We start from the raw sequence: 965,112 nt of genomic DNA on the forward strand, positions 1-965,112 counted from the left end.
GGTTATCGATTCTTCTTAAATTTTAGTTTTTATTGAAGTGTATTTATTTTTTTTCTATTTGAACATGTTGGTATTTAATTTGATATTTTATCCATTTTAATTAAAATTATACAAGAACAAAACACCAGTAACCTTGCTATATCCTCAATTTTTATATGTCAATCTACAATTTTGTCAAAGTCATAATTATATCCTCAATTTAGATCCAGCAAATGTATCACAGATCACATGTTCTTGAATTAAAAGAACTGTTTCATATTGTTTGGCAACATTTGCTTGACAGTGCTCAAATTCATTTCGTAAACACAACATAATACGAAATGAACCGAATTTTTTGAAACAAAGTTATTTTATAAGTTAATGAACAAACATGATTCCATTAGTAAAAATTGATTTAATTTTAAATTTGTTAATTTTATTCAGTATATGTCATTGTCAACGATTTGGACATCCCGCTACTGTATTATTTAGAGCTTCTAATCCTAATAATGAATTGCGTACACATACATTTCACCGATATGCAGACTTACCTGGAGAAGTTCCATCTGAATATCGTGTTAAACGAGATGTACTTTCTAATTCTGCGAACTTGAATACAAATTTTTCATCTGTTGTAAGTATTTTTGAATTTTTTGCGTCAAAAATACTTGATTATTGAAGTTATTTTTACACCAAGTTAGAATTTTAGGTTAGTTTTATTTATAAGAAATACTACGTTTACCTTGCGAATAAATTATATAGTAATAGACTGCACTTTAAAGCGGCGCTTTTTATATGAAATGTGTTGAAACTAAGAATATTCTGTAATATTTTATGATAATTTTTACTAAAATTCAATTCTGAAATTGAAACGAATTTTGATAATATATTTCTCATTTTTGGAAATATATGTATAAAAAAACCTTTGAATTGCTTGCTATTAAAAGTGTGAAATATTTTTTTTTCCTATTTTAAAAACTTATTTAAGTTATTTCCTAAATTTTCAAAAAGGGAACTCAGTAATTAGTTACAGGAATTGTTGAATTTGCTATAATTTAAATATCCAGGATGTTTTAAAATTCAATTGTGTGTGTGTGTGTATATATATATATATATATATATATATATATATATATAAATTTGTAAACTTATATTTGTATTTCATTGAAATAACTGGGGGAAAATATATGCTGATATTCAACAATTAACTTATAAATGGGCTAGTTTTGTTAAGTAACTTTTATAGGAGTATAAGTGGAGTTAGATGTCACAAAAGAAAAAGATTAAAATCTTATATGTAAAGATCACTTACGATTATCATGGCACACATTTTAAAATGAAGGAAATAATTTTAAAATATAGAAGGTTTAAGGAGGAATAAACTAGTTTTTAACAAAAATATAATTGTAGTTTTATTCTAGAATTAAATTCTGTTTAATACTTTTATTACTTTATTTTTATGAAGAGTTTTAAAGCATATTTTTTAAATAACCCTTGGAATTTTTTTTTCTGCATTAGCAAAGTGAAATGTCTTTTTTATTACTCTTCATTAAATAAAAACTGTTTAAATATGAGGTTGTTATACTAATTCAGGAACTTTCATAATTTGAAGTTAAAAATAATTTATTATTTCCTCTCTTGTGTTATTTCTTCTGTGATATTACATAATCATTCTTTTAAAACTTCTACATGAGAGACAATATGAAAAAATTTGATTCACCAACATAAATTGGTTTTTTATAATTTGATTTTCTGTTTGCTCTAATAAATCATTTTATGTTAAATAATATGAGGAATAATTTAAAAAAAAACTAAACTGTTGTTTTAAATTAGATTTTCTAAATAGTTATTTAAATTGATGATCTATAGGTATTAACTCTTTCAATATAGAGGGCAAAAAAATTCCATTTCCATTTTAAAGAAAAATTAAATGCAATTAAAATTAAAAGTTGTTCATTATCTCCTGTTCATTATTTCTGAGATGGAGATGGTGGAAATTCACATAAAATGTAACCTAAATCAAACAGCTTATACATCATCGAATGATAGTTGCTTTTCTTTGTATTGTTATAAATCCTTTTTATAAATGGTGAATTATTTTTCAAATGATTGTGCTATTTGTAGTATCTTGTGATCTTCATATTTTCTGTTAATTTATAATGTATTATTGCTAATCGAAAGCTTCTTTAATCACTTAAACAATTTTATTATCTTTTATTAATGTCTATATTACATATTATAAATGAATTAGAAGAAATTACTTATGATCAAATATTGATTGTAAGGTAAAAACAAAACTGCATTCACTTTTTCAGTGTCATTGATATGTGTGTTTGTGTAAGGCAGTGTTTATTGGAGGTGTTTGATTAAGGCAGTGTTTATTGGAGGTGAATGACTTCTAGTTAAAATTAAATGATTCTATTGCAAAAAATCTAAAAATTATCTGTATCTTAGGATAATTTTTAAAGTTTTAAAAAGTGATTATAGAGATAGCAAGACATTTTTTTTTTTTTTTTTTTTTTTTTTGTAGTTGCATGCTTGAAGAATATTTACTATGTTTCTAAATGGTTGTAATTTTAATGAAAGAAAATCACTTTTATTTGAAAAGTTACTTTGAATTTCTTAGTATAAACAAAATGTCCTTCATTTTTTAAAAAAATAATGCATGTATTAATTCAATCTTTTTTTTTTTTTTTAGTTTCGACTAAATGATAGTCATGAAAGGTTATCAGTCCACTGGGCAGGCAAAGGAAGTGATGTTCTCATTTGTTTGGCTCGGGATCGCTTACAGAATACTGCATCAACATCTAGTGTCTTCATTTCGTATGATTATGGAAAAACATTTGTGGAAAAACAGGCTGAAAACATGAAAATATCTGATTCTCAACAATCAATCATATCAATGTTCTATATAAGTCCTGTTATGAACAATCATGTGAGTAAACATTCCCATGTTTTTTTGTTTGTTTTTTTACCAATGAAATTTTATGAGTCTTTTTCTCTAATTGTGTGTTGTTAATGATTATAAAATAGGCAGTTTAATAAGTTTTTGAGCAGTTTTTAGAAAATTGCAGCTTATTTCTGGAACATTTACTATGTTTTAAAAATCTAGAAAAATCACTGTAGTTGATTTTTGCTTGGCAAATCATTATAGTTCATTTCTTTTTGTAATATTTGTATTTGTTAGATATTATAATAATAATTTTTCTTATATTATGATTTATACTGTCAATTTTCTTTCATAGTAATTACTCATGCTGACTTTTTTTATTATGAAAAGTAATAATAAAGGATTGCATATTCTTATAATGTCTTTGTGAATAGTTGAAATAATATCAGTCTTCTGTCAAACAAATAGAAGCTTTTATTTAAGAAAACAGATGTGATTATTATGCTCATTTAGATCAATAAAATGCATATTACTACAATTAAAAAAAATTTTATTAAAAAAATGCATTTGTCTTTAGTTGATTTGTTCATAAATTTGTGTTTGTTATTTGATTGAAAATTACATTTATAGTGCTAAAAACAATGCAACATGTTTGTGAAGGAACTAGGGAAGGGGTTGGGGACAACTTTTTTTCCTAAAAAGTACTTAAAAATTTTTTTTTTTCTGTATTAAAAGTTAGATGAGTTTTATCTATTTCAGAGACTGGAGTTATATAATTTCAACATTTTGTCTAAATAAAAACAAATATTGTAGAATTTTATTTAAATTGACAGTGATGAAATAATAAGTAATATTTTAAGTTTACAATTTTTTTAGGCAAAATTATTTTTTATTAAATTTTTATATATATATATATATATATAATGCACATTTTTTCCCCCTCCTTTTCCAGTATATCTTTACTGATGTTATTCATAACTATATATTTACCACAAGAGACTTTGGAATGTCGTTTGAAAAGCATTCAGTGCCATTTGCTCCTGATATTATTTCTATGCATCCAACTAATTGGCAGATAATTTTAGGAATGGACAAAAATGATCCTCTAAAAAAGGTAAATACAAATAATTTTTCAAAACAAAATTTATAAATTGAGTTAAATGTTCAATATATATTGTATACTTTCTTATTATACATATGTGTTTGTGATATTTCTTAATCTGTTTTAAATCATAATTAATTTCTTATTTATTATCTATACTTATATTACTTTATTCCAAAATTTTCCCTTATTTCGTGATCCAAACTCCATTTTTTAAGTAATTATTTCCAAGACAAATATTCAAGCTCTAGGCTAGGAATCTCTAATATAACACATTTTTTCCAAAGATACCTTTTCTAAATCTATATGTGTCAAAGAAATCCCTATAAGAATCTCTTAATAAGAGCACTAAAGTAAAACCTTCAAACTTTTTCTCTTATGTTCTATTGTGTGTTGTATCTTTATTCTCATGTAGAAATCATATCCTCCCATGAGAAAAATAAATTCAAGTTATTTAAAAAAGCATCTTCTTTCTATCAGCCTGATTGTTCAACACATGAATTATACACGCACACACATACTATAAATAGTTTTTAAGAGACTTTAAAATTAACTTTCTATGAAAAATATAATTTTTCTGGTACTTGTGTATTAACTGTAGCTATTAATGCCAGCTATTTATTGCCAAAGATGCAATGCTTATTTCAACCAGCAATTTTTCACTTCCAAAAAATCTCCAAAGATTTCTTGTTAATTAATCTGTTAACAGTATTTGTCAATGACTTACAATTAATATACAGGGTGTCCCAAAAAAAAATGTATACACACTTTAAATAATTGTAAATTTGGGGTTTATTATAATTTGAATAATTTTCATCATATAAAAGATTCTACAAATATCATTCTATTGTCTTGTTATCGCATGTTCTCAAACTGATATCCGTTCTGCTCCAGACACTGCTGATAACGCGAAGCGATGGAATAGTACACATGATGGAACAATTCCCTTGGGATATTCTTACATTCATGTTCAATGGTTGCCCTCAATTGAACAATTGTTGCAGGTTTATGGACATCCTGAACAGTTCCATCAGCTTCAAACTTATCTCTAATTCGAGTGATGGTAACTCGTGTAGGTGGTTCTTTGTTAAACTCCCTCTCAAATTGTCTTTGCACTTCTACTGCATTTTCATACTTGCAGCAGCATTTTAGAATAAATTTCCTTTCTTCAAATTCAAGTCTGTCTGCCATCACTCGGTTCAATGGGTTCAGTTTGTAAAGAAAGAAGAAATAACTTAGTTATCAGCTGCTAAAATGTGTATACATATTTTTGGGACACCCTGTATAAGTACTGTTTAATTGTTTCATTTTTAACTTTTTCACTTTCTAATCTTTTTCTTAATTCTCTGTACTATGATGTAAAGAAAAAGTACTGTTCGTTTCAATATTTTGAGATGACCGTTTTTTGGCGGTTCTGTTTCATTAAGGGGTGATACACGGAAGGATATGTGCTATTTCCGAAATTTATTTTATTGTTAAATGTAAACATCTCCTCCTTTCCTTTCATCCCTATTTTGCCGAATTCAACCCATCCTAATGCATGTGCGAAAGCCCTGGAGTGTTTTAGAATCCATTGGCAAACAATACTATAATTGTCAAAAAGTTTGAGATTCTGATGAATCTACATGTTTTAGACCTTCTTTATTTCAAAAAGATCATTTTTGGTATTATGTCTGTCTGCAACAAAGATAATTCATAAAACTCTTTGAGCTAGAAAGATGAAATTTGGTACTAGGTCTTTACACCAAATTTGTAGATATCTATCAGATTTTGAGCAAAATCTATGAAAAAAGTATGCCTGTTCATCTATTTCTAAGATAAGCTGACATAATAATTATGGAATGCCGAGAGCTAGATGAATATAATTATGTGCAATATTTAGCATCTAAAGTTTAGATGTCTATCTAATTTGAAATCAAATCCTTCAAAATACTGACTTTTTGCAGTTCTGTACATACACAACTGTATAAGTATGTTAACTCAAAAATGTATTGGTTTAAAAGTAACAAATTTAGTTCTGTGTCAATTTTTAGTTTCAGTGGGTTGTAAAGAATATATCTAAAACACAACTTTGATTTTTGAGTACTGTTAAATCCGTGACAAGGATTAATTATGAAGGATTGCATGATAGATTAAGTAAAAATGTTAAATTTGTTCCAAAGATCAATATTTGGCAACAGTTGCTTGTCAGTGCCTTGCAAGGCATTCAATGCCTTACCCAAGATCCAAAATTTTATAAGGGAAGAGTCTTTATAAGAGGACATGCTGGAAAGTTTGGGGGAGGCTGACCCCATTGCTTTATATTTGAATTCCTTTATATGTAAATTTTAAGTGTTTTCAATTTTATTATTGTTATATTATTTCAATTTTATTATTGTTTTTGTTGAATTTCATTAACGAAGAATTATTTTTAATCAACCAGACTTGAATTTGCAAATTTTTTTAATTGAAGTTTAAGCTTTTTTTTTTTTTTAGAAAATTGCAGATTAAGTACTCATTTATTTAATTACTATGCATTCTTTTAATAAAATACATAATAGGATTGTAATAAATATTCTTTGATAAAACTATTAAAAAGCTGCTGTAAAACTTGAATAAAAACTTTTTCTTCTTATAAAATTATAAAAATTTTAATTTGAGCTCTGTAAAGCTATATTAAAAACTCTTACTCCTTTGTAGCACATATTAACATTTTAACATTATGTAAAGAGAATATATGATTGTATCATTATTACATTAGTTACATTTTGAATTCTTTTTTTAATATTGTAAAGAATAGTTTTGTAATATATATATATAAATTCATTCTGTTCTCAGTAATGTTATCTTGATATTTTGTTACAAATAGTCTCTTTTGTATAAAAGAAATGCAAGTCCTTTTTAATGATATTTTTTTCTGTTAGTTTACCTAATTGCTGCACAAATATATAATATATACTTTAAGCATCTTTTTGCCTTTACAAATGATATTAATATAACTTTGATTTATTAGTGCCAAAGAATTGATCATATATATATTCTTACCTTCTGTGCTTATACTTCAATTGAGTAACACTATTGTATTTCTTTTTCACTTTAATTGCAATAGTTGTGGTTTTCTGATGATTTTGGTGTTTCCTGGAAAGAAATTCAACTGCAAGTAAAAGTGTTTTATTGGTAAGACATCAAATATTATTGTTCTTAATGTGGATTAGGTCATTATATTCTCTTCTTTAATTGACTCTTCAGATAGAAAATTGTCTGGATCTTTAAATTGTTTAATCTATTTTTATTTAACAAACTGAAATCTATGAGAAGTTTTATAATTCTGTATCTGAGCTTATTTAAGAAATTTTTATTCATTAGAGAAGGCATTGTTTGTCTTATAACTTCATTTTTTATTTATAGAAGTGATAAGAGCAAATCATGTTGATAACTTTACTTTTTAAAAATTTCTTTTAATGAACTGCATATCTGAGTTTTAAAAGATGCTTTTTTTGTATTACAATCATGTTACATTTGTACAAGCAATTTTCAAATTTTGCTATGTTTTATTATTACATTAAAGGGATTAGTAATAATTGGCATTGATTGGGGGGGGGGGGGAATACACATCTATAATTGCTTTTTTGTTTATACAGAATGTTTTAGAAATTCTTATGTTATCCAAACATATATATCCAAATTATATATGTAAGGGCAAATTTAAATACATATACTTTTGTAACTTTTTGTGAGATTTTATAAATATGTGCATTATTGGAATTTGAAAATTTTATTCCATTCTTTATTGGTTGCATTTTAAACAATTCACAATATCATTCCTAAGTTAATTTTTTCAAAAAAAAAAAAAAAAAAAATTCATTTAATTATTGTTAATAAGTTCCATCTTCTGTTATTTTTAAAGAGAATTTCTTTCAGTGAAGCAGTGTTCTCAGAAGGGCTTTCATTTTTCAAAAAATATTATAAAAACAAGTCTATGAAACAAGTAATATAAGTTTGAATGAAATGAATATCTGATACATATGTTTGCACTTATTCAGCACAATTTGTTAATTTTTAACTATTGATTTACAGATTCATCTTTTAATAATTGCTTAGTATCATAAATGTAGATTTAGTTTTAAATTATGTTTAAAACTAAACTGACTTATAAAAAGTGAATAATACATGGCCATACTATCTAACTCTAAAGGTAATTGCAGAGAAGAATTTTGTGTGAAATGTTAGCAGTTAAAAAAATAATAATAAATCTCCTGAAAGCTTCTAAATTATTTATATTTTTGCATATAATTGACATAGACTAGAAAGGATAAACTCTATAAACATGGATACATATCAAAATAGTTTCAATTAAAGAAATGGTTCTCCAGAATTTGATTAAACATAATATGAATAAAAAACATTTATTTGTGATTTATTACCCTATTTTAAACTGTTATGTACTATGGAATTGATAATATTTATTAAATAAGATGTGATTTAAATATACCTCTTAACCAAAATGTAGTTAAAAAAAATGAAAGAAATAGTAAATTCTTAAAGAATATTAAAAGTAAAAATTCAAAAGTTTTCATTGTTACCCTGAAATTTAAAAAAAAAAAAAAAAAAAAAAAAAAATATTTCATCAAGTATTTTGTGTGTTTTTCTTCTGTTGTTGATGAATTTTGTTTAATATCTGTGAGTTTACAATAAAGAAATAAACTGATGATGTTGCAGAACTTAGAAGATAGATGTGTCGTGTAATGTTTATATTTTTAATAGTGCTATATTGATATGGAGATATACTGTTACAAAGATTCATGTAAACAATAAATAGAATTTAAGACAATTAAAACAGTATCGGACAATTTGGCAGGTTTTGAATTTGAAGGTGTATCTAAAGTAATTTAAATCAAATATAGTCAATATTCCCTGCAAACCAACTGATTGCCTGATATGACTACTGATGAATAAAAACCTTAATATATTTGGTTTTCAATCTAAAATGTGCATTTAAGTATTTTTCCTGTTAAAATCTTTGTAAAAACAGGAAACAAAATAATTAGTATTTTTTAAAAATATTTTATTTTTTGATCTTTAGTTTCTAAAAACTCAGCAAGTTTAACTTTTTAATGTTTTAGCATGATCTAAAGAGTATTACCCCCCCCCCCCCCATTATGTAAATTTGGTCTTTGCCTGAAAAAAATTAAAATTTTAGTTTCATATTTTTTTTTTTATTATGACAATTATTGGGAAGAAATTTTACCATGATTTTATATTTTGTAAGTGGCAAATTTGTTATTGTTACTGTAAATACTTAAATGATGAAAATCATCAATTTATTAGCTTGATGGTTATAATTTTAATAATTATTGTGAGTTTCTGTAGTATAGAAGAAGAAATGCTATAATTGAATACATTTTATTTTGAACGTCTAATGCTTTTTCTTCAAAATTTCAGTATGCACAGAATTTTGTTTGTTATGTATTATATAGGAATTATAAATTTCTATAATAAAAATATAACAATATTTAAAACCTAGGGGAGTAGCAGGCATTGATCCAGAAAATACGGTCTTTGTTGAAAGAATTGAACCAGGAAATGATACAACTTTATTGTCATCGTCTGACTTTTTCCAAACCAGATCTAACATCAAAGAGTTGATCACACATATTGAAGATTTTGAAGTATCGGAAAAATATCTCTTTGTTGCCAGGAAACAGGTAAATATTATAAATTACTAGAACTTACTTGATGAACTAAAATTGAAAGATTGTAATTCATCAATTATTTTTTAAAGCATTTAATTGGTTCAAAGCACCGTGATGGCGTTCTTCAGTTATGGGTTTCTGTTGACCGAGGCTCTTTTAAAATGGCTGAATTTCCAACTCATCTTGAAAGGAAGGTATGTGCAGCTTTATATATATATATATGCATACATTTTTTATTGAAGTTTTACAATATGCCTATTCTAAGTGTTTTATGAAATATAAAATTAAATTAGATAATTTTATTATTTAGGAAATATTTGTGTATGAGGCTTCTGACGAGCAGGTGTTTGTTTGTGTCATGCATGATGAATTAACTACCAATTTATATATATCTGATGTTCAAAGGATGAAATTTTCTCTTTCCTTGGAAAATATTTTGTATATAACATACCCAAGTACTGAAGGCAGCTTTACTGGGTAAGTTTTATTTATATTGATCATATCAGTGTTATTTTTTTTTTTTTTGTATAATATTTATTTACAGAGGGTCAAATATATTCTAATAGCATTTGTTTTTTTATACATCTAGTATTCATTTATGTAATGGCATATTCTTTATTTTATCAGAAATTTTTTAAATAGATAATTTATTTTGATAATATACCTCATTTGAATCAAAATTCTTTAATAATAAGAATAAAGCATAAGGATATTTTACAGAAAACAGCACTTTAAGTGCAGCAGCAGTCTAACAGTCTTTTTATCCTGTTATTTTTTTTTTTCAATATTGCAAATAAATTTGTTTAAATTTTCAAAAATATTTGTCATATTTGATAATTGATCTCGAATGAATCAAAAGCCCTTTGTAATTGGAACTAACAAAATACACATTTACTTAACATGTGCTTTAGTTGTCATAATGGCTGATATTATAGTCAGAAGATTAAAAATGATTGAGCCAGTAAATCATTAGAATATCAAATGCAAAACATTATTGCTCTGTGCTGTAATTTTGCAGTTTTTTTAAAAAATTTTATTGACATCCCTTTTGCAATACATGTAAATATATTGTTTTGTTTTATTGTTATAGGCTTTTGAAATGGTATGTTCTGCTACAAGTAAGGAGTATTGTCAATTTTTAACAACTTTTGTGATTCCATTTTCTTGAATGCAAGTACTTGCAAACATGTGAAACTATTTTTTCAGTAACTTTTGAGGTTTAAGAAAAATGTACATATGTTGAATTAAGAACTTGAAATCCATTTTGAGATATAGATTTTCGAGACGAATTATTTTTTAACTTTAAAATTGGTTAATAGTTATTTATTTTACTAATTTTTAATATCTCAGCAGACACTGAATTTTATTTTGATAGTAAATACAATGACGGAAGTACATACATGCATATATACATTGAAACAAATGTCTGAAAGTAATTTTTTAGGCAAAAAAATAGCATTTACCTCAAATCATATTTTGATTGTATTTGCTTTTTTAATGTATTTCTTTACTTTGAATTTTTTTTAAATCTACTGTTTTCTAATTCTCGAAATCTTTCTCCTGAAAGACATTTATTAACTTCTGATTTCAGTGAGGAGCGTATTGCTGATATTCACAAGGTGCAAGGCTTGCGTGGAGTTTATATTGCAACTCAGTTAAAGCAAGGGAATGCTACAAATTCTACATCTGATAATTTAATGACAGTTATCACTTTTGATAAAGGTGGAGAATGGAGTCTACTGAAACCTCCTGTCTCAGATAAAAATGGATCTCCTTTAAAATGCAATATAGTTAGTATCTATTATCTTTTTGGGAACTTATAAAGAATAATGATTAGTTTGTAGTTAACATAGAAGCAATGTTATGATGTTATTAATATCAATGTATTATTTTTCCTTATAGAATGATGGTTGTTCTTTGCATTTAACACTTAAATTTAGCCAATTATATCAGAGATTCCGTACAGTTCCTATTTTGAGCAAGGAATCAGCAGTAGGCTTGATAGTAGCATCAGGTACTGTTACTAATATTTTAATTCTATTTACATCAAATTAATTCCTTCCAGTGATATTATGGAGCATAGTTTTTAAAAAATTATTTTTAAAGAGCAATGTATTAATGAGTATGACTATTGCAAAACTGTTGATTTAAATGCAGTATTTATATCGATTTTTAATTCTTTAGTGTTTTTTTAAATTAAACAGTTAAAATATGTGAAAATCTGAAAATTTATTTTAGTGTTGAGTAGTTAGAGTATTCTTTTTTAACCAATTAATTTGAAGCTATATTTCATTTCAATGGAAGGGAAAAATTATTTGTTCATATTGTGAGCTTAATTATTTTGATAAGATTTTTTTTTTTTTTTTGAAAAATTGTAATTCTATATGTAAATGAGTTATAATATATATTATTTCATCCAGTTTGAATTAATATTTTGAGAAAAACCTTTTTCTGTTTCAACCAAAATTACTTTAAATTATTCATTGCTTTTGTCAAGAATTATGAAAATCATTCATTGTGTTTGTTATGATATTATTTTTTATATTACCATTTTGTTTATTGCAATTATTCTAGACTAAGATGTCCAGATTGTTTAAAAAGGATGTTGAAGTTGAAAATATATCAAATATTGAATGTTAAATTTAAAAAAAGTGACCATTGCCGGCTTTTTGCAAACAGGGGGGGGGGGAGGGTAAAGCTAATTAATAAAGATAATAAATATTGAAGCATTTGAAAAGACGAATATTAGCAAAAGATTTATATTGATTAGTCAATGAATGATATTTTTTGTGAACTTAATTTGCTTATAGTTATAAAAAATATTTTTAAAATTATGAGTCCCTAATTTCAAGTTGAAATGTTTGCATTAAAAAAAAAAAGAAATGTTCTTCTTTGCATAGTTTGCATTCAGCATACATTTACAAACTGTGTTTCAGGATCAAAATATTAAATAAAGTTTTAGATGCATGAATCAACAACTAAATGTATAGAAATGCTACATTTTAATGTATTGAATCCATAATTTTGCTCCAATATATGATTTTTTTTTGTATTTAATATAGAAAATGTGCAGATATTTTTAAAGATGTTATTTTGACATGTGCTTGTTAATTTTATTTTAAGTAAATAAAATGTTTTTATAATATTCTGAATGACAGGAGTTGCGGGGAAATCCATGAAAGGTCATCCAAGTGTATTTGTGTCCTCAGATGCCGGAGTTACTTGGCGTGAAGTATGTATTATTTTTTATTAATACCATAGTTTTTAAAAAATATTTTTAATATAAAAATACAAAATGATGTTAAAATACTTTTCCCAGTTTCGATAGACTTATAGTCAAAACTAATGGACAGAATGAAACCAAATTGACTCTGGAAAGTATTGGAAATGATTTTCCTTCTAATATAATATAAGCATTATTTGGTACAAGTTTTTTTCATATATAAAATTCTCATGATTCTCATGCTTTCCATAGTATGCATTTGAAATTTGGTTCTATTCTGTTCTATTGTTAAATTTTAGCTACAGTTGCTTTCATTTGGGAAACCTATTTTATGGCTCCTTGTATATTAAAAGTTTTAAGTATACATGATTGAATTTCATCTGAGAAACTATAAACAATTTAATTGTAATTTACAAAGTTTATTAATTTATCATTATATTTATTTATTACTGAGATTAATATTTATCTTATTATTTTTGTAATCCATAGTATTTAGACTACAAGCAATCTTATTTCCATTTCTTTTATATTATACCCATTATTGTGCATTTTTAAAAATTTCAATTATTTAAATTCTAAAAATTTAACAAAATTAAAAAAAAAAATGGAGGAGATGGTACAGGACAGTTTTTTGAAAACATTTATTCTCCATTTCTTTTTCTTATTTTGGTATGAGATACATTTTAAAGAAATATTTTCTTCATTGTAGATGTCGCTGATTTTTTTAGACAGAAATTAGTTAATTTATGGCTTATTTGGATTGTCTGGGAAACATTTTAAAAACTAAAGTATTTAAGTTTTTTTTTTACTTCTTAAAATTTGAATTTTAGAATGGTAAATTTCTAGTTCTTGAAATTAGTTATGGAAACTAGGTTGAGAAACTAGATATTAATTTTTATTTACAACAACTTTTGTAAATAACTTTTATTTAGTTGGTGTTGTATGTATGGTAATTCAAAGGATATTAGTTGGAGTATGTCAATTAAAAATTAAAATATTAAAAAACATTTTTCTTGGAAGTTTTATATAAATAGATTGAATAGAGGGAGAAGCAGACAAATGTAATATATTTGAAAGTTCTTATGCAGTTTTTGATTATATAATATAATTTAATGCATATAATTTGATTATAAACATAAAATGATCTTAATTCAAATAACTGAATTACAGAGCTTTTTTTTGTTCCTTTCAAGAATTCAAATCTGAATATGTTTTGTCTAACAAATTTTTTCCTTGTGAAGAGAAATTCTGGAGTCATTGTTTAAATCTAATTTATTAAATCAAATTTATTTTAATTATAATATATTTAATTGGAATTTAAATAATTGTTAATAATTAAATGAACTTAACTAAGAAAAGCTGTCGGGAGAATTTTTTTCAAATTACTGTGAGCTTTTATTTGAAAGAGTTGCAGCATTTTTTGATAACAATTTTGCTACATTAAATTTAAATGGAATTTTTTTTAAAAATGATTTTAGCTTGTATTTTTATCAGGACAGTGTTTAATATTGATATTTTTATTTGTTATAATTTTCTCAGTTATTAGAATTAGTTGTCTGATTAAAAATTTTTTATTGACATTGACCATTTAATTTTGGTGCAATGAAGTAATTTTTAATTCTTGATTCAGTTTACAGTTCATAGTTTAATCCATTAATTTTTTGCAACCTTAATACAATTTAGTTAGTTCATTAAAAGCAGTGTTGTTAAGTGTAAAAGTAGATAACAGTTTGTCACATGCAGTTCATATAAAAGGTACTAAGAATGTTTTGCAATGCTGCTTTGTGTATTTAATTTTTCAAAATAATTCCTGTCACATTCAGTATACCTCACCATGTTCCAAAACCACTTCTTATACAAGTTTTGCTAGAGAGAGGGGGCATTAGTGAATATGGCTAGTAAGTCTCAAGTCCTCAGAAGGAGAAGCATGGGAGACTGCATCACTTTTAACTTCGTTTTTACATGCAGGAGCAGTGTTGAATTTCCAGAAACATAGTTTGAACTATAAGGAGGGTGCTGAAATATTGTAGTGATCTAATATTTAGTACTGGTTTTGGTACGGTGGGCTGAAGCCTTATCATGATGGAGGAACCAAATGTCCATTTATAACTTCTGCTTCATAGATTTTAAATTTTTTTTTTATTTTATGTAGTCACTATTCAGCGATTGTTCTCTGTGTCTAAAATGACAAGCTTCACAATTCCTCATGATTTGAAAAATTCAGCTATCATTTTCTTTTATGCAGATTAGAATTTTCTGGGCATAACAGGTGTATATTCTTCATCAATGATCCAAGCTTTGTTTTGAGCTTTGCTTGGTACATCATAATAACACAGCTAAGTTTTGTCACATGTTGTATAGTCCACACTTCACTCGGTCTATACGACAGCCAAAGGCAACATTCGTTGTGTGTAATTTATTATACAGAAATGAATTTATTGATGGTGTATTTCAGCCGAATTATCTGATGATAGGCCATTCACCCATCTTCATCAATCATTTTCCTTTCAGTAGTAATGTTTACCCCTGCAACAGACATTTGTGACGTTCCAACCCTCTCAGTGTCTTCCAAAGTTAAATTTCTCTTTTGGAAATCTCTGTGTCATCAGAATATAATCATACAATGTAGACAAATGTTACCTAATTGAAGAATAATTTTTTCTAAGAACTGGCCTTCATTTAAACTGTATGAAATTATGCTACAAATCGTGGCCACATTGCTATAGCAAGTATTTCAAATAATCTCTGCTATTGAGTAACTGAACCCACAAATTTAGCACAATAGCTATTGTACAAGTATGAACGTATCTCGGCACAAAACAACAAACAGCCTCAAGCAATTCATTGTGTCATATTGCAATTCTTTCCTTGTACCCTTTGTACTAAATTTTGTAAATAATATACATGAAGCATGTAGCTTATAAAGTTTTTTTATAAATTTTATTTTTACTTAGGTTCTTTATGGAAGCTATATTTATATGATTGGTGATTTTGGAGGCATTATTGTTGCAGTAAAATCCTTCAGCCATCAAGAGACTGATGAAGTGATGTATGCTATGAATGTTATTGTTTCTAAATTTAAATATTCTCATTTATAAAATCAGTTTTATTAACAAATAGAAGTATTAACAAAAAGTTTAAGCAACATAAACAATCAAGCTTGAAATAAAAATAAATTAAAAGAAACTAATGCACTTGTTCATTTATACATGCCATTAAATTTTTTGTAAATTCTAAATGTATAAATTTTGAACTCTGTTGATGAAATTTGCTTCTTTTTATTGCTTAAAATAATTCTTTTAAGCAATAAAAGAAATAACTGCAGTCCTAGTAGTCATAAGTTAAAATGGATATTTTTCTTTAGCATTTCAAATGTATAAATATCTAATTTTGGAGAAACATTTCTGACGCATAGCATTAAAATTCTCATTCATGATATTTGAATTTTTAGTTCGATAAATGTTTGGATTCTGTCGTGCTATGAGAATATTTTTTTTTTTTTTCTCATTTTGCTCTATATATAGTTCTTAACAGACTCATAAACTTAAAGAAGATTTTATTATGTTAAGAAACAAAATTTTATTGATGTATATTTAAACTTGTAATTTCAGTGATAATAAATGGAATTTATTCCTTAACTGTATTTTCCTGTACTATGTAAGTTTTAATGCTTAATTCTTTATTTTTTTTCTACAGCTATTCAACAGATGATGGTGAAACTTGGGAGACTATTAAATTTTTGCCTGAAGGTGGCAAACCATTTAGAGTGTATGGGCTAATGACTGAGCCTGGAGAGAAAACTACCATATTTACTTTGTTTGGTTCAAATAAGGATCATCATGAATGGCTGCTTGTTAAATTGGATCTTCGTCATGTTTTCAGTGAGTATGATTGCATTGTTGATTAAAGTGAACAAAAAAAGTTTAGTTAAATTGAACAGAAAGTTCAAAGTATTCATTTAGTTTTATGGTAAATTAATAAAACTTGTAACAAAAATCATAGTAGATAAGGGTAAATTTAGAGTTTCTGAAATTTTTTGAGGTATTATTGTCATTTACTAAAAGTTTAATGAGAATTTCATTTTGAGTAGTATTTTTTAAATTCATTCTTGATCATATATATTTATATTTCCCTCTTTATATGTGTGTATGTTTGTTATAGATTCATTAAGAGGAGGAGGGGGGGGGGAGTGTTTTCTAAAACTGATTTCAACTATATTCGGTGTGCTGTCTTCAAATATGAAGTTATTCTTTATCAGCTCCACCTTTCTGATATTATTACTTGGTATTTTATTTTTAAAAATTTGTTTTATTATGATAGGATTTCTTATAGCAAATTGGAATTACATTGGGTTAGTTTGGAATTAAAAAAAATTACTGTCTCTAATAGATTTTTTAAAGTATTTTATGGATAATGTATTAAACAATTGATTAATTCTATTTTATATGCATTGAAAAGATAGTAAATTTCATTGTTTCTTGTAGAACATGATTGCAAAGCTGAAGATTACAAGATGTGGAGTCCACATGCACCAAATCGCTCTTGCTTATTGGGCCGAGAAGAAATATACGAACGAAGAATTTCTCATACATCTTGTTACAATGGCCAGAATTATAAACGTCTTATAAAAATAGAAAATTGTCCTTGTGACAGAGAAGATTATGAATGGTAAATCATTTTAAAATAAATTATGATTATTCTGCTTTTGACTTCCAGAGCTTGAAAATATTGTTTCATTTGTATTTTTGTTCATTCTTTTCACTATGTCAGTAAGATTTTTTTCTTGATACGCAAGTAAACGTGTTTCATAAATATATGATATCCAATCAACAACTTCTTAAAAAAAGTCTTTAAAGCAGAATTTATCCTGGCTTTTCTCTTTCTAATCAACATGTTAAAAATACATCATGACTTAATATTATTGTGATTAAATTTATATGATAAAGGTTTAACCATATGCATATTTTTTTTTTTTAATTTGGTTCATTATTCTTGATTTTTCATAACATACAACACCTTTTTCACTTTTATGTTGTATTATTTTTCCCTGTTTGCTCTGTGTAAGTATATATGTGTGTGTTTTAATACAATGCAAGTTAACACATACACATTTAATCAGACAATCTGTACAGTAAATTTTATATGTAGAAGCCATTGTCTGGTTATTAGCAGGGGCACCATTATAGTTTTCATGAAACTTATAAAAAAGTATTTATAAACTAATAATTGTAAGTAAAAAAAAAAAAAATGCTTAGAATTTTTTGCGGTTGTAAAATCTCTGAATCATTGAAATTTTCTTTTCACCTTTTTAGTGACTTTGGTTTTAAAGAAGATCCATCGACAAATAAATGTATTCAAGATGATGAAAGTGAAGGAGATCCAAATAAAATATTAACAACATGTGTTTCTGGAGGTTATTATAATCGGACAAAAGGGTATAGTAGTTTATATAATCATTTATTGAACACAAAATAATTAAATTATTGTTTTATCAATTTAAAATTTGTAGGATAGTTTATTTTTAATAATTATCCATACAATTTGTGTGAATGCAATTCAATTTTTTTTAGTTATCGTAAAGTACCAGGGGATACTTGCACTGATGGTAATGATTTCCTATATGAACCTGAACGAAAATTGTGTCCAGTGGAAGGTAAGTTTTATGTTCTTATAATTGTGAGTATGAAATTGAATAGAAACAAAATAAAAAACAATGCTTTAACTTGCTGTATGCGTTTAAGTCTCTGTTCTGGAAATAATTGCATTTGTAGTTGCTTATTTTAGTTGTTATCATTTAAAAATTAAATGTTTTAATTTATTAATGTTTTAATAATTAATTTATTAAATTAATTAAATGTTTTAATAATTAATTTATTAAATTAATTAAATGTTTTAATAATTAATTTATTAATAATTAAATGTTTTAATTTATCATTTCAAAATTAAATTAATTTCATTGTCCTTACTTTTAATTTAAAAATTGTTTATTACAGTTATTTATTTTGAATTAATTGCAAATGACTTAAACTGTAATTTTAATTATTTGAAAGTGAGTGATTTTTGCTATGATATGATTTTATGTTAAAGTATTGAGTTTTTGTTGATGCTGTTTTATCTTCTATCACAATATTTGTTTTTGAATAATTAAAAAAAAATTGTTAACCGATGCTATATGTGAAATATTAATCAAAGCATTGTGAATATACTGATTATGTTTTATTTTCTGAATTCTTTACTTTTGTTTTGTCTTTCATTTGTTTAGAAATGTAATATATTTAGAATTTTTATGTCTTTTTGGTTGAATGTTACTCCATCATTAATTACACTTGGCATTCAATACTGGAACAAAACACTCTCAGTTTAAGATATAATTATTTAAATATCTTGAAATGTTTAGAATGAATTGATATTTTTATGATAGTTATATATATATTTTTTTCAGATGGTGCTGAATTTATTCTTGTGGCTGAACTTCACCGTATAAGCAGATTGGATTTGAATTCTGAAACCCCAGAATTGATGGAAATTCCATTGTTGAATGTTCACAATGTGGTTGCATTGGATTACAATTATGCAAACCATTGTTTATACTGGCAAGATACCAATGAAGAGAAAATTTTTGTATGCATTTTCTTTTATCAAACTTTTTGTTTATTTGTTCAGAAACATTTAAACACAATAAAGCAATTTTTCAAAAATGATTATCCCTGTTATAATGTGTAAAAAGGACCTTGAAATCTTATGAAATTCATCTGTAAATTATTTTTAATAAAATTTTAGCACATCAGTTAATAATGTTTCCTCAAATGAAAGAAATATTTTTGTGAACGTTTTTCAAAATGAAAGAAAACTTTCTGTACGTCAGATATTACATGGCTCAATCAGGTGTTAAAAAAAGGAGATAATATGTTTTATATATGCATTAAACTTTATAAGGTAAAAAGTTTCATAAATAAAAGCATAGTAAAATTTTTTAAATTAAATCTTCAAATATTAAATTTTAATTTTTTACATTTTTTTAAAAAAAATATTACATTTTATGTAATTTCTTAATTATAACTACTTACTCTAATTCAACTACTTAAGTCATTTCAATAGGTCTTAAACTCTTGAATTTCATTGTTAAAGCAGTTTCACTGTTAAGTATGTGGATAAATTATTATGTATTAAAATTTTTTTTAATTATAATTTTGTGGCAAAATTTTTAAATATGATTTATAAGCATGGCCCAATCAAAGAATTTTTTTATAATATGCATTAATTTTTTTCTTTGTTTTACAGAGACATTGTACTCATCCTGATAAATCCAATGAAGTTATTGCCGAATCCAATATGAAATCTGTTGAAGGCCTTGTTTTAGATTGGGTTAGCAACAATATATACTTTTCAGACAGAGAAAGATCAGTTATTGAAATGCTAAAAACTGATTCCACAGTAGGGCAGTTAAGACGAACAGTTTTAAACAGCACTTATATTGAAAAGCCTCGAGGAATTGCTCTTCATCCTTTAAAAGGGTAACTTATTTATATGTTATGTAATTGTGGATACAGAGTAATTTGATGGATATTAATCTTTCAGTATATTTTTAATGATATAATATTTGATACATAGAATTGCATAGTATTTCTTGCAGCAAATTTTCACAGTTTTGAGTTAAGTTTCTTATATTGATATATTTTTGTTGGGAACAATGTTTAATCCATTTCAGAGGAAACTGCTGCAGTTTATGTTAACATAGAAAAAGAAATTAGTTATTTTAATTTTTATTTAAGTTCTTCAATCATTGTAGCTACAATTTTTATTTGCTTCAGTTTTTTATATTTTTTTCTGCTTAGTAATTTTGAATCTATCTATTTTAATATTCTTTTAGTTCTTTTGTATCATTTGTCAATATCTGCCATCATCAGCTGGCATATTAATAAAACAAATTTATAGTAAATCATTATTTATATGTTTTTCATTTATGCTTCATTTCTTGCGATTCATTCATAACTTTTGGAATTATAAAGTTCTTTATTTATATGATGCACAGTTTCAGTTATTCACTGGTTTTGCCTTTACTAAAATTTACAAATCTTCCTGCCTAAGTAATTATTTATCTTCCCTTTTAAGGCAGAAATTTTTTTCCTTGGAAGCTAGGAGCATATCATACATTTCCTTTTTCTATTTTAAATAAAAGATGCAGGAAAAATAAAACATTAAAAACTTGGATTTTTTTTTTATTTGTCAAAACATTAATGAAAAAAAGGTATGAAATGAGCTTAATTCAATTTGTAATACTGTATTTAATTTTATTAGACAATCAATAAGTAGTGCAATGGTTAAACATTTTTTTTGATTGAATATCTGTATGTACATAAACCATATAAACTGAGAAATGCATAATCAGATTCAAGATATTCAATAAAAGGGTTTTATTTTTTCTTCTTAAATAACTGTTTAATTTTAAAATTTTATTTCTGTTTTCAATACTTTATTGTAAGATGTTTGTAATATCTTAAAAACTTTGAAATTATTACCTTTAAATAAATTTACATTAGTAATATTAAAATTGTAATGATTATAATTGCTTTCTATATTTTTGATTATGCATTTTTTTTCCATTTATATGTCATTTTATCTCAGTTTCTTAAAAATATATTAATGGGGAGTTTCTGCATTTTTTTTTAAATATATCTTTTATACTATAGAATGGTTCAGGTCAGTCAGGTGGTTCTAAACTTTATACAAGTAACTAGATATAACTTTATGTGAGTTAGTCAGTTGTATAATTTTGATTTGAAAAAAAAAAATTGTAAATGAAATACATTTTAAAAAAATGAAAAAAAAAGTGAATAAAAAATTGTAAATAAAAATAATTTTAAAAAAAAATTGAAAACATATTTTATTTATATTAAATGTACTGTGCTTTATGCTTTTGTTTAACAAAACTAAAATAAAAATAAGTATGAAGTAACATTATTTTTCATTTAAAAAAAAAAGCTATATACAGTAAATGCATAAAGTGTGTAAAAAGTAATTTCAATACTGAGTAAATAGTATTCAAAGTAATATTTGTTTGTAAAAAAAAAAAAAAAAAGGAATTTAACAATGAAAATAATTTGCTGATCTGCTATTTCATCATATGTCATAAAACACGGTTTCTTTTATTATGATGTTGAGATTTTTAAAATTCATTTGTAGTAAATTTATTAATACTAAAAATGTGATATAAAAATTATTTCCAGTATATTACTACTAGTAATGTATTTATAAATTTATGAAACTATTTGCAATTTTTATACACTAACTTTCACTTCTGAGCAAAAAGCAAAATATTTTTCATAATTGGTAAATAAGTACTTTTTTTGTTGCAAATAAATTTGTGTGATCTCCAAAAGAATATTTTGTCTCGCTTTTGATTTTCAAGAATTGTTTGAATAAACATTCTTTATTTACTTCAAGACTTTATGTGAAGAATAGAACTTTTTCAAATTAGTTGGTTGAAGAGTTAATTTTCAGTTTGATTTTTTCCCTTTTGTTGGAAGTTGTAATCTGGCTATATTTAATTTATTTTTTAACAATAACTATTATTTTTTAACTTAAATGATTAAGCTGAAATGATGTTTTTAAGGTACCTCTTTGTTGCTGATTGGAGCCAAACAAAGCCATCTGTCTCCAGATCATACTTGGATGGTTCTCATTTTGAAGTTTTATTCGATTCTTCATATGTTACATGGCCTAATGGTGTGACAGTGGATCTGTCAACTGATAAAATTTATTGGACTGATGCTAAGAAGGATTATATTGCATCAGCTGATATAGATGGGAAGAATATCAAATACATTATAAGTGATACAAAGCTTGTTCCTCATCCATTTGCTGTGGTTGTATATAAAGTAAGAGGGAATTTCAATTCTTTCACTTTTAGTCTTCAGTAGAATAGAAAATGACTTAGCTTTTTTCACTTAATTTTTTTTATTTAAAAATTGAAAACTTATTTCTTTAATTAAGAAAATATATAGAGAAAATTCATTTATTTGCAGTGTGATTAATGAATAAATATGAAATGTGTTATATTCATCATGCTTGGTGCTAAACAAATATGATCAAATTGTCACACATATAAGATATAATCATATTCTGATATAAATCTTCATACATTACTATTTAATGTGATTTAGGATTTTTGCATAGGATTTGATATTTGATAGCTGTAAAGTCTTTATTATGTTATAACGTTTTAGAACTTTGTGCTCTAAGGCTAAAATATTTGGCAGACTTTAAAGATGGTTGACTATTTATAAATTAAAAAAATATATATATTTTCACCCTGAACAATGTACAATATATCAGTTTATTTGAAGATTGATTAATGCTTAATCCTAAAAGTTTTTAAGTTTTAATTTTTGCTTTTATAATCTGTATGTATTTTTAAAAAAATCAATTTATTGCAAATTAAAATTGTTATATTAGGATTGGATCTATTTTGATGATTGGAATAAAGAAGCCATTGTTATGGCTAACAAGCACGATGGATCTGGCATGAATACTTTAGTTTCTACTTCAGGAAGAGCCATGGACATGAAAGTTTTTGCTCCTGGACTTCAAAAAGGTAATTATTTGTATTTCTTAATAGCTACCTTTAGACACCAAGTGATTTTGAAAATTTTTTACTAAGTCTTTTATGCATTTCTTAGTCTATTTTAAACTTATTTTGAGGGATATGCATTTCATATTATTTTAGAAGCTTTACAGAATTATGTTCATTGTGCCCTGTACTTTCTATTTTCTTACCTTTTCACTTAAAATATTTTAAAGTTATAAAATTTCAGCTAATCCAATTAAATACTTGAATCAAAGCATATTCATAAAAAATATGGTACAGAGTAAAATCATTTAGCTCTAGAATGCATTACAGAATATATTACATGATTTATACAATATTTCTAAGGATTATTCAATAAAAATTTTAATTATTCAATAAAAAATTCTATATACTATAAAACAAGCAAAGTTCCAGCTTAAAAGGCTGTCATATATCTTAATCCTTCTGGTTACATTACAGAAGTGACCAACAGAATTTAGGACAAACTTTAAACAATTTTCTTCTAAAATTATTTTTGAATTTATCTTTTAATTATCATTATCATAAATTGCTTTATAAATTATGTACCAAGTAGAAGTTTACTAAACATGGAAAAATAACCTAATGTCTCAAATCTTGATCATTGATAATGGAAGAAAAAATCAGGTTGAAAGGTGTGCAACAACAGCAAAAATAATATGAGATTCATTATAACAATCAAAATATTGTTGTATGAATTTATATTATTAAAAAGATAAAAATGTTTGTATTCCAATTTTTTTAGAAAAAGAATGAAATTTTGATTAATTTTTATTAAATATTTTAATCAAAATATTAAAAATCAACCCCTTCCTTTCTAGTATGCATTTTAACATCCTAAAGATATCAATGTCAAATTTTATACTTCTGGATCTAATAAACTGTTTTGTAGATTTATGTGCATGCACATATACACATAAATATTAGAATTATATATTGTTGGGAGATATAATACACTTATTTTAGTTAAAAGCCATAGTTATTATAATAATGTAAGAAATTAGTTCTTTATCACAGTGTTGTGTTTATTCAAACTTAAAATTATCAGTTTTGATTCTTTCATCTTAAAATTTTGAATATTAATCTAATTATTAAGAAATGAATAATAGAAAGAGTTTAAATTATTATTACAAGAACCAAGCGTACATTTTAATGTTAATATTTCTATTTTAAAGATTTATGTATTTATAATTTACAGTTCACGTGTTTTTTATTTTCCCTGCATTAAAATTAGAAGCTATAAAATTTGTTTTAAAGTGTTTATAATTTCTATTTTTTTGGAATTTCCTTTACTTTAGTAAATTTTAAATTATGCAGTGCAGTATAAAGCCAACATGTATAAAATAGTAGCCTATTCTATGAAGTATGAAGTAAAATGAAAATCTGAATGAGAATAAATTTTCTTCTTAATTGTATGAAATGAGTATTTATAAAGCTTCAGCTCAAAACTAGTTGAAAGTCTGCTAATTTTTTTTATAATACTGCAATTAAATGGATGTATTACATTTATGTTTATTTATATTTAGGTACTGGACCTTGCAGTGGTCCTTTAAATGGAAACTGTACACATTTTTGTGTGCCATATCCTGATGGATCTCATGTATGCCTGTGTCCTGATTGGTCAATAAAAAATAAACTCAGCAATGGGTCTGAAATCTGTTCTTGTCCTGATGGAAATTTTATGCTGCCTAATGGAACTTGTATCGATAATGGAAGTAAGTTGTCTTCTTTTATAAAGGTGTATTGTGCCAGAAAACTTGTTTACTTTACTCATATTTATAGTTTTTTTTTTTCTGACAAAAATCTAAATTTTGTTTTCATCTCTCTTATCTAATATTTCATAATTTTTTGCATTTTAATTGCTTTGAAAGTTTACAAATTTTCCTTTATTAATATTAGTTGCTAATTTAGTAATTTTAATGTTTTTGTTATTAAATTAATTTTGTAATTTAAATTTATTTTTTTCTTCAATTTTTTCCTTTTTTTGTTAATTTATAATTTTACCATTGTGTTTGTCTTTCTTCCTAGCTTCAGTTGCTTGTAAAAATGATGAATTTAAGTGTACTAACCACAAGTGCATTCCAAAGACTAAGATGTGTGATGGCTCTAATGATTGTGGTGATTATAGTGATGAAGGAAAGCAGTGCGGTAAGTTTAAATTTATACATGGATATCTATTTTATAATCTATTTTATAAAGTTAGTGAAAGAATAAAGCTTAATGTTGTATGATTTTTTAAAAAAGTTGTCTTTAAAAATTTGATGAATAGAATTTTAAAATCCTCTTTTTCTCTCTCTATTATCATCTATAGACTCCACATGTGATAGTGGAAAATTCCAATGTAAAAATGGGCATTGTATTCATTCAACATTTGTTTGTGATTTTGATGATGATTGTGGGGACATGTCAGATGAGCAAAACTGCAGTAAGTAAAACTGTCTTGTAAAATTATTAATTAATTTTTTTTTTCTTTTCAAACTATTATCTGAGGTTATTATGTAAGTCTATTATTCTAATTTAACTAAATTTTTGTTAATATTGAAATGAAAATAAAAGCGAATATTGATCTTTTTTAAGATGTAAATCTTTTAAAATGAAAACTCAACTAAAATTATCTTAAAATTTTCCAGTCTAAAGGTTTAATTGTATTTCATTTAATATTCATAAACTATTTTTCATCCAGAGAAATCCCATAATTATGAAAATTAAATTATTATTTAAAAATTTTTTTAATGCTTTTTAATTTTTTTTTTGTTTTTTTTTGTTTTTATAATTCATAAAAGAAATTATAGAAATAATTTAAACATTTTATATAAAAGAAAATGAGAAACCTTTTTACTTAGTATTTATCATTCCAAGATTTATAAGAGCTATTATTATTTCTTTTATTTTAGATTATCCTAACTGCTCTGCTAATCAGTTTAAATGTCGTGATGGGCGTTGTATTAGAGCTGAATATGTTTGTGATTTTGATGATGATTGTCATGATGGTTCTGATGAAGCTAACTGCACAAGTAAGCGATTTACTTAGAAATATAATAATGTATGCTAAAAAAATTCTTTGAGATAAATAAATTAACTTCAAATCATAAAATAACAATCAACTATAACTCTCCATTAAACTTTTTATTAGTTAAACTTGGGTTTTGGATTTTTAAAGCAAGAACATAAATATATTTAATCTTGGTAAGGAGATAAAATATATTTAAAATTGTAATTCAATTTTCATTATTGAAATGTACATATTTTTAAAATAAATTAAAGCTTTTTATTAATGTATAATTTTGACTGTGAGATGATACTCAAAAAATGTTGAAATTTTTTTATCATATCTTCATTATTTGTTGAAATGTACTTTTTTTATTCAATCCCTGGTTAAAACCATTAATTTTATACAAACTTCAAAAGTAAATCTGGAACTTAAAATAATTATGTTGCAATTTTTTTCTCTTTATAATGAAGATTAGTATTTAGAAAGAAATTTCATTTCATCATAGAAATGACTATCTTGTAATGTGAGTTAATTTCCTTAATACTTTTAACTAAATTTTAAATTAACTCTTTTTCAGATCACATCCTTCTTCTATTATTTCCATTATTTATCTATATCTGTCTCTCTATATACATTTGTTATTAATTGTAACAAATTGTATTATTATTTCTTTTTTTATATTAATTATTGTTTCTTTAATTTTTAAATATTCTAGGCCCTGAAAAGAATTGTCGACATAATGAATTTTTGTGTAAAAATAGTAAGCAATGTTTGCCAATGTCTTGGAGATGTGATGGTGATTCTGATTGTCGTGATGGCAGTGATGAAGTAGATTGTGAAAGTGTATCTTGTGAGTCTTGGCAATTTAAATGTGGCAATGGGCGATGTATTTTTATCTCCTGGAAATGTGACACTCAGGATGACTGTGGTGATGGAACTGATGAAGTGAATTGCAGTAAGTTTTTGATTAAAATCTTTTATTCTGTATATGTTCATTTACAAAAAAGTATTTGTGCAGCATAGATATGAATTAATAAAATTAACAGTATATATTCATATAGGATTAAATTATAAAGGAATTACTTTCTTTTTTTCATGTAAATATAATTTTGAAAAATTAATTTATGAAAATTATTTAAATTTCAGAAAAAAAATCTTTAATACATTTGTTTGGTTTTCTTATATATTTTGTGTTATAATTTCTAGAGGATCAAGTAATATAATTCATGCTATTAAAAATGTGGAATTGAGAATGCTTGTCTCATACTGATTATCTATACTTGCAGAAAAATTACCTTATATAGCTATATTATTTCTGTTAATTAATGATTAATTCTATTTGAAAAATGAAAAATTTTTTAGCATCATCTACTACAAGTTCTACAACAAGTACAACACCCGTTCCTACTACTGCACCTGAGCATTGTTCTAATTGGATGTTTAAATGTAAGAGTGGATCATGTGTTCCATTCTGGTGGAGATGTGATGGTGTCAATGATTGTGGTGATATGTCAGATGAAGATATGTGTGGTAAGCAGTATTCATTGAAAGAGGCAGATGTTTTATGTTAAATATTGATATAAGGATTTTTCTATTTAAAAAAAAAAAAAAATTTAACCTTACTATGACACATTTGCAGGAGATGAAAAAGACAAATCTTCAACTACAACTCCAAAATCTCCAGTATCTACAGAAAACCCTGGGAGTTGTGGTGAAAATCGTTTCAGATGTAAATCAGGTAACAAAATTTTAAATCAATTTCAGTATAAATGATTCTAATAATATTTTAAGTAATTAATTAAAGAATCAAATATTAGAATTTTGATGTTTGCACATGCTTAAAATTTCATTTCATAGTTTGTAACTGAAAAACATAACCTTATATTAAAAATTTAGATGTTATAAATTAGTTGTTATTTATGTCTTATTGTTTTACTTTCTACAAAGTTAAATGTGAATTACAAAATCATTGTAATGAAAAATTAGTTTTAAATTGAACTTTTAAAGTGCTTATTTTTTAAGATATAATTAATCTGTGCATGCTGCTCTTTGCTATGTACACAGTATCCATTAAATTAATTTCAATATACGATAGTTGAATTGTATTTCACATATTTCATTTATTGGAGTATACATAGCATTGAAGTTCAAATGTTCTGCTGTAGCATTTGAAGATTTTAGCAATCATCTGCTCCTTTTATTGAAGGACTGAAGCCACATTGGAAAGCAAAAAAATTATATAAAAGTTTTCTTTCTTTCTTTTTTTTTTATCAGTGTAATGGTTGAGGATTACCTTGGTACATTATGTATCAATAGCAAAATTTTTCCAGAATTTTCTGATGTAATTTATTGTTTTTAACTTCAGAAATTAATACAATGTCATACCATTCTATAAAAATTTCTGTGTACATCAATGAATTCTTTTGGTCCTTGTAGTTGCCTGGCAATTTCTTTATTATCTCTAAGTATTGCAAATTTTTAGATTTTCTATGTTTTGTCATTGTATGTTGTAGAAATGATATGTGATTTATTTGCTTTAAAATCAAATGCTGGCATAGAAATTAATTCAGCTTCTTCATTCATAAAAACTTCATTCCAGTGCAAACCAACCTTGTTTGCATTGTAAATGGTTTTTTTTTTTTTTTTTTTTTTTTAAATCCATCTTTTTTATCAAATTGGTTTTTTTTAAACTTCCAAATGTTTAATTTTTTCAGCATTAGTTGGCAGTTTTTCACTCTGGATATCTATTTTTTTATTCTATATCTAGATTTGAAACACAGCCTTGTCCCTTTGTTTCTTGTTCATTTCAAGAGCTTTTTCACAAATCAAAGAGTACTTCTTAGTTGTCCTTGGTGATGAATTGTATGGATTGTGCATGAATTGCAGTGTCTGAATCTTGGTTTCTTAGCATTTTCATAATCTTTCTGTGTAAACTCCCATCTTCATTTCAAGTGTACTTGTAATTTTATAATTGCATCGTCATTTCTTTTTAATATTGTTGCATATACTATTCCATATTCCCAGGCTAAGATTGATCCATTAGAATCATTTTTCAACTTTTTCTTTATTTATTTTTAGTTAATTGGAAATAGTGAGAATAATACTTTTATACTTATTCACTATTGTGTACAGTACAACAACTTCAACTTGATATACTAAAAATGAAAACTAATACACTACAAATAATGAGTTTTATCATACAATCCCATTGGTTAGGAAAGGGGAGGGGCAGTACATTTTCAGGGATTGCTAGTGTTGGACATGGAATGCTGACTTAGATTTGCCAACTGAAATTATTTGATTTATCAATATTTCAATTCATCAATTTTCAGATACTCATTCAAAACACTATTGTACTGTATCTGTAAGTTTATAAAAATCTTCTTAAGATTAGCTTAAGAAGTTCTAACAGAAAGAAATTCAAAGGCAATTCCACATTAATGCGTAAATCATATCCAAGAAAATATTTCAAAGTGTAGCAGGCCTAGAGAGCTACACATGGAAGTATAATTATTTATTCTTTTTAATAATACACATAATATTCGGCAGAAAGCCAAGATCACAGCCAACATAGTTCATGCTATTCAAGTTTGCTTCTGGTATAAAAAAGAAAATATTCTAATAATAACCCTGAAACCATGTGGTATTTAAATCATTGACAGCTAGTTCCTCCCAAGAAGACCACATGGTTAACTGAATACTTAATATACATCACTATGCTAACATCCAGACATTTATGACAATATTTTATGATAGATTTATGTGTGTTAATCTGCTTGCAAATAGTTGTATCAAAACTTTGAGATTTCTGCAGTTGAGTGCCAATAAATGCTAGCTCTAAATTGTGCTTGGCACACTGCATTATAAGATCACTGTAGGTATGAACTTCAATGACATTCAGTAGAGTTAATCTTAAAATGAAATAGAGATAATATTTTCATATTTATGTATGTTTCCTTCATACATGTGTGTGTATTTATTATATTATACAAAATATGGTCATTAAAGAATTATAAAAAAAGAATACGATATTCTTTTCTAATATTAGTGCTCAAATCCATATTATTTTCCTTTTTATTTAGTGAATTATGGCTGTAACAAAAATGAGCCTGGCTTATTTTTTTATATCTTATGCAGTAATGATAATTAATTACTTAGTTAGGAAAAGTATTATCTAAAGAAAATTTTAATTTTATTGTGAATTCTCAATCATATTATTAGCAATAAATGTTGGATCAATAGTTTTGTTATATAGTAAGTAAAATGAATAATATTTTACAGTATCTTATTATTGTCTTGATATTTTGTCTGTGCATTATTGAATCTTCAATGCTTTTTGTTTAATTTAGGAACTTGCATCTGGAGCTCTTGGTTATGCGATCATCAGATTGATTGTCCCGGTGGAGAAGATGAAGAAAATTGCAACCGTAATTATTGTTATTTCTTAAAGATTATTTTACTTTTTAGTCCTATTTTAACTATTTACAGCTTTGTGGTGATAAGATAATATCCTATATTTTTTTGCCAAATTATTTTTAGCAAGTTTATATTTTATTTTTACTTTTATTTATAAGTTCTCTCTAGAAAAATAACCTCTTAAATCTCAAGTTAATTTGTATTATATTAAAATTTAGTTTTACTTTTTACATTGTATTGTTGTGATTGCTTACTTGAAAAAAGTAATTTTGCTGTTTGTGAAATTTTATAATTAATTTATTTATATATTTGTCATTTTCTAGCTGAAGTGACATGTGACGCAGATTCTTTCCGTTGTGTACACAGCTCTGGTTGTATATCTAATAAACTAATCTGTAATGGAAAAGATGATTGTGGTGATGGCAGCGATGAATGGGGTTGTAAGCCTGCAAATAGTAAGAATTTATTTATAAAATTATATTATTATTAAATAAACATAACATTTTTTTGTATACATAGAAAATATTTTACTTGCATTTAATTGTATATAACCTCCTTTAATAATCAGTTTATCTATTTAAATAAGTATTTAGCTGAATAATTTTTAACTTGAGAAAGTGCAAAGCAGTAATTTTTTACTCTTTAATACAAAATATAGTCTCAAAATAACTAAATTTAATGTAAATTTTTTATTACCCAGTTACTTTAAGTAATTTGAAAATTAATAAAACATTCAATAATTGTAACATTTACAGACTTGTAAAAAAAAAAAAAAAAAGCCTTAAAAGTAATAAATCATAAATTTTCTGCATGTGCATTTTGAGGCTAAAAACATCATAAACCAAAACAACATCATAGTCCCACATGATTTTAAAAAAAAAAGAAAAAAAGATGTAATTAATGAAATAAAAGTAAAATAAGAAAATGAAATATTTACAATTTTCTTTGGGTGAATTTTTCATTTCTGGTGAATATACTTTTATTTTGAGTTGTTTAAATTTTTTGTTATTAAATTTGCATTAAAGTTCACTTTTTTTTTATTTGTTTGTTGTTGTTATGGAAATACTGAAGAGTTTTATTTTTTGTTAAGAAAGATTTTCATTGTTTGAAGCACTTTCATAACTTGCAAAATGATATTTAATTCTTTTTTTTTTAAAGTAGAAATAGCTGTTTTTTATAATCTAATTATGTAGATAATTATTTATTGAATGGAACAAGGGATTTGGAAACAATTGTATGTAATATTTTGTGCATTTTTTTATGTCAATGTTTACCATGTTGTATATTTAATTTTGTATATTTATTTCTCTTTTTGCATCTTTATATCTAACTTTTTTTCATTTTTTCTTTTTTAGCCTCAGTAATTCCTTTAACTTGCACTTCTTTGCAATTTATGTGTGGCACAGGTGAATGTATTAGTATTGACAAACTGTGTGATAAAAAAGACGATTGTCCATTAGGATATGATGAGAAGAAATGCAATGACACTGGTATATCAATAACATTTATCAAATAGAATATTTTAAAAGTCCTAAATAAAGTCATAATTTAAAAACTAGCTTAACAATCTTTACTTAATTTGTAAATTTTGTATTATTTAGAGAGATGTCATTAATTTAGTATAAGAATTCAATTGAAATGAATTTTCTTTATAATTAAGATAAATTTTAAGGCTATATTATGTAATGTAAAGAGGACAGGCTATTTTAGAATTAAACCTCCCTTCCTTAAAAAAAGTTTTTGTTTATATAATTGATTTTGAAAATCAATAAGGACTCAAAATATAAATGTAATTGAAGAAATTCATTAATATTAAAATAGTAGTTGAAACTGGAATTGCATCTCTTAACACTATATTTTACTATAAAGGCAGCTTTTTGCTTTAAACAAAACATTTGCAATAGCTATCAAATATATAGTGTTTTAAGAAAATTCAGAAAAGAAAAGTTAATTATATATGTAAAATATAAAGCAAATAAGTTAGTGCAAGAAGTGTAGAAAATTTGATCCATAATAGGCTTTATTAACATTTCACAGATGTATTTTCTTCATAAATTTTAGTTATATTGTTTTAAATTTGAAAATTTTAAAAATATATGAAATTATTTGTTGTGAAGTAGTTTTTTTATTGTAAAATTCGTGTGATCAAATAAAAAATAAAATTTCTTTCTTGTAATATATAAATTTGTCAATTTTTAGAAGAATTATTGAATTATTAGAATTTATGTAATTTGTCAATTAGAATTGTATGTCAATTATGACATTAGAAGTTGTAATGTTCTGATAAAAAAATATTTTTTGATAATGTCATGTATTTTTGTAGCTTATGCTTTCAAAGCCCATAATCTCCTGGTTTCAAGAGATTCCATTAATTTGCATGGATTTAAAGTTCAATGGGAGCCTCCAGCTGGACAGTCTCATCTAGATTTTCAGTATTTACCCTCTTATCGGTATGACCTTTTATGCTTATAAATTTATTATTTTTAAATAATTTTATAATTTTTGTGCACTTAATATCATTATCTGTTAAAAAAGAGTAGAAAAAATGTTTTTTTCTTTATTGATACATTTCATTGTAATAAATAATGAAAAATTTACTGTAGTATTATTAACAATGGAAAATGTGATTTGGCATCATTTAAAAGAGTGATCAAAAAGTTTGTAGCTCTGTTTAAGTGCCATGAGTTATCAATATATAAATTAAAATTATCAAAATGATAAATATTTATTTAGTTGATGAAAGGGTAGCTTTTTATTTAATATGCATTTATATTTGAGTTAGAAATGTTGGATGTCTTTTCCTTTATTTTTATGCTTATGGTTTGAAGGATAAGAATGAATTTATATTTGATTTTTTTTTTCATTCTTAAAAACAATTTTTTGTACTATTAATAAAATTGTTTTTAAAAATGAAAAACAATTTTTATGTTATGGATACATTATTTAATCTATGAAAATTTATTATTTGTATTTTAGAATCTGAGCAAATTGGAAAACTGTTTAAAATTTTCAAAGTATTCCATGTATATTTGTTATAATCATTCTTTTCCTTATTACCGTTCATCATTAAGTAATTCTTTTTTTAGTTAGTTTCATGTTGTAAATCTTATTCAGTAATAATGCATATGTTAGTAGCATTAAATTAACAACAAAAAAAAATTTTGTTTTTATATCTGCTGCCTAAAGTAGTTTTAATTTCTGTTAGTTCATTTAAAATGAAAAAAAAAAAAAAAAATGTAAATTTGCAGATATAATTTATTTTTTTACAGAAAATAAATTGCATAATACTATTATATTTATTATTCTTTTACAGTGAAGCTACATCATCGGATTGGAAAAATATGACATGGATAAAATCTACATTTTTTGTCTTCAACAATTTGACATCTGGTACAGATTATGTTGTTACTGTTTATACAAGATTAACAAATCATTCTGAAGTTGCACCGCCTACAGAATTTCTCACTATCACTACTGAATGGGAAGGTGAATAACTTATTTATATAATATAAATTTTAAAATGTTTTATGCTATATGCTGATATAATGGATAATTAACTGTGTGTGAGAATTACATGTCTTAATTAGATATATTTTTCTGATTTGCTGTTAAATTTTTTCCTTAAATTTATTGCTACAAAATGAAGGGTTTTTTTTGGGGGGGGAGGGGGGTGTATGAGATTTTATTACTATAAAGGAATATTGCAGTACAATTTTTTTTCTTATTAGTACAGGAATTATTTTATTTCCATTTTAGTGATTACCTTATTTCCATTTTAGTGATTATTTTATTTCCATCAGGAATATTTTTTTTCCACAAAGTTATAAGGAAGTTAAAACAGCATTGATCAAATATTTCTATTTACCGTTTTTGAAGATTAACAAGGAATTGATTGCATGGAAACAAAAAGTGCAAACTTTGGCGTCTGTTGAATAAAATCATTATAAAACATTTATTGACTAAAAGTTAGCTGTATTCCCCCCTCCCCTCTTTTACATTAGCTCTGTGGTGATTTTAAATTATATATATATTTTCAATATAATAAATGTATTCCCCCTTTTTTCTTTCAGTGAAACATCTTTTTTTCCAAATAGAATTTGATATTTTTCTTCAAAATATGATTTTATTGTTTTGATATATTTCTTAGTGGAACAATCATAAAATAAATTTTTTTATTCTGGCTTTTGCCTAAAGCATGTGAGAGTAAATCCCTTCTTCTATATTTGCTGATGTTTACTTATAACTTTTATCACAATTACCTATCTATATGCACTTATAGAATTATAATATGGTTGAAAATGGGAGAGAATAAATTTCGCTAAACCAATAGGGGTGTTTCATATTCTTATCTATATGGATATATAAAAAATTATCTAAAATGCTTAAAATATTTAAACAGCGTGCTAAAATGAAAAATATTATATGAATTAAGGTTTAAAAAATATTAATTGTATATATATATTTTATAATCTGAAACTTTTAGAAATTAATTTTTTTACGCTTGTATTTCAAAATTATGCTAATAAAACAAATAATTTTTGAGAATTAATGCTGGAATATTTAATCACTTTCAATTGATTTATACTTATATTTTCAGCTCCTGATCCTCCAACAAATGTTTCGGTAAGCATATATCATGCTAAGCATGTTCTGGTGAAATGGACTCCTCCAACAAAACTCAATGGCATCAATTCTTATAGAGTAAGTATATTTCAACATCACATTTTTCAAAATTAAAATGACTTGTATTTTATGTAAAAAAAAAAAAGTTTCTGTCTTGCTTTATTAAATGATTTTTTTTTCTTTCTTTATTTATTAGATTTATTTTTCACCACCAAATCCTCCCCACTATGAAACTGTGAAGGAAATAAAAACTTCTCATCCTATCAATTTTGACTTCTTGCCAGGTGTTAATTATACTTTCTGGGTAAATATATTCATTTCTTTTCTTTTTTTTTGTAAATGTACTTTTTAGTAAATTATAAATAATTTTCCTATGCATTAATTCATATTTTAATTCTAAGAATTAAAATATGAATAAGGCTTAAAAGTATTTATTTCAAGCAGAAAAAGTATTTTATATATATTTGTCATTGATTTTTTTTAAATCCTTTTTTTAGATGACTTCTTTGAATAGGAATCTGGAAAGTAAAAAATCGGAGCCATTTATAATCGATTTTGCAAAGGATTCAGTTTTGAGTCCAGTTACCAATCTTAGTATCATGTCTGCTACAGATAGTCAAGTGACAATTGTTTGGAATCATTCTGTTCACAGAGGCAGTGGATATAGTGTTATTTATAGGCCAAGTTATATCACCGAAACTTTTGCAGAAACTCAGAATACTACTGAAAACAAAATAACTAGTAAATATTATGTTTTTATACATGATTATGTAATTTTGTAGAATACTAAACATTTTTACATTCTTAAAATGAAAGGTAATTACTATTATTAAAAGTTTTCCTTAAAAATTTGAAAATATATTGCTTTCTTTTGCTGATGAAATATTCTTAAATATTGATTAATATTTTATACATATGTTACTATTTTATTGTAATGAGAAGTCAATAAGCAAATATTTCTTGGAAATTAATTTTCTGTTTTTAATGCAATTACAGATAAAAATACAACTGCTCATGAAACGTAAAACTGCAGTGAAGACTTAGAATTTACTACCAATACTTTTGAAATTACTTTTTCTATCTGCTCTTATTACTAATCAGATTGTTTTGCTTCCTTGTCTTATTCATTTGCTATGTTTTTGATGAATACTTTGATAGTTAATTATAAAAATGAAAGATAGGAATTTCAATACCAGTTAAGAGAAACCTCAGACTGTATATTTAATCACTTGAAAATAAACAGCAGCATTTCATGTTCTGTCACTAGCTGATAATTTGATGGCTATATTAACACATTAATTGCCCACTTATTTGAAGATATTTAATAATTATGAATTGTATCACTGAGAGGACACCTTTAAGTTGTCAGAAAATTAGATAAGGCTGCCAGCGGTTTTATAATGCCATTGATGAGGCAACTGGCAATTATTATATAAAAGAATACAAATTTAAAGCATGTATTTATTTTTTTTTTCAAAATTATATAATCCATTGACTTATGCACTAATTAGAATTATTCTAAAATAATTTTTTAAAACCTCTGTTTTAATATTTCTATGTTTTTATTATGTTACTTATATTGTAATTGACCAGGTATTTTTTTTTCTAAAGTTATTTGTTTTTATATGTATTTTATTTATTATTTTTACAATAATAAATAAATAAAACTTTCAAATGTGTAATCAGGCTATGTATCTATATATTTATATAAGTAATTATATATATAATATAAATATGCAGCTGATAATATAATATAGATATATTGCTTACTTTAAATCAGTTATTGTAAATGCAGCTGTCAATAATTATATAATATCTTCTATTCACATAGATATAGTTTTTATTGTAATAATATTAATATGAAATTTATTTTGTTCATAAATGTTTATTAATCATATTTAATGCATGGATGACAAATTGTTGATATGATAGCCATAAACCTTTCTATAATTTCAATTACTAATTATTTAGTTAAAGGCCTTGCACCTGGAGCCAAATACATATTTAGAATTTTGCCCTTCAGTGGACAGTTTAAAGGACCAGATGAAAAGATTGAAGTCAGCACAACTGGTGAGTTTAGAATTCATAGCTTTTAATAGTACTTAATGGAATCATTATAATGTCTTCTCAAAAATATAGTTATATACTTCTCTTGAATTTCAAAAAAGGACACATAATTTCCAGAGAGGTGACTGCTTGTTTCTGAGGAAGTATGTGTGTATCATTTATAGAATGAAATTACCCTATCTGAAATGCCGATCTAGTTATCCTTGTATAGTAGATAGATGTGTTACCTAATTTAAATTTTAAATAATCAAGCGGATACTTTTTAAATATTGTCCTCTTATTATAATTATTATTCTCTCTTTAGTCTAGTCATTACAAAGTAATAATAATAAACCAAATTATTGCATTAATAGAAGCCTATAATAAAGTTTTCACCCTTGTATTGCTAGATGTGATGCATATTAAATTCAAGCAATTAATTGATAGTTAAGTTTTTGCTTTCTTCATCTAGTGAATTATTGTAAATATGTTGTTTTAGGTACCCCATTACCAGCTGTTTCAGTTTTGGATAAGAGGGAAAGTGATGTGAATTCTATCACATTATTTTGGGAAGCACCAAAATATACAAGACCTATTCAATGGACATATGGTGTCTACATGTTTGCCCCAACCAGTAATGATTATGGTAAAAGTTTTATATATATGCTTTAAATCTTGATTTATTTTCTAATTTGTATGCATTTTCTGAGTAAACTCTTACCTTTAAAAAAACTATAAATAAGGTGAAGAATTCAGAATTTTAGCTCCATGTGTAAAACATTTAAATCATTGCTTCATGATTTTGTTTGGATATTAAGAACATTATTACAATTATTATTATATTATGCTGAAATGAAATCTTTCATTTACATCTTTTATAAATAAAAATTTCATGGTTGATGTAGTAAGAACTAAACAATTCATGTAATTTAAAAGAACTATCTTTAATTTTCAGAGAGGAAAGGTATCACTACAGATACTAATTTTACCTTGACTGGTTTAACCCCCTGCACTATATATGTTTTCCAAATTCGAGTTATTAAACCCTTGGGAATTGGACCTGCTGGCAGTGGCTATGCTGAAACAAAGTTTGACAGAAAAGCTGCTCCTAGGTATTTGAGTCTGACTTTCGATTCTCCTAATCAAATGGTGATAAGTTTTGAAGCTTCCTGTCTTCAAGTAGCGTCTGATATTGGTTACAGAGTGAGTGTTTTTTTTCTCCCCTATACAAAAAGAGAAATGAAAGAATTTATTGATCATTATTACATTGCAGATTGATTATCAAAAAATATATATGTCATATTATCAAAAAAAAATGTGCTTCTTTAATTTATAAATGATTATTATTTATAATGTGTAAGCAGTGCTATGAAATGCTTTCATTCTCCTTATTGTATTCCAATATTATTTCCATTCATTTGATATATAGAGAGAGTGTGAGAGAAAAGATTATTTTTTTGAAAAAATCAGTTTATTAGCTAATAAACTTTTACAATTTGTAATACTCTTGCAGCATCCAGACTTACAAAGCAACCTGTATAAAAGTCCAGCAAATGCTTTTTAGAAAATAATAATATATGTGTAGGTAAAAGTAGATAAAACATATCTAAGTCATCATCTATTTTTTTTAAAGATATTATAATCAGTGGTATGAATGAGCTTGTTTGAGCATTACATATTTCCCCAAATCATGGGATGAAACTAGATGTGGTTACTCACATATTCTTTTTGCATTGATTTTCACACAATACTTTGTTGTCATGATAATAATTGTTTTAAACTCTTCTCTGTATTAATAAGCACAAATTGAATTAAAATACTCTCAAACTTAACACTTAGGATTTGATTTTCATCTTTTGCAGATTAAATTTTAATTTTTATAAGACAAAATTGGGTTTTTTCTTCTATAGTTTCAAATCCAGATGGATCAGTGGTATCAAATAGAACTTGAACCCAATGTAAATTTATTACTATTATCTCTGAAAATATTTTATAGTCACATACTTAGTCTGCATCAGCTTTACTTGATTCCATGACCTATGAAATTGAATTAAAAAAATGTGAATAAAATTATATAATATCTTGTATTGCTCCTGTGAGGAAGTTCCAACTCCCCAAGATGCTTTAGTGGATGCTATTGGAACCACTGATGTATACAGATGGCATCATTATAGTTCTGAAATTTAGAAAATGCATTAAATAGTAATAATAATAAAATTTCATGTAATGTTTTAATGTGAAATAGTTTTGGTTCCAAAAAATTTATTTTCATAATTTTAAAAGAAGTAAAACTTATTTAAGTTCAGTGTTGATTATGTAATTTGCGTTATTGTATATACAAAGGAAGTTTTTTTTGTGTGTTTTTTTTTAATTAAAAAGTACTAAAATCAAATTTGTATTACGTTATAAATCTTTTGAAATATATTTCTATCCTAAACTTGTTTAACATATAATGTATGCCTGCTTTAAGTGGTCTGTTTGTTCATTTTGAGGATTAAGTTTATAATTTTTTTTTATGCTTGTAAAAACAAATTTTGGAAACCACATTTTAATATAATGTGAGGCTATGGAGCGTTTTAACATTAAGATATTATAGTGATTATAGTCAATAAAAGCTTTTCATTGTTCATACTGCATATTTTATGTTATTATAGTTGTTTGACATCAACAACTGGCATTCTAATACTTAAAATTTGTATAATTAAATTATAATCATAATATTTTCATAATATCTTGATATTTTATTCAATTCTGTTTCTAAAGTTCATCATAAATGGCTGTCTATAAATAATAATTAATTGCAAAATTAATTTTATGTATTTACATTTTAATACTAAATATTTATTTGCTAATATGAATGAGGCTGTTTTTGTGAATTTGAATGTTATGCTGTGTTTCCTTTATCTGACTAAAACATACTTTTGCAAATTAAGGAAAAAAAAAAAAAAAAACTTACAAAGTATTTTGTAAAATATTTCCAGGTTCGTATCAGAGACATGGTTACACAGAGAATTGACTATGTAGGCTTAGCTCCGAGGACAGATAGCAAAATATCTTTCAGTCGTGACATTCACTATGGTGGTAAATATGCTGTGCAGGTTCAAACTGATGCTGATCATTCTGAAATGTCTGAAGAAGTTGTATTCCTTGCTCCTTCTTTACCAGTCATTCCTCAAGTCAAAGCTACAAGGGAGAAGAATGGCTCTATTTATGTGACGTGGGATGAAGTGAAGTGGCCAGAAGAACTAAAAGATGATAAGTAAGTTTGCCTTAAAGCATTTATTTTAGAGTGTAGCAGAGAAACAGGAGAAATAAAAAGTCCTTTGAAAATAATAAATTTATTTAGAGCAAATTGAAAAAAAGAATATGCAATATTGGTAATTTGTACCAATTGCATAGAAATCGCATGCACTTATTTGCTTATTATTATAATGGCATAGAATAGCCATTGATTTAAAATTAATTGGTAACAAAAATTATAAATTTTTTTTGCTGTCTATACTTTATTTTATTTATTTATTTTTTTACCTCAATGTGACATTCTAATTATAGTATTTGAGATTAAAATGCACCAAGCTCATTAATGTTCAATTTTTTCTGAAGCATACATTACAATAAATTGTATTTAAATTAAGTTGAAACCACCAAAGCAGTAAAATTTTAATGAAAGAAATATTTTAAAATGTTAATTAAATTGATTTATTAGTAAATCAGTAAAAAATCTTTAAAAATTTTTTTAAAATTAATATGAAAGAGATTTTTAAAATAAATGTATAATATAGCAAAAATTAAATATTATTTTAGTTATAAATTTAAGAAAAAAAATAATAAATTGGAAAATGACAACACTTTGATTTCTGAATTTGACTAAAAGGCAATGTATGCCATTTTGAAATTGTTTAGTAGTTTTAAGAAAGCATATTGATTTCTTAAATACTACAGAAGGCTTTCCTTAAATACATTTTTTAAGTACTGTATTTTGTGTAATTTTTGCACTGCAATTGTATAACATATCCTACCATAATTGACTTACTTTGTTGTTGTTTGTACAATTTTTAGTTTTTGTAATTACTGTATTGTTATTCTTAGATTTCTTTACACTGTATTGTTGAGCAATGAGGAAGATATGTCATCTGCTACTTCTTATAATACATCAAAGCCACCATTTTTCTTGCACACTCCTCCATCAACTTGGAGTAATGTGTTTGTTAGTGTAAATGTAGTTGATGAACATGGTTATTCTGGTCCTTTATCTAATATTTATTCTCTTGGAAGTGATGAAAGTAAGCATTTAAATAAATATTTTTCATAGTAACAAAATAACTGTATGTTCTTGTGATTTAATTTTTATTAAGAAACAAACCAAGAAATCGTATAAGATTTTTTAAGATTAAATTAATAATTCTTATGTAGAAAGAATATTCTGATTTATGCAAAAAATATTCTTATACTCTATGTGTAAGACCATTTTTTTATATTCTTATATTCTACGTATATTGCTTTTTTTTTTCACATGTTTTTATGAAGCACATTTATTGTCTTAAACAAAATAAAATACTATTTTTTATGCCACTTAAAAGAACATTTTCTAATTTTAAATATATGTACATTCTCTAATAGCTTAGAAATTAATCAAAATTTCATTCAAAGTTAGAATCAACACTTTATATATTAATAAAATTCACCATAAATTGTGTACACAAATTTATATAAATTTGCTTTGAAATAAATACTCAATTAGAAATTTTGACAAGTTTTTTTAGTTTCTAAAAACCCCAAGAAAATTTATTTGTGACATTGTGGAAAGTCTTCCTAAAGAAATAAACAGTTTGGATTATAAATTCAGCATTTATTAATCTTCTTTTTTTAAAAAATATGATTTTTTTTTCTAGTAGGTAAAATACTGATCTGAAGATTTTTATTGTAATGTCTTACATTATTTGGCATTTTGCTTTGTAAATTGTATTATTTTAGCTGACACTTGAATTCTTTTTTCTGGTAAAACTATTTTCGTTAGTAAGGAGGGGGGAGGAGGAAAATATTTTTGTCTATTAAACTAAAATGAATACAAATCTCATTTTTAATCTATAGTTATGCTTACATTTTTTTTTTTCAGAATTTTTCCTCTAGCAATTGGCATTAATAATATATAAAGGTTGCAATAAATTTCCTAATTTAACCAACTATCTACAAATTTTAGATATATATTTTTTTCTTTTCCATTAAAATTTTTGTATGAAATCCTTAATAAATTCAAGTCTATAGTAAAAATAAACTGAAATTGAGTATTTTATGTTTAATAATCATATATCAATAATATTGAGCTTGTATGCTTTTTGCAGGTTATACATCCAAGGCAGGTTATGCATCAATACCACAGACTAGTCTTGTAGGCATTGCTGTTGGTGTGGCAGTAATCTTCATTTTATTGATAAGCACATTAATTATATTTGTTGTACGTCACAGGCGCTTACAAAGAAGTTTCTTGTCTTTTGCTAATAGCCATTATGATACCAGATCTGGTGCTACCACTTTTAGTACTGGTGAAGAGCTAGGTATGTTTATTAAAAATTATCTTTATTATTATTTGTTTTTGTAAATAATTATTTAAGATAAAATATGCTATATATAATTTTCAAAGGAATAATTTGAATCTGTTTTATGACTTAAATGTGCAATAATATATAGTAAATCCCATAAAATTTTAAAAGGAAATAAATATTTTCTTTCTTCTTATGATGAATCAATAATATATTTCATCACAACAGTTGGTGCTTTTGCTAATTTCTCAGTAATCAAGCACAATCTCTAAGGATAAAGCCAACAGTCATATTAAAGAGGCAAGAGCATTGTAGTTTGGAAAATGAGATGTTTACAACAGTTTATTGAGATACATGCAAGGTTTATTGTTTTGGATCAAAAAGTGACATAATGCAACAAAGAAAGAATATTTGTTATATTTTCTGATCAGAAAAAATTTAATCTGAAAACGTTTTAAAATTTGGACTTTCAACTGTAATGGCTTGCACTGTGATCCCAAATTATTTTTTAAGAAGCAAAGAGAAGAAGTAATATTAATAATTTTGATCCATTTCTCAATTAATAGCACAATATAAATAAAAAAAGCAATGTAATAAGAGAATGCAGAAAATAATCCAAATGTGTTTATTCATCCAGTTCTTCCTTAAATATATTGGTTGATTTAGTTTCATATTAAAATACATTTTTGATTTTATCTACTTTTCAATCATTAATCTACAATTATTAATTATTAATGATTAATTTTAGAAATTTTGTTATAATATATATGATTATATTGATTTATTTTGATTCATTACTTTGCATTATCCCTGTTTGAACACAATATCATTTGAGCAGACATTCATTGTTTATAAATATAATAAATAAGTGAATATAATAAAATGCATAGGAATCTAACCATTTATACTTGATAAATTAATATAGTAATTCATAGAATAATTCATCATTTAAAATTCCTAGAATTTATATTTTTTTACATATTGATACACTTGATGGTTTAATAATAAAAATTTTTAATTGGTCCTTTTGCATCCCAGAGGCTTAATTATAAATCTTCCACTGATTCCAGCTTATAATGCATAAATGCATACTACTCATCTTTTGATGGCTGATTTAGTCGTTAATAAGGTTCTCGCATCTCAAGCAATTCTAATCATAACCCCACCAGAAGTTTTATGAGAATGCTTTAAGATTGGCTTTCTACTTTTAAAAGACGATACTCTAGTTTTCTTGAGCTAAAGAAGCCAATCAACAAGGTTTGTTTGAAATGAATCCATGAATTTTCATATATTCCAACTGCTACAGAATTTTCATAGTTGCTTCTGATATTAGTTGAAAACAATAGAGTTACAGATACATAGTAAAAAACTGTGGACAGTTATATACAGAAAACTACAAAAAAATATTGAAAATACTTTCCCAAATCTTTGCTCAAAACAAAGCTAGTAGTAAAAGAATTTTTAGCATGGTTAGAAAAAAACTAAATTGAATTTAGTTCCAGCTTGAATATGAAAATCTTAGAGTTGTTCCTCATTACAAAGATGTTATGTGTGTTTATAATGATATTAAACAGAATATTAATGACTTAAAAAATGATCAACAGAATTGTCTTGTGTGATTTTTAATTATAAATTTTTCACATATATTTAGTTAGTAATAAATGTGTGTTAAATAATGTTGAATAATGCTTGAAAATATTTGTTTCAATTAATAAAAATCTTTGGTAGTATCTATTCTTCAATAATATCTTGATACTATACATAATATAGTGGTAAGAAATGTTACTGATGACTTGGTAACTATTATTTGAGGGAATGAATATTACAGATATTAGTAAACATCATTCCTGATGTAATTTATACTGTGATAAAAAATATTTGTCTTTTTATAAAATTTAAAACAAATCTTTAATTGTCTTTATATTTTTGTAATATTTTTCTATATATATATATATGTGTGTGTGTGTGTTACGGTGAAAACCTGAAATGAGTCAAAATGTGAATTAACTAGGGAAAATGCGTTTTAACTGACAGTGCTAATGAAAACTTTCATTAACTTGGGGAATCGTGTTTTAACTGACAATGCTAGTAAAAACCTGAATTAACTAGGTAAAGTGCATTCTAACTTACAGCACTAGGGAGAACTCAAATTAAATAGATAAAACGCATTCTAACTGACAGCATTAGGGGAACATGTTTTATTAGTGTTTTGACTAATTTGTTAGACAACATAATTGAATCCAAAATTATCATATTAAACTATACTTACAATGTTTAAGGAAAGAACTTATAATTGAAGAAAAAATACGTCACTTGAATATTATTTAATACAGTACCATCATTACAAATTACTTATTTTGACATGGCAAACTGCTGTGACACTTGCAAAGAGAACCATTTTTCATATAGAAACGTCTCTTTGAAGAAAAATCTTTTTTAATAGAACAGAGGGCGAAGCCTTCTTGCTGAATTCTCAGTAAAATGGCCTGATTCAGTACTTGTTCTAGAATTAAGAAATTTTGAGGCAATACATCGAATTGAGATCTGAAAATTAGTGAATATATCAAATTTTTTGTGTCAAACTTCTACCCTGATTAGCTGTATTCTACTGTATAAATACTTATCAAGTTAATATAAGTAATAATCATATATTTATTGAATAAAAACTGAACTAATTAAGTTTAAATACAATTTATTACCTCCAATACAATTTGTTCAGAAATCCATCTTTCATTCCAATTTTGAATAAATCACCTTAATTTTTTTCAAGCACTATATTAATGAGATTTCACAAATCAACTTTTACTCTATCAACATCTGGAATGGAAACAACTGCATTACTTCCAATATCAAACTCAGAATGTGTTGCATCGGAGATCTTTTTCATTCATTTGGCTTGCTTTATTAAATTTTCTTTGGCTTCCTCTCTAATTAGAAAAATATTGGTCAATTTACTAGCTAGCATAAGCTCCCCTGATTGTGCTTATTCAGTTTCTTGCTCTTCTGCGTTCATGTCCTTGAAAATTTTCTGTAGTTCATCCTTGTATTTGATACTTTTTATAATATCTGATTGCTAGATTGAGGTTGTCATTCCAGACCTTGGTTCAATCCCAAACATAGATTTGTATAACGATTGTTTAATTCTAAAATGTAAAGCTCTGTTTTTCGTGAATTGGACAAAGTGAAGACCATTAGACCACTTTGTAGTTGGATTATCCCTCATCCAGGAAGCTAACATATTTTCTATGTCTTGGTTGGCCCCCTCAACTGAATCCTGTGACTGGCTGTGCTGAGGCTTCCCATGAACAATCTTCAATTCTGGCCATTACATACATAACTACTCTATAATGGAATTTACAAACTCTATTCCATTATCAGATTATAGTATACAAGGAGCCTCTAATATCAAAAAGATGTCAAGTATTTGCAAAGCAACTTCTTCAACTCCTTTGCTCTGAAGTGGTAACACAAATTTTGTTAAATATTCCTGGTAAAGCATAAGAAACCTAAATTCATTATCTGCCTGAGATTGCATGTCAATCAAATCCACTTGGCAGTGTGTATTCATTTCTGAGTAAATAATAAGTTTAGAAACCAAACCTTTCTTATTTATTTATTATTTTTTTTCTGTTGACTTGTTTTATACATCGATAAAAAAAAAAAATGTTTATGCTCTCAGTAGTTATGTTAGCAAATTTTCTTGGATTTTCAATTTCAAGTCTGACTCTATCCCCATGTCCTTTGGCCACATGTGCCAATTCGATAGCATCATAAATTCCTTCAACTGGTAAATAATATTTCTTGAGCTCATTTGAAGAAACCAACTTTTTTATTTCACTGATTTCAAGAATGTCAAAACTTTTTAATCTGTGTTGCTGGAATGAAATCTTGCTAATGGCAGGTTTTGCCTCTTCAACCTCAGATAAGAAAATGTTGTATTCATCATGCATAATAGCTTTAAAGTTATTGTGTTTTATTTATGTAAAAACTGTAATTGTTCAAGAAATTTATTTTTCCCATTTTTGGCGCATAAAGCATTAACATTTCCTTCACTCATCGTATATAAATCAACAGTACAAACATGTTCCAGTATGAATAAAACTAGACGAGAGCACTTACTTTGAATATTTCACAAGCAAGAAATCTAGATTCATATAATTTTAAGTAGACAACATCTGAAATAACTAGAGAAAAAGGGTTCTCCTTAAGCGCTGTCATTTAAAACGTGTTTTCCCTAGTTAATTCGGGTTTTCACTAGTGCTATCAGTTAAAACGCGTTTTCCCTAGTTAATTCGCATTTTCCCTAGTTAATTCGCATTTTGGCTGATTTCGGGTTTTCCCTGTAATATATACAAATAAATAATATTTTTTTATTTATAACTCTAATCATAATATTTAAATTTTCTGCATTTATCTATTAAAATTTTGCTTCATTCATTTCACACTGTTGTGCAAAACTTAAGCAGCATAGTGATTTTTGAACATACAGTTATGGAATTATAGAAGAGTTCTGTTTGCATTTATTACTATGAAAATCTAGTTCAGTCAAAGGTGATGCATATGTAAATATCGGGACCATGACTTTACTGATGATGCATGTGAGTGTAAAATGTGTAGAATCAGCTCGTGCAATGCAAAAAATATAAAGAGGAGGATAAAAATTCCATTTTCAGTCTTTCACTACTAGTGAAAGTGACTTTGTATATTCTAATGGTTTAAGAAATTGTCAGAATGTCATTATATGAGTTTGAATAATCGGAAGATCATTTGAAGTAGGTATCCCAAAGTGGGTGGAATTGACAAAAATGTTTTATGTGCTTAAAAAATGTTCTATACTACAGATATAGCTGCAAGAAAAGTTGGTGGTGGATGTCCAAAGAAAACAATGGCAATAGATGCATTATATCTCTGTGTTGGCAAAAAGAGACTGAAGCTGTACAGCAGGCAAACAGGATGACATGTGTTGTGGTTTTCTGGGTCCAGAAAATTGCATAAATGTGTCATGTTCATCTTCTGTCCAAAATACTGCATTATCTAGGCAAGATGCCATTGACAGAACACAATACCGTCATTGCTTCATTGCATCCATTTCCTATTTATTGATGAGTCATTTTAGCTCAATAATGATTTTTGATGCTAGGTTATATGGAGAGAAGTGTTAGGAAAAAAGACCATTGGGGTGATTATAGTGTTCTTGTGTGAAGAGGTACAATGGAACTTCAAATTTTCAATGAAAGTTCAGGGGCAAGTAATCATGATTCTAATGAAGTCACCCTCTCCTTTGTAAATCTATTCCAAAGTACAATGTGTCCAGGCTTTGTGTTTATGAATGATAATGCATGACTGCAGAGCTCTCTTGCCACTCTGAAGCTTTGGGAAAGTAAAAATATTCTTATAATAAATTGGGCATTGTTTTTCCTGATTTAAATTCTGTTGAAGATATTTGGGAAAATGTCTGACAGTGTGCTTATATCCTTTGGGGATCAGTGAACAACGGACACAAATGATTATTGTAGAATTGGCATTTGTGCCTCAAAAATTGCTCATAATATTGTTTTGAGGTCAGGTTGATCAGGTGGTACTGTTTGTTTCAGTATCCTGTAACGGCCACTTTTCGATAAGTCTAACTCATTAAGGGGTGAGACGCAGAAGAATGAATGCATTTCCAGAATTCCTCATCATACTTTGACATTGATTTCCACTCTATTAGATAGTTTTTGTTCATTTTTTTTCATGTTGTTTCTGACCATATTATTTTATTTTAATTCAATCTGCAAGTAATCTGAGCTTGCTTTATTATTAAATGTAAACATCTCCTACTTTAATCTTTCCTCTAACCCCTATTTTGATGAATTAAACCCATCTTAATGCATGTGGAAATGTGTGAAGGATTTTAGACTAGTTCACAAACAATGCTATGCAACCATTTCAGTTAGGGTATATTATTTCCCTTTCTGAAAGACATCTGTTTGTATTCTTTCTCGTTCTGACACTATTTTGTGCTGTTGCTATTCTATCAGTGAAACCTTTTTCTGATTTATTCAGTAATGTGTGCATCTTATAATTTGTTTTTCCTTCTAAATATTTTTCATCAAGTATTACATCTGTACTCGTCTTTCAATTGAGTTTTTACAGATTAGCATCAGAAAAGTTGCTTAAATTTTGCTACCAATTCTATTCTGCTTACATGCTAATAAATGAATGCAAAGGATTTTTACAAAGAAATATAATATAAATTGGGAAAATGAATAATTCCACTTTTTGTGTATTATTTTTATATATTCTTTTGAGTTTTTGAAATATTAGTATCATATGCTTAGATTAAAAATTACTGAAATGAATATGTATAATTTTTTTTTCTTTTCTGGAATAGATGAGGAAGAAGAATCTCCAATGATTCGTGGATTTTCTGATGATGAGCCACTTGTGATTGCATAAATAGTTTGACATGATTGAACATAAGTTCATTATGACTGCTGAACATAAGTTCCAGCTTACCGTTTTTTTTTAATTGTTATTATTATTGAGAGAAAATGCTTTAATATATGCAGCATACTTGTGGTGATTTTTTGCACATCAGTAATTGTTAGCATAAGTATTTTTGAAGAAAGAACTTTATAATGATTGCATATGTTTAAATTTGAGAAAATTCTTGACAAGTTGTGAAGAAATGATTAGAAAAAATGTGGCATGTATGTAAGTGTTGTGAGTACAAAATGAAATTTTTATCAATTTGAGACAAAAACATACTAAATTTTAAAATAAAATTCAATTCTTTTGTGATAAGAATAATAGAGATTATAATTTAATCATTTAAAAAAAATTATAATTACTAATTGGATTTTAACTAGTGATTCAATCTTATGATTACTAATTAATTCAATTTGATTTTTTTATTTTGATATGATGAGTAAGACTGAGATTTCAGACAGTGAAATTTCATATATTTTATACATTTAAATAACAAATTAAAGACAAATTGTTTAAACGAGCTATTTATTGTGAATATGTATTTATTAATCTGAATTTCTGTCTTATATAAATCACTTCAACATTTGTAAATTTCTAAAATATAATCTTTGCACATAGTACAATTTTTATATCACTGATTAATTAATATATATATTGAATTTTTTCAAGTTGTTTATTATTTAATGAGTTTAAATTATTTTGTATTAAAAAATCTTATATACTTTATGGAAAATTGGAGAGATACTTATTTAATGAATTATGGTAATCTCACAATTTAAATAATTTTAATATATATATTTTTTGTTTATTCAAGACTGGTTCTTTATGTGTATTGTTTTATATGTAATTCAAAATCAAATTTGTATTATGTGTTTTTGTTCAGTCCAAATGTTCTTTCTTTATACTTTAGATAGGGATTGCTATGTGATATGTTTCAAAGCAGTCCCTCAAAAGTTGTATTTTTTGCATTTGAGTCTCATACTTGTGTTTCTTCAGTTTCTTTCATATCTTTTTTCACATTTTTTTTTCTTTTTAAATTAAAATATCAATGTTAAAATATTGATTATTTCTCCCCTTTTGCTACAGAATTTATTTTTGTTATACCTTAAAAATTGGCTCCGTTAAAGATTTTCTGAAAAAAAAATTGCATGTTATTTGTTATTTGAATAGTTAGTATATAATATATATAAACAAATATTACATTGTAAGCAGTTGACACTAATATATATATAGTTTGGCATTTATATTACTTTATATTAAATGAAAATATATGTTCATGTTTCTTTCTTGAAAGTATTAAATCAATATAATATATAAACAAATATTAAAGCAAAATATTCCATTGTAAGCTGTTGACTAGTGTCTATATAGTTTGGCATTTATATTATTTTATATTAAATGAAAATATATGTTCATGTTTCTTTCTTAAACATATTAAATCAATCTCAGAAAGTGTTCAGGATTTTTGCATTTTATTTTTCACTATCCTGATTTCAAAGTAATCTTATCATTTCTTTTACTTTAGTTAATATTGTTTTCTCTTGTACAAAAACAATAAGGTGTTATGGATTTTATAGTTGTATATTGTATTTACCTTTCCTTTTTTTTTAAATTTTTTTTTTAACTTTTTCAAATGTGATATGTTGATAAAATAAAAATATGCAGAAAACTATGAAATGTATGTACAGATGGTATCTAATAAAGTTTATTCTATCCGTGTATTTTTTCTCTTTTATCATATGCAATCAAACACTCATTTTCATGTCTAATCACAAGAGTTTTTGATTTTAGATTTTTTTTTTATTGTTTTGTGATTAACTACCTAGAAATGCCCTGAAAATGATTTATATACTTCAGCTGAATCTATTAATTATTGGAGATTTGCTTATTATAAATATTAGATTGCATAATGTTTTTAATTTTAATTAATGCATGGTGTGCAGATATTATTAATCTGCACACCATGCATTCCTTTAAGTTCTTAGTTTGTAAGTTTTTTTTTTCTTCTTCTTTTTTAAGCTAATGGCTTTATGTTGCCTTCAATTGTTTGTGGTAAGAATTGTTTGCTTCTTTTGCCTATCTGAGAATAGCATCAATTAGCCAGTTGTGTGGGTTAGGGTTATATATTATTATTAGTTGAAAATACCCAGTAATTCCATTGCATCTACTGTGCTTTGTAGATTAAAATGTACCTGCTTATATTTTTTTGTTTAAGTTGTTTCTTCCTGTTTTCATTCCCCCTCCCCCTTTAACAATCCCCACTTGAAGTTTTGGATCATAAGTGCCTTATTGCGATTTTTTTTTTTTCTTGTGCATTCCAAAAGGATAAATATAGTTTATTAATGTCTCATTCCTTAATCAGTTGGCTATGCACCATATATGCATAAATTTACCACATTTTTATATTTTTAAACAGTAATTAAATCATTCATAAAAAATTTGATTGAACACAAAGATCTCAAGTATTCTATAGAATTTTATTTGAGTCGAAAAGGTACAAAATTTCCAAACTAGGTGTCATCTAATTAGACAACAGTGAAAAATAAATTAGTTTAAGAATTAAAATGCAATTTAATAAAAATTATTGAAATTTTTAATTTTTTTTATGTAATTTAAATACTGTTTTGTAAATTTTTACAAAGTATTGCCATATCGAATTTGTTATTTGTTGATTATTCTTATAAATATTGGAATATGTAGATTTCATCTTTCAATTAGACCAAGAGATACCTTACCTCCAGCCTTGTGAATGGTGCTTGTAATGTGAGTAAATTTTCATCTTTTACAATTTGTTGTCTGAAAGCTGAAATTCTGGAACAGAAGGTAAAATTTTTTATTATTATTATTATTTTCTAGGGCTTTTTTATGTTGTGATTCAGATTTAGATAGAGAAATGCTGCATAAAACGCTTCCTCTTGCAGACCTTTCTAATCAAAGAATATTTCCACAGCTCTAAACTGAATATGAACCATTAATTAATGGTAGTTAATGAGTATGAGTTTGATAATATAAATTGTTATAAAATTTTTATAGATTTCGATAGTCCAAGATAAATTTCTTATATGTTTTGCTTACAAATTTGAAAATTCTGAAAGTATTTGAGTTTTTCCACCTGTTTTAAATTGCAGCCTTTAATTTAATTTTCAGGTGATTATGTGGAAATATGAAACATGAAAGACTGTTTAGTCATTCAATCACCTCTGTTCTTAAAAAGTGTATTTCTTTATCATATCAACTGTAATCCGAAACATAGCTTTTAAAATCTTTTAATAATATACAAGTTCTAATCATTGAAAAAAAAATGGAATGTAGTAGCAGAGAAATATTTCAAAAATATAATGATAGAATATATATATATATATATATATATATATATATATATATATATATATATATATATATATATAATATAATAATAAACAGCTGAAAAAAATATTTTAAAAATCAAACGATTAGCTTACATTAAGAATTCGAATACAAAATGTTCAATAAAACTTAATTATTTTGATATTTGGGCTTATGATATTACAATGACTTGCTTTTTGCTAACAAATCGATGACACTTGCTATATTTCTTGGTAGATTTTTGCCGATTACTCTACATAACACAATACACCGAATACGATTGACAGAAGGTTCTGTTATTTTTCTATCTGTTCTGAAATTTTCAAGACCGCCCTAATGCTTTGTACAATATACTTTGTTAATCATTTAGAGTTGTGTAGCTATTAGTAGCATATACTTAAAGCAAGTGAAATATGCTTTATCAAGCAATTTGCTTCTTTGACGTTGCTTATTATGTTTTCCGGTTTCTTTTCCTTTGAAAATTTTTAAAACATAGATAGGACAAAATGAGTTATGTGTTGAAATGTTTCTCTTAAGGTTTCCAAACACGTTAAAAAGGCCGATTTTCATTAAAAATGGCATTTAAAAACATTCTTTTATTGAATAGACCACTCTTCGAGATATCCAAAACAGGTTTACTTTTGTTTTTACGTTTATTAGAAGTCAAGATTTACGTAATGATCGGTAAACCGGAAATGGACATTTAAATAACCGGAAGCACCGATTGAAAGGGCCAAAAACATGTTAAAAATTTGTATAAAGACAAATTTAGTTTTAAATACGGATTTATTAATTTTTTTCACAGAAAAACGCTAATGAGAGTTTCAACAATGTTTTGTGGAAATTTATACCTAAAGATGTCTTTGTTGAGCTCCAAACCCTCAGATTAGGGGCATTTATGTCTGTAACACATTTTAACGAAGGTTTTATAGTATTACTGAATACCCCTTAAGGTTATTGTAGTGTATCCTAGTGAAAATGCAGTTAGTGCATTTGCTGAGCTCGACAAAGAAGGAATAAATGAATGTAGGCGGCATTCACTGCCAAATGCAGAATTGCCAGAAAAAAAAAATGAATTGATTAGAAAAGGAAAATTATTGAAAGTTGAAGAGGAAAAAGATATAACATATTAATGTGGTGAATTTTAAGTATGTACACACATAATTTATTATTAAAGCTTGTTACTGTATACTTTAAATGCATTTTTCTCAAAATTGATTTTTAGTTATTTTTTTCTTTCTTCAAATCAAATAACTCAAAGTATAATTATCATATTACTATGAGATTTGGTGGACTTTGTCTTTATACTATTTTCTAGGGAATGAACTAAAAGAATTTAGATCGAGTGAATATTTTTTTTTAATTTACAGCCTATCGTTTGAATAATAACGTCATAAATTTACTAAAACTTTCATGATAAATCTTCGAATGGTTCTAAAATTTTCATTTATTATTATAACCATACTTTTATAGTTCATTTCCTAGAGAAATCTATATTGTTTATTTTGGTATAAGTTTTGTTCGGATGAGAGCAATAGTTTTTGGTGTAGCCAATTTCAAGTTTTTAAAAAATTTGTTTAATTTTATGCTATGAAATTGCAGTTTTCAAAAATTACTAATGTTTATTTCAAATACTATATTCTATTGCTAATCTTAAACAGTCTTAAACCTAGAAATATGGTTAAAATATGTGTAAACCATGTTTTTCTTTAAAAAAAAAAAAGTGCTTCGAATGTGTTTGTATATCCTGTGTATTTTTGGGTGTCCAGCCTATTGGGATTTCAATGTTAAATATATATTTATATAATATTTGCTTAAACATGACATTGTTTTCTGACCAGTGTGCATCTGACTATTTTAATATAAATTCCAATCAGTTCTTACACGTTCAGTCATTCCTTTGGACAGATTTATTCTTATGACTATTTGGAACGGATGAAGCATATGCACATTTACATGCAAAAAAGTTTAAAGACTTTGTAATCTTTCTCTAATTTATTATGTCATTTACTAGCAGTACGTTGTGTGTTCAAGTTGTAACTGAATTTTGCGTAAGTGGCATTTTCTTTTATTTTGATATAATAATAATAATTCTTATGTATTTATTTTAAATCTTTTACGGATAATATTTATATATATGGTGTATCTAGAATTTATATATAGTGTGCCATTGCTAAACATTTTTTTAGAATGTTCTAGTTAAGAATATAATTCATTGCTGTTTATTCATGTGAATGGAATAGATGCAGTTTTTATTTCACTCAGATATTGTCTACAATTAAATTTACAATACAGGATAATTCAAAATGAATATAGCGATTACAAACGGCTATAAACTATTTAATGAAAAAGAATTTATCGATGAGATTAACACATAATGTAGACGGAGCTTCAAAATTTTGTATATATACATCATAGATGTTAAATGTGACTTCCCTTGATCACACGGGCAATATCTAGGCAGTACTCTATTTCACGCCATACATTCTGAAGCAACCGACGCAACAGCATTACAAATGCGTACTTTGTTTCCTATGGGAGCACATATACATGTATGTGCCCCCATGCTCAAAACAATTGAAGAACACTAAGTTCGCATTTGTAATGCGCTTGCGTCGGTGACTGCAGACATGCTTTCGAATGAATGGCGTGAAATGGACTACTGCCTCGATATTGCCCGTGTGACCAAGGGAAGTCACATAGAACATCTATGACGTATGTATACAAAATTTTGAAGTTCCGTCTACATTATGTGTTAATCTTATCGATAATTTTTTTATTACATAGTTATAGGCGTTTGTAATCATTTTGAATTACCCTGTATAGCGTAGCAGGTGATTTCTAAATTTGGATGGCAATACTGTTCTGTTATTCTAAATGCCTTTCTTTTATTTGAATTAGAAAGAAATAACAAGAGATTCAATAAGTTTGCATTTATTTATAATGAATATACAGGCGGATAGGCATGTTGAAACTTTGCCGAGTTATAAGCGCTCTTACAATCACACATATTTAAAACAAGATTCATAAATCTGTATTTTTTTTAACACATACAATTTAAGGAACACTTTAGAGGTCAATTGAAATATTGACATTTCAATATACAATGGTTGATCTCATACATATGCAGATCACAATTCTGTCTTTTACTGCTGAGAATTTTAAAGGACTTCTGTTTTATTTGCTTAATGAATGTGAGAAAATAGTTTTGAAAATATTGGATTAATTGTGCGTTTCTTTGCACTTAACAAATCCATATTGTCATACTCTTTTCATGCATGATGAAAAATATTAATTTTTATAATAAAATAAAAACAAATGACTAGTTATAAAAATATTTATTATTTTTGCTTAAGTAATCTGATGCTTAAAGTTAGAGAGGCTTTAAATTGCTGCAAAATTTTCCTTGTAATGAATTTTTTTGCATTATTATCCAAAAAATGTCTTGGTGTTATGGAAAACATCCTTAAGTTATTTAGTAAAATAACTTGTTTAACTGTCAAGTTTGATCGAGTTTTGGGGAAAATATATTTCATTTTTAATTGCGCCATTTTATAACAAAAATTTATCTTATTAGCTTTCATATGCCACAGCTATAGAATATTTTATTCTATAGCCATACTCATATATTTATATGGTTAAGCATATATCTTTTGAGATGCATAATTTTTATTTTATTATATGTACTTTATAAACACACTGATATGTAATTGACGCGTCTTTTAAGTATTGTTAAATTTCCACATGGTATGAGATCTCAGACGCGTTTTGTTCGATATATCACAAAGTTGATATAACATCGAGAGAAAAAAAAAATAGATTGCAGCTATTCATTTTGACATGCAGAGTCGTCTGTCTATCCTTTGAAATCGTCTAAATAATTGATAAATTTTCAATGTAGTACTTAATTTTACTATAAAAATTTTAGCTATTATATATTTAATAGATCTTACTAATTACAAATTTGTATAAATTTTTTAAATGCTAATTTTAAATCGTAAAAAAATTATAACTACACATATAAATGAACAATTCATTAATTAATTTCCATTTACTAAGTCTGTAATTTTTTTAAAAAAAATAATTCGTTCTCAATATTTGTATTTTATAATTTCAACTTTATGTATAGTGTTCATTATTAGTAATGTGAAGCAATTAATTATTCATAAATTGTGTCCGAACTTATTGAAAGCAATGATGTTTATGTTTTGTTTTATATTAATCTAGTGTCCATAATTTATCCATTGTATATATAAAAATTTAGAAATCGCTTGTACATTAGAAATTCCACAGGAGGCAATAGGATATTCTGCAAATGATTTCATGTTTAAGAGGAGTCATATTTTGTGTCAGAATAAATTATATATATTTTTGGAAAAACTTGCCAAGGCACTGTATCTTCTACATTATACACATTTATTTACTGTTTACAAACGCTGGAATTTCTTAAAATGTTTTTAAAACGTGCATTATTAAATTTATTTTATAATAATTATTCCAATTGTTAAATCCATTTAGATTTTCTTGTTTTAAATATCGAAATGCGCTCTCAGGATTCTTGATTCTAGAATCGTTGCCAACTTCTTTAGCATGATAAATCAGAAATTCAGATTTAATAATATCCATCTAAAGGGAAATATATATTTTCCCACTGAACTTTTACTGCTGCCCAAATGAGTGTCTTTTGCTTACCTTTTACTATGATTATAGCTAGACTTGAAAAGAACTTTTAATTAATGCTATAGAAATGCGAAATTTTGAATTATGGATGTTAATGATGATTTGGAACTCCATGTTTTTTTTTTTTTTTTATTGGATATATAGTTGCCTCTAACAAATTTGTGGCACCACTGAACTACAGCCATTATTATCTTACATATATATTCGTTTGTCTTTTACTTTACTATTTATATTATTAATTTATATATCTTATACTATCTCTATTTTTTATTTTATACTATCCTTTATACGTGTCAACTATTATTTTATCTATATTTGATTATATTCTTAGAATCATTTTATATATTAATAAGAATTTATTTTCTGATACTGACAGTGAGTCGCACAATTTAAAATTTGTTGAATTCATTGATTTTATATTTCCAAAAGTTATTTATTGTATTTCTTTTATTTCTGATGTTACTAAATGGTAGCAGATCTGCTTTATCTGATGGACAACAGCATCATTGATTGACATAGTCAGTTTTGGGTTGTTCGACTTTTTTCTACACATATATATGAACAAGGTCTTTTTTTCCCCTCTGGGGTTATTTATTGTTATTTTATGTATTTTTTTGTTAAAAAATAGATATTTGCAAGCAGCAAATATCTTTTTTGTCTATTTTTCTGAAATTTTTAAATTTTCATTTATTAATTTTTATTTGAATTTATCGTCTGTTTTTCTGAAATTTTACTTAAAAATTTTTTTTATCGGAGCTCAGACAGACAGACGACAGCTACTTAGTCAAAACGTCCCGGCATCTGTCATCTCCCCTCACAACCTTCCTCTGTACAAATAGTATTGCTATAAGAGAACAAGAAGGTGCGGAGAACAAACAACGTGTTAAAGAGTGGTTATTTTGTACGCAAATATAGGTTATGTATATATAGAGAGAGATAGATCGATAGAGAATATATGTATATATATAGAAATACCTCTGTACAAGATTTTTCTTCCGAAATGTTATATACAGCAATCCACAAAGATATGAGAAAACACACTTTGCGTCGAGGAAAACATTTATAGCTCTTCAAAAGAATAGATGTTCCTTATTCGAAACCTCCTTTTTTGGAATCAAAAATTTATTCTATTTCGTTAGTAATTTCTGACTGTTTTTATCTCTTAAATTGTGATAATGTGCAATTATGAAGAATTCTACGTTTGTGTTTAAAGTGACTGTATAAGAAAATACTTTTTGCATCGTTTGAAGTCGATATTGTGTAAAGGAGATTTAGAAAAAAAAGGAACATCTTTTATGTTTGGGATGTTTTTGTTTGTTGCCTTGGACCCCTAGAATTTCATGGTCAGGGATATTATTTAAACCTATGTACACATATACTTTGAGGGAAAGCATTCATTTGCTTAAGCATTCTTTTTAAAGAAAAAATTGCTATGGAGCGGATCGTTTCTCTTTTCTTGTGGCTAAATACTGCCTATGAAAGCCAAGATGCATTATTATCATTTCTCTAAACGTTGACCTCATAAATAAAACCAAACAAAATGAAAAATATATCCATTGGCTAAACGTCGAAGACAAATATCTACCTAAGCATTTGATAAGTGGTACATCCATCTAGTTCTTGCGTTTGCTTATATATTATTTTCTCTTCCAAAATATTGGCCTGTTTTTCAAAATATAGATTTTTTTCATGTCAGTAATGCGTTCTTGTCTTGTTCGATAAATAGCTTTGAGCAAAATAGACATTGTATTTCACGATCACATTTATTTTCCTCAGCATGCTGTGTCCATTCTTTAGTTTTTGATTATATTCATTTTGGCCGTTGAAATGACCTTATAAGCAATGTGTATGCTCTTAAGGTTTGTAAAATAAAATATGATCCTCCAACGCCCTGGGACTAATACTTGTATCTATCCTAATCACACTATAGGAATCCCGTTCAAATTCAGGGAGGCAGTATTTGAAAGGATGCCTTGAAAGCTCAGTTTCTGTAATGTAAGAGACAGAGCTTTCAGCGGCCAGGAAAAATTCAATAAAATCCATGATAGAATGACTCTTTCATGCCCCGAGGATTCTCTTCATGGTGTACCCTGGGAAGGAATAAACGAAGAGCAGGACAATGAGGACAAGGGCAGCGAAGAGTAAGGATTTCAGGATAACCCATTTGTAATTGTGCCAGATGATGTACCGGATAGACTTGAGGGGGTTTAGGAACCATATGAACGTTGAATCGGGGCGACTGAAAAGAAAAGAAACATTCTTTATTAATATTTTATATGAAAACTAATAGTATAAATATTTTTAATGAATTATTTAAGTTTTCATAAATGCTTATTTTAATTTTTGACTTTTATTATGACTTACATTTTATTTAATTTACACAAGTAAATTATATCTCTAATGCATGGCTTAATGTTCATAATTCTCGCAACAAATTAGGAGTTTACTTAATGAAGTCGAACCTCATATCATCAAAGTAACTTTAAATTTCATAATCTCTTCCATATTGTCCGTTGTCCCTGCTGTAATGTAATTTCACTCTGATCCTTCATGTAAACCATTACCAAGGAATCAAAGCTAAACTCTACACCATACTTAAGGTTTACGTAGACACTTAAAACTTCGAAAATCGTTCAAAATATCGATTTTTTTTTTTATTGCTTCAAAATGTTCTCTGATCCTTTAGCTTTCAAACGATACCAAGATGTTGTCAATATTCAGAATATTTCTCGAGTTATAATTATTTTTCTTGAAGTACTTTCACTAAAAACTCAAGTTTCGGTTTGTTTTAAACTCATTTTATGAAGAATGATATTTTTCCACTATGTTGCTTCATTCAAACAATCATAACTCAACAAGAAATGAACCAAATACAATTATTTATACATCAAAATAATATGAATGAAATAGCGGATGTTCTGTGCCTCAATCAAAGTTATATAAATTTTTAATGGCCATTTAAAATTTAAAATTATAGAAAAAATCTCGCTTTTTCTATTCATCGTTGATAAAAAAAAACAACTATCTATTTTTATAACTTGATTGAGGCTGACAACATGGAGACTAATATTAGGCATCATTTCCAACTAGAATTGTGTGTCTCTACAAATTAGAATTTAAAATATCATGTTTCAAAAAATATGCTAATTAGCTCATTAAATATTATTTAATTAATTAATAATTAGTGTAATATGGTTTTTCTCACTGAAATGAGTTTAAACATATATTAATAACCTACTGTAAAAAAATTGAATTTTTAAAGTTAAAATTTTTAAAAAAATCTTCTAGTATGTACGTACACCTTAATCTCAAATCCCAATTCTTGCAAAAGAATAAACTTCTCGTTAACAAGACTAGGTTCTGGTCCTCATTTCTTATGCATCTCCCATCTGGGTAACCGCCACCATGACTCATATAACATCATTAGAACGATTTCAAAATGCGTCGGTTAGGTAAATCAGCACAATGCCTTGGTTTCCCAGGAAAAAAAATACAAAAAATCTGAATGTCATTAGAAACTCTCAACAGGCGTTTTTGAAAAAATCGACAAAAGCCATAACATCACGTTTAAAGAAATTGAATTATACAACCCATCACTTCCAAAGAATCGTGAGCGGCCTCGCCATCTTTGCCACCGATTAGATTCTAGACCGAATTTGCCAAAATTCATTCATGTAAATTGTTCTTTTTATTCTTTTTCTCTTGATTGATCAATTAATTATTATGTTATATTCCTTACTTTATCTTGCACACAATAATTTACTAAGTAATCTCATTGTCATGCAATTACTCCATTAAAAGGTCATTAAAGGTCTGAAGGTCAAGAACTCCATGACACTCTCCTTAAATCGGCAAATCTCAATGCAAATTGGGTAGATAATAAACATATTTTTTTCTTACTTTTAATTACTTGATTTTCTTCCATAATTGAAAATTATTTGATGAAAGAATGAAAACAGTTTGGTTTCGTAGTATCAGCGAAATCTGTTGTTAAAAATCGTGTAAAAATAATTTTTAAAAATTGCATGGCAATCAAGTAGGCATAGTTAAAAATAATTTTTTTTTTAAATTTTAAAATTGTGTAAAAATTAAATTTAATATAATATTTTCAACCATTTTCTATACAATATTACCAAATTCTTTATCCTATTCATGTATAATAACCGGAGGTTAAGAACCTTGAATTCAAGAATTCTGCTCATTCTCCCTCAAATTAGGTTTAATATTTTGGGTAATTAAGACCAAACTAATCAACATTTTGCTTATAATTACAAAAAAAAAAAAAAATGTAGTACAAATTCTAACTTTTTAATAATGGCCTATTTTGTAGAGCGTCGACCCTCACACTTATATTAGAATAGTGTAGATTCTCAAAATTCAGTGCTTATTTTTATAGAAAAATGTTGTTAATTAATTTAACATGAGAAATTCATGCATTGTCATTTTAATGTTAGCTGTTGATTTTACTGAATTGCAATTATGCAAGTTGTATAATTATATCTATTTTATAGAAGAGAATTCTATAGTATATTGATTTTGAGGAAATTCAGATCAAGCTAGTTATGCACTGAGACATATTTTGCAATTTCTGATGCGTGTAAAGGCCACCGTCTCTGCGTTATTGGTGTTTCATAGAATATTTTCATGGAATCTTGGAAGCTCATCTTAAATTTGTGATGGAAAATTAGAGTTAAGTATCTTTATTTCTTTTCATGTTATTATTTGAATATTAAATTGTGGACTAACTGTTTATATTTATTGTAAACATAAATATACATATTTATTTAAACTGAAATACTATTTTTGCTTTCCCTATACGAGTACACAAGAGATACTCGTATTCGAAGAGAAACTCACTCAAGAAAAAGAGAAAGCACTATAAAATCGATAAAAGAGACTTTTAAGGATGTCGACGTTTCAAAATCGATGTCTATTTTGTTCTTGTCTGTTTATATAAAATTCGTTAATTCAAAAACATAGGACTTACGTAAATGAAATGTTCTCTTATTTCAAAATTTGCAGATCTATATTGATGAGATTTTGAATCAGATTTTTCTCTAGAGAGAAAATTCTTTTCTAAAATTCAGTCGAAATTTTCTAACTTATTTCATTATTTATATGTCGAAGCGAAATAGAGCACGATTTAAGTCGTCGCATTTACGATGTTTTAACTCGCATGTTGTCATTCATGTTCAAGGAAAATATATATTTATTTATGATCACGTTAAAAGTTATAATTAAACGCAAAAAATAAATAACCAAAACTATGGAAGTCAGAAAATATAACATAGAAATCAATACAGCTACAAATGCATTTTTAAAAAAAAAAAATGGCAATGGCACGCACCACTTCTATTCTATACTCCGAAATTAATGTCTGGAAATTTCAGAATCATTTGGATGAAAGAAAGATTATCTTGGATGTACATACAGAGTGTTTCAAAAAATCGTGGTCGTTGCATGAGGATGTAAGGGAAAACACAGCTAAATCAGCACATGTTATTATATAATAATTTAACTTGTGAAGCGCTGGAATGCTCTTTCATGCAATTTATCTCGTACTATTTTATGAACAAGATAGTTAGAATAATTTTAATTCGATTTGAACCGTCGTATAATTTGTAGAGAAAATGAAAATCTCGCAGGGCCCGACTTAGCATAATTGGGACCCAGGGTAAAACTTCTTTGGGGCCCCCCTCTGTCTTTTCTATCTTTGGAAACAATGTTAAAAAAATTCATTAAAGAACGAAACATAAAATAAACTTTCTATTCGATTTGGAGGCCCTCCTCTGATGTGGAGGCCCGGGTCAACTACTCCCTATGCCCCTGCCTTAGTTAGACTCTGAAATCTCGACTGCTGAGTTCGTAAATGGACCATACAACTCAAAGACGGTGGAAATGATGTTAATCCAATCTTTGAGAAGTTTGGGTCATAATTTGATTAGAATATTTATATGCTAATACAGTGAACCGAATTTTATTTATCTACTTTTTTTTTACGTCTTGTATTTATTGAATTTATTTGTACTCTGATAGCCGGACAGACGGATTTCTACTGAATGGATTTCATTTACTTAGTTCAAATTATTTTTTAGTTATTGTATTCACAGTCACATGTAATTCCAAAAATGTGTTTCGGATTTAAGAAAATCTGAAGCGTTAAAATCTCGAATTCGAATTTTTCGACGTTACAATACTTTCTCTTTGTGTATTTCGTATGAGAAAAAAAAAAAAAATCGAAATAAATGAAATTTTAATAAATAGCTAATGCGATTGTTAAGATTTTCCTGCATTTGGCTACCGATGATAATAGATTTTTATTTTAAGTGTTTAAAAAATTAAACTCGTACCAAAATTTTTCAAACATAAATATGCATATATTTTTTAATCCGAGAGTTACTTTTAACTTAAAATTGTGTGTACAAACTAAACCAAAATTTAATGAAAATTCTAATTTCTAATCCGAAACATAGTTATATAACAAAGTTTAAGTTTGACCTGTTCCTATGTTATTTTTTATTATTAAATTTTAACTATAGCAATGATAATTTTCCTACAAAAAATATATTTAATAGTGTCGAAATGACATAAGTACGAATCAAGTCACTAAAACTGTGAAAATATATATAAAATAATAAATTTAATTTTTTAATTTAAAAAGTGGCGTAAAAATAATATTTGTACCACTATGTTCTACAAAGTTGGTAAACAAAAACGTTAAAATCTTGAAAAATCCCTTTGATAATGGGCATGTATTACCAAGAAGCAACTACGCACCCAATATGTTAAGTCTAGGTCGAACAATGTCGAATGACTTTTTAATCTATAATATCTATCTTTAAATATTCTGATTTCACTTACTGAGGTTTGTCTAAAGGATCTGGCTCGTTTCGACCCAGACCAGCAGGATTCTTCTCTGCTTCTTCTTTCGAAAGCAACTGTAGCTCTGCTTCTACTTTACCCTGAAATGTAAGGAAGTAATTTATTAAAAAAATGAAATTCAAATTTATTACTAGTATCATTATTTATTTTAAGTATAAAGAAAGGAAAGGGGACGCGGAACTGTAAACTAATATTTATCAAAAGTACATAATTTATTATGTACCTTTCGCTGAATTAAAAGAGCGTATAATTTTAGACATTATTTATTAATTTTTGTAAAAATTTCAGAATTGGAATTCAGAAATAAAAGCAAAATTGCTTGAATCAAACTTAATTTCAGAAATAGTCTGATTTTAAATGGCAAATCTAGGAGAGATCGAAGCTTAGATTCAAATTAAAATGGAATGCGCCACTTAATTAGGGAAGAGTTTTAAATGAATAATCAGACTGATCAGTGAACGATGGATTTCTGCTGAATAAATTTGAAAGGCGATACTCTATAATTCTGATCTTAATTTAATACTTTTATTGGAATACATTTCAATAAATCTGATATGGTTCTCAATTTTTATATTAAGTTAAAATATTTTTACAGCTGCATAGATATTTTTAAAATGTTATACAGCTTTTACTCTTCTAAAAATTATTTCTTAATTGACTAGTTAATTGCCTTTAAATAAGAACTTTTTTTAAAATTATAATTATAAGAGAACTTTCGTACTTGAAAATTCTGCTAGATTACGTGAAACTAAAGAAAAAAATTGCTCTAAAATTAATTTTTAAAAAAATATATCAAATTTGTTACATGTGGTATATAAATATTTCCCTTAATAATATATAGTAAAATAATTATTCTTTTTCAAAAATTAAATTTTATAAAAAGATATTCCTATTTTAGATTTTGGATTTATGGCAAATATCATTAGTAATTGCAACAGTCTTCGTAAGAAATCTGAATTAAAATGGCAGTATATCATTTATAGGATATTTTCCATATTTAATGCTTATAAAATTAACAAATTTTCTGCCAATACATGTCTTATCTAGCTCTGTAAAAATATATTATTTATTATGCATCATCCGAATTTTATAATTATTAGAATTTTGTTTTCTGCAGCAAGTAATATTAAGACGTCTATGTGCGTTATTGGAACTATTAAGTATATGCTCAAAGAGCTTAGAGATTTTTAATTTCTTTAAAAAAAATCTATATGAACATGGTTTTTCCACGGCCTGTAATGTGTTCAAAATTCTAGAATAAGAATGCCAAACAGTCTTTACATATGTTCGCCAGCTTTGGAACAAAAATGTGAAAGTAATATTAGGTATTTGTGTTGAGGACCCTAAGAAAGTAACTGTATGCGTTTTGAAAAAAAAAATAAAAAACTGGTGTAGTCTTGGCTTCTGCGGTTTAGTTATTCTAATTCTTGAATATTGAAATTGTACTTGAATTCTCAAAAGACGATAGCTTTTAAAGCAATCAGATACTTTGATGACGATAGTGAATGTTATAAAGAGAATGTAAATTTAAAATAAAAAAAAATAAAACGTTTTTAAATGTAAGACGAATTATTGCAAGTTTATTTCCATGAAAGATGTTTAAAAATATATTTATTTTGTGAGAGAATTTTTTTTTCTACCTTTGGTTCAAAACATATGTTTAGAGAACAACGACAAGCATAGCGCGCTAACGCTTATTTATCATAAAAATGATAACTTTTCAAACATTTGTAATGGGAAATTTGAGTAAAATTATAATCAGAATACTGTAGACAATATAAAAATAAAATAAATAGAAGTATTAAATAAAAAAATAAAAACATAAATAAATCTTAAATAAAAGTTATATTTAAAAGAACTAACCGTGAGTTCCATTTCGTCGTTATCCTTCTTGATGAAGAACGGCCACCATCCTTTGATGCGGCGTTGTTTAAACAGCGATACTTGTGGCACGCTGCCATCTGTTTTGAGCATGTCCAGGGTACAGAGCTTGGATGATCGCGCCCCTCTCGGGAAACGATTCAAGTCCAGGGTAATGGCACCTAAAGCATTGACATTCACAATTAAGATCTCATTTTGTGTCAATGGTACTACATTATAAAGATACCTATTATATGATTCTTCAATCGTTTTGAGATGTGATATATAATTGAAAGTATTTATTTTACTCTTGACTCGGTTGCATGAAATATTAGTGAAAGAAAAATATTTTGACATAATATCATATAAGGTGCCATGACAAATAAATTGTCATCGAGGCTAGAATCAAAATATACTGTAGTTTACTCTGGATACCCCATTTTACCTTAGTTACCGCACAAGACTTATTTTTTTATTGAATTGGAGCTTAAACTTTGATACCATATACCTTGTGATGAATTCTTTTTGTAAAATCCGTCTATATATATATACATATATTCCTCACATGTCCATTAGCAATTAATCTTATAAATTGCACTAAATACTGTACGATAGCGAGGAAAAAAAACTTGGTTTCCTAAATATGACTTCATTATCTTTCAATTGATGTCTTCCAAGTACTGTTTGATAAGAACTGAATACGGGGATACTTGTATTTAGAAGATTTTCTATTACATTTGTTTAAAATATAAAAAAATAATTATTTTAATCTCATTAAAAAAGTCAATTTTTGCTCAAAAATCGTATTTTAGGAAAGATGAAATTTGTTATTATTATTTAGAGAATTGCAGTTGAAAGGTTAGTTAGTGTCCTCTCTAAGGCAGAGTTAGTGACACTAACTCTGCCTTACATATTACAAGATCAATCAAGAAAAATACTAAAAACACTTTGATGGTATATGGTGTCCTCCATGATGCATTGATTTTGCACATTGCCATTTGTTTGATGCCACACAAGAGCCGCGGTGGCATAGAAGTACGGTCTCGGCTTCAGAACCGGAGGGTTCTAGGTTCGAGACCCGATTCCACCAAAGAACAGTCGTGTAAGCGGGTCTGGTGCACGTAAAATCCGTCGGGGGCCAAACGCCCTCCCGCTTGTGTTGTTGGAAGTTTGGAGAGGGATTGCCAGCTCAGGTATCGTTCTCGTCATCTGACAGCGGTTCAAAATTACGAACTCCGTTCCAAAATAACCCTAGTGTTGCTTTAAAAAACGCGTTAAAAATTGATAAAACTAAAAAAACTTAATGCCATACAAAGTAGCATTTCTGGATTATCATCTTAATAGATTGGAGAACGCTATAACTTTTGTTGAAAAATATTTTGAAAAATCTTTTTCTTATTTTGAAAGAAACGATTGAGTTTTGTTTACTGCGAAAGGACAACAAAGTATGAACAACAAACGATGAACAGTCTATTAATACACCGATAAAAAAAGAAGTTCACTTATTTTGAAAGATTTCCAGCTATCAGAAGGCAGGAAAACCTAACAACTAAAAGATTGAATCAGTAGATAGAATTTATTTCATCTATTTTTAACTCTTTCTTTATCACAACTTTGCTTTTTGTTCATTGTATAAGAAAGCTGAAACAAACCTCGACAAAATGAATTTGTACAAAGAAATGAAGATATTTTGGGAAATAAAGTAACACATCAACACAATGAAACTAATTAGTTCAAAATGTCAACAATTCGCAAAATGTATTAATAGTGGCTATATATATTTTTGTACATGATGAGAGGAAAAATACATAATTTGACTGTATGTATGTACTTTATGTATTTTTCCACCCATTTTGTATTTGCCGCATACAGTATTAAAATTGGAGACATAAATCCAAAAACATTTCACCGGGCAATTCGAAAAGGTAAGAACTGAACCTTTTCCCTCTACATATAGGCCTGACTACTAAATCATTAGAGTATTTCTATCCTCCCATAGATTATTTGTGAGATTACTCATCAACCTGCTGATAGTTTTGCTGTCCTCTTGCATATGCGATGATTAGATTTATGTTTAGATGATGTGCTTATCTAGAAGGGCTGTTATCTTGTTAATGATATCTCAAATCTGATTGCAGCAGATTTACTAAGGAAAGTTAAAGTAGAAAATATCATGCACTTTGGCAGAGAGCTTAAGAAATAAATATATATATATTATTTACAATTCTCTTTAGATGTAAATATGTAAAAACATTAAACGTTTTATTTCCTTGCCATTGAATCTTCTCTATCCATAATATTCACAAACATTCAAATTAAAACTAATTACTAAAATTAGATTGAAACGAATAGTGATCCGTAAAAAGAAAAAAAAGTGCAATGTTGAAAGAAAATATTATCAACAACCTTCAGCTTGGACTGTGAAAGAAGAATATAATGAATCAGCATAAATAAGATAAAATTTGTAGACCTCAGCTCATTGACCTTTCCTATTGATGCATGCTTAAGTTTATTTGTGCACCTATAAAACCGTTAATTATACATAACGTTAAATGCCAAAAAAGAAGTCCCGCTAAAAAATGCAGGGGGACAAAAAGGGTGGAAATATTTTTGATGGCACCCATCGTTACAGACGGCAGTTGACATTATATATATATACTCGTGAAAGGAAAGAATTGGCAGGGTCCCGGGCATATTTTTCTGAGATACTTGAAAAAGGACTAAAGAATTACCTTCCTTAAAATAATAGAGGATATTTAAGATTTCATCTAAATGATTATATAAAATCATAATCATTAAACATAAGGAAGGGAAGCGTTACAGATGAAAATTTATAACACTCACCTAAGAAATCATCTGCTGAGAAGTGGTCCGCGTCCCACACTTGCAGCTCCAGCCTCGCCGGGATCTTGCACTCGGTCTCGTCCCAAGAGAAGAGCGATTCCTTCCTAGAGATGACGATCTTCTCCTCGGCGGGCAAGTAGTCGAAGGGAAAGACGAAGCGCCAGTTGAAGTTGCCTTCTCCCGTCAACGACCTTTACAGAAAAATGCATTCGAAATGGGTGACATTAAATCCTTTTTCAAATAGTATGATGACTGTTTGAGGATTTAATTCCTTATTTTGTATTTGGGTCATAATGACGAGAACATCATTGACATGTGTCTTTACATTTCCATAATGGTGAAGGGACTTCTTTTGATTTTAAATGCATTTTAGTAGAACTGTGTTTGAAACCCGTGCCTCTTCGGTAGTACAAAAAAAATAAAAAAATTACTAGATAAATCTGACATTTGAGTATTTGAAATATATGCTGTGCTTTTGAAGTACTCTATTGATGTCTAGGACAAAATATGAATGAAAACTCGAAAAGCATGAGGTTATATTATTATGTTATGGAGAACGAATGGTGGCGTATAAATATTTTTTGGAAATTTTCAGATAAAAATTTATTTTAAACAAGAAATAAATATATATATATATATATATATATATATATATATATATATATATGGTAGTCATCGATCTGCGAAAAATAAGAAATTTGTGAGAAGTAAATGTTAATGATAATTGGTATGTATACCGGAAATCAGGCAAAAATAAATTATTAGTCATCTTTGGCGACCAAGAGTTCGCTCGGAATATCGGTTAATTTAATGTCCAGGGAATTTTATACATAACTTGATGTTTATTCCGTTAACGAAATATTTTGAAGTTTCAAATTGTGATAGACTGCGTGATTTTAATAATTTTACATCTGTTCAGATTACTGTTTACACGAAATTTTCCAACGGAATCGAATCCGCATTAAAAAAATTAAGCTTCTGGATATTTTGCTTCATATTGCACATTGTCTTTTGTGACCATGTTATTTCATTTTCTTAGTTTTCAACAATGGCAGAAAACCACAAATTAAGTATTATAATTATGCAAAAATAAAATAAATAAATAAAAAGTTTTTCAAAATTGAGAGGAGAAAAATAACAGCTAAATGAGTATCATTTTAAAGAAAATTTTATATCATTTTTAATTTATAAATTATTTTGTCGAAAAGCCAAAATGTCACTTAATTTTAGTTATTTAAAAATTTCCAGAAAAAAAAATCACTCCGAGTTGCACATTCCATTCTCCAAAATATATAACTTGATGTTTTACCTAAAAAAAAGTCATTTCTCATAAACTGATTTTTTTTTAAGTTGGAAATGAAATTCGAAATGGCAGCTAAAAGCAGCAAACTTGTCGTTTCTGGCCACTAAACAATTGTGAGTCTATAGAAATTATTGTCACTTTTTTTGCATATCTGAAAACAGATTAACGATGTGAAGAATGTCCACGATGCCTGTTTCGAAATATTGCCGCAGAATAACTAGTGATCACCATGATTTAGTCTACAGAACATCTCATTTCTGACTGGTTGGTCCGTGATTCGAATTTTAGCCGCAATTTTTTTATCCAAAGATTGAAATTCTTTTATTTAAAACTAGTCTTTGGCGTAGAAAAAACTGGTCTTACTCATTTGGCGGTGATGCGCGAATTTTCAACGCCAGTTATGGTAGCGCAAATGAGTGAACTTTTCTACGCCAGTCGGGGTAACGCTATGCAGATTAGAAATTTTTAATTTCCTTTATTCTGTTTTATTTTAATTCAAAATTACTTCAGAATGAATCTGAAAGATCTATTAATTAATAATATTTAATTTTAAATGCATCAAACATTAAGAAAATAAACAGAATCGTATGAAATAATCGGCCGAAAAATGTTAACCCTAGCCTCATTAGTGTGGGGCAAAAAAACTGAAACCTTACTCATTTGGCGGTGGGGAAAAATGAAAAGATTTTTTGGCGGGAAAGTTAGTTTTTAATTAATAATTCAAAAAAGGGACCCCATGTGCACATTCCCGACCTTCACGGTATACATGTACCAAATTTGGTAGCTGTAGGTCAAATAATAAGTATATAATATAATCTATACTTAATATAAGTATAGATGTTATCTATTTTTTTTATCTAAGATCTGGAAGGTTCCAGATCTTTCTTAAATATTCTAATTGGATTGCTCTCGAACGTTCTATATGCATATAAAAGCTGAGTCTCATCAGTTATGGGTAAGTTGTCATTCTCTTTTGCAAGCTGCTTCGTCCTAATAAATCAAATTGTTTAAACGAACGGCGTAGTTCTTTACATCTTCGCGACAATATCTTTAAAATAAATAAGTTACTTTGGAACAATAATGAAGTTATTGTCTTAGCTTAATAGAATAAGTTACGATTCTTTACTTATAAGTTTTTTTGAAGCTTTAAAATATTTTAGTAATGTAATCCGTAAAGTATAAAATTGTTTATAATTTCTTTTCCAGAACACTTACCTGTAATGAATATCAGTACACTGTGTGTCTTCCGGTCCTTTAAGCCATCTGTAACATAGAGATAAATAAGTTTTGCGCCTTTATAACAACAAACACTTTATATACTCAAATCTCAGTGTTACGTTTTGAAGGTTATAAGTTGGGAAACATCTAGTTTTTTTATTATTTAATAAATGGAAGCTAAGGATAATGAACGGGTTGGGAGTGTTCAGTCCTACCCTTTGACATATATGTCGGACATCTTTTCCCCAGTAAAGAAAGCATCATCTTCCAAAACCACGTCGTCCGTGTTCCAGATGATTACTCGAAGCTCGTAGCTGCAAGAAAGAGTTTTACTCACGTAAACAAACATAGGGATGATAATGATGATTTTTTCGAAAATGGGAAAAGTATTACAAAACTTAATACCTGTTTGGCTTTCTGGGTGATATATCGGTGGGAGGTTTTGGCAAGGGCATGTCCATCGCAAACATGTCGACCCACATTTCGAGTTTACCCTAAAGAGGAAGAAAATGAATGTATTTGATTGAATTTTTTTTCTTAAATTTTGAAGCATACTTAAGGGTAGCCTTGGAAAAAAGAAACACACATTTAAATTTATTTTGGCGGCGATTAGCTTGTACTCTTGGATTATTGGTTTTCCTGTACGCTTGATTATTAATATAGAAAGCATTTATTTAAATTTTCACAATATTATTTGTTGAGACTGGAAAGTATAGAATAAATGAAATTAGTTTCTAAACATTACAGAGCGGCCAAATTAAAAAGTGTGCATACTATGAAATAGAAGCGGAAATGAAATTCCTTAAGTTAATATTATATTATCTTACTTTCTTATACAGAGAGAAATAACAGAATAAATTAGGGAGATAAAAATTCACAACTGGGTAACTATATATCTCATACGATTTCTGTATTAGAGGGTAGCAATTTTGTTTTTTGGCGTAGAAAAATGCAGCTTGTAGAGCGTAAAATAGAGGGGGTGGGAGACATACCTGTTCGATGCCGGGCTTATCCGGATGGTAGAGAGGGCGCGTCTCGACGTGCTCAGGTACCAGCTTGAATTCGGCTCGCGGTATCTCGTGCCAGCGGTGCAGAACGGACAGCGCCATGTGCTCCTCGTGCAGCTTCTCCGCTGAGGAAAGAAACGCATTAAATTCGAATTGCATTATATATATATATAGTTAAGACTATTCAAGCTGTAGTTCATTGCATAAATTAAGGGAAGAAATCCATTAAATTCAAATTGCAGATATATATAGGCAATTAGACTATTAAGACTGTAGAATCATCGCATAAATTTTAGTTAGGCCTAAGTAAATCGAATATTTCAAAAAAGGAAGATGAGCCTATAAAATAGCTGCCCCTAATAACCTAATCAGGGCCAGATTCAGCCGATTACCTTGATTACTTCCATCTGGCGCCTTCTTTTGAAATGTCCCGTGTCGGAATACAGTCTAATTTTAGCTTTGATCAAAGGCGTAAATAGGCTGAGAGAGACCAGACAAGTGGTCTGTACACCACTACAAAAGGACCAAAACTATTACAAATTTGATAAAGCTTTTTCAATTCTCACTCAGAATTTTCAGAATCTTTAAAAAATAATGACTCCAGTCAAATATAATAGAAATTAATACATACAATCTTTTCTTTTACGGTCTGATCTTCTGTTGTGGTTAGATTTTTTAGATTTTTCGATTTTAATTTTTTTTTTTTGCACCATTATTAGAAAAAGCCACAATTTTGTACAGACAGATTACAAAAAAAAAAAAAAAAAAAAATATGGCCTTATTTCAAAAAAATTATTAGAAATAAATATGTCAAAGAAATTTTCAGATTACGTTGTTTTTATTTTTCAAATTCGAGATTTTTGTTTTTTTAATCATTCTAAATCTAAAATGTGTAAAATAGGAGAGAAAAAAATTCAAGAAATCAAGGCGGCCAACTAATATTGTTTTCAAATGAGTTTCGCAACCTTTTTTGGCCAATCTTAAAGACAAGATATGTACAATATCCCCATGCTGTTGTTCAATATTCTGAAGACGCACAGTATTGAGAATATACAATAATAATATTGCTTTGCATTTTATACTAATAGAAACGTATAAATTCGAAAGGAAATGATGTAACCCCCTGGAAAAATCTCAATGCAATTTGTACTTGAAACTCTATAATAACCAAGCAAAAAAGTACAGGATGTTCATAATTTTACTTTTAAAAGACACCTGTAGCTAAAAATATTGAACGGAATGAAATAACATTTTATAACTGAGATTCTGGAAGACATGGATAAATGAATTTTGCAAAAGAAAGTACCAAAAGTCACAGGGAAGATCGACACGTTAAAAAGGCTACAAATGGCCCTGAAAACCCTGGTAAAAAATTATATTATTTTTTGTATGTCCCATACTGAATGTTATCTATTTTTGTAGCTGTATTTTATTTTATAACTCGAACATTAATGAAATTTTATATAACCCATTTGTTTTGCATTTGTTGTAATTATGGACCCATTTTTATTCTGACAATACTAAAGCTTTTTCTTACATTTACGTTTGTTCCAAATTATTTTACAGAATTTATCTTCCCATGTCTTTCATAGTTTGTATATGGACTGTGGTTACATTCTGATGATTACTTTTGGTTCTAAGTACTTCCAAACATGAAAGTTTATATTATGACTAAACTGCCTTTAACATAAAATTTAATATATCGTATCCGCTGATGCATGCTATATGTACTGTAATTATATTGTTTTCGCAAATTTTTTAAATCAGATTTATAATTATGCCCAACACATTATCCTTGAATAATGCTCCTCCGCGATTTTTTTTCTAAATTCACGCACATGAATGTAATAACCCTAAATTTATGCATTTTCCTAATATCTTTGCTTCATCTTCTTTTCTTCATGAGTACAACAGCCCCTTGCAGACCTTGGCTGTCTCAAACACGCGCAGTTTCCAGTTCTTTATCCTCAGAACCCTCAAGTCTCTTTCCTCATCATCCAGCCATCTAGATGGAGGTCTTCCTTTAGCCCAGGATCCCGTAGGATTTTTAAAAGTGGATATTTTGAGGGCACTGTTTTCAGGGCTTCTCCAGATGAGGCCGAGCCATCTTAACCTATTTCTACGGATAATCACTGTTATCTGTGGTTTCCTATAGAGTTTGTATTATTCAAAATTGAATCCAGTTCGCCAACATCCTCTCTCTAGTACTGGGCCAAAGAGAGTTCTGAGAATCTTTCTCTCGAACATATTCAGAGAACGCTTAATATCCAAGTTAAGAATCCAAGTCTCACTTGCATGCAGGAGAACAGGTGTAATATGAGTCGTATAAATTCTTAGTTTAGTTTTTTCGACTGATTGAGTTGGATCTTAGTTGTTTTTTCAGTTCAAAGAAATATTTATTAGCCATTCTTATTCTGTTGTCAATTTCTGTTTTCAGTTTATTATTGTCATTAATCATTGCGCTAAAGTATTTGAAAGGATCGACTTTTTCGAAGGTAGACTATTAATACACAGAGGAAACTGTGCTTTATAGTTGAGGGCGAGAATTACATAATTTTGGTTTTATCTTCGTTGATGATAAGGCCCATATTTGTGGAAGAAGTTTCCAAAGCTTGAAAGACCTCTCTCACTGCCCTTTATGATATTCCAATAATATCTATGTCATCGGCATTCCACAGAGTACCCTTTTGATCTAATCCACTATCTCGGATATATTTCTCCAAGGCAGTATTAAAAAGCAGCAAGGAAATCTCCTTGATGCAGGTCTCTCTATGCTGCAAAGGGCTTAGATAAATGATATCGGATTTTTATCCCGCATCTTACATTATTATGAATAATTTTACTACTTGATCTTAAAGCTTTAAATATTTATTTGTAAAACTTAATAATGCTTTGCATTCTAATAGTTACTACCTTAATATTGGATAAATTTTGAATCAAATGACCATAACGTAGCAGAATTCGCTTCTCTCTCTATATATTTAGTTAAATTAATTTTGAAGATTAACTGCATTTCTGAATTCTGTTTGGTAAACCCATTCATCTATAGGATATTTGTAAAACGTGTTATAATTAGAAGCTGAAAGCTTTGAATGAAGTTAGACCGTATTGTATTGAGATTAAAACTTAAAAGAAAATGCTGATGAGTATTCAGGAGATCAATTATTTAATGTTCATTATATTATACACTCACCGTCTGTATCTCCGTCCGTTTGGAAAGTGAAAGCTTTGTTTCCTATTCTAATTCTATTGTGCATGATGTAAGGACCATCTAATTTCAAATCTTTGCACAGCTTGGCTAAAATCTGTGTTGGTTTCAGTGGATCTCTCCACTGATTGGGCCCAGAGCTGAAAGAAGAGAATACGTTGATAATAACAAGTATTGGCCAATAAAGAAAACTGACTGTATCTCTTCAAGCTATTAAAATTTATTTCATGTGCGTCTAATTTTTAAAATAGGAACTCACGTTGCGTATTTCTGTGCTAATCCACAAGTGGCTCGGTGTCGGCTATAGAAGCGATTTTCGAGATCTATTTTTGTCTCGCCAATCAAATCATCCGATCCCAACAGGTCCCAGTCATAGATCTGGACATTGAGCAAGGAGTCCTGAGGGAAAGTAGCTTCGAATTCGAAACATCTGGAGAAGAAAATAATCAAATTGATATAACACGTAGTGTATTTTCTTTGCTGAATATTCGATATTACTGATCAGAATTTAAGTATCTTTATCCATAGCATAGAAGAGGAAAACGAATGATCATATGAACACCACTTCTTGCTGTTATGCATTTCTGAACATGAAGAAACACACAATGAAATAATGCTACCAAAATAAATGTCCAGAGAAATATTGGTAAGCATTCACTAATATTCACATAATTCAATCGTCAATTTTTAATTCGAAATTAAGGCAAACAGTAAAAAAAAAAAAATGCAATAATTTAAAATTTAAAATTAAATTACTGCGTTCGTATATTAAAAAATAATAAGAAATAAAACAAACGGAGAAAAGGAAAAATGAACTTTAATTTGGCAAATGCCTGCGAGATACAGACATGATTAAACAGTAAAATAAACTCATATTTCTACTAAACAAAGGCATTGCCATAAATTGTACTTAAATTAATTTTGAAAAAATAATTTAAATTAGAGAAATATTGTACAGAAATAAAATTTGTCACTGAAGAGTTCATTTTTCATATTTAAACAATGATGTAAAGATAATTGTTTTGCAATGATATATTACAAAATTATGGCATAAAAGTGCAAAATCATTCTTCCTCCATTTCACCTTTTTTAGTGGGTCATAAAATTTTTTCATAATTTAGTTAATCCTTTTAAATTCCTAGGAAAACATTTGTGCCATTCTGTCGAGGGATGTGAGATTATATAAGGTTCAAACAAACAAACGGAGATTCAATGTTATATAAATATATACAGGGTGTCTCAAAAATCTTGATAGTGGCTTTTATTCCTTAAATATTGATCACAGACATATACTTTAAATTACAAAGTTGTGTAAAAAATGGTGCAAAATGTTTTGAAATTTTCAGGGGATTAAATTTAAAAAAAATAAATTTTTATACGGACCCCGTACAAAAAGAATTCCCAATGAGTAAAATGTAGTCTAATACAAAATTTCAGAATTTTATCATGAAAACTCTCAAAGATATATTAAAACAAAGCTGGTGAAGGGTCAATCACAAATTAAAATGCAAATATTTACAGTTTGAGTGCAGATGACGTGACGCAGGAATGAATCATAAGGAAATAAAATATGCTTTATGTCTTTAATTTTAAATGCAAATTTTAATATATATACTTCCTGAAAAATGCTTTAAAATTTTATATCATGAATTACAGAATATAAAAAATAGCACAGTCAATGATCTTGTAAAATGCAATCTTTCCTTTAAGTTTTATTTCTACAAATTTTTAATACTTTTGAACCAATAAATAGCAAAATTATCATTCAATCATTACTTTCTATTTTAATTTGTGTTCGACCCCTAAAACACGAACATCCGACATTATTTTTCCTCTTTGCGAACTCATATCCAGGCACCGAAAAGTGATTTAAGTCAGCATTTAAATAGTTTCACCTCTTTGAGACTTTTTGTGATAAAATGGTGAAATTTTGTACATGAACTTATTAGAGAATGGGGCACATTTCACTCATTGGTGCTTTTTTTTTTGTACAAGGTCTGTATAAAAATTAAATTTTGTATTTTTTGAAATTTAATCCCCTGAAAATTTTAATCGATTTCATAGCATTTTACACCTTTTTTTACTTAACTTTGTAATTTACAGTATATGTCTATGATCAATATTTAAGGAATAAAAGCCGTGGTCAAGGTTTTTGAAACACCCTGTACACTGCTTACTTCAGCTCAAATGAATAAAATAACGATTGTATTATATAAAATAAATTTACTTAATAAATAAAATTCCTTCCTATCTAAAAACAACAGTAAAGCAATCCTCCATAGTCTAGATAAAATTAAAATTCATTTTAAAATTAAAAAAAAATCCTTTAGCTCAAATATAATAACATATTTTTTATAATTTAGACATTACAAGGAGAAAAGAAACAAACAAATTATTTCATTTGAATGACTCATAAAAACATCAGATATTTGCTAAAAGAATGCCAATCTGAAACTTACTTTCCAAAAACTGGGTTCAACTGTTTCGATATATAATTTTCTTTATCATTTGTCTTTTTGCTGCCGAGATTAATAACAATGTAGGGATCAGCTTTGCCATTCAAATCTGCCGGATGTAGATCTGTGGCCTAGTAGGAAATGAATACAAAAAACAAAATTATCAGCTTTTAATTAAATATTGAAGCTGGTAGATGTCGGTATTTCAATATTTATATTGGTACTTCAATCAACATAATTGATCTGTTACCTTGACGACATAGACACGAACAAGTACATGAATAGGTTCGTTACTGGGTAATCCTTGAAACAAACCTGCTGAGGGATCAGTAATGGTCAGGTAAGGATCTTGGATATCTTTTGGTAAAGGTGTTTTATACACTTTTAAGGATCCCTGGAAGAAAAGAAAAAAGTAATTGTAGAGGATTTTTTTTCAATCAAAAACTGATTATTTAGAGGTTTGTGGGAGTCATTTTATTAACAGCGGTGACATAAACGCATATGGTGGCTACTATTTGACTGCACTATGTATTGAATCTGGCAGTAGGTCCCCTCTTTTTTCTTCTACAAAATCCCTAAAGGGAAATAGAATTGATGAATTTCAACTTTGTTATGAAAACATAAACTCATTATTAATGATCATGTAACATGGAATACTGTTTTGGTTTGTATTAAGTTTCATTTGTTTATGAATATTATTGATTGTTGGAAAAACTTTTTAAAAATTCATATTATATGATAGATTTCTCTTTTTCTCATATATACTTTTTAATAGATAATAATTTAACAAATGATGTATGAATTTTACTTTTTAAGAAAATGATTCATTACTTATCAAATTGTCTGAAAATTTCAACTTTACTATATAAGGACAAATTCTAATTCAGTGAAGAGATTTAATTCTTAATTAAAAAGCATGCATTGCACAAAACGGTAGGATAAAATTGAAAAATTATGAAATCAAAAAATGTATCCATTACTTTTCGAAATCTTTATTTTTCGGTCTTAACTCTTAATGTCACTATAAGTCTCGTTTTTGAATTATATATATAAACTTATTTTGAGAATAAGATTGCAAACTTATATTTTAAAATTTAGAGAATAAAATTATTCAATTTAAAATTTAATATTAAAATGATCTTACATTATGTTGCGCTCTAATTCATAAAGTTTCTTTTCTTTCTTTTTTTTTCATAAATCATCTACCAATTGAAAAAAATATATTTTATATGGCTTATTTAAAAATAAAAATCTAAATCTGAATTCTGAGATTATCATTATGTTTTTCTATCTTCACTTAAAACATGCACTGAATATTAGATTGCACTTGCTTTAAATTTCAACGATGTAAAGATTACGAAAAAATAGAATGCCCAATATAAAGAGAATTTAAGAGCAGGAGTATATGACTTCAACTTTAAGAATCAAATATCATACAAGAGTCTTCACAAAATTTAGAATTAAATCGAAATGCTTACTTTAAAAACACCCACTATTCTGTTCGAATCTTCCAATTCATCCCCCGTCCTTTTTCCTCGATACAATTCAAAGGAGTGGAGCCACTCTTTGAATCCCCCAAAATCAATCACGTTCTCTAGCTCGCAAGGGTATATCTACAAACAACAAAAAAACATTCGCCATTTTCAATCACATTCTGTCAAGAGCAATCTTGATATTTCAAAAACCCTCGCGCATCTAAACCACCCCCTACTTTGATGAGAGATTCGTCTGTCATCAGCTTCCTATGCGATTTTGGGGACAGTCGTTGAGCCAGTCGAACAGCCGTGGACGTCCCCTTAAGCGTCCTTTTTTGTTGGGGTTGAGGAGGCTGGTGTTGGTTTTCCAATCTTTGGATTTCTTTCTCTACTTTCCGGGTTTCTTTGAGGCTCAGTTCTTCGCCACCATCATCTGAACAGACGTTGGCATCGCCGTTCATAGCTCCAAGGCTATTGACGCTATCTGTGGTCACCTGACTTTTTTCCTAGAAAAATATTTAAAAATTGTTTTAGAGAGAATTGTATTATAAAAGAAAATTAGCAGGGATGATCTTTTATAAAATATTTTATAATTAATTAAAGCTATTTAATGAATGGCACTGTATTTAGGATAATATTTTCAACATAGATTTTCATATTCGTAAATCAGACGTATTTAAACACATATTTCTTTAAAAGTATTCACCATATTTAAGTTTTTAAATACATATTTGAATCAACTTGATTCCGAATGGGTAACTTTAAAATTCTTTTTGGCTATTTCAAGTGAATTATTTTTTGTTGTCTTTTTTGTTCGAAAAAAATAAACTTTGCAATTTTTTAAAGCACTTGGATAGTAAGGTGTTTCAAATAAAAAAATATAAAATAATCCAAAGAAATTTTTTTAAACTCATCTATCAAGCTCTAGAGATTCATATATTGTTTAAATGTTAAATTTCAAAAATAAAATTGGACGTGGGTTAAAATGTTATAGATTTGCATGAAATTTTTGGATTTCCTTTGAAATCAATTACACTGTATATTTTGGAAGCTATTCATTACGAATTGAAATAAATGTTGTCAGCTTGCTGAGACTCAGCTCATACTGCACACTGTACAATTTGTTTTATTTCCCAAAGGTCTGAAAAGTTGATAATTTGAGAAAAGCTTGTTAGATGTCAGTGCTCATTTTCTCCAACCCCTTTCATCCTACAGTAGAATCTGCTGTTTTGTAATCTGCGCATGCTCCAGCTCCTAGACGTTTACATCACATGAATTCTATATGATTGAAGATCCTTCCGATGCTGTTACTAACCTTTCATCATGTTCTTAGTTAATCATTTTACTGCAATGTCTTATTTGTGTGTTGCTGTAAAAACAAATGCTTTTTAAATATTCGCCGCGTAAATCCCCAACAGAGCTAACAGATCCTAGGATTAATATATAATATTTAATATTCCACGATTCTGATCTCGTAAAATACAACAAGAAAAAGTGCATTTCTTATTAAAAGAACTGTTTCACATTTTTATTAAGCTGAGGAAAGCAACTAATTTTTACCATAAGACAACTAATTACTATGATAATAGGTTTACCAACTGTCAACATGATAAGGTTTGAAAGCATACAATTGTCTTCCAACTAACCTTTTTTTCTTCAATATATATTTATAGACTCATCACTTAATAAAAGTATGATAAAAGATAAAAAATTTCTCATGTGCGTTTTTTTTTAATTTTCTAAATTTTTGTAGCTTAATTATTTAAATAGTTCTTACAATTTATTAGAGCTATAATTTGATTTTGATGGGAAAAAAATCATTTCCTTCTTTAGTTTGTAGAATAAGTTTTACAGAATGTGAAAATTTTACATTTCACTTTACTAAAAATTAGAATCATTATATAAAAAATTTCAACTATGAAGGATGATGTAATTTCTTTGTATTATAATTCCGATTCAAGCTATTTTGAGAATTGTCAGTTTTAAATAGAATCCACATAAAAACAATGTTATTTAAATCAAATCTCACTCTATATACTTACACATCACATAAAGGTGTGGGTCTTTCATCCATGACAGTGAACTAATTGTAGATAAAGCTTATATTCGTGATGGATTTTTCAAAGATTAGCGCTTGGAATCCGCTGTCACTCAACCGTAAACAAATCGTTATCATTATAGTCTCAATTATGAAAGATGCTAAATTCTTCTGCATTATCCATCATAAGATTTCAGCTGTTAATAATTTTATAGAATAATGCGGTTCTCATTTTATAATTGATAATCAGCAAGTCCTTTAAAAGCTATAATAAACGTGTAGATAAATGCTTGGCGATTTGTCAAGTCAACCGAGAATAGAAGAGACAGGACAGGCAAAGTGAAATTCTTGGCGTGGACCTAGGTAAGAGCTGCTAGGCCGAGATAAATGACTATAGAAGAATTGTTGAACGTGCCAGAGGACCCACATACCATTCACTTCTCTGGGCTTTTAGCAAGGTGGTCTTGCTATTTATTATAATGGTTCATGCCATACTGCTAGTTTAAGTGATTAATTAATTATTAAGTTATTTCATAATTTATTTTCAATAAAATATGGTAAAGGTCTTTTCTAGAACCTTTGCATGCAGAAAGTTGATTTCCTAACGTTGTCTAAAATTGATTTCGGCTTTGTGTTGCGAGAGTTTCCAAAGCGGTCTGTTAAAGCCTAACAGACCACTAACAATCTCACATTGATCAATACTTGGTGGCTTATCCTCCATGTCAAGGGCTTTATGGACGAGAAACTGCCTGATAAGTAAGCAGGTTACATATCTCCTAATAGTGTGGGGTCGAATTACCGCCATTATGATGATGGGCATATTCTATGCTGGAGTACTTAGGTGGTGGCAAATGACGTTTTTTTCTCGCATAACTACTCCGAAAATGATCATTCATTTCAATGCTGATTAAACCAAGACATGAAGGGGTTATTTTATTGTATCTTTTGAGCCAATGTGGGTTTCATTAAAAAATCGCGTTACGGAATTCATTCACAGAATTCTAACTAATTAGTTTTTTAAATATATTGACATAAAAAATTTTACTGTGATATCAAAATAAATAATCCTTATTATAAATAATCAACGGAAATGGAAACCGATTAGAAATTCCATACTTTAATCATCGCTTCGTAGGAGGCAAAATAGCGGGTCCACCAATCTTTATTCTCTTCATCGTCTTCGATGCTCTCTTCTTCAGTTTGACTCTTCTTCTTCTTGTTGGACTCCGTCTTCTGGTCTTTTTTCTTTCCGCCCTGCAAGACAACTGTTCTCAGTTTCGTCCAACACAGAGAAGTTTGATATAAAAAATACTAATAAAATTGCATGCCAAATAAAAATCAACTTCTAATTGTATATAAAATACATTTTACTAAAAAAATGAAATAAAAACAAAATTGTGAGGTGGACTGATGAAAATATGTTAGAAAATTGAAATTAAATACGTTAAAGAAGTGTTTAAAAGTCCAATGAATTCACGGGAAATTTTATTTTTATCATATTCAATGAGGCTAGGTATATATATTTTTCAAATATTGTTTCCAATGCTTTGCGCTTTTGGAACACTATTTTGAAAGCCATTTTTTTTTAATTTCAGAAAATAGTTTTTGTATACTTACAGCTGTACGTTCCTGAAAACTTTTTTATTTTTATTATATTTTATTTAAGTTTTTAATATAACTCATAATTGATTAGCATAAACATGAAATATTTTTTTCAAATTCAAATTCAAATCTAGATGGCATTCTTAATACCCATGTAATTTAAAGCTAAAAAATATTAAAATGCTGTATTGCCTATCGAATGCACATTTATGTAAAATTTCAGATCTCTAGTTCATCAAAAAGTAACGGAAAAAGTGTAAGTAAATTTAAATTAATCTTTAAACCAGGAAACAAATCAATTCAAAGCATGTAAAATAAGAAAAAGTATACCACAAGTAGTAATTGGTAGTAATAACAGCCACACCACACAAAGCGGCCAGACAAAATTCAGCAGGAGAGGGAATCTTCAAGCTTCACTCTACGGTCTCTCTAAACGGCTGCAATTCGTCATCGTCTCCTCGCTTTAGCTGTATTCAGCTGCCGACACACTACTACACGACTGGCTACACTTCACAGGATTTGATGCTGCTTCCACAATAAACACCAGGACTCGGCACACAGTTCAGTTCAGCAATAGTTTGGGCTCTACACAACGCTGCCATTTCGCCGGACTAATACAACTTTTCCGTCGTTGCTTCGCTCTCCTCTCGATGACTCGTTTCACAACTGACTTCATTGTTCACCGACTACCATTGATTTCGGCTTAAGACTGCCGGACTTGTATAGTTCTCGGAGTAGGGCCGAGAAGGTTCGGGACCAATCAGGCGTATCTCGATTTCTATTTATTCAATTGCTAAAATTCTCAAAGTTTCCAGTAATATTTATTTTGTCGCCAAATTCGTCGCCAAGCTTTAAGATCACTAACGCGGCACCCGATCATTCCCAACAGAGCTGATCGTAAAACGGTTTTTCCAGTAATTGAACTAATCATGCTGGGAAGCAACATTCCAGGTTTGTAACAATATACATACGAACATTTTTTCATGACCTCAGATTAAAATATATATATAAAAAAAATTTACATAACTGTACGAGAGTCAAACACGAAAACTATATTTTACTTAATGAGAGGCAATAAAATGAATGATATTTTATTTGGAAAATTTTATATCTATTTCAAATCAATATGGCACATTAATTAACTTGCAATACTGATATTGAAGTAAACTTTCAGAAATATTTTCGTAGTTCTAAATTTAAATACACATCTTTATATACAGATGAAGTTTCAAAAGTGCAGATTTAAATAAATACTGGCTGGCTTGATGGGAACAATCGGATTAACAGGGAGTCTGTACAAATTGTAGATAGTATCGAATCAAAAATAAAACAGTTGTAAATTAAAATTTTTTATGTGCATGTTAACTTTCATTCTATCGTTTCGCTTTCATTAATTAAAGAAGGTATTCATAAAAACTTCTCTTGAAGTAATGGGCAAATTATATAACCGACAGAAATTGTTTTATATAATAGCTTCGCAATAAAAATATTACGTATGGAGAAACATTTCATATTTATTTAAAATATTTAAATATTAAATCCGCGTACTATGTAAACTATAGACATAAATATGAATTCAAATATCTTTTAAATTTTGTGCTTCTTTTGGAAAAATGAAATATATTTTTAATGAAGATACTAAGAAAATCAATAGTTTTAGTTCTTTTGCTGTAATTTTATATGCACATTTCACATTGATATTTTCATCCTGAAGTTGATTTAATAAATTTACTTTTCTTCTATAAACTAAGAACGCCTGTATTGTTAAAAAAATTGGAATACGTTTCTAAATCTTACAAAATCTAGAATGATAAGAGTTTCCTTTGGAGCCATTGGACTAGCGCCGTCGATGTCTATGATGACTTCATCGGTTTGCACCATTAGCATTTGATTACTTGAATACCCTGTAATAAGCAGAGGATGGAATAAAATGTCATATTCAAAAATATTATTATGATTAATTCACTAGCTTAACATGACAATTCAAAGTCTGAGAATGACACTTTCCTCCATTGATAATTTGACTAAAATCAAATTCAAGGTAAATTAAATCATTGACCTGAAAAGCGAATCTAAGAATCTACTATCTAAAATTTTAATGTAGTTCCATAGAAAAAAATAGAAAACAGAGCATCAGATCTATTTATAATAAGTAAAGCTGAACACATAGAAGAAACATCAAGATAGAATTGCATGTTGAAAAAATAATTCAAATTTTCATATTTTCGTTTCATTTTTTCATTGGATACATTTTGATCAGAACAAGATTGGTCTTTGATCGATTTATCTTTTAGGCCTTGATTTCAATTTCATGTTGGCATCACAAAATCTTAATTTCTTTAATATATATTCGTTTTCTTTTATTAGAAGTCACTCATAATTTTCTTGTATACATTTTAGAAAATTATTGGCACTTTTTATAATTTGAAATTTTAGGCTATTTAAAAGTAAAATTTTTTTTAAAGAATTGCTTTTTAATTGTATTTTATTATAAAATATAATTTTTTTTAACACAGTGCAGATTATTGAGCTGCCACTGATTTTGGATGTCGGTTTTACTCGCCTTTAAAATTGATTATTGAACACACGCATGTCGGAGCAAACGTCAATGCCTCATTCCTATGAGTATGTAATGTCTTATTTTTATTTTTCTGAGTTCTAATATAAAAATAACGATTTTCCAAAACAATAAGTCAATACTATTTCAAAATTACTTCAATGAAAGTCTCAACTTAAGTACTTCCTTATGATTCGTTTTTAACTATATCGATAATTTATGCAGGCTTAAAATATTTTTCAATTTGCTCTGTATTTGTCTTACGTATATTGTGTTTAAGTATTTTGTATCATATTTTTCAATTACTTCAACTAATTTAACTAATCTGAAATGGTGCAAAATGTAATACGATAATGTTAAGAATTTTTTGGTACCTCAAAAGGATCCTAGATGTACTTACGAGACATATTGCTTTCTTTCTTAGTGAGAGGCCTAAAGACGTACTTCTGGAGCGAGTTGATGACGTGTGTTCCGACCAGGGTGAAACGGCCAAAACTTCGACAATCCATCACTCGGATGGTCAGAGGTGGACAATACATCTCTTGATCGGGTAACTCCTGCAAAGATGATGTTAGTGTTTAGATTCTGGATGTTAACCTTTTCTTTAAGAGTGTAACAAAAGATGGCAAGGAAAATTTGTTGCAGCATATTGATTAATGTTAATTGGTGTTATGGTAAAGTTTATTGCTAATGTAAAAATATTTCAGTATCTATCTCCGTGGACGGTTGAGATAGATTATATATCATGTAACTCTATATTTTTATTTATTTTTAGGTAGATTCCTATAGCAAGACTACCTATTGCAATGGTTCTCAATTTTTTCATTTCTTTACCGATCATTGTCCCTAGAGCCCTAAACTAACCTTCGCTCAAAAGTTTATATTATATAACGCTTTGACTATGTTATCTTGAGAACAGGATAACTAGAGTAATTTTGTTTGAATTTTAAATGGTTTGGAATATGCTGTTAGAAATGTAAATCTCGGATGATTTCTTTGTTGTTGTGACTTATGGCACTTAACATGCCAGCTGACAGTTATCTGTCAGCGATTTAAGCCGAGTGTGCGTCTCTTGTTTTTTCTGTAGCGCCCAACTAGGGCCAAGAGTACGACTTAGCTACTGTTCGGCAACGGATTGTAAAACTCTCCCCGCTTTTGAGCATGCGTTAGGATGGGTTTAATCCGTCAAAATAGGGGTGAAAGGAGGAGATGTTTACATTTACTAGTATCTAATAGGGGACATCCAAGGTCAAAGGGAATACAGGAAATGCACTCATCGTTCCGCGTCTCACCCTTAATGAGATGGAGTCGTCGAAATGTGGTCGTCTCAGAATCTGTTGACGAACAATACTTCATGCGTCACAATCGCTAGCACAACATCTTTTTTACAGGGAGGGGCACATTCACACACCTCACAGACAGAACACAGAAGAAGAACAACCATGCCCGAACCGAGACTCGAACCCGGGAAGACGCGCTACCCTTATGCCAGGACGTCAGCGGACAAATTCGTAAATGGTCTATTTAGTTCAAAGGGATGGAAAAGGTGGAAGGTCGAAATTTTCCTTTCGCTGTAACTTTCTTAACATTGAAGATAGGAAAATAAATCCAATTTTCCAAATTAATGTCTCATTAAGACGAACAATTTTTGCATTTAAAGTTTTTTTTGGTAACTGCAATGCCTTAGGCGTTAGGACCTGAAAAGTCATTTCCAAGCCTTCATTTTGACTGTTTCTAACATCAACAATGTTGCCTGAAAATAAATTAGATGTAAAGGAATCTACCTTTGCTTTCCAGCTTCCCAAGAGGAATTTTGTTTTTCATTCATAAAAGTTATTTTCCCTTTTATTGATAGATCATATTGATTGTGAATTAACTAGTTGTTTTTGTAAAACCCAAACTTTAAATTAGTTTTAATTTAAAATTCAGTTTTGAATGTAATCACTTACTACGTCAAAATGCTTGACAGGGGTTGAGAAATTCGGATTCTTCTTGTAATTCAGTATAATGGAAGATTGGAGTACGTGGCCGGCGCATTCTATGTCCACTCGAGGGCGGTCCACAGTCATCAAATGGACACGTTTCAGCTCTCGAAGTCCCCAGAATAGAACCTGAAAGAAGGAAAGATCCGTGAAATAAATTTCAAAAATATTTTTTCTAAAATGCATTTGGTCAAAATAAATTTAGGAATTGTGAAATGTACCGGTAATATCTTCAGCATTTTTCTGCATAATTATGGAATTTAATATGAATTAATTATTAGGCAACTACAATTTTTTATTATATGAATAATTTTAATACAGATATTTAGTGTGATACCTTACTGTCATTGAATCGCAACTGATGAATTTGAACTACCATTTCAACAATTCAAATCCAACAGTTTACGATTATAATTATGCATTTGTTCTCCTATAATGTTTGTTATTCAAAAGACTATTTTGCTAAAAAAGATAATTTAATTAAATAAATTATTAATAAATTATCTAAGAAAGTACGGATACTCTCATTTCATACCAAAATTATTTTAGTAGAGGCAATGTTGGAAATGTGAAAAATACACCTGTGTTATGATCGCTTAGGCAACCTTTTCCTATGAGTTTTAAAGATGAATTTTTGCTTTTCGATCCAATTTTGTTGTAATCAATTTTAAAATTTTGCTGAACATTTTCTTTTTAAATATTATATGACCAATGAGGGAAATTTCTTCACTATTTAAAATCTTGGAACTTACTTCAATTCTGTATTTAGAAAGCGTCGGTCGTATAACTGCTGGTACTGGAAGAATCGGGCCTCTATCTGATCTCCAGACATTTTCTTTGGGTTTGGGCAAGTCAGGAACTGCTCCTTTTTCGTCCGATTCAGACAGCTGCCGGGAAACATGAAATGCAAACGTAAGATTAGCAATCCGTTGAGATCGTATCTGTATATAATCTACGGAAAAGTTCGAAGAAAATTCTAGAAAAATTACTAATTAGACAGCTCTAAACTAAGCTAATTACTAATCTTCAACTGACTGATATTAATCAAATAATTGTGGTTTTTCTTTTGTAACGGTGTAAAATTATTTCTTAAAATTCAATTACTTGAATTTTAAGGTGTAATTATATTCTATAATATTAGAATAAACTTACAAAAATATGATTTATTATAAAAAATAAAACCTGTAACAAAATTTGATTATGCACACAAAAAAATTAATAATAATATTTATTTTAATTTTAGAAAGCATGTTTTTAAATGCACTTAATTTTTCAATCATTCTTTTCCTAACTTGTATGTAAATCTGGGATTAATATATGCCTACAACATATTTTTCGGTCATAGCATTTTCGTTGAGTTTAGTTATATTACCGTTCGGTTTCAAAGCAACACTAGAGCTATTTTGGGACGGACCTCGTAATTTTGAACCGCGGTCAAATGACGAGGACGACAACTAGCATTTTCGTTGAGAAAGTAAAGACAAAACATTCATAATAATATTGTTAAAGTGACAGTAGATATTCCATTTTATATCAAAGTAGTATTTAAGAAAATTACACTCTCATATTTTACCAAAAAAAATCACATAAAACAGTTTTTAAAAATAATTCAGTGTTGACAGTTTTTAAGAAGGCTCTCTAAAGTTAAAAACTATCATTCATCAAACGATAACTTATATATTATCTAGGGCATCTTATAAATTTAAACGAACAGTTCTTGTATTTATAAAAAAAAATTATTTCGTATATCTCGGAAACGGTTCTAAGGTTTTGGATCAAATTTTATATTTAGATAAGGTTTTGCTTTTAAAAGTTTATATTTATACTTTCCGAAAAAACGTGGTGTCTTTCCCGAAAAAACGTGATTTTATATCCCCTTCCACCCATTTTTTGTAATTAGATATTGGTTTGTGGCTATACATGACCTGCAACAGTGTATCAAAAACGGAGCAGTTGTTAGAGGTTCGGAGTTCCATGCATTTTTCTCATGCGGTCTCACTTAGATTTCATTAGATAAGATTCAATTAGATGAGCCACAGGATAGGATTTTATTTACGGTTTTACAAAAAAATGCCGAGTGAGACCCATTCTCCTAGGTACTAAAAATTATAAAAGTTTTGTGACAAAAACGTTTGCATTAAAAAAATATCTGGTCAATCACAGAATTTAGATCATAAGGACTTTCCTATCAGATAGTAAATCACAAGAGTTTAAATTTAACTAATGTGATTGAAATTTATATTTAATGAATACAAATTATATTCCTTACCTGAAGAAGCTCAAACGTAGCGAGCAGTTCGCCAGCTTGTTCAGACCCTCTGTAAATGTCGTACCATTCCAACTGAGGGGGAAATTCGGGTTTGCAGTAAGGCTCATCTGAAAATTTGACATGCGGTCTGGCTATAGTCCGACCGATGAATTCAGATTTACCCTGGAAAAGAAAATAATGATTCATATATTATAAAAATGACAATTATATTGAATGAAAATATTTCTTCTTCTTCTTCATAGAAAATATGTCTAATCAAATGTGATATATTTATGCGGAATCTTTTATTAAAATGTGATGTTTCTGAAAAACTGAATGCTTTCATACATTTAATTACTATAGATTTTCTATTATATATTCATTTTACTGTCTGACTGAATTTTTCTATGTTATCCAATTTTTTGTAACCAACGCGATTGCTTGACGCGGAATTACAATTTTAATACCAAAATCACAAAATTATTTTTCTTATTTTCATAGGAGACATGGAATATTATTTCTTAAACAATTGCAAGAGAAGGTAAATTAATAGAAAAAAATCATGTTATGCTCAGCTCTGCATTTACATATCGATCACTTTTAGAGATACCTGAATAACACAGTAGAAATCATTTAATTTTACAAAGTCTAGTCCCCCCCCCCAGAAAAAAAGTGGGAATGATCAGAAAATTTTTCAATGCTTGAGATGGGACATGCTAGACAAAATCTTTTTTACACCTTATTTTCAAAATAGTGAATAAAATATTTATTTCTCCTAAAAAAAAGCAAACCAGCAGAATACAGGCGTGGTTGAGAGTAGGTAGATGGTCTTACCACTTTGTCCTGGTCGAAAATCTCGACAACGATCACCGGGGGATCTTCTTTGATGTCCTCCTTGTTGCCGTAGACGACGACATCGTTAAAAAGAAGCATTTCATCCCAAGTTGGACTCAGCGTTTCATCTATTACCTGTCAGGATGAAAAGAACCTGTTAGGGACCTAAATGACTGGTGGGTCGTCTATATCTCTGCTTATAATCAAGCTGATGGCTCAGCGTGTGTCTAACGTAATAAATCTTGCGTGTATAGATGCGAGAGTCTATTTGATGATTTTTTTTTATCATTTCTTTTCGTATGAAGCATTAAAAACATCTAATTTTTTATTTAGTAGGAAGATTTGGCTCGAATTTATTCTTCTAGATTCACTTCTGAATGTTTGTTCTAATTGTATTTTTACGAGACAACTTTTAATCTATATTTCAAAGCAAAAAAATTAAGAAAAAAACAATAGGTTGGCTTAAAAGAATCGGATAAAAGATAAAACCCGATAAAATGCATGAAACTTCATTAAAACGGTTTCGTCGTGGGAAACTGTTTTAACGACGTTCTGTTAAAACGTACTAACTGTTAAAAACTTTTTATTTACCAGAGCTCTCGATCTGTATTCAATTTGAGATGCATAAAATACATGAAATTTCCTTAAAAAATTCATCATCGAAAAGCCCTTTGAATATTTAGTTCAAATAAGTTATAAATAGACATAAAATGTTTAAAAATATATGTTTAAAAGATACTTGTGTAAAAAATATGCTATGAAATTTTGTAAGAAAATATTTACAAACAAACATCCCCTTATTAGCTCGTTAGAGGCCGCATTTAATGATAATTTATTTATAAGGAATTCATTCCTTATAAGCGAAAATTCTTATCAACTATTTAATAAGACTTTCGTCATTTTTAAAAAGCTCAAATTAACTATTAGTTTTATAATATTTCTCACGTCCAAACACAGTCTCACATGTTATGATTGAGCCATTCTTGAAGAAAATATGTGAATATATGCTGAAATACACTCATGTCCAAAATTAAGGTCACAACAATGTTTTTCAAAGTAATTCTAAATGGCTACCAGTAAGATTTAAACAAATTATATTTTATATATTGTGAAGGACCACTAACAAGATATTAACCTTTGTGGCGGGAAAAAAATGTTGTTTAGCATTAGTTTTTGGGGAACTACTGAAATTAGACCGTTAAGGCCGCTGAGATTTCTGCCTGCAATTTTGCGAATATTGCATTAAAACAAAAAAACAAAAAATTAACCTGTTTCCAGTGAGAATGAGTTCTCATAATCGTTTAGACGGTGACTTGAGATGGAGAACAGTTGGCAGGCTTGAAGCTGGGCAGTGTGAAGCGGAGGTGGCTCGATGGTTATAAGTGGCACCAAAAGTGGTATCCAGCTTGTGGAATCAATTCCAAACAACTGGTACTGTAACCAGGAAGGCCGGCCAAGGCCATCACAGAGCAACGACGCATGCACAGGATCGCTATTTAGCATTAAGCGCACGACGGCATAGGCTGACAATGGCTCCTCAACTTGCTCGTGACCTTGCTGCTGCTTCTGGAATAAGAATTTCCAGACAAAAAGTATACAGGCGTCTAGCAGAGAGGGCTCTTTATGCCCGGCGACCAGTTGAGTGTGTCTCTTTGACTGCATCCAACAGAAAAGCCCGGCTGTTGTGGTGCCTAACACATCAGTCTTGGGCACAGCAAGAATGGGTGCGTTTTCTTTTCAGTGATGAGTTGAGATTTATCACATAGAGTGACTCTCGTCGAATCTTCATCTGGTGAGAGCGAGGAGCTCGTTATCATCCCTCCTACGTAAAAGAAATCGACAGATTTGGTGGCAGAGGAATCCTTGTCTGGGGTGGCATAATGTTAGGCAGTCGTACACCACTGCACGTCTTCGATGCGGGTGTTGTCAATTCTCATCGCTATAGGGATGAGATCCTTGAAGCCTATGTGAGGTCGTTACAGGGTCCTTTTGGCTCAGACTTCATGTTTATGGATGAAAACTCGCTTCCACACAGAGCCCAGATCGTTGATGATTTTCTTGAGCAAGAGGATATTCGACGTATGGACTGTCAATCGAGGTCTCCGGATCACAATCCTATTGAACATGTTTGGGATGGTCTCGGAAGAGCCATTGCACAGCGTAACCCCCCTCCTAATACCCTCCAAGAGTTAAAAGCCGCGCTTTTGGAAGAATGGGCTTTGTTGCTCCAAGCATTTATTGACACCCTCATAAACAGTATGAAAGCTCGTTGTGAAGCCTGTATAGCAGTGCACTGTGGTCACATTCCATATTAGACAGGCTTTTCCCGAGATAAATGCTTTATCTCTGATTCATAATGTAACACTTTTTAATATATCATGTTTCTTAATTCCCAATTAAAATCTTTTCCATGTTGTTATGTGTATATGTTCTTTCTTCCATTGTAGTGTACCTCTGTGCGAAATTTCGTTGCAACACAGTGAATAGTTTTTCATTTTTCGGATATTTTATGCTTGTGGCCTTAATTTTGGACATGAGTGTAGTAAAAACTACCCTTTTTAAAAGTGTTTGGTATAAGTTTTCAAATATAATATTCAAATTTCAAACCAAACAATTGCAAAAATAACACACACACACACACACACACACACACACACACACACACACACACACACACACACACACACACACACACACACACACACACACACACACACACACACACACACACACACAAATAGCAATAACACAATTATCTTGAAAGCTTCTCTTTTTCCCTGGGAGTTTTAACAGAATATATGAACTTTCAAAACAACTCTAAAGCTAGTTCTTTTAGACTATGTTTCTGTTATTTGTATGATTTTAGGTATCTTATTTTAACTACCTATGGTCGGATTGTTTCGTATCTTTATCTCTCAGTGTGATTTTATAGAATATGTTTTTTCCGTACTTGATATCCAGAAATATAATATTTAAATGCTTCTCAGGTAGCTTTGAATTTAGACTTTTCGTCCTAGTTAGAGCTGGGGACAGATTTATTTTAATAAAGACGTTTGAGAGAATTTTTTTTTAAAATTTTGGGTATAATTCAAAAGGATAGACACTGATTCTATTGAACTAAAAAGAAAGGAAAGAAACCGGAAGAAAAATCACCCCATTTTACTTGAAAAGTCAATTGTTGCTCTTTGATGGAATAAATAATGAGTAAAAGGAAATACATTTAATGTTCTCATTCTTTACCTGGGTCGTCTGACTTTGATCAGAAAACAGAACTCTCGCAAAAGGATCCGAGAGCCCCGAGGCATCGGAACCAATGAGAGATCTTGCTTGATACATGTGACATCGAAGCTCGAACACTTGTTTTTCTGAGAAAAAAAATGAGATACGAAATGTGCACATATATATATATATAATCATATCAGATTCAATTTTGAAATTATTTTAATATAAAAAGTAACTTTTCTCCTTAGAAAATATAAACAAAAGTATTACTTATCCTTAATATGCCATTTAAAATGAAAACCTATGTACTATTTAAAATTTTAGAAGTATGGAAGGCTACTTAAAATTCAATAAATATATGAAATTTTATATAAAAGTCCTGAACGTGTAAAAAAGAAGTAAGTTCTGGAATACTATCCGCCTCTGGCGACTAGCTTGCTTGCAAAGATTGTTTATGTTTTCAGGTTATTAAACGATTAATATAGAATGCATTTTTGAAAATTTCAGGTTATTTGATACGATAAAATTTTAACTGAATCATTCTGCAACAAATTACTGTGAGCACATATTAAAAGTGTATATATTATGAAATATAAGCGGAAGTGAAAATTCTGTTTCGGAATTAATGATAAAAAACGTAATTTTTATCTTAATTTTAAAATTAGCAAACGCACGCAATTGGATATTTTGATGGATAAGTTTAAATTTTATAATATTAAAAAAGCATCTGAAGTGAACATTACTCTTAACAATTTTTTTTTCAAACCAAACCTAACATTAAAGGCATCTTAACATTGTAAATTAAACTTGAAAAATTTATTAAAAGTAAAGAAAAAACCTGTATAAAAATGAAATCAATATAATTAAAGAGATTTTTTTTCAGTTTCAAGATAATGCAAAACATTTTTTGAGAAATTTATAGATTTGGAAGTCATCTATTTCCAGTAGATAAGTCATAGCGAGTATCCATAGTGATGGTCAAGCCTATTTTCACTTTTGATTATTAAACTTTCAGATTAAAGTTTATTTCTTAATTTCTTTCACATCTTCTCAGTCAGCTATATATAATAAGTCAGTATATATCTATCAGCTATATATATTATAAGTCAGCTATAAAACTATCTTACAAAGGTAAGTTAGTTTTATTGTTCAATATTCAACATAAGTTATAAAACGTTTTCTTTTCAATCTCCAAATGAAGAAATATTCGTACCTGAATATCGTATAAAAGATGGCGGTGCAGACTGGAGTTTTTCTGCATTTCTGATTTCTACGGAGCTATCGTAGCCTTTCGGTAGGCCTTTCAGGAAATGCTTTTTGTGCTTGGTGAGTCCCAACCACAGATAGACTTGAAGTTTTGCCTGTATGGTCCACCCTCCTGGCCCGTCGCCTTTCTTACCTGGCAGCTGGAATATACGAAAAAGAAAATATCAGAAAATTTCAGTATATTCCTATGTACAAAATCGCGAATAAACATCATGGATATTGTTTAAAACTCAGTGGTCTAGATTAAAATTTGGATTAAATAAACCTGTGACTGTGATGTAAAAGAATGTCGCACATTTTAAAAAGACAGTTCTGAAAAATAGGCATAAAAGATAACGAAATATCTTTTCATATTTCTAATATCCTAATTTAGAATGGAATAAAATTTAGAAGTGAAAACGATTTAAGAAGAAACCACATAATCGTTTTAATATAAAATAAATTAATGATTTATTGATAAAAATATAAGATGAGAATTATTATTTTATTCACACATTTTCCGAAATCCTAAAATTGATTACTTTGAGGTTCTATAGTATATTAAAAGCTTATATTTAACAATATTGGTGACCTTCATTCGTTAATTTTATATTATAAATTCCTTAATTTGATTAATATTCATTTAATTTTGATATTATTGCAATGTGAATGTCTTCTAATATAAACTGAAAGTTCTGACACTCATAATTAATGAGTTTTAAGATCTTGGAGAATTATTATGGTTATATCTTCAAGCTTGAAAAAACGTATAGACTTTCGACATGAACCTTGTATTGTCTTACAAATAAAGTGGTTCTAATAGATATTATTTCTAGTGGAATAATTTTTATTCAGGAATAAAAGACGAATTACGGAAAATTTTATGTATACATAATTGTGCGTATGAACGAGTAAATTTTAAGAATATAATTAACTAGAGCTCTCCTTGGATGCCTCCTTAAGTTTCGAATTGAATAGTCATTTCAATGATGTATAACCTCATTAAGAAATTTACAACGTATTTCTGCTATCAAAGAAAAAAATAGTTATGAATTAATGACTACATATTCAATGTACATCTAATGGAAGTCATGATGCATAAATTTCTAAAAGGAGAATAATTGAAGAGATATTTTGAGACAAGATTATTGAATCTTATGTAACACTAGCAGCCTTCGGAGACAAGTTGTTTCGTTGGGATGAATGCCCATTGAAAAATTCAATTAAATTTTTTTGTGTAACTTGATCTTAAATGGCTTTTTCAGCAAAATATTTTTAGATTTCAAATTTTGATATACAAATAATTTATAATACAGGGTGTTTATAAAGTCCCGGACCCATTTTGATGTTTAATAACTCATAAAATAATAAAGATATAAACACACTTATGACATTTATTGATGGAATAACTCATATATTTTCCTTTTCAGGTTTGAATATTTTTACTTTTGTAAATATCGTCTGCGCGTGTGGTTAATTTCAGATAATTTCATTTTCCAGTCTAAATATCTGTACTTTTCTAAATATTGTCTGCTTATTAATTGCATTTTTCTCTCTTTTGTTTTTGTCAACTATTGCAATGTTATGTTTACTTTTGATGTGTTTGTTCTATGTAGTACTTTTGTATGTGATGTTTTATTCGAGCGAATATTAAGGAGAATGCATACACCACAAGAGAAAGCACAGATTTTATGGTGGTTCATTGAAATGAAATCAATAGTGCAAGCACAGAGAAATTTCAGAAGAATTTACCAAAAAGATCCTCCATCCAAAAACAGCACCTTGCGGTGGAAAAAGAATTTTCTAGAAATTGGAAGTATCGAAGATAAGAAACGTTCCAGACGTCCTTGCACAAGTGATTTTGATGTTGAGCGTGTCAGAGAGACATTTTTACACAATCCTAGAATATCTGTGAGATCAGCGGCAACAGAATTGGATATGCCAATTTCGACGGTGTACAAGGTTATTAAGAAAAAATTAAGACTGCATGCATACAAAGTTCAAATTGTTCAAGTTTTGGAACCGAACGATAGACCTAGGAGGATGGCCTTTGCAACAGATATGCTAAGGAGGATAGAAGATGCTGCTGATTTTCTGAAGAGCATAATGTTCTCCGATGAAGCATCCTTTCATGTTTCTGGCATTGTTAATCGCCATAAAGTGCGCAAATGACTCTGTGGATGCCGACATGCTTGTCGCTACCTGGCGTGAGATTGACTATCGACTTGATATTCTCCGTGCGACGAAGGGGGCACACGTGGAAGTTCATTGACAAGGGTCATGAAACTTTTTGAGTCTATTTAACCATTTATATTTTTAATTTAAATCTATCTTTATTATTTTATGAGTTATTAAACATCAAAATGGGTCCGGGACTTTATAAACACCCTGTATTTAAGATGCCTTGCAACGCTATTTTTCCTGTTATATATACTTCTTTAATTTTCTGTCAATATCCAATTATATCGTAGATGTGTTTAAAAAGGATTGGATTAAAAAAAATGTTTACTATCTCACAGTTTTAAATTAAAACTTAAGCGAAATAAAATTTCGATTATTTTATAACATGTCTTATAGCGAAACATACTCGAAATGAAAAAAAAAGCCATATTTTCATATCTTGATCATCAACAATGGGAAAAAAGTAAAGGTGAAATGATAGAAAAAAAAGCCAATGAAAATGTTTTAAATTGTACTTCACTTCAGTAATGAAATATATTTTTACCACAAAATATGCATAAATATTTAAAATTAATTAAAAATAAAAAAAAATGTTTGGCAAAAAAAAACTGATACAAATAAAAAGACAACGTTTTGGATTTTTTTAGATGGTGTAAAAATCCAAACATGTAATGAAATTTTAATTTTTTGAACTGCAATATTTTTGTAGTTTATGAGGAAGAAACATCGGATTTTTGCTTACATATTAAATGAAATCCCTCCCCCACAAAAAATTATTCTGAAGTACCCTTTCCATCGTCCAAAACATATTTGTGTTAAATTTGATAGCTCTAAATAAAACAGTCTATCCTGTAAAGAACCAACAACACATACACACATTCATCTATGTTATTAATAGAGATAATAAATATAAATTTTCTTTAATATGTCGATTTATATACGAGAGGAAAAATTATTGAATAACTCAAGAATTAAAAGAATATAGATCAAAGGGAAAAAATCCTACCACCATCTGATTTATTAGTTCAGAGCCCCTAAATACATACTTTCCCCTATTATCTATTCTATCGCCACCCCTTTCTTGCTAAGAAATTCTTTAACTAGAACATAATATGTTTATAACTTGCGGATTTTCTGGCAGCAGCTGTTTCCCTAAAGCACAAAATACACCGAGTGGAAAATTAATAGCACTTTCCGTTCCCAGCGAGAATCGATAATCAGGGACAGGCTTTAAACTTCTCTGAAGCATCCGAGAATGTGTCATCCTCGGCCACTCAGTCGTTATTAGAGTTTTCCTCTCCAAAAGTTTTGCAGAAACTTTTAGCTGTGTGAATTAATGCATGATGACAGTGGAATACTTTCATTTTGTTACACTTGACTGTACTTTTGAGTCACATTTATTTTTGAAAGTAGAGCATTTAGCTGCATATGTAAGCGATCGTTTGCTTGAATATGGGATAAATTTGAAATAGTATTGATATGCATCCATATGTGCTTATAATATATGAATAAGTATATGATAAAGTTTAAAATCGCTTCATCAGTGCTATGTTAATGGTGTTCAGTTCATCAAGTTTCTTATTTATATATTATATAATTTTTTTATGTAAGCATTTTGTTTTATTTGTTTTCTGATTGGTGGATAATGAATCACCTAATTCATGATATTTGAGGTTTGTTAACAGTATTTTCGAAATATTTAATGAAAATTATTATTTTATCATAATATTTATAATGCACTTGACGCTGAAATAGTGATGAAAAAGAATAAAAAGTAAAGCTTTAATTAACATCAAATGAGTGAAAAAAAAAATATTATTTGTTAATTTTACTTTTAAACACATCGTTTATGGCAATACTAATGAATAACTTTCCGGTTTGAATATCTAAGCAATACACGTGTTAACCCTTGAATAGTAATGGAGCATCCAACGATATCAGATGAAGAAAAAATGAATGAATGAAGAAAGAACGAGCAAGAATTTGGCAATAGAAAAGAAAAGCTGATCGTTAAGCTGCTAAGTTGGTGGCAAAATTGATTCAAAATTTGGATATATGGAGGTATAAGCAAAGAATGTTCCCATTGCAGGGCTTTGAGTTTTGGCTCGGAAGTAGGCCGATCGGAAAAGCCATGTTCTCATCATGGAAAGATTTAGCTTCCAGAATTGAATGAAAGTCCAGTGGAGTTTGAAAACTTACTAACTGGAATTCATACACATGAGTGTATGAGTTCCAGTTAGCAAGTTTCCAGTTATGAGTTCGCATTCGTTTTTCAGTTATAAGTTCGCATACATTACCAGACAACCCCGGGGTTGGACAGCGAAAGTGAGCATGGAGTGAAGCCTTTGAATGTATAAATAAAAATGCTATGTCATGATGATTAAAATTATTTGCAAGATTTTTAATATACGCCTAATTTCACGAATAAGCATAATCCATTCCATTAAAAAATACTTTGAATAAATCTCATTTCTTTAAATTTAGAACAAATGCGGATGGTATGAAATTTGTCCTTAGTTGAAAAACCTGTATATTTATTGATGTTTATGAAAAAGAAAATTTAAGCAATAGCAAAAAGAAACAAAAGTGTGTTGAAATATTAAGATAATATTTATTAAATGATGTAAATAATTTTTCCGGAATCTAAAAAATTACAAGGAAAGAGTCTGCAAAGCTTAGTGCACCACAATTATTACAAAAAAGTTGGCCTTAATTTTCGAAATCTATTAGGGAAAATTTAGTGTCTTAATTCTAGAACTTATTACACAAAGAGTTACTTATAAAATATCACAAATAATTGCAACCGATTGCAGTTGTGTAAAACTTTATTTATTTAGTTTCTAGAGCTATTTTTCCATGACAATTAAAGATGTGGTTCTGCAGGATGTATTTATAAAAGAATTAATAAATTATTATCAATGTAACATAAGTTTTCGCACAAAATGTAAAAGTAGTTATTTATGAAATTCCATAAAAATCCAGACCATTTCAACAATCTGAAAATGTCTCGAAAACCTATTGAAAAAAAATTACATTTGTTAAAATTGTGCAATAGCAATTGTTCAACAAACAGCATTCGATAGAATCAGGCAAATGATTATATTCTTTTAGAAAATGAGAGCATTCTGCCGCTATAAAACCTAGTGTATTGTTTTGCTTTGAATGATTAATGAAATCATTCAACAATGAAAGGAAAAGAAAGAGGAACTATCAAACCTGGTACATTTTTTTTTATTTTATTGATTAATGAAGTTATTCAACAATAAAAGGAAAAGAAAGAGGAACTATGAAACCTGGTACATATTTTGCTTTGAATGGTTAATGAAGTCATTCAGCAGTAAAAGGAAAAGAGAAAAGAACTATGAAACCTGGTACATATTTTGCTTTGAATGATTAATGAAGTCATTCAACAGTAAAAGGAAAAGAAAGAGGAACTATCAAACCTGGTGCATATTTTGCTTTGAATGGTTAATGAAGTCATTCAGCAGTAAAAGGAAAAGAGAAAAGAACTATGAAACCTGGTGCATTTTTTTATTTGATTGATTAATGAAATCATTCAACAATAAAAGAAAAGAAAGAGGAACTATGAAACCTGGTACATATTTTGCTTTGAATGATTAATGAAGTCATTCAACAGTAAAAGGAAAAGAGAAAAGAACTATGAAACCTGGTACATATTTTGCTTTGAATGGTTAATGAAGTCATTCAGCAGTAAAAGGAAAAGAGAAAAGAACTATGAAACCTGGTACATATTTTGCTTTGAATGGTTAATGAAGTCATTCAGCAGTAAAAGGAAAAGAGAAAAGAACTATGAAACCTGGTGCCTTTTTTTATTTGATTGATTAATGAAATCATTCAACAATGAAAGGAAAAGAAAGAGGAACTATCAAACCTGGTACATTTTTTTTTATTTTATTGATTAATGAAGTTATTCAACAATAAAAGGAAAAGAAAGAGGAACTATGAAACCTGGTACATATTTTGCTTTGAATGGTTAATGAAGTCATTCAGCAGTAAAAGGAAAAGAGAAAAGAACTATGAAACCTGGTACATATTTTGTTTTGAATGATTAATGAAGTCATTCAACAGTAAAAGGAAAAGAAAGAGGAACTATCAAACCTGGTGCATATTTTGCTTTGAATGGTTAATGAAGTCATTCAGCAGTAAAAGGAAAAGAGAAAAGAACTATGAAACCTGGTGCATTTTTTTATTTGATTGATTAATGAAATCATTCAACAATAAAAGAAAAGAAAGAGGAACTATGAAACCTGGTACATATTTTGCTTTGAATGATTAATGAAGTCATTCAACAGTAAAAGGAAAAGAGAAAAGAACTATGAAACCTGGTACATATTTTGCTTTGAATGGTTAATGAAGTCATTCAGCAGTAAAAGGAAAAGAGAAAAGAACTATGAAATCTGGTGCCTTTTTTTATTTGATTGATTAATGAAATCATTCAACAGTAAAAGGAAAAGAGAGAAGAACTATGAAACCTGGCACATATTTTGCTTTAAATGATTAATGAAATCATTCAACAGTAAAAGGAAAAGAAAGCGGAACTATCAAACCTGGTACATATTTTGCTTTGAATGATTAATAAAGTCATTCAACAGTGAAAGGAAAAGAAAGAGGAACTATCAAACTTGGTACATTTTTTTATTTTATTGATTAATGAAGTTATTCAACAATAAAAGGAAAAGAAAGAGGAACTATGAAACCTGGTACATATTTTGCTTTGAATGATTAATGAAGTCATTCAACAGTAAAAGGAAAAGAGAGAAGAACTATGAAACCTGGTGCATCTTTTTTATTTGATTGATTAATGAAATCATTCAACAGAAAGAGAAAAGAGAAAAAAAATAGAAAGCCTGATGCTTTTTTTTTCTTTTTGCTTGGACTGATTAACGAAAGAGAAAGAGAGTAGAACCAAGAAAACTCGTACATTTTTTTTCCTTGATTGATTAATGGAATTATTCAACAATAAAAGAGAGAAAAAATATAAAACCTGGTACATTTTTTGCTTTGATTCATTAATGAAGTCATTCAACAGTAAAAGAAAATGGGAGAAGAAATATTAAAGAATTTAATTACTGAGAGGAGAATTTCTGTTTGTCAAGAAATAAAAAAGAAAGCTCTGACACCGTTTCAAAATGCAAATAACATTGTTATAAGTATTTGCAATATAATTCTAGAATTTTCAAGATAACCAAACGATTTTTTTTTTTTTTTTTGCCATTTCCATAAATCCTACTTGCATGTATTCATTTGTTTATATTTTCATAATAAACAAAATAAATTCACTCAAGCGATTCTAATTCTTCTTATATATTCTCATACAAAAAAAAAAACCCAAACGGAGACACAACAGAATATTAAGGCATCATCGGATTACACAAAATAACAAAAGGCGACCTCTACCTTCAGAAAGAGCGTCTGCACTTTTCCACAGTTTTTCCCGCTCTCTTCTTCCACAATAGAGAACATGAGCTCCCTGGCGCTCAGTCGCTGGTAGGCAACTCTTTTTCCCCCGCTAATCATCCAGACGAAGACGTCCGGCAGAACGTGCTGCGGCTAGAAGAGGAGAAATTGAATAATTCGCTGAGGGGCTTTTGTTCTTTTAATACTGTATTTATCGGATGTTGCAGCTGCGGTAAGGTACTTACGTCTTCCGTGAGGTCTCGGATTTTCTTCAGGAATCCTTGAGCAGTCCTGAGTTTTTCTTTGATGGTGTTCTTCGTCACCAGGGGCTTCATCGTGCGAGCAATGGTGCCAATGTGATCCTGTAAACAACATCAAAGAAAAGATTAACGTTGGTTATGTAATGGGGTTTCGGACTTATTTCCCCTTTTCATGTATATTTTGGCATCGGATTTGCTGACAGCAAATAAAATTTTGCTTGGAATAAACAAAAACCGTCAATAAAATGATTCTGCATTGTATTTATAATATGCGCAATGAAAAAACATTTTACATTATCTAAATATCACTAGAAAAACAGTTCGTTTGAATGCATTTATGTCTTGTTTTTAATCTACAAAATTTGTGACTACATTACATTCGTGATTTTGTTCTTTAATATTGATAGCACAGTTAACCAAAGTTTTAAAAAATAATCATTCTTTAAAAAATAAACATCATAATGAGTATTACCGAGCGTATATCTCCGGTAATTTATGTTCCATAAGTCTATAGATTTGAACTGTTGTTGTATCGTATACATAGATAAGGATGAACATTTTTGATATGAAGCAAAATAACTGATGATAGAGTTATCTTTCATGATGTCACTTAGTAATAGAAAATATGGCAATAAATCAAGCACTGGGCAACTAATGATTAATTAATTTGTTTTTAAAAATATCTAGAAAATTTAAAGAGACATTGTGACCGCTCAGTATTACATTTATATTTTCTAATTTTATAGTTATTTTTTCATAATCAATTAGGTACAATCGACTTGACTAGAAAGTTAGATATTAGAAAAATAATTATAATATAAATTTATATAATGGAAGGAAAATGGCGTGAGCCATTAATTTTCAATGATATGCAACAATACTGTATAATAGTGTTATAATTATATTCACTCAGAATACTTATAATAACGATGATTTTGATCAATAGCCTTTTATTTTTATAATATATAAGTAGATAGCTGTAAAATATTGAAATTAGTAGAGTGAAAGGGTTTGTCGTATATGCAAGCAGTGGTTTAGAGCAGCCTTGCCGCCGATGCAAAAATTATTTCTAGTAAAGACTATCTTATAAAATTTGTATTTTAAAAAAAATTTATGACCCCACTAGCATAACCAAAACATTTCCAGAAATGTATAATAGTTCGTGTTTCTACTTTTCCACTATATTCTCTCGGAAAAATCAATAACAATCAGACCAAATAGGAATTGAACTTTTCTGATAATAAAAGAAAATTTATTTCACATAATTCGTATGAACAAAGTTTATCTTTCAAGTGTGTGTCCATTGATGCTTGAAGCTATCTACATTACTCGGACTGACTTCAGAACAATACACATTATTTTGCTCTGAGGGCAAATTTTGTTACTTTGCTACTTCTGCACGTAATAACAATGAGAATTGATATTTGCTTAGATTAAAAAGAGGTGAAAATATAGCTATTTAGTTAAGAAGCGCAAATTGAATTTCAATTCAATACAGTTCCGAACTGAAATAATTTTTTAAAGCCTCGCTAGATGCTGCTAGATACACATTATATTGAGAAAAGGTATTAAAATAAATAGCCTAGCATTTCTTAAACCGTTGCAATGTGACATCCAATGGAAGGTCACATTTTTCTTATTAAAAATTGTTATTTTTATGGTGAAAATGAACGCTTTATCCGCGAAATGGATTTTCAAAATTAAAAACCAACGGAATTGAACTCTTCGAAGCTTTCTCGCATAATCGCTGATAAAGGAGTTCTTTCTCCTTTCCCCTCCACGCAGAAATTGTGGAATTTCGGCAAGGGAAAGAACTCTAACAATACTCAGATTTTATCATCAGAGTACCCCACATGATGGTCTTGTGCTTCGTTATATATTAAAGAAAGACAATTACATATGTAATCTGTACGTCATTTTTCTGATCAAACAATTAAACTATAACATTAGTTAAAGGATCATATACCAAATCTCATATATCTAGCTTGGAATAGTTTTGAGATATCACGTTTACATGCATGTGATTTCAAACCGAAAAGTAATCAATTCACTGACGGTTGTCCTCACAGTTTGAAGCAAATCTGCAATTTAGATGCTAAAATTGTATACCATATTATATTCATCTACCTCTTTGCGATTTGTAGTTATAGAATTCAAATGCGATCGGACAGAAAAATTTTCTGGAAGTGGTTTTCGCTCAAAATTTTATAAGTATTTACAAAATTGGTTTTATTACCACCTATCAAAATTTTATCCCTTTAAATAAAATCGTTTTATAGGTATGGTATTCATAAACAAACGGACAGAATTTCAAAAATGTTTTTTTCGGAATTGGGCAATTCTGAAATAAGGAAATTCAACAAAATCTCAAAATCGAATTGTTGATTACGGAAACATTACTTCAGTGAAGAAAAAACAGACCACTTTAACAGAGTCTTTTAAAACTATGATAAAAGGCTGATAAGAAAAGCCGAAAAGTTTGGTCTTGTTCAAAATGATTTCAAAGAAAAGCTTTCTTTTTTTCTCTTTTATTTTTAACTAGTTATACTATTTTGTTACTTTTGAAAGTTTTTCTTCCTTACAAAACAGTATCCATTAAATTCCTTTTTTTATGTTCTTTTCAATAAAAATGTTTGTAGTACTATCTGAAGCGATTTAAAAGCTATTTCACTCCAAAGCTGTACTATAAAACTGTATACGAACTCTACTATAAAATTCTATACAAATGCTAGAGTTTCAAAAAATTGGAATCTAACAACATTTTTTCCCCAGTTTATTATTCTTCAAGAATGTATTTAGGAATATTAACTATTATATGTTATATATATAGATAATGATAAGAGCACTACCACATTATTTATTATTAATCGATGGTGTCTACAGTTACATAACTTGCAGCATGGAAATATTTCCCAACTTCTGCTATTGACTTAGTTAAGAACATGCTGCCTGCGGATGGATAAGTAATCTCTCTATTCATAAGAAACAAGAAAGAAATACTGTACATATTATTAACCCAATGGATGGGGCCAAAGATTATATTCGTACAAATCATTATTTCTTCGATAACCAGATTAACTTCAGGATATACAAGAACTCTATAACTTATACAAGAAGGTTAAAGAGTTTTGTTGTCTGTTGAGAATATGTATCAATTTGTACTACCATCAATATTTCTGACAATTAACTCATTTTGTGGCTAACGGGAACTCGAAGTACAGTTCTACTGATTTCTATAATTTTTCTGCATTTCACAAGCATTTAAAATATTATAATTATAAATGTATTAAACAAAGATTAAGTTTCTTTATAATTAAATATAAATATACAGTTTTTTTTTAAATATTTTATAACCGAGATTTGATAGATGTATAAAACAGTACAACAACCAAACATCGCAAAAAAAAAAAAATCCAATGAAATATGTTCCTGCCTTTGTATAATTTGGAATTTAATGAAGATATAATACAACGACTCTATACATATGCAAAAATTAAAACCACGATATATATATATAATTGAAATCTTCAATCACAAATTTTAAGTTATCATGTGAGAACATTATTTTTTAAACCAGTTTAAACCGGTTTGAAACAATCCCGCAACTATCAGATTGTGTATGTGTCTATATTTAGTTTTTTTTCAAACTCAAAATCGTTCAAGCCCCAAACCTTTTTCTCGATGCCAGATTTTTTTTTTGTGTGTGTGTGTGAAAATCCGGTTTAAACTGGTTTGAAATGGTCACGTTCTTATTGCATTCCGTAAGCGTTAACTTTTAGAAAATAGTTGGGTTTTTTTTCCCATCTCAAAATCATTCGAGCTCCAAAACAAAAATTGAAAATAAAAATTAAAAAAAAATTATATAATAATATTCTACTTTTCGATACCTCCCCTCACCTTTTCGCGTTGATTCTCGTTTTCTTCGTTGTGCATCTTGCAACAATAACTTCTTATAAACTATACCTTTCATTTTCTGCCCTATGCTTTTTGAAGCTTCAAAACCCCCAAATGAAAACAACATCATGTTCGCACGTGATTAAAAAAAACCCATCTTGACTTATTAAATGTTAGAACCTAATTTTTCCTATTTTTCAGCATATTTATAACAAAATTCTTAAACGTATTTATATTGTTTTAATGAATAAAAAAATGCGAGTTGGAAGTGTTTACTTGCCAGCTCTCTCTGAAGAAGTTTAGTTCTTTCCTTGTCCAGTTTTGTCTTCGTTGAGGCACTACCTCCAGCTCCCTTTACGATACTCAGAAAACGACTGCAATTAAAAAAAATTGAATTTAGAACCAAGATATGAGAAATATGGCCCAAGTGAAGGAAGGAATTAATTGTGAACATTTGAGATGATTCATGACAAATGTATTATAAATTTGAATATTTTTTTTATTAATTTGCATATGTAAAACAGTTGAAATAACCATCAAATATTTTATTCCTTATTTAAATCAAAAGGATATTAATCGAAAAGCAATATCATAACGAATCTATAATAATGGATTTATTATAGGGAAAAGAAATTTACATAGAATCTTAACGGATGTCAAAATGACGAGCTTCGTCTTTAGAGAACATTTGAAAATTTTGGCTACAGTAATGAAGATTCTAAAAAATGAAAGAATTACAGCTCTTTCTCTCATAGGGACCAAGATCTGGTTAGTCTTCTGGAGAATTCCATGAACGTCATGCTTTGGTGAAAAGTTATAACGAGACGAAAGTTCTATTCAGAGTTTATATTCAGAGGAGCTCAAATATGTTAATTTCTCTAGAATTTTGATTCAAGAGAAAGCTTGTAAACTGACAGACGTTGAACATTATTGATAAAGCTATTACTGTTATTTTATCAGTGATTTCCTGTGTGCATTTGTTGATTTTTACAAATGCTTCATAATTATCTTGGTTCTGTTTTTGTACCAATGTCAATTTACATTATTCAATTTGTTAGATTATATTTAGAGTATACACACTGTCTGATTTTTTTAAATAAATAATTATTATTATAATACGTTCTATAACAGTAGATTAAAATAACAGCCTCAGAACAATCCAAAGATCCATAGTTCAAACAAGAAAAAGCCATAGATGTCATTGTAATTGCTAATATCGTGGTTTATTCATTTCTTTCAATCAATTCTATATTAGCAGAGTAAGCTCTAAAAACATACATTGATTAAACAACTAATTACACATTACTACATTACTAAAAACATAATTTGATTAAACAATCAATTTGTTAATTTTTAATATCTCCATAATGTTCATAATAAAAGATCTAGATGTTCAATACCAGTTTATTACTATAGAGAAAGTTTCAGATTTTATGAGAAGTAATAAAATTAATGGTGTCTGAAACAGGGGATAAGAAAGAAAGGGCATGGAGCCTTAGTTGTGTAAACAAATTAAACATGGAGAAGTATCTATTTTCCTTCTTGTTGGTAATGTCATGATTTATTCTAAATGTTGTTATTTTATAATTAAAATTAATCAGCAGTAGTTTCTTTCATTTCGATTAATGTTCTTCATATCTAAGATGAAACTGATTAATTTCAAAATATTTACGAAAGATTTATTTAGTTAGTAAGAGAAATTTCTAGAAATGTAAATGTTTGTTTCTAGAAATTTCTTGATAAATTTTAGATAATTAACGAGTATGAAGCAATCAGCGTTGCCAGTTATTAAATGTTTTGAAAAAAAAATTAATATTCTTTGTATTTAGATAAAAAAATAAATATAAATGTTATCTTTCCGATTAATATTAAAATATTTTTATATATAAGGTATGTTTTATTATAGAAAAAAATTAAAAAGTTAATAAAAATATATATTTTAAATTAACTCGATTCTATTAGAAAAATTAAAAAAGTTTTTACATAAACTAACAACTGCTCTGCATCGTAAAACTCTTCATGTAATCTTTATTACATTTTAAAAAGCTGAAACTTTCTACTCTTTAAAATAAATAAGAGTTTGGTCTCAAGTAATATAAAATAATTGTTATTTGGAATTCGCTTTTTATAAACGTGCAATGAAGTTTTATAGTTGGCTATATAAAAAGCTGTATTCTAATGTAAAAAAAAATCAATTCTGCTTTTACTTTGTTTAAATTTTATATTACGAGTTACGTTTATGATAACGAATCAGAAGAAACGCATTGCACGCTTTTATGACATTAAAATGAATAATGAAGACTATTAAAAACATCTGAGCGTGTGCAATTCTCATAATTTTATTTGAAAGATTACTATTTATCATTTTAGCCAATTATTTTTTAGAGATAAATAAATTAAGGATTGAAATTCATTCATTTCAAACTATTTAACGTAATATGCGCTTAATAGTAACAGATCAGTTTTTTTTATCACCCTAATAAAAAGAAATATTATAAACATGCTGAAATATTTTTAGCAATTGATACATGTCCGTTATATTTAAATAATGATCACAGCAGAGTGTTTGTTATTCAATATTTACAAGCTGGACAGTGACACAAAATATATCACAAGGAAAAAACGAGACGAATTAAATATGTGCGTGGCCAACGCATTTCTATCATTCTGCCAAGAAAGAAACTACCTACGGATTGCTTTGTTTTTCAGATACGTGGTCACACATAACAACGTCGTCACGCTATAAGTACATTTGCAGTTTGTTGGAACTATGTGAAAAATAGATAATCCATTAAAGAGACACGGGATGGGTTTCATACCGTAATAATGCCGTATCTTCACAGGAATATGGAACTGGAATTCAAGATGAGAAGCATAGCATGTGGGAAATTGATAAATTACTCAGTACTGCATGATGCATTTAAGAACTTTTCTGTTTATTTTTAAAAAGTATTATATATTGAAATGATTATTCGAATTGGATATTTTTATTCAAGGCCTCCTTAGCAGATGGTTAACTAACATATATTAAATAAAAATTATATGATTGGAACATTAATAGGTTAGAGGATATTTTATTTTAACTTTCTGTTCTTAAATTTGGAATATCTGATCTTCTGGTTCTACCCTTTGACTACTAAACCATCCCTAAAAGGGCTGGTTTATACTAATGGGCTTAAAAGTTTTATACTTACTTAAAAGTTTTATACTAATGGGCTTCTATACTAATATTTTGGCGTGGTTTCTCTTTTAAACAAGGAGTTCAGAATGTAAAGTGAGGGCATCTTTGATGATAACTTGCTTTATAACCTCCATCTCTCATTTGAAATTGAAATCGTCCAATTAGTACAGAACTTTCATGGCCGGGGGTGGGCCATGTTAGTTGATAGTTAGTTAGTTGGGTATGAGCCTTAATACTCTTTAACTATACATTGGTTTATTTCTCTCTAAAAAGAATTGTAGTTAATTATTATTTTATATCTTTTTACTTGTATTTAATGAATGCCTGTCTGGGAGAAGTTTAGTAATACTATACACTATTCTTTGATTAGATGAACTATTGACTAAGAGTAATTAATTCGTTCTGCATCTCTAGATATTTGAAGCGACTTTGGTTAGTTGGTGTGGATATCACAATTACTTCGGAAAGTTTGACCTTTGGCAACAAATTTAATGTCGATCAGGCCAAGAAACATGGAAATTCGTATAAAACAAGACTGAAACCATTTTTTTTCCGAACTTTTAAGATTCTATTACTTGGTCATCATGATTTTTCGACATCTCTTAAGTACCGTCGTGTTTTATCACTGTATGTTTCTCACATTATATGAAAATTCAGATATAAATATACGTACAAAAATACTTTTCTTTTAAAAATATTCAGTGAAATTAAATCACCCTCACTTGATACGATGTAATATGCTGCAGTTATACCTATTTTGGAATTTTGAGCTTAGCAGGATGAAAAATAAATGATGGCACAGCATAGTATAAAACATATAAAAATGAGTCGTTTGTTATTTGGGGTTACGCTTGTTATATGACTATGATGCCAGACGAATAAGCAAAATTCATAAATGATTTTGAGTTAAAACCTTTTTTTTTTTGCTAAAATTGTTACTATGAAATCATAATTTAAAGCTTAGTTATCTTTCTCTTTTTCATTGAGTCTGCTTAATGCGCAGGGAAACAAAATTTTGCAAATTTCACTATCTGCAATAAAATACGATTTGAAATTTATAGATTATTAGCTAAAATGTACTGTTAGATAGAAATTATGCATTTTTAGTATCAATTAGATACATTTATTTTTGGTGCAAATGGCCAAAATGGTGTGTTTTTCTAAAAACGAATGCTCTTTCGAAAGCCAATATTTACCAGCGTTTTATTTTAATAAGAAACATAATTTTAATCATTTTCAGCAAATATGGATAAAATATGGAAGAGAGAGCACACTCAATGTATGAAATAAAGCCTGAAGCAAAGATATATTTTAAAAATAATGCCTTCTTATTTCAATTATTAAACACCTTTTTGATTAGAAGAGTTAACGAAGTTACTATTCCATTCAATTATATATATATTAGCACAAACAATTTTGAATTAAGTTGCCGAAGTTACAATGCATATTAACGTATGATAATAAATGTACGACACGTTGTTATATATATCCTATATTATATATATATATCCTTCCACAGAATAATAATTTTTTGCAGCCCTTCATATATTATATTTTTCTTGAAATAAATCTTCACATCTTCCCATTTTTTTATACATAATAACAAATGAAAAAAATTACGAATATTACCCAAGAAGTCATTTTTGTAATAAATAGGCAAAAACTTATATTTTCATGATAAAAAAAATATTCAATACACAACAAACATCCATTAGATTCATAGCAAACATAATTAATCAGTAAGGTCTCCTGGCACGACTTCTTTATGAGATAAATTATTTGGTCAAGTCTTGGAATTCAGATCTTACTTGCATCCGGCCACTAATTCCTCAAGGACACCTCTTAATCTTTTGTCAACGTTCGGTTTCTCCAGACGAATCATTTCTTGGACGTCCGTTAGGCCTTCTTCCTGCAAACAAAAAAACAGGGGGAAAGATAAGAAAGCAGCTCGACCAAATAAGAGGGATTCTTGTTTCCACCAATAAATTGCGGTGAAATAAATCACTAAGCAGAGAAAATAACAAAGCACGTGACTTCGGTTAAAAGATTTCAAGTGTAATAAAGTTAGCAGAAGAAAAAAAAAAGAAAGAAAGAAAAGTTTTAGTGAACTAAAAAGAATAAATTTAAACTTATTCTTCTAACTAGCTGATGTCAGAATTTAAAAATAAACTTCAGGGTAGTAAAATTCTTTTTAATCTTGACATTTAAGTAGGTAATTTGTGAAGAATTTGTAATGTTTCTGGAAATGAAATTAATATAAAAATATAATAGAGCTATATTTAGCTGTGCACTGATAAAATCTTACTTAAATCGTACTTCATTCACACCTTTTGACAACATTATTGAAGACATCAATATATTTAAGATATTATCTATTATTAGTTTTTTTCATCAATCCTGCTGCGAATTAAAAAAATCCTCTATTCCATGCATTACGAAATTATTAACGCTTATAGCCTATATTTCGATAAATAGAGCTGATATAATCTTATAACTTTAAACGAGCAATTCTTGTGTGTGTGTATATATATATATATATATATATATATATATATATATATATATATATATATATATATATATATACACACACACCACACACACACATGTATTATTTTATGTGAAGCAGGATGCAGTTTTGAAGACAGTGAACAGACTTTCAATTTCGTCACGTCGTTTTATTTCATTTTCGAGAAGCAGGCATATGCACAAGCGATGAGCACACACACAACACAGAACGACACAGAGAAGAATGAGGAAAAAGTACTTGGACATTTTATCCCTGGTCTTATATGAGCTGAAAAATTGATAGGGAAAATATTTCTTCATAGTGCTAATATATAATGAGATTTCGATAGGGATTTTCAGTACACGCGTCGACGAGGTAAGGGAAAATACAGGGATCTTTTAAAAAGAATGTGCTTACTGGACATTTTTCTATCCCTTTTCTCGGAGCGTGAGAATGTGAGGGTTTTAGCCGATTCAGCAATTTTACAAAGCTACGCTTGTATTAATTAAGTAGAGAAATTGGAATTGGATCACGAAATAAGATAATATTTTTAGAATGAAGTTACTATGGGCTAAATTAAGATAAAATCTTGGAAATTAATTAAATTGAAATTAAAATTAAAATATCATTTTATATATATATCTATGTTTCATGTATCTCGGAAACCGCTCCACCGATTTGGATCAAATTTTATATTCAGATAAAGTTTTTCTTCTAAGTTTATCTATATAGGTGTCTTTCATGAAAAAATCTGATTTCACACGCACAAAGGAACATCTTTTCATAACTAACTATTAAAATAAGTACCATTCAACTTCCGCTTCTATTGTGAGCAGTACTGCATAGTGGTCAGAACAACATGAATAATGAGAGCGTTGTGGACCATCGCTTCGAGTCGCACTTTTTGCTTAATTTTTTTTACTTATGTATTTATAATTAATATTTTTGACTTTTAAGATTATTTATATAGGTGTCTTTCTTGAAAAAGTGAGATTTTACAAACAAAAAAAAAACTTTTTTTTATAACTATTAGTGTTTTATTCTGTCTGCTCTCATGCTGACAATGTCATATAGCACCATCTCAGACCCGATGGTAAAACTGAGAGTAAGTTCAAAAATATAAGTAATAATAGATAAACTGTAGAGTGAATACTATAATATAGTAAATTGTTTCGAATAACATATTAAATGAAGTGCACTTGAACATATTAAATGAATAACATATTAAGTGAAGTGAAGCATTTAACACTAAATGAAGTTTACTTTTCATTTCAAATATTAGTTAACAATATGATATACAATTTTATTAGTAGAAGATCAGAGTTATATTTTTCTAAGTTTTATAGAGATTTTATGAGTGGATTTGAAATGAATCAAATAATATAGTGTAATTCAAATAAAATAACAACAAAATCTGAAATCAATGAGAGGATATTTCAAACATAAGAAATAGAAATTACCAGCTTGTCTCCAATGTTTGCCAAAACATTCGAGTTGTACATTCTTCTTCTGTGATCTTGCCAAATGCTACGAACCCAGATGCAAGGCTTATTATCTCCGTATGGCAGGTAATAATACTGTCTACAAAATAAAAAAATAATAATTTAACAAATTAACATATTTTTTTCAAATTATAATTCTTTCTTCTTTGTCTTGTACTTATATTTAATGCAGTACGATTTGTGTTGAAGATATATAGAGAATTCATGAAAATTAACTTTTAGTTTTTATTATACGTTACACATCATTATACGAGATATAGGGCATAACATGTTCCTTCATAGCTGAACAATAAATGAATCCTTTTATTTGATCTATTAATCTGTAGTTAATTAATTCCTATCTGTTTAAAGTGAGTTCGTTCTGCATACTAAATTAGAGTTTATAAAGAAACAGATATTTTTTTCTTATTTTTGAAATTTGCTACCAAATAAACAATGTGATAAATGCCTTTCTTTGTTTCTTTCGCTTCTATTACGGGTGTAGGAGATTTCATTAATAATGGTGGATTAAAACTTTTGCTTCAAATTAAATTGCTGACATAAAAAATAATAGAATAACCTATTCTATTACTTTAATAATCTACAGGGTGTTCATTAATTATTGTCGGGGTTTCCGTACCTCATAACTTTCGAATAAAAAATATTACGCAAACACCGATTACGTATTCGTAAATTACAACTCAAAGAATTTTATTAATGATATTAAAGTGTAAAGCTTGCACAATTTGCACTTTGTAGGCATTCAGTTGAAGGCGATTATGTATTCGTAAATTACAACTCAAAGAATTATGAATACGTAAATTACAACTCGAAGAATTATGAATACGTAAATTACAACTCAAAGAATTATATATTCGTAAATTACAACTCAAAGAATTATGTATTTTTCTAAAGTACAACTCAAAGAATCGCCTTTAGCTGAATACCTACAAAGTGCAAATTGTGCAAGCTTTACACTTTAATATCATTAATAAAATTCTTTGAGTTGTAATTTACGAATACGTAATCGGTTTTTGCGTAATATTTTTTATTCGAAAGTTATGAGGTACGGAAAACCCGACAATAATTAATGAACACCCTGTATAATAGAAAACCAGAGCAAATACTGAAATCTTTCACAGAGTTCATTGCACAAATAGCTATTTCTTTTAATGTAGATTATAAGAATAGAGGTGAGAGAAGTTTGATTAAAATGTCTGAATATACAGGATAATCGGTCAAACCCTCTTAAGCAAAACTCAACCCCTCTTAAGGTATCTCATATAGTCAGGGAAGTAAAGTATATCTATAGTTAAGCGACAATGCTTAATTTATAGAGTTTATAGAGTGCTAAGTGACATAAGGTGGCGAAATAAGTTAGTTGCAAAAATAATTAAAAAAAAAAGTATATCGGTCAAAAAATTCAGTGAGAAAAATATATGCAATCTATATCTATATCTATACTTATAATAAAGCTCAATGTGTGTGTGTGTGTGTGTTGGCGCTCTACAGGCCAGGTCATTTGACATACAGCTATCAAATTTGGTACATGTATACCTTAGAGGTCGGGAATGTGCACCTGGGGTCCCTTTTTTTGAAATTTTAATTAGAATTTTAATTATTAATTAAAAACTAACTTTCCCGCCAAAAAAATCTTCCATTTTCCCCACCGCCAACTTTTCCGCCAAAAAAATCTTCCATTTTCGCCACCGCCAAATGAGTAAGGCTTCCGGGGTTTTTTTCTCCCAACAGTAATGAGGCTAGGGTTAGTATTTTTCGGCGGATTATTTCAAACGATTCTGTTTATTTTCTTAATGTTTGATGCATTTAAAATTAAACATTGTTAATTAATCGATCCTTCAGATTCATTCTGAAGAACTTTTGAATAAAAATAAAACAGAATAAAGGAAATTAAAAATTTCTAATCCGCATAGCGTTACCCCAACTGGCGTAGAAAAAAAATAACGTATTTGCGTTACGTAACTGGCGTTGAAAATTCACGCATGCGCTTTGTGTTCTGAATTTCGCATTGTGTTGACGAATTATTATCAACCGATGCGGACTGGATTTAAATTTTTTTTAGGTTCGTTGCATGTTTTTGTAATTAAAATGTATTTATGTTAGTTATATATTTTTTGTATATGCTTATAGTTTTAAGTGCATCGTTTTTTAAGTAGTTTTTTTAAAACCTGTTTTAAACCGTCTATTTTAAACGATTCGTTTCATTTTCTTAGTGTTTGATGCATTTAAAAGTAAACATTGTTAATGAATCGATCTGCTCATGATGAATCTAAGAAAATTTTGTTGACAAATTCTTGAGATAATACGTAAATTGAAAAGGATATTCTTTAGTGCCCATAAAGTTTAAACGCTGAGTGACTCTATTTTCATTAATCAGATTATAAAAAAATTCTTTGTTTCAGTAAAAAATATTATTATATTAATTGCAGATTAATTCTTTCCACTTTAATTTAAAACATAAATTCTACGGGTGTTAACAGAAAATTAGAGAGATACATATTACGTTATGACTGAAGGCCTTTATAATATTATAAGTGAATTATATGACTATCAAAATTTGAAGTTTTAAAATATTTCGTCGACAAATTCTTGAGATATTACATAAATTAAGAAAGATATTTTTTAGTTCCCATAAGGTTTAAATGCTCAGTGACTCTGTTTTCGTTAATCATGTTATTAAAAAAATTAACATTTATTGACGAACACGAATACACTGATATTCACCGTTACTCTGATTAGATATTATAAAATCTGAATAGATAAACATAAACGTGTAAACAGCTGTGCGCCGGTTTCTATGGCAACACAGCTGGAAAGGGAAAAGAAGTTTCCGAAGAAAATTCACGCATGCGCATTGTTCTGATTGTTGTCATGACAACCACTTTCAACAGACGATTTAAATTATTTTTAGGTGAGTTACATGCTTTTGTAAGTAAATTGTATTTATGTTAGTTATATATTTTTTGTATATGCTTATAGTTTTAAGTACATCGTTTTTAAGTAGTTTTTTTTAAACCTGTTTTCAATGATTTAAATTATTTTTAGGTTAGTTGCATGCTTTTGTAATTAAATTGTATTTATGTTAGTTATATATTTTTTTGTATATGCTTATAGTTTTAATTACATCGTTTTTTAAGTAGTTTTTTTAAACCTGTTTTAGACCGATTATTTTAAACGATTCATTTTATTTTCTTAGTGTTTGATGCATTTAAAAATAAACATTGTTCATTAATCGATCTGTTCATGATGAATCCGCGAAAATTTTGTTGACAAATTCTTGAGATATTACATAAATTAAGAAAGATATTCTTTAGTGTCCATAAAGTTTAAACGCTCAGTGACTCTATTATCAGTAACCATATTATTAAAAAAAATGCTTTGTTTCAGTAAAAAATATTATTATATTAATTGCAGATGAATCATTTACACTTTAATTTAAAGCATAAATTCTACGAGGGGTAACAGAAAATTAGAGAGATACATATCACGTTATGACTGAAGGCCTTTATAATATTATGAGTGAATTATATGACTATCAAAATTTGAAGTTTTAAAATATTTTGCTGAAGAATCTATTAAAGTTGGAATTGCATAAAATATTTAATTATTAAAATTTTAACGAACATTAAGATTGGCGAACCGGCTGGTCGCCAAAGGCGGCTAGTATTATAATAAAAACAAAGGGGAAAGTTTTATGCCATTTTCTATAAAATTGGTGGTGATATTTATAATGAAAATTATGACCTTTCCATGACTTGAGAAAGGGTAGGTTCTGTATTTCAGAAAAACCTGAATGATTATATTGTCACGTAGGTTCTTTAGAGTGGAATTCAATGACACACACAAGAGGTAGAGCTAAACTAATTTATTAACGGAACTCCGAACTGAGAATACAGTGAATGATAGATCCTCTTCTTTTATACTAGCACGGAAAGTTCCAGAATACTTCTCTGGAGACAATAAGGAAAGTCCAAAACACTTGTCTGGTAAACTAAAGAAATGTCCAGAATCTTCTGGAACATGAAATAAAGGAAAATATAAAATCAAGGAATTAAATATTTACACACACTGTGAATCGCATTGTCTCTAGTGGGATTCGAACTTACGATCTCTTGATTAAGAGACCAGTGCTATGACCATTCGGCCAGGGAGAGTCGACTGCCTCTTTTCAATGCTGCAATATATCCTACAGTTTTTCCAAGCAAAGCAATTAACTCGGAAAGTTAAATCTCGACCGAATTAATCAACAAAGAAAGTAAACGAAAATAATCATGAACAAAAAAAAAAAAAAAAGTCTGAAAAATGCCCTGGAGGGTGGAAGGGGGTATCGTAGAATACATTTTTCATTTTTAGAACGAACCCCTTTTTGAGTCATAGAAAGTCCAGAATTTTAATTAAAGAATTCTCCACCAATTTACAGATAATATTTAACAGATTTATTCAGAATAATTGTTATTCGATCTATAATTATTTGCTTATCGATAATTATTTGATATTATAAAAGTTTCTAGAAAATAGTCCATTATTGTAATAAAACTTTCTTACGTAAATGCAATATTTTTATTTCACTGATAAAAATTATATATACTTCGGGAAGAATAGAGATAAGATTTTTTATCTATTTGCTTTCGATAAAGTAAAAGTTTCGGTGATCAATATTTCTCATAGGAATAAAAGATTATAATAGAATACAGGCTAATCATGTGCTTTTGAATATTTATTGTGACAAAATTAGGAATTGTTTTCATCACTTTGATAACTATCAAAATATTTGAATTTCTATTGAGAGCAGCTGCTTTTTGTGTTTTTCCCACATGCATCATACTCTTTTATCAATTTTTCTTCAAAAGCTTTTTATTATTATGTGATACATTTTTAATTTTATAAATCATTCTCATCAAGTTATGTTTTTAAAGAAAAATGATCGACTTTTCATCTAATGTACAATAAAACTTCTCTTCAATGGTATTGCAGAAATTTATTTAAGTCGCTTAACGTGAGATTAGTACATATTCCAATCAATAAAGACGGGAATGTCAAATTATATATTTGACTTACATTATTTTTCTCTGAAACCCTCTTAAAATATTAAAAATGGATTTTTAAATTATATTTTTGTAAATTTTTTTCCCTAGTAAAAAACATTTTTTTTTGACTTTCTACTTTAGTTTACAAATCAGAATAACGCTAAACTCAATTAATGCTAAATTAGTTTTTTTCAATCAGAATAATGCTAGAAATAATTAATTAGTGGTTAATGGTTAATTAAATAGATAAAGCATATATTGGTTATTGAATAAACATTAAAGTATAACAAAAAAAAAAAACAATTCTAAACTTGTTTATATACTACTGAACTCGTTATTAGCCTGGTGGCCAGAATATGGATAATTATGATCACTCTAATGCATTTTAAATGCACAGGTATTCAAATGAGATTCAGTTAAAGGATTAAATTAAAAACCGCAGATTTTCTTAAATGATTGATTTTTAAAATATTATAACCAACCATAAATTATTATTAATAAAAACATTATGTGAAATTTAACATTAGGAATGATAACATAAACGGTTTTTCAATTGAAAAGTTAGCCTGAGATAACCGGGAAGAAATCTTGCTCTTGTAAGAAACTGTAATACTTCGTTTAAAGAGGCGGCTGAGGTATTTTAATCAAATTGAATAAACTGACTTGAAAACAATGTAACGTCAAAAATATGTAAAAAAAAATCATAAATGAAAATAAAAGGATTTAAATGATATTTAGTCCAAATAAATACTATTAAGAGCTATCTTTAGGAAAGGCCAGCAAAGTTTTAAATAAGCCAATATGGCAACGCCACTTCTGTAGAACCGAACAAAAATTCTTTTTTCGGTTACGTGGAAACATTGAAAAGTTATTATGATATTTTTTCCCAAGAATTCCTGTTTTAAGAAGTTTCATTTCCAAGAAATCTAAGCAAATGGAAATATTCCACATAATTCTATGCGTTGATCAGTTGCTAACAGGTCAACTGGAAATAGGAAATATGAATCTCGTAAGCAAATAAAAAAATGGCCTATATAAGGGAATAAAACGTTTAAAATTCCTGTTTAACGCACCTATCTTTGACAAATTGTAATACAAAATTAAATCAAATAATATTTTTTTTCAAGAAAATTCGAAAACTTTTTTATTATCTCGGATGAAAATACATTCGGTGCGACAGTTTGAAAAACACTTTAAGCAGCCTCTTTCGTTTTACCCTCAAGATGTTAAACTGTGCTCAATAAAAAAAAAACCCTTTTTAAAAATTAAAAAAATAAAATATATTTTAAATTGATTGCAATAAAAGCATTCTAAATAACTATTCGATTTTGTACATTTTATCCGAGTTTAATCTCAGTAATGAGATACAGCAATTTCATAAATACTTTATAATACATTTACTGGGACTTATTACAGGAAAAATTAAGTTGCTACGTTAGCTAATCAATTCAAAAACGAATAGTTCTAGACAAGATATTATCTATAAAACATTATTTTATGAGTAGGATTTAATGTCTGTATTGTTTTCTATGTTTACAGTTAACATAAAAGTGATATTTCTACTCTTATTTTCCTCTCTGGAAATAATAATTTTTTATCCGAAACAGAAAAATTTCGGCGGCACTGTTTGCTGGATTATCAATTCTCTTTTTCTGTATCAAAAGAAATTATGAAAACATATATATGAAATGCTAAAATAAAGAAGTGTTATCTTAACACGAATGCCGAAATAAAATTCTATCTATGTCTACTAACAAAAAAGGAGAATATGCGTGTATAACTATATAAACCGTTTAGCAAAAATCTGTAAAATTTGATACAAAAATATTTATACTGTCGACTTCACAGTGTTTCCTAAAAATTGAATAATAGTATTAAATAATTAAAAATTATATAATTGATGATTTCTCGTGAAACTCTCTGAAAATGTAATTGGGCAAAAATAATTTTTATATCATTTAAAAAAAGAAATGTCTTTTTAATCTATTTTACTGATTTTGAGACGTCTGTTATTTTTGTAGATAAAATTGAGAGATAGGAACCAGTTTAGTCATGGAAATAATCTTTCCTAAATTTTGATAATTTTTTGAAAATATTGTTGCTTAATTTAGAACAATATTCACATTATTGCTATGAAATGCGAATCATTTTCACTGTTTTATCAAATATTTAATCGCATGATTTTTTTTCGTTGGTGAAGTCTTAAAAAAAAAAAAAGATTTTTTTAGTAAACTGAACACGTGTGATTGACAACAATTACAAATGTGATAGAAATATGCAATGACGGATTATTAGGACATTTACGCTTTTAATGGCATTTAGATATCAAGGAACTCGACTCATAAATATTAATACGCAAAATAAAAATAATAAATTTCAAATTATTAAAGTAACATTAGTTTAATATGTATTACAATTGGATGTCTAAAAATATGTTGAAGGAATTATGAGCATAAAGTTATATGCATAAGAGATTTGCTTGAAATGAAACAAAACTAATATTTCTGGTGAACTTATTAACTTCTAAAAAAGGGCAGTTAAAGAAAAAAGCGTCAAAAAAAACTTATGAGAACGAAAAAGAAAGAGAGAAAGCACACAAGATTCTATATTTGAAGAGTGCCAATTAATGACTTTTTTTTTCTGATGCAAGGACGGCTGTTAGCTCTGTAGACAAAACAGAAAGCTAGGAACATTGCTTATCTGTTTATACTGTATATCATTTTACCGTATGCACTAAGTGGGTTTGAACATAGAATTGAATGATTCTGCTTTTTAGCTCGAAAGGTTATTTCGAATGGATGATGGATTTAATGGAATAATAGGTTTTACAACCATACTGCTATATAATCTTTGCATTTTTTAATTTCATAATCTAAATCTCCATCAGGAAAATACCATAAATGTTGCGAAAAAATAAGAATCAAAATAAGTTCTGTGACTCTGTAATCCTAATGAACAAATTTCCAATATACTGCTATAAAGATTACGAATATATAATTTGAAAACAACGTCACTATGGATGGTTGAAAAAAAAATAAAATACAATTTATCATAGTACAATATTAAATAGCATATTGTACATTTTTTTCAAAGGTTTTTAGTCATTTTCACTTTTGTTAAAATTATATTTGCATAAAATTGTTTTTTCGCGACGACATTCTGAACCAAGTACATTTTGAAATTATCATGAAATTTCGAAATTGTCTATTTAAATATCTTCTTAAGAGCAGAATAAATGGTACTCTGACTGCGCAAAGATAAGATTTTGTGGTGCTTTTTGCTATGGTGCTTAATTTCCCAATGAATGCTTTTTAAAACATATATATATATATATATATATATATATATATATATATAGGCGATACATAATTTTTTACGATCCCTAGTAATTAGTTCCTTCTTTACGTTGTCTTTGATTTCAACTAAAAGAAAATTTCGTTGCCCATCTGTGAGAGAAAAATCATCAAAACGAAATTTCGCTCTTCAATTTTGATATGACCTTTCTTTTAAAATTGTCTCTATATACAACATAAAAATTATTTTAAAAAACCACTGCTTAATTCCTCACCAATGTTGGATGTAATACCCTTATTTTATTATCTATTGATTCATTAAGTATTCTGTTCACTTTGAATTATTTTATTTTTATGCATTAAATACGCTATATTTTTATGTGCATTTATTATTATATAATATCACTTCATATTTATAACTTATTTTTCACTACTTAATTTACATTAATTATACAATAATTTCATACAATCAAAGTTTTCTTCCCTAGTCGATTCATTTCTAATCGATTTTCTTGTTATCTAGTCTATTTAGATTGGCATTGACTGTTTATCTAATAAGAAAACGCGGCTCATAATTTTTAGAGAATTAATTGGTAATTAATGCTAATGTGCTTATATTCCACACCTTTTAGAGAATAAATTATTCTTCCTTTGATATAAGTAAAACAAGGCTAAAACACTCTTTTTATTTTTATCCATATTAGTAAAAGATGCTTTCCGATATATCCACAATGTTCCTCGATATTCTGAATGTCAGAAATTATAGTGAGGATATCGTAATAATATTGGACATTTCGAGGCAATATGGACATCTTCTAATTAATACCAAAAGGGAATTGTGTAACCGATCGATGCAATATTCTTACGAATGCCCATTGTGGTTTAGCATGTAAAGCAACAATATGATTTTGAATTTAATACAAAAAAGCACCTAAATCTACCTCTATATTCATTTGGCAGTGAAATCCGCAATTATATAACTGTCGATCTAATATATCAGTCATCTTACCTATCTCTAGAAGTTGGTTTGAGAGGAGGAGTGGTGGACTGAATAGGACAAGACGTTTCGCCATAGAAAGATCCATCTCCAGAATCCGACCCAGAGTCGAGGTCTTCATCATCTCCTCTGCTGGCGGAACGATATCCGTCAAGGGTGTTGCCGGCATTTCCTGATGGGCGAAGAATAGTAGTTATTTACAGGAAATCTGTCGCATAAATGTTAAAATTCTATTGAATATAAATTAAACCTCTCAGTCGCACCTAAAGTAATTTCGAAGTAGATAGGCTTTTCTCCCACTTTCCTGTCGATCATGGACGACTCGAGTACGCAGCCAAAGAGAAGGAATTCGTCATTGCGTCCAAAACATCCCTGTGAATAAAAGTACTTAGAATTTTGAAACATACTGCATTTTGTATACTTTTACTATAGAATATTTTTTTAAAAGAAGGAATCAATAATAAGAACTGTAGAAGTTTTCGTTGGCTTTTGTCATTTAAATGGAAGGTACCATTTCAAATTGCTTCGAAATGATTGGACTAAGCAGCGTAAGTTTTTCTATAGTTGACTCAGTTCATTTCTCTTTAAGAATCTTCAGTTTTGTAGAATGAATGCATTTGATTCATAGCATTATTTATTAATTTAATACAGAGTCATAAATTTTCCGTTTAATTATAGTTAAAAGCTGAAGTTTCGTGTAATCAAGGAAATTTTCAGTCCTCTGTTATTAAAGTTAAAAAGATTCTCTAACTAGAACAAATTTGGAGCATCATACAGTTGGGTGTAACTGCGAAAATATCTATTAAAAACGAAATAAAAAGAAATTCTGGAGAATGTCAACAAAATTTCAAATTCATTTAACTGAGCATTGTATAGTTCGAATTTCACACACTTTCTGTAATTTTCCATTACGTAATTCGCATTTCAAATGTCGTTATACGCCTTGTTTAGTTATTGAAGAATGATAAATGGAAATCGAATCCCCCTGCAATGAATATTCACAAAACAATTTGAAATGCAAGCAATAATTTTTTTTCAAATGATGTAATTGGATATATTTCAAAACACATCAACAGTCGGCTGTAATTCAAATTGGTTCTTTTCTATTATTATGAAAAAGTTTTTTTCTGAAACGTGCTCTGATAGTTCAAAAGTGCGCAGTAAGTGCAAGATGTATCTTTCTACTACATACCTTAAAGTGCAAATACAAATTCTCACTTCCCACACATCATTATCATTTTGCAAATGTTCTGCACAATGAGCAGAAATAAAACGATAATGTCTTTGGTTATTAAGAAGTGAAAAATGTAAAAAGCAAATAAATAATACCTTTTCTTGATTTTTGAATTTTGTTTCTTAAAAAACAAAAGGCAAGACTAAAGCGATTGGACTTTATCAGTAATTTTGAACTTTTTTTGCGTAATCCGTTTTCCCATGTCTTGAATAGTATGCTCAACATTTTTGGACCCTTTACACTTACACTTTTTACTAAGTAAGCGTTGTATAGAGAGCTCAGAGTAGGGGTGTTTTTATTTTGATCACCTTGTATATATATATATATATATATATATATATATAATAAATTGTACACAGCTATCTAGAGGAAAAGGTCTTGTATTCGCACCTTGGCCGAAACGAAATCGGTTCTCCAACGAAATACAAATGGGAGATACAAAGATAGTATAAGACCCAATACAATTAAAAGGAAGTAACGACTTTTGTAAAATGGAAATCTGTGGGAAGGTAGGCCTTACGACTGCTAGTCGTAAAATAATGTATGCCTTTAATATGTGTGTAGTGACTATACATAACTATATGGATGATGCTCAAGATGTTTATATGAGAGTTTATAAATCAACTGCTGGAAATTTTCTATGGGAAATTATGATTTCTTTTTATTCACGATAACGCAAAGATAAAGAGACGAGGGGATTCAGAATGTCTATGGTTTTCTGAAAGAAGATATTATCTAACTAAAATACCATAAAACATAATTAAGGTGTGATAAAAATAGACATTTGACAAGATTAATCCCTTATCAGCATCTTCCATGTTTTGTAATATACTCAGTTATACGGTTTCTATCTTTTACTACAGAATACTATGAAATAATCTCATTTATAATAGAAGCGTCAGAGAAATGACGGTCCTTATTGCCCGAACGATTCTGGAAATATCAGGCGTTATGCCGTTGCATTTTTAGCTAGCAAATCTGAAAAAAATTATTATTGTTATTTTAGCATGCTATAAGTTGCTTTATGGCATTGAATATGTTTATATACAATTTTGAAACAGTAAACAAATTATTATTCGGCCCATGACATACTTTACATTTAAGACTTAAATTTAGGTTTTAATATATTTCCATTAATGCCTGACTTGAGCGCTAGGAAACTCAAAAAAATGTTTCAAGGATTATTGAAGTTTTTTCTTTAACTTCTTGTGCAGCTTTTATTTTGTTCTTCCTACAAAATATGAAAAAACACATTGAAGAGGTCTAATTATTATTATCTGAAATGCTTGCGAAAGTTATAGATACTAGTGAAATAGTCAACGAAATTTATCCACTAGAACTTTATGGATATACATATGCAATTCATGAACTATTGAAATTTCAATCCATCAAATGAAGTTACTCTTCGTTATTATTTCTCAATTTACGAAGAGTAACTTCGCAATGGATTTCAGTGCGGGTGTTCTTCCTTGAAGAATAACTGAACTTCTTTTCACCTAACTAAACTATTACAATATGGATTAATAATAAGTAGTTAGTGAAGTCTTGAGGGTGCTCACTTCAGTAACTGGGTTGGCCATCTCCACTTCGACGCAGGACGGGGTAGCGTCCAGGGTGTCCAAGATTTCCGTCTTCACGGCCATCAGGATCCTGCCCCGGTACATAACGCCTTCGCCCAGGCCGTCGTTCAGTGGAGTGTGCTCATCGAACAAAGAATAATCTCTAGGGGAACCGTACAGGTAGATGTAGGAAGGACCGAAAGTAGGCAAGAAACCTGGAAGAACAATATATCATCTGTTAAATTAAGAGACCTAATCATTCATTTGGATTAACCACGACGAGTCAACAGTGATTCATCTTTATATCAACACATTGAAAACTATTGCTTTTAGATAAGGAATCGAAGTGTTTTTTTCGGCTGAAAACATAGGGATCAAATCTTATTTGAATTTATCCTTTCTGAAACATAAATCACTAACATTTTTAATTATTTATACTACATGTGCAGTTACACTGATCGTGAGCCTATGCCCTCACATTAATGACTACATCCAAGAGTTTCTTCTTAATGTAATGAATGCTTTCTGAAATTGTCGGTTATACTCACCTTTCTCGCCTTCGTTGGAAATTTTAGAGAGTTCTACAAAGTGCGTGCCGATGACGGCATCGTTGACGGGGTCGTTGTCCCGCAGCTGAATCTTGATTCTCTGGCAGAGGGGAGGGAACATCTCCGTAAAGACGATTTGCTCGTTCCAAGTAGGGCAGCATGTACCCTTCCTCACGGATGTCTTACCCTGTAACCGAAAGATAGAAAATAGATGATGGTTTGAAGAAAAATAACTAAGGAAAAATTTAAAAACCTTAGTTAATTTTATTTTCTGATTATAATGTAAATGAATAACCATTACTCATATAAACTCATTTGAGTAAAAAGCATTATGTATTTTTAATTCTACTTTAAGCCTATTTCTCAAATTCAGCAGTAACAAGTTTGATGACAATAGATCCTAATGAGTGAGTCCCTTGTCCCTAATGGATCGTAATTCTAGTATTTACAAGCACAGAAATGTGTGGGAAGTTCTGAAACACCTCATTTTTTCCCAAAGTTCCTGAGCTGCCATCAGCCATCCTAATTAGCCATCAGCAGCCGAATTACTTTGTAGAAATTATATGTGTAATACAATGCATTGGTGATTTTGAAAATATGAAGGTAAATCAAAAAGTAAAGGAACTTTTGCAATTTTTCTCTCCAAGATTTGGTAACACTGGTAGTATCCAGCATTGAATTAGCGTAGTCGGCAACATTTCTATGCAATGTATCACTCTCATTCCCGCATTAGTCGTTGGAGTGTAACAGACCATTAAATATGGCGGATCCATTGTCGATCTGCACAGAGGAGGAAATGAAGACAGTGATTCGCTTTTTGTTTGTGGAAGATGTTAAGCCTGCGGAAATTATTCGTAGAATGCAAGTGCAATCAAATCCAAACGTCGTGGAAAGCTGCAAAAAAGGTGTCAATGGGATAATGCTCGGCCCATTCAGCCCAATGGAAGGGCAAAACAATTAAGGAATTGGGATTTGAAGTGTGGGAACACCAGGCATATAGTCCAGATTCTACAGTGATTTTCATATGAATTGAACCATTGAAGAAAGCGCTGAGGGGAAAAATATTTGCAACCGATGAAGAAGTTGTTGCGGTGCAAAACTGGTTACAGATGCAAACAAAAATCTTTTACCCTAAGGATTCAAAAAAGAAATCTGTGAAACATTGGGAAGACTACATTGAAGTCCAGGGTGGTTATGTAAAAAATAATGCATGTTTCAGTTTTCTATCATTAAATTAAATGCACTTTTTCTCAAATGTCTCTTTACTTTTTGACTCTCCCTCATAATTAAAGAAAGATATGTGAGAAATACGCTGAATCAATTCCCATGGTGGGTTAAAGACAAGCACTGAATCAGTAGACTGAACCTGAGAAGTTATATGACTGTTCAGGTACTAGGCATGATAATTTCTTCGTATATATATATATATATATATATATATATATATATATATATATATATATATATATATATATATATATATATATATATTCATTAGGTAAACACTTGATATGCTATCTGAATAACAGTTCATTGTGGTAAAAAAATGTATAGAGATTTTTCACTTCATTCTTAGTAGAGAATTTTACTCTAAATCGGTTTCTAAAATCTGTTGGTGATGTCATTTCCTTAAGTGTCACATATTTCAGTGGTGTCTGAAATATATGACAAACGATTCTTTAATGCTTTTGGAATAAAACACAGGCCCTGAGATGATAGATCAGTTCTGAGCTTTTTGATAATTGACTCTCGCCAAGTGATTTATGGGAGAGTTTAGATGTGCCCCGCTGGAGCGCGCATCAAGTTTTGCGATAAAAGTGAGAATGAAAAAGCGAAGTGAATGATCACATGATGATATAAAGAGGGAAAGTAAAAGTGGATTAGACTAGTACCAATAGAAGGCCCTCCTAGAAAAGTTAAAGCAAGGGATGAAAGCTTAGAAGTTTTTTTTTTTTTACTCTCACGTATACGTAATATAGTTTACTAGTATATGTATTATAATAATCGCCGAGAAATTCGAACGTGAGATTTTGACGAATCTCCACGCTTTAGTTCTCCCTGAGTTCGCAATACACAATTTTGGAAAATGTCCGTCTGTCTGTCTTTGACAAAGACACGGTTGAAATTTGGTATACGATCTTTACACAGAATTTGCAGATTTCCGCGAAATTTCGAGTAGAATATGCTCAGAGGAAGTTCTCTTGTTTGGCTGTTTGAATATAAGTCAATACGATTATTACAAAATGAAGAGAGCTAGATAGATAAAAATTCGTGGCTCAGTTTTAACATCTAAAGTTTAGGCAGTTGTAAAATTCTGAGTCAAATTCACATACTATCTGACTGTCTGCCGGTCTGTACTTTCAGAATCATGTAAACGCGATAATTCCAAAACGCGATGATTTAAATAAATGAGTATTTAAATCATCGCGAGTTTAAGTAAGCGATTAAATTTCATACCAAATCATTTAATGTGTATGATTTGGTATGAAATTTTCTGATTACAAATGCAGATTTATGTCAAATTTTGTTTTCAATTGGTTGAGAAAAACGTGTTTAAAATACAGATTCGATTTATTGGGTACTATCAACTCATGCCAGGGTTTAATCGACAAATAACTCCATGGAAGACAAGACAGATTCAGTAAAAATACTATATTCAATTACGAAATGTTAATATTTCGTAACTATTGTTCAGCAGTACCATGTAAGACGTTCTCTGGTGTGACAAGGTTATTAAAGAGCAGGCGAGAATGTTTTTGGGCGACCACTACCTCTGTTTTTTTTTTTAATACGTTGACTGCCATATCGCTCACATTCACATAACAGCAAAAGTTCTCAGTCAATGTGAAATTTGACGCGAGTAAAGCAATCCTACGCTTAGTCTGTATCTCCTTGTTTTAACACGTTGCTCAGCACATGAATCCCCTGTGATTCATACGTACTATATAATTCGATATTTTATACTCAATACAATTAAAAGAGAGCAAATAAGTAAGCATCTTATTAGATAGTGGTTAAAATCACAGGTATCAATCATGGCAGAGAACGTGTTAAAGCAGTCTTCGCCATTATAAACTAGTGTTTGAGTTGGATCCATACAACTGCCATGAATGAAGTATTCGTTCTCCTAAAGTAGGATAAGAATTTTATATTGTACTGCACATTTGATATATTTCGCACAGGTATATGCATATTTAATTATATGTGCATATTAAACTTTCACGCATTGTCGATCGCTTACTGCTGAATAAAATAAATGATTCCATAAAATGTTTAAAAGAAAATTATCTACCATATGCATCGAAAGCATACTGAATAAATCACCTTAAACTGTTTTGCTTCCCTTATTTAAATAGTAGTAAAAAGTTTTGGATTGCATTATATTCGGGTAACATATCCTCTTGATTTAATGTTTATTAAGACTGACCAGAAACAAAAAGAGACCTAACATGGTGCAAACACAAAAACTGGCTGGTTTCTTTTACAATTGTAGTGACGGGGCACTCTGCTTCTACGTGAGGGGAATATATCTCAATGGGACTTCCTGGAAACCTCCTGAATCAAGCAAGAAAGAGAGCACTTTCCACTTAGTTATCTGTTTTTCCCTTCCCTTTCCTTTTATAAGAAAGGAACATCACTCGGAAAGCGAAAAGGATATCTTAGAAATAACACAATAGAAGTGCCGGCGATGGCGAAAACCGAATTGAGGGCTAATAAAATAGTTGAGGGTGTAACTTGGGCTGATCCGGTTAATGTCAATCGGATCCGATTTCAGCTAACAAGGCGTGACGTTTCTTGGCAAAATTGTTCTAGTCTATAGAAAGAGACGGGATATTCTTGGATATAAAATCTGAGATACGTTTTTGAATGACTTATAAGATATTAAACTTTGTTTGGCACTAATTTATATTTTGCCATAAATTGTTAGCCAATAGTTAGACGGTCACAAAAGACTATGTTTAAATATTTAGATGCAAGTCTAATATTAGCTATTTAAGGAATTTCAAATATTTTTTATATTTCATAATAGAAAGTAATAAATTATGGAATAGATATAGATAGATATTTACGTAATTAAAATTAATAAATTATGAAATAGATAGATATTCATAATTAGAAAGTAATAAATTATGGAATAGATAAATATCCATGTAATTAAAAAGTAATAAATTATGGAATAGATAACTATCCACGTAATTAAAAAGTAATAAATTAGGGAAAAGATAGCTTTCCACGTAATTAGAAAGTAATAAATTATGGAATAGATAGCTATCCACATAACTAATTGCCTAGTATCTTTGATATTTTATTTTTTTAATAACATTTTTATTGCCCATAATTTATTTTCTATTCATTATACAACTATAGATGAAGTTGCATTGGCGCTTAGGTTATAAAAACATTACCATGTCAGTTAACGTAGAAGAAAGAGCGAGTAAATATTTTATATTTTACGAAAAAGAACAATTTGTTAAAAAACATGTTTCAGTAGAATTCTGAATTAAGAGCATTTGATTTAGAATTGATCATTGTGAAGTGTTTTGACTCATCAAGTATAGAAAAGTTTGTACTGCAAGCTCGACTGAATCCTACAGTGACAAAAAAAAAAAAAAAAAAATGAAAGCCATGAATTCTGTAGCAATCCATGAATGACTATGTAATACTAAGAATCGCTTTTCAAAAATTTTGAATTATGTAATAGGACATTCTATGTCTTGTGTTCCTGTATTTTAATAGTTTTAATATGAGTTTTCCTTTGAAATTTGTCTTTGCTATAAAGACATTTCTTTGGGTACGTTTTAGAATAAAGTTGTTTCAATATATGTTTAATAAATTTGCAGTAAGTATCGAAGACCATAGATTTTAAAATATTAAGTCTTTCACAGCATTTGAAACAATTACTTTACAGAAAAGAAATCATAAATTGTTTCGCATTTCAATAATTATTATACATTTTTAATATTTTCATACATATCCAGGTTACTTACAGTGAGTCCAGCAAACGATACTTGGACATAGGGATCAACAAGATCACGAGCTTCACCCGTAAAAGCCTTTTTAACGTTGGCAACAATTCCTGCATTCATTCTTGGCAAACCGTCAGCTCTGTAGATCTTAACAATAAACCTCGCATGCTGGCGCTCTGCAGGAACACCGGCAGGTAATAATAGGTTTCTGAAAAGGAAAAAAAAAGCAATTATGTTAGAAAATTAAATAGCACAAAAGTGAATTTGAAACATTTTTTTCAAAACCAATAATACATTTTCTTGCATACAGTTCTTGAAAAGCATTGTGACTGTGATGTTAAGCGACTAAGCATTTATATGAGGTGCATTTTGAAACTACACAAGCCATTTTTTTTACATAATTTACAATGTGAGAAAAGATTGACCTTCAATAATGACGATGAAAATATGACCTTCTGTATGTTTGTCTTTCGTATCTTTCGATGCAGCAATTTTATTCTGATAACTGAATGAACTGCTTTGGTTGCTTTTAGGAAAATAAATAATAACCATAGGGAATGTTCACCTCAAAACTTTCTCGCATACACTTTAATAAACTTGTCGTGCCAAAAAACACTTTAAAAGGCATTAACGTACAGTAGCTACGAAATTTTAACCTTTGGTGTGAATTTAGCATTTTTACTGAATCTATCGTGTCATCCTCGGCGAGTATTTTGGGAATTAATTCTTGCCATGCGTCAATAGTATACAAAAGGCGAATTTTGCTTTAGACACGCTTTCATCAACAAAAATGTGAACTTGTAGTCACAAAATCCTATACCAAATTTCATTTACTTAAGTCAGTGCATTTTTAAATTATCACGTTTACATGTATTTGAAATTATAGACCGAAAGACAGACAACTCTTTGTTAGATTTAAATTTGAGAGTAAATAAAACTTGAGAGGTATCTACACTATAGATGTTAAATCTGTGTACCAAATTTCATTTGTCTAGCTCTCTTCGTTTTGTAACTATCGTGTTAACTTATATTTGAATAGCCAAACAGATGTACTTCCTCTGAACAGATTTTACTCACCATTTGAAATCTGCAAATTTGGTACAAAGATGGTATACCAAATTTCAATCATCTAACTCAAAGCATTTTTGAGTTAAGTTCGTCACAGATAGACAGGCGGATATTTACCAAAAATGTATTTTTCGAACTCATTTCCCTAGTTCGAATTTTCGACGAATTCTATACTTTCTTCATCGTATAAAGAAATATCGTAGTATCGTAATATCGTAGCTCTTAGTATCGTATACGAAATAGTAAAAATGTAGCATAAATTTTGTTTCCTTCAATTGTTATTATAAGAGTCATTTAAATAAGTGTTTGGTCCTTTTTTGGCAGCCATTTTGAATTAAAAAATAGCTTGATGTTCAATGAATGATAAGGGAATTTATATTTTATGAAATAAGATGCAAAAAGACGCAAGAGATAAGAAGAAATATAAATTCCGAAAGCACTTCATTCTAATCACTCTTGGCGATAATGTTGTTTTGTCGTAGAATACATTAGTCTGTATTTCTTTTGAATAAAACATACAAAAGAATATTTTCATTGTGTGTCTAGATTCAATAATTCATCTTTCTCGTGAAGTAGAATTTTTCTTATTTTATTCAACGCAAAATCTGGAAATTCACTACAAGAATTCACTATTCGAAAGATTTACAATAATTCAATAAAGAAGATTGTAACGTTTAAAATTAGATTCTTGCTACAGCTCATTACTCATTTGCTACTGGAATGCATTAGTTAGGAATGGATTAGAGAGAAATGAAGCATAATTCAAGGAGCAATAATTTACAAATGGAGTAAGCTAGAGAAATAAATCAATTTTGAAACTTTATTTAATGCAGCAACAGCGAAGGTTTTTATTAATGAATATAATAAGCGACGAAAAAAATAAACCAATGATTGTAACTATCTTATGATTATTATACAATAATTATAATTTAAAATAATTATAAATATAAATTTAGAATTCCAATTAATTCGATTAATTCATAACTTTTCATAACTATAAGAATAGAAATATATGAAATTTGTATACAACAGAATGTTATTATGACAATTTTTATAATTATTTCGTTCAATATTTCATTAATCAACTGTTGGTTAAAATACACAAGTTAGTTATAAATAAAATATCAAAATTTAAAAATACACCCAACTATGGACAGTGTAAGCTGAGTTCCTTGCATACAGAATTTAAATTTGTAATTGGTGATTTCTTATTTTCATAATGTCGTTAAGTTTTCTAAATAAATGAATACTAAAGATGTAAGAAGGAAACTTGAATATATCAAGTTTGAGTATATAAATTAGTGTAAAAATCTTTAGCTAATAAATTAAAACTGCTTGAATAAAAATTTTCTAACTTCAGATTAAAATTATAGTGTATCCATGATATGTTAATCAGAGTTGCCTACATCTGAAATATTTATTTGAAAAGTGTCGAACTTCGGAGATGATTTAATAAAGGAATGAAGAAAAAAACATTCATCGTAAAATGTAGTTCATACGATGGCCATCAGAACGTATATTATGGAAAACTCTCGCACATATGAAAATCTTTATCAAAGTTTTGTTTTAAGAATCTATAAGCATTCGGAAAGAATTTAATTTTGATGCATTTGCCCCTCACAGCAAGATTTACGATAGTGTGATTTTGAGATAGCGCTATTTTAATCAAACTATTTTGATGAAAACATTGTTTCTGCCCAGATTCTCTATGGAAATTTATATGCAACTTTGAAGGCTATCCGAACAAGCCCAATCACTAATTCAGAACATATATATGTTAATGAAATATCAAGAAACAGCACTAAAGTCTGTTCATTTTGGAAGGTGAAAATTCGTTTCTACTGCGGAAAAAGTCATCGTCAGAGTTCTGAGATTTCAACTAGGTCGCAGGGGAAATGCCTTAATTTTTAACTCCCACTAATTATCAGACTTCTTCAATATCCTCTCCTTTTTTTCCAAGTTGCTGCACTCCATCTTTCAGGTCAATGCAAGACCTGAAAGATGTTCAACAAGTTTTCTCGTGAATGCTTATTGATTTTATAATAACTACTGTACTGCCGAAAATAAATTCCATGTATAATACAAATCTTCACTGTAATAAATCTTTTTGTGGCCGTATTTGAATATACTTTTTTACATTCTGAATGCTTTCTTCCATAGTTTTATTAGGTCAACAAGAAAAATTCAATATTTTTCTGTTGTGTGGTTACGACAGTAGACAGGTCTGAAAAGAGAAAGAATCTATGAAGACAGTTTAGACGGTTTCAGGCGATCAGATACTTGTTATTTAATGAAAAATAATGTAGTTTCTTTATTATAGAGTAAATCCTGAACATCCTATGTTATAAGTAAGTTATTCAACTACTAAATTATTCAAAATTATTTTTAAAAATATGAGAATTTATGTAAAAATTCATCAATGCTTAGTCCAGGTTGAAAATTGATGAAGAAGTCTTCAAGACCAAAATACTTTGTATATTTACACACTTAATACATAACGCTCCATAAAAACAATGACCCATTTTATCATTAATAGTTTATATGAAAACTTTTAATATTATATAAGGCTTACTACATTTTTAAAGAAAATATCAAAGAGCTCTACTTATTAGAGATAAATTGTAGGAAGTTTTTCAAAAATATTTTTTTTTAATAAAAAAGATCTCACATCTGTTATTTTTAAAATTTTCTTCAATTCTATCTTGAATTTAATTTGGTATCTTCGCAACAGTTTCAGAAAATTCAATTAATTAAACTAGCATTGCATTTCAAAATGAAAGAAGTTAGAAAAGTTTGTCATGGAAACAGATGAAACAATTCATGCGTAGAATTTTCTTTTATCTGATTATTTTTCAAATAAGAATTAAACATTTTTTTTTCTGGATTGAAATATTCTTAAAACAGCATCCTAGAAAACTGCATAAAGTAACTAGTGGCTAAAATAAATTAATTCGAGTTTTCAAATCTAGAATAATCGTCATTCAATAGAAAAAAAAATCCATAAAAGTTTCCCTTTCCAACCAGAGTTGTTATAAATTAAAAGCAACGTTTGTTGAAGTAAGAAAAAAAAAAAGAATCTTAAAATTAACGCCGTCTTTTTTACTATAATAAAAAGGCAAAGAAATTTTTTGGATTCATATTAAATTCATATTTCAAATAAAAATACTTACGCTTCGATGTCGTCTTCGTCTTTTTCACTTTTTGGCGGTGGCTATAAAGAAAAAAAAAACACACACACCATGCATTAGCCCAATGAAACGTATATTTATAAAAACCGCCAAAAGCAATAAAGAAGTAATTTTCTAAAAGGACAATTCAGAAAATTACTTTCTCACTTGACAGATAATTAAAGAAGAAATTCCTTCAATCTCTTTTTTTTTCCAAACTGCTTTAGTTCATACACTTAAGTAAACACTTTTTTTTCCCTATCAAATAAACGAAAGTCATCAGAAATAATTATTGCATTTCTTTAAAAAAAAGAAATAAGCTCTTTAGTTTTTAACTGGTTCTTGTTTTTATAAGTTAAAGAGCTGACTTGACTAAATGCTAACTTATTTTAAAAGGGAAAGGAACTAATAATTTGGTAAGATAAAGTACATCTTTCGAATTTGTTAGCTTAGTAATTAGTTAAATATTTTTTTAAAGATTTAGATTGATTAATGAGAAAGTCAAATAACCAGTGTCTTATAGAATTGTAACAAGATAAACAGAGAATTGATCGATAACCAGGATTAATTATTTGATGTTATTGAACAACATGAGGGAAACAGGACTTATTCATATACATGTTTTTCTCGATCCAGGAATAATAATTAATACAAATGAGCCAGTTTCGCTGTAGAATATTTGAATTAATTTATTACTTCCTTATTTTCTCATACATGAAGGTAAGAAAAAGAAATTTAAAAATTCGACAATCGGAATTTGGAAACTCTCCATGAACTAATATTATATATATATATATATATATATATATATATATATATATATATATATATATATATATATATATATATATATATATATATATATATATATATATATATATATATATATATATAATGATATTTTAAACACTTAATTTGACCAAATAAATTTCCTAAACTTTATCTTAATTTAGCCCATAGAAAAAATTTTTCTTATTTCCTGATCTCATTCCACGGATGAAGCTGTGTAAAAATTACTGAGGAATCAGTTCTACGTATCGAGTGAAAGTGATACTTCCGTTGCCCTTCTCAAGGTCGACACATGTATTCAATCTTTGCGTGGCCGGAAGTCCCATGTTATATAAGACTAGGGATCATATGTTTCGGCCTCCTTCCTTCTTTTTTTACTTCTGCTTTTGTGCCGCGCTGCGTCTTCTTGTAAATAATCATGCCTGTCTCATGGAGAGAATGAAACGAAATTAAAAATACTAAATCTCTTCACTGCTTGTCCAACCTGCATTCTGCTTCAACTACAATAAATGTTATATAACTTTTTGCAATCATTATTCTTGCGAACACACCAATTCGAAGTTGAAATGAAATATGCCAATCGAAATGTGCTCTCTAAAACTAAAATTTACAATATTATTGCAACGAACCTATAACATTACTTATTAGGATAAAAATTCTTGTAGTAAGGAAGAGAGGTAAGTAAATATTTTAATGGATGTTGTATAGATGCTAGGCTAATGAGTTTCGACCTTGGTGAGTGACCTTGATTTGGTAATGAATTTGGCTAAGTTTGTCGAAAATACAAGAATTATGGAAGTATCTCTATGAGGATTCAAAAGCTCGTGATCCTTCTAGAAGATTAATATCATGTCTCAGAAGCTATTTAAATGGAAGCTACCAGTGAGTCAATAAATTCTCTAATTGGAGTGTTGATCAGGGAGCGAGGTCTCTAACTGTATTTTAAGAGATACTATGCAGTGCCACACTGATGTGTTATCAACAATTTGCTGTTTGGAAGTGTGTCGTTGATGTTTCCAAATCTGCTTTTGTGTACACTTCAATTAAGCTTTGGTGCCTGTTTTTGTACTTCTTGTGAAATAAAGCATCGTTATTCATTATTCTACTTATTGGACATACTAACAGTATTTATTACACCCACAAAATGACCCACCTTTTTACTATATTTATTATAAAAAGAGTAAGTAATAAGAAAGTACAGGGTGAGTGAAGTAAAATAAGAATGTACAGGGGAATTAGGTTCAGTATTCAGTATTTCGGTCTCAAAATTATGATTGTAGATATTTATCATATTTTTGAAGAAATTGGTTGAAGGAAGATTTATATAATTGTTAATACATATGCATGTAAATGTGATACTTCAAAGCTTTATGGACCTAGAAAGATGAAATTTGGCGAGTTATTTTATCCCTGGAATTTCAGTTAGGATTGCAGAGTCTGGGAAAAATATACAATCAGATTAATTATTATTTGATTTCTGCAAATGTGAATGTGATAATTAAAAAAATGCAATAATTTATACGAGTACACATTAGCATGTAAATTATGAATAGCAGATATATGACGGAAAAAGAGCAAAATCAGATAAGAGTTAAAATGTCCGTATGTGTAAATGAAATTGAAAAACGTATGTGTAAATGAAACTGAAAAATACAGCATGCCAATTAAATGAAAGCTAGTATATTATAGATCTATTTCCAATTTTGGAAAAGATCGGTTAATTGAAAAAGGTTCAAACTGCAATTTGATTTGAAACATTTTACTAAACTTAAGAGCAATTTCTTTCTCTAAATATATGAGAAAATTGTTAGGAAAGATATCCATTGAATGTGCTCAAAATGTATGCCAAAAATATTGCAAAAGTTTAAATGGGCAATTATTTGCCATTTAACAGGATTCATATTACATAAATTTCCTTTAGAGAAATCTATTTCAATCAATCAACGATCTTCCGAAATGATAGAAGTTCGTAAACAGAGCTTTACCTGCAAATATGAGACTTGCTTCTTAATATGACAATCATGATACATTTTAAATATTCATCTCTATAGTAATAGAGGGAAAAAAAATTCTGATTCAGAGATTACATACTTAGAACATTTACACACCGAATTTTAGTATTTCAAATAAAGATCTCGTCTAAATTTAGTTATAAGTTATTAGTGACATAAGACACAAATGGTCTAAATGTACACTTTAAATGAACGCTAAGGTTCAAAATGCATTTCACAGAAATCACTATTTAGAATATTTATTTCAAGTAATATGCGTAGGGGGACTGTTGAAGAAATTGCTTAAACATAATATTATTTGAAACTAAACACGTTTGATTTAAAAGACCATTTTCTGAAGAACTGTTAAGTTATTATTGTTAAATAATATATTAATTTTATGAAATGCCTTCAGTATTACTTTTATTCGAAGGTAACTTCATAACTGATATAATTATATAGAATCTTCAGTGAATAAAGTCTTAAAAATTATTTTAAAATCTTTTAACAGTTCATAAAAATTGATTAAAAATTTCCAAATCTTTGTTTATTATCTAATGCTAGTAATTCTGTATTTGAATCTCTACAATTTGCAAAATATTGCTTTCTTTTATAATTTAATACATGAAAATTACTCTAAATCTACCGATTAAAAAACTTATTTTTTGTTTAAAAAATACAAAAATTAATTTATTTAATCTGCATTATTCTATTAGATTTATATATCGCTTAACAATTTTGAAATATCAATTTAAGTGTGCTCCTATACAAAACAAAGGATTGCATAACTTGAGAAGGTCACTAATTTTTATTCTTTTACATTTCCATTTTTAGTTAATTAGAAACACGCCGTCTTATTTGTATTTAAAAAACTTTATGATCCTCAAATAATTTTTGAGATTATTTGCATTTTAAAAATAAATTTAATTTATTACATTTTTTTTAACGAAGATTGATTTTTTGCCAGTCAATTTATTATTCAAAGATCTTCTGAATTCTTGAAGTAGATTAATAGTTAATTAACCTTTTCAGAAAGGTATACTTCAGGTTAAAGGTGGTCATTTTTTTTTTACATGTGACACAATTAACTAGTTACAGAAGGTTGAATATATGTTTTATTATAGTTAAAAAATTTTTGGAAAGAAAAGAAAATCTTTATTACGGCAAATTAATTCTCCATTTGAATGAAAATAATGATAATATAAACAAAAATTCTAATCCAACCTCTTTATTAGAGTTATAAATTTTTTAAGCAAGGCTCTGTTATTTCCTGGAAGTTTTTGCCCTGTTGTACTAAATTAATTAAAAATAATTTTCGTTATTATTAATGGAAATGGGTAAAAACCGTGAACTACTTAGAACAATATCTTTTTTTCCACAAATAAAACTAAGGTTCTTTTTAAGTAGATGCACAATTTATTACCTTGCCCTGTTTTGAAAGTCATTCATTTCCTGCTAGAAATATTTTTTAGAGTATCAACATATTATTAGCAATTAATACTCGCATATTTTTTAATTTTTGGATTTAGAAAAATGTTATCAAAATCAATTTGATATTTTTAATGTATCAATATATGTATATATATAATATTAGCTATTAACTTTCGCACATTTTTTTTAATTTCTGGATTGAGAAAAATGCTATCAAAATTAATTTGATATTTTGAATGTATCTATATATATACCGCAATATGAAATTAACTATTAATATCTGCACATTTTTCATTTCTAGACTAAGAAAAATGTTATCAAAATTAATTTAATATTTTTAAGACATCTATACCATCAAATATTTCAAGCACAACTTTTCCTCATAAGATTTTTAAAATGTATTTTTATACCGAATAAGCTGATATGAAAAACTAATGACATAATTTTTTTAGATATTAATATTTTTGTCATTCAAGTAAGAGATTTAAAAATATATATAATACGAAGCACGCCCACAAACACAAAAAAAAACTCACATTACTGAGCTTATGATTTAAAAAACGACCGAGAGAAGAATAATTCGTAAATTCAATTCATTATTTCTACTATTATATACTTTCAACGAGCATTTTATTGGCATATATAACCGAAATGTGCATGAATTATCAATAATGCATTATATTTAAAGCCAGAGAAATAATGAAATGATTTCGTAAATTCGATTTGCAATTTTAATCTTTATTTAGTTGTAATGTACACTGAATCATCATTTATCGAATATAACAGAAATGCCACCTCAAAATATAAAAAGAATGAAAATGCTCAAGTATTGAAAAAATAAAATGCTGGGTTGGCTTTCATAACTACCATTTTAATTGGTTGTATTTTCAATGAAAAAATAATTTATATTTATCGAATATGTCGAAGGAACTAACACTGATTATTAAAGAAACACCCAGCGACAAGAAATTAAAAAAAAATGCCAACTTATGTAATCAATCCGTTATTTTAACTGCCGATTATTTTCAGAGGTTATTTATTTTCATTATCATTTATTTCTCTATTCATTAAATGAGCAGAAATATCGCCACAAAATATTAAAGTCACCATTGAAATAAAAAAAATACATATTGTTAATGGCAACTGTCACATCATTAAAAATAACCGATACTGAGAAAATAATAAGGCGTGTTTATTGATACATCTCATTACCATAACGATTATTTCAATAAATTAATTTTCTGTTATTCAAAATAACGTAAAAGTATTTTATTAATTATTTAAACTGAGCGAACAATGTATTGGTTTTCTAATTGTTTACTGTCTCATTCTTTCAGAAACCCGCTTTTAGTACTTAAACTTAAAAAAAAACTAATAATAAATAAAATTGTTATTATTTAAATTTCACTATAAAGCAACTTTAAAATGAAAAAAAAATGAAAAATATTAACTACAGCCATACAGAATACAGCACCTTTTAAAATTTTAAAAAAATTCATGCTTATATAGTTTACACAATACCGCGCTTATTGATCTAATATCCTTCAAAGTGACATAGAAGAGTCTGGAAGGGATGTTAGTTTATTCCCTGAAAACGAACTATCGACAGTTAAATTTTAAAATGAATGTATGAGGGGCACCTTACCTTGACAGTGTCACCCTTTCCTGCCACTGAAATGTCACACTTGAGATAACCCTTGGGGCCAGCGCTGATGTCATCAGTGTCTGTCAGCAGGGCCCACTTGTGATAAAACTGGTGGTCTGGAAAAGACAGAGAAGAAATTATTATAAAAATTCTTTGTTCAGTTTCTTCTTCGTTCAGAAAAAATAAAATCATTTTGTGTTTTAAATTACCATTACTTTAAAACCAGCAGGAATGGTCCCCACAAAACTTTCACGCATACTCTCTAATAAAGCTGTTATCCCAGCAAATGCTTATATAGCACTGGCATATAATGTTTACTAAATATTAATCTTTGATGTGAATTTAATATTTTACTGAATCTATCTTGCCATTCTTGGCCCATTGTTTTGGAAATTTATCTTGGTCTGTGAATAATAGTATCCGAAAATCTAATTTATGTTTTATAACCGCTTTTTACGACCGATTGAAATAAAAATTTGGCATAAAATTACATTTGTAGTCACAAAATAACGTACCAAATTTGATATATTTAAGTCATTGTGAGTTTGAATAATCACTTTACATGTTTCTAAAAATACAAACAGACAGACGGTCAATCTGTTGCTGGATTTGGCTAAAAATTTGATAGATATCTTGACTATAGATGTTAATTCAATATATCAAATTTTATCTATCCAGCTCTCTTCATTTTTAATTATTTTGTAAAATTATATTCAAAAAGCTGGACAGCAGACATCCTGTGAGAGGAATATGCTCAAGATTTGATATAAAGACCGTATACCACATTTCATCAGTCTAACTCATAGCGTTTTTGAGTTATTTTTGTCACAGACGGAGATTAATCAAAAATGCATTTTACGAACTCAGGTATGTCTAAAACGTGGAGATTGCCAAAATCTCAGGTTCTAATTTTTTGACGATTACTGAGCTTTCTCTTTACTATGTATACGGGAACGTAAAAATGACTCATTTTACTTTCTATACAAAAATAATATTTTGTAATCGTCAAAAATTTAAACTCCAGATTTTGATTAATTTTGTTTACCATTTTCGCCGAGTCCAAAACGCAAATTTTTGGGTTTCTGTTTCTCTTCCTGTGAACATTTTAATTAAAGATGCTTTGAGCCAGACATGGGAAATTTAGTATGCGATCTTTACATCAAAACATCATTTTTTAGAAGTTCTATACATAAATCTCTATCAAATTTTGAGCGAAATTTAGTCAAAGTAAGTTTGTCCAGGAAGTCTGTCGCAAGTAAATTTCTCAAGCATTCTGAAGCCATTTCCGAAACCGCAGTTACAATACGTTCAGGGATGTTGTAATTCATCTATCAAAACTGTAAAGAACATATTTTTTTATAGAATAGCATATCATTACATTCTTTCAACGAAGCAACATTTTATGGAGCATAGCAGACGAAAGTGTAACCCATTATGGTTTTGAATTCTTCTATTTTGGGAAGAAATAGTTTTCTTTAGATTAAAAGTTTGAAATTAATATTGAGCTCTCATAAAATTTTCAACTTTTGTATATATCTTATTCCATGCAATTTAACTCTTTCTTTAATAATATTGCGAAAGTATTTTTCACCTGAAAAATTCTTTCAGTTTATAAATATACATAAATGGCTATTTTAAAAATTCCTCCTTTTTGCCTTGAAGCATTTATTAAAAATGAAATTTATATTCTTAACATTTTGAAATTCAGAAACACAATGAAGTTTTAATTAATAAGATAGAAATTTTTTTTCAACAATGAATTTTTTTTAACTAACCTGCAAGCTTGACAAAATTTATAATTAATTAATTTTTTTTTTTTTTTGTATTTTTGAGTATTAATTTCGGAGCAAGTTCAAAATTCTTAAGATTTATTTTCGCAATATTCATAGACACACACATATATAGACCATTTATCAAGAAAATGATCGACTTTAAAAAACAGTATTCTTGCAATAATGAAAAAAATTCCTTTCGACAAGCTGGAAGACAAAGGTAGGTTCCTTTAAATCTAAGTTAAATACTTGGCAACAGAAATTTTTGATTTTAGAAACAATCAATATCATGGCTTAAAAATCCCTTTTCAGCCTTAATTTCTAACATATTGCAGTTATCTAAAAACTTTAAATACAAACATTGTTCGTCTTAATGATGCTCTAATTTGGCCGATTGGATTTATTTTTCTATCTTCAATATTAAGAATGTTATAGCGAAATGAAGATTTCGACCCTCTGCCATTTCCACCCCTTTTAAGCTAAATAGCCCATTTACGAACACGTCAGAGATTTTTACATTTCTAACAACAAATTCCAAGCCATTTAATATCCAAACAAAGCTACTTTTATCTTGTTCACAAGATAACAGGGAAAAAGCGTTGTGCTCATTTATAGGATATATATATAAACTTTTGAACGAAGAGTGGTTTGGAGTTCTTTGGACCATGATCAGTGAAGAATTGAAGGAATTTTCCTGAAGTCTTGCCATGAGAATCATTGCAATAAGTAGTTTTCTTTAACAATCTACCTAAAACAACGATCTATTTGCTTACCTATCTTTAAAAATAAAATTTTGAGAAAAAATATATAAAAATATCTTCTAACATCATAAGATGCATTAAGAATTGAATACAGTATTCTGAATGTAAAAAACCTGTCGTATCCATTTAAGTAGTTTCTTATTTCCATGATTTCATCAAGTAAGTATTCGTTGCTAATTATTTTTATTTAAAAATGCTATCGTATAATAAAGTACAAATATATTATGAGGAAAAGTATGATCCATATTCTTTATCGTTAGAAATTTTCTTACAAAAATTTAGATAAATCTGTTTTATGCGTCATTATGACATCGAGGGATAAGAGTTTCAACATCATTCAGATATTCACTCCAAAGCAGATGTTCTTTTAAGAATTCATGGATATGAGCCATGTCTATCAAGAGAAGGATGCTGTTTAGAAATTTTACGTCAGTTTTTGAATTTTTCTAAAAGTTTGGCAGCGTTCGGACGAATATTTAATCACTTGCTAAAATGAAAATAAATTTTTGTTATAGAAGGAATTTTTAAGAAAATTTCTGCGAGACTGAAAATTTAACGAGTTTGTTAGGTAAACAATTTTTTAGTACAATATGAAATTAATTTTGGATGCTGAGCTAAGATGGATTAAAAATGCTGAAAGCCGTGCCGTCATGTTTTTGATGACTTTTAGAGCTATCAGTCTGTTACCACTTCCTGTGTATAGAATTTAGGCTAATAGCGTTAGATTAAATTTATTTATTATTTTTCTTATTTATATCGCTTGAAATTAAATCATATACTAATTGATAAATCCGATCCCAAATATTTCATTTCCCATTTTTTAATAAAGATATTAAAATATTCTAAATATTTTTCAGCGATTGTACAAAAAAAAAGTACTGTAATATTTCTATTTACCGAATCTATAAGAGAATTTACTTTCCTTTTAAATCTGACTCAGAGCATTTTATTTCCTATTTTTGATGAAAACTTTAAATTCTATTTTTTTTGTCGCAGATAAAAAATAGACAGTGTAGCATTTCTTTTTTATAAATGATTGCATTTCATTCAAAATACTTCATTTCCCATTTTTAATAATAATATAAAAATTTTTGAAACATTTTTAATCGTCTGACTTCGTAATTGTTTAAAATCACTACTTAGATGCGATGTTTGCAAACCAGTTCAAATATTTTTCACACAAAGTGAATTAATACTATATGTTACACTATAATAATATGATATAATAAAAATCTGTAATCGTAAAAATAAACACTCTAAACTGCAAAAAGCAAAGGATGCACTAGAAAATGGACCGATTGTCAACCCATGGAAATCCCGGGATAAGCAGCTGGATTTATAAACGAAATATAAATCGTATCACTGACTCTCCGACCCGCCCGAAGGCGGATAATAAATACTGAATGACCGGACCGCCGCAACAGCAACACTAGCGGGAACTGTGGTTCAGTCCTAAGGGCCATCACCGGCCGCGGTACAACTCTTCCTTAAGGAAGTAGTCAAGTCATCGATGGGAGGAACCAGATCCCCGAATTTTCGTGTATCCTTCAGGGTGGCGAGATCCAACCACCATGGAGAAGCATCTCATCCTCATTTCGAGGGGCCCGCCCCCAGGAGGATTTAAGGGAAATGTAAACAGAATAATATAATTTTTTAAGCATATATATTTTTATAAGCCCCAATTCCCCTTTTGATTGGAAATATAAAGTTCTTTTCAGCAACAGAATCAAAGAATTCTATAGCACAAAAGTTCATAAACTTTAGGTCGTGACTGAGTGGTGCGTCGTGAGTGAATTTTTGGTGGATAGCGGCATGTATTGATGTATATGTATCTTTTCACAATTTGCAAAAATGTCACATGAGCTTAAACTCTTCATGAAACTGCGAATTAGAAATATTACCTGAAAAAATTGTATTTAATAATAAACATTTTATTCCTCACAAAAGTTCCTTTTTGAGTTATAAAATCTCCGTTGGAAAGAAGCTATGCATTGCGTCTCTAGAAAAATTCAATGAAGATGAGGTCGCTTTAGATTCGGCTTTTTAAAAGTCACAAAGTTTAAATGTTTGGGGACATCTGTTATAGCATATATAGCATTATTTATGTCAACCCTCTCAGAATGTATGCGAAATCCTGGAATTAATCATTTTGGAAGTTACTTTTAAAATAAAGGACATAATATAAAAGAAAAATAAAGGACATAATATAAAAGTTGAGTAAAGGACAAATACTTTAATTATCGAGAGCAGCGTTTCTCAACCTTTCAGTATTCGTGGCCCAGTTTTCAATCATAATTTTCATCGCGCCCCCCGCTTACAATAAAATGTATACAACAATAATGTATATTGAGTATTTTGGATTCGGTTTTTAAATTATTTTCAACTAACTGCCAAAACAAGAGTAAAAGCGAGCCAACGTTGGCGAGAAACCATATCTTGCATTTTGGACAAGCGGGTGGTGAATATTTTTTGGTTTACCAGTACTGAAGTAAATGAAGAAGAAAGGCCCCTGTGTATCATTTGCTCAAAAATGTTAGCCGCAGATAGCATGAAACCTAATAAACTTAAGCGACATTTGGAAACGCTTCATAGTGAGTACGTCAACAAACCCAGAGAATTCTTCCAATTAAAATTAAAATCATATAAAAAGCAAAAATCATTTTTTAAAGAAACTTTATCTGTGAATGAAAAAGCTTTAATTGCATCTTACAAAGTTCATATAAAATAACCAGATGTAAAAAAACCTCATACCATTGGTGAAGAGCTTATTTTGCCAGCAGCAATTGAGACTGTAGAAACTATGTTTGGAGATAATTTTTCAAAACAATTGCAGTCCATACCTCTTTCAAATGATACTGTTGCTCGTCGAATTGGTGATATAGCTGAAGATGTACAGTGTCAGCATTTCTCGAAGTTGCGTGGCAAATTGTTTTCAATACAGCTTGACGAAGCAACAGATAGTAATAAAAATGCTCATTTAATTCTCATGTTCGAATGTGTGATAATATGTCAGTAGCAGAAGAACTACTTTTCTGCAAACCAATAGAACTCAAAACATCAGCGCTCGCATTATTTGCTATTTTAAATGATTTGATGAAAGAAGCAAACAGAATGGAAAAATTGCGTCGGAATATGCACCGATGGTGCTCGTTCAATGTCCGGAAGATTCCAAGGCATACAAGCACTTGTAAAACAAAAATCACCTCAGTGCACACATTGCATGATCCACAGAGAAGCTTTGGCTTCGAAAGAAATGAGTCCTGGTTTGAATATTGTGTTAACTACGGTTGTAACCGTAGTAATTTATAGAAAAATGAGACCCCTGAAATCTAGAATCTTTTCCGCACTTTGTAAAGACATGGGTTCAGTACATTCAGCGTTACTATTTTATTGCGAGGCAAGATGGTCATCACGTGGGAAATTTGTGCAACGTGTTTATGAATTTGTAAAAAGAAGAAATTGCCCTTTTCCTAGAAGAAGAAAACAGACAGGAAGCCGAGAATGTTTGCGATGGTTTATTTGTGATGAAATTGAGGTACTTGGTCGACATATTCGAGAAATTAAATTACTTGAATCTGCAACTCCAAGGAGCAAATACACATATGTTGGATACGAGTGATAAAGTTAATGCTTTTTGTAGAAAATTGGAATTGTGGAGCAGAATTTTAAAGCAAAAAACCTAACAATGTTTGCAAATGTGGATGATTGTACTAAAACTTACAAGGCTGAAGAAGATCATGTAAAAGTTGCTTTGTAACCATTGAAAATCTTTTAGCCATGCTGGTAAAGAATTTTAAAAAGTATTTTCTTGCTGACGACAAACTGGTAGCAAGTTACTAGTGTGTTAGGGATCCATTTCATAAGTTAATTGATTAATAAATAAATTTCATAAGTTAATCGATTTTTTAAAATAATATTTTCTCTTGGATATTCTCGCGCCACCCTACGGGGGCGCGCCCCACAGGTTGAGAATCGCTGGCTTATAGAATGTGAATGAGCAACGAATTTCATATTCGTTTCGTTATACATTGTATAATGCTCGAAAATAGAGAGCGTGTATAAAGAGGAATTTCCTAACATATCCTAATATATCTTTGATGAAAAGGTAAAAATATTCACAGTTCAAATGAAGGGGAAAAAATGGCCCTTAATGAATATAGAAGAACGTTGTTCAGTATATATATATATATACATATATAGGGTATGTAATATATTAGTATATATCGTTCCCATATCATGATATATAGGAAAAACAGCTTTGCTCTAAGAGTTGGATTTTCAAATTTTGCAGTTTGCAAAATGTATTATAATAGTAAAATCTTTTTTTAATTTTGAAATTTAAATGTAAATTGTTGCATAAATTTTCAACATTCATGATTTTTACTTTCATCAATTTTACTATAGTACAATTACAAACAGTGGTGGATTTAGGTATTTTGCCGTTCTATACAGATAATCAAGCCCTTCTTTTAATAAACTGACCAATTTAGTTTAACATTTCATCTAATTTTTGATATGCTAATGTTTTTTTCTCGATTCATTTTTTTATCTTATTAATTTTATGCAAATGCGTTTGTTTTTATGTGTCTTTTATGACTCCAGAATATCTGGTTTCTGTTTCATACTGCGTTTACGTGTTTATAAATAATATAATAACAAAGTTAATGTAATAAAACATATAAAAATCTGATCAATGAGATTTAATAAAATATTACTATTATCTTAATATTTTATAATTAATAGAATATTGACAAATTTATATATTTTGGCAACTAGAAAAAACAGAGTCCGTTGCTGGCCTTTCTCATCCTATTCACCCTATGCTGTTAATTGGAATTCTGTCATTGATTACAAAAGTGGAAGCGCAGCCGAAAGATATAGGGTCCAGTCGAAAGTGCCATTCGTGCAATTTATTTTTTTCATATCTAACATATTCTAATTTCATACATAATAATGTTTACAGATTGACATTATATCTGTTATTTGCTGGATTTAAAATTTTGCAAAACTCTCAACAAGACAGATTCTTAAAATTAAAGCAACCAGACATCACAGATAGTTAGCACTTGGACGTTCGTTGCGCATTAAGAAAAAAAATTTCAAACTATTAATTCAATTTTTAATTACAAATTAATCGAAGAGAACTTACAATAATGAAATTAAAAATTATTCCAAGTGCCATCTATTCAATTGCAGCTGATTTAAAACCAGAGAATAGAAGATCTGACCTCATCCAAAAGCAGTTATGTTCGCAGGCATAGTACACTATAAACTCATCTCACTAACATGCGCATTAAAAGATATAGAGAAATCAGTAGGAGGAGTCTCCGCGAAACATTCTTGCATATGTGGAGGGGAGGTCTTATTCCCTCCCCTCCACATAAAATCGGGGATTATGAGAAAAGTCACATTTTATATCTCATTTCCAAGCAATAGTTAATAAATAGAGATCTTTATCGAGAATTCGGCAGTTTCGCTTCATTTAGCGTGTTGGTGTGTATTTTGAATATTTTTTCTCCGCCAATTGAAACCGAAATTTCACACACAACTACAATTGAAGTCACAAGATCTTCGCCAATATCGCAAGCCATCGCCGTTATGAATTATTGCGTTTGCATGCATGCAACAGACTATTTACCATTTGACAGATTTGATTTAAACTTGATGTATCTATATTTTATATCCTTAAGTACCAAATTTTCTCTAATAAATGCTTTGCGTTTTTTGTTATGGATTTCCCTTGCAGTCAAAGTATTAGACAAACGTTTTGTTGTTATCTGAATGTATTTGTTCAAAATTTAATGGATCTACAAATCTGGTTTTAAATCACTCTGCTGAATTTCATCAACTTAGTTCAAAACATTTTCCAATATCTTGTCACGAATGCTGTCGAGTTCCTAGAGTGAATATGATTTCTAATCACATAATAAATAATACAAAATATATGAAAAATATGGGAATTTATTATATTAAAAGCAAGTTCCTAATTACTCCAAGATACATATTTGTATGGAGTTGCTGAAAATCCTTTCCAATCTCTCAGCAGAAAATCTAAAAATGGAAATTTAATTTTATCTTTAATCTTTACATCCTAAGATACAAGAAATGTAAATATATATGGAATATGTGGCGACAAAATAGTAATAGATCTGGACCTCGAGGGGGGGGAGATGAATTTCCAATATGCACCTATTAGCTAGATTGGGGCTAGCTAAAACCTTCTGTTTTAAATGATTTTAACCCATCAATGCTGAAAGAGATGATAACCGACTCTCTGTCCCCGCGGTTCAAAATAACTTTAGCGTTGTTCCAGATGGATTTTAATATAACTGAACTATAAAATGCTTTTGGAGTGAATTTACATATCAACATTTTATATACTTTACCATTGTAAACTATATATTTGATTTCTCCATATAAATTTCTGTCAGCATATTTCGGAACATTTGATTATAAATAGCATCTAGAGATCTATCTCAAAGAATTAGAATGAATAGCTATATAGAAAAAGGAAGTTAATCAAGCCTAAAATCATTAATGTTTCTGTAATTATTTCCTAACTTCTTACACATATAACTTACCACATATAATTTTCTCCCAACACATAAAACAAAATGGCGAAAGTGTAGTTCCCGTCACATGAGCTTTTATTAAGTTTTTAAAGCTTTTGAGCCCAGAAAAAAACTGTGTACAAATGATCTGATAAATATTCAACCTTCCAAAATAAAGATGTTCTTTTTTGGTTAAAATTAACTCCCCCTTTCTTTTGCCCACCATTTACCGGCTCTGCCTAACTCCTATCCATCTCTAGCTTCCTTTGTCCATAGTCAGGATAGAAAATAAATGCTTATTGTCCCATTTGAACCGTTTTATTGAAATATAATTTTTATATTTTGTTTACATTTTCATTAAGCTATATTAAATTTACCACCGATAAAAAGTCATATATTTATAATACTTACAATAATTAATTCTACAAATATTAAAAAAATCTTTTAGATAATTTCTCCTTTTTTCCCTCCCCTTATATTCCTAATCTGTATTATTGACAGTCATTCATTTGTTGGCTTCATAATAATTATTGATCATATTTTAGTTGTTAATGCATACAAAATATTTCAACAGTCACTTTTGCTATTGTCAACAACAATATAACAGTTTAAATGTTTAACAAAGTTATAGATTCTAAACAATCTCACGGAATAAACAATGGATTCCAGTTCTGTTGTTTTCTGCTAAAATTCATTCACTGTTTTGCAACCGAACGTTGTGCGACTGTTTTTGCTGAGTTATAATGCTTAGTGTGCTTTTCGGGAATTTCAATGAGGCTTTGGCCATCATTGTGTTCCTCGTCTTAATGACGATTTGGGAAATACTAGAATATTTCCTTACCCCCAATTTGCCATCTATTGGGGATGTAGATTCAAATCCAGTTTTGGATCTTGATACAGATGTATCATCTGACCCGCCTGTACCCCGAGTTGCTATAGTGCACTCGTTTGTCGTTTATAAGATCTGCCGAGCTCTGGAGCTACCTGTTGAATTGGCTCCAATTCAAGTCCAAAAGGCTGAGACTCCGATCGTAAAATCTGTCATGGTTTACGAAATGTGCTGTGCGTTAAAGTTGCCAGCACGACTGGCTCCTATTGGAGTGCCAGTTGTGGAGTCATTTGCAGTTTACCAACTTTGCATGGCCTTGGACTTGCCGGCTGAATATCGGCAGCGGCAGAATGCAGTTTAAGATCAGAACTGTAGTATCGATGCTGTCTTAAAATCAGGACTGTCATCGGATGTTGAAGGGAGGGTTGGCGGGCGGGGAACGAGAGTAGCACACCTCCACGTGGTGTTCCCTGGGCAACGGGGCAGTTCATTGGAACTGCAACGGCTAAGATGCTACTCAAATTTGAAAACATAAATAAAGAATTTATTATTTAGTCTGACAAAGTTTACACTCTTATTTTTATTATTATACTATTTGTCATTAGTCATTTCAATACTATTATCTTGTTTGGTGTAAAAATTCATATATAGTTGGCACACCATTATATTGTCAACAGATGCCAAGATTCCAATTAACATTAGTTAGTGTAGCTATTGAAATTCAGTGCCGTTTTATTGAAAGAAGGCTTACTATTCCTTGGTATGAATTCTGAGGACCAACGCTTTTTGATTAAAAACATTATATTTGACAAAAAAATTCAGAATTTGAGAATCAGTTTGGAAAATTATTGATTCTTTTAGAAAAGAATTTATACAAGATTTACAAACTCAAAAAATAACAAGAAAAAATTCTAAAACAAAACCTTTAAAAAATTATCAAATAAAAATAGATTTCTGAACAAGCTTAGTATCATTTATAATATTCAAATGTTGAACTGAAATTTAACATTAATTTTGAAACCTCAAAATTAATGTTAATTTTTGAGTGAATACTGAACAAAAGCGATTTGCATTATATGCTCTTCTCTCTAGGCAATAGAATTCATCAGCTGTAAGTTTCTATCAGTTTCCTTAATACAAATAGAGTTCTTTAAATATTTGGAACTTGCAATAATTTGTTTTCAGTTTCTTTTCAAAATAGCCTTCTTTAAAACATAATATTTTTTAAATCGTCATTATGAGTTTTAGTGTATGAGAAAAAATATTCGTTGTTACGTCCAATTTCGATATCAGATATAAGTAAATGAATATAATCCATTCAAAGACGATTATCTGATATTATCCTTATGTTATCTTTGAATTTATTATATTTCCAATGAATATTTATTTGGAAATATAACAGTGAATCTAGAAACAAATTTTAAATAAAATGGTTAATTTTTTTATGAGTTTATTTATGTAAACATCACTTTGTTTGAATTCCGTTGCGAGTATAACGCCGTATACCACTTTTCTTAAGCTCTATAATATTAATAATTTTTAAACCAAAAAAAAAAAGGCTGAAATACGATTTCAGAATGTCAATGTACACAAGTGAAAACTGTAGATCATAAAATTGTGAGAAATTCAATATTTTTTCAGTAACTCGTCAAAAAAAAAATCACTTTTATAATTGTTAAAACAAAAATCTGACCCTTCTGATTTTCGAAACATAAATTTGATATCCTTTAAAAAAAATAAAAAAAAAATCTTTTTAATGATATTATTTGAATAATCGTGCAAATTTTTTCTGATTTTCAATATTTTTTAAAAATTATTTGTGCGCCTGATTTTCTTCAACAGATTATATTTTTCACATGAAATTCCAACCGATGTTAATGCTTATCAAATATTTAATCTCAAAAGTTTAATCCATTAATGAAAGCAAAAAAGAGATCTGTTTTATATCTGTGAAGTTTACAAAACGTTTTAAATTGAATTTGCAAAATCAAGAAAGTTCCAAGTGAAATGAACCGAGCAATTACGTTTTTAACAACGTTATGCGTCTTGGGCATGATATACAATATCTGTTAAGAAAGTTCCTGTACACAATGAATAAAAAAATAAGAAACATTATAAAAACAACATGGTTTTAATGTTTGACAGTTTGACCGAAAAATGGACATGACATTATGTCTAAGCGATTTAAATGAAATTAAATATAGCCTGTATTCCCGGTGAACAAGCTGGTCACCAATACGGATAAGATAAGAGTAAAATACAATTCAAATCATACACACAACCTGAAGTTTTATTTCTCCAGCAGAATTTTTGTTATTCGAGCTGTTATTCGTTCACTGAAAAGAAAAATTTTATGAAAACAAGAGCATTGAATAAACAGTTCCTTAACCCATAAAAAAATGTTTCAAATATTTGCAATAAACAGAAACCCGATACAAGTTTTCTTAATTCCTGAGCATTTTCATTTATATTATATTTAAAGATGTGCTTATTAGTCAGAGAACGGAGGTATATTATCTGGATATGATGTAAATGAAAATCGGAACTCCAAATTGCGAGATTAAATGCATCTGCAAGTAATTTCTAGGGTGACATATCTATCAATATTCCATACTAACCGCCTTTGACGTTGGGATAAATGGCAGCTAAAAATTTCAAATGAATTCTTTCTGAGACATATCCTAATATTTTCCTCACAAAATATTTACAATTTCAAATTTCCATAGGCATGTAATTCATACTGTTTTAGTAATAACTTTATATCATTCTGCCTTGCACTATGCATTTTAACTTTCTGCTTGTAAAATTTAATTTACCCCCTCCCTTTGAGCATTTCAGATGCAAGGATGAGAAGCGTACAGAAAAGTCGTGGGGTTGGCTACCCTTAAAGATGACTGGAGATTCCTTCTACAGGCCTAGTGATGCACTTAGGACTCAATCATAGTTTCCATCCATGCTGTGGCGGCTGCATTAGAATCATTCAATTTAATCCTTGTGTCTTCGGGCTCTTTAGAGTAGCCACTTATGGTTATACATCTAATTATATAAAAGGATTCTGCAGCAGAGTTTATAAATGGCCCATTTGAAAAATTACCGCTACTAGATTCTGAAGTTAAGCTTGATTATTTATATTATTAGGATATAATTATTTAAAATCTAGGTTCATTTAGGGAAAATTCAGGAATGTCATAGAAGTTGTCATTTTCTTCGATGTAAAATAGTCTTATGAGATGTAAAATAAGTCTATAATTTATGAGGGCATAATCATGTTCTGAAATGCTATGCAAACAATCCCTTTGTATTCAAATTCATTTATTAATATCCACTCTCAAAAACAGTAAATTTCATTACTATCCCAGTATATTCACAATTAGACAGAAATTATCGGATAATTGAGATAATGGGTTATACCTGTTCTGATCCTAGAAACGAACTGATTTGAAAAGAATATATTTGTAATGATAAGAAATTATTAACCTTTATTTATTATTATCTTTTTTTCCCACGCATTTTCAAGTACTCCAAATAACTATTTTTTTAATGTTCGTCAATAAAAATGCATTATATTTCTTGAAATATTGTATGTGTTTTTCTGTAACTGTTTAATATCTTCCCTTTAGAATAATTTATAATTATTTTATCCATAATTTGGTCGAGACAAGTCGAGAAATGAACCCTTATATAAACAGAAATGTCTGAATATTGTGAGACACGAGAAAAAAGTATATAATTCTCAAAATTTTACTTTAAAATCCCTGAAGAAATATTGAAGATGCATCACACCTGTAGAAAAGATATACATGAGGAGCAAGGGTATACACATGAGATATACATTGTATATACCAATATATATACATAAGATATACATTGGTACAGCAGGCAGATACCAGAGAGTTGATATCCCCATGTTCCAGATATTTTCGTCTGTCCAGCTTAGCTTAGTTTAGTTTAGTTATATTAACGTCCCGTTTGAAGCAACATTAGGGCTATTTTGGGACGGACCTCGTAATTTTGGACAGCGGTCAGATGACGAGAACGACACCTGAGCTGGTACCCCCTTCTCCACACCACACCAGTGGGAGAACGTTTGGTCAGGACGGATTTAACGTGCAACAGACCTCCTTACACGACGGTTCTTCGGTGGAATCGGGTCTCGAACCTGAAACCCTCCGGTTCCGAAGCCGAGATCTTACCACCAGGCCACCGCGGCCCCTTCGTCTATCCAGCACCATATATCTTCAGGCCACAATTCCGCCATCTTCAAAATGGTCTTTTTTCAATAATGTTGGAGGGATAAATGCATGTTGCATAATGCATTTTTCTGTTGCTTGCTGCATAGATTTCTTCATAAAGTTTCTTATTCATAAGTAAATCTAAGAATTGTGAATTTTTAAAAATTAGGGGCTTGTTTTGTTTTTAAAAAAGAAGCAGCAACTATTACAAATCAGTATGTTTTGAATGTAATTCTCAACTCATTAGCATTTAAAAACTTTTCTTTTACACTTCTTTCATTTACACAAACATTTTATTTTCTATTTTAAACTAACTGAGTTATTAATTGCTGATAGAATACTAATGCGCATAGAATTTCATATTCGTTTCTTTACACGTAGTATCATTCTCAGAAAATAAAGAGCATGTATATAGAAGAATTTCTCAGCTTATCCTAATGTCTCTTTGATGAAAAGGAAAGAATTCATTCTCTGTTCAAATGAGAAAGAAAACATGGCCATCATTTAATATAGAAGAATATTGTTCAGGGTCTTGGCGCATTATTTTGGAATAACCCCTGTACTCTAACAGATGGATGTGAGAATTTTGAAATTTGTGAAATTACTTGTAATTGTAAAACTTGGGAGGGGGGGGGGGTTCGAATTTAAATACAAATCATTGCAGATATTTCCGACATTCATCATTTTTATGTTAATTAATTTTACTATATTTCAATTACAAATGGAAGGAAATTTAAGTATTTTGCCATCCTAGACAGATTATCAAGACCTTTTTTGATAAACCAGTAAATTTAATTTCACATTTCATCTCATTTTTGACATAGTAATATTTTATTATAAAATAATTTTTTTTATCTTATTAACTTTATGAAAATATATTTTTTTATTTATCTTTTGTGATTCCAGACTGCCTGGCATTCTCTTTTATATTTTAATTGTGTTTATAAATAACCTAATAACAAAGTTAATGCAATGAAACATATAAGAATCTGATCAATTACATTTAATAAAATATTTATATTATTTTAATATTTTATACTTCATAGAATATTTACAAATTTATTTATTTGGCAACTTGAAAAAATAAGTTGTTCGATTGACCCGTTGAGGGCCTTTCTCATCCTGTTCACCCTACGCTGTTGTCTAGTTGGAAATCTGCAACGGAGTACAAAAGTGGAATGCAACCAAATGTTATAAGGGTCTTGTCGAAAGAGTCAATGGTAATCGTGCAATTCATTTTCAGTCTCTAATCTATTCTAATTTCAAACATGATAATCGTTAAAGACTGGCATTATATCTGTAATTTATAGTATACTTGATGTGTTATAAGGGTTTTGTCGAAAGAGTTAATGGTAATCGTGCAATTCATTTTCAGTCTCTAATCTATTCTAATTTCAAACATGATAATCGTTAAAGACTGGCATTATATCTGTAATTTATAATATACTTGATGTGTTATAAGGGTCTTGTCGAAAGAGTCAATGGTAATCGTGCAATTCATTTTCAGTCTGTAATCTATTCTAATTTCAAACATGATAATCGTTAAAGATTGGCATTATATCTGTAATTTATAGTATATTGATGTGTTATAAGGGTCTTGTCTCAAGAGTCAATGGTAATCGTGCAATGGTTTATTTGTGATGAAATTGAGGTACTTGGTCGACATATTCGGGAAATTAAATAACTTGAGTCTTCAACTCCAAGGAGCAAATACACATACGTATGTTGGATACGAGTGAAAAAGTTAATGCTTTTTGTAGAAAATTGGAATTGTGGAGCAGAAATTTGAAGCTAAAAACCTAACAATGTTTGCAAATGTGGATGATTGTACTAAAACTTACAAGGCTGAAGAAGATCATGTAAAAGTTGTTTTGTAACCATTGAAAATCTTTTAGCCATGCTGGTAAAGAATTTTAAAAAGTATTTTCTTGCTGACGACAAACTGGTAGCAAGTTACGAGTGTGTTAGGGATTCAGTTCATAAGACTTCCGAAGGACTCTCAATTGATGAGGAAGAAAAATTCATAGACTTCACAACAAGTGGCGAAACTAAAAGACAATTTAGTAATAAATCACTATTTGAATTTTGGGCAGGAGTCAGGATGATTTTTCTGCACTAAAAACATTTCACATTCTATTACCATTCAACATCCTACTTTTGTGAAACTGGATTTTTCTGCTGTGACTTTTTTGAAGACAAAATATAGAAACAGAACTGAGAGTGGCTAGTTCTAATACCAAGCCTTCCTTCGAAAAACTTTGCCCTGCAAGACAGGCCCAAGGAAGTCACTAATAATTATTAAATTTGTTTTTAATTTAGTATGTTTTGATTAAGTAAGTTATGATTTAGTAAGTTGTTTTGCCTTAATAATTTATTAAATATATCGAAATGTATTTTGTTTTCTATGTGTATGTGTGCTTTCCTTTCAGTCAGTTAATCAATTTTTTTAGATAATATTTTCTCTTGGATATTCTCGCGCCGGGGGCGCGCCCCACAGGTTGAGAATCGCTGATCTAGAGTCTTCACTGTTGTGTTAATATCGTAATAAAGAGATCTTTTGCATTAAACTCATAGAAAGAATAACTGTTAATATGAAGTAGTAAAACAAGAAATTTTAGGATCGCTATAACGAAAGAGTATATTGTGACTATATTATAGTTTCAAATTGTAGAAACAAAATTTACCTCAGTCGTCAAAATTTGTTTCAAAATATAACTTAAATTTGACTCAATAAACAAAACAAAACAAAAAAATTGCGTTCCTATAATTTGAATAACTTTCATTTCTCCAATATAGTAAAACTAATCGCAGGAAAGAAAACACGGGGAAAAGTTAAAAAACAAAATCATTATAAATACTTCTCAAAAGGTTTTTATATACAAATCACAAGATTGAAGATTTTGGTATTTAATTTTCTCAGAGTAAATAATAAGTGTATACTTCTAAAATAGATAAATTGTTAAAACTGAATTCCAAATTTTTTTATTTAAAAAAATAGTGAAATTTTTTAAGAGCAGATAAACGATTAAGGAAAAATTCAGAAGAAAAAGTTTGAAAGAGCGTTTTTAACGTACAGTATGAATGGCTTAATGCATATAATTATACTTCATTATTTTTAATGATCAAATATTATGATCTAAAAAGATGAAACTATTTTGTAGAAAAGAATTATTCTCCTGAGAAAAGCAATCAAAGCATATAATGAAAGCATCAAAATAAATTCATAAAATAAAGAAAATTATGTTTGAGTAGTATTAATTTTCTCTTTAATAACTTTTATTATTTAAATGTTTGATTTTGCAGTAAAAATGGGTGAGCATTTTGTTTTATTTTTCATGAAGTTACAATTTCTTTTACAAATATATAAAATTTCATTTGTCATCTAAACAAAGTAAAGTTTATGAAACAAAATTTCGTCATAAAAGAGTTTCATAAAAGAATAAACAGTAAGAATGAGATTATTAGGCATAATTACTTACTCTTGGTTAATATTAAAATATTCAATATTTTATCAGAAAAAGTCAAGAATAATTGAAAAATTTTGGACAAAAACAGTATCTGAAAAGAATAGTTATTTTCAAAACTTTTTGTAATAAATAAAAATAGAAAATGTAGAAAATGAATATTTCTATTCGAGTTATCATTTAAAATGTATGTTGCCGTCTATGGAATTAAAAACGAACGTTTTAGTACCTTTGTTTGAACTTGAATATTGAATCTCACTCTTTAAAGAATTTCATGTAAGTTACAAAACGCTATTATGACGTAGAAAATATAAACGTAGCATTTCAGTTAAATCGAAAGAAGAAATAAAAACTCTACATTTCCTACAATATGATTAATGTTATAAGGAAAATCTTGAAGAAAGTGGAGATTGAAATAGTCAATGGAATTCATCATTACACAGTGAGTCAAGTATTCTGTTTATCAGATTAAAAATTTACTATAATTTGGTTATAATTTCCTAAGTAATATGAGGGTTGCTCGGAAAAATTTGGTACCGAAACACAGTCAAATACACAATGGCCACCCTCCCATATGTGTTTTAAACTTCTATGCGGATCTTTGATGTAATCAGATCTTGAATCCGGAATATTCTTGTTACAATACTCAGCTATGGAATCATCATGACACTTTATTGGATGAAAGAGTTCCTATTAGGTGTTTGCTTTTTTTTATTAAGTTACTAACATTCGATAGAATTTTTTTTTTAAATAAATTTTTGACACGACTAATTTTTTTAGCGAGTTCTTGAAAGAATTGCGAAGAATTTATAGAAAATATAACTTCATGGCCTAAAATTTTTTGAAAAAAAAAAAGGAAATCCTGTAATCTGGGGTAACATACAAATATTATGAATTTTTAAATTGGTGGTAAGACTTAAAGGTGAGTCATTTTTTCTCACATTCTATAACAAACATTTATAAAAAAAATATAACTTAATTAAACGTTCTGTTATCTACTGATTTTGTTTAGTAAGCTGCTCACGCATCGTTTTTTTAATTAGGAACGCTGATCATGGTTCATATTTACAAGGTACACGTTGAAATAATTCTCGCATTGCCTCAAAATTTGACACCAAACAGTCAGTCCATTCATTCTAAATGTATACTATGTTAGAGTCAATTTAACTATATTATTCAAAAGTAAATTTATATCTCTATTCAAAGGATAAAAATATTTGAATGAATATTTTTACATTTTCCAAATTTATGAATATCAACTGCATAGCATTCTGATCACAGGACACATTTGGTTTTTAAACAAATATTTACGAAAGAAAAAAGATGCACTTTTATAGCATTTTTGACGAACGCCTGGTCTCATCTAACACAGTCGATATTTTAAATTACAACTAACTGAGACATTATACTAAATTTACTGTTAATATGCATAAGAAAAAAATGTTTTGTTTAGCAATCCACTGAATCATAGCTCCAATATCTTAGGATCCATCAATATTCCGAGAAAGAGCAAAAGACAGAATAAGGCAGAGGCAAGTCCCATCTAAAACTGTCTATATTTTAAAATACAAATAATTGTAGTTTATAGAACCGCAGGCCAGTAATGAGACAGCCGTCTATAAGACTCCAGCTATTGGTGAAGATTGCTGATTTGAATATGCGAATAAAAGTTTCTATAGATTTGAACTCATCTGAGTCTCCAAAACCCTCGAAAGATCTTCTAAACGCATTACTTTTGTGATTCTGATGTGAAAATTAGTAATTTTTATAGAGCTAAAGTTAAGTACATTCCCTTATTTATTTGCAGTGCATACTATAGAATTAAGTTTAACCCTTTATTTACTGACGGTACTTTAAAAGTACCGTTTATATCCGGCTGATATGACTATTTTTTCGAACAGTATTTCAAAGAACACGAAGAAAGTTTTCTCGATAAAAAGCAGTAGATATCATCTATAAAAATAACATTAAAATCCTTTATACTTATTAATTAAATAAATAGTTTAATTAATTTGGATTCGCGTCCCTTAGGTTGCGAGTTCGAACCCCGTTGACCGAAGATTTCCCGCGAGCTTGGTGACTGACGAGAGTAAAAATCTGTCGTGATCACAAAGTCCCCCATGTCGAGAGTAATACCACTGGGGGTACTGGATCAGGGGTGATCGTTCTCTGATTCAGGTCTAAATTACGATCTGTGGATGAGTGAATGAAGTCCGCCCCGTAAAAAGGGTTGTGACCTGTGTGTAGCTAAAGTCCTTCTCTTCGTCCTAGATGGCGCTACTTTAGAAACAAGAGGCGCTCCCCCTCAGGCTTAAATCGGCTGTCTTCGAACTTGTCCATGGCAAGTGCCATACGAAACAACAACAACAAAAGGTTTTTTTCTTCTCCCTGCATTTACTCTGTACCAAAACTTAACTAATGGTTCAAAAATAAATTTGGGAAATAGATGGTAAAGTAATTCAGTAAATAAAGGGTTAAACAAATAAATCAATAAATCAAATCTGGAGAACAAATATTTATATTAAATTATTTGAAAATGGCATAACTTAAAACAATATAATATACTACTTATAATAATTTTGATTTAAGCAAAGAATTAGAAGCTGACTAAATATATTTAAATTAAAGAGTAGGAATTAAGCTATTTTTCAAAATATTTGTTATGAAGCAGATGAAGTCTTAATAGATATCAAGGGCCCAAAAAAGAATTATATTAATATCATATTAAATTATATAATATTATACTAAGTTATTATAGTTAGATTAAATTAGAATTATATTAATAGAAAAATCATCTTCTTTCAGTCTATAAGCAAAAAGATAAAGTTTAAATGCATATCATTATATTAAATATTTTGTAATCAAAATGTGTCGATCCGCTATTTTACCAATCACTAATGCAAAAATGTAATCATTTAAAAAAAATCGTCGTAAAACAATTTCCAACTTTCAGATTACAATCTTTTCAATCAAAATAGAACAAAAAAGATCTTTTAAGTCACATAAGATTACTTACATGGAAACTTTGTTAATTTCCATTAGAGAGAAGATTAAATACCTTTTTCCGCGTATATTTAACATTCTCTCTCTTAAGCTGTCCTTTCTTTTGGAACGCAAACACTTCAGAAAAGTGATAAACCAGTTAAACTCAAATCCGGTTGGGTCATTCAATGGTTGATGAGAAAATTAACACCCCGTAAACCGTCTCATCCCCAACGCTTAACAAGGAAAAGGCCTTCACTTAATAACCAACGGGTCAAGTGATAAGAAAATTTACGACCGCTTCTAAGCGAAAAGTAATTTTCCCTTTCCTCATGAAAGTTTTTTTTTTTTTTTTTCGTCTTCGTGATCTTTTTTTGCCAGGTTTTTATTTCTGGTATAGCGCAGAATATTTATTCCTTAACGCCACGTCAATTCAACTAAACGAAACTACCACCGTTAACGATGTCTCCTTTTTTTTCTTTGTCGTCTCTCTCTTTCGTTAAACGAACTTTTATCGATAAAAAAGGTAAAAGAAAAAATAACGAGAAACTAAATAAGAACTCTATAAGCGAAAATGTAAAGACTCTGCTCTTTTCAATAAAGTTCTTCTGCCAGCAGAAAAACCATTTCATCCGACTTCTTCATGATTGGACTGGAGAAGAGTCTTTGAAAAGCTTCCGTTGAAAAGAAAAAACGAGAAGACATGATAAATATTCAATTTCCTAATAACTACCGACCGGAAATTCCGGAGGATTTTTATACTATATCTCGAGGAATAACTAATTAAGGCGAAGAAGCTTATGAATAAATGTAAGTCAAAGACGTGACTTCAACAAGATTCTTGGAAGGAACTGCAGCAAGCTCGTCATCTGCTAACTTCGAGAAATATTTGCGAAATTAAAATCCTAAAGTGCAATTTGCTAATTAATTTTACCGTCGGAATTATTTCGATAACCAAAGAATAAGCGGGACGTAGTTACGTTTGGAGGATGACTGATTATGTTTTGTCAAAATTTGGTCATAATAATGGGTGGAAGACGGAAGATTCTTAATTATTTAGTTATTTAGAAGTGGAATTCTTTTATTATTTTCCAATAGTTTAAAATGGTAAATATAATGTACTTATATCGTTTGGTGATTTGCTTCAAAAATTAGAATACCATTCAAGTGGTGTAAATTTGCCTAACAAGCATGAAAATCAATATATGCTACTAACTTACAATCCATTTGCTGCGTACGAAAAGATTTAAACCTCTCTTTATACTTGTAATGAATTTTTCAAACATTTTTATACCATGAACGTTAAATTAAATTCATAGCATTTGATAAAAGATTTTATTTTTAACCGCTTCCCTTAGCAATTTTTTAAAGAAAAAATTCAAAGAAAATCATTTTTATTCTAGTTCTTAGTCTATAAGGAATGGGAACAAAATATAATAAACAGTTTTTAAGCTCATTTTTTAAAAAAAATTACAGGTGTGAAAACATACAGTTTTAACATTATTTTTGCTTTCCTAAGTTACTTCGAGCAGAAGAAAAAATAAAATTTTAGCCCGATATATTTAAAATCCACACCTTCATAATCATTATCTGAAAAATAATTTTTACTGCACATTCTTTATCATATGCAATCGCTTTTTTTTTCTTTTTTACATTTTTTCAACGCAACTACACTTACTACTTTTCAGCTACACTTACTTATCTAGCACCTGCGGCAAAGACTTGTCTACATCCAACGACCCCGCCACCACTCAACGAAGCAAAACACGTGTCCGTCCAGTTCCATCATCCAAAGTTCTTCAATAGGACTTTGTAAACTTCTAATAAAAGCAAAATATTTTCTTCCGTTTTGAGCTTCAGGCCGAAGAAAAAAGTGATTAAACAAATCGTATTGGCAAATTGACCCGAGTTTACTCGTGATTATAATTAAAAGCAATATATATACGAACCCGAGATAACTTGGGATAATCAGGGAAGCGGTTAAAGATAAATAAAAAAATACATCGCCTGTGTTAAACAAACGTTAGTCGTTAAATTACAGGTGGATGAAATATCAAGATATCTACAGGAAAGATAGAGCTGTTTTCAAGTAAGTGTTTAGCAAAATTTGTGGTAATAATACTTATTTTTGCCTACCAGTAATAATACTTATTTTTGCTTTTCATCGTTAGCACGTAATCTAAACATCATGTGTGATGATAGATATAGGAACAGAGTAGAACTACCTGTAGAATATTTAAAGAAAAGAAGATAGTTTTATACTTCACCACATTTGTATAGTTCTACAAATTGTGTTTTTGATGATTTATAGAAAGAAAGCAAAGAAAAAGTATGAAGAAGATTGCAGTCATTTCATTCACAATGGAAATAAAAAATGAGCCTTTAAAGTTACCTCAAATAACTTAAATCGAAACTTTGCTTTTAGTAGGAAACTAATAAGGCACGGTTAGAAAAAAATTACAACAATGTGTAGAATTTTTAATAGATGTATAATGCAATGGCAAAGTGTATATTAGAAGTTTGAGGAAAATGTTTACAACAGAGTCAAGAGCATGTATCAATGTAATTAAAAACTCGGCTTGCAGATGTATATTCAGTTTTTTTGTCCTTTACCACTCGATATATTTTCACAGCATTATTATTTCAGCTGTTCCGATTTATTATTATCGCGATAGGAAAAAATGTGTATGATATTTTGGAAATAATTTATTTGCATAATATTTTCTTTATTTCTTTAGTCAGAAGTTATCTTTTAATATTTAGATGTGATGCTTATTTTATAAAAACTAATTCTAATAAACATCTTAAAAATTTCAGTACTGTAAGAAATGATTGAAGGAATTCTTTCATATAATCGAGGAAGAAGTTAATATGCCTTTTAGTGTACCCTAAAATGGTTTATAATGCATTATCGCATAGCATCTTATTCGGAGGACAATTATATTTCTCTTCCATAAATAAAAAATCCTAAAATAAAAGCATTCGTTTCTATTTTGCTTTGTCTAAGAAGCACTTAAACAATTTTTAACAGGAATATACCTCCCATTAACTAGATTTTGAAATCAAAGTGTCATCATTTAAAAATTTTTTTTAGTTTGCTTTCTTTGAAATAAGAACTCGAAAGTTTATTTTATTTATTTATTTGATATTTTACTACATTACAGATAATAAATAATTTTACAAGGAGTCTTAGCAATATTACTTTAAACAAAACTTTAAAACATTTTATACGTAAAAAGTTTTGTAAAATGGCATTTATGTATTTTTCGGATTTTTTTTTTATAAAAAAAGACAAATAATTTCGAAATTTAGTTTGATTTAATTTTTATCTTAATTTTGTTTTCACATAATAATTTATTTTTTTTGAAATCCATGTTTTCTGGCGTTAACAGTTCTACATTGGAGCTGTTTGTTTGATTGGAAAAATGGGTACACAACTGATCATATCAATATTCTTTTAAACATAATTTTGCAAATTTTAAATACTGAATGTTTAATATATTTAAAATGACAAAAAAATGGCATGAATATTAATAATATTGGTAATATAAAAATAAAATATATACATTTTTTTTTCTAGTTAGTGCAATAGAATCTTTAAAAATAATTTTTTGCTGCATTTTTTAAATTTTTCAGCAGGCATTTGTATACGTACGAAACCATACTAAAAAATCTAAAAATTAGAAAAAAAATAATGACAATTATATCATTAGAAATTAATAAAATAAACATGATAGCATGGTTATTAAAAATTTAATTAAAAAAATTAAAGGTGAGGATTTTTGCATTTAATAAATTCCGTATGTAAATTATAGGAATTTTGTTTACACATTCAATTCATAGATTTCCAGTAAATTTAGAAGAAATAACTTAATATCCGTCTATTTTTTATGATCTTTTGTAAATACCATAGGGTAAAATAAATTCTTTTTTTAAAAAAAGGAGTTATTCTCAGAAGCACCCGGATGACGTTTGAATTCTTGTACGTCGATAATATAACGACACATAAAACAGCCTTATTTGTATTTTTATATGAAAAATTTTCATGCTAAAAGAATGCACATGTATATAACACATCTTAATATCCTCTGCACTTCAGTATCCGAAGACATTTCAAATAAGAACAAATGGCTATTTCCTGCAATCATAAAAATGAAATTGCTATTTATTCTGATGGTTTGTTTTTCTTCTAAAGAAACGCCATTGATCAAAACTGAAACCATTTACGAAGTGTTAAAAGACATTTTTGTTTTTGTTTTTCCGATAAAATTTTTATCGATAAAGCACTTCTGAGGGAAGTTAAATAAAATGGATTTCGCAAGCTTAGAAAATTGTTCTAATAGCCCATTGAGTCACAAATTATTTTCTGAAATTTCTCTGAGCTTCACTAAGCTATTTTTCTAACCTCTTTTGGGATAACAGGATTTATGTTGCCTTTAAACATAAATATCGTATTTTTACAATCTAACTATACATAAACACTTGATTTATTTTATTTTAACACGCTTATTTAAGGAATAAAACTAAGCCATCCAGGAAGAATAAAAATAAAAACATAAAATTTTACTTTTGATTTTTATGGTATGTTTGTAAAAAATGATATCGAGTGAATTTGAAGATAAAAAATGCGATTATATATTTTTCTGATTTTTAAACTTCAATTCGAACTCATCTAAATGGTAAAAGAAATCATGAAGGAAGATTCGGAATATGGTTTGGATGAAGTCATCCATGCGATTATGTTTGGGGGTTTCTGTACTTAGTAAATTTAAAAAAATAATAAGGTTAAAAAGTTACAACTTTTTACTTCCTCACATGTGAAATATATAAAAAGAAGATATTGCAATCGTCAAGAAATTCGTACTTGAGATTTTCATGTTTGCAAACATCTTAAACCACCCTGTTTATGTGATTTTATTATTTGTAATTTTTTTTATTTAATTATTTAATTTGTATTTTTATTCTTTGTATACTTATTCACATGGAAAAATTTAATACTGAACATAGATGGCGCAATAGGCTCAAAACCTTATGTATGTTTGGAATGTGAGGGAAGCGCACTTAAAGCTTTTTTATTGTAAACACTTCAACCAGAAAGTTGGTGCGACACTGTTGTGCAAGCAGGCACTCGCTCGCTCTTTTGTTAGCGGCAAAAAGAATTATTCGTTCGCTCTTTGCTAGCGGCAAAAAGAATTATTCGTTCGCTCTTTGCTAGCGGCAATTTCGACTTTTAAATATATATGTTATGTGTTTCCTTATATATGTGTGATCATCGTCTATGTGTGTTGTTATATGTTATGTGTGTGTGCGAATATGAGTAAGAAAAAGACAAGAAAGCATCTTTCCTTGGATTAAATACACACACCCAGCTCACACCCTGAGCCTAGATAACATATCTAAAATTATGACTTTTTGAGAAGAGGAAAACCCAAAACTGCATTAACCAGCTAACTGTTTTTGATGAGTCTATTCATTAAGGAAAAAGTAGAACTTAAGTTTTGACTTATGACTAGTTTATTTGTCAGTAGTGACAATTTGCAGTTTGAATTAAAAATTTAGTAAAAACAAAAACATATTCGTAAATTTTAAGATGTTCAAAATATTTTGAGGCCAAGTCGAAATCAAAGCAACAAATAAAAGATTATTATACGTTGTACCATACTTTGATCAATGCCATTCTGTAAGAGCAAATTAAAATAATAAATTAATTTTTTATGTTTCTTTTCGTTCATATGCAAAAAATGTATTATTGTCATTATTGAAATAAAAAATAAGACGTTTCATTACAACATAATTTCATATTACACATATTTTGTGTTTGATGAGTGTACTCATCATCGGTAAATTTTAGTGACACAATTTAGATACGCATTTTCCGAAGGGGTCAAAACATTTAACCGGTTAAGCTAGACAGATAAAATTCGATACATAGTTCTTAACATCAAATTAGTGGATATGCATCAAATTTTGGATGACAGCCATTCGCAGAAAGTCTATCTATGTATATATGAACAAGATAAAAAATAAACTCAAAAAGCTAGATAGATAAAATTTGATGCACAGATTTAACATCTAAGATGTAGATCCGTATCTGTACTTCGTAAGCAAGTAAAACGATAATCTAAACACGTAATGCCTTAGATAAACGAAACTTGGTCCTCAATATTAGGATTTAGAAACTAGATCTTATCAGATTTTCAGCTAAAATGATTTTGTACAAACATTCATAGCAAGAAAATCGGCGCTGATGTCAAATGTAATAGCCTTTTAAAAAGATTATGATAATTTTATTAAAACACAGTTCGATTTTCTGGTACTGGTTCAGTTAACAGAGTTTTCAATTGATAGAGATCCAAAAAATCGGGTTTTTGTTGCACAGAAACGATACAGATGCAATAGTATCGGAATGCAAGCTACATTTTATAATACGATGTGCTAAACAGAGCTGTTGATTCTGATGAATATTTCCAAAAAAAATACCGTGTTAAATTGTTACAGATTATGTTATAGAATACTTAAATTCTTGTTTGTCATTTGGCATTCTAAAGAAAATTAAATTCTTGGCACAGCTTCAGTATCGTGACAAAGCAGTTTATTCACTTTTGTAATCTGGTCCTGTGCCAAAATTTATGTTAAACGGCAAACATTGATAAGGATACCAACATATGAATGGCTATACTGCTTCAGAAAATTACATCTTCTTACACGAATATTTAAAAACACAAAGAGCGGCCAACAGAATATGGAAAAGTATAGTAGAAATGTAGTTGTTATGCAGTGTGTAGTTACTCTTTATTAGAAAATTTATTGTAATGACTTGGAGAAACTTTGATGTTTTAAAACCATTTAAAGCACTTCTGGATGAACTGCGAATATTTTCTCATTATTTAGAATAGTCAAGCAGTGTTCCTCAAGGCGAAAATCTTTTAAATCTGTCAAAATAGATTCTTCTATATTTGTAATAGATCTAAGTGTTTCAAAAATAAAAACGAGAGATATTATTTGCTGCAACCTTTTTGTGTCTATACATATGATCTATTTTTTGTTTAAATTAAAAATGACGCTTGTTTATAATAAGTTTTTTTTTCATTTTTAGGGTAACAAACAAATTCCGAAAAATAAAAAGCTGTTTGTTTAGATACAATCCAGTTATCAAGCCTCTTTTCAATATATATATATATATATATATGTAACATTATTGTTGTGAAGCAGGATGCAGTTTGAAGACAATGAAGAGACTTTTTATCTTTTTAAATTCTTTATATCCATCGGGAAAGCATAATTATTTACAAGCAGAGACACGAACAAGACGTCCGCCACAGAGCAGTACAAAAGCCAGAAGTGGGGAAGAACGGCCGAAATAAATTATCTTTCGCCTTATATAACCTTAGATTTTGATAGGGAAAATATTTCTTCACAGTGCCAATATATTAATAAGACTCTGATAGGGATTTCTGACGCATGTCAATCACATGTAAGGGAAACACAGGGACTTTTAAGAAAGAATGTGCTTATTGGACATTTTTTTACTCCTTCCAGCCGAGCGTGTGAAAGTATCGGCGTTTAGCTGATTCAGCAGTTTTATAAAGCTTATCTTGAATTAATTAAGTAAAGAAAATGGAATTGGATCACGAAATAAGAGAATATTTTTAGAATGAAGTTACTATGGGCCAAATTAAGATAAAATCTTGGAAATTAATTAAGTTGAAATTAAAGTTTAAAATATCATTTTATATATATATATATATATATATATATATATATATATATATATATATATATATATATATATATATATGTAATGATATTTTAACTCGAATTTCAATTTAATTAATTTTCAAGATTTTCTACCTCTTCAATTTAGCCCATAGTAACTTCATTCTAAAATATTCTCTTATTTCGTGATCCAATTCCACTGTCTCTACTTAATTAATTCAAGAGAAGCTTTGTTAAATTGCTGAATCAGCTAAAAGTCTAATTTTCCCACACTCCGCGTGAAGAGACAAAATACCGCTGAGGATACAAATTCTTTTTTAAAATCTCCCTGTGTTTCCACTACCTCTTCAACGCGTGTAACGAAAATCCCTCTCGAAATCTCATTATATATTAGCATTATGAAGACATATTTTCCCTATCAATTTCTCTGGTTATATAAGACCAGGGATAAAATGTCCAAGAGCTTTTTCCTCATTCCTTTTCTGTGTCGTTCTGTGTGCTCATCGCTTGTACATATGCTTGCTTCTTCAAAATGAAATAAAACGACGTCACGAAATCAAAAGTATCTTCACTGTCTTCAAACTGCATCATGTTTCACATAAAATAATGTTACACATATTATATATATATATATATATATTGGAATTGGACCTCCCTCGAGAAATTCTCTTTGTATGGAGTGAAACAAATAAGAGTTTGAAGGAGCAAGATCTGGCAAATACGGCGAGTGTAGCAACACATATCAGAATATCAGGAAAAGGATTCGAAAGTTTCTTTCACAGGTTTGGCAACACGTGAGTGAACATTATCGTATTGGAAAAAGAAAAAAGAAAAAAAAAACTCGCCATGTCTTTCGCTGTATTATAGACATTTTTTCTTCAATGTTTTATTCAAAATAATCAACAGTTACTAGTATTTTTATGATTGATAGTTCTATCAAGTAAAGCTTGTAATCTACATCTTATATTTTTTTGGTGGTTTATTATGCCTTTTGTAATCTGTATAAAATTACCAGTTTTAAAAGCTGCAACCACTATTTGTCGTGTATTGAAATCATCATTTTTAAATAGCCAAAACTCTCTGTAAGTTGCATTCTACGCGCATATTCACCATAAACATCCAATAGCAATTTTTGTGTTTCTATTGCAGTTTTCGCAGCAATAACATATAATTATGCAGTGCAACTTCTCATAGATGCTCCTTGTTTGGAACAATAGTTAAAAAGTTTTCTAAGCGCTAAAAATATATTTACACTAGTTTTTAAAGATTGTTGTCAAATTTTTCATTTAATTTGCAGGCAAGTAAATAGGAAGAGTTATATTTATAACCCAAATATATTTAAAGAGTATTTTTAAATAGAAATAATTGTATAATAAATGTTTGGATTAAATCAGACAATTAATTATTTCTGCAGATATTATAATTTTGACTTCCTAACCGATAAATAGATTTTTATGGGTATGTTTAATAATTTTAAAAGAATAATCTTTTAAACAAAAACATTGAATGATATCCAATTAATTTTTGAATTAAAAATATTTTAAGCAATAGTTAGTTAAATTTGATCTTTTTTGCATTTTGATTTCATCTACTATCTTTAATCTGTTTAATTTGAGAAAATACGTTGAAGTATTGTTCATATGGAGGAATAAAATAAAATCTAGAATATTTAATTTAAAAAAATCTAATAAATAATTATTTTAATCTTTATGTATAGTGTCATGAAGAGATATGCATGAAAAAATTCAAACAGTCCATTATTTCAACTATAATAAATATTAATTTAAAATTAAAAATAATACCTGCTTAATTTGAAATTTGTGTAGATTTTCTGCGTTGTAATTCAAATGCATTATCTACAATATTATTTAAAAGTCAATTAACAAATGCACAATTTTATTTTGAATTACTTAATTAAATCCTTAGTAATTCGTAATTATATTTGCTAATTATAGTGCACAATTTTCTTCTTATTATATTTTGATAGCCAGGTAATATTGTGTTTTTCAAATAAATGACTAAATTTCAATATAATAAAAATGCTGAGTGTAATCAGAAAGCTAACAAAATATTCTCCTTGAGTATAAAACCTTCAAACTAATAGTAAACTAACAGTCGTGATGACATAGAACTTTAGAATTATCAATTGACGACGGAAAATTTCTCTCTCATAGTTTGGGAATTACATAAACGCAGAAATTTAAATTAAAAATATAATTATTAGAATAAAGGATAGGCTTTATTGCACATGATTTCCAATTGTATGGAACAAATAATCTTGAATAGTTATGCAAGAGAATTAATTAATAACTCGCAATAATTAAGCAATTTTGCGCATAAGTTTTATATTTTGAATAAAACCTGCAGGCGAAATAACACAAAATTTTATTTCTGTTGAATAAAAATGAGTTGTTTCTGTTCCAAATTTTATTAATTTGAATTGAATGTGTTGTTTTGTTCAAACTATTAGCTATACCCCAATGAATTTGAAAACAGAGATCATTCAGGGATCCGTTAAGTTTAAAAAAATGTATTTTTGTATTTTATATTAAATTTTAATCTTGATAAATATTAAAATTATTTATCATCTTGTTTAAATTATATAAATGTGGACTAATAATTAAATTTGAAATGAATAATTAAAACTTTGGAGGGATTAGGAATTTCTAAACAGAAGGTGCTGACGAATTCCATGGAATTTTAGACTAATAAATAGTCTATGCTTAAGAGATGATTTAAAATTTACTTTGGAACGTATCTGATTTGTCGACTGCTGTTTAACAGACATAATTCTTTCTTGGAACATTCGTAATTTTGTCGATTGATGCCGTAAAGCATACACATGAAAGAAATATGTCGTTTACGAAATAAATGATTACAGAACATTTAAATAAATATATCCAACATATTTTTATAGCTTCATTCTAGTTGAAACATGTTTCCTAGGCTAGTTTGCTGTATGAAACATCTTTTAGACTTGCCCCAAAGTGTCACGCTTCGATTTTTAAATCTAAAACTTCAATAAATGTAAGCGTCGCTTGAAGGCATCATTTTGTGAAGTAACAATCGACATCTTGTTATCATAAAGTGCAATCCCTGCTACCGCTCGTAAGTGACATGTAAACAAAGATGACAAGTTACAGCAAGATGAGTAAATATTTAAAGCAGAAGAGTTCAATACAAGAGCGTGAACAAACATGCTGCCTTTTTTTCCATTTCCTGTAACTTCCATCACCCCCCCCCCTCTCCGTTGACTCGATTCTATTGCATATTTTCGAGGAAATTTGAAGTCGATTGGAGAATATTCTGCCAAATTCTCATTTTCATTCTTCTTTTATATTCGTCAATCTCAGTACGTAAATGTGACTTTGGATTTTGACTTAAGGTGAAGATATTTATATGTGAGCTATGTACAAGGTTACAAAAGGTGTATAAGATTTCTCAAGGATATATTTCATCTTATAAATTGTATGTAAGAACATATATAATAAAGAAGACAAACGGTATTTATGGAATGAAACAATCTATAAATTTCGTCTATTTTCTACTCTTTTCTGGATTTTAGAATTTAGCGGGAAGAAAATTTGAATTTTACGGAATATATCTAGGCACAGGGAACCTTATTTATAAACGATGGTGGAGTTATCTATCTCTTTATTTATTCATTTATCTGCTTAATGATGCCACTTAATATTTTTATAATTTTATTAATATTTCTTGGAAAGCATAGTAAAATAATGATCCTTTTATCAAAACTGTAAATCGAGCCATTTTATTAAATTTCTATTTTTTCTTAAAGATTGGAACTGGATCTTAAAATAGAGTAGCTTATTATTAATGCAATAGGAAAAAATATTTACCGATATTATGTTTTGACTTCATAAAGCAATAAATCGCAGCCTTTTTACTTATCGAACCACTAATACTTAAAGACTGAAGTTTATATTTTCGAACAATGGTTATAAATATGAGACATTTATGTTGTTCTGAAACAATATCATCATTACTTGACAATTTAAAAAGTATGCATTAAAATTAACCATGAAGAAAAATGCGTGTTTCTGTATCTATCTGTTGGCGCACTACGGAACAAACAACTGAACTCAAAGTTATTGAATTTGTCAGAAATACGCAGTGAAGAAAAGAAAATATCAGAACCACTTTTTAAAATTGTAATTAGAATTTTCATTTATTAAAATCTTGGCTAGAATTTTCGTTTCACTTCAGGGGGCCAAAAATATTAGGACACAAAAATAATTTCTGCAATATTTGATAATTAAAAAATCATTTTTTCAATGACGCAAATTTAGATATAGATAACTGAACTTTAGAAAATTTTAAGAAACATATTTTATGCAATCTTCGAAAATACTCTATATTGTTGCAAACGTATTTTTATTGTTTCACCAAATATTTAATCACATAATTTTATCCCAAAGTTGAAAGCTAAGGAGAAAAAGATTAAATATATAATATCTACGAGGTATAAGAAAGCGATGTTATAGAGCCTGAGCCATAGCACGTAAGCAAGAAAAAGGTTTATATAAGCAGTTAAGTTTTTGATGACACTTTAATGTCATGAGATTTGACTACAATAAAAAGTTCATATATATATATATATATATATATATATATATATATATATATATATATATATATATATATATCTTTATGACTATAATTTGATATTTAAAAGTATAAACTTTGTTAAGAAAGCCATGAACACCATATTGTGGATAGGATATTGAACTGAAAATAAATACAACAATTATTTTTTTCTGAAACATCTGGTTACCAGAAACGGATAAATATTATTGATTATTAAAATCCACACATTTACGAAGCAATAACTTTCAACGTTTATTTGACAATAAAAATTCATGAATTTATTATATTTGAAATAAATCATACTGAAGCCCTTTATGTTTCTCAGTATTTGTCATGCAATTAAAAATGTTTAAACGTGACAGACTCACCAGCTTGAGCGAAAACAGTTCCGACGTCTAACTTGAAAGTGCCTATCACCTTCCCGGATCGAATGATGTTCCTTGAATGGAGTACCTAAATAATTGGAAAAACAATCAAAATTCTGCTCGTTAACACTTGAGAGACACTTCTCACTTTGATTGGGAAACTGAAGGAACGCTTGACATTTCAGAATAAGAAGATAAAAGATAAATTAATGATAAAATAGGTGGAGTGTTTGAAAGTGGTTTAAGAATTTCTTTTAAGTAGATTTAAAACAAGGAAATGAAGAAAATTTTTTTGTTATGAAATAAATTCACCAAATAATTTATAATATAGATAATTATAAAAACCTCCTCTAAAAGCTAGACTTTTAGGATAATATGGATTATAAAATTTAGATCCTAAATTATGGATTATAAACTTAGAATTTTTATAAAGAGAGAATTAAAAAAAAAAAAAAACTCTTCAGTACTATTGAAATTTTTTTTTTGAGTTTAAATAAGTAGAACTTCAGTTTTTCCGGATTTATAGGAATCAGACCGAATCCAAATAATCAAATATACAAATAATTTGATAATCTACGAAAAAAGACTATTTTATCAGCTTGTATTTATAAAATTAAAATTTTTTTTGTATACTAAATAAAATTTATAACATTGTAATTTAATGATTTCAGAAACAATATAGTCTATATTTTTTATATTCACAAACTGTATTAAATTATCAAGACTAGAAAATATCAGTAAAAATCTGCTGTTTTGCTGTCTCAGTTTGATATTGCTTAAAATGCTTCTGCTTATGATTTTTTTTAAATTTTTTTAAAAATGATCTGGATAATCGAGGATCGGAAAATCTAGAATTGATATAATTTTAGTTCTAATACTCAAACAACAATTTTAAAGTAAATTCGTTTTTAATAATATTGATAATGTTTTAGAAACACATATCAGTTTAAAGGCTAGATGGCTGGAAACGATTGATTTTCTTCTTAAATAAATTAAATTTTGATAAAATTTAGGAATAATTACAGTTTCTATAAAAACATTCTAGGTAGAATACGAAATGTTGCATAGACAAAATAAGACAAAATAAAATATATATATATATATTTATTCAACCAACAGTTTAAACTGAGCATTGATAATTGATAGATAAATAATCAACATTTCATGGATTTTGAATTTATTGCGTCAAACCACTTATAAATCATATGTTTGTTATTCAAAATAAAGCTAAATCAGATATACTAAAAACAAACGATTTATGATGCAGACGATTTTTTCACAACTTCGTATTAAAATACATATTTTAGAATTGATTAGATATTGTATAATTATGTCCAATTAAATAATGATTATTGAAGTAAATTTTATTCTAAATTACCATTCTTATCAAAATTATTTTACTTTAAAATCTTGTCACATGTAAATGCAATAGCTTCACAGAGAAATTGTATGTATCTTTTAAGAAGTTTTTGCTGCTGCATATTATGCTTCATAGTCTATTAGATATTTAAAATGCACGTAAAATATATGTCAATTTATTGAAATTGATTCATACAGATTAGAATATTTCTTAAATTCCAATTCATTTAATTGGATGAAAATATATTTCATATTCATAATTGATGAAACGTAAATGAATTTAATTTCCATTGCTAACACACCACTTAGTTTTAAATTACTTTAGCAAATACTGCTTTTGCAAAGATTCACATTTTATTTTGCCCTGAACTAAATAACTTGGACAAAAAAGACTAATTTTAATATCTATACTGTTTTATAGACATCAGTGAAAATATGACAGAAAATGCAATTTTTAATAAAAGAGAAAATTTGACTTATAGCATTGTTGCCACAAACGACACATCTGTTGAATTTCACAGAATAATGAATTCTTCGGAACGAAAAATAGTAAAAGTGCGAGTGAATTTATGAATTTTACATTATTATTTTCGGGTGAAAGTTTATGGTACTAACAAGAGCTTCATTATATTAATAGAATTTTCAATACTTATTTATATGGACAATATTTTACCTTTTCAGTCGCTGTTAAATCTAAAATAAATATTTCATTATTTCTTAAATCAAAAGAAGGATTGTTATATAATTTGTTTCATGAAAATGGTATTTTTTAAATGAGATAAAGCTCATTAGATCTTTAATATGAAATGTAGTAACTTTTATTTTTATCTCTAAACATTTTGTTTCAATGGATTTTATCATTAATAATTTAAATTGCGACACATCAAATCAACATTTTTTTCTCCAAATTTAATTTTGATCTTATTACATGGTTTTATATTCAAAATATATAAATAAATATATTTCAATGCTCTTTTTTACTTTCGTGTACAAAGTATATAAAGAGAAAGTGCTGTTGTCTTCAAAATATCAAACCGAAATATCTTGATGCATCTTCACTTGTCAAATCTATTTGAGTCCAAGCACACATTTTTAGAATTATATCTTTCTCTATGACCTAGAACGTAACAATTCAAAAATGCTTTTAGGCAGATAGAAGAAATGTAGTGCGTAGTGCCTGTACTAAATTTGAAGTAATTTATCAAATTTTGGGAAAATTTTATCCGCAGGAACTTTTCTTCTTTGTATGTTTCGTAACAATTGAATACGGTAACTTCAATACATAAATAGCTATATGAATCAAATTCGGCACGGCTTCAGCATTTAAAGTTTATATCAAATCTCGAAATCAAATTTTGAATCAAACATTTGATTAAGTGCATTTATATTTATGCAATGTAGCCTGAATGCTTATTTTCTAAACAATGAAACAAGTTATAGATAAACATATACTTCCAGTCTGAAAAATGTTCTAAAGAATACAACGAATTAAATTTATTAATATTTGTCTATAAATTTAATGCTGAAAAATTAAGAATTGTAAACTATTATATATTATCTCCCTTAGAATTATAAATTATTATCCCCGATCTTGTTAACCATATTTAGTTAAATATTCTCAATTCACTAATATATATATATATATATATATATATATATATATATATATAAGTTCATGTTTTTGCGACTAAATCTGATCTATTTATAAAAGCTTTGAATGTCATTATTTAAAACGATTTTAACAGCCATCTCGAGGCAGATCTGCGAATGAATTCAGTCTTTGATTTGTTTAAAATAATTAAATTCAACACTTAATAACTCGCTTAGTTATGGATATAAAAGTAGGACATTTTTTATTGAAAAGGTTAGTATAAAGAAAATGACTTATTAAATATGAGTACTAAAATCCAGGGGATTTATAAAAATTGAGATTTCTTTATCTTTCCAGCAATATATTTATTGACTATAACAACCTTAAATATATTTCGCTCCGTCGTTTTGAGCATTCTTCTACTTGGAAATATATGTCTATATGGCTTTAGAAATCAACAATTGGGCAGCGATTAGAATGGATACTCTTTTAAAAAAAGGCTTCTAAAATAAAATCAATTGTAATAATTACAACTTGTTGTTTTATATTCTTTTAAAGCAATTAAAAAAATCCTTTTAGAGGATTGTTAAAAGTTTCTATTGATAAATTTCCGCTAAAATATTATTGAAGCATGCCTAATGAAATTTAAAAAATAAATTCAGAATATTAGAAGTTAAGAGTTCTAATTTTGAACAGAAGTAGGAGGCTCTAAATTTAAGAAATGCATTAAATATGAAATTATGAATTTGAAAATTTATTTTACTTACCGTTAAACTAATCATCTTATCAAAGAACATCATTGGAGCCATGTGGAAATCAAACACAAAATACTGAAAAAAAATCATGATGAAATAAATTTAACAACAATTTTTTTAGTGATAAAATGTTACTTTAAATAAAATATTCCTGGAAATATGGTTATTAAATTTTATTTAGTATTTGAATTCCTAACCAGTTATTAAATATTCTGTAGATATCATCATAAAATAAATTTTTGATTAAAAGCGTACATAATATTTCCCAAACGGTAATTGAATAGCAAATTCCTAAAACACAAATATTCAATACAGCATTAAAACGCAGAGGTAAATATCTTAAAATTAATAGTGTGCAACCATATAAATAATTAATGAGTCATATGTAAATGATTTTCAAAATAATGCATAAAATTTCTAATTTAGGGAATACTTCTATATATTCAAGAAAATAACTAACTGAAAAAAGAAAAAAAATAATGTAAATTCTTTTCGAAATCCATGGCAAGTAAAATGGAGGAAAATGAAATTTCATCAAAATTAAACATACATCAGCTTTGATTAATAGTGGCTTTGATAATAAATCAGAGAATAATTCAGATTTATCATGCTTGAAAATGTGAATATTCGCCTGTGCCGCGAATTCTGTCATGCTACAGATATTTGAACATGTTATTATTTTTTTGGTGTTTGGTGAACAAGTTTTTAAAAATTATAAGTAATTTTTTAAACGTACAAAACATAATATTATATTTATTAAATGGTAATGAAAAGCAATGGCCAAAAATAAATTATTTTAAAGAATAACCATAAATTATCTAAAATTAGGTTGAATATTGTACTTATTAAATAATTTATTTATTAAGGTTTGTTTTAGGAAAATGTAAGAAAAGATTTTTTAATTTAGAAATTATAGTGCAATTATATGATTTTTTAACTGTTGATTGAAATTTTACTCCATATTTGTTCCTAAAATATTTGCTGCTGTTTTTCTAGAACAACCCGTTTTTGTACATTTAATATTTTTTTAATCGTTAATTTCATTATAATACAAAATGGATAGTACTTTTTATTAAAATCATTCTTACTATATTTGAACAAAGACCTCAGAAATATTTATATTTATTCTTAATTTACTCAAAATCCTTTAGGGGATTTATTAAATGAAATAAATTAACAATTAATTTTTAGGCAAATTCTAAATTATATTAGGTAAATTTAAAAAAAAAATCAAATTGAACTAAATATTTGCAAAGGTAAGACAATAAATAAAAACGTGATTAATGAGCTAGCTTGATTGATGATCCGATTTTTAAAAAAAATGTACTTTAGTTCTTTACGATGGAGGATATATATAATGTATTTTGAGTGCAGAGATGATTTGTTTCAAAATGGACAGTGATCAAAACTGCATAATCAAAATTCTTTGCAAATATGCCAGCATGTCTTTTCGTTGATGATAGGCAATTTAGAGAATTGAGTCAGACATAAAATCTCCATAATAGTTTATACTGTAGAACATACTTTCGTTCTATTTTCCATAAGAGCTATATAGTGATCCTTGATCGTATTTTTGTCCAAAACATTCATGATAGTTGCTCGAATGTGGAATAACCCTTAAAGAGAAATTACCTGAATAGTCCAGATAAGTTCATTTCTATGGCAACTGCAGGAAATAGACATTATGTCTGAGATTACGTTTGATGTCCATAAATAAGTTCTCGTATTAAGCGGTAATACTCTGAAATGACATCCTACCTCATTGTAATAGGGGCAATTTGTAGATTCTTTGACACTAGTGTATTTTTTCTGATCTCCAACCTGGACGCAGACGACGGGATCCATGTTGAGACCAGCCAAGTGGCGAGCTTCTATCACGGTCACGCAGACCTAGAAAAATCGTAAAAAAATAAAACATAGCTCCAAATAGTTTTTTTTTTTGTAGAGTTTAATATAATCTATGACTTTCTACAAACCTGGAAATCTTGAGCTTTGAGTTTAGCCGGGGATTCTTCTGATTTTCTCCTGAAAGAAAAGATTATGCAGTTCAATATCTTTATTTATTTGAATATTATTCGAAAATTTTTAGATGACGTTTATATTTTATTCTATCAAAAATCTCTCGCAAAAGTTCCAAAGTGAGAATGTTTTTCTGCCTCAGAATGAAATACAAATCACAGCATTGCAACTTTTAGATCTAAAAATGTATTCTGTCAAAGGCCTCCAAAACTTTATGAAATAACTAAGTCTGGATAAAAAAATTATTTCAGATAGCCCAATAGGTAGAATTGCAAAGGTTTCAGATCTGGCGATAGTTGCAGCCATAAAACCGGACACTCAGGACAAATCCAGCGACCTGAACATTCCGTATCGTATAGGATGAAATGGCCGGAGCTGAATCGTAAATCTTAAGCCATGCATTGCAGCTAAAAATATGTGGCAATACATGGTCTATATGAGCTGGCCCGCCGTAAGTTCTTCCATTAACATCGTGGAGATTGTATAATGAGTTGATGATTCCAAAATTTGTCCGTCGTCATTAGCCAATGCACGGTCTCGAGAAGACGGTGCATTGGCTAATGACAGGCATATTCCTTAGCTCGTAAGGCTTATATTGATTGAAGATAAAATACTAATGGCTATATTCACGTACAAAATGCATTATCATTTTCCGAATATTGCGGATAGTTACAAGATGCAGCCTTTTAAATAAGATTCAAAAGACAACTTGACATGATTCCACATTGCGCATTTACATATCTCGACATGCGCAGTAGTTATGTTGAATACTTTCGTATGTAAACATATGTGAATACCGATGTTTAAATTTCCAATAAGGATTTTTTTCTATATGACGTTATATTTTTGTTTCCCTCCTTTTTCGAAAACTATTAATTGTGAAAATATAGTTCTTTAGAAATTTTTATGTACTTCAAAGCAAGGAATGTGATTGTGCAAATTTTGGGCGATCTTGATGGGACAATTAATGGGACGGTATTAATAAAAAATTATTAAATAATTTATTTTTAATTCAGATGATTATTTCATGAAAATAATTATAATAGACAAAGCATTTTTATCATCTGAAACTTCGCTTTCAAGAAGACTGAGAAAACAGTTTGCACCAAAGAATTTTAATAACGTGTAGTTCCTAGAAAATTTGAATTGTCTTAGATTTTTAAATAATGCAGAAATTAATTGTCTTCGTAAGTTATTAATTATTTAAAGAATAAAGCGAATTTTAATTAAATATCGTGAATGACAACTTATATGAATTTAAGATATGATGAAGGAATAGAGTCATATCAACAGTGATTTTCAGTCTCCATCGAGAGTGGAAAATAAATATCCAAGTCTGGAATGAATTTTTAAGTAACAGTAATTTTCAAAACGATTTTCTAACTAAAGAAGCCTTTTTAGCATGAATAAAGTAAAATAATATAGATCTTTACCATATTTGGGACATTTTAAATTCCGTTTACTGAACAAGTCTTGGTTGCGCTCTTTTACTTTTTCACGAAGTACTTACTCACTGCATGTGCTCAAAGGAAACATGTTTTTCATTATAAAAAATTATTATTTAATTACATTATTCAGGCTTTAATAATTATTTTTGCTTTGATGCTAACTTTCTCTAAACTTTACTTATGCTTCAAAATATTTGTAAATTGAATTTAAAGCAAATCTATTTTTCTATTAAATTTTATACTGCGAATAATAAATTAAGGTGTTCAGTTTTACTGATGCAGATTATTATTAATTTATTCGATATTCATTTGAGTCTAAAACATATCCATCTAGTAAACATATCCATAATACGCAATCTAGGCTCTTGTGAAATCCTCTCCAGTTCAAATTTAAAGCCTTAAGTGCATAGAAAAACACGTTATTTCTATAATAATTAGGCTGAGAAGCCCTAAAATGAATAAAGAATAATGTACGCAATCTTAAATTGATTCGAAAAATAATAAATAATTTAACAAAATAAAACAATAAATTGTGCAAAAAAATTGCAAATTACTTTGGAATATTCACACAAAATTAACATGCTACACGTAATGAAACATTTAAAAAACAAAATCAGAAATTAAGCATATTAGTGGAATATCACATAATTTCAATTGATGCGATTCTCTTTTTAGATATACAATTTTAATTAGATTTAGTGGGAATTAAAAGGCTTTACATTATTATTCTCCGAAGAAATACCAACACAACTTTCTTTCAAATATATTAAATCATTGAAGATAGCCATATTTGATTAAATTCATATGTAATTTGCTTTAAATTTAAATTGATTCGTTAAATATATATCACTCATCTAGTTTAGTTCTTTTAATTATATAGTTCTTTTAGGTTTAATCTTAAGGATTCAAAAAAAAATTATATATATAAAGTTTACTTTTTTTTTAATGAAATGGAAATGCAATCGTCTTGTTATCCAACCCAAATCTAAACTACCGAATAAAAATTGTTCGTATTTTATTCACAATTTTTCTGAAAGACATATATTTATGCAAAAACTTCTATTATGTATCTACAGATGCTGATGAATTATTAGTTGGTAACAACTGAAATTTACATTTTACAAACTGTCAAAAATTTTCTTTGTCACTTCGTATAAATAACATTGCTTTGGATAAAAAAAAATTCCAATACTAGTCAGAATCATTTAAAATAAAAATAGTAAAAAGACACTAACATTCAATAGAAACTGCGCAAATATATATATATATATATATATATATATATATATATATATATATATATATATATTTAGATAAAGGCACGAATAAATTACAGATATGAAAATTCCAGATAAAACGGGAATAACTTCTCGTATATCTTGACATGTAAGCATAATAATAGAAAGTATGTCTTCATTTTATTAAGATCAAAAGCAGCAGTTTCGGATCGGAGACTTTCTTTGATGCTCATCAGAAAAATAAAAGATTTCTATAAGTATCTGTAGAAGCGATAAACTCTACTTTGAGCTACATAACTTCCAGATTCAATGGACGATATGGATTTACATTCCAGAGAATGTTAGAATACTTAGGGATTCTTTGAAACAGAAATGTTGAAATTCCTTCTTTACTTCGATAAATAAAATTTTTCTTGAAGAAATTATTAGTTGCTTTTGCAAGATTGCATTGCTTTTATGGAGATAATATTTTCTTTAGAATCGCAGTAAGACGAAATAGAAGTTGCTAAAGATATTAAAATTTAAAAAACATCAACTGCTTTAAATATTGGAAAGAGTGTTTTTGTCAATGGAAAAAAATGTCGAAGAAAAATCGTTTGGATCTCTTACATAATATAAGTCTAAAGTATTGCACTTTGTTTATTTTTTACTGCAAACGCATGCCTGTATTACTGATTTTTTTTATAAAACCATATTGAATGTTTAATCATTGCGTTATATTCTATGTAATACAGCATAAACATTATTAATTTCCGCATCATTACTTCTATAGAGAAAAAAATCGGCTTGGTTCGAAAAGAACGATAAACACTCTGATTTAGTAAAACTTACAGAATAATCAATATTTTGCATTATTTGAAAGAACAGAATCCCAATTTTGTTATCCGTGGAATAGTAAAAATGAAATTACGAATTTGTTTCCTCCCGCCATTGTGAGCAATATATTAGTGGAAGTTTATTTTAATTATGATTATAGAATTGGTATATTTGTAAATGATGTGATACATCTCACGTCATACAAAAAAAAAAAACATTTAAAATAGTCTACAGGATATTTAAATGATTGGATTTTCCATTAAAGCTAAAGATACCAAATATGGCACATCAATACTTCTTGAATTTTAAAATTTTAATTAGATTTTTAATTTATTAAATTTTATTCGACATTTGAATGGATTTCCTCAATGATTTTGGAACATAGTATCACATAAAGCATTTTTATACCACTTAAAAAATTAGGTTTCAGTTATGCCAACATTATCACTGCACTGTTTGTTCTTTAATTTAAATATATTTTTCATATAAAACTGCGATATTGTGAAATATCAGTATGATTTCATTAATAAATTTCGCGCGATTAGCAAAAATAAAATTATATTCAGAAAACAACAAATGATGCAATCAACCACAGCAAAGTGTTTAGCCGAGCTTAAGATGTTATTATGCTATGTTATTCTATCCAGAGGTCAACTCAAATTATGGATGGGTAACTACCGGTATAGTGATCGTTCTATCCTTCCTGGTGGGTATAGTAATGATGTCGGGGCGAGTCACCTCTTGCCGATAACGATAAAAGCTTTTCACGGGAAGGGTTGTACTGTGGCCGGTAATGGACATTAAGACTAACCATAGTTTCCGCCTATAATGTCGTGGTGCTCTGATCATTCAGTTATTCGTATGCCTTCGAATGGGGCGGAGCGGTTCAAGTATGCTTATCATGTTATGATATTACATGATAAGCATACTTGATGATGATTCGAGACTCGAATCCTTTTTTTTAAATTCTTAATTTCTTATTCTTTTCAGAGATTTTATAATGACATGAAAACATGCAGTAATTTTAGCAATTCAAATTTAACACATTTTATTTTGCCATCGGTTTTATTATAATAACTTTTTGGTTCTTAAGTTGTTTTTGAAATCATTGATATCTATCCATCTGAAATACAATCTGAAACATTATTCATAGAATTTACAGTAAATTGTATTTGTTTGCTATTTATATTTATTTGATTACAAAGATATAACCGATTGATGATATTAATATTTTTTATAGAATATAAATGCGAGATTTTTTATTTAACATATTTTACTAACACTTTAATATATATCTCACATTTAACATATTTCTATCGTATCTTAATATATCGGTCTCACTGAGGGGCTCCTCGTTTTTGAGGTTGAGAACTTTCCATCATGGTGGTTTGCTCTGGCCACCCTGGTGAATACAGAAAAAGGTGGGGGTTGGCTACCTCGCATCGATGACGGAACATACATCCTTAGGGAAGGGTTGTACCGTGGCCCTTAGGACTCAACCACAGTTCTCGTCAGTGTTGCTATGCGACGGTCCGGTCATTCAGATTTTTCCGTGTGCCTTTGAGCTGTTCGGACTAGCTGGTTTAAGATTAACATAACAGAGGGGGAATGTATAGGTTATTTAGCAACTATAAATTATTACAATATAAATGATGATTCCTGATGAAATGTGCAGAATGTAAGTATATGGATAATGTAAGTATATACAATGTATATGTGTAAGTAAGTATATAATGTATGAATATGTAAATAAGTATATAATGTATGAATATGTAAATAAGTATATAATGTATGAATATGTAAATAAGTATATAATGTATGAATATGTAAGTAAGTATATAATGTATGAATATGTAAGTAAGTATATAATGTATGAATATGTAAGTATATATAGCTACTTCATTGTCTAATAGTAGTATACTGCATAACCCTAATCGTATTTTAATAACACTTGGCACCTTTTTTATGCATTTATTCCGTAATTCTCTAGTTTTTTTTTCAGTTTTTAGCGAATTCACTCCATGATATGATGTGGTTCTGACGAATTCATTTGTTGAGAGATAAAATGTATAAGACGGAGATGCGAGTTACGTATAAATCTCTCTTTATATTATCTCTTCATGAGAGATAACAACACTTATATTGAACTCGGATCGTATTTTCTCAACTTTCCATCACTGATATTCATTTGGTTGATATGAAGAAAGGTCTGGTTTACGTTGATATTTATTCGTCTTTTTAATTTATTAAGATAGGAAACCATTTGATATCACATAAGTTTTGAGTCACATTCATTAACTCGTTAAAATCAGGCTATATACTGTCCTTGTATCGAAAGTCCTTTACTCTTTCTCTCTTATTGGGAAAGTTCAATCAAAAATCGATTTTCGAGAAAGAATCTAGATAATGAGTCGAGTAATAGAACCTTTAATTATTTATCAAAACATAAGTCTCGAGTTTCGAAAAAAATAAAGAAAAGAGTATTTTTTCGTCAATATGTGCAATTCTAATAATTAAGTTTCAATATGAGAATCACTAGATGCTATATAATATTCTCGAATCTACTTAAGGTATCCGAATACGTTCGGAGCACTTTTTTTGAAAATTATCATATAGAAACAAATTAACATGTTTTTTGACTTCAGTTTATGTGTACATAAGCTATTATAAGTTAAAATTTGCAATAATTTTTTTTAGTTTTAGAAAATTGGTAGATATATGGTGAATTTTGAAGAAATTTTAGGAAAACTTCAAAAATGGTACACGAAATTCTATTTAACCAAATTCAATAAATTTAGTATTTAAATAATCCTTATGCAATTACCTAGGGAATGACCTAAAATTTTAAGGCTACCCCAATAAATAAAACTTCTAGAGCTAGTCGAAGAACCATCACAGGGTATTTTGCATATTTTATAACACCATTATTCAAATAACATACCATAATTTAAAAAATATTCCTATTATGAACATTCTTTTAGGTCACGCTCTAGAAAACATTATAAGGAAAGATTATACCAAGTTTCAAAGCAATTGCTTTAGAATAATTCAAGTTATCATTTTTATCGCTGGCAAAATATGCAAAAAAAGTGATTTTGAGAAAAATGCATTTTTATTACAACTTACCACATATATGCTATATACATGTGACTACTAACCTAAAATGTCCCAGATTTATAAGTTAAACCTTCTGCTTGCTCATTTTTAACTAATTTTTTCTTTTTAGCTGCCCGATTTTTTTTTCTGGCAACTTTAACTCCGGGCAAAGAATGTCGCTTGGATTCGTTAACTCGCACTTCGTCGAGTTCAGCAAAACCTTTGAGGGTAAACACCCCCAAACTTACACCAAAATGCCTTAAAATATCTAGCAGTCCTTCAAATCCTTTATTAAATTGAATCACTGCCATGTATGCACCCAACCGCAATGTTGACAACTCAACGAAAATTTCTTTTGGAATAAATTTCCAAAGAATTCCATTGAACGATTCATTTGCATTTTGGGTTTTCCCATGCAAGCATTTTTGTAGCAAATTTTTGTCACATAATTGCATGTATACAGGCTTGATGCTATTGAGGACATTTTTTGGAAGCCCTTTTGATTTTTCCTTGTATTTTTTTCCGTTCGATATGGCTTGCTGATATCTACACCAGCTCTCGGGCCCAACTGGACATTGACCATGCATTGGTTGTTTTGCACTGGAACAGCAGTGAAAAAATGCTGCAATTACTGCCTTTTGCATGCCTTCCAAATCATTCACATTACTACGGATAGCAATTCCGTAGTAATTTTGCAATTTATCGATGAAGGTGTCTGTAAGTTTTCCTCGACCTCCAAGACCTTTTTGCTTCGATTTTAATTTTCTTAGCCTTGTGCCAACACGCTTCTGTATATGTCCAATACACTCATATTTTGTAACGCTATCCTTCCCATAAACATCTTTCACAGCATCATATCCTTTTGAATCCCCGTCGCCATAGAATTTTATATATTGTAGTTTCCTCATGTCAGCAGACCTTTCAAAAATACGATAAGCACCAAGAGGTTCCATAGCACCAGACGAACCTGTATGTTTTGTACAGGTATGACTAGAGTTTATTGCTTCGCTGTTTTTTTTGTCACAAATTCTACACACTTTCGACATCACTTCAATGTCTAACACCTTTCCAGTGTCTATTGAAATGACCGTGACACATCCATTCAGAGATGAATACCCTCTTCGTTGCCATGTGCCATCAACTGACACACCGCACTGAGCTATTTCTTCAGTTACTGAGTCACCTCTAATTTCTAATGCAGCTTCCTTCATTGTTTTGGATGCCACGTTACTAGCAGCAGCTTCCAGTTTTTTTTCGAGATAGCCAAATGACTTTTTCGAAGGCACATTCACATTCATCGCAGAACACAGTTTTTTCGCTGCAGAATGTCCCCTGCCAATAACTCTCATACCAAAAACAAATGCAAGATTTATGGTATGCATTTTATTTACCTTTTGAGAGGTGCAGAAAGATATTGAATAGTCACAATTTTTACACTTTAATGTCATATTCATCGCTAAGCCAAATACAGACTCCTGGATAATGCTAACTCCACTTTTAAAACACACAGGACAACATAATGATGAAATAATGTCATTGAGGATTTGGAAATTAATAAGCACATTCTTTTCGTTGTTTATAGGAATATCTGAAGGTTTCGAAGATTGTTTTAATTTTGTTTCACTGACTGTTAACAGTGAAGCATCTAACTTACTACTTTTTGTAGCTTTACTGGAGTATCTGTTCCCTCCGAATTTCCGTTTGCGAGAGTAACACTTGTTTTTATTATTACCCATTACTAGCACTGTTAAAAACACTAACACTTTCTAAAATTTCACTAATAATCTATCAAATTAATGCAGATTACTATTATTTTTGTAAAAACTAAACAAGAAGATCACAACAAAATCGCAACGCACGCTACAAATGTAAACAAACTAATGTTGCCAGATTTCCTTAAATTTTACGTTGCCAGATATCCTTAAGGTGCAGAATTATTTTAAATATTAAATTAATAATATACTAAAATTATTTTTTAAAAAAATCGCGGAATTTCAATCAAATTTGACAGTTTTATGGGCATTTAAATGCTTACTTCCGGTTACTTGAACACCCACTTCCGGTTTACCGAGCTTTACTAATTTGCTAATATCTCGGCTTGTAATTGACGTAGAAACAAAGTACAAGCTGTTTTGTAAAGCTAAATAACTGCTTTATTCAATAAAACCAAAAACTAAAAATACGATTTTTTGAAAAAAATAGCCATTTCAACGTATTCGGATACCTTAAGGGATTTTATATCCTGCCTACATCTTCTTAAGATACAAAGTAGCTATCATCTTTAGTTAAAAGAACTTTCTTTTATGTCCTTCCAGAATGGGCAGAGATCCTTAATTTTGTTTGCCTTCCATTATATAACTTTCTTCTTTCTCTTTGGCAATAGGCGTGAGGCGGCAACACGGTTGCAGTGTTTGTTCTACCAATGAGTTAATTAATCACGCTTAAATCTTAAGTTAATTTGCAAGCTTTGTCGATATTATCAAGCACTCCAGACTTTGTTCTCACTTTCTCTTGACGTTAAGGATGAGATGAAAAAACTAATAAGAAAAGCCTTTGGGAAACCGAGTCTTCGGAAATGTCTGTTGCCGTTTAAGTAAGCGTTTATAGCAGAAGACTTGATATCATGTATTTTATTTTGTTGCGGTTAGAGAGCAATACTTCATTTCAGAATAATTAATTTAATCTTTATTTCCATATTCGTTATGGATTTTTGAAATTTTCGTAAGACTAGGATGAATAAAATATTAAAGATAATGACAAACATTTAAAAATTGACAAAAATGATTACCGTGGCGTTGAGCATTTGTGGAATGACGGTATATTTCCTCAGAAAGATATGCAGATTGAGAAACAATATTTCCTTAAGATATAACCCGAAAAAAATTCAAGTAGGCCATATTAATCAAATGAGAAAATACAATGCATTCATTCGTCAAAAAATAAAGATATTTCCTTGAGCTTTTGAAGAATTCTATGAAAAGGATAAAATGTGTCATATAAAATGCTTAATACACAAAACTGTAAGAGAACGGGTAAATATAATGTATACATAAATCAGTTATTGTACGAAACTTTTCGATACATAATTACTCGATGTTAATGTTATAAAAAAAGGCTTTGTCGTTTAAATTCCAAGTAACAATGGAGATTAAAATCTCTACACAATTATTTTTTTACGATAATTATTATATTTTGTGATAATTTTCTAACACAAACATCTGTGTGTCCATTGTCTGATTATATCATTTTTAATTTAAATTCAGTTTGAAATTCCCACTATTGAGCTTATTTCACAAATAACTTCAGAGGTTCTCGGATTTCTAAGAAATGCCATTTCGAGATTCAAGAGTATAATGTATCCGAGTAGTTCTACTCCTATGAAATATAATATAACGCAAACCGTATTTTATTCACAAATTCACACGCAACATTTTTGCATGCAAACAATAAATGCTGATTTTTACATTTTATATTTATTGAATCCATTTTAACGAGCCAAATATAAAAACCACTGATCAGCCTACTGTCTTCAATTGTCACTGACTGATATTAATGTAAATAAATAAGTAAAACAGTAGGAGTTGTCACCCAAAAACTTTCTCGCATACCTTATATCAAACTTATCACACCAGAGAACGCCTTGCATGGCAGTGGTGTCCTTATTGGCACTGGTGTCCAATAATTATCACACCTTATTAATCTTATCACACCTTATTGACTATGGTGTCCAATAATTTCAAAATATTAACTTTTAGTATGAAAGTGGATTTTTACTGAATATATCGGGACATCCTTGGCGAGTTATTTGGCGATTAATCCCTGGAAAGCTGTTAATAGTATCCGAAAATTGAATTTGTGCTTTATAAATGTTTTCTCAATCGATTGAAACAAAGATTTGACATAAAAATGCAGTTGTGGTCGCAAAATACCATGCCAAATTTGATATATTTAAATCATTACCTTTTTGAATTATCGCCTTTGCATGTTTCTGAAAGTGCAGACTGACATTCAACTCATTATTGTATTTGGATCAAAAGTTGACAAGCGTCTACATTACAGATGTTAAATTTGTGTTCCGAATCTTATCTATCTGGCTCTCTTCATTTTATAGTTATCATGTTAACTTATATTCGATCACCCAGCCAGACACACGTCCTCTGAACGCTTCCTTCCTCTTAAATGTTGCTCAAAATTAGACAGAAATATACAAATTTAATATAAAAACCGAGCACTAAATTTCAATCATCTGGCTCAAAAGTTTCTGAATTATCTTTGTCATAGATAGACAAGTGGATATTTTCCAAAATGTGTTCAAATTCAAACGCTCGGAGTTCTAAAACGTGGAGATAAATCAAAATCTCGAGTTCGAATTTTTTGACAATTATTATATTTTCTCTATATTGCGAGAAATTTCATTACGAGAAAATAATGAAAATGAAATCTGCAATCTGAAACAATGATGTAGCCTGGGTTAAGAGACAGTATTTCTTTAAAATATTATTCAAAAAGAATTAAGCAGGCCATAATAATTAAATGAGAAAATACAATGCATTCAAAAGCAAAAAAGTAAGGTTTGCACTTGGTGGAGGAGTAAAAATGTTCTTATAGAGAGAATGGTAGCGAATATTTAATTTAATCATGTTATTCACTATTACATTATATTAGTTTATTATTATATAAATTTGCAATTAATTACTCTTTAATAATTATTTTCAAAATAAATCTGCTTCTTCATGATACAATTTGGGCTTTTTCAGATCTTTTATATTTTTTTAACGTGAGCCACCTCACACCCAGCTTTAACATTAGGTCATGATTTGAATTAAGTGCCCTATATCAAAATATGGTAGCCATTAAAAGGTTAATGAGAAATAAAAGTGCCTCAAGCAATTAATTTGAGCAGGGATGGGCATTAAGTCGATCACGATCGGCCGGTGGAATACCAATAAATGTTGGGTTGACCACCTTTACTAAGCCCTAAGATGACAGCACTAAAAGAAACATATTTATGGAACACTGACGGCTATTATTATTAAGTTTGTACCTTGCTATTATTATTATATTTGTTGTTATGTAGGTAAGTACATATTCCGTATTTATTATTAAGTTATAATAAATATTGTAGACTTTATTTAGTTCACCACACGTATGCCATTGGGTGGACCACAACACCTTAAAAAAATTAGAAATAGCCCATATCCTGGAAAAGTCTGCCACCTACCTCTGAATTTGAGTAACTGTAGCAGCCTATGTAAATCCTCTCTTCCTACAGAACATTAGATTTCAGGACTCAATGAAATGTTTTCAGACATTTTTTCCCCAGAGAGTTGCTTATGGGACCACTTTTAATCAATATGTGCCGATCAAAGAAAAAACAAAAACAACTATCAGCAAATATATATTTTTCATATCGGGGGGGGGGGGCGAATTCATGAGATCGATTTTTAAATAAAAAAAAATCTTGAATCTTGTATTACATCATCACGATAAAGTTAGATTTAAGAAAGATTTTAGATTTACAGCATATGGGTAAAAATGTAAACAATTCTTTACTAAAAGGAACATGCCATCATGCTCAAGCATTTAGACCAGAAATTAAAAGTATTTATGAAAAAGATAACGGATTGACGGGACAACAGAACCCGGTTTCTTGCGTAGGTAACATTGATTTTTCGTAAAACTATTAATTGCTAAATGTAGTATTAATTATTAGATGTTCACGTTAATATTAGAAGTATTCGTAAATCAGAAACAAATACAGAATATTTAAGCTGCATAAAAAAGGATCCGAACCACAATGCAAAAAAACATTTCAGATTAATTTATTACGGATTTTAGAGATAATTAATGATAATATTTTAATACTAGGCAAATTATCTTGTACTTATAATGTACATTACCTCCAATTAAAGTTTAAATGCAACGAGATTAAAAAAAAATTATTAATCCAAACGTGCGGCGGACAAATAGGGTTTGGAAAATTGAGGCGGACATATTTTATTTACAGATGGAAAATCTCCAAAGAATTGATCAATAAAATTATGAGAATCATATTCTTGAACTAAGTTGTACATAAACAGATCTTAAAACAGTGCTTTGTAAATAGTGTATATAATTACTTGAAATTTTCACTGATAATTGAACTCTTAAAGACATGGGAGCTCTTCACCTCATAACTGTGGCGCCATGCATCGAATTATCGTAACATTAAATCACTCACTGACGTTATAATTCGATTAAAAAAGGACCGGTACTCCATAAATATCTCAAGTGGTCTGTAACTTTTGTTGAATCAAAACGACAACACATTTCCAAAACATAAAATCTCATCTAATTAGCATGCAAATCCTTCACACAAGTATAGAAATGTTAAATTTCTTTCGAATTCCTAACTGTTCAAAACGGACGTTAACAAAAAAATATAGTGTTTATATCATTTAAGTATCATTTCTGATCTCGGTTTTTATATTTATCTAATAATCTGAATTAACCTTATCTGCTAACTTTATTAATTTTTTTTGTAACTTTAAAATAACATTCTAAAAATTTGCCAGTACAGATGCTCATCATTTTATAAGTTTTAAGAAGAAACGCATACCGATTAATTCATCGTAAATATTGGTATCTTTTGTTATTTCTTATAACTGATTAATTTTTTTATATTTTTAAGACTAGTGGTTAGGCACATAATGATTATTTAATATGCTAATGTTTCGTTTCGAACCTATGCCATAAAAGAAACCGCAACGCACCAGAATTTTGAAACTAAGAAGAGTGAATTAACCCTTGATTTCAAAACTTCATTTTACGTAACTCAAAAATTTTTCAATAATATGATATTATGTTTACCTGCTTGCCGCGGCCCACTTTTTGAGCACAACGGGTGTGTTAATAGAATAAGGCGCCGCTGTATCGGAACTACATTCGTCAAACGGCCTAAGCATCCTGTCGTCTTCGTCCGAAGATCCGGTCACATATATATTGTCGCCACCACGCATGTTAAGTGTCTGCGTCGAGCCTGAAAAATAAAGGTTTGAATACATTAGGGTTATTATTTTGACGAAACACTTTTAAAATTTGAGAGCTAAAATATTTTATTGTTTATTATTTCTAAAAATTCGTTTGTAAATTGAGCATGTAAATTGATGTCTATAATGTACAAAATTGTGTTTTTGTTCCAGTTTTATTGTTGTTTTTAGTACTTTGTAAAATGTATTACAGAAGACTCCGAACTAAAGAATAGATGAAAACAGAGATTATATTGAAAACAATAGTAAAATATTTTTTATCTTAGGTCTGCAACTCAAAACGTGATAAAGATTTGAGAGGGAAAAAGGAAACTGTGGATGTACAAATAGAATGATCATGTTTTAAATTTTAAATTGAAAATGCATTTTTTATATATTAGCAGTACTTGTTTCTTCGTTAATTTCATCAAATTTACAAGCAGTTCCCTAAAGCTCCAAAAGTATTTATTTATTTTTTGCTCGTTTGACAATATAACAATTATTGAAATATATCTAAATCAAAATAAAAAAAATAGACATGTAAATTATTTGAATATGTTTATTGAAAAAAAATATCTCTCGCCCACACAGGTTATTTTAATAAACAATCAAACAAATATATATATACACTCAAATTAAAATTAACTATGCACTTTCACTTCGAAAAATGTATTTATTTAACATTTATTACATATATTCGAAAAATGTATGTATTTATTATCCAACATATTTCATAATTAGTGCCTTTCAGAGATGTTTAACTAATTAATTTTAAGAGATATGGATTGCATATTCCTCAACATTTGATTAAATAATAGTAGTTATTTTATTTCAATAGTTTAGTACAGGTTCAGAATAATAAGTGCAAAGTATTTAGAGACAGATCTAATTAGAAGAATTTTGTTAAGATAAACTAAATTTAATAACCATTATTCTGAAGTACAAAGAATTTTGTAAGACATTTCAACGCACTGATGAACAAAAACGAAAAATTTCAAAACTAAATGTATAAGTAGTTCGCTTAGCTTTTGGTGGATTCAAAAAGTAAGAAAATTGTTATTTTCTGCAGAAAAATATTGTTATAACATTTCTTCTGAATGGAAACATTTAAAATGAATTTAACTGAATGGAAGTTATGAAATATTTTTAATTATCCAAATAATTTTGAAATTACCAATATATCAATGCATTCAAATATAATTTTTTTATATATATTGATACATTGCATATTATTTTGAATATTAATAAGCTCTCGAGAATAATCTATCAATGGAATATTTGCGTCAGAATAATTTGGCAATATCCTTTATATTATCATTCTTATAAAGGAATAATAACGATGATATTTGTTATAATTCCATGTTATTTTATTTGCATCATTATATATATTACTGCATTTGAATATTAATTATTTTCTAATATCTTAATTCATTTCATATTATTTTGATTTTTATTAACTGCAAGAGAATATTCTGTCAATGGAATATTTGCTTCTGAATAATTTTGTAAAATCCTTTCTTATTTTATTTTATCTGTGATTTCTTTAAAATATAAAATTTTCTTTTTTTCCTTCGTATTCTCATATTTGTGTAGATTATTTCAGACTCGTTTTTAGAAGTTCAATTGATTACCAAGCATCTAAAAATAAATATTTTACATGCGGTTGTTTATGATATAATGAATTTTCATTTGCATTTCGTTAGCATTTAATGAATGCGTACCATATTCCAGCTGGTCAGAGTCCTTGAGCGACTTCCTCTCGTCCTCTTCCGGAGGTGGACGCTGCTTCCCTAATTTCATCATGCTGGCTAGGCTTCGCATTGTGGCCGGAAGTGATCTGCATCCGGATTACACACAAAACCAAAATAAAACATAATTAGAAATGAAACAAATGTGTAACAGTCAGTTGACAAACGATATGACATTACAAATAAACATAATTACAACTGTTTATTTTCAGTGTTTAGTTAGAGGCTTTGGAAAAAAAATGGTTGGGTTTGGCCAAGTTGTAGCAAAATTGATAACGCTAAAAGCAAATGATAAATTCTAATACTACATTAAAATAAAATATGCAGGTAAGAAAAAAAATTGATGCTTAAAGAAAAAATACTAAGAATGTATAAGAGATAGCAAAATGTATGATTAAAATAAGTAAAGCCGATTGCCGTTAAAATTTAAAATATATTTTACAAAGGAGATTTTTTCTCAAAGCTAAATGTTATAAGGAGACAAAAGAATAAAAAAAAATCATGGTAAAAATTTGGGTGCTTAGCAAAAATATTAAAAACTACCCGCCTTTAAGGATGAACGCATTAGAATGGAATATTGACTTTCTTGGCTGCAAAGTTATTAATATGGAAACATTTATTTAAAGTTTCACTTTATTGCTTGATAAAATTAAAATATATATATAAATGGAATGGAATAAAAGAACAATTTATAGCATTATAGCATTTTCAAATTTAAAAAATGTATATGCTGTGAATAAAAAAAAAAAAAAAAAAAGAAAACCTAAATGGAAATTAGGAGAGTGAAAGAAGAGAGAACAATTTTTATCTTAATTTTTAGCATTGATAAACGTTAGCACACGTTTGATATATATATATATATATATATAATGATATTTTAAACTCTTCATTTCAATTTAATTAATTTCCAAGATTTAATCTTAATTTAGCCCATAGTAAGTTCATTTTCTTATTTCTTGACCCTATTCCACTTTCTCTACTTAATTAATTCAAGAGAAGCTTTATAAAATTGCTGAATCGGCTAAACGCCAAAACTTTCACACGCTCAGCGTGAAAGGATGAAAAACTGTCCAGTAAGCACATTCTTTTTAAAAGATTCCTGTGTTTCTCTTGCATGTGATTGACATGCGTCAGAAATCCCTATCATAATCTTAATAATATATTAGCACTATGAAGAAATAGTTTCCCTAACAAAATCTCAGGTTATATAAGGCGAGGGATAATTTATTTCTCTCTTCTGCCCCACTTCTGCTTTTGTGCTGTGCCGTGGCGGAAGTTGCCTTCTCCGCGTCTCTGCTTGTAAATAATTATGTTTTCCCGATGGATTAAAATGAATTTAAAAATGTAAAAAGTCTTTATACTGCTTCGAAACTGCATCCTGCTTCACATAAAATAATGTCACACACACACAAACACACACACACACACACACGCGCGCGCACACACACGCACACACGCACACACACACACACACACACACACACACACACACACACACACACACACACACACACAAACCCTAGGCTTCAGAACCGGAGGGTTTTAGGTTCGAGACCCGATTCCCCACCGAAGAACCACCGTGTAAGCAGGTCTGGTGCACGTTAAACATTCGGTTACCCTAATCATATTTTGTTGCTAATAAAAAATAACATCAGTTTTTCTCCAACTCATACAATCATCTAAAGGAAATTATGTGTATATTTTATGATATATGTTTTTGAAAGAAATTTTTTTGTCAAAAGTATAGAAAAAAATGTTTAATAAAATATTTTAGAATTTTTTTCTTTATATTTATATAGTCCTTTATATTTTTTAATTATCTAAATATCAGCAGCAATACCATAATTTTTTATAGAATTAAATACCTGCTAACGATTAAAAAACGAAAATGTATATCCCTTTCTTAAAAACATATGAAACCTTCAGAAAACAGATCGTTCGATTCAAAACAATCAAATTTGGAAGATATATATTTGAAAAAAAATGCAAATATATACAATGCATTAAAATGCTAAAAATGTTTGGACACGCTATTTGAAAATATTAAAAATTAAAATTTGCAAATTTTTTAAATATTTTTTAAGATAATATCTGAAAATATTATTGAGCAAATATGACGTTTACATCTTTTAAAATTAAATTTTTTTAATAAGCCCAAAATGTAAGTATATTAATTAAATTTTAGTTAATTTATTTGTATTATATTTTCCCCTGGATTTTTTAACAATTTTTAAACATATTGCATTGTTGCAAAGAGATTCCAATTCTTTTCATTGTTTCGTAGTATTAAATCGCGTGATTTTCTTCTATTATACAAAGTTTAATAAATATTTTATTTATCTGCATAGTTTGTGGGAAGAATAAGGAGATGAAGTTTACACACTAAGAAAGACAACTTGGATTTAGAAAATAAATTATTCAGACATTTTTTAATAGCATTTTGATGTCATAGGATTCCAGTAGGAAGGTTGATTTACATAATAAAGAGAGTAACGATAACTAAGACAATTGAAATAATCGATCTTTAATACCTATCAAAATTTGATGCTTTAAAATACTTTTTTTGGGGAATCCGGAAATTCATAATTATGTATAAGATATTTAATTAAAATTAAACACAACGAATAGTTCCGGAAAACTGGTAAATTCGGAAAAGCTGATAATTTATTATAAATTCGTTCACTAAAGCTCTAATCAATTTTAAATTTTATACATTTCATTAAAACTTTATTCATCGACAATTCTTGCTTTCTTTTGTCGTTCATGAAAAATATTGATGAAAAATAAATTAAAAATAACATTTATAAATAAAAAGATTTAATAAAATGCCGCATGCCAGATGATTCATCCATGTATCTATTATTTCTAAAGATTCACTGATATATAGTCGAACATAAAGTACAATTTTTATATCCACACTTTTCTTTCATATTAACATCTAATTTGCTTCGAATAAAAACAGTTTCTTGTGAACCATATCATTAGATATGATTGATATCCCCCTTTTAGAGACACAATCCTACATCAGGCACAAGGAATATGATGCAGCTATCGTCTAAACTATATTTACAGCTTCGGTGGCATCCAATAATTACTGGACAATACCCTAGGCTATTTCACAGTGGTTGAAGCTCAACTTCCACCGAAACATTCCACGTGAAAATCGCCCTTTAATCATAGTTCCATCGATCACGAACACCCTCTTTGGAATTCCCTGGACCAGGATAATAGATCTTTCGATATGTAACGCTAAGGACATTTGTATCGGGATTGTGACTAATGATACGTTGTGTATGGCAGCTTTAGTTGAGGGCAAAGCAGTCGGTGGATTCATATATCTTGATACAGGAATAAAAAAGAACAATGGTTTTATTCGAAGCTTTTAAATAATCGATATGTTCAGGTTGTATTTTGTGCACGCAACAATTGCGTGTTGCTCATTTTTAATTTTTTTGTTGCATTTTTAAAGAAATTTTGAATGTTATATGCAGTTTTTAATGAAACAAAACGAGTGGAAGAGTTTTGGCACGTCTGCCTCGTATACCTCAACCATCGTCACTGTTAAATCAAGAAGTTATATATTTATATTTAAAACTATATGAAACTTTATTCAAAACTTTTATATAATCGATATTTACAGTTTATCCAGTATTTTGTACATATAACAATTATGTGTTGCTCATTTTAATTTTTTTTTTTTTTTTTTTTTGCATTCTTAATAGCATTTTGAATGCTACACGTAGATTTTAACGAAACAAAATCAGAGAAAAGCTTTTGCTCGTTTGCCTCGTATACTTCTATCATCGTCACTGTTAAATCAAAAAGTTATATATTTATTAAAAAAACTAAACGAAACTTTATTCAAAACTTTTATATAATCGATATTCACAGTTTTTTCAGGATTTTGTGGACGCAACAATTACGTGTTGCTCATTTGAATTTTTTTGGTATTTTTATTAAAATTCTGAATATTCTACGTAGCTTTTAACTAAACAAAACCATCGGGAGTGCTTTTCGTACGTCTGCCTCGTACACTTCTGCCATCGTGACTATTAAATCAAAAAGTTATACATAAAAAGGAAGTATAAGATACTTTAAGATCATCTATACTTACAGTTTATCCAGTATTTTGTGCGCGCAACCATTGCATGTTGCTCTTTTGAATTTTTTTATGGTATTTTCAATAAAAGTTTGAATGTTATACTCAATTTTTAAAGCAATGAAACAAGCGGAAAGGTTTTTGCACGTCTGTCTCGTATACTTCTACCATCGTCGCTGTTAAAACAAAAAGTCATATATAAGAAATCTATGCGAAACAAAACATACCTATTTTTCTGCAATAGTTGGAATTGCTGTGGTATATGGCATTTTGAAATAACTTGCACCAATTAGATACCAAATACAACAATTTTACAGATGTAATTAACTAATGTAAATATTTTACAGCTCTACCCTGTTTTGACAAATTTGATCCATGGCATTTTGATATATCTCGATATTATTTTTACAAAAATGATAACGTTGGTTTTCTTTTTCGTTATTTTGGGAATATTTTACATTTTTTATATTAAAACTTTTATTTTTATTTATCTAATTTGATTTTTCTAAATTTAATGAATCCATGCTTGATTTTCTATTTAAGTTAGTTAATTTTTAAATAAGCGTTGCCCACAGTAGATGAAAGTAGTTTGAGTAATAAAGCATTAAAAAGCACAAAACAAATCTCTACAAATCCCTGATCAGTCGTAAAATAATTCCTTAATCCATGAAAAATACAACCAAATGAATCAACATCAAACTAAATTAAAAGAAACCGAGAAGTTTTTTCTCCTAAACCAGTTTATTTCCGAAATGTAAACACATTCCTCAGTTCCGAAGACCAAACAATACAACCGTCGAAGAATAGCCGAGGAAATTTATTTTATTAAATTCCCTTCGAACGGTATCTGAAAGGGCTGTAGACTCTCCGAAAATAAACTCGAATAAATCTGTATCGGATGAACTGAAGCGAACTGTGGAAGCTAGTGGATTCGTGACAGCAGAAGTCAATATTCCAATCTAACGAAGACGTCAACATGGTGGTGTGATTTCGAGGACGTGATTCAGTTTCAATTTTAAGAGCGGAAGTTTGATGGAAGTTGGGTAGATGGATCAGAGATAAAATTTCTCTAGAGATTTGCTTTATTTGAAAAGTTTACTGAGGTTATCTGTCAAAATTGCTTTTAAATAGCCTTTGTTTTAAAAGTTTATAACATAAATATCACGTCATTGTTTTAAGTAATATTTTTGAAATAGGAATCGTAATTGCTATCTGGTATTAGTTATTTGTACATACTTGCAGCCAATGAAAACGCATTTATTTAATATTTTCATGAATTTCACATCATAAATTTAAATTAGATAATTAATATTTTAAATGGAAGGTAATCTTGAACAATTTGTAATATAAATGCATGCTTATATCAGAGTTTCTGCTATCACGTCATCTTTTAAGAGACTACATGTACCTCATGTATAAAATACGACAAAATTCATAATAGTGTGTTTTTATTGAGCATAACTCTATTACTGCGCATTCATATTAAATTTCATTACAATTATTGATTTGTTAATCTTTTCTGAAACTAAGCAATATATTCAAATTCGGAAGTCCAATGTGCTTTATTATGATATTAGATTTTTATAGGGTTTTAAACTTTTATTTCGTACAATAATAACTGTAACTCTACTGAGACCGATATTATAACCAAACCTGTAAGGAAAACAGATTTGTTCACAATTTTTTTTTCTCATTTTCAATACAATATAAAAGATCCGGTGCGTTGTAATTACAAAATGCTTATTTGAATCAATAATGTGAAATTTTATAATGCATAGAGTCTTAAGAAGGTTATCTATTTCTAAGAGGTTTTAATACCCATATGGAGCTTTACAGAATCATGCGGTAATTAATATAGCTTAATTACTAAAAAAAATCATATATTTGAATATCAGGAAAATTTTTCAAATGAAACAATTACATAAACAGCAGAGAAATTAGTATAACTTTATTTAACCAATTAAACTATTAATTTTAAAAAACATTCTATCATTTCCTTCTTTTTAAAGTCAAGCGATGGCACATGTGCTCGCCAAATGAATACAAATGGTTTCATAATATATTTTGCAAAAAATCATAATAAAACGAAAAAGATTTTTTTCCATTACAGAAAAATTTACACATGTACAGCGCCAAAATGAAGATTTATATTGACAAGTATATGTGTCGGATGCATTTAACCAACTAAGCAAAGATTGTTGCAGTGAAAAAAAAATGTTTTAAGTTCATTAACCCGTGCGCTGCCGCATGACTCACCTATGATTCGCACTTACTATCTAAACATACTACTTCTAATAATTAGACAACTCATATGAAGATTCTAAATAATTTGACGAAATAGTCATCTAATTATAAAGTTGATCCAAATCACAGGTTTAATCCATGACAGTGAATGTATTAAGGGGAAAGTTGTGGGATAAAAAGTGATTTAAGGAATGAGGGTGGAGGGTCAAAATGAAGTGAAGTGTGCCTGCCTGGTGTTGGTGACGCACCTCTTCCTTTCAGGCGACCTAGGGGACACGAGGCTTAGGGCTGATCCACTATTCCTGGGCGGCAGGTGGTAGTCCACTTCCTGGGCTGCTTGCTGCTGTTGTTGCCGGTTATTGATGGACCTTTCCAAGTTGGCAATGTTGTGCTCGATGACGATCAGAGCCTGCCGGTCATCTTCGAAGCTCTCACCTTGCATCGCGGACGTGCTCCATTCGCCAACCGAGCCGTCCGGGGCGTTGTAGCTGACATCAAATAGCAACACGATCTGGTGGATGAAGAGAAGATAAATTAGTTACAGAAGCATATAATGAATTGATGGCAATTTATAGTGGATGGGTTTTAGTGTTATAAACAAAAACCATATATTTCAATAACAAGTTTACATCTGTAGTTTTCAATTGCTGCAATATCTTTACATCATTTATTAGATTCTAAACAACAAATGGTTTTCTTTGTTTTGCTGTGTAGCTATGCTGGAGATTGCTGGTCATAATTTCACAGTCACAAATGTAGGGGAAAGACTTTGAACTTTTGTTTTTCAATATGAATAAATCACCTAGAATATTAATTCTAGCATTTACTACCTGTATAAACAGAATTTCTAATATGAAATATTCATATCTAATCAATCCATTCTGAGCAGAAATTCTATGATTTCCAGAGCAAAGATGCCCACTCCGTTTTATACCTGTTACAAGAATTCTATTTGTAGATAATTTTACTACCATCGGTAATTCTCGGATATGAATTATCAGGTAGCCATTGATGATTGCTGTAGAGATCTTATCAATATACAGTGTCGATTCAGAATGAGCAATGGACAGTTATTCATTAAGTCTAGATTCTAGGATGAAATAAAGAAAATTTACCGTTCGTTGATTTAAGAGGTATAGAGTCATTTGTGACAAAAGGCATCTTGGCAGAGGAAGAGAAAAATATTGACTGTAGTAATGGAATGCTTATAGAGGATATTTTACACATTATATGTACTTTATATATTACTGCTTTTATCCATTTTTAATGATCTGATTTGTCTTTTCCTTCCAAACTCAAGAAAAGGCAAATTTGGAAAAAGTATTATAGTTAATTGGAGTTGCATCTATTTACTTACGAATATGCAGTTCTCTTTTTCTAATTAATAAATTGCAAATTAAGTTACCATTTATTTTGCTTTATATATTGGTATATATATATTTTGCTTTCTTGTTTCTCGATCAAGTTTATTTATACGAAGGTAAAGTTTCTGTAATGTTATTTATGTAATCAATGAAAAATTCAAAAGAAGTAGAGGAAATAACCCCCACCATTTGTACTACAAGGTATAAAACATCTCGGAATAGAAACTGTTAACTCTATTAAGAAGTAATTTCCAGTTTGGATTTATTATTAAAGACACAATGCACAATCATTCATTTCTTTATCAGTCTTAATACACAACATAAGATCAATAAATGCAGGTTTGTATGTTTCATACATTTCGAAATAAATAAATGACATATTATTGTGAAATGGGTTACATCTAACCTGCTTATATCTGAGATTTAAGTCCAGACTGCATTCAAACAAGTAAAGAATTGAAGCAGAAAACTAATTTAATAAAAATATAAACGATTAGAAGTAAATTAATAGCATGAAAGAATAAAGTAATTGTTGTTACTAGTGTTACCTGTCATAGCTTCTATATCATGAAATTTGCAGGTTTGCTCTATTTTAATGAGCAAAAGAAGTATTTCCCTAAAAAGAATTAAAAATTGCTAGGGGAAATCTTAGTGAAAACTACTTCCACGAACTAAAACACTGAAAATGATGAAGTTCTGATTGCTTATTTATCAAATTTAATCCTTATCTTTACTTCGCTTCCTGCATAAGAACACTGTCTCTCACGGCTGCAAAGGATTTCTTGATTTATTTTAAATCAGATAGTTAAAAGTTGATAATCAGATAACTGAAACTTGCGGAAGGAAAATTTTAATTTATAAGTCTTGAGGAATAAAAAGATATGATAATAAATAATGTTATGAATACTATGATCATAATTTAAAGTTAGTACTCAGCGAAAATTCAAGTTGAATAAGATATTACAACTGTAACGGGGAATGTAATATGGATGAATGGAATATTGTAATCTTGGAATTGATTCTTTCAGGCAAATTAAGAATTTTTCCAAACAGAGAGACACAGTAACTAATAACTTCTACGTCTCACTTTAATCATTTCAGTTAAAATTTTTTCCAAACAGAGAGACACAGTAACTAATAACTTCTACGTCTCACTTTAATCATTTCAGTTAAAATATTTTTTTAAAAATGTTTTCAAATACTGCTTTTAAGATCTGAGTTGGAACTGTCTCCAAACAGTATATCCTATGATTAAATACCTTAAACGTTAAGCTGCATAATTATCTTGCGAAATAACAATAAAAAATTCATGGGGAAAAATGTTTTTTATTGATTCTGTATAAACTTTGTCTATTTTTTAAAAAAATGTCTTAATACCTGATAAGGAACTGTCCTCAAATAGTTAGTTTTATTAATAATTATTGTAGGTGGTAAGCTTATTTAGTTATCTCAGGTAATAAGAAGCAAATAATAAGGAATCCATGAATAAAATCAGAGCAATGCTCTTGATTAAATCGATGTGATTTAATTTTCTTAAATTTGCACTTTAAAAAATATGATAAATAAGAACTGCCCAAATATTGCGATTTCCAGGAAAAATTTAAGAATAAATAACCTTACACTTATATCTGAAGTTTCTAACATTAGAACACCATATGCTAGTAAAACTTCCAGCACATAACACATTAATACCTTGTTCCGGGTTTTGAAAATAAGAAAAAGAAGCATGTAAAAAAGGAAATAAAACTTACAGAATTCTGACATTAAGCCGGAAAAATCTGAACGAATACTTGGTAAGAAAAATTTTCCCGGTTTATTTTTTTTCGTAAGAAAAAAATCTTTTACGAAGAAAATTGGATAAAAACTGCTTTTGAACGATACCGAATATTTAATTACACCAAAAAAATCAAGCTTGCGTTAATTAACTTAATTATACTAATTAGTGGTTATTAGTGCTAAACATATTTCAACAAAATATCTCGCGTAGTTTTATTTAATTTATTAAACTAGCTTCGTTTGTGGAAAAAGATTAAATCAGGAATAAATAGGAGAATCAACTTTGAAAATTTATATTTTTTTAAATAAAATTCTTATTTCGTCAATATGTCGTAACAAATAATAGGTTGGATGATTAATTAATTAAATAATTTAATAAATATAATAATGGATACGTATATATTGGCTAATGAGTGCCATGGCCATTTTTTCCTTGAAACCTTTTCTTCTAAGTCGAATGAGATTGTTTAAAAGTTGATTTAATTTTATGCAATCCTATTAAATTTAAATCTCATTATCACAATTAATTTCCAACATTGCAAGCTACTAATATTTGCAACTGATCTAAGGCATAAAGTATTTTAGTGCAATTGTATTGTTTTCAAATTTTATAAAAATACTAAGCATACGACATTCCAAACTGCTGATAATTGCAACAGACTTCGAAGGTTTTGTATGGATTTGGACATGGACAAACAAGGATTTGCAAGAATTTGGACGCGCATGAGCAAGACAAACTTGCGAACTGAATTAAATTTAGGGTATTGCAATCCATTGATAACTGCAACCGTGTAAACTATAGAAGTTTTTGAAATTATGAAAAAAAATAATTATAGATTTATTTTGAAAAAAAAATCTTCCATATGATGGTGCATAGAACTCGTAACTGTCACAATCTATATGACAGCTATGTAGTTATTGATAGAACTTCTTGAAATAACTAATTTTGTTTTAAATCCCTTTTTTTCACAGAATATCATACATTTGCATTTAAAACTTTATTACATTCCTAATATATTAATTACTTTTAAATGGGTTTGAATCATATACTAATTACAAAAGTAGGAATATTAATTGAAGTAACTTTACAATTATTGCTGATACAACCTGAGGATTAACTTGAAATGTTTATAACTTTTTATGTAGTCGATAATGCTTGCACAATATTTTTTTTAGCAATGAGAAGATCATCGAATACTTCTTGAAGCAAAACCATTTCTACTGAAGATTAGAATCCATCGGTTTAAGATTTGGAAAGACTCGGCAGCAGTCAGTATTAGTTTTTTTTAGTTGTATGAAAATTATTCTAGAGTCCTGTAATTATGATCTGGTATCAAATAAGGAATCAAGTTGTGAAATTCGCTACCAAGCTGAAAATTTGCTTCATTCCAATAGAACCAGCAACAAACTTGTTACTGATTCAGGTATTTTACGATTTCAACATTGCTGAAAATGAGTTGTTCACATCGCCGGTGATTGTATCGAAGTACTATAAATGATTAAAGCTAGCACCTATCTTGCATTAATTGTTATTAAGTGATTGCCTTTATTAAAATTCTAATCTTTGTAAATTCGTAGCATGATTATTTTGATTATTTTTATTTAAAGCTAAATTACTTACCTCGGTTGGCATGTTGTTAACATCCACCAAAGAATCTGACACTCGTAAATGACCATCCTCAATAAGTTTCTGAAGAACTAGACCGTAAGTACCAACAATTCTAAAATAAAGGAATATATTAATTCGACTGCACGAAAAGGCACACAATTTAATCATTTGAATTTTTAGATTAAAGATAAAAATAAAATGATTCTTTAAAATGTTTTCTTTCAACTTTTAGAAAACTAAGCAAAAATTGCTTAAAATTTGCAACAAAAATAATTTTTAATCAAGCACGTAATAATTTGTCATCAAATTACTTATTGGTAAGATACGGAGATATAATAAAGATACGATGCTGCTATAAACATCATAGCTTCCTAAAAATTGATTGAACCAAAAAATTAAAAAAAAAAAAACTCTGCAAAAAATGCATTTTTTTCATAAGTTCTTAATACCTAAAATAAATTATACAGAAGTCAATTGAGCATGACAACTAACAATTTAAATATTGCTTACAGGATAAAATATAAAAGTAATTATTTTTGCGATCTTTAGAGATTAATCTGCGGAATACGATTAATACACAATTATCAGAAAATCGAATATGTTTTGGAACCTTTTTTTTTCTGCCTCACAGACATTAAAATGTGACACAGAACTGCAATTTTAGTCATAAGATCATATAACGAACCTCATTTATTTAAATCATTGTGTTTTTATAATAATTGTATACGAAAGTATGAACCGATAGATGGTGAATTAATCGTAAGCATATAGAATCTTGCATAGATTTCGTTGAAAATTTTATATAGATTTGCATTTTATATGCTAAATCTGTGCAAATATTTCTTTTATTTAATTCTTTAAGATTTCTGAACATCGTGTTCATTTGTACTCGTACAAAGTAATAAATAGTTTTCGTATGAATGAATTTCGCTCACAGTTTAACAGAAATATGCAACTTTGATGTTAATGTCACTAATAAACTTCATATTGTTTTTGAATTATATCATTGAACATTAAGCTATTGTGTCCACAGATAAACAGACACACAGATAGACATAATTTCAAAAATGTCTTTTTTTTTGGATTCTGGAAGTCTAAAAAGCAGAAGTTCGTCGAAATCTCGAGTTCATATCTTTAGACAATTACAGTAATTTTTTATTAGGTAGTTTATATACGAGTACATAAAAACCGAAATGAAATATATAGATGAAATCTTGCATGCAGGTTTATCGTCAAAATTTTAAAAATATATTAAATCATGAATCAAATTTGTCAAAGACACGTCATTTGGTGGTCTGTATATTCTCATGTACATGAATGCAGTAGCTTAAAACACAATGACTTAGGTGTGAAAAATTTGGTATGAGGTCTTGAATTCAAAATTGTGGACTGATGCCAAATTTTGATCCAATTGATGAAAAGAAAAGCATTCAGTTTTCTTCACTGCATTACAAAGCAGAAAATGTGGTATACAATGTCGCTACACGGAGAATAGGGAGAGGGCATTCATACCGATTGTCATCATTATTCGAGGGTTTGTTGCCTACTTTTATACATTGCCGCACTTCTGGTTCTATGCCCAGGGGATGCAGAAGACGCTGAGGGAAAGCAGAAAAAACAGTGATAGATTACCTTAGTCTAAGAAAAAAGCGAGGGAAATAGACACCAGTTGATAATTTCGTTAAAGCAACAATATTTTTCTTTAAAAAAAAGAATTATTTAAAAATTTTATAAATGCAAATTTCAAGGAGAAAAATTTTAATTCTTATCCGTTATGCAATATTTATTGGGCCACATAAAAAAATCATTATGAAGTCAAAAAGAAGGAAAGGATGTAATTTAAATCGATTAAAAGCGAAGTTTAGCTTTTACAGCTTTCAAAAAAGAACATTCTACACGCAAAAGAAAATAAAAAGCTCATCTATATGCAAATTTCGTTTATGTTTACATCAAGCCCCTTGATTTGTATTATGGTCCAGATTTCACAAATTTCCATTTTCGTAATTACATTGCCTTCTAAATTGCCCTTATTGTAATGAAATAAAAATGACCATTATTATTCTCATGAATTTCTCGTTTATTTCCTAATAAAAAGGCTCCTTATAATATATAAAGCTAAATGATTATGCTAGTGCTATATAACCAAATGGCCTCAATAAAAACTTTTTAAAAAAATGTTTCAAAATTAATTTTTTTAGGGGGGGGGGGCTGGCAGTGGTTGTGCATTTTTTTCAACTACTTTGATGTTTTTGGATATAAATTCAGAAAATATCATCGAAAAAAGTCTTCGTCATTTCAAAACCACCATCTTAAAAGTTACACATTTTTAACTAATATGTGATGCAAGCTTCATTAGTAAAATATATTTTTCTCTGATTTTGACTTTAACATTTGAATCACCACTTGAGACCACTTGTATGTTTTACAGAAAATACATGCGTATGAACCGTATGAATCGCACATGCTCCATATGAAGTCTTTTATTTTATTCGTAATTCAGTGACGATTCATATTGGCATATAAACGCATAACAACTGATAAAGACTGAAATAAATTATTTGGAATGTTTACGACTTGGTTTTCCCTTTATAAATAACATGAATAATATCTTACAACTTTCTGCAGAGCTATTGATCACGATTCACTGATTTTGAGCTCGTATTTATTCATTATTCTCGTCATTAGATGACATATGATTAATTAATTTCTCGTAACATAGCTTTTAGTTTTACTTTTTTGTAAGTTCCCATATTTCTTTGTGCGTGTGTGTGCGTGTTGAACAAAACGTTTTATAAGAATAATTTCATACAGCATTAATTTGCTTTTTATTCTGCTGAACAAAATACAACTGCGAGTAAACAAGAACAAACACCTGAATCGTGAGACACACTTGCATCACGTTCAAAATCCATACTTTTGAAAGTTTTGCCATAAAAATTTTTTGTCAAAAATGAATACGTTGGTAGTTTTGAGATTTAATATGTATAATGTGTTAGTAGCTTCCCGTGGGATGTAGTCACAATAATTTTTCTTTGCTGTGACTTATGGCGTATTAAACATTTCAAATCATAATCTCCATATTTGCTAACCTATTTTGGAGAAGCAGGCATATGTAGAAGCGATGAGCAGCAATTGAGCATTTCATCCACGTTCTGATATAACCTAAGATTTTGATAGAGAAAATATTTCTTCATAGTGCTAATATATAATGAAATTTCAATAGGGATTTTTGCTACACGCGTCGAAGAGGTAGGGAAACACGGGGATCTTTTAAAAAAGAATTTGTTTCGTCAGCGGTATTTTGTCCCTTCACTCGGAGTGTGGGAAAGTTAGGCTTTTAGCCGATTCATCAATTTTACAAAGCTACTCTTGAATTAATTAAGTAGAGAGAGTGGAATTGGATCAAGAAATAAGAGAATGAACTTACTATGGGCTAAATTAAGATAAAACTTTGGAAATTAATTAAATTGAAATCAGAGTTTAAAATATCATTATATATATATATATATATATATATATATATATTTACTGAGCAGAGAACTTTAAAAGAAATGCAATAACTAAAATATAAATAATAACTTCTTTGATATCAGTGATCATATCAAAGTAGATATGAGTAAGATATGAATTACTCATATATGATCAAATATGTGTAAATAAAAAAACACATATAAAAATAGATGAAGTATTTTGATTCTGCATGAATGGAAACAACAATAAAAAAAATAAATAAAGGGCATTCGAACATGTAATCTGAAACATAGTAGATCGATAATGTGCACATAAAATGTCATTAATATCAGCACAATGCAACACAAGTTTAAATCCAGTAACAACGAAAAATATTGTTGTGGAATGTATTAAAAGTAAGAAAGAAATTTTATCAAAATAAATTTAAAACCTTTACTTAAAATTTTGAAAAACTTTTCTTCATGGCCTTCCATTTTCTAAAATGTCATGTAAAATTTAGCAATTCTTGATTCAAAAATCCATCCAATGGATTGTCTTATCTATCCTCCCAGCTTATGAACATTATCACGTTAAAAAATCTTCATTATTATTTTATTACACAGATTGATTCAGATAAATTCGATTTTGATATAATTAACTTTTATAATGCTAATCACGCATTCATTGTGTAAGTGAGGCACATCATGCAACATTTTGAGGTAATGCAAATAGCTCTGAAATCACTCACATATATAATTTATCATGATTGAGATTTTCGACAATTACAATGATTCCTTTTCGCAAAAAATTCGGGTGGGTCCTTCCAGCTTAGACCCAGATCCCACCAAACTGCTTTCTCACGTTTCTTGAGTGGCCATACTTGAGCCCTCACTTTTTCGCAGATTTAAAAATACACCCTGAGGGCCATTAGCGTTCAGCAGACATGGCCTCCCCTGCCCATACTTTGGTTTGTCTGAGTTTTAACAAAGACGAAGTCCTCCTGGACCCTCAACTGTTTTTAGACTTTTTAGACGTTTTCAGATTCATGAGGATTGTCTAATCCTGCTAGATAATTCCGAGATTAGTAACAACAACAACAATTATTCCTTTATGTTGCTTCGCATAACAAAAAAAGTAAGGTAAAAAATTTGTATTACTATTGCATGGATTAGTTCCCCTTCCTCACTCCAGATGGCAGTGCACTCCCGTTGTCTTTAAAGTTATGCCGAAAAGAATTCTTGTTTCCTTAGCAGTCAAGAAAAGTAGACGTTCATGTGAAGTGTGAGCGATCAGTAATTCGCGAAGAAAAGCAGAGCAAAATTAATTAACGATCACGCAAAAACTCTGCGAGTTCCTTGTGAAATTAGTACTTAATGAAGAAAATAATTTTTATGTCTTTAAGAAATATTAGTAAACGTGATATGGAATTGCTTATCGAAAATTGTGAATAAATAGATGACTAGTCAAGAAAAACTTAATGATTTTTCTTGCGTAGAATCTTTTATTTTTTTGCAAACAGGAACACAGAGTATGTGATCACGAATAGTGTAGAAATAGTTCATTAGAGAAATGTCCCCTATATTCGCCAGTTATAAAGCCCAAAGGAAAACAAATGCCGCAGCTATTTTAATGAAAATATTAGTAACGTTTTTGGCCATATTAAAAAAAACAAACACAGAAAATTAACTTGAAGAAAATGAAGTGCTAGAGCAAAAGCAGGCGATTCCTTTAAAAGTTAGGTATTATATTTAATCCTTTAAAGCTGAAATTTTCACCAGCTGGAAACTTAAGAATGATAAAGAAATAGCAAGTCTATAAATTAATAATTCCCTCCGGCATTTTCATTGGTATTTTCCGTTAGTCATTTTATATATACTCTTTTCAATTAAGAAGTGAGATATTTATTTGCATCTCAAAAATAATCAGTTAAAAATACAAAAATATCTTACCAGAAGCAAATAACATTTTTTCCCCAGCTTTTTTAATAAGTAATTTATTAGCAATATCGTTAATTAAAATTCTAATTTATTAGTATACAAAATATGAGCAGCGCAAATAATTTTTTTCTCGTATAAATTTCTTTTAGCTATACCTTAGTTTTATTAGAAAAAGTTTTTTAATTAATAAAATATTTTAATTAGAAATTTGACGAAGTCTATAGTATTCTAATATTAGCTTTATCTGCAACAAAGTTTACCTAAAGGAAAGAAGAACTTCCAATGGTGTTAGTCAAGATCAAGAAAAATCCTAGACATCGTCTAATTCCGTTTATTTTTCTGAAAGAATCTATGAAAAGGTGGGATAACTAAAGAGTTCTATTCTTTTTTCTTCATCTAAGTTTGTTTTGTATTTCTTTTTGGACAAAAGAAATAATAGGAAAAATGCTTTCTATGAGAGAAAAATGTTTTCTCATTGGAAGAGAAAGAAAAAGAGAATGATGTCTAATAGAAAGGCATGATTTATTTATAGGAAAAAGAGGCTGAAATGGAAGGAAGAGTGTTGAATAGGAATCTCATCGTAACGTTAGATAAAATAACTATTTGTTTTTTTCCAAAATGTATTCGAAGCAGCTTAAATTAAAATCATTATTATTTGAAATTACAATTTCATATTATTTTAGGGAGAATTCTCCAAAGAGTATGAAGATATTTTTTATACTATGATAAAGGATTCCAATAAACTTTTGAAAAATTAATTAAATAAATAAAGAAAAAAATGTTGTTCAGTTAATTTTGTGGTTTAAAATTGGACCTTAAGCTAATTGTATACGGATGAAGATTATTTTTATCTTTTCAAACAGAAAGAGATTATGAGATATTTTTTCTATATTAGTAGAAAGATTTTTAAATTAAAAATACATTTATTTTCTGAAATATAAATCTTCAATGTATCGTCAATTTGATTTTAAATAAAAATTACATTTATGTTCATAAATATAAATCTTTTATGCATCTTAAATTAGATTTTAAATCAAAAATGCATTTATGTTCATGAATATAAATCTCCAATGTTTGTTACATAAGAATGGTGAAGAAAAGTAGTACATACAAATTTATTAGCCAATTTACATCGAAGGATAATAAAACGACAAAGGTAACATCTCCATTCTTGAAAACACTACTGAGTTTGAAGAATATGGATTCATATCAATTGAAACCGGCATTTTAAATATTTGCTTAACATTATGCACTACATATTTAAAATATTTTGGATGGGAATTTAATAAATATTTAGTTATTGACAATATTAATAATCATTTATCTCTTTCAAAAAGCCAAGGATACCATTTTATCTTGACAAAATTGTATCACAGCAAGTTTCCTATGCCTATTCACATGTCTCATGACTTAACTATCATGAATGAAGAACTCAAAATAATAATAAAATTTACAATACTGAATCCTTTCATTAAATATCTAATATTAATATGATTCTATTCTTTCCGATATACACAGAAAAGAATAAACAAACCACAAACTAATTAGCCATGCAAAACAACCATGGAAAATCTATTCTGGACGATCTCCATCCACTTTTATGTAGCATTTAGTGAAGTGGCACTTGAATTATTGTTCCTAGAAATGCTTCCAACTAAGGCAGTGGCATTAATAATATTCATAGGTGAAGGCTCTCCTGGCTGAGGCTTATGGAGAATCATGTTTACCCAAGTGCTGGGCTAATGCCAGATTGCCAGGGAATACTTGCAGCGGTGCTTTCAGCAAACGGTGCGGAGATCGTGGACGGATTGCAATTAAATAAACGACGGACACCGTTTCAGTAGTTCGCTGTTAGATTGTCACGTGCGTAATTGCTTCAGTAAATTATCGCTTTTGCTCAGTTGAAATGAAATCCTCTGAATGGTCGCTGATAGAGATGCATGTTTATTCTGCAAAGTAATATGGTTTGACTAGTGTAGTTAAAATCTGGATTTGTTTTTTAATTTGTCGAGTTACCTATTAATATTCAAAAGAATTTAAACAAGCTTATAAAATGTTTAAATAAAATGCATTATGATTCTTTTAAATTAAATGAGTAAAAATATAAATTTGTTTAATGGAGTAATTTGTATGATTTAAATCTGAATCCTATGCTTAATGAGCTGAATTTTCTATTGCTTTTAAAAAAACTCGGTATACAGAAATGATTAAAAAAATTATAATAAATTATGTTATAGGTGGATTAGAAAAATGCTAAAATATTAGTATAAATTCAAACTACAAAAAAAAAAAATCGCTGAAATTTTTTCTAGGATTTGAAAGGACCTAATGATATTTATATATTAATTTTTAAATTACATGGTGTTTATAATTAATCTTCCCGTATAAACAGCATCATACAAAGCAAACCGGTGAACGAATTTCAGCGAAATTCTGTATAGTATACACTGTACACGAAAAGCGCTCAAGAAATTTCGAAAAAAAAAGTTCCAAAATGTCTACCAAAAGACGTCTTCCCCCCCCCCAAAAAAAAAACATTAAATTTAATACAAAAAACAGCCAAAGCGTAATACAGAAACGATATTTTATTGACTAGTTTTTGTTCAATGTGTCATCGAACAACATTAAGTAAAGGTAAGGAAAAAATAGCAGTACGCTGTTTGAGAAAAATAGTTCAGTCTGCAGAAACAAGAACAGATTAGGACGAAATTGCACAAGAGAAGCAGTTGTTAATCGTATCCAGGCTGATGTAGGGATAGGTACTCCATGTGACCACCCTCATTCACCTACAAAATTTCAAGCCGATGGACAGTATGTTCAACAGCAGATCGTAACTGATCAGTTGTGATGCCTCGCACATGAAGCGTTATCAAGTTCTTTCAGTCATTCAACGTCGGAATACGATACCGTCATCATTACAGCCGGAAACATCGACATAAAACATGACACCGACCGCAAACGTTTCTCATCCTAACCTGTTTTGCATAAAGCTTCCTCTTCTTCGCAAGCATGCAAATCTTGACATTTTTTCGTAGAACAGTCAGCTTTACCAAGTTTTACATTTTATTACTCATAATTCTTATTCTGGATTGTTAATGTAGTTTCTGTATTCCGTTTTGGTCGTTTACTGTGTTAAATTAAGTGTTTTTCCGGGAAAGGTGCTCTCTGGTGAACAGTCTGGAACTTTTTTTTTCTCGAAATTCCGTGAGCGCATCTCGTGTGTAGTCTATATACTGAACTTCGTTGCAATCCGTTCACCCGTTTGCGTTGTAAGATGCTGTTTATAGAGGTAGTTTAATTATAACCACACTGTTTATAGAAATATTAATATTTAAAATATATTTTTCGTAATTCATCGCATACATTACATCACATACATTTTAACGTAATGCATCACATACATTTATAATTTATCTCTCGTATTGTATCATTTATATTGTAATCTTTGTAACAAATAATCTTCTCAATAAGTTGATGAAGTGAAGGATTACAATTTTATAATCAATAGTTATTTTCAGGAATAGGTAGAAATTTCAGATATTACTTAAAATTACAATTTAACTTTTGTCGTTCATTTCATGATTAATTTTATTTGTTTTGGTCTTTAACATAAAACATGTAATATGATATAAAATTATTGATTTACATTTTACAGCCCTTGTAAGTATTATTGAATATGTTATTGTAAACGAGTTCGTAATAAAGCTAAAATACTTATGTTAAAAGATACTTATTTTTAATAATTATGAAATGACGTACATTTGATCAACATGTGAAAATATGATAGAAATTTTGGAAAACAAAATTTAACAATTATCTTATATTCATAACTGAACAAAGATAAAAAAAATAATGCAAGCATTTCATAAAATTTTCATGATGAATTTAGGCTATCCTCTCAATTTTTTCGTAATCCATCACATACATTTATAATTTATCTCTCGTATTGTATCATTTATTTGACAAATTTCAATGGCAACAAATGTACGTCAAGTTGTACTGTTGTCAATAATCTGAACTTTTAATTCTTAAAATAAAATGAACGCAATATTCTTACTCACGCATTATTAAATATTGCTTTTGATATTCAAAATCGCAGCATCTACATACGATTTAGCATTATATAATTAATATTTAGATTACTTTTCAGAAAAAGTTTATAGCTTTTTTTATTTACGCTTTAAAATATTATATTCTATTTCGATGAGCTTAGAAAAGCAATTAATCTACATCAGTCTTACATCAGAAAGATTCTTTATTGCAATTAAAACTATATAGTATGTCTAATTGTGGATTAAAAGTTAATTTCTAAGCCCTTAGATCATATAGTAGAAAAACGTAAACTGATGTAAAGATTATATTTTATGTATTAATCAATGAATGAACTGTTGAAAAAATTACGAAATAATTTTTTTATATATTCCTGTTGAATATATTTATAAAGCATTCTTCGCACACCAACTTTCTAAATAATAACTATTCCACTCTCCTATAATTAGAACTAATTAAAATTTTCAGTTTAATTTTATTACTTCATGTTAATTAACGGTCACATCAAGAAAACGGAGTTCTTTAATTAGATGATCACCCGTTAATCAATAGTGAGAACGGTTCTAAAAAAGTGATTTCTAAAGCTTCATAACTTGGCTAAATTTTGATCGTAAAAAAGTGGCACGTTTTATTTTATTTAAATATTAGAATGTATCAGAATATTTTATTAAGTATAACTAATAATACCGGATAATAAATATTTTTATTTCGCACTTTTTTCAGCAGCCCATTTATGGTGCAAAACGTAAAGATATATCATTCTTTGCTTCATTTAGAAATTTATCCAGTAGGAAGCTTTTGCACTAACGGTTTAGAAATAAGCTATTGGGTCACAATTAGAGTGGACATCCTCTTTACACTCATTATGAATGGGAAATTATAATTATTACAAGACTTTAGACGAGATTCTTCCCAATAAATTTGCTTTAATAAGAGTCCTGTCTAGTCAATTTGAATTACACAAATTTCTCAGTAATTAGTCATACCAAACCACCCCATCAAACCAACCTATGGATATCCCCTAAAGATTATTTATTAAATGATGCTTGTCTAGAAATATATCCATTTGAGATATTGCTTGGGAACGACCACTGATATTAATCATGAATGAAAATTCCAGCCTTATACTGGTGGATTCTGTGGAATAACGTTTTGCAAAAGTTCAGAGCTAATGCCATACTGTTGTAGAACATTATCAGCAAGGCCTTCGGAAAATAATACTGGTATTAAAATATTACAATTAAATTTGCAATTGATTTCCACTGCTGAACTAACATGAGACAAATTTTCAGTAAATTATCGATTTTCTCAGAAAATACTGATTGGCAATGAGTTATGGCGGAGCATAAATTTTGGGGTAAATAGCTGAAACATGCATAGCTGAAATTCGGCTTCAATCTTCAGTTGGGAGAAAGAAAATTCCTTAAAAATCTTTAATTACTGTAAGTTCATTGATCCAATTAATGTGATGCCACAATTTCAAGATAAAAATTTTATACGCGAGCTAAATATGTATCTATTATTTATTGTAATAGTATCTGCTATTAGTATTTTACGCATCGTTTATATAATGCACAACATTTTTGTGTAAGGAAAATATAACGTAGTTTGAATATCAGTTGATTAACACAAAAGAATGAGATAATAGTACTGAAAAATGTTTTTCAATTTTTCACAAAGCAATTTATATTTATTTCTTAATGCTCCGTATCAAAGAAAAATTATGTAAAAATTCGTATCATTATAAAACCAAAAGAGAAATAATTGTTGAAGCCATTTTAATAAAGCTATCTGTGACATTTTTGTCTTATTTTAAAACTAGCCGCCTTTGGCGACCAGCCGGTTAGCCAATCTTAATGTTCGTTAAAATTTTAATAATTAAATATTTTATGCAATTCCAACTTTAATAGATTCTTCAGCAAAATATTTCAAAACTTCAAATTTTGATAGTCATATAATTCACTCATAATATTATAAAGGCCTTTAGTCCTAACATGATATGTATCTCTCTAATTTTCTGTTACCCCTCGTAGAATGTATGCTTTAAATTAAAGTGTAAATGATTAATCTGCAATTAATATAATAATTTTTTTTACTGAAACAAAGCATTTTTTTTAATAATATGATTACTGATAATAGAGCCACTGAGCTTTTAAACTTTATGGGCACTAAAGAATATCTTTCTTAATTTATGTAATATCTCAAGAATTTGTCAACAAAATTTTCTCAGATTCATCATGAACAGATCGATTCATTAACAATGTTTCATTTTAAATGCATCAAACACTAAGAAAATAAAATGAATCGTTTAAAATAATCGGTCTAAAATAGATTTTAAAAAACTACTTAAAAAACGATGTACTTAAAACTATAAGCATATACAAAAAATATATATAACTAACATAAATACAATTTAATTAAAAAAAGCATGCAACTAACCTAAAAATAATTTAAATCATTGAAAACAGGTTTAAAAAAACTATTTAAAAAACGATGTACTTATATATTTTTTGTATATGCTTATAGTTTTAACTAACATAAATACAATTTACTTACAAAAGCATGCAACTAACCTAAAAATAATTTAAATCATCCGTTCATATCGGTTGTCATGGCAACAATCAGAACACAGTGCGCATGCGTGAATTTTCTTCGCCAGTTACGTTAACGCAAATGCGTGAATTTTTCTACGCCAGTTGGGTAACGCTATGCAGATTATACATTTTTAATTTCCGTTATTCTGTGTTATTTTAATTCAAAAGTACTTCAGAATGAATCTGAAACAGGGATTAATTAAAAATGTTTAATTTTAAATGCATCAAACATTAAGAAAATAAACAGAATCGTTTAAAAAAACCTGCCGAAAAATATTAACCCTAGCCTCATTACTGTTGGGAGAAAAAAAAACGGAAGCCTTAGTCATTTGGCGGTGGAGAAAATGGAAGATTTTTTTGGCGGAAAAGTTGGCGGTGGGAAAAATGGAAGATTTTTTTTTGGCGGGAAAGTTAGTTTTTAATTAATAATTAAAATTCTAATTAAAAATTCGAAAAAAGGAACCCCAGGTGCACAAACCTCCAAGGTATACATGTACCAAATTTGGTAGCTGTAGGTCAAACGGTCTGGCCTGTAGAGCGCCAACACACACACACACACATTGAGCTTTATTATAAGTATAGATGAAGAAAAATAACTTTAAAAACAAATGAAATGCTGAAGCAAAAGCAGATGATTCCGTTAAAAGTAAGGTAATACATTTTATCCTATGAAATTGAAATTTACACCAGCTGAATACTTAATAATGATAAAGAAATAAATAAGAAGTCTTTAGTAATCAATAATTCCCTCCGGCATTTTCAATGGTATTATCTATATTTCAAAAGTAATCAGTTAAAAACGCAAAAATATCTTACCAGAAGCAAATAATATTTTTTGACCAAGCTTTTTTAATAAGTAGTTTATTAGCAATATATTAATTAAAATATTCACATTAATTAGTAAATTAAATATGAGCAGCGCAAATAATTTTTTCTCGTATAAATTTATTTCAGTTATATATTAGTTCTGTTAGAAGAAGATTTATAATTAATAAAATATTTTTCTTTAGAAATTCGATGAAGTCCATAAAATTCTAATATTAGCTTTTTCTGCAACAAGGTTTAGCTAAAGGAAAGAACTTCTTATGGTGTTAATCAAAATAAAGAAAAATCCAAGACATCGTCTAATTCCGTTTATTTTTCTGAAAGAATCCATGAAAAGGTGGGAAAACTAAAGAGTTCTATATTTTTTTCTTCATCTAAGTTTGTTTTGTATTACTTTTTGGACAAAAGAAATAATAGGAAAAATGCTTTCTATGAGAGAAAAATTTTTTATAATTGGAAGAGAAAGAAAAAGAGAATGATCTCCAATAGAAAGGCAGGATTTATTTATAAGAAGAAGAGGCTTAAATGAAAAGAAGAGTATTGAATAGTAATATCATCGTAAGTTAGATAAAATAACTATTCGTTTTTTCGAAAATGTATTCGAAGCAGCTGAAAATAAAATCATCATTATTTGAAATTATAATTTCAAATTATTTTAGGGACAATTCTTCAAATAAGAAGATATTTTTTTATATTATAATAAAGGATTCAAATAAACTTTTGAAAAATTAATTGAATGAATAAAAAAAATGTGTTGTTCAGTTAATTTTGTGGTTTAAAATAGAACCTTAAGCTAATTGTATTCGGATGAAGATTATTTTTATCTTTTCAAACAGAAAGAGATTATGAGATATTTTTTCTATATTAGTCGAAAGATTTTTAAATTAAAAATTCATTTATGTTCTGAAATATAAATCTTCAATGTATCGTCAATTTGATTTCAAATCAAAAATGCATTTATGCTGAGAAATATAAATCTTCAATGTATCTTCAATCTGATTTTAAATCAAAAATGCATTCGTTGACGCCAATAAGTCAGCAGAACGCTCCGCCTACTAATTTTGTAGCGCCACCAAGTGGTGAAAATGACACAACCTTTCAGTGTGTGTTGTGAGTGTTGAGAATAAAGCAATGGAGATACAGTCCAAGAGTTTGAGTTTCATTTATATGTGACTTTTTCTAAAAAACTGAGCTATCGTGAGCCAAAACAGCACTTATGCTCAGAAATATAAATATTCAATGCATCTTCAATTTGGTTTTAAATTGAAGACATTTATGTTCAGAAATATAAATCTTTAATTTAATTTTAAATCAAAAATGCATTTTTGTTCAGAAATATAAATATTCAATGCATGTTATATAGGAATGGAAGTGGCGATTAATATATAGAAATACATTAGCAAATTTATATCAAAGGAATAATAAAATGGCAAAATCTGCATTCTCTATTCTTAAAAACATTACTGAGTTAGAAGAATATAGATTCATTAAAATAAAACTGACATTTGAAATACTTGCTTAACATATTTTGACATTATATATTTATAATACATTTTGGATGAGAAGTTAAAAAACATTTCTTTATTGAGAAAATTAGTAATCATTTACCTCTTTTAAAAAGTTCAAAAATACCATTTATCTTTAAACAGTCTTATTATAAAAGTTTCCTATATCTATTCAGTTATCTCATTTCTTATTTATAATAAATGAAGAACTCAAAATAATACTAAAACTTCCAATGGTGAAACCCTTTCATTAAATATCTAATATTAATAAGATTCTATCCCTTATGATATAAACAGAAAAAAGTAAACAAACCACAAACTAATTAGCCATTCAAAACAACCATGGAAAATCTATTTTGGACGATCTCCATCGACTTTTATGTAGCATTTAGTGAAGTGGCACTTGAATTATTGTTCCTAGAAATGCTTCCAACTAAGGCAGTGGCATTAATAATATTCATAGGTGAAGGCTCTCCTGGCTGAGGCTTATGGTGAATCGTGTTTACCCAAGTGCTGGGCTAATGCCAGATTGCCAGGGAATACTTGCAGCGGTGCTTTCAGCAAACGGTGCGGAGATCGTGGACGGATTGCAATTAAATAAACGACGGACACCGTTTCAGTAGTTCGCTGTTAGATTGTCACGTGCGTAATTGATTCAGTAAATCATCGCTTTCGCTCAGTTGAAATGAAACCCACTGAATGGTCGCTGATAGAGATGCATATTTATTCTGGAAAGTAATATGGTATGACTAGCGAAGTTAAAATCTGGATTTATTCTTTAATTTGTCGAGTTTCCTATTAGAATTCAAAAGAATTCAGAGCTAAAAATGTTTTTGAAATGTTTAAATAAAATGTATTATTATTCTTTTAAATTAAATGATTAAAAATATAAGTTCGTTTAATAGAGTAAGTTGTATGTTTTAACTCTGAATCTTATACTTAATGAGCTGAATTTGCTATTGACTTTCAAAGAATTTCAGCATACAGAAATAAATATAAAATATTAAAACTAATTATGTTACAGTTATATTGAATTTTAAAAAGTTAAATTATTATACTAAATTTAAACTACAATTGAAAATTGTCAAAAATAATTTTTATTCAGGATTTAAAAAGACTAAATGATGATTAAAATTCTTTTAATTCTTAGAGTTTCAAGAAATATTAATATTTAAAATATATTTTATGTTTGTAAGCTTTATATAATTAATCTTTCTCAAGAAGTTGTTGAAATGAAGGGTTACAATTTTATGATTAATTTTGTTATTTTCAGAAATAGAAATTTCGGATATTTTTGAAAAATTTCTATTTAATTTTCGACGTTGATTTCATGATTATTGCTTTTTAACAAAAGACTTGGCGCCGTCTTCGCATAGGGATAGCGTGTCTTCCCCCTGATCTGGGCGTCCCGGTTCGGACATGGTGACCTTCTTCTGTGTTCTATCTGTAAGGTGTGTGAATGTGCCCCGGCTATAAAAAGGGGTTGTGCACGCGAATGTGAAGCATGAAGTAGCTAAGTCGTACTCTTGGCCCTAGTTGGCGCTACTGAAAAAACAAGGTACGCTTACCCGGCTTAAATCGCTGGCATATAGCTGTCAGCGATAAAACTAAACAAACAAACTTAACAAAAGACTTATAATATGTTGCAAGATTATTGACTTTCATCTTACAGCGCTTTTTAGCATTATTGAATATGTTATTGTAAACATGTTCTTAATATAGCTAAAAAACTGCTATGTTAAATATATTTATTCTGAATATTTATGAAATAACATACATTTGATGAACATGTGAAAATATAATAGAAACTTTGGAAAACAAAGTTTAACAATTACCTTATATTCATAATTGAACGAAGGTAAAAAAAAATAATGTAAGTGTTTCATAACATTTTCATAATGAATTTGTCTTACAAAGAATTTAGGTTACCTTCTCAAATTTTTTGTATTGTATCACATGCATTTATAATTTATCTGCCGCATTTTATCATTGATATGACAAATTTTGATGAGAACAAGCTGAATTTTTAATTCTTAAAATAAAATTTATATAATATTCTTATATACAAACTCACATATTATTAAATTTTGAGTGAGTTTGTATATAAGATTGCTTTCTACATTCAAAATCGAAACATCCTCATTTAATACTTAGATTTGTTTTCCATCAGAAAAAGCTATGAACTTTCTTTTATTTTCATTTCAAAACATCGTATTCTACGTCGATGAGTTTAGAAAAGGATTTAATCTACATCAGTCTTGCCAGATAAAGATTCTTCATTGCAATTAAAATGAAACAATATGTTTAATTGTGAATTAAAAGCTAATTTCTAAGCCCATTGATATCATACTTCCAGTTGGAAAAATGCTCTTACTGTTGTAAAGATCATATTTGGTTTTTTAAACAATGAATGCACTATCGAAAAAAAATTACGAAATAATTTTTTATTCTTGTTGGATATATTTATAAAATATTCTTCGCACATCAACATTCTAAATAATAACTGTTCCACTCTTCTGCAATTAAAACTGACTAAATTATGAAATTTTGAATTTTATTACTTCATATTAATCAACGGTCACATGAAGGAAACGAAGTTTGTTATTTGGATGACTATTCTTTAATCAATAATCAGAATGATCTAAAAAACAGTGATATTTACAGCATCATAACTCAATGAGCTTTGATAGTAGAAGAAAGGAACGTTTTCATTATTTAAATATTAGAATGAGAATATTTATATATATAAAAAACAGATGTACGTGGCACAGAAATCGAGATTATTACTAATTGCCAAATGGCACAATTCAAACATAAACAAAACATCATACGAATTTCAGACTGCTTCATTAATTGAATATTTTACAACAGTACTAATTCAATAATATAATAGTACTAATTCAAATGCTCTGGAGTTTCAAAATATTATTAGATGTGTTCTTGCGATAGTTCCTTCTGTTACCAAAGAAGACATTCAGTCAGAGGAAAGAAGATATAGAAGAAATCAAGAAAGCGACTTTAAATAAAAAGTTGAATCAAATGAAAAATAAGCTTAACCATTGCTAGATAAATAATAGTGGTAAGAATTAAGATTAATGTATGGTTTCACTGCAAGAATTCATGAATTTTATTTGTATCAAATTAGAAGGTGCAATGTTTTTTTTAAAGAAATGCAACTCAAACTAATAATTAACAGCTTAAAAACCAAATTATCAAGGCTAACCAACTGGTCACCAAAGGCGGCTAGTTTTATTAAATGTAATTAATAGGACAGGGTGATAAATATTTTTATTTCGTAATTTTTTCAGTTGTACATTTAGATACGTCATTATTTAGATCATCATCATCATAATCTAAAACGTAAAGATACATCATTATTTGCTTCGTTTAAACATTTATGTAATTTAAAGCATTTTCTCTAACGGTTTAGAAATTAGCTTGTGGTCCACAGTTAGAATGAGCACCCTCTATACACTCATTTTGAACGGAACATTATAATTATTACGACTGTAGATGAGATTCTTCCTAGTAAATATGCTTTAATAAGAGCCCTGTCTAGCCAATATGAATTACACAAATCTCTCACTAATTAGTCATGCAAAACCACCCCATCAAATCAACCTTTGCATATCTCCTGAAGATTATTTAGTTAAATGGTGCTTGTCTAGAAATATATCCATCTGAGATATTGCTTGGGAACGACCACTAATATTAATCATGTATGAAAATTTTATCCTTATACTGGTGGATTCTGAGGAATAATGTTTGCAAAAGTGCAGAGCTAATGCCATAATGTTATAGAACATTTTCAGTAAGGCCTTCGGCAAACAATGCAGGCTAAGGAAATTAAATTTGCGCCTGATCTTCACTGTAAAATTGCCGCTCAACTGACGTGAAACTAATTTAGTCAGAAAATTATCGGATTTCCCAGAAAACACTGAATGGTAATTAGTTATAGCGTAGAATAGTTTTCTGGTTTAATAGGTGTAGAACATGCATAGCTGAAATTTGGCTTGGAATTTTTGTTGGCAGGAAAGAAGGAAAAGATCTTTATTATTGTAAGTTAATTGATACGATTATTGCGACGCCACAATTTCAAGATAAAGGAAATAGATTATGCGATCTAAAAATGCATATTATTTATTATGATCGCTTCTGCCATTAGTATTTTACGCATCCTTTACATTTTCCTCAATATTTATTTTAAAAGAAAATATGATATAGTTTAAATATCGGCATGAAAATGAGCTAACAGTAATACAAAAATGTTGTTTAATTTTTCACAAAGCAGTATGGGAAATTAAAAAAATTATCTGTGATAATTCATTAAAAATATCTTAAGCCTGCTTTAGATTCTGGATTGCATTTATTAGGTATAATTTTAATAATGTTAAGCAACATATTGGCGACTTGTTTACTAGTTAAGTTCGCTATTAATACTAGAGTCATTCAAGTACAAATATTTTGCCTAAAAGTAATCTTTTTTTAAAAAAAAATCGCTACATCCCTTTATTGCATGATGAGCAATAAATTTAAAATGATGCAAAATTCTTAACTTTCATACAGGAATGAAATTACCACTTCCCTCAATAAAAAGTTAAAAAATAAATATTATCACTATTTTAGGACTAAGCAATTTATTTAAATTATTAGAAATATTTTCAATTCTTTAAAACAAAAATTTTAAAGACATAATGTTTTTTTTTAATTCTGACGTAAGTATAAATTTAATATGAATATGAATTTTCTGATGTTCTATTATTACTGTTGTACCAGCATTCAGTAATACACAAACCTGGATCAAGAGATTCTTTTGACTCGTAAAATAAGATAGGATCTTGTTGCGACATAAATCGTAAATATTTTATTTAAAAGTAGCTAACGATTATTTTAATAATTATAAATTTTATTTTGTAAATAGTTGTAAAATTCTGATTGGCAACAGTGATATTTTTTGGAACTTTTTGTTGTGTTCGTGCGTCAACAAAAATAAAATGCAGACAAACTTACTATGAAACTAAATCTTATTACATTATAGATAATATTATCAAATTTACATCAACTTATTTTCATTCAAAATTCAACCATCGTTTTTAAACAACAAATTAAAAGTTCCAAAAAATACCGCTGTTGCCAATCTGAATTTTACAACTATTTACAAAATAAAATTTATAATTATTAAAATAATCGTTAGCTACTTTTAAATAAGATATTTACGATTTATGTCGCAACAATTTTTTATCACAAGTGAACACATTTAAATGAAGGGTAAATAATATCTTAATTACTTCAAAGATACTTTTACTCTTTCAAATGAAAAACTCGTATTTGTATAACGAACACTCTTTATTAGCATTATTTACAAGTAAGAAGTAGAAGTTGTAGTTGTTCTTTTTCTCTTTTAGGACAAGAAACTCCGGGTTGAGTTGTATACAATTTCCCTCGCGTACGCGACAATTACTACTAAACCAAGTTATATCCATGCTCCGGCAGTGTAGATTCCTTTAAACAATTTTATTCTCGAATAGTTTAAGACTGAAATTGACTAATCTTCTTACAACGAATTCTGGCATTCAAACGCTTTAGAATATTTAAATAATACCATATTGTAGTTATTTGTGTGATTAGAAAAATTCTTTGTGATTATCTGAAAGTATAACAACAAGCATTGTTTTCATTTAGGATAAAACTTTTTTTTGTGGTGATATTTTTTAAAATCTATTTTCTTCATAATATAGCAAGAAACATCATCGAACAAGATATATATTTCCTATCATACAGTCATTACTGTTATGGTAGAAATTACTTTTACAGTTCATCTTCTCAACAGCTGTAACATTCCAATCACTTGCAGCTTTTTTAAAGGAAAATTAATCATTATAATAGCACCATATATATTCTCAATTGAATTTTGAAACAAATCGTTCCCATTAAAATTCGAACTCTGTCCTTCTGATTTGTTGTTATTGGAAATACACCACAGAGCATAACGACTAGAGCATTATTCGCCTTATAATAATAGCTTTTCCCTTATAATTCTAGCTTCTTACACATTCCTAATTTACAAAACCATATTATTCTTTAAATAACCTGTCCTTAAACGCAAGAAACTAACGTGATAAATCTCATAACAGAAAAACATGCAAAGCACAATAATAAGATATTTTATCGACTTTACTTCGTGAGCAATTTTATTTTATTTGTGAGGAACAAAAACGTCTGCAAAAACAATAATTTTACTGAAATTCACAGAATACTACCATTTTTTTATCAGATGGAATCAAATGGCAAAATAAAGTTACTCAACAATATGATCTCAGCAACCTCAAAAACAAAAACAAATCTTGTGTTTCTAGTAGAATCAAATTATTATTCTTTATTTAGTGATTCAACTCTATAAAGAGAGAACGATAAGCTTTTGCGTTATCGAACTGAGAAATGCTAAATAAAAACCGAATGACACACAGGATTAGTTCAAAAATATGAGGATTAAATCAAAAATTACAGGATTAAATCAAAAATTTAACTCGAGCTTATAAATCTTAAATAAACTATCATAATATTACTTTTTATTCTGTATTTTTATTACAATGCTCGAAAACTGGAATCGCTTTTGAAAGATATTTACTTTTTAAATTCTTATTTTTTTTTAACTCTCAAGATGAAAAGATACTAAGTAGAGAGTAAATGAACTTTTGATAAATATAAAATATTGTAAAATATATATCTTATTAAATAAAGATAAAGATAAAATATTGTAAAATATATATCTTATTAAATAAAGAGAAAGATAAAATATTGTAAAGGTAAATCTTATTAATAAGGTAAAAAACTAAAGACACTTCTACAATTTATATGGATAAAATGTTACCGTTTCTTTTACGCTGTAACCCATAAAAAATTCATAATAAAAAATGTTTGAATGATTATAAAATTTCTACTTAGTTCAGAGCTTTATAGGATCATTTGAATAAATACATATTAATTTAAGTCAAACAAACGTGTTCAGAATTTTTTCTTTGAAATATTTTTAATTAGGTATCACAAAACAAATCACGCAAAAATAAATAAATAAATATTAATGAGCCGATTTAAAGTCGAGGAAGATGTTTACGACATAGTTTTTGTAAATTCGAGTAACGCAAACACAAGAAATTAACTTCAATTAAACGTATATAGCATGAAGTAGCTTTATATCTCTAAAAATGGATTATTGCTATATTTACCATCTCACATTATTTGGATAGAAGCAGTTGTAAACAATCTCAACAAAGATTAAAAAGATATATATATGCTGTCGAGGCGGATTTAATAAGGGACACTGTATAAGAATATAAAATATTTTCGCAATTGTTGACATTACACCACTTGACTACGCGTTGCGTCTTAAGTTCTAAGAAAATAAAGCGTTTATTATATCTTGCGAGTAAAGTGATAGAAAGTGGTCCTGTTTATGTGTTTGGTTGATTTATGAATTTTGAGACATGAGGCCACACACCTTATAATAACTGTCTAATTCGGTGTCAAATTTCAGCAAATTTTTAATTTAATCAATATTATTAATGATTCATTTAAATTTGGCAATTTATATATGCATATATATATCTGTAATGATATTTTAACTCTAATTTCAATGTAATTAATTTCCAAAGTTTTATCTTAATTTAGCCCATAGTAAGTTCATTCTCTTATTTCTTGATCCAATTCCACTTTCTCTAGTTAATTAATTCAAGAGAAGCTTTATAAAATTATTGAATCGGCTGAACGCCAACACTTTCACACGCTCAGCGTGAAAGGATAGACAGTTTTCTATCTGTCCAGTAAGCACATTCTTTTTAAAAGATCCCTGTGTGTACTTGTGATTGACATGCGTCAGGAATCCCCATCGGAATCTTATTAATATTAGCACTGTAACGAAGTATTTTCCCTATCCATATCTCAGGTTATATAAGACGAGGGATAATTTATTTCTCTCTTCTTCCCCACTTCCACTTTTGTGCCGCACTGTGGCGGACGCGCAATGTCCGCGTCTTTGTTTGTAAATAATTATGCTTTCCCGATGGATTAAAAAGAATTTAAAAATGTAAAAAGTCTTTTCACGGTCTTCAAACCTGCTTTCTGCTTCAAACAAAATAATGCTTACATATATATGTAATGATATCTCTAAATCTAAATTAAATCCTAGTTAATTTCTTAATTTTTATATCAATTTAATCCATATTAACTCCATTCTAAAATTCTCTCTTAATTTCTGATCCCATTCCACCTTTTTTTATTTAATTGACGCGCCAGAAGCTCTGTAAAATTGGTCAAATCAGGGGTTCTCGTACTCCGAGTGAAACGATAAAAATTTGTCGATCTAACCAAATTCTTTTAAAATATACCTAAATAATCATACATATGGATTAATAATTCCATTAATTTCAAATAAAAATACCTCATTGTTATGAATTATTTACAAGGAAATGATAAATTTAAAGCAAATGCAACTTAAAAATTATCATTTTCTTTATTTTCCAAATGAAATATAAAGCAACCAGGTGACTGAATAATTTATTTTTAATGAATTTAAAAATTCAATGTAAACATGCAAGTAGTCCTAATATTTTGTAATAATTTTTACTTATTTGGTAATAATATTTTAAAAATTTACCTCCTTGCGTCCCCTCTCCTCAGCTCAGTGGTCCTAGATAGTTGCTAAATCAGTAATCTACTCCTACTGTGTTGGATTAATACCGTACTTCAATGACTGTATTTCAATGATTGTTGTGATTGAGCAATGATTGACTGGTTCAGCAATCATTGCATAGACTGAATGCAAATGTGCGCGATCAAGGGAGAGGAGAGCAGATCACTTGGTTTCAGTTGCTCCATGTTTTTACATTTGCAGCTGGAACCAACATATCAGCATATGTCACCACCTCTTCAAAATAATGAATACAATTTAGGAAGAATAAGCTGATTGGTGGATAAGCAAGTCGATGTGTTCTAATTTAGATGCCCATCGTCATTATGTTCATAGAAAATATTTCGCATATTTTTTTCCCCCAAGTATTTCGGTTATGATTGATGTTTGTATTGAAATTTGGAAAACAGAGAAGAAAAAATGATGATCAGATTAGTATATACAAAAGTATAATTTTAAGATGACCAATATAAAACTTTTATTTAAAAAATACTTTAATTGCTATTATTATTTTTTTGATGTTGTGAAAAAATCAAAATAACAAAGTGAAAGTAAAGGATATCAAATTAATCAGCAAGAATCTAATTAAAAATAGTTATTTAAAAGTTTAAACATAATTAATTTAAAAGTTAATTATTGAAGTCAAAAATCATTTTTGTTTAATTTAATTAAGCATCTTTATGTGAAAATACTTAAAATAATTTTTAGCCCCAATTGTCTTATTTTTTTAAAGCGAATACAGATTTTCTTCAAAATTCTATCTAGGAAGTCTGATGCGGTAGATAATAAAACTTTTACAATCTCTTTTAATAAGTTCATACGAAAAAAAAAATGATTCTAAAACTCATTTGCATATAGTGATAATTTCAAATGTCACTCCATTTAATACAAACCAAACAAACCATAAACTTGTTGGAAAATGTCTAACTCCAAACAGAAATTTGTAAGAATATTAAATAAGTTTAGAAGAGTAATATAACATTTCCATTACACCGACAAAACCACTAAACTTTGAGTGGAAAATTATTTTAATTTCAGATAATTTCCTTTAAAAGTTAATTTGGAGACAAGCGCTCTTATTCTATTTGACGATGCATTCATTCATTCATTTTACTTTCACTTAGTTAATAACCTAATAAGCAAAAAGCGAACATACTTGTTTGAAAAGTATTTATTGTAGTTGAGTAGAACAATTTCCAGTACTTCATGGCTCTGCACAGGACTTCCCACCGGCCATTCGAACCACTGAAAAAATAATCAAAACATATTATTATTACTCAGAAAGAATAAGCCATCTCTGCTTTCTTTTTTAAAAACAAAGTCAGCAAGCAAAATAAATACAGCAGTTAGGTTTGGCAAAGGGGAAAAACCCTTTTTACTCGCACAGAGTTTTCGGAATGATTTATGTTCGTCTGAATGCACGGTGGTTTTTTTAAAAAGAAAAATGCATTTTTCCATTCTGCAAATTCAGGAAAAGTAATTACTGAAACTGCAAATCTTGTAATGAGTAATTTCCACTCTTCATTTTAGAAGAGGAGCTGTTTTTTATTTCTCTGTTCTTGTGTTATTTTCTTCGTTTTATGTTAATTTATTCCATATGCTGCAGTCAGCTGGGTGATGAAATGACATGGAAAATATTGCACGACTAAAATTTTTTTGGGTTACCGTAAACGAAGGAAAACATATAATAATTTAGGTGATTGCATTCGTTAAAAATTAACATCCTATTTTAATTTTTTTAAAAGTTTTTAGACAAAATGTTTTTTAAACTTATGATTTAGAACAATTAGTGATTAGATAAAAAATTAAAATTTTTCATTTGAAGAATTAAAAAAATAATTAATGCTATGGAATGTTGAGTTTAAAAGTTTAAAATTCTTATAATAATCGGAGAATAATTTGACAATATTGCAGGGATATATTTTTTTTTTTTGCTTTTGTATTTCATAAAAGAAAACCAAGTTAGATAATATTAGACCGATTAGATAATGCGTAATCTACCTTAATCGGCTTCAATTGTAATCTGAATTATTGTATGGAATCCGCTTCAATGCAATAATTCAGATGAATATATTTGTTAAAGATGACTATCTATTTCATTTAGTTTTTAAATTTGGCCAAAATGTGTTTTTAACTTGCTATTTAGAATAATTACTGATTAGTTGAAAGGCTGAAATTGTTTTTATTTGAAGAGAATACCAAAAATAAATAATGCTATGGAATGTTAAGTAAAATCCTTATAATAATCAGAGAACTATTTGACAATAGATTATGGATTTTTTTCTTTTGTATTTCAATAAAGTAATCCAGGTTATATAATATTAGATAGATTAGATAATAGGTAATCTTCTTTAATCGTCTTCAATTTAAATCTTGCTTATTTTATTGTTTTCACAATTTATTACTAGATAGGATCTTGGCCACAAGGCCGATTTTATTAAAATTAATCCCAATTGCGTATCTGCTTCAAATGTCCTTCAGATGTTTATGTGACGATTTGTAGAAGTGTTGATTAAGGTACAAAAATATGAAAATTATTACCCTGAAATATCTCCTGTTGAATTTCAAAACTGTATACTAATTTAACTTTTTTTTTTCATAATTCTATTTTAATACTTTATATTTGAGGTGGTAAATGTCCTATCGAAAATGTAAACTTCAGGAAGCAAAAACTTTTTTAAAAAAATATAATCTTGAAATCAATTTGTAATACAATTTTCTTAAAAAAAATAAAATAATTCTTCGTTCAAGTACTAATGATCAAATATATTTATTTAAATGAATTATGAAACTTCTTTGAAAAGTCAATCAAGAGGTAGAAAATGTTTATACATGCTTTATATATTATTATATGTTAGATATTGTATTTAAAAGCAAAGAATCGAGTAACATAGTTGCCATAGCAACAATATCATCAAAGAACCTTCAAATAAGAATAAATGTTTTGTTGTATGAGACAAAGTAATATTTATTCAATAGATTACAACTTTTGAAAAGCTAACATTTTTCATTATGTTATGAATAAAAACATAAGTAATTGCAAAATAATATAGTTTTAACTCATCATGTTTCAAAAAGCATAAGAAATTTTGAAATAAACAGTATCTGATATAAAACGGGTACAATTCAGTTTTTTCTTCGAGTTACTAGAAAAATTATAAATGCTTTTCTTTTTTATACAACCCATGCTTTAATAACAATCGAATTTTTTCCTAAGACAATACAGCACGTTCTCATCAATATTCATAAAAGTGTATGTAATATATTTCTGGTGAATAGTCAACAAAACAGCCTACGCTGGTACATCTTTAAAGCATAAGAAAAATGTAAACAAATGAAAAAGTCGCCAGCTGTAAGATCTGGCGAGAATAGATGCGTCACAAAGTGCTAGGTTGTCAATATCATATCAGCCAATCTAGCATCTTTTGACACAGCAAGCTTTTTTTTTTATTGCTTAACGCGAGAATGCGTTTCTGTTCATGTGGAAAAGGGAAAATATGGAAATAAAAATATATCATTTGCTTTTTCTTCTTTAGATTAACACTGAAGAGTGAAATCAATATTTTTAAAGTTCCATATCCAGAATCGATGCCTAATTTGTAATTATACTGAATTTTGAATAAAACTTTAACAGAAAAATATTTTTACAGAATCAGAAAGAAAGTTTTAAAATCATGCCAGATTCCAGATATAAGTAGAACAGAATTAGAAACCACAATGAAAAAATGAATAAGCTATTTTTTTAGTTAAATTTATTATTTTGATGTCGGAAAAAAGTTTAAAAGAATCCACGTGTTATTTTTGATTGAAATTTATTTCATGAAAATAGAAAGGCTATAATTAAATAAATTCTATTTATTTTTGAATCAACATCGAAGTTGTTGCTTTTCAAATAAATAAATAAGCAGTGTAATGTTCAGCAGTTGAACGACTTTGTGGATAATAAGGTTAAGAAAATAACCAATATGCTCTATCTAAAAATTAAAAGAATTTTAATGCATTTTTCACAGACTTTTTATGTGGATTTAGTGATACATGTGTCATTTTTGGTGTGCTGTAGTCAATATGTGGTTTAGAGGCAAATGAATGTTTTAAAAGAAACCCTACTTCAATCTTGAGAAATATGTATCGTTATTAAGAAATTTAATCTGCGTTGATAACTGTGTTAAATGGTTTAAATATTTGTATTAGAAAATAATGTATTTTAACTACAAATATATATGAAATTAGCATTTCATAATCCGGAAAAGTTCTAAAGGATTCAAATAATTTACGTATATAAAAAGTTCTGGAGAATTCAAATAATTTCGTACCTTTTGACACACTTTACTTTTTCGTATATTTAGTATAGAAAAACTATAGTAACCGTCAAAAAATTCTAACTCGAGATTTTGACGAATCTTCACGTTTTAGACTTCCATGAGTTTGAAAAACATTTTGGGAAAATGTGTATCCGTCTGTGACAAAGATAACTGAAAAACGCTTTGAGCTAGATGGTTGAAAGTCGGCATATGATCTTTACATGAAAGTTGCGGATTTTTAGCGAATGTTGAGTAAAATCTGTTCAGAGGAAGTCCGTCTGTCCGGCTGTTCGATTATAAACTAACACGATAGTTACAAAACAAAGAGAGCTAGATATATAAAATCCGGTACACAAATTTATCATCGCTAGTCTAGATACCTTTTTTGAGCCAAAACCAACTACGAGTTGACTGTCTCTAGGTCTTTACTTTCAGAAATGTGTAAACGCGATTATTCAAAAACGGAATGATTTAAATATATCAAATTTTGTACAGGATTTTGTGATTACAAACGCAGTTCTGTGCATTTTTATTTCAATCGGTAGAGAAAAACCACAAATTCGATTTTCAGAAACCATTTTTATTATGCCAGGGATTAAACCTCAAATAACTCGCCAAGGATGACACGATAGAATAAGTAACAATGCTAAATTTACGCTAAAAGTTAATATTTCGTAACTATTGTATGCCAAAGTTACGTAAGGCGTTTTCTGGGATGACAAGTTTATTAGAAAGTATGCGAGAAAGTTTAAGGGAAACCATTCTCGCTGGTTCTCCTTATTGGATTAAATTCATAAAAAGCAGCTGTCTAATACATATCCTATAAACCTTTTCTTTCTTTAACTTTATTTGTAAAAGCAATTTTACACGCATAGCATTAAAAGCGTTATTGTAATTAGCTTTCCTTCCGTTCTTAAAATTTGCAATTAACTTATACTTCATGTAAAAAAACAACGATAACATTATTATTCAAATAACATTCGCTGAAATCACAAAACTTTAATGCTCCAATCTGTCGCTTCTTTACCGAACACTTTCACGTTGTTTAAATTAAATGTTTAATTTGAAAGCATTAAATAGAATACAAATTAAACCAAGAGGAATGCAAAGGACAAAGGCGCCATTAGAAATCCGTCCCTAATTACCTCCGGATGTCTTATCAGTACGACAAGGGATTTCAAGTCACTGTTGGAGATTAACAGAGTTTAAAACCTTTACTACGAAAATCTAAATTAACCCTTCAAATTACAATTGGCTGAGATTAGTCCATTAAGCATAGTGTGAGCAATTCCTAATCCAAGAAATAAATTTTATTACATCGTTGCTTAATTTAATTTGCTAGAGTTTGACATGAGTCTTTCGTTTTCACTACTGGTTTTAATTTATTCAATTTAAAGAAATATGTTAACATGTTATTAATAACTTAATGAACGTAAAAAAAACACAATGGCGATTAGGTAATTCCTTGTGAGATCTGATTAAAAGCTCATTATAAATTTGTAGAAGGTTTTTAATTTGATTTTTTTTTTAAATGTGTCACATTGATGAATGGAATAAGAAGAAACAAATTGCTTGGTTACAGTTTTTAATAAATGCACTTTTAATAATTTTCTGGGATTAATAGAATTATGTTCTTGCATTAGTATAAATTATATTAAATTTAGGAGAAGAAAGTAAGATATTTGGCTTTTCTCTAAAGTAATATTTGGTAGAAATCAATTTAACCTTTAATTTCATAGACACAACAAAGATTATTATATAATAATAATAGTACCATAGTTTAAACTCTATTACATAACGCTGAGAAAAAATATTACATAATATGCAAAAATTAAAGATAAAATGGTTAAAAAATGGAAATAGAACTAAATATACATTTAATTCAGTTTGGAACGTTTATGCTTAGTTTGACTTGCTTTATGCTTATAAACATGGAAGCTGTTATAAATGTTCCACTCTCAGACGCAATAAAGTTCTCTAAATTTTACAGTTGTTCATTCTCATTAAAATACAGTACTTCAGAATTTTCTGAGCTCAACGGAATAATCAATAAAGAATAGGAAGTTAATTTTCATCTTTAGAAGAAAACTTTTGAATCTAAATGTTTTAAATGAAAATTCACTACTCGCGGCTTCTAGATATTATTATTATTTTTTTTTATCTTATCACGCTGCAAATTAGATTAAACATAAACAAGTATTATATAAATTTGTAAGTCAATTCCTAATTATTTTCTAATATTATTTATATATATCATATTATTTATGATTGGGTGTCGCGTCTGTAATTTCAGAGCTTGGTGCCAAACTTGGCGACATGGCGACCAAATAGAAATGACTGGACACATTTAATTAAAATTTGAAAAAAAACTGTATTTACATCAAGTGCCATCCACTACAAGTTCAAAAAAATGTATTTGAACTTGAGTGGATGAATAAAAAGTATTTTATTAACGATTGAAAATTTGAACAAGATATATATATATATATATATATATATATATATATATATATATATATATATATATATAGGAAGAGTATGAACTAATAGTAGGGATTGAAAAATCTAAGTGTCATTGTTTTATTATTTATAACTAAGACCGATGTAATAAAATATATAATGAACTCATAAATAATTCGCAATTTAGTTTTGAAAAGCATTGCATATTCATAAAAATTGGAGTTAAATAAAAAAAAAAAAAAACCAGAAAATATTAGACGAGTTTAACTACTCCATGTAAACGATTGCAAAATCCTGTCCATGAAATTTTTATTGTTGTACTTTTTGCCCCTTTCATTACAATGCAAAGATAACATATGTTTAACAAGGTTTTCAAGTTGCCATGGTACTGAAATTGTAATCATAGACATTTAACAGCTATTAGTCATCCAACAGACCTTATGGCGATAAGAATGCATAGATCTATAATCGATTCGTAAAGTTTAAAATCTGCTTTTACCTAAAAGATTTAAAAAATATCTTAATATTGGAGAGGTTCGATAATGACGACGGACCTTTTTTGTATTTTAAAGATTTTATTGTTTCTCCGCTTTCGGGAGTTGGATTGAGCCTTGCCTTTCGGCGTTGCTGCTACGTCGATGATGTTACAAGGACTCATGGTTTTTTACATATACCGCTAGAGGGCGTTACAAGTGAGAGGCGGGGCAACATGCTTACGTAACATACTCCCGCCTTGAAATTGCACAATTTCAATATTCAGACACTATATGAATTTCACACATCACAATAAATTCGACAGAATTATTACAAAAAATGAATAAATGTAAAAACAAATAAAAAATACTGAAATAATTCTTATATATAAATTTACACAAAATAATACTGAAATAATTCTTATATATACAAATGAGTTAAAGTCTCTATATATTATTTACAATCATATACACATATAAATCCAATTAATTTTTTGGACGTAAACATATTTGACTAATACCTCTTTTAATAACACCATTCAAAACTCTTATCACAACAACTCTGACTAAACCATCTGAACCTTTTATTAATTCTTGAATTCTACCCAGTCTCCATTTATATGGAGGCAATTACAACCATATCATTAAGATTTACATTATTCTTAGCAAACTGCCACTTGTTTCTAAGATGTAAATTATTCAAATAATTACGTTTCTAATTTTTCCAAACTTGTTGTACTAATTTAGTTAATTTTGCCATTTTGACAAATAATTAATTTCCTCTGAAAATTCAGAAGGTTGCACCTTGCTTATCATGAAGTTGGATGCTGCTTGAATTTCCATTATTATTATCTTACCTTTTTTACATTTTAGAAGAACACTTCAAATGATTAATAAATCTGAAAAGATAACTTACAATTTTAATATAGTTGTTACTTAAATTTAAAATATTACAAATAAAATTATTAGAAATATTAGTTAGCAAATTCAATTCGCATAGAGTTTTAGTTTCTTTCATAAAGTCGTTATTGATTGCATACACTCGCGATTTGCTGCACAAAAGACTTCTTTTCACTTCACAGGATTTATTTTTTGAACACACATAGATGACTGCAGAGTAGGCCTTATTTGAGGCATCACAGAAGCAATGTAGATCTATGGTGGGTGGGTGGAAACCCATTTGTGAAGTTGCATGCCTCCTTTACTTAAAAGTTCTAACTGCTGTTGTAAAGCTTTGGTTTCTGGTAAGTTAATTGAACCAGTTAAAATGTCAACTTAAACATCAGTAAGAAGTGCTGCAGATGCTTGAGGAAATTCACTTTTTTCTTTCTCAGCTAATGCCTTGAGTGTTCTGGTGGCTAAAAATGGAGCACATTTTGTTCCATATGTCACAGTCCGTAGTCTGTACGTTTCCACAGGAGCAAATCTATTAGGTTTACACAGAATTTTTTGCAGGTCTCTATCTGTTTCTGCGACCAAAATTTGGCGATACATTTTCTTTATATCTGTACTAAATGCAAACTGATATGTTCGGAATCTTGGAATGATGCAAAATAGTTCCTGTTGAACTGTTCCGCCGTTCAATAAAATGGGATTAAGTGAAATTCCACTGCTAGAATTTGCAGATGCATCAAAAACGACACGCAAGGGTGTTGATGTGCTTTCTGGGCGAAATACGGCATGATGAGGAATATAATATTCACTATTGGCAATTTCAGGAGAATCTAAAATTCTTTCCATATGATTTAACTGGAAATATTCATCCATAAAAGCCTTGTATTGTATTGCCATTGTTTTATTTTTATCTAATCTTTTCCAAAGTAAATTTAAACGTCTTTCCGCCATTTCTCTTGAATCGCCTAGTGTAGAACGTTTTTCTTCAACTATTGGCAATTTAACAACATACCTTCCGGTACTATCCCTCTTATGAGTGGAAAGAAAATGTTCCTCAGAGTAAGTTTGTTCATATGTTTTTGATTCGACTGAATCATCTGTATTATCACCAGGAAAAGATTCTAAGTTAAAGAAATTTTTAACAGAATTCTCCAGATTATCATTTTTAAAAATTAATCCAGAAAAGAAATGAGAATTTCTGCCGTTGATTGTTCCAGTTATTAAATATCCGAACACACTATTTTGTAACAAGAGTGAATTATCATATGATCTAAATTTTTCTGCCTTCAATAAATCAAAGAACAACTCGCATCCGAGTAATGCATTAATTTCACTAGGAATATGAAAAGTATCATCCGCAAGTTTTATCTCACTTGGGAAGTTAACTTTTGAGATATCAATTTCTTTAGAAGGAGTTAAATGCGTAATTTTAGGCATAATTAAAAATGATACAGTTCTGGAAAAATCATTGTCTTCATTAAAAATGGTAGTGGTTAATTTATTTTTAACGAAGAATTCTCCTCCGTTAATACCAGAGATGGATGCATTAACCTTTTCCCGCTTCAAATCTAAAGAAGTGGCCAAATCTGCAGTTATTATGTTTACCGAACTCCCTGAATCCAACAGGGCCTTTATTTTTATTTTTTGACCAAATGCGTCTTCAATAAATAACTGCGCGGTGCATAGAAGGTTTGAAGATAGTTTCGAGTTACTTGCAAGCGCTGACTCAGCCTCAGGGGTCAGTTTTTGGGGGAACCTCGACGAGCCAGACGGTTCATTGTTTACATAAAGTTGCTCCCCCACGTCTGGGGGCGTTACCTCTGCTAGGCGGGTACTTAAGAGTTTAGGATCCAGATGTATCAAAGAATTATGGCCTGATTTTTGACAGCTTCGGCAGAGGAATGTGGATTTGCAGGGTGGCTTATGCAATTTCAAACAGTTCTTGCAAATGTTATATTTTTCTAAAAGCTCGATTCTTTTAGTAACACTCAATTTTAAAAATTCAGAGCATCTTTGTAAAGGATGTTCAAATTTACATAAAATACATGGCTTTACATTACTTAGTTTATTCGCATCATGAAGAAAGTTTTTCGGCTTATTTATTGAGCCTTGAAATTCCTTGTGGAATTTGTTACTTGTAGGGTATTTCCCTAATTGATCGAGTACCATCGCTCTTGATTCTAAAAATTGCAAGAGCTCCTTCAATGAAGGTATTTGTTTTGATTGGATGGACATTTCATATGCCTTTCTACTCTCTTTGTCAAGTCTTTCTAATATTATATTTACTAATATAGCACTTGTTAAGTCATTACATTCTAAATTCAAACTTTTTAAACCTCTTAGACTTTTATTTATTGTGTCTGTGATATTTCGTAAGCCTTTTGCGGACTCAAAATTTAATTTTTCTAGTTTTAGCATATTTCGAATGTGAATATCAACAACTGCTCGCTTATTTTCAAAGCGTTCTTCAAGAGCAGCAAACAGTGACTCAAATGTATCGTCACTTGTTTCTATAAATTTAGCTTCACCACGGAGGGCAGCTTTTAAATAAAATAACTTTTGATCATTCGTTAATTCGATATTATCGTTTATTAGACACATAAATTGATTTTTGAAATTACTGAATTCTTCCATTTTTCCGTAAAATAACGGTAAGGGAATTTCCGGAAGTTTCGTTTTTAATTGAATATGATTGATATAAGCGTTCAAATTTGAATTTTGATCATTTATATTATGAATTACATTTTCGTTAACATTATAATTAGAGAGTAAGCATTTCAAACTTACCTCTAATTCGTTTCTTTCTTCTTCGATATCCAATATTTCTTGATCGCACTTCTGGCTTAACGTTTCATCTTCGTCGATTTCTAAATAATTCTTGAATAAAATTTCTAATTCATTTTTTATTTCTTCCACAATTGCCAGCTTTTGTTGGCAGCTTAATATGAATTTATTTTCTTCTTCAACCGTTGAACTACTTTCAACAAACTTTTTAACACTTGTTAATTTCGCCTTTATCCTTCCACGGATTCTATTTAACTCTTTGGCTTTTTGAGTTTTATTCTTTTCCATCTTTTCGCTAATTCGTCTCCGGCTCGCTAGGACCAGAATGGAGAGGTTCGATAATGATGACGGACCTTTTTTGTATTTTAAAGATTTTATTGTTTCTCCGCTTTCGGGAGTTGGATTGAGCCTTGCCTTTCGGCGTTGCTGCTACGTCGATGATGTTACAAGGACTCATGGTTTTTTACATGTACCGCTAGAGGGCGTTACAAGTGAGAGGCGGGGCAACATGCTTACGTAACAAATATTTCCCGAAGATGATGAAAAAGATTTTGAAAGCTGAACGACAGAATCAAATAACTTACTTGATCGAAAATGACATCACCGTTGGTGTTTTCAATGACTTTAGTGTAATGAGACACACCTGAAAATAAAGAAAGGCGTGTTATTTTCATATACAATCAAAATTGAAGCTTCCTAAACTTTCGAGATAAAGAAAATATACACACTGATAAGAATGAACCATGAAATTTATTTACTAAGCTTATATAAATTATGTAAATATTTTTGAAGGCTGAGAAATATTAAAAATCATTTGAATAGAACTAAATCACTGTCGGGAAAATAGCATTGCGAATTTTTTCTATTTGTTGCACACTGAATGGATGAAAGCATAATGCATTATTGAAAATGATTCTATAAATCGCATGGAATTATTATTTCATAATGGAGTACCAGAAATGAGTATTTAATATATTCAGCAAATAGTTATGGATTCAATTTTTATACTTTGGTCTGTAGACTATTCAGAATTAGATTTTCGTACTGATTTTTATATCTTTTTGCTTTTTATTTCGAATTGAAAATATGATTTCAAAATGAATTTCATTTATCACTAAGCCAGACGATTTATGATTTGCAAATTTGATGTTTTGTTATTGTTTTCGCTTGAAATTCATTGATACATACAAAGCAAAGCAGGAAAAGTATGTTGAGGTTTGTGTATACTAAAAATAAAAATTTACATCTTTTGGATTTGCATGATATATTAGTTTCGAAAATCTATCTGTATATCAAATAAACTAAAATTAATTCGTAACAATTTTAGATAATAGCAATTTTTTTTAAAATCATAGCAGATCTAGTTTTTACGCTTTCATCTGCTGAATCTTTGACATCAAGAGTCATGGAAATTAAGATGCATATTAGACTGGTGGTCATTATTATTTGTAATAGAAAATTTTCAAAATTTTTCAAAACATTTTTTAAATTTCTGTTATTGGGAAAATACCGAAAGGAACCGTATAATTTTTGCGTGGCACTAAAGAAGAAAAAATATGAAATAGGCTAAATCCTAGAAAAAAATTATATATTTTACATTCGTGGATTTCTAAACAAATCTAATTTTATCCGTTCACATAAGCAAATGTTACTTTTCTATTAGAATTCATCATCACATTGTGATGTCATGAACATACTGCCGAGTGAATAGGCCAAATTTGTCTTTTAAATTTGTTTATTTATAACATCACAGTCGGACAAAACACACAACATAAAATACATTCACAACATATAAACAATAGGAAATTCATTCATTACAATATTTATAAATCCATTCTAACGACCATTATCTTAATCCACAAGATAGAACACCATCATCAGGCATCAATGCCTTTTACTTTCAACACCACATAAACAACACAATATCACATAGCACAACACCACGCTGACTCCCGCCAAAAAAAATCTCCGTCTGCCAAAAGTACTACCAGTGTGATGTCATCACATTTTTGATCTACATCAATACGGTGCTGCCACCTATCTTCTGGCAATTTTCCGATCAAATTCTTTACAAAATCCTCTAAAAAACAATTTCGATATTCAGTTACTTCGCCTATTTTCATTATGATTCAGTTTCCTGTTTCAGTCTAATCCCTGTTTCCTATTTTAACCTAAAAAATTTATTAATGATTTATTTTAAGTCAGTTTCTTATTTTAGTTGATCCTTCTAAATGACTCATGACATTTATGCTTTTATACAATAATATTTAAAAAGATGTACAAGTTTATTCAAGCTATAATTATTTAGTACACACAATGAGCATGACATAACATTTCCCTTATCCAGTTAGTTAATGTCACTGAGGGGCACCTCGCAAATGAGGATGAGAAGCTTTCGGTTTAGTACTTGGTTCTACCTGCCCTGGTAGGTACAGAAAGAGATGGAGATTTACTACCTCCCATCGATGACAGGACGTACTTCCTTAGGGTAGGGTTGTACCGTGGCTGGTGATGGCCCTTAAGACTTAACCACAGTTATCACCAGTGTTGCTGTCGCAGTGGTTCGGTTATTCAGTTTTATACGAATGCCTGCTGGTGGGTCATAATAGTTATTTACTAATTATCCAATTACGTATCCTTAACATTCATTTTCCCAAATTGCATTTTTTATAAATTTTTATATTTGACAAATAGACTAATAACATTTTAATTAATATACTCTCCTCCCACTCCACGAACCAAAGGTTATTTGGCAGTTGTCTAGTCGGAAATACGCTTTGCCACGAATCTATTACAGCTATACATGTCCAATTAATTTAATGATTCCAAAGGTCTGGTCGAAAAGAATCCACCTCAGGATAGGCAGTTACTGCAATCGAGGCCACCAAAAAAAATTTCTTGCCGCTCTATACGATATGCGTTGAATTCGTCAGACGCAAATATTTTCCGACTGCTCTGATGTAGATATTCGGAGAAAGAGGCCAATTCAAATACAGTCCCTCATCTGACTATGAAACGAATATTATGAAATCTTTGCCTCTTCAGTTACGACATGATTCAATTTAACGTCCCGCTTTGGGGTTGAAATGTTTTGATGACTGGATTCAGCAGTCACTTTAAATATTTCCCAAATCTTCAATTACATTTTTCCTTTTTTGCCCTTATATTTCAGAGAAATGTTTGCATCTTCCGTATGTACAGTGCAAGCATAAGGCTTGAAATATAATATATGTTAAAATTTTCTTAGATTTATTTATGTATATATTGCTCAAGTCTCTTTTTTAGTGAGAGATTAATAAAGTGAAAATACAACGGAAAACCTGCAGGCATAGAATAGGCGTTTTCCCATTCGAATAAAATTTCGTATGCTTTAATGAATTTCTCTTTAAAACGTTCTATTCAGCTTTATTTGAAAGACTGAAAATATATTCTAGACTGAAACATACTTTCACTTTCTGTTATGCATCAGAGAAGAAATGAAGTATTGAAATATTGCATATCGTTTAAATTTTAATGCCAATATACTACAGACAAAAGAGCCTCATTACATTGGATAAAGAGTATATTCATAATCACGTTTCAGCAAATGCTATCAAAAGAGATTTCATATCAAGTGAGTTCAATGGATCGCATTCTATTTGGACATATTATCAAATATGATCATCGGAACAATTCTATTTAATATACCTAAATGTTCATTGTAATACAAAATTTACAAGTGCATTAAATTTAGTTTTATCTCATATTATTTTTTAGGAACAGAAATGATTTATAAATCGTTCCGAAATATTCATTTGAAATTACTCTTTTCAGAATTTTTTGAATATTTCTTTAAAGCATTCTTAGACCAGAAGCATTTGGGAGTGAATAAATATTAATAACTTTTTGGGTCAGTGTTATTTATCAGATTGCACTAGATCTAAAATCTATTTTCGCTTACTCAATAATAAATAATTCATAAAAAAATATAAATTAAATAAACATTACCATGATACATTTTTTTAAAAATTCCGATTATATTATAGTCATATTATTTTAAAATTCGTATTATATCCGAGACTTACTTTCATAATTAGTTTACTTCGTAAATAATTACTTTCGTAATTAATTTGCTTAGTAAATAATATGTGGGAAAAAGCAAGGTGTATTTTAATAAAGTCATAAATACATCAAATAGTTTTCACTTAAATAAACTATCAAAATAACTACTAAATTGTCTTTGGGCTATCAACTACTAATAGCAAACTGTTAGTAAAGAACCTTTTATTCTTAATTTTTCGGAATCATTTTTTTATAATTCATACATTAACGATGATTCATTTTTACTATTCTTTTATTATTTCTAGCTTTATCTGTCTTTAATTATATAATAAAAAGATGGATGGAAACAGAATATTAATTTAGTTATTTGATTTTATTTTTGTTTTGTTTTAGCACTAGAGGAATACTCAAAATAAAAAAACGGAAATAAATGGAAGGCAGTTTAACAAATGCAAATAGCATCTCTTTTCTCTTCAGGCTGGTAATTAAACCTTTTATTTATTTATTTTTTACTAATGACTTGTGCAAAGTATGTACGAATTTATAGTGATGGGTAAACTCGGATCGAATAGATTTCTGTGATCTTTACAACACGGAGAAGGCAAAAAAAAAATCTCTTTTGTTTCTTATAAAAATAGTGTTCCATTTTCTTTATTTAACTAAAAAATAAGTTGTTTTGTTACAGAGGTAAGAGAAACACTCTAGGCGATTTATTTTACTAATATGAAATAAAAACAATAAGGATATCAAATCATAATAGCAATAACGAATATTGATACTGATTTATAAATTCTCATGCGAAAGGTAATTTGCATAACATTTACAGTAGAAAGCGATAGAAGCCGTGTTAAATGGGAAAAATAAATTTAGTCCTAAAAGAGAGAAATGTAAATTGAACGCATGGAACACATATTTTTAAGTAACATCGCATTAAGAGACATCATATATATTCTTAAGAAGAATTTAGCTGATTGCCTTGGAAAATAAAATTCTAAGGAACATCAGGTTCGGAACTTCGTATCATTAAAGTGATTTAGACTTGATTAGACCAAATTTATGAAAAGCATTAGTGTTAAATATATTAAAAATATTTTGAAGTAAAATGGATATCATACTGAATATCTGATTATTTTAAAATTTTAAAATGGTGTCGTAATAGTTGAATTCATTAATGTGTCCCGAATTGTTATGGGAAAATGCTAGAATATAAATTTATAGTTAAAATTCTTAGTTAATATTTTGAAAAACGTCTTCTTAGCAAACATACTCTGTAAAATTTGTTAGCTTTAATTCAAACGGTCTGACCTCTAAAGCGGTATGAATGATTATTGTTTCATACAGTTTGTTATTGTTATAGATGAAGCCTTATAAATATTATCATGTTAAAAATATGACATATTGTCAACAGATATGATGTATACATTTACATATGTTTTCAAATTAATATAAATGCATATGTATTCATACATATGCTAATTGATGTAAAATACATATGCATACGTACACATGGTATATGACTCAATGCAATGACTCATGCAATGAAACATGTTCTCGTAGCAGATATTCTGTTAATGGAACTTCAAACTTTGAAGGTTGTTAAAAAAACCACAAGAGGAGCAAAAAATGGTTCATTGGAAAATGGTGTCGCAATCCATAGTCAGAGAATGACAATCGTAAAAACCTCAGATTTCGAATTCACGCTGGTACGACAAAAAAAAAAAAAAAAAAAAAAAATAGCAACTATAGATACATATGTTTGATTAATTATTACAAGAATTGTTGGAAGTGGAGGTCGCTGATCTCAGTTCACAATTTAGAACAAAATAAAGACGATTTCCGGACAAGTTCAAATATACTAGATATACTTTTGTTATTTGCTGCAGCAACGATATCCCGCGTTATAAGATCCTCCTTATGTTCATAGGCATCGCATAAATAAGTGATTTAAAAGTAGACTAGGAAAAAGACACATGGATTGATATCCGGTGAATATGGAAACCAAGGAATAATTCACCTTCTTGGGTATGCAACATCGAGATGATTACACATCTCCCTGAAAAATGTGTAGGAGCACCATCATACATGATCTGCATACCTTGCTGCACTGTGGCAGGCATATTTTGCAGTAGTTTCTGGAGGATGTGTTGTTGAAAAGCAAGGTACGTCGCACCATTCAGGTAGCAAGTGCAGTCCCCAAAGAGAACCATTGAAAGTTCCAGCACATACGCTGACATTAAACATATGTTTAAATTTCCATGATTGAATGGCATGGGGATTATCTATCGGCCACATGATGCATTATGCGTTTTGATAGTATCTTGAGGTCCACAGCTTGCGTGGGATTTTCTCAATTTTTACTCTCTTAATTTTTTTTTTTTCAATACCGTGTTATATAGTAATTTTTTTTTCTCCTGATGTCTACCAACAATTCCCTGATTTTGTCGATCCATTAAAAGAATACCCTGTATAAAAGCATTTAACCTCTCATACCTATAACAATCTCTTCATTAATTTTTAATGTCAATCTGTTATCTATGGCTTGCAATATCATATCCAAGAACAATAGAAAATCATTAGAAATCAGTGCATTTGCTTTTGTTATGTGGTATTGAGTAAAATTATTACACTTCTTTTATCATCTGCATTTCTCAATACTTAAAAATAGTTTTATGTTTCTATGTTTATATATATATAAGGCTATAGAGATGGTTGTTTTTATTTTTAAATAAATGCATCCAAGTTAGGTAAAAAACCCAATTAACCTTATAAGCGGGAATAAGTTCTGGTTTATACGCTTAACCACATATGAAACTGAGCTTGGCATAGAATCATATGAATGAAAGTCATCACATCTTTAATAACAGAACTGAGTGTGAAACTTCTAGGGCCACCAACGATTATGGGCCATCTTCACCCAAAGGGGAAGTGTTCCATCATCAGAGTGCAGTCAACTCTACCATTAAAATATGCTTAAGAGAAGAGAAAACCCGCATAATTATCCACCAACTTCACATAAATGCACCGTGAATTCGGAGAGAGAGCCTAATTACACAACACAAGCCTTCTTGTAGTGTCTGTTCTTTGCATTTGGAACACTATTTTCTTTTGCAAAAATGGTTTGCTTATGTATTCTTGATCTGCCCTTAAAATTTTTTCGATGGTTTTGAAACACCCTGTATTTCTATATCTGTAAAAATATTCAGGTGTGAATAAACATACTTCAAATAAGAAATAAACCGGGTATATAATTTATAATGCTTACCAGAACATTAGTTTAATAAGAACTTGGATACTGATTTAGAAAGATATTTAGATGTATTAATAACTTTTGTAAAACATTTCTTCTAAAAATGTTAGAAAAATTATATATCTGCGTATATTATATATCTTACTAGCTTTATAATTAGTTTAGTCATTAGTGCTTTTTAACATTCTTAAATTATGAAGTAATAAAATGTTTCCCCAGGAAATCACTGTCAATTAATTCTAAAATTTGGTAAATTTATGCTGAAAAGTGTGCAAAGTCAATTTGGTTTAAAGTATCTTTCATACACATTTTAAAATTTTGTTTCACATACAATTAAAATAAATTGACAAAATCTATAGTCAAAAGAATCGACACTTTTCACATGATTTTTAATTTCTTTCACAGGGGATTAACTTTTTAAAGTAAAGCATTAAGCCTCTTCCAATTAACTTCAAAATGGCAGAAAAATGTCAGATTTCAAATTAATTTCTTTTCTAAGTCCTTTTCACTTTACATGGAAAATATTCCTTTAATTGATTCAATAGATTTGTGTAAAATAACAAACAATTTTTGTAGGATTTGACGAATTTCTATCATTGTTTTATTTAATACATCTCTAAATTTTCGTCACTTTCAAGAATATGCGAAAATTTGTATTACAATGCATAAATTGAATTGCATTGTAAGTATTTACATGACGCATTAAGAGCAATAAAAATATTTTATTTTGTATGCATGGAGAAAATGTCATTCTTTTTCGTATGTGACATAAAAACGTACCTCCATTAATAAAAGCATTTAAAATGGATTTTTATATGCAGAATTTCAATGAGTTTCCTTTAATAAATTGTTCTGTTGCTAGACAAAGGGGAGTGAATGCCCCGAAACTTTCTCTCATACCTTTTATTTATTATTCCTCCATCCACATGAAAAATATGAAATGGGATAAGGCCACGAATGCACAGAATGCTCAATTTTTAACGCAAAGGAATCAGAAACTGGGAAAAAGTGTAAAGGTGACAATACAAGCGGTTTACTTTAGTGTAGTTATATTACGTAGCATTTTAAACCAATATAGGACTATTTTGGGTCGGACTTCTTACTTTTTAACGCGGTCAGATGACGAGGACGACAGCTGAGCTGGCACTCTTCTCTTCAAACTTTCAAGCCATATCAGTGGAAGGACATTTGGCCCCAAAGGATTTAACGAGCACCAGACCCGTTTACACGACGGTTCTTCGGTGGAATCGGATCTCGAACCTGAAACCCTTCGGTTCCAAAGCCGGGACCTTACGATCAGGCCACCACCACTGCCCGACAATACAAGAGGAGTTTTTCCTCCGTTTTCTAACCCTGGCATAGAGAAGCAGAGTTCCACCTTTGAGAGTTTTCTCATTGGTAGTATAAGAAAGAATATTTTCTTTTCTGGCGATTGAAACCAAAGTTTCATAGAATTTTAATTTCAGTAACAAGATCAGATGCCAAATTTCATTTAAAAAAATCTTTGCATTTTTAGTGATTGCATGAATTTAAATACACAGATCAATATATCTTAACCCTTTGAGGAATACGGTTTAAAATTTCATACGGTTTTACATTTTTGATGCTAAAACTTTGTTCCGAGTTAAATCCATTTTGCTCTTTTTATTTTGTAATTTTTGTGGTCTCTAATTCTATTTATTGTATTCTGCTACAGACTGTGAGGGATACACACTTCCAATGGATGAATTTGGATGGACTTCTAACATAATATGGTTTTAGAATTTCTATCAAAATTTGGTTGATATTTATAGATTTGAATTGAAGATTGGTACTAAAATTAATAGATAAGATCATTTATGATCTTATCTATCCAATTCTTTTCAGCTACCTTGTAATACAGATAGACAAAGCAACTAATAGAAATACTGTCAAACAGTGGGAATGGTATTCATATTCTCCAATCACATCTTACCGCTTGTTCCCTCACCTACCCCCGGCATAAAATTATGGACCTTAAATACAGCCGCGAATGTCTTGTAAGGGATTAGCGAATAATAGTTGCAAGATATATATATATATATATCCTTGTCGTGAACTAATATTTTTACTGAATTTATCAACGAATAAGTATTTTGAAGGATTAGTTTTTTCCTACTGAATTTCACACAGAATTACAGCTATAGTCGCAGGATCACATACCGAATTTCATCGATTTAAGTCATTATGTTGACGAGTTTACGTTTACATACACAAGAAACAACAGAACTGACAGACGGCCAACCCTTTGATAGATTTGGCTCAAAATTTGAAGGAAAAAATCTATATTCTAAATGCTAAACTTGATACTAAATTCTGTATACTTGGCTATATGCCTTTGATTGAGTTTACTTCTAATCAAATAAGCAGACAACCAGATTTCCTGGTACATGGATTTCGCTCATAATTTGATAGAAATATACAAATCTAGATATAAGCCCATATTGAAAATTTTGTCCAAATTTATTTTGTTTAGCTCTAAGAGTTTTTGAGTTATTGTGTTTACAGACAGACAGACAGATATAATGCCAAAAATGTGTTTTTGGATTTTTTTATGTTTACACTATTTTCATATTAGAATTTTTTATTCTAAAAAAATGTTGAATTGCTAGAAAAAATGGTCCTTTTATAGAATTTTACAAGTAGCTTATAATCTATTATCAAATGATTGAAGAGAATTTTTTATCTCTATAAAAGATTAAACTGTTTCAATGTAAATAAAAGGAAAACAAAACAGTTTGAAATCTTCAGACATGAACTAGCTTGAATTTCAACTGAACGTTTTTGTACAACATACTTTTCTTTCTCTTGGAAAAAGATAAACTGCCTTACAAATCTCAATGAATCTTAGAACTCAAATCTCTTTTCTTCGTAAGACACCATCCAATCCGTAATTTCTTTTTAGGAAATTGAAATTAATAACCACGCATTGGCATAAATATTCTAAATATATTGGTATAGTTACGAAATTATATATTAAATCTCTTGGAATGTTTTCAGCCCAAAGAGCATCACTCCCGGCCAGCGACTCGGGAAGAGAGCTTCCCTGATGGCCTAATAAAGAATGCCGGATGCAGTTTAAGAGGGACGCCTGCCACAAATCCCACACTTCTGTACAAACGTGACCCTCGCCTGCTGTAAACGCGGTTTACGAGCAGTTTGGAGGTTAAGATGGAATAGCTGCTGTCTTGCATTCCTCCTGAAGGCTGGTAAACGGACATCGAGATTGGTTTAAGGAAGGGGACTTATTCAGCTTTAAATTGAAGTTGATTTTGATTAGATATTCGGAAATGAAGGTTTATTTTTCACAAAATATATATTTATATACAGCTTATATAATGCACTTCACTTATTATGGATATGATTGTTTATTTTTTAGATTGATTTATTAATAGATTGTAGAGAAGAGAATGTTCTTTAAATCAGTGATCTTCAACTACAAAAGCGTGCTGCAATAGAGAGAAAGAAACACGAGGAAGATGACAGGGAGTTCTATAAAAGAAAAGAAACAAAAATCTAAGGCAATTAATAAAACTATTAGACGATTGAAACAGATATCACATAATGTGATATATCTATTTCTAATTTATTTCAATTGTTAAAAAATTTTCAATAGCAATTTAAATTTTGCAAATTGACACAATTGTAGATAACGTTTGCAGCATTCCACTTATTTTTAAACCTTTTTATCCTACGAAGTACCCTATTTTAACTATTAATTACTAATGACTGCGAAGTAATGTACACAAGAACCTTGTAAGTAATTGCCATAATATTATAAAACTGAATGTAACGAACAAAAAAAAATTAGATTGAACAGATTTGAAATTATTTGTCCATAAATATTTGGATATTTGAATGCTACGCAAATTAAAGAAAAATGCTTCAACAGCTAATCAAGCATCAAAATATTTAGGCTTAAATCATTCTCTAAACCAGGTAAAATTAAATCAACTATATGGTCTCGGAGATTAAGGACCATCGAGTCCAGGCGCTCCGCCAAAATAAGCATCACGTCGTCGAAAAACGCTTTTTATTTTTTTCAATTTCTTTATGAAAGATTATTTCTTAATTAAAGAAGATATGAAAGAGATATAATTTAAATATGAGATAAAGAGATAATTTAAATATATTAAATTTCTTTTTCCAATTGACAAAATCGACTAAATTCTATGAATACTTTAACCAAGAAAACTTTTAATTTAAACATTTTATTTCATTAAAAACGTTTTAAAATCCATAGTAATTATTTAATTTATTAAATAATTACTTTGGATTAACTACCTCATTTTATCACTATTTAGCACTTATTACTCATTGCCCATAATTACATTTAATTCATTAAATGTAAGTAATAAATATAACGCATAAAATATGCATTTCTTTTTCAAAATAAATCTATTAACACTTACCAAGTTCTAATTTTAAACAAATTAAAGTTCATGTTACATGCTATTATAATGCAAAATATTTCATATTTGGTTACTAGTTTTCTAATATACGAATTTAATGTAAGAAATTTTTTAATTATTCATAATTAAAAGAGTAAATACGAAATTATTAGATTGAACTTTTGGATTAAACAAATTATAGAAGCAATAATTTCTTTAAGATGAATCAATTTTAATTGATTAATAAATTTATGAATTCGAAGAATATATATTAATTTTTAACTAAGCTATGCGATAAATAATGATCTAATAACTAACTTTGTGAATAAATGAGATAGTTTATAAAAGAAAAGCTACGATAAAATAAAACAGTTTTGTTCTGCTTATATAATAAATATAGAATATTTACTGACATGACAAACAATAAGGTGTGATGATAGATTCACAATGGAAAAATATTCAAACAAAGCACAATAAATCAGTTCCTGCATTAAGCGAATTTATTATATAATAACCATCTTTATTTTTTTTATCTTTACATAATAAACTTGCCCTTTAATCATTATTTTACCTTTATTTTACAAATAAGATATATTTGTATATATTTATAAAAATAAGATCCCCAAGGCAATTTTTATGACATACTGTTTAAAAATTTAAATTATTATCTGCATTTGAAATAAAGAATCCACCTGAGAGGAATTGAATCGGTAAGTCTAATTTTCTTCGTATTTTAAGAAAATCGCCCGGTGGATGTAAGGGATTATAATCCAACAAGATCGATGACGAAAACTCTTTATTTACGAATATTTCAGAAAACAAGAAAGACCAGTCACAAAACGTAGTAGAGATATACAAAATAGAACTTTCAGAACTTAACCACACAAACAAACAGCAAATCATTAATCAAAAACAAAAGTATTCAGCTTTTATGAGTTTCTGGTATATACCATGTATAAATTCTAGAAAGAAATCTGTTCGTCCGAGTACCTCGGATATTTATAGATTTCCAACAGGAAGTGATGAACTACAACATTCTCTAGAACAGCCCCAGATCTCATTTCTGAAAGGAAATAGGGTCAAAATTTGCATTTTTATCTTCGAAGTTGCAGCATTTGTTGTATAATTCCCAAATAATCGCCAAGTTTGGTATCAAGATCGGTTCCATTAACTTGGCAATCCATCAAGAGTATCTGGAGATCCGTTTTTCTAACCATATGATCACCATGCCACGGAAATAACTTTAAAAATTAGTAACAATATTGTTAGCGATGCAATGAACCAGATTTATCTTTATAAATTCTTACAAAAATCATTCGTTTTTTTATATTCGAAAACTTTGTATTGTTGTACCGCATGCCTCATTTTCCTACACTTGTTATCAATAAAAGGCTTAACAAATTGGATGTTATAATTTTCCACTTAAACACGTAGGCCACTCAGATGTTTGAATCGCACTTTACTCTCATAAATGCTTATCACTGACTTCTAAGAATATTTATTTCACTTTTGTGTCATAAATATATATTTCAAATCTCCGAGATACGCTTGGAAACAATGAATGAATATTTCATGAAGTAGAACGAAACCTTAGGGAACACATAAATGTGACATTGTCTTTCATTAACACGCCCGTAAACTATACTTCCTTGGACAAAATTTTTTCTCGAGTTTCGATATGTTTGCAGTTTATTTATATTTCAAAATTCTAAAAAGAAAAATATCAATTCGAGTAAACTAGGATATTAAGGTTGTATACGCGATTTTGGATAGCATTTCGGGAATGGAAACAATGGTTTAATAAAATTTCATATACACAAACCGAGAATGCTTGTTCTGTGCTTTTTGTAAGATATATGATCATGTTATAAACTTAATGTTTTAAGAATTCGTGAATTTTTTTCGATGTCGATTTGAACCAAAATTTTATACAGAACTTCAGCTGTAGTCACAAGACCATATACCGAAAGATTAAAGTCATTCTATTTATCAGTTACTAGCCACCTTTGGCGACCAGCCGGTTCGCCAATCTTAATGTTCGTTTAAATTTTAATAATTAAATATTTTACGCTACTTTAATAGATTCTTCATCAAAATATTTAAAAACTTCTAATTTGATAGTCATATAAATCACTCATAATATTATAAAGGCCTTCAGTCATAACGTAATATTATCTCTCTATTTTCTGTTAGCTCCCGTAGAATTTATGCTTTAAATTAAAGTGGAAAGAATTAATCTGCAATTAATATCATAATATTTTTTACTGAAACAAAGCATTTTTTTATAATATGATTACTGATAACAGAGTCACTGAGCGTTTAAACTTTATGGGCACTAAAGAATATCTTTCTTAATTTATGTAATATCTCAAGAATTTGTCAACAAAATTTTCTGAAATTCGTCATGAACAGATCGATTAATTAACAATGTTTAATTTTAAATGCATCAAACACTAAGAAAATAAAACGAATCGTTTAAAATAATCGGTCGAAAACAGGTTTAAAAAAACTACTTAAAAAACGATGTACTTAAAACTATAAGCATATACAAAAAAGTATATAACTAACATAAATACAATTTACTTACAAAAGCATGCAACTAACCTAAAAATAATTTAAATCATCCGTTGGTTGTCATGTCAACAGTCAGAACATAATGCGCATGCGTGAATTTTCTTCGCCAGTTACGTTAACGCAAATGCGTGAATTTTTCTACGCCAGTTGAGGTAACGCTATGCAGATTATACATTTTTAATTTCCTTTATTCTGTGTTATTTTAATTCAAAAGTACTTCAGAATGAATCTGAAACATGGATTCATTAACAATGTTTCATTTTAAATGCATAAAACATTAAGAAAATAAACAGAATCGTTTGAAATAATACGCCGAAAAATGTTAACCCTAGCCTCATTACTGTTGGGAGAAAAAAAAAACTGAAACCTTACTCATTTCGCGGTGGGGAAAATGGAAGATTTTTTGGCGGGAAAGTTAGTTTTTAATTAATAATCAAAATTCTAATTAAAATTTCAAAAAAAGGGACCCCAGGTGCACAGTTCTGACCTCTAAGGTATACATGTACCAAATTTGATAGCTGTATGTCAAATGACCTGGCCTGTAGAGCGCCAACACACACACACACACACACACACACACACACATTGAGCTTTATTATATGTATAGATTATTTTCATGCTGCGAAGCAACAGACCGATAGCCGGTCTACTTTTTGATAGATTTGGTTCAAAATTTAAAAAAAAAAAATTATATTTTAGATGCTAAGCCTATATACGGAATTATATGTAACTAAACCCTTGCGTTTTAATATTATAGAGTTCACTTTTAATCGAACAATCGCACAGACATTTGAATATCACTTCGGGAGCGAAAACAATTTTAATACAGTTTTTGTTTCATATACATACAGATACAAAATTTGTTTCATACAAATTGGAAATGTGGATTTTGTGCTTCCTGCAAGATATATATGAAGAAAAATATATGTTACAAACTATGTTGTAAAAATTCATGGTTATTACAAAAAAGTAGTCAATTCGTGTAAATTTAGGTATGATTAAATAGCGAACCAAAGTAAAAATTATAATAAGGTATCACAATGCATTTTTCAAAACTCTCATATATAGAAATGTAGTATAAGAATGTGCATATATACTTTGCATTTTTTAAAGTTCAATCTCATGAAAAATACAATTATGTTACAAGACTTTTAACATAGAAACGCATAATTTTGTAAAGAAAAGAAGCTAACCAGTTATTCCTTTTTTCACATTTTACTAAATTATTCGAATTCTCATTTTGGTATTTAAAATGGATCCTAAATGATGTAAAAACAATAACTAGTCTAATTTCCTCTTTTATAGCGCAAATAATGTAACAAACAAATGTATGATTTCATATAAAATATAATTTTATTTGAAAATTTGTCTTAAATTCAAATAATGCTCTGAAATTTAACCCTAGCTTATTAAATTTTTAGGAAATCATCTCTTTAGATACACAAATCATCTAAAAGAAAAAAGCACGATTTAGAAAAATTCATCTGGATAAAACAGTTTTAAAAAACAATCCTTTTAACTTGTTTATTCATTTTAATCTGCTATCGTTCTATTTTATTTCAGTTCTATTTTATACATGCTTGGTTATGCACCAGTTACGTAAGATGTGCAATTCGTCGAACAAATAGGGTCCATACCTTTTGTCAATATGCTATTCAGTATATCGTTAGCATATTCGCAGATCATTACAACTTGAATAATGAGACCCAATTTATACTGAATATTTATGTAAAATTTCGAGAGAGGAGCGTTAGATTGAGCTTCAAGTCCTCAGGGAAAATGCAAGCATTTATGTAATTATGGTGCATTGTTGAGGTACTATTGAATCTTTAAATGGTGATTTAGCTATTCTATTAAAAGCTTGCATTGGGTTTTTTTAAAAACCTTTTCACAGTTTATCTTTTCTTGCATTTCTTCTTTTCAGTTAAGGTCAAACTGCAAGATAATTATCATTACACTGTCACACAAACTTCAAAAGATAACTGTTCATTATTTCGAACTAAAAATAAATTACAGTACTCCAATAAATAAAGTACTCCATTTGTAATTATTCTAATATTTCGACAGAGCTAGTTTCTTAGAAAATATAATAAATATACTAAATGTCGTATGAACAACATATATTAAGTATGATCAAAAACATAAAAAGATTTAGAATTTCGAGTTCAAATAAGCATAGAAAAGAAATACTAGAATTCAAATCTGCATTTTTAAAAGAAACAGTAGAGTGTGTTTTTTATACAAATAACATGCTGTCCTTAAATCTGAATTGAAAATGTGTTTTTATCCTTTAAAGTTTTCTATGAAGTCGAAAAACAAGTTTGATATTGAATTAATAATATCGTAAACAGAATTTGTAATATCGTATTTGGTTGTATTTTAAAGAAATGTTCTTAAAAATTTAACATTAAAAGCATTCTGCGCAGTTTGAACGAACATAATAAGAGAGTCTGATTCTTTCATTTTTATCCATTTTACATTACAATTTTATGTTTTTTGAAAATAAGGTACCATTGATTTTATATTCTTTGAGATTTCCCATAATATTATATTTTTTTCTTTGAAGGATATGTATTTCTTAATAATACATTAGCCAAACAAACGATTTTTTCAGCTCCTGCATAGCCATTTTCTTATTTCCAATCCATAAAAGTAAACAAATCTAAATGATTGAAAACTGCATTCCTTTCTGTCGTATATTTAACTCTTTTATTACTAATCAGGCCCAATTAGGCCGTGCAAGTTTTATACTAATAGGATACTGTTGAAGCCGACTTCTTTGTCAAACGAGAAATGTAAGATATAAAGAGAGTGATAACTTGCTTAATATCTTGAACCCCTCATTTGAAACAAAAATTGACCCAAAAAATGGATTATTTGTATAGAATTTTAGGCAGGGTCAGTAGTAAATGGGTTAAAATGCATTTTTTTCTTCCTGATTAACATACAATCTTTCTGGAGCTTGCAGAAATATATGAGATTTTTTTTTGTATTGCAGTACTGATGATAACCGTCTAAGGAGCAAATTAAAATGAACAGTAATTAAAAATTATTAGGATTGTGTTTAAGAATAACATTTAAGACCGTATTTACTATTTCAAGAAAAGTTAAGCTTCTTCAAATTGTTCTATAAAAGAGATCTTTTACTTTTTATTTCTTTCAGATAAAAATCTTAGGATATAAAAATTTGTGAAATACAGCACATTTTGTAACTCTGTATTTTCAAATTTTAAATACCTTAAATAGGGCATAAAGTTTAAGAGGCGATTAAAATTTTTTTTTTTTTTTCATAAGCCCTGATCAATCAGCATACAGTACAATTTCTCGTATCCAAGTGTCCAATTGCCTTTGCAGCTATAAGCTTTAATTTGTGTCTCTGAGATAAGATATGTAATTGATCAGTGCCAAGATAAAGCAAGATTTGGCGATGTGGACTCTCTCTTTTCATCATAATAAAGTGCACAGTAAAGAAAAGAGAAAATGAACATGGAGATTATATTCAAACTGTAAAATTTACCAAGGAATGAAAAATGGAGGATAAATAATATAAATGAGTAATAACTAAATTCACTACACTTTGATCATCAATATCATCGTATGATGTTAGAACACGCAAAATGTGGTATCAAAATTTGAATCATACATTACACTAAAAAATCGATGTCTTCTTGTGTTACTACATATGATAATTTTAAAATATAATCGAAATTCATTTCCGAAAATAAAAGAAAGTTGTTTTTATTTTAGGAAAGCATTTTAATTAAAAAAATCTGCATAATTGCCGATATATTACTCTCTTTACTGTAAACAGTAAATCAAAAATATGACCGTCATATTTGCATGCTTTAATTTCTAAATATGATGATTAAAAGCATGAACATAAAACGTCTATTCGATTATCAGGAAAAAAAAAATAACATATCCTATACTAGGAAAGTTCCATTGTTTTTATAAGAGATATTTTATTATATATGCTCAAACCTCAAGTGATAAAACATTAGTGCCTGTGATTACTATTAAATAATCTATACTTATATATAAAGCACAATGTGTGTGTTGGCGCTCTACAGAAAAGACCATCTGACCTACAGCTACCAAATTTGGTACGTGTATACCTTGGAGGTCGGGAATGTGCACCTGGGATCCCTTTTATTGAATTTTTAATTAGAATTTTAATTATTAATTAAAAACTAACTTTCCCACCAAAAAAATTTTTTCATTTCCCCACCGCCAAATAAGTAAGGGTTCAGTTTTTTCCCCAACAGTAATGAGGCTAGGCTTAAGATTTTTCGGCTGATTATTTCAAACGATTCTGTTTATTTTCTTAATGTCTGATGCATTTAAAATTAAGCATTGTTAATGAATCGATCTTTTTTATTCATTCTGAAGTACTTTTGAATTAAAATAAAACAGAATAAAGGAAATTAAAAATTTCTAATCTGCATAGCGTTACCCCAACTGGCGTAGAAAAACTCACGCATTTGCGTTACCGTAACTGGTGTTGAAAATTCACGCATGCGCATTGTGTTCTGATGGTTGACATGACAACCATTATCAACGGATGATTTAAATTATTTTTAGATTAGTTGCATGCTTTTGTAATTAAAGTGTATTTATGTTAGTTATATTATTTTAAACGATTCATTTTATTTTCTTAGTGTTTGATGCATTTAAAATTAAACATTGTTAATTAATCGATCTGGTCATGATAAATCTGAGAAAGATTCGTTGACAAATTCTGGAAATATTACATAAATTAAGAAAGATATTCCTTAGTGTCAATAAAGTTTAAACGCTCAGTGACTGTTTTCAGTAATCATATTACAAAAAAATACTTTGTTTCAGTAAAAAATATTATTATATTAATTGCAGATTAATTCTTTCCACTTTAATTTAAAGTATAAATTCTACGGGAGGTAACAGAAAATGAGAGAGATACCTATTACGTTATGACTGAAGGCGTTTATAATATTATGAGTGAATTATATGACTATCAAAATTTGAAGTTTTAAAATATTTTGATGAAGAAGCTATTAAAGTAGGAATTGAATAAAATATTTAATTATTAAAATTTTAACGAACATTAAGATTGGCGAACCGGCTGGTCGCCAAAGGCGGCTAGTAAAGAAATAAAAACAACACAAAAGGAAAAAAAATGAAATTTTGATTCATTAAACAATGTGTTTCATATATTAAATTCCAAATGGTGTTAAATGGTATGAATGTAAACAATATAACAGGCTTCAAATCAACGAAATGATGGAAGAATTAGAATACCGGAACAACTATCTTTTTGGTAATCTATAATACATATAGATTGCCAGCCGAATTTTGTTTCTGTAAATATATCTTTTAATGTTGAAAGTTTTTAAGGCTCCAAAATTTTTAGAACACTCTGCTTTAGCAATGCTTTGTATACAAATCAGATGTATCGTATCTCTTAAACAGTTAAATATTAAGGGTGATAATTATCTTTTGAATATGAGCAATTTTATGGGCTCTTGTATGAAAACTCTGTGATAAATCGAGTTACAAAACATCTGCTATAATCTTGATGTATTAAAGAAAGTAAATGATGTCTGAAATGAAAGTCTTGATGATGCTAAAGAAAGTAAATAAAGTAAGAAGCATAAACTGTTTTAAGAGCATTTTAAGTAGAAAAATATTTTTCCTGACGGACAACAGTTTCCTACAACTCCATGAAAGTAATCAAAATCGATAAGATCAAAAAGACCCGAAGAATCTTTCCAAGAATTACTCCACAATAGAACTCATATTTGTCAATGTCCACAAAGGGAGACAGGAACACACACACAAAAAAAGAAGCACATAAGCTGCTTGACCGGAAGGAATCTTGACCCAAATGGAAAAAAAGTGGCAGCTTCTTTTGTTCGCCATTTTTTCCCCTCTTTCGAACAACGGAAATGCTTTCCGGCAATAGAATCAACAAAGAGAAAAAAAAAAATTTCACCGTCATTGACGTCAATATATTTGACACTTTCAGCCAAAGTTTTGGCTCGCTTGAAATTCAAATCTCAGACGACATTTATACTGTGAGCGGGCGAATCAAAATATTTTCTCGCTTTGTTATATTTTGGAAAGACCAAGAACATGACAGATACAACGTAGTTTGATTTGTTCTAAAAATTGTGTTTGACTTTTTTCGTATTTTTAAGCTTCCTATATTTTTTTTTCCATTTAAAATTTTAAAAAAAAAATCATATGTTATTTGATTAATAACTAGAAAGAGAGCATTGGTTTTTAATTATTAATGGATTTAAATAATCATTTATTTTAATTCCAGAAGAGATTCTTTAAAGAAATATGGAATAATTTTAAAGCATTACCATTTGGAAAAAAGAGGATACCTAAGCCGTCATTCTTTTTTCAATTTTATTTCATATCAATAAGGTTTTCCTTATTAATAATGAGTTAACCTATATGAGATTACGAATCATACCCATGAACTTAAATTAAATGTTGTTTACTTATATTTTGGTATGTAAAGAATCAAGTTAATACAATCGAACAATCAACTCATTAGCTGATAGAATCAATCATCAATCGACTGAAAAATTTCAGTAAAAAGAATTAAGTGTTTTAAAATAATATTGCAATTAAAGAAATAAATTTGCGAAATATATGATAAAAAATTAAGCTTATTTATTAGTACAACTGTTTTTTTGTGACAAATACATACCTATTTGTGGTACACTTAGATACGCAGTCATATTTTTTGAAACTTTGTCCGGTACCCAAGGGATTGTTTTATTGCTGTTTGAAGCAACGCAATTTCTACAATAGGGTCATATTCTTTCGTTAAAAGTCTTCCTTTGCTAACAATGAATTCAGATTTCGCATACAATTTTTAACTTTAACGATACGCAAACCTCTAATGTGTGCATTAACATGTTAAAATGCGAAAAACTCTCGATTCCGCATTCAACGGAGAAAATTTGCTTATCTGTAGACTAGCTAGGTAATCTGCACATTAAAGGCTTTCGAGTTTTAATTGAAACATATAGAAAAGTGAATAATTTGTATTTTTATTATTTTCCATTTTTAGTCGCAAATATATTTCAAAACTCTAAATTATAGCTAGTGGGGACATCCTTCCGAAAACTAGTCCAAGATTTCCTTGATACTTTCATATTAATCTTCGCAAATGTATTATAAATTATATATATATATATATACAGTGGTGGCCAAAAGTGTGGACATTTTTTGAAAGTTTCATGTTTTTCAACTTTGCGTGCTTGTAGAATATATTAATTTTCACTTAAATACAAATGTTTATATATCAAATTAAAGGTAATTTATTACAGAATTTAATAAAAAAAAACAGTATTATAATATCTGTATTACAAAAAAAGTTACGCTCATTTTAGTAGAACAAACAAACACAAATCGTTTTGAATAATGACGTGTTTTGCAATAAAAGCGTACTAGCCAATCACAAACACTGTTCTGAGGACCCCATCAAATGTCTGTAACTATAGTTTAGGTTATTTGGTATGTAAAATAGTTATTGTTGTGGAAATATTTTGCGGAATGATGCATACAAGTACAGTTAAATAGAGTATTGCTGTTTTTGAATATTTTAAGTCCTTTTTTCTAATTAAACTAATTTTAAACAATGTCACCAACAAGAAGAACTGATTGGACATCTACAAAAAGAAGCCGAATTGTCATATTGAGAGAAATTGTCCTCTCTTATGCTGAAATTGCAAGACAAGTTGGTGGTTCAGTGACTTGTTCTGGTGTACGAAAGTTCTGTTTACGTTATGAAAAAACGAAATTAGTGGAAAATAAGGCCAAATCAGGCCGAAAAAAGTGCACAAGTGCTACTGCCGATAGAAAAATTAAACGGCTATGCCTTCAAGATAGAAAAATTTCATCAGATGCCATTAGATGTTAAATGAATGCAGCGGGTATTGCAGTAAGTTCAAGAACAATAAGAAGAATGTTATCAGGATTTAGACTACAAGCTAGAATTCCAAGGAAAAAACCATATTTAAATCAAAAGCAACGCGAAAAACGAGTTAAGTGAAAAGAAAACATTAAATGGTCAGAAAATCAATGAAAGCAAGTAATCTGGAGCGATGAGACTAAAATATCGCTCTTTGGTAGTGATGGTAGAAAATATGCCAGACGCAGAGTAGGTGAAAGACTTCATCCTGATTGCATTGAAGCAACTATAAAAACTACAACAAATGCCATGATTTGGGCATGAATTTCTGCAGATAGTGTGGTCCGAATTCAAGTGATTGATGGCATCCTGAATACCAAAAAATACATCGAAACTGTCCTGGAACCAAAATTGATACTTTCCATCAGGGATTTCTTCCCCAACAAATCACCATTTATTTTTCAGCAGAATTCAGCTCCATGCCACACAACAAAAGTATGCAAAGCATGGTTTCAAAATAAAGGCATAGATGTATTACCATGGCCAGGAAGCAGTCCTAATATCAATCCAATTGAAAATTTGCGGCAACGTTTGAAAATTCTTGTACGAAAAAAACGTCCCTCCAATAAAAGACAATTTATTGAATCTATAATTGATTCTTGACACCATGTGATTACGGAAGATGAACTCCAAACACTCGTTCACTCGATGAAAAGACGCTGTGAAGCTGTCTTAAAAAATAAGGGTTATCCTACTAAGTATTGGTTGTGTAAGTATCACTTTAAAAAAATGCAAATCTAAGATAGATCTTACTAAATTGAGCGTAACTTTATTTTGTAATACAGATATTGTAGTACTGTATTTGTTATTAAATTTTACATTAAATTACCTTCAATTTGATATATAAACATTTGTATTTAAGTGAAAATTAATATATTCTACAAGCACGCAAAGTTGAAAAACATGAAACTTTCAAAAAATGTCCACACTTTTGGCCACCACTGTATATATATATATATAATTTAAGTTGAATCAAACAACTAATACTTTATATCTCCTTTTAACCAATTCGAATAATTTATATCATATGGTATGCATTTGCGTAAAACATCGTAAATAAAGTTATAAGACCAAGAAGAAAGATCCGTCAACAGAGCGTAAGTATTTTTCAGCTCGTCCAAGTGTAGAGTTACTTCTTAATACTAGAGCATAATCTCAGGGTGAAATAAATGAAGATGATGATCAAATAAATGTGTTAGTATTTTTTTAGATACAGTGCACTTTGAATGCTTTCAAACTATGCTATCATAGAAATATTGCATTTAAAATTAAAGGTTATATAATCATAAAAAAAAAATAAATTCATTTTTATTGAATAAATTTATCGTTTTTAACACTTTATTAGTTGCTTTTAAAGTAAATATTACGATATTAATGTAAATAGTTATGTGCGCGTTGCATAATGAGTAATACTAATTCTGTTTTTGTTCTTTAATATAATCTCATTTATGCTGCGGTAGGAATTGTATATTTTACAATTTTTTTCAATTTTTAAAAAAAATATTTTTAACGAAATTTTGTTGAATTAAGTAACCTACAATTTTCGAAAAAATATTTTGAAAGGATTTATTTAAATTCTTTCCACAAATTTTTTAAGAATGATTTTAAATCTCAATATTATATTTGAAATAACATATATTTCTAAAACGAATTTTTCGTTTAGATTTACAGAATTGTCTTATTCCTTCAAAGTAATCAACTAAAGAAGCGCGTCAAATGAATGCACTTCGTACATATTTCAACACTCAGATTCTTTTGAATCTATAATTTTGCCATATTAGGTATTAGTTTTAACTTGATTAACACGAAAAGGTTGGCAAAGATATTGCAAATTTGGCGCAGAACCAGAAAATATTTTAAAATCTAATCTAGTAGTATGCCGAACATATTTCAGAAATACTTTTTTTAAGTATAACTCATTTTACTCACGATTATATTCTCTTCCTGAATGTTCTGGAAATATTTATAAAGCGTAGTTTGGTCGGGATAAACAATCCGGTGGAAATATTGTGTTGCATAGTAATTCCATCCTGTGCGGATATTTATTTCGAGTTCTGTTTGCATTTCTTAAAAGGAGGAAAGATTTAGATTCTTTATCTAAGAATAGATATTTCAGAATACACAAGTGAATTTCTATCAAAATTTCCACCCAGTAAGACAAAAACATTATTCTAGTGTTGCAATTTTATACACATTGATGGCGGAAGAGAAGAAGTATGGGTCCAGTTCTCTCATGTCGTATCCTTCTCTTGTATCGGGCAAATAAAATTGTGTCTTCATTTGAAAAAAGGAATGAGATACAAAAATACACTTAATCAGTATACAGTTAATCATTAAGCATATATACGACTGAAAAATTGAAAAGGAAAAATAAAACAATATATTTATCGAATATATTTATTTAATGTCCAACAATTAAGTCTTGTATAAATAAAAACTCATAAATTCGTTTTTAATACAAACTAAACTAAAATCTTTAAACCCAAACAAAAACCGCAATTTTTAATATTGTTCTCTTTAATAAAAGTCTACATACGGTTTGTTTCCTGAAAATAATGAACTTATTTTAATCAGAAAATTATCTACAGTTGGTTTTTGGATTAAAAATACTTTGCAGAGTTCGCAAATATTCTATGCCATTAACGATAGTTTTCTTTCTTTTTGTCAATAAATTATTTAGCAAAATCTTCATACTAGAAGTTGATTTTTCGGACACTTTCCTTTCTGGTTCATTCAACAACTAACCGATCTGATTCAGATACAGTAATTGTACTGGTATTGTGGATTGATTTTTTATATAATATGAAAACTGTTTCCTCATAAAACTCATTATATGTTTCGAAGCATTCAATTGTTAGAACATATAATTTGAAGTTGAGATTAAATCAACCAAGATATGAGAAAACCTGTCTTATATATTCCGATATATTTATGCATCGTTATTTTATTAAGAGTAATTTTCCAAACAATTCACATTCATGTGTTTCTAGACAGTGCTAGAGCCTCCTCCATGTTTTATAATTGGCGTCATGTCTTCAGATTGAGATTGCCATTCTGTCTTATCCATTTTTAGTTTTTTTAGCTCTTCCATATATATATATATATATATATATAAACTATAATACTTCATTAAACATTAGTCTATTCCTAAACTTGCGAGCTTCTTCACGAACTTTACAGAATGATTTTTCCTGGCAAAATGCACGTATGAAACAATTTTTCTTTAGGATAAAGTTTCTCGTTTTTGAGATGTAGATGAATAATTTTTTATTGCACTTCAATTTGCTTTTTTTCCAAGATAAAATGTTACCAATTTTCAATTTGAAAAAGTTTAAATTTAAACTTCCTGCGATTAGAACATTTTTTCCCAATTATTTACGCCAGCTGTTATCGAATTTGGTGCTGTCATTCAAAAGTAATAACCTTCCTAATTTTTAGACTTTGCCAACACTTGGAATTTTCTAATTTCTAGCATGAACTTTTTTTAAAATCATTTCTCAACTTAGATGTCATTTTTCTATGATAAATCGTATTTCTGCTATTTTATGTTTGTATTCATCAAAATCGGCAAATGAAAAAATAACACTAATTTTTTGTCTTTGAAAACTGCTGCACTTCTGTTAGCAACACACAAGTATTTGTGAAAGACCACAAGGTATTTTATTTGATTCTTAAAATATAAAATTATTTTTCTACTAATCTTTATACGCAAGGTGAAAATTTATATCGCAAGGTGAAAATTTAAACATAAGGAATATTATTAAAATATTGTTATTAAAAAAGAGTTATTAAAATTAATTTCTTATCATTAAAATATTATTAAAAAGAGGCTTATTTTTTTTCTTGGAGTTCGCATAATTTTGCATTTGGACTTGCATAATTTTGGGACTAATTACATGTTACATTTCACTCACTGATAGCTTTGGTTACTTTATATCATACATAAACGGAATTAGTAACTGAGTATGGGGCATGAATCACAAAGTTTCAACTTAATATTAAAGGGAAACTCTTCGCCAAGTTTCTATTATTAAAGCAGGTTAATACCTTGCAACTGATACCTTACAACTTTGACATATTACTAAATTATATATTTGAAATAGTTTCGAATTGTAATTAAAATCAAACAAGGTTAGTTGCTAATAAAATAATCTTTATTCATGATTTATTTGGGAAGAAAATAATAATGATTGATTTTAAAGTTTGATGTATTCGACTACTTCTGTCTTGCATGAATTATTGCTATAAGCGTAAGGCACATGTAAACAGAGAGTGTTATATTCATTCATTATTTGCATTTTTATTTATTGCCAACCGCAATCGTTTAAATAGGAATTTTTTACAAAATGGTTTCAAAATCTATAATTATAAGCAATCTTTAACATTTAGTTTAATTGATTTTTTAAAACATATAATGTCTCGGTGATTTATATATTTCTTGAGACAAAATTTCTGTATGATATTTATTGAATAAAATGAAAGCTTTTGCAATAATCTTTTATTAATGTGTTTTATAAGAACTGGCAACGAAAGAAATATTTTATGAAACTTATTTCCATAGCAACGGGTCGAAATATAATCGATGGTATTACAGCAGAATACTGTTGGTTCAATTTACGAATTAAAATATTAATATTATATAAAAATTTATGATCCTCTACGATTATTAATTATTAATTTTATTAATTCTTTGCATATGAGTTTCTAACAAAAAATTAATCAACATTTTTTTGGTTGTATTTATTGATAAGTTTTCATATAAATAAATTTTATAATATGTTCAGAGGAAATTATCATAATACACGTAAATTTTTGACAGCAGTTTGTATTGGGAATTCTTAAAGAACACTTAGTAGAATTTATTCTACAAGACTCAGTAATCAGTTCAAAAGGTTTCCAACTTATTCGAAAATCTTCTACTACCTTTTGTAGTACACTTTATCTTACAGCACAAGTTGTCAACAAATGGATGCTTCCTAAACAACCGACCACTTTAACATGTAAACCACGAAACGGGTTTGTATCTTATTTCTCAAGTTGGAGCATTTCAGTAGCTTCCAAGAATATTTATCTCACATGTGCGGAATAAATATACATTTGAACAAGGATTTTAACTCGTTCGGGGATGCTTAGAAACATTTTATGAATATTTCATGACGTACAATGAAACCGATGGGAATGCATACGTTTGTTCTCAACTTCTGTTAAGATTCCTATAAAATGTATGTTCAAGAACAATCATTGTCTTCGAGTCTTGAGACTTTCAGATTGAAATTGATATGTATATCAAAAGCTTACCAGTAAAGACATCATTTTTTTATTTTGATGATATGGTACAATAAGTGCTCTTGAAATGTAATATTTATCCAAAAAATGATACTGGTAGAAAAACATCGTAATGGATTTTATAATGAGATATAATAGTTAAGCATTAAATATTTATTTGAAGCATATTTTTAGGTGATTATTTTGTTACATTTTTTATTTCACGTGAATTCATAATTTGGCGATTTATTTTCCCGAGGCTGTTGAGATATTTATATCGAATACATTTATTTAAAATTTGAACTTATAATTTCATCTGACTGAATGAAATGTTATTTTATATGGAATCATTCTACTGAAAATTGATTTGCGTAAAAATTTTAAAAAGTGTATATAATATGAAATAAAATATAAAGTCAAAATTCTACTTCATTTTTAATAACCAACTAAAGCAATAATTTATCTTGATTTCAACTTTGGCAAAAACAAGCAAAGAAATGATTAATGGGAGACTGAAATTAGTTTGAATTTCCCCATTACAAAAATATTGTTTCAAATTATGTATCAAATTATATTATAAAATTGCTAAAATTATAAAGAAATTTTATTGTAATGAAACAGGAATTCTTAAAACAGTGATTTTTTTTCAATTTTAGAATAGAATGAAAATTTGTTTTGTGAAATATATACGGAAATCTGAAATATTTTTGAAGTGTTTAGAAGCGTTCTTTATTGAAAAATTACTGACTATATACCATAACTTATGTATCAGAAAAACTTAACAATCATAAGTTATACTCATATTCAAAGTGTTGACTGAGCTGCTGAAACCCAAACTTTAAGAAGTTTGACTTTCTTTGAACAATAAAGTGGTTTTAGAAATGAATTTTTTAGTCACATTTCAACAGGTGATGAAATGTGGGTAGCTCGTATTAAGTCAGAATTTAAGCAAAAATTCAGGGAATAGTAGGATTTAACATTATTTAAGAAAGTAAATTAGAACAAACTATATCGACCAAAAAATTAAATGTAATGCGACTCAGGATTTGAAGGGGGTGTTGCTTAGAAAATTTTTTGCTTCTTGGTGAATTATTAAAGAGATTTATTATGAAATCTTAACTAAAGTGAACTGCTAATGCAAAACCGAAAGATGTGGTATGCTGAGTAAGGGAATGATTTTGCTTCAGCAATGTTCTCCTCACGTAGTAAATCATGCCTAATATCTCATCACATGATTTGGCTAGAAACAACATGATTCCTCTCATGTATCCCCGATTTAGTACCAAATGACCATCAATAGGCATCAAAAAAATTTAAGGTATTTAAAAAGGCATCTTTAAGGTCAGCGTTAAGACAATGATGATGACCTCAAAATGGTTGTAATGATGTAGTTATCGAATAAAATGGTAGATTTATATGAAGTTGGGATTCTGTCGAAAACAATTTTCTTAAAATGTACTTATTACTCACAAGTAGTGTTGGTATTCATTCCGATGAATATCTGTTCAATAAAATGTTCTATTCATCGATCAAATATTATTAATACATTATGGTATCAATCCATATCCACATATCATTATTATTTGAATAATGATATCTAATTGGCTCTGAATATTTATTGCAGAATTCAAAGAGAAATCACAGGCTAGATTCGCATCTTGTTCGCCCAGACTAGGTTCGTTAATAAATTAATTAATAACGGGACCAAAATGACATCGAATATTTATTGCAGAATTAAGAGAGAAATCTCAGGCTAGAATCCAGCCAGTGCGAAGATGGATGTAATAAATTAATTACTTGTGAGAATCGAATTTATACATGACTTTTATGGCAATGCAATATGATTGCAGCAAAGATTCTTATTAATTAATGATGATTTTTAATGAATTATATTAAATTTTAAAGCCTTCTGATTTCTGATTACTATCTGGTATTGAAATAGATTAGCCTGAAATAGGGCATTAATTTACATATGTACTCAATTGTGACCCATCTTTGCTAATTATATAGGTCTCTGGTGCCACAGTCACCCACATTTTTGTAGACAGACAATATCAATGTTTTTGGTTAATTGTACTGTTAGAAAATCACGCGATATACAAACTGATCTGGAGAATATGCATCGTTTTTAAATAAAGAATCAAAATAGATATAAATCGAAAAAAATATATTACAATCCCAACAATGTATTTCTTGAGCTACAGGCACGTCTTATAAAATCGAAAGATTGACAATAATTACATGCACCTACCAGGGCCAAAATACGCATGTAAGAGAAATTTCGAAACGTTTCAAATTAAAAAAATATATATGCACATTACAGTGATTCAGAATAGGCTTCTAAGTTTCATAATATTTAGGATCTACAGTAGAAGGTCAAATGAATTATGTTTGCATTATGGAGTAAAAGTTCTTGATAAAATATGCCCAAAATGCAGAATTTTACTGCATTAATATCATTACGACTTACTAAAGATATGTGCTAGTTTATAAAACTTTCCGATAAAGGATAACAAGTTTACCTATTTGCAATTATTTCTATTTTATAATATATTTATTTATTATGATACCCCCCCCCCTTTTATTATAATGTGAAATATAACATTGCATTCTTGGTAATGGGCACAAAACTATACTACCTGTTTGTAAATGTTTAAGTTAAATGTTTTTCTCACATTTACTTATATCGCATATGCTCTAATATTCATATATGTAAAAACTTTGCGATGAATATAGTAAATAAAACATTACAATGTTGTTTAAAAAAGTTGCTGAGATGTACAAATATTACGTTATCATAATTCAAATATTTATAATTTGATTAAATCTTATATCGATATTTTTTTTTCTTGAACCTGAATTGAGTAGTAAAATAGCTGTAATCGAGGAAGCAGAATTACGCAATTTGAAATTAACTTTTTAAGTGGTAGTGGTGATTATTTCTTTTCATACATTTACAACCAGAATAATAGGTTACATGGGAAAAAATTCTTGTAAGTGCTTTGCTAATATTTTTACACACCTTTCAAACAACTAGCCATTTATTCATCTAGAAGATACAAAAAATGTACTACCGAAAACAAGACAGCCTAATCATTAACTTCCTCCGTCCCTCCTTCTCTCCGTCGGACAGTTCCCTCCCTATCGAATTAATCTTGACCTTCAACCGGGTAGATTCTATTGCCATATCTGTAGATAATCCGCATTCTAAATCATATCTCATTTCACTTTCTCTGTGCAACACATGAAATTTAATGATTTATAAACCACAGAAATTGAAATCTAGAATATTATGATAAAAAGACATTCTGAATCCAAAAGACTGATGAATAATGATGTTAAATATATTCACTCCAGTAGGGTATTAAATAGTTAAAAATAATTTACTCAATTTTTGAATATCCATAACTGTTTTAATATTAAGTCTATTAAGATGAATGGATCGCTTTGATTTCAAAATTTGGATTAAGAAACAGATTACGACTACAAGTTAAAAAAGAATGTTTGAAGATAAAATTAATAAAATTTTAATAAATAATAAGCGGTACTTTCTTTAATATAATGAAAGTCTACATTTTTTTCTCACGAATATTTAATTCTGCATTATTATAGTATCATTTGCTAAAAATAAAAATTATATTGAAGTAAAATTTTCTTCAAAACTCTGATTCGAAGTAATTAGCAGTGTTAAATTTTTCTTTAATACAATAAAGCTTACTTAAATAATAATACAAAAATGAATATTTCTTTCGATTTCCAAATTATCTCCATCAAATTTTCATTTATTTGTAATAACTCAGAATTATATATGTTATTTTGAATTGAAATCATGAGAAAAATTGACAGATAAAATAACTATTAATTTCAAAAACTTATGGCTAATGTTTCTATTAAGAAAATAATTTTTTATCATTTCTGAATATAAATTTTATTCGCCGAATTGTATGTGAATTTTCTAATATATTTCTTGATAAGATAGTGTTGAAGTTTTTGAATTTATTTAATAATCTGGATTGAATTAGAAATTCTTGAGATTCTGAGCTATCATTTTCTTAATTGAGAGAACAGAAACAAACATAAAATAATGGGAAACTTTGCCCGTATTCTTTTCCCACTTATATCTACATAAAAAAATCCTATTGATCAAAATCAATCAACTTTTAGGAATAATTGAGCCTATTTACATTGAATTATAAATATGATGCATATATTTAGTTTATAAAAGTTGATCAAAATATCGTAAATATTAAAGTTGATATTAATATCGTAAAATTATTATTATTGAAGTAATTTAAAAAAGTTATTAAAAATATAAAAATACAGAAATACAGGATGTCCCAAAAAGATTGAAACACAGTTTAATTCTTTACCCTTTAGATATATGTCAACGATGTAAATTGCAAAATAATTTAAAATAAGGCACATTAAAAAAACTACGTTAGTAAAAATTTTTGCCGTTACTTTTCAAAAGTTATATTTTTAAAAAAATTTATTTGTTCGTTCGCTTTATAGACCATTATAGAAAATTTGGCGAATTAAAAATTTTTTCCCCATCCAACAAGATCATAAAAAAAACCCCACGTAACCTTATCTTTAAAACCAAATAAATTATGATACAGAAAAAATTTACCAATGATATGTTTCACATCACGTAAAACTCTGTTTTTTTCAGTGACAATAGACGCTATATACAAATCGATATTGGATATTTTTACATAAAAAATGCGATAGCGTGTGGCAAAAAATCTCAAATGCTCTTAAACAAAACTTTTATAGACATAAATAATTAATGGGTTGTCTATGCGAGCAAAGTGGGTCTCATGCAGCTCTCAATTTCATTAAATGCGGTCTCGCTATTGATGCATATAATAATAATAAAAAAATCATGCATACAAAGAGACAGACATTTTATAAAATATATTTGAGAAAGATATTTTGATAAAAGAAAATCGTCTGCATTTCACAACGCAGTTTGAAAAAAATTTGTGACATAAATAGTGGAAACGGTTAAATGACAGTTAAATGAAAGAAAATAAATCGTCTGTGAATTAATTTGTTAGAATGTCGTTTTGAAAAATTATGTTAAATTTCACAATAAATTACTTGCATGTATTTATTTCATATTTTAATTTTCACAAATAAAAAAATGGCAGTTTGAACATAATAAAAACCTTAAGAATACGTGGCACTGCTGCGAATCTGTCCTAAACAAGCACAAAGGATTTTAAATGTTATTATACATTTTATATTTTTATAATAGCAAAAGAATTATTTCTATTTTGGTTAACGGTCTCTATGCAGCGCATTCAATTTTCAATTAAGTATTACTTACTCAGTTTGAAAGATACGAGTATGCGTTTTTTTTTTTTTTTTTGTAATGTTGTTGTTGAATAAAATATAAAATTTTAAAGCTTTCTCACTGACTAAATTCGTCTAGAAAGGTGGCATAAAAATTAAAAAAGTACAACTTTTGGAAAATTATCGTTAAAATTTTTGTATTAAAATGGACTTATTTTGTACCTTATTTTAAACTACTTTACTAATTCACATCGTATTTTAACCTTTCATGGATAAATTATTAAACCCCGTTTTAATCTTTTTAGGACATCCTGTATAATTTTAGAATATGTTGACTGCTCTGGGGAAAGAATCGCTCGCTTGTATACCGCATTTCGATGCCTTTATGTAATTGGTATTTAAAAGGGCATGATTAATTTTTCGACGAATAAAGATTTTTAAAAAAAGCAGCGAGAATGTATAGAATATACGAGTTAAATCAGAAAAAAAAAATCGGAAATGAGTTTTCTAAAACTATTGTCGGAATTTAGTTCAGTTAAATTAACGTCCCGTTTTAAAGATACATTAGGTCTATTTTGGGAAGGACGTCGTAATTTTGAACCATGGTCAGATGAAGAGGACGAAACCTGAGCAGTCACCTCCCTCTCCATACTTCCACACCACACCAGCTGGATAACATTTGGCCCCGACGAATTTAAGACGCACAGACGGATGTACCAGACCCGCTTACATGACGTTCTTCGGTGGAATCGGGTCTCGAACCTGGAGCCCTGAAGTCCCGAAGACGAGACCTTACCACCAGACCACCAGGGCCCGAAACTATTACCGAAATTAAGAGGTGTAAAAATGGCAATGATAAATATCATAATTCATGATACTTATTTTGCCTTTAAATTGAGTTTATATCTAACATAAGAATCATGAAGAATAAGCATCATCTTTTAAATTTGATTTAAACATGCAATAAAGCATAGCCTTTGCTTTGTTCTTAGAAAGCTGTAAGTGAAGAATCTTAAGACCTCTTAGACCAAAAAAAAATAATGAGAATCTTAGTTGTTTCCTGAGAACTACTCCGAAGTAGAAATCATGTTTGTCCATGTCCACAAAAAGACACCAACACACACACAATAAAAAAGAAGTTACTTGACCGGAAGGAATCCAAATGAGAAAAACATCTGACAGCTTCTTTGTAATTTTTTTTTATTTCTTTCGGAACACGGAAATAGTTCTCGGAAATGGAATTTCTTGGTCAGGAAGCAGAAAGTAAAATATTTCATCGTCAATGGCGTCAGCATATTTGACACTTCCAGCCAACGTTTGTGCCTGTTTGAAATTCAAACCACAGACAATATTTATACCCATAAAGAGCGAACTAAAATATTATACATCATCGCTATTTCTTCAAAAGGTAAAATAAAAAAAAAAACGTCATATCAGATGACGGATAAAACGCAGATGCCAGTTTGATGTATTCCAGGCATTATAATTCAATGCGTTCGTATTTCCTCCATCTTATTTTACGATCTGAATTTGCGATGATTTAAGTCGTATGTGAAATAGTGGTCTATCGGTCTATTCTTTTGCATGCATATAAACGTGATAATTCAAAAATGTAAAAATTTAGGTAAATGACATTTGATGCACAATTTTAATATTTAAAGAGTAGATTTTTTTTAATTAAATTTTGAACCAAATCTGTCAAAAGATTGATTATCTGTTGGTCTATAGTTCCGCAAGCCTTGAACTTATGATGGTTGATGTGGTATGTATAGTATTGGTTCTTTTGCATACATGTAAATGCGATAATTCAAAAACATTGTGAAAAAAAAGAGAAATTGAAACGGCGATAACCCGCCAAGTTTGGCACTCCTCTTTCTCCCCACCTGCGCTCATGAGATTGCCAGTGAAGAAGAAATGTAAACTATGTGCAATTGAACTTTAGATTTCAAAATGATAGCATAGGATTCCATTTTGAAGCGTGCTTTGTACATAAATATATTCGATTGAGAAAATTATTTTGAGTTGAAAAAGCAATTGAAACCCTAATTGTCTTAATGTTTGTCTAGTGTTAAATGTTAATATGTTTCGTCTTTGTCTTGCAAAATAAATGTTTTATACTAATTTCCAGTATTTGATTTGCACCATTTTGACATGTTTAATGGGATACCATTGAACCAACTTTCGAACTCCATATATACATAAATTTCCCCACAAACATAAATGAAATTTGGTTCAGAGTTTTAGTACCTAAAGAGTAGATTTTAATGAATTTTGAAGCAGATCTGTCAAAGGGTTGATTATTTGTTGATCTATCTTTTCGCATGCATTCACTATTGCGCAATCATTCAAAAATGCAAAGGTAAAATGAAATTAAATTTGGTATTTGATCTTGTGACTACAATTGTAGTTATATGTCAAATTTTAGTTTCAATCTTTAGGAAGAAACGCATCCAAAATAGATATTCCTTTTCCTAGCAGTTGTTTTTTTGGATTTATGTCTGTCTGTCTGTCTATGATTATGATAATTCAAAAATGCTTTGAGTTATATACCAGTAGCAAAGCACAGCTTAAGCGAACACCAAGACAGCATTTATAGAAATTAACAATACACAAGGAAACAGCGAATCGATATTTAAATGACAGAAACAGCATACATCATACTCGCTTGCAATATAACAATCCAAAGAAATAATTGTTTCTTCACGTGAGCGCGTTGTTATTTTCCCAACAGGATATGGAATTTTTTAAACAAATTTCTTAATTAAGCTCTTAATAAAGACATCGCTTAGATCTTACATTTTCCAGAGCCTTCTCATTTGTCTCCTGATTCTTTACCAAGTCTATAAACTTGTGTCTAAAATCGGGGATTATTGAGCTGATATTCATTCAGAATCCATTAAGAATATCTATAAATTTCTCATCTAAGCGAATAAATTTCTCATCTAATCTGCAAGGAAAATAGTATTACAAATTCGTAAAAATTTCTAAGAGCTATGCATTGAAATTTTCAAACATATAAAAGCTCAATTAATAACGTATGATTCAAATAAATATGGTGCATAAAAGCATATTTTTAAATGCTTTTTATTAGTTTTTCTAATCAAGTGCAGTGATAAGCATTTAAGTGCATTTAATTACAAACTTCGAATAATACGGCTATTCTAGAAACGAAAAATCACGACACCACAAACATTAATTCAGTCGTCTTATAAGCAATAATTATTACAATTTGTAAAAGAGCTCTTTGAATTGAGAGTTAAAGCTATTTTTATCATAAAATTTCCATAAAATAATATTATATACACCTCAAATAATAATTACATCTCTGCAACAATTCCATCATTTGAATAAAAGTTTACACTAATCTATGAGTAGCTCTCTTTCAAGAAATATATCTACGTATTTTATTACACTAGCGCTTTCTTAAAGGCAATTCGATTGATATGTAAATGCTTTGAATTTAATTTAAAGTCATAGAAGGGGCGAATCCATCACCTTTTAACTCGAATTCAGAAAAATATAAAATAAAAATAGCACAGATAACTCAAAGCAGCTAACTTTAAGTATAACTAATTCTACTCACGAGTATGTACCTGCATCGATCTGAGTTTCTTGGAAAATTGCGAAAGCTGTTGGGCGTCTCTTTTCGACTAAACCACCCCAAGTGTTTGTTGTGCTGCATTGAAATTGCACCGCTTGCAGATATTTATTCTAAGTTTCGTTTAAATTCCACCAAAAGATAAAAAAAAAAAATTCAATTTTTTTCTTCTTAGCGATGGATGTTTAAGAAGTTTTAACTCAATCTCTCCGAAAAGTACATAGACTGAAAAAATGAGTATTCTATAGAAACATTGTAACTATTTTAAACGGTTTGATACAAAAAGCGGCGCTTATATTTAATCCTTTGAACTCGAATGTCTTTTCTCACACACCATTCAAGTCGATGCATCAATTTGACATTTTACTTATTTTTTAAAATTATAATTGTTAAAAATACCTACAGAATGTTAAACAGATGTAGATACATTTGTTTAACATTCTGTAGGTATTTTTAAACTTAAAAAGTTGCATGTATTTAATTTTTGGTGTAATAAACAGGTCCATGTATTAAGTGAATAATTATGCATCGAATTATCTTCCAAAGTGCAAAAGGTAAATACTATAGAATTTATTGCTGTTTAATATTAAGAACAACTTGAAATTATTTGAAAACAAAGTAATCTTTTATTCTCTATATTATAACTTTTTATTCGTTGTATTATTAAAGATTTGTTAAGCAGAAAACACATCGTATACTGTGGAAAAGAATTTAGTTATTTACACATTTTAATTAAAATATTTTTTCATTTAACAAATTTTTTATTAGTATATCATTGTGAAATCAGCTTGTAAAGGAATTTCTGCTGATTGTTTAATTTAGTGATGGCAAAAACAATATTTGTATTACTTAATTCAATATTGATTATATTATAATAATTAATTACAATTATTAATTACTATAATAGAATAATTACTTAATTCTTATACAATAATTAAATTTAATATTTGTATTACTTAAATCATTCTGTATATAACAATATTTGTACATTAGTTCCTGGAATGGCAAATTTAAAACCAATCTGTACATGTTTTAAAAAAATTTGATGTCAAATTACATTCATGAAATGATTTGATCATAAACACAGACCTAACTAGTAAGCAAAAACAAATTTATGACAGTAAAAGATATTTTACAGAAGAAATAAAGAACAAAAAATAATTCTTTCTGAGCTATAATAGAATCAGACACACATTATTATTGCATTTAACTTGGATCGTTCTATAATTTACGAAGACAACAAATATATTAATCTGCCAAAGATTTTAGATATAAGAAAAAAGAGGGAAAGTTGATATTTTCGAATTTTAAATTAACCGTCAGTTGAAACTCGCTTCTCTCTTCTGGTTCATCAATTTCCTTTATTATTTTAATAGATGGTAAGATATAAAAATTTCAGAAAATACATTTCAAATTCAACACAACTTTTAGGCTAAAAATTGAAACATTTCACAAAACTCTATGATCACATGAGAGTTTCAATGCTAACTCGTCTCAAGATTTGAGCAAAATCCACAAATTCATAGATCCAGTTAACAAATGTTAACTTGATCCCTCTGATTTACAAGTTAACAAATGCCCTCTAATTTTTCACTCTCGCACAAGAAGAATAAATTGGGGGAACATATCATTCATGATCGTCAATGAATTCGATTACGAAGATTTGCATTTTGTCGATATTTTCGAACTCATTGAATTTGAAAAATCATTTTTAGAGATATGCTTGAGTTTTATTGTCTAGGAATTGAAACTCACTTTGTGTCGAATCCTGGTCTTTTAATTTGATTTCTTTTCATTTATACAAATGCTACGCCAGAAAGCACTTTCAAATATGGAATTATTGGTTATTTCAAAATCTGGATGGTTTATGTTTGTAAAAACAGAACACCACATATCAATAAATTTTACTTTTAAATAAGACATCTCTATGGATTGGACATATACCGTGTTATGCATGATTAGATATCTCTCTTTTATTTTATATTTAGAATTATTATAAAAGCACAACGGAAGGATGCTGTTTCCTAAAGGTTCAAAAGCTGTACAGACCAATTATATATTGGTGCAATACAGCTTTTTCTAATTAATTTTGATCTGATTGTTTAGGATGGAAAATTTTAGAAACTATATCGAAATTTATAATAAATCACATACTATTGTAATGTATGATCCACGGAAATTTTAAGATTTCATGTTTGAATTTTTTGTTTTATTAATCTTAAGATTAAATTCACAAAGAATAAGTTCTGAAATATAGTACAGATTCGAAATCACAAAGGTTTTATTCATTGAAAGATAAATATTGGGATCGCAAATATATTTTAAAGACTTGATTCTAGCCCATATAGGCGCTTTGATACAAAAAAAATAATTAAATAATGTTTAATACCAACAAAACAGTATTAACTGCAATGAAAATTCGCCGAAGTCAAAGATATTTATTACTTAAAAGCAAAACCGATGAATGCAAACTGAATGCGTATTAAATAGTTTTGCGCACACACGACATACCAATAACAAAAACAAATTTTCAAAACACTGCTTCACAATTTCTATATTCATGTGTATCAGAAATATTAGAAAATTTGTCACTTTTCGAATAAATTACAAATAACTTACTTCCATTTCCAAAATGTTATTTACGTCTCCAGTATTTGTTGTATTTTAGCAAATATTCTGTCCTTAACTTGTAAAATTGTAAACAAATTCAATTCACTTCTGTGTTAATCGAATAATTTGACAGTTAATTCCCAGATATTTAATCTTTATCGTATTTCACATTGTATATCCGATAATTGGAGCTATTCTACTAATAGACCAATTTGTGTCTAATAAAAAATACTAGTATTATATTTGTATAAACAAGAAGAAGAAAGGAAACCAGATTTGGAAATGTAGTCGATGTCACAATCAGATGTTAAGAAATCAAATGAGATTTAGAGAATTCTGTTTTTATCGAACCCTGTTCTTCTAAAACTGAGTATTGCTCAGATTATGACCAACTGGATACTTTCACAAATTTCTGTTTCCTGCTATCAGGATGTCGTAGTAAGTAATTATTAAAATATGCATTTCTGTTTTTAAGTTCCGCTATGTCCTAATAAAAAAAAATTACAAGTTACTTTATTAACCATCGGTATTTAGCATCTGTTGTATAAGTTATGGTCTATACAATCCATTGCATCTAAGTAATAGCTTATTTTTTCAATAAAGTTGTCTATTGATATAGGTTTCAGAGAAGATCTGAATATATTGGTTATCGTCCAGTTAAATGCATTTAAGAACATATAAATATATTAACCCGTTAATCACCATGTTCTGCGCCATAAGGATATTGAACCGAAATTAAATGATTTAAAGACACTATGATACATAGATTATACATAATTCGCATTCTGTAGATTCTTAAGACAGTACACTCTTGAAATGAGAAGTGTCGTCTAATTTGACGATAGATAAACGCAAAACAATTATGGGAATAAAATTATAGAACTGAGTTCATAGTTCCACTCGTAGACTACACATAAGTAGTGCGAATTATTTATGATAACTTATTTGAGTAATAGTAAAAATGATTTTTTTTCACTTAAAAATTACGAAACAAATACTGAATATTTCGAATTTGAATTTACGAAACTGAAATATGATTTGTGTAGAAAGATAAACAGTTTTAAAGTTGATGTTCAGCTTCTGAAAAAAATGAATCATGTAGGTATTTGAAATTTATTTTATATGAAAAATATTTAAACATCGCTTAGTTTTATATTTTCTAATTAAGCTGTATTTTATTTCAATGATGATGGCAGGTTTATTGGAATGATGTACACGTTTGCAGGTTATAATCTGACTACAGACATTGTCAAAAATCCTTTTCTTTCCTCGGTTCTATATTTCGAATCTGAGCTAGTATATCAGGATAGCTTTAACTTTGCCTGATTTCCAAAATGAATAAATTAATAATTTGTGGTGGGCAAACACATATAACACTTAGCCCTATTTAATGATTTTTTTTAATTCGCTCTATTTTTAAAAATATATTATACATTAAAACGCCACCGGCGTTCTGGCACAGGGGTAGCGCGTCTTCCCCGTGATCTGGGCTTCCCGGGTTCGGGCATGGTTGTTCTTCTTCTGAGTTCTATCTGTGAGGTGTGTGAATATGCCCCCCCCCCCTCTGTAAAAAGGAGTTGTGCAAGCGAATCTGACACATGAAGTAGCTAAGTCGTACTCTTGGTCCTACTGAGCTACTGAAAAAACAAGAGGCGCTCATTCGGTTTAAATCGCTGACTGATAACTCTCCGCTGAAAGTTATCTGTGACATGGCTTGTAAAGTGCCGTAAGTCACAACACCATTAAAACGCCAATATAAACCAATTATAAATAAAAGAGATTGTCCACTTAACACAATCAGCCATTTGACTGCCACTTCGATATTCTAATCGCTTTTAAACACAACAACTTTTGATTTGTTGGCCATACAATTTTGTGACAGATATGCTGGCATCTTAGAAAAATATAAATTCAATGGCTTATGCTATATTCTGAATGTTTCGAAATAAGTAAAAAAAATAAAACAGTCTCGATATAAAACAAGAATTTTTAAAAAAGCAAATCAAACATAAAAATATGCAATTATTTATATCCAAACAAACCTAAGATTTCAGTCAATCATAAAAGCAAATTTCTCTTTAGAAAAGACCATAAATATCTCTTAAAAGCTTAGAAATGTTAATTTGTGCAACAAAGTTTTGTGGAGTAAAATAAAAGAATATATCTTCATAAGAAGAGACAAAACAAAAACAAAAATTGAAAAAACTCAACTTGAGTTTATTAAAAATGGAAATTCAAATAATAACCGGCATGTTCCGAGAGACAGAAGTCAGCTTTCCTGAGAAGAATTTAACGAGGAAATATGCTCCTGGTAGTGGTACATTTCTCTTTCTTAATCAAGTTGTCTTTTTAGAGTAGCAGATTACTTTTTCTCGCACAGCATTAGTGTCAAAAGCAATATATCATTTTTGGAGTAAATTTCTCCTCTTTCCAAGCATTATGAATTTTCGAAAGAATACTTACCTATAATACACAGTCTTACTGAGTCTATTTTGATGTATTACTTAACGAGCGAAGTGTTATGTATTTATAAATCTGAATTATTATCGAAATAAATGTCTACGAACACACAAAGAAAGGTTTTTACTGATTCATTCAAAATATATAAATTATTTATATTTTTATATGCATTATACTATTGGCAATATTAAATAAATATTTATTTATTTAAGAATTTTCATTTGATACAACTTGGACAATAGAATATAGATCAAATTCAGTTAATCTAGTTTGAAATTTATATTTAACCTGTTTTTATACAAACGAATAAAATTAATAAATTTTATTTCTGATGTAAAATAGACTTAACATTAGGGTATTTCCCATTAAGGGGCACCTCAGACAAGGGTATGATGAATCGCCAAGTACTAAATTATCGTCTCTTTGGTGGAAAATAAGGGCTGTGCTACTCTTTTGTTGTCCACTCATACTCGTATCTCAGTATGAGTGGATTGTGTATTTGTTGCTCCTAATAAGGACTATGATGCTTTGACTTCGTAATGACTCGGATCATTCCAAGGCATATCGGGAATACTTCCTTATGATTATAATTAGAATGTAAAGATCAAATATCCAATTTCATTCACCTAGATTTTATAAATTTATTTTGTCCTATTATTAAGAGGAGAGACATAACAGATAAAATATTAGGAAGGTGATAAAGACTAAGGAGGTTTAAAAAATAAAGATCAATAACAATGGTAATACGGAATACTCCGATGAAAACACTATTTTTTATTCATATAAAAGTATGTAGAATATAAAGGGATGGAATTTTCTCTTTTTTTATTTGAATTAGTCTTCTAAAAATTTATTTCAACTTTCGTCTATCCGTTGTAGGCACTCTGAAAAATAATCTTAAGATCAGACTATTGTAAAACAGCTTAAAATCCAACATATAATGAAAGCAAATAACTGAAATTATAATCCGTATTAAATAGTAAAATTCTAATTTTAATTTCCGTTGCTAATCCATTTTTTCCCTTGAGTTATTTTAATTAAGGACTTTTGTGATAGCTTAGATGGCTAAATACCTGTTATTTGTAATGAAATAAAAAAATCAATAAAATGATAATTTAAAATTATAACATGAGTTAAAAATTAAATAAATTGAAGCAATTTATTTGGATAAGAAGTATTTTGTGTCATTTGTTTTGACCTATTAATAAAATAGTTGAACCTTGTAGAGCAAACTGATTAACCACTTAACTGTTTTGCCCGAGTGCCATACGTGCATCGATTTATCGAATTTTGATAGTTGCAAGCAAAAAAATAAGCCATTCATGATGATTATAATTCAATATTAAAATTACTTCAAATACATAGATAAGTCAAGTATGCAATGGATTTCTATTTGAATCAAAATAAGAAAATATTCTCAAAATAGAAGGTGTCATCTTATTAGATAGTAAAGAAAATGAAACAGTTAAGGGGTTAAAGTTTTGGGTCGCTTTTATGCTACATTTCTTTGCTTTAATCCCTCTTCCGAAGTGGGAAGATGTGTTTGCCTGCCTTTTGGGATGGGATAATCGAATTAAAATTACATCGTTTGCATCTTCCAAAAAAAGATAAATTTAGAAAAAAAGTAAAAAACATGAATTCTCAAATCTTAAAATTATCTGAATATGCAGTAGCAATACGTAAAGTTATAAAATTTGAGCAAAAGGCACGCATCAGTTTATAAACATGGATAAAAAAATTAATGTCACTATTTATGATAACGTAACTATGGTATGGTAGAACTGGCAAGATGCCAGGGCCTTGGACAAAGACAGAGATATAAAATTTAGATGCACATAAAAAGACTATTCTTTTCTCCCTGCAGGATTTAAAGAAGTAATAGATATTTTTACTAAAATGAAAGCTAGAAATGAAAAGTTTAAATGAATTGTAAATTATCATTGGTTTTTACAAAAAAGTTTTACAAATATATAAATAAATATTAAATTATAATTTCATTTTTTAAAGAGTAAATTAATTTAAAATCAATTTAAGTTATTACAGATAGAGCTTAAGCGTCTTGGAAATTAAAATCCTTATAAGTTAGTGATAGTGATGAGTTTGAACTTCTAAAGGACTCACACTAAATATTTGTGTAATTATGTCCTCTCTGCATCGCATCCATTTGTCGTCAGGCATCGATCGATAAATTTGAGAATTTACCAATTGTTAAGAACCCATACCATTTTAGACTTCAATATTTATAATGGGCACAAGTATTCTTAAAACATTTCATAGAAAGAACGGAGAAAACAATTTTCCGATCGTAGAATCTTTATTTTAAACAAAATTATTATGAGAAGTAAACTTTAATACAGTTATTTTCTTTTTTTTGTAATAGATTTTACTCTCTTTTTTACATATTTTAATATGCACAAACATTGTATAATAATTTTGCAATGAATTGAATAATTATTCAATAAGCATTGAATAAAATTTTGCATTTTAAATAACTGATAATTTAAAAATCAGATCTAATTCTAAAATATGCCAAAAATTTTCGTTTTACAATTGTATATTCAAAACGGAAAGTAGAAGGTTTTAAAAATGATACAACATTCACATATAATTCATATTTCTTCCTGGAGAAGGTAACCCAGCTGGGAACTCAGCTATATGCCGAGGAAATTCAGTTTGGATTTGATATTTTTTGTACGATATCCTGAAAAAAATATACTTTGATACATTGTGAGATAGAGAAATGGAATATTTATATTTCCTGCATTTCAATATATACTTTAGAAAGAAGTCCACATTGCTTATTTATAAAAATAATATGAAGATATTTCAGAAACAAAGACAAAATTTTGTTTTATATTTATAATATGAAAATATCTTAGGAAGTAATATTTGACATATGTTATTAAAATGATAATTCTATGGAACCTGCAAAAAATTCTTTTAAAAGTTCTTTCCTGTTAAATAACACACGTATCCTTAAATATACAAAAAGATTTGTAATGTATATTACTTCATATTTTGATGAATTTATAAAAACAAATATGCCTCTACTATTTAAATCATATTCTGACATGACAGAAATTTCCGTTGTGCTCACGATATTTTGAGAAATGAAGTCGGAGGAAAAATTTTGTTTAAGAAAGGTTCTGAGAATTCGATTATATTCAAAATTTTCGAAGAATTCATATTTAGTCAATTTATATTATTTCTCATATTTTCAACTTATCATATATTTTTGTCCTCTATTTAAATAAAAAAAAACTTTTCAATGATAGGTTTTGTCCTCTTCGATATGTAAAGGAAATCAACATTTAATTGCGCCATATGAAATGAGTAGAATAGGAATTGGCGGTATATTCGAAAATTGTAAGAGAAATAATAATGAAAATGCAACATTCAAGCAAAAAACTTAATCTGAAAGTAAAGAAAACAATACAGTTTATTAATGGAAGTAAAATAATTTTTTAATAAAATACATTTTTAATATACACCTTTTTTTTAAAGTATTAAAAACTATTAAATAATTTCTCCTAGCCCCATACAGATTTCTAAGTCAATACATATAACTTTAAAAAATCTGCAATTGTGAATTCGCAATCACAAATATCTTCACAAATAATAAAAAAGATTATGTGTGCACTTGGGTATTATTTGGTCTAAAGCTGCCAAACTTGGAAAATATATATCATTTTAGGATGGGGATATGCATCGTGAAGCGACCTATTTGAAATTGTAACTGTTTAATTAAAATTTAAGTGAAATTGTATAATTTTCCCTTGATAACTTCAGAAAATATTTCCGTAAAAAATTATTCATTTATATCAGTTTAATGTTAAAAAAATTAACTAGTCAATGCTGCCAATTTTTTAAGTTGATTTTTTTTCTTTGTTTAATTGATTATTAAAAATATATTTTAATCGTATTTTGCAACAAAATATTTCATACTCGAATTAAAACTCAAATCATTTTCTTTGTTGAGAATAATATTTTATTCTGGCTATTTTTTCCATTGTTGATGATTATGATATGAAGATTTTGCTTATTTTTCTATGCTAAGTAAATTTTAGTATAATATATGATTTTAATAATCTTTTTTAATCTTTTTTTATATTTACAATTAAGGTTTATCTTTGAAATCAAGCAGAGATGAAACATTCTTAAAAGGTCTGCTGTTCTTTCCTCTGATGTTTTTGCGCAATTAAATATACGTCCAGAAAATTAGTGAACTGCGCTGTACAATGATCAAAATATTACAAGTTTTCTAAAATAGAATAATGCCTATCAAAATTTAGAGGATTCCAATAAAACATAGTTATAGATCATTTCTTTATTAAATACTAGTTTATTATTTCGTTACATTCTTTTTATATCTACTCGAATAAATCCAAAAAAAATATGGCAGCTGTTCAGAATTTCTTTTAATAAAACCTTTATATCATTATTGTTATAACTATGCTTTTTTTGAAGATTTTTTTGGTGAAAAAATTTAGCATTGAGTTTCTCCGTTAGTAAAAATTATGACTCTCTTGCTCATTTTCTGTGAGACGTAACATTTTTTAAAAATCTGAAATTTTAGTGCAAATTAATTTTTAAATGATTTAATTTTAAAGAAATAAAGGGAAATTTAGACCACCAAGTGCAAATAATAATCAGAATAACATGGAAAATGATACTCTGATTTTAGAATTTCTTTAATTTTTATAACAGTTACATTCGTGAAGCTAATATATTATATGGTTTATAGAAACATTTTAAAATTAAGAATACTGAAATTTGTTTTTTAAAGCTGTATTTTTGTTTATATCTATCATGAATTATTTTCTGATGCATTTTTCCTATTGCATGCTTAAAATAATAATTTATTGAGTTCATATAAATAAATATTTATTTTTTCTGGATATTTTTACCGTGATAAAAAAAAATCGTTTGCTAAAATGTGTTGAGTAAAAATATCGCTAATTTACTTAAATAAAATAATTTTCATGACGATTAATGAAATTTCAGATATTACATTTTATCGTTAAGCAAATTATATTAACTTTTCTAAACACATTTGTTGGAAATTTTTACATTACGCTCTATTCAACTTCAAATTCCAGTTTATTTATTTGCAACATCAAAAAATACCAAATAACGTTACTTTCCCGCTTTTATACGAACAATGAAGTTTAACATGCAAAACATTAAAAAAATATTCAAGATAAAAAATCTAAGCTGAAACATCGTTCTGGCAATGCATTTTTACGCTATTTTTTTTTCCTTTCTAGGCACACATACACATTAAATTTAATGTATTTTTGTATACCAAAATGTTTGCTTACTTTATATAAACTCCTTCTTTAAAATACGTTTTATAGGAGAAAACTGCATAAAAATTTATTTTATAACTGACATTGAAACGCACTTTCATACTTCATACTCCATACTATTAGAAGGAAAGAAAAGCTATTCCTTTCCATGTATATTGCAGAATATGTAGCCTTATCGAGTTGAGATTGATATTGAGTCATTTGATCATTCTAGCAACGTAAGAGAAAAAAAATGGCGGATATTAGTTTTTATGGAGAAACTGATCAAATAAGTCCGCCATAGCTTCGTTTCTACATCATGAAAGAAATATGATGCTCTAGTCTTTAGGGATACACGGAATTGATCTGTATTCGGTGAATATGACATAAAAGTAATCGAACACATCTGAAAATAGAAACTGGAATGATAAAGCGTTTAAATTAGAACACCGCAGGGATTTCTCTCGGTGTTTACGATGTTTTTTCTCGGCTGTCATATTTTCACGCTTTACGTATTTCATGTTTTTTCCTTCTTATGAAGTCCGAATTAATATTAAAATCACTACTCGAATATTTTCCCGTCATTTTGCATTTTTTAAAATTGTATTACGGATTTTACTTTCTCGCTTACAAAGTATAGAGGAAACACTGTAATCTTCAAAAAATTCGAAGGCGAGATCTTAACGGCTTTTCATTTTTCAAATTTCTCTGAATTCGTGAAATACATTTCTACCAGTCTATCTGTGAACAGGATAACCCCAAACCGATTTGAGCTAGATAGATGAAATTTGGCATATGCACTAGCAATAACAGTTGCAGATTTCTATCAAATTTTGAACGAAATCCTTTTATAGGAAGTCTGTCTGTCTAGCTGTTCAATTATCAGTGAACTCGATGATTCCAAAATGCAAAGAGCGCGGTCGATAAAATTTAGTACACAGTTTTACCATTTAAATATAGATAATTATCAAATTTATAACTACATTTATCAAACAGGTGCATTTTTGGCGTTTAATATTGTATACATGTAACTCGTAAACAAAAGCATTTAAATCATTACAAATATTTATTCCTTTCCTGCACATACCATGTGAATCAGTTTTTCAAATTTTCAGAATCAAACAAATATCCTTAAATACTGCCATATTAAGTAATACTCAAATAAAATGTAGTAAATTTTTCAGATTTTTTAAAGGAAAACATTTGGCTAGTTAAATATGAGTAAACGAATTGAAATTTTCTGGTTAATTAATTAAAATATATTTTGTGATATAAAATTTAAAAAAAACCAGTTACAATATGAACTAACAATTGAAAGATCAATTATGAAACTTATTGCCTTGAAATCTGTCTTTATTTGTTACATAACTACCAACTGATTTCAAAATATTCTTAAGAATATCCCTTTTTTAAAAATTCTATAGTATTTCTGGTTTAAAAAAATCTAAACGAAACAAAATGCATCTTTTATGCGAGAATTTATATATAAATACATGTAAACCATTAAAAAAATTATTAAATGCAAATCTATTTCAAAAAGCATTTCAATTCTTTATCCTATTTTTTAAATTAACATTTCTAGTACATTTCTCTAAACCTATAAATAAATTATTTATATTACATAAAAATTATTTTTTTACACTGAAATCACAGATTTCATACTCAAATCAATATCATAATTGAACACTAAAAAATAAGTTAGAAATTCTTTTTTCATCAGGTAAATGGTTTTATTTAAAATAAATATGATCACAAGAATATTATTTTATTTCTGAATTTTCTTACATTTTATTTTATTGATTGGTTATCGTCTATATTCTCAGAATTTTGAACAACTCAGTTGTCTAAAATCTAATTTATTTCAAAATGTACTCGAACATGTTGAATTAATCGATATTTTCTAATAATAATTGAATGTTAAAAATGTAAGATGATTTTCAAAAGTTTTAAATTATTTATTTCAGACGATAATATTTCTCAAATTTTTCCATTTTCTATTAAATCTCGTTTTATCCATTTAGTGAATATTACACAGATGAAGTATTTTTATATTACACAGATGGAATAAGAAACCAAAATGAATGCAATAAGCAACATTTTTGATAAAAGAGAAATACTGGCTTAGAGCCTCATTATTTCTAAATCGTTTTGGTACAAATAAAGTATCAAAAGAGCGCAGTTTACAATGAAATTCGAGAGCGTTTAATGAATAGATGCATGCAATATCTAATTCTATTCCTTTCGTGTACAGCAAAAGAATGGATCCAATTGCAATTTTTGAGCTCTTTGCGTGTTTACAAAGTAATTGAACATTTATTTTATTTACTTCTTTTCATATTAATGGAGTCAGATTACTAGTATTCTATTTTATAAACTGTTTTGCTAGTTTGCACGGAATTCACAGAATCAATATTTTTTCGATAATTTTCTTAGACTCAGGTTGGTTCGATTGCTACTGCGCCATTTCATATCCACGTTCCTACAGTTTAGAGTTCTTTTTTATTATTTGGCGGTAGGTTAGAGAAAAAACAGAGCATTCTAGAACTACTTGCTTCCAACAATATTCCATTTAAAAAAGGTTGGATGGACTAATGACCTATTTCGAAACTACGTAAAGTGTATTTTGGGATGGTCTTCGTAATTTTACATCTTTATATAATAAGGATGATACTTCACGCCAGCTATAGGACATTTTATCTTATCGATTTCACATGCGCCTTATGGGTTCATGATTTGGGAATTTTGATGAAATTAAGTCTCGAATGCTCTTCTAATAAGTCACTGAAGCTATTATTATGTTTAAGGAGATAATATTTACTATAATCATTGTTGTTGAAATTCAATGCTCAGTTCTTTTCATTTTTAAAGACTCAAATTCAAGCTAATTTTTAAAGCTAAGCCAATTCTAACATCTGATTCTACGATTGGTGTGTATAAAAAAGATATGGTATCTTCTAATACCTTTAGCTTCTTGCATTATAATGACATGTTTGGCAAGTGTATCGAATTATTGAATTTTTAGCATTTCAGTATGAAATTATGTAAAAGTATTAAGTCATTTAAAACGCATAATTACTTGGTAAAGACACAATATCTCAAGTGTCCTTTTTACTATTATAGGGATCACAATAACAACAAAAGTTTCAAATAGGATGTGTCGTATAATTAAGAGGCTAAATGAATTCGCAGGTAAAGAAGTTTATAATATATCTTAAGCTCTAGTATGTGTTTGGGAATTATAGCAAATTATGATTTGATATGTTATTCAAGATATACTAGTTTTTTTTGTATTCGAATGTATTCGCAAGATTCGTATTTTGTTCTTTAAGGATATTCATAAAAGCAACCTTGAAGTTATAAAATAATAATAAAGAAGTTCTAGGGAGATAATATGATACTTCATTGTGGAATTAAAATTTAGAACACAGTAAATGCATTGAAAAGTTCAAGTTCAAATAATATTATGTAATATAAATTGCATATATCTGGCTAAGAGGCTTTCAAGAATACACTACAAAAAGGACGATGTTAGTTTTCCGGAAATTAGCATATCGGAAAATAAATGCATTGTTCGGAAAGTAAAATATTCTAACTTTATCATTTTAGAATTTTATTTGAATCCAGACTTAACAAAGAGCTAGAATTAAATTGAATCCAATTTCAACACTAGTTACAGTTTTGTAATTCATTTTTTTTTCTAAAAATGATTCACACCACTGTAATTTTAACCCTCCTAGTTAATGAATATGCTCTGGCAATAAAGAAAATTCACTTTATTCGTTTTCTGCATTCATAAAACATTTTTTATTAATAAATAATTTAAAATACTTCTTAAGAAAAGTTTTTTTTCATAAAAGTTGTACAACTTTTGCTTTCTTTTGTAGTTGATATCATTATTTGCAAAAACTGAACTCAAAAAATTAGTTTAGTTAGATTATTGTCCCATTTTTAATAGACAAGGGTAGTGTTTTGAAGAAATTCGTAATTTTTATCCCAATTCTTATCCCAAATCTTCACATTATGCAAGCGGAAGGACATAATTAATGCAACCAGAACCGTACCAATACGCAACAGAATCAGGTTTGGAGTAAACGGTTCTCTGGCTCGGAAAATAAAATTGTCAGAAAGCCTCCGTTATCCTTAAAATCAATGAAAGGAAAATCTAAAATAATGTTTTAGATTTCTTTTAATTAAGTATTTAATTCTAGCTTTTAAATGAGGAAAAAATTCCCAATTGATTGGTAATAGCTTATTTTGTTTTTGTCTCTGATAAGTTACAACGATAAAAAAAAGTTTTATTCATTTATTTATTTCTAAAAAATCATAGCCAAGCCAGTTTATTTAAAAATTTATTTCAGTTCAAATTAAATTTACATTGCTAAAAACCAGAAGAATTGAAATTTCAACCTCTATTCTTCTTTAAAAATTAAGTTTCATTCCTTTAACTTAAACATGAAACTCCAAAGTTCAAAAAAATAAAAGCTAAAAATCAATTTATTTTCAGTGATTCCAAAGTGAATTATTGAGACATTTCAAAGCGGAACTTAATTACATTGTTCATTCAATGATAAGAATGTTCGATGATTCTTTTCTTTTCTTCCTCGAGTGAATCAATCACACGGAAAGTATTTTTTTTTTATCACAAAGAAGAATTTATTACGTTAAAGGATAAAAGAAGAAGAAATGCGAAATATATTTACATTAAAGGGCATAACAAAGAGGATTATTTTGAAGAAACTCATTTCTTTTCCAAAAATATAATTACAAATCAAATACCCGGGAGCAAGTCGAATTTAATTCCCGAGACATCAAAATATCATCAATAGTTAATTATTTTATTTTGATTAAGATTTTTCTTCACATAAAATATCAGATTTAAATTCCCTTTTTGAATTTAGCACCATTGTTTCTATTTCTGTAGGATAGAATACACAATATACAATTAATTTTATTTGGTAGCATATACTTTGTTTGAAGAATCGAATGTTGTATCTCGCAGCAATGGAGTTACTTCAAAGGAAATTAAAATAAAAAAAATCTCTTAAATTGCCTAGATTTTTATTTATTATTGCTTAGTAAATGCAGTAAAAATTAAATTTATCATATTTATTTATGTCAGATTGAAATTTTATTTTTCAAATTTAGTACTATTGTTTCTTTTTCAGGATGAATACTTAATATCCGATTAATTTAAATGGGCATTTATATACATTTTCTTTTAAAGATCGGGTATTTTATTATTGCAGCAAGTGAAGTTACTTCAAAGAAATAAAAAAAGTAAAAGATATTTTAAATCTCATATTTTTATTTATTGATATTTAAGAATTACATTCAAAACTAAACCCGTTATCCTATTTTGAATCTTGCATTATTATATTTCTGTATTAAAGTATTTTTTAAAAATGTATTTATGTATATTTTAAAAGATCATTACAATCACTAAATTTTGTATAATAAATTGTTTGTAAAAAAAAAAAAATTAAAAGTCCGCTCAAGTTTGTCTGTAACGTACTACCAGTGTACTAGTAAACACCTGTAACATACGAAATTTTTTTTCCCGATATTTCTGAAAGAATAAGTTATCGACTGGAGAAGTAAAAACACCTTTTCCAAGGGCAAGTTGTTAGCTTTGTATTTTAATTTAAAAATTCTGACGTATTTTCAGTTTCTAAAATAGAAAAAATGATCCAATTAAAGCAATGATTTCATAAGGTGTGTTTCAAATTTTTAGGGACACCATATAAAAACATAAAATCGAAATAATTTTTACCTAATATCTGTAAAAACTTCTTTGAAAAACATGAAAAATTAAATATAATAAAAAAATCTAAAATAATTAAATAAATATCAATGCTAATAAAAGAAAAAAATACAAAAAAAAATGCCAATTTTGTGTTTTAAATTTTTAGGGACAGCTAGATGAGATGGTATATAAATTCAAGTTAAATCTTTATTATTGCTCATTTTCATTTACTACCAGTTGTTTTATTAACTTAAAAAGCTTATATTGAAAACGTCCACGTTAGTACTTAATTTTTTGCTGAAGAAATATGGCTAAAGGTAAATGGTTATCAGATCTTGAAAAAGGCCAAATAAAAGCTTATTACAAAAAAAAAGTCTTTGAGAAATATTGCAGCCTTCATAAAACGTTCAGAACGTGCTGTGGAAAATTATGTGAAGCAGTTAAATGGGAAATCAACTGCCCTTAAAAAGTGAGGACCTAAGCCAAAGCTCTATTCACGTACCCGCAGGAGAATTATTCAGAAATGTGTAAATGGAAAATCATCAGTACGAAAAGTAACAAAAGAATTGAAACTGGGATGTTCTTACACTACTGTTTGGAGGTCAATCAAGAGCAATAAAAACATGAAATATGCGAAAAAGGCTTGCAAACCACCACCTGCCAAATAACACAAATTACAGCGTTTATCCTGGGCAAAGGAATGCATGCATTTCAAAGATGAGTGGATAGAAGTCATGTTCAGCGACGAGAAGAAGCTTAATCTAGATGGGCCAGACGGTTGGAGATATTCCTGGCATGATCCAAGAAAAGAACCAGAGATTTTCTCCAAAAGGCAAATGGGCCGTGGATCTGTTATTATTTGGGGAGCTTTTAGCTTCAATGGTACATGCGAACTGGCATTTGTGAATGAAAGAATGGATTTTGATCGATACAAAGAAATGTTACAAACACATTTACTTAATGCAGGACTTGAAATATGTGGTCCAAATTGGACTTTTCAACAGGATAATGCATCTATCCACATCTCAAAATCAACAAAAAGTGCTTTAGAGATAACAATGTGAAAGTTATGGATTGGCCAGCTAGAAGCCCCGATCTAAACCCCATTGAAAATCTTTGTCAAGAACAGTTTATGAAGGAGGGCGCCAATTTGATTCGAAAAGGCAACTTCAATAATGGATGCTTGGTATTCTCTGGATCCAACAGTTCTTCAGAATCTAATATATTCCATGCCAAACAGAATATATGATGTCATCAGAAAAAATGGTGCTAATATTGAATGGTAAAAAAAGTTTAATTTGAAATTTTGAAGCTTTTAATTCCACTTTCCCTAAAAATTTGAAACACAAAATTTGTGCTACCCTTTTGTTTAGTTATTTCAAAGTTGAAATTTATTTGTTTGATCTTTATTTGTTTAATCTAAATTATCTTACAATATTTATTTTTGTTATTTATCTAACTTGTTTCAGAAATAAATGTCAAGTATTTAGTATTTACGCTTTTATTTTCATTTTTACTGGTGTCCCTAAAAAATTGAAACACACCTTATTATGTAATGTTTATGATAGACGTCTTAATGAAGTATTTTCTGTGGTGCAAATAAGATTTAAAAAATGAAAGAAACCTGAAATATTTATTTATGTTTCAGATATGTGACATAATAACATACTGTTAGGAAGAGTTTTCAGTAATTTTGTGCTTAACTTTTATATCAGTCATTTTATAATAACTATTACAAATTAAATTATTTCCTCCCTTTACTAGTTCTACGTTCGCTGAAAGATTTTTAGAATTTCTGACACCATTTTTTATTTTTAGTGGATATTTCTTCAAAATAATTAAATTGGAGATATTTTATATTACTTTGGTTCGGAAAGAATTATGGCATGAGAGTCAAAATAGCTTAAGAAAAATGCATTGCAGATATTTATATTATTTAGTGGGAGTTTTATAGTTAAGACGAAAAGAATAATTATTCAGATGAGAATGTATTTCAATTTCAGACAAACAGTAAATTGTTTTGAAAATGACACACAAAGACAAATGAGATTTTCACTTTATTTAATACGGTTAAAACCAAAATACTGATTGCAAATCGAGGAGTGGGAATTTAAATTTAAATTTAAAAGCAGAATATAATGCAACCAACGACATTCGATCCTTCTGTCAGTGTCTGGTCTCCGCCTGCTTCTACAAATGAAGTCTCATTTAATTAATATATCAGGTTAAACGTTGATTATAATCATCACCCTGATACTAATACAGCATGCTAAGGCATGAGAGAATCAGGCTCTCTAATCATAGAATCCAAGCCTGTTCCTTTAAACTGGATTATTCACTTTCCATATAAATGACCGAGAACGATCTCGCAAGGACTTTATTAGTGTGAACCGCTCTCTTACCCAAACTATCACTTATAATTCTATGCAATTCTGTTACTTTGTTGGCCAATAGAATGCTGTATATCACCAAACAGCTATAAATTATTAATATTTAAATCCCATATTAAGAAGTTTTTATTTTAATAGAAAATGCCTAAACCTCCAAACTAGGTAATTAGTTGAAGGTACAGTTAGCGGAATAATAAAATACAGAAAAATTAATGAAATGAAATTCCTCTGAATATATATATATATATATTTACTAGCTTTTACCCGCGACTTCGTGCGCGTGGAAATAGATTGGAATTTATAGCATCAATGGCTTTATCTTTTGTTACTCCTGCGCATGCGTGAATTTTCAACGCCAATTGGGGCAACACAAATGTATGAATTTTCTACGCCAGTTAGGGTAACGCAATATAGATTATAAATTTTTAATTTCCTTTATTCTCTTTTATTTTAATTCAAAAGTACTTCAGAATGAATCCGAAAGATCGATTCATTAACAATGTTTAATTTTAAATGTATCGAACACTAAGAAAATAAACAGAAACGTTTGAAATAATAGTCTAAATCATGTTAAGCCTAATCTCATTGGCGTGGGAAAAAAAACAACCCTGAAGCTTTACTCATTTGGCAATTTTTGGCGGGAAAGTTAGTTTTTAATAAATAAACAATTAACCACTCAATTAAACGAAATAAATTGTAGCCTATGTCCTCTTCCAGACTATAATCTATCTCTCAGCTAAATTTCATCCAATTCTGTTGAGCCGTTCTGACGTGATTGAGTAATAAACATCCATCCATCCAAACTTTCACATTTATAATAGTAGTAGTAGTGATATATATATATTGAAGTTTTAGGATAAAAGAAGTATGTTTATATATTAAGATTAGTGCATCTATCGTTATTTATTTTTTAAAGTCTATCTTTAATTATGTAGCAGTTATCACGAGAATATAAAAATGTATTTAATATCATCACAATGCACCGGAATATAAAAACATTATTAAAACAATACATTTATACATTAAATTTAAAAAATATTTATTTTTTTTAAAAAATTTAATAAAATAAAATAAAATATTGTTCAGAAATAAAATTATTATAATGGAAAAGTTTATATTTTGAATTTTAAAATGGTGAGGAAATACTTTTTGCATAATAATTTTCTATGGTAATTAGATATGTGTGTGGGTAGTGAGGAAAAAACCGTAAAATACTGATTAATATTTAATTAAAATTCTGAAAACAATTTTTTAGTGTACATATATAAGCTAAGAAATAGTAGCTAAGTATCAAATTTGGCAACCTTTGATCCATAGTTTTCTTCTGTAGAGGGTTTGAACGGTTTTTTTAATCATGCATGTTACATAGTGATTACAAAATGTGTACCAGCCTATCAATAAAGTAATATTAAAAGAACTGATGAATCATGTTAAAAGACAACAAAATCCTGTTAATTTAATATATTACAGCTTCAAAGGAAACAATGTATGTATTTGAAATTAGTCTACATTAAGAAGAGTTTGAAATTTTAAAAAAATGCTTTAGTAGTTGCATATTTTAATTAGAAGGAAATTTACATCGTCATTGTTAGTACAAATTTATTCAAAAGCGGAAACTTTGGTCAAAAGAAAAAAAATTCGAGCTCTCTGCATGCAAAATAGTTAATAATAGTAGAAAACTCGCTTTTCTTTGATAACAAATGAATCATTAAGCTAAACTATTTTTTTTTAGGATTGATGAAAAAAATAGAAATTTTGTTGGTTATTTTCTTAGGTCGACATTTTTAATCTAAAATTTACCCTGAGAAAGTTTTTCTTCATTAAAGCAAAAAAGGAAAAGAAAAAAAAAAACCAATCTACTAATATTTTTTGCTTCTCTTTGAAATCTTGTTGATTTTCATGAATATTGAAAAAAAAGTAGTGAACAATCTTAAGAACAAATAATGACATTTCTTTATGTTGATGATATAGATAAATAGATATAGACATAGATAGATAGATAGTTCATAAATTTATTTTCAAAATGTTCATTTAATTAATATTGTTTAATAGTTCCTAAATTTATTTTCAAAATGTTCATTTATTAATATTTTTTAATAGTTCCTAAATTTATTTTAAAAATGTTCATTTAATTAATATTTTTTAATAGTTCCTAAATTTATTTTCAAAATGTTCATTTAATTAATATTGTTTAATAGTTCCTAAATTTATTTTCAAAATGTTCATTTAATTAATATTGTTTAATAGTTCCGAAATTTATTTTCAAAATGTTCATTTAATTAATATTTTTAATAGTTCCTAAATTTATTTTCAAAATGTTCATTTAATTAATATTGTTTAATAGTTCCTAAATTTATTTTCAAAATGTTCATTTAATTAATATTGTTTAATAGTTCCTAAATTTATTTTCAAAATGTTCATTTAATTAATATTTTTTAATAGTTCCTAAATTTATTTTCAAAATGTTCATTTAATTAATATTGTTTAATAGTTCCGAAATTTACTTTCAAAATGTTCATTTAATTAATATTTTTTTTAAAAAAAATTCAGTCAATAATGCCATTAAAATAAAAATAAACTTTAAAGACAACTCTAGATATTAAGAAATATTTAAGCATTATATACTTTAGGTTTAAATTCTACAAAATATATTGTGAGAATTATATATGTTTTGAAAATAGGAAATAATATCACAAATGAAAGTTAATTTTTAACATTTCAAATATAGTTTCTCCTATAAGATATTGTTTGATATCTCGATGATTTTGTTCAGTATTTTAACTGCCGCACAATATTGTGAAGATACTCGAGCAATGTGGTGGGCATTTTGTGCTAATGATGTTATTTGAATTTATGAATTAATAAATCGATGGTCACTTTGGAAGATCAAATAGTTAAGATTCATTTATTTGTACTATACCTCGATAAGATGTGGCTACTGTAGAATGCTATTTTTAGAAAAGGTCTACAGAATGCAACTTGAAATTTTCTGCTAGATTATAAGAGAAATCCTGCATTTACTTATCAGAGTTAATTATATTTCAAATATATCTTTATAGAGTAAACTGATTTAGTAACATCTGGCTTGTAGCATAGACGGACAATTTTAATTAGTATATGTATGTATAGTATACATAAATGTGTACATATATAGTATACATAAATGCCTTATTCTTGCATTTTAGATTTTTTTTAAAAAATTAGTGGTAATTTCTAGTAACAGCATTGTAAAACCGAAGCGGATTCCTAGCAATATGTAGTATTCATTTGCAGCGAGATGGTTACTGAATATTTGATATATTTATGATACGTTGCCTAGAAGGTCATTATGAAATAATGACCTTATTAGTAATGTCATTATGAAATTGGAACATTTTTGAAAATTTACATTTGTGTATTCTTATATTTATGTAAATTTACATTTCTAAAAATTTTTCTTCTATATCAAAAGTGTAGATTTGGTATGCTTTGACTGTTTGACTTTTATGCTTGGATTTTATTCAACAACTTAGGTTGCTTTTTGTTTGCTCTTTTCTATTTGAAAGGCTTGATAAACATTTAGTGCCTTTTTTTTAAATTAGGTGATTACGTTGAAAAGTCGATTTTTTGCGAAATTATGATTTTTTTTATTTACTATTTTTAATGCTTGAACAAGTTTCTTTATAAAACTATGAGAATTTAATCTCTAAGTCTATTTTTTGGGATGTTAGACTAATCGTTATATTTGCATTTACATTCGTTTTCATGCTGTTTTACATTTTTAGATGCTATTTTCTCAAATTCTAGCTTTTAATAGAATTTTCATACAAAAAAAAAAAAAAAACTCTCATAAATTAGCATCTAATGCATATTTTTTTTCAAATTTGGTATAATAATTTCTCAATATGTTCTGTTGTTCTTGAACTAGAGTATAAATAATCTATTCATTTAGAAATATTTTATGATTGTTTTCGTTCTTGATAATGTGAACAAAATTGAAAATTTCGGGTAATTTATCAATTTAATGCAATATTTAAAGGATGGACAAAAATACAGCCTATTTTTTAGTTCAGGCACTAGATAATATATTCCTTAAACTATATGCAAAATCTTAAGGAAACCATTCGATAAACTCCTAAACTTGAAGATTTTTGGTTTATACCTATTTTTAACTAAAAAATACCCTTTGTTTCCTATGTTTAAAAACCCTTTGATAAAAAGTGTTGGAAAATTTAACTGTTCTATTTTTTTCATACATGTTTTTTCATTCTTTGGTATGGAAATATTAAAAAATATAACAATTTTTAAACGATTTTCAAAAAATAAATAAATAAATCACGAGAACGTAGCCACATACCTTAAATGCTTGATAAAAATGTTGTTCCCCCCCCCCCTTAATATTTTGAATTTTTCCTTTATCACCGCATTTTATTTATCATGGCATTCCCCTTTATTATATTTCTATTATTTATTTGATGATATTAGTAATTATTAATATTCTTTTATTATTAATCTAGAAGCCAGGAATTCTCAATTATATTCAAATTCCAATTTGTTTCCTTTAAATAGGGTTTAATTGATTATTGCATTCGTTTATAACTTTTAATATATTAAAAATCTAATCTGATAGGCTGAATTTCGAGAGTCAAATAACATTTAAAATCATTCGACATTTTCTATTTTTAATATTAATATTCAATAGCGTATCAAATAAAGAAACAAAATGGATTACTATTCACAATTGCGATCAATGAAAATATTATTTCCCTGTTAATTGGTTCTTAATGAAGTCAAATTACTTAACGAGAAAAGTTTGTATTATTTATCAGCATTATTACTCAATTAAATTTCGCCATCAGAATTTATTATGACCTAATTAAATTACATCATAAATCGCTATATTCCTCTCTGCTGATTACATCATTATCCTTGCACTCAAAGTCAAGAGAGTTCACTTGTGATGATCATAACAGGAAAAGACAAAATAGAAGCCTAATTAACACTGCATCGAATGCTCGGTAATTAGACCGCTAAGAGGGGAAATCCATTCTTGGCAGAAGGGCTTCGGCTACTGAAACTGGAATTCGATACCTGTCACAAGTGCAGAAATGGTTATTCGGTGAACATGAGTTTATGAAGGATTAAACAAAGCTAATGAAAGTTTTAATTCTATTAAGGATAGTTTTAATGGAAATGACACTTTTAATATTACTTATATTTTGAATTTGGTCCCTTTGCTAGCAGTCACTTTTATTATTAGAAACTTCCCTTTATTCTAATTGCGCTCAGTAACTAATTTCTAAATATCTGGGCATATATTTTCTATTAAAAAATGATTTAAAAAAGTAAACAACAATATGTTATATAATAAAAATCTATACAATTACTTCTGAAATTTTAACGAAATATAGGCAAATTGTATAAAATGGAAAAGAATTCAGTCTCTTAAAATTTTAACGAAATCTAAATTTTATGCAATTTTTTGGTCGAATTAATCATATATATAATAAAATCATTTTGATGCACACACGTTTTCATTAAAAAAACTCACTTTTCTGCTATCAATATTAATACAATTATTATGTTCCTTATTTCTTTATTTTAGTCAACAAACATTTCAAAGAAATTACTTGAGTTGTTTGTGATTTTTCTAAAATATGCCGTCTAAAATTGTCTAAAATGGCTAAAATAATGAAATGAAATTATTCATTACTCGGTTAGCTTTGGCGAAATAAAGGGGAAGTAATTTTGTTTAAAATATTCGGATATTAGATTTTTTAATAAAAATCTTGTATCTGCATAAAAATTTAGATTTCGCAAAAATTTCAGCATAATTTTGTGGACTCAATCAATTTAAGCAAATAATTTTTAGATTCATTAAAAAATACAACTGGCAATACATGTCTATCTATAACTATTTACATTTAGCTATTGGGTCAAAATTAGAGCAACAAATTTATATATGTATATTGCAAGTTACTGTATATGGATTCTTATATTGAAGGGATTGTGAATATAAATACAAATGATATTCTAATCTAATAATCATTGCTGATCTTTGTCTCTAGATGCATAATTTTTGGTCATAAATTAATTCACTTGTAATGGTGAATCTAAAAAAGATAGAGTTTTGAAAATAGCAAAGAAACTGTTATTCAAAAAGGTTTCCTTTTTGGTTAAATTAATTCCTTTGTAAAAATAATGCGCCATCAGTACTACGTATCAAATGAAAGTGATCCCTTCGTTCACCTTGACAAAGGTCAACACATGTATTCAGTCGCCACATGGCCGGAAATCCTATGTTATATAAGACTAGTGATCATTTGTTTCGAGCTTTTTCTTACTTCTGCTTTTGTTTCACGCTGTGGCGGACGTGCCTTGTCCGCGTCTCTGCTGGTAAATAATTATGCTTTCACGAAATGGATGTTAAAATTAATTTAAAAATATAACATGTCTCTTCAACGTCTTCGAACCTGCATTCTGCTTTAACCAAAATAATATATATATATATATATATATATATATATATATATATATATATATATATATATATATATATACAGAGAAAGAAAGACATTTCTAATTCTTAATTTATAGTATTAATAAACATGAATTTCGTAAATAGAATTTTAGAGAACAAATTTAACTTGCTTCTAATTATATTAGAGTTAATACAAAATTTACCATATTAATTAATTAACTGAGATTTTATACGATAAATCTGATTTTATTAAACCATTCCACCACAATATTTTTTGAAAATATTTTTTTTTATAATTCTTTATAGTTCTCAATTTTTCCGGTTTATCTATATTCCATACCAGTGATACTGCATCATAAATGGAATACAAGGCAAATTCATTTGTCTTATATGTTTCTATTTGCAAAAGTGTAATTTATTGTATACTAGCCGCCTTTGGCGACCAGTCGGTTCGCCAATCTTAATGTTCGTTAAAATTTTAATAATTAAATATTTTATGCAATTCCTACTTTAATAGATTCTTCAGCAAAATATTTTAAAACTTCAAATTTTGATAGTCATATAATTCACTCATAATATTATAAAGGCCTTTAGTCATAACGTGATATGTATCTCTCTAATTTTCTGTTACCCCTCGTAGAATGTATGCTTTAAATTAAAGTGTAAATGATTAATCTGCAATTAATATAATAATATTTTTTACTGAAACAAAGCATTTTTTTAATAATATGGTTACTGATAATAGAGTCACTGAGCGTTTAAACTTTATGGGCACTAAAGAATATTTTTCTTAATTTATGTAATATCTCAAGAATTTGTCAACAAAAGTTTCTCAGATTCATCATGAACAGATCGATTCATTAACAATGTTTCATTTTAAATGCATCAAACACTAAGAAAATAAAATGAATCGTTTAAAATAATCGGTCTAAAACAGGTTTAAAAAAACTACTTAAAAAATGATGTACTTAAAACTATAAGCATATACAAAAAATATATATAACTAACATAAATACAATTTAATTAAAAAAAGCATGCAACTAACCTAAAAATAATTTAAATCATTGAAAACAGGTTTAGAAAAACTACTTAAAAAATGATGTACTTAAAACTATAATCATATACAAAATATATATATAACTAACATAAATACAATTTAATTAAAAAAAGCATGCAACTAACCTAAAAATAATTTAAATCATTGAAAACAGGTTTAGAAAAACTACTTAAAAAATGATGTACTTAAAACTATAATCATATACAAAATATATATATAACTAACATAAATACAATTTAATTAAAAAAAGCATGCAACTAACCTAAAAATAATTTAAATCATTGAAAACAGGTTTAGAAAAACTACTTAAAAAAGGATGTACTTAAAACTATAAGCATATACAAAATATATATATAACTAACATAAATACAATTTAATTAAAAAAAGAATGCAACTAACCTAAAAATAATTTAAATCATTGAAAACAGGTTTAAAAAAAAACTACTTAAAAAATGATGTACTTAAAACTATAAGCATATACAAAAAAATATATAACTAATATAAATAAAATTTACTTACAAAAGCATGCAACTAACCTAAAAATAATTTAAATCATCCGTTCATAACGGTTGTCATGGCAACAATCAGAACACAGTGCGCATGCGTGAATTTTCTTCGCCAGTTAGGTAACGCAAATGCTTGAATTTTTCTACGCCAGTTGGGGTAACGCTATGCAGATTATACATTTTTAATTTCCTTTATTCTGTGTTATTTTAATTCAAAAGTACTTCAGAATGAATCTGAAAGATCGATTCATTAACAATGTTTAATTTTAAATGCATCAAACATTAAGAAAATAAACAGAATCGTTTGAAATAATCCGCCGAAAAATATTAACCCTAGCCTCATTACTGTTGGGAGAAAAAAATACGGAAGCCTTAGTCATTTGGCGGTGGAGAAAATGGAAGATTTTTTTGGCAGAAAAGTTGGCGGTGGAGAAAATGGAAGATTTTTTTGGCGGGAAAGTTAGTTTTTAATTAATAATTAAAATTGTAATTAAAAATTCGAAAAAGGAACCCCAGGTGCACATTCCCGACCTCCAAGGTATACATGTACCAAATTTGGTAGCTGTAGGTCAAACCGTCTGGCCTGTAGAGCGCCAACACACACAAACACACATTGAGCTTTATTATAAGTATAGAAGAATTACAGTAGCTTTAATCAAATTACCCACATTTTATTGAAAACAATGCGTTTCTTTCATCACAGTAGATTTTGATTTCCAAGTGAATGCCAAATGAATTTCAAACCTTATTTGAAGATATTAAAAATAAATACAAATTCACGAAATTTAATCAGGAATTAGTTAATTATATTAGCCCTTTAACCGCTATGTGCACTTTCCAAACCACAAACATAAATACCCGATTATAATTCGCTGACAGCTAATTTTGCAACCAAACATTCATTTGCATTTTATTCACTGCTAATTTCCATACAAACTTTCTCTTAAGAGGCCAGGGACAAACAACTCATCGAGAAATTATTATATTACAAAAGCATTCCTTTAATTTTTCCTAAGAGAAAGATTCATTTTAGTGGATTTAGCTACAGTGGAGAGCTCAGAGTGATAAAGTTTCTACTCAAGCTCGTAACTGTTTATTCCAGAGGAAAATGTGCTGAACTTTTGAGACACGCCGAGCGAAAGTTCGCTAACTGATAAATTCTTGGTGAATAATGAACCGGTGAACTTAAGGCAGCATCATCTGGCAATTTAGGTATGAGGATTTGCATTTCTTAAGATAAACATGTTTACAAACGGAATCTAGATTTAAAAATTCTTTGAAAACTATTTAGACTCTTCTTCGATTCTTTGCATAAACTTTAAAGGAAAGTTTTATAATAAGCTTTATTTTATGGGAAATGTTGTAAATGGTAAGAATTAGTTGAGAAAGCAGACGTTCTCTGTTCGACATATTAAAAAAAGTGGACTGTTCTCGTTTATGGTATGAAGTCTAATTAAACTATAATAAACCCAATTGTATATCTTCAAATACGAGGAATAGTCAAAACGTAAAGGAATATTTGAGAAGAGGTGCAATAATTATAATGATAGAAAACCGAAACGTACTACGTATCTATAAAATATTTCTCCATAACCACACATCGAGTAAAAGTTTTTTGGTTTTATCTGTAATTAATTTTGTAGCACATCAATGACTTTTTCATCGGTTGCAAATCTTTCCCTTAGTGATTTTTTCAATGGTCCCAAAAATATGAAATTCCCTTGGAGCCAGGTCTGGACTGCATGACGGGTGTTCCATTACTTCGAATCCGAACTACTTTATTGTTTGGGCCGTCCGTTGTTTAGAATGTGGCTCAGCGTTATCTTGCCACAGCATGACAACTTTCCGCCCTTTTCCCACGACATCTGGATCTGATTTCATGTTTCAATTTAGTTCCCAACACTCCCAATTCACACATTTCACAGTTTCGCCTCTTGGGATGAAATGGACGACTACTACACTTTCCATATCCCAGGTGCAGATCGACAATGAAGCTACCATATTTAACGGTCTGCTACACTCCAATGACTAACGCGGAAACACGTTTCATAGAAATGTTGCCGACTACACTAATTGAGCGATGGATAATAAAAGTGTTGGAAACCAAAATTTCAAAATCTTTTATTTTTTTACTTTTCCTCGTATATTATTTCTTTTGTTTCAATATATTTTTGATTCCTAGAGATTTCTTTAGCCTGAATGTAAAAAGTGACATTTTGCCAATCTCCAAGTTTCGTTAAAGAACATTATAAACCTGTTCGTAAAAGCCACCTAAAATGAGTTTAATGAGGTTTTTAAAAGAGTTGGATATATTTTAATTATGATTATGAGATTGCAGTAAAAAAAACTTCAAACAAAAATAATTTAGTTTAGACAATTTCAAATTTGGATGGCTTAATATGAAAGAACCTTTTCGTCGTTTTAATTAAATATCCTTCCATTGTGGGCAAAGGATGACTAATAGCCGATGGTTGAGTCAGGATGACTCTTGTCGCCTTTCTAAATATTTTTTTATTCAAATCCTTGATTTCAATTTTCATCCATTTTCGGCATTTGTTCTAATATATAACCTTATTTCTCATATACTATCATAATAAGCACCGAAGAAGGATTTATAAATCACGTTATCAAAGCCTGTGCATTATGACTAGAACACAGACTCAAATGGGCAAGAAATTGGATGTCTCTTGAAGTCAAAGAACACATAAAAATTTCATCCATTAAATCTTCTATTAGGGTCATTTTGTCAAAGCTCTTGACTTTTGTTTTCAACTAAAGTAAAAAGTTAACATACATTTAATGTATTTTTAATGTATAAAAATTTAATATATAATGTAAAATGTAATATTTTTTTCTATTCTTTTTTTTTCTGAACTAATATGCGTTTTCTCTACAGGGTTCTTTGTTGTTTGTAAATGTCCAATGTCATCAAATGTTATTTGTTCCATCGTGCTAGGTGGGGTTGCTCATCGGCAGCCCCGTCAGGTTTATCGCATAGCCTCAGGCTAGATCGTGGTATTGCTTGCATATACTATCATAATTACGTATAATTTTATCCTATATAATTTGGATTTCTTATTGGTGCGTTACTGCAAACCGTCAGTTTTACCAAACTGGGACTAAATTTTTGGTTTTATAGAAAGACTTTATTTTTTATGAAAGTGAAAGTCTGCTGTAAGATAAAATGGACTAAGATCTCAAATGAATTACAAAATTAAATGTGTACTGCATGGTTGTCGTGCGTCATGTCAGAATCAAGTCTAGAGTTTCTATCGTCGAGAATCCTTAAGATAATGTGTCCATTGACTTGAATTATAAATTAAAATCACTTATTAAACATTAATATACAGCATTTCATCTCAGAATCCAGAACAAATTTACCAAAATTCATTATTTTTAAATACAAATATAAATAGAATGATTGTAACATAATATAATATTTCTTAAATATTATCTATGCAATAAAGTCTTACTAAATATTAATTTGATTATCAAAAGATTCAGCATTCATTGATGTATGATAATTCTTAATAATTTAAATTTTATTTGAGCCTTAAAAAACGTAGGTCAATAAAAATTTATAATTTGTTATAATCACAGGGGCAACACATTTTCCAAGGTCTTCGTTCATTATTTTTTTTAAAAACAGAAAATAAAATATCAAGTTAAAATTTTTTTTATTTACTATTACATTAAATATATCTAAATTAATAGTTTTGTAGGATTAACTTCATAGATTTCTATTCGTTTTTTCTTTAAAAAAGAATATTAAATGTGTTTCAAAGAAACTTATAATCGAAAAAAAATTCTACATTAGATCAGAGGTAGATATAAAATTTGAATCTAAAATAAAATTTTATCTGAAAAACCCCCCTCCTATGGATCTTCTTACCATTTTTGATATATTGGATTTCAAGCTGCATATCAACTAGTTCAGGTGATCGATTTGTAACTTTTCAAACGTTGAAAGCTAACTTCGTAGAAAACGGAAGCGAGGTTTCCAAATCTAAACTGCACTCATTTTTCAAAACTTTTTTTCGACGCAAAGTTGATAAATTTGATACTCTTGAATTGCAAATATTTGTTGATATTTCATATTTCAAGTAAATAAAAGGGAATAGATATTTGAGGTCATTTTGTCTAACCAGGAGGAAAAAAAATATTAAATGAAATATTTTCTTAGAAAATAATTAATATTTATTTTGTTTCTGATAAAATTTTAAATACAATTTGAATTTGGAAACTGCATAGCATTTAGTACATAATAGTCTGAATATATACATGTGTAATGATATCTCTTAATATAATTTAAATCTTAATTAGTTTCCAAATTTTTATTTTAATTTTACTTATATTGATCTTCATTCTAAAATGCTCTCTTATTTACTGACCTAATTCCAACTTTTTATTTAAGTAATTCTACACGCGCTCGAGAAATCTGATGGTTTCAGTATTTTCTCCCTCTCCGAGTGAAAAGATAAAAATTCTCAACATTTACAACGGTCTTTCAAAGATATTTAAATTTCCCTTTCCGAAGACTATATGTGTCAAAGAAATACCATAGTAAAATCACTGAGGGGAAAATTTTTTGAGATCTTTGGACTTATATCACTATATAAGCAGATGTCAGTTTTGTCATTGCTTCTAGTATGTATATATATATATATATATATATATATATATATATATATATATATATATATATATATATATATATATATTATAAAGAAGACTATAATATCTGAATGAATAGGCAAACATTAACTTATTTATTTCATATATACTCTATAGGGAAAAAAAAACTCTAGAGGAAAAAAATTTCTTGTGTGTATAACATAATACCTTAAGACTTAGAGATATATCTTGAGTAGTATCAGTGACATATGAAGCTCTGTACTAACAGTATCTTTAAAGCATTATTTCAGATTGCCGAATTTAGTGTTTAACTCTAAATTCATGTGCTCATAAAAATTCAGAAGATATTATGAACCTAAATTCTATATCACTCCCCAGAATGGTAAGTCTAGTAGAATTCATATCTTGTTTCCATATGCAAGACAATCCACAGAATGCGAACGTTTCTACAAAGAAAAGAAGATTGTGATTGAAATTTACCAACTCTGCTGATGTCGTTTCAACAGTGATCTTCTTAATAAAATTCCACAACAGCCTTGTTTGATGGCTTCATTGGTTTTAATAGACATCTTTTACGCAACATAAAATTAACTGCGATGTTTTGTGCTGACACGGGCAGAATTTTCGCTCCATTTGTTTCTTCAGTTACTCGTAGTAACTGAAGTAAGTTCAGAATTTTTTCAGCATTAATATTCCATAACTTTCCTCGAATATCATATATAATATACTTCTAATATTCTATTTGCATTTATATTCTATAACTTTTCTATAATATTTTAAGTAACAGAATTTCAAGAAAAATGAATGGTTAGAAGTATTTTTGAAAGATTATGTTATTGATTATCTGCCAAAAGATTCCACGAAATGTTTCTACTGAATTACTTAAACGAATAATTTCACACTTGATCACCTCATCCTCAGATATTTCCATGGTTAATAATTTTACGTTTCACTTTTATTTTAATTCACAAGTATACAAAAATCCATAAAATAGATTAAATGAAAAATATCCATAAGAAATCGAATTAAAGAAATGTATGCAAAAAAAGACGAGATCAAATTATTAAAACGGCTCCAAACATATTTTCCATTAAATTGTCATTAATAGTCAATTAATGACTTACTTTTTAAGAAAATGGTATGCTATACTGGGAATTTTTATGACAATAAATATTACATTGTATGGGAATATAGTATTTATATTCCCATACAAAAATCATGTATTAGTTCTTTCTTTTAAAAATAGCATCTATTTTTTTGGGGCCACTCAATAATATTTTATAAATAGCATTCAATAAACATCTGTAATAGAAATTTAAAAAAAATCAAGACCTTAACATTTTAAATGCTGTTAAAACTAAACTGTTCATACAACATATTAAAAAAATTGGAATGTGATATTATTTAATTTTATTATGATATATTTATATCTTGAAAATAGCAATAAATTCTCTATATAATTGCCTTTTTAAATTTCAGATTATATAAGTTTAGAAGACATATTTTAAGAAAATACTTAAGCGCAATTACATCTTTTAAACGATTGTTCATTCCTAGAAAAACATTTTCAATTTCTTTTTATTTTACTTCCTCATAAGTAAATGTATTAATAAGAACAATATCTAACACAAATTAAAGTAATAAACTACAAAGTATTCATGATAATAATATTATTATACGATTTAACATATATAACTAAAGAAAAAAAACAATTTATTATTATATTCGTGATTTTGCATATTTTTATTTAGAGGACAAAGACCCACTCCTAAATGGATTTTGAAATATGAAAACACAAACATCGAAAGAATTTAAATTAATTCTCTATTCTTCAACTGTTTTATTAACAATCCGAATATAATGTTTCTTTTCGAGACATATTTTCGACGGCAAATCTCTGGAAAGAAACAAACATTTTCATTAAGCGTCTGCATACATTTCCAAGTAGCATAAATCAGAAGAACAAATCTCATACATTGTTGCGAAGCTTTTATCCTGGCATATTCGGCCTTTCTGTATCTTTGTATAAAGAATAAAGATTAATGTAACAAAATAGCAACTATTTTTCGTGGCTTTTCATGCTTTTTTTAATTGAAATATATTCTGTTATTTGATTTTTTATTATTATATTACTCTTTTTCTTTTAAGAAATTCATATAATTATTTTTATTGAATTTTAGATTCAGATTAAAAATAAAATTATCTTGTAATTGAAAAAGGTTACAATTGGCTTGATTATTAATGATCAAAGTGCAATATTCTGATATAGCATTGTCCAGACTGAAATCCAGAACTGGAATTAGAATCTAGATAGCATTAAAAATATCGTTTATTAAAATGCTCTCTGTAAAAATTAGGCAACATGAAATATTACATTAGAAAATATCTTTTAACGGTGTTTAAAAAGTTTTTATTTAATATGTTTGAATCTTTTTTAACTTCAAGTTTTAATTCTTCATCGCATTGAGAAAGTTAAATTCATAGTGAGATTTATTCACAGTTTTAACCAACATTAAAATAATTCTTTTTTTATTTTGAATTGAGCTGTTTATGACAATTTTAAATCAATCTGTTTTCATTTACTTTTGTTGTTTGGATGAAAAAAATTCAATTCCCCAGGAAACCTCTCTAACCTTAGGGCATGCATTATTCGAGGACAAAATCGGGGTTGGCGAGCTAAAGCAAGCAAGGGCAAAGTCCTCTAGTAACATATATGCTACTGTTAAAGGGCAGAAATCAGTTATTCTACGCATTAACTAGGGTAATCCCTTAAAATGTGGAAAATTGTTTTATTTCCGAAAAAAGCTAGGTATTCTGCGAATTACACAGATAATCTACATGTTACCTACTTGATACTCGTTAAAGTGAAAATAGGATCTTTGTTGGAACCACAGCAACGTTTCTGTATGCTTCAATTAAATGATGTCTATTTAGTTTTTGATATCTGAAGAATCAAGTTAATACATTCGAAAAATCAACACATTAGTTGATAGAATCAATTATCAATCAATTGAAAAGCTTCAATATGAAGAATCAAACGACTTAAAGTATTAGTGTAATTAAGGAAATTGACATAATGTTATTTCTTTCTTTTTCCAAATCTAAAGAATCACATTTCATATAATCAAGCAAACAGCACATTAGTTTATAAAATCAATCAATTGAAAAACATCGATACAAAACAACGGTTTAACATATTATTACAGTTGAGGAAATGAATTTACGAAACATATTACAAAATTATGTTTACTGTAATCTAAAGATTGTCGACACTTTGTTGTAGATTGTTGTTTGATTCTCGTAGCAATTAGTTTTTGCCACAAGGACACCTATTTGTAATACATTTAGATCAGAAGTCACATTTCTTGAAGCCTTGTGCGAGAAAGAGTAGGAAAATGAAATGAGAAAAAGAAACTTTTGAACTTTAACAGTACGGAAGCCGCTAATGCACACATTACCTAGTTAAAAAGCGGAAAACTCTTAATTCCGCACGTTAATGGAGTGAATTAGTTGATCTGCAGTTTAGCTACGTAATTCCTCCCATTAAAGGTTTTCGAACTTTACCGATAACATATAGTATAAATGTTACGCATTGGTCTTCAAATTTACTTTCAAAATAAAATTCTTTAAATGTAGGCTATCAAAATGCATACTTTGAATAAATATACTATATAGTATAAAAATTCACATTATTCATATTTTTAATAATTGCTATATTAAGAATTTTTGCATAGTTGTTAAATGTTAGATAAAATTAATACTATTGAAACGAGAACCCTCCAAAATTGAAATTATGCAAAAATGTTAAAAGCAAAATAGAATTAAATTCCTTTCCTCTCCAAAAAGTAAAAATAATAAATCAATATCCTAAAATTATATTTTGTAATCTTTTTTTAAAAATAAAAAAGTAAATATGAAATAATTTTTAAATTAATAAATAAAGAAAATAAATTCCACATCATTCATTTTTTATTAAGTTATATGTTAATAGGATTTTTTTCTCAAAGGTTAAATGCTAGATAAAATTAATTCTGTTGAAATAAGAACCCTCCAGAATTGAAATGATGCAGAAAATGTTAAAAACACAATTTATTAAATTTATTTCTTCTAAAAAATTAAAAATAATAAATTGATATTCTAAAATTATATCTTGTAATATTTTTTTTAAATACAAAACTCATTTTTAATTCTTTCTTTACACAATCAATTTTGTTTGGAAATTAATGTTATGTTTTATTAATTTAGTATTTATTTTTCACCCACATGTATTTAAAACATGTCATTTCCTCTATTATAATCAATAATCTCTTTTCTTTCTACGAACAGAAAAGCAAATAAACTATTTTATAAGCTTCTGTGCATATAAGCCTTTAAAATATTCGACAGAGTTTGGTTATTAGCAAACGATATATTACGGTAAAAAAATAGTTTTGCGGATTTACAATTTTATGAAATATTAATAAGAAAAAAGATCAATGATACTATCGAGTCATTTGTCTTGACGTCATTGTGACGTATACGCTTTTCAAAAATAATAAATGATTTTAAAAGATTGTAGATTTTTTAATTCGTCGCTCAAAACTTATTTTCACAGGAAAATTATAGCAGCCTTTTTAATTGTAAAAGGCAAGAGGAAAATTAATACACATTTAAAAGATTAAGATTAATACACATTTAAAAGATTTTTCAGATGTTGAGATTTAATTTTCGTAATCATTCACAAATTAAACAAAAAATAAAATCGTTTGACATTACATTATTATTTCCGTTAAATTGAAATAAATATGATCTTAAGTTACTTAGATTATATTTTATTGTTGGTCATACTGAAAGAGAAGCCTATTACGAATTTCTGCAGCTAAACAATGGAATAAATTAAATGCAATAACTAATTGCACAATTTGAAACCAGTCATTGAAAAAAAGTGCCCAGAAGCAGCCATTTTGAATGGATAATTAATGAAAAATACTTAGTTGAAGAGTATTCTCAGTATTTGTATGTTCGAATTATTAAATATGTTGAATACTTCTTGTCACTTTTGGCTAATTTTATGAAAGAATGTAAACACAATGAGACATTCCATGGCAAACTACTTTAAAATGATTGCTTTAATTTAAATAACAAAATCGTTCTGCTTTACAATTTCCAACTTTCGCGAAAAATCACTAACAGGAAAATTATCTCTTTTAACTCAAGATACAAATTGCCCTAACAAGTATTTTCACCATGACCCAAATCAATTTCATTGATGGCAAGGCTATTAGCAGGCCTCTGGGGAAATTATGAAAAAGAGTAATTATGGCATAAACATACTTCGTTGATAGTTTCAGGTTTGTCATTTGAAAAATCTCCATTGTTCGAATTCATTTATCAAATTATGCTATTACTTTGATTGATATTTTGGATTTTTTAGGCATGAATTCATTTAAATATTGAAAATTCTTTTTTGTTCGCAAATTATTAACTCAGGTAATCTACTATGAAATATTCTAATCAATTCATGGTTTCGGTGGATTCGGTTCGATTAAAATAATTGCTCTATGTGTTGCTCTTCATATACGGGAAAATAACCAGCGGGAGTGGTTTCCTTAAGACTTTCTCGCTTATTCTATCTATCTATAATAATAAAGCTCAATGTGTGTGTGTGTGTGTGTGTTGGCGCTCTACAGGCCAGGTCATTTGACATACAGCTACCAAATTTGGTACATGTATACCTTAGAGGTCGGGAATGTGCACCTGGGGTCCCTTTTTTTGAAATTTTAATTAGAATTTTAATTATTAATTAAAAACTAACTTTCCCGCCAAAATAATCTTCCATTTTACCCAACGCCAAATGATTTAGGCTTTAGTTCTTTTTTTCTCCCAACAGTAATGAGGCTAGGGTTAAGATTTTTCGACGGATTATTTCAAACGATTCTGTTTATTTTCTTAATGTTTTATGCATTTAAAATGAAACATTGTTAATTAATCCATGTTTCAGATTCATTCTGAAGTACTTTTGAATTAAAATAACACAGAATAAAGGAAATTAAAAATGTATAATCTGCATAGCGTTACCCCAACTGGCGTAGAAAAATTCACGCATTTGCGTTACCGTAAAAGACGAAGAAAATTCACGCATGCGCACTGTGTTCTGATTGTTGGCATGGCAACCATGAACAACGGACGATTTAAATTACTTTTAGGTTAGTTGTATGCTTTTGTAAGTAAATTGTATTTATGTTTGTTATATATTTTTTTGTATATGCTTATAGTTTTAAGTACATCGTTTTTTAAATAGTTTTTTTTAACCTGTTTTCAATGATTTAAATTATTTTTAGGCTAATTGCATGCTTTTGTAATTAAATTGTATTTATGTTAGTTATATATTTTTTGATATATGCTTATAGTTTTAAGTACATCGTTTTTTAAGTAGTTTTTTTAAACCTGTTTTCGACCGATTATTTTAAACGATTCATTTTATTTTCTTAGGGTTTGATGCATTTAAAATGAAACATTGTTAATGAATCGATCCGTTTATGATGAATCTGAGAAAATTTTGTTGACAAATTCTTGAGATATTATATAAATTAAGAAAGATATTCTTTAGTGCCCATGAAGTTTAAACGCTCAGTGACTCTATTATCAGTAATCAGATTATTAAAAAAAATGCTTTGTTTCAGTAAAAAATATTATTATATTAATTGCAGATTAATCCTTTACACTTTAATTTAAAGCATAAATTCTACGAGGGGTAACAGAAAATTAGAGAGATACATATCACGTTATGACTGAAGGCCTTTATAATATTATGAGTGAATTATATGACTATCAAAATTTGAAGTTTTAAAATATTTTGCTGAAGAATCTATTAAAGTTGGAATTGCATAAAATATTTAATTATTAAAATTTTAACGAACATTAAGATTGGCGAACTGGCTGGTCGCCAAAGGCGGCTAGTACTTATAATAAAGCTCAATGTGTGTGTGTGTGTGTGTGTTGGCGCTCTACAGGCCAGACCGTTTGACATACAGCTACCAAATTTGGTACATGTATACCTTGGAGGTTGGGAATGTGCACCTGGGGTTTCTTTTTTCGAATTTTTAATTAGAATTTTAATTATTAATTAAAAACTAACTTTCCCGCCAAAAAAATCTTCCATTTTCCCCACCGCCAACTTTTCCGCCAAAAAAATCTTCCATTATCCCCAGCGCCAAACGAGAAAGGCTTCAGTTTTTTTTTCTCCCAACAGTAATGAGGCTAGGGTTAAAATTTTTCGGCGGATTATTTCAATCGGTTCTGTTTATTTTCTTAATGTTTGATGCATTTAAAATTAAACATTGTTAATGACTCAATCTTTCAGATTCATTTTGAAGTACTTTTGAATTAAAATAAAACAGAATGAAGGAAACTAAAAATTTCTAATCCGCATAGCGGTACCCCAACTGGCGTAGAAAAAAACACGTATTTGCGTTAGAAGAAAATTCACGCATGCGCATTCTGTTCTGATTGTTGCCATGACAACGTTATCAATGGATGATTTAAATTATTTTTGGGTTAGTTGCATGCTTTTGTAAGTAAATTGTATTTATGTTAGTTATATATTTTTTGTATATGCTTATAGTTTTAAGTACATCGTTTTTTAAGTAGTTTTTTTAAAACCTGTTTTCAACCGTTTATTTTAAACGATTCGTTTTATTTTCTTAGTGTTTGATGCATTTAAATTTAAACATTGTTAATTAATCGATCTGCTCATAATGAATCTAAGAAAATTTTGTTGACCAACTCTTGAGATATTACATAAATTTAAAAAGATATTCTTTAGTGCCCATAAAGTTTAAACGCTGAGTGACTCTATTTTCAGTAATTCAGATTATAAAAAAATGCTTTGTTTCAGTAAAAAATATTATTATATTAATTGAAGATAAATTCTTTCCACTTTAATTTAAAGCATAAATTCTACGGGTGCTAACAGAAAATGAGAGAGATACATATTACGTTATGACTGAAGGCCTTTATAATATTATGAATGAATTATATGATAATCAAAATTTGAAGTTTTAAAATATTTTGCTGAAGAATCTATTAAAGTTGGAATTGCATAAAATATTTAATTATTAAAATTTTAACGAACATTAAGATTGGCGAACCGGCTGGTCGCCAAAGGCGGCTAGTACTTATATAAAGCTCAATGTGTGTGTGTGTGTGTGTTGGCGCTCTACAGGCCAGACCGTTTGAACTACAGCTACCAAATTTGGCATATGCGTACCTTGGAGGTCGGGAATGTGCACCTGGGATCCCTTTTTTAGAATTTTTAATTAGAATTTTAATTATTAATTAAAAACTGACTTTCCCACCAAAAAAATCTTCATTTCCCCACTGTCAAATGAGTAAGGCTTCAGTTTTTTTTTCTTTTTTCCCCACTCTAAAGAGGATAGGCTTAAGAAATTTTTAGCAGATTATTTCAAAGGATTCTGTTTATTTTCTTAATGTTTGATGCATTTAAAATTAAACATTGTTAATGAATCGATCTTTCAGATTCATTCTGAAGTACTTTTGAATTAAATAAAACAGAATAAAGGAAATTAAAAATTTCTAATCTGCGTAGCGTTAACCCATCTGGCGTAGAAAATTCACGCATTTGCGTTACCATAATTGGCGTTGAAAATTCACGCATGCGCATTGTGTTCTGATTGTTGACAACTATTTTCAACGGATACCGTGTTTTGGTTTAATATATTTTCGACAGATTATTTCAAACGATTCTGTTTATTTTTTTTAGTGTTTGATGCATTTAAAACTAAACATTGTTAATTAATCGATCTGTTCATGATGAATCTGAGAAAATTTTGTTGAAAACTTCTTGAGATATTATATAAATTAAGAAAAATATTCTTTAGTGCCCATAAGGTTTAAACACTCAGCGACTCTGTTTTCAGTACTCATATTTTAAAAAAAATGCTTCGTTTCAGTAAAAAAAAATATTATTATATTTATTGCAGTTTAATCATTTCCACTTTAATTTAAAGCATAAATTCTATGGGAGCTAAGAGAAAATTAGAGAGATATATATTACGTTATGGCTGAAGGCCTTTATAATATTATGAGTAAATTATATGACTATTAAAATTTGAAGTTTTAAAATATTTTAATAAAGAAACAATTAAAATGGGAGTTCCATAAAATATTTAATTATTAAAATTTTAACGTGCATTAAGATTGGCGAACTGGCTTTTCGCCAAAGGCGGCTAGTTATCAATATTTCAAATAGTTAAATTGAAACTAGTGTTTCATAGGACTGCTTTTGTTAACTAAGAGAAAAGAATATTCTTTTTTGAATGCTTTAAAATTCTGAATGTCATCAAATGAGACAATAAATGTTCAAATGACTTCCGTCAGATTCGTCATTAGAATGTAAGTTTTTAATGCTTTGTATAATTTGCCACTAACTCAGTGAAGGCTAAAATTCACGAATAAACCAATTCAAAATAAAAGAGAATGTGTCATTAAAAGTTTAAAAATGACAATAAATTAAGAAATCATATTTGTTATTCAGTTTTTAGAAAACATTTTACAAATATCTCGCTACAAAAAGTATCTAAGACATTTAAATGTCTATACTTTGCTATTTTCTTACTCATAACAAAATAAAGTCAATAAACAGAGTAAGACAATGGTTGATTGCGGCTTCCATGAGAATATTACATCCCATCATTTAACACCATAGTTTTCAAAAAAAAAATCTTGAGAAATGTTCAAAGCATTTTATAAAATTCATGTTTCGTTCTTAATCTTGAAATTACTTTACCATCAAAATTGCAATAATTTTAACGAAAATATATTTAATTAAATGAACTTACTGAACAATAGAAACTAGTTTATTAATACCGTTTTACGTGGATCATTGTAGATTGTAAATGTTTCATATAAAAGAAATAGACAATTTTAAATGATATTGAATAATTTTCTGTATTTCAATAAAACATTATGTAGCCTTTTGGAATTTAGAAACTTTATTGAATACATAATTTGATTAATTTGGCAATACATTAATGAAACACTTCTTTATTTGCCACTGCCATTTCATTTCAGTTTTATGAATCCTTCATATAGTTTTAATGGAATGAATATTAGCATATATTTAAAATGAAGCTGTTTAGATATGATGACCTCAATGGTCAAAATGAGTTCTGGTAATACCGGTAAATCAATATATCAGTTCAATTTTTCTATATATCGACTTAATTATCAGTTTTATTATCAATATGTCAGTTTAATTTTCTCTTGTACTTGTCAGGAAAACACATTCAGAATAATATATGTTAGAATGATAAATTTATTTAATATATAAAATGGTAAGAATTGAGAGTGTAGGGTTTAGCATAACTGCAATCACAATACTTTTATTACAATTTTCGTGATTTTTATAACGATTATATATTTTTAAAACTCGAAAAAATTATTATTAATTCTTTATAAAATAGTCATCAAAGGTTAATTAAAAATTTCATTCAGTTTTTTTATTCGATAATTTTCTGATTACAATAACAAAATTTTATCTATGATACTTCTTTCAACGCATGAAAACGTTCTTCAATTGACTTCTCAAGTGCTTTAAAAGTTATTATTACTAAAACAGTATAATAAATAACAAAAATTATCTTTCTTTTTGGTCACTTTATATAAAAATGAAACTTTGATTCCTTTGTGCGTATTTTGGTGCACATTAAATATACCGATTAATAATATTTTACAAAAAAAAATCTGAAAATAAAATAAATTTATGTGAATATTAAATCTGATAGATCCGAGAAATAGCCCATATAGAATTTATTCAACTTTTAGTTGAAAAAATCAAATGTATTCATATTCACCTTTGCAGATAAAGAATTAATTCTCTAACAATCGAAATAAGAATGCATAAAGGGAGTTATTTTCCACAATTAGCAATTTATGAAGATACAAAATTTTGATTACATTTGGATGAGGTCAGTAACGTTTCTTCCTTTTACAACGTTCGCGTTTCGAAATAAAAGAGAACAAAACTTCAACATCAAACGATATGAACACTATTACTTTTTCATCAAACACACATTGTTACAAATATTTGTAATATAAAAGCATTATCCTTTATTCCCTACGTAGTTACTCTCATAGTAAATTTTATACAAATTTTAATGAATACTGAAGTAATTTCAGGTCAGTGATTCCCGGTCTCGATGACAAACTCTTCAATTATTTGACGACTTTTACGACAAAAATGAAGGTTCTCTAAAAAGCAAGAATTATGGAGATACCTCTATTAGAACCTAGAATTCACAAATTCTCTTAGAAATTTCAATGTTCTGTCATGGAGCCAATAAAATCCCAAGAGACCTAAATCACTTAAGTAGAGAGAATTTTCTTATTGAAAAGTTGGTAACGGAACAAACTCTGTAGCTGCATAAGAATGCTATCATGTTATCATGGTTTCATAGTAATGATATGCTGCTTGTTTTTATGTTGCTGATTTCAGCAAATATTGTGAAATAAAACGTCGTTATCCCGTATTCAACTAATTTTCTTACTACACATCAATTGTAAGATTTTCATAATAAGATGTGTTGAGATAGTTCAAGTAGAGACTTCATCATATAAAAATCAATATAGTAAATATAAAGATTATTTATATTGAATGCATCACAATTTGTATGGCAAATCGCAACGAGAGGTTAATAAGAAATTCTTGTCATAGTAATATCTTTAGCGATATAAATTCCAAAATTTAAGCACTGTTTTCCTAATGTTTGAGTTCGAAGCTAATTCATGACGGAAATTTTACAATTTATCTTCATGTCCAATTTTAAAACTTTTCTTTTAAATTTACAAAACTGATTTAATCTTTCATAAAATATGCATAGAATAATAATAATAGACGTTTGTATTGAACTTAACGGAAAAGAAATTATAAACGATGAGATAAGGGAACAATTTTGAATATTTAAATAAAATTTTTCAATATTGAGTGCTTGTTTTACTTTATACGAAATAGTATTTTGAAATATTTTCCTAATGGATTTATAAGTTATTCGTTTTCATATTGGATTCCATATAATTATAAGTTATTTCAATCATTTCAATTTCAAAAATAACTTCGAGTCTGTTATTGCATATCTGTAAATCAGATAAACAAAGAAAAAATTCAATTAATTCATGTTTGTTAAAGGTTAGACTGACCACAAAACAAGATCATGAAAACAAGGAAGAAAGAAATTCAACGATAGAAACTTAATTGAATTTATGTCGAAATGAAGAAACAAAACATGCAATGGAGATGTTGAGGAATTTTTTTTTCTTCATTTTATATATTGTGAAAAAACATTTTTTCATTTTTCTCCAAATTTGATATTACGGCAATTTTTTCTCTTCAAAACACAATAATTAAATTCCTTTGCAATTTACATAAATCATGCATATTTGTTATTTGTATTATTATTTAGACGATAAACTACAATATCTGAAAAATAATTATCTACTATAAAGTTATGTTGTTTTGATATTGATAAAATTATTGAAATTCCGGAAAAGTAATAAATCCTACACAATAATTTAATTTATAATGATTAATGTTATTCTAGTATAATGTAAAATGATACAGACGACATCTGTTTATGTCTTATGAACAAAATGTGCGCCATTCTAGTTATTTCTTTTTATAGGAAAAATTTTGCAATTATGTGAAACATATTTCACCGATAAAAATGTACCATTCATTTTGTTTATATATTAAATACATTTTTAAGAGTAAAAAAATAACTTCATATATCATTTTTTTAATGAAATATCTCCAAACGCAGGAATATATCTAAAAAATAATCATTATTTTTTATATTTTTAATGAAAAATTCACACATTCTAAACTTACTAAAACAGACTCTTTATAATTTTCCTATGCAATATTCGCAATACACCCAAAATGAAAACATAAGACAATCTCAACAATATAAAAAAGTAAGAAACACTAGCAATATTGTAATAAAACTGAAAACAAAAGGTTCACTTTAAAAAGAATCATTGTCTACAAATATTAAAAGCATAACAATGAATGTGATATTTATTATTTGATTTTTTAAGGAACAAAATGGCTTTACTACAATTAGATTCCAATACTTCTTGAGTTCATTCAAATGAACAACTTCCTTTTACAGTTTTCTTCTTACACACTAATTTTCAACTCAAACAAAAATTAACGTGTTGCACGCATGCAAATGTCACATGCCTATATTAAACGCTTTCACGTTACACGTAACGAACATTAATTCATGCTAAGTGTTTCACGAACGACCCACATAATGATTATTATGAGGCACAGCAGCTTTAACTACTTGATATTCTCATCGTCAACAGAAAAGCTAGGGTTAACGATTTAGCCAACGATTATTCTCTTTGTCACAAAAAGAAAAGAAAGAAAGAAAACCACTACAACTAAAAACTTGATTTTCTACCCCTAGTTACTTTCGATTATGGTTGTTGATTTATTTACTATTGCCATAGAAACCGTAGAGGCTATCAACACGTGTAGCACAAAGAAAGGAGGGCAAGAGGTTTAACTGTTCGACTTATATTGTTTTTAAGAACTCGAATTCAGTCATCGGAATCGTGATTCAGTGTTTGAAAATTTTTTTCGTAGAATATTATACTTCGAAAGATAATAAGAAAAAGCCAAAGAATTAATCTGTTAACTGCAAACACTAGTCGAATTTCACGAATTTTTTATTCAAATAAAAGTTTATGAACAATAGATATGTCATTAATTCTCTCCACCAATAAATCGATTTAACTAGAGAAATTTCAAAAATATTATACTATGAGAGCTAAAGACACAATAGAGTCCCCCAACCTTAATTATTTGATCAATTTCGCTATTTTCGTTTTCATGAGAATTCAACATCAATGACTTACCTATTAAGCTTGTCACGAATTGCCGTCATTTTCCCTAATTTTTGAGAGTAATTTTAAAAGTGGATATTATTGTACATTCTTTAAGGGAACACGTTTCGACAGAGTTGCCTAGAATCCATAAATCTACAATTTAGCCAATTTTTTTATTTCATTTGAAAGTTTATTATAAATAGATACATTATCAATATTCTTCTGTCCATCTACTTCCTCTGTATCTGAGAGACATCTGAAAATAAAACCATAGCATACCCACCAAACTAAACAATTGGATTTATTTCATCAAATAATTTCATCACTTCATTATAGCTAACCAATCAAAATACTTTTATCTTTATTGTGCAAGTATAAATTAAAACAATATCATTGTAATAAGAAACTCATACTTAGTAGTTTACCAAAGCCAGTTGACTTTTTAATGTTAATACTATTATTATAATAGGTAAAACATTATTGCAATAAATTGCCAAAGGAAACTAAACCAGTATACTTAAATGAACTGCAGAGTTTATAGGAAAATTCATTGTCGTCAAAAAATCCCATCTTTAAGATTGTTTTACTGTTCTGATGGATAACCATTACCGGGAAATAAATAGTATTATTTCTACAACACTTCCAAAAGAGAGAAAGGGAGTGTGAGAATAAAGATTTTTATACATTCTAGAACGGACGATTCTCAAAAAATAACTAAATAGCAATTATTTTGCATGCAATTTTCATATGATACGGCGGCTTAATAGTAAATAGTTAAAATTACAGAAATTAGATTAATAAACATACTGCTTCACAACTCAGAAGTTACAATAATTTTTTTTTCTGTGTTTGAATTTATTCCAAATATATTTCTCTCAACTTTCAAGGATATTGATTGACACAAATTATTAGCTTCAGATTGCATTTTATCCAGTTTTTTCCAAATAAAGACCATATGAGAACCGTTTGAAACTGTAAAAAAAATTATTTTTAGGATTGGACTTTTTTTAAGTTCTGTGAATTCGAACAGTTGGAAAAATAGTTGTAAGTTTCCTGACAATTCCTTTTCCATCAACTATGTTGAACATTTTAGAAATTATTGCAAATATGCTATCTTACTTAACACGCATTTTAGTAAAATAGTCGTCATTTCAAATTTCGAATGATTTTTTTTTTCTTTCAATTTATTTTTGACTTAATTATGTGATTATAATGTTCGATAGCTTATTTTATTGTTCCTTTTAAAACCTATATCTTCTCGTCCGATATCAATGGCCCTTTATTTGAATTAATAGTGAAAAACTACATGTTTTAGCTTTTCCTTTCCTCTTTATCCACTAGTTTGTGTCATTGTGGTATGATTTGCATAGTTACCCAACAATTTCAAACATTAAAAATGTCATTAAGCTGTTGATATGCCTTTATATCCAATATTCAAGATAAAACCTCATAGAGCTAACATTCTTCGGCGGGCAAACTTATCTCACTTTTCCAGCTCTTCCTCCATCAATTACTTTCGAGAAATAAGACCAATTGCTTATAAATTTTACAAGTTAAAATATACGAATTCAATGTTTTAAAACCATAAGTCTCTGACGAGAATATATTCCCCTACACATGAACTTAGTGTTGTTTGGTATTATAACTTCAGTTAGATACTTCTATACGACTATGGCACAATGATGCGTGTCTACCACAAATGTTGTGTCACTTTATTTTTTGTACAAGGGTTGGGAATTTAATAATGGCACTTGAACCGACAGGAGCCCCAACTTGAATATAAACTTGGCATAGTCACCAGTGTTATGTACAATATGATTCCAGTTATGTGACTGTCTTAAAATATGTGAGGCAGAAGCGTTTCTGCAGATAATTTAGATACAGAGATTGATTTTAGATTTGGAAAAATTTAGTAGTAGCCAACAACAGGGTTTTTCTTCTTACTGGGACTGGGAATTATTGTATATTCAAGTAATTATAATTTGGCTTCAAAGAGGAAAGAATTATTCGAAGAATTTGCATTACCGAGGAATTCTTAAAATTCTTGAAGTGACAGATTATTCCAACCAACTCAGCTACAGAATTGTTGCTGATGTAGGTATTCTACTACTTCAAAATTGCTGGAAATAAGTCGTATGGAACATGTGACTGCGTTGAAAAATTATATAGGTTTAAAGCTATCTTGTATTGGTTGTAATTATATGGTTGCCAATGTTAAATTTCCAATTCTTGTACTATATTATTTATGCCCGATTAAAAGAATCGTGTCCAATAGTTTCTGACAAAAACGGATAAAAGTGAACATCTTTTAATTTTCATCACCAGTTCACTTTAAATTCTCCATTATTCCAAATCTATTCAAAATAGAAAGATGTTTCGAAAATTATTTGTCAAATTTGTTTTAAATTGTGTCTTTCATGATTTTCTATGCAGCATAGTTCATCTGCACTTATGTATTTTTAATATAAATTAGTTAGGCATAAGTAATTAAAAAATGTGATATTCAATAATTCGATAAAAATCTCTCTTTTTTTAAAAAAAATAAATCAGAAAACGAATATAACAGGTTTATCGAAAAATAATCCAGTCTTAAATACTTGAAGATGATTGAAGAGTAGTTATTATGCCGTCGCCCATTTAAATCTAAATTTAACTACTCCGTATCTTATTCCTTCGAAAGGCGTCGGAAATTCGATATTTCAAAGTTCCACCAAGACGGTAGCGAAATATTCGTGCGAAATGCTGTAATCAAAACGTAATTAATCATTGCCACATTGAATCGAATTCTGATTCCCATTCATATTCTTGGTTCAAAAATGCGTAGTTTTGTTTGAAACCTTATAATTCATTTAAAAACCATCAGCGCTTATGGTTCATTAATGATATAGCCTAAAATATAATAGTACTTCTAGGGAAAATAGATACCAAGTAAATTGAAGATTCTGTAATTCTTTGTACATAAAAAAAATTGATGAGTAAAAAAAAAATATGTAAAATGAGTAAGAATTGTGATTTCATTTAATTTCAGCCTTTAATACGGACCTGATGCTTGCTAATTATAATTGATGCTCTATCATTTGAAAGTCACTATAATGATCTAAATTTTTCATTCTTTTTATTTTCGTCAGGCTAAAAACAACATACTTAAAGGATTGTAATTGCATTTTTGGAAATATTAAAACAATTGTGTTATAGCTGTGTAACTTATTCCTATTATATCTAATAATAAATAATGTGATTTACTGAGCTTAATTTTATTTATTAAAAATAATATGCTACAACAAACGTTTTGAGGAAAATAGATTTTGAAACTTTGAAAGCAAGTCATTTACACTATTTATCAACTGCATTAGTTTCATCTGTTTAATACATCAACCATATAAATAATGTCCTTCTTAGGCCAAAATATTCATAAATTTCGAGTAGGTTTTTTTAGTAGCTATTTTTAAATTTGCATGGCAGCTAAATTATAATTTGATAATAAGGTAAAATAATTCATAAATAGTAAAGATTTTTGCTGATAATTTTTTTCTTATTTATTTTATGTTGTATAGCTTTCTATCATTTCATCAATTTTAAAATATCTCAACTTTTCTAGTATATATGTATGGAACAATATTTTTAAAAGATTTTGATGAAGATTAAGAATTTTTAAGAACGAGAAGAATTTTGCTATAACTTTCCTCTTCTTCATGGTTAAGCAGAATAGTCAATAATTTTTGGCAGTTGCTACAATTTCGTTATTATATCCAAGACCAGGAAATGACACTCCCATCACGGCAAACAGAATGCAGAAGAAAAGACCACGCGAAAGCAGTCAGAGTTTATTATTATCGAAAACGATGTATCGAAGTTTAGGTAAGCAAGCTCACATTTTTAGGTCGTTATTTTCGCGTGATATTGCACATCATGGGAGAGTTAAAGTTACAGAAATTAGATAATATGATGCATCATAAGGGAATTTTATTTATATAAAACAGCATACTTATATAGAATGAAAAAGTTCAATTTTTTTTTTGTGAAAGTATTAAAGAATACATTCAACAAGAATGTGTGATGCAGTTATGCACGGGTCTTATTCAATTAACATTCATTTTTTATTTAAGTTGCTATCAACAGAAAATAAAATTTGAAATTCAAACCTTTTATTATTTTTGTCGCCAATTATGCCTCAAATGACAGGAATTCATAGAACTAGAAATTATTTTCTTAAAACCTTTCCTAGTTTTAGAATATTCATTTTAGAGCATTAAGAAAGTGAAACTTGAGACAGTGATCCCTATTTCATTTCACAATTTAAATGGAAGTAAATAATTCTTTTACCACATACTGAGGGCTTTTACTACAATTTTCAATTTACTTAATATGATCTTTCTGACACTTGTCGATTTCACTGGAATTTCTTACACGTATTGACCTTGAGAAGAGAAACAGAGGGGATCATTTAGAAGAATCTGTTTACAACAGCGCTTCTCTATGTCTTCACTCGGCACGTGGTAACCATTGACGCAATAATTTTTACAAAGCTTCAGTAGAATTTATTATAATTGAAACTAGAGTTAAAAATATCATTACATATATATATATATATGCTTTGAAAACAAAAAAGAAATAAATAAATCATTATGAAGTCTTGGTTTCAGAAATCATTTCTACTAAAAACTCTTAAGGTCTTTTGTTACATATTCCTGTTCCTTAACAATTTATATGAAAAATATTATAGAAATTCCGGTGTGAAAAAAACTAATATTTCTCCGAATAGTCAACTTCGTATTAAATTTGCGTTTTGAAAGAAATCTCTTATATATTGCCAATATATTCCAAACTTCAGACTGCTGTATAGACTGAAAGTTCTATATTCGCCTCTTATGCAAACGTCTGGAATGTAGAATTATAAAATTTTATATCCACTTTTTATGTATATTGAAATTCTGTGCTGCAATCCGAAATTTTAATATCATATCTGATTGATATGTATTTTGATCATTTTTTTCCCCTTAAAATTCAAATATAACTTTTATCTACAGTAAAGATTTCATTCGGGTAAAAGTAGTATCAACTTTTGTATTTCACACAGAATACTAGGCAATTTTTGAGTATTTAAAAGTCAACAATAAGAGAAGAAATATTCGATATTATGATATTTCAATAATTTTTCATTAAATATCGCTATAGTGATCGATACATACTGGATACAATATGTACAAATTCAAACTTGATCGTATTATCTAGTCAAAATGACATAATTGTAACCATTTTCTATCCTCTATTTACTAGTTACCATTGACAACCAGATGGTACACTAGAATGTATTTGTGCGGTTAATTTCTATTAAAATCTTTTATTTATAACTTAATATTTATGTTTTCCTCAATAACGTATTTTAAACTTGTGCTTAGAAATACTTTTTTTAAAAAACAGCATGTACATCAACTTTCTTAACAGACTCGAATCCCGTGCATAACAATTGCATTTAAAACGTAACAGTCTGTGTTATCTATATATTTTTTAATGCAATGTGTCTTTCAATATGAATAATATCAATTTTTTTGTCAACATTTTTATTGAGCATATAGTAAATAGCCTTGAATAATTTTCAAAAAACGAAAAAAATTGATTTGATTGGATATTTGATAGAAAGATGAAAGAGAATTAAATTATATATCAATAATGAAATAAATAGTTGAAACTTTTGCAAAAATATGATTTAAAAAATGTCAAAATTCTTGAAAAAAAAATGCAAAAAGATTGTCATTTATAAACCATTTTTTAATTCCAAATAGTATAAATAATTTTCGAAAGTTGTTGTAGAAAAGATATTAAATTTTTATTTTATTTCATTTTAATCAAAAAGTTTTTATGCTTTCTACGAATTGCGCGTTTTTATCTTTCAAAATGTATATGTAGCGAATTTGAGAGCAGTAGATTAAATGATATACTTTGTATAACGCCTACAAAATCATTTATTGACACACATTCTTTTTTATTATTTGACAGACAAATGTAGAGATTAATTATTTGTTGAAATTCAAAAATGGCATAAAAAATTCTGTTTGGTCTTAGTAGAGTTGCTAGAAATAGTTTTGGTCTCAAATCTAATGTCTCATCCCTCATCTACAAACAGAGTATTGTACCATTTATTTGTTACGGTTCTCGAGTCTGGGGTACTGCTCTAAAGAAAAAAATAAATTGTCGGCTCTTGAGGAAAATTCAAAGGAGAATACTGCTACGAGTTATTTCTGGGTATCGAACGATATCTTATGAAGCTGTATTTTCTATCTCCGGCTTTCCACCTATTGACATCTTTATAAACCATAGTAATGAATTCACGAACGCAACGAAGAACCTGGCCCATAAGAGTCTAGATGATTTCCTTCAAATTTCTGAACTTCCCCATCCTGCTGAAAGATTTCCTCTTAATGTAATTAGTTATCATAATAATATTGAAGACAACTTTCCCGTTGTCTGTTTTACAGATGGTAGTAAAATTAACAATAAGGTTGGGCTTGCATTTGTTGTTTTCCAAGATTACATAGAAATTGAAACTCATCAATTCAGAATAAGAGATGAATGCAGTGTTTTTCAGGCTGAATTGCTTTGCATAGCCCAAGCAGTTTCTTGGATTTGTGACAATGAAAACCTTTCATCAAAGTTCTTAATTTGCAGCGACTCCCTTTCATCTTTACATGCCTTAAATAATATCGATTCCCTAAACCAAATAATTGTTAAAACACAATCCAACCTGAGTTTTCTTCAAGGCAGAGGTGTGCAAGTTTCCTTTTCTTTTGTTAGAGGTCATACAGGAATCTATGGCAATGAACGCGCCGACTGGCTTGCCAAAGAAGCGACAAAACTTGTTCTTTCCATTCCTATGAGCATTCCGAAATCTTATTTAAAGAATGTCTTTAAAGATAAAGTTATATCTGAATGGAATACTTTATATCAAGCATCGACTAATGCACATCTCACTAAGGAATTTATTCCATCCATACAGAGACGCCTAAAAGCTCACTACTTTGAGTCAAATTTTAAACTTATCCAGTTTCTGACTGGGCATGGAAACTTTAAAGCATATTTAAAACGATTCAATTTGTCGCCGACTGATAGGTGTTCGTGCTACAGTGGTGCAGTCCAGGATGTCAAGCATTTGATATTTGAATGCACCAAGTTTATTCCGGAAAGACGTAAACTGAGAAACTGCCTTCGAAAGAACAATATAGCTTGGCCTCCTCATTTATCTGCCTTTGTACAGTGTAAAGCATCCTTCATTTCCTTTTGTACATATATTAATAGTATTTTTCCCCGTATGATTTAAACTTTACTTCAGTGTGTTTGCCTACTTATATTTGCATATATACTTTTGTATTTGTATTTTGAATATTTTAATTGATCATGCTTCTTCAATTGTTTTATAGCATTTACTGTATGTTTCTATTACTATGTGAGCAATTTTGTTTCATTTTTGTTTTTGTTTGTGTATCTACTTGTTTCCCCCTATTTTTCTTTCTTCCTTTTTTGCATTTGTGCCTGCGACCTTATATTTGAAATTTATTTTACTCTTAATTGCGTATTGACTTACATCTGTAAGCCTTGTGGTATACTTGTTGGCACACAAGGAGTTTATTCATAGAGAATAAAAAAAAAAAAAACTTCAGTGTTAAAGATTTTATGTGGAATGTTAAAAACGTTTTACTAAATATTTCAGAAAATGTACAGTTTTTGACTCCGTCATTTATTTAAAAATTAAATAACTTATAAAAATATTTTTATATGAAATGATAACAGGTTAATTTCAGTGAATATCACGTGACTTAAAAATTACAGTTCTAAAAACTAACATAAAACTAACTGAATACTATACTGTTTGTAGACAAAATAACATAAGTAGGGATTGCAATATCGGACCAAAAGATCAATACCGGTATTCGGTATGTTTTGGTATTTTTTAGATCTTAATACCAGTACACAGATTTTAATACCGGTAGTAGAAATTTTAGAAAAAGAAAGAAAACACAGGTGTTTCTTTGATTTAGTTGCCAGTTTCATTAGAGAGTGTAAATATCATAAAAAATAATTTGAAACCTAAAAATCATTGCAGTATATAAAGAATCACAAAAAAGTAAAGGAACATATTATTTATTTAAATTACAAAAAAGTGTAAATATCACTATTCAGTTTATGGTACAATGACATATTTTTGAAATGTGATCTTAAAAAGTATAATGCATCCATTGTACTGTCATTAAGTCTGGAATGTAATTTTGTGCAAAAATTACCAGCTGTCGAAAACGCTCCTTCGGCATCTACGCTAGTTGGTGATACTGTTAGCAATGCGCGATATACTTTTTTCAAGTATTTACCTCTAAATCCCTCATCTTCAAATAAATCGATTTCTCGTCGGATGGTTTTGGATATAGCTGATTTCTGTATTGTATTTTGGTTTGTTGATTTTTTCTTATTTATCGCTAATTCTAATTTTGTTCAAGAGTCAATTCCTTTTCACTATCGACATTAGTGTCATCATAATGTTCGATAACTGTTCCGAATTCTTCTGAATGTGGATAGGATTGTGGGTAAAAAATTTTAAGAAAACCGCGAGTCTTCATTGTTAAATGTAATCAGCTCCTCCTTTCATCTTTCCTCTCACCCTTATTTTGTCGAATTAAACCCATCCTAACGCATGCGCAAAAGCGTGGAGGGTTTTACAATCCATTGCAAAACAGCGTTTTATCACTTCTCTTGATTGTACGATGCAGCTTTGTATTCACAGTTTAATTAATTTCGCCCGTTAGGGAGACATAAAAATAAAAACGTATACTATTTTGCTATGTTGGCGATCCCTGAACATATAGTGGAGACAATTTTTTAAAAAAAATCTAGTAAATACCGAAAAAATTAAACTTGTGAATACCGGTATTACAAAATCGTACAAATGGCTCAAAATACCGGTATTCTTTATCCCGGTATACCGGTATTGCAATTCCTAAACATAAGTATTTTAAGTTAAACAATGCGATTTCAAATTTGAAGGTTTAAATATTTTATATTGGACTTATTTCAGTAAAACGTAAATAAACATAAAAAACTTGTCCTACTCTGAAAATGCCATTTTAATTTTAAACTTAGAATATAAATGTTTTTGAATATATACATAAATAAAAACTAGAATACTTAGAAGAATTCTATTGTTAGTAAGATGCTTAACAAAAAAATATATACCCACGAGTAGTCTAAAAATACAATTCAACAATACAATTATCTCTTTTTACCTCAAAATCAAACCTATTTAATTTATATCAAATGGCATGCTTCCGTACGAATCATTGGATCCCTTTACTGGATCTGCTGCTTACCAGTAATCACTAATGTACTAAAATAAATCATTATTTACTACCTTTTATTACATGAGGGTTTCATTTCAACTGACACTGTAATTGCATTGCGGTGAGAAGCTAATTGGATTAAAGAGTAGAACATTTTCTTTTTTTGTTAGTTTCTTCGTGAGTATAAACAGAAAGAGTGCCACCAAGTCTAATTGGAATGATACGAATTAGAACAACTTTCTTTTCAGGATACTTGTGTCACAAATGCAGGCTGTCAGCCTGTCAGGTAAAATATTTGGTATGTTTATTCTGGAAACGGATGATTTCTAATTATGAAATTATCGAATTAGAATTTTTATATTGATATCATTGCTTGAATTTTAATATCAGAAAAGGAGTCAAATAATTGGCAAGTATAAAGAAAAATTATGAAATCTTAAGATTAAACGCGGAAGACAATTTTTAGCTTTTGTCATTTATAAACAAATCTTACATTTTGGGAAAGGAATTACAAAATGTAAATTTTGTTTTTCTTTAAAACAACAGAAAGCATTCAGTAAGCAGCCAGTTTTCTTTTCGAATTGTTTGTAAGAACTTTGTTCCGTTGTGCAAATTTGAAGGTCAAATATTTCTTAGTAAAGGTGCATTGTAAGTAATAATTCAAGTGCTACAGCAATGTTTCGGAAAGTATAAGCTTGCATGAAAGTTAGTTGGTAATAAAATTGTAGATCTTTAAAAGTAATGAAACAGGCATCATTGGATTGGTAATGTATCCGATTTTTTTACTGAATCCCAATAACTATTAATAAGACATTATTTTTAACATCAGTAAGAAAAGAAATAAATGAACTCTCCCACTAAGCACCATTCTCCAGAAACATAATTTATAAGAAAAAGAAGCAAACGGAAATTGAACGTTCTGTTGAAAAGTTTATATCATTTTACCAATAAACATTTTCCAGCACTGTAGCATTAAAGCCTTTTCTCTAGCAGCAGAAGCGGAAATTTAGTAGGGTCTTCAACGTTATCAGGAAATTAGGAGAGAAAAACACTGCATCGAAATTAAAAGATATAAATTTAATAATCTTTATTAATGGATTTACAAATAGTATTCACAATTTTAACTTTTCGCAATATATATATATATATATATATATATATATATATATATATATATATAATCTTGTTAAAAAATAAAATTTGAATATTTTTTTTAAAAAATTGAAAAATATAGAGAAAAATTATATGGCAAATTAAGAGATATCAATAAAAATATTTTAATCTTAAGGCGATAAAAAATATTTGTATGCTGCCTTATTTTCTGAAGTTATGGTGGGGGAATATGAAAATGTCGTTTAATTGTTATCTAAAAATTTTAATTAAAATATATAAAAAACTGTTCCTAGTTGCACATTTCTATTCTCCAATATAAATATACACATATAGGTAGATAAATACAGATGCAGATAGATAGATCAAACTGTCTAGCCTGTAGAGTAACATTCATCATTATTATAAGTAATGATAAATGATACGAGTGTGAAATTTGGTTATGACATTTATACATAAATTTGAATAAAGCATTTTCTGTTAAAAATGAACTGAGACTGTTTCTAGAAAAATTATGGGAACAGATTTGAGAAAAATGTCAGTGCTTCCATCAAACACGACACATCTTGCAAACCCTCAAAACACTCAGTATAAATCCCCTATCTTGATTGGCTACAAAAAATTGGCAACAAGCTTTTTTTAAAATTACAATAAAACTTATCAGGATTAAAACATTAAGCCAAAAAATTCAACTTCGGCGATGTAGGAAAAAATAAATTAATTTTCTCATTTTATTCCGAAGTAAATTAAGGCTGCGTGCGAAATTTCAAATTGCTTAGATTTCATTTGTGTTCCAGTATTATGATGACCAGAAGTGACAAACAAACTTTACAGCATTAAGAAAATTTAAAGTTTTCGTTTATTAAAAACGAAATATCTAGAGAGATGTTATCATTAATAAAAATACTTCAGCAGTTTTTATATTCTTCTAAAGAAACAATATTTTTCAAAGATAAACACCCATTTTCTATCAGTTTTTATTCAATCGTTTTTCAATTCTTTATCCTACATACCTCATAAATTTGAATCTAAAAATACTTATATATAAGACATAAGTACTACGTTATGTTTGAAATAAGAAATATTGACGGCTTTTGCTATCAGAATATCGATTCAGCTACGATGTCTCTTGAATATTTGTGCTAAGAACAGGGAGTTGAAAGGAGGGAGTCCAAAAGTGAACTTATATTCCAGTGGAACTTCTATTCCATATCTGTTCACTTCAGATAGAACAAAGTGAAGAGAGAAACAATTTCATTCTAAACACGTATTTTTATAAAATAAATTCCAGATAGCTCAGATGGAAATAAGTTATTTCTTCAGAGTATATGTATAAACTGAAAAGCTTTGAAATTTCTTTAATTGAAGCTGCTTCAGAGCTGTAAAGGTATAAATAAGGCTTTATTTATTTCTGGAAATTCCAAGAGATTTGAATATCATTGGAATAATTAAAAATGAATTAAAAAGTTATCGAAAAAATTGTTGAAATAATCTTTATGGAAATATTTTATTAATGTTCTTCTTTGGTATCATTAGTTATGAAAATTAACTATTATATTCAAATTATAATAACAAATTAAAAAATTTTTATGTGTTTAAGAATATTAGTTTTGGCTTTAACACTTTATTTACCAAATTATGTTGCCATCAATTTTTCAACTTCATTTTTGCACTAGTAGTTACGTTTTCTTGCAGAATAATCCTAGGGAACCCAAGAAAAATATTTTAATCAATAGAAATATCTTAATTAATTTAATTATTAATTAAATATCTTTAATTCTTACTTTTAGCTTATATTAACTTCTAGCTAGCTTCATTACATTCTCCATGTTCTTTAGAATACCATAAGCAAAAATTGTCATATTACGAATTTATAAACCATATTTAAATGGTACTTTTAAGTACCGTCAGTAAATAAAGGGTTAAAAAGACTCACCATAGGAATCTCAAAAAATCTGGCAACTTAAAAATATTTAGGTAGTGATTATGCAAATGAAAGGTAGTTTTGAAATTAATAAGATTTCTTATAATATATATAACGAACTAACGTGGACTAATGTAGCTTTAAACAAAAAACTTCATATAACAACATTTTATTCGATTACAATGAAAGTTCATTGTTACAAAAAGTTATAGATATGGGCCAAGTCTTAAAGAAGTATCATAACACTAACATTTTTCTCATTTTTTCCTGTTGGTGTATGAATTGACGCATAGTAATTACAAGCCTAGGTAAATGCAGACGTGTTGAAAACTGGAAGTGACACGCTTTTATAAATAAATGAAAAACTTCTAATATTTACTAAACAGATATGAGATGAAATATAAGAATTTTGATTTAATTTCAAACGATCATTTTATTTAATTCTTATACTAATCATCTATTATTTATCACTTAAATATACGATTCGGAGAAGTTACAATCAATTCATGGGTAACAAAGCTTGCAAAGTTTAATCAAATGCGATAAAGAATAAAATTTTGAGGCATAAGATTCCAATGATTTTTTTTTCCTTCTGAATTTTTAAAAGCTTTTTAGGACCATATATTAAAATTTTACGTTTTCGAATTATCGATATTCATATAAATAAATACAGTTACATTCTAGTCATATAGACACATAAAAGACTCCAGTTTTATCCCTTTTTCACACACGCCGTGGAAGGAAACGGAACGGTTGAATTTTAGCCATTGGGTTATTATGAAAAAATCTCACAAAAAACAATATATGAAATAAAGATTATATCAGCAGATTCGAATCTTCACTGGAAAATAATATCTGTGGTCCGATTTCCATGGTGGTATTATTTTCATAAATTTGTCTTCTCTTTCTTTATTAATTAAACAAGGATCACTCTAAGAATTATGCAATATGACAGGTGCATAAAACTATCGGCAGGTATGTAATAAGATATATATTAGTTTCTGTTGGTGATTTACGCAGTGGATATTTCAAAACATCAAAAGCATTTATTTATATAGACACGCCCAAGAATTCATTACACTAAATGATTTACTGAGAACATGAAGGAAAATCAGGAATAACGTCGAAAGGATTTTCAATCATATAGAAAATACATGTGACGTAAACGTCTAGTAAATGGCGCATGCGTAGCTTACATAATGGCAGATTCTACTTTAGGATAAAGGGAAGGAGAAAATGAGCATTGATATCTAACAGTTTCGTATGTAAAATGAAATTTATTAGCTTAGTAATGAATTTACTCAAACTTAGTAATGAATTTATTCAAAAAATCAGCTCCTTTAAAAAATAGGTTAATTAACTAAAAATAAAAATAAACCCTTTTATTGTAATTCTAACACTGTTAACAACCACTCTTAAACAATAATTGATAGCTTAGAATATCGGCAGAGTTAATCCCGTACTAACTCTACCAATTCTTGTTTCATTAGTAAATGTCAAACGAATGGGTTAGCTTTAACTAACCGATTTAACCTTTCAATGATTTCTTTTTTGCCTTCAGAGACTTTTACTTCATTTATGTAGGTCCATTTTTATTCGAAATCCCTAAATAAATATTCGTAAAAGAATCATACAATGTCTATATTTCTTCGGTCATTAAATCGAGATTTCTGTCGTCTTTTAATACTTCTAATCTTGTCGGAGTGCTTAAGTGATTGAAATAGATAAAGATAATTATTCGGGTTCTGCAATTATTCTGGCATGTAAATGGAGATACATGACTCAATAAAATTCTCTCAAACAGATAACTCTATCTGAAAGAGGAAAATTTTTTTCAATAATGACTCCTCCGATTCTTACCGAGTGTACTTAAATTTAGTCAATTTACTTAAGTAGTACAAAATTATTCGTCTGTCTGTAATATCACTATTGAATATTCCATTCCTTTTACTGCATTATAAATATTTAAGAGATATTTCTCTTCTCTTTTAACCTAGAGATAATTAACGGGGATATTCTTCGCTCATTTTCTCAGATTACTTACAGTGTTTTTGTTTGGCTGTATCGTATTATAAAAATGATTTTGTAGGCATTTTCGAGCTATAATTTTTTTTCAACTGATAGTTTTGAACAAGAATTTAAACTGATCCACAATTTGAATAAATGCCATTTGTTAAATCTGAAACATGTAATTTTTAGAGATCTTGAATTATTTTTTTCACATATGCACTAATCGATACGCTGACAAACATAACATCACATCACTTATGCGACTGTGACTAGTGACTTATAGCAGTTTAAATATTGTTGCGGAAGTAGGTACTGAAAGATGAAATAGATGCTGAAAGATGTCCTGTTACTTTTCTGCTGGTCTTCGTTAAAAAACGAGAAAAAAGAGATTGGGGAAAATGAGTTGTCCCATCGAGTATTTTGAGTTAGTATCAATTAATTAATATTATGGTAGCAGAGATCACACCGAAAGAATTTACTTATTCAAAATATCTAATTGGCATTAGGCCTTAAACGAAATGGAAGCTGGAATATGTCTGGTTATCTCTCTGCTAGTCTTCTTTAATAGATAAGAGTGGAGTTTTTGCATTAAGCATTTTGTACTAGTATCCACTCTGGTTTACTAAAATAGTTTTACGCAATACCTTAAATAGGTCTAGGAGAGAAATTACAGAGATATATTTATGGTAATAAATATTGTACAGAAATGAACACAAATCAGTCTATGCCAAAGACGAACTGAAAAACAAAAGTGCAAATTAAATGGTAAAGTGAAAAGAAAATACGCCATGGAACAAAAATTTTTTGGCCATGAAAAATACACAGAAATGTTGCTAAAAAAATTGTTCCTGCGAAATTTAGACACAAAATAGAAAGAAAATGTTATAAATGCAACATGAAAAAGGGGTATTACCTTGTCGTCGCCAAGCAAAATTACTGGCTTGGCGATGATAAGCTGGTTTTCACAGAAGAGTATGTGTATTGAGAAATATTGGTAGTAACCTATTATAAATAGACCTTAAAGTTAAATATTAGCTCTATACCTTAAAAAGTACTGGCGAAACTATCGCTAAATGTTGGTGATTTTATGAGCATCCATATTTCTGAGGGAAAAAAAGTTTCATACTTTATCCAAACGGTCCATTGCGTTTCTCAAACAGTACAACCTAGGAAACAACTTCTTGTTGCATTTCATCTAAACTTCTAAATAGAAATCTAGAATTTATGTATATATATTTATATAAAAGTATCTATTAGATGTTAGAGAGCAGAAAAAGAAAACTACAATAAAACAGTAAAACCTTGATGGATATAATGATACTTGAACAATAGATCATATCTGAAGAATCAGCTAAAATATATTAGAGGCACATTCAGGGTTATTAAATGCTATGAAAGAGTGTATATCTTTTCCCCTGTAGTCAACTTAAGGGATCGCTACTAACATAGAGATAGAATGAAATTTTTAGCTTTTGTTTCTCTGAAGATTTGTTATGAATATATTTAGACTGTTTATTTATATTACTTAAACTTTAAAAAAAGGAAATATAGAAGGAAAATAAAAACAAGTATTCTTCTTTTAGAGCTCCAAATTTTTTTGTATTTACAAGTAATTTTATTACTTCGGAATGAAACTCGATTTTCTATTGTATATGTTCCATATTGTTTAGATACTAATTGATGGGGTGTGACATACAAATTAATGTCTCTATTCTAATATGCTTCTGTTATTAGAAACTTGCTTCTTCGAAATTTTTTACTTATGATTTTCTTCCATAAGAAAGATTTGATATCATTTTTTTTATATAACTCTATTTCTAAAACTACTTTTGTAAGATTTTCGTTGCAAATAATTATAATGATAGGAATTTTACTATTATAAATTCTTATAGAAACTCTAATATGTATTATATAAAACGACCTATGAAAAAATATACAATTCGTGAATCAATTTTAAAACAAAAATCATTTTATATTCAAGTATATCATAACTTTGAAAAAAAACTGAAATACATTCAATATTACCTTGAAGTAGTTACTCAATTCTAAATATCAAGGAAAATTGCTCATTTGTATGGGATATATAAATGGAATTGCAAATTTGTTTTTAATGATTGAAAAACATCTCTAACGAGTGTTTTTCATTTTCTTTAATTCCAAAAAGGATAAAAGGGTTCAGATAGAAACTATTTATAGGCAGTGTCAAGCAGCCTATAGGTACTTATCGTGAAATAATTATTACTACATTTTATAATTCATTAGTTGTGAATATGGACATTGATACAGATTATTATATAAAGTTATTTCAGATAAAATATTACCGAATTTTCTAGCCATATTTTTTTTCCAGAAAATATAATATAGTTTATATTCTTTAATTTTATAAAATATTTAAAATTTCTGATCTCATTCAGTTTTGGATTATAAAATATTTTAATATTAATAAACATGTAAAATCAATAAAAAATATTTATATTTTTTTCAATCAAAATCTTTTATTTGATAATTTTTGAAAGATTGATGTAAAAAATTTTCATAAGATTTCAGTGAAATTTTTTATGTGATAGAAAGTAGTTGCGACATCCCAATGATTTATAAGAAAATATTGTCAAACTAAATATCTAGTAAATTAACATAGATTCCGGGAGTACTGTTGGATAAATTAAGAATCCGCTTTTTTCATTTAATTCATTTGCTTCCGCAAGAAATGAAATGAAAAGAAACACGTATAACATTAAAAAAATCGTTATAATTCGAACTGCTAGACTTAAATATTCCTTTTTTTGCATTAAAAATAGGAAACATTAAATTAAAACAAATTTAAATGTAAAACATTTTTGTACTTTTAAATGCAAAAAAAGTAAATTCGAAGATTTGTCACCTAATACCTTAGTAAAATCTAAAATGATTAAATTAAAACTTATAAAAATATAAATATTTGTTTCAATTTTTCAATAATTTAAAAATTTTAACTTTAAAATATTCTAATTAAACAGTTCTGTTTAAAGAAAATGCAAATAACAAATAGATTATTTTTCTTTAGATTTTAGTAATTCAAATTGATCTTTTTCTTAGCTTTCTAATTAATTACGAGTTCACCTTAATTTTAGACAGCTTTGAAGGAAATGAATAATTCTATTAAGTAATAATCTTTGTTAATTAATGAATCAAATTTTCAGAACAGGAAGAAAATTCCTTGGTTGCTTTGCATTATTAATTATAAAACTGCTTGTTTGAAGTTTTATTTTTATTTTTGATGAATATTAATTTTCTAGAATTCATAAATATATTAGCTATTTTAATAAGTTTTCTGAAGATTTCGTAATTTCATGCTTTTATTTGTTAAGTTTTTATAAATTCTGTAGTGTTATTTATTTTTATAAATTCGTTAATCACGAACTTAATTTATTCAATAATTACTGAGAATTTTGATATTTCTGTAAAGTTTTCCTTAGCAAAATATGGATCATTTCTTATTTGCTTATAAATTATTTTACACAAAAGTGGATAAAATCTATTTTCTTCACGAATTTCCTCCGAAATCATTTCACATGTATAGAAAATTCTAATTCAAAAGCAAGGTCAATCATTTAATAATTCCTAAAAAAATGTATTGTCTATCATGAAAGTAACTACTAATTATTCGTGATATATATAATTTACTTTTGAAAATATCCAAATGAATTACTAAATATAAAAATCTAAAAGTTGCAGAATATTAAAATATTTTGAAGATAAAGAAATTGTATGAATTTCAAACATTTCAACACAAAATGAATATTTTTTTTATCAATAATGTTTCTGCTTTTCAGGCAACAGAATATTAAAAAGTTCCTTTGTTTGTTCACGTCTTCTAAAAAGTTTCATTATTTTCATTTAATAAATATCTTCAATTATCGGCGATATTGCAAAATCTTAAGCGAATGTTTCGAGTGAAAATAAACAAAAATTGGTTTTATTTTTTTGTAAAAAATTAAAATTCAATATAACACTTATTTTAATTTAGTCAATTTTAACAAAATTATATATATATATATATATTCTGCTTTCAGAAAGTAAATCTCATTTAACGAGTGTTTGTTATTCGTACTATAGCCGTTGATGTTAGTTTACTCATCCGTATGATCTCATAATCTTATTTGTTCCATATTATTGCTAGTTTTTCGAACGTTTTTACCCTATTGACTGTAACTGCGTCATTTTAATTCTTGCAGTTCACTATTTGTCTAAACACACACATATACACACACACACACATATTTCTTTTTCACGCAAAAAGATGAACAGTTATTTTACCTATTTTAAGATTTTTTGGTAATGCAATCTTAAAAGTAATTCAATCGAACTAAAATTAATTATATATTCAAGAATATGTAGTCTATACATACTGAAAATCCGGATTTTTTTTTCAAATATTTGTCTTTAGTGGTATGAAAAGGTAGAAAATTTTCTGGAATTCTACATTCCTTCTATTTATATGAATGATTCCTGAAAAAAAATATCATGAAGTTCTTTTTAAATTTGATATTAATTTTTTGACATTGATACTTCACAGAAAGAAAGTCCATAGCAGTCAAAACAATTCAATTTAAATATAATACTGATATATCAGAGAAATAAAAATTAATTCTTTCAAATGCCAATGGTTAATTTAAGTACGCTGATGTGCCTCAAAGCATATTTAATCATAGGAAAAAATTATTTTTAACAATGATAAAACACTTTTCTTTATTTTATTAACAAACAAACAATATTTCCTGAATTATGACCGTTGTTTAAGAAAAAAAATAACATATATTCCTTACAGCAAACCTGAACCCATTTGATTAGATAGTTTAACAAAATTCGCTTTAACAAATTTTGTGTTTTAATTTATTGAAAATGAGAATTGAAATGAGAAGTGAGAAAATGAAGAAAATGAAATTGAAAATGAGAATTGAATGCTTATAAGCGAAACTATTAGATTCACTGACTGGATAAAAGACAAGCATATATTTAAATTTATAAGTGGGAAATATAAGAGCAGAAAAAATTATTTATTATTTTTTATATTCTAATTAACATTATTATTTTTTATATTTTAATTAGATTTTTCCCTCTCAAAGAAAAGCATTATGTACAGATATTTTTTTTTTAAATTAAGGTAGATAAATAATTTTATCTAAAAGTTCTTTTAATTAAAAAGCTTTAAAAGAACATCCAAATTAGCCAGTCTTAGTTTGATATATTTTTGAAAGAAAATATGAAAACATCTTAATAAAAGACATTTTTAAAATCAAGTTTATAAATTAGATATAAGAAATATATAACAAAATTATATCATTAGAGGAAAATATGCATATATTTTTTTCAAAGAATTTGCTTTTACTGAAAAGGTTTTCTTCCAATGGAAAATAATTGTGTTAATCTAAATTTTTTAAAAAAATTTAGTAACTTAATTCATAACATAGGTCACAAAGTTTCGAAAAAATCTTGGCTTATTATTATTTTTTAAGATCTATTCTTTTTCTGTTTAGAAATGCTTTAATTTTGTATCCAATTTTTAACAAAAATTGCATTGACTACAAAGAATAATAATTTAATTAATAACAATTTGATAATTTAATTAATAAAAAGCAATAACAAAATTAAAATAAATAAATTGAAATTTCTATTGAATATTTCATTGATTGACATTTTGAAAAAATAAAGTCTATCGTTATTAAGAATTTTATCATATTAATTCAAGCTACAAAAATATTAAAAACCGGTTATTTCCAAAGATCCTACATAGTGAAGAAACCAAACTGCATTATCGTTTGATTTCATTATCTTTATATCCTTACATTTCTATTTTTTATTTCGCTTTTAATTTTAGATTTTCCTCTAATTTTCCAAGAAATATAAAATACTTCGTATTATTTTGATGCTCTTAAACTATTATTTTATTTTTGTTAAGCAAAATTACACTATTTGTTGTTTAAGAAACATGAAATTATGATGCAAAATTAAATTACTAGAACTTCGGCCCTGCAACTTAAGTGATAAAGTTGTATGTATGTAGAATTTTCATTTAATACCTAACTTAAGGATTTGGATACAGTTCTAAATGAATTTCTGTTATGTAATTATAAACACTTTCTCATTAAGTTGTAGCAAATATGCATATTTTGCATTTCATTATTTCGAATAAAGAGAGAAATGAATTCATTTATTTTGTTATTGACTGACAAGTTTTAAAATAATTTATCGTAAGCTTGCGTTTCTAAATGTATTCCTTATATATATTTTAAGTTTCTTAATATACAGTGGCTCCCAAAAGTGTTCGTACACCAACAAGAATCAATTAAAAACCTCATTATTTACCATTATATATTCTTATTTTTACATGAAAATTTTTCATAGCATATTTTTACAGTTCTTAATAAAGCAGTGAAGAATAAATTTTAATTACGATGCAAATTATTTTTTTAAAAATGACAATAAATAAAATTGCACAAATATAGGACACAAAAGTGATCATACACTTTAAAAAAACATCACTAAATATGAAATTTTCTAAATTTTTATAAATGTTTAGTATTTAATAGGATATCCTTTATTCTTTGTAACAGCTTTTAAACGTTTGGGCATAGATTTAACTAAACGGTCGGTTACTTCTGCACCGATCTTGTTCCATTCTTCGATCATTACTGCTTTCAGTTGAATTTTTGATTTAATGTCGTGACTTCTTATTCGCACCTCTAATTCTTTCCAAATATGTTCTATAGGGTTTAAATCCGGGGATTGAGCTGGTGTTTTAAGGGTTTGAGGGCAATGATAGAGGCAAAAAAGACGAACATTCATGGCCGTGTGCTTAGGATCGTTGTCTTGGTAATACACAAAGTTGTTTAAAATGCCCAATTTTTGTGCTGACACTTTTGAATCATTATTGAGAATATTTATATAAACTCTATGATCCATTATACCATCAATGAATATTAAATTGCCTACTCCAGCCGCTGACATACACCCCCAAACCATGACACCTCCACCGCCATGTTTTACTGTTCCAACTAAATTCTTGGGATTAAGTTCTTCGTTTTTTTTTCTCCATACAATGATTCTCCCATCCGACCCAAAGATGTTAAACTTACTTTCATCTGCAAATAAAACACGATTCCAATAGCTCTCTGGCTGGTTTATCATAGATTTGGCAAATTTAAGTCTAGCAATTCTGTTCTTCTGACTTACAAAGAATTTTCTTCGTGCAGAGCGGCCATGTATACCAGCATTCCGAAGAATTCTACGAATAGTTTCACAGGAAATAGAAGTTCCATTTGATTCATTATATTGTAGAGTAAACTTTATTGCACTCAGACGTGGATTTTTTAGAAATTTACTCACAATATTTCTTTGACTTCTAGCTGACAGAATTTGAGGGCGACCATTACGAGGCTTGTTTGCAATCCTTTTTCCCTCTCTGTAACGTTTTATTATGCTTTGCACCGTCGAATGAGGTAGATTAGTTATAGTTGCAATGCCTCTAATTGATTTTCCAGCTTTAAAATGAAATATAATTAATTTTCGTCTAAACTCGTTTCTTTACGAATGCGCGTCATATCTAAGAATAAAGTAAATAGAATAAATATTTGTGATATTAAATACTGAAATCAAACGATCTTAGTGTATTTTTCAATTAGAAGAAAAATAAGCAGCAAAAGATATTTTTATGATGAATTTAAATAAATAATGTTTGGATGTACGAAGACTTTTGTCTTCTAATCTTGTGACATTTATTTATTTATTTATATTTTAGAACATTACTGCTTGATTTTTTATACAAATATTTGTTCAGTTTTATTAAGAACTATTTAAAGATGCTAATTAAAAAAACCAACTAAAAATGCTTTATTAAGAAGTATAGAACACAATTTCTGCAAATTTCTTTAGTGTACGAACATTTTTGGGAGTCACTGTATAAATTTTCTGAATAATATATTTAGCAAATCCATGAATGTAATGTTTCTATTTTTAAATAATGAAATATAAATAAGGGTAAGAAAAATCCTTTATTAGAATTCTATTAATTTCTAGTATTTGAAGGGTAATTGTTTTTTATTTTTAAGAAAATCTTATTATATGAACTAAAAATTGAAATGTTATGATGTTTCACGGTATATTTAATGTAAAAATTCATTTTAAACCAAATGAAAATAATCGCCATGAGAAAATTTTTAAAATCTAAGCGTTTGTTACACAGAAATAGAATACTGAAATAATGCCTTTTAAAATTTTTAATGAGGAAAAATACATAGAGAAAAATACAACATTTTTGGCATATAATGTACTTTTAATTACTTGGCAATTATATTTTATTCAAACTTTATGTTTGATCGTATGCTTTTTAAGTTTCGTATTATTTGAATGTTTCAGGCCATTCTAAAAACTGTTTATTCGAATATCAAAAACGATTTTCTGTATAAAATTAGATCAATTAACAGAAATATAAGATAGAAGAAAAATATTTGCATGACTAATTAGTAATTTGTTAAAATAAATGTCTTTTGTGTTTAGTCAAGTTATACATTGAAGTTCCTTTTGAAGAATAGCATGAGCTATATTGAAATGGAAACGCAAAAATATAAGACTTGATACGGCAGCAACACGGTAATTTATGCCTTGAGTTATCATAATTTAATTTAGAATACCGTAGTCATTTGACCTTTCCTGATCCAGTGTTTTAAGACTGCATTCTTATTTAATCTAAGAATGCAAATTCATTAATCAGAGGAAGAAAATTATGATTTGTGATTCTATTCTTAAACATCATTACTTAGAAGCTAGTGCATAAATAAGTTGCCTTCAGCAAAGGACTTCTCGCTGAAGTCAAATTGCTTCTAAAGAACTTTTCCTACTTTTGTCTAAAGGAAACAGAAATACCGACATCAGATCCTGAAAGTCTCCAAAAATAATATGAGTTATTTTGTTCAAAGTTACCAACAGGAAAGGTCGAATTGAATACAAATCGAATTGTAGTTCAAATGTGACAGAAACTAGTCATAATTTTTGTCAGCTATTTTTTGACAGTTATCTGACAAGGCATCTTTTAGAGTTCTTTAGACTTTCGCTTTATTCAATAGACTAGTTACCTTTGGCGACCAGCTGATTCACCGAGGGCATTCGTTTTGTTTAATTTTAGTGAAATCATTTAGATATAACTTTATACGCATACCATCAAATTTTCAGACATTAAAACCGTGTTTCTTTAATTATTTTATATTTTCTCTGTTCATTATGCATCTGAAACTTATTAATGGATAACAGTTACATGACATCATGGCGCTATTAAAAACGCAAAAGTCTCGCACATTCTATCTTCTAAGTATAATAACTTCTCGTTTTTATCCGTCTTGTAAACTACGCAGCTATAAAGCCAAATACTTCTTCTTTAGCTTTCAACACGAAAGAAAATCATGCTATAAGATTGTTATAAAATTAAACAACGAAAACGATTTGAACTGAAGAGAACAAAAATTAATTCATTTTTGGAAATTCGGTTTAAAATTATTTTTGAAAAATTGCCAAAAGTCACGATTTAAAAAAATGTCACGGCTTTTAAAGTAGCATCATTAAAAAGATAATTATTTTTATTTTAAGATGATATAAAAAGCATTGGTATTGAAATATTTTCGGAAATTAATGTGGAAAAAAATGCCAAAATTTACTTAATTTTTAATTCATTAAATTAATAGTTAAAATTTCAAAAAAAAAAAATCACACCGAGGTGCGTATTTCCACTCTCCAAAATATACATATATGCCATGTGGTAGCTATAGGTCAAGCGGTCTGGCATGTAGAACGCTAACACACACCGAGAAAGAAACACACACACACGCACTCATTTTTATTATTAGTAGAGGTATTATTTTTAACTGCCTCAGAAAAAAACCCAGTCATTCAGACATTATTTTTTATAATGCTACATATTTTTCCTCTTCATTAACATTATAGTATGTTCATCGCTTTTACAATCTTCATTTGTCAATGATGCTGTCGTCAAATCTTTAATATCTTTCTAATAAATCGTATGACTTTTTCACATTCCTTTCATTCGAAAAAGGTAACTGACACTACCTTACATCTTTACATCTTAACATTACTTTACATCTTAATCTTAACATTACTTTACATCTCAACATTATATTACACATTACATGTTTCCTAAAAAGTTAAAGTGACTAAATAAACCAAAATTTTTATAAGGGATAGAAAATATTACAAAATGAAACGTGAAAATAACGAAATTTTCATCCATGCAAAATGAATTTCGGCAGAATGATTTTCCTAAATTTATCAATAACATTACATTAAATAATAATAAAAATTTCGTAATAAAGTATTTGAAAATCAAATTAACTCAAACAGTTTACAAGTATCATTTCAAGCAGTACTTGTTATAATTAAATTTTGATTCATTTAATATTTTGTAGAGCAGCCATATAATTTGTTTTATTTGATATTGGATATAACATAAATTATTTATTATTATAAATTGAACTTACTTAAAGTAAATATAATAATAAATTGAAGAAGATGGATTCCTGATACTAAATTTGATACAGAGGATTTTAAGAATATTCTATGGCAACATATTAATACAATTTGTTTGGAGACTTAAATATTAATAGCGGTATTAATTGGAGAAAAAATTCCGTATTTGATTCTTAGCCGGCGATTCTCTTTCTAAATTTAGACATCATATTCTCACGAAGATATTTGAAGACAATATAGCCTAAAAATTTACTACATATCGTTTGTGAAAACAAGTCTCCACACTGTTGTCCTCCAAATACTATCCCAATATTTTCCCACTAGCAGCTATGGACTACATGGGTCAATTAATTGATTAAGGAAGTTCAAGAAAATAGTCTCTTTCAGAATTCCAGAAGTCTCTGAAATGCAGGGTGCGGCAAGGAAAAAAAAACTCGGACAAAGTTATAGAAATTAACTGATTTCCTTTTAGTTTGAGTTAATTTCTTTTTGTCTACCACTTCAGTTATAAAATGTTTTATGGTATATCTCGTAGTTTACAACAGTTTTCTGGCTTTGTTTACGATGTCAAGCACAAGATACGCTGTTTTAGAGTTGTTTAAGAGAATAAAACGAAAGTGTGAAATCATTCATTTGTGTAATATGCCTCGGCAAATACTGTCTGCTGCAATTTGTTCTTTCAAAGAACTTGGCAATGACGGTCGACGTCCAGGAAATGGATGTAAGCGTACGATAAACACTTTTAATAACTGTAAGGCCATCAAAAACTAAGTTCAATGAAATTCGAAGGTATCTATGAGAAAGATCGCTCGTGAAAAGGGAATAATGGACCGATCAGTGCGGCGACCGGCAGAAACTTGAACTAAAGCCTTACAGGCTTTCTGCTTCTCACTGAAGAAAATAAACTCGTTTGGCTGCAAACATGCCGAAAACTTTTGAGTCAAAACTTTGAAAAAAGTCAGCGCTGAGAGACATTCCTTTTCACTAGTGAAAAGATCTTTACCGTCCAACAAGCTCAAAACTCCCAGAATGATAGGTCTGGTCTGAAAACGCTCCAAGTATTTCGATAATTGTTGAGCATCGCCAACGTCCAAAGTCGGCATTGTATGAGGAGAAATTTGAGCAAGCGGTAAAAATCTCTTGTTTTCTTGGATGATCGTATTAAAATAAATCGGAAAGCATACCGGCAAGACATTCTAGAAGCTGTTGTACTGCTGTCAGCCAAAAAGAACTTCGGCAATGTAAACTGGACATTTCAATAAGATTCCTCACCAACTCACAAGGCCAAAAAGACATATCAGTGGTGCAAGGCGCCTTTTCCATACGTGGTATCATCTGGAGAGAGGGCACAATATTCGCCGAGTCTCAATTGTATAGATTAAAGGTAGAAGACTTGCGGCCCATTGCAGAATATTTTAAAAAGCGTTTTGCGGCCACTTTGAAACCAATAAAGTTTATTTAGAAAGAAATCTAATGTTAATTATTTTAGTCTAATCTTAATTATTATAGTCCAATCTTAATTATTATAGTCTAATCTTAATTATTAAAAGTCTAATCTTATTATTATTTGTTACATTTTGTTAATTTACTTATTTTTAATAAAGTTATATTAAACATTGTTTGTCCATGTTTTGCTGCCTCACCTAGTTCATTTTTTTAAATAAACACCTAAAGAAATAAAATTCTTTAAACATTTTCAAAATATTTCATAACTATTCACTAGTTTAATGTTTGTCAAATTTAAAAGAACATTCATAAACCATTTAATAAAACATATCAAACTTGGAACATATATTGTTCGAGTTCGACAATGACTTGCGATAACAATGTAGTCTCTTGAAGACAAAAGCCCATTATAAAGCACTCTTGAAGAAGCAAACTTCATCTTCTCAAACAAAGAACTTATTTCTATATAATTAGATAAACGTTTAATGAAAAAAAAGCCAGTAAAAGCATTTAATCGAAAGAATAACTGCATTGCCTGGAAATTATTTATCTGGTTGAGCATTATAAAAATTTAGTTTGAAATTTCCTTCTCTTGAGAGAGATTCTTTTAAAGGTGTGTAAATATGGCGTCTGATTATCCCTAAAAGTTGGTTCAAATAATGGAGATAAAGTCATGACTCAGGAGAAATGATGTGACGCTCCGGTTGTTAGCTAAAGACCTATTATCATCTAGACTCACGTTAAGCTTTCCACTCTGTTGAACTACGCCGTCTTTTGTGTCTTCAAGTGATGTACAGGAGAAATTAATTTTTTAAGAAACTGAGATAATTATTATCAAAATTTTGTGAAATTTTTATAAAATATCTTATTTATGTGACGTTCTAATGAAGTTTCATAATGTTAACATAATATTAGCTGGTATAACCAATTAAGCATTACTTAGACTGGCGCGACCAGCCGGTTCGCCAATCTAAATGCACGTTAAAATTTTAATAATTAAATATTTTATGAACTCCCATTTTAATTGCTTCTTCGTTAAAATATGTTAAAACTTCACATTTTAATAGTCATATAATTCACTCATAATATTATAAAGGCCTTCAGTCATAACATAATATGTCTCTCTCTAATTTTCTATTAGCTCCCGTAGAATTTATTAAAATGGGAATTATTAATTTAATATATATATATATATATATATATATATATATATATATATATATATATTTACTGAAACGAAGCATCTTTTTAAAATATGAATACTGAAAACAGAGTCTCTGAGTATTTAAACTTTATGGGCACTAAAGAATATTATTCTTAATTTATATAATATCTCAAGAAGTTTTCAACAAAATTTTCTCAGATTCATCATGAGCAGATCGATTTATTAACAATGTTTAGTTTTAAATGCATCAAACACTAAAAAAATAAGCAGAATCGTTTGAAATAATCTGTCGAAAATTTATTAAACCTTCAAAACCAAGTCCATATACGTTGTCAACAATCAGAACACAATGCGCATGCGTGAATTTTCAACGCCAATTATGGTAATGCAAATGCGTGAATTTTCTACTCCAGGTGGGGTAACGCTATGCAGATTAGAAATTTTTTTTAACCTTTATTCTGTTTTATTTTGATTCAAAAGTACTTCAGAATGAATCTGAAAAATCGATTCATTAACAATGTTTAATTTTAAATGCATCAAACATTAAGAAAATAAACAGAATCCTTTGAAATTATCTGCCGAAAATTTCTTAAGCCTATCCTTTTTAGCGTGGAAAAAAAACTGAAGCCTTACTCATTTGGCGGTGGGAAAATGAAAAGATTTTTTTGGCAAGAAAGTTAGTTTTTAATTAATAATTAAAATTCTAATTAAAAATTCAAAAAAAGGGACCCCAGGTGCACATTCCTGACCTCCAAGTTATGCATGTGCCAAATTTGGTAGCTGTAGATCAAACGGTCTGGCCTGTAGAGAGCCAAAACACACACACACACACAAACACATATTGAGCTTTATATAAGTATAGAATAAGCGAGAAAGTTTTAAGGAAACCACTCCCTCTGGTTATTTTCTCGTATATGCAGAGCAACACATAGATCAATTATTTTAATCATCTATCCCAATATTTTGAAAAATATCGACATTTCAGATCATCCTGAGTCCAAAATAAAGTTTTGTCTGTCTGTGAATGCAATCGATCACTTAAAAATGCTTTGAACTAGCCAATTGAAATACGGAATACGAGTGTCACAGCAAATAGATTCCAACAAAAGTTTTAAAGAAATTCATTTAGAAGAAACATTGTTCATCCGTGTGAGCGTGATCATGGTAACTATAAAATTCAAAAATTTAAAATGTTAAAATTTGATGCTCAGTTTAACAAATTAAAACGAAACCTTTTAAATTTTGAAACCATATCCATCAGTAGGTTGGCCGTCAATGATTATGTACATTTATACATAACTTGTATATTTATACATTATGTACATAACTTGCGCTAACTAACTAAAAGCGCAATGGAGAGATAAATGGAATTTGGTATGTGGTCTTGTGTATAAAATTGTAGTTTTATTCAAATTTTGATTGTTATCGGCCAAAAGTAAATGTCCAAAATACAACCTCCTTTTCCTTCACTATAATACGAGCACAAAGCCTTCATGTGCAGAACACTCAAAATAAAAATCTGAGCAGTCTGTAGTTAATGGTCTTCTCAGAAGTTCATAATCTTTATGGGGGAAGAGTGGAGATAAATCTTAAATTTGGAGTAAGAAGAAAGATTTAAGAAGGCGACATTCGTTGATTACAATTGTTAGATTATACATTTATAGTTGCTGATTCTAATACAAATCGATACAAACTGTATTGATTTTTAATGGAAAGAAATATTAATATTAATGTACAAAGAAAGAAAGAAAACTTTAAAAAAAATCTAGTTAAAATATCATTAAGGCATGAGAAGAGAAATAAAGAAGAAACAAAAAGCGAATATCAAAAGAAAACATGAATAAAATTAAAAATGTACTTTCTAAACATTATATAAAATTAAAACACGTTTCGAATGTAACTAAAAATCTAATTTTTTTTAGTTCCTCAGATTTTTAAAATATTTTTAATTTCAGGCTTGCAAAACAAATAAATGCCTTTTTTTTCATTACATTAACAATAGCGTATTCTTTAAGAATGTTTATTATTTTAAATTATTCTGTATTTATAAAAATATTCTTCTTCGTATACTTTAAAAATATTTTTTTTTATTTTCAATTATTTTGTATTTATTTATAGAAATCAATTGTTTAGATATACATAATAATGAAAAGATCAGAATTACTGATAGAATTATAATTTATTTTTTATTTATTTCTTTAGAACTATAGTTCCAACTATTTTGCTTTTTTATTCTTAAAATTTGATGTTATATCTAATTAAGGCATACTCTTTTTTTATTTATTGCAATGAGTTTACTTTAAATTATCTCAAAGTTTTAATTTTATTTATAATATATTTTGAGAATCGGGTTGAAATTATTTACTATATTACTTTTTTATAGTTTAATTACTAAATATGTATTCCGTCTTTGAAGTAGACTGAGAAAAAATAACAATCACATTTTCATAACTCATTCTTTTTAAATTCAGGAATTTGAACTTCAGAACAATCAAATCTTGAACTAATGATTCATAAATATAGTTTGAAAAAGATTTTTAAAAAACAACGATCTTTCTCATTGGCAACATAATTACAAAAATTCCAACAATATGAAGTATTTTTTCCCCTACTTCAAAAATACTAAATGCGCAAAATATTAAACATTTGCATGTATATTAATATACACATTCAAGTTTTTTTTACTTGAATTTGACATGACTTTACATAAATTGAATCTCATTTAATTTTTCAATTAAAAGTTTTTGCACATCACAAATATTCAACCGGTAATCTCAATATAAATGGAAACCAGAACATATTCACAAAAGAATTAAAAAATAATATGTGCGTATGTCTAGAATATTTATTTAATTGAAAGAAAAGAAACAGATAATTCCAAATGAAAAATAAAATGCTACAAAAGAATATTAGAAAAAAAGCAATTAAATATTTAATCGCACAAAGAAAATGTTTAATGTAACATTTAGGAAAAACACAAAATAATTAAAAGAACAACCTAATATTTAATTCAGTGTAACATATGTTAAATTAACTGTTGCCTTAGAGAAATAAAACCAAAAGCAGAAACAAAAATTTAACTTCATGATAATGGATCTTTCTTAGTATCATTTCTTCGTAATATTCGACTAATGGCTTTTACTTTTTCAAAAATGTCTTTGCCTATTTTTCTGTACTTTTAACAGCATGATATTAAAATTTAAAAATTCATTCAGCTAATAGGGTTTCTGTGCGAACAACTCACATTGCTGTAAATGACCTACAAATCCATTTTAGTGTATTTTGTCATAATGGTATTTTATTTCCGGAAAAATACTTTAGTGTAATAGGGTTTACTGTTACAAAATGGAAGTTAAACCACGAAGTGTATAGATTGTTTCTGTTTAGTGTTTTGTTTCTTTAATGTTCAAAGGAATTTTTAACTATAAGCTGTCAGAAATGGGTAGATTTTCATGAAAAAGAATTTCGAGTATAAGCTTGGCGATTTTAGGTGATTGAAAGGTGATTTAGAAGCTGGATTTCATGAACGGCTTATGCAGTGACGAAAATAGATTTTTAGATAAACAGTATTCTTGCAAAAGTTCTACTAAATAAATATTAAGTAAAATAAACATTTAATATGATCGAATTTGTACTTTTGAATAAGATATGCTTAGTTTGTTAGTTTTAGCCAACTGGAGTTGTCTTTCCAGATTTTTTTCGCATGTCTAATAAATTGTCGCGTCAGAGAACTTTTTATATGGCAATAGCGAAGAATAGTTATAAAATATTAACTTTTGGTGCGAATTTAGCATTTTTTCTGAATCTATCGTGTCATCCTTGGGGAGTTATTTACGATTAGTCTCTGTTACGTTCATATTATCCAAAAATTGAATTTCTGTTTGAAAAAGTTTTCTCAAAACATTTAAACAAAACTGCATTTGTAAGCACACAATCTCGTTCCAAATTTGATATATTTAAGTCCACTGCGTTTCTAAATTGCCCCGTTTATTTGTTTCTGAAAATACATAGCGACAGACAGTCAGTTTGTGGTTGGATTTGGTTCAAACCTTGACAGGTATATACACTATAGATGCTAAATCTGTGTACCGAATCTTATATATCTAGCTCTCTTCGTTTTGTAGTTATCGTGTTAAATTATATTCGAACAGTCGGAACGGCAGACTTCCTCTGAAAAGATTTTACTCAATATTTGATAAAAATATGCACATTTGGTGTAAAGACCATATACTAAATTTCAACGTTCTAGATCAAATCGTTTTTGAGTTGTTTTTGTTACAGACAGACAGACGGACACCTTTCAATTTTTTTTAACTGAGGGTGATTCTTTAAAATCTGGAGTTCGAATTTTTTGACGATTACTGTACTTTCTCTATACTATGAATTCGAAAAAGTAAAAGTGAAGATTTATTAATTTTTCAGATACGAATATATATATATATTTGAAAATATACTTAATGTTTTAAAAATAAATATAACTTTGGAATTTAAAAATGGATAAATGAATCATAATAGTAATATACCATATGCGAAGAAAGGATGGTAATGGAAACTTTTTCTCTACAATATTGGAATTTATTGTTAGAACAGTTGATACATTTCGATCAACAGATGGTTCTGCAATTCAAGATGCAATATATTTTGCAATTAAGTCATATAATTTTTTTAGAAGCAATTTTATCAATTGCCGGATTCCATTTAAGAATATAGATGTCAGATGGCAAACCAAATTTTTCGAGAATCCCTAATAAAGAAAAAAAAAATCCGGTTCTATTCTTTCTATTCGAATGATATCTTCATTGTTCTTTTATTGCCTAATTTTAGATTTTTAAAATTTTACATAACTTCAGATTAGCTTTATATTTTTGTATCAGAAAGACTAATAAAATAATTGCGAATATTAATTACAATTTGAATGTCATTTCGAGCATCGAAAGTAAATACATTCCCAAGTTTTCCACTATAATGTAGGATTTTAGTTATTTGCATCAATTTGAAATCGTCATATAATGAAACACCATTTTTTCATTTGAAAAATAAAATAGTAATGGCTTCATTAAAATGCAAAAGTGCAATTTACTTTATTGTAATAATACAATTATAAGTGGTAAAGTTCTAGAAGAGATAAGTGAATGTTATTCTTAAGATGAATGAAACGATAATGGATTGAGTGATTGAATGCTGTTGTGCGTTTACCAAATAAGACCATGCGAGGTAAATGAAATGATGAGTTGGGTATGATAATCCGACAAGTGATCAATAAAATTTTGAAGGGGTAATTCGTTTAGATTAGCTGGCGATTGTGTGACAAGTATAATTGTAAATCAGATGGTTTTACATCAAATAATTAAATAAAAAACAATATAAAATAGTTGTATGCTTCGAAAGGTTAGAGAAAGAAAAGGGGCTTTCCATTAAGAAACATTATTACTAAACAACTAGATGTGGGATTATACTCGTGGAATTTGCAAATTTCTTTAGTTCTGTAAACAAAACCGATCCATCCTAGTTCGATTATCTGAAAAGTACACGGAATCTTATAGCTTCATATTTAACTATGTTTAAATCACATTTTAAAACAACGAATTTTGTACTGCATCTCGAAATATGATGATGAAGACGACATTTAAACCAGCACCCCTTCCCCAAACTGTTGCACCGTATCACGCAAGACATTTGGCTCTGAGGGATTTAACATATACCAAACTTGCTTATATGAGGATTTTTCAATGGTATTGGGTTTTGAACTTGCAACCCTCTCATCCCAAACCAAAACATTATTATCAAATTATAGCGGTTCACGAGATGGGGATACGATCTCATACCGTTCAATAATTAGTAAAGAGTTAATTCCGCCTTGCTTGGGCAACCGAGATTAAAGAGAATTATCGCTGTCGCTACTATAAAATGATACATGAGAGTTCTAAGGAAAATATACCGAAATTCAAGCCCTTCTGAAGGTTGTGTTTCGTCTCATCGGAATGAAGGTAATTCGATCCGAAATTATTATTTTCAGGAGAAATGGGAAGTCGTTACTGATGCTTGCTAAGTGACTTTCTTTTTTTGTATATGTCTGTCCCTTTTTTCTCCAAATGGGTTGCATAGCATTCAGCGTGTTCACCATGCTATCAAGACTCATGATCTGTAGGTACCTCAGTCGCTTGTTCAGTTATGGAATTTTTAAAGAAATACAACAAGAAAAACAATATTTTTACAATTGCTACATTAAGAAATGAAAAATAAGGACACAAATGACAACACTGAAGGTACAGACTGATCCAGTTCTCTTAATTATCAACCAATTCAAGGACTGAGACACAGCTGAATCCCGTTTAAGAAACTTTTCGCATAACGAATTGTCAGGAGACACTGTGACGTTAATGTTGGATTGGCCTGTTCAGTCCTTGAATGCTTATTTAAAGAGAACGCTTACATCCGCATATAAAAAGTTTTTGCCAGATACCATTTTCGAACGCGATTTCGAGGGTTTGAACAAGTTCCTATGGAGTCTAAACTGACGAGAGTTTGTCTTAGCCAACATCATGGGACCATAAATGAATGGCAACGATATCTATTAGAACATAACCATAACTATAGAAAAACTTATGGGGTTGCATTTTGTGTCACAATAAAATGCTGCAGAGGAAGAAATAAATAATAGATTCAACAAAACAATAAGCTTCCAGTGAAAAAAGACAGATTCTGAAATCATGGAAAATCACTGCATCGTATGTTTAGAAACTTCTCCCTAATAAGGCAATATTTATGTGTGCTACAAATATATTCAGTATTAATGATGTCTCATTTTTGGAAATTTTTTAAACTAACCAAAGAAAAATGTCTTAAGACAATTATTCTTTTAAAAAAAGCATGCATTATAAATAAAGAAAACATTATTATAAATTTTTAGTAATGTCATTTTTTTAATTATAAATTTAGAGTATTTCTTCCGGAATGGAACGCATTGTCCTATTTTATATGGATTCCTAAGGAAAAAATTGTTTCTTTTAACGAGTGTTTTGCATTACGATTACTATTCAGGAACGAATTATGCTCTTTAGAGGTTCTATTGTACATAATGGAATCTGCATGTTCTCATTCGATTCAGAAAAAAATAAACTTGGCTTTATATTAACTGCTTTAATTAACATTCTCTAAAAATAACGCCAAAATTTTAAATAGTCCATTTTTAATTACTTCAAAATGCAGAAGAAAACACAATCAAGTAAATTCTATTGCAATCATCGTTCAACATACATACACTTGGATTTCCTCAATTAATTTTTTCTTTATTTTAAGTCAAAAAACAACTCAAATAAACCTCGACTGTTTTGCAATAGAATAGCCGAATTCGTTTTTTTCCCACAGTTGATCGATTTCGGAGAACGGTAGAAATACGTCATGACTGGGATTTTTTGGTCCATTGATTTCCGGAAAGACTCGGAAAGACACATGGGGCATTGATAACATTCTTCTGGGAAACCTGAAGACTACCATCAGATTTCATGGTGATATCCACTCCCAAGACCACTGACCTTATAGTCTCTGTGGCACTTGTTGCTTGCTAACATACTGAAGTCTATCAAAGTTAATCTAGATTTATTTTCAGAGAAAAAGAAAGATAAAGGATAAAAATAAGGATGTTTCTTGTTTACCGGAAAGTCATGTAATATGACTACATACTATGAATCGTTAAATTATATTTTTATGCCTGTTCAATGTAGAAAAAAATTTATATATGACTCAATATTCTTTTGTACAATATATAAGATGCTCATAATTAAATAATCCTATATTAAAGTTATTTACTGAACAAACTATTTATTAGAATGTTATAAAATTTTGTGAAGAATGCTATGAAGTGATAGGGAAAACAATTAGTTCTAAATTCCACCATCAGAAGACGCTATTTAATGGATTACATATTTAGAATTTTATTACAAGAAAACAAATTCAAAGTGACAGTAATCATTTTCAGCTATTTTCTGGAATCATGAGATAGCATGCTAAAATGTTGACTGCTGTATATTTTGGAAAATGACTCGAATAAGATGGGAAATTCTGTCTTTAAGGTCAGATAAAGTTCTTGAATTATCATTAATTACCGGTTGTTTCTATGTCCGGATGACAAAGTCAAAAGCCACATGGTTTAAGCTTTGATGATGAAAGAGGCCACATATCACGAAGGCATTTTTGTCAATTTTAAACGAATTCTAAAGTTTTTTTTAAATAAAATTAAAGAAAAACTGATGCAGAAATTTCTTGTAATTATTACTTGCGTCTTCTACGAAGAAGAATATGCAAGTTTGAATAGTTAGAAATTTAAAGTAGCAACTTATCAATGCCTAAAAGAAAGCACAAGTCGATAGCTGAAATTTAAGCGAAGACAAAGAAAATAAGGTTTCGATAGCAAATGAAATATTTTTTATTCTTGAAGAATGAGAATACATACTACATACAAGAGCTATTACCGGAATACGTATGCATAATTAAAAAGAAACTTTAATAGTACACTATCAACGATGTGTATCAGAAACAAATATCGAATTTAATTAATTTTTTATTCTTTAATGAAATATTAATTATATTATTAATTGATTCAAAGTATTCTTTAAACCTTTTCTTATAATTGAATATTTGGGAATTACTGTTCTAATAAAAGAAAATATCAATAACATGCATTAAGGTGTATGTACACACTTGAAACTTCGAAAATCGTTCAAAATATCGAATACTTTTTTGTTGCTTAATAATATTCTCTGATCCTTTAGCTTTCAGATGATACCAAGATGTTGTCAATATTCGAAATATTACTCGAGTTATAATTATTTTTCTTGAGGTGCTTTCATTAAAAACTCTAGTTACGGTGTTCTTAAAACTCATTTTTTGAAGAATGATATTTTTCCACTATGCTGCTTCATTCAAATAATCATAACTCAACAAGAAATTAACCAAATGCAGTTAATTATATATCAAAATAATCTGTATGAAATAGCGGATGTTTTGTGTTTCAATTAAAGTTATATTTATAGAAATAAATTTTTGATAGCTGTTTAAAAGTTAAAATTACAGAAAAAATCTCACTTTTTCTAATCATCGTTGATGAAAAATTCGTTTAAAAAAACTATACATTTTTATAACTTGCTTGAGGCAGACAACATGAAGACTAATATTAGGCATCATTTACAACTAGAATTGTGTGTCTGTAAAAATTAGAATTTAAAATATCATGTTTCAAAAATAGGCTAATTAGCTCATTAAATATTATTTAATTAATTAATAATTAGTGTAATGTGGTTTTTTTCTCGCAGAAATGAGTTTAAACATATATTAATAACCTACTGCGAAAAAACTGGATTTTTAAAGTTAAAATTTTGAAAAAAATCTTCAAGTGTGTACGTACACCTTAAAGTAGATATTGGCAATTTTTAAAGATCATCCGGTTAGACTGATATTCATATTTTAATTAAAAATGTTTCAGGCAATGAAAGAGTTTTGCATATTATTTTATTATATACAAAATTAATTTTTCAGCTAATATTGCGATAGAGGAAAAACAGATTTCTATTCTAAGAATACATGTAAACAGAAAATCAAAATATGTTTACTTACATAAACTAAAGTATGCTTAAAAGTAAAAAAAATGCTAAAAAGTTGTTCATCTGTTGGATCGTAGAAGTCGAATTTAACCTAGGGAATGAAACTCGGATTTCAAACTTTCCTCCCATGGGAAAACAATCCCTGATTAAAGTTCTCTCCTTTTAACTAGAATTTCAAGGTAAAGGTTGAGGTCGTAGCAGTTACCATGACAACTGCAGAACAAGCAACAGCTGCGGATAGATCTCTGAAAACACAAGCTTATCGCTCTGCCAGTTGAAATTCCTGTTAAATTCCCAAATTGAACTATAGAGATTGGATTCCAATGTCGGGAGCCGAACGTTTGGCTTTAATAGGATCTATCTATGCTAGGAGATACAAATTAAGAGAACAGCTTTGTGACCTTATTGGAGACACTATTGTTGGAGGAATTTGATGACAACAATGCTTAATGAAATGCACCAATTTTCATTAAGTAGAATTACCTTAGATTGGAACGATCTTCTAATACAATGGATGAATATAAAGACATTTAATTTTGATACATTGTAATAAGGCTTTACTTGCTTGTTTGATCGAAATTAGTTGTTCCACTACACCTAATTTCGCTTGCTTTTAAAATTGTTAAATTCAACTAAAAACACGTTAAAATATGTTTAAGATTCACTTTTAACTTTCTTTTTTAATAATAGATGATAACTTAAATCAAACTGACCTACAATTTTCACTTATAGCAAATTAATCCTTGTAAAACTGTTTTTTTTCAAGGATTTTGTTAATTTTTTCTAGTAAAAGATAATTGTTAGAAGAATAACTTCAATGTTATTTTGCTATCTGTATCTTAAACTATTTATTCTATGTATTTAAAAAATATTTTGAGTATAAAGCATAGTATAATCTTTGGATAAAAATAGGTATTCCACCAGCTGGAACACTGCACCGATCGTATTACTCGGTGTGACGCTGTGCCAGAAAGAGAACACCTGTGTCTTCATTTCCTGTTTCCTCTTTTTCGTGGATAATGAGGTCAGTTCAAGGAATAATGTTTGGGAGGGTCAGAATTTTTAAAAATGATCAACCCTTGCTATGTTTCTGCATTTTTGTAATTTTAACTTTTTTTTTTATTATCACTACCCTGGTCATTTTTACTTAGAGATGCGCGGAGTTTCCTGCTCTTTATTTTGAGTTTCGCTAATGTTCCTTTTATAAAATAGTGTAAATATTTTTAATTATATAAATATTAAAGATTATTTTTTGTTTTGAATATAACTGCAGATATTTTTAGTAAGTTAATTGTATTGAAAATAGCGCGGAGAGATCAACTAATTTTTCCCGAAACACCAAAAATGTTTCAAAAATTGCTATCCTATAGCAAATATGAGCATGCCTTCTTGTGGTGCACCTTAAATCATGCTAAATCTGCAATCAGGTATAATTTTCGAGTTTTTTCCTTAGTTCCTTAGTTCAGATTCCAGAGATTTTACTAATTTTCGAGCTTCACTGTAATGCTTATTTAGTTGCACTTTTCAGAGCTGGCGCAGTGCTCCAAGTGATGAAACACTCCCAAAATCAAAACAATAAATATAATCTTCACAAAATTTGCCTGTGTACTCCTATAGGCATAAATAGGATATATACATTTTTTTTTGTTTGGGTTTAAAATTTAAAGGGTAGTGTGCCCCAAAAGGTTAATGTTCTGTTCAGACACTCTAAAGATGTTGTTGAAGAAGATGTAGTTTGAAGTAGTAGTTTAAATTTGCTTGGAGAGTAAGACCATCCATGAAATCGTGCAAACTTCTCAAATATGACGTCATATCAGAGTAAAGAGGTTTTAATGTTTATGACATGTTTAAAAATCATTACTAATATTGAAAAATCGGGTTTGAAATTTACGATCATCCACTAAAAAGTCGAGATTATTCAACTAGCCCAAATCCTACCGATGACATCGGTTATTGAAATAATAAGTTTGTTTCCAATTAGGGTATTAGAAAATATTTTTATTTATTCCTAATCGCCTGTGGTTACTAGCTTTTTGCTTGGAATATTAATTTTCCTGCTTAATAAATTATTAATATGGGATGCCTTTAATTTAAATCCCACATTATTAATTTCAATAAAAATATAAAAGATAAAAAAAAAATATGAGTTTAATTGAATGAGTCTACTACAAATTATTCTTTAGCAAAAAAAAAAAAAAAAAAAAAAAGAAGAGATAGAGAGAGAGAAAGAAGTGTGCTACGAAAAAAAAAAGCGAAAGTGAAAAATCCTACTTCATTATTAGTGTCTAAAGAAAGCAATTCATTTTGATACTAATTTTATAATTGGACTAAGCCCGTGATTGAATTCTTTAATAAAAAAATGAAATTTGGTTTCATCATGACATTAATAATTTCATTATAGATTGCATGTTAAATTTAGTTAAACATATTAAAATCAGGAAAAATCGGTATAAAATAAAGCTGGTATATTTAAAAATTTAATTATTTGTTTTAAAATATTTGCAAAATCATTTTTCTATATAATATTTTAAAGAGACATAACGGAAAAAAAACAATCAATTTTTAAAAATCTGTTCAATATTTAATTGATTTTTCGATACACAAATACTATTCGTGATCTTTACATTGCTTTGAAGAATACTTGTACCAAATTTCATCAAAATCAAACAATTCGATAAATTTGTACAAGTGAATATACAAAATAATATTCATTTTCTTGATAAATAGTCTTATTTTATGAAATTTGATGAAGAATATTTTATTTAGAGAACTTCCAAAAAGCGCTATCCCAGTGTGTATGATGCATAATGGAATATAATTGCTTTCTTTTATCTGTATATATGAAATAATTTAAGTTATTTATTAACTTCAGAATAGGTTTTATTTGGAAATATTACCTACCATTAAAAATAATATTTTAATGAAATATTTTATATATTTCAATAATATTTTTTTCGAATAAGGAACTTAATAAACTGAGAAGTATCATTATTAATTGCTTTAAATTTCTTCAACTATTAAAAATCAATAATTGTTCTAAATTTTGTTATCTAACATTTTAATGAAACAAATATTTTTTGAATGATAAAATCTGAACAAAAATTGGAAATACGTGTAAAATAAAATGCCAGCAAAAGTTGAAACTCAATTCAATGAAAGTTACCTTCACTTAAAATTATTTTAATTTTCTAAATAACATGATTTCCTTAACTTATATATTTATAATTTTCTAAATTTCCTTATATATTTTTAATGTTTCAAACTTTTAAGCAATTCCTTCATCAATAAATTGTTAACAAGATAAGCATTTCCAAACGATTACATTTGCATTTATGAATAAAAATAATTCCAAATTTGTGTAATTGCGTTACTTAATGCCATTTCATCACGGCAACTTCTATACGATTAAAATAAAAGATTCACTTAATAGTCGAGTCGCTTATTAATTGATGATTTTTTTTACTTCATTTTCCTAAGCATTTGATATCTAAATTAATTACCTATGGTTGTGAAAACAAAATAAAATGGACGTAACCGAATAATTCCCTTAATTTTTAAGCAAAACTAACTTTTTCACTAATTAGAGTTCATTAACTTTTATTGAAATCTTATTATCAAAATCTTGCAAACATTTTTTTAATGATTTGGCTGCGTCGTGATTTAAATTAAAGAAACACAGCTTTATAATTAAAATTTTTGAAAAATATTAATTTCTGCAAATCATTTATTTCTACTTTAGTTCCTTTTTTAAAATTTCCATTCCTTTAATTGCGTTTTATCTTTAGAATGTCGTTTTTGAAGCTTAGAACTCCACAAATGTGCTTTATTTGAATTTAATAAATTTGAGTTAGGAAACGTGATAGAATTTTACAAGCATCAAATGATAATAATTACTTTAATTTGGTTTATAAATTTTTACTAAATCTTTACAAATTTTGTTTTTTAATATTTAATCTGCTAATTGCAAAAAAACTAATTTTTAATTATTTTTTAATCAACTTATGAGAATAAAAGTAAAATGATTATTTTAAATTCTTCTTGTATTCTTTTATATAGCCTGAATTTTTTCATTGTAAAGAAAAAAATCTGGACAATATTTCACTATCTTCACTGAAATATTGTAAAATTATGCGTTCTCGATGACCACAATTATTTCCAGATACAAATAATCAGTTAAATGGAATTATTATAATCAGTCAACATTTAATAAAAATAATTAAATGTTGACTCTATACGAGTAGAGCAAATCCAATAATATATATCCAATAATATTTTTAATAATGAATTATTAATTTAAATATTAAAAGTAGAAAACGATTTTTAAAAAAAATTAAATTTAGTATACTAATAATAATAATATATTTAAAAATCTGTCTTTTTTAAATTTATTTCTGGTGCGTTTTGAGTTCAATAAATTTTATAGGATGCAGAATTTTAGTATATTATATTTCAAATTATTTTGCAAGTAAAGGTCATGCACAAGTGGAAAAAAGGTCTGTGTTTATTTGATCAAACGAAAGATTTCTAAATATTTCCTTCAAAAATATTTATAAGAATATAGTACATAATACAAAAATTAGCAGAATAATAAACACCAAACCACAATAAATCCAACTAGAATTTTGTAAATTGAGTAAATTTAAGAAACATCATCATATGAAAATTCGAAAATAATAAGATTCCGAACATAAGATAATACGAAAGGAACAAAAACTTATGAATAATTGAAATAACACATAAATATATTGAATACATTAATACAGAAATCCAATTCTGAGATAATAAATAAATGCAAAATAAATAAATGGTTATTTTTGAAAGAAAACAATAAGAGAAAAGAATAATCTAACTTTCATTCAGAGAACCTCTTTCGAGAAGAAAGAGGAGAAAAAAGAAGAAGAAATGACATGGGTGTTATTTCTTTCTGTTATGTGTCTTTTGTTTCAAAATTAATTTATCTATTTATTAAAACGTAATCAGTATATTAATTTACAAGAATTTTGCACCATGTATTTAAATTTTTTTTACCAAATAAAATTTTAGATGTTACGCAACTTTCACTTGTCTGCTTCTCCATCCTATGATCTACATTTAAATATAAGAAACAGTTCGATTAATAATCTGAAATATAAGAATTAAATATACGAATTAATGATATTTATTAATTTAGTACATAATAATTAATGGATGTAACTACTTTTTTCTGATTAGATATTAGCTAATAATATTCTCTCCAGTACTTTTTTTTTTGTATTTCGATTATAGAAAACAGAGAGAAATCACCCAAAAGTAAAGGCGAAAAAATCATTTTGAATCAATAGCATATTAACATTTAAATATTGCACCTGTTCGTACTGTAAATATATCACCTGTAAATTGAAAATTACATTCCGAGTCGCTTACAAAAACCACCAATTAAAGTAATTGTATTAATTTAAAATAAATATTATTTATATTTCATAAGAATTTATCAATTTCAAATGTTCTTTTTACAATCTTTTAAGGGCTTTCAATCTTTTAAAAATAAAGAATTAAAACAATTTAATAAAAAAGATACTTTTTCTCTTCATATTTATATAAACATATTTTTACAATCCTATGACAATTATTTATCGAGTTTAATATTTTTAATAAGTCATAAATACTATTATTATTATTATTAAATCATAATATAACACTATTCATAAATTTTATTATTATTGTCATGATAATTTTTAAAGCACTGTATTAAGTCATAACATTATTCATCGTTGTACCTGAACAATATCTTAAATACTAAAAATATATAATTTGCAAACCACTGCTCTATATGAGTCTCAACTAGTTAATCACAACACTCCAGCAAATAGACTCTGAGACTGCTCTTCAAGTAAAGACACCACTCCTTAAATTTTTGAGATAATTCACTTAACGCTTCGCAATCACTAACTCCGAGGTTCTCAGACGATCCTCAAACAAAGCCAATGATCACCCAACAACGGGAAGTCTGGGAATGTGTTAATATTCAAGCAACAATTATTAGAAGCTCAACATTCCAGCCTTTTCTATCGCTTCCGAACAATGAGAGGATCAGAGGGATGTCTGCGCAATTTGTAGTGAAGGCTTTCGTAGTTCGCATACATTTATCGCTGTCTTGCGAAAGAACAGAACTTCAGAGAATGAGCCCTCGAATTTTAATGACTCTTTATACATTAAATAGGCTATTTTAGGAAGTGTTTTCGTAGTTTTGAGACCATTGTTCATAATAATAAATAATTAGATTTAAAAGTTACTTTGTATTATATTGGTAAAAAAAGTATTCAACATAAATACACTTTGCATAACTGTTACATAAACAGTCAATAACATGCATCAAAGAACATTAACGCATTCTTTGTGATTAGATGCATGATTTCGGACTTTATTATAATTTTGAATCATGTTTAGAAGACGGGGGTGGTATCTTAATAATTCCTCACCAAATTTTCATAAAGCACCTCATTTGCCTATAGGGCGGTTATTCTGTGTACCCTTGTCCTAAGTCTCCGCAATTCTTCTACAAAAATCTCCATCCCTGTTCTAAATTTGATTACATTAGTTATATTGAAATGTTTACAATTCCGGACCTTAATTCATAATCCTTCTAATAATTTAACACATTCATTAACTCTGAAAAGAACTGTCAATCTAAAAAATGGATAATGGACGACTCTTTTGAGAATTATATTTAATTTTACTGATTGAATTATTATAAAGTTTTATAAATTATGCTGTTTTTTACAATTCCTTAATCTCCATATAATTTAGCTTAAATATATTTTTATATATATCTTTGTTTAAGTTCTATTTTACCTGGATAGAATTCTAAACTGTAAGTTAATGTTAGCGCTTTTATTCAAAATGAATATTTTTGCTTGTTATAGAAGAATATTTATGTGAAAAAAATTCTATTTTCTAATAAAAATCTGAATGGAAATCCACTTTTGAAGGGTCATGAAAGATCTTTATTTTTATACGGCTTGTGCAGCCTTTTCATAAAGTGGAGTAGATTTTTCAATATATTTATTATGTAAAAATGCAGCAATAATATTCAATATTCAATAAAATAACTTTAAATCTATATGGTATATAATCTACATAATATCATCCCTTTCCCAAAATGATATTTAAATAGCCATAGTTTTGGAATCGTGAATAATTTTACTTTTAAATGAGTTTGAAATCTGACGACTTAAATGTATCAGTATATAGCTTTGTATTCTAATAATTTACCGTAAGTGAAAAAAAAACGAATAATATATTTTTATTATTTTTCCTATGTATAGTTATTTTTTTCTATTTTTCTTTGCATGCTTCTTTATTATCTTACCATCATCCTTAATGTAAATCTTCATTGTAAATCCTTACTGGACATTTATGAATTATTATTTAGAAAGAAGAAAACACTAATGATGTAAGAAGAAAGGCATCCGTTATGTTTTCATTAGTCATTAGTGGTCGAAAAAATCATCTTAATTGTCGAAACTTTAAATTGGCCATATTTCAGTACATTTATCTGTCGCTTGCTTGTTGTTAATTGACCTAGCCCAAATTTAACATAATTTATGAATGATTTTTAAATAAAACTCATATTTTTACTTATAAGTAAATAATACACAAAAAAACTATCAGTTTCAATGCAAAATTTTAAAATTAATTTGATAATACATTTCAAAAAAAAAAAAATCTAAATTTTCTTTGTAGAAAATATTGTCGCACTGCTTCAAGAGTCAAAATTATTACTTTTTAAATTGAAAATTCATGTTTAGAATCTTAGAATCTTCAGTCTCAATAGTAAATTTAATAGACATATCTGATTTACAGGGCCAAATATAGTTCTTCATCATACTCCTGTTTTTTGCAGTCTTCTTCTGGAAACTCATTTGATATTCTTTAACACTTTCGCCATCCTGTACTGTCCACGAAAATTTCTCTTTTCCCTCTGCTTTTCGCAGCATTAGAACAAACAAAAATAAAAACTCAAACAAGTGAACATTTACAAATCGTTTTAAACGGGAAAAAGTTTTAAAATGTAGAAGAACGCTTCAAGCGCGTTACGGCCGCCTTGCAGAAGTTTCACTTGAACGCGCTAGACGCGTTACGGACGAAGAAGAGGTTAATATATCCTGTAGTGATATATCGAGATTTGGAGAAATGGTATCTGAAGATTCCCAGAGATATTAGGTTAATATTATAATTTTTATTTGCAATGTATAAGAAAATTAAATGCTATCTATGGAAATTCTAAATTTTTTTTTTAGAAGATGTATTAAAGTCAAATATATCAAAGACTATTTACATGACATAGATAAGCAATGAAAAAATTATATATATTTTTTATTTCAAAATTTATGTGTCCCTTATACTAATTTTACAAATGTAATAATATAAATAATCTTAGAAAAAAATTAAAAACTGTTTCTTTTGAGATGCATTAAATATATCCTTTTGATAATTTTTTTTTATTTAAAAATGTATTGTTTCACAAAGTAAAAAGCATATTCAAATAAACCAACTACAAGGTAACTTTCACAGCATCATCGGCAATATAAGAAAGAAAAATAAATAACAATGGAGAAAACATGAGTAGGTAACATTTTTTTTTTTCGGAATAAAAAAAGAAAGGAGATATTCTTGCATATGAAAGAAGGAGTGAAATGAAAATATGAATAGAATAATATAAAAGCGCTTCTTCCCGTTTGTTTCATGTATTCTTTTGAAATTTTTGAATATAGCATATAAATGAAAATGTGATTTATATTTTTATATCATTACGAATTGGTAAAAATGTTGCTTTCCAGTACGAATAGTTCCATCGGAAGAAAGGCCGTTTTACAGTCAGCTCTAATCAATGCTAGTCGAATGCCCTGGGCTTGGTGACCATTTGGAGACATGGAGACGAATTTGGCGACTTTGGTGACAAAATAGATAATACTGGAAACTTCCAGAATTTTAGTGATTGAGCCAGTAGGAACCGAGATATGCCTGATCGTTCAAGAATCTTCTCTGCCCGCCTCCCGGAACTATAAAAGGCCGGCAGTCTCATGCCGCAATCAAATTTGCTGTCAGATGGTGAGATAATTTGAGTAATGCTGTGAGTTAAATCATCTCATCTTAAATATCTTTTGGAATGCAAAATTTAAAACGGCTTTTTAATACTCATAAACATATATAACAAAAAATTTACAATATAAAAATGGCATATTTACTGTAATAGGGAAAAAGAATTATAAAGACATTCGCAAGACATCAGCCGGAAACTTAATTAAAAAAGAGCAACGGATTAGTAACCACGCCCTATTTTAGAATCTTTGATTTAGAATTTTATCAGACATTTTCTTCTTCATTAAATGTTCAACATGGTTTTAACGGAATCAGAAGTAATTTCGGATTATGAAATCGCTTAATAATTCTCTTACCAATATTCAGAAAATGGTGCATTGCTTTACAGGGTGAAATCAAAAAGAAAAAAGAACTCATTCGTTTTTAAAAGGATGAACAGAACATTCTAGCTTCTGGAAAGCAGTTGTGCCGAAGTAAACTAAATTAAGGGCCAACGTTATCGAAGCCATTAGTTTTAAGGACGGAAGGAGACGAGTTTCGAAGCATCTTGCCAGTTAAATAGTGTCATTTTTATCTTAATAATTCAGATTGAAAACTACAGCATGTTCCATAAAGGGTCTTTTGTTACTGTTTTCATAAGATATCAGAGCTTTTATTAAATTAAGTGAATTAGGTAACTCCATTTTAAACATATTATGCTTCTGAACTGCTTTAGAAAAATGCAATATTTGGAAAGTGTTCATTCAAAATAAATACAGTTCGTAGAAGAAATGAGTACTTGAATTGCTCATTATTTTTGCAATGTAAATAATAGATATGTTTCAGATTTATCTTAATGATAATTTGAAACGTAACATAAATTATCATACTCTAAAAAATATTTTATTTTTAAGAACCCGTAAAGTCAACGGGTTCGCCTTGTATTTGATGTACAGTTTAACGCAGTCAACATGCCTCAATAACAAATAACGACGTTTATTGGCACGAAGATACAGATGACAAAACACAGCAGTACACTTAGAAAAAAATAGTAGCATACAAGTAGTAATAGGTAGTAAACAATAACCACAAAAAACAAAGCAGCCAGACAGAACTCATCAGGAGCAGAGAATCTACCTAGCTAATCTATACTTTCTCTCCAAATCCCTGCGATTCTTCACTGTCTCCTATCTCAAATACCTTCTCATTACTACACGACTGGCTTTGATTTGAGTTTGATGTTTATGGCACAAGAGCCAGATTTGGCTATACTGCGCCAAACATAAGGTAAAATGAGAAAAAAAAGTTTTTAAAAAATTTTAATGTAGGTGTCAAAATTTTTGTCAATAGTAATATCGAGTATTTTAAAAATATAAATCTTCAAAAGTATACTAATGAATTATAAAATTAGATAAGATGTAAAAACCCAATTTCTTTTAAAAATTTAAAAATGTTCGTATGAGGATTTTCTCCCAATAAGTCAAGGATGTTCAAATTCGATGTTCAGAAATGATGCAGCCGGTGTCTATTAAAAACTGGGCATTCAGTTAAAATATGAACGATGGTAAAATCGACTTGACATGATGTGCAAGTTGGACATCGTTCACCAAACAAAAGGTGTTTCTGGGTGAAACGGGTGTGCCCAATGCGAAGTCGTGTCAACTTGACATCAAGTTCTCTCACTGGGATAATTGGCCATAATGTAATGTGTGATTTAATAAAATGTAACTTATTAGATATTTGGAGGTCCCACGATTCTTGCCATAATGAATGAATATGATGAGATAGATACTTCTTCGCATCAAGATAGGGAAGTGGTCGTTGTAGATATAATGATGCTTCCTTATCTGCAACATCTGCTTTCTCATTTCCATGTATGCCAACATGGCTAGGTAGCCAGCAAAATATTATGTCTATGCTTTTAGATTGTAGAGTTCGTAGAAGGCATAAACTATCAATGGCTATTGGATGCGTCATATTATGATGATTACCAATAGCTTCAAGAGCGCTCATACTATCGGAATAAATACAAAATTTTTGTTCCTCAAGAGTGGAAATTTTTTCTAGTGCAAATAAGATTGCCAACACGACTGGCTGCTCCTCGTACGACTCGATACTGCTTCCACAATAAACCCCAGGACTCTGCACACAGCTCAGTTCAACAATCGCTTGAGCTCCACACAATGCTTGTTCTTCGCTGGATTGATCCAGCTAATTCACCATTGACTCGCAATGCGACTCTATACCAGTAAACGACTACTGTCTCCAGCTTGGACTGTCGGTCTTTCATAGTTTCCGAAGAAGGGCAGAGGAGGTTTTCGAATAATGGAGCATATCTCAGCTCCTATTGGTTTTATCGCCAAAATTCTTGAAGCTTCTAGTATCATCCATGTTGTCGCCAAATGGTCACCAAGCCCGGGGGGGGTCACTGATTCTACATCAGATTAGCATCCAATAGAGCTGATCATAAAACTATCTTTCTAGTGATGGAACTAACTATGCTAGGAAGCAACATTACATATTCGTAACTATATTTTTAATTACAACATTATGCGAATATGATAGATAATACACGAATGCATAACATAATTTTATGCAAATTCTGCAAACTACAATAAAAATATAAAAAGAAATAAATGTTTATCGAATACGCAAAATTCCTAAATTGATAAAATAATGAGATTTGATATGTTTTAAATGAAATAATAATACTAGATGCATCAAGAAATCTATGCATTTTTTTATATAACTAATGCACAATGAGTTGACAACAAAAATCAGTTTTAGGAACATATCAACCGGCTTTTGAGACCATCTGGTTCGTCAAAATTAAAGCTCGCCAAAATTTTCAATATTTATTTTGGGCTTAATGGATTGATCAGCAAATATTTTTTTAAAACTTAATTTTAATAGCTATATAACTCATTAGTTACGATTGTTATGACTGATTGAACCGTTATTTGTAAAGCTATATTATTTAATTGCAGTTGAAACGTAATAAGAAAATGCATTCATAAATAATGAAAATTCTGACAGTTGATACGAGGCTTCAGGGTTGCATTATATGCATGAATTTAAGAAATGAAAATGTATTGAAATAATGATGAATGTTTCTATAATAATGTGTATAAACTTTTTTAACACTCTACAATTTTGTATTTTAAGATACCATAAGATCTAATTAAAAATGCCCACATATCCAATTAAAAAGTATCATTAATTATTGTTAATAAGAACTCAAATACACTTAAAGATGAAACTTTTAATGATCCCTTGATCATTTCAACTCTCATTATACCAGAAAAAAAATCTGTTTATTGCTGGATGGCATTTTTGGAATCCGTAATAACCAACGAAATTGAATTAATATTCAGTAATTCTTTCAGTTTTATTTTTAAAAGCATAAAAGGCGTCAAACAGTAATAACAATTTCGATAATTGTGATATTTCTCGTGGCTAAACTGGATACTTTAAAAAATGTAGTAATTAAAATATATAACGCAATTTCCCGAAATGCGGTTGCTGCCAATTGAACTTAAGAATAGGTTTCTCCGCATTTAAATTCGTTAGAGCTATTAATAGTGAATAGTGTCTGTAATTAAGGAGAGTGGAAAATATAAAAAGAAGGGATTGAACAGTTCAAGAGATAAATCTTTTTAGATAGAAATTAAATTTGGAGAATAAATTACTAGAAACGCATCTTAGAAATCATTTTAAATTAGCTAATCACATATAAATTAAGAATTTTATTACTAACGACTGCATTTAACATTGAAAAATGAACGTGAAATTACTTTCGTAAGAGGAAAGTATGAAGGACTAATTAATTCTGTTTACTAGTTTAATTTGTTAAAATTGTTGTCATATTATCGGAAAGACTTTTAGAATGATTTACAGAATTTTTAAATCTGATTTGATAAGAACCATATATGCGTACAATATTTTTAAAATTTATATTTATAGATTTATTTTTTCGAATTATTATTAAATTTTTATAATATTATATATTAAATCTTATTGGGAATTAAAAGTCTAGCAGAAAGAAGTTACTTAATAGAAATACGTTTAGTAACTTTTAAAAATAATAATAAAAATGTTTAGTAATTTTTTTATGTTATGAATGTTAGAAGCAAAAATAGGATCACTTAATTTTTACAATACTCTGAATTTATTTTTTCTTTAGATCAGTTATTAAACTATCTATAATTATAAATATATTTGCCAAACAATTTAACTTTTTTAAAATTCAATTTTAAAAGCAAATGAATTTATTAAAATTTTTTGCTGCGCAAGTAATTTTACTAACGCAAACTATTCGCCTTATGTTTCGACAGAAAAATTTATACTATTTTTTTGACAGAAATATTTTTTATTCACCGTTGTTATCCTCTTCAGACCTGACTTTTTAAAAACTGGTTTAGATATATGATTCCAAGATCTTTTACCTTTGTTTCATCTCAATAGTTTGTGGAAAAAAAATATTTGCTAATCAAACAATTTTAAATCCCATAATTTTAAGGTACACATATGTATACTTCAGGTCTTAAGCAAATTAAAGCATCCTCGACAAAAATAATAATAATAATAATAATAATAATTTTCCTGGTTACTTAATAGCTATACTTTTCTTATTCCAAGGTCTTATAAATGAAAAAATACAAAATTTACTATATTAATTATCTATTAAACTTTATTTTGAAAGAAATTTAATTTTTTTAAATATTATATAAGTAGATACTGCATTTTGAGCACTTGACTCTTCTCCTAGATCTACATCCTGGAAACCTGCATTTTGATACATACTTATCGCCCATGTAATGTTGTAGCTGGCTTGACACATCTAGTCTTATTTCTTTTTAACTGGGAAGGTACAATTTTCCTTGCTCTGTTAGAGGTATTTTCAGCAGATGGTGGTAAAGAAATCTCCAATTGTCTTGTAGTTGCATTTCCGTCATTTGATGACCCTTCTTCTACTAATTTGTTTTCATTCAAAGATGATTTTTTACTTGTTCTTGGTTTCCTTTCTTGCTGATAATGAGAATTCCCTCATATTTCACCAGGGACCGAATTATATGCATTTGAAATTGCAATCAGGTCATAACATTTTCGGCTTCATTCCTGACAGCTCTGCCTGTCGCTTTGCCATCATTTTATAGTATATTAAGCAATTGACAATTACTGAATCTACAAAATGCGTGAATGCTCGCGTCGGTCATTTTTTGTAATTACTGCATACCGGTAATAAGCCAAATAATGGTCGATGCCTCACACATTATATGCTTTTACAATAGCAGATTATTTTATATCAGCTTTTTGTTTCAATTATTTTGACTGTCTTTTGCCTATTCCAATTGACTCATTACCTATGCATGTGGATAATTGTCACGGATTTATTATATTTCTACTCGACAAGACACATTTGACTATCGTCTGTGACTCATTCATCCTATTTGCCACGTTTCATTACTTTCGATACATGAGAAATTCTATTGCTTCCCCAAAAATCACTTTTTTCTAAAAGTTCAATAACCTCCTTTTGAGTTAAAGCCACTTGACGTGAAAACAATTATTATCATCTTATAAAATTCCGTATATTCTATACATGAGGTCGGTTTGAAATATCAATTACTGACTACAAGACAGTTATAAAATTAAATTTCTTACTAAAGTTAAAAAATAAATATTTTTAAATTTATATTTTATTACATTACAGAACATACGAATTATTTATTACAAAAAAGATATACAATATATTCAAGGATAATAAATGACAATTTGAAAACAAGTACTCAAAAGATAAACAGCGCAATGGATCGCAAGAGTCAGGAAACGGGCGTGAAAACGCCTGAGGTACACATATGTGTACCTTAGTTAACTTCTTGAATCGTGATTACTATGCTGTATATAAGCGATTCGGTAGAAAATCGTCTCTATTTAATCGATGAAAAAGAACCACAATTAATCGAGATTTTTTTCAAAACCCAGCTTCTACTCAAATTTAAAAAAAAAATGCAACTGTTTTTTTTAGAGGATTTGCACGTATGTTCTTTAAACATGTAAAATATATCAAAATGAGAAAACAGCCTTCACTAGCAAAACTGCAAAGGAATAATCCTGTAGTATTGTGGGGCAAAATAGCATATTATCCATGGAAAAAAATGAAATAACAGAATTTTTCAAATTCCGTTTCCATAAAATTTCTTTTTTTTTTAATTCCGGTAAATTCCAAAATAAGTAACTGTTTTCAGAGACAATTTTGTAATTGGCTTAATTTTAAGTTCCGGTTTTCCTTCTGTGTAAAAGTTAAACATTAGTAAATCTGTAATAAATTATATTGAAATATTTTTCAAAATAACTTCAAATATTGCATTTATTATGTTCTTATTGTTTTAAGAATTATAATTTACTGCAAATAATTAAAAATTTGCAAATTTCTTTTCACTAAAATTATCTTTTTTTTTTACCACTACATAATGCTTATCATTTGATAATCTATAAGTAATACATTTTCCTCTCTTTCTCAAAAAATAGAACATTTCACTTTCCTGTCAATTAATTTAATTGATAATAGGAGGAATTTAATTTGATTGATTATGATCTAAATTATTGAAGAAACCAAGAGTTTAGAATTTTGAGTAAATATAGTAGCAGAAGATATTTTACATTTTAGTTTTTAAAACCATGGACTAAATTTAACGATTACACACACGCACGCACGCACGCACGCACACGCACGCAAACACACACACACACGCAAACACAAACACACACGCAAACACACACACACACGCAAACACACACACACACACACACACACACACATGAATGTACAACATTTATGAGAAATATAATTCCAATATAATTTTCAACGTAAAAATATTAATTATATAAAATTTTATCATAACATTCTTGCCATTCATGGAATAATTATGTTATTAGAGATAGCAGAGTTGAAAATGAAAGCAGAAAAAAAAAAACAGATTGTCGAAGGTTTCAATTTCTTATATAATGGAGGTTTTATCTTAATGCTCTAAAATATGTAAATAAATACACATTTATTTCTATTTATTACCGTCTTTTCAATATGAAGAGGAGCGTTTTATAGATTTAAAGTTTACCCGCACCCAAATCCTTTGAACAATTTATAATGTATCTGAGAGATTCAACGTTAATATCTTGATTTAAAGCCTTGAATACAAATCCTCGTAGGATTCAAGGTAATATTTCCCGATGCCTGATATTATAATATCATTGTGTCTAGGATTTCGCATCTTGGATGCAGCAATGCACTTAGCAATCACTGAGATTGTACAATTCATCTCATGTTCTCGTCGCATGTTAACTTTTTGTTTAGAAATGTAAACTATAACCTAGAGTTTAATTAATATGAGATTCAATAAAAGCTGTAGTTACTTACATGTGTTTGCAATATTTGCTAAATTTCTACACAAATAATGTAAATGATGACTTTAAATATTTGCGTTTAAAGATTAGATTTTAGACAAATATTTATTTAATGTGAACATTGTGTATAAAAGCATGAATTATTTATTCAAAAGTTTATTTCTCCCTTCACCATTTTTACTACATTTCATTTTGAAATTAACAAAAGAAAAAAAACCCTCATCTGCTTTAATTTACTACATAAAATTGATATTTTTTGAAAACAATTATAAATTTTAAAAACAAAATAATTTATACACCAGGTTTCTAGATATTGATAACTGCAATGAATTTAATTTTTTCGGAAAAATAATTTTTTACATTTCACTATCAGCTATAATGTAAACTTAATGAAAATAATTTCCTGAGGACGTAAAGGATTCATTAATATAATAATGAATATCCAACGAAATATAAATATTTTTAATGTATTATGCATATCATAAACATAATGAAATATTGAAGAACGTTTGTAAAAAAATTCTTATATATAATAAATGGAAGTCTTAGTTTTAAAATAATAAATTCTTACTTAAGATGTTGATCTTGCTGTTTCAAAAATTCCTTTCGTATTTTTAATTAGCCGCCATTGGTGACGAACTGGTTTTGTGGGGAATATTGTTTATGCTTAATTTTAATTAAATTTCATATGTACGATTTGTGGTTCATAATTTTTTCAACAGTGCATTTTTAAGCATCAAATTGCGGCGGAAATATAATTCGTGTTATTTTAATAACTTTATATTGTGAACTGTAAGTAGTTTTGTTTATTGTATAAAGATGCCTTCTTAATGGAGCCGAGTCCCATGATATCAAAGCAGTATTAAAAACGTAATCATATGCATATTTATTTCAAATTGCACATTGTAGTAGCTTAATTTTTCCTTCTGATTTGTCATGAAAATTGTGCAAATATATCAACTCAAATTTTCTTCTCTAATTTTTAACTGTGGAAGAAAATCTCGCGATTTATTATTTTATAAAGAACTGGAAATTGTTGGGATTTTATAGAAATGATAAAATATATTACTGAAACTTTTTCAAAAATATTTTAAAAAATGATGAAATTTAAGAAAGTATGCAGCAATTAAACTGGAATCATTAAATAGAAAGTATTTAAAATTTTAAAATGGTATAAAAATCAGTTTTTGTGTCTTAATAACTCATTGAAGAAAAGTACAAAATACTTACTTAAATTTAATTAATTAAATTTTAAACAAATTTCTCCTAAGTGCACGTTAGCAATCTTTAAATTATATTTGTGCCAGCTTGCTAAATCTATGTAAAATGATCTGTCCAGTAATACACACGCACACATACAAGCGCACCCATTTCCCATCATTATTATTAAAGTCAAATTTTAGAACAAAATATAGTAAATAAATGTAGGTGGCATATATTATATGTAATTATTCAGAATATGCATTACATTGTATTTGCGTATGGAATGTAATGCAACGCGTATATTAGAATTGCTAAGAAGCAAAATGAGAACATAGATAAAATTAAATATTATAAAATAAGTAAATATAGAAAATAAGATAAAAAATAATTCAATTAAAAAAATTACTCTAATTTCAGCTCTACGAACAACGAGAAAAATAGTACCTATTAGCTGAGTTATTATTTTGTTTCCTCCGATTAAAAAGATTAATTCAGCAGAAATATATATCGATAAAAAAAACCATGCTTTGCTAATTTTTTTCAAACAATAATTTAAAAGTTCTTAGATTTTTTTCAAATGTGTGTTTGGATTCATTTTTCAATAGCTTGATTAACAAGAAAATCGAATTCTTCTTTATTTCGCTATTCCTATTTCACTTTAACTCACAACTTTTATCGCCGGTTTTTAACAGAATTTTTTATTTTTTTATTTTCCTACATTTTATTACCTCAGGTGACTCAGTGTTTTTCTTTGAAGTTTTTATTGGACTTCCTTAGAACGGCTACGCCTGGCGGAATATTTTCTTATCTTTCCCTCCGTAGGAATTTTACGCGCCAACTTGTCTTGTATATTTATATTGTGTGTTTGTTTGTTTTTTGTCGTAAGAAAATGAAAGTTTCCGAAGCTGCGAGCGTGTGTTTTCTCCTCGCATTTATATTCTAGGATTATAGATGTCAGAATGTATGAAAAATCTGTTCTAAAATTGTCAGTATCTGCTTATTCCATATATTCTCATAAAATAAGTGATACTCAATGTTTCATAGTAGTAGATAATAAAAGGGCTCCACAATTTCGGTTTAAGAAGTACGTAGAATTCTTTTTTTTTTAACTTCAAAATTAAGCTTTAATAATAAATTAATATGAAGAAAAAAAATCCCAGAAAAATAAGATATAAGGCTGGTACATTATTTTAGGACTTAAATTTATAGAAATAAAAAAATATATATCAGAATGTTAAAAATAGCCATTTAATAACTTTTTTAACCGAAAAATAGAAATTATTAATTAAACATTCAAATACGTACGATTATATATTTATCAATGTTTTTTAATATTATTATTTTTAATATTATATGAAATAAAATATTTCAAGTATGGTCGTTTTTCAGCAAGCTTTTCTAACAAAAGGAAATAAAACAAATCTGAAAGTATGCTTGGGTCCCGGGTTTTAAAATATATTTCCTTCAAAAATACCAAAACTGTTTTAGTTTTTCTTTTTTTGAGTGTAGTTTGTTTTTTGCTTATAGCATACTATTTTACATCCCACCCGAAGGAAATATTTCTTCCAACCAGTAGTTTGCATCAAACAGAGAGCTGGAATAAAATATAAATATAATTTTAAAAAACGGAGATAGCACATAAAATATAAATGGAGATATCAATATCTCAATTTATAGTTTATGTTAAATTAATATACCAACAAAAATATTAATTTGTACGATTCTTTTCATTTTTGTTTACTTTACGTTACATTATTATATTTTTTTCACATTTCACATTTTAGATGTGTAACTTGAAAAGAAAACGTAATTCTATTGCTTTATCTATATCTATATATTTAAATAAAAAAAAGGCAATATTTATTTATTATTATTGCAAAAAAATTATAAAATAAGGAATAATATTTCCCCCCTATTTCTATCATAAGCGAACATATAATAAAACTTTAAAGCCGAACATACTGCAAATCCTACTGTTCTATATTGTGCTACATATGTAGTTTTAGTATTGGATATTGCTAATTAATTGTTTACTTCAATAAATTTTTGTTTGCCTTAAAAGGTATGCTGATTATATTTCTGTGTTATTACATACAATGAAAATCAAAAATCTATAGATAAATATTAAAAATTGTTAAGCCGATTATAGAAGATACATTTTTTTGATATGGTTAAAAAGCAGTCTTTCAATTAATTGAAATAAATAATAAATTATTTTTTATTTTATATAAATACTTCCATTGAAAAAAAAACTACAGATTTTTCAAAGAAATATTCGGCAAAAAGGTTATCAAAAATTTACATAATTTCATTTCGATCGAAACATAATGTTTTGTCCGGAAGTAAATGTAATCTTTGATATTGTCATTTTAATTAATATAACTTAACTACAATTAAAGAAATCTGTATTTACAATCATCTTCCGAAAATGAGTTTGTGTATTTTTAACAGTCATAATCTTTATTTGTTTTTAAAAAAATGAGAAAATAAATAACTATATATATATTTTTAAATGAGCCTTTCTTTCTATAAGATAATTGCAAGATTTACAAATATATTAAAAATACTAAGATACCTCCCCTCCCCCTCCATCTTTTTTTTAATCTTAAGAATTCGTGTTTGAAATTTTGAGGTTTCACTTTCAGATAATATCAAACCCCAAATAACTTCACCAAAATAACAAAAAATTATCTTCAAAAACAATAGTTCTTAGAAATGAACTTACAAAAGACTCACTGAGCATAAAAAATTACTTCACATTTAAAAAATCCCTTGTTTTTAAAAGAAAATGGACAATGATTCATCCTTTTGAAAAATTCCTTGTACTTCCAGCAGGGAACCAAGAAAAATCCCTAAACAATTCAGTCCTGCACCATTCAGATCCCCCTAGGGAGGGCGTATTTTTTCGACAACCAAAGTAATTCCCCAGAAATGTTCGGAGAGTGTTAGCTGCAATTCATCACTCGCGGCATGACACTAACTAAGATAAAAGCGGTATTTTGTGTGATCAATATAAGGCAGAAGAAGAAAATGGGGGGGGGGGGATATTTCCTGTTTATTTCATAGCTCTTTTTATCATAAACATTAAAATATTTAGAGGCGAAATTATTTGTTTTCTGATATTTTTTTTCAAATATCACGATTTGGATCAAATATGAACAAATGAGTTTTGGCATTTATAATATTCTTTTGAAACTCCAATTTATAAACCTCAAATAGGCGAATCTTCAAACAGGTCATGGTTTTCATGAGCCATTTTTTAGACTTTAAAGTATTATATGCAAATTGCTGCTATACACATTTCTGAATATAAAGTATTATTAAATGGTGTGCAAAGAAATTTAAAGCAGTTTTAATAAAATTAACAAATCATTTCAGTTTTAATAAAGTATATTTATTTTATTAATATATATTTTTATTGACATATATTTAAAGCAGAAAATATACTTTTCTGCTTTAAATATATGCAAAGAACTATAATATGCTAAAAAAAACCTAGAATTACCAGAAATCAAACGTGTTTCAATCCGTTTGCAAATTGTACATGAATACTGTCTTAAACTTTTAAACGCTTACGTTGTACACTAAAAAATTGCCATTAAAACAATTACGAAACTGCGATTATGGCAAAAATTGACAATTCCATCTAAAACAGTACATTTTGTAACAGTAACAGTACAAACAGTACTAAAACAGTACATCTTAGATGTCTTACAGATTCAAATGAACTGCAAATTTAGTTTTGATAACTAATATAAATAAAAGATTTACACATTTTATTTATATATTTCATCAGATCTGAAAATTTATGAAACAGGAAAATAATAATATATATTTTTTTGTGTGCATGAATTTTTTGCCGTATAAATATGTCTCTTATAGAACATGTAGACTAAGCATGACATAAATACAATTCGAAATTACCATTATGATTTAAAACGCACACACTTTATTTATCTTTCCAAACACTTGATTAATACAGCATCAACTGAATTGTTTGTATATATATTAAAATTAAGTTTAGCTACTTTATTTATTTCATTTATTACTTCATTATTAATTAATATTACTATTAATTTTTATTTATGGCTAGTTTAATAACAAGTAACTTTAATTAAAATGAATTATTTGAGATAGAATTTTTTTTTCTTCAAGCTGAAAATTAATTGAAAGTTTGATTAATTATAGTTTAACATTTAATTAGTTTTTCAAGATGAAAATATTATTTTTATAACAAACAGCATTTGCTAATTACTGCAATTTTTTTGCACATTAAATTTCTTAAAAAACGACCTGCAAAATTAAAATGTCCGTATTATTATTATTTGGCAGTGATAATCGAATAAAATAGTAAATATAACAGAAATAGATCACGTTCCAGCATTCAGATTGTCCTATACTTATAAATATACTGCATTTAGAGGAGCGGTGGTTTGTAATGAATTAAAAGCCATAATAAAATATGGTATTATTTGCCGAAAATCTTTAAATCCAAGATTCTTTAAAATACATTTAAAATCGGTATAAATTATTAAATCTACAACGAGTGGTTGCAAATAGTTAAAATATAAAGACAATGAAGGAAATAAATATTTTTTTTTATAATTTATTGGTAATAAGATATTATAATTACTTACATTACTTGTCCAATTAGTAAAATGCGGAAGAAACTTACCTAGAAAAGAAAATAAAGAAAATAGAAACAAAAAATATACAATTTAATGTATTGTCAGAAAAAATAGGAAATTAATCATCAAAAATGTAATAATTAGCAATAAATAAAGCATTCAAAATGTGCAAATTAAGACATATGGATTAATGTGAAAATGTATAATTGATACACCTTTGTAAAACAGAAGCAATTATTTCTTAATGCCACTAAAAACATATGTATCCATTTTAGTTCAAATCAATTATGTCATTTTGTATTATTTACTAATATGCTTGAAAAGTTCAGGAAGTTTTTAAATATGTTTTAATGTAAATAAATTATGGCAATTTTCAAAGAATGAGAGAGAAATATCATGCTTTCGAAAAATCAGGTTTACACTTGATCAAATACGTATATCGCAAGTGTGTAATTTAATTATAACCATTCAAAACTTCCCCCGCAGTGAACACTGAGCTTTGGATGATCTATCATGATAAGGCGTTAAATAATCAATCTCTCCCTCAGTATCAAACTGAAGGCGAAACGTTATTCCTTTATGTTCATTATCAGTTTTTTTCTGCTGATTTAATAGGATTGTGGTAATTCAGTGATAAGGCGTCAGAGTCGGAATTTTGATGTTCGATATTCGATTTCTTTAAAATATTCAAAAGTTATAGTCTACAGTTATTGTTTAAAGACATATCGTGGAAAAAGATTTTTCCCTTTCTGTGATGCAAAAGATAGAAAAGGGATGCCAAGATGAAGTACCATTCTTGTCAATGGCCAAAATTCAAATATGCGAGGCCCACCCTAAAATAACCATTGAATAAAATACCAATTTCTAAGGGTATAAGAATTGACTAATTGTTAATATCATCATCATATTATATAGTTCATACAACCTGAATTTTTATAAATTTATTTATATATTTTTTTATTTGTCTGTCTATGAACAACCTTAATTCAGTGACCCAGCAACCTACTTTCCATAGTTGGAACCCCTTTACTAATTGCATTGCTGTTCGGATAATTTGGTCATTTTTGAATAGTCTATTTTCGTTCAGAAAATGATACTGAATTACTTTATTGCATGAAACCAGACAGAAATGTAAAAGAAAGGAGCCTCAGCCATTTTTAAAGACATAAAGAGAACTCTCTGGCTTCTGGAATCATGTTATACCTCAGTAAACTAAATCACGGGTTAACATTCTCGGGACCATTAGCTCTCAGAATGAAAGGCAGATGTATTTCGAAGCATCTGCGAGTCTTATTTACTGTCGTTTCCCTCTCTCTCTCAATAATTTAAACTGAAAAATGCAGCATGGATCATTTGAAGCGTATTGTGATTGCTTTGATTTTACTTGAGCATGAGAGATCAACTTTCTTGTTATCTTTTTTATCAGCAAGGGTAACATTATGTCGAGCAAATTGCATTACTGAACTGATGTCGAATTTTCTAACTTCTGGAAAGAGCTCAGTTTTATATATTTTTATATTTTCTCTTCGTTGTCAAAATAAGATCGTTTGGCATTATTTGCTTTTGTTAAGTAAAATACAATGATTTTCTATAAATTTCAGAATGGAATGAAGCTAACGATTTTTATTTTAAGCTTATAAAGAATTTATCTTGTTCTAAGAATATTCATATTTTCAAATTTCCAGTTTTCTATAACATACGTTTTTTAAGAGAATACTTGATACCGTTTGAATAAAATCAGAATAATTATAAATTTTTTCAAAAAAAATTAAAACACGATATATTAATTAAATAAATTTATTAGCTCGCATCAACTCGTAACATGAAGGAATAAAGAATTAATTTGTAATTTATGGAAGACAATGTTTATGTGACAAATTGTAGAATTTGAAAGAACGATCTAGAATTTAGTAAAACCGGTTAACAAAAATTAGGAATTTGAATTAAAATGGCAGCTTTTAGATTAGATTATTGTATTCTGAATTCATTTCAGATAATTAAGCTAATTGTATTATGATTTTCCAATTAAATCATACGAACTTTTCGTAAAGCAATCTGTTCAACAATATTAAGTAAGTCTTAAAAGATTTGCATAACATAAAAAAAACAGAAAAATCTTTAGAGAGTTTCTGTGCGCAAACAACGTAAATTTCATACAAAAATGGATAAGAAACTTAAAAACGAGATAAATTAATTTGGTATTTAAGATATCAGCATTAGGTACTTTCAAATATGTCAAATCAAAATATTTTTTAAGTAATATGATCTTAATTACCCTTTGAGAACTAGTACAAGCTTTTTCCAAATTTTAATAATAATTTCACATATAACTTTTTCAAATTTCCATAGCTAAAATTCATTTATTAAAATTTATTGATGTATAATTTTATGAGTTATCAGAAATATTAAATATTATGCAACAATGGGCAGATGTTGCTGATAAAAACCTTCTCTATTGAATTTAAGACGGCTCTACTCTTGCCAAATATTTATAAGACTCCTTTTTTTATGACTACTTAAAAGCAGAAAATATTATTCATGATTTTTTTTAATTACTAGCTTGAGATCCGGTGAGCGTAGAGGGATTTCTGTAATGTCTTTTTATCCAAAGAATTTTTGCAATATATTTCCTCAAAATAGGTTCTAATATGCATCAATGTAGTAAAATTAAAGTATCTTTGTAAGCAAATATTTTTATTTTCAAATGCATTTTACCGATGCTGCACAATGAATTTTTGTTTTAAATTTGGGTAATCATTGTACAGGAAAGAGAAAAGTCCATTTTTTATGGTGATAAAATATTTTTAATATTTAACACCTCATCAGCTTACATGATGGTTTATCGACATACCGAGATTATAAGTTTCTGACAAGTTGTATTTGTGACAAATAATTGAGCCAGTTTTTAGATAATATTTTAACGTGAAATATATTTTTTTTATAAATATTTTTTTTTTCAATATCGATAGCAAATGATATTCTTCATCTGTATGTATGAGAAACAATTAATAAAATATTTGTTTCTGTAATAATTATTTGAATTATATACACATTTTTAGATCACCATACATTTATTAAATAATTTTATTTTACTTAATTTGTTTCATATTTGCAAAAGAATTTATTTTTATAAATTATTTTCTAGAAATCCTAATGTACTAAACTTTCGAAATTTTGTTCATTTGCATATACTTGATAATAGGCTTAAAAATTCTAATTTGATATTTTGAAGATTTAATTTTCATTTTATCATGAATTTAATTAATTGCAATTCCACACATGTGGCGCCACCTATTAATGTATTTGAGCATCAACAAACGGTTTAGTATATCAACAAATTTGTTTTTAAAAACTATTTAATTCAACTTTTTAAATTTATGCTGACATTTGAAGATGTGATAAAACAACTATTTTATTATAAATTCTTTTCTTTGCAGTAATTATTTCGCTTAAGTATTCGAAAGTTCTTTCAGTCGTACAATTTAAAAATACAGTAATGATCATCGTTATCATCGTACTGAACAAAAGTCTTTTTAATAGTAACATTCCTAGAGTCAATGACGAGCCTATGAAATTTAATGACCTGATGTTTGTAAAGTTTTTAAACAATTTATATATATATAATAATGTTTCAAACAGCAGTAATAATTTCAATAATTGACGACAGTTATCATTTGGAGAATTGTCGCATCTCTCATATTTAAATTGCAATATAGAAAGAAAGAGACAATTAAAATTCACGAAGTTGTTTCCTAAATCGTTGCCGATGCGTCTCTTACATATTTCTACGTATTTAATTTTATAGATTGAAAACGATGTACGGTTTCAATGAACCGAGTATAGAAGAAAGCGAATTAAAAACGAAACTATCGATTAATAATCGACCCTGCTGAACTGAATGTGCAAACTCTGTACTGATGAGCCAGTTTCTGTTTCATAAGAAGTGTGCTCGCATTATATCTTGTATTACTCGTTTGAAACTGGGCAATTAGTCTAGAATTATTACTGCCGATTGGGCCGGATCAACAATGAAAGATATATATTTGAAGTAATATTGAAAATCAAAGAACAGTCACTCAATCCCAGACAATGGCCCGAACTTACCAATATTTAATTAATATAAATATTAATGTTCTCTATTTAAGTGATTAATGATGGCCTATCGTCATTTGCCATTTAATTTTGAGAGAAATCTCAAAATAATTCATTCCCTACATATTTTCTGGAAAAGTCTTGACAGAGATCTCCAGCAACTACCTCAAATCTATTTCGAAAATTTTTATTTCATATGGTATCTTCCTGATCCCTAAATACAGCATCGACCATAAGGCATTTTGCTCATCACCAGTCATTTGTAAATACTATTTTGCAAAAATCTAAATTTTGATACAATCTTCATAAGGAAAAATTCATAAATCAAACTCTTATGTTTATCTTTTTTTAATCTGAATTTGGAATTATACTTTCTCAATAGTTTCAGCTCTCTTAAAAAGATTTTAAAGCTGCTCCAATGCTTCAAAATGCAAAGGAAAAGGTAATTCAAAAATTCGTTATCAGTTGAGCTTCTATATTTAAAGAATGGATAACATAACAGTTTACTTTTTTTAACTCAGAAGCTAAGTAATATATTTATTTAGCTACTGCAAGACATTAAATAAAGTATTTAATAAACCTCTTAACTAAAAGGGTTGAGCTTTATCTTTTTCTTAGCCCTCCCCTAAAAAATCAAAATTTGCAAATAACTTCTGCCCTTTAATTGGAATATTTTCATTTCATAAGTGTTTTTATGCAAAATTATGAAAACAAAAGTATTTTTTAGCATTAAAAAAATGCTACTCTGTATAGTGACATACCTTAAAATAGTATTTTCCTTTGTAGTAAATCAAAGTTGGTCGGCATGACAAAATTAAAGCTTTTAATATAGCAGTTGAATTATTTTACTTTTCGCTTAAAATGGTTAATTAATTCAAAATTTCAAAAATATATTTTGGACTTTGGAAAATATATATAATAAGAAGAATGAATAACTTAAATAGTATTTTGATTTAGTTTTTTGAATTTATCTTTCTTTTTTTAGATGATAATTAAAAACTATCAATCTTATTTATGCTATTAAAACAGTAATTAAAAAGCTGTTTTTATTCTGATGTAAATAAATCATTAACCTTTTAATAATGATTTTTCAAAGGTTAAGAATGAACTCTAACTTATATATCTGGCGTTGCTTAGGATTAAAATAATCTCATGTCTAATCTTTTTAATTTAAAAAATACTTTTATATGAAATATTATAGTAACCAAAATATTTTTATTGTCTGAAATGTTTAAAAAAAATAAAACGAGAAAATTGGTTGAACCAGGTGATTTCTAAAACAACAGACTGCGAATTATTTCCATATTAATAAACAGAAATCAAAAGTAGTTCCTGATGTTAACTGTTAATCACCTGCTTTTAGTTTGATATTCTTTTGGAATTTTGTTGTTTTTCTGGTAAATATTGGTACTTATTTGTATTCTTTTTCTTCAACGAAAATAAAATATCGCTACAAATATTACACAAAATGCTTGCTAAAGCCAATAAACTTGCCGCTAAAAATGTTTAAAAAAATAAAAAGTAACATCTAGAAACCAAAGAAAATAATTCAAAATTTCATTCTTGTCTTGCAATACAAGATCAACAAGTTTCCTTATTTCAAATTTTTTGCATCTATTCAACTATTTATTAAATGTTGGGAAAAAAAGAAAAACGTTTAAAATATAAATAAAATGCCCTCTGAAATTAAATTATTATTATTGAGAAGGTAAAATGTTGAAGATGGCATTTAAGTCTGGAATAGTTTACACCAAAAATTGCCCATGGAAATGCCAAAAAATAAGGTAATAAAACTTGAAGCATATCAACAAACATTAATTTTTACTTATTGATGCTATATATAATAGATTCAGAAATAAATAAATCAAAATACTTTAGATAATGTGCAATTTATCTAAGAGATTCGACTCTAGTACCTTGATTTAATGCCCTTTCATGTGCCTCACGAATCAAGATTATATAACTGTTAGCCTAAAATTATAATAGCTTTGTAGATGTGGAAATCCAATATCTGGACGCATCATCGCACTGAATGGTCACTTTGATAGTGCAGGTCTATCTCCTGCTCCAGTCCTCAACTCTGGCTTAGAAATTTAAACTATTATGCGGAATCTGGATTTGATCTGCTTAACGCTATATGTACTGATCATGTTACGAAATTTATTTAGGTATTTTTCGAAACTCTGAATCAAAAGGAAATGTAACTGATTACATAAAACTTTCACTAAGACTTCACTTCAAAATATTTTCTGATTTTTTTTTTCTGTTTTAGAAAAAAAAACCAATATATGCAGAATGATTATTAAAAAAAAAAAGATATCCCTATATATGAGACCGTGACAACCACACCATTCGCAGAAACGGAATAAAATTTTGGTTCAAGATATTTGAGTTATGCGCTCAAGAATCATATGTAAAACAATAGTTAAACTGTAACATGGCAAAATTTTAAAATTTTCAAATAGCAACACCGACTTTTAGAATGTGTAGTTCGCCATAGCAAAAAATGATAAATATCGATGGAACTATAACTGTTGCACGAAATTCCATAGCGATTGACAGAAGAAAAGAGAAAATAACCAATAACAGCAGGGAAGCAACAAAAAGCAAAACAATTTGTTGTGTTTTACAAATTTTCTACTTGGCATACTTCAACCACAATGACCATTTGCATGTTGCAGATGGTGACTAGAACCAAAGCGGGTAATCCACTCGGCATATGCTGAAAGAAATCTGTTGTTGCACCATAGTCGTTTTCTCTTTTCTTAGTCTATTTAGCGCTATTGATTTTCGTGCTATAGGTACCGTTCCAACACTATTTATTGTTTTTTGCCGAGAGAAAATAATTTGGAAAGATTAGACAATAGGCTGTTACATGCCCTTTGCAAAACTCTTAAATAACTGTGCAATATGAAGGAAGTATATATGTTCATTAACATGCAGTGAACATTCAAATTGCATTACAAAATATGTTTAGAGTATTTTCCTAATTTTCTGCAATTTACTTTATGGAAGTAATTGGAAGCTGACAAATCATCAGGCTGTGCTTAAAATATTCTTCGTGCAATTTTCCAAAACCCCTTATCCTTTAAAAAATGATTTTTTAAACAAGAAACATTTATAAGCAAGTGCATATGGCATTTCAATACTTTTAATAATCCAGTAGCCCCAGTCTGTTGTACCCGTTTTGAATTGTTAAAAAATTCTTAAAGAATGTTAAAGAAAAGAAAAAAATATCATTTTTGCATTCCAGTAATTATTATAGAAAAAACAAGAACTCTAGGAATGCAGGAAAAATTATTCGGATTCCAAATCGATGAATAGGGTGAACTTGGAGCGGAAAAATAAACGAAGTCTGAGATATTAGAAGCTATTATTTTGGGTATTTGATTAAATAGGGTGACTCAGCACCAGTAGTTCCTGATGAAAAAAGTAAGCTCTCAGAAGTTTTTCCAAAGCATGAATTAAAATATATGAAATCTGTTTTTTTTTTAAAATGCTTTTGGATTCCCTATACTAGTGACTTAATTAAGAAAAAGATCGATTCTTTTTTCTTTATTCCACCGTCCTCACTTCAGTTCAACTCATACTAAAGTTTGTTTTTATGTTTTTCTTTTATATTTTATTGCTTTCAGTGACTCAGTGTTTTTGTTTAAAGTTTTTATTGGACTTCAGCAGAAGGTTACGTTGATGGAATATTCTATTCCCGTTCTTCGAAGAATTTTTATACAGATCTCGTGATCTGTATTTATGGGTTTTTTTTTTCTTGTGAAAGGAAAAGAGTATTTCTGAACTTGCAAGCATTTGATTTCTCTTCGCATTTGCATTCGAAGATTATTGATGTTGGGAAGTACGAAAGATATGTTCAAAAATTGGCCGTTTTTGCTGATTCTAGATGTCTGAACAAAGTGTGGAATAAGCTGTTCTTCAGACGATATAGAAATATTTTAAGACTTTAAAATTTGGTTCTGTATATAGACAGAATTGTAAAAATTTGAAACACCAAAATGTGAGAAACTGCATCGTAACTTTAATTCTTTAATTATATGGGCCTTAAAATATTCATTTTATATTTCATCTATAGAAATGTTATTTATGGCATCATTTCTAAATGAAAGCGTAATATGATTTTAGATAGAGGACAAGTGCTGAAATTTAGACATTTTCTATTAGATATTTTGACAAAGACATTTTAAGGAGGCATTAGATACTTTAACGAGTAATCATATTGCTGTTTTAAAATGAATAGTCTCTGATGTAATTTGGAATACCTCTGTAAATGAGGCTGGCTATTTGAAAACTCATTGTAGGTAAAAAAAAAAAAGCTTTGTTTAAGTAGCTGTGCTGAGCATGATTATTTACTCACAAAAATATGAAGTTATTCATAATGTTATTCAATCATTCTCAAGAATTCATTCAAATTCATTCTACCAAAAAATGACGACATTGCCCAAATTCAATGCTCACCATAGAATCAAAAATTTTATAGAACACCATAGAATCAAATTTTTTTTTTTAAATACTAAGCATATTAAAGTATTTTGAAGAAATGTTTCAGTTAACTGTTGTTGTTATTATAAAAATCCGTTTAGAATGGCCAACAAACAGTTGACTAAACGTAACTGTTTCAATCAATTATTTGAAAGAAATTATTTTAAATGCAATTTAATTATTATATAGTTTTATTATTGTTATAATTTTAATTATGATTTTGAAATACAATTAAAATCAATAGTAAGACTCATTGATTAAATTCTAAACTCGAAGTAAGTTTTTTTAAAAAATGATTAAAATAAACATTGAATATAGCAAATATTAATTTAAAGAGAAGAAAATAACGGCTATAAGATCTTAAATCACACTATACGTTTTTAGCAACCAGTTGTATTGATGGGAACAGTAGTAGCAAAAAATTTAAAATATATATTTTTTGCAATTTGGCCTTAATTTCTTCCTCAGCAAAATATTTTTAAACCGTAAATTTTAATTAACATATAATTTAAGTTATTTTAGAGATCTTTCACTATTTTGATTACTGTACATTTCCTGAATTTTCTGTCTTTATTTAAAAATTTATAACATAATAAAGAATAGAATATTTAAGCCTGGTTATAATTTAAATCTTTTATAGTATTGCTGTATTCCTAAAATGAACCTTAAATTTAAATATAATAAAATTTCAATAATTACATTAAAAGCATATCCCTTTACAACCTACTCAACATGGAATATTACACCGAATGTACAGATCATCAATATCAAAGATATCAAAACGCCAAGAAAATTTTTTAATAACAACAATAAAAATGCTTAGAATTTTTGTTTAATGATAAAATATACTGTAATATACGCTTAAAATATTTTTTATAAATTAATTAGAATTAAACAAAAATATACATCAAAAATTAGTATAACTGAAGTGATAAATCGTTGAATTTTAAAATCTTTAAAGACTCTTTTCTTTTGCTATAATATTTTTTTTCTCTCGGAAAATTGCTAAAATTTCGTTTAGTTTTTGATTAATTCAACTTTTAATTCAATTTCAAAAGAAGTTACTCCGAGGTCCATATTCCTACCTCCAAAGAATATATATGCTAAATTTGTTCGCTTAGCTCAAGTAATTCGGCTTTTGGAATGCGAAAATAGACATGCTCATAGACGCATGTGTATTCATTTTTGTTGATACAAATAGAAGTAAGTGTAAACAAAGCACGGGAAAAATGATCCAATACCATTAAGTTATATCGATGTGATACCAGAATAAAAAAAATACATTTGCTATTATTGTGTTTAAAAAAATTGATTTTAAAGTCAATTTTGGAATTTCAGTCATCAAATAAAGTAAATCAACTTCCTTAATTAGTGCCACTGATATGAATTGTTAATGCTACTTTAACATTTACTTCTAAAAAGTTAGATAGAATGTTTTAAAGTTAAATGAATTATAAATCTTATTTATATTACATTTGTGTTATGTTATTTTTATACAATTTTTATGACATTGTCACTCATTAAAAATTAGATACTCGGGTGACATCAGAATTTCAGCATCTTTTTCCTACTAGATAGAACTGTACCTATTGTATTTAGAATTCTTTTCGTAATTCATTTCAAATTTTGTAATTGAAATTGACTAATATGTAAATACTGAATGCTGTATTTTAATTTATGTGTTTAGAAACATGATATGCAAATTTAAAATCTTAATTATCAATATTTGAGAAATTTATAGATAAGAAATCTCGAATAATTATTTGCTGATGCTACTTCTTTATTTTTTGTAGCATAGGAGCATTAAATTACTTATCATTTTATTTTAATCAATTTCGTTTTTAAAAAAGACACTCTGGAAAAATACATAACAGAATGAAAATTATTACATATATAATTTTGTTTTTATTTAAAACATTTTGGATTTTAAAATATCTTTCATTTGAGAATTCAGAAGATATACAAGATTGGTGTTGCCTGCCAAGCAGTTGGTGCCTGCTTGGAGTATACTATTTCATATTCCATCGGATAATTTCGCTTTGCATTTTGAATCAAATAAAGAGTGTGCAGATTATTTTTCCATTTATATTTTACCTGACGTAATATTTCATTGAAGTACTTTTATATACTTCTGGTTGCTATTGTTGATGAAAAAATTTTATTTCAAATAGCTGATCTTATTTAGATAAACATAGATAAGTAGCATGATAAAAATATTTGATTCAAATAATTTATTTCATTCTTTTACGTACCTAATTTAAGATATGAAAAATAAACAGCTCGTATCATTTTAATCAATTTCAAAAATCTCATCTTTTATTTGGAAAGATTAAACATATATGTGTACCTATCCTGATTAATGAAATTTTTATAATTCTAGAATTAAAATTCGTTTAATGAAAAAACATTTGTGTATAAATGTGAAATTAAAAGAATATATCTGCAAATATTATTCGATTCATTATTTAATTGACGAAACAATTGCAAGTTTTCAGATATACGCATTTCTTTTATATTTTATTATTCTGTGAATATGTGATCTATAAGATGAGCTTAAAATCATTTAAAGTATTATTCTTTGCAGCAAAATACTAAGTACGAATTAAAATTTTCATGTGCAATATCCAAAGATAGTTTAAGTAAATTAATTAATATTTAACAGGCCAAATATCAGAATTGTTCCGATTCTTTTCTGATATAATATGATCAAGATTTCGCTTCCACTAAAAGTTATTTTTTCCTTTCTAATTTTCTAGGCAAAGATACTTTCATTCTAACATACTTCTATAATAATGTAGAATGTTTATCATTAATTGATATAATCGGGCTTATGATGTCTATAATAGTGTTTATTCATTAAGTTTTAATTATTTTTATTAACACTGTCATTTTATGAGCTAGCGAAATCAAATTTACTGCCCTTCGAGTAATAAATTATGATAATACACCTTTCATTATTTATTTAATATTAATTATATATATATTGAGCATGAAAAGAAACCACTGGAAAAGTTCGTTCTTTTGTCAGAAAGACTAAAAATAAGTCCTTACCCAATTTCCTAAATAAATAAAAACATTTTCAAGGGCTTTCTTTAAAACAAATAGATATATGAATTTACCTAGTTTACACATTTCATTATTTATTTAATATTAATTATATATATATTTAGCATGAAAAGAAACCACTGGAAAAGTTCGTTCTTTTGTCAGAAAGACTAAAAATAAGTCCTCACCCAATTTTCTATATAAATAAATAAATAATAACATTTTCAAGGGCTTTCTTTAAAACAAATAGATATATGATTTTATCTAGTTTACACATTTCATTGTTTATTTAATATTAATTATATATATATTGAGCATGAAAAGAAACCACTGGAAAAGTTCGTTCTTTTGTCAGAAAGACTAAAAATAAGTCCTTACCCAATTTTCTAAATAAATAAATAAATAAAAACATTTTCAAGGGCTTTCTTTAAAACAAAAAGATATATGATTTTATCTAGTTTACACATTTCATTATTTATTTAATATTAATTATATATATATTGAGCATGAAAAGAAATCACTGGAAAAGTTCGTTCTTTTGTCAGAAAGACTAAAAATAAGTCCTTACCCAATTTTCTAAATAAACAAATAAATAAAAACATTTTCAAGGGCTTTCTTTAAAACAAATAGATATATGATTTTATCTAGTTTACACATTTCATTGTTTATTTAATATTAATTATATATATATTGAGCATGAAAAGAAACCACTGGAAAAGTTCGTTCTTTTGTCAGAAAGACTAAAAATAAGTCCTTACCCAATTTTCTAAATAAATAAATAAATAATAACATTATCAAGGGCTTTCTTTAAAACAAATAGATATATGATTTTATCTAGTTTACACATTTCATTATTTATTTAATATTAATTATATATATATTGAGCATGAAAAGAAACCACTGGAAAAGTTCGTTCTTTTGTCAGAAAGACTAAAAATAAGTCCTTACCCAATTTTCTAAATAAATAAACAAATAAAAACATTTTCAAGGGCTTTCAATAAAACAAATAGATATATGAGTTTATATAGTTTTCCAGCAAAAAAATAAAGATAAAATTTGCTTTTGGAGTAGTAAAATCTGCATTCGAATAATTTGATTTTTAAAAAAAGTATATTTTGTTTCATTATTATATGTTATATTAAGAATACTGCGCGTAATAAGCCTGAATGATTAGTGTGATTCTTTATATTTTGAGTGAAACTTATATATACAACCATAAATGTTTTTTCCAGCAGTACTTTCAATAAATATCACCCGATTTATTAAAAAGGCTCAAATGATAGACCTAGTAACTGAATTTCTAAGTTAAGGATTATTTCTCACAATTTCTTTTTAAAAAATTCAATTTAAAACCAGCTTTTCAGAATCTTAAATAAGGAAATCAGCGATTCTCCTACAAAACATTTGAAAGAGAAAAATAAATATATATCCATATTTATTGTCTTTGTCAACAAGAGCCTTCGATTTCCTGGCTTTTAAGATATTAATATGGAGAATAAGATGTAAATTTCGTCTTGTTATTTGACCAAACTGAAAAACATGAGCTTAATAGAATAATAATAATAGTTAATTACTAATTATATAGTAATTACCAATAATAATTGCTCGAGCAAATTAAAAAATGTAAACGCAAACAAGCAGAAGCAGTACTGAAAATCTTACTTTGGATTAGATGTTCAAAGAACGCAATTACTTTTTATTTTAATTTAACCCCTAATGAAAATCGCGACTGGATGTTTTCATAAAAGGAAATCAATTTGAATTTTACGATAAAAACAAAAATCTTTTTATGGGTTGCATTTCAATTTAATTTTTTTAAAGTATTAAAATTAATAAGAAGCTGCACGGAAATAAAATTGGTATTTTAATTAATTTTATGATAAAAATAATTTTGGTGAGTTTTGTCTTTGGAAAAAGCAGCTGAAAACACCAAAATTCTTTAATAATTTAATGTGTTTTAAAAAGCCGTTAGTGGTCCTTTTGTTTTGAAAAGTATATGTCACAAATTAGATTAAAATAAAATGAAATCTGCAGATGTGTACATAGGGTGCATAGGCACACACAAATAAACATTCATCTTGATATATAGAAGACTCTATATATCAAGATAACCCCTTTTCATTTTTCATTTTAGAAACTATGGCCTTTTGAATATAATATAATCTCTTACGCTGAAAACTCTTCCCTAAACAGCTTCTTCAACAAGAACATTATCTCCATAAAAGAATAACGTCCAAGAAAAGAGATTACAAAGAGTCCATAGGACGAAGAAAAATTACTTCACATTAAAAATTCTCATGCTTTTAAGAGAGAAAAATAAATAAATAAACAGAATGAGGAAAAAGGACAATGGCTCAAACTTTTGAAGCATCCTTTAAACTTCCAACAAAGAACTAAGAAAAGCCCTGAAACAATTCCGTCCACCACCATTCAGATTCCCCAAGGGAAAAGAAACATGTTTTTTTCCCCACGCAAAATAATCCCCCAGAAATGTTCCGTGAGTTTGTTATCTTCATTTCATCACGCACAGGTTGACATATAGAGGTGTAAAAGCAGAGTTGGTTGATCGATACAAGACAAAACGGAAGCCTAAAAAACATTTTCCCCTAAATTTATAGGCACTTATTTATGTTTATTTAAAAAAAATTAAATATCGGGTTGCAGTTATTTTGGATTTCTAAAGCTATTTTTTATAGGTACTTAAATGTAGAAAACTAAGGCAAATAGGTTCTTTGTTTAAAAAGTTAAAAAAAAATTCTGATTTTTTCAGATTTAATTAGGTAAGTAAATTTTTAAATGTTTCTTTTACTGGTACATATAAAAAATTGTAGCATAATAGATTTAATGAAATTCAGTAATAATAACAAGTATGCTAAAAGTTGAGAGAATTTTTGTTTGTTGAAAAATAAAATATTCTAGATTATGAATTTAAATAAAGTTCATTACGTTCTCGTTCTTTCTTTCACGGTTTGAAACAGACATAGAAAGTTGCTGTATTTTGTAAAGGCTAAATATTAATTCTGCAAACAATAGACTTTGACCTCTCCACAAGAAAAATTCCTAAGTTCTGCTTTTCCTTTTAATATTTAATTACTTTAATCAATGTTTCCTTTCATTGGTAAAAAGTTAGAGGAAACGAAATCGAAAAAAAAAAATCTTACCGCAGATAAGCAATGTTCATTTACTATTATTTTTTTCCAATACAACTTATTTATACAAAACTTTAATTTTATCAGTATTTACAAAATTAAAATTAAATATATATTTTTAATCAATATTTAAAAACTACAATAAAATGTCCGTTTTAACATTATTAAAAATGTTATAACTGAGTCCCTGTTTTATCAGTATTAATAAAATTACAATTAAATATCTATTGATTTTTGTTAGAACAGTTACTAGAGCTCCGGGTTCACTTTCCTTTGAAATGGATTGCCCTTTCTCTTCAAACATTAGACTCCTTATTAACTTCTTGCAGTATCACAGAGGCATCAGTTGACGATTTTTTAAAAGCAACATTTTAATGTGTTTGTCACGTGTCTCATCCATTTTTTACGCAGTCAAATGTAAAACAAAGCGTAGTTGGTCTGATGCCAAACCCACAGTAGCAATGTTATACTCGTTAAACATGCGTCATTTATTTTTTCCTTATTCCGTTGCACATGTAATATTAAATAATTTTTTTCATGATTTTTAAAATGATCTTTAAAAATTGTCTAAAATATAAATGCTATATACAATCTAATCGCAATAATTACTACAAAAATGCGAAAAAAGCGAATTATATTATGGTACTAAAATTAACATTATAAGCGAAAATACTCTGATTTGCAAATTAATATTTGGAGTTTTGATTAGCGACATAGATGATCACTAGAATACAAATATTACTGATAATCAAATAATATTAAATACAATATGAAATTCTGTAAATTAGCATTTTATTATATTATGCTGAAATGATAACCTATAAAAAGAAATCATTGATTCATTATAAAGCAATTATTTAATACGATAAGTAAATTGTAATTTTATGGTAAGAAATTACTTACCTTATATATCAAAAAAAGATGTAAAACATGGTAGAAACTTACCTAGAAAAGAAAAGGAAAAATATATAGAAACAACTGTTGTTAAGTGATAAAATATAAATATCTTTCCAATTAAAAATAATATAAATTAAATATCGTAAATATAATTTTTAGCAACCAATGACATTATAGGAACTAATAAATCAGAAACGTAATCTAGGAAAATTCATTTTTAAAATCCCTAGCCAAAATTCAACCACTTGTTTGTAATTTCTGCACAGAAATCGGATTTCCGCTGTAGCAATGGAAGCACATTTATAATTATAATCTGAAATACAGATTATAATTATAAATTCTCATAGATATGTGCTCATAGTACTCATAGATATTTAAATGTTGAAGGATTCAAATAATCGTAAAGTGAATCCTGTGGGCTTGTGAACTAGTGAATACTTTGCATCCCGAAGATTCTATATTCGAAAAAAAAGCGCCGTGCATATATTTTTCTTTGAATATCCAATCTGTCACACAGGGTGAACATACTCCCGTATGTATGGAGCAGATAAAAAAATTTATATTCCCCCCTTTCAAATTAGGTTTCAAGAGAGGATGTAGGATATATAGTCTCATGGGTATTTGTTTTTTGATTTTTATAAGCCTCGCTATAAATATCCCATCCCGCCAATGAATTTGGTGGCTTTAGAATAATTTGAAACTTGCCAAGTAAATCCTTGTTTTGATGGCATAGCCTGAGTATTTCAATTGGAGAAACATTGAATGCAATTTTTATATTCAAACTCATAGGACATTTTTAAACAATCAAGACCAATTTATTTCGTGTAGCAAACATTTTTAGCCTAAAATTTAGCGTATATATATATATATATATACTGTTGAGGCTAATAATGTATTATTGGCCATTTGAGAAACATTTTTTTTTTTTTTTGGCTAATATTGTTGGTGATTTTAGATTATGCCAAAATCGCCAAATAAACCCTGAGGTAATAAAGTAAGCAAGTGTCCACTTATATACCTATATATAAGATTTTTGATATGTTTATCATTTAAATGATAAACATACATAAGAAATAATCATTATAATATGATAATTAAATGATAAGCAATAATCAGTATTATGCAAATAAACACAATGGGTTGTAAAATAAATTTGCGAGTTTACTGAGAATAAAAATATCTTCATGACAAATTACAATTTAAAATTAGTAATTTTTATATGAATATCAGCATCTTTTAGCGATTCCATAAATTTTATATTTGTATTTATACTATTTTATATTACTGTGTTTATACTATTTTAATTATTCCATAAATTATAAATATGTAACATTTTAGAAATTTCATTTTTTTTATTATTAAGCAATATTTTATTCGAAAGTATATGGAATTTTTATTCTCGTTTTCTTCAAGGGTAATTTTATATATTTTAATTTTGCTGCAAAAATAATATTTAAGTAAGTATTTGATCTAGAGACGAATCAAATTTTTGGAATATTTATTACTTTAGCTTTTTAAAAAGATATGTTTATGGGAAAGTAAAATTAACGGTTCTTTTAGAGTAGCAAAAAAAATATAAATGCGAATTATAACTTTAACTTAATATTACGATTGTTTTGACAATCATTGAAAAGTAATTGTTTTCTCAAAAAAATATTCTTTTAAAATGATTTAATATCATTGCAACTTCTGTGAAATTTGATATCATTCAGGAGAGGACTGTCGTAATAGAATAAAGTGGAATTCAACAGAAGAAGCGATTGCCTATTTTTTAGATGCATTTTCCGTAAAATAAAATATTACCCATACTGAAAAACTACTTCGAGTCCTTACGCAGAATATGTAAAAGGAAACTAAATGTGGAATATTATTTCATGTTCATATTTGACAAATTGAAGCGTTGAAAGAAATATTATTCTATTACTTTTGGGGGGAAATGCCTTATTAATAAAAACTGGAATTTGAAAAGATCAGCGAATTGTCTATTTATAAAACTTTTTTGTAAATTTGCAGGCAATTATAACTGCATCGCAAATTGGATTCAGATTAAGGTAAATAACAAAATTAAAAGTAGAACATTATGCCACATAAGATCTTTTTCAATCTTTCCAATGCAACCTTTGAGAAGACACATTATTTGATGACCTTTGAAAGAAGACTGCCAAAATATGAAAAACATGAATTTTAAAGAAGGAGAGTTTGAATTCCTTTTATTATCAAGTGAGAACATGATGTTGTTTTGGTTTGAGGTTTTTGAATCCTCAAAATGCACAGGCAGAAAATTGGCGATTTATCGCTTCTGAGGTATCACATTTTCGTTTCAAGGGTTATTAGAAAATGATAAAGAAGATAGCCACATGTTGCAACTTGCCGCCAACAAAAATTTACGATTTGTTTAGGCCTAATTTCTGTAAATGAAAATGATGTAGTGTAACTGTCCTGGAGAAATCATTTCCTCTAACTCAAAATATTGAAAGGGAAACTCGAATTTACTCAGAAAGAAATATTCATGAAATGAAGTCTTAAACAACAACAAAAATAAAAGAAAATGATAATTTTGTATCAAGGCACTTTCGGAATAAACGATTTTTTTTTTTTTTTTTTACCATTTGGAAAGAAGACGGGAAAAAATATCTCCTCAATTATACAGAAAATGCATTTATTTATGTGTATAACATTGCTAGGTAAATGTTTTCAGTATAATAAACATGGATGCTTTTAAACAAAATTCAGGTCACCAGGAAAGAAGTCGTAATAATTTTTTTTAAAAAATTGACCTCACTTTTGACTAGTAGATTTACGAATCATTTTGCACCATTTATTTTGCTGAAAATAATTTATTGTATTTCATGAAAAATTTTGAAAATGTTTTTATTCGAAGGCAAGTAAAGAACCCAATTTCTTAAATAAAGCTGTCCTTTTTTGAATAAAAAATTGTTAATATGGCTACTGAATATGATGGAAATGTTTCAACAAAACAAGTCTGAAGTGGTTTCCATTGTAACTTCATCGATGTTCAAAGAATAAATATTGTTTGAATCATCAGGAGTAGTCTCATCAAAACTATCTCACGTATTCTCTAACAAAAGTGCTATTTCCCCGCATAAGATGTTCGACATTAGTTAAAGCTGCGAATGCTTTGGATAGCATTGAAGAACATTGGAAATTTTAATATTAATCTTTGGCGTGGATTTAGAAAGTTTACTAAATATTGTGTGACCTTTAGAAAGGTTTTGAGGATTAATTCCCGGCATGCGGTTAAAAATACTCTAATAATAAATTTATGTTTAAAGAAATTTTTCCAACTGAGTGAAAATAAAATTGGGTATAGAATGAAATGGGTATTTGGAATAAAATTTCATATAGAACTACATTTGTAGTCATAAAATTACATTCTAAATTTGATGTATTTAAATCATTTCGTTTTAGAGTTATCGGGTTTCCATGCCAATGAAAGTACAGATCGATAAATAGTCAATCCATTTATTGATTTGGCTCCAAATTTGATAGCTATGTACATTTTAGATGTTATATATGTGTACCAAATTTTACCGACTTATCTCTCTTTGTATTATCATTTTCGGACGGGCAGAATTCCTCTGAAGGGATTTCGCTCAAAATTTGATAGAAATCTGCAGATTTATTGCAAAGACCATATACTTAAATATTATGAGTCCACCAATTTTGAGCTATCTGTGTCACAGACATAACACCAAAATTGTATTTTTCAAATTGAGGAAGTGTAAAATTTGGAGATTCGTCAAAATCTCGAGTTAAAACTTTTTTGGTGATTATAATGCTTTTTTTATACCACGTACTGGCAAGTAAAAATAATTACTTCAAGAGGGAAAATGCCACATGAGTATTTGGAACTCTTCTTATATTATCCTCAAAATTCTATTTCAAAGTAAGATTCGTATTAAAATTTCATTATTTTTTTTTTCATAAATCTCAAAGCTATTACATCCCGAATTATACCAAACGATTTTGATTATTCTGCCATTCTAATTTGTTTTGCTAGGCAAAATAATAATAATAATAAAAAAAAAAAGATTTCAAATTTGTTGTTCGTTATCAAAAAGTTCATGTAAAATTGTGGAAATGCTGTGTTTTATTTTAAAAAAATCTTAGAATTCGTGCAGAAAAAAAAAATTATGAATAAAAATGTATTAGTTATAGCGAGACAGTCACAGCAATCTTAACATGCAAATATTTTAGTAGTAGATGCATTTTTTAAAGTACCATTAGAAAAGAAATATGATAAGACATTTACAGTTAAGATACTTTGCTTACTTATCGTTCAAATATTATACATTTTTTTTTTCTTTTTTCAAAATTTTACTGCTGTTATTTACAGTAAATAACAGTATTATACTATTCAAATATATTAAAGGCACGAAACGCAAAATTAAAATACTCCTTTTGAATCACAAATATTATATATCAAATTTGAGTAGAAGTAAGGGAAATGGGGGAAAGTGGTGAATAAGGCAATAAAAGAATAAAAGAATGAGTTAGTTTTTGTTCATATGAATCAAACTTTATCACCTTACGCATACAGCTAGCCTTCCGCATAATTAGACACTGAAATTCATAAAATGAAGCTACTACTGTTATTTTGTTGTTTGCCATAAGATGCTCATGTAGTTTGTCCATCAAGTTGTAAACTTCTACGTCTGCAACGTAAGATCAGATTTGCCTAGCAGGTAATATGCATATATATGTTCGCGCGCGTGTGTGTAATGATATCTCTTAATCTAATTTAAATCCTAATTAATTTTCTATTTTTTATCTTCATTTAGCCTATATTAAATTCATTCTAAAACGTCTCTTATTTCCTGATCTATTTTCCATTTTTTATTTTCTTATTTTTAACAAGCACTCTAGAAAACTGATGATTTCAGCATTCTTAAACGCTCCGAGTGAAACGCTCATAACATAAAACGATAACGCAACATATAATAACATAAAACGATAACGCTCATAATATAAAACGATTACGCAACATATAATAACATAAAACGATAACGCTCATAACATAAAACGCTCCGAGTGAAGGGATACAAATCCCTAATGCTTACAACATTCTTTTAAAACTACCTAAAATTCCCTTTCATAAGTCGACAAGTTTCAAAGAAATCCCTAGAAAAATCTCATAGTAAAATGTGTGAAGGGAAAATTTTCTATCCCTTCTGCTGTTATATCGCGATGTAAACTGACGTAACTCTGACCGCGTTTTCTCCATATAAATTATGACTCCCGGGATATGAAATAAATCAAAATTAAAGTTCCAAAAATTCCATCATTTCCACCAAGCACTATTAAAATATGTTTGCATAGATATGATATTGAAATATGTCTCCGTCTATTCGTTGAATGAGCAAATTTGTCATTAACAAAAGTTTATATTTTATAAACAGATTCAGATTAACATTGTTCTTGCTAACAATTCTAATGTAAATGACAAGGAAAAGGCTTAGAAAATATTTTCCATTTTAATTTCGGCTTACAACATCAAATTTTCTATTCTAAAAGTATCATAGACGAACATTGTATCCTTCACCTGTTTAATTTATTTTTCCAAAGTCCCTGGTAGCGTGTTACAACTTGTGTCATTAGATCACTTACGAATTCTCTTGCAAACATGTAGAAAACTTCACCGTATTGGTTCATTAGGAGGAACAAAACAGTAGAAAGGGCTCTCATCTATTTTTAAATAGAAGATCCTAACTTCTTGAAACGTGGTTGTCACAAAGTAAACGAAATTAAGGGTTAACATTTGCCGAGCCATTAGCTATGGTGGATGAAAAGGAGACGTGCTCCCAAGCTTCGGCCCGCTTATTTTACGTCATCTTTCACTCAATAATTCAGTCTTAAAAATACTGCATGATGGGATACTGTATCTTAAAAGTATCCTTTTTAGTTGCTTTTATTTCAGAACAGAAACCTTGTCTTCGTTATTTTGCTCTAGTATAAGGAAAAAATTTGTTTCTGCTGCAGTATAATAATTTTGAATCCTGCTTTAAACTTGAATTTTTGAAGATGGTTTATCTTGAGATTTTGCGCTTTTTCATTTAGTTACTGAAATAAAGTTTGGATGGTCGGCGTTTTTTTTTTCTTCTCCATTTTTTGTTTTAACAAACAAATAAATTCGCATTTTTACACTCAAATGCTTTAGTGTAAATGCTTTACTTGCAAATATTGCATTTTTACACTCGAATAAAGTTATTCCGTAACGAATCTCGAAAATATGTTATTTTATTCTTAATATATGTGAGTCCTTGAAAATAACATTGCCGAAATTCTACGCCCATTGACTCCAGAGAATATTTACAAATAATAAAGAAAAAATGTGTATGTTTATACCTGTCTAAGTCTCGAATTAACTATTAGGCTGATTTTTAAATCTAAAATTATCGAAATTGGCCCAGATATACTATCAAGCTTCAAAATAAGCATCTTAGAGCAATTTCTTTTTAAATTATTAACATTTTAATTACTAACAAATTAATCTATGTTTTGAAATTTTTTAGAATAGTCCCTGAATATATTACTGCACAAAACTGACTTTTGAACCTTTTTAAAATGGCACCAATTTAGCAATAGCACAATATTTCTCGAACAAAAAAATTATTTTCCTGCAAAATATTTAACAATGTGCATTTGCAATGTGCATTAACAATTGATGCATGGGAACTCAAATCATTTTTATTTTTCCTCAAGAAATTAACCACGTGACTTCCTTTTATTGTTAGAGCTGTTTAACATATTACGATTAAAACTTTTGTAAAATATCTTAGTGATTTATATGAAGAATAGGTAAAATCACGTGTCACAAAAGATCGATGAAGTCGACATTTACATTTCTATTAGCACAATGATGTATTGCCCTCAAGTAGATGTATTATCCTTACACCTACATATTTGCCTATAATCTGTATTAATGAAAAATAATCATATTATTTAAAATAATATTGTTAATTTCGATGCTTAAGAATAACTTGAAAAGAAAATCATGAAAATTAAGTCATGAATAAAATATTTACTAATTTGACATTATGCCCAACCAATAATCCAGCGAAGCAATTTGTCGTCCAATGCAGCTACGGTAATCATATTATACAAACATTCTTAAATACTTGTTGCAACTTGCAAATTAATTTTCTGATGTAAACAGTAAAAATTATCTTCATCATGCAACATTTATTTGTTGTCATTGATATTAATGATCATTTTATGAAAAATAAGTATTGAACATTAATATGAAACAGCTTGAGAAATAAGACAAAAAACTTGAAGAATCTTTTTTCTTTAAAATTAGAAATCTCTTTTATATCTAATTTTACTAAATTTCGCATCATTAAATACTGCATAATTTGACTAAGAATTCTATAAAACTTAAAGTAAATAATTTAACTCGCAATCATGTATCCCGAACTAACGGTATTTCTAATCAATGGTTTGAAGATATGAAAATAAATTGAATCCTGTTTCTTAATTGATAAAAAAAACTTAAATAATAATAATAATATCGTTTAAGTTATGCTATTGGAAATTCGATTTACAAGCGTGCACAAAAAATTATGATAAGATCTTGAGCTACATCGCTGTTAGGGACTGCAAAGTTAAAAACTTTTTTATTGCTAAAAATTCTATCAAATTGTCAAACTAAGTCACTTTGCTTCTTCTTTAATGCTCCTTATGCTCCTTTTTAAAAATACTGTACTATACTAGAATCATTTTGTTGCATAACCGTATTATTGAGAATCTACTGACATTTTAAACTATTTATATTGTATCGGAGAAAAGAATATAATCTTAATGATGTAAAATTATGTAATTTATATAAAATGAAGCTACCGATAATATTATCCATATTTTCATATTTGAAATACAAAATTAGTTGGTAAAGAAAAAAAAATAATTTGTTTTTTTTTAGTTCATTTGTATTTAAAATTGTAAAATATCCGTGCAGTAAATTAACTTGGCCTTAATTTAAACCACCATACGATAATCTTTTTTTTGTGTTTAAGGTACGTATCCTTTAAATTAACTTTTTTTTTCAAGAATTTTATTTCTTCTCACTTACGGAAAAAAAAAAAAAAAATTGGCGCTTTAGAAATGCAGCCAAATTTTATGATTCATTATATTTATTTTTCTCATTCATTTACCATACAATAGTTTTCGAAAAATAATTGTCTTGCATTTTATTAAAATTGCTTACTTTCAGCAGAAGATTTCTACTTTAGTATTTCAAGTTACAAAATTATCTATTTTTATATAACAGTATTAATACAATTATTCATTTAAATCTCCGTTTACACATCTTTTGGTATATTTCAATATTTGGCATTTTCATTGTAATTGAATATTCCATCTTATGCAGTATTTATGTATTCATAAATTCTGGTGTGCAAATATAATCAATATAAATGCGAAAAATAATCATTACTATTGGAAATTCCAATAAATGTAATAATGAACTTTATAAACATATCAAATAACTTTAGCTCTATAAAATGTAACAATGTGATATTTCCGAACTTTTTCAAAAAATTTTTGAACGTACATTAACACTTCAGAGGGTAATATTAATACCATTAATTATTATTTCTCCTGTATCTAAATTGTAATACCAAAAAAAAAAAGAAAAAGAGAACAATTAGAAAGTTTGTTACATCTGAAGTTCTCTCCTAAAATAAACGTTGTCAGCTTGCTTTATTGATTTTTCTCTTCGTTTAATATTATAAGCAGTTAGCAATGAATAATTTACATTAATTAGACTTAAATAAAAGCGTAATAAATGAGAAATCATATAAAAAAATATGATAATATAATAAAATCAAATAAAAAAAAACAATCTTCTTCATGATTTAAATCCATTCATTTCTGTTAAATCTACTTAAACGTTTTAATAATCACGTAATAAATCAGTACAAATTAAATTATATTTCAAAATCTTTTACTTATAAAAATTTTCAGCAGTATATTTTTTTTTATATTTTCTTTAAATTCCTGTAATCAAAAGGAATTAAAGAATTTAAGTAAAAATTTTCTTAATTCATTTAGTTAGGAAACTGAATTCATTAATAGGAAATACATTTTAACTGAAACCTAATCTTTAATTAGAAGTAATATCCTGTATAAACAAATTTGAAATGCCTTCAAATTTTTACGAACCTGAGACATACTAAGTTAAATAAAAGTAAATCACTATAAATTATTTTGTTGAAGTTTTTTAATGACGCTTCCTATTTATTTTTAACTAATCAACACATTTCAAATAAGCCTCTCTAATCTCGAAGCAGAGATACAGTTTAATGCACTGATATTTCCTCATATTCAACCATGTAAAGTTACATGGTTTACGTGAAATCCGTAGTAAGATAAAAGTTATTACTGCTATAGAGGAAATACTAATTATACTAAGTAACACTCTTGTCATTCAAATACGATTCAGACTTATTTGTAATAAGAAAGCCGCCCAATAGCTTCTGATCAGTTGATTAACTTGAGTAAAATAATCTCTCTCAACATCGATTCAATTAAATAATTTATTGTTTTGTTTTAATTTGTTAGAAGTATGTACAATTATGAGCCCATATAAGCTCTATATATTCTATAAATTTTGCCATGAGATATGTGTGGGGAATTATTCAAAAGCTCTATTTTGTCGACTTTCGGATTTAAAGCTTCCAAAATCAACACGTAATTACTTCGTTTTTTAATAGGAACTCACTAAAAAAAGAAGTTTTGAAACATTTAAGTACATGCTTAATTAAAAATTAATTTAAAATTTAAAGTTTTTTTTTATAACTTTAGAGCTTCTTATTGTATAAAAATCCTTTTTATACTTTTTATTTTTGAAATTCAAATAAATGAATATCTCGGTGATATCAATTACATTACCTTCAATATTTATCTAATGTTCATAAATTCTCAAATTATTTTCACAGCAGTAATTTTCATTGTCTGGATTAATACGCATGTTGTGACGTCATTCAATAATTTTATACCTGCACTTTTATCGCCGCTTTAATATTAAGAGCAAATTTTAAAAATAATTAAAAGATAGACGAACCAAGTGAACCAAGACATCATCATATTACTAAACTTTTTATTTAAAGGTATAATTTATATTTACTTCCACTTTTTCTTTTATTAAAAACGTGTAATAACTCTGATGTCTAAAAAGAAGTTTTTTATTTTACTGCAACAAAAAGGGCATTTCGACGAGTAAAATTTTCTATATCTTCTATGAATGCATTTATAAATTTAATATACTTTGTTATACAAAATAGTAATTTTAGGTTACATAAAATTTATTTACAACTTTGCAAAAAGGAATTGGAAAAAAATCACTTAAAAATTAAATTTATAAATTAAATATTCTTTAAATATTTCCCAAATGTTATTAAAATTTTGTTAGAAACTGAGTAATTTATGAAATGAAAGTGCTTTAAAAAATAAACTTCTGAGACAATCTTAATGCTTTTAGTGAAAATTTGTTGGAATGCAAAATTGTCGCTATGTTGTACACATTTACGAAATGCTTAAGAAACAAAATGTGTAAAAATAATATCGGTATAAAACACGCGAAGGAAAAAAAACAATAATGATACCTCGATAAATAGCAAGAACATGAATAGAATTAATGAAGAATTTTATTATAGTGTAGACCATTATTTTAATATATACAACGATGGAAAAGATTTTACCAGAAATATTTATCAATAAAAAAGTATGCTCAGTAAATACTCTACTGAGTATAAATTTAAAAAAAATCAAAAAATTATTAATTAAATAATGCTAATGGATTTCTATTCTCGTGATTTCGCCGTGATTCGTTTATCAGAAAGATTGAATTCGCCCTCTTTCCAATCTCTCTACTTTAATTCAAATCCCGTTATCGTTTATCGTTTGATTTTTTAAAGTCTTTTTTTTTTCTGTTCTACATTTTACTGCTCAAATGTTTTTAAAAGTTTACTAAGGCTAAGAGAATATCATGACACCATGTTTTTTTTTCTGGTTCGTTTATTGGGGATTCATACATTAACCTGTCGTTTTTATTTTCTTTTTTATTCTCCAAAATTAAATGAAAACTTTTGAAACTTTAAAAAAATATTTTATTTATCAATCATTATACTTCGTTAAAAATTATACAGTCATGTAATATGAGATTTTTGGTAGATGATTGATTACTTTTTTGAATTGAGTACATATATAGAAAGTAAAGATTTAATCACTTTTAGAACGCTTTTGAGAGATTTTAGTTTATATGATATTGCTTTAGATTAAATAACTAGTCTTCGTCACAGGTTTTAATATTCGATTAAAAATTAATCTGGCATAACTTATTTATTCTCTAGTTTTGCAAAACAATATTTTTCTTTCTACTGTAATGATTTTTAACTACTTTTAATATTTAAAAACATTTTTATTACTATTTTAAGGCGACACTGTACCATCGAAATATTTTTTTAATTATAATATTTAGAAATAAATTTTAATTGTATTTTATGTAGGATAGTACTCTATAAATGTCCCTTACAAAAGATTTTGAATGAAAATGATTGTAAAATTTATTTTTCAAAAATATGTCGAGGTTTTTTAAATTTCTATGATTTTTTTTTTCTAAATTTGCAGAATTTTCTACAAATTTTTTTCTCGATAGCTAGTAAGGTGCTACAGAAAACTTGCTATGGATTTCCTCTTACTAATGATAATGAATTCATTATCATATTTTTATTGTGAAGCGATCAAAAACAATTAAAAAAACGCTTTAATTTTGACTCCGAAGCTTTTAGAAAGAATTGCTATGTGTATTACAATAATTTAATAGCAAGTTTCACAAAACATGTACTTTAGAACATACACAAAAAAATTTCCCACCCCTTCCTCCTTAAGTTTTGAAAAAGCATTAGGGTTATTAAAACTAAGAGTAAAACACGGAGAAAGTTTCCATTCATTTATATCATAATGTAAATTCCATCAAATTTGCCTATAGAATAAGTTAAATACAAAATGTTAATTAACTTATCCTAAATTGTTTTTAAAAATTGCAAAATTTATTGAAATAAAATATTATACCTGTGTAATGTAAATATGAAGAATAAAACCTCTGAATGATCAATAATTCACAAATCTTAATCATACTCACTTCAAAAAATAAACATACATCTCAGAATTTTTTAAATGCACATTTATGCTAAAAACATAAATTAACAACACGTATAAAAATAGAAACTTTTATTTTCATCATTTTAAAAGCCTTAGTGCATTGAAAATCGTAAACAATCATAAAAAAAATCCTTAAAAGGAAACTTCTAAAATTTAAAATTTTTATTCTTATAAGGAAACTTGCATGAAGACAAAACTAAATGATTTATTCAGTTTTTATTTTAGTTTAACTATATCGATTTCAATAAAATTCGTTAGTCGCAAGAAAAATAAAAAATTATGATCGGGCAATGTTCCAGCAAACGATCTGAAAAGATATAAGAATGCAGTTTACTTTCCTATCATGCATCAATAATTCTTCAAAAAATTTAAAAAATAGAGATATAGCTCTAAACTTCTACTGCCACATATAAAAAGATTAAATTTATCATATGAGCCAATAAACATTAAACTTTTTAGTGATTTATTTGGGTATTGTATCGCCTTAACAGCAATGAGAGCAATTGTGTATTGAGACATAAAAATTCAAACAAAATTTAATCTTTTTTAGATTACTCACTTGGAATCAAATGAAGGATTGTAAGCATCCAGATACTTTAATTGAGTAAAGCTTGGGACATTTTCTGAGTGAAAATGTTTGGTACTTAAAACATTTAAAAGAAGTATTAAATAATTTGATAACTCATCATCTTTGTATCATATTAAAATATTGAGAACAAATATTGACAAAAGTTCTCATTTCCAAATCATTAATGGATAGATTTTCTATTATTTGAAGGACAATGAAGATGTTGCTGTCTTGTGTGATGGATGTATAATAATTCTAGACATCACATTTAGAGATCTTGAATGTGATTTTATGATTAAAACTATGAATCTATGATTAAAACAATTAAAGCTCCATCTTAAAAATGTCTTTGTTTTTCCTGAAAGAAAGTACAGTGAAAAAAACAACCTCTAAAAATAACTATGCAGAATTCAGAGGGTCTGATTACAAAAATCAAAGAGTGGCTGGGGAAATGAAAAGAAAATCTAATGAAGAAATTCTTATGAAAAACTTTTATGATTGAAATTACTAGTTTACATAATCCGCAAATAGTCTAGATGAATGAAATAAAATTCTATTGAAGAAAATTTGAAATTCTAGATTTCTAAAAGTACAAATTGACAGACAGGCATCAAAATACCCGATGTTGTATTTTGCTCAAAATGTGGCAAGTGCCTAAATTAATTATGTTAAATTTTTGTTAATGTTAGATATTATGTTGTTTGTGATGTTAAATTTTTGTATCGAATCTTATTTAACTAGCTCTCTCCATTTTGTAGTTATCGTATTAAATTATATTCGAACAGCCGGACAGACGAACTTCCACTGAACATATTTTACACAAAATTTGATAGAAATCGGTAAATTTGGTGTAAAGACTGCATATCAAATTTAACCCATCTAACTCAAATCGTTTTAGAGTTATCTTTGTTACATACAGACAAACAGACAAGTGGACATCTTCCAAAAATATGTTTTTCCAATTCGGAGAAATTCGTCAAGATCACGAGTTTGAATTTTTGACGATTATTATACTTTTTTTTTACTAAGTACGCAAAAAAGTAAAAAATGATCTGTCATAAAACCCATGGAATATCTTAGAGAAATGAAATAGAATGCTTATTGTAACTCAGTAATCGGAGCAATTTATAACTAAGAAAAGGAATCATTGGCACAACATCTACACCATCCAGAAGGAAATGCTTAAGCAGTTATTTAGAAAATACTGGATTAATATAGAATATATTACAATTAAAAGCTCATGCTTCCGAAATTAAATCCATTTACGCTAAATATATAAGCTAATTTACAACTTAAACCTATTATGAATTTACTAAGGCGGTTCTCAATTTCTATAAATCCTCGTCAACCAAACACTAGTTATACCATTCCTGCAATGCCTAAAAGATATTATTGAAATTATCTATTCATATCTCATGAGAGTTTAAAGATATAGACATATAGCTTAAGAGAGAGAGACTTAAGTCTTAAATTTCTGGTGTCACTTTGACAGAATGGACTTAAAGCAACGGCGTCTTTGTACACATTATGTTCAAGCTAATAACTCTTTGAGATATTACTTAACTAAAAGTAAATTATTTTCTTTGAACGTAGAGATTTCGCAAATATGAATTAAGTATTTTTTCACTTGAGATTATATCATATGAAAAATAATACAAAATATAAAATAATTTTAGAAAACCTCTTTTATTATTGTAAGTCAGAAAAGAAGATAATTATTTAACAATTACAAGCGGTATTTAAAAAATCGCAAGCGAGAAGATGCTAAAAAACATTACCGAAATTTAGTCTCAATTTTAATCACATTTATAATATAGTTTTATTTTTAATTAATATTTGAAGATTGTATATATATTTTAATAAATATACATTGGGTTTCGTTACTTTATAGTACTGGTTTTAGTGCCTCATGCTTTTATGCTTTAATCTTTTTTTGTATATTTTTGAGATAATTACTTTATTATTATTATTTATTAAATTAATGAATTTTTATTCTTTACTGTTTTTTTAAATATTTTCTTACTTTTAAATATTTAATATATTTCAGAATTCATTAATATATTTTTTATAGAAATTAATAATCAATTTTTCTCGAATACATTATTTTTATCACCAGAAGACATCTTTTTTATTATATTCGAAACTATACAAAAATCAATAGAATAACTGATATTCTAATTTTGAAAATATTGAAATAGTGTATTTCAAACAAGAAGGAAAAATTGCAAAAAATTTCAGAGCCCTATTTCATAAAGAAGCTATGAAAAAAAAAAAAATTCGGTGATTAAATTCTGCCTCTACAAACATGAAATATATCAAGTTAAATAAATGTGCGTGAGGAATTAACATGTAAAACTTTACTTCAATAATAAACTCTTAGTGAATGCAAAATCAGTCTATTGGGGCTTATTTTAGGTTTTATTTGCTTATTTTTTGAAGAATTATGAAAAATAAGAAATGTAAATTAAGAAAATTTATGAATTTATATCCTCTTAATAAAAGATCCATCGATAAAATAATTTTGGGCTTTAAAAAATAATATTACTTCCTTTCATGAAATAATCTTCAGCTGTTTTTCTTTTTTACTTGGAATTTGCTATCTGTCTTAAGTATGCTATTTTAGATTCTTATTCACGATGAATAATTTCAGCGTCTTTCTTTTCGAAATGAATGTTGCATTCGCAAAATTTTGAATGCAGTAAATTTCTCTTGAAATCACTAAGTATGAGACTTTCTATCCCTCTTCTTGATTATTCCATTCACAAAAAGGTCTATAAATAACATATTTTACCAACAATTTATTTCGGTATTTTAGTAGGATTTATTTAAACTTGCCATTTAATTTTCGGAATGTTGTAATATTTTTTATCCGCTCGGCTCTAGACGATCGATTTAGATTTTACTGCCAAATTCAAAGATTAAAGTCAAAACTGAGAGATCTTGATTCAGACAGTTTTTTAGGTATTTTTTTTTTATATATGTATGTGCAACTTTCGTATTTTTTAACTGAAAACGGAAATCCCGATATTAGATTTTGTTTTGCTTTATATTCTTTAAATATAGTCATTTAAAGGTAGTTAGGTTTTTCCCCCTATAGCGTTACTTATGTAACCAATGAAACTGTAATGTATTAATGAAAATTGATAGAAATGTTTATTGTCACTAGTCTCACATAAAAAGTAAGCCGTAGTAGTAAAAGTAGTCCCAAGTAAAATGCCTTTTTTAAACGCATGGTATGTTTCCTTCAGATACATGTTGTGATTTCGACTTGGTATTGCAACGTTTTCCCTTTTCCGTCACATGATTAATGACATCCAGACCAGATGTAATGTCCCCCGATTTCCCACACATAGTTAAGTGCATACGGACCTCCACATGTAGATCCTTTTCAATAGGAGAGTCATTGTGTCTGGTCATTTGTTACTATCCAAGTGTGAGAACATTGATGTGTATCCCGTCATTTCAAATAGTTCTATCATGTCTTCAATGGAGAGGAACCTCAAAACACCCAAATACTAAACTTTTTTTATCTATGAAGATATATAAAGTCATGCCATTAAGAATCTATCAATCACTAGCAACCATTATCCTGAAGTGTCAAACCCAGGTGCACTTCAGCAGACATTAGCTTCGAATTGATTGCAAATGACATATGCATAAAAGGCGGTCGGTCACCAAGATGGTTCATTAAAAGTCACTCCCTTGATCAAGTTAAGATAATTGAGGCAGCGTCGCTAAGCTGCTATTGGGTGATAGGGAACTGAAATTCACCAATGAGAAAAACGGAGGCGGATATCTAATGAAAATAAAATGCGGTTTTTTGCAGTGAAGAGCAGACAGGCTTCGAATTGCAATTCGTAGAGACTTCAGTGTGTGGAATGGTGGTTCCTGATTTTTTGAGAAGCTTCGTGTGATTCGGGCTTCTGTGTTAGGTTCCAGCTGGTAAAGATCGGTGGATTTCTGGAGCGGCCCTGGAGTAGCCATTTAGAGCTAAAAACCTGCTAACAGTTTTTTGTTGACTTATTCTCCGAATTGATCGGGGAATTATTTCGTGATTGCACTGTATTTAATTTTTGTAAGTAATATTAACCTAGATGAGAACAAGTTGTTCTTTGTAAATATATAGGGCTGTAAATAAAAGAATTATTTTGTTCCGCTACTCTCTTATTTGATCGGTCAGGATCAAGACATTATGGTATCAAATACACAACATGCAACGGTATATCGAATTATTAAGGATTATATCAGATATAAAACTAATAAATTCTGTTTTACATGTTTCCACACATCTCGAAATAAATAATAAATGACAATCTTTAAGTTTTTGAAAATCAAATTAATCTTGAATAAGAAATCAGGCAACCAAAGTTTGAAGGAAGCAGTATTAGGAATGATTTATAGACTAAACAAAAATTTATCTTACATGACAGATGGAAATACAAAAACTAAATGGGAGGATAAAAATGAATTCTATACAAATTTAAACTGAAATTTTCATTATTTCCTCGCTTTTGAGGATTATAAATATAAACTTGATATACAGCGTGAGTGGAAGAATCTATTTCTTTTTATGTTACCGTTACTTGTTTTTCTATAGATTGAAAAATGTTTTCTGTGAAGTGAATAGATTACTGAAATAAAATCAGAATTTTCGAAAGTAAATTAAGCCATGGATGTGAATTCTAATGAGTATTTTAATTAATCTCGAGTATTTTTTTTTCCTATGATGAATATGACTATTGAAAATATTGAGTATGTAGATGTAGACTAGTCTGCCGAATCTCATACAGTGAGTTTTATATCATGATGAACACTATATTCAACTATTATGATGATGCATTCAATTTTTGTAAGTGTGTATTGATTTTTTAAGAATTATTTTGTGTATATGTATATATGAATACAGAAATTGAAAGATTTCTGCGTGGAATTTTACCAAGCCTTTCCTTGTTTACATTTTAAAATATTTTATCGAATAGCTATGCAGAAAACGATGCAAATAAACTTATTTTCTTTATTGTAATATTTTTCAAATATTAAATTGTTAATCACACAAAGCGAAAAGATTTTTATCTGCAATTTACAATAAAAAAACATGTACCAAAAATTTTACAATAAGGGTATTAAAGTTTATTAATATTAGAATTAAATTCAAAATTTCAAAGAAACCATGCCATCTTTAAATATCTGACTCCACCAATAATAGAAATGAATATGTGTGTTGGCGCTCTTCAGATACGTTGAGCGCCAACACTCATAATCATCTTGAACGTCTCGTCACAGAATGACTCTGTTTGAGACAAATATATTTTGGAAGTTGGGAATTTTACCTTGAAGCTATTTTTTGAAAGAGCAATTAGAATTTTAATTAAACAAAAATTAAAGGAAATGTTGATGTTTTTCATTATAATTTCGCAATTACCCGAACATAATTTTCATATCATCAGAATATTTTCAAGATATTAAATTCAAAGATATCAAATTTTCTTTATCTTTCCAAAGATATTAAATTCAAAGATATTAAATTTTAGTACATTTTTTAAAATCTATTTCAGTTATTAACTATATCTTAACTATAATTTAAAGTAATATATTTATTTCATTATTGTAATAAAACTCAAATCATTTTCATTATTCCTATAAATATTTCAGTCAAGATTATTATTGCATTGTTGATGATCAAAGTATGAAACTGTTATTTTTTTCATAATGGGTAGGTCTAGGTTTTCCATATATATATTTTCTATTTGTTGTACTTAAATTATAGGTTATCATCGTAAGTATGCAACAATAAAAATATTCAAGAAATACTCACTTTTAAGAACTATTACTTTTTTAATGTAATATAAATCCATACATAAAACGATATTATTATTCATATCGTTTGAATGTTATTTTTATTATTTTAAGTGCAATGACCTTTTTTATTGTGCAATCCTCTGAGTTATTACTCAAATTATGTAAAAAATTATTCTGTAGTACAAGTTACTCAATACTGTCGTTATTTATTGCGCTTGCCATAGACAAGCCCACTGACGAAGTCATCGATTTTAAGCCGAGTTTGTGCAGTGGTTTCTGAGCGTAAAGGCCCCTGAGCACCCGAGGACACAAGGCTGACTTATAAATCATATAAGGATGACACTCACATATTCACACAACTGCTTTTTACAGGAGGAGGTGGGGGAGGGGCTCCTTCACACACCTCACAGATATAATACTGGATAAAGAACAACCATGCCCGAACCAAGACTTGAACTCGGGACACCCAGATCATGGGGAAGACGGCTACCCCTAGAGAAAGACGCCGATAACTAACCTAGGCCAAGACGACTGAATACTGAATAATTCTACATTCAGTTCTTATATTTTAAATAAATACGGCTTATTCCAGCAAGAAAGATTTTGTTTTAATTGATGTTTAAACAATTCCTTTTTCAGGTCAGTTCATATAAAGTGATAAAAAATAAAGGGATGTATTACACCATGATAGGAATGGCATAAAAGTTTTTAAATAGAAACAACCTACAGTTTACCTAGGAATTCGCCATGTGAAGATTTGTACTATCTACATACATTTAAAGAGATTTCTGTATCATACATAAAAGGAAGACTGAACACGAAAACATTATTCCACTTTAAATACTCCATTGCATCGGTAAAATCCAGTGATGCATTCTGTTGAAGGCTCTCCTGTTCTCTTAGCCATATCATCGAAACTCTTTTAAAAAATTCTACTTTCTTCCATTCCAATTCCTTACGGAAAGTTCTTTTTTTACTGTCTGAAAACAAATCACCTGGAAATATTTCGTGAGCACATTATCTCCAAATCATCGCATACAGTTTGACTTTTGTATGGAGAATAAACTTATAATTTAGATGATTGTATTGAAGACGAAACAAAAATAGATAAAAATAATTGATCTTTTGTTTTTCAAGTGGAAGTTAAATAAAAATTGGAGCTTTTCTTATTGTAGTTTGGTTAGACACATTTTTTTCTAACAGATAAAAAAAAAATTAAATATTTAAATGCTTTTTTTATTTTTATCTCCACGAAACTTTCTCAGATATTTTTAATGATCGTACTTGCGTAATTTTAATCTATTCCTATTGACGAAAAATATAGTTACGAAAGAGACTAATAGAGTGTGATCTTTGTTATTTAATCCCTGAGATGCAGTTAATACACAAGTGCCAAAAAACGAATGTGCTTTATTTTGGACAACTGTTTTGACCATTAAAGTCAAATTATGGCACCTAACTACAATTGCATTCACAAAATTACATATCAAATTTCATATATTTAAACTCATTCAGGTTTAAAATTACCGTATTTACATTCTAGTAAAAATACAACCAACAGACACTAAACCATTTGACGGATTTTGATTACAATTTTTATGCATATCTATAATTGGTTGTTAAAATTGTGCATCAAATTTTATCCATTTAAGACTTTTCGTTTCGTAGTTAATGTGTTAATTTCATAAATCCTGTTAAATTCAGACATTTAAGTTATTGCAAGTTCGTCTTATAAGCCTTTGCATGCTTGAAACGTACAATCGACAGAAAATCGATCCCTCGACTGATTTCGTTCCAAATTTGGTAGGTGCCCCCACTTTGGGTGATAAATCTATTTATCAAATGTTATCCATCTACCTTTCTTTAACTTGTAGTTATCCTGTTGCCTGGCAACCAGGCAGACGGATTTATTTTATATTTATTTTGTTCAAAATTTGAAAGAAATTTATATATCTGGATTAGAAATTATTTACGAAATTTCATTTGTCTTGGGAAAAGTTTTTTTGAGCGATCGTATTCACTGATAAACAGACATAATTCCAAAAATGTGTTTTATGGATTTAACGCTGCTTAAACTTGATTTCGGATTTGGTGATGATTGCAATATTGTCTTTTTGCATACTTCATAGAGGTGAAAATAAGTTGTATATAAAATCATGTAAATAAAGTTCAATTCCTTTTAAGTTTTTATTGGTATTCATCTTCATAATATAACTAACTGTTTTATTAATGGATGAACCAAATTTTAATTCTGTAATGTAATTTGAATTGTATTTCTTTGATAGAGTTGTTTTACGATTGATAACAATATTTTATTATTTCAATTTTAAATATAATATAATCAAGATGTTTTGAATATGCATGCTTTAAAGAAGACCATAATTCTTTTGTTTTCATGTTTAGTTAAATCATTTCAATTTCGTTATTATTAAACATAAGTTGAATATTAGAGTGATTGTTTATCACTGGATTTTGTAATATATGTGTCTAGGATACACGGTCCACTACTGAAAGCTTTGTTTCAAAATATTATTTAAACCATCGGCAAAATAAACTTCAAATTAACTTTTTTAACAGACACTATTTTAACTCGCTATCTGATTACTGAGATTCAAGCGAAAGATATGAAAGTTAAGCTTTAAATTTTGGAAAATCTAATTCTTTACATATCCGAAACAATGTAAATTAAAATGGTAAAATTAACCAGTTAATGTCGAATTAAAATTAAAATTCCTTCTTTAAAAAATTGCATTTTGTTTAAATGCAATAACAAAATTTTAAAATGTTCTCTTATTTTAAAAATTAAGATATACGATTACGTTTGGAGGTGTGTTTTTTTTAGATAAAAATATATTTGAAGTAATATTTTTTTTTAATTTTCAATGATATTGACGCAAAATTTAATAAATTATTCAAAACCATTTTAATTTAATTTTTTTCTATTTTTTCAATATTTCAATATTCCCGAAATTTGACTTTTTAAAGCATTTTTAATCAAAAATAAGTGACTAGAATGGCATATCGTTCAGTATACGTAATTATTGATGCATTTTTAAAGGACTGAAACAATAGCTTAGTAATAACTCAAAATACTTGATGATTTCAAGACTTTTAGTGTAAAAAATGTAAGTTTTTGTGAAATTTTTATCTCTTTCCAGAACTTAACCTTACTATCATTATTCACTGTATATTGTTCATTCCCTAAAAAAACATCTCGAAAAAAATATTTTAGTATTTTTTTTTTTTTTTTGCTTTTAATATAAGATGAAACAGAGGCTCTTCAAAACTTCTTACACTATTTGGCTATTCCTTCTTTTTCATTGACGCATTTCATCTCTTTATAACTTTATATATATATTTTTTTTTGTCTTTTTCTCCACTCTAATGAGAATGCATTGTTATCTGCTATGCAGCCGGTATCAGTAAATTTCGATAATTCTTCAGTTTTCTCAACTGGAAAATGTGTATAAACTACCCTAAAAATACTATTCTCAATTAATATCTGTCATATAACATTCAGAAGCATCTAAATTTGCAACAATGCTATTAAAACAAAAAAGAAACAAAATCGTATAAAAATATTCTAAAATAAAAGCCAGTAATATGGTTAAGAAATGAATAAAGAAAAGACAATAATTTTTAATGACTTAAACAATGATAATGGAAACGTTTGATTGTAGATTTACTTACAATACGATTTTCAGTTATTAAGTGGCATTAAAATATCTTAAAAATTATTTTTAACAATCATTAATATAAAATAAAAACAATTTGTACAGATAAAAGAACTGACTTTCAGATAAAACATTAAAAAAATATTTTCGGTAAAAAATGGGTTTTTATCGTAAGTGGATATTTTAATTTCGACCCATTATCTTTTAATTAACTCAGAATAAAAATCTTTCTTAACAATTTCTACTCGAAAAAACTGCAAAAAAATATATGTCTGGGAAGAAAAATTTAATAGACAATAACTCACAAAACTAACTTTAAGGTGAAAAAAATAACTTCATATTAAAGAGCAGATTAAGAAAATAGATAAAAAATTCACATCTTTTATAGAATCTGTTTCTTCAAATAAGCTCCAGAGAACTAGAAATCCTTTCAGACAATTCCATTCTTTTTCAATATTCTTCCCCAAGGCTAGACGTATTTTTTCTAGGACTGCAGAAGAAATTCAGCAAGAAATCTCAGTTAAATGTTCTATGAGCATGCTGTCTCAAATTCAACATGGACCGCTTAACGCCAAGATAAACATTAAAAAAAACCGTATTTCAGATTACCAGCGTTTAGAGAAATAAAAACTTTAAAAACATACATTCATCATCATTCGGGTATTTTTTTTTATAAATTTAAATTCTCTGGGGTACATTTATTTTGCTTTGTGCAAGTACTTTTTTCCCCAAGAATAGTTCTTTAAAAAAATTGATAGAATTTGTTTTTCTTTGCAGGGAAAAAAATAACCTTAATATAGACATACATTATTTAATTAATTATTTTCTAATCAATTCTATTTCTGCCTCTTTTGAGACAGTCCATAAAATCTATTTATGGACTGAGACATGATCCTCTTCTTGACTCTAAGTTAAAATTACGCGATTAATTACTTTAATCGTTCAAATTTCTTCAAATCGGGGCGCTGTTGCAACCGACATAAAATTGAATCAGGATTACAAAACACCAGTTAAGTGCTTATAAAGAGCCATGTTCCTCTCCAAAAGATTTAACACAAGTATTTTCTTATCACATTTAAATTTGTCAAATTTTGAGAAAAATCAAATGGATTGATTGTCGAATAATGCTATTTTTAGAAACATGTAAACGTGATATGTCACAAACGCAATAATTTAAATATAAAATATATGAAATTTGATATGGGAGTTTGTGGCTACAAGTGCAGTTTTGTGTTAAATCTTTCTTTCAATCGGTAGAGAAAAACGCGTCTAAAGAAGAAATTCTATTTTCGGATACTATTAAAGCCTGCCAGAAATTAATCACCAAAAAACTCGCCAAGGATAATACGATAGATTCAGTAAAAATTCTAAATTCACGCCAAGTGAATATTTTTTAACTGTTATATGCCAATGCCATGCAAGGCATTCTTTGGCATGACAAGCTTATTAAAGAATATGTGAGAAAGTACTAAATACTAAAAAAATACTAAATACTAAAAAAAAAGACAATATTGCAAGGCAAAATGAATTTATTATCAAAGGTTATGTACAGAAACAACTATTTATTACATTTAATTTCTCATTTATATGACCTGGTTAGTATTTTAATACTTAAAAGTTCAATTCTATTCGTATTTAAATATCATTTGTAAATCTTAATTCATTCATTATTTAACCCTCCAAGATCACACACATTTTTATCCATATTTAAAAGCTTAGCTTGAAAATAGGTTTGATATTTTTTGCAACACAATGAAATGAAAGACTAATTATATACCATCCCAGAATAATAACGTATTCAATGAAACTCATTAAATTCAAGGCACCTGGAGTACTACGAGAAAAACCATTTTAGTTGAAGATGGCATTCAGTGAGACCAATGTAGAGACGATGATTGATTTTTGATATTATATTTCAAATTGAGAATATAAAATAACAAAATATCACCCTTTATTGCTAATAACCACCATACACTTCTTCATATACGAAGACGTTTCAAGATTCAAGATTACTACAGAAAAATATTCAATTTCCAGGCTACTACAAAATAATATCAATCCCTGAAGCCAATTTCTAATAAAATATGGGATAATTTAAAACAATTTCTACGTTTCTAAAAAGTCTCAATAAAATAGCTATATATTATGAACTGGTTATTTCTTGAATAAATCCTCGAAGGAGCAAAATGCAACGGAAGTGATGAAGCATATGCACTTAAAGAGACATAATACACCCTGACAAGGCTCTTCACTAGATTTCCGTAATATTCCGAGCAATTTACTTTCTTTTTTAGCGTCACAAGTATTTGTTACCTTTTTGTTCTTAATGATTTTCGGGGCATTCTTCCTTGAGAAGTGGGAAAACGCCAATAGACAAGTGATATAATATTTCTTTCTTTTTACTCTTTTCCGAAAATAAGCGTTCAGGAAGGAATATATTTTTTTACTTAAGGTATCCGACTAGATTGAAAACATGAAATTAGATGAAAATTCTCATTTTTATTTTTTTACATTTTAAAAAGAGAGGTATGTTTGTGTTTCCACTGATATCTTTATTTTGTATCTATGTCAATTAGAAAACAAGTTATGGTATTAGCATGTAAGTGATGCTTATTAATAACAATTTAATAACTTTAAATATGTTTTCTAAGGAACGAGTTATTTCATAATTCTACTCTACGAGTATCATCATATCTTAAAAATTAATTAAGATATTTTAATAAAATTTATAATTAGCGCTTGTTATGTTATTGTGTATAATGTAATGAATTATGGATTAGATTTTAAATCTCTAGAAGTAGATTTATGATTGTTTAATGTAAATGATGTAAAAAAAAATCCAAAATTTCATAGATTGTGTATTACACACAAATTTTAGTTTTGAGTATAATTCTTAGTAAGTAGTTAGTTAGTTACAATCTAAGATACGTTGTACATGTAATGTTAGAAAGAAAAAATGAAAAACTGCAAACTTTTTTTCTCTAGAACAATCCTAGTTTTTAAAAATAATTGCTAAAATTTATTTCAAAATATACATTTTCTTCAAAAGCTACATATGTATTTAAATAATTTCACTTTTATTCATCATTTTATCCTTATATTAAAAAAAAGCATTACATAAATATTAAATTTTGTTTTTAAAAAATCCCCACCGAACCTAGTCGGATAATTTAAATTGCGTGTTAAAAGAAATGTTTAAAATAACTTAAGTAGGATAAATAAAGAGGGAAAATAAGAGCTATTTTCATTGAAAAGAATATTCTACGTTTACCAAAACAAGAGAAGTTTTAAACATCCATCATTTACAAAAATATATTTTCATGAATGAACTATCAAACAGAATGAAACAAACAATTATCACTTGCATAGTGTTGTGAAAAGAAATCAAGGCACTTTCTTGGATTTCTGTAATATTGCTGATAATTTTTTTTTCAGCGTCACAGCTAATTACTCATCTTTTATTCTGCATGATTTTTAAGACATTCCTTTGAAGGAATCAGAGACGTTGATACCAAAAATAGTATATTTCTTTTTGCCTACTATTTTCTAAAAATCGGAAGTAAATAAGTGATCACAGGTGTTTGGGAAAATATATATACCCTGTAACTGGATCCGTAGCTCTGATTTTCTTGTGGTATTTTGTCGTTGAATACAATCATCTCCTAAGTGCATTAAAGTTGTTCTTATAGCAGTATATTGGCAAAAGTCTAAGTATGAACACGTGCGTATAACCGAGTTATAATTTTTCAAAGTTTTTGTTGCTATTTATGGAATTATTGACTCCCCGTCTCTGAAAATGTGATTGGAAAATATATAACGAAACCATTTCATTTCTACGTCTTTCGCATTGCAATTTCCTTTCTTGGTCTAAAATAACAAATTGATGTTTAAAAAGAAAGAAATAATACTCAACCTAGATCTTCCGGGGAAAAAATGTACTCATGAGATCCAGATTTTCGTCCTTAAAACATCTTTCCAACATTTAGTATTATAACATTATTAATATTAAAATTAATATTTTCACTATTTTTGGTAATTACATGATTTTCAAAATGTATTCTATTTCGAAAATAAATTCCAACGCTGTTTACAAAAGAACAAAAAAAAAGAAAGAAAAATAACAGTGGAGTCTTTTTGACTGCACGTCTCTGGCCGTGTAAGAAAATCCATGTTTCCAGTTACGGGTTAGCTTCAGTTATGTGTCAAATGCAATATTTAAAAAGAATTAAATAAAAAAGAATGCACTTAAAACTAAATGAAATAAAACGATAGAATTTTTATGTCAGAAAGTAATTCTTCTTTGTCAGAATTAAAAATGATGTAAGCTATTCATATATTTCCAAATGCCAATGCCATAAATTAATCGTCAAAAAATGAAATAGTGTTCACAGAATCTGATTAGTTGAAGGGGGAAAAAATTAAATCACTTCTCTTTATTTCCGTTATATTGCAGGTAATTTATTTCCTTCTTCAGCGTCCCACTAAATATTTGCTCGACTTTCGATCTATATGGTTTTCGGAACATCTTCCGAGAGACGTCGATACATAAGTGACATCCCCTTACTTCCCTCTTTCTCTTTTCCTAAAAGGTCGTAGGTAAATGCGGGCTTTGCAGGTGTTAGTATGAAATATTTTATTTTGTTTCGATCGAATGCCTCCCGAGACGTTTAAAAGAAACAAGAGCAGAAGGAAAAAACACAAACAAAAAAGGAATCTAAAGAAATATAAGGAATACTCACGAGTATATGAAAGAAATAGAAAGTTGTTTGAGCGAAAAAATAAAGCGAAACTAACTTATCTCTGCGTCCTAAAATCGTGTGTTTACTAAGAAATGTTTGATCGCCTCTAAAAATAGAAGTTGTGAACTTTACTTTAGCTACGAATAATTTGAAACTTTTTCAGGTGTTCTTGATATCAGGTGCTTGAGTGAAGACATAACTTTATTGGACTTATCGAGTATTGAATCATATTCTTTATTTCTTTTCCAATACAATTTCTCTTCTATACTAGAAAGGCAAACATCTTTCAGACGATTGATTTTTACCAACATAATCTCCAATTTTCAAAAGGGAAATCCTTACTGAAAAAATACCTGATAAAACTGGAGAAAGGAATATTTCATTATTAGTGAATGTATCCACTGTGAAACAGCTTTAAATTTATAACAAAGCAGATGAATCCACTAATCTTAAAATTTATATCTTCAAACTGATACTTCAGCAACTAAAAATTCGAAATATATGAACTTAAAAATTATTGAACTACTGTTATAGGAAGGTCTTTTATTTCTAGAAATTTACCCAGAGAAAGATTTCAAAACATCCGAAACAGTTTCAGGACTAAAACATCAAGATGAAAACAATATATATTAAAGTAACATTTATAACAATTCTAAAGTTAAAAAGGTTTTTATTGGTTAAAAATAATTTAAAATAGATTCAATCTGCTTGAAGTTGTATACTGAAGATATTTTTTTATTTATTTGTCTTATTTTTTTTACTGAAAATTTAATTTTTAAAACAATTTTTCATAAATTCATTGAGATTGTAATAACTTTCAATTTTAAACAGCAGCTTCAGTATAAGCGAAAGAATAGCAAAATTTTTATTTCAGTCATGGTTTTCTGTGTTAAGTCTTCCGAAATTACTTTTAAGAACAGACTCTTTTCTATATATATGCTTCAAATATTTGAAATAATCATTAAGGAAAGGAATAGCCATTAAGGAAAAGATAATAAATATAAACTAATATAAATAATGGGTGAAAAATTTCTATCTTATTTGTTATTTATATCAGTTAAATATTGTGAAATGCACTTTTTTTCATATAAATCAAACAGTTATTAAAAAGCAATCCATTATTATTACTACAAAAATATAGAAAAGATTATTTACATAAAGAAATGGAAAATAAATTTCATAAAACTGGGTGGGATAACAGTTTATCCTATTTATTTTTCGTATAAAAGTTAACATTTTTTTTTAAACTTATATTTTTTAGGTTTATAAAAAATACAATAGCGAACGGATAAAATAAACCGAAAAGACTATCCTCAACAAAAATTAAATATATACTTCTTATTTTATAACTGACATAAATAACATTCAGGCGAAGATGAGGATAAAAAAATTCTTGCCATAGAGTTTTCTATTCTATGGACTTTAAAAATCCTATGTTTTTGTAATGATGCGTTTGTTCCGGATGCTATTTCTAAAGCCAGTCAAGAAAGAACCTTTGAGTCAAAGTTGTTTTCCTTAATCTCTTCAAATACGCCCCTATTCCAGTAAACAGTTCAACTTTCGGAATGGCACAGACAACTTTACTTAAAGGAAATACGAATTTTTTCCCTCGAGATAGAAGAATGCAGTGAGGTAAAATATTTTTTGGAAGTAAACAAAATTTAAAATATAGAGTATTTCTAAATATTATTCTTTTTTTTAAAATTTTTATTCTTGCCTGAGGAATCCAGTAAAAAAGGCCTTCAAAGAACGTTTAAAAAAATATGATTGCATTTAGAAGTTGAAAAGACACCAAGGAAAATGTGGAACAGATACCGCGAATTTAGTATAAGTATTTGGAAAATGTATGACTGAAGAATAAGCAGAATTTAAAAATAAAGTGTTTTTTCATTTATTTTTTTATTAAAAAAGTCGAATCTTTGAAATATGTAACAGAAGCATTTTACCAGCAATGAAATATATAACTGAAACATTTAAAAATATTGAAATATATATCAGAAAAATTTTAAAGTGTTGAAATATGTAACAGAAACATTTAAATGTGAATTATATTCCTTATTAAATTGAACAATAAGAAGTGGTTATAAATGTTTTCAAAAAGATAAAAATGTAAAGGTAGCATCATTTAAATTTATTGAAATATATATTAAAAGAATTTTAATGTATTGGAATATATAACAAAAGCATATGTATTTAAATGCGTATTATATCCCTTATTAAATGTAACAATATTTATTTATAAATGTTTTCAAAAATATAAATATTTAAAAGCTGAAGCATTTAAATATGTTGAAATATATATTGAAAGCATTTAAATGTTTTGAAACATGTAACAGAAACATTTAAATGTACTGGAATATATAACAGAGTCATTCAGCTGTGTATTATGTTCCTTATTAAATTCAGCAATAACAACATGTTATAAATATATTTAAAAGATGAAATTTAAAGAACAAAGTCATTTTATATGAAACGCACTATGATTTTCCGGATTTTTAATTCTTTAGTCAAATCTGCATTTATGAGTACGTTGTTTGTTTACCAAAATCGATGCAATTTCAAAATGTTTCACGAAATATTACTAAATCTGTCTTAATAATATTTTTTTAAAATGCAACGTTAGGGCATTTTTTTTTTGTCACGCCACGTGAAAACACCTTAACTTAAAATGTGGTTTTATTAGTTGGTTTCTCATCCTTATAATAATTTAATAATAAATATGAAAATAATATTCATGATTTGAATTTGAAATAAATTTGGAATAAATTTGAAAATTCACAATATTCATGATTTGAATAAAATTTTTACTTTCTCGTATACGGAGTATAGTATTCAAAAGCGCAATGAACTTAAATATATCAAATTTTGTATGGGAAGTCGTGACTACAAGTGTAGTTTTGTGTCAAATTTCTGTTTCAATCGGCGAAATAAAATATGTCTAAAGCATAAATTCGATTTTTGAATACTATTAATCTAGGCCAGGGATTGATTGCCAAAATATTCTTAAATGATAGATTCAATAAAAATCCTAAATTCATGGTAAAAATTAATATTTCGGAACTATTGCATTCCAATACTATGTTCTCTGGTATGGCAAGTTTATAAGATAGTATTGTAACGTCTCTTAAGAGCAATAATGGTCAACAACCTTTTATATTTTTATAATAGGTAATTACTTGCACACATCACATACACATATATAAAGATATAAAGTGGTTTCAGCATTTAAATTTGTTAGCAGGAGGCCATATTCCTTGAAGCACATTACAGACACCGTTTACAATACAGCACCATTTTCACATCACTTCATCATGCCGTCTTTCGTTCTGGTCTTTCTAGAGTTCGTTCATAGAGGACGCTAGTCAGTACAGTATATGAGAACGTTTTGGGGAGACAACTCCCCCTGGCTTTCCTAAATAATGGACTGATTCATGATACACTTTCTGGGTTGTATATTCTTATAAATACGGACTCGTCAGAAACGTAACTTTGGTCAAAACCCTGACTCGTGTGTGAAATCTAGGGGGAATGTAATTGAGACCAGCTACTTATATAAAAAGGGCAAGTCGATTCTGTTTCCACGAAAAATTATTTCGTGGCTTAAGGCAGTCGAATTCTGGTGCTAACCGAAAGTCACAGAGTTAAAGAAGCCAATCCCTGTAAGATCATAATGACGTAAAGTACTTCATGCAAGTCAAATTTCTACATATTGTTTAAAGTTGTGATGCAATGTATCATTTCAAAAAATAAATACTAGCCCAGTATATTCCGAAATCAGCACGTTTGCATCATATGAACAAGAAGAGAATCGATTCTTGATGTCCTGAAGCCCTTCAAGTCCTCTGCGCCAATTTCAGTTACATTTCACATCCGGTAGAAGGCAAAAGGGCATGCTGCCACATCATAACGTGAAACTGTGTAATTAATTCGTTGCACATATCTTTCAGAAGCTGAAAGATATGTGCAACAAAGTTTGTCATTTCCGTTTGAATTCACAAGAATTATCATCCTTGATATTGCCACAAGACCAGAGAAATTTCTTGGATTGAAAAGTTTGAAAGCTTCATTTTGAAAACTTGGAATAGATTTTACATTTAATACAGAATACATTACAGAATACATTTAAAGAAATTCTAATTAATAAAATTAGAATTACTAAAAATTTCTAATTAGTAAAATTTTTTTTCGCTCTCACTCCAATTCGTCATAATATTTCTTTATTAGATCCATCGAAGAATGTTCACGAAAAGCACTTTTCTGTAAGGTAATGTCTATTCTGGTAAACTAATTCGAAATGTTCTCTAGTGGTTAAAATCGTTTTAATTACCAGAAAGTATTTGTGTCCTTTCGCCAACAAAAGAACTTGAATAGATTTCCAAAATTAATTGGTCACTGAAGAAGTGATGCACTGGATTGGGAAAAATTTCAAATTATTATCTTTATAGAACTTTTTATTTTTCTACTTCCAGTATACAATCTTCAGTGTAATTTGATCGATTGATAATGGAATAAATTTCATTTTTATTTAATATCTAGGAGGCATTAAAAATATTATCTACTACAACATTCTTTCTTCATCCGTCTTCAAAAAAAGATATCATCGCCCAAGATTTATTGATTTGCTGACTAAAAATGTTATGTAACGTAGTATAAAAAATTATCCAAATAATGTTTTATTATTAATTCTTTCTTGTGAAAATCAAATTAGAATCTTGTTAAAAAAATTCCGTCAAATTGCATTACCAAACTACCTATTTATTTCTGCTTTATTTTGTGCTAAAAGAAAATATAGAAAAATATTTGATATTATAACGTAATAAACAAGAATCTCCTGTAAAAAGGCAAAAATGCAGGGGAAAAAACGAATAACAAAAGATGAGAAACCATAAATAAGGTAAGAAGATTGCCATTCCTTTAATTTAAATATGAGGATAATTCGACTTTTCGTTGAAGATAAACATGATGTAACTTTAAATTAGTTTTAAGATACTTTTAGGTGTCTTGAGTATTATTAACTATGAAGCAATATCAGACCTATTAGACTTCAAACCAGATCTTTTTTTTGATTAAATTTAAATCCGGTCAAATGATGCAAAACAGATAAAAAAATATGCAGACGATATTTTTATATCAATGAACGTTTACGATGTAGTAGTTCATTCAGAATTTTATTAATTTTTAGAAGTAACTGGTTATTTGCTTTTTTTTTTTTTTTTTTGCACAAGACACATTACATCGATAAAATTGCTTCAGACAATTTACTAAGATTTTGAGTCCTAAAATAGAAGTTAATACAAAAAAAAAAAAAATCTTTAGTTTACTTAAAACTACTTTTACAGTAATTTTTATAACAGTTTGTAGTGGTTTAAATCACCAAGGGAACATATATTGTACAGAATTGTGCAATATTACTCGATATTATAAAATATTATACTGTTATACATGATGTTACCGAATACTGCAAATATATTATATTATATATTTAAATGCACAATACTTGTTTGTTTCAAAGAAGCGTCTTATAGAAAATAATTTTCATATAATCAAGGAAAATTATCCGGTTTATAATCAAGTTATAAAAAATCCTTAAATATGCAGGGGATATAAGAAAATATATTTTTGTGGAAATATTAGTTTTTATCTCATATAATTCTAAATGCAAAGGCCTACTTAGATACCACAACATAAAATATTTTAATTAATTCATTTAGACAGAGTGCCAATTATAAAAAGCGGCAAACAATTTTTAAACAAATGTACCAGTTTTAAAATAAAACGAGTAACAATTTCTACCAACTTCAAATCACAGACTCGGAGCTTTCTCAGATGCATTTGAAGGGAAAACGAAAAACCGTAAATTATTTTATTTCCTTTTTTCATTAAAAGTTTAGATTCCAAAAAAAATCATTAAACCTTTTTAATTAACAAATAAATAAACGAAAGCTCCAACTCCAAGCTAGCAATACTCTCTTTACGGATTTATTTCTAATTGGAACTATTTTTTTTTCATTGAATTTTGTTTCGATTTTGCAATCTCTAACATTCAAGCATTGCAAAAATAGAAAATGAAATTTTTTCATCTGCTAATTTAAATAATAGATGAAAAAACTTATTTCACATAATGAGATAAGTAATTTTTCAACTCGAATAAAAATTACAAAGTTTAACTTTTATTTTCAAAGGATATATCGCAACAAGTTTAGGAAAAATAATTCACACAAATCTCTACAAAGATTTAGAGAGACCAAGTTTTATTAAATTTTTTCTCTCTCTAAGAGACCAAGTTTTATAAAATTTTTAATTCCAAAATTTTAATGAGCTTTAATCCTGGCAAACTAAAGGTGGCTAGTAAACAATGTTTTGATTTTGAAACAACTGCTGAATAATTCTTTCACGAAATAGTAAAGGTAATCAAACAAATGCGTTTTTGATACGCAATAATTTAATGCAATAATTTGCACAAGATAAATTTTTGTACATAATCGATAATATTCTGCAAATTTACAAGTTTCTGTCTTATTTATAGTTTTATTTTATAGAACGAAATTTAAATTTTAAATTTTATAATTTTTTAATTGAATTTTGAAATTTTATAATTAGATAGTATTATAAAAGTTATCCTTCCACATCTCATAGTCTCAATAAAATCTCACATCTCAAAAAAATTACACGCTCCTTGAATGACTGAAGTTGTCGCCATTCTAAAATTTTAAGGCATATAACACAATTTTACACAGCTTGTATGAATTCAAAATAGACCATTACTATTATAAAACATCCCCAAAAATCAAATGATTATGACCTGAAATGAGAGATGAAAGTTCATGTAATCATACCTCTTGATTTTCATCCCATCAAAATCTGTGGAAAAAGATGGTTTTCTTTATTATTCTTGAAAACGCAGTAATCAGTTATTTGATTTATCTCCTAGGCAGAGTTCATAAATTCAATATCAGAAACGAAAATCACTTGGTTATGCAAATCTCTTTTAGAACATTAACTGTTTCATCTGTAATTCTCAGAGAGAAAGAAATCAAGATCCATACTTTGACATTAGTATTTTACATTAATGATTATCTAGCTATTCACGGATAGAATCATTAATGATAATTTCACGATAAACAAAATATTTTCAATTATATTTTATAAAAATTAGAGATATTTTTTTGAATTTATTAAAGGATATCATTTGTTGGAATAACTAGCATGAAAACGTAAAAGACTATTAAATAGTAATAATTATTTTTAATTTTAGCATTTTTTCTTATGCAATGAGGTAGTTTTTCTTCATTATTAAGATGAATATGATTCGAATTATAGTTTTATTATTATTATTTTTATCAAACTAAAATAATAATTATTATTTAATGCTTTCTTTAACAAAATATTGTTTGCAGTATTAATTCCTTACACGCAAATTCTTTTGTTGTAATGTTCGTGTGAAATAAAAATTTCTATGCAAAAGCCTTTTTTCAAAATTATTTAAAACATTTTAAATTCACAAAATCGCAAATTTTCTTGTTTTTATCTTGAACAATGGAACAATAATCGAAAAATGTTGTTTTATGAAGTGTGGATCGATATTGTTACGCATAGTAATGGATTTTGCAAAGGTAACTATAAAAAACTGTCAGACTAAAGTAAAAAGATAAAAAATTGCCTATAAATAACTCCTGTTTATTTTATGAAGGGAACAGGCATTTTAATTAAAAAAAGCTATACATAATAAAATTTTCATAAAATTTAAAGTAGTGTTCTAATTTTTATTACATTTGTTTTATTCTAAGCGAGATCTAAATTTATTAATTTAGAAACAATTTCTAAAATATTTCTACACATTAATTTTGGAAAAATTATATTATTTAAAATTTTAATCTTGCTCAAATTTTTATAAACTAAAAAAAAAATCCAAAAAAATATTTCTAGAAATTTATTCAGTGTTGCAATAAAATCTGCAAAGGAATTTTTTTTTTTTGCTATATATGCTTTAAAAACAAGTATTGTTTTTTCAATAAAAAGTAACGATTCTGTAGTTTAATATTTTTAGAAAATATAAGAATCTTTGTTTAGGTTCTAATTTTTTGTCGAGGAAATTTTAAATTGAAATCATTTACTGCATTCACTCATTAGAAGTAAAATGGAGCATAATTTTTTCTTGTTAATCTTTTTATTTATTTATTCATTTCTCTTAATTTTTTCAAGGAATTAAAATTTAAACACAACATTATTTTCACTTCTAAATTTTATTGTTACAATGTTGTACGAATATTTTCTTTATTATTATATGCATTTTTAAAATTGTAATTTTTAAGTTCTCTATTGTTTTTTTTTTTTTAATTTTACACATTTTATGTTTATTTAAAAATAATTACCAATGGGAAAAGCATTTACAAATATTTTATACTATTCGTTTTAAAATGCAAGCAGTCTTTGAAACAACTTAACAGTTTTTTTTTCAGAAACTCAACAAAAGAAAAAGCTTTAACCTTAGAAAAAAGAGTACTAGTTTCAATAATTTATTTATAAGAAAATCAATAAAAGAATGAATCTATATTATTCCTATTTGAATACATTTCTATGAAATTTATAACCACAAAAACTTTTTTCATTATTTTAATATAGAAGAAGAAGGCTACAAAACAACAATTTAATATATTTTCAAATTATAGATTCGTTGAATTTTGCCATTCTGACATATAGTTTTCATTTTTGTTGAACCTAAGAACAAAACTCATCACACCATTAAATCTTACTCATGTAATAGATTAAGCATGAAAAAAAAGAAAGATCTCGAGACTGAAAATGAAATTGCTATGGTTGGATCAGAAACTAAATGAAAGGTCTTAACTTGGAAAGCTAGTCAAGATGATATAATACAGAAACATATGAATTTTCCAATAACGTTAGATTTATTATATAATTCCTTTTATATCAGCTATGTATTTCATTCTTACCTGAATAAATTCATTCATAAGAATTCCTTCATACAGCTACATTCCCTAAACCCATTTTAGGAACAAAAAATCCTCTCGGCAAGTTGGAAGTTGAAATAGTTATTCCTTATAATCGAAGTTAATAGGTTTCTTTCAAATTCCCTTTAAACTAAGGGAAAAAACCGATGAAATATTGCATATTGAAACCACCATTAATAATGAATTTATAGATATTACATGAACCAGAATCTGAGTTGCCAACTTTAAACAAATAATTAATGATAACTAAATACAATCATAGGATTTAAAACATGCACAATTTCTGAAATTTACTAAAATTAAAAAATTTTTGCATTATGTTGCCAGTAAATATTTCTGCTTCTTTATTTTTATTTAATTAGTTGTTTTTTTCAATCTATTAAACTTTAGTTTACGTGCATTTTAACAATTTTAAAAGAAAAAAGAAAATAAGTAAAAGTTTGTTTTATTTATATATAAGTTGTAATACAGATTATGTTTAAACTATAGTCGAAATTAGTGCTTAAAAATCACTTTAGACCTTTAACTTCTAAGCAATTGCAACTATTGATAAACCTTCTACCACAAAGGTTATTAATCTTAATAAGACTTTTGCCTTAATTTGATTTATTTTTCTATCTTCAATTGTAAGAAAGTAATGAGAACTATTCAGCATTTCAATCCCCTTGAATCATCCCCTAAGAACTCACCTAAGATTTTCACTCTTTTTAGAAAATACATCAAAAAGCTTAAAATCCAATCAAAATTATTCTAATTATTGCGTTAATGAGATAACATGGGCAAGGCAGTATGTGATTATATATGCATATGCCTCTCTTTCTCTCTCTCTCTCTCTATGATGATTTTGTGGGAATATGATCGGAATAGCACCTGTGGATCGGTTTTAGGGATTATGATTGATGGAAATTTTTACCCGATATCTTGTCATGAGGATCACTGCAATAGGTAGATTTCCTATAAGAATATTTAATATGTACAAAAGAGCTACCAGAATGATAATCAAATTATGCACACATGGACATCTGCATTGTTGCTTGGAGTTCTTCACTTCTCTCGAAATAATCAAGCTTAGTTTTTCGAAGTAGGTTATTCCCCACCCCTTGATTCAATGTCATGTGAAAAAAAGCAGCTTCAGATATATAAGGAAACATTTCTTTCCTAGACAAAAAAGCAAAAAAAAAAAAAAACTTTTGTCCCATGAAGAAGGTATTACTATTCTCCTGAGACATACTTACAAACTTAGAAAGAAAAGGTGCAATGTATAAAGTGCTTAAAATCGTCTACCGGATTCCTCTGGGAAATGAATTCCTTTGTGCACCAGGTAAAGTATTTGTTTTTCCTTAAGTGTGCAAATTTTATCCCGGGAACGGAAAGAGGAGATCTTGTATAGCGAAGCTGGATTTCCAGTAATTGAAGTGATGCAGTTGAGGCGTTACATGCTTTGTTTTATATTTTATTATATAAAATATTTTTTTGAAGTGCTGTTACATTTTTTCTAAAGAATATAAGAAAAGGATATTTTTTATTAAAGAATATAGAATATAGGATATTTTTTATAACTGCATGTACACTATTCCAAATTATTGCAGAACTTGAAAGGAAGATTCTTCATTTATTATGATATAAAATATCGTCATGAAGTATAACAAATTAAAAAAAAATACTTATTTGATGATTCCAAATAGGTATGTTTAACAAAATTAAAATATTTTTTAGTTTAAGGATATTGGATTAACAGTTGTACAAACAAAATAATAATAACAATAATCTATACTTATAATAAAGCTCAATGTGTGTGTGTGTGTGTTGGCTCTCTACAGGCCAGATCGTTTGACATACAGCTACCAAATTTGGTACATGTATACCTTGGAGGTTGAGAATGTGCACCTGGGGTTCCTTTTTTCGAATTTTTAATTAGAATTTTAATTATTAATTAAAAACTAACTTTCCCGCCAAAAAAATCTTCCATTTTCCCCACTGCCAAACGAGAAAGGCTTCAGTTTTTTTTTCTCCCAACAGTAATGAGGCTAGGGTTAAAGCATAAATTCTACGGGTGCTAACAGAAAATGAGAGAGATACATATTAAATTATGACTGAAGGCCTTTATAATATTATGAATGAATTATATGATAATCAAAATTTGAAGTTTTAAAATATTTTGATGAAGAAGCTATTAAAGTAGAAATTGCATAAAATATTTAAGTATTAAAATTTTAACGAACATTAAGATTGGCGAACCGGCTGGTCGCCAAAGGCGGCTAGTATTTTATAAAAATGAATTTATTAAAATGATTAATATTATCTTTTAAATACAGTTTCCTTATATTAATAACTAATAGGATGTTTGGTACTTTGTTCGGTCTTTTTGGAATCAAAATATTATGATACTAAAATGAAACTATGTAATATAAAAGTATAGTGTGAATTAATATTATTGCATTGATGGAGAAATCGTATCAGATGACCATCTTTTTTCACTCAGAATATTGATTTTCTTAACTGAAGGAATACAACATTTTTAAAATTCCCCTTTTATTACTTGATAAGACTGAAAAATTTAAGTATAATGGAGATTGAAATTTATTCGAAAATGAATTATATTTTACTATTTCCCTTTTTTGAAGTATACCTTTTTTTGTATCAAGTATTTTTATATGTACGAAAAGATGTAAGGTAACTACACCATTATGAAATATGACACTTTGCAAAATTAAAATAAATAATCTGAAAAAAAAATACTAAATTTCCAAACCCAATATCAAGGGAAGAAAACAGAAATAATTGGCAGCAATTTTCAATTATAAGTTATAAAATTTTATCACGTCAATATTTGTTTCCATTTTTAATTATAAAATATCTAAAACCAAAAAAAAACCCGTATTACAATAATTTTGAAGTTTAAAATAAAACTAAAAATATGTACTAATATACAAAAGAATTGCCAGCTAAAATAAATAGGACATTAGTATGAGATAATATTTCATCAAACAATATTTATCTAATGAACTACATTTAATGAGTTTGAGAGGAAAAATATTTTTAAAATATGTATAACATGAAACTGCTGGTAGGTGAGAATTTACTATAATTTATATATTATTTAATAGTTAAAAAAGCAAATTTCTTAATTTAATATTTTGTCAATGAAAAGAAAACATAATTAAAATATTCCAATAAGGAAAAAACATTTTTGCAAATCATAAAAATAATATATTTTTTTTAATTTGATAAAATTAAAGAACATATCATACGACATCTAAATTGTTATAATTTTCTTAGTACTTCTAAGATGATTTATGAAATAATGCTTTTGAAATAAAAGAATAATGCTTTTTATATAAAAGAAAATGTGAAAATAATTACTTAATGTGTAAGCGAATGCTATTTCAATTAATTTTTTAGCTTTGGAAATCTGGTAATTTTTTTTTGAATAGAATAAGAAAAATTGTTATTCCATCTAGATTGGAGAAATTCCATCAAGATTGAAAAAAAAAAAAAACTGTGGAATTTTACAAGGAATTAACCTAGAAACGATTTACTTTGTATAGAGAGAGGCAGATTCATATTACACTGATAAATTGAATTAAATAAGGGAAAAAAAACAAGTTCAAAAACATAGGAAAAGAGAATTCCATACAGTCTAAAATAATGTACGTATGATTTTTTTCCCCTCTTTTAAATCTGTTTTGTTGCTGTTGACTTCTCGGAAACTGCTTGTGTCAGAATACTTAATCACTAAAAGCATTTACTTTGGCGAATAAAAATTCCTCGCATTTTAACCTTGTGTTTTCAGTAATTTATTCCTGTTGTTTTATGAAAACTGTTTCTCCATAGTTTTTTTTATTTACAGGGTGTGGCATAAATTCGTTCAAAATTCAAGAAATCATAATAAAAAAAGTAATGCTCGAAAAAAATTGCGGTTTGCGGGAATATGTTCAGAGAGCCTTTGGATTTCGTTATTTCCATTAAAAAAATGTATTTAAAAATGACCGATCACACGATCATACCGAGACGGTTTATACAAATCAGGAAAACAGAGCACAGTAACATTATAGTACATTTTATTTTAAAGAAAAAGGTGCTCAAAATGACCACCACCACAAGGTATTAAGCAAGTTGCTTGTAACATGTCGGCATCGATGCCACTAACTGCCAAATGAATGGCATCTTTCAGTTCCATCAAAGTGGCAGGAGAGTCCCGGTAGACACGAGACTTCAGGTATCCCCACAACCAAAAGTCCGCTGGAGAAAGATCTGGCGATCGTGAGGGCCACTCATTCTTACATCCTCTGCTTATCACTCTGTCCTCATTGAATGTGTCTAGGAGGAACGTCTTAACGAAACTAGCAACGTGGGGCAGGGCACCATCCTGCATGAAGGTGACGGAAGATAATGCGCGTCTTTGCTTCAAAGCAGGCATAACGTGGTTTCGCAAAAGTCTAAGACAGCATCCTGCAGTGACGGAACAGGTTTTCCAACCGGATACAGGACAACTCTCTTCATAAAAGAAAGGACCTAGAATGAAGGACGCAGTGAAACCGCACCAAACAGTCACATGTGAGAATGTTGTGGTTTGCTTGTGTACGCACGAGGGTCCGATGCTGCCCAGATACGACTGTTTTGCGTATTGACGTCACCATGCAATGAAAAGTGGACTTCATCTGTCCACATGATGTTCAGTAACCATTGTGGGTCACGTTCCATTTGTGCCATCACCCATATTGCAAAGGCTTGTCTTTTCTCGCAATTTGCTGGCAACAACTGGTGAAATGCTTCTATCTTGTACGGATGCAGCTTCAAGATTTCATACAGAATGCTTCGGATCGACCTTTCCGGAATTCCTGTTATTTTACCTGCTTCACGTGCACTGGAACTCCCCGTTGAAGTCTCGGCTGCCACATTTCTCATGACTCTTTGGACAACAGGGACGCTGTCAGCGCTGATGGATGGTCTGCCACTTCGTGGATGATCCTCTGATATTCCCGTTTCCTCAAAACGGCGAATTAAATTCAATATCCCATTTAATGAAATTGGGTTTTACTTCGCCTTAATTCCTTTCACCGTCCGTAACTGTCGCAATGCTTTAGTCGCGGATTCACCGTTCTTATAGAACAGTTTCACCACTAATGCTCGATCCGGTAGCGATAGCATGCTACTGGCGTCGAATGGCAGATCCATTTTCAGCCTTGTGTTTTATAGCTATACTGATTTGCATAAACAGTCTCGGTATGACAAGTAAGCGCCATCTGTCGGTCCTTTTTAAATACATTTTTTAATAAAAATAACAAAATCCAAAGGCTCTCTGAATATATTTCCTCAAACCGCAATTTTTTACTTTTTTTATTATGATTTTTTTGAAGTTTGCACGAATTTATGCCGCACCCGGTATATCTTTGATGTAAAATGAGAATATATAATGAAAAGAAATTTCTCAGTATAGTGAAGTTCTACTTTAGCATTAAAAACTTAATTATATAATAGTTTAAAATGATTGCTACAGATTTACTCAAGATTGCTAAAAAGATTGCTAAAGATTGCTAAAAAATTTTGCACAATAATAAGATAGATATTTAGTTTCGTTCTTTTATTGAAGACAAAACAAATCGAAAAGTAGAGTCCTAATGAAATTAAATACCCCAACATAATATCTCATTGAAGTGGCTCTTTGCAGAGCTGTAATATTTTCGCGTTACACATATTTAAATTGAATCACCTTATTGACTTTCTATTCTAACTGTACATCCAGCTAATCCACTAATAACAAACAGAGTGTTAAAGTTCGAAACATTCTTCACAATGATTGGTGCGAAACGGACTGTAGCTTGATGATCACTACCACTCTATGACCAAGGAATGTTCTATGAAGTAAATAAATATTACTCAAAAAACAACCTTAAACTCTTTAAAATTATTTTTAATGGGGACAGTTATGTATATAATGCAGAGCGTAATCCTCGGAGAACATGTGGTATTTATATAATCGTTTTGATATTGGAAATTATACATGAAGGAGATGGAAAATGAAATTTCAAACACTGCAGAAAAATAATTCTACTATAATCTTTGAATTTGAATCTTTTTGAAAATTTATATTCCACGATCATTACTTATTTCATATTTTTCAGGCTTCATTTTTCCATTTAAAAAACATAAAAATTTAAAATTCGAGATAGTACCAAGTCTTTCATGAATATCTTGGACAAATTGCTCATTAAATCACCCATTAATACTAATTTGAGCTATATTCCATAAATTAACTTCAGGACCAAAAATCTGGTCAATAACCACCATAATAATATTTCTTCTGTTATGGATTCAGTTTTCTAAGCCAGTCGGAGACGGAATTTTCGTCTTTGTTAAAACTAAACAAAATATCTGACTCACTATATTCTTTTGTCTTCATTTAAGTGAGAAAAAAGTAAATTCAGTTATAAGGATAAAGCTTTATTTTCTGAGGAAAAAAATCTTCCCAAGAGTAAATCATTTTATCCCAAGGGTAAAATATTCATTTTTCTTTAAAAATGTGATATTTTACTCTTGGGATGCTTTCAAAATCTTAAAATAATCCCTTATGAATTCATTTGGGAAATGCTTTCTTTTAGACAGGAGTAATAATTTTCTTGTAGATAGATATTAATCATTATGAAGAAAAGTAATGATTTTTTTTTTGATATTTTTTATTTTTAGTAAAGATTTCTCAAGATTTTATATTGTGTTCCAGTAAGTTGGATTCACTTTTTCTGTTGTCATTTTCAACATAAGAACTTGTTAGAAACATTTTTATGATCTAAAAATACTTTTGCTAATAGAAAATTTTGAGGTTATTAAGTAAAATTAAAAATTTTGAAAAGGAATAGTGAAATCTTTATTCATTTTAGTCCACCGAAGTTGAGAAATGAAAGGTGTTTGTGTCTGAGCCTCGACACCAGAAGCTTGAAGGCTGGTGACATCCATGGACAGAAGATATATAGTGAATACATGTGTTATATCCATACATAATAATGACCAAAAAAAAGCCTCCAAATTAATAAAAGGAATTTTAAAATTCCAAAAATATCTTATTATGATAATGGGATTTTTATGAAGTATTTATCAATAAAGGAAAGAATCCGATTCCAAAAAAAGATTATATATGGACAAAAATATGATCGAGTTATATTTAAAAATTCATCAATTAATATTATATTCTGCGTTTTAAAGCAGAAAATTCAGAAGTAAAAAAAAATCAGACTTGCATCGATGAAATTAGTACAAATATAATTTCAAAATTTTTTAAGTTTATATGAATTTCATGTAAACGTACGTCTCCTCAATAACTTCTCTCCTAGAGAGAGATGCACATCTCCTCAAGTAATTAAACGATTTATAGGTTGTGCAGATATATTTCGGATATAGAAAAGTTATTATGACAGTAACTTTATCTATAAGTAGGATATGAAAAGAAAATAACACATGAATTGTAGAAAGAAATACGTTTTTCCAAGTGATTTGGTACAAATATTATATATATTACAAATAAGAAAATGAATAAAGAATGTACAGCCAATGTTGAGCCAAGAACAAATTATTTTGAGAATTTAATTGAATTTTTTGAATTAACAAATTATTTGAACAAATTATTTATGATTTTTTAAGGGAATGAGATCTATGAAGAACAATAACGTTGAAAATCTGTGAAATATGGAATTTACCAAATATTAATAAGTAATTGAAGTATCTTCCCACTCTTCTACAGAAAGGAGTTTTGGAAGGATGTTTCAAGCTTCATAATAAACATAATATTCCCTATGATACCTGCTCTATTAGGACTGTTTTTGCGAACATACTGGTTAAACCGCTCGACCTAAATCAACTCAAAATAACATGCAATTATTGCCAATCAAACATAATTATTGTTTAATATTATAAAATACTGTGAAATATATCTGTTTTAGTGTGGATGTTATGCTATGTGTACACTGTTATGTATTTATCTAGAATGAACATTTTCTCTTAACAAGTCATACTCTGATGCTTTATGAATGAAGCATCAGAGAAGAATTCATCGTAGAAGTGTGGTAGTGATACGTTGATGGTTGCTATCAAATCACGTTTTATTCTTGTTCAAAAATAATCGTAATCTAGTTTTCAGTGTTCATTTCCAGTTTCCAATAAACACTTTGTCTACTCTAACGACTCTTACTACTATATTTTGTATTTGATCTTTCTCTAATTGGCCAATAATTCCTTTGTCTTCTAATTCGGACGAATAACTTTTCAGACATCACAGTCGGTGATCAAAGAAAAAACGGATTTCGATTTTTAATCCTCAGTTTTCAAAAAAGTGAGCATAAAAAAATCAATTCATGAAGCACGAATACTGATTCTATTTTATGAAAAATTAGTAATGAATTTTCGACAACACAAATATGATTTACACCTTGCAATATTTAAATTGTTGAAACATGCATTACAGTCTCTATTTCTTTTCTTTCTTTCTCTCAAAATTTGATTATAACGTTATTTAATAGAAAAGTTACAATATCTTTTAATTGTTTTGAACAATGCTATTTTGAATATTAAAATTGCAGTGCAAAAAATCTCATTATTCAACGGATGTCAAACGATTTCCTTTTAATGAATACAATTAGATGGAATTGTGAATAAAAATAAATGATTACATCTCGAAGCAGATGAAAGAAGTTTTGGTTATTGATATGAAAATGAGTCAATTAAGATTCTAATCCCAAAGCAAATATAAATTTCAGTTATTCGAATATCTCATTATTAAGTTCATAATTTATTATCTTTTCGCCGGTGATAAAGGTAAAAAAAAGCTTATTTCTTCCAACGGATAAGTGATAAAACGATTACTTCAGGTTATTTTAAAAAAAACTTCCTTTTTTTAAAAAAAATGAGGAAATTTTATGATTAAATGAGTTTATGCCCTTAAATGATTTTTAATGAATTCTTCAGGTAATGTAATTTTGGATGTTTATTGATTAAATAGATAAAAGGATATTTTCAATGATTCTTGAAAGTGTATACATTTTTGAGTTAGTAGTGATAGTTTAATTGCTGAAAATTTTGCTTTATCGTGTAAATGAATGCTTTTTTTCCTGACGGATAATAAAAATTCTGCATCTTTCTTTCCTATATAGGTTGGTAAAAATCCATATAAAGAAAGGGCTGCAATTTCTCTTACTGCATGCAGTAAATTTATCAGGAACTCAGCTATATTGTTTCAGTTCTTTAATCAATTACATGGGAGAATGTGTGAATAGGTATTTCTAGTGTTAATTTGTTAAAGTCACAAAGGTATGAATAAGAAAACCAGTCCAATTAAAATAGAATATGAAAGTTCTGTTTAATCGATTCAATTAAAAATTCCCATTTCTTTTTCAGAATTTTATATTAATAAGATTTATTAAAATTTTGTCTGATAATTTTATTACAGATGGCATATCACATGTTTGCAATCCCATTCTCTTCATTTTACTACAGATGGTATATCACATGTTTGCAATCCCATTCTCTTCATTTTGCTACAGATGACATATCACATGTTTGCAATCCAATTCTCTTCATTTTATTATCGATGGCATATCACATGTTTGCAATCCGATTCTCTCCATTTTACTATAGATGGCATATCACAAGTTTCAATCCTCTACTTTTTTCAAATATTGAAAACATATCAATAAATATTTTTTATCAATGAAAATTATATTTGTTTTATATATGAAATGTCAATGAAGATTTTCGATTGAGTAAAATAAAATATTTGTGGCGTAATACCTTAAATAATCTTCGATTACAAATAGTTCAGAAGATTTTCCTCAACAAAAGCCAAACACCATGATCGGAAATAAGTGAATCGTATTCGATGATACATTTGAAAATAAATATCAAAACAATAAATCAAACTACAATATTTACGCTGTTCCTCAAATACAGTTTTAGTTCAGAAGAACAAACAAAGAATGAATGAACAAAGAAAGAATGTCACAAAAAATTGGATGCTCCAGTCTTCTCTACCATAACATAAATTTGCTGTTATCTGACATAAGCCCAGTTCCTTTTACCTCTCATGCCTTTATTTTCATTCTTCACGAAGGGCACATTGTAAAAACACACAGCAGTCTTGGAATCTCAACTCGCTACTATAAATCTCTTCATAAAAAAATAGATGTTCCCTGATTATTTTTCACAACAAGGTATACGACTCTTGTAACGATACTCTATTCAACTATGGAATATGCAATACGCGTAATTGTTAAAACTATTTTTGGATAATAATTAGATATGTCTGCATTTACAATTCTTATCACGATCTTGTGTCTACACAATTAGGCACGAGTGAGATATTTCCCGATTCACTACTGGAATTATGAATTAAATTTTCTCAGAAATTTAAGCCTATTACGGAAAAGGGTGATTTGTTTTCATTATTAGTAGGGTTATCATATATTCAGTGAATTATCACGGGTAACTGGCACCTGGTTTATTGTACCAATTATTTTCGCTTTTCTTCTTCCATTTTGCCTTAGAAATTGAAATGAATGCACAAGTTCTGGAATATCTATCCAGAGCGAATCCTCATCTAGTACACATGCGTATGAAAGATTTTTTGACTACTACTTTCATAGTTATTTAAATTATATTTTTAAAAATTTTAATTATGATCTTTTTATCTATGTAACGCGACTACTGGCACACGCTTAATCATCATCAGAATACTGGATCTTCAATGCAAAATCTCTGGATTCAAAATATCAAAACATTCACATCCATTTTAAACTTTTCTTTATTAAAAATTAAGATTAATAATTGTGAGGATGTACGTTTACATTTCCCAGTTGTTGCATTCAGAGGAAGTGTTTTTAATTATCAAATCTGTGACATCTAACTATCTATCCATCATAACATAAATACTTAATCTTAATACAAGTTGCATCATGTTAAACGTTCAATGGCATCTTGAATTCCAAGACATTCAAACCGAAGAACCTTCCTAATATATTAAACGAAGCAAAGAGATTTGCTTTCTTTTTAATATATGGTAGGGAAGGTCTAAATTTTTTTATGGTTTTGAGAAAATAAATGTACAACACATTCACAGTATTTTTTTTATTTATTTCTGCGAATTAAATAAGCAATTGAAATTACTAATAAATTAAATAATCTCTTAATAACAAAATAAATCCGCGATGATACGTGTTCCTAGTAATTATTCGAAACGGATAAAATACGAAGACAGTGATTGTTATGCTACAGGAAATGTTATTTCCATAATAGCACAATATATATAATACAAATGAATAGTTTCCAAAAGAAAGTCTAAAAAGAAGAAAAGCAGAAAGTCTAAAAGATTTAAGGGTTATTGCGAGCTGAAAATTGACATATATAAGATTTGAACTTTTATTTATTGATAACAAGAGCAATATATTTCTAAATTCAAAATAAATCATAATTGCGACTTTCTTATGCAATCCAATATTGAAATGCATGCGCGTGCAACTAACTACGGAAATAAGAAAATGGGCTAAATTCCTGATATACATATGATCAGTTTCCAAATGATCTTCATATATTATATATCCAAATATTGTAGATTTTCAACATTAAAATCGATTTTTTATGATATATATTAAAATTTTTTTATCCTCGGATAGACAATGTATGACCTCACGGAATAATATTAAGTTTCTAATTCGTGGGCCTTTGTAAAAAAAATTATCCTAATAAACATTTTTGAATGCTGTTTAGATTGTTTGCAGAACTATTAACTTCATGGCACTGTTAATTTGCAGGAGAAGGTTAAGGGGAATTATTATCAGTTTTAGCGTAACAGATTTTTAAAAAATGGTTCTTAAAACATATTAATAGTAGTGTAATTTCTAAAAATTTGACTTTTAATTCATCTCATTCATTTTTTTCCTAAAATTTGTATCAATTTTAGATCCTTATAGGAATATCTTCTTATCTCTTTGCAACGCTTTAGTAAAGAAAGACTGTTTTTTTTTCGGAATTATCTTTATTTGAAGGCATTGATCAAAATGTTTCTGATGTTTTCTTAAGGTATATGCTTACGTTCGAGATGAATATTTGAAAAAAAAAAAAAAAAAAAAAAAACGACGCTGTAAAATTGAAATGATTTTTTGAAAAAAAATTCTATAAAGCAGATTGAAATTAGATCCATGTAAACGAAAATATATTAGATAAATATCAAATATTTTTTTAATGGAAAAATGCGACGTTTCTTAAAAAATCATAAAGTAAAACTTTTCTAGTTTAAAAGTGTATCAAGTAATTTACTCAAACGCTTGTAGAAAGCTTAGTAAATATATTCCCAACTACCAAAAAGTCTCTCTATCTATTCAGGTTTCTTTAATATTGGGGTTCAATAGATTAATATCATGAAATTTTCAACTTTTTTCGAATTGTGAAGCATTAAAATAAATATAGAATATATTAAATGAACAGATTTTGTATTTTATAATTCAAAAACTGCAGAATATATTGATAAATTATTATTCTAAATTTGAACAAAATAACTCATAAAATTTTGGTTTAAGATGTTATTCTTAAGGGAATTCCACCAAAAATTCAGAAATCTGAAAAAGTATTTAAGGACGTACAATAATGATAAGAATATAAAAATTATTATGTACAAGAGTTATAAAATATTCATCTTTTTACAATGCAAATATCAAAAACATTATAATTCCCAAAAATAAACTTAGGAACAAAAATTCAAACGATTTTATGAAGAATATTGTTTAGAAACTGATAATATTAAATAAATAAATATTTAATATTTTTGCAAAAAAAAATCGACTTTTTAACGTAGTCATTACCTTCGTCTGAAAAATGAAGTCTTGAGAATTAAAATAAATAATATTTCATTTCTGAAAATAATCCAAAATAAAATATTTTTAAGAATGTTTTTAAAAAATCAATGGAATCGAGTGCTTTGTCAATTTTTATTTCAGAAAATATATTTCCTTGAATCATATAACAGATAATAAGTACTGCAATCAAGCAATTAGTTTCAGAAGTTGTTTTTATTCTTGTGCAAAATATGCAATAATTACCTTATTATTAGCATGTATTGAAATTAAGCATTACCTAGTCCATTTCCTTGTTAGAAAGTTGTAAAATGTTAACATAGTTCTTTATCAGCAATCAAAGGAAGCCTTAATTGGAGGAAACTTTACTATTAATATGTCTGGCATACAAATAGACTATTATTGTCTCAGAAGTTTAACAATGCTAGTGTTTGAGAGTTCAGTTAAGAGGTTAATGGAAGTGAGAGTTTTATAAATAGTTAACAGAAGAATTCCTTTATTGGGTATTTCATGAATAGGAAAGCAAGTACTTTGAGTATTCACAGAGTAACTATTTTAACAAAGAGGATTTTCAGTTAATTTCCTTTCAAGGAATACAATTCATTTTACATTTGCTTCCTTATATTAAAGGACTAACATAACATGCTAATTTCCGGATACAATAGCAAATGATCAAAGGAAAATAGCATAATTAGGAGGACGGGCTGAAGATTTTACTGATTGACTGATGAATATGCATATATTTTGAAATGAATTTAAGGCATACAATAAGCGAACCTAGAAAATGTAATAAAAGATATTGCATATCCATTATCCAGACAATTTATGTTTTTCCCCTTAACAGAGCAAATGACATGTATTAAGGAATATTAAACTACTTTTATATATGGAAATATTGGTACCAAATTTTAAAAAAAGACCCTTTTAATGAGAGTTGTTATATATGAATTTGTAATTGCCAATTTCTGTGGAACATATTTTATGAAACTAAAATAATTACCAGATTGCTACTTCTTCTTAAAATAGTGCTTCTCCTAGTCTACAAAGCAAAATTTTTGCAAACAACGAGCGTCGAATGGAAATTACTATTAAGAGAAATTGTCGGGTAATTGCTGTCAAATATGAACAAAAGATAGAAACAATCGTGGGTTGAGGAACACAGACGGGTGGTAACAGATGGTGAAAATGATATTAAGATATATTGATACATTTGCCTATAAACATTGATACATTAAAATGTATTCTAAAAAAATTTCAATAAACTTAAGGTATATAAATGACATTTTGAAAATTAATCAATGCATAAATGTTAGCTTTATGGTCTGGACAAGCATAAAGTTTACCGGAGGTATTCAATTTCATATCTTGGAAAGGTTTAGTTTAGTTTAGTTATATTAGCGTCTGTTGGAAAGCAACTCTAGGGCTATTTTGGAACGGACCTCGTAAGTTTGAACCAATGTCAGAGGAAGAGGACGACACCTGAGCTGGAACCTCCTCTCCAAACTTTCACACAAATTATTTCAACAGAAGATTCGATATATTTGAAAGTTATTATTTCAAATGAATTGGGGAATAATTCTTAAATGTATAGTGAAAGCGTTTCACGAGCATGCATAATGAAAACTTATTGATTAAATTATTAAATAATTAGTAAGTTTCCCACAATAAAATTTGTATTGAAGAGGGTAAAAGTAATTTTGCGCTCATTTGAATTTACGTATTTTTTTTTTTTTTACTTCATTTGAATTAACTGGAAAGTGAAATATATCGGACATCTCCTTATGTTTCATATATCCTCAGAATTATTTTAACAGTCTGTTGACATGTATATAGATATCCTTTGTTATATTTAAAAATTAACTTATAATTTTTTCATACAAGTTTTAATGGCGAAATCTTATTACATATGTTTTGACAAATGCATGGAATTTTGAAATTTATATTAATAAGAAGCTGCAAAAATATTTGTAGGAATGCTTATCGTAACAATCATTTCATTATTTAATAAACATACGTTATTCTTTCTAAAACATTTTTCCTCCACGTAGTCTTTCCTTTTTATTTTGTGGGATCAAAGCTTTAAGAGATCAAATGAGACTATTTATCTCAATTACCGGAATTCTGGAAGCAAGAAATCCAATATTGGTTTTAGTTTAATATTATTTTTTTGTAAATATAAATGAATAATCTTAGATATATCATAGAAAACAAAAATATATTTGTATCTTGTGGATTCTATGCATTCTTTTTGTGTTTTGTAAACATTTATAATATTTCATGAAAGATATATGAAATTCTACAAGTTATTTCAAATGATTTTTCATAAGTTGTTACGCCAGACCAAAATAATTAAACAAAATTAATTTTTTATTGCTCAATTCAAGGTGTAATGTTTTGTTTTAAACTTATTTTAATATAAACATCTATTATTACTATTAAAAGGTAAATAGTTATGTTAAAATCAATTAAATAACTAATTATTAATAATAATAATAATTGGTATTATAACACCAGGTAATTTTTCATACTAGACAAATTCCATGTTTCAACTGCAATAACATAATTTCATAATTAAAAAAAATCTCTCGGCAAGCTGGAAAACAAAACTGGATTCCTTTACACTTGAGTTACTGGCGGGAACATAGATTGTTGATGTTGGAAACAATCAAAATTAGACCTTGAAAAATCACTTTTCAGCCCCTAATTTCTAAGATATCACAGTTCTCGAAAAAAGTTAAATACGAAGTTGTTCGTTTTAGTGATGGCGCTAATTGGGCTTTTTTTTTATCTCCAATACCAAGAAAGTTAGAGAGAAAAGGAAATTTTAATCCCCTAACATTTCCACCCCCTATGAGCTAGATGGCCCATTTACGAACTCATCCATGGTTTCTACATTTCTAACAATATATTTCAAACCGGTTAAAATCCAAACAAAATTACTCTAGTTATTCTTTTAACAAAATAACATGGGCAAAACATGGGCAAAGCGTTATACGTATATTATATATATATATATATTGAACGAAGGGTGGTTTTGAATTCTAAGGACTATGGTCAGTGAAGCACTGAAGAAATTTTCCCGAAGTCTTTTCATGAGAACCAATGCAATAGGTAGTCTAGGCAGTCTTTCTATTGAAATCTACCTAAATATATATTATTGCAATACATTTTAGATATAAAGTTTAAATTAAATTAAATTATTTAAAAAAAATTAAGACTTGTTTCATGTAGATAAACATGTAAAAGAATTTAAAATTGCCTTTTCTCAAGTTGATTCCTATTAATACGTCTTAAAAGGGATCAAAGACTAAATATGTTAAAATAAAACATTTGTTTTAATGTACTTTTGCATCGTTTACATATCCCAAACAAATTTATGCATAATTTGTTCGTAGCTAAAGTTGATGGAATATACCGTTTACAGCAACCCGCATATTTCAAATGAAAAGTAAATACCGGATTAGATACAGAATTTGGTTCTTCAAATAATAAATACGGACGAGAAATAAAAGTGAAACAAAATCTATTTGAAAAACATAAGAGTATAGTTTTATATTTCATTTATTTGAACAATCGATAAAGTATATTTTCTCTTTATTAGGTTTCTTCATTAAAAGAAATACTTTAATATGCATTTCAGCATTGAAGAAATAAATTTAAAAAATAAAATGAAATAAATGAAAAGCATTTCAAAGACAACGCGGGTCAATTTAATAGCCCCTTTTAAGACATTATCGATTGAAAAAAAAACATTATTGATTAAAAAACAACAACAAATAATCCGTTTTTTTTCTTTACACTGAGATAAGGAAATATATCATAAATGGATTATAAGGAAATGGTAAAATTCTTACTAAGGGTGTTTACGCTAAATACATATCTAATGCGAAACTATTATAGACGATCAGATTTAAGTTAAAGCAAAGTGAATTAAATTTTAAGCTACCAATTTAAATGTTTACTATGCCTCAATTTTTATTTGAAAATCCTTGCAAACAATTAATTTTGAAAATATTTCTTTTTTTTTCTGATAAAGACAAAAAAAAAAAAAATGAACAAGCGAATAAAAGGAAAAATAAGGATTAATAACTCTGCATTATTTTGTCGGTATCTGCAAGTTAATTTTGAAGAGGTAATTTCCTGAAAGGCATGGAATAATCGGATATCTATTTTTTTTTAAATTTTGAATATAGCTTTAACTAGCTGTTAATGGGTTTTATTATGCATTTGTTTAGAATTATAAAAAAATTCTATGAAATAATTATTTAGAACAATCCAAATCTATTTATCAAATTGATGTATTTCCAATTTTAATTTTTTTTAATGCAACAAATATGTCGATATAATTTGAACGATAAATGTTACCACAGTAAAAATACTTTTAATAATATTTTTATTCTATCTTTTAAATAAATCTACGACCTTTGAACAATAGTTTCGAATAGAGCAGACATTTTAAGTTCACAAAGGCTTATAGATAAATTCATTAATTCATGAGACTGCTAAATAAATAATTAGGAATGCGGAAATATAGATTTTGCTTGTCCATTTCCCCCCTTCCATTTCAACGGTTAAAAATGCTTAAAGAGGCAGCCATTTTATGAGAATAACGATAACTTGAATGAACATTTTAAGAACAATTATTTGACTTTCAATTTTATATTATTTAACAAGTAAATTGCGTTTATTTTTAGATTTAAAATTTTAGTGTATGCGCTTTAAATTTTATTAATTATATTTAAATTTTATTAATCACACTTAAAATTTTACATGTTCCAGCTCTTCTTTTTCCTCATTAAAATTTTGTAAATAGCTTTCATATCAAAGTGTATAATTCATTAGATCATCGTGAAGGAAGGTTAAAGATAATTGGATCACTGTTTAGCCTATTCTTCTTAAGAGTATCAAGCCTTCATTTCGAATAAAAACTTTTTTCTATTAAACAACTAGTCGGCTTTTAACAATGAAATATTTCACTATTCCCCACTTCTTGAAAGTTTATGTAAAAATATCTATGTGGGAGCGAAACCTAAGCCACGTGATTTGAAGAAAGAATAACAAATATTTCCGCGTCTAAGGAGGGAATTTATTTAAAAATATTCTTTTTATTTTTATAACTTCCTTATGTTAATGAATCATTTAATCCTTTTCTAGCTATATATTTTTGCTTATGAGCACAGTAGAAACCAAAACCATGCTCCAAATTTATTAGTATTGAATCAACTTATAACTACGAATTAATTATCAATTTTTAATATTTTTAATGATTCTATGCAAAAATTTAAAGGAGACTCTAGCATTTACTTCAAAATATCTTCGCAAGGTTTTGTCTTAAGCTTGATTAATCATTCTTTATAATTACAATTTACTCTCCATTATTATTACGATATTATTATTATTATTTATTACGATAACATACTTACAAAAAATGTGCATTTATCATTTTCACAATGCATTTGTGTATGAAATGCAATGAATAATAAAAAAAAGAAACCACGTTGTAAAATATGCTTCGAATATTTTGTTTAAAATATTTATTGAACAATAGAGGAAAATATCCTAAATAAAATCGGGGTCATAAAAAAGCTAAGTTAATTTTATTAATTTCTGATGTCATAGGAAATTGCTTTTGCTTTTAATTATTAGCGAAATCGTTGAGAATTCGCTAGTTAAAACCCTTATTATTTCAATTAATTTTAATTAAAATTTAAAACGTATTAATTAATAGCTATTACCAAGATGTAAATATGTGTGAACTTTAGTAAATCTGGCTATAACAATCTGCCCTGCCCTGTATTTTCATCGTTAAAAAGAAGAATATTATTTTGTTATAAAAGCATTATCATGCCAAACAGTAAGAATGATCAGATTAAGAGTTCAAAAACTGAAATGAGTTATTAATGGATAGAGAAGAAACTATGTCCCAGTCTGAGCGTTTGAACCGATAAGTGTCAAGAATTCAAGGCACTTCTCTAGATTTCTGTAACATTCGGGGCAATTTATTTTCCTCTTCAGCATCCCAAGTATTTGCTATCTTTCGTTCTCGAGTGCTTTCGGAACAATCCTTTGGGAAGGACGGTTAGGTGCGTGTCGATTGGTAAGTGACGTCACCATTCTTTCGTCTGTCTCTTTTGTTAAAAGGTCGGAGGTAAATGTGAGCTTCACAGGTGTTCGAAGGTAGTTTTGCTCTTTCTCTCAATTGCATGTCATCCCAAACGTTTAAATGGAGGAACGCAAGTAAAAAGAAAGAGATGAAAGTAAAGCATAGAATCGGTGCACCAGAAAGAATAAAAGAACAGAAAGAAAAGTAAGGCGAAGCATGTTTTTCTTTCGACTGTGAAGATCCTATGTTTGACCCCTAAAGAATTCCTAATCCTTTCTAAAAATGGGAGTTACAAGAATTATTTTTTTTTTTGCTTCGATTTACTGGATTCGAATGTGTTTGTGTTATCGGGTGATTGAGTGAAGACGCAATTTTATTGGACTTATAGGGTATTGAATTGCGTTCTTTATTTCTTTTCCGATATACCTCCTCTCCTATGCTAGAATTAAAGGGAAAGATCCTCTGTGTGATTGATTCTGCTGGTAATCTTCGATTTGTGGTAAAAGAAAAAGGACGTCCTATTGGTGAAAATGAAATGTGTAACTAAAAGGTGTTCTGTAAGAGGATAAAAAATATATATTTTTTGTATTTGATGAAACTCCATGGCACCAGTGTTGTCTACAATTTATCATATCAATTTAAAAATTTGATTTCAACGGTTTAATATTTGATGTTTATATTCCAAACTATACAAATTAGGAAATATATTTAGAGTGATAAAGATATATATTTCACTATAAAATAGACTATTTGAAAGTATATATCTTTCAATAAATAATTTGAAATATACAGTAAGAAATAATTTCTCTGATTTCTTGAAATTGACGTATTGCTGGCTGAATACTGCAATTATATAATTCGAAATCCGTTGCACCTGGAATTTTCACCATAAAAGTTTGATAACAGAGGTTTAATATTTGATGTTTCTCAATTATACAAATTATACAAATTTGGAAACATATTCAGATGAATAAAGATATAAATTTTATGATAAAATAGACTATTTGAAAGTATATATCTTTCAAGAAATAATTCACATGTACAGTAGAAGACAATTTCTTTTCGATTTCTTGAAATTTACATATTCTTGGCTTTTAAAAAATCAGATGATTAGAAATTAATTGCTCCTGAAATTTTCACTATAAAAGTTAATTATCTTCAAGATTAATGAGATTATAAAAAAAGCTTATAGATTATTTAGAACAGTTACTTTATTGTAGAGTAATATGAAGGTAAGCTAATGGTTTTCTTGCATATTTACACATATTAGTTTCATGATTACATTCATATATCAAGCTATAATCAATCTAAAAATCAATATTAGATCCCAAGTTATTTAAAGTTTTTGGAATAAGTTCAAAATTAAACATGTTTCTCAAATAAAAAAAAAATTACACAAATTTGGAAACATAAAAAGTGATGAAAGTATAAATTTCTTGATTAAACAGATTATTCTAAGTATGTATCTTTTAATACATACTTAGTAGTATAGTAAGAGACAATTTCTTTCCAGTTTCTTGAAATTTACGTATTGCTATTATATTATATATATTATTATATTGCTGACTGCTTACTGAAATCAGATAATTTGAAATTAGTTGCTCCACAAATTTTCATCATAAAAGTTAATAAATTTTAAGATCGATAAAATTATAAATAAAGCTTATGAATTATTTAGAACAGTTACTTAACAACAGTGTATTATGATGAGTTTTATGAACAGTATATATTCTTTGCATTTACCCATATTGTTTTTCATGATTACGGTAATATACAAATATATAATCAATCTAAAATTCAATAGCAGATAAATATATATATTGAAAGCTGTTCGAAGTCATTCAAAGATTCAGAAATAAAAGAAAAACTAAACAAATATTATTTTTGTCCAAAATATGTAAAAAATATTTAGTAAAATATGAACAATAACCTTTAGCACAGATGCCAATAATATATCTTGAATACAGTAGTGTAATAGAGAACTATAGTTTAGAAACAATGTTTTTAGAATGAATATAAATTTGACTTCAAATGGTGCAGAAATCATTTATATTTTCATTAATTGAATGAATGATTTGCTTTATTTATATAATCAGAACAAAAGGAAAAAATTACATGCCTTTTCTTTAAAAAAGTGTTTTGGGAAACAACATTGGAGAAAAAAAGAATTAACGAAATATTATAGTAATTGGCCAGAACTGAACAAAATGTAAAATACAGCCTATTTTCCGGTAAATTCTGACGCCGTTTTTCCATTGGCTCATGTATTGGTAACTGCCAAAGATGGTCAATAACTGACATTCTGGAAAATGTTCGCCAATACATGCTTCTTTTAACCGATACGTACTATGCACGTTATTTTGTATATCTTAATATTTCTAAATGTTTATTTTGAATAATTTAAAAGAACAGAAATCTGAAGTAAAATATAGGCAAACACTAAAATAGTATGTGTGTTTAACCAACTAAATATGTCAAAAATGTTAGTGTATTCAATTCTTAAATGAAAGATGAAAATGACTTGAAAAAGCCTACCTGCCAAAATACGATCTATACGATTTTTCTATTTTACTGATAACATAAATAGATGTAGCAGAAAATCTTTAAAAAGGATTTTATAGAACATTTCTTTCCTTTTGCTTGAAGACCAAATGATCTGTTTTTACTTTGGATCTCATTTCTGTAACCAAACAGACAAGCACCTTTAGGCGAAAGTTGTTTTCCTTAATCCTCGCTAAGACGCTTCCTTCGCGTAAGGAGGTTAACTTTCGCATTGGATTTTCCCCAACAAATAACATTATTCCCAGAGTGAAAATAGTTTCCCTTTTTTTCAAAGAAGCAGGGTAATAAGATATATAAATAAAATTTAAGCGAGTATACCTTGTTAATGCAGAATTTTTCCAAGTTTTCATAGAACTTGAGATATTTTTCTGCATATATTCTATTTGGAGAACTTCTTCCTTCAGAATATGATTTCGGATGAAAATAAAAATTAAGCCAAGAGAAACATGAAAGGATTTTTGAATAATAGTGTGGAAAATTTTTGAAACTTTGAAGTGAAAGATTATTTCAAAAAAATAAGTTTGAAAAATGATCAATTTTTATATTGCTTTTTAATCAAATTTTTTTTCAAATAACTGAAAAATGAAATTAAGGCGTTTCAAAATATAGAAATTAATTTATATAGCTATGTTATTATATAACATAGCTATATAAATGTTATTATATATAGCTTTATATTCAGGTAAAAAAATAAAGTAAAATAAAAATTATGTTGAATTAAATTGAGAAGATACAAACAAAAATACTAAAACTGTAAAGCTTGTTTAGGATAAATGCAGAAATAAACGAATTTAAAAAAATGCAGCTCATAAAATAAAGATAATAGAAATAGAAAATTCATTCTATTAGAAAAATCAGCATGCATGTCTTCTAAAAATATAGTTTTTAGGATTGTGTTGTTGCCATATGTACTCTCTTTCACTTATGGAAGGGAGTACAATTCATAACGCAAGTTCACTGGATTAAAAGAATTTAATTTATTGTAAGAAAGTCATAAATTCAAAAGTTAAAACAAGTATGTGTATGTAACTCAATCGCAGTAAAAGACAAACGGTATAAAAAAAAAACTAGTAGAATTGCAGATAGTGTAGGTTCCTACACCTTCATTGATTCTGTCAAGCCTGAAAATGAACTAAAATGTAATTGGCGGCTCTATATAGTTTGGCGAGATGAAAGATTAAACTTCCTGGAAACGTTATTGCAAGATCCAATCTTCGCCAAGCGTCGAGACTTCGCGCATTTCTTAAACATACATTTGGTGTAAAATTAATTTGGTTATTAAAAATATTTCCAAACCATCAAAAGTGCCTGACTCTGCATTGCAAAGCATTCAATACAATATATGAACAAGGTGAGCTCTATTATTATTTAACTGCCATTGCATTCCATTCTAAAATCGATGCTATAAGTTGTAAAATAGATGGAACTAGGCAACTTGTCACGCGAATATATCACATACCTGCTTAGCTGAGTTTAAATAGAGAGAAAGACGATCATTTTAAACGGTAAATATCTTCGATTTTAAAAGTATTCGTCCACGATTATTGCACAGTGTTATGAGCTATTTCTTTTTTAAAGAAAAACTCTTGTCCTTCTTCATGCCAGAAAGACGATTATGTAATTCTAGAACGATATCAAGATAAATATGGTTTGTCACAATTTCGTGACAAACATGGAAATATTTTCTAAAACCTGAGATGTTGTTGCATCTAATTAACAATTCCATACCACATTAATGGTGGCATCTAAATACATTTACTTGGTTATAACAGGTTCCTGGTTCTCTTCACATGAATATATAACTCAAATGCGATTACAGAAGAGGCCTGAAATCATTAGAAAACAGCAAATTCACTGTTTGTTTTTGTTCCCAATGAACATGTTTCATGCATGAGTTTAACTAAGCAGTCGGCTGCGATATTTATCTCACTCAATTAGAATTAAAGGACGTTCGAAATGTCTCGTGGTATATCGAACAAACAGTCCGTTATAATTTAGTTTGTCTCTAAATCTTAAACCTCATGAATGACAACAACTTTTGGAACAGAAATGCAGCCTTATTTAGTGTATTCCTTTATCAATAATTGTCAATTATTGGTCAATTTGTGGCATGATAGAAACCTGAATGAAGTATTGTATTCCATCCTTCTTGTTGGAGATTCTGAAATAATTAAGATATCAAATTCTATGCAATTCTCTGTTTCTGGAATACTTCTATCTGCTTTTGGATATATTTTAACCAAGCAACTATTCTACAATCATCCATGATGCTTTTCTACGTTTTAATTACTATCTCATTTTAATAGAACGCTAATTTTAAATTGCATCACCTCACTGCAGTAATTCCTTTTACATATTTAACAAATAACTCTTTCCCTTGCAAAATATTACCTATATTATCTATTAGCTTATTTCAGAGTGAAACATAAGCATGTTGTTTCAGAAGCTCTAATTCTATTTTCATTTAGTAATTTTACGTTTTCATTTATCATGTAAGAAAATGATGTTGTTTTGGTTTGGAGTTCTTGAAATTTCAAAATATGCTGGGCAGAAAATAAAAGGCATGGGTTGTAAGAAGTTATCTCCCGAAGAAGCACAAAGAAGAAAACGAGAATATACACGAAACATCGAAAAGTGGTGTCAAAAGGTATATAGATATGTTATAATAATAATAACATAATTTTTTGAAACTTTCATTTTCAACTCTTCTAGCTGGCAAACAAAGTTTTGGAGCTCGAAAGATTTCGAGATGAGAAAAAAAAAAAAAAAAAAATCGCCTTTTTTAGAAATTAACAATTGCGAAATACAATAGTCACGTGATCATACCAAACCAGTTTAAACCGGATTCTCACACAAAAACGCACAAAATTCTAGTTTCGAGACAAAGTTTTGTAACTCTACCGAGTTTTAGATGTAAAAACATCATTTTTCTAAATATCGACGCCTGCATAATATGACAGTCACGTGATTGTTTCAAACTGGTTTAAACTGGTTTACGACTTAATGTCTTAAAAAAATAATATTCTCACATGACAGTTTGAAATTTGCTCATAATATTCTCACATGACAGTTTGAAATTTGCTCATAATATTCTCACATGACAGATTTAAATTTTATATACATATTTTTTGTTACTTTTTCTAACTTAATAAAATATTCATATAATTTATATATGAATGTTATTTCCGCGTGATTTTATTTAAAGAAAGTTCGAAAAATTGAATCAAGATATATTAATAATTTCATTGAGTAAATAAAAATTCGTTATGTGTAAAAAAATTAGAAGAGACACATGTCACTTCTGAAAATATATATTTTGTGAAAAGATACTTCGAAGGAAATAAAATAACTTTTGAAAGAAATATAATATTTGAAGAAAAGGAAATAAAACTTTGGATCATCTGTACTTTAGAAAATCTATGTTTTCTCAAAAATTTTCAAAAAGAAGAAAAAAACTGGAAAACTTTAATAGAATTCCTCAGTTCTATTAAAGTTTTGATCCTGAAGGAGAAAAAAATGGGATTTCATAATTGAAAGATTTAATATCCTATGAAAACATTTTTCTCTATTTTTTTCAGTATATATTTTTGATTAAATTTTTCATCTGCTACTTTTAATTTGCGATATTAGAAAAGCTACTAAATGCTATTAAATGAATTTTTAATTGTTTGATTTTGTTATTAATTTTTAAAAATCTTTTCAGAAATATATTAATGATGCCATAAAAATGGCTAAATATAAGAAAATTGCTTTAGAAATTCTTATAATAAACAACACTTTTGAAAGACGAAGATAGTTTCAGGGAAATTTATTATTTTTCTTAAGTTAACTATAAATAAATGTAAACTGAAAAATTAGTATTCGTTAGACTAACAATAAAGTAAACCGTCGATTATTTCTTCACATCATAATCTTACTTAATGCATTGTTTTTACTTACAACAAAATTAAATCTGTAAGTAACATTTGATGTGTGATTGTGTTATATTAACACATGTAAAATTCAAATTTTAAAATGATCATTCAAAATACATACTGCATTTTAAATTTAATAATCATTTATTAATTCTGTCTTAATAGAGATATTTTTACGATTTTGAAATTTGTAATTTAAAATAAGTTTATAATTGATGCAAATTTCTATAAATTTTTTTTTATCCAAAGAGGAATGGCAAGTTTGTGATATTTAACTATAATTTGATGCAAACGGATTTAATCATTAGACACTTTTCTGCAAGAAAGTTAGACTCCAAATGGAAAGACTTCCAGCATAGATCTCAGCCCAAGAAATTATGTTATTGTAAAAATATCAGTAAAAATTGTATATGTAGCATATTTTATTATTAAGATGAGGATAATATTGTTTTTTTTTCAGAATATTGCATACTTCAAGTGTATTAACAAAACAAAAACAAAAAATGCATAAAAATATTTAAGCAATTTTCCTTTAACGTAGTAAAGATATGCAATATATTCCTTATAAATATTTTTTCTGAATGGCAATTATGTTAATATAAATGATAATTTTTGTACTTTTCAGGTTTAAAAATTTTAATATTCTAACACAATTCATAATATTGGATTTTGAATTTTTTTCAAATAAATCTTTTTTCATCGGCTAACGTATTTATTAATCTCCCCCAAATCTAATAGTTAATTAACACTGTTACGATTTATTAAAGAAAAGACGAACCCAAAACTTGCCAATCTCAAGAATTTTTAATCCATTTTACTATAGTGGCGTGTTAAACTCGTACTTGAAATAAATGAATTATGTTTGAAGTTTGCATTTAAGTAAAATTAAAATTAGTTTAAAGACAAGTATCGCTATTAAGTATCTCGAATGTATTTTCCATTTTTATAAGGACAAAATATCAAAAAAATTTTCAAAATACGATATGATATATATTCAAGAGTCAAAATAAATTTTCAGTTTAAGGGATTATTTCACTTAGGAATGAAATTTAGATAGCTAAATATAGCAAAAAGGGTTTCACTATCAAACTCGAATCTACTTTTCCCTATTACCTGTTATAAGACTTGGAAATAACAAATTGAAATAACCAATTAACAAACAACTTCTTTCATACCCTGCGAACATTTCATTTCCATTTCTAATACATTTATTTGTAAATTTTACATTAAACACCCATTTACACAGATTCAACAGCTTCATTTTTAAAGCAAATTCACTCATAATAATCAACATAACAGCAATTCCCTAGTTACAGATCCAGTGAACTGCCATATCCTTTCCCATATTCTTTGTTATAGTCGAAACGGACTACGAGGACCAAGTCTTCTGACATTCTTTTGCTTCTGCTTAATGGGAAGGAAAAATAGCGACAGATCTATAGGAAAACTGTTCCTCTTTGGTAAAAAGAAGATGGAACTTTCTTTTTTAGAAGAACGCAATATTGTCCTCCAGGGAAAAGATACCAATCGTCGAAGAAAGAGTAGGGAGTAGCGTTGCATATAAAATGCTTAAAATAGTGCCTTGTGAATTCATTTGGGAAGTGGGTTCTTTTGAACATCAGGGTAGATATTTCTTCTATTATCAAAGCGTTTCACTGATATTCTTTTTCTGGAGATAATGATTCTCTTTGATTAGAAACTATTCTTGTCGATTTTTCAAGAAATATATAAGCTCTTTTTTTTTTTTTTTTTTTTTTTTTTGGATATACGTAATTAAGACCAGTGAAATCTATTACTATTAGTATCTTTTCATTTTAAACCAAATTTCTACCATAACACTAAGGAATTAAATTATTTTTCAATCGTTGTACAGTAAATTTTTGAATGTATAACCAAAATTTGACTTATTATTTAGCAGTTAAATTTGAAAAACAGATGGAATGGTCTCTGAAAAACTTTCTCGTATATTGTATAATAAAGGTGTTATATCAGAGTCATTGCATGACATTAACGAACAATAGTTACAAAATATTAAATTTTGGCGTGAATTTAATTAATTTTACTGCATCCATGGCGAGCGTTTTGGCGATTAAGCTCTGGCATGCGATTAATAGAATTCGAAAATCGAATTTTTGTTTTAGATACGTTTCCCCAAGCTATTGAAACAAAAATGTGCTAAAATAAACTAAGCTTATCGTCACAAAATCCCAAAGAAGTTTAATATATTCAACGCAATGCGTTTTTGAGTTATTACATTGATATTTTCTGAAAGTATTGACCGACAGACGGTCAATCTCTCACTGGATTCGTATAGTCGGACAGACAGACTTCCTCTGAACGGATTCTTCTCAAGATTTCACAGAAATCTACAAATACGATGTATGAACTGAATACCGAATTTCACCCAACTAGTTCAAAGTTTTTCTTTGTCTTTATCACAGATAGATAGAAGGACGAGCATTTTCTAAAAATGCGCTTTTCGAACTCAGGAGGTCTGAAACGTGAAAATTCGTCACAATCTCGATTTCGAATTTTTTGACGATTACTATACTTTCTCTATACTAAGTAGAAAGTAAAAGCACAGGAAATGACAGAGAATATGTTAAATATTTTGATGAAATTCTATATATCTAATTATAGCAAATAAAGTTTAAACATATTTGAAAAAAGTATTTATTTGCATTTCGTTAACAAAAAGTAACGGAAGTTCTAATACGTTCAATTTATATGAGCTAGGTTTAGAGAAATGTGTTACTAATTATTTTTTATTGCTAATGAAAGAATGACATTTCTAAGAAATTAAAATATTTTTAACTAATTAATTTTTAAAATACAAAATATTAAACTGATTACTTGCTTCGTTCTTTAAAATTTCTAAGTTCGTGGTTAAACACAGTTATACAATGAACTGAAACTATAATTAGATAGTTGAATGACATTTGACTGGAAAGTATTACACTACTGATTTGATGCAATTTAATTATGTTTTAAATTCCTTTTCTGACAGGAGGAGGGTTCCATTTCTGGGACCAAAAAAATAAAAGATTTTTTCATAAATAACAGAACATATTCATATCTGGATAATAAAAGGTTGATCCAATTTCTATAGAAAGGGCATTTATTTTTAGATTTAAATAATAGATGTTTAGATGCTTGATCAAAAAACACATTTTGTAATAAAACTGAGCATCGAATCTTATCATACAAAATACATAACATATTGGAGTATTATTTTATAATATTAAGGCTCAATCATCAACATCAATCTTCAGTTAGCCTTTGATACTTAACAAATGCTTGTGATAGCCAATAGTAAAAGAATAGAACATCTATATTACCGAAATGTATGAAAAAAATTGAAATACAATAATTCATATTGTTACAGAAATTGTCTGGTAGGTGTTCAATAAAATAAATACAGAGCTTTGCATAATGAAAGATGACCCTTTATTCTATTAATATTCCAGAAAACGCTAAAAATAAGCGTCGAAAGCTCAGTCAAGATGCGCATAATGAACAACACTTGTAGATATTCAAAGCATCTTAGAAGAAAACGAAGCTATTAATTAAATAATAGCATGGCCCAACATCATTCAGCTGAATGAATTGAAGAGCTTACTCTGTGGTCAACACTCCAAATACAATTCTAATACTCACGTGAGTGCTCCACTAATATATAGTTTCCATAATAAGGTATTTCATTTTCTAGAAAGATCTCGGATCTCGGCTCCTAATAGAGACATCGCCAGAAATTTCACCTTTGTCGCCAAGAGACAAAATTATCAGCAAGGTCGAGAGCTAATCACAAGACATTTAATCAACCTCTATTAAAAATATATGTAAATCGTTCTTTCACATAATGAAGCTGAATGTGCAGAAGAAGGATATTACAAATTCACAACTATATTTTTGTTTTCATTTATATTGTTACAATCTCATTGCTAGAGTAATAAAAAGGAGATGAATTCAGCATCTTTTTATGAAACACTGTAGATCTTAAATTCTTATTTTTTTAGAAAAAAAAAGAATGTTAATAAAAATGAAATAATTAAAATAAAACACTTATTTAATACAGATATATTCCTTTTGCACGTAAATGGCGGTATTTTTGATAAAGTTACTTTAATTATTAGTGAGTTAATAATTTATCATTTCCTTTCACAAAGTTTTAGATTCTTTCATTAGATAAACTATATAGTGTTTATATACAATGCTAAAATATTGCAAAAATATTTCAAATTTCGTGCTCTAAACTCAGTGCTTTTCAGAATAAACGTGTGTGTGTTACACAATAAAATAAATATTCAGTTTTATCTGTCACTGGAGTGTCGCTCAAACTTCCTTTAAAGTAGTGGATTAAGTTTCCTCTTTAAACCTTTTAAACAATTTCTAGCTGAACTATTTAGCTATACCGGTTTCTATATAATAATCTTATAGTTCAGCTAGAAGGATACCAAGAAGGAAGAAAGAAAGTAGAAAGAAGAGGTCATGAAAAACGATTTTGAACATATAATATCAGAAAGGGATTTGTCTACACAGTGTTTCATTAATCGTTTCTCAACCCTTTGTCAATATAATAGATTCCCCAATTTAGAAATTAAAAATAAGGTGAAGTTGGAGTTTTATAATGAGCAGGAAGTTATTTTTAGAGCAGAAATGATTAGATTATATATATGTGTGAATAAATACTACAATTAGTTGCACTACTTTTATACACTCCTTTATAATTTCTAAGAAATCGCTTCATTCAATTCATTTAATGTTAAGTTCATTAGACACAACATAAATTTTAAAAATATATTAAAAAGTTTTTGACCTTCTGAATGAGTGATTAATAACAAAACTTAATTAATCTTAAAACTTAATTCCTTCTTTGGAGATATATGAAAATAACTAGCAGGCTCTGAAACTACTGCAATAAACTTCAGGAACAAACGTAAATATAGCTAAGCGATCTGTAGAGAAGCCTAACGGTAAGTTAATTACAACTCTAATGTTATGCAAGAAGTTTTAATTGGTGTGCCATTTAACATTAGTATAATTTGCCTTTATATAGTGCAAGAGAAGAGAAATATGTCTTTATGCTTTGAGCAGAGTCGTAACCTAATCTTTGTTAGCTCCCATGGTTCTGAATATATCTCCGATTTGACTTAAGAGATATTTATGCAAATTACGTAAGTGTAAGACCTAAATTCTTAACTAGAACAAAGAAGAAAACACATATTTTAGTAAATCAGTTAGTTTAGTAGATATTTGTATTTTGTTGTAGTATTTCAAGCAAATTTTAATATGTTGAACTAGAATATGATCCTTGGAAATTGCACTCTGCTTTATTGTCTACTAGTGAATTATATAAATAAAATATTACATAAAACTATCTTATATTCTTTTGGACCTACATAAAAGGCTTAACTTCCTTTAGTATTTGCTTTCAAAATCTTTTAAATCTTCTGAAAGCGTTATACTCCTTCTTTAAAAACTACCGTAGTACACATCCTCTTTTTTGTCTTCAAACAAAATTAGATGTTTAAGATATTTAGAATCCTAAAATGGCATTAAACCTTTTGTTTCTAATTTATGATATTTCGTTTAGGAAAATTATGATAAATATTCACATACTAAGTTTTAATTATTAAATTAAATGGCAGTAATAATTAAATATAAAATTAAAAAAATGGAGTTTCCTAAATTTAATAAATTAATTTTAGTGAAGAGCTCATAAAATCTATTTCGAAATCAGTTAAATAGAAATATTATAGAAAATATTTAGCGAAAAAATTTCTTTTAATTGCTTTTTTTCTACCGTTTGTTTCGACTGCAACCTCGATTACAATCGTAGAGTGTGCAAAAAATTCCTTAAATAACTATAATTCATTTGGAATTACTTTTATTTTAAGATATTTATTATATTTTTTTCTTAAATCATAATTAAATGTCACGGAATTTCAAATAAGTAGAAATGAGTATTTAATTCTTCTTGTTATCCTAATTCTTGTTTAAACGCACTCTAGAGTAAAATTAGAGAGAAATAAGAAGTAATAACGCTTATATTTCTTAGGATGAATTTTTTTTTTCACTTTTCATTCTAGAAAATATATTTTCTAACCATGTTTAGTGATTCTAAATCGCCCAAACACTGCCAAGCTTTTATTATGAATTGCAAACATTAAATTAACAGTACAAACTTTACAACTATGTGTGTGTATTCCACTAGATTAAAATAATAAATTTTGAGATAAAAATATAAGCTGCAATCTTCCAAAAAATAATTGAGACGATTTGCGGGATTGTAAACTGATTAAGTAAAGCTTCACTTACTCCTTTTAAACCATTGCTTTTCTGCGTCATCTTTGATCAGCTGAAAAGACAGATCTACTAATAATAAAGATAAATGTGTGTATGAATTTGCGCTCTTTGATGGTCAAAAAATCTGACCTAAGATTACCAAATTTAACACATACATAACTTGCACCTCAGAGCGGGAGTTTTGAAAATTTAATTGATTAAAAATTAAGCTTATATTTGACTTTCTCCGACAATAACTTGATAAATGATTACAAAACGAATAAAAAAGTAAAGTCACTATAACTATAATTATAACCTTAAATAACTATAATTCATTTGGAATTACTTTTATTTTAAGATATTTATTATATTTTTTTCTTAAATCATAATTAAATGTCACGGAATTTCAAATAAGTAGAAATGAGTATTTAATTCTTCTTGTTATCCTAATTCTTGTTTAAACGCACTCTAGAGTAAAATTAGAGAGAAATAAGAAGTAATAACGCTTATATTTCTTAGGATGAATTTTTTTTTTTTCACTTTTCATTCTAGAAAATATATTTTCTAACCATGTTTAGTGATTCTAAATCGCCCAAACACTGCCAAGCTTTTATTATGAATTGCAAACATTAAATTAACAGTACAAACTTTACAACTATGTGTGTGTATTCCACTAGATTAAAATAATAAATTTTGAGATAAAAATATAAGCTGCAATCTTCCAAAAAATAATTGAGACGATTTGCGGGATTGTAAACTGATTAAGTAAAGCTTCACTTACTCCTTTTAAACCATTGCTTTTCTGCGTCATCTTTGATCAGCTGAAAAGACAGATCTACTAATAATAAAGATAAATGTGTGTATGAATTTGCGCTCTTTGATGGTCAAAAAATCTGACCTAAGATTACCAAATTTAACACATACATAACTTGCACCTCAGAGCGGGAGTTTTGAAAATTTAATTGATTAAAAATTAAGCTTATATTTGACTTTCTCCGACAATAACTTGATAAATGATTACAAAACGAATAAAAAAGTAAAGTCACTATACCTATGAATATAGAAGAAAGATGGACCGTGCAATTTTGTTTTTAATATCTCTATGATGTTATGGGACTGGTCATAGTTCATTTACATAATAAAGAGAATTTAGTAAGGAAATTAAAACGGCATTGCTTTAATGCCTGACAGAGAAACTGTATCGTTGATATGAAATTAAAATAATCAGTGTCTTCGGCGAATCAGTTTATCGCCAAAGTCGACTAGTATACACACTCACGCACACATAACCAAGAAGAGCGCCATTCATTACGAAATTTGTGCGATCGCATGATTTGTTTTATTCCTTTACTGGCCTTTCTAACTTTTGATAAATCATAAACGTAGCAATGAAGAAAGAAGAATCCTATTTCATCTCAAAGTTTTTGACAAAAAAAAAATAAAAATATTTTCACATTATCAGTAGTGGCGCTTGCGAAAATAAATACCTTACTGAAACGCTGTTTCAGTTTCTTCTGAAACAGCGTGGCATTCGCACGCCACTGATTACGTCTGAAATGACCTTTATATTTGACCATTATCCAAAATTAAAAGCTGTGTTGCCACATAACACTAGAATAGCTGAAATATTAAATCATTTGTTGTTACTTAACTGGTATTTCTATTTTACTACAACTGATTGAACCTGGAATACCAGCAGAAAGAAAATAAAAATAAGAAATCTTTTCAAGAAAGTTTGGAATTGTTTCATACCCTAAGTAAAAGTTAAAGCTTAAGGATTAGTTTGGTTTTTTTGAATCGACATTTTTATATAAGTTTGATGTAGCTCTTGTATCTTGTTTCTGAAGATCGACGGTTAGACCAATACATAATCTTATAATCACCTGCAAAAAGGGAAGTTCAGAATATTGTTTTTAGTTTTAAGAGATTGAAAACTCTTGTAGTGTCTACATAGTGTCGTATTGAATGGAGACGCAACTTCAATGGTTTTCTGGAATTGAATGGTAATTTTTTATTTCTTTTATAAGTTTCTATCCTGAATAGAAGATCCTTTTAACTCTACCAACACGATTTTTAATTTCAAGGGAAGAGTTAATGTTTATTAATTATAGTTTCTTTTTTATTAAAATAAAAAATGCAATATGCTTGTAAAGAATGAAAAATATACAAAATGGAAAATCGTTTGTTTGTATCTTTTATTATAGGTTCATTGCAACATTTTAAGCAAATGAAAATTCCTTACCATTACAACTAGCCTAAGAATGTATTTGGTAATGGATTATTGTTATTTTCGAACCGATACTGCGTAAAGAACTTTGTGAAAAATTTCTCTAGAGCGGTGAAAGCCCAGAAGAAATATAAAAACCCGAATCAAACAAAATACAACTTTGTGTACTAAACATTCAAGAAAGTCTATAATGAATTAGTACAAATGTGTTTTAAATGGTACTTAAAAATTAACTGCTTGTTTGAGCTAAATTTAAACCATTATATCGTTTGTTTAGTATTGATATATGGTGTACCGTTTTTCTAAAGGTATTTTATTTGAAATATACTTCAAATTCTAATAAATTATAATAACAGTAAGTATGCTAGTGACAAGTCAATGGGGATATTTTGCAATTACGAGTATATATCTATTTCTAATGAATTATAAACTGAAGCATTATTAGATTAGGTATAGTTCTTCAGTACTGATAAGACATTGTGTTGTACTGATTCATTTTGTCGTCGCTGCTACTTACTAAACTCCTCGAGATAGCCAGATGGTGGATCTTTTCACCTGGGTGTTGTCGCATCTGTTCATTAGAGACTACAATAAAAGATCACCTATGGAATTCCTCGTCCCAGAGGTATTGATAGTACTTTCAAAGAGAAAGGGGTGTCCAAACATCTGGATTCTAGATGTTTCTCTTTGTGAAAGGACCTTCCCACGACCCACTCGCGCCTGCTGAGAGATCATATGGCTGAACCCCGATTGCCGAATTAGAGCTCAAATGACCAATGTCAATTAAGAGACGGAGATTGTCGCCGAAATAAAACACTGATATTTTTTTTTTAGAGAAGAGAGAAGAAACGAATTGCAGGAACTGTTGGACTATGCCCACGAGTTCGGAATAGTCGTGTTGACGAGATAAAGAACTGAGTTTCAAGAAAAACCTTCGATTTTGACTGTTGTATCTCCTACTACAAGTGTAAACAACTATTTATTTAAAAAATATTAGAACAAGTTGTTTTTTGTATATATAGGGCTGTAAAATAAAGAATTGTCTGGAAATTCTGCTTCGTTATTTGATCAGTCTAGATCAGGACATTACAGTATCTTGCATAATTTTAATCAACTGAGAGTTTCCAGCTTATAATAAATGTTGAGCCTTAGTATTGGCCACATTATATTAATTGTTAACAGTTGCTTCATTTATAAATAATTAACCTGGACTCTAGAAAAATGGACTTCACAGAAACAGAATGAAACATTGCTAACGAAACTAGAAGATTTAAAACAAAACTTACACAAAATAACAGCACTTCAGTGATATTCTGGACATCTTGACTTCTTAAAAATCAAATATTTTCTGGTGCTTTCCGATTCGTCTGAAAGGTCAGAGGTAATGCAAACCTAGCAGGTGTTTGAAAGAAAGTTTTTCTTTCTTTTAATCTGCACGTCATTCCAGTCCTTTATCATAGCTTGGGGAAGAAAAATTGTTGGCAAAAGAAGCATTGTGAAAGTACCGCATAGTTGCAGCAAAAAGAATAAAAATATTTTTTCAGAAGGATAAAGTAAGGCGAATCTCTCCTATCCAGCTTCTGAAGATCGCTTGATAGGCAAGTGTTGAATCCTATAATCTCCTTGAAAAATACGAGTTCCGAAATTTATTTTTACTAAATAATTGGATACACTTGCCTTGATGTTTAAATAGTTTAGTGATTGAAGGAAGACCCAACTTGAATGAATTTCTTGTGTATTTAATCTCATTGTTCATTTCTTTTGGGATAAATTTCTTTTCTCGATGGGTCATAATAAAGGTTTAACTTCCTCCAGAACCTTTAATTTGGGGTGAGGGGATTATAAATTCTAATTAGAATTTTTTCCGAATTAAAAAAAGTGAAATACCTAATAAAAATAGAAAAAATTATGTAAAATGGCCAATCCTTTTGGTATAAATTTATTATAAACATCTATAAATAGATAGCTTCAAAATCATTAATAATTCAATCCACTTTCAGTAGAAAAAATCTAAATTATATTGAAAAACTTATTTTATGCTGTTTTATACAATGAATGAATATTTAAAAAAAAATGTAAAGCATTAATTTTTATACAGTTTCCAGCCCTTATTATTCATATTTAGTAGTACAGTCTTAAAAAAACTAAAACTTAAAAAAAAAACAACATGCTATCCTTCTATGATTAAAACTGGCTGATTTATGAATCTTTAAATATTTCTATTATAAGTGATTTCCATGGTCTACTCGAGAAATAGTCTTAGTTAGCTTATGGCGTTAACAGACCTAAAAAATGAAATCCGAAGAATGAAAAATAATGAGTTTAATTTTAGTTGCAGACTTAAAGATATTTTTAAATGCAAGTTTTTCGAAAAATAATTTTCTACTAATAGAATCTAATAAGATATATAAGCCTAAATATGACTGGCTTAAAAATTTATTTTCCTAAATTTTTTCAGCCTTATTTAAATGGATTCAACAAAATGAAATGTTATTTAATGAGTTATTGAGAATGTTTTTCCAACTGGAAAGTTATGTTGATACCTACCGTTTTGAAGAGAGCTATTGGATCATAATAATAGGGTCAATTTCTGTCATAACATATTTTTTTTAAATCATATTAATATTTTTCTAAGATCAATAGATTAAGGACAACAGAAAGTATGAAATGTTTTAGTATATTTCATAAAATTACCACAAAATTTTTTCATAACATTAATTAAAATTATTTTGTTGGAAGACTGGTCAATAATTTTACTAAAATGCAATATTCAGAACTAGGATTCATTATCTTCATCACACACAAAGAGTAACGAGCATTAAGAAATATGTTTTAATATTTATAAAATGAAACTTGAATTCAAGCAAGTGATTCTTTAATGTATTCACAAATTACTAAATTTTATTTTTAAATAAATTTTTCATAATAGGTATAATGTTTGTGAATTTAATACAGAAATGCATGGATAAAATTATTTCAAATAATAAAATTTATACTTTTATTTCATGCCTTCTTTTCATTTCATGTCATATAAATAGACTTGCGAATGTCGGAATGATAATATTTGAAAGTGCGTTTTGGAACTCCGGGCTCTCTAGGCTTTAAGACTTAAAATACTTTTCTCTATCTAATGCTCCTTTTGTTCTAGATTACATTTCTATTACAGAACAGAAAGCTTCTTTGGGTTGAAATAACTTTCTTTAATCTCTTTTAAAGCACACATATAAACCTTAGTAATGATTTTTTCTTCAGAAATAATGCCACCTACAGAATGCTAATAGTTTCTTCTCACAATAGTGACAGGAAAGAGGTTTTAAGATGTTATCATGGACAAACTATAATTTTAACGGAGAAAATATGACGCAACTTCTTTCAAATGTTTATTCAAAATTTCTGATTGTATGCAATTATTTTGTAAACATCGCTTCGATTTTGAGAAGCTCATTAAGTAGTTGAAACCATATCAAAGAAAATGCGAGAATGGTAATCGAGTAGCATCGTAAATGTTCGGAAAATTAGTGAAATTTCCAGAAAAAGGAATCCAAATTCACAAATTTAATACTTTAAGCATTGAAATAAACAAAAACTGTTCCGCTCAATACACAATTTTGGCTACTTTATTTAAAGCCTGTCTCATTAATCAAAATTCAGTTATATTAAAAAAAGCATCATTGTGAAATTCTAAATCTATGCACTAAGTCCACCAAGTCAACGGGTTCTCTTGTATAAGGTATATGGTGTAACAGATAGCAGAGTTCAATAACAAATAACGGCGTTTATTAATACAAAGACACGATTACACAGACGATAAAACATAGCCGAGACGTACACAAGCAATGCACAGCGGAAGACTTAGAACAAACAGTAACTCACAAGTGATAATCTTTAGTAAACAACAACAACTCCGGCACACAAAGCGACCTGACAGAACTCAGCAGGAGGAGGGAATCTACGTAGCTATTCACTTAGATCTCTCTAAACGCCTGCTGTTCTCCACCATCTCCTGGCTCAGAGAAAACTGCCGACTCACTACTATACTCCACACACGTCTCAATGCTGCTTCATTACTTGTCTCCAAAACTCGGCGCACGGTACCAAATCTCAATCCACTAATTGCTTTAAATCCATTCAACGCTTGCTTTTCGTTGAATTGTTCCAACTAAATCGTTGTTGACTCACTACACGACTGATTTCGGCATCGACAGCCGGCTTTTTATAGCTTCCAGAGCAGATCACAGAAAGCTCTAAAGCAACGAAGCGTAACTCCACTTCTAATGGTCTTATCACCAAGTATTATTCATTTTGTCGACAAAGTCGCTAAATTCATCGCCAAGTCGCTAAATGATCGTCAAGTTTGTCACCATGCCTGAGCTCATTGATCCACCGTTCGATCAAAATTCATTAGACCTGACTATAAAACAATTTTTCCTACTATAGACCTAACTGTACTAGGAAGGAACATTATAGATTCGTAACAATATGTTTAAGTACTGGAGACAGAACTTCTGTTGATCTGATGAATTTATGTCTAAACCTTGTTAATTGTACATCAATCTTTCGTATGAACGAAATCTTGAGGAATTCATGTTGAGAGCTATTTTCATTAATTTTGCTGTATTCGAGGGCTTGAAAGAGCAAGTTCAGCAAAGTATTTAAAAAAAATTGTTTACCTTAGCATTAAATTTTTAATAAAAGAAGTAATTTCTACAATGAACAACTTAATGAAACCAATACTTTATTTAAAATGTATCTTTTCCATAATTAAAGATCCACTAGCTGATACTTTTTTCTTTGAATAAATATTAACATACAAATATTGCTGATTTTTTTATATTGAAGAATTATATTACACAATGAAAAAATCAAAACTTTGTATTTTTTAAGTATGTAAAATTTATAATTTATCTCATAAATAAAAAGAGCACAAAAAATTCCTGGTAAAAAAAATGCAGTTTTATTTTCTGTCATCCTTTTGTAATATTGCGTTTAAACAACTTTCCGGTCCTATTACTTATATAATAAAACGAAATCGAAGAGAACAATAAATAATTATTAAATTATAAAACCGGAAAACTCTTTGGTGCAAATCAAAAATATATTGCTTTTTCTGTTTTACAAAGTTTGAGAATCACATCAATTTCATTACAAGCTTTTTCAAGAATTATAAATTCTTCAACAAACATTATTATTGAAGAATGTTAATTAAAAAGTTATAAATTTTGTTCCGTTTGTTATTTGAATTCTACAAAGAGCTACATAGAGTCTAATTGTTTTTGTAATTGGTGTTATAAAAACAAGACAAATATCTGAAACAATTCTTCTTAAATGATCCCGAAATCACTTACACAATAAAATATTTCATAGGGATAAGTGTACAAAAGCATAAAAAATAAGAGAGTCGAACTCCCGATTTGATTATGCTAATTTATTATTTTTTTCTTTATATACCAATGAAAAATTGAAAACAGACAAAATATCTATTGAAATGATTTTATAATCCATATTGTTTAACTGAAGGAAAATAAATAACCTTTAAATAAATATTATATTTATTAAATTACAATTATTTAATGTAATGCAAGGAATGTAAAATTGAACATCTAATTTTCCCATGATTTTTTATAAAACAATTATTTTCTTATTTATTAAAATTATTTAGAGCGCCAGAGCTACGAGGGTGTAAAAAATTTCGCAAAATTAATCTTTGATCTTTGATAAAAAGTAGATTAAAGTTTGAGTCAAGTGTGGTATTAGAAGTTTGAAAGTTCTTAAATATTTTTTTGAAACCGAAACGAAATTGAAAATTGTTTTTATTCTTCAGTTTAGTTAAATTTTTAATCTTCAAGAGATACAATGATATTGCTTAGCTAAAAAAAAAAAAAAAAAAAAAAAAAAGAGTTTACATTTCTAATGAAATGCTTCCTTTGGTATTTCATGGATATGTTTAGATAAAAAAATCCCTTTTTTATATAATTTATACTCTGCAAATGCTGCTCGATAAATTTATATTAGTGTTGCAAAAGATTATGAAAAGTTATGAAGTGTTTAATATGTTTAGATAATTTTGATTAAGTTATTTCAGAATAAACTATAATGAGATCAAATTTTTAAAATTTCTAAGTTTATCAAAATCAAAATATTCATAAAACTGAAGATTATTCTAAGTTTTAAAGAACGGAATATGAAATTATCTTAATGATATATTTAAGGGATTTAGCATTTCGTCGAATTCCTACTTTCTTTTGGAAAACTATAGAAACCACTTTCCTAAAATATTCAGAATTTTTTGCAGTTTAACACTAAAATTTTGACTATTTCACTCTAAAATTTCCTCTATGTTTCTGAACATTTCTCCCCATTTTTCCCAGCCTTTCTCCTATTTTTCTCTAAAATTTCCACGACTTTTTCCTAGAATTTTTAGAATTTTTTCCAGCTTTACACTAAATTTCTCTCCTACAATGTTTGACAATTTTAAATGATCGAAATATATATATATGTGAGTAGATTCTCTTATTTAAAGTATTCTGTTCCAGATATTATCTTATGTCCATTTTTATAGATTAGTGAGGAATTTGGCAACGATCATAAATTGATTCTAATCTTAGAAAATCTACGCTATCCATAATGGCACTTCTATAAACAAAAGCATAAGGGCAAGCAACAGGTTATAGATATGTCAACATCTATGTAAACATAAATAATATAGCAGGGATACGAGAACACAATTTTAGAAATGTATGGGAATTGGCCTGATATTAACCCTTAACTGGGGAGTGCGGTATCTCAGAACGATAAGGATGGACTTTTGATCACCCCTATTGTATTTTTAGCTCAATCGAAGGATTGACCCTGTAGCTTCTTATTTAATGACCTTCATTACACGTACACTTTTTCAACACGTTTCAGTGAATGCTTTTAAAAATTATTTTAGATATTTCTTTAGCTATTTTCTTATTCTTAGCAGATGGGTCTAAAACTTAGTCCTCGAAATATCATCCAATCTGCTAATTTCCTTATGAATCAGAGCTCCAGAGACTTTTAAGTGAAGCAGAAAGAGATTTTAGTGATGAGGATAGATGGACAGAAGGTTTTTTCGATAAATTTCGCATTCGACTGATTCTGATATGTATGTTCAAATATAATTAATTTTTCTAATGATAATATATTTTGAACATTTTTTTAAACATATTAATATACCAAGAGAAATATCTACAGAATTTATAGGTTGACTTTTATACTAATACTTAACCTGTATGTTTAAAATTACCTCGAAAATCGGGCTACAAAAGTTACACAAGCCGATAAAAAAAAGTGGTCAGTTTTAGCCATTGTCAATTTTTAATTTCTATTTTTATTATAAATGTTGTATTTTTCATCATAATGCTTTTATATGACTTTGTATGCTGGTAAAATAAATATGATTGAAAAAGTAAAAATTAATATGATTTTTCAAGAATATAATCTGCTGTAACATGTAATTTGAAAAGAAAATGTATGTTCAAACGTGATTATTTTTTTCATTGATAATATATTTTGAAAAAAATTTCTAAGATATATTTATATATCATGAAAAATATCTGCAGAATATATAGGCATATTTTCATGCTAATACTTTCATAATAAAATTTAATTTGAGTGTAAAGAGAATGCGGTCTAGTAGACAGCACTTCCCCAGTTAATCCTAAATTTTCACCTCACCAGTTAAGAGTTAACGTCGGTTCTAGATATTTATTCTTAGAATCCATAATGCAGGTTGGAATCATTTTTGCAAGGGAAAAGGAAATTTAATAACTGAAAAGTGGTTGAAGTTAAAAAAATATTACTGGAATATTCATATTTTACTATTCATAAAAAATATAACCAGAAGACAACTGTAAATGACAATAAGATAATGTTTGAGAAAAAGTTGTCTTTATTACTAAAATATTTTATCTGCTCATTGCCCACATTCTGTTGCAACTCCAACAATCAATTCCCATTTCTGCAACATCCTCCAACTCCACTTAAGGAAAAAATGTGCGCAATAACACCGAGGATAACATTTTCTCAAGTTATGGATCCAGTGAACTGTGCCATTCCAGCACCCGGTATACGTCTGTCGGAAAAGACTGTGAGGTCGAAGTCGTTTAGACATTCTCTTCCCTCAGTTTCATGCGAAAGAGGGGAAAAAAAGAAGGTAACTGTTTCTTTCCACAGACGGAGAAGAAAATAAAACTTTCCCCTTAAAGAAGGTGATATTATCCTTCCGAGACAGAGTACCAATCTTCGAAGAAGAAGAAAGACAGGTGTGCAAAGTATAAAATGTTTGGAATAAGGGTAGGTACATCCATTTGGTAAATGATTTCTTTTGGACACCGGGTAAAAGATTCATATTTTAAACATGTATATTTTATTTGGATAAAAGAAAATGCTCTGGTAAATTGAAGTTGATTACTTCACCGTTTCTGGAATTTAGTTTAGGTATTTCATAGGTATTAGAATATTTTTCGTCTGTTACTCATACTACATTTTTATTCTGATTTTATTCAAGATGCATTCTTTTTTAAAATATTCTGTGTTCCAAGATAATAACACATGTTTACATTAAAATTTTAATATTGAATATTTTTTATAATGTTATATCATAAAATGTAATGCATAAATGATAAATTTAGAATCTAAAATGGTAATAACTATAATAATAAAAATAGATAAATTTAAAATAATAAAATTGTAACAACAGTAGATCATTTCCATTCTCATTGTTTCTTTCTTTTTACTTGGATATTCAAAAAAGAGAATATATTTTTCCCTTTGGTGCTTTAACGTCAGAAAATAAAATTCTAATTCCATATTTTAATAAAAATCTAATAGAAATAAGACTTCTGATGTAATGCAGCTGTCGACCTTTTTTGTGCATATATATATTATGTACGATAAAAGGAAAGGCATTTATTTTACTTGTATCAATTTTTACTGGCGCATTTTTACAATACATAAGCGAAGAAAGATAGAGAATCGGTAATGTTTTTTGTATAAAATTGTGCTAATATTAATGGGATATAGAAGATTTATTATAACAGTTAACTGAAAAAAATTGTATGGAAATATTTTATGGCTATTTATGACTCAGGAGCTGCTTCTAATGTAAAAAAAAATGAAATGTTAAGTGGCTTTCTTTGCAGAAAGCATTTATGATTGAATTTCATAAATAAAATCTAAATAGTTTCTAAATAATTTCATCGCTATTAATAAAAAACATAATCCTTAGAATTCACAGAAAACAAATGAAAAATATCATCACAACTTGCTTAAACAAGATTTATCCAAAAATAATCAGATAAAATGGTCTCCTCAAAATATCTCTCTTTCTTAACATTTATTAGAGAATTCTATCCTCGCATATTCTCTAATAAATTTACTTTCTTAACAGCATGCCGTTGGCGGATGTCATCGACATTATCTTTATGTTCAAAATGACATCATTCATTCTTGGCTAAACCCTTTCTAAGGCCGTGGGAAGTATGCTTCCCACCAAATTTATCAATCTTTGTATGAAATTATGTAGGTTGGTATAAGTTCTTACAAATTATTTTAGAAAGACAGAAACTAGATGCTTCAGTTCTTTATCTCACACAAAATGATGCGTCTTGGTTTGTCACTTAAATATTAATTAACCAAATTAATTATTTAATCAAATTAAATTTATCTAATAAGCTAAATGAATCCCTTTTCTTATTCTAATTTCAAGCCTAAAAATATTTTAGCATAATATGACTAGAAAAAAATGGCCCTTTAAAGGGTTAAAAAGTTTTAGTTAATTCACTTCGCTAATTTTTCTAAATTGTTACAATTACAAATGAAACTATCTCTGACATTTAAGAGAAATTTCAAAAGAAAGGACTGATTGAATGATTATAGACTTCATAAATAGCTAAAGTAAACTTATTAAAAGTCCCAATTTCATATTTCTAGAAACAGAATTTTGTAAGTGATTTCCCTTCACTTCCCGATGGGCTCAATTTCTAAATATTCCACACTTCTTTGTTCTTAATGATAAAGGTTTCTTAACGTTTCCTGCATTCAATTATTGATTGATTTAATTAAATTTTAATTTTATATAAAGGCGACGCCTAATAAAAAATTTGCAAAAGATGTTTTAAGATTTATAATAATTATAAATTGGAGAATAAAAAATAGGATATAATAAAAACTCTTTTTACATAACAAAATTTTCTTAGCAAATTCATTTTTTTTTATTTGAAGGAAATCAAATTTATTAAATGTGGAATTTTCTTGCAATGGCAATAAATGATGTGAATGATTTCAAAATTTATAAACCATTTTGTATCATGCATACAGAAGAGAACGGTTTTACTTTTATTGCAATCTATTTAAAGATGAAAAAGAAAGTGTCAATGTAGAGAATTAGTAATTTTCAATGAGTTCAAGAATCCATGGCATGAATAGAAGCAGATGAAGTTTTATGTTTTGAAAATGCAACTGACAAAATTACTGTTTATATTTCTGTTCTTCATGAATAAATTAATTATGATCTTTTATCCATTTTTTATCTTTTATTTTATCCTTTATTTAATAAACTGCCTGAGATAAAAAAAAATTCTTTAACATCATGAGATAAATCATTTGAAAGATTAAAAAAAATGTAAAAACTCTCAAAATAAAAAGAAGGACTTCTTACTTATCGATATGGTCGCTACGAAAATCGTGCCAACATGTGCACATTAAGTATTTATAGAAAACGAAAGTTAGACAAGGTTCAACAAATAGAAGAGCTAGTGAACGTGACTAGATGGAAATTATCTATATCAAAAGAAAGTTAGAAAATGTCCTCAGAAATCTATTCAAAAAGGACGACTATGAAAATTATAGAAGAAAAATTCTTATTTCTTGAAATTATAAATGCTTATAATGAAAAATTATAAGAAGAAGTTATAAGAAGCAAGGATTGCCACTTCAATACAATAAGAATAAAAATTGAACTTACAACATATTTTCAGGAGATTGATGGATTGTAAATTAGCAATAATATCTCAGGAAATAAGCGGACTATTCATTTTTTTTTCAGAATACTACTAAAATGCATTATAAACTTAAATATTCTAATTTCTAATATTTGACGTTTTAAGCCTAACTACAGATTTCACAAATATTCTGAGCGCTTTGAATGAATGTAAAATAGCAGGGGAAAAGTGCTGAATCTCGTATTGTTTATTTAATAGTATAGAAATAAATAGGAAATTCTGAAATAAAAGAAATCATTCTAATTTTTGAAATACTACGCCGGCCCCGGATTTCGATAAATCTGCAAATTTCAAAATTTTCTGAAAAAACAAACTGTTTAAATTTTAGATGAAGTCTCTGCAACTCATTTTTCTATTGTTATTTTGGACTAAAAGAGTGTTCATTTATATCTTAAAAATGCGACATTTCAAATGGATTGAATTGACTTATTGCCACAGTAATATCAAAGTATCCTATGCAAAATTTGTCAGCACATTCAATTAAAGTAAAATACAACATTAGTTTAATCATCTTTTCTCCCCCAAAAATATCATATATCACTATTAATTCAAGCTGATACAGCTACATATGTATGTACAGCGTTTTGATATATGTGGGTTTTTAAACATACGGCATTTGATGTAGCAGTATCGATATCTCTGATAACTTAAATTGTATATACGTATCATATTTTAGAAAGAATCCATCAAATAGCTAACTCTTTGTCTACTCTCTGATTATGCATAAGAGAAGGCTATAATTCAAAATCACACGGAGATAGATGAGTAAAAACAAAGATATAGTATAAATCCAATTATTCTAAAGATAACATGTAATGTAAAAAAATATTTTAACCACGTGTGATGAATAAATTATAAAGTAAATTTAAATGAATAAAAAACTTACTTTCTTTATTTCAAAGAGAAAAATCAAGAAACACACTCACCTAGAAAGATAAAAGGAAAAACAATTAGAACTGAATACCTTTCAACAAGCTATATGTATAGGCAAATTATAACTTTTCAAAAATAATCGATTTTAATTCTGCTTAAAATCTAAACAGTCGTTTTGTAAAAGAAATTATGAAAATTTCTACATTGATGTTTCACGAAAATCAAAGTATATATTTGTTGAAATATTTTTATAAATCTCAGACCAAAATCACCCATTAATGACCATTATAATTATAATTTAATTTAAGCCGATTCCGGAACGTTTTTTGTTTTCGGACTTTGGCATGTCACTTAAGAAATGGGTCGGCCAAAGATATATATATATATATATATATATATATTAGTCATGTTTAATATTTGGAGTTTAGCTAATTTTTCTTTGCCAGTATTTTAACTAACTCGTGTTCGGATTGTCCATAATATACATAAGAGACATAACATATTGGTATTACAAAAATTCTCTTTAAAAACCATTAATTGAAAAATACTTAATTCTTTTATTCATAGAAAATTATTGTTGAACCAAAATTTATTATATTGTAATATTTTCTTATATTAATATATCCATATCTGATCTCCTAATATATCTAAACTCGAATAAACCAATGCAGTTATTACTGTAGGTAAAGAAATGACTACATTAGTTGTAATATACATAAAAAATTTTAAATGATTTTCAAAAGTTGCTGCTGACGATGTAATTAAGTTTTTATAAAGATGAATATTTAAGCAAATGAAAAAATACAACTACTAAATATAAATCCAACAATAAATTTGTATCGGTAACCTATTTATGTGTTCAAATTTTAAAATTAACAGATTAAAATATGAACATAAAGAGCCATTTAAAATGAGAAATGTTAATACATTTATGAGCAGTTGACATGAATTTGAATGTAAGCATTCGAAAATATTTGCTTTCTGTTATATAGATTTCGTATTACATCTTATGGAATGGGATTTTATTCATGTTTATTAGTCAAATCAGAAACTTTCCTTGCTGGTTATGAATGATGCTGGAATTCCTCTTTCTAATAAAGTTCCATATAGGTTTGATAGAAGAAAGATTTGGTGATATAAAAGACCAAGTCACGTGTTGGCACTCTGTACAGCATCTTGGAAGACATCAGTGATGTGTAGACTAGGGTTATACTATAGGAAAATTCTGTCTGAACTGGGAAAAAATATACAGCACTGCATGTTCAATTGCCATTATAATGTACAAATACACTATCAAGTTGCGTGGATTAGCGACAAGAATGCTTATGCTACAATAGGAAGCTACTCAAAGGAATAAGTCAAAGTGCAAATCTAACAGGCCGAATCACAACATCCATTTTATTTCCTTTCAACTAACATATGGCCATCACTAATATTAAGAAAGAAACACAAAATATATCACCATTCTAATGAATTTTGGCTTGACTCCATTGAAGTCACTGATGGCAGTAATTTGGATTTAATTACATAGAAGCTATTGGCTTCAAACAAATAATTATATCCTTCTCACAATGAATTTGATATCGTTAACTGAATCACTTTGGTACCAGCAGAAACTAGAATTTTGTTTCAAATTCAATAAGATGCGCCACAAACTTATGGGAAACACGGAGATCATACTTTATGAACACTGAAACACTCCAAGCATCCGTTCAACGAAACTACGGTGGATGCCCAAGACACATAGATTCACTTCTGCTGCCCTTCTACCTTTTTGTTAAGTATTATTGGTTGAACAATAGCTGAGCATACCATGTTTTTGCTCGTTAAAGATATTTGTCCATAAGGATTCAAGATGGTCGTAGAGACTTTCTAAGATTTTCCAATCAAAGGATGTCCGTCCATATATTTGCATATAATTCATGACGCATGTAATTATTAAAGATTTTTCACTAAAATTTAGCTCACAACACTAAAAATTAAATAACGCTTCCGATAAATAAAAATCTGAAAAAATCATGCTCATTAAATTTATATCATGCATTAAAAGTAATTGCTATTTGTATGTTTATATGCGCTGTTAACTTAAGTGCCCCGAGTCTTATTCATCTAGGATAAATTTTAATAGAATGTCGTATTTTAGATAGGCAAATAGGCCTGTTGCATTTTGACTATCTAGTGCAACTTTGAATTCAGACTATTTGCCACCAGTGTTGCTATATATTCATGGGTGTAAGAGAAAATCCCCTAAAACTTGTTAAGTAGATAAAACTGCACTGAAAATGTAATAATAATAATAAACCAGCGGCGGTTGTCTCCCCACAACTTTCTCACAAATACTTTAATAACGATGTTATACCAGAGAATGCCTTGTATAGCAGTGGTGTACAAAAGTTACGAAATATTAACCTTTCGGCTGAATATAACATTTTTACTCAATCGATTGTGTTAATCCGTTTCGAGTTTATGGGTGGCTTGAGTGTTAATAGTACCCGAAAATTGAATTTGTGTTTTAGACACTTTTTTCAACCGATTGAAACAAAAATTTGACACAGAATTACAATTGCAATAACAAAATCTCATATCAAATTTGATATATATATAAATCATTGCGTTTTTGAATTATTGAGTTTACATGTTTCTAAAAGCATAGACTAACAGTCGGCCAATTCTTTATTACATTTGGCTCAACATTTGGAAGATGTGTAGACTATAGATGTTAATTCTGTGCATCGAATTTTATTTATTTAGCTCTCTTCGTTTTATGTTTATCGTGTTAACTTATATTCGAACAGCCGGACAGACGAACTTCCTCAGAATAGATTTTATTCAAATTTTGATAGAAATATGCAGATTTAGTATAAAGATAGTATACACAATTTCAACCGTCTAGTTCAAAGCTTTTTTGAATTATCTTTGTCACAGACAAACGGAAGGGCATTTTCCAAAAATGTGTTTTTCGAACTCAAGGAGATCTATTGTGGTGAAAGGTTTTTAAGCCAGTTAACAGCTACGCTACACGAGCAATTGTTTTTGTATTGTGGTCATGTTACTCGGCTACGAACCACAAGGTCCTAGGTTCTATCCTCGCGCATCACAATTCGCTTAATTGGTGACCTCGAACGATGAACATTCAACCTTCGTACAGCTATTGGGGCGTCATCTACCCACAGCAATTCAAAGTCGTCAGACACTTGACGCAGGAACCACACACGCTCGTCATAACGCTTGTCGCTACTCAACTGGGTACAGGCCCATTAGTCAACAGCTAATAATACATCACCACTCGATAGCCATATCGTTCGTCTCACCTCCGACTCCCAGGAGGAAGAGTCAGTGGTGAAAAACTTATAAGCCAGTTAACAGCTACGCTACACGAGCAATTATTTTTGTATTGTGGTCATGTTACTCGGCTACGAACCACAAGGTTCCAGGTTCTATCCTTGCTCATACCAATTCACCACGCTACAATGAGGAGATTCGTCAAAATCTTGATTTCGAATTTTTTGATGAATACTATACTTTGTATATACTACGTATACGAGAAAATGAAAAAAGAATGTAAATGACTGGAAAACATAAACGTCAGAACATAAATGCGGAGTAATATATAATCAACGGCTTAGAATTTTAGAAATAAAGTATATTCAATGTTTATGCCGAATGTTGTATACAAGTTATTCATTACTATTTCAATGATAAACAAACATTCTGCAAAAGATAAAAAAGAATTCTGTAGATGCAAAGTACAGATTCCATGAAATCAAAGCACTTCAGTGAATTTCAGTTAATATTCTGGCATTTAAATTTCTTCTTAACCATCACAAGTGTCTGTTGGTCTTCCTTCCCTAGACCAACTTCCATCCCCCATTCCTTCACAAGATGGGGGCTGGAATATACAGACAAGTGACGTCAAGAATTTTTTTTCTTTTTGAAAGGTCAGAGGTAAATGCTAGCCTAACAGATTTTTGTAGAAAATATTTTTCTTTCTTTCAGATGAACGTGATCTCAACCGTTTAAAAGAATTTAAAGACCAGATATGTGGGCTAAAAGAAATGAAAGGAATCAAAAAAGAAATGCTTAGAGGTAAAAATAAGTTGAAGTGTTCGTTTTTCGGTTTCTAAGATCGTTTGCTTGGTCAATAAAGAATTTTCTGACCCCCCCCCCTTCACCCTCTAAGAAAAAGAATAGCAAATTTTATTATTTCTTTTTTAGGAGACATTTGGAGGTGTTCGTGTTATTGGGTGATTCAGCGAAAACACAACTTTATTGAATTTATCGGGAATTGAATCGAGTTCTTTATTTCTTTTCTAATACAACTCCAGCCCTGTGCAAGAATTAAAGGGAAAAATCTCTTCTGAATTATTAATATTACTGTTTTCGAATTTTAGTGAAAAAAATGTATTAAAGAAAATGAACTACCTAGTTTGAATATCTAAGGGAAATTATTTCTGGCACTTAATTACGCAGAAATTAAAGTATTTATGACACTCTTTGATCATAATTTCAACCTAATGAATTTGAAATCATGATCGCGAAGTTTTCAATCATGTAGTAATTCTTGAAGCATTTACGGGCAAATTAGTTAAATTACAGATACATTTAAATATATTAATTTACCCGAATCTGTGTTTAAAAAGAAATATATAAGAATCAAATATACGTTTTTGAATTCATGATGAATACAAATATGCCCACAGTTGAATATAAATGATTGTAACTTAGTAACTTATTCTGCGCTTGCTAAGTAAGAAATGTAACAGTATGCGCTGACTTCCGTCCTAGACACTCTCTAGAAAGAAAGTGAGAGCATAACAAATTAGAATTGACTCTAAAATATTCTTTGTGGATGGCGTATGCACAAACCGATGCATGTTTTTAAGAGATTAACCCTTTGCAGTCGTATGTCTGCTTTCAGCCACGACAGCAAAGAAAAATACTAAACTTATATTGCATTCGTTGCATCTTAATCTCCATTTAGGATGCATCAGTTTACACTTTCTATGAAAGAACACAAACAGCTAAGGAACTTATTCACGAACCAATACGGTGCTTCTACTACTTCGTGATGAAGAAACCTAATGTTAATAGAGCCGCCGCTGACTCGCATTCAAGACGCTGCAGTGAGTCAGTTGCATCTCATATTTTTATATAAAAATAAACATCTTTTAATTTTTAACGCTAACACATCGACAGACAACAGATTTTGTGAAAGAACGGAAATTGATCTTTTTAATTCGCACAGCTCGCGCGCTTGATCGTAGATAACTGCTTCGTACTTCCGGTGCGCAGTTAGGAAAATAGTTTTTCGAATACAGTCATTTTGATGGAAGCAGGATCGCCACAGTACTCCCCCCTCTAGTAGTGCAGCAGGCACTGAAGTTAGAGGTAACGAGTGTTGAAGCGAACTCGTCGGCCAGATCTGGTCACATAAGGTACTGGAGTAGAATTTGTAGGTGACACAGGACTCGATGGAGACAGTTCAGGTACTGGTTTTGGTGAAGTCGGAACTGCAACTGGTGGTGATATTGCTGGTGCAGAGGACTGGTGTGAGTTCTCGAAGAACGCAGGCTTTAAGCGATCAATGTTGATCGTGGACTGTTTGCCGTTCTTTTCAATTGTGAACATTTTATCAGTTCGTTTGAGTACGAGGTATGGTCCATCGTATGGCGCTTGTAAAGGTTTTTTAACAGCATCGTGGCGCACGAACACATGTGAGCAAGTGTCCAGAGCTGGATGAACGAATACTTTCTTGGTATCATGAGGTGCAGTAGCAACAGGTTTAAGTTGATCCATCAAGGTCCGTAAATTTATTAGGAACTCATGAGGCTCGACGTTAATTGAAGGGGATTCAAAAAATTCTGATGGTAGTTTAAGGGTTGAGCCATAAACTAGTTCGGCCGATGTGCACTGTAGATCTTCTTTTAATGCGGTTCGGAGTCCGAACAAAACCAAAGGAATTGATTCGGTCCATTTCGTAGATGCATGACATCGGAGGCTTTGTTTAAGAGATCGATGGAATCGCTCGACTATTCCATTGCTTTTTGGGTGGTATGGGGTCGTTCGGATCTTTTGGACACCCAAGAGTTTGCTGAGCAAAGAAAACAAGTTGCTTTGGAATTGTCGTCCTTGATCTGACGTGATTATTGAAGGCAAACCGAAGCGTGAGATCCAATGAGTTATGAATGCACGCGCAACAGTTTCAGCAGAAATATCAGGAATGGGAATTGCCTCAGGCCATCGTGTGAAACGATCTATGCAGGTAAGTAGGTATCCGCAATTGTTTGAAGGTGGAAGAGGTCCTACGAGATCTAGATGAACATGATCGAATCTGGCTGTAGGTAATTGAAAAGATTTAAGAGGACTATTGGTGTGTCTAGCTATTTTAGATTTTTGGCAATCTAGACATGAACGGGTGAAATTTGAAATGTCCTTTTGCATGGACGGCCAAAAGAATCTCTCTGAAATCAAATGTTTAGTGGCACGGATACCTGGGTGGGAAATATTGTGCAAAGATAAAAAAACTTTCTTTCGGAAAATTTCTGGGACGTAAGGTCTAATTTTGTTTTGCTTGACATCACAGTAAAGTTTAGATGAATTGGGGTCGGTTGAGAGAGGTTTTAAACAAAGTGACAGTTCATTCTTTGCCAAAATAGTCTGAAGTTCTTCATCAGATGCTTGTGCTTCCGCCATGGCAGAAAAGTCTATTTTTGGTAACTGTATTTCATTAATACGAGATAAGGTATCAGCTACAACGTTTTTTGAGCCCGATACGTGCCTGATGTCGGTGCTGAATTGTGCAATGAAATCAAGGTATCTTAGTTGTCTTGGAGAAGAAGAGTCAGATTTTTTGGTGAAAGCAAAAGTAAGAGGTCGATGATCTGTAAATATTATGAAATTTTGACCTTCCAACAAGTGTCGAAAATGTTTGATAGTTGCATATATCGCCAAAAGTTCCCTATCATACGTACTGTATTTACGTTCTGAGGGCGTAAGTTTTCGGGAATAAAATGCTAGAGGTTGTTGACCATTAGACGTAGTTGTATGGAGGACAGATCCGATGGCTGAGTCTGAAGCATCAACCATGATAGATAATTGCTGGTTAGGTGAATGGAAGTTCAAAGTAGCTGCATTTGCAATATCAGATTTGCATTTTTCGAAAGCTTCTGTAGTGAGGTCAGTCCAAGGAACAAGTCGCTTATCATTCTTTTTAGAGTTTTTTAAAAGTTCGTGTAGGCTAGCTTGAGTCTGAGCGGCATGAGGCAAAAATCGACGGTAAAAATTGAGCATGGCCAAGAAACGCTTTAGCTCAGATATATTTTGAGGTTTGGGAAAATCAGAAATGGCTTGAACTTTTTCCGGTAAAGGTTTCACGCCTTCAGATGTAATTAGACAACCTAGAAACTTTACCGATTGCTTCCCAAGGACGCATTTTGAAGGGTTTAGTTTCAATCCGTGCTGAGATAATCGTTCAAATACTGTTTTTAAATGTTGTTTGTGCTGTTCTACATTATTTGATGCAATCAGTATGTCATCAAAATAAGGAATGCAGAAATCTAAATTTGACAAAACTTGATGTATATAACGTTGAAAGGTTTGTCCCGCGTTTCTTAAACCAAAGGGCATATGAACATATTCAAAAAGACCAAATGGGGTTGTGATTGCTGTTTTTGGAATGTCCGCTGGGTTAATAGGAATTTGATGATAAGCTCGGATCAAATCCAGGGTGGAGAAAATGGTTTTATTGAAAAACATTTGAGTGCAATCTTGAATATGAGGAACTGGGTATCTATCAGGAACGGTAATTGAATTTAAACGACGGTAGTCGCCACACGGTCTCCATTCTCCATTAGACTTTTTCACCATGTGTAGAGGACTTGCCCATGGGCTACTAGAAGGACGGATAATACCTTGAGACATTAAAAATTCAAATTCCTGACGAGCAATTTTTAGCAACTCGGGAGATAAGCGACGAGGTCTCGAAAATACTGGTTGACCAGTTGTTTCAATAAAGTGATGTATTTTAGTTGATACTTTGCTTTTTGTTGGTTGAGATGGATTAGTGAGGTCTTGGAATTGCGATAAAATGTCATAGAATTCTGAATCACCAAGCAAAATGGATATACCAGAAGTTAATGAATCTGTGTTTGTATATTTGCCTTGAGTGGTTAATTTAGTTATGCCATCAATCAAACAACCACTTTTAACATCAACCAAAAGATTATAGTGTTTTAAAAAATCAACACCTATAATTGGTTGGTTTACATTTGCAATTATGAAAGACCAAGTAAAATTTCGCCTTAAATTTAAGTCTAGCGTAAGACGTTTTTTACCAAAAGTAGCTATTTTTGTGCCATTAGCAGCTAAGAGGAGTAATTCATTAGAGGAATCAGCTTTAGGAGCATAATTGTGTGGTAAAACAGATACGTCTGCGCCTGTATCCACTAAAAATTTCCATTTACTAACTTTATCGGCCAGCATAATTCTATTAATTTTGCGATCGTGGCCAAGGCCAGTGGACGACCGCCGATTTAGTTTCCCGAATTCTTGAAAGAGCAAGGCAAACTACATTTTTTTGCTTTTGTGCCAAAATTTGTATGATAAAAGCAAATGCCATCAGCAGGTTCTTTATATTTTTTTAAGCTATCACGAGAGCAACTACGACTGTTTTTAAAAGGTCGATTTCTATTTCTGCTTTGAGAGCGTGATTGGCGCATTGTTGTAGTAAGCTCGCCAACTAAAGTCGTCAAATGGGCGACTTGTTTTTCAAGTTGGGCTATTTGATTATTCGAAGATTGAGGAGTAACGGAATTAATGTTTGAATGGCCAGCCAAATCATTTATTTTATCGGCAACTGATGCTAAACCAGCTAAATCTTCATTCAAAGCAGTTAAAATAGTTTGTGTGCTGTTTGGCAGTCTTCCGAGCCAAAGAGATTTTAAGAGTGGCTCGCCAACAGTATCGCCCGCCAATGTTTTCATACGAGCTAATAACTGAGATGGTCGTTGGTCGCCAAGTTCTAGGCCTTGTAGCAGCGTACGTATTTTCGAAGCTTCACTTTCAGAATGCAACTCAATTAAACGTTTTTTTAATGTTGGATATTTATCAGTATCAGGAGGTTTCAATATTATATCGCTTACACAATTCAAAATATCAGAATCAACTGCAGAAATAACATGATTAAATTTTGTATCGTCAGCAGTAATTCCCGCCAAGGCGAATTGCGCCTCAAGTTGAACAAACCATAATGCAGGGTTAGCTTTCCAGAAAGGCGGAAGTTTGACGCCAACACGAGAAACTGTTGCGTCGTTGTTGGCGGAATTTGGAGTATCTCCTGGCATGTTTTATTCAAGAAATCAAAGGCACGTTATAAATATAATTTCACAAAACTGCTTTGAAATACGAAAATACAAATAATATACTGATAATCAGAGTAAATAATATGAAAATGCTAATCCAAATTATATAACAGAAGTTCCGATGGAAATTATTTAGGCTGTGAAAATAGAAACAATATTCAACGATACGCTTACCGCCATTAGGAAGAAATGCGCTATGGCGCCATTTAATGCATAAAGAAAACTGGGAAAGTTATCCTTTCACTTTTCGAGTCACCAAATGTGGGATGTTTTAGTGGAGAAGGTTGCAAATTGGGATAGTTAAGTTACATCCACACATAAAGAATGAGCGACGACTTTTTTTATATAAAAATAAACATCTTTTAATTTTTAACGCTAACACATCGACAGACAACAGATTTTGTGAAAGAACGGAAATTGATCTTTTTAATTCGCACAGCTCGCGCGCTTGATCGTAGATAACTGCTTCGTACTTCCGGTGCGCAGTTAGGAAAATAGTTTTTCGAATACAGTCATTTTGATGGAAGCAGGATCGCCACATACGTAAAGAAATCGACATTCTTTGAAGATACTTCGTAAAATTCGAAATAGTATTTTACAAATTGTTTTAATGTGATTTGGCATTCTCACTTTTTAAAGATATTTCAAAAATAATACTCCAAATTAGCAAAAAGAAAGTTACCGAAAGAAATGTACTGTCAAACTGAAACCGATTTTCGGGATGGGAGCATAGCCGAGATCTGGAAGACCATCGTTCTTAGATAGAGAGGAAAGATTTAATGGCAGATTACATATATTGCGATTGTAAGACGCTGTACATTACTGTCAAGAGCTGTGCTGTCTGTTCCAATAGAAAAATCAAGAGCGGAAGACGCCAAGCGAATTATTTATGCGGCACTTGTCACAGAAAACCAGGATTTCACATTGGAGACTGTTTTGAAAGATATCATATGATTGCAAATTATAAACTATAATTTTTACAATAAAACACTGCATTAAAACATATTATTGTTTTTTACAAAAGAATGAATAAATTGTGTTTTTCCTTCATAATCTTGCATACTATACTCGCTCAGGGGAAATTAATTCCGACCAGCACGACACCTACGTCCAAATTTAATACGACTCCAAAGGGTTAAATTATGATTGCGGTAAATTACCACCGTGTGTAAGCAGACCAAAAACGTGCACATAAAATGTAAGCATTAAAAGTATACTAAAAAGATGTTGCAATGCTTGTGAACATATGCATATAATATCGATATTGCATGTAGATATTTAATTCTAAATATAAAAGCTATTTAGAAATTCTAGAAGATATTTCATATCTAAAAATTAAATTATATTTAACAAAACAAAGATTTCATTAACATCTAAAAATTAAAATCATGTTTATGAAGTCACGGTTTAGAAATGTGTTCAACAAATACAGAAATAAAAAATTAAATAAATTGATTAAAAAATAAAAGTAATCGAATTGGGAAGAAGTTAGCGAAATGAATTGCACTTAGATGAAAATATTTAGATTTTTTTTATTGCTTTTATATGAAACTAAGCAGATTTGAGTATTATTTCTAATATTGTATATTTAAGGCACATGAACAGAAATATATTTATATCATAATGATTATATTTTTCTAGAAATATAAAAGTGTTTCTATCACCACTAATTCAAGAATAATGTCGAATATGTTTTTTGTCAATTTTCATCCAACTACTGCAGAAAAAATATGAAATCATACTGACACATTTTTGAAATGTTTAGAAAATAATTTCACTAAAATATAAAACATAATGTAGTTATTATCGTCAATACTTATATGCAATTATGGATGCAATAATTTTTAAATATTCATATCTGGAACATTTGAAAGAATATTCTGTTAGAATATTTATTAGAATTCTATTAGAATATTTCTATTTTTATTCGAATTTTAAGGGTAAATAATTATTCAAACTTGTGAAAAAAAGCCCGAATAATTTAATCTCTTCTTTATATGTCATAGGTCATATAAATAGTAATGCGAAGGTGGGGGTATTAAGTTTAATTCAGTCGTTTAGGAGATTTTTTTTTCCTTGGAGATTAAAGACTTAAATGCTTTGATCAAGAATTTCTTTTGTTCGAGGCACTTATTTAAAGCCAAGGAGTCTAGCACATTTAGATCAAAGTTGTTTTACAAACCTTCTCTAAGATGTCTTTGTTTACGTAAACATATCGAATTTCACAGTGGCCTGACCCTTATAAATAATATCGCTTACAGAACTCGAATGTTTACGTTTGATGATAGCTGTAAGAATAAAAAAATCCGAAGTAGAAAAAAAACCATTTTCATGGTTTCAGCCGAATTTTAGCCAGAATTGTTTTTGTATCTAATTTTTTTACAAATATTTATTGGAATAATTTTTCACGAATTTAATTTTATTACATGAAACTCGCTTTTTTGGTGGGAGAGAGGGGGTCGGGGACCCTGAAAAAGATCCGGATAAATGTGCCTCCAAGTATATAAAATTGCAAAACAAGTATCTGCTAAAATCAATACACATCTATTTCCTTTTCATTTGAATAAAATCTATAAACAATCTGGTGTATTTTCATAGTAAAAGCATTAATGTGTGATACATATAGCACAATATTGTTTATGGTGGCTCTTTATTTTTTTAATGTTTTTTTTTAATTTTTTTTTCCGCAACAGTGAGAATATATACAATACAAATTACTAGATATTTTGCTTATTTTCCATAAATGGTAAGAAATGTAATTAAAAATATTTACAAACCATTATCTTAAAATGTCGTCTTGACAATCTGGTATACTACGATTTCATACAATTCTTTAAAGTTGTCACAAAAAATTAAAAGATGATAATATAGAATTTATTTAACATCATATAGATATGAGATTTCTTAAATAGCTGATAAGTAAATAAAAAGGAAATTGTAGTTTTCAAAGCATTATAACTCGATCAGTTTCGGCTGGAGACAAATGAAAATTCCTTTATACAATATTTAATTGAATAATTAGCTTAATTAAATTATATATGCAATATTTCAATTCGTTGGTCGGGTTTAGAGCAGTAGATCTTCAGGGAAAACACGGGGAAAAGATGCACACACCTATTTGTGGAGCAGTTACGAAGAACAATTGTTTCTACTACAGCGTTTTAAGGGGGGGGGAAACGCATTATAAAAATGCGGTTTAAGAGATGTTAGAACAGCCATTTTAAACGTTTTTTGTTTAGTGTACTTCAAAATTCTGCTCGAAAATTAATATGAAAAACCAGATCATTGCACATGTATCAATTCTTTTATTACAGGAAGACAATACCTAGATATATATTTACCTCATACGTTTTTTTTTCAACCGGAGCCACGACAACCGTAATAAAGATAAATGGAAAATAACGAAAAATATTTATTTTGAAGATTAATTTTTAAATAATAAATTAGTAATTGTTTTGCTACATATTCTTTGCTGATACTTTTATAAATGCATTTTTAAAATCTTTCATTATTTTATTTCATTTCATTATTTTTTTAAATCTTTCATTAAATTCTAACTAATTAATTCTTTAATTAAAAAGGAATATTTAAATTATGTGGAAATACATCAGTTCTCGTTGTAGTATAAATTACAGTGCCTTGCTACTCTAATTTATACTAAAACGAGGACTATCGAAAGCTATAATGCTTATTAATACTCTACTAAAATACAACTATATCAACTTTTACAGCTATGATGCACATGCCACGGATGTTTACGAACGCACATACGAAAGTGATGCAGATAATTCTTAGTGAAAGGTTATGTTCTCAAGTCAGCAGAAACCGCTGGATTAAATGGTTAAGCTTGGAATTTCGAAAATTGTAATTTCATATATTAACAGATATTGAATTTCCTGTTCTTTTCAGAGTTAAAACAAAGTTATGAACCAATTACTCAAGAGAAACATCTAAAAAAAACTGCTTCAATTCTTTTCAATGACTGAGATATATTTCTAAATGAAAAATTTTCTAAACTTTAAAATAACTGAAATCAAAAATACCGAAACTAAAATTGCACAAAAATACTAATCTGGAAAAGAGAATGTCTTGTTATTTAAAACTTTTACAGAAATTCTTAATGCCATATTTTCATTAATACATTAACTTCATGAAGTTGTAAAAAAAACAGAAACGCTTAGAGCGTTTTGAAGTTTGAAAAAAAAAATCATTTTTCTTGTTTTGACATAACAGGCTTTTTTTTCATAAACAAATATCTATAAGTCTGAATTTAATAAAAAATGATTTTTTAATGTATTTTAACATTTTGTAAGCAATTAAAAACATGGTATATATTTTTTTGCTGTATAATCTGATTATAACTTTAGATATTGTAATAAATGTGTAAATTATTCTTTTAGCTGTAAGTCACAAAAATGCAATAATAGTATTATAAAAATTGGTTAATACAACATCTAATTCAATTTAAATAACATTATATTACTAAAAATGATTCTGAAATAATGAAATGCCAAAGGAATTTAGCTGTAAAATTTCGGTATTGTTATTTGTGCAAAAAATTCTAGTTACTCATAACTCCATCAAAAAATTATATGAATACAAGGAAATATCAATATTTAGCTGCTGACGTCTCTTTACGTTTAATATAAAAAAAGTTGGGGAAAACATCAATTTTTTTTTCATATATAAAGAATCTGGGGAAACCTCCTGGTCGCTTTAAAAGAAATATATTAGTTTCAGAAGAAAATTAAGTAAAAATGTCAATCAACTTTGGTTTAAAAGAGTTTAAACTTCCACAAATAGATTTAAAAAAAATTAAATTAAAAATTTCTTCCCTTCATTTTCCAGTTAGTGGATATAATTTTCTTCAGTACTTTTTATATTTATACTGTTAGAATATTACTAGATAAAAGTATAGATTCTTATTGAAAATGATTTTGAAATTTGGTTAAATGACTTTCACATGATTTTGTCACTATGACTTAACTCACCCCACAGCATATAATCTGTAAAAAGTATCCATTCGTTTTAAGTTTATTGTAATCGTATCAAATTTTTAAGGCTGATTTTCATTATCAGATTAAAGGTAAAACGAAATTCTAAAACTTTTTTATCCCTAAATTAGCAAACCAATCCCTTGGATATCTAATGAATATCAAATGGACATTTTTATATAAGTCATTTCTCATTCTTTACTGTTATTCATGTTGATTTATATTTATTTAAAGACACACACACACACAAATTTTTTTCCAAGCAATGCGAATTCTTTGTATTTTACAGTATTTCCAAATTGAAGCTAACGTAAACTGAATATTAATGTCTGTAAATTTAGCTTTTACACGATTTTAAAAATCGTATTCATTTCTTTTTATTATAAATAGAAATTTAATCACATTTTTCTTGTTACATTAAATTTATTTAAACACAAAAGATGCAACAATGATCCTTATAGCCCTGTTTCTGAAACAGCGTATCTGGCAATTTGTTTAAATTAACATAAACTGTTTTTTTTCCCTTGCATTTATTTTGAAAGCTTGATTCAGTAAGAAGATAAGTATCTCAAGGAAAAATATTAGTATATAATTTGCAATCGTATTTTAAAGACATTTTTCTTTAATCGTTTTCACTTCTATTAAAATAGTCAGCAAATTCACGAAGAAATAAAACTGGGAAATCTTACAGAAAATTTCATAAAAAAAAATGAACTTCCCGTCAGGTAAACATTTAATTCTAATCTTAACCGCATTTTTCTGTAATTTTTGCAATTAATACTAATTTCTGTAGAATTCTCAAACTCCATGTTAGGCGAAATTACACGTTCAATCAACACCAGATTAAAGTTTTCATTATTTATAAACTCAGAGTATTGTGCCATTTCAACAGATAGTTTTCTTCTCCATCGAATATATGCCACGTTCATCTGTCTCAGTTTCATGTGAAGAAACGATTTCCATATATGAGAAAGGCTGCTCTTGTACCATGGAAAAAGGAAAAGTTTTATTCTCTAGGAGCAGTGTAACAATCTTTGAATAAAAAAAAAAACAGGTGTGCTGAGTGTATAATGCTTATGATTGTTTCTGCCTCATTTATTTGGAAAAAGATTTCCGTTTAAACAGAGATAAGGTGTTTTTTTTTATCCCTAAAAGTTACAAATCTGCATTGGGAAAAATCTGTAGTAAATATATATGTTAAATGCTGCACATTATGATGTATAATGTGTAATTTATATTACATAAAATATGTTTTATTAAATTTCCAACGCCAAATTTATATACATTTCATATCAGTTCGTTTCAGTTGTTTAGACTGCATTCAAAATGAACATAAACTGAATAAATTATGTTTAGAGCATGCTATCTTTTATATTTTTATATCAACATAGAAAGAAAAATTGTAGTTACGATAAAAAAGCTTAAATGATAATAAATATGGGATTCGAACATTATATGAATATATTCATTTTTCTACTATATCTGAAAAAATGAATACGTAATTCTGTTTTACCTATTTAAGAAATAAAAATGAAGAATATAAGACCCCTGATCTAATTCCTTTGAATTTTCCCATTGCATTCATTCTGTTGAAAATTCCCATTATGTTATTGTTTTAAGAACATATTAGGATCATAACTTTTACAATGTAAATATGTGTATCTTCTATAAATTTACAAAGAGAACCTGAACAATATTAAAAATCGCTTTATGAAAATACATTTAATTGTTGTCTTAGTATGAAATTATTAAGTTCAGCCTAGGGAAAATTAAATACTATTTGTTAAATTTATTGCGATTAGAAAAAGCTTTGGTTCCTCTAATTAGGAGCATAGAACTAAGACATTTCACCTCTGAATAACCAGCGGAGAAATTCACATTAGTCTGAATTCACATAATGCAGACTGATGTGATTTTTTTAGAAAAATACGAACAGTAACACTGTATTTTTCTAACAAAATTCTAGATGCTCTGCGATGTAATTGATTATGTTATGGAATAACTAAGAGATGTAGGTTACTGATATGACGTTACGCTCCCAAAGATTCTAATTTCCTTACGAGTGGAAACTTGATTTTTTTCGAAAATCTTATTATCAACTTCATAATTTCTTATTTCTTCGAGAATGTTGCTTAAATTCTATCATGAGACAAATAAAAAAATTATTCATAATATTCAGAGAAGATTATTAACTTAATTTGCGCAAAATTAAAAGATTTGGAAGAGATTATTATGACGTTTAATAAAGGTTATGAGAAAAATGTTTCATTGCATATAACTGAAAATAACACTTGCTCAAAAGAAATGTTTCGGTGCTTGTAAAGCGAAAGACATAGGCGACATTTCTATGAACTAAAGATATTGTTTTAGGATATCAAACACTCTGAATCATTACCTTGTGGATTGCAAAATGTGGTATCATGTACTATTTTAGATCTAGCATTAAAAGTCGAATGATGACTGCAAAAGGATATCCTAATTTCGGTCCAACATCAACTTTCATGTAATATCTAACCAATAGACACTATTTATCTAGAAGAGTGCTTGTATGGTGACGAGATATAGACAACACGAGAGTAAAAAACTGGCTTAGAACAAATATTATTTAAAAGAGTAACTATTAGAATAAAAAGTAGAATTTTAAGCACACGATTAGGGATTACAGTACCGGTATACAGGAATACCGAATACCGGTATTTTGAGCCATTTGTACAATTTTGTAATACCGGTATTCACAAGTTTAAATACCGTTTTTTTTTCGGTACTTACTAGAAATTTTTTCAATTGTCTCCACTATATGTTCAGGGATTGCCAACATAGCAAAATGATGTACGTTTTTTTTTATGTCTCCCTTACGGTTGAAATTATTTAGACTGAATACAATGTTGCATCGTACAATCAAGAGAAGTGATAAAATACTGCTTCACAACGGATTTTAAAAGCCTCCGCGCTTTTGCACCATGCGTTAGGACAGGTTTAATTCGACAAAATAAGAGTGAGAGGAAAGAAGATGATGTCGGAGAGAAGATTCTAATTTATTAACAGCTAATGCAACAATTCATGTTGTAGCCAATGAAAGAACAGCACACATCACTATCGGAAGAATTATATATCACACTGAAAAATCGTACAGAAGATAGGCATACCGAAATAGAAAATGTCTTCGGTATTTACATAATTAAAATGATTTTAAAAATGAAAATGAAAAAGAAGAAAAAAGACTAACCAATTCAAATCTGTTCAAATTTATAGTAAATTTTCTTAAAATTTTTTACCCACAAACCTATCCACATTCAGAAGAATTCGGTACAGTTATCGAAGATTATGATGACACTAATGTCGATAGTGAAAAGGAATTGTCTCTTGAGAAAAAATTAGAATTAGCGATAAATAAAAAAAAATCAACTAAAATAGAAATCAGCCATATCCAAATTGAGCTATAGCTGATTTCTATTTCCTATATCATATAGAAATCAGCTATATCCAAAACTATCTCACGAGAAGTCGATTTATTTGAAGAAGAGGGATTTAGAGGTAAATACTTGGAAAAGTATATCGCGCATTGATTACAGTCCACCAACTAGCGTACATGCCGAAAGGGCGTTTTCGACAGCTGGTAATTGTTGCACAAAATTACGTTCCAGGCTTAATGGCAATACAATTGATGCATTATGTTTTTTAAGATCACATTTCAAAAATGTGTAATAGTACTAGACTGAATAGTGATATTTACAGTTTTTTGTGATTTAAATAAATAAGATGTCGCTTTAATTTGTTTGTGATTCTTTATATACTGTTATAATTTATAAATTAGAAATTATTTTTTACGATATTTACACTCTCTAAGAAAACTGGCAAATAAAACAAAGAAACACCTATGTTTTCCTTCTTTTTCTAAAATTTCTACTACCGGTATTCAAAACGGTATCCCGGTATTAAGATGTAAAAAATACCGAATAGCGGTAGTGAACTTTTGGTCCGATATTGCAATCCCTACACACGATATATTCACTCACGCAGGCAAGATACATAATGAAAAGTGAGATAGTACAGGAAAAACATTGTCTTTCATTAACATGGTGGGGTGCTTCCTCGCTTTGACCAGTGGATAAAATCAACAAAAAGGCGGAATAAACACGTATGCAGTTACAGTCAGCCAAATAGCTGACAGTGATGCCACAGATTTCAGGTTAAAACTGACTTTTAAATCAGAGAATAGGATACAAAATTAATACGTAGCAGTCTTGAATAAATTTCCATTGTATGCCCTAAATTGCTATGTTGCCATTTACACAAAAGTTTGGGAAAGTATTTGTCTCGAAATAAAATTTTCCTTTCCGAAAAATTAGAACGTACTGATAAAAGAATAAAAATCATTCTCGACGTCATCTCAAAAACAAATAACGGATCAGGAACTACATTTTCTAAAACCTCAGAACAAAAATATTTTGTATAACAAAAGAATACCGCCAAGAATTAATTATACGCAGCTTCTTTGTCGTGAGACGCGTCTATTGTTAGCTTGACATAAGATCAACTGCATTTCATTTCACGTCTGTCCTTGTCTTTCCCATTCCTCACGAATATTCCCAACCAAATAATTGCCATGGGCTTGGAATCTCAACTAACTATTATAAATATTTTCATAAAATAATAGAAGAATACTTGGACATTCCTACAAAAATATAAAGAAAATGAAACTATTTTTATAGCAGTATTCTTTTAAACATTAATGCTCACGCCTTTAAAGAAATCTCTAGATGCAGAATTAGATAGGCTTAACTATTATTATTTGAAATAAATAAATGATTTAAGATTTAAATATCTACCAAAATTTTGTAAATTATATTTGTAAATCAATGATAATGAAAATTTTCGTTGCTACATTTTCTTTTTCTCGTAACAATTTTATTAGAATTTATTACAGTTTATTTTTATTAAATATTTTTTATCTAAAGTCACTTCTTCATGCTCGTAAAGATGGAATTTGGAAACATTTTTGGAACTTAATTAGCAGTAAATCAATTAATTGAATTAAATTTTATTTGTATTTGACACAATCTTGGTAAATTAGAAAAACATGATTTCAAATATTTAAAAATTTAATTAGAGCTTAAAATTAAACTGTAGAATCTAATTAATAATTTAAATTTTTGATAGACTGTGTAAAAATGTTTATTTAAAAGCATTTTTTAAAATTTAAAACCACCTGAAAGGATAACCCAATTGGCTTTGCGGTCGTCTAAAGTTTGGTTGTATCGTTAAATTATTTGTCGTCTAAGGTTTCCAATTAAATATTTTATGTATCTTTAGCTTCTTCAACAAAAAATTTTTGAACATTTTTTTGTAGAATATAAATGATTCCAGGGATTTTGTCTTCCAAAAAGGCGGGCATTCCCTTATTGGAACCTTAAAGTTCACACTGAGGATATAATTTATATACATCTACTCTCCATTATCAAAAACATTAGTAACGCTTACGGAATGGATCAAAGCAGCATTGATGATAATTGAGAGTATGATGCCATAAAATGTGTGGAACGAGCTAAATTTCTTCTAGTCATGGGAAGTCACCTAGAGGTCATACGTAGAATATTTGTAAACTTTGCAGAGAACTTGATGAATCTGCGTATTTTCCGATGCATCATTTATCATTGCACTTGAATACTCTTGAATATACAGCTGTTTTAAAATTACTTTTAGCATTACTTTTACATACATTTAATGTTCACCCTTTGTTAGATTTAAATGAAATGTCTACCATAAAGCCTCAATGCTATGAACTCCAAATCACTCTATAGAAGGAGGGAATCTGAAAGAAAATCCGATTCAAGTATAAACTTGTAAACAAAGCAAAACAAATTATTTTGTATTTTTGTTGCATCATTTATCATTGCACTTGAATAGAATATACAGCTGTTTTAAAATTACTTTTAGCATTACTTTTACATACATTTAATGTTCACCCTTTGTTAGATTTAAATGAAATGTCTACCATAAAGCCTCAATGCTATGAACTCCAAATCACTCTATAGAAGTAGGGAATCCGAAAGAAAATTCGATTCAAGTATAAACTTGCAAACAAAGCAAAACAAAATATTTTGATTTTTTTCAGGAAGTAATACTCTAATGCAGTATGTAAATATACAAAAAAAAATACAGTTATTAAATTAGTGCATTATGAACCAATTTTGTTTTTTTCCTCAGAAATTACATTTTTCCTAATTTATTTAAATATTGTATAGTCGATTATTCGTGTTTAGGTGACCTTCTAACGACCTCTAAAATTAACATTTTATTAGCATGTGGTTTCTTTTTATCGATAACACTTTTAACATAGATGCTTTAATTCTAATTACACGATATGTATTTTCTGAGCACTGCAAAATAATTAAAATAACTAAGTGTGCTTACTTTTCTATACAGAAGGAGAACCATCTTCAAAAACCGGTAATTTTATATTAAAAATTTTAACATAAAAAGGAGCATGTACTAATCGAAGTAAGTAGATATGCCAGGAATATTTACATTTTCCTAAATATAAGTAACAAATTAAAATTATTTATTAATTTATTTAATTATTATTTATTAATTTAGAGAATTCAGGGAAAAAAATTAAATCACATGCAGAAACGAACCCTGAACTCCCGGTCTGTAAGCTTGTCCACCCATCCGTAATGATTCGTGAAATCTTACTAATATACAAACTATGCGAATAGTTATTTTTACTGAATTGACTGGCTATGACACTTTCATTTAAACTGGTAAAATCCCTAAAGGTATACTACCAATACATTAACATCCTGGACTGAATTTTCTAACCCTTGCTTTTGTTAGATTATGAACTCGAGACAATTGGGGATGGGTTCCGTTAGACAAAGGCTGGCTCGAAGACTGATAGAAAGAAATATGTAGAAGCTGATTGATTCTTGCAATTGAAAAAGAACAGGTGGAACAGAGGTAAAAGAAAAGATATACGGATAAATCTTCACACATCTGGTATAGAAAAGGGTGGTATTATCGAAAAGATTCGATATGAGGCAATTCTTCAGAGATTTCTTTCGTCATAGTTGTTGTTGCTTATTCCTTAAAGATCTCACATATTTCAGCTCCAGTGGGTTGTTGACCTCCAAACCCTCTATAATAATAAGAGGATAGGATGTTAAGTCTCCCTTAAAAAAGTCCGATGCAACCCAGAATATGATCCAGTGAAGATGGGTCACGGCAGTTTTTACAAGTACCATTGTTTTTACAAGTATTTTTCTACCGCTTTCAAAGCAAAAACACTTAAAATAGCCACTTTTTAGTCTGGGAGCCACGGTCACATTTGATTTCCAGCAGAGGGCCCGACAATGTTCCAGTCTACCGTTGGTAAGAAGGTGGAATACCTCATGTTAAATCGAGTTTAGATCTTTCATTTGAGTATAGTTCTTGATAAGTAAGCGAAGAGCCAGTGGCTGTTTCATTCTCACGAACTGGCCAATCTATCACGAACATCATTACTACGAATATTTGAGTGTGATAGAATCCATTGGAGGTGGACGTCGTGGTTCTGAGAGATTTTCCTCAGTTTGAGTAGCAAATATTTAGCTGATTGGAAGTTTAAGAATGAGCAATATAAAATAGTGACAAATAAAATGCTCATTTAATCAAAATAATTTGACATTATTGATTCTGCTTTCATTAAGATTTTTCTCAAGTGTAACATAAAGTAGATCCATTTTTATAAAACTTATTTAGAGAACGATTAGATCGAATTCAGTGAAAATTTCTTGATAATACTATGATAATAGACATGGGGACCAATCTCTTCTGCGATGCACGTTTTGAAAAGACACAATAGGATTTTATCGTGTCATATTCTATGTCGTATATTATTAAACAAAAGGAATTATTTTTCTATATTCAAAAGTGTATTTGAAGTTGATGATATATGTTATATTCAATCTGATTATATAATAAAAGAAACAACAATAAATTATAAAACAGAAATATTAAAATCACAAAATTGAAGAAATACACACAATTGTTTAATCTATGTTTATTGATTTTTGTTGTTTTATTTTATTTGAAATATTCATAAAGAATTTAAAGCATAAAAATTTCAATTTTATTTAATTTATTTATTAATTTATTTGTGAAAAAATGTTTAACCCGAGTATAATTAGAATATATGTATTAGAATTTATAAATATAGCTAAACAAAGAGATACTTTTAACTTAAAAGACATTAATGAGATTTTAAGCATGTAAAAAAAGAAATTCTTAATACCGATACTTGAGCTCAGCAGTAAAATTAAATTCCTGACGTCAAGATAAAATTTCATTGATAGCAAAAAAATTAATGAATCAAATAGCTTTCAGAATCAAAAAGAAAGATCGTGCAAGTATCGATTTGCCCACCATGAGAATCGTGCCAACACGCGCACATTAAAAATTTATTGAAACGGATGTTAGAATGGGGGTTTTGAAGTAGGAAATCGAATAGTAACTTGAAGGTTAGCTGCAATGGAGAAATGGAATGGAAAATGGATTTATGAAGAAGAAATCTGCTGAATATTTTTAACATTTGGTAATAAACTGAGAATATAAAAATTGTGATCACAAGCTTTTTATTTAATAAGTAGGTTTACTTCGATAACTGATATATATAAAAAAAGAAGTGGTATTCAAAAGGCGTATATAAGATGGTTCTAATTTGGAATTATTTCATGCCTGTATCGTGTTTTGGTGATTTTTTTTTTTTTTTGAAATAGGGATAATAAATGAATTCGAGGAATATCATCTTCATGAAAGTATCCTGTGCATCGAACTCAATGTTTGATTTACTCTCGGCCAGTTATAAGACCGCCAATAGGCAGCGCATGCGTAAAATACCTAAAAAAATGCTGTTCTGTCCATGGCAAGTAGTTGTACCAATGAGACAACAACATGTAGCTATATTGTATTTTTTTTCTTACTGCGAATGCGTTTGTAAAATGTGACGGTTTTTTTGACAAGAAAAAAAAATTGATAACTTCTTATAGATGAATGCTTCCTTTCGCTTTGCGCCAAACGTGGTCAGGTCTGTCAGACATTAAATAAAGCGCCTTTCGTCACTGAATATAACTTGCCCCCATTCCGAAATACTCCAATTTTTGTGCACTTTCTCTCACTCCAATCGTTTTTTCCGCATTGCTTTCATCAATATTGGATTTTTTCTAGATACTTGTGCTTTGTAACCAGCTTCACATAACCAGCCTCCTGTGAGCAGTTCTGGGAATGGCAATGACAGACGTGGATTCATTCCATTATATTGCAAGTGTAATAGAACTTGCAAATCTATTTTAAATGCAGAATCGTATAAATTCAGCATCAGCACGTTTAGAAGATAACCTCGAACGACCACTTCTATGCGTTTTATGTACGGTTCCTTCCATTTTGAATCTCTTTGTCAGGCATGAAAGAGTCGATTAACTGCAGTCGCACCGATGAGCAATCCTAACATTTGAAATGTTTTCTTGGTGCATTAAAATAGCAGCTCGCGATTTTCACGAGTTAATTCACATATTTTAAAAAGAAATGAACAATTTAAATTGAAAAGCAATGCACAGCGAGAGGCACTTCGACAGCGCAACAAACGAAAGGAAACCCTTCGCAGTCGAAGATATTTTATAATAAACTACCGGGATAACGCAATCATTGCAGAAGATTGCTTCACAATGGATGACGCAATGGCTTGATACTTCTCCACCACATTTATACTAGAAAATATCACTTTAAATGAAAAAAAATATTACTTTTAGGGAACTTATACTTGAAAAAACGGAAATTTCTCAAACTTTCAATACTTTTGGCCAGTAGTGTAAACATATGAATTCTCAACAATATTTATTCGAATGGTCAAAATGACCCCATGGGTAAAAGTAGGTATACTATATGCATTCCTCCGAAATTAAAAAAGAAAAAAAGATAACATTCGCAATTATATGCATCATAAATGTAATTAAAAATATTTTCATAAAATACAGCAATAATTTTATTGAAGACAATTAGCAAAAAGTTTTCTCAGAAGGGTCAAAATGACCCCTTGGTAAACCTAGTGTTAATATAGATTAGATAATTTTCCTAGTAAAATGAAGTATGTATTGATCTTTTCATTTCCTTGAACAACAATTTGTAGAATCAAAGTAGTTATAAATACAATGCAAAACACTTTTAAGCGCTTTTATGCGGCTAAATTAAATTACTTATATTCAAATCATTTCCAAATTCCTAGATTTGAGCCTTAAATTCAACTTTTTTAGTGGCTTTTACCTTCGAAATTTTAATTATATTCCCATGGGTCTCTTTGGTTATCTCCAAATATAGCAGATAATTCTTGACAAACATATCAATGCAAGTATATAAATTACGTTGCTAAAAATATTTTTGAAAATAATTGAAATATTGTCTGCAATAACACTTATTTTATAGTTTAACAAAACTACTATTTCTGTAAAAGTCCCTGCAGGAATTGGAAGCACTGTTATTTCACCGACTCGTCGTTTTGTAATCCCAAAGAGGTCCATTTATCATCCGTGTTAGAGCTCTGAAAACACAAAATATCTCAAATTTTCATTTAATGTTATTCTTTTCCAGCAAATATCAACGCATAATCCTTTAAAAAAGAGAAAGAAACCCGATTTATCATGGCGAATGAAAGCTCGCTTGGAACCCTAATGTTTGATGCAATACATATTTGTCACGGAGAACTTCATACGGTTCTGTAAAAGAATGATGAAATACCCATAAATTGAAAATGTTTGCATTTTATTTCTATTGATATTGAATTGAATCTCCAGCTGCAGAAAAACATTTATATGTTTCTCTCATGAAATTTAATTTTTCTACAGCATATTGCAGTAGATTGCAGTTATTAAAGTAATTAAAGCATTTTCCAAAACATAACAATTGTCTATCTACTTAGAAAAGCTAGAATTCTTAGAACAGGAATTAAAATATTTGGATTTTATTTAGTTTTGTTATATTAGAGTCCCGTTTTTAAGCAACTCAAAGGGCTATTTTCGGACGACCTCATAATTTTGGACTGTGTCAGATGATGAGGACAAAACCTGAGCCGGCACCCACTTCACCAAACTTCCACACTACAACAGCAGGAGGACGTTTGGCCCCGACATATTTAACATAAACCAGTTTCGCTTACACGATGGTTCTTTAGTGGCATTGGGTCTCGAATTTTAAACCCATGGTTCCGAATCCGAGATTATACCATACCGAAGTATAAAGGATTTCGCTATTAAAAAGGAATACTTGAACTTTTAATTCACATTGATATGTAATTCATATCATATAAACTATACTTTTTGAACATATAAAGAAATCTATTTTTAAATCTATATCTTAAAATAAATTTCAATGATTAGAATTTGCAACACTAACAAGACAATTGAATAAACATAACATTATCGAGAAATTTTATATTCGTACAAAACATTTAACTAATTAAATTACTTACGAAATAAGAAAAATACTTTGTAAAAAAAAAAAAAGGCTGAATGGATAAAAAAAAAAAAAAACTTTGTGTAGAAGGAAAAAAAAAAACAACCTTGAAACATCCGCTCTACTAAAAAAAAACTATGGTTTGGTGAATAGAAGATTCGAGATATACTGTCATACTCTTAGTCCCTATTTTTTAAATTTAGGTTTAATTATATTATCGCCATATTTGAAAGCAACACTAGGGCTATTTTGGGACGGACCTCGTAATTTTGAAACGCGGTCAGATGACGAGGACCACACCTGAGCTGGCAACTCCATTTCCAAACTTCCTCACCACACCAGTGGAAGAACGTTTGGCCTCGACGGATTTAAAGTGCACCAGACCCTCTTACACGACGGCTTTTCGGTGGATCCTGAAACCTTCCGGTTTCGAAGCTGAGACCTTGCTATCCGGCCACCGCAGCCCCAAGTTAAGTCCCAAACATGGCATTTTAGAAGACAGTGATTTGGGAACCTTTTCCTCTAATATATAATATGTGTGTGCCTATTTTACTTAAAGTCTTAACAAGTGTGAAATCCTTTCACTTAAGAAAATTTACTTTGTAAGCTAAGCTTATAAGCTTTGGTTTTTCCAGACATAATTCTATATAAAAATGTCGTATATCAAAATAGCATTCGTGTAGTTGTTAATATAACGGGATAAAAATTGAAGGTAAAAAAACTAAATATTCTCTTTACTATGATAGTCAGCTATCATGCTTGACATAAAACTTCTTTATCATTTATTGGAATAAGGAGATTAGAAACAATACAATATGATATTAGACATAATATATTGATATCTAGCAGAGATTTTTATTATCTCAGGAATTAGATGGGTACTTTAAGTAAATTTATATAAATAAGATTGTAATGTCATTTTTTTCCCTCATAGAAATCTAAACAAATGAATATATTTTCTACAAATTCTGCCTACAAATACTTAAAAGCATATAGTTAATGATATAGTTCCAGACGTTTAATTATATTGTAAGATTTTTTTATCTATTATAAACTTTGTGTTTCACTGGGCAAACGCAGTACGAGGCAAACAGAGAAAATGGCAGTGCTCACTTTAGATGCTTTAAATAAATTGAATTAAAACTATCCAAATTTGGGACAATAGAGATATTTAAATAAGTTTTGTTTTACTTTATTGATATAATCATGTTTCTTCGATTTAAAAACGTTCCCAGCTGTCCTATTACTTAAAAATGGATTGAAAATTTGGCAACATTCTCAATGGAATATGTAATATGAAGACAGAAATGAATTACCCTGTTGAAAATAGCTATCTTTTCCATGTCCTATGCATAATTTTTATTGCTACTTATGATGTTTGACGCTATTTTGTTTCAGACTTTAAAAAATTATTATCAATTTATAAGAATGTTAGCTTTTTGAGTTTTTAAAAAAGTGTTAGGGTAATTTGTAACTTTTTTGAGAAACTTTGAAATATCAAAAATATTTCATAAAACGAATATTCTCACTTTAATTACAAATAAAGATGCAGACATTCAAGAGATTACATGTATTATTATCATGTGGAATCTAATTAAATGAATTTTTATTTTCTCACGCACAGTATTTTCGCAATGTAACGTTCAAAAACTAATTTGGTAAACAGTATAACTTGTACTATAAATAGCTGCTATTACAATACTGCTACATTACAAATAATGTATTTTTCTGATACTGAAGTAGAATCATGAAGGTTACGTGTGAATTAATTAAATATTAATTTTTTCATTAGTTAAAAATATGATTACGATTTCATTGCAGGTAACGCTATGCCAACTTATATTTTAATAAATTTGATATCTAAGTAAGTTCGATTATATGCGAAGATGCAAATAAAATTACTATGTATTTGGTCAGTTAGAGGACAAGTTATTGTATATAATTCCAGCTGCTTGAAATATTTGTAAAACATACGATACAATATGTGTATTGAAATAAGAAAAGTAATCTACATAATAATAACTACACAAAATTGATTGATATTCTATTATATAATCAGAAACGCAGTTTCTTAGAGGTACTTCATTAATAAAATTTGTTCAAAGAATTTTAGAAATTATGAAAAAAGAAATTTATTTTAACTCAGTAAAATCTCTTCTTCTACATAATGAGTCTCAACTATATTATGCATTCTAAAGTAGCAAAGACAACGAACTACAGCAGACAAATATATATGGTAATCATCCTATTAAGTTTGAGGAAATTCACTGAAATTCATCAAATATGGAACTTTAATTTCACTTTCCGTGGTATTAAAAATATATAAAAATTTACCTTCATAATTGCAAAATCTAAATTTTTGTAATCTACTTTAAGTAGAAAGCCAGAAATGCCTCCAAGTCATAGATAGAGGTGACCTTCATAGAGGTCAATTCTTAAAGAACTCTGTTTCCCAGAAAATTCATTCAAATTATTTTATCACATTCATAAACAAAGATGCGTTTCTAAGATATTTAATGGATCTGTCTTCATGGTAATTTAAAAATGTAAAAAAAAAGTATAAATATAAATTGTAGTAATTTCTATGGATTTTCGCTTTTAGACCGATTTTTTCCCGCTTTAATTTTTATATTTATTTTCTTTTTCCGTTTTGTACCCATTTGTATTTTGTTATCTGTTTGCATTGACGGTTCAATTATCTAATCTGAATCAGAATCCGATGATTTTTTAAAGTCTTTATTCATCAGTCCTCTAAGGTTTTTTTTATTGGGGTAGGTGTACCAGGAATAGTCATTTTGTGCTTCTTTTGGCGAATAAAATAAACTCTCATCAGTTATTGTTTGTTTCAGTATCCGGAAGTGACCATTTTCAACCATGCTTCTCACTAAAGAGTGAAACGCGGAAGGATGAGCGCATTTCCGGAATCTACTTTATTGTTAAATGTAAGCATCTCCTTCCTTTCTTCTTTCCTCTCACCTCTATTTTGTCAATTTAAACCCATCCTAACGCATGCTCAAAAGCGCGGAGAGTTTTAGAATCCGTTGGCAAACAATAAAATATCGCTATCATCCGCGTAGTTTTCCCTATCTGACTTGCTTTTGTCCCATTCCATTTTTTTTTAAATTTTATTTATTCCAATTTCTAGCGCGATAGAAAGTAAAACTTTAACGGTCCTTTAACGAAATATTCGTAAACTTTTTCCAATTTTAAATTTGAATTATTATAAATACATTAAAAATACTGTCCAAATAAAATGTCACTCAAATCTTTTTTTCTACATAAAACTACGTAAAGGAAACCTAGAAATTCTTCTCATTAGATGCACCTACAAATACTATACTACTATAAATTATTTATACAAATACTATAATTTTGTTGTCAGTTAATACTCAACACCTTTATGGACACTTTCCATAAATTGGACTTTAAAATTGACAGAACATTTGCAAAATATGAGCATGCGCAATGATGAAATCTTTGGATCCAGTAAGACACTATCCGAGATCTGCAGATTGTTCATGCACTTACCGCAAACATCGATAACAGTTTCTCAGATGGTTAAACATACAACAAAATGGCTGCCCAAACAAGTGGGTGTTTCTGACACAATTACAGTTCAAAAAGTCAATAACTTCTAAGATACTAAAAAAAAAATTAAAAAATCAGTTATTCCAGGATTTCAGCTACTTTTGAAAACCGCATTCAATAGAAATTCTCCATCATTTTTCATTTAATAGTCATATTTTGAAGAGCACAAGAAAATATCAACTACACAGATCATAAAGGATGTGAAACTTAAATACAAATAACACTGGAGGGAAATATGAATTTATTTTCTGTAAAAACGCATTAAATCGTTGTTACAAACATTTAGGAAATGAACCTTATCTAATTATTGCAGGAAATTAAAAAAAAATATTGCTTGAATCCTTTGTTTGTTCATAACATGGAAGGAATTATTTTTAATTTTCAAATCAATAACATCAAAGTGTATTCTTTCTTATCAGACTATTTAAATATGTTTCATTTATTGTATCTAACCAGTAAACTTGCAAAATAAGAATACCAAACAACTGAAATTCCAAATGACAGTGTTTGAATTATTTTTACAATTTTTTGATAAAAGTCTTTTCTAATGAAATGAAATGTTATAGAAAGTTTCAAAGAAATTAGAAAAAAAAAAAAAAAAAAACCTAAATATTTTGTTTTGGATTGTTTGCTCTATGTTTAATGTTTTAACGATAAAGGCGCCATCTAGTGGACATTTTTGAATAGAAGCATAACTTTAAGTGCTTTGTAAAATAATGAATTCCCCCATCCCCAGATTCTCTAACCGAAAACCTGATATTTTGCAACAAAGATGAAGTGCAAGACGACTACACATTTCACATCTCGTTAGGGCTTTTAAAATTACTACGATTGTAGAAACTACCTACCATAAATTAAAGCATTTTTTTTATGAAACTAACTAAAAGCAAATATTTCCTGAATCAAAATTATTAATAGAGAGATGCATTGAACTTAGAGCGCGCTAATGCCGCTACATCTAAAACACAAATGAACTTATCCAAATAGACATAAAAAATATTACGTCTATAAGCAAAAATGAATTAAATAAATCAAATGAAATAAAAAAATAAAGAATCCAGCTTGAAGACTTTATCAAGGGTCACGCTCAAGTGGGAATTCAAACCAGGGATGTTTTCTGTGTAGAGTTTAACTTTCGTCCAAGTATTGACCCCTCGTGACGCAAAAATCCCGAGAAATTGAGCTTTTGGAAGGCAAGAATTAATATTATTAAATCAATGACAACAAATTACATAATAATAATACTCAAAATATTTCAAAATGCAAATATAAGAAAGACCACAGCAAAATTGAATCTACCTAAACCCCTACAAGAACATTATCAAGCTATAAAACAAAAAAAATATCAATAAAATATAAAAGAAAATACCAGGTGAATGCCAGAATAATCCAAAAGCATTTATAAAGAAAATTAAACTTATCACTGCAGACAAATATATCAAATTAAATTCAACTTTCCCGGACAAAAAGCCGAAAACACCTATGAAGCTTGGTCATGGAGCCTCATCATCAAATGAAATAAATTGACAATCACAGCGCCATCTATCGAATGAAATAAAAAAGAAAAACTAGAAATCATATCTTTAGTTGTGAAAATATTAGAATATAGGTTAGAGAATAGATAAACATTATCTTATTAAAATTTGTATATTGCAATAGTTTCGGGGAAAAAATCATTAAAAGTTAAGTTTTCAATAAAATTGTTTGTTGCTTCAATATGAGAAATTTTGTTATTAGAAATGTTTTTAATTATCTTAAATTGTAAGAAAATCAAATTTTTGAAAATTTTAGTTTAAATTGGAAAGGTAATTACTAAGTTTAATTACATTCATTATAAAAGGGATGAATTTCACTTACACATTAAGGAATACCATTAATTGTTCCCTTGAAGACATACAATGAACATTCACGCAGATATCCGATAATCATATCTCTATCGAAATGCTGAGATAATGTAAGAAAGGAAAAAAATTGTGGATTCCAATGTTTCGCTTCAAATTCTAAAACTCAGATTAATGATAAAAATATTCTAGAGAGATTTTTTTCCCCATAAGTAAAGAGTGAAAGAGGAGGATTCGTTTAACTTAGAATACTTTTCTTAATTTTTTTATAATAAAAGAACTCATTATAGAAAATATTTAATGTAACCAGCTCTCATTATTTTTCATAACTGATATCAAACTACAAACTTAAAGTCATAGTTGTAAAAAACACTACGCAGGAAAGATACCAATTAGTGATTGGAAAAAGTACAATTTTCGAAACCCTAATTGGTACGGACTACTTACTTTGTTAACAGAGAAGGAATACTATTTATTCTTGTCTCATGAAAGAAAATTTAATTTTTCTGATGATCAATAATAAAGTAAATCTAGTGTATTCACATGAATTTGAATGTATGTACTTCATTTTAATATTTTTACTGATTGATAAGTGGACACAAGGATTAAGAAAAGCAATGTTGCTTGTTGAAAGTCTAAAAAGCTCTTCATTTCTTTCAACTATTACATTTTCATTATGAGAAAAAAATCACATTTTACTCACAGAAAGAAAGGTATATTTCTTCCAATAAGATGTTAATTGTTTGGTCTATATCTGATTCCAGAATCCAACGACTGTTGAAACATCTGTAATTTTATCATGAACTAACTATAAAGATAATCAGCAAATTTAAGAAAACCATCAAGAGTAAGAAATTAAATCAACAATGTGAAAAGAAAAGCGATACAGTTGATTACAACATTTGAACACTCTTTGAGAACAGCCTTTGGATCATGACAAATGTATAGGCCAATGGTCAGAAAACCGTAGTTCAGGAACCAAACGCGGGCTAGTAGCACATATATGTTGTACAATACTGTATAATATTGATAAATTTTCATAATATTGGATAATATCATGGAATATTGATTAATATCATATAACACTGCACAATATTGTGCAACGGGTTGTGCTACCTTGGTATGTGGGACACTTCCAACATCAAGATAAATAAATTAAATCAGGAATACGAAAAGAAAAACGAAAACGTTGATTACAACAATAGAACACAGGGCAACCGGGCAACTTTTGGATCATGACAGGCCAGTGGTCAGCACATCGTTGCTCACCAGTCAAATGTGACTTTTTGGCTATTTAAGTGTGGATCTTCCACAAAATATTTATCGAGTTAAAATTGCCATTAACTTGATTCACTGTATCAAGTTAATACGCCGCATGTTGATTCTAGTAAGATTTTTACTGATGTATTGATAAATGGGTTCTCAAAAGTGATTTAAATTGTTGAACTGTTGAGAATTGGCTCTGTTGACTAATGAGTTTTCCGATCACTAACAAAGGCTGATTTCAGATTAAAAATCGAAACATCTCCCTAGAGCAATTGGGAAATGCAGAAAAAAAAATCCAGGAGAACTTAACATGAAAGCAAAGTATGAAAAGAAACTGAAAAATGGTGAAATTAGGAGCGCTTACATGTCGGATTTTAGTGCATCTCTTTATATCTCTTCCTGTAGCAGAACACACCCTCTCAAAGCCACCAAATAATAAAATGCATTTATATCGAGTGAACACAAATTTTAATCATTGATTGATTGATCAAAAGCATTGATTGCAACAAAAGGTAATTGATTAAAAATCAATAATATCTTATCAACAATAGAATAAAATTTATCTTTCTATTTTTCATTTTTTTTTTATTTCTAACAACACAAACCTTAAAATACTACACGTTTAGAACTGCACTTATTCACGCTTTTAAAAGAACATAAACACAATATTCAAAAAAGAAATACGACAAACGGTTTAAGGTATCTATGAAAAATAGGCAGATGTTTCCGATTTACTATTTATTCGACAGAAACAGATGCTAAAATCTCATTTTAGTATTCAACTCTCAATCAAATAATATCCGAATGTGAATAAAAGAACACTAAACAAAGCACAAATGGTTATACCCAGAATATTTCCAACATTTTCAGATTCGTAAAGCATTAATGCATTGCGAAAATGAACAGAGAAGATGCAAACATACGTTGCAGGTATTCTTCCGACTAACTTTCCTTCGAACTAGATATTCGATTATGAAATGTTATTTTAAGATACCGTTCTCTTTGTTTTATTTCTCCGTGCCCCCTAATTTCTCTTTCGTTCGCATAAAAAATAAAGCAAAATAGAATTTCCAGCGTTTTTATGGCGGATTGCAAATCAAATTACTTTTGGTATAGCACTTTGGTTGCGCTTTTCCGAAAAATATTTTATACATTTGTAATATCGTTTTCGAAAGAATGCAGGATTTTTAAAATGTAGGTTCATAATATTTAGTCAGAAGACAACATATTATTATAAGTCAGGTAAGATTTTTTTCTGTTATTTAAAAAGAATTAAAATAAAAAAATATGGCTAGAATAGGAGAAAAGTGAATATAATTATTTATGCCGTATTTATTGAACGTTAATTCCTTCAAACTTCTTAAATTACATTGGATGGAATTATGGAATGTGGAACTTGCTCCAAACAGTCAATTTTGATTTATAAATTGCTTTTTCAGGGACTTCAAAAAATACCGCATTTTTTTAAACATTATCGTTTTGCAATTCAATTTTAGAGCAACAGATAATAATTCGTTCAAATCACATAACAACTATAAATATTAAAGCACAGCTTAACTTGCGAACTCGAAATGAATCACATGGTAATTGGCTCCTATTATTTATTAAAACATAATACGGATAGTATGACTTAATTTCATTTCAGACTTTTTGGAAATACATTCAATGTAAATTCTTATTTGTGGTCGCTGAATTGGAACTTTTGACATTTCTTATTTTATATCTGTAAAAAAAATCGTTCGATTTTTCTAACAATATTTAACAACTAATCTTCAGTAATAAAGTTCCGTCATTGATTTAAAAATAAGTATGAATAGAATCCATGGTCAATTATCATGTTGCTGCTGCTAATAAACAGTATTAAGCAAGAATATCCGAATATTATAATTTTGTTTGTGTTCTTGCACTAGATATCAGAAAAATATTTATTTAAAAAGAAGTTTTCCCAAGTCCATAAATTCGAAGAAATTTAATCATTCTCTTAAAAAATGGAATTCTTAAGAATTTTTATTATTTTTTATCCAAACAAAGAAATCAGAATATTTATTTTCTATTTTTTAGTCAGCATTTAATATTTTATTGAGTGAAATTCAATTTCTAAAATTTCATGGTCAAATATTTTTTATATGGTATCGAAATACTGAATAGTCATGAACGATTACGAGTTTAAATTAACAAAAAACAAACAAAAAAAACAGCTATCAAATATTGACAATGTATATTGCTTTCCATAACTTAAAGTTAATTTAACTAAATTCAAATTCACATAGAAGAAATACATCAAAAACATTTGAGATATTTCCCAGTATTAATACTCCACATCATTATAAAAAAAATTATTTTTTTCGTAATTAATGTCTCAAAGATTGCTAAAATGATAAGAAATCATTCCATATAAATGTTTGTATAAATTCTTAAATGAGTTTTTAATTTTATTCTTTCATCTGAAAGTTACATATAACAATAACTTCTAATTTTAACTCGCACTTTGCTCATTCATTTGACGACAAGATAATTGAAATTGCTTGACGGGCAATCTTCTTCTTTACAAACGAAAGTTTCAAGAAAATATATTTGGTTTAAATTGTTGTCCTCCTTTAATTCAAGAATTAAAAATAACGCATAGATTGTCTAGACCTTTGTCATATCCTGAAACCGAAAAGCTTTAACTTCGTATTTTTCTTCATTCGACGGCATTTGAAAGAACTTACACATAGTCGGAAACTTTCAGATTCATTGGAATAAATTTGCACTGCCAAGAAAGTCGAATAAGTTTCTTTTATCAACTGTTGAAAGGATAAAAGACAACTCCAAATTAAACATTATAATCAAAAGAATTACTGTGTGAAATGAATTTTATACAGTTAAAAGGATAAATAATTAATTGCAAAATTTAAAGTCATTGAAAACTGCAAAACAATTGTATAATTAGAGTTTTAAACTCTAAATTATCTTTCAACTCTCAAACATTTGTTCTTTTTTAAGGTTAAAAAACAAAGGTCTAAGGTCATTTTTTTATTAGGTTTAATTTCATTTGATTTATTGGAGTTTACTGGTGAAAACGCCGTTCTTAATTATACTGCGCCAAGTGCATGGTATGAATTAAAGTTTGTTTTATAAGCTTTTAGATAAAATCTTATCAATTATCAGGATTTGCCAAGTTTTATGGTATGCGGTAAAAAGCTGAAAGAAAACTTTAAAATAGAATTATCAAATCGTAAAAACAATCCAATTGTTTAAGAAAGTAAAAAGATGTGGATGATTAACTTTGTGAATAATGTCTTAAAATGATGCATGAAGACTGAAAGTAACGGTCGCGTTGTGAAATAAATTGTGGGCAACCAGTTAGAATGTGTTGAACTGACATCGGGCATTAGCATACTGCACATTGAGATGTGGGTTCTACCAAAAACAAATTCATATGGCCTGTTCTTAATCTATATGAATTGTGCCATGCCTTCTGTTAGATAAATTGGGCCAACGATCAATGATATGTTTAATAGAATGAAGCTTATTTGTGGTCTTGAGATCCATTCACCTTGCCATTTTGAGTAAAAGTGGATTTTAAAGTATTTTTTATATCACTGACAGGGACAGGACAGTTTAAAATTGTAGTGATAGATTTAGCCAAACTGTCAAGAAATTCATTGTCAGCTATGCTGATGCGAGATGGAACCCAGCAAAGGAGAATGGAGGATTCTTGACATGAAGGCCAACTAAAGACCATATTTGATTTAAATGATGAAGCGATATCAGAGACCTAGGACAATAGATTAATAGACAATAGATTTTAATTTGGAGTTGACGTTTAATTAAATTATTTGGTTCGATTTTGGAGGAATATATCAACGAGTAGACAAACTGAAAGCTGTGTCTGAAGAATGAATTGGAATTTTTAAAATCAACTTTGATAAAATTTATAATTACATTAAAACTCGAATTCGTGTTATATTTTTTTTGGATAAGTTATAGCACTATATTGGTAAATCTAATCAAAATCACAAATTAAATAAGAATAAAACAGAATTTGAGAAAAAAAGTTGGTATGAGTGAAAAAAAACAAAAAAACTTTTCAATTCTTGACTAACTTAATTATATAAATTTTATCATATGATCTTAATCAATTTCGAATAAAATAAAAAAAGTATAAAGAAAATAATCAAATAATAACAAGAAGAAAATAATGGGAGAAAATTATATGATTTTAAAATCATATTCAAAACCTTTCATATGTCGTCAAATGCTTACAAATATTATTTCATTAAATTTCTATATTTAAGAATATTTTATACATTCAAACGATTTTAATATATCGATAATTTAAATACTTTTTGGTTATTAAAGTATTTATATCAATGGTGACATTCTTTTATTCAAATTGTAATAACGAGGTTATTTATTTTCGTCCGCATTTAAAAGAATTTTGAAAATGCGGACTTTATTATTTTTTGATTATAAAGAAAAAAATCGATAAAGAATTTTAGTCGATTAAATTTTTTTCACACGTAATAATTAAAGATTTCTGAAACTAAAAATGCCTTCATGTATTATTATATTTTAAATTCTAAGAATAATCATATAGGGTATTTAAAAAAAATATTTTTATGCCTGGTTTAAGTTTAATTATTTAAGAATTGAAATTATTAATTTCACATTTAGAATACACATAAATGGTTAATATTTTAAACCGTAGTTACCTTACATTTGTACAACTAAGCTAATTATAACAATCTTTATAAAAGTTGAGAAACCAAAATATTTTATACACGATAAATTTTGCATCCGCTGTCATTAAATTTCATTTCCTTTAAATTTCAATTCAATTTCTATCTTTAAACTTACTTTTAAAAATATCAAACTATACTTCCTGGTTTTTTTCTTTAATAAAAGAAGTTAAAAGGCTTTATTAACTCTTGAATTTATTTATAAAAAAGCATTAAATGAAATTAAATATAACTTTGGTGATAAATGTTATGATAAAAATACTTTTTTAAGTTTGAAAGATTTTTGCTATCCACTTAAACTTTTAAGAAAGTAGAAGTTTGACACTTTTTATAATGTTTTAAGTAGGCACTTAAGCCATATTCAGTTTCTTAAGTTTAATAGAACGAAGAAGATAATAAAATGTTTAAGTAGTGCTTTAGCACTTAAAGGACTATTAATATTCTTCTTTCATTATAAAATTACAAAGAAAGTATTGCGAAAAAGAAATTTGTTTCGCTAGTTAGCAATGAAAGGATTTTATAAGATAGCATTCGCATTCTTTGTCTAAATTAACAAAAAAAATAATAATAATGGAACTTTCTGCACTATGCATATTAATTCATTATTTTTAATCACAAAGGAAAAATTAGTATTTGAGCACCATTGGTTTTATCTGTTGAAATATTCAAAATTAATGTTAATTTTGTAATTACTTAATTGCATTTTAATTTACATAATGTTTTTAATTGGAATCATACACACGAAGTATTAAATATAGCATTGAGGGGAAATTAATGAACACATAAATATATATAAAAAAATATAAATTTACACAATAGTATAAATCATCATCTTGAATAAAATGATATGTAAAATTAAAAGTCAAATTTTAAAAAAGTAAAAAAAGGAAGACATAATTAATGTAACTAAAAAAGTGGAAAAGGCGAAATATTGTAACACAAAACGCTTATATCATACACACAGGTTATAATAAACGAAACTATATATAATATTAAAATAATATGTATTGGTAAATTATCCGCATTTTCTAGCTTCTGAAGTTTAATCTGTAGTGTCAATAACACGAGAATTCAATTCAAGATCCCCTGAACATAGCCTACTCCCCCCCTCCCTCTTGAAGGGATTATACCTCATCATCGGAATAGAGTTAACTTGATTCCAAATCACTATTTTGATCTTAAGAAAAGCGAGAACCAGCTTATTTACCGTATGACTTCTCATCCAAGTACTTACGGTACTTTCCTGGAGGGTTACTTGAATTTATACATTTAAAATAATCCCCCAATCATCAAAATATATTTAACTTGATCCAAAATCACTACCTTGCCTTTAAGAGAAGCGAGAACCAGCTTATTAATATGACAACTTTTCATCACTACCCGTGGTAATTTTCTGGAGGAGATACTTAAATTTATCCATTTGAATAACTTGTACAAAATTAATACTTTTTAAGTGATAAACGATGTTTAATATTTACTCTCTTATCATAAAGCACAAACAAATCTTGAAATTACAAAGTAATAATAGTTAAAACGAAGAGATTAAATGCTTTTTTCATTGACCCAAATTTAATTTCTTAATATAAACCAAATTGTTTCAAACAAGAAAAAGAATGAAATTTCATCATGACGTCTCAAGGAATCTGTTTCATTTATATCAGCATGATACATTTTCTTCCTTTAAATACTTAATTCAGTCTTTCTTATCTGAGTAAACCTGCGTTCGCTATTGAATTAAGTGCGAGCTTATTTCGGATAATTAAATTTAATTCATCCACTTATCTGTTTAAGCACAAATAAATCCAGCACGAAACTAAGAAATATGCACATCACGTCTCCACTTAGTTTCATTTCAGAGCCATGAATGTGGAAATATCGTCTACCTTCATTCATCATGGCGATATCATATTGTAAGTCGCCTAAAGTCGCCAAGAAAATTTTGAAAGCAGTAATTTTACGAAAAAGGTTGTACGTTCATTAAGCGTAATAATAGAGAAAATTTTGAAAAATTGATGTACTAGTTTCTAAAACACACAAAAATAGAATGCTAGAGAAAAATTAGATGCAAAGGGGTGAAATTAAGTGTTCAGAAATTATTCATACTTATTTTCACTTCTTTTTTTATTTGGTCATATAGGAATCAGACAAAAAAATATATATATTGCCATCGGCTAAGAATTATAACTCTAAATTTATATGAATCTACACATTACAGGTCTCACTGAATTCGAAAAACAAATATTTGATACTATATCTAAGCATGATTACTCAAGACTGATTAAGAGCATGATTACTCAGACATGTTTACTTAAGACATGATTACTCTTAAGCATGATTATTCAATACTGTCTAAGAGCATGATTACTTAAGACATGATTACTCTTAAGCATGATTATTCAATACTGTCTAAGAGCATGATTACTTAAGACTTGATTACTCTTAAGCATGATTATTCAATACTTTCTAAGAGCATGATTACTTAAGACTTGATTACTCTTAAGCATGATTATTCAATACTGTCTAAGAGCATGTTTACTTAAGACATGATTACTCTTAAGCATGATTATTCAATACTTTCTAAGAGCATGATTACTTAAGACTTGATTACTCTTAAGCATGATTATTCAATACTTTCTAAGAGCATGATTACTTAAGACATGGTTACTCTTAAGCATGATTATTCAATACTTTCTAAGAGCATGATTACTTAAGACTTGATTACTCTTAAGCATGATTATTCAATACTTTCTAAGAGCATGATTACTTAAGACTTGATTACTCTTAAGCATGATTATTCAATACTTTCTAAGAGCATGATTACTTAAGACTTGATTACTCTTAAGCATGATTATTCAATACTTTCTAAGAGCATGATTACTTAAGACTTGATTACTCTTAAGCATGATTATTCAATACTTTCTAAGAGCATGATTACTTAAGACATGGTTACTCTTAAGCATGATTATTCAATACTTTCTAAGAGCATGATTACTTAAGACTTGATTACTCTTAAGCATGATTATTCAATACTTTCTAAGAGCATGATTACTTAAGACTTGATTACTCTTAAGCATGATTATTCAATACTTTCTAAGAGCATGATTACTTAAGACTTGATTACTCTTAAGCATGATTATTCAATACTGTCTAAGAGCATAATTACTCAGGCATGATTACTCTTAAGCATGATTATTCAATACTGTCTAGAGCATGATTACTCAGACATGGTTACTCTTAAGCATGATTATTCAATATTGTCTAAGAGCATGATTACTCAAAAACACTTTGAAATAGAAAAATGAAATTAGATATCGATCAAATTTTGAACGAAATCCATTAGGAGAACGTCTGTCCGCCTGACAGTACAAGTGAGCTCTACAAAAAATGTAAAGATCTAGACAGCACAAATTTGATACATAGGTTTAGCAACTTAAATGTTGATTTTTACCAAATTTTGAACCAAATCTCTCCAAGGATTGTCTTTCAGTATTTTCGTGTGCATGCAAATGCAACAACTCATAATCTTAATGATTTAAATCAATGAAATTCTTGCAAGTGATCTTGCGACTGCAACTGAACTTCAGCGTGAAATTTTGATTTCATCGGTTGTAGAAAAAGTTTCCAAAATAAATATTAACAATGTTTCAAAATGCTGATTCAATAAAAATGCTTGATTCAAGCTAAAGATATATATTTCATAAATATTGTTCGACAATACATGCATGGCATTCGCGGTGTTATCGAAAATCCAAAACTTTATACAAGGAAAATGAGGATAACGCTTTTATTAGAGAATATTAGAGAAAGTTTGGAGGAGACTATCTCTACTGGCTCAATATATATTAAGATAATATTGAAACACGAAAACAGTGGACTACTTAATTTCAAAAACTTAGTTAGCAATCATCTTAGTTTATCATATAAATCTAAATTTTGTTTTCAAAAATTCAGAAATTTTGTTGGAGTAAATTTCAGAAAATAGTCTTGATGGCTTGATCTTTAGGGACAAAAAAGTCGCAGATTTCAGAAAAACTCTCTCAAAGAATTGTCCTACATTTGGGTCATGTTCGCTTTAAAACTGCCCATTTAGGTGAAACGTTTTCACATTCAGTTGGTGGTATGATGGTCCGGTGAATTGACGTTGGCTATAACCACGTATTCGTAATTCGACCACGCATCAAAGTTATAGGTCAATCCCAAAATACCTCTCGTATAAATTCAAAGCAAAAAGGATAGTCCAATCAATCAAATGTAAAAAAATTGCAATTTAGAGTCTTATTCCTGCATGTGACAAGCATCATAATGATGTTGTTCATCCCAAATAAACTATTCCAGATTCTTTCATTATTGATTTTTAGTTTAATAATTTTAATATTAGGAAAAATTTACTTTTATATATAAGAAATGAATAAATTTTTCCTTCATTTCTTCTACTGTTACTTTGATTGATTTTACATGAATACATTATAATTATTTTTAAATATACACTTTTCAATAAAGGTTCTCCTTTGTATGAAGTACAGCAATGTTTTAATTTATTTTATATTCTTTATCAATATAATTAGAAAATACATATTACAGTTAACAGCCTGGAATTATTATGCTCATTGAATAAATTCATTAAAAAAAATGTAGAGAAAATTTGAACTAATAGCTGCAAATACTGTAGCCTGATTATATTTTGTCATTTGTGCAACTTTTATACTATTTTTCGAATTTCATTTTCATTACATAGCAAAAATATTCGCTAAATAAATATTTCATATATTGCAATTCGTATCAGTATAAATGTAACAATTTGAACAATAAATCTTGTTGTAAAATTTTCTTTTAAAAGTTTAATAACATTTTAAAATTATACACAAAATTTGAACAAGAATAAAATTGATATACAGAAGCAATTGTTATATTTTTAATTTTAAAATGGTTTAAAAATGATTTTAGAGTAATAAAGTGCTTCGGAGATTAATTTTGAATAAAAATGAAATCAGGATCATTAAAAATCTTTTTTAGTGATTATTTAATACTTGTCTAATGTGACACTTTTTGTATCATTCTTTTTTTCATTATGTCGCAGTTTACAGATAGTATGCCAACATTGCGCTTCATCCTGATAAATTATATTAATAGTTAGTTTAATATTTTAGTTAATAATAATAACATGTAAATATTTTAATTTTATATTTAATTTTTTTTGATATATTTTATCAGTAATTATCATGTAATAATTTTGTCAACACAGATAAAGTGTTGTTATTGCTTATGGCAATTGTCAAAAACAAGCCCGCTGACGAAATCAGTGTTTTTAACCGAGTTTTAACGCTTCTTGTTTCAGTAGTGCCATCTAGGGCCAAGAGTACATCTTAGCAACTCATGCATCAGACCCCTTTTTTTTGGGGGGGGGGACTTCATTCATACATTTCATTCACAGATCAGAATTTAGACCTGAATAAGAGAATGATAACCTATGATCCAGTACCTCCAGTGGCATTGTCTCGACTTGGAGGACTTTGTGACTACGACAGATATGCGCAAGCACCAGCCACCATGTACACGGAGAGCCTTTGACCGGCGGTGTTCGAACTCCCAACTCAAAGAATGCGAATCCAATGCCCAAACAGGCTATTCCGGCAGATAAAGTGTAATGTATAATTTCTTATATAATATATAATTATTAATTAATTATATAATTCCTTACTGGGTTAATATCTTGCTATAATTAAATTGGTGTGGTAAATCTTGCCATTGCAATAAAAAAGAAAACACCCACTGGGGTGAAATGAGACCAAAAGATTCCTCAAGTTAGTTGTTCCGAGATGTGTTAAACCTGTTGGGGTCACATTTACTTTTGTTTTTTGTACATAAAAGTAGTGAGCTTATACATTTTCTCCTTCATTTTGTCATATTTTAAAATAGTAAGGTATATCTGAACAAAGGTTTTATGAATGTGCAAGATTTCATGGAACGTTGATTTAATCTAATTAAATTAAATTTAGTTGTAAACTAGTGGATTAAAAATGGTAGACTAATAAATCCCAAACCGTCCTAGTAATTAAATTTCATACCAGCCAAAAAAGTCCGAATGCGTACTCATTATTTTTGAAAAAAATATACATTCTCAGCGTGCGATTATTCTCAGAACATTCTTTAAATTATTCATTCCTTTACTTTGCAAATTGATCTCTAAGTCAGCTTTCTTTCGCGACGTTTTATAAAGTCGGTTTCATATAAAAATAGTAGGCTCAACATTTTTTTCTCTGAAGAAAATCCGCAACATTAAGACACAAATTCATTTCAATCCGTTTCTTTCTAATTTCGGTATTTCTAAGATTACTTTAAAACGACGCATTCAATCCCAAAATTGGGTTTATTCAAAAATTATGGAACATAAAAATTTACTTAGAATGAATGCCAATATTATATATTCTACTTTAGAAGCATACTTATAAATTCCTATTAACTCAATTAATTGTCAATTTTGAAATATTTGGCCGGATAAGTTAAGTATATACGTAAAAATCTGTGTAACATTATAATTATATTTCAATTATATTTTATTTTGAAAAAAAAATTGATATTTTTGAAAAAAAAGTAACGTTATAAAATTGTGAATAAAAAACAAAAGACTAAGTAACAGATCGTTACTATAACCTCTAAAGTACGTATTTATGAACGGCATTTTATTATATTATAAAACCAAAATTATTATATTACCAAACCAAAAATATAAGGCTTCAAATATAACAATTATGTTACGTTTAATTTACAGATGAATTTCGAATTTATTCGCTTGTTTTAAAGAAACGAAGTTGGGAATACACACTTTCCGCTATGCAAAACATGGAGTGATTTATATAGATGTATCTGGGAAGACGACATCCGCCCGGCAACAATTATTTTTTCTGTAATATCGTAAATATAATCCTATCCCATGACTTGCTTAAAATTATAAGCGAAATATAATTGAATTACAAAAGCGGGATCCAACAAGAGAAAAATGCATGGAAGTCCGAATCCCTAACTAATAATCCCTGATACGCTGATAGAAGTCATGCATAGTCACATAGCAATATTATATATATATATATATATATATATATATATATATATATATATAATATTGCTAAAAATAGTGGCAGCTAAAAGGTTAAAGTTAGGATGACTTTCCTGTTTTCAAAAATTTAAATTTACGAATTATACAATCACAGCAATTGTTCTGAACGAAGATTCAGCAAAACTATTTTTACTATCATACCAGCGGAGTGTAAAAACATGCAGAGGGCTTTTAGGTTAAGATTGTGGCCTATTTTATTGACAATGTTTCATAATTATGAGTTTCATATCAAAATACTCTTCAGATAACCTCTAAACACAGCATTAATTTTATTGTATTAAATCATTGCGAGATAAACTTAGAAAGTTTGCCATTTTTTTAAAGGAAAATAGAAAGTTGTAAAGCTAGAACTTTTGACATTTTTAGTTATTATAAATATATATTAAGCCTATGCAAAATAAATTAATGCAAATAAAATAAACAACTTGTTAAGCCATTTTATAGACGTTTTCTTTTGTACGATGTGGTTCTTATTAGATCGATAAGCAGATAAAATATGTATATTATATTGACTGTTATGGAAAAGAGAGCATTGGACTTATTTTCTTGTAAATGAGGCAGGCCCCTAAAAGAGATTTAAATCTCTGGTCTAAAACAACCTTACCTTTTCTAAAAAGCTGACATCATGTAATGAGATATATCCTAAATTGTTATATATCTTGAAAAACCATATATGGAAACTTCCCTAATCGTAAAGAAGGGAAAGTCAACTTTTTCTTAAAGATCCAAAAAGCTAAAGGAAAAGCTACCAGCACAATTTGAAAATAATTTTCACTATTGTTATTCTAGCCTTTCTACATTGTTATTCTAACCATTTGCAAGAAAAATCTTGAGAACTTCACTGATTTATGTAGAATTTTTAATTGTTACACTCAGAAACTAGCTCTAAAATACTAATTTCCTATAAAAAATGTTTTTTGAAAATGTAATAAAAAATTACAATCCTACAATTTCCTAAAAACTTATTTATTGCATCGTTTACATTGCAGCTGATGAAATAAATTCAATTTTGCACAGCAAATTACACATGCACTCGAGCAGAATGTCATGTGAATGATTCCATAAAGCTTACATTTGTAATCCGATGACAACAGAAATTAATTTTCTGCAAAATGATCAATTTTATTCAAACATAATCCATGAAAATATATGACAAATAGTTTCATTTAAATTGATTCAGTCAGAGCAGCGTAATTTGTATGCAAATAAAACTCCAGAAAAAAATAAGAATAAAATTATTTTATAACCATGGTATTTTATTTTCAAACATTGTCATTATAAAAAATATCGTTTTATAAATACTTAATTCTGAAATATTTTCAAGGAATCCAACATCGATAGTCTCATGAAAATAAAAACAGATGTTTATGTGTGGCGTGCTATCAATGCTCTTCATGCAAAGAAACATGTTAAAAAGTATTAGCAGTTATGCTGACGAACTCAAAACAGATGTCAGTTCCCATAAGATACATGCAGTTGATGTTTTTAGCGTCAGTCAGATATTATACTTCCGATAGACTAAATGAAAGTTGAAATGTCATATTCCAACACTTACAGAATGTCCACATTGATCTAAAGAAAATGTTTTTTTTTTCTCAAAACAATCAATATTATTTTCGAGTCAAAATAAAATAAAAAGCGCTTGTTATGATGTAGATGATTTTGACTGTATTGATTCTGAATAATATATGAAAGTTTTGAAACGATAACATGTAATTTTTATTGAATAACTCGTGATATAGAATAAAAATTGATTTTACCAAGCAGTTTTGATTGTTCCACTTTATTTAGAACAATACCTGTACTGTGACTGCGACAATAATTATTAAGGATACAGAATTTTATAAAACATTAATTTATAAGAAAAAAAAGTATTTTTTATATTATAAGGGACTATTTGAATTACATTTCTTTCCATGTTTTACAAATAACCCTAAATGATCTTATAAAGTACTCGTTTTTTTTCTGGTTGTCAAATCTGCTCATTAGTTTATGACATCACTCAAAATAATTTTAACTGTAGTATGCATTAGTGAACGATCTATCAACCTGAATATTAGTTTCCTAAATATTTTATAAAATGATTTCTTGAAACTTTTAAAGGCGTATTTAGAATTTGTAATAGAAGAATGCAAAGTGTTAATTAAAAATATTTCTTATACGTAAAATATTTCTAATTCTCTGGAATTCAAAAAAAAATTTTTTTTTTTCAGATATCAACCAATATAACCATGTCTGACTTCATGGTGTTTTGCACGTACATAAACTACACACGTTTACGACCTCTGATGCAATTGCAACGATGACAATACAAGATTTCATGCATTTGTCACTGCAGTTGCAACCTACTGTTGAGGATACTCTACAGAGCAATTCCTAGTAATGTTTATTATTCTTCAGTACAATGATTCTAAATATGAAAGTGTCTAATAAATTGAAAAAAAACGACGAAATCAGATGGTTTTCAAGAACATGAACTACTACAGATGTTACAATTTTTTAACAATAATGACAATTGAATGAGACATTGACAATCGATTGAGTTACATCTTTTGACGCAATATACACTATTTTGAAAATCTATTGAAGATATTAAAATAGATACCACTGACTTATTTTTACCTTTTGAGAATAAATAAATGAACAAATAAAAATTTACCAAAAATAGTTCAACATATAGTATGAATTCAAAGAGATTTCAAATGTAATGTTATTTTTCTATTTTATTTTATGAAAGATTTATGAAAGGTAGTATAATAATTTATGTTTAATTTATGTAGCATAATAATTTATGTTAATATCATAAATTCAGTATTACTACAAACATATTTCATCAAAGAATAAAAGAAATTCATAACGGATGTATCAATACTATTATTTCATTTTAATAATGTATATATTCTATAATAACAAAACAACCTAAAATTTAGATGATTAATTTCTATTAGTAGTAAAATATAAAACATTATTACATTTTTTTTATGAATAACCAAAATACTTCAATAACTCATGCGTGATTTTATGAACGCAGAACTTCAAAATTCTGATGTAAATAAACTTCACATTTCTGAGCCATAGCCATCTAAATTTCATTAGCATCTACTTTCTATTCTAAATATAAATGATAAAAATATTAGTTTAAAAGCGTTAACTTGTTGTCCTGTTCTAAATTGCTTATTTATTAAATATGTTACTAATAGAGACGTTATTTAACACTTTCAAAGTAATAAATAAAGTTATATGTTTTAAATTACAACGGCGAAAAATATATACATTATGAAATTATGTAATCAGAATCTTCTAATTTTTCAACAATATAATAAAAAATGATTTTTTTTTATTGCTAAATCTGAAAGATCTTTCTTTCACTCTCGTACGAAGTAAGTGTGTCTTTCAATCAGTACATGCTTATAAGATTCGAATTTAGCTTATAATTTACACTTTCCATAAAAGTTAAAATAAATTGATTACTAAAGTCTTCTGAATTAATGTTGTTTTGCCATAGCCTGAGTAAAGATTTTTGTTTTGTTATTGATATCAAATCGTTTATATTAAAAATGCATTTTATACAACATTGTGGACATCGAACTTTCAATGGAAAATGTGTATCTTTAAACAAAGTTTTATTTCTGAATTATGTATAAACTACAATAATTGAGTGTTGTAAGAAAGGCTGTAAATAAATATTGGACTTCTAAAAATAAGCGTCTAAGAGCGTTGCCATTAAACTGAATCTAAGACAACCGATTGCATGAATTTCTCAGTGGTAATAACAATACATTGACTACTTTGACCCGCCACCAAATCACATGAAAAAATCTGAATGACCGGAGGAGAGTGACAACATTGGAGAGAACTAAAGTTGAATCTAAAGGATCATCACCGACCACAGCATAACCCTTTCCATACAAAGCACGTCCCTCATCAGTATGAGTAGCCAAACCACACCATTTCTGTATCATTTTCGAGGGCGGGAACCAATCACCATACTGGAAGCTTCTCGTCCTTCTATCTGAGGTGCACCCCCCGATGGATGTCTCAAAGATACTAAAACAATTGTTTTAGATGAGAGAAAAATTTGCATTTAACATGATATTTTCTAAAAGATGCATGAAATCATAGAACTCAATTTTACAATGAGGTGAATTTATTAGCTTGAATAAGCTAATAAATTCACTTCGTTGTAATCAATCCATATATTAGCTTAGCGTAAAACAACAAGAAACCTGTCCACGAACTTGTGAGTTTCAATATTTATACCTTTAAGAATTACTCTACTAGAATAATTATCCACATTTTTAAAGAAATATCAGAATCTCTTTAGAATAAGCTATAATTAAAGTTTCGGTATAAAATGTCAGTTTTTCGATTAAACTATTGTGGCCGAGATTCAAACGGAATACAAACAGATTAGCTATTCCAAGCCCCCCCCCCCCGAGTGACAAGGCCTGTTGGTATGTTTGTAGAATAAGTTGAATTATTATGTATCAAAAGCCATTTTACTCTCCATGATGTCTTATATTCTATTTAAAACATACTCTATGAAATTACCCATAATGCTACTTACTCGTAATTAAACTACCTGAAAGACTGAACGTGTCGATATTTCTATAGCATGCATCGCTTTATAATCTACAACAGGAGAATATTCTTATATCTATTAATGGAATATCAAAATGTGAAAGAGAAATATCGCTAAGAAATTGGCCTCATTGAATTTCATTTTTTTTTTCAATGGAATAGCTTAGAAGTTGAAGATAAAAAGAAAAATATATTATTAAATGATATGAGAAAGATAATTAAGAGATTAAAAAGGTATTTTTCTATGAACAAAATCTAACTATTTTGAATACTCGAAATACTTCCATAGTTTTTTTTTCCGAATGTGGTGTTTGAATAAATTTTGCTCAATAATTATATAAAAATTTCCAAATCAATGGTTTTAAAGATTTTATATTTCATATTTCCATTGAGAAAAACTAATTCATTTCTTTTTAAAGTTGTTTCTAATATTAGAAATCAAAAACACAAGATAATCATTGAATTATTACAGTATGTCACAGATAAGACTGAAAATTAGATGACAAACTACATAAAGATTGAAAGGTCGAATCATTTAAGCTAATTCGTAATTTTTATAGTTTCAGCTAATTCGTTAAAGTTGATTTTCTCCTTTTAATTTGTATTTCTAAAAATTTACACAACATTTTATATTTACTATGTAGAATGCAATCTGTAAAAGGAAAAGTTTAAAAAAAATCTGAAGATTGCAATCCAATCCTTAAATTGCACATCCGTAAGATTGAAGGGAATAAATATACTATTAAGGAAAATGTTCGTAATAATCAATTCACAAATACATTTTCATAACAATAAAAAGTCTAAAAAAATCAATCAATATTATAATATTCCCTTAGTAAACAAACAGATTTCTTCCGAAATCATCCACTCCCAAACATCAAAAGACATAAAACGATGGTAACAAAACAAATGTGTTTTTAATTCCTTTTTCAGCGCTATGCAGTCGACCACTGGAGAGACGGACACGCACGTGTATTGATTACCAAGAACGAAAAGTCGCCAGAAGTCTGATTAGTGTAATGAATGGAGGCACACAATGAAAGAGACTCATCTATTATTGACGAGTTAAAGCAAGAGAACTCGAAGTGAATGACGGTCATCGACCACAGCAACAAGTGAACCTTCATCAACCAAATGGAAGAAATGCGATACGGCAGACGCCTTTATTTCGGTTCATGTTTACAGAAAGGTTTAGGTTTGCTATACTTAATACGCACTAAATTCAGTTAACGAAGAGTTTAGTCAAGGTCGATTCTACACATTCTCTTACGCAGCATGATCAGTACATTTAAATATACTAGCCGCCTTTGGCAGTTTGTTCGCCCAGTTGGTCGACTTTTTAAGCTGTTAAATTATTCATTTTTTATACGTGAATGAATGTTTCGATGTATTGATTGAATTCCTTCATAGCATTTTAAAACATTTTTTTTTCGATAATGTATCATATTTCAGTTAAAAATATTATTTCTTTTAAATTGTGCAGAAACGAAACTGATATCATTAAGAAGATAATTTTTTCAGTCTTAAGATAACAAAGATCATTCTTTGTAAAGTGATTGGTTTAGGAAATATGAATATCCATTTCCAAAAGAAATCATAACGATACGGCTAGACTTAAAATTAAAGTACGATCACCAGAGTAGAAATATTTTGACGCGATTTGTTGTAATTTTAATTTTTTATTTTTGCAACGCCTAAAAGCCATTTATTACTTTTTTTGGTATCCATCCAGAATAGCCATTTTTAGGAGAATTTTTGGACGATTGACACGATTTTGATGTGCTTGTACAGAAACCTTTTAATGAATCTGAAACCTTACCACTATTACTTATCTCAAGTTGGTTAAGCCTATTTTTGAGCTCGATTAAACTTCTTTTTTGAAGTCTATTTCTTTATTTCATTTATATCTTCTTCCCTCTGACTGAATGTACTTTTTGGTAAGATGGCGAAACATCTTCAGAATATTTCTACTAATATTTTGCAGCCCCATTAATTAGCTAAGCAATGCGTTTGATTTAAGACACTCGTAAAAATATTCAATGAATGAAGCAGTCTGAAATTCGTATGATTTTTTTTGCTGATATTTGAAAGTTGCCACTCTACAGTAAGTAATAACGCGATTTCTGTTCCACTTAAAGTTTTATATGCATATTTTAGCATGTGATATACATTTATATGGGAACTAAGCCAAACAAGTAGACGCAATTTTAATCACTCAATTTTTTAGCTCCATTTGAAGGAATATCAGGAAAACTAGGATCATACGCATAGTAAAATATATTATTATAAACAGGAAGGAAAGATATCAAATAGGAAAAAAAAGGAAATCAGTCTTTGTCGATGGTTGAATTATCATGGTGGAATCATCAGAGAAAAATGGTAAAGTCCAGATTCGACTATCATTTTTCGTATTTATAGAACTTAAATACGTTGAATTTCTGGAACAAGGAAGTCTTTTTTTTAGTATAATTTAGTCAGTTTATTTTTATAGATATACTTATGCTATATTTGTAATACCAGAAGAATGTTGATTTGTGACAGTATTTGTAAATTTGAATTGGATGTCGAGAATAATTGTCACTCTCATTTTAAAATTTCTATTTCACGCAGGCAAAAAGGTGCAGGTATTATAAATATCTTCTTAACGTGAACATTCTTATTTATCTTCGATAATTTCAAAAAAGTCTCCAATATAATAAAATAATTCAAAATTATCCATAGCTACATTTATTTATGCAGTGAAATTATTAAATACTAAGATCAACGTATATCAATGAAAGCAACCATCATTGCTCATTAGAAAAATACCACAAAATGCAAATTTGAATAAATACAACAGTATCAAACATTAAAATTTGATTCTAGATTTTAATAAAGCAGATTATCAATACAAAAATTGGATATTTAATACTGGTAAAAACACAATAACCTACGATCCAAAGAAACTCCCTCAGTAAGAGGAACCCTCATTGGTAATAAGAAAAATACCATAAAACGCAAATTAGAGTAAATACAATAGTATCAAAAATTGAAAACGGATTCTGGAGCTTGATAAAGCTTATTCGCATTACAAATTGTAAATTGTTTCACTGGGAAAACACAATTGCATCTGATACTGCGCAAGTATTAGCTTCTAATGACTATAACCCTGCGATATATTCATCGACTTTTGGAAAAAAACTGTTTCCAGTGACTGTAGAATCAGTACTAACTCCGCTGATGCTACGGATAGAATGATCTATCGATTTAAGAATATTTAGAACAATTCATAGTAAACACTACAAAATGAATACTTCTTTTCAGACTCAAATAATTTTCCAATGGACTTAAATCTGGGTAAAGAATATTCAAACTCCAGCGAGAAAAGAAATTCCATCAAGGATTGCTATTGACCGCTAAAGATGATTGACAGATTTTTCTATTCGAAGCATCAACAGTATTGGTTCAGATTCGGGTATTCCAAGTTCCTGGAAACAAATTATGCAGAATGCTGATGGCTACTTACATGAGTTATAAATATCACAATATTGTGCCTATGTAATTATATTGTTTCCAGTATTAAATTTCTAGCCCCTGTATAAAGCTATGTAAAATATGAAAAAGAGTTGATAAACAAGTTGAAATTGAAAATAATTGTAAACACTTTGGCGAGAATTTAGCATTTTTATTGAATCTATCATGTCATACTTGGTAGGTTATTTGGCGATTAATCGCTGGAATGCAATTAAAAGTAACTAAAAATCGAATTTGTGCTTTAGATCCTTTTTTCTCGATCGATTGAGACAAAGATTTGACACAAAACTGCTCTTGTACTCACAAATTCCCATACTAAATTTTATATATTTAAGTAATTCCGCTTTTATGCTATCACTTCAACTTGTTTCTGAAAGTGCAAATTGACAAACGGTCAACTTCTGGTTAGATATGGTTCAAAATTTGATAGGGGTCTATGCTATTCAGGCTAATTATGTATACCGAATTTTATTTATTTAGCTCTACATTATCTCATCAAAATTTGATAAAAATCTATGATTCTGATGGAAAGACCGAATAACAAATTTCAACCGCCTAGCTCAAATCGTTTTTGAGTTATCTTTGTCAAAGACAGACAGATGGACACTTTTCCAAAACTATGTTTTTTGAGCTCAGGAGAGGTCTAAGACTGGAGATTCGTCAAAATCTCTAGTTTTTTGACGATTACTATACTTTCTCTATACTACGTATTACGAGAAAATAAAAAGTGAAATTAAATATTTCAAGGTAATAATGTATCATGTAATTATGTTAAGAAATAATGTTATCAAAACAGAAAAATAATCCAATAGCCAAAAAGTTCCAACTATTCGAAAATAGCGTCTTCCATCTTAAGTAAAGGCCTTTTAATGCTAAATTAAGAATGCAAAATACAATATACAGAATTGATGAATTTGAAGAGTAGAGATATTGGTATTATGTCAATGTAACTACTAAAGCATTCTTCAAAATAAAGTTTTATATTCGTGAATTATTTTGTTAAACAGTTTTATTAAATTGAATTGTCCGTAAGGACAGATGATATAATACAGATAATATAGCAAAAATACTCTAAGAAATTAGCTTTTTGTTTCAAATGAAAAAAAGACGTTTTTCTTTATATTTTGGACTGTCTTGATAAAAATATTTCTTGACGGAATCGAAACCATTCTGTTCCACAAACATATGTTCCCAACCATTGCACGCCAACCAAGCATTAACATTCTTTTTTTTTTTTTTCATGTTTCAACTTAATCTTTCAAAAAATTTTTTAGCGACAAATGGAAGGAAAAAAATATGTCTGTACTAATATCATATAAGGATTACAGGCAAACTTATATATTGCATTTTAGACTGTTTGACTTATTTTCAATAAAAGACAGTATCATGTTTTGCTTGATAGTCTAGCTTTTATAATAATCCTTTTGTAGACATCAAATAATAAAATCAGTTGTTCTAGAAAATTAAATTTCCAAAATGCTTAATGCCGATTTTATTTTACTAAATATTAGAAAATCTTCAATTGCTTTATTCAAATCAACAAACTCTCTCGCCGGCGTCCTGGCCTAGAGGTAGCGTGTCTTCCTGGTGAACTGGACTTCCCTGAATCGGACATAGTTGCTCTTCACCCTGTGTTCTATCTGTGAAGTATGTGAAAGAGCCCCCCTGTAAAAAGGGGTTGTGCAACCAATTGTACGAGTGTCATCTACATATGAGCTAGAAGCCAGACTTTTGCCCTCGGGTGCTCAGGGGTCTTTACCCTCAGAAGATACTGCGTCCCCTTTCCGTTGCAACTCGGAAGACATCATCATCAACAAAATCTCTCTTCTTACAATGCTAAAAGGACATAAATAGCGTTGCATGAATCTCTTATTCTATAGATATTAATTGTCATTATTTACTTTCATTTACATAACGAACTACGTCATATATTATTCATGAGGAGGTATAATCATGTCTGACGATGAAAATAATGGTTTTTACTTTACCGTGATGATTAACATAAATCGATTCTAGAACCTTTCCAGCTATTTTTCAATATATTATATGACTCACATACGATATTCGAAGATAAATTTCGATTAACAATTATCTGTGAAACATTGTTAACCCTTCGTGATAAGTGAGTTTTTAGGGCTTTCCTTAGTAATTATGAAAACGTTGATAACAATAATATTCGATACTCTCGAAAAAATAAAGATAAAATTTAATGAAAAGGATAAGTACCTACTATTTCAGAGTATCGATTTTTGAATATATTCAAATGTCCTCGTTTTCAACTCACAAATAAATTCTTCAATTATATACTTAGAAAAAGGACAGTCATCAAAATTTATTTTCACACACACTCATTGTTCCCTCCAGGATTAGCCTATTGCTACTAGAGATGCATAACTGTTTTTAAAATATTTATTTCGTAACCGAAAGTTTGTGAATCAACGAATTTTCCAAAAATATCGGGGATGGTTTAGTTCAGTTGAAACTCTTACATGCAACTTATTCATGATTCCATTCACATATTTTAATATTAAATTGTGATAGACATAAAATCATTTTAATATTGTTTTACGAGTCTTTAATGTCGCTTCTCTAATATGTTACTCTTACTGTTGGAAAGACAAAATTTTGAAAACATCAAGTTTTCGATATTAATCGATTATTTGGTTACAAAAATTAAAGTTCTAGAAAATGGAAGAATTATGACCTTATCTCTAATAGGAATTAAGACCTGGAGATTTTTCTGGAGAATTCCAAGTGACATTATTTCCATTTATGCCATTTGGAAAATCTATGTATAGTCGAAATACTAAAATGAAACATTTTTATGTCTCTGGGAGTCATTTCTAATAGGGATTTCTGAGTCTCAGATACTGAGTACTTTATCTAATGTTACTGATGTAATTTGATAATTGTTTGCTATCTATTTATATTGGTAATTTCTACAAATGCTGATTTTAGGGGTTAGTCTCCTGTGCTTTCTGTTTTCTGGAAGATTCTTTAATAAAGCTAGATCTATCTTTATTCAGCTTGATGGATTTCAACACTCATCTGATGACCTTCATCAGATGATTGTTGAAAATCTTTAGATGATGTACACTCATCTGATGACCTTCATCAGATGAGTGTTGAAAATCATCAGATGATGTACACTCATCTGATGATGAGTGTACATCTTTCAACACATGATGAGTGACAGTGACAACAGATGATGAGTGTACATCTTTCAACACTCACCTTCATCAGATGAGTGTTGAAAGTCATCAGATGATGTATACTCATCTGATGACATTCATAACAATATTAAGTTACCATTTGTTTATTTGGTCCATGGGGCTTTCTAATGCAATTACATTTAGTAAAATCACAATTTTTTAATTCCATAACTATATGGGTAATTTGTTACTAATAGCATGTTGTCTTCTTCAATATTGTGACTTCATCTTCATTTTGCTAATGCAGATTTGACGGATAATAAAAAATTTCTTTTTTTTTAGCTTTTAACAAATCAAACTATTAAATATTTGATAAATTAATAAATTTTATTTCCATTACTTTTTAAAAATGGAAATTGCTGCAGAAAATTATACATATAAAACATTTTAACAAAATTGGAAAATTGAGAAAAAAATTGCAAGTCATTTGAAATCAGGCCATTAAGAGATTATACAATATATATATATAATTTATTAAATTTAACTCAACTTCTGCTAACTGATAACACATATTCAGATGAACATTCACAAAAATGGAAGTATTTCCTCCCTTATTATTTCTAGTAATTTGAACAATCTTTAGTTTTAATATGAATTGTATGCAAATATCTTTTCCTACAACATAATTAACTATCCATAATTTGATTATAAAATAAAATCATTTTGCAATAATCTTTTAAAAAACGGGAAAATAACTGAGGACGTTTCTTTTGTAGTTTTACAGTATTTCTATATACGGGAAATTCACATTGTGTATTTTAAAAAATTTACTTTCAACCTTTTATTGAATTACATTTTAAACAGCTGTAAAAAAAACACAAAACCTATAGAAATATATTTCCTGAAAATGTATCACTTCCATTTGCCTTCCAATTTCAATTTCTTAAATGTAAATATTTCCACCTACGTCATGGAACCATTAGGAAATTGTTTCTCACAACGGCCGAGTCTCATGATAAAAAAATTGTACTCATTATTTAACATCTAACCACTGTTTTTTTTTTTTCAAATGACCTTTGACATATTATGACAAGAAACTAATCCAAGACACACTACTAATTTTAAAGTTAAAATGGTGCCGATCACTTGAAACTTATCATGTGACTATCAATTGACCTCATTCTGAATAATGAAGAAAGTGAATCGAACAATCGCTATCTATTGAAATACACCTTTGTAGAGCAATTTTCAAATTATCCACTCAGCTATAGCTACAGGTCATTTTATCACGGTAAATGGCTTTTCCCGCTCACGGCATTCAGCCATTATTCTCTGTACTTGTATTGTAACAGCTGATATAGTTAAATTGCTTTTAACTAGAAAAGCTAGTATAATTCTTAATAACTGCATGATCAATCTTTCTCAGTATCTGGCCCAAAAATTATATTGTTAATCGTATTTCTTCTTGGATAAAACATAATGCCCATAATATTGCATTTGCGATTTTATTTTTCTCTTTATATTCATTAAATATTTCTGGCTGAAAAAGCTCTTCCTTAAAAAAATTGCATACTGATTTTATCTTGAAAATATATTATTTTCTTTAATTAATTGGAATATATTATTATTTGTAAATTACTGGGGCGACCGATGATAAATGTAATATTAGAGGATAATTGTAAGTACTGCGATAATGAAAGAATTTCATTATGGCATATATACGCGTAAACAATATTATCTTGCGCAAGAATAAAATAACACGATTTATCTCAGTTTTACAAAAAACAATTGTTAGTAAATATTTGATTTTTTTTCAAATTAGTAAAAACATAAATCGCAAAATGATAAAAGAATCTTTTATTAAAAGGGAATTAACACTTTATTTCTAAATGCGTATTTTATCGTTTGATTAATTTGGAGACTTAAGGTGTGCAATTGCAGCACAAAAAAAAATTGATGAATAATTTTGTTTTAAAAATGTATATTTGCTTATTAAAATAATCATAATTACAATTTATTTGTGAATTTTTTATACTTATTAACGATGTTAAATATTAATACATTTTTATTAATATTAAACGTCAAGCTATTGCGTTTGCTTACTTTATAATTTCTTCATTTTATGATAATTCAAATTTATGGAAAAATCAAATTTTGACTTTACTCCATTCGGTATCGAATTTACAAAATTCTATTTTGACATTATTTCAATTGATATTTTAGAAAAATTGTATATATAAATACATTATAATGCTTTCAGTAACTTTAGAAACACAAAAGTGGACTATTATTTGACTAAAAGTGGACTAAATATTTTGACTAGAACAACAGCGAACAAAACTATTCTAGATGTATATTTGGTGGTATTTCTATTTTCATTTCTCAATAATAGTAGCAGTATTATAAAAATTTATTTTAAATCATTTCTAAAAAGCTAGGATTTCAGATAGAATATAATTTGGACCGAGTTCTAAAATAATTGCCAAGATATTAATTAATAACACTCTGTTGCAATAATAAGAAAATGTAAATAAAGCTTTCAATTGTTTAGCATTTGTTACTTACGACAAAAGATTTCTTTATCACCTGACATGATGTATTATATTATTTGAAATAAAAATTCAGAAAATATGAATTACAAAAAAAAAGAAGAATTATTTCCTGTTTACCGAGTTTTATTCCAATTAAAGCATATGCAACTCTACTTAAAATAATTCTACAAAAACGTTCTTTTCATTATATACGTAACAGAAAATTATAGTTACGAAATCGATTTTGAACAAAACAAATATTAATTAAAAATAGTTATTGACAAATTTGATGTCAAAATCTTCCCTACTCTACACTGGAATTTATTACTAAAATTGTTTTATGAATTAATTGTTAAATTATTCAACATAAAATAATAAAAACATTCAACATAAATTAAAATAAAAAAATGCTGGTGAAATAAATTTATATCATTGTACAATGTTAATTTTATAATATTTCATAGTATCGAAAAATTATCAAAGTTAAAAACAGTCGTTAAGTAAAATAATTTGAATTTTATAGATAAAAATGCTGTGAATATTTGGAATAAAACTTTCAATGTGTGTCAAAAAAAAAAGAATCAAATGGGCTTTATGCATTAAAAGAGAAAAAATGTATGCCATTGTTTATTTTTAAATTCATATCATTAGGTGAATCTAGAAAAAAATATACCATCTATTATAATCTCTTATTTTCTTTTGCAATAAACGAACATATCAATTTCATTATCATAAAAAAGTTCTGTAGTAAAAAAAAAAAAAAAAAAAAAAAAATGTGACATTTTTTAGATTTCACATCGTTGGAAAAAATTTTGCTGAGATATGATATTTAATATAATTAAAATAAGGGTGTTTAAAATCAATCACAAATAATGAGAATAAAAAAGGAGGGAGTTAGAAAGCCCCAGTGGAATAATGTCAGAAGTAATAAAGACAGAAAAAGCAAAAGTTTAGCAGAAAAATAATGTGATCAAGTAAGAAATTAAGTGCAACGATATTAATTTATTAAAGCTATTATTTTCAACATCTAAATTAATCAATGTCTTTCAGCAAACTTTTTTTATCTCAAAAAGTCATTTATAAAGTTTCTTTTTCATGATTATTAATGTTCTTTTAAGGTGTGGGATAACAGGGTTAATATTGTAGTGTAAATATGGTCTTTGAACTTTTTTATTAGTATATTCTTAAATTTATTATTTAAGAGTAAATCCTTATTTCCAAATACTATCATACTCTGAACATTAAAAAAATGCAATTAAGAAACAAAAACTGCTTGAAAGGAAGTATATATTATTTGATATGCATTCCCTTTTCATTGTATAAGAAATATATGAAATGGAAAAAAAATTTCCCAAATTAAAATACTTGCAATCAAGATGATGAAATTTTCGCAAAAAATACTTGCCATCCACACGTGAATTGTACTATTTTACTGTAAGTGAACTATTGTAATAAAATTTTCAATAAAAAAAATGCATGACTTACTACTTACTACTTCAATAAAACCTATAACTTAACTACTTCAATAAAACTGTCAGAAATAATATAAATTTGATTGAAAAGTTAAATATTTATATTTATAAAAATGTTTAAACAAAAAATTCTGATTATTTGAATCCTTGTTATTTCATATTTAGTGATAGTTTACTATTACAAACAAATTGAATTTTTTGTGTAACACATTACTATTCCACTCATAATTTTTTAATTTGAAAATAACAAACTATTTAATCATAAATATTTTTAACATGATAGTGCTTACAGGTTGGAATATTATCTGTAATTTGATGATAAAAGTTGTATAAAAATCTTTACAAATGCGGTTACTTCCTGGTTAAGTTTTAAAAATATTAGTTAGATTTTTAATTAATTAAGTTAATTGAATTATTAGCATTTTATCTCATTAATTTTGAAACATTTTATAGCGCAAAAAACCATTCATATAAACATTCAAATTTTAAAAAAGTAACTATAGTGATTCAAATTTTCAGTGCATCTATTATTTTTAAATTTTAAAATTATTTTCAAAATTAATTTAAAATGCAATTTCTTAGCAATTTTTCTTGTTTTTATTATCATATGTTACAAAATAGTACATTTTTATACGAATACATTTATCATATTAACTCTCCCGCGATTATGAAAAAAATTAATTGGTTTTTCTTCTAATCAAAGCTAATGTTTTATCACATTTCAAAACATTAGTGGAAAAATTGCTGCGGTATTGAATCTTATCACTCGCTTTCTTTCGTCAAATTTAACATTTCGATTAAAAAACTATTTTAAATATTATTTTCAAAGCAGAATTTATATATTTTATGGGTTTTCTTTCTGTAAATTGCATAATGGAAATGTTATTACATGAAATATAATTACTGATGCATTCAAAATCAAACAAAGACAAAAAGAAAATTTACAGAATGTGGCTTAAAACGTTATCATACTACAGAGTTTCGATCTTTAGGTTATACTTCATTTTAATCAGTTATTTTTTCATACAGTAAGATTTGCCACTAGGGTTGCTATTTCGTAAATATTTTGAGCAAATTTAGCGGTCCGCCAAAGGATTTCTATCTAATCTAGAATAAAATTTTAATAAGAAGTGTGCTTAGAAAAAAAATGTTGAAAAGCTGTTTTATAATTAAATGAAAATTTTCTCAGAAACGATTATGAAGAAGGGGAATTCAACAAAAACTGAATAAATATACGTCCGCCCGCAATATTGGATACTAATTGGAAATCAGGCAGTTAAAATTTGAAGCAATGATATCTATACTATTAAGAGCTGATAAAAGCAGATGAAGAAAAATAAAGTCCGGTTGAAATAAATTTCTTAGACTGTTCTAACAGTCTAAGAAATTTCAGTTCATTCATTCATAACAAAGTTTTGCATCATATGTTAATATTCAAGACTGTCTCATGTATTGAACCCAAAGCAGAAGTTCTTTGAAACATTTTTCCTAGACTTCTGAATGGGAGAAAAAAAGAAAACTTTCCTCGAATTTTTTTCTTATAATATCAAGGAAATCTACAGAATTTCCTCGGAAAAAATGATATTCAAGTAATACCAAGAATCCCTTATAGCCCTTTTATGGTGTTATCTACCAAAATTATTTCATTTTTCAGTGTTATTGAACCCTTTCGGATGGTTTCTCTCAGGCACCATTTAAAACGGTGCATCATTTTGACGTTTTATTTATTTATTTATTTTTAATCTTAATTGTTAAAAATTCCTACATAGGGGTAAGAAGATACCGATTAATTTTTCGGGGAAATTCTACTTAAAACAATTATTTGTATATTTATTTTTCAGAGTAATAAATTAATTCTTGTATTAGGTGAATGGGAGCAGTTATTTTCATAGTAAGAAAGATCATTTGTGGTCAGCTCTTTGTGGTCAGCTCTGATGGTTAATCACTTTCCTTGATTTGACGACAAACTTTGCCGTTTGGCGATTTAGAAAAAAAAAATTGGTGACTTTGACGACAAAATAGAAGAATCATGAATATCCAAGATTTTTGGCGATAGGACCATTAGGAAGTGAATTGTGATGATCCTTTTAGATGTTTCTGTGTCATGCAGGAGGCCGAGAGGAAGTCAGTATTGAATCAGTTGTATCAGTCCAGCGAAACGCAAGAGTTGAATGGAGCTCAAGTGATTATAGGATTTATCAAATATATGTGAAAGAAATTCTGACTCAATCCGTTTATAAAGTGACATTCTACTGGTCTGTTTATTCATATATGTGTGAATAGGTTATCGAAAAAAAAGTAACATATTGCATTGATGACTTCTAATATATTGGATTTGTACTTCTTCCACATTTTATTGCAGATTATTGTTTTTAACTTTGGTCCAAATCTGTTAAAGGATGTACTCTCTATATGTCCATATGAGAATCAGATAGCTGAAACCAGCAAAGAGCTGATAAAAAACAATTCACTCTACAATCTTAATGGCAAAATTATGGAAATGGAACAAAATTTCGAAAAATTTAGTAAAGATATAAAAATGAATTTCATATTGCCATCGAAATCGATTTTCATACCCTTGTCAACTGTTTTGCCTAAAGGCGAAATTATATCAGTCGATTGTTTTGGTCAGAGAACGAAGCACTAATCACACCGTATTTTATAAGAATTCTAGAGTTGAGCAGAACACTTTTCCAAATGCATATTTTTAATATTATTAAAAATAAAAAATTTATCCCACTTCACATTTTTGTGTATCAAAGTCATAGTTTTTGTGTATCAAATTAAGCTTGCTAGAATACTGATTTCATTAAAAAGATTATGTTTTTAAATGCACCGTAATAATTATGTATTTAAAAAAATCGGATAAAACTACCATTTACATCTCCATTTCGAAGTATCAGACCACTTTATCTTTCACAAGAATACCTAAATCATCAGATACATTGAAATCAGAAATAATGATTAAATTATAAAGCTGAGATATAAAATCAGTGAGAGTAGTATCTTCTAAACTCTTTTGCACACTCTCCATCTTCCTCCGCATAAAATTGAAGACAGTGAACCAAACCGCGAATTCTTTGAGTGTCATTAGTGAACAGTAGTTACGAAAAATGGTCTTTGGGTGAATCTTGGATTTTTACTGAATCCATTGCGAGAATACATACCTTTTATGCCTTTTCTGTTGGCCGATTGATACAAAAATGTGACACAGAACTACAACTGTAGCTCACAAGATAACCGATTTAAATGCATAAGAAAGCACAGACTCATAGACGGTCAACCATTTGACAAATGCGATTCGAAATTTGATACGTATATATATATTTTAGATGCTAAGCTTGTGTACCAAGTTTTATGATCCTAGCTCTTACGTTTGGTAGTTACTGAATTCACTTGTACTCGAGCAGCAAAACAATCAGACTTCTAAATTGGATTCCCTTCAAAATTTGATTAATATCTACATATTTTGTATAATGTTCAAATAGAAATATTTCATCCGCCTAGCTGAAAGCATTTTTAAGTTATCGAGTTTACAAAGAGGCAGAGAGATATAATTACAAAAAAGAAGATTTTAGAATTTAAACAGATCTAAAACATGGAGATTCGTCAAAATCTTTCCCTATTCTTCAAATATGCGAAAGTTAAAAAAAAATTATCTCAACTGTATTTTAATCAATGCATGAAAATATATTTATTAATATATCTTTGCTTTTTTCAAAATACAATCAATATAACATTTGGCATGCGAGGCAAAATTAGCTTTGCTAAAGGTATTTATCTAAAATTCACATTTCGTGAAGTATACAATACATCATTTTAGTATTTTATTCCATTTCAGAATAATAAAATACTCAAGGCTTCCAACATATATTTCTTCCACGCTTCAACTTATGTATTTGTGTCTTGGGATTTTGCATTATATGTATGACTTCGTAAATCAAAAATGTCTAGAAAAGTATCTAAATTCAGTCTAAGATATATGTCATTTTTTTTTTAATTTCACATTTTGTGAACGAACTATAGGGAATACAATGAAGGTTTGCACTTAATAATACATTCATGAGCATTTTAAAACTTATATTTCATTTATCTTGATTTTTTACATAAATAATTTGGAACCTGAATTAGATTACTCAGCTTCATTTATTATATTTTTGTCGCGTAAAATTCCATTAAACCTTTTGCTTCAGATAAAAAATATTTGATGTCCTGGTATTTGAATATGAACGGTTTTAAGTTATAAATAGAAATATAAAAAATCATCCTACAATTTGTATAAATTATACCCAACAAAAAATATTCTTAGAAATGTAGGCCTAAAGTTATTTTTAATCATGTAACTTTATCATAAAGACAGCTTTACTTCCTTAAAATTATAAGAAAGGGTTTAGTTATGTTAACTAAATTCATAGTGGGAAATAAATGATTTTTTTTTAAAGAAATGTCGTGAAGTTATCTGAAATGTATTGCACAATACCGGAAGCCAGCGCCTTTCCTCATCTTAAAAGCGGGTCACAAGACGGAAATTAGATAGCATGCTTTGAAAAGACAGCAGAAAACCCAAATTCGTTTTAGGTTTATATTCGAAAGATTCATTCAACGCTGTTACAAATTTTAAACGACAGATTTTATTTCTTACATCACTAGAACTTTTTTTAAAAAAAATTATGCCTGATTTTCTATTTGTACAAAAGAATACTAAAGGATGTCTCCAAATTAATTTAAGATTTGAATTTGCTACCATTTATGCAGTAAAGTATTGGCAGCCTATAAAAAAAACATTTGACAGTTTATAGCTTAGGGTTAGCAAAAATGGAGTATTTGAACGATAGAACAACGTGTTAACATAAGATTTGAATTAAACACAGTTTTTTTTTCTTTAAATTGTTATATTTTTATTGAATAATAAAGCACACGGGATAAGGTTATGTACGGAATAACACATAGCGCAAAAGGCCTCCACGGCTTTGCTGGCACAAACACACTTTTGTGTCGTAATTTTTCATGACCATTTTGCATAAATGTGACTGAATTTCGTTGATACACGTTGAATCTCCTCCTTCAATGCAAGCTTGCTTGTGGACTTGTTGGCATAAACCTTTGATTTCAAATAACTCTATAAAAAGAAATACAATGATGATAAATCCCACGATCTAGGGGGTCAATTCTCAAATTTTCTAACTGTGGCCACAAAACTTTCATTATTTTTGAAATATTGTTCAAGAATGAAAGCACGTTGTTCTGTCGTGTAACGCTCCATTTTTACTAACCGTAAACTATCAGCTGTCAAATGGTTTTTTTAATAGAAGTGCCAATATTTTACTGCACGAATGGTGGTAAATTCAAATCTTACGTTAACTGTGGAACACCTTATATAATATTGAAAAATTGCTGCTCAAAGGTATACATATTTGCACAAGAAAATCTATTTACTGGTATCAGTTGTCATGATTAAGAGCATGTTTTGACTATGTACCACAAATATGAGAAACCGTCCATTCTATAAGATAATTAAATTGCAATCGTTGTTAGGCATGTTATACTAATTGGCCTCCAAAGTTGCATTTTCATTTAACGGACCATACATATACTACCATACATATTGTAGGTAGTTTCTAATAACAATCAGACACACCATTACTCAGACATTTCAATCCTTGCAATATCCGATTAAACATTTAGAGTGATAACAATGATCCATGCTGGCTAAATATGAGATACAATACAAATATTTGATCTAATGTATGATTGGGGAAGATTAATTAGAGAATTGTTTGAAAGGTATAGTCTCACAAATTTACATTTATTTCGTATATAACTGTTTGATAGAGTAATGGTAAAACATGACAAAATTCATCTGAACTTTTTAGATTATTTAGTTCCAAAAATTGGCACACAAGATTTTAAGAAATTTTCTTGTATTTATTAAATATATAAAAATATACGAATAAAATATACGAAACACTAATAATGTTCAATCTGTCTGATACATCATACAATATTTCAACTGATTGAAAGTTTCTAATTTTATATGATGATATCTTCGATATTAAATTTTAAATATGATCCTTTTGCTTACTCAAAAAGAACAGAGACTCTTGGTTATCACTCATAGTTGTGGTCAGTTTTGTTGTATTCGAAACTAAATACGGAGCATTTTCAGACAGTAAATAAGGACTGAAAAATAAACTGTTTTAAATTATGAATTCAATTGATGAATCTGGAACATTTAATTTCCCAATTCTTTTATACAGACTAGGCATACTCTCAATGTCGTTTTTTTACAGGGTAATTCAATTTTTATTATTTTCTTAAATATTTATTATAATTTTCTTTATAGAAATGCAAATAATCAAAACCTTTATTCATCAACTCTTTTTTAAATATTTTCTTTATATCATAAATCATTTCTGTGAAAGCTGTAGAATAAATATTTCCAAGTAAAAATAACTGTTATTGATATACCTTTCCATTTGGCTAACGCTTGTCCTTTTTTTTTCCTGTCTTTTTTTGCTCTCAAGATAAAAAATAAATAATAAAAGGTAATGAATATTATCACTGGCGCGTTATATGACATTATATCGGCAAAATAAATGATATACAGGGTGGTTATAATTAAACTTCCCTATAAACAGTATCCTACAACGCAAACGAGTGAACGGAACCCAATAAACGACCAAAACGGAATACAGAAAAGATATTAAACATTTATTGACTAGTTTCCGATCACGTCATCGAACCATATTAAGTAAAGGTAAGGAAAAAATAATAGTACGATGTTTGAGAGGGGAAAAAAAACAAGTTCAGTTTGCAGAAACAAGAACAGATTAGGACGAAATTGCACTAGAGGAGCAGTTAATCATACCCTCTGGTGGACATTTTGGAACTATTTTTATTTTTTTCGAAATTCCATCAGCGCATCTCGTTTATAATCTATATGCCAAATTTCGCTGCAAGCCGTTCACACGTTGGGGAAACAAGTCGCAAAAACTGCGACTTGTTTCTCGAATTGAAGAATACCATATTGTGATGCAAGGAAATCAGTTGCAGGTCGAATATTTTCTCTATGGCAAGAAACATGGGATTTACGCAGGAACAATAAATTGCATACAGTTAAACCTTTTATAAGCTTGTGGCCAGTCTTATCTGTGCGTGGGAAGGATGTTATATTAACACGCCTTCGTATAGGACATACTCGGTTCACCCACAAGCACCTACTCTTCGGTGACAGAGCACCTATGTGCTCCACATGCCGCACAGATTTTACAGTTCATCACATTTTAATCGAATGCCCTACTTTTAATATTCATCGTAACCAGTTTTTTCACTCATCACCGGTGGCTCTCACTGATTTATTGGGAGAGAACCATCATCCAAACATTTTTAAATTTTTATCTGCTATTAAATTTTTACCATGCATTTAAATTTTCAAGTGTTTGAAACTTTTAATTTTTTTCATTTAAATACATATACATTTGCTACTGTTTCCAGCATATTTTAACCATTCATATATTTAAAAATTTTAAAGAAAATTTAACCTTTTTTTTACCACATGAATGGCGCAGTTTAGCCAGAGATGGCTCGTGCCAGAAAAATACAAACCAAACCAGACCAAAACCAAACGTTGGAGTTGTAGGATGCCGTCTATATGGGAAGTTTAATTATAATCACCCTGGATATTATTTATTTTGAAATGGGAAATTGACTTATGTCTATTCACAGTTTTTTCACTACTTTAGATCGGTATACAAACTTTAATTTACTTCATACGACATGGAAGTTGAAAGAGTAGTTCAAAACGATGTAAAGGACGACTATTGGATCTATATATGCCAAATTAGATTTTGCGTAATAAATGCACACCAAGAAAATATTTCACATGATTTTAATTAGACTTTTAAATAAAATGTAATGAAATTTCTCAAACTATTCAACAATAACCATAGTGTATACTGCTAAAGACAAAAAAAAAATTATGCCACTTTAAAATTCAAAAAATAAGTTTTTCAGTGATATCATATTCAATTTTTTTAGTTTCTTTCCTACAGATTTATTATATTTCTAAAATTATTTAAAGCATATTTTACAGCAATAATTTAATTTTAAAATATTGTTTTATGGAAAACAAACAATAAAGTAAGCAATCTTATAAAAAAAATAAAGATGCTATAATGGTTATTGTACATATATTTACGAATCAAGCTAGAACTTTGCCATACGCTGTTTCTACGAATTAGATGTATAAATCTCCTTTATTTATGTATTTTACTTAAAAAAATAATACACCGTTCTTCTGCTTTCTGATCATATTTTTACTACACGAAAAATGATTAGTGTGACTGAAGATATTTTTATTCATATTTAGATCATACAGTTACTTAGTAGAACAATATTATGTAAAAGAACATATGCAATGTTTATTTTAATTTTACGATAATTTGTTTTATTATAAAATACTTTAAAAAATAATTTTTTATTGGCTCATAGAAACACTTATAAGTGAAAGACCCGATTTAAATCGTCAATTTATTTAGATTTTATTCAATATGTTAAACACCTTCGTGCTCTAGATTTTAAAAAAAAAATCCTTTTTCATGCTAAATTACCTGACTATCAGGAGTTGGAAGCTGATCTCATACAGATGAGTTCATTCGCTGAGAAGAGGAAACAGTACATAGAGGATTGCAATTTGAGGAGATATATTATAGAGCTTCAAAAAAAATCGACTGTTTGATGCATTCTAACATATCAAAATCAGCTCGTGTAATGTTGCTTGCTTCGTTCTTGTGACAGAAAAATACGCTTATCCATTTATATGAAGTCTGTCCTTCTGGCTGTTCGAATGTGAGTTAATCTACAGAATACATCGATATCTACAGAAAGAAGAGAGCTAGAGAGATAAAGAGTGTGGAGAAGAGAGAGTGCAGGCATCTATTAAATTTTGAGCCAATTCCAATGAGAGATTGACAGCCTATCAATCTGTATTTTTAGAAACATGTAAACATAATAATCCAAACACGCATTGACTTAAATATATCGAATTTGGTAGGCTACTAGAAGTGTAGTTTTATGTCAAATTTTTGTTTCAATCGGTTGGAAAAAACTCATCTGAAACACAAATTTGATTTTCTTTTACTATTTACAACGTGTCAGGAATTAATCTCGATACAAGTAGCCAAGGATGGCACGACAGATTCAATAAAAATGCTAAATTCACATCAAAGGTTAATATTTCGTAAGTATTGTGAACCAATGCTATGCAAGACATTCTCATTGGGATAAAATATATATTAGAGAGTCTGCGAGATTGTTTAGTACAGACAATTCCGGCTGGGTTTTAAGATATTGCATGTTTAAATACATAAGATAGCAGAATGCCTTAATGTCTCTCTCAAAAATATGAAATATTCTTAATCCTAACCCCACCTCAAAAATTGCAACAATATAATTTTGAAGAATATTCTGCTTAACAGATAGCGATTAAGCAAAAGTATGCTTAGATATATTTTGAGTGCTTTCTGCAACTATCTATTTTCCAAAACCCATTTGAGCTAGTGTCTAAATCGGAAAAAACACGTGCCTGAGCGTTCAATCAATCGCATTTAATGAAAAAAGTAGGAATTTCAGTGTTATCCAATCATCTAGGAAGCCCGTTGTAATTATGTTGAACGGACGTTTGGGGCCTTTCAGTACAGATAGAGTCCATGTGGAAAAAGATTTTACTAAATATCAACAAAGTATCAAATTAAAAATTTCTAGAAGCAAACAAAATCATGAGCATGTAATTGATTTTTTTTTCTCATATTCTAATAAGTACGATTTTCATATTTATTTTATGATTACTCTCAGTTGGTGAATATTAATTTTTCAAGAATACAGACCGATCCTAGAAGTTTTCAATGATATATCGTCGAAAAAAAATAATCGATTTTAAGAAAACTCTTAGTAGAATATAAGCACAGAAGTCGACCAATCTTCAGATCAAAATTTTTGAATAAATAATAATTTGAATTATATTGGCAAACGAGCGGAAAATTTTTACATAAACAGTTATTAATTGAAATAAATGAAGTATAAGACGGAGAAAATCTCTGTTCAAGAAGCATCAAAACAATGCTTATTTTGTTTAGAAAAGAATAATCGTCTCATTGTAAACATTGTTTACTGTCCGTAAACGATGTTTAAAATAAATATTTAGAATTTGGAGTATTCGTTTTAATGAAAATTTATTTTAGGAAGTTATACATATATTTACCAAAGTTTTATTTATTTATCATGTGACAATAAATTCATCGCCTACCTCTTATAAGTAAACATACGATTCTTAGTAATAACACTGCTTTTTACTACATATAATATTTTTTTTATAAAATGTATAACATATAGTAAAATTTCAGTATATATACTATATGAGGTATAATTCCACTGGAATTCGCCTATTTCTCGAAACTAAAATATTAAAGTTGATTGTGTTTTTATATTTTCTGTTGCAGAAATGGATGTTTATGGATTCTTAAATTATACAAAGTATAATTTTAGAAAATAATATTAAAATTTAATCATTTCATTACTTTATCATCTATGAAATGTAGAACATGAAATATGACAATTATAAAAATAAATTATAAATAATTTTAGCCTTTTTTTTTGTTTGAAAAAAGAGAGAAATTAAAGTTAAATTTTTGGGGCTTATATTATAAGCTTTTTAATATGAGATACTGATAGAGAAGATTACTTAAATATTGAATTTAAAAGGTAACAACACATGACTCCTTCGCCCCTACTTCGTCCCTCAGAATTAAAAGCATTCGGATTAATTGTGAATGACCAGGCCACCGTAATAGCATTGACGAGAACTAAGGTTGAGTCGTATGGGCTCTCACTAGCCACGGTGCAACCCTTCGTAGGAAGTAGCGGTTAGCCACCTATCCCCTATCAATGATGTGATGCCCCCCACCACCATTTCTGTACCTACCCGGCTGGCGAGAACCAATCAGCATAACGAAAGCATCTCATCATCATTTCTGAAGTGCCCTGGTGGGAGGTACCAAAAAATTAAGTCTAACTTTATGAACCCTCAGTGTTTTAAAATTATTTTCAAAAGTGAATAAATTCAAAAAGTTTTCAGCATATAGGAGAAATTTATCAACTAAAGTGTTTTTTGAAGTTTAACTTTTCAAATTGCAAGTCATTAAAGAAATTTTAAAATTCTGAATAACAATCATAAAATCTGGTGATGGGAATGATTGTTCAGCCGATTGCTAAATGAAAATCTTTGCAATCAATCTGAATACAACTACAAGGCATTAACTCTATTTATATAAATTGAACCTTTGCAACTGACACCACAATCCAAGTCCTGAAGAATGAAAGAATTAACTTTCATTTTGCTAAAATCGTTTCTTGAAAAAGAAAGCAAGAGTAGAAGCTGTAAAATTTACTTTGCGGACCTACTTATAAATTATTATAATACGCAAACTTATGAATAACCTGTAATGCGGGCCTGTTAGTCAGTTAAATTGTTTTCTATTCCGTCCAACAACGTTCTTTATCATCAGTTTCAAATTAATAAACATTCCTGTTAATATATAACAAATGTTCCAAATAAAATTCATTAAAAATTAAAATTTCGTAATTTAAAGGAAACATTTAGTTTAGTTTATTTATATTACCGTCCCGTTTTAAAGCTACACTAGGGCTATGTTGCATAGGACCTAGTAATTCTGAACCTGGTCAGATGACGAGGATGACACCTGAGCTGGCACCCCCTCTCCACACCACACCAGCGAAAGGATGCTTAGTCCAGACGGATTTAACGTGCACCAGACCTACTTACACGACGGTACTTCGGTGGAATCGGATCACGAACCTGAAACCCTCCGGTTCCGAAGCCAGGACCTTACCACCAGGGCACCGCGGGCCAAAGGAAACATTTAAGTAAACGTGTCGATTGAGTCAAGTGAATCTTTGCTAACTTTTAAAAAAGATCTGCAAATGTCAAGAATTTTCATCCCTTCATTCCTGGCGTAGGAACGCCGGAGTCGGCAATTTTGTAAAGTGTGTGGTAGAAATAATTAAATGAAAAAAAAAATTGTAATGGGATCAAGGAATAATACAACATTTAAAAATGAAGTTAACATGGACTAATTAAAAATAAAACTTTGGAAATCAATTAGGATTAAATTAGATTTTAAAATATCAATACTTATATATAATGATGTCAGGGGATTCAAAACCATTAGGAAGGCACAAGACTACAATAAACCAAACATGTGCAAGGGTTTTAAAATGACTTGATTTTAATATATAACACAATTTCATTGTTAAAAATATTTTATTGAGATAATCAGAAGTATGTTATGAATAAGAAATTTTATTGTAACTAAACCCAACAAGCTGGTTACTAAAAGCGGCAATATTTGATACGCTTATTAAAGAGAAAAAAAGCGCACATTTTAAAGAATGATTGCATAAAAATTCCATGTTGAAATGAAACATTTATCACGACTGTCCTAAGGAACCTGCTATGATTAAAAACGTAAAACCCTCGGTCGCTATCCTCATTTCTACTTATTAAGCCCTCTAGAAGCAAAGCGAGCGAGCCCTTAATCAAGTGGTACCGCGCGTAACTTGCAAAGCTCTCTCCTTTATTTTCTTTTACAGCCACAAATTCGTGCTGTAAGTAGGAGGAGCGGTAAGCCGACGGATAATAATGGTCGAAAACTTCTTTTCTGCTCCTTTTGAGGAATAATTCTTGCTTCCTGGAGGAATTCTAGGAATTATGTGAGCGCTTATTTCCGCATGTGAACTCTGCTTAACAGATGAATCGCAGAACCTTGCCGTTTTGGGCTCGTTACTCCAATAAAACGTTGATTAATAATGATCAAAAGAGGATAATTTCATGATTTAAAATATTGTGAAGATTGAAGTGTAGGAGATGATTTTTTTTGTATTAAATTAATTAGTTTATCTTTATAAATAAAACATGTTATTTACAAAGTAGATACTGCACATTAGCAGAATATTATATACTAAAATCATTATTTCATTGCAAAGGTGTATGACACGCAACCTTATATAATATTGTGATGAAGATGCAGAAAATTGCAGAATGTAATTGAAGAATAAAGCAAATTTATTCATTCAAAACAACTCATAACCAAAGCGAAGAAAAAAACTTAACCACAAAGTGTAGGAGTCAACATTTATATGTTCAAGTAATGCTGTAGAATAATTCATTCAGAATTTTAAAGAAATATTTAGAAATTCTTAAAACAAATAAATAACAACGAACCAGCTAGAGTTAGAATTAAAATTGAATTCCTAGGATGAAACTTCCATGATTAGAATTTGAACAAGGTTAACAGAATAATGCCATTCCTCTCCTAAACACGCATAAAAAAAGATAGAATAATGGTTTTGCACATATTATAATGAAAAATAGGGTACAACACAAATATTTCAGTTCATGATTTTTATTTCATTCACCTTTGCACTTAAGAATTTCAATATCTGGAAAACAAAGCTCCGCTCGACAGTTTGTTTTCTTCCTTTTTTTTCTTGTAAAATTGTGTTTTTTGAGAGAAATTATTTAGATGCGAATCACATACTAATTACATGTAAATGTTTTTCAATCTTACCTACATAAGAATTAGTCATTTAAATTTTAAACTATCATGAATGCACTTCATTTAACTTGTTTGTGGAAACAATCTGCTATATTACATCATTCATTTTACTGTGCATCCATGATTACTTATATTTTTGAACTTACACTCAGTTTTACCATCGGGTCTGAGATGTCGCTATATGACATTGTCAGCATGAGAGCAGATAGATAAAGGTTCTAATAGTAAATTATAATTTTTTTTTAGGGGGGGGAGGTAAAATCGCTTTTTATCATGAATGACACCAATGTAGATAAACTTAAAAAACAAAAATATTGAATATAAATACAAATTTAAAAAGTAAAGCAAAAAGCACGACTCGAACCGAAGACCCGCAACGCACTCATCATTTATGTTGTTCTGACCACAACACTGCAATGCGCACACTTCGAAACGGAAGTCGAACATACTTATTCTAATAGTTAGTCAATAATAATTTTTTTTTTGTGTAAAATCACGTTTTCTCAGGAAAGACACATATATAGATAAACTTAAAAAGCAACTCATTATCTAAATATTAAATTTGATCCAAATCGTTTGAGCGATCTCTGAGATGCACGAAATAAATTAATATAAATACAAGAATTGCTCGTTTAAAATTATAGGGTTGCTATAGAAATCAATTGCCATAGAAACGCTCTTCAACAATTTTCGGTCATACATTTAGATTCTCCAAAAATATTCTAACTCAGTGTGAACCATCCCATAATTTTTGTAAACTGTTTTCAAAGAGCAGAAGAATATGTGGCGCCATTAGTAAAAGTAATTGGTATATAATGGTACAATACATTTCAAAATTACCTGAAATATACCAAGTAAAAATTATTTGCTATACATTAATTATCTCACAGAACACTAATAAGTAATAATCATTAGAATTATTATTATTATTTTCACAATTTTTATTTTAATACAGAATCTATCAATATTTAAAATGTTAACTAAGTTATTTCCTAATTTTTCTGATTTAATATTGCAATTAATTCTTCTTGGTATCCCCATCAAGTGAAATAAATATTTCCTAAATGGGTTCATAATTTAAGCTTTTAATTGTTAATTAGCTTTATAACTCAATAATTGTGTTAATAAGTCGATTTAGAAGTACGTGAATTTGTTTCAGTAATTCTCAAGAACATCTAAATAAATACATTATTAAGAATGCGTAAAGAATAAAAATAAATAAAGCTTAATGAAACCATAGAAAGAAACATTATTAACAAAACATTTCATTTATTTTCATAAAAGATAATTCAAATTTACATCCATGAAAAGGGACATTAATAAAGCAGCATTTCATTTTTTTTTATGTTTTAGAATTTGCACATATTTGAAAAATATGAGTAATGAAAACAGTTCAACGATTTTATCTATATGCAATTCAATATTTCAAACTCTGTTGTTTCATTACCCTTTATCAAGTCCGTAAATATGAATCTAACAACTGCCCAAAGTATATTAAATAATTTTTAGTGAAATTGTACCCAATTTTCTGGTAAGATTTTAACTAAATTTCTACATTTTATTTTTTTAATTTGGCTTAAATTGTCACAGTTAAAAAAATTTCAAAACTTTGCATTACGGTAATTATCTATGAAAATTCAAACCAAGCGAATTTTCAACCAACATAATTTTACGCGATATCAACAAGTATATAATTTCTTGAAAGTACATCAGATTAATTCATTCACAAAGTATTTGTTCTTTGCATGAACCTGAACACCTACAATTGCGTGATTTTTATAAAAGAACATTTAGATTCTTCTACTTACCGAATCCTTTTATTGAACACAAATTGCCAAGCACAATGAAACAGATTTATTTTAATACTTTCCTCCTAAATTCAAAGTATTATTTCCAAAGTTTGTTTACCACAAATTTTATCAGAATCATAATATCATTAGTTTAAGTATAATATCGTAAGATCAAGATATGCTACAAATAATTAAAAATCTTTCAATGCTCTTGACCTACAAAATAATTCGAAAATGAAGTAGCGGAAATAATTCAAACTATGCTTCGTATTAAAACGAAGTCAACTTCTGATGGCTGAATCGTCTTCTACTTATCCACACTGTATATGCACTGCCTTTGATATATCTTTTAATGATTACCCACATTTTAAAATTCATCGTTAAATGCTCTTTAAAATGACCTGATTAACACTAATTGCACTCTCTTAAAAGCCTTCAACCTCATGACTACATTTTAAATTTTTAATATTCTTTAATTTTTATGCACAGATCTAAACATCTTTTTGAGACTAGTTTATTTCTACATTTCTACCTCTTCGAGATATATAAACCTGTTAAAGTTTAAAACATTTTTTTTAAAAAAATTTTATCATCTGTTTTTATGTTAAGCTTTTTACTTTCAAAATCTTATTTTGGGCCCAATGGCTAATTAACGGTAATTTCTCTATGAAATTAAAGTCATAAAATAATTCTATTCTTTGAAATTGGATTAAACAAAGTAAATGCCAATCAAAGTGATTCCATATATATGTTACCGTTAAAGTATATAATGCAGTTATTTCATAGAATACCTAGTTATTCTATGAAATAACTGATCGTGTCCGTTAAAGTGTGTAATATGTTATTAATTTGACACTTTAACTAGTTATTCTATGAAATAACTAGGTATTCTATAAATTAACTAATGAGAGACAGTTAAAGTGTAAAATAAACAATTTATCTAAAATGAAATTAAACTAATGATAGACAATTAAAATGAAAAAGAAGCAATTTATCTAATTTATGCAGCGTATAAATGGTATTTATGGAAACGTACCATAAAATCATTTGTTACAACAAGGATTACTAAAATGACACTTGGAATTACAAAAAACATTATTTCTAAAAAAAAAAAAAAACATTTTTTATTTCTAAAACAAGCAAACAAAAACATAAGTGCAGTAGGGGTGGAAGGTAAATGTATTTGTCGTGCGAGATATATGATATAGATTATTTTACACTTTAACGGGCTGCAGATCGTTATTCTATGAAATAACTAGTTAAACCATGAAATATAAGACAGTTTTACACTTTAACGGACACGATCAGTTATTTCATGGAATAACTAGGTATTCTATAAAATAACGGATTTCATACTTTAACGGTAACATATACAAGGAAATAGAATTGTAAATTCTGTGTTATATATAATTTTGCAGTTTCTGCCGAACTCCTTTTCTATATCCTAATAAAAATACTATTTAAATTATGCACAATTATACGATTGCCATTTTGAACATGATAAGAGTGCAAACAATGCATCCTGGAAATTATTTCGAATACGAGAGTAAAGAATACTCATATAACTGAAACAAAAACTCTTTCCTAGAAAATTTGGCAGATTTTGAAACACAGAAAGGTATTTTTATGGAAACCACTACACAAAGGAGCGCCATTTGAATTGCATCCAAACCAATACAAAAAAAATTTTATATTTGGCAATGACTGCCAAGATCTCTTCGAATGCACAAATGCCACAATGAACCTTTCTTTTATGGGTCATATAAGGCTTGCTTTTCTTTTCCATTTTGTATAGCAAAGTGAACTGAGGCACCCAAGAGTCGATATTCTATCAAGAAAGCTATATTCTCAAGTAGACTGAATCACTTAAGTTATGGTATACCAGTGCCAGAGTGCAGCACGTTGTCAATGTGTATCATTGGTTTGGAAATAAGTTCGGATATCAGATTTTTGGAGAGTATTTCAAGTACCAAAGACTGAGCTTTAGAATTCCTTAGAAGAAAAGAAGTTTGAGTTTTGTTTTTCAAAACCAGATGTGCCAAAAGACATAAACAATAATGATGATGTTAGAAACGATATCTGTTACAGTTGCTTATCGAAAAGAATCTTTTGTAAGATTTTCCGATGACTACAAAACCAGAAATTTCACATTTTACCTGGCATGTTCCGCTTCTGCATTTTTTTTTATTAATTTATTTTTATACTCTTTTTTTTATTTGATTTTGTTTCTATTTATTTATTATTTTTTTGGAGAATCTCAGTGTCTCATTTTTTATTTCAATATCTCCATGAAGGTAAGTGCACATATATTTTTCAAAATCCTATAAGTATCTACCATTAGTTACTAATGCGTTTCATCACAAATTTTAATATGTACCTGCAATAAAAACAATCCCATGATATTAATTTTGGAAAAGATAGACATGCGCTTGTGATGCGTGCTTAAGCAGTGAATGTTAATATATCAAGATTAAACAAGTCTTCAACCAAAAAATAAATAAATAAAAGAATTGTGGATAGTTCCTATATTTTCGTATATTTAAAGAGGAAAAAGTAATTTACAAAATTGCAGCATGTTTTCATTCTCTTCAAAAGTAAGAGTTTAGTCCAAATGAGAGAATCCATAACTAAGAGAGAATATTGAAAAAATTCACTTTTTCCTAAAATATTTTTTTTATTTCCTGTTATTTTTATTTCCTGTAACTTTTATCATATATTCTTTATTCATTCTGTAGCTATATATTCTTTATTAATAAAAAAAGCAGGGACTTTCTTCTTTTTTTTTAAAGAAAGCAAACCAGTTTACTATGTTGATATATCAGGATTATGCGACAAATGAGTAAATCACCAATAAGTGGACTTATTTACACATTCCTCAAAAACAAGACTGTGATGGGCAGCGATGAGATCATCCAAATTTCTTTTGGATATTCAATACATCTTGAGAGAAAATAGGTTTAGATTCTCTTCTAATTCTACAGAAAATAACGAATGATAAACTTCATTGTAAAGTGTGTGGATATTTTAAAATTGTTTCCATTTTGATTGGACATTTGTTATTTTCATATATATAGTTAACAAAACTGTTTTCCTCAAGCATAAGTCCGATCATCATAATTACTCGGTAAGAAATTTTGAAACGTTTTGTTAACCTTTTATTAAAAAAAAATGGTGAAAGCATTAAAGTTTTTCATATTTTAAAAATTCCTAGTTCTATCTGATACCAAATCAAAGCCGGCGTCCTGACATAGGGGTAGCGCGTCTTTCCCGTAATCTGGGCGTCCCGGGTTCGAGTCCCGGTTTGGGCATGGTTGTTTTTCCGTTGTTCTATGTGTGAATGCGCCCTCCTGTAAAAAGGGGTTGTGCAAGCGAATGAGTGATGCGTGAGTAGCTAAGTCGTACTCTTGGCCCTAGTTTGCGCTACTATAAAAACAAAAGACGCTGCCCCACAGGCTTAAATCGGCTGTCTTCGAACAGCGGGCTTGTCCTTGGCAAGTGCCATAAGAAACAACAACCAAATCAAAGAATGAAATATTTACAAGATCTAAAATACGGCAATTTTAGTAGTGTTTTACTTAGAGACATTATGGAGGAAACTGAAACATGGAATTCAAGTATGTAATATGGTTTGGAGAAAATATCGTTTATCTGGAATACAAAGATATAATAAAATGGATGTTGGCAGCCTTAGAAACACAAGACTTCTAGATTAAGTTGAAACTCTAGATTCTGGATTCTCATACGTCGCACGTTCTTGAAAACGCAGATACCTTTTTTGTCAAAACCAAAAATATGATTACATCAAGAAGTGAAGAACATGAATATTATACATTTCCAAACATGATGGGATGATATTATGATGGTAAACTACATCTGGGGACTTAACTGAGAAAGTGGTGAAAGTACATAGACACGAAAACGTACGAGAGACTACAAAGATGAGAAAAGAAGCAGTCGAACATACAAAGAAATGAATATTGGGCATCAATTAAAATTATAATTTAATGTGTATATTACAGATAATTTCAATCGATATTTTTAAAAAATGTGATCATTTTTTATTTACTAATTAAAATATTTTAATTATCATTTAATAAAAATATGATCAAAGCTTGTAAGAAAGTTAGGTAAATATATCTTTCTGCTGTCAGAAGAACCTACAAACATAAAGATTGTCCCCAAAAACTCTTTTTTGCTGCTAAATCTGTGTTATTTCCCCCAATATAACAAAACAGAGCTAGAAGATTATAGAAAAATTAACTGCATTTGTAGTATATAGAAAATATACTAATCGTAAAAAATTCGAAGTCTAGATTTTGACGAATCTCCACGTTTTGGACCTCTATGACATCGATAAACACAATTTTAGAAAATGTCTGTCTATCTGTGACAAAGACAACTCAAAAATGCTTAGAGCTATATGGATGAAATTTTGTATGAAGTCTTCGAATTTTAGACTTCTGTCATATTTTGAGCAAAATCCTTTCAGAGGAAGTCCGGCTTTTCGAATATAAATTAGCACGATAATTGCTAAACGGAAAGAGAGATATAGATAACAATTCACACACAAATTTAATATATATAGAGTAAACACCTATAAAACCAACTATGGGAGGACTGTCTGTTGGTTTGTATTTTCAGAAACGTGTAAACGCGATTATTCAAAAACGCAGTGACATAAATATATCAAATTTGGCTGAGTATTTTGTGACTACAAGTGCAGTTTGGTATCAAATTTTTGTTTTAATCTGTTAAGATAAACACTCATTCGATTTTTGTATACTATTTAGGCATGCTAGGGATTAATCGCCAAAATACTCGCCAAATATGAATATATAGTAAAAATGTTAAATTCATGCCAAAAGTTAATATTACGTAACTACTGTAAACCAGTGCTATATGTGTGGCATTTTCTAGTATGACAAGTTTATTAGAGAGTATGAGAGAACGTTTTCTAGTGACCACTCCTGCTGATTTAACAGTACTTGTTAATTCGGACAATATCAAAATTATATTTTTCTTTATTAAAAATATTTTTCCACTGAAAGAGTCTGATTGTGTTAAATGGTTTAGAAATTAGCGATTAAACCTCGGTTATAGATGCAGCCATGGAAAATGCTATAAATTTATTTACGTGTTTTATAGCTGGTTACTCATTCCATCCATTTTAAAAATATAAACATGATTCTATGCTTTGTTATTCAAGATCGTTAGGTTTTTTATACTAAAAAATGAGGTCATTGACAAAAAACATTTTATAAAACGCTTTAATATGAAATTCTCAAGGTCCAATCTTTCTTCTTGGAAACATTCCAACTTCTTATTTTGTGCAAAAATATTTATTTTATTCTCAAATTTCTCCTAAAAGTAAGATATTATGATATATGCCAGTAAGAAATATTATTTTTTCTCTTATCAAAACTAAAATCTAACTAACGGTTCATTTATTATGACACGTTTGATTAATAAAATAAATAATTGCCATTTTATTAGATTTATACCATATAATTGTTTACATTCAAGACGCTTAAGGCCTTTTAAATCTTAATAAGAAATTCTATTTATTTAAATCATCAAAAGGCATTTTCATCTCAACAAATTAAAAAAAATAATTAAAATGCATTAAAAGAATTAACGCAATTCTTAATTTTTTTTTTCAATTTTCAAATACCTTTTACTACAAATAAAAAAATGAACAAAGAAGCATATTATGAAATGCAAATGTTATATTGGGAGAAAAGAAAGATTTAATAAATCTTTCCGGCTTTTTTTACGCTATTTAAGAATTATTAAAATTCATGATAAACCTGTAGCTGTTCAGAAGCATTAGATATTTTTCGGCTTGCTTAATAGATTGGATTTAGAAATAAAGTTTAGAATAGACCAGGCATTTTAAATGATGATAATATTTATATAGAAAGAATATCTGTATTCTTTTCTGTTCGTTTATTATTCCTATTCTTGTCTATTTCTTTTTTTAAAGCAAGAAAACAGCATAAATTGAACAATCAATGCAGATACGTTAATACTGGTCATGCAATTAAATTAAATAAAAAAATATTGAACAAATTTATTAATTACTGGTATTATTCTGAATATGATAATCTCTATGTACCCCATTATGGAATATTGGACATCATCACGGATATTCTTGAGAATTGTATCGAAATACCTCCAAATTGAAAATCCTGAGTTGGTTTGATTTCGTAAAGAAAATATTCCGTGGATTTTCTTCAAAGGCTAAATTCTATGAATTTTAAAATGACCAAATTTCAAAGTCTTCTGATATTATCAATATTCTGAAATTTAATAAGATTTTCTGTCATTGACCTTTTATAAAATCTTATGGAAGGAATCTTTTCTTTAAATTTATATAAAGGAGTCCTAAAATTAACGCATGATTTGAATTTGCCACCATTCGTACAGTAAAGTGTTGGCAATCCTATTAAAAAAATGGTTATTTGATGGCTGAGAGCTTAGAATTAGTAAAAATAGAGCGCTACACGATAGAACAGCGTTTTTTACATGGTTAAAGAATATAATGAAAATCTGGCGGCCACAGCTCAAAAATTTCAGAATTGGCTTCCTAGATCGCATGATTTAATACTATTGGATTTTTATGGGGTTATTTGAAGTCAAAAGTTTATGTCAACAAGCTCACAAGCCCGCGTGCATTAGAGGTGGAAATTCAACCCTGCATCAATGAAATTCAACCACATTTATGCAAAATGATCATGGAAAATTTCGATAAAATAGTGTGTATGTGCCAGCAAAGCCGTGGAGGTCATTTGCTCTATGTGTTATTCCATACATAACTCTATTCTGTGTACTTCACGATTCAATAAAAATGTAACAATTTAAAGAAAAGAAATGTTTTTTTTTTAAATTTAATTTAGTTTTACGTTAAGACTTCGTTCTACCGTGTAACGCTCCATTTTTACTAACCCAAAACTATCAGCTGTCAAATGTTTTTTTTAATAGGGTTGCCAACACGTTGCTGCACGAATGATGGCAAATTCAAACCTCGCATTAATTTTGGGACACCCTTTATAATAAACCATGTTTTGCATTAATTATTTTTTTTATTTTATTGCTAAAATGCAGCTATTTTCTGAAAAGTCGCTAAACGGCTATGATTGATTTTATTACGAAACCAAACTCATCAAATCTTCTAGATCTTAGTATAATCTTTTTTAAGTTCAATGGTGACAGCCTTTTAGCCCTGTGAATGTGTGATGTAATTTATACTTCAATATCCAGGGATGTATCTCAAATTAACTTTTGCATTAAAAAAAATCATATATGTTTAACTTACCAATCACTAATTTTTCAACAAAATCACTATTTAGGTACTATTTTTGGAAATAAGTTCATTTTTTAAACCTCCGCGAATTATTATTATATGTTACTTTATAACAGCATCGTATAATTCAAGTTTATAATACCAATTGATAATCAGATTACTCCATTACATTTTAGAAAATAGACTCAATTACAATCCAAGGAAATGGCAAGATAAATGGTTATAGTAGGAAGTATTTTGCATTTGATTTTAAATAATTGAATTAATCGTTAATGAAATAATAATAAAAAGTCTAACTTAATTTTATTCAAATAATTTAAAGAAAAATGCTGTATCTGAGAAATTTCTAAAAATTAATTTACTGTAAATATTGTTTTCGAATTTTTTTCTTCATTTATTAATCCCGTTTATAGAAGATTTACTACTGGACGATTTATTATATAGAATAAATTACAGGACGAAAATATACTTAATTCAATTTTTAAACACAATGGTCTTGCATTCTTTATTTATATTACAAGGACATGCTCGTAAAAAATATATCAGTAGCGGAAAAAGGCTTGGACCATTACTTTTATTGTTTCTCGAAGGGGGAGATGTGAGTGTTGTTTCTCGGACAGAATTTATTACTTTTTACAACAACGGAAGAAATGTATTGTGGAAAGAATAAGCTTTGTTACTGCGCGTGCTCAACAAATGAAATGGATACTTTTTGGATTCGTAGAATTATTCAAAAAATTCTCTCTCTCAGTGAAACTGAAGGAAGTCTTTTGTTTCTTGTTTTCCCACTGAAAACTGCCGCCTTTAAAATAAAGGTCTCAAACTAGTTGGCTAAATATGAATCATAATATATACCTTCACAACGAAACGAAAGTTAAATTATGTTAATATACAACATTTGTTAAATAAATGTTATATAATATTATGTTAAAGATGCATCTCACCAATAGTAACTGTAGAATAAAGATTTAGTTTATTTTCCAATATGCAACATGAAATAAAATAAAATTTAGGAAAAACTTATTCGTATCATAAATACAAATATTTTAAACTTTAAAACTAAATTTAGAAATAATAAAACTATTCAGAATCCACCGAAGAAAATATTTTATTGCTCCCTTCGATTTTCTCCAAAGACTTACTAGAAGCAGCACTTATGCTTAAATAAACAGAATCGGTATTCAGTGCTATTTAGATTTAGACGCAAATTTCCATAATGTTAGGATGTTAGAATGGTGTAAATATTTTTCAATCAGATTGGAATATATTCAAAAATTAGCTCATGAACTACTGGGTATAAGCGACATTTATAAGATATTTTCAATTATGAAAGAAAATCCATATTTCTGACATTCGTCTTTGATCGGTTTTGATAGTAGTCAACACCAGTGCTACATCTTTCGAAATTTGAGAGATGGCAGTAGAAAAGAGATGTCAAGTATCAGGAAGCAAACATTAATTTTAACACTGTTAGTATTGTTTTCCTTTCTTCGAAATAAACTTACGTTATTTCGTCGATAACATAATTTATCTTTTTAATCTTCAATTTTTTTAACATTTGATAGCCGATCCTGCTCCGACATTTGATAGTTTTTCATTCAAGCCCCTTCATCTGAAATGCCTATATCAGTTCATCAATTTTGTATTTTTCTTATGGATGACGTTTAAAACGTGGAAGAGTTATGCGATAGATATTCATAGTAAAATCAAAGAAAGAACATATAAAACATTTTCATTTAATATTTTCAAAACAAATTCTTTTAAAATTAATTTTAACCAAAACAGTAGAAAATCACGCTATAATTGTGGAAATTTTATTTGTCACTTTGATTGAGGCCATTTCTCTAATAAACAGCGACGGAAATTTTGAATAACCGAAGATCAAATCGAAGATTGAAACTTTTGCTAAATATTTAATTTGTAAAATTTTGAATTCCACTAAATTCTTATTTTACTCTATCTTTAAGTGGATAATAAAAGAGAGTATTTTAAAAATTGAAAAAATTCTATCTTGTTATTTAGATTAATGATTTTTTATCCATCTTTTATAATTCTCTACATGAAACCGATGCTGTAACTATGCCTGTCTGGCTAAGGATATGAAAATTCAGAAATGCAGTAGAGTAAGTAAATTTTGCAATGCGTTCCTTGCTGAAATGTTGCAGATTTCTATTAAATCTTTGTAAAAGAAATCTATTTTATCTGTATTTATGTATGTGAATAAGCAATTAAAATACTATACAGAAAAAATTTGAAAATGGGTTTAAAACTAAAATTCTGGGAGTGTGTCAAATATTGGACCGTTCTCAATATGTAAACGCAAGGTATCGCAAATGTAAAATTCTTGATTTCAGAAATGTAGAATTAATTAATTTATAATCTTAACGCTAGATTTTACCTGAGCTAAATCAGCCAGATTGATATATCAGTCAGTAAGATAGATTGTTTCTTTGTATTTTTATATATAAATACCGTAATGCGAGAACATAACCAATAAAATACATTTTTAATTGTGGTCTTGAAAATTATATTGCAAACTTATATCCAATAATATATCCGATTTTGGATTAATTAGTCACAAAGGGGATTTTCAAAATGAATACCATATTCTTTTACAGGAAATATATTTTCTTTATCATTTACATAAATTTAATTTTAGAAAGAAACCATTTTGAAAGTCTACATATTACAATGCATTTCACGACTTGCGGAAAATTTCTGCGATAATTGTTTTTAGAACCAAAACCCATTTCATTCAAAAGTTTATATTATATTATATTATAAACAAGAGAAGATTTAATAAAAATGGAATACGGGAAGATTTAATAAAAATGGAATTAAAGAAAATTTAATAAAAATGGAATTAAAGAAAATTTAATAAAAATGGAGCATGGAGAGACATATTCTAAAGAAGATGAAAACTTCAAATAAATTCGTAGATGAATAGCTGAAGTGAAAAGATGATACAATTTCCATTCTTTTAACTATTTATTATAGAAAGGTTATTCAAATCATTATAATAAGCAATAGTTTTTTTTATAATGGCCACCTCTTAGAAGTTTAGAAAAAACATCTTAATACATATTTAAGTTTGGCTGTTCTTAGTTCCACGAAAGTACTACGACCTAATAATGGAGTGTGGGCGTCAGTGCCGAAAGTTTACAGATTTGATATCAGGTTCCACAAAAAAAAAAAAAAAAAAAAAAAAAAAAAATGTCATGTTCATGAATATTATACCGGCATTTAGAATTATACCGGAATATTATAACCGGCATTTAGAATTATACCGGCATAATGCGCACAAACATCAGTTTTAGATAGATATTCAGTTCAAGTGTGAAAATCATTTCAAATTTAGTGAATATCAGAACAACTAAATGCTTTGCCAAGAAAGTATCGAAAGTTTTCAAAATGTTTTAATGATTTAGATTCAAAGATATAGCCTAAGAATATTTTCAAAAGAAAAAAAAAACTACAAATGAATAAGTTTTCTAGAACAAATTGCAATCAAAAGGTATATTGACCACATTCATCGAAATTATAGGAGAAAAATATATAGCAGTAATTCATATCACATCTTCTCAGAGACCTACATATGTGAAAAGAAAATGTGTCGCTGATGGAATTTTGTTGTCTAGAAGCTAATTCCCGATATTAATTCAGTTAATTGTAGCCTTTATTATGTCATGTCAGAAAAATTAACAATTATAACATATAATAACTCACTAACTTAAAAAAACAATGGATATATGAAAGAATATAATTTTTTTTCCTATAGAACGAAGTCAGATCTATTTCCAAATTGAATTTAGATTTGAACACTGATAGCGATACTCCAAAATTGAAGTACATTAATTCAAATAATTAATTACCATCATTAAATCAAATTGACATCAAATGAAAGCCATTGTCGTCTCAAAAACATCGGCTTTATCTCTTTTTCCATAATTTGTGTTTGTTTGGTATTTATGGTATTTGGTATTATGGCATCACTAGACATTCACCGGAGGATGCTGACAATCTCTAATAAAGGCTTATCAAAATAAATATATCTTTCTCATGTTGTATTAAAAGCAGGATTACTGGATTAATTTTGATTAGATTTTAGAAGGAAATACACATATTTTCAGAAATGAAAATATTGTATTGAAGAGAATGGAAAATTTGATCGAGTTCGTTGATGGATCATTCAGCTCAAAAAGAGTGAAAATTTTCTAAGGGTACTTGAAATTTTCATTTATTCCTAGCTTTCTTTAAAGACTGGAAAGTAATTCAAATTTTCTTATTATTTGGTGAATTATATTTATATAAGTAATTTTAAATGAAAAGTTTTTCAGTATTTGCAGATCTTCAAAGTCAGAGGTTGAAACGTGATTTTTGGAATTTAACTTCAATTGCTTTTAAATTTAAGCACTGATATATACTTTATCGGAAAACTCTTATTAGTTGCACCTTCTTCTGTGAATTTTCGTTCTCATATTCTAACTCATGTGCAATTAGGAATAGAAATGGTGGATTTTTTGATTTATCTCCCTTGCTATCGCAAAAAGAAAGATGATTTATGATTACGGCATTCAATTTTTAGCAAAAATTGAATTCCTCTATGCTATTCGTGAATTAAACAAAAATATTTACATTCGACTGTTAAGTTACCAACTGGAGTTTTGTTCTCTGTTACCGATCTAGCTCCATTGCATTTCATTAAACCATTGGTGTTTTAGATCCTCCCTTAAAAATTCTGTGATAGTTACATAGAAAGTTGTGGTTTTCTTAACTACCTTTCTACCTTACGTATAATTATTACATATACTTGTTCTGAAGAAAAAACACACATAAATAACTCTACGGACGTTTAAAAAAATGTATATATTTGTTAAATTGCCTAAAAAAAGGAAATAATGATTATTGGTTTCTATTTGAATATAGTAATATTTAAAGGTCATTGCAGTTTCGTCTTATCATAATTTTTTTAAGCATTTGATTCAGAGGAACTATTAAAACAAGTCATAACTCCAAAGGTAAAAATCTAATCGATAATTCAAGTTACAGAATCAAAAAATTTAAATACAAAATTTAAATTCCATTTTATGTTTCAGTCATTTTTTTTCATTTATATAATTGCGATAAAGAAATATGTTGTTCGCATATTAAAAACATGCAGTGGTATTATTTGGATGAATAAACGAATGAAAACTTTTTTTCTGCTAAGAAAATTTAAAATTCAAATGAGTTTTTTTTATGCTATATTAATACTTTTCCGCTTGCTATTTTTTTTCTGTGAAATAAGTAAAAATGGGATTTACTTTTAATAAGATGTAGAATTCTTATAATAGTATTTTTTATATTAGATCTGGCGTTTAATTAAATTCGTTTTCTGTTCCGTATAAATGGTATTAAAATAAATAAATAAAGTTTTAAAAGAATCTCAAATTTTATATTTATTCTGTTGTTTTCGGGTCTTATTTATCACGTCAAAATTTAAACTTTAATTATAAAAATAAATACGAAATTCACCATCATTTATTAAATGGAAGAATTTAAGGAAAAAAAGAATGTCTCGTATTAAAATTTTCTGATGTTACATTTATCCATATTGTGGTGCCTGCCAAAATAAATATTTTCTTTAATTCGATTTAACACACAATCTTCAGAAACTTCTTTAGAAAAACCAAAAAAGGCACTAAAATTGATTGGTGTAAATATTGGATTACTATGCGACAATAAAATTTTTATTTATACGAATTTACCCTAAGGAGTTACCTAACAGCCTCAAGACTGCCGTCTGACAATTTTAGAAATTCGAGTTTATGGAAAAGTTTTTATCATATAGTTATTATGAAAATGGAAATTGTGTCTAGAATTATCATTCTAGAGACGAAATTAATCGCGAATTTATTAGTGCATAAACATAGTTATTGAAAGTAAAAGAATTCAATTTTTTAGTGTTCACATAAATAATCATGGTAAAGTGATAGACAAAGTTAAATTGCATTTGAATGACAAAATGCATTTTTTAATGACAAAATAACAAAAAAATAAATTAAATACAATAATCTTGAAAGTAAATTTTGAAGAAAAATTATTCGCATATTATATTAATCGAAACGGCATTCTTTTCAAGACATCATAGATCTCACATCTGAAAAAAGGCATTCATTTTTAAGAATTGTTTATAAACTGTGCACAAAAAATATATACGTGTGGTAAAAAATAAAAAAATATATAAGAAAATAAAAAAACGCGTGTCTCTAATTCTGAAATGAATTTTATTTGATTCATAACTAGATGCAGTTTCAAAAATTAAGTTGAGAAAAGTAGCGCAATTAACTGATTTGTGATTTGTAATTTTTTAGTTACTTTAGTTAGTCCCCCTTTCCCAAAAAATATCCTGAAAAACTTTTGCATAAAAAACTATCACTGGATGATAAAAGGAAATGTCTATTCTGATCTACAGTTGAATAACTAAAAATTTTCCAACTATCAAGGGTATTATTTTATCATCTTCTGACTGTCATATAAATGTTAATAAAAGAAGATGTTATTTAATTTTTAACCAGATTTATTTTCAAATAAAAAAGATATTAAAAATACAAGAAATATAGGATATAAGAAACGCAATGAACACAAAAGAAAGGTGAAAATGAATTGCGCATTATTACCATAAAATATGTCTTGAACGTGTGACGTACACACGTCCTTTTATTCCATTTATCGTGTGGATATTTTATTTATACACAAAAATTTTTTCTCTCCAAATGTTCGAAATAAAAACAAATTTTTCTTATGTTGCCCAACTATGAGAAATTTGTTGCGTCATTCTATATGTAAAAGACTTTTTTTTTAATTTTACAGTACACCGATGATAAAATGCAACTTTTAAAATTCAGCGAGAGATTTATGCTAAAGCTTACGTAGTTTCATTCCGCCTGTACTGTAAGATATGTAAGATACTGTACATACTGTAAGATATGAATAGCATAAAGATTCTTCGCATATATATTGAAAATCAACTGCATCGGAAAGGCGAAACCAATTCAAAAAAATAAAGTTGTTGGTTTGAAAATTTTTCGCTTACATACAACTCTGAATATAAATATTGTTGTGCGTTTTTAAGACATGTGAAATATAAATATAGTCAAAAAGCAAGATTATTTTAAGAAATAAAACAAAACTAGTATATTTCCCCAATATGACTCATTTATTTATACGATTTATAATACACAATAAAAGAAAACCTATCTATGCTTTAAAAGAAATCATATTTAATCCTTCTTTGCACGATTTTTTGCTTTTTTTGTGAAATAAATTAAGATGATATAATTCATGTTCTATATATATATATATATATATATATATAATGTTTTAAAAAGTCCTAGAGTAAATAAACATATCCATCATCATGCAAATTTACATCTTAAGCTCAAAACAAAATCTTCAATGTCCCTCACTTCTAAATTTCTCCACTCATTATTGCTTTTATTAGCAAAAAAATCTGAGATTAATTATAAAAAAATATTCAAGAAATCGGACGTTCCTTCCAACGAAAACAAACAGCGGAATGAGAAGTGGAAGCCCTCTATAATGATTGTGACATTTGATACTTTTTGACAGCTACTTTCTTCATTATACTCTAATCGTGAAAAAAAGTTGCCAGCAACAACCAATTTACAGTACACCTGTTTTGAGTACAATTTTCGGTTCACTAAATGTTAATTTCCATCATCATGCAAAGGAGTGTCAAGGACATATCGAAAAAATACATTCCATGTGTGTATTCAACTTTCAGCAAAACTGTTGAGTTGTATTATTAATACACAAGAGAAACGCATGTTCTTAAATAGCGAAAAAGTAAACACTTAGATCTTTATACTTTATAAAATTAAAAATTAGTTATTATTCTCTGAAAGGCAATTTCCAATCAAGAAAATGTATATCTTATTTTGAAAGTTATGATATATTGAAAAATTATGATATATATGATTTGAAAATATGATACAATTATATCACGGAATGAATTTAGCATCTCAAATTCAAAAAACAACGAACCATACTACGTATAGAAAAATATCGTATTCTACATATCCACATTTAAACAAAACCGCTAACAGTGCGTCATCATGACATGTGAAATAAAATCGTTATAAAAATGCAAAATTATTGCTTGAAATTAAAAAGTATCCAAACTCAAATGAACTACGTCATTCTTACTTAATTAAAAGAAAATCAAATGAATCTTATTTTGCCACGACAGAACGTGTCTTCATGCATGCCCCTTTTTCGACTCGAAACAAAACTATTTATCGATTCATTCTCAAATATTATTTATCATTATCACAAAAAAAGAACCCTCTCACTTTGCAGAAAGTATCGAAACCTAAAAGGCGCATTGATTGCTGGCAATGAAAGAACCACCTGCAGCATGTGGCGCGTTTCACAGAAGAGAGCGAACTCACCTCTGAAACTTGCCTTGACTCGCCTCTCGCTCCTCGTTCTGAATCCCTGGGCCGAGTGGACGTGCAGGACTAGAGCCATGCTGCTTCAGGTGCGCATTATCTCGAGAGCCACATTATCCATCCGCTCAGCACGGACGACCGATGAAACTGACGGCCCTGCTAGCTAGCGGCTGTTTTGTGCGCTTCTCGTGCGCAACAGTAGCGCCGCGGCTCTATCTGCTTTCGTGCATGGTACGAGCAGGACTACAGCGATATGTGACTCAGTTCTGAATTTTAGAGCTGGAATTGTAAATAAAAAAAATCGGTTAAGAATTGTTTAAAAAAGGGATTCTTATAGGCCTTATATAGTTGTTAGACTCGCATATTATTTTTATCTACATGATTATTAGATAAACTATTGAATGATTGAATTATTGAAGGTTTAATTACAGAAAAATCTGCAGTTTCTAATTTTTACCTACAACGAAAATAAATATTGTTGAAATTACGTTTTTGAATACCAAGTTTTGCCAATTTTGGAAACAGGGCACATTTAAGGATGCTAATTTTCAATATTTTAAAAATAAATTCCGTATAAAAGATTGACTGAAGTAAGTTTACAAGTTTTTAATATAGAATTATTTTTTTAAATATTTTTATCAATTCTCCAATGCACAGTTTAATTTAAAGCATAGAATTTAGTAAATTCTGTTTTAAATTATTTGAAAAGATCACTGATAAGTAAAATTACATTCCAAAAAAAAAAAAAAAAAAAAAAAAAAACTTGATTTCATATTTTATGCATTGCTCGAAAAATATATCAAAGGAAAGAAATAAGAAGAAAAAAAAATTATTATCACGACGGTTCTAGATAATTTGAGGTATATGCAAGCTGAAAATTATTTTGGAGCTTGGGAATACATATATGCATGCGTACATACATAGAAATACATAAATACACATTGTTACACAATGCAAAAAAAAAAAAAAAAAATTGAATGAAATTTGATTTAGTCATGAACTACATGGTAGCGGAAATAATGAAATGTGTTGTTACACCCCCCCCCAAAAAAAATGTGTAAAAAGCAGGAAAAAATGCACAACAAATAAATTAAAATATAAATAATATTATAAGTGTAAATAATTTAAATTTAATAAGATTAAAGCTAATTTCTTAAGAATTATTATGATGTGAAAACATTTTCGGAAATCATCGTTTTATAACAATAACTTTTCTTTAATTTTTAATTAGTAAAGATTCTAGCTAAAATTTAAAAATAATCTCCCTTAGTATCCCATTCCCGTTTTTTAATTATTAATAATTTAATTTTACTTGTTCTAAGTTAAATAGCCCGGCCAGTAGAGCGCCAACATACACATAGTTCATTATTATTAATAAAGATGACTAACACGAGACCTTTCCAGAAAATAATGGTGATTCTTATGGTTCGATTCCACCTTGGTTTCAGAGGACCATGGTGATTCCAAGTCTCGACATGAGAATCAGTTTCCACAAAACTTAATTCTGCTCGAGAGCCTCACTCAAGTTTAATTTTCTGAAGTGGTTGAACGTCCAAAGGTTGTTGTAGGGAGGGATTTTACAGTGTAGGATGTAAAATCCCTCGTGGCACATACTACTTCGTGTGCCATTTTCGCCATCTCATTGATATTTGAAATGTAAATTTATCTCGTCCCCCCGTAAAAAAAACTTCTTCAAAGTCTGATATGGAACTTAAAATAAATTAAGCTACCATGCCATTTCTTGTACATTGATTATATGCAAAACACTGGTAATATTGCTTCCCTGCGAACTTACTTTTATGTCATGGAAGAAAGTTTTACTGATAGCTGTAACGGAAGCTGGATCAATGCTTCCCGGACTTAGTGACAAATTCGACGATCATTTGGAGAATCTACGAATGAGTTTGACGGATTTGGCTATAAAATTGAAAATTTCAGAAACAGCAAGGATTTTGATGATGATTCCATTTTCAAGAACTTTCTTTGCCTTGTCAAGAAAGTTATAATATGCTCAAATAACTGAAGCAGACAGTTGAGTGAATTCTCTCTGGCCACTTCCTATTGCTACGGTTGCTTATTACAGGTATGCTTCTTGTGCGTTGTTGTTAACTGCAAGTGTCTGGCCTTGTGTGTGTTTCGGCTGAATTATATTGCCTGTGTATTCGTGCTTTCCAATGGCGATAAAGCATCTTTATTTGCTATTGAACCTGAAGAATTATAACTTCGAACACTCACTACATCAATACCACTACTTTTTGGATTTCGGGTTGAATTTTCCGATACAATATGCACTTTTTGCATAGGCGCTGCAGTTGATACTGTGATAATGTATGCCACAAATATTAAACTATGCAATTATCAAGAATAGCACTGGAATTACAAATAAATCTTAATGCTGATTTCAAGTACGGTTTCCAATTGTTCCAAGTCAGAAATCAAATTCTGCTGAAATGTATACTTAAAGTACCTCACATCCGAAGTCCTGGATCGAATATCATTTTGAATGTTTATGGCGGAAATATCAAGCGGGATGTAATCTCAGGTATCATCCTTGGTGAGTGATAGCTGGTCAAAATTACGAGGCATGTCCCTATATAATTTTCGTGATGGATCAAATAGTTACATTAATGTAAATGAACTGAGCTACTCATTATAAGAAGGATTAAGAATCAAAAGAGGTTACACTTAGCAATAGATATTTAATAACATGGAGTCATTAACATAAAGGCACTTCCCAAATAGCACACATATATAATATTCGCAGTATTGTATCATATTGTTGAATATTAAGTGGTATAATACTGCACAATATTGGGAACCAAGATGTCCTATATGAAGTATAAAAAGAGAAAGTACTGTCAAAGACTTTCTGTTTCAACCCTCCCTGATCCTAAAAACACATTTTTTTGGAATTATATATGTCTCTCTGTGAATGTATATGTATGGATATGACACCAAATTATACTATATACAGCGTGAAATATAGATTCATTATAAATATAATAACAAATTTTGCGTGAAATGTAGAAAGCTCTAATTACAATAAAGTTAAAATAATTTTATTTATAATCAAAGGCTGAAATGTATCACTTTATTCTATTTTATGAACAGATATCAATTTAGGAACAAATCATTTAAATGAAAAACAAATAACCTCATTAAATGGTTAATATTTTTTTACTTGTAACTATGACTGAATTGCCGGATGTCCTAAAACTTTTATTTAAAAAGGCCATTTAAATGAGAATAGAACATATAAGATCTATTATCTATCTATTTTTGCAAAAACAAAATAAATAGTAAAAATTCTTTAATTTATAAACATCAAAACATGCTCTTTTTACAATTTTTAATATATTTGAGGTCATATTAGGCGGCATATCATGTATCTGCAAGCAGAGCGGCATATGTTGCTTTATCTACTAACATGTTATCAATAAGTTAAACTTAAAATGCCTGTATTCTATAAGCTAAACTTAAAATGCCTGTATTCTAGAACTGAAAAAACTCTTAAACAATCATTTTGAACACAATAAATGTTTTGTTACATTTTTCTGAATTTAGAAAAATGACTTAAAAAACAGTCTACTTTTGAAAAAAATTAAAGCTATTTTAATTGTGCAGGGTAAAATTCGCATTCTTAAGAGCAATTAAAGCAACATTCGTAAAATAGTTGTTTGAGGATCTACTTTGTTGCTTTATCTAATTGACAACAAATCAAATCTTAAAATTAGCAGAATTTTTTCCCCTGAATTCCATAAAATCAGTCGTTCTAAATAATTCTCTTCAACGGGAAAAGGAAGAAACAAAATTCAGCTGTCTGTCAGAAGAGCAAATGTCAGTGAAAAAGAACATCTGCTGCAGATGGCTTTTTCTATTGAATTAGCTTTATAAAATGGAAGCGGTAGTCAAGCGTGGGGTATTCTACTTTTAAGAGCAGATTCCCGCTCATAAGATAGTCTGAAATGAAACAGAAAGCGTGTAATGGAATAGAAAGAGAAATCATTTGCAAGACCTTAATGGGATACGAGCTCCATAGCGCATTTTTCAAAATTATCGCTGAAGCTTTTCTTTTTCTTCTCTTTTTTATTCAGCTGATTTTATCGATAATTTTTTTCTAGTGAGACGAATTATGATTCAATTAAACTTATAATTTTTTTAATATATTTATAAATGTGGATTTTATTTTTATTATATAAAATATTTAACTGCATTGTAACTACATATTTTTAATGTATATAATTAAAGGAACAAAAGCTTCTTAAGAGAGAAATTTCACAATGAACATGATTAAAGAAATATTCTGAGACTCATAAATACAAATATTAATCAGTTTCCAAAATTCCTACAATAAGCTTGAATCTTTTAATAACCAATAAAATTAGCCAATTATATTTTACATAATATCTTTAATTAATTTAAATATGAAACTTTTTACAAGCTTTTTTGGCAAGCATTTGGACACTATTTTATTTGATACAATATTAAGCAATAATATTGTGCGATTTAAAATAATTATCTTCTAAAAATGTTAAGAATAATTATAGTTAAATCAATATGAATGAAAATTTAATTCAAATCTATATGCATAAAATATAACTGGAGTTCTGCGGCAAGTTCCTTTACTGTTACTTAATTTTAAATATTTCTTAAAAAAAGAAGAATTTATTTTAAAATTTCAATTCCCCTAATTATAATCAATCTTAAAATTTTATTAAGGAGGAAATTTCCGCTTCAAAATACAAATTGATTAAGAACTAAAATATTCTGTGAAATTCTCAATATTACCTTAGTTTCTTAATTTAAAACTCTTTACATTAATGCTGTGTCACCTAATGATTTTAATTTTCTCAAAGTTAATGGACAGAAATAAGGGTAAGAATCTGTGCATTATTCAAAATTTAGCTATAAAACTGAATTTACTGACCGAAAATCACGATTTGTTTGTGTGGTTCAACTACACCGTCAGTAAAAAAAAAAAAAAAAAAGAATAATTTGATACGATAATCTGAAGAAGACGGAAATGTAAATCATATTCGTATAACGAAAACAAAAAACGATGATTAAAATCATTTGCTTCACAAGCTCAATTACTTTATTGTAGCCGGCGTCCTGGTATAGGGGTAGCGTGTCTTCCCCGTAATCTGGGCGTCCTGGGTTCGAGTCCCGGTTTGGGTATGGTTGTTCTTCCGTTGTTATATCTGTGAGATGTGTGAATGTGCCCTCCTGTAAAAAGGGGTTGTGCAAGCGAATGAGTGATGCGTGAGTAGCAAAGTCGTACTGTTGGCCCTAGTTGGTGCTACTATAAAAAACAAGAGACACTTTCCCACCGGCTTAAATCGCTGTCTTCGTAACAGCGGGCTTGTCCGTGGCAAGTGCCATAAGAAGCAAACACAACTTTATTGTAAACAGTTAGACAAGTATTTTGGTATTTATTCCGTTTAAGGAATCCAGTTTTTTAAAGCCTTTTTCTTGCTCATTCTGCTTACTTGAAAAAAGTAAGACTATAATTCCACAGATATAATAGAATATGTAGCGATTTGATAATAGCGAGGATCGAACTCGCAACGTTTGGGTTCGTAGCCGAGTAACACGACCACTAGATAAAAGTGATCACTCCTGTCCAGAGGTTATTATCTGGTTTATAAAGCTTTACCACAAATATACATTTTTTGTGAACATTTTAGAACGTCTTTGCCTAGAAAGAGGCTTCCAAAATTGTTTTTAAGCAATCTTATAAAAGTTTAAAATATCGTGCTTAAATATCATAATAAAGAGTTTATAGATTGGGATATTAAAAACTGGACATGGAAATAATTATTTTCTAATTATGTTATCCCTATACGATCAAAAACTTTTTTTAACAAATGCTAATAGAGAACATAGGAATAAATAACCTATTTCCTTTCTCTGAAATGATCTTCAATCTTCTTATGTTATTATCTACCTGGTAACTGGTTTTTCTTAATTCAAGAAATTAGAAAAATTGATTTTATTTAAAATTAGAAGAAACCATTAAAAAGAAGAAATATGATAAATGATATGTTCACTCTCAGTTTTATAAAATAATCTTACCATCAAAACTTCATAACCATGAGCTTGGTATGCAATAAAATATTATTTTGGTGCTCAAGATAAGTCGACAAAAATTACCCTAAGCAAAAATAATTGTTGAGTTTAATCTTTTAAGTATAATGAAATATTATTTATTACTCACGATAGATTCTTCTTAACATTGACTTTATAGATTCTCTGAAAAGCAATAGAAAAATTCTAGTCCCATGAAGAGAGCGCGATTATGATGGAGCTTTTAATTAGGAACGCATTTTAAAAGTCAAGTATTAACGTGTTGCTGATATCTAAGTGATAGTCATTGTTTCTATTCTTTGGGATATCTGAAGCATGTTACTTTGAACACCTGCCGCAATTTACATACTCTTCTTGAGCGCACAAAAATTGCAAAATTTAATTACGGCAAAAATTTTAAGTATTTTAATTACTTTAGATAAATTATTCAATTGTCTATTGTTACTTATGGGACACAGTATAAGATTCTTATTTTAAAAAGTATTCATGGAGTTAATATAAGGTTTTTAATTTAAAAGATACAAACTAGTAATATGTTTTTAGCAACATGAGAGCCTTTAAGGTTGAGCAATCTGTTTATATTTTTTATTAGGATTATAGTATGGTGTCCTGGAATTCAAGAATTTTCAACGATACTGTCATTTTCAATGATATTATTGCGAAGATTGTTTATTTTCATTAGGTATTAGTAAATATTACTAATTAAAAAATATTATTAAATTATGTATATTTTCACTTTGCTTCACTTGTAGAAAGACACAAACAAGTTATCCACCATTGTAAATTTATATTTTCGGAATATATTTTTCAATTAAATATTATATATATGTATACGTTACCAAAACAGTATGAAATGCCAGCATTCTACAGAATGCCTAGGCATTGTATGTAATGACGGACGTTTTCAGGCAAAATATGAAATCTATTACATACTTTCCCTAGGCATTATATATAATAGTGGTTGCTTTTAGGCAAAGTACGAAATATAAGAATTATTACATATTTTCCCTAGTAATTGTATATATTGTTTAGGTATTTTATAGAATTGAAGCTCTATTTAGGCAAAGTATGAAAAAAGATCCTGATAAGACTATTATATAAATAACGTGCATTCCTCTATTATAAAAATGATATTCTGAAAAATAATTATTAAAAAATATTCAAAATATGTAAAGAAAATTGAAGGTTCTGCAAAACAAAATTTGTCTTTCTTATTAAGGGAAACAAAATTTTCATATAAAAAATAATAAATTAAATTAACCTACTTGTTGTGACATGGTAGGTTTGAATGACATTTTGAATTACATTTCATTACATTTTCCCCTCAAAGACATTTCATATTTTTGCAATTCATTTTACGCATACATTGACGAATTCTTGGCCACTTTCACTGGACTGAGCAATTGTAACTGATCGGAGAGGAATTTCGTGGCCAGAAATATCTTGAATTCTAAGCAAGTTCTTTAAGTATAAAGCGAACTGTGATCTCTCATATATTTGTTTTAAAATTCCCCCAAAAGTTCCAAGTCGGCAGAAACCATTCTCTGTTACACTCATTACAACTGTCAACAAATTGTGCGAATCGTATATCCCCTTGTCGATATCTGGAATATGAACTTGCACAGTAGTTCCCAAAAAAGCAGTGGGAAATTTGTTTTCTAAATTCAATTTCATGTTTGGTTGTTTGTCGGATTTTTGGCTGGCATTTCAGATTGATTTTAGAATTTATTTTACCTTCAGTAGCATTTTCAGTATGAAACAACGGGTGCACAAAATATCCATTTTTACCCTTACTAGCATGGTCATAGAGGGTATGTATTTTTTGGAGACACATTTTGTTTGCAATCGCATCATTAGTTTCCTTTCCACATGATATTCGAAGTGAAAAAGAGATATAACTCATACTTTGCCACTTTCTCAATGGCTATTCTATAGAAGGTCTAAGAAATATGTGAAATACGAATCGTTTCATGCATTGTCGGATAGTTTTAGGTATTATATACAATGCCTAGGAATTTATATAATGAAGGATTTCATACTTTACCGGTAATATATATATAATACATACTTCTTCCCTCATTTATTGGAAAATCCTTTTCCATTAGATACGTTATGATAAAAAAAATCCTTTCTCACAAAGGATTACTTTATTTTTTGCTTTATTAAACAATATTTCAAACAAAATTTCACTTATTTGATTTTTATAGATGAACTGAAGTTTTTAGTTACCAGGCTGCTTCATCATGATAATTAACTATGGCCCCTGTGCGCCAACTTTAAATGAAAAACATAAATCTATATTTAGCTCAACAAAACGAAAAACATGAAGCTTATTTCTTTATAAATACCATTGATTTGCTAACCTACCAAAATATCAGAGGTCACTTCAAAAAAATATTTTTTTTTTTTTTTTTTTTTTTTTTTTACTAAAAAAGGGTGGAAACCATTCAAAGGCATGCGGCATTCTAAACAATTTTTGAGAGGGGGGGGCAGGTCCTTTTACCAGGTATGTTCCGGAAGATATCTCAAGCCGATGTCAGATCTTTACAAGTGGACTGTCAAGGCTGTTGAATGAAATCAAAGTAGAGAATTTTTTCTCCGGAAGGGAATCGTCTGCCGAAGACACAATGGCATCCTAATTATCGTAATGCATTGCGCCCCGGGAGAAAATGTCTTTTCTGGAACATTTGACTGAGATGGAATGTTCTTGTCAGGTGTTTTCCTGCACGACACACAACGAAGCGGAAGCACACCCTTTCTTCTATTATTCAAGATAAATCAAATACAGAAGAAAAATATAGAGATTAGATTGAAGAAATGTTGCTTTGCCGTTTTTGATTTTTTTTTCCAATGACGAACAAGTACGTTTTGGATAGAAATGAATGTAGAGAAGATCACTAAATATCGGTAATTTGCATTTCCAAACATGTAAAAAGGTTTAATCAGAAATAAATTCCAAAAATAGCATAACAATTTGTCTAATTCATAATTATACTATATAAACTGATTGTGTCTCCTTTTAAGAATTTTAAGTAGCATAAGAATTTCGTACACATTAGCAACATTTTTGTACCCGAATGTTTGTACTATGTATGAATACTACATCTATAATAGGAAGTATAATTAATGCCTATGAAATGGAATAAAGAGTTTTACCTTAAAAAATGGTAATAAATGATTGATAGCTGCATTCATTTCTTTTTTTTTACTTTTCATTGTATTCCACTCCTCTTATTTAGGAATGAAGAAAGGAAAATGACATAATTGTGGTGTTCTTAAGAACATAAAAATCATCTATGCGATGCTGCGAAAGATATATTGAAGAATCCGAATATATATCGGAAATAGATAATATTTTGTGGAACTTCTTTCGATTTTCTTCGTTTATTTTGCAAGTATGAATATCCTTTAAAAATTCGAATTATATTTTAAAGTTAGATTTCTGATTATGACAAAAATGTAATTTAATTTTATTATTAACTGAATCACCTGAATCATGTTAAAAAAAGTGTTACCATCGGGCAAAAGGCATTAGCTGAAGTGCAGTATCTCATATTAACTTATAAGCTCTAAAATTTAGTATATATATGTAATGATATTTTAATATTTAATTTAACCCAAATTAATTTAGGAAATTCATTTTCATTTGACATGTGGAACTGATGGCGCATCATTTTTACAAAGCTTCAACAGTGGAATGGGATCAGGAAACAAGAGAACACTTTAGAATGACCCCAACACGGGCCGAATCAGGTAAAAATTTAAGATTTACCTAATTCGGCCCCTGTTGGGGTCATTCTAAAGTGTTCTCTTGTTTCCTGATCCCATTCCACTGTTGAAGCTTTGTAAAAATGATGCGCCATCAGTTCCACATGTCAAATGAAAATGATTCCTTCGGTGCCCTTATCCAAGATGTACACGAGTATTCAATTGACACGTGGCTGGAAATCTCATGTTAAATAAGACTAGTGATCATTTGTTTCCTCTTCCTTACTGTGCTTTTGTTGTGCGCTGAAGTGGACGGGTTTTGTCCGCGCCTGCTTGTAAATAAATTGCCTCCCGGAGATGGATTAAAATGAATTTAAAAATGTAAAATGCCTCTTCTATGTCTTCAAATCTGCCTTCTACTTTGCAGAAATAGGCTTACACATACACACATATATATATTACAGAGTGAAAGATTCCAAGCGACTAAAGGATTTAATTTATGTTTCTAGGATTAATAAATGTAATGCAGTTTTTAAACAATATCTGTAAGAAAGAATGTAATTCTCTGAAACCCGCATGACGCATCGCAATCAGCTTCAATGTTTTTAAGCAGCTTTGTCAACTTATTAACTTTAACTTAAATTTATTAACTTTTTATGAGCATCTTTAAAAACTAAATTTTAATGGAAATTATACACATCACTTCTAGTAATAAAGATGAACACGTGTGCATCTGTGTGTCTATTGGCGTTCTCTAGTCAAAGTAATTTGAACTAGAGAGATCAAATTTGGTACATATATATACTTTGAAGGATCGGAATAAGCACCTCGAAGCGATTTTTTTTAAATGTTAGTTAGAATTTTACTAATTAAAAATTGCTTTAATTAATAGTTTATTAATAAAAAAAATTTTCCAGCGTTCATTTTCAAAAATATCCTTGCCTGAAATTGATTTTTTCCCCGTTTCAAAATTTAAAATTTATTTTTTTAATGTACAAATTTAACAGCTACGCGTAATGTTTTTTCAGTTTAAAAAAATTTTTCATTCTTCCAAAAAATAAATTACATCGTTGATCTGAAATAGAAATCCTTTTCTTTGTTTTACCTATTATTTTATGCGTGATTTTCATCATTACTGAAATCTAAAGAAGAGGAATTCTATTTAATAACTGCCTAATTTACAAAACGAATAAAAAAGTTTCAATACCGAGAAATAAATTAAATTGTTGTTATTGTTACACACATAATAAGCAGAACAAATGTAACACAATACAAATATCAAGACTTTAATGGTTCAGTATTAAAATCATAATATTTCTGAAAGAAATCATGCACATGAAGATGCATCTAAACAATTTAACTTAATTAACTAGATTGTCTCTAAAGGCAACTAGCTTTAAATAGGATTACGGAGACTTGCAATAAATGCAAAGCTAAGCCTCAGTAAATAGAACATGCTTCCAATGCAGTCTAGGCAGCGAGTATGACAGCCTCCTCTTATCTTTTACTACAGACAAATACGCGTCTCGGCAGCAGCACGTTAGACTGACGTTACCACTCGAAGCTGTATGAATATAACAATTATAAGACAGAGAATTTCAACATTTCTGTTGAGAAATCATTAAAACAAATACATTCATATAACTTGAAAAGTAAATAATTCTTCCCTTCAACTTTAAAAAAAGAAAACGCCGTAGATTTATAACAGACATCTCAGTAGAATGTAGAGAATCATAATTTTACTTTTCAGTAGCTTGGTATAATAAAATATTGATATCATAGTGTCTCAACAATTTAATATATAAATCCATTGTTCCTCTTCACGGGGGAAAAAAACAGTGCTTCACATCACAGCCTAAGACAATATATAGTTAGATGTTATATGGTGTGCACAATTATGCTTTCTAGGTGAGTTCGTCATACACATATAGAGTAAAGTATTTATCTGAGAGCTAGTAGCATATCCTCCATCAGACGAACGTACTTGTTAAGAGAAATTAAAGTATTAAGCGGAGAGAGGTCTCAAAGAAAAATAGGGTTGTACTAAGTCAGCCATCTAACTCTCCGACCCGCCACGAAGGCACACGGATTTAAACCATAAAAACTGAATGAATGGACCGCCGCAACAGCAACACTGGGGGAACTGTGGCTGAGTCCTAAGGGCCGTCACCGGCCACGGTACAACCCTCCCCGAAGGAAGTACGTCCCGTCATCGATGGGAGGAGTCAGATCCGCCACCTATTAGTGTACCTTCCAGGGTGGAGAGATCCAACCACCATGCCGGAAGCATCTCATCTTCATTTCGAGGTGCTGCCGGGGGCCTGGGTTGTACTATATGCGCGAGATTCAACAAAGTCGCATTTAGGGTTGTACTAAATGCGACTTTGTTTAACACTTTGTTGACCGGCAATTTCATACAAAAATTTATTTTGTTGACCGGCCATTTCGCACAAAAATGTATGCATGGCACCCGCTATTTGATATAGAAAATATCTCATGTCACCGGGGCAAAAAATGTAATTGAATAAAATTCGAAGTGATTTTCAAAACATTTTATTTGCATCCGACAAAACATCCGCATATAACTCGCTAAAAAGTTCTTCCGACATGGTTCAAATTTTTTAAATTTTTACAATGCAATGGAAACAGATATCAGAAAAGTAATTTTGATTTTGAAAAGCCAACATGACAAAATTTTGCATTGCAAGTTTTTGAAAAAATATTTGCATTTCATGAACTTAGAAAAAAATATCAAAGTGCAAAGACGAGTTATCTCGTCACCGGTCAACAAAGTGTTAATCTCGCGTACTTTTTTTTCCCCTTTAAATATTGAAATACTTTTAATGTGTGCTATGGTGATACGAAATGCAGCAATTTCTGCTATATTTTAATTCGGTACAGTTTCCCAATTTATCAAAATAGACTTTTCTTATATCATACAATTATTACACAATATCTGCTATGCTGACAGAAAAAAATTTGTGTTATACATTGAATCGATATCAGCGTATACATGTAATACGTAACAACTACAGCATTTGGGATTGCTTAAATATCGTCATATTGATTTTCAATATGAAATGTTGTACAAAGTTTAAGTACGAGGGATTCAGTCCTTTAACATTTCAAATTGATAAATTTCTATCTTTTAGTAAGCATTATAATAGCATCAAATAGACTATTTTCCAAAAATTTATAAAATCAATCGATTCGTTATTTATTTCCGTGCATAACACATCAGAAGGTAGAAAATTTCAGTTCAATTATATTAACGACTCGTTTTTAGAGCAACACTAGGGCGGAATTGTAATTTTGAACCATGGTCAGGTGATGAGGACTACACCTGAGCTAGCACACCCCCTCTCCATACGTCAGCACCACAACCAGCGGGGGAACTAAAGGAAGTAAAGTTGAATAGTTTCCTTCCAAATTGCAAACAAAATTTTATTTTATTTTGGAGTTTAAGAAAAGTGCATATGAACCTAATTATAAAAACAAAGCAATAAACAATTTTCAAAATAATTAAAAATTTATTCCCTTTGAAATCATCTAGTACTTGATTAGTGTTCATACTTACTTTATAAAACCCACGAAATGCATTTTTTTTTTTATAAATCAGTCAATGTTAATTCATACATGTTTATGCAGTTTTTGAAAATGTCGGTTCCAAAACAGAGTCATAGTTATAGAAACATACACTTCATATTTTATATTATATTATATATACACACAATTCATAATGTCTTTTAAGAATGCTGAAAATTTAAGAAATTTTCTTTATGACATTAAAAATATTTAGAAAATTAAGACTGCTTTAAAATAATTTAACAAATAATAGGAAATCCTGGAATGAGAATTGTTTTTCTCATAAATCAAGACTTTAAAAGAAAAGTTTTTAATGGTTTAGATTAGAGTCTAATGCATTCTTCCACGTAGATTACTTAATTAGTTTTTTTTTTTTTTTTTTTTTTTTTTTTTCTAAAACGAATAAGAGTTGAAATGAATAGACGGTAAATAACATTAAGATTAAATCAAAAATAAATAAATTCCTTTGGTGAAATGAGATTTTTTGAAATCATTGAGTTGATTGTTTACTCAAGCACTTAGAAAAGTTTGCTGAAAATAACATGAATGGAATGAAAAGAAAAGGCAAGGTATGAAGGACGGAAGGCTTATTCTTTCAGGACTGAAGATATTTACAAATAAGCCAATATTCATTCTGCTTGAAAAATAATTCGAAGTAGAATCGAAGATTGCTTAATGGAAATAAAAATAATATTTCACTTTGGAAATATTTTATATCATATTTTGATGGACTTTGATGATTGATTTGGATTTTTGGATGATGGATTTTGAGATTTATCATATTTTGATTTTTTGAAGATTATTTCTATATAGTACATCCAATGTAAGGAAACTTGCTCCAAAAATATATTCAAGCATTTATTCTGAGTCATAAACCAAACAGATTCGTAAATCCAATCGGATTCAATCCTTTCTCTGATTTTGACTGGATATATAGTCTGATTTAGTCTCTGAAGAACATATTACGGGTGCCGTTCTATTACCGTGGATCTCAATGCGTGGAAGCCAATAGCATCAGTTTGCGCTTACCAGTTAGATGTCAAATGCGCAGTTCCAATTTCATTCAACATATACGCATTCCGCAGATGGATAAAAGAATTTGACGTCACAACAGAATGTAAGGCAATAATGTAGATAGATGCAAAGTGACAGGTACTATAACCTTTGTAATTCTACTGATATATCACTTAAATTGATTTCAACTGTTCATCGTGAAGTGAAACTTTGCTAATCTGACATTTAATGGATATCGAATATAATAAAACATAATATCGAATAAATATAATATATACAATGGATATCGAATATAAACAAATAATTTAGCCCATTCAATTAACTTCACTGTAACCTGGCAAGCACAATTGACTATGGAGTATAAGATCTTATAACTCATTGTTCTAAACACGCTTCTTCACGTTCCGTCATGAAATTCTAATATAAATACCAATAATAAGTACTAATATTGTGTGAGGCTTACTGGTTTGAAAAGCAAGGAATTCAATTAACCCGTTAAAGGGCCATTTTTTTCTAATCATATTATGTTAAAATATTTTTAGGCTTGAAATTAGAAAAAGAAAAGGGATTCATTTAGCTTATTAGATAAATTTAATTTGATTAATTAATTTTGTTAATTAATAGTTAAGTAACAAATCAAGACACATCATTTTGTATAACATAAAGAACTAAAGTATCTAAGTTTCTATCTTTCTAAAAAAATTTGTCAAAACTTATGCCAACCTACATAATTTCATACAAAGATTGATAAATTTGGTGGGAAGCATACTTCGCACGGTCCTAGAAAGGGTTAAGGTATCTGCATACCTACGGACACAAAATTTTTAAAAATCCCTCTAATGAGCTATTTCAGTTCATTTTCTGGATCAATGTGATTGCAAATAATGAAAAATATTGATTAGGAAATTCAGTGCCAATTGAGATTGTGAAAAATGTATCAATTTTGGTCAAAAATAGTGAAAATAGCAACAAAAAGCAAAACACTCTACAAAAAAATTCTCTTTCCCATATTCCAATTATTTTCATACACAGCATACTTACAGCTATCGTGAAGGGAATGAAGTAGAATCTAAGAAATATATGCATTTTCAAAAAAGTTAAAGCGAATCGAATATTTCTGTATTGAAAGTTTCACAAAATTTGTTGTTGAATATTACATTAGTCAGCCATGCCAATATAATTTTGAAATTGTGCTGTGATTTAATTATCTATTTTCTTCTCCGAGATTTACAATGGTTTCTGAAACTAAATGATTCATTCCATGTAGATGTAGGAAAGCATAAGTTCCCTTTCTTTGAGCAAAATTCGTAATAATTCTTGCCCAAAGAGAAACATTAATATTTTTTATCAACAATTTTCGACTGTACTTAATTAGTTCTCAAATATTGCGGACATTGATTTATTTGTAATTATTGAAAGTATTTAAAATTATTTTTCAGGATATAATTATTAACATTTTTTTTCAAATTGTAATAGGAATTATTTCTTTAAGTTCAGAATTTGTATAACTTATTAAATTATTTTTAAACAATGTTTGTGATTTTTTTTTTGTATTTGTGTTCAGCAAAAGTAAATATATATTATAAAAATATAAATATAAGGAAATAATTCCTTTATTAATCATAACACTTAGCCATTTACAAACCGAATTCAAATGCAGATTATTTTTTGGTTATTTCTCTTTTGGAGGAGTTCTCTTAATTTAAGGATATTAATATATATTTATATCATATGCTCTTATATCAATTTGATCTTTTGTTATATTATTATTAAGATTTGTTATCTAATCTGTTAACATTGGCCACTTTTGACTACGCTTACTATGTTAGGCATAAAAATTGAATAGTGGAGATCAAACTGACTAAACAAAATAATAATTATTTTTGTATTTAAGTTCATTTTTAACTAATACAGTTAAAAATATGATTTTAAACAAACAAAAAATATTTTTCTAAAAAAACCAGACAGTTTAACTTTATAATCAGTACTTTTGAAAACAACTCTTTTTTTACAAAAATTATCAACTGTTGTCAAGTTTTCATTCCTATTCTACATATTATTCTGAGGTGTTGCTTTCAATCATCATTTTTCGTCTAAGATATACAACCCTTAACTTTCTATCCTTGCTGCTATCGATTCTTTATTGCCCCGAATGATTAAAGAATGGTTGTTATTTCGCTTCATAATATCAGATGATCCTATTGGTTATTCATAATGTGAGATTCTAAATATAAAAACCATCCATGATAACTAACATATTTTAAAGAGTTTCAAATAAATTTCAACACTTTGTCATACCGCAATCTTTTGACGGTAGATACTTAACATTTTATGCAACCGATCAAATTCAAACATACTAGAATTACATCTAAAAATAAAATTTGCTCTATAAAGCACATATATCTTTTTATGTGAGAATATCTTATTCTGGTTATACAAAAATTAATGTAATAGCAATAAGCATTAGAGCATTATTACGAAGGGCACTTAAATGCTAATATATCACATTTGTAATCGGTTGCTCTAGTAATCAAACAGCTATTTAAAATTAATATTTTCAGCAATTGTAAGGGATTTCCTCGCATGAAATGCAAACGCTTTTCTTTTTTCTCAGAATAGAACTCATAATAAAAGAAAATCATTTCTTGAATAAATGGTAACAATTAGCAAACGCCTCCAAATGGAAATCTGGAAGATTTAGGAATGATAACAAGCGAAATTTATTATTTATGTTGTTATATATTATTTTTTTGTGTTTTGGCTACATTTAGTGAACTTGAGAAAATTGATTGTTAATTTCATATAAATTATCATAATGCGAAAAATTTAGAATGAAAAAAGAAAACAATTTTGTATAAATTTTCGTATATTTGTCTATTTTATGTCTGAAATAGGATTTCTGTGCCGAAAAATCAAACTATATTTTAATTGCACATAATCCTTTTTTTTCTTCAAATCTTTATGAAAATAGTTTAGTTTTTAAATGAATTTTTAGTTTGATGTTCTTAGTTAAGAATATCGGTCTGCAAATGGTTAGAACGTAATAACAGATATATATTCGATAAAATTTTTGTCTGACAAAATTCATTCTCGTATGCAAGACTAATAAAAGTTAAAATAAAATTAATAATAACTAAGAGATATCTGAATTCACTTTTTTATATCTCAATTTTATGATTTAAAGATCTCAATTTTATGATCTAAAAGGAAAAATTCGTCAAAAAAAAAACATTTATCTCCATATAAAATTCTTAAATAGCACACCATATATTAAATGAAAAATCATTATAACAAATTTAAAATCTTCATTAAAAACTTGTTTTAAGATCTTCATTAGATTTCCTCATAAATTAGATATATTTAGGAATACTATTGTTATTTGTTGCATGACTACATTAAAACTTAGAGAAAATAATCAATATTTTTCACTTCTTTAGTAAGTTAATGGCCCAAAAGAATATTTGCATATAAATATCAAAACAAACAAACTATAGTAAAAGGTGTTTTATGAATACTGCTATAATTATTGACATCCAATATTTTTTTTGTCATTTATCAACGAAATGGATGCCCTCTCTGTTAAATAAGCATATGATCTCTACTATTGTTTGAATGCTTTATTATAGAGAGAAAATATCTTAATAAATAAAATTTTAATAATTTATGAATTCAGAATATATATAATTCAGTAAAAATTATCCAAGAAAATAAATCAATTTAATAATTCAGCTTCATTTTGATGTTCCATTGTAAAATAGTGAAATAACAAATGACAAATCAAAATGACAAACGATCCAAACAGAAAAGAAGCTCTGCGAAGATTCCCCCACTCGCAGATGATGAAGATCTCTTTTCATAGAATCGATCAGTAACCGAGTCCATTACGCAGCAAACCGTATTTGGATCATTAGTAGAAGAAGTGGCCCTTATGTGTCAAGCACATGATGGAACAAACTTTCTCAATTTATCCCAGAAGCAAGATGCCAATTACTGACTCAGTTTTGCAAATGGAATGATCTATATGCATTCAGACAAATTCTAGACAGCCGATTAAATTAAATAATTCGAATAACGGCAAGCTAATGCATAAATTACGTTTACAATGGTTGGTTTTGAAATATTTTATTTGAATAAATTATGGAAATCAGAACAATAATTTCTTAAATAAAATCGAACATTTTTCCTTGTTCAAGGGTACGATCAATATAAAATAGAGTTCAAATAGAAATGTTTGAGTAAAATATAAGAATAAAGAAATGCTATTTATTGCAATGAATTCGGAAATAAGTTGCTCCTTTTTTCCATTATTAAAAAATAATTTACACGTATTAAAATACTTCGGAAAATAAATTTTTAGAATCATTATTTCTATGTAAAATCATAAACTTATGATAGCCTACTTAATATTATTTTATCAATAATGAACAACAAAGAGTGTTCAAATGAAAAGGTACGAAACGTCGTAACAATGTAACCGTTAACATATTTGCCTATGTCGCTATGGGAGAATGTAGCGAGACATCTAGGGATGCGATTGGAGTCTCCGGCCTAGATCGGAACATACACGGGTGCCCCTGTGCGCGGGAGAGAGCAGATGCTCTTATAAAGAGCGCCGTCCAACTTACGTCCGAGGTCCGTTACTTGTTGAATTCCTCGAGTACAGAAGAACCATTAATTCTGAAGTGTACTGTGAGACACTCCGAAGACTACGCAAGTCCATCAAGAACAAAATATCGAGGCTACTTACAGAGAGTGTGGTTCTGCTCCATGACAACGCGCGTCCACATGTCTCCAGGATCACACACGTGGAACTGGCCAAGTTCAAGTGGGAGCAGCTCTACCATCCATCCTACAGTCCGGACATGTCGCCCTGCGATTTTCATGTGTTTGATTGCCTGAAAAAACATCTGAAATGGAAGTGCTTCAACTCGGAAGGCAAACTCAAGGACGCTGTGAAGAATTGGGTCTCGTCACGGCCACAGGAATTCTGGGAACAAGGAATCCTTCGGCTCGTTAATCAATGGGATCGTTGAGCTCAGTCCTATGGTGTATACTTTGAATAAAGTCTTCATACCCAGAGTGTCGTTCCGTATCTTTTCATCTGAACACCCCTTGTATTAATATATTCAAAAAAAAAATTTAAACTGAAAGAAATAGTCTCCCTGTCGGAATTTCCTGTCCGATGTCTTTCATTTTTACTTCATGTGTAAGCTTAGGATCTCTAGATATGCCATCTATTGTCGCACGTCCATTTCCCTTTCTAGGGATATCTAAAAAAAATTATCCCCCCCCCCCAACTCTGATGGGAAAAAAAACAAGTTTAGTCTCAATCTCTAACCCCTATAACAATTTTGAAATATTCAAAAATTAGGCAACAAGATACCTAATTCATGATCTACTTCTTCCTCTTCCGGCTTCTTCCGTAATATAACCCCCCGTTTCAACAACTGGACCGATTTAGTCAATTTTAATCTCCAATGAATTTTGTCACTTAGGCGTGAATAGCTAATCAGAATATTCTTTGTTTTTCAGACAAGTGTAATTTAAAATAGTTCTTAGATGCGATATGATGTTGTCATATCGCATCTAAGTAAATAGAAGATTTTATATGGTAGATTAATGACTAGCTACAAAAGGTGGCTGATGAATTATTATTCCATCATATCATTCACACAGAAAACTAATGAATTTCGTAAAAAATATTTTAACACAACTCCCAGTTTCACCAAGTGGACCCATTTAGCCAATTTTAATCTCCAAAATGAATTTTGTCACTTAGGCATAGGTAACCAATCATTGTTTACTAGGCAAATGTAACTTAATATAGTTCTTATATATGATAAGATGTCAAGAAAATTAGTTGAAATTATAAACTAAAGATTTTAATATGATGGGAGAATACCTGACCACAAAAGGTGGCTAGAGAATTATTTTTCCATCCCATCACTCACACAAAAAAAATTCTGGATAGTTTTCCATCAATGTATGGTTTATTGAATAAAAGGTTTAATAGTGACACACCGATCGGCGTTTTTGTTACAAAATTGAAACTTTTTAATTATTCAGCAACGAAAAACATTTTGTTAACAATCAATCAATCAACTTTTTTTAATCCTTTCATCTTTTCAGTTTTAATGAGCACATTTTTCATTTCATATTTCTATGTTTGTATTCAACTTCTGAGATTTAAGTTAATAACATAATCTAAAGCAAACCATATTAAGTAATACCATTTATCTTTCTTTTATTTTTAAAGTATTTAAAATGTCATTTTACATATGTTTGAGTGTGTTATATGTATTTAAAACATATTTGTACAAACAAAATTCTACTTACAAGAAGAGAAAAATGCATAATGTTAATAATATATATAAAATAAATTGTATTACAAACTAGCCACCTTTGGCGACCAGCCGGTTCACCAATCTTAATGCTCGTTAAAATATTAATAATAAAATATTTTATGTAACTCCTATTTTAATAGCTTCTTCATCAAAATATTTTAAAATTTCAAATTTTGATAGTCATATAATTCACTCAATATTATACGGGCCTTCAGCCATAACGTAATATGTATCTCTAATTTTCTGTTAGCTCCCGTAGAATTTATGCTTTAAATTAAAGTGGAAATGATTAAACTGTAATTAATATAATAATATTTTTTACTGAAACAAAGCATTTTTTTATAATCTGATTACTGAAAACAGAGTCACTGAGCATTTAAACTTTATGGGCATTAAAGAACATCTTTCTTAATTTTTGTAATATCTCAAGAATTTTTTAACAAAATTTTCTCAGATTCATTATGAGCAGATCGATTAATTAACAATGTTTCATTTTAAATGCATCAAACACTAAGAAAATAAACAGAATCGTTTAAAATAATCGGTCGAAAATAGGTTAAAAAAACTACTTAAAAAATGATGAACTTAAAACTATAAACATATACAAAAAATATATACCTAACATAAATACAATTTAATTACAAAGGCACACAACTAACCGAAAAATAATTTAAATCAAGTCTGAATCCATTGAAAATAGTTGTCAACAATCAGAACACAATGCGCATACGTGAATTTTCTACGCCAGTGTGGGTAGAAAATGAAGACGCTATGCTGATTAGAAATTTTTAATTTCCTTTATTCTGTTTTATTTTAATTCAAAAGTACTTCAGAATGAATTTGAAAGATCGAATTATTAATAGTGCTTAGTTTTAAATGCATAAAAAATTAAGAAAATATACAGAATCGTTCGAAATAATTGGTCGAAAACATGTTAAGCCTAACTTCATTAGCGTGGGGAGAAAAAAAAACTGAAGTCTTATTCATTTGGCGGTGTGGAAATAAAGATTTTTTTGGCGGGAAAGTAAGTTTTTAATTAATAATTATAAAATTCTAATTAAAAATTCAAAAAAGGGGATCCCAAGTGCACATTCCCGACCTCCAAGGTATACATGTACCAAATTTGGTAGTTGTAAGTCAAACTGTCTGGCCTGTAGAGCGCCAATATTGAGCTTTATTATAAGTATAGATATTATATTAAAAACTAAAAGTCATCGAAATTACCATAATTGTTGCAGTCATATGCTATATACATTTAATAGAATGATAGACTTAATAGACTGCTCTAGATATATTTATTATGCATAATCTCTACCATATTCTATAATGATCAAGAAGCTTTTCTCTAATAAGAATGTCATATTTAATTTCTTACCATTTTTAAAGTAATATTCTGCAAATATTAAATAAGATTTTAATTTAAAAATATTGCAAATTTTATTATTAAAACATTATTTATAAATTAAAATTATTCTTAACACTTGTTAAACATATAATTTTTAGCTATTTGCAATATAAACAGCTTTATTTTTAGCAGGTTTGTCTAAAACTGACACATATAAGAAACATTCTGGCATTATCTTCCTTTTTCACAAAAATAATTGTACTTAAATATCGCCACATAAAGAAATAATTTAAAATTAAGATTTGAGAAATTATAAAGAATTATTGAGAAAATAACTATATATAATTTGACAAATCATAGCCACATTCAGACAATGTTTAGTTCAGATTTCTCTCAAATACGCAGATTATTTTCTTTTGCATTTAAAATAAATCGTCTGCCGGATCTTTACATTTCATTGGATATACGTGTGAAAAAATGAGTGGTTATTTATAATAAGATAAATTCAATATTTCATTTTTATAATACTAGAAACGTAAATCTAATGAAACTAGATTTATATGAAAACTGCATGCAATTTGTTTATATACAGACACGCAATACTGATTGTGCTGAATTGACAAATATCTATTTATTATATTTCCCGATACTGAAGCGTAAGTTGAGAAATAAATTAATGCTTTTGTGATAGAGACAGACAATTAATTTTAAAACGGACACGTTAAATCTTCTACGAATTACAGAGAAATATCTTCGATGTATGCAGGGGAAAGCATAAAGCTCAGGAAAGTATATTAAACACTGCCTGCTCACAACCAGATGGTGTTCCCCGAGAATGCGTGTTCTATGAATGGATACGAGAACATAACACAGTTTGATAATTGAGTTACAAATGCTTTCATATGCATATTTAAATACCACGGCAGATTTGAATTCAATTGTACCTCATTAAAAAGGGGAATATGTCGTCATGGTGTACGTAAAATTACATGCAAACTGATGAGACGCAATGTTGTAAAGGTATAGTAGCAACTTGTGATAAATTAATTTCAGTCTGGTCTTAATACATTGTCGCCTACAAAGTTCTAAACATAAATGACTTATTAAATTTGAATTAATATTATTGCAAAAGCAAATGCAAAGGTTGAAACGTATTTATCTATTTCAAACTTTAACCCAATAAACAAAAAAGTTTATATCCTTGACCATTTTGGATATGCCTGCCTATTAACTATCAAAAAACATTTAATTATAAATAAATCAAATATTAATTTATTGAAAATAATTTATAAAATCTTATTTCATTTTTAACCACTAGTAACAGCTTTAATGACTCATGGAAATTCCTGAGCACCGATATACCGGTGATTCAAAAGTCCGTTAACATTTGAAAATTTAATAATTCACTAATGCCGGTAGGCGGATAGAAACACACACATTCTTGAAATGACATAGGGATTTAATGAAACAAAAAAAGGGTTCCAAAAATGTGGGAAGATTATAATTGTTTATTTAACGTGTTGTGGATCGACAAAGACCCTTTCACACTACGAAAGTCTGTTAAATCCGGATTCTGAAGTCGAAAATATACCACGACTGTTCTACTTCATTAGGAATGCTAAAAGACATCATCCGATAACGATTCTCACCACGTCTACAGATATGCTGTTCACAACACTGTTCCTCGAATATAGGTATTGTTGATGAACGAAGGTCGACATGTTGGGCATTTATTACTAAGGATATAATCTTTGCTAAAAATCAATTGTTATGATACTAATTTCTTAAGTTATCATATCGAGAGCTATCTGTCCATCATTTCTTTCACTATTTTTTATTTCAATAAATGACATGTTATTTCAAACATGTGAGTCAATTTTTACCTATCTACCTATATTATTTCGAAAATTATTCAATTTTCAAATACTAACGGACTTCTGAAGCACCTGACATATCATCGAGGGTCGCCTGTAGCAAACGATTCGCCATTTTTCAAGAACAATTTTAAAATTTCTACCACATTGCGTGTTCTCCAAGGAAAAAAAAAATACGGCACAGTTTCTCATTCCCAACCAATACAACATTTTTTGTTTTTGCTTTTTTCATAAGCTAAATAAAGAAGCACGACCAATCCATAGAGGACATGCGCATTGAATCCTGCATATGTCATCAATGATCCCTTACTACCCGACATCTGCATAAGACTTTCAATATTGAGTGCTCAACCTCCTTTTCCAGACAACTTTTTGTCATTTTATGCCCACAGCTAACCAATGAAAATGATTTGCATTCACTTTGTAAAAATAATTTAAAATAGTACTTTTATTCGGCGTAATGATATATTGTTCATCTAAATTGGTTTTTAAGTTTATTCTATTAATATGGTGAAAGATTGTCGAAAGCGACTACTTTATGCCAGTAACGTTTCTAATAAATTAAAAAAAGATTTAGGCTTTTTTTTCTTTAAATATATTTTTAAAGCAATATTTCTATTTTTATGGATGACTTGGATACTTTTTAAAAAGTTCTTTTCATAGCATATCGGAGAAATAAAGAAATCCCAGACATCCATAGCTATTGTGTTTAAATTTTCTTCTTGGGTTCTTAAAAATTTTAAATGTTTGAATTTCATTAAATACGCATTTCTTGAAATATGTTTCAGTCACTTGACATTTATTTTCTAATCCTAACTATTAAAAAAGCTGGTAATAAATATACTCAGAAAAATTCTCTTTCAGAAATGTAAGATCATAAACTGCGAGCTAATGTTGGATAAAAATGTTTAAATTTTGAAAACTTATTCAAATGAAATTTAGTAAATATCCTTCAGTTAAAAAACATTCAGCGGCAAAATAAAATTTTATGTGTGTTTAATATACCGGATAATATAAAATACTTTTAATTTTTATAAATGAAAAATTTTGGAAAATATAAAAAAAAGTTATTAAAATACAAAATTTAAAAAAAAATGATTATGCAAGGATTGAAAAATTTGAAAATATTCAAATATATAATCTCTGGAATATATTTGATTAAATTAGAAACATTTTTTAAGTGCGATAAATTTTCACGCTTATGAGCAACGCCATGTATATCGTGAGGTAATGATATTCTTCGTGATGAAAAACTTTTCATGTCTATTTTCTTGAATGCATAAAACAATTTTAATGGAAAAATTATTTTTTAAATATTATAAAACAAAAATAATAATCTTATTGTCTGCAACTTGACTTTTTTTTAAATTAAAAGTAGAATATCGGTTGTATAAAACGATTTTTAAATCTCGTAGTAACGTTTTTTTATTAGAATTTTACCAAACGATTTTTAAAATCATCGAAAGTTAATATTTAGTCTTTGATAATTTTAAAACAATGATACAATATTGAATTCAATTTTTTAACAGCAACTTGAACATTTTTAAAGAGAATGATTTAAATTATCTACAATATGTTGATTTAATAGGGAAGGTAAATACAAAAATGTTAGCAATCTTTCCACTATTAAAAAGTTTTTTTTTTGTAATTAATAAAAATAAAAAGTTTCCTTAAATTTCCCCAAAATTTTAAATTAAAAATTAAATTAATTTAAATTTTAATGAAAACTTTCTTTGCGCTGTATTCAGTAGAATTTTTGAATACAATTTACAGAAAATCTATTGAATAGGCGGATTTCTATACAGATTATTATGTATTCCAGATTTATTTAGTGAAATTATTTAAATGATATTGCTGAACTAAAGTTAAAACTAAATCTATACTTATAATAAAGATCAATGTGTGTGTGTGTGTGTGTGTGTGTGTGTGTGTGTGTGTGTGTGTGTGTGTGTGTGTGTGTGTGTGTGTGTGTGTGTGTGTGTGTGTGTGTGTGTGTGTGTTTGGCACTCTACAGGCCAGGTCATTTGACATACAGCTACCAAATTTGGTACATGTATACCTTGGAGGTCGGGAATGTGCACCTGGGGTCCCTTTTTTTTTAAATTTTAATTAGAATTTTAATTATTAATTAAAAACTAACTTTCCCGCCAAAAGAATCTTCCATTTTCCCCACCGAAAACTTTTCCGCCAAAAAAATCTTCCATTTTCCCCACCGCCAAATGAGTAAGGCTTCAGGTTTTTTTCTCCCAACAGTAATGAGGCTAGGGTTAACGTTTTTCGGCGGATTATTTCAAATGATTCTGTTTATTTTCTTAATGTTTCATGCATTTAAAATTAAACATTGTTAAATAATCCATGTTTCAGATTCATTTTGAAGTACTTTTGAATTAAAATAACACAGAATAAGAGAAATTAAAAATGTATAATCTGCATAGCGTTACCCCAACTGGCGTAGAAAAATTCACGCATTTGCGTTACCGTAATTGGCGAAGAAAATTCACGCCTGCGCATTGTGTTCCGATTGTCGCCATGACAACCATTATCAACGGACGATTTAAATTATTTTTAGGTTCGTTGCATGCTTTTGTAAGTAAATTGTATTTATGTTAGTTATATATTTTTTTGTATATGCTTATAGTTTTAAGTACATCGTTTTTTAAGTAGTTTTTTTAAACCTGTTTTCGACCGATTATTTTAAACGATTCATTTTATTTTCTTAGTGTTTGATGCATTTAAAATTAAACATTGTTAATGAATTGATCTGTTCATGATGAATCTGTGAAAATTTTGTTGACAAATTCTTGAGATATTACATAAATTAAGAAAGATATTCTTTAGTACCCATAAAGTTTAAACGCTCAGTGACTCTTTTATCAGTAATCATATCATTAAAAAAAGTGTTTTGTTTCAGTAAAAAATATTATTATATTAATTGCAGATTAATCATTTACACTTTAATTTAAAGCATAAATTCTACGAGGGGTAACAGAAAATTAGAAAGATACATATCACGTTATGACTGAAGGCCTTTATAATAGTATGAGGGAATTATATGACTATCAAAATTTGAAATTTTAAAATATTTTGCTGAAGAATCTATTAAAGTTGGAATTGCATAAAATAGTTAATTATTAAAATTTTAACGAACATTAAGGTTGGCGAACCGGCTGGTCGCCAAAGGCGGCTAGTATTGTAATAATAGAAAGATATTCGAATCTGGATTTCAACAAATTATAAAGAAAGAATCTAGTGAAACATGCATATTAATGTAAACTAAATATAATTATCCACTTTAGGAGAGAATACTTTTGCGAAAGGAAACGATTAATTATGGCAAAACAAATTTTACTGACAAAGTTGAAAATGTTTGGGTTCGTAATGAAAATACATTGTACTTGAATTCACTGCATAATCTGTAACTAATTAATTTTTCTGTAAATATTCTATTTCCCTTAATGGGACAAAGCATAAATAATTAGAAATGTTTCAAAATGTTATTAATTAATACATTGAATACTAACAATAACATCATTAATAATACATTTCTCAACACCTTATTTTTCTTTGATAATTAGTAGATAATGCGGCATAGGAAATTATTGGATATCTCCAAACATACATTCCCATTGAATTTCGTCTGCATTTTGAATGTAGATACAATAAAAATAACAGACATATTTAATCATGTTTATTCGCAATGTAACTTCAATTAGAAAATAAGTTACTCCTATTTTATTCATAGAATCTCAAATTTATTTAAAAATTGTTTAGGTCGTGCTTATTTAGTTGAAAAAGGAAGGTGAATAAATAATAAAATTTTACACGGGAAAACGTAGCTTGTAATAAATGCATAATTTAAATACAAATCAAACAATCTTTGTATTTTTATCGCAAACTGAAAAAAATACACAATTTAATTAATAAAAAAATGACTTGAAATATATCAATAAATATAAAAAATAAAATCTAAAAGCAGAAATCGAATAGTAGCAATATTATATATATATATATATATATATATATATATATATATATATATATATATATATATATTCAAATACATATCCAGCTACTGCTATAGCTTTAAATCAGTTATTAGGTCTAAAGAAAAATTCAAACAGACTTAATTATAATAAAAATCTAGTAATTTTTAAACTATTTCAATGGAATTAATTTTTAGATATATTTTATTATTCAACTTTAAATATGAATATCAATGCTATTTATTTAAATTTTCTATATAAATTATTTATTTTTCTTACTGTTCAAATTAAGAAGGATAAAAAAACATTCATTTTAATTTTCAAGGTTTATAATAAAAAAATTATTGCTGAAGTAATGCTTTATGGTAATGCCAACAAAGATTTTTTTCGAGGCAACGCCGTTGAAAAATTTATTTCAAACTGCAAAGTGCACAACTTTTTGAAAATTGAGATTTTTGCATGCACACATTTTGGGAATATTTAGAATACTTCAAAAATACATTTGTAGTAATATTTTGATAGAAATTTCTCCAATTTTCAAGTATTCAAATATTTACAAAATCGCTTATGATCAAGAAAGTTTTGTAAAGTGAATGCATTGTTCTGAATCTTTCCGTACAGTTTGCTTAATAGTAAGGAAAAGAATTTTACACATATTTTAATAGATTCTGAAGAGAAACAAGACTTAAAGATATTCCAGCTTGGTTATGTACTTGACGATCGTTTGGCAAGTTAATAATGAATTAAGAGAAAAAAAAATTCTAGAAAATGCAAACATTTCGGTGCAACCTCTGTTTGGACACCAGATCCGACAATCACTCTATAAGACTCGTTATGCTATCACGGAATCTAAACGAAGCTCTTGGAATTCTGTTTTTGAAATGCTGATTGGGGAACGAGCTCTCTAACTGCACTTAGAGTGCTATGGGCTTTTGGAATTGTTTAATAGAAATTTGTCGTTTGCTTGTATGTTATCGTTCTCTACAACTTTTTCTAGACTATGTGTACTCTTTAGTCGTGTTTCCCATCGGCGTTTATTTTTACTTATGGAATATATTAGAGTTATCCATTGTTGAACCTTTTTTATTTCTCAGCATATACTCATCCGATGGATATTCGTAACGATATATTTACTTAATTTTTTCTAGTCTCAAAGATATCGATCTGATTTCATTTACTTAAAATATATATGATAGCTAATGCACTGAAATATAAAACAAATAACCAAGTATTATTGCTCATTTTGATGTCAATATAAAGAATCCATTTGCGAAAATAAAACGATTTGGCATTTCTCTGTTTGTTTGGTTTATAAAGAAACACCAAATATTTTCACTTCTGTGAAATAGATTTAATATAAACAATCGAATTCCAGGAATTAAATCGTATATTCTATAAGAAATATTTTAGTGCAATTCCTCTGTAATAATTATCATTTGGAAATGAATTTTATTTACCATATAAATTTAAGAATTTTTTTTTATTGAAAGCCTCCAACCAATTTGTCCCATAAAAAAGTAGACAACTAAAATATTCCAGATTCTTTTTTTGGAGCAGTATGTTTCGAATACCTAAACAACAAAAAAATATCCATAAAACTTTCTAAAATATTTTCCCAGAGAAAAGAATAATATTCATTGAAGCAATAAATCCATCATTTGGTCGAAAATCGAGTCTTTCTTCCATTCGCCTGAATCTCATTTTATTCTTTTTTCCTCCTTCTTTGATCTTGACATTAGTAACAAGAAAGAATTCTTTCTTCAATTATTTGCCTTAAAAAATCTCCCAAGTTCATTATCGCGTTATAGGATCTTTTGCTGAGGTAAACACTTCATGCGGAGTGAAAGATAAGATATCTTTGTTCAATTAAAACGATTGTAGAAAAAAAATTAATTGTTATCGATCAAAATTGTTGAACGATTTTTTTCCTAATCGGTTTCAGATCATAATCATTTTGAATCGGTATCTTTGATGGAAACTGATGATAGAACTATATAATATTTAACTGTATGATTTAATAAAAATCCTTGTTAATATTAATAATTAAAATGTTTCCATTTTAAAAAGATTTCACCGATGAAAAAGATAACTGGTTAAAAGATAGAAAACATATGCATTATATTATTTCATTTTATAAATAAGAGTGTAAGTCAGAAACCATCTTACGTTTTTAATTTTAAATGTATATGTTTACAAAGAAACTTAAACATTCATATTTGAAGAAATAAAAAAAAAAATATTACTTTTGAAATGTTTCGAATTTCTAAAAGGTTTGTAAACCTAAATGAAATACAAGTTAAGTTACAAGTTAATGTGATTCATCGTACGTATAATTACCGATGAATGGGATAAAACGGGGGGAAAACTTTTATAGGTGATTTTTTAACATAATTGATTCATCATATTGATTGTAAAGTATGCATATAAGTCGAATAATTCTCTACTTGCTAACAGAAAATAGATTTTGCTTTAAGAGAAGTAGAAAAGTTATAGAAAAAAAATGTTAAATCTGATACATTATAATAACTCATTATTCTTGAATCCTCAAAAAATATTTTTATTTTCAGGAAATTTAAGAACATAATGCAGCAAATCTATGCATAATTTTGAATTATATTTGTTACTTTTAATTATGCGTGCGTGCCTTGGCACACTTCTGGTTGACCAGGCCGTTTCATCTACAGCTACCAGATTTGACACATATATAACTTGGAGAGTAGTAATGTACACTTAGGAGTGACGTTTTTGAAATGTTAATTAGAATTTTTATTTATTAAAAATTAAGCTAGAAAGTTTCTTTGTAATAAATTCCAAAAATATTCCCATATATAAACTTATTATTATTATTATTAATTTTAAAGCCTATCTTTCAAAGTATTTATTTCAATATTTGTTTTCAATGATACCAAGTTAATTGCTGCCAGTGACACCAATTGAGTTAGTTTTTAATTCGCATTTAAATAACTTATAAAAATTTATTTTTAAGTATATTATGAAACAATATTTTCGTTGGTAAGAATGAAACTCAATATTTCCATTGGTATGAATGAAACCCAAATCGTTTTCTTCGAGTCATCAAATAACTAATCGCACTTTTTCCGTTCTTAAAAGTTAGAAAAGGACTCTGTTTAGCATATTTTTACGAGACGGATAAGATTGTGAAGTTACAATACCAAGAAATTTTAAAGCTAGATAATCTGGATATTTATGTCTTTAAAAACGCTTCGAAAATGGGGGGGGATCTCCATTAGAAAGGTCCGGATATACAATAAACATGACATATGTAAGACAATTAAAATAACCCGGCTTTACTGTGTATGTATTTGGTGAAGTAATGGGCATGAAATTATGTCTTGACGATCAAATATTGGGAACATTTATCTAACGAAATATTTCTACATTGTTCGTGAGAACATACCCTGTGCTCCTGTTTGCAAAAAATAGAAGATTCTAAGCAAGAAAAATCAGAAAACAATTTTCTTGACTAGTCATTCATTTATTCCCAATGAGCCATACCTTATTTTTTATACAATTTCCAATAAACAATTCCATATCACGTTTAAGAATATTTCTTAAAGACAATAAATTATTTTCTTCAGAAACTGCTAATTTCATGCGTTTCCACGTGATCGTTAAAATAAATTTGCTGTGCTTTTCCTCGCGAGCTAATGATCTTTCACACTCCACGTGAACGTGTACTTTTCTTGACTGCCAAGCAAACAAGAAATCTTTTCTGCATAACTTTAAAAAAATGGGAATGCGTACCATCTGGGGTTAGGAAGGAGAACTAATCCGAACATTAACAATGAGAAATTAATTATAACCAATATTTCTTGGGAACCAGCTGGTCACCAAAGGCGACTAGTATAAAATAACAATTCACAGAATTTAATACTTCTATTTAAAGAGAGATGGCTGAAGTTATTAATATAAGAAGAAGTTATAAGCGTTTTTATCCCTTTACACTCGGAAAAGTAATCCGATGCATAATTATTCACTTAATGCAGATATTTGTTTATTGCTCATAAAAATAAATATACATAATTGTCTTAAGTCGAATTTCTTTGAAAAGTTAATCTACATCTTTTTACCATTCCTTAGGCTATTTTAACAATCAAAAATGAAAAAAATAAATAAAATGGCAAAATTATGCACCGTCTTGAATGGTGACTGAGATGCCTCATCTGAGTGCAAAGGGTTAGATTTTGAGAATTTAGGTATGTGTAAATTCTTCTTTATATGCTGTACTGAAAACTAACTTAAATAAATTAAATAAGAATATCGCTTTATTAATTAACTTGTTTGCAAATGTGGTTATATGCTTGCTTTCAAATTTATATTATTAATTTTAGAAATTATTTAAAATTATCAAATAATTTTATTCGAAGGAAATTTTCTAAGAATCGTTTAAGAATTGCAACAGCGTCCATTCATTTTCTTGAAAGAATGTTCATTGAAGGAAATTAATTAATGTCATCACAACTAATATTATACTTATTCGGTTTTGATGGGGGAAGTTGAGGTAACCTTTTATAGTTATACAATGTGGCCATAAAATAAATTTCCCTGTTTGGTGGCATCTGCAGCTAAAATGAATAAACGAAATGAAACCACATTTCATATAGAAACTGTAGAAATCATGAAGAGATAAATTTTGAAGGGAAAAAAAAATTAGTGCTAAAAGTTGCGATAGGAGAAATACTGGCGCTGCTGTCACGTATGAACGAGGAAAATTTCTTATCGAGATGGATTTTGTAAAATTCCTAGCACATACGTGACAGCACGCATTCTTTGTAAAAAGGGAAGAGCAAATGTTAACGACCTGTTAACATTTCGTTTTTGACTATATACTCTTGTGTTCTTGAATGTTCTGCCTGATTGACAGTTGATGTCTGCTGAATATGGGCCCTACCTTGCCTCGGCAAGCTTTACTGGTAAAACTGTTCTACACTAGTCATAGTGCAGGGCCGTGGCTGCTCTTAAGCAGACCTGCATGTCTTGAAACTAAATATAAGATGGGCTGTTATGAACATCGGAAGTGACAGTTTACACACAGCAGTGGAGAGCGTCATACACTCTATGCCATGTTTTGCATACAGGGAAGGTCAGAATATTGAAAATGTTGCACGGGGACTTTAATATTGATGAATAAAAGATATTTGTCTGTGAGTTGCATGAATTCATTCCTAACTGTGCTGTCACAGCGCCAGTATTTCCCCTATCGGCAACTTTTGGTACTACGTTTTTTTTTTTCTGCAGTGTTTATTTTCCCATGCCTTCCACAGTCTGTATACGAAATGTGGTTTCATTTCGTTTTTTAGTTTTAGATGCAGATGCCACCAAATTGGGTAAGTTATTTGATGGCCACCCTATATGTTTCATACTTAAAAAGATTTTCATTATCTGGTTTCGTTATGAGTAAGTAAACATTTTTTTTTATTTGTGTGGGGAAATTCGAATTTTACTTACTTGCATTTTGACGTCTAAGATTTTTTCTTACTTTTAAGGACATTTAAAATGAGTATTATTACAGAAAATAAATTCAATATTGTCTGAAATAAATATGACACACCATTCATTATATTTAGTTCATATAAAAGTTTCATATCTGCACTTATTCTAATTCATTCTGTAGCCACATGAATTTCTCATTCCTGCTTCCTGAAGTAGCTACAAATGCAGTTTTTCAATGTTATGCTCTAAAACTTCTTTTTTTTTCTGTTTGGATATTATTTCTATTCCTGACAGTCAATGTTATTACTTGGTTCATTTCATATAATCTGAACTTGCTTTCTCGACCGTAAATACGCTAGTTGACAATAGATATTCAAAATATTTGCGACACTTTTTAGAGTAAACTTTAATAAATCCTTATTTTAAAACTATTTTCCCTTCCTTAACCAAATATTTTAGAAATACAGTATGCTCCCGGGTATCCGGTTCCGGTTCCGGTTCGTGACAATCCGGATTCCATGCTATCCGACCTAGTTTTCTTTTATCGTAATTAAATAAGGAAGGCAAAACATTGCATAGGAAGTGGGCGTCTGCTACGATCCTCTTACATTGCGCAAAACGCAAATTGTGACAGAAAAAGAGCAGCGTTCCGCTTGTTGTTCAATGTTTCGTATTTATGTATACATAACGGGCCTCAGTTCTTGCCGTTGTTCCTGATTATACAGGGCGATTCATAACGAATGGGACAAAAAGAAAACACGATTGTGAGCGTTGTAATTAATATATTTAGAAAATTCAAATTTACCTCAAAAATACATTTATTCAAGTTTCTACAGGTGTTAAATATGTTCCCCTCCGGTGACACGACAAATGTCTATACGGTAATCAAGCTTCTGCCCCACTCGTGATAGCATATCCCCTGTAATGGAGTTCAACACTGCAGTTATCCGCTGCTTCAGTTCCTCTAAGTCCGCAGCAAGTGGAGGTACAAAAGCCTTGTGTTTAACGAAACCCCAGAGAAAAAAAATCATAGGGCGTTAGATCTGGTGATCTCGGCGGCCAATGAGGACATGTCAAATCCTGTTGCCCAGCACGGCCAATCCAGCGATGGGGTAGACGTTCGTTCAGGAACTCACGTAGTTGTTATTCCAATGTGGGGGAGCACCATCTTGCTGCAAAATAAAATCAGGAACAGCATCCTCCAGCTGGGTGAGCAACCACTCAGAGAGCATGTCTTGGTAAATGTCCCCATTAATCGATTTTTCAGCAAAAAAAAATGGACCAAAAACACAACTGTTTGATAAAGCGCAGAAAACGTTCACCTTGGGAGAATCACGCTGATGTTCAAATGTTACATGGGCATTTTCCGTGCCCCAAAATCGCAAATTATGGCGATTAACTTTGCCACACAAGTGGAACTTGGCTTCATCGATAAACACCAGTGTGTTCTCGAAACCATTCACGTCGAGCTTTTCTTGAAATTTCACACAGAAATTCTTACGCAACGGTTTGTCAGTAGGTTTTTAAAGCCTGGACCATCTGATATATGTACGGCTTGAATTGGAGACGCTTCCGTAAAATACGCCACACCGTTGTCTGAGGGACAGCCAGTTCTGCAACTGCACGTCGCGTTGATTTTGAGAGACTCCATAAAAACGAATCACGAATTCTTTCAACCACTTCGGGTTTGTTTCTTTTCGTCCTGGGCTTTTGTTCTTGCATAAGCAGCCGGTATCCTGGAACTGTTTCACCAACCTGCTTATGTTATGCCGATGCGGTGGTTCTTTACAAAATTTCGTGCGAAAAGTGTTTGCACAACAATCACCGAGGAGGTTTTGGCATATTCGAAAACGCAGTACGCTTTCTCCGGCATGGATGATATTTTGTTTAACAGCGGCTCTAGCGGCGAGTTCGTCATTCGATGATTTTTCCCTGTTGCCAAATGAAACTTGTATAATTGTAGTTGCAGAATAAATTTGTTTCGGCTGAATAAATCCATTACGGCAGTCACACTGCGCTATTCTTTTAGGCCCATTCATTATGAATCACCCGGTATTTACACAGTACTTACAGTATTCGTAGATTGTTCTCGTTGTATGCTTGATATTTTTTTAAGTGTACCACAGTGAAGTTTGCGATTTTTGTTTCCTGCATTTAAATTTGGCATTACAGAATTTATGTTAAAATGTGAATAGTTTGTATACTCAACTTATTCTTTTTCTAATAAATTCTTGAATCTTGCAGTGAAGTATATAAACATATACTAATTCGACATGTTAACGACAACTGCTTTTATGATTCACCAGGCAGCTGCAGCATTCACATATGTGGCTTGATATAAAAGGAAGTCTTAGCAGTCAATAAGAAGTGAAAAAATACATATTATAACTATGAGTTTTGGTATAAAAAACTTTGCTTTCTGGTATTGGTGGACAAAGAAAGGAGCCCACTGAGTTCCGACCTATCCGTCTTTCTTGTTATCTGGCCTGTACTTCCACCCCAATAGGCCGGGTACTCGAGAGTGTACTGTAATATTTTTTTAATTATTAATAAATCTTTGAATGACATGCGCAGTTCTTGTAAAAGGCATTTTTTTGTTGTTTTTTTTTTTTGTTTCACGTTATAGAATAATCAAAATTGCCTAGATTTATACAAAAAAATATTAATTTAAACTAGTGTGATTATCTATTCAAAAAGTAATCATCATAAACATAAACATATTTTCTGTTTTACATAAAAGAATATGCGAAAATTATGCATCAAATATTGAACTTAAACAGCATAATTAGTTGGAAAAATAATCAATCGACATGCATTTTCTGCTTTGGATTAAATAATATTAGAAATGAACGCAAAGATTATTGATCTAAAATAATAAAATTTGTTAGTCAAATAAGGAATCAATATAAAATTATTTGCGAAATACAACAGAGAGGAAATGTAAGGAAATAATTCAAGTCACAAATGATGAAATTCCCTTTTCTCCCAGACGATCAGTTAGCGAACCGCTAAACCAGAGATCCATGTTCGGATCATTAGTGGTGAAAGCAGCTCCCAGTATATCGCGTACGCACCAAAGCAAACTTTCCCAATTTATCCCGGGCGCAAGATGTCAATTACTAACTCTCTTCCCAAATTGCAGAGTTGCATCCATATGTATACTATCACTGATCCAGACCTTGATCGATCAAAATATATGTAAGCTTATTGAATTTGAATGTGTGTATAATGGAAGCTAACACTTAAAATTGTAGTTTCTTAATCAATATTATGCGTAAAATATTTGTACATGGTATTATTGATACAAACGTAAGCCTGCGGGATATCAAATACAATTATATTGACATAAACCATTAAGATGTTTCTCTTCAATCGATAATATTATAACAAATACATTAAATCCATGACCTTGGTTGAAGAATGACAACAGAAGATAATTAGTGGTAATACGACAATAAATATTAATAATTAAGACCATACATATTTGTATAAATTCAAAATACTTAATATTTAAATCAATCTATTATAACGTTTGGTATAATTAATTTTAAATGGTAAAATAAAATTTTAAATAAAACTTAAAAATAATAACCATTTTTTGCTTATTTATAAATATTTCATTCCTTTATTAATTAAAAATAAACCTAAGTAATTTTCTCACTTTACATGATTTTATTCCTTCTTCATTAAGCTTCTGATTTAACTGGAACAATGAAAGATATTTGTTTGGAATATTTATAATTCATTAAATATGAGAGCATAAACTGTTTAGACTGACTTTAAAGGATGTTCAGTTGTATGAAAGGAAAATGTCTGCACGTATGTTTACTTCTAGTTTGTAGTATCTACGTTATATCAGCAAATTTTTGCACAAGATGGAAATACTTAATCTCTTTGTCTCTACTAGTAATAAAAATGAAATTGTGTGCGCGCCTACCTGTGTATGTATTGGCACTCTACTGCCAAGTCAATTGACTTAGAACTATCACATTCAGCAAGGATATCTTTTGAAGGAGGGAGGAGGGGCTTATCGGATAAAATTTTACAAATTTTAATTAATTAAAAATTAATTTAATGTTTCAAAAATATTCCTGCATAAAAATTATTTTTACATTGTTTGAAAATATAATTTTTGAACTTTAAATGATACTAATTTAGTCACTATAAATATTTTTATTTTAGATTTAATTAACTTTAAATATATTTTACAACAATAGTTTCATTGTGGTGAGTAATTGATGAATAAGTATTCATCAATTACTTCATCGCGCGATTTTCTTCATTTACTGAAAGTTAAAGAAGGATTTTGTTTAATATCTATGCAATTTAAGGAAGAATTAGAACGTGAATTTAAAATATCATGAAACTTTGAAGGTAGATACATCACATATTTTTATCTTTGGAACTAGTCTTTATCATTAAGAAAGTAAGTAAAAAAATATTAATTATTCATTAAATAAGATAGAAGGAAAGAATATTTTGTTTCTCTTTTTTTTAAGGTATGTGCCTACCTTCGGAGACTTTTTAAAAAAATATTTAAATTTTTAATAAGCAAAATATGTTTTTATTTAAAATAGGGCATAAAACTTTAAATTTAAATGTAATTTGTTTGAAATTATTAATTTTTGAAATATTGGTCATTTTTAGTCAAATTTTAGCGAAAAATTACACTTACGGTAAACTTTCTACTATAAATTCTAATAAATATATTTCAATAATATTTATGCGCTAAATAAATAGCACCCTTATCTGTGTTATGAACTAAAAGATTTGCAAAATTTTGAAAAGTTTTTGAACTATTTGAAATTTTGTGTCAAAACTCAGTTTTTTTAAAAAAAGACTCATGTTTTTTTTCTCAAAAAAAGCAATAAAATGAAAAAAATGAAGATGGAGATTAGATTTTATATCATAACACAGATAAAATATATTTAAGCATTTTCGCAAAATTTCAAATCAATATCTTAAAAAGATGTGCTTTGGGGATGTTTGGCGTAAAGCAAAATATTGAAAAACACATTTAAAGATTTTAATGCACCATAAAAAATTTTTAATTCCTTTTTTACTCTTAAAATTCACCATATTTGTAGGTCAAACCCTCTTTCACTTCATATTTAACTAATTTTGATTAATTTTTAGCTTTCAGCTTTTTTCTGATCAGTTTAGTGGAGGGCAATGATTGACTTCTCGATTTCTTAATGCGCTCATTATCGATTCCCGTATAGATTTTTAAAGTCAGAGGATTAACTGGAATTTTCAATTGTTTAAAAATAGGTAATAGTCCTATATAGCCAGAATTAAACAATATGGCTGCCACATATGCACCTAAACACCAAGTTTCTTGTTCCACAAAATGATCTTTAGGTAATATTGACCACAAGATGCTCTTGAAACTTTCATTATTGTTCTGTGTCATACCATGCAAACATTTTTTTAATAACTCTCTATTACAGAGTTCTAAATATGTTGATTTTACCACTTTCATGACAGAACTAGGAAGACCTGGTGATTTTTCTGAATATTCTGATCCGTTGCTCATAGCTTGCTGATATCGACATCAGCTGTCACTCCCTTCTGGACATCAGCTGTCACTCCCCATTAAGTTTCTACTGCTAGAACAGCAGTCAAAGAAAGCAGCTATAACAGCAGATTGCATTTTTCAAATATCTCCATCATTACTACGTATAACATTTCCATAGTAATTTTGAAGTTTATCGATAAATTTATGAGTTAATTTTCCTTTTCCACCGAGTCCTTTGATCTTCATTTTTAATTTCCTAAGTCATCACACTACTCTTTTTTGAACGTGCTTTACACATTCAAGTTTTGTGACTGTATCATTTCCATAGACATCCTTTACTTCCATAAATGCCTTAGAGTCACCATCACCAAAATATTCGGTGTATTGTAACTCTCGTTTCAATACTGATCTTTCAAAAATGCTGTAAGCCCCAACAGCTGCCATATTTCCTGATGACCCCTTGTATAAAAAAAAATATGCTAAAATTTTGAACAAATCGATTGAAAATTAGACAAACGGTTTGAATTACGAGTATAAACATGCTACAAACGATAACAGTATTGTCGTTCATTTACTGAAACTTGAATTAAAAAAATTGCTGCCAGATTTAAAAAAATAATTAAAAAATGAAAAAAGAAATGTTTATTTGTATTTTTAAAAAAGATTTTGGCATTTACATCAATTAAAAATTACAAAATAGACGCGTAAATGTATTGTTCACATTTTTGCGTCCCTTTAAATTCTCACTTCCGGTTGCAAAAAATCAACTTCCGGTTTATTAATTAGGCTGTAACTTTGCTTCTAATTAACGAAAGAACAAAAATGAAACAGTTCTGGAATCGCAAATGTATGGGCTATAAAATGAGCACATAATAAAAATTTCGATAATTTTCACGAAAACGCTTATTTTAGGGTAGGCACATACCTTAAATGAACAGATATTTTTTTAGGTTAAGCTAGTACAATGTCAATTTTTTGAAACAAAATTTCATTACTTTCTTCCTATCTATATTTCACAAATTTGATTTCAAGTTCAACCTAAATTTTGAATATGCTCATCGATATTGTTAAATGAAATTATTACATCAATTTTTACTTTACACACATTATTACATCATTATATTCAAAAAGAATGTATAATTGAAATGAAATTTTATGAAACTATAAATTATGGAACTGGAATAAAAATTTCGATGATAAATATTGTTTATCCAATCCATATTGATATAGAACAGAAAAAATAATTTGTACAATAATCAGAAATTCTTATACACAATATGAATTGAATTCATCATTTTCAAAAACATAAAATTGTAATTAATGAAATAATGCAGCATCATTTCAGCAAATTCATTCTATCTCTGCTTAGAAAATTTATTTTTATTAAATACCTTGAATACTGTGAAGGAATGAAATAAAATAATTCCAAAAGTTTCGATTAAAAACAAATTATTTAGTTGTCGTAGGATTAGTATTAGAAACTCCATTCCTATTAAAGATGGGAAGGACAGATTTCAAAAAGAGGGAAATAATCCGGTCGTTTGCTGCTTAGAATACTTTTGAAAACAATGTGACTCAAAATACAATATATCAGACACAGGAAAAAAACTGTACCCAGCAAGATTTCCAAATTATTTTCAGTCGATCAGCTTTAAAGTAAGGCCATATAAAGAGAATGATTCGAACACAACTCAAGCAGGAGCCATCACGGTTTAGAGAAATATATATAAAAAAAATTGTTTTATTTATACTTCTTGGATACATTGTAGATGTCTGTGCTGAATTATGATCATAGTCCCCTCAAATGCAAACATCATTATGAGATCTCCCTCCCTTTTCAATAGTTCTATACATCATAATACTTATTTTTCGATTAGTAATCAAAGCGACTATCACATATAATGAGGTACAATGGGATATAGAAGAAAAATATCTAGAATCGATATTTTTCTTCTATACGCTTCTCTATTCTTCTTCTAGGAGAATAGAGATCCTTTTGGATTAGAGAACCGAAAAGATTGAATATCATAGGATTAGAAGCTTGGGCATTGTTTCATATAGTAAGAATTCTAATAATACAAAATATGTATTTATATATGTTAGTAAGAAAACAGTTGACTGCTGAAAATACTAATGTGTATAAATAGGAAAATTAGCTTTCGTTTTAAAAGCATTAACTCGCCTAATAACGATGCATAATCCTGTACATTTTAAATAAACTTCACTTTGAAATCTTTATATATAATTTTAATAAATCTAAATATAATCAATTTTTCTCTAAATAAATTTAAACTTTGAACATAACTCTTTCTCCTACGTAAACGTGACGCTTTCAAGATTATCTTGTTTCCCCAAGCCAGAATTCATTTATTAAACTTCTGGATGGTGAGATGTGATTTGCCAGTACGCTGAATGTGTTTACATGCATCGGATGAATGGATGTAGGTAGTCATTCATTTTTAAGCGTCAGACATACATGGTTGCCATCTCATAGTACTTGTTTTGAGAAGTTCCACGCAAATAGTCCCTGGAGAGTGATGCATGGGAGAAATTTCTGAATTTTCAGAATATTATATTGAGTAGTTCGTAATTGTATGACTAAATGGAAACATAAGTCGCAATTGTAACTGGTTTTTAACATTATTCACCTTTAGATATGTATGATTATTTTATAAGAATATTTGATATAAATTTGCATAAATTTTAAAGCTTAATTTAGTTAACAAAATAAAGTAATCATTTTGATGTTTCTAAGGATATGCATTTCCACAAACATATTAACATATTTTTATTATTATCTTGTATCTCTAAACGAGCAATTCTTGTGTGTGTGTGTGTGTGTGTGTGTGTGTGTGTGTGTGTGTGTGTGTGTGTGTGTGTGTGTGTGTGTGTGTATACATACATATATGCATATATCGGAAACGGCTCCAGTCATTTAGGTGAAATGCTAATTTAGATAAGGTTTTGCCTTTTAAGTTTATCTAAAAATGTGTCTTTCCTGAAAAAAACGTGATTTAAGACAAAATAAACATTTTTTATCTCTATTAGAAAAAACATATTCACGAAGGGTAAGGGTAAATATATTCGAAGGAACTTTCTTCTCCTTCGAAGTGTCGGCAGTATAGTATAGCGGTTAGAAAAACATTAATGACGCATACGTTTCGGATCCTTGGTTAGAATCGCGTTTTTTGCTTTATCGTTTTACTTTCGTATTTATATTTAATATTTATTTTCTTTTTAAGTTTATCTGTATAGATGACCTTTCTGAAAACGCGTGACTTTATAAAGAAACAACATTTTATTATAACTAAATATTAGGGTCTTATTCTATCTGTTCTCATGTTGGACAATGTCATATAGTGTCATCTCGGACGCGATTTCACCACGGTAAAACGGAGTGCAAGTTCAAAAACATAATAATGATAGATAAACCATAAAATAGCAGATTGTCTAGTGTATTCATGAATTTTTATTTAAATGGCCAGTTCATACGAAGGCAGATTGAAAAATATTAATATATTAGCAGTATGAATCATATTTAAATTTTTTCTCCGAAAACACACGATTTTACAAAAACTGTCGTGTGCCGTGGTCATCCAGATATTAATGAATAATTTGATTCGTTGGTCATACAATAATTCCGATTTAAAACGTTTTTAGAATGTGGCCTTTCTTTAATGCTGATAGTTCTTTCCAAATTAATAGTTAAGGGATAGAAGAAACGTGCTTAATAGTTATACATTTTTTTTTCTAAAACGAACAGAGCAAGAAAATTTCCATAAATCGCAAGAAGGGGTCCAAGATGTTCAGACATGTTCAGATTAATATAAGATTCCATTCATTACAGTGAGTTAAATATATATATATACATTTTATTTTTTTAAAATTTTACAGCATACATTAATATTTGGAAGGTAAGATTAGATGAAACAGGCCGCTTTTTATTTTCTGGCAAGCAGCCAGAATAAGGATTTCCTTTTTCTATTTCCTTAATTTAACGGCGAATTTGAATTTGTCACGTAGAGGTCATAGTTACATGAAGTCATTTCTTTCAGGATATTTCGCATCTCACAAATACCTTAGGAGCATACTGCCAGATAAATTAACAGTAGCGTCAAACTTAAAAACAATAACGATAATTGATATAAGAAATATTTCATTCAGGATATTTACAATTCATTTACAGAATAGGTTGTTGTAAGGAAAAAGAATCTATGTCTATGTACTTTTTCTATCTAGGTAATCTATGTATTTTTTCTCTTCATGATATCACTCTGTGCGAGTCGATTTCAATACTTCATTTATGTCGTTTGCATATTTATTTATTTCCTTCAAATTTGTTCCACAAATTATTAAATAATCCAAGTATAGAGGCAAATGGTCCTAACAGCACGATAACCTCGAAATTTCAAATATATTGAATGAGAATGGCATCAGTAAAGTTCTTGGTTTATAACTGTTTTTATAATTTTGTTTTTTACCTTATCATGATCGCTTCGACGTGAAGGTGATGAAAAGGTTGTATGATCTTATGACTCTCCTTTATATTTTTTTCACTTCAAATGCGCTGCTCTATTTTTTATTATTATTATTTTCTTACTACTTTTTAATACCTCAAAATGTAATATTATTCGCTTCTGAGTTTGGATTTTCTATTTAATGTAATGTCTAATTTGTTTGAGTGAATCTTCTAGTTGGCAATGATTGATAAAATAACAGGATGTTTTAATTTATCAATAAATAATAGATTACTTTACAATAAGAGCTCAAATAAATAGACAATATTTCTGTTCATTTTTCCATAATAAAATAAGATACGGAATTTTTTGAAAGTAATAATACATAGGAATTTATCTTCTTTTAAATATTGGGGGGGGGGTTACGGATTATATGAATTTAACAGAAAATATTTTCACATAAAAAAAGAAGTCAAATTTACACAAACCTGCTAAATTCTGAATATTGGAATTCTATAATGTAATGATTTTGGTAAAAACAAATTTTTGAAGATCGCATTTTAGAAGCATTTTATGGGTCACATTCAGATTTTTTGTAGTGTCTCGTTAGAAACTAATATTCTACTAATTCTTAATAAATGTAACCCCATGCCCCTGATGATTATAGCAATTAGGATTATTTGATTAATTTGGGGGGTATGATATTTAATAAATGCATGTATTCAACTGAAAAATTCTTAAATATTGAAATAACAAAAATTCTCTATTCCAATGCATTCATTATTTTTAAAAGCCGATCCTCTCCAAAATAAAAAAAAAGACTGCAAGAATACCATCGTAGAAACGCAAATCTGAAAAATTATCTTATTCAAAAGAAGTCGTTTGGTTTATACATGGGGTACAAAAGATTCGTCTTAGAAATTGGAAAAAAAGTTCTTAATAGGTAAATAATTAAAAGACAGAAATGCACTGTCTTTTATTGACTTTCTAAGTATTCTTCTTTTCGGAGACAGAATATTCTATGAAAATGTCCTTGAAACACTTTACATCTTGTGGAGAATTAATAGATATATATCGTAAAGCTGAAATTCAGTCTAATTTATTTCCCAAGAAATTTCAGAAAAATGTTAGTAATTTTAAAAGCCATTCAATAGATTAATTAACATTCGACTCTTTTTTTTTATGACAAAAATCTTACTGTCAACTGAATTCTTAAATTTTTCCTGTAATTAATCTAATTAGAACGATGCATGTAAACCAGTTCTGAATTAATTTCGAAATGCATTTTTGAATGCCTAATTTTCAATCAGGCTTATATAGAATAAGTAACAGCTAAATAAATTTGCGATTTAATTCTCACTTAAAAAATTCAGCAGCCAGCCAGAGTGAGCTCTTCAAAAATTGCTTGCATACTTCTTAATAAAAATGTCCCACACACACCCTCCCGTCACGGCATAAAATTAAGTACTTTGGGTAATTCCGCAACCGTCTTTCATGGGAATGCAATTATGATCTTTGATGTGAATTTAGCACCGAAACACCAATCTTTGATGTAAATTTAGCAATGTTCCTAAATCTGGCAGATGATCCTTTACGGTTAATCCTTTGCATTTCGCAATACCATTTCACATTCAATCTATGCTTTAGATAGTCAGTTTCCAACCGATTAAAATCAAAATTCTGCACAAAACACAGTGGTATTGTGGGCATAAAATCAAATATTAAATTTTATACATGCTTATTTTATGCTTTATGAAAGTACAGTCCGACGGAAAGTCAACCCTTTGACGGATTAATTCCACATTCGATGGACGTTTACGCTTTATATATTAAATTTTTATTAACTATTGTATTGTATAACTAATTTGTATGTATTATAACTAACATATGGATGTATTATATGTATATCCTATGTATGTATATTATATTATGAATATTATGTGTAAAATATATTTATATATTTTTCATATTATATTATTATATTATATTATTATATATTATTATATTATATTATGTAATATGTATGTATTATAACTAATTTGTATGTAAATCTATTGTATAACTAAATTTGTATTAACTATATAACTAACTCTCTTCATTATATTGACTAATATTCGGACAGCTGGACAGAGAGACGCTTCGTTCTCTTTGATTGATACAAACGATTGGCAATTGATAGAAATCTACAAATTTGACCTAATGTCCATATTAAATTTCATCACTCTAGCTGAAACCATTTTTGAGTATTTTGTCAAAGATAAACAGACAGAGACATGATGCAAAAATGAGTTTTTTGAAGTCAGACAGGTCTAAAACACGGAGATCCGTTTAAATCACGAACTCGAATTTTTCTAAGATTATAATATTTTTCTATGCTTCATGTTCGAGAAAGTATAAAAAGCTATCAATTTATTAAATAAATAATAACAAAATTTAAAAAAAAAATATCCTTACAAAGAGAATACAAGATTTAAATAAACAAAACAGAAACAACGCTTAACATGGGAACATCACCACATCTTATTTTTTTCCCCTTAATCTGAATTATTTGCAAAAGTTTCTGCTAATATTAATATTGACGAGTATATAGCAACTGCCAACTGGATTTAACAGTAAACATAAAAATAGAATTAAATGTGTAATAAAACCAACCGCCGACGAAGATCAATTTCTAAAATTTGAATTAATAAAGAAAATAACAGAAACTAAGGTCAATGAACAAATATTGTTACTGAAATTCCGTCGGAGTTTCTTGCGATTTGTTGTTTGATGAAAAATCAGTCCTTTAATAACAAACTTACTGAACACGAAGATACTAATACAAGGACAGCAATTATACAGCCGAGACGAACACAGGAAAGACACAGCAGCAGACTACAACAAACAATAACCCACAAGTAGTAATCGGTAGTAAAAACAACCACAGCACACAAAACGGCAAAACAGAATTCAGCAGAAGGAGGGAATCTACGTAGCGTCACCCTACGGTCTCTCCAAACGTCTGCAATTCGCCACTGTTTTCTCGCGTTAGCTGTATCCAACTGCCGATTCACTACTACACGATTGGCTACTCCACACACGATTCGATGCTGCTTCCACAATAAACACCAGGACACGGCAGAAAGCTCACTTCAGCAAATACTAGAACTCCACACAACGCTTGCGCTTCGTCGGACTTATCCAACTATACGCCGTTGACTCTTTCCACGATCACGCAATCATTCTGTACGCGACTCACTGCAGCCTGAGACTGCCAGCCTTTTATGGTTTCTGGAAGGTGGGCAGAGAAGGTTCTGGTCCAATCAGGCGTATCTCGGTTCCTATTGGCTCAGTTTCCAAAATTCTGAAAAATTCCAGTAATATCTATTTTGTTACCAAAGTCGTTCCGTTCATTTCCAAGTTTGTCGCCAAGCTCTGGGATCACTGACGCGGCACAAATTCCAACAGAGCTAATCGTATCCAACAGAGCTGATCGTAATATTGTCTTTCCAGTGATTGAACTAACCGTGCTAGGAAGAAACATTATAGGTTTGTAACAATATATAAATCAATGTTTTCAGTTTATTTCACTATAATTGACATTTTATGCCTATTTTATAATATAAAAGTCATTACAACAAGTATTACTGTTAGTCGTATCTAATTCCTCAGAAATCTTCGGTACATTTTATCCTTCTTTTACTTAGAATTTCCTGAATTAATAATATAATTACTAAGCAAAAAAGGTACTAATTAGGAATCTCCATCGGAAATAGATAAATTAACAAATGAAGTGCAACTAAGTAATTAGTAATTTTAATTAATTTTAAATGTAGCGTATTTTCTTAAATAAATGTTTTCGATTATTTTTCTTGCAATCCTTACTCGCTTTTATGAAGATTCATTCCACTGTTCTGAATACTAAAACAATTGACCTACATAAAATTAAAATAAATACGCATATGGCATATTTATATTTATTTATGTAAAAATGTGTTTTGATTATTTTTTCTTCGTCATTAATCATGCTGAGTTTATTTATAATTATATTCCAGGCTCACGAAAAATCTTTCTGCAATGGGAACATTTTTATATCTTGCCTAACAACTGAGCATGACTGAAAGTGCTGTTCTTCGAGGATAACTTTTCCCTTTTCTAATACCGTAATGTATGAACAGTACAATAATTATGCTATTTTACTGCGAAATGTGCAATGGCTGAATATGTTGCTGTTCGGAATCGTAGCACTCCTTAAAAAATTAGTTTTGTCAGCAAACTTATGATTTTTTCCATTCTTTCACTTGAAGACACAAAGTAAAAAACCCCGATTCATTTAGATGCTATTTGTAAAGTGGAAAAAAATTAATGATCACATTTGGATAAATTAAAATTATAGATGAGTAAGCCTCTAAAAACTAAAAGAAAGATTATCTACACTACTATAATTTTTATAACAATTTTTAAAAGTTAAATTTCAAATTTTAAGCAGTAAAAATTCAATTTAATTCAACACTATTTAAAATATGAAGTTAAAAGACCACTAAAATGATAGCATTGTAAGCGTTTTGTTTCTAAATGATACAAAAAATTTTGCTATACATTATCTTTAAACATTAAAGGAAGATGACTTACACCACTATAATGTTTACCAATTTGTTTTCCCATATTTAAAATAAAAATATTAAAAGATGAATATAAAAAATTTTTAAATAAGAAAGTAAAACTTATTATGACAATAATCTGTGAAAAATGAACAGAATCTCTTTTCATTGGCTTTTAGCAGTGAAAGTTAAATAAGCGAATAAATGCTTATAAAAGTAAAAATCAGTTTTAATTCCATGACAGCAATGGAATGTTTTGTTCCAAATATCGCATACACACATCGATAGAAAAATTATAGAAATTAAGAAAAAAAATTCAATTAAATTGGTATCATTAAAAAGATACTATAAAATTGTAAATGTATAAAATATAAATATAATAAATATACAATTTTTATTCTATCTTATATATGTTTATTATATTTCCAGATGCGCTCATTGAAAATGCCGAAAATCCCCTTTTACTAATTAAAATTTCAAAACAATCTCTACAATGTCACATTCCCATCTTCAAAAGTCTTGTTAATACCGAATTTAGTGGTTCTAGGTTAACCACAAAGAGAACTAACACGACACACAATCATATTATTACTAGAGTTATTTGTAATTGTATTATATAGAAGTATTCTCGATTATATTACGCAACAATTGAGGAAAAATAACCACAAATAAGATTCTTAAATAAACTTTTAATATACCTTGTTTATTATTAATCTTGAAAAGTCTAATTTCAGAGGAAATAAAAAGTAATATTAAATTGATGCAAAACAATATTAATTAAAATATCAAATGAAACACTAAACACAAACACGGAAAAATATTCAGCATTAAAATTTTTTAAGTGTTTACATTCAGACAAGAAATTTTTTTACTGCAGTGAATTCTATAAAGAATCTATTAAGCTAAAATTCTCATCCAGAAATTTAGCGATAAAAACATTCTGTCCCTTGTGAATTCAGAAGGTACCAAAACAATTTTTTTTTTCAATTTTCTAGGGGAAATAATCTTAAAATTTTGCAAATATTCATCTGATTGTAATCAAAACAACTTCACCTTTCAATTTTATTTTTTAACCTCTTAACTATTTTGTCCGAGTGCCATACGTTCATCGATTTATCGAATTTTGATATTTGTAAGCAAAAAAAATAAACCATTCATAACGATTATATTTCAATATTAATATTACTTCGAATACATAGATAAGTCAAGTATTCAATGGATTTCCATTTGAATCAGAATAAGAAAATATTCCCAAAATAGAAGTTGTTATCCTTTTTGATAGAAAATAAAATAGTTAAGTGTTTAGTTGGTTGGTTTTATGCAATTGGAATATTGTGTTATTCAACTTCAAAATTAAATACATGAATATAAAAAATTTATAAGGAGTATAAACGAAACTTATATGATTGAGTAAGATACTTTATGTATGCAAATATAGTATTTACATGAATGAAATATGAATGAAATGCATAGTTTCTAGGAAAATAATTTATATACAACATTTGCAGATTCTCAAAGTACGTTATTCTTTAAGAATGATGGTAGAAAATTAAATTTAAAATATGTTTATTTTATTTTATTTATCCCTCTTTTTATTTTAAAAATGACGAAGAAAAAACATGAACAACATTCAGTATTTTATTTCAAGGAAATAAAATTATTATGCTTTTTTAATTTATTTGTATCGAAATAGATGATAACATTGTTTCTTTAAATTGGGTTTCTTTAAACCTACAGGATAGTTACAGGGTAATTCTCGTATCTTCTTGCTGCGATAGGCTTTTTTAAATAACCTGCTACCTTTGGCAAAAAGTCTGTTTGCGAAAAATTTTGATTTTGTTTAAATTAAATGCCTTAAGCATAACTTGATATTCATAATACTCTCGACGAAAGAGGAATCTTCAATTCAAACAGAGTTCCATGATATTTGAATATCTTATAAAGCATCTGGGTATTATTCTATGGACATTTCAGATTGCATATTGGCTTTTATAGTAATGCCATTTCAATATCATATTCCATATATAAACTGGGTAAATAATTATCAAAATAATTTATTCTTTATTTTAGAAATGGAACAAATTAACATAATTGATTAATTAAAATTTAATATTTAATGAAACAAAAAAAGCTGGAATTTCATATTAGCCACAAAGTTGTTGGAAAAAAAATGTACAAGAAATATTTCAAAGCCTTTAAATCGTGGAAAATAATTTCGTAGTAGTTAAATAGATAACATAAAAAAATACTTTTTTTTAATTTAAAAATGATTTAAAAATTGCGTCATAATATTTCGGGAATTTTTACGGAAAACACTATTTTTTTTATTTTAATGTTTAATTAATTAAATAAACTCCCCTAGTATATCTTTTATAGTTTAATACAGTTATTCTTTCAAAAAATTTTTAAGGATAAAATATTTTAATTATTTAGAGACACTCCATTTATTTAGTAATCTGTGGAAGTAGAGTTGAAATTGCAACCCGAACCAATTATATAAGCACTCAAGTTGCAATTTCAACTCCACTTTCCACTTCAACTCCAATTTTGTTCACTCTATTCCCTGATTCTTCCTCTAGAAATTACGACAGTTTCTGGAATCAACTTTTATTGCGTCCATACATGTTCAATTTAAAAAGAAAATTATGCATTGCAGGAGCTAGAAAGTGATTTTAAAAGAAAAGAAATAAAATTATAAAATTAAAACTCGAAGTACGTTTGTTGAAAACGATTGACAGTATATATTAACAAAAATATAGTTGTACATAACGAAATATAGTCACAGCGCCAAATAATTATTTATAGAATACTAGATATTGTAATCACAACTACGCCCTCGGTTATCATTTTGGTATATATGAAAAAAAAATTTCAGCCTTTTGAGAGACTTTAGGATTATTCCTCCTTAGGATTCTCATCGTCAGGGCTTTTCCTTCTCCTACTTTGATCCTTTTCAAACTTTAAGAACTAAATTAAAGATTTAAAAAAAAACGACATTTTTTTAGTCTCACTATTTGGCACTTATATCCAAGGATTACTTGGAGTTTCCATCATGGAATATGGAACACATAATTGTTCATGGAAGAAGAGTTGAATTTCCATATATGTAGCTGACAACTTAAAGAGATTGTCCTTCATCCCTTATTCGTTACTGTAGAAGTCAAACTTAGTAAAAACTAAAATCGCTAAGAGTTAAACAGCATATCATTTAGGATAAGAGGAATGAGGCAAATGTAAGCATTATTTCCTTCAATATTACATATTACATAGCTGAAGGATTTATACCCAACGGAAACTCTTGTTTCGTTACATAATTCGGGTGTATCTAAATTAATAAATAAGCAAGATGGGCAAACCTAGTTTTGAATTCAATATATATGTATATTGGCCTTCCAGGTGGGTTGAAATAATTCCAGATGTTTATTAGATAGTAAAAAGTTTGATCTTCATTCATCAGAGTATCAAGATATTTATATAAACATAATAAAATTTCATGGTAAATATTTATGCATATACTCGTTCATTTTATTATCAGTTTCATTCTTCAGAACTATAATTGAATGTTTACAAAGCCATAGAAGGTCTTATGTGTCTTCTAGAAAGACACTCATCATTAACTCTTTCAAAAAGAGTTTTAAGGCATAAAATTCGAGATGAAATAGAAATTAAATCTGATGTGATTTGTTTTAAGGAATGTTCTATCACGTAGGTTAAACAGTTGTTTCTCGACGTTCCCCAGAAAGATATCACCGAATACGCAGTATTTACTTGGTATTCCTTGTTACCCTTCGAATATTGTATAAGCTTTCAGGAAGATATTTATATTTGCTTGCTGAAATTACCTTCAAAATTACAGGTAGAGTTAAATGCAATTCACTTAATAATGAGATAACAACTTTCCCTATAATTCTGCATTCTCCAGCTTACACATTATTCGATAAAGAGCTACACACCTTTTGTTTTGGAATCATGCACCCATTCCAAACGATACGTTTGCAAATTTGTATGACAATTGCAATGGTACATAATTTAATTTTAATTCAAGCAGTATTCTCTCAGTTGGAGCTGAAATCAATGGTAAAAATAAAACTAACTATAACTAACGAAGGTAACTATAAAGCTAAGTACTATAAAATTTTCACTAAACGAGAAGAAATGCCACCGAGCTCATGAATAAGCATATGCTTTTAATGCCCTTATATTTTTGTGAATATATTTTTAAGTTCAGATCATGTGATAGGCTTTTACATTAATGAGAATTTAAAGGAATTTTCTTTATTATTTAATAAAATATTTATAACCTAATACTTAAATTTCGAACCTAAAATGATTTTTAACTATAATGATGATTTGACTACAAAATATGATGTGAAAAACTGCAATGGGCAACCAAAAGTTCAGAAATTTTTTATCATCTGCATACCATTACCTAAAAGAATGTATAAATTTATAGAGATAATATACAGCCTTCTCCAAATGTCTTAACCCATTTGCACCACACAGAAAACTGAAAAATTCGTTCTTATCACCATTTTTTTTAAATGCGTGCATATATGCGCTGTGGTGATAGTTGCCATGCAAAATGCGCGCATATATGTGCTCTGGTGATAGTTGCCAGGCAAAATGCGCGCATATATGCGCTTATGATGCAAATGGATTAACTAGGTGAAAATTGGATTCAAAAGTTTTCTTTGTTCTTTCAGCTATGTATACTGACATTGCACTCGCGCATATTATTTCCATTTTGTTCTTATTATCGTTTGTATTCTTTCTTAGCCCTTTTCATTTGCAATCACAAAAGAGAAACGTTAATATAGAGAACCATTTGAAATTGCAGTTTTGTTTACAGTACGCACTATAAAGTACATATTATGTGTTTCTTTTCCTCATTATAAACAATAATTATGCTTACTTAGATTGAACTGTTCTGTTTTGTGTTCAATATTTAAAAGCTTTTTAAAAAAAATAGAATTCAAAAATATGAATTCCAACTTTAAGTATGCAAGATTTGCGAATTGTCACTAGGAATGGAACAAGATTGTAAGTCGAAAAATAGCGTGTACATGCATTTAATATGCAGGACACCAACTAATTATTTATATTATATTTAATATTTCAAAATTTTTGAATAAAATAAGGCATATCTCTTCATTTTTTTTAAATTTAATAAGTATTGTTTAAAAACTGTATTCAAGTAAATACAGTACACTTTATTAAGTTTAGTGTAATAACTATTTTGTTTAAAAACTGTTCAAAAAATTCAAAACGAAGCTTATCATTAAATGCAAATTAATCATTGGTATAATTTGTAATAGAAAACAATGAATAGATAGTAATAGTACGAAAACGCATTTTATGCAAGAAACGAAAAATATATTTATATTTTAAACCACAAAATCAGGTCCCAACTTTTTCTCGGAATCAGAAATTAAGCAAAAAATAATGTTTTTTAACAATTGACAAATAGTCACCTAAATTTCAAATTACGAGTCCAGCCTTGGCAGGAAGAAGTCCATTTATACAAGAAAACGTTAACAGTAGATATCGAGACATACCTTTGCAGTTAAGAGCTGTTCTTTTAAAGTAATCGGAAGCTAATAGATGGCTATCTAATCTTCTGAAATGGAACATTTCATGAAGTTTTATTTCTAAACTGTTTGAGCACTTAAACTGATTGCATCTTAACCCTTTATGCGCTTTATGATATGCTCTTAAATCTTAATACTAAACATTTCTTTAAAGCAGATTGTTTCATCATAAAAAATTTTGGTGTACATTTTATGTTTTTGCCTGTATTCTGTGTTTATATGAAATTACAATATTTTATGTTTGTTCTACAAACTGAATCTTTACTATAAAATTTAAAGAAAATATTAAAATAAATAAGAAAAGTAATAGTGCCTTAAAATGTACAATTTTTATACCGTACTGTACTGAATATTTATTTTTTATCAAAGTCCAGTAATCAAAGAAAAAAATGTAAGTACGTGAAAGAGAAAGCAGAATGAGAGAAAAATATTATTTGATGTCCGAAAGTAAATACTTAGAAAAAAGAAAAAAAAACCGCACTAACTTCTTTTCTTAGATTTATGCATGTTGAGCTACTTATATTATTATGATTATATTGTTTTATAAAAGAAAAAGTCTTGATAGCAGACTTAAAAGACCTCCATACCTTATTATTAGAAATTTTATGACTGAGCCGGTTTTATAGAATGAGAATCAAAATAAAAACTTCATAGAAAAATTTTTAAATTGAATATTAGAAAGTTCTACAGTCAAATTCAAATTTTAAATATGAATATAAAATTTAAATTTTGGAATCCGTTATCTCAGTTGTGTTAAAATATATTCTAATTATTATAAAAGGAGTTAATCGATTTATTTTATGAGATTTTCACCTAATTTAATCAAGTATTTAAATGTGCATATACCTTACTCTTTTATTAAAAATACTTGAAAATGTACCATCAGAAATTTAATAAAATGTTATTGCCTATTCAATTACAGTGCGTGAAAAAAGTATAAGAACAACATATAATTGCATGAAAATATGCTTTATTTCCATTTCACCTAAATGAACTTTTTATATTTCTTACTTCTGCTGCATAATTTTGTGAAAACACTTATACCACATAAAAAACATAATTTAGCTTCAAAATATTGATTTTACAAAATTTAACATTAAAGGAAATACGGAAAAAATAAGGACATGTAAAATACTTAAAAAATGTTTCAATAAACAAGAAAACTACCTTTATTTTCAATCACTTGAATAAAACGAGAGGTCATAGATCCTGAAAGATCTTTTTAAATGCCAACAGATATTTTTTCCATAACTGAGCCACCACCATATTCACGCCTGGAAAACACTTTCTTGGTATTTCGCAGATCATACCAAAAATAACGAAAACCATCAGGTCCATCAAGATTGAACTTTTTTTCGTCCGAAAAAATTACATCAGCTCACTTTTGACCAAGAGAAATGTATTTTTTGGCAAAGTAAACTCTTCTTTTCTTATGATGATTTGTAAGAAGGGGGCGTGACACTAATTTCCCATAAGAAACTTGAGGATGTTTACTCAAAACATTTTGAACAGTCCTTGTTGAGCATGGTAAACTCAAATTTTGTCCAACTTCATTTGCGGTTTCTTTTTCCTCGCAAGCTCTCCTTACAATCATTCTTTTTTGTCGACGAGTGAGAATTTCTGGTCTCCCAGTTCGCTTTTCATACCATACATCCCAGGAGTTTTTAGAAAATTATAAATCACCGTTTTAGATCTCTTGATTCTTTTTGAAATTTCCCATCCACTTAATTCACATTCTCGAAAAGCAACAATTTTTCCTTTTTCAGAGTCAGAAAGTTGAGTTCCTTTGAGCATCGTTTAAAAATTCACACTGAAAGTCCCTGAATGGGAAATTCTTTTCGCAAATGAATCTTTTAACTCTGAATTGTCATTTTATGCTTTCAAATATGCAAATTTTTAAATAATTACTGGAGAAAAAGCAATGTCCTTATACTTTTTTCCGTTTCCATTTAGGTTTAAAAATCAAAATTTAAATTTTAGCAGATTTAAAATTGAAAATTTTAATTACTTTACGCATAAAATATTTTAGTTTTACTTCTATTTTTGCTGCAAAAATTTGCATTCGATTCTGTAAACAAGGCTTCTAGATTTGACGATTTTTCGCGTGTCCTTATAATTTTTTCGGGCACTGTATTATGTTGAAGGTTTTCTGTGTAATATACTCGAAAATTGTTTTTTTTCTTAGAATGTTTTTTTTTAGCCCTCTATTTATAAAATCTCTATTGACTGAAGATATCAAAATAAAAAAAATTCAGACAGGTAGAAATTCCTCTTTTGAAGAATAGAAACGTATTTGTAAAAGCATTAATAATGAACGAACTTTTTCAAAAAAGTTTGATGAATTGAGTTAATTCTTTAAATATCTGATTCTTTTTCTTCCAATTCCGTTATTTTGTTACTTTTCATGGAATTAATTATTATTTAGTGATTTACATATTTCAATTTACGCAATATTGCTCAATTCATTCCTTTGTTTCTTTTAAATTTGGATAGCATATGATATACACTTAAGTATTTTGAAAAGTCAAAACTTTGTCAGTAAGAATTAATCTTTATAAATATTACAGAAATTCACAGATAGTCAGTACTTATTTTAAATAATATATAGAGCGAGAATGAGTAAGTGTACGTACACACACACACACACACACACACACACACACACACACACACACACACACACACACACACACACACACACACACACACACACACACACACACACTTTATATTATATATTATTATTTTTTGAAAAGAAATGCTGATAGTAATATATATTATATATTAGTATTTTAGTTATTACTACAATGAATACAATTCTCTTTTACCACGCTTTATTCGTATCACAAAATATTTAGAATTCGCAGCTTTTTTCTTACAAATACAGTTGAATATTGTCTCACTTCAATTAATGTGTTTAATTGCTTTAACTGATTTTAAATTTTTGGAGTATTGTTGGTCTAGCGCTTAAGCTAATGAAAAATGTTAGATAAACATAATGATCAATCAGTTTCGGAGGGAAATAAAATTACAATTTAAATAATTATAAAACATTTTATTGCAAACACATGTATTTTCAGTTAAACATTCACGTGTGCATTTTTATATACGATTTGGATGGTCTTAGTAAATCCATAATTGTTAGTAACATTCATGCCATTATTATATTTTAAGTTTTGACAAATAAATGTTAAACACATCCTTACTGAAGTTTATTTCACTTATATTTTCTTTCAACTCGGTATTCAATGTAACATTTTATTAAATTGTTTGAAAATAGATTTCTGGATACTATCATATTTCATGGACTAATTCAAATGTTTCTCATGGTTTGGAATTTTCCTTGTATCCTGCAGAATTCAAATTATTTATAAATTTGGAACTACTGCATTTCACCAGACATTTGCGACTTCTTTTTGTACCATAAAATCTCAACCAAATGCTCGAACAGCTTAAGATAGTTGGAAACATATAAATTTTCATTGCATGTTCTAAAACCTTACGATGTTGAGAGCATATTTAAGTATAACTTTTGTTTACCTATACCATAGCTACGTGATATGTTTTGAATGTTTGGTATTATTCACATTTCAAAATTTTCTCCAAATAACGAATTTAAAATTTGAATGTATGAAAGTTCTGTCTAGACTTCGAACCATATCCATGTTATCACATGTCATATATTAGAGCCAAATAATGCCTATAGCTACAAATATTCAATTTTGTAACTTCAAATTGAATGTTTCTAGACTATTTTATGCCTTTTCACGCTAAAGGATCTTGAGCCATTTTAAATGGAACATCATTTTGAAATTTTTAGATTTCGGTAGTTAAAACCATTATAAGAAGATACAAGTTAATTTTTAGGAAAAGGTAAATTATGTTTGAGTTTAATTTTCACTTTCCGAAGCAATGAAATGAGACTGTGTATTCAATGAATAATTAATTAACTAATAACTTAAGAGTAATTACAAATGAATCCTTTGTTGAAAATTCTTTTGTTCCATTCTCCTTCCAGGCAATTATCACAAATATTGTTAACAAGTTTTAAAATTAAGAAAGCGATATTTCATGAAATATCTCATTTTAATGTTAGTTTAACCGATTAACTGTGTTGTCTATTTAACTGTATCTTCTATTTAATGAAATGGTGGCGCTCGTAATTTTATGTATAATTCGATCACTTGGTGTTTGTGCATTAAATATAATTATTAACTTGATTATAGCTGTTCTGAATGATAAAATTTTATATTATAAAAATCGACAATTTCATGTTAGTATGATATTCAGAAATAATATTTGAAAGATTAAACCCTTTTCTTTTATACTTCAATTTTAATAATAAATAGTATATTTCCCATACTAAGTTTGCAAGAAATTCGCCGATAATGTATTGCTATCTCTATATAAGTTCTTTGCAAATTTATGAGCTTACTTTATAAGTTATAATGAAATTTGTGAACAATACATCTATTTTAAAAAGATTTTAGTTAAGTACATTTTCAGCATAACTATACTAAATTTAAGAGTTGAAATAATATTTTTAAAATATAATATCAATTAAAATTGGGAGGAATTGTTTAGTACAACAGAATAAAAGCTAGATACAAATATCAATAATTCAGAAATGTGATTGTTGTTAATTTTAAAGCGGCTCAAATGACTAAAGTAATAAATTATTAGTTAATGGCTAGTTCAAGATGAAAACTATTCCCATTCTAATAGTTGTAGGGCTTCCAACTTAGAAATGTTACTTTATCAAGTGTGCTTGAAAAAAAATTGCGAATTCTAAACATTTTGAGGTACAAGTTCGGGACCAGTAAAATGCAGTACAATTGTATTAATATTATTATATATTTATAGAACTGAAATACTTTGTAATAATCATTCAATAATATTTTATTATATCAGTATTTCATTTTAAATATATATATATATATATATATATATATATATATTTTAAAAGGGATTTTACTTGGGTAAGCTTTGATATTCAATCATATACTATATATTTACATGGGATGAAAATTCCAGTCAAATTCTAATCGTTGTAGAATTTTCGCTTTTTAGAAATGTTGCTTTATAAAGTGCGCTTGAGCTAAAATTCAATTTTTTTCACCAATTCTGTTGAGCTAGAGAATTTCTATCCGCTATTAATTACAATCAACACAGAACAGATTTTCGAAAAAGTAGTTTAGAGTTTACTTATTTACCAGCAAGATATATATATATATTTTTTTTTGTAATTTTATAATATTTCCAATATACAGGAAGAATTTTGTCCTCACAAAGAATAACTATTGTGTTGTCTAAGTATCAAAATATGCAACAAAAATTGATAAAACTTTATCTTTGTATTTCTATTTATACTCACAATACTAAAAAAATTGCGAAAATATTACTAATAGTTTATATCTAAGTAGACGCCTCTGCTACTAATGTAGCAGTTAATTAAAAATATTTCACTAGCTTATAATTGAGCTTACGTCAAGTTTCAAAAGAACCACTCCAGACTTGCCAAAGCATCCAGGATAATCTGAATAAAGCGCGTCGTCATACTAATACTTGATGAGTAACTGATTGAGCAACGTGGAACTGAATGAGTTCTAATAGCCATCGAACACGATGCAGCCATTTCCATTCAAGGTATGTGCAATCATCAATACGGAGTAAATAAACCCTTTACCATTACTTTATCCATAGTCAAAACGAGAACTAACCACCATACCGAAAGCATCTTATCACCAATTTCTGGGTGTTGCCCTGTGGGGTTTGTAGTTTTTCTTAATGTGTTTAGCAGGAGATATTTCGATATTCAATACAAGAAAAAGATAGATATACGTCATTTTCAGTTTCTCCTATTCTCTGTTCTTGCTTACTGAAAATTTTCCGTATGCAAAAAAGTTGGTAACATTAGGATTCACTTTGCCTCAAAATAGGCACTTAAGAATAGCTATTAATTCAAGTAGAAATTTATAATTTTAAATGGGAAAATGTTTTTACCGAAAAGAAATAGGTAGTAAAATCTCATGTTAACTGTTGCAACATGAAGTTAACTACATTAACTTTTGTCACAATCATATCAATTCTCCTTTGTTTTAAATTGTAAAATTATTCATTGTCCTTTTACAATTGATCAAAACGACAATGGCATGTCTATGAAACTCCAGACGAGTGTCTTTGTTATCCTTTCCTGTCTGTTGCTGTATTCGATAACTATACAATGGCATCACTTTAGTTAGTATATAGAAAAGGCGACCAAATTCGTTTTTATATTGCAAAATTGCAATTGTATACACTCGACATTTTAATCAAATAATCGATTCCACATAGACTAAAATTATTTATATGAATAAAAATTTGTTATTCTACAGGAATATAAATCAATTGTACATGAAAATATGCTTTAAGTTAAGTGAAATGAGGAAAAAATGAAAGCAATAATTAGGAGAGAAAAATCATTACATAATTATAATATCAGTTGTATATAATGTCAGATGCTTCAGACTGATAATAAACATTTTTTCTAACAAATTAAGACATTTTTTGCTGTTAAAGAAGGGGCCCTACCATCTAAAATGCAGGAGATTTCCCTTTTCTTTTCATTTTCGATGGAAACTGGCATTGAAAGAAATTCCTTCTATCAGGCAACTATAATTAATCAGGAACATGGAAATTAAATAAATTGTATTGCATGCATTTCTTATGTAATGATGTAAGAAATGTACTTTTACCTATTATGCATTATATATTATTAGTAAAGTAAACCTTTTTATGCAATAAGTTTTCGAAATGTTTGATCGTTTGTGATTTTTTTGTGCTCCGAACAATTTAAAAAGAAAGGGAATTCTCTTTCTTTTAATTATCCATTTTTTCCATTTTTGTATCATTTTTTCACATTAAAAAACTGTTTAAGTTGTAAATGAAAATTCTATTCGATATCCCAGTTTTGAATATTGATCTATAAACGATTACAATTATGTGATAGTTGATTAATGGTTGATTTTCATAGAGATGGAGAGAAAAATACGAAGTGCATAATGTCTAAATTATGAATTTACAATAATTAATGATATGCTATTGAATTAAAAAATTTTTAATCTTGCGATTATGATGGAAAAGCTAAATAACAAGAGAATGAAATTATTATAGTCTTGTAAATGCAATATCAATTCCTTCAATTTAGAATATTATATACATAAAGAATTTTAGATCTCCATTATAAGTTTTGTAATTTCTATCAGACATTTTTTTTTTTAATTTAGCGATCTTGCTTCTTTTCCATATCCTTCATCGGATTTTTTTCATCAATAAAATAGGTTTAGAACTATCACTTCTAAACTCTGCGTGAATACATCAAAAATGGCAGAGGAAACGAAAATTGTTTTTAGCTTATTTAATAAGTAAAATAATAAAAAAAATTGCTTTGCTCATCAGGCAAACAAATTGTAACAAAAAATATTTGATGTAAACTATTATAATTATTTGAATCAGATATTTGACGATTTTTATTCTAACAACGAAATGGCTGCCATTAAACCATAAACACCGAATATCACTGTAATTGTCTTAACTTTTAGCATAGAGATAAAATTTTAAGAATTTATACTAAAAGATATTTATAATTTTGCGAAGAATTATCTTAAAAAAAATCAAACTGAAAAACTCTTTTATCTCAAAACAGTGATCAAAATCAAAATGACAAATCGTCCAAACAGTGAAGAAGCTCTATTACACAGTAGCTGATGATGAAAATCTATTTTCACACAATCGATCAGTAACTGAACTCATTCCGTGATCCGTAATTGAATCGTCAGTAGTGGAGTAGTCCCTTACGGGGCAAGCAGATGATGGAACAAACTTTTTGAATTTATCCTGGAATCGAGACGGTAATTACTGACTCAGTTTTGCAAATGAGATTAGGTATGCATTCACGATCTCTCCTAGACAGTTGATTGATTAAAGAATTGAAATAATAGCAAGTGGATGCACAAATTACTTTTATGGAGATAAATTATAGATAATCAATTTCGAAATTTATTTGAACCAATGAAGGAAACATTTACCAGAACAATGATTTTTAAAATGAATTAATTCATATTTCCATGTTTAAAAGAACAATTTATATAAAATAGAATACAGATATAAATGTTAATGTAGAACAAAAAAACGTTTTTTTAGCAATAATTTTTGATATAAATAATTCTTCTTAATATTAATATGAAAATAATTTTTGAAAAATAGAATACTTTGAACGATACACTTTTCTTTAAATTGTTCCTCTGTAACAGATTAAACTTGAATATATCTACTTAATATGGTTTTACCAATAATAAATCATATATATATTAGGAAAATTAAAAAAAACCTGTCCTCCAGTCTCAATAGCATATCCGATTTCGCCTGTTTTACTTCATTTGGAAGTCCCTGACTCCCAGATTTTCGTCGATTGTCATTTGTCCATCCCACCTCCAGTTTGGAAAGAAATCGCGAAAACCATACGTCACTGTCACCACGAGGAAAGCCATCATTCCTAGGTCCAATCCTTCTACAAAAATCAGCGTTTCATTATATTTTATTAAACTAATGATATCTCTATACGCTGTCAGTGCTTGACTATCCCACCCACTCACCATTTCCAATAATAATATCTCATAATAAAATCTCAGTTCCAGCAACTGGGCCAATTTTGCCAATTTTAATTGCCAATTAACTTCGCCATTTTTGTTACGTAACTAATCAATCAAAATGCTTTGTTTTTATTGCACAAGCATAATTTAAAATATTTATAATGCTATAGGTGGGATAATACGTAACTCAAAGTTGTTCATATTACTAAATTAAAGCATTTTATATGGGAGGATGAACAACTTATCAAGGCGGCGAGAAGTGAATTATTTCGTTATATCCTTCACATAAGAAATCTGTTTACCAATATATGCTTCATATGAAAATCTCTTATATTTAAACACCAAATAGAATTTGGGTAGAAAAAAATCAATATTTTTTTAAATCCTTTTAATTTTTCAAATTTGATTCAAAAGAATGACTGTATTTGCTTTCGGCTTTTATTGTGAAAGCAAAACATAATATACAAAAACTAAATTATCTAGCAACATTTCAAACTGCATTCATTTTCAGAATTTTATACCTTTCTTTGAGTTTTATTTGAAATCTTTGTATTTATTCGAAATATATTTGAAGTACAGAGAAACTTTTATAACAAGATGAACTAAGAAGAAATTTCAAACCATTGATTTCAAATTGATACAATACAAATAACATTTTAAAAGCTAATTAATATCTAATTTATCATATTATCAAATATGGCTTATGCATTTTAGCATTAGTTAATATATGCTAAAACTGTATGAATATATGTTATTTATGTTCTTAATCACATTTTAACATGTTTCAAAATATTTTTTCTTGTAAACATTGCATATTGATTTTCTTATCACTTTTAAAATAACATTAAACAAATTTTAAAAGTGATTTCATTTTCAAAAATACTGCAAACCTTATTATAATATGATTAGTTATAGAATAGAATCCTGTGTACTATATATTAAACAAAAAATGTTGGCAATGTTAATAGGCAATATTTTATAGAATGTAACAAAATCATCATTTATATTTATAGGATTTTTTTTTTTTTTTTGCATTTACAAAAATAATTGTACTATAGCACTAAAGCGTCATCTATTTAGAAATCAATTTCAAATAAAATATCTAAAATTATTAAGAAACTTTTAAGATAATCAGATGTAATTTAATAGAGGATAATTTAAAATCCACATTTCAATAAAGGGCGAATCCAATTTATCTCGAATAAGCATCTTAACCTCTGTTACATTTAAAATGAATGGTCTGTTGAATCTTTAAATATCATTGCCACAATAACTGGAAAATAAGTGGTTATTTAAAATAATATAGGCTCAACAATTCATTCGTTTGGTACTAAAAATATAAACATATGGAAATCAGATTTATATGAGCACTATACTAAATTCATTAATCAGTATACACGCAAATACTGGTTGGGTATTATCAACACAAATCCATTCATTATATTTGATAATAATAAGATGGGATTTGTGAAAGAAATTGTTTCTACATTTGTGATAGACAATTCATTTTGGAAAGAAAGAACTAAATCCGCAACAGATTACAGAGCAGTTTTTCAGTAAATGCAAAGAAAAATACAATGTTCTACAAATGATATTTACTATTGCTCCAGGTAGACTAATTCTACAAACATATAAAAGAGCATGACACAATCTGATGAGTTAAACGTTCGTTTATATTATGTATAGTTAGTATGACATACGTATGCAAGATCCAAATCCCAACCAAGAAGAAACCAAATGAGAAAAGAAGAAACACAAAGTACAAATAAAATAAGTATGAAGACACTTAAGAAAACCATAAGCCACCAAAGGGTAAATATGAGAATTTTATATTCAAATCCGTCTGAATTCTAAACAACGGAATCAAGAAAAATTGTAACACAAAAAGTAAAAATAGAAAATAAGAAAAAAGGAAAATATTTAAAATGTTAGAATACAATTTTAAATGGTAGCAATATTGCGGTTCTAATGGAATAGTTATTGATAATCATTCATTTCATAAGTCAAAAGTTTCTTATTTATCAGGATATCAATATCATGTTAATTTAGAATTTTAATATGGCTATTGGGAAGACGAAATATTTTCATTTAAGACAGTTCTTAAATGATTACAAGTATATTCCACATCTTCAATTGAAAAATAATATTTTATGCTACTTATTTCAACAGAAAAATGAGTAATGTTACCTCGAATTGTTTTCCGATTTCGCTTGAGTTGCGCCATTTTGTTTATAGTTTCATCAGGCGTCGCCATTGCAGTAATACGAAGTATAAACACAAAATATTCAGTAAGAAACTTAGCTTGCCGATATTTCGTAAAAAGCAGGAAGTATAAAATCAAGATCCTGATTCAGTTGCTCCCGGGTTTCGCACCATATATTGGGAAGACGTTAGTATGATATATATTTATTTCATCACAATAAGTAGGCGTTACAAGTATATGAGTAGTTTTAAAGAATAACAACAATTTAAAAAAAAGTGATGCCACTCAAGCTAAAAGTAATTGCATAGAATTTTTTGCTTCCTTGCTTGCCGCAACAAAGGTTGTCAGTTCTGTTTACACTTAACTAGAAGCCCGCTGTTCGCACTGATTATTCCAAATATTTTTGATTATGTATGATTTGATAAGTGAAATCATATGCATTGCTTTCACACAGGAGAAACAACCAGTTTTGTTTAAAATTTTTGAACCGATGGGCCTTAGAAATACAATGACCTGTGAGAATTTGGTTAAAGTGAAAATTTATTTGAATCCTTTTGGTACCGACATTATCAAAGTAGTTTTCCATCGTCCATCTGCCTTCTGTGAATTTCCGACACCTATTTTGATTAAAAATTAATTTAAAAATGATTAAATATTGGCCAAAATAGGCCAATATTTAATCATTTTTTATATTGCCCTTATTTTTAATTTGAATACAAGATTTGTTGAAATTAATGGCGGTTAAATCGATTTTTACTTGACTTTCTGAATATTTACTGGCCGCGGTGGCCTGGTGGTAAGGTCTCGGTTTGTGAGCAGTAGGGTTTCAGGTTCGAGACCCGATTCCACCGAAGAACCGTAGTGTAAGGGGGTCTGTCGCACGTTAAATCCGTCATGCCAAAAGTTCTCCCGCTGGTGTGGTGTGGTGTGGTGTGGTGTGGCGTGGCGTGGAGATGGGGGTGCCAGCTCAGATGTCGTCCTCGTCATCTGACAGCGGTTCAAAATTACGAGGTTCGTCCAAAAATAGCCCTAGTGTTGCTTTACAACGGGACGTTAATATAACTAAACTTCTGAATATTTATTTATGACAGAAATCAAATAATAATGTTGCTTTTATCCAAAAGGAGAATTTTATAGATATTTTCCAATCATTCGCTTGATGACATTTATGAAATTTCAGTTTTCAGAAAGGAAATCGTAGAACATAAGAATTAACAAGATTCTGGTATAATTTTAATGTCTTTTATCTTATCAACTGCAATGTATTCATTAGTTTTCCTGATCCATGATTGTAACGTCTCCACCATGAAGACACTACAATACTCGCCAAATCTAAATATTTTATTGTCAGTTTCTTGCTTGTTTTGGTAACGGCCCAAAATCCTACTCTATCATTTTGTGTAGATCTATCTGCATAAATGTTAGCAACATTATTATTTGATTAATGAGTTATATCCTTTATATTCTTAAATATATAAATATTAATATATATTTAGACTAAATATAAAGTTTTATTCTTAGATATTTCAGTCCAAATTTCAAAGGTCAACAATACACTCTTGCTGATGTTGAAATATAGGATGCGGATACTATTTTATTATATAGCCAAGATATGCTTGATTCAAAGTGCGCTTTTCTAAAGGAAGTCAATTTAGTATATCTTTGGACACTGATAACTTAAAAGCAGATTTGCATAAGAACCTTGAGAAGTACTAATATTGTATCCAATTTCATTGGATAATTTAACGTTTCTATTCTCAAGAAAAACTATTAATACAGCAATTCTTATTATTGTCTTGCATATTAGTAATAATTAATTAATTAATTTGGCATCATTTAATAGGGATGAATGCATTTTTAACTTCCAGCGGGACCATACAGAAAATTTTGTTTTCTAATTCGGCATCTATAAAATTAGTATTAGTAAAACGAATAGTATCATTATCCTTTCTAAATCCATGCTGATTTTTATTTAAAATATCAGAATCCTCGACGAAATTAATAAATAGATTTATCTTGAGTTTATGTAAAATTTGACCTTATGTATAAATCAGATAGACTATAGATTTAAAATGTGTTGTGTTTTCCCTTTTCTTGTGAATTAAGACTATTTCTGCAATTTTCCGGATTCCAATATCTTTGCAGGAGTCATCTTTATACATCGAAAAAAATATTTTACACGAAACTTTCAAATGCCCATCCAAAGGGGCTTGAAGCATTCTCTTTTTACGTATATTTATTAACTTCTTCGGTTTTAAATGTCTTTTAGTCTTGAGCAAAAATTTTATTATGATCAGAACTGCGAAGTGAATTAGGATTTTAAATTTTAAGGAATATTTGTTTCACAATCATATATGTTTTGAATAATATTTTTGGATAATCCAATATTTTTTTTCGTTATTTGGTAGTTCTTGAATTCTATCAACACGGAAAGACTGCAAATACCCTTATAAAGGCTACAGAGCCCACCCAAATCTCTCGGATGTCACTGATAAATTTTGTTCCTTTCATTAAATTTAATTGATTGAATGCTTGTGGTACATGCTTTGTTCATTAGATACTCTGGCCTAGATGGATTTGCCAAATTGTGGGGGGGGGGACTCTAAGAACATATAAAGGAATCCCGAGCATACATTTCTTACAGCTTCCAGCTAAACGGATACCTTTCATGCATATCAATCCCTTAATAATATGGGATGTCATTGTAGTTTTCGAGGGGAGAGGAGAATTTTTCGTATCTTTGAAAGAATTTTTTTTTATTTTTGCTCCTTATGGTCCATAATTTAATTTTTATTATTGGCACTTTCTTCCATTGCACATCATTTAAAATGAGAATTTATCACCATCATATGTGTAAAATAGCATACAAAGCGGTGATGCGCTATGATATTATAAATATACTTGCAATTCACATAAATTTCATACAGAATTTATGTTGTTGGTCATAAATTTTTATTCAGTTATAAATAATTTAGTCGATTTATATTTATAATGAGATTAAATATAGATTCAAGCCTCAATAACTACAAAATTTTACGCTTTGGGTATAATCATCCTCTAATCATCAAAAAATTTTATAGCATTAAAGAAAATATAATGATATATATAATAAATGTTTCAAACAACTATATATTTAAAGTATAGGAAAAAAATAAATAAAAGGCTTTCCAATCACAACTACTCGCAATATTTCACTAGGACACTACCTCACAGTACATTCTCAATAGAAAAAGAAAACATGACATAGTTCTCCAGCCCCAATCATTATACCAGTTTCGTCAATTTGTAATTCATAATCCTATATATCCAGGCTTATAATCTTTATATATTCAGGATTTCGAAATTCAACCAAGCTATACCGGATATGCATGTTGACCGTTGTTTGTTTCATGAACAGTCACCGATTTCCTGTCATCCTCCTTTTACGAGAGATATCGAAAAAAAAATCCTTGTCTCAGTCCACAAACTCAGAAGCTAGATCAATTTCGTCGATTTAATTCGGCACGGCGTACACAGATAATTAATTAAAATGTTTAGTGCATGAGTAAGTATTATTTCTTTCAGCATGATCAGATTAAGTTCATTGAAATCGGGTGAGATTTTTTTTAAAATTAGAACTATTAATGCGTGCGAAAAAGCAGATGCCTGCCCACAGCGTTCAGTTTGATATTTTAAATTAAATAGTATAATAGTATAGTATATAGTACTTCTTTCCAAAAACTTTTATGCTTTTTAGAGAACTTTTAAAGCCAATATTTTCATTGAATGATTTAAATCCATACTTTAAATTCTGAGGACTTATTATTATTTTTTAAGAAATAGTGGCATATTAGAACTACGAAATAAATGTTATGTTTCTAAATATAATATGTTTCAAATTTTATTTTGCATTTTATAAACTTTCAAATATTAAAATTTTATTAAATCTACATTTCTGCATTTCTTACACTTCACATTTATTTTCTCTTGATAAACATTCAAAAGGCTGGAAATATATTTATGTGTAAAAATTGTCATCCAGCATTCTGCTCACTTCGAATAAAATTTTTAAATTTTGAAGGATTTTTTTTATTAAAGAAATTGAGTTAATTGCGTTTAGATAAATAATTGAACCAAAAATTGTAAATTATTTGTTTAATGCAGTCGATTTAAACTCATTTGATTACTATACTCTTTTTAATTAAATATAAGTTTATAAGGAACTATAAATAAGTTTATAAAGGTTTTTATATCCCAGAATTAAAAAAAAGACTTTGCAAGCATTTGTTAAAACTTCGGAGGACAATCTTTAGTCTTTCTCAATTTTTAAATAATTATAAAATATTTGTTATAATACTGCAAATGGTGATTCTGAAGTCGCTAAATATTAAATTGTATATAATGTTTTTATTTAATAGGAGTATCATATTAAAAGATAAACTAATTTTTTCTCTGAATTGAAACGCATTTGGTAATTAATAAAAACGAACAATTTCATAAACTGTTGCAAAGTCTTAATTAAAAGCTTCTAAACACTTCATAGAATTCGTGAATAAGATTCCAGAAAAATGTATTGAATAGAGAAGATTTCTATTACAAACTATTCATATGTTTCTTATTTTATGTATAGAAATTATTAAAGTTTATCTTTTTAATCAAATGTTAAATTATTTCAAAGAATTCTACAAATAGGTGTACACGAATTCTAAAGAAATAAATGTAATAAAACTTGTATATTAATATATATTCTCTATATATTCCGCTTTTTTTTAAAGTAGCTCTATGCTTTTGCTTCTAAAATCTATCAATCGCTGAAAAACATGTTTTACAGACAGAGTTGCAAAAGTTTGATGTGATAAGAAAAATGTTTCGTATTTAAAGTCAGAGTTATACTATGTAACTAAATAATTTTGTATACATATTTTGATACTTTTAAAAATAATTAATTAGTAAGTTTCAAAATATAATACGCTTTTTCCCAAAATTCTTGAACCCAATTCATTTGTGATTATTAATATTTAATATGTTAAAATAATGGCCATTTCTTAACAACGTTTTTAATTAATTTAAATTTAGTTAGCATTTTGAATGTAATTTTCAGTTACATATCATTGTTACTATAACTATAAAACTATTCATATATCATTATCTTGCATTTTTCAATTTTTAAAATAAACTAGGTTTATTTAAAAAGCTGGAAATGTTGCTAAACCCTTTCTAAGGCCGTAGGAAGTATGCTTCCCACCAAATTTATCAATCTTTGTATGAAATTATGTAGGTTGGAATAAGTTCTTACAAATTTTTTTAGAAAGACAGAAACATAGATGCTTCAGTTCTTTATATCACACAAAATGATGCGTCTTGATTTGTCACTTAATTATTAAATTTATCTAATAAGCTAAATGAATCTCTTTTCTTATTCTAATTGCAAGCCTAAAAATATTTTAACATAATATGACTAGGAAAAAAATGGCCCTTTAAGGGGTTACTTCATTGATAAATTAATGCGATCGTTAGTCAATTGTGAAAAATTAGACAAGAGAAAAAAACATTGTATTAAATTGTATAAATTTAAATCAAATAGTTTTAACTTTATTACAATGAAAAATTATAATGAAATTCACAGAAAAAAATTACTATATTGTACATTAATATGAAATAAAATATTAATAAAAATTAAACTACATCAAGGTGTATATTTTCAAAAATGTTTACCGTAAAGAGTAAGCAAATAAGAAAATCAATATTTCCAAAGACATAGAATAGATATATTTCTTTTCTAAAAGCGTAAATTCATTTTTTATTAAGTGAATTTCTACAAATACGGAACTAAAAGCAACATAGCAACAAATGTCGAGCTATAAAATATATTTTGTGTATTTATCTAGGAATTTCACTTTTTAAGTAAGATATCAAGAAAAATGATCAAACAAGCTGGTGAATTTGCCATAAAATCTTGGCTATTTGTTGGTGAAAACAAGAAATAATATTTAAAAGAATCCATTTTATGTTGAACTTGAATGGTAATCCTTAATAAATTTTTTTAATATGAAGTTTCTGAATTTTAGATAGTTTGATTTATTATTTGATAATGAATGTTTAGTTAATATAATAGTTTATCTATTAATAGAAACTAATAAAATATTCCTATAATTTTGATTGCAATGTGATTGTTTAAATGAATAGTTATGTTATTTAAAGTTGGATTAATAATCTGGATAAAAGGTTTAGATATATTATGACTATTTAATAATTTATAAAAAAAATAACGGCGCCATTTAATTAGGATTGCAAGGACAATTATTTGTTTTTCCTTAAAGATTAAAATATAGAAGAATAAAGAAAAAATTAATTTTCAAAATGTGATGAAACTTATTTGATTAAAAAATGATATTGTAATGGGAACAAAATATACATAAAAGAAAATTTTATAAATCCATTCAATGTAATCAATTTTTCTTTTCATTTTTTTCAAACTGCACGGAAATAACTTCTCGTATTAGGAAATAGTTTGGAAAAAAATATTGAAATGTCCACAGATTTACATTTAGGAAGTATTTAAAATATTTAATGACCACATTTATAATAATATTTTCATTTGAAATATGTCTGTTTACAATCAATAAATTTTCCCAAACATGAATATCGTTTGAAATTGAATATTACGTAATATTCAGTTTGTTCTTTCTTTTTTCTTTCAAGTAGAGGAAATATAAAAAAGATCTCATTGAATTCGAAAAAAAATATATTTGCCATTATGTCTGTCTGCATATCTGTAAAAATTATAACTTTAAAAAAAATTAAGCTAGACAGAGGATATTTCGTATATGGACATTATACTAAATTTATAGATTTCTACCAACTTTTGAATGAAATCCAATCAGAGAAATGTTGCATATCTTGCTGTTTGGTACAAGTACATTTGATAATTAAAAAAAGTAAACAGCTATAGAGATAAAATTCGGTACATGGCATTTAGCATCAAAATTGCAAATTATTATTAAAAATTTGAACCAAATTTGGCGGCATTGTTGAGAGTATGTATGTAGGTTTGCACTTTCACAAGTATGCAAATGCAATAATCCATAAAAGCAAGGATTTAAATGAATGAAATGCGGTATGTATTATGACCATAGCTGTAGTTACGTGTTAAATTTTTTTTGGTTGGTCGAAAAATATATATATTCTCCAGATAAATTCAGTAAAAAGGCTATATTTGCTCCAAAGATATACATTTCCTAATAGTTTTGGCCAAATTCATGTAGGGTATATGCGGTCTTATACAGGGTCCATGGGGGTGGGGGGTGGGGGGGGCGGAGGATGTATGAATATGTAGAATGTATGAGGGTGGGGCGATAAGACTTTTCCTGGAGAGTATGCTAGAAAATTTCGGTGAGACTACTCTCCTTAAATTTATTTAATCTTAAAAAATTAATATTTTTTAAGATTAAAAACTCTTCACCTTTACTAAACATTATCATACAATAATAGTTGTAAAAACAAAAAGTAATAATATAAAAAGTAAAAATATATAAAGTAATAATATAAACAGGACAACAAATAAATATTACTCATTTTTATGTTCATTATAAAATAAAATGAGCGTATATTTTAATTTCAGCACAATGCGTTTAATGTAAATAATTAAATAATCTTGAATCAAATCGGACTCTTTTGTCTTTGCTTTTCCCATAAAATTGAAAATCTCTTGTAATAATCATTATTCCATCATATCTATATAAATTCTAAAAATATTCTTCGATTGAAGCACAAAATAAATCTTTCCCATGAAGAAAATTATAAACTAAACACAAATATGTTTTTCAGACTGCTCTCATCTTATATCTAAAGAACAACAAAGCATTCAAATAATCTCCTGAAATATTCTTCTCTAGGGAAAAAATAATATCCATCGTACTATAAATCCATCGTTGATCGGAAACAAAGCCTTCCTTCCAGTCTGTCTGAGTCTCCCTTTTATTCCATTTCACTTCCTTTGATCCCTTACGCTCGCAATGAGTACGAAGCTCGAAAGAGAGAAAACATACTTTAGCTATTTGTTTTGCTTAGAAAATAATTTAATATGGAGCGGGAATAAATGAAAATTCTTTGTTTAATTATTAAGGTGCAAAAAAATGAAAATTAATTGTTTAATTATTAAGGTGCAAAAAAATGAAAATTAATTGTTATCGACCTGCTTTACTGAATGATTTTTTTCAACTGGATTTCAGGACATAATCCATCTGAATCAAGGTTTGATTTTGACTGATAAGAAATGATAATACTTATTGCATGACTTATTAAAAAAACCTAATTTATCCGAATGATCTCAACATATAGAATTTTGTTAAATATATTAAATCAAATGTCAAAAGATTTTAAATGGAAGAACATTTTGAGGATATACACATATCTTATATAATTGCAACTAGTAGATGAGTTAAATTTAAAACAAAAGTTCATCATAGGTTGTATATTTTACATAAATATATAAAGAAAAAGAACATTCAAAAGTCACATCAATAAAAATGCATAAACTTATCACCTCTGAATTATATTCAATACCTAAAAATTTTATTAACTCAGTAAGAATAAAAAAAATTAATCAAAATATGGCGTTTTCCTTTTGGAAGTAAATATTTCATCTCAAAGTAATTTTTTCATCGAAATCACCACTTAAAAATATAAACCTTGAAACATACCGCTGAAAACTATTTTAAAACGTTTAACAAGCAGGTTAAGAATTAACTTACGAATATACAAAAGCGCTTGATATATTAAATTATATAACCATAATTAATTTTACTTCACTTCAGTAGTTTCTGGTCTATAAATATTTGAATTTTATATTTAATTATATAAAATTTCATTCTAAAATAATATAAAAGCTATTCTGATACTTATTTCTTAATTTCAAAGACACGAAAATGTCACCATCCGTTATTTTATTCTCTACAAATTTATATTTAACCAACGATAATACATTTGACAATGCTGTATTCACCCTATTTTGAGCTAAAATATACCAAAGATTCATGCCAAACCGATTGTTTCGCCTCAGTCCCATCTGTCCACTGTTGCCAGTATGGATTTTTAAATAACACTTCCTAAGTAAAAATTAGCAACATGACTGGAAATACAGAATATAAAGTATTGATTTTATACAGTAATTATCTAACATTGCAATCATGATAATAGAAACTTATGTAAGTGTGCTAGCCTTAAATATATTTAAATTAAATTAAATTATATAAGATTTAATGTTTGTATTCCTTTTTGAACTAAATCCATCATTTCATTACAGCTCCCACACAACTAAAATGCCTTTATAATATTACGAAGGGAACAGTATCATTCCGGAATAAGCAAAACAAACATTCATTATATTGAAAGCTTATGGATATCATAAATCAATTTAAGTATTAACAGGAAGTTTTTGAATGCAATCTCTTAAATGTAATGCAACAAAATAGTTCCTTTTTCAAATCAAAGATAAGAAAGAAAAATAATGATAAATTATTTTTAAGTTACTTTTTGACACTTTATTAGAAACCTGATAAAATGCAGGTCAATGTAAGAAACTTGACTTATTATCTCTTTCAAACACTTATAAAAATGTTACAATATTATAATTTCGTAATATTTTTCATAAAAATTAGTGAAATTGAAGCCAAAATTATAAAAAAAGAATATTTGGCTGAAAAGAAGCATTCACGTTTTTGAATAGAAGGTAAAAAAATTATACCATAATATGTGTCAATTTAAAAAACGTTAAAGCGAAAAAAATGTGTCATAAAAATATAACTAAATAAAATAAATATCCAAGAAGCAGAATTCACTGTAAATTGGGCTATTATGTAAAACTCAGATTTAGTTGGATTACAGAACAAAAAAATGGCTAAAATAAATAAAGAAAATTATGCTATGATTTACTATTTATTTATTTAAAATAGTTTAGTCCTCAAGGGAAAAAACAAATTATTGAAATTCTGAAAGAACATTATTTGAATTTGAACTTTAGTGTTTTTATACCTGAAGATAATAAAATTTTAACTATAGTCGACTGTACTTTTATTGATTAGGTTTTTTTTTATATAAAATAATAAAGGAAACTGACTTGGAAATCTCTCATCATTTTTCAAAAGTATGGCAAATCGAGAGGAAAATAATTTCACTTCAGGCACAAGCTGTTTACTTTATATATCTTATCTAAAATATCTCTTTAAATGTATGTCTGCTCAACAGATATACATAAAGATATTTTTAGCTACGTTAAAAATTATTTAAGCAAATTCAGTTATTTAGCTCACTTGATTTCAATCACTCAAAGTTATTAGTTCCATAGCATTTCGATCAGCTGACTGAATTCTTTATTTTGTACTGTACGAAAGCAAACAGCTTTGTCTTTTTCTTTGAGTATATGGAATTTTAAATTTCAAATTTACAAATGTGTATAAAATAAATTATAGATAGAGTTTTTAAAGTTAAAAATAATATATTTAAGAAAATTTTTTTCAAAATTTGGATTTTTTTTAACTTACAAAAATTTAAAATGGATTTATAATTTTAAATTGCAATTTACATTAGTATCATGCAGGTAATACAATATTCAGCAATACAGCGCAAAGAAGTAGCTCTTAGACGGTTGCATTTTCACAAAATAATATGCTATATATTATTTTTATAAGACATGAAAATAAATCCAGTGAAAAATCCATTCACTTCCACAATCCCCATTTGGGGATTTTGGTATTTTACACGCATTACTAGGTTTCAAAAATGTATTTGGTACGTCTGACAGTTTAATTTCATTCTTTATATATGACAATCATTATTATGTGTAATAAAAAGTTAAATTCTCTGCTTAAAGTTATGCTATTTAAAGTTATTTATCTCCATTTATTTTAACATGTATATCTTCGATTCCTAAACTAACACTTGAAAGATTAATTGAAAAAAACATTGGCTGCTTCATAATATTGTGCTAACTATACATCACTTTTAATGGAAAACAAAAGCAGACAGAAAATAGAAAAGAAATGATTTTGATAAATAAAATATTAAATATATATTCACAGAATCTAATACTGCATTTTAAAGAAAACTGAAGCTAATAACATTTTTTTAACTATTTAGAAACCAAACATCTAAAATGTTTTATTAAATATTGCAGTGAAAAACTAAATTAAATTTTAATAAATCAGATAATAATTGTAATTATTTTGTTTTGCTATTGTTTTTTGTTCTATAATTCTAGTTAGTTTTGTTATTTTATTTTGCTATTAAATTATGTAAAAATGCGGTTATAATCTTGCATGCATGCGTATAATGCATATAATGTTTTTCCTAAGAAAATTCCATCAAAGATTAAACTTTGAGGAAATAGCATCTAAAATACCATTTAAATGTAAATTCAAATATAAAAATCTGAGTAACTTCCTAAAAAAATAGACTTAGAAACAAAATTTTAACGCTTTGATATAGAAACATGTTAAAAAGTAAGAATATTAAATGAAAAATTTCACAATTCCGCAAAAAACAGACTTTTCAACATAGTCACCTATCTAATCTGATTCCACTCAGAAATGAGGTAGCTTCCTTTTAAAGCAGACAATCGGTTGAAGAGTCCATTAAACAGAGATTCTAATGCTCGGATCATTAGAGGTGAAAGCAACCCCTTGTTTGTCGAATACACACCGAAACTAACTTCCCCAATTTATCCCGGGAGCAAGATGTCAATTATTGACTCGTTTCGTAAATTGGAGAACTGCATGCATTCGTATGCTAACACTGTTCCAACCTTCCATCTTTAGAAATAGTTTTAAACTAACAGAATTTGAACAAATGCAACACATTTATATATAACAAAAGCTAATGACTCTTTGCACTCGGAAAAGTGTGTAATTATTCACCTAATACAAAGATTTGTTTATTGCTACGAAAAATAAATATAAATAATTGTTTTAAGTCGAATTTCTTTGACAAATTAATCTACATCTTTTAACCATTATGTAGGCGTTTTTAACAATTAAATTTGAAAAGTAAATGAAGAAAACGTCAAAATGATGCACCTTCTTGAATGGTGAGTCAAGGCACCATCCGAGTGCAAAAGGTCTTTTGTGTAAAATCTTTTCATTTATCATAATTATAAGGGAATGAAATGGAACAATTATATAGAAATAAATTATAAAAATGTTTCTTTTTAGTGAACAATTATTTTTATCATATTAATCTAGAAAATTTTTAAAAAGCAATAAAAAATGTACACCTGTGATTTTAAATATATTATTATATATTATATTTTAAATATAAAGATTAAATAGTTTATTTAGATTAATCAAATTATCTTATATAGGAACTAATTAGCATCAGATCATGAAATCAAAATTTAACTAAAACTCAGCGATAGTATTTAAATATTGATGTACTTTCACAGTTTTTAATTGTATTTAATATTTTATTTTGTAGAAGAATCATGAAAATTAATTACATGATTTTACTTTATTACTCTTCTATTTATCTAATTAAATTCTTTACTTAATTGGAATCATGCAAAATATTTCATCATTTTATTTTGAGAATAGAGGTTTATAAAAATTGAAAATATAGTATAATTAAAAATGGTCTTATTTAATCATCATTTGCACGAAGAAACAAAATATGAATTCACTTTTGCAATATATCTAATATAATATCAGCAAGCTTTACTTAGAAAATATAAATGTTTAAGGATATGCATTTATAAACTCGCAAAGAAAATTAACCTGTCAAATGGATTACTTTACTTATAAATTAAAAATTAAATATTTTTATTTTAATACGTATGATGAATTTTGTTCAGAGTAATGTTTGAAAAATTCACCAATGACTGTTCTTCTAAACGATAATGAAAAATTTTACCTTTCTCAGTTCTAAGTATTTATATGAAAAAAAAACTGTTTGTAAGCCAAATGACAATTATAAAAAAAAAAAAAAATTGAAAACGCATTAAAAAAAATATGAGAGATTCATTTCAATTTAGTATTATGCTGCAGAAAAAGTTTTATTTCGATAAGGAATAAAGAAATCGATTTATTTGTTACAAATTTAAATTTTGTTATTTCTACCATAAAAACCTAGAGAATGGCATTAAAAACAGAAATTTTTAATTAGAAGATTTTAATTAAACCCTGTGTTTCGAAGATAAGCGATTTTTATACATTTGGTTATTATAAATTAAATTAAATATATGTTCTATTAAATGTTGCCTTATATTTTTAAAATTGCATTTTCAATTAAAAGTAACTAAATATTTGTGATGTATCTGATATCTACATATGTAATTAGTCAGCATGAAGAAAAATAATTTATTCAACATAACAAATTAACGAATTTTTCAAAATTGCTATGCAACACTTCGAAATTAATTTTAATTTTTGAAAATGTTGATTACTTTATTCTAGAATTTTTATAAGATTAAAAAAAAAAGATATTTTTTCATACAACTGTAAACATATTTATAATGTTACACGTTTAAAAATAACACTTAGGAATAATATTCAAATACTTTTTGAAGAAAGAAATTGGAGATTTCAAAGGTTAAAAGTATTTTTAAAAGTATAAGAAAATGTTTTACTTATCTTACATCCAATAAATCTTCCTTATCTGACAGTGAAACAATGTAACTAGTTTTCTGAAATGAAGCGCAAGTCGTTTTCTGAATCCCAATAGAGTTTCTTGTTTTGAATCCGCATCTTTAATTTTGAAGAAAATTCATTTTCGCGGAATAAGTATGCTTTTTTTTTCCTTCTTTAAAATTTTTCACGTTTTAAAAATTTTAAATGTGCATGTTTAAGCATCTGAGGGAATTTATGGAATCAAACCTAACCAGTAAAACCTCGGATTCGAATCTCAGTGATTGTCCACCTGTTATCCATCGACTTTCCGGCTGTGACGTTTCTCATACCTATATATTTTCTGCAACCTTATATCTTAGCTGTAACCGTAATTTGCATCTATGCATATTTAAAAGCTGGTACAACAACTGTTCTTATGCAATCGTAAGAAAAGTAAGATTAAGTGCCGTAAATTCCAAATGTGTGTAAATCAGACATTAAACTTTACCTTTTAAATGCATTAAGCAGTGTAAGAACAATACATAAAACATAAATTTTAAATTATTTTCACTTTGAAACCTTATTTATAAAGAATATGAAAGCTTAATCAATTTAAACTTTGAACATAATTTTTCCCTCTACATAAACATGACGCTATTAATATTATCTTGTTTTCTAAAGCCAGGATCATTTATTAAACTTCTGGATGGTGAGATGTGATTTGCCAGTACGCTGAATGTGTTTACATGCATCTGATGAATAGATGTAGGTAGTCATTAATTTTTAAGCGTCAGACATACATGGTTGCTCTGTCATGGCTTTGAGAAGTTCTACATAAATCGTTCTTGGAGAGTGAAGTCTGTGAGAATATTCTAAATTTTCACCTTATTATCCTGAAGAATTTGTAACTGTTTGAGACTGACTAGAAACATAGTTTATAATCGTAATGCTTATTAATATTCATACTTTATATCTGTTTGATTCATTTATATAAGTATTTAATTCATTAAATTAAAATTCATATAAACTTATTTAGTAACTGAAATAAAATAATTTAACATTTTGTTGAAAATATAAGCCAAATTTTTCAATCATAATGCACAATTGACCTCTTAGAACCATAACTTCAACCAACAACAACAAAATAATGGATTTAACACTAAACATACCAACATTTAATACATACCTATTTCTACCATAACCGGTCAAATGACTGGACTTTATGTTTCCTGATTGAATGTATGAAATGTGAATGTTAGAAAGGAAATAAACTTCATTATAATTAAACAAAAATGTATATTGTCAGTTTCTATCTATTATAAACGCAAAGAATAGGAATTTTTAATTCATGGCTTATCGCATTGTTTTACATATATTGGGTGTTTCCATCGTACATTTTCCACATTTAGAACAAATTTTTATGGTTTTATTTTCGTTACAACATCCTATTTGACATGTTTTACGTTGATATGAATTTGTAATAGATTTAAGCATCAATCGTTTTGTATTTGTTCTTTTAGTTGTTTACGGATTTATCAAAAAGCGGTGGCAAGTTCTACTGCTAACTGGATTAAAGAATTTTGCCTCTAGATACTTTCGTCTGTCGTTTGCTTGTACAAAATCCAGGCATTTATGGCAACTAAATCAATGTGCAACTAACTGAACTCAATATGTTGAATACGTATTACATCATAATTTCTGATCCGATAACCTTATAAAGCAATAAATTGTTCTCCCGGTCAAATGACCGGTTGTGATAGATAACGGTATACAACAAATATTACTCAAAATAAACAAAATAGAAATAAAAATAATAATAGAGTATTAACTGCATATAATTCTTAGAAAAAATCTCAAATGTGCAAAAGTGATAAGATGATATGCGCATTTTCGATGAAAAAGTTTATAATCGGTCATTTGACCGGTTATGGTATGTTTAGTGTTAAATAATAACTTTCTTAAATTCTGAAAACTCTAAATAAACGATTAGTTAAGGGATGAAAATTTTAAAATTTTTATAGGAAAGGATAAATATTTAATTTCCTTGCCAAATTAATATACAAAAGAAATAATATAATATCCGTCTTCAGTAAGAAAGAAATAATATCGTGAAATTTAAGAAAACTCTTTTGCCTTTAAAGTTCATAAAAAATAAATAGGCCTTTATAGTACCATGAAATACAACTCGAACAGTAGAGATCCAAATCTCCCAGTTACATGTCTTTTTACTTTCTTGGCAAGACTTCTAAATCAAGCTGTCATCTTTTTTTTCCCCACTTTTTTTTTTTATCTTTTCTCTCACTATGAAGCCTGGTGTCAGATGCGGTGTGACTTGAGTTGCGTCAAGCAAAACTCTCCGAATGTATTTTGGATCTCGAAGATACCATAAGGCCATATCAACAAATAAATCAAAAAGTTCCAGACACGACAAAAAAAATCATAGCGATAAGTAACAAAATATTTGAAATCAGGATATTTAAAATATAGGTTGTTCATACATATATAACATTTCAATTTACAATTCTTTATCATTTCATCCAGTACAGAAACATTTTCAAATTGAAATAATTAATAAAATTATCTTCAGCTCTCGTATGTACAGTATATCATTCATCCAAAACATTTACAATTTCATTGCAAAACTGTTTTTCCGATTTCAAATTTCAGTTCCATTTCAGTCACTTATATAGCATTTATTTATTTTTGCCCCTCTAATATAAAAAGTCCCAAAAACTTTTTATCGCATTCATTTTTTTAGAAAATATCTCATTCATTTTTACTCTATCCCATACAAGCACATACTCAGCATTATACTTTTCTAAGTTTAGTGTGCAATAAGAGTTAACTTAAACTTTGAATTTTTTTAATGATAGCAACGCGATGATAAAAGCTAATTTTTCCCAAGTACTCATTAAGTGATAGTGCGCGAAGTATATTGTTGGAAGATATAATTAAAATATTTTTAAAAAATCATCAAAATTAGAAAATTTATCGATTAAAACATTGGCATTGTTGAAAAGATAATTTTTTGAACTTGAAGGTGATGCGATAAACATTTTTGAACTAATATTTTCGGACTGAATCACGTCAAAATTCAGTTTATTTTTTAATTAATTAAATTTGTTTTAAAAATAGCTCGTAGGTGCTCATTTCTACACTCCAAAGTATGTATGTGTTAAATTTGGTAATCTAGATCATTTGGTCTGACCTATTGAGCGCCAACACATACACACGCAAATACATATTCATCTTTATTATCAAATAACGATTAAAAAACATCAAAATAAACGATTAAAAACCAGTAACTTCTATCGTTTTCAAAAAGATAGTGAGCATTACGTATAAAGCAATATGTATTAGTTTTAGAAGAAAAATTTTTAGATAGAAAGAGTAGGGAGTTTATTGAAACATTTGTCCTTGTTTACTAAATAAAAATGTAATATTAACTACTAAAAAAATATAACATGAAAAAAATTACAATTCAATAAATATATAAGTAACCATTGGTCTTTTTTCATTTTATTAAAATCAGCTATTCATAACTTAGCACTAAAGGTGTAGGAATCATAAGTGATATTAAAATTTGTTTTGAGTATTTTAAATCCATCCAAATCATCAAACAAACATTTTAATAAATTTAGGCATGTACTTATAAATACATACTAATATACTTATAAACTTGTAAAGTTTGGGCATATACTTATTATACTTTTGCTAGTAAAACGCTTGAAAATATATTATTATTAAATACATTATATATACAACATAATAGTGATAAATTGTTTAACATTCGTATGTAGTCCTCTATCTTAAAATAATGCGTCTTGTGGAAAACTTGGATCGTTGCCATTAGGAAGATAACACACATCTGCAAAAGAGTAGATATAAAGATTGTGATATATTCTAAGAATGGAGAAGACAATGCGTCTAAAAATATATTAGCATGGGGATGTGTTTCTTATTTGTAATAGTTACATGACCTGCTTTCAATTTACTAACATTAGATGTATTGTTAGAAGATATTAGTATATTTAGCCTAAAATAAGGAAATAATGGGGCATGGAACAAAGATAATAAAAATAGAAAAAATATTGTAACAAATATTCTACTAGTCAAAACTTGAAAGAGTAATTGCATCTATATTTGCTTCGTTATTCATGTAAACAAAATAGGGTTCTGTATCTATAATACAGGGCAGTAATTTTTTTTTTAATCAGAAGCTAGTGATTTGAGTGGGAAAATTTAAAACGTTGAGGTATTTGAAGTATTGAATGAACTGTTGAACGTTATGGAAATTTAAGGAAGGTAAGAAAAAATAAGACAAGTCCAAATTTCAGAATTATTATTGTGAAGGAAATGCACATTTGTCATTTTTATGACAGTTATTATTCATTTTTATGTATTTGATTTAAACATGAAAGATTGCCATATAATTTAAAAAAATAAAAATGAAAATTAAGCATAATTGAACTCTAATCTATATTAAAAGCTATCTATTGTGCCTACGACGTAACCCACAATTATCAATTCTATATGTATGAAACGGAAAACGAAAACACATCTAGTTTTACATCTTACAACATTCTAGCTCTTATTTTCAATCATAAGAGGATTAGAATTCTCATTTCTAATATCAAATTGATTACTGTATTAAATCTAATGGATAAAAAATATTTTGAATCTTATCGTTTGGCGCAGTAATGTACAGATTTGCTTGACTAATGACATTTTAAGAAACATAACTGAAAAGCCTGTGTGATAAAGTAAATAAAAACGTGGTAAAATTTATCAAATATATAAAAAAGAAATAAATTCTTACTCATTTAGCTCGTTGCCACCTAATTTCTATGACTTCCAGTGTAGCGATAACAGTTGTATAATAAATCAAATTAAAATCTTAAAATGTAAACTAAATCACATTGTATTTTAAATCTCAAGGCAAAATTAATAGTAATTATGTAAATTAGAAACAAAATTGCATGAATTTTTCATCATTTTGATTATTTTTATTATTATTTATATAATATAAAATTAAATTTAATCTAAAATGGTATTTATAAACAAGTTAAACATTATATGTGCAACCATAAATTCAAGATACAAAAACTAGCATAAAGATAATAGTATATGATACTCCAAATGGGCAGATTAAAAATTCTAAACTACTAAAATACGAAAACGACGAAATTAAGTCAAAAAATAAAAAAAGTTTCAGCAATTTTAAAAGACAGTAGTTAAATATAAATTACTATACATGTATATTACAGGTGCGTATACTAAAAATTGAAGACAAAAGTGAAAATTCCGAAAAAATAACTGCGTTTTAACGCTGGCAAATATGGTCTAGGCATAAATGTGATTAAACAACGAAATGGGCTTAGTATTTCAACGAAAAATGTAATAAATTTCATCAAATTAAGATGAAAAAATCGAATGAAAATTAGAAAAGTACCTGTAAGTGGAAACGGAACTGTCATCCTGATGAATACCGCCATTCTCCATGGTACATTTTTGATTGAAGAATGATTCTCAAATTCTGAAAAAATAAACTAACTTTGAACTGCAAAGAAAGCACTGGAAAAGAAACAAAAAGATGGTTGCAATGTGTATTTACATTTTATGAAACATGAAAGATAATAAAATTACATGACTATATAGGCAATCCACATATACTATACAAAAATGTATGACATTAAACAATATTCTCATTATTGTGTAATATTGTTGAATATAGAATAATCTATACTTATAATAAAGCTCAATGTGTGTGTGTGTGTGTGTGTGTGTGTGTGTGTGTGTTGGCGCTCTACAGGCCAGACCGTTCGACATACAGCTACCAAATTTGGTACATGTATACCTTGGAGGTTGGGAATGTGCACCTGGGGTTTCTTTTTTCGAATTTGTAATTAGAATTTTAATTATTAATTAAAAACTGACTTTCCAGCCAAAAAAATCTTTCATTTTCCCCACCGCCAACTTTTCCGCCAAAAAAATCTTCCATTATCCCCAGCGCCAAACGAGAAAGGCTTCAGTTTTTTTTTTTTTTCTCCCAACAGTAATGAGGCTAGGGTTAAAATTTTTCGGCGGATTATTTCAATCGGTTCTGTTTATTTTCTTAATGTTTGATGCATTTAAAATTAAACATTGTTAATGAATCGATCTTTCAGATTCATTCTGAAGTACTTTTGAATTAAAATAAAACAGAATAAAGGAAATTAAAAATTTCTAATCCGCATAGCGTTACCCCAACTGGCGTAGAAAAAATCACGTATTTGCGTTACGTAACCGGCGAAGAAAATTCACGCATGCGCATTCTGTTCTGATTGGTGCCATGACAACGTTATCAAAGGATGATTTAAATTCTTTTTGGGTTAGTTGCATGCTTTTGTAAGTAAATTGTATTTATGTTAGTTATATATATTTTGTATATGTTTATAGTTTTAAGTACATCGTTGTTTAAGTAGTTTTTTTAAAACCTGTTTTCAACCGTTTATTTTAAACGATTCGTTTTATTTTCTTAGTGTTTGATGCATTTAAATTTAAACATTGTTAATGAATCGATCTGCTCATAATGAATCTAAGAAAATTTTGTTGACCAACTCTTGAGATATTACATAAATTAAAAAATATATTCTTTAGTGCCCATAAAGTTTAAACGCTGAGTGACTCTATTTTCAGTAATCAGATTATAAAAAAATGCTTTGTTTCAGTAAAAAATATTATTATATTAATTGGAGATAAATTCTTTCCATTTTAATTTAAAGCATAAATTCTACGGGTGCTAACAGAAAATGAGAGAGATACATATTACGTTATGACTGAAGGCCTTTATAATATTATGAATGAATTATATGATAATCAAAATTTGAAGTTTTAAAATATTTTGATGAAGAAGCTATTAAAGTAGAAATTGCATAAAATATTTAATTATTAAAATTTTAACGAACATTAAGATTGGCGAACCGGCTGGTCGCCAAAGGCGGCTAGTAGGATATAATATCACAGTAATATAGTGCAAGACATGCTATCTAGAAGAGGGGTTGTTTCAAAAGAAATGACAAATAAGCAAAGTTCTTCTCATCCCTCCTCAATGAGGTAAGTTCCGAAATTTTTGTAGAGTAATTTAAAGAACTATATTTCATTTCATAAAAGGGATTTATTTCCTCTTGATTTATTAAAATTAAATAAAAACAATAGTTTTTACTGGAAAAATGTAAGACAAATTCAGGTGAGACTGCTAGAATCTAATTAATTGCAAAGGTTATTTTCGTAGAATACGTTCAAAAAGTATTGTATCTCTATGTTCTTAGTATCTCTTTAAATAATGATACTTATTTTCTGTTGTCCGATTTAAAGTATTTATTCAGCTGAAAAAATTCTTAAACAGTCGACTAAACAAAAATCAAAAAACTTTTTTTCATTGAATTTACTATGCATAAAGATATTTTCTTTTAATGAAAGACCGCAGCTAATTGCATCATTGAAATCGAGAATTAAAAAAGATTTCTAGTAAATATGTAGCAAAAAAGTAAAAGTAAAGATATTATCCAAAACAAGTGACTCCATTTCATAACAAACATTTCAAAGATTTTTCTTAACAAATGGACAATAGAAAAATGTCTTAGTGGATGAATAACTAAAAAATTGAAATGCTTTTTCTTCCATTTATTTCGTACATACTCTTCTTCTCAGCGATTGAATATTCCATGAAACAAGTCTAAAGAAAACTAAACGTTAGAAAACTAAACGAATAGATCGTTACCGTACAAAAGAAACCCTGCCTAATTTATTCTGTGGAATTCGTTTACTAAGAAAGTTTTGGAAAAAAATCCAATAATATAAAAGAATGGTAGCTAAGAATTAATTAACGTTCAACCTCTTTTCTATGACAAACATCCAAAAGCTAACGGAATTTTTGAATTTTTTTTCTTGAATTTAGCCTAATTAAAATGAGTGATGAAACACTGCTCTGAAATGATATGTTAAAATGAACACTACTCAACAAATATTCGAGCACAAGCATTTTAAATAAAACCTCTATCAAATCAGAAACAGTAAACTGATTGTGTGATTTGATTTCAACTCACAAAATTATGTAAGAGCAGCTAACGATTTATCAAACAAAAATTAAGAATACAAAATGTTTACAAAAGAGATTCGAGTAAATAAATCAGAAAAAAGAAAAACTTAACATGTAACTACAACTATATCTTTTTTACTTTCTAGTATACGTAGTATAGAGTAAGTATAATAATAGTAAAAAAAATCGAATTCGAGATTTTGGCGAATCTCCACGTTTTAGACCTCTGCGAGTTCGAAAAACAAATTTTTGGAAAATTTCTGCCTGTGACAAAGATAATTAAAAAACGATTTGAGTTGGTTAATGGTTGAAATTTGATATTCGATCTTTCCGTAAAATTTGTAGATTTCTATAAAATTTAAGCAAATTCCATTCAAAGGAAGTCGGTCTGTCCGATTATAAGTTAACACGATAATTTACAAATTGAAGAGAGCTAGATACATAAAATTCGGTAACACAGATTTAAAATATATATTGTGGACGTCTGTCAAGTTTTGAGCCAAATCTGATGAGAAATTGACCATCCTCTGTACTTTCAAAAACATTTAAACGTGATTATTCAAAAATTCAATGACTTAAATATATTAAATTTGATATGATATTTTATGACTACAAATGCAGTTCTGTGTGAAATTTTTGTTTCAATTGGGGCGAGCAAAATGTATCTGAAACACAAATTCGATTTTCGGAAGCTATTAACCGCATGCCAGTAATCATACATTAAAATCGCCGAGGATCATACAGTAGATTCAATAAAGATGCTAAATTCACACCAATTGATAATATTTCTTATCTAACATATACCAGTTCTGTACAAGGCATTATCTGGAATAATACCTTTTAGAGAATATGCGAGGAAGTATTGAGGAGACTTTTGCTTTTATCAGGATTTATGAAATTTAAAATGAATATCATTAGCGCCATCTTATGACGGAATTCAAACACTGAGATTTGATTTAACAAAGACTTAAAAATTGGAATAAAGAAATATAAGCAACAAAGTTTTTCAATATCTAGTTTACTTCCTTTTAGAACATTAAAAGATTTAATTTGTTAACTTAATATACAAGTAATAACAGCTACGCTGAATGCAGCTTATCATAGAACATTTGAATGCAATTTTCACTCTGCTCAAAATAAACTGTCAGTGATTTTTCATCCTTTTAGCCATCTTCTTTTCAAGGAATAAAAATTAGCTAAATTTTATGAAAAATCTTCCAATATCATGGATAGGAAGACACTCTTATCTTTCAGATCGTCTGCTTGTAGCGATAGGAATTTTTCAGTGGATAAATATTGATTTATACATTTTAAGTTCAAAAACATAGTATTTTAATGAAAAAATTAATCTAACGTGGCGAAACGATTTTCTTTAAATATCATGAAGAATTTCTGAAATCTCTAGATGACTTCTAAAAAGTGTAATATTTTCGAAATATCGTGGCAATATTATATAAATAAATATACTTTAATTATTTAAGTATATAAATTTAAGATTTAGGCATTGTAAAATTAATAAAGGCTACATAATCTGAGAAAAGACCATTTAATCCAGGGTAAATAAAATTTGAATAATTAGGCACATTTTGTTGATTACAATGTTGGGAAATATAGTGATCGAATATGAACGATGATTGTGTTAATTTCAAACAGCCCCTGTGATTATTTTTATATCCTAAAAGAATAAAAAATAAGTTACATTAATTCAATATGGAGTTTAATATTCTTTTAATTTGTCATTTCGGATTTGAAATTAAGACATTACAGCATGCATTTGAAGAAAATAAGTAATGCGTTTACTTACTTTTCAACCACAACAACAGGTCCTCATTGGATAATTTTGTTTCTAAATTATTATTATATTTCTGTTTACGTGCAATATTAAGTAGTAAAGTAATATCGTGCAAAATGCAGAAAAACATATCCGATTTCTAGAGTTAACTATAAATGCTGTGGTAGCTATGAAAGAGAAGGCATAATTGCATCAAGTAAAAAAAAAAGAGGAGAAAAAAGAAGTATTGTATAATGTTTGCTATCAACACTTGAGTTAGACTGTACCGAAAAAAAAACACAGAAAAAGAAATTCGTGAGCTTACTAGATAATATACCGGCAATATAATATTGGTGAGTGAAATAGTCAAACGCAATTGAACTGGAAGATGATGGTATTAAACTTAATGAACCGAAAACTATTGATTATGATAATACATAAATAAACAAATGTAAAAAATGGCAATCCCCTTAATTTAGGGATTCGTATTCGGTGATCATTGCAGTGTTCATTTGCTTGCCTCACTTAAACGAGATAAAATTAAAAGTTCTAAGGCGAAGAGACGAGTAATTAATGATGTTCAGAATTGTAAGAAAATACACGTATATATTTCGAAGTATATATTCGAATATATAAATGGGACCAACATAAAAAATTAATCTTTATAAAGAGGAATATCTTTTGAAGCTTTACGCTCTTTGCCCGAATTAAATATTTTAGGGAAATCAACAGTTTATTAAATGCGAAATTGTTCGAAATCAATAATGTCTCATTCCACATTACGTTAAGTGGTGCTTTCACGTTTTTTTCTTTTTTATCATGCACAATACGCTAGGCATTCTAACATCAAAATGTGTGAAACCTTTTATTAAAAACATGTGAACTCGCTCAATAACATGCCAGTTAGCTTTAAGAATAATTTTAAAAAATATTGAAGCAGATTAAACCTGATTATTCAGCATTACGTATATAATGCATTAAGGATTATATATTCAGCATTACGGATGGATTATCTTTTATAAATTACTATCAAAGCATGATAAATAGAAATAAGAGAGCAAAACTTCATTAGAATATAGTAAAATAATCTGAAAAAAAGTAAACAGAATCCAAACTCTTTAGACTTCAATGATTAAATAAAAATATGCAGATAAATAATTATAGACCCAAGTAAAACTATTTAAAAGACGGTTTAAATAGCCTTGCAACAAAAAGATTTATTATTCCGAAAGTCTTTTTTAAAAAGTTTCAAATGGGCTTCTTTTTAAACTGGTCTGCCAGAAAATGTTAACAGACAAACACAACACGCATTCTTCGTTATATTTTAGTATAGATAATACTATTTGTTTTATATAAAAGCATTCAAGACTATATTATTAAAATTACTCTTCATAAAATATTTTTAAACGAACTATTATTATTTTTACAAATTTGTTAATTATCGATATAGAAAATATTAATTAAACACAAAAACTAATATTAAATAGGTGCAAAACAATTACATTAATAGAAAAACAAAAAAACGTTCTAAAAGGAAATTTAAAAGATTAAATGTGTCCATTAAGAGAAAATATTTTTTTCAGCAATCAATTCGTTAATGACTTCATTAAGCTAAGGTTCGCATTCAAATGATCACTCCCTTTTGATTTGAGACTGTACCGGAACAAATTTCACTGGGAAGCCATTTCAATTACTGGTTCCGTTTTCGAGAAGAGGCACACATATTCATCTGGCTGTGTTTCCTTCCAGTTTCAGTTATTAGTACCTAGTTTAGTTTATTGGTTTCACGGAACTAGAATATTATATTACTCAGCTGTAGAATTAAAGAAAAAAAATATGAAGAGCTTATGAAGAAACGGAAATTAAATGCATTATGGTAATAAAATATTTGATGTGTACAAATGAAGTGTTTGGGTGAAGATGATATGAAAGAAATGTACAGTTTTTAATAAAATAATTTGCATAAAACTTTTCCAAAGGCGACTAGTATACAAACAGTGTTTTCATAGTACGTTATCCAATGGCACATTTTCAGATTTCTGTATTTGAGTACATATTATTAAGTAATAAAAAAATCTCATGAATGAACATGATTTTGCGAAACAGATGCGATAAATCATTACATTGATGTGTGTTTTAAATCCTAATATACACTGAGTGGCCAAATTATTACACCCACTTGATATTAATACACATATGTTAATTCCATGTTCTTATCACTAGATGGCGAGATAGCTATAAAAAGAAAATGGAGGAGAAGAGAAGAATCAATTGCAATGTATTAATTAAGATGAAATGGACAGAAAACGTAAGTCAACTAAGTTTGAACGAGTGGTGTTTGTAGAGGTGTAGGAGCTCAAAGCATCGAAACCTACAACAGCAAAATGGGTGCACTTTTCCAGTGTTCGAGAGAAGTAGTTATTAATATTTACAGAAAGTGGACTACCAAACAGAAAACCGGGTGTCAACGTCGGGCTTATAACTGTCACAGGCTACTGTTTGTTTGTTTGTTTCTTATGGCACTTGCCACTGACAAGCCCACTGTTACGAAGACAGCGATTTAAGCCTGAGGGGGAACGTCTCTTATTTTTTATAGCAGCGCCAACTAGGGCCAAGAGTACGACTTTGCCACTCACGCATCACTCATTCGCTTGCACAACCCTTTTTTACAGGAGGGCACATTCACACATCTCACAGATAGAACAACAGAAGAACAACCATGCCCAAACCGGGACTCGAACCCGGGACGCCCAGATCACGGGGAAGACGCGCTACCCCTATGCCAGGACGCCGGCTCACAGGCTACTAAATCCTCGATCTGAAAGGAGACTTGCCAGAGATGTCCAATCAAATAAAAGATTTACAGTTCATCAAATTGCGAGGAATCTTAATCAAGGAGTAACTGTAAAGATCTCAGAAGGAACAATTTCGCCACAGATTACAACATATAACCCATGTAAGCTTATATGTATGAATGTTATATGTTCGAAAGCCTCTACTATTTATATTGATCAATAGCAAATGTCTTCAGTTCGTGAAGGAACCTAAAAGTTGGACGATAGACAAGAAAAGAGTCATGAGGCCCGATGAAACAAATACATTTTCAATTGTACCATGCAGATAGCAGAGCGCGAATATCTAGAAAGAAGCACGAAAGCATGGTCCCTGCTGGTATTTCCACAACATTTTAAGCTGGTGGAGTTAATATTATGGTTTAGAGGATGTTTTCTTTGCATTGTAAGTCTTTTCATTATTGTGGAACAAGATCTGAATACGCAAAGGTGTTTAAGTGCTATCTCAGATCAAATACATTATGTTATGTTAATGGCGTACCTGTTAGGAATGGATACTTTAAGCAAGATAGTGCTCCTCGTCGTAAAGCTGGTATTGTTTACAGATAATTCGAAGAACTTGAAAGAGACTTTATCTGGTTTATTTGGCCTGCACACTCACCAGATCTCCATCCATTGAGAATCTGCGGGATGAAATTAAATAGGGCATCAAGCAGCTACATCTTGTACCATCAAATCCTAAGAAACTGCAAAGAGTTTTTCATCGGATATGGTCTCAAATTACTCATACCGCTTACCAATCTCTCATAAAATCCAAGCCAAAAAGACTCCATACGATATAAAAAGCAAAAAGTGGTTCAACATTGTATTCAATTGGTGGCCATAATAATTCGGCAACTCAATGTATAATAAATGTGCACCAACAAAATGTAGTCAAAGAAATTGATATTTGTGGTATGATGTTAAATTAAATATCTAGAATAATAGAAAAACTTTCACCTTTTTGTGATTTCTCAAAAAAAAATTGATTATATGTTTTAGATACATTTTTATACGTTTATCTATTTTACACTTCTGCAATGAAGATTCTCTCTACTCCTCTCTCCAAGAAAGCAAATGGAATATGCTTTATGAAATGAAATAATGCTTTAATAATCGTTAAATTCAAAATAATGGAAAGTGAAATTTATCAAACATAAAATTAATTTTAAGGTAGAAGAAATAAGGACGAATATTATTAATAATAAAATTAATTTTCTACAACCTCCCTTTTATAAAATTCTTTCTTTCAAATTAATTGAACTTTCTCTTTTTTATTCCGTTTTGGGTCCCTTTTTAAAAAAAGGTAATTAAGAAATTATTTCCTCAATTTAATTCATATTTTATCATATAAAATTAAAAAAGCATTATCCGTTTTGAAAATGAATTCATAAATCATTAAAATAATTAACGGCCATAAAATAATTAACGACCAATTTTTCTCTTAATTTTATTTCAATACAAGAACCATGACTCATTGCATATTATAAGATGCTCATTTTTGAGACAAATAAAACGTGTTTAAATTACGTTTCAATATTTTTAAATTTATTTATGAAAGATTAATTTTACACTCCATGAAAAGAGGGGAAATGAAAACAATAAAAACTTGTTGTTTTAATTGTTTATACGATGAGAAAAATATTGTTAGAATTTGAGCAGAAAATTAATTTGTTCTACAAGTATTTTCATTTAAAAATTTCAAACATTAATCTTTTAATAAGCTTATCATTTCGAAAAAATTTAAGTCTTCAATATTTTAATTATTAAGAGATATCAAATTAATATCAATAATTTGTATCTCAATGGAGGAAAAACAACAGAAATTAAAGAAATATAATGCTTAATTTTTGTCACATTTTTTACAAACACATAGATAGGATTATTGTCAGCGCATAATAATTTTCTAATGCAACTATAATTAAGCTAATGTTCCTAAAACACATTTATTTATTAATATAATTTAGTTTCATAATTATGAAATTGCGAGGTAACTAAATTATGCTAAATTATGCATTAATTTTTATAATAAATAGAAATACTTGAATTAAATCCATTAAAATTTAAAATTTTGAATTAATTAAAAATAGAAATACATTTTTGAAATAAATAGAATAAATTGTTTGGTAATTTATTTTATTGTTGTTATTAACTTTATTGAAATTAAATTCTACATTTATTCTTTTGTTTACTGAAAACGAAAAGCCGATGAGACAAGTAAACAATTTGAAAAGGAGAATTAAGTAAATTTTTTAAATTAAATCAACCAGACGAATCGAATTTCTCAAATAAGTCACAAATGCGAATCCATACGGAATTAAATAACTATAAAGGAATGCAGTTACAGTATATACATGTTTACTATTAATTAAAGAAAAAAATTACCACTGCTTTTTAACATGTTCAGAAATTTTGGAGCATACCGACTAGCAAATATGCAAGGTCTAGAAAATGATGCAAGGCTCTAAGAATTTAAAAAAATAATAATAAGACAATTCGATACATTATGAAAGAAGAATTATCCTTGCCGTTCATTTGTACAATTTACTTGATGATACATTTGTAAATTATCTGTAACAGGCGTACTATTTGTATATGCATCTTTATTGTTTATAAAATATAAAAAAGTTCTTCAAATGAAAAATATAGCTACTGAATCATACGTTTTGTTTTATTTTACTTTAAAGACGGTGGGATACATCTTTTCACTTTGAATTTAAACTCATTTCCTAACTTTTCACTTATAAACAAAATGTTTAGAGTCCAAATACATTTGAAAGTCATAGAAATGAAAAAAAAACTATTTTTATTTTACTCTTAAAAATATTACATCAAAGAAAATTAAATTATTGTTTTGAATATATTTTGATGTACTTGTTTAGTTATATGAATATAATAGAGCATTCATTAACCTGCAGCGTACGTATACCCATATGTTTTTCATACAACTAATTGAACAGTAATCGACCTTTGTTTTAAACGTCACAGCATAATGAAAATAATAGTACATGAATTTCCAAATTCTTATCATTAACAATTGTGTCTACAATCGTGCAAATTTATAATTTTTGTTGTAAAAAATATGTCAGAATTCAATTGATTTGAATTTTTCTGTTATTGTAACCACGCACACACAATTAAATGTTATAATAAACGGTAGTCACTTTTTTGGATTTAGCCCTAAATTAAACACAAATATACCGTTAAATTTTGATACAAAAAATAATATACTGAAAATACTTGCTGAATTTAATTACGCATGAATTTTTCAGCAGTGTTTCATTTTTGAATTACTACATTCACATTATTGACAAAGCATAATAGTTGACAAATAGTCAATGTCGTGATTGATAATTCATTATGAAATTAGCGAAAGAATTGCACTAGTCCTCACCTCATTTTCTAAGACTTTTTGTGCTTTTGAACTATTTTATACTACTACCAAAGACGGACAGATAAATATATTATCTAAAGAAGAATTTTATTCAAAAATAAATAGAATTTTTGGTTAAGGAAATGGTATCGGATTTTCACCGATGTCGATCAAACATTAAAAATGCGCCAAAAATTCGTCCATTTAGAGCCAAATTTTAAAGCTGCAATAAGCATATCATATTTGGCGAGAAATACATTGATTTGGCGACTGTGCTGTATATTTTTTAACCCAATTTTGCCCACACAATTTTTTTTAACCCAATGAAAAAAATTAATTTTGACTGTTCCACAGAGATTTCTTATGAAAAGGACAGTAAAATAAAAAAGTTACATTTTTTTAATTACAATAATTTTTTTTCATATACAAGAAATCAAAAAGGAAGCATCCAGGTGGACTATTTGCTATTAATTATGAAATTATACATATATTCAATGATTATATTCATGAAAGCAATCTTGCCAAAAACAAACTTTTGAATATACTTTGAAAACAATGTGCAATAAATTATAACATGAGAAGTTTGGACGATTTTTATTCTAACAGCCTTCAAACTTTCCTTAGTGCTACAGACACAGAAATTCATACAGAACAATATTGAAATACAACTAATTTTAAAAACCTCATGAAAATTCATCACTTTACATAAATGAGCTTTCGAAATAAAGTGAAAACTTAAATTACTAGAGTTGGAAAAGTGATTACTTTTGAATTAAACTTGTCATCAGTATTAATCACTTGAATATTCTAAGCTAAATGTAAAGAGAACCAGCCTTAAGAAACCATCAGAAAGCAAAGCCAGAGGCATTTTAGTATCAAGGGTAATTTACATAATGTTGCTTTTACATAAAAGAATATATTAATTTTCCTTAAAATTGGTGAACGTGATAATACCGAGTTAAATTAAACATAATACTCGAGAACAAATTTATTCTGGTGAGATAAATTGCATGTACATACTCACGATTGCATTCTGTTGAACCAAATGAATTAACATATCTCATTACATATGAAATTATGAATTTCTGCTCATGGTACAACTGACTATAAAACTTTAAAATATTGCATGAGGAAATCTGAAATTTAATTTATAATTAACTTCTGTAATTTTCAGACTAGTTCAGAATTCCCCTCCCTTTTACGTGTGTGTGTGTGTGTGTGTGTGTGTGTGTGTGTGTGTGTGTGTGTGTGTGTGTGTGTGTGTGTGTGTGTGTGTGTGTGTGTGTGTGTGTGTGTGTGTGTGTGTGTGTGTGTGCGCGCGCACGCTGACACTCTACAGGCCAAACCGCCTGATCTATAGACACCAAATTTGGAACATCCATACCTACCATAATATATACCTAAAGGATAAAATTTTTTTGGAAATTTTAATTAGAATTATAAAAAAAATTGTAATTAAGCTAGATTTTGGCGTTTTTCAGCTCAAAAATTAATTTTGCCATTCCAAAATCTGAAAAAAAATGTCTTTTTAATACTATCAGTATAATCATCGTGGAAATTTTCCCTGAATCTTGCCTGTTGTTTTAGAATAATTTTTTTTTCTCATTTCCCACAATGAATCACATTTTTGTTCTAAAATTCAAACCTTTTTTCATTGTTTCATCTAATATTTAATTGCGTAATTCTTTTCCATCGTTGTAACCTAAAGGAGAATGATTATGTTTAATGTATATTAAATTTACAAGACAAATAAAAATAAGAAGTTACAATATCACGAAATTCAGAAGATAGATGAACCTGGCAATTACGTTTTTAATTGGGCTATGATGTTATGGAACTGTCTAAATTAGAATGGTTCACACATTCACAATAAACAGAGCTTAATTCAGACAACTTTAATGTCAGACATTTTGTTGGCACCATGGACATAAAATTATCTGCAATTTATCAAATAAGTTAAAATAAACAAATATGCCATGAGAACCATTAGTCAGCAAAGACGATTAGCATATAAATAATGAGGACTGTTTTGTGACCAATGTGGTGAATGTTATATTTATCAGAAAATATTCTAAAATATTAACTTTAAAAATATTATATGTTAAAGTATACATGTAGTATAGTATTTATCCCTCGTAATAATATTTTTAACTAGCATTCATTTGACATAAGTAGGGTCCTTTTAACACTGTTAAGTTCACTACACGAGGCCCTATTAATTATAGACGCTGAGAAACACACAGATCAAATCAAATCGCTGATATCCTCTGATATGACATATAAATTGAAAGAAATTATAACATAATCAAAGTTTCTTCTCATTTTAAAAACTTAAACTATCTGTAAATATGCTGAATTCCATAGTTAAATAAATTAAGAGATTTTAAACGATAACAGATTTCAAAATTTAATTACTATAAACGTTTTTAATAAAAAATAACAATAGCCGTAAATATGGCTAAGGGTTCTAATGTTAATTCATTTTATATTTTTTAAGATGTGTTTACGCTAGAAAAACTGTTGTAAAACCCATACCAATACTTTCAAAAATTGAAAAAATAATCGAAAAATGGAAACGATTATATATTTTTATTAAGTCTGTAAGCTTAAATAATTAATAGTAGAAAAGGCTTAATATAGAGAGATTCTTAAAAAATGTCTTATACATAAAGGATTTTCAAACACATTCCCATAAAGAAAAGTAACAAAATAATTATTTATTTTGTAGATAAATCATTATTTAATTTTAGAATTTATACAAATAAATAGAATTTATGTAATAATAAAAATCTAAGTCAAAGTATCGTATACTAGCAATTTGGGTTGTCTGTACGATGCTGAAACATAAAGGATAATATTATCATAATGGTCGTTGTTTAAAATCCATCAGTTCTTAACTTAAGAAAAAGTAAGTGGAAAAAAATGAAGAAATATTTTTATTCTAATAATAAACTTGGTAACTATTTTAAAACAAATTCTTGATATAAAAGACATGTTATCTTAAGTATTCCAGATGTCTCACTTGTACAATCTATTTAAACATAATCGGTGCTTATTTTTAGGAAGTAAAACTTTTCAAGGAGAGAGATTAAACAAATTTTGGACATGTGGAAATTCGAATAATATATTGTTAGAGAGACTTTTTGGTGAGTTCATACGGGAAATGTGAATCAAATGGAAGAAAAAAATTAAATGGATAATTCAAATAATGTTTAATGTAATGTATTTAATGAATTATAAGTTCATGAAAAGAAAATAATGTTTTCTCAAGAGATAAAAAAAAAATTAGTATTCATAAGATTCACGGATATTGAAATTTTACATTCCGGCACAATAAACAGCAGATCTGAATGTTTTTCCAAGTTCTGTTTTGTTTTCTCAATGTGCGTTTTCACAAAGAAGGGTCAGTCTGAGGTGTTGCGAATGGTATTAAAGTACAAGCCAAATGAAAATGTCTTTCTTTAATATTTTTATAATTCGAATACATAGATATTTAAATATCAATCCTCAATGTGTGCACTTTTCATGTACACTAATCCAAGTCACGTTTGAGAACTTCTAATCTCATTATGCTTGCTATACATTGTTCATTATTTCTGATAAATTATTGAATAAGACAAAACAAAGACGGATTCCATCATATTTTAATATTCATAATTCTAGTATAAAATTCAAATTCATATTTTAAATTTTTTAAAATGAAACCCATTACTAATATGTAAATGAATCACCATTAAAAATTATGTTAAAATATGATAAGCTGTTCAATTCTTTCTTGATATAAGAAAAGAAAGGAATATTTTGATAATTAGAACCTCATGATTACGCCTCGAATTCTATTTGCAACCAGGAATTAAACGAAAGATATTCTCTGAAAGCTCCATTTTACCTGATCATTGACAATTCAATCTATTTTGAAATTACAAAAGCAGCCTTGACACGACTAAATCCATTTATGTGAGAAAACGTGAATAATAGATGTCGAGAGACACCTGTGTGGTTAAAAGCCGCCTTTCTCACGTGATTGGAAGATTGGAAAGATGAAAGAGGAATGTCTGATCTTTCGAATTTCTAGCTTCTCTGAAGTTGCAATTTATTTGAAAATGGGTTGGGCCCATTAACGGATTGAACGTAAAGATTTTACACGATTTCTGTTTTCTTCTAGCTTGCTGTGTATGTTAAAAATTTTAAATAATTCCTTCAAAGTCGATAATAATGGCGTACATTTTCTGTTTCAATTCTTCCCTGTGCTTGTATAAAATTAAATCTTCTTTTTATGAACTAAATAATTACTGCAAGGATTAAAGAATATATTAAAAAATAAGAAAGTAAATAACATTTTAAAATTTTCTCTTTTGATAATTCATTAAAATGTGATTTTTTTTATGTCAAAACCTAAAGGACCAGGAAAAAAATGTACTCTTATTTATATGAAAAAAGAACCAATCTCTCACGTTATTTATCAAATGTATTTACTATGAAAAGAAAATTCTTCAACTCACATTAATTTATACGTTATTACTAGAGACAATAAAGCAACGTTTTATCTGAAAATGAATTTTAAGACACATTGGAGAACGAGGATTAATATTAAACTCTTCACAAACATTTTTCTTCTATGTAAAAATTGAAAAGGCTGCAATTAAAATCTAAATATTTATTTAATGCAGATATAAAAATAATCATTTCAAATTCAAACTCTTGAATAATCCCAGCCGCATCAAACTACATTCTGATTCTTTGAGTAGAAATAGATGCAATTGAATGCAATGTTGATGCTTTTGTAAATAATGTAATTGAAATAAAGAAGTTCGGTGCATGCAGAATGCTTTCTTTTCCTGACAATCATATGGGGAATTAATCATTTTTATATTTTTTTAAATTTTAATTAATTAAAAATTAAGCGAAAGTTTGGCGTTTTTTCGCTATAACTTTCGAAAATATTACAGTACATAATTGATTTTTAAATCATATTGAAGTTCAAACAATAATCTTTTCAATGATACCCAATTAACTTTGTCTCTGCATCATTATTTTTAATTAAAAAAATATATAATTTCCATCAAGTGATTTTAAAGCACCAAATCTCTTAGAAAAATTACAAACAATACCAGACGAGTTTTAATATATAAGCTACTAATACTATTTTCTATATGATTATATACCCCGTGGAGGCACCTCATCATTGAAGATGAAAAGCTTCCTGTATGGTGTTTGGTTCTCGTCACCCTGGTGGGTACAGAAGAAAGCTGGGGTCGGATGCCTCTCATTGATAACGGGGTATTCTTCCCAAGGGAAGAGTTGTACCGTGACCGGTGATGGCCTTAAGACTCAACCACAGTTCCCTCCATTGTTGCTGTTGTGGCGGTCCGGTCATTAGGAGTTTTCCATGTGCCTTCGGGTGGGTCGGAATAGCACGTGAGAGGTTACCAAATGATAACACCAACTTTTTAAAAACAATATACAAAATATAGTTAAATAATACGAGGGGCAAATCGGAAGCAAATAAGTGAAATGATTTTAAATTTATGTAATATCATCATTATTATCATTTAATAGGAATGTTAACACATAAGATAAACCACATAAGACTAACACATAAGATTTTTTTAATTAATGAAAGATTAATTGCAACAAACCCTTCATTCAAATTTTCTTTATATTTCATAGTATTTGCTAGCAAAGATTTAAAAAAAAAATCTATTCCATATATTGGCTTTCAATATTGTACAAACTATTTATGTGACATATATTTCAAAAAATAAAAATTGAAATCTGCTGTCGCACATTTCAAGTTATCATGTAAGAACATTACTTTGTGGTATCAATCAGACAGAAATCCAATTGAAACAGGAGTTAATTGAACTTGTTTATTGCAGATTAAAAAGAGTATAGATTTTAAAATAAAAGCTAGTGTGAAAATCCTACAATTGAGTTGATGCAGTTGAATGTTTTGATAAATAACTCCATAGCTTTGAAAAAGATTATTTCAGATATTCTAACGAATTGAATTAAAAGTATTATAAAAATTAAGAGAATACTATACATATATCATTAAAAAAGTAATTTTTTGAGTTTTAAAATAGTACAAAGGCTATTTGTTAGAAGGTAATTGTATTGGAAGATATGAATATCAGTTTCCTTAAGGAGGTCATAACGATTATAACTAGGTTTAAAATTAATAAACAGTCGCCAAAGTTGAACTATTTGGAGCGATTTCTCACCAAATATAATTATAACAATTTTTTTATTGAAACCTCTATAAGCCTTTTATTATCATTTATGGTATCCATCCAGGCTGTCAATCTTTAGGCTAATTTTTTGGAGATTAGAACAATTCCGAAGTGCTGTCCAGACAGGAGAATCGGGTACATGCTGGACATTCGCTTAAATAATAGCTTTTTTACTGATGATAAGTCGCCAAATGTGACAACCTTCTTTATCATTTTCTAATAACCCTAAAAGCGATAAATCACCAATTCTCTGTCCGTGAACAATATCATGTTCTCACATGATTTAAAAGAACTTTCATTATGTATTGTGAAAATTGTAGTAGAGCCTTTATATTTCGACTCATAATTTTTTTGGAAAAAAAATGTGTTACAATAAATTGAATGATAGTATTACAAATATGAATAGGCCGCCATTTCGTCTGACAACCATTATTTTCTAAACCATTCCTCGACTGCCTCTGATATTTAAACTATCTAAGAACTATTTCTCAGTTTGTTTTCTTCACAAGTAATTTTAGCTAGTTATTATAAAATGGTATTTTAAAAGCTTTGCAAATACTGCAAAAAGTTGCAAAAAAAGCCTTCCCCTTAAATATTTCTCTAAATTGCTTGCCTGTGAATATTTCTGTAAATAATTTGATTTGCATACACCATAAAACATTTCCAAGGAGCAATTTCCTGGAAAAGCTCCCTTTCCGAGTCTTGTTTCTATGCCCTTTGAAGAAAGTCAAGAGTGAAAAATGTACAAAAAAGAAACGAATAAATTTCAAATAGAATTTATAAGTAAATATTTTGAGTTAAAGAAAGACTTTGTTTTCTTGATACATTTTAAAAGGTTAATTTTTAGTTTGGAATGCCCAAATAAATTTTAATATACGTAGGATTTTGTGAATAATTACTCCATAAAATTTGGAAAAGTTTGCAGGATTAATTGCAGAATGTCTTAGTTAATGGAGAATTATGACAATGTGTTCTAAAAATTCATCGAACATAATTTTTTCGTATAACAAAGAAAAATAAAAAACTGTTTTTTTCCCGACATGAAAAGAAGTTGTCTTTTTAATGTATTTGATTAACTTGTTACTTTTAATATTTAAAATTACATTAAAATACTTTTGTATTGTATAAATTACTGCTTTTATAATTTCAATAATAAGTTATATTCATTCTTAACTATTAAGCTCAAAAACTCAGATCGATTTGACATTTGCTTATAGTTAATAATTCATTCAGAAAACATCACAGCATCAGAACGAATTAATATTTTCACTCTATATAGGAAAGATAATTTCCTAAATTTTTATTCAAAATATGCTAATAAGGTTTGGATGTTAATATACATACAGTTTTATATCCCTTTTATACTAACCATGCGTAACTTAAATTTTTTAAAAAATCTCATAATAAATTTTATAGAATGAATAACACCACTTGGGTTGCAGTTATTTAAAGCAATTTGAAACAATCACAAAAAAAAGGAAAAATATTTAACATCCACAAATTATGTTTAAAAACATTATGGAGACATACCTTGTCGGGGTATGAAATGTCCTTTTCGTTTGCAAATGGAAGCCCTGATAAAAATGCCTTATATCCTCTAATCCTTAGATTCTTTTCGTAGTCTTCGTATCTCTTTTGACAATATTATCCATCCTCGTGGGAGCCTGTAACCCCTGGAGGAAGCGTCCCCATGTGGCGAATTGGGGAATGCCTCCATTGGTTTTTCCTTTGGGTGGTAGAAGGGAAATAAAATACCTTCCGCGGACCAACAGGTAGAAGTCCAACCTCCCCGGAGGCTCTGGCAACCCCCCATTTTCCATGAGTAGTGCACTTTTGGACAGATCTAATCCTATTGCACTACTGGACAAGACAACAACAAACAACAGCATCCATTTCTTCAAACATATACTTTCATACCTTAATTTAATAAATTAAAATAACCGGATTTTCAAACGGTAAACAAATGAATATTCAACGCGAGCTGTGGGACGAAGTAACTGTAAGTCATTAGGTAACGTCAAAAATAAATTTCACTATATTCGCAAACTAAAAGGAAACATAATTACATGATAAATTTTAGTGGGACAAAGGTGTGTTGGTTTCTTTTAACATATTTAGTACCGATATCGAGATATTGGCTATGGAAATAATGATATACAATCAGATTATGGTAAAGGTATCAGGTGTTTCTTTTCCCAGCTTGAACAAAACGTCTAGAATAATTGATGCTTGATGACAATTACGTGTAATAAGATTCAGAATGATTGCTGAATTCCGTAATTGTGAAGCAATCGTCCATGCAGCGAGTTGCATTGATAACTCAGCCGAGTCGTCATTTTTAATATAGGACAATTACTATGCATCTCATGAACATTTTGGTGGTTTCCAGAAGATTAAATGCTCTTCTTTATTGATAGTATCATCAGGAAACAATACACTGACAATTGGTAAGACGAATCTTTAATCGTAGTCGGCAATTGAAGACAACAAAGAAAGCAATTTCAATCATTATAATTTCAATAATTCATCTGAGTGATGTGTTGCGTGATATTCACTATTCAAATACCGAATTTAGTTGAAAATTCATGGAATAGTTACAACGATGTTATTCCGCTTTTTTACGCAATCATTTAACTCGGACATTCAAGATTGTCTACCACTGCTTTCAACGCCACCCTTCTTATGCCATGAGCATCTTCCTCCTGACCCACATTCATGGACCTACAAATCCAAGTGGCAAGGTAAAAAATAGGCAGAAGAAAATTAACAGGCTGTATATTCAACCTTCCAGTACACATTACACTAGCTGTAAAGAAGTATTTTACATTAATAAAGCAGTTTTGGAATACCATAACTACTTTGGCGTAATGATGTGAAATGACGTAATAAGTAAAATGAGAAAAATGACGTCTTTTGAAATGATTTAAAACTTACTTTCTGGAATTATTTAGCATCATTGTGTCTGTAAAACGTTGAAATAAAAACTAAGCTGGCTTTGGTGTGCGTTTTTGTGTGATCGCGAGCGCGCGCGCACGCGCGCGTGTGTGCGTGTGTGCGTGTGCGTGTGCGTGTGTGTGTGTGTGTGTGTGTGTGTGTGTGTGTGTGTGAGTGTGTGTGTGTGTGTGTGTGTGTGTGTGTAAGCACCATTTAAATTTGAATGCACTTGATGAGCTCATTCACTGATTCTTCATCTTACACGAAACCGGAAGAAAATCTTTTCTATTTATATCAAGATGTTATACAGCTGAAAATTAAACAAATATAACTTTTCGTAAATCACCGTCCAAAATTTGAGCATTCATTCTTTATTCTTTCTACTGTAGCTTTCGTAACACTTGGTAAACTTTTCATCAAATATGGAATTAATTTCTAGAGGTCCCAAAGAAACATATGCAATAAAAAAAAATGCTAAAATAGATATACATTTTCTAAAGTTTGTTTTTTATTATTTTTTTTTTCTATTGTAGAATTTGCTTACTTCGAAGCTGATGGAACCACTATTAAAATCTGATTTCCTCAAAAATTCGAATTAAGGAAAGTTAGATTCAAAAAAATATATAAGAAAAAAAGAATTTTTTTCAATAATTGTCATTAATAAGTTGTATTTATAGTCAGTGTTTAAATAACTAATGCATACTTAATAAATAAAAGCCTTTTAATCAATTTGGTGAAAATATTTTTAAACGTATTAATTTTAATAATAAAAACAATAATAGAATAATAAGTAATAAAAACAATATACAAAAATTTAAATACAACAATCGTACCAAGAAATTTTAAAATGATCGGCACAGTCCACATTTAACGTGCTCAAAATTTTTCTTAGAATAAGAATTTTTTCGATTCTTTTATAGTTGAATTCATTCTACAGCGTAAAAATCTCTACTAATACCTTACAAAATATATTCGCTTACAATGATTGAAGACACTTGGAATGGAACCTCTTAACTAAAGAAAACAATCCAAAAATTTCAATTATTTTCCACAATTTTTAATTTGTTTTAGAATTGCCTAAAATATATTCAAAGTATGTATGATATATTAGCATAATTTCTTAAGAAATTAATACTTTCTTAAAAATATTAGAGAAAAATTTAATTTCCGACTAATTAGAATTAAAAACTTGTTAACCAAGTTGCTCTTTATTTCTAAGACCATGAGATTTTCATCAGGTCAATTTAATTTGTAAATATTAAAATATGAATTTGAACAAAGATAAAAAAAAGAGAATGAGTTACAAAGTACGAAAAAGATAACTCGATTTATATATATATCATATGTGTGTGTGAGCGCTTGCGTGCGTGCGTGCGTGCGTGGGTATAGGTGTCTGCATTGAAGGCTGATTTAAAAAATAAACAAAAAAAACTTTTTTTATTGAAATATTAAAATTGCAAAATTCTCTTTTAATATTTTCTCTACTTTTATACATTTTTACTATCGATATTACTGTCGATTATTATATTTCCATTTTTTTTAAAGAAACTCTGATTTTTTATTCTATTAAATAGGTAATAAATAAATTTTTTAAAGTTATTAATAAACTATTTGTCTATATTTCTATAAAGTAAATATCAAATATTTATTCAGTAAATAAAAATTAAAAATTTATAGGAACAAATACAATGAAATAAAATGCTTATTCATTTATTAATTTTATGAAAGAATATAAATTATTTTAAATAGAGAATATTTATCATTGTTTATTGCGTATCTCATGAGGTTCAGACATTATGTAGTTAAAAAAAAAGATAAATTCTTTAAAAAAAACTAATAAAAATTCTTTTTCCCTGAATAATCAGTCATTAAAAGAAATTCCCCTCAGCATAAAAATTAAAATGAATGCATTTGAGAAAATAGAAAAATCTGTGAATGGAAGCAGCAAGAAAATTAAATAATAAAGGAATTACTTTTTCTTTTCTTAAAAAAAAGTCTATACAGTTTTTTTTTTTTTTTTTGATATGGCTTTGTCAATTTTTTAAAGATTTTTTTCATATAAAAACAGTAATAAGCAAACATATTTACCATTTTTCTTAAAATCAGTGGATGCAGTTTGGAAGTAATATGAAATAAAATTCTATAACACATTTCCATTTGCAGTATTAAAATGATAATAAAAAATATACAAAAATGATTAAAACATAGATTTAAAATATACTAAAGGAGATGAAATATTTATCAAAGCTGCTTACTTTTATAAGAAATGTCAAAAAAAAAATCACATAATTTCTTTTAGATAAAAATATAAAATTTCCAAAAACTTTCAACATGAACTTATTTTGCAATTGGTAAGTGATTGAAATGTTAAAAATAAAGTTTCTATTTTTATTTTTGAAAAATTGCTGCAACCTTATTTCCATCTATACTTATATAAAGCTCATTATCTGTGTGTGTGTGTGTTGGCGCTCCACAGGCCAGACTGTTTGATCTACAGCTACCAAATTTGGTACACGTATACCTTAGAGGTAGGGAATTAGCACCTGGTGTCCCTTTTTTGAATTTTTAATTAGAATTTTAATTATTAATTAAAAACTAACTTTCCTGCTAAAAAAATCTTCCATTTTCCCCACCGCCAAATGAGTAAAGCTTGAGGCTTTTTTCCCAACAGTAATGAGGTTAGGCTAAACATTTTTCGGCCGATTATTTCAAACGATTCTGCTTATTTTCTTAATGATTTATGCATTTAAAATTAAACATTGTTAATTAATCGATCGTTCAAATTCATTCTGATGTACTTTTGAATTAAAATAAAGCAGAATAAAGGAAATTAAAAATATCTAATCCGCATAGCGTTACCCCAACTGGAGTAGAAAATTCACGCATGCGCATTGTGTTCTGATTGTTGACAATTATTATCAACGGATGATCCTGGATATGATTAATAACTGCTCCTTTGTCTTAATATGTTCTGATTTCTGCAAACTGAACTGTTTTTCTCAAACAGCGTACTGTTTTTTTTTTTACCTTATCTTTACTTAATGGGGTTCGATGACAAGGTGATCAGAAACTAGTCAATAAATATTAATATTGTTTCTGTATTCCGCTTTGGTCGTTTATTATGTTAAAATTAATGTTTTTTCAAAAAGGGAGCCTTCTGGTGGACATTTTGGGACAAAACATTTTATCGAAATTCCATGAGTGCATCTCATGTATAATCTGTATACCAAATTTCGTTGCAATCCGTTCACACGTTGGCGCTGTAGGATGCTGTTTACAGGGGAAGCTTAATTATAACTTCCCCTGTAGATCTCTAAAGATGAAGAATTCCATTTAAAATTGCGAAACGTTTCTTATTAACTTCTTACGCAACAAAGCTGTTATAGTAATAGAATTATCCAGACCCGTTTGAAGGAAATGATGAAAAAAATTAAATAGTGCCAAAAAATTTATAAAAATAAAGAAACTTTTGAGCTTGAGCCATAAGTTCAAAGATTAATATCTTTATTTGAATTCAATCATATGTATAGCCCAATTTAGCTAAAAACAAACTCTTGCAAAAAACAAATATAATTTGATAGCATAATGCACCGAGTTTGTGGATATTTAATATAAATAAAGTATTATTGTGAATTTCAAAGCATCAATGAGCCTATTTTTTTAATCTTAAGTACTTTCTGATGTAATCTTTAAGTTACAATGTAATCTTTAAGTAAACATTAACTATTTATGTGAACTCATAGAGAAATCAATAACAAATTATTCTAAAAATAAGAGTTTCCTGATGATAAAAATTAACTTGAAAATTTCAAATAAATCAACTTCTCTGCTAGGAGAAAAAGTAATATAATATTAGCATGTTTGCTCAAGAAAACTTACGTATCTTGAGACACAATGACGATGAAATTATTGTTAGTGGTTTTGGACACAATAATGGCAAAGCGATTATTCTTCTCAAAGAGGATTTTTCATTTGAAAAAAAATTGAGTGCATTTATGATATAAAAAATTGTTTTGGTTCTTACTCTGGTAGAAATTCTTTTTAATGCTGGCAGGCTCTAATAAGGGGTTCACAGTTATGCAACTGAAAGATCAAAAATATTAAAATGAGAAAAAGATTAAAATTTTGAAATTATATATTCTCCAAAATCGTACCATTTATTATGAATTCTGAAATGATTTTGAAGTTTATTTTACAGCTATTTTCAATTAACCTAATAGATTTTATTTATGTCTTGAAAATATGAATATTTTTATTTTCTAAATTTTTCTAGTCTAAACGAATTCTTTAGTCAAAAATTTATTCAAAATATATTTAAGTTTCTAAGATAAAAAACTAAAACAAAGTTCGTAGAAATCATTTCGTAGCATATGACAACACTTTTTAATTTTAACAATCGTTTTAACTAATCAATTATAAAGTTGCCTTACTTCTAGTTTAAAGACCTCACTATGACTTAAATCAAGCATCTCTGTCAATAAATATTCGAAATTAAGTGAGATGAAAAGAAAAATATTTTTATTATCTAGCTTAAAATAGTAAACAGATATCTATTATGTATTCACTCGCACAAAAATTCCATTAAGAATTTTTTAAAGTAGTGCGATTATGAAAGGATACGTCCTTTTCTTGAAAAATTAATTAATCTGCCAGATCAAAAGAACAAAGTAATCTCTTTAGGATCAATCTGAAAAAAAAGAAAATTTCTCCTAGCATCAGTCTTTATAATTTTATTGCGTTTCTAACTAAAGATAGAAATTCTGACAGCTTGGAACATGTTCTAAGCATGCCGTTGTGAAAGTTCATCTGCATATCAATACCTCTTTTATTTCTTCACTGAATTATTAATTATTTCTTGTAAAAGGCTAGTAGCGCACGTCTTAGAAAAAGAACTCGCATCACTTCTTTCATTTAATTTTATTACTTCAACTTTAATCCATATGCAGAAATGCAAATTCGTAAATAACTTGTAAGCTATAGAAATCCAAAGTACAGAATCGAGTTTCCTCAAATCTTCTTTAAAAAGAGAGAAATAAAAAGAAGACTTTAGTGAAAAATTTGTAAAAATGAATGCCTTCCTTTATGCATGTCTATCTTCATGCAGGCCATTCAATTTGTTAATTAATTAAGGAGTTTGTTACTGAACATATTAGATAAAGAAGAAGTAAAAGTTTAATAAATCTGCTAAATCTTCATTAAGGAGATTGATTTTTTCAAACTCGTGAGTATGCATCAAATTGCAAAATTCAAATTAATAATCCAAAAAGAACATTTTCTTAAACAAAATTTACAATTTATTTGCCTGAATTTGCAAAAGTACCTGATTATTGATTACCATTTCTTTCTGTAAACAATAAATACCCCATATTTAAAATTTTAATGTGGAAACTGCACAGGATGTTATTGCTATCAATTCAATATCAGTAAGCAGTGTAGATTATCAACTTCCCATTATACACATTAACGTAACTATTTCTTTCGCTTTCTCATATATAAAGGGAAAATATTGTAATCATCGAAAAATTCCCCCACGTTTTAGACCCCCCCCAGTTCAAAAAGTACAATTTTAGAATTATAGCAGCCTGTATATGAATAAGATAACACTTCGATATGATAATTAATAATATACACTAACTTAGAAAGTCTTTGAAATGGACGGATAAAATTTGATATGTGATATTGAAAACAAATTTGTGGATTTGTATTAAATTAAAAAAAAATCATTCAGAGGACGTTTGACTTTCTGGTTATCCGAATACAAGTTAATACAATAACTGCAAACCGAAAAGACATAAAAATCACTATATAGATATATCATATAAAGTGCAGATCTATCAAACTTTAAACCACATCTGTCGAAACGTTGGTCTTTTGTCGGTTTGTGATTTCATATGCATGTAAACGCGATAAATCAAAAGCAAAATGATTTAAATATATGGAACATGGTATGTCACTTTGCAATTGCAAAACACTTACTATTATGCCACACCTCTATTTCTAGAGATCATGAGCCACTTTTCAGTATGATGTAAATGTAGGTGGACTTTATTGAAAAGCAAAGCAAAAATTACACTTAAATCAGTTGCAAAGAAGCATACAAAGGATAAAAATACAAATACATATAACAACAAAATTGGTATAAACTAGAATGAATAATATTTGGAATACATGAAAACTGAATAAATGAGCCCATTCTCATTTATTCAGTTTTCATGTACTCCGGATATTATTAATGGGCATTATAAATGAAAAATAAAGCAATTGTATAAAAAGGAGGCATTAGAGGAAGATTAAGCATGTACTATGAATAAAATGCAGGGAATATTAAAAAAAAAACTGCAAGAGAAATGGATAGGATTAATCTAATTGGGATATTTGCCAATGATCAATTAAGAATTTAATCATGTTTATGATATTTTTTTGCTAATGGACTTTTTTATACTAAAGATTCTCTAGCAAAGATGAAGATTTCCACAGATGCCATGAAACCGTTAAGGAATAGGATCTCGCAAAGTGGGTGGAATCGCCGATTTCCCCACAAGAGCAAAAGTCATCCTCTAATAAGAGGAAACTTTGTAGAAAAGAAGGAAATGGATCACCTCCCGTAGCAAACAAGATTTCTTCAGTAGTTGAGAAGAGTGGTTGCACTTTTACTGTTTTCATGCCTTTATAAACAGTGCAATTACAAAAATGCAAACTTATCCCATTTCTAGTTGTGGAACTTTTTGTCTAGAAATGATATTACGCCAAATATGCGCGACTTGAATCTCAATTTTTATGTCAAATATTCCATTAAGTAATAATCTCTTCGCGTAGCTGTCAGTAATAAATTAATATCAATAAAACATGGCAAATTTTTTGAAACGTATTTTTATGTATTTCTTTAAACAGGGTTTGAAACCTTAAATATAATTCCATTAGAATTAGTTGATTTCATATTCAGGCAATACAAGTATGTAACAAAAATTTGGCTAAAAATTACCTGTCTAAAATTAACACAATTCCTTTTTCATTACTAGCACGTATGTGTGTGGCCGTATGAGGAAATAGGCCATAATAGTTTGTATATTACAGATTCTTAATTGCTTTTCTGTGTGTGTGCGTGTGTGTGTGTGTGTGTGTGTGTGCGTGTGTGTGCGTGCGTGCGTGCGTGCACAATATTATTTGTAAAAATATTCTTTGGATGAACTATGTCTGTTTTTATAATTCGTAAAATTCACGAAGAAAAATACAAATTCAAGTTCCAAAATTATGATTCTAGTTTATCTATCTAAACCATAGTTTGAATTTAAGAGGCGAATCAAATGAAATGTACTCAAAATGACATAAATTCAAGTAAAATTAAGTGAATTAAATATCGTCTGGAATTCTCATAATTGTTTCTGCTTAAAAAGAAATCCTTTATGAAATGGCCAAAATTTTCCGAGTTTTATATCATTAATTATATACCCCCTAGCAATATGTGCAGAGCTCTGTTTAACTGCACACTATATAATGATTCAACTGTAGCGGAACATCTATCAATAGTTTAGCGACGGTGGTGCATTTCTTTTATTTTTTATCCTTCGCTCTAAAGATAAATTTATGGTCTGACTAGACACGAGGGACACAATTACTGTCACCTTGATAAATATACATTGAAGGATTGAAAGGAATTTTCCGAAAAGTTTATTCAGAATTTCAATGACTAAAAGCCGATCTTTCTGAATAATTTTGATCGGATAACTTTATTAAATTAATGTAGGGACAATAACTTATCCAGTTTTATTGAGTAATTTAAGTAATGTGTAAGTCGTTAGTATGAATTGTAGCAATACTTTTAAAAAGCTTTAGTAAGGTAAATTATTACTTAAAATCCTGTTTTAGAATTCAGATATATATTTCAATTCAAAACTAAATTTGATTTACCAAGACCTCTACTAGCTTTTATTGGGAAATTATTTATTATTCAGTTAAGGTAACTTATGAGGAAATAGCACATAATAGTTTGTATATTGCAGATTCTTAATTGCTTTTCTGTATGAATGCATCGATAATAATATTTCGAAACATTATAAGATGAAAACTCCTGAATCATCCTATCTTAAAACGCGATTTATTTTATTTCAAACTAACCATCTTCGGCGACCAGGTGATTCGCAGAACATTGTGTACTAATTCGTAAGCATAAGTTACCACTCATGAATGTCTCAGCAAGGTGTTTCAAAGCATCAAAATTTACGCCACATTATTTTAATAGCCCTGTGCATTCTGTTCATTGAATATAGAACCTTTCTAAAGTAGTAAAGGCTTATAATGTCAGATTGTATTAAAAATATAATTATCCGAGTAATCTAATTTTAAATTCCACGCCATCTTTCATGACAGTGTGACTTCACTTTAAGATAAAAAAAATTATGTTAATTATGTTCTAAATTACATCAATGGGAAAAACTCAAGAGATTAAATTTTTTAAAAAAGTGGAAATTACATGCATTTCATTTCAACAATAAATTTAATTGTCAAAAATTTTGCAAAAAAAATTTTAAAAAAATCACTAAAATTTAGGAAACATATTCATGACAATTAAATTGGCATTGTTAAAAAACTTTTTAGTTTCGTTTGGTTTAGTTATATTAACGTCCCGTTTTAAAGCAACATTACAGCTATTTTGGGACAACCTCGTAATTTTGAACCTCGGTCAGATGACGAGAACGACACAAACATACATTTATTTGAAACCATACATTTGTTTGAAATTAAATCATTTTATATTTTATTATTATATATTTTTAAATGAGTTTATATATATACCATTAGTTAATTCTTAATTAATTTATCTTAATTTTATTTTACCTTTAAAACACTGCCTTTCAGCAAATATAAATAAAATAATCAAATATTTCTTTGCTAAATTCTATATATTGATATTTTTCAATAAATTTTACCTTTTGTTTCTTAAATTTCAGACTTTTTTTTATCTCAAGACAGAAACAATTTCATTTAATTACTGTAGATATACAAATATATGCAAAAAATATAAATATGTAGGTCAATATATATTTATTTATTGATACAAATATTTATTTAATTTGCTAATCATTTCACTTTTGACTTTTTTATACTCTTTATTGTATGATTTCTACTTGAAAATCAATGAAAAATCATTTAATTGCCATTCCCAGCTGCTATCGGGGGTATCCCAGCAGCTCCACATGTCGTGTAGATTTTACCATTAAACGTATTTTAATCGAGTGCGCATCTTTTAATTCCTTTCGTTTACACTTTTTTAAATCATCGTCATTAACTTTACAAGACCTGGTGGGTGAAAAATTCCACCCAAACACTTTCAAATTTTTAAAAACCATCGGTTTTTATAGTTGTATTTAGCATTTTTTAACTTCTGTTCAGATTCGACAATTCACATCAATTCATTGTAACGTTTGTTTTTCGAATCAGTATTTCATTTATAAATTCATTAACCTTATATATTTCTGCACTTTCATTTTTCCCATTTTTGATACATTTGACTTTTATATCTTAACATGTGTGTTTATATAAATTATTTTTATGTTTTTTACGATCTGCTTGGCGCAGCATAGCCAAACATGGCTCTTGCGACAAAAAAACCGAACAACCAACCAACCAACCCAGCAGCTATCGGAATGAATGGAACAGAACAGGGTAGACAAGAAAGTGACGTCACATTTGTTTGCTCCTCGCTTCTCAATCCAGAAAGGTCGGAGGTAATACCTGGTCTCGCATGAATTCAGAAAGAAATATTTTTCATTCTTATCATCGCATTTTATTCTTTTAAACAGCTCCTAAAAGTGGAATGCAACGGAAAGAAGCAGAAATAAGATACGATCCTGAAAACGAGGTGTTCAAAATTAAGAAAACTGTATCCTATTAGGGTCCTTGAAATATTTTGAAACTACTGTCAAAATAATGCAAAGTTCTAGAAGCAATTTTTTCCAGAAATTGTAGAAAGTTCTCGGTGTTTCTCTTGCTAGATGATTGAATGGTAGTACAAATTTCATAGAGGTCTTAGCAATGAATAAAGCACCTAACAAGAATTTCTCAGACAGCTCTAGAGAAGATAAATGATCTGTTTTATGATTGATTATAATAGTAGAACCTTAAGTTTGATAGAAAAACTTCTATTAAAATATTTAAAGATCTGTAGAGAAAATAAAAATATTCGCTGTTGTTCTTAGTTTCCGAAACTCAGAAAGATATAAATTGTTTCATTTTACTGTCATCAATCATCCTAGTTAAGATCATTTTTATAACGCAATTTTGGTTTAAACAACAAAAATTCAAAAAAAGGACGAAAAAGAGAGAATTAAAAATAAATAACAAAAGGGGAAAAAGATTAAACCGTTTTGATAGCACTAACATTCATGTGGAATATCAAAAGAGACAGTCAAAGAGAACTCCAATCTGAAGGTGTTATTCTTCATTGTAATTTAATCAATCTGTGAATTATGTCATTAGTTAAGAAATTTACCCAATACCGAAACTTTCGCTCAAAATATTACTATGTAAGTTTTGGATACGCCGCCATAAATGTGTAAAATCACATTCATAAAGTGCAATAAATTTAGAACGAAAAAAATATGCATTCACTTTTACAATTTGAATTTCATATTTGTTTATCGTTATCTCTCTTGCTTTTCCGATTTTCCTGGGATAATAGTCTATTTTTAAAACATTTTTAAAATATATTTCATAATTGCAAAAGTTAAAATTTTATGTGATATTAAGTGTTAAAGTAAAAAATTAAAAAATAAATACTAAAGTTTCGCAGCTAAATCTGTTTGAAATCTATAAAAAAATGTATGTGATCTATGGAAAAAAATCGTTTACAACAATAATTGGGAAATTCACAACATTCAAGTCAAAAGACAATTTAAAACAATTTTTTTGAAATAAAACAAAAGTGTTTATTTTTTTACTGGTGACACTCCAGTGGTTTAATTAAAATGGAATCGGTACGCAATTTTCAAAAAAGCTTTTTCATCGAATTTCATGTTAAAAAAAAATGTTTGAATTTAACTGCTCTCTTTAAAATAATTTTCAATCTCTTGATAATAAAGACCCTGCAAATAAATTCATATCAGAATATTGTTACTTATAACTTACTTAGATTTTTTAAAAAATATGATGATAAGAATGATTCAAAAAATTTCAAAATGATAAATATTTATATAGTTTTTCTATATGGTCTGTTTGGTATATTCATAAACTGCAATTCAAAACTTTCCAGGAATAAAGCAAGCATATAAAGTTAAATTGTTTTCACGAGACAGCAGTTTTATCAAACATAAAATAAAACCAAAATACAAGTTTTTTTCATATATTTTCTAGCATATGGTATGAAACAGTTTGCATAGCAGTAACAAATTTCGTTCGTCAGATCATCAGCGAAAAGTGATGAACTAGACGAGCACTTCAGCGAAAGGCTCAATGGCCTATGTAAACAAAATCCTTTATTTCAATCCTTTATTATATATTTTTTAACAAACTTTCTTCATCTTCAACTGAGATCGAATTGGATTGCTTCAACAGAATTTGAAAACGATGCAGTTTATTGATCTGCTACATAACTTTCAGAATTTGCACTTTGAAAGTATGAAAAGTACAGATTTTCATACAGAATTCTCCGTGCAAAATATGTACTAAGCAATCACTTATTTGGTTAACTTATTTTCTTGGATTGTGAGCAATCTTTTTTTATATATATGATTTGCCGTATCCAAGAATTGTTTATTCTGAATCCTCGAAAATTAACCAAATAAGCAGTTTTGTTGTTATATGTCGAATATAACTAAGCGGCTCTCTCTCTTGTTTCGTTTGGAACACAAGCGAGAAACTCTTGAAGCCACATAGTACACTGTCAACTGATTTTGTTTTGGTAAGATAACAATAGTCACTGTCTTTTCTTTTGTACACTCGCAATTTTATATTTGCATCTTTGAACTGCTAAAAGTACAACACCATTAAGACAAAGCTGCTTCCGCTTTTAAGTATTTTGAATTTGTATTCACAATTCTTAATCATTTTATCTTCGCCATGCTCTATATTTTAAAGTTTATTTCGTTCACTATAATAATTTTTTAACATCTTGCATAGATGCTTGGTAATTCTTACATATAAATGCATTAAGATATACTTAGTTCCATTCGGATACGTAAATTAATGTTCATTAGAAAATGAAAGATTTTTAAAGTTAACCATTTGGTTTTATGAATAACTATAAAAGGATCATTTTATAAAATAATTTTATGTGATATCATAATTGCATGTCATTTCATTAGTACATATCTTTAACAGCATTTAATCAAATCACCCATCATAACATCATAAATAGGGAAATTAAGAATATAAATTGGACTGATACAAAATTTTAAATAACTATGCAAGAAATCATTTTGAAATGTAGAACAGATTTCCTTCAAATTCAGGGGACTTCAAAAGTATTGTGACTGCCCTAAATTAGATCGCAATATTCCTAAAACAATTTTCAGTTAATTTAACATTTAATTTTCCTAAAGCAAATAAATTGTCATCAGCTCAGTTTAATGAAAATTATGAATTTACCCAATATAACTCACAAGATCTAAACTTCAAGTGCTCAATGAATTTTAGAATAAAATTAGAGCAATATATTGGCATGTGCCATGTGGGCAGAAATCGACTCGAATTAAAAGCAGTGTTACCCTAACTATTATTTAAATTTTTGCGTGAATCAAAAAAATCATCCAGAGCATTTTAAACATTAGTATTTAATTTAAAAAGATTTTTTTTTTTCTAAATAAATGCAATAGACAAATAAAACAGATTAAACTATATCATTGTAAATTTTGGCAATAAAAAAGGCAGACGATTTTGAATTTATATATGCCAGATTATATTTTAAACTAGTTATCTTAAAACTTTAAACAAGCTTGTATATAAATCTATTTCCTGTACCTCGGAAACGGCTCTAACAACTTGGATCAAATTTTATATTTATATAAGGTTTCACTTTTTAATTTTATCTCTATAGTTATCTTTCCTGAAAAAAAGAGATTTTACATATACAAAAAAAAACATTCATTTTTTTTATAACTATTAGTCTTTTTCTATCTGCTGTCATGCTGACAATGTTATACAGCGCCATCTCGTAAATGTTTGTGGTACTTGCATTATTGCCATTGGATAGAATAATAACCCCTATTAGTACCTTAAAATTTTGTGACATGGCGCTATATGACATAATAGGAATACGAATACGTTCAACTCGCATCCAGTAGAACAATACGATTATTGTATTAACAAATTCGAACAAGTTAAGCTAGTGCATTCATGTTTTTTTATATAAAATTTAAATGGCCAGTTCATATGTAGGTAAGATTACAAAATATTCATATGCAATCAATATGTGATTCGTATCTATATATTTTCTCCGAAAAAAACGCAATTTTACAAAAACAAAAGGGGGTGGGGTGGCGAACGAAGCTCGGTCTCCCATGTACTAAATTTTTATAAGCAAATTTGCTAAGTTTTCTATGTGTTAATGATACCTGAAAAGTATTTTCTCAATTACTTTCATTTTCATAATAAAGTTTCTATATCATTATCTTGGATTAAAAATTTCTTTTTTGGCATTATTTAAGACTATAAATTTAGTAAAAACTATAAACTTTTTTTTGTTACAGTAAAGTTCTTCGGTATTTTCTATAGTGGCATTTCACTTCGCGATTAAAAAGATTAGCAAAGTTTTAATTTCCTTTTCTAGAAGCATAGAAAACTTTTATAATATGTTCAAAACGCTTAAAGCGATGCTTTCCGAAGAATGTCGCTTAAAATGTTTCAGAAAATCTTTTTTCGAGAAAATTAATTAATTGGCTATTAAAAATAAATTTAACTAACATTTTTTGAAATTTCAAAAAGCAATTTTTATAGTATTATCAAAGGAAAATCTTCCAGACGAAACACACACACACTTCATTTTATTATTTTTTTTTATTTTAAAAGTACTTAGCAAACATTTTGAACTGCAGAAATTTGGAATTCTAAAAACTTTCACATTAATAGATACCAAGCTTATTATCAATAAAATAATCTAGTGGCATGTTGATATGCAGACTTAGATTTGTTTGCTTAAACATTATCCGGGTTTCACCCACTAGATTCTGTTATAAAAGCTACTTACAAAACAATTTTATTAATATCTCGATGATACAGCGATTTATGATATTTCGAATAAGCATTTATCTGGAAATCATTCTTTAAAACTTTGCATTATAAATGTTACAAATAAAAAATTCTATTAATCTCACATTCAATAATTCAATTTTCATTGTAGCTCACTTCGTTAATGCCATGTGTTATTTATTTTTTGTTTTCTTTTATGTGTTATAAAATGCATTAATTTTTACTACGTTATTGATATATTTATTAATTCCACCAAAAATCATAACATTAAATGTTAAGGTCACATGGGACTTAAAAACAGGAGTGTCGTGCAGTCATGAAAATATTAAGATTAAATTTGTTGACTCCAGTAAACAATATTCAAATAATATATTCAAAATATTTTTTTTATAATCAAATCCTTAATGTGGCATCCAGTCTCTTTTTTCACTAGTTATTTATAGGCATTTAATAATAAATACATCACATTACTTTTAAACATCTGTATAAGCCATAAATAAAACACTTGGAACCGGATATCAATTCAAGAAATTCATTTTCGGATATTCCTCTAAAGTGTTTTCCAATACTTTTGCAAAATGTTCAAAGCCGTAGGATTTAGCTTATTTAAATAAAAGGAAACTAAACATATACATTTTATATTTTTTTGCATCTAGTATCTCCTGAATCTATTTTCGAGTTTTTGTCTCAACTTTTTAGAGAAAGTATTCCATCATGATTAAATAGGTTGATTAAATAATGATTAAATAAGTTTTTTCTTAATTTCCAAATCATACAGTCTCACAAATTTTATTTTAACTCTAAAATGAATGAGATGCAAAATTTCTCTAATTTAGTAATATAAGATTAACGTTTTATCTGTGAAAAATGAAATTAATTAACGTGGGCTATGAAAATATTTATGATTAATTTTTCATAACGTGGGCTATGAAAATATTTATCACAAAAAAAATGGCTATGTAGAAAAGTCGATTTTTGTCAGAAAGATCGAATACATTTTTTTTATTACTAGTCGCCTTTGGTGACCAACTGGTTTTTTCAGAGATATTGGTTATATTTAGTTTCAGTTTCATCAATTACGCCAAATTATCAGACATCAAAGCCGTGTTACTTTAATTGTCTCACGAATGTTCTGTTCATTGTGTACATAAATCTTTTAAATGAAAGCCGATCCTAAAATATTATGGTGCCAGTAAAAACGTTCATATGCTCCTCATCTATCGCCTAAATTTCGCTGTATAGTAGTTTCATTTTGATATTCAGTCTGTAAACCACCCAGATATTGCACTGACTCTTTCTTTTTTTAGATTTCACCAACAGAAGAAAATCATAAGTATAATTATTTGATGAAACAATGAAAAATATTTGAATTCCAATGTGATTTATTGCTAGAAATTAAGCAAAAAAATGTGTGTTTTTAATTTCCAAATGCCTATTAAATTGATTTTATTAAAAAGACAAGCTTTTAAATTTAGAAATGGTGCAAATTCATATTTAAGCAATAATATTTCAAAAATTAGAGAGGATAATAGCCAAAATTCATATAAAATATTAATAAATTAAAATTCAAAAAAATTTGTATTCTCCAAGTTATATATATGTAACATTTGATCAAAAGTCTTGGACACACAAAAAAACACAGATGTACACGCATATTTATCTTTTTTAATAGTAGAGTTTCCTAAGCTTCAAAAAACATATTTACAAAACCATTTTATTTTGTATTTATTTTTGTATTTTTATTTTTGTTTTAATACTTTGGAAAGTCACATTGATTTTCACTTTGAGTTTGATTCAATTTTACATAATTAACGCTTTAATGCAAAAATCTTCAAATTCGAAAATTAATATTTGGACGATAAACATGACCAAAAAAACTCAATACCTATTTTTGGTTTAAATTAGTTATAATCATAAAACTACCATTATGCTTATAATAACTACACGCATGTTTTGCAGTTCTTGAACGAAATAATAAGCAATCTGTTCATTAAAAAGATTGTTTAAATGATCAAATGGCTTAAATCATAACTAGAAAAAAAATGAAAATATATTTTATTTTTCAGTCAAAAACCAGTATTTAAGTACTGGATGGAAATAAACATGAAGAAATAACGGAATAGAAATAATAATAAAGTTATTTTTGAGTTCAGGGAATGCATAATATATTTCTTAATCTATTTTTAAAATTTCGAGCAAAACATTCGACACATTTCAAAATTAGATGGCTTTTTTATACATATTTTACATTTATTGCCTATAATTTTTTTAATTAGCTTTTAACTGATGTATTTTTGCATCATTTACGCTCCTCAATATATTTTATTCAAAAATTTAGAAGTTTAAATGTAACATTTTTCTAATATATTCCCAAATGTAGTCCCATAACTTAATTTTAATATTTTCAGGAGGGGGAAAAATCAACTAAACCAGAGTTAGCTTTTTTTATTAATAAACTTTTATTTACTCCTGAAAGTTTTTTTATAAATAAATAATACCAAAAAAAAAAAGAAAAATGAAGAATATGGAGGAATGCTTTAACTAATTAAAACTAAAACTATGTTGTTTTTTTTCCATAGGTATACTTTTAAAGGAAATTAAATGCACCTTCAACAACCTTTCATTCAGAAAAATATCAACTATAAGATAGGAAGAAAAATTCTTTGAGTCGGATTATTTTCTTATAAATCTCAATAAAATGTTTTCACCTTATTTGGATGGCAAGCTGCATGTGATGAGTGGAAGGTAACACACTCATCAAAGCCTTTTTCGAGGCTTTCTAACGATGGCAAAAAAAAGACGCCGTCTCTGAGGGAATTCAAAAAGAGGAGGATGAATCGGCTTTTCTAAAATCTCTACTGGAAGTGTTACAAAAAAAATTGTGAATATTTTTCTTTCGAAGCTTTATATGCTTGACATGAAATAACTTTTTTGACATACAGTTCCTTCGTAAGCATGCTTTTACGAAATGCGCTTTGGAGAGATGTTGTTCCCCTCAGAGGCTCACCTATTATAAGTGAGTACGGGTGTCCCAACTCGAAGTTCCCAGGGATCTATGCACCCTTTATGTTTACTCTCCCCTCCGCCTTCTGCTTTTGGCTTTCATTCTTCTTTTCCACGAGGATAGACGAGAGGGTTTGCAGGAGAAACTGTCGCCGCTCTGTTTGCTTCGATCTTCTCATGGAAAGCCAAAAACTCCCCACCACCCATTAGACGGGAGGTGGACTGTGGTTCCCTGTGTATCAATCGGCCGGTAGCTAGCAACCTGAATTGCTAGTTTATTAGGGATCAAGAGAAGGGGTTACTCCTTGGGCTTGTTCACTGTTTCCGGGGGTAACTCTGGGCGTATAGGTTCCGGCTAGCACTAAGGTAAGCGCCGAAGCTGGGAATGGCCAGAGCCGGTAGCTGCCTTCCCTTGTTGGGCTCCGTGGCGGGCGGTGCCGTCGGACCTGAATGACTTTTTATATCATATGGGGCCTAAAAACCATTCTCCCTTCAGACGGCGTCAGAAATCTATCAAATTTATTCCTAGTCAGCAAAACTTTGACACATATTTTATAGTTAAAAGAGTATCAGAAAACAATGAATCCTTTAACTCAGTTTCTCCCTTCCTCGTTCAAAAGGCTATATCAATAATGATTGGTGAAGATTCCTGTATTCACAAAATGAGTTCTGGTGACTTGCTTATAGAATTTGCTTCTAAGAATTGCTTCTTAATGTGGGGAATTGTTTAATGTACCGCTAGAGGAAATAGCACATCAATTACAGGATCAAGGAGTAACACATGTACGAAGCATTATTATCCGGTGGGATGGACAACTCCTTGATACCAAACATCTCATATTAACTTTTCACGCTCCTAAATTGCTGGAATTTATCTACGCTGGATACATAAAATTATTAATGAGGCCCTATATACCAAATCCCCCTCAGGTGTTTTCAGTGTAAACGTTTCGGCCACTTTAAAGCTAGTTGCCGCGGGACAGTCATATGCACCAGCTGCGCTGAGAAAGGCCAAGAGAGCCAGCAGTGTAGCGTAAAAAGAAAGTCCGTCAACTGCGATGGCGCACACTCGTCCTTTTCGATAGCTTGTAAACGGTAGGCTCTGGAGAAAAAGATCACTGAACTTCAAATAAAAGAAGTCATCCCGTATCCTGAAGTAAGACGAAAGGTCTTAGCTCAAACTCCAACTCAAAGTTTAGGTTATGCCGAGACATTGCAAAACCCTTCTGTGCAAACTGTTCGTGTTCAAATTGCGTTAAACATAAAACACAAATGAAACCACTAGACAAACCATTAGATTCAGACTCAGAACAATCTACAGTTAGTGCTCCCGAAACTTAAAAAGCAGAATCAAATAAACAAGAGACTAAATCACATAAAACTTTGAAATTAAATCCTTCAAAACGTAATCTTACACCGAAAGATCTTGCTGCAAAATTGAAAAATTCGGCATCCAAAAATTCCGTTGCTTTGGAGCTAGCGACGGAGAGTATTGTCCATAAGGATCTAGCGTCCATCTTTGATGGCGTTCCCAATAGTCCATATATTAAATTGCATCCCTCTGAGGATAAATAGGAGCTCGAAACGAGTTGAGAAGACTTGGCAACTCAAACAACTGCATCAGTTCACTCCCCTTCAAAAAAATCATTTAATGGATACTTTCATCTCTTGGAATTGTCGCTTTTAAAAGAGCCAAAGCCCTTGCTTGCATTCGCCGTCGTAGTCAGAGGGAATCTTGGATTAACTTTGAATCATCTATCGTGTCCTATACTTTCAGTAACTTTTGTGGATAAAGGTAAATGCAGCTAATGGGATTTATAGAGAATACTCCTTTTCTGTTTTAAATACTAGAAATGTGTGCTACTCAGCTCCATTAGATGTTGCCAATATTTCAGGCGAAGCATTTGCACAACTTCCCGCAACCTATTCTTACAGTTTTGATTTTCTATCAGTTAAGATTCATCCGGAAGGTTATCTTTTGGCTTTAATACCCTTGCAATATTTCCATACAGCTATGAATTTAGAATGCCGAAATTGGAATCGGCTTTATCTCAAGCCCATGATACAAGTCCTATACCAAATGGGATCACATATAATATGCTCCGCCATTTGAATGCAAATTATCTTTCCAGTTTATCACTCTTATACAATAGAATCTGGGCTGAGTACAAGTATCCTTCACAATGGCGGGAAGCTTTTGTGATCCCAATCTTAAAATATGGCAAAGAACTATCAAATCCTCTGAACTATCGGCCAATTACATTGACTAGTTTTCTTTTCAAAACCTTTCAGCGAATGGTTAATGCTTGTCTCCTATACGAATTGATAAAAAACACTAACATTTTATGGAAAAGAAACTAATGTTCTATTCACATTCTGTGATTATAGCAGTTTTTTTTTTTCAAATAAAAGAGAAAGTCTGTTGAACCCAAAGAATTTCAGAGCATAGAATGATTCACAGGGAAGAATACGCCCAAACACTTGGGAAGTTCATAACGCACATCGTCAGTTTCCCTTGAATCAGCAGCTATGGATTTTACTTCAGCTAATGGGTTTTTATTCATTAAAGTAACAACATACGATTCTTTTAAGGTACGTCTTCATCAAAGGAATGTATATGAAAATCAATAGTTATCAAAATACAGATTTTCACTTTATTACTGATTATTATCATGTGGAAAATTAAGAATTAGATCTTTGAAAATGACAACATAAAAACTCATAAAATTTTGCCAAGGAATTAGCTTGTTTCTTATATTTGTTACTAGTTGCAAACTATAAAAAGAAAGGGAAAACTTCCCTATTCCCAATTACTTCCACTTTCCAAAACCTTGTTATTTACAGCACTAAGAATATAATCTATAGAACTAAGAAAATAAGATCTTTGAAAATGTCAACATAAAAACTCAAAATTGTCAAGATTTTAGCTTGCTTCTTAGATTAATTAATAGTTGTCAATTATGAAAAGAAATTAAACAATTTCCCTATTCCCAACTATTTCTATTTTTGGAAAACCTTGCAATCTATAATGCTACGAATATAATCCCCAAAATTTCTTTGCTTCTTTCAATCGTAATAAAGTTATAAATTGAGATACAGATTGAATTGAAATTCAACCAAGAAAAAATTCATTAATATCCTCGCCAACCTCTCTTTATTCTGTTGTTACACATAGTAACTATAATTATTTTTCATTAGTGATATTGATTCTCCTGCAATTACCAAATTCAATACAAATGAACAATATAAATAACATTATTTTCATATGCAAACCAGTGGCAGTTGTCTCCACAAATTTTCACGCATATTCTCCAATAAATGTAGTATATTATTAATTGCATTCCATTGTCGAATAAAGTTACGAGTTTCCAAATGCGATCTATATCAATTAACCACTGTGATGCTGTTATTACATAATAATTAGTATTTGGCGAAAAATTCCATTCTAGAATGTGTATTTTTGGCGTCTTTTTTTCCGACAGATTGTAACCAAAATTTTAGCACAAAATTACATATATTTCAGTCATTGCATTTTTCTGTTATCGCGTTTACATGCTTGTGAAACTACAGATTGACTGAAGCTCAACCTGTCGAGGGATTTGGCTCCACCTTTGAAAGTTATCTATATTTTAGATGTTAAATCTATTCTGTATGCCAAATTTTATTTAACTCATTCTTTTCGTTTTGTAATTATAGTGTTAACTTATATTCGGACAAATGCTTCTCACACCTCAAAAATAGAAATTTGATTGTTTTCTCACACAAATAAAAGAATAGTTTTGATGCTTTGACATATGTCAATGTTTTGGATCATATAATTTTCACAAATTTCATATATAATACTCAAACTCTTGTCCAAATCTCAAGCAATTGTTCCCAGGAACTTTCTATATTGTTGAACAAGTCTTTTCGTAAATATTGCCGCTTTGAAAAGAGGCAGTCGACTTTCCATGGCCGAATAGTCATAGCACTGATCTCATAATCAAGAGATAGCAAGTTCGAATCCCGCTAGAGACAATGCCATTCACAGTTTGTGTAAATTTTTAATTCTTTTATTTTATGTTTCCCTTTATTTCACGTTCCAGAAGATTCTGGACATTTCTTTAGCTTAACAGACAAGTGTGCAGGACTTTTCGTACTGTCTCCAGAAAAGTATTTTGGAACTTTCCCTGCTAGTATAAAAGCAGAAGATTTGTCAGTCACTGTGTTCTCAGTTCAAAGTTGAGTTAATAAATTGGTTCAGCTCTACTTCTGAGTGTGTCATTGAGTTCCACACTAAAGAACCTACGTGACAATATCATGAAGCTCTTGATAAAATTTCATGCAGTTTCTTTTGTTCAATTTTCTCTACCTTAAAAAACAATACATTTGATAAAATTTGATTAAAATCTTACTATACAGAGCTAGTGGGAATTCTAACTCTAAAGTTTTTAGCTATGCATGATTGAGTTCAAGTTGCTTGTTATTTGTTATATATTTGTAAAAATTTTAAAATTGGGTATTATAATTGTTTAACCAATATCTTCATTTTCATTTCTGTCTTCGACTAAAATCGCATATTGCTTTTAGATCGGCAACGACTGATCAAATTTTAAAGACATTAAAGACAGTACCATTGTTAAACAGTTAACTGTTTTTGACGAGTATACTCGTCATGGAAAAAGTAAAACATTTTGCGCTTTGACAAGTTTATTCGTTAGGAGTAACAAGTAGTGACAATTCGCAGTTTTAATTAGAATTTCAGTAAAAACTCAAACATATTCGTAAATTTCAAGATGTTTAAAATATTTTGAAACCAAGTAGAAATCAAAGGAGCAAAAAAAAAAAAAATTATTATGTGTTGTACCATGATTTACTCAATACCATTCACTCACAGCAAATTAAAATATTAAATTAATTATTTTTATTTTCATTTATATGAAAAAATATATGTTAGTTTAAGAAAATAAATAAATGTGATTATTGGAATAAAAAAGTAAAAGTCCCTTCGTTACAACATAATTTCATAATACACGTAATCTGTGTCTGATAAGTATACGCGTCATCACTAAACATTTGCGATACAATTTAGATATGCATTTTCCGAAGAGGTCGAAACAATTAAATGGTTAATTAATATCACTGTAAATCTAACTAAATTTCTTATATGAGCTCATGCATTTTCTGCTGTTCTAATATTTTCGATCTTAAAAAGGTTTAAAAATCAAAAATTTGCTGATAAGAAAAAGAAAGTAAATTTTCATTTTCTGCCTTCAAAAAAGATAAATAGACACCAAGAATTTCTGTTAAAATATTCTTCGATAAAACACAAAGCAGCAAACTATTTCGTTCTCATAGGTCCTATAAAAACTTTATAGAAAACTCCGAGCCACCGAGAGCAATAAAATTGCATGCATGAGCAGGGAAAAAATGAAACTTCATAGAAAAAAATTAAACGATAGAAGTTAAAAAAAAAAGCTAGAAATGTAATGAAGTTAGTAGAATCAGACATTCGATCTTGGCTGTTAATTAAGTCACAGCAAAAAAGCACTGAACAAGTTTTTTTTAAAGGCTTCAGTTAATTTTCCGTTAGATCCAAAAAAATGGGACGTTCAAAATAAAATCTATACTATATACTATACACTCTTGAGTATTTTCTTACAAGTATTAGTCAGCCTATTTTATTTCAAAAATTCTTTTATTTACTTCATCAAACTTTCGTCATCGAATTTTCATCAAATGCACTCCGGTATTTCCTTCTTACTTATTATCGTTTGCATCAGCAATTTTTATTCAACTGTTTTAAAAAATCATTTTGCTTTTAAAGCTTCCAGACATATGGTAGTCTAGAGTTTTCATATTGAATTTTGTTTTCTAAATTTCTCATGTACATTTAGTAGACTTTTCTGTAGTTAAATGTACCTTTACAATTCTAAAATAGTGATAAGGTATTTCTTGTATATGAAGGATTTTTCTCCTTTTATTGCTCGTAAGAAATTTCCTGTTTCGTCGATATAAAAGTAGTAATTAAATGAACAATTTTAAAATATTATTTCTCGTAAAAAATTGGCTATAATTAATCAGTTCTAAAAATTCAGTTTATTTTTATTTATTTATTATTTTCTAGTATAAATAGTATAGAGAAAGTATAGAAATCGTCAAAAAAAAATCGAACACTAGATTTTGACAATTTCCACGTTTTAGATCTCCCTGAATGCGAAAAACATATTTTTCGAAAATGTCCGTCTGGCTGTGACAAAGTTAATTTAAAATTGCTTTGAAAGAGATGGATGAAATTTGGTATACAGTCTTTAGACCTAAGTTTCAGTTTTATATCAAATTTTAAGCAAAATTCATTAAGAGGAAGTCTGTCCCGACTGTTCGAACATAAATTAACAAGATAATTATAAAATGATGAGAGCTAGATGGAAAATATTCGGTGCACGCATTTAACATCTATTGAGTAGACACCTTGCAAATTTTGTGCCAAATCCAATGAGAGATTGACCGTCTGTCTGTCTGTACTTTCAGAAACATATAAACACAATAACTCAAATACCAATTTGATATGGAATTTTATGACCACAAGTATAGCTTTATAACAATTTTTTTGTTTCAATCGATTGGGAAAGACGCATCTGAAATGCAGATTCAATTATTGGATGTTATTAAATGCAAGCCAAGGTTTATTCGCCAAATAACTCGCCAATTATAACACGATAGATTCAGTAAAAATCCTAAATTCACGCCAAAGGTTAATATTTCATAATTATTGTATGCCAATGCTATACAAGGCGTTCTCTGATATAACACTTTTATTCTAGAGTATGCGAGAAAATTTTGTGGAGACCACTTCTGCTGGTTTAAGTAAATCCTTCCATACTGCTTGCATTCGTTTTGGATTATGCAATTTCATAGATTTTCCAGGAATTGCATGAAAAGTAGTAGCTCTGCAATGTTTTACTATTTTTGTTTAAAACTGGAAAAATATTCTCCGTTTGAATATTCCTAAAAAAATACCTTCAAGCTATTTCCTACCCGATTCTTTAATGAATTTACTTGTTACATTTATTTGATGAATAACAATCATAACCATAAGAAATCATAATATCCACTTCACTTCTCAAATGATTTTATCCGAATCGACAACTCATAATTATTTTGCCCTAAAAGAATACAAAAAAAAACATTTTGATACGGTTTATATTATTTTCAAAAATTAATTTTACATACACAAATATACTATTATACAGTCCTGTAATCAACAAATGTTAGAATAAAGTGAAATTTGTCATTTGGTTCATTAAAGTATTTTTAATTTATGTAAATCGTATTGACATTAAGACCATCTTTATATTTTCCAACGACAACTAATTTTTTTTCCCAACAGAAAATATGAAGATATTTCCAGATATATGAAATTGCAACTGAAGACGCTATCTCCGCTCACCCAAATGCAGAAAGCATATCATTCCTAAAAGAAATCTTTTCTTCACTTTTTACTTTTTATTAATTAATTCGATAAGTTAATTAGGTACTTTAACAGTTTCTAAGATAATGAACCCTGAAAGACATGACCCACATTTTTACTCAAAATATGTATACTAAATTTCTTAATTGATTTAATTTTGGTAATTTGTTAAAAAGAAAAATCAGAAACATCAAGAAAAAAAATCACCTTATCATATTTTAATATTCATCGTTTTATCCATAGATAAACCTTAAATATAAAAATCTAAATGTCTTTTTTTTCTTAATATTTATAAAACCAGATTTACAAAGAAACATTGTTTCAATGTTTATTGTATCCTTCTTTTACATAATGTTCATTTTTTAAGAAATTGAATGGTCTGAATATTTTAAATAGTTAATATGAAACAAAAATATTACATCAGTATTATCTTTTGAGTTGCACAAAAATTATAATAAAGTAATTCTTTTGATAACACTTTTTAAGAAATAAAAATCAATTTTCGTGATGAAGTATTTATCAAAAGAAAATTGAAAATCAGTTACAAAATTTTTTTATGGGGCTTTTACATTCATTAAATTTTTCACGAGGCATTTAATAGAAGAATCACAAATAAGAATACTGAATTGCACATTTTTTAACTTCAATTACCGTTTGAAATATCCCATTAGCATTTCATTCATTTATTATTTTACTTTATTCATTTGCATTTTTACTTTTACAATCTTCATCCATTAGTATTTTAGTGAACTAACATTTCAAGATATATTTCTGAATATTATCATTTTATAAATCAAGGATTTCTTAGAACTTCTAGCATGTCCAGTTAGTTATTCTTTTCGATATACAGGGTGGTTATAATTAAAGTTCCACTTTGAAAGGTCATAAAATGGAAATAAATTTATTGATTCAAATAAAAAACAATTGTGTATTTTCATTCAGAGAGTTTTTAACATATAAATTTAACATTTAATAAAAATTATAAATATTATTTTAAATTGTAGAAATGCACACTTTTGTCTATCCTTGAATGGGAAGCTGAATTATCACTGAAATGTAAAGCTAAATTTAATATAATTCCAAAATCATGGTAATCAGTCTATTATATTTGAAGACATATCGAAAAGACTGTAGCCATTTAACATTAGGAGGCCTTAATTCAATAATCCATAAATCATTTGGCAATAAGTGTTTATTTCCATTCATAAGGTTCACCTGGCTGTTTCAAAGGACAACAATGAGAGTTTGGAAATCCTTTTTTAAATGCCTTTTAATAAACATTTGTAGGAAACACTGATATGTGGCAATAGCTATATTACAATTATAGTTAAACTGAAAATAAGAAAAAAATACAATTTACTGTTGTATGACTAATTTTTCCCCTAAAATTACTATCAATATGTTTTTTGACTGGTAAAAAATATATTGTTAAAAAGGAATTTTATTTTTATTGCAGAATTTTTATAATCTGATTTATGTTACTGGGATATTGTTTAATTCGTAATGTAGTCAGTTGGCTTTTTTTTTTAATTTCACGATAAATTAATTTTAAAATACTTTAATAATTTTCCTAAATTATATGCAGCGATTCAAAACAAGAATATATTTTTAAAAAAAGTCATGTATTATAGGGTTAAAATTTTGCGTTCAATGAACAAAATAATTATCTCAATAATTTGCGGTGATCGGATAACCTCGATAGACAATTCACATAATAGTTCACATGAAATTGGAGATACAAAGTTTAAGAAATGAAATAGATCTACCACGTTTGTCTTTTTCCACTTATTAACTGACGGTTGTTAATTATAAATAAAGATCTAATTTATGTTAAAATGATGTATAACAGGATGACCAAGAAATTTCTTTTTAATTTCGAGTTTTGTAAAAGGCTTATATAGATTCAAAATATCTTTAATCTTTAAGGTAAGGGTAAAAGAATAATTTCCTTCATCAAATGCATTTTTTATCCTTTCTAACATATTCTAAATACTTCTAATGAATTAACGACCTCGGAAAATTTTATTTCAATGGTTTTAAACTCGCTGGAATTTTTCTTTACTTCTCTAAAAAGATTAACCCATTCAGTAATTTATTAAAAGAATATTTGATATTTTTTATTTGTTTTTTCTTCTAAATCAAAATCACCTTTAATAGCCAGTAACAATGCCATGATACGATTTTGCATTAAAGAGTGCATTCATAGTAACAGTTCCCTGATAATATTTTCATTTATAGAAAAAGAAAACTGCTATTTTGATATGTTAATACCTTCAGAAAAATCACTAAAAATAAATCAGTTTTTAATTACAGCTGAAACTTTAGCATAAACAAACGTATGCAAAGACGCATGGGCATCCCATAATGCTATAAAACATTCCATTTCTATTTAAGTATAACATTACTTACAACTTTATAAAATATATTTAAAGCTTATTACTTAATATATTTAAAGCAACTTTATAAAGATATTTACAACTTTATTAAAGATATTAAAGTAAAATATTTTTAAGCATGAAATTCGCATCATCTGCTACAAATAGTTTATGCCCCATTTGTTTACTTTTAGCATATTCTTCTTAAAAAGAATATACCATTCTCACTGCTGCAATACCTTTTCTACTTATACGACATTAAAATAAAGCATTAAATGCCAAAAATGCGTTTTGGGCCTTCTTGTTTACACCAATATGAAACAAATACAATCACACCAATGCTTACAGATAATAGTCCCAAACATTGACCAAAGTACCACCTTTCAGAAAAAAAAACAATTGCAAAAGTTGGTATCGGCAATTCAGCCTCCTTACAGTGATTAGCTATCGGAAAACACTGGAGACTTTCCGAACAACCTAATATAAGTAAATAAGCAACGAAGTGTTAGTATCGAGGGTTTATGTTCACTGTCTCGTCTCTTCGATTAGACACGCTTCATGTCTCACAATGGCGGGAATTCTTGCTCGGGATGAATCGTTCATTTGCAACGGTCAATTTATTAATGAAAATTGTCTTGAACCCTTTTAACTTTTATTATTTTATCAATTTTTTTATAATTAGTTTTTTTTTACTGAATTTAAAATAATTTTTATTTTGTATAAATACAGGTTAGAATAATTATTAATATTGCCTCTGATGCAAAAAATTGATTGATGTCAATATTAAATAATTCAGGGTGCTCTTTTTTTTAGTTTGAAAATAGTATCTATAAACTTATTTTATTAAGATTTTTTCGCGGAGAATCAATTTGTCGCATAAATTTTAGACGTAATAAGAGTTAGCATTTATTTCATATTATTACGAAATTTCCCGGGGTTCGTTTGGATAGTGGAAGTTATATGGCGTGGAGAACACTTAATCAGCAGTTGGAAATAAAACAACGACGTTTATTTACACGAAGATGCACAGGACAGCACAAAGACTACAACTTTATACAGCATAGAAGACGATTATCTTCAGCCGAGACGTGCAGCATACAACAAGACTCTACTGCAGACAGTAGCGCACAGCTTAGTTCAGCACTAGCTTGCCTCCGTCGCTGCTCCGCTTATCCCTGGAAGACCAGTTCTTCTCTGTCGCTTCCGACTACGACTCGACTACTACTGGTTCACGACGACTCCCCGTTCGATATTCGATGGTAGACTTACCGGGGCACCCGACCTTGAAATAGGACTATCCCCTTAATGACTAAACTGGTAGAGACTTGACTTTTAGTATGTTGACATGATGACTGTGGTGGTTCCTGATACTACGGTGGAAGGAGAGAAACTGCCTTGGTTCTTCAAAGGAAAATTGCTTTTTGCAGGTGAGGTAGAGATGTCTTAGCCAATAGGAATGCAGGTTGTCAGGGGAGTAGGAGAGGGTGATACAGTGGGTTTTTTGAGCTCGGTGAGGGATTAACTATTGTACATAGGTGACCAATCAGAAAGCTGGATTATTGCAAAGGATTAACTTTACTTTTGGTGGGACTTAGCCGATCAAAGCGTTCAGGATTATCATCTTTTTTTCTTCTTTATTTTCAGTTTTCTTTGCTAGCTTGGCTGCTTCTATTAATTTGGGGAATTCTTTTAATACTTCTCTAAGTTCTTTTAGTATTTGGAGGGTTTCTAGGAGGGATGGGAATTCTTCAGTAGCTGTCAAAGTGGGCTCCATATTCAGTTTCCGTGGTGGGGGAACGGATTGAGGGTATTGATTTCTTTGATTTTTTTCTCGTTATTTCTGCGTAGGAGGGTCTTCCATTTATTGTTGTCAGCTTGGGGAATTTGGTGCATCCTTTCCAGGCAGCTGTGTGTCCGGTTTCGTTACAGTTTACGCAAACTGGATCCTGGATTTTTTCTGTGATGTTGCAGTTCCTGGTTGCGTGATTACCACCGCATTTTATGCACTTGGGTGCTAATCTGCAATTTCTGGCGGAGTGGTAAAATCCTGCACAGTTGTAACATATTGTTGCAGTTGATTTTCGTCGGTAACTTTCTATTTTAATTTTTAGATGGAGGAGGGATTTTTCATTGTATATGTTGATAGCACTTCTAGTTTTCTTGACTTCAAGCAGGAATATTGGATAAAGGGTTTGCATCTTATAATTTCTAAGTTGGGAAATTCTGATGATTATGTAATTTCTTTCTTCTAGTTCTTTGGTGATTTCTTCTTTGTCTGCATTAATTGGGAGTCCTTTCAAAATAACTTTTACTGGTCTTTCATCTTGATTTTCGGATAGAATAAATTCTTCTTTTTTCTCTGTAAGAAGTTCTTTCTTCCTCATTAGCAGGCTGGATTGCAATCATGTTTCTGATAAGCTTGTTTTCAGTTTCGGGAGGGATTTCCTACGAATTTCTTGGAGAGTGATATTGTAGTTGCTTGATAACTTCAGGTTAATTGCAGCAGGTCTATTGATGGTTATTTCTTGGTTTTCCTGGGTTTGACTCAGTATTTCATACCTGTTTGATGTGTCCATACTTTCAATTATTTCCTCAGTTTTTCTGATTTTAGCTGCCTTTTTTGGGTTTACTTGTTGGAATTTTTCTGTGTTATCATCGTCTGGGATGCGTTATCAATTTCCATTTGTTTATCTTCATTTACAGCTAGGTCTATTTCTAAGTTGGGGTAATTGTCGTTGGTGGTTTTACTTAATTTGAATTTTTCCATCCATTTTTCTATTTCCTTTGCATATTTGGTATTGATGTGTTTAGGGGATTTCTGTTGGGTATTATCTTTTCGGTTAGAATAGCTACTTGCCCTGGGATTTGCAACATTTCTTGACTTGTTGTCCGTTCCCAATGGTGCTGTGTAGTTGTATGAGTAGTTACTTCCCCTAGGGGGAGTGCTAACGTTATCATTAAATCCTACACACTTAATTCTCGGTCGGTCGCCTTTGCTGCTCTTAGATAAACTACTTGAGCATCTGCTCTCAGAACGTCCGTCTCCTTCAATGACTGGAGACTGATCGAATGTCACGACGACTCCCCGGCAGCTGCAGCTTCTTTTATAGGTCTCAGGAGGCGGGGGTAGAAGCCTCTCAACCAATCAGGAACGTTTGAGGCGTATCTCGGTTCCTACTGGACGGATCGGGAAAATTCTCGATGTTTCGGGTATTATCTATTTTAGTGCCAAAAGTCGCCAAGTTTGTCGCCAAGCTCTGGGACCTCCTATGGAACCAACTATGCTGGGAAGCCGCATCACAGATTCGTAACAATATTATTAAATATCAAGTGAGACTTAGCAAATCTAAACTAAATCTTAGTTTAACATATTAAGATTGCTGAAATCGGTAATAATTCTAAACACTTTGATTTTATTTTCATTTTTCAAAATTGAAGATAAAAACATTTTTATATTTTTAGATGCTAAACCTGTGTGCCAAAATTTTATTTACTTAGCTATTTGCGTGTTAGAGCTATCAAATTCACTTGCAGTCTAACAACAAACCGAAAGACAAACTTCATGCGAAAGAATTTTGTTCAATGTTCATTAATCTATTTTTATAGAATTTTTAAACTGTTAAAAAACCTATAAAATTAGCCGTAAGTTTATAAATTAAATTTTTCCGTCAAGCTCAAAGGATTTTTGATTAAGTCTATTCAAGAAAAGATATAAATAACGTCATTGATGTGTTTTTTTTTTTTAACTCAAGAATGGTAGAGATTTGAAGATTCCTCAAAATCCTGAGTACGATTTTTTGACGATTACAGTACTCCCGGTAATACTTCGTAAACGAGAAAATAAAAGTCATTCATTTTCTAGAGGCTTTGTATAAACTTTTTTTTTTATTTCTATTTCAAAATAAGTGAATAATTTAATTATTTTTTAACTTTTAAATCATATTTATTTATTTATTCTTAAATGCATAATTGATTCCATCTATTAATATAACCTTGATTATAAATTCATCAGATATTCATAAATTAATGGAAAGGAAATGCTTTCATTAATATTAATGAACGTTACCTTCTCAATATTTATCTTCTTTCGCAACATGCACGAACACAGCTTCCTGTTAATGAGGCTACTTAATGTTTAGAGATTGAATATTAATGCACTGAGAAACATTCAAAAATTATAATGACTTCGATAATTTTAGAAGATTGCTTAGTATACTCTAATTGTAGAATTGCAATGCAACTAAAAGTTGGAAGCTATAGAATTCCCTGTATATTTCCGAATTTTAAATTCACTTTAAGTAGTTAGACTCTTTTATATTCAAATTAAAGAACTTAATTGAACACTTAAAAAAAGGAAAATCTGCTATAGAAAACTTCAATTTATCCTGTAAGAACATTGTTTTTTTAAGTCGCGTAGTATCAATCCGACAGAAAACATGATGTTCCCACGACTCATATTTCGCAATCACCAACCTTTAGAAAGGCGATGTTTTTTGACCATCTCAAATTCACATTTTTTTTCCTCCAGGCCAGAATATTTTTCGTTAAACCCCTTTTGTAAAAAAAACACGTGATTATCAGATGGCGCATGCACCGGCATTTAAAAATTATATTATGCATATATATATTTACATCTCTAAATCTTTCGAACACCAAAATATTTTTGCCAACTGAAAAAAAAATTGAATGTTTAAAATATATTATTATTATTATTATCATTATAATATATTTTTATGTATTCTGATGATGATTAGGTTTGTGCCAAAAGTGGTGTTATACCGGTAAATGCTCATAAATAAAATTTTAAAAAATAGAATTTAAATAGCTATTAAAGGATTAGCTATTAAAAAAATTTATATATTATTATTATTATATATATAAACTTTCGATAACTCTCTTCGCTGTTTTGCATTCACTCCCATTTTTTTCTATGTGCTTCTTCAGGCGATAAATTCTTGCGACCCTGCTCTTTATTAGCCAGACAGGAGAATCAGTTACATGACCGACTTTCCCGACATGTTGTAACTTATTGTTGGCGATAAGTCGCCAAATGTGACAATCTTTATCATTTTCTAATAATCCTAAAATCGAAAAATTGATGTCTCAAAAGCGAGAACTCGCCAATAATATATTAAAGTATTTCTTTTCAGGCATATATAAGCAACTTTCATGTTAAATTTTAATCCTTTTTAAAAATATATTTCACTTTTTTTTCATAGTTATATACCAGGGTTTTTACAGCGAAATCTTTTGAATTTCTCGGAATAGGAAAGAGAATCTTGAAAGAAAAGCCAAAATTTCTGAACTTCTAATATACAGGAAAAATGATGAAAAATATATTCAAAAATGCTTTGTACCAACATCATTAAATCAATTATATTTCATCAACTGTTGCACACAAAAATAATATATCGAGTGAATATGATACATTAAAAAGAAAAATAAATTTTTGATTATCTCTCCATAAGATTTCAACATTTTAAATGCGTTTGAAATTGCAGAAATTTGATTTCTTTTTGACTGTATGAAGATAATAACTTTTTAAATCTTAAAAATAAATATATGTTAAATTAATAAATTTCTGATGCAGATACTTTTATTCTTTCTAGCATATTCTCTATTTACTCTTCAGTGTACAAGCTTTCATTCCGTCCATAACTTCACCCTCAACAAAGTCTGATTTTTGCTCTTATCAGAAAAACACACCCCTTCCAACTTTTACTTTCCCATCGTTATTTCTTTGACATTGACGACTTTGCCATAGCTACAAAACCCGGAGGTGTTCTTCCTGAAAAGTTTATGTCACAATAGGAAACAACACATTTTTTTAATGAAACGTTAAACGGTTCTCTTATGTAAGTTTAAAAGAAAAATCTGCAAGCAGTGTGTCTTAAATTTAGATTCACATATAGATTATTTTTCAGAGGTTTTAGAATATTAACAAAATACGTTTCGGAAATTATAAAATGAATATAAAAAGATTTGGTACCTATTCTGTAGCGTTCTGCTTGAAAAAAGGAATTAATCCAATGATAGAGACGCACTGATATTTTTTGCCTAATAGATTTTGCAATTGCTCGGTGCTACCTTCTGGGGAAAGAAATAAAATAAAGATTAAACAATTATAACCAAAATAAAAAATAATTGAAATGCAAAAATTAACCTCAACTAAATATGTTTAGGCTTCTTAAAATTCTACGAAATTCTATGAGCTTGGTTAATAAAAATCGTAAAGTAATTTTTGACAGTCAAGCCTGATTTAGAATACTTTTTACATCTTTTCATGCCTTTTTATTTCATGGAATATCATCATATTAAAAACTTAAATCACATATTCTAAATTTCGACATTTTTTTCCTGGTGCACGATAAACAGAATTTCCCAGTTCAGTGCTGGATTACATCTCATAAATGTCAAGAGAAAATGGATTAAATCCATTTCTGAATGTTGTTAGTTGTTTTTTTTTTTTTTTTTTTTGCTCTCCTTCTGTATGCAGTATTTATATTGTATACTAGCCGCCTTTGGCGACCAGCCGGTTCGCCAATCTTAATGCTCGTTAAAATGTTAATAATTAAATATTTTATGTAATTCCTACTTTAATAGCTTCTTCATTAAAATATTTTAAAACTTCAAATTTCAATTCACTCATAATATTATAAAGGCCTTCAGTCATAACGTAATCTGTATCTCTCTAATTTTCTGTTAGCGCCCGTAGAATATATGGTTTAAATTAAAGTGGAAATGATTAATCTGCAATTAATATAATAATATTTTATATTGAAAACAAAGCATTTTTTTTGTAATATGATTACTGAAAACAGAGTCATTGAGCATTTAAACCTTATGGGCACTAAAGAATATCTTTCTTAATTTATGTAATATCTCAAGAATTTGTCAACAAAATTTTTTCAGATTCATCATGATCAGGTCTATTAATTAACAATGCGTAATTTTAAAAGCATCAAACATTAAGAAGATAAACAGAATCGTTTAAAATAATCGGTCGAAAACAGGTAAAAAAAATTACTTAAAAAACGATGAACTAACAAATACAATTTAATTACAAAAGCATACAACTAACCTAAAAGTAATTTAAATCCAGTCCGCTTCCGTTGAAAATAGATGTAAACAATCTGAACACAATGCGCATGCGTGAATTTTCAATGCCAGTTACGGTAATGCAAATGCTTGAATTTTTCTACGTCTGTTGGGGTAACGCTATGAAGATTAGACATTTTTAATTTCCTTTATTCTGTGTTATTTTAATTTAAAAGTACTTCAGAATGAATCTGAAAGATCGATTCATTAACAATGTTTAATTTGAAATGCATAAAACATTAAGAAAATAAACAGAACAGAATCATTTGAAATAATCGGCCGAAAAATGTTAACCCTAGCCTCATTACTGTTGGGAAAAAAAACTGAAGCCTTATTCACTTGGCGTTGGGGAAAAATGAAAAGATTTTTTGGCGGGAAAGTTAGTTTTTAATTAATAATTAAAATTCTAATTAAAATTTCAAAAAAAGGACGCCAGGGGCACATCCCCGACCTCCAAGGTATACACGTACCAAATTAGGTAGCTGTAGGTCAAACGGTCTTTTCTGTAGAGCGCCAACACGCACACACATTAAGCTTTATATAAGTATAGATAATATAGAAGCTTTTAAGAATTTGAACGTAAAAAATTCCTCTTAATGATAATACAAACCTCCTTCTTAAATAGCTTTTTACGAACTATATTAATTAATCTAGCCGCTTCAAGTATATTACTATGACTACATCAATATGAACTATATTTTATTATGACAAAAGAAAGCATTATTATAATTCAAAATTGAACTATAAATATAAATTATTATGATCGGTTAGCAATGTCTACAAATTAACGAAATCAGTCCAGTTGTTAAGGTTAGAGAATCCGCGAAAGATTTATTTCGCTATATCTCTCAAAATTTTCCGCCTTTGGGGCAAGGAGTCATTCATTACTTATTTAGGGCCAAAAGCAATTTTTTGAAAAAGATTTTCGAATCCGATTCCTTGGTTGTTGTCTGGGGACTCTGTAAAGGGTTTTCATCATGACTGCCTCTAATACAGTGTAATGAAGTTTTTGGACTTCCTCTTTAAAACGGAAGGTGTTAGAGGCCTTCGAATATTAATAACATATCTAAAGATCAAGAGTATTCATTTAAAATAAAAACTTTCCAAATAGGTTCAATGAGTATGATTAGGATATTCTCTGAAGCGTTTTAATGTTAAGATTACAGAAGCATGCTTGAAAACCAAAGAGAGGTGGAGGAAAGGCGAATATAATGACATACTTACAGATCTTGAGCTTTCACATAAGACAAAAACTAACGAAATCGGTCGAGTAATTGAACTTACGGGATTTGTTCTTATGTTTTAAATATATAGATATTAAATTTCTATAGGGTCCGTTATTGATATGGTTTCAAAGATTTCTCATACTTATATGAATATCCCAAAAAAATTTATTTAGTTTTTGCCAAACAATATCTATCATAAGTCACAAATTATAACTATGCGATACCATCAATACAAACTAAAGTAAGACAAAAATTCCAACTCACAATTTTCGTCAGGCTAAGCCAGATATATATTAATAAACAAAGTCAAGGTGAATGAACAGGAAAGCGAAGTTATCTAATTTAGGTCAGATCAAATTTTTCTGATGCATTTTAATTTTGAAAGAAAGTGAATATTGCTTTTTATATCAATTTGTTTTATCGAAAATTGTGGTAGATTCATTTTGATTTTTAGTGCCTCATTTAATGCTGAAAAATTATGTTTCGTTCAACAAAAAAGTCTGCATCTCTAATTGATTTAAAATTGCTTGCATCTTCCTTAACCATCTCATTCTTGTTTAATCAGTCATTTTATAAAATATTTTTCAGAAAAAATTATGAAAATATTCGTGTAGAATAAGTCATAGGGATGGAAAAAATGAAAATTTGGTTAAGAATATTCGAACAACTTAATCAGAAAACTTAGTTTGATAAGAGTTATAATAAAAGTATGCTCTGAAATGGTTAGGAAATAAATTTCTATTAAATAAAACAAATTTTCTGTTCCATCTTTTGATAACTGCTATAAGGAAATGAATTTAAATTTAAAAATAATCACATTTACACAGTAAAATTTATAATGTAATACATAATTATAAATATATATACAACTATATATAAACAATGTATTGTTATAGACCCATGTATTGTTATAAGGCCACTATGTTTCTGATTTAAAAAGCTAATTATAAACTAGTTGCCTATGTATCATGTGAATAAGTATTTTAATTTTATTTTTGCAAATTTGAGAGAGAATTATGAGGTTTAGACTGCCCTTACTTAAAGAAACAGATTGTTTCTTTAAGTAAGGGTGGTCTAAACCTATGTAGCTTGTATATAAATCTTTGGAAATATAAATCTTTGGAATAAATCTAGCACTCTTACTGAATCTGCCATGCCAATATGTATTTTGAACGCATATTTTCTAGTTTCTTCACAATTAACACCTTGTATGCGAACAATAGTTTCCGAAAATCTAATTTGTATTTTAGTTCAGTTTCTACGGCTTCCTAGCATAGGGGCACCTCGTCTTCCCCGTGATCTGAGCGTCCCAAGTTCGAGTCCTGGTTCGGGCATGGTTGTTCTGTGTTTTATGTGTGAGGTGTGTAAATGTGTCACCTTGTAAAAAGGGGTTGTGCAAGCGAATGTGACGCATGAAATAGCTAAGTCGTACTCTTGGCCCTAGTTGGCGTTACTGGAAAAATAAGAGACGGATTCTCGGGTTAAATCGTTGACAAATAACTGTCAACGGGCTTGTCAAGTGTTATAAGTCACAACACAACATGCTCGCTTGTCTGTGACTGATGAAATTTGCTATATGCTCTTTGCATTCAATTTCTAGATTTCTATTAAATTTTGAACGAAATGCAGTCAGAAGAAGTCTATCAGGTCTGTTATTTCAACATAAGTTAGCCCTATAACTACCAAACGGAGAAATCTAAATAGATAAAATTTGGAACAAGGACCAAGTTACATTTTAACAACAACATCTGAAGTACAGATACGTGTCAGTTTTAGGATCGAAATCCATCAAGGGGTTGGTAGTTCGTCAGTCTGCTCTTTCCCATGCATATAAAAGCGATAATCAAAATCTGAACAATGTCGGTAAATGAAATTTGGTTCACAGTTATAGCATCTAAAGTATAGATTTTCATCATATATTTGAGATAAATATGTCAAAGTTTGAACGTCTATCGGTGTGTATTTTCTCAAAAATGTAAAAACAATTTAAATATATAAAATTTAGTACATGATCTTGTGGTTTTTAACTGTACCTCTGTGTCAAATTTTATTATTAATCAGAAAAAAAGCATCCAAAATATGTATGCATTTTTTAGTTACTTGAATGTTGACCACAATTTAGTGATTAATCACCAAATATTATACGATAATTGGCTTTTTCACAACTATTGTCCAGTAATAATATACTACTAATAATACACAACTGCATTTTATTAGAGAGTAGGCATGAAAGGGGGAGACTTCTCTCCCTTGTCTTCTGCTGCTTTCTGCTCAATATAAAACCGATCAGTTACCCATAATCATCTCTTAAAGTACTGGTTTCAATACCGAAACTGTAGAACCTGGCCTACTTGAATGTAGAAGTGCTTCGCACTAGGACTCCTTATAGTTATCTAATCCTTGTATTTTCTAATGTCCACAGGTGAAATTTACCTGACCTATTAATTTCCAATAGATCATTTTGTCAAGAGAATTAAGATTTTTTTAAGAGAGACATTTTCTTTCCAAAGGAATGGTGGATGCATTTTCAACCCTGATTCTATCTACAGAGAAAGCATACGTTATCCAGTCTTCCCACACGAACGTTACCCATTGTTTTATGACACAATATGTTCTTACGATACAATATGAATTGATTCCCTTATATTACTTTTCCTTTATATTAGTCACCCACCAATATGCGATATTAATTTTACAACTATCATAATTCTTATCGTATTTATATCATAAAAGGTCACTTAAGTGAATTCATATAAGCATTAAAAAATACATCCTTTTTTGGGTTTCAAGTATCTTTTTAAAAAGTATGCTTAAAATTTGTAAGGCTCCAAAAAAAGTTGCATAAATTTTAATACATTTTACAACAATTTTTATTTTATTGTTTTACAATATTCAATCAATATTTTACCATAGTGTTTTTGCTGAAACAATTATTCCCCAAGACAAATATTTTGGATTTAATCTCTCATTGCAAATTAAAAATGATTTTTTCTTTTGATTCAAATAAATGTCAATCATAGATCAATTTAAAAAATGCTCCACCTTAAAATATATTTGTAATTAGTTCAAAAATATTTTATTTTTCTTACTATGTTTTAAAATGTTTCTTTTTGTGTATAAAAATTTTCGAGATTTCAACTTCCAACATATTTTAGAATAAAACTGTGAGATAAAAAACAAATTTTAAGACAGCGAAATCATTTTTACATAATTTTTTTTTTTTTTTACTGCAATGAAATGCCTTAGAGTGTTGTTTTTTTTCGCACAGAAGAAAACATACAAAAAAAATGTCTAAGTATTTCCTTGTTATGGATAATTATTTATATATTTTTTTTTCTTTAATGTTATCACAGATAATTAATCTCCGCATAACATTTTTAGAAAAAATATCTTACGATCTGAAAAAAAAAAGTAACAAATTCTCTTTTCTTGATTTACTACTTAATTAAGAGGATCATTTCTCTGAAGCCGTCAGAGATATTTTCCCCGAAAGGAAGGGTGGTGATATTAATTAAAATGGAATTGGAATTCGGCTTTTTATTAATAAATAGTTAATAAGACGCACAGTAAGTATTAGTTGCGATTTAATAAGCTTTAACAATTGGAAACTTTTGCTGAGAATGTGTAAATAATTAAACCTGTCACCATTTTCAAGTAATAGATTTATTCTTCCTTTTTAATTATCTCAATTATTGAAGAAAGAGATTTTATGATTCCCTTCGTTAATTTATGATATTTAATTATTCTTCAGATATGTAATTTTATATTTATAATGCTTGATTAGGCGTTTTACTAATTACCAAATCCATCTACTGTATTAGTTTTGAAAATGTAATTTATACGGGCGAACAGTACTATGTAAGTAGCTTAGTAAACGAAACATTTGGACACTCATTTTATATTATCATTTTTTTATTATGGATAAAAAAAAATATTGTATAATAGATATTCATAAACCTGAATATGACTTTTTTCGTGAAGTGAAGGTCCGATCACTTCCACCGGTGGAGCTATTCGTTAGCGAAGAGTGATCGTTCATGAAAGAAATGTAGTATTTATGATTAAAGACATTGCTCAAATCAAGCTATTCCAATTAGAGTAATTTTATAATTGCAATAAAAATAATTATCTCTGCATAAAGATTTCACTGAATAAATTTAATATTTATTTAATTTTAATAAATTTATTACTTAAAACTTTATTTATCCAGAATAAAAATTTTAGAAGGACATCGAGCTTCCACCACTGACCTAAGGCCTATCAATATATATTTATGTACTTTCGGATAAAACGAATATAATGGGGAAAAAAAGTTCTCAAACTTTGATTTTTTTTTATTTGCTAAAAAAATTTGCATATTTTATTTAAAAAAATTGCTATTTTACGTAGAGATTCGGTTAGAATAGAACCCCATTATTAATTTTTAAGTGACATTTAAACTCCATTTCTCTTCACGCAAGCAATCCATAAACACGTAAAAATTCTTCAGCTCTTTTCTCATACGCTGTTTGCTCAGTAGCCACATGATTTAATTTTAGCTATTAATGCTTTGTTTCTATTTAAGAACGAACTTCATAAGTTTAACCCATGTTCAAATGATGAGGACGTCATCTGAGATAATATCTGGACCTCAAAACTTCATTGCATTACAATGGGAGGAGGCTTGAAGCGCGAAATAAAGTCTAAAATGTTCTAAGTCCCCATACAAAATGGATTTTTAGCGCTCTTAGTAGACTGTTACCTCAAATTGGACACCTTATCTTATGTCAACAGCCACTGAAAGTCTATGTGTTTTAGAGATTGACAGCATTACCAGCAAACGAAAGGATAAAATATCAAAAGATAACTGTTTTAATTGACTAAATAGTAAATAAAGTCTTTTACACAGTTCCAATAGTTTTAAATCAAATAAAATTTATAGCAGTGAAACAGTGGAAAAAAGGAAACAGGAGAATCATCAGTGAAAACATTTTCATGCCTGTTGATCTTGTATGCCTATGTATAAATACCTGTATTTTAAGTACACAAAATCGTTTTAATTTATTATAGCATTTCAAGGTAATTCTCTCAGTGAAAAATTAAAATATAAATGTACAAAATTATGTAGAAACTACAATAAAATTATTGAGTTGTTGTGTAAGTAGGAGTAAAAGTACTGATTTGTTGTACGATAAGTATTTTAAACTCCTCTACTTATTTTTTCAATTTTGCTGATTATTTAGGAACTTCAAGAAGTTAATTGAAATACTCCAAATTATATATGTAACACATTCAGTAGTTCTTGGTCAAATGATTAGCTCAGTAAAACAGCAAAACACACAGTAAAACATTTTTTAATTATTAATGGAGATTTTAAAGAAACTTCTGTTTTCTTATTTACAATGTAATTAGTTATATAGTAATAGAATTTCTAAAGTTATAAATTTAAAAACCTCTGCAATTCAATGAAGCAGCTTTATGTTGCATGTAAATCATTATTTATATAATCCATTGTATGAATTCTACTAAATTTTTAGTGATTTTTTTAGCTCCTTAACTGTTCTTATTTAATTACAAATATCTTCTGTTAAAAAATATGCAATCTTACTGATATAATTAGGATCTATAGAATATTTTTGTTTCGAATTATAGTATTTGTGAAAACTGTATGAAACCCGGGCGCGACGATTAATGGGTTAAAATTTAAATTACCAACAAAACAACATTTTTTAACATAGCCTTTATTTAACTTGTGCACTATTAAATAAATTTTTAAAAGGAATAGAAAGTGATTAAAGGATAATTATTTAAGAATGCATTTTTATTATCCTTGCTTTGAATTAAAATATATAAATTTACAATTTTTGTGTAAAGATCATTTAGCGATTTCATCCAAAATTTGAAGAAGTTTCTAAATTTGTTATAAAACCTTCCTTCTAAATTTCCTCTGCGGTCCCGAGATATCGTGTTCACAATTATACCAATCAAAACATTTTTGAACAGAAATCCAAAAAATGTTTTTTTTTTCAAATTCAGCGAGCTTTAAACCATCAAAATCTCAGAAAACACTTTTTTTATATCATAAAATTACAATCTAATAAATAAGAACATCGATTTTTCCTGTATTATGAAAAACATTAGGCTCCTAGGTGAATTAGAACGACTATCATAATAAAACAAAAACATTAAACATACAAGGATAATACAATTAAATATATTCCTTGCAAACTTTATTTTATACATTGTATGTTTTTTTTAATATTAAACCAAATTTTGTGGAAGATAATACAATTATTCTTCGGAGATGCTACTAATTAATTGATATTTTCTTTGTTTTGGAAGCATTTTGCTATAAAAAGTATTTTTTTTCGTAAAAGTGTAAGTAACATATTTCGTAAACAAATAAAGTGAAAACAATTAACTAAATTCTTTTTCATGGGTATAAGACATTTTGTCCTAATAAAATGATGTTGGAGAGTTGTATCTTTTCCTAACAAACAATAGTGTCACTATTTTATTTCTTTATTTTCCATATAATTCATTTCTACGAACTATTAACATATTCATAAACCTTTTTCGATTATTAGAATAAATGCTAAAATAATTCAATTTGTTTAGTTAATTTGATTCCATGATGTTAAGCAGAATTCATTTCTTTTTCATAAAAGAACCAAAAGTAGCTTTCAAAATTATTCATGTTTTTCTTAAGTGAACCTGAGTTTTTCTAATCGCTCTACATTCTCAATGCATTAATAAATGATTATAAAAAGCACAGCGCGATAACCAGTTGCGCCATTGGGGACGTATTTATAAATGACTGTGTGTGCTTTTCTGTTAGAAGGCAATTAAATCTAGCGAATGAACTTCTATTATTCAGTTTTAAATCTAAACATACGTGAAATTTTTAAGTCATTGAACATGAAAATAGCGGATAATTCAGGTTTCATTTTAGCTCTTGACAACTATTTGGGCTGTTGAATGTTTTTTCTATATTTATAAAATTCATCATAATTTTAAAATTTAAATCTGAAATATTTATTCTATATTTTTCCTGTTTTATATTTTTAGATGAAGCTCCTAGAATAATAGAAAAATCCGAACAATAACAAAGAAAACAAACAATTGTCGTTCTAAAAATATTACACATTAAAAGACAGACTGTATGAAAAATGGACACTTATTCCAGAAAAAAACAATTAAATCTAAAAATTTTGGACCTACTTTCTAATTTCGTTATATTTTTCTAATTGTTTAAGGTTATTATGCAAACTTTTTTCTCTAATTAAAAACAAGATAAAATTTCCCACCATTACCAAAAAAAAAAAAAAAATCTTCCTCCATAGCCCGTTTTGCCATCGATATACATCATAAAGGCAATTTCAGGGATGCACTGGATGGTTTCAGAACCCTTATTTTCATTAATTTGGGGATCTCTGACTTGTTAATCACTCTGGCCAAAATTTCAACATGGAAGTGCATTTTAGCAGGATCAAACTTAAAATCAAAAAGCACTTTCCAAAGACTGTAATTCGACATTATTTGAGATCAAACCCAACATTTTCGCAAAAACGATTTTATTTATCCCCTTTTTTAGGCTGACGAATTTATAAAGACGATTTTGAGCAAGTACAACTGGAAATAGTAAAAACAACAACACGATCAAAATATATTTCAGTAATTCTTGATTAATTACTTTCTTGATGAGATCAAAGGTTTTTTTTCATTTGCATCAAGAAACTCAAATACGTTGGAAGAAGTTTTACTTCTTCGCTAATATGGTAAGAAATCAAATCAAGAATCATTAAAATTATTTTCACATAATTTAAATTCTAATAATATGCTTGTAGCAAACTTTCTATCAATATATACTTTCAAATTTTTCTCTTTCCTTTTATTTTATCGCATCTTTATTTCCAGTGGTTTGTTCCTGTTTATTTTCTGTAGTTAAATTAGCGAGATCATCGCCACAAAACAAAATAAGCATACATTTTCTATTCAATCAACAGGATCTGAAACTTCTGTATGGAAAATTCCAGACATTTTGTACTATGAACTTAAATAATACTGTACCCATTCCATCAAAATATATTTGTGTTCAGTATCAAAAATAATACTTTTTTATATTAGCATAAATACTTTTTTTGCAGCCACAAAAAAACTGTAAAGTTCTCTTTAATTCTTATAGTTTTTTTATGAGACTATGAGAAACTTATTTTAGTCCATGCACTTTCATTTTATTTAGCATAGTGCTATATATTGCAATCAAACAACATATTTGGGTCAAAATGGATATCTAAATCCAATCATATGTTTAAAAAAATCACAATTACCTATTAGTAAGAAATAATTCGTAGGAATATAGTTATGGGCTTAATTATCTTACTAAACAGTACTATTCTAAAATTGGTAAACTAGAGATCGGCTTAGTAATAAAGTACAGGCTTTGGTTAGGACTCTTCTGCTAGAGAATTAGTTAACTTTTCTCCGACCAAAATAAAAATATGGGCCATTTTTCCCATAAAAATCCCTACGAAGTCCACATATTTAATTGTTAATGATATTATTAATATTCAAATTTCTACCTTGAGTAATACATAGTTTCCTTAGAATCGCTTTGATCGAATAAAGCTGCCTCAAATCCTGTTTACTCCGAGTCTTTCATTTATGTATTCAAGACTATCTCCACAGCTGAAATATTTTGAGTAAAATTTTGTCATTAAAACAGTTAAGGCGAAATACAACGTTTAAGAGCATATTGTGGCATAAAGAAAGGTAGCTATATTTTTTTTGGAAATTTTTATTTAGCAGTTAACTTTCCGGTAATATATACGTATATGAGTATGATTAGAAGAAAGTTATATGTCTTCAAATAAAGTATTTCTGTTATTTCCTCAAATTTTCAAGAATTCTTAACATCTTAATTTAGATATTGTTTTGGAAAAATTGAAATACATTTGTAGGGTGCAAACGAAAGTCCAACCGGATCTATATCAAACAACTTCGCTTTATTTTGAACGAAACTCAGGTGATGAAATATAAACAAGGCCTACAAGAAACGGCATTTTCAGTAAATAGAAGCACAAAGGCATAAAATGGTCTATAAAAACTCCAAAGCCACACCAGCAAGTAAGTGCAAATAAAAGCCTCAGAAAACTCGAAGAAAATTAACACTTCAAAGAGAGCCTTCGCTTAACTACTCACGTCTCTCAACTAGACTCCGATTCTTATAGCTTCCATGATAGGAAATTTTATAAAAACATAGGTACTGGAATCCTAATGGAACTATCACCAAGATGATTTTCAAATCTAATTTGTCGCTAAAGTGGCGCCAAGGGTTTTTTTTTCCTTCTTCTTCTTCTTCTGAAACTTGGGATCATTGACTCAGCATCCATTCTGCAGTCATTCTTCCCTCCCAAGAGATTTGTTGCTCAAAGGAATAATATTATAAAATTATAATATTTTTAAAATGTGCTCTTTTTAACTTACTCCTCCTTACTCCGTTTACACCATGCACTCCTTTTACTGTATTCAGATCTCTCTCTTTTGCAAACAACAGGTCCAGGAGATTTTAATACATCAAAAATTACAATGGAAAACTTTATAAAACTTTAGTTTTGTTTTATGATTAATTTACTGTAAATAATTTCTAGTTTATGTGCTATAATTCAAATGTATACCTTTAAAAGATATAATTGATTACAATTATACATCATTTTCAGTGTTTAATTGCAGAGAATAACTAAATTCACATGTTTTGGAAAATAGTGTTTTTAAAATACCAGTCACCTGTTATATAATTTAAAAGTGAAAAAAACTTCTCGTTTTCTAGTTTCAACGAACAAAATAAAGTTGTTTTTTAATATAAAAAATTAATTATGTTAAAAAAGGTTAATTATTTACGAAGTTATAACAAAAGTCTCAGCAATTAATAACTTTAAAAACACCTCGACTGCTAGAAAAATCCTTTCGGTAGTGAATGCGTATCCAAAAATTATTCTCTTTATAGAGTGATTTAAATTTTATTAAATTTAGACATAAGAAAAAACAACAGTAAAAGAAAATCTCCAAACTGTTTTCCGTTTCATTTCTTGAAAGCATTAATACATTTATAATCATAATCTATATAAAAACATGAACAAGTTCTATCAAACTAGTTATAAATTTAAATTCCTTCTCCAAATAATTTATAATGGTATCGCTGGTGTGAATCGTAAAAGTAATTAAAATCAATAAATTTCGCAGCGGGGAAAACATAATTCACTATGCATATCTTCTAAAAATGTAAGCAAATTTATTTCTCCCGGACCAATTATTTTTCACAGGAAATAAATCTTTATTAATATATTATACTTTTTTAGATTTCTAACTTTTTATAAATTCCTTATTCTTTCATTTTATTACTAAATTGAGATAGTGTGCTTCATTTTTTTCGGAAATAGATAGATGCTTACCATTGGCGGTATAAAAATTAATTTGATTTCATTGGATAAAATATTTTTTAATATTAAAAAAATTGTTTTTTGTTTTAATTTTTTTAATTAACCAACATTTTTAACAAAATCATTCAAATATAAAAGAAAATAAAACTCATTAATTTTTAAAAACTACTAACCCCCAAAAAATTTACCTTATGATTTTTTTTTTTCAAAATTTTTTCATGTTGCATAATAATATTTGGAAACTAAAATATAAGCTTCCCAAGTAACTATTTTTTTTTAATTCAACAGAATAACATTTTTTAAATATTTATTGTAAATATATGATGTAGTAAAAAAGCATCTTATTTACCTCCTTCATTTTATTTATAATTATCTTTAAGATAAAAGTGTAGAATAAATATAAAAAAGCTGCTTCTTGTGCGATTATTTTAAAGAAATGTCACTGTACATTGATTTAATTTTAAAAAAATTTGGTATATTTACATGCTTTTCAAAAGTAAATAATTTATTTAAAATTTAATAGATTGAAGAGTCATGGAGTGACAGAAATGTAATATATTTCTAAATAATTTATCTTTCTTCTGAATATTTTACGAATATTATTTTAAACACTTGAATGATACAAGTATTAGAGCCTTATTATTTCAAATATGTAAAGAGATTTATGGTGATAATTTCATTTATTATATACAATAACAAAATTAGAATAAGAAAAAAACAAAAACAAAAATTATTAAAATCATAATATATACAAAATGTCGGAAAATTATCGATCACATTACGAAATCATGTAAAAGAATAAGGAATGTCGTTATTCCTAATCATACATTAGGAATATGGCATTCTTTCGATGCATATTATTACAACAGCTCATAAAATTTTATTTCATATCGTTAATTGATAGATGGCGTTGTGTTTGGCTAAATGATGATTTTATGAGAAAATTTCACTTAGCAGTCATATCACGATTTTCAAAATAAAACTTCAATTTTTTTTCAAGAGGTTATGGAAAGATTATGTGCATCAAATCTCTAGGGTCAGGCAAGGTTTTTAGACTTAAAAGAAGTAATTATAAATATTGTTTATAACTATTATTCGAACTTATAACTATTATTAGAACTAGAGCTTCTCAAGTGGTTTCAAATACTTAAGGTTAAATTGGGTATCATTTGAACATATTATGCACAATCAAAGAATCACACATTACTATTTATTTACCTAAAAAGTCCTAAAGTAAATAAATAAAGATATTTTGTTTTTATATTTCATAATTTACATAATTTTATAATGTGTCGAAAATTTTTTTGGATAATAGATAAACTAATAAAATTTTCAGGGTATCGAGATTCGAGTTCAAATTCCAGGTAAAGTCTGAATGTGTGCATCTGAAATCTGATTTCCTCCATGAAATATCTGATTATTAATAGGAGGAAAGTTCTTACCTTGGCAATGCGAACGTAAAAAGATTCTTTCTGTTTTGTCTGTAATATACTTCTTTCATCGTTATTAAAAGCAGATGATGATAACCAAGCGCAGATGAGGGAGCATATCCTTAAAGTAGGAATTGCTTATGGTGTCTTTCCTAGAAAATTTTAAATAAAAATTATCAGTATAATTAAACTGGAAATAAAGAATACTTAAGTATATTAAGAAGTTAATAATAAGTATATTAAGAACTTAAAAAATGAGAATTTCGTGAAATAATTTACATAAGAATATATAAATTATTTCACGAATATCCCATTTTGTTTACACTGAGTTTGAAAGATCTTCAATAGCTGTTCCATTTGCAATTCAAGCAAATCATATCAAAAGTATTTAAAAATATGAACAAATTATAAATAATAAATCATATATTTAATTACTTATAAGAAATGTGCTTTGCTTGCCGATTTCTATATGAAACTACATTTCTACATGATAAAATAAAGAATATGCTTTTATTAAATAGAAAAATCTTTATTCTTTAAATCCTTAAAATTTTTTTATTCTATTCTTTAAAAAATATCAAATTGCATGTCATAAGTAGGCAAAGATTTCCCGCATATGTCTCAATGGTACATATAGCCTATAACATATTACTAATTATCTGCCTATAGAGCCCAATAAAATTTTCTTCAAAAAAAAGCACTTTGTTTAATATTTGTATAATTTTTAAAGACGAATAAAAAAGTGAAATTACAATACCGAAACTATTAGAAAATAGTTTTAACGTCACATTTACATTTTTAATAACACTTCGATGCTCTGGTACGTGCTCTACATTAGAAAGGTACATGCGCAAAATCAAAACAGCGTATGTGAAACCTTTATTATAACAAGCCTTTATTATCAGACCAATTAATGGAATCATGTATATGAAATTATGTCTAAGCAGTTTAATTGAAATTAAAAAAAATAAACAATATTCCTGGCTGTATAAAATTGGCTCGTTATAATGTTATCACGTGCATGGACGTGCCCTTTTGATGAATTCAAAAAATAATTAAGCATTTATGATAATTACATAAGAAAATCTGTTATTATTCCATGGAATTCTATGGTTAAAAAAAGTTGTCTATTCTTTCTATTCGATTCCAAAAGACATTCACTTAAAAACACCATAAAACCATAGTAACGGACCTATGAGAGACTTATTTCTAAACGGAAGATTCTTCAACAAATCTCAATACATGCACTATCCACAGCAATAGAATTGTTTTCTCAACTGATCGATCTGAGACACGTAAACAGAACCCCCAGGCAAGTTCTTTTCCCACATATTTGAGAAAAACACCCGGAAGGACACGTAGCAGATGGATAGAATTCTTCCGTGAAACCGGAAACTACCATTAGATCCCTACAATCCGAATGTTGAAGTGTAGCTATCCCAAAGACACTGGAGCCTCCCTCGGACTTGTCTTTTTGCCTACGGATTCCATTCTAGATAGCCTAAAGGCAGTTAATAGAAAAGAACATAAAAAGATAGAAAAGTAGTTTGTGGAATTGGGAAATGATAGCAGAACTAAAAATATTTACAGAAAGCAACCATGATTTTCCTTTGTCGAATAAATATTCAGCTGTCTTACTGCTATTTCATATAAATAATACAGGGTGTTCATTAATTATTGTCGGGGTTTCCGTACCTCATAACTTTCGAATAAAAAATATTACGCAAAAGCCGATTACGTATTCGTAAATTACAACTCAAAGAATTTTATTAATGATATTAAAGTGTAAAGCTTGCACAATTTGCACTTTGTAGGTATTCAGCTGAAGGCGATTCTTTGAGTTGTACTTTACGAATACATAATTCTTTGAGTTGTAATTTACGCATTCATAATTCTTTGAGTTGTAATTTACGTATTCATAATTCTTTGAGTTGTAATTTACGAATACGTAATCGCCTTCAACTGAATGCCTACAAAGTGCAAATTGTGGAAGCTTTACACTTTAATATAATTAATAAAACTCTTTGAGTTGTAATTTACGAATACGTAATCGGTTTTTGCGTAATATTTTTTATTCGAAAGTTATGAGGTACGGAAACCCCGACAATAATTAATGAACACCCTGTATGTCGGAGAGCTGATAAATTAGGAATTGGCTGCTTGTGAATATTGCTGATTTTGTGGAAGTGCATACGTCAAAAAACGCTAAAATCAAATTTGTGGCTTTCTGTTGTCGTTTTAGGCAAAATTTGGTTTTAATTTTGTAATTATAGACATTACAATTATCTTTGTTAAATGATCTATAATTTGTTAAAAATTGTGGATAATAATGATTTTTTCTGGTATTTAATTCAAAGATTGCATATGATATGTCCTTTGCTAATATACAAACAGAAAGACTACAAACTAATACCTAGAATTACTGAAGAAAGAATATTTATTTTATATAGAACCATTTTCTCCACGATTTTAATTGCTTTTATTCCAAGTTTAGTTTCCGAAAGAAAATTTCCAGATTTTTCCTACTATTTCAAATGTTTTCGGGAATTTTTATAGCTTTCAAGTTCAGCCCTCGCTTCGTATTTTTGCATGGTTTCTATTCAAACAATTATGATCTGAAATAATGCAAATCCATATAGCTACAATAACGAGCTGAAAGAAAACTGCATGCATAATAAAAATTTTGTATTGAGAAACTGAAAAACTTTTCACTATGAAAACTTTTTTAATAAATCTTAATTACTTTTTGATATTTTTTTGGATTTTGATAAAATGGAAGATAGTATTAAAATATTCAGACGTTTCGGAGCATCATATACTTCTACAATTGATTCTTGATATCATATGTCGAAATGTGAAAGCATTTCATTATCTTTTCTTTCCTGCCTTTTCCAGATAAAGGAAGCAAGAAGAGTAGATCATCTGGGGATTAAATACTGAAAGTTAGTGAAAAATTATCTTCTCTCTTCGGACTACTGCAAAAATTTGTAAATACAGCGAAGTACCTTTATTACTTCTCATTTATACGTCGTTTATATTCCATTATACTTCCGAATAATTCGTAACTACTATAATGATAAAGTACTTCGTTTAAAAAATGTTTAGGACAAAAATATTTTATCAAAAGTCATTTCTCTCCTCCCTTTTGAAATTCGTAAATTTTGTGCCTCAATTATGATTTTTCTGTTATTATCAATAGGGAATATTTCCCTATGATACAAACTAGTTGATATCCTTTTCTTTCTTACCTTTTCCAGGAAAAGGACGAAAGAAGTGTAAAAGACTGGATTCTATGACTATAGGTTGAAGTGCTGAAAATGAGACAGTCCCCTTAGGGTTTCTCTTCATCCAACTGTTTCGTCATAGTCAGTTGAAGAGCGTCATTCTCTGATTCTCTGACTGTCAACTCTTAAGTTTTTTTTTCTGTGTTGATAATCTATTTACTACTTAGAAACTTAAAATGTTTCGAAATTGTAAATCTTATAGGAAGACAAAATTTAAATGAACGTATTTATAATTAATACCCAAAATTTGCATTAAAGATATAATCTTCTTTACATTTAAGGTAAAATTTTAATTTTGAATTATGTTTTTAAATACTACATGGATAAAAAAACTATTTTTTAAAAACTTTAAAATTATTACTCTTAGATGAATTTGCATTAGAATTATTACATTTTAACAGCAAAAGTCTTTCATTGAAATTTCTATTATATATTTTTTCATTTATAAATCTTTTCCATCATTCTCTTGAAAGACGCATAGTTGGCACTTTATTGAATATCATTTCGTAAATGTAATATCTTTTATCTTTAATTTAATACTTACTTTTGCTTAAGTAACACTTTGTTATATGTTTTAACCATTTTCCTTTTATAAGGAATCTTGCCAAATAAAAAATAACAATTTTAGGCCACAAAATGATTATGCTTTTAGTGAATGATTTAAGTACAAATAAGTAAAAATGAGTAATGAGTAATTTTCATTTTTTTTAAAATCGTGCAAGTTTTCTAAAAGTCATTTGAGAATTTCTGCAGAAGAAAAACTAATATTATAATTTTTATATTATCTTTATGAATAATCCAAATTTTCATCCCTAGCGTTGATTTTAAATTGGGTCTGAAAACAAATTAATTTCTGATAATAATTCATTAATAAAATTATTTACTTACTGTATCTTTCGAATGAAATATCTAATAATAAAGTTTTAGTTTCATGTATTTTTTTCTATTAAAAATCAAGTATAAAACTTAATTGTTTCTTTCTTTATAATAATTCATTTATATGAATTTACGCAATTTTTACTGGTATATATTATAAAAAAAATTCGCGAAAAACGATGTTAAAATTATTCTTTGGAAGTAAAAGGAATAAAAACACTAGCAAAAATATAGTTCCGTAATAATTTATCAATTAAAAAAATCAAATTATCTATTTATTTCAATGCATTCTTACAAATTTCATTTCAAAAAGAATTTAAATTTTAATAGAATCGCCACTTAGTTTCCACATCCAGTAGAACATTTTAATTGACTTATATAACTAATGATTCGCTTACTTAGATGGGGGGGGGGAATCACAACTTTTAATCGCCTTTAAACATTTGCTTAAGTTAATTAGCTGCACAATTTCATACATGCATTAGTGATACATTCCAAATATAAGTATAAAATTTAAATCTAGTACCATTTCCCTAGGAGACACAATTTCTGATTAAAATTTCCTGCTTTTAACAAGAAATTCAAAATAAATGTTAGAATTGCTTCAGTTTCCATGGTAATTAGAAACGGCAAGGATTGCCTGTAAATGCAAGAGCTGATAACTGAACGATAATCGTTTCTGTTCGCTGGAATTCGCCGATTGCAATTCTAATGAAAATATTTATACTAATGGAAACTTGTAACATTGGCTTAATAGTCCGTTAGTAGAAGGTTGGTTGACTAATTTAGGCGAAATGAAAGTGCGCCAATGCTGTGGTCTATAATTCATTGGAAATAACAATTTCCTCTTAATACATGTGTTTTAATATCATAAAGTTTATATATCGGCGAAACATTTGTGAATTGCGACAAATGTAATGTGACATTTATGGGGTAAAAATCATTCAAGATTCTCTAAGGAGAGAACAGTTAAATCTAGAGAGCCAAATTGGAAGGTAAACCTACTTCTTGAATAATACATAAATACTAAGAAAGGGTTTCTTAAAATTTTAATCAGACTTTTTAATCACCTTTATGAGATCATATAACAGCCATTATTTTATATCACATTAAAAATCAAAAAATAAACTTTTCGAAGTTTAAAAATTTAAGTAAATTACAATTTTTTTTACCCTAGTTATTTTGAAAAATATATTTAAGTACATTGTGCAATACTTTTCACAGTTTTAGGCATGGGTTTATAAACAAGCATGTTACTTTGATATATATTATATATCGTTGTTCCCCCTAGAATTTGTTATTCACTCCACACTAGTACATTTCGAATCCTTCGAAAACAGAGTTCTTGTAATTCAAAGGAATGATTAGTACACTTCTGCGTCGATAATCTATTAATTAAAATAAAATGTTAGCTAAGAGAATAAAAAGCCATTACTGATTATTCCTGAACAATATCAGAAGAGAGAGTCACAAATAAATATGTGTCAGTTTACCATTACACTTGTTTTATCACCCCAAAATTCCGAGACTTTTAAAGAACGATACCATTATGAAATAGTACGAAACATATAATTTCAATAATTAAATAATAATTCTATAATTTCAATAATTAAATAATAATTCTATGATTTCAATAATTAAATAATAATTCTATAATTTCAATAATTAAAACTCTGTAAATTGAAACTTAGATCATGTTATTAAATTAAGATGTTAATTCGGTAGATATTGTTTAGTATGAAAAGTATCTACAGAAGTATATTTTTTCTGCTAATGTTCTCTCAAATTTATATAAAGAGTGTTCCAAACAACGCAATATTTGAATTTGCCACCATTCGTGCAGTAAAGTGTTGCAACCCTATTAAAAATTCATTTGACAGCTTATAGTTTAGGGATAGTAAAAATGGAACGTTTCACAATAGAACAACGTATTTTCAATGTTGAACAATATTTCAAAAATGATGAAAGTTTGACGGCCATAATTCGAAACTTTGAGAACTGGCTCCCTAGATCGCGTGATCTAACATAATTGTATTTCTTTTCATGGGGTTATTTGAAGTCAAAGTATGCCAACAAGCCCGCAAACCCACGCGCACTGAAGGAGGAAATTCAACCACATTTATGCAGCATGGCCATGGAAAATTTCGATAAAAGAGTGCATATGTACCAGCAATGCTGTGAGGCCATTTGTCCTATGTGTTATTCCATACATAGCCTTATCCCATGTGCTTTATAATTCAATAAATATACAACAATTTAAAGAAAGAAACTGTGTTTTTTTAGTTAATTCAAGTCTTGCGTTAACTCGTTATATCTTGTATCCCTCCATTTTTTCTAACCCTGAACTATCAGTTGTCAAATTGGTTATTAATAAGGTTGCCAACACTTAACTGCACGAATCATCAAGAAATTCTGGATAATAATAACAAATAATATTCATGTTTTCCGCCATGACTCGACAATAAAAATATGAAAATTCTATACATGGATGGGTATTATATAGGCGATGTCTGATGTAAGGGCAACCACAAATTTCCGATTTCAGTTTTTCTGTATTATTCCAATAATTTTTCATCATACATGTGCAAAGCAAAGGCTATTCCAATACAGAATATTTATGAATCATATCATTAACCAGAGCTTCTTTATATGCAGGTAAGCCGAGATAATTCTGTCTCGATCATCTAAGGATTTATCAATGACATTTTCTTTCTCCAACTTCAATGTAATATCTCCCAACTCATTCTTTTCATATCCAGTGCTACTGTTTACTTCAACTGTGCTACAGGTAAAGGAAACAAAGATATTTAGCACATTTCCTTTGCTGTCTGAAGAGAAAATTTACCATTTTTAAGCCCACCCAAGATACCTATTGATACCTATGAAACTTAATCTTCTAAGTGATCAAGGCAATATAATTATGAATTATTTCAGTAGTCAAATCTATATATGCAAAGGAGGTGAGATTTTGCCACTTATGGGTTTACTGTTGACAATTTTTTTTCTTCAACAAGCATAATATTTCTAATAAGCTATTGTTTTTTTGCCCTGAGGTACTGTTTAATCTTTCCTGCAGGCAAAGGAGGCATTCCATGTAGCCCTCTTTCTAATCTAAAGAAAAAATTAACCATTTTTAAGTCCACATATTTTTTCTATTTAACTTCAATGAAATGTAATCTGAATTACCAAGGTTAGGGTATAATATCCATCTTTCATTTTGTTTGAGTGAACTGTGGGTATTAAACCGTATTCTTTACCATTGAATGGAAATGCACATTTCAAACTCCGTTTACAGTTGTCAAAAAATGGACATCGATCAATACGGATGCATTCAAGAAGACCCATTTTTATCAAAAGTTCTCTAATATCCCAATAAAACAGAAGACCGTTTCTTAGAAAAGCAGAAATGTTTTCTCCAAAATTTTATCTCATATTCTCTAATAAAGATAGCATCACTCCTGAATATAAAATTGTGAACGTTCGGTAAGGCAACGAATGCCTAGTACGAAACGATATTAACTTGCACTAGTTACGAAATAATGATCTTCAGGATGATTTCAGTACTTTTATCATATCTATTATTTGTACTTTGGTCATTAATCTCTCTGAAAATTCGAATTTTTATTTTGGAAGTCTTTTTTCAAATTAAATGAAACCAAAAATTGGCATATAACTACAATTATAATTGCAAGATTGCATACCAAATTTCATTTAATCATTGCGTTTCAGCTGTCTTATTGAGTTCACATATATTTGAAAGGGACGACTGAAAGATGATCAACCTTTTAACAGATTTGATTTATTATTTGATCTGATCTGCACTTTTGATGCTAAACCTAGGTACCAAATTTTAATTATCTAACTCTTTATTTTATAATTATCGTACTCATTTATTCTCGGACATATAGACAGACATTCTCTGAATGGATTTCATTGAAACTTTCATATAAATTTACAAATATTGTGTAAAGTCTATATACCAGATTCATCCACTTATCTCAACAAGTTTCTGAATTCTCGTGTTCACGGACAAGCAGACATAATTCTAAAAATATAATTTTCCGATTCATGGAGGCCTGAAATGTGAAAATTTATCAAAATCTCGACTAAGAAATTTTTAATGATTAAAATGCTCTTTTCCTTTGTATATTTTATATGTGAAAAAGTAAAAGGAAGGAAGAAAGAAAGAAAAAAGCAGGAAATATTTCAAAGTTAATAAAAAACTTAATGCACATTGAATCAGTCAAATTATAAAATAATTTAGCACTTCTTAATTATATGCACTAAATTTCTAAAAATAGAGCTGAAAGAGAAAAAAAACTTTATATTTTAGTAATTACCACATTAATTAAAATCAAATTCGGTTATGAAATTCCAAACACCAAATACTTTTTTCTTGTTCAGTGTAAATTTTCAAAAAATCAAAATATTTTCATTTAATTAAGCGCCAAAAATGTATTAATTTCATTATAAAATTGTTCGGCCTCAAATATAACCGTAATGATGAATATTTTACCTTAAAGGGATGAAACATTCTTTTATTCATATTATAATTTGTCTTTTTCGTCTAATTTTTTTCTGTTTTTATGATTATTTCAAATATTAAAATACTGCTTTCCTTTTTAGATGATAAAACCATTATAGGATATCTCAAAGATAAATACAAAAATAGTTTTTATCTAGGAGACATGTGGTTAATTTAAAAAAATGCAGTAGAAATAGTATTATATCTCAAGAAGTAATCTTCTTTCATTTTAATTATTAACAAGATTACGAAATACAGAGCACCTTATTTCAGTGTACTGATTTTATTCTTAAAGATTTCTTCAGAGCATTTTGTTATCCAATATTCTTTTGAAAATTATTAAGAGAGCTAAAAGTAATATTTAAACATCTCTTTTCTACTTAAAAAAAATTAGTTTACTCAAGATATTTTCTTGTTAATTTGCATTTCAAAGCTCCATTTCAACTAAATAATATGTCCCTAAAGAGCAATAAGTGTTGATACGCCTAAATTATCAAACAAATGGATACAGATAAAGAATTCAACTTGGGTATTAAATGAGGCATTTAAAAATATATGAAAATCCAATTTAATGACTGCATATTCTGTGCAGGAGAGAGATATTGTGAGAAACAAATGGTAGCATCAAAATTAAACATTTTTACAACAATTTATTGGTGTTTACTATATGTTTTTATTGCTTATTATATATTATTGTCTTATTATATATTGTTTATTATATTAAGAAGAAACTGTTATGACGTAGACAGAATGTTCATAACTCAAAATAGAATTTTTTTTTTTAAATAGAGCTAGTTTTATGTTTATTTCCTAATTATAATATAGAAAAAGAAGCATGTATTTTGAAATTTTTCTCATCGACGCATTAAATTCAAATTTTAATACTAATCTATAAATTTTATGCCATCAATATATAATTGTATATTATATTTCATTTTCTTAGTTTCCCTTATCAGAGCTCTTATACGCGTACACAAAGGGACCGACCGACATACAATCAAGCAATAAGCAAATTTTAAACTTGGTATAGAGATACCATTTCAGTGATAATACCATATGTAAAATTTCATCCATTGATCTTAGTGCATTCATTGTTAATCATCACGTAAACAGGATAAACAGATGATAACAGGATTGTTAATCATCACGTAAACAGTATAAACAGATGATAACAGGATTGTTAATCATCACGTATAAAGATAAACAAATGGATTTACCATGAATGATCATTCAAAAATTTGATTGAAATGAGCAATTTTTTTGCAAAAGCCATAACTGTAAGTACCAGATTTCATATAACTAGTTTCTATGTTTTGAATTATTGCTTCATAGGCAGATTTATTTTCAAATAATTTTTTGTACTCCGATAATAGAGTAAAAATTTGGACATTTATCAAACTATAAGTCAAATCTTTTGGCTATTACAATAAACCTGTTCTCACACATGAAGATAAAAGTCAGTAAATAACACAATTATTTTAAATCAGTTAAGAAAATAAGTTGTTTTTTTAAAATAAAGGATACATTTAAAAGTAGTTAATTTTTTTTAACTGAAAGTGTAGTTTGCAATATATATAGATAACAAAATATTTAAAAACTTGTTTTGCAGCTAAATTTTTAAAAAATGTGCTAATATCTTTTTTAGTACTTTTTATAATTTTACTGTTAAATGTAATTTTATTAATTTTGTTTCAGCTGCAAACAAACAGAATTATTTCTTTTGTTTCCATAATTTTTCACTTTGATTCCATAAAATATACTCTGACCACAAATACTTATATAAAAAGTATTTAAACACACTTGTATTTGCATTTTTTTTAAAGACACCTAATTAGCATAAAATTTATGAATTTTTCATGAGGCTTTTTCTTTCAGGTGAATCGATTTTCTTCGCTTGTAATTTCATTTTATCGAAATAATTATTCCAAAGATATTTCATTAAAAAACTTCGATTAGATAGAGTCCTTTGTTAAATTAAGAACAAGAATATTTGATGAGCGTTTTATTCAAATACGTTTCAAGAAAAATATCATAAAAATATTTTTTTATTCATTTGTTTTATAAAATAATAGAGAAGTTATTTCAAATAATGAAATAAAGGATGATAGATATCTTATATTACTGCTTCCTTTTTGTCATTTCAGTGATATGTTTTCTTTAAGAAACGCTTTTAATTTATTCTGACGTTTTCTTTTTGAATAATGAATCATTTTATATATTGCATTAAGAAACTAACTTCCAAATTATGTATGGAAGCATTCTTGCTCTTCCTACACAAAATCTTACAGTACTTCATCTTCTTTATTAATCTTAGACTTTATTGAACAGCAACATATTTAAAATCATGATTGCAAACATAGCGTCCTGTTTCTTTGAATAATGAAGTCGATTCACTTGACTTTTCAGTCACGTGACAAATATGAATGCAGATGAATATGAAAAGTGAAATCCATCTAGCACGTACGCTCTACTACTTTCTACCCTTCCACGTGCTGATAACTCGAAAACATAAAAGATTCATGTTTTCGCACACGTGTGTCGTGTCAGCAAATCAAAAATAAGTATATTTTTGAAACATAGCTGAATATGTATTCTCGGCAAGAAATTGATCTGTATCGAATGTTGGACCAATAGACATTCTATCTAAGAGTAGGTTGTCTATCTCTATGTCTAATCATGCTTTATGTATTTCGCGTCGGTAATATAAGGCTTAAATGTGGATAATCTCATGTTAAATCCAGGGTAGAGTATAAAAGACAGTATTTACAGTGCTTCATCGTCTTTATTTATCTTAGATTCTATTGAATAGCAACGTATTTAAAATCATGATTGCAAACATAACATCCTGTTTCTTTGAATAATGAAGTCGATTCACTTGACTTTTCAGTCACGTGACAAATATGAATGCAGATGAATATGAAAAGTGAAATCCATCTAGCACGTAAGCTCTACTACTTTCTACCCTTCCACGTGATGATAACTCGAAAACATAAAAGATTCATGTTTTCGCACACGTGTGTCGTGTCAGCAAATAAAAAATAAGTATGTTTTTGAAACATAGCTGAATATGTATTCTCGGCAAGAAATTGATCTGTATCCAATGCTGGACCAATAGACATTCTATCTAAGAGTAGGTTGTCTATCTCTATGTTTAATCATGCTTTATGTATTTCGAGTCGGTAATAAAAAAACACAATAAGTTGCTGAAGTATAGATAGAAATCTGGTCTTGATAAGAGCTTTGTTAATTTGTGCGAAATTATAGACTTAATCCACCAAATGATAAATTGTTATGTATTCTTGTAATACAATACTATGTATTACACATGTCGCGTCGGTAATTTAAACACATTATAAGCTGTTGAAATATAGTTGGACAAATGATCTTGACTAGAACCTCTTTGATCTGTACTAAATTTTGAATGTAATTGATAAGATAATAGAATTATAAAATTCATATCAGAATTATTCTTTATGTTAAGAAACTGAACACAAAACTTGCCAAATTTTTTTTAAGGATACAAAAAAAATGAAAAGGAAAAGCAGTTTTTTAAGTTAGTTTGAAAAAAAATCACGGCATCGAATAAAAATGGTGTAAGTAGTCAAAAGATACGACAAAATGGACAAATAATTGTTTTTCCATGCTTCAATGTTATACTAATAAGAGAACACTTGAGTTGCAAAAGCTCAATTATAGTAATACAGTACAGTAGTTTGTAGTGCCTTAAATGTCTCGAATCAAGGACCTTACAATCCTTTGAGGATTTGCAATATAATATTTGGAAACAAATATTCGGAAATGTAGTAATTTGAGTAAATATTTCTCAAGTCTTTATATGCAAAATATTAAGGGAATCGGTAATTAGAAACATTAAATTGTTCAATCAAAATAAAAATCAAACGAAATTCTACCATCAGAAACCAAGTCCTATTATATTTAATTATTCTTAATGAATTCAAAATGCTTATATTCTTTTTCTAGAATCATGACGAGGAAAGTAATCCAAATCAATTACTCGCAAAACAATTTGTCAAAAGAAATCATGAATAGTTAGTTTCCAAATCCATTTAAAAAGGAAGGAAAAAAAGAAAAACAGTATCACTTCATAATATGACGTAACCTTTTCGATGATAACAATTCCAAGTTGGTTTCCCTGGCAACGTCGTCAATGTCAAAGAAATAATGCCACTGGGTAAAACCTGGAAAGCAGTGTTTTTCTACGATAAGAACAAAAATCAGAGTTTGCCGAGGGTGAAGTTATGGATCAAATGTTAACGGAATGAAGGTTTGTCAATAGAAGGACAGGTATAAAAAGTGCGTGAGGAAAAGTAATTTTCCTCCTGAATAACTCTTTTTCTGCCGTGGCCAATTTTTTTTAATCTGTCGAGGAAGATACACAGACACATTTCCACAACTTTTCTGGAACGCTAAATGTTTATTATACGAAAAATTATTATGGAATAGCACATCTGAAAAAAAAATTGCTTTCTTACATTTATTTAGTTTGTATCTTGTTACATTCTTCAAATTTTAATTCTCATTTTTACTAATCAGAAAAATGCATAATATTTAGTTATTTACATGTTTTCCGCTTTTCTTTAATCTATTTTGACGACATCATCCGTTTCGCGGATGTGCTGTCTTACTGAATTAATTAAGGATCTTTAAAATATTAGAGGTGTTTGTAGGTTATATTAAACTTTTGTATCAAATTATGGTTTTAGTATAATTTAGATTGAGAAACGATAATTCGATACGCGAATAACACATGGATATGACAATTAAGTGGTTAAATTATTATGTGGTAGCATTTTAAATACAATTGATAGGTACTTTTGATTTTGAGATGTTTAACTTATAAAAGGTTCTCTCCAATATTCAATGAACGAAAAAAGAAAGGTTCCTAATATTTATCCTTAAAAATTTCTAACTAAATTAATTAGATCATCTATTGACAGAATATTATGTATTTATATTTCTACACTAAAAATATACCTAATATCCATTTCTTGAAGTCCAAACTGGACTAGAAACATTTTTATTTTGAGTTTACATTATTGAATTCTATATTTGATAATTTTATTTTTGTCATTAATATATGGTTTCGTAATACAAATTAGATTTATTTTTTCAAATGCTTTTCTTAAATACAGATAGCATATATAGAAACATATACAGCTGTTTATCATAGTGACTAATTCTTTTTCTTTCAAATTTTCTATCATTTTGCAAAATTTTAAATTCAAAATTTGATATTCGTAATCATAATATTTTGTGTCTACTCTCAGTGTCTCATGTCTCTTCAAAGCCCACACAGCCCCCTAGGACTTCATTATAACTTGGTGAAGACTTGGCGTTTACAAAAATATATTCTAATTCGAAACGTCGTAAAATGACAATGCGTTAAGATTGTTTCATCGATCACTATTTTTTTTAAATTAGATTTAATTATTTCGTAGCAATAAAGTGCGTATAAAATTGTATCTAATATCGTCAAAACGAACAATGTCACATAAAAAATAAAATATATTGTGGTAAAATAAACTTTAAATAGTGTATATTTTTGAAAATTAGAAGAATCGAACTGGAAAAAACTATAACCAATGAAAACCTTGTTTTTAATTTTAAAAGGTTGTAAAGATGGTTTTCTGAGTGATAATATCTTTAAAAGTGCTAAAGAAATACGCAAATTTCGATTTATTTATTTTATTTTTAAATATCTCTTAGTGAGTAGCTACTGCCTAAGAAAAAATTTGCATACTATATTTGAGTACTCTAGGTCCAACAGAAACATTCGATGATATTCTGGGCCCCGCGATCCTTCAATTCCATTGACTACTACTTCTCATCTGTGAGGCTCTGCTTTTACAGCCTCATCAGGCCATCTAATGCTCTTGAAGAAATACTAGAACTCGATTCTTAATAAAACTATCGTCAAGATTCTCGAATATTCCGAGTTTTTCATCTTTGTAAGCAAATCGTCAAATGGATGCCAGGTTTTTCGCCAAGGCCAGGAATCACTGACTGAACATCTGTTAGAGTTATCTGTAAAATTAACTTCATTATCACGAAACTAACTGTGCAGGAAAGGAATATTACAAGTTCATAACAATATATAAAGGCTATTAACAACTTCATAATTTTCTACCGTGGAATTTACTTTAGTACTAATTATCGAATATTCTGAGAAAAATGTTATCTCTAATTTTTAATAACGCTTCTTTTCTAAATCACCAACATTAATTTCTTCATTAATTAAATATTGCATTGCGATCTCATTATCCTGCATTTTAAAAAAATATTCAATTTTTTAAAACTCGATCCAAGATTCCATTTTAAAGTGCAGATATCTTTCACAAAATATCTATAAGTTTTCAGATCTTCATATCTATAAGTTTTCAGATCTTCATATCTATAAGTTTTCCATTAAAACATTAATTTATTTACTCTGACTCGCTACGCGTTTGAGTATTATTAATATCAATCTACCATGGGTTTGGATAAAATTAGGGTGAATTAATATAAATTACAAGACCGTGTCATTTACGAGAGAATTTGTAACGGGGAATAGTAGACTTAGATAGTAAAAAAAAATAGCAAAATAATAATAATTTCCTTTTTAATATATTATCTCAAAATACCCAATTATACTAAAATTACTAAAAAATTATTGGTATAAGATTTATGATACTGAAAATAAAATATTGATATATCAAACAGGACTAAAATGTGGCTGGTTAAATAAACAATCAATAGGTTTAAAGTTCATATGTTTTAAACAACTTTTTATTAAAGTGTTTTTTCCAGTTTAATTATATTAATATCGCATTAGGAAGAAGTAATTCGTAATTTTTAATTATTGTTAGTTGACAATAATAATACAACAGCAGCATCCCTTCTACAAGTCGATATCGCATCAGTAGCATCAATTTGTCTTTGGCAAAAATCCTTTACAGGCTAATTAATTTCATCCAATATTTAAAATATTTAACCTCAACTGCATTCTTATTTAACAATAAAACAAAAACGTAATACTTTAAAAGAATAAAAATATCTGTTATTCAGCTCAAAATTTGGTTTTAATGTAAGAAAGCACCGCTTTTAATCCTTTTAAAAAAATGATCTTTCAACTGGAAACAAAGAACTTTTATATCTAGCATTTTATATTCTCTAAAGTATTAGAAACATAAAATCTTAGATCGCAAATACAAAATTAAGAAAAGCAAATAAAACGCTTCTTTAATTAAAACAATTTAATCTCATTTCTGTGGGGAATATTTCTCTGAATTTTATCTGGAATCTGGAGAAATTTCTCCAGATTTGCAATATTTCTTGATGCATAAGAAACACAAGAACGAAAAAACCATACTGATAAAATCTAAAGAATTATTAAACCTTTTAAATTCAAATTATTTAATCCAATAAGGGAAAACATAACAAATTTTATTTAAATCCGAAGAATCTTTAACTTGCTGTTATTATTTGTTCTATTTTGAAAAATAAAAAAGAATTTCTTGTTGCACAAGATGTAGCTTCTTACTTAATCTCCATCTTAATTTTCTATTAGTCAGTTCTGTGCCTTAATTTTTTCATTAAAAAATTCTAACGTGGATTTCCTTTAAACTCTCAAATATAAATGAACATCCATTTTGATTTTAATTTTTGTTTAGAGGAGCACAAAACATTGGTGAAAAGATACATAGAAGATTCTACTTGCATACATAATTTTCGATTTAACTTTCTAATGAAACGATAAAATATTAATTAATTCAAAATTTCTTTTTAAGCAAGAAAAAAAGGACATTTTAAGTGAAGATTCTATGTATTCTATACATTCTATAAACATTCCATATATTCTATTTAAAAATAGAATATAAGGAATTTGAGAAATTTTTAAATTTTTTTTTAATTTTTAAATAGCGCCTAGTTAGAATATTTTTTAAGCATTATTATTTATATAAATATTTTAAATATATGCCAATAATTTAGCATACATGTTTTAAGAAAATCATTTTCTTGACTTAAATTCAAAAAAATAATAAAATTTCTAGTTTTATCTTTATAAAGTTTACTCCGAGAAATCAAAATGCACATTTTTAAACCCATCTTCTTGAATACTGGCTTCCTTTCAATAACTGCTTCTGAAATTATAAATTACATAACTTTTGTAAATATTTTACATTTTACTCTAATTAAATGTTTAGCCCGTATCAAATTTTAACCAAAAAATGCAGAGCTTTGACAATCGAGGTCGCCGCCCATCTTTGCGAAATCTTGGCACCTTACGCATAATGGAGCTTCTTTGAATAATCTAAAAATCTCCAAATAAAACCGGGGACCCTAAAAATAAGCAAGCACCCATTCAAGGTTAAAAGAAAGGGAAAATGCATGATGAAAAACAAAAATTCTGGAGGAAATATGTAACGTCAAATGTAACTTTAGAGATTTATTTCTTTATGTTTAGTGAATTGTTCAATGCATTTTCGCAAAAGAAATAGTATTTATTTGAAATAAACTTTTTATCCATTGACATGATCTGTTGAGAGAAAGGTAAGTCTTTTCGGCGATTGATATGCATGCTGGGTTTGCCAGTTCAGCTGGATTTCATTAAAAATCGCAGAACATAATTCGTTCATACGAGCAGAAATCAAAATCGAATGAATTCTCACTCATGACGAAAGAGAATGTCACGGTATATTTTGAGGGTGAAATGCAACTGTATCGCATTATCTAAACATTATATTTCATCTTCTAAATCATTAGTTTTAAAGAAAATATAGATATTAGTACCGAACACTAATCTATTTATGTCATTTTACTCAGTAACGATTAAAAATCTTGAAATGAATAAAATGACCATTCATGTAAAATACATGTGGAATGAATCCGATAGTTAGTTGGGCTCAAATATTCCCATTTGTCTTATTACTATGCTAATGGGGATATTTACAACTATCCTACCACCGTACTACGCATCTACGCGCAACTAATATGGTCCTCGGCTTCGGCATTATCGGATCGTATCTTATTAGTACAAGATTTTATAGAATATTTTCAAGATATTGACTAATATTTTATATCACAAAGACATCGTAATAATATTACAAAACATTATATGCTAATACAGTACGCTGAAAATAGGAATCTGTAAAATGCTAATCATACTTGAAGTTCTAATGCACACTACTTGGATGTCCATTCTGATATTTGAAAGCCCGCTCTTATACTTGGACGTCCACAACGAATGAAAGCTTCAATAACACTGTACCTGATCGAATGTCCCAAGTCACTTGACAGCGACTCAAAATTGTGAGATATATCTCAACATAGTCCTCATGAAGCATTGAAATTGAACTTTCATCTAAAGACATTCAAACTTAAATTTTCCGACATTCATTCATTAATATATCTCACTGATTGAATAATCACATGTTTATAGAAAAAAAGGATAAGTCTTATTCTAAAATTTCTTCTGCTTTGTTTTGTGTTATAAATCGTATAAGTTGTCCCGAAAAGATCTATTGTCTATTCTAAAAACAAATTAATACCGTTTGTCTACTTTTTTTCTCTATAGGTTCTTACAATTTCAAAAATAACTATCAAAATACACATATGCATCATATTGTATGTAAATAAAATGCTTAAAAGTGGATAAATTCATGTTAAATCCAGGGTAACTATAAAATACAGGGTAGAGTAGAAAAGACAATGTTGTATGGAATGCGATCTTTTTAAAACACTGCGAAAGAGATTTTCGAACGACTGGTAGCAGTGTTTTAAAAGATAATAAAAATGCAGTAACCTATAAAAAAAATGCAATTTTCTTCAACGGTAATTGCTAATATATAGTCACTCAAAAACGTATTGGGGCACTTGGCTTAAATAAATATAAAGCTATTTATAAAACTATTTATCACATTAAAAGAAAAACAAAATGAATCAGGAAATATTTTAACATTTGGTGTACAGTTTGTAAGGAAAGCTTTATTGGTATTTCAGAATTATAATTATAATTCAAAGGGAAAAAGGAGTAAAAAAAGTATTGGGACACTTTTGAAATGAGAAATTCAACAAATATATAATAAATCAATAGAATTGAAATTACTGCCATATTTTTAGGCTATAATTTTAAACATAAAATTTTCAATAGATAAGCTTAGTTATCTCAAAAATGATGAGAAACAAAGATATATTGTTTGATGTGCGAAATCTTGTAATGAGTCATTGAAAAAAAAAATGGAAAATCAGTTCGCTGTATAGGACTTATCTTAAAACTGAGTAACTATACTGTTTTTAACATTACTCACAGGTTCAAGAAAATAAATAGTGTTCAAAGCAAGCAAAGATCAGGGTGTCCAAGGACATTTAATGAACTTAAAAAGAGGTGGATTGTGAAATAAGTTCTCTTTAATCCAAACATTAGAGCAGTAAAATTGACTCTGCAGTATAAAAGTAAGTTCGAAAAATCTGTAAATCCCAAAACTGTCAGAAGTGTTTTAAGAAATATAAATATAATGGCAGAGTATCTCAAAAGAAAGCCCTGCATCAGCAAAGCAAATCGACAAGTCAAGCTGGCATTTGCTAAAATGTTTGTAAAGCAGTGAAAAGAATTTCGGAAAAATGTTATTTTTGTTGATGAAAGCAAATATAAGATGACAAGCAAAACGTTCGGTAGAAACCAAATACAGTAATGCGTGTCAAAAATTTACAGCCTATAGTCAAATATGGAGGTGCCAATTAAATAGTCCAGGGTTGTATACCAATCATTGGTATCGAGAACTTACATATTATTGGCTGTAGAATGAATAAATATATTTATCTTCACATTTTCAAGTGAAATTTAAACCAAAGTGCGAGCAAGCTGGAAATCTCAATTCATTTTAAATTGCAAATAATGGTCCTATACCCTACTGTCCTAGTGTTATTAAGATTCCTGCACAAAGTCCAGACCTTAATCCCATTGTGCATTTGGAGGGTTATTTGCAACAAAAACTAGAATATGAACATCAAATTTCTAGCAAGCATGATTTAAGAAAACATTTGGTCGAAGTAAGGGCCCAAAATCGATGGATCGTTTTGCAAAAAAAAATTTGTCTAACCCATGCCAAATACGCTACGAGAAGTCATAAAAAGCCAAGGCGATCCAACAAAATATTAACTTTTTAAGTTAACACTGTTTTTCTTTATTCATTGGGATATGCCCAATACATTTTTAAATGTTTTTTTTAATTCATTGCTTTTACTATCAATTATAACCATAAATACATTAATATGAAAATTTTGTTTGAATTATTATGATTTGTATATATCAAAATAAGGTTTATTTCTTTGTTTCTGTTCCATTTGTATATTTAAATGAAAGATTATGATTAAAATCTGTGAACTTGTCGTGTGTCCCAATACTTTTTTGACAGATTGTATGCCAAAGTTAATGCGACAACGTTTTCTAAATTAAAGGATTCCTCATACAATGCACTAAATCATGAATAAAATAATCCAATATTACCTACATTCAGCTCATTTTCTGCTATTCTAATATCCCTAATACTAAGAAATTAGAAATAGAAGAGTTTGTAACGAATGATCAAGATTGCATTTTTTACTAGTTATTAGAACGTTATACTTGAATTTTTATAGTTACTACCGTTATTAAACTTCTACGCTATAAAAACGTTATAGCGTAGAAGCTATAAAAACGTTCCATTGCACATAACTTTTTTTCTGAAATAAAAAGGCATATAATTTACTTATTTTCGCAAAATGCTCTTTAACAAAACTTGTAAAAGTTGCTACTCTAAAAGAATATATATGCGAAACGAGAAAGCGTCCTTAACAATAATATTTTTATAACATAAATTTTAAGATATGTTACGTATAAACTACTTTAAACATGTCTTGTATTCTTAAGTAATTCATGAATTCTTCGCTTCATTCACATGAAGTGATATATTTTGCTTTTACAATCATGAGAGAAAAATTGTCCTGAACTATCCAATAAATCTTATCACGATTTAAAAAGAATGTTTTTTAAAAATATTTTACTTGTGTATTAAAAGAAATACAGTCATATCGTTTTAGCTATTTTCATCAATAAGAATTCATATTGCAGAATTTTTTTCGATACTTTTAAAACTCTTAAAAACAGAATATATATTTTTTAAAAAATCCTCACAAAAGTATTTTTATATTTTCAAATGACAGAAAAGAAATTTTTGAAGTAACGAAAGTTTTTGAACAAGAGTTTAGAAAACCTGGATTCGGAAAATGATTCTAATAAAATTCGTCGGATAGTTTTTTTATTTTTCTAAACAATAAAAAAAAAGAGTTCAAAAGCATTTGATAAAAAATTCAAACTCATGAAAGCTGGCAGCCTGAAATATATAAATAAAAGATATTTTAGAATACATCATAGCTATCATTTTTTCAACCGTTGAGGTTGACAAATGTATTCAGGTGAATAACAAAAGACATATGCGCATCAAAATTTTTTCAATATATCCTTGTTTGTAGTTAAATAAAAATGAATCCATATTTTTTTTTAAAAAAAAGCTTGTAGGATTTCTACACTGAGACTTAATTCTTCTTTTTAAAAAAATCATTCTTTATTCTACCAATTTTGCTTCACTTCAACTCTTTTGGTTATAATCAATAAAAATTCTTTTTCTTTTCTTGCCTATTTTGCATATTGCTGGATTGCAAAGTTTTTCTTTCATGTTTTTATGGTATATGGGAGGAGATGCTTAAGAAATACTTTGTTATTCTTCTTTTAGATGGTAATTTATCTTTATACAGCGACTCATCATTTCTGTTTACATTTTCGACTGGGAGAAACTAAAAAAAATTCAGAATTCATCCTTTCAATTCCTTAAACTGTTTTTATTCTACAATCGATTCTGTAAATGTAAGAGATAATATGGAGAAAAATATTCTACTTATGGTATGCTTTCATATGAATATTATGTATTTTTCAAGACTGTGACCATACAAATAGATAATGATACAATCTTAAGATTGAATTATATTTATTATTATTGTAATCAGATTTTTCAAATTTGCTTCAAAATTACGGAACAAATATAATTCCATCATTTGCAGTACAATGATATAAGTTTAACGATGTTTAACAATAAAAGGGCAATATTTTTAACTCGATTTTTCAACCACAAATAATTCAGTGTTCAATAACTGATTTAAATCTTTGTCTTATTTATAAATTTCGTTAATAATGAAATATAAAGGTAATATAAACAGATTTTCCTTTACAGGAGTAAAACATGAATACCTTTCTTCATAGAACACACAACATGCGATAAGTAAATGCGACACTTGGATCAACATGAACAGAATAACTGATGCAGTAGCATCTTCAGTCCTGAATTGAACAGTCATGTACAAATAGTCATACACGCATACACGATCACAAAAGCAAAAAGGCATGGAAAAACCTTCCAAATAGACATAATTTAAAATACAAATTCGTGATTTTCTTAAGACTACAAGTGAAAAACTCTTACAATCATTCTTGGTCATCGTTTAGTTTCCTTTTGCAAAGACATCCAATGTTTTTAATTTAATAATAATATCACTCACTCATAAAAGACTCTTACAGACAATCCTGGTCACCCAAAAATTTTTTACAAAGATATCTAGTGTTTCAAATTTTAATAATACTCCCTCTATGAATCTTATCATTCAGAGGACGATCACTCATTATCAAATTTAATTATGAACTCACGTTAAGCTATAATTAGAAATATATACTTTACAAAATACAAAAACAAAGATTAATTTTTTTCGAAAATTGCCATTTCCAATTCTAATGAACAGAAAAATTGAATGTCAAAATTCTAAATTTCTGCAACAAATAGATATTGCTGGTTTGTAGAGATTCATGAATCATGTCACTGCTAGATAGAAATTATTGAATGTTCAAACATAAATTACCAGAATTCTCCAGAAGCTCTGAATATTTTCTTTCCCTTCTCAACTTGAAATCCAAAATTTTGGGTCAAAAATTTCAGGCACGTATAGTAAAAAAAGAAAGGAAAAAATTCACTGCAAGACTTGTAAGCCTCCAGAAAAAAGAATTTTTAAAACCATTCCAGCAGTGGAGAAAACAGAAGAAAAAGGTCTTTTGAAGAGATAAATCCCAATAAAAGATTCTCATTGTAATTATAGATTTTATTCACAAATTTGTTTTCCTTTTTCAAAAATAATTCCCAACGGATACCCAAATAGAACACTATATTGTATAATGCAAAATCAGCAAAACCTATATTGTATTGTTTTAAAATAAGGGAACAATGTAAAATATAGGACTTTATATTAATCGATATTGTACACCAATATTATAAAATAAAGTTTCCACTGTATTCAACAAATTATGTCCCAATAATATAAATATTCCCAATATTATTCTAATTACTTATTAAAATATGAATATATTAAACGATTTAGCCTTTTTATTATTTTTAACATGAATTTATTATATTTCAGTTTTTCTCTTATCTAGAGATCTAAAGCGGGATCACTAAGTTTACCATTGCCGCCTTCTCAATGCATAAAAAAATGAACAATATGTTATATCATATTGTTAAATACATAACCTGCAGTACTGTCATCACAACATTGACCATTGATGATAAACATAGAATTTATAGTATAGTTTTCACACCATTGTTCTTTATAAAATTTTCAGTATTGTTTTCCCATTTTTGTACACTATTACATAATATTTGGCTTTTAACGGAAAATTATTTTATTTAATTTTTTGGTAATACAAAACTTAAATGAATTAGTAAGCCAATATTTTTTTTTGCTAGAATTTGACTGTAACAATACTTTAAAAAGCTTTAGAACCTTTTTAATAGTAGTATGTATTATAAAATATTATTGTTATGGTATTCGGTATTCATAATGTTGCTGATTTTCATAATATTGCTGAAAACTATTGCTCAATATTATGATACCAAAGGGGTATTGAATATTTCTGTATTGTTCAGTATTATTTCTGAGTATAAGATTCATCTCTTGAAATAATTTGTAGAAATCTCTCTAACAGCGTTTTTCATTTTCCTACAACTATTAAAGAGTTCTAGAATGTTCCACAATTTAATTTTTTAGCATATTACATTCACTTCTGAAAATAATCCGCAGAATCTTTACTTAGTTTGAAAAAATAAGCTTTTTCAACCGCTTTAAAAGTATTCTTCTCATAAGCAAACTATCAAGGGATCTACGTAAGAGTAAATAAACATTTTATACTAAAAAAATTGTTCATGTAGAAAGAAACCCACTATGATGAATCCTTTGTAGTATATTTTGAAGAGACAAAGAGGGAAAAAAAACCTTGAAAGATACCCATCTTTTTCTATTTAAATTCCTGCGGGGAAGGCATGCTTTTTTGCCACTCATAAAATTCTCAGAGAAGTATGTTTCTCCCTATTCATCACATACAGTATGACGTTCAAGTTAGGTAAAGATATTTTTTATTTATAACAAAATAATTCAACCGAAAAAAATTCCTCATTTTTTTTTAAAAAGGGATTAAAGACGTGCATGTTTACTTTGAAAAAAAACTTTAGAATGCAAAAAAAACCATGATCTCAGTTTTAATTAACTTAGACGCTTTTTCGTCATGCTAATTTTCTTCTGACTTTAAGCAGCCTTCATTTATAAAAATTTTTAGGATTTTAAAAAAAAGTTTATTGAAAGAACTAATTCAATTTTTACATTTTTTTTATAAAATACTATATATTTTTTTTCTAAATCTAGGCAATAGTTTGAGTTTCTTAATTATTTTCTGGTCAGGAATTTCAATTCATTTCTAAAATGTATTTTATTTTTAGCCCATTCACGTGGACTTATTCTACGGATGTTAAAAACTTTCATTAACCTCATTAAGGTTATATCTACCTTCATTAAGGTCATATTGCATGTAGATATATCTACCTTATTATGGTGTATGTAAATATAATCTCATTGAGGTTATATTTACTTATAGTCGTAAAAATAAAGCATAATATTATAAGAAATAGAAATACTTATATATTAAATATTTTTTTATTTAAGGAGAAGCAGGTGTAATACAGTATATTTGGCAATATCTTTTATTCTTCAGGGTGGTCTTTTTTATCTATCATTAAGATTTCTCTAAAAGAACCACTATCAACAAAGAAAGTAATCATAAAAGGAAAGGAATCCAGAAAGCATGGGAAAAAGGAATTAGAAATTTTTGAACTTAATAGTTGCAGAAATGAATTCGATGATACATTTTGGGTTCAGAACAGAATAGTCTATTTAGAAGAATGAGATTCCGCGCATTTCAGAAATTAAAGTGAAGCCGGGGGTCGAGAGATTATAAAATAATTATTTTTCGAACACAAATGGATTAAAATTAATACAAATAAATATATCATAATTTTTATGAAATGTAATGGTGTTATGGCACATCTCTGCTGAAGGGCAATCAGTGTAAGCATTATCTTCAAGTCGGCGGGTAACTGGAATTGGCAGTTGTCTATATATATCATGTAACAAAACAATATTGTTTTATCTTTAAATAGAAATAATTCCTGGAAATCGTGTTTTTCCCCCAATTCTAATAATAGCCAAACAATATTAAAAAACACTACGACATTTTTTGAAGAAATTTAGAATAATCAGGAAAGCCAGTTCAAAATTTTAAATTTAGAACATTAAGTGGCAATTTGCATTTGACTTCAATCAAAATGAATTTTTTAAAAAACATTTGAATTTGCAGTGCCGGAAACGAAATATAGATATTCGAACCTACTTACTTTACTAAAATTCTACTGTTGAAGTTTTGACGTTGATATGTCAGTTTTACTTTAAATAAATTTAAAAATAGCAAAAAGCCAGTTTAGCTTCTGTTATGTCATTTTATGACAGACAGTCGGTGAAATATCTACCATGTCAGCAGTTTCGTGAATCTGTTACTTACGCTGTTTTGTTTGCACGTATTATTATTTTTTTTTTTTTTGAGGAAACGATCATCATTATCCAAACGCCAAACAAAATACCTTCCTTTTAAAATCCAAAGCTTGGGAAAAAATTGTTCGAAATTAATTTTTAGAGCTATACAGATAGTATAGAAGAATGTATATTTGCATATTGTTCGAATCGTTTACATTCCAGTAACATCCAAAAATATTTATAAATTTTTAAGCTCCCTGTGATATTTTAAGTTTATTGAACGATATCCCCCCCCCTCCATTGCATGCCACGTTGTTTGAATATCACTGATATTTTATTTGAAAATCAAGTTTTTTAAGCATGATCAATTATATTTGATACATTTTCAAACAGTTGTATTATAATTTGAAAATATTCCAATCCAAATATTTAACTTTTTGTAAGAAATTAGGTTTTCCCTTTATTTAACTAGCAGTTTCATCTTCACGTTTCTTGGTTTTTGCACATTTTACATTCTTTAAACTGACATGTATCCTTTGATAACTTTTAGGACTTCACCATATACTTTTTAACCTTAATAATATGATCGGCGCAGCATGGCGAAATATCGCTCTTATGCCACAAAACACTAATCAACGTAAAAAGTAGCCTTTATTTTGCTTTGAATCCACTGAAAAAGTAGCTAAACATAAGCAGCAATATGATTGAGATCTTTGTTCTTGTCGTTTACCATACAACAAAACAGTGAGACTTTTTTAGCTTTTTATTTTGAAATGAATGATTAATTTTTCCTAAGCAGCAAATGTCATTTCTGGGGTGGAAATATAGGGTGAAAGAAATTCTAAAACGTAAAAATCCATCAAAATCTCGAGGTCGATTTTTTTTTTTTTTTTTTTTTTTTGCTTAATTCTGTTTTTTATACTGGGTATATAGAAAGTTAAAATGTATCGTTCCTTTCCTGTTTAATTAGCATCATTTTGAAGCAATCAAATTAATTATCTCGATAGTTAGATACTGATTTAACAAAATTATTTCTATAATTTCTGCTGAATGATGGATATCCAATATTTCTATTAACAACCATAACGTATTCTTGAAATTGTATTAAATTCTTGATTTGACTCCATCAAGTTAATTTTGGTATTTAATAATTTCAGGATATTATCCGATCGAAGAATTCTTTTCAATACTGTATTTTGAATGCAGTAATACTGTTCTTGTAGAGCATTGTCACCAAATGTTTTATTTAGCTTTTGAAAAGTTTTTAAATTCCTTTTATTAGTTAAGTTTCATAAATAGAAATTATTTTTACAGCAGAAAACTGCAAAACAGATTCACTTAATTCTATTCTCAGCTTGTATAATAATAACACTTATAAGGAATATATCTTTTTTTTTTTTACTTAAACGCGTATTTCTTTATTTAACTGTAAACTCAATTTCTTAATATATCAGAAGGTGCCTCAGTAAATACCATACTGTTTTCTTATAAGATTTTGTTATTTACTTTTAACTTTGTCTCTTGAAACATTATCTTGACAGCTATTGAATTCCTGTTTGACTTTCAAACATCTGAATCAATTTGACGGAGATAAAGAAATCCATAAACAAAATCTTCTCAAGAAAAAATAAGTAAAGGCAATGAAACATTTGACTTAGGTATACACAAGCAGTGACACTTTGATAAATAATTAAAATATATAAAGTTAAAACAAATTATTGAATTTAATGGAATAATACACTGTAGAATTATTGAATTTAATGGAATAATACACTGTAGAATTATTGAATTTAATGAAATAATACACTGTAGAATTATTGAATTTAATGGAATAATACACTGTAGAATTATTGAATTTAATGGAATAATACACTGAAGAATTATTGAATTTAATGGAATAATACACTGAAGAATTATTGAATTTAATGGAATAATACACTGAAGAATTATTGAATTTAATGGAATAATACACTGAAGAATTATTGAATTTAATAGAATATTTTTCAAAACTGTTTGATATTACTTTTAAAATTTTAAATATGAAACTTCCCATTAGAATTCTTAATTTTTTACATATGATTAGCATGAAATATACCAAAATGTAGGCATCCTTTTGTTATCTCCCCTTAGATAAAATCTTTGCAAAAAAAATCTTTTTAAGCGATATTATATCTTTATTTAATAAGCAAGACTAAACAATAATTTAAGGTGACAAAATTTTTCTTGGGTTTTGGCACATTCTCGAAAAAAATTGAACAAGTAGTCGAAAAGATGAGGTACACTTTTTCATAGATCACTTCACCTTCTTTCCTTAGGACTAGGGGTAAAATTGGGAATGACATTTTCTTTTATTTATAGTGCACAATATTCCTAATCTTAAAAGATCGCCAAGAGGAGGAAAAGAAAGCAGAGGAAAGGAAAAAATCCGTAGCAATAAAAAGAATAAAATTTGAGGTTCCGCCTATTATTATCTATAAAATATTTTAAATTACGTTTTAGAAAAGAAAATGGCAGTGAATTTTTCTTTCCAAGTATTGAATGCAGGTCTCAGTTTTTCTGAAGTTAGATGATTAAATTAAAGCACAAGTTTCTTCACGCTACATGATACTGGATATTCGATGTTATCTCCTTACTCTTACTATCATATTGAAAGTAAATGCATATTAAATGGATTGTTATGAATAACTATTTCAATAAAATAAGGTTTATAAAAAAATTATGCTTTAGTAATTTTTAAACAGTTTTTATTAATTAGATTACAGTTGGCAAAAAATGGTTTTAATTTAATTACATTCCATTTTTTAAATCTTCAATTTTTAATACCTTATTATAAATATCACGAAATCGTGAAATCAGTTTTATCGAACTAACTTCCCTGTGACACGATGTATGAAAAATAAATATTTGTTAAACTTAATTTATTAATTAATAATTAAGCTCTGTAAATATGTATTGGAATCAAGAATAAGTAAATGTATAAAATTTAAAACCTCTAGTAAATTAGGAAGCGAATGAAAATTGATTTATCTCTTCAAACATGAATAAAGTTATGAATAGCATGAAATATATATATATACGAACAGAATGCCACCCCCACCCCCACCCCCAAAAAATGGAGCAAATTTTTATTTCTTAACTATTGCATGTAGACATATTTCTAATTACAAAGTTTCATTTTCAAAAAAAGAAGCAATTGTATAAAAATACTTTAATATCTACTTAGAATTATAATAAAGTATTGAAAAAAATTGTTATGCATTTCCTCATAGCATAAAAATGTCAATATGTATGTAATATATGTACACCCTTACATCCATTTATGCATATATGAAATTTCATATGTAAATATTTGTCTAATATCATGACTTCAAAGAAACCAATCATCATAACTTCAAAGAAATTTGCTAATCAATTTTTATGTTCAGTTTTATTTATCGACAAGCGCAATGTCGACTTCATAAAGAAGGGAAGAGAAACTTGAGAAACTGCACATTTAAAATACCTTAAAAAAGGACTGGCATTCCGAGCAAAGAAATGAAATTTTTTTGCTCATACTTTGTTTTCTAGAAGAATGTGTTGAAAAAAATCAAACGATATTTAACCTTTATCAGTCCTATTATTTATGATTAAATCTTATTATGAAATTATATAAATTTTTATCATTCAAGTACGTGAGCTTTTATTCTGTAAACATAAATCTAAAGAAATTCCCTCCTTAATTACATGTCTGTAACAGGAGGATAATTACAATCTGTACTAATTGAACAAAAAAAAAGCATTAAAAAACATCTACAAAATTTATTCCTTTGGACTTCTGTTTATTTCTTATTAATAAGCATGCAAACTGTGTGCATTCGGAAAACAGTGTTTCATTTGCTTGGTTTGACAGAAATTCCGATTCCGATTGACTTTTACATTGATTAGTTAAAGAATTTTATCGTTATTTTATTGTAAATTACTAAATATCATTTATTTCCACTATGCCAAGTGATAACAATTATCAAATGCATTACGAACTTCAATTAATAATGAGAAAATTTTGAATATTGTTGTATTTATTTTTACAATTTACCCCATGCCTGTTACAACTTTCTCTGCATCCGAAGCAAGTTGTAAGAGCCGCCAAGTAAATTTTGAAAAAAAAATTTTGACGCTCAATTCAACAGAATTTTTTAATGTTTTTTTATGTTCTATGAATGAATGGTTAAACTATAATAAAAAGAAATTATAATGAAGAAATTACAATTACATTGAAAAATATAAGCATTTTTCCAAATATTTTTTACAACTAACCCCAGTCTTCCCATTCAATGACATTTTTTATTATAATGGATCTCCAAAGCTCTTCATATGTGTCACGTTGATGCTCTACTTGATTATTATCTTTGTTTTTTAATATTTTGTAAGTTCTGAATGGCAGCTGTAATAAAAATGGAATAATGTTATGGCATTTTGAGAATGGCTTTTGAGTAGAGTTTCTTACTTTGATGATATTAATAAGCATGATTTACGCCATAAATATATATTTCCGAGTGGAAATTTGGGAATTTAAACAAAGAGAGTATATATTTGAAATATAAAAAACGTTTGTGTTAATGTGGAAGAAGAGAAGTTTCATCCAGTTTATGACCACACAAAACATCGAGTTTTAATATACTTCTGGTTCGTAAAGTACAAAGTGCGAAACGGAACTACATGAAAAAACAGATCATGTCAGATCTCAATAGAGGTTAGATTTACCAGAAAAAAGAACTCATATCCACTGTTTTAACGTCAAGTCAACATATTCTTGGCACCAGGGAGATCATTCCCAGGAATGAGCAGGAACAATACGATAAACTTTGAGAGTTTATTTCTATAATGACTGTCTGTACTTGTATAGGCGGTCGGAATGATATAAACTCTAAAAACTATTCAGTTGAATGTCTGCTACAGATCTGCTAAAGTAGTTTGCCTGTCTTTCTGTTTCTTGTAATAGTTGCTGTCAATTATTAAGTGTATTTTTTTACGCTTAGATAATCTATAAATTGTTGTCATAGCTTAGATACGACAGTTTGTGCTTTCCCATTCTCGGAATACTTTCAGTTGTGTCTAGTCATATTTTAAACGAAAGACTATTCTAACATAAACTATCATTCATGCAATTCTTTTGAGTCATAGCTACTCATCTATGGCAATTTGAGGCTTATATGTCAGTTTTAAATTACTCGATATCTTTGCAATAGACGATCAGAGTGATCTTCCAATTGTTGAAGATTCTAATAAACGATCAGAGAATTCTTCCAATTGCTCTGATCGTTTATTAGGTCTTTCTATGAATTATAATAACTTATTTCAACTCAAAATGTACGCATGTTGGAGTTTCACAAGATAAATTTATTATTTCATCAGATATTTTTTTGTCTCTATTCTTCTTCAGGCTCTTTATTGTACAAACTTGTACGCATGAATATATAAAAAACTGTCTATTCATCAATTATTATTAAAAAAATCCTTTTATGTCATATCTGAAAGAAAATTGAGTTTAAATAAGTTATAATTTTATGTGATAATGTTCTTAAGGCAATTTCTATTCATAATACTTCAATACGAAAAAGGAAAAACCATTACTCAATTTCCAAATTCCCACCTGCGAAACACAGAAAACATTTTATTATTTCTTTTAAAAACATTAAGTGTAAAGTCTTGCAACGAATTTCGCTTGAAAAGTTTAGAAAGGCTTTTCTCAAAAATAAAAAGGGGTGATTTCGAAGAAAAGTAAATGAAATTTCAGATCAAATCTGATTCGCAACTTAATCTTCCCGCAGTACTTTAAAACAAGAAAAATGTTGAAAATGTTGCTTGCAAATTCGTGTTACTTTTAAAGTTTGCGTAAAGGAAAAACACGATAAATGGCTTTTCTTTCTGAGTTTAAAGGAAAGCAACATTTAAATAAAGAATGGGTTTAGAGGGCTTTTATTTCAAGTTAGATTTCTTCGAAAAGTTGTGAATTCTATATCTTTTTCAATGAGTTTTTGATATTTACGAACTCATGAGCTTTTATGAAATATCTGGCGGTCTCGTTAAACTTTTCACAGAATAAAACTTCATTTACTTTCTTTTTTTTACAAAGTAATTTTTTTTTCTTTCAATTTCACTTGCCACTATTATCTTTGAAATATTATTAACGTATAGATATAAAAAAATTCTTTAGGCAAGAAAATAAATAATATATAATATAAATTGATAATTTTATATCATCAGATGGATTACAAGCCAAACTTTTAAATTAGGGCCTCATTAAATGATCAGAAATTTCTGTATCTATCCTATATTTCCTCTGTTAAACTTTAGTTGGCCGAGTTGTCCTTTTTACTATCTAAAATCAATTACACGAGTTTTAAAATAAATCAATAAATTTATATGTTCTTATTTTGAAATGTTTGTAATCATGTAACAATAAATTCCTTATATCATCTCTCACAGATTAAATAAATAATTAAATATACTGATGGAATATGTCTTTAATGCTAAATCAAAATTAAAGAATTCAGTTGATGAGTTTATCAATTCTTTCCAATCGTTCTTCTACCATATCGGCAGACGATAACGATAATTAATTTGTACTTACATTAAAAAATGCAAAGAAAAAGAAAACTATCGAAACCATTGTTTTGTTTTGTTTCCAAATTTGATTTCAATCTTTTCTCAATCAAAAGAGGAAAGGCATTTCGAATTTCTAAATTTGGACAGAAGAAAAAATATTTATCCGTTTTTATTCGTATCTAAAGCTTAGACGGAAATTAAAAGTAATACACATTATCTATTTTCTACTATTTGAAAGTAACGTAAAAATAAATTCTAATTATTGGAAATAGACAAGGTATTATGGAGGCACTATAGTTCTCTTTCAAAAAACTGGGTTTCTGTTGTTAGATTTAGAAAATCTAGGAAGGTCGTTTTAGCATATAAATTTTATTTATTATACATACTGGTAATTTGAATTGTTTTTAATATAAATTCAAAATCATAAAATACAGACGAACAAAGTCGGTCATTTTTTCTCATTCTTTGTACTTTTATATGAAGCAAATGATAATTTTGAGGAAAATGAAATTTTTTCATAAATTTTCACATTTATATATTTCTTTTTTTTAAAAAATTTGGCCTTGTTACTTTAATTTGGAGGAAGAAATTTTAATTAATTTAAATTTAAATCTTAATTTGATCCTGCATACAAATTGATAATCTGACGAAGTAATAATATATACAAACACATCCCAATCCCAATGCATACACATCCCATTAAAACTTAAACCAGGAGCCAAAAAATTGGACTGCTTATTAAGGGTTATCTATTTTATAATATTGAAAATGACCTAAACATAATTGTTTAATAAGTGGAGACGATTAAGGTGTTACGAAGATACAACAAAAGCTTTTAGAAGGTCCATGCTTCTTTTTTCAGATTTAGACAATATATATCAAACCACCTTCAGAGAAAAAAAATAGATAAAGCTTTTAGAAGTGTCTCGACTCTCGGTATAAAAAATATTCTAAGATAAATTCATGAGATGCTATTTATTTACCAGAAAAATTCAAGTTTTAATAGCAATATTAGTGGCAACAATTTTAAAATTAGCCTTTTTTTTCCCCTTCATTGGGACCCTGGTATTTACTTTATATTTCTATTTAACTACTAATACTTTTCCCATTCCATAAAAAGACAGTTTTTTTTTATTATTTAAGAAGATTTACACAAAATGGACGTTATAAAAAGATATTATAAAATGCGTTGTATAAAAATATTACACCATCTACGTGATAACAATGAAAAATTGTTTTTGTTATGAATTGTTACAAAGAAATACAAAAGAGAATTAAAAGCTTCTGGGCACAGGTGCAAAGTCTGGAATTTGAAAAATTTCAGGCTATACAGTTTTGTTCTAAATGTTATAAAAACATTTATTTTCCAAGCGAAGTTTGACAGTTAGAATAACCTTTTAAAATTTACCTCACAATCTTTTACAGGTATCGCATTCTTACTGGGATAGCTAAAATATCTTAATTGAATAATTTTTACAATGAACGTCTTTAGAATTCCAATCTTTTAAATTTGTTTCTTTTAATGCATACTTTTTTAACATGTTTTTGTAGCAATCGTAATATTTTAATCCATTTTTTTTACTTATATTCTGGTGCTAGTATTTTGAAAATTTGTACCCATATATTTTTTCAATGAAAATTTACTAAATTAATATTGTTAGAATTTAATTATCAGTTAAAAGATTTATATCTACTAACTGATTATTGTCACATTTTCATTTCATTAGAATGAATGATGCGATTCTGAATTTTTGAAAAATTAATTTTAAGGTTTTATAATATATGTGTAGAGATGAGTTATAAATTAAGGAGTAAATAGTAAAAAATAATTTAAATAAAAATATATAGTTTTAATATGCTAATTAAAGTGTGTTTCAAGAATTATTTTTAATAAATTTAATAACTGTTGTTTTTCATACATTTATAATTTAATCTTTTGCAATTATTTTAGAATTTGCTTAAAAAGAGACGATCTACAATAGAAATTAGTTTCTCTTATACTTCTTCTAATCATAAAAATATATACATTTAATAAGACATTTATTAGAAAATAATTTATGCATATTTTTTTTTAAATTTTCCAATAATTTGTTATTGGTTGTTTCCAAATTGGCATTCGAATGAAAACTTTTGTTAAACATTTCGATTTTTTTATGATTAACTTTTTTTAACATAATTATAACTCTTTTCAATACTCATTAGTAAATAACTAACTTGGTTCTTGAAAGAAAATATAAGTATAAAGAACCGAAACGGTTTTTTTTCATATTGTATAAATTTACTTATTTACTAAAAACATAATAATCCTTTTAAATTCTTATATAAAATTCTATGTTTTCAAAACGTACATTTGCACTTTACGTTTCAGTTATTTTAACATGGCTAAAATAAAATTTCGAAAATACTGAAACATTTTAAATTGTATGAATCCTTTATTGAAAAAGAATACAAAAAATTAAATCTAATTATACACATTTGTGCAAAAAATACTTAATATATTTTTTTTCTAATCCTTTACAGTACCAATCTTTATTACATCACGAGACAAAAAACTTTCTTGTATTTGTCTTTTAAAATATCAAAAAATAGTAAATATTAAAGATTCGAATAAATTATTTAAAAATCAATTATTGCTTATTAATTTGAATACGGATGTAAAGTCCGAGATGCTACATAACTTTATATTACCTATAATATAAATATTTATTATTGTTGTTATCGTATAAAATCTTTATTATATATATATATATATATATATATATTGCCAAAAAAATTTCTATTTATTGATTTTATTTTCATGAAACATTAACAGAAAGAGTTTTTAAATTCCTAAACAAAAATCTAATTAAAATGCTTAGACTTATTCATTTAGTAGAAAATAATTGTTCATAAAATTCAAACTACGTGAAAATAATGAAACGTTTCGCTAGATTTATTTATATTTAACAGTAAAAATTGTTTTTTTTACTAGTAATGACTTCCTTATCTAACAATTTTTAACACGTATCAGAAGACTAACTAAGCAAGGAATTTTAATAATCTTCCCTTAATAATAAATTATGTTTTCATATCTGAAAGAGATTACGATTTTTCACAATTATGGCGGCAAAAAGAAAATCCCCATTTAGAATTTTAATATCCAACCATAAATATTGATGTCATAGATAAATTAGATAGGTTCCATGAAATGTTAACTACTGAAATAAGATTAGATCAAAGTTAGTTTTAAAAGAATGGAGATATATGTTCCAAAAATTTATCGTTTTCGTTGGATGATTTTATGTAATTGATATATCTGGCAGAATTTACATTTTTATTCTAAAGAAGATTGAAAATAGAAGATAAGATGATTTATTGTTTAAATGGCTAGACGTAATAGCGTAATAATAATTTTAATGCCTTTTATTTTCCTCTTAGATATATCGCTTTTTCTATTTAGCTAATAGATAAAGCGTTGTTATAGGCAACATATTCTTTAAGTATTTAAAATTATTGGTAAACTTGTGATGAAAAGTAATATTCTAACAAAATTGTGTTTATAATTAATAAAGAATTATGTTTGAAACTTAATAATGATAAGCAACTGTTTGAATCAGATTTCATCAGATAAAATCAAAACTCGATTTTATCTTTCCTAAATAGTGATGCACGAATTTAAAATTTTATTGTAATGAAGGTTTTATTTGAAAAATTATATACACTAGGTTTAATTATTATTTCATGAACATGAACTATAAAATATTATTTCCTCTAAGTAAGGAAAAGCCATTTTATTCTAATAAATATAATTCCATAAAAACAAAACTTAAAAAGCGCAATTTAATTGATAGAATTAAAAATATATAATTTCTTATTCTAATTATTTTCGTCCATTTAATAGTCAATGTATAAAGCATTTTAGAAAACTGATTTTTTTTCGAATTCATTTCAAATGCGATTTAAATAGCATTGAAATAAAATTATATTTACTTTTTAGTTGATAATTAAATTATGAGAAGCTTATATTTGCAATTAAGAACATATATTTGTATATATTTGTAATTAAGAACATATAAGTATATAAAATGTAAAATATTTGACACTTCAAAAATAGAATAAGAATTCTATTCCAAAATTTCGCCATTTGAAATATAAAACAAGCCATTTAAATAAAATGTGTGGGAAAATTATCCACAGATGTCAGTACAATAAATAATTATATCTATAGCAACTATATCAATATATACTTAATCCCCCGCAACAGAACAGTCTAATAGCATGTTTCTATACAGTGAAATGCGAAAATTGTGAAAGAAGATATGTGCTGAAATATGCGCTATTAGAGCATTCTGAACTACATATTTCATGATCAAGGTTTAGCAAGAGTTTTCTACAATATTGCTTTTATTACATAAATTGTATTTTAACCTATCGGAATTTGGATGCAATACATCAAAATTGCCATTCTTAAAAGGATTGAGTTCAAATTAATTTTTAAACATAGATTAGGATAGGATTAATCAATAATATTTATAAGTTTAATCAAAGATATCTCAAAATATCAGTTATGAAATTACATATTTTACTCTGGGAAACATTTTTTCTGAAAACCTTAGTTTAGAGCTTTTTTTAAACATTTTAAACATAATCTAAAATGTTAAAAAAGCTAATACTATTTGGAACACCGTTTCATGCATTAGAATGAAAGATTCTTTTGTTAATGATTCATATTTAATCCAGGATTTTTTCTGCTCATTGCTTTTAGCTTTGTTATTTCTATGAATTATTCATGCAGTCAGAAAACTATAGATAGAATAGTTAGCATAACAGATTTGTTGTATTCCATTGTTTTTCCGAACAACACGAGATAAAAGGAACCCTTTTTTCTACCAAATAAAAAGATATTCACCTAAGAAAAATAAATGAAATTTTGGATAATATTTGCTCATGAATAATTCGAAATTCGAATAATTGAATAACTAATAAAAAGGATAAAAAAACAGTTAAATTACGAATTGCCAAAACTACTAGATATGTAAATACCAAATATAAACAAAACATATTACCCTTGCATGCGATTTGCTTTTTACGAATAATATATTATCTTAAACATAATGTCATTTGATAATTCCATAGTATTCTACGCCTTTGGTAATTGTTTTATTTCAAGAAAGATTTTTTTTTACTTTGTAAGGTCAATTTCCTACACTTTTGAATTTCGACATCCTTTTATTTTGCCATTCACTTCTCCAGAATCATTGCTATTTCTCTATATTTATTTTAGAAGTCAATTCAAACGTATTATCGGACCAAATACTCATCCTTTTAACAAAAGAAATGGTGAACTTTGCTATTCCACCATGCACTCTTCACATTTCAAATTCACTGCAAGGTCAAACTTGTAAAGTCTTTTTCTTGTCTTTATTCCTTCTAGGCAAAAAAGGATCTGCAGATATAAAAGGGGAAAAAACTCTTTCAACAGAAAGTAAAAGAACTTTTCTTATCTGAAAGGCATATCACACTCCTGGGACAGTGCACCTGTCATTGAAGGAATATATTGTGCATCGTTGAAATGTTTCAAATAGTGTAAAGGCGGAAATATTTTGAAATAGTTTCTTTTGGGCTCTTGTTACATTCTTCTAAAATACAAATTCGGCTTTTAAGAACATAAATATTCTTGAGTGCTTTCTATTTTCTGTTCTTTTAAGCCGAAATGGGTTTTATGAGAAGTTACCTTGTTACAATAAAACATTAAACGATATTTTCTTCGTTCTGAATTCCGGCTAATGTCAATGGTATCGTAACAATATATTGTTGGACATTTTGTGTTTGAAAGATTGTAAGAGAATGCATTGATTAATATTAAATTCAAGATCTTAAACAGCATAATAATTCAATTATTTTTGTTTTACATAATAACGTAATTTAAAAAGGCGTAATAAATATAGACTACCTCAAAATTTTGTAAAAAAATCTATCTATAAATATATAATTGAGCAACCGTCTGTTTGTTTGAACTTTATACATTCTATATATTCCCACACCTCTTGACAGAATCGGAGATTCTACGACTCCCTTATAATATACGATATCATGTATATTGAATATGTATGCATGTATATGGATCCAAATTCAACAATATGTATCCATATTCATTTTTAAAAAATCTTAAAATTAAAAAAAATTAACTTTTCAGTGACCTAAATGCTCTCTCTATCCGTACAACCATTTCTCTAATTTTAACAGAGTTTTTAATTCATTTTTGCAATGATACTATTCAAATTTAGGGTGAATGTTCTAAAAAATTAAGGGATTAAAATGTAACAATTCAAAAACTATATGAAGTAAAATTAAATGTATTTCGTTTTTTCTTTTAATGAATGGATACAGTAGCAAGATAAAGAATAAATTCTTTAAAATTATTTATTGCTTACTTTCTCTTACAAACAGTATATTTTAAAATAAATTAATTATGAAGCAACTTTTTAAAAACACACTTATAAATGCAGTAAATCGGTTTTAAGTATTTTAAATATTTTCCACTTTTAAAACTTCAGTTTATAATTCTTCATAAGAAACATGGAATGTTGAAATATTTTTTTCCTTGAAATTTACTATTAGGTAGTTTTACTGTTGTAGTAAAATGCAATGATTAACTAATAATTAAGCTCGAAAAATACAAATGTAATGCATTATCAAAATTAGACTGTAAAAAATTTCAATACTCTGTCACAGCACGAAGTAAATACAAAAAAATCGATTTCAAAATACCATATTTTTAATCAAAAATGTGTTCAAGTTAAATAAAGGTATACACAATCCAAATGGCATTACATATTTAAATCGTATCAATTGCTTTTTGAATTTCTTTCCATACATGAACTGCGGAGCATATCAAAATCCTTCCTTCTGCTAAGGAAGGAGAAGGTCTAAGTTTGTATAATAGAAATAGACGGAGAAAGAGATAAAAAAAGAGAAAAATTCTTTTATAAAAATGCACTGATACAACATGTTATTATCAAAACAATATATTCTTTTATCAGCGAGTTTTATTTATCTTACAAATTTGAGTCCAAACAGCGTCTCACGACTTAATTAAATGGTACAAATGAAAGCATTCAGAGAGGGTATAAAAGGAAAAAGTATACAGTCATTTCTACTTTTTTCAAAGTATTTCCCAGTTTCGATCGAAGATCTCGTATTCTTTCAATATTGGAAATGAGTGAAAATGTAAAAAACGAGCGACTTAAAACTCGAATTTTCATCTATCAATATTCAAATCGCTGGTACATTGCACAAAATTGAATTACATTTGCAGATCCTCATTTTGAAAAACTTATCCGTTACTTTTCTATGTTCAATTTAATAAACTAGACTGAGTGGCCTCCATCAAACTTTCTCGCATACTAATGTATAAAGTGGAACTAATTGTGGAACTTAGTCCAAGTTATGAACATCACGAACGCTCAGATTACTAATTTCAGAATTTCACTCATGTGAATTTTGAATTTCATATTAAATAGTTTCATAGCAAATAGTTTTGAATTTAATAGATTTATTTTGAAGAAAACCGAACATGCATTTTGGAGACATTTTTTTTCAACCAATTGAAACCAAAATTAGACACATAACTACAATTCTATGCATGATCATAACCCATTTTTATTTCATCAGAATTGTTGAATTTTTGGTATTTGCTTTCAAGTTTGTTAAGCTCTATACTTGAGATTCTAAAACTTTATACCAAATTTTATTCATATAGTCCTTTATGTATTGTAGTTATCGGATGCAGTTGTTCTTTGACTAGCAGATGAATCCCCTATTTATGTATTTTGTTTAAAATGTGAAAAAAAAATCAATAAATATCTCATACCGAGTGTTCCACATTTAGACTAAAAAAGTCTGACTTATTGTGTTTGTTCACAGACAGACAGATATAAATCCAAAAGTTTGTTCCTCAAAATCACTTCAGGACAGACTGAAATGAAGAGATTTGGCAGACATTACATTAAAGTTGTTCGCTTATTACAATACTTTTATATTTCGCATAAGAGATTGTAAGAATATGTATATCTGCAAAAAATAAATTAGATCATTTTAATGCAATTAAGAGTTACTTCAGTTGAAAGTGCAGACTCATCAAAATTCACAGATTAGATCATTTAATCCAAACAATATTAATTCTAAGCAGCGTCACAAAAGCTACTTCTTGTCAAATTCCTTATAGAAACAATATTATCTAGAATACCAATCCATCTTCATGTACAATTATATAAAGCATTGCTCATATCAGCTTGTGAGTAAAATAAATCTAATAATTTTGATTAGATTGGTAAAAGTACGTTGTAAATAGAGTGAAAATGTTAGTCGAGCTTTTAAATGTGTTAGATAAATCAAATGGAATGGAAATGGGGGAGAAGAAAATTACTATCCTCTTTATTAAATCCATTTCGATTATAATTAAAATGGTTCACCCAGTTTAAGTCAATTATCGCCTTATCAAAATTCCCTACTTTTATTTTAAAAGTTTACTGATTACCGTAATAGCTTAGAGGATTGGGGTTGAAAAGGGATCTTTAGTCCATTATTTTGACTTTATTACCCCCTTCTATTCCAAACTATTACCTGAGCATATCACAACTTTTTGGAACGCTGTAATTGGTAGCATTCTCTTCTTCATCTTCCATTCTCAGAGCACTACCTTTTATGAAATTAGAAATGGCTGGCTTAAGGAAAGGAGGGATTTCTTAAAAACTGAACGTGTCTTTGTTTTGCCAGCAGAAGAAATTTTAATAATCCGAATTTTTAACTGAATAAAAATATTTAAAACTAATGAAAGCATTCATCAATTTTCAAAAAAATTACACTGTGAACTATTTTTTTTCCTTTTTTTAAGAAAGTAACATAGTAGGATAAAGTATATTTTATAAACATAACACCAAAAATTTCATTTGATGTTAAACGAAAATAAAATCATTTACAAATGACTTTTATTTGAAACAAAATTGAGCATTTTTCCTTTAAAACAACATTAGAAAAATATTAGAAACTTCTTTGTCTAAAGCACTTTAAAAGCAATTTTGAAATCATTCTTCGCCAAATGCCGGAACTCACGTAATTGATTTTCGACATCCATAAAATATCCAATAAGAGGAAATGATTTATCGCTTATACACAATTTAATAAAGTTCAGCGAACAGAATTACCCGGGAACTTCGTCTTTTAGGTATTAAAATTCTAAATAAACTTTATTCGTAGAATACATTTTACATAGCCAATTCCTGCCAATATATTTATCATAGTATCAGTAGCTGCATCTCTCGTGTCTAGTTAGGCGATAAATTACTTTGAAAAGCGAATCATAAAAACTAAATACTTCGCTTCCGCATGTAGATTGGCTGTCGATAGAGTTTAGTCGTGGACGTATCTTTTAAGGCAAAATCTAGTTTAATTGAGATCACCTTAGGTTGCTAGTCAACAAGCCGTAATTATTTAATCTAATATTTCTACTTAAATTCCGGGAGTTTTCGAACTTTAATATTAAACCACTTTTAATGAATATAAATGTAGTATTGAGATATAAAAATCAATGATATTTTAATTTCAGGTGATCATAAAAATACTGATGGTAAGTATCATGTAAAACTAGTATTTATTTATAATTTCCTGCTAGAAATATATTTTTATTCAGTGAAAAACATTTCATTTTTGGATCTTTACTGATAAGCAAAATTTAAAACTTATATTACTTGTGGATATATTATATTCACTTTAAAATTAAATACATCAACATGTATGGAGAGACTAGGACTAAAGTAATTTCATTCACAATTTAATAAAAATTATTGGAGAACAGTTGAGAGTATCTCCTGTCCTTCGACTCCCTCGTACATTTAACCAAAATGGTTCTAGTTTAGTTTAACTTTGAAAAATATTAAATAATATGTAAATTGGATCATTTCTCTTAGTACGGCTGGGATAAAAAAATTCATGTTTAGTTTAGTTATATTAACGTCCCGTTTTAAAGCAACACAGGGGTTATTTTGGGACGGACTTTATAATTTTGAACCAAGCTCAGACGAAGAGGACGACACCTGAGCTGGCAACACCCTCTCCAAACTTCCACAGATAACAGGGGGGAAATTTCATATAATTTTGTTGATGAGACGCTGTTTTAACTTTCATTTATTTAGTTATTTCCTTTTAAAATTGTTACGCTCACATGCCTTTAAACAGACGTATCTACTATCAGTCAAACCACTTGCAGATTAAGCTGTTATGTAATAAGTATCTACCATTAAAATAAAACGAAATTTCAACTATCTAGAACGTTGCTTTGTTAATGTTTCTACATGTAAACAACAGCAGTTTAAAGAACTTCCTTTTGGTAGATTTCACTCATAATCTCTAATAATTCTACGATTTTGAATAAAAACTGCATCCAAATTCCATTCGTCCAGCTTGTTCATGTGCAAATAAACCTTATTCCCCCAAAAAAGAATTCGGATTCTTGGATATCTTAAATATGGACATTTATTAAAATCTAAAAGTGGTTTAGAAATTTGCTATTCAGACAAGTTTAGAATGAAAACCCTGTTTCCTTTTGATATGCGTATTTTAAGATTAACGTGCGATTTTATTGTGCTTGGAATATTTTTTTCTATATTTTAATTAATTTGTTGAATTTAAATTCATACTCATATCAATGGTTGCCTCATTAAGACACTGATTTTTCTGGAAATGAAATATACTTTCATCGATTCTATTCGAAGTGATGAAATATAAATGAATATTTATTTCTGAAAAGAAATTTAATAAATAAATATTTTGCACTTATTAGTTAGTAATTACATTAAAAAGATTCTTTTTAATCAGATCCTCTTTCATCTAAGCTTCTATTATTCAGTAGTAATTAATTTTAGAATGCACACCACATGAAAGCTTTGAGCTCTTTAGAAATCGAATAGATCGATTTCAAGGACACTTTTTTAAAAATGTTGACCTCTAAGTGACACGATATTTTTCTTTCAAAATACATTATCAGAAAGAAACCGGATCATGATTATGAAATTTCAAAACATACCAATGTGACTGTTTTATCCTTCGACAAGACGAGGGTAACAAGAATCTCGGTGTCAAAACACTCCTTAGAGTGTAAAGCTCAAATAAAAATTCATAACATAAATTCAGATTACAGGGTGTTTGAAACGCAAAATTAATTATTAAACTCTATAAAGCAATTTCATTTTTTTTTAATTTTTACCTTTTTTTGTCATTTAATTTTCACCATTTTACTTGCTAAATATTTTAAAATATTTATAGAATATAACATGAAAAGCAAAATTAACGTTATCCATAAACTATTAAATTATTGCAATTGATATTGCAGTAACAAAAATCTATATATTTCATTTGATGTGGGGAATATTGATAATTTCCTATCCTTTGCTTTCTATTTTATTTTTGTTTTAACTTTCCAATGTATGATTTCAAAATAAAATACATTTTTACGTATAAAACAGAAATTCATGTATAAAACAGAAAAATATAAAAAAAATCAAGATAAAATTTCTTTTTTAAAAATTCTAAAGAAAACTTTATCCTAAACAAATATATATATATATATTTAATACCATGAAAAACAAATTATTTATGAAATTTGATGCAATACAAAAAAAATAAATTTTCTATTTAATTCTCTAAGAAATTTGTATTTTTGAAGTCATTGCATACTATGTTATGCAGCATTTAATAATGCATAGTTCGAAAACACTGCAGGAAATATTAAAATAAAATCAAGTAATAATTCTACAAAGCTACCGCAAAACTACTATAGAAATAGTAGGAAAAAATACCTTTTTTCCTTATTCAGCAATTTCTTTTTCATCCAATATATTTATCTTTCACTGCAGCTCAAAGGAATTGTCTTTAAAAGCAACTAAATGGAAGATTAGAATAACTTTCGAATTCATGTTTTTCCTGTACTTTCATTTTTCTAGTATAGTTAAGCTACACATTTCGCCATAGAAGTGATGTGAGTGTGACTTCAAGTATGTCCAAATCCTTAGCGAATGCCGGTGTGAAATAAAATTGGTTTTCTACCCTATATATTTAATATAAGACACTATCAAATGTATCATGCATATTCACCCACAATAGAAAAATAATATAAAGCAGACAGAGGGAAAACTTGAAAGTTGGAAAATAGTATTAAATGTACAGTGCGCGAAAAAAGAATAAGGACAACATGTAATTGCATGAAAATATGCTTTATTTCCATTTCACCTAAATGAACTTTTTATATTTCTTACTTCTGCTGCATAATTTTGTGATAACACTTATACCACATAAAAAACATAATTTAGATTCAAAATATTGATTTTACAAAATTTAACATTAAAGGAAATACGGAAAAAATTATAAGGACATGTTGTAAAATACTTAAAAAATGTTTCAATAATCAAGAAAACTACCTTTTTTTTTCAATCACTTGAATAAGCCGAGAGGTCATAGATCCTGAAAGATCTTTAAAAAGGTCCACAGATATTTTTTCCAAAGCGTCTTTGATAGCGACGACAAGATCTTGTGTACATTGATACTGTGTGCCGTTTTTATAAACTTCTCGGGCTAGAAGTCCCCATAAGTTTTCGATTGGATTAAGATCGGGAATTCTCGCCGGCCAATTAAGTAAATTTACAGAATTAGCTTCAAACCAGAGTTTTGCTCTCGTAGAAATGTGTATCGAAGCATTATCCTGCTGAAAAATATAGTCCCCTGAAGTAATTAGTGGCGCTTCAGGTAACAAACTTTCTCGTAACATATCAAGATACGGTTGATATGGAGGAGAATTCATTTTACGGTTGATAAATACAATTGGAGTGGTTCCATTTGCCGCAAAAGCGCCCCATACCATAACCGAGCCACCACCATATTGACGCCTGGAAAACACTTCCTTGGTCTTTCGCAGATCATACCGAAAATAACGAAAACCATCAGGTCCATCAAGATTGAACTTTTTTTCGTCCGAAAAAATTACATCAGCCCACTTTTGACCAAGAGAAATGTATTTTTTGGCAAAGTAAACTCTTCTTTTCTTATGATGATTTGTAAGAAGGGGGCGTGACACTAATTTCCCATAAGAAACTTGAGGATGTTTACTCAAAACATTTTGAACAGTCCTTGTTGAGCATGGTAAACTCAAATTTTGTCCAACTTCATTTGCGGTTTCTCTTTTCTCGCAAACTCTCCTTACAATCATTCTTTTTTGTCGACGAGTGAGAATTTCTGGTCTCCCAGTTCGCTTTTTCATACCATACATCCCAGGATTTTTTTAGAAAATTATAAACCACCGTTTTAGATCTCTTGTTTCTTTTTGAAATTTCCCATCCACTTAATCCACATTCTCGAAAAGCAACAATTTTTCCTTTTTCAAAGTCAGAAAGTTGAGTTCCTTTGGGCATCGTTTAAAAATTCACACTGAAAGTCGCCGAGTGGGAAATTTATTTCGCAAATGAATCGTAACTCGGAATTGTCATTTTATGCTTTCAAATATGCAAATTTTTAAATAATTACTGGTGAAAAAGCAATGTCCTTATACTTTTTTCCGTTTTCATTTAGGTTTAAAAATCAAAATTTAAATTTTAGCAGATTTAAAATTGAAAATTTTAATTACTTTACGCATAAAATATTTTAGTTTTACTTCTATTTTTGCTACAAAAATTTGCATACGATTCTGTAAACAAGGCTTCTAGATTTGGCGACTTTTCGCGTGTCCTTATAATTTTTTCGGGCACTGTATATAAAAGTATAACAAAATTTACAAAAAGTGTGGATTTAAATTATTTTTGTCAAAAAAAAAATTACTGATTTTATAAAAAGTTATTCAATAATATTTATTGAAAGAATTTTATAGGTCATTAGATTTATTGGCTTCTCAATTCTGCGTGACTACAGAACGGAAAGTTGTATGAGCAAATGGGAGATACCGTAAAAACAAACCTTCATTGCGGGTCTTATAGATCATAAGAATGGTATGGAAATTACAATAAATGAATATTAGTTTAAACGATATAAAATTCACAATTTTTATGTACAATAAAGTATTATAATTATAAAAAAAACTCATTTTCGAAATTTCTAACCACCAAATTCATAAATTTGAATTTTGTATGTTTACACCAAATTTGTATACTCAATTGGCATGTTTTATCTGAAGAAATTTGATCGTGTATCGCCGCGTGCAATGCGGACACAATGATTCTTAGGAGCAATAAGCTAGATATATGAAATTCGTTTAGGGGTTTTGGTGACTAAATTTTGAGATTATGTCACATATTTGACACAATCGTTCAACAAAAAGAGCTATAGAATATATACCCATTTTTTAAAAATTATAATATGAAGTTAAACCCAAACCGTGTTTATATATTATAGATGGGAAAAAATTAGATTATCGCCACTGCTTAGCTCCTATTTTAATTTTTATCATTTATGTTTCCTTGGTATGTTCAGGGATATTATAAATGAAATTAATTCTTTAGCAAATAAAAATCATGTTCTTATTGCTTCGCTGTATAAAAAAAATTATTAGCAGCGAAGCTAAATACAAAATATTAATAAATATTTAACTTTAGCTTTTCATTTTTATTAATATTGAAATGAAAATCATAAAAGTGAAAACAAATACAAAATTTTAAAAAATGCCCTTTTTTTTATATGACAAATATAAATATTTTTTCATTTTCACTTTTTGTATCTAATAAAAAGTGCATTCTCGATACATTTCGATAATATAATCAGATTTTAGTCATCTTAATACATTTTACCAGACAGAAAACGAAAATAAGCTCTTTAGAAGATTTTCAAGTAACTATTTTCACAATCTCATAGAATATGATATTTTAACATATAAAATACATTGGAAAAAAGAAACAAGCATTTACGCTTGTAATTTTCGAGACATATCAGTTTTTACCATGAAATATTTAATTTATATAAATCAAATTTCATTTTTTTTCTTTTTACTATGTTTGAATTTCCTTTTTCCAGATACAAATAAACTAGAATAACAATAAAATAACTTTTCGGAAATTTCTTTAGAAGTGTTCTATAGCTGAAGTATATCAAATTATTTTCAGAAATCCTCATAAGATAACAATTCAAAAAAATATTTTTTGTTTGAAAAAAGATTTATTTTGCAATAGCTTTACTCGCAATGATTGCAGTGCTTTTAAATACGCCAGGCAATAACAACTAAAAAAATAATTCTTCATTGGTAAATACATGAAATAAGTCTGTCAAATGGCATTTTCAAATACAAAATGAGAAGTCCATGATATTTTATAAAAAAAAATGAGAATTTATTACTTTTATTTTATTTATATATCTTATTTTATTCTTTATATTCTATTTTATTATTTTTATTTATTTATATCTTTAGAATTTTTATTTTATTTATAACTTTAGAATTATTTTTATTTTATTTATATCTTTAACAGTAACATCATAACTGTGTTTCTTCAAAGGAAAATCATAGATTATATTTTCCTTTTGTTAAAAAGTTTGAAAATATTTCGTAGACGTAATTTACAAAAATAATTTTAATATTGTAGAAATTCCTGATTCAAGGCTAGTACGGCATTATTAAAAAATATCTTTTTACCAAATATAGGATGCAGTAAGTACATTTACTACAAAAACTGAACTATGAAACTTAAAAATAAACAATACAATTCACATCTTAATAATTTTTTAATTATAAATTTTTTTCAGTGTTGTTTGGTAGAATATATTGCCAGGCAAAATGAGGCACAGACTATAGGCGCATATTGCGTACGTTTAACTAAGGAAATGTATTTTAATTCCATTTTTGAATTAGCCAAAATACATTCAAATTTTAAATGCTTTTTAGAATTATCCTAATAAGAAATTCAAAAATATAGGAGGAAAATCTTGTTTTTGATAAATTCGAATTAAAAACGCTTTAAATAGCCATTACTAAATATACAATTTCTTGATTTTTAACTATATAAAATGCGTCATTTAAAAATTACTGCATAAGAGGAACTCTTCTGGGAAAATATTTCAAACGCTTCAGTTAGAATTCCATCTTATTTATTAAATTCCATATTACTTATTACGTTTTATAGTTGCTATAATAATGAAATCCAGTAACGAAAGGGATAATTCAAGATTTTGAAAAGACCTTCATTGATCTACCATATAAATGCGTCTCACGCAGCAGCAAGTCTCATTTAAATCTTTTCTCGGAATTCAAATTCCAAAGGGAAATATTGTCGTTTTTCCAAGAGGCATTATTTATTGTTATAGTTTTGTTTATATTATATCCATAATGGATTTGAATCCGATATTTATTTTGAATTAAAAGCATCATTGAATTCTATAATTTCTTCCCAAATTATAGTTAAAGAAATGCTCACCTATATTGTTAAATTTTGCGATCACGAAGAAGCCTACTTAAAATAATTCGTACCATGGGCAATTCAACAACTCAACTCTCATTAAATTCAAAGTCTAGAACCAGAAAAGAATAGGTAATCACTCTAATTAAAATAAGTATTACTGACTATCCCAGCCAGCTGAAATTAGCGCCCTCTAGAATTGGAAATTTTAGTGAAGACCATACGAGTAACCAATATATTTTTTTCAGATATTTCTACCATATTTTTTTTCTTTTAAAAAAAATTAATGCTGTAAGTCTGCCTGGTGGAATATAACCCTCATAAATGGTTGTTACAGAAATTAATGAACTCAAATAACTAGGCGGTAAGCGGTTTGTTTAAACTTAAGACTAAAAGATAAACAAATCTTACCACTTGTACGTATTAATGGTTTAAATAAATCTTAACTCTCTTGAAATTTCAAATTGTTGGGAAATAATATGCTATTGATGTGAAGAAAAACGTTTTCAGATGACAAAATTCCTCAAGTTATAGTGTTCATTCAATTTTTGAAGTTGAATATTGTCAAAGAAGCAATAATTATGTTATTAATACAAAAATAATAATATTCTTTAAGTATTCAGTGAAAAACTCGAATTTTTGACTCCGTAATTATTTCATATAAATATTTTTAGTTATTTAATGCTAAAAAAAAATCGAAAATGCCCTTTTTATTACTTATATTCTCCATGGTAGGATGTTTTTAAAATAAACTTTTATAGTATCGAGTATTATAATAATTGCACAGCTACAATGAATATTAATGAAATAAAAATTCCAATATTTTTCTAACAAAATTTTTAATGATAATCCGAAAATTGAATAAATTTTGATTCTTAAATTTTAATGACAGAGAAAGTTTTATCCCCTCCATTATCTTTATTCACTAATAATTATTAATTATTGCTCTTTAAAAATTATTAATAATTTATGAAAAATCAACTTTCTGAGATTCAAGAAAAATCGTGTATGTGCTAATGTTATGTTTATGTGCTTACGTTAATGTTATAACCTATCGTTATGAGCTAATCTACTAAATGCTAATATTATATATCGCACACGATTAATTTTTTTCAACGATTCAAACGATTTTTGTCAATGATAATTTAAGCGAAACGATTAGTTTACGATTAATTTAATATGTAATAACTGTATTCAAAACGATTCAAACGATTAATTCTTAATTCTTTCAAACGATTAATTTTATATGTAATAACTGTAAACTTAGTTTTTATCTTTTAGTTTAAACTTCCTACAAAAACAAAGGTTTTAGTAAAAGCTTTGTGAAAATTATTGAAAAAGTTAATTTTCCATCAATAAAAAACCTTGAAATTATTTCATTTCGAACATAAATGATATATCAGTTAATATTGTAATCTATCTATTTATTAACAATGAATTGTAATCAATCAATCAGAATTAGTAAAATTTATAAAATGTTTAATGAAATTATTTATATCAATATAACTTGACACCGAAGTTAATATTATCCAAAATACTATTGCTTTGAAATAACATGTTACAGAAAATGTGTTACTTTCTTTTGAGTGAAAGCAACATAATTACTTTTGAGAGTTAGATGCCTGTTACTTTCTTTTCCAAATTTAATTCTTTCGTTTCACTTTATATTGCCCCATGTTTTGAAAGACTTAAATTAAAAGTAACAAATAGTTTATTCCAAAATTAATAACTTTTCCAGTTTGTGGGATTTACATTTCCTTTTTAACTGGAAAACCCTTTCCAGCATAACATTGCATTCTGATGAGATTTTCCTCTTTAATTTATTTCGCAAATGTCTTGCTATAGTTGGTTGGCAAAATTATCTATATTCGCAGAACAAAGAAAAGTTTTGAATACAAGCCAAATGTTGAAGGCGAATAACAATGTATAGATAAAACTTTGGGTTCATAAGGAAAGCAACAGAAGATAAAATATTAAAAGGATATACAATGTATATATTAAGTGATTAAATAATTTACATAAAGATTAATTTTTCTTAATCAATGAATATGGTTTATTCGAATTCATTTATCTTTTTTAGTTTCTCCACAAACTCTTTTTCTTTTGTAGTTTATTTTATTCTATTTTATAACTATTTAACTTTATATTCATATAACTTTAAATATTATTATGTTAATTTGTGTAATTTTAGCTTCATTTTCCAAATTTATAATTATAATCTTAAATTTCCATAGAATGGATGGTTAGAAATTGTCAATATCTCCATAAAAACGCTTCTTTCACTGATTCACACTATTGATAGTTATCTAATACATTCAATCTTTTCAGGATTGGAGGATGACGGATTTAACCAGGGTTGATTAAAATTAAACCGATGGTACTTAAAGGCAGCTAACTCCGGTTCTACAGAACAGATCCAAATAAAATTTTAAATTTGTGTACATGTAAATCATGTGACCAAAGAAAATATTGACTTTCAATTTTACAAAAGATGGCACTGAGCGAAATAAAAGGGAAAATAAAAGCTCAAAAATAAAAGGACAACAGAGAATTTTATTTATCTATGATACGATTATCTTTACATCTTTAGTTAATCATGTTGCCGACTTCTTTTGCCAAGATAATTTAAGACTTTAATGACTGAGTACATTATGAATAAATTGAAAGGTGCGAAGAAATCATCCTACAAGAAGACGCAAACCTTCTTCTGCAAAGTACATTTTACAATACTAAAAATATTTTCTATGTTTGGGGGGGGGTGCTAATTTGGTTTATATTTATTCAAAATGAGCGCTATAATTTGTTATGACCTTCAGACACGCCTTAAACCGGGTGTATCATAAGTCATAAACACGATCCTAGTGACATGAAAACGCTATTTCGTATACTTTATCCTATTCATGGGCTGTCTTTTTTTTTTTATTATTTACCACTAACCATAAAGCATGAATTCGCTGTCAAAGAGGTTGAAATATTGACTGATTCTCTAATATAAGTAGTAGTTTTATCTATATCCTCTTCAGTCCTGATTTTTTTTAAACTTGTTTAAAAATTTGATTTCTAAATCTTTCACCTTTGTTATACCTCAATAGTTTGTGGAAAAAAATATTTGCTGATCAAACAATTTTAAGTCCCATAATTTTAAGGTACACATATGTGTACCTCGGGACTTAAGCAAGTTAAAGCATCCTCGACAAAAAAAATATTTAATTTTCCTTGTTATTTAATAGCTATACTTCTAAGGCCTTATAAATGAAAAAATACAAAATTTATTATATTAATAATCCATTAAACCTTATTTTGAATGAAATTTCATTTTTTTTAATATTACATAAGTAGATACTGCATTTTGAGCACTTGATTGTTCTAGATTTACATCCTAGATACTTGCATTGTGATTCATACTTATCGTCCATGAAATGTTGCAGATGGCTTGACATATCTAGTCTTATATCATTTTAATTGGGAAGGGACAATTTCCTTGCTCTTTTAGAAGTATTTTCACCAGATGATGGTAATGAAATCTCCATTGATCTTTCAGTTGCATTTCCATCATTTGATGACCCTTCTTCTATTATCTTTTTTTCATTCAAAGATGATTTTTTGCTTGTTCTTTTCTTGCTGATGATGAGAATTCCCTCATATTTCAACAGGGACCGAATTATATGCATTCGAAATTGCATTAAGCTCACAACATTTACGGCTTCATTCCTAATAGCTCTGATTGTCGCTTTGCCACCATTTTATAGTATATCAAGAAATTGACAACTACTAAATCTACAAAATGTGTGAATGCTCGAGTCGGTCATTTTTCGTAATTATTGCATGCCGGTAATATGCAAATAATGAGCGATAATAAGCGATGCCCATATTATACGCTTTTACAATAGAACATTAATTTATACCACATTTTTGTTTCCATTATTTTGACTGTCTTTTGCCTATTACAACTGGCTCATTACCTATACTTGTGGATAATAGAATCACGGATTTACTATCTTTCTACTTGACAAGGCACATTTGACTATCTTTTGTGACCAGTTCATTCCATTTGCCAGGTTTCATAATTTTCGATACATGAGAAATTCTATGACTTCCCCTAAAATCACTTTTTCCTAAACGTTCAATAATCTTCTTTTGAGTTAAAGCCACTTGACGTGAAAAAATATTATTATTAACTTATAAAATTCCGTATATTCTATACATAATGCCGGATTGAAATATCAATTACTAACTACAAGACAGCTATAAAATTAAATTTTTTACTCAAATTAAAAAATAAATGTAGTGGCGAGCGCCATCTGCTGGTTGTTAGACGGAGTTGACGCTGGTTAGACGGATCTGGACGAGAGTGTAGACGTGTCGGATCAGACGGATCTGGACGAGAGTGTAGACGTGTCGGATCAGACGGATCTGGAGGAAAGTAAAGAAGTGTGAGATCAGACGGATCTGGGCGAGAGTGTAGACGTGTCGGATCAGACGGATCTGGAGGAAAGTAAAGAAGTGTGAGATCAGACGGATCTGGACGAGAGTGAAGACGTGTCAGATCAGACGGATCTGGACGAGAGTAAAGACGTGTCAGATCAGACGGATCTGGACGAAAGTAAAGACGAGACGAGATGCGACGTATTCGACGAAATCTACTGAATGTTCAATTCTTTTATGTTAATGTATATATATCCTAAATGTCCTAATCGTCCTAAATGTAATTAAATGTGCGTTCTAAAATAGTAGTGATTTCTGAGTCCTACATAAATATTTTTAAATTTATATCTTATTACATTACAGAACATAAGAATTATTTATTATAAAAAGATATGCAATATATTCAAGGGCAAGAAATGGCAATTTTAAAACAAGCGCTCAAAAGATAAACAGCGCAATGGATCGCAAGCAGTCAGGAAAGGGAGGAAAAACGCCCGAGGTACACATATGTGTACCTTAATAAAATTTTATTTGCACCAATTTTATTATAGATAACAAGTTATAATTTGGTAATGACTTTAACCAGATACTTCGTATTTTATAAAAAAATATACAAGCGTTTATTTTAATAATAAATATTAAAAAATGTACTTATATTTGCTGTGTTTTCTGTTCAACGCCATTTTCGTTCCGTCTCTAATTAATAGCGATAGATATGAAAAAAAATATCGAACAATAGTGCTATTTATGAATGCAAAATGGAAGCTACATTCAGAAATATTGATATGCATGCATTATTTCGACAAAATTTTACTTTACCGGATAAGGAAAATGAAAAAAAATTGCAGGTACACATATGTGTACCTTGGGACTGAAGAGGATATGAAGGAAAAGAGGATATCAGAGTTACCAGTAAGCTTACAATTCAGAAATAACTGCAGTAAGTTATTTCTGAATAAATGGTAATGCTTCGATTATAAGAAGAACAACTTTTTTGTTTGAAAACTAACATTTAATTTTATTTAATTTAATAACAGGAATCTGCTGTCAGCATTCTAATTTCTACAAATGAAATCAGTGAAAATTTATTTAGTCTATATTCTAAATTTCTGACAAATAGAAATATTATATTTGATTTTACTACTAAACTGATATCGCGTTTAGAAAAGTTAGTAAAAACTATTAAAAACAAATTTTTATTGCTATGCTTTTTTTTTCCATTCGTCTTATAAATATTTTTATTTTAAATTCTTTAATTTATAATTCACTAATATAAATCCTATGAATCTTAAAATCTATTCATTTTCTTAAATACTAGATACCGTCATTTGTATAGAAACTTTATTTATAATCGCTTGACTAATATGTTACGTCATTATCGTCTCTTAGGGAGGAATATAAGGTATTCATTTAAATCTAAACATTATCACAAAACACTACTATTCGCTCTTAATATTATTTATAATCCTCGTTAATAATAAATGCAATCATCGAGACACATATGTAAAACCAATGAGAAAAGAAAAACCCAAAAACAGTATTCTCAGGGGATCAACAAACTCAAAGTAGTAGTTCAAGTAGGCAACAAAAGGAAAAAGAAACTCAATAGTGCACATTGTCACAAATCACTTTGGAAAGATGAAAATTGCAAAAAACACATGTAAATTGTGAATACAGAAATCTTTGACAGTACTCAAAATATGTACACACGTAATCAATATATAATCCTTATGCCAGTGAACTATGGAAATCCCAACAAAAACTTAGTGTCACAAAGTAGATGGGATGTCTTGGTGCCATGCTTGCTGTCAGAACAGCTGAAGAGAGCAACATACCTTGTTTTTCTGCAAAACGTCCTTCCTAAAATGTTGCAAATTGTACCTGACATAATGAAACAGGGTATGTGGTTCATGCATGATGGTACCTTTGTACATTTTTCCCGAGAGGTACATAAACAGCTATATGGTACATACCCAAAGAGATAAACCGGATTTGCTTGACCGGTACTCACTGCTTGGCCTTCAGGTTCGCCGGATCTAAATTTGCTCAACTTTTTCCTATGAGATCGTCTTAAATCAGTCATTTATATAATGCTTATAGACTCAACGAAAGATCTCATTGTGTAGATTGTTGTCTATGGCAGATATCAAAACCATATCCGGTACCTTCAAGCGCGTATCATTTTTACATTATATAGACAATACAATGATATCAGTGGTCACTACTTCTGATAACTCTTCTAATAATTGATGAAATTTTTGTAGTTATTATTATATTGTTGTCGTTCCATCTTGACATCGAAACCTACATGCTTTTAACCTATGATCACCCTCTCAATGTAATTTATTTTTATCTACTATTCCTATTTTTGTTTATTAACAATTATTTGTGTAGTCGACCCCTTAACAGAACATCCCGTATAAATTTATTAAGAAGGCACACTATAAAAAATGCTATTGTAATGCCACATGCTTTAACACAAAGGAAAATACAAAAATATAGACCAATAATCAACATACAAAAAATACAAGGTATTCATAAAATAGGTCTCTTTGTTTTGGAGGTTTCTGAAGCTAAAATTAATTATTGAAACGGAACCAAATTTTTATATGCACACCAAAAAAAGGCACAGGGAAAGGAATTCTGCAAAGAAAATTTTGTAACAATATGCGTATGAGAAAGAACATAGCTGTCGGAATAAAAGAGTAAATAATTGCAATCGACTTAAAATTCAATTCAATTATACAAACTTTCTTTCACATTCTAGAAATAAAAAAACTCACATATGGAATTGTATGTCATAAAATTTGTTGAAAACATTTTTATAATCGACATAAGCGTCTCTTACGTGCAACATTTACACTGTGTTAACCCTCTCTGTGCAAAAATATACATTGGGGATATTATTTTTTTTTTATTACGCAAATTTCGCACATCCATTGATTCTACGTTCTATATATGAAATATTGTTTCATTCGGTCCGTTAATCTTGGTTGTAGATATTTATAAGAAAGGATAAATTATTTATAGCCAACCCTTGTTTACGCCTTCAAACACATTTTACATGCACAGATCAATCTAATCAAATAAATCTAATCTAATAAAAAAAAAAACAGGCTAATTATTCATAAGCATGTAACTTCAAAAATACTAACAAAATATTCGAAAAATAAAGATTTAAAAAAATAGTTTATAAATGTATTGTCAGTATAATTTAAGAAAAAAACGTCATTATGATAAAATATTGCAATAAATATATTTGCACTGTACGACGCGTTATATACTTTCTTTCTGTAGTGAAATATAATAGAAGATTATAGTGTATGAAGCAAGTGTTTTGGATCACTTTCTATTTAATGATTAGACTCAAAATTCGATGCCAACATTATATATATTTAGTTTATTGTTCTTGTTTGTGCTTTTTAATAATTGAATATGGATGCATAAACACACGAACAAACAAGAAATACACATGTTAAGCCGAAAACTGAACTCAAATCTGCAATCTAATTCTAAAGATCACAAATTAAGATTGACTCAACAAACATGTGGTATTTCTGAGTTATCATAATCAAACCGACAAATAATGAAACCTGTTAAAGATTTGGACTAAAATATTGTACAGATCTACATTTCTAAAGAAAGATTAAGTTAAAGAGTTTATCCAATTATTTAGTTGTGTTTTCAAGTTATCCTATTCATATGCAAACGGACTAAAATAGACTTCAAGTGGGCGGATTTCATCAAACTTCAATAGATTTTTTTTTTTTGTAAAATTCTATATTAAATATAATTTCTCTTGCTTGTTGTGTGCTTTAGTTGACGATAAGTAAAGTAAACAAGTATAATTCCAAAATTGTTTTTCAAGCTCAGTAAGGCCACAAAAGAGAAAATTCATCATAAATTCAAATCCAAATTTTAACAATATTTGCTATATTGCTATGTATAGAATATTGCAAAAAATTATTCCATTAGCTGTATAAATGAATAAGCCTCTTCATTAACAGTTTCTATATTACGAATTAATTGTCGTTGTTCATAACGACAGAATTTCATAAATTTTCAATATATCTTGAACAAAATATCGCCTATTTTCTATTAGAAGGTACAAAGTGGCAAGGAATTTAACTTTGTCTAAAGCATTCCAAGGAATCTAGATATTGCAGGTTTCTGGTTAATATTTGCTGCATAAATTCAATTACGCGAATCCTGGCTGTATCACCATATCTTAATGCAGACGCTTGCTATCTGAATATGTGCATATATAACTTCAAAAGGATTCTCTCTTCCAAACGAATACAATCGCTTTTAGAGCCATTTCATGTTTCAAATTAAGATATTCTCAAAGTCTAAGCAATGCTTAGAATGATATTTTCTAGGTAATTTGTTAATTCTTTCGAAGGGTAAACATACTTTTTTGAAAGACTTTAGATTCTAGTAATTTGTAATTTTCTGCCATTAAAGCTGTATTTGAAATTAAAGTAATATCTCAGTTTGTTACCAGAGACTCGCTTTATTATATATCGCATTTATTTCCCATCGCAATTATCTTGTATTCTCTCTTAATGTATTATTAATAAAAAAAATGGTGTCATAGTTAAATATACATTTTGTTCTCAGTATTAAAATGCGAGAAGTGGTTTTCCCCAGTCGCATCTCTTTTGAATTAAAACAGCAATCCTCATAAAGGTACATTAGAAATGGTTATATATTACTAATTGAGACTAGTAATAATTCCCACCAAAATTGGAACTGAAAATTCTTACTTAATGTATATCGATAAAGATATAACGAACGGGAAGAAAATGTGGGTTAGACTTGTAAGTATTATCGGTTAATTATGAGCAAATACCTGCTCAAATATATCCATGTTTCTGTAACCTCTAACATTTTTAGATGCTATAATTGGTACATAGCCAACTATTTCTAGATTTCACTAATGAGTCCTACTATAGCCGTGGTAACAGGTAACCTTTGAATCACTGTGAACTCAAAAATAAAATTTCACTTTAATATCCATTCGAAGTATTACGTCATGGTGATACGTCACTATGACGTGACTTCGTTATTACGTCGTTTGTAATATTTTATGCATGCGAGACGAGAACCTTCATGTCCGAACCTTAATTTTTTTTTAAGATGCTTATTGCTTCCGAAGGTTTTACAACTTGGATATTATAGAGAAGTGACCATGAGGCAATACTGACCAGTTACACCATTCCTGAATATCGGCAGTTTTATCTGACGTGTGGATTTAGCATGTTTTCCTACTTGAACATCCTATCATATATTTATTAACAATAAATAAAATTGGTAATAAAATTATTTTGCCATTTCATGTTTCTATGGTTTTATCTGATTGCTGGGAGTCATTAAATCTGGAATAAATCAAATAAAAGGTATACATATTCAATGCTTTAAACTATATCTGATACAAACGATGCCAACAGAATGGTTGAACTGACTCCTTTTCCTGTCGTACATACTTCAGTAATATTCACCATCTGCAGCATATAAAGTGTTTCCGATTATAAATACGATCGCATGCAAATACAATGAGATGTTTTGCTTTTCTGACTGCGCTTCTTTTATCCATTGCTTTCATTTGATTTTATTCTTTGTCTTACTTCGGTGTTTTATAAGTAACACTCCAACGCAATTCATGATTTTTAATTAAAATATTAGAATTTATCAAGAAAAATAGGGGTCGCTGTTTGAAAATTCCGCAATTTTCCCATAAATATAATTGTTGGTTTGTACATCCTTTTTGAACCCATATTTTAAAATATTTTCATCTACAATTTCTTTTAGATTCCTTGACCTGAAGAAATTGTATTCATCTCTAGAGGCCCATATATCTAAGGTTTGTTTATAGTCACCCTGGATATTGTCATAGCAATTCGATTTCATAAAAATTAAAAAAAAGAATTTATTTAATGCTTATAATCGAATTATTTATCAATGTGCCTTCTCTAATTTTTAACATTTTGAATTCCTTGCAAGCAATAAATAACGCCATGAATTGCATCCTGCAAATCTGTACTAAACTCTGTTGACGCACTTAAATCTAAGTTCCTAAGAAAAGAGTGATCTTTTATTATAAATTTTAATGTAATCTTGCAGCCGTTCAAAACAAATGAAAATCTAAGGTTTTATGAGCTAAAATATTTCGTTTTCTTTTTCTAAACATTTTGTAATGCGCCAACAGGGAACCACTTAAAATAATATTGAACTTTACACGGCATGTTATTTGACAGTGCATTTGATTAAAGGAATAAAACTCAATGGGAAAAAACTAATCTGAGAAATTGAATGATAATAAACAGGCCTTGGGAAAAGATTGTTGGATATAAAAGCGATTAATGTAGAACAACAGTGGCCAAAATTGTGGGAAACTTTTCGTAAGAGCATTTTCAAGATTTGATGGCTCATAACAACAATTTTATTAAAAGAAAACATCTTAAAGCTGGAAATCATTTTGAAGGTAATTCAATCAAATCTTTACAGAAATTTTTAGGGCAAATAATTGTGTTAGTACAGCAGTTATAAAGAATAAAAAGATAACATAGAAATAATGACATATGCAAAAACTTCTCAATTACGCAATAAATATTTAGTTGAGTAATATTGAGCATCAGTTCCGGATTTGCAACACAGTCCCGTGAAATTTATCAATCCTTTTACTTCCTCAGCTGTTACACTATGATGCCATGCTTGAATTATTATTTCAATCAATTGGGTTTTATTTGTGGTTTGCTTCTGCGTAGCAAGTTTCTTTCACCGGCTTCGCAGATTTCCGACTGGATAAAGGTCTAGGCTATTCCAATAGTGAAATATGATTGTTTTGAAAGCAATTTTTCGTACAATGGCAACATGACGTGTCATTGTATGAAATCTGCTGAAATATAAATTCTTCAGTATCTTGAAAAAAGTCACATGCGGGAGCCACCAATAGGAATGAATATTTATTAATATATTTTTGGCGGCTTTTAAATTTCCATTAATCGTATAAATTCTGCCGATGTCTTTTGCTGTTATTAGACTTCAGATTACAACACTAACAGACTATTCAATAGCAGGCGAAAATCAAGATAAAAATATTTTCCTATTCTTCTAGCGCTTTTTTTTTTTTTTTTTTTTTTTTTTTTTGCTATCACTACCAAATAGTGAGATTTTGGTCTCATAACTCCAAATCCATTGTTCTGCTGTCCAGTTAACATAGTTTTCCACTGTTTAATCATTCCAAAATTTATTTCAGATTGAAAATTTATTTTTCTTGTGAAATTTTTATGTTTAAATAAAATTTCTGCAATCTGGATTGAATGGTTTTCATCCTCCACTTCACATTGCATAACTCCATTTCACTTTTGCATTTGTCCCTTCCTTTACCAATTTGGTTCTCTAATGACTGAGTTTTCTTCAAAAATTTAGAAATACCCCCTCAGATACATTTAGACAAATTTTCCTTCTAATCTCCTTACAACATAAGTCTTGTTTATGAAACAGTAAAACTTCACAATGTGTTTTTTTTGGGGGGGGGGTAATTTTCTGTGTTATTTCTATTATTTTTTATGTTTTAACAACTCAGAAAATAGAAGGATACAATAATACGGTGAGCAACTTGACAGAAATCACATGAATTATGGGAAAACGATCTTCTCTCATCTTCAAAACATTTAATTATTTTATTGATAACAAGAGACTACATTTATGAGCAATTTAAGTACTCATGCTACATTAAATGAAGAATATGCATTTTCATAGACGAAGGCAAATTTTTATGCTTTTTTTAACATAATTTAATACTTTACATTTTTGTTTAAATTATCATTAAAATCATATATAACAATTATATTACTGAAAATACTGTTAAAGTAATGAGCTTTCATAATTTTTACATTTTTCACAATGCACTTTTTTCAAACACTTTCAACAATTTTGGCCATTACTGTAGATTTTTATTTATACTGCAAATCATTTCTTTACATTATGAATGAATGTATAAAAAAAGACCAAAAATAGCAAACTGTGTCCATGGAATTCATTTTTTATTCTTTTAAACTATAAAGAAACTAATGACTGGAAATAAACAAGCAAAAGACATAATGTAAAAAAACTCCTTTTCATACAACAGTCTTTTATTATTAACATTTAAGACTATTAGAATCATCATGAAATATTTTGTATATTTTTAAGCATTTTTTATATGAATTTAATTATAAAAATTCTGTATAGAGGTGTAGAATTTTTTCAAAAAACCAGTAAAGTGTGTCTTAAAATAATTTCACTTGAAAGTATACTTCTTTGTTGTAATTTAATCATAATTTTTTTAGAAATTTTTAAAATTTATCTTTGGATTCAGATATTGAAACATGGATAAATAAAAACACGATTACAATTTAAAATAATTACTTGCACTATATATGCGAAGTAAGCGCCTCATTTCAATTTAGAATTTTCAGACTAAACTATAAATTCGGTTCTCCAACGATGTTGTTAAATTTTTATTATTCGTTTTTTTTTTTCACTAAAAAAATGAATGAAAATAATGAAATTATTTAATTCAATACAAAATACTTAATGGCTAAAAACAAGTTAAAAATTAAGAAAAAAAATTTTTTGTTAAATGAACGCATTAAACTCATTACATGTATGACAAAATCTATCAAATATCAAATGATAAATTTATATGTTATAAACTTAATGAAACTTCACAACCACTTCTTTTCAAATTTACTACCAAATGCCATCCCACCTATGCAATCAAAATTCACCGGAAGTAATATATTTAATAATAAAATATAAGCTAATGAATTTATATCGAATACAAAATTTCAAAGAGCACACCCACCGAAAATTGAGTAAAACCTCAGGTACAAAATTCCATCGTTGCAGTCATTGACAAGCCATGTTAAATTCAAATGCAAAATAAATAAACGAAATCATAAAATAATTAAATAATTAAGATCAAAATAACAAATAGACAAATAATAGGCGAAGTAGTCTTTCCCGAAATTTTCTCGCATGTTATAGAAGAAAATTTGTATTTTCATCCCTCTAGTAATGCTATGAGCCTTGGGTAAGGCCTTATGTAAGCGAATGCCTTGGATGTCATTGATGAACAATAGTTATGAAATATAATTGATTCTAGCATTTTTACTTCATTTATCGTGAGAATATGTATTTTGAACTTTTTGCATAAAACTGAATTGTAAACACAAGATAATATATCAAATTTCTTTGATTTAAACCATTACGTTTATGAATTATGGTGTTAACATGCAACTGATATTTCAGACGGACGCTCAACCATTTGATAGATTATGTTCAAAATTTGATAAAAATCTATACTTAAGATGCTAAACATGCATACCAAATTTTATCTACCTAGCGCTTTGCGTGTTGTAATAATTGTTGTGTTGTGACTTATGGCACTTTACAAGCCCACTGAAGACCAGCGATTTAAACCGAGAGAACGTCTCTTGTTTTTGTAACGCCAACTAGGGCCAAAAGTATACGACTTGGCTACTTCATGCGTCACATTCGCTTGCACACCCCTTTTTACAGAGGGGGGCACATTCACACACCTCACAGATAGAAGAACAACCATGCCCGAAGCGGGAGTCGAACCCGGGAAGCCCAGATCACGGGGAATACGCGCTACTCCTATGCCAGGACTCCGGCGTTCTAATAATGGAATTCCTTTTGTTCGAACAACTAGACAGGCAAACTTCCTCTAAAGGAGTTTTGTTCAAAATTTGATAGAAATCAACAAATTAAGTCGAAAATACATGTATCGAATCTTATTCATCGAAGTTTTTTTCTGTTATCATATTCACAGACAGACTGACTAACACAATGCCAAAAAAGTGTTTTTTAGGAATCGGGAGGTGCCAAACGTAAAGTTTCGTCAAAATTCGAATGTTTTGACGATTACAATATTTTCTCTATATTTCGTATACTAGAAAGTAAAAAAAGCATGCAAGACAAACTTTTTATAATCCAAAAATTTTTATACTCTCATCTTTTCTGAAAATAAAACCTTATGAACACAATTATATTAGTCCCTGGTATGCGTTATTTTGGATTTGGAGCCATTAAGGACATAATTATTTTGTGTTTTTATATTTATTTCTAACAAATTAGGGGTGAAAATAATTGCATATGTTTTCAAAGAAATCAATAAAACCGGCTTTATTTTATTTTTTGATCTTAACGATGTTTTTTTTTCAGGTTTTAACTTGCGAATATTTTATAAAGCAAAAAGAAATCCTCAGTTCTGAAATAAAAAATACACTTCTTAGATGAAGATTCCACTCGCAGTCGAGATGTTTTTAATTAAATATTGTTGGCGAGTGGCCTGTACGCTGCGTCACCTTAATTAAGTTAACATAGCTTTCTTGTGTTGTTTCAGCTTCACATTGTTTCTTAAGAAAAAATATTACTGTTGCAAGACAAAGCTTTCTCTGCAGCAAATGTTCTCAGTTTTAAAATATCATAAAAAATATATTTCAGGGGATGTATGATTAAGACTTCCTCATTTAATTCAGATTTTATTCTCTCAACTAATCATTAATATCAATGATAAGTTACTGATAAAATCGTTTTCATTGAATCTCTTCATATCAATTTCTCAATGCAAATTAATAACCTTTTATGCTACTAGATATTCATAACCCATATAGTAATTTTTGCATTGTAACAATATTTCCAAAACATATAACTATATTTTACTCCGATTGTTTTAAAACTGATTCAATTGAAAATTTGCTTATTGAGCCAATGGGCTGTCCAAACAGCCATTTTTTTGTATAGCAATCAATTAGTTTTCTCCATTTCCCTCTTATTATTGGGTTCTCACTCTCTTGGAACTCTTGGTACTCTACATGCCAAATCGCTTAAAATAAGGTTGACAAGTTTGACACATATACACTTTGAAAGGGTTTTTTTTTGCCATAATTCCAAAAAATTTTATTGTAGTAAACATATTTTTACACTGTCACAATATATTAAAAATTGTTTTCTTAATGATACCAATTTAGTCGTTAAACATTTTTCTGAATTTTCTCTTTTTTCTATATATTTTTTAACACAATTTTAAACTATATTTTTGATTATATTTTACTATAAACTTTATTAACTTAAAAATATACATTTGATTATTGCATTGAAAGTTATGCCTTTTTCATTGTTCCCTCGAATTTCAATGGTCTGATTATTTTTTTCCATGATTGAAAGCTAAAGAGGAAAAATTCTGTTTAATATCTATTTAGTTTACATGAATATATAGGGAAGTTATATTAAAGAGAAAATTGGAAAGTTATCTTTTTAATAGTACTACTATGTTATGAGTCTTAACTCCATTTGGATGGTTTACTCAATGAACAGAAAATGTAATACTATTTTAAAGTATAGAATAAATGTAAGACAAAATAACCCGGTTTTTAATGTCAATGACAATTTTTCGTTTAAAAAGATTCCGTTGACGGAATTATGAATACGACTGTTCATAACAACATAAACATAACCAATATTCCAGGCGAATCAACTATTCGCCAAAGTTGGCGAGAAGAAAATAAAAAAACAGAACTTGTCTTTGTGAGCTGCAGTCTAAGCGATCGAAATCGATCTTCTAGCGTCATGGCCGAAATTCATTTAATCCCTAATCCTCGAAGATATCTAAAAGGGTTCGAGTTAAAAAAAAATACCTAATAATATCCCTATTGCCTGAAGGAAAGTTAAGAGTTAGATCCTTGCTCTCAAGTGAAGGATTTACTCTAATATTGATGAAGATGTCTTAACTCGGTAATAAAGTGAAATAATCTGAGAGTTCAATGGGTTTCACCAAACTCTGAGACATTTAAATTTACTGGAGTGAGTACACCAAAATATTAATTGAATATGTCATTTTCTATCTCAAGCCACTTTTTTGTAATATGTTTTCATAAACATGAAATAACCGATAGGGGATTCAAGAAAAATGCTTGATAAATTGAAAAAATAATTTTGTTTAATAGTAATAAAAAAAAGATACGCAGAGTGCCCATTCTAATCCTGATCCAGTAGATAATTCATGAACCATAAAGGATATTCCAATTTGGAAAATTCTGTAAATGGCCTAATTTATATAGTGAATAAATGTAAAATAAAAGTGATAATAGAAAAAATTACAGTTTTTATTAATTTCTATATTTTTCATATCATACTTTTCTTATTTAATACAACAAACTTGGCACTCTTCTGTGACTGAAATTGTACGTGTTATGAAATTTGTATTTCATTATATTATGCCAATTAGAATTGGCTTTGAAAAAAACAACTTACTTGGAATGGTGGAAATCTCCCGGGCAGTGTTGAAGTTGTCTAAAATAATTAGATCAATTTTACTCAGAATAGAACATTTTTTTGCTTTGATTACTATTGTAAAAAAAACGTTGTACTATAAATGACTAATGGAATGGATATGGGGTGGGGCCTGTTAAAATATGTCAAGTTTGTCTTTTAGCATTACATTTACCAACTAAATAACGTAAAATATTTTTTTTTACGTCACTCTTATTTCTAACAGTTTATGAATAAGCTAATGAGCCATGATTAGAGAGATCATATACACTGTATACTTTTAAAACAAAAATAAATTTTCATCCATGACATAATTTTTAAAAACGCGTGGCAATTTTAAAGGAACTCCTTAAAATTAATACGAAAGTTTTTATTTCACGTAACTAGTTAATATATACTTTTCTGAAATTACCTGGCAGTAATGCTTTCATAAATACAGAAAAAAAATTTTATAAATTGTTTGATAAATTATAAGAACAAGAACTTGTTTGTTGACAAATGTCTGAGATAGTTAACGATTATAGTAAATAAAGATATCAATTGTATTAATTATTTCAAAAAGATTGTTGGATGAAATTCATTTGCACCAATAAAAGCAAATTCAACAATATTGGCTCATCTTTCATGTACATTGAAATGTAAACTCAGTAATTGAATGTAAACCTATGAACCCCAGATTAATGCATTGAAATAATGTACTTCTCTAAAATACTTTATTCTTTCTAAACATTTATTTTTTTTTAACATTCTCTAAACATTTTCTTAACGTATTTTATGTCCAGAATACAATTTATTTCCAAATCCCTTTCCCACAATATACAATAATCAAATAATTTCTTCCTCAACAATTCTTACATTTTCTTCATGATATATTTGTATTTTTGAAATAAATTAATTATATTTTCTGTCACTTTAGATTTAAGAATTGAAAAAGGGTATTTAAATATTGTTTAATTTTATAGTAATAAGCAAACGAACCAGAAGAAAAAGAGAATACTTTCTCTCTAAACCACTTAAAAAAATTCCTATAAACAGATTTTTTTTTTTTTTTAGATTCAAATGGAATGTTCATTCAACCCAACTTTTAAATAGCATTACTATACGATTAGTAATGCCAGATATATTTAGTTTATTACTACAAAATAAATGACAGAAACAATGGTAGATGGTAGCTTTAATTACTTGTAGCAATTATTTTTATAATATATATCCACAAAATATTTCTTACACAATTAAGAAAAGTGTTTATTATAAGGTACTCCCAAATGAAACGTTCATCAATTAATTAGCAGCGGCACCGAAGAATAATTAAATTATCTTCCAAAATGTACCGAGTTGTGACAAAAAAAATTCAAATTAAAGTTATGCGGAATATAGTTAATTGCGTTATAATTTTGCACAGAACATATTTTTCTTATTTAATGAAGATGTATATCTTTGAAAGAAAGATGACAAAATTATGTTTAAAAAGAAATAAGTCTATGAAAACATGATGAATAAAAAGAAAATGTTGTCGTAGATGTATTTGTTGAGTAATTTGATGAAAAATCTGAAATATGTTTTAGAAATAAAACTAACGTCTTTCCATCGGATTAATCTTAATATTTTCTTTTGCTTTCGCTGAAAAACAAAACAATTTTAGAAGGTTTGCATTTGAGACGCAAGCTCAATAGTTAAAAAATAGAATTTGTCGAAGAATGACTCATTCGATGTTTATAATAGAATTATTCAACAAAAATAAAAAAATTGTTTTTTCCCCTTTTTAAACACAAGTATTTTTTTAAATATTAACAGATCATCCTCTCACTGTCCTGTTATCATATTTAATCTGTAAAATCTAATTAAAATCTGTTTAATTTACATTAAGTGCTTTAAAAATATTGGAAAAAAACTAAATTATTTATGCAAAATTCATGGATGATGTCAAGATATATAGTTCAAAGTTGAAGAAAATAATTGCCACAGAATAAATTAAAGATTTCCTGTTTGCATTTCATTTACATTTTCTTTGGTTATATAATTCTAATTTTTACCTTAAAAGTTTAATTAAATCTTAGGAATTTTAATTTAGTTTGCTGTTTATATTAAATTAGCGCATTTTTTATAATTATTAGAGCAAATCTAATTTAAAAATAAATTAGTGTTTTTTATTTGTGTTTAAAATAGATAATTTTAATTGATATCTTTATTAGATTATTTCTCTTTTTTATTAATTATTCTACGCCATAGTTAAAGAGAGTCCAGGGGCAAATGGACAACTTAATCAGGCATTTTTTTTTAATAGCGCGCCTGAACTAATATATTTTCATGTCACTACGACTATCGAACAGACAGCTGTTAATTATCATTAAACAATTGCATAATATGATGTCGTGAAAAAAATAGCTCAAAATAATGACGCAATAGAAAAGATTCAATATCAACGTCTCATTTGAACATTGTATGAGAAATATGACTCATTTGGAAATGAAAATGAGCTATTCCATAACCTAATCATTAGATTTTCTTAGGTTAGGGTTGTTTTTTTTTTTTATTAATAAACGTTTTATGTGCCTACATAAAATCTTCATTGTTATCGAGCAAATAAGTATTAAAAAATGTTAATTATTGTTAGGTATACATATAACCGATTCGATTGGTTAAAAGTTTTGCAAGTGGGAATACAGAAACGCAATTACCGAAATCGAGCGTGTTTAACAAAAGCCAAGAAGCACTTCTTGCTATTGCTGATTTTATAGCAGCTGCCTAGTGAAGACTAAGTGTTGTGAGTATTATTCATCTTCATCTATGTTAAGTGATTCGTCTTCATCTATGTTAAGTGATTCGTCTTCATCTATGTTAAGTGATTCATCTTCATCTATGTTAAGTGATTCATCTTCATCTATGTTAAGTGATTCATCTTCATCTATGTTAAGTGATTCATCTTCATCTATGTTAAGTGATTCATCTTCATCTATGTTAAGTGATTCATCTTCATCTATGTTAAGTGATTCATCTTCATCTATGTTAAGTGATTCATCTTCATCTATGTTAAGTGATTCATCTTCATCTATGTTAAGTGATTCATCTTCATCTATGTTAAGTGATTCATCTTCATCTATGTTAAGTGATTCATCTTCATCTATGTTAAGTGATTCATCTTCATCTATGTTAAGTGATTCATCTTCATCTATGTTAAGTGATTCATCTTCATCTATGTTAAGTGATTCATCTTCATCTATGTTAAGTGATTCATCTTCATCTATGTTAAGTGATTCATCTTCATCTATGTTGAGTGATTCATCTTCATCTATGTTAAGTGATTCATCTTCATCTATGTTAAGTGATTCATCTTCATCTATGTTAAGTGATTCATCTTCATCTATGTTAAGTGATTCATCTTCAACATTTAATTTCAAAATATTTAATGAAAATCAGCATACATCGCTTCATTATGTTTTTAAAGCAGTCAATAAATAAGTAGCAGTTCAATGCAAGACAGATTATTAAATCAGCTACGTTTAGTTTAGTTATATTAACGTCCCTTTTAAAGCAACACTAGGGCTATTTTGGGACGGACCTTATAATTTTGAACCTAGGTCAGATGACGAGGACGATACTTGAGCTGGCACCCCCTCTCCACACCACGCCACACCAGCGGGAGGACGTTTGATCATGACGAATTTAACGTGCAACAGACCCCCTTACACGACGGTTCTTCGGTGGAATCGGGGCACGAACCTGAAACCCTCCGATTCCGAAGTCGAGACCTTACCACCAAGCCACCGCAGCCCCAAATTTCCTGATGCCGACTACATAAATTAGTTCTCAGAAAAAATTTGATTTTTTTACAGTTAATTCGGCTCAGTAATGGGATTCATTGAAAGCAGATATAAAAATCTGAGCAAATATAAAGGTTATATCCAAAATTTTGCCAGCACCACTTTAAGTTTTTTTTATGATAAATGGTCGTTAATAGCTTGGATAAATTTTCACAACTAAAAAAACATTTTTTGCATGATTTTTAACAACATTATTGCAATGGCATTCAAACCGTTTTCATTGTTTCATCAAATATTGAATCGCATAATTTTCCTTGTTGAAAGAATTAAAAAAAAACATTCTGCTAATTATCAAATTTACATGAGGAATGAAAAAAAGAATTTATACTACTCGAAAAGACAGTAATTTGAAACAACAGGAGAGCAGCAGATGGACATTCAGGACCGACAGATTTAGCGCATACCAAATCTATTTATATATTGGTTCTTCGGTGAAATTAGATTTCAAACCAGGAATACTCTGGCCTGTAGTCCAAGACATTAAAAGAGGCCATTCCCTAAAGCAGGCTGCATTCGCCCAATTCTGATGCGAATGTAAAAGGGAAAGAAAAGCGAGTTAAATGGTTAGAAGAAAAATGGATTCAATGCTTCATTTGAAAATTCCGGGCACAAAATGTGAGTGTGATAGAAAGTAGTTTGCTATTCGCTTGCGTTTATGACAATTCTGAGGCTGACTGAATTCTATGTAGATTAGTTAATAATTTTAGCTGTATTTTATTATAAACCACTTGATATCACTATCATTATACTAAGTGATAGTAATTAACGAATTCCTTGTGTATTTTTATTTATAAAAAAGACAGAATAAATGATTTTATTCTTACAATTTGCACTATTCCCTGAGCAAGTTGTATCAGTCAACTAGTTTTGAAAAAAATATTTCTCGCACTAAAATTGACAAACAATTTTGATGTTTTTATGCGTACAATGAATGAATATTTAAGGTATAAAAATAAACAGGAGTCATAGAATCGAGAATACATTTAAAAACATAAACATTTTTCCAAAAACTTTTACAACTAGCCTTTGTCTTCATTATTTTAAGCGACTCCACAAACCAGTAAAAAAAAGATAAGGTCTTTTTTTATAACTTTCATTCTGTGTCATTTTATTTTTTCTGCGATTTATTTAGCATCTAGGAGGAAATATTCTAAGCAGGCAAGTGTTGTGAGAAAAAGTTAAATTATTGTTATAAAATTCTTTCGACTGTTAGGTTGTTAGCGAAAATAATTATCAATTAACCAAACGGAGTCATGAGTCATAAGAAAAAAAATCCACAGGTCATTAAACGGAATACAGACAAAACATTTTTTCGGCCTGCAGTTGGTACTAAAAGAATGCAAACGAGCCTAGTTGACTTTCAGCCAATTTTATTTCCCGCTTGTAAAAGAAATTCAGAAAAAAAAAATAGAACAGTGATGAACATCCATTCACAAAGAAAATAGAGCGTCCTACAAAATATTCTTATGCATTGATCTATTTAAATCGTTTCAGTTGTGATTCGCGTGTACAATCCATAAAGTTAACTGTATATAGCATAAAACAAAAAGGTTTGATTACATCAAGTTAGGAGATACATTCAGACAAAAATTTTACTTCAGTCAAAATAAATTATTTCTCTGAATTTTAATTACATGCTCATTTTAAAATGTAAGAAATTTTTTCTGTAGCTTCATGTTATCTCTAACATAACATGAAGCTGCTCTTAGAAAAGCAGTAAAGCAACAATAGCGTTTTTAGCGAAATAAAAAAATTACATTGAAATTTGCAATAAAATTTTATGAAACACTGCGATTTCCGAAGATTCAGGTATAAAAGTTGTCCATACACTTTTTTTTTAATGAAAATATGAACAACAAATAGAAAACATTTATCATTGGGGCCTTTGTCAACCAAATGATTCGTCTGGAATTGTGGTTGCAATTCATTCCGATTAAATTCGTTGCTAAACTTGATTTTTACAACTGCCTCAAGAAAGAATTTTTAAACATAAAATTACGAAACACGTTTAAAAACTTTGTTATTTTACTAGTTTCTTATTTTTTCTATTTACTGTAAGCCTTCAAATGGAGTCAAGTCTCATGACATAAAAATGTCATTGAAAACAAATATTCGCACAATCAGTCCTCTAAATGTCCATCGTCTTTTATGGAGTTGTAACTTCATCTGTTTATTCTTCATGTAAATTGTGCATATAATAAACATAATGGTTCTCTCTTAACTTTCAACGGTGGAATAAATTTATGCTATTAAATATTAAACATTTAAATTTCATTACTACAAAGTAAAATATTATTAAAAATTATGCAAAAAATAAGGCATTGTCAAAAACCAACTAAAAATTGCTTAACAACTAAATAGATCTATTATAAAGTCAATACTTTAATTATAAAATGACACAAAAATCATTTTTGTGCATTGATATTTTCGAAATTTTTCACGGAGAAGCAACCAGTTTAATTCATAAAATTTTTAAAATAGGTTCGAAATGGACATTCCAAATCTCCAAAATATTTTGTAACTCTAGATCAAAGGGTCTAGAATGTACAGATCCAGCAGTCAAACGCATAAGCCGATCATTAGTAGAAGAGATACAATCGAATTGCAGATTATTCAAAATGTCTGAAAACCTGAAAGCATAATCAGCTGCTGACATGTTACTGACGCTTATCACTTTGATTTGAAATTGAAAGCAGTTGGTCACATCCATTCACCGAATGAATAGAGCGGTTAAGGCCTATTATTCGAATATCACCAGTTAATTGACATTGTAGTGCAATATATGGAAAAGGATATTGTCGAGCTGGAACTCGCTCGATGTCCAGTTAGATTGATAATACAGGAGACAACAGTTGTGTGCGAACTGATATCTACTGACTTTACAAACAAGTTATTCTTCTCTAATAGAGAAAAAAACACGAGTAATATTTCCTTTAAGTTGAGTGCGGTCCTAGATTTCATCGTTTAAAAAGGTTTTGACACGCATAACCATTTTTATTTCTTTCCTCAACAATTCACCATCTTTTTGTATCTTTAACGAACTAAGAATACCATAGCATTGTCTGATAACAGTATTTCGAATTACATAACCGATATTACTGAAGGTTCGGCAACATATGTCTAATACATGTTCTATGCATTGTAATGTCTTGATCTAGACTGATCAAATAACGAAGCAGAATTTCCAGACAACTCTTTATTTTACAGCCCTATATATACAATAGAACAACTTGTTCTAATCTTGGTTAAATAAATAGTTATTTACACCTGTAGTAGGAGACAACAGTCGAAGTTGAAGGCTTTCTTGAAACTCAGTTGGTTCTCGGACTCCGAACTCGTGCGCGTAGTCCAACAGTCTGCATGCAATTCGTTTCTTCTCTTCTCCTAAAAAAACTCTCCGCCTCTTAATTTACATTGGTCATTTGAGCTCTCTTTCGGCCAATCGGGGTTCAGCAATATGCTTTCTCAGCGGCTCCAGTGGGTCGAGGGAAGGTCCTTTCAAAATGAGAAACATCTAGCATCCAGATGTTTGGACACCCCTTTCTCTTTGAAAGTACTATCAATACTTCTTGGACGAGAAATTCCACATGTGTTCTTTCACTGTAGTCGCTAATGAACAGATGCGAGACCACCCAGGTAAAAAAATCCACCATCTGGATATCTCAAGGAGTTTAGTAAGTAACAGCGACGACACATCTGGCTGTAAATACCTTATCAGTACTGGGAAACGGGGAATGTTACAGCATCATTAGGGGTAAAACGTCTTCATGTATGAGCGATGTGAAAAACTGAAAGTTAGCTACAACGGCACCCTTGTCGCCACATCACTAATTTCAAATTAGTTGGTCTTTAAAAAGAGCGCTTATATCGAATTTTAACCTCTTACCTGCTTGATTTTTTTATTATTTAATTAGATTTTATTTTCTGTCTTCAGGAAAGAACTATTTTACTGATTGAATTGAGAATATTAAGAATACTTGAAATGTCTGCGTATTACGTGGAAATTTCTAAATTAATTATAGTGTCTTTGATTTAATTTCATCTTATAAGATCGAAAAATGATAATTCGATTCAAAACAGGCTCGACATTTAAGGGGATGTTTAGTTAAACACGAGTATAAAAATATCGGAACATCAAAACTAACAGAATTAAAATAATAAATAAATCAGTTAAATTAATTAGCCATATAAAGTAAAAAGTGCTCAGATATCTTGCTTCAAAATTTGATTTCTGTGAAAAATGACGACTCAATTTATTAAAGTAATAATATTCAGAATATTACTTGTGTTGAACTTTATTTATCAAAACAAGTGCTAAAAATTACAAAAATGTATCCTTCATTTCAAAATTCCTAAATGAATACATTTCAATCATATTTTTTAAATTTTCCAATTTGGATAGCTTTTACGCGAAAAAAAGTATTTTTCTATTAATCTTCTCATTACAGTGGTCCTTTAACCCTTTATTTACCGATGGTACTTTAAAGTACGGTTTAATTTCGGCAGATATCTTCACAATATGATTTTTTTTTCTAATAGTATTTGAAGAAACACGAAGAATGTGCTTCCAATAGAACGCAGTAGATATGAACTAAAAATAAATTAATAATAAAAGATTTTTAATGTTAACTAAATTATTTCAACTAAGAAAGTTTTTTTTTCTTCTTTCTGGGTTTATTCTGTACCAAAACTTAATGGTTCAAAATAAATTTGAAAAATTGATGGTAAAATAATTTTGTAAATAAAGGATTAAAATACCTTTAATCATATTCTGCGGGAGCCCCCACGAATACGCTTATAGGAAGTGGACCGACTCATTGTGCCTATTTTTGATTTCCTTGGCGGTACATCAATGGTGGTACTTCTGGTTAATAGCACAATGATAAGATGTACCATCTGGAAAAGGGAATTTTGTATGAGGGATGTTGACTGCTTTGTTTAGATCACTATACTAGTCTCTTTATCTCTGACTACCGATCACTCAGTTTTTCAGAATGGTCAATGATAAGACATATATTACATTATCGTTTTACTTTTAATCATTTAGTAAACAATTTCATGACATAAATGGTTTATTCTGTTTTATATTAACCAACTCCATTCAAATTTTAATAAAACTTGCGTGTTTAAATATATTCTACACTGTTGATATACAGCTATATTATCTTGTGAAATGTGTGTGTGTGTGTGTGTGTGTGTGTGTGTGTGTGTGTGTGTGTGTGTGTGTGTGTGTGTGTGTGTGTGTGTGTGTGTGTGTGTGTGTGTGTGTGTGTGTGTGTGTGTGTGTGTGTGTGTGTGTGTTAGAAACAAACGTTGTCAATAAAAGACTTAATCGGGAAAAAAATCGTTTTCAAACAAGCATGCTGACCTTTTAATCGACCAGACTGATTAATAATCACATGTGAATCTAAATTTCCATTTATCATTTAAATAAAACATTCCCCTTGTAAAATTCAGAACATTAATATCCTTCATCTCATTAATATTTTGAAGCACTTTGAAAACTATTAATAATTTTTATAGAAACTCATTTTGTGTTAATTACTTGATTGCATCTCCAAAAAATATTTAAAAATATCGTTTGCATATTCAGTTTATTAATTTCTAAGCCAATAACTATTTTGGTACTTTTTTGCTTCATTATTATAATAAATTTATGAGAACAAGGAGAAGTGAACACTTATTATCATTGATGTTTCCCATTAGTTATCTTATAAAAAAATATTTAGGTAATAAGTTTAAGATGTAATCAAATTGTACTGTAGTCATTAAAAATATTTACGCTTCAGGAGATTTATATGAGATTTTAACTACAATTTTTTGTGTTTATTTTATATCTATTTACATTTTATATTTTTATACTGTACTAAAATCTAGTTGTATTACACTGTACATAAATTTGTAGAGGTAAAATAACCTTTTAATTCACTACCTGCTGCAAATGATATTTATTACTGCAGGAAAATAAATTAGTCATCCATGTGTAATTTTGAGTTAGCTTTGTATGAATTTTAGCATTAATCCTTTTCAAGCCCGAATTCAGATTTGTGGTTACTTTTTTTTCGATGTTTTACCTTTTAATTATGTACAAGATATCAATTATTAAGTGATATGATTTTTATGACGTTCCCAACTGGGAATATTAATCACTTCTGACTAAACTCAGTACCTTGACATAAAAGTGTCGAATAATGACGATAAAAAAAATAAGCAAAACAACAAGAAAGGAAATTTAATAAATAATTACAAATATGAATTTAATTGAAACTTTCTGAATTTAAATAAATAAAAAATATGTTTTTGTAATTTTATCTCATAGCGTTTTCGAAAGTAGCTGGAACATAGCCCCCTATTCTTATTTTCTTGGATTTTATACATTGGTTTCTACTTCTCCATATTTTACATATGTCTTTTAAATTGTCTTTTTAAGTCATTCTTCTTTCTGCTACGATATGCAGCCGTTAACCTTTATCAGAATTATATCTATGAATCAAATGTGGGTGCTACATACACACATTTTTTTTATTTTGTCTCAAGAATTTGTTTGATACAAAAAGTGGAATAAATTAAAATAATCTTCAATAAACCACGTTTAAATATCATATTTCTAATTTTCTCAAATTTAACTTAACTACACTACTTACAAAAAAAATGGTCGTTTCAAATTACTTTTCATATATATTCAAATAAAATATAACTAAGAATATGCTTTTAGCTGAATCAAAATGAAAACACGTCACCAAAACAGAATAATTACCTCATTCGATATCAGAGGAAATCGGACTTAAAAGGGTCAAGTGCATTTAGATATCCAATTGTAACTATCCTCTATTATCCCATTCGATTCACCCATCGTCATTAATTTGTTACCATTTAACGGAAATGAATCCCACTAAAACCGGCCATTGACATTGGAATTCGATCCTAGAAATACCATCGGCTGCTTTCATTCCTATGATCACTTCCAGTTTATAGCACTGAAATTGTGAGGTAATCCGCAAAACTATCGGCCGTCTTTCCAGTCGTCATGGAAACTATGGTAATCCTGAAATACTAGTTCGGATTAAAAGATTTTATTCAGGAATTGTTTTCCCAAGAGCTGAGAGTTAGAAAGCTGACTTTGAGTTAGGCATTAGATTAGAAAATAACATATACAATGGCTAAAAAAATTGAGAATACTCCTTACTTTCACTTGATAAACCCGACTTTCAATATAAATAACACATTACCGAAAAGTGCAAACATGATTTTATTTTTACAAATAACAAATGGCTTAATTTAAAGTAAAAATAAAGAAGAATCAACGAAAAACTTATAAATTGAAATGTTTCAGAAGCATTTTAAATAAACATAACGCAGATATTTGCCACAAAAAATTGAGAATACACCAATGAAATTTTTGTAATATCTCCCATAGAAAAAAAGTGTCAATATTTAGTTGCATATCTTAACCTTTATAATGTCCTTTAAACATCGTGGCACCGATTCGACCAACTTTTTGGTATTATTTGAAGATATTTTACCCCATTCTTCTTGCAACACTGTTTCAAATGGGATTTGTTTCTAATTTTGTGTTTTAAGCCACTATTTCGAGTTAGACATCCGAGTCTTTACTAATTCCCATCTTTCCCACATCACACCAATGGGAAGATGTATGAACGACAGACTTAAAGCGCAACGAGTTGATTTATGATACATATTTCATAAAATCTTTTTCTTAAGTTGAAAATTCAAAAGCTTAATGGTTAGTTTAATGATGATATTAAATAACTATTTTCATCGTTCTTTAATTTCTTTACAATAAAAAGTGTGTTCCATGGCTCTTGGAATTAATCTTTCTGTTAAAATAAATTCTAATAGCACCACTATTCAAACTATAATGGCATATTGCATAAAGTATATTTATAAAATATATCTTTAAACAAAACATCTTATTACGTATTATATCTTTATACATATTATATCATATATATTATTATATACTATATATATATATTATTATAGTAAATAAATTAATAAATTTCTTAAGTATATTATTGAGTAAACAAGGAAAACTAATTCTACTGTAAGTCACATTTGACTAACAGGTTAAAGTTGATTCTTTTATTATTGCTAGCTTATCAATATTACGTGCCTATTAATATAAAAAATTTATAATTTTTTCATATTTTTGACTTAATTGTCGGTCCTTTTTGAATTGTCATTTTTAAGAGTGAATTCAACAAAGAAGAAATTGTGAACATTTCATAATGAAAAAAAAAATCATTCCACATCAAATACTTTAATAACTATCTTCAGAATTATATCACTAACCGAAATATTTAGAAAAGTGGAAACTTGCCGATTGAAACATATGGTAGCTCAAAAAACTTATAGCTAATTTACTTATGAATTTAAAACAATTTCGATTTTCAATAATTGAAAAAAAGGCTAATACTAAAAGATGTATATATGTAAGCATTATTTTATGGGAAGCAGAATCATAGAGCTGAGATACTGATATATCAGCTTTATATATCAGCTCTATAGCAGTTTCGAAGACAGTGAAGAGAATTTCGATTTCGTGACGTCGTTTTCATTTCATCTTGGAGAAGCACGCATTATTTACAGCAGAAGCGACGAGCAACACACAACACAGAATGACACAGAAAGGAATCAGGAAAAAGCATTTAAACATTTTATCCCCGGTCTTATATAACCCAAGATTTTGATAGGAAAAATATTTCTTCATAGTGCTAATATATAATGAGATTTCGATAGGGATTTTGGTTACATGCGCCTGACAAGGCAGGGGAAACACAGGGATGTTTTAAAAAGAATATGCTTACTGGACATTTTTCTATCCCTTCTCGCGAATGTGAGGTTTTTAGCTGATTCAGCAATTTTACCTAACTTCTCTTGAATTAATTAAGTAGAGAAAGTGGAATTGGATCAGGAAATAAGAGAACATTTTAGAATGAAGTTACGATGGGCTAAATTAAGATAAAATCTTGGAAATTAATTAAATTAAAGTTTAAAATATCATTACATATACATATTACCTTATTGTACACTTAGATAGTGCATATGCAAATCCTTTGCTAGTAAAGTCTTTAGTAAATTCCTTTCAAAAAAGATTTCAGGAAATATTCTCTTGATATTAATAATTTATTATTCAAAAATACAGCATCACAGCTATTCATTTGCTCTCTGAAAAGTCTGTTGAAATTAGAGAAATTTTACAGTAAATATTACTTCAATTACCTCAAAGTAATATGAAAAGGCATTTTATATTTTAGTTATTTTTTACGACTAAACACTTAAATAAATATACTGTCTCAAAGTAATACTGTTTTTTAATTCATGTTTAACAATTTTTTAAATATTTTGTCCAAAGCTATCTATTATTTCTTTAAAAGATATGACACAAAATGTTACACACTAAATTTTTTCTTCCACGTTTTGTATAAATATAGCTCTTATTTAAACTAAATTAAAATCCCCTTTAGAAGTTATTTGAGGGATATTAAATGATAAACATAATTTTGAACTGTCGAAGCAATAAAAATCATTATTTGAGATAATAATTCCCTAATCGAAACATCCATACATACCTGGATAATTGGTTCCGAAAGATGTATGTGCCTACACAAAAGAGATTTTAGAAAGATTCCTTTATGCATGAATAGAAGTAGTATATAAGTATATGCCTGAATACTTTATAAATCAGTCATATTACCAAGTATGCCTGAATGTCTGATCTAATAATAATAATAATAATATTCATTTAATATTTTAAATAAAAAAAATTATAAAAGTGCCTTCGATTTAAAAATCTTTACATTCATTCAAATATTGATATAATGTATTCCTTCATAATGCACAACCGCCATTACTAGCAAACAGAATCCGTATCAAAAACTGTATCTTTCAAGTGGCACATAAATGGATATCCTTTTTGCATAGCAGAAAACTGTTACAGATATATTCTTTTGTAGCGACACGGCTTTTATTTTTTGCCCCTTTTACAGAAAATTCCAACCATAAGATCAAATATAGGTTTGAACTAAATTAAATGTCGAGTATTTATTTTCTGATGATTTTTAATGAAAAACTTTAAAACTCCTGCAGTATCAATCTGAACAAAAAAAAACGAATCAAATGTGCAAACATTTTAAAAAAAATTCATTTTATATTTCAATTACCTGCATATTATCAAAAATTGATTATAACATAAAACATAGGGTGAAAAAAACGAGATTAAAAGTTGTTTTTTTTAATCATGTTTAATTCTCATGATATTGTTTGCATACATACGTTGAATGTGACCGGTTTCTTAGTTTTAGTCTCTTATTACACCACTCATTTCAAAATTTGATTTTTTCTTATTAACGAAAGTTTGTGCAAGATGATTTTAATTTTGAACAAGATTATAAAATGAGATTATAATTAGCAACAAAGAATTAAGCCGATAATTAGACAATTAACTGTTTCTTTTGCTTCAGAGTGCAGAGTTTTCTAAATTATAAGACGAGGACATGGAATAAAAATAATAAATGATCTAACTAATATGCTATATTATTTTTGTTTCAATAACAAAATAAATTCGTCCTCAAAAATAAGGAATTTTAGCAACTCAGAAGAATTTTAGATATTAATTATTTTAAATGTATATTTTTTTAACTAAGAAAAATTTATGCAAATCCCAATAATGAGGTAATTTTAAAACAATCAAAAATGTAGGTTCATAGTAATATCATACAAAAAAGCACGAGATTGTAATAGACGTGCTAAATTAAGGAAATATATGATCATCACATCATAATTTCCCATTATTTATCATTGCATAAATATTAATTTTTTATGAACATAATTGTCATCTTACCAACCCTATTTTTCTGAAACGCATTATAGGCATCAATTCCCTCGAATTCAAGTGAAAAGACTCACAAATATCTCGAAAATTACTATAAATTTTAGCAGAACGAATCCATTTTGCAAATGACAAGGGAAAAATTCAGTTTCCAAAAATGTCATAAATTCAGTTGCCACATGTTACTATGCGTCTTTCGAATTTCGTTGTATATCTTAGTACTCTCGGGAAAATATGCAGACAAAAACTTGGTCTGAAAAACGTATATCTATCATTCTCTGGCATATGAGTTAGTTGTGATAAATCTTCCACTATCCATTCCAGATATACAGTATTTGTTTTACTGTGTTATCAGAAAATCGTCTGTTTGCATTTATATAAAAGAATGTAAATTTTGTGTTGGCATTAAGTTATACGTTCTTATCAATTTCTGTGTCTTTTACTAAATAATTAATACGTGAATTCATTGAAATATGTTCAATTTCAATCTTTGAATTAAACACATTGACGGAAATATTCTTAATTTCATATTATAGTAGTACTGGAAAATATTACTATAATGCCTTCCAATATTACTATAATGGAACATATTATAGTAATATTTTCGATATAAAAAAGTTCCACCATGAAAATCTTTAATTGCTTCTGTATAATGTTATATTTAATAATCAACCTGTAAATCGACATGGATATTATTCTAAAATATAGGAGAGTAGTATGCATTGACTGATTAAACTTTTTCTGGCTAGTCTTACTTTTGTTTTAAATAAATTTTCTCAGTTTCTTGTGAATATTTATAGTAAATTCAAAACTTCAGGCAGACTATTATATTCATTTTTCTGTAAACTAAAAAAAAGTTGCAATATTTTTAATATTCTTATGATACTGAATTATGAGAAAATAATCGAAGTCCAACAGATTAAACATCAAATTTCCTCTTAAATTATTATAACCAATTTAATTATTCGCAAATTGTTATTTTTTTAATATTCTATTTCTGTAACGTTTTTTCGAAGTTCTCGCAAAAATTGATACAACTGTATAGTCTTGGGATCATGATAGTTCTTTTTTTTTAAAGTGTTTTTAATCGAAATCAGTGAATGGAAATTTTTAAAAATTGTCAATATCAACAGATAAGTATTCTCTGACATTGAAAATTTAATAATAGTATATTAATTCAAAACATCTTCCAATTGCCAATGGAAGAGGCATTAAGATTTTCAGTTCAAATATAAATTTATAAATTATTAATATCTGTTTGAAATCAAAAATACAATTTTTCGCCAAGACAAGCCATGTTGCCATGATAACGCAAAGGGAAAAATAGCTTCTAATGGTAAGCTCATATGATTCGAATCCTTGCTGTTCCTTGACGTAGAAGGAGTACCTGTTTATAGATTTCAACCCCACCAAAACAAACAATACAAAAAATAAAATAATTAGTCTTATATACTTTCTCAATTGAAGCCTTCAAAGGGGAAGCGATAATTAAATACCTTAAACTTAGACTATATTATGAAAATTATGTATTCCCTCAATGGCATTCTGATCTTTGGGAATATATTTTGAAATAAATTGGTTAAAACCTGACGAGCTTAAAATAATTTCATCATTTCTGCGTTTATTTTTATTATAAAATATATCACATAATTAATATTAAATTATGGAATGAACGAATGTACAACCTTGAAAAACCTTAATTATGGAAAAGAATTTACAAGCAAACAAAAAATGACAGTTATCAAAAAAAAATTCGTTCAGCATTAAACATAATTTTTGTGAATTTATTGTGTACACAAAGTTAAATATTTCTTTCTTACATATACATTGATTTTGACTTAATTATTTAAAAAAAATATATTATTATATATCTGCCATTTTTAAATCAATATCTTTTAAAAGTTTTCAATAACTCCGAGCATGAATGAATTTGTTAAAGATAACTTTTATAATATTCTTTTATCAGTGTATAAAGGGGACTTTTTATAAATTTCGTACTATTATAAATAGCCTCTCATTTTTTCCCTGATGAATATGAAGAGCCCTAACATAGTTAAGTTAACCGATTAGATGAATATTAAGTTTAGAAAAATAGTGCATTGTCATCGAGAATACAAAAATATATAAAATTTCAAATATCTACCATATCAATAAGTCATTGAAAAATTGAGTAAATTTCCTTCATTACAAAAATTAAAAGGATGTTAAGCAAAAATGTTTTTAAAAAGAAATGGGAATTACATTTAAACCCTTCTTTGGATAAAAAGATATCAAAATTTGTTTTATCGAAAAAGGTGACAACTAAGCAAGAAAAGTATTATAATAATTAACTTTATGTATTCTTATTATTAATGATGAACAATGGCTTTTCAAAATTAAGTTGTGACCAAAAATACACTAGAATCAAGCTTAAAATTCCACTGAAATTTAAAACTTCCCCCTTATAATAATGAAAAAAGTAATTTTACAAAATAAAATGATAAAAAAATGAGTAAATTTAATTTTTAAAAAAATTAAAAGCACGGTTGGTACAGTTTTGTGTGGATTTAATTCAGTGGAATAATTAGTAGCAAAAGCTTAGTTGTGTAGTGTACTACTTACTCTAAGCCATAACTTTTCATTAGTCCTTCGTTTAAATATTGTTTAAAATCCTTTGTGATAGTTTCAACTCTTTAAGCAAAGCTAATCTTCTAACCTGGAAAATAACACCGTTAAAAACTTAGCAGCCATAATGAGGCAGTTCAGTTCGAAACTGACTGTACTCTGGGGCTTATCTTGTCATTTCCTTTTAGTAATAATTATTGTTCTAAAGCATTTTGCTCCAAAATTAAAACGCCTTCGTGGATAAAAACCAAAGAGATTGTCTCTTATAAAACGATAACGCAAACTTTAGTATCGAAAGATTGCTAGTTTGAATGGGTCTCTAAATTCTGATACCAAAGCCTCATTAAAAGCATCTAAAAACAAATGAAAATATGCAGGAAAAATAATGTCCATTAACGGAGCTCGAAAGGGAAGAAAAAAAAGGAATCATTATCTTCGAGTTTTATTTTATTTTCTACGCTTATTCCTTTATTGTGCTCAAAAAAATGTTTCATTTAATTCAATGCATGGCTCTGTAAAATTAAACATCAAATTGTTGCGTTTAATTTGTGTAATTCTTTTTCTAAATGCTATGCCTTTTTTGTCCTATGTGTAATTAAAGTTGGAATTTACTTTTTTTTGTATTTTTTAGCTCGAATGAGTTTTAAAAAAGAGGTTTAAATAATTGTGTTTCATTATTTTAATATTATAATTACTTGATTTTTTAAGCATGATGCCAGAAAGTAGACTAATAGATAATAAAAAAGTCAAACTTCTTTTGGTTATAATGTTTATAAAAAAGCTTCAAAATCTGTTTAAAGCTAATAAAACATATATTCAAGATTTTTTTTACAAACATTATCACATTGAGTTTTAAAATTTTTGTTATTATCTATTATAATCTACTTTCTGGCCTCAACTTTAAAAAAAAAATCAAGTAATTATAGTAGAAAAATATAATTAATTATAATGCAAATAGTTATAAATTTTATAGCACAAGGCTCATGAATTTAAATTAAGTATGTCAATCCTAAAATAAACGAATAACAATGTGAACTAAAGATATATCTGCAAAAAAAAAAAATTATTATCATGCTGTTTCGCATGATTATGTTCACTTACTTCGATGCTTACATTTAAAATTTTACAATAAGATTCGAATGTTTTAGAAATCAATTTTATTTTAGGAATTTCATTTAAACAGAGGAAAAGGAAAGTTTCTTTCTTCCTTTTATGTCTATTTTTTCATAATATTATAAGCACAAAAGTTTCTTTAAACGACAATTATCAAAAAACGCACACATGCTTTTTTAAAACTATCCTGTACTAGCTCTGTAAGGCAGGAACTAGTTCTATAATGATAATAAACTAACCTTGATAGAGCTGATTCGATTAATATTATAGTATTAAACACTGGAGTAATGATAACAATTTTGTGATTACTTGTATCTCGTATACAATCGCATGGTACATGACATTCAACAGATGAAATTAAAATAAATCGAGCAACTCAGATGTTAACACAACAATATCTTATTAAATTTGAAGGTCACTATTGCTGCAAGTACAGCATTTCGCGAAGTTTTCTTAGTTCCTATACAATAACTCCCGAAACATTGTGATGCATTTACTTAATTAAAAAGAATTTTTAAAAAAATTTGTAATACTCAGAATTATTTAGCTATATTTCAAAATCTGGAATTGAATTAATTGAAATAATCTTCTACAGAAACTAGTGGAAAGTAGACATGAATTGCATTTCATTAATATGCTCTTATTATACGCAGAAATATGTTCAAATAATAAATTCCAAGACATAAATCAGAATTTTTCGATAAGTTGAACATAACGACATGAAATGTATTCCGTTATGCATGCTTATTCAAAATTTGAACGCAAGATATTAAGCCCTAATTTTTAAAAAAAAATAACAATTGCATCATTTTATTATTTCATTCTTTTTTTTCGCAAATATTCGTTTATTTTTCAGTGATCAAAGCAATTATAATATACGGATAAAGTAAAATATAAATCAGGAATAGTGCAAATAATATAAGTTATGTTAACTAATATTTAAAGTGAATACATACGAGACAAATTGATAAAATTTAATAATAAAATTTTTGCTAAAGTCAAATTTTCTTATTGTTCTTTATAATATAAAAATGATAAGAAAATTTTTCTGGGTTAAAAAAAAATCACATCTTTAAGATGCGATTCTCTCCTTACAATTTAAATAGACTTAAAATCATCATTTGAAAAGCCGATTAATGATTTATTAAACACATGGCAATTTCTTCACCTTTAAAACCAAAATTTAAAAAGTAGAACTAAATATGTTTTATTTCAATCTCATTCTGCGTTGATTGCAACAAATGAAAGCATCAATTAATAGTAATAAAATACTTGCATAAAAAAAAAATTAGAAATTTTTACAAAATCTCACGTAAGAGTTTTTGAATATTTGCAGCTCTATAGCTGAATACACAATCGGTAAAAAAAATTGTTGAAATCATATGTGGAATTATAAAACCTTGCTAATCAAACAGAAAAAATGGTTCAATCTTTTGTTTTCTTCATAACTGTGACTATATGCATCCTTTTTCTGAAGAATGGCTTTGTTTTTTGTTTGGAAAAAGGGAAAAATCAGTCGGAATTTTAATAAAATATTTAATGTTAGTATTCATGTTACGCCGAAATCTATACGTTACAATTTTTTGACAACTGTTACTAATGCTAAATATGTAAGTTCTGTAATTTTTGAAAAAAAGGGGGAAAGCTCATTCCACTTCACATTTTCTCACCTAGATGCCAAATTTCATCCGTTAGTCGATGGAAAACTTCGAACAGTCAAATTGGACCTTTACTAAAGTGATTAAAGCAATTAAACTTTATACCTTCATTTTTCTCTTTTTAAAATCTTCCGTTATTAGTCTAAGTCCAAATATTTCAGATTAAATTTTCGAATTCCCACTCGCAACAGAAAAAAAAAAAATAGCGAAGCATACAGCAAAATATCGGCGATATCATTTAAAATAACAAGAAATGAATTTTGAGATATCATCTAAAAAAAGGTATGTTTAAAAAATAGATATGAAGATATCTGAAGACCTGAAATTCAAATTTTCCTACAAGAAAATGCTAAAATTACTGAACTATTAATTGACTTTCTAAATGAATAAGTTATCTTTGATTAAAATAGTTTCACAAAAAAAACTTAGAAGTAATATATAAATTCTTATAGAAGTAGTTCTTCTGAATACGAAATTCAGTAAGTAATTTTTTAGAATGTCAAGTGACAGCATGCAACAGAATTTCTTTTTTCGGAACATTGTGAAATATTTTGTTCTAACATGCAATGAGAACATCATTGTTCTGGAAAACTGGGAGATAAATTGGTTGAATAATGGTCGAAATTCTTAAGAAAAATGTCAAGTCTGAAGCGTGAAAAATGCATACGTGGTTTAGAGGTTAACATGATTATCATTTATCTAACAAAGATTTATCTCTTACATTTGACAGAGCTTAATAAATTACAAATTAATGTCAAAGAAATTGTTACTGCTTGTAAATGCTTAGCGAAATAGGTTTTCGAGAAATAAAAGGGTTTTCAAAAGTTGACTTTATTATCATCATACATCCAGTAATGTCTTAATTTTTAAAATAGACCCTTTTAAAGTTTGATTATAGCAAGTTTATTGTTCTCAAGAATTCTTTTTCTCTTTTAGTTAAAATCGTATGATGTTTTTATTGTCCAATATTTAATGATGAACATCAGATCTTTTATGAATAAATGGAAACATATCTTGTTATTTTTGTTTTTATATAGGTAACTGATAACAAATAATGTTTAAATAAGAAATTACGCTATGCTTATACTATAGTCATTTATTCAGGTTCAAATAAAGAGTTTAAAAAATAGAATTATATGACAATATTTAACCGATACGAGATGAAACTGAAACGTCCATTTGGAAGATTCAGCGATTATTAGATATGAACTTTAATGAATTATTCTAATTTTTGTAGTTAATATGCTTTTTCAAATAATTTAATACTTAGTTTATGATTTTAATTATCTTAACTATAAATTATCACAGAATGTGATTGATAGATAATTGTTGCTTTAATTGTTCGCGCCTAATCGAATAGTAGTCAAAAGTTATTATGATTTGAAAAGAAAATTTAAGAAGCTTAGATTGTCTAACATTTACAATTACTTTATTGGCACGTTTGAAATAATTCAGAATCTTACAATTACTAAATTGAATCTTTAATCATATTTAAACATTATATAATATCAGTCCCAAGGGGGGCACCGCAGATATAAGGGTGGGGAACTTCCTATATGTTGGTTGGCTCACGTCATCCTGGTGGATAACTGTTTGGGATCAAGTCACTTCTTGCCTCAAGTCACTTCTTGCCGATGACGGGGCGTGCCTCCAACTAGTGTAGTTGGTCCATTGGACGCAATCATCGCTCTCGCCTACTGTTGTCGTAGTGCCCCGATCATGCAGTTTAAACGTATAACTTTAGCTAAGTCGGGTTGGTTCAAATATGCTTATATAAGTATGAACTTAAGATAATACTGTATGTTTTGTTGCTTAAGTAGTTGACAGATACAAAAAGTTTAGGAGCAGATTCTGTCACAACCACATAGAAAAAGAAGCCACTGTATCATATTTGATACCGAATTGCTATACACTCGGTCAAAAAGTATCGGACATAGCAGGTAAATCGAGAAGTAATTCAACGAAGCACATTAGAAACAAAAACATCTGTCCTTGAAAAGAAATACTCCACATTAATGTCTACGATTTTATTGATGTGAGAGTTGATATTTGTATTAAAATTTCAACTATTCAGAGCTGAAATATTTGTATTTCAAGTGTTATTTGTATTAAAATTTAAACTATTCAGAGCTGAAATATTTGTATTTCAACTGTTATTTGTATTAAAATTTAAACTATTCAGAGCTGAAATATTTGTATTTCAACTGTTATTTGTATTAAAATTTAAACTATTCAGAGCTGAAATATTTGTATTTCAACTGTTATTTGTATTAAAATTTAAACTATTCAGAGCTGAAATATTTGTATTTCAACTGTTATTTGTATTAAAATTTAAACTATTCAGAGCTGAAATATTTGTATTTCAACTGTTATTTGTATTAAAATTTAAACTATTCAGAGCTGAAATATTTGTATTTCAACTGTTATTTGTATTAAAATTTAAACTATTCAGAGCTGAAATATTTGTATTTCAACTGTTATTTTTATTAAAATTTCAACATATTTTTTTTTATTTAATGATTCGGTGTTAAAATTCAAATAATAAAATTTTTAACTTTCGAATTAAATCAGAATGAATATATGTGAAAATTATTGAATATTTAAATAAGAAATTATTAAGGCAATATGAAATTCGACTTTCTAGAGATAAATAAAGAATTCCGTTTTCTTCATTTTTGATAAAAATTGCACGGATCATTTATTTTGAAAATAGTGCATGTCCAATTCCTCTTCGATAAAATTTTAAAAGTTTATAATCAATAACTATACAAGTGTCTATTGGCCAATTTTAAATTGATGGAACTATAGAACAAAGCATAGCCATTTTTAAGCCATTGGATATTAATTAATTAGTACATTAGCCAAGTACTAAACCAATTTCTGAATAATCAAAACATACGTTTACATACTTCCTTATTGTATCCCAACTGCAAAGAAAACTTAAAAGATGCTATCATCCCCGCTTCTACTTGCTTATGGCGCTAGTACAAGAAGTTGCGCAATTTCGTGATAAGTGCCAATAACTCCATTTAATAACACAAGAAATTAATGCAGAATTATGTAATAGATAAAAAAATGGAGTAAAAGACATAGCAGTGTGATTACTGATAATTTTTCTAAGAATAAATAAATCCTTTCTGAAAAAGTAAACCCTGAAGCAAAAGATTAGAATGGTATACTAACCTATTAATACAACTGGTTTTATATAATTGAATTATTATGCATTTCTTCACATTAAAACATGATACTCAAAATGCCGTATTTTAAGGCAAAAATAGCACTAAGAATTAAAATAACTTAATTGCAGAAGTCACATTCATACAGACATTACGAATATGAATAACTTCCAATTCATTTCGGATTAGAAGACAATATATATGTATCTATGGATTCAATAATAAATCTTCGTTAAATTTATTAATAGAATAATACTAATGGGAATTTAAGCTACTGAACCCATTTACATAGTGGTCTTCAGTGGAAGCGGTTCTCGAGCTCGGAACTCTCCGGTCCTGAAGTCGAAAAAATACACCAGGCGGAAATCACAGAAACTAGTCATTATCTTTTAGGTTTAGTTTCGTTTAATTATATTAACGTCCCATTTTAAAGCAACACTAGGGCTATTTTGGGACGGAACTCGTAATTTTGAACCGCTGTAGACTGACTAGGACGACACCTGAGCAGGTACCCCCTCTCCAAACTTCCATACCAGCGGGAGGGCGTTTGGCTCCGTCAGATTTAACGTGCCCCAGACCCATTTATACTGCGGTTCTTCGATTGAATCGGGTCTCGAACCTGAAACCCTCTACTTCCAAGCAGAATCATTTAGGAATATCTTCATTCGGTAATTCAGCGGGATGAGTTTGAGGATAAAAAATTTGCAGAAATGACAAGATGCTAAAAAGGAAAAAATATTTGTGCTTTACATTTGGAACGAATGTGCATCCAATTTCACAGCAAAAGCTTCAAATTCTTACTATTCTTTCCAAATTCTTACGATGCATTTCTTATTAGAGTATACGCCATAGTTATAAATTCTTGAAAATTATTAATTCAATATCTTATAGATATTCGTGGTGGAGATACGTACATACGAGATCGACATAGCTGCCATTAGCAACAGTTGGCAAATAAATGCCTCAAGCTTATCTGGGTAGACATTCTAGACTATATTCTTGTCCATGATTTCACTCCTTTTTACATTTTTTACCATCCTTTTAATAGTGAATTTTAAATCATGCTGTATGTTTTAATTTAAAAATTTTCCGTTAAAATATTTCATCAACCATTCATCTTAAAAAAGGCTGGCTGAGTATTTACTTCAAGAAAATTTGTGTTTGGAATTACGAAATAAGTGCTTGAAATTAGCTGGAATATATTCTCATTCTATCTTTTAGTTAATTAGTCGGCTCTCTATATTTACTTGAAATGCACAGAATTGGAAAGTTCTTCGCAACGCTGGTATTTCTTCAACCCATTTTCTCTCAAATTATCTTTTAATAGACGCAACAGGAAAATTAAGAAATAGTGCAGAATATTTTAATGTGGCTTAATCCTTTGAACCAGATCTGTCATTCAGAAAGCTAGAAAAGAACACTTTCATATTAAATTCACGTGCAGAAATCCTTTTCTCATTATCTCTTCCAAACAGAGAACTCTGAAAATCCATTAAACGAAAATAAATTTTGCGAAATAAATGTGTGGCACGCATAATATTTGCTAACTTTGAAATGTCAACTTTTGAGATTTATGAAAGTAATTAAATGCAAAAAATATTTACCCCATCTTCGCGTTTAATTTCTATGAAGCTTACACAGCGATATCTAGAATGCAGAATTTAAACGAGTTTTGAGGGACTATATATAAATTACCACTCCAATAATAACACGAATTGGAAGAGATACGACGTCTTATTTCCTGTTTAGCTGATTTTTAAGAAAAATTATACTTTGATCTTTACACCGCCATGAAAGAAATAGTAAATTTAAATTGGTTTAAAAACATAAGTTGTTAATTGGGATCTTAGATCCAAATCCAAAATTCCTATGTAGCTTTATGCAAAGATAGGAGCAATTGAACATTTAGAAATTAATAGAAAGCGAACGAATTCATGCAAAATGGATACAGGAAGCGAATGTTAGCTTCAGGATTATTTCGTTTTGCATAAGTTTTTAATCTTAAAAAGAATGTAAATTTATTTTTGAATAAAATAATTCACAGAGATCTGGATTGACTTCCGAATTTTCACCAAAAATTTCTTCAAGCTGCTAAATTAATTTCATTGAAAAATTGCTGGCAAATACGACATGAAAAATTTAACTAAAGTATCTTTTCAAAAAATTATTTGAAGTTCATTTCTATATAGCCATATATGCACAACTTATGTAAATTTAATTAAAAAAACATTAGTGAAGCATAATTCATTGACGTTACCAGCTAGGCTTATTTATCATATTGTAACACATGTTTATGATTGACCATAATTGCCTGTAAATGCCAATGTCTAGAAGGTTCAGCAAATGAAATTCTTGCTTAAAAGGGAAGTCAAATGCACATGCCTTATTTTATTTGGAAATTACATAATAATCATTTCACAAACTAATAATATAAAAAGTTGGAACTGTTATTAAAGCATACAAAAGTAAAAAATAATCCTTTTATTAAGAGCCTGCAAGGCAAGACAGAAATTAGAAAAGGTGTAAAATTCTTAAAAGGAGCTTAGTTAAATTAATGGAGATTATTTATTTTAAAGCAACACTAGGGCAATTTTGGGACGGACCTCGTAATTTTGAACAGCGGTCAGATGAAGAGAAATACACCTGAGCTGGCAACCCTCCCAAAATTCTTAAAAGGAGGACGCGAGGACGTTCGCCCTGACGGATTTAACATGTACCAGACACGTTTACACGACGGTTCTTTGGTGGAATCGGGTCTTGAACCTGAAGCCCTCCGATTCCGAGGCCAAGACTTTACCACCAGGTTACCGCTGCGCTAATTTTTAAAACGAAATAGAGAAGATCTGAACTCTTTCTCTCTCCTCTATTTTATTAAAACTTAGGGCAATGAAGTCGCTTATACATGTATAAATATGTAAATTATTTTTTATCGGAAAGCCCTATGTTGCAGGTTGCCAGTAATGTTTACATTTAGATAAATATTTTATCAAAAACTAATATTGCTTTGCTTTGAAGTTAAAAAAGTTATTTATCTAAAAGAAGCTATTTGTTCGATTACAATTTACTAAAAGAAATTAAAGATTAGTTTTAATGTTTTTTCGTATATTCGTTAAATTTACTCATATTGGACTAATACAATCACCTCTGCTCTAAAGTAACCAAAGGAGGATATTATATTTTAGACTAGCCGCCTTTGGCGACCAGCCGGTTCGCCAATCTTAATGTTCGTTAAAATTTTAATAATTAAATATTTTATGCAATTCCAACTTTAATAGATTTTTCAGCAAAATATTTTAAAACTTCAAATTTTGATAGTCATATAATTCACTCATAATATTATAAAGGCCTTCAGTCATAACGTGATATGTATCTGTCTAATTTTCTGTTACCCGTCGTAGAATTTATGCTTTAAATTAAAGTGCAAAGGATTAATCTGCAATTAATATAATAATATTTTTTACTGAAACAAAGCATTTTTTTAATAATATGATTACTGATAATAGAGTCACTGAGCGTTTAAACTTTATGGGCACTCAAGAATATCTTAATTTATGTAATATCTCAAGAATTTGTCAACAAAATTTTCTCAGACTCATAATGAACAGATCGATTAATGAGCAATGTTTCATTTTAAATGCATTAAACACTAAGAAAATAAAATGAATCGTTTAAAATAATCGGTCTAAAACAGGTTTAAAAAAACTACTTAAAAAACGATGTACTTAAAACTATAAGCACATACAAAAAAATATATAACTAACATAAATACAATTTACTTTCAAAAGCATGCAACTAACCTAAAAATATGCGCATGCGTGAATTTTCTTCGCCAGTTAGGTAACGCAAATGCGTGAATTTTTCTACACCAGTTGGGGTAACGCTATGCAGATTATACATTTTTAATTTCCTTTATTCTGTGTTATTTTAATTCAAAAGTACTTCAGAATGAATCTGAAACATGGATTAATTAACAATGTTTAATTTTAAATGCATAAAACATTAAGAAAATAAAAAGAATCGTTTAAAATAATCCGCCGAAAAATATTAACAATAGCCTCATTATTGTTGGGAGAAAAAAGAAACTGAATCCTTACTCATTTGGCGGTGGGGAAAATGGAAGATTTTTTTGGCGGGAAAGTTAGTTTTTAATTAATAATTAAAATTAAAATTTCAAAAAAAGGGACCCCAGGTGCACATTCCCGACCTCTAAGGTATACATGTACCAAATTTGATAGCTGTATGTCAAATGACCTGGCCTGTAGAGCACCAACACACACACACACACACACACACATTGAGCTTTATTATAAGTATAGATAATATTTGAAAAAGCTCATGAAACTTCTGTTTAAAAATCAAGTTTACTATTATGTCTTAGAAAAGAGTGTCAAGAATCCGTTCCAAGACCATTTTTTGAAGCTAATATTCAAAGAAATCCATTCAATGCTATAAAAAGAAAACTTTTTCGAAATCCATTGTAAGCTAAGGATAAATACAAAATGTTTATCATAAGATTTACGCATAATAAAATTTCACATCGTCTTGAAGGTTTCCAGACTAGAGAAACAAACCAGGTTTATGGGGAAAAAATTCAATTCGAACTATTAGCCTATTATTTTATCAAGATCATTTTTTTTACATTCTTTCATGAAGAATGTCATTCAAACTATAGAATCATGTTAATAAATAGCTGATACCGACTTGAAACGTAAACAATGGACTATAAATAAGTAATAGTTACAGAAGTCCTGGTTACGATTTCTCAAACTAGAGAATTATCCGAAAAAAGCAGTTATAATAACCAGTGACCCTCATTAGCAAGAATTAGAAAAGAAAAAAAAAGAATAAAGCAATATAAAAGGCATGAAACAATGGTCCAAAAAGAACGAAACTAAGCATTAATGGTTTTCCATTGCATGCTAAGAAACAAGAAATGATAGAGCCCATAAAATGCGATTTTGGTTCATGTATTGATTGTTGCAGTTAAACTGAAGATAATAGAATACTTTTTAATTGTGTAGAAAGAAAATTGAGCCACAATTTGAGAAAATGGTGGTCGAATTTCCAAAAGCAGCTATATCATGATGAATCAAAACGCAAAAATATCTACTTTTTTACATTAAAATCTGTTATCTATAATTATACATTAAAATATAATTTAGGTTTAAAAAAACTTAGTTTCCTCTAACACACAACAAAGAAACTCTGTCAAAATATGATAAGAAAGGTTAAAAATACTATTATATGATCAAAATTCTCATTTAGAATATTTCAACATATCAGTGTCTTCAAAATATATAGCATTTTTATGAAAAGCAATTTCTGCTTTTTAACATAAAGAAATGTGCATTTTAAAATTGTTTCTATTATTCTTATAATCTTTTGCTTCAGACATTAATATATTTAATAATTCTTATAATATGTGTTAGGGAAACTTAAAACAAATTTTTCTCAATTTTTTTTTCAATTGGATTGCTCTCGTCTGGGAACAAAACTGTATTATGAGTTTATTGATTAATTTCGATTCAGTTTTGAAAATTTAAAATATTGAACAGAATTGCACAGAATTTTTTAATTTAATGCATTGGATTACATAGCGAGTAGATAGTAGACAATATCTAATGCATCGGATTAGATAGAGTAGATAGTAGACAATATCTAATTCATCTAATTATATAGCAGACGATAGTGAGTGAAAGTTCAATTATATGATTTCATCTTTATAAATACAAAACAAATTAAGCATATAGTAATATTATATATATAAAAGAAGTTAATTTGAAGTTTACTTAAGTAAATACGTGTAAAATTCTGAACAGTTCTCTCTTTGAATTACTATTAAACATACAACACATGATCAAATTTTCTCAAATTGCATCTATAAAATTCCATTGAAAGTATACAACAATTACCTTTTCTTCTGCTGAATTGTTTCCTGCTGCGTTTTGAAATCACATGCTGATGTTTTCTGATGATAACTTCGGTAACATTCTCGACGGGACGTCTATTCTTAGAAGAATTACACAGTCACTTTTCTTTATTCTTTCGACACTGTTTCATTCAGTGGAGGGATGGTCAAGCTGTACACAAGAACAAGTCACTTTTCTTTAAACTTATTCTAAATTACTTTAGTTAGTATACATTTTAGAAAGCATCCATAATGGAGACAATAATGATTTATATTCAACGCTACCCAATTTAGATTTTCTTTATTTTCAAAATGGATTACGGGAAGCAATATATTGCCAATCCCAAAAAGAGACAAGTAAATATTTTCAAAATTATTAATAGTACAGATTTTTTTCTTTTATACAAGCATAACCTCAATATTGTTGTTAATGTTACAACGAACACTGACAGAAATTAAACAATTAAAAATATATAAATTAAGAAAAAAAATTAGAAGATTTTTAAATAGTGAGGTTAAATTAAAAAGGTAAGAAAAATGAAATGGTAGCAACGCTACACAGAGACAGTATTGGGGTACTGAATGAAGCGATTGGAGAACAAAAAGAAATTCCCACGCGCTTTCAGTTTTACTTTAGTAGCATTCTTGTCTAAACACACTTTGGTAAAAAGAAAATTAACGTAACCAAATCACTCCTACTAGCTTTGGAAGTCAAATTTTATATCGTCTGCACTTATCGGTGCCCGCCTTGATGTCATAACGGTTGATGTATTTTGATGGCACCAGTATCGGAAGCAAATCAAAGAAGAAAACGAATTATAAGTATACTTTGACAATTGATTCTCAGTCATAGACCAGATAATTTGAACATAATTAAATGCTTGTAAATGAACATTACGCAATTATTTTTCACGTGCATTTAGCATTTTTGTTGGAATGGAACTTGCATATAAATTAACAAAAAAACGCTTGTAATATTTTATTTAGATGCAATATTTATTTGGATATACAAATGGTTAAATAATTTCAAAAATTATACACTTATTGTTTGTACTGTTTGTTTCTACGTCATTTTTATCTTGATTTTGTATTCATTTAGATACTTTTTTGTTCAGTTCTTTTTTTCCTATGCGTATGAAGGTATCGTGTCATTTTCGACGTATTATTTAATATTACCTCCAAAATTGCGTGTTGATTGTATATGTGACAAGTTCAAGTGGCAAAAAAGCTTTCAGGGCTAATTCGGAGGTTATTTCATATAATATTATTAAATGTGACTGAGATTATCTACCGCTGTTAATATCAAAATGTTATCAAAAATTTACTAATAAGTAAAAAAGAAGCGTTTTTACATAAAAATCTATCATTATTTTATAAAGAAGTTATTTACCAAATTTTAAGAGCATAAATCTTTCATTTATTTTAAGTATTTTAATGTTCAGGTTCCCTACAATAAATAAAAATTGTTCTAAAATATTTTATTGTGAATTAGTATTTTTTTCAGAGAATATTACGAGTTTGTACACCTCCTAAATCCGTGAATAATCCGTATACACCATATGGTTAAAACAACTTATTTTTTTATCTCCCCTATCACCTTTATTTTGACTAAATATGCACATCCTGATGAAATACACAAGTTTGAGGTTTCCGAATCAAAAAATGAACGGTATAAAGTTTATATAGAAGTGAAGCGAAATGCGAATGTTTTTAAATAACACACATTTTTATTAGTCTCATAATACACTATATTGATGAACTCTTTCGGAATTAGGGGATAACGGCCTCTGTTGCCAAACATCCCATTTCAATCAATCAATCAATAAACTATACTGAAACAAATCCGAAGTATAACATTTCAGCCAAAAACTGCTTTTTTATTGTTTGCTAACGGATTCTAAAACCCTCCGCGCTTTTACGCATGCGTTAAAATGGGTATAATTCGACAAAATAAGGCTGAGAAGATGTTTTTTTTTGTCGTGTGAATATTTTAAGCCAAATTTTTGCGCAGTAGCTTCTGAGGGTAAAGACCCCTGAGCACCCGAGGGCAGAAGTCTGACTTCTAGCTCAAATGAACATAGCACATTCACACTCGCTTGCACAACCCCTTTTTACAGGGGGACTCATTCACGCACCTCACAGAGAAAAGAGAACAGCCATACCCGAACCAGGGCTCGAACCCAGGAAGCCTAGATCACGGGGAAGACTCGCTACCCCTAGGCCAGAACGCCAGCATAAAAGGCGGTGATGTTTACATTTAAAAATAAAGTAAACTCGGATTACTCGTGTAAATAAAATAAGTATATTTTGAATTAAAATAAAATAACAAATGTGTGTGTCGTGGTCAAAAGTGATACGACACTTACATACAGATGAAAGAAAATGAAATAAAAAGGACCAAATATTGCGAAAATCAAGATCAAAGAATGACAAAGAATTTCTGACATGCGCTCATCGTTCCGGGTCTCATCCTTTAGTAAGATAGAAACGTCAGAAAGTGGTAATCTCAGGATACTGAAACGGACAATGCTGATTTGATTTAATTCTAATGCAAGAGCCATGTACCACATTGCATCATGAATAATTCTTGAATTACTCACAAAAATATTTTTCGCACATGTGAATTCTTTTTAAACGTATGAACAAAAATGAAAAAAGAAATTGGTTTAAAGTTTAGTTTGGTTATGTTAACGGCCCGTTTTAAAGCAACACTGAAGTCTGTTTGGGCACGGACCTCGTAATTTTGAACCGTGGTCAGATGACGAGAACACCATCTGAGCTGGCACCACCTTTCTAAGCTTCCGCACCACACCAGCCTGAGAACGTTTGACCCTGACTGATTTAACGTGCCCCAGATCCGCTTACACGACGGTTCTTTGGTGGAAACTCTTCAGTTCTAATGCAAAATCCTTACCACCAGGCCACAGCGGCCGAAGTTGGTTATAAAAGGGAAGTTTTATAAGAAATCAAAGATTGTTTTAAACGTAAAAAAAGAGTTTAGAATATTTTCTTATCTTAATGAAATAAAATATATGAGATTCTTTCTTAAAATCTTTATGAGCGTAATGTCCAAATTAAATTATATTTTTAAGAAACTGTGTTTAACTCTATATTTGATTCAGTATCGATAAAATATTTAAAGACAATTTCTTGACTCTGAACTTCTGTTTATATAATAACAGTCTTTCAGAGAGATCATCTCTAAAATGAAATTGCCTTCAAAAATGATTTTTTATTCCATTTTACTTTCAAATACGAAAAAGGAATATCGTCGTGTTAAACGATGGATTTTTCGCGTGGGATACTTTCTCTGCCTTCCTTTTTTCTCATCAATATGCTAATATTATGGAGATTAAAAGAAAATGAAGACGAAATCCTTAGAGAGTGAAAAATGATCGTTTGCATTCCTCGTTCGCATTTTGATCGTCTTCTAAAACGAACTTTAACGCCTCCATTTTATAGCATCGATCAAAATCTTTTGGTAGCAGGCATCTTGTTTACCTTGCGAAGTCGAACTGAAATTTTCTTGATAGAGCATTATTTTTATCTTCGAATACGAACAGTCACTTGATTTGTGTCTTTCGTAAAATTGTATTTTTTTCCCAACAGTAATGATGAAGCTAAAACTTTCTCCTTTTATTTATATAGTTACTCGATATTTTTAAGATAAAAGTATTAAAAAGGAACCTAATAAATTGGAAAAAATAAAATAAAGATTGGAATTTTTTTCTGTTTGATTTATTTTAATTTTGTATTAGTGATCTCGTATGGGTTTATATCCCAGTCCGAAGAGTCGGTCCGTTCGAGAAACTCTTAAAATTGTATTATGGGCCATGCAAAACTTTACTTCATTTGCCAGGCGTGTCCTATGAGGTATGAGATCTTGATCCTGCCTTCCGGAGAGTTTAGTTATATTAACGTCCCGTTTTAAAGCAACTATGGGGCTATTTTGGGACGGATTTAGTAATTTTGTACCACAGTCAGATGACGAGGACGACGCCTGAGCTGGCACTTCCTATCCAAGCTCCCACATAAACCAGCAAGAGAGCGTTTGGCTCAGACAGATTTGGCCTGCACTAGATCCGCTTACCAGATGGTTCTTCGGCAGAAGCCGGTCTCAAACCTAAACCGAGACCTTACCACCAGGCCACCACGGCCTTCTGTCTCTTGGAGAAGAAAACCAATAGATGCTGTCCATGTATTACGTATGAAACCATACCATGATCCGGCCGAGCAAATTGAAATTGAGAGCATACGAAATCAGGATGTCATTTCTTCTGAAAAAAAAAAAAGATACTTACGAAAGATCCATGACACGTTCCCGAAGGAAAGCTCTCAATCTGATTAACAACGATGTGCCATGCCGCATAAACCAGAGCAACTAGCACTCATCATGCATCTCGGTTAAGATTGTTTGATCCGTGGTTCGAATCTCAGCTGCTGTGTTTTGTCCAAAGAGTGGAATTATTTAATTTAATTGTTATCTATTGTTTATCTAAGATCTAGTAGATTCTAGATCTTCTTAATTATTCAAATTGGATCGTTCTCGAACATTCTATATGTGTATAAAAGTTGAGTCCCATCACTAAATTCTAAGTCTTAATTATTCAAATTGGATCGTTCTCGAACATTCTATATATGTATAAAAGTTGAGTCCCATCACTAAATTCTAAGTCTTAATTATTCAAATTGGATCGTTCTCGAACATTCTATATGTGTATAAAAGTTGAGTCCCATCACTAAATTCTAAGTCTTAATTATTCAAATTGGATCGTTCTCGAACATTCTATATGTGTATAAAAGTTTAGTCCCATCACTAAATTCTAAGTCTTGTGCAGTTGTGAGTTGCTTCGTTCTAATAACTCTTAATTGTTTGTTTAAACTAACAGCGTTGTTCTTTACATCTTGGTGACAATAGTCAATATTTTTATATTTTCGAAGGATAAAATCAATGTGTGTGTGTGTGTGTGTGTGTGTGAGAGAGAGAGAGAGAGAGAGAGAGAGAGATTCATCAAAAATCACTTACTGTTTTTTCGATGGTTACAACATTTTTAGAAAATACACTTCTTATGGATGAAAAAAAAACGCTAATTCAATCTTTTCTTTTTATAAATTTCAGAATTTGCATCCATCAACTAAATTATCAAACCGATTTTTCCTTTCAACAAAATTGTTATTTTTTTAGAAAAAATTCTTATTTTCAAAATATAAAAGTTAAATTTTGAAAACAAAAGCAGTGTCATTCTTGAAAATAAATACTAAAGCGTTTTTGTCTCAAAGAACAACATATAAAAACAATCAAATTCTACTATAAAATTACAATGAATAAACCTTAGACAAAAGTGACAAAGTTCTGTATGTATTAAGCGTTAAACCAATGCTTTGCTCTGATTAAAAGAGAATCCTAGCAAAAGAAGAAAAACAGACAGTGAACCTTTCAAAATTGACTCGACTCAGCAATCACTGCCCATCGACGAGAGTTTGACGCCCAAAGATAAATATTTTCTCTTGGAAGAATTTATTGACTGAAGCTAGGAATTGCTGATTCTGATATGGAGAATTAAATCCTCGCCATGCTTTCTAGGAGGATAGTGAAAATCTGAATTGTGTTAAACGATTTTAGTAAGTCACTGTTGTTCATTTTATCTTTATAGATAACATATATAAAATTATATATAGTCAATAATGAAAATATAAATATAGTGTAAAATCAAAGATTCACTGATTATTAATCACTCTGTAGATCATGTGTGATAAAAATTTATTATTCCTTAAAAGCCCATTTTTTTCCTATTAAGAGCAGATAAACTGTAAAATTAGAATTGAAAGAATTTTAAATTAAATTTGATTAAGAGATTATTTAAGTTATTAGATAAAACTAATTAATTAGAGGATGCGTGATTGAAATCACATTACATAATAGGAAATCTATAAAATAAATTAGATAATTTCAATAACGATTCTTATGATAAAATGGAAGTATACTTTTCATCCTTGGAATGGGAAATCTACTTTCTGGCATCTATTTATTGCAATTAGGCGGTAACGTGTATATTTTTAAAAAATAGTTTTACTGTTTTATGAATTATTTTAATAGTTGTCAAAAGTTAACGCTTCTTCGATACAAAAAATTTACAGCAAAAGAATAGTTAGAACCTTTTTAGTCATATATGCCATCATTATAAAAGAATAAATCTATAATTGTATTTTAAGAAATTTTACAAAAAAAATTCAAAGCATGCATTAGCATTTCAAAGTTTAAAAATAATTCCTTTTTTTTTCTTTTTCTTTTTTTTTTTTTTTTCAATCATAAGGTATCTTTCAAAAATTTACTTTCATAGCCGTTGAAAAGAGTTTAAAATTAATTTTTTCTTCGTAAGATACTTTTTGAAGGAAATATCGGTAGGGAATTCATTTATAATTGCGTCTTACAAATCAAAATTTCCTTCGTATTTAAAGAAGCGTTTTGGTTTACTTTCATTTTATTTGCTCATTTTTTTACTTTTCTTGACTTCTCTCATGTTTCTAACTCCGCAATTTTGTAATTAATTCCTTTCTCGATTCACAACAAGCTAAAATTTTGGAATTGTGAATAGTTTTTGTGTTCCTGATCGTAATGCAATAATATTTTTAAAACTTAATTATTAAGGTATTTCTTTATATTATAAAATTTTACTTTAATATGAAAATGTCTTCTCGAAGTAAATTCCATAAAACTTGGTAATGTCCCATAATCATTTCAATATTAAATCAAGAAATGTATTAAAAGTTAAAAAGTAGAAATTTTGGTGTGAACAGAGAGTGCCCATATCCAAATACCATTTCCACTGTATATTTAGTAAAAGTTAAATCCATGTCTTATCACTGGATAATTCTTATCTTATCATAATTACTTTAAAATCGCTCTTATAACTCTTATCATTTATCAAAATTACTTTCAAATCGCTCTTATAACTCTTATCATTTATCAAAATTACTTTAAATCCAACTCTTATCATTGGAACCAAATGCAAAAAGAAAGAGAAAAAGAAGGCAAAATATTGTGGTTGCCATCATTAAAATAAAATAAAATATGAACTTAAACTAAAAATGCAGATTTTTTTCACCACAAAATAAATATCTTAAATGTATTAAAAACATTTTCAAAATAAATACATAAAAACATCAGAAACTGAAAATAATGCATAAAAAAAAACTAAAATTACTTTCAAAAACATTAAAAGTATAAGTAATTACTTTCCCAGTAATAATTATTTTTTTACATATTTACCACATAACCAAATTTTATTTATATAACTTATAGTCTTTAATACATACAGAAAAACAAACAAAAAGTCACAAACTTTAAAAAAATTTATTTCTAAAAAGGACACAGATTTCTACTTTCAGATTCAAAAGGTGATGTATCACAATATAGCTCGTTACCTTTTCGATTAGTCAACATCATAAATATTTACTAATGATAAAGAAAATGTGCACATCTCTATAATTTATTTATTTACTGAAATTTGAATTAAAATTTTGATTAATTAAAAATTAAGTGAGATTTTTTTATTTTCGTGATAATTTGCGAAAATATTAATGTACAAAATTAATTTTTACACCATTTTAAAAAAAAAAAAATTTTAATATCTGTTGTATATATTTTTTCTGAATTTTGGTAATTTTTTAAGAATATTTTTGCATAATTTTTAACGAGATTAAAAATATTTAATCTTTAATAGTGCAACAAAATTAAATCTCGTCATTACTTTTTACAATTATAATGTCACCTTTTTCTCTGCTACATATCTGAAAAATTGAAAAAGTTTCGGTATTCTTTTATCTTATTTCCCATAAAATTGTATAAAAAATATTTCTTATTCACTCTTTTTTGCACGTAATCTGGAATTCACATTGCAAATTCGAAAATAATTTGCAACGAAATATTAATAACAATCTAATAAAGAATAGCACTTTTTATGTAAAGAAAGCAGCATTTATTTTAAGTTGTAATAACGTTGCATTATAAATAGTTAATTGTAATTATCTATTATATTTTGCATCATATCCCGCATTGATATAGAAAGAATTTATCCCATGTATTTCTGAAAATCGTAGATATCATCGATGTCAATCTGACAAATGAATTACTTCATCACTTGGCAAAAGAGGAGCAAACCTCAGCCCGTGTCATCGGTGAGCGTTTCATGGGTCATTAATCGGACTCTGGTAGTGTCAGTTCTTGTTTAGATCACGAAGGACTTGATTTCTACAAATTGAGCTCTTATCTTCAAAGGAATTGGTGGAAAGGATATAATTCTGAAGCACTGCATCTGATAGCATAATTTAATTGACTGTTATTTTAATGAAGGAATAAGAAATTCGTTCTTGCTTTCATTAATTTAGAATAAAGATTAACTTAAATTAAATTTCAGAACCGAAGGCTGTATTGTCTCTAAATTGTATTAAGTAACTTGTCATATCTTTAAATTAATAGCCAATCATCATTTCATGTCATATGTATGATAGTATATCAGGAAGCAGATAAAATTGAGATAGTTTTTAAAAAGAAAAATAAATAAATATTTTCTAAACTTTTTCAAATTAAAGGTGTGCATTTCAAAGGTTTTCAATTAAAGGTGTGCTTTGTTTTGATACCAAATTTGGCAATTCAGGCAAACATTGTTGTACTTTTGGGTATCTTGAATGTTTTTTGCCCTAAAGAGCAATATAAGGTTACTATAAACACAATAGCGTGAAATTATATTTGTGATTAACTCACAGTAAAACTAATCTCGTTTGTCAACCCTAATTAAGAATCCAAAGCATCTTTCAAAAATTTAATTTATATCCTCATATTTAAAACAAATAGTAATAGTAAAAACATAGAGAACAAGATGAAGATGACAAAATATCTATTTACCATAATATAGTTTTTATTTATTTTTTTTTCTTAACAGCAACAATAAAACACTTCATATCAATATCAGGCTTCCTGAATTGCTATCTTGTGGTTAAATGAACCACAAGATGCCCTATTGCCAACTGCATCAGACACAACAAGACAAGATACAGTATGTCAATTGACCATTCACACTTTAAATGGGGAATGATCATAGCTAGGGATTGCAATATCGGACCAAAAGTTCAATACCGGTATTCGGTATTTTTTAGATCTTAATACGGGAATAGAAATTTTACCGGAATAGGATCTTATACCGGTATTAGAAATTTTAGAAAAAGAAAGAAAACACAGGTGTTTCTTTGTTTTATTTGCCAGTTTTATTAGAGAGTGTAAACATCAAAAAAATGATTTGTAAATTATAAATTATAACAGTATATAAAGAATCATCAAAAAGTAAAGCTTCTTATTTATTTAAATCACAAAAAAGTATAAATATCACTATTCAGTCTGTGGTACTATTACAAATTTTTGAAATGTGATCTTAAAAAACATAATGCATCCATTGTACTGTCATTAAACCTAAAAAGTAATTTTGTGCAAAAATGACCAGCTGTCGAAAACGCTCTTTGGACATCTACGCTAGTTGGTGGTACTATTAGCAATGCGTGATATACTTTTTCCAAGTATTTAACTCTAAATCCCTCATCTTCAAATAAATCGATTTCTCGTCGGATAGTTTTGGATATAGCTGATTTCTGTATTTTGGTTCGTTGAAATTTTCTTATTTATCGCTAATTTTAATTCTTGTTCAAGAGACAGTTTCCCTTCACTATCGACATTAGTGTCATCATAAACTTAGATAACTGAACCGAATTCTTCTGAATGTAGATAGGTTTGTGGGTAAAAAATTTTAAGAAAATTTACTCTAAACTTAATCAGATTTGAATTGGCTATTTTCTTTTCTTCTTTTTCATTTTCATTTTTAAAATCATTATAATTATGTAAATACCATAAGGCATTTTCTATTTCGGTATGCCTTTCTTCTGTGCGCGTTTTCAATGTAATATATAATTCTTCAGATAGTAATGTGTGCTATTCTTTCAGTGACTGCAACATGAAATTTATTGTTGCATTAGCTGTTAATAAATTAGAATCTCTCCAACATAATGCCTAAACAGTCAGTTTTATTGGAAGTAGAGCTGATACAGTTCTGGATATTAAGTCGAATTCACTATCTGAAAAATTAATTTACAGATGTTTTTTTTTTTTTTTTTTTTTTTTTTACAGGATTGGATTTCTTAGTTTCAAAAATCATTCTATCATTAGGAGTAAACTGTTCCAACGTGCTTTAGAATCTAATATTAACCTATATTCTGTTTTATTTTCAGTTAATACATATTTTAGTAATATGTAATTTTTTATAGGGGAACGTTTAAATATCTTAACAATTTTTCGAACTTTATAAATTATAGGAAGCAATTCTTGATGGGTTAATATTTCATCCTCATTAGCAATATCTTCTTTAACAATTACATTATCAATATCACTCTCACTATTGCTCTCTTCAAAGTTGGAATCCTAAGTTTCTATATCCACAGTATTTGGATTCTTCTGTTCGTTATTTTTTTGGTATAATCTATCTATTACTCTTAATTGAATTCCATGAGCATAGCACAATTGCTGATTTGCACCAATAAACTTTCATAACTGTTGCTCCATCAGTCGTTATGGATACAATATCTTCTTTCAGGGATAATCCATGTTTCACTAATTTAGATTTAAGCAATTAATTAAGCCATTAATTAGCTAATTTAATTCCGTCCGTTAGGGAGACATAAAAACAAAAACGTATACTATTTTGCTATGTTGACGATCCCTGAACATATAGTGGAGACCATTTTAAAAATTTCTAGTAAATACCGAAAAAACGGTATTTAAACTTGTGAATACCGTAATTACAAAATTGTACAAATGGTTCAAAATACCGGTATTCGGTATCCCGGTATACCGGTATTGCAATCCCTAACCATAGCTTATCCGCTTGAAGTATTTCACTTTTCAAATACAATGCACGTGTATTTACTACTGGAAGAAACGCTTTCCACCTTTTGGTGCCCCAAAGTAATTTCTTCCATATCTTATCCACCAATAAAAAGATATGATAAAAAAAAAATATCTGCTACTACTATAGGTTTTGAAACCGAAATGACAAGGTGAGATCCCTGAAATGTTCGAATTATTTCCAAATTCAGAGATATTGAATTCGTGCCATAAGTGCTAAAATGATTAATTTAGGGTATACATTGCAAATCTTGAGTGAATAATTTCCATACTCTTTACAATCAGCAAAATGCTAACTGAAAAACTTCTGTCATTCGGAAATTAGGTAAGTATTTTTTCGTAAACACACATCACTTAATCAAATCCTTTTTGGCTTTTTTTCCTAACGTAGAATGCAATCAATAATGCTTGTATTTAATTGAATTCTTTTTCCTAGATTATCTACAACGAACTTTTAATTAATGGAAAGTCGATTTTTAGTAGTTGTCAGACGATTTTGAATTTTAATTAAATCGGAAGACTGTTAATCCATAGATACCAACGCAACTAAATCATCACTCTAAATTTAGAAAAATATTATCGGAATTTTAATACTTAAAAAATTAGCAGATATCACTATTTATAAACAGCGTTTACTATTTTTTTAAAGCTAAACATTTCCTGCAAAAATTTTTCAACAGTTCTGGTAAAATTTTGAAAGAAATATTACTTATGTATGTATTATATGTATTATATATGTAAGAAAGTTCCAAAGACATTTTATCGTCCAATACCCGAAAGCAATTTTTTTAACGGCGCAGATTCTGGCAGCAATTTGAGCAATTAATATCTCTTTAATGATATTGTGACAATCAGGGGAATCAAATGAAAGATCAGAAACAATCATCGCCATTTAAATTGCTGCAATGCAGTGAAATAAACTGAAATATTTTTCGATTCGAAATGAGCAAACAAAATATCTTGTTTATTGCTCTAAATAGATAAAATTTTGTCGCCCTGGTCGATACCTTTCTGAACGAAATGTTATTCTTGTTTGGCTCAGAATTTAGTATAACATCTCGATTGAAAAGTTGAAACGAAAAATTGAATATTTACTGAAATCTTCCTGTACAAACCTGCAAGCTGCCATATTAATGATTTATGCTTTTAAAAAATATATATTTACGCCTGTGTTCGTATCTCACAATCCCAAAAAATAAACAAAATAAAAAGACAGAAGCAAAATTCATTATAACACACTATACCTATTTATAATGATTTAGCATCAAACCAATAATTTCAGTTCTAGAGTGGGATTGTGCCTGAAGCACCAGAAATGTTAATTTAACAAAACGAATTATTCAGTTAACACTCTTTGGGGCTTTAAAAACGCGCTTATATTTTTCAACCCCCCCCCCCGAGTTACTTGGCGATTTCCAGATTAAGCCACGTTGGTAATGTTTTATTATACATAAGAATCCATAATTTCGAAAAAAGATGGTTGGCTATTTGGGTGGCGTCCTTTACTTATTCTGAGATTCATTGTGTTGCAGTAAAAATAGACAAATAGCATGTCCATAATATGAAAGAAATTATTCAGTTAACTCCCTTTTGAGCTTTAACAGCGTGTTTAAGTTTTTTAAATTTCCCCGCATTAGTTGGCGATTTCCAGATTAAGCCAAATTCACAATCTTCTATTATACAATAAGATTCCATGATTTCGAAAAAAGATGGTTGGCGATTTCGGTTGTCGTCATTTACTTATTTTGTGATTCATTGAGTTGCCGTAAAAATAAACAAGCAACTTTTCCATATATGAAAGAAATTATTCAATGAACTCACTTTTGAGATTTAAAAACGCTTTATGTTTCTTTGGCGATTTCCGAGCTATTTAGTGATTTCCGGATTATGCCAAGTCCTCAAAACATTATACATAAAATTCCAAGATTTCGAAGAAAAAAAAGGTGGTAGACGATTTGAGTTAGCATCGATTAAATTATTTTTTTTGCGATTCATTGGTTGCCGTAAAAATGAACAATTCAATAATTTGAAAGAACACATAGTAAAATAGCATGAATATAAAGTTTAACAGTTTATTTTTATCTTTTAGAGAAAATTAAAACAATTCTAGCAATAGGAATAACATTGAAAGAAACCGTTTTTATTATTATGCTCCTAAGAAAAAAACTTACAAATATTATAGGACCATCGAATCATTCTGCCTCGAATCCAGGTGGCGCCATTGGTATGAAATGAAAGTATAATTAATTTATAGTTATTTTTAAATGCTTACAAATATTATAGAGTCATCGAATCATTCTTACTCGAATCCAGGCGGCGCCATTGGTATGAAATGAAAGTATAATTAATTTATAGTTATTTTTAAATGCCTACAAATATTATAGAATCATCGAATCATTCTTACTCGAATCCAGGCGGCGCCATTGGTATGAAATGAAAGTATAATTAATTTATAGACTAATTTATAGTTATTTTTAAATGCTTACAAATATTATAGAATCATCGAATCATTCTTACTCGAATCCAGGCGGCGCCATTGGTATGAAATGAAAGTATAATTAATTTATAGACTAATTTATAGTTATTTTTAAATGCTTACAAATATTATAGAATCATCGAATCATTCTGCCTCGAATCCAAGTGGCGCCATTGATATGAAATGAAAGTATAATTAATTTATAGACTAATTTATAGTTATTTTTAAATGCTTACAAATATTATAGAATCATCGAATCATTCTTACTCGAATCCAGGCGGCGCCATTGGTATGAAATGAAAGTATAATTAATTTATAGACTAATTTATAGTTATTTTTAAATGCTTACAAATATTATAGAATCATCGAATCATTCTTACTCGAATCCAGGCTGCGCCATTGGTATGAAATGAAAGTATAATTAATTTATAGTTATTTTTAAATGCTTACAAATATTATAGGATCATCGAATCATTCTTACTCGAATCCAGGTGGCGCCGTTGGTATGAAATGAAAGTATAATTAATTTATAGACTAATTTATAGTTATTTTAAAATACTTACAAATATTATAGAATCATTGAATCAATCCTTACTCGAATCCAGGTGGCGCCACTGGTATGGAATCAAAATATAATTAAGTTAATTTATAGATTAAGAATCAAGTTCTGAAAATATGAAAATCTGGTGATATTAATGAGAACACACGTGTATAAAATTTCAGAACTCTAATGCACTTTCAAGAAGTGAAAAATATATTATCAGTTTATATCTTTAGAATATGAAACAAGTAGAGTTAAATAAAAGTGAAACTGTACTGGGAGATAACAGAACAAAAACCATGTAAAACTAATATCACAAAAAAGAAAGAAATGCAAGTGTCGGTATTAATAATAATGCAATATAATGCAAGACTTATAAGTGAAAAGGATTTATCACATCATTTATCGAACACGTCTTTTAGCAGATATGATAGAATATCAACCTGACTTAGATGGATCACTTCGCCACTTGTCAAAAGAGGAAATGTCCTTTTAGTATGCGTCATTAAGTCGTTACAGCAGTGATCATTTCTTATTTGCTCCAAGCTGGATGCAATGAATTTGATTTCAAAGACATTTAATTCAGAATCGTGATGAGGCAATCAATAAAGTCAATATGAGTCATAGGAAAGCGATTTAATTCAGGGATTTCATAAATTATGATGACGAAATACATTTTACAATATCTAGAACGGAATAAGGGGGCATTGCATTAAACATTTTATCTTAGACAAAATGTAAGTGCATAAGAGTTAACTTCATGGTTAGTTTTCTAACGAGAATTTGCAAATCAATCGATAACAATAAATATATAGTTAGAGCCAGATAGATTGGTTCTAAAATATTAAATTATTTTTTATGATTTAGCCGTGATGATATATAAACGATGTTTACTGTCCTGGGTATATACGGTTATACATAAACCATTATCTTTGTTTTAATAAAGATCAAGGGCGGACGGTTAGTTTTCTTAGTATAATTAAATAAAAAAAAACTCTTTCAAAAATTAAGTATTGATTTGAGGACTTTTAATGCATTGTTCAGTACCAGCCAAGAATTCTTTCACTAATTTTGACATCATTCTTTCAAGTGTAAAGTGATACTTAACTCTATTTTCCTCTTAAACATTAAAGATTCTAAAATTCACCAATGTACAAAAATTGCTGTTTAATGTACCATTAGACGAAGAATAATGCAATCTTCATAAGAGATTTAAAAAAAATCGCCTTTGTCTTTTTGTAGCTTAAAAAAATCAGGATAATTTTGAAAATCAAACAATGGAACTGAACTCGTCCAACTATTCAACAAAATGCAATCATAATAAAATCAAAATAGTAATAGAACATTAAAAGAATGGAAGGGGGTTTACTATATGCATCTGCCGAAATCGTAATCGAAGTGGCATTTCGGATATGGGGAAGAGACGCTTCAGGTATGTAGCTGATAATAGCTGATAATATGTAGCTTCCTAATGGGTGTATAAAGGCTGTAAGATCGAATTATTTCCACTTTCATGTCAGAACACACTTCTTGTGCAGGAGCCGAGGATGGCCTGTAGAATTCAACCTCAATTCTCGTTCCATGCCATCACAAGGATAATCATTAAAATTACCCTCAGAGAGAGCATGGGTAAATCCGACATGTCATATCCATCTATCGAGCGCATACGTACGAGAGATTGGGAGAAATATGGAATATCTAAAAGTGCGAAATATTATATTTACATACCAAAACGACATTATTGTTTGATAACGGAATTTTCAGAATAAAACTATTCTAATCGCAAGGAAGTAATTAAAAGCATGTATATATATCTATTTAATAATATATATTTTAATAACATATCTATTTAATAACATATTTTAACAACATATATCTATTTAATATCATATAACTAATAAATAACATTTAACAAAATTTCAAATTCAAATTAATAAATAAAAAAGTAACATTTTGTCATACATAGATAGTTTCATAATTCTAATTAATTAACAAAATATTTTTGTTTGTTTTTCCAGCTACAGCTCTCAATTATTTATTGCAACGATACTTTTTCATAAATAATAAATCAATCATCACCATTATAGCTCGCTGGCAATTGAGGATCCTCATTTTCTAATGAAATCCCATGAGTACATATCATGTTTTAAATGTATATTTATCTCAGTTTTCTACTCCAGGTGTTCCATGATTATTTTGCAGCAAGAAAAATGACATGAACTCACAGAATATCTTAAGGCAGCACACTGTTAGGTACAAGGGGTATTTAAACGAAAAGGTACGAATCGACACTGTAGGTATAAATGAAAACTTTATTCAAAGTATACACCATAGATCTGAGCACAACGATCCCATTGATTAACAAGACCTAGTCCTTCATAGCGTTCTTGAGTTCATCGTCCAAGATCCTCTACTTGTTGAATTCCTCAAGCACAGAAGAACCATTAACTCCGATGTGTATTGTGAGACACTTCGAAGACTACGCAAGTCCATCAAGAACAAAAGACCGGGGCTACTCACGGAGGGTGTGGTTCTGCTCCATGATAACGTGCGTCCACATGTCTCCAAGGTCACACATGTGGAACTGGCCAAGTTCAAGTGGAAGAAGCTCGACCATCCACCCTACAATTCGGACATGTCGCATTACGATTTTCATGTGTTTGGTACCCTGAAAAAACATCTGAAAGGGAAGTGCTTCAATTCGGAAAATGAACTTAAGGACGCTGTGAAGAACTGGGTCTCATCACGACCACAGAAATTCTAGGAACAAGGGATTCTTTGGCCAGTTAATCAATGGAATCGTTGTGCTCAGGCCTATGGTGCATATTTACTTTGAATAAAGTCTTCATTCATACCCACAGTGCCGTTTTGTACCATTTCATTTGAACACTTCTTGTATAAAATGCTGCGTGCTATTACTAATTTGTAGTGCTTGAAGTGAAGTAATGTGATAGGCACAAAGTCCATCAATTATCTATATTCTTAAGCCCTCCCTCCCCCTCCCCATCCTTTTTCTCAGTAATTTTTGGGGATTTAAATATTTTTTAACAAAACAATTGTGCGGTATGTGGTTATATTTATCTATATTTAATTCTTTCCATAGGTTTTTAAATAAACTGATTCTACAACTTACCAATCTGATTTTATTAATTAATTTCTCTGCTCCTCCCCTCTTTATTTTACTCATCTTAAGGTATCGCACAAAAAAGATTGATAGTCACTATATCAAAATATTAACTCATGATTATGGAAAAGATTCATTAGATATAGCATCTACGGAATAACTATTCTAGTGCATATGTCGCATATCTCGCCTGATATCGCCAGCCTGACATAGATCGATCGGATCGTGACTTGGCGAAAGAGGATTGGGCTTATTAGTTCGCGTCATCTGCCAAGATTTCATGAAGCATTACTAACAATCAGTTATATGATAACGAATTAACTACTATATACAAGATATCAAGTTAACTTCAAAAATGTAAACTAAATGTGCGTAGAGTAAACTAAGAAAAATTAAATTTGCTGCAATTCTTTGTAACACAAACTATTAGTATTTAAAGTTTACATAATTTATTTTCGACTAGCAGAAGTATTATTTCTTTGAATTTCTCTTATAATTACTGAATGCAGTGCGTTTTACGTTTAACTTCGTAGTTGAATATAAATATTTGTATATGCATTATAAACTTCTTCCCTAAGAGGGAAAGGATTAAAATTTTGATAAAGGTTTATAGTTAAGTTTTAGTTATATTAACGTCCTGTTTTAAAGTAACAATAGGGCTATTTTGGGATGAACCTTGTAATTTTGAACCACTGCCAGATGACGAGGACGACAACTGAGCTGGCATCCTCTTTCCCAAGCTTCCACACACATCAGCGGGAGGACGTTTGGCCCCGATGCATTTGACGTTCACCAGATCAGCTTTCACGATGGTTCTTCGATGGAATCGGGTCTCGAGCCTGAAACCCTCTGTACCGAAGTCGAGACCTTGGCATAAGGCGCCGCGGCCGATTAATAAAAATCTTAATTTTAATAATGAGGTTACATGTTAAAATTCACGATTTCTAATTTGTTGTATATTTGACTTATCACTTTCCTTCTCCCACAAATAAACCAACGCAGAATTTCACATAGACATACCTATTTTTTATGAAAAACCACAAGTCAAATTTAATAATGAGGTTACATGTTAAAATTCACGATTTCTAATTTGTTGTATATTTGACTTATCACTTTCCTTCTCCCACAAATAAACCAACGCAGAATTTCACATAGACATACCTATTTTTTATGAAAAACCACAAGTCAAATTTAATAATGAGGTTACATGTTAAAATTCACGATTTCTAATTTGTTGTATATTTGACTTATCACTTTCCTTCTCCCACAAATAAACCAACGCAGAATTTCACATAGACATACCTATTTTTTATGAAAAACCACAAGTCAAATTTAATAATGAGGTTACATGTTAAAATTCACGATTTCTAATTTGTTGTATATTTGACTTATCACTTTCCTTCTCCCACAAATAAACCAACGCAGAATTTCACATAGACATACCTATTTTTTATGAAAAACCACAAGTCAAATTTAATAATGAGGTTACATGTTAAAATTCACGATTTCTAATTTGTTGTATATTTGACTTATCACTTTCCTTCTCCCACAAATAAACCAACGCAGAATTTCACATAGACATACCTATTTTTTATGAAAAACCACAAGTCAAATTTAATAATGAGGTTACATGTTAAAATTCACGATTTCTAATTTGTTGTATATTTGACTTATCACTTTCCTTCTCCCACAAATAAACCAACGCAGAATTTCACATAGACATACCTATTTTTTATGAAAAACCACAAGTCAAATTTAATAATGAGGTTACATGTTAAAATTCACGATTTCTAATTTGTTGTATATTTGACTTATCACTTTCCTTCTCCCACAAATAAACCAACGCAGAATTTCACATAGACATACCTATTTTTTATGAAAAACCACAAGTCAAATTTAATAATGAGGTTACATGTTAAAATTCACGATTTCTAATTTGTTGTATATTTGACTTATCACTTTCCTTCTCCCACAAATAAACCAACGCAGAATTTCACATAGACATACCTATTTTTTATGAAAAACCACAAGTCAAATTTAATAATGAGGTTACATGTTAAAATTCACGATTTCTAATTTGTTGTATATTTGACTTATCACTTTCCTTCTCCCACAAATAAACCAACGCAGAATTTCACATAGACATACCTATTTTTTATGAAAAACCACAAGTCAAATTTAATAATGAGGTTACATGTTAAAATTCACGATTTCTAATTTGTTGTATATTTGACTTATCACTTTCCTTCTCCCACAAATAAACCAACGCAGAATTTCACATAGACATACCTATTTTTTATGAAAAACCACAAGTCAAATTTAATAATGAGGTTACATGTTAAAATTCACGATTTCTAATTTGTTGTATATTTGACTTATCACTTTCCTTCTCCCACAAATAAACCAACGCAGAATTTCACATAGACATACCTATTTTTTATGAAAAACCACAAGTCAAATTTAATAATGAGGTTACATGTTAAAATTCACGATTTCTAATTTGTTGTATATTTGACTTATCACTTTCCTTCTCCCACAAATAAACCAACGCAGAATTTCACATAGACATACCTATTTTTTATGAAAAACCACAAGTCAAATTTAATAATGAGGTTACATGTTAAAATTCACGATTTCTAATTTGTTGTATATTTGACTTATCACTTTCCTTCTCCCACAAATAAACCAACGCAGAATTTCACATAGACATACCTATTTTTTATGAAAAACCACAAGTCAAATTTAATTACTCTAGCTTGATGGAGTGTTGAATTATCGTATACGAATACACAAAGGCGGACAAATTTCCCTGAGGTGGACTTGATGGAAATGGAGTTCTAAATACGACAGAAAGAACAATTCTGATGCAAAGGCAGCATTACAAGTTTCATCTATCTAGAGTGTATCCTTTTTTGAGTTATGGTCTTCTCTGACCAGTTTTTTCATATTCAGTGAGGTTTGAAATGTGGATATTAATAAAAAACTAGATTTTTTTTTTATGATTACAATGCTTCATCGTAAATTCTGACGAGTTGTTTTCAAATATTGGCGACAACTAACATAAATAGTATCCATATATCGATGCCAAATGCTAATTAATTTTTATTATCTCTTAAGATAGGTTTGCACTCAGCCAGCTATAGTTCATCAAATAAGACCACGCATGCGCAGAAACTTAACAATAATAAGTACTTATCCTGTCGAGACAAGAACTTGTTTTTGTCTGCTCTTTCAGCACATGCTCAATCCTTCTTCTGCGCATGCATGACTTACTGGAATCTTGTAACTGGTTGAGTGTAAACCCACCTTTATTCTAAACAAAAATATTGACTCCATTTATCACCCAAACGTGATGAGAATATACCTAAATATTAGCCAAATATTGTGTTAGACCTCCGAGCGTAAAGCCTGATGCCATCTTTTACGGAAAAATACATTTCTCCCTTGTATATTTCATTAATAATAAAATAAAAAAGTTTTTTGAAAAATTTTGTTGGCGATGCCTCGAGAAAGCAACTATATCTTGTAATGTGTATTTTTGAGTTGATCCCTAATTGCGTACCTTTAGCTAGATGCACTTCTGCAGTCATCGTTTTCTTGTTACGTCATTTCAGTCATAGAAAACTTGATTTCTAGGTATTTAATTGAACACTCACGATGACATGTCTAATTTGAATTATGAGGTTATAATTTGATTTTGAGAAGCGTTAATTTTTGACGATGAAATTAAATTAGACGAATGCTTGGTGGAATACATGAGCAATTTTTCACATTTATAAGCTTAAAGTCATTTTGATGTACGAGAAATTAATCTAGTTATTACTAAACTGAAATTAATTACTCGGAATTCCTCTCCATTAGAACGCTATATTGGATATCTAAGTTTTAATCCCCTCTCGTACCATAACTTTTGAACAGTGACGGCTGAAATCTTATAAGTGTTCCCAAGGTATAGCAATATTCCTATGCATTATATGTAAAGAGATTACTTATAATATCACTTTAAATCGAAATTCGTGTTAGGTATTTTGACCTCTCAAGCTACACGGAATGATTAAAATTGGTGAATTATAACTTTAGAAAACACCTACTGTTTAACACGAACAAAACAACACGTACATGTTTGTGTTAGAGAAAGAGCACATAAAACTGAGATACAGAACATTTAAAAAAAATTAACTCAGAATTCTTAACGTTATAAGTCAGCTCATTACGTAGATAATAGGTACTTCATAACACTAGACGTCGCTGTTGTAGCTATAGTTATAAAAGTTCTTAAAAATGGGAGAATTTTGGACCTAAATATGGATCCTGTATATATGATAGTGGGATTATTTTATTTAATAATTAGTCATATTCAAATTCTGGGGCCACTTTTTTTTAATTACAAATTATTCGCATTGTAAACGCGATCAGTAAGTACGCCATTTTAATTTTTTTTAAATTGCATATGGTTGTATTAACAAAAATTTTTATTCTTTTGGTTAAGTAAAGAACACATACAAAAGATAGAAAAATTCAATTTCAGAAAATAAATAAAAAGTTTAAAGTTAGGATCGGCGATAACGTTTTGGAAAATAAAAATATCGATTTCAACATTCTGTCCTATTTTGGTTTTAAAATTAATTTTTGATTGCATAGAAAATAAATTGTTTCCTCATATATATGTGTGGTGAAATTCATGCCCACCGAATTAAACAGTAACTCCTTGACAGGCATCTATATACAACTAATTTCAAAAAAAAAAAAAAATCATGTATGGTTATTTTTTAAAAATTTTTTTGTGAGTTCCAAACACAATCTTTCTTTTCATTTTCCTACAAAGTGATTATAATTGAAGTCTCAAATTCAAAATATTGTAAAAAAGAACTATTGGTCATAATGACTTCAAGTTTGAACTGAATATGCTTAAAGAAAGAAGAAACGGCATGGCACAAGAAATAAGTTCAAAACTATATTAATAGATGGCGCTGTAAACTGTATAACAAAAGTAAATTCAGCTACAAGTGACATTTTGAATCGAGATGCGACGGCTTTGGCATTGACAGTCTATCAAATCATCTGTAGTGTTCAATGTGCATGATTTTTGGGGGGTTTTGACGAGCATGATGAAGGAAAAATAATGAGTTCCAAGTCATTCATCAGTTGTGGCACTGTCAGTGGAAAGCCCATTCATCATGGCAAAGTCGTACAACATCGGATTTTATCGAAAAAATTGGATTTTAATTAGACCAGAAATCACATAAAAAGAACATAATAATTAAGTTTTTATCTTGTCTTTGGACTTGCTCTTACAGTGATCCAGAAAAGGCTAAAAACTTCTTTCTGAAGTTTTGAAAATGGACAATTTATTCCACCTGAATCAGTGAATCTTCAATATACGCACGATTTGCCTTCTGATATGACTTTCTAAGGAAATTGACCCTCATGTAGGGGGGTTTGGGACACAAAAATCATCACATTTTCGAAATTTTTTTTTAGCTGAAAAAATTCTGCGTGCTTTTCTGCTTAAAATAACATTTAAATCATGTTTCTGTCTTAGTTAGAACGAGAGATATCATAATTTTTGTTGACCACTGCTTTGAAATTCCAACTGGCAAAAAGGCGTTGCCATGGCAACTTCATCTCTTTAAATGTAAACATACATTTCCCGGCACTGTTTTGGCTTAATTTTTGATTTTTTTAAATAAATTTTTAAAGAATTTATTTTAAATCCTAGATTTAGTTTGTATGCAACTCAACTCCTTCAATAATGAAGTGAAACGAAGAGATTCAGTGTTTATTAGAACCTCTGTGTTTACATTTCATGAGGCAACGTGCTTTTTAATTTTCTGCTCTAAAGTTTGTTTTCTTAATTGTAAATGTAAAATTAAATTAAAATAAACACTTGTGAGGAAGGGAGGCATCTCTTATGCATCTGGAAGCTTTTAAATGTATTTAAATAGTTTTAATTCTTATAAATTTTATTTTTAAACTTTAAACGCATTTTTAACCATGTTGCGTTTTTTCATTATTTGTTGTGATCAAATTGATATAAGTCCAGATCATATAAAGATAGAGGTCTGAAATTTGGAACACATACTTTTCAAACTGTTTGCCTTAATTTTGATTCAGCAAATTAAAAAAAAATTTTTACTTTTCAAGATATGAATTTTTTAAAAAAAAAGTACCCAAGATTTTTTCCAAATTTTCATTCAAAATTTTTTAATTTTTTTTTAAATTAATATTTTTTAAATTGCCGAATTAAAATGAAAGAATATATATTTGTGTTTGATTTAATGAAAAAATTTTGAAAGTTGATCAAAAATATTTTGCGTTATATCGATTTAAAACAACGTCACTTTTTTTAAAAAAATTTAAATTTTAAGTTTAAAAAAAATTTTGAAAACTTTTGTGTTGTGATTTTGCTTATTAATAAGATGGTTAATCAGTACAAAAAATTTCAAAATTTTAAATTAATTAATAAAAAAATTTTCAAAATGTGTCTCGGACCCCCTTAAATTAGAAGAATACTTATAACAACTTGTCGATTATAATAGAAATTTGCTGTTTACACACATAGCTCTAGAAAACTTTTTTTAATAATTCTAGTTAAGAATACATTTAACGGACGGAATTTTTAACCACCTCCGATTCACTTTCTTTAACCATGTAATGACATGCCTATTATGTAACTGTTGGAATGATTTCATATATTAAATGAACGTAATAATGCCGTGACAACCTGGGTGGTAGGACGTTGGATTCGCATCCCTTGGGTTTGAGTTCGCAGGGCAGAGATTCCTCGTGCATGCGGTGGCAGGTGAACGTATAAATCTGTCGTGGCTTCAAAGTTCTCCAAGTAGAGACAATATTATTGGGGTTACTGAATAAGAGGTGATTGTTCTCTGATTCAGGTTTAAATTACGATCGCTGATGAGTGAATGAAATGTAAGAATGAAGTTCGCCCCGTAAAAAGGGTTGCGACGCGTGAATAGTCAAGTCGTACTCTTAGCCATAGATGGCGCTACTGAAAAACAAGAGACGCTAAAATTTCGACTTAAAATCGCTGAAATTCTGTTTATATTCAATTTATACCTAAAGAATCTGTTCCAAAAATTAATTTATTTTTATAAGAAATTTGGAAATTTATACAAATAAAATTGAAATTCCGATTTTTTTTTTTTTTACGCTGTAGTAATTTAAATTACTCAATAGATTTTCTTCAAATTTTGCTCATAAAATTTACGAGCTTACGGAAGGTTTTAGTGAAATTTCTTTGCAATTATTTAAATAGCTAATTTTCATTATTTAAAAATTCGAAAATAACTTCACTCCGAGCAATGCGAGTATATTAGGTGATTTTAAATAAATTAATTTGGCTTAAAAACTTTTATTAAAAGTCTAGTTTCCTTTGAAAAATGCTCATGGAAAGATCTTTCATCAAAGAGCTAAAGAAGGTCAAATGTCAGTCGGATTTTTCCTCTTTAATGATAGCAGAAAACTTCAAAGGATGTAATTTGAATTAAAAATAAAGCTCAAAAAATGAGAGAAGTATTTTCTTTTGTGTTAAAAGAAGGATAATATTACTGATTAATACTTTATGAAAAGGTGATGAATTCTCGTCTTGTTTAAATTAAACGAGAAAATAGTTAATGAATTTCTTTTGCATAAAAAGGTATTGGAACTTAATTCGCGAAAAAAGAAAAATTGCAAGAAAATAGGCAAAGTAAATATGTATTCTATAGTCAAAAATTATTCGTTTACCGAGAAAAAGTACTTTTATATCGAATAAACATATTTTTTAGTTTTAACATTTTATGGATATAAATTAAATTTCATGCACAGATTAAATTTCTTTACTCCTCTTTCTTAGTTTAGTGATTACGTATAATAGTTTATTAGATTCATGATATGTATTTTTAAAGTCAAAGTATTATCTTATATCAAATTGTTCGTGAATTTTTAAATACGTTTATAATATTTTTAAAGTATTTTTCTAAATATGCAAGAAACTTTGCGTTTTTAAAAACCTAAATTTAAACATTTTTCTTGCAACTATTTTAAAACTGTATTAACTGTTCTTCTTTCCTTAAACATTTTATTATTAAAATAATCTTTCAGATCAACGAAAATCCATAATTGCTGCATTTTTTCTATCGAAAAGGAAAAAAAATTACGCATCATTGTGATTAAATTTTACAAAATATTTTTACTTAGAGTAAAAAAAAGTGCAACTGCATCGCTTTCTTTTCAATATTGTTTCTATTTTGTAAAATAATGAAAACGAAATGTTGTTGCAGCAAAAGCAAATCTACAATACAAGAAAAGCAAATATAAATAATTCATCTGAAATATAATAATAAATAGAAAAATATGTATAAATTGTACCCAGATGAAATGGAAACCATGATTAAGTACAAAGAATATTTTAATAACGATTATTTAACTGTATTTTTCGTATAGCATAACATTTACACAGTTCAGATTAACAACGATGCATTCATTGATGTCAAATAAGAGAAAAGATGATGCTTTCATAATAGAAACCCTTCAGTTGATGAAAGATCCAATTTTCCATGGTGTCCTGCACTAGTTTGTCACTGTTGTACCAAGGATTTTTCATTATTTTTTAAAGGTTTAAATTATGAGAATCACTTGGAGTGATATCCGGCCTGTATGGAGAATATTTGTGGGTTCTCTCATCAAAACTTTGTTATCAGGTCAAGGATTTCCTTTCATATTCCTTTCAAGACTTACATCTGCATTTGTTCCTAATAAGATGTTTAAACCTCAGAAATGTGATATTATAGAGAATAAGATCTTTCTCCTCATCTCAGCTAATCGATGAGAAGAGATCCTTCTTTGTCGAAAAAGAAGCTATCACTTTACTGTCATTCATTGCATTTACTACAATTAGTTTAATTCTCTTTATTATAGACTAAATCCATTGTTTAAAAGGTTTATAAGACAAGAATATTTTACTAAATGCAACCAATAGGATATGTGCAAAAATTAAAATTTCATAATTTTAAAATTCATTTGAATTTATTCATAAAAATTCATTTGACCCCATGTCAGAATTAAAATGCTTATCCCAAAAAAAGTCTTCATCTTGCTACAAAAAGAAGCATAAGTATAATTAAACATAATTTGTCCAATAATATGAAAAAATACTCTTATTTCTACATTTAAAAAATTTTTTTAACATAATCACTATACAGAAAAAATAATATTACAACTAAATGTTTAATTTGGCGCTTTTATTAATAAAACTTTCTAAAAATTTACTTTTTAAAAGTTTCTACCAAGAATGAATGAGATGTTTTAAAATTCATGTAGAAAGGTATTCGTCTTCTTTACTATTAGCATTATTAGCATATATATATATATGGCGTCCCGGGGGGTTCGAGTCCCGGTTTGGCCATGGTTGTTCTTCCTGTTCTATCTGTGAGATGAGTGAATGTGCCCTCCTGTAAAAAGGGGTTGTGCAAGCGAATGAGTGATGCATGAGTAGTCAAGTCCTACTCTTGGCCCAAGTTGGCTCCACGATAAAAACAAGAGGTGCTCCCCCTTAGGCTTAAATCTGCTGTCTTTGAACAGTGGACTTATCCATGGCAAGTGCCATCAGAAACAACAACAACAATAGCTCTCTTTAGTCTGATGATGCATGTATCTGTTATAATCATGATTTTGATGAAAACTTATAACACATTCAAAAACGCCGTAACTTATAGTTTAATTCTGTGTGTTGCTGAAATTATGAAGCTGAAGAGGCCTTCTATGACTCATCAGCAAACATCTCGTAAACTAAAGCAGATGCAGTATTGTAAAATGTATTTTTAAAAATGTCTTTTTAATATTTATAAAATTAAAATTCTCAAATTTTGAGTCAAATTTGAGTTTTTTCAACGTTCATGATATTAAAGGGAGGCATTTATTATTCGATAAATTTCCTTTTTTTCCAGTTAGCGCAGGAAAGCTGGCATACAATTGAATTCTAAATAGTTTCGTTTTATTTCCGAATAGCAATTACTTTATTATAATATGTTCTTTTCAATCAAAAATAAAAAAAGATTCAATTAACACAATGTAAACTTTCCTTCATGCATTCAATAAAATGAAATAATTAAGACGTGAATCAAAGGGGAAAAAATTAGTGTTTTACTCTATAATTTCAGCTGAGTGGTTTCTCTGTAACCCTTATATGGAAATAAACCCCTTTCTTCTGATTGTATGTCATTTGTTCATGCACACGAAGCTATTAAGAATTACTCTTTCAGAAATTATAAAATCCCTGGAGCTACAATAAAAATTTTCACTCACGTTTTGGTTATGGAATGTGATTCCTATATGAATTTCACCCTTAACTGAAAAATATCATTAAACTCTCATCAAGTAAAATTCTATTCCAGTTAAAAAAAATTCTAAATAAATGATTTAACACAATTTTTGTTATCTAATCAACTTCTGTCGCTTTCAGTTTATCATCAATTCAAATTTTAATTAAAGTTACTGCTCTTGATGAATTATTAAAAAAACACGTTCTGCCACGATAGTAATTTCTAACCATAATCTTATGTGTACGTACAGAATTCTTAAGTATTTTCGTCTGTATTCTTTTTTCATGTTTATATGCAATGCTTATGAAATGTTTATTTAATGAAGAAATAAATAATCATGTTTGGGAAATTCAATATCTAAATTATTTGCCGCATCAGAATAGATATGAAGAATGTGGAGAATACGCTAATCAAGAAATATTTCGTCTATCACATAACATTTGCTTGTTTTCTTTTTTTTAATAATACATTTTTTTTCTTAACAAAAAGTAAAGCAATATATAAAAAAGGGCAATATCAAAAAGACGCAATATTTTTTTTTTTGCCAAAAGTGCCAAAATTTCTTTTAATTTTAAATTAATGAAATGAAATGAATTAAAATTTCAAAACACTCGGCCCGAAGTGCACATTCCTACCCTCCAAAGTATGGATATGCCAAGTTTGGTAACTAGAGGTCAAACGGTCTGGTCTGTAGAGCGCCAGCCCACACATATTCATCTTTAATGGAAGCAAAAATATACACACATATAGGTATTCCTTGTCTATACATTTATTTTAATATAATTTTCAGAATACCTTTTAATATTATTTATATTAAAAATGCTATTTTATATGCAATAAAAAAAACCTCCATTTTATATTGGATAATATAGATTTTATTTCAATAGATATTTTATTGATAATAAGCGATAATTAGTTAAATATTCAGCATTATATTCATATCATATATAAGATTTCTCCTTCTTTATGGTATTGTAATTTCTAGAGTGCATATTAATACATAGCTTGGTAGGCATTTTCTAGAGGACATATTATCTTTTTATAGTCTTTCTTTTAATAGAAGAAATGTTTAAAAGATAGTAATTTTGCGTTGCCTGAAATAAAGAAAAGAATAACCTTCAGAAAATATTTTTTCGACGAAACAACCAGCGAGATTGCCTGTAAGAAATGTATGTACAGCTTCCCAGATCCAAATTTTTAATTTCTTTATTCCAGAAAAATCCTTCCCGTTTTTCTTCCATACGTCATGTTTAATCTAAATTTTTCTTATAATTTTCTAAGGCAGTAATTCTTTTCTATAGACTTCCACAAAAGCTTTTCAAAAGAACGGAAAAGTTAATTTTCTGAATCCAGTTGCGTTTGTTGGGTTGTAAACTACATTTTATGCTGGAGGCTATTGTTCCTATTTTTCTTGTGCTCTAAGTTAACATATTCTTTACTAAAATCAAATTGTTGTTAGGAATATTGAATCTGAAAGTTAATTGAAATTTTGCATTCCACCCCCTCAACGTTTTGTAATTGCATTTTGTATTCATGTGTATAAAATATATATTGTTACGAATAGTTGGTTCCACCCTCGGAAAGAATGTTTTACAGTCATCTGTACTGGACGGAGTCCGGGGTCGCGTCGGAGGTCCCAGAGCTTGGCGACAAACCTGACGACCATTTGGCGACTTGGCGACGAATTTGGCGACTTTGGTGCCAAAATAGATTATACCCGAAACATCGAGAATTTTCCCGATCCCTCCAGTAGGAACCGAGTTATGCCTCGAACGTTCCTGATTGGTTGAGAGGCTTCTAGCCCCGCCTCTTGATGCCTATAAAAGGAAGCAATCCTGCCGCTGCCGAGTAGTCGTGGACCAGTGGAGTCGAAAAGTAGTCGGAACCGACCTTCCAGAGATAAGCGGAGCAGCGACGGAGTGAAGCTAGCGCTGAACTAAGCTGTGCGCTACTGTCTGGTTGTCTTGTTATATGCTGTTGTTGCTGCACGTCTCGGCTGAAGATAATCGTCTGTTGTGCTGTATATAGTTGTCGTCTTTGTGCTGTCCTGTGTGTCTTCTTGTAAATAAACGTCGTTGTTTTATTTTCTACTGCCGCTTGGTGATGGAGCGTTCTTCACAACATATAACCCCCACTATCCAAACGAACCCCGGAAATTTCCTAACAATATTATATTTATATTTTTCTAAGAGTCTTAAACATTAATTTTAATGTAAATAAATGTCATTATGGCTATGTAGGTAAGTATGCCTCATTTTAAACAACTAGGTGGAATCCAGTACAATTTTATTCAACGCTTATTATTTGATACAACAGAAAAAAATACTATCATTTTTTTTTAAATTCAAAACTTAATTAAATATTTAATTACAAATTAGGCAACATTTCGCCTTTTTTCGACAGAATTTCCAAAAGAAATATTTTTTAAACTATCTTAAAATAAAAAATTTTATCACTGTAATGATACCTTTTCAGCACAATATTTCTTTCAATTTTTTTTAATTGTTTTAAAAAATTAAAAGCAATAAAATGGATATTAGATTTGAGCTACCTTACCATTTTTTTTATTTCTGTTTTATTTTAATACATATTTTCTTTACCAAATTTTCATTTGTTTCAAAATGAGGTTTAACACAATACCAAAACCCAGGATTAAGACAGACGGAGGCAAGAAAAATAAAACTATTCCGAGAAAACGGAATAAAGGTTCGGTGGCAACACAAGTTTTAAGTCGTGAGAAATTAACCAATATTTTGCCCTATTTCCACAGACACTTTGGGGGAAATTATTCTGAAAACAATTTACACCATCTAAAAATTAAGAATTTTACTTTCTTCTAATTTAGTTTTTTTATTTAAAATTTAGTTTTTAATTTCAGTTTAGTTTAAAATTTTGGTTTTTAAAAATTTTAATATCAATTCATAGTGGTTACATAACTTTACTAACTTCTTTTTTGATTCAACAGATGGCGTTATCTTATCAACATCAAGATATATTTTTCATGATCCTTCTTGGGGAGTCATTATTACTAAGTGAGTGTTGTGTATTTTTGTGTTCCTGTTCGTTTTGTCATCTGAAATGTGAAATTTAGAAAATAATTAAATAACTGTTGCTAAAACTCATTTATTATTTCCATCTGCCTCATAATAAATTTGTAAAGAGTCTCGTCTCTCAACAAATTTCATTTTTTTTTCAATATTTATTTCATTTATTATGAATTCTTCTAAACGTTTAACTCCGATTATTTGGAAATAAAGAAGTTTATTGTACACCTGTGGTGAATAGCATATAAGCCAGTTAATAGCTCTGCTACCCGAGCAATTGTTTTGATATCATGGTTATGTTACTGGACTGATAACCAGAAGGTCCCAGGTTGTATCCTCGCTCATCACAAACCTCTAAATTGGTGACCTCGGACGATGAACCTTCAACCTTCGTACAGCTTTCGTGGCGACATCTACACACAGCAAATCAAAGTCGTCAGACTCACTTGACGCAGCAACCACTCACCCACACACACACTCGCTAATCAACTGGCCCATTATACAACAGCTAATAATACATCACAACTCAACAGCCATATCGTTCGACTCACTGGAGGGAGAGTCTGTGGTGAATAGCATATAAGCCAGTTAACAGCTCTGCTACCCGAACAAATGTTTTGGTATCATGTTTATGTTACTGGACTGTTAACCACAAGGTCCCAGGTTCTATCCTCGCTCATCACAAACCTCTAAATTGGTGACCTCGGACGATGAACCTTCAACCTTCGTACAGCTTTCGTGGCGACATCTACCCACAGCAAATCGTCAGACTCACTTGACGCAACAACCACTCACCCACACACACACTCGCTACTCAACTGGGTACAGGTCCCTTAGGCAATAGCTAATAATACATCACCACTCAACAGCCATATCGTTCGATTCACTGGAGGGAGAGTCTGTGGTGAATAGCATATTATCACGCAGATACTTTAGTGTGAAACACACAAGAAGTAGAGCTAAACCAATTTATTAACTCAACTCTGAACTGAGAACACAGTGACTGACAAGTCTCCTGCTTTTATGCTAGCAGGGAAAGTTCCAGAATACTTTTCTGGGGACAGTAAGAAAAGTGCAGAACACTTGTCTGGTAAACTAAAGAAATGTCCAGTACCTTCTGGAACATGAAATAAAGGAAAACATAAAATTAAGGAACTAAATATTTACACAAACTGTGAGTTGCATTGTCTCCAGCGGGATTCGGACTCGCAATCTCTTGACCATGAGATCAGTGCCATGACCATTCGGTCATGGAGATTCGACTGTTTTTTCTTCAATGCGGCAATATAAGCCAGTTAACAGCTCTGCTATCCGAGCAAATGTTTTGGTATCATGGTTATGTTACTGGACTGCGAACCACAAGGTCCCAGGTTCTATCCTCGAGCATCTCATAACGCTAAACATCTTTTGCTAGACAATGTTAAAATTTTGAACTACTTTACCATAATTTTTTTCTAATTTCTTTTATTTCGATACAAATGTCTTGAAAAGGATTTGCATATTATTAATTTTCTGTACATGAGTAGTTTCTACTTTTAAAACATTACTCATGAAAATATTTTAAATTTGAGGAGTGCCAGATATATCAACTAATCGCATATAAATACATTAATATTGTTTTTATGGAAACGCGAAGTTTAAATAAATTAGTTTACTTCCATTACCATCTATCTTTGGAATTTAGCTTCAGTATACTCGAAGTTGTTTTGAAAAAGTCCAAATAATTTTGAACAGTGATCATATAACTGGAATAACATTCAAATTATCTACAACCATATTCAACGTCAACTTATCCAACAGGAGTTATCTCCTTAAAACATTCTTGCATACTCTCTAATAAATTTATCATGACAGAGAACAGCTTACATAGTATTTTTGTACATTAGTTACAAAATATTAAATTTTGGTGTAAATTTAGCATTATTACTGAATCTATCGTGTCATCCTTGGCGAGTTATTTGGCGATTAATCCCTGGTTTGCGTTAATGGTATTGAAAAATCGAATTTATGTTTTAGACATTTTTTTCTCAACCGATTAAAACAAAAATTTCATACAAAAATGCACTTGTAGTTGCAAATTCTCATACAAAATTATTTGATATATTTAAGTCATTAAGTGTTTAAATTATCACCTTAACTTGTTTCTGAAAGTACAGATCAATGGATGGTCAGCCCGTAGATGGATTTGATTCAAAATTTGGCAGGTATTTTCACTATAAATGTTAAATCTGTGTACCGAATTTCATCTATCTAGCTCTCTTCGTTTTGTAATTATCTTGTTCAGTTCAGCCTATCAGACGGACTTCTTTTGAACAGATTTTGCTCAAACTTTGATAGAAATCTGAAAATTTCGTCTTAAGACCATATACCAAATTTCAACAATCTAGCCCAAAGTTTTTTATGTTATCTTTATCACAGACAGACAAACATTTTCCAAAAATGAGGGGGGGGGGGATTTTTTTTTTTTTTTTTTTTTTTGAATTTAGGGAGTCTAAAACGTGGAGATTCGTCAATCTCTTGACGATTACTATACTTTCTCTATACTACGAATACGAGAAAGTGAAAAGGTTTGATTCAGAGAGAATATCATGCCACCCACATACATATCATGCTTTTCGGTTCCATACATTCGACTTCTGGTTTCGAAACACTGTTTATCACTAGAACTCAGCAATTTGAAGAAAATAGATACTGAAAAATTAATATAGCTAGTTAGTTTGCTCTTTCTGTAGATTAAATAAAATATATCAGAATTCGCTTACAGTAGTTCTATTATTTCTTTAAAATAAAGAAAAACTTTATAAAAGAAATTTGAATTTTTCTTTTGAATTGGAATGAAAAATAATGATATAAAAAATGGTCGACATCGTAGGGTTTTTTTATATCATTATTTTTTATTTCAATTACAAAATAATTCATTTTTTTTCATATAACTGTACATAAAATGTTCTTATAAACTTTACTTTATAAATTTAATTTATTTCTTTATCTAGAAATATGTCGAACTGCTTAAAAAATGTGTTATATAATATGTCCTTCGAGATGTTTAACTGGTCGTTTATAATTTGTCAAAAACATCCTTCTAAAGAAATTTGGTTCCGTTTAAATTAATGTGCAATTTTGCATTTTTTAGATTCCGAGATAATAAAAAAAAAGATATTAAATTATTTATTGCCTTTAAATGTATTCATGAAACTATGATTCTAAAATGTTTGGAAGAGCAAATTGAGAGGCAATAAATTATATCTAATAAGTAAATTAAAATAATATTTAAATTATTCAAAAAATTAACTTATCCTTAAAGGGAAATTTAAATCTTTTAAACTTTGTTTGAAAACAAAAAATACATAAAACTATATCTGTGAACATTGTTTACTTCATATTTTATTTTTATTTATTCACCAATACTTCAGCAGATAAACATTTTGCCGTTGTCTTCTGATAAAGCATTGGCGTTTCAAATGAGATAGCCGGCTGATAGATAATTTGCATTTTACTGCATGGAGATTTATTTAAATAAAAATATAATGGAATTTTCACAAACAGTTTTTATTTCAGGAAATTCATTTAAAGAAAGTTACAAAAGCACAAGAGAGAAAAAAACTAGAAAATAATGATAAATAAAATAAATATCAGCTGTTAGAAACACTCAAGAAATCTGGAAAGAATCCTGCCATTTAATGAGTATCCTTCAAAACTATATTGGTTATTTGCAGATTTTCTTCAAAATTTGTAATAATATTTATCAAAATTTTTTTTACCTTGGTGTGCATGACAAAGCTTTCTTTCTCTCTTCTTTTAAAAACTTTAAAAAAAATGGTATTAACTAAATTAAATTCTCGCTAACTAAATTCTCCTTAGTTAGAGTATATCGCATATTTAGAGAAAATTTGCTAACATTTAAGAATTTTGATTCTATATTAATTGCTTAAAGTTAATTTCTGCTAATTTTCATATGAAAGCTCTGGGTAAGGCCTAGATAATAAAACGATTAATCTTAAACCGGCCACTCTGGTCCATTCAAAGGCTCACGGAAAAATCTGAATGGCCGCACCTCTCCAACAGCAACACTGTCGGTAACTGTGGTTGAGTACTAAGGACCATCTCCGGTCACGGTACAACCTTTCCCTTGGGAAGTACGCCCCGCCGTTGATGAAAAGTGCCGACTGTCACCTTTTTCTGTACTCACCAGGAGGACGAGAACCAACCACCCTACCGGAAGTTTCTCATTTTCAATTACGAGGTGCCTCTCAATGGGAGTAATAAAATGATTAAAGAATTAGCACCATAACTCTTTTTTCAAGCTATATTCTTTGCGCAACCGTTTAAGTATGTTCTATCATTCTTCCGTCCAACTAGCAACATAACATAACGCCATCCTGTGTTCCCGGAGCCTAAAACACAGAGCTATCCAACAAGTTGGATGAGCACAGGATGGAAGGGGAGGGAGAAAAAAGAGAATAAAAGAAAGAAACAGACGACAAACAAACCAGGGATCTCCAGAGAGAATCCCATCGGATTCAAATCCTACACGACTATAATTAATGTTTCGGAGAAGTAATAACTAAATGGAGGGAACAAAATTACCTAAAAACAAATGGTGACAATGGGTTGAGCTTACAGAGAAATGAGATTACTAATTGAAAAGGAAAAAAATGATAGATTATATTGTAAACATCTATATGACATATATAAACATAAAAACAAACATTGTAGAATCCAAATAACAACAGCATTCCTTTTCTGGAAATTGGTTATTCATTCCCAGTATGTAATCTCTTCCACCACTAATTTTTCTATGTTCTATCTCTTCCACCTAAATTTCGTTTCTGAATGACTAAAGATAACTTCATGGCACCTCATTATGCTGAAGGATTCAGTAATTTGGGCGTACATGATTGAAAACTGAATAGAGTAATATCTTTTAGAAGCCTATCCGCTAATGTATCCTGCTACCCAGAAAATAGCTGCCAGACGGTTTCAACCACAAAACAACCTCGTAAACCACGTTTATTCAGAGAAGTGGGATTGATAGAACCCATCTAGACCGGGAGCGATAGTTACTTATCAGCCGCCTAACTACAATAGTGCCTTCTTTATTAGGCCACTCTGGTAATCGAGGACCACTCTCCGATTCCACTTCCCCAAAGTAATTCCCTTAGAGCAGCGAAGAGGTTGAGGTAGTTAATTCGTCGGATGCCATCGAATGACCGTTAATTTCAATTTCCTGGGCACTAGAGCTGAAATTGCTGCTGTTCTATCAATCGGAATTTGAAGTTGGCATTTGAGGAGAATTCGCAGACTTGTTTGGGGTTATTTCCAAAATGGAACGAACAGAAAATATCTGCTTTTGTACGTCTGTTGCAATGTAATATTGATTCTCCTTTCTTGATTAATTTGGAGATAATTAGATGCTTCGAAATCTTTTGTTTTTCTGTTTGAATAGATGGATTTTATGGATTCTTTCACGATTTAGCCACTTTAATATAATATGCTTGACTTAATGTACTGAAATCACTAAATCCCAGGATGAAAATATATCATTCAAGCAACATCGTTCGGTGTTAAATTTTAAAAAGATTTTCAGTTGATATCTCATTACGAAATCATTTGAAAATAATTTGGGAACTTTTGAATAAACTTTTAATGAACTGGCATCCATTCCCTAATTCATAACATAGACAGATACAACAAAGAATTATTTTTAATAAGAATAAAAAGCATAAAAAGCAGTCTATTCTATTATCTAGGAAAAGCGATTCCATTCAAAAACTATAAAATCTTTCAAATATCCTTCTGAAAAGAAAAGAACACTAAGTTAATATTTAGGGGAAGTAGAAATTAATAGGCACTTTTGCTAATAATTCACTTGCGGTTATGAAATTTTTTATGCATATATATTAAAATATAAATGCATCAAATATCTTTAAAAGAAACTCTTTAAAACAAAATACATTATTTTTTAAATTCAAAGTGTATAATTTTTTTAAAGTTTCGCAATGTTCCAGGTGACTTACTTTTTATTTTTCTGTTATTTTTTTCATTCCTATTCTATAAAAATTTATTTAGAACAAAATTATGTATAATTTTATAATTCCAATTAAATTTTAATTTTTTTGCAAATAATTTTATGCTCATTTGCATTCTTTGAATTTTCATAAGCATTTTATGTTTTTCAGAACTAAAACTGACTCTTGACTATTTAAAAAAAAACTGTAAATACATACTCTATGTTCTATTAATGTTTAACCAAAATCTTTATTATCAATTTTATTTAATTTTCAAAAAATTAAAACACTTCGAACGATTCAAAAAAATTTCAATCCAATTAGAATTGTAAGAGCAATTTAATAAAAATGGGCTCCAACAGTTTAAAAAGAATTTAATACACAACCTCTTACACAAAACATTACACTTACAATTACACACATTTAGTCAATATTTATATTTACAAGCTTAACATAAGTAAATCTCGCGGTCGGCAGATTTTACCAGCTTTATAGTCTTGCCATAAAGTGGCAAGACTATAAATGTCTCATGCTGTCACAATTTTGATTGGTTGGCGTTTTTTTTTTTTTTGGCGCACTGACTTTGAGAGGGTTTTAGAATATCATTTTGACAAAAGCCATTAAAATGTAATTTTTCTTTAGGACTTTTAAATATTTATTTTAATGAATTATACATTTTACAATGCTATTTAGTTGAATATAAACTTATATTTTGGTGATAAAGCAATTAAAAAACTCCTATTTTTGATTATTTTAAAGTTTACTATCCCCATTTATATTTCTACAACTTCAATAATTATCTATACTTCTACAATTTCATCATCTTTACTGAAAAATAAGATTGACGTTTCGTAGTGGTATGATATATTTTCAAATCATATAATTTCTGTAAAAGCAATATTACATCTACACTATTAGGCATAATAGCTGAAAAAAATAATATCGTCTATCAGAAAGAAATGACATATAAATTAATCTACGCTTTCATAAACAATATCTGGAAAGATTTTTTAAATATCCTTTAAACCAATGAAAATGTGTTCCTCGAAACTTTGTGCTTTTATCTTTTGCATAATATTATGTATTTATAATAAAGTTATTCCTCCCATAATGTTACGGATTTCGTATAAGGCCATGAAAGTCACGAGTACTCAAATTTTTGCTTTCAGAATCCCCTACATGAGCAATCTGTACAGCAGTAAAGTCAAGTAAACTAAGAATGCATTTGGAACACCTTTTTTTCTACCTACAAAGACCGAATTTGACAGGTAATTAACTACAATTGTAGTCACAAAATCACTTATCAAATTTCATTTATCTAAATTTTACGTTTCTGAGTTATCGTATTTACATGCAAAATGATGTGCAGAACGCAGACAGAAGCCCGTTTGACGGATTTGATTCAGAACTTGATTTTAAAAAATCCAAAATAGTGTATTGAATTATATTTATCTAGATCTTTACGCTTTGTAGTAAACATGTTTCTTTTTACTCGTACAGATAGATAGACAGACATATTTAATGTGAAAGGATTTCGTTCCACATCTCATCTGACAACAAATCTACAAATTTGATGAAGTCGTACACCAAATTTCATTCGTCTAGATAAAACCCTTTTAAGTTAGCGTGCTCATAGAAAGACCGTTATAATTCCAAAAATGTGTGTTTCAGACTCTCGAAGGTCTAAGATATTTATAAAATGTTAGCTTGAAATTATTAAAAATACGAAAACGATAGTCACAACCTGCCAATTCAAAAAGTACTGGGATATTTTTTAATAACATTTATTGATGCAAGCCCTAACCTTTAGCTGTAAAACATTTAAGTATAATCATTTTTTTATCGTTTTTCAAGAATAAGTGATATTTTTATTGTAAACTTGCTTTTAATTTGACTATGCTGATTATTTTTAAACTTCACGTGAATGAATATTTATTTCCTTTTCTAGTCTTGGCAACAATACATTAGGAAAATTTATACATACTATATGTATATAGAAATGAAATTGCTTATTACTTATATAAAATAAAATCAAATATCTACATTTCATTGTAATTAAAATACTTCATTGTAATTAAAATACTAGAAAATAATACAAATTATTTTTAATATCTCTGTCATTTTGAAATTGAGCATTTTAGTTTAACTTAAATAGCATATTTGATATTTCAAGAAACATTATACAAATCCTTGTAGACAAAATGATGATCTTAAGAGTTTTCAAGTCTAGTTCGGCTATCGAAAGCTATGGGAATTGCGTGAGACAATGAGAACTTCTTTTTGAAATCTTGATTAAACTCGCCTCCCTTTTAATTAGAATTCCAAGATAGAGGAGATTTAATCTCAGCATGTTTTGTCAAGGGAGCCAGATGCTCGTGCCTAAATTTTTATTTGCGAGTTTAATTCTAATTCTGAGAAGGATTACAAAGAAATATTTTGTATACACTCTGCTATTTAAGTTTCGACTTGATTTCGAAATTTGTTGACATATACAACGTGATTACTAATTACAATCCAGAAACCGACAAATCTAAATAATTAGATGGTTTTAAAAAAATAAAAACTCATTCCAAAATATTTATTTTTTTCTAATCATTAATATTTGCTTACTTATCAATATTTTTTTCTTATCATCTTTTGTATGGGTTAAAAATCATAACAAGAAATAGAATATATATATATATATATCATTTAAAAACATTTTTTCTCATTATACTTCGTATCACTCTATAAATTAATAACAATATCAAAATATTTTTAAAAAGATAGAAAGAAAAGTTTTAAAAATAGTTCAGGTAAATACAGAATAAAATTTTTTAGAGTTCAACCTTGAATCTTTGTTTAAATAATTAATTTTTACAGACAGAATTATGAAACCTTTATTACAGAAACGGATTTACGGAACAGAAATTGACACAAGCGTTTATATTAGCATCATTTCAATCAAATAAAACTCAGCTCAAGAAAATGTAATTTATTATGTTCATATAATAAATGCATACTAAATTTATATAATAATAATTCCACATATTTCCAAATTGTAAATGAAATGAGCATCATACAACTGTAATCTTAAAAATAAGACTATTTTTTTTGTTGGTGAAAATCATTGTTATTTTTTTATTGCTGCATTTAACTAACATATTTCTATAATATATCCAGTAGAATATAAGTTTTTTTAAACTTATTTATTTAATGTTTTTTCTATTTATTCTTATAATAATTCTTACACCTCAGTACCATTTAATAGATTAATCAAATTTTTATTGGTGTACTTTATAATCTATAATTTATTCAGTAAAGTAAATTTCAATTGGTTATTAAAAATTTTAGTTAAAAAATAAATATGTATTAATAACTGTGTCGGACCACATGAATAGAATTAGAGCTAATAAAGAACGACAGAGATCAGACTGATATAGAAAGAGAGAAGAAATTCCATATTTTGTGCTTTTAATAAATTAAATTCGTTAGATAGATATTTGAAAGCAAGAAAAAACGTTTTAGTAACATAATCGTGTTTCTTTGCATTATGAAGAACAAACCCTGAAAGATAATTTTTATTTTGTATGCATTGAGAAATTTAAATAAGTTTAGTTTAGTTTAGTTTAGTTATATTAACGTCCCGTTTGAAGCAACACTAGGGCTATTTTGGGACGGACCTTGTAATTTTGAACCGCGATCAGATGACGAGGACGACACCTGAGCTGGTACCCCCTCTCCACCCCGCACCACACCAGCGGGAGGACGTTTGGTTATGACGGATTTAACGTGCAACAGACCCCCTTACACGACGGTTCTTCGGTGGAATCGGGTCTCGAACCTGAAACCCTCCGGTTCCGAAGCCGAGACCTTACCACCAGGCCACCGCGGCCTAGAAATTTAAATAAAGCGTAGAATATAAATTACAGACATTTTGATATAAATCCACTTGATAAAACATCATTGTATTTTTAGTTCCTTTGAGATATTTTAAATAGCATAGATTACTAAATAATTCAAAAAGAAGACTCTTGTTACAGAGAGAACCTCATTCAACGTTACCAGCGCTCTACTGATTTCATATTTTAAAAATTTCAATAGAACGCACGACGTTTTGAAATCACAAAAGCTGCCAAAATAAATAACTGAAAGGCAATAAGTTGCACTCGAGTGGTGAATGGCGAAATTAATTTAACAGCAAACGTAGCCGAATCACTTTCATTGACTTTGAAAATCAATATTATAACATCAATTATTAGTCTTAAGTAGCTACGTAGCCATGTGTCATCATAATTCAGAATACATTTCGTCTCTGTTATTGATGGCAGATTAGTTGGTATAATGATCAATCCAAGGATAATGATGCAAGTACGTGTTTAGAAAACAACAGTCTTTTCGTTTTTCATCTTTAGCATCACAGGAATGTTATTCTATTTAGCTTTCACTATCGAAGAATTCATTTATGACTTAGAAAAAAGTGAATAAAAATAATACCACATTTTTTTAAATATAAAATTTCTAATAATAATTTTTTTTGGAATGCCAAACTTTTAGAAATAAAAAATCGTATTTATTCTATACCTATAAGCTAGACACGCCTTAATAAAACTTTGTTGAATTTCTAACTTATCTAAAAGTTTTGGCTACACAATTTTCATCAATCATTTTTTTTCCTAAAAAACTATAAAGGGCGACAACTAACTATTGCAACACTCCAAAAAGATAAGAATTTTCTATTAGTGCAATCAACTTTCTGTGTAAAGTAAAAATTAATATTTGCTTTATATTTTAAAGTTTGGATTTCTCTTTTAGAATAAATTTGAGATTATTTTAAGGATAGATTCTAAAAGAATAATGATTAAATAGATTTTTGATCACGAATTTTCTACAGCTAAACTCTTTAAGCTATAAAAATGTTTTGGTTTTAATAGGACGTTTATTTACAGAGCTATAACTCGATTATTGGACACTAATAGTTATAAAGATAAACCTAAGTTTTGGATCTTCTAGGCTCAATTTGTACAAAAGAGTCCATAAAATGTACGAAAAAAATGTGAAGAAATCTACACCGTGTTGCAAATAAAATTATTACAAAACATCTTTATTTTTGGTTTTATCATTAAAAAAATTTCAATTCCAAAAAAAATGTTAAAAAATTACAAAGATGCAAGAAATTTATGTATAGCTTGGTATCAAAAAATATTTTTGCGAGTTTACACTATTCCGTGATCACACATAAAGTTTTAGAAATAGCTTTGATGGATGCGAATGGATATCGAGTCAATAATTCTGGGCTTTTCACCCATTTGATGAATTGTCGACAAAGCCGAAGATTCCAGAAACAGCAAGAATCTTGGTGATAGCATTACCAGGAAACGAGTTACGGTGAACTTTCTAGAAAATTCTTTGTGCCGTTATGGATACTATAAAAAGCCAACAAACAGAGAAAAATCAGTCGATTGGTCAGTACTAAGCCGAACATCGATATGGCGGTTGAATTCAGTTCAAATCAGTAACAGTTGACAGTAGAAAATTTAAGAGGTCTGAGTAATGATGCGAAGTCTCTCCTACAATCTCTCTATGAGCACTTTGAGATATTCCTGTTGCTTTTTATCGATTTGCTACTTGCGTGCTGCTGTTTATCAAAAGTGCTATTTTTTGTGTAAGTTTCAGCTGCGTTTTAATGTCTGTATGATCATGTGAAATAAAGCGCCATTATTTGTCATTGAACCTATTGGAATATTTTATCGTACACCCAATTCACAGGACCTTGACTTTCGGATTAAAAAATTTCCGTTACAGTTACCATTATGTCGACATAAATGGTATTTTCCGTATTAATGGTATTTATGTTTAAACAAGCTACTGTTTAGCATGTAACAAAAATTAATTTATTGTTTCTACGTGCATCTGTAATCATTGATGTTGACCCATGAGAGTGGCTGTGAGTTTCAGAATAGTATTTGAATTAGTAAGAAAAAAAAATTGTCTGGGGATATTTAAAATTTCATTATATTGTCAGTCAAACTATTTCCTAAAAGTTCAGTTCTTAGATTAATAGTGCCGGAATCATGACATTTATATTAGCCTAAGTTTAAAGTTTAACTAAACCCCTTAAAAATTTTGAAACATTTCGAGTCTGCTCACTTTGCATGGAAATTTGCTGTTACATAATTGTTTATAATTGTTCTGAATTTTGGACCGATTTACATCAACTTCAAAAGAATTTTGCCACTGATTTATTTTCTTGCTTTAATTCATTAAAGCCATAATAATAATAACAAAATGAGATTACTGAGCTAGATAAGAGGAAATTAAAATTAAAAAATAATAATAAAAGCAGAAAAGCTAAATTAGTTCCTTTATTTATTTTTACTTGTTTCCTGATATTTTTATCTTTTAGAACATTAAATCAACCGCAATACTTCCTATTTTTCTCTATAAACAACTAGGAAGGGTCACGAATGCAAATTTGTTCCAGAATTTCCCTTACGTATAAGGGCTTGATATACAAATGAATCGAGGGCTCCTCCCGCTAAAGTGGTAAAAAAATTTAAAGATTGGGTACAATCTCAGGCATTATGATTAGAACATAGCTCAAAAACCCTAAAGTATGTTTCAAAATATTCATAGAGTATCTTTGAAATGGATCATTAAACAAACTAAACCAAACTAGAACAAAGTAATTCGGATTTCCCTCACTATAAGTGCAATCAAAATAAAGTAATTAGATTGCTATCAAATAGTTAGTGGAATATCGCAACTTGATATAATCAATTTAAAACGACTAACTATAACAAGATTATTTGACAAGGAATCTGGGCATATTAAACGATCATTCCGACAATCATCCATCATAGCTGTCATCGTAAAACCTGAAGCGATAAAAATAATTTACTACGGATTACATGTTTCGGCCAATTTGCCAAGTATTTGAAGTATAATCTTCTGTTCCCTTGATAAAATAATTTGCTTTCTATTTCGATTCCCTGTGAATTAACTAAAAGCTTATCAGATATTCCAAGAATGAAAAAAATTGCTCAGTTGACTGAACGAACTATATTTAATTACTGTGGATAAGAGATCGGTAAAGCAATCATACGTATTTAATTAATGCTTGGTAACAGACAAGATTCTCTTTTTTTATCGTTTAATATGATTACATTTTATTTATATGTGTTACATAGTCAACATTAGGATAGTTATTTTGTGTCACGTTGTAATTTTAAGAACATTAGCTGAGTGTTTTGTTGAAGATATATCAGATAAAACTGATATCTCTTCAAAAATAGTAACTCATTAAACCGGGTTGTGTTTTTTTTTTCGGGGAGGAGTACATCTTTTATATAAAAATGATATGTCATGATTTATTTTTGATTTGTTAGCCACCGTTATCACATTATTCGTAAAGATGCTAACATTGATTCCCATTCCTTTTATATCCAAAAATATTTTTAGACGAGAATTGATCAATTAGAGTTGATAATTAATTTAAAAGCTTTGACATAATGTTTGAATCTAAAAATCAAATAATGATGTCCATTAAGCAAACTTATTAAATTATTACTTAAATATTTGCATAAAAATTTTCTGCTTGTTAATTCTTAAAATTTAATACATCTAATTAGATTACAGTTTCGGCTTTTAACAGCATGAATATTGCACGAAATATAATATACGACTATTTTAGATAAACGTCTAGGGTGGGGGTGATAAATTAACTAATAGAAAATATATCTTTAGAAAGAATTATCCCATATTCAATATTTTCAAGCCCTGGCGTACATTTTTCTTGACCTCTTCTAACAAAATTTAAAAGTCAAACTAAGAAACATTATCCAAAGTTTATGTAGAGACTTTTACATTATTCATAGCTACTTAAGCTGTTCATTTAGTGATGGTAAAAAATTTGACAACTAAAATTTGTATTGCAGTAATGGGTCCTTAAGTGCCGTAATGCTCTACTCTACAATACATCAGAACGCGTCTATACTCCTCTTGTCTATATAAAATGCTTTCACAAATCTAGGCAATTTGAAAATACACTCATGTCTATAAATTAAGGATAATGCAGAGTCACGCGGAAATCGAACTCTAAAATGCATATATCACCCATAAAATGATTACATCTTCAAAAATCATATGCAAATTGCAGGAAGCCACCAGATGACACCGATAATACTTCACAATGGCGAGAGTGTAAGAGAGTGATGTAGAAGGAATACAGACAAAGAAGTAAAATTGTTCGCAAGTGCATTATAAGCCTTTCAGTGCAATAACCGCATAGTTATAACACAAAGGACGCATTTGGATGATTTTTTACGTGGTAGAATTATCGGCCGTCTGGAATGTGGGCGTATCCAGCTGGAAGTATCCGAGAACTTGGAATCGCTCAGAATGTCATCTCCAAGATTTGGCAACAATTCCAATATGATGGTAATGTGAGTAGATATTACAGCACAGGTCCCCCCCCCCGAGTTACAACGCTGAATGAGGACCGGTATTTGGCATTTACTGCCAAAAGAACAGACTGTCTCGTCAGCTCTCTTCAGCCACTGGTACGACAGTTTCATGGCGGACCGTATACAGACGCTTAGGACAGATTGGTCTATATGCTCGTAGGCCTGTCAGATGTATTCCACTTACTACAACTCATTGTCACCTGTGGTTAGCCTGGTGTAGAGAGCATGCATTGTGGACACCGCAACAGTTTGCCTGTGTGATGTTTTCCGACGAGTCCAAGTTTAGCTGGCAGTCTGATTCCCTCCGGACTCTCATATGGAGAGCGCCAGGTACCCGTTACCACCAAGAGAGCATCATTGAACGACACCGTTACGGTAGTGCAGGATTGTTCGTTTGGGGAAGAATTATTCTGGGTTCCAGAACTGACCTGCATGTTCAAATTGGAACCATGACAGACCAAATCTATCGGGACGTCATTCTGGAACAGCATGTACGTTTATTTCGGAGTAGTTTGTTTGGATGCAGAATTAGTGTTTATGGATGACAACGTCCGTCCTCACCGTGCAAATATTGTAAACGAATGCCTTCTACCGGAGGATATCACCCGTATGGATTGGCCAGTATTCTCACCGGACTTGAATCCAGTAGAGTATGTGTGGGACATACTTGGCCGACGAGTTGCAGCCCATCAACGACCTCCTACATGTCTACCGGAACTTCGGAGAGCATTTCTTGATAAGTGATGTAATATTCCCAAGTTCAGATCAATAATTTGATACTCAGCATGCCTAAGCGTTGTACAGACTATATTGCATTGTCTGGGAGACATACTATGTAGTAACCATCATACCAACCATGCAATATTTATTTTTGTAAATAGATTTTTTTTTTTTAATTTTCTCCAGGGACCAAAAAATCGCAATTTTTATTAATGATATCAAATATATAGCATCTTTTTTACTCTTTACCTTTTGTTTAATAAATAGGCTTTACAAATAAGTCCCATTTGTTTTGCTTCTGACCCTTTCTTTCCTGAATTTACATTATCCTTAATTTATGGACATGAATGTATTTTCAAATTAGTAACACAATGTGAAAATGTATGCGATAACCAAATATCACATTAATTAAATTTAAATTCTTTTGATGCAACACTGCAATTATTTTGGACGGACCTCCGCATTTTGAACTATGATCAGAAAACAAGGAGGACATATCTGACGAAGCCATCTTGTACAGAAGAAAATGTAGTCGCCCACCTTACCACCAATGAACTGTACGTTATCGACAGGATTAATGTGGTCAATCGTTTTTTATCCCACCATCTAGATATATAGTTAGCCTCATGTCAACTCTGCTTAAGAGATTGAAAGCTCATTTCTCGACTCTAGTGACATGAAATATCTAAAATATCCCCTTGCTCTCTTCATCATTTCTTATGTCTAGCCATATCAATGACAGGAAATCAGATTCATCATGCACTAATCAATCTTTAGTGTAATCAGGTTTCGAACGTGAAACCTTCCATCCCGAAGTTGAGACCTTACTACTAAGCAACACGGGTTGAACCTCAAAGTAATAATACTATTTCATTTCATTCATTATTAAAAAATTAAATATAGTTAATAAAAATAATTAATCCTTGTGTTTACCATTTTTATCCGTTTGAACAATCATTGATTGATCAGACGTAAACTGTACCGGCTGTAGATAACAGTAAAAACATCATCGAATGGGTTGATAAAAATGGTTTCACCTCTTTTTGAAAACATCTAGTACGTTTCTTCAAACTACGTGTAATGCATCCCTTTCGCGGAGTTTTTTTTTTTTTTTTTTTTTTTTTTTTTTTTTTTTCCTTTTTTAAGGAACTACTCCAATTTTTTTACAAGATACTGGATTCTTTCGGAAAGCTCCTCGTGTCTTAATTCGATGAAAAAGTATAGTACCTTTGAATATTTTAAAAGTTCTTTCAAATATAACATGGAAATATAGAAATTCAGATTTTCTTTCGGAAAATTATAAATGTAGATTCTATTTGAACTCGACCAGAAAAATATGATAAGCTTTATCAACATGTTTACCAAATATTTAGCAAGCAATTTCCAAATAGTTTCTGTAAGAAATTACAAATAAAAGCATTTTTATATTGGAATCAATACATAGAACTATACAAAAGATCTTAAGTACGCCTGCCATCTGTAAGCTTTGAGGACATTATTCATTGTACCGCTAAGGTAGCTGCCGAAATCAACAGAAAATCATATTTAATAATTTAAAATGATTAAATAATTTTTGCCAGTCAGTTTTGTATAATTGACAACATGCCACGCTTGTTTTACATATTTTTTAAATAAAATTTCGTATATACGTGCATGGTTATGTTTGGTATATACGAGTTTGATTCTCGTATATACCAAACATAACCATGCACGTATATGATGGTTATATTGATTGATTTAGTTGAGTTTGTTCTTTGTAAATTGTTTATGTTATAAATAAGGAAGGAACAATCAAATTAATCAATTAAAGAATAAATATCTTGATTGCCGTGGATGTCACCGGTGACCGGCAAGCCCATATAAATTACATAGTAAGAAATTCAGTCTGGCTATCTATACATTAAACAACTAGATTAAAGAAACGGAAGAATAAATTATCACTTTATTTAACACCAGCACGCTATATTGTTGTTGTTTATGGCATTTTTCATAGACAAACCCGCTGACAAAGTCAACGATTTTAAGCCGAGAGAGCGTCTCTTTTTTTAGTAGCTCCAATTAGAGCCAAGAGTACGCCTTAGCTACTCATGCGTCACAGCCCTTTTCACGGGGCGGCCTTTATTCATAAATTTCATTCACTCATCCAGAGATGGTAATTTAGACTTGAATCCGACAACGGTCACCTCTCATCCGGTGCCCCCAGTGGTATTGTCTCGACTTGGAGGACTTTGAGGCTACGACAGATTTATACGTGCACCAGCCACCATGTATACGGAGAGTCATTGGTCGGCGAGGTTCAAACTCACAACCCACAGGATACGAATCGAATGTCCTACCAACCAGGCTATCCCGGCCATACGCAACTTTGTGCTGCGCGTAATTGGTAACAAAATTATTATGCTGGGTAGTTCAAATGAAACTAGTCATGAATCTATTCTATTCGAATGTGAAAAACATTTTCATATATGATGCCAGATGGCTCTTTTAAAGTAATTAAATATGTTGCAATAAAATTAGTTATTCACAAAAAAAAAATACAGTACTCTTAAAAGAGGTAAACATTTCAAACTTTTTAAAGAAATAATTCATATTCTCGACTCTTAACTCAGAAACAGATGGTATGTTTGTTACATGTGATACATGTCTAAATTACATGTGATACATGTCTTACTGTCTCTGTCCTTGGCTTACACGCGAATCTCCCAATGAGAATGTACACATATGTCACACATATTACTTTTGTTTAATAAAACTTTTTGTATCTTCGCAGTTTTGTATTTACTTTTTGTTAAACTTCCAAGGCTAAATGTCAACGATATTTTTGGTTAGTTGAAATTTCCGATTCTACAATTGTAAACAAAAACATCCATCTAGTTATATGTTTCACTGAGTAGCAACCAGATAGCTGCTGAATCATTACTAATTTCTAATCGCTTGCCTATAATGAAATAATTCCGAAAATAATATACTTACACAAACTTGTATTTGAAGTCGAAGAGTGTTTTTACCAATATCTTCTAAAGAAAACACCAAATCTAACACCTCCTGCTTTTTAGGAGATGGTTCTTACTGACTTATGTTACAAGACAACAAACTTTGCCTATGATCCTTTGAACCTATGTGTTCTGATGTAACTTTTTCTTCTATATAGAAAGAATATATATGATACGCTCTGATTCTTATGTTTTTAGACAGCTCAAATTGAAAGCTCAGATATTTTAAATGTTTAAGAATTAGTTATTTTTAAACTTTTGAATTCCTCATATCTTGTCCCCAATATCAGCTATGCTTCAGTAAATTTATCAATTTCAAAAAGAAAAAAGTTCTCTAGCGCGATTTATATGAAAAGGTGGCAAACTCCGCATTTTCTCTATTGTATGAAAAAGAAGCATCTTTGTAATAAAGTCTACACATAAAAGTATGGAAATCGTTATACTTTACAAAAATGAGAAGACTCCTATATTTTAATCGGTAAAATTTAGATTATAACCAGCTAAAGTATTACAAATATTTAAGATGCTGATTTTAATCAAAGGTTGAAAGTTTCCAGAAATTTCGGTTAAATAAAATTTTAATTAAAAGGAATAATCGGAAACGGAATGGCGTTTACAACTCGCAACTAAAACTTTAGATTATTTGAAGAAAACTCCTATACAATGGCACAGTAATTTCACTTATCTAAAAGCTGGAAATTAACAAGCATAGTCAAATTAATAATATATTTTCTCTTCCTTTTCATCAGTAACTTAATTGAACCATGTATGAATTCTGAATTTATGACAGTGCAATGACAATTGCACGAAATGAAATTGTACAATAAATGAACTCGTAAATTTCCTATTCATATTTACCTTCTGTTATTTCATATTTGAATGTCACAGCATGAATCAGTTCTATTATCTATATCAGTTTTAATCAAATTCTCTGAGAATGTGAAAATTCTTCAATAATTAAGACTGAACAGATAAAATTTTATCTTTTTTAAAATTCATGAATATATTTATTTGCCAAGTCTTGTTCGTATTTGTGATAATAATACTGTACAACAACGTTTCTTGAAGACTATGTACAGTCATAAACAAAACAAAAAAAGGAACACCTCTGTAAATGTGTTATTTATTATCGCATCTTCTCAAAATTAGTATCCAAGGAAATGACTCGAGGAAACAAGTTTATTGAGATAGTCTAACTGATTAACTGAGTTAATTTACATGGTTAATTAACTACTATCCCGAAAATTTCTCATTACGGCTATCAATTATTTTTACTCAATCGATTTTTCGTAATAAAATCAACTTCTCGGTAAATTTTATAGAATTCTGATGATAATTTTCCAAAGTTATAAGATTTTCAAAAATGACGCTTTTTATGTTAAATGAATTCCTTTATTATAAAGCCTTCTTTGGTGCCATACTGGCAAGTCGAACTTTTGTCAAAGAAACTGTTTTGATGTGTAGAAAATACATTATGTCCAGTGTGTACTTGGTTAAAATAAAAATCCCCCTCAATTCAGAAAGTTTTTGAAAGGTTGATGGGTAGGTCTCCCTTGATGGAGTTATTCCATCTCTCCTTTCAATCTTTAGTCATGAGATTTTTAGTCTCATTTCTGAGTTGGATTTTGGACTCCTGGTAAGATATTTCTTGGTTTTCAAAGTTTAAAGCTTCCTTGACTAGTGTATCTGCTTTTTCGCTTCCAATATACCCCTGATGTGCTCTGATCCAGATCATTTCAACATAAAGTTCAACAGCTTTATCTCTTATATCCGATATTTTTTTTGTTTCACCAACAGAATCGAGGGCCATTAAAATCGTTCTTCAATCAGAAATTATGTTTGCCCCTTTTATATTGCTTTGAGTGTTAAATTCCAGAGCATTTCTAATTGCCACCACTTCTACCGTAAAGACAGCCGCATTGCCATTTAATCTAAATTGTTTAGATTCTTTTTCTTGTTCATTTTCGTACTATGTAAAAGCACAACCCACTTTTCCAGCATTTTTGATCCACAACTGATCCATTGATCCATGCTTTGAGTATAGAATACATTTTCTAAAAGGGATAGAACTGTTTCCTGATAGTGAATTTAATGAAAAAATAAAGACTCAATCTCCTGAAATCAGAGTTCTTATCATCTCTTCTACAGCGTGAATTGAGCAATTTTACTGAATCTATCGTGTCATCCTTGGCGAGTTATTTGGCGATGCGTTAATAATATCCAAAAATCGAATTTGAGTTTTAGGCAGGTTTTTCTCCACGGATTTTTCTCAACATAGGACCATAAATTTAAATTTAATTCTTTAACAATGAGATAGATTATTATGTGAAAAAATAATATTAATTAAAATAAGAAGTATAAATAATTTATTCATATATGCGAAAACAAATTGTTTGATTTTTACATATTGTTTTTTGTGATTCTAAATTTGAATATATGTTAAAAATATTTGTTTGTTTAAAACTAGGAAAGCAGCAAAAAATCTAAAAATTTATTCAGCATTAATAATTTAGAATATACATATTGCACAAAAAATAGCTTTGTTTCCCATTCATATTCAAATCTATTGTAAATTTCAATGTTTTAAAAATCAACTGTAGGATTATTATACAGAAAAAATATGTAAGCCGAAATGATAATTTAAAATCTTGATGCCTTTATAAAGAAGGTGTTGTTAGAAAGAAAGAAGGATAGATTCTCCAAAAACAAAATAAAATTTTTCTAGGATTTATCGATCATAAAAACGATAAACATTCCGTGTAAAAGTTTTTATAGCTCTAACGTGATTTGAAAAAAGAAAAAGGAAGTCTTTTCAAAATAAACAAAAAAGGAAAGAAATGAAATGGAATATGCTAGAGAAAAGAAGCTTTACCTTTTCACATATCCTCCAAGATTTCCTCATTTGAGCAAGGGAAAACTATTGATTACAAGGAATAAAATGTCGTTTGAAATACGGGAAAATATTTTTTTGATTCTCAACGCAAATGTTTTCCTTCTTCTCAATCAAATTTTACATGGCAGAGGAAAACGAATTCACTAGAATGTCTGTACTTCATCTTGACGAGGATTTCAGAATCAAAAACAAGATGGCAAAAAATGAATGTACCCAAACCTAGATTTTTGAAATTTATTCTAAAATAAACATTTGTAATTTTTTATATCTAATACATTTCATTAAATTAATTCCATTTTTAAGAAAGGTTATAGATACATATAAAAGGTTATCAAACAATATCATTTTCTTTCTAATTTCCTAATATTTATAGCTCGGCATACTATCTGTAAATCGCGATAAGCATGATAAAAAGTTATCGAGCAATATCGTTTTCTTTCTAATTTCCTAATATTTATAGCTCACGCATACTATCTGTAAATTGCGATAAGAATGATAAAAAGTTATCGAGCAATATCGTTTCTTTTCTAATTTCCTAATATTTATAGCTCACGCATACTATCTGTAAATTGCGATAAGCATGATAAAAAGTTATCGAGCAATATCGTTTTCTTTCTAATTTCCTAATATTTATAGCTCACGCATACTATTAGGAAAGTAATTACGAGTAAATTGCGATATCTGTAAATTGCGATAAGCATGATAAAAAGTTATCGAGCAATATCGTTTTTTTTTCTAATTTCCTAATATTTATAGCTCACGCATACTATCTGTAAATTGCGATAAGCATGATAAAAAAATAGAATGCTCAAAACGCTCAACAATTGCATCGACAGCAAATAAATTTTACTCGTAATTACTTCTTAAGTAGAAAATATCCAATAAGAATAGATTTTCCAAATTTATTAATAGAGCTATAATTTAAAAAATATTCAAAATTTTATTGTTTTATCTCAATTACTTTGAAAAATATTTTTACATAAAAGTCATTTTATATTACTTTTAAAAAAAAGATCTTTTCAGTATTACTAATTTTATTTCTGTATAATATTTGGCCATAATTTCAATAAATTAAAAATTATTTTTAAGTATCTTAGTTACAATACCTTCTATTGTTTTATTAGTGTATGATACTTTCTGCTTAGGCCGCGGTGGCCTGGTGGCTTCGAAACCGGAGTGTTTCATGCTCCAGATCCGATTCCACCGAAGAACCGTCGTGTAAGCGGGTCTGATGCACGTTAAGTCCGTCGGGGCCAAATGTCCTCCCGCTGGTGTGGTGAAGAAGTTTGGTGAGGGAGTGCCAGATCAAGTGTCGTCCTTGTCATCTGATCGCTTTTCAAAATTACGAGGTCCGTCCCAAAATTGCCCTAGTATTGCTTTAAAACGTGATGTTAATATAATTAAATTAACTAAAAGTACTCTCTGTTGTCTGTGCTGTTACCAAGCTTCATATACTAATGTTAATTCTTAAGTCAATTGGTATCAATAACTGGTTTATGTTTATGCTGTTATCAATATTGGAATTGTAAGGATTTAAATCGTAATCAAATTAATTATCTAAATATTTCTTCGGACTTTTTTCGATAAAAAATATATTTTTATTATTTATTCTCCAATGAATTTATATGAAAAAGAGAAAAGAAAATTGGTATTATAAGCAATATATGTCTATCCTTAAAGAATAAACATTTCAAGCTTGCAATCCGATAATTCCACGTACACTTAGCGAGTCATAGTGGCCTAATTTACGGCCTCGGGATTGAAAAGTTCCAAGTTAGAAACTCGCTTCCTCGAAAGATCCATCGAGTATGCAGGGCCAAAGCACAAAAAGTCTGTTGGCATCGGTAAAATTTCTTTTTACTTGCGTGTTCAAGAAATTTGTAGATGGGGATGGATACCAGCTGAATTATCGTACTCGTCATTCGAAGGCCACTCAGGATTACGCATACGACAAAGAAAATAAATCAATATTTTAAGCAGGATATTTGAACATTTCAAAATTACAATTTAGACCCGATGTTGATATGACTAAATGTACGCGAAGACGCATTTAGTGAGTCTTGATGATTTAGTAGTAAAAGTGTTTCCAATTCTAAAGGGCTGGGAAAGCATGGTTGGTAGGACCTTGGATCGTGAATTCGAACCCCGCCGGCCGAAGACTTCCCGTTTGTGTGGCGACTGGCACACGTGTAAATCTGTTGTGGCCACGAAGTCCTCCAAATAGTGATAATACCACTGGGGATACTGGATCAGAGGTGATCGTTATCTGATTCAAGTCTAAATTACAATGTGTGGTTGAGTGAATAAATTCTATGAATGAAGTCCGCTCCGTAATAAGGGTTGTGACACATGAGTAGCCAAGACGTACTCTTGGCCCTAGATGGCGCTACTAAAAAACAAGAGACGCTCTCTCGGCTTAAAATCGCTGACTCAGTCAGCGGACTTGTCTATGACAAGTGTCATAAGAAAAACAATAACAACAACAACAGATTCTAAATCTGATTTCATTGAAGAACTGCGATATAAATCGGCTGAAATCGAAGATATTAGTTCAAAATTGCATAGTTTGTCCCAAAATAGTCCCACTACTGTTTGAATACTAAACTTCATACCCTTCTTCGTGATATTTATTTTCATTATCATAAAAAATTGAAACATTATCATAAAAAAAAGTAGCTAATTGTGCTATCTTTTCAAATGATGATGCAATTAATATTAAATACATATAATTAGGAGAGTAAACTTATATAAAATGTAAACACATACATCATAACAAAGCCATTTCAAGTAGCCTACCCCATTTGGGCAATTCCTAATCACAACGACATAGAGAAGATTGCTAAATATTTTCTGGAGCATGGTGCAACACAGCCATCATTTTTCCTTTTTAAAAACTGTACTGGATTATGCTACCTTCGCAAATGATGATGAATTAAACATATACAATATACATGTCTTCAAAGGTCTAAACACATATGCTATTTATTTATATATATATATATATATATATATATATATATTCTTAACAAAATCATATCATTTAACACTAAGGCTGGAATTATTGGCACTACCCTGTTCAGCTACAACAATTCAATGCAAAAATGTGTCACATTTTCTTGAAGGAAATTCTGCTAGATCTTTTTGGAGGATTTTCCAGGGAACATAATAACTAATATTTAAATAAAATTTTAATCCTCATAGTTAATTAAAGCAAGAAAATTTTATTAGCTTTTGTGCTAATTTTATTTCATTTTAATTTATGCAATTTATGGTATCGGTTAACTTATTTCTTAATCATCTGAATCAGTTAATATTATATATATATATATATATATATATATATATATATATATATATATATATATATATATATATATATATTGTTACGAAATTTCCGGGGTTCGTTTGGATAATGGAAGTTATATGGTGTGGAGGACGCTCAATCGGCAGTAGAAAATAAAACAACGACGTTTATTTACACGAAGACACACAGGACAGCCCAAGGACGACAACTATATACAGCATAGAAGACGATTATCTTCAGCCGAGACGTGCAGCATACAACAAGACTCTACTGCAGACAGTAGCGCACAGCTTAGTTCAGCACTAGCTTGACTCCGTCGCTGCTCTGCTAATCCCTGGAAGACCAGTTCTTCACCGTCGATTCCGACTACTCTTCTCTGTCGCTTTCGACTACTCTTCACCATCGATTCCGACCACTCTTCACCGTCGATCCCGACTACTCTACTCTGGCAGCTGCGGCTGCCTCCTTTTATAGGTCTCAGGATCGGGGCTAGAAGCCTCTCAGCCAATCAGGAGCGTTCGAGGCGTATCTCGGTTCATAATGGACGGATCGGAAAAATTCTCGATGTTTCGGGTACAATCTATTTTGGTGCCAAAGTCGCCAAGCTCATGGACCTCCGACGCGACACCCGGACTCCGTCTAATACAGATGACTGTAAAACTGTCTTTCTGATGATGGAACCAACTATGCTGGGAAGCCGCATCACAGATTCGTAACAATATATTAAAAATAAAAATGAACGAATACAGAATAGTAAGCAATTGAATGAAACTTAGAGGGAAACTTTCTAGCTAAAACTTCACAAAAGTAATATTTGCAATTTATTTTGTTGCGAATTTTAAATTGTTAATTCTTAATATTTCTCCAAACTGCTGTGATTTGAATTTATAAGAGTGCGCATCTAAGACTACTTTGCCTATTAATATAATAATCCAATATTGAAAGAACTAAAGATAAGAACATTTGGCTGCAATTCAGCTTTTAATAAAAGTTTCATTTCACGTAATCTGAATTCGATTATGTGTTTATATAAGGTGCAAATACCGATCTTATGCCCAAAATTCCACTGTATTATAACGCTGGAAAAAGCAATAGTTCACTAAGAGATTACTACTTTGTCAAAATCGAAGCGTGAGGGAAATTGCTAAAGTTCCTGAAAGAATTTGCAATCCCCATCTTCCAACTGCAAGATTATATTCATAGGTGGCACGTTTTTCATTTCAAATTGTGTTCCATTACATTTTTCGTTTTATTCTTCTATTGAGAATGTCTGCAGTAAGATAAAATGCATACGATTTTCTTTAAACGACCCGATAACTTTTTGAAGTATACTTCCAAATGTTTTACTTTTCACGTTCTCTTTGTTCAAAAAGAAACTTTACACTTTATATCATTATTTTGGAAAATAGGAAAGATTGATTCGATTCGTTTATATGAACACCCCGATAAACATTTCCACATGCCTTAGAAACAATCACATTTTGCATCGTGCTTCATATGATAAGAAATCTCATTTTTTTTTTTAAATTTTAATTCATAGTTTTCAAATTCCGAGACAATATTATACATTATTTTTCAAAACAAAGTCCCGATTATTTGAAATTCTTCTTTAAAGCAAAGAATAAAAAGCTCAAACTTTAAATCTTAGTTATAAGAAGAGAGTAAAAAAAAATGCAGTTATAAAATAAAAGTTAATAATTATTTCTGAGAACTAATCTTTCCTAGTTTCTAGTTTTCTGGAATAAATTTTGTAAAAAAAAAAGAGAATTTCAAATAATTTCTCTTGACTTTTCTCTTTTCCTATTATTGCTGTAATATTATTTCTTTTTAATTTTTTATGAATTCTAACTGTCGTTATCTTAATTGAAGCGAAGAAGAATGCCAGTTTTTTATTATTTGAAAAATGATCATAAATATAACATAAATGGAAACGTGAATAAAACAAAATATTTTGCATAAAATTTTGATGTAACATGTAATATCACTCTGACTAAACATACGTATAAAGAGAAATATTCATTCATGTGTCCCTTCATGTAAAATTACTTTCTATTAAAAAAAACTTCACAAATACTTTCGAAAGAAAATGGAACAGTAAGCTTTACTTTTCTGTTGTTGCTTGTTGCTTGTATAGGCAATTATTCTTCACAGATATTGGATGTTTCGTTTCTCTCGAAGGCATTCTTATGCAGAAATCAAACTTTTTTCTAGATCGAAGAATTTTTAAATATCTATTATTTGTCTCAACATATAGTAGAATAAAAAGAAGAATGATCAACCTAAGACAAACTCTATTATTCTTTTCATATTTTTGTTTCAATCGATCGAAGAAGAGCGTGTCAAAATCGTATTCGATTTTGTTTGCTACACGACATGGCTATGTACAAACTGAGCCATAGTCAGTGGTGTAGTGACTGCGCACAGGAGGAAGAAGTATAAATGACCAAATAAAGAAACATAAGTGTGTGTTTTCCTTTTTTAAGCCGATATTTATAATAAATATAAAAAAAAGAAAAAATGTCCCCTTATGTTAGTATGTGAGAATGTTGAGGGGAAAATATCTGAATGATTTTCTTTTCTATTTTACATATAAGAATAGTTTTAACGTATTTTTCTAACGTAATCCAATAATCATGAAAAATTCAACCAATGGCATAACGAAAGAGGATTCGGCTACAAGTGACATTCTGAATTGAAATACGATGGCTTTGACATGAGTTGCACATTAAACCAACTATACTATTCAATGTGCATGATTTCTGCGGGTTCTTTTTTTTTTTTTTTTTTTTTTGTCGAAAAATGACTTAAGTCATTTAACAGTTGTAGCACTATAGGTGGAAAGCCCATCCATCAGTTTTTAATTACCTTTAGGCCAAAGACTATATAAAAAGCATTATAATTTGATTTTTAATTGTCCTTTGACCAAAAACTGCATAAAGAGAAATAATGAAAACGTCTGCTAATTATCTCTATATTTGCATAAGATATGTTCAGTATGCTGCCCACTATTTTCCGTCACAATTTGAAACCGATAAACAACTTGTTCCACAACAGATCGTAGTGTTTTTGGGTCTAGCTGTGAATGTGTTGCGTAATCCATACCATTAATTCAACTAAATTTGTAATCGGGTCACTGAACACAACACTTTTAAGATAAACCCGCAGCCAGAAGTCACAAGAATCGAGGTCCGGTGATCTTGAAGGCTAGGCTTTTGGAAAAAGACAGCTGATAATTTTATCATTTCTGAAATGCCTCTTGTGTAGTTACATCACTGGCTTTGTAATGTGCGAAAGAGCGCCATCTTGCATGAAAATTATTCAATACAAACAGACAAGCTGTTGAGCTTGAATGCTTCTTGAGAAGTTGCATCACTGACTTTGCAATGTGCGGAAAATGATTCAATGAAAACGATTCTATTGAAACATACGCGTTTTTAACATGTTGGAATGACTTCGTTCCTCAAAAGACTCTCATAGCGCTTATCATTGATGGTACAGGTAAAGAGACCCGTCGATCCTAGAAAAAAATGGACCTGCAATAAAAGATGTCGTCAACTTGCACCACACACTTACTTTGCAGGTTGAAACGGTATTGACGCATGTGAGAATAGATTTTCAGGTGCCCATATCCTGCAATTTTGTGTGTTGACAAAGTCTTGGAAATAGAAATGGGCTTCTTCTGTCCAAAAAATGCTTCATGGCCATTCATTGTCCATTTCAAAACGAGCAAGAAATTCTAGAGCAAAAGTATATCTAATTGGCAGGTCAGCAGGAAGCAACTCCTTAACATAGGTAATTTTATTTGGATAACAATAAAGAATATTGAAGTAAATTTTATGAACCGTGCTCATAGGTATGTTTAAAGATTTTGCATTTGCCCGTGCTCTGCACGTTTATATACCACGGCACGTCCTTTCCTGTAGTATTGTGACCACATTTTCCACTGACGACGAAAAAGTTGATTTCTTCCCTCTGATAGATTTCACTTCAAAGGAACCTGTCTTTTCAAATATGTTAAAAAATTCTTCAGTCCCACGGTTGATGGTTGGTTCTCACCACCCTTGTAGGTACAGAAAAGGGTGGGGGTCTGATTCCTCCCATCCCTGACGAGACGTACTTCCTTAGGGAAGCGTTGTTCTGTGGCCGGTGATTCCCTTGACTCGACCACTGTTCCCGCCAGTGTCGCTGTTGCGCCGGTCCGGTCATTCAGATTTTCCCGTGTGCCTTCCAGAGAGTCGTAGTTTGTGGTTAAATATTTAAATATTTCTTCAGTCATCGAATCACACACTTTTTTCTTACTCTTTAATGATCGGAATTTCTTTAAAGCTACTGGCTCACAGTCGCCGTGCTTGTAAAAGAGCTTCACAAGCAGAGAACGTCTCTCATTGAGAGACTCATGACAAACTGCTTGGATGCAATATGAGGAGAACGCCACATATCCCGCGTTTTTCTAACAAATACAATATAATGTGCGCCATCTGTTGATACATTTTGGAACTTTTTCTGATGCCATACTGTTCTCCCACTCTTCAGGAATATTCATTTCAAATTTGAAGTTTTTCTGACCAGTTTTTTTTTCACAGCATTTTGAAAGTGCTACTTTAATTATAATCACCCAATATGTCTTAATTTTTCCGTCAAAAATCGCCAAAATTTATCTGATCATTGAAATCTGAAGATTCATCTACTTTCTCAATTTAACTATACGTTTTTCTTTTCAGATAGAAATATTTCAATAACCGAATTATATTGTGAAATATATGATGGAAATAAAAGGCATCAGTCGCATAAAAAGAGAAATCTGAAAAATAAAATTCTTTGATGTTGAAAAGTGAATCAAAGTCACAGCGGGAGATTTTTCGCTTTTATTCTTTTCATTTGAAAGTAAATCCTATAAATTATTCTGCCGGTTCCTTTCCGTTTTAAAGTAAATTCGATAAATTATTCTGTGTTTGTGTACTTTCACACTTTAAACTTGCTACTGCTTTTGTTTACAGTTGACATTTATTATTATTGGGAAGGTTTATTCTTTCTCTCGAGAAATGCTGCAATGTTGAATCGTCTTTAGAATAACAAAGAAAATATACATAAACAAGAAATTCAATTCCTTCTCAGCACAATCAGAAAGCTGGAAATGTTTAAAAGAAATGAATAAGGACATAAAAAGGGGCAAAAGGAATAGGGAAAATACTTCTTTGGCAAGGCAATAACAACGCAAAATAACGGAACGTAATAGAAATGATCTACACAGATATATCACATACAACAAAAGAAAGAGAATTGTAATTTATCATTGGAAACTTCTTCTAAGTTTTTATTAGACAAATCAAAATAAAATATAAAGCAGGATTATGAAAGAAAACTATTTTGTTGAAATTGCAATAAGCATAGCTACATTCTCTTTTGAATATCAATCGCATGTTTTCATTTTAAAATGAAATTACTCTCTTTAAGTTCCAAAATTTATAAAAACAAAGGAATAAAATTTTAAATCATGGCAGCTGTGATCTTGATGAAATTCGGATTACTATCCATTTTCCCTTAATCTTATATCTTTAAAAGATTAAGAGGATTGACAAACGATTTGAATTAAATTTTATATCTAAATAAGATTTCGCTTTTTATCTATAACTTTTTTTCAAAAAAAATTATAATTAACTATTTGGATAAGTATATTCAACTTCCGCTTCAATGTGTGTGCAGTGCCGTATAGTGGTCAAAACAGTATGAATGACGCATGTTGTTGATCCTTGGTTCGAGTCACGCTTTTGCTTTATTTTTTACTTAAGTGTTTATTTAATATTTTTGCTTTTTATCTATATAGGTGTCTTTCCTGAAGAAATGCGATTTTGCATGAAAAAAAAGCATTTTTTATTACTATTAGAGCCTTTTTCTGTCTGCTTTCATGTTTACAATGTTATATAATGCCGTCTCGGACCCGATTTCGCCATGGTAACAAAGAGTGTACGTTCAAAAATATAAGTAATGCTAAATAAACTGTAAAATGAATACTTTAATACAGCATATAGTTTCAAAAACCATGTTAAACTAAGGGCATTCGTGATTTCTTTTATTTAAATGAGAAGTTCATATGTAGGTAAGATTGAAAAATATTCAAATGTAATCAGTATATGATTCGTATCTAAATATTAAATCGTATCTCCGATAAAACACGATTTTGAAAAAAAAAATTGCCGGGAAAAGTTTGGTTTTCTAGATATTTTGTCGCGAATGAGGTAATCTAAAGCAAGCGTAGTAGTAATTCTAGCAATCGCATTGCTGATTTTTTTTAATAAATTTTTTATCTTGCTGCGTATATCTGCTACTTTGGTGACTTGAACAAAGACGGGTGCTCATACAGGCATTAGAAGCGCTCATCCTGTGCACTGGGGGGTGGGGATGCCTCAAAATCTAGTGGAAATGCATCGTAGTGCTAAACTAAGGATGAAATTAGGAGATTAGGTAAGAGAGGAGGGTCTCAAAAGAATTTCAGGCAAATTCACTGCTGATCTGTAGCCTCTTTAGTGGTAAAATTAGGTACTTTAAAGCAGATTTCAACTGAATCCGGCTTGATTGTACTTACTTCATCAATCAACTAAACATACTCTGAAACATATCAAGTATTCTAATCCGCTCCGTAATATGAGGTAGGGATAACTTGTTTAAACACGTATATCAAATGAATCACTTGATATGAAATTTGATTTCCATAATTAGAAATGTTAAACTAAAATTATTAATTATTCCTAATTATGTCCTGAAAATAATTGCTCTCAAGTTTGCTCAATAGTTTCAGACTGAACTAGGACAATTCTCTTGCTGAAAACAACTCTAAAGAGCTTTTTGGGTTTTTTGCATATATGGTAACCTAAATAATCAAGATGAGTAAATCTTTCCACCAGTATGTACAGTAGATTATCGTGTATTGATTTTTAAATTTGACAACATGACATTATTGGTATCCTCGCTGATTTGAAGGAGCATATTAAAGTAGATTTTTACCTAATTTTCGAAATATGCGTCATGATGCAACAATAAACGATGAACATTCTTATGATATAACAATATTTTTATTATAAAAATGGTTTTGGAATTTACATTATTTCCATCCATGTAAAAAAATCCATGGATATAAATAATTTACATTTTTCCATTTTTTATTCTGTGTTCAATCAAAGTAATGCTCCATACTTTTAAAGACATACTTTTAAAGCTTTTTATTTTCTCATATACGAAGTATACAAAGAAAAAAATTGTAATTCTCAAAAAATTTGTAAAGAATAGTTTGAAAAATCTCTATGTTTTACATCTCCCAAAGTCAGAAAAACGCATTTTTGGAATTAAGTCTGTCTATTTATGACATTATAACTGAAAAACGCTTTGAGCTAAATCATTGACACTGGTATATGTACTTTATACTGAATTAATAGATTTCTATAAAATTTTGAACACAATCCATTTATATGAAGTCTGTCTATCCGCTTATCCAAATACAAGCGAACATAACAATTGTAAAGCTTAAAAATATAGATAAATAAATTTGGAACAAGGTTTATTTTCTAGAATATAGATCCATATCAAATTTGAAACTAAATTTATCAAATATGTGTTCTTAGTCTGTACTTTTGCATACATGTAATGTAAATGCATACATGTAAAAGTATACATGCCTGCATGTGCATACATGTAAAAGTACATGTCTGTACTTTTGCATACACAATTCAAAAACGTAATTACTTAAATAAATTAAATTCAGTTCACATTTTGCACATCTAAAGCGTACATTTTTTATAAGATTTTGAGTTAAATCTATTAAAAAGTTGGTCGTCTATTAGTCTATAGCATGCATGTAAACACAGTAACTCAAAAACACGATGATTTCAATGAAATTTGATATATGATCTTTGGGTACAAATGTTAAATTTTATTTTCAACGATCAGAAAAATACATACAAAATAAAAATTCGATGTTTTGGTTCTTATATATTAACTTACCTTTGGTACTTATTTGCAGTTATGAGTGTTGGATTCTATAGTTCAACCGTCAGTTCAGGATGTTTAATCTAGAATATATATTTTGGAGAAAGATAATTTGAGATTCAAAGCGATTTTTTGTGATTTTAATTCATTAAAAAATTAGACGATATTTTGGTTTTTGTTCGCAATAACTGCATAAAATCGTATTGCATAAAACTCATTTTTACACCAATTTATAATTCAAAAATCTCTTTTAAATAATATTGTAGAGGGACAAGACTCTTTATAACTTTATTATGAGGTACATGAAAATAATAGACGAGTTTTAGGAACAGTTACTTAATTATTTCATAAGTTCCACATTTCACAAAACAAAACGAACACGAACACGAAAATACACGATACTCACATAGAATACAATCTAATAATGATCCCCCCCTCCCCCTCCAAGAAGGATTATGGGAAATATACCTTCACGTTAATAAGGTAAAGCAATCTGTTATATCGAAAGAGAAGGTAGTAGAGTTATGTAACCACTACAATATGAATTTTTTGTGTATATTTTTGACCGAATTTTAGCAAATTTTTTAATCTATTTTCTGTTTACGCGCCAACAACAAACTATATTGCTGCAATGAAATTCAAGCTATTTTTATTGTTTCCACCAAATATTTCATCGCACGATAACTCTCATTAATGAAAGCTATGGAAGAAAAATTCTATTTAATATTTGTGTAATTTATCCCTTTGAAATGCAGAAACGTAAATTTTCTGAATTTTTAAAAATTATGTAATTAATTTACATGTTTATGGTCTAAGAGAAGAGAAAATACCTTTTAAAAAAATTTAGACTGGACTGCACCACGAGGGAGGTAGTGGTTTCACTGGAGTAGCACTGAAATTTATTTTGTAACATAATTAATCATTATTTCTTTATGGAAATACTAAAACATACAATATTATCAATGGGAACTATTTATATAATTCTACTACATGCAAAAAATTATAAAAGTAAAATAAACAATTTTAATAACAAGTAATCCTCAAATAAAGCTAACAACGGCAAGTTTTTTTATGTGGCATTTAGACTTTAAATACAATCAACACTATATTCAAGCTATGAAGAAATATAATATTGAAATCAACCATTTAAAAATTAAGAAAATTATACTATATTAGAAAATATATTTAACATCCCCATAATATGGTTGCTTGCTAATGCAAGAACGCAACTGAATAGTGAATATTTCAACCATCCTATTCGTATAAACCTTACTCAATTGTAAATAAATTTCTCACCCACTAAACTCATGATAAAAACCCCATAAATTATCAGCCACTTGACTAAGAGAGTCAGGGGAATTAAAACAGATAGTTTTTGCTAACGCTTTTCAAGTGGTAGAGAATCTCATGCCGTAGGTGCGCGGTGGTATGTCTCTGAAACCACCTAAAAAGATGTCAAGTTTGGAGAACTTTTCTTTCACAATTTGATTTAGAAAAAATGTGTATGTTGTAGACAGCTTTCATACAACAGATTTATGAAGGCATTTTGAGTTTGTTTACTTTTTGCTTGATGAAAAAAAAATATTAAATTGAAAGAATTGAGAAAAAGCATTAAAAATGGCACAGTTTTTTTTTTTTGTAAGTAAAAGGGATATTAACTAGTGTGGTGACATCTACAGGCAATTATTAAAGTTAGAATATTATTTTAGAATCTCTGGTCTGTATCAGAAACCACCGCGCGTTTAGAAATAATTTTTGGAAAGTGGTGGTTTCACTGTGATACCACCGCGCGTCAAAGGGTTTAAATGACGAATAAGCTAATAAAGTTACAGCATCGCGAAAATTAAAAGATATATAAATAGGACAGTTACTTTTTAATAGAACTATATTGCCATGTGACTTTACTAGAATGGCTTCTATACCAATGAGTATAATAGGTATGAGTTACTAAAATAATGGAACTTTAATATCCATCATAATCTAATTCCTGGAAAATAATTTGACGAGAACATTGACATTAAATTATGCATAAGAGATTTAACTGAAATAAATACAGCCATTAATTATTGGGCAAAAGTAGCTAGTGAAACGATGCATTTTACCGCGTATCGTAGCAAAGTGCAATCAATTCATACGTATCGATTGTAACACGGTCTTTTGAACAAGTAATCTGATCCTACTAAGTGATTCTTTCCGATCCCTATCCATCACAGCTGTCATCGTGAAGCTCTTCGGAAAAAATAATTTGTTATGGATTACATGTTCGGCCGATCTACCAATTAACTTCGGAGGCATGCTTCATTCACTTAATGAACCGATAACTTTTTATTCCAGGTAATTTGAGTAAAGTGCTAGGACATCACAGGAATAAAAAAATAGGTAAATTAATTAAATTTGCTTCATTTAATTATTCTGGATTCGTGATAAGAAAAGAAATCGACACATCAGGTCCTTTCTTAATTTATTGTATTTTATTTTTTTTAGTAGTCACTTTTGGCGGTCAAATAGGTCACGGGATTAATGGCTGACGGATATTTTAATTAAATATTTTCTAACAAATATTTTGCTCTGATAAATAGTGTGACAGTAGAAAGGAACCCGTTTTAATGTTTTTCTTTTAATCATCATTATTCATATAGATTCATATAGGTAGATATTATATACTATTCATATAGATTCATATAGGTAGATATTATATACTATTCATATGGATTCATATAAGTAGATATTATATACTATTCATATAGATTCATATAAGTAGATATTATATACTATTCATATCGATTCATATAGTAGATATTATATACTATTCATATAGACAACTTGAATATATGAATGAGTGTATGAGTTATCAATGAAGCTATAGCGAGTTATAGTTACAATATAGCAGGTTTATTCACTGCATTGATTCTCATCAATAAGAAATAGTAATATTAAAAATTATGCATTATTAAACATCTTTTACAGCCATATTTAATATTTTTACAATATATGGTATAACGTTAACGATTCATTTATGAATATAATTGAATAATATAAATTTAAAACGTTTTATTCTGTACTCATAAACACTCTAGTTAGAATGCACTTATTTTTCATCAAGAAATGCTTTTTAATCGAACATATATTTTAAATTTTTATTTAAGTTGTGCAATATTTAACAAGTTAAGAGTTGAAATTTAAAGCGATTAGGCAGACAAAAAATAAAGAACTGAAGCACCTAAGTTTCTGCCTTTCTAAAACAATTTATCAGAACTTATGCCAACCTACATAATTTCATACAAAGATTGATAAATTTGCTGGGAAGCATACTTCCCAAGGCGCTAGAAGGGGTTAAAATAATTTAAAGAACAGGTTGAGATTTACAACAAAGGCAACGATTCTCAATATTATTATATATTTTTTTGTCTATATACTAGCATTTACATGAATTATCGTAATGATTTCACGAAAGGCAGAATTTATATACAATCATTTCTTTCTATACAATTTCAAGTTTTCCTAAAACAGTATTTTGGAAAGTAATAATAATAATAATAAAGAGCAAGAGTCCAAGATATGAAGCTTTTGAGACTCCAGGCGTAATTTTGAATTTATCAGACAAGACTTCTTAAAAATAAATTCCCAGTGTTTATTCATTTAAACACTAAATAAACCAATTAGTTTCTATTTGTTTATTTCTTTAAAGCGATGCCAAAATCAAAAAAAAAAAAAATCTTAAGCTTAATAAAGATCTGTATGAATAAAATCAAGTTGGAAGCCATTTTCAAAAGAGAAGTTTTCAGAAAAAAGCTAATAAATTTAATTTTTTTTCGGAATGAATCAATATTGTCCAAGTGTAATTAAATTTACATAAGTAACTGCATTTGCCTTAAGAACAATTTGCTAAAGCGAATATGAAATTTTTAAAATACTAGTTGATTCCCATAGGTATGACCATAATAAATTGGAAGAATTTATTTTGAAATTTCTGGCTGAATCAGTTTGAAAATTTTTATATTTTCTCTTTTATGACTCATTTCAGTAAATAAATAAGTTTCTAAAGCTGTGAGAATTATCGTAATAAATAAACAAAATGAATGCAAAGAAGATATTTTTCAAAGCACAAATTGAATTAAGATTCTTATTCTCGAACGAAAATTTAAGATTATTCCGTGAATTCATTAAATGAAATCCTTACGGGAAATGACGTTTAAATGTCAAGATTACACCTATTTCAAAGTATGAAATTAATACATGTATCTTAATTAATTCTACTCTAATTAGTGTCTAAACTTGACTATAGCAATTTGTAAGAGAAACCGTTGACTGACAAACACAGGAAACGTAATTTAATTATAAATTAAGGCACAGTAAAATTCTTAATTAAGTTCTGATACTTCCATCAAGTTTATCATAACACGAAACAGTATCAGATATGACAATCAAGAATATATGAAGATCCAAAGCCCCCGTGCTTTCGCTTGTAAAATCATTAATCCAAGGAAAATTTTTGATAAATCTGTATTGGCTTAAAATTTAATTTTCAAGCTTTATCTAATTATAACTATTTAAAAATTATAATTTTTTTCGTAAAAGTAGCATGCATAATTCCAACAAAAGGGCAATACAAATAAGTAGTAAAGCTAGCTGTTTTTGAAAATCGTGTCTTTTATTTTTAAACAGTGACCCCCATTTGGCAACCATCTGGTTTGCAATAAATATAACTGTATTAAATTTGAATTAAATATTTAATATATAATTTGATGCTCATGTTTCACTCAAAAAAGTAATTATAAGATCAAATTTTGAAAAACAATAGAACTTTGTTGCTTTAATATCCTTATATATGCTCTGTTTATTGTGTAACTGTAAATCATTAAAACAAACGGTCTTTCTAATTTTATTATACTGTAGCTTAATAGTCTTTCTTAAGCATTTTTCGTTGTACTGTACTTTTGCTTTTTTTCTGCCATACAAGCTGCGAAGTAACCAATCAACTAAAACCAAATCTTTTATTAGCTTTTAACGATATGAACAGTACAAAAAAAAATCACAAAATAAAATATTTAATGAAAAAATGAAAACGGATTAAATCTTTTTAGTAAAAATGAAATATACAAAATATGTTTTTTTAAAATATCAAAACACAGAAAGAAATCGCACGACAAATAAATTGGTATAACTTAAAGGATAAAAATTTCTAATTTTAAAATGTAATAAATGTAAAAGTTAAAAATTTAAAATTTAATTTTTATTTAGTTTTTATTTAAATTTAAAATGTAAAATTTTAAAATAGTCTTTAAAAGAATTTTGCAATAATATTTTTGGAAATTATAGAGGAAAAATACCAAAATCTCGCTTAATTTCTAATCAATTAAAATTCTACTTAAAATTTCAAAAAAAAGTCCTTCAAGGTACTCATTTTTACTCCTTAAAGTATATTGCATTTCATACAATAGCTGGTCAAATAGTCTAGACTAACTTACTTACAAAAACGTGTCCGTTCTTCCTTATTATTATAGAAATTAATTAAATTCAATTATGTGAATGGGAGAAAGCTACTATTTTGTGATTTTGTATTTCTCTATTCAAAAAAAATTGCACTGCAAAGTGTAGCTTGTTATAGAATATTAATCTAATACCTCATATAATACCTACGAAATAATTAATTATATTAACCTTAGACATTTACATAATACAACAACAACAACAAAATAAACATTCAGACTATTAATTAATTATAGAGAAAATGTTAGAAAATGGAACTTGGTTTGTTTCATTGTTTTGAATCTCACTCAACTGATCCAGAACGATTACGGAAAACATCCGGAGAGTGTAAGATTAATCATGAAAAGCTATTTCACCCCTCCCAAAAGCATTCCAATAAATCTGGTGGCCAGAATACCACGTCAGCATTAGCGGAAACTGAGAGTGAGTCTAAAGGACCATAGAAAGCACGTAACTTTGTCTGTGGGGGCAACAAATCTCATATCATCTTTGTACCCACTAGGGTGGCGAAAACCAACTAGCAGAAGCCGGAACCAACTGCCAGAAGTTTCTTATCCTCATCTTTCAGGTACCCTCGTAGGAATGGATGTATGATTAAAGAAGTCGGACACGAAAATGCGAAAATGGTACTTTATTCCATACGACACACAGGTATCAAAAACACATACGAGCTGCACACAAAAGACAACACTGGAAGAAACTCACAAAGCAGGCAGACAGTAATATTACTCAAAGTGTACCACGAGAACATAACTTGGAAGATAAAATTTATTTCTCATGTAAGCTCTTCGCCTTTTTAATTTCCCAACAGGATATAATTTTCTAGAAGGATTATCGTATATCAGTTACTGTTAGAAATGTCACCATTGTCCTTTTTTTTCTTTCCAGATCTTAATTTTTACCACAAATTTCACACAGATTGTCATCAAGTATGAAAACTATTGATCTGGCATCCATTAAGAATATCTCTATTTTCAATTATAATATTAACATTGCCGGAAAACAGTACAGCATATTCGCAATAAAAGTACATAGTGACGCTTCTCTTACTTACAGTGCATATGTACAAATCATAAATGGAAATCACGTTCGTTTGTTAGAGCCCACTAGGCTCCAACGAAAGGCTCGCATTTCTTTCGGAACTGTTAAAAATTCTGCAAATTTTTTAATTGTCATAAATCTGGAAAAAATTGCATATCAAATGAATTTATACTACTTAAAATATATTATTTCAAATTTTTAAACGGTGTAAAAATCAAATTTTTGCTCTCATATTTTCGGAAAGTATGACGGAGAAACGTCAAAATTACGCTCCATTTTCAATCAATTAAAATTTTAAACAAAATTTTAAAATATCGCTTTGAGGTACATATTCTCATTTTCATGAATATCTGTATACCGAATTCGATTACTCTAGTTCTAATGGTTTGATCTACAGGCAGTCGACACACACTCATACAAACAAATGCTTCCTTTTATATGTATAAATTAGAAATTACGTATTTTCTTACGTTTACGTTTAGATTATACTCCAGTTTTGTAAACTTTCACCTAATTGAATAATCTTAGTTCTTATTTCGAAAAATTTGGTGCATATTCCTCATAGAATTATATAAGTAGCATAAAAGATGGTTTCCAATGAAAAAGCTATATCGTCTTGTTTTATTATGACATAGCTTATTTCATTCGATAAAACTTTTCAGAAACATTTTAATTGCTTAATTAAAGGATTTAATCGTTTGTGAAAAAAATATCAGGCCATTTATTTTGAAAATTTTTTAATCATAATTAATTATGTATCAATAATAACTTCATTAAGTACTAAACACTAACCGATAAAGTTTAAAAAATGCAGAAATACATCACTGTTTAAGCCTTTCTATGGCCATGGGAAGTATGCTTCCCACCAAATTTATCAATCTTTGTATGAAATTATGTAGGATGGCATAAGTTCTGACAAATTTTTTTAGAAAGACAGAAACTTAGATGCTTCAGTTCTTTATCTCACACAAAATGATGTGTCTTGATTTGTTACTTAATTATTAATTAACAAAATTAATTAATTAATCAAATTAAATATATCTAATAAGCTAAATAAATCCCTTTTCTTATTCTAATTTCAAGCCTAAAAATATTTTAACATAATATGACTTGAAAAGAATGGCCCTTTAAAGGGTTAAAGTAGCAGTGTAAAATACATATCCCTTATAATTATAATGCACAAGCTGACGCTCTGAAGACAAGTGGAATAAATGATTAATTTTCAATATTTTTAAAGAACATTTCCAATGAAAAGGGCTGCCATCTGATCGACTCTAAGGTGTAATTCATTTCCGTCAGTTTGAGATTTCAAATTTATTCTCCTTTTCCATTAGTGAGAAGACCATAAACAAAAATGATATATATTACATTGTCGCAAGTGTTCCGAATCATGGCACTAATTCAGAAATAATAATGCTTCTGCCTTTGCTTCCATTATTTACTATCTTGTGCTTTAAAACCAAGCTAAATAGGAATCTGATATGAAAATATAAGGTAATTTATACGGTTGAGAAAGCTTAATCATACATTCTGATCTTTGATTCAGTTTCTAGGAATGTCACGACATTGTTTTCTCATCTAAGATTACACTTTTAAGTATAACATTTCACATTAGAGAGAATTTTTAATGAAGCAGATATCTAATAATTTTTATAAAAAATTATGTAGTTTGTATTATTTTGAAGAAGTTTCTTTAACTCATCGTTCTTTCATTAATTTTTTAATTGCTTTCATTTGGATGTATGAATGAATATGATCCATCGAAAATAAAATATATATCAAATCTTATCAATTATTAAGATATGAATTTTAAAATTATCAATCTGACTTACAATAATATTAATCATTTGCTTTTCTCCCACCAGGGGGATCACAGAAATAAAAATGAAAAGTTTCAAGTATGGTGATTGGTTCTCGCCAACCTGTTGAGTACAGAAATAGTGGTGGTTGGTTATTTTCTACCGATGATGGGACGTGTTTCCCACTGGAAGGATTGTGCCATGACCGGTGATGCCCTTAGGTATTAGCTATAGTTCCCGCCAATGTTGCTGTCGCGGTGATCCTGTCATTCTGTTTTTCCGTGTTCTTTAGAGGAAGTCGGAAAATCATTTGCATAATATTCTGATATTCTTGAATTTATTCTTGAATTAATTCATTTTCTTTTAACGGCTATAGTGAATTAACACTACTAGAATTTTACTCATAACTTATTAGTCGTACATCGTGTAAATATAACAATAAGAGTAATCGGTACCGCAAAGACATATCTGGTATATTGAGGCGATAAATTCCTTCAATATACCATAATAGAAATTACGAAAGTTGATTCGAAATTTATATAAGAGAAGGTGAAAACAAAATCCAATAGCACATCGGAAAACATGGCCGAGATGCCAACTGGAGGGTCTTTTCACTTTAGTTGAATTTCATTGGTTCTAAATATGCTATATTAACTGCATATCTGTCAGGAACTGCATCTGGAGAACATACAACATTTTAAATTCTGAGAAAGTGGGTATCACAAATTGACTACTTCGACCCTCCATAAGGCACTTAACGACGGAACACAGCGACAGTAATTGGTGGGAACTGTGGGTGAGTTCTAAGGGCCGTCGGAGGCCACAGTACAACCCTTCCTGAGGGAATGTCATCGACTCACACCATTTCTGTACCCACCAGGGTGGCGAGAACCAACCACTATACCAGAAGTTTCTGATTTTCATTTTTGAGGTGCCCGCTGTAGGGTGACTCTATTTAGGACTTTATCATAATGACATCTATTATCACTTTTAAAAGGCGTTTAATAAATCGCGAAAAATTTAGTTAATATCACTTGTGCTACAAACCGTTATAAAGTCACTGCCGTGGCCTCGGGGCCCGGCCTATTACGCATTATTTTACTTTCGCTTACGTCAAAGATAATGGGATAACTATTTAGCTTTGAGAGATTTCGCTTTCATCTTAAAAATTCATTTGTAAAAAAAGCTATGTGAAGCTACTGGTAGTTCATGAGGATTCAGGCCTTTTTTTATAGTGCAGCCAGAAGCTGTTTAATATAAAGAGAGTTAAGAGGAATAGTTAACCGATTTCAAAGTAGAATTGGACTTTCTTCATTCGCAGCTTCGCTGCATCAAGTACAGATTGATTCTGATACTCGTCTGTCCCTGATACAGCTAGTAACTGATTCTTTTCTCACCGGAATGAAGCTGGATACACAGTAGGTATTCATTTTTAATTATGATTGATTCGTCACCTGATTTTGCAGTACCATGAGTGAAAACTTATATTCGATTGTACCTGATGCTTTTACCTGAGTATTTTATATTTAATACACTCAAAAACGATTTCTTTGCTTACAAAATACCACACTGTTCTACATTAAAACACTGTTTGTTGATTGTTGATAGAATGTTAGCTTTAAAGGTTTACCTCTGATCAAATTGCCTATTACTTATAAATTTAGTTGTTAATTTTAATTTTGTGTTTTGTTTTTTTAAATTACTATTATTAAAAAGTAAAAATTCTCATAATATTTAAGCGACTAATAAAATAAAGTTTAACTTTATTTTATTAAGAAGATATACCGAGGGGATGTTTATTAAGATCTCAGCGTACCGAGACAAACTTACTTATTGCCAATATTCTAAAAAAAAATACGAATTCTAAATCCGATTCCACAAATAATTCGATAGGTGTACGTGATAGATACTTATTAATTCGCCTTCCATTACGTGCTCTCCATAGATGTAGCAAGAATGTTTGCAGAGTGAATTCTGATTCAAGTGTCGTTCTCATACTCTGAGCAAACTTGTGAGATCTCTCCCAAAAAGAGTCTCACCAGTCTTCAAAACAGAATATAAATCTAAAAACTTCAAATACAACCTTTGATAAAGTAATTTCAGTAAGAAAAATTCGAATGATATGTTATTAGAAAAATATTTTTTTCAATCCTTGAATTCTTGTTATTAGCATAATTTTTAAAAAAAGATTTATTTATTCAGAAAATAATTGCATAGTAAAAGTATATTCATATTGAAACTTGATATTTCATAAATAATTCATTTTCATAGGAAACAATTGTTATGTAAAAAATTAAAGTCAAAATCCATTTTCTGAACCTGTTTACGTTTAATTGCAGAGCTGTAATTTACCATTACTAAGGAAGAATATTCTATTCATTTTCAAAGCATATCAATTAATAATTGATGAAAACTATTAATTGATATGCTTTGAAAATGAATAGAATATTTTTTTTTCTTTCTTTGAAAGAACAGATCCGATGTATCAAATCCCCTGCTTCTTCCTTATCCATAGTAATGCTCAGAAAAATTTCAAGTCACGATTGCTTACTTAGCACAAACACTTCTTAATGTAATGAAGTTATTTATATCTGCTGCCGATTCACCCAGCATTTCAACGGGAAGAGCGGAATTCATCTTGTTACAAATCTTATCACGAAACACAGATAGAGCAGAACTATTAATTATGGGAAGGAGGAATTAATCTTCTGTTATCTTGAATATTTAATCTGCATCGAGTCGGTTTCGGTCTTTTATCCCTTCTTTGTTTTGATTGATTGCCTTTTGGGCGAAACTGTTGTTAATTGTAAGTAAATAACTTAAAGAAAGAATTAGATAGCTATAATAATTAGTCACTTAATCAGTCATTCAGATCAATATATTTCGAAAACGGAATATTTTCTTCTCTCACAGTTCTCGTATACTTATTCAAAACATAACGTTAAGGTATGATTGCTCTAGTCGCATCTCTTTGAAAAAATTAGGCATTAATCAGAAATCCAGAGAGATAAAAAGAAAAGAATTTTAATTACTATCAAAGCCATAGTAAAGAAATGTTCCTATTTATTATAAAATAAGTAAGTGTTCACATTTTTTACGGAAAATAGCAAAACAAATTAAGGTATTGTAGTGAATAGCATATAAGCCAGTTAACAACTACGCTACACGAGCATATGCTTTTGTATCCTGGTTATGTTACTGGACTGCTAACCACAAGGTCCCAGGTTCTATCCTCGCGCATGACATATCCCTAAAGTATTATGTGGGGTTCCATCTAAATTGTACCATGTTTTGCTTAAAAGGATATAATTTTATATCCTTTTAAGCAAAACATGGTACAATTAGATTAGTGGATTCCAAATGTCCTACCTATGGGCACTTCAAAAATGGGGATGAGATGTTTCCGGCATGAAGTCCGGTATCTCAGCTTCTAATGAAGATATTTCAAAAATTCTTGTGTTTTTTATAAACTTTATTTTTGTCTCCAAATTCGTCGCCAAGGCGAAAGGCGTTGACGCCGCATCCATTTAGCAATCATTAAGAATATCAATAAGTCTCTTTTTTACTAAGAGACTAGCTGCGCAAATAAACAATACTATAAGCATGTAACTATATTCCGAACATTCATCGAACTATATATTTATCGCTAAAGTTATAACGCATGTGAGTTGAGCGAAAATATTATTCCATTTTAAGCATTATTTTCTTTTGAAATTATTTTGGGGGACTCAGCATCTTATTAGAGTTATTTAATTCATTATATATACAAGAAATTTCTCTATGAGGTTTTGTGGGTTAGAAACTGAATAATGTGCAACTTATTAACCTTTGTTTAAAACACTAATAACCAGTTGACGTCATCGCTAGAGTTGCGTACAACTTGCTTGTAGAATATTATGCGAAAACCAGTTCTGTTGGCAGTTTGTTAGGATGATCTAACAGTCTGTTGAAGAATTCAGTAGCAAATTGTGAACCTTCTTGCTCACTGAAACTTAGAATTTCTCAGCCTGTAAGGTGTTAGAAGTCCAATAAGCTTCATAACGGATAAGGACATTTTATTCCAAAAGAAAATGCGGAAATATGAAGCAAGCGTAAGCCATAGCAGAAAAGACAGCACTTTCAAAAATCAACAGCATTTGAGCAAACAGAAATCGCTCAAAGCAAGCAACTAGAGACATTGCTCTACTATTAGCACTTCAAAGCGAGAATTCTTTGCTAATGTGTATGCCTTTGTTAATATAACTTAGAAAATAATATAAATATCCATGCATACAAAGTTCAATTTACATAGATTACTTAGAATAGATATAACTCAAATTTTCTAATTCCAAATGGATTACTTTCATTACTCATTTTTATCTAACTTGATTTTAATATTTTAAATATTTTGAATGCATAAAGAATATTACAACTTTTAAAAAGGATGTTCTTTCAACAAAATTTATAATAACACCAATGCTAGTCAATCCTTTCAAAGGTCAAAGTTGTGCACTGCATATGTGGGAGTAAGAAACCCTTTCTATAGATGAATTATATCATATTTATTTGCTTTTATTCTCACAGTTAATTAATTATATTAGAAATTGAATAATCCTTTTATTATCAAGGAAATGTGAAGCTTAAAAAGACAATATCTGAGCAAATATTTGAACTGCAATCCATCCACGCACTTTAAAATAAAGCTATTACCTAGACAATTGAGGATATTATTTGCTAGTCAGAAATTTAGTGACCTCTTCTAATGCAATTTAGATGTGTTTAAAAGCCTTATTAGAAAAAAATGAATTTCGAAGAAACTAGCTTATTAAATTTGTTGAGATCTATTTTTACAGAGTTTGGTGGATTATAAATATGAATTTTAATCGATTATTTAATAATCCCAGAAATTAAATAGAACAAAACCTTATATTAAAATTCATCCAAACTATCGATCTGCGAAACGGAGTCAAAATCAAATGCATATATATATGATGAATAATTTCACTAAACATAATCATTTTAAATTTAATTTGTCTGCTATTCGATTTCCTTTATTTCTGAAATTTTTAATTTAAAGCACTTCATTCTAAATTCTTCGAAATACAAATTATTCTTTATGAGCCTCTGAACATAGATGATCTAAAATTTCTTCGAACCAGAATTTGCCTTAATTATTTCAGTAGCTATTTCCATTTACTCTTATTCAAACATTTATGCAACATTCATTTTTATGTCTAGATTTTTACATTTATGGTAATGACTACTAACTGAAACTGTAACTTTTTTGTTCACAGTAGAAAAATTCTTACTAGATGTTTAAATAGATTTTGTCAGATTCATTGAAGAGAGCACGTTTTCACTCTTAATAGTGGTAAGTTCATATTCTACGAATGATAAACTCATTACTGAATTCTCATTATTTTGAAAATGTAAAAAATTGAAGTTTAAGCTTAAAACTATGGTTAGCATTGAAATAAAATTCGTACTCATTCGTATTTCAGAAAATAAAGAGTGTCACAAAATTAATGCAAGATTTGAATTTGCCTCCATTCATGCATTAAAGTGTTGGTAACCTTGTTAAAAAACCATTCGACAGCTGATAGTTTAGAGTTGGTAAAAGTGGAACGTTACACGATAGAACAACGCTGTTAATGAACGGTTTGAATTGAATAAAAAAAAAGCAAGGATTTTATTTTCTTCAAATTGTTATATTTTTATTGAATCGTAAAGTAAAAAGGATAGGTTATGTATGAAATAACATATAGGGCAAATGGCCTACACGGCTTTGCTGGCACATACGCACTCTTTTTCATTACCATTTTGCTTAAATGTAGCTGAATTTCGTTGATGCAGAGTTGAATTTTCTCCATCAATGCACGCATACTTGTGGGTTGTTGGCACAGACCTTCGACTTCAAATAACTTCATAAAAAGAAATTCAATGGTGTTAAATCCCACGATCTAGAAGGCCAGTTCTCAAATTTTTGAACTGTGACAGCTAGACTTTCATTATATTCGAAATATTGTTCAACAATGAAAACACGTTGTTCTACTATGTAACGCACCATTTTTATTTTTTATTAGCGCTAAACTATCAGTTGTCAAATGGTTTTTTTAATATGGTAGCCAATACTTTACTGCACAAATGGTGGCAAATTCAAATCTTGCTTTAATTTTGGGACATCCTTTACAGCGAAATTTTCTGGCAAGAAAATTCTCTGGTAGTAAGGAAATCATTTTTTTTTTTTTTTAACTTTCTTCGGAAGATTGAAAACTTTTTTTTCTTTCTTACAATATCAACTAATGATACATTCAAAGCGTTTTTATTTCACAAAGTAAATACAAGTTCTTTACGCTCGACTTAATTTTTAGAAAAAAGTATTGTTTTCTGTATTGTACAGAAGCATGTTAATAGCTAAGCAGTAAAATAAAATTCTAATTCCCCTTTTTCAAAAGACACACTTCACGAAAAGAAAAGGGACAAACTATAGAAAAAGCACAAAGTATTTTTTTTTATTGGTATTCAACCACATAAACAGTGTTGTCGTGCAACAGATAAAAAACGAATAACGAATTTCAAAGATTTCGAAATTCTTTTATGTTTATAGCACCAATCGGTAAATTGTGAATAAATTAAACACAGCATTCAGCCTAATGGTCTTTTAATTCAAAAATGATCGTTTGAAAACTCAATAACAATCACATTAAAAGTTATAAGCCTCTTTATTAATGTCGCGACGGAAACTCCATCAACCTTTATTTTGTACATTATTTTGTACTCTGACTGAAAATTTTTAACATGATAATATTTTAGACAGGCATATTGTCCACGCACTGCATAGTACCAAAACCGTACATGGGGAAAAAATAAAAGACAATAATATTATAAATAGTTGCTATAAACAAACAGGGAAGTTGCTATAAAACGTACAGATAGACATTCTTTTAAAAAGTTTTGCCATATAAAACTCGTTACGTACAAAATAAAATGGGTAATGTAATCAAGCCAAAAGTGAAAAGGCAAATTATTCAAGTTTAATATGATACTTCCTTTGGACTAAAAAGTCGAATCTGTTTTATTGTATTGTAATATAAAAAAAGGTAAAAACAACTAATTTAATTGGAAAAAAAGAGTATTTTCAAATGCATAAAAAATAATTTTAATAATGTAGTTTCACAAGTCTATAAGAAAACATTTTAGTTGTAAAATGGTTGTTCTCAAACAACATAACCTCTTTAACAACAGAGTACATAAAAGCTTAAAGCTTTTTATCTCAATTTTGAAAAGCATAAAAATTATTTAAATCCAGTCTTTTTTTTTCCATAACTTTTCTACTTGAAAATTTTTTATTCTGAGAATACTAATCGGACTTGGAAAATATACAAGCTTACACATGAACAAATATGAAAGTTAATGTGGGCGAATGAAATATTTGTTCTATTTGTAACATATCCATATTCCGCCTTTAGTTTTATGGTGCAAAGCAACTATTCCCTTTTCCATTTCTTTTTCATATCCAGTTTGTAAAATCATTGCAATAATGTTAAACAATCACAGTGACACTTTAAGAATTCGCAGATATCCTCGTTATAGTATGCGTGAATTTGAAGCCGCATGCAAGTAATTTTCCATCCCAAATTTGCAGTCAATACAACCTTTTCTTACATGATATGTTGCCTGATATTTATTTTCTAAAAGTGTAAATTAAGAATAATAATTTCATCGTGATATTTTAATCGCTTATAACTCCCACGCTGGGGAAAAGAAAAATCTGCATTACATATGTTTTATTAAGTTGTACTTACTCTAATTATTTACTAACTACTTTCTTTATTTTACAATAAGTAGTTACATTATCTTTTTTTCCAAGTAGTATTAGTATTTTTTTACACTAACAAATAACCTAAGAGATGCTAATACTTAAATTCTAAAATACTTATTTTTAATACTCCAAAACATAAAAAGATATTTGTACAAAAGTAATTCAAGCTTAATAAAAAGTTTTGAAAAAAATCTAACTTTCAAATTTCACCATTATGGTGCATCTTTTTACATTCTCGTATATGTAGTATTTAACCGCCCCGATTTCAAAAAACACATTTTTGGAAAATGTCTATCTGTGACAAAGATAATTCAAAAATGCTTAGAGCTAAACGGATGAAATTTAGTATAGAGTCTTTACACCAAATTTGAAAATTTCTATCAAATGTTAAGTGAAATATTTTTCAGAGGAAATCCGGCTGTTCGAATACAAGCTAAAACGATAACTTCAAAATTAAGAGAGCTCGAATGATAAAATTCGGTACACAGATACCACCACCAACCACATACCACAGTACACCATCTATAGTGTAGGTATCTGTCAAAGGTTGAGCCAAATCCAATATAGTTTGACAGTCTTCGATCTTTACTTTCAGAAACATGTAAACGCAATCACTTAAATATATCAAATTTGGTGTGGGTTTTGGGAACTACAATTGCAATTTTGTGTCATTTTTCTGTTTTGTTTTTATCGGTTCAGAGAAGTGCGTGTAAAACACGAATTCTATATTTGGATGATATTAACTCATGCCAGGGATTAATCGCCAAAAAACTGGTCATCACGTGACAGCTTCAGCAAAAATGCTAAATTCAATCTATAGGTTAATATTTCGTAATTATTGTACACCAATGCTATTTAGTACATTCTCTGGCATGACAAGTTTATTAGAGAATATGTGAGAAAGTTTGGGGAAGACCACTGCCCTTGATTTCACTTTCATCAGTAAAAGAGAAAAGTAATGTGTAGTAAGAATTGCGAAAGTAAAAAAAAAATATTGATATTTAAGAATAGTAGAAAGACATTAGATTATGTTATTATATGATGAGAATGAAATAATTGAATTTTGTACAGTTGTGTACTCTACTGACAACAAAGGAAATTATTAGTTTTCCATATTATCTACTTGTAATATTCAATAATTAATATACTATTTTATAAGGAAGTAATATATACATGTGGACAAAAGAAATAATGTTGATGCATTTTCTGTTTATCTGGCACATTGTCACTTCCCACTAAGGCGTTCAAATTTTGCAGCAAGGCGTAATGTAACATCGTTAATATCTGCAAAGGGATCGCTTAATAATCTTAATTTCCCTTTCTTTGCTAAGGAACTACATAATTGTATATATAGATTATATCAAAGCAAAAGATTTAGCCATTAATCTAACACAATCTCTATTTTTTAAAAATCCATCAATACTTTTAGAATGCTTTATTTGTATTAATATTTGTAGCGATATCAAACTTTAAAGTGCATGAGGATTGTAATATTTTACCGTATAATATAAGAATTGTGGTAGTACGCGGAACTTTTAAAAAACATTATTACACCACATAAAGAAAGCTGCATGCCAAATGTTTAAGGTAGTCTTTACAACGCTTTTGTATTAAATCAGAAACAAACTGCCTTTCACGTTAATTTAAATCATATATAAAATGTATTCATTCTTTACGAATTAGTTTTAAATATTACACGATTAAAAAAGAGGATCGAATTTAAAAAAAGAATGTAAAAAGTTACTGCTCGAAAGCAAATCTATTATTTTTTTAAAAATATCGTTTTAAAAGTTTAAAAAAACAGATTTTAAAATTTTCTTGAATTTATAGATTAAAATATAACCCAGATATTTTTATGACTTATTTGAAAATGGGATAAGTAAAGACTTAAATCAGCTTTATTCAAGAAAACAAATTCTAAATTCACAATATCGCTGAAATTTTTTAAAACAATCTTTTACCTCAAATCCACTTTTCAAGCATCTTTTTCCATAAAGATCACCACTTAATTAATAGAAGCATCTGCCAAAGTGGAATTTTATTCCATTTCCCTTTCAAATAAAGCTCTGTCATTTACAAAATGGCGTCTTATTATGCAAAACGATGGATTTTACTCATGAGTTACTTTCTTGACTTTCCTTTTTCTCATCAATATGTTAACATTATGGATATTGGAAAGACAGAAATTCCGCTGAGTGGTAAGCGATCGTTTGCTATTTTGCTTTTACATGTTGATGTTTTTCTAAAATTTCTCAAACGTGTTCATTTTATATCGCCAGCAAAATCGTTTGGCAGTAAACATCTTGATTGCCTCGTGAAATGGCATTGAAGTTATTTTAAGCTCGGAATATTCTTTTAGTTTTAAAATGGGAAATTATTTGATTTTAAATCTTGTAAAATTGTTTTTTAGTAATGTAAAATTATTACAGGATTGTTTATCAAAATTTGTCATAAGAAAACAAAAGGGAACTGAAATAAAGTGGAATCATCATAAAATCACGACTTGTTTATACTTTAGAATGCATTTCTGATAAGGTAAGATTTGTTTTACCTTTTAACTTGTTCTAAATTCTTTATTAAACTGGAACGAAACACATGTTGCTAAATATACTGGTTTTAGTTTTAAAAATGAACAAATTTCCGAATTATCTTATTTTTTAAACCAAAAAATATATTATTCGTCGATTATTCAGATCTCTATTCTCCGCCATTTTGTTCAGATATTTACCCATTTTTTCCTTACCTCTATTTATTGATTTATCTAATAGTATGTAAATGTATATGAAATGTATGTGCATGTTGAATTTTACAATTTTTTTAAATACTTTATCCTGTTATTTTATAATTCTTTTTATTGCTGTAATTCTTGTTGTTTTTCAATAGAATCTTAATGAATGGAATCATGTTAATTTTTTCAATAGAATCATGTTTCTTTTAGAAAACACCTTTACTCCACACATAATATGTGAATAAGTGTGCAGTAATATTAATATATGATAGAGAGAGATCATTTATAAGTATGTTTAATATGTTTATACATACAGGATGTCCCTGAATTCATGGATCAAATTTTAAGAGTACAGTGGCTCAAAAAATTGAGAGTACACCTTACTTTTACTTGATAAATACGACTTTCAATATAAATAACAAATTACCGGGTAGTGCAAACATGTTTTTGTTTTTACACATGACAAATGGTTTAATTTAGAGTAAAAATAAAGAAAAATCAACGAAAAACTTCTAAATTGAAAAGTTTCAGAAGCGTTTTAAATAAGCATACGCAGAATTTTGCCTCAAAAAATTGAGAATACAACAATGAAATTCTTGTAATATCTCGCATAGAAAGAAGGTGCCAATATTTATTTGCATGTCTTTTGGCTCTTATAATGTCCTCTAAACATCGTGGTACCGATTCGACCCATTTTTTGTGGTATCTGAAGATATTTTACTCCATTCTTCTTGTACACTCGCTTTAAATGGGTTTTGTTTCTAATTTTGTGTTTTAGAACCACTTTTTCGAGTATGGCCCACGAATATTCAATGGCATTGATGCGGGCTACTGTGATGGTGTGTGTAACTGCTATTTACAATAAAAAGACACCATATTTTGACGTTACGTACATTCTGTTTGGGGTCGTTGTCCTACTGAAAGATGAAATTTCTATCTAAACCCAACTTTCAAGCACTTTCCTTTAGATTGCTACGAAGTATATCAAAATAAACAATATCGTTTATAATGCCATCTATAAAAAATAAATTTCCTACCCGGGATGAAATCATGCAACCTCAAATCATGACATAGTCAAAGCCATGTTTAACTGTAGGAAGTAAGTTTTTTGGATCCAAACCAGAATTAGGCTTTCTTCATACAGTACTATGGCTGTGACTGCCAAAAATGTTGAGTTTTCTTTCATTACTAAATATAGTTTTCTTATAAAGGTTATTGGTCTTTAATTGATGAGATTTGCAAACTTCAAATGCTTTTTCTGAATTTGCAAGCTGATGAACGGTTTCTCTCTAACAATGGGACTTTTATACCCAGCTTGTCAAAGGCATTTCGCACAGTTTCAGCACTTACACTTCTGCCTATAATTTGAAAAGTTTCTGCGACAAGTTGGATGAACCATATGGTCTCAGAAATTTAAGGGAAAGTGTTAAAAATTTGGATTTAGATGGAAATTCCATTTTCCAGCAGGACAACAACCCCAAACAGAATGTACGTAACGTCAAAATATGGTGTCTTTTTCATTGTAAACAGCAGTTACACACACCACCACAGTACCCCGACATCAACTCCATTGAATATTCGTAGGCCATACTCGAAAAAGTGGTTCAAAAATACAAAATTAGAAACAAAACCCATTTAAAACAAGTGTTGCAAGAAAAATGGGGTAAAATATCTTCAGATACCACCAAAAATTTGTCGAATCGGTACCATGACGTTTAGAGGCCATTATAAGATCCAAAAGACATGCAACGTAATAGTGACACTTTGTTCCTGTGCGTGAAATTGCAAAAATTTTATTGGTGTATTCTCAATTTTTTGAGATAAAATTCTGCGTATGTTTATTTAAAATGCTTCTAAAATTTTTCGATTTAGAAGTTTTTCGTTGATTTTTCTTTATTTTTACTCTAAATTAAACCATTTATGTGTAAAAATAAAAACATGTTTGCATTACCCGGTAATGTATTATTTAAAATGAAAGTCGGATTTATCAAGTAAAAGTAAGGTGTACTCTCAATTTTTTGAGCCACTGTAGGTAAAATAGTGTCGATGGAACAAGTAAGTGCAAGCAAAGTGAAAAAAATGTTGTGTCTACCAGACTTCCAATGACTCTGCACATAATTTGCTTTCGCTTTTTTTAATGAATGCTTATATCATCCTAATTATTTTATAATAAAACATCTATTTATAAAAGATATATAGTAAATTAAGCAACAGAACATATTTATTAAAATATTAATTTATCTTGAAGATGATTTTAACTTTACTTGATGTAGCAAACCTTACCAGAACTATGCATCAAGTTTTCATAATTAAGGAGAATGGTATCATTTGTAGTTAGCTTATTTTGGAACATCTAGATAGCATTTGGGAGAGAACTGGTCTACATTTGTGTTACGCACACAGATAAACCAGATATCTCTCTAACAACCAACTAGATGGAAACAAGCAGTTTTTTTGTTAGAATACTCATGTGTCAAACGGTGCTTTCCAGTGTTTTTAAATAATACCTTATTAAGAATGTAGGATTCATAACCTTTTGCCTGTTATTCAACCTTTTCAACCATGTCATATCATAATTCGATACGACTCTAGCAGTGCCATTGTGGCTTTTAAGGAGACCAGAGTATATATATCCTGGTGCTAATCTTTGAAAGCATCATGAAAATAATAGTTCGTTTTAATACAATAAGATATCAGCGGATTATCAATTTTTAAAGTTAAATGCAATGGACGAAAGCCTATAAGAAATAATCCTATTATGAGAAATAGTAAGAATAATAAAGAAATAATCCGATTATGAGAAATAATAAGAAAAATAAAGAAAGAATCCGATTATGAGAAATAATAAGAATGATAAAGAAATAATCCGATTATGAATCGGTACCTTTTTACTTCGTGATGCCATTGGCCACAATAATTTCTGTTAATAATGCTTATATTTATCTGTTAATAATAATAATAAACCCTTCTCTAAATATTTAAAATAATTATGTTCACCAATGGATACCAATAAATAAATTGGACATTTATGCTTGGACAAAAAATAAAAATTGTTGATTGTTTCCAAATATATAAGCATATTTCGATCAAATTTGTTTTTTAATGCAAACTCAGTAAATGATAACTTGACTCCAGAATAATCTATTTATCTAGAAAATTGATGAAGAATATCAGAATTAAGGTTAAGATTAACTATTCGAGGTAAGAGAAGATTACCTTTCTCCTTATCATAATTAATAATATTCTATTCTCTGAATTCCTGATAAGACTTATATTAAGATGCAGCTGGCATTTTGTGTAGAAATAATAGACAAATTAACATAAGATATAAATTTTATTCATTAAAATGGGTTTGTGTTGTGTAACTGATCGTGATGTGAAATCTTATTCAACATTGCTAAGTTTAAAAGAAAAGCAAAGGAAGTGGGTGGCTTTGATGTCAAAATGTTGTTTTCATCACCTTGAAATAATTATGTGCGATAGGGTAGCATTCTTTCCCTTGACAATGGTATTAAGACTTCCCAATTATACATATCGTCATTAAGAATATATATAATTAGAAAATAATATAGGCAGAAGTTTTGTTTCCGTAATTACTAACTTCCTATATGAATGTTAATAAGTCGTAAATGATTATTTTTAATTTTTTTTATTTCAAAAATTTAGTATATGAAAATATATTTTTTTCTTTTCAATTATATTTCGTTCTAAATTTCTTTCAAGATTTATTTTTTCCTTCTATTAATATAATCAAAAAATTTTGCTTTTTAATTAACTTAATTTCACTTAATTTATTTCAATGAGATAATGTTTAAAGCCAACAAATAAATAAAATGTTATTATTGGAAATATGAAATCAAATGCAATATAAAGGGATGTAAATTTTTATTTTTAATTGTTTTGTTAATTCTAATTAGATGCAGATTTTCGAATTCAATTATTATAGTGCATTGTTTTCGATAAGATATGCTACACTAAAATGTATTAATCATAAAATAATTAATGCTTATTTTACCAATACTAACTTCCTCTCCTGCAGAGCCTGTATAAGGTCATTAACAGAAAAAGTATTGTTTAAAGCCAATAGATGAATAAGATATTTATTGGAATGTTGTAAAATGCGGAATCAAATACAGCATAAGTGAATGTAAAATTATTATATTTATAATTAGTTTATGTAATATTAAGTAAACTTTCAAACAATTCGTTTCAATTGAGGCATAATTCTAATTAGACGTAGATTTTCAAAGTTCATCGTATTGGATATGATCATAAAAAATCATAAAAATCAATGTATTTTTACCAATACTAACTTTATCTCCTGTAGAGTCTGTATACTTATCAAGGTTGGATAATACTGTGTCCATCGAGTACTCAAAAGATCAGATAATCAGTAACAGTTTTTGCTCACTACCGTTATCATTCAATATAGTCTATTTCGCTTTCCTAGGCACTACGACAACAACACTATGAGCATATGGGTTGTTGTTGTTTTTTGGGGCATATGGGTTGTTTATGGCATATGGGGTGTTACCCATATATATATATATTTCATTCCCAGGCATTATTGACCGTTTACCCCATACAACGGTACACATACTATGTAAGGACCCCAGCCTTCTTCATTGCTATCTATAACAACAAAGCATGTCCTTTTCTATTATTATCTACCCGTCAATTACGGTCAAAACCAAAGCCACCAGCACATCGTCAAGAAGTTCTTCTACTGAAGAAACGATATCCTAATTTGGAATAATTTTCATATCAATGCCAGCTATGAGTCTGCAGAAATGACAGAATTGATTGACACTAAGTACCCAGTTTTATTCTAGAGGGAAAAGAATCGGAAATCGGCTATATCTGGTACAAAAGTTTAACACTTCCATTGCCGCAATGGTGCGCCTTTGTCTCACCCTCAGCGCTAAGAGTCTGCGCCGTTCTTTCTTTTATAAAATATATAAAATGCTGCAATAATATAGAAAAACCCTGAGTAGAGGATGAATTATCTCATCTCTCGCGCATAGCGAATATTCCTGAAGACGAGTCATCTCGTCCCTCGCGATGAAAGAGTTAAAGTACAATCGAGTGTTAGTGTCAACCTGCATCTAATACAACAAAACTGAGTATAAACTCAACCCTAATAATTACCATATTTGAAGCATTTACCGTAGTTCTTAGTTACCGTATTTACATAGGAATGGACGGACAGTTCACTGACAAGTTTGATCCAAAAATTGGTACATACATAGAGTTTCAGTTATATAAAATCAAGTTTCTGAGTTATCATATATACATCAGGTAAAAAAAAAAAAACAAATTTCCCATTTGTTCAAAATTTGATATGAATTTCCAATTTCCATGTTAATTACCAAACCTATATGAAATTCAATTCATCTGGTCTCTTTCCTAATGAAAGATTGAAATATGTCTATACTTCTATAAAGCTCAATGTGTGTGTGTGTGTGTGTTGGCGCTCTACAGACCAGACCGTTTGACCTACAGCTACCAAATTTGGTACATGTATACCTTGGAGCTCGGGACTGTGCACCTGGGGTCCCTTTTTTGAATTTTTAATTAGAATTTTAATTATTAATTAAAAACTAACTTTCCCGCCAAAACAATCTTTTAATTTTCCCCAACAATAAATGAGTAAGGCTTCAGTTTTTTTTTTCCCACGCTAATGGGAATAGGCTTAACATTTTTTGGCCGATTATTTCAAACGATTCTGTTTATTTTCTTAATGTTTGATACATTTAAAATGAAACATTGTTAATGAATCGATCTGCTCATGAGGAATTTTGTTGACAAATTCTTGAGATATTACATAAATTAAGAAAGACATTCTTTAGTGTCTATAAAGTTTAAACGCCCAGTGACTCTGTTTTCAGTAATTATATTATAAAAAATGCTTTGTTTCAGTAAAAAATATTATTATATTAATTGCAGATTAATCCTTTTCTCTTTAATTTAAAGCATAAATTCTACGGGAGCTAACAGAAAATTGGAGAGATACATATTACGTTATGACTGAAGGCGTTTATAATATTATGAGTGAATTATATGACAATCGAAATTTGAAGTTTTAAAATATTTTGATAAAGAAGCTATTAAAGTAGGATTTGCATAAAATATTTAATTATTAAAATTTTAACGAACATTAAGATTGGCGAACCAACTGGTCGCCAAAGGCGGATAGTATATTCATAAAATTCTAGAAGTGGATATTCTTTATTACATGCAAATTCCTTTTTATATATTAGATATTAAAAAATATAGAATATCATTGCACATTAATTTTCAGCCGTCTTACATTGCATTAATGCTTGGAATTATTTGGCTTATTACAGGAAAGAACTGCTCTAACATACTAGGAATGAAATGAATGCTTATTCGCATCAGTTTTAAAAAAAAGTATCTAAAAAAGATTTTAAATCCTAGACATAATTATACACCCTCTTGCAAAAATTTATATTCGTGTTTCTAACTTTCAAATTGGAACACAGGTAAATAATAACATTTTGAAAAAAGAAAAAGTTCCTAGCCACTTAACAAGTATTTGAATTTTACACAGGTCATAATCGGTAAGTGCTTTCAAAACTTCGAAGAAAATTTTAACAAGCTCTCAAGAGAAAAATTCCTCGAGCACTCGCGAACAAAAACTTATTTATTTCTTATAAACTGTGCTTGAATATTCTCGTCTTTGTTGTAAAGGGAAAAATCGATTAAAGAAAACCGGATGTCATGTTGAAAGAAGGTCGTGCATGTAGAATGGAATATTTTCATAACATTAATTGATACAAAAGAGATCTGTCTTGCTTAATTAATATTGTTCTGTTGGGATATTCGAATTTCTATTTTTGAGCATGGGAAAATGGAAATGTGTACTATAAAATTTCAAAAATGTATTACATTAAAGTGCTTTTTAAAATTCTTTATGAAAAGAATCCAATTATTTGATGCTAGAAAATAACTTTATTTGAAAAATAATAAAATCAGAGCCAACTGGAATCTTTTGAAAATACATTACGATTGGTTCAAGTGATTGATTCAATGTTAAATTAGAATTTCAAAATATTTATGCAAACTAAGAAACTTGAGTATGCTTTATTCAATAACTCCGTGCCTATAATATTTTAAAATAAAACCTCATTCTTATAAAGATAAAATGTGCATTAAATCAGAATATCAAATTTATACAAATTAAGAATGATTTAATCAATAAATAGTGTTGAAATGCAGATCATGCTTCAACTTATTCTAGCTTAATCAAACCATTGGTGAACATAGTAAATCTTTTTTAAAAAAATTTTATTGATGAAAAAATAACGTTTTAACATATATATTTTTCGATTTTTCAGATATCTCTACATTTATTGAGTGAAGAATTCTCTTCTATTTTTTTTCTAAAAAGAAATTTATTTTAACACCCATATACATAGTATAATTTTTTTAATGTTTATGTACATAGTCACCACGGGAAAGATATTTTTATAAAATAAAGTAGATTATTACAAATGGAAAAAATACGTAATTGGTTCTTTTTTTTAATTAAACGTTATAATTTTTTCTTCCATTAAGAACAATTCAAAATGTACTGCATCCTTAAGACAAATCTAATGCCTTTCTAAAGACCAAAAAGAAAATCGTTAAATTCTGGTTTGAATTCTGATAAGAATAGCATCATTTTTTTTTCATATAAATCTGATTGTAGATTCGCATTCTTGTATTTATCATTTGTATCTTTTTTGTTCATAGACAGAGAGTATTAGCCTTTATGTAAATAAAAGTATTAATACCATTTATACTTGATATGTTTACTAAGGATATTTATTATCTATCAGTACCTGTGTAAGAAAGAATAATATTTATTTTCCTACACGATAATTTCAATTATCTATGAAGATTTTCTCTGTTATATTTTATCTATGAAGATTTTCTCTATTATATTTTACCTATGAAAGTGCAGCTCAAATTATTTAAGAATCTAATCCATATCCAATTAAAAGGGCAACCGTAATCTAAATAATATTGATACAAAGTAAACAAAAGCTGAACTCTCTAACTATGGTATCTGTCATTTACATGACTAATGTTGAAATTACCTTAAACCTGTACATGTCATTCGAATACATAACAATGTCCTATTTATTCTGTAGAATTACAATTAAATGTCCATTACGGGTTATTAGAATTAAAGTGGAATTCTGTTGATCAAACGGAATTGGTAGATTAATTTACCATTTACTAACTGAAATCCCGCTGCAAAATGTTAATTTCTGTACGTTCAGTAATATTCTTAAGTAAGAAATTAGTAAAGGATTTCCTATTTCACAATATTATTGTAAGTGATGTTTGTCTTGAGTTGCTGATGTGAATGTTCACTAAAATATACAAAATGTAATTCTATTGTGAATGAAAGTATCTCATTCTGATGATTTCTTTCTTTGGTTTTTTTCCTTTTTCTATTTTTGAATTTTCATTCATACGTTACATGACATCCACTTTTACAGGCAGCTTTCAACTTTATAATATAATATTCGGACCCTCATTAATTTGTCAGTTCGCTTTTAAGCAAGCATATAACCAAGATAATGTTGAATAGTAATATGCTTTTTCTAAATACTTGAATGCTCTTACTTATATTGAATTTTTTTTCTTAATTCAGAACAAATTAAAAGTATTGCATTCGTATAAAGAATCCAGTATTATTCCAGTCCGAAATTTATAATTTAAACTATAAAGTTCCAGCTTCAAAATGCTTGGTTGGGAAAAAGAATGACATTTCTAAGTAATAAAAATCTGAATGCTGAGCACCTTTTTTTCCCTGTTTTATTCACAAGTTTTCATCGGTCATCGACTTTTGCCTTTAAAACAAATAGGGAAACCAAGCAGCTCTCAGTTACAATCACTGATACGATTTCGCTAACTTTTATTTCATATATAAGCTCGTGAATCCTAAATATGTCATCAACAGCCTCGACTTTCACTCACCGATTTCAAGATATATATCGTGAAATAAAACCATGAAATGGACTCTAGCCTCAATAATTGGGCTGATTTTGCCACTTAATTTCACCACTTTGCGAGCATGTCTAACCAATCAGAATACTCCAAGTTTATTCAAATTTAAAATGGCGCTTTCATTTGGTATGTTTTAATAATCTTCATAATTTTTTCCCACAAATGTTATGCTTTTAACTGATATCACATTTTCCACAGAGCATATTTCAAAGTTAATTAATAAATAGTTCTATATTTTATCTTATACCGTGTGTGTGTGTGTGTGTGTGTGTGTGTGTGTGTGTGTGTGTGTGTGTGTGTGTGTGTGTGTGTGTGTGTGTGTGTGTGTGTGTGTGTGTGTGTGTGTGTGTGTGTGTGTGTGTGTGTGTGGTAGTTGCAGGGGGTAGTAGATTTTGTGATCCAATTTTTATTTGTATTGTTCTTCGTATTTCCCATGAATTTCGCAGCTTTAAATATTTAATATTGAAGAGCTTCGCCCATGATTTGATCTATTTTTAGTTATGACACTTTGTTATTGAAAGCATGATCTCTACTTAATTTATTACAGTTTCATATATTTATAAATATGAAAGTTAGTGATCGATTTTTACACATTTCCTGATTATTAGAAATCTGCAATTTTGTTCAGTCATGCCTTTCTAAAGAATATTTTAATGTTTTCACATTCTAATTACTTATTAATTGTTTAATTTTGATTCAGTATAATAGATACTATCTGGTAATATATTTAAAAAAGATCAATTACAAATTTTCATATTTTTATAATGTCTAAACAATAAAAAAAATGTTCAAATAAAACTTTAAAAAAAACTCATTATTATTTTTTAAAAAAATAGAAAATAAGTTTCTCCCCTCAAAAATCTGGAAATAAAAAAAGCAAAACTATGAGGTGGTGAAAATAATGCTCTAGAGAAATTAATCTAATTAAATTTTAAAAAATTCATGAATACCAAATGCAAGGAAATCCGAAATATTCATTAAAATTAAATACATTATGAATGTGATTAAATTTCCAATTTTCATAGAATGTCTCTAGCGCTTCACACTTTTTCTTTATTTTTTTTTCCTTCATTTTTTGTCAAAATTATTTTTTACTGAAAAGTAAACTGATTTGGAGATTTTTTTTTATTTTTATTTTGGCTGTAATTATTATTTCCCTTAAAGTATTGACTTTTTTCTTTTGTCGTGTTTTTTATTGGATTTTATTATTTCTTTGCTGTCAATATAAACAAATTGAAATTCTGTGTTTTAGCATATTAGAAATACTGAATATTAATGCAGAATTACAAATACATATATATATCCAAATATATATATCGAAATCAAATCAGTATTAATTTATTAACTTCAAAATTATTTATTTATTAATATTCATTAAAAATAAAATGAATGCCATATAGATTATAATATCCAGCTTGCATTAATTCTTCACTTCCATTAGCAGCGAATCCACAAACAATCATGGTATGAATTTCTATCCTGCAATTTACCAAAACATAACATCAGAAACGACGGAAATAATTATTTCTCCCTGTGGTTGCATTAATTAATAATTTTGTGCTTTTCAAGTAGACAATAATCTGACGTGTACTCAGAAGGTAATTTTCAGAGTATTTGGGAGAGCGTAATTACTAAGACGCGTATTCTCTGATCTTTAATTGAACTTCTGAAATGTTCCTATATGCCATTGTTTTGACATGTATGATTTCGTGTGTAAGTATAGGGTTTCACGTTACAAGATGCAATTTGAATCAAATGAAATGGAATACTTTTCTTATTTAAAATACATTTATATTTTAAGGACAGATATTGAAATTTCGGACTATATGTCAATACACTTAATATCAATACACGTGTTTTTGCTTAAGTCATTTTTTATATTAAGAGTGTCCCATAAGTTTCTTTTTTATTTCTAATATGAAATGAATACACAATATTTACTGTTTAAGATATTATTTATTTTGTTATATAAGAACCCTTTTGCTCTATTACCTTCTTCCATCTCTCAGAATGCCTGCTTTCCAAAATTGTTGCGTTTTGGACAAGAAATAATCCTCAAAATGCGCTTTTACTTCGATGATGGATTTAAAGCGCTTATCACGAAGATAATTTTTTAAGGACAAAAAGAAGTAATAATCAGATGGAGCGAGATCTGGAGAGTATGCAGGATGGATAAAAGATCCCAATGAAACTGCAAGAGCTTCTCTCTTACGACTTATGCAATATGTGGTCTCGCGTTTCCATGATGAAAAACGATACCTAGTCGGTTCATTAATTCTGGCCGTTTTTTGCTATGGCAGCTTTCAAATGATCCAGTTGATGCAGTATTTTGTAGAATTTATTGTTTTACTTTAAGGAAAGAGCTCGTAGAATATTACGCTTTTCGAGTCCCACCAAATGTACAAAACAACTTTTTTGGGATGTAGTCCCGGTTTGGGGTGTAGTAGAGCTCTGGTTAGACTGAAACCGATGACATAGATGACTAATAGATAAGTTTGCACAAGCAGAGTCAGATAAGGCCATTCATAGCGAGATGAGAAAGAAACTTTTCGGACAGCCTAATATATGTTTATACTCTTATATAATAAACCTTATTTAAGTGTCTATCCTTATTGTAAATGGAATAGGTTAGATTTATATAAGAGTGCACGTAGATTTTAACATTAACTTTTTCCATATTATTTAATATTTTCAAACAAAATTATTCAAAAAAAATCATCTCGATTTATTTCTATGAAATATATCAAGGAAATTATCCTAACTTGTTTCTTTTCTTTAAGTATGTTCTATTTCATTCTATGATTTATTTTATTCTTATGGAATTACAATATAAATTTTAAGACAAAAAAAGCGATCTAATTTTTTTCCACCCTCAAGAAAGAGTCTGGAGAGAAATGCCTTAAAAGTCTAGATCGTGTATTTCATTTAATCATCTACTGAACCTTTGCTTTACTTTTTAGGTGATTAAACATACTGTATTCTTAACTAGCAAAATTATTTAAGATTTTATATATTATAGCTTAAAATCTGGAACAGTGTAGTTATTCCACATTTTCTTCTGTGAAAGAAGCTTTTAATCATCTATAAAGCAGAATTATATATTGTTTATTATTATTCCATTCTGAAAGTTTGCCTTCAGTGACAAATCTGCTTAAAGCAAGACGGGCTTCATGACACCGAGGTACCCTAGAATCACATTGTCTCTTCAAGCTTATTTCCTCCTCCAACATTTGCTTTTAATTGCCTTTTTTCTTCCCTTTTCGGCAAGTGAATAGCTCTACAGGGAGAAGCTGTCGTCCCTCTGCTGTTTCTTTCTTCTCATAGAATATACAAAAAAGGGGAAGCAAAACATGTTGGTCGGACGTGGCGATTGGCATTGCACTCTGCTCTTTGATGCTTTAATAAAAAGGGTACCTAGCTACCTATATGTTTGGTCTGCTAGTCATCGTGCGAGGGAGTCACTTTCTAGGACTTGAAGTTACTGTAGCCACTCTCCAAGTGGATTGTCTCGTATCGTATGGATTTTGGCTGATAAGAGACGACTAGAAATAACTACAGATGGTGGATGCCTTTCTTTATTGGACTCCTGAACCTAAATTTGGTGAATAGTGGGTTGTTTTTATTAAACAAAAGCTTGTTCCTCTAATGGGCAAAATAATCTACCACATCTTTTCTACGTGATTTTTCAATGTTCTTCTTAATCCACAAGAAGTCCTCCCTGGGGGCAGCACCTCGACATGAGGATGAGAAGCTTCCGGCATGATGGTTGGTACACGAAAAGATGGAGGTCTGGCTTCTCCTATGAATTACGTGACGTCTTCCTTAGAGAAGGGTTGTACCGTGGTCGGTGATAGCCCTTACGACTCACAGTTCCTGCCAGTGTTGCTGTAACGGAGGTCGGATCATTTAGTTATTTTAAACATGTGCCTTCGGGCGAGTCGGAGAGTCAGTGATATGATTGAATCCACAAAAGTTCAATTCTTGTTGTAAAGAAACATTTGTTGGTCATTTTGATTGAAAAATCTATTACTCTTGACTAGGTGAAATCCACAAAGAAATTTCGAACAAAGAAACGGTGGTGTAGTGGAAGACTAATCAGAAATCGCGCATTACATCTCTTCAAAATTCTCTTTTACTTAAGGGTTGTGATTAGGGATTGCAATACCGGACCAAAATTTCAATACCGGTATTCGGTATTTTTCAGATCTTAATACCGGTATTAGAAAATTTAGAAAAATAAAGAAAACACAGGTGTTTCTTTGTTTTATTTGCCAGTTTCATTAGAGAGTGTAAATGTTACAAAAAATAATTTGTAACTTATAAAATATAACAGTATATAAAGAGTCGCAAAAAAGTAAAGGAACATCTTATTTATTTAAATCAAAAAAAAAGTGTAAATATCACTATTCAGTCTGTGGTACTATTAAAATTTTTTGAAATTTGATAATAAAAAACATAATGCATCAATTGTACTATCATTAGGCCTGAGAAGTAATTTTGTGAAAAAATTACCAGCTGTCAAAAACGCTGTTTCGGCATCTACGCTAGTTGGTGGTATTGTTAGCAATGCGCGATATACTTTTTCCAAGTATTTACCTCTAAATCCCTCATCTTCAAATAAATCGATTTCTCGTCGGATGGTTTTGGATATAGCTGATTTCTGTATTGTAATTTGGTTCTTTGAAATTTTTATCTATCGCTAATTCTAATTTTTGTTCAAGAGACAATTCATTTTCACTATCGACATTAGTGTCATCATAATCTTCGATAAGTGAACCGTATTCTTCTGAATGTGTATAGGTTTGTGGGTAAAAACATTTAAGAAAATTTACTATCAATTTAATCAGATTTGAATTGGTTCTTTTTTTTTCCTTTTTATTTTTAAAATCATTATAATTAAGTAAATACCATAAGACATTTTCTATTTCGGTATGCCTTTCTTCTGTGTGATTTTTCAATGTAATATATAATTCTTCAGATAGTGATGTGTGCTGTTCTTTCAGTGACTGCAACATGAAATTTATTGTTGTATTAGCTGTTAATAAATTAGAATCTCTCTGACATAATGCATCCACAGTTAGTTTTATTGGAAGTAGAGCTGTTGCAGTTCTGGATATTGAGTCGAATTCACTATCTGGAAAATTAATTTACGAGTTGAAGTCGATTATTGCTTCTTGAATTGGATTTCTTAGTTTCAAAAATCGTTCCATCATTAGGAGTAAACTGTTTCAATGTGTTTTAGAATCTAATATTAACATATATTCTGTTTTATTTTCAGTTAGTATATATTTTAGTAATATGTCGTTTTTTATAGGGGAACGTTTAAATATCTTAACAATTTTTTGAACTTTATAAACTAAAGGAAGCAATTCGTGATTGGTTGATATTTCATCCTCATTAGAAATATCTTCTTCAGCAATGAGATTGTCATTATTTTCATTGTCAATATCGCTCACTCTCACTCTTACTCTCTTCAAAGTTGGAATCCGAAGTTTCTATATCCACAGTATCTGGATTCTTCTGTTCTTTATTTTTTGATATCTATTACTCCTAATTGAATTCTATCAGCATAAAACAATTGCTGATTTGCACGAATCAACTTTCTAACTTTGTTCATAACTGTTGCTCCATCAGTCGTTATGGATACAATATTTTCTTTCAGGGATAATCCGTTTCGCTAATTTAGATTTAAACAATTAAGCCATTAATTTCGTCTGTTAGGGAGATATAAAAGCAAAAACGTATACTATTTTGCTATGTTGGCGATTTCTGAACATTTAGTGGAGACAATTTTAAAAATTTCTAGTAAATACCGAAAAACCGGTATTTAAACTTGTGAATACCGGTATTACAAAATCGTACAAATAGCTCAAAATACCGGTATTCGGTATCCCGGTATACCGGTATTGCAATCCCTAGTTGTGATGTAACAAGTGCGAATAAGGGCAAATTCATGAATAAGAAATAATTCAATGGCGTCGCAACAAACACACTTCATTTTTCCCCAACTTTTTTGTCTAGAAAAAGGAAAAAGTAATCTTATCAAAATTTAGAAACTGATCAAATAACGCACCCTTCAAATTTCAAAAATTACTTATGTTTTTACTATCGGAAACAACATAGTTACTGTTTGTATATAAACAATCTTGAATTATAGAGATCCTAAAACTGAAAATAAAATTTCTGAATCTTCAAAATCTGAATAAATAAAGTGAATAACTTCATTATCACCTCGCTAGCATTATAAAAGTATCTTTCAAAAAACTATTTCAAAATCGAATTTTAGTACTTCCTGCTAAATTATTCCCTAAGGGCCTTCTAATATATAGATTGATAAAAAAATAGTGTGTATTTTTTAATTTTAATGCCTTCTGTTGTGTAAGTATGAAATCTTAAATATTACTTTTGTTGAAAATAAAATTCTGCTGCAATCGTCTTAATTGACCTTATGAATATTTACAACCACAATAACTCCAAAATCTTTAATTTGACAAAAAAAAATTTAAATACTTAAGAAATTTCATTCATATCTTTCAAATTTTCTAATACATTTTATAGCAGATAAATAATCTGTTGGAAAATTTCAGTGAAACAATTGAATTCCAAATCTTCTATAAGTGTATGTTCAAAGCAAGAATTTCGCAAATACACATCTTAGGTTTAAAGAATGGATCTAAAGGATTATTCTTGATTTTTATAATATCGAAATATCCGTGTTTTTATATCATATACAATTTTTAAAAATGCATTATTCTAATGGTCAAATATTTTCTCAGCAGAATTATTTATGACAGTTTCTATATTGCTTGATATCGCGGGAAAAAACATCTTTAATTCATTTTCATCACTCTTAAGAAATTTATTTCATTTTATTTCCATCTTGTTTTCGAATAACTGAACAAAATACAAAACATAATGGAATTTTAAATCATTGCAGCATTTCTGCGTAAAAATTACTCTTTCAGATTATTCGGTTTCTCTTAACATTGATGGAATCGATTTGGATGACGCAGATTGAATCTTGAATGAGAAATTGAAAGAAGTAAACAGCTGTTACAGCATCTGAATTTAAAAGCTTCCTCTTTCTACAATTCTTCACTTCCAATTTTAAAATTTTAGAGAAATAAAAATCATCTAACGCATATTTAATTTATTATAGCTATTTTTATTTGACTTATTAATTAAATTTTTTCTTGAAAACTGTTACCATCAAAAATGCAAATATGCAAATGATTGTTTAAAATCTTTCATTATTTCTTTCTTTTAGCAAATATAGAACGACCAAATTATCTATAAGTTATTAAAGGAAGAATTTTATTATTTTTGAAATTCTCTTCATGCATCTAATTGCTCTTTTACAGCACTTAAAGTTAGTAACCATTAGGATAATTCAATAATGTAGAAATAGAAAATGTTATAAACAAAATGATAAACCATTTAGCTTAATCATAGATTATTTTTTTAGTTTCAGCAAAAAAAAGGAAAAAAAATTGTAATCAAATTTTTTAACTGTGCTTTATAAGTAATCTCATTGAGCTTTTCAAATCTTAATTGAAAGCTAAACTGAATCAGTAATAAAATCATTTTTATGATACCTAAAATTCTTAAGAAGAAAGTTCTGAAGAAATTCTCGTTATTTGATCTATCATGTATAGGAAAACTGTATTTGTTTTTCACATATCAAATTGAAAGTTACATTATTTAACACTAGGTTTACCATCAGTTGGTATATACCAATTTCTACCAAAGATGTAAATTGATCCCTTTCGGTATTTAATGAGAAAAAATATAAATTGACCTATCTATTATGAAGTTAAAGTAGAAAAAAAAACTTTTATATTTTCAATATATTTGTTGAGGTGTGTTGAAAAGACAGTTCCTCTGTGTTTATTTACTAAAAAAGGTGTTTATATTCTAATCTAGATCTTCAACACCATCTATTTTTCTACCATCATCTTCTACCAAAACATTGACTCACACATCTTCTTACTAACAACGTGCAATCGCTTCTATCTGACCGATTTTCGGCTTCGGCTTCGGCTTCTTGCTTCTTATATATACACATTTTAATAACAAAAATTTTATATTTATACCTACATCTATGTGCATCTTTATCAAGCCATTACATATTCAAATATAAATGTATGTATTCACAGCAATATTTATTCGAATGGTCAAAAGTTTCAGGTTCGTGACCCGATTCCACCGAAGAACCGTCGTGTAAGGGGTCTGTTGCACGTTAAATCCGTCATGACCAAACGTCCTCCTGCTGGTGTGGTGTGGTGTAGAGAGGGGGGTGCCAGCTCAGGTGTCGTCCTCGTCATCTGACCGTGGTTCAAAATGACGAGGTCCGTCCCAAAATAGCCTTAGTGTTGCTTCAAATGGGACGTTAATATAAGCAAACCAAACCAATCGAATGGTCAAAAATGACCCCTTCAGTAAAAGTTGGTATACTATATACATTCCTCCGAAACTAGAAGAAGAAAAAGATAATATTTGTGATTACATGTCTTATAAATGTAAATAAAAATTAATTAAAATATTCTCATAATATATGGCACTAATTTTATTGAAGACAATTAACAAAAAGTTTTCTCGGAAGGGTCAAAATGACTCCTTGGTAAACCTAGTGATAAATAATCAAAATTTATTAACAATATGAATTTTGTTAGCATCTTTTAAGCATTTTTCTTACATTAAGTTTTACTACCGTAAACAAACCACTAATGCATTCCTGAAGTTAATTTTATTCAATTCTTTTTCTCTCAAAATAAAAACCGTGTAAGTGGAAAATATGGCATAATCTAACTTATTCAGTCTAATAAACCTTGTCCGTCATTACAAAACTGTGTAGTTAGTAATCAAATGAATATCTCTCAAAAATTAGCTATTCCTAATAGCTTTACGTATTTATTAATAAATTATGATGCTGAGTTATAGGTTATTATCCCACAAAAATTTTCAAAATTATTCGTCTTTGGCATTGATTCATTGATCAACTGAAGCAAAATTCACACGCAGTTCAGTTCGCCAAATCTACGCCTTAATATTTTAGCAATTTTCAGCAATTTACTTTCGTTCGCCTCTGCGCCAGATAATTGAATAAACGCTGTCTTTCGGGAGACTATATACAGAATGTTTTATTTAATTTTAGACTAATAGCTAATTTCTAGTGGTAAGAAATAGGCAAATAATACCTTTTGAAAAAATATTTAAATGGCATGTGGAATTATATTTTATGTAGTTTGAGTCAATAAATGCACTGTTGAAAAAAAATGCGAAATCCAGTTTTTTTACCACTTATATTTACTAAAATATTCTCTATATATTAACATTTTCAGTTTAAAAAAATGAGCATCTTTCTGCAAACAAAGCTGGTCAAGTTTTTGAATTTTAAATTTCATCTTTTCGAGGCAGTCAATCAACGATCGCTTCAAGAAAGTGCATTGTGTTAACTAATCTTCCCCGAGAAGATCATTGAAATGGTCTAAAATGATAATAATAAAAGCTTCATAATTCGATCGATTTCGCTCTCAAAAATGGGGAAAAATTTCTGTAAAATATTAGTGTGTCAAAAATATTTTTAAATATGATTAATGGGACGGGGATTGAAAAAAATTGGGATATTCTAATTTTTCAGCTGTGCATTTACTGACTCAAACAGCATAAAATGTCTTTATGGCATTTAGAGCATTTTCCCCATTGAGAGTATATGATCGTGTATCTGAGAGTAAATGATAACAGTCTGGATATTAGTTACTGTGCCGCGATTAAAGTAGGCACCCTGTATAATAAAAATAGAATTCTTCTCACTATCGCTGTTAAGACATAATTTAGATTTAGTTTTTAAATGTAATATTTATTTGCTTTCTGGAGACATCAAAATGTTATGAAATAATGAATTTTTTAAATCAGTGATTAAGATTCAGTTGTTGATACTCAGTGATAAGTAATATATTTAATACTAGGATCCCATTCCGAGTTATTCGAGTTGTGATTTCAAGAACAATTTTGGAACGCCCCTCATTATTGTGAACCTTCATCAGATGCAGGAGAATATACTTAAGCAGGTATTAACTCTTACTCCAATTTTAATAATCTCTCCAATAGCAGTAGTATAAATCAAAGTTATTCGTTACTTTACTAATGTTCTCAATAACCCATCTGGATAAGTTAAACAATTTATTCAAACATTTAAAAGTTTAAGCTCAAATTGTAGTCCTTATAAAAACGAAACAAAAAAACAACATATTATTAAAGGAATAAAAATATTTTTGTTCTTTTCGATGTTTATTTGATTTAAGCAAGAAATAGATGCTCAGAGTTCTTCGAAAAAAGATGAAGATATCCGGCATTTAAAAATGAAATATTTTTAAATGTGGCTTTTTGCCTTCCCTAGTATATTAAAGATATAAAATGTTTAATCAGAGCCATAAGATTTTGAAAATTATATAATACATCACCGTGGAATGTATTTATTTAATCCCGATTTTAATTAGTGTCTTTTCCCTTTGAATTCCACTCAAATGTATTCATTTGACAATATTTGTTGGCAAATGACAAACAACTAATCATAAAAAAAATTCTATTAAAATTTAAATTATTATAAACTTTTTAAATTCAAGTTATTTAATTCATTATTGGGAATATATAAAACAGATTTCATCAGAACCAGGAATATTGAAATCACATGTCTGATTAATTTGCATTTTTATTTACTTTGTATTGCAAGAAAAGGGGAAAAAATGTATTACGTCAAATAAGGAAGTTCGCACATGAGTATCTTATTCAATAATTTGATATTCTGAGCAATCTACAATTTATAAACTCCAGGTGTTATCAATAAACTAAATAATACAATTGTTTAGATATACTGCCTTTAATTTTACTACCTTTGTTCAAAAATATGATATGTATTTCGAAGAAATTTTTGACAGAATTCACATTTTTTACTTGCAAGATTTGCAAATAATTGTAATATAAATTAAATATGGTAAGTATGTAGATGGTAAATATATCTAAAAAATATTCAAAACTTTCAAACATAATGGGATCTGGCCTTGTCCTTTGCTTTATAGAACACATTAAATTCGTTTACCAATAACCTTATAGTTTTTCAATTTATATCTTTTTGTTGTTGTTGTTATCTACCGTTGGTGACTATCTGGCCTGCCAGGATTAGCGGTTACTAATAATTTCAGTTAAAAAAAATTTGTTAACTTAATCTTAATGGCTTTATGAATAAAATGTTGTTAAGCATCAAGTTTTGTAAGATATATAGCTCGTACTATTTTATATATCTTCCTCTAATATACTATTCATCAAATTATATTATTATGGTAAAGAGCACCAGTGCTTAATGGATGCACTTTAAACATTTTGTTAATCTTTCTAAAACTCTAAATCTTCTAAATCTGAAATTTTCCCTTTTTTGAAAAAAAGAAAATCTGTTCAATAGTTTTGATTTCTGAAACTTACAAATTATTTATAAATTTGCACATTTACAGGTATTGATTAAAATTGAAAAAAAAATCAAATCTATTTGATTGCATCAAAGACCTGATGAGAGCACTTTTTTTCCTAAGAAATATGACATCAGTTGAACAGCTAAAAATGATTAATAACGTTTTGGGGGAGTAAAGGGAGAAAGAATTATTGATATGCAGATGAACTTTCATGACAACATGCTAAGAACACTCTTCAAGTTGTCAGAATCCCTATCTTTCAACACATTATAATTACAAAAGCTGATGCTAGAACGAGAATTCTTCTTTCTTCCATTAGATTAACTTTAAGGAGATTATTTTGAGCTGGCAGATTAATTAATTTTTCACTAAAAGAATATCTTATTTCATAATCTAATCTTTCATAATCTAAAAATGATTAATAAAAGTTTTGAACGAATGAATATGTATAATAAACATCTGTCTATTATTTTTAAGATAGATTATAAAAATCTAGTTATTTTTATGTCACATAATTCGAATATTCATATCATATAGATATTTGATTCAAGTCAAATCTAGCTGTACAAATTGTAATTGTGAAACTGATTCGAAATTAAAACTATATTGAAACTAATAGGAGCAGTCGTCCTATACTGAGCTACGTTAATGCTCTAATTCCGACGAAATGACGACTCGAAATGTGTGTAATAATTTTTATAGTTTTCTCAATGTAATCAACAAGTAGTTTGGAAAGAATATATAATTGTTTAATGATATCTATTCAACCCTTTCTTTTAAAATATTTTGGCATACTTTTTAGTTTTCATATTAAACAAATTTTTAAAATATTTGATACCACTTCTCAATTTTTTATTTAGTTTTTTTTTTGTTGTTGTTGTTTTTATATTTTTTTCTTTTAAAGGCCTTCTTCGGAATGTATTTAAATTTTGAATGGAAGGCTTTCATGGAGACAAACGAAATTTAATAATATTTATATTTGAATTTTCAAAGCACAAATAAAATGTTATTATGGCGAAATGGAAACATCTGTAAAATAAATTTCTAAAGTATTTGAAAATTTATAACAGAAAATAAGCTATTTGGGAACAATGAATTCAATATTAAACTGCCCTCGTTTTTTTATATTTCAATTGCATAATTGTGAATACAGTATTAGAAAATGCCGTCTTTAAAATATCCTCATAGGTGTAAGCAACCGATATCATACTTTACACCATAAATGCTCAGAAATCATTTTGAATGAAGATCCATTTTAGATGCGAATAATATCATTTCGAACCATCTTGGCTTAACCTCAAACCACTAAGAAAAGCTTCATCATTATTGTAACCCAAATTAAGAGACATTTTTTTAGTAAATATACTATTGCGATTCGGACGGTTTTCTAAATTTAATAGATTTTAATAAAGAAGACAGGAATAGACATTAATAAGACATGAAGACTTTAATAAAGAAGACATTATAATAAATAATGATATTATAACCAATGTAAAATATAAAATAAAAGTAAACTTATTTACATTTGTAATTTATAATTATTATCTTTTGATATTTTATTATTTTTATGTCAAATTTTTATTTCTATCTGTCGAAAAAAGACATCCAAAATACGTAATTCAATTTTCCGGTATTTATACATTAACCTCATGTCAAATTTATCGGGATTAATCGCCTTTCCGTTGCACAATAGATTCAACAGAAATACTCGATTCACGCCAATTGTGTATATGTCATAACTGTTATTCATCAATTTCCTGCAAAGCAAATTGTGGCTTTATCCAAGTTTCACGATTTTGTGCGAAGTATGGAGATTACACTTTTGTAGGTGATATCAGAATATTCCTTATTAGAGGATATCAAGAAAGTTTTATGGAAACATAATGGAGTGGAGAACCATCTCTCCCTATAGAAGCTATTGTCATTTAACGATATAAAGGATATTGATTCTAATGGTGGCCTAAAAGCTAATTTCCTTATTAGAGGATATCAAGAAAGTTTTATAGAAACCATTCCCACTGATTACTTTCTGACAAGTGAGGCATACAAAGTATTGTAACTATCAAAAAAATTAGAACTCGGTACTTTAATGAGGCATAATTATTAATGGTGGCCTAAAAGCTAATTTCCTTATTAGAGGATATCAAGAAAGTTTTATGGAAACCATTCCCACTGATTACTTTCTGACAAGCGAGGCATACAAAGTATTGTAACTATCAAAAGAATTAGAACTCGGTACTTTAATGAATTCCCACATTTCAAATCTCACTGAATCCGAAAAACACTTTATTTAGAAATAAATGTGTCTGTCTATGAACAAGGCTTCCCCGAATGTGAATGATCGTCACAAATAGATTTGAGAAATCTCTAAACAAAAATTATAAATATATCTCAATTTTTAAGCGAAATCCCTCAAACTAAAGTCTGTCTGTCCTTCATAGCGAATATAAATCGATGAAATTTAACAAAGCACCATACTCTTAAATCAATATCAAATTTTAAACAATCGAAGAGATGAGATGTTATTCCAAAATGTATATTTGATTCTAATCACTATATAGCGATGTAAATCCCAAAACGGGCTTTAGTGGAAGCATAAGTACATAATGGAGTGGAGAACCATCTCTCCCTACAGAAGCTATTGTCATTTAACGATATAGAGGATATTGATTCTAATGGTGGCCTAAAAGCTCATTTCTGAACCATCAGAGAAACGGACATGTAGTAGTTACTCCTGAATGTGATCACTGCAAAACTTCGAAATTTTTATAACATTAACCCAATGATAACAATAACTGAACTGGATAATAGAATTATGTTTTTATTATAGCAAGAGAAAAGTAAATCCTCTTGGCAAGCTGGAAGGCAACGGTAGATTCCTTTTCATCTGAGTTACTATCTGTCAAAGTAAATTGTTGATGTTAGAAACAGTCAAAATTAGAGCTTTAAAAATCACTCATTGCCTACAGGAATCTACCTAAAAACATCTTATCTCAGAGTTATCTATAATTGGTTTCCAAAATAACAATTAAAAATGATAATAGTTGCTTAGCGGCAATTATTTCTTAACATTCCATTTACATGTTATTCGTACTTGTATTGTATTTTAAAAAAGTATTGGATGCTGTGTTTTAAAATATCAAATGCTTGACTCCGTTCGACGCTCATTTGAAGGTCTTCAACACATTCATCTCCATTGAAATTTGAAAACCTTTATTTATTAGCCTTGCTCTAAAAATTCATATTTTTCCAAAATTTTACAAAGAAAGGGCCGAGAACTGTTGAGAAATCAGGAAAAAAAAATGCACCACAGTGTTGTTGTGTTGACTCATTTTAGATAAAATTTTATACCTATTAAAATTTTCAATTTGTCTTTTCATACTAAAAGCAGATTATTTTTATCCAATTCGCTTTTATAATTTCATAATTTATGGCTGTTTAACAGATTTCAAGCTAGACCTGGCAACGTAATACTCATTCAAAGTAATTCGGACAAAATAATGTGAACTCTATCTATTGAACAATGGAAAAATAGTTCCCATATGCTTCCGCACAAATGGTGCAAGAAATTCCATAAAAGTCAATACAATAATGTTGAAAATGGCGGATCGGTCAACTCTCTACTTCAAAACTGCTAACAATAAACGATGTAATTTTTTATCTCGAACTAGTGTGTTGAAATGTATGTACTAAACTGATATTATTACGCACAGCTAAACAGGTCATATTAGGACCTGAGGATTTTGGTAAAATTAAACGTATAATAACATTATTCGCGATCATATTAAGCGGCGTCCCCTCTATTTTCAAAGCGCCGATACTCTAAGTGACATAAAGAATTGTATTATATGTTGCTTGAAGCATTAAATACACAACTGAAAAAATTAAACTGTCTCATTTTTTCCTTGTCACGTAGTTATGTTAAACATGTTTAATAAAATATTCTTGATAATGTTTTAAACAAAAAAAAATCGTACTCTTCTGACACTGAAACTGATCCAGTAATGAAAAACTTTATTATTTTAGACCCTTTTTTATCGCTGCCTCGCAAAAGATTATACCGAAATTCAGATTTCATAATTTTTAGGTATTAAATTTATTTACACAAACGACAAATATAAATCTTTATTTGACAATTATAATACTTCACTTAAAGCATTTTCCTGATTGAAAATGCATACTTATCTTTAAAGGTAAAGATATTGGCTGCTGAATCAGGATTAAAGCGCCAATCCTTGAATACTCATTTTCAAGTTTGTAATTTAATCAAACATATAGGCAGACATAACTACTTAAATAAAACACAGGCAACCCCCTTTTTTTAAGTAAGTGGATTTGATAATAAGCAGTAAAAATCTCCCACACGATAGCTAGAAATCTCGCATTTCTATATGAAAGCTTCTGTTCCCAGAAAAATGTCAGTATAGAAACTGATTACGCCCATGCTCTCAGAAAAATGAGGAGAGAAGATTTAGATAGACGATAAATGACTAAATATTTGATCAGCAATTCAGCAACGCTTATTTGCACGTCAAAATAAGCCACCTACTCCTCTTCACTTATTTTTTGAATATGGTATTTGCCTAGTTGGAAAAGGTTATTGGTCTTTCGTAACTTAATTCAGGTGCATTTACCATCATTTGAAAAGGCTTGCCTTTAAACATTTATTGTGTTTTTATATAAAAACACAAAATTTTTATGTCTCTAAAGGCAGAACCTTAATTATGATCCTAACTTAGCAAACAACCATTTTAAGGATTTCACTATTTTTATATTGCGTGGAATTTATGGTTAGTGATATTCAATAGTTCACCATTAATGGTTTTAATTATTTCAATATTTGATTAGATTTTCGTCAATAGAACATTTTTAATACATTGATACATTATATGCTGTCATAAAAAACGAATTAGCTACGTTATATTAAATAAAATAAATTTACTTTTTGTATCCGAAAGAGAGAATGAACTTCAAATGTAAACAGACAATGAAAATGACTGCTACTTTTTTGCTTATTCCATATAAATATCCGAAACTTGGCTACATCAATATTCAGCGAATTCTAAACTAAAGGAATTTTTCGCTTTTTTGGAACGGAAAAATTATGTACTGGAACTCATAATCTTTTTTTTTTTATTAATAAAAATTATTTTCAATCACAATTTTTTAAAGTTAAATTGAAATAACGTATGTAATGTGTTTCTAAAAACATATAATGAAGTTTAAATTTAGGTTAGATATATAGAACCAAGTTCATTTTTAAAACCGAACGTTGAATTATAAATGCAAGGATTGTTGATAATAGCTGCAGGAATCTCTTTGTTAATTAATTTGATGCCGATAATTTAACAAAAAATTGGACGCTTATAAATCCCAGATGATCGTACTTTGAGAGGAAACGGAATGAAATTTTGAATGAAGATGTTTTAAGTATTCTTCAAGAATAGCGAGAAAAACAACATTTCCACTTTCACAGTTACGGTTGAAGTAACAAAATTTCAAAATGAAAACACCTCTTTTAATTAGTGTATAATCTTCTTATTAAAAAAAAAAATGATTTTTGAAGCATGAGAAACGCAATCGTTTGCCAACGTACGAACTGAGAAAAATGTAAAAACGACCAATAAGAGTTGGACAGAAAAAAAGCCAGTCGGCTAGTTGAAAAAGGCTGGGCGATTAATTGTTTAGTTTTCTTTATTATTTTAATTATGTAGATTGCCGAGAACTCGCATGTAACTGCAGGTTTTTGGAATTGCAACTTCTGATCATAAAATGTAATTTTTCTGTATGTTTCACCAATCCATAAAATTTGTTCACTATTTTAAGTCACTTTGTATGGATACTCTTCAATCAAAAATGAGTGGGAATTAAACAAAGAATTTTAAAAAAAATAGTTTATCAACTTAATTTTCTTTTTTTAAAAAAAATTGTTTTGTTTCTGTGAATATTGAAGAAAAAGTGATAACATCAATATACATTTAATTTAAATACCATGCATATTGTATAATTAAATACTTCGATTTTACTATCATAATTAGATAGAAGACAAATTCTTATTATATAATCGACGTAATGATTTGCAAAGGTAAATTACTTGCTTTTAATTTTTTAATGTCAACTTTTTATTAATTAGTAGTCAACTATAGGAATTTCCATTTCTGGTCAGAAGCTTCTAGTCAACATTTGGTTCTAAAGTGTAAACCATTTAGTAATTCATTCTTACTTCTTTTAAAATTCTCCTCTATCTACAAATCTGAGTAATCTTCTAGCTCTGAAAGAGTAAAAGAATTAACTGAGAATAAATAAATAAATTTTATTTTGGAATCAAGAGCTGAAGAATAAATTTAAATTTTCTTCTTATAACAATAAAATATGTATTTATATCACAAAGTAAAAGACAGATATCAATGCTAATATGAAAATATTTTGTACCCGAAAATGGATTTAGTTTATTCAAAATAAAAAATAGTTTTTAATTATGTAAAAATGTATTAACTTCTAAGCAGTAAAGCACAATTGCATTTTCCACTTTTATAAAAAGAGCATTTTACAAAGAAGAATTGATTGTTTAAGAGAACTGGGTATAATGTTCAGAATGATGATATTCATCAATATTTAATGAATATATCTTGTAAGTGGAATAAAAAATAATTTAGAGTGATAAAGATTATATTATTAGCTTCACAATTTCCAATTATTTATTATTTCCCTTTTACAACACCAATCAATAAATTAAACAGGATTTTCTACTTAATGGAAATATTGATTTGATAATGGTCTTTTGAAAACTCATTGGAAGTCGATTCTAAAGCTGTGTATCTTTTCATTAATATCTCCAAGTGAATAGCATACATTTTTATTTTTGTTTTGATTTTCCTTTTTCTTTCCATTCTCTATATCAAAATCTTTTCACGCAACAAAACCGAAAAAAATTTCAGAAGTGATTCATTTATCTATTTTTTTTTTCTTTTGTTAAAAAATAATATGAAAACTTATAAATTCGAATATATATACAAAATAGCCAGAACATCATCTATTTATTGACAAAAATCTTTTAAAAATTATTAAAATAAAATCCTTTCTATAAAAATTGCTTTTTTAGAATTCAATGATTATTTAAAAAAGGGGAAGAGGGGATAAATGTATAGCACTTTCTATGCATAATAATATAGGGCTACAAAACGTAAAACAAGAAAAAGTGTTTGTATTGTAATGATTTTATATTTGATTTCAAATATGGCGTCGATTTTCATTAGTCACGTAAGGATTTTTCAAAAAAATGGAATTCGATATAAAGGGAGTGGTACTTATTTTACATATTCTGTGGTAAAGTAGTTATTTTAAAATATTTTAAATGTTTTATTTACAAATTTATTATTTATTAAACCAATGAAAATAAGGTGTTAAATTATATGAAATAGAGCAAATGCCATTGCTAATACATTCTGGTAAACATAGGTGCTTATGCTACTTTTTATTTCCCCCTGAAAGGTTATTTTTTGCCTCTTGTTGGCACCCTGCTGGTCGTCTGCGTGCAGCATCCAAAAAAATAATCCGCCTTATGAAGATATTGAAAGTATGTGAAGGTCCATATATGAAAACATTGACGATTCATACGCCTTAGTATTTAAACTAAGCCTCTTTGATATCTCGCTGAAATGTTTCTACTTTTTCTGCACTAACATCGATTTCCGATTTCCAGGAAAGTCGTCCAAATGCGAATTTAAGAAATGCACTTTCTAAATCAGCGAACAACCCAAATCTTTGAATGTCGTTAACATGTTTTCCACGATACATTTAAAATTGGGTTCCTTAAAGTTCCCGCGAAATTGTTTTGACAACTTACTTCGAAGATTTCAAAACTCTTTTCCACTCGTTTTCATTTACTTCCAAACATTTCTTCTTTAAAATATTTCCGAATGTTTGAAGAGACGAAAACATCTTCCTTTATTTTTGTTTCCAACAGTCTAGAAACTTGTTACCAAAATATTTTTTGATAGAGTCTAAGGAAATTGTTTAATCAAGTCAAACTTGCTGTGAAATGATAGTTAAAAGAACTTTACTGAGATCAACCAAATTTTCTTTTGCCACATTTTTTAATTCTTTAGAATACTACTATTCCTTTTTTGATCCAATGAGGGTTATTTTCGTTATCTCGACAGTCTTATGTATACAACATATGCCGCTTCGTTCAGTAGTGGTGGGGTGGTCGGTTGTACACAAGTCTTATGCATACAAGAAGTAAGGGTGCGTGATGTACTCTGCGTGTTGCCTAAGGAACATAAAAAGGACGTTAAACTCACAGCATATCATCTATACAATATATTATTTTGTATTTCAATTTGGTGAAAAGCAAGACTAAATTCTCGTAAACATTTTTTAGAAACACGGAATGCCCTAAAGGCATTGATTCATACTTGCTGTCATTATGCAGAGGCACTGCTTTAATGCTTCTTCTTGATGAATCAATAAAAGGCCGTTAGTAGTTCATGTCATACTGTATTTTATACATCTCCATCATTCAGAGACATTGCTACAGTAAACCAAGTCACTATCTTGAGAGAAATATTGAATGAAATCTAGTTGTCTTCCTGAACTATACGAAAGAGATGCCAGGAGCTAATAAATTCTTTTTCATTGATATGGATGATTAAAAACCATTTTGAAATGAAATCTGGCGAAACAAAAAAATGTGTACATATTATTATTTTATTATTAGATTGCCCTAAACATCTCCAGTTTTAAAAAGTAATCATAATTTATGGCACTATGCAATTTATGCTCATCCCCTGCTTAATAGATCATATCACAATGGAGTAGTGGCTACGTAAATCTAAATTTTCAATTTGTGAAAAAAAACTGATACGTGATCGATTTTTATTATTATTATTATTCATGAAATTGACAGCCAAAAATCTATCGGAATCAGGTATCGGTTTCAAAACATTTTATTTTTTCTTTGCAAGCCTGTGTAACTTCAGGAATTAAAAAGTATCGTATTTAGCTTCATTCTTTTTTATTAACTTACAGTTCCAACATGGCTGAAATCAAATAAACATGAAGTGGAAAATTAAGCAGGATAAAAATTTTCATAAATGGCATACATGTGTTTTGATGATTCTTAATTGTCCTCTTAAGTCTTTCTATAGCATATTAACTTGAGAAAAGCGACAACTGCAGCCACAAACATGGGACTAAGTATGGTAAAGTTACCATGCGATAAACGGTAAGATCTATTACAGTGTCATCTGACAGCAAACAACGAGTTCCGAGTACGATACTCGTTGCTAGAGATATGAAAAGCAATACGAGATATGGAAAAAAATCAGTTTCATGATTGCAAAGCAACAATTTGTTATGAAATGGCTTGGAGGGGGGCAACAATGCAAAAAATACTGTGTGTAAAAACGCATAATTGTTTGATTCGAAATTTCAGCATTCTTAAGCCAAAAAAAAGTGTTAGAAATAAAATAGAGCGATTCGTTACTAAAAGATACTTTTATTTTCTGTGTCCTAAATGCACTAAACCATCGTGTCGACATTTATTAGTCAAAAAAATATTATCTTTTCTCCTATTGTCGCGAGTGGCTACGACACAAAAATAAGTGGCTAAAAAAATGCGCATTTTATGTGTTTTGTTCTTGTCGTTATTGTGCTCAAGGTGTCTTTTCGAATTAATCGAAGACATTCTATAATTTTGTACATACCTTTTTTTTCCGTATCTTGTGCCGTTTTTGGAGACAGGAATTCTAACTAGGTTGTTTTCCGCCAAGTGGCGCATTAAACAATCTCGCCATGCAGCATATGGTCACTTTGTTATATCTAGATATCAATAGTTGCTGTCATTCCGACATATAGGTAATTTAATTAGCAGTATGATCGACCCCCATGATTTAGTAATCATAAAAGATTGCGACTCAAAACCAACTTTCAAAGATATCAGGGAACTATCAGGGATTGACCTAGCAATCTTAATAACATTGGTACAACCAATGTTATTAATTCGAAGTTGCAGAAAGAAATTAAGCATATAATTTTGGAAACGAATCGCAATAAAACTACTGGTCCAGATGGAATCATGATAGAGATGGTAAGAAATGTCTTCTTCTCACATCCTGATTGGTTTTCTGGTGTGGTTACTAAACAGGCGCATTTTTCCAGATATTTGGAAAAGAGCTCAGGTCACTTTGATACCAAAGACAAGGAAGGACTTAAGTGAATCTTCTTCTTATAGACCAATATGTCCAATTCCTACATGGAGGAAGGTTCCTGATAAAATTATCCCTCGAAGTCTTACGTACGAACTTGAGAAGAAGGGAAAGTTACAATCTAAGCAGTTCAGTTTTAGACACAAGAAAAGCATTCCTTTGACATAGGACTACTTTTGTAAATTCATTGGAAGATCAAAAGAAGAAAAAGTAATTACAGTAGCTATTTTTCTTGATATGTCAAATGCATTTAATTGTATCGAATGGTAAGATATTATTAATACTCTTGAAGTGAATGGAATCTCTAAATATTTAATTTATATAATGGAGATTTCTTATCATATAGAAAAATTGTTGATGTTGGAAATGCTATTGATTTTAACTAATGCAAGGGTGGTACTTAAAGCTCATGTTTAAGACCTATTTTATAGTCAACAATTGCGAATATATTGCTAAAATGTTTTGAGAACTGGTCAAATTGCGATATTATGAAGTTTGCCGATGGCATCCTTTTTATCGGCTTCGGAAAAGGTTCCATAAAAATTTATGAAAAGGCTTAAAAATCCAATTAAAATAATAAAGTTTTGACCATAAAACATAATTTAAAAATAAATCTAAATAAATCCCAATTTATTATGTCCCCCTATAAAAAAGAAATTTCTCATTTTCTTTCTATCAGGATTAGCAACAAAAATATTAGTTATTCAAAATCATTAAAATATCTTGGAATAGAATGACAATTTTAAATCTTTAGGTGTAAAACGATATATTTTTTTATGTGTAATAATTTCTTAAACTTCATTTTCCTCATCTATATGTTAATAATATAGAAAGTGATAAAAAAAAAACTACAGAGAACAAGCTTTTAAAATGGTGATTCAATTCATTTTCATCTCCAAGGACATAAACAATTTATGATTGTTTCATGAAATATGTCAATCATCGAATACTATTTTTTTGTGTAAAATGGAATGTCCTTTAGCAGGAATTTTGTAAAATTATATTTATTTATTTTTTTATTATAATGGCGAAATTATTATAAGACAGTAGCTCAAAATATTTCTATTACAAAAAAGTAAAATACAAAAAAAAAACGAATTGAAATAATAAAAATTTAGAACTGATGTTTGGCATAACCCACTTGATTTTATATTAGTTGTTCTATTTTGTTTTCATGAGACCAAAATTTGAACATTCCTACTCTAAAGTATAGAATAAATGGCCTTCGGTACCCAGCTGTTCGTCCAATTATATAATAGCCTTAATTCAGCAATGTCAACAAACTTTGTTGGGTAATGCTAAATGTACCAAATACTATTGTAAGCTATTCTAATATAACAAACATACAGCAGTCTGAATGGTTAGCTGTCCACACGAAATTAATTGGTAAAATCAGTGCGGTTGTTGAGTTCTAGAAACTGTGTGAAAGTTTTATTTTGTGATATGGCTCAAAAATAGAAGGCGGAAGGGAGAGGTGACTAGCACTTCTAGGCTTCGATACAGAGGTTGGATCTGAAGAACTCTGTTCTGTTAATTTGTCCCATGGTGAAATATGTTTTCCAGATTAATCTTGAAGAAAGAATAGGCGACAAGTGATGATGTATTTAATGATCATTAGTTTTCATATCAAATAAAAATAGACGAATTCGGTACGGTTATCGGGGGCTTGGATATTCTATCATGGTTCTTTTCTTTTGAGGATGAATAAAGAAATGGAGTTTTTGGTATTTCTCTCAAAAATGGAGGTGGTGATCTACTAGTGACTATTAATGGAATATTTAGCGGCCATTTTCTTTCCTAGTAGATAAAAATTTGTCCAACTAGGCGATGATTGTGATTGGGGTGCTGTTTTTTAATTGTTTTCTTAATTATTTTAAATTATGATACACTGCCGAGTGTACAGTCTAATCTAGCGAAAGGATAAGCTGGAGGACGGGCGAAGGACAGGACAACCAAAAAGCCGGGTAGGCCGGAGTTGTATGAACTCATTTCTTGGCCCACCAATACCAGAAGTCAAAGTTTTTATACAATAACTCAATGTTATAATATGTATTTTCTCACTTAGTATTGAGTACTAAGCTCTCCGTTTATCTCAAGTCACGTAGAATGTGAACGCGGCCGCGTCCCAGTGTATCATAGAAGCAGTTGCCAGTAACATGTCGAGTTAAAATAGAAGGTTCTATACTGGTAGTTCATATATATTTATATACTGCACTTCACGTTTAAAGAATTTATTAGAAAGAAAGTAAGTAAAAAGATATAAATTGTTCACATTTTAACATAAATTCTGTAATCTTCACCTTAAAAAATAGTAAGCATACTTCAAGAACAATTTACGAATACTGTAAGGACTGTGCAGTTTTAATCAGAAACAGCGGCAACAACTGAGGTCCGTTATACACTGACGAAACAATGAACAACGAACAGAACGCTGCTCTTTTCCTGTCACAACTTCTATTTTGTATACGACACATATAAGAATCGTAGCAGACGCCCGCTTCTAATACCTTGGCAATGTTGCGAGTGCAACGCGTTGCCTTCTTCAATTAATTACGATAAAGGAAAACTAGGCCGGATAGTCACGAACCGGTTACTCGGGAGTGTACAGTATAAATAAATTTAATATTATTACCTTGGTATATAGTCATTCATGGAAAAAGTTAAATAAATAAATAAAATAACATTCGAAGCCCTTTTTCAGTTGTGAAGAACCCCTTTTTTTCCCCTGCATTAAAAGATACTTCCCCAAAACAGGAAATTCCTAAGGTTTTACTCATTTGCTTCCGCCTTTACAAAAATCGGAACAACAACAGAGGACGGTCGAATCGGAAGTGGAAATTAAACGCCTGAATTCGTTCTCAAGGAAACGCAAGTGGAGAACTTAAAAAGATATTTGTTCAAATATTTGCCTCCACAATCGAGTCACGTTCATTTGCACATTAAAATGAGAATTTCCGAACTACATGCATGAGTTAAATTTGCTATTTGCTCAGTCGGAAAGGCTGAATGGTCTTTTCTAATTAAATTCAGCTTCTTTTGGAGACTAAGAGGCGTAAAATGGATAGGAACTTGGAAAGAAAATGCTTAAGTTCCTTCTTTTGAAAGTAATTAATGGTTTAAAAACTGCTTACAAGTGAGTTTTTTTTTTCTTTGACACTTTAACAATTCTTAGTAAATCTAATATGCTTTGAAGTCATTTTTTTTTTATCATTTAAGAAAACTTTTGAAAATGTTTTCAGTCGTTGAGCTGTGCATAACTATTTTAAATTTTTATCAAGCAAGAAAAATATACTGAAAATGCATTGCTGTGGATAATACTAAAATCAGAAAATGGCGCGAAGGGCAGTTGCTTTTAAAATCTTCTCCATTGACAAATAACACACGAGCATTAATGGACATTATTTTTAAAGTTTAGTTTAGTTATATTAACTTCCCGTTTTAATTTAATGCTAGGTCTATTTTAGGATGAACTTTGTAATGTTGAATCCAGGTCAGATGACAAGGACGATCGAGGAGCTGGCATACCCATCTCAAACCTTCCACTTCACACCGGCGGGAGGACATTTGGCCTAGGCGGATTTAACATGCACGTATTTAATGTGTTTACACTGCGGTTCTTTGGAAACCACCGAGTTTAGGTGTCGTCCTCGTCATCTAATCTAGGTTTAAAATTGCGAGGTCCGTCACCAAATAAGCCCAAGTGTGGCTTTAGAAACGAGACGTTAATATAACTAAATTAAAACTCGAGAATGAAACTTTAAAGCGAAATTAACATATCCCTTAAAAAGGTGATTTTTATATTTTTAAAGATGTGCTTAAACAAAATATCATATTTCATAGTCTGGGAAGTTTTGTTTTACAAATTTTATTTTGTAACTTTAATCTGATTTGATTCTTCTAAATCAGTAGTATTTTCTTTTTTTTTTTTAATATTCTTTTTGTAATTTTATAGGAAGGCTATCTTTTTCATTTTCTCGCACACGAAATATAGAGAAAGAATTGTAATCATTAAAAATTCAAACCCGAAACTCTAGCGAATTTCCATATTTTGGACATCTCCGAGTTCGAAAAACACATATTGACGTATATCTGTCTATTTGTGAAAAAAATAACTCAAAATGCTTTAAGCTAGACGGATGAAATTCGCTATATGAACTTTAAACTAAATTTGTACATTTCTCTCACGTTTTGAATGAAATATGTTAAGAGGAAGTCCGTCTCTCTGACAGTTGCAGTACAAGCGAACTTGCTAACTACAAAACGTAAAGAGTTAGATGTGTGCATGCGTGTATGTGTGTGTGTGTGTGTGTGTGTGTGTGTGCATGTATGTATGTATGTATGTATGTATGTATGTAAACGTAACATAACATAAGCAGAAGACAGTTTTAAAGATAGTGAAGAGTTTTTCGATTTTTTTAACCTTCTTTTATTTTCATCCCGGGAGGCATGATTTATGAACAAGCAGAAGCGACGAACACAACACAACACAACACGAAATGAGGAAAAGCTAATGCAAATTTTATCCCTGTGAATACTGTGAGATATTAATACAAATTTCTCCACACGCATCGAACTAGGTAAGGGAATCGTAGGGATCTTTTAGAAGAATTTGTTTAGTCAGCAATTTTTTATCCCTTTATTCGGAGTTGGGAACTTGCCGGTTTTTAGCCAATTCAGTAATTTTAGAACTCCTGTTGAATTAATTAAATAGAAAAAGTGGAATAGGATCAGGAAATAAGAGAATTTTTTAGAATGAAGTTAATATGTGCTGAATTGAACTAAAAATTAGGAAATTAATTAAGTTTAAATTAGATTTTAAAAATATCATTACATATATACATAATTTTTTAAACAAATCTGTCAAAGGATGGATGCAAACGTGATGATTTAACTAAAGGAAATTCAGTATGTGATCTTGTGACAATATCTGTAGTTCCGTGTCAAATTCTTGTTTCGGACTGTCGGGAAAAAGTTTCCAAAATACATATTCATCCGATAGATTCAGTAGAAATACCTGATTACACCAATCATCTATATTTTATAACTATTATACACCAGTACCAGGCAAGGTAACCGCGATCGATCTTACCCAAGGTCCGCGATTTTAGGCGAGGCAAGGCGAATAACGCTTTATTAAAGGGTATGCAAAAAGATTTTGGAGAGAGCACTCCTGTTGATTTATTAAGAAAAAACACCATGCTGTAAAGCAATTTCCATAGATCTTTTCCACTGGTAAAGCATCTTCGAATTCTCATTGCATTTATGATTTTTATTCTATTTTAAACCTTAAACTCTAATTTTAAATATTACCAAGAAGCAAAGTATTTGCTGAAAAACATATTCATTGCGTAGTTTAAATTTCTTTTTGTCTATGTTAATTATTACTTGATCATTAAAAAATTTTCGAGCTTTAATTAATCAGTTGTTTGTGTTATTTATATATATACAGGGTGTCTCAAAAACCTTGACCGCGGCCTTTATTCCTGAAGTATTAATCGTAGATATGTACTGTAAATTACAATGTTGCGTAAAAAAAGGTGCAAAATGTTATGAAATCGATTAAACTTTTCAGGGGATTAAACTTTAAAAAATACAAAATTTAAATTTTTATACGGACCCCGTACAAAAAAAATTCCAGTGAGCAAAATGTGCCCCATCCTTTAATAAGTTCATGTACAAAATTTCAGAATTTTATCATGATGATTCTCAAAGATATTTTAAAACAAATTTTGTGAATTATCAATCACAAATTAAAATGCGAATGTTTACAGCTTCAGTGCAGATAACGCGATGCAGGAATGCATCGTAAGGAAATTAAATATGCTTCATATCTTTAGTTTTAAATACAAATTTTAAAATCTATGCTTCCTGAAAAATACTTTAAAATTCTATATCTTGAATTACAGAATATAACTTAAAAATAGCACAGTCAATGAACTTGTAAAAAAACATATGTAACCCTTCCTTTAAGTAATCTTTCTTTTATCTAATCTTTCCTTTAAGTAATTATTTCTACACATTTTTAATTCGTTTGAACCAATAAATAGCAAAATTATTATTTATTTATTCAATCATTATTTTCTTTGTTAATTTGTGTACGACCCCTAAAACACGAACATCCGACATGATTTTTTTTTCTCTTTGCAGGCATCGAAAAGTGGTTTAAATCAGCATTTATGTAGTTTCATATCTTTGAGATTTTTTTGTGATAAAATGCTGAAATTTCGTGCATGACTTTATTAGAGGATGTGGCACATTTAACTCACTGAGAATTTTTTTGTACGGGGCCCGTACAAAAATTTTAATTTTGTATTTTTTAAAGTTTAATCCCCTGAAAACTTTAATCGATTTCATAGCAATTTGCACCTTTTTTTATGCAACTTTTTAATTTACAGTACATGTCTACGATCAATATTTCAGGAATAAAAGCCGCGGTCAAGGTTTTTGAGACACCTTGTGTGTGTGTATATATATATATATCTGTAACTTTCGGTTCCTCCCCGCATTCATTCCCATTTTCTTCTCTGTGCTTCTTCGGACGATAACTTTTTACGTCCCTGTACTTTATTGACCAAACAACAAAATCGGATCCGTGGTGGACATTCGCGCCAAGTTGTAACTTTTTGTTGTTCGAAAAGTGCCATATTTGGCAACATTCTTTATCATTTTCTAATAATTCTATAAGCGAAAAATGGATGCCTCAAAAGCGATAATTCGTCAGTTTCCTTACCGTGCATTTTGGGGCTTCAAAAACCGCAACCAAAACAACATCATGCCCTCACATGATAATAAATAACAAGATTCATTTCTATACCCTAAACATAATTTTTTCTATTTAAAATTTCCAATTCGTTCTAAAACATAAATTTAAAGAAGCTAAATAATGAAAAGTCTTTGAAAAAAATTCTGCGACGAAGTTGATTCACTTAAAAACATAGTTGAAAGTTATGCAAATTATAAGCATAGAATGTTTTCAGAGACTCCGAAGAATATTCTAATAAGCACTCGAGAGAAAAAATTTTCGGGCTCAAGCAAAAGAAAAATTTGTTTCTTATAAACTATGTCCGAACATTCTCGTCCTAACCGATATCGATTAATAGAATAGAGTTATGACATTGAAAGGAAATTATGTGCAATGAACAGAATATTTTTTCTCTCCTAATTGCTTCAGAAAAGTATCCGCTTGTTCTGCTAATTCTTTTCATTGTTGGAAAAAATCCATATTCAAAGGACAGTATGGTTTATCCTTACCCTAAATATTCCGAGTTTCTGATTCACAACCACCTGTATAAAATTGCAAAAACATGTTCAAAAACCTTATAAGTTTTAAGAAATTTTCATATGATAGATATAATTTATAAAAATAAAATAATATGCAAAGAAAATTTTTAAGAAAAATAGAAAATAAGATGTATTTTTAAAAATAAATTAGAATCATCCTTGGAAAAATAAAAATTTATTCTGTCTTATTAAATAAATCGTTATTTAACAACCGTTGCTATGTTTCAAAATATCATATCAATCTGACTAATAAAACGTTGCTAAACAACCGTTACTACGTTAACCCGATCCTATGTGAGTTAATGGAATTCTTTAGTACGTCATCTCCCCCAAAAAAATGTATTTTTCTTAGAACAAACGATTTTACATTAGTTCAAACGATTATAGAGGGCTTTAAATATTTGCTTGTTTTTTGCGACTTTTGAGCTAAATCTCATCGAAAACGAAAGAAAAGCCCTTTTTGTTTCTAGTAATTAGAACCCTTTAACATGCTTTGTTTAATATTTCATTTTTTCAAGTCAACCTTTTTCACTTTCTCGTATACTTAATATAGATAAAGTATATTAATGGTAAAAAATTCGAACTCGAGATTTTGATAAATTTTCACGTTTCAGACCACGAATTAGAAATCACATTATTGGAAAATACCCGTCTGTCTGTCTATGACAAAGATAACTCGAGAACGCTTTGATCTATACGGATGGCATTTGGTATACCGTCTTTACACTAAATTTGCAGATTTCTATCAAATTTTGAGTAAAATCTGTTCAGAGAAAGTCCGTCTGTCCAGCTGTTCGAATATGAGTTAACACGATAATTACAAAACAAATAGATATAGATAGATGAAATCGATACATAGAATCAACATCTATAGTCTAGACGCCTATGAAATTTTGAGCCAAATTCAACAAGGAACTAACCATCTGTTAGTCTGTACTTTTAGAAACATGTAAACGAGATAACGAAAAAAAAAGATTATTTAAATATATCGAATTTGGTATGGGATTTTATAACTACAAGTGTAGTTTTTGTTTCAAATTTTTGTTTTGGTCGGTTAGGAAAAACTTCTCTAAAACCCAAATTCATTTTTCGAGTATTATTTACCGCTGGCCAGGGATTAATCGCCAAAAATCTCGCCTAGAATCACATGATAGACGCAAAGCTACACACAGTAACAATCCTACATTCAAGCCAAAAATTAATATGTCATAACTATTGTACGCCAATTTCATGCAAGTTGTTTTCTGGGATAACACCTTTATTAGAGAGTGTGCGAGAAAGTTTTGGGAAGACCATTTTCGCTGTTTTATGGTACATAATTTAAGATAAGCTGTTTTTCTCTCAATTAAATAATGAATTTTATTTCAATATTAAACTTTACTTTCAGTGACAATTTTTTTGTTCAAATACAGCGCAAAAGGTTGAAAAAGAAATATAATCTTAATTTAGATGTTTTTAAATTTTTTTTTCTTTGTAAATTAATTCATCAGATTAAATAATTCAAAATCTATAATTTAAAAAAAAAGACTTGAAAAATCGAAGTACTGTTTTATTTTCTCTGTTTCTTTTGTCTTTTATAAGGAAAATTCAAAAAAAAATATTTTTTTAAAATTCTTTTTGTTTTTAACGTATTCGGATAAATTGTTTTAGTTCGATTTAAATCTGATTGAATTTTCAAAATTTTTTTCTCTTAATTTGTTTGTCTTTTATTTACTTTTTCATTCAAAACCTTTCTTTTCTTTTACAAAAAAAAGTCCTTTCAAATGTTATTTTGTTTGCATGAATGCTATTTTCTTAGAAATTCAATTCTAATGGAACTTAAATTACACTGCGAGTTTCCTTTTGTTCATGTAGATTTAATTTTGTACTTTGACATTGCCGTACTATTTGACAGAAGGCACAAAATTTCATTTAGCATCAAAACAAGGGATATTTACGCAATATTTCAAATAAAAAACATTAAATGCATATTGTTAATTTTAAAATGAGTGCTAATATTCTTTAATACAGAATATTTTGAATTTCATCGTATTTCTGCATAAAATTCAATAAATGGTTTAGCTTTCTCCCCAGTTATTCTTCTTTGATTCGTAACTCTGTTTATTTTGTTCGTTTTTATTTGACGTGCTCAAAAAATTCTTAAAGAATGCCTGTCTATCTATCTCTCTGTTTGTGTGCAGGCGAATTCGATAGCTCAGAATTAATGTTGTTCCTGAAATTCTTTTTATCAAAATTATAAGTACAATACAAAACTCTGAACAAAACAATAACAAATATATCCTTAATGCATAGTTTATTTTCTTCGTTGCTGTATAAGTAATGAGTGTTGATTCAGATTTTTTAGCATGTTTGTTAATATTCGTTTTGAATAAAAGGATCATATTCAGTTTCAATTATTGCATTTATTTACATGTCCGCAGCCACTCAACTCAGAGTAAATAATAAATGCATTTATTTCTTTGTAGTTTCCGTGACTATAATTAAAACATTTTTTTATTAAAAATAGAAATTAGAAAATAAGAAAAGATTATATTCACCCTGAAATAAATAAATTGTTAATTTCCTGGAATTTTAAAAAGATATGTATGGTTACTGATGTTATGAAATAATTTATCTTTTAAACTATAAACTCTAGTTCGTATTTCGGCTGAATAACCAGAAAATAAACCAGCTATTCGATCAGTTGAGTCTAACTGATTTAACACCAGGAATGGATTTCTGACTAGATGTCGAAGGCCGATGGACTAAAAAGAACCGTAGGCAGGTCGATTAAAAAGATGGTAATTAGCCTAATTACAAATGAATAAATTTGTTGATTATACAAATTCAACGCATTATGAAATATTAGTCATATTTAGAATATATTTTGTCAAGTATAATCTTTTTTCAAATTTTATCGGCTTTATTACGTTTCCTTAATTATTGCAATATTTACAACATCAAACCTCTCTTAAATAATTATATGTACAAACGTGGATGCTGCGAAGTCATGAATCATCTTTACTTAAAATAAAGATAATTTTGAGGTGTGTGTGTTTGTGTGAGTTGGCGCTCTACAGACCAGACCATTTGACTTACAAACACCGATTTGATCCTGATATTCTTTAGATGATGGAAATGTGCATTTCGAAGAGTTTTTTTTTTTTTGGAGTTTTTATAAATTAAAAATTAAGCTATGTGCTACAGCTTATAAGCTATATAATCTACAGTTCTTTCACGATAACTTTTGAAAATTTTCTCGTATAAAAACGATTTTTACACTGTTTTTAAAAGTCCAAAAAATTATATTTTCAATGGTGCCATTTCAGTTGCTGAGAAATTCTTTAGTCTATTGTTAGTAACTTTTAAACATATTTCACAACAATATTCATATTGTTGTGATTAAATCAAAATCGTTTTCATTATTTCATCAAATATTTGATCGCGGGATTTTCTTCCATTGTTGAAAGCTGAAGAAGTATTTTGTTTAGTATCTTTAGCTTACAGGATGAATAGTTAAAAAAACGAAGTTACAATACCGCCTAATTTAGAAGATAGATGAACCAAACATAATAGCGCTATCAAATCAGAGAGTTGGTTTTTCATTAGAACAGTTCATATATACAATGAATAGAAAATAGGTAAGACTTTTAAAATAACTTGATTTTAATGTCTTACAATTTTACAGAATCATGGGTTTGAAATTTTAATTGAATAATTTAACTGAGATTTAATATAACCACTATCTCCGCCTAACAAACTGATCGCCAAAGGCGACTAGTATTAAAAAAATAAAACCATAATCATTTTCATATAGTTATTCAATAAAAATTTAACATTATGTTAAATCAAAAATGTTGCTTAATTTAATAGTTTATTAAAAGAAAGGTCTCATAGTGTACGTTATGAGGCCCACTCACCCATTCAATGAATTTAATGTTCACTGAATGGGATGCTGTAATACAACTGGTTGCACTCTATTCGATTTTTCCGATCGCTGAGAAAGTAATTCTGGTTCTTTTCTGATAGTGCTCCTTCGAGACAGAAACGCAAAGAAGTGTACACCGCTGTATCTTTTCAATTAGTATTCGGTAAGCAAGTAACTACAACATTCTTCAATTCATGTTCACCGAAGAAGCAATGTCAGAATTACTACTCATAAGTAGAACCAACGGGACTGATCTCATCAAATCTTTTTTCGTTTATTATCTAATAAAGATGTCATCTCAATAAAAACCTTGTATGACATTTGCTTACAATAATTACGAAATATTAATCTTTGGCGAGAATTTAGCATTTTTACTGAATCTATAACGTGATCCTTGGCGGGTGTTTTAGCAATTATTCCCTGATATGTAGTCAAAAGTATCCAAAAGTCGAATTTGGGTTTCAGATATGTTCTCACAAAACAACTGGAAAAAAAATTTGACTCAAAACTACACTTAAAGTCAAAAATTCGCATACTAAATTTCATAAATTTAAGTAATGGCATTTTTGAGTTAATCACGTTTACATGTTTTTGAAAGTACAGACCGACAGACAGTCAACCCTTTGTTGGATTTTGTTCGAAATTTGGCGAGTTTCTATACTAAAGATGTCAAATCTATGTACTGAATTTTATCTATATAGCTCTCTTCATTTTGTAGTTATCATCATTAGCTTTATTGAACAACCGGACGAACAGTATTCTTTGAATGGATTTTGCTCAAAATTTGATATAAGTGTACAAGTTTGGTTTTAAGCCAGTATATCAAATTTCAGCTGACTAGCTAAAAGCAATTTTGAGTTATCTTTGTCACAGACGGATAGACAGACATTTTCCAAAAATATGACTTTCGAATTCAGCGAGGTTTAAAACGAGGAAAAATTTCGAGTTCGAATTTTTTGGCAATTACAATACTTCCTCTATAATTCATATATAAGAAAGTAAAAAAGCTTTAACATGTTGTTTGATAATTATCAAAGGGGATACTGAAAACATTATACTGTTCCACTAATTCTTTTTCTATTAGAGTTATTCAAAAACTCCTAACTCAAGCATATGAAGTAGATTTTATTTAAAAAAAATTATATCAGCTTTTATCTTTATCTCTACAATATTGTAAGAAAGGAACTTATTCGTTGATGTTTCAGATAATATATTTTTTAATTATATATTTATATCCTAAAAACACTAAGGTTTATTTATATTGTTCCAAATTTTATAAGAAAAAAAAGGAATATAGTTGATTCATAAATCCTTTAATTTATGAATTTGTTTAATATTTTAATTGTTGCATAATTTATTCCACAATGAGATATTTCTAGTTATTTTGAATGATATAAAAACGTAAAAGGCACTTAAATCATTTAAGAGAGGCTAAGTGATTTTAAATTAATTTCTAACTTGACTTAATAAAAATTAAAGTATCGAAAATTCTTTAATTTGATCACGAGTCAGTTGTTGTAAGTGCCATTATAGAAGAACGGATCTGTCTAATTCATATATCTTATTGATTAGATATACTGTGTTCTCAAATCCAAATTCAAACATGGTGTTAAACTTTGCAGAAATCTATTTCCAGTATTGAAAGCTCTGAATTCTTTCTTTTTTTTTCACATAGGATTTTACACGATTTTTTTCTTTGTGATCTTTTTTTCAATATTCATATTAATTATCTAATATTCGTTTTCAAAAATTATTTGATTTCGTCAATAGAGTATTTTAATCATTTCAATATAATCTTTGAAAACAAAGCGGTTCGAGACCCAATTCCACCGAAGAACCGTCGTGTAAGGGGGCCTGTTGCACGTTAAATCCGTAATGACCAAACGTCCTCCCGCTGGTGTGGAGAGGGGGGTGCAGCTCAGGTGTCGTCCTCGTCATCTAACCGTGGTTCAAAATTACGAGGTCCGTCCCAAAATAGCCCTAGTGTTGCTTCAAACGGGACGTTAATATAACTAAACTAAACTTGAAAACAAAGCGAAACTTATATTACTAAATCAGAAATATTTTATACTAGCTGACCCGGCAAACGTTGTTTTGCCATATAAATAATTTCCTAGTAATTTCTAGTGTAGACAAAAAATAGCTTACTTATTGTAAGTATGTATGTATGTTAGAATGTGTATATTGTATGTATGTAAGAATGTGGTATATGCGTGAAATAAGCATGGAGCGCTGTGAACGATGAGGGAATATAAAAATAACAAAAGGCAAACATTATTTTTAAGTTATTATAATTTATTCCTTAAAATTATGTATCATTAATTAAACAATTACGACAGTAACACTATTAAACAATATCAATCTCTTAATGCTATAGCGTGAACAATATTTTTTGTTAGTCCATCTTTAGCTAACACAAACAAACTGGATGGTTTACCCACTCGAGAGCATGCCACGTATAATTGTCCGTGTGAAAAACATGGTGTTCTCAAATCTAATCCACAAACAGACATCGTTTGACCTTGGGATTTGTTGATAGTCATTGCAAATGCCAATCTAATCGGAAACTGAATACGTTTGAATTGAATTGGCACATCTGTAGGTATAATAGGAATCCGTGGTATGAGTATATTTTCACCTCTGAACTTGCCATTTAAAATCCTGGCTTCGATCACGTTTTTCATTAATTTTTGAATGACTAATCGCGTACCGTTGCACAGCCGGGGCGGGTTCAAATTACGAAGCAAGATAATTGGAGATCCAACCTTTAATTGTAAATTATGCGGTGGCATGCCTGGCAAATCCAGTGAGTTCAAAAACTCAGTGGGAAAATTTACTGCTTCGCTGTCGTCGCAAACTGTATCAATAGATTTATATGATACCAAGTTCCCTGGCAACAACATTTGTATCTTCAGATTTAAATTGTCAACGTCTACATTTTTTGCCGCTAAAATCGCTCTTTCTGCAAGCCACTCATGATTTATGTACTGTGTGTGTACATGGGGAAATATTTGTTCAATGAGAGTATCTTGCGAATCAGCGATTGTGCAGAAATCGGTCGGTAATTTTACGTATCCAGTTTCATCTATAGCAACTTTTCCATCACCGATATCTAAGAGTTGTTTTGAAAATGTTTCAGCGGATGGATCTTGAAGCATTTGAACGCGCATATTTATTTTTAGCTGTAATTTTTCAACATTACGCCACAATGGAGATGATTTTAAGCAAGCGTTGATCTCATCAGCGTATGTTGAACGTGGAATGACTGGAAGTGTTTGTCTGAAATCACCTGAAAGGACCAACAGAGTTCCGCCAAATAGTTTGTCACTGTTTTTAATATCTTTCAATGTCCTGTTCAACGCCTCAAGTGAATGTTTGTGTGCCATAGTACATTCATCCCAAATAATAATTTTACACCGTTTCAGCACAGTGGCCATGGACGATTGTTTCTTAATGTTGCATACTGCGTCAGGGTTATTCTGAATATTTAGTGGCAGCTTAAATACTGAATGAGCTGTTCTACCTCCATCCAATAAAGTTGCTGCAATGCCCGATGATGCAACGGCCAATGCGATGCCATTATTTGATCGTATTTCAGCAAGAATTAGCGAAATAACGAATGTTTTGCCAGTTCCACCCGGTGCATCCAAAAAGAAGAACCCACCTTGTCCAGCTGAAACTGCGAGCATAATGCGATCATAAATGGTTCTTTGTTCCTCATTCATTAGTGGGACATTGCGGGCAACAATCGCTGCCATTTCTACAGTACTGTACTGAAGTTCACGATTCATTTCAGTATTCATTAAATCAGATGCAGTTCGATTTGGCGAATTCATACCGAAATTACTAAGTGGTAAGTTGGCAATGACAATGCAAAGATCCTCAATAGCAATCAATGCTTCATTGTACATTTCGTCGCTGAATGTTATTGTTAGATCGTGGAACCGTATACGATGTTGATGCAATATATCATCAGTCATTGAATCTTTGTGATTTTCCCATAATATCTGTGCTCGGGCTGGGAAACATGTAGTCAACACTATAGCGAATAGTAGACGAATTTGTATTGCTGTACAGTTCAATGCAGCTTCAGCAAGCATGCATTCCCACTGGTTGTCGTCTTCCAGCAAGCCGAGTGCAAGGCATGCATCTTTATACGTTGGATATTGTTGCCCATTCACTTTACGTATATCTTGAAATGATAATGGGCCAGTAACATTAACCAACAACAGTCGAAGATAAAAGCACTCCGTGTGTCTTGGATTGACTGTAAATAATCGCCCCAAGGCGTTTGATTTAAATAAATTGAGACATGCAGCAACTGGTGAGCCTTGCTTGCGGGGCATCCATGTTTTTGTTTGAGTCCATGTGAAATAGCGTGGTACTTGTGAATAGAGTAATGTTCGTGCAAAGGCACCAAAATCATCCGCACGATTACACAATTCAAAAAATGCAGTGAGTGTAGTTTTAGGTGGATTTATTGCACGATCAATCGCTGTCTCGTTCGTGAAAAATACACGCTGACCGTTTTCAAGATGGATGGCTAACTGAACAACTGCTGGATCCCGTTCATGAATTGGAAAACCAAAGATACGCCAAGCAGCTTCATTGGAGCTGATGTACCGACAAATTTGGTAGAGCGTTATTTCATCGTTTTTATTCACTGGAGGAGCATTCACATTAGTATTTTCCACTCTAAACACAGCCATATCACTGCCTTTATGGACATACTTGCAAATGTATTTGATGCTCTTCACAGAACTGCAGAACTCAACATTAATATGAGCATTATATGTCTTGCTCAGCAGAGGCGAATATGGCACCACCCAACGATTGTCAATATCAATGTCTGTGTTGATGATATTTTTAATAAATGACTGTCCGCCATTTTCAGGATTTCTTCGACGATATATTGGGTATCCGTCGACATTTGTGACCGTATCATTGGTAAAATCTTTAGGGAAATTTTTAGTACATTTTCCATCAGCCATGCAAGGCGATGAACTATTAAGAGTACCACATGGACCATGAATCATGTTTGTTGTAACAATATCAAACAGCAGTTGGTCAGTGGATAGATCTGGAATTTCCGCAGAAATGATACTATCGATTTCTTCAGGACGGATTTTGTCGATGAACCAAACCAAAATGTGTGCATGAGGTAATCCTCGCTTTTGCCACTCAACCGAATACATCCAGCAACGTGTGGGACCAAATACATGTGATTTAGTAATGAAACTTATTAAAGACTTCAACTTTTGTCTGAACACACGTGCTGTAATGTCATGGCGATGTATTGCATTTTGGCCAGGCAGTAGCAAAGATGTAATCTCTGGCCATTTTGGATTACATGTGAACGTGATAAATAAACATGGTCGTCCATATTCGCGCACGAAAGTCAGAGCATCCTGTATATATTCTTGCATATGACGTGGACTGCCTACGTACGATGATGGTAAAATGACATGGTTACCAATTTCGGCGACGTCGGCTTTGTTGTTGATAGCGTCTCGCAAATGAATGTACTCTTCCGCGCGCAGCTTTTGTTGATTATATCGTAAGTATCGTAGTCGTTCGCTCTCAATCTTCGCGTACATGTCGACCATGAATTGTTGACAAAGCTCACGACATCGTAAAATGACGTTGTCCAGGCCACGTCTAATCATTAATCGGTACGCATAATAATCCTTTGAGCTAACGTTCTTGTTTGTTTCAGCTCCTGTAATATTTGTTCATAAAAATTAATTTAAATTTATTACGGTCAATAATTTAATTGTTTTGTTAAATGATTAATGATCAAATTAATAATCAATGAAGTACCTGATACGGGATCTCGTTGTTTTATGTTTATGCAATATCCGTCTTGTCCCTTCCAGAATATTAGCGGATATTGGAGAGCGTCATATGAACGATGTGTGTCAGCAATGAACTGAAGATTATTATTTCTTCTACGAATCAGAATTTCTCGTGCAGCTGTACAATCGCCGACTATGATTCCAGCAACATCATCAACAGCGGGTGCATTGAATCTACGAATATGCTCTCCAGCTGGTGTTTTATCAGGATTAATGACGATAGCGTGATTATCGCTTTGTAATTGGTGCATATGTGATTTGAATATTTTCAACAACTCGTTGTGCTCTTTCAAAAGAGCATCTAGCTCGCTGACGATGCGCCTGGCATAAAGTGAATCAAGGTTATTATAATCACAACGTGCATTCACGCGATTGGCAAGTGCGCTTCCGGAATCCTCGCCGCCCATAAAGTAGATTTGTAAGAATTTATGTGGTTCGTTTGGCATTGGCAGCAGTGAGCCCATTTTATGATAAACTTGGCCTCTGATTTTGAATGTAGAATTGAATTGTTGACCATTTGCATTAGTATTTCGAACTATTTCTGTTGCTCCGAACGATGTCATTTGAAAGCATGAATTGAATCTTCGAATTGACTTCAGGAACACGTTAGAATCTGGATCCGTGCCGATAAGTAAGCCGTTCAATGGTTCAGGTGGTGTTTCAATTTCAGGTAGTTGCACTTTTCCTGACGCGCAACACATCCCAGCTGGCTCATTTTTGAATTTCAGAGCATGACAATGCGGACATTCCTTGTCCATAGCACCAATTACCACTTTTGAATGAGCATAATATTCAATATCGGGCTCATACTGGAATGCTAGACGCAGGAATGAATCAGATATAAATGCTCGATGTACCTGTTGTCGTTGTTGGTCATTTGTTCTTCGTCTATTGACTGTGAAACGGCGTGATTGTCGTTGTTCTAATCTTCTGACTTCATTGCGTTCAGCTCGTTTATCTTCTGACTCTTCTTGATGCAATTGCGCCATTCTGACACGTGCATCAGTATTTTGTTGCTGGATTTGTTCTTCTGTTCTTTCGGATCTGCTATTTCGCAAGTTTCGAGCTTTACTTGTACTGCGGCTCAAATCAGCCTCTTTGCGTTTTCTTGGCATTGCTCACTGTAAAAATTGAAACTATGAAAATCTTAATTGTTCAATTACATTTTTTTAATAAAATTAAATTAAAATTACATTTTTATAAGATCAACAACATTTTCGATATAAATAAAAAAAAGTATACTTACAACACAAAATCCGTTGTTTTTGGAAGCTCGTGTCACGTGACCGGAGAGGAAAAATGATTAAATTACTAAAATGGCTATTAAAAAATAAGGGTTGATCGTAGAAGGGGGAAAATTGAGGATTGTATGTATTTTTGTATGTTGTATCATAAAAAAATAGAAATTAAAAATTTTGTTTAAAAAATAAAATAAAAAATTTAGGGGTGGACTACCCCTAACATTTAAGGGGATGAAAAATAGATGTTGGCCGATTCTCATAGATACCGGATAAGCACAAAAAATTTCATCAAAATCGGTCAAGCCGTTTCGGAGGAGTATGGCAACGAAAACTGTGACACGAGAATTTTATATATTAGATTTATTAATTATTTCAAAATTGAATTTATGATATAAATTCTCATCAATTTTCAGACCAAAACTAGATGCTATTTTTAAATAACTTTGAACAAGTAAAGTATAAAATGTTTATAATTTATAACATATAACATATCCTTCTCCTCCTACATAAAAATGTAGGCCTTGGGTGAGGCGATAACTGCCTTCTATAGCATTGGTGAAGAATAATTGCAGAATATTGATCTTTGGCATTCAATCAATAATTTTTACGAAATCTATCATCTGATCTTTTGCTATGAAGCCCTGGCATGCGATTAACACAACACAGTATACGAAATTGAATTTGTATTTTGCTTCTTTTTTTTTTTTTAGTAGAAATTTGACATAGAACTACAATTGACGTCACAAAATCGCATATCAAATTTCAATTACTTAAGCCATTGTGTTTATTGCGTTTGCATGTATTTGAAAATACAATCGACAGATGGTTAACTTTATAGATATCTTATTTGTAAGTATCGTGCCACTTACACTCAGACAGATAAACTACCTTTGAAAAGCTTTCATTCAAAAGTTTACAAATTTTGTGTGAAAACCACAAACCATATTTTTTCCATCTAACTCAAACCGTTTTTGAGTCACCCTGTTCACAGAGAGAGATATAATTGAAAAAAGGTGTTTTTCGTCGGCAAATCTGAAACGTAAAATTCGTCGAAATCTTTTTTTTTTTCTGACAATTTCAATACTTTCTCTTTGAATATTTCGTATACGAAAAAGTAAAAGAACAATAGAAAGGTAACTTCGTTACCAATATAAAAAAAAAATTTGCTGGAATCTAGAAATTTTGTCTTCAGAACTATCATACCTTACAAAATTTCATTCTCTGGGCATGAATAATGGATACTAGGAATTCCACCTTCCGCCCTAAGCTCCTTAAATATTCCATTTCTTCGATAGTGATCCTTTGCATTTTGCGCCTAAAACTCCTTTTTCTAGAGCAGAATCTCAAATAATATTTGATTATGTAAAGTAAAACGGGAAGCACGGAACTTGTTTTCTAGATCAATTTCAAACGCAAGATTCAACTCTAAATATAGCTCTTAAAATAAGGAAATTGAATGCCAAAAGAAAAATAGATTTTTGAAGGTATGATCACAAAAAATCGGCAATGATATGGTGGAAATGAGTAATTCAATTGAGATGGGATTTTAGACATTTTTACCATTCACTATCAAACAACAAATTGTAAAAGTTTCGTTTAAAATACTCTGAAAATACCCCAAGATAAGAAATTTCGAAGGTCTAATTTTTTTTTTAAATTAAAGACAAAAGAAACTTGACATTTAATATGTAATAATCCTGGAAAAGTGTGATTTTTCAAAAAAGATTAGATGCATAAATTTCGAAATTTCAAAACATTTAACATGATTATTATCTGAGTCTTCTGTATTCCCCTTTCTACAAAGTTTTGAATTCCACGCTTAGAAATAAAAAGCATTTATTTGGTGTTCAGTGACCTGGTGACAGAATCTAGATTATAAGAAATTCGAGATTTATTTTCAAAGAAAACCTACCAGGTTGGCAGTCTAGAACATTTTTATATGAAGGAATCAAAACGCTCTTCCATTGGTTTAATGCGCGTTTGAAAAAGAAATGTGCTAAATCACTTTACAGTCTTCTTCATCTGACCATCTGAATATTTTTAAGTCAAATAACCCTCACGTAATTTCATAAAAAGACGTTAATTAGACAATGAAAGCTGTATTGCTACAAAATATGAAAAAGAACAAAGTGAATTAAAGGGCCAGTTTGATCTGATATTAATGGATTATTAGTCTTAAATATTTCTGCATAGAATACATTATTGACATAAAAACATGAGTAAATGTAAAACCAAAGGGATTGGTCTCCCAAAACCTTTATCGCATAAACTTGTCGTGACATTAACTCTTAACATGGCATTAGCGTACAATGGTTGCGAAATATTAGCTTTTGGCGTAAATTTAGTATTTTTGCTGAATTTATCGTGCTATCCTTGGCGACTTTTTGGCGATTAATTCCTGGCATGAGTTAATAGCATCCAAAAATCGAATAGTATTTTGGACTCGTTTTTTTATCAAGCAATTGGAACAAAAATTTGATGCAAAACTGAACTTGTAGTTGTCAAATTCCATACCAAATTTCCTATATTTAAGTTATTACGCTTTTGAATTGTCGCATTTACATTCTTCTGAAAGTACAGCCCGATAGACAGTCAACCCGTAGTTGGATTTGTCTCAAAATTTGACGCACGTTTATATTATAAATGTTAAATATGTTAACCGAATTTTATCTATCTAGCTCTTTTCGTTTTGTTAGTATCATAATTTATATTCGAATAAGCAGACACACAAACTTCCTTTGAACAAATGCTACTCAAAATTAGATAGAAATCTGAAAATTTGGCTTAAAATCTTGTATCAAATTTCAATCTTCTAGTTCAAAGCGTTTTTAAGTTATCTGTCACAGACAGGCAGACGGACGACATTTTCCAAAAATGTGTTTTTCGAGCTCATGGAGTCTAAAACGTAGAGATTCATTAAAATGTCGAGTTCGAATTTTTTGATGATTACTATACTTTCTCCATACTACGTATACAAGAAAGTTAAAAGCAGTTTTAACTAATACTTAAGAAATGTGGTGAATAGCTTATAATCCAGTAAACAACTACGCTGCAAGAGCATATGCTTTTGTATCCTGGTTATGTTACTGGACTGCGAACCACAAGGTCCCAGGTTCTATCCTCGCTCATCTCAAACCCCTAAATTGATGACCTCGGACGATGAACCTTCAACCTTCGTACAGCTGTTGTGGCGCCATCTATCCGCAACCAAAGTCGTCCGCCTCGACGCAGCAACAGCATCAGCAACCACTCACCCACACACGCTCGCCATAACGCTTGGAGTTACTCATATGGGTACAGGCGCATTAGAATCAGCAGCTAATACATCACCACTCAACAGCCATATCGTTCGTTTCACCTCCGACTCACTGGAGGGAAGAGTCTGTGGTGAAAGCTTATAAGCAAGTTAACAGGTACGCTACACGAGCAATTGCTTTGGTATCCTGGTTATGCTACTAAGCTGCGAATCACAAGGTCTCAGGTTCTATCCTCGCGCATCTCAAACCCCTAAACTATTATCTCTCGTGCCACATCTTTAGGTATGATAGGCATCGATCCCGTTGTAGATTTAAGAATCTTGCTGTCCTAGACAGTACTTATTATAAAGCACCTTCTTTTAATAAATTAGATAATTTAATTTCTCATTTCAACAGACTTTTAACTTATAACATGCTTATGATTAATTTTAATTTTTTTTTTTTTTTTTTTTTTTTTTTTTTTTTTTTGTAAATTAGTAAAAATGTATATTTTAGCTACTTTTATTCCTAATGACTAATAAAGACTGATAATCACTAATAATTATTTATAAGCAATCTCATTTAAATATAATTTCGACTTATATGAATTTTGCATTAATTAAATGAATGTATTAAAACATAGGAACTTGATCAACTGCATTTGGAAAAGTCTTTATAATATTCTAATATCGTATAATTAATCAAATTTGCATTTTTTATAAATTTATTTGGCAAGTAAACAATTTATATTTTTTATCTACCTAATTACAGCGGTCCATGTCAACCCAACGGTCCTAGGCAGCTGCCTAGCCGTAATTCAGCAACAGCATCGGCCACAAAATATTTTATTAATCTAGTCTTTTTCAGGCCTTGCCTTCACTTAAATTTTTACGTTTTTGTTTTCAATCTTCCTCCTCAACGATAAGGGAGAATCTTTCTAAGAAATTCTATTCTCATCCTATTTGCTTCTCATAGGCAGTTGAATACCCAAGTCTTGAACTTAAGAAAGAGAGAAATCAATCACTTCAATCAATCAGTAATAATTTAAAATCGGCAACAAAAAAAAGGAACTGAAATCTGGTAATCTACTTATCGGAACTAAAGCAAAACCGTTTTTACTAGAAACATATATATTGCCAACATTCTTTTAACTGTCGCCATTACAATATTTTAACCCCTTAACCGTCTCATCCGGGTGTTATACAGGCATCAAATAATCGATTCTTAAATCTGAAAGCTACAATTAGATTATTAAAAAAAACTGATAATCCCATACAAAAATTACTTAAAATCTACAGGAATCTTAAATATTCTATGGGTACATATTTGAATCATAAGAAAGCGAAAGATGTTATCTTATAAGATGGCAGAGATAATAAAGGAGTCACTTTTTGTTTTTCTATCAGAGAATCAGAATCAACAACTATAGTATTTTTATCATCATCCTTAATTTATATAAGATCAATAAAATTATTCATATTTTTATATGGCCCCTATTAATTGAGATATTACCTCCCTATATTGCATTAGAGAACCCACGATTCTGAATATATAAATCACAAAATTCATGCGCTCTTTTAAATAGAGATATTAGATCCAAAGATAGAAAATGCACATTAGTTTAGACTGTTATATATTATCTTAATTACAAATTCCAGTATTTTTTTACAAAGAATAGAATTCTTTTCTGTTTCTTTAGTACCTTTGCTTTTAATATGAAAATCCCTATTAATCTTGGACTTTGTTTAATGCTTATACGAAAGTCTTGTAAATACTAGCAGCCATTTTTTTTAGTTAACAACGAATTTGTCCCCTTCTCCAATCAGTGAATTAAAACTCCTTTGACGTCATAGTTCCGGAATTAATGCCATTCACACAAGGTCCCGTGACCCGCTTAACGAAGTTTACTTCATTTATGAATGTTGTATGCAGATGCTGAAACACGGAACGTTTTCTACCTGCCCAAATGACGTCAGATGGGATGAGAATCGATATAATACAACACGGCTGGTTTTACCCGAATATTTTCTGGCGTAACTTCTTTTTCCTAATCCTTTCGGAAAAGAACACGCAATTTTACTCCCGCTCATCGATTGCACACATTCCGAAGAAGGCTTTTTCGAATGTTGTTCTTTTTGCGTGTTGCGTTCTTTCCAACTTCTTTCTTTTCAATTAAAAGAAAAAGAATATGGGTATAGTAAAGAATGTCCACGAAAATGTGAAAGTTCGAACTGCAAATAAGCTTCAGTTCAAAAGGTAACAGGTATTTGAGGAATTTATAATAATGAGAGTTGAAAGAAAAGAGTGACATTTATTCTTTAAAAAAAATTCCATGCTGTTCTTTACAGAACATATTGCATACTCTTTTATTATCATTTATTTGTAAAGAAATAAAAATTTTCTGTTTCTAAAAATTGCTTATTATCGCAGAAATTTCTGAGACAGTGTAATCACATTTAATATTTTTTTCTTATCTATAGATTATTGAGAAGCCCATGCCAATTCAAAGGAAGGCAACTGAAATATTTTTAAAAACACCAAAAATATTTAAAAGATATGTAAACGATTCTGCCAAGTATTGTATAATATTTATCTTTTCAACTCCACATATTTTTTTCCTTTGTGGAAATAATTTTTTTCATTATTATTTATTTTTATTTTCTCGTATACGTAGTATAGATAAAGTATAGAAATCGTCAAGAAATTCGACCTCGAGATTTTGACAAATTTCAACATTTTAGACCTCCTGTATTTCGAAAAACACATTTTTGGAAAATGTCTGTCTGTATGTCTGTCTGTAAATAAACATAACTCAAAAATGATTTGAGCTAGACAGTTGGAATTTGGTATACGATCTTTTCACCAAATTGGCAGATTTTTTTGGAAATCTTGAGTAAACTTTGTTATGGGGAAATCCGGCTATGCGAATAGAAGTTAATATAGTAACTGCAAAACGAAGTGAGCTATATCGATAAAATTCAATGTAAAGATTTAACATCCATAGTGTAGATTTCTATCATATTTTGAGCCAAATCCAACTACGTGTTGAATGCCTATCTTCCTGAAACTTTCAGAAACAAGTAAACGCGATCATTTAAAAATGCAATGACTTAAATATATCAAATTTGTTACACACTTTTAAGACTATAAGCTCAGTTTTGTGTCAAATTTTTGTTTCAGTCGGTTGAAGAAAACGTGTCTAAAACACAAATTCGATTTTTGGACCTATAACGGATAACAGAGATTAATCGCCAAATAGGCCGCCAAGGATTCAGTAAAAATATTAAATTCACGCCAAAAGCTAATATTTCGTAATTATTCTATGTCAATGCCATGTAAGGCGTTCGCTGTTACAACTAGTTATTAGAGTATATGCGAGAATGTTTTGAGGAGACTACTCGAGCTGGTTTATATACCAGATGTAAAGTTTTTCAAAATACACGAAGCTTTTTATTCCTAATCCCCATGAGAATGCCCCATCTGAGTAGAACACAATTTAGCAAAAGAAAACAATTTTAAAAATTAAATATGTAAAAAAAACTGGTTTTTGTAATCAAAATGAGAAGATGTACATATTATTAATGAAACAAATAATTTAAAAAATCTTTGGTTTATAGATGAACTATGTCGAGAATTTAGATATAAAACTAAAGAATAAATGGAAATAAAAACGATACTTTATATGCTGAAAAATTAAATAAGACGTCAGTTATTTTATTGATTTTTTATTAATTAATTTTTTTCTTTTCAATCCAATTAGTTAAATGAATTTGCTTTGAAGGAAAGAATTTATTATTTAGTTTTTGCAAAGTAATGGCAGGTATTTGTTTAAGAAAAGCTGAAAAAAAATTATTATTGCTCTTTAGATTTTTTTTTTTTTCCATCTCATTGATAGCTTGAAAACAGGGAACTGAAATTGATTTTGTAAAGTTTTTTTACTGCCTTCTATCAGTTTTGATAGTTTGACATTTAAAATTATACCAATCTATACTTCAGCAAAGTAAATATCTCTGCTTTTTCTAACCATAAAATTTGGAAGTAAAATCAATAGTAACTTTGCGACAAATTGTTATTTAACCAACACTGATCTCATTCAAGTCAAAAATTTCTTCCACAAAATTTTGATAATTCTCTAGGTTTCAGAATAACTTCTTATCCAAAAATAACTATTTTTATATACTTTTATTTAATTTTCTTCTTGTAAAAATGGCATTCTGTAATCTATTTATCATTTATTTTACCACTGGACATTGTACTAGAGTCATGAAATTTTGCACATATTTATCTTCCCGATGACAATGTACTATTATAATAGTTACAAAGCTTAACTAAATTATCAGTTAATATATTAATTTAATTAATTTTAATTCCACACACATTACATTTGAGATAAGATTGTTGTTCTAAGATTCAATAACATTTAAAATAATGAATTACAAATTAATGATTAAACAATGAAAAATAATTAAAATTTTTAAAAAATTACATTTTAATACATTAAGTAGAAGTGTATTTTTAAAAATATTTTTTAATTAATTTATTAGAATTATTTCTGTCCGCTGTGTATGTTAATATAGTAATGGAAAAAATGATACACAACTGAAAAAGCTGAATAAGTGAAATATGCTAAAAGATCTTTATAATAAAAGTATAGTCAAAGTTTGGACAAAGTCCGTGTAAGGAAATCTGCCTGTCTGTGGTACAATGCATCCAAATAATTTAAGAATACACGAAGATAGATAGATGAAATGTGGGCATATGCGCTTATAATTAGAACTGTAAGTATCAAATTTCGATTCTCGGTTGGTAATCATGATTCAACAGCAATAACATAGAATAGAATTTTGCATAAGATCATTATATCGAAAATTGTAGGTTCCTATTCGATTAATGTTAAACGGACAACTTTTCTATTAGTTTGTTTATCCATGTGCATATGAAAATGATAATTTTAAAATAGAACGGAATATGTAAATGAAATTTCATTTGTGGTATTTCTAAAATTGTAGATTTATTGCAATTTTTGGACCTAATTGGTCAACGTAAAGAAGTTTGAAGAATCAACTCGAGGTTTTTCACTGTATATTATTTCAATATAATTTCATATTAGATTACTATTTGAAAAAGTTGGACGGGAAATAATTTAATCTAAATATTCATAATAAAACTTTTTTATAAATTGGAGAAAAATGTATAAAAGCTGGTATATCTCCATATCATTATTGTTTGCAATATTTTTAATATAAAAAGTTTGTTGGCGAATTGATAGCATAAATTTGGATTTATTTTTCTTTCTATTTAATATTTAATCATATTTTAAAACAAAAAGGGAATACTTCTAAAATGAGTGGTAGCTTATTAGAAGTCAAACTCTACATTTATCTGTGTCATTATAAAGCTCAGAAAAAATCAGGATGACAAAAATAATTTCGGGGAATGGAAACAGTAGTGGGCAATCATAATTACAAGTGTACAGTATTTGTAATAGCTCGGAATTAGTAGCTGTTCGGCCAGGCTGCAGAGATTCAAACCCCCCCCCCTTGAAATTAAAAACCTTTTTTTTTTTTTCTTTCTTTTTTTATGACCTTTTTATAACCTTTATTTCACACTGAGAGTTTGATGTATAGCGAAACAGAGAAAAGAAAAAGTAAAACAAAGAGAAATAGAATCAATGACTAAGAGATATATAAGTTGGTTCTGTTCGGAAACTAACTTCAAAAGGCTTCAAAATCGGAATTTCTCCCGTTGAGTTTAACTTTGATTTGGCACGGTGCCAGTTGAGTATTGTCTCCCGGTCTTTCCCTTCTTCCTAAGAGAAAATCGTCTCTGTTCTCTTGATTTTTTTTTGTTGTTGTTGTTGTTGTTGCTCTTTCTCGTTAGCTATTACTTGGCTTTAGTTCAACTTTCACATTGCCTGATAGAAGCTCATCTGCTTTAATATACTTTCGTTTCTTATAAGAAATCATTCAATGAAAAAAACATACGTTTATCATTTTCTAAAATGCAAATTGGTTTATTAAAATTAAAAATTTTTGGTTATTTAGAATCAAAGATTGGAATTTTTTATAAATTGCATCACGCTTGTCAGATATCCTTTTCTAAAATAACGAGCTGTACTAATAGTACTAACACCAGCACTCCATGGAACTGATTTTCAACAATTTAGAAGTAGAAGAATGCGTAGAGCAGTACCATCTTCTAGATTATTAGGATAGAATCGTTTTATGAATTTCTGAAATTGCTCACCTGCGAAGGCTATGAAGTGATTATCCCTTTAATGGAATCAAATCCTAATCATAAGGGATTAAATCCAGATTGAGAATCCAGATCTACAATTTGCTAATTAATTCTTCAGGAGACTGTAAAAACAATATACCACTCCATCTGAACCATCGTCAGAACAGATATTTCTCATAATATTCTACGAAACAAATTATACACAGAACCGGTGACGACATCAGAGGATTATAAATGTTTCATGCTAAGACCAATTTTTTAATAAGATTGCACACTATTCAACTTCCAACCCTCGAAACATCATACAAAGATTTCTGGTATACACAATGACTTAAATAACTCTAAAGAAATAAGATGCTGAGTTCCACAAAATAATTTCAAAAGAAAATAATGTTTAAAATGGAATAATATTTTCGCTCAACTCACCTGCATTATAACTTTAGTGATGAACATATAGTTCGATTAATGTTCAGACTATTGTTACAAATAATATCGTTTATCTGCTCAGTTAGTTCATAGTAAGAAAGAAAGATATACTGGTATTCTTAATGAATACTAAATGGATACCAGGTCGAAGCTCCTCGATGAATTTGGAGATAAAATTCACCTCGACTTTGGCGACGAATTTGGTGACAAAAATGAAGATTCTAGAAAGCACAAGAATTTTAGAAATATTTCCATTAGAAGATGAGGCCCAAGATCCTTCCAGAAAATTCTAAACCCTGTCACGGAGGCTGCATAAGCGGAGGTTACACAAGAATACAATTCTTTCTTTAAAATATTGATTGGCAGATGAAATTCTCCTATGTTTTACGTTGAGTGCTGTTGTAATGTGTTGCAATTATATAATATTTAGTGTTTGCTAGTGTGTTGTTGATTTCTGCTAGCACTATCTTTGTGAATGCTTTGACTGTACTGCTCCCTGTACTTCGTGCTTTCCGTGGAATAAAATATCGCTTCCCCAGGTTGTCGGATTTCTTTCACCTTACATCCATTGACCGATATCCAAAACAATTTATAGAATGAATTCTTTTTCCCCTGATTAAAAATGTAATTAGTAAAGTAAATTCTTGAACATGGCATAAGTTTGTTTCAAGAGGAAAAATTATTGTCGAACAGATAGCATAACAAGTCTATTAACATAAGCAGCTAATCAAAATTTAATTTTTAACGGAATTGCATTGAGGACGGGAAAAGCACAGTGCCTTTTATAATTCCAAGAAACCAAATCAACCATTTCTGTCAAAGATGTTGTTATGGATGTTTTCCCCATTAATTCGTTGTACTAAAACAATGAAAATTAGGATAACTGATGTGTGCAAGTGTTACAAAACAAATGTTGGACAACACATAACGCGAGCTACCGTTTTGACAATCTTCGGATTATAGAGAAAACACGCATTGAAATTTGGTAATGTATTATTACAAGGTAAAGCCCATCGTTAATTCGATTTCAGAATTTGCAATTTATAAAAAAATAAAATAAGAGCAACTAAATATAGCAGATTTAACGTAATAAATTTTTATAATTAGATATAGACTTTGTGCTAATTTTGTATTTCATGAAGTCGCTATTGATAGTTAAGCAACAAAAAATATGCTGTTTATTACTGATTTACTTTGATTTGAATGTAAAGTCAAAAGGCATAAAAATTCTTCTATAAAAAAATACTGTTAGTTTTCCAACACATTTGAAAGAATAAAAAGAACTATAAAATTATTTTCTCCATTCAAAGAATGTGCAACAAGAATCATTCTTTTCCTTTGAAATTGAACATTTTCTTGCTTTTATTTAAAGCGAATTCTTTTTTAAATTACATTACACAAATAATTGTGGCGCAACCTTTTAAAACAAACATTATTTTTCTTTTTACTTTATGAATGCTTTTTTCGAATGGAGCTGGAATAAATCTTCTATTATTTTCCTGTAATGAGTTTTTATTTTTCTAGGCAAATCCGATGCTCCGAATAGAGAATAAAAAATAAAATTTGAATTTCCCTTTTGTAGAAGACTGATTCTTATGTTGCTATCGATCTTGTCCTACAATTGTTTGAAAGAATATATCTGAAAATTATTCCTAAGACTTTTTATTTGTTTTATGAACTTATTTATTTTATATTTACTAATTTATTATTATTCATCTGAAATTTCAGAAGTATCTTCTTTTATTTAAAACTATTTATATACAATAATACATAAAGAAACTTTTGGAAATAGGCTTTTATTTCAAAAAGCACTCAATATTAAAAAATATTTTTTTTTACTGGATGAATAAAATAATAAACAGTTTGGTTGCATATATAATAAAGAATTATTTAGTCAAATATAGTTTGCAGCTTACCAACACAATGATGAGAAACGTTTCAAAAGACAACCATTGATTTAAAATCTAAATTGTAAACTTTTCTAAAACCACACTGGAAATTTGTTGATTGTTTTTAAATTCTTTATAAAAAAATATTTAATAAACGATTATTTGAAATATGATTTATTAATTTATTAGATAGAATTATTTATAGCTAATTCTAAGCTGCATACACAAATAATATATGTAATGTGTGTGTGTGTGTGTGTGTGTGCGTGTGCGTATTAGCAGCCTATAAGCTAGATTGACTGACCAAAAACTACTAAGTTTGAAACATCTATACTTTTTTTGGTGTGGGGGGGGGAGAATGTGCTATTATGAGTGATTTTTGTTGAAATTTAATTAGAATTTTGTAATAATTAGAAATTAAGCGAAATTTTCATGTCACTTCCAAAAATATTAGAGCAAAAAAAGGATATTTCTTCATTTTAAAATGAAAAAAGAATTATCTTTTCAGCTACACAGTTTTTACTGAATAATTATTTTCTAATAAATTTTAGCCAATTTTTGAAAAATATTTTTAATGTATTTTACAAAACATTTCACTGTTAAAGTGAAATCATATCGTTACGAAGTTTATATTATTACCACTAATATGTAATTCTGCCATTTTTTTTTTCATTGTTGATGATCAAGATACGAATTTTTGAAATTTGTTGTATTATAATTCAGATTTATATTCAGAATCAAGTAAAGGTGAAGACTTTTTAAAGAGCACCTTTTTTAAATAAAATTGCTACATTTCATTAAAAAAAAATACATTAGTATGTGTAAAGAATGAACAGAAGATTAAGGGAATGCATAACACTATGAACAGGACGGCTTCTATAATATATGTTAATATATACAGTATACTTAAATGACTTTTAAAGGTGAAAGCTTAAAAATACTGTTCTGCTAAAAAACTAATTCAAATATAACTATACAAAATATTTAATTTCATTTTTTAGCAATCTTTAATCTCAGCGAATCAACTGGCAGCTTAATACAGCAAGTAATCAATAAAAGCATTTTCAGCTAGGCGAATTATGCGCTTTTTATTTGAAATGGAAAATTTCGGAAACTGGAAGGTCATGGATTCGAATTCTGATTTCTTAAATGTAACTAGTATCTGTTAAATACATCGCAGAGAAAAATGTTACAATAAAGTAATGTAGAGGGTAATCACAAGCTCATATATAGTTCTTATGCTTAAGCAAGGCTTATCTCCCCCCCCCCCAAAAAAAAAACTATTTTGCTATTAAATTATTTTGTTTTGAAAGAAGATTTTCCTTTTTATGTTTGGCATACCATTAGAAGTAATTGCTCTGTACAACAGTACATTTTGCCGCCATTCATAGAAAATTCTTAGCGTCAACGGCAAATCTTCTTTTACAAGCTTTTCCAGTACTTTCATTGCTGTTTTTGAAAATCGCAAATTAATCACCCAAGTAAAAAAAATCTAGATCAGTAAAATAAGTTGCTTAGAGAACCAGCGGAATAAAAGGTTCTGATAAGTAATAATTTGATTGCGAGAGGGCCTTATAAACAGGCACATTATCGAGATGGAGTACCCACGATTTGACCATAATTGAAAAGGAAAGTTTTGGATGTTATAATCACGAGCTATGCGCATGGGCTATATATATTGTTACGGAAATCATTCAGTGGATGTATGTTGTGCAAGAAATCTAACAAGCTCGATAATGGATAACGATGCTTTATTCATACAGAGCATAGAACATAGGTAACAAAACAATACCAGAGAGTTTATAAAACCCATAAGCAAATTGCTAATTTAATTAGAAGTAAAGCAGAACAATGCTCAGCCTAAATCAAATGGACAGGTTGCTTTGCGATCTACACTCCAAAGAGGCAATTTATTAGACCGACACTCTTTGGAATTTGAAGTCCTAATAGAAATATCGCCATAATTTTTGTGTTTTCGAGAATTTTCATTTTTGTCGCCAAAATCATCACCAGGTGACCAAATAGCTCCAATTTTTGCCAAAGTCAGAGTGACTTAACATTCATTCAACAACTATTAAGATATCTGTAAACCTCTCTGCTATGAGACTAACTGCGTAAGGAAATTTTATAGATTTACAATAAATGACATGAAATTTGTTCTGATTAATCTTTCCAGATAAATTCTAGATAATCCTGTCTACAATTGTTCTGTGCGAAATGGCATATTTCTTTTGTATATCGAAAAAAAGTTAAAAATTTCGAAATATTTTGAACGTACTAATATTATTTCAAAACAGAATGTTAGTAAAATTAAATTAAACTTTTAGTAATAAAAATAAAATCGCATTAATATAAACTTTTCTAGATAGGATTCAGATAAGTTTATTATATAGTAGATGAAAGAATTCTTAATTTAGTTATGCTGCATAAAATATCTTCCCTGCCTTTGTCAACGTTTCTTAGAAAGCAAAAACCCGAAATCGAATGCATTGCAAAAATTTTAATATTTCTGTCAGGTTCTTGAAAAATGACAAACTAAAGTTTCTGAACAGAATAAATTTCGGAAATTAACTTAAGAAAAAATAAAATTAAATTTATTCGAGGTTTTATCGGATTAATCCGTTCATCGCAAAATTGAATTTATTCTTTTTCTTTTCGAGAATACGTTAGTCGTTATAGAACGTTTCCCATAGAAATTTTTAAAAAATTCTTACAACTCCGAAATCTAAGTGAATAACTAATCATTTTAAAAAGGAAATCAAATTGACGCTAAAAGGATTTAAGAAAAGTTTTATTGTTATGTAAGTGATAAAAAAATATTCACTACATTGATTCATAAATTATTCCATTTTATTTTCGTGACCTTTAGTAAATGAAAAGCTTTGATAGAAAAATGCATTCTAGTAGTATTCATTAATTTTAATTTATAAATGATATTTTAATTTAGTGTTTTATTCGTAATCCTTTCTATCCAAATTATTGTAGAAGCGCAATTTTTTTTCTTCATAACGAAGTGTAACATAAAATGGGAAGTCATGCAATCGTCGAAGAAATTCTGTATTTGAAAGAAAGAATTTTGATCTAAATCATCGAAATTTAGATAAATTTTGATGCTTTATATGTAGAAAAAAAATATTTTTGTAATCATATTTACTTGTCCGTTAACATGATAACACAAGAAAAGAACAAGCTAGACCAGAGGTGGGTATTAAGTCGTTTGCGATCGACCGGTAGACCACCAAGATATTTTGGAGTGACCGCCTAAGACGCTCTACAAAAAGAAAACAATTGTTACATTCATATGTTATCCATTTGGCAATGTTGATGTGGAAGAAAGAACTGAAAATATAAATTATATGTTATCTTTATTTCTTGATGAAAACGAAGCTGTTCTCCTACAAAATGATATAATTTTAAAAGTACGTAGTTCAGAACCTAAGAATAACTTTTGAAATCTAATGATGAAGTAAATTATCCTAATTTTTTAAAAAAAATGCATATCATTTAACATCGTTTTTTGGTTATACTTAAATGTGTGAATTTGCATTTTTCAACGACGAATATAATTAAGACAACAGATTATTCCTGTCTTACAGACGACCACTTAGAATCCAGTGCAAGATTAGCAGTTAATAATTATATACTGAGATGTTCGAGATTGGCGAACAGTAGGCAGACTATGTCTTCTACTAACTACAAGAATCAATTTTAGATGTAAATGATTTATTTTTTAATATATTTTGAATTGTTTGATATTAAATGCGTTATTTGATATTATTATATTAGTCGCTATTATTATGTTTGTATCTTGCTATTATTAATTTGTTATGTAGGTAAGTACATATTCCGTATTTATTATTAAGTTATAATAAATATTGTAGACTTTATTCAGTTCACCACACCTACGCCACTGGGTGGACCGTAACACCTTTAAAAAAATGTAGATGTAGCCCGTAACCTGGAAAAGTTTGCCCACCCCTGGCCTAGACAACAGAAATGTATTATGTGATCCTTATAATGAAACAAACCACTGTACCCGGGAGTTCGCTTGTGAGCATCTATTTCATGTATAAGAGCATCTATTCATATGAACATCTATTTCATATTTCATATCGCCCCCTACTTAAGTGAGAAAGTATATTTAGTATATTTTTATACAGAATTTTTATTTAGAATATTCACATATTATACATTCAAAACAATATATAAAATTGAGCGGGGCGGTGGACTTTCAGTTTTTGAGAATATTCAAGTTTGCAATAACTCAGGGGACAAGGAGAAGTATTTATCGATAAGAACACGTGTTTTAAAATGAAGATAAGGAAATTCAAGTTTAAAGTCTGATTGTTTTCCACTAAAATGTATTCTTTTAGTCTAATACATATATATATATAAGTATACACATATAAATAAGTATATAATAATCTAATCTTTAAATAGTTCATTTTACACATGTACTTTTTTTCTTATTTTACTAAGCCATTATAAAAAATAATTGTAGTATATATTCACAATAGAGTGAGTTATTAATTAGCATATATTCATAAAATATTTTCTCCAACCACTTTAAAAAATAACAACATGCATTTCTCACATTTGTATTTTTTGTGCCTGAAGGATAATAAATGGTGTTCATACGAGTTCATTTTCATCAGATTTGGAGCATCGGTTCATAGGTTACCATCTTTATTTAGATAGGTGATTACGTTGAAAAACCAATAATTTTCGGCGAAAATATCAAATATTCTAGATTTCTAAAAAGTTTCTTTTATAAAACCGTATGAATTTCGTTTCTACATTCATTTTATATAGCTTCCATTACAGTAGCATACATTTCATTCTTTGAACACGAAATAACATCCAATCGCATTCGATGTAGAATGAGTTCTATATAAAAAAAAAAAAAAAAAAAACTCTTTAACCATAATTAGGCTAAAAAGTATCTGCGTGAGAAGCCTTCTGAATTAGAATATCAAAATTGGATAGCTCCAGATTCAGAAATGGAAGTAAAGAAAAGAAAAAAAAAATCCATCTGAAATTATTTCACCAAAAGTTCCTCTGCTTCAAGACAATGAAAATTTTAATATTATTCAAAGCACCGATGTCAAATTTAAATGATTTTTTTTTCTTTCTTCCTAGATTGAGATTGATTTATAAGAATAAACATGCGATTTATATTTTCCGTATTTGTTCTTACTCCTACATTGTCTTAGATATTAATTCTTTTCGTTTAATTTTATTTTGTAGAAGCTTTGTTTACAAGCTAATTTTTTATTATTCAGAAAAAGGAAAAGTCCAGGTGAACGCGATTCACTCTTTGTAGGCTTGATTTTGAGGTATCCGAACACGTTCGGAGCACTTTTGTAGAAAAACGTGGTGTAGACATACTTTGATCATATTTCTGGGTTTAATACTATTAAAGATTAGCAATAGAACGTCAATATTTGAAATAAATATTAATAATTTCTAAAAATTAGTATTTAATAGCATAAATTTAAGCAAATTCTTAAAATTGGCTTACCAAAACTATTTCTCTCATCCGAACAAAGCTTATACCAAAATAAACTACATAGTTTTCTCCAGGGAATGAACGACGAGGGTATGGTTACAATAATAAATAAAGAGTTTAGAACCAGTCGAAGGTTTATTTTGAAATTTTTAGTAAATTTATGACGTTATTATTCAAACGATAGGCTGTAAATTAAAAACTGTTCACTCAATCTAAAGTCTTTTAACTCATTTTCTAGAAAATAGTATAAAAACAAAGTCCACCAAATTTCATAGTAATATGATAATTATATTTTGAGTTATTTGATTTGAAGTCATCAAAAAATAAGTAAAAATGAATTTTGAGAAAAATGTTTTTAAAGTATACAGTAACATGTTTTAATAATAAATTATGTGTATATATACTTAAAATTCACAATATTTATAGGTTATGTCTTCTTTCTCCTCATTCATTTCCTTTTTTAATCATTTTATTTTTTTTCTGGCAATTTTCGCATTTGGCAGTGAATGACACCTAGATTCATTTAATCTGTCTTTGTCGAGCTCAGCAAATGCTCTAACTGCATTTGCATTCGGATACACTCCAATAACCTTTAGGATATTTAGTCATCCTATAAAACCTTCGTTAAAATGCATTACAGACATCAATGCTTCTAATCTCAGGGTTCGGAGCTCAACAAAGACATCTTTAGGTACTAATTTCCACAAAACACCGTTGAAACTCTTATTGGCATTTTGCATTTTTACGTGGAAAAAATGTTCCGTATTTAAAACTAAATTTGTCTTTATACAAATTTAACATGTTTTTGGCCCTTTAAATCGGTGCTTCCGGTCATTTAAATGTCCACTTCCGGTTTACCTATCATTACGAAAATATTAATATCTTAACTTCTAATTAAAGTAAAGACAAAAGTAAATCTGTTTTGGTTAGCTCAAAGACTGGTCTATCCAATATAAGAATTTTTTTAAATGCCATTTTTAGCAAAAATCGATCTTTTCAACGTGTTCGGATACCTTAAAAAATAAAGATCCAAACTGACTAAGAATAAAGGATCCAGACATCGACATTGCTAACATCACAACGACTTTCGATAAATGAAAAATCTTTTGTCTGACCTTTTTATACCAGATTCTCAACACAGTCCAGACAGTATTTTTAAGTGTGGGTCTTCTGAATCATAAGGGGGAGGGGGTCGTTGTATTAGTTCGTAGCGATTGCGACTGGTTTGAAAAAAGACCTGCTCGACTATGTTTTTCACATAGTTCACAATATCTTTAAATTAAAGCTCATTCATTTCTTAACTCTTTCAGTTGAAATTATGGGGCATTTAAACAAAAAATTCTTTATTTGGTATACTGAGTGTTACTGCGTAGAGTATCTTATAAACAAAATTTCATATCTGCGGATAAAAAAATTTAAAAAGTTACAACGTATCTGGTATACTGGATATTCTGACACAACAGATGTAAAAGATATATATTACGAGATGATAAAAAAAACTGCCATTTTATCAAGAGTACAGACAGAGTACACCTGCCCCAAACACATCACCGATTTGGTCAATTTTTTTGTTTTCATAGAAAATTTCTGACCTCTAAATATGTCCTCATGGTTTCCTGATTCCTCCCACCTACTTTTATTTTTGAGGAATATC

General features: G+C 28.7%; 5 protein-coding genes across 6 annotated transcripts; 2 read left to right on the plus strand and 3 right to left on the minus strand.

The window, feature by feature from the left end:
* The first annotated feature begins 291 nt into the window (after window positions 1-291).
* On the plus strand, window positions 292-50,206 carry LOC129965704 (sortilin-related receptor-like). Its single transcript, XM_056079815.1, has 41 exons — window positions 292-613; window positions 2,678-2,914; window positions 3,822-3,983; window positions 7,060-7,127; window positions 9,475-9,655; window positions 9,733-9,837; window positions 9,954-10,120; window positions 11,235-11,433; window positions 11,546-11,657; window positions 12,802-12,875; window positions 15,821-15,915; window positions 16,563-16,747; window positions 17,351-17,534; window positions 18,179-18,301; window positions 18,437-18,519; window positions 19,309-19,487; window positions 20,148-20,380; window positions 22,480-22,744; window positions 23,322-23,460; window positions 24,999-25,187; window positions 25,501-25,620; window positions 25,784-25,897; window positions 26,367-26,486; window positions 27,180-27,419; window positions 27,827-27,994; window positions 28,104-28,202; window positions 30,814-30,891; window positions 31,204-31,335; window positions 32,236-32,370; window positions 33,204-33,330; window positions 34,194-34,366; window positions 35,478-35,581; window positions 35,700-35,807; window positions 36,001-36,244; window positions 37,475-37,573; window positions 38,049-38,195; window positions 38,505-38,752; window positions 40,531-40,808; window positions 41,639-41,832; window positions 42,892-43,104; window positions 49,463-50,206. Exons 1-41 carry the CDS (start codon window positions 371-373, stop codon window positions 49,525-49,527), a joined length of 6,429 nt encoding a protein of 2,142 aa, XP_055935790.1. The 5' UTR covers window positions 292-370; the 3' UTR covers window positions 49,528-50,206.
* A 5,617-nt stretch (window positions 50,207-55,823) lies between these two features.
* Window positions 55,824-570,862, minus strand: LOC129965499 (otoferlin-like). 2 transcript variants are annotated; one of them, XM_056079452.1, is made up of 46 exons: window positions 570,677-570,862; window positions 242,220-242,278; window positions 231,880-231,968; window positions 207,689-207,788; window positions 203,176-203,438; window positions 196,558-196,673; window positions 194,679-194,847; window positions 181,189-181,237; window positions 180,971-181,102; window positions 179,225-179,287; window positions 175,511-175,595; window positions 142,228-142,343; window positions 136,375-136,415; window positions 132,158-132,344; window positions 127,170-127,356; window positions 126,622-126,836; window positions 124,092-124,200; window positions 123,841-124,000; window positions 114,470-114,590; window positions 112,309-112,409; window positions 107,600-107,693; window positions 103,411-103,527; window positions 103,166-103,318; window positions 95,535-95,727; window positions 94,340-94,464; window positions 91,100-91,234; window positions 90,287-90,448; window positions 88,770-88,904; window positions 87,985-88,146; window positions 86,436-86,592; window positions 85,276-85,382; window positions 82,993-83,130; window positions 80,075-80,344; window positions 79,842-79,976; window positions 78,614-78,757; window positions 78,367-78,494; window positions 76,167-76,337; window positions 75,893-76,047; window positions 72,685-72,824; window positions 72,098-72,186; window positions 71,908-72,006; window positions 71,690-71,737; window positions 69,172-69,362; window positions 66,331-66,509; window positions 64,447-64,547; window positions 55,824-59,824 (listed from the first exon to the last, which is right to left on the minus strand). In XM_056079452.1, the coding sequence occupies exons 1-46, from the start codon at window positions 570,753-570,755 to the stop codon at window positions 59,644-59,646; spliced, it is 6,150 nt and encodes a 2,049-aa protein (XP_055935427.1). In that variant the 5' UTR covers window positions 570,756-570,862; the 3' UTR covers window positions 55,824-59,643. The 2 variants fall into 2 exon arrangements, with proteins under 2 accessions (XP_055935427.1, XP_055935426.1); XM_056079451.1 differs by having other exon boundaries at window positions 203,158-203,438.
* Window positions 570,863-789,182: 218,320 nt separating this feature from the next.
* On the plus strand, window positions 789,183-789,854 carry LOC129966348 (serine-rich adhesin for platelets-like). The gene has a single exon (XM_056080769.1). The coding sequence runs from the start codon at window positions 789,183-789,185 to the stop codon at window positions 789,852-789,854; it is 672 nt and encodes a 223-aa protein (XP_055936744.1).
* Window positions 789,855-941,394: 151,540 nt separating this feature from the next.
* Window positions 941,395-942,073, minus strand: LOC129966514 (ATP-dependent DNA helicase pif1-like). The gene has a single exon (XM_056080948.1). The coding sequence runs from the start codon at window positions 941,966-941,968 to the stop codon at window positions 941,423-941,425; it is 546 nt and encodes a 181-aa protein (XP_055936923.1). The 5' UTR covers window positions 941,969-942,073; the 3' UTR covers window positions 941,395-941,422.
* Window positions 942,074-942,200: 127 nt separating this feature from the next.
* On the minus strand, window positions 942,201-946,035 carry LOC129966349 (uncharacterized). The gene is made up of 3 exons (XM_056080771.1): window positions 944,886-946,035; window positions 942,355-944,784; window positions 942,201-942,247 (listed from the first exon to the last, which is right to left on the minus strand). The coding sequence occupies exons 1-3, from the start codon at window positions 946,033-946,035 to the stop codon at window positions 942,201-942,203; spliced, it is 3,627 nt and encodes a 1,208-aa protein (XP_055936746.1).
* Window positions 946,036-965,112: the final 19,077 nt, after the last annotated feature.

The sequence above is a fragment of the Argiope bruennichi genome, chromosome 4 (genome assembly GCF_947563725.1).
Source record: "Argiope bruennichi chromosome 4, qqArgBrue1.1, whole genome shotgun sequence".
Taxonomy (NCBI): domain Eukaryota; kingdom Metazoa; phylum Arthropoda; class Arachnida; order Araneae; family Araneidae; genus Argiope; species Argiope bruennichi.

Bases quoted from the DNA above. Each gene is read 5' to 3' on its own strand.
- LOC129965704 (XM_056079815.1), top strand. From the start codon at position 371: ATGATTCCATTAGTAAAAATTGATTTAATTTTAAATTTGTTAATTTTA. The intron at 37,574-38,048 runs GTGAGTTTAGAA...ATGTTGTTTTAG, and splicing joins GATTGAAGTCAGCACAACTG to GTACCCCATTACCAGCTGTT. The intron at 43,105-49,462 runs GTATGTTTATTA...TTTCTGGAATAG, and splicing joins TAGTACTGGTGAAGAGCTAG to ATGAGGAAGAAGAATCTCCA.
- LOC129965499 (XM_056079451.1), bottom strand. From the start codon at position 570,755: ATGGCTCTAGTCCTGCACGTCCACTCGGCCCAGGGATTCAGAACGAGG. The intron at 132,345-136,374 runs GTAAGTATTTTT...TTTCCTTTTCAG, and splicing joins GACGAAGACGACATCGAAGC to AAACCTATTATTACCTGCCG. The intron at 88,905-90,286 runs GTAAGGAATATA...GTTTCCCGGCAG, and splicing joins CTACGTTTGAGCTTCTTCAG to CTGTCTGAATCGGACGAAAA.
- LOC129966348 (XM_056080769.1), top strand. From the start codon at position 789,183: ATGTTAAGTGATTCGTCTTCATCTATGTTAAGTGATTCGTCTTCATCT.
- LOC129966514 (XM_056080948.1), bottom strand. From the start codon at position 941,968: ATGTTGTTGCCAGGGAACTTGGTATCATATAAATCTATTGATACAGTT.
- LOC129966349 (XM_056080771.1), bottom strand. From the start codon at position 946,035: ATGCCAAGAAAACGCAAAGAGGCTGATTTGAGCCGCAGTACAAGTAAA. The intron at 944,785-944,885 runs GTACTTCATTGA...CAAATATTACAG, and splicing joins ACAACGAGATCCCGTATCAG to GAGCTGAAACAAACAAGAAC. The intron at 942,248-942,354 runs GTGATTTCAGAC...GAAAAATTACAG, and splicing joins AACTCTGTTGGTCCTTTCAG to CTAAAAATAAATATGCGCGT.